Raw genomic sequence first — 1,133,087 nt, 5'->3', positions numbered from 1 at the left:
AGACAAGCACGAGGAGAGGCGGGCTTGTTGGTAGATCTGGAAAGTTAGAACACTGCTTTCGGAGGGTGTGGACCATAATATCCTCTGGGCCTGACTCACGGGGTGACTTGTACTTCTGAGTAATTTACACTTTTGGGAATGTTTATTACTTTTTGGCTGTTTGCAATACTTAAGTGTTAACTCCTTCTGTGCTCAGGGGCACAGTGGCCATGTGCTCATGACGAGCTAAGCTCGTCATGACACGCGCAGCGCTCACACGCGGGGCTAATTTTCCCGGGGGGCTGAGCATTCCTTTAAACGGGCGTGGTCATGAAGAGCTCAGCTCACATTAGCACAGCGCCACCGTGCAGCGTGACGAGCCGAGCTCGTCACAAGCATGGTGGCGCTGCGTGCACTCCCTCCAGCGCCGCGGGTGAATTAGCCCCGCGGCGAAGGTGTAACTTACATGTCTCTACCAAATTGAAGGGAAAGGGACTGGGACTGGTCACCTAGGTAAAATACACTTAAGAGTAAGCTGGCATTAGAATTTTGTGAATGGCCAAGGGTAGAGGGGCTAATAAAAGAGTAATAGTAAATTACACTTGTAAATTACTCAAGGGTGTAAGTTACCTTTGAGAATAGCCCCTTCATTGTTTCAGAGATAATAAATCGGACACCTGCTTTGCATAATATTGAAAAACATCATTTTCAACATATATTTGATAAGATGTAGGAAAGTATGCCCCACAACATTTCAGTGAGTGAGCTGAGAACAACAGATGCATCATATTTAGGGCCTCATTTACAATCCTAGTGCGCTGCCGGTGCGTCACTTTTGTTGACACACCAGCAGCGCAATGGCTTGCTCATATGTACAAGGCCACGTAAAGGCACCCTGCATGACTTTTCATGGCCGTGTTAATATGGGTCACCTTCACGCATTATTCTACATTAAAGGGGCAATCAATGGGTGTTGCTGTGGGTGTTCCCACGCAACATCCAGGGAACCTGACACATTCCCAGATTTACAATGTTTTGTAAGGCTAGGAATGCATCAGAATCCTACGCTCCCCAGGGGAGGCGTAGGAGTGGTGCAACAAGGAGAAATACTTTTATTTATCCTTGTTGTTTCCTCTTTCTTTGCATCCTGCAGAATGCAGCACAAATAAAAAGAGGAAAATTCCATCAATTATTGTTTTTGTGCAGGAGTGTGTCCCTTCCTGCACAAAAACAATCATCCCCGCAATGCAGGCACCATTAGCACATCACAAGAGTGTCAGCATTGGAGCGCAGCTGCTGTTTGTGCTTCGGCGCAGGGGAGGAGGACTGGAATACGCAGTATCTTGTAGATAAGGTGCATTCCTGCTGTGCATCAACATTTTGTAAGGAGGCTCTCAGTGTGCTGTTTATACAAAGGCAACAGAATACTGTAAATGGTGCAACAATATATACCATGAAAACATATGCAAATTACATTTTGCAGCAAAAGTTCACTGTAGTCTGATTTATTTCTAGGTGCTTACACATTTTGAATTTATGGAAAATGTTTCATGTGGAAGTAAAATAGTTTTAACATGAACGCTAATTTGACATCGTTGGGAAGTTTTGATTTGTGCTCACATTTCCATCCCAGTTAGCCAGCAATGTAACCACTATTGATATATTTAACTCTGTATAGTTTTGCAGGAATTGACAGTAGTTTGTGATCAGTATGTTTTTTTTAACTTACTGTTTCACCTTTTTGTGTGACAACATTTATTTTGAAAAGCGTAGATTGGGATGGGGTGGTCTCTCAGGTTGCCCCGGAGAAACCGTATTTTTCTCACAGCAGGACACTTTGGGACTTACTTCAAGCTGGAAATCCCACAACAGGGGTAGAATGAAGTATGAGATCTTCCTGGAGCAGCAAGCAGAGACAGACAAAGGACAAGCCTAGAAACTTCCTCCTCTTGAAAAAACTGAAACTGAAATCCCACCCATCACCTCTGCCATCCATCAAATGGCTATGCTCAGGGAGACTAATCTATAGCTCCTTGTTAAATAAAGGCCTCTTGAAATGTCTAAAGGTAGCCTGTTCTGTCTTCAGTATCCAGGTCTCCACCCTCCAGCTATTGAAATCATGCAATACATTTCCAGTATCTGGGAAGATAGCCTCACCCCCATATTGTGCCATTAGAAAACAAGTTCATTCAAATGGATCCCACTGTGCTTTGCCCAATAATACTCTGAGGAAAATTGTATGGTTAAGCATTAAAATACCTCCTCTGCAACATTTGCAGAATCTTTTTTTAATGTTTGCATTCAATGCTTGCATTACTTACCCTGCATATTCTCCCTCATTTAATTATAGCCTAATTCTCTTGATATTTCCCTATATATATCCAGCCATTACTTTACGCTTCTAACCAGTTAGCTGATCAGCTGCCCTTACTGAAGTGGTGGTCTAATGGTAGCCTGGCCAATTGTTCCCCTAATTCAATGGCCTATCACAAAGTACATAAAATAGCATTATCTCACATGCAAATAATATCTATTTCTACAGTTTAGAGCGCATGCTATCTCAAAAGTCTACTAAATGTTCCTAAAACCTTGCATGAAAATGTTGCTCTTGGCTCAAAATGTTAGTTTGTCCCCTCTCCTTTTTTTTAATTACCCTTGCCTTACTTCCTATCCTCTGCATACCTCTTCTCTCCAAGTACAGCCTATTTTAGGTCATGTGCATGTTTGCATTATTCACTATTATTGTATTTCTGCAAATGTCCAAACCTCATATGAAAGATCATAACTTGTCTTCTTTTGAAAGTTATAAAATGCAAACTAGCAAAATCTAATCTTCTCTAACTTATCTACTAATCAAACCAACATCTAAGTGAACTCACACACCTCACACTTAACTGCAGATAGATAGCAGCAACCATAATCCCAGTCAGGGCAAGAGGTAGGCAACCCTAAAATAACTTGTGCTCACCCTCTGGTAGCTTGGCACAGAGCAGTCAGGCTTAACTTTAGAGGCAATGTGTAAAGTATTTGGGCAAGACTTCAAACGGTAAATCAGTGAAAACACCACTCAAAAAGGTCTGCACCAGGTTATGTAAATAGAGTTTGGGGATGTAGCCATGCCGGCAACCAAGATGGCCACATGGTGTTGAAGGTCTGACGGTCCTGGCCTGGAACAATGCGGAGATGGGCCGCATCTTCCTACCTTGAGTCATCAGAGTGTATCCTCTAAGACCTCAGCAGTTGCCACTACAACATGAGGCGCATTGGAGGTGACACATTACCCCCGCACCACCTTATCACTGTGGGCACCTAGCAGCCCAGCCTACCTTGGCGGTCCCACAGTGACAGGGACCATGGGCGAGTGTGAGTTAAAAGGCCGCCGGGCCTTGCCTGGATGTCTGGGTGACTCACACGCACCACAGCACAGAATGCAGGGACTTTTTCCTCTGACATACCCTGCGCTCCTGTGGAGCCGAGTGGTACGACTTGGTGATTGCCACTGAACCTGGCCTGCGGGGCCCGGCCTGGTGGCACGGCCTCCAATCCCACTGGCCTGTAACACTGCCCGAGTGGCCCGTGCTTAAAGTCACCAGCATTCTTGCGGCCACAGCCAATTTCTCCTGCCCAGCTGCTGGATTGGATCTGGTACTGGGGTGCCACGTGTGGACCATCAGATTAATATCCTGGACCAGGGGGGCATGCTGCCCGGCTGAGTCGCCTGCTTGCACCGCAGACTGCCCTATGTGTGCTCCGCCATTGGTCGGCTCCAACTTCGGAGTGGGCCTGCATCTGAGCCTTACCTGGAGTGCGCTGCACCGACTTGTCCTTCGGCACTTTGGTGCCCTCACCTCCATCTGTGCGACATGTCAGCATGCCCCCTCCCCGAGCTTGCAGTGCCCCTGGGGCCTGGTGTGGAGCCTTGAACATTGCTGTATAAAGAGGTCGGCAGCCTGCTGCCTTGGGATGGTGACCTACGGTGCCCTCTGTGCGGTGCCTTTGCTCTACCCCTGCAGGCTTGCTACCCTTCTTCTGGTTCATGCCTCATGTTGGGGGCTGTGCATGGGATATACGTGATAATCCTACTGGGCCCTGGGGTGCACACAATGCCTGCCTGTACAGTCCAAGACACCCCAGAGAGACCTCTCAGTGCCCATCTCCTGGTTGTGCCCCTCACCAGCGGGGCGCGGTCTACGAGTGCAACCCATTGGTCTCCCTGGCCAGCCACAGCTCCTTGCTCTGTGAGTCTCTTGGGTGGCACATTGGACGCCACATATATTCATATAACTGCGTCCTCAGCAGCCCTGGGGGAGAGCCTGCATTGACCACAGTCTGGCCACCTGGTGCATCACCTACCAGTCTCTGAACTCGTTTTGACAGAGGGACCAACATGGCTAACAGACCCTCTGGGAGGGGAATAACCCCTAGGCTGGGGCTCCTCTCTCCTATGCCCCCTCCCAATGCCCCCCCTTGGGACCAATTGCACCCCTCTCTCAGCAGTGCACCTGACAGTATGGGGATTGCCTTCCCCGGTCCGCTCAATCTGAATGCCTCCCTGCGGCGCTGTCCGGCCGGGTGCTCCATTAGACAAGGTGCACGGTGACCCAAAGCAACGCAAACTGCCATTTGAGAAGTCCAAAGATGTTGATGAGCCTGTGTCTGATATGGGGGCGGATGCGACTGGGGGTCCCAGTACTGGTGCGCTCTGTAGCACCGATGCTATCATGGCAGGCATACCGCTTGGACCGCATGAGGGAGCGATTGGACGGCCACTCCACTCACCTGGACGGCAGAGAAGAGAGAATTTTTGATCTAGAGGATACTGCTACTTTGACAACTAAGTGGCTGTAGAAGCTCAAACTTCACCTTAAAACAGTGGCCATCAAGAATGAGGACCTTGAAGGGCATGTGCGCCACAACAACCTCCTCATACTAAACATTGCAGAATCCCCCAACACTGGTCACCTAGATCTCTTTGTGGAATGATTGCTGTCTGAATTCATTGGTCGGCCGGGATTCCGCTCCACTTTTTTTGTGGAAAGGGAGCATAGATCCAAAGAGCAGCACCATTCCAGCATTGCCTCCCTAACTTTGCGGGCCAGTTGAAACAATGCTTGTGTGCAACAAATGACTATGGGGGATATACCTGCTGTTTCGAGTATTGCTGAAAGGCCAAAGTTGGGATTAGAGGACGCCCTGCTCCAGCAGCCTTCAGGGACACTTGCCGCATCTACTGCCCAACAGCACAGCGCTGCACACGGGGCGAACACTCCAGTCCCCAGGGTGCACCAGACCACACACAGCTGCTGCAAGTGAGGGGGGGAGGCGTGGTCTATCGCACTTAAAGCGCTGCCTCTCTCCATGCAGCGCGTGGGACGCACGCGGGATGGTGCCCGGACCAAGGAGACTTTAATCACTGTTCTTCTAGCACCTTTTTAGAATAAATTAGGGGCGATTGAAGAAAAATTGTCTCTCCTCTTGAAAGGTACTCAAGTCCTGGATAACCCGGAAGCAATTGGGATCTATAGCACTAACCAGGGGAGGCATGGCACCCGCGGCACTCTCATTGCCAAGGTGCAGTGGCCTTGCTGGGGATTGTATGGGGGATGTGGCCCATGGGGCAGGAAAAAATCCTAAGGGCAATGCGTGCCATGCAAGGCTGCGTTCGCCTTGTCCGCTAATGGCCATGCGAAGCCAAGGATTAGGCGGATAGGTGAATTCTCCCCGTACAGACCGACAGAATCTGCTCATGTCAGGGGGGGCACCAGGGACCATCAACTGTAGAACAAGCCAAACCATCCCTGAATCCTGGTAATCGACTAGGGGAGGGTCTTATCATATCAAACCCTGTGATTATTAAGCCTTCACAGGTCATTCTAGACCTGCCACCAGCAGCGTGTCCTTATGTCGTGGTCCTGGCTGGTGTTCCCCCGCTTAGACCAGACCAACCTGAATCCTGGACCCAACTGCGAAATAAAACTGTTGACTGGCAATACAGGCATAAAGACTTTAGGGTAGCCATGAGTAAAAATATCATAATAGTGCGCAGAGTTGGGTGGGTGGGGGGGGACTCCAAAGAACATTGTGGGTATTGTGTGGTTGTCAACGTCCAAAGCCCTGCAGTTGTTCAAATGATCTTAAGGGCGCAGGAGTCGTGCTCATTGTCTGACACCTCTATCTGGGCCTTGCCACTTGGTTATTTTTATAAGCCCCCACTTAGAACCCTGAAGGAGATAGTTCCCCAAATTCCGGTTTTAAATAGGTTTGAGGCTTTATCTGGACTAGACACTCAAGATTGACTACCTGTTACTAACATAATCTCAGTGGACAAGTTGAACCCAGAGGAAATGACGGAGGAAGAAATACATGTTCCCTTGACTAGTCCCCTGACTGATTATACCTCCTATTTTGGAGTCATGGCCCACCTTACTTGGCATTTCCAATTCTCGTCCTACTCAGTGGTCAACTAAGGGAGGCTGCATAAAAGTTCTATCATGGAGCATAGCGGGCCTAAGGGCCAAAAGGGGAGACACCACTTGGGAACTCTTCCTTGCTACTCATCACATTATAGCCCTCCAGGAAACTTGGGAGGCTAAAGAATCTTATTTTTTGGATGGGTTTTTATAATTCTGTAACTTTGCCATACCATCTTCCATGGGGAGAGCTGGGGAGGGGGGGGGGGGGGCTTTTGTTGCTAATCAATCTTAAATTGTCATATAAAGCTAAGTTGATGGATTCCTGTTCACCCAATATTTTGGCAGTCAAACTAACAGGATAGAATCTGCCAACCTTTCTAGTGGTCAATTTTTATAGTTCCTTTACGAGAGGTAATGACTTGGAACATTTAAGATCTGTCGCTATCTTTTTGGCTAACTATGCTGGCACGTATTTTAATATTCATTTTTGCCCTATCAAATGTTTAATAAAATTGGACGAGGTATATGGTCCGCAGGGGTTAACACATTTTGGACACATCGCCTCTGGGACATTCTTAGAAAGTCTTTTATTGGCCCATAATCTGTTCTGTCCAGTACAGTCAGATAGGTTACCTCGTATACCCACATATATTGGCCAAGGCCGCCCAAGTACTATTGATTATATCCTAGTTTCAGCATCTTTGTTGGCCTTAATAGGCACACTAAGTGTAACAAATAATTGTCTTAGTGACCATAACCCATTGACACTGGACATTAATATCCCGGTTGTGGATAAGTTTAGACCCATGGTCCAATTAACCAACATCAATATCGCTCCAATAGATCAAGCCCGTAGGATAAGGTGGGAAGCGATTACTCCTGACAGTTTTACTGATAATTTAATTAGTGATTATAAACAGGAGTTTAGTATCTGCTTGGACCAGGATTTAAACCATCACTAGCCCTGGGTGCTTTTGACCGAATTATAAGGCACGCAGCGGCAAATTTGACTGTATCCCTCATACCAAGGCCCCTTAAACATAAAAAATGGTTTGACGAAACTTGTATAAGCAGCCATAAGGTTCTCATGCAGGAGCTCAAAGAGAAACCTAGGGTAGGCAATAGGGTGAAGTATGCTAGGAGGGAATATAAAGAAGCAGTGGAAAGGCGGAAAAAACTGTTATGAGAGATGGCATGGGAAGAGCTTAGTCAAGCAAGTGTTTTGGCAAACAGTACTAGGTTTTGGAGAGTTGTGAATAGTCCCGTATTTGATGAGTCATCCAATTCCGTTATAGACTGTCACATTCCGGCTGAGAGGAGGGTCCAACACTTCGGGGGAGTCTATAGTGAAGTAAGTAACGGATCCCCTGCCGGACCAGCTGGCAGTGGGCGTGCTTCGCACCCCTTGGTATTTACATTGGACGAAGTTACTAAGGCGATTATGTCAACATCAAGGGGGAAAGCCCTGGGTCCTGACGGTGTAACGGCCGATCTCTATAGAGCAGATACCAAGTTATGGGCTAAAATTTTAACTCATGTTTTTAATGCAGCCACCCAGTTTGGCTTTCCCTCGTCTTGGGCCAAAGCGGTTATTATACCAATTTTTAAGAAGGGAGAAAGAAATGACCCGGCCTGTTACAGGCCCATTTAGCTTCTGGACTTCGTGGCTAAAATTATGGGGAAAGTCGTCCTTGCTCGCCTCACAGAGTGGCTTGACCAAAACAGCATTGTTTCTTATCTTCAATACGGCTTCAGGCAAGGAAAAAGAACGCTGGGCCAATGTCTTAATCTTCACCAGGTGATAGGGAAGTACACGGTCGCAAAGCACGGGGACCTCCACCTGGCCTTTATGGACTTAACCTTCGCCTTCGACCTTGTTAATAGATCAATGCTTTGGGCAGCCCTTCATAACATAGGTTTAGATTCTGACTTGATCTCCTTTTTGGCCACCATCATGAAAATACTACAGAGGTAGTACGCTATAACGAAGATGGTAGCCTAACCAACTCTTGGGCTGTCAAAAGAGAGGTCCAGCAGGGGTGCTTTTTAGCCCCCCTGTTATTTACACTCTATATCAACAAATTAGGGGACGCCCTGACTTCCTGCTGCCAAGACATCCCAAGAACTGGAACAAAAATTATCCCTGCACTCCTGTACGCTGATGACACGGTTTTGGTGTCAAGGACTGCGCTGGGCTGCTAATGCTTTTAAATAGTTTTATTGATTTTATGGAGTCCCTGGACTTGATTACTAATTTTAAAAAGTCACACTCTATGTCCATTGGTTCAGGAAAGGCAAGGAAGGCCAATTTCTATTGCAAGGATATGAAATTAATAAAAGTCCCTGCTTTCCCGTATTTGGGGGTTCTTTTTGATGAGCGGCGTTCGTGGTTCACGCAGCGCTCGCACAAAATGAACACATTAGCTAGAGCATTGAGGGCTATTTTAAACTTTGGAAAAAGAATTGGCTCTAACCCTCTCCCGGCCCTGATGAAGATTTATAATGCCAAGAGTCTCCCAATGGTGACCTATGGGAGCGACATTTGGGGGTATATAGACACTAGAGAAATTCTAGTGGTGAAAATACTTTTCTCCGTAGATTGTTGTCGGTCCCGGCCTCTACCCCAGTTTTCAATATACATGAGGACCTAGGAGCTGGTTTTACTTCTGATCAGATCGCGGTCGCCCCCCTATTGTGTTGGTTAAGAATTTGGGCTCAACCTCCACCTAATCTTAATCAACTGATCATCCAAGACTGTATTTCCCTAGACAAGGGGTTAGACATACCATGGGTCCGCTATATTAAGACCCAGATGGAAATTCATGGATGTCCTGACCTTTTTTTAAGACCCAGAGCTCTGGGTAAGCCAGCTATTAGAGGTTTTAAGCAGCAGTTCTTGGACAGATCTAGCCTGATAAGGGAGGAAAGGGAATTGGTAAAACCTACCGTGAGAAGTTTTGTCACGTTGAGTCTAGGTAAACAGCTGCAACCATATTTATCTTATATAAACAAACCTTACCATCTATTTGTCTTAATAAGATTTAAGCATAACATGGTTCCCTGGCTCCTAGCATTTCCGAAAGGTTTTTTTAAAGAAGGGTCACTAAGTCCCTGTCCATGTGACAACTTCTCTGAACAGAATACTTTCCATCTGATATTCTTCTGTGCTTACTACGACTCACTACGTAGGAAACATATTATCCCCGTCCTAAAAGGTCATAACTTTTAACAAGGCTGGCCAGCGCTGGCATATTTGCAAATGCTGGCATCACCAGTGGTGTGTTTTGGAGTTGCAAGGTATATAGTAGGAGCAATCGGGCGTAGGAATAGCCTATCATTGAACACTAGTGTGGACTCTGTTTCTTAACTATGTTACTTATTTACTATTTTATTCTAACCTCGTTTGATAAAGGTTAAGTTTTGATCTGGCCAACTTTTATTTTAGATATTTATTTAACTCCCAGGACTGATTAATTTTGGTTGGAGTACTTAATTTTGTTTTTTCCTATCAGGGACTGTTTGTGGGCCTGACTTTGTTATATGATGTCTTATTGCAACTTCAAGGAGGGCAACATAACCTGATTGAGTCATTTTAATGTATTTATGTTCTGTGCCTGAATTGTTTTGTTTTGTGTTATGCACTTTGATGGTTTTAATCAACCAAATAAATTTAAATTTGACTTTGACTTTGTCTATGGAATTAACCTTTACAAGATAAGCAATGCCTGGTTCCATTCTACAGAAGCCTTGATCATTCAGCATCAAATAACTCCCATTAGAGAGCAGCTTGAAAACCAGACTAATCACAGTGGCCGGAGATCCCTTCAGATAACAGGACAAGGTTGCAGCCAATGCATTACAAGCCCCATTAAGTGAAATGTCCTTACAAATCAAGGACCCGCTTATAGCATTCTTACAATTGGAACCGCTAAGAAAAACATCAGAATCTCCATTCCTACACCTAACCTTAAAAGATAATCCCAGTACTCATGCACAAATCCTTACCCCAACACTTCATATCTGCATACCTGATGGTGTAGTAGACAATATTGGATTTGGAATATCGTGACTGGTAAAGTGATGTATCCATGGATTATCCAATCCATGGAAGGCGTTTCGGCAACAATGAAAGTTAATTGTTCTAATTTTTCAGTACGCAACATGGTATACTTTGCATCTCTATGTGCCATTGATATCAGTCTCTTATAGAGATCATATGAAGAAAACAGATTAGATGTGCTAGTATAACGCCACAGCCCATGGCCTGAATGCAAGTTTTGAAGTGTCCAGCTTAACAAGACAATTGACAGAAGTTGTGTCTGTCTATGTTGTAAAATGGATATGTCCTGTTGCATTATGTAAATTGCAGATGATACTATGTTGCCCAATGAATATATCCTAGGCATCAGATAGAAGGGACAAGTGGTGTTTCACCTGAGACAGTGTTGAGGTCTTTAGCGAATTGAGGTATAACTGTCTAACACTGTATGAAATCACCACCCAGAGTGTACTAATTATACATAATGTTGATAAGGCCTATTGATCTTAAATCCTTTGATATTACCCAAGAATCTGGACTGACATCCATTAGTGTCTAAAGGCCAAACAAACCATCACTTCCAATTGGGGTCTGATGAATTGTACAAGCCGTTGGTAATCAGAGCATCTAGTGTATCCACACTGTATTGTGTGAAATGCTGCCTGTTGGACCTGCAATGGGCAAGCCCAGCACAAAGGGGGTAGCTTGGCTCAAGTGTCAAGGCAAGTGAAGGCTGTCGTGTTAAGCCGGCTTTGACCCGATAATATCTCCTTGTACAACCACCAAAAAGAAGGACACCACACCACTGTTGTAGAAAAATACGATTCCTTTATGTAAAAATTCTCTGTTGGGAATGAGGATCAATTAGGAAAGCACATACACATTTCTTTTGGCCACAATTTGCTGGGTTTTGATTTTGGACTAGATTCAACAAATAAGCTCAGGATTACAATTCATCAATAAATAGAATAAATATCAGGAATAAATATCTCCAATAAATAGAATAAATATCGGGAATAAATATCTTCAATAAATAGAATAAATATCACTTTCTGTATAGCAGAATAAATACTGGTTCAGTTACAAGAACATCTACAGGTTCATTCTGGTATCGCTGCCACCAATTAAATACTTCAGGAACACTACATTTGCCAATACATTTCAGGTTGGAAAGGTTACTCTTACAGTTTATGACGATTTCACCATTAATGTACACAGGCTTCTCTGGGCACAACAGGGAGTGTTGGGACTCTTTAAGAATCACACGGGGGTTATGCGCGTATATCTAAAAGGCAAGGAAAGACAGTGAACACTTCATTTACACTCGGCTGCCACCGGGTTGAGATCTCTGTTTGCCGGTGGAGGTCTAAGCGCGCCTAGGGGTTTCTGTCACCGCTAGCACTCAGACGGCACCAGTTCCAAGTCTTTAGACTGCCGAACGGGGCTGCCGAAGAGGTCACACAATCTTCGCGCTCAGTCAAATAAATGCCGGTTCACAGTTCCTTTATAACAGCGCTTCCCACCTGAAGAAACGGGCCCACCTCACCTCAGTCTGCGCAGGAAGCACTCTACGCCGGTGGAGCTCGGAGACGTCCGAGCTCCTCGCTGGAGGCGCCTGTCACACAAGGGGCACAGAAGACGCTCGCGGTCGCGGCGAACTTGCTCTCGCCTCGCGACCCGAGTCAGTCGTACTTCACCACCGGGGGGGGCGGGGAGGCACACGAAAAACGGCCACAGTCTTTTGGGGGTGACGAGGCACTCGCTGGGCAGGCGCTGTAGGCGCGAGGTCACCGCACACACGGCTGACTGGAACGCCAGTCAGGATCCACGCCAGTGACTCTTGCTTGCTCTACTGCCCGCGCTTCCAGCTGCCTCAGGGGTCAACAGGGCAGGTGTCAATCTGGTGTCAAGTCTGGAATCTACTTCTTCACCTAGATCTGGAACATCATTATCCTATCTAGTCTTTTGGTCATCTAAAATGGCCGCCAGGGACTGGACATTATATAGCCAGTGCCCTGAGGTGCTGACTCGGGCCAGTAGGTTCTAGAACCTTCCTTGGGCTAGGCCAATGACATGGCACTTCTGGGGTATTTGGGACCCTAGCAGCCACCATACTGGGGTTCTAGAGCAGCCATTTTGTGTACCTGAGGGAAATTAGGTAATTCCTGTCAGGAATGCGCGCCAAATAAAAGGGCGCCAAAACCTTGAAAGGTCAAGGTTCATGGAGGCTCCAAGGGGAGTCACTCACATGAGGGAAATGGATGGCCACCATTTTGAGGTCATTCATACAGGTTGCCAATCCCAGTCTATAATGTCACAGGTTTCACCAGGTGTCTTGTAAATAGGTGCCAAAAACCTTGTGAACAACTGGGCGTCAAGGAACATCTAGCCCCATGAAACAGCACACATAAGGTCCTGATAGACAAAGAAAAGCGACAAATTTTGGGAGGTACAGGGGAACAAAAGAAATCATAGTGGTGAGGGGACTCTCAGAAGCAGACAGGTCTAACACGCGTCGCCCCCAGCTGAAAGTGGAGAGAGCTACCCAACCCCTTGGGAGTTCTCAACACTAAGGCGGAAATACCTGGAGAGACCGTCCGCATTGGTGTGGTCAACTCCGGGCCGGTGTTCCACCCGAAAGTCCATTCCCTGTAGGGAGATAGACCACCTCAACAGTTTGGGGTTTTCCCCCTTCATCTGCATGAGCCAGCGAAGGGGTCGGTGGTCTGTCTGAACAAGGAAGTGTGAACCAAACAAGTATGGTCGCAACTTCTTCAGTGCCCAGACCACTGCAAAGGCTTCCCGTTCAATGGTACTCTACCTCTGTTCCCGGGGAAGCAGCCTCCGTGACAGAAAGACCACGGGTTGATCCAGACCCTCTTCATTGAGTTGCGATAACACCGCCCCAATGCCAATGTCGGATGCATCTGTCTGGACAATGAATTCCTTCGTGAAGTCTGGAGCCTTCAAGATAGGAGCGTTACACAATGCTTGTTTCAGAGTGTCGAAGGCTCGCTGACAAGCCTCCGTCCAGATGACTCTCCTGGGTTGCTTTTTGGCCGTGAGTTCAGTAAGGGGTGCCACGATAGTGCCATACCCTTTCACGAACCGTCTGTAGTAACCTGTAAGGCCCAGGAAGGCTCGGACCTCAGTCTGGGTCTTGGGGGTTTCCAGGCCATGATTGCCTCAATCTTCGCCTGAAGGGGCTGCACCTTTCCCCTGCCCACCAAGTGACCTAAGTACACTACCGACCCCTGTCCAATCTGACATTTGCTGGCCTTGATCGTCAAGCCAGCCCTTTCCAGGGTCTGGAGAACGGCCTGCAAGTGCTGCAAGTGATCCTCCCAACCGCTACTGAAGACAGCTATGTCATCTAAGTAGGCAGCAGAGAAGTACTCCATCCCGGTGAGGATCGTGTTCACCAACCGCTGAAAAGTGGCAGGAGCGTTCTTGAGCCCGAAGGGCATGACGCAGAACTGGTAGTGTCCATCAGGTGTGGAGAAGGCTGACCTTTCTTTGGCTCCATCAGTCATGGGAATCTGCCAGTACCCCGCAGTGAGGTCAATGGTACTGAGATATTGGGCAGCTCCCAACCGGTCAATCAGTTCATCCGCCCGTGGGATCGGATGAGCATCCGTTTTGGTTACCGAATTTAGTCCTCGGTAATCCACACAGAATCGTAATTCTGGTGTGGCGCCAGGTGGAGCGGCTTTGGGCACCAAAACCACCGGGCTAGACCAAGGGCTACTTGAAGGTTCAATGACCCCTAGCTCCAGCATCTTAGTTACTTCACGTCGAATGCTGGCCTTCACCTTGTCAGACAGCCGGTAAGACTTGGACTTCACAGGTGGGCTGTCTCCTGTGTCCACATCATGGGTACACAGGTGGGTCTTACCCGGGGCAAGGGAGAACAGAGGAGCGAATGACCCCAAGACCTGGCGACATTCCTCCTGCTGCTCAGGAGTCAAGGATGGCAAGAGTTTCACTCCCTCCACCGACCCATCCTTTTCTTAAGACGCAAAAAGGTCAGGGAGAGGCTCTGTGTCCTCTTCCTCTGATCGATCAGTCACCATAACCAACATGACTTCGGGCCTCTCGTAGTGGGGCTTGAGGCGGTTGGCATGTAATACCCGATGTGGGTGCCGTGGGGTCTTCACGTCCACCAAGTAGGTAGCCTTGCCCATCTTCTCCAACACCTCATAGGGGCCTGTCCAACGGTCCTGGAGGGCACTCAGCTCTCCAGGCTCCATCACCCACACCTTCTGACCAGGCTCCAGCTCCACTGGGTGAGCATTGTGGTCATACCACGCTTTCATCACAGACTGGCTGGCTTCCAAGTTGTCAGAAGCTTGCTTCCACAACTTAGCCATTTGGCTCCGGAAGGCCAGCATGTAGCTCACCACGTCCTGGGGAACCTTCCGAGGAGACTTTTCCCAGGAGTCCCTCACCAGGCTGAGAGGTCCACGTACAGGGTGCCCGTACAAAAGCTCAAAGGGGCTAAAGCCCACTCCCTTCTGTGGCACTTCCCTGTAAGAAAAGAGCAAACAGGGTAGGAGGACGTCCCATTTCCTCCGCAGGCTTTCGGGTAGACTTCTGATCATACCCTTCAAGGTTTTGTTGAACCTTTCCACAAGGCCATTGGCCTGTGGGTGATAAGGAGTGGTAAACCTGTAGGTCACCCCACACTCCTTCCACATAGCCCGCATGTACGCTGACATGAAGTTGGTTCCCCTGTCAGACACAACTTCCTTGGGGAATCCCACTCGGGTAAAGATCCCCATCAGGGCCTTCGCCACTACCGGTGCAGTAATGGTTCTCAGAGGTATTGCCTCCGGATACCTTGTGGCATTATCTACCAGTACCAGGATGAACCTGTGACCGGATGTTGTCGGCGGATCCAAGGGCCCAGCAATGTCGATGCCCACCCTTTCAAAGGGGGTGCCAACGACGGGAAGTGGTTCCAGGGGAGCCTTCAGCTTCATCCCTGTTTTCCCACTGGCTTGGCATGACACACACGACCGACAGTATGTATCGGACGCCACCCTCATTCGAGGCCAATAAAAGTGGGAGACAAGCCGTGCAAAGGTCTTGTCCGGTCCCAGGTGTCCTGCCAAGGGAATCTCGTGAGCCAACTCTAATAGGAAGGCTCGGTAACACTGTGGGACTACCAGGGCCCGTGACAGTCCGTGCACTGGCGCCCTGGGCTCACTGTAGAGGAGTACATCCTCCCAGTAAACACAATAGTTCCCAGACTCGTTACCTGCTGCCTTGGCTTCAGCCTGTTGCCTCAGACCCTCGAGGGTGGGACATTTCCTCTGTCCCTTGCTCAGTTCCTCCCTGGATGGTCGTCCCTCCACTCGCCACTCAGCGGGGATAGGCAGATCCTCCAACTGAACCATGTCCTCCTCCGCAGACTCCGGATCCATCTCCTCCGATGGCCTATCCGTCTCACAGGGTACGGACATCGAGGCAGGCTCCTCCTGTCCTCGAGATGCTCCCTCATCTGCAGCTGGGTGGGCCATTGTTCCAGGCTCCAACCCATGCGACTTCTCCTCACGAGCAGCCGCCGACCTGGTACTCACACAGGCCCAATCAGGTGTACCCAGCATCTCAGAATGAGTCCGGTATTCCACCTCCTTCCAAGCATTGTGCTCCATATCATTGCCCAGCAGACAATCGACTGGCACGGCGGGGCTTACGGCAACTCGAAGTGAACCTGCAACCCCTCCCCACTCAAAGGGAACCTCAGCCACGGGATAGTGGCTCATTCTGCCGTCAGCCATCGCGGCTGGATGAAGTACGCCTGGAATCACCTGCTCTGAGGACACCAGATGACTCCTGACTATAGTCATACTGGCTCCTGTATCTCTCAGAGCTTCCCCTCTATGGCCATTGATGGTGACCCATTGCCCATACTTGGTAGTATTTGGGGGCACCTGGATCTTTGGAACCACCTCCCGATCACCCAGGGACACTAAGGTGACACCCGCCCACTCCCTCCCCTTAACTAAGGGCATCTCCTCCCCAAGCGCTACACTAGCAACTCCCGGGGCCTTTCCTCCAGAGGGAGGGGGTGGTCTCTTTGGGCATTTCGCGTCTCCCTTATAATGTCCAACACCACCGCACTCAAAGCAATGGACAACCCTTGGCTGCTGACTCTGGCCAGGATTAGGGTTCTTTTGCAGGCTAGCCTTAGAGTTGGAGAAGAAACTTTTCCCCTTAAAGTTACTTTGGGGGCCTGTGGAGAACTCCTGTTTCTTATTATCTCCCCCCTCTTTCTTCTGGGGGGGGCGCCCTATCCAGACTTCTGAGAATCTCCTCCCGTCCCCTTCGTGGACACTCGGGTACTTACCCAAATGTCCGACTCCTCAGCAAGCTTACGGGGGCAAGTAAGTTTGCTGTCTACCAGGTGCTGCCTCAGCTCAGGAAGACATTTCTCGAGTAGATGTTCCTTAAGGATGAGATTGTACAACCCTCAATAGTCTTCCACCTCACTACCTTGGACCCACCCATCCAGGGCTTTCTTGGCGTAATCCAGGAAGTCAACCCAATTCTGTGAGCTCAGTTTATGGCTGCCCCTAAACCTCTGCCGGTATTTCTCGGGGGTCAACCCAAACTTTCTGATGAGCGCCACCTTCATGGCGGGATAGTCTACCTGATCCTCCCGGTCTAGGGCCAATAGGGCATCCCTACCTGTGGGAGGCATATAGCGATACAATCCACCACCCCAATGCTTCTCGTGGATCCCATGGGCTCTTAAGGAGACCTCATAGGCTGCCAGCCACTTAGCTATGTCATCTCCAACGGTATAGCTAGCGACCACGTCCTTGGGCAAGTGAGGCCTGAGCTCCCTGGCAAATTCCTTAGACTCGACACCCTCCGGAGTGATGTTATGGGCCCTGAGGTCGAGTTCTCGTAGCTTGAACTCGTGTTCCATCCTCTTCCCTTCCATCTCCAGCTTGGCTAACTCCCACCTCAATTGTCTTTCCTCTCTTCTATCAGCTAACTCGGTCTCTGACAACCCTCCCGTTGATGCACTGCTGCCCTCCCGTGAGGTTACCTTGGGGCTGATTATCATCTCACCCACCCCCAGGGGACATTCCGCAGCTCTCTCAACGACAGTACCCCTGTCTGACTCCTCCTCCTCCTCCTCTACCATACCATACCATACCATACCACCCAGGCTCGCAGACTAATGCGGAGCTCCTCTCTTTTGGCCCCTCGCCTAACGAACACTCCCCTTTCCTGACAGAACTCCTTGAGCTGCGCCACAGTATAGGTCTCCAGCTCTGACATATCGAATTCCATCTTGTCAGTGAAAAGTGTTGACAACCACCTCGAAGTAGGTTACAAGGATAGGAACTCTGAGGGTCACCTCCACCCACCTCCAGAAGAGAATTTGGAAAAAGCAAAATATTGAATAGGAGGGCCGCTGGGAGAAAACTCCGGGTCAGTACCTGTGGCGCACACGGAATTATTATGGGGTCCAAAACAAGCACGGCTCGTGATCCCACCCGCTGAGCACCAATTTTATGTTGGACCTGCGATGGGCAAGCCCAGCACAAAGGGGGTAGCTTGGCTCAAGTGTCAAGGCAAGTGAAGGCTGTCGTGTTAAGCCGGCTTTGACCCGATAATATCTCCTTGTACAACCACCAAAAAGAAGGACACCACACCACTGTTGTAGAAAAATACGATTCCTTTATGTAAAAATTCTCTGTTGGGAATGGGGATCAATTAGGAAAGCACATACACATTTCTTTTGGCCACAATTTGCTGGGTTTTGATTTTGGACTAGATTCAACAAATAAGCTATTGATTACCATTTAATCAATAAATAGAATAAATATCAGGAATAAATATCTCCAATAAATAGAATAAATATCGGGAATAAATATCTTCAATAAATAGAATAAATATCACTTTCTGTATAGCAGAATAAATACTGGTTCAGTTACAAGAACATCTACAGGTTCATTCTGGTATCGCTGCCACCAATTAAATACTTCAGGAACACTACATTTGCCAATACATTTCAGGTTGGAAAGGTTACTCTTACAGTTTATGACGATTTCACCATTAATGTACACAGGCTTCTCTGGGCACAACAGGGAGTGCTGGGACTCCGTAAGAATCACACGGGGTTATGCACGTATATCTAAAAGGCAAGGAAAGACAGTGAACACTTCATTTACACTCGGCTGCCACCGGGTTGAGATCTCTGTTTGCCGGTGGGGGTATAAGCGCGCCTAGGGGTTTCTGTCACCGCTAGCACTCAGGCGGCACCAGTTCCAAGTCTTTAGACTGACGAACGGGGCTGCCGAAGAGGTCACACAATCTTCGCGCTCAGTCAAATAAATGCCGGTTCACAGTTCCTTTATAACAGCGCTTCCCACCTGAAGAAACGGGCCCACCTCACTTCAGTCTGCGCAGGAAGCACTCTACGCCGGTGGAGCTCGGAGACGTCCGAGCTCCTCGCTGGAGGCGCCTGTCACACAAGGGGCACAGAAGACGCTCGCGGTCGCGGCGAACTTGCTCTCGCCTCGCGACCCGTGTCAGTCGTAATTCACCACTGGTGGGGGCGGGGAGGCACACGAAAAACGGTCACAGTCTTTTGGGGGTGACGAGGCACTCGCTGGGCAGGCGCTGTAGGCGCGAGGTCACCGCACACACGGCTGACTGGAACGCCAGTCAGGATCCACGCCAGTGACTCTTGCTTGCTCTACTGTCCGCGCTTCCAGCTGCCTCAGGGGTCAACAGGGCAGGTGTCAATCTGGTGTCAAGTCTGGAATCTCCTTCTTCACCTAGATCTGGAACATCATTATCCTATCTAGTCTTTTGGTCATCTAAAATGGCCGCCAGGGACTGGACATTATATAGCCAGTGCCCTGAGGTGCTGGCTCGTGCCAGTAGGTTCTAGAACCTTCTTTGGGCTAGGCCAATGACATGGCACTTCTGGGGTATTTGGGACCCTAACAGCCACCATACTGGGGTTCTAGAGCAGCCATTTTGTGTACCTGAGGGAAATTAGGTAATTCCTGTCAGGAATGCGCGCCAAATAAAAGGGCGCCAAAACCTTGAAAGGTCAAGGTTCATGGAGGCTCCAAGGGGAGTCACTCACATGAGGGAAATGGATGGCCACCATTTTGAGGTCATTCATACAGGTTGCCAATCCCAGTCTATAATGTCACAGGTTTCACCAGGTGTCTTGTAAATAGGTGCCAAAAACCTTGTGAACAACTGGGTGTCAAGGAACATCTAGCCCCATGAAACAGCACACAAAAGGTCCTGGTAGACAAAGAAAAGCGACAAATTTTGGGAGGTACAGGGGAACAAAAGAAATCATAGTGGTGAGGGGACTCTCAGAAGCAGACGGGTCTAACACTGCCAGTTCTCAAAAAGTGTGAATGTGGGAATATGTGGTGTGTTCAAACCCTTCATCTTCGCTATTCCAAGACAGGGAGTTTGTTGTACAATTTTATTCAGGAAAACCTTTTGATGTGGTATTAGGCATGCTCTAAACAAGGCCTCAGTTCCCTGAACCTGCCAGTCCTTTGTCCCCTAAGTAGATTTTGTTTCTATTGTGTCTTTCCAAAAGTCGAAACCCTGTGCAGACAGCTGGGAAAAAAAAAGAAGCAGAGTGTATCAGCTTAGTATTTGTTAGCATATTTTTCTTTGCAGGCGTAGGTTCAAGCCTGTAGAAGTATGAGGCTGGATATAATGTGTTAAATAAACAGAATATTAAGCAGGCTTCTGTGGAAAACTTTCAAACTACCTTTTGAAAGTTTTGGGCAGTGTTCCCACTGGGTGAAATTATAAACAGCCCGTGGAATACTTGCTTTATGGAGAAAAAGGGGACCATAGTGTTGGTAACAGAAGATATCACCGTAATTAGATGTACAATCATACAATTTATCTGAAAAAAACACAGTTGACTGCCCTAGATCTTCTAGCACATTATGTACTGTATCAATGTCCCAATCATCACATATAGTACTAGAGGTGATGATGTTATTTAAAGACATTTTTTAATAAAAATGGAATTTGCATAAGAGGCCTAAGAAATCGAGCTGTCACAGACCTACACAGATAAAACTTGAGTTGTTTGAACTGGATGGAATTTGTGCTGTGATGCTGGCAGGGGGTGGAGGGTGGCTGGGATGGGAGTGAAGACCGAAGATGATATGATTGTAATGTTGGACTATAATAAAATGCAAATAAAAAAAAATATATATTTTTTTATTTAAAAATGGAATTTGCAAAAGTTTGGTGGGCCATACACATCATACGATACCCTGTCCCATACTAGTCCTTCTGGAACTGTAACTGAATGTGATGTAATGTTCACAAAGGACAGGTCCCTTTATTCACAGTGTGATGATGCATTTGGCTTCAATACCAAGTGCACAAGTTGGACTGCAGAGCGTTCTGGGAGATAATGTCCGTTCAGAAGCAGAAGAAAGACAGTCACCAAACCAATCCAGAGGACCAGGAAAAGTAACCCAATTGTAATCCAAAGATGCAACTAAGGAGTAAAAAAAGTATGTATTTTTCAGCCAATGATAGAGATCACACACTTGTAGCTTGAAAGGGAGAGGCAGCGACAATGGTGGCTCAGGTTAAGTTGATTCTGATGAGAAATCATCATAGTCCACTAAGTAGCCAGCCGCCATCCATGACTCAATCTTTTGTACATTGACATAGATCTTGCTTTCTTCGAGTTGTCATATTGAAGTCTGTGTCTCTGTACTAGTCGACTGTACAGGTTCAACAGGGAGAAGAAATACTTCATTGTTGTTAACTGTTTCTTGCTGGAGAGGGGAATCATTTTTAGATAATAAAGCTTCCATCTGAACTTCCTGTATGGTAGCGAGAAGAGAGCAGTGGCTACCCAGGATGCCACGTGGCCTACTGTTGAGACAAATCATTTGTCTTGTCAACTGGCAAGGTGCGGACGAAGTACAGTTCTAGTACCTTTAACAGCCAAGTCAGGTACAGGCTGTATGATGGCCCAAATTATTTCTTGCCCATAGTTTTTTCCCTGACCAGATCCCCAATCTTCAGGGACCCAGGCGGGTCTTGGAAGTAAAACCTTCACTTCCCCAGTGGTGGTGCGTTTTACTTGGACGTTGCTTTGTTTGTCCCAGAATTCATTTAGTTCCTGTAAAACAGCCAAATGTTCACTGATGTCAGAGGGTGTGTCCGCCACCACTGTATCGTATTTGTTGAGGTCTGGGACCCACATCCTAATCCAAAACAGGACTTCATGTGCAGTACAACCACCCAGGGATGTCCTCTGCATGTTGTTAGGTGCTCTTTGGAACCCATATAGATTATGGATGCAACTGCGACCTGAGCCTAGTACCCTCATTGTCAAAGACTGCTTTAAGTCACGGTTTCCCTCTCAACTACTAAATTTTCCTCAGGATAATAGGGGGAGGAGTACCGCAAGGTCACACCCAAACTTCCCATGGCTTTTTTGTAAGCCCTAGAGCTAAACTTCACACCATGGTCAAAATGTAGTGTGTCAACTACGTATGTCCCAATGAAGTCTCACAAGTCTTTGATAATAGTTTGGGTGTCAGCTGACCACTGTGGCCATACCCACAGGAATCTGGAACATGAATCTACTGCTACCAAGATGTACCTGTAAGCCCCGTCTGATTTTAAGGGACCGCAGTGATCCAACAGAGGTGTCTGTGGTGGACGTGCTTCAATGGAACCCTTCATCTGCTGCCAGATGTCACATTTGAGGACAAAGTCCTTAGTTTGTTTAGTAAGACCAAGCCACCAATAGAGCTGCTTCAGTAATTAAACTGTAGCAGTAATCTCGGCATGTGTTGAACCTTGACCCTCATGTGCAGCTAGTATTAATCCCAATCTGCGACCAGTGTTTGGTATAATTCTAGCCCCCACTCTTGGAATGTGAGCATACAGTATGTTCTGTACATCTAACTTGTAGGAGTACTTGAATGGAAAGCCTTTCGGTAGGTGTGTTGTTGCGCACAGCATTGACAGCCACCTAGTCTCTGTCTATTCTCGTACTAGAACAAGTGATTGCAGCAATGGCAGCAGTACAAACTGTTGCCTTAGCGGCTCCATCAACTATGGAATTCCCTGCAATGTGTATGCCAACACATTGATGACTCAATGTGTGTAGTACATGAGCCCCTGGTAAGCAATCTTTCAGCTTTGCCACCTGTTCCCAGAGGCGCCAATGACATTAATGTTCATAGGGCAGGGACATGCTGCTGACATTAGCATGCCCACTACAAAATCTTGAGTAATATGACGCAATACTCCTCAAATGTTACTGTTTGAAATAATGCCATATTATTGTGCAACCAACAATAATATTTATTCAATAATAGTACATCAGACTCATGTCATTATTTCCATTGTCATGCATGAGTGAAGTGTTGGGTGAGGGGAGTGGGTGCACTAGAAACAGTTCATTGTGATTTGGTTGCGCTGTCTGTGTCCTTCAGCAGGATTTTCCCCGAGTGCATGACGCACATGTGCAGGTGGGCGGTGGTCCCCTTCCGACTCACTGCCAGATATCTCTACAGGTATCCGGCGCTTGGTAGCAATGTTGTGTAGTATTGCACACACGGCCACAATGCGGCAGCAGACCTCAGACTCGTATTTGATGGCCCCACCAGTCTTGTGAAGTATGCGGAATCTGCTCTTCAGAAGGCCAAATGTCCTCTCAATGCAATTTCTTGTGCGTATGTGTGCTGCATTGTAACGCCGTTGCTGTGGTGTTGCAGGGTTGAGGTATGGGGTGAGGAGGTACTCACGGAGAGCATAGCCACTGTCACCTGAATGAGAGGAGCAGAGGGTGAGTGCCTGTGCTGCGCAGCTACATCATCACAGTGTAACATTGTGGGGCAAGTGTACTTACCGAGTAGGTGTCCTTCACCAAAGTCTCCCCTGGCCAGTCGTGTGTGGAGGTCGCTGTGCCGGAATATGAAGGAGTCATGTGTGCTCCCTGGGTACTGTGCCACTATGTCCGTGATGTATGTCTTAGCATTGCACACCATCTGGATGTTGAGGGAGTGGTAGGACTTGCGGTTGCGGTACATGTATTCCGTTTGTGCTGGTGGGCAGATGTGGACGTGGGTACAGTCAATGCATCCTATCACATGTGGAAATTGTGCAACGTTGTAAAATTGATGCTTCGTCTCATCCAAGTCCTGTTGGCTGGTGGGGAATGAGATGTGGTGGTGTAGCCGGGTCAGCATTGCATCCAGGAAACTCCTTAGGCAGCGGGACATGGTGGGCTGGGATATCCCCCCTGCAACTGCAACTATCCCCTGGAAGCTTCCGGAGGCCAGAAGGTGCAGGCTTCACAATACCTGGACATGTGTGGGCACGGCATTGGTCCTCCTTGTTGGGTGCTGCATCAGGGGGTCTAGGTCCTGGATTAGCTTGATGATCATTGGCCCATTCAGGCGGTACTTAGCGTATATTTGCTCCCTGGTTTGGCCCAGAAGGGTGACCCTCTGGCGTAATATCCGCTCCTGGATCCTACGTCTGTTCCGTGCTGCTCGCTGTAGCCTTCGCCGCCTGACCACCATGTAGAGTCCTGGCATTGTGAGAGTCCTGATGCTGCAGCTGCATCTCCTTAAGTGTGTTTGGTCAGGCCTGCACCGGTTGTTAATTAGGAAAGTTTTTTTTAATGAAAATGTTTTTCCTTACTGGTTACCACCTGGTTTGGGTTCTCCTTAAATTGCGCATTGCAAAATGCGATTTTCGGGTATTTCGCAATTTGCGATTTTTCATGAATTGCGATTGCGATTTATTTGCGATTTTGCAGTTTTATTCGCAGAATCCATGGTTTCTCCCAATTTCAGAATCGCTAATGGGCTTCTTCCAGGATTCTGCGAATTTAATTGCGATATAGCAAAAATTTTTGGGTGAATTCGCAATTTTTGGATTTCCACTGTCTTGAATTCCTTTTCATCAAATTGCGATCGCAATTGCTTTTTCGCAGCTATTGCGATCGCAATTTGGCTTCATGAATCTAGCTGTTTGTCTCTATGGCAGGCTGGGCAGACCCAAAAGTATAGATCACGTAATCATATCGATCTAGAGGCATTATTTTATTTGGTAGAGGATATTCTTGTTCATACTGCAAAAACGCTTGTGTTTGTAGTGTAGAATTGAACCTGTAATCTACGTCTGTTGCAGCAAGAGAGTTGGCCCATTGTATCCATTGTTGAAGTAAAGCTTTGGCATTCGGAGCGCTTGCTTTGGTAACGGCTTCTAAGGTCGGTACCGGGGTTACGACAATTATTTGTTTACCCTGAGCTAGAACTCTCTCTCATTACCGTGGTCTGTACCTCTGTGAGTATTTTCTCAGTAGGTGCAAAATGCATTTCAGCATTTCTGTACAAGTGTGATTTGTTCGCTATAGGTACTGTATCACTTTCGTTGAATGTGATATAAGTATAGCAGGTTATTGCAGCGACCACGCTAATTACCAGGTTGGTGGTGTTTACACGTGTGTGTAAATGTTTGGAAGGTATCATGTCAGCTTGTACGGAACTTAAAATATGTTACTGTGCACAATGTGTGCCTGAAACATCTGGTCTAATCAATTCGTAGAATGGTTTTACCCATTCTGTGTAATCCAATATGTATGTTCTGCCAAAATTTAAAAATCCTAAAATGGATTGTAGTCTTTTCAGAGACGCTAGAAGATAGGTCAACGCACATGTTTCTACAAGAAGGATTGCCAGGCTTTTGCCTTCACTTGACAGTACAGCCTATAATAAGACATTGAGATGGCAATTTTTTATTTTTTTAAATTACATTTGTAGCCCAGGTGAGCAAATCCCAGAATTATGAGATCCACTCTGACCAAGTGTTCCATTAATTCATCGTCTATTAGATAGATATCATCCACAGAGGACAAGGCCTCCTCATCAAAAGTTTGAAGTAACTCCATTACTCTGGCTGAAAACAGCCCAGGGCTATTGTTATGCCCTTGAGGCAAATCACAAAAGTCTGTCAAATATCTGCCCCCAGGAACTATATTTTGGAAGAAGAATCCATTTGTGATATCTAGGTTTTTTTTGTATTTTTTCCACACAATGTTATTCATTAGTGTGCCACTTTGTGCATTTTGTACTGCGAATATTCGAGTAAATGTGTTTAAATATCTGTGATCTAATGCTAGACATATACATTGTCTGGTTTCATTACGGGAAACAAGGGGTTATTCATTGATGAGGTGCAATTTTCTGTTACACCTTGGTATTCAAGTTATTCTAGGATTTGTTTTTTAGCTTCATGTTTTATGGGGCATTGTCTCTGGCGTTGGAATTGATTTCAACGGAATGTCATGAAGAGGTGACTCATAATCACACACAACAGGATTGAGGCATAATGCAGGAGTTAGTGCTAACACCCACTCCTTGGCATAAGAATATTTATAACAAGCTGCCTAAGGAGGTGAATTCGGGAATGTGGAGGAGAAGGTAAGCAGCCAGTATGCAACATCTACACCAAGAATGTCCAAAATAGTCAGGAATGGCCATTATTATGTCATTGGCACTATTATGCCCATGAATAGACAAAATTGTGGCAGGCATAAAATTGTTAAGAAGGGGGCTAGTATACACATTTGGCAGTCCTTGACACCAGGTGTAGCTTCCGGGAAGCAACACTGTTTATTAGGGTGGGACACAATGTCAGACAGACCACACATACATGGATGCAGATGAGGCTTTTAATTGTCTCAACTCTAGATCATACCCTGTTCTCCTCAGTTCTTGAACTGATCATGCACACCTTTTCTAACATGTTTTAACTCGGGCTCCTACAGTCCCACACTTGGGTGGAACAGCCTTGGTGACTGCTTAGGCTACTGCTGCACAGTACTTTTATGGTCCATTGTGCACACACCTGGTGCGCCTAGGAGAGTAGGGCCTACAACATGGCCAAGCTCTGTGTGACTTAGTTAGATTGATATTGGATACGGATGGTCATGTGGCAGGCCCCATAGACCGATACAATGAGTGTTACCATGAGGCCCTATCATTGGTTTGGCTGGCAGTCACTGTAAGGGTCTTGAGACGAGCAGTACTGCATTATTTAATATGCAGAGACTATCTCAGTGAGACAATGGGTTTGGCTACCATTAGCTCCCAAGCTACTCGCTGGAGACCCCTGGTTTAACAGATTCTGGAACAAGGTCAGAAAAAGCAGGTATTATTACCATTTCCCCGTTTCGGCAGCCAAAAAAAGATCGTAACTATACATCAAGTTACCCCAAAACAGAACCATGATGTTTTAGGGTATATATCACCCTCCAACTGGAGCATCATTTTGTACAAACAATGGGGAACACTGACCCTAGTATCAGGTGTTTCCACTGTGATATGCTCACTCAGCACTACTGCAGCCAGATAGACCACTAGGTTCCGCCAAGCTAATGTGACTTCTACCGCACGGTCCAGCATCGTCACTGCCCATTCCCCATTCAGAAGCAGATTACTCAGTATTATGGGCATGCCTGATCTTAATTCTGATTACCTTTTTCTTTTTGAATTGGGGGTTATTAATTTGGGGGTTTGTCTTCTTTGTTAATGATGTAGTCAGTCAAGCATTGTGGTTCCTTCTTTGGCTCCACGTGCTCTTCCGATCTGGGCTCTGACTGTCCACCTCTCTCCGAACATGTATTAGATGACTCCTGAAAGGAACAAGAGGAATGTGTATCAGTATCCTGATACCTGTAAGGCTCCCTAATGTTATCAGTGTTTCTAAGATTTCATCTTTTTTTCAGTGGCTTCCTGCTGAGGACACCCATACAATGATTGTGTCTTGTCTTTATTTTTTTGTTTATTATCCCATTTCTTCTTCATTAAAGAATTGGGTGCTCGCTTAGAGTTTCCTTTATAGAATTACTCTTAAGTTGTGGTTTGCCAGGTCTGGCTTCCAAATTATCTCTACTTAAAGTAGCATAGATTTCTTCGATAATCTTAGGTAACTCCTGCTCCTGCCGTGCAGGAGTGAGATCCCTCAAGCGTTGGTTTATAGCCAATACAGCTACCTCCCCTTTTATGTTACGTAACATAATGGTCGATACTGCGGCATAATTGCCTATCAGTTTCATCCCTAAGTTCAAGGCAGGGGCTGCCCTGTACTCATTCGGAAGCTGCCTCAACACATCAGGTAAAACAGCCAGTGTAGGGGTACCTTCTGGTGTAAACGGCAGTGAAGACTGTATCCCAAGTTGCACAGTCTTCCACTTGGGGAGCAAATAGTTAGAATTCTCTGATTTTCATGCTGGCCCATATGAGGAAAACCCTCCTCAAGCTGGCTTGTTTTTTGAGCTATCCATAATGGGTTTTGCTTCTAACTGGTGGGAATCTTTCCCATAACGGCATTCAGCATTTGTGGGCTGATACCCCTGGTAGCCAAATGAGGTTGTGCAGCTTGAGCAGTCCACGTAAGGTTAACTGTAAGTGTTCGCATTATGAACTGTGTGATATGTCTGTATATTTTTGCTAAATCTCTGTATAGTGTACACATTTCTGCTGCAGTTAAATGATCAGTGTCAGGTTGCGCTGTGTATGCAGCTAAGAACTGCCATGTCGCTCCTTCTTTGCTGAGTGGACGAGGCTCATATTTTCTGTAATGTGTGGGAGGGCAACTTTAAACCAATTAATATGTTATTGGTAAGAAAGAGGAATTTCTATGTCTTCATATGGAGGGTATTCCTCTGTTGTTTCATCCGCAATGTAGGTATAAAACAATTGTGTACAATCATTTGCAGTTGGGACTTTAACGCAGGAATAGAATACCTCTGTTTTAAATGCTTTGTGTGACTCAACCACAAAGCTAAAGCCTCCACCCGTGACTGGGAGAACAAAGTTTAATAATTTGAGAGTAACCACATGTCTGTAGTTTTCTGCTATGTTTAATGCTCTTTCTTCTCTGTTCTCAGACATTGTTTAAAATGTTTGGAAGACAAACAAAATTAATAAATGAATATAGATATGAGATAGGGTAATACAATGTGGGAAGTTTATCCTACCAGTTTGAACAACCTACAGCCAATACATAGGGTTTACCTATACAGCTGCGGCAGATTTCCCTACCACTACAAATGTCTTCAGTAGGAAGGTTAGTAGCAATCTCTGAGAGGGCACGATTGAACTACTCAGGTAGACCGTAAAATATGAACCCAAACAACATTGGTGGTGTCACGTCGTGTAGTTCCCACTAATGCATAGGATCTGCGCATTTGTGGACAACATCAACTTTGGGTGAGGTGCTTAGACGGATTCTGTGCACCCCTGCAGCTTATGTTGGCCTAGAGATCAGCTAGCTCACGGTGCCACCATAAGCCCCCTGACCCAAACAAGGAGCGAATGGTTTCTAGCAACCACTGAACATGACAACCCTGACCCTCAGGGATCATGGTAGATCTAGAGCCTTTAGGCTCAGTCACTTGTGCACTCTTGTTCTCAGAGAACTATACAGATAATACACAATATATTTATTGAACCAATGGCATTCTTGTATAGAATACATGTGCTGAGATAATCAATAGACAGAAGCAGATAAAAGTGATTACAAACACCAAAAGAGTAATTAGCAGATATAGTTCCACCCTGGTGCTAAAACAGTGTATACATGCAGGCATATAGTACCAGGTAGTAATCAGACATACTCCTACTATGCAATCCCTACTCTGTGTATGTCTAGAGTGTATGTAGGTGTAGAGCAAACCCCCCCAGGATGATCCAACCCATTACCTGGTGGGAAAGAATATAGGACCTCGTCTTGGCCACAAACTGGACCCCCTCTTGGAGATGCTTAGTCAGTTGCTTAGTGAAGCCTCAGCATGCAGGACCTTGCATTGTCAGCAGAAGTGTCTCCTCTCCCAACCCCCCGAAATGCTAATTATTTATAATAAAAAGCATTGTTGCGATGTATACAGAGATTAGCGTTATGGATATGCAGATGGCCCTGGCACCCTGTGGATGAAGATAGAACAACATTTGTATGCCATACGTAAAGGCCTTGTACTCAGTGTTCGAGGCATCATGATAATGCTGCACAAAGCCAGATGTATGAGTAAAGCAGTTTCTAACTAATCCTACATTGTCACACATGCAAATATGTGCAAAAGGTCACAGCAATAATGTTATTGTGCAGAAAAGAGGACAGTGTACGGAAATGTGCAAAGTTGCTACATGGGCCTAACCCGGGCACATCACAAGTAATTTGGAGGTGACAAAACAAAAGCTGCTAGTTTTTGGTCATCTTAGTGATCAAAATGTGGCTTTCCTCCTTTGTTAAATTGACCTTTCTCTTCCTTTTGGTCTGGATGTCAGACCCATCTTCAGGGTTGGTACCCTCCTGTCTTCCTGATCCTCTTTCTATGCCTCCAAAATGGCGGTGTGTTGGAACAAAAAATTGTTTGGTGCTGCAAGACGCATCTCTTGGCCATGCGTCATGGTGTGCCGTATATTAAATAAGCAATATCTATGATGCACGAAAGTGGCGTAGCTCAGGGCAACACATTCTCACATAACGCATTTTCACGTCGTCCGAAATTTCTTGTTTATAGTAATGTGTATTGCATTTTAATTTCCATCCGTCTTTGTTTTGAGGAGAAGTGACACTCGCTCCTTGGTTTTCACATTGTTCTATTAGCTTTTATCCAGGAATGGAGAGGACTCCTTTCATGAAGATGGAGAACAGAACGTTAAGATATATCTTTATTAGTTTTCTTTTGTCAAATCTAGTGACTCTTTCAAGGCATCATACAGTAAATGATGATGGCAATTGTGTTAAGTTTCAGAGATTTATGTTCCACTGGAGCAGTCTTGAGTTAAGATCAATACCTGGTTGTGAGCCGGTTAGCGTTTGATTATGTTATGTGAACAAGTGAACATAAGATTGATAAATCCACTTGGGCTTCAACTTCCCTGCCTTGTAACTATAACAGTTTATTTATTGTTAGTTTGTGCATTGACATCATTGACTGATTTGTGGCACATGCCAACTTAGGCCTTATGCTGTATATGATGTAGTAATGAAAATCGAATGATTGGCGATTCTTATGATGTTGACAATTAATTGCGAACTTACTTTGAATAGTCTGAACTAGGAATGTCACTAATTGTAGAGGACACCAGTTGCACAATGACATATATATATTGTTAGAACTGGCTATTTCTGGTAGGCTAAGGCTGACGCCATAGCCAGGCAGAAACCACCATTCTAGTCAGGGCAAGGAAGTCACACGCCAAGATAACCTCTGCTCACCCCCTTGGTAGCTTGGCTCAAGCAGTAAGGCTAAACTCGGAGGCAATGTGTAAAGCATTTGCGCCAGCGCACAACAGCAACAACATACTAGGCACACCACAGAAGAGACTCCACACAAGGTTATTATAAAAATAACTTTTGTATTGTAAAAACACATCAGATAAAATCACACATATACATGGTGCCAACTGGCACTGGCAATATTCACAGGGATTATGTACACAAGACAGGGCCACAAGGGCCACTGTCATATTCAGATATAGTACTTCTAGATAAAATGTAGAATATCAAATCACTTCTAGAATAAAGAATAAATGTAACATAAAATAATAATCAAAGATAACCACCAGTAACCACTGGTAACAGGAACCAGGACCTTACTAGGACCACCTGTACTAAGAAAGAAGAACCACCTAAGTATCACACAGCATTAGGGGTCTAAGAAAGAATACATTACTCATGATGCAATAAACCTACATTCAGAGGAGTAGAAAAGACAACCACCTAAGTATCACTCAGCATTTAGGGGTCTAGGAAAAGGACACATTACCCATGATGCAATAACCTACATTCAAAGGAGTAATAAAGAAGAACACATGATGACTAAACATTCAGAGGTGCAGCGCATGGAAAGAAAGACACATGATGCAGTAACACATTCAGAGGTGCATAATAAGTCAATAGCGCAAAAAACTCACATTAGCAATAACTATAAAAAGCATAGAAATCACATTGCGCCAACACTACATAAGCCACTACCTGTGGCAGTCCCTAGGCCAACTGGCCTTGTGGGGCAAAGATGCCCTGAGTCCAAAGTCAGGGTGCGCTGCCATTAGGCGTGGGCGGAAAATCCGTTCCGCTCGCGGATTTTGCGGATTTTCGGGAAATCCGCAATCCGCGAGATTTGCGGATTTCCCGCAAAATCCGCAAATTCGCACGCAGCGGATTTTTTTGGCGGCGCGCGGCGTTGGTGATACAATTTTTGCGGCGCGCGGCGTTTATCATCGTTTGCCGAGTTGTTTTTTTCGATAGTTTGCGAGTGCTGCGCCATTTTGGATCTTGCTGTGTGATCCCGCGGGAATTGGCGAGCGCGATTACGTCATCGCGGCTTGCCAGCGAGAGTTTGTCAACGCGAGTACGGCGAGATCACGTCTCGCGGTACTTCGCAAATTGCGAGATTTGAGATGCGGCGCGCGAAAATATAAATTTGCAATTCTGCACAAGAAATCCACCAGCAAGCAGCATAAACCTTCTAGAAATGATGATTTTTATGTGAATAACTCCTTAGTTTGACATTTGCCTGCACTTTTTTAGCGAGGAGTCCATTTTGGGGAGGGGGGCAGGGGGGTGGGAGGAAGGAAGTGCCCCATAGTCTTCAACTTCCTGTTCCTGTTCAGCAGGCTCCTCCCAGTGCTTTGTCCATCTCCTGGTCACTTTTCATTCGGATGTGGACCTGGAAGGATTACCTTTTGTGGATGCTGCTGGATCTTTGGATTTGAGGCCTTTTTGACTTTCTTTGGATCACTGTTGGATTAGAAATTTTACAAGTAAGTTTGTTTGGGGCATTACAGTTGCTGCAACTAAAATTTTGGGATTTTCGATTTTTTTGCTGTTTTGGGGCCTTTTCCCAGGGGTACTCAGTGGTGGGTGGACTGATTCTTTCTGTGGGTTGTCTTGAATTTAAACATCATGGAGGCCATAGATGAATTGGGATTGTGCTGATTTTTCTGTGTTTTTCGATTTTTTTTTTTTGTAAAATTTTGTGTTTTTCGATTTTTGACCTGTTGTTGGGGCCTTGACCAGGGGTAGTGAGTGGTGCATGGGGCCTAGTCTTTCTGTGGGCTGTCTTGAATTTAAACATCATGGATGGAATGGGATTGTGCAGATTTTGCAGTGTTTTTCGATTTTTGGGGGTGTTCATGGGGAGGGACATGCCATGTGGCTGGTGGCCATTTTGAGTGCAGCTACAGGCACTGGCCATGTGCTGGCAGGCAAGTGGCCATTTTGAATGCAGGCTTTGTTGTTAGGCCTCCAACCATTTTGCCTACTTTTCAACCTTTATTTATGCCAGGGGTAGTGAGTCTTGCATGGGCCTAGTATTTCTGTGGGTTGTCTTGAATTTAAACATCATGGAGGCCATAGATGAATTGGGATTGTGCTGATTTTTCTGTGTTTTTCGATTTTTTTTTTTTGTAAAATTTTGTGTTTTTCGATTTTTGACCTGTTGTTGGGGCCTTGACCAGGGGTAGTGAGTGGTGCATGGGGCCTAGTCTTTCTGTGGGCTGTCTTGAATTTAAACATCATGGATGGAATGGGATTGTGCTGATTTTGCAGTGTTTTTCGATTTTTGGGGGTGTTCATGGGGAGGGACATGCCATGTGGCTGGTGGCCATTTTGAGTGCAGCTACAGGCACTTGCCATGTGCTGGCAGGCAAGTGGCCATTTTGAATGCAGGCTTTGTTGTTAGGCCTCCAACCATTTTGCCTACTTTTCAACCTTTATTTATGCCAGGGGTAGTGAGTCTTGCATGGGCCTAGTATTTCTGTGGGTTGTCTTGAATTTAAACATCATGGAGGCCATAGATGAATTGGGATTGTGCTGATTTTTCTGTGTTTTTCGATTTTTTTTTTTTTGTAAAATTTTGTGTTTTTCGATTTTTGACCTGTTGTTGGGGCCTTGACCAGGGGTAGTGAGTGGTGCATGGGGCCTAGTCTTTCTGTGGGCTGTCTTGAATTTAAACATCATGGATGGAATGGGATTGTGCTGATTTTGCAGTGTTTTTCGATTTTTGGGGGTGTTCATGGGGAGGGACATGCCATGTGGCTGGTGGCCATTTTGAGTGCAGCTACAGGCACTGGCCATGTGCTGGCAGGCAAGTGGCCATTTTGAATGCAGGCTTTGTTGTTAGGCCTCCAACCATTTTGCCTACTTTTCAACCTTTATTTATGCCAGGGGTAGTGAGTCTTGCATGGGCCTAGTATTTCTGTGGGTTGTCTTGAATTTAAACATCATGGAGGCCATAGATGAATTGGGATTGTGCTGATTTTTCTGTGTTTTTCGATTTTTTTTTTTGTAAAATTTTGTGTTTTTCGATTTTTGACCTGTTGTTGGGGCCTTGACCAGGGGTAGTGAGTGGTGCATGGGGCCTAGTCTTTCTGTGGGCTGTCTTGAATTTAAACATCATGGATGGAATGGGATTGTGCTGATTTTGCAGTGTTTTTCGATTTTTGGGGGTGTTCATGGGGAGGGACATGCCATGTGGCTGGTGGCCATTTTGAGTGCAGCTACAGGCACTGGCCATGTGCTGGCAGGCAAGTGGCCATTTTGAATGCAGGCTTTGTTGTTAGGCCTCCAACCATTTTGCCTACTTTTCAACCTTTATTTATGCCAGGGGTAGTGAGTCTTGCATGGGCCTAGTATTTCTGTGGGTTGTCTTGAATTTAAACATCATGGAGGCCATAGATGAATTGGGATTGTGCTGATTTTTCTGTGTTTTTCGATTTTTTTTTTTTGTACAATTTTGTGTTTTTCGATTTTTGACCTGTTGTTGGGGCCTTGACCAGGGGTAGTGAGTGGTGCATGGGGCCTAGTCTTTCTGTGGGCTGTCTTGAATTTAAACATCATGGATGGAATGGGATTGTGCTGATTTTGCAGTGTTTTTCGATTTTTGGGGGTGTTCATGGGGAGGGACATGCCATGTGGCTGGTGGCCATTTTGAGTGCAGCTACAGGCACTGGCCATGTGCTGGCAGGCAAGTGGCCATTTTGAATGCAGGCTTTGTTGTTAGGCCTCCAACCATTTTGCCTACTTTTCAACCTTTATTTATGCCAGGGGTAGTGAGTCTTGCATGGGCCTAGTATTTCTGTGGGTTGTCTTGAATTTAAACATCATGGAGGCCATAGATGAATTGGGATTGTGCTGATTTTTCTGTGTTTTTCGATTTTTTTTTGTGTAAAATTTTGTGTTTTTCGATTTTTGACCTGTTGTTGGGGCCTTGACCAGGGGTAGTGAGTGGTGCATGGGGCCTAGTCTTTCTGTGGGCTGTCTTGAATTTAAACATCATGGATGGAATGGGATTGTGCTGATTTTGCAGTGTTTTTCGATTTTTGGGGGTGTTCATGGGGAGGGACATGCCATGTGGCTGGTGGCCATTTTGAGTGCAGCTACAGGCACTGGCCATGTGCTGGCAGGCAAGTGGCCATTTTGAATGCAGGCTTTGTTGTTAGGCCTCCAACCATTTTGCCTACTTTTCAACCTTTATTTATGCCAGGGGTAGTGAGTCTTGCATGGGCCTAGTCTTTCTGTGGGTTGTCTTGAATTTAAACATTATGGAGGGCATGGATGGATTGGGATTGTGCTGATTTTGCAGTGTTTTTCGATTTTTTTGTGCTCTATAACTGAACTGATGTTCCTCTGTCTTCCATTTTTTTTAGGTGCACAAGACTCAAGAGAACCACCAGTGCCAGGAAGAAGTCCTGCAGCGGTGTGTGTGTGCAGCATAACGTCACGCGACGTCACGTCTGGCCTCAGACAACTCTACAATTCGTGCAACTGCGGCCTGCTGTCTGACCTGCTCTGAAGAAGATGGCCCCAAAGAAAGTTCTCCGTAGCTCCTCTAGCAAGAAAGTTGCTAGTAAGGAGCAGAAGAAGCAAGTTACCAAGGAGGCTGGTGTGTCACCCGCCACTTTTTTTGGGAGCAAAAGAAAAAGTACGCCTGCAGCAGCAGGATCTGCTGGGGACCAACCTGAGAGCAGCACCCCTGCTCCATTGGGTTCAGTGCCTCCACCACCACGCCAACTTAAGTCAAAGCCCTTGAGTGCTTCAGAGGCAGTCAGTGTACTTCTCCAATCACCATCGACCAGTGATGTTGGCTCATCGCAAGAAAGTAGCAGCAATGTCCCTGAATCAACACAGGTTGTTGTAACTCATCTGACAAGTGTTGAACAACCACAGCCGCAACAACAACACCATGTGCAAGTACACGCCCAAGTACATGTGGAAGGAGAGGCAGCAAAAGGAGATGCGCAAGCAAAGGTGCATGGACGTTCACAAGTGCCCACAATAGTTGTTCCTCCCGAAGTAGGGGCACATTTGGAAATCGACAATGAAGCTGAGGTATCATTGGAAGCCACTCCTCCTGATGATCATTCATTGTCTTCCACATCCCTAGCAAGGAAAAGATCAAGGGGGGTGTCTACATCTTCTTCAAGCCCACCTCGTTCTGGTGCAAGTGATCTGTCTTGGGAACCACGACAACTGCGGTCTGACAGTGAGGCAGAGGCACACCATGATCTGCCACCGGTACCTAAGCGTAAAAGGAAGGTCGTCCAAAAACTCAAACCTATGGAGTGTGATGAGGCTCAACAAGAAGTGACAGATACTGCTGGTGATGAAGCCTCTCACGATGACGACGAGGCAGTCATCACAAAGGTCACTGCAGCCCCACCGGGCATGCAGCAAAGAGACATTTTGACCCTATCCCGAGAAGCTGCTGAGCGTGATGATGATGTCGGCGAGGAGGCAATGGAAATGGAATCATTAGATTTGGAGTTAAGTAGTACACCAAAACCTACCGCTTCCATATTTCTTCCTCGCAAGAAGGTACCCACCTCGTCCTCGACCTCAATTCGTGGTGGTGAAAGTGCAAAACGTACTGAAGTTCGGCAATCCACATCCTCCACTTCATCTGTCATTAGCAGCAGGACCACCACCACCAGTATCGACGCCTCCTCCGGCGGCGGCCCCCGAAGACATTTCAAGTCTCCAGTTTGGGACTTCTTTAGTGTTTGCCCAAAAAAGGAAAACGTAGCCATTTGTAGCCTTTGTAAGCTTCGATATAGTCGTGGTAAGCTTGGTTCTAACTATGGTACCGGAGGCCAGAGAGGTCATCTTGAGAGAAGGCACCCTGTCGAATGGTTTCCGCACCTAGAGGCGGTCAAGAAAGCCGGAATTGCACGTAATGAAAACGTTGATTTGTCATCTGCTGATGACGAGGAGGTAGAAGAAGACGATCCAAACACTTCACTTACACCCAGTTCCCATGTCAGCAGCACACCCCATGGGAGCCACACTAAGAGTGTGGGAGAGAGTGAGACATCAATGCGGAAAAGTTCATCAGCGAGCGTAACTGGGTCGAAGAGATCATCATCCCGTAAATCATTGGTCCAGGGCAACATTAAAAAGATGTTGTTTACAGAAGCGCAATATGAACGCAACCACCCAATGACCCGTCTGTATAACACTAAGCTGGCTAAAATGCTAGCTCTGGACCTTCTCCCTTTTTCTTTTGTCGAAGGGGTTGGTTTTCTAGAATTAGTGGCAGCGCTCTGCCCTAAATGGAAGGTTCCTAGCCGGTTCTATTTTGCCCGAGTTGCGGTTCCAGCACTACATGAAGATGTTCTGAAGGCGATTGGGGCAGCTTTGCAGAAGAGTGCTGTTCACACTATACATCTGACAACAGACATGTGGAGCAGTGGCGCAGGCGCTGATTACATGTGCATCACTGCACACTGGGTCTCTTTTTCAGGGGCTAAAGCAAAGCTAAACTCAGGTGTTGACACTAACATTGTTTTTAAAGGTGCTCGGAAACATGCAACACTAGCCATGTTTGGTTTGGAGAAACGTCACACAGCAGAAAACATTTTGGATGTCTTTAACACAAAGGTCCTTAACTGTCTGTCCCCACTAAAACGCAAGGTTGGTTATGTTTCCACGGACAATGGCTCCAATATAGTTAAGGCCATGAGGGACGGTTACTATTTCAGAGTGCCGTGTTTGGCGCACTGTATAAACCTGGTTGTCCAAAAATTCTTGGGTAATAAACTCAGTGCAGCGTCCAGTGTATTGGAGAACTGCCGAAAAATTTGCAAGCATTTCAGGCATTCTTTTAAGGCCCGCAAGCAGCTGAGGAGCATGCTATATCAATGTCAAATGCCAGTGAAAGCACTCATCCAGGAGGTGGTAACACGTTGGAACTCAACCTTCTACATGCTTGAGCGTCTGTATGAGCAGTATACGCAACTCGATCAATATTTCTTGAAAGAGGGTATAGAGGAGCTGAGGATGGGTGGGCCGCAATGGAACATAGTTGAAAGCCTAACACGCATGCTTCGTCCTTTTGAGGTCTTCACGCGTGCAGTCAGCAAGGAGGACTCTAATTTGGGAAAAGCTATCCCATTGTTGTACATGCTGGAGGACCAACTGAAGGAGGTGTGTTCTGTGTTTCGAAAAGATGACAAAAAGAAAGGCTCTTCTTTGCTTCTGGCTGAGCAATTATTAGAGCTCCTACAAGGTGATGAACGTCTTCAAAAGATCCACTCAGAACAGCATTACATTTGTGCTACTATTCTGGATCCACGCTACAAAAAGGCGCTGGCAGGCAGAGCATTCTTTTCTTTTGCTGATGAAGATGTTACAAAGTACAAACGTTGGCTAGCCTTGTCAGCCAAGAAGTTTGAAACAGAACGGCTGGAAATTGAAGGAAATGGCAGTACATCAGCAGGCCATCCCCAGTCAAAACAATCCACTTCTGCACCTGTGGCTGTGGCACAAGTGACCTCTCAGCCGTTAAAGACACCGGCAACCGCATCATCTGCACGAAAGACAGCAGAAACATTGGAGGCTGAAGAGGATTGGCTAGCTCTGCGTGGGTTTGGTTCTCAAAAGGCCAGAGGCACAGCAAGAGCTACGCAAAGTGGAGGAACCTTGGAGGAGGACCTTGAGTCGATGGTGAAGGACTATCTGAATGACTCCACAGAGGTCTATGTTAATTCTGACCCATTGGCGTATTGGCATGGGAAAAAAGAATTGTGGCCACAGCTCACCAACCTGGCTTTAAACTACTTGTCTTGCCCACTCGCAAGTGTGTCTTCTGAACGGGTTTTCAGTGCGGCTGGTGGGATTGTAACTCCCAAACGGAGCCGCCTCTCGCCCAAAAATGTGGAGAGGTTAACAATGATCAAGATGAATCAGCACCTCATACCACCAGATATAAGAGTACGAGAGAGCGTGCCGGATGAAGAGGAGGTGGCCAGCACCATAGATGAGGGAATTTCTACTCTGTCAGGTGGCACTGACCTCACCCGGGCTGAATTCGCAGAGTATGATGACGAAGCCTTATTCTTATTCCTGGACCGTGATTCCGACTTCGAGCCCTGAAAATGAGACAACGAATCAATAACTTTCTTTTTCATCCTTATTCACTTTTATTCCTGTGTGTCTGTCTTTCTTTGTTGTGCACAGTTAATATAATTCAAACTTTAATCAGATTATCACAAAGACAAGCCCATCAGCAGAACTGTCTTCACTTGTTTGCTAATTTATTTGAAGGTGCCGCAGTCTGCATTCCTCAGGTTCACAAGTTCAGAAGAACATGCTCCTCTATCCTCCTCCTCCAGACTCCTATTTCCATCAAAGCAGAGGGCTGGTTTACGCCCAATGAAGAAAGACTCAGCACTTGTGGGGGTGTTGTTCTACCTCTTTGCAGGTGAGTTGACGGGTCTGGGGCCATTGCTGGGAAGCACTAAAAGTGGTTTGTGCCAAATCCGAGGCGGAAATTTTTTTGTGTTTTTGATGACTTGCTTGCCTTTGAGGTGCTCTTAGGGGGGGTTCCGTCTGTTTGTGGGTGAGTTTCATGGTCTGAGAGCATTGCTGGGACACTCTAATCTTGATTGCATTTGCTTTTCAGGAAATCCGTCGTGCCAACCCCGACTTATGGCCTAGCTACGCAGCGCGTTTGGACCGAAGGCCCAGAAATATTGCAAGTATGAGATTTTGCTTTTGGCCTGTTTGGGGGTGTTATGCTTCTTGGCGGGTGGGTTGCCGGGTCTTGGGGCATTCCTGGGAAGGTCTAATACCGGGTAGAAGTGGTTGGGACAAAATCCAGGCCGATTTTTTTTGGGCTATTTCAGACATTTTGCTCTATGTAGCGTTTTCGGGGGCCTGTTTGGGGGGCTTGCTGGTGTTTGCGGGTGAGTTTCGTGGTCTGGGAGCACTGCTGGGACACTCTAATCTTGATTGCATTTGCTTTTCAGGAAATCCGTCGTGCCAACCCCGACTTATGGCCTAGCTACGCAGCGCGTTTGGACCGAAGGCCCAGAAATATTGCAAGTATGAGATTTTGCTTTTGGCCTGTTTGGGGGTGTTATGCTTCTTGGCGGGTGGGTTGCCGGGTCTTGGGGCATTCCTGGGAAGGTCTAATACCGGGTAGAAGTGGTTGGGACAAAATCCAGGCCGATTTTTTTTGGGCTATTTCAGACATTTTGCTCTATGTAGCGTTTTCGGGGGCCTGTTTGGGGGGCTTGCTGGTGTTTGCGGGTGAGTTTCGTGGTCTGGGAGCACTGCTGGGACACTCTAATCTTGATTGCATTTGCTTTTCAGGAAATCCGTCGTGCCAACCCCGACTTATGGCCTAGCTACGCAGCGCGTTTGGACCGAAGGCCCAGAAATATTGCAAGTATGAGATTTTGCTTTTGGCCTGTTTGGGGGTGTTATGCTTCTTGGCGGGTGGGTTGCCGGGTCTTGGGGCATTCCTGGGAAGGTCTAATACCGGGTAGAAGTGGTTGGGACAAAATCCAGGCCGATTTTTTTTGGGCTATTTCAGACATTTTGCTCTATGTAGCGTTTTCGGGGGCCTGTTTGGGGGGCTTGCTGGTGTTTGCGGGTGAGTTTCGTGGTCTGGGAGCACTGCTGGGACACTCTAATCTTGATTGCATTTGCTTTTCAGGAAATCCGTCGTGCCAACCCCGACTTATGGCCTAGCTACGCAGCGCGTTTGGACCGAAGGCCCAGAAATATTGCAAGTATGAGATTTTGCTTTTGGCCTGTTTGGGGGTGTTATGCTTCTTGGCGGGTGGGTTGCCGGGTTTTGGGGCATTCCTGGGAAGGTCTAATACCGGGTAGAAGTGGTTGGGACAAAATCCAGGCCGATTTTTTTTGGGCTATTTCAGACATTTTGCTCTATGTAGCGTTTTCGGGGGCCTGTTTGGGGGGCTTCCTGGTGTTTGCGGGTGAGTTTCGTGGTCTGGGAGCACTGCTGGGACACTCTAATCTTGATTGCATTTGCTTTTCAGGAAATCCGTCGTGCCAACCCCGACTTATGGCCTAGCTACGCAGCGCGTTTGGACCGAAGGCCCAGAAATATTGCAAGTATGAGATTTTGCTTTTGGCCTGTTTGGGGGTGTTATGCTTCTTGGCGGGTGGGTTGCCGGGTCTTGGGGCATTCCTGGGAAGGTCTAATACCGGGTAGAAGTGGTTGGGACAAAATCCAGGCCGATTTTTTTTGGGCTATTTCAGACATTTTGCTCTATGTAGCGTTTTCGGGGGCCTGTTTGGGGGGCTTGCTGGTGTTTGCGGGTGAGTTTCGTGGTCTGGGAGCACTGCTGGGACACTCTAATCTTGATTGCATTTGCTTTTCAGGAAATCCGTCGTGCCAACCCCGACTTATGGCCTAGCTACGCAGCGCGTTTGGACCGAAGGCCCAGAAATATTGCAAGTATGAGATTTTGCTTTTGGCCTGTTTGGGGGTGTTATGCTTCTTGGCGGGTGGGTTGCCGGGTCTTGGGGCATTCCTGGGAAGGTCTAATACCGGGTAGAAGTGGTTGGGACAAAATCCAGGCCGATTTTTTTTTGGGCTATTTCTGACATTTTGCTCTATGTAGCGTTTTCGGGGGCCTGTTTGGGGGGCTTCCTGGTGTTTGCGGGTGAGTTTCGTGGTGTGGGAGCACTGCTGGCTATATATACTTTACTTTGCAAGAGGTTTGAAGCAAATCCATGGTGGCTGAGGGGACTTAGGGCCTAGCTGCAGAGCGCGCGCGGAGTGATTTGGGAAATTTGTGAAAAAGTGACTAAGTCCCCATTTTTGTACTTTTGCTCTTTGGCTGTTTGGGGGTCTTCTACTCGTTTTCTCCTGGGTTGACGGCTCTGGGGCCATTGCTGGGAAGCTCTAATACCGGATAAAAGTGTTTTGGACCAAATCCCAGGCGGAATTTTTTTTGTGTTTTTGATGACTTGCTTGCCTTTGAGGTGCTCTTAGGGGGGGTTCCGTCTGTTTGCGGGTGAGTTTCGTGGTCTGGGAGCACTGCTGGGACACTCTAATCTTGATTGCATTTGCTTTTCAGGAAATCCGTCGTGCCAACCCCGACTTATGGCCTAGCTACGCAGCGCGTTTGGACCGAAGGCCCAGAAATATTGCAAGTATGAGATTTTGCTTTTGGCCTGTTTGGGGGTGTTATGCTTCTTGGCGGGTGGGTTGCCGGGTCTTGGGGCATTCCTGGGAAGGTCTAATACCGGGTAGAAGTGGTTGGGACAAAATCCGCGCGGAAAAGCCTTTAGTTTTGGCACTTTTTGTAACTTAGGGTTCGTTAGGGTTAGCCCTAGCAGCAGGATTGCATGTGTATCGGGGTGTTCTAGATTTTTCAAACTGAGTTCTGGGGTCTTAGAGCACTCGTGAGAATGTGTAATTTTGGTTGCAAGTCATTTGAAGAAAATCCATGGTGGGAAAGGGGGGATTTGGCATAGTTAAAGAAAGCCTTTGCCACTATTCTTAACTTAGGGTTCGTTAGGGTTAGCAGTATTTCTATTGCATGTGTTTGAGTGGGGGGGATTTCGAGTCTTGGAGCGATGCTGGCTATGGCTACTTTTGCTTGGTTGCTTGCAAGTGGTTTGAATACAATCCACGGGGGGTAATGGGTAATTAGGGTACTTCGGCCTACTTTTACTTTCAAAGTAAGTTTTGTCTCCAGTTTTCTGCTAGGCCTCGTTTTTTGGGTGGGAGCACTGCTAGGAAGATCTATTTTTGTTCTAAAACACAGTTTACAGTACACCTAGCTTGAGGGGCAAGATCCGCTACATTAATTTGCCCATACTTACTTATCCTTCAAAAGGTGACTCAGAGTACGCACTTTCAAAAACATTGTACTGTCTGTCTACTAGGAAAAACAAATTGTGACTTTTTGCACTCCACAGCCTACATACCTTATATTTATTTATCAGTGGTGTTGTAATATTATATCACTTCCTGTTTTTCGTTGAATAATTACAGGCCGGGTTTCAGTCTCTGCAATGGGGAAAAAAGGATGGAGTCAGGCTTCACAGTAGCGAGCCACAATTCAGCATCAGGCAGGCAGTGGACAGGGTGTCTTCTGGTGACCAACATCGGTGGACGAAGCGTCGGCTGCAATGGAGGAGTGCCGCTAATAGGAGGATTTTTTTTCTGCGGGCAACTTACTTACCACTTCCAACAGGACCACTACAACCACATAGATACAGTATCCCTTGCCTTTTTCTCTGACTGTGACTGCATTTCTTTGCTCTCTCTCGGCTTCTACATTGATCCCTTAACACATCACTTAGTCCACTCCACTATCTGCACCACACATAGTCATTTGTAAGTGCTCCTACGTAATTCGCAAGTCGCAGCACGCCCCAGGCCGTAGAGGACTGGGATGGCCCCAATGATGAAGCATGTCACCAAGGGGCAACCCTGGTGAGTGAGGGGACACCTAGAAAAAAAGCAATTTCTCCTTTTCTATCTACTATACCTTCTGTCAGGTTACGCAGCCCCTAAGCGCCTACCGTACTATGAAACTACATTTCCCATGAGTAGGCGGGAGACTTGCAGACTATTTAGTGAGACTATATGAGAGTACCCTTGTATGTTAGGACATCACTTCACTGATGCCTGTCTTGTCTTCTCTTACAGGTATCCTTTCCCTGCTGACCCTACCTTTACCCATCCCACATTTTTTATTTTAGTTTGTTATTTTTCTCCCTCGCCTAATGCCTCGAACACCCTGTGTTTACACTTCTGGGTGTTGGTGACATTTGGAGGTGGAACCATATTTGCATCGACTGGATCACGGGGAGTAAACGTGACACCTTCCAGACCAACCCCATTGAGTGTTGTTGTGAATGGATTTATAGTGACCAGCAAGGCTCTCGGGTATCTGGCTACAGAGACCTTATGTTGAATATAGTTATCAATAATTCCACACAGGCCCTGTACTGTCGCATTCTTTCTTTCCACAGTTGTCGATGATATATTCTTACTCTGCTTGACAAAGAACCATTGCTAATGTGAAAGAACTTCAACCGAATTAGTAGTTATACTTTACCATTTGTTAGGCTACAATGTGGCACTGCTCTACTGTACTTCTGTCACCTGCTATATTCTCAGTTGTACCGTTGAATTGCTCAGGAGGACAAACCAGATTTCATTTTCTTTTTTTTCATAGGCATGCAACTGCCACTGTGTCACACCACTACTACCACCGCTATGAGGAAATTTTATCCGACCAAGATTGCCAACGTTATTCGGTGTTTCCCGTGGAGCCAGCCCTGGGCCTAGCCCTACTTTCAAACACAAATTACAGGTAAGATAAGCGTTTGGTGGTTTGGGGGTATAATGGAGTATTAGTACGAGAGACGAGAGCCTGAAGGTAGTACTACTAAAGTCCTAGGACTCTTGGATTCACTTCACTTAGTCTGTGAGAGGCACTTAGTGTTGAAAACATTTGGGCATTTACACTTAAAGGAAGAAAATGGAACTAAACTTTCAGGAAAACAGTCAACGTTAAACCCCCACCCACCAGGCAAGCAGTAAAAAACAGGTATGCTCAGATAAAGTTTGAAAAAGTATATTTATATCCCTAACAAAATAATCTCCCGCAAGACCCTCCCTAACCCCAACGATTGTCCTTCAAAAGTCCCCAAAAACCCAACTCCCAATTCCCACCCCCCAAAAGTCTCTAAAAAAGGGGCAAGGGACACTATGGGTGGATGCTGTTCACTTTTTGGGCCAGGGCATCATGCTCCTCGCGGAGCAAGGCGAGCTCCTGCTGAAGGCGGGACACCATCAGGGTGGTGCGGCGCAGGCGTGCCTTCACTGCCTTGCAGGTGCAAGGCCTGTGAGAAGCAGCTGTTGGCCTTGCTGCTCGGCGGTGGCGTTTGCCTTTGGCAGCCCGGCTCAGTCTCGGTGGACCACTGTGCTGGGTCACGGTGGCAGCCGGTGAGGCCACGGAGGACGACGTTGTCGTTGTTGTCGACCGCACACTTTCCACGTCCTCCAGGGCCACCAGCCGCCGATATTCCGCAACAGTGGCCTCGATTCTCCGTTGCCGGGCCGCTCTAGCCAGCTCCTTCCTCCTTGTTCGTTTGGAAGGAGAACCTATATGAAGAAAGAAAGACATAGTCTGTAACCAATGCTCTTTAAGATTAACTCAATCATTCAGCAGAAATGTGTGCTGCAGTACAACTAGCAACTTGCAAGCGCATTACATAACTATTGAGGCCAGTATCTATCTAACCTCACACTTCTTCATCCTTGCTCTAACATTAGTGGGAGTTTAAGGAACAAATTCTATGAGCACTGTGGACTTCCATTGGAGTCGACTATGAAAGTACACCAGTCTTATTCTTCTTCTTGTCTCTTGTTTTGGAAAATTGGTACGTTATTTTCTGCAAGCCGGCATAATGCCAGCGCGGTAAACTTGCACCCGAGAAAAAGAGACGCACGCCATGAGGAGTGACCTAGACTTGCGTTGCCGTTGCGTTACTGTACCCGTCCAGTACATGCAGGTGGTGAATCTCTTACTTTTCTATTACGGGTGGCACTGAGAATACTCTGTTACAACTCAAGGGCTACTGCTTAATTAATTTAACTTTCACCCTACAGTGGAAATGAGTACTAGAAATGGAAAATTGAAGAAGATAAATAATCTGATTATCTATCACTTCACATGGGATGTTTTTGCTTATATATGGGATGACTTTAGGTGCTTTGCTTTTTATTGAGTGACAGGCAGTGATACATCCACACATGAATGACTGAGTACTACTAAACTTATTAAGAGAGGTAGGGAGTGGCCACCATAATAACCGGATCTATGCAGTGCTTGCAATACAAACTACTGCTACTATTTATGGTAGTATTTGGACAAAATTAAAAGTTCTTTTCCTTGCCTTTCCTACACTGGAACGGACGTGCGGGTGCAGTGTTAGTGTTACATGCTCTTCAAAGTTACACTTAGTTCATCCACTGACCGTCTACTCTCTCTAGATCATGGGTACTCACAAACTTTCTCTCAGGGGCTACATTTACAGTGTAGTTTGGGGCCGAGGGCCGCACTGGTGGGGGCGGAGTCAGAGGGGGCGGGGCTAAAGCAAAACGATAACTTGTGACCATGAGGTTGCACACAGGTCCCTGCAGCAGATGCCCTCATCCACTGAGCCACCAGACCCAGCATTTACATACATCTCTCTCCCTCCTGCTGTCCCTCCTGCCCTCCCTCCATCTCTCTCTCCCTCCTGCCCTCCCTCTCCCTCTGTCATCTCACTGTGTGTGTGTCTATCTGTGTCAGCCTTCAGCCCGGGTTGAGACCGCTTCCTCAACGCGCACACACAGACAACAACACCAAAGTACTTAACAGGTCTTTAAAAGACCATTAACATATTATTGAGGCTTTGTTTGTTTTAGCGCCCCTGCTTCTCCACCCTGACAATCACTGCTTGCCCGGCCCCACAGAGCAGAGGCTTAGTTCTATTTCACCTCTTTGTGGCCTTGCATCTCCACTCTGCTCTGTGGGGGCCGGGGGAGCAGTGATTGTCAGAGTGGAGATGCAGGGGCGCTAACAGGTGAAATACAAAAAAGCCTCTGCTCTGTGGGGGCCGGGGGAGCAGTGATTGTCTGCAAGGTCAGCGCACCGCCAACGAAGGCTTGCCGGGCCACCACCGGCCCGCGGGCCGTACTAGGAGTACCCCTGCTCTAGATACACATATGCTATCTAAGAGTCAGATAGTAGCATGATCCAGGTATATGGACACATACAGTTTCTGTGTCACCCACCCAGGCTGTTGTCCTTCCACCCATCATTGCTTCATCATTCACCCAGCCATGCATCTCATATTCTTGCCTTCCCAGCTAGTCTTCAATCTCAATAAGTAAGGAATATATAAGAGCTTACCTCTGGCCGCCACCACCGTCTCAACTCTCACATCCGGCGCCGCCGCCTCCTCCCCTGATGATGAATTGCCCTCCGCCTCCGTGTCGAGCACCACCACCACACTGGCCCCGCCACCAGATGTTCCACCTACAAAGTACATTTAAGAATCTTAGAATAAAGCACTCACTAGTCACTAGTATTTGGTCTAGGAATGAAGACATGTGAAAACAATGTAATTTGTGACTGTCTACGTTAAAGTTAAAAAAAATGTCCCTTTTTCCAGGGAAGGTTGTCTTGCTGCACTTTTTGGCACAACTGATGAAGGCTGATTTTTTAACACGCACCATTTTTCTCCACACAGACAGAAGATGGACTTCTAACAACAAGATCAAGTTGAAACCAGGTGAGAGCTCGGCTCGACCACAAGAAATGTCTTCAATTAATCGTCAGCACTAACCACTTTTCCATTATCAGTTAAACGTTTAGTTTTATTATGACTTCATTTTAATAAATGTGTTTACTTTTAATAAAGCTTTTAAATTTAAATACAATCTGTGTTTTTTGGTCCTCCAGACTAGAGTGACTGAACGAAAGGTTTTGCAATTTTTGCAAGCATGAGTCCAGATAGAACACTTCAAAAGACATTATGGACAATCCCAGAGGACTGCACTAAGTTGATAGAGCTATTGCTGACTAGAATCATGGGAGTTTCGCCAACCGTGCAATCTTAGTTAGCTACACAGACAGACTAATAAGAATAATCTAGTAATACCACAGGGAGTCATAGTAGAGGCAGGATAAGAATTTAGATACAGTCTACAAGAAGAGCAAAGACAATTTTGAAAAAATTCAAATGAGGAACGCTAGGAAAAATAGGTACTAGTCTAAAATGAAAACTTACTGGGGCCAGCAGAGGAGCCCTCGCCTGCCCGATCCTGGCCCTGTTGATGAACAGCATCCGCCGCCTGCTGCTCCTGTGTCCTCCTCTCGCCCCTGGGGGGAGCTGACGTACAACATGAAAGAAAGAACAGAAAACATGGATGATTGTTGCTTGTCAATGTCAACCAAATCAAACATTTCAAAAGAACAATAACAAAATATTTCCGCGAAATTATATTGATTATGGTTACTTTTTATTTATTTGCGGACCTGTGACTTCGAAAGTCACGTAACTCACTAAACAAAGTACTGAAACGTTCACCTAGGACTGGCAGGCAGCAGTCCGCAGGCAAGACGCAAAGTGACAGACAAACTCCATTGTGATTTCAGTCAGATCAGTGACAACACTAACAGTTGCCTGCTACATTACCAGTCATTTAAATAGTCAAACTATCAATCCACCGCCACTATTTTTCTTATTGTCAGGGTTACAAAGGAAGGGGCAGATTTAAGCCCTTGCGGCTCTTTTGCGCCGTTCTTGCGTGACTTTTGTGACGCAGCAGCTAAACAAAAAAGGGCGCCATGGTGCGGCGTATAATATTATAACAACGTGACGCATTTGGGAGATGCATCCCGTTATAAAGCCCTGCGCCATCAGGGGGCGTTCCGGCGCAAGGGAGGGCATTCCTGCGCTGGAACACATCCTAATAGTGGCTGAGGGAAATCTACAAAATATCAATCAGTCACCTTTAGGACAATGATGCGTCACACAAACCCTGCACCTGCTTGAAGCAGACGTACGGCTTGACCCAGCATTGGGGAGATAGGGTACCCCAGAGCATTGATGGAGCTGCGCCATCGTTGCGACGCAACTCCAGCAGTAAAGCTTCGGTGACGTTTTGGGCCCATGGGGAGCCGCATTGCAAATACGGCGCACCATGTTTGGTGGTGGTAGCGGGCCGCACAATTAATGGCGCATCCCTGCTACTTTGCAGGGATGCGACGGTAATTGCAATTCTGCCCCTTAGGGGCATACTTACTTACGCGTTCTGGCGCATCTCCAGAGATGCGCCAGATCAAATGCGTCACGCAAAACTACCCTTGCGACACGGCAGATGTGCCTCATTTACAATGCGGCGCGCCCTGGCGCAAGGGTAGGCACTTGCGTGACGCATCTCGTCACGTAAGAGCGGCGCATCGCTGGAGTCACGTCGCCAACGCAATGCAACTCCAGTAATGCTCAGGGCCACCCAATACTTTACATGCTGTGTCAGTCCTTTCGCCTGCTTCGAGCAGACATAAGGAATTGAATTGACGTAGCAGCGTCGCAGAAGTGCCTGCGTTAAATCTTGTAGATTTCACGCAGGCAATTTTGCGAGGCGCACAGCCGCTGGACCGCCCACCCTGCGTACTAGGAACGCACCCATTGTGGTGCAGGCCCATGGCTTTATAACGTGACGCATCTCCCTAGATGCGTCATGCTGTAAATGACTTGCAGGGATGCGGCACGTTTACGCCGCTGTTGCGTCACGCAAGGCAACGTAAACGTGGCGCAAGGGGCTTGTAAATGTAATCTGCCCCCTAGTGTCTAGCATTACGCAGTTCTGTTAAGTACACTCATACATAATAGTTACTCAGGCCAATGAGACCACGAAATAGAAAACAAATAAGCATAGTAGCAACCCCACTGAGAAGGAGAGCAGTGCACCTGAAATGCACAGAAGATTTTGAAATATAATTTAACTACAATGTAATCGTCATCAGCGGCATTATTGGCTTGCTCCATGTAAAAAACAAATATTTGCAATACAACAACACAGAGCAGGAGAAAACATCATAGTAGTGAGTGATTAAATGCCAATGGCTACTACTACTCACCAAGCCCGGGGATCTCCAAGCCGAGCTGGTCCAGCAGGTCGCGCTCGCGGTCCAGGAGGTCCGTCCAGCGATGGGTGACCTGGCTGTAGGTGCGCTGGACCCCGTAGAGGTGGGATATGGCCCAGCACACCTTCTCCCACCGCTTCCGGCGCTCCCGCATGTTATAGCCGCCGGCCGCGATCCTGCCGCCTCCCGCGATGGTCCTGGGCAGGCGGCGCTGGACGAAGTAGACCAGCGCGCCCACTTCCTCCGGGCTGAATATCTCCCGGCGCGTCACCTGCTCCCCCCTCGATCTCACGCCTGCTGTCCTGCCACTGGGTCCAGCACTACTCCCCGCCGCCGCTGCGGCCCTCAAGTGCCTGGGCAGCTTCACGGCGCCTGGCTTGACCATGGTCTGGGCAGGTAAGGTAGGAAGAAGTAGAAAATTAAGAAAGAATAGGATAGGGAAGAAGAAAAGAAAAGAGTTTACAAAAGTAGTTTAAAAGTAAAGAAAAATAGCAGAAAAGACAAAAATATACAGCTAGGAAAAGAGAGGGATAGATAAGAAGCAAAATCGTAAAAAAAAAACTGAAAACAAGCAAAGGATGGGAAAGATATCAAGAGGATTAAACACCATGCCCAGACACAGGAAATGAATGAAAAACAAGATGGCCGGCGCCCGTTTCCGAGCGCGAAAGTCAGTTCGCGCGAGATTTTCCTCGCGATCTCGTGCGAACCTCTAGATTTCCCGCGCGATCTCGTGCGAACCTCTACTCGCAATGCGCTTACTGCGCGAGATTATACATAGCGGGCGGAAACGGAAATACGTCACGCAAACAAAATGGCCGCGCCCGTACTCGACCTTGGGGTAAATTCGCGTGTTGCGCTGCAAGCGGCTCGCGAATACTGCAAAAAAACTCGCGAAACAACAAGCCGCAAAAAAATAAAATGCTCATTCGCACGAATTGGCGGCTTCCGCGGTCGGTTTCGCACGACGCCGCGCCCCGCGAATAGCGCGAAAAAAACGGCAAAACGATTTCAGCAAAAGCAAAAGCAATGAGCAGGTGCAAAAGGTCAACCTCATGATTTGTAACGATTCTTTGTATTGCTTCCTGAGGGGGCCCTCCAGAATTCGGTTGCCTGCTTGCAACTATTGTGTGACCCTGCTCTGACCTTAACTGTATGCCACAAAGGTCCTGATTTACAGCTAAAGGAGCAGACAAGCAGGTGCCAGGCTGGAACTTTAAATTCTTTCAGTGACACATTAATTAGCCCCTAATTCATTATTGTCAGTTGGGGCAGGGCAGGTGTTGTAACTAATTTTGCAACAATGAAAGCACTTAGCAAGTGCAAAAGATCACTAATCAGGGCGCACTAAGGAAGCAGGTGCCAGCTAAAAAAATATTCTGTGACACATTAATCAGCCCCAAATTAATTCAGGTCACTTGAGGCAGGGAAGGTGTGCTTTGCTTTGCCGAAAATAATGTACACTGGACAACCAGAGGGTGTGGTGATGAAACAGAGGGTGGCATGGGTGGGCCAGAGGGTGGCATGAGTAGTCAGAGAGTGGCAGTGGTGACAGAGAGTGGCAGTGATGAAGAAGAGTGTCCCAAACAGGCTGGACATGTAGAAACAACAAGTTCGCAAAACTTGCGACCCGACAGGTAAGTTCGCAAATTGCGAAATTGTAAAAACCCTCGCGAACTGGCAGAAACACGGGCGAACACAAAAAAAAAAAAAAAATCCGCAAATTCGCGGGAATTCGCGGATTTTGCGGATTGCGAATCCGCAAATCCGCAAAATTCGCGAACGCGAGATCCGCAAAATTCGCCCATGCCTAGCTGCCATGCGGCGCCAGTCACAAGTCCAAAAAAAAAGCCTAAACGTGGCAGCTGCCCACAAAGTGTTGGACAGCTGGAAAACAAAAAGTTGTGGCAGGGCTCTCAGTAGCCCCCAGAACAAATCTGCGCCACCTGAGCCACACAGGCTCTAAAACAAACACTGGTCAAACGTTGGAGCCCTCAGGCTCTGCAGACAATGCCCCCTCGAGCCTTCTCATGGCCCTGGACAACGTTGGGGCGACCCGCTGCCAACTGGGGCCGCCCTGACTCTGCGCCGTTCACGGTGGAGTCCCCTACGGGGGACTCTAATTTCTCAAAATGCCCCCAGAGCCTCTCAGGGCTCTAACTACGAAAAATGGGGCGGGGAGCCTCTCCGGGCTCCGTGCACGTTGGGGCGGCCCACTGCCAACCGGGGCCGCCCATGAAGCCTTCATGGCTTCCTACTTGCACTAGGCGCAACGTTGGGGCGGCCCACTGCCATCTGGGGCCGCCCTTGAAGCCTTCGTGGCTTCTCTGCCTCGAGCGCGAGCTCGCGCTACTGCGGGGGAGGGGCGGACACCGACAACGTGTCCCGGCGCCCCTCCCCTGCTCTGCCCCACTCCGCCCGGCCCCAGCCCAGACTCACCGGGCCTCAGGGGCGGCTCCTCCGGACGGCGGCTCTTCTCTGCTGGCGGTGGGGGCAGGCACCGGCAATGTGCCTCCCGCCCCCGCCGCTCCTCTCCTCAAATGCCGCCGGGCTCCCTCAACTCACGGGAGCCCGGCCGACCTGCGGCCATGCAGCGCCATCCTCTCTCCTCTCCCCGGGCCCGGCGGTGATCACGGCCATCTTCAAAACACGCCCGGGAGCCAGCCAATGACAGCGCGGCTCCCGGGACCAGCCCCTGGGAGATGCTGAGCCGTCAGCCAATCAGGGCGCGGCCTCGGCGATGACGCGGCGGCGCTAGGCCAATCCCAGCGCGGCGTTACTGTAGGGGCTCGTCTCGCTGGGCCAATAGGAGCGCGGCGGCTTCGATCTTCGCTACCGCAGCTCCTGGTCCTCGTCCTGGCCCGGGCAGCGGCAATCACGGCGTGGGCAGCCAAAGTCAGACAAAATTAACAATAAGCGAGGTGGGCACTCGCCAGGGCGGCCAAAGCGCTCCTCAGCGCTATAATCCAAATAAAGCTCTCTACAGCGCCAGAAAACAGGCAGAGCGCTCCCAGGCGCTCAGGGGGAAGCACAGCGCTTCCTGCAGGCAAATGCAGCTCCTCCATGCTGCAACAAGGTCCCAGAGATTCCAAGGGGGCAAGCAAAGTCCCCCCCTCAGCCCAGCAAGGCAGAGGGGTCCCCCAGGAGTCCAGGAAAGTCCATCAGAGGTCCAGGAGCTGGGCAGGGCCCAGGGGTTCCCCTGAGCCCCAGCAGCAGCATGCCCCTGGCAGATTCAAGTCAGAAACAAGAACATTTTGGAAGGGGATTCAACCCCTTCTTATACAGTGCAAAACCTTTGAAGTCCTTTGAAGTCCTTTGAAGCAGGCAGTGTGAGAACCAGCTGGACAGGTTTAGAGGGAAGTCCCCTTCAGTATCAGGGACAGAGGTGTCAGTCGCCCAGCGGGAGGTGGAGCCAGCTTTGTAGTTACACAGGAACAGCCCTTCACTATCAGGTGCCATCTCCTCCCACTTCCCTGGCAGCAGATGCTGCCTTTCATCCATGGGCTGACTCAGACAACCTCCTGGGCTCTCCAGCCCCTGTCATCCTCAAACCAGACAGTCAATCCACAAGCAGGCCCATGCACTCTGGGCCAGGCTCACCAGCCAATCACACGCTAGCAACAACCTACACAAATATGCCAACCTCCAAAAGTAGTACTTCTAGACTAGACACAGTCATGTCGCATACATCATTTTGCAGCATTCACTCTCACGAGTTGATACATACCAAACTCGCCCCTGCACTCCCCACACATCAGGAACTACCATGGGCATACATACTCCCCATTCATTCCTATGGGAGGGTAGGTTACTCACCACACATACAGAGAGCTCATGCACTTTACACTGTACCACAGTGAAAAAGTGCGCAGAGGCCTAAAATCACCAACACCAGGTTCCATAAATAGGCTAGGAAAACGCAAAAAGTCTAGGGATGAACCTGCCTAATGGGCCGGGTCCAACATATATATATTTATTTGCCATTATCTGTCCAAATGCGTGGTGAGATTTGATTTATATAAATGCATACATGTCGTGTCTACGGGGCGCGCATCTTTAGAGTTACTGTTGAAGAATTATTATTATAAGTTAATGCCTTGTGTTGAGATTATACTAGCCCACTTAGGCTTTATATTTTGCTCTCTGCTCTGCTCTCACTTGAGTCTTTCATTATTGGGCTGCCACAGCTAGTGAAACTCAAACGCTGTGACTGGGCATTTTTGCAAAAACAACATGGGGAATTTTCACAAATTGAATACTATTTGCATGTTTTCGAAAAGGTTGTGTAGTTTGACTGTGAATTATCGGTTTACCTTTTTTAAACTAAAACCCATGTTAAGAAGGTGCCCTTTTTTGTTCAATTATGCGCTAAAGACTATGTGTATAAACCGTTCTCCATGTCACTTGCACTGTGTGAACCATGTTGAAAAATGAAGTATGAGGGGGGCGTGGCTTAAAGCGTCAAGTTGGCTGTCGCACTCTAAGAGTGCGACGGACCCCTCCGTCATCCGCTCTAAGTTTGCAGGCCCGTCGGCGGATAATTTATACCCCGGGTGGACATCGCCCTGCCAATACAAACTGCGGATTTCACAGCGAGCAAGAACAGAGAAACGATCATCTGCGACCCAATCCACCCCGGGATCTATGAGGTGCATTCCGGCTAAGATGGCGGACCGAGCTCGTCGCCCAGCACTGCTAAGGGACTGAGACAAAATCTCCCTCCAAAGTATCCCAGAGCGGAGACTCCAGAATCCCCGGCATCCCGCCAGAGGCCTGCGGCGCGACCAGAAGTCCCCAGTGACCACCACAGCAGATCCTGATCGAGGGCGAGGTCTCATCCCTGAAAGAGGCGAGTCCTGGGCTGAAAAATGCTGAACAAGAGGCGATCAGTGCCCCCAGTCTGGACACAACGCAGAAGCTGCGGAGCCTACGCAACCCCTCTCCAACAGGCCTATAAGCGTGATTTCCAGGACCCTGGGGTGAGTCAGCAGCGGCAGCCCAGATCGGGCAAAAAGAGACCCGCACTAAAGGGAAGCCCCATGCTGAGGACAGAGGAGGCAGGTCCGAGAGGCCCGGGTAGAACATCAAAAAATGAGTGCGGTTTGACTCGGCGCAGACGGGACCTAGACACGGGCTCCCTGCCGAGGTCTCCAGTGGGGCACTAATGAACTGACCCGGTCCCTCTTCTCTGCCCACCGTGGGTGACTCCGCAGTACGCTTCAACTGTGCTCCCCAGGGTCTGGGGCACAGAAGGAAACGTCAGTCCTAGTGAATCCGGGGTGCGGGCCCCACTGCCTGGGAGCAAGAAGTGCCGGGCCAGTCCTGGCCTCCATACAACATCTGGGAGACGGTAAGCATTGGCCCTGGGGTAGTCCTGACACCCGGTGGGGCGAGAGACCAAGGGACTAAAGCTGACTGGATTAGGCCTGCTCCCTCCTCCTGCCTCTGGGTCTGCCCTGAAGGGCCTAACTGCAAGGGCCAAGGATGCAGGGTGGGGCCACCCATACAAATCAAATAAAAGATTCCACTGGGAGCCCACCCATAACAGACCCGGCGCATGTTGTTCCCGAGTATCGACCATCAAAGACCAAACGTGGGGCCCGAGGTCACAACGGCTATACGCAGGAGATGCCCCCCAGAGTGAACTGCCCCACTGACACAAAAGGCATACCAGCCCTAACATCATACCAACCCACTGGCTTCTGTCTGCACTGAGGCCACGGCATCTGCGGTGTGAAGCCTCAGTTACTGGAGAGGCTTAACTGAAAAACATTTGCGCAAGCCTGATACCCCTGCCGGGGTAGCACGGATAATGCCCCCACCAACTAAAAGACTCTAAACATCCTTCCTCACACCCACTGGGTGACCAAACAAGGGCTGTCTCTGATCCTCACGTGGAGGCTGATCAAAGACCCCGACATAGTTCTGGCAAGAGACTGCCCCTCACCCTCAATCATAATGGGAAAAGACCAAGGGCCTAAAACAACTACGACGCAGACCAAGACGGATCAGTACAGCACGAATGAACCCAGACCCAAAGATGGGGCCACAGAGAAACCTGCTCCAGCCGGGAGTGACCTTACCACAATTCTGCAAGCCATCAGTTTGTCACAGACCTCAGTCGAGAACAAAATCGGCGAAATCCGGGTAGACATGGCTCTTCTCCAGCAGGACCGCCGGAAAGCCACAGCCTGCATCTCGGAGGCAGAATCCCGCATTTCTTCAGTTGAAAACAAGGTATGTCAACTAAAAGAACAAGTAGCCCATTTAAGGACCCATACAAAGATTTGCATAAAAGGTCCAAAGACACAGAAAACAGGTCTAGGCGCAATAATCTTCGCCTGGTGGGGTTTCCCAAGGGGGTAGAATAAGGCCAAGCAGTGGCTCTCATTGAGAAATGGATCGAATCATGGATGCCTAAAGTCACACAGTTGTCAGCATGGTTTGCGGTGAAGCAGGCTCATCGATCTCTGGCCCCCAGACCTCCGCCGGGTGCCCCACACCGGCCCATCATTGCCGGGATCCTTATTTTCAAGGACAGAGACTCAATTCTGAAGGAAGCCCGTACCCAGAGAACCCTGACCTACCAAAACCATACCATAATGATCTTTCCAGACTATACAAGGAAGGTCCAGGTTCAAAGGCACTGGTACACAGAGGTCAACCACTGGGGAAAGTCCCTCCAGGAACTCTGGGCACAGGCGATCTCAGGATGAATGACCCAACCTGGGAGTCACAAGAATTTGACCAAAGCTCTATGAGGAGCTTGGGACAGATGGTCCCAGCACACTAACATACACAGATAAATCTGCTGATGCAACAGACTAATCCTGCTTAAGAGGGGGGTCCTCCACGCAACTCCTAAGCTAAGCATTATAGTTTTGCCTGTACAATTTTTAACTTAATAGAGTGACAGATGCTTCTAATCCTGAAGTATAGGGTGGAGGGTGAGGGGGATTGGGACCATTGTCCTACCTCTTTGTTCGTCTTCGTTTAGTTTTCATAGCACTCCATCCTTTTACCAGCACAGGCACACAAAATACCCTCATATCAAAAAGCGAGGCTTCGAACCACACCCGTAAGCGACCCGGCCTGACCGTTTAAAAGATTTTGGCCTTGTGACCCCTTGGCCCACACGCATAGGTCATGACACGGATGTCAAATAAGGGAGAACCCCTCCGAGTGATGTCATGGAACGTCAATGGACTGCTTGACAGAGTGAAATTGACTGCAGTCCTGCGATATGCCCAGAGACACACCAGACATACTCTTGCTCCTGGAGACCCACCTCATGGGCAACCACTGTCCCTTCCTAGGAAGATATGGGTTCGATAGAGCTTGGCATTCTGGATTTGAACGGGGTTCAAGTGGAGTGGCAATCCTCCTAAGACGCAACCCCCCATTCGTACGTACCCACACCCCTAGCGACCCCCAGGGATGCTTTGTGGTCCTGTCCACGATGCTAGGAGGGAATACCCTCAGCTTAATGTCCATATTCGTGCCACCCGCCATGCTCACATTAACCCTGAGACAGGTCAGCAACATTATCACCTCCCTGCCCCTAGGGGAGACAGTGATAGGAGGAGATTTTAATGCAGTCATGCAGCCAGACATCGACACCACAAGAGTACCTTCTGCCGGCAGGACGTAACATGCTAAACGACTGGTAGATTGGGCGACCACCTTGGGCATTTATGATGTTTGGAGGGCATGGAACCCCCAGGGTACTCAATACACCCACACCTCCGCGGCACACCATATTCATGCCAACCCCCGAATGCCGGAGGGTCTCGGATAGAAATATCCACCCCTGAGGAATCTCGGATCACTCACCTCTTCTCCTGTATCTAGGCGACCCCTCTGACATACTCCACCTCTTGTGGAGGATGAACGCTTCGTTCCTTCAAGATATGGATTTCAAGAAGGCAATCGGGGTGGAATTCTGACAATACTTTCTTGCTAACCACAACTCCATTCCCTCCCTGGGTACTCTTTGGAAAGCGGGTAAGGCCACCATCCGTGGTTTCGCCAATGGCCACCTCAAAGCCAAGCAGTTAGCCCAAGACAATCGACTTGCCCTCCTCGAGGCCCAGGTGACCTGTCTGGAGAGGAGCTCGCCTGAAGTGGTGGATGGCCCCTCAGCAAGACAGCTCGCACTATTGAGGGACGAGATTAAACAAATCTCACTAGACTCAGCTAAGCTGCTCTGAAGGTCCTTCATTGCCAGGGTGTGTGGATAGGGAGACAAAAATGGGAGGATACTGCATAGATTGGCAACGTATCCCCTAGCAAACCGCATAATCCCAGAAATTTGGGACTCAGGTGGAGTCATTCACCACACGCCAACTGCAGTAGCCCAATCTTTCGCCAAATATTACTCCAGAGTCTACTCAGTCCAAAGAGGCAGCAGGAATTGATCCCCCCTTCACACATGAGGAAATAAATAATGCCATATCTCTGATTGCAGCAGGGAAAACACTGGGCCCCCAACGGCTTCCCACAGGAATACTATGCCACTTACCGGGATATACTTGTTACTCACCTCTCTACTCTATTCTTGGAGGCCACTGAGTCAGGATCATTCCCTCCAGAAACAGAAGCGACCACCATTGTCATCATTCCCAAAACACAACCACCCTCATCAGACTGCACAGACTCCTCCCCAATTCTACTTATTAATAAGGAGGTCAAAATATACGCCACGATCCTGGCCCAACATCTACAACCATACCTCAGCAAACTGGTCCATCCGGACCAATGTAGCTTCATGCTGACGCGGAGTATGGAACACTGTCTCCAGCGCCTCCACTTGGCACTGGCAAATCGCCAATCACTAACCCCCTACCGAGCATTCCGAATTGACTTCGGGAAAGCCTTCGATACGGACAACTCGCAATATTTGGATGATGTATTGGCCGCAATGGGCCTGGGGCAACATTTCTGTCGCTTTGTCCGGGTCCTATATTCCAAACCTAAGGCAAGGGTGCTCATAAATGGAGTGCTCTCTGAGATGTTCCCGATCAGGAAGGGCACGAGACAGGAATGCCCCCCTCTCGCCCCTCCTCTTCGCCTTGGCGATCGAATCTGTAGCCTGCCTCACTCGAACGAACGACCAGATCCAGGGTTGGAAATGGAAGGGATCCCATGAGTGTTAGACCTGACATCATTGGCTTGAGTCTCTTCTCCATTTTTTCTGTTTGCCTCCTCTGTGTACGATGTTTTTGCTGGTATATTGCTCTGGGCACTGTGCCACTGCTGATCAGTGCCGCGGTGCAAGTGCTCCCTATGTTAAATTACTGTATTGATTGAATTCCATGTTTGGCTTATTTGGTTTACTGTCAGTCCCTAGTCTAGTGCACGCGGAGTGCCAGGGCTTGTAAATACAAATGCCGCTAGTGGGCTTGCAGCACTTGTTGTGCCACCCACACGAGCGGCCTAGTAAAAGTATGTCTACAGGTCTGTCATTGCGAGTCCTACGTGCAGTCTTGTACTGTCAGGCGGGCTGCGCAAGTACGCCTACTTGCCAGTCCTCCAAACCTTCCCTTACCTTCATATTAGTCACCCCTATGGTAGGCCCGAGGGCAGGGTGCATTGTAAGTATAAGGTAGGACAAGCCTGACGAAGTTGGCATGTCCTAATAGTGAACTACCGCCATATTCGTACTTCACTATCGTAAGGTCGCCTGCTCTCCATTAGTTAGAATGGGCTGCCGGGATTATTAATGGTATAATCCTAGCGGGCTCGGGGAACATGGTGCAATGTCGAGTTTGGTATCCCTGAACTCGGAGTTTGATAACGCATCCGTTTGGGTGGATGGTTTTTGGACTCTGTGTTTGAAAATAGCACTTTTAGAAAGTGACTATTTTCTTGTCTAACTATTTCTGGTTTCTGCTGGTTTGGTGTGTGTGTGTGACAAGAGCTGGGTGGCTCCAGAGGTCTGAATGAGTCAGTGTGGGGTGAGTGGTACATCTGCATTGAGAGTAGGGGAAGAGTAGCGCTTGATAGCCGGCCCTGCTCGATACAATGCTGGCTCCACCTCCTGCCGAGTGACGGATAGCTCTGCTCCTGCCAGTGACAATACTGGCTCCACCTCCTGCTGGGCGTCTGAGGACCCAGCCCTGCACCGTGAATCGGCCAGGTGTCACCGCCTGGCTACGCCCACCACAGACCCGGAATGAGGGGGGAGTTCCCCTGCATGGACAAAGGGATCAAAGCCGAAAAGGGGTATAAGAGAAGGACCCCTGAACCAAGACTTTAGATCAATACTGACAAGGAACCCTGAACCAAGGACAAGAAGCCTGCTGATCCAAGGACTTGCCTACCCCTTCTGCCAGAGTGCTGTTTGCCGGGGGGAATCCTGCAGTCACTTCTTTATTTTTGCCAAGGAACCAGGAGAGAGGAACTGAGTGTGTACTTTCGAACTTTGCCAAGGAAATCTCCAAGGGTTGGAAGAGTGCCAGCCTCCTGTTGAAGTCACAGGGCTAAAGGACTTCACCGTTTGCTAAAAAGTGCTTGTTGCTGGAACTTGAAAGTCCAGCACCTCTGAAGAATCGAGCAATCTCGACACCGACGGACGCCGCCGTATCCAGCTCGACATCGTGAGTGCAGCTCCCGTGTCCCGCATCTTCGACACCGGCCGCTGGGCCCGATCGACGCTAGTAGTGAAGCCGCTGCCGACGCCTCGACCCCGAGCCCTCTCGACTCCGTGAGCGCTGCTCACTCTTGCAACATCATCATCGACATCGACGACGACTGAGGCCTGATCGACACTGAAGACGCGACGCCGGACAGCTTGACGCCGCTGATCATCGTGTGCTTCACTCTTCCAAGGTACTGTGTTGTTGGGGGTCCGTGTGACTCCAGGCTCGACGTAGCACTCCTCGCGGTCGACGCAGAACCTTTGGATTAACTTTGCCTCGATGTCGTGTGACTCCCGTGTGGGTTACCTTGTTGCCAAGAACTGTGATCTAAAGAAGAAGACTTGCCTTTTGTTACTAAAGACTTTGTGCTAAGAAGAAACTACGCTTGAACTATTATTTTTCCTTCCAAAAGTATTTATTAAGATTGTGGTATATTTTTGTCGTTATTTGGTCTTGTGCTAAGCCTTATATAAAGATTCGTATTTTTATAATACTACTGTGTCATGTCCATTTGTAGTGTCTTCACTTTATTACTGTATATGGTTGTAAATGCTTAACGCACTGCCTCTGAGATAAGCCTATCTGCTTTGCCAAGCCGCCGAGGGGGTGAGCAGGGGTCATCTAAGAGTGTGATCCCCTTGCCCTGACTAGAGGAGGTGAGTCCCTATTTGTCAGAAGTGTATACCTCTGCCAACTAGAGACCGCCGAGTCTAACATTGGTGGGTCAGCGGTGAGGATTTGAACTTTGAGTTTACAACCCATGTGCAGTGATTAGTGTACGCTACATAGTGAAAGCAGGTCATAGCGCAGCCACAATCTGTTTTTTGGATAGGATATTCTATTTTTGTTCTCCGCTTTTCTGAAGCTTGTTCAAACACTGCCAGTTTTGACCATGAGTGATGCCGGAAGCACTACCCCTGTTGTTGTGGAGGAATTTGATAGAAGTAAGATCGGAGATTACAGCCGAAAGCAATTGGACTATTATTGCAAGCAGTTGAAAGTGCCTACCAAAAGTTGCAAAAACAAAGGGGAAGTTATCAAATCTCTGGAAGCCTGGTTAGCGGCCAGAGATCCCTTTGATGCGGTGGTGGTACCGCCAGGGGAAGGGGAGGACGAGGTGCCAGTAAATGGGCCTGCGTCTCCTCCTGGTAGCAGTGTTTCCTCCAAAGGTCTTTCCCCTGAAGAAAGAGAAGAAAGGGCGAAGGAACGCGCCTACAACATGGAAATGGCAAAACTTAAGATAGATGGGCAGTTGGAAATAGAGAATGCAAGAGGAAGAAGAGAAGCTGATATGGAGATCAAAAGATTGGAGTTCGAAAGAGAAAAGTTAGCTTTTGAACGTGAGAAAATGGTGAGAGAGATGGAGCTCCAAGCGAAAAGTTTAGAGTTGAATCCCTCTGGTGGCAGCATCCCATCTGTGCCTGCAGAAAGTAGGTTTTATTTTCCCAAAGATGTGATCAAAGATTATCATAAGAATGAAAATATTGGCCAATGGATTAAAGCGTATGAGTTAGCATTGTTGGCCCACCAGGTCCCTGAGAAGGATTGGGGAGCGGGGTTGTGGGGTCGCTTTGTGAATGAGGGGAGAGATACCCTGTTAGATATTCCTATGGAGGATAGGATGTCGTATACTCGTATGAAAGATGGTTTAATGTTGAGGTATGGCCTGACCCCAGAGAAGTACAGACAAGCTTTTAGAGAATGTAAGAAATTGCCTGGTACGACGTGGGTTGAGTATGTGTCATATTTTTGCAGAGCCATGGATGGTTGGGTAAAGGGCAGCTAAGTGGAAAGTTACGAAGCTCTTTATGATTTGTTTGCTTGGGAGCACTTGTCGAATAACTGTTTTCCAGAGCTGCGCCAGCACCTTATTGATAGCAAGATATCTAACCCTAGAAAACTTGCTGAGGAGGCGGGCCGCTGGGTCAGTACCAGGGTCCACAAGGGTCCAGTGGGAGACTCAGCTCAGCCAAAGGTGGGCAGGGTCCCCAGCAGAAGAGTGGGGGGGACAAGGGTAAACAGAAGGAGTCCCAGAAAGGGCCCCAAAGTAATCCCCAAGGGAACCAAGGGAAGGGTTCCCAGCCTCCCCCAGTGAAGAAATCCGGAGCCCCGACAGGTAAACCTGTTCATAGGGGCCCCATGACCTGCTATGTTTGTAAGCAGGCGGGACATCGGTATTACGATCCCCAGTGTCCCATGAGGGACTCGACTGCACCACCACGTGCACCCCCGTCAGTTGGCGAGTGTAGCCCTGGGAGGGGAGGAGATGGTTGCCCATGGTGGGAGGGGTCCCGCAGAGATGTCCCTGGTCTCACAAGGAGACATGGAAATGGTCCCGCCACCCCCTCTGCCTAGTAACACTAATAAATATAGGCAGTGGGTGACCATTAATGGCCATAGAGTGGAGGCTCTCAGAGACACCGGAGCGAGTGTGACAGCTGTCAAGTGTCACTTGGTGTCCAGAGAGCAGGTGGTTCCCCACGCATTCTACCCCGTGATAGCTGCCGACAACTCCCAGAAAGAGTGTGAGGTAGCTCAGGTTTCCTTTGTTATGTTATGTTATTTTTATTTGTACCGCGCACAGCTGCCCCAGCAAAGGGGCGTCCTGGCGCTTTGAGAAGGTAAACACAACACAGCATTAAAAGCGGGCAGAAAGGAGAAGAGACACAACAGATAGGCTAAACAAATAAAAAGGTCTTGATAGCCCGTCTAAACTGAAGGAGCTCATCGATGGCCCGGATTTGTGGAGGAAGAGAATTCCACCAGCTCGCTGCCAGGACTCAAAAGGAGCGGCCACCAATTCTGCTCAACTTAAAACGCAGACCACTGCTAAGTTCTGGCCTAGCGATCTAAGAGTGCGAGAGGGGACATAGGGGATCAGCAGTTTCTCCAAGATTTGTGGGGAAGTACCCTTGAGGATTTTAAATGCAAGGCAGAAAACCTTGAATCTAATCCTCTGCTGCACAGGGAGCCAGTGGAGAGAGCGCAGGGCATTGGACACCGAGCACCGCCTAGGCAGACCTGTCACCAGTCGGGCCGCAGCGTTTTGAACCCGCTGGAGCCGCAGAAATTCTGACTGGTTAACCTCCGCCAGTAGGGAGCTGGCATAGTCCAGCCTGGACAGCACTGATGCTTGGACCACCAGCTGTCTTGTGGGTGCATCAAAGAATTTGAGGATGGGTCGAAGTCCTCTGATGATGCCATAGCAAGAAGCCGCCACCTTCTTGGTATGACAGATGAAACTCAGAGAAGGATCAAGCCACACCCCCAGGTTTTTTATCTCTGCCGCTGGGAGGGGAGTCACACCCAACTCCGAAGGCCACCATTTGTCACCCCACAAAGCCACCTGTTTACCAACCACCATAATCTCCGTCTTCTTGGTGTTTAACTGGAGACAGTTGGAGTTCATCCAGTTAGCCACTTCCTGCAGACCATCACAGAACCTGGGAGCCTCCAGGTCTGAGTCCCCACTCAGCGTGACCGCCAGCTGCGTGTCATCTGCGTAAGAGACCATAGTCAGGCCCCACCGTTTGACGACCGCAGCCAACGGTCTCACATACAGATTGAAAAGGGTGGGACTCAGTGATGACCCCTGTGGGACTCCCTGGTTTAACGGGTAGGATGACGACTTCCCGGGCGGGATCGCCACCTGGAATGACCTATCCGTAAGGAAGGATCGAAACCAGTGCAAGGCGGAGCCAGAAATGCCCACCTCCTCAAGACGCCGAATCAGAATCCCGTGCAAGACCGTGTCGAAGGCGGCACTGAGATCTAATAACAATAGTGCCGCCGTCCGACCAGAATCCAGCACGGAACGCAGATGCTCGACCATCGAGAGAAGGGCCGTCTCCGTGCTGTGACCCGCACGGAACCCGTTCTGGGTAGGGTCGAGAATGTTAAGCCTACCAAGATGGTCTGTAAGAGTGGCATTCACATGGGCCTCCGCTATTTTCGTGGCCCAAGGGAGAAGGGAGATAGGGCGGTAGCTTTCAGGTTTAAGGGGGTCAAGGGTCGCTTTCTTCAGAATTGGCGTGACTACTGCCTGCTTCCATCTGACGGGAACCACTCCAGAAGAGAGGGACAGGTTGATCAAGGACAGCACCGGGGTGCGGCAAACCAGCGCCAGGGTCTTGAGTTGGGCCGGTTTCAGCGGGAATGCCGGAGATCCAGACTTGATTTTGGCGCTGAGAGAGTCAAACACCTCCAAAGATAAGGGGGGGGGGGGTAAGGTAGAAAGACATTCCCCCTCACCTAAGGTGCGACCAACCTGCTTTAGCATCAGGGAACCCGTTGGAAAAGTGCGATAGATGGCTTGCACTTTTTCATGGAAGAAAGAGGCCAAACCCTCACAATGTGAATGGGGGGGGAGTTTCAGGTACTCTTCAGGTTGCTGTGAGGCCCACCATGCCTGTTGATTGTCTCCTGGGCAATGATTTGGAAGACTCCCCTTGGGCTAAGGTGGGGCTAGCATCGCATTTGAAAATGTTGGGTGTGCCAGAGTGGGTGTGTGCGACCACTCGATCGATGACAGCGAGTCAGGGTGTTGATGGGGTCCCGGAGCCTGAAAGTATGGCCCAGGACCCAGCTGTGAAGAGAAGAGGCAGGAGGCGCGGGAAACCGGCCCCCACCGTTCCCGTGGTCCAGGAGGAGGTAGACCCTGAGGGGGATGCCCTGGAGCCCACAGGGGAACAAGTTGCTGAACTGGGAGACCTGCCTGAGCTGACCCACTTGCAGCAGGATGGTGGTCCCTCCAGGGAAGAATTTTTTTTTTTTGTCCTCATTTGCCCCTCCTCACCCTTTTCTCTTACGATAGCACCCTGGGGTGGTTTCATCTCATATAATAGGAAATGTTTTACTCTCTTGGGAGGGAGTACACTCTCTTAAACGGCCTACATGAGAGATATTTCCACCGAGATTTCGGAGAGACTTAATCATAGGACTTTCTCACCAGTTTTCCCCCATATCGTTCACCCATAACAATTTAAGAAAGGAGTCCAAAATCTGTATCTCTTCTTATGCTGGCCGACCATATCCAACTTTGGTACAGCCCTCATGGCTCTTATCCAAGACAAGTCTGACAGAGGATCAGCAGAAACCCACAGCTTGCAGATTTCCCTCCGGGCCAACAATATAGCATAGAACACCAACTTTACTTTGTCGTCCATGCCCCTACCTTGTAGATCTGCTCTTCCCATGATAATAAGTTCAGGGCTTACCTCAATACGTTGGGCCAGTGCAGCTGACAAGCATTTACTCACATCACCCCAGAAATCCTTTATCGCCGGGCATGTAACAAACATGTGCATGTCGTCCTCGTTTGGGCTGTTGCATTTAGGGCATCTCACAATTCCACCATCTTTGAATTTCGCCAATTTTTTGGGAGACCAATACGCCCTGTGGAGAGTAAATAAGTGGTTCCTTCTTAAATTCGCAGGTTTTACCACCTTGTAGAGAATCAACATAGTTATTTGCCATTGGTCTTCTGTAGCGGTCCTCGGCAAGCAGTCTCCCCACAGGCTTACCGGCAATGTAAACGGTCCATCCTCCATTTCAACTATTGCCCAATACCACGTCGCCACTTCTTTTTTGATCGGAACCTCCAACGCCAGCTTCTCTTCAAACTCATTATATAGCCCTATTAAATGTTCTGTCCCAGCTGCCCAGCTTTGTATCTGGAGGTATTTAAACTTCGAGAATATACACCCCCACTCTTGTTCACAGTATCTCCATGGCAAACTGCGGTCTAAAAACAGATCTCCCCATTTCTGAGGTCCCTCTACTTTTAGTGACCTTGCCAACGCATCCTCAGCCCAACTCGGAGCACCTGGTGAATCCCAAATCGGTGCTCTTGCGCTAAAATATGGTATTCTTGTGGCCCTCCTAATTCTGTACCAGACCTTCGCCAGATCTTTCAGGACTTTTAGTCTTACTTTTTTAAAGTACTTTGGGTCGGAAAATGTATACATAAACCCATTCTGCTTGATATTCTCAACTCTCAGCAATGCAGACAATAGTTCACCAATAACCGAGCTTCCTGGCATGCCCAGAAGCATTCTGCAATTTTTGAGCAAAAAAGCCCAAGAATATATCTGGAAATCTGGTGCGGCCAGACCTCCTTTCAAAAGTCTTCTCCTTATTTTTTTCCAAGATAAACGCGATCCCTTAGATGCCCAAATAAAAGACCCAATCTCACTCTGTAATCTCGAAAAACCCTCTTTCTCAAACATAAGAGGAAGCGCGTCAAATAAAAAGGTTATCTTGGGTAAAGCCATCATCTTCACCAAATTTACACGACCGTAAATTGTTAAAGGCAGATGGGCCCAGCCCTTCATAGCCAGAGAAATTTCCTTCCTAACTTTGGCAAAGATCCTTTATGTCCTGAGTGATTTGGACCCCTAGATATCCTATTTCTTTTTTGCAAACTATATCCTCTGTTGCCAAGTTCCAGGACATAATTTCTGTTTTATCAACGTTTAGCTGATATCCCGAAACTTCGCCAAATTTCCTCGTTATGGAGTCTATGGAGTCCAAGGTTTGATGCAGATTTGATGTTAAAATAACTATGTCGTCTGCATACAGCCCAATCTTTCTAGCCCATCCCTGAAACTCAAAGGGGGAAATCATGTCTGCCTCTCTAATTCTACAAGCTAAAGGTTCAATATATAGGTCGAACAGTAAAGGGGATAGGGGGCATCTGTGAGAAGTTGGCCTGGTATATAATGCTCACTAATTCTTAGTGATCACTTTGTACCATGCCAAGCAACCCTTATGATGATTGGTTGTAATTCAACCTTGTAGACCAGTTATCCTAGTGGTAACGTGGACAAAGCAGTCTTAGGCTAAACTCTGAAAGGCATGTGAAGCCAGCTGTTATACCATACACAACCCCCTTGAATACCAAATGAAAGGGACACCACACAGATATATATTGAAAATATATATTGATTTATTAACTATAAAATCCCCTGGACTCTTTATGAGCACAGAAGCACAAGCGTTAAATCACAAGACAGTTTAAAATACACAAAAGTTGCACAATATGGATGAGCCCTAGGGGCCACCTAAACCATATACTAAGAAAGTGGTATAAGAGATACTAATAGGAAAGGGAACAGGCCTAGGGCCTTGGGAATCGCTGGAGCTATTCGAGACTAGCAGTGACTAAGTCGGGAAAGGCCCGCGGGACTCGGGTGCAGTGTTCAAAGTGCACGCACTTTCCAATGCAAAGTCTATGGTGCGTAAAAAGTACAAAGTTAGAAAGTTAGGAACCTTCCGAGTGACCTACGGAGCTGAAACTTAAGACACAGGCCCTTGAGATGTGTACCAGTGCAGGAGCACCAGCGGAGCTGAGTTACCTCACCCACAGGAAGCGGGTGCACAGGGTCGAAGTAGTGTCGGGTTTCGTCACGCTGGTCGATGGTGCTTGGAGCTGAAGATGCTGCAGGCGACTCGATGTAAAGAGTTCCGGTGGATCCAAGGGTGGATCTGAAGTTGTGAAGACCTGAAAGCAGAGGGGACAATGTTCAAAGTCACTAGCCAGTGACTACCGTGGAACCAGATTGGAACCAGGCGATGTCGGGTGCAAACAGGCGTTGTCGTGTAGCTTCCCTCTGCAGCCACGTGGACACCGGGGGTCGAGGACGTCCAGGAGTCGGTCACGAGCTGTCCCACGCAGGCTTCTCGCTGTTGGCGGTGTCGGCGACCTGATCGGAGCAAACAGGCCTTGGCTAATGCAAGCCACGCAGGAATCAAAAGATGCTTAACACTCGGACCAGCAAGGTCAGAGCGAGTGCTCCTTTTCACAGGAGCTTGAGTAGGTCTGGAGCAACTAGACCTGCTGTGTAAATCGTCGGTTTCGTCGCCAAGATGGCCGCTGACCACGTGGCTAGTGGCCGGGATGGCGCGTCGAGTGGCACAATGCAAAAGGGCCCCATGCAGATCGTGGAGATGCTGGAGGGCTGATCTTCGGTGCAAGGGCTGCTCGGTGGTGGGGGTTCTCAGTCCCCAAAGCACAACGTCGAGGATACCTCAGAAGCTGCGCAGTCAGCTTTTCGAGTGTCTTCCAAGAGGTCCGGTCCCACGTCACTCGGTGCCTCCACGAGTCCCTTCTTTGCAGGGACTGTGGATCGGGCTCGGAGAGGTCTGGGAGTCTGGTTCTTGTTGGGCTCTGGGCTCGGGCTCCGGCGGGAGGCGGCGGCAAAGCAGACGTTGAGTTGCTGGTTGGTACCTGTGTTCACAGGGTGGCCACTCCTAGGCCACAAGGGAGATTCTCTTCAGTCTTCTGAGCAGCAGAATGTCGAAGTCCAGTCGTCTTCTTAGTTTCAAGTTGATTCAGGATGATCTGCTGTGCAATGGCACTGCTCCCACTCTTATTCCCAATCTGAGGGGTGGATCACCTACTAGGTCCCTCCTCTGGGAGGAACCAGGAAGGGGGGCGGTTACACCCCCTTTCCTTTGTCCAGTTCCGCGCCAAACCTGGGTCTGGAAAGTCCCAGGACCGGTTTGGACTGGCCTATGCACGGGGACACCTTGTGTGCCCCGGGCATGTCTGATTCTATTCAGCCCTGTCCTACCCAATACACAAAACCCTGTCTGGGGTGGTGCTCGCACCTCCCAAGGCAGGAAACCCTTTGTCCAGGCCACCATCTGCCGAGTTTCGGTCAGCAGCAGGAGGCCAGACTCGTGTCTGTGGTGGCAGCATCCATTTTGTGATGCTGAGGCTCTGGTTAACTTTAACCGGGGTTAAGGCTACACACATGTCGTGTCCCTCTAGAAGGGTGGAATGCTATCCCCGTCGACAGAACTGTCGAGGGGATAGTATTCCAATTCGTATGACACTTTACTCGACATGTTTTGATAAAGCCAAAGCAAAGATAGCATTTAACCGCGAGGATTATAATGCACTTAAGAGTATATGGTATGGCAATATCCCGGAACAGCTTAGGGAGTGGTTCCCGACAGCTGCAGACAGGCTCAGCTCATGCTAGAGCACCATCTCACATATTTCCAAGCACTCTGCCTCCAGGATTGATGAGGCCTTCCACAGGAGTGGCTGATAGGAACATATGTGTCCAGTTTAGGGTTAGGCACAGGCATACTGTACCTAAGTAAGAGGTGATTACACCAACTTACCCCAGCTGAGTGATCAGCCAGTTGTGTCAAATATGGAGGCCAGGGGTGGCACAATACATGCTGCAGCCCCTGGTAGGCCTTGGAAACACCTATGCCCTGGGTACCTAGGGTACACTACTACAGGGGCTAATAAGGTGAACCAGTTCCAATTCGTAATGCACCTAAAGTGCATTGGCAGTAATTTAGAGAGAGAACAGCAGGCTGTGGGTCTGATTAGCAGGCCCACAGCCACATTAAGTCAGAAACCAGTGAAGCAAAAAGCAAAAATTTGGGGTGACCATAGGATAGCAGACCCTACTCTCCTACAGCATCCCTGCCTAGTACCTCTCATTACCTTTATCAGCTTAGTTAATACCCCGTTTACTAGGACTCTCGAGATAGGTGACTGATATATTCGAGCCAAAACCGTACCATAATTAACCCCCAGCCGCAAGTGTGTTATTAAAGCCTTCAGAAACTCCCAATTAACACGATCAAACACCTTGGCGGCATCGAGAGCAACTACCGCCAAGGGGAGATGTTTGTAACAGCCACATCGATGCTACCTATTAGAGAGAAGGTTAGCTCCTATAGATATCTGCCCTTAATGAACCCTTTCTGGTCTTCATGAATGAGGTAGGGAAGAATTTTGTGCAGAACAGAAAGTGTGCCCTTCTCTTGTGGGTATGAGGCAGCAGGCCTCAGACCAGACCACAGGTGATCAGTCAGGATCGCATTTTGTCTACTGGGAGAACAACCTCCTGTATAGCGAGCCTAAGGCTGCTGAGCCTGGGTCAGCCCGTGTGCTGGTGGTACCCCAGCGCTTCAGAGCCTTCCTACTGGGTCTGGCTCATGACGTTCCGTTAGCTGGACATCTGGGGCAGGACAAGACCTATGACAGGCTTGTCACCCATTTTTATTGGCCTCAGATGAGAAGGGATGTAGACATCCATTGTAAAACCTGTCGCACTTGCCAGGCAAGTGGGAAAAGCGGAAGGAAGCAGAAGGCTCCCCTCCAACCTTTTCCAGTCGTCAGTACCCCCTTTGACCGGGTGGGGATTGACATTGTTGGGCCCCTGGACCCCAAGACAGCCCTGGGCAACAGGTTCATCCTGGTCTTGGTGGACCATGCCAGACGGTACCCGGAAGCCATCCCTCTCCGAACAGTGATGGCCCCCGTGGTGGGACGGGCGCTGATGGGTGTTTTCTCCCGCATGGGGTTCCCCAGAGAGGTGGTGTCAGACCGGGGCACCAACTTCATTTCCAACTATATGAAGTCTCTGTGGAAGGAGTGTGGGGTAACCTACAAGTTCACCACTCCTTACCACCCTCAAGGTAATGGGCTGGTTGAGAGATTCAACCGGACCCTTAAAGGCATGATCATGGGTCTTGAAGAACCGATGAGGCGTAAATGAGACGTCCTCTTGCCATGCCTGCTGTTTGCTTACCGAGAGGTGCCGCAGAAGTCTCTAGGGTTCAGCCCCTTTGAACTTTTGTATGGTCACCCGGTAAGAGGACCTTTGAGTCTGGTCCAAGAAGGCTGGGAGCAATCTCCCAGGAAACCTCCCCAGGATGTATACAGTTACATGCTGGCCTTTGGGAACCAAACTCGGCGCTTCAGAGATCTTGCTCAGGCAAATCTGGAGGCCAGCCAGGAAGAGATGAAGCGGTGGTACGACCGGAATGCCACTCTGGTCGAACTTCAGCCTGGTCAAGAGGTTTGGGTCATGTCCCCTGTGGAACCTTGTGCGCTCAAGGACAGGTGGACAGGAACGTTTAAGGTTGTGGAGAAGAAGAGCGATGTCACCTATTTGGTGGACTTGAAATCTCCCAGGAACCCCTTGAGGGTCCTGCATGTCAACCCGTTAAAGCCCCACTTAGAAAGGTCCGAAGTGGGAATGCTCCTCGCTACAGATGCTGGAATGGAGGAGGAGAGCGAGCCTCTTCCTGACCTCCTGTATGCAAAAGAGCAAGATGGGTCAGTGGATGGTGTTGTCCTCTCTGACACACTGACCCTTGAGCAACAGCAAGATTGTCGCCAACTGTTGGGACAATTCCCTGATCTGTTCTCCTTGATTCCTGGTGTCACTCACTGGTGTGTCCATTACGTGGACACCGGGGACAGCCCTCCTGTGAAGCACAAGGCTTACAGGGTGACTGACAAGGTCAGAGCATACATTAAGGAGGAGGTCTCCAAAATGTTTGCCTTAGGGGTGGTTGAGTCCTTTAGCAGTCCTTGGGCCAGCCCAGTGGTCTTGGTCCCGAAGGCTGCGGCGCCTGGCGCTTCACCCGAAATTAGGTTCTGCGTGGATTACCGAGGACTCAATTCAGTCACCAAGACTGACGAGCACCCCATCCCCAGAGCTGATGAGCTCGTAGATCGGTTGGGGGCTGCCCGGTACCTTAGTACGTTTGTTCTGACGTCTGGGTACTGGCAGATCGCCTTGACTGATGGGGCAAAGGAGAGGTTCGCATTCTCCACACCAGATGGGCTCTACCAGTTCCGGGTTATGCCCTTTGGGATGAAGAATGCCCCTGCCACCTTCCAGAGGTTGGTCAACCAGGTCTTGGCTGGACTGGAGGATTTCAGTGCTGCCTACCTGGACGACATCGCAGTGTTCAGCGCCAGTTGGGAGGAACACTTGCGCCACCTCCAGGAAGTGTTGTTGGCCCTGCGCAGAGCAGGCCTCACAATCAAAGCCAGTAAGTGCCAGATTGGGCAGGGTTCCGTGGTGTACTTGGGGCACCAAGTAGGGAGCGGCAAGGTGGCCCCCCTGCAACCCAAGATCGATACCATCCTGGCTTTGGCACCGCCCAAAACCCAAACTCAGGTGAGAGCCTTCTTAGGACTCACGGGTTACTACAGGAGGTTCGTCAAGGATTATGGTAACATTGTGCAGCCCTTGACGTCGCTGACTTCCAGGAAGCAGCCGCGAAATGTGATTTGGACTGACGCTTGTCAAACGGCCTTTGACACCCTGAAAACTGCAATGTGTACGGCACCCATACTCCAGGCACCCGACTTTTCTAAAGAATTTGTTGTCCAGACGGACGCTTCAGAGCATGGCGTGGGAGCTGTTCTAGCTCAGGTGAATGAAGAGGGCCGAGACTTACCCGTAGCATTCATCAGTAGTAGGTTACTTCCCAGGGAACAGAGGTGGAGTGCGATAGAGCGAGAAGCATTTGCTGTGGTCTGGGCGCTGAAGAAGCGAAGACCCTACCTGTTTGGGGCTCACGTCCAGGTTCAGACAGACCACAGGCCCCTCAGATGGTTGATGCAAATGAGGGGTGAGAATCCAAAGCTGTTGAGGTGGTCCATTTCCCTACAGGGGATGGACTTTACGGTGGAACACCGCCCTGGTACAGATCACGCCAATGCTGATGGTCTGTCCAGATTTTTCCGCCTTAGTGATGAGGACTCCCTAGGTTAAGGGTAGTTCTCCCCACATTTCAGCTGGAGGGGACACGTGTTAGACCTGACATCATTGGCTTGAGTCTCTTCTCCATTTTTTCTGTTTGCCTCCTCTGTGTACGATGTTTTTGCTGGTATATTGCTCTGGGCACTGTGCCACTGCTGATCAGTGCCGTGGTGCAAGTGCTCCCTATGTTAAATTACTGCATTGATTGAATTCCATGTTTGGCTTATTTGGTTTACTGTCAGTCCCTAGTCTAGTGCACGCGGAGTGCCGGGGCTTGTAAATACAAATGCCGCTAGTGGGCTTGCAGCACATGTTGTGCCACCCACACGAGCGGCCTAGTAAAAGTATGTCTACAGGTCTGTCATTGCGAGACCTACGTGCAGTCTTGTATTGTCACGCGGGCTGCGCAAGTACGCCTACTTGCCAGTCCTCCAAACCTTCCCTTACCTTCATATTAGTCACCCCTATGGTAGGCCCGAGGGCAGGGTGCATTGTAAGTATAAGGTAGGACAAGCCTGACGAAGTTGGCATGTCCTAATAGTGAACTATCGCCATATTCGTACTTCACTATCATAAGGTCGCCTGCTCTCCATTAGTTAGAATGGGCTGCCGGGATTATTAATGGTATAATCCTAGCGGGCTCGGGGAGCATGGTGCAATGTCGAGTTTGGTATCCCTGAACTCGGAGTTTGATAACGCATCCGTTTGAGTGGATGGTTTTTGGACTCTGGGTTTGAAAATAGCACTTTTAGAAAGTGACTATTTTCTTGTCTAACTACTTCTGGTTTCTGCTGGTTTGGTGTGTGTGTGACAGGGGCTGGGTGGCTCCAGAGTTCTGAATGTGTGGGGTGAGTGGTGCATTTGCCTTGAGAGTAGGGGAAGAGTAGCTCTTGATAGCCGGCCCTGCACGATACAATGCTGGCTCCACCTCCTGCCGAGCGACGGATAGCTCTGCTCCTGCCAGTGACAATACTGGCTCCACCTCCTGCTGGGCGTCTGAGGACCCAGCCCTGCACCGTGAATCGGCCAGGTGTCACCGCCTGGCTATGCCCACCACAGACCCGGAATGAGGGGGGAGTTCCCCTGCATGGACAAAGGGATCAAAGCCGAAAAGGGGTATAAGAGAAGGACCCCTGAACCAAGACTTTAGATCAATTCTGACAAGGAACCCTGAACCAAGGACAAGAAGCCTGCTGATCCAAGGACTTGCCTACCCCTTCTGCCAGAGTGCTGTTTGCTGGCGGGAATCCTGCAGTCACTTCTTTATTTTTGCCAAGGAACCAGGAGAGAGGAACTGAGTGTGTACTCTCGAACTTTGCCAAGGAAATCTCCAAGGGTTGGAAGAGTGCCAGCCTCCTGTGGAAGTCACAGGGCTAAAGGACTTCACCGTTTGCTAAAAAGTGCTTGTTGCTGGAACCTGAAAGTCCAGCACCTCTGAAGAATCCAGCAATCTCGACGCCGACGGACGCCGCCGAATCCAGCTCGACACCGTGAGTGCAGCTCCCGTGTCCCGCATCTTCGACGCCGGCCTCTGGGCCCGATCGACGCTAGTAGCGAAGCCGCTGCCGACGCCTCGACCCTGAGCCCTCTCGACGCCGTGAGCACTGCTCACTCTTGCAACATCATCATCGACATCGACGACGACTGAGGCCTGATCGACACCGAAGACGCGACGCCGGACAGCTCTACGCCGCTGATCATCGTGTGCTTCACTCTTCCAAGGTACTGTGTTGTTGGAGGTCCATGTGACTCCGGGCTCGACGTAGCGCTCCTCGCGGTCGACGCCGAACCTTTGGATTAACTTTGCCTCGACGTCATGTGACTCCCGTGTGGGTTACATTGTTGCCAAGAACTGCGATCTAAAGAAGAAGACTTGCCTTTTGTTACTAAAGACTTTGTGCTAAGAAGAAACTACGCTTGAACTATTATTTTTCCTTCCAAATGTATTTATTAAGATTGTGGTATATTTTTGTTGTTATTTGGTCTTGTGCTAAGCCTTATATAAACATTCGTATTTTTATAATACTACTGTGTCATGTCCATTTGTAGTGTCTTCACTTTATTACTGTATATGGTCGTAAATGCTTAACGCACTGCCTCTGAGATAAGCCTATCTGCTTTGCCAAGCTACCGAGGGGGTGAGCAGGGGTTATCTAAGTGTGTGATCCCCTTGCCCTGACTAGAGGAGGTGAGTCCCTATTTGTCAGAAGTGTATACCTCTGCCAACTAGAGACTGCCGAGTCTAACAATGAGGATAAGATAACCCATTATGCAGATGATGTCCTGCTCTTCCTCGAGAGTGAGAGACCATGAATGGCTCTCACGCATTGCCATAACTCACCCTTCGATGGGGGAATGGGCATGACAAATCTCTATTTATATTATCTAGCAACCCGTCTGCTCATCTTACATGACTGGTTCAATGGCGCCTGGTCGGATCCAGCATATAGGTTCGAAATGAGGGACCTGGGACTCCCAAGAGTTCGGACAATGCTGTACGGAGGTCCAATATCCAAGGCTATACTGACAGTGACTCATGCGGTCCTGCTGGCCTGGTGCGCTTCCCTACGTCACACCCGGTGGGAGAACAAACTGACACAACAAACACCTATCAGGCAGGGCGTCTGGCTTAGGGAAGTGGGAGAGTTGGAGGGGTTTTGGGGTTGGGACCTTATTGGTATTTCGCAATTGGACGATGTGTGGATTGGAGACCACATACACTCATTCCAAGACCTACAGACCTGTCACTCCCTTCATCCATCAAAATTTTATAGATATCTACAGTTACATCACGCTCTCATCACATATATACCAACCAGCATGGCACTTCCAGATTTCAGCCCCATAGAAGCAAAGTCATGATGGGAGACATAGGGAAAGGGGGTATCAAGTATATATTGTTCCTTAACTAACAATGGTCCAACTATGCTTGACTTCCTCAGACACCGATGGTAGACTTGGCTGGGACCCCTTGAGGACGAGGACTAATGTGATGTCTTGATGGCTCCCAAAACCATCACTACCTCAACCAGGCTCCGCCAGGTCCAGCTGTACTATCTCCACATCACTTACCACACCCTGGGTTGCCGCTACAGGCAGATCTACGACCTAATGTGTCTTGTACACACTGTAGGCTAGAGCCGGCAGACTTCTACCATATGGTGTAAACATGTCCCCATCTTGCCCCGTACTGGGAAACACTGGAATCTGAGTTTACTGTAGTGCTGGGCTGGGAGGTCCCACATAGCCCCCTGAACCTCCTCCTGGGGGGTCATGGAGGGGTTGGATGGATCCAGGGCAGAAAAACTATTCCTGGGTACTGCCATCATGGTGGTCAAACGGGACATCACTCCACTCCCCCTGAGTATAACCAAATGGAGCAGGGGTGTGGACTGGTGCGCAGCGCAAGAGAAACCACTATAAGAATCCAGGGATTATCCGGCCAAGCACCAAAGGGTGTGTGGGGCAAGTGGTTGGGCCAGATTGGGTAGTGGAGTTTGTTATCCCTTCTTGAACTAAACCTGTATATGATAATGTGGTAAAATGTAAGTGGCAATGTATGTCTATATGTATGTGCACGGAAGAAATAACAACCTATCACTGTCCTTAACTGCAATTGCCCAAATGTGCTGTATTGTTCTTCCTGTTTTTCCAAAATCCAATCAAATTAATTATAAAAAAAAAAAAAAGTAGTTAGGAGTTGGCGTCCTGCCACAATAAAGGAATTTCTTTTGCACAACTTTGGAGAATCACGGAGTGGTTTTCTTTTACATATTCACAAACCTTGGACTAAAAACGTACCAGATTCACAACTCGAACCGCAGGTCATCATAGCGAATGGTTGGGGGACTTTTGTGGACTGCATGTGAGGATATATGAATATATATATATTAATACGTATATATCTACGATATATATATATATATATATATATATATATATATATATATATATATATATATATATATATATATATATATATCCAAATGAAGTTGCAATGTTCTCTGTATTGCGTCAGGTCACTGCTCTGCCTCCTTCAGTCCATGCAATTGGACACGACGTTCCCGGTGCGCTTTGGAATTGCTGGCTTAAGTCACGAGCTGAAACCTGTGACCAGGTTTTGTTGTTGAGAATGCTGTGAGTGGAGGGTAACCTGGGTCCTTTGTTTTCCCTCTATGCTCCTAATTGAGCATAGAGGGAATGTAATATGTGACGTCATCAGCAGTGCATTGCAGGCGCGCAAGTTATAGTGAGTCCAACTAACTATAATGTGGAATTTCAATGGTTTTATGTCAGTAAAATTTCCAGTTAACTATAACTGGTGTGAAAGCTATGGTTTTTTCAGTGAATTTAATAGGTTTTTTAAATGCTAATTCCTAACTATAACTGGTATGAAACCTATGGTTTTTTCAGTGAATTTCTTAGGTTTTTTAGATGCTAATTCCTAACTATAACTGGTGTGAAACCTATGGTTTTTTCAGTGAATTTCTTAGGTTTTTTAAATGCTAATTCCTAACTATAACTGGTGTGAAACCTATGGTTTTTTCAGTGAATGTCATAGGTTTTTTAAATGCTAATTCCTAACTTTATATAGGGCTTCATACCTATGTGTTTTTTATTGAATTTCTAAGGTTATTTATTAGCAAATGTCTATATATGTCTATAGCTAAAAATGAATCCTATATTGTATATTAATATAAAACTTTTTTTTAAAGTATATTCATTTTTTTTTTTATGTTTCACCATGGTACGCTCCCCGGTGCGCTCAACGGTGCGCGTACCGGGCGCTCCCCCCGCGAAAATCGAATTTTTATTTATTTTATTTTTTTGCCCCGTGGGGCCCTTTTATGGCCCCCACATCAAACCTAGGGGGTCAGGGGGGTCTACCCTGCCCCCTTATGGTCATTTCCCCCTTTGTTTTTGCCACCTCTTGTGTCTCGATCCTACCGAGACACAAGATGGCGGCCGCTCTGGACTGTTTCGAATGTTTACAGACACCCGAGAGCCAATCAGCTTTCCGTGCGCAAGTCGCGTAGCGCGCCCTCAAAATCCACTGAAGCATATATCTTGAAACATAGCAACGGCACATCGGGCTACCAGTCCCTACAATTTAGCCAAGTTTTGAGGAAATCCATTCAGCCGTTCGGCTAAAAGTGAGTTCGACCGCCCTATGGAAATTAACATGGAGAAAACACGTTTTGGGACCCCCCTTTTATCTCGGCCCCCGCTTGACGAATCCCCCCTACATTTTCAGGGCAGGAGTGGGCCACCTACTTTGAGAAATTCGCGAAGATTCGTCCACCGGCGCCAAAGTTATTCCCAATAGAATGATGCGGATTTCCTATGGAAAGTAGATCCCAACTATAACTACCTACTGGCGACCGCCAGTAGGTAATATATATATATATATATATAATATATATAATTTTATGGTTAACATGCATATAGGTCACTTCATAGTTTTCATATAAGTTAATTGATTAGATGCTATGGGTCTGTGCTTATTTTATTTTCTATCACAATAGGTAAATATAGGGACAAAGTCTTTTGCCATTTGGACGCAACATCTTTAGGTATAGGTTAAGCACAGTGTCATCCATGCAGAGATATAAAATGACAAAAAGCTATATATAGAGCGGCTAGTCAGTTCAAACCAGTCTGGAAATTTGTCCCACCAACGACTATGGACACTATTGATGTTTTCCACGAAAAGGTCATGCTCGATCTCCAGAAATTGAGGGAAAATCCAGCAGGGGATAATAGACCCACGTGGAATTTGACTTATAATCAAAGGAAAGCAATAAGAGATTTGGAAAATGATAAGAGCATTATCATTAAACCCTCTGATAAGGGCGGCAATGTGGTCCTACAAACTCGCAATAGCTATTGTAATGAAGCTCTTCTTCAACTTAGCAACCGAGACAATTAGGCACCCATCACAATGAAGGAGTACTTGGAAAGTATAAGTACGAATCACTGACGCGTAAATGGCACGAGAAAGGCATGCTGTCTTTAGAGGAATTTAAATTTCTACAAGTTCCTAATCCAAGGATACCCACCTTCTACCACCTGCCTAAGGTGCACAAAGACCCTGAGAAACCGTCAGGACGTCCTATAATTTCATCTATTGGGGGTCTTTTGGAGAACATGTCAAGGTTTATAGACTTCTATCTCTTTTCCTTTGTGGAGGAACTGTCCTCCTATACCAGAGACACGAAGGATTTCCTACGATATGTGGAAGGAAGCCCATGGGAATCGGACTTCCTGATGGTAACATTGGATATAGCCAGTCTATATACAAGTATCTCACACAAACAAGGCATAGATGCGATTAGCCAGATTTTACAACAAAGACCATCAGAATACAGAGAACATAGTGAGATGTTAGTTGACTTTCTCTGTTTCTGCCTGTTCAATAATATCTTTATTTTTCAGGACCAGATCTAGCGACAAAAGCGGGGGACGGCCATGGGAGCCTGCTTCGCCCCCAGCTACGAGAATTTATTCGTCGGCTGGTGGGAGAAGCGGGCGGCATGGTCGGACTCCTGCGACCATTGGGTCGACAAAACCATAATTTGGAGGCGCTACATTGATGACCTCTTTCTTGTTTGGCGTGGTAGTAGAGAGTCAGTCGAGGAATATATTAAACATCTTAACAGCATCGACTTAAATCTGAAATTCTCTGGTGAAATCAGCAATACCGAGGTCAACTACCTAGATGTCAGAGTATTTATAGCAGATGGCAGGATACAGACAGCACTCTTTAGGAAGCAGATAGCTGGCAATTCAGTGCTCCATGCACGAAGTAGCCACCCCACCAGTCTAAAGAACAGCATTCCATATGGGGAACTTTTGCGCATCAAATGCAATAGTTCCAGGTTTGAAGATTACAAGGAGGCAGGGACAGCTTGCCTCAACAGATTCAGGGAGCGTGGCTACAAAGAAAGGGTTCTGAGTGAAGCATGGAAGAAAGCCCAGACTAAGAATAGAACGGATTTGATCAAGGAAACTCCTAAAGAGAAAAATGCAGGCACTAACAATCTAAGGCTTATCACAAATGTTTCCAATGCGGCTAAGAGCCTTAAGAGAATTATATATTCCATCTGGAATATATTAAAATCCGATCCAATCATTGGTCGTGATATTCCAGCACACCCTTCTGTAACATTCCGCAATACCAGATCACTCAAGGATGATATAGTGCAGAGCCATTTAGCCCCTGTTGCCAGAGGTATACAGGGTATAAGTGGTTTTTATTCATGCAACAAATGCAAGGCTTGTGCAGATAGCAAGAAAATCACATGCTATTCCGTACCAGGCAGGAGTGATCCGGTAGCTATAAAGAAATTCATGAACTGTCTGACACCCTTCGTAGTTTACTACCTCATTTGCCCGTGCGGCTTTAGATATGTAGGGAGTACAATCCACCCAGCAAAAATCCGTTTTTTTGGAACATCAAAAGGCGATACAGAATAATGACAGAAACTACCCGGTAGCGTGTCATTTCTTAACTCACCACAATAGCAATCGCAAACTTTTGAGCTACTTCTGTCTAGATCATGTAGCACGAGACTCCAGAGGTGGAGACAGAGAGAAATGCCTTAGGAGACTTGAGTCTCGTTACATTATTGATTTGGCAACAAAAACGTCTTTGGGACTGAATATGGGGGTTTTGAATACATTTTTCTTTTCCTTTTTTGAGCTTTAAGATTACTAGTGAAACTCAGGCTTCATGCGATGATTTGAAACTCTAAGATTAAGTGTGCCTTACATGTATGTCTGTAGTAATCCATCTCTAATGAATTCAGTATAGTTTTAATCGAAGATGTAAATCATCAAGCTACTAATCCAATTTCTGAACTTTATCTTGTTGCATAATTGAATTGTTTTCGCCCAGCCCATCTGAGGGCTCAATCGTTGGTTTGGTTTCTAATGTGAGAGATGAGGTTTATATAAGTTTTTATTATGAGACATAAGATGACTCAGGGACTGTATTGATTTATTACTGGCATTCCTAACATGAATTTATGGAGTGTATTATTTGAATTTTTTATAATTTTTATAATTGTTAGTCTCCAAATTTAGAACCCAGTCCATGTATACTATTTACACTTTTATTACCGTGACTGCGCCATTTTCATGTTTTTCAGGCACACATATATTGTATATACTTTATTTGTTCTCATCGCGCTAACATTCGTGTTGCCGGACACCGTAATGGCGTCCATAATGGACAGATCCCACGAGTTTTCATGTTGTAGTCTTTGTTTATAATGTGCAGCGTCATAGCGGCCACCTTACACTGACGAAGGCGTACCGCCGAAACGCGTCTTGCTTTTCATTTCTCGTGTGCATAAAATAAATCAGATCCGGATTTAAACGCCCCGTCAGTGCGAATCTCTTTTTTCTGTGGAGTTCAGCATATATATATATATATGTATATATATTAATTTATGGTTAACATGCATATAGGTCACTTCATAGTTTTCATATAAGTTAATTGATTAGATGCTTATGGGTCTGTGCTTATTTTATTTTCTATCACAATATGTATATATGATTATAACAATTGTATTTATAGATACTCCATTATTGAAATCTTGAGGAAAATATAAAAATTAAAAGAAATATAATAGGAAATTATAAAAATGCACCAATAAATTAGCTTTACGTACAGTGTTGGACTCAACCAAGAAGACAGTAGTCCAGGCCCTACCCTATCCCACTTAGACTACTGTAACATACTCTATCTAGGGGTTAACAAAGGTAGATTGGATATGCTCCAAAGGCTGCAGAACGCTGCCGCCCAAATGCTATTGAATGCCCCAAAAGACTCTTCTATAGGCACAAGACTGGTCCAACTCCACTGACTACCTATCAAGCAAAGAGTATTCTCTATGGTACCTTTTTCCTCAGATTAAATTCTACCTTCCAAACAGGCATCTCAGGTCCTCGGGGACTGGGATGACTTTGCTCCAGAGAGTTAATCGAATGAGTCTGGTAGGTAGCTCTTTCAGTTTTTTGCTGCTAGACTCTGTAATTCTATGCCTTTGGATCTCAGAATGGAGCCATCAGAAGTTTGGTTCTGAAAAAAACTCTAGACTTAGCTCTTTAAGCAAAAGTGAGCATCTTGGACTAAGTAGACTACTCTGAACGAAACCTAGAGAAGGACAAACAGGCCATTACTGTTGGAATCTCAGACACTGTATTTGGAGTAACCAAGCGCTCTACAAACTCCCTAACATAAGATAATAAAGTCTGAATTCCTAACTATCTTACATGCACATATGAAACTTTAAACAATACGATTTTAAATATCTTTATTATTTTACCTTATACATGTAAACCCTTCCTACTTAGTTATCTATCTACTTATTTATTACTTTACTTCTAGTGTAGAAAAAAACCTCAACTCTCTCCAATGACCAACTCTGTCTCATCCTATACCTTTCAAAAGAGCCTCTACCTCCATTCTCTGACTCACTCCAAGCCTTGTTCTACTACTATGATCACCCATAATACCCTTTCTAGACTCTTCCCTGCTTTATCCCTCCTTGACTCACTCCAAAGCTCTTTCTACTCCCAGGGCCGGACTGGGAACTTAACACAGCCATGGCAAAAATTATAAATTCAGCCCCCATGTGCAGGCGTGCTAATGCATGCTAGAACCAAAGCAAATCTTTCAAGTTTCTGTCGGGACCGCATAACATGAACTACCACTCCTGGAAGCTGAAACCTGCCAAGTGTCAAATCTGGCCTCCAGACTCCAGGGGGGTTGCCCACTTGCCAGTCCAGCCATGTCTACTACTGTGATCTCTCATATAAACCTTTCTAGACTCTTCCCTTCTTTGCCCCTCCTTGACTAACCTCAAACCTCTCTTTAGTACTATGATCTCCAAAATAACACTTCCTAGACTCTTCCCTCCTGTATTCCTCCTTTGACTCATTCCAAACCTCATTTTACTACTATGCTCTCTCTAATAACCCTTTCCAGATGCTTCCCTCCTCTATCCTTCCCTTTATTCATCCCAAACCTCATCTTACTGATATGATCTCCCAAAGAACACAATCTAAACTCTTCCCTCCTCTATGCCTCCTTTATCCTATTCAATCAAACTACCAGACTCACAAGTTCACCACTCAAATTAACAACCAGTAATCCTTTGGGTTCTGGGGGAGCCTGCTACTCGCTGAAAAGCACTTCAATGTCTCATCAGGGATAGTAAGTGCTATCTAAATACAATTACAACTGATAAATCTGAGGGTTAGACTAGCTGAAGAAAACCATCTCTTTCTGAAATCATTGAGTCTTTTTGATTTCCTATCTGGATAATTGGTCAGGAAGAAATACGGATTGATCTGAGTTCTTGAGGATTGAACAACTAACATCTCTAGCTTAGAGATCCTTGGTCAGGAACTTGACCTGGACAACAAGAGGCCAGTCTCCTTGACTGACTGGCAGGTATTAGCATACCTTGGGCTGTATAGCCTGAAAAGTATCAGTATGGGCTTCATAAAAGAGCAATAATGGTTTAGAGAAAGTGGTTTCATGTTGAAGATTCTCAGAAAAACATTTATCTCTGGCTTAATAGTGAGCTACACAAATGAAGCACTTTCCTCCATTAGTGGCCCAAGTGGAGAGTTTAGCTCTGTTTCAGGAGGTGTATCTAGTCCACTGGCATTTTGTAGGGCAAGATACAGTGCATCATCACTATAATGAGGAAGCTGTAATCTCTCCTCTTCCTTATCATCAGTGTCTAGGGGGACACTGGTGTCCTGCACTGGGTCAAAGTTGGAGCCAAAAAGACCATGAATCCTGTGCTGGTACTGATATCTAACCAGGGGTCTAGGACTGAAACCCAGTTGTGGATCACTGGTTGCGCTTTTGTGAATTTATACTGCAACATAGCTCTGGAGAGGGCAGACGTCATTTCAGGGATGGAGACCGGCATCAGTATTAGATCATCGACCAGCACTGCGAAAGGTTGCATGGGTATACAAGGAACCAGTGTGAACCTTGGTATTGGAGTAGAAGCCCGAATAGGAGTCAGTATAGACCCAGTAGCAGGTCCCTAATGAGGGGACTGAACAGCCGAAGTCCAATAGAAGACCTCTGTGGCTTTGTGGAACCAGAATATGCACCAGAGGGAGCCAAAACCACACCACAAATCAGGAAAATGGCCTCTTTGAAGGCTGCTATTTGCTGCAGTAGTTGACAACGGTCTCTGTGCTCAGTTTAAAACCAGAAGACATGGGGAGTGCGTTTCTTATCAAGATACCCTGTACCTTCATGCTAGACTGGCTGTATAGGCTCAATAGGTTTGAGCCCCATGTAGCTTTCTTATGCTTGTACTTAGAATTTGACGTCAATATACTGGAAGACTTTGATCGAGAAGTTGAATTAAGGTTATAGCAGCCTTGTGACCGTGTTAATATCTGCGACCTGGAATAGAACCAGGACCAAACCTTCGACAGTGGAAGCTACTTCTGTTCAGCTAAATTCCCAATCCCAAATACATTGGGTGTGCATAAGGGCACACTTGTCTTATGACTGAAGAGTTGTGGCCTGAGCCCAGGCACCATAGGCATACCTTGTGCGAGTAAGTAAACGATATTTGCTTCCTGGAGTTACAACATGGCTTGAATGAAGTTGTTTTACTTTTTTGAGACTTCGGAAGAACGAAAAATTTGGTGGTAGAGTGCCGGATCCGTGTCACAATGTACAGAAAGACAGGTACAGACATCAGCTTACAGGTGTGGTGTTTTTATGTGATTCTGCTCCTTTACTTACGGAGCAGGATAGAATCACAGCAGAGCCATCACTTACAGAGTGGTATGGAGTCACTTCAGAGTTTAAGATATGATTTGTGATATTTATAATTTTGTAGAGCCCAAGGGCCCGTTTCACAAAGGGACTTAAGACTTGTAAAGTTACATGCATGGAATCTCCGCACTTGTGGCGCAATCTCCAAACTCGGGGCGGTATCTCCGCACTACAGTGCTCAGCACAGACATTACGCCATGAGTGTGGAGTTTCTGCTCGTCTGGAATAAGGGCCGGCTCCGTATCGCATTATGGAAACTTCATGCCTCTATCAGTAAAGGAGGCTTGACGGTCCGTAACATGCAATTGTACTACCTGGCTGCGCAATTACAATGGGTGACGAGATGGCTTGCAGGCAGGGGTTTAGAAAACAGAGCCACCATGGAGCCGTCCTGGTTGCATTCTCAGATATACCATCTATTTCACCCTATTGACCAATCACCGCGCCCACTGCCAACCTGCCTGGCCCTAGCACACCGGTGCTACAGGAGGAGCCTGTACCTCACTAATGATACGATCCCTTATGCCCGGTCACTGCCACTTCTGGGGACGCCTTGGGGCAGAAAGTAAATGTAAAAAAATTTAAATTGATACTTGTATAGCGCACTACTCACCGCAAGGGTCTCAAGGCGCTTGTACGAATACCTCTGTGGAACCCATCCTGGCTTTCCCTGTGAGGCGTCCACTCCTGGGCACCCCCAAGGTGGAGGCCAGGCATCCTTAGCGTTGTGGAGATTAAGCAAGCTATTGCCCAGAGTTGCAGAGTGGAACTCCATGATTGGAATAGGCACCGAGGCGAGAATTATCAGATCTGTGGAATTTTGGGCCCAAGACCCGCTGAGGCGGGGAATTGAACCCTGGTCCCGGGCTAGACCTCTGCATCAGGGTCTGCCGTTCTAATCATTGAGCCACACTTCTAGGGCACCTCTAACGGGGCACTTGCATGCTGGCATGAAGTGGAATTAAACACATTGAGTGATCTCTATGCAGAGGGGTTCTGATACCATTCGAGACCCTGGTGGAGGATTACAACCTGCCCGCAAGTCAATTCTTACTACATAATTCGATCACGAAATCGCTTTCCACAACATGGGGCGATATCACCACCGAACCCGAGACGCATCTCCTGATGCAATATCTGCATGTTATGGGCAATGGATCACACATTGTACACTGGCTGGTTGAGGTTCTACTTATTCACACAATAAAACCCATGACAGCCCTTCAATTGCGGTGGGAATCAGATAGGGGACAACAATGGACGGACCATGAATGGGACACATTGCTAGCCAGCTCCACTTACATTCTGAGAAGCTCTAAGTTTAAGGTTATACAGACATATATAACGCAGAGGGCATACCTCTCCCCGGACAAAGTAAACAGATACTATCATATCATTACTTCGGCATGCCAGCGCTGTCAACAGACAGACGTGGACCTCCTATATATGCTCTGGTTTTGCAACTCCTTGCATACATACTGTCAAGAAGTTACCATGATGCTCGCAACATGTACTAGCAGGCCAATAACACACACAGAAGCATGCATATTTGGCCTTTATCTCAGATCAAAGAAAAACAGGGTCACGTCTAGATTTATTGACCTAGGATTGATTGTGGCAAAGAGGCTAATAACTAAAAGATGGAAACACACTGACCCCCTTGTTGTCGTTAGTTGAAAGAAATCGCTCCTAGTGTGGGCACAAGCAGAAAGCACATCACTGCACAGAGAGGAATTTTGAATTTGAATTTGAAATTGAATTTATATAGCGCGTAAATCACCCGTAGGTCTCATAGTCTCATAATCAGCTGGATTACGCAAATACACCATTGCACAGCCCTGGGACACCCTACTCACGGATTTAACACACATGGATGGGGATGGGGGGAAACAGCCCCTCGCAGGCGGTTGATGTAGGAGATGAGGGCACAGGCTCACAGATGCATAACACTCCAGGCTCAGGATAAGACCACGGGGAAATGGGCCACATTTGCAATACACTAACGTCACCTGAGGAGAAGAATGGTTGTATGTCATGATAGGTTCTTATGGCAAGGAAAGAGCGGCGAGCCTGACAGGGATGTGCTAGGAATGAAGGACATACACTGCACACACATTGACCCAGACGTGGCGAGTAGACGATGGCACTGTCAGTTTGTTTGGTTAGAAATTGTATCATATTTTGCCTCATCCTTCTGTTCCAGTTGCATGTTCAGGTGCAGACATTCACGGGTAATACTAATTGGGCACAAGGATCAAAGACAATACCACAGAAGACGGGATAAGCATCTTGCTATTCCAATGGACATAAAAGTGCAACTCCTCAGACATTTGTATGAGACATAGCACATAGAGGACACAATATGTAGCCATTTTCCTGCTATGTGGAACAGGTACCAAACTCGATACGACATGTCTTAGCGGCGAGAATGGCACTCCTTAACATGTTTATTGTATTCAACTGTCCCCTACTACACATATGTATATGATTATCTGTAACGCAGGAAAAAGTTTAAAAATGCTAATAAAGATTTTTTTTTTAAGAGCGTGGAGATTCTGCCACATAGACTACGCACTCGTTACTTAACTAGTCTCAAATCCCTTTGTGAATTGGGTCCATGGTGTCTTTGTTCAAAGGTTAGGGTGTGTCGGGGTCCAGAGGGGCATTAACCAGGGGCGGCCTTAGGCATGTGCAAGCTGTGCACCTGCACAGGGCCACCAAACCCCAGGGGCCACCACACCAATATATATTCTTAATATAATAATCCTCTGAGGATGGATACATATTTGCGTGGCGGCCCCTAGCAGGGATTTGGCGGCCTCCGGCTCTGTTCCACTTCCAAACACCCTGACCCCCCCCTCCCCCCCCCCCCCCACCTCTTCACTGGCTTCCGCGCTCCGCCCCACCTGGACCCTCTCTTCCGGGGCCCCCTACGTATGCTCCCTGCCCAGGGCCACCATGAGCCTAGAGCCGCCCCTGCATTAACCCGTCACAGTCATTGGAATGCCAGTGAAAGCCAGTGCACTTTTGTTACTTGGTGGAGTGGTGAGCAGGCAGCGCAGTGGGGATTGAGACTGAGCTTGTTCCATTATAAGTATGTACTTTAAGTGGTCAATATTGTTGTCATTGTTCTTGTGGGAAGGTTGACAGTTAGGGAGATGAGAGGGTGATTGCCCCAAGTGATGGGCAGATTCCCTGTTATGAGAAGAGTACATCAAGGTAACACCCAGCAGAGTTTGCGGGCATACTCACAAGTTTGGGAGAAGTTGAAAGCCTCTAAATTCATTAAAAGGGTACTTTTTTTGGGTGAGGCTTTGCCAGTCAAACCAAATGTTCAGGAAATATATTGTTGTGATTTACAATGATGTTGTGGAGGCATCTAGTAACGCACCTGAAAAACGGTTGTATGTTCTTACAACGAACTGGTATTTCCACGCTTATCCTTCTCCACGTATTTCTCCGTGGTGACGTCATACGTCGTAAAGAGGAAGCGGAAGTTTCTTTCCGTTTCCTCTTATACGACGCCGATTGCGTGAACATCTCGACTTCAGGATAGGTTTTATTTTCCAACCCCCCTTTTTCTAATTGTACCCTTTACCACACATGCCTTTACTACGTACCTCATAGTAAACGTATGCGTGATAAAGGCTTTCGTTGTAACCACGCATGCGTTGCAATGCATGCGTGGTTAAGGTTTTCGTGGAAACGGCTGCGTTGTAGTGGCCGTTTCCCCTGAAAAACAGTTGTTAGTTGATCTGTATGTCAGTAGGAAAGAGCATGAGAAACCAGAGCGTTAGCTATGTCCAGGATGCTGTGTCTGTAATTTTTTCGTGTAGCATATTACTCTTGTATATGCATACTTTAAACTTAGTCTAACACAGGGTGAACATAACAGGAATGATTGAGACATTTGCAATATTAATTATTTACTACAAAATCAATACTGGCAAAGCCAATAGTCCTTGCTGGACAGAACTCTATATTGTAGCCATATGTATGTATATAACATTGACCAATTGTATGCACTGTTCATACATTGTGGTGACAAGTCTTAGATGGCTGCTAGACTATTTATACGGCCAGGACAATTGTTACGCAGTGGGACATTTCTTAAGTCTTACCAGTTCATACATGAAGGGAAGAGCTCACATAAGGCGGGAACAGTCCTTATACTGTCTGGATAGTTTTTAAATACCACGGGCGGTTTATACCTGGCAGCCCCCCTCTATTACCTCCAGGTTTGTTCTCCTCTCCTTGGCGCTGCTGCTTAACTCCACCATACCTTTACAGACTTTCTCCAAGGACTCTTTTCTTATGTCTAGACTCCGATTCAGGGAAAAGGTCTGGATTGTTTATAGAAGGTACATTTGGATACATTTCAGTGTGTGATTTGTGAAATCTCTGGAATCGTGCAAGGGTAGTTCGAATGGCATATTCCCTATTTGATTCATGTACTGATCTGTTACCTTCATTTCCCTCAAATTGTAAAGCGCTCTGATATCCTTCGTGATCAAGTCTGCGTATATAAAACTTTATAAATAAATAAATAATATAAACACGACGTGGTTTGCATTCTAGTGTGGCAAAGTCTTGAAAGTTATAAGTGTGTAAGGTAACCTTGACTACTAATCATCCATCATTCTCCTTAGGTCAATTTCTGGCAATTATTCCATATTGGGGAGCTACCCTGTAAATGATGCATCCTCACAATCTCAGAGCTAGTTTTCTTTTTTAATGAAATTACAGTGCAGGTTGGAATCTTTGACCAGGTCAAAGATATTTATGGGGTTATTATTCTTTAGTCATGCATAGATAAAGAAGGGAATTAACAAAGCGAAGGTCATGGATGAAAAGGTAGTCAGACAGGAAGGTTGGAAAGGGGGAGTAGGATATGGGGTACTGAAAGAAGCAGTAAAGCAGCAACGGCCATCTTAGGATTTCAAGAGGTGAGGTAGGGGATTTAAGAGCATATGGGAAGAGTACAAACTTGGAGCTTCTAGCTTGAAGCCCATTAATGTAAACTAAGAAATCCTTAAACCCATGCTATGACAGAATCTGTGAGCTGCTAAAACAGATGAGTCTGCACCATCATGGCTTCATTCTAACCTTCGTCTCTATGATACTTTGCCAGATCAACGACAAATTACTGGAGTCCTACAACAATCTGTTGGGTCTGCCCAGAAGTGAAGCTGTGCTTGCCCTCTTCATGATGGTAGCCGACGTACCACACATTTTCCACCCTACATAATCTGATGGTATCATAGACTAGAGAGCATTGACATGAAATGTTTTAGCATCAGATATGGACCAAGATGAGGAGAACGTGTTCCAGAGTGATGTTTAGGCCTAGAAGAAAATCTAGAAGAGGAGGCATGCATTGAATGACAAGAGTGGTGTCTTGATCTTGACGGGCAACCAGATCTGGATCAAGGAGAAGGCTTCTGTGCTCTCCTTGGTGCATAGGTGGTCTAGAGGCCAGTTGCAACCTCAAAGTCACTAATGAAAAAAGGAAGTGGAGGAGTATGAGGCGACAATGCAGCTGCTGGTGAAACTGTGTTGCACAGGAAGTAGCAGTGGAAGAGACGACGATGAAGAAAGCTGAGCAGCTGGACGATCTGGTATGACCACTGGGGATGATGGTTTTCATGGCGAATACTCTCTATGAATCTGATGTAACCGGTAACTGTCTCATCTTCATCTTCCTCAAAAAGTCTGCTGATTTTTGGATTGAAAAAGAAGATTCAATGTGCCTGGCCATCAATCGGTGTTTCAAAGTAATAATTTGATTTGATTAGAAATGTAAAGAGCGTGCGATTGCCCGAAGGCGTCTTGGTGCTGAGTCCGATGCACAGAGGATTCCTGGAAAGAGTAGTGTGCTGCCTTAACGGGTGAAAAGCCTCATTTTTACGGTTTTTCTGAAATGCAAAAGTGAAGAACTGCTTTTTATCAAGATCGGTAGGAGATTCCAGTTTTTGGCAGTCCGCGACAAAAAGCTACTCCCTCCCCACCTCAACTGCTTAAACCTAGGGACTTGTAGAAGTTTTGTATGTGCTGATCTCAAACTTCTGGTCAAGACATACCATTTCAGGTGTGTTCTCAAGAACTGTGGTCCTGACCCATGCAAGGCTTTAAAGGCCAGGCACAGTGATTTGAACATAATCCTTTTTTCCATGGGTAGCCAGTGAAGGGCTCCCAATCTATGTCCAACTGGCTCAGATCTGGGATTATCGAGGATCAGCCTTGCAGCAGCATTCTGTAGGCGCTGGAGTTTTGAGAGATGTTGGACTTGGATCCCTGCATACAAGGCGTTGCCATAATCCAGTCTGGACAGGGCCAATGCCGTGCCAACGTTTTGTGTGAATTGAGAGGAATGAATGGGCGAACTCTTCTAATCATCTTTAAATATAACAGATGGTCAAGGAGAGGTTGTTTATCTGGACGTCAAAAGTCAATTTATTATCAAATATGACTCCTAGATTTTTAACCTTGCCCACTGCTTTTGGGCAGTCACCCAAACTGGCAGGCCACCAATTAGGAGACCAAAAGTCTGTCTTTGATCCCAGCAGCACAACCTCGGTTTTATCACCGTTCAGCTTCAAGCAGTTTAGCTGCATCCAATGATCTACCTGCGTCATGCAGTCATTGAATCGCTCAGCTATTTCCTCCATATTGCCTTCCACTGACACCACTATTTGGGTGTCATCAGCATATGATACCGGAAGAAACCCACACTGCCTGATAATCTCTGCCAGAGGAGCAACATAAACATTAAAAAGCATGGGGCTCAGGGAAGAACCCTGAGACACCCTGCAAAGAGATTTAAAGGATTTGGATATAAAATCTCCCAGTTTGACCGAGAAGGATCTGTCTCTTAGAAAAGATTGCATCAGCGTGAGTGCAGAGACTTGAAGCCCCAATTCTGCTAGATGAGCACAGAGTATCTCGTGGTTCACAGTGTCGAAGGCCGCCGCGAGATCCAATAGAATCAGGGCGGCCTTCCCTCCTGCGTCTAATATACTCTTGAGTCCCTCTGCTGCCATAACCAATGCAGTTTCTGTTCCGTGCTCTTCCCTGAAACCATATTGTGATTGGTCTAAAAAGTTTTTAGATGCTATAATTTCTGTCAATTGCTTATTAAGCAATTTTTCAAAAACTTTGTCTGGGATTGGAATTCTGGATATTGGCTGGTAGCTGCTGGGTTATTTTAGATCCAGATTGCTTTTTTTAAAGTGGGAGCACTGATGCTTTTTTCCATGTGTCTGGGAAGTTACTTGATTGAATTATCTCAGTGAACACAGGAGTTAGCGGTTCGCTTAGTATTTCTGGGAATAAGTTCATCACTTTAGGTGGACAAGGTTCCGTTGAACCCCCGGACCTAATGTTCTTTACCACCAGGCTGATTTGTTCCGCTGAGGGAGGTAAGAAGTAGACCCCAGTTTTGGGAATAGACATATCCATGCCTTGCTTGGAGTATTTGACTAAATTGCTGGCATTATTATTTCTCTTAAAAGATGCATACACTGATGTAACTTTGTCTACAAAGAACTGTCCAAGAGTATTTATTACAGAATTCTATACTACTTTTCATTTGTTTTGCAATAGGGAGATTTGCTAGTTTTTTGACTGTAGCGAAAAGCTCCTTGCAAGAGTTCTTGGCCTCACTTCTTTTTTGTGTGTAATAATTGCTTTTTTCCCCTATAATCAATTTTTAGGTCTCGGTAATATCCGATCTGCCGAAGGCAGACCGGAAGTCCGAGAATTAATGTTTCTTAGTGGGACTATTTGTCCTGCCTCGGTTTTTGCTTCTCTCCCATTGGCTGGCTACCTAAACGGAGGCCAGCCATTGGAGGAGAGAGCCGTCCCTCCGAATAGGCTCCGTCTTTTTCGGATTTGGGGGCGTAAGTTTTGCTGTTCTTTAGACAGTGACGTCGCCCGTCACTCAGGACAGCAAAACCACGCCCCCGAATCCGAAAAATATCGGAAGCTTGAGGCCGCCATTTTGTTTCCTTCGCAGTGAAGGTGAGCTGTTCCTCGTTGTGTTCTTGTGTCCGTCCCCCCCTTGCCCCCTCCTTCCCTCCCCTCTCGTGTTGATGTTTTCTGTGCAAGGGGCGGGGGGCTCTGCAGCATTATTTATACAGCAGAATGCATGTTGTGTTAAAGGGATTCCGTTACAAGTATGGTGCTTGTATATAGATGTCGTCAATGTTTTACGATTTTAACGTGTTCCACTATCGAGGAGCGGGAAGATGGGTGTGAGATCATCGTGCATAATTGTAGTTCCTTGTGTTTTAGTATTTATTAGAAGTTTGGTGCCTGTTATTTAAGGCTGTCGACATTGAAGCAGGTAACTGGCTCGGCCATTAAGTATTTCTGGTTTTTATATTTGTCTTTATGTTGCGCAATCTGCAGCTGAGTACTGTCTCGCGAGTAAGCCCCCTGACTGTTACCTTGTTTTCGTGCACCCATATCTGTGCCATCTACGCAGCGTTCACTTGTAGTCATACTCTACTTAAAGCCATGTTATGTCACAATTCTGCTGTTAAGAGTATTGTGGGAATTTCTCCTTCTCTCTAATTTTTACTCTGCTACGCATCGTAGATTTCCATCTCAGAATCGGACTGCTACAAAATAGCTTCTTTATTTTGGGGAAGTTTTATACAGCGGGAACTTGGCCCGAAGGCATCAGAGCGCTTTACACGAGCATCAGTTGCATTACCGAGGGACACATTAATTGGAAGTTTAGTACGGGGAGGATTAAGCGATTTGCCCTGAATCACAGGATGATGAACGTCGCCGCCGAGACTCGAACCTCTTCCCCAGCGTCCAAGTCAACAGCTCTAGCAGTTAAGCCATATCCTCAGGTTGTGACCTCTGCGCTCCTCCTCTTTGGTCCCCTCTCGTGTTGATGTTTTCTGTGCATGGGGGGGCTCTGCAGCATTATTTATACGGCAGGGTGCCATGGCATGAAAGTGTGTGTTTGGGGAAGTAAACCAGGGGTCTGCGAGTGAGCAGTCTTACGGGCCGTAGATGTCTTTACCAAAGATTAACGGACTTTTAGCTTTTGAGCTTGTAATAAATGTAGACCGAGCGTACATTCGGAATCTGCTGTGTATCTTGGAACCTGAAATTCCCCTAGTTATGAAGGACCTTCCTTAGTTGTGCTGTACAAGGGCCCTTCGATGCCTGTGTGCGACAGTGTTCATAATAGTGTGTGGTGGTACTGTAATTCTCACTACAAAGTACATGCCTGTGTGGCGGTAACTGGAAGCTGGCATCCGGTTCAAGGGGTCTTGAGAAACACTGAGTGGTGGTGAGAGGATAGTGGTTGCGGGAAGAAAACAATGCCTGTGTGGACGGTTTGGATATTAAGTAAAATGAGATTAAAGGCTGGGATGCAGTAACGTATGCGTGTAAGTGTGTGGTCCTCTACCTTTGAGCTGACGGTCATCAGAACAAGGATTTTCATCCCGGGGTCTGCAATTTACTTACAGTGGTCCACTGATAAAGTAGACTGAGCCGAAGGTGGTTTTATGATCGGAGAGGCGTAAGCACTGTCCCCGGAACAGTGCTCAATGCATGCTGTGTTAAAGGGATTCAGTTACAAGTATGGTGCTTGTGTATAGATGTCGTCAATGTTTTACGATTTTAAATTGTTCCACTATCGAGGAGCGGGAAGATAGGTGTGAGATGATCGTGCATAATTGTAGTTCCTTGTGTTTTAGTATTTATTAGAAGTTCGGTACCTGTTATTTAAGGCTGTCGACATTGAAGCAGGTAACTGGCTCGGCCATTAAGTTTTTCTGGTTTTTATATTTGTCTTTATGTTGCGCAATCTGCAGCTGAGTACTGTCTCGCGAGTGAGCCCCCTGACTGTTACCTTGTTTTCGTGCACTCATATCTGCGCCATCTACGCAGCGTTCACTTGTAGTCATACTCTACTTAAGGCCATGTTATGTCACAATTCTGCTGTTAAGAGTATTGTGGGAATTTCTCCTTCTCTCTAATTTTTACTCTGCTACGCATCGTAGATTTCCATCTCAGAATCGGACTGCTACAAAATAGCTTCTTTATTTTGGGGAAGTTTTATACAGCGCGAACTTGGCCCGAAGGCATCAGAGCGCTTTACACGAGCATCAGTTGCATTACCGAGGGACACATTAATTGGAAGTTTAGTACGGGGAGGATTAAGCGATTTGCCCAGAATCACAGGATGATGAACGTCGCCGCCGAGACTCGAACCGCTTCTCCAGCGTCCAAGTCAACAGCTTTAGCAGTTAAGCCATATCCTCAGGTTGTGACCTCTGCGCTCCTCCTCCTTGAAATCAGCTTCATATGGAGACAGGTAGCCGAGTGTGGGCTGCCGACAATATCTGTAACACGTCATCACCTGTCAAATCAGACCCTTACTGTCCTAACCAAGGAGGCCGTGGGACAGTTTTCCTGATTAAATGTTGTTCCGTTCAGTCACTGGATAAATGTTGAGTTGGACCCTGCGCATAAAACGTCAGAACGGTTTTCTTGTAGAACTTCTTTAAGCTTAAGGGAACTGTGAGAGCTGTGTGGGCTGTGTGGGCTGTGTGGGCTGTGAGAGCTGTGTGGGCTGTGAGGGCTGTGTGGGCTGTGAGGGCTGTGTGGGCTGTGAGGGCTGTGTGGGCTGTGAGGGCTGTGAGAGCTGTATGGGCTGTGAGATCTGTGAGAGCTGTGTGGGCTGTGAGAGCTGTGTGGGCTGTGTGGACTGTGAGAGCTGTTTGGGATGTGAGAGCTGTGAGGGCTGTGAGCTGTGTGGGCTGTGAGAGCTGTGAGAGCTGTGTGGGCTGTGAGGGCTGTGTGGGCTGTGTGGGCTGTGAGAGCTGTGTGGGCTGTGAGAGCTGTGTGGGCTGTGGGAGCTGTGAGAGTTGTGTGGGCTGTGAGAGCTGTGTGGTCTGTGTGGGCTGTGAGAGCTGTGTGGGCTGTGAGAGCTGCAAGGGCTGCGAGGGCTGTGTGGGCTGTGTGGACAGTGTGGACAGTGTGGGCTGTGTGGTCTGTGAGAGCTGTGTGGGCTGTGAGAGCTGTGTGAGCTGCGTAAGAAATTTGAGATGCGAGAGCTGTGTAAGCTGTGAGAGCCGTGTGAAGAATGAGAACTGTGAGGGCTGTGAGAGCTGTGTGAGCTGTTTATTCTTAAGAACAATACCCTAGAACAAATTGATTATCTTTGCTTTTGTTTTTTTTTTATTCGGCTGTTTAATACACATTAGCGTCCGTCGCATCAGTTAACCGTATTGTTTATATTCACTTGGCAGTACCGCTCATAACTCTCTACTAATACTCTCTACTACTCACTCTAATACTGTACTACTTACTCTACAACTCTCTAATACTGCCTAATAGATTTAGTCATGAGAAAAAATGCTGTGAGGTACTGACTGCAATACTCTGCAAAAAAAATTCTACTACACACTACTACTCACTCTTTACTACTCACTCTCTAATATTCTCAATACTCACTCTACTAGTTACACAACAAATATCTAATACTTTATACTCACTGTACTACTCAATATCAACTACTCACTCTACTACTAAAGTACTTATTCAACAACTCTAATACTCCCTACTCACTTTAGTACGCAAATAAATACTCTACAGTACTCACTATAACGCTCTATTACACACTCTACTACACACCCTTTACTACACTCTCTACTACTCACAAATACTCACTCAAATAGTCACTCTATACTACTCACTATCAAATATTATCAATACTCACTGGAATACTTACTATACAACTCCAAAACTCTCTATACTCACTGTAATACTCAATATCAACTACTCGCTACTACTCACTCTACTAAATAGCATCTGATGTATAGTACTTACTGTAATACTGTACTACACACTCTGCTACACTCTCTACTACTCAACATTACTCACTCATAATTAGTCACTCTATACTACTCACTCTTTACTACTAAAACTAAAAATACACTTTGTATATGTAAGGGTGTGGCTGTGCATGTAAATGTGTGTGGCTCTCGGACTCTTTACTACTCACTCTTTCACTTTTTACTACTCGCTCTCTAATACTCTCTTTACTAATAACTCTCTCCTACTCACTATCAACTACTCACTCTACTACTCTACTACTTACTCTGTGTGGGGGTGCTAATGCAATAGGTCTCGCATATGCAAGCGATTAAGCTATTGGCAATGTAAATAACAATGCCATTTATTTATGATTTTTTAAAAAAAGAAACGTCATGAGCAATGCCTATAGCTCTACCTTTAATAATGCCGAGACCATTGCATTGTAAATGCTTGTTTGTATTCCGCCTGTGTTCGTGCATATTCCCTTTTCCTATCTTGGTCATAGTTAGTTCTCCATTTCCTTTCATCCCTTCTGCAAATTTTTGTGTCCTAAGTTTTTCCGTGAACCATGGTTCTGACGGATTTTCCTCCTGGAAACAAAGCTTTTTGTAGGGGCTGGAATATTGACCGCTGAACATAGCCTATCTACGGCCACATTGCTGTTTGGCGCAAATTTCGGTTGAACCGTAGCTAATAATTCCTGTAGCGTAGGGGCATCAATATTGGCCCATTCCTGATAGGTGACTAGCCTATGCTCATTTGTACGAATTTGCTGCCCCTGATCTATAGTTACAGAAATCAAGATCGCTTTGTGGTCTGACCATGGAACAGGTATTATTTCAACAATTTTGAGGTTGGGATTGGAGGAGAAAATCCCGTCCAACGTATGCCTGGCCACATGTGTATCCTGTTTGACAGTCTGATCTAGACCAAGACTGGCCAGAGCGTCAACTAGTAAGGTCGTAAGGTTGTCAGCTAGTTTTCCTAGGTGATCATTAAAATCCCCTAGAATCATAAAATCTGGGCAAATAGAGCTGGATTCTAACATAGGGCTAAGTATATCCAAGAGAGAAGTCCGTGCCCTTGGTGGTCTATAAAGCAATAGACCTTTTAGAGTATGATTATTGTCCAGTCAGACCTGAAAGGATAATAATTCGCAATCATGGGAACTACCTGCTGCGTATCCCCTTACTTGCAGCTCTTCTCTGAAAATAATTGCCAGCACCCCTACCCTCTTCCATGTTCTGTCTGCTCGAGTGATGGAGTAGCCTACTGGGAGTGATAACACGATGTCCACTTCCGAGGCTCTATCTGCCCAAGTCTCCGTTATAAAAGCCAGGTCCAGTTTGTATGACTCAATCATTTCCGCCACATCCGTGTTATGTTTCACTAAAGATCTGTATTAAGTAGCATCGCCTTAATGACCTTAGTGGCCTTCTTAACTATAGGGGCACACCTTGGTTGTAGCGCGTTAATTTTCATATGGCTGAACGTGAGCTTACAATGCTCACACCGCTTGGTCTCAGTCAGCATGTCCAGGAGAGGACACCCTGGTTTACCCTTGAGCCTATATAGCTTGTTGCGAGTGTAAGTTCTGCCGGGAGCTCTGTCCGGAGGAGATGCAGGGGTTTTGGCCCTAGGCCCAAGCCAGGCGCGGACGGGTACAGACGAACTTGCCTTTGGCGCGCCGGCTGTAGTCCGTTGCACGCGTCTGTTCTGGCATTGGTTTATGCAGAGTGAGCAGCGGGAACAACTAGCCCGCTCACCACCCAGAAGTAGCAATGTCCCTGGAAGTATAGAGAAAGGTAAAGGCCCCGGAATCACCCTCCGTTCAATCGCCACTTGCTGTGACGGACCGAGGTGCGGGTAGGACGACAGTGAAGTCCCGGGTGAAAGTGCCAAGTGCAGTATGTATAAAAGTAGTTGCAGCCTTATATTAAAAACATAAATAACATGCCAGTTTAAAACAAGTGTCAGTTAGCAGCACAGCGGTAATCATAACTTGTTCATATGATCGAGACTTCTAGCCGCAGATTCCTTACCTTAGAATGGATAACCAACCAATACCTTCCTGGAGTGGAGTCTCGGACAGATTAGACCAAAATATCCAGCAGGATGGAATGAGCAAATTGCTCATCACAACAGACCTGTGTGTAGAGATGCCCACATTGCTACTTTACAGGTGTCCAGAATAGGTACTCTGCTTGCTAATGCAGTGGGCGCAGCCTTGGCTCCGCTAGAATGAGCATGCAAGCCCTCAGGGGGTTACTTCTTGGCCAATGCATAGCAGATTTTTATGCAGAACACTATTGTGAGATGGTCCTGTTCTGCATGGTCTCTCCTTTCTTTACCCCGATATACCAGATGAATAGTTGATCGTCCTCCCAGAATTCTTTCGTACGAATCAAAGTAGAATGACAAAGTTCTTTTGGGGTCCAAGTGGGGCAGTCCCTCCTCTTCCTTGGAAGAGTGAGATGGAGCAAACAAAGTAGGCAAGGTCATATTTTGCCTCACATGAAAAGGTCTTTTATATGCACAATGTCCCATGGGACTCATTCAACATTTATATGCAGATGCTTAGCCAGATAACTTAGTCCTGAAGAGACCCTTTCATTTATTTAGGGTCGACATACCTCCCCCCTTGGTTCCCAGACTCAGTTTAATCAATTGATCCACAACGTCCTACTATGCATATTTAAAATCTGCATACAGAACCAGGGGCATTGTACAGTGTCTTATCTATATGTTGTATATATTTGTTCACCTACTTGAGCACTGCGTAGTTGCCACTTTCTTACGGACTACTGCATATAAACTGTGTAATATATACCAGTGACCGTTACTTCTATCAGTATAGTGTTTTCTTTTCTTTAAATCTCAATTAAAAAGTCGTTCCTGGGTTATTAAAATGCAGGATAGATTGGTGGACTCCCCTAAACTTGTTAAAGAAGGCCCCACAGGTTCAATGAGTCCCACAGGACATTGTGGACATATAAGATATTGACCCTGGTCCAATGAGTTTATAGGGTAGTCCTTGTGAGATATTATACACAAAAAATGTGACACTCATTTTGGAAAGAAAGATGCACAAGTTCTCTGTACAAGTTTGTCTGGGTTGAATGTTGAGCAGGGAGGGTGCACAGAAAGAGCCTGCAGCTCACCGATCCTCCTGGCTAATGTTATGGCCACCATAAAAGCAGTCTTGATGGTGAGCAAAACACAGTGGACAGTTGTGTAGAGACTCAAAGGGCACACACATTCGGAATGTCAAGCCAGTTTGAGGTCCTATTGAGTCATGATAAATGGCCGTGGAGGGAACAGGTGTTGGAGTCCATTTAGAAAGAAAGTCACATAGGGTGACCTGAACAAAGAAGATTGGTTCGACAGCCGCAGGAAAGCTGATATGATTCAATTGTGTCACAAACCTGAGGCTGGGGATTATCTACATTATCTCCCTGGAACATACTGCACCCTTCTTCTGTTACAGGGCCGGTCAGTTGGAAGAATATAGGCAGGAAGTCAGGCAACTGAGGATGACCAGAATTCCCTTGGTACTTGCACGCCCCTGAAAGAAATAAGCCAAAGTCTGCGACTGGAAGAAAATAGTCGAAACAGAAGGACTGTGTGCGTCCAATTAGATCCGTGACAAGGGACTGTGGAGGTAAAGCTCCCAAACCACAAGTAAGAAATTGTAGGAACCCGCACGTCCGGAGCCGGAGAATCCGGGCACAACCAGGAAACTGAGACAGCAGGAGAGGAGCCATAGACTAATCTTGTTTCCCCGGCAAAGCCTAACTCCCAGCCACGTTCTAGGAGGGACATGGCTCTGTCAGGTGTGTGGACGGCTCTTAAATTGAGCCAAAAAGCGTGAGGGAAAATTGTAAATGAGAGGTGGGAAGGCGAAGTGGGAGGGAATAGGCAGCGGGTACAAAACCTGTGAGTGAGCCTACCAAACAAAGGTAATTCCCGAGTCTAGGAGCTTAAGGAAGTGGGAAATGTTGGCTGGAACTTAATGACCACTTCATAGTTTCTCACCCTTAGAGTGGTGTTGGCAAGACAGCTTTTATTTTGTTATTCAAACGTTTTCTTGAAGTATCTCAGCTAACTCTTTTTTTTTATCACCCTTCTCTATAACATCACAACATAGAGAGAATTAATATGAGAATCACTTGACTAAACTAACCCCACACTAAAGAAAAGTAAGGAAATACATATAACAGTAACTTACCTGACCTCTCTTTTCTGTCGAGGGTACCGGCGGTCGGGAACTCCAAAGGTCCTGAAGAAAGAAAGAAGGACAATAATTTTAGACATCAAGTCATTACTTCAACAAGAGTTTTAAATAAAGTATACTGGTTTAATTCCTTCAAGAAATTTCCTCTGATCTTATTTTCTCATAATCAGCGATAACTGGTGGAGAATGTGGTTATAATCCGTCCATTGAAACACAATGGATGCTTTGATTCAACATTTAGTACAAGGACAATGCAAATTAGAATGGGCCCTAAAACGCCAGATAACTTCAGCTAAGTCTCATAGGGAAAAGCTTTGAGACTCAAACAGAACATCTTAATAAACTGGCACATGAACAATTGCAAGTGACGTCTGGACGGGTCAACAATATGGAACCTATAAGTGCCGCTCCTACGATAACTTTACAAAAGGAGAAGATCTAAGTGCCTATTGGATACATTTTAAAACAACTTCCAGAGCTAGTGCTTGGCCCATACTACAATGGCCTTTTTATTTGACCGCTTTACTGGCAGGTGAGGCTCAAGCCACCCACCAAACAGCAAATCCTTGAGGAGAGTCCACATATGAGGAAGTTAAAAAAAGTGATATTTGATAGAGCCGGACTAGATGAATAAGCATATTATTTGATATTTAGACAAGAGAGGGGAAACCCCTTCACTCTAAAGTGAAAACAGCTGCTGAGAAGTGGCTAAAAGCACACAAACACACTAAGGAGGAAATTATAGACAATATGTGTTTAGAAAAGTTTCTAGAAGCTTTAGCCTATCATACGAAAAAGTGGTTAAGCCAACATGCAGGACTTATAATTGATCAAGCTGTGGAAATGGCTACCACTTTTTCATGAGTTCAGCCTTGTGTTCATCAAATAGATCTCAAAACAAACACAAAGACTCACCCTAAACAGATGAATCCTCATTGTGAAAGGAAACCTCAGAAAGTTAGTAATAAAACAAAAAGAATATATCAGTAAAAACCGGAGCTTCAGATCACTTCTGGTCCACAATGTTTTGAGCGTGGTGACTGGGACCGTATAGCTCCCTTTCGTAAAAACAAGAAGCCCACAGAAGAACCAATGAAAGTTAACTACAACCCAAGCTCCATTTACCTCACTCAAGAGATGGGCCCTTATTTTTTTGTGAGCATACAAATTAATAAAAAATGGACAACTCCTCTGTTGGATTCGGGTTGTAAGCAGTCAGTAGTACAAGGCAACTTAGAGCTCCCATCACAAATCATAACAGGGAAATTTGTTAATATCAGATGTGTACAAAAACCTATCCCATAGCTCATTTGGTGATTACTACGACATTGGCTAAAAAGGTAGTAGTCGAAGTAGGGGTACTTTGAGGTCTGCCTTAAGACATTATTCTTTGGACTGATAACCCACATTTTCTGGACTTATTCCGTAAGACAGTAATCCGTCTTGTAGAGGAGTCAAAAGAGCAGTTAGAAGTCAGAACCCTGACTTCACAAGATGCCTTCCTAACTCCTGAACCCTGGATGATAGCTTACAACCTTTGCTTCACACAGATGAATTTATCCTTCTGCAATATATTTGGGATAGGGAATAACAAAATGATACCCATACTTACCCTCATTTTCAAATAAGAATCTGATTTTTTTATCGAATAGCAGGACCCACTGATCCACCTCAATTGCTAGTTCCCAAAGATTTCCAAGATTAAATTATATTTTATGCTCATTCTCACCCATCAGATAAAGGTACGTCACCTCAAGGAAGGATCCCACAAAACCCCCAGAGCATTATATTACTGAGTGAAGGATGTGACGGACAGATGGCTAAAACCACATACTGCAACTAAGGATCACATAATGGAGAAAATATATCTTGAGCAATACCTTACCTCTCTTCATCCCCCAGCCTAGAAGTGGGTCAGAAAACACACCCAATTGGCTTTGGACCTAGCAGTAGAAATAGCTAGTGCCTACAGCAACTACAAAAAGGGAGGGAAGAGTCAAGTTGGAAAATAGCGAGTTCAGTACCTATTCATCATCCCCACCTTCCACCACAGAAAAAACCTGAATTAATGACACTACTACCTAGCCCCGTAGTAAGCGCTCCTACCCCTAGACCTCAATGCTTCCACTGTGGAGGGTTTGGTCACATTGCCCGGTTTTGCCCCCAAAAAGAAGAACCAATGGAAATAGGGATGACTCAAGTTTTATATAACAATCGTTCTGGGAAAAACCCTCCCTACCATTGCGACCTATCAGTAATAAATAAGCTGTCACTGCCCTGGTAGACACTGGATGTTTACACAATGTAATGAAACCCCAAGTCCTTCCAGGTAAAGTACTTGAAACCCATGAAACACTTAACATTCAGTGTGTCCATGGAGACAGTAAGAAATACCCTTTAGCAGAGGTCCATGGAGACAGTAAGAAATACCCTTTAGCAGAGGTACGTATACAACACCGAGACCTGCAAGTAGTTCCACTCAAAGTGGGCCTTATACCAAGGCTACCGGAACCTCTGATCATTGGCTGTGATTACCCACACCTCAATTCTCTGGTACATGAAACCGGAAAGAGGGAGACGAATGGTGGAGCACTGTTTCCATCTCTCAGGTGGACAACCAGGAATGGCCGCCCATCAAACAATGGAATAGTCAAATCAATTCAAATCTAAATTTACTTTATTCGATTTTCTTCGTATACAAAACCATAAAAGTACAATTCAAGAAAAAGTTTTCATATCTCAATGATCTTAAAAATTCCATGTCTTTAAAACAAATATGTGTTAAAATTCATATAAAATGTATTAGCAGCTCGTAATATACAGGTATTTGATCTTTATAAAGAGAACAATATAAAAAGGACATCGCTACACAATTTCATAAAAAAGCTGGAGATCCAAAACAGAAGAGTAGTGATCTATTCTAAATTTGGTATATGTCGAACAATAAGTTTTAAAAATGTTACTATAACTTTCGTTGACCATTCTTCTTCCAGAAACTGTAAGGAGAGTAATGCGGGGCGGCATCTTTGAATACCCATGAATTTTAATACCGGGATAAGCCAGGTCTTTCTAGGTTCGCTATAGAACTTACAGAAATAAAATTGTGTGGATAGTGGCCTGAGTAGAGAGATCGTCACATGGGCAAGGTGGTAAAACTGTTGCCCAGTTGTTTCTTTTTGGAAAGGTGACTAGTCGATGGAAAGAATTCCGCCTAAACCGGATCAACAGAAATCTCTCATAGCTGGTAATGTCAAAGGTTAGGTAGGGTTGGATAGTAAGAGTGGTTTGTATGGACAGGATGTGTTTAGCAGATGGTTTACTGGCCTCTTTGGCCAATCGTAATTCTTCTAAATGTGTTAAACACCTCGCCTGAAATGCTTTTCTAGATATCTTTAGGATTAAGGTGGGTGAATAAAAATATTTTTCCAAGCCTAGATAATACAAAAAGCTTTTGATGTAATATTTCCACCCAATCTTGTGTGCATTTCCCAACGGAATAGTCTAAAACAGCAGGGAGAAGAAAAGAAACAAAATCCCCAGAGGGTGTTTTTTAGACTACTTCTGAGGACTGTATCTGGGATATCGACAGCTATTTTAAAGCAGCAGAGGGAAGACCCCACATTTTGTGAGGCCTGGCTGCTATGTGCCCGGGCTAGGCCCATGTAGCGAAGCTGCTTATTTCTTACATTGCCTCTTTTTCATAATAACATTTCTGCTGTGACCTTTTACACATATTTTCTATCTACATAACATTGTTAATCTATATGTACAACACAAGAATGCTTTCTATTATAAATAATGAGCATACCAAAAGATTAGCAGAGGATGCACTTCAGCTGACACAGAGGGTCCCTGCATGCTGAGACTTCACCATGCAGCGGTCTGAAATCTATGTGAGGGGTGCCCAGTTCATGACCAAGATGGGGTCCTGCATTCTCTCCCGCAGATAATGAACTTGGATCGTCCCTTGGGGAGATTCTTGGCTTCACAACTGCACACACTCTAGGTACACACAGAGTAGGGTTTGCATAGTAGGAGTACGCCTGATTACTATCTGGTATTATATTTTCCTGCATATATACACTGCCTTTGCACCATGGAGGAACTATATCCACTATTTACTCCTTTAGTGCTTGTAATCACTTTCATCTGCTTCTGTTTACTGATTATCGCAGCACATATTTTCTAGAAGAATAGCATTGGTTCAATAAATATATTAAAAACGTTCCAGTGTGTCAAGATTTACAGAAATCTTACACAGTTCATAATGCGAACACTCACAATTAACCCTTGTTGGACTGCTCAGCTGCACAACAGCAATTGGCTACCACGAGTATCAGCCCACAAACGCTGAATGCCGTAATGGGAAAGATTCCCACCAGTCGGGAGAAAACTCTGTTCTGGATAGCACTGAAAACAAGCCAGCTTGAGGCAGTTTTTCCGCCACAGGAAAAACAATTAATATTAACAATTTGCCACTTTTCCGATAGTGCCAATTGGAGTACAGTCTTTGCTGCAGTTTACAGCAGAACTCATGGTACCCCTTCACTGGCGGTCTAACCTGATATATTGAAACAGCTATTGAATAAGAAAGGGCCAGCACCTGCCCTGGACTTAGGGATGAAACTAATGGTCAATTTTGGAGCAATATCAATCATTATATTGAGTAATATAAAATAGGAGGTAGCTGCATTAGCTATTCACCAACGCTTGAAGGAGTTCATTCTTGCCCAGCAGGAGCGAGAACTGCGAAAAAACTATCGAAGAAAACCTATGCTACGATAGGTAGAGATAATTTGGGAGCCAGACCAGGGAAACCACAAGTAAAGTGTAATTCTGAAAAGGATAACTCTAAGCAAGCACCCAATTCTTACAAAAACATTAACAAAACAAACACATTCACAGGGTGGGTCTCCTCAACAGGAACCCGCTGAAAAGAAATCTAATCTGACAAACCGTGATAATATTAGAAAACCTGACAGATATCAGAATACTGATACACCTTCCTCTCGTTCGTTTCAGAATTCATCCAATACATGTTCGGAAAGAGGTGGGCGGTCAGAGCGCAGATCAGAAGGGCATGTGAAGTCGAACAAGGAATCACAACGCTCATCAGACTACATCATTAAAAAAAGAAGACAGCCAAAAGACTCCTAAATCTCAATTCAAAAAGAAGACAGTCCTGGGATTAAAATAAAGCATGTCCAGGCTACTGAGGACTCTGCTTCTGAATGGGAAATGGAAAGTGATGATGCTGAACAGAGTGTCAGAAGATACAAAAGCTCGCCGGAATCTGATGGATTATATTGCAGTAGTAGCGCTGAGTGAGCATATCATAGTGGAAACACCTAATACAAGGGTAGGTGTCCCTCATCGTTTATACAAAATATCACTTCAGTTGGAGTTGGACATACCCAGAAACATCAAGGCTCTCTTTTGGGAAAACTTGACATATGGATACAACAATCTTTTGGCTGAAAAAGATTGGCCACCTGAGTTTGCAATGGAATGCCCAATGAGAGAAATGGGAATTTTATTAGCTTTCTCAGACCTTGTTCCAGAGTCAATCAAACATTTATACGCCAAGGAGTGGGTGTTAGTGCTAGCTTCTTCACTATATCGAAATCATGTTGGGTGGGATGAGGAGTCATCTCATCACGAGATCCCATTAAAATCAGTTCCTCTACCCCAGAGACAGTACCCAATTAAACATGAAGCTAAAAAACAAGTTGGGGAAATCCTAGAAATACTTGAATACCAAGGTGTAATTGAAAATTGCACCTCCTCAATGAATAATCCTTTGTTTCCTGTAATGAAACCGGCCAATTCATACCATCTAGTTTTAGACTGCAGTCATTTAAATACATTCACATGCACATTTGCAGTACAAAACGCTTACAGAGCCACACTGATGAACAACATTGTGTGGAAAAAATACAAAACAATACTAGATATCTCAAATAGATTTTTCTGCCAAAATATAGCTCCTGAAAGCGGATATTTGATAGCATTGTCAGCGCTAGGTTCAGAAAGGCAATTTTGCTGTATACCTCAGGGGTATAGTAATAACCCTGAGCTGTTTTCTGCCAGAATGAGTTACTTCAACATTTTGATGAGCAAGCATTGTCCTATGTAGACAATATTTATCTGACGGACGATGAATTAAAGGAACACTTAGACAGAGTAGAACGTATAATTCTAGGGTTTGCTCAAGTGGGCTACAAACTTAATTAAAAAAAAATCAAAGATTGCCCCTTTCAATGTCCTGTTTCTGGGATACAAGTTGTCAAGTGAAAGCAAAAGTCTGGCAGCACATTTTGTTTTAGAAAAATGCACATTGCTCCAACCTCCAATGACTCTGAAAAGACTACAATTAATTTTAGATTTTTTAAATGTTTGCAAAACATACATTTTGGATTTCCCATAACGAGTAAAATCGTTCTACAAATTATTAAGACTGATTTTTCAATCACCCACTGGACATAGGAACATACAACCATTTTACGTTCCGTACAAGCTCACATGATAGCCTCCAAACATTTACACATGTGTAAAAATAACTGACCTGGTGATCCGTGTAGTCGCTGGACCAACACACCAATATCATTTTCGACGAATGCGATACAGTACCTGTAGCATGCACATCACATTTGTACACAAATGCTGAAATGCGTTTAACACCAACAGAGGAAATTCTCACGGCAGTACAGACTGCTGTAGTAAGAGAGAGTAGTTAATAAGTACAAGTGAACCCAAGAATTGATTGGCATCAAGGGTAGTACGTATTTTCAAGAACAAAGGTCCCTACAGTCAATAAATAGATAAAAATGCTCTGGAGACAAGAATAATGTCTAGTAGTAATCAAAAATTGATATGTAGTATACTTTTAATCAAACATATATATGTGTGGAAGATTAACACCACTGGGGTAATCCTCAACGGATATTAAGAACATGAAAACAAACAGGCAACGGACATTAAATGACCATCATTTGTATCCACAATGGGTGTTCCTTATTTACATCAAGGAGAACACTACTACACCCAGAAGTCATATACGCATATTTAATGGGTCAGAGTGTTTAAGGTCGACGACGTTTCCATCCATGATCAATGCAGGATCATCATCAGAACTTCAAAATACATGCATGAATACATTTATTGATGTGCAAAGAATGCATATCATCTTATTTATAATTAACAACACCTGTAGAGGAAATTGAGAAGAAGAAAAGCAGATATCGGACTATGTGCCACTTTGAGCAAGAAAATGTATTTGTACCAAGGTAAAGCGTGATATATGTGATAAACATGCCTAAAAAGGTGAAATTGCCCTATAGGGAGTAAAAAAGCCAATTAACCACACCAAAACCGGACAAGAAGGAGAATTGACCACGTCCTAGGTATACCAAAATTGGCATTATATCATGCACTGTGCATAGAGTGACTGATAATACCATGTAATAAGAAAATTATATATCCACTTACCTATCACAGCGTCAGAAGGGCGAAATGACAGGGTTTAATACACGTGGCCAAACAGAGGTAGCAAATCTGAATACAAAATAGAAAAGTCAAGTTACGCACTGTAACAATCGAACAATTTACAAGTAATCCAGTAGTAAGTATTAAAACGTACCAAGGTAATAAGGGAGAGGAAGAAGATGAGTACAAGGGTACTTCAACACACCAGGTGAAAGGCAAATTGAAAGCCCTGATACTGGCACTACAAAATATGTATCACAGATTCCCCACACTCATTGTGTGTGATTCATATTACAGTGTCAAGTCAAGTAATTAATACCTTCACTATTAGGGCCAGAATGGATTTCGAGATTCCAAGGGTTTCACAATCAAGCACAAGCTGCTTTGGAAACAGATGGCAAAGCTGAAAGAATGCTTGCCACGGGCTCATGTTATCCACACATTGAGTCGTCAACGTGTTGGTGTTCACGCTGTAGGAAATTACATGGCTAATGAAACCTCTAAAATGACAGTTCGCACTCCTGCCATTGCTGCAATCACTTGTTCTAGTATGAGACTAAACATGGACATCATGGTGGCTGTCAATGCTGCTCGCAATGAGAAACACCTGCTGAAAGGCTTTCGACTCAAGTAATTCTACAAGTTAGATGCACAAAACATACCTATGCTCAGAATTCAGGAGTGTGGGATAGAGTTATACCCAACACAGATCGCAGATTGGGTTTAATATTAGCTACACATGAGGGTCTGGGTTCAGCACACACAGGGGTTACTGCTACAATTTCATTATTGAAACAGCACTACTGGTGGACATGTCTAACAAAACAGGCCAGGGACTTTGTCCTTAATGTGACATCTGCCAGTAGATGAAGGCTTCCACCATAGCACGCCCTCCACAGACACCTCTATTGATTTCAGACAAGCTTCTAGCAGTTGTTTATTTTGATCCCTGCAACCCTGTGCACTCAGACGGGGCTTATAAGTGCATCTTGGTAGCAGTGGGTTCCATCTCTAGATTCCTGTGGGTTTGACTGCATCAGTCAGCTGACACTCAAACTGTTATAAAGGATTTGAGAGGCCAAAGGTTCAAGGTTCAAAGACAATTTATTTGGATAACATTGTATCCATAAAAGCACAAAAACACAACAACAGACAAGTTAAAAGAAAAAATGTACAAATTAGAGAGTCAAGATAAAACCATAGCAGCAACAATATACAGTAATCATAAAATTCACAGAGATTCATTAGAGGGGAATATAAAAGCTCAAGGGTTAGACATAATTTGACGTGCTCGAACTGCAATTTTAAAAAAAAGTGCCTGTGCGAAAGACCAACTCATCATTGTTCAGGGTAAGTAATTTTTTTAAATAAGCATTACTAATAGGCATGTGCTTTTTAAAATATGGAGTTAAAAGCCACTTAATATACTTTAGATAGTATTTACAAAAAAACAAGAAGTGCAAAATGGTTTGGCCACTCTGGCCGTCACACGGACAAGGAGTACAATCAAGGTCAGGGTGGTAACCAAGGGGAAAACATAATACAAATTTGATGGTGCCAGCCCTTAGACGAAACAGAAGGCTCCTGTCTCAATGGCTCATTGGTAGGGTGATATAATTAGCCAGAGAGTGTAGAGGATTTTCAATGGCCATGTAGCTATGGACAAGGGATTTTTTAGATTCCTTTTCGAACCTTTCTGCTCTATATAACGAATAGAGCACACTTATAAGCTCACTTTTGTTTGCGGCCATAGCTGTACTAGGATCTAAATAGATTCTTCCCTTATTAATGCTACAAAGGCTCTGATGCACCCCTGAGAGCCATGGTATGTCTTTCACTTTTGCACATCCTATACAATCGCTCATGATTTCTCTTGTTAGGGATGCGGCCTGGTATTTCCAGACCGATAACCAGAAAAGAGCAGGGCAGGCCGTAATGAAAAATACAATAAAATGTAAGTTAAGTTCCTTATGACAGGTGTGTTGGGGTGTGGAGATTGGGACGCCTAGAACCTTCCTGCAAAATCTATTCGCTTCCTGTTGGATGCAGGTGCTATTGGTGAAACCCCAAACCTCAGCTCCGTACTTAGCTGTTGGCACGCATTGAGACATAAAAAAATGTTAAATGGCTAAAATGGCACCTGTTCTCTTTGGACAGGGGAGCCTAAGAATTGAGTTGGGAGCCTTTGAGAACTTGCTCCTGGAGAGAGCCATATGCTCACTCCAGGTGCCGTTCGCAGAAAAGAACACCCCAAGGTAAGGGAAGGGAAGGTACTGATGCTCATCAGCTTCTGGTTGTCCACAGATATAGAGAGCTAAGATGACGTTTCTTTGGACCAAACAAAGTTATAAAAGACTTTTAAAAATGAGTATGTAGGTCCAAGCTGCCCATATAGTTAGCAAAACCCGGCACTAACGTACATAGGGAATTTGTAGTGCGGCCCATGAGGACCGCATCGTCATCGTAGAGTAGTACGGGCAGTGGTTTGCTTTTGATTTTTGTAACGTCCTGGGTTAATGATTTTAAGGTTTTATTCAGTCCATTGATGTAGATAATGAAGAGAAAGGGGGCAGAACGCAACCCTGACTGACCCCCCATGGTAGCCGCGGATTCCTGTTCTAGATTCCTGTGGGTCTGACCGCAACAGTCAGCTGACACTCAAACTGTTATAAAGGATTTGAGAGTCATTATCAGGAAAAACACAAGTGGCACACTACATTCCGACCAGGGTCCGGCGTTTAGCACTAGGGCTTGCAAAGAAGCCATGGGAAGTCTGAGTGTGGCCTTGCGGTACTCCTCCTCCTACCATGCTGCAGGAAATTCAAAAGTTGAAAAGAAAAATTGTGACTTAAAGCAGTCCTTAACAGCAAGAGTATAAGGTCTTGGGGCACAGTTGGGTCAATCACCTATATGGGGGTCGGAGGGCACTCAGTAACATGACAAGAAAATCCCTGGGTGGTCGTACTCCATATGAAATCCTGTTTGGTGTGAGAAGGTGGGTACCAGACCTAAAGTGGTGGCGGAACCACCATTTGACATCAATGAATGTTTGACTGTTTTACAGGAAGTATAATAATTCCAGGCGCACAAAGCAAAGTCCAAGTAAGTTGACCTGCTACTGGAGAAGTGAAGGTTGTACCGGCAAGACCCGGCTGGGTCATGAAGATTGGGGATCTGCTCAGGGAACAAATTGTGGACAAAATAGAATTTGGGCCATCTTACAGAGTGCATGTATCTGTTCTGGCTGTTGAAGGTACCAGAACTGTACTTTGTTTGCCTTTTGCAGGCCGCCGAGACAAAGGGTTTGTCTCAATTGATCTGATCAAACCACACTATGTCACCAATTCTCAACAGTAGGCCACGTGGGCTCCTGGGTAGCAGTCACACTCCTCTCGCTACCATACAGGAAGTTCAGATGGAAGCTTTCATAGCTAAAAGAACTTCCCCTCTCCAAAGGGAAACTGTGAACAACAAAGAAGTAATTCTTCTTCCTGTTGAGACAACTACAACTGGATAGTCATCGAGTATAGAAACACAAATATCAATCAGAAAAATTGACGACGTTTACGTGAATATGCCACAGATTAAGTCATCTCCCAGTTCTACAACCCTTCAGCGTTACCAAAAATAGACTTGAAGGCATCTTGCTACTTCGTGCATTTTGACAACTTCTCATTGGTTTGTGTGGCGTTTTATGCTCAAGAGTGAATTTTCCTGATTCATGCCCTTATATAGGTACAATTCACATTGCCCTTATATAGGCATAGAAATCAAGCCCTTATTTAGACATAGCCCATGCAGACCAAATACAGGTATGGCTAGTTCCACCCGTACCAAACGTCACAACGATTTCTTGGAAAATCGGCTTAAGCAGTTAGGGAACTTCCCCTTGCTCGAATATTGATCTGTCCAAGAACTCATGTACTTTGCAAAGAACAACTATTTCCTAAGGGTTCTTTCCTGACGTTATTATGACCGACTTTATGTCAAACTATGGCATTCCTAGACACCTTTAAGGTATAAATATACCTTCACTTGCTCTAGCAAGGCACGGTGGTTCGAAGCAGTTCGATTATCTACTTGCCTGACGCAGCTCCCTACAGCAAGTACCGAAGGAAGCCGACCCTCCAGCTGACACACTGATCACGATGCTGTCTCTTCTCCTGCCGAGAATCCAGCTCCAGTGTTTCCGGCTCCCCTTGCGGGCTGTTGGGAAATTGAGTCCCGAGACAGAGATACCAGACCTCCTTCATTCTAACTAAGGTATGGAGCTGATTAGAACCTAGAGAAATCTTGGATAGATTCTTAGCAAAGAAAACTAAATTTAGACTACACCATACTTACTTCTTCCCGCGTACTAGACTTAGGTTAGGTACATTGGGGTAGGTGTATTTTAGAACCACCAGTTGAGTATTTTTAGTCATTGTTATTTATGTATGTATTTTTATATGGCTCAGAAACCATACAATGCTCTTACAATATTATTTTATAATATTGTTCTCGATGTACGCATTATACTTTGCAGTCTGCATTACGATTGTAGCAGTTCACTTCTCTTGCAAGAGAAAGAAGACTGTTCAATAAACCTCTTTTATCGAAAACACCTGTCTCCCTATTTCTCTGCAACTCTGTAGAAAGTAAGCATGCACGATTGACTGAGTGAAATACTTATCTATTGTTTACGCGGCTCTAGAGATATATTTCTTATTCTTGGGAAACAAAGTTGTCATGTTTATGCGGTTGTCAGAAACTAATCCCTTCTTGTGTATTCGAGAACGTTTCTAGTGACCTCTGAGTAAGCTGGCACACTCAATATTAAGTTTAATATATTCGATAGAGACCTAGTCGACCTCAGTCCTATGTCTAATCTATAGGATATGTTATTCCAATGCGCAGAGCCTATTAGAAATATAGGAAATACTCTAATGAATCTGACATACCACCACCACCCTCTCCCTTTCAAGCTACAAGTGCATGCTCTCCATCTTTGTCCAAAAAAGACATACTTTATTACTCCTTGGTTACATCTCTATTACAATCGGATTGCTTTTCCTGGCCCTCTGGATTGATTTGGTAAATGTCTGTTTTCTGCTTCTAAATGGACACTATCTCCCAGAATGCTCTGCAGTATAACTTGTAAACTTGGTACTGAAACCGCATGCATCATCGCACCGTGAACTGAGGGGCTTGGCCTTGGTAAGATTACAGCAGTTCCAGTTTCGGAAGGAATAGTTTGTGACAAGGTATCGAATGATGTCTATGGTCCTATTGAAATTTTACAAATATCAGATTTATTTAAAATTTCCTTAAATTATATCATCACCTCTACTACTTTTTCTGATGATTAGGACATTGAAACAGTGCACAATATGCTTGCAGATCTAGAGCAATCAGTTGCATTTTCTTCTGATGAATTGTATTATGATACATTTCATTTTGGTAATATGTTTTGCTACCAACATTATGGTCACCATTTTTTACACAAAGCTAGTATCTCACGTGCTGTTTATATTCACACCCAATGGGAACACTGCCCACCACCGCCGATAAGTAGTTCAAAAACATTTGAACAAAAGTGTGCTTATTTTTCTGGTTTTGACGCAACAGTCTCAGCTTCTCAATACTATAGGCTTTCACCTACACCTGCAAAGAAAAATATGCTATTGAACACCAAGCTGATATACTCTGCTTCCTTTCTTTCCCGTACACGGTTCGACTTTTGTAAAGACACCATAGACACAAAATCTTTCTGGAGGACAAAAGATTGGTAGGCTCAGGGAATGGAGGCCTTGTTTAAAGCATGCCTTATACCACATCAAATGATTTTCCTGAACAAAACAGTGCAACAGACTATCTGTTTTGGTATAGCCAAAATGAAGGATTTGAACACACCTCATATCCCCGCATTCTCACGCTTTGAAAACTGGCAGTATTTCACACAATATAGTGAGGATACCCTAGATGCCATGATATTAAATGGTTCTTAAAATTCATCAGACACCAATTGGAAGGGATGGTTGGTTTTGCCTATGGACACTAACAGGTGTCAGTCTAGATTCCTGGGTAATGCCGAAGGGTTTTAAGTAAATAGGCCTGGCCAGCAATATGTACAATCAGAACACTCGGGTGGTGACATCAGATAGTGTTGGGAAGTTGTGCCTTGATTGGCTAAAAACCTCAGCACGTTTTCCGGTGAAACAACACTTGTCCCTTCTTTCTGATGAAATGGATCTCAGGGATTTCTTGTTAGGTCTCCGGAACCCCTCGTCAAAATTGCTTCTTGTTTATATTATACAACAAGCTGTGGAAAGTTTCTCAACAGGAAGCTGCTGACAGACTGCACAAGATTGATAGGGTTAATTCAGAGAAGGCTTTGCTGTGGTTGAGAATGGTATGACCACATTAACGAACAAGTTACTTACCTTCAGTAACAATGTATCTGTAAGAGACATACATTAGTTATAGATTCCTTACCTTAGAATTACCCCCAGGCATCAGAATGGATCCGGAGAAAATTTTTGGAAGCAGTACCCCTGTACATCGGTAGGTGGCATTGGTCGACTCAGACGCCACCCGTGCGTGCTGTCGTCAGTTTTGACATGACTGTTCACGCCAGAAGAGAAGAGCCATGCAAGACACTGACCACTGGTGCACAAAACTTGGGCCCTGTAAGGGAGTCTCTGTCCCTAGAAGTCAGTTCGCAGAACGGGAAGGATTGGTGGGGTGGTAAGGAATCTATAACTAATGTATGTATCTTACAGATACATCGTTATCAAAGGTAAGTAACATGCTCATCTGAAAGAGACCATTAGTTATAGATTCCTCACCTTAGAATAGATACCCCAGCAATACCAACCCCGGAGGTGGGTCTGCAAACTAAGTTCACACCAGAAAGTCCTGGAGAACAGAACGGCCGAAAAAGATGTCTCTCTCGACTTGGCTGTGCAAGCAGTAATGCTTTGTAAACGTGTGCAGTGATGCTCATGTGGCCGCCTGGCAGATGTCAACCAGCAGAACTCCACATCCCAAAGCAGTAGTGGCTGCCATCGCCCTGGTAGAGTGAGCGCGCAGTCTTACCGGAGGTACCTTTTTTGCCAAAGAATAGCAGATCTTGATGCATAGGACAACCAATCGAGAGATGGTACATTTATGCACTGCCCAACCTTTCTTGGGGCCCACATAACCCACGAAGAGTTGATTGTCCACCCAATAGTCTTTAGTGTGGTCAAGGTAGAAGGAAAAGGCACATTTTGGGTCCAGATGGGGGGAGTCTCTCCTACTCCTTGGAAGGGTGTGGAGGCGGAGAGAAGGCGGGCAATGTGATGGTCTGACCTATGTGGAAAGAGGTAACCACTTTGGGCAGAAAAGAAGGTCTGGTTTGAAGGATCACTTTGTCTGGATGGACTGCAAGAAAGGGAGGTTTGGATAATAAAGCCTGAAGCCCCCTCACACTGCAAGCAGAGGTGATGGCAAGCAAGAAGGCAGTCTTAAAAGTAAGGAGAAGAAGATAATTATGTAGTGGCTCAAAGGGAGCACACATAAGATAAGTAAGAACAAGATTCAAGTGCCACTGGGAAATTACGAAAGGAGAAGGAGGAGAGAGATGAGTAATGCCTTTCAGAAATCTATTTACAATAGGGGACTAGAAAAGAGAAGGCTAATAAGGAAGGCAAAGAAAGGCCGAAACGACCAAAAGATAGCCTTTAGGAGTGCCCAGAGCAGAGCGCTGCTGGGCTAAAAAAAGAATGAATAGCAGAACCTCCGAAAGAGGGGCATAAAGGGGATCCATAGCATTTGCTGTGCACCATGCCACAAATTTGTTCCCTCTACAGGCGTTTACCGTTTTAGTGGAGGGCTGCTTGGCTGCCAAGATGACATTACAGACTTCGAGAGGAAGGTCGAAACCTGTCAACTGTCGCCGCTCAATCTCCGCGCAAGGAGGTGGAGGCTGGACAGGTTTGGGTGGAGGACCGTCCCCTGCTGTTGCGACAGAAGATCCTCCTGAAGAGGCAGTCTGATCGGAGGATCGATGGACATGCTCAAGATCTCGGGGTACCAGACTATTTGTGCCAAGTCCGGAGCCACAAGAATTACTTGGGCCCAGTTGCACTTGATCTTCTTCAGTACTCCGGGTAGAAGTGGAACAGGCGGAAAGGCATACAGGAGGCCACAATTCCACTCGCGACAAAAGGCCTTGCCGAGCTAGTGCTGCCTTGAAACCTCCAACGTGCAGAACTGCTGACATTGAGCGTTCTCTTCGGTGGTGAATAGATCTAATCAAAGCTCTCCCTACTGCAGAAAGAGACTTTGTACCACCTTTGAGTGAAGACGCCATTTGTGATCCATCATGCACGGGCGGCTAAGTTTGTCCGCCCTGGCGTTCAGGGAACTTGCCAAGTGTTGAACTACCAGGGATATGCCCTGATGTTCCAGCCATGTCCAAAGGTAAAGATCCTCTTGACATAGGATCCAAGATCCCCGCCCTGTTTGTTGCAGCACCACATGGTGGTGGTGTTGTCTGTGAACACATGCACTCCTCTCCCTTTGACAGAGGGAAGGAATGCCTTCAGTGCAAGAAAAATCGCCCGGAGCTCCAGAAGGTTGATGTGGAACCCAGACTCCGCCGGAGACCAGAGGCCTTTGAGCTCCACCTCTCCCATGTGGCCACCCCATCTCAGGAGACGCATCAGCCAGTACTGTGAACTCTGGTGGGGGAAGGGAGAGGGATCTGACGCTGACTTAATCCTGGTTCCTGAGCCACCACTGCAACTGAATGCATTCCCCTACGAGATCTAGACAGCATTGGAAACATTCCCCTGATGCTGCGCCCACTGGAACTAAAGGTCCCACTGCAGAGCCAGCATATGGCATCTGGCATGATCCAGAAGCAGGATGCAGGAGGCCATGAGGCCCAGCAGCCTCAGGGTCACTCTCACCTAAATTCGGGCTAGAGGCTGAAACATCGATATCGTATCCCAAATAACCCGGACTCGCTGCTCGGGAGGATAGACCCGAAACTGGGCTGTGTCCAGAAACGCTCCGATGAAAAGGAGCTCTGAGAGGGAATCAGGTGCGACTTCGGCACATTGATAGTGAACCCCAGGGAATGCAGGAGGGCCCACCATAGTCTGGAGGTGGGAGACGACAGCCTGGGGCTAGCCCGACTTCAACAGACAGTCATCGAGGTAGGTGAAGACTGGAACCCATAATCTGGGCAGATTAACTGTGCCCACCGCCATCACTTTCGTGAACACACGTGGGGTGCTGGTAAGACCAAAGGGGGGCACGGTGAACTGAAAATGCTTGTGGCCTACCGTGAACCATGCCGGTGGGCAGGCAAGACGGGGATGTAAAAGTAAGGGACCTGCAAGTCCAACGCCACCATCCAGTCTCCAGAGTCGAGGGCAGACAAGAGCTGAGCCAAGGTTAACATCTTGAACTTCTCCTTCTGGAGGAAGTAGTTGATGTCCCTGAGGTCTAAGATAGGACGCAGGCCTTTTGTGCTTCTTGGGTACCAGGAAGTAGTGGGAGTAGCAACCACGGCCTACTTCTGGCACAGGGACACGTTCTATAGCTCCCTTGGCCAAGAGAGCTGTAACTTCCTTGCGGAGACGGAGAAAATGGTCCTCTGACACGCGATGGAGTGTTAGTGGAATGGACGGAGGGGTAGTCTTGAAGGGGAGGGAGTAGCTCCTTCGAACTATCTGCAAAACCCACCTGTCTGACGTGATGTTGTGCCAGTGGGGGAGGTGATGGCTGATCCTGCCACCCACTGGCAACTGGTGGCCCTGAAAGACAAGGAAGGTTTAGAGGCGGCTGCAGAGGGGGCACTGGTGGACTGGCCCACAGTCTGGTCTCCAGACCCACAATGCCACGTCCCCGGCCACGCAGAGGCTGGATAGCTTGCGTGGCCATGTGGTTCAGGGGGGAACGTGGTGGCGCACCACTTCTGTAGCCATGAATGGGGCAAAAGGCAGACTGCATGAGGCGAGAAGTGGCTGCGAGGCCCAAGGATCTGGCTGTAGCCCTAGAGTCCTTGAAACCCATGAGTGTGTTGTCCGCCTTGTCACCAAACAGGTGACGGCCATCAAAGGGCATGTCCAAAAGGGTATATTGGACATCCCCGGAGGTGCCAGACATTCTGAGCCAGGCGTAGCGCTCAGGGCTAACGATGTGGAAACCATTCTATTCAGCTATATCCAGCCCACACTGGGTGGTAAACTTCACTGCGTCTCAACCTTCAGCAACAGCGCCGTGTGTGTGCAATGGCCCGCCACCCAAGAGACATGCTGTGTTCACCAACCGCAGTCCTAAGCTGGTGGAAGAAAACATCTTCCCAGGATGGTCCAGCTTCTTGTATTCCTATCAGGGGGAGCAGTAGGGAATGCGCCCTTTGAGGATGAGGCTTGGACCACCAACCTCTCTGCGGTAGTGTTGGGAGAGGAAAAGTGGGTCGCCCGGGGCCGGGCGGAGGCGTAGGGAATTCATCCTGGGCTTGGACCAAGTGCACAGAAGGATGTCAGTAAGGGCCTTATTAAAAGGCTGCAGGGGCTCGGAAGAGGCTGCTGCCGGCTGAAGCACCTAAGTCAGGAGGTTAGTCCTGACACCCTCCATAGGAAGCTCGCGGCCCAAGGCCTCAGCTGCCCTACGCAACACTGCAGCATAGAAAGCTCCTTTCTCCGTAGCCACGGTAGGGGGAGAAATCATACCAGGTTTGGGGAGGTATCCAGACCACAGGCATCACCTAACTCCTCTCGCCAGTCTAGTTCCTCCAGTTGGTCTGCTAGAGGGTCAACAGACCCCTCCCAGTCCTCCTCACCCTCCTCTGGCTACCACTCAGGGCGGTAGGGAACACCAGGAATGAATAGCAGGACAAAAGTACCCTCTGGCATCAGTATCAACGTCAGTTGACGTCTGTCTGGCGCCGTGGAATTATCAGGGGTGAGGTTGGGGTCGACGTCGGTTGGGGGGTACAACCGGCGTCGGGGCGTCGTTACTGGAATCGGCGCAGAGGAAGTACCGTGAGGTCGACCGGCGCTTATCCTGATCCAGGCCTGGATCCATGGGAGCCCTGCGGTGCCGGGGCTGGAACCGCCGGCATTGAAGGCCTATGGGTCCCAGCCGCTTCCGTGGGGCCCGAAGGCGCGCCTGCGGAGTCGGGCTGCCCAAAGATGCTGTGCAGAGCTTCATAAAACTGATGAAGCTGGACAGGGCACACTTCGGCTCTGGGAAAGGGAGGGAAGCACTGAGCCATCCCAGAAGTGGGCTCCGAGGAAAGAGCCAGACAGGTACGCCGCTCCGGCTCCCGCGTTGCGTCGTCCAATGGACAGGGAGAAAGCGACGGTGCTTCTTCGCATTCTTCTTATGCTTCGACTTACCCGAGCAGTGTGAAGACTGATGACGAACAGTGATGGCTCTGCGACCGGTCCCATGACCTTCCCCTCAACCAGGACCTTGAGCGACGTGGAGCGGACTGCCGGGCCTCCAGAAGCTTTCGGGACTGCTCCCACAAAGATTCGGCTTCAGGACCCAGCAATCGGAGCACAACTTTGGGTCGTGGTCGCAGTCAAGGCACTAAAGACACACAAGGTGAGGATTGGTGACTGACATCAACTTGTGACATGAGTCACAAGGCTTGAAACCGGGCTGACGTCTGGAGATCCCTCGTGCACCAGGAGTCGGAAGACTCAAAAAACATCGGCAAAAAGTAGAAAAAAGGTTAGTCAAAGAGCGACTAAGGGGCAAGCTCTCTCCAGATCTGGCAGGCTGGCACGGAAAAAGAAACAACTGCCGTCAGCGCGCAGGGGTGGTGTCTAAGTAGACACCGTGACGTCATCCTGGTGACCACGACACTGACGACTGACACGGAGTCGACTGAAGCCACCTACCGACACGCAGGTGCACTGCTGCAGAAAAATTTCTCCGGATCCTGTCCGAGTCCTGGGGGTAATTCCAAGGTAAGGAATCTTTAACTAATGGCATCTTTCAGATATCCAGAATTTATTCACAGGGCAACATAGTATCTTGTGCAATTGACATGTCTGTCAGTCAAAATACTTCATTCAGTAAACTAAAACCATAAAAGTACATACAATAAAATGTAATAAAAAACACTGTAAATATAAATATATAAAAAAATCTTACTCTAGATCATCAAGATAGAAAACATCAAGTCATTACTACTTAGGAACCAAATGTGCACATAGTCAGAGAAGTTGTTTTTTCTTTTCCTAACAGCCGCAACTACGAAACTAACAATATTAAAACATTCTCAAGAATTATTCAGCATCTGTAAGTATATTAAGGCAGGTCTTACTTGCACAAAGCCTTTTTCTTTCAGCATCTGTAATATAAAACATTTACGGATACAATGGTAATAGTCACAAAACATCATATAATGCAAAGAATCTTGAGTTGAGAAATTGTCACAAGAGCAGGGGCCCTGGTCTTTCACCTTACACCACCCCTGAGGTTCAGCCAACACAGAATGTAATACGTTGAATCTGAACCTTGTTAAAAGGAAGCAGTGATAGGGTTTTTTTATTTCAATTAAATAGGGTTCTGTCAGTGGAGTCGGCTTTAGTAATATGTAGGCCTGTACCTTAGGTTTCAGGAGATCTCTAGCTTCTCTCTCTGTCAGCACCACAGACAAGTATCGTTTTCTAGCTCAAGACAAGTCCTCTCTGACAAGCTCATTGGGTGAGTAAAATAAGGCAGAACATCCTAATTTCTCAGCTAAGCTCTTTATATAGCACAGACAGGGAATATTATTTTCTCTGCCTAAGGATAAACAGTCCAGAGCGATTTTACAGTTCAGCTCCATTTCTGGGTTGGTCAAAATCGTAATCCAGTGCAGAAGTGGGCCATTCCGGTCAGGTCTGAAACAAAACCAAACCCCAATTCCTGATGGATAATGTAAGAGGGAATTGATTGTGGTACTGAGAGCAGGTTTTAAAGGAACTTGTCCTCCACTATTTGGAGTTCTCCTGCATCCTTCCACCCCCAAATATCAAAGCCACAGCAAGCGATAGCAATGCACTTGCCTCTATATATATTTACCATAGCTTGAGTAGGTTTCGCCCCTAACCTCCTTGCGAAGTCGAGGACTGCTACAGTAGCTCTCGCCATGACATTGCTGTAGGAGAGTAGGGTCTGCTTCCTATGGTTACCCCCACTTTTTGAAGTGATTCACAGTTTGTTCGACTTTAGTATGGAAATGGCCCTGCTAATCAGGCCCACAGCCTGGCTATTCTCTCTCTAAATTGATACCATGTACTTTAGGTACATACCAGATTGGTTACTGGGTCACCCTTGTGAGCCCCTGTATGTGGTACCTTAGGTACCCAGGGCATAGGTGCACCCTAGGTCTACCAGGGGCTGCAGCATGTATTGTGCCACCCCTGGTTAACCTTCCAAACTGACACCACAGGTCTGTACTTACAGCCTGGGTAAGGTGGTGTAATCACCCCTTACTTAGATATAGTATATCTATATCTACCTTATATACAGACACATAGTAACCTATAAGTCCCTCCTATGGCAGGCATTGACAATCCTGGAGGCAGAGAGCTTGGTTTTGTGTGAGAGTGTGCCCTGAGCCCCTCTGAAGCTTTCCGAACCATCTCCTTAAAGCTGTTCTATGATATAGCCATACAATATACTCTTAAGTGCATTATAATCCTCACGGTTAATGCTAACTTTGTTTTGGCTTTATAAAAACATGTCGTGTAAGGTGTCAAACACTTTGGAATACTATCCCCCGCCAGTTCTGGCAGCGGGGGGTAGCATTCCACCATTCTAGAGGGAGAAGACATGTAGTTACTGGTAAACCCGGTTAAAGTTAAACAGAGCCCCAGCATGACAACATGGATCTTGCTGTCACAGACACAAGTCTGCCCTCCTGCTGCTGGACAAAACTCCGACAGAGGAGGCCTGGACAATAGGTTTCCTGTCCAGGGAGGTGCTAGCACCTCCCCAGACAGGCTTTAGTGTATTGGGGCAGGGAGGGTTGCATTCAGTGAATGCTTTTCAGACACTGCCTGGGGCACACAAGGTGCTCCATGCATTTCCCAGTTCAAACCGGTTGTTGGGGCGCTCAGACCCAGCTCTTGTGTGAAACTGGACAAAGGGGAAGTGGTGTAACCACCCCCTCCCCAGGTCCACTCAAAGGAGGGACCTTAGAGTTAGTCCAACCCATAAACTTACTATAAGTATAGAACCTCAGTCCCTGGGACTTTAGATAACCCTGGACGAAACTCTGTGACATATATCTTGGACCTTTGACATTCCATATCGACTGGAAGATGGAAGAAATCTCCCTTGTGGTCAAGGAGTGACCACCCTGTTCCAACTGGCACCAACTGCATCTTTGCCGGTCTGCATTTTCGAGGCTCCTGCCGGATCCCGAAGAATCTGCGACTCATGACACAGACTTCCAGACATCTCTGACGCTGACCTGCGCTCCGAGCAAAGCTGAGAACTGTGGCGGACACAAGAGACATGGGACCGGAACTCCTGGACATCCTGCATTTTGCAAGCTGCACCTACTTCCTGAGGTATCCCGAAGTTGTGCATTAGAGTGCCTGAAGTCCCAGCCCGAGCACCTTTTGCACCAAAGCTCAGTGCCCCACACTCCCAGAGTGTCCCGTGGGCCCGCTTTGTGCATTTCAGCTCGACGCATCTTCGCAGTTCCTAGTCTCGACATCTTGCGTAGATTGTGTTTGCCAAGGCTTGTTGGGTCCAATCCGGATACAGACACTGCAGTCAACTAGATCCTTCCTCGGACAGCTCGAATCCAGCTCCTGGTCGTCGTTGACGCCTCCTGGACCGCGTGGCTGAAGAGACAAGCGTCACCATCACACCTGAAATCACCCACATCGGCTGGCATCTTCTTGTCGCCATCCTGGTCACTGGCTAGCGACCCAGACTCTGTCCCTTCTGCTTTCAGGTTCTTCACATCTCCGATCCACCCTTGGATCCACCCGGACACTTTTCCTCTGGTCGCCTTCAGCACTTCTTCGCAGCTCTCCATTGGAATCGACGCCAAAACCGGACACCAAAAGACACCTATGCACCCGGTTTCCCTGGGTGAGGTAATATGAGTACTCTGGTGCTCCCGTGGGTCTTGACTCTCGAAGTGTCCTAGTCTGAAAGGGTTCCATTGTAGTTCAGCTAGAAGTGCCCTTAATCTTTAAAATTGTAACTTGTTCGTTCTCCATAGAAAGTCAATGGTAACCAGCAGCTGTGTTTAGACACTGCACGCGTCTCCCGTGGGCCCCTTACATCCTAACCTTTGGTGGTTCTAGGCAACCCCAGCGATTCCACAGGCCCTAGGCATGCTTTCTATTCCTCATGTGTTTCTTATACCACTATTTTATATATGGTTTGGAGGCCCCTAGGGCATAACGCATACTGTGCAACTGATGGTATGCTAATTAAGTTGCTTGTATTGTACTTTTACCTCTGACCTCAAAGAGTGCAGAGGGGTTGTGTTTAGAATAAATACATATATATTTGATATATACCTTGTGTGGTGTGCTTTCATTTGGTACACAGGAGATTATAAATGGTAAAACAACTTGCTTAACTTGTCTCCAAGTCTTAACCTGAAGGCTGCTCTCCACAGCTACCTCTAGGATAGCTTTCTATAAGGTTGACTTTATAACCTACCATCAGTAAGGGTCGTTTGGACTGGTGCAAGGTGCCCACTAGAATAGTGGACATCATATACCAGGCCAACTTCTCACAATTGCTTTTTGCCTTTCTTTGTGGAGCCCATGTGCCCCATTCATCGGACAATATCCCTAAATTGGAAAAAGTAGTCACCCTTGTTATTTCATTACCTTCACAAAATGTGTTTTTGGTTTTCTAGCTCTGGAGACATCTATACTTAGTCCAGTGAGGCCATGAAGTCAACTCAAGAGTTAAGTAAACACTGAAGCTCTACCTCTGTCCTCGCCATTAATACTGCATCATCCGCATAAAGGAGCGCAGGAATTAATTAGTTACCTACATAAGGCATATCTTTGCAGGCTATGCACAGAGACAAATCTAGGTTATTGATATACAACGTAAACAGTAAGGGGGTTAGAATACATCCCTGTCTGACTTACCTTGTTATCTGTATATGCTGTGAGGGATTACCCCTTTGTTCGGTTCTCAACACAGTAGAAAGGTCCCTACGCAGCTCAGTCAAGAAATTTTCAATGTTCTGATCTACTCCTAAATTAATCAGTAATGCCCATAATTTGGATCTATTCACATGGTCAAAAGCCAAGGATAGATTTATAAAGGCCCATATTGTAAATCGGACATTACCTTAAACTCATCTAACCAATCCATTCATTTCTTGAGTATCACTCTTCCCATGACTTCTACTGTGGAGTCGATCAGTGACTTAGGCCTGTAACTTCGTGGATCGTTTTTCTGCCCCTTCTTAAAAACTGGGATAATAATAGATTGTGACCAGGACCTCAGCAAACCACTGAGACAAGCAGCAATAAATATATATGTCACAATTTTAGACCATAATGTCACATTTAACTTGTAGAGGTCGGCCGGGACACCATCCGGTCCGGGCGCTTTATTGCTTGACATTAATAAAATCACCTCACTTTCTTCTTCATTGAAGACCATAGCGTAGTTATCATTATCCAGTATCAAGGGAGAATAAATTCCTGCTTCAGCACATTTATCATATATGTTTTGAAAATGAGTAACCCATTGATCTTTTGGTATGGTGCAGTCCATCACGCTGTTTCCATAGCCCAAAAAATTGGTTTATTAACAATCTCCCAAAACTTGATCAGATCTGTGGACAATAAATCATTCCAGGTTTCTTTGTTAATTTCTGCTTTGCAGGGTTTCAGGACTTGCTTGTTCAGTTTCCTACATGTAACTATCTGGGCTTTATCTTGGGGAACTCACTTCAGAGCGTCTTTCAAAACAGACAGTCACAACTATGGTCCATTGTGTTATCAAGCTGGACGTTGCAAACATTATGTTCTGGCCAATTGCAGTGGCGTTATATCAACAGCACAAATCTGTTTTCTGCATACAAACTGACTGGGAGACAGATATTGATTGATTGATATTGGAGCGGGCAAGGAATGAGCAACTGTCCAAAGGGTGAATTGTGGCGTGGACTAAATCACTTGCTTGGCTTCCTTGAGGACCCCAACCCCCCCCAAAAAAAATGTGTTTACCTTGGGACTTTGAGATGTTTTTGACCCTAAACTGGACTGAGGACTCGAGGCAGAGCCTGACCTAAGATGGAGCCCGAGCCGGGGCTGCACTGAAATCAGAGCGCCATTAAAAATATCCATGCATCTGGAGGGAGAGTCAAAATTTCCTTTGTTACCTAGAAGAGGCACTCCCACCCGGACTCCCAAGGGACCAAACTACTGAACACTGCTCTGTCAGTGGCTCCCTATATCTAGGACCTGATCCACATGGCTGATTCCCGGTGGAGCTGCTGAACACCTGGCTGAACGATGGCAAGAATTTCCTACTCTGTAAATATGTAATATATAATTGTCTAAGCCTAATCGCTGTTAAAATGTAATCCTGAGTGAATTTGCTATTTGTATATTTATATAACTCTAACCACTAGTATATGTAGTAGACCTATTGTCTACTATGCCACCAAAATAGGCAGAAATGATGCGCTAGGGGAAGGCTATGTGCATGAATACCGGGAATTACCATTCAGGTTTAGATGCAATAAAGGGGACACAGAATTTGTCCTTAGCGGTTCAGACTGCGACAATGCTTTGAGCAGTCCTTAGTATGCAAGGACATTTCACTTCATGCAATGTTTCAGTTGCAAACTTGTCCAGTTATCTGAAGGGTTCCCCAGCTTCCGTGATTCATCCTGTCTTCAAGCTACTATTGAATGGGAGCTATTTGATGCTGAATGATCAAGGTTGCTATGGAATGGAACGAGGCATCGCTTATCTGGTAACAGTTAAATCCATAGTGACTTGTTGCACACAAGTACTGTTTCCACCTGCCAAAAAAGTTAGAGAGGCAACACTATGGCCTTTGATAAATCTTTCCAACAAACGCTTTGATTCTCTGAGAAACTGAAAGTCCTGCTTTTTCAAAAAGATGTGGCCTCAGCATCAGCCAACGAGACAGTTGATCCCCAGGTTGCAAGGTCCTTGTCTGAGATACAAATGCTACCCCATACAAACTTCCTGTTGCATTTTGGGGAACTGGTTCACTGTATCTTTAACATGTCTGATACAGCACTTTTTAAAATATATTGGATCTGGACTGGTCTAGACCAGACTTAGAACGAGACCCTGAAGAAGACAATACGATACCATGGTCTGCTCTATGGAACACTAAGCATGAGCGGATTTTGCGGATTGGCAATCCGCGAATTTTGCGGATTTGCGGATTCGCAATCCGCAAAATCCGCGAATTCCCGCGAATTTGCGGATTTTTTTTTTTTTTGTGTTCGCCCGTGTTTCTGCCAGTTCGCGAGGGTTTTTACAATTTCGCAATTTGCGAACTTACCTGTCGGGTCGCAAGTTTTGCGAACTTGTTGTTTCTACGTGTCCAGCCTGTTTGGGACACTCTTCTTCATCACTGCCACTCTCTGTCACCACTGCCACTCTCTGACTACTCATGCCACCCTCTGGCCCACCCATGCCACCCTCTGTTTCATCACTACACCCTCTGGTTGTCCAGTGTACATTATTTTCGGCAAAGCAAAGCACACCTTCCCTGCCTCAAGTGACCTGAATTAATTTGGGGCTGATTAATGTGTCACAGAATATTTTTTTAGCTGGCACCTGCTTCCTTAGTGCGCCCTGATTAGTGATCTTTTGCACTTGCTAAGTGCTTTCATTGTTGCAAAATTAGTTACAACATCTGCCCTGCCCCAACTGACAATAATGAATTAGGGGCTGATTAATGGATTTTAACTTCCAGCCTGGCTCCTGCTTGTCTCCCTTAGCTGTAATTCAGGACCTTTGTGGCATATGTGTAACTATTCTGAGGTTCAGAGCAGGGTCACATAATAGTTTCAACTGGCAACTGAACTCTGGAGGGGCCCCTCAGGAAGCACTACAGGAAATGGCTACTAATGATGTGCCTGAACTTTTGAACCTGGTAAGTAGTTACTTTCAGTTTTGCCAAGATCGTATTTCTGCAATTTTGCACTTATTCGCGGGGCGCGAACTCACGCGAACAGTGCGAGCAGTGCGAGCAAAATCCGCTGCTCGCGGATTTGCGGATTTTGCGGGAAATTCGCAAATCTCGCGGATTGCGGATTTCCCGAAAATCCGCAAAATCCGCGAGCGGAACGGATTTTCCGCCCACACCTATGGAACACTGACTTACCTATGCTATCTTCTCTCCCTCTGCAGTCGTGCTTGCCCAATTCTTCCATCAGCCCGGAAGAATTAACAGTCCATGAACCGGATGAAGACGTCACGTGACAACCAAAGAACCAATCATGGAGCCTGTCGGCCTTCTTAAGGCCGGTCCGCAGGAAACCCAGGTGTTGAAACGGAGAAGAAAGAAGAGAAATCAAGCGAGATCCCGGACGAACGTTCAAGTATTCCTCTGATGGAGAGACTGGACCCAAAGGCGACTTGGTTTTTGTCACAGAATTGGCAGCGAAGAGGATTCCGAGGCTTTGGCAGTTCTAACACTGCTGCTGGCAGAGGACGGAATACTTCCAACCCCCATCTACTGAAGAATTCTGGTACCTCTGCCGGCCAGATCGGAATCCAAAGAACCTGCCAACAACGGAGGAGTCACCCCGCCACGTTTCAGGAGAAACGTGGCTGAGTCAGGTATGAGACAGTCTCTGGGGAAAACGGAAGGGAGGGAAGGAAAACCCTTCATGATTTAACCTTCCCTTCTGCTATATCCATTTCCGAATGATTCTTTGGTTAACAATATTAGATAAAAGGTCATTGAGCACCCTACATCTCTCTACTGGTTATTCATCCTGTTTTAAGGCCTACCAAATGAGAAGTCCACGTTTCTTTACTTTTTTTTTATATAAACACAGTGGCTATACCTTTTTCTTGGTGGTGGCCTACCTACTATATATAGAAAAAAATAAAGTGAAGTGCTGTTGCAATCATCCAGACAGAGATAGATTGAATTATAAGTTAATATTTAATGGCAGCACGAATGACCTTCATCTGTGTCCTGGTCCAGGCTGAACTGAGCTCCCAACAGTCATTGACTTGGCTCCTCAGCTCTGGAACACAGAACACTTACAAAAGAAAGCATGGCACATGCACTGGCATGCGACCACAGAATGAACTTAAAGATACAGAATATAACACATCTCTCTTTTTATACAAAATAAACAAAAAGAAAAAGGAAACTTAAAAAGAGAACAATGAACAAAATATCATATCTGAGATACTAAAAAAAAACAATTAGACATAACAGAATCAATTGAATCAATTGACAAATCTTTTAGGAATATTGATAACACGTTTGACATCTTGAACTCTATGAGCAACAGATCCATCTGAATACCAGTTACTTTGCTTATTAGAAAAATTCTCCTTATCACTCATGACAGAGCATTTTGCTAATTTCTTAATATTCCAAAACTTCCCATCCTGAGTCATGACACTGTAAGAGAATTTTTTTTTAACCTGAATAGGATCACTAAACTTACCAGAACCCTTGGATAACAAACCCGGTTTGATGATCCTTACCCACTCTCCCACCTGAAATTCTTGAGACTTAGTACTCCACTTTTTATCATACCATTCCTTAGTTTTAAATTGCTTAAGCTCCACACGTCTGGCAACATCCTCCATATTGACTTTGTCGGAAGGAAACTGATTGCATTTCTCTTTTAACCACCAGGGTAACATTCTTGAGGCAGGATTTCGACCTTTAAACAACTTAAAAGGACTTACCTCAGTGATAGTGTGAGGTGTAATACGGTAAGTCCATAGTCTTTCCCTCAAAGCACTTATACAAGACCCTCCAGATTTGACAGACTCCACCACAAAATTCTTCAACACTCGATTGAATCTCTCAACCTGCCCATTCTCATGCGGTTCGTACAATGAGGTAAATCTGTGAATGATGTTACAGCTTTTAAGAAAATTTGCCATTTCACTAGACGTTAATTGAAAGCCATTATCAGACACCAGAACAGAAGGACAACCCTCCCTAGTAAAGACATCTTTAAAAAAAACAATGACAGCTTCAGTGGTAGCCTTGGGAACGAATTTCACCTCAGGCCACTTGGAATGATAATCCACAATCACTAAAGCATAACGTGAAGACTCAGGTAAAGTATTGAAAGGACCTGAAATATCAAAAGCAATCTTTTGCCACGGCTCCGAAGGCCACTTAGCCATTTTGAGTGGTGGAGTAAACACTTTTAACATTCTTTCTTTACAAACGCACTCTTGACACTCCCTAACCGTCCTATCAACAAATCTGTCAATACCTGGCCACCAAAATACAGAACGAACCAACCTTTTCATTGAAGAAATGCCCGATGAGTAACATGGGCAATTTGAAGAATGACATCCTGCATGCCCTCTGGAGGTATGCATTTACCAGATTTAAAAATGAAACCACAATCCAATTCCAATTCATCCAAAACATTGTAAAATGACATCAATTCTGACCTGATAATATTCTTATTTGGCCAACCATTCTGAATGTAATTCACAAGATCTTTCCACCTATCATCTTTTTTAACACACTCTTGCCAATCAGATTCAGAAATATTTTTAAAGTTCCCCTGTAAAACATCTTGCATGGCTAAAACAAAATCACAATCGATATGCAAGATATCTTGAAAGCGTACACAAAATACAGCATTTACAAAACTAGAAAAAACATTTTTAAGGATCAATATTGAATTTGCATTTAAGAAAGATAAAAAGACATGTAATGCCAGAATAAGTTAGCTAAAAACGAATTAAACCGCTATTGACAGTCTCTTGCAACAAATCAACCAGAAATGCTTTAAAAATTTGGCTACACCACAAACAATGGGAGGGGAAGTGTCCGTCATTAGGATGCGAAGGGCTACCAGATAAGTACGCGTACCCATATTGCAACAAAGGGGTTTGAGCCAAAAACTCCTGGGTTTAGCATAGTCCGGACATTCAAACAGGATATGCGGTATAGACTCTGTCCTAGTGGTACAAGGGGCACAAAAGGGGGACGTGTGGGCACCTGATTTCCACTTTGACACCAGGGCCCCAACTGGAAGGGAGCCCACTCTGAATTTGAAATACAGTGCTCGATCAGCTGGAAGGGTAATTAGGTCCAGGTAAGGTTCGTAAACTACTACATCTTTTATTGCTAAAAAGGCAGCTGTAGATTTACAATGACTAGAATTTATAACTAGCTGATCCGCAACCCACTTCCAGTATAATCTTTTCAGAACATCTTTTGGTGGAGCCGTTCTTGATGACCAACAGTCCCCCAGCCCAAGTTCCTCCAAAAGCTTTTTGGTGTCTCTCAACCACTTAATCTTCGCCCAGCCGCCCAGGCTCATTATCTCAGCCAACCCTTCAGCATATCATTTTAGCTCTTGCCCTCTCCAAATACGTGCCCATAGAAGGAGTGGACGAAGCCGGGCTTGGTCTTTGATATTCTTACAACCTGTGTCCAACTGCACAGGCACTGTTGGAGTGCTCGGAGGGAGGGCGATTAAAGATTTCAAAAGCTTGCTCTCTGCTGTTGCCAGGGAATCCAGGCAGCAATGCCCCCACAGCTCTGCCCCATACAAGGCTGATGTTACTCCCTTAGCCTTGTAAATGTCAATTGCTGGGGCAAGCGACCTCCTCGGTGATGCCCGGAATTCCCTCAGAAGGGCACCTCCTACTCTCTTGTGGTTCAAGACCATCTTGGCAATGTGAGGTGACCAGTTCATGCTATCCGTAATCCGTATTCCAAGATAATCAAATTCGGATACTTTCTCCAAGGGAACAGAGTTGAGAATAGGTGGGCGGCCCAGTTTCCTTGGAGGGTTTAGAATTAAAAACTTAGTTTTATCCACGTTGATTACCAAGCCCCTTGAAACGCAAAAGTTCTGGAAACGGGTTAGCAACTTCTGGAGGCCTTGCAGAGTCTTAGAGATCAAGAGCGTATCGTCCGCAAAAAGTAGGGTTGGAATCCGCACTCCCCCGAGACAAGGAGCGTCGGCTGGTTCTTGCTGGAGATATTCCACCACCCCATTAACGTATAGTGAAAAGAGGGTGGGCGCTAGGACGCATCCCTGTCTCACACCCCTAGACACTGGGATTTTCTCAGTTAACTCTCCATTTCTCCCCCAGCGAACCTGAGCAAAGGTATGGGCGTGAAGGCTAATAAGGAGGGACAAGATGTAAGGAGGCAATCCCAACCCATAAAGCACCCTCCATAACTCCTCCCGAGGAACTAGGTCAAAGGCAGTCCTCAGATCTATAAAAGCCAAGTATAGACTGCCCTTGCCTAGCTCCACCACCTTCCAGCCAAGGAGTGCTAGCCTAAACACCTGCTCTATCGTCCCTGTTCCTGCCCGGAACCCTGCCTGGAAGTCTGATAGTATTTTATTTTCCTCCACCCAATGAAGAATCCTACCAAGTATAGCTTTACCTGCTATCTTTTGGGTGGAGTCAATGAAGCTTATGGGCCGGTAGTTCCCCGGGATTTCTCTGGATCCTTTTTTATAAATTGGGACCACCACCGCCCCTTTCCAGGAATCGGGCACTGGCCCCCCTTCATAATATCATTGAGGAGTGCTGCAATAACCCTTCCCCAGGCCACTGGATATGCCCGCATGAGATCCCCCGGTAAGCCATCTGGGCCTGCTGCCTTCCGGGGGGCTACCCACCCAATTACCTTTTCGATCTCTAGAGCTGAAAAGAGATTGTAGCCGTGAGGTTCAGATACTAGTGGGGGGAGCACCCTGACATTTAGTGCCCCATCTGCCGGGAGGTATAAAGCCCCAAAGTGTTTTACCCAGCTTTGTGGGGGGATATTACAGGGTCTCATAGCTTCGTCGGGCCTGTTCCGGGAGCCTACAAGGTTCCAAAAACCCCTTGAGTCTTTACTTTTGCTGGCAACAAGTAGGTCCTCCCAAAATTTCTCTTCCCACTCCTTCTTAGCAAATTTAAGGGATCTATTATAAGCCTTCCTTGCTTCCAATATATCAGGGTGGGATTTGAGTTTCACTGCCTCTACAAGTCTTGATTTATGTACCCTACATATTTGTGTGTACCAACCGTTACCTTGCTTTACACCTCCTTTCTTCCCTACCTTACTCGAGGGGATGGTAAACACATTTGTCAGAGCCTCTGTTAGGGAGACAAAGACCCCGCAAGCCCTACCCACCCCTTCCGGGAGGGACCCCAGGTTTAACAGTGCGTGTTCTAAAAGGGATGATATTTCTCCAACCCTTTCCTCCGAGAGGACCAATTTAGCCCATTTTAGACGCCTTCCACAGAGTGAGACTACCGACTCATCAGGGGGAGCTAATGTGGGGTTAATGGGACCCTTCTTAGAAAAACACCACCACTGGACCATGGTCAAGGAAAGTGGATTGTGATCGCTTTCGACCGTCGGGACCACAACCATGTCCCTCACCTGGCTCCACAGACATATATCTAATAAGATATAGTCGATTCTAGAAGTGTGTCCTGGTCTATTATAGGTATGAGCCCCCCCCCTATCTGAATTTGTCCTCCCATTCACTGCCCTTAGATTTAATTCGATACTCAGGGTGTATAACTGTAACGCCACCTCTGACCATCTCCTAATGGGTGGAATCTCCAGGGCTGGGATCCCTATCTTAGCGTCCTCCTCATCCTGGTCTAAGGCAACATCCGAGCCCAAAGGCTCGAACGTACAGTTCATGTCACCCGCGACCAGGGTACACAACTTGTGTGAAGTTGTACTAAGAAGGCTCTCCAGAAGAGATAATACAGTGGACTTCCTCCCGCAGTCCCTCTGGCGTACACGTTATAAATATTCAATATTGTACGGCCCCTGGAATCTCTTAGAATAATATTTTGAATATCTGGACAGCCTGTCTGAGACTCCTCTATTCTGCAGTCTAGGGAAGCTGCCACCCATATGAGCAGACCACCCAAAGGGCGTCCTCTCCCTGATTCCGAGATTAGTGCAAGCACAAAGTAGGAGGAGAATCCCACCCTATGTATCGGCTCCAAACTCCAGGTCTCCTGGAAGATGCATATGGCGTGCTCATCAACCAAAGCATTCCAGTCTGGGAGGGCCAACTTTCTCGCGATCCCTGCGACATTCCAGCTGAAGACCTTGAAAACACGGTCCGTCACAGCTGATGTGTCGCTGACCTCGAGAACACTCCTGTCCACAGGCCTCACAGGGGGAACAGGCAAATTACAGTCCAAAGAAATGGGCAGAGAGTCTACCAACCCACTGTCGCCTGTACTTATAGGTGAGACTATTCGGGGTGGTGGTGCTGTCATTAAACCTATTCTATTTCCAGTTACCATGTCAGAAACTGCAATTTCCCTCGTATCACCCCCCTCCAGTCAACATCTCCCTGGCCCCCACAGGGGGTTCAACGCGTTGTACCCAAGACCCCCAACCCAACATGGGTCCCAGTTTTGGCCTAAGCCAGATGTGCTAGGGCCCGCCCAGGGCGACATAACAATTGGCCTGGGGTAAAAAAAGGTTAGATCCACTAATTTAACCCCTACCACATCCATGTTTTTTATGGGGCCACAGATGGAGCTCACCACTCTGGGATCTTGAAAGTTTATTTTTACACAATCCCCCTCCTGTGTTTTTTTTCCTTGTCCTACCCACCCTACTCTGCGAACACTTAGAATTAGCCCATCCACACCACTCGGGATTGGCTTGTTTAACTTTAGCCAGTGAATACACTTATTCTTGAGGGCCTGGTGATTCTCCAACTGGTCATCCTTCAGTGGGGGAACGTTTACTAGTACAGCAACAAAAGGGTGACAATCTGGTGGGAGATTTATGGGGGGGTCCGCCGTGGGAATTTGCGGAGGGCCACTGTGGTAGCAACTGGGGCTGCAGGTTGAGGGGCAGTTTTGGCGACCATCTCTGTCGCTGCTCCCTCGCCTTTGTCTTGTGTACCAGAGGCTTGGCTAACCTTTATCGTCCCTCTACTTTTCGGGGGCTGCAATTGGGGTGTTAATTTTGGTGTACTTTTGGCAACCTCAGAAGATGTTTCCATTCCCTTGTGTTGGGGCCCTACTTTTGGTGGGGGAGGAATTACAGGTACTGGTGCTTGCACTTTGCTAGTATCTACCTTATTTGCCCTAGTTGGAGGATTAGGATCCGCCTGTAGTGGTGAGGAAGCTACTGGGGGCACACTCCCCTTTAGTCCCATGGCCTGGTTCTCACTCACTCTTTTATGCTGTTTAATTGTAGATTTAAGTGAGAAAAAGCCGTTGAGGGTAGATTGCTCTAGTTTATCTATTCTAGCCCCCAAACCCTTAACCTGGGTCAACAGGGGCATCAAGAGACTGTTTACCCTCTCCATAATGCTGTCAATGATCTTGGGGTCAATAAATGTGGAGATATTAACAGCACTACTACTAGGGGACGAACAATTATTATTACGCGTGGGTGTGTCCACAGAGCCCCCCTCCACCACTACCTTATCCTCTGGGACCGACCCCTTTACGTCCTTCCCGGCCTGCCCAAGAGGCTTTCTCGGTCGCTTGTAGACCGCGGCCTGTCTCACCAGCCTACCCTTACTAGAGCTGGCTGCCCTTTTATTTTTGGCCCTTTTACTCTGCCCACTCGAATCATACACAGATGGCGCCCCAGCTAGGTTTACTTTGTTGGGAACAGGTGGAGTTGGCGATAATATTTGAGTTGTGCCTATGTTTGGGGGTGCAGGTGAATGTGATGTACTTGCGCCACCCTCTTCCACAACGCCACTAGGTAGAAGCGCAGCCAGATGTTCCAACCTATCTATGTTTTTCCCTATTTCGACCATCTGGGGGGGATCTACAGAGCCATCCGGGACATCAGGGGGAACAGATTGGACCCGCTCACAGGCCGGTGACAAGGCCTGGGCTACAGCCCCCAGTGAGGAGCATCTAGAAGGGAGATAGACCTCGGAGAGACGGCGTTCAGACATGGTGATCTCCTTTTCAATGACCGCCGCCACTCTGGTTATGAAACGGTCCATAGCTCCAGTCACTGGGCTCCCAACAGCACCTCCCCTTTCGCCCTCACTCCTAAGTAATTTACCAGAACGGGTTGACATGGTAAGAGGTACACCTTTAGGGAATGACACGCAACCCACCAGGGCCCAGGGCTGGATGAAAGAGACGTGGCCCAGCCCAGCCTCTGTCTGCCCCTGACTGCCACAGACTGCCCGCCCTTTGCTCGGGCTTCGCTCGGCGTCCCGCTTAGCGCCCTGCACGTTGGTAATAAGGGGCGTTGCAGGCGGGTGGGCGTGTCTGTCAGGGGGCGCGGCCGTGCACACCTGTGCAGAGCAGGGACTCCTGGTCTTACGAGTCCCTGCTGGCGCGCTCCCTCTGACTGCTCTCAGTGGATCCTCCTCCTCCGGGCGTCCGACTTGCAAACAGGTGAGACCCGCCCCTCACCGACTGCTGCGCAGCGGCACCCGCGGAGCGGGTGCTGCAAGTCGTGAACACAGGAGCAGCAGCGCGGTGGATCCCGGGCCGGGCAAGGGCAGCTCCTCCAGCAACCAGGTGAAGTTCGTGGCGGCGTGTGTGAACCGACAGGCAGCACCTCCCTCCACAAGGTTAGGCGGCGGTTCAGGGTGAACCACACACTCAGGCAGGAGGCCGGCTTTTCAGAATGGCCAGGCGGTGGGCGTGTCTGTCAGGGGGCGCGGCCGTGCACACCTGTGCAGAGCAGGGACTCCTGGTCTTACGAGTCCCTGCTGGCGCGCTCCCTCTGACTGCTCTCAGTGGATCCTCCTCCTCCGGGCGTCCGACTTGCAAACAGCTGAGACCTGCCCCCCACCGACTGCTGCGCAGCGGCACCCGCGGAGCGGGTGCTGCAAGTCGTGAACACAGGAGCAACAGCGCGGTGGATCCCGGGCCGGGCAAGGGCAGCTCCTCCAGCAACCAGGTGAAGTTCGTGGCGGCGTGTGTGAACCGACAGGCAGCACCTCCCTCCACAAGGTTAGGCGGCGGTTCAGGGTGTCACAATCAGAATCACACTCCTCAATAGCACTGACATTCTCCATCTTACATGGCAAGCGTGATAAACAATCCGCCGTGACATTCTTTTTTCCAGCAACATAAATTGTGATAAAATTGTATTCTTGCAATCTAGAAGTTAATCTTGCTATTCTGGCAGTGGAGTTCCAACCCCCACCCACAGATAAAATATTAACTAACGGCTTATGATCCGTTCTTAAAGTAAACTTCGATCCCCAAACATATAGTCTAAAATGCTCAATGCCCAAACGCACGCTAACAATTCCTTTTCTATTACAGAATATCTACGTTCACATTCATTCAAAGTTCTTGAAGCAAATGCCACATTCCACTCTTCACAACCTTCCCTTTGAGATAACACCCCACCCAAATCATATAGGCTGGCATCTACTGTTATAATACATTCTTTGTTGATTCTGAAAGGTTTCAGATTAGGAGCCTTAACAATGTCTCTTTTGACAACATCAAAAGCCTGTTGTTGAACATCAGACCACACATATTCCGCACCTTGTCTCAATAACCTTCTCAAAGGTTCCATTTTGTTAGCAAAATTCTCTACAAATTTGCTATAATACTCACACATTCCAGAAAAGAATAATAATTGATCATTGTTTTCTGGTACCCGAGCTTTAGTAATAGCTTCCACATTTGATTTTTTCGGAAAAACACCTTGGCCTGATAAGGTATGTCCCAAATATTCCACCGATTCCTGAAATAGTTTGCATTTTTTTGCCTTCACAGTTAGACCATTACTCTGTAGTCTTTTGCATACTTCTTGCAAATGATTCTGATGTTCATTAACATTTTTTGAGAAAACTAATATATCATCCTGAAAGCATTTTACGTACTTATCTATATCTCTAAAAATGTGGAACATAACTCTTTGAAATACTGATGCGGCGGACGCCAGTCGGAAAGGCATTCGAATATATTGAAACAAACCCTGGGGTGTTATGAATGCCGTCAATTTCCTAGATTCTTCTGTTAACTCGATCTGATGGTAGGCAGATCTTAAATCTAATGTGGAGAAAATTTTAGCCCCATCAAAAAGTGAACCTAGCTCATTAATATTCGGCAAAGGGTGGCAATCAATAACAATATTGGAATTTAAGGCTCTCAGGTCAACACAATCTCAATTTTTGGTCAGGTTTCCTCACTAAAACTATGGGAGAAACCCACTCCGATGACTCTATAGGTTCAATAATCCCTTCTTTTAGTAAATCATCTAACATGCCTCTCAATTCTTCTCTAATATTAATAGGAACCCCTCTAAGTTTTTGAACAACTGGTGTATTATTCCTTTTCAACACAATACTGTGTGAAAAGTTCTTTAGTTTTCCTAACTTTTCACAGAAAACTGTGTCAAACTGTTTAATAAGGTCACATCCCTTACTACTTAGAACTGGGTGATTGGATACTTCAACTACAGAAACAGTATTCATAAGGTCATCCTCACATAAGGACACTGGATCTTTAGCCCTGGGATTCAAAGTAATGCCTAACTTCCATTGGTCAAACCATCCTAGAACATTGATCCCATTAACAAAAACATAAAGCTTAATGGAAGCTTTTCTGTACTTAAATTGAATTTCAACATTGAAGAATCCAATGACATCAATCTTCGTACCAGAGAAATTTACAGCGTAAATATCAGACTCATTCATATCACGTACATTAAAAGACTGAGATAACATATTCTCAAAATATTCTTGAGTAATAATAGTCCAGGGAGATCCTGAATCTACCATAAGAAGCAAATTGACATTGCAAATTGTAAAAACAGATTTAGGTGAATTACGTTGTACAGAAAATTGATTGTTTACAATTGAAACAACAAAACCAGATTCAAAGTTAGGTTCAACAAAAGACTCATTACTTCCAGGATTACTTATAATTTCTTCCGAAACAAAAGATACAGGTCGTCTATTTTGCATAGAAGAAGGTCTATCCCTGCACATGTTACTAAAATGTCCAACTCTTTTGCAGAAATTACATTCTCTTTTTAAAGCTGGACAACCTGGAAAAGAAGCAATGTGAAATTTGTTACCACATCTGAAACATACACCCTGGAAATTCTGATTTATAGTTCTTTGAGAAGAAAATTGTTTTGAATTATTAGAAGAAGATAAATCCTGTTTACTATTATTGGGAGAAGAAAAATCCTGCTTAAAACCTTGTTTACGTTTCACAACACAAACTTCTTCACCCACTTGTTTCTTCTCAGCATTGTTCTTAACGGTATTCATCCATAAATCAGATTGTTCTTGTGCTTTGGCTACAGCTATGGTTTCAGTTAAATTCGGGTCACCCATAACCCACAGTTTATCTTGAGTTTTTTTACATTTAGTGTGAACAATGATCTGATCACGTATCATTTCATCCGTGATGTTGCCAAAGTTACAGTGTAGACTCAAAGATCTTAACGATGTTAAAAAATCTTCAAAAGATTCATCCTCTTTCTGCTTTCTGGTGTAAAACTTGAAACGTTTAAGTGCAATACTTAAAATAGGTTTGAATCTTTTTTCAAGTCTTGCTAAAGCCTCAGTGTAAGGATTTAAGTTGTCTCCACCACCATCAGTAGTGGAAGTAATTTGGGGTAAAGATCTGAAAATTTCTTGACCTTCCGAACCTAGGCAATGAAGAAGAATACTTTTTTTTCTCTCTGCGCCCATCCTTTCACCATCAATAGCTTTCATATAGTTCACAAACTCTTCCTTCCATCTTGTCCATGGCATAGGTGGATCACCCTAAGTTTGTAAAAAATTTGCAGGGGGATCAAATTGCATGGTGTTTGTGACTAAAATAGATTTAACACATACAAAAAAAAATAGTCTAAATGGTTTAAATTGAACTTATAAAATGCCTTTACTTTTGTGAAATGGAATGAAAATGACTGAAAGTAGTTGTAAATAAAATGCCTTTCCTTTGTAAAATGGAGTGAAAAAGACTGAAAGTTAAATAAACAAACACAGCTTAGAACGTAGTTTTCCAGTTGATAAATAAACAGAAAAAAAATATAGTAGAAAGAAATGTATTCCGCTTACTTGTAATCGAAAATGTCCAAAATGATCGTTATTTGGTATGAGCAAGGGATGATCAAAGAAAAGAAATCATGCGCGAAGTATTTCCTGCTCCGTTGTGGTGTCGGGTTTGGTTGTTATGGTAACCCAGAAGCTGGAGCTTGAGATCGAACGTGTAGCGTGATACGCCGTACATTACTAGCGTGTACACGCATGCGCATCAAGTTGTTGTTTACAGCGTCGCGTGGAAGAGCTCGGAGGGACGCGAGCTGAATTTGAAAGTAAGCAAGCCAAAAATATGTTTAAATTGGTTAAAATCGTGGCGAAAAATTCAAAATATATGTACAATACATCAAAATAAAGCGGAAGTAAAGCGGAAATGAAAAATAGAAATATGAAGTTGAACGAAGCTCCTTACAGTCACTTAAATTTCGGTAAATCAAACGGAGATAAAAATATGAAATTTTAACGCAGGTGCAATCAAAGCACATGGAAATAAACAGCCGCTGGCACAATCAACATGCATAAAAATGAAGCAAGAAAAATGTTGTACATACCGTTGAGAGTAAGAAATTGAATAAAAAGTAAAATAGAATGGGTCCAACACACCACATTAAATGAATTTGTGCTGCAAGTGGTGGTTTCCCTCGTCGCCAAAATTGTTGCAATCATCCAGACAGAGATAGATTGAATTATAAGTTAATATTTAATGGCAGCACGAATGACCTTCATCTGTGTCCTGGTCCAGGCTGAACTGAGCTCCCAACAGTCATTGACTTGGCTCCTCAGCTCTGGAACACAGAACACTTACAAAAGAAAACATGGCACATGCACTGGCATGCGACCACAGAATGAACTTAAAGATACAGAATATAACAAGTGCCTTACCCCGACATTATTTTCTTTCCTTGAGGGCATCCAGACCACCTGACACGTGACTCCAAGAGAGGATGGGGAGATCCTGAAAGAGAAGAATTAAGGACTTATTAAGGATATTCAACGTTATTTGCTGAAATATACATAGGATATATTTATGTTAATTTAGAACGTCTTTTCTTTTCTTCGCTGAGAGATAAAAATAAAGAAAGACAACAGAGAAACCATATTGACTGAGCAGTCCTCATTACCTGCAGTGACAAGTGGTGGAGAATGCGGGCAGCTTGAACTCCATTGACAAAAATGGAAAACCTTGTGCAACAACTCATACAGGGACAGAGGAAGCTAGAATTAGCAAATGTCTTCTGACAAGGTGGATCGCAAGACTTTCAAAGATTCCATGAAACTACAGGTAGCCAGTCTACATAAAGTGGCCGAAGAACAATTCCAATTTACCTCTAACCTTGCGGCCTCCGGTGTCCCTCAACTGGACACTCATATCCCTACAGAAGTATGTGCCAGGGTAAGAACTGGATGCCTTCCTTTTGAATTTTGAAAGAGCCACAAGAGCATGTGCTTGGGCTCAGGACAATGGCCTTTCTTCTTGGCCCGCTTGTTAGAAGGGGAGACTCAAGCAGCATATCAAATAGCCAACCCCTTTAGCACCACCCCTTATGAGGAAATAAAAGCCATTATATTGGATCATTTGTGCTTAGATTCTGAAGCCTATCGTATAAAATTCAGAAGGGAACAGGGCACCTCAAGGAATAACCCCAAAACACTTTTTTTTTAAACTTAAATTAGTCGCCGATAAATGGCTTAGACAGATGGAATGCAAAAACAACAGTTGATGGACAGAATGCAGAACAATGTCATACATTCACCCCAGTACAGAGATCTGGGCCTAAATCCATCGTTTTTTTTGGCTCACCATGCCATTCCAGTTTGAGCCCAGCCATATGCAAATCAGTCTTGACCCTGTGCCCCATGGGAACAGTCCAGCCCGAACTGCCATTGTGGAGTGGGAAATGACTCAGGCACACTTACAAGGTTTCCGGGCATGGGACAATATTGTAGGGTGACCAGATGTTGTGACCCAAAAACCGGGAAATTTTGCAAAAATAGAGGAAGGACCACAATTTTTCATCAATGAAGTGGCAAAGAATAACAGCCCTCACGAACATTGAAACGCAAAAGGTGAACTAAGCAAATAAATAAAATGCTATTTTTAAAAACAGCATCATACCTGTTAATAAAAGTGCTTACTTATAACAGCTGCTAACTAGCCCAGCTTTGGAACATCTAAAAAAGTGCCTCTCACTGTTTTCGGTTGACCCTCTCTAAAAACAGGGACCTGAACCAAATATACTGAAATCTGCCGGGACAGCTGTTGGGAACCATGACTGTCACAGCAAATCCGGGAGTCCTAGTCACCCTAAACATTGGCATCTCCAAATTAGGGGATATATGGAAGGGCAGCTCAATAAGCACGTTTCAGTATGTCAAGGACACATACGAAAAGCATGCATTCTATCCAGGGCTCGAGTCGGGGTACATGCAGGTACACGGAGTCCCCCCACTTTTTTCACAGGGTGGACACCGTCCCCCCTGCCAAGAAGTTGGGCCCCACAGAAATATGTTGAACTTGTCCCGGTGTAATTTTCAGACACCAGGACATGTTCAACAGCACCTGCACGCTGGTAGCGGGAGCCTTTTTTCAAGGAAATGTTTGATGTTTTTTTGTTTTTGTATAGCGCACATACACTCCATGGAGCATCTTGGCGCTGCTGATTTCACTGCAAAGATGAAATATTTGGGGGTGGTAGCTGAGCTTTAGATGTCCTTAGATTAGAGTATTACATTTTGCATCAGATAATCCGTAAATCCATGTTTTTAGAAGTTTTTTATAGATTTTTTCTGATGGTGATGCTCTAAGTTTAGCTGGAAGGGCATTCCAGGCCTTGGCGCCTAGGACTGCTAGGGATTTGCCACCCTTGGTGGTCAGTCGAAACTTGGGTATGGTTATTAGATTAGCAGTAGCTGATCTAAGTTCCCTATTTGGGAGGTATCTGTGAAATTTGGTTGACAGATATTTGGGTCTCCGGCCTCCTTTTGTTTGTAGATGCTGACTGGGGCCGTCTGGAACCTTACATTTAAATGTAAATGCCACAGAGGGATACAAAGGCACACAGCTTGCCTTTTTTGCACAGGTACTTAAGAGAGGCATGCTTTTGCCTTTGTTCGGTTGCTGTATATAATTGCGGACACTGTAAGACTGTCAGATGGGTTAGTCTGTCCCAGTATTTACACAAATAACTTAAAAAGCACTATTTTATTTATTTTATAGCGCTTCGTCATGAGGTCATTTGCATATTGTCTTACTTGGTTAGTCCCCCCCCCACTTCTTTTTATAGCACTTGTGCCCTCATTCTATCGCTACTTACAAATACACCACGCACTTGACCAACACTGAGGAAGTCTGCAGGCTATTCCGGACCATAATCCCCTAGGCTAGAGGCACACATCACAATATCTCAGACAGGGAGAAAGGGGATCTTCAAACTATTGCACATAAGTACACAATATCCCAGAATTGAGGGAGTGCTGGGAGGAGGATGTGGATGCACTTGAGGAGGAGAACTGGGTGGAGGCAAGGATGCCCCCCCCCCCACTACTCCCGGGCTCCCTGAGGCTGCAGCTAGTTCAATATAACTACCTGCATAGGGTATTATAGTCCCACGAGACGGAGCAAAATGCTGCAAACAACAAATGGGCACCGTTTTCAATTATATATGGGAACATCCAATGTTACAAAGGTGCTGACACACTGTTTGTGATGCCTTATTCCTGTTGGTGGCATGGTTGTGGTACCTGAACCCAAAATGGGGTTATTGGGACTGATGGACGAATGGGGTTGCAGCAGATGCACTAGAATGTTGGTGGTAGTGGCCCTCCTCCTTGCAAAAATGGACATTACCAAATATTGAAGAGCAGAAAGCCCACCCCTCCCATGGTGGAATAGACCATTGTGCTACTGTCGAAAAATATGTGTATAAATCCAGGGTGCTGCCCTGAAAAGCACCAAAAAATGTAGGGGGGGGGGCTAGAAGGGGGGCTGGATAACTCAACGAGTGCTCAATTTAAACTGTTTTGCGAAAGATAGTCACTTTGTTGTGTACAGGGGGAGAGGGGGGCGATGCTGTACACAATATGACTTCAATGTGACGCGTGAACATATATATACACATCTTGCAAAATCAAATAAAGAGTTGGAACAACATGTTTTACATTTCTTTAGGTGACATTGAATATTTCTTCCAAACTTGGAGTCTTACACCATTCTTTGAACGAAGAAAGGCTACAGAGAGGAGGGTACATTCATGCACACAAGCAAACCTGATCTGCTATTAGAAGGATGTTTGCTTTACTCAAAGGGAGTTTTCGTGGTCTTCATAAGTTTGGTGGTGAAAATATGAACACTATCCTGCAGAAATATTGCCATGTGCAATGTTACACAATATAGCAGTTAGGAAAGGCATGCCTTCTGAAATAGTATCAGATGATTCAGGTGACGAGACTGTAAATCTGATTAGACCGTCACCCCTAAAAAGGATGGTTGAAGAGCTGGCGAAGGTCGTGAATGCAGAATTGATGTGACAAACTGTTATTTTGGAGATAAATATTAACCAAATGCATTATGTTTTTGTGAAGTTTTATTTTTCATATATCAGATTACAACGAAATGGTTACTCATGCTTTTGTACACAATAACACAGAACATTTTGTTTTGTTTTCTGTGGCTAAATATTCAGATATTGCAAAGAAAGTGTGACTGGGGGGCGTGGCCAAGATGGCGTCGGAGTAGGACGCTTCTCCGAGCCGCTCCGGCGCCGATCCGACATAGCTTCTTATAGCGCGGTCCTGGGGGAGCGGACTAGCTTCAAAAGTGTGGCGGAAGTCCCCCTAGCATAGCGGAGTGGTCCGGTGCCGTCGGTGGGGCGGAGCGGCGTCTGTGGTGACCGCAGGAGCGGCTGAGCTTTGAGGCCTAAGAATCCCCGGCCTCGCGTGGTCCGCGGCGCCCGCTGTTGGGGAGGTCGGGCTCGCCTACGACCCCGCCCACGATCCCCCCTGCGCTGACCGAGGGAGGAAGAGCGCTCCTTGCCAGCGAACGGCAGATCTGGTCGCCGGTACACCTTGGGGGTGTTCGGTGATATTGGCCTGAGGCGTGGAGCGGGACCACGTGGCGACGAAGCGGAGGAGCAACGACACCCAGCAGTGACCACCGAGGGGGGACCCGGAGACGCCCGGGTGCTGACGGGGCTCCGCACGCCGAGGGCCGCTGTGGTGAGTCGACAACAGGTGGGGCCCCGTACTGGACTGGAGGAGTGTGGAGCCGGTGCCGGCGGTGGAGGCCTGCGGCCGGACCCGGATGGGCACGGATTTGCCCGCGTGGTGGACGCGGCCTGCGTGATAGCAGCGGCAACCTTAACCGGCCGCCATAAGTTTGCAGGCCCGCGATGTGCCGAGTACGCCGGCCATCGGGAACCGTGAAGCATACGGGCACGTGCAGGCTGGGCACCTGTACTGCCATGTGGGCCGCGTGAGCGGGCCGGAAGCACCACGGCGAACAGTTGGCGGCCTGGAAGGCGCGTTGCTGAGATATTGAGAACGCGGACCCCGAAATTGGGCCGGAGGTGGAGTAAGCTGCTCGAGCCCTGCATCGATTGTTCTGGAAGCGCACCTTGGCGGGGCACGCTGCGGGCCATTTTGTTTGGCCTCTTGGTGTAACTGGTTGGCTATCGCCAGTGCCGGCCGGACTGAGTGCTGCACGCCACGATGTCCAACACATTACGCAAGGGGCGCCCGGGGAAGGATGGCGCTTCGAAGTCCTCACAGCAACCGGCATCTCCAGGGGCCAGTGGCTCGTCGAAGCAGTCGGACGATGAGGCACCTGTGACCAAGGCCTTCATGTCGGAGCTTTTTGCCTCCATCAAGGAAGATATTTCCAAGCTTCGTGCACAATTAGCGTCCGACCTGCGGGACGTACGGAGAGATGTGGATGGAATTGGCGAGAGGGTGGCGACCCTAGAGGATCATGATTTGAGTGTGGCCAATGATGTACACCTGTTGCAGCAAGATATCATCCGTCTCACAGAACAGAACTTGGACTTGCAGACACACGCGGAGGACTTGGAAAACCGTTCCCGCAGGAACAACATCCGCATTCGAGCAGTGCCATGGGATGGTGAGGCTGGCGACCTGCGTGGCTACGTTCAGGAGATGTTTCTACAGATTTTGGATGAGGAAGATGTGCGGGAAATTAGGATGGACAGAGTACATAGAGTGGGGTTGCCCAGGCGAGGAGGGGGGCCCCCTCCTGACATCCTCGTCTGTGTACATGATTTCCAGCTGAAGGAACGCATCCTCCGCAAGGCCAGGACCATCACATCATTGTAAATCAGGGACCACCGCCCTCAGCTTTATCAGGACTTAGCAGCCTCTACGCTACGGAAAAGAAGGGTGTTCCGTCCAGTGACTGCCTTCTTGCGGGAACGTAACATCGCCTACTCATGGGGTCATCCCTTTAGGATCATCTTCCGATGGCAGAATCGGCTTGCACAGATTCGCTCTCTCCAAGTGGCAAAGGACCTCTTGGGCTTGGATGATGTACCACCTTCTCAAGGAGCGACCGCTTCCCCGTCTCGGAGGCGCCATCGCTCTTCTTCCTGGCGCAGAGTGGGCACGTCCCCGGACCGACGGCGGCCGGATCGCAATACTAGCCTGCAGGAAAGGGGCAACGCGGTGGCTTCGGTGGCCTCAGCTACCCTGGCAGACTCACAACAAAGCTCCGGAGCGGCATGACCTCTGCTCTAAAGACGGATCGGCGCTGGAGGGGCATCGGCCTTTTGGTCTGGGGGTATGGATGTACTTTTGGAGGAGACACCCCTGACCATGGCCGTGGGGGTTACCAAGTTGGTTCCCCTACCTCACTTCCGGTTTGGAAGGCCCCTCACGAACTTTGGACTACTGGGAATGATGAGTATTTTCTTCCACTTTACTGTTTTGAGTCTTTTTTTCCTATTGTTTTTCCCTTTGTGGGGAGGGTCGGGAGTTGGGGGTTTGGGGTGAAGGGTGGGGGGGGGGGGTTCCATGACGGTGATGAGGGGGGTTTGGTACAAGGACGGATGATGTTGTGTGTGAATGCTCTGGGTGGGTGTGGACGGATTGGAGTTGCAGTCAGGACTGTTGTACTCTGGTGGGAGGCCTGGGGTTGCATTGGGGGAAACATGGTTGGCCCACTGAAGTTGCCTCTGAATGGAGAGCTCCTGAGTACGGGGAGGGGACTCATGGGGTGGCAGCGGAGAGTCCCGGGGTTCTTTTGTACTATGCCGATTAGCATAGGGACTTGGAACGTCAAGGGTATGAACTCACCACAGAAGAGGCAGAAGGTGTGGAAGTATGTAGTGGATCACCAGCTAGATATAGTGGGGTTGCAAGAAACTCATTTGGCACGGAAGGATGAGTTGCGTCTCCGGCATAGGGCGTATCCCATTATATATAGGTCCTCTGCTGCCACGAAACATAGGGGGGTGGCTCTCCTTTTCAGCGCTGCACTTCACTTCCAACCTGTAGAGGTGCGCAATGATAAGGACGGCCGTTGGTTGATGGTCAAGGGGCTCATTCAGGGGCAACTATGCACCTTTGTGGTTGTGTACCTTCCCAACTCTGGTCAGAATAAGTATTTACAAAGCTTGTTGCAGAAGGTTGGGGATTTTGCGGAGGGGAATCTGTTTCTGTTGGGGGATTTTAACTTGGTGTGGGATAAGGAGATGGACAGCTCGGGGGGTCACAGGGCAGGCACGGGAGTGTTCTCTGCTTCCACGCAACAGGTGGTGGGGGAACTGGGGCTGGATGATGGTTGGCGATTTTTTCATCCTACCACAAAGGACTACATGTTTTTCTCCCACGTACACCACTCCTACTCCCGCCTAGATTACATCTTTCTTGGCCAATCATTGCGCGGGGACATCGTGGATGCCGCCATTCTTCCAATATCCGTTTCGGATCACAGCTTGCTGGTGCTTAGCCTTCGTATGTCGCCGCCCGGTACAGGACAGCGGAAGTGGTACTTCCCGGCATCGGTGCTCAGGGACAATACCTCCAATAAAGCGTTGCGGCTTGCCATTAAATAATTTTTTGAGCTCAATCCTCCGTCGGATACCTCGCTCTCGAACACGTGGGACGCCTTTAAGGCCTCAATCAGGGGCACGTGTCTAGGCCTCAACTCGCAACTCAATAGTCTGCGGAGGAAAGACCGCGAGACCCTAGAAGCCGAGGTGGTCGAGCTCGAACGGGCCCACAAGCTCAACCCCTCGAGGGTGACCCTCCGACCATTGACAGCGGTGAGGGGGAAATTGTGGGCCCACTACACCAACAGGGCCGAACTCACGCTCTTGAGACTGGGACGACAGTCCTATTCCTGTGGGAACAAGGTGGGCAGGCATTTGGCGCGTCAACTACGAGATAGGAGAGAGCGAGAGTATATAGGAGGCATCAGAGATACAGCGGGTGTACTGCAACATCGGGACGAAACGAAGGCAGACATTTTTGGATGCTTCTATGCTGACCTGTACACGGGAGATAATTTGGGAGCAGAAACCCAAAAGGAGTATCTGCGACGCCTGCCCCTACCCCAGATATCTAAGGAGTGGAATGAGTTATTGGAGGCGCCAGTCTCTAGGGAGGAGGTCCTTTCGGCCATTAAGAACTTGAAGCTGCACAAGGCACCAGGACCGGATGGTTATACCGCTGTTTTTTATAAGGCGTATGCTGCAGAGTTATGCGACTTCCTAGTGTCTCTTTTAAACGAGATGGCAGTATCCGGGTCCTCTACAGGATCTCTGGCAGAGGCGGTGATCACGGTCCTGCCGAAGCCGGGGAAAGATCTAGCGCAATGTGCGTCTTTTCGCCCCATAGCCCTACTTAACATTGACGCTAAATTGTATTCAACGATCCTGGCGTGCCGCCTATAGGATTTGATGCCGGCGATCATACACCCTGATCAGTCAGGTTTTATCAAAGGACGCCAGACCCACGATAACACTCGTAGAGTGGTTCACTTAATTGAAAAATCGGACAGGTTCCGCATTCCGGCGGTGCTTCTGGGCCTGGACGCGGAAAAGGCTTTTGACCGGGTGGATTGGGGCTTCCTGTTTAATACGCTGTCGGCTTTTGGATTCTCTGAAAAATTTATCACTATGGTAAGGGCAAATTTCTGCAGTCCCAGGTCGAGAGTAGTAGTGAACGGCCAGATGTCGGCCTTCTTCCCACACTCAAGGGGCACCAGACAGGGTTGTCACCGCTCTCCCTTGCTGTTCGCGCTTAGCATTGAACCTTTAGCGGTGGCGGTGTGGGAACATGAGGGGGTGCGAGGCATACCGTTTACAGGAGAGCAACATAAGATCTCGCTCTTCGCGGACGACATCTTGTTTTCTGTAGCGGACCCAGGATGTTCCTTGCCCTGCGTTAGGGAGCTCCTGCGGGAATTTGAGGAAGTGATGGGATTTAAGGTGAATTATAGCAAATCATATATTCAAAATTTGACTCTCTCACAGGCTGACGTGGCTCACGTGCGGACACTGACGCCTCTAGCCTGGGCCACCGGGTCGATTGTCTACCTGGGAGTCCACTTGACCCCGACGGTGGGCAAATTGTTTTCGGCCAACTTCCCACCCCTCCTGGCGAAGACCCGAGCGCATTGGAGAGATGGAAACCCAAATTTCTGTCCTGGTTGGGCAGGATACACGCAATTAAGATGGTCCTTCTCCCTAAATATTTGTATTTATTCCAGGCCTTACCCATTCCGCTAGATAGCAATTATTTTCATCAGCTTAAGACGCAGATACTGCGATTTGTCTGGCAGGGGGGCCGAGCTCGCCTATCTTTCGCAGTATTACGCCGGCCTAGATCGGAGGGCGGAGTGGGCCTTCCGGACCTGCACCTTTATTACAAGGCAGCCCAATTGAGGGTACTGGTAGAATGGTCGCAGCAGCTTTTAGAAAAACACTGGCTGCACATGGACCGGAGTGTGGCTGGCCGGTCGATATGGGATCTGGCCTGGAAGCCGAAGAGGGACCGTCCCTTGAACGCTTATATCAGTACCCCCACGGGTACTACATTGAAGGTCTGGGATACCTTAGCTGCTGACGAGCGGTGGACGACTTTCCCATCCCCGTTTACACTCCTGCATTTTAATCCGGCCTTTCCGCCAGCGCTAAGAGAGGGGGCCTTTGACGCCTGGAGGGAGGGTGGCTGTAGGGCACTAACCCACCTGTTTCATGGTCTGGATCCCCTGACCTTCGCGAATTGTGTGCGGGACTATCAGGTACCACAAACCGATCGGTATCGGCACACACAATTGTTGCACTGGGCCACGTCACCGGGGGTGCTGGAGGCAGCCACGAGACCCCCCTCTCTGTTCGAAGCCTTTTTGCTATGGACATCTGCCATGAAGGGCGTTATCTCCTTCCTCTATCAATTGTTGCTTAAATCCGAAATGTCACCTAGGCCACGTTATATGGAACAGTGGGAAGAAATGGTGGGAAGAGATGTCACCGATAATGAGTGGTCGGCGCTTTGGCGGGATATGACCCAATTTAACCACTCGCTACATCTGAGGGAGGCACATCTAAAGACTCTCACACAATGGTACTTATGCCCGACCAGGCTCCACCGCATTTACCCAGCGACTTCTGATAAATGCTGGAGAGGATGTGGACTACTAGGGGACTTCCGCCATATTTGGTGGGACTGCCCAGTGATTAGGCCTTATTGGGAGGAAATCCTCTTACATATCAAGGATATCCTCCAATATCCTATAGAGGACTCTATTGCCTCTGTACTGTTGGGTCTACGAGACCCCGGACTTGAACACCAAACACGCTCTGATAAAAAGATTCTATGGCTGTGCCTGGGGGCGGTCAAACTCACATTAGCGGCGGCATGGAAGCGGGAGGAGGCCCCAGCAATATCTCTGTGGCATGCTCGACTTTGGAAGCTTTTAAGCTTGGAAAGAATGGCGGACATCTTCCTCGGTAATTATAAGAATTTCACGCTCGTGTGGGGACCCTTGGTTGCCTTCCTATCTAAAGGCTTGCCGTCGGCTGTGTGCCCAGCATCTTTGAGATCTCTACACCTCTTCCAAATTTAGGGGGTCATTAGGATGGAGGATTTTCCGCATCCTCCGGGCCGGCGGAAGCCACCGCCGGCCCGGAGGATGCGGAAAATCCTCTGCGGACCCACCAGGACCCACCGCCACATTAGGATGGCTGGTGGGTCATGGTTTAGGTCCGCAGCTTTTCCGCCGCGGCTGGCTTACAACCGCGGCGGAAAAGCACTAAAATGGTGAAGGTGTCTCTTAGACACCGTCAGCCAGATTAGGATGTGCTTGGGAACATGCTTTTCCGCAGCGGCTTTTCTGCCGTGGAAAAGCATGGGTAACTGCACTGCAGGGGCCCATTGCGGGCCCCCTAGGTGTAGTGGGGGGTGCACATGGGGGGTACCTATGGTACCCCCCTGCATTTGCGTGCACAATGCAGCAGGCACCGCGCGGTGCCTGCCGCTTTGTGCACGCAAATGCTGTGCATGCATTTTTAACATTGCTGCGGGTGCAGCTTGAAGCTCCACCCGCAGCAATGTTAAAAATAGAGGATGTGACCGCCACCCTGGCGGTCACATCCTAATCTGCACAGAGGGAACGCCGCAGCCCATGCGGACGTTCCCTCATGCTCTGGGGTCGCGGACGGACTCAAGTCCGTCCGCGATCCTAATGACCCCCATAGTGTGGCTTTCTGAATGAGTGTGGTAAGTGTGTGTCACCGTCATGGGGGGGGGGGGGGGGGGGGGGGATTGGGAGTGGTGTTTTCCTTTTTTTGTCCTTTCTATTTTTCTTTGAGTTACTGAGGTGCACACCAATGTCAGTATGTACTTTTGATTTGACTACACAGACTCATGGACCTGCTTACTTTGGGTCTTATTCTCTCTACAATGTATAGCACCGATGGTTGATTGCTTGAACTAGTGCTCTTACTCCCTGCAGGTACCTAGTTTGACTGGACTAGATTTATCTCTGCGGTGTGACAACACCATCATCTTGATTTGAATTGCTCCCCCTGCGTGGGGAAATGTATGGCACCTCAGTGCTCTTTTCCTGTGTTTCCTTTTGTTCTATGCAAAATAAAAATTTTACAAAAAAAGAAAGTGTGACTGTTCCACAGTATGTTATTCTATAAAGAAATACATATATATTTACGAACAGAAAGTCAAGAAATTGTTTTTTTCTAATCCACCTAAAATGAATGAAATGAAAGAAAACTTGCATAGTGGTTTACTACTCAAAAGCATCTTGGCGCTGCAGCTTGGTAGGCAAAAATCCAGTCAGTGAGCAATGGGATTAATTTAGAGAGTAAACAGCCAAGTCTTGATGCATTTCCTGATCAATTATATGACACTCATTGGACTTAATATCTAGGAGCAGGGAGTTCCACAGTAAGGTAAGAGAAAGATGTATCCATCACCCCACCTACTTCGTCTAACCTTAGTAACCACCACTTCTCTTTCAGTACTGGATCTCAGAAGACGTACAGGGATACAGCACTGAAATCTTGTGGCAATGAAACTGGGACCGACATTAATAAGTGCTTTGTGTGCCAAACACAGCACTTAAAATAGGGCTATTTTGCGGACAGGAAGCCAGTGGACTTCTTGAAGTTTAAGTTCCATGGCTACGGCTGACACCGACCTAGATGAAGAATGAGGCGTGCTGCCACATTCTATGCCACTTTAAACTCCGGATCACAGTATCTGATTTATTCCCAAAGACAGCGCATTGTATTAAAATAAATAATAAATAAATAAAACTTTGAGGCAATTAAGGCCTGAATTAATTGTCTTGCATTGCGCAATGGGGATAAAAGAAAAGATCTTCTACAGCACATGCAATATGGCAAATCTTCGGATCTAACAATGTTTTTTTGAGGAGCGGATCCACAGTAATTTCCTTCCAGGCTTTAGATAAAAATGCCCACTTCTATAACGATACTCCATAAATCAGGCAGATAAGTGGAAATTGCTGGACTTAATTGCAAAATGTGCAGTGGGCTGGGGTCAGTAGGCACCCCAGATTTAGAAATGGAAATAACTCCCTGACTTGAAATTCAGTGAGAGATGAGAATTTCTGAAGGACCATAGCTTGACAATTATTGGAATCATCTATTAGGTAAGGTTGGAGGTCAGGAATATTTCCTGGAAGGTACTCCAAATAAATATTTTACTTTATTTTACTGAAAAAGGTGGCCAGCTGATTGCAAAAGGCCTGACATATAACCGCTGTAAAACCCAAGGGGAGATTAGACACATTCTTACAATTGCAAAAAGTTATTTTACTGTGTGTTGGGTAGTTCCTATTTTGTGTGTGAAATGCCTGGACCTTCACTGAAGCTAGCCGGTTTATATTTTTGCATCACTTCACTATAGAATAATATATCTTTGGGGTGATAGGCTTTTCTCCATTTCTGCTCTGAACATCTACATTTCTGTTTAAGCATTTTAAGATAGACTAAAAACCATGAGGCACAGGGGGGAGTCTTTCTCTGACTGCCCTTCTGGAAAGGGGCTAACAAGTCAAATGATACTGTGATCCATTCTGTAAAATCAGAGGCCTCCTGATCTACATTAGATAGGTGAGGGGGAAACATTTGCTTTTAGAGGCTCTGTAAATGTTGGCTCAAGCACGTGTGTGTCATTTTGAGCAAGGTAAAATGTGTCTCCTCACAGAGGCAGGAACCATATTACTAAAAGCTATCACCAGGTTGTCTGACAACAGCGCAGGAATGATAAATAAAAAATGTAAGCCCTGATTGTTGCAAAAATAGCATCCAACATGTGCCTTCAGTATTGGGCCAGCAACCAGCTGGGTGAAATCAAACGCAAGTCATCGCCTCGATGACTTCAATAGTATCTTTCTTGGATATATTTTCAAAATGGATCCTGATGAACCTCAAGTAAGCCTGATTTTAAATCAGATTCTCCCTATGCACGTTGACTTCTAGTTCTTCATAGTAAGGCACAGTTTGGGTGTAACATACAACCGTCTAATACGAGATCCTTCTTTACCTTCTACAGAAAGAGCTGAGAGTTATATTGTCTAAGGTTGCGGTGGTGTCCTACTCCGACGACACCCAGCTTGTGTTCTCCTTTTCCAACAACCCAACTTTGGATCTGTTCAATTTCCAAAAAGGTATGCTGCTGGTCACAGATTGGATGGCTGCCAATTGCCTGCAACTGAAAATGAATACATCTGAAATTCTCCTTCTAGGTAATGACTCCCACTCATGGGGTGACAACTGGTGTCCTCCTCCCTTTGGGCTTCCTCCGCGTCTAAAATTGGTAGTTAAAAACCAAGGTGTCAGGAGGACAGTGCCTTAACTTTTGAAGCTCAGGTGAAGGCGGTGGTAGACACTTGCTTTGGGCTTATATGTGGGCTCAAACCCATCCACGTTTTTTTTCACCCCCATTCGACAAGTCATTGTTCAGGAGGTAATTCTTTCCAGGTTGAACAATTGCAAAATCCATACTGGGATCTAATAAGGCGGTGAACAGAAGACTCCAGATGGTCTAAAACGCCCCAGCAAGGTTGCTGCTTTCTCTCCCGAAGTTCCGCCCAGCAGATACCTTATTTGTAGATTGCATTAGCTCCGGGTGGACAAGCGTTTTCACTTTAAGGCTTTGAGCACGGTTCATAAGATCTTTTCTCCCAAGGAGACCCCATTTTGTTCAATTTGCTGTCTCCGTACCAACCCCTACGGCCTCTACACTCAGCCGATCTTAATCTGACCTGTGTGCCGCATGTTAAATGAGTAAGAGCAGGTGGCTGTTCCTTCTGTGCTAAAGCTCCTGCCCTCTGGATTGCACTCCCCTTACCTCTTAAGTTTTCAGAACCATTGGTCTTTCAGGAAATCCCTGAAGACCTGTTTTTTTTTCATATAAGCACTCCTTGGAGTATCTTTCCATTGGGTCAGCATCTGCAGTTGGTCTTATGGAGACTAGCAATGTGACGCCCTGTTCCTGGGGCAGCCATGCGCTCTACAAACCCTATAACATAAGGTGAAGTTAAGATCACTAGGTAGCTCATGATCTTGCAGCATGGGATGAAGGCTATTCTAGCTGGACTGTGTGACCTGCTTAACCATTCCTTTGCACTAGGTCAGATTCCCTCGAAGTGAAAACATGCTACTATTGTCCCACTTCTGGAAAAAATGATACTGGACCCAGCTAAGCCAGAAAAGTTCAGGCTGATCTCTATGCTCCTGTTTTTCCCCAAAGTGTTCGAGAAGCACATAAATAATCAACTGTTGAGGATTATTTGAGCCTGACGACCCACTGTACGAGACCCAATCGGGTTTATGCTCACAATACAGCACGGAATTAGTGCTGATGCTAACCTCTGAGTCTCTAAGACTCATTGTTGATGGGGGCAAAACTGCTGTGCTGATAATGCTGGACTTAAGTGCAGAGTTCAACACAGTTTTGCATGGCCTTCTGTTTGAACGGCTCTGGAAATGCGGTGTCGGGGACATGGCTGGCTTTTTTCCTACAGAACTGCACCTTTTAGGTAATTCAACAACCTTTCTCATCTGAGGTTTTCTCGCTGTGGCAGGGACTGTCATCGAGCGTCACGGCTTTAGCATCATGTTGTACGCTGATGACACATAGCTCATTATCACTCTGTCTCAGGATGAGGAAACTACCGCGGCTGGCTAGCAGAGTGGATTACTGTTGTCTCAAGCTTAATGCAGGACAAATGGAGGTTCTCATCTTAGGAAAGCAACCATCTATCTGGTACAGTGCATGGTGGCCAGACACACTTGGACCAGCACCGGTTCCCAAGCTAAAAGTGAAGAACCTAGGCATTTGGTTTCACACTAATCTAACATTTGACAATGAGATAGCCAGCCTGTGGGGGAATGTTTTGGTATCCTAATAACACTGAACAAGATCATGTGCCTTCTCTCTGAAGCTGCCAGGAAAACAGTAGTCCAGGCACTGGTCATCTTCAGACTGAACTATTGTAATATGTTATATCTCCGAGCTACACAGGGGAGGTTGAGTAAGCTCCCGAGGGTGCAGAACGGGGCAGCACGTTTGCTGCTGAACATCCGTTCATCCATGGGGCCTGCCCTTGCCAAATTACATTGGCTCCCACTGAGCAAGAAGACATGTGCTTCTGCCATATGAATGAAAAAGGACCTCGTTACCTGCATTCAATGGTGAAGTCTTATCGACAAATAAGTCATCTTAGGTCTGTAGGAACCACACTCACCGTGAATCCCATTGTGAAAAAAGCACGTGTGAGAGGATGCTCCTTTAGTTTCCTGGCGAGCAAAATGTGGAAAACCCTGCCTCTGGATCTTATACAGGAATACTCCGGATTAGTCTTTCGTAAGAAACTTAAGGCTCTGCTTTTTAAACAAATTTAGGACAGGTAGACTGTGCATTGTAGATCTTTACTGGAGGATGAATTCCTAGCGCGGGACACTCCGAATGCAGTAGCCAGGCCCTTTATATATTTCATATTATTGTTATTATATATACAATACTGGATGTATTAGACACATTAGTTGTATGTAATTCTTCTAAGGTGTATTTAATTTCTGCTAGACTTCTGGATACATCACTACTCAGACATACCATTTCAACTTGCTTTTTAGATGTAAATCCGCACATTGTGCTTGCTGCAGCTGTAGATGGCAACTTTTCAAAAGCCTGGCCTAAAGCCTGTAGGGATAGATCACTATGTCGTTGTTTATGCCCATTGGCCTGTGACTGCTGTTATTTCTTGACAAAGGTACTTTACTGCCCATGTTCAATTCAATTCAAGAAAACTTTATTCGGATGCACTACAGCATCCATAAAAGTATCACAGACGTAAACAAGACAGAATGATAAAAAAATAAGTTTCCTAAAAATTCAACAGAGCAAGAGAAAAAGATTAAGACCATAAAAACATAACAAGCATTTGCAATGCAATATGTCTCGCATTAGGAAAGTTTGAGTTATTTGTCCTGTACATGACAAATTTGTTATTTATGTGTTATTTTTGAAAATTCTGAAATTAATAGCTTTGTCATTTACAATGGTAATACTTTAATTTTTTGACAATGTGACACCTATAGCATTTTTAATGCAACATGTTTTGTATTTACGTGATATAGAAGTAATGATTTTACAAATAATGTTTTTTTTAAAAGAATTCATACTTAAATAAAAGTTATTGTAATTTATAATGGCAATAGCTTAAACTGCTGTAAATAACTTTTGTGAAGATTATGTTTAGTGTATTTTATTGTGACTAAAATATAAGAACAGAAGTGAAATATCAATTTTTTTTGTGACATTTGTAATAAAGCTTGAAACATTGAGAGAACATATTTGAACCAGTTGTTGTTGAATGTTTGCACAGATTGATACTGTGGTGGCGCTGAGTGATGTTGTGGTGGCGACAAGTGATGCTGTGGCGTTCAGTGATGCTGTGGTAGCGCATAGTGATGTTGTGGTGCCCCTGAGTGATTCTGTTGTTGTGCGATAGATAGATGGAGTGAGGGCGATAGATAGATGGAGTGAGGGTGATAGATAGATAGAGTGAGGGTGATAGATAGATGGAGTGAGGGTGATAGATAGATAGAGTGAGGGTGATATATAGATAGAGTGAGGGTGACAGATAGATAGAGTGAGGGCGATAGATAGAGTGAGGGCATTAGATAGATAGAGTGAGGGCATTAGATAGATAGAGTGAGGGCAATAGATAGATAGAGTGAGGGCGATAGATAGATAGAGTGAGGGCGATAGATAGATAGAGTGAGGGTGATAGATAGAGTGAGGGCGATAGATAGAGTGAGGGTGATAGATAGAGTGAGGGCGATAGATAGATAGAGTGAGGGCGATAGATAGAGGGAGGGTGATAGAGTGAGGGCGATAGATAGATAGAGTGAGGGTGATAGAGTGAGGGCGATAGATAGATAGAGTGAGGGTGGAGTTGGAGGGTGGAGTTAGAGTGTGGAGTTGGAGGGTGGAGTTGGAGGGTGGAGTTGGAGGGTGGAGTTGGAGGGTGGAGTTGGAGGGTGGAGTTGGAGGGTGGAGTTGGAGGGTGGAGTTGGAGGGTGGAGTTGGAGTTGGAGGGTTGAGTTGGAGGGTGGAGTTGGAGTTGGAGGGTTGAGTTGGAGGGTGGAGTTGGATGGTGGTTTTTGAGTGTTGACTTGGAGGGTGGAGTTAGAGGGCAACTACCGGCATTTTACATTTAAAATGGTAACATCCATGTGAAGCACTCAATTGGGGAGAGGATGTAGCCTGCCAGCTGAGGCGGTTGATCTCAAATCTGGAGAACGGGTTCGAGTCTTGGCAACGACGCTCAACACCCTGTGATTCTGGGCAAATCACTTAATCTCCTCTTGCGTAACAAAAATGAATTTGTCCATCTGTAAGGAAACTGGTGCTCATGCACAGAGCTCTGATACCAGAAACCTTCGGGTCAAAGTGGGCTATATAAAACTACGAGGGAAAAAATCTTAAATAAACAAGATGGGCTGTAAAAGCCTCTACCAAGAGAGCAGGATATATGAACGCTGTCTGCCTTGCCTCTACCTATGCCTGTGCATACGTTTTAGAACACCTGTCCCAGGGTGGGAGGCCAGTTCAATTAGTAAACAAAAAATCTGACTTTACGGGGTGCGACAGTTTTTCACACTAGCGCCTGACACCCTCAAGAAACTAGCAGCACTTTCACTAAGAAGAGCATCTACCTAACAGCACTACTTGTAATAAGGTATTTCCTTCAAATAGTGAAGAAAAAAAAAACTATATTTACAGACGTTATGAAATTTTACCTTAGTGACAAAATTGTAACATTATACAGGTTAATCAATCTGTTAGCTCTTTATGGTGATTTGGAAATCTTTCACAACTGATTGGCAAGCAGGTCTGCTTTTTCTCCCAATCTAACCTGTGGTCATAGTAAGTATCACATATCACCTGTGAAATTACTGCCCCCTTTTTTTAATCAACTCTATCAACATACCAGCGAACAGAGGAACATATCACACACCTTAGAGTTTCAGGACCACAAACAATAAATGTCTTACTTAGTTTACTGCTCAAGTTTAAGAAACCTGTGCTTGTCGACAGTTTCTGCTTTGTTTGCCACACTGTACTATCAGAGCACACGTCTGGAGTACGTATTGGATGTGTTTTTTTATGTTTAAACCTGACCCTGAACATTTCCCTCATAATATCTCTCCAGCATATCTGCTCAGGTACCGGTGCAAGAAAAAGCAATATGTGTCGAAAGCAGCAGACACAGGCAGCAGTACTGTGATTTCCGGGCTCTAGCACAAAGACAAAGTAGAGAGAAGAGAGCAGAGGGGATAGAGAATTAGATAGAGGCAGGATGAAACGGAGAGCGTAGAATGGGGGTGGGATATGGCGGGGGTGTGGGAGGTGGGTGAAAAACACTGAAAAAATACACTCGAGAGAGATGGGAGAAAAAAAAATCTCTGTGAGGACGGGAAGTGTACCTTTGGGAAAGGGAGACTGTGAAAGTAACACTGAAAGGAGGAGGAGAAAATAAATAATTGGGGGCTTGCAAAGAGAGAGAGAGTGACTGGAAAGACGAGGAGACAGAAAATGGCTACTGCTGGGAGAATGAGCAGAAAGAGTGGGGCAAATATTGCAGAGAGGTGGTAGAAAAAGGCACTCTAGAAGACAGGCACTGTTTAGAAATGATTAATTAGAATAAAGTGTAGAACTTCGAGAGAGATATGGGAGAATGAAAGAGACATTCGCACCAGGAGAAGACTCAGAGAGACTGTAGAGAGATGGACAGAAATATGTAATGGAGAATGCAGTAGGAGAAAGAAACATAAGAGAAAGGAGTTGTTGAAAGAGAAGGTGAAGAGACTAATCATTGAGAGCGGCAGATGGACAAAGTACAGCGCTGGGGAAAATTCACGCTTGAATGCCTGAAGTCGGAAGGGTGGGAGGGAACCTTTGAAGTGTGAAGCTCCCGCGGCATTGCTGTGGCTGGTCTGAAGCGCGTGCACGGGCACATGAACTGCATGTAATCCAAATCCGCGCTTGGTTCAAAGAGTTTGTTTCAGCTACAATGGATCGACATCTGCAATGCGCAAGCGCATTGGCAGAGGTCGACCTAAAAATGATAAACAATATAATCATATTTGCTGCCAAACTTTAACACAACAAAGACCTGTGAGCGTGTATGGCAGATTTTAAGGCCCCAATGTACAGAACAGCTTCAGCATTAGGTAATTGAAGTAGACATCTAAAAGCAGGCCTGCACTGTCTAATATTATAACAATACTTTTTTTTAAAGTTTAAAAGCGTTATTTAGAACAAAAAATGAATTACAAATCAGTAAGCCATATCAAATATCTTGGAGTATATAACAACAAATATGAAGGGCATACTGAGAGAAATAAAAAGCGTTTTACAGTTTCACATTATGAGAGGAAGGAAAGGGATAAAATATAATTCAATAACTGAAGATTGAATTACAATGCATAATAGTAATCAATGAAGAAGTAATTAACATACCAATAAATAGTAATACGGTTTGATATACAGTAAAAGGTAGAGAAATAACATCTTACGGAGGTCTAAAACTTTCGGAACGTTTGAGGGATATAACTTTTTTTTTTTGCAACTTTATTCAAATAAGTGGTTAATGGTAACCAATATAGATCTCTATTAACAAGTGGATTATGAGAGGGGGCAAAAGCAGTATCTAATCGATGATAGTGGCAAAGGTTATTCCACCACGCCTTAACTGAGAGTTTAGTTGAGCATTTCCAGTGTAATGTAATGTGTTGAAAGGCTAAGGCTAACATAAGATCAAGTAACCTTTTGTTATGTGAAGATAGAGCCAAAAACTCTATTAAACTACCTGCAAAAAGGATATCATTGGTCAGGGGTAAGCATAAGTGAAACATTTTAGAAATAAGAGATCCAATGTCGGCCCAGATGGAGGCTACAGTGGGACATAAGAATAAAAGATGTAACAAGTCAGCAGAAGGAGAGTTGCATGTCCAGAAAAAGTCATTGTTTGTGGGAGAAAATGTAGCTATTGATATGGGAGTAAAATAGAGTCGGTGATAAAGAAAGAACATAGATTGTGTGGTAGAAGCAGACCTAGAGATTTTTAATGCTCTTGTCCGAAACCTATTCCAGAAATCAACGCTCCAAGTACAGCCCAAATCAGTTTCCCAACCAAGCTCCAAATTTGTTTTAGAGCTATTAGGGTCTGAAGAGGAAAGATATTTATAGATCAAAGAAGCCCTTGGAAACAGCAACAATAATTTAAAAAAAGGATCAGTTAAAGGTGTGGAGGCTTCAGAGGGGAGGGAGTAGAAGACATCCAGAATAATTCCCATGAGAGTTGAGAATTTCTGCTAGAAGTAGCGTGGACAGTTGAAAGAAGCTTGAAATTGAGAGAAAGAACAAGGAGTCAAATCATCAAACATGTCTCGGACCCATACAATACCTCAAGTTCTCCAAGATTTCCATTATAAAGATCTATTGTTAATTAACTATAAGATGATTATACCATAATGGAGATTGTGAGAAAGATTCTCTAGTAGAGAGTGAAGGTTGGTAATAAGGGCTTAGTAAGAAACAGGTGTAATGAATTAATGGGAGGGACGTAATACTAGTCTTTGTAGTAAAGTAAAGAACTTCCTTTATGGAACAAGCATTTGCAATGCAATAGGTCTCGCATTTACGAGAGTTTGAGCTATTGGCATTGTAAATGACAATGCCTTTTATTTTTGTTATCGTTTTTAAAACATAAATAAAAGGCATTGTAATTTACAATGCCAATAGCTTGCACTCGTGTAAATGCAAAACCTATTGCATTGCAAATGCTTTTTTTTTAAGGTAGGTGGGTTCAAATAAAGGACGCTACTTACACTGTAGCTAATAGGCCCAGAAGTTTGATGACCTTTTATCTATAAATAGTTTGACGATGTTACATTAGAATGTATGTAATGCACCGGATGGGGGGGGGGGGGGTACGAAACCAAAGCACCATTACGTCGTAGGTATGCATTGTATTTGCATTTTACTGTTCACTATCTTCATGCGTAGTACTTCGGTTGTCCTATGGCATCTATGTGTTGCTTATTTAAGCCTGTTCCGTTTTTGCGTTCTAGTAGTCAGTTTTTGCGTTCTGGTAGTTGTAGGTTTAAAATTCCTGTTAGAAAGCAGTGCATTAAAGTGACATATTTCAGATGGGGTGGTGGGGGAAGGGAGGGGGTGGGTGCCTGTACTACTGCAGTGTTAGTGCAGGCACTGTACAAGTTCCAGAATGCAAAGAGTAAAACAACGCTTGGTTCACTTACATGGAACAACGTGCTCCCAATTTGTATCGTGTAAATCCATTACCAAACATTATTAAGGCGTAACATTTGCAGTCGTCGACTTTATGTTATAGCCAAGTGCAATCAAATATTTTACTGCAACGAATTCAGTTAAAGTGAACTGAGACTGTAAGTCCCAGAATGCATCAGCAAGTTGAAGTCCAAACCTGTCCCCATGATATATCCCTGACGACGTGGAATCACATACCAACAGTAATTTAAAAAATAAATAAAACCCGGATCATGCGGTCTAAAGCTCTATCCAGACTTAAGAACAATTGTAAGCTAAGGTGACCAGATGACTCACATTTCATATGAATACCCGATTTACAGTCCCAGGCTAGCATTTTGCAAATCTGTGCTTTCTGGGAATTGCAGTTTATATTTGCATCAGTAGTAGACACTGATAAAGACCCATTACATAATGAAGATCTACACACAAAGAGCCCTGGGTAGAAAAGTCTTTGGGTCAACCTACTTTAACCCTAAACAGGCCATGGTTTATTGCAGACTTTAAGCCACAACCTCAAAACAGCCCCCTAATATAGATCTACAACATGGTGTACATCAACAAGACAACAATCACTGAGAGCTCTCAAGCCTCCCAGACACCCAGTTAAGTTTTTCTCAGCATTCTGGGACTTGTAGTCCTGGTTTTATAATTGGTAAAAAAGGACTGTAGATACTTGAATCATACATTCCAACATTTTAAAACTGGAAAGTTGTAGATTTTGGAAAACAATGAGGAGAATGTATTTTCTCCAGTGACATGTAGTGAAGAAGAGGTCATTTTAGGCGGGTGACAACTAAAATGTTAGCATTCTTGGCTTACACAATTGGCAGCCTGTCGCCAGAGCAGGGTCTGTTCGCATGTATGTATGTTGAATGCAAAGAATTCCAGAGGGGGTGAGATATTCACGCGTGGATCTGGGAGCTTGGGCGGCCTACTCCACGGCTTGCCTTTCAGGAACCTTTGTTACCCGAAGTATTACACCGTGTTTTTTTAATTGTAGTGCTCAACGCCTGCACTCCCAGCTTGCACTGGTGTGTTACATGAAAGACAAGAACTTCTAGAAATCTTCCCTTTTTGTGGCACGCGTGCTGCAGAAGGGCAATAAGAGCACAAATGAAGGTTTTTGTATGGGAAATGTGTGAGTGGGTGTCTGCATGCTCGAAAGGTCCGAGGCTGGTTCATCTGCACATCCCGTTGCCTTTGTCATCGCTTTTTAGGGACTGGGGTGGTCAGAGGGACCCTAAAATTGCGGGTGCTAAGAGGCATAGCTGATGCATGTGAGCGTGAATAAAACGCGCCAGCACACAGTTTCCTGGTCTGCGTTGGGGTTTTAATGAAGACAGGAGTTGCCCACCATCCCCTTCGGTGCCAGTCACCGCACTCCATTAACGCATGCCGGGGGCTCTCTCTGTTCCTCGACGTTCCACCGCACTATGTAAATGGGGGGATTTCAAGGAAACGCCAAAATTATAAGGCAACTGACATGTGTTTGCCCGCGATCCCCCTCCCTCCCCCCCCTCTCCTCCTCAAGCATGAGGCAGAGCCGCCAGGGCAGAGAACACTCTGTGCCGGAAATGACGTAGAAGAGGCAGATCCCCCCCCAAAAAGAGTTTCAGGACAAAGATGGTGACCACCTAGACCAGGACCAATGAAAATTGTGGAGCAGCGTAGCCCTGGCGGTGGAGTCGGCCCGATCCCAAAATATGGGCAGGGGCGTCTGGATGTGTTGACAGTACGATGAAGGCCTGCGGATCTGTTTCGCACCCCAGGAAAACGAGAAGCCCTTCGCTGATACAGAGAGGGTGCAGAAATGGCGCCTCTCGCTGGCCTCCCTGCTATTCTTCGCCGTCCTGCTATCTGATCACCTGTGGTTCTGCGCTGAGGCAACCTGACGAGGACCTGGGAGAAGGAGCAGGGGCCCCTGCCCGCGATGGGTGGCAGCCCCTCTCCCCCTGCACCTGCGGCTGCCCACCTCCTTCCACCCACCACCAGCTCCTCCTCGCGGAGCAACCACACCATAGGCAAAAGGGATATTTTTTTAAGTAATTTTACCAAACCTGTGCGTCAGCTAGAAAACTCTTTTTCTTCATGTTAGTGCTGAGCCGAGTAAACAGCAGCCCAGTGCTGCTGCTGCCCAGGGGGCCATATGCAAAGGACAAGAGGGCTGCATGTGGTCCCTGTCTGTACTTTGAGTATCACTGCTCCAGATCATAGCGTTCGACACTGCCTCATTATGCTTCGTCTACGGATTTTACCACTAAATGGCTATACGGGTGCCGCTCGAAGGCTCAGAAGCACCAGAGGACTCCGAGCATCACAGGAGGCTCCAGTGGGGATTTCTTTGTCCAGAAGAGGAACGTGGACGGACCCTAACGGCGCAGCGGGACTGCGAGTCCCAGGTATCCTAGCGGCTGCTGAGACGCCGCACCTGGGACTCTTCCCGGCTGGCCGCGCCTCTTCCCTGTGTTGAAAACCGAGCCTCGCGGCCCCCGCTCCGCGGGTGCCGCTCGAAGGCTCAGAAGCACCAGAGGACTCCGAGCATCACAGGAGGCTCCAGTGGGGATTTCTTTGTCCAGAAGAGGAACGTGGACGGACCCTAACGGCGCAGCGGGACTGCGAGTCCCAGGTATCCTAGCGGCTGCTGAGACGCCGCACCTGGGACTTTTCCCCGCTGGCCGCGCCTCTTCCCTGTGTTGAAAACCGCGCCTCGCGGCCCCCGCTCCGCGGGCGCCGCTCGAAGGCTCAGAATCACCAGAGGACTCCGAGCATCACAGGAGGCTCCAGTGGGGATTTCTTTGTCCAGAAGAGGAACGGGACGGACCCTAACGGCGCAGCGGGACTGCGAGTCCCAGGTATCCTAGCGGCTGCTGAGACGCCGCACCTGGGACTCTATCCGGCTGGCCACGCCTCCCAGCTTCACTCAACCATATCTCCACCCCCAGTCACGCGCATCGCGGGACGCGCGCGGGCGTCCGCCGGGCGAAGACCGGGCAAAGAGCGGGCCGTTCTAGGCCGTTAGAGGCCGGCAGAGACCGGGCCACCTCTCTGACGCCTCCTGCCCCACAGCCCCTTTCCGCTTAACCCCATAATGGCGACCAGGGTTTCAAGGAGTAAATCCGCTCAACAGTCTTCAAGTACACTGGAAAAATTCTTCCCAAAGGCGAGTGCTCTAGCCAACAAATGTCAGTCAGTCACGGAATCTCACCTGGAGCTGAGACCTGAAAGCGTGACATTGGACCCTGGGGATACTTTTTCCACTGATGTTAGTACGCCTATACTACTGGACGCCACCCATATGTCACTAATGGACAGTATCGATCAGACCATTGAGTCGGTTCTCCAGCAGCTAAGAACTCCATCAATCCCCCAGAGGGATAGTGACTCCCCTCGGCCATCCGGGAGCTCTGACCACTCCTCTATTCCGGTCAACACGGGAATAGAGATGCAGGAAGTGAGACAGGTTGTCCTGCTTACAGAGCACGCAACTAGTGGAGTGGAACAACCGCCAAAAAGGAAACGGTCGAGGAAACCAAAGAAGGCAAAAAGGGCCAAAGTTGACTCAATTGAGTTAAATCTGGATATCAGCACAGACATCTCGGCCTCCCCTGAACTCAGTTCACTAGGGACTAGGTCGGACCATATAGGCTCCCCAGTAGCCACGGCCTTACCATCGCACTCGGGCCCATTTATTTTCGGTGGGGTAACTTCCAATAGCACTGACATGATAATCAACTCACTCACACACACATTTAAGAACTTGCTGAGTCCTATCTCGGACAAATTGGATGCTATAGAGGCTAGACTCGAGGCTTTGGAAAATATTCACAAAAGGAACAGCCATGGGTCAGCTACAAATGCTCTCTTAGTCCCCCGGGATCCATCTGGGAACAGATCGTCGTCTGCTGCACTGACCCAGGACCTAAATCTGGTCCCTTGCAGCACAAACGGTGCGCTTGCCCCTCAAACGCACCCTTTGCCATCCCCAACGCCTAGGCCCCCTGTTCCGGCCCCTAGACGATCTAAGCCACTTCCTGCTCCTCAGTCGAGGGGAGATGAGAATTCTACTAATGGTTCCACTGGCAACACTAATACCCCCCATGATAGGCGGAGGGTGGTCAATCTGCCCCCAGAAGCAGTACCATATACGGCAATCATGGTGGGAGTTCCTGAGCTAACTGGTGACACTAGGGAGCCCCAGGACTCTCTACGAAACAAGGTCATAAGTTGGCTCAGTATTAACAGGCCTCTGCCCCCAAATCTGAAAGGTGAGGTTCTGATGGTCAGGAGGATCCCATGGATTGGCCATACCCCAAAGAACAGGGCAGGGGATTGCATTATTGTCAGTTTCAAAAGCCCACATGTCGCCAACTACATCTGCAACTGGCTCGTAAGGCCTGATAAATCCAACATTGAACTAGTACCCCTCTCACACTTCTACCCAAATGTTTGTAATACGGAGGTGGGGAGGGAGAAGGGGTGGACTAGAGTAGGCTTTGCCGTAGACGGCTCACGTTATAGATCAAAGCATTACCTACCACCTGTACCGGTCAATATCACACACTACAATAGATTTTCATGCCTAGACCAAGTTGACTGACCACAAACTGGGGAGACTTTCCTCAGCCCTGGAAAGCTGGTGGGTGAGGCGCAAAGTTGGGTGGGATTGAGTGCTGCCCCTGTAACTGAGTGTGGCCCACAGGATACCGTTAAAGATCGAATGGCTACTCAGGATGATACTCTGGGCCAGCAGGGGCCATCACCTAATACTGGGTCTGATCACAGTTTACAGACTATGGAGGTGGAGGTGGATGGTCCACCCATCACCATGGTCTGTAATACTGCTCCGCCAGACCCATATCCCCCCACAGTCACTGCACCACCTCCTACTGGAGGCCAAGGTGCACTACCACAAGATCCGGGGTTGAGGATTGTCTCCTGGAATGTGGCAGGAATCGTAAACAAGGTAGGCACACCGGAGTGGGATCACCTACTAGGTACCAGCGATATCCTCCTTCTTCAGGAAACATGGGCAAGGGAACCCCAAATCAGGAGAGGGTTCGAAATATTTGAAATCCCTGCTAAATGGAGTGGGAGGGGGAGGCGGTCAGGAGGCTTGGCAATCTGGATAGCGAGTCACACTGGGTGCCAGGCGGAACAGGTGTATACGTTCTCGCAGGACATCCAGTGTGTATTGCTCACATGGCCTGTCAAACCATCGTGGGCCATTGTCAATGTCTACTCGCGACCAGTTGCTGCGCCAAATGAGTCACCCACCTTAAATGATTTGTCCACCTTCTTGGGTCAACTGCCAGGAGACTTTAAGGTAGTGCTGGGAGGAGACTTCAACTGTCACTATGAACCCTTGGAAGGCCTATTGGAGGGTGCCCTCACTGCTGAGGATGACTATTGGGGGGTACCACCCTCGTCCTCACCCCACCCTAAAGCCTGGTCCCCTCTAGCAATACAACTCATGTCACTCACCTTGAACTTCGCACTGAGGGCTTGTAATGGCCGTACCCCTTCCGAAACCCCCACGGTGTGTACTTTCAATAGAAGGGGCCATGAGTCGAGGCTAGATTACATTATGGTAGACATTACAATTTGGTCAGAAGTCCTCGACTTTAGGGTAATAAATAGGTCAGATAGTGACCATAATGCCCTCTGCTTAAACATCCAGCAGCCCCTGCCCCCAGTAGGCCTGCCCGTAGAAGATGGTGGAGAAGACATGGGGGAGTTGCTCCTTGCAACAAATAGGCGTCGGGTCAAGTGGGGAAAGCTCCTGAGCTCAGAAGATGCCATCAACAAGTTATATGGGTTGGCACTCCCAAGGTTCATGGAGGTGGATGTGCTTTTAAATGAACCACGAACCCCAGAATATAACGAGAAACTGGGTAGCATACACCAGGAATTAGTGAGGGATCTGGCGGAGGTATTTCACCCGGTGGTGCCACCCCGAAAGAAAAAGACCCATGTTCCCACCTGGTACACCTCCTCCTGTAGGGCAGCCAAATCTGAGCTTATTGCCGCAATTAAGGAGGGGTCAAATAAGGCCAAGGTACGTGACCTCAGGAAGGAGTATAAATTAGTGATGGCAAACGCCAGGACCGAGTGGGACTGGAACCACTGGCAGGACCTTCATGATGCCCTAAAAACCAGGGACTCCAGGAAATTCTGGGCCCTGGTAAACAATGGGATGGGGGAACTTAAGAAAGCAATTGAACCCAACATTGCCCCCGGGGTTTGGGAGGCTCACTTTGGGGCACTCTATCAAGACACTAATACTTGCCCAGATAGAGCCCTGTCAGTGCCCATAGGCTCTCAGGACTCAGCTCTGGAACTATCCCTAGGGGAGGTAGAGGCTGCGCTGGAGCACTTATCGTTGGGGAAGGCGCCGGGTCTGGATAAGCTACCCGGGGATCTCTTTAGGCATCATCCGGACATCTGGGGTCCGTACCTCCTTATTCTTTTTAATGCCATCCTAGGAGGTATGGCGATCCCCGGGTCTTGGCTGGGGGCAGAGATTGTACCGATTCACAAGAAGGGGTCCACTCTGCTCCCGGCCAACTACAGGCCCATTAGCCTAATAGATGTACCCCAAAAGCTCTTTGCGCGCCTCATTCTAAACCATCTGCTGGATTGGGTGGAGGACAACGACATCATGAGCCCCCTCCAGGCTGGCTTCAGAAAGAACACGTCGACCATGGACCAGATCTTCCGCCTCCTCCTCCTCTATTGGAAGACGGTGACGTTAGAGGGGGGAAGACTGTACATGGTCTTCGTGGATCTGAGGTCAGCCTTCGACCTAGTCCCTCGAAGGAAATTATGGGAGGTTTTGGAAAAGCTAGGAGTACCCCCTCAGCTACTCAGCATCATCATCAGGTTGCATGAGAACAACTATGCACAAGTGAGGTGCGGGAGGGATGGCAAGCTTTCGTCCAGATTTCCAGTCCTTAGAGGAGTCAGACAGGGCTGTGTCCTGGCGCCGACCCTGTTCTGTCTTTTCATCAATAGCGTTATATTACATCTTGATAACGTCAAGGACAATGATGCCCCGCTCCTGGCAGGCAGGAGGTTCCGGCAATAATGTTTGCTGATGATACCCTCCTGCTTTCCAAATCCCCCATGGGGATTCAGAGGATCGTGAACGGTTTTGGTCTTTTCTGTCGCCAACATGGGTTGGAGGTGAACACAGAAAAGACCAAGTTCATGATCTTCAATCCCCCCCCCAAAACCAGACCCAATCCCACACTGGGGGAAGTTAGTCTTGAGAGGGTTTCGACCTTTATATATCTGGGGGTAACACTCCAGGAAAACCTCTCATGGGACAGCCAGATAGCTAGATCCAGGGTAAAATTGTCCCAGCTATCGGGTGCAATGCTGAAGGTGGCTAATAAGTCCACCTTTAAGCCTGTAAGCCCGGCCCTGGAAACATATAGGTCCCAAGCCAAGGCAGCAGCCATGTATGGTAGCGAGTTATGGGGACACAAAGCAGGGAAGGCTTTGGCAGGAGTGGAAAACAGTTTCTTAAGACGCCTACTTGGTCTCCCGAAAGGCACGCCACTCCTGCCCCTAAGACTAGATTGGGTCTTCCCTCCATTGCTGAAGATCTTCTGTCCAGACCCGTGAAGTTCTGGCACCGGATATGGACTACTGATGAACTGCTCCATTACAGACAGGACCTTATTCATGTAATGAGCCTGAATGGTAACAACAAAATTCCCTGGCTGGCTTTTATTAAGACGGAATTGCTCAGTTTGAACTTGCCAGACTTATGGGATGATCCAGCCCAAGGCTGTCAAAGGATTACCCGCAAAACCCTGGCCCAGATGTATAAGAATAAGAACTTGTCTTATATGGAAAATGCTTATAACAGTGGCACCCTAACGGCATGTTTTATGGAATCCAAAAATTCTTATGTTTTCGAACCTTTTATGGATTTTATCTTCCCTGTCCTGGCGAGGAAATTGTTTGTGCAATGGAGGTTCGGTACACTCCCCACTAAAACATTTACCTGTAAATGGTCAACAGGGGGTGACAAACTCTGCCCTTGCTGCAATGCCCATGATGAAGATGACCTACATATAATGTTTGTATGCCATGCTTATCATAGACCCAGGAAGCACTGGATAGCACCACTTTGCCGGAACCTGGGCTTCAGGAAGTACTTGCAGGCTCACAGGGTCATGAAAACCAGTACTCTGGGCCACATTGTGTTTGCTGTTTCAAAATTCTTAATGGCAGCGTGGATAATTAGGAAGAAAATGTCCCCCGGAACTGGTACTGCCTTGCACCCTCTATCCCTCGCTGGTCCAGTATAGAGTTTTTATATGTATCTAATACTGTATTTTAAATGTATGTATTGTATTTTTACTGCATCTTTTATGGCCTTTATGGCCGAAATAAAGAATTTTTTGGAATTGGAATTGCTATACAAAACATTGGAGTGACTCAAGTGAGAAGACAGGATTATGCAAATTATGCAGAGGAGAATTCCAAGATTTAGCACATGTGCTATACATTTGTCCCAATAAACAACTGGTAGAAGCTATGCATTGTTCTTTAAAACCTATATGTTTTAGATATAATCTACTATTAATGACCCGATTGTCATAATTAAGTTTCCCCCCAATAAACTAGTCTATTACAATTTGTATACATTCTTAAAATCTTTCTTTCCATTATTTTAAAAATAAATTATGTATATGGTCTGTAAAGGTTTATTAAAATGTATAGATGTTGTATTAATACTAAATTGCTGATGTCTTCAGAGGTCTAAATCAAAATTGAATTGAGACTGACCATCGTACATTGAGACCTTTAAAAATATGCGACACGGACTTTTCCACACAGTGCCTCCGAGGGTCTGTGGTTAGTGTTGTAAATATCAAGTGTATCACCCTTCTCTTTGGTATCGATGTTTGTCAATGTCAATGTTGTAATCAAGGCGAAGTTAGCCCGAATGGGAACAGGTGAACCTCTCGCGCCACAAACCTCTGCAGCAGGTGCAACACCCCGCTAGGCCGGTTTCACCCCAGATGTGTTGAAAGCTTCCCGCGTTCTCTCAATAAATAATCATCGCTTTGGGATGCCTTTCCTTTCACCCGGAGAGGCTTCAGCACGGTTGGGTTATGTGGAAGGTATTTTCTACTCAGGCTCATGAACAAATACAATATACAAGTGTTGTGCGTGGCTCACTGGGCAGCAGAGCCACATAATTAGCCCACAAGGGCCGTCTAGTGACGAACCTAAGCCGGAAGGGAGTTCGTGGCATTAAAAACTGCCACTGCATCTAGTTGGTCGGGGATCCCCGGTCCAAATAAAATGAAACCAATAAACGACTTATGCTGTTGATCTGAACTACCGCATAATTGCATGTACAGTTCTGCACATTGTTCGGCTGGTTTACAGCAGGTGAGACTGGACACAAATAGATTTCTTGGCGCGCTCACGTTTCCCTGGGCCCTGCCTGGCTTGTGCTTTTGTGACTGGACAGTCCTTTGAACTCCTTGGCTTTACTACGCATTAGCAGCGGTGACATCACACAGCCCCAAATAACCGCACCGTTGTTCCCTCCCAAGCTCACGCGCTAGCCAAGCAATCACTTACACACAGGACGGTTTCTTCATTTCCACCACATAGCGGCATTTCCCTTTGACGCAGTAGAGTTCGTACTCGTTGGGAAACCGAGAAAAACAAGTTTCGTATGGGCCAGGTGCGAGGAGGCGCAGAGCTGCTTTGGCTGGAGCGTCTGGTCACTGCGCATGCGCGTTTGAGCCAGTTCCTTTGGGCGGGACTTCCGTCTTCGGAAGTCTCGCGCACGTGCCCACGGAGTGCCTGAGTGCGGGGCTCCCATGCCCGAGGGAGAGCCCCGGCTACAGAAGTCCTGAATGGCGGTAAGTGGGGCTTAGTTCTAGGTGGGAGGGGGGTGCGCTTGTGTGTGTGTATGTGTGCGATGGCGGCGGGGGGAGGGGGGTCTTTGTATGTGTGCGTGTGTGTGTAGGTGCGCTGGTGTGTGTATGGGGGGTCTCTGTGTGTGCGTGTAGGTGCGCTAGTGTGTGTGTAGGTGCGGCGGGAACGGGGGGTGTGTGTGTGTGCCTGTGTATGCGTGTGGCTGTGTATGCGGGTGGCTGTGTATGTGCGCATGCGTGAGTGTGGGTGCGCGTGCACGCAGTCAATTCCAGCACAAGAGAAGCGCGTGGCACCCTCTTGTCCCTCATTCCCCCGAGACGGGCAGCTATAAGTCTCCAGCTGGACGCATCCTTCGGATGCAGTACCAGCGAGACCTAAAAAGGAGCGAGCAGTGTTATTTCCATTTTAACCCACAAGGGAGTATACGGTGTATCAATTGTAAGAAGCCATTTGGAGGTATGTTTCAAGCAAAAAGTTGTATGATAAAGTAGAAAGTCAGGAAACTTTACTCCACCATCAGCTTTTGATTTCTTGAGAGGTTTCAAGGGGATTCTAGATTTCTAATTATGCCCTAAAAATTTAGATAGAAGAGAGTCACATTTTTTTAAGTAGGTAGAAGGGATACGGATGGGAATCATTGACAGATGGTATAATAAAATAGGAGTAATCATCATCTTGATAGAAAAAAGATGACCCCACCATGAGAGGAAAAGAGGATTCCAGGATGAAAGAAGGCTAGAAACACGGTTTAAGGTCTCTTTCATATTGAGTTTAAGATGGAGTTATTAAACCAGATTCCTAGGTATTTCATTTTAGAGTTGTTCCAACGAAAACCAGCTGAATCAAATTGGTGTTTAAGACAGAATTTGGTTATGGATATGGTTTCCGTCTTATCGGGAAACCAAGGAAAAATCTTAAAATTCTTGTAATAGGGAAGGAATATAGGTTTCAGGGTTGGAAATAAAAAGCAAAATATATTCTGCGTAGGCTGACAATTTCAAATGAGAGTCTCCGCAAGAAAAACCAGAAATAGAAGACTGTTGATGAATACCAGACAAGAAGGGTTCAATAGATAGGACAAATAAAAGAGGGGATAAGGGACGTCCTTGGCGAACACCTTGTTGCAATGGATAATATTGCGAGATAAGGCGATTAACTAAAATGGAGGCAGTAGGTGACAAGTAAGGTAAAGAAATAAGGGAAATAAATGTGGGGCCAAAACCATGCCAGGTTAGAGTTTTAAATAAAAATGACCAATCAACTCTGTTGAAAGCCTTCTCTGCATCAACAGTACTTGCAGCAAGAGAATAAGAGAGAATGGATGATTGATTCAGAACATTGAAAAACATTTGAGAATGATCAGAGGTTAATCTGCCTTACACGAAACCGCATTGTTCTGGATTGATTAGGGTAGGCAGAAAAGGTTTGAGACGCACAGCAAGCAATTTAGAGAAAATTTTATAATCCATGTTTACAAGAGAAATTAGTCGATAATTCTTACAAAACTTAAGATCACGACCTTCCTTATGGATTAAACAAATAGTTGCCTCTAAAAATGTACCCTCTGCTTTGCCAGTAATGCAAAAATATTGTAAAAGGTGGAGTAGTTTGGGTAGTAAAAAATTTGAGAAGTGTAAATAAAATTCTACCTAAATTCATCTGGGCCTGGAGTTTTCTGTTTTTTAAGTAAATTTAAAGGTTTAGCTATTTCTATAATCAAAAGATTCAAGAGCATCAAAATCAAGATTTCCACAGGGAGAAGGGGTAACTTGGGCAAGATAGGTATCAATCAAAGAAAGAGAAACAGAGGATTCTGGCATGTATATGGACTTACAAAATTTCACAAATTCTCCCAATATATCCTGCTCTTTAAAAAGGTGTTTTCCCTCTGGAGTTTGAATAGAATCTATTAACATACGTTCTTTTCGAACTTTAAGGTAGTTAGCCAAAAGCTTACCAGATTTATTACGTCCGCCATAATAACAGGCACTACTACATAAGAGAATAGATGAAGCATTATCAGTGGGTAATTTGTTGAAATCCAATTTTGCACAAATAAGTCTTGTAGGTTCGGGTCAGAAGCGGAAGAATAGAATTGATGTTCTAATCGTTTAATATTAGCTAGTAGGGATTTATGTTGAGCAAGGGATTTTTTCTTTTTCTTGGAGGCAAAAAAGATAATGAAACCATAAGAAGTAGCCTTAAACGCGTCCCACATCAATGAAGGAGAAGAATTGGGATCTTGATTCAAGAGAAAAAATTCCTCCGTAAAAGAAGTGAAGGAAGAGGAAAAATTAGGATCCTGTAAGAGGAAATTATTGAATCTCCATCGAGAAGATCTGGGCTGCGGTTAGAGCAAATCAAAATCAGCAATCACCGGAGCATGATCAGAAATCACAATAGGTTCTATTGAGGACTAAATAAGATTTTGAGATAAATGTTTAGAGAGGAAAATGTAGTCTAATCGTGTAAGAGAGCCAAGAAGGGGGGAGAAAATAGAAAATTCTGTTACATCTGGGTTGCATAGAAGGCAAGCATCAATAAGGTGTGACTGAGAAATGGTGGTGTAGAAATGTTTGTGAGTTTTATGGGGAATAAAAAGAACCTGAGATTTACGGTCTATAAATGGATATCTTTACATTGGATACATTTTTTCATAATGTTAGGCCAAAAGGAATAGTACGGTTGAGTTGGGCCATAAACATTAAAAACAGTCAATGAAATATTATTAATAAGTAGCTTAAATGATAACTATCTACCTTGCGAATCTATCTCTTGAGAAACAACAGAACAATGTAACTTTTTGTGACAGAGGATAATCACACCATTTTTCTTGTTAGAGGTAGGAGAAACAGGAACTAAACCCACCCAATTCTCCTTGAGCTTCAAAGCCTCTACTTCCGTCAAGTGAGTCTCCTGTAAAAGGACTAAGTCGGAATCATAGGAGGCTAGATGAGAAAGTATTTACTGACTTTTAATGGGGTTAATAAAACCTTTCACATTCCAGGAAATAACCCTGAATGAAGATTAATGGAACAATATATAAAACAATGTCATCAACAGTAATAAACAAGACAAGATAAAAAAAATTGAAACAGGGAAGGAAAGTAGAAAAAAGGAAGATAGTAAAGAGGAGACAGGGGAAAGAAGTAGGCATAATAGAAAAGATAATAAGAAAAGACAGTACATGTCAACCATCGAAGAGAAAGAAATATATAATAACAAGAAGGGTAGAGAAAAGGGAATGACGACTGTAATACATACTTTTAGGGGGAACTAGAAGAACATGACAAGGAGTGGCGACACACAAGTGAAGACAGCATACCCAAACAGGAGGAGGGAACCACAACAGGGAGGTGTATAAAACGAGTAGGAAACGGATCCAAAAGGAAATTCCAAAGTCAAATTCTGTGAGAAGATAAAAACGGAGGAGAAAAAATAAGAATGTCATATTATAAAACAGATATCAACAAACAGATATCAGCTAACAATAGACAACCTGCAAGAGAAAAAATACCAAATGAAGTTACGTAGAACAACCATGTTACAGTAAAAAAAAAGGTAAGACAAGGTATCGAAGCTGCAGAAGAAGGACCAGCGATTTCCATCGACGTTGTGGAATGAGATTGAATGAATATTCTCAAGTCTATTGGGTCTTCAAAGGAAAAAGTTTTGTTTTGAAAAGTGACCTTAAATAAGCATGGATGAAATAACCCATATCTTGCGTCCATTGCACACAGAGGAGGACGAAGATCAAGAAACTCCTTTTGAAGTTTGGCAGTTGTTGATAAAATGTCTTGTGAGATGAAAAATTTAGAACCAGACCATGTAAGTAGGTTTTTGGCTTTAGCCGCGTTTAGAAATTCTAAGAGGTCAGTAAATTTAAAAAAGAAGAAAATTACACCCCTTGGTTTCAAAGGAGCGGACGTAGAAGTCAAACTAGGACCGAATCTATAAGCCCGCTGGAAACCTATGTTTGTAGATGGAGGGAAGTCCAGAAGCCTTGTGAGGAAGGTTTTGAAGAAATTAACAGGATTGTCACCCTCCAAGCCTTCCGGAAAACCAAATAATCAGAGTATTTCATCTGTTTCTATTCTCAAGATCTTCAGCAGATTTCTTCAACAGGAGGACCTCCTTCTCTAAGGTAATGACCTTGACAGACATGTCATGTAACTCTCCAACATGTTGTCCCACCATAGAAATACGAGAATCCATAGAAGTCCATTTAGCATCTAAGGTTTGCAGACGAGAATGTGTTTCCTCAATAAATGGACGTATGGGCACGTATTTCATCCAGCAGAGTGTCCAAGGATACAGGAGAGACAGACTTCGGCGAGAAGGAGGGTGCTGTTTAAGATGTTTGGTGGCAGAGGAAGGGGTCTGCATTTTAATTGAAAAAGTTGTTGAAGCCACTGGTCTCAGAGAATTAGATTGTGCCATCTAATGCAAAGGAGCAGCCCTTCATACGGGTGAGACAAAATCTAGGCATGGAAAACAGACCCTGGCTTAAAGATCTCAGTGGGAGAGTAAGGAGTCATCAGTTCCTGAATGTATTGACGTGTTAGGCCATGTTTGGCCTTAAACATATAGCACAGAGAGTTAAACTTAATAAGTTTGGATACCTTTAGCCAGTGCAGTTCCTGAAGCAGGGGTGTAACTGAGGCCCTTCAAGGTAAATGAAAGAGTAAAGGAGCTGCATAATTTTTAACCATCTGCAAACTGAGTATTGTGGTCTTGTCCGCCCCAGGTACAACACAATGCCATAGTCCAATCTGGATATGACCAACACCTGAATGACCGTTCTTTGAGCTGCTAACGGAATTAACCAGAGACCTTTTTTTTTTTAGCCATTTAAGGGTTGAGAAACAGATAGCAGTGACCTTAGTTATCTGTGGTTTCAGTGAGTTCATCATCAATGATGAAACCCAAATGTTAGCCGTAGTGGACGTGTGGGCAAAGGCCCTAAGGAGTCCGGCCTGTGTCTGGGGCCCTGGAGGGCAGCATTATTACCCAGGACCAAAACCTCTGTTTTATAACAGCTGAGCCTAAGCGCGTTCTTATTCATCCATAATTAAATGTTCCTCAGACCCAGGTTCAGCAAAGATGAAACATGAAGCTGAGCCGATGATCGAGAAAAGATTATCTGTGTCTCATCGGAGTATGAGAAAAAGGTAAGTCCGCATTTCTTTATTAAGTCCGCTAATGGTTGGACGTAGATGTTAAATAGCACAGGGCTCAATATAGTATCCTGTGGAACATCAGAGGTGATGCCTCGTGGCTTGGATCTTGCGTGCGCATAGGAGACCTGAAAGGAGCGGGCACTCAGGAAAGAAACAAGCCAACTCAAGACTGAGCCTTTGAGGCCCAAAGACTCAAGTCTATCGGTCAAGATGGCATAAAAAACCTTGTAGAAGGCTGCTCTAAGACCAAGCAGATTGAGCGCAGCTGTTCCTCCTGAATCCCAATGCTGTCTGAGACATTCTGTTATGCCAAGATAAGTGGACTCCGTGCTGTGCGCCTCCCTAAAGCCAGACTGTGATGGGTGTAGAAGTGAGTGGGTCTCAAGGAATGACAAGAGTTGGACATTAATGTGTTTTTGTCCAGAATTTTGGAAAAGACTGGGAGATAGTCCATAGTTTGACCAACTGGGGTACAGTCCCATCCCTCCGCGAAGTGTTAAGGATCTCTACAAACACATTTAGTACAGAGGCATCCAATAATCTGAGTTTAACAGGGGGAGAGGACCAAGTGGAGATTCATACTTGATGGAATACAAGACCGACTGGAGGGATGGGAGATCCATAGGCGACCATGCGCTAATTTTAGTAGCAGCATTGACCTCCAACTAAGAGTGGTTTAAATTGACCTCCAGCTAAGAATGGTTTAAAAAAAATATATGATAAAAAATGATATATGTAGGGCACTTACAAACCAGCTTTCTTGGGGACCATGTGGTGAGCCCCGGTGGCCTTCTGGCAGGAGCCATCCATTTTAAAAAAACATTATGGAGGGTGCCCCCTCAGGGAACCCTCCAAAATGCCCCCTCAGGGAACCCTCCAATTTCTTGAGGGACGCGTGGGGAGCCCAAGGCCATCTCAGCCCCAGGCAGCACTATACAGGGTGCTGGCGGGAGCAGGCACCATTCCTTACCTTCCGCGAGCGGAAGCAGTATTTTTTTTACAATGCAGCCATATCAGGCCCAGAGGGAAGGGGTCCATGGGAGCGAATTATCGGTTTGGGAGGGGGGTCCCTAACATGCACTCCATCCCATTTTGTAATTTATTGCCCTGGGGATGGGGTCTCCGGGTCCTGTTCAAGGAGGGGACTGTTTTACATAATACATACTATTTGGATTCGGTATTTGGTAGCAAACGCAAATTGCGATTCGGTAACATGTTGCCGAATTCAAATTTGCCTTTTGTACATTGTAAGACGCTATTTTGCGGTTGCAAACGGCCTGTTTGAGACCACAAAACAGCTTTGTACATCTGGCCCTTGGTTCTTTGAAGGAAAACCTCAGGGCCAGGAAGAACTCAAATATTGTCTGCAGGTATTCTGTGACTGACTTCTACGGGCCTGCATTGAAGAGCCAGACAATGAGGTATGGAAATACTTGTATACCGGACCTCTGAAGATGAGCCTTTAATACCGCCTGGGGACACCACAGATCAAGGTATGGCCCAAGGGCAGGTCAATAAATTGGAAATGTTCACACCACTGAACTGCATATAATATCTGTGGACTGCAGAACACTATATGAAAATACAAATCCTGTAAGTCTAGGGACCCCATCCAGTCCCCATAATCCAGGGCAAAGAGAATTTCTCCAAGATAGACATGAGGCCTCCATCATTCTGCGGGATGAGGAAATAGCCTAAATAACACCGCCTCTTTCTGAATCCAGAACTGGTCAATGGCACCTTTAGCCAACAAGAGATTGGCTTTCTGCACCAAGATAATGCGTTTCACTGAAAATCATTGTGGTGGGAGGGGGTACAAGAAGAGTAGATGAAATGAAAGGTAGGGCATGGCCTTTTTGAACAATTTGTAGCTTTCCCCACACTGGCTGGTTGTGGGCTTAGGATGGCACATCAAGCAGGCTGAAGAGTCACTGTAGCAGGTGAAAAAGAATCGGAGGGTAACTGTCCCTGCTGGTGTGAAAGGCCTCAGCTGCCACTAATCCCTCTACCTCAAAAAAGGTGCATTAGCTGCTGTACTGACTGAGACGTTGGTTAATGCTGATAACCTGGGTCTCTGGAATAGCCCCTTTTCTTCTTGTACAATTGATAGTATTGCCCATCTAGGGAAAATAGCCTCAAGATTGAACTGTGGTACAATTATCTTTGAATCACCTCAGGGTCGAGTCAAAGCATTTAAGGGCAAGACCATAAGATATGCTGGCAACCCCTGAAAACGTATTTGAACACATCAAGGAGTCCCTTCTAAGTACTACTCTGAAACAGATGGAAACAGAAAGCCTGGGTATTAGCTAGTATCCAGGGCCTACACACAAAGCATACTTAATTGCATCCTATCTGTGTTGGATCATTTGGGCCAGTAAGTTTCCGAAGTTCTCCAAATTAGCAGAAATTATCTTCTAGCCAAGTGCCATAAGGCTTGGGTGTAACGGCAAAGAGGGCACACCGCATACACAGAGCATAAAGCCAGGCTAGATGATGAAAACATATTCTTTCCAAAGGCATCAGTATGTCCCTGTCCAGACGTTTGAAGGACTGATTTTACTTCTGGATTGTTGCTCCACAAGACTCTCAGGCATTGGGTGTGTTGCAAAAAAATCAGGGTCACTGGCTCGTATATGTTGTCTGGCTATAGGTTGGCTGACCAGAAGGGCCGAGCATGGCTTAGACCACATGACCTTAAGTGCTCAAAAGAGCCTCACTGAATGATTACAGTGCCTCAAATGAGATTGGACCTGGTTGAAGAATTTCAGTCAATAAATTGCCTTTAGTTTCCAGAGAGAAGGCAATTGCCATTCTAGCACTTGTACTGCTCTAAGCACTACTACCACAAAAGTGACACTTTCATCTGTTGGTGGACCAGGTGGTGAGTCCAGCTACGTCTAGGTGAGGTACTGATCTTTCATTAGTGCAAAGAGGAAGGAGCAGATTGTCTGCTTCCTTGTAATCATCAGTGTTGCCAGGGACATTGGGCATGCCCAAGACCACATCAGAGTTAGAGCCGAAGGAGGCTTCTATCCTCTGACAGTGCTAGTGTCAAGGTAGAGACTGAGGTTGAAGATCTGGCTACATAACCGCTGATTACGCAACAGCTATTTCACAGCGGAACACATGGCAGACGCAGGTTGGCAGTGGCCTGTGGGTTAAAAAAAAAACAGTATCTTGATTAGATCTGGTACAGGCATTGGTGCCAGTACAAAAGGTACTCGCTTGGAGTTGTGACAGGAATTCTGGAACGTTATTGGTATTGTACCCGAACAGGTCATGAGCTGGCAATTGTTACCAGGAAGGGCCCACTGGGAAACGTCCTTCTGGAGGACCCTGTGACACACTGGGGTCTAAAGGCGCATCAGAGGGAGCCTGTAGCATATGGAAAATTTGCAGCATTGCCTTACTGAATGAAATCATCTGCTCATTGGTCGATGATGGCCCAGGGAACTTGGGACACACTGCAAACAAATGCAAGGCCAACTAGAAGCCAGAAGACACCAGATGATTCAAGTTATGCCCTTGCAGTTTCTCACTGGACTTTGAGCAATGGGATGGAGTGGAGTCCCGCTTGGCTCTTGCACTTACAGTGCATTTTCAACTTCGACTGATCAAAAGATCTCAAACGGGAACATGACTGCGTGGGACCGATCTTGTTACTAGGCTAGAGACCAGCCTAAGGACTTGGAATGAGATTTCTCTTTCGAGCACAATCTCTTCTTATTCTTGGCGAAGTAAAGCTTTGCCCATCTCTTCATAATTGCTTTCAGGTGCATGAGAGTACACCCATCACATGACTAAGTTGTGACTGGAGCTCTGCACCATAGGCACACATCACGTGGGTCTGTAAACATCTTCGGTTTCTTGCAGTCCTGATGGTTTTGGGGGAAGAGGGAGGCATCTTCCCAGGCACACTAAGACAAAGATTGGAGTTCTCAGAAAACCAACAAAATTGAGAGCAGAGCTCTGAAACCAAGGAGGATGCAAAACGAAAGGCTCAAATGTCCACACCCAGGGTTGGCTTTTGTATGTGGTTCGACATCACTTTGGGAACAGAAGGATTTCACTACTGAGCCATATGGTCCACAGATCAGCACTTGGGAACAGTGCTGAAAAAAATCTCCGGATCCAGTCTGGGATGTGGGAATATTCTAAAGGTGAGGAATCTGCAGTTAGAAATATCCATCTGAATAGATGGCTAAACCCATTGTCCATTGGAGATCATTGTAGAGGGTTCATGACCTCCTGTCCCATTTATCTATGCCACCATGTTACAAAATCCTGGACTGAGAAAGGATCACTGGCTTTCAAATGTCATGCATAACCTGCACTCCTCATCATATCAGTTATTAAGGCCCCTCGTTTAAGTTATAAACAGTTCTTGCACACTTATGTCATTTACTTGAGAAGACTACAGGTGCCTGTTTCATAACCGAGATGAAATAACACTACTGTATAAATAAATCATGCCGGGGAAAAGCCAAATAATCTTTGGAAAGGGATTCATTGGAAAGAAACAAGCTAGAGACAGATGGTATGTTTGCAACTATTTGTCTTAGTGACGACCTTGGTACAGAAGTTGACCGATTATTTGATATTCACAATTAAATAATTAATCAAAGAGCCCCTGATAAGGATTTTAATGGTTAACAAATCTGAAGGGAAAGGGAAATGTTCATCAGTTTCCTAAGGCCACGGATCATATAAAAATACAGCTTATTGCTCCCACTGGTCTTCACAATTGGAGATGCTGAGGTACGCACAGTAGCAACCCCCAAACCTTATGTGGGGCATCAAAATCAGGATCTTGAGTAGATAACTCTCTAGTGAAATATTCAGGTTTTCCACTATCAATATTTGGTAATTCTCATTCTCTGCTCTCTCCACCATACACATACTTTAGTACCCTTTCATACACCTGACTTTCAGGCAGAGACATGGTCCCTGCTTGCCTGCAATGAGGTCTTTTCTCTCTTTATTCCAAGTTTCCCCAAACCCCTTGCACTAGTGATAAAGTAGTCAAACAAGTCCTTTCGGGGCAGAAATGACTTGTTTGACTACTCTATTGCTAGAGCAAGGTATTGGGGGAAACTTGGAATAAAGAGAGACAAGACTTCTCTGGCAAGGCAAAAGTAGGTTTAATCACAAAGGCCAGGAGATCACTTACCTCCGTAGGGCTGAAAAGCTGATCTCAAAATACTGTTCACATGCATCCTTTTGTATACTCACAAATATGCTGAATATCTTAAAAAGCAATAACAAGTCAGAAAAAAAATACAAGTTAATAATATAATTTCACATAAACATTACATCACCTGTGCCCTTAAACTAGTGTCCCCTCCTCTTGGTTCCGCTTATCGTAATCCTAACAGAGGTTTGATGAACATTTACCTTCTCTCCCAGAGTGTTTAAGTGTTAATTGCTCTGTTCCCATGACTTATCTGACTCTGTGTACTCTTGAATAAATTTAACTTTGAGCACATATTTCCTAAGTCACATCTCTACTGACAATGGTAATATAATATGTGCTTGTGTGCTGTGATCGTGAACTATTCATGGCTTGTGAAACATGTTGTCCCAATTACCTAAAACTTGCAGAACTTGTGCTTTTTGATGAACATTCACGTACTTTGCGTCCTTGTGAAGCTTAGGCTTGTACTGCTGTTTAACTATATATAGTTCTGCACCACTCTCTACGGATGTCTATTGTGGTGAGATTTCTTCGCATTTTATACTTTCATTAACATTCCCCCTCTAGTTGTTATTTCAACTACTTTCTCTAATCCTGGATCTGCACTCGGTATCAAATGATATGTATTACCCTGAGCATTTATTACCTGTGTACATCGCTCCCACCTTTGGGCTCAGCTCCTTGTAGCAAGCTATAGCTAATTGAAAAACACAACATATCAAAAGCAATAACATGATAAATGGTAATAAAGCTTTAAATAGTCCCGACAATAAAGGATGGTAGCAAATCGAAACAAACCTTAAACTATTCATCTGAGACACCTCCTTCATCCACCATTTTCTTTTGTGAGTTGTGTAAAGTTTGTATGGCATTTGACAATGTTCCACTGTACGCATCGTTTGCAGGGACTTAAGTACAACAAGCACTTCCTATTTTGGCATATATTCCTTCTTCCATGACCGTCATAAGAGCAAGTACATAATGGTGCTGTGGTATTGGGTTCTCCAGGCCTACATATTCCGCATAAACCCGCTACACCATAAAACAGACGTTGGCACGGAAACTGGAAAATGCAAAAGACAAGTTTATTAAGACCCCATGGGGTGGTGGTACATTCCTACAGCACCCTTCAGCAATGCAAGAAGCATCACACCGAACATCGGTGCGAGACATCTTTTATACAGTTTTACAGTGAAAAAAAAAGAGTAGGCGGAACACATTTGCTCAGTTTAGGTACATATAAGGTCATTTTTGGAACACAGCCAACTCATGGGAGGGGTTATAGCACCACTGGTCAGTTTGAGAGAACATTCCTAAGTGATGACTGTCCACTGGTACAGAGGGTTTAACTACGCATGTGCAAGCTTGACCAGTACTAAAAATAGCCTGTTGCTGGGCAAGTTGAGTGGTCAGTTGTACAGAGAAAGGACAAAAGGGCATGCTGACCACGAGGCAGCACGTTCATTTAAAATGGACGCCAGTGTTCTCAAAATGGCCTCCGAACACTTTAGTCAAGATAAGGGAAAATTTGTGTAGCAAAGCTTAACGCTAACCCAATCACCGTCAAATTACGACAGACGACCCTTTTAGCGTTCAGCTGAAGCTACCTCATAGTGGACATAATCAGGATATTCATCATCAATATTGATCAACATAATGTTTGCTACTTCTCTATGAATCATTGGTTAATTTTTAACAATAGCTCGTTTGGAGGGAATACAAGCAGAAAGGCACATGGAACATAACATAGGGCCACACTGAATACACAAACATAGAAAGAAGAGCAACCCAATTATCATACATAAGATCGTTAACAGTTTCCAGCCCCATGTACTAAGCAATGTCCAAAACCAACCCGAAAGTGTCCAAGTGCTATTATCAGGATGTATCTCAGCAGCTATCTTGGGTAATTTAGAAATAACATCATATACAGAGGGATAATTATCTGGCACGTACACGCAACTACTTCTGATAATGCGGCATGCACCCCCACGATCAGCTAACACTACATCTAAAACCATTCGATTCTGGAGCGTTACAATTCTGGTAATTTGAAGTTCCTCAGTCAAATTCCCTAGAGCAAAAACTGTCTCATTAGCAACAGCTTCTACAACACGTGTCAGTCGTCTAATTTTTCTGCTATTTAGGGCAGCGCCAACAAATGAGAAGAGACCTAAATTAAAATCGACATACTGCTGCAGAGAAGTGTCGGTCTGGTCAATGTCATCGAGGGCTAATGTTCTCTTTACTCTATTCAATATAAAATTGTGATAAAGCACAAAGTCATTATGGTACATAGGTGGGGCAATAAACACAGGAGGTAATACAAAGGATATATAACATGTTCCTAACCATCCTAAAGGGAGACGGTGATAACCTTTATTTCCACAGATAAAATAAGTATTTCGTGAAGCCGCAAAGGTGATACCATTTGGAGTGTCAAAGGTGAGAGTAGTGTTACATTCACTTCTTCCTACTGGGATTGTACCTTTATTTCGGACACATAGCTCTGCTTTTGTATCAATGACTGTAATCACATGCAGGCTAGACGTATTTATATTTCTTTGATTAGTGTAAACTCGAGCCGAAGATACATTATCGGGTTGATATTCTTCCCATTCAAATTTAGTTCCTTCAGCTTGTGGATAACCATCGCGATCATTAAAACAGACCTTGTTGAGTCGAAAAAGTAGTCCACCCTTTGTTGGCCATCTCAAAGTGAACAGGAGAGTGTACCAAGCATTACTGGAACCATTGTGAGAAAACGGGAGAGGAATAAGCAGAGTGCCTCCTTTCTTTTGATGTCCAGGCAACATCCCACATACCCAACAGTTCGAAGTGTTCGTCATATTATGGGTGTGATGCAGAATCTGGATAAAACTATTATTCAGATAAGTCTGTCTATGTCGTTCTTCATGATAGGGCAAAGTGAAATGAAAATGTTCAGATGGAATCGAAGAGGCTTGAGAGGGGGTGGAATTGCCATGGCAGTGAAACGCCGCTTCCCCTGCGAATGGAAAGAACTAAAACTTCCAAGATGTGAATGTGCCCGGTTCAGAATTTCCTTCACTCACTGCTACAGCCTTACTGGTCTCTTAATATATCGGCCTTCGGGTTGCGATGCCGCCTTTAGGGCCGCTCTCCCGCACGTTATCAGCTCAGAGGCTCTTGGCTGTGCTAATTTTAATGTGCTAGGCGACCTTAACCTGCACTTTGACTGCGCATCTCAACCCTCCATTCGGAGCTGTCTAGCCGACTTAGAAGCCTTGCAGTTTTCACAGAGAGTCTCTTCCCCCACCCATCAGGGCGGGCATATACTGGATCCGTTTTTTACTAATTTAGAGGACATAATTATATGTCCACCTATCCAGCTGATATGGACGGACCATATGCTGGTGAAGGCATCCAGTCCTATGTCGGAACTTCTCTTCTTGATGCAGAACAAAATCACTCTCATACGACAGTGGAATAAATTAAAGTTAGAAGACTTCTATCTTCTACTAGAGAAGACACCCTTGCCTCCCTTCTCGGATGTCAATTGTGGCTACGAATCATTCTGCAACTGGATTGCCACGGCCCTGGACTCTTTAATTCCTCTGGTCCGATCCAACTGCCGGACTAAAGTTCACAGTCCTTGGTATGATGAGACCTTAGCGTCTCTTAAGAGAGACTGTAGGCAAGCAGAAAGGCGGTGGAGAAAATCTTTTGACCCTGCGCTTAAAACCTGCTCTCTAACTCAAACTAAGGCATACCATAGAGCGGTCTGTAGAGCCTGTGCGGCCTATTATGCGCAGGAGTTTTGGAATAGCCCTAACCCCTCTAAATTGATTTTTAAGGTCCTAAAGGACCTCATGACTAAGAGGGCCACCGCAGCGGAAATATGTACAGACCACCACTGTGAAAGTCTGGCTTCTTTCTTTATCCAAAAGGTGCAAGCAATTTACCGCACCTTTCCAACTAATCTGCAATATTCGGACTCAGCTGGTTGCCCGATGGGCGATGACGTGATTCTGGACCTGCTGGCCCCCCTCTCTGAGGAGGGGTTTGATTTATTGAGCCAAAAAATTAAATCTGGCTCCCCTGTGGACCCACTTAAACCGGCCCAGTTTAAGAACATGCAGGCGACATGTCGCACACCCATGCTAGCTCTCATCAACCTGTTGCTGGCCTCAGGGATCGTGCCAATCAGGTGGAAGCAAGCGGTAGTAACACCTATTTTAAGAAAGCCTACCCTAGATCCGGCAAAACCTGAGAACTATCGCCCCATCTCACTGCTGCCGTGGGCTGCCAAAGTCACCGAGGCCCACGTGAATGGGATCCTGGCTGATCATCACGCCAAAGCCAACATCTTGGATCCCACTCAAAATGGATTTCGTGCAGGCCACAGCACGGAGACTGCTTTGTTGTTTATGGTTGAACATCTGCGCTCCGTGCTGGATACCGGACGAACAGCGGCACTCCTGTTATTAGATCTGAGTGCCGCGTTCGACACTGTGTCTCACGAGATCCTGTTGCGGCGGCTAGAGGAAGCAGGCGTTAGGGGGTCTGCTTTGTGTTGGTTCCGGTCCTTCCTCTCTGACAGATCATTCCAGGTCGCGATCCCACCCAGTAAATCTACCTCTTACCCGCTGACACTGGGGGTCCCACAGGGATCATCTTTGAGCCCCACTTTATTCAACCTATACGTCAGACCGCTGGCTGCGGCAGTCAAACGCTGGGGCCTGACAATGGTATCCTATGCGGATGACACGCAGCTGGCGGTCACGTTGAGTGGGGACTCAGCTGTGGAGGCCCTCAAGTTTTGCGAGGGGCTACGTGCGGTGGCCAACTGGATGAATCAGAACTGTCTCCAATTGAACACTAAGAAGACAGAGGTCATGGTGGTCGGAAAGCAGGCAGGATGGTGGAATGATAACTGGTGGCCTCCCGAATTAGGAATGACCCCTTCTCCTGTAATGGAGATAAAAAAATCTTGGGGTCTGGCTGGATCCTACCCTTAGTTTCACCTGCCATACTAAGAGGGTGGCAGCCTCTTGTTTTGGCATCAGACCTGTACTTAAATTCTTTGATGCCCCCACCAGACAGCTTGTGGTCCAAGCCTCAGTACTATCTAGGATAGACTATGCCAGTGCACTGCTAGCAGGAACAAACCAGGCTGAACTCACGCGGCTGCAGCGAGTGCAGAACGCCACAGCCAGGGCGGTGGTAGGACTGCCTAGGCGTTGTTCGGTTTCAAGAACACTGCAAGCGCTCCACTGGCTGCCTGTTGCTCGGAGGATCGAGTTTTAGGTGCTTTGCTTGGCTTTTAAAATTTTAAAAGGCACGGCCCCCCCTATACTGATGAACTTACTGACCCCTTATGTCCCCTCTCGATCCCTGAGATCGATGGGTCAGAACCTGTCTGTTGTCCCACGTTTCTTGTTGAGTAGGACTGGCGGCCGCTCCTTTCGAGTAGTGGCCGCAAAACTGTGGAACTCTCTTCCTGCTGAAATGCGGGCACTGGACGACTTACTCCAGTTCAGACGTGCCATTAAAACCTTTCTTTTTAATAAAAATCTCTGATTCAGCGTCTTTATTGCGGTGTTGTGTATACCTTCTTTTGGCGCCAGGACGCCCCTTTGCTGGGGCAGCTGTGCGCGGTACAAAAACAGTTACCATAACATAACATAACATAACGTTTGGGTAGTAGGCAATAAATGTTCTCTTGCCGGTACCAGCAGTTCTACCACCCAAGCTATTACTGCTATCACCACAATTGTCATCACAAAAAGTACTGCACCAAGAATTCTCTTGTTTCGCATCGTAGAAGATGCCATAGTTCAAAGTACAAATGTCTCAAAAAGTAAACAACTAAAAAATAAAAATATGAGTGCTGAGCTCCGAGGAAGCCGTTGGTTTCTTCTCCGAGATTCAAGACGGGTGTCGCTACACTTGGCAAAACTGATCCCCCCCCCTCCTCTTGATATTCCCGGCTTCCGTTTCACAAACCTGGAGCGGTAACTCAACCAGTCTCGCACAAAATAACTGCTTCTCTTGGCCGTAGATTATATCTCTCTCTACCAGAAACAGTGTGGTCCGGGAATGCTCCCTCCGATTCAGTAGGCGTAACATCTGGGCTCTTCTCCTCGTCCAAGATGTCTCGATAATCAGACAGCACAGTTGGGCTCACCAGATCCAGAGAGACACATCGACAATGGGTCGAATGCACCCAACGTTTCCTGTTAGTAACTCACACAGCCGTTTGAGTCGCGAGTAGCACTTGCTCGGGGCCACGCCTCCTCGGCTCCAAGCTGCTTGTTCTCTCAAAGGACCTGACCATCTCATGGTCGCCAGGACGAAGATTGTGAGCCTCTCCAATGGAATTGTCGGGGAGCGCTTCTCGAACCTGTTGATGAATAGAAAGTAAATCATTTGTTAATCGTGCCAAATAATCGTTCATCATTATACAAGGCACATCATGTAGCAATCGAGGCTTAGGAACTCCCCATATATTCATAGGCCTTCCAAACACCACTTCATAAGGTGTGAGGCCAGTTCGGGAATGGGGCACTGATCTAATAGATAGCAATGCCAGAGGCAAAGCATCCGGCCATTTCAAAGACGTGGATGCCACGATCTTTGCTAGCTTTAATTTCAAAGTAGCGTTGTACCTTTCCACCAGACCTGCTGACTGCGGATGAAATACAGCATGGAATTTTTGCTGAATTCCCAATCCCTTCATGACATATTCCACAATTTTCCCAACAAAATGAGGACCATTATCGCTCCACAAAAATTTACAAACACCATAGCGCGGGAAGTACTCTTTGAGCAACACCTTGGCTGTTGTCAGCGCTGTATTATCCTTCGTGGGGAAGGCCTCAATCCATTTACTGAAAGCACACAACACCACTAAGACATACTTAAGGTTATTGCAACGCTCAAGCTGGATGTAATCCATTTGTAGCACTTCGAATGGTGCAGTAGGTGGAACAAACCCTCCTTTCGGAGTATACGTCCCTTTAGCAGGATTGTGCTGCAAGCATATCAGACAGGTCTGCACTACTCTTTTGGCCGTATTGGCAATCTCCGGATGCTCCCAGACTCGCGTAAGCAATTTAGTGATTGCAAGAGCTCCAACATGTGCCAATCCATGTGTCATTTGAACCATTGCTTGCAAGTAAGCTGCAGGCAATTTCCATCTTTCCATATCTTTGCTTCTCCAACAACCCTCATCGTCCAACACTCCCTCCGTTGCCCAGGTTGCGAGTTCTGCTTCAGACGCTGATTTCTGAATGTCTAGTATCTCTTCTCTAGCATCATGCCATCGCTCAGCCTGCGATTTCACTACATACATTGGCGAGGCATTTCGTTACATAGCAGTTTCCCTCGCTATGTAATCTGCAAAAGCGTTTCCTTGTCCTACTTTGTCTGTCACTTTATGTGCACTGCATTTAATTATCGCCACTTTCTTTGGATATAATAGCGCATTCAGGAGATCACGCACTAGTTCTCCGTGCATGATGTGCACTCCGTGTGAAGTCAAAAACCCTCACTCTCTACAGAGTAGGCCAAAATCATGCGCTACTCCAAAGGCGTACTGGCTATCAGTGTAGATGTTTACACATAAACCAGCGCTTAATTCACATGCTCTTGTTAAGGCTATCAATTCCGCTGCTTGGGCCGATTTCTGTGGTATTCGTGCTGCTTCTACCACTGTCTTAAGTGTCATGATCGCATATGCTGCGGAAGTTGTACCATCTGGCAGCCTCAAAATGATCCATCAACCCACAGTTCCCCGTCCACATCTGGAAGTGGCGTATCCTGTAAGTCGACACGACCCTTTGTTTGTTCTTCAGTCAGGAAAACACAATCATTGTGTTCTTCCTCCTGGCCCTCAGCAATTGGATACGGCAATAAATTAGCAGGGTTCAGAGTAGCACATTTCTTTAGTGTGATATGTGGCGCCAACAGTGTTAGCTCATATCCTGTTAAACGTGCACTCGTTAGGTACTGAGTTTTTGTTTGGTTTAGCAGAGCATTTACCGCATGGGGAACGAACACCAACAATTTGTGTGACAAGACTATTCCCTCACTCTGTCGTATGGCCACTGCTGTTGCTACAACTGCTCGAAAACACCCAGGTAATCCTCGTGCTACTGGGTCAAGTACTGCTGAGAAATATGCGCAAGGTCTCTGTTTATCCCCGTGTGTTTGCACTAGGACTGACAATGCACACCCATCCTTCTCGTGCACATATAATGTAAAGATCTTCGTATAATCTGGTGTACCTAACACTGGTGCGGAACAAAGGGCTTGTCTCAATTGTTCAAAAGCGTTCTGACATTCATCTGTCCATTCAAGGGGCATTGGTGTAGTCTTGGACAATAATGCTAACAAAGGTTTTATAATGTGTGAAAACAACCTCATTATCCACTGCCTACAAAAGGACGTCAGGCCTATAAAAGCACGAACATCTCTCTGGGTGCGAGGGACTGGTGTATCTAAAATCGCTTGGATTCAATCAGATGTCAATGCACGGTCCTCCTTAGACAAAAGATGACCGAGGTAGGTCACCTTTGGTCTACAATATTGAAGCTTTTTCCTCGAAACCTTGTGAATATTCTGAGCAAGAAAGGAAAGCAAAGCAAGACTACTCTCTTCACACTGTTCCTGCGTATCTGCTGCCAGTAAAATGTCATTGACATATTGAATAAGAGCAACTCCAGACTGTAGATCGAAAGAATCGAGCTGTCTTTTCAGAGCCTGGCTATAAATGCTAGGACTTTCTGTAAAGCCCTGAGGAACTCGACAAAATTTATACGATTTATTATTTAATGTGAAGCCAAATAAATATCGGCTATCAGGATGGATGGGAATGGAAAAGAAGGCATTTTTCAGGTCAATCACAGTAAACGTGGTGGCAGTGGGCGGAATCAAAGTAAGTAAAGTAGTAATATCAGACACCACCGGGTATTGGGGCACTACTATCTTGTTAATTTCTCTCAGATCAATAATAAATCGATAGATTTTGTCATCAGTATCTTTCTTTAAAATCGGAAGAATAGGGCTGTTACAGACATTATAGGGGACTTCCTCCACTATGCCGGCAATAATCAAATCATGTACAATGTGCATTAAGGCAACTTCACCTTCCTTGGAAATTTTATATTGTGGCACCCGAGGCAGAGACGCTCCCTCCTTTACAGTTATTCGAATAGGGGGAATAAGCATCTGTCCCACATCCGTGTCTGAAGTAGCCCATAACGTTTGTGGGAGAGAGGCCAACGCTTCAATTTCTTGCATAGTGCACAATCTCTCTACATCTGGGTAATTGTCATTCAAGATAACCCGCACTCCTTCAGGAGCGCAGCGTATTGTTGCTCGAAAATATTTAAGCATATCTATTCCCATAATATTGTCTGGTGTGTTTGGTGACAATAAGAACGGGCACGGACCAAAAAATCTGTCAATGTAAAATGTAAGGGGTTGTGACAATGGGCTAAGAGAGGGTGTTCCATCGAACCCTATCGATGTAATCATTTCGCCAGACAGGGGAGCCCTTGGAACCAAGTTTTTAGACAGAGCACTACGAGTAGCTCCCGTATCAACCAGGAACTGATCAGTAGAACCCAAAACGCCCGCTGATACATATGGACCTCTTTGATCTACTGGAACTTCAACCGATTCCACACCCCATCCTACGCAATCCTATGCATGGACATAGTCCTGAGACTCTGCATGTTCGCCTTCCGCTATCTGATACTGATTCCGTAGATCAAAAGTATTATCGTCAATCTGACCACGACCCCTTGCTTCAAACCTGCCGTGATCACTTGTTCCGCCTCTCGCTCCTGAATAACTATTCCGTGTCTTTCCACCTCCTCGACCACGCTGATTCCGTTGTTCTCAAAGCACCGGACAGTCTGAGGCCCAATGTCCAAACTTTTTACAGTATGCACACTGATCCTCAGAAATGTCAGTACGACCAGAAGCCGTACCGTAGGATCCACGCCTACCTCTATCGTTCCCTCTTGGCTGTGTAGCATAAACCTGAGCCAACATCACTTTCGTCTTTAATTCCTTCGCTTTCTTATTAGTACTTTCCTTAGCCTCCAATTCCTAACGTTCATAATACTGAGCCATAGTTAGTAAAGAAGCAGGGGTCGCCGTGGTCCACAAACTTTCACTAGTCTTTAAACGTTTTGCAATCTCCGGTAGGAGATTCGCTACATACTTGTCAACGAACAAATGCCTACCCGTATCATCTGTTAGTAACTGCCCACTATAGTCATGAAATGCTTCTTCAAAACGTTTGAAGAAGTCAGAAACCGACTCATCCACCTTCTGTTTGCATGAGGCTAGCATGGTCCAATCTATCTTTTTAGGGGGAACGAGTGTTTTTAATTTATTCAAAATAGCCGTCGGAAGATCTAAAATTAATTGACACGGCTTACATGCAGGCTCCCTGTCTATATCAGCTTGGGATAAAGTTTTCCAATCCGCCCCCAGGATCGCTCGATCATCGAACTTACGAATCGCCCTCCACATATCAGGAGGCAATATTAACCCAAAGAAAAGATCAATATCAACTAACGTCATAACACACGAAGAAATAGCCCCTTCCACTCCTTCATAGAATGCTGCCGGATTCTTACGGGGGTCAGGCAAAGCATTTTTAAGTGCCATAACATCTGCTCTATTCCACGGTGTGTAAACCCAATTATATATAAAACAACCCTTTGCATCCCCAGACATTTTGTAATCGCTTGTACCTTGCCCTTTAGGAGGGACATACAAAGGTGCAGCTTCACGCATAGGCATAACATGAACTGTAGAACTCTTATCTGCTCCAAAGATGGAACACTCTTTGGACTTCTCAGTCGATCCCGGCGCAGGCGCATCTGATGTTTTTCTCGCTTCCCGTAATCTCACGCCTCATCCCATAGCTGGACCAACCGTTGGAAAAACCGATTCGCATCTGTAATAACAAAAAGACCTTTACACATATCCTCACGACCAACTGATATATCCTTAGGCTTGAATCATCTGAATACTTTCTAAATCGTTCTACAACTTCATCTCCAAATTGGCTCAAAAAATACAACCATTCTCGCTCGGACCACTTATGCATTTGGTCATTAATCTCTGCAATAGTTATTGCATTCAAATTGAGTTTGCGAGCAAAACTGCGCAATTCCACAGCTTCACTGGCAGTTAACCTAATACGACTACCTCCTTGATCATCTCCATCCGAATCCTCAGCGGGGGCCGTAGGTTGAACATAGGGAGGCGGGCAACGATCTAATAACGAAAAATCATCAATTTCATTAGTAAGGACAGGATAAAGAGGACGTTGAATAGGAAATTTACCATTCGTTTGCAAATTACGTTCCCGTGCCTCCCTCTCTTTCTTTTCCTGCAACTCTTTCTCCTCCAGCTGTAAAGCCTTATCCCGAGCAGCCTTCCGCTTCTCTTTGTCCGCCAAGGCTAATTCACGCTTCATTCGTTCACGCACCGCTTTCTCCCACATACGTACACAATCAAACATATCTTGTCTAGACCTGCGCTGAAACAAACATTGCTCCACATAATGAACCTTTCGTAAATCAAACGACCCATGTAGTGGCCATTGCAATTCGGGATCAGACTTGGTGTATCTGTGCCACAATGTGCTGTATAGGATAGGGGAATGCCAAATTTAACGTACATTTCACGATTAGGGTTCCCCTCTGGGGGAGCCGGCTGAGATTCATTTAATCGATAATTGGTACCTTTTCCAAGACAGCACATTCCTCGGAGTGTGCTTAAAACAGGCATGTCAAAATATCACGAAAACGCAATATCACAAAAATGGCACTTAATATACTTCACACAAGGTGTGCCGTTCAAACAAATACAAATCTAGAGAAATATCTCCACATGCCCGCCTATGTGATGTGCACTGCACATATAACTCAAATCATAGAACCAAATGTTAGCTAACTCAAAACATATTCAAAAAGCCACAGTAAGCGTCCGTAGACTATCTTACCAATCACAAGCTTACCAAATTCTCAAATATCCAGGTTCCAACTGCCAAGTTCTTTAATTGAATCAGCCAAACCGGCACTGTACGACAACTCGAACGAGCAGGATCTCAGTCGAGGACCGGCGCCACCTGGAAGGTCAGATCAGAAGGAAAGGAAGAAAACACTGTGGGTGCCAAGACTCGGGTCACTCAGTGGCAGCGTACGCGTTCATGGCGAGTTTCCAATCCTTCGTCACGACCTCTCCTTCGGGCATCCGAGTCGCCGATGAGTCCCTTCATGGTCGCCAATTTGTGGTATTGGGTTCTCCGGGCCTACATATTCCGCATAAACCCGCTACACCATAAAACAGACGTTGGCACGGAAACTGGAAAATGCAAAAGACAAGTTTATTAAGACCCCATGGGGTGGTGGTACATTCCTACAGCACCCTTCGGCAATGCAAGAAGTATCACACCGAACATCGGTGCGAGACATCTTTTATACAGTTTTACAGTAATAAAAAAAAGAGTCGGCGGAACACATTTGCTCAGTTTAGGTACATATAAGGTCATTTTTGGAACACAGCCAACTCATGGGAGGGGTTATAGCACCACTGGTCAGTTTGAGAGAACATTCCTAAGTGATGACTGTCCACTAGTACAGAGGGTTTAACTACGCATGTGCAAGCTTGACCAGTACTAAAAATAGCCTGTTGCTGGGCAAGTTGAGTGGTCAGTAGTACAGAGAAAGGACAAAAGGGCATGCTGACCACGAGGCAGCACGTTCATTTAAAATGGACGCCAGTGTTCTCAAAATGGCCTCCGAACACTTTAGTCAAGATAAGGGAAAATTTGTGGTGTGTAGCAAAGCTTAACGCTAACCCGATCACTGTCAAATTACGACAGTGCTGCATGATCATCATTCTCATGGCATGCAGCTCTTCCTTTACGGCCTTGTATCCGTCTTTGGTGACATTGATCTCCTTCAGTAGTTCCTATCTAGTTATTTGCAACAATCGAGCAGTTGCTTTTGCCTGAACAAATGGTAGGACACTTCCCAAAAAAATAGCTGGGCATCATTTAAATACCTGTGCTCTTGTGGAAAATCTTTTAAGGTAGCAGTGCCATAATATTCTGTTGCTTTTCTCCTTTGGTGATGGTGCAACAAGGCCATTGAACGGCTCATGGGATGGTCATGTAACGTGGAAATATTTATTCCTGCAATGACCAAGACTGGCGTGTGCAAAGAAGCCCAAGAACAGAAGCCATTTCAGTTAGGTGGCAACTGGGTGTATAGCAGTTCTCTGCACTGCTAATAATAATCCATGAGGCTGGAGGTGCCCCCCTGCATGGCGGACTTTATCCACTGTGGTACTGCAGTTAATATTTGGCCCTACATTGATGGTGCCATTCCCTCTGAAACATAAAGAAACAGATCTTAATGTCATGAATGTCCAGGGAATTACTCCACCATCAAGCCACGTATTGCATGTCATTTTAGGACCCAAGTGAAATGTTCCCAATTCATGCCCCTATATAGGTACAAATCACCTTGCCCTTATATAGGCATAGAAATCATACCCATATTTAGACATAGCCCATGCAGTCCAAATACAGGCATGGCTACTTCCACGAGTTCCAAAAACCCACAACGATTTCTTGGAAAACTCTGCTTCAGCAGTCAGGGACATTCCCTTTCTTGAATATTGATTTGTCTTAGAAATCATGGCTTACCTTGGGGTTCTTTGGTGACGTTATTATGTCCGACTTTACGTCAAACCAGGCACCTTCAAGGTATAAATATGTCCACACTTGCCCTAGCAAACACACAGTGGTTTGGAGCAGTTCGACTATCTACTTGCCCGACGCAGCTCGCTACAGCAAGTGCCGAAGGAAGCCGACCCTCCAGCTGACGCACTGACAGAGAGGCTGCCCTTCTCTCGCTGAGAATCCAGCTCCAGTGTTTCCAAGCTCCCCTTGCGGGGTGTTGGGAAATCGAGTCCCGAGACAGAGATACCAGACCTCCTTCATTCTAAAACCAAGGTACGGAACTGATTAGACCCTAAGAGAAATCTTGGATAGATTCCTGACAAAGAAACTAAACTTATGCTACACCTCACTTACTTCTTCCCTCGTACTAGACTTAGGTTAGGTACATTGGGGTAGGCGTATTTTAGAAGCACCAGTTGAGTACTTTTAGTCTTTGTTATTTATGTATGTATTTTATGGATTAGAAACCATACTATGCTTTTACAGTATTATTTTGTAATACTCTTCTTGCTGTACGCAGTATAACTTACAGCCAGTATTACAATTGTAGCAGTTCATTTCTTTTGCATGAGAAAGAAGACTGTTCAATAAATCCTTTTTATTGAAATCGCTTGTCTCTCTATTTCTCTGCACCTCTGGATAGATTCTTGACAAAGAAACTAAACTTATGCTACACCTCACTTACTTCTTCCCTCGTACTAGACTTAGGTTAGGTACATTGGGGTAGGCGTATTTTAGAAGCACCAGTTGAGTACTTTTAGTCTTTGTTATTTATGTATGTATTTTATGGATTAGAAACCATACCATGCTTTTACAGTATTATTTTGTAATACTCTTCTTGCTGTACGCAGTATAACTTACAGCCAGTATTACGATTGTAGCAGTTCATTTCTTTTGCATGAGAAAGAAGACTGTTCAATAAATCCTTTTTATTGAAATTGCTTGTCTCTCTATTTCTCTGCACCTCTGATGGAACGAAGCATGCACGATTGACTGAGTAAAATATCTATCTATTGTTTCCACGACTCTGAAGATACGTTTTTATCTTGGGGAAACAAAGTTGTCATGTTTATGCGGTTGTAAGAAACTAATCTCTTCTTTTGTATTCGAGAAAGCTTCTAGTGACCTCTGAGCTAGCTGGCACTCACAATTAAGTCTAATATATTCGATAGAGACCGAACCGACCTAAGTCCTACGTCACATCTATAGGATATATTATTCCAATGCGCAGAGCCTATTGGGAATATAGGAACTACACTACATGGCGCCCAACGTTTGGTAAGGCACTAATTTAATGCTAGATACTAGAGTAACTCAGTCGTGGTTTTCACAGAGACCCCTTTTTTCCCATAAAATACTCCAATAGATGTCTGAAATGGGTTAATTGATAAAATATCCGCCATAACTGAGTTGGATGAAAATCCTATTAGTTTTTGGTTTGTTCAACGTTGAAGGATACAGTGTTCCAAAATATTGTGCACCTTATCTTTGTTTCCTTGAAACTTGCTCTGCAAACTTTCAGTCAAGAAAATGTCGGATAGCGACACTGAGAACGGTGTACCGACAGGCAATAACGCAACCGGTGGAACTGCAGCTGCATCCCGACCGGGTTTTAACGTTACCAGTTTCCAAGAAACCGACCCGGATGCAATAATCATCCCCGAAAATGTAAGGAAAACCATTACTATGAAGCTTATAGCAAAGAAGAGGAAACCAACGGAATACACTCCTTTCGAGGATATTGAAATTCCATTAACATACCAAGAGCATGCGCTCTGGTTTAAAGGCGCCCTACAACATCAAAATCACATTACCAGGCTCGGTCCACTAGGTAGACCAGGAGCAACATGGCCGGTACTAGCCAGTTATACATCACATCCTGCCTTTGAAGAAATGTCAGGTCCAGAACTATTAGTTCAACTAAAACAATTAATCAAAATACATAGACAATTGGTTCAATATGTCATGCGGACTCGAACAGTCCAACCTGCTATAAGGATTTCACAGCAAACCCCTCACCAGGGGAACACAAATAAAATTACACCACAGACTATACAATCAGTCATTGATAAATTACCCGCAAAAAGGGAACAAATTCCATTCTGGTTAGCTCAGAAAATCACTCAAATAGAGGCAATATTTCCAGATAGTACACCTCATGAGAAACACAGAATTTTAACAATCTGTTTACCAATGGGGATCGCACGACACCGGGATGACTGCAACACTTGGGGTACAGTCTTTGCTGCAATCTACACAAAAACACATGGTGTTCCGTCTATGGCGGTGATACCAGACGTCCTGAAACAGATTCAAAATGAATACGGGGCAAAGGCTGCTTTAAATCTGGGCATGAAATTACTTAAAGATTTCAAACAGGTCTCAGCTATAATATTAGCTAACATTAAAGGTGAAGCAGCATCCGTGGCGATCCGCCAAAAATTAAAAAAAACTTGATGTAACTGAGCAACCATATGGACTGCCCAGAATAATAGAAAAATCCTATGAAGAACTAGGAAGTGATAGTTCGGGTAGGAAACCAGTGAAGACCCAACTAACATAAAGGCCTGAAAAGATCTTTATTACAAACACTGTCACTACTCTTAAAAAGAAGTGGGAAAACACTAAACAGACACTTCCTAAAGAGAAGCCTTCTCAATCCAGAGGTAGGTCTCCTCAAAAGGAGCCATCTGAAAAGAGGTATAACCTCAGGAACAGGGATGATTTGAGAAAACCTGATAGATATCTAGATACTGATACACGTTCCTCTCGTACCTTTCAGACTTCCTCGCGGGAATCGGAAAGAAGAGGAAGAACACAAAGAAGAATGCGCGAAGTCCACAGACGAACAACACATTCCAAAAAATAAGAAAACCAATTCACCAAAAAGAAAGTAGCAGGGGGGGAGGAGCTTCGCGGGCAACCAAGATGGCCGCGTAAGCTCGGAGCTCCGCGGACCTTCCGATCCTCCGCAACCATCCTGCCCGTAATCCTGATCCACGTGGGTGGATACTTGTTGCTGATGGTCCACTGAGGCGAGAACCGTTTTCAGATCCCGAATCGGTGTCTCCTACGCTGAGCTACGTCGAGTGGGACTCCGTGCCAGTCCAGTGCCACTGTCTCTCCGGACTCCGCCACTACGCACTGCCGATCTGCGGAGTGCCTGCCTGCCTTCGCCAGCGGCAAGGTGTACTAGACAGCGGAACGACCCTGTGACGGCATTCTACGATCTGTCCCGGACAAATCTCCGGCTCCCTGGGCTCGGACCTGCCTGGCATAGCCCTTTCTTCTCTTGGACCAAATATGGCGGGCAAGGGGGACCCCGATAAGACATCGAACAAAGGCGTCCGCGGCAAATCGCAGCAACAACAGAACAGGATTGAGCGCTATACCCAACCAAAGACGCCGCCTGTTACTGGGCCCTCTGCCAAGAACATCCTGCACTCGGGCTCGCCGGACGGCTCTGAGCCCACTTTGAGTGACATTTTGGGGGCCATTACAAGTTTCCGGGCGGATATGCAACAACAGCATGAAGTCCTTACGCATAAGGTGGATGGCATGGCCGTTGATCTGACTCTCATTAGAGCCGACCTGGGTAAAACTAATGATCGAGTCAAGAACTTGGACATCAAGACGTCCAGTCTGACGGGAGACGTCTCGGACTTACAAACTGAAGTCCGGAACCTGCAGAGGACGGCGGAACAATTTACAAGGCGGCTGGATGACTTTGAGAGCCGTGCCAGGCGGCAGAACGTCCGCATTGTCGGTGTACCGGAGGGTTCGGAGGAGGCGGCGACGGACCTCCTCGTGGAAGACCTGATCAAGACTCATCTGGCGCCGCCTGGCCTCAGCAACTTTTTCTCGGTGGAGCGTGCCCACCGAGTGCCGGGTGGCCCGCCGAAGTCGGGCGTGGCACCCAGACCCATCGTAGCCCGGCTGCTCAACTACCGCGACAGAGACGCGGTCCTGCAGGCTTCCAGACGACATGGACCGCTCAAATTCCAGAATGCCGATGTCCATTTCTATCCGGACTTCACCAGGACGGTTCAGCGACAGCGCCAGAGCTACGCAGGGGTGAAGCGAAGACTGCGGGACCTGGGACTCAAGTATTCTATGATGTTCCCTGCCAAGCTCCGGATCGAGCACGAGGGTCGTGCCCTTTTCTTTGAATTTGCTGAAAACGCAAGTGACTGGCTGGACACTTTATAGACGCGCCGAGATGCACAGGAGGACCATGACGGTGGCGCTGCTGGCGGCCCGGACCTATGAGACTTGGCTCTATAGTGGGTGATTCCTCGTCTGTAATATTTGCCTCAATTGACTATCGAATGTGGCTTTAAGATGCCGTATTACTTTTCCTGTCAATACATGGAGGGTGGCGGGGGGTGTTCGCGGAGATTCCTCACTCCTCTGGGTGTCTTCTTGTAGAGTAGTTATGGGGCGACAGGCACACTGCTGGTTGGGGGGGCTTTTTAGTCATATGCAGGGGTGCAGGGTAGGGGGTGCAACTATGCAAGTTTTATTGTTTGTTTGTTCTATTTCTTTCTCTTTCTTGAGGCAATGGACTGTGTGTTTCACTGTGCAATTGATAATTGAGCTGGTTGGAGTCGGGTGGGGCGGGTTGTTGGATGATGGGGGGTAGGAAACTGAAAGTGCTTAGCTGGAATGTCAATGGGCTAGGTGACCGAGTTAAGAGAGGGGTGGTAATCCAACTGATAAAGAGGCACATGCCCGATGTTGTGCTTTTGCAAGAGACGCACTTAGTGGGAAACTCCTGTAGGGCTCTAAATCGTAAGGGGTACAAAATGGTTGCCCACTCTGGGTTCTCCTCGGGTTCCCGGGGGGCGGGCATCCTTGTGCGTGCGTCCCTTCCTCTTGAAATAGACGTCACACTACTTGATGACAGAGGACGCTACGCAGCTGTGGCGGGAAGATGGAAGGGGCGTTCCCTGACGCTGCTTTCGGTTTATGTTCCCCCAGGCCTCCAATCTAGCACCTTCCATGACCTTGGTAGCGCCATCTTGTCCCTGCCTTCGGGCTTATTGATCCTAGGGGGCGATTTCAATTCAGTCTGCTCTGGCACCCTTGATCGCCAGCCACCGAGGGACCTACCGGGCTCCCAACTGTGGCTGCCGACCTTCCTTGACTCTATGGGTTTGGTGGATTGTTGGCGGCTACTGCATCCTGCGCTCCGCCAGTTTTCGTTTCTCTCCGGTGCCCATGGGAGCCTGTCCCGCATAGATTATGTTCTCACCCTGGCGGCGCAGTCGCCTGCCATCTCCGAGGCCCGTTTTCTGACAAGGGGCATCTCCGATCACTCGCCGTTGTGGGTCTCCTTTGATTTCGGCGTTGTCCTGTCCAGCCGTCCGGCAGCGGTAAATCCTTGGTATTTCCGCAACCATAAAACGCGAGCGCTCCTGGCTAAGGCCATCGACCTATATTTCACTGAAAATGTGGGCTCCGTTGGCTCGGCGGTCACCCTGTGGGAGGCTTTCAAGACTGTGTTGCGAGGTGAAGCTCTAGCTCTCATTGCGGAAGCCAAGCGAGCTCGTGATGCCGACCTTCTGCATGTGGAAGAAGAAGTCTTGGATCTCGAGTCCCGTTTGGGGCCTGAGCCTGACCCTTCCCTCCTACACGAACTCTCCCTGAAACAGTCGGAGTATCATGATCTCGCTACGAATGCTGCCCTGGTTTTGGCCAAGGAGCAGCAAGGCCGCATTTATGACGTCGGTGATAAGGCCGGTAAACTACTGGCCTGGTTGGACAGGCGGGAGATGGCAAGCCGGGTGGTCCCGGAAATCCTGGGCGAGGACGGAGTGGTGGTCACGGATCCGAGTGCCATCGCCGAGTCTTTTGCGGACTATTTTCGGGGTGTTTATACAGCCGGCTCAGATCGTTCCGAGGCCGATTCAGCTGAGTTTCTCTCGGTGATTGACCTCCCTTGTCTTTCGGAAGAGGAAAGTGTCGATATGGACCGGGATATCACCGCGGATGAGATTGCTTTGGCTATCCGCGCCCTGCGAACGGGTAAAGCTACCGGCCCCAATGGCATACCGGTTGAATTGTACAAGATCCGGCCGGATGTGATCTCTCCTTATTTGAGGGGTATGTTCCTACGGGCCCGTGAGGAGGGTGTCCTTCCCTTGGACCAGCGGCTGGCCACCATAGTGGTCATCCATAAGGAAGGCAAAACGCGGGATGTTTGTAGATCCTACCGCCCCATCTCTCTCCTCAACGCGGAGCCCAAGATCCTGGCTAAACTACTGGCAAATCGGCTGGTCGGGGTTATTAGCGACTTGGTGCACCCGGACCAATCCGGTTTTATTCCCCGCCGCAACACAGCCCTCAACTTGAGACGTTTGCACGGGGTCATGGCTAGAGCTCACGCCCTTACAGAACCGGCGGTGCTTGCCTCCCTTGATGCCACGATGGCCTTTGATTCCCTAGAATGGAGCTACTTATGGGCGGTACTGACAAAGCTTGGGTTTGGACCGGGCTTCCTGGGCTGGGTGCAACTTCTTTATGCTTGCCCACTGGCTGCTGTCACGGTTAACGGCCGCATGTCTGCTCCTTTTGCGCTCCACCGCGGCACCAGACAGGGTTGCCCCTTGTCTCCACTCCTGTTTGCGTTGGCCCTGGAGCCGCTCGCGGCTATGCTACGCTCGCACCCTGACTTGCATGGGATCTCCTGGTCCCCGGGCTTCGAGGACAGGGTCTCCCTGTATGCGGACGACATCCTGCTTTACCTCACCTCTCCCTGTAAGTCACTTATTGTGGCGTGTGACGTGCTCAGGTCGTTTGGGCGCTATTCTGGCCTGATTATTAATTGGGCCAAATCCTCCCTTTACATCCTCAAGGGTGACACGCCGCGCCTCCCCAGAGGTTGCAACATACAACTGGCCGGGCAAGGCTTCAAGTACCTAGGGATCTATATATCAAATAATCCTAAGGCGAGGTATGACCACAACTTGCTCCCGCCGCTCCACCGATTGCGGAGGGATGTGGAGAGTTGGCGCAAGCTCCCTCTCTCTCTCCTGGGCCGGTCGGCATTATTTAAAATGATGTCCCTGCCCAGGTTCTTATATGCCTTGCAGAACACTCAGGACCTTGTTCCGGCTCGTTATTTTAGGAAGGTTGAGAACCTGCAGCGTGCCTTGCTTTGGGATGGTCGGCCCCGTGTCGCTGTCCAGAAGCTTACGATGCCGTGGTATGACGGGGGCATCGCGTTACCAGATGTGCGGAGATACTACTGGGCCTCTCAACTTACCGCTATCAACCATGGCCTTTATGGTCCTGTGGACAGCCCGGGCTATGCTATGGATAGGTGGCTCTTGCACGGAGGCAATTACTACCGCGCCCTATATTCTGGATCCTTCGATCGGCGCCTCACGGGCCCGACCAAGGCGGCGGTCCACACGTGGCGAACGATCAATAAGATACAGGGCTGGCAGGGCAGACTGACGAAATTCACCCCTCTATATGATTCAGATATCTTAGGCAAGCTCTGGCATACCAAGGGTTTCGACAAATGGGACCTCATAGGTATTTCGAGGGTGGAAGACATGCTGACCAGGGGGGAAGTCAAGACTTTCCCGCAACTACAGGCGGAATACCGATTGGGTGGAACGGAGTTTTTCCGTCATGCCCAACTTAAGCACGCAATCACTGCCGCCAGACCGGAGGAGGGCGAAATCCCCGAGAGCTCTCCCTTGGAGGACAGAGTTCTGGACGGGCATATGCCAGATAGCGCCATTTCTCTGTCCTACAAGAAGCTGATTAATGTTAGAATCGACCTCCTCCAGCGCTTGCGGGACCAGTGGGTAGCCGATGGCCTGGAACTGGACGACGAGGACTGGCAGAGTGCTGTGTCCTCCCCTAAGGAGGTCGCCATCTCCTCGCGTCTGCGGCTGGTGCAGTTTAAAATCCTCCACCGGGTGTACGTTACCGGCCCCCGGCTTGTGCGTATGGGCTTCTCGCCTGACGGCTATTGTCGTCGTGGCTGCGGAGCCCTTGCTACTTTTATGCATATATTATGGGAGTGCCCCGTTATTGCCCCTTATTGGGAGAGAGTACACCGAGTGATGAGGGAGGTGACTGGAGTTGAGTTGGCTGCAGAGGCGCGTAGGTGCCTCCTCAATGTCTGGGAGCCGAACGACTACAACACGGCGCAGACTCGTTGGGCTACACTGGGCAACATGGTCGCAAAGAGGGATATAGCGCAGAAATGGGGATCCAACGCGGCCCCCCTGGTGGTGCAATGGAAGGCTAACATGGACTGGTGTATGCTGCGTGAGAAGACTGTGTATACTGCCAGGGGGCGACCTCAGACATGGAATAAGGTGTGGGGGGCATGGAATGCTTACAGAGGTGACTTGTGCCTGCCGCCAGAGCCGATTCCCCGCGATGAAAACCTGTCACCGTAGCCGATGACACCAGCTATGCCACTCGTGTTGTAATTCTCCTGTTCCTTCCTCCCCCCCCCTTTTTTCTACATCCTACTTACGTTCTTTTCTAAATCTTACCAGGCCTCTGACGCCTCCTACTGACTCATGTTCATTTCTCCTTCTCCATTGCCTTTCTTCTGCGCCCTCGGGCGCCTCTGTTTAGGTTTCTGTTTGTATATAAAATAAAAAACAACCTGCATTGTTCTGATATGAATCGCTTTGCACACTACTTCTTCTGATACCGTGCTGCCTTGCCTCCGGGATGTTAGGCTGAACAGCTGTGTGCTTTACTACAATAAAGGTTTTAAAAATTAAAAAAAAAAAAAAAGAAAGTAGCAGATCTAAAAATCAGACAAGCAGAGGATCTTGAGGACACAACTCAAGAACGGGGAGTGGGCTCAGACAATGCTGGACAGCGCAGCAGAAGTTACCGTAGCTCGCAGGATCCTGAAGGATCATCTGGAGACAGTGGACTTGAATGAGTACATTCAAGTTGAAACTGCCAATACTAGGGTTAGTGTACCCCATAAGTTATATGAAGTAACACTCCGGATGGAGGGGGACATAACTAGGAAAATAAGAGCACTCTTTTGGGAGAAGCTCTCTAAGGGTTATGAAATTCTTCTAGCTGAAAAAGACTGGCCACCAAAATTTGTCAGGGAGTGCACACATGGCGAAGACCTCATTATGCCAGTCTTCTCTAATCATATTCCAATTCATCTATGCCAGAAAATGGGCTGTAGCCCAGGCTCCGGCATTCTATATAAAACATGTGGGATGGGATGAGGATTCTCCTCACCGTAAAATCCAGTTAAAAATCAACCAACTGCTCAGAGGCAGTAGCCAGTTAAGCAAGAAGCTAAAAAACAGGTAGGGAGATATTAGATCAACTTGAAAACCAAGGGGTGATTGAAACATGCACCTCGTCAATTAACAATCCTTTGTTTCCGGTCTCCAAACCAGACAATACCTATCGTCTAGTTTTGGACTACAGACATTTAACCTCTTTTTGCAAAACTTTTGCAGTACAAAATGCACACAGTGCAGCACTAATGAACAACTGTGCGTAAAAAATATAAAACTACATTAGATATTTCAAACGGTTTCTTCTGTCAAAACATTGCACCTGAAAGCAGGTACTTGACCGCTTTTTTAATTATGGGGACACAGCATCATTTCTGTCGTCTCCCCCAGGGATTCAAGAATAGTCCAGGGTTATTTTCAGCCAGAGTAACAGAGTTACTACAAACGTTTGATGATGAGGCATTATCTTATGTCGATGACATCTATCTCACAGACGATGACTTGGATAGGCACTTGAACATAGTGAACACCATAATACTTGGTTTCGCATCTTAAGGGTACAAATTCAACTTTAAAAAATCAAGAATTGCCTACCTAAACATCCTAGTCTTAGGATACGAACTTTCAAGTGAACGCAAAAGCCTGGCAGCAAACATTTTAGAGAAATGTGCGCTGCTCCAATCTCCAAAAACACTGAAAAACTTAGTCAATTCTAGGTTTCCTGAATTTCGGAAGAACTTTCATTCTAAATTACGCAGAAATGGTTAAACCTCTCTACCAATTAATCAAACCTGATTTCAAACCAACTAATTGTACTCAAAAACACACAGAAAGTTTGCGTTCAGTGCAAACAGACATGTTAGCAACAACACATTTACAGACACGCGTAAACGTACGCAACCTTGTAATCAGAATAATCCCAGGAAGATGCAGATTCACGTACTTAACCTTTAATGAAGGTGAAAAAGTACCAATTGCTTACAAATCACACTTGTACACACAAGCTGAAATGAAATTCACTTCAACAGAAAAAATTCTTACAGCGGTTCAAACTGCAGTAGCAAAATAGAGAGCTCTCGCACAGGGTAAACGTATAATGGTCGTTACTCCTGTACCTGCCGTAAGGCATTGACAAAAGCAAGCATTCCGAATGCAAAGGCTTTACATCCAAAATGGATACAATGGGTTAACTCTTGCTGCAACAGACGTTGAATATGTTTTTGACCCCTACTTGAAAACTCAAGAATTTCTACCATACGAACAAGAATGTCCTCTGCCCACTGAGATTTTGCCTTTAGAACAGTACAAATGTATAATTTATACAAATGGATCAGCACAGCCCGCAATCGGGGGTAAACATGCTTATAGTGCTGCATGCACGATTGTTATCTATACTACAATTAAAAGAGACATACTGGTGTCCAGGAATGAATGCCCACATTCACGAATTTGCAATTAATTGCCCTGACTGAAACAGAGATCGCAGCAGAGAAAGCCACCAGATACCGGACTACAGTGTAGCCAGCCCAGTACAGACACCTCCGTTGATAGCATTAGACTGTCTACACACAGACGTCACCGTGGACGAATGCGGTCCCACAATTACTAGGACAGATTCATTTGGATGCGGCCTCAGCGCTCGGCTGACGCCCGAACTGTTATAAACGATTTGCGAGTCTTTATCGGCACATACGCAATCGTAGTTCTCTGTAGTTGATAATGGATTAACAACACTGTCATCCAGAATTTAATCTTTGGACAGCATTGTATCCTCTGCCATAGACATAATGGAACAGGACTTGCTCATGTTACAGCATGGACATTCTCAATTGCGTTCTATAATGCTGCTAGGCTGGACGTTACAAAATCTTAGTTCAGGCTATGTGCCTTGGCGTCTAATCAACACCACGTCATTGTTTACTGGATTTAACCTTACAGATAAACAAATCAGTTTGGCACAAAGGGGAGCATACTATACGGTGCTCAGCATAGAAAAACTGGAAAGATTACCATTGACCGTTTCTGAGAAACCAGCCATAGAATGGATAATACCTAGCACGATTACGTTGTCTGTGACGATTTTCCAGTTTCAGTATTGCTTGAAACACATACCAGCAGGCCTGTATGAAAGGTTGGGTAAAGAATACATAAAATCAACTGGGGATTTACCATACACACACAGATGTTGGAGTGGGGGAAAATAAGTATTTCTTAGTGGTACACAATGTAACAGCGCACTAAGCGGTACACTTTTATGTCAGGGTATTAATTTACATGGAACCTCTGATGGCTCTTCGATCAACTTATCCTGCCACCTGCAAGGTACTCCTGCAGCAGCGATAGATCCAATTTTTAGGCAGCTATCCAATGGGAGCTACATAATGTTGAATAATCACATCTGTTGTGGAATGATGCAAGGAAAAGCCTATCTCGTAACTGTGTCAGCCAGGGCCACTTGTTGTATGCAAGTATTGTTTCGTAAAGCTAAGACAGACAGAGAGTCGCCGTTATGGCCTTTGCTGAACATCTCTTCTATTCGAATTGGTACTTTAAGCAGAAGGAAAGGCATTAGTTTACAAAAAACTGTGCCACTGACCTTGTCCAAAGAGACGTATGATCTGAGAGTTGCAAGGTCCTCTGCAGAGATACATGCCCTATTATCAACAAACTGCCCCATACATTTCACAGAAATGTTAGGTTGTATCTTAAACAGGTCTGATACCAGTGGTATTGTACATGTATTTAAGACAATTTTTCGGGACTGTTAGCACCTTTTGAAGCAGTCCTTTTTTTATAGTGAGCGTATGCATGCGTCACTATAAAAATGCAATAACAGAAATAAAATAAAAACGCCAAAATAAAATAAAAAAACGTTCTAACCGATTGAAAAATTGTCCCATAGCAGAAGGGGGGGGGGGGTACAGTTCAAATCATCTTTCCCCCTGCTCTCCCTTTTATATCGCTGACGGTGCTTGGTGTGAAGTAAGGTCCATACAGACATCCAATAGGTGGATCCATGGCTCCCTGCCATCGATCTTGATTGTTATGGGCGGAACCATTGTTACTGAAAAGTCGAACTTGGGATCCTTCCATTTCCAGACAAAGTTTTTATGAACACCTATTTGAAAGGCTGGGAGGTCGACCTCAGAGGAGGCACGCTTCTCCTTTCCTCTGGTTGCCTGTTTGGAAATTAACTTTGCAGTCTTCGTTAATTCAGAAAGATAAACATGCATTTCATCATTCAGAATTTCAGCTGTACTTTCTGCTTGCACATTACATCCAGGGGCAGGTATCTGCGTGTTCATGAGCTTCCCTGTTGCTATCTGATGGGGAGTTAGGTGGTGGTAGAAACTGGGTGTATTCGTAAGAGAAAACAGTGAGAGTGGTAAACAAAACAACCATTTTTTAATGCAATGTAGCACATACATTTCCTACCGTGTTCTTCAGCAAGCGATTAAGGCACTCAATTATACTGTTACTCTGGGGTTGGCAAACAAGATAGTTGATTTTTTTTCCCCAGGAATGCAATTATATGTGTGAAGATAGAATTGACAAAGTGTGAGTCGTTATTGGATTTTATCCCTTCAGGAATTACTCAGTGGGGAATCACCTCATGAATTAGGGAAGCAGCAGCTAACTTGGCATCAGAGTGGACATCAATATGAAGAGCCTAAAGGGACCCTGTGGTCGTGGTATGGTATTTATTACCTTCAATGTGAGGTGTGGAGAGATTTGCTGGCAAATGGTACAATTATGAATGGACGCATCAGTTGAAGGCCAGGGGCTTCTGCTTACACAACCCCCACCCAACCCCCAGTAAGGAGGGCTGTCACTTTAACCACTGCACCTGGAGGTTTAAAGGACAATCTCTCCCCAGCAGCATGGGAAGCATTACCTGCAGGCCGGGGGCTTCTGTACACACGCCCTTGCCTGACCCACAAGAAGGGACGCCACCATCATGACGGTGCCTGGAGGCGCTTTAAAGGACACTCTTTCCCATGCAGAACGGGACACATCAGTTGCAGGCCGGGAGCTTCTGTCTACATACCCCAAACTGACCTGCAGCATGGAGGGCCACTACGGTCCCCACTGCGCCCGGAGGCTCTTTAATTGAAGCTCTTTACCCCGCAGCGAGGGAGACATGCAGGATGTGCCCGGGCAAAGACCAGGCCAAGAGCGGGCCTGTCTGCACCAATCTGCGTCCGGAAGAGGCTGTAATGGGCCTGCTCTCTTGGCCCAGGGATAGGATACAGGCATGAAAGGGTCGCCTCAGCATTTATTCCAATCAAGATCCCTTTACATCACTTACAGTATGAAGGTGGAGTAACAAACACTAATCAACTGGGGAAGCCTCTGACTCAATCCATCCAAGAAAGAGGTATCTGATTCTTCTCTCATTCTTTACTTCAGCATTTAAATCTTGTACTTGTACCTGTTATACACCCCAGACTGCACTCCAAAATGGGGAAAAGCAACATTCAAGTCCGTGGTCCAACATTCACTGCCATCACAACTACGGCTGCTTTTCAGACACATGCAGAAGGTATTACGGGTAAAGAAACCGAGCTGGCAGAGCGTGTCCTTCCTCCCCTCTTCACTGCACCCCACCTAGTTTTGCTAAAAAAGAGCTCCCCTAGTCCAAAATATCTAGACGTAGAACCAGGACACTTTACCGATTTGAATGATGGGCGAGAAAACTGAACAGGCCTACTCCCCATCAGAGATCATAGCTCTGCCCCAGCCACATTCGTTTCTGATTCCTCTGGAGGTAGAACTAATGGTGCTCACCCCCACAGAACAGGGAGTGGCGGGGGAAAAGAAAAAAGCATGACGCTGCAATCAAACCCAAATGCCCAAGGGCCACCACTAGTCAATCCACTAAGAAGAAAGACACTGTAGGGAGGGGAAAGGAAATGATGGGCCCTATGCATGACCCTCTTCACAAAACATGAATTGTTGCATTGGACATGAGGTTAAAACCTTTTTTGGAGCGATTAGCAGCCATAGAGCTGGAGGTTAACTGAAGTGGGGCACCAAAAGGGTGACAGCACCGTCCACCATACTCTGACTGCCCCCGCTATATCCATATCGACATCAGGGCCAGTGATAGGGGAGATGGTGTGCCCCATTCACGGAATCACTTGCAGGCCCATTCTGCAAGTGGCGATCCTGTAGCTAATAATCCTCCCACGAATTCTGGTGGCTGTAATAATTCAAATAAACTTCACAAAGTGACTGTATGATCATAGAAAGGCATTAGAGCCTTTCCGTTGGGCTTTTATTTTATATCCCCAGAGTCCAAAGGTTTCTGGACATTGGTGGTAATGAGTCCCAGCCAGGTGTTGCAAGGAACAAACCAGCATTTTATTACCCTCACCATAATCCTTACTTGCCTCTCTCCAATAGTTTGACATTTTGTACCCTCGGGAGCCACTGGAATGACTACCTGATAGGAAAATCCCACTAGAGGAAATGTCTAACCACAAACACCACAGTAATCCAGAATGATCTTTCCATGCAAGCTGGATCTTTGGGCCTAATCCCATGGAACGTGGCCGGCCGACATATGAAACCGGAGGCCCCAGAACGGTTGAATGTAGTTGAAAGCTACCAAATAATTTGTTGCCAAGAGACATGGTTATTAGATCCGCCGCATATACACGGGTTTGTCACTTATGTAGCAGCTACCCCTTCTACTCATTGCCGGGCCAAAGGGAGTCTGGCTACCTTATTATCTGTCTCCTTGGTGAATTGCACTGTATTTGAAATGGTTATTACATCTTTTTATTGTGTGCTTTTGATTACCCCACAGAAACCTTTTCATTTAGTATCTATGTCTTTTGTAATGAAATGTGGTCCTAAACTATCTAAGACTTGAAAATGTTTTACTTAGTGGTTTAGAAATTATGAAAACTCCTCATTTTATGTACCTGGGAATTCTGACTGATGTTGATTTTAATTAGACATTTTTATTGAATATGAGAGTTATGCAATTCCAGCAGGCAATTGATGCAGTTTTTGGATTCTCTAAAAGGTTAGGACACAAGCCATCAACAGAAATGCTCTGTGTTTTTAAAAGCAAATGTGTGTCTGTTTCTACATTTGGTGAGGGAGAATGGGGGCACATACATTGTAAAGCCTTGCAAAATGTGGAAAACAAGTTCTTAAGAAGGCTGCTGGCAGTCCCACACTCCACTTCAGTGATCTTCTGTCATGAAGAGGCCGAGCTCCATAACATAGAATATTATGTTAAGTTACAGCCATCATTATTATGGCACAGAATATGGAAAAACCCTGAATCCCAGTTATGTAGAACTATTTTAATGGATTGTATGAATTTGGATAACTAATTTGATATCCCATGGCTTAAATATAATAAAAAGAGCTTTGAAAGGTTCGGTACCTCAGAATTCTTTCACAATCCAGATAGCTTAGCTACTATCCCTTTAAGCCAAACCATAGCGTTTCTCAACCAACATTCTCAAAAAGAGCGGCTAAAGACTAGACATGATGGGATGGAAAATATTTCCTGAGAATCTATCCGCATGGCCGGCACTTTATTTACAGATCATCTTAAATGAGAGACACACATTTCTGCTTACAAGGCTTTGTCTCAAAACCATACATGTTCTGTTGGACTTTCCTGTCAAAGGCACATGGTTTTCATCCCTCCCTCCTTGACATTGTCAAGCGTTTGCGGAACAAAGCACCATGCGTTTTTTGCTATTTTTGCACATTTTACATTGCACACAGAAGGCTGTTCCTTCCACCAGTATTACGAGCACTAGAAATTAGATCTGATGTAGTTGATTTTGCCCATTTGCATCAATTGGGAAATTTAAATGTTATTTATGCCAGTTTAAATTATATTTTAAGTGCTTTGAAGTCACAATCTAAATAGCGAGTATTATTCCCAAAAACTAAGGATGTTTTTTATACTTAGTTATAGTGCGTTTAATAAAGATGATCTTTTTTATGTATTACACTGTATCAGTCTTTTGTTTGCTGAGACTTTTATGGCTCAGTAGAGTCATATAAAGTATTCTTGATGATGATATGAATGTACATAGTAAGCAAATCATGCAGGATGGGAACAAACCAATCTTGCTGTATCTGCATAAACAAGGGATCTTTTGAGATGTGAGTCGGTAAGTGAAATTGATCAAAGGGTCATTAGGAGTAAAGCCCAAGTCATCACTGGTTTTCCTGTGGATATTTGTCTATAGATCAAATCGTCCCCTGACTGGGAGCACCCTCTACTCTACCATAATTGTTTTGCATGCAGTGGAGCAGCTTCTTGTAATTCTCGAAGATGTAAATGTGATGTTTCAGCATAATGATGTGTAATAATATCTGTGGTAGTATTCGACTGGGGCTCATGTGGTGAGGCGGCCTGGGCCACTAAGACTGGGATATATTGTAAACCTGAAGGTACAGACAGGGGTGGGCACCTAGTTGCCTATTTAGCTGCCCATCTGCTGATGCATTTCCCAGTGACACAAAGTCCTGTCCATTTGTGCGTGCTGCACACTTCACAACTGCCACTGCTTGTGGTAAGTCAAGTGCCTCTATTAAGGCACTAAGAGATTCCTATCCATGACAGGTCTCCCTTCTGATCTGAGAAAGCCCCTTCTGCTCCATCTCATGATGCCTGAATGTACTGTACTACTTACATAGGCCGAATCCAAATAGATTTGTGATAACTTTTCCTATTCCGTGCTCAAGGGCCTTTCTCTGGACTATCAGTTCTGCTGCTTGTCAGAATAATGTGCAGGCAGTTTTAGCAGCTCAACTATGTAAAGTGTGGCTGGGGAATTGTGCTGCTGTGCTCTAACCACCGCAGCATCTGTGTGTCTTACTCATGTGACCTGATCGATGATAGAGGATCAGTCAACAAAATCTACAATACTGCTGGGGATGGGATCCTCTGTTGCTTGACTGGATTCATTGGAGACATATGTTGCACAGTCGTGGGCATCATCCATAGAATCTAATATAGGGTGAGCAAAATATGTTCTGGGCTTCACAGTATGACATTTACAACTTCCAAAGATAGGAGTAACAGTTTTCCTTGTACGTTGATATTCTTTGTGTGGTTAGGGTAGTTTTAGTTGCATGTTTCGTATAGAGCATCAGAGGTGCCCCATGATGATGGGGGTGCTTTTCTGCACCACAAATGGTGCAGCGGCAAGCGTTTGTTCACAGGGCCAATGTCCCTTTATTACTGAATCCAACAGACCACTGAAGTATGCAATGGGTTTGTATCCCAGAGAATATTTTTGGGAGAGGACAGCTGTCATCACTTAACCATTGCAGTGGTAAAAGAGGTAAACCTCTTTAGTATAGTCAGGGGTCCCAAAAACTGGGGTGTTGGTTATCCGTTATCAATCTTTTGAAATGCTCCCTCATTTCTGGTGTCCATGTTATTTTATTGTCTGTCTTTTGCTTGTTTATTGGAGGTCAGCAGGGGTGCTATTACAGTGCTGTCGTCAAAGACCCACTGTCTCACATAGTTCTGCATTCCCTCAACAGTTTCTGCTTCGGTCATTTGACGTATAGATGCTGCCCTCTTAGGGGTCACTCGTCGACCAGAAGCGGACAGTTGCCCTAGATATTGGACCCCCTCCTGACAGTACTGAACTTTGTCTTTCTCCAGTTTATATTCTCTCTGTGAGCGAGTGACCAGAAGGGCCACAGTACCTTTCCTACACTGTTGTTCTGTGAGGCTGCAGACTAGTATATCATCAACATATTGAAACAGACTACTGTGACACTGAAAATTTTACAGATCATTTTTTACCACCCCGTTGAAAATACTAGAGGATTCCTTTACCCTTGAGGCAAATGAGAAAACAAATACTGAGAAAAATGAAAAATGTTAAATGAGGAGTCTGGATGAAGAGGGATGCTGAAAAAAAGTGTTCTTAAGATCTATGACAAAGATTTGGCATCCCGAGGGATGTTTGTCAAATTAATGGATGGGTCGGGGACAAATGGAAATTCTGGTACCACTACACAGCTCAGGGGGCGCAGGTCTTGAACCATACGCCAAGTATTACCCTTAGATTTCTTAACTGGTTAAATCAGGGTATTGCAAGGGAACACTCCATGGTAAGTTACTCCTTGCTTTACGTAAGTCTACGGGGGGGGGGGGCAAGGCCCTCATCTGCTTCTTTGGAGCGCGGACACAGATTTACCCTTGGTAGGACCGCACCCTCCTTTATTCTTAATCTGAATCGGGCGGTGGTGAGGATATGGGCTGGATCATGGTGTCCCTTGGACCACAGAGTATGTGTACTTGGGAAAGATCTGTATCCCTGATAGAATCAAAGACTAACTGGTGTGGGCGTCCTTACTTTCTCTACTTTCCTTACTGTTATGCCATTCTGAAATACTATAAAATTCTTCTTAGGATCATCATCAAACAGCTGGTAATCTAATATTTCCTTGACCGTTTTACCTGCCTCAATGAATATAATGCATGCCCATAGGGCATGATTATGATCACAGGCTGTCAGAGGGCCATAGGTTAGTGTTATTTCGAAGGCCTCTATTTGTAATATCAATTTGCTGTCAGGTATCCAAGAATCATGTCACTGCCGACTGAAAATAAACTCCTTGAGGAGCTGGACTCAATAACTCTAGTGATATCTGCTATTAATGTGTAAATCACAAATCACTGTGGTAAATGCTTCTATGTCAGTGGGTTGAGTTCTACTTTGGGCTCCAGTGGAACAATGTATTGTTAGAGCCATAATCCTGGAAGAAGGGACTCCAGGGCTAGAACAAATCATAGTACCTTAAGGCTCAAAATAGATAGTCATATTTAATTGAGCCATAAGATCTCTCCCTAAAAAATTGGCTGGGGTGGCCGGAATAGTAAGCCTCCATTAATATACTTCCCTCCTAACTCCATCTCCACCTGCTTAGTGAACCGAACCCTCATTACTGCCCCAGGGAATCCTGGGGCACTACTGATCTGTTAGAAATTGGGAGATCTCTCTCTTGGATGCAAGATCGAGTTGCTCCCGTATCAATGAGGAATGCACATCTCTTGTTACAGCTGGTTCCTCATTTGGCCTGTGTGTCACTTACAATACTGGGCACATAGGACTACTGTGTAGTCATCTTCACCGTGTGTACCCTCCCACGTAATTTGTTTGGAAGGTATTTCCTCCTCTCACAATCACACCTCTTTGACCACCTTGGGGTGGAGTTGCCATTGAGGGTGCTTGGTAGTTTTGCTAAGGCGACATTTGTTGCATTACTGGGTGCTGTGTATTTTGTTCTGGTGGTTGGGGTACATATATTATTCGTGGGGTTGCCTGTGGTAAGATTACTGTATTCCCTGGCTGGTTGTAAACTCATGTCCTTCTACCTGGTTCATCCCGTATCTTGGTCCTGCATTCTTTCATAAGATGTCCATATAGCAACAACGGCATGTCTTAACTATCCTCTGGGGGCCTATCCTGCCACTCCCTATATCACCTCGTCCCCCTCTGCTAATTCCTTGTGCCCTTGCATTATTTTATTATTGTTGGGTGGTCTCTGGGACTGGTCCAACAGATATCGCAGTCATCTCAGTGGTGGCTGCTACTACAGTCCCTTCTGTCGCTTTCTTGTCAGTTTTGCTGCACTAACTTGGCTGCTGCTTGCGCTTTCTCTTTCATTCTGTTGAGGAACTGGGTGAGGTCCTCATTGAGCTGCACTGATTGAGCCATAAAAGACCCAATGTCTGTTCTTCTCCCTCTGCGTCCCTCACATCTCTTCGTCTTCACTTTGTAACAACGATTCCTGAACGCTCTGTAGTGAAACTATAACGCTTCCCTTCTCCCTCTGCCAAGGTGGCAATCCTCAGTCTCTTTAGGGCCCTCATCTTTTCCTTTAGGTACTGGCCATCGGGCCATACTAACGGCCCTATTTGCATACTCATTCCACCTTGCATCGTCTGCATATCTCCGTTGTAAGGTGGGCTCCTTCTCCTCGACAATCCTCCCTGTCTTGTCTCTTTTTTCTATTAAGCGTGACATTGCTGATGAGATGTGACTGCTCATCATTGTACCCTGGACCCTGCCGTTCGTCTCAGACCTCCTGGGGAGGGACCCGATCTAAATGTAAGGTGAACTGTGCTTCCAAGTGTCCTGAGAACTGTGGGTCTCCCACCCTTGTTTGTTTGGGAGTATTTATGTGTTTGGCCTTTGTAGCTGTAGGGCAACACTAGGGGGTCCCTTCGAAGATGATGGAGAGCCAAAAAGGAATGGAAGCAGGTATAATATGGAAGGCCCTCCTAGATGCTGCCTAACAGAAAGAATACTGTTCCTTCTGGAACTGGGTAGCAACGGGTAGCAGGGATGGGTTCAGCACCATTGAAAATAACATTACAGCAAGAGATTGTGTGGTACACTTCTCCAGTTTGTATATGCAGAAGGGAGATCAGCAAGATAATACAGGGAGACAGTTGGGTCCTGGGGAAATTTGCCAGCCGCATATTGCTCTAGGTAAAATGGGCAAGAGTGCTAAGAGTGTCTCCCCAGGGTCCATCATCTATGCACAAGAAGAGGCGTCCAAGAAAATCTCTGTGGAAGAAATGATTTTGGCAATCAGGAGAATAGTCCCCAATAAAGCCCCAGGGCTAGACAAAATCCCCAGTGACTTATTCCTGAGTGAGAAAAGTCTCTGTAGTGCTTACTTTGCTGTTTTCCATAATTCTGAAGGGGGCACCTATTCCACACACTTGGGCGGGGGCCGAATTAATCCCCATTTTTATAAAGGGCTCACGCCACTTGCTTGTGAACTATCGACCAATATATAGATAGTACGCAAAAGCTTTTTAGCAAGGTGATCCTGGGTAGATTACAGTATTGGCTAGCTGACAATGAGATTCTGACACCCCTCCAAGAGGGCTTTAAAGAGTCCACAAATACAATTGCTCAAGTGTTCCGTTAACAAATTTTGTACTGGAAGACAGTTCCAATGGAAGCGGGGGCGACTCTACGTCGTGTACGTAGACTTGCGCTCTGCCCGTGATTTGATACCAAGCTCAACGCTTTGGCATGTCTTTTCCGAGAAGGGGGTCCCAGGTTATATGTTAGACACCATTTATTAGTGTCCAAAACTCCAATGGGACTCCAGAAGCTATTGGACCAGTTTGTTTCTTCCAAATTATGGGGCTGGAGATCAACGTGGGCACAACTAAATACAAGGTCTTGAATCCTAGGTTTTTGACCAGGACTCATCTCACTCTAGCAGGGCTCCACTGGAACGCGTGCGTACACTTGTGTATGTAGGCTTCACGCTGCCTGAATACCTGCGGCGGCAAGCGCAGCTCACATAATGCAGGAAGGATTACCACCTCAAGATCAAAAACCTCTACGACAACTTGATCAACCTTCTACCTGACGCCACAGCCGGCTGCCCCCCAGACGCACCGACCAGCCCACCATCTCCACCTGGACGCCGATCACACTTGAAGACACACCTCAACCATGAAATGCATCCACTCATGGCCCCCCACCGACCCTTGCCCCCCACACATCTACCACAGAGCCGCCACCACCATCGCACCCGAACTACAACGCACCATTAACACCACCCTCAAAACAGGCACCTTCCCAGACAACTGGAAACACCCAGAAGTCAGGCCCCTACTCAAGAAGCCGATAGTTGACCCCACCGACCTCAAGAACTACCAACCCATCTCGTTCCTCCCCTACGCGGCCAAAGTCGCAGAGAAAACAGTCAACAAGGAACTGACACGATTCATTGAAGACAATGCCTTCCTAGACCCGTCCCAATCTGGATTTTGATACTACTAAAGCACCGAAACTGCCCTACTCGCAGCCACAGATGACATCCGCACCGTCCTGGACCAAGGCCACTCCTCAGCCCTCATCCTACTCAACCTATCAGCAGCCTTCAACACAGTCTCCCACCGCACATTCGTCGCCAGACTACACGACGCCAGCATACAAGGAACAGCCCTAGACTGGATCTGATCATTCTTCACCAGAAGAAGCCAAAGAATTAAACTGCCGCCCTTCCTCTCCGATCCCACGGAAATCACCTGCGGAGTACCACAGGGATCATCGCTGAGCCCGACCCTCTTCAACATCTACATGGCCCCCTCGCCGCCATCAGCCTCAACATCATCTCCAAAGCCGACGACACTCAGCATATCCTCTCCCTCACCAAAGACCCTGCCACTGCCAGACTCAACTTCCAGAACGGAATGCAGGAAGTCGCCGCCTTGATGACCAACAGCTGCTGAAAAGACAGAAGTCGTCATACTCAGAACCAACCCTTCAGCATGGGACAACACCTGGTGGCCGACAGCTCTCTGAAGCCCACCGACCCCCTCGGACCATGCTAAAAACCTCAGCATTGTACCCTCACCATGAACCAACAGATCAACACCGTCACCTCCAGCTGCTTCAACACCCTCCACATGATCTTCAAATGGATCCCCCCGGAGTCAAGGAAGACAGTCACCCACGAACTCACCACCAGCAGACTGGGCTATGGAAACGCACTATACACCGGCATGAACAAGTCCCTACTCCAAAACTTCCAGACGATACAAGATACCGCCGCACGACTCATCCTCGGCATCCCCCGGCACAAACACATCAGCCAACACCTCCGGACGACCACTGGCTACCCGTGGAGAAAAGATTCACCTTCAAGATCCTCACCCACACCTACAAATGCCTGCACAACACCGGACCCAAATACCTCAACGACCGAATCAACTTACACGTACCCCAAAGAAACCGCAGATCTTTCAACCCCGCATAGGCCGAAACCCCAAGCATCCGCAGAGCCAGGGCAGGTGGAAGATCCTTCTCTCACATCGCAGCCAAAACCTGGAACGAGCTCCCGGCGGACATCAGACTCGCCCCCTCCCTGAACTCCTTCAGGAAGGTCCTCAAGACCTGGCTCTTCGGCTAACGGAGCTGCAAACTAGCGCCTTGAGACCCACACAGGTGGGTAGCGTGCTTAATAAACCCCTGATTTATCGATTGATTAAAAATGGGGCAAGTAGTGGGTTGTATTTTAAAGATGTTGCGCAGCTCACAGTAGCGACCGATCCTGAAAGCGATACAGATCTATAAACTTAAGGCCTTGGGTCAGCCGCATATGGTGCTGAGTTGTGGGAGATCTGGGTGCGACATCATTGGCAATGGTGGAAAATTGCTTCATGTACCAGTTAGTGGGTGTACCTGTTAGTACTCCTTTGCTTCCACTTAGGCTGGACTTTAGGGTCAGAGACCTATCCGAGAGACTTGCATTACGCCCCTTAATTTATTGGATGAAGATCTGGTTTACTCTGGAGTTATACGATTATCGACATGGGCTCTTGTAGAATTCCATGGCTAAAGCATGTGATAGGTACATTGTCAGAGATTGGTCTTTACAGTCTCTGGAGTGCCCGGACCAGGCAGAAGCCATTTCCAAATGACTTATCAAGGCTCCTTATTAGCAATCTAGAGATAATCACGTACACAGTGAGTAGAGGCATGGATCTTTAACAAATGTATTTCTTACAGTTCAGGACTCTTTAAACAGGAGGATTTTCTGGATGAAATAGAATCCCCTCCGTCTAGGCGACTATATTTGCAATTCCGGTATGGAACCTTGCCTCTCCAGGCCTTCACTGCTGGGTGGGATTGCATGCAATGAGTTGCAGTGCCCGCCCGGTAGGGACCCAAAAGAAACTATTGAGCACATTAATATTCCCAGTCTGTGGGAATTCGGGAACACAAAAAAGCACTCAGGATTTTGAGATGCGATACAAGTAGATTGTTAGTTTTTGCTCTCTCTCGTTTTCTGATAGGTGTGTGGGAAGTAAGGCACAAGATGAGCACTTCCATTGGAAATGTATGTAGTGGCAATCTGAAAAATGGCAATTGAAATAACTGTTGGAATATAAAATGTGCAATACCTATTTATAGAATATAGCAACCTTCTTAGAGTATTTATATACTTTAACCTTTAGTGGCTCGCCAATCCATTTGATTGTGTACTAACTTATGTATAGCTTGATGTGCAGTTATAGGACCAGCTGGCTATGCAATCATGTTAATGAACATCAGTCAGGAAGATATCAGATACTTCATGATGTATTGCATAAAACTACCCTGTTGCAGGAGTCTATTAGTAAGGAGTCATTGGCTTTCCTAATGTTTACAACATTGCACATTTTATATCATATTTCGTAATCTGTTTTTATTGTATGTTTTTTTTTATCTCATGTGCTTTTATGGCTTACAGCCGAAATAAAGTTTTATTGATTGATAGACGGAGGGAATCGCAACCTTGTGATTCTCAAATCCCACAGAAGCTTCCTCTAACTGCTAGTGGATAAATGCTGGGTACCTTGGGAGAGTTACTTGTATGGTCATATGGAGGTGAGAGAGTAGACGGAGTAAAAGATGTGCCCTTACTTGAAGAGTCTTAAGACTTCTCACAAAAGACTTGCCACAAGGCTAACGTGGCCTCTCGCTTCTGGAACTTAACTCCTGTATATTTGCTTTTAAGGTCAGTGGCAATATGGTCTAGTATCTTATCATCAAATGTCCCTTCCTGTGGCCATGGACATGTGTATCTTTGGGTAGCCCCAAACCATTGTTGACAGTGTTTCTGTAACCTTTTCTGATCACCAGGAAAGGTCTTTTGCATATGTTCTTGCTCTAGTCTCCGGTGTTTCTAGCAACTTTTGAAATTTGGCTTTTTATATGTTCACTTGATGTTTGACCTTTTTAAACCTTCCCTTTTTGAATGTTTACACTATCCTCCATAAGATAAGGAATCTGTTGTACCTTCATATAGTGATAATGTCAATGTATACCTTAGTTATATGTTGTGTCATAAAATCATAAATTGACATTACCCTGTGGTCATATTTCCGTTTACATGTGCATACATATATTTATCACCAGCATATTTTTCCTTTAGATAGAAGTGCTTTTCTAACTATTTCAAAATCGGTTACAATCCCTTGCCCTAAACACACTAGTTCAGTAGTTTTTAATTGCTTCCATCCGTACTCAGGAGAGGATTACTTCAGTCCATGGACCTCATAGGCCAAAGATTTATTTCCAGATGTGAGGTTGGGGTCTGTTGATTTGAGTGCTCTGTTATTTCTCAAGGGTAGAGTTTAACGACATCTGCCTTTCGGCCATCCTTTGTGACAAAATGTAGGAACACACAATGACTCACCTATACTGCCATGACCACTTCCGACGCTGCAGTGGGATAAAATGTCTACTGACTATACAATGTGCTTAACTAATATTGTGCAATATTACGTACACAATCTTGCATGTGATTACACATTGCAATACATCCATGTTTACCACCCCCTCAAAAAAAGTCATATGCTATACAAAGATGGAAACGAGTCAGCGTTGGACTCACCTTAAAGACAGCAACTCCGGATCCTTCCCCCCCCCCTTTGCATTGACAGAACTTTAGGCAACACAGAGTCTGCTTATCTTGTCATAAATGTGCAATAGTCTATGCAGCGGGGCAGGCAGTATTCTGGTGGCAGCAGTCTTTTGAGGACAATCGGGACTCCTGACTGGCTTACCAAATGTTGGATGGGAATACTGGAATCAAGCGCGAGAAGACTTCTCTGGCAAGGCAAACGCAGGTTTAATTTCAACGGATGGGGGGGTCCAGTCACTTCTGTAGAGCTGAAAAGCTGATCTCAAATTACTGCTTGCAGGCAGCCCTTTTATATACTCACAAAAATGCTGATTATCTTACAAAGCAATAACAAATCAGGAAAAACACAAGTTAATAATATACTTTCACATAAACATCACATCACCTGTGTCCTTAAACTTGTGTCCTCACCTCTTGGTTCCACTTATCTTAATCCTAACAGAGCTTTGATTAAACATTAACCTTCTTTCCCCGAGTGTGTGACTGTTTATTGCTCTGTGCCCAAGATTTATCTGACTTTGTATACTCAACTAAAGTTATTTTTTTCTTTAAAATATTTTTATTAATACATTTTTAGAAATATATATATATATTTGCAATACCAACAAGAGACATAGTGGATTAACCAGTACACAGAGTCAATTCAGGAGCCCCACAGTTACAGCTTAATGTTTGCATAGCCCACATCAGACAGTTCAAATTTGTTGTGTGTGTCCTCATCATAGGTTCAAGTGAGTAGGTGCACTATTTCCCTTATAATTACTCTGTTAATGATGGTTGAGTTTCTCCTGACTTCTCTCCTATTTCTAATCCGCAGTATCGTAGCCACCGGCCCCAAATCTTTGAGAATTTCTTTGGACACAGCCTTGCTTTATAGACTAAAGTTATCTTTGACCACTTATTTCCTGAGTCACATCTCCATTGACAAGGGGAACAGAATACGTGCTTATGTGCTGTGATTGTAAACTCTTCAAGGCTTGTTAAACAAGTTTTCCCATTTAAATAAAATTTGCTGATCTTGTGTTCTGCTTCCTTGTGAACTATCACCTACTTTTCGTCATTGTGAAGGTTAAGCTTGTAGTGCTCTTTAACTATGTATAGTTCTGCACCGCTCTGTACTGATGTCTGTGGTGGTGAGCTTTCTTTGGATTTCATACTTTCCTTAACAGAGTAGTAGAGGATAGTAGAGTTAGAGTGCGCTCATTGGGGCTGATGGCCCCTGTTCCGCTCTACTATCCTTCAAAAGCATAGTCTGCCATCTCACCAAAGCGGCAGGACCCGTCAAACGACATGTCCATCAGAGGATGTCTGACCACGTGCCTATATACAAATGGGCAAGAACATGGTTTCGACCAGGCAGCCATCAAAGCATCTATGAGGGCATGACTACAGAGAAGTAAGGACTCAAATATCGCTGGTCCAGGCTGCAAAATGTTTGTTAAATCAACAGCTGTAACTCTAGCAAATTGTCTGGCCTCAGAACCACCATTACAAATAAAACATTACGAGACACTCTCCTTTGTTGGTGGCCCATGTGATGAGTCAAGCTCCATCTAAGGAGGAGAGTCAAGCCTGCTAGCACTTTGTAAGTCACAGTATAAGGCATCATCAGTGTAACGAAGGGGAAGCAGATCATCGCCCTCCCTATCATAAGCATCATCCGGAGGGTCACCCTGTTTTGGCACACAGTCAGAATCAGAACCAAAAAGATAATAAAGCCTCTGAAGAATGTTAGATTCAGGCTGCAGGATGACCAGCTGTGCTTTTGCAATTTCGTAGCACAACATTTGTTGAACAATGGTTCAGGGACCAACAAAAGTGTCAGCACCAGAACATCCAGCAGCATCAGTACCGTCTGCTCCGGAGTAGGGGTGACATGAACTGGCACAGATCATTGGGACTGGTTGGAAGTCTTAACCAGAGACCATATGGACCGAGTAATGAAAGGTGACACATGGTGCCTGGGAGAGTTCTACCAGCGGAAATCCAAATGGAGGCCCCTGTGATTCCTTGAGGCCCGAAGGTACACCAGAGGGAGCAGGAAGAGCACTGAATATTTGCAGCATGGTCTCGATGAATGTCTCATCTGCTGTGGGGTGACAACAGCCTGGGAAACTAAGGGCACGTCTGAATCAGCTGAAGAATCAGCTCAGTGATTTGCGTCTTTGACAGGTTATGACCTGCTTCTCGACACCCTCACTCAGTCTTCGATTGGAGTGGAAGGATGGAGTCATACCCCACTTGGCTTTTTCGGGTTTGGGCTTGCACTTTGACCTACCAGAAGACTTTGAGCGAGAAATGCAATGATTGCTGGTAAAGCCCATGAAATAGTCTGAGTTGCGACTTGGCGCCGGACCTATGCAAACGCTGTGAAATACGGCTTCATCTCAAGCCACCTACTGCAACATGATGGCACACTTATTACACAACTAAAGAGTCATGTTTCAAACCCAGGCACTAAAGACACCCCATATGTAGTTGGGAGACTGAAATCTGCTTCCAGAGTTCAAGACAGTTTCAATCCTGTTGTTTTCATCAGGGATATCATTGTCTAGCACACTGAAAAGTTTAGAAGTCGTGGGAAAACTGAAAAAGTTTGAAACAGAGTTTTGTATCCGGATCCGCGTCGCAGACAGAAAAGAACTGACATTGCTGCATGGGGTGGAACTTATATGCTCTGTCACTTCAGAGAGGTATGGACCCAGGGTGTTGCCACACAGAGGAGTACTGCTATGGAAAAACCTCTGGATCCAGTCTAATGCCTGGGGAATATTGTAATGTGGGAAATCGAAGGTTAGAAGTATCAGTCAGAAATGTTCCGTTTGCAGCATATGTTCAGCTGTATATCACATGCTTTGTACCGAATGGAAAAACAGACAGGGACTTCCTCTTTAAAGTGATGGCTTATGAGCAGTATTAATTTATGTTTAGAACAGAGATTTGAAGACCGTTTCTCCCACTCGTGCCTCTTGGCAGGCATGAATGTCCACACAATAATGTTTTGTGAAAATCTGAATTGCCTACTATGTTGCAGCTTTACAAATGTCTGCAATTAGTATTCTGCTCAAGAAAGACACAGTGGCTCCTTTTTTGACTAGAATGTGCCTTTGGTATAGTATGCAGTGTGCACTTAGCCTTTGCATAAGACACCTCTATGCACTTAACTATCTATCTTGCAATGCCCAACTTGGAAATTGGATTCCCTGTGTGGGGCTTATCAAAAACTACTAAAAGTTTGTTTGTTACTCTAATTGCTTTCATACAGTAAGTGTAATAAATAAGTGCTCTCTTTAAATTTAAAGAACGTAACACTCTTTCTGAAATGCATTGTGGTTGTGGAAATCAAATAGGCGAGGCAATAGCTTAACATGAAATGTAGAAATGGTCAGAGAGAAAACAACTGTTTGTTCTGAGGATGACCAAATCTTTGTGAACTTGGATGAAGGGCTTCTCTATTAATAGGGCTTGTAAATCATTGACTTGTGATAAGGTAGTAATTGTAAAGAATAAAAGCATTTTCCGGGAAATTAATTGGGCTTTCATCTCCCATGCGTTTCTTTGTTGATGCATCCTGTTTAGAAGGACCACAGTCACTGTCCACTCGTGGGAGATGTTCCATAAAGAGAAAGGCCAAATGATAAATAGCCAGGACTGACAGTTCGGAAAAATGTGTGTCCTCCCCCTTCTGGATGTAACACATAAAAGCCACATTTTCTGTTTGTATGAGCACTGCCTTCCAGTCGTAATGCAAGCTGTACTGCCATAAGCTCGAGCAGGCTGACATGCAATGTTTATTTGTTGTTGAGACTACTGTCCCTGAATTGTTAGAAAGCCCAAATGTGCTCCCCACTCTTAAGAGGGAGGCATTTGTAGTAATGGTCACTTGCAGCTAAAGTTTGAGAAAGGACCTGCCCAGCAAAAGGTCTTTTTATGCCATTTTAATTTATGCTGAACAATGAGCTCCACTAACACTAGATCCTTCCATTAACCAGTCACCTGTGACCCCAGCCAGCTACACTCCTTTAGTGAGCAGATATGTAAATACGCATATGAAAAGTATTATAGTGAACAAGTTACTTAACTGTGGAAAAGCCTTATCTGGTAGAGACAATTTAGCCGCATATTTCTTACCTTAGAATATTCACCAGGCATACGACTGGATCTGTACAATCTTGAGCAAAACATCTGCGTGCCGGTAGGTGGCGATGATCGGCTCCATGTCAGCCACGCCAGAAGTAACGTTTGCGGTGCCTATATAGGCGCTACCCCAGAACACTGGCAGTTTCTTCTTCTGACATTTACACACCAGAAGCACGAAGCACGAAGCCACATTATGAGACTGATCAACCAGTGTGCAAATACTAAGTGCCTACATGGACCTTCTCGGCAAAAAAGACCGGTTCGCAGAAGGAGGAGGTTTGTAAGGAATCTGCAGCTAGATACAGTCTCTAACAGATAAGGCGCTACTGAAAGTAAATAACCTATTTATATGAAAGAGACTTCTAGCTGCAGATTCCTTACCTTAGAAAAGATACAAAAGCTATTACCCCCCAGAGGTGGGTCTAAGAACTGGTTCAGACCAAGAAGTTCAAAACGGACAGAGTGCCTGTAACGACAGACCGGTCTGTCAAGGCAGGATCGTTGTGTAAACATATGCAAGGAAGCACACATAGCAGTCTGACAGATGATCAAGACAGTAACTCTGTGAGCTAATGTAGTGGTTGCAGCCTTGGCTCTGGTGGAATGAGCCTGGAAGCCTTCAGGGGTTGCTTCTTGGCCAGAGCGTAGTAGATCTTAATGCAGAACACAATCAATCTGGAGAAGGTTGAAGTCTGCACAGCGTTTCCTTCCTTTGCTCCGCCGCATTAAAAAAGAATTGATCATCCACCACATGTTCTCTGGTGCAGTCGATGTATAACGACTTTTTGGGTTCAGGTGATATAGTCTTTCCTCCTCTTTAGGATAGGGAGAAGTAGTTCGGCAGCGTGATGCCTTGGCCAACATGGAAAATTGTCACCACTTCTGCATAAAAGAGACATTGTTGTGAAGAATTAGTCTGCCTAGGATGAAGCTGGTGTATGGAGGATGTACAGAGTGCCTGTAGCTCGCCAACCATTCTAGCCGGAATAATGGCCACCAAGAAAACTGTTTTGATCGTTAAGAGGCACAGACGGCGACTATGCATGGGCTTGAAGGACAAAAACATCAAAGCAAGCAAGCAAATTAAGGTCCCGTTGGAGCATAATGAAGGTTTAGGTGAAAATGTTTTGGAGTGCTTTCAGGAAGCAAGTCACATCGGGTGACTTTAACAGAGAGGGTTGATCCAACAACCGCAAGAAAGCTGAAATAGCTGAAAGGTACCCTTTAACTGTGTTTTAGACAAGGCCTTGCCGGGCAAGTGATAAAGCAAACAACAGGACACCAACCCAAAAATGTGTCCCAAAAGGGTGTATACCGTTTTCATTGAGGGATGCTTGGCAGTCAGATTGACATCACACACTTCTGTAAGAAGGTCATAGACTCTCCACGGTCACTGCTCAATCTCCATGCATATAGATGAAGTGTGCAGGTTTGAGTGCAAAACCCCGCCTGTTGCTGGGACTAGAGATCCTCCTGAAAAGGCAGCCTGACCGGAGGACAGACGATCATGCTCAGGTGCTTGAGGTACTATAATCTCCATGCCCAATCCGGAGTCACATGGACGCAGGCTGTCCGGATCTTCTTGAGAACTCTAGGCAGGAGTGGTATCGGGGGAAAGGAATAAAGGAGTCCAGAGCTCCACTAGAGGTAAAATGTGTTTCCGAGTTAGAGTCACTTTGGAAGCTCCAGAGCACATTAGTGCCAACATTGCACATGGTCAGCTATGGTGAATAGATCAAGCCAAGGTTCTTCCCAATCGTGGAAGGGTCAGGTGTGCCTTTGGTATGCTTATTGTAAGCCTGAGCAAATGCAGGAGGTCCGCCGTAGTCTGAAGGTGCGGGACGACTGCCTGGGGCAAATCAGCCATTAAAAGCCGGCCGTCGAGGTGGAGAAGACTGGAACCCTTGACCTTCACAGATGGGCTGCAACCACTTCCATCACCTTTGAAAACAACAAATGGGAACTGGTAAGGCAAGAAGGAAGCATAGCAAACTTCAAGTGCTTGTGGCCCACTGTGTACTGTAGGTAACACCTGTGGGCTGGCAGGAGCGGTATAAAGAAATATGCGTCCCGCAAGTCCAGAGCTACCATTAAGTCTCCAAAGTACACAAGAGCTGAGCCAATGTGAGCATTTTGAATTTCTCCTTATTCAGGAAGTAGTTCGGATGGCTTAAGTCCTGTATAGGGCGGTGGCTCCGTCCTTCAGTACCAGAATGTAGCAGGAATATCATCCAAAACATATTTCTAATATCGGCATCCTTTTGATAGCTCCGCTGGCCAGAAGAGCCCTTTCTCATGACACAACAAGGTGAGTTTGTTCTCCGTCAGCTAATCTAAAGATGGTGGCAAGAGCAGCAAGGTTTCTGTGAGAATGGCGTAACCCAGGGAGAGTCTCAACGACCAGGCGGTGGCACTGCTGTACTTAAAGCGCGTAGGGAACACGCCAACCAACCTAAGACAGCACTCACATTAGATTAGTATTGAATGGGAGCATAGGATTAAACGGGGCCTGTGAATCCTACCTCCCTTCAATAAACATATTAATCCTCTTTTTTTGTCCTTTTACTCCTACTTGATGACAATTTTGGATTTATGTCCTTCCTTCCATCCGATTGTAAAGCGCTCTGATATCCCTTGGGATCTTGTTGGCACTGTATAAAAATTTATGAATACATAAATAAATACTCAGCACTATGAAAAGAATACAAATTGTTTTCGAACAATGATCTAGACCAAATTCAAGATTGTTTGACTTCATCTATTTCATGCAGGGTCCAACAAACAGAGGTATACAGTAATGCCCATGTGATGTTGGGTTAAGATCATGCAAAGCACATTTGAAGGTGTATGGCCAATTCTCACAGACAATGGCTCTGTGATCAATCTCAGTTTCCACAACGATAAGAAGATATATATTTGACTACCGATGGAAGCACTGTGAAAAAGCTTTAGCAGGGATGTTTGGTTATTATTCCTGTAGATGATTATTGAATTTTGCTCCCCTTAAGTCATTATGCTCCATCGTCTAGCACATTCTTCATTCACCCAGGTGTGTAAATGATCTGTTAGATGTTCAACGTTTAATTCAATGCCTTTTAGACTCCCCATTTGACTCTTGATTCGATTATTGTTTTGGGTACTGGTTATTATCAAATTGTAAAGTGCTCTGATATCCTTTGGGATCAAGTTTGCGCTATATAAAACTTTATAAATAAATAAAATAAATATGGCTCCAAATCTGCCTTATCGCCAAACAGGCAAGTGCCATCTAAGGGCATGCCCATAAGGGATACCTGGATATCTTCTGAAAAGCCAGTTGAACTCAGCCAGATGTGGCACCGAAGCAATCACTCTACCTAGAGATTTGGTTGCGTTTCATCTGCATCGTATTGTGATCTTTTTGTGTCCCTGCCATCGGCAATAGCCTGCGAAAAGAAGGCCTCCTCCAAAACCATGGAAAGCAATTGTGCAACAGAGTCCCAAACTGTGTGGGGATACCAGCCAAAGAAGCATGCAGTGTTCATGGACTGCAGTGCAAGGCTGGTGGAAGAGAATATCCTCTTGCCTATCAGAATCGGGTATAACAATGGGGTCGGGATATCAGCGGTATCAGAAATGGCACCATAGGAAAGGACTTTGGGGAAGGTCGTGGACTAGGAACTAAAGCTGTTCCTGATCCAGGGACAGATCCAAAGGGCTCAAAGTGCAAACCTACTGGTAGAAATCCAGTTGAGGCACCTGCCGAACCCATGGGGCCCAAGGGCTTCCTAGTGGGGTGGCCCACCCAAATATAAGGCTTTATAAAATTCCTTTAGCTGGATAGGGGTCGTGCCAGCTCCAGAAAATTCTGGAAGGCTAAGAGTGGACCCAGACCTTGGCCTTGAGGCTGATGTGTTGGAGCGAGGCCTAGATTTGAGGCATCATTCACGTGCCTCGTCTGATGATTTGGACTGGCGTGGTGAAGTCGAAGAACACTGCAACTTTTTATCTTTTTTTGTTATTGGACTTAACCAAGGATGATTTATAGCGCAACAACCACTAGTGGGAATGCCTCAGAGTGGGCATGGGAATTCCCATTTAGGAGTCGTCCGGTGACAGGTGACAAGGAGCTTCAGGACATACTCCTGGGCTGCTTTGAGATTCATCACTTGACAGTCTGAGAAGGCCTTGGAGTGGTGGCCCAGCTTCAGGCACCACAAGCAAACGAAGTGGGGGGGGGGTCTCTCACAGACGTCTGACTGTGACACCATCCACAACTTTAAATCCCACAGGTTTTTTATGAGACATTTCTAATGCACATTGGGAACTAAGCTCAATAGGAATTTGGATAAACGATTGAAAAAGGTAATTAAAAAAACAACTGATGTGACTCTCTCTGGATCTGCGCAGATGGCGCAGAAAGAAAAGGACATGACCGTGCTCTGGGGTGGGCCTATATAGGCCCCGTGCAGGCCCTTCGGCGCAGAAGATCAATGCCATATAATGGCATGCAGAGGTATTACTCAAGATTTTCCAGATCCAGTCTGCAAAATTCCATCTTTTCATGCATGTCTTCAATGTAAGACACTTTCATTTGTCTCCTGTGAGGCTGTGTTGGCAGCACCTTCTTGCACAATCATCTTGGCTCTCTTCTGGTAGGAAGGTGCTTAATGAGCTCCTCCTATTGATAGTGATCGTATCTGTAGAGCAAGCATATGGAAAATAGTGATCCACGATTGGGTTGTGGCTCTTCCACCATCTGTTTTCCAGTAGCATCTTGCTCACCTAGTCTGGTGGAAGGGTGTCACCTGAAGCCGGACATTCATTTTTCTTGCTGTACAGACAATAACTGAGTCTGGAAGCTTATAATCACGTATATATAATGGGCACAGTGGAGCTGCCTTGTAGTTCTTCTTTGAGGTGTGTCGACTAACATCTATATCAGATCTTTACAATTCACATCAGCACACTTTTAGCCTACTCTTCAATATTAATAAATACAGTACGGAACATTCGGTCTTTTAAAGGGTCGCAATGAGAAAACAGTCTTCCTCAACATGTAACTTTACCTTATGATGTTCTGCTGCAGTTAGTATAACAGCACGATATGCAACTGTATAGACAGGTGAAAATAGCATTACAAGATCTGGCTCGTCTGCAGGGTCCACTTTATAATGGTGCCATGGGTTATACCCATGTTCAGTAGGTGTGGGGTGGTCATATGGGTCTGGTTGATCTAATGGCTCCTGATCATAATTTAAGTGTAGGTATTGTGGAGCTAGTGAGTGCAGGGGGATGATGGTTGAGGTGGTGCGGGTTCCCTTACCTTAGATGTTGTAAAATGTTGGAGAAAATCAGAAATCGCCTCTTCAAATGTTGAGGTGTCTTTGTATGGCAAGTGGTTGGTCTGGAGCTGCTGGACATACTATGATGTGGACAGAGGCAGGTTGAATCCAAATTTTTTAAATCTGGATGTATTATTTAACCAGTCTGATGCTCTGTTGGTGGAGAAAGGGGTCACTGTGGGCTTCGAGAGTGTCTTTAGAGCCGACTTTGGATCCGAACGTGGGTGATACGGCTCCCCGTGCAGAGGTCTAGGTTCTGGCTAGAGAGGCTCGATGTCGAGACTAATGTTCTCAGCTTCTAAGTACAAGCCTGCAGGTCGAGGTACTTTGGGAACAATGAGTTGGAGCGACTATCTTGGTCTTTTGTATGGTGTTTTGGGTCTAACAGCAGGACTGTCTTTATGCTGCTCCTCGACCTGGAGCTGAGGCTTCACCTCATCCCTGGAGGAAATATCTTCTGCATGTTGCTTATGTGCAACACTTGGCGTCATCTTAGTCCTGGGTTAGGCTTTCACTTGGGGCCCTGGAGTTGTACGAGCACAAACATTCAGAAATCCACTCGCCATTGACCTCTGGAGTCCCAGAGGCCCACTCTTTTCTCCTTCTGCACAAGAAGCCTAGAATGTTTTGATGTCCTTGTTTGCCGGTGGCTCAGGTGAGTTTTGGCACTGCATTCATTCCATAGGGTGTCCACTATATAGCTCATTTGGGCTATTTTGTTTTCTTGCATCAGAAAGCTCCCTAAGCTGAGCAGGTGTTCTTGTGATGTCCTCTTGGCAAATAAGCCTGCAGACCTCAAGCAGGTCTGACCAGGGAAATCTCTGATTCCAATCTGGAGAAAGCTTAAATAACGTATGCAAGATACACTTCAACCCACAAAAGTTACTCTTATATGATTTGGCCCGTGCGCGTTTCTTCCAATCTGATGTCAAAGAGATCATCTACAATGGCCAGAGCATCCATGATTTCTATTCGATGCCATGTGTGGGAATTCGTGATAGAGGTAAAAAAATCAGAAGATCGACAGCAAAACACATGGTTTGAGAGCACCTTGAAACACATCCTAACCCCATGGCATTAGAAAAAAAACCTTAAGGTGGAGTTTTTGTCCTGGTGCATTGTGGGTTCAAACCTAAGCCTTTACTCTGAAGAAAAACATCTTGCAACGCCCACACCCATGAAGATATGGCAGGGGAGTGTGCAAACCGTATGATCTATGCCAAAACATGCTGCAGATGTAAAGTTCACTAGTTGATACATTTCTAAATTACTTTTTTAAAATATAATTTTAAGATTACAAATAAAGGCTTTCATTTAAAATTATAGCATGACAACCGGATCAGACATTAGGCAGTTTGCCTAGACACCTTTAATTAGAAGCATCTGTTTATTTTTTATGTACATCCATTACAGTTAGGAATATTTCAAGATACACAAATTAAACTTGAGGGAAAGAGAAAACTAAAGCAAGAAAAGGAGGGAAGCATATGAAGAACAGAGAACTATAGTTGGTTTAGCAACCTTGGGAAGGGTGCCATAAAATTAATTATTTCTAGTGTAAGAACCCCAATGGAGCCAACTTTCAAGGTGAAACCACTAGAAGTAACACAGCAAATATTGCCTATTAGTAGACACTGCAACAAGCTCTGCTGTCATACATGAACACAGCAGACTAAAGTAAGCAGAAAATGACAAAGCATAATATTTAATGCATATATTCATTTTTAAGTAAAACATGGCTATGGCTCAGGAACGTGACTCATACAGAGTGCAAAATGTTTCCATCAGGCAGGCAGTCTAAGAACCCCACTAAAGTTGCTCCTCTCAAGCCAGTCAGCCATATGGTTTCTTTAATTAGATGAGCTCATGCCACATTCCAAAAAGATTTAGGACCAAGTTCTAATAGTTTTAAAGCTATCCACCTTAAGTGAAGCACTGCAGATAAAAACCTGCATCAACTGAAGAAAGTTGGCATATTATGAAATGTTCAAAAAGGAGAAGTTCCAACGCTTAAATATTAAGCAAAAATGAAACCACTGCCCACAAATCTATTTAGGACAAAACCTCAACATATATTTGGACAGGCTCTAGATTTAGGCTGTCAGCCACCTGAAAACACTTCACATCCAAATGTGTAAACAGAAGTATTAAGATCGGCAAACAATGCATACATGTAAACCTGAAAACAAGTACCAAAAAAACTGTACATGCAATTGAGACTTTCTTCTAATTCATACCCTGCTGCTAGATAAGTTCTAAGGTGCGGAGTAGTGGAATGTTAGTAGAAGCAGCCTCAGCAATAAAGCCAAATGCTTATAAATGTAATACTCATTTCTTACATTTATGCCTACCACTGTGTAAAGAGGCAAACTGTGAGCACAACAGTCAGTTTGAGAGTAGAAATAAATTTTAGTTTTGCATGTATATAGCATTTACATATGTAATATCACAATGTGAGCTAATAATGTGCAGCCAGATTACAAAAAAATACCTCAAAAGTTGTATACTACTTCCTTTACACTTACTCTTTGTTTCGGATCTGTGCAAGGCTCTGCAAAGGCCTAATTTTTAAAAGAAATGTTCTTATTGTATCTCAGTTTGCCTCACCTACCAAACATTTAGTTGTTTGCAGATCACTGCTGTTTTACACTTACTGATGAGAAAACCTGTCAAAACACTGCAAGTACAGTGTATTAAAATTGTCTAGATCAATTCCTATGCATATTATACGGAGAAAGGAATGATAGGCTGCTCAGTCAGGATATAAATTCATACTCAATTGTTGCATACATAAATATTTCCAGGTTGTTCTTTCTCAACACTCGAAATTTCTTTGTAAAATAATGCGCAAGATTGAGCATTATGTTTTAGTTACAGTACAATATACAGGATTAAGGCTCAAAACTAAAAACACTATAGAACATGGCATATGAAACTCCATCTGCATGATACTGACATTTAGCATTAAATTATAAAAGGCAGAGAGTGTATGTTAACAAAAGTGGAAATATAAAGCAATTGGTTACTGCCTGGAGATATTTCAAAATACTGACACTAATTAAACTTGCAAATGTCCAGTTTTGGACCTAAAACAACTTAACATCACTGTTCTTCACAGCAGAGACCTGAAGGAATGAAAGGTGCCAAATGAAAAGTGGAGAACTGACTCTCTAGGTAAAATATTAAAGTTACCCATGAAAAAAGCAGTACCAAGCAAATAAAATAAAAACAACAGTTGGAACTTTAACAAAACAAACAATTTAAAAGCACACACAATTTCAACTAGAGTTCTTCCCTTCACTTCTCAGCCCAGTCGCTCTCAATCACAACATTTCAGACAAAAACAAGCCCTTTGAAAAGTGTGGCATGTTTGCCTCATGCCCAGCTTAACAGGCTGCCCTTGAACAGTTTGGGGGAGAAAGGGGATTGACTTGATCATGTGATGTTAAAATTCTTAAGGTTATTGCAGGTGGCCTTGACAAAAGAGACCTCTGATGTTGTGGTTGATGCAAAGTCCATATCTCTGCCTTTCATTTGAGGAGTGGATAAAAAATATATTTATTTATATTTATATATAGATAAATATATACGTGTGCAAACATATTGCAGTATTTGTATTTCACTCTCAAAAAGGTGTCCTGAACACAATGCTCAGAGTGGGTTTTGAAAGGAATGGTCCTTAGAATATTGAAGAGGGGAATCAGAGTCTTTAATGACGCAGTAACATTCCATGGTTCCAAGAGTAAATGCACTCACACTACACGGTATATCCATGAATATCCACGGTTTGTGAGATACCATCCATCACACTGTCCAACAGAAGTCTATGTTAAAATAATTACTCCTCAGTAAGTTCTCTGTCTATGTCCATGTATGCTTCATCAATGTAGCTGATAATGGCACAGGGTGATGTCCGGTCAGGAATGAGCAGCACAGAAACAGTTTCTTTCCAATAGCTAAAACTAATACATGAACTCTGTTGAAAAAGTAGAAGAAAAAACAGTTAATTAGCTGAAAAAATTCCCAATGGCCTCTCTTTGTATTTTTAATGCAGCACAAAAATATACAAAACCAATCACTCCTTTAGCGTCACAGCCATCCCCAAACTGCAAAACAATTAATCTGGAAAAGGTCTGAAGACTAACACTTCGTCATTTTAACGCCTGTGAAACTGTGACAAAGGGCTGTGTTACTGTCTCAGAGAGGCCCCTTTATAACTGTTAAAATGCAATAAATCTTGGTCTCTTGAGTTTGATACAAACTACTTCAGCTTCATTAAAGCTTGTGGATTCATTTGCAGGAATGACTCATTAACTTGAAATGACTTGCTGAACAGAGATATTTTCGGGCTGTGTGAGGTGTGTATGTTCAAGGATTTACTAGGTTTGAAGTATATGTTCAAGTGGTTTCCAAGCCCACTTTGCTTGGCAAGTACAATGGAATGTTTTCAGGGACCATGAACCAAAGGAGAAGGAAAACAGCTCAGACTGTTGAATTCAATTACCAAGCTGACCAGAGTCGAGAAGCAGCAAGAAAGACTCTAAGTTTCAGTGGGACTATGTGATCATTGAAGAAGTGCTTTAGAATAGTTCTCTAAGTTTTTTCTTTGTAAAAAAAAAAAAAAAAAAGCATCAAAAGTTTACATGTGAAAGAAAGTAATTTCGTCATCACATTTAACATTTGTCAGAGGGAGGGTATAAGCTTCTCCAATTTTTAAAGTATGTTGAGTCATAAAGGTCTCATTACAACAGGCATTGTTTAGTTTGTGTGACTTGCGGGGCAGTATTTGAGGCATAGAGAAAACACAATATCATCTACATTGATATTTGTATCAAAAACCTGCGAGCTGACCTAATTCGACCAATCAAGTACATCCGACCAATCAAGTACATTTATCACCAATAACATTGAGGACAGCCTCCTTGCCCAATATAAATACCTTCTGGTACTGGATGTGCACACGCATGGCTGAGGCCTGTTTTAACGTAAGTGTGAAAGAGCATTCACACCTTCTGGAACAAGACTACAGGCCTATGGTAACTGCTATTAATTTATACATATGCAAAAAAACAAGGGTAAGGCTGATATGCTAAACCAGGAACCTGGGGCAATAAATTAAGTTAAAGCAAGAATGGTTCACTGTAGACTTATTCAAATGACCATTCTTTGATTACTTTTGTGGATACAGCCGCTATTCACAGAAGATACATAAATCAAAAAGATATATAATCTTAAACATTTACTTACCTGAGAAAAGTCTTTGTAACCCAACTATAATAAGTGAAAATTGGAACTATTTACACAATTTCGCAGGTAGAAACTTCAAACATTTTAAGTGATAAAGTGCTCACAAACGCACAATTGTCAATAAGAATCAAAAGTGAAAAGTGCATCAAATATAAATAAAGATGATTCTGGAGACCTTGATGATTTCTAGGCTGGGGGGGGTTGGGGAAGGGGTAAGCCTAGATAACATCTGGAGTCAGCGAGGTTTTAACCTCTAGGTAACAGGTCATTATCAAAACAACAGGATGAGAAATGAGCACTAATTATCTAACGAGGTAATTAATACATAATTACTAATCTGGTTAGGCAACAGCAACCAATGGGAGGTATACAAAAATTACTTGAGTTATACAGTTCAAGCTTCTGAATAGAAGAGGGATGGAGCTAATCCAGGGAAAACAATGAACTTGTGATAAGTAGAATAGATTCTGTTGAGAAGTGAACAAACAATGAATGTAGGCAAAATAAGGGGGGGTGGGCTTTGAGGAAGGCATTAGTGGCAGTCCCGGAACATGAAGGACCTACCTATGGAGCATTCCAAGGAGAAGGGATCGTTGTTAGAGCCCGACTGGATCAGGGTTAACCAATAAGGTGAATCATCTAGGCTGAGATTGAATCTGAAACTGGAGCCTGCCAGTGTACATAGCACATTTCCCTGGACCACCATTAACTCCTTCCTCTAAAGAACCTTCCCTTTTTCCATTGGCATGTTTGTGAGCACTTTATCACTTACAATTATTGCAGTTTCGACCTGTGAAATTGTGTAAAAAATTGTCCTGATTTTCATTTATTATTGTTGGGTTATGAACACTTTATTCAAGTCACAATGTTCAAGATTGTACTTCTTTTTGAATTATGTATCTTCTGTGGATAGTGGTTGCATCCGCAAAAGTAAACGAAATATGGTCATTTAAATAAGTCTACGGTTAATTTCTATATGGCACATAACTGTCTAACCCATTCCCATTATAGCCCCATACACAGGGGATCTGGGTTTTTAATGTCTCAGCTGTGAGTAACCTGTTGTCTGGTTACTACAAGTCCCAGAATGCCTTTGTTTGATATGGGTCACAGGTATTAAATAGCCTCAGCATATGACCAAAAGTCCACTCAGGTGGAGGGGCTCAGGGCTTCAACTGACTAGATTTTTCTAGGTTGTTACAGTGTACTTAATAGCCCTATGAACGGGGATCTTCCATAGATTCATATGCTTGAACACACACATACATTTATCTGCAATGCAAAAAACACCTTATTAAGACACTATGTCATAATTAACTCTCTTTTTGCTGTGCAAAACAATTATTATTCTCTGTCTCAGATCAATTTATTTGCCAATGATTTAATCCATTTGTTTTAATGGGAATGCTTTGAGTTGGTAAAATGTATAAATATTTATCAACATTTAAATCGTTTTAAAATGGTGTCTAAAAGTTTACATATTATGTGTATAGCCAAAGAAATTGGTCTGTCATTTATGTTCACACTGTCTTTCACTGTGAGGGCGTGCACTTTAGTTAATTTGTCCTACCACTATGTTTAGTATATAATGTTCCATTTCCCTGAGCGTGGTATGTGATCAAGCTCTCTAGAGGAGTGAAACGCGTTATCGGATGGGCATTTGTCCTTGAATTTAAATAAAGGTCTCTACTCTGCCACCTATTTGAGGTTTCGATCTGCTTTTGTGCGAATCTTTTCGCTGCTGTTACGAGGTTTGGAGTTCTGCACCTGGTGTTCCCGTCACCCATTGACGAGAGCAGGAACACACATATATATATATATATATATTACCAACTGGCGGTCGCCAGTAGGTATATATAGTTAGGATTTTTTCTCTATGGGATTTTTGAAAATTCTATGTCTAATAACTTTGGCGTTTGTGGACGGAATTGGCTGAAATTTTCAGGAAAATGGAACATTTTGTTTCTGAGCAGCCCCTGACAATTTGGGGGGGTTTCATCAAGGGGAGGCCGAGAAAAAAGGGGGGTCCCAAAACGCGTTTTTCCCATGTTAATTTCCATAGGGCGGTTGGCCTCACTTTTAGCTCGAACGGCTGAATGGATTTGCACGAAACTTGGCAAAATTGTAGGGACTGTTAGCCCGATGTGCCTTTGCTAGGTCTCAATATATGTGCTCCAGTGGATTTTGAGTAATTTAGGTTCAAAAAAAGATATATATCTGGGCGGAGCCTAACCACACATCTGATCTGATTGGCTGTCAGCACTTCATCCAAGAAGTGTTGGCAGCCATCTTGGGACCAATATACATGATAGCACCTCATTAAAAAGCATTGTAGTTAATAGAGGGTTTTAGGACTTTAGTTACATTATAAATCATTTGTTGATGGTACCATACTCGTTTTAGGAATTGTGGTGGGTTCTAAGGTGATTTTACCATGTGAAAAAACCTTCTGCTGTGATATCATGAATATTGTTTGAAAGAAAACTAATATCTCATGATTTTCCCACAGTGGTTTGGAAGGGGATCTATAAGCTAAACTGAAAGCATATTTTCTGTAAATTCACATTATCTTTCTCAGTCATGTGAAAATGAAGTCTGACATTCTCAGTAAAACATGTACATCCAACAAGGACAAAGACTGTCAGTTGATTCCTTTGTGTTCTACTGCAGCCTCCTAGAGTGTTCTAAAGAACAACTAGAGCGCTAACAGTCCTACTTATTACAAAGGTATGCCACACCTGAAGCCATCTTGATTGGAATAAAGTGGTAACTCTTAAAACATTTAATTTAAAAAGAAACAACATGAGGGGGTATATTTTGCCATAGAAAGTATGATTAGTGCTGCAGAATGAAAAATTAGGGCACATTTTGAGTGACTTCTCAAATCCTTTTCTATTTCATTAAAACATTCTGACATGCAGTCTCCCAAAATGGCCACCAGAGACAAAAGAGCCCAAATGTAGCCCAAATATCACCCAGATGTAGCCCAAGTATAGCCCAATGACAGAATGTCCCAGAGTGTTCTAAAAAACAACTAGAGCGCTAATAGTCCTACTTATTACAAAGGTATGGCACACCTGAAGCCATCTTGATTGGAATAAAGTGGTAACTCTTAAAACATTTAATTTAAAAAGAAACAACATGAGGGGGTATATTTTGCCATTGAAAGTATGATTAGTGCTGCAGAATGAAAAATTAGGGCACATTTTGAGTGACTTTTCAAATCCTCTTCTATTTCATTAAAAAATTCTGACATGCAGTCTCCCAAAATGGCCACTAGAGACAAAAGAGCCCAAATGTAGCCCAAATATCACCCAGATGTAGCCCAAGTATAGCCCAATGACAGAATGTCCCAGAGTGTTCTAAAGAACAACTAGAGCGCTAACAGTCCTACTTATTACAAAGGAATGGCACACCTGAAGCCATCTTGATTGGAATAAAGTGGTAACTCTTAAAACATTTAATTTAAAAAGGAACAAAATGAGGGGGTATATTTTGCCATATGAATTATGATTAGTGCTGCAGAAAGAAAAATTAGGGCACATTTTGAGTGACTTTTCAAATCCTCTTCTATTTCATTAACAAAATTCTGACATGCAGTCTCCCAAAATGGCCACTAGAGACAAAAGAGCCCAAATGTAGCCCAAATATCACCCAGATGTAGCCCAAGTATAGCCCAATGACAGAATGTCCCAGAGTGTTCTAAAGAACAACTAGAGCGCTAACAGTCCTACTTATTACAAAGGTATGGCACACCTGAAGCCATCTTGATTGGAATAAAGTGGTAACTCTTAAAACATTTTATTTAAAAAGGAACAAAATGAGGGGATATATTTTGCCATATGAATTATGATTAGTGCTGCAGAAAGAAAAATTAGGGCACATTTTGAGTGACTTCTCAAACCCTCTTCAATTTCATAAAAAATTTCTGACATACAGTCTCCCAAGATGGCCACCAGAGACAAAAGAGCCTAAATGTAGCCCAAATATCACCCAGATGTACCCCAAGTATAGCCCAATGACAGAATGTCCCAGAGTGTTCTAAAGAACAACTAGAGCGCTAACAGTCTTACTTATGACAAAAGTATGGCACACCAGAAGCCATCTTGATTGGAATGAAGTGGTAAGTCTGAAAACACTCAATTTAAAAAGGAACAACATGAGGGGGTTAATTTTGCCATAGAAAGTATGATTAGTGCTTCAGAAAGAAAAATTAGGGATCATTTTGAGTGACTTCTCAAATCCCCTTCTATTTCATTAAAAAAATTGTGACATGCAGACTGAAACATGCACTTTGAATACCAGCAGCAGACGTCCCTGGTGAGCAGTAGCTTTACTACAGTGATCTAATGTGCAACTAGAGTGCTAACATTCAGAATTTATGGCAAATGTGTGACATCTGAATGCCTTCTTGATGGAACCAAAGTAAACAAGCATTGAAAATGCAATAGATCTCGCCCTCATTTAAGTTAAAGCCATTCTGTTTGTAATGAGGTGGCTTTTTAGCTTTGCTTTTATTAGTGTTTTTTCAACTTTCATGTAAATAACATGCATCTGTATGCATATAAGTATATGTATGCATGCATTTATGTTTGTATTTATATAGATATACAGATGATATATGTTTATATATGTATGTATATATATATATATATATATATATATTCACTGAAAAAACCATAGGCTATAGACCATATATAGTTAGGAATTAGCATTTACAAAACCTTGACAATTCACTGAAAAAACCATAGGTTATAGACCATATATAGTTAGGAATTAGCATTTACAAAACCTTGAAAATTCACTGAAAAAACCATAGGTTATAGACCATATATAGTTAGGAATTCGCATCTACAAAACCTTATTTTACTCACACAAAACCATTGAAATTCCATATATAGTTAGTTGCACTAACTATATATCGCGCACCCGCAATCCACTGCTGATGATGTCACATATTACATCATTCATGACATGGTCAGTGACATCACTGATGACATCACTGATGACATCTCAAATGACATCACTGATGACAACATCCAGTGACTATGTTTCTGTAAAGTTAAAATATGTCTTACATATTGAAGAATGAGTGGATGTATAAGTGTCTGGATGAAGGATTTAGTAGGTGCATGACTGACTGTATGAGTGAGTGAATAAATGTGTCTCACTGAGTGCATGGGTTAGTGACTAAACTGTCTTAATTTGTGCATCATTATGTCTGTTGTTCTGTAAACTGTTGCATGTGTTGATAAGTAGCTATATGAGTAACTATATGGGTTATTGATTGGTTGCCCAAGTATTTGTATGGGAGACTGAGTGTGTGTGTGGGTGGCTGGGAGGTGTATGACTCTGTGCATAGATGTGTGAGCAGTTGATTCACTAGATGTATGGTTGCAAAAGTGCATGTGGAAACAGCTGTATGGGCGGTTGACTGTGTGCATGAGTGTATTGGTGAGTGAATGGATATCTCAGTGCTACATGTCAAAGTAAGTACATATGTAAAACACAGTACATGTGAGAGTTGACATATATAAATAACTGTGCATAAGAGCCAGTGAATGTGTGAGTGGCTGTATGGATCATTGTGAACTTGTATCAGGGATTGTATAAGAGAGTAAATATGTGTTAGTATATGTTTGAATAAGTAAAGTTTGTATAACTGTATAGTTGAGGAAATGGAGGTGTGATTGATTCTTTGCATGACTGACTAGGTGTGTGAGTAACTCCATGGATGAGTGACAGTCTGTGAGTGTCTGTTTACACTGATTGTATCTAAGGTTATATTAGAGTCTGAAGAGGTTCATCGTATTATCACATGAATGATATCATCAGTGATGTGATCAGTAATGTCAAATGAGATGTCATCAGTGATGTCATCAGTGATGTCATTTGAGATGTCATCAGTGATGTCATTTGAGATGTCATCAGTGATGTCATCAGTGATGTCACTGACCATGTCATGAATGATGTAATATGTGACATCATCAGCAGTGGATTGCGGGTGCGCGATATATAGTTAGTGCAACTAACTATATATGGAATTTCAATGGTTTTGTGTGAGTAAAATAAGGTTTTGTAAATGCGAATTCCTAACTATATATGGTCTATAACCTATGGTTTTTTCAGTGAATATATATATATTCCTGTACAGAGCTTCTCTTAACTGGCAGTTTCTACGGTATGGATTTTGGGGCGGTTCTGCCGCCGAAACGCGTCAAGCTAATCGTATGAAATAAATACAACTTTTCTCTGATCTTGATCCCACGGTGTCAGCGCCTGATTTCGTTCGTAAGGATCCAGGATTGGAAATTATATATACATATATTCCTGTACAGAGCTTCTCTCAACTGGCAGTTTCTACGGTATGGATTTTGGGGCGGTTCTGCCGCCGAAACGTGTCAAGCTAATCGTATGAAATAAATACAACTTTTCTCTGATCTTGATCCCACGGTGTCAGCGCCTGATTTAGTTCGTAAGGATCCAGGATTGGAAATTATATATACATATATTCCTGTACAGAGCTTCTCTCAACTGGCAGTTTCTACGGTATGGGTTTTGGGGCAAAAAAATTGTACTACTTAGATCCTGGTACATTATAGATCCTTTTATTATAATATTAAATTAATCAAATTATCTTACACTTGTGTCAGTCAATAACACCGTGCATATAGCTATTCCTAGGGATTTCTATATCTTCAACTGGTCATACCATTTAAAATCTGCCTCCTATCATTGCTGTTTTGCAAATCTTTTCTAACTTTTCTTCAAAGACTGTTTTTTTGTTGCTGTGATATTCATGTCTATGGGGAGAACCAAGTTTGTTAGAGGTGCAGCGTCCAATACTATTCTGCGCTCTAAATACCCTCATTGGCAATTTCAAACCCTTTTCTGTCCTACACAACGACATGGTAGACACAGAGCAGGTTATATACCCCCCCTCTGATGGGGGCGTCGACACCTACACCTATATCTACTTCTGCTTCACAGTCCTCACTGTCAAATGGAAAAAATGCATCTAAGCTAACATTTTCCTCATTGCTGTCATCTACTAAGCGGGCTAAAAAAGACCCTCCTTCGCCAGCCAATTCTCCACCATCAATATCCATAGAGTCACTCTTAGATGAGATACAGGCTCTTAAGCCTTATATGGAAAAACAAATATACGTTTGCAAAGCTTAGATGATAAGTGGTCTACTCTTGACAGCAAAATCAATTTAATGGAACGACAAGTGGAATCTCTAAAAACATCCTCTCAGCAGATTCATCCTATGAAGGCAGAAATCTCTCAACTTCAAAAACAAGTGGAGAACTTTGAAAATCGCAGCAGATGTAACAATCTGTGAATTTATGGTTGAGCTGAGGAATTTGAAGGTTCCAATCCTATTTCTTTCTTTCAGACTTTTCTTCCATAGATCCTTGATTTTGCTGAATCCCCAAAATTAAATATACAAAAAGCACATATACTTGGTAATTTCCCTCTTGCTCCATCTTCCTCGTGCAAACCAAGAGGTGTAATATTATACTTTCTAGAATATACTGACATGTTTAAAATTTTACAGGCAGTTAAATTCAAACGTCGTATTTCTTGGCCAGGTTCCCAGTAATTTTTCTCACAGATAGAAGGAAAACTTTCTTAGCCATGCGATCAGCATTACGAGACTTAAATGCCAGATTTGGTTTAATCCATCCTTGCCTTTTTAAAGTGACTTATAGAAATAAAATAACAATTTATGAAGATCCAGTTTTGCTTCAGGGATTCCCCAACAGCTGTAAAGAGGCCATGAAGTTTGCAAGATACTCTTCTACTTGATAATAATTTTATTATGCTAAACGTTGTTTATGCTGTTTTTACTAGTTTCTAAGACCTGCCTTAAATAATTGTCATTCTTCCCTTATGTTTCTTATCAGGTGCTGTTTCTCTGTCCCACCCATTGTTGTATAGTCGTCTAGATTGTTTCTCTCCGAGTTGCTTGTCCCAGAGCTTTGAATGATTGGCCCGTCTTCTCTATGTGGCCTCAGCACCCTCCACTCATATTTGAGTCTTTGGTATGTTTCATTGTTTATTTTATCTATCCACATTTTTACCTTTTCATCTATCTTTCTTTCCTGTCTTCGTCTTTCTCTCTTTTATCGCATCTTCTTTCATTTCTTATCTCACTTTGTTTCTGTTTGAGGGCTTTACTTTCTGTTATCCATCTATTTCAAGTTTTCTAATGACTATGCTGTAGTTTCTCCTATTTCTCTCTTACCTTTTGGTAAATGGCGTTACGTGCTGTTTCCTGGAATCTTAAAGGATTGTGGAACATCTATTAAGAGATAGAGTACTTACCCATTTACCTAATCAAATCAGATATCGTGTTCTTACAAGAATCTCAGAAGTTTTAAAGCTCAAACATCAATGGGTAGGGAATGTTTTTCCCTCTCGAGGTACAGGCAAAAGAAACGGGTGATGGTACTTTGTTATAAAAAGCTTAATGTTTCCCTTCTTTCTCAAGATTCAGGTGATGAAGGTCGTTGGCTGATTGTCCATCTTAAAGTTAATAATAAACCTATTTCTTTGTTTAATGTGTATGCACCTACTAAACCTGACTATTTTTGGACGACCATATCTACTCTATTGATGTCTATTTCTACACAATATATTATTTTTGGTGGCGATTGTAACTTAGTCGTTGACCCTTATATAGATCGCACATCCTAAGCACCTTTTATCCCTTCTCTAATGCAACAACACTTTACCACGTTAATTACTCACAGATCTCTTGTTGATTCCTGGAGACGATGGAATCCGCAATTATATGAGTATACTTTCTTTTCACCTACTCACCTTTCTCAGTCTCCTATAGATTACTTATTTGTCTCTAAATCTTTAACACAACACATATTACAGGCAGATATTGGTTCTATATTAATTCCTGACCATGCTCCGCTAATTTTAAATTTAGAATTGCTCCCTATTACTATGACCAATAAAAGATGGTATTTTAACACTTCATTAATTGATCAGACTGTTACCTCTACTTTCGAAGCTTTCATTACTGAATTCTTTAATCGTAACACTGCCCCAGTTCTATTGTTCCCTGTTGTATGGGATGCTTTTAAAGATTCAGCCAGAGACTTTATATCTTATGCTGCTAAAAAGAAGAGATGTAATTCCCAAAAGGCACTTGAAATTCTTAAACACATCAAACTTCTAGAAACACTCCATACTACCACAAATTTTAAATCCGACCTTAATAATCTTATTACACAAAAATTGAAATATTATGTTATCTACAGAAAATTCTAACTCCTACCTTCTCAGAGGTAATGCCTGCTATTATGGAGGTCAAAATAAAGTATGCAAACTTCTTGCTTCGTACCTTAAAATCAGGAAAGAACGTACGAATATTGATTATGTTTTAAATTCTAACTCGTCTCCAGTGATCAAACATTCAGATATTCTAGAAGAATAAAAAAAAATAAACTACTCTCTATACCCCTGAAATCATTCTAGACTCTGATATACAGAATTATCTTTCTTCACAACAAAAACTGTTTCCTATTGATCTTGACTTTTCATCATTGAGAGCGATAGTTCTGTAAAAGACATCTCTCATGCATTAAAACTCATCAGACTAGGCAAGGCTCCCGGTCCAGATGGATTCCCTGTTAAATTTTACTCCCACTTTTCTAAATCTCTTCTTCCACAACGTAATTATTTACACATGGCATCATAAAGTTTCAAGTGGGACTTTTCAGGAGGCTCTTGTCGGTCTAATCCCTAAAGGAAGTGACCCTCATTTTTGTAAAAATTATAGGCCAATCTCTAGTCAATTCTGACTATAAATTATTTGCTAAAATCCTTGCACTTCGACTAGATTCATTTTTACCTTCTATTATTTGCAAAGAACAATTCGGTTTTATTAAGGGTAGAAATATCTTTGACAATACTAGAGTTTTCTTTAACATATTTCACAAATCCAACAAATGCTCCCATTCACTTGCGGCAATTTCTCTTGATGCGGAAAAAGCTTTTAACCGTACGGATTGCTTTTTTTATTTTTCATACACTTTCCTGGTTTTGGCCATAAGTTAATTTCTTATATAACTTCATTATACACATTGCCAAAAGCTTTTATTTTTGCTAATGGTTCTATTTCCACTTCCTTCCCCTTGAAAAGAGGAGTTTGTCAAGGTTGTCCTCTCTCTCCGCTTCTTTTCATTCTTGCATTGGAAGCTTTTCTTGCTTAACTTAAACAAAATAAAACAAATATATGGTTTTCAAAATGGTAAAACTCATATCAAACTGAGTGTCTATGCAGATGATATATTATTATACCCATCTAATCCACAGTCTTCTCTTCCGGCATTTAAGTGGAAGTTAATGCTATTTCCTTACTTTGTGGTTACAAATTGAATCATGATAAGTGTGAAATCCTTCTGTTAGATTTGAAATGTTATTTGCGTAATGCACAGAATCGAAATGCTCCCTTTGCTATGCTCAAACTCTATTCTGTGTTAAGTTAGCATTCATGGCGCCATCTTTATTAGTGCCCTCTTATTATGTAACTAAGATCGAGCTTCTGTCTCATAATGCTTGCCTCAGCAGAAAGGCTGTCCCAGACCTCCAGCTTGTACTTCTCAAGGTTGAAGCTTCGCTGCAATAATGAATGTACTATCCAGTGTTGCATACCTTTGCTGTTAGATAGACTCGTTCCCACATCTTAGAATGGTAGACACCAGCTGAACTGCCTTGGGGTGGAGATAGCTTGTACCCAGCCCTATGCCATGGCTCATCCTTGTTTGCCTTCTTTGTTCACTATGGCCTGAACTGGAAAATGTCAGTGTGGACGGGACTTTAGAGGTTTTGGAAATGTATATTTTGTGTTACCGTGTGGACAGGGGTCAGTCCCTCTGCAGTCATCTTAGGAGACTGGTCAGACTGGGCTCCGCTGCAGCGTATTAGTAATACACTAATTGGTTTGTATTCTCTGTCTGACCAACTCTTCCTTTATTGGGAAGGGAGAGGTGGTCGTGAGTAACCGGGGTGCCCCTAATCGGGCCACTTCCTTCATTTCCTTTAAATGTTACTGTTTTAAACATGATTTTATTTCTACGAATTTTACATGGAACTCCCACAAAATTAAATATTTGGGCCTTTGGTTTCCTCCTTCTATACAACATACTTTATCTTTAAATATGACTTAAGTTCTCACCACATTTATTAACTCCATTTCTAGATGACATCCTCTGTATCTATCTTGGTGGGGTAGACTTGACACTATTAAAATGATGCTTGCCCCTGTTGTCTTTTATACTATTTCCGCTCTTCCTATCACTATTCCTTCATATTGTTTCAAAAAATATATTCTATCTTATCTTCTATTTTATGGAATAAAAAGAACCACGTGTCCCTAGTCATACTTAAATGCAATAAATCTTATGGTGGTATAAATTCTCCCGACATTTAATCTTATCATAATGTGTTCCTCCTTAAACAACTTTCTAAATGTTTATATGTTTCAGTTTCGGATCTATCTCCACTGTGGAAGGACATTGAACTCTCCTTTCTTTCTCCTTTTTCACTCCAAGAATCTCTTTCATTTACACATAAGACATTACCTATCCTCACCTATACATAAAACTACTTAAACTTTTTCAATCTATGCTTATCTTGCACCTTTCAGACAGTGACCGATTTCTAAATTCTTCAATTTGGCATTACCATCTTATAATATTCAACAATAAACCCATTTTTTTGGAAAACTTGGTGGGATAAAGGTTTGCTTTGGGTTTATCCCCTTTACTCAAATGGTACTTTTCTTACCTTTCCTGAAGCACAATTACTTTGTAATTTACCAAAATGATACTATAATATATGTAATATTTTGATTCGAATCATATCCTCTTCTTTGTCTTCATTATCTTCGATTTCTCCCCCTTTACTATCTCAAAGCAATATTCTTCCTGTATTAAGTGCCCAATCAAGTGCCTCATATATTTACAAGTTCCTAGGTAAACTTCCAGATCATAGAAATAAGACTAACATTGAATTACAATGGGAACAGGACTTTCACACCCCGTGGTCTATTGCGTTTTGGGATAAGTTATGGTTAAAAATTCGTAAGACTTCAAGATCAGCTGGTACAACTCACTTTTCTTTCTATACAACCGTCTTATGATCACTCCAACTACTTTGCATAAATTGAAATCTACAGTCGCCCAAAATTGTTGGTCATGTTATGCTTTGAATGCTGATTTATTTCATATGCTTTTATCTTGTCCTTGTACTCATCAGTTCTGGTTGAAAGTATGTCTCAATTTAATATAATTTTTCATTTCCATTTTCTCCTATGAATAGTTTTCTAGGCACACTTTCTGAACACTTGCAATCTCTTACATGTAACACTGACATTGTAGACTTACTAAATGCAGTTGCATTCCAGCAGATAACAAAGAGTTGGAAACAATCCACACAACTTTCTTTCAAGCTTGGTGGTACAGTGTTTGACTCTAATAAATTCTCCCGATATTTAATCTTATCATAATGTGTTCCTCCTTAATCATTGACTCGATCGTGCATATTTTTCCCCTCCATCTCTTCTTCTTACAAGAGAACATATGTGGTCCACTATAACTATTTTCTTAGGTGCTTCTGCTCGAAGGTTTACCCACCATCGCCCTTTGTTGGAAGAAGTCCCCAAACCGCCATGAATTATTAATTTTTTCTACTTTTCTTTTCTAATCCTATATTACAGCTATTATTTCTCACATTGTTGATATTTTTTAATATGCATTATGCTCTCATGCTCCTTTTTATTATAGCCATGTTGTTATATCATTACTTCCCTTTCACTTTTCTTTCTTTAGATTTGTTGTAACCTTTCTCATATATGCAACCATTTTGTTTCCCCTGATTTTTATTGTATTACTAGTTAATATATTGTTAATAAGTGCATTTAAGCCTTAACTGATTATATACGTTCTGTTGCATTCTTTCTTCAATAAAAGTTTCCTTTCAAACAAAAAAAAGAGGGGAGGGAGGAGTGTGATCACCTCCTTCCCCAAGACCAATATTGGCCCCAGCGACTCCACACCCGGGGCTTTTTTTTATTTATTTTTTTAGAGGGGAGGGGGCACGCAGACCCTCTCCCAAAGCCACTACTGGCCCCATAGACCACCCCCCAGGGCCAAAAATATATTAGGGGGAGGGGTCCATATCGGTCACGGGGATTCATCCCCAGGGGCCATACTTTAGTTATATGGGAGGGGGAGTGCATGGTCCCCCTCCAGAGTCTTAAGAGAACCCCGGGACCTTGTCTCCCAAGGATCAATATGTTAACATAAGGGGAGAAATGGGACCTTGTCTCCCAAGGATCAATATGTTAACATAAGGGGAGAAATGGTGTGTGGCAACTATCCCCCAGCCCGAATGGACCAGAGATCCCATTCACGGGGGCCATTCTTCAATTATTGGGGAGGGGGTGCTTGGTCTCCCTCCCCAAGACCAAATGACCCTGAGGACCCCATCCCCAGGGGCCATATATTAATTAAAGAGGAAGGGGGCGCATGCCCCCCCTTCCAAGCCTAAATTGGCCATGGGGACCCCATCCCCTCGGGCCAAACATAACATTGGGAGGCAAATGTGGGAGAGCAGGCAGGGTAACAAAAGTGTGCTCCCACCCGGCGGGTGCATTTCTACATCTCCAGCCATATGGAAGTACACTTATTTTCCTGCCTGGGGTCCTACGGGCAGGGAGAACCACTGTGTCTCGGGTGGGTTCCCCAGGACACAGTTGAAGAGCCAACCCAGGGGATGGGGTCCCTGGGACCTTGGAAAGCTCAGGGAGGGTGGCCTTGTGCCCCCATCCCCTCTACTTAATGATTGGCCACAAGGGAGATGGGGTCCCCGGGATCCGTTTAGGTTTGTGGAGAGAGCCAAGCGCCCTCCCTCCCCTAAAAATAAAGTGCTTGACCACAGAGGATGGGTTCTCTTGGGCCGGTACAGGCTTAGGGAGGTGGGTCATACACCCACCTCACCTAAAAATAAAGTGTTTTGCTCTGGGGTCCCTAATATAGACGGGAGGAGGGCTGTGCACCCCCCCTATATTTTTAAAGTTGGCCCAGGTGGATGGAATGCCTCAGACCTAAATTGGCTTGGTGGATTGGAAGGTGTGGGGGTGGGAGGGGGGAGGTGGGTGAGTGGGGTCACTGAATCACCCTTGTCCAAATATGACAAAATAAATGGGGGGCCACCATTTTTTTTTGCTGTGGTTCTGCAGGAGTGCTGCAAAAACTTGAGATATTTTTTCTATTTTGGGTGCAGGGACCCCCCTAAACACGAACTGGGGGGCAGGGAATCCCTACCCTGACATATATATATGGAATATGCTACTTACCAGTATGCATCTGTTCTTGGCATAGAGGGCTGCAGAGTGGTACATTTATGAATAGATTGCCATCTGGTGTTGGGCTCGGATGATTGCACTTGTTTTTCTCTTGGAGAAGTCTTTTGTCGTCACAAGACTGATGACTCCTCCTTTGGTTGCTAGTGCGCAGGGGCATCGGCTCCATCCTTAGATTGTTTTGCCATAGTAGGGTTAGATGGAGTAGTATGATAGAATACAGAGAGAATTGCCCATGTAAGTGTATCTAAATAAGATAGTGTTGGAACAGACACAGGTTTCCGGGGAGGCTGGGAGGGCATGTACCACTCTGCAGCCCTCTATGCCAAGAACAGATGCATACTGGTAAGTAGCATATTCCGTTCGAGGCATATGGGATGCAGATGGTACATTTATGAATAGACTATACAGCAGTTACCTCCGTAGCGGTGGTCACCAGTGTCTGTTGCAACAGTTTGAAATAAAGTTTTTAGTACAGCTTGGCCCACTCTAGCCTGTTGTGTTGCCTGCACATCTACACAGTAGTGTTTTGTGAAGGTATGCGGTGTAACCCAGGTTGCTGCTTTGCATATGTCATCTAGAGGAATGTTTCCTAAGAATGCCATAGATGCCCCTAGTTTACGTGTAGAGTGAGCTCTAGGAGGAACAGTTAATGTCCTTTTTGCTTTTATGTAACATATTTGTATACATTTTAGAATCCACCTGGCAATGCCTGCTTTAGAGATAGGATTGCCCTTATGTGTTGGAGAAAACGCTACAAATAGTTGTTTGGTTTTTCTGAAAGTTTGTGTTCTTTCTATGTAGTACAATATTGCCCTTCTGACAGCTAATGTATGTAGGGCCCTTTCTGCTACCGTCTGTGGTCTTGGAAAGAAGACTGGTAGTTCCACTGGTTGATTGATGTGGAATGCTGAAATTACTTAAGGTAAGAATTTTGGGTTTGTTCTAAGAACCACTTTATTTTGGTGTAACTGGTTCTTGTATTGTGAATGCCTGTATTTCACTTACTCTTCTGAGTGAAATAATGGCTATAAGAAAGGCTACCTTCCATGTAAGGAATTGTATTTCACACCTATGCATAGGTTCGAAAGGCGGTCCCATTAGTCTGGTAAGTACTATGTTGAGATTCCAGACCGGTGAAGGCGGTAGTCTTGGTGGAATGACTCTTTTGAGGCCTTCCATGAAAGCTTTTATTGCTGGCATTTTAAACAGGGATAGATGTTGCCTGTTTTGCAGGTACGCTGCTATAGCTGCAAGATGTACTCTAATAGAGGTATAAGCAAGGTTACATTGCTGTAAGTGTAGTAAATAGCAAATAATCTCTTTAGTGGATGTGTCCAGAGGGTTGATGTTGTTACTGTTAAAGTATACAGCAAACCTTTTCCACTTTGCTGCATAGCATGCTCTGGTGGTAGGACGTATTGCTTGCTTAAGGATTTCCATACAGTTTGGAGGTAAATTTAAGTACCCAAATTCTATGACCTCAGGAGCCAGATCGCTAGGTTCAATTGTTTGGGATCTGGGTGCATTATTTCTCCATGGTTCTGTGTAAGGTGCATGGGTAATATTTCTAACTTTTGATGTGGCACCTGTGAGAGTTGCAGTAGCGTGGTGAACCACGGCTGTCGTGCCCACGTGGGTGCTACTAGTATCATTGTCATTGAATGTTGTTGCAGTTTTCGAACCACTAATGGAATTAGTGGGAGAGGGGGCAAAGCGTATGCAAATTTGTTGGACCAATTTATCCAGAACCCATTGCCCTGCGACAGGTGGTGTGGGTACCTGGATGCGAAGGTTTGGCATTTTGCGTTCTGATGAGTGGCAAAGAGATCTATCTCTGGTTGTCCCAATCTTTGGAAGAATGGCTGCAGTATTTGGTCGTGCAGTTACCATTCGTGTATTTGTTCTGACTCTCTGCTTAAGATGTCTGCTATCTGATTTTGAACTCCTGGTAGGTGTTCGGCTAACAGATAGATCTTTTGAGGAATGGCCCATCTCCAAATGTCCTGCGCTAGTCTAGATAGTTGGAGAGAGTGTGTCCCCCCCCTGTTTTTTAATATAATACATTGCTGTCATGTTGTCTGTTCTGATCAGGACTGCTTTGTTGAGAATTTGCATTTGAAAAGCTTTTAATGCTAGAAACACAGCTAGTAGTTCTAGATAATTGATGTGCAGTCTTTTTTGCTGTACACTCGATCTTCCCTGCACTGTATATTTGTCCAAATGCGCTCCCCATCCGGCGAGCGATGCATCCGCTGTTAGTATCACTTGTGGAATCGGTTCTAGGAACGACCGCCCCTTGGAAATATTTGTTGTGTTCCACCACTTCAGAGAGCGATGTGTGCGGTTGTCTACCAACACCAGATCTGTAATCTGACCTTGAGCCTGATTCCACTGTGTTGCTAGACATTCCTGCAGCTGACGCATTTGTAGTCTGGCATATGGTATTAGCAGTATGCAAGAGGACATCATCCATAATAGCTGCATAAACACTCGAGCTGTTAGTGAGTGTTGTGGTTGAAATCTTTGGATCAACGTGAGCATTGTTTGTATCCTGATTGGATTGGGGTATACTTTGGCTTTTTCTGTGTCTTTAGTAGCCCCTAGATATTGTTGAATTTTGTTTGGTTGCAGGTGGGATTTTGTGTAGTTCACCGTAAACCCTATTTGGTGCAGCAACTGAATGGTCTTTTGTGTGTTTTGAAGACATTCTTCTTGTGATTTGGCTTTTATTAGCCAATCGTCCAAGTAAGGGAAGACATTTATTTGTTGTCTTCTTAGATGTGCTGCAACCACTGCTAGGCATTTTGTGAACACCCTTGGTGCTGTTGTGACCCCAAACGGAAGGACTTTGAACTGATAATGTTGTCCTTCCACAACAAACCTGAGGTATTTCCTTTGGGCTTTGTGAATTGGGATGTGAAAGTAAGCTTCTTTTTGATCCAGTGTAGAAAGAAAGTCCCCTTTCTTCAGTAAAGGAAGTACTTGTTGGAGCGTGACCATGTGGAAATGTTCCGAATTTATGTATGCATTGAGAGGTCTGAGGTCTAGTATTGGCCTTAGAGACCCGTCTTTTTTGGGAATTAGGAAGTATAAAGAGTATACCCCTGTTCCTGGTTGATGTTGTGGAACCTTCTCTATAGCATGCTTTTGTAGCAGTGATGGTACTTCCTGTTTTAACAATGTTAGATGATCTTGACTCATTGGACGCTGTTTGGGGGGGATGTTTGGTGGGGTAGCTGTGAGTTCTAGGCAATAACCATGTTGGATAATTTGTCTCACCCACCTGTCCGATGTGATGTTTTCCCAGACAGTTAGGAACTGTGATAGACGTCCCCCGACCAGTGTTATATGGTCTGGGGGGAGTTGTATGAAGTCACTGTTTTGGGGTTGGGGAGTTGCGTTTGTTGTTATTTCCGCGACCTCTACCCTTGTTGTTGTTACCTCTGTAACTGCCTCTTGAATTACCTCTGGGTGATGTTTTTTTTTTTTTAAATTTGTTTTTATTGCAGAATTAGAAACCAGTTCACAAAATAGGTCAACCAGTACACTTATGATATCACAAAGCATAGATAAAATAATAGTGAATTCGTACACAGCCAATTAGCCCACAACCCGGAGGCCGGGCGGCGCATCGAGTCGTATGCACAGCAAAGGTGTCACAGTGGTCACCCCATAGGGGTGTCTGGTTAATAACATCATTTAGTATCTGCATTTTACCCCCCTAAACTCCCACCCCCCCCTCTACACCAGCCAGCATGCTCCGGCGTCCTATGTGGGTGACGTCGGAGTTGTAACACCTGGTCCTGCTCATTCCTGTCAGTGGACGTCTATGGTGTCGGTCCAGGGTATTTCTATTGTTGCCCCCGGCAACCTGCTTAAGCCCTCTCAGGGACCCACTGCCGTGTACCCAGCCCTAGGTTTCAACTACGGGTATCTTCCATAACATTGCCTCGGTGCCTAACAACCCTTCCCAAACCATCCCTTCCTCCCTCCTCCCCCCCCATCTGCTGCTGATGTGGGCATAGTTATTCTATATTGATAATGGAGCACGCTACAAATCGGGTATTGCCTTTGTTCTTTCCAGCCTCATGGAGCCCTAAGTGTTCAATGTATCTACTCTTCATCTTCTACCATGTAGTCACGCAACGCTTGAACTATCATCTCCCATGCTCTCGCCATCTCCAAGCTTTTATCATTGTCAGTCCTGGCAGCCTGTCTCATTCTGAGCACACTTTCACACCAGGACCATTTCAGCAGCTCATTCATCCATCTCCTCACGGACGGACCCTCCTTGGACTTCCAATGCCAGGTAATCTCTCTTTGAGCCAGCATGAGCCCTAGATCAATGAATTTGCTTGTGGTTTTTGTGTTCTTTGTGTGAGGGAACCAAAGCAATAAGCACGCCGCCATGTCAAAGTCCACCTCCATGTCAGTAACCACGTTCAGGATTTCCCCCACTTCCGGCCAATACGTCCCCAAGTTCGGACAGCCCCACAGCAGGTGATCCAGGTCAACCTCAGGCGCCAGGCACCTCGGGCACATTGCGTCGTGTACCCAAAAGTACCGTTTAATCCTTTCCGGGGTCAGGTAGGCCCTGTGTAGGACAAAAAAGTGTACCTGTTGGAAACGTGCATTCCTGGTCCCCTTCCATGTCCGTTTCAAAATATGGCCCCACACTGTGTCCGGGATGGGCTTACCTATACTGTCCTCCCATTTCGCCTTTAGCGCCAGTAGTGGTTCCAGTCCCTCATTTAACATCCTATTATGGAGGCAGGTCACCGCTTTAAAAGTACCCGCGGCCATCACCACATACTGGCAGGCCATGGTCGTTTCCGGTTCAATTAGCCATCCCTTCCAGTGCTTTTGCATCGCCGCAACCACTGCCGCATGCAGAAGAAAATTCCCGTCTGGCAGGCCAAACTGTTCCTGCAACGTCTGAAAGGGGACCAACGTTCCATCTATGTATAAGTCCCCCACCATCTGTAAGCCTAACTCCTCCCATTCTGATAGCGGGGACAAGTCACCCCCATGCGGCAGAGCGGTCAGCATTCCCAATGGTATCTCTGGTGCATACGGCCGGGCTCTCTTCGCTCTCTTCAGACTTCTTTGCCAACACAGCCGGATAGTTTTTTCCTCCATTGTAAGGTCCCTCATATCTAGTTTCTGTTGCATAACTAAGTAGGACAAGACATGGCGTTGAATACCAGTCCCTCGTTCGTGCTCTGGTCCTCTGAACTCTCTGGCGATGTGTTGCGTGAGTTTTTGAAGTTGTGCTGCTAAATAATATAATTCAAAGTCGGGGACTGCCATCCCTCCCTCAAGCTTGGGTCTAATCAAAGTGTTCAATGCTACCCTGCGTCGTCCGTGACCCCAAAGGAAGTCAGTTACCATCATCCTCAGTTCTTTAAAGACCCGCTGAGGGATCCATATCGGCAGGGTGCGGAAGTAATAGAGCAACCTTGGGAGCGCCACCATTTTCAATAGTGCCACTCGACCCAACACCGAGAGAGGGAGGGAGGCCCAAAAAGATATGCAACCTCTCAATGCGCCCACGCAACGCCCTATATTACCCTCCAACAGACTCGCGGCTTCATGGTAGATGCGGACACCTAGATAAGTGAAGCAAGATGGCTTCCAGACCACCCCCAGTGCGCGAGGGCGACACGGCGTGCCTGTCCGCAGCGGAAAAATACAAGTCTTAGTCCAGTTCACCTTAAGGCCTGATAACTAGCCAAATCTGGATAACATGCCCACTGCTCCCTCCAGTGCCCGCACTGCATCCGCTAGGTGCAATAACAGATCGTCCGCATACAGTGATATGTAATGCGACTCCTCACCCTGCTTGATCCCCTGGTACATGGCCCCCGACCTTGCCTGCGCCGCCAGTGGTTCCATCGCCAGTGCGAACAGCAGAGGGGACAACGAGCACCCCTGCCTCGTCCCTCTACGCACTGGATAATCTGAGGATATAATCGATCCTAGGCGTACCCTCACTGTGGCCGATGAATACAGCACTCTTGTCCATCTCCCAAACCCCTCTCCTATACCAAACTTCACCAACACCTCGTCCAGGTATGTCCACTCAAGGCTATCAAAAGCTTTCTCAATATCAACCGATAAAACTGCAGGTTCCTGATCTGTGTCCCCAGCACTGTCCAATACCCGGATCAGTCGGCGTATGTTCATTGACGTGTTCCTAGTAGGAATAAACCCTGCTTGGTCCCCATGCACTAGTCTGGTCATATGTGGTAGCAGTCTGGTGGCTAGAATACGGCTCAAGATCTTATAGTCCATGGTTAGCATAGACAAAGGCCGATAAGACGTCACATCGGATGCTTCTCTGCCGGGTTTCAGTAGTGGCACCACTAGCGCCTCCCTCATCGATTTGGGCAAGTACCCCAACATTCTGGCTTCAGTGTACACCACCAATAGTCTGGGCGCTAAAATATCAATATATTTCAGGTAGAATTCAATCGGCAGGCCATCTACCCCAGGCGTTTTATTTCTTGCCATCTGTTTAATGGCCACTCTAATCTCCGATAGCGTTATAGGCCCTCCCAGTTCCTTCGCTTCCTCGTCATCCAGCACTGGCAGTGGGACAGAGTCCAAGTATTCACTTATTTCAGAGACCTCCACCCCCAGTTGGCATGCATACAACTTTGTGTAGTAAGACTGAAAGCGCGCCAGCACCGCCGCCTGCGAGTAGACTATTTCCCCTGACTCTGTTCTTATGCTCATGACTGGGCAACCTCTAGTGTCTGGGTTGGCAAGCCTAGCAAGGAGCGTACCTACTTTATCTCTCTCTGCATGTTCTTTAATGGTGTATTGCTTATAATAATAGCACCGCAGCCATTCCGTTTCAGTCGCCACTACTTCCTTAGCCTCAAGTAACCGCTCTTGTAATTCCGGTCGCTCAGGCCTACGCTGTTCCAATTTCCTCAACGCATCCTCTGCTTTCGCTAGAGCAGTCAAAACTGATGTCCTTGCATTCGAGAACCTGCCCATGCATACGCCTCTCACCACCACCTTCATCGCATTACATTCTACCGCTCTCGCAGTAGCTGAACCCTCATTCTCCTCAAAATAGCGTTCAATGCCCTGTTGGACCGTGTCACTAAACACCAAATCCTCCAATGTGTCAGGCCGCAGCCGCAATGTTGGAACCGCTGATCTCGCCCGCTGCCACTGCACTAATACTAACAAGGGATTGTGATCCGAGATAGTCCTAGTCAAGTATTCCGTGTGAGTTACCACGGCAGCCAGGGGGCCACTACACAGGACAGAGTCTATTCTGACGTGTAACGCATGTAGGGCCGAAAAAAAGGAATAGTCCCTAGTGTCAGGGTGCTGCTCCCTCCACACATTTATCAATCCCCACCTCTCTTGCCATTCCTTCCTATGTGTGGCCAACCTACGCACTGGGGAGTCGGCCAACGGTGGGTGCGACCTATCAAGTGTCACATTAGTGATTGAATTGAAGTCACCTCCTAGGATGATGGGGCCCGCCAGGAAATAGGCCAGTGAACTCGTCAGACCATCGAAAAAATGGGCCTGATCGACATTAGGGGTGTATACACTACATAAAACCACATCCCTACCATATAACCTCCCCTCCACCACCACATATCTGCCCTCAGGGTCCACCAGCTGGTTCGTAGCCTGGAACGGTATCCCCGCCCTTATCCATATCAGCACCCCTCTAGAAAACGCCGAATACGTGGTGTCAAACACCTGACCACGCCATCTCTTCTGCAGTGCAGTGCATTCTTGCTTAGTTAGATGAGTTTCTTGTAACATTGCAATCTGGACGCCACGCCTCACCAGATAAGCATGTACCTTGTGGCGTCTCACCATTGTTCGAAGTCCCCGGACATTCCATGTTAGGCATTTCAAATTAGGTAACGTCCCCATAGTAGTCATCTCGGTACCATTTGAATGGCAACCAGTTATTGCCCACATCATTGCAGTTGCATCCCCCCCTCAAAACTACTGAAAAAACACCCCAAACCCCACTCCCCAGGACAGGACCTAATAACCCAGCTTCAGCCCTGTTCCAAACCTGTAACACAGCACACATTAGACTAATCTGTGGTCGCCACCACAGAAGGCCTTAAGGGCCGCAAGAGGGTGAGTTAGCGCCGACCCAGGGCAGGCAGAGCCCCCACCCCGCGCCCTTGATCCCACACTGCATTTGCAGCACCATACCTGCCAGCCCGCCAAACACCAGGAGAGCATGCCCCAGTAGAAGCAACAGAATTGTTCAGCCCTCTCAATTGTCACTCATTAAAGAGTCCATCTGATGTCTGCAGGGTGACCGCTGGACCCCTCGAGCTCTCAGCCTCCGATACTTCTTCTCCAGATTTACCTTCGTCAGAGTCCGACCCCACCTCTGCCTTCTCTTGTTGCGTCCTCGTAATACTCGCTGTTGCAGCTAACGCCCCTTTCCTGTCCGCCGCCATCTGAACATCCTGCATCGCTCTCTTGAGTTTGTTTCGTTTGCGGATACGCTGTGATTTTCTTATCTGGATCGGTTTATGTATCTCCCGCTGACTTTTGCCATGGCGGTCCGTTCCGGCACTATATAACTCAAGCCACGACCATGCTTCGTCCGGGGTCTGAAAGAATTGAGTGTTCCCATCTAGGATCACTCGTAATTTGGCCGGAAAAAGCAAGGAGTATTGAATCCCTTCCTCCCTCAGCTCTTTTTTCACAGTCAGGAAGGACGCTCTGTTCTTTTGGACCTCCTGTGTGTAATCCGGGAAGACCGTGATCCGGCTATTGTCCACCTGAAAGGGGCCCACTGAGCGCGCCCTCTGTATCAACAGGTCCCGATCCTTGTAATGTAGGAGTTTCACCACCATCGGCCTGGGCGGCCGGCCTTGCATAGGTGGGCGAGCTGGTACCCTGTGTGCCCGCTCCAGGGAAAAGAAAGGAGAGAGGCCCTCCGGCGCCACTACCGTTTTGAACCAGTTCTCCATATAGGCCACCGCATCATCCCCTTGAATTTTCTCCGGAAGGCCTACTACCCTCACGTTGTTCCTCCGATTACGACTTTCGGCATCCTCTGCTCGTCTCTCCAGTGTGGCTAGGCGGCTGAGGATATCAGTCAACTTGTGTTCCGCGGTCACTACCGCCGGTTTCAGCTCCTGAAGTAGTTGTTCATTTTCTTTTACTCTGTCCGAGAGCTTAGCATGGTCCGCCCTCAAGAGACCCAGCCCCGTGGCGACCTGTGCTATGTCCTGGTGCAAAGACTCCTTAGTCGCCGTTAATGCTTCCAATATGTTGTCCAGTCGCTGGTTCAGCCTCCGCTCCTGCTCCGTTACTTCCGGGGGAGCATGAGCCCCGCCATCCCGGGCGAGCGCGGTCGTGTCTTCTCGACCGTGTTCCACAGTGGGAGCTCCACCAGCAGCGGCCATCTTGGCTGCCTCGTGCGTCGTCATATGGTTGCCTTAGGTACTTCACCAGGCCTCGCGCCCTCCGTCACGGGAGCTTCGCCCTCTGCTCACCGACCTTGCTCGAACGTCTCAACGGTTCCACTCAGCAGGTTCAGTATCCGGATGTAGTCTCTGGCTGATTCAGGAGTGCCATCCCAGATGATGAATAAGTCATCGATAAAACGATGCCAGCTTATCACTCTTTCAGACCAGGAGGCATTTGTCGCCCCCCAGGCCACCTGCTCCTCCCACCAGCCCACGAACAAGTTCGCGTAGCTGGGGGCGAAGCAGGTGCCCATAGCTGTGCCCGACATCTGTTTGTATAATTGGGACTGAAAGAGAAAGATGTTATTAGATAAACAGAATTCTGCAAATTCTAGTACCAAAGCACTATGTAAAGTGAATTTCAATGGCCGTTGGTCCAGAAAATATTTCATGGCATTCAAGCCATCCCCATGCTTTATCGATGTATAAAGACTTGTAATGTCTAATACCATCATCGTATAGCCCTCCTTCCATTTCCGGAGCAACAGTTTCTCCAAAAAGTCGGATACTGAACCTGAATGAAGTCAACCTTGAATTCTCAGGGGATGTAAGTGAAACATCTGTCAATTATCTAGATGTCAACATATATGTTGAATCTGGAGAATTAAAGAGCAGGTTATTTCGCAAGGCTACTGCTGGTAATTCCGTATTGGTAGCAACCAGCAGCCATCCTGTTAATCTTGTACGGAGCATCCCCTATGGGGAGCTCCTTAGAATCAAGCGTAATTGTACAGATGATGAGGAATTTCAGACTGCGGCAAAACAGAGCATGGATTGCTTTAAAATCAGGGGCTACAGTTCTGAGATTCTTGTGAACGCTTATAACAGAGCCAATGCATTAAAGCGAGAGAACTTGTTCAAAAAGAAAGATAAACAAACCAATAAGAATTCGAACAACAGGTTTCGGTTTATCACCACGTATTCCAGAAATGCCTCTTTTCTCAAGAAAACCTTAAGGAAAAGTTGGCATATCTTACAGACTGATGAGTCTTTGGCTGACTATCTTCCCTCTAACCCCCTGATAACTTTCAGGAAAGCAAGGTCTATAAAAAACTAGTTGGTCCAGAGTCATCAGACAGACATTCCCAAATCTCCTTTTGGCGCAATGCAAGGTTTTTTCCCATGCGGGAAAATGTAAGGCCTGCAAATTCAGTATTAGGGTTCTAACCTATGACAACCCCGGGGTGGCTCTTCAGAGAAAAATTAATAAGTTTCTCACATGCACCACACCCTATAGTGTCTATTGCCTCTACTGTCCCTGTGGGCTCCGATATGTAGGGAGCACTGTTCACCCCATGAAAATAAGGATTTTAGAACATATGAGAGCCATTGCTAAATCTGATGAGACATATCCTGTTGCACGTCATTTTGACCAAGTACATCACTGCAATAGGGATCTTCTAGGCTATTTTGGCCTGGATTTTATCCCCAATAATCCTAGAGGGGGAGACAGACTCACAAGACTCTGTAGACTGGAGTCACGATACATTATCGACCTGCAAACAAAAATGCCGGGGGGGTTGAACATGCATGAAGAACTTGCAGTCCATTTAGGTGAATAATGTCTGTCGATGTAGCTTGCCCTGGACATTATGAAGATTTCTGTACCCTTGCCTTTACCTTCATTGCTTTTTCCACACTGCATGCGAACTGTATTCTAAATACCATGTGACTGGATTTGCTATTATATAGCATCTCCCCCCCTTTCTGATTAATCCCTTCCTTGGATTATGTATAATGAATTGAGAATGTTGCCTATACACACTTTCTGTATACATGATATGAATTGTATACTGCTTCCATGTATACTCTTGTGCCAGTTTTGTGCTTTTAGAATGTTGGACCATGGGTTCTGAGTGGTTCTGCCCATCTGTGGGCTTTATCAGTTACATGTCGTTATGATTGACACTTTCTTAACTTGTGTTGCTTTCTATTTATTAAGTACACGAGTATCATCCTTTATTAGTTATCTACTACTAGCATTGTGATGAATTTAGGCATGTTAAGATGGCGCTCATGCTTTTACTCTATCAGAGTTTTTTTGATTGTCCTTTGTTTATTTCCAAGCACTCTGGTTAAAATGAGGTACTGTGTGACGTTTCGGTAAACATAGAGAAAGGTTACGACCGAAACGCGTCTGTTTGCTGTTTGCTGCGTTTGATTCACAATAAATTGTTTCAAACGGCCCCCGCGAGTGCTTCATTCCTGTGGATTACTTTCTACTTTGGAGTTTGGGAGCGTTAATTGATTAGCGAGTGCACCCTCGCTTGTCAGCACCCGCCTGTGAGTGCCGCGCTTTGGTGTGTGGAGAGCGGATATATATATATATATATATATATATATATATATATATATATATATATATATATATATATATATATATATATATATATATATATATATATATATATATATATATATATATATATATATATTGTTTTCTCTCAGAGTTATTCAAGAATAAGCCTGCTGACTAACAGAAGAAATTTGTCCATAATAAACCAGGTAGGTCTTCCAAAGGGTCACAAAGAAAAATCCTCGACAAGGAGCAAGGGGCCCCCCTCAATGTGTCGGAATAAGGAACCCCTTATTCACTCTCGCGCCACGATCAAATGATCTGTATTTGTGCCGAGGGGAAAACAAACAATCAAATTGCAGTCACCGGATCTCACAGGATATAATCACCCATATAAATCCGGACTGGTCTGAATGGACCAGACCGGTGATATAAGGAGGGAGTCGATTGGCCAGGATTTTAGCTTCGACAGTAAGAAGGGAGATAGGGCGGTATGATTTACAGTCTTCTGCTGGCTTGTTCGGTTTATGGATGACTACTATAGCGGCAGTGGGGATATCGGCAGGGAGGAGTCCCGACTCGAAGCACTCCATATATAGACCCAACAAATGGGGTGTTAGTTTGCTGCCATGGGTTTAAAGAGCTCAATGGGAAGTCCATTTGGACCCTTCGCTTTGCCAGAGCAGACATCTCCATCTCAGTAATGCCCACCTCTAAGGCATCCCTATTCTGTGGGGAAAGGTTCACCACATTGATGGTGGCAAGGAGATCAGCCGACAGCAAGGCTTGAGAAGTCTAAGACCTTATGGACCTCCTCAGAATGAGATGAGACGGTGTCAGCAAATTTCAGTAAGAAGTGCACCATCGGGCCGGCTATCGCATGTACCCATCACGTTGCCTGCTCCATGCGTTCCAGCCAAGCCAGGAGTTTGCCTGTACATTTTCCTTGCTCATAGATCCGATGACAGGTAGATAGGGAACGCTTAGTGGCCTCCTCTAAATAGAGCTGTCTATAATCCTATTTTTAGGGTGTGCTAAATAGTGGGATCGGGGGTCTGCGAGAGCGCCTCCTCCATGGCCAATATGTCCACCACCATTTCAACCACCCTTTTGGAGCGCTCAGTCCTATGTCCTGCCATTAATGACAGCACCCTGCCCTTTATAACCGCTCCAAATGCCCTCCACAGCGTCGCCGCCGAGGCAACTGGCCCCACATTTTCCACAAAGTAGTATTCAGAGTCCTTCAGGAGAGCCACTTTGGTGTGTGGTATCTTTAGCGCCCACGGCTGTATCATTATAGCGCTAGCGCGTCAATCTCGTTGTATGCCAAAAGTCGTAAGAATAGGGGAATTATCAGATATCCCTCGTGCCAGACATTGGGAGCGATTGAAAGCGTGTATGCCTTGAGCGTCAGTAAATATGTAGCCTATTCAAGATTGGCTACCGTGTGCTCCCGATTGAAACGTGAAGTGTGTGTGTATTGGGTTCAGCCACCTCCATATGTCAACACCACCCAGGGCATTAGCAAACCCTTGGAGTTGCGAGCCTCGCAGCGGGTCCTCAGGGGTGGAAGACGGTCCCAAGAACCATCCATCATTAAGTTAAAGCCGCCCCCCAGTATCAACACTCCCGGGGGCATTTCCAATAACAATGTCCCTACGTCGCGTATTGTCAGTCGCTGTAACCCTGGGGGGGGGATATACGGAGATTACATTTAAGGACACATCCCTCACAGGTGCCCAAGATAGCGGAGTACCTGCCCTGAGCGTCAGTCCAGGTGTTGTGGATCATACAGGGACAGCCTCTTCAGGGGAGAACCCCGACTCCCTTGGAGCCCAAGGTGAATCCAGAGTGAACTACCATTTGATACCCCTTTCTGTTTAGAGCCCGGCATGATTTTCCTACCAGGTGTGTCTCTTGAAGCATCACAATATCAAGTTCTTGCCGTGTGCCTCCCTGCACAACGTGTCTGAAACTGCCCGCCACCCCCAACATGCAGAGTGCCTGTCGCCCACCCGTGTCAACTTCGGGAACGTGAACAACCCACTACCTAAGGCAACAATATATAATTCCAATAGTCCGCCCCAGCCTATAAGCCAATAAGGCGAAATATAAGTAACTGAATTTTCGATTACACCCACCAAATACAAAGCAAAGAACTTAAACATACTCGGGTATCAGCGGATCAGATAAAGAGAACATCCAGGTCATTAGGCAAGACACAAACAAAAAAATTACAGCTGAAGTATCACAATTATACCCAGTTGAGTGTGAAAGGCCAAAAGGCTACCAGGCAGTCCCCTTCCATACTCCAGTGTTCATAGTCACCCTGTAGGGCTCTGAGAGTCTGAATCAGAGTGTGGAGGGGAGCTTCTCTGTTGGCACCAGTCATCGGTTCCACCAGCCACAGATGTAGATTTTAGCAATGAATCCCTTTTCAGGCCAGCCGAGGACCGGTCGTCAGCAGGAGCACTCTTCAGTCTCCTCCCTATGGAGGCCAATAATAGCCGCCTGCTTATCCCCACTTGTCAGACGAAAAAGGCCGCAAATTCCACAGGTTACTGACGCAGAGGCCGTTGAGACATTACAGGCAGCAATCGGGATGTTGTGACTCCTCTGATCTCCCAGTGCTCCGTGGAGGCCGCCGCTCACACTGCGTGGCTCTACTCCTCCCTCAGGGGGTCCCATGTGTGAGCGGGTCAACTGTCAGCGGTTACGACGGCCCTCAGGTCTGCTCGCGAAAGTGGAGAGGCAGGTGAGATAGGGACCGCTATAGGGTCGAGGGCCTCTGGGAAGTTTGTACCGGTTCAGCAAACCCCGTCCAACTGCTGGCTATGATGGCAATACGGGGGATCAGCCTTAGCTGGAGCCAGATTTTTCCTACCTTCCCAGCATCCGCCAGCCCGCTGGGACACACCACTGGATGTCCTCTGTGTGCAACGTCACCAGGGATCTCAGCGTCGCCTGCTCACCACTCTCCAGTCTAGCACCGGCCCAGGCCGCAGCGTTGCGTGGAGCCCGTCTGCCAAGGAGCGACACTCTTCCCTCGGCGCAGTCACAGTGGGCAGAGCGAGCGACGGCAGCAGCTTCACCTGTACCCCTCGGATTTCACTCAGACTTCGCACGCTCCTTGGGCAGCAGCCAACTTCATTAAGCCCCTCGGAAAGGAGATTTGGCCGGGGTGGATGATTTGGAACTGATATTTCGGGAGTGGCGCAGCGGAGCTCGGCTGCCGTGTGGCCATTCCCGTCTGGTGTTAGTCACGCCCCCTTCACTAAGACTTTTAATTTATGCATCGTTGATGGTTTGGTGGTGTTCAATTTTTGCAAATGTATTTTATGTTGAAATATTATGTCCTGTTAGTGAGTTTGTGTGTCTGTAAATAGTAACTATATTTCTTCCCACAAGTCAGTATTCCTTATTTGCAATTACGCTGCTAAAAAGCAACTTGCATTGTTCAGAATTAACCATTGCACTTTCTTACAGGTTATTATTTAATTGCTTTGCCTTTGTTTACTGATAAGTGTTTTTATGTGATGCATTGTTTTATTTAACAGAGCTCAAAACCAGTAAATTGGTGTCCGCACAACCCCGTGTGCACATTTTCCCCACGATCAGAGTAGAATTTGGAATTATTTAAAACTAAGGAAAAGTCAGAAATTTACCAACTCCTTAAAAAGTTTCCTAACGCATGCAAACTAGATTCCCCACACAGGCTAGGAAGCTAGAAAAGCACTGCCATGAATGGCACGCACATACCAAATCATACACATTCCCCTGGCCTGAGGGGGGAACATTCAATACCAACATAATAGAGCACATAATAACACACAAACAGACCAGATAAGTAGGTGAAAAGAGGGCTAAACGAGAAGCCCTACTAGAACTATGGGGCATCTTCGAGGTGGCCCCATTCTGCAAAGTTATCCTCCAACCTGCAAGCAAGGCATCCGCATGATATGCCGGCAGGGAGGTGCTCTCTGTCGATGGAAGCCATTCCACTATCTCCTACGCTGGGTTACAACAACCCACTGGCTGAAGGGTCTAGTGGGCCCTCCATCGAGCAGCAGGCCACCAGACCCAGGGTAGGGCGACTACCAGATCAACCAGCCCATCCAGTAGCAGCCCCCTCACAGTCCTGTGCCAGGCTCCCTTGAAGTTCGAACCCCTAGCCATTGGTTGCGGCCCATCAAGCCCCAGCGGAACGAGCAGCGCATGCTCCAAACCACCCCATAGAAAGCTCTAGAGTCCAAAGGACGTTCATAGCAGTTATGGATGATAACATCATAGTCAGGGGGGTGGGGGTGGATAGGGACCTCTGCCCTCGGAGATCCGACATTGAGGTGGGGACCCACAGGATATGCTTTCCCAGAGTATGCTCAGGCTGCGGAGGAAGCATCAGGGAGTGAGAATGAGGTCAAAACACTACTAAGGAGAACCGCACACAGCACTGAGCGAAGGATGCTGCCCAGGTGGGAGTAAGAGAGGCACGGGTTGAGAATACAGAAATAAAAAGCTCTCATCCGGGAAGCCCAAAGGGAAAAAAAGAACAACGCACCCTCCCCTGGAGGAAGCAAAAGCAAGGTCCTGGGCTCAATAGATAGATGAGTCTGAGGAAGCGATAGAAGAGAGACCCCTAACAGACTTTCGAACTTCACCTGGTCATCAGTGTAGGAGAGGGGCAGAGGAAGAAATAAAAAAAACAGGGTATCCTAACTAAAACCCTTAAACTCACCGGTGAGATAAACTACTCCTAGAGAAACAGTGTCCAGAAAGGAAGGCAAGGCCTTTGCATGACCATTTTGCCACCTGCTAGCCCGCTCGACCAAAATAGAGAGTCAGTATGATAAACCCTGGCCAGAGGGGGGATCCTTAGAGCGAGAAGACATTGCTGTTGCCTGAATCTGCATTAAGAATGGAGAAGTTCCGCAGTGGAACTTCCCCTACATGCAGGAATGCCTGAGAAGATAGAAGTGTTACATCGAGTAGAAACCGACGGAGCCACTCCAAGCCAAAATATGTCCAATGCTACAGAAGGATGCATCAGGGACCAACTATGTGCCTTGGGCACAGATGGTCAAAGAAGGGCTCAGGAACAAAATGACCCCACTGATGGATGGGCAGGAAAGTGGACCTAATGCTTTGAGAAAAACACAGCAGGAATTAACTTGGCCATAGGTCAAATGTCTGCACAGCAGCCTCAACGGAGAGCAGACCGACACAGTGTTTCCGCAAGCTTGCATCCCCGCAGTAAAGCTGACCAACACAGAGCATGATGGGGCCACATTCAACTCATTTAGACACCAGATATGGACGGCCTTAAGCGAGATGTTCCCTGACCGTCCAGACATAGGAGGATTGATGGCAGAGAGCATGAAGTCTGGGGAGACCATGACTGAATTTCTAGACAGGATGAGGGAACAAGGGGGACAACAGACAGGTCAACCCTGGAATCGACACGGGTTCCCAAGTTACATTCTTCTTCAACATCCTCAAATAGGGAATGCCCACTGAGATACAGAGTGGACTAGATGGCGTAGTAAGGCTAGACACTAAACCTTGGTGAGTAATACAGGCCCACATATTACCGAAAAAGACAGGGAAAGGGAAAAGCAGGAGCAAATCAGAAGAGAACCGCGAAGCTGGTCCAACAAAAATTGAAAAAGACCGCCCACAACTGGCCGCATTTTATTTTCTTCTGAGTTTTATGAAGCGTAAACTTGACACGAATGTATCAGAGCACTTTACATGACCGCCAGGTGCATTACAGACGGACACATTCATTTTGTTAGACACAGGGAGATTAAGTGATTTGCCCAGAATCACAGGATGTAGAGCGTCCCTCCCGAGACTCGAACGCAGTTCCCCAGCTTCGAGGTCTACTGCCCGAGCTGTTAGGCCACATCTTCTAATCTCTCTCCTTCGTTGGCCACGAACGTACAAATAGAGCCTGTCTTAAAGGGAGCTCCGCCTCTGAACCGCAGAGGTAGTCCACTTAGTCCTAGTGGCAGAGGTCAGGGAAGCAGGCTATAGCCAGGCCTCATAGAGCACTACTCTTGTCATAAAATGGGCCACATAGCTGACCAATGCCACCTAAAAACATATCACAAGCAGAAAGGAATAATCTCAGGACCTCCCCACAGAATACTCATTCCCAAAACCAAGCCCAGAGCAACACAAATGCATCATACAATCAGCCTCAGGGAATTCAAGCAACAGCCACCTCGCCGCAGAAGGGGCTTCTTGGTGGTTGGCCAAGCACATGGCTAAAGCCGTAGGAGATAGGAAGCCCGGCCCAGCAAGGACTGAGGACACAGCAAGGAGGGATGACTGTCTGGGGAGGAAATGCCCTTTCACTATCACAGAATTCAAACATGCAGTAAGCACAAAACCACCCTCAACATGACATATCCCCATCATACCCTTTATAAATACATTTCCTTACCTGCATTTGTGAACAACCTTTAGGGCTACAGTACACTATATCGATCAGAAATCCGGGCTACAGTTCACCATCCAGCTGTCCGCAGGGGTCTGGCCCTCTCCGCTGTTGATATCCTGGGACAGGGTTGGCTGGCCATGACCCCGGGGGGAAGACAGTCTGACATGGAGGCAGGGCGGCCACCGACTGGTGCATAAAAAATGGCACCCAGGTCCACGCACCCAAATCCAGCCTTGGATGAGTTATGTAGGGCTCAACAGCCCCAGGGTTTCCACCAAATGGAGGTCCCTTTTCAGTTCCAAAACAAGGCAGACGTTCCGGTTTAGGGAGCCAGGTTTCCCGCACACGTAGAACAAAGATGTCCTCAAAACACTTAAGTATGCAATCAAATGACATCCAATCCGTAGGAAAAAAAAACATCAATGCCATTAGCATTACCCACATAGGGCCGATCACAACGGATCCTAACCACACACCAGACTTATCGAAAGCACAGCAAATAAACACAATTCCAGTCACTGCCCTGCAGAGCTACAGAGGAACCACAAACAACTCCCAGACTACCTCGAGTATACCACGTTAGAAGAAGCATCGCCCAAAAGCATAGGTAAACGCCCGATGAAACCCACACAAAGAAGCCCAAAACTAGCCCAGAAAACCCAAACTGCCCAAAAAAAGGGTGCAAGCTAATCACCAAACTCCATTAATGGCAACCTCATTAAACACCACGTGCAGAGACCAGAGGGACATGCACGTGACAACGGAAACATCAGCATTACCCAAAAAGTCCCTAAAAATAGTTCTACATCCACTTCTCTTCACATTGAACAAAGCACAACAGGTCAAAAGGAGACCCCCCTCCCCCCTGCACCGATGAAATTACTTACATGCATACATTTGTAGGAAGCAGCTGGCAAAGTAAAGTAATCTCCCCTGCCATAGCGAGGGGAGGGACCAAAGTACCCACAAAATAACCCTAAACCGACCTACACCTTGCTATTTCCTAAAGTACTGCCACCTCCTTTCAGTACCCCCACTGAAAATGTACACGCATAGTGAAGCTGTAGAAAATTCCCCATAAAGAAGGCACAAGAACTTTCTGAAAACGGTCTAACAATATGTGTTTTTTCTAAGCTAACCTACAACCAACAGGTCTGCACTCGAGCCACATTTGCACCATCGTTACAGCAGGGTGCCACCCCTTCATCCCAAGCTTCCAACAGGACTTCAACGAGACCCAATTGCTCAACAACACTGACTGCAAGCTGCCTTTACGCACACTTTTTTACATACCGACTCTTTTTTGTACTGCACCAAGCCAAGGCGACCGATATCTGCCCTGGAGACCATCCCAAGGCCTACAAATGTTTTCAAAGTTATGTATTTTTGTACATTCTATGTCTAGCACAGGTGCTCTCGTGCCCTTCTGAAGCCAGAAATATGTCTAATTTCATGGAGACTACCTCGACATTCTTGCTTCACTTGTGTAGGGATCTCTCCCACCTCACTCACATGTAACTGAACGCTAGCATTCCACACGCACTACACAGCACACTCCTACACAACACATGGTATCAGCACATGACCACCCAAACCACAAACAGGTCGTCTTACATATGTTTACTGATACCCCATGCCAACAGGCTTTACTTATCCCAAGAGAGCCCCTGAAAAACCTAAATGTATCATCCATCTGTACCTATGTTTGATTAGGGCCTATAAACAACCCAATCGAGAAGACCCTCATAGAGCAGTAGTAAACATCACTCAGTATGAGACCAACCCCACAGCACTATACCTTTTTACCGAAATTTGCAACATTCCAATCAAGCTAGACAGGATGTGCAGAAGGGGCACTATAGGGGAGGAAGTAGAAAAGAGGTCCTTAGAGGTAGCAAAAACACAGCACCAGTGCACAAATACATCAGCTTCCATCGCCATTTGTGGGCCAAAGGTGGCCCATAACATATTTAGGGTAGCCTTTCTTAATATTAAATGGACTTCTGATATGAAAATCCAGTGCAGGGCCATTCACCTCAATGAATCTTGGGGAAAAAGAGTCCCATGGGAAGGCGTTAAACACCTGCATAGATACCCCATGCCAGGAAATCTGGGATACCGAGATAAATAGACACACATTGTTGAAAGGGAAGGGGCAACCCCTAATTGTACGGGTACATACACTGTATTCTTTGTGTTTCGGAGGCAAAGGAATAATACCGCTTGGTACAAATAAACCCTGAAGCAATACTGCACCTACAATGGGGCACCTTCACGTTCATGGATTACAACTGACACTGTGGCGAGTTTGCCTAAGCACAGCTTGTCCCTGGATGGCAGGGCTTCTGCACCCTCGTGAACCTACACACCCCAACCCTGGTCATCCCAGGAGAAGATCTGTCTGAGTTGTTCCAACATCTGCTACAAAAGAAAACAACTCTGTTGCATCAGATTAAAAGAACTGTAGACTATTTTACTACTGAATATATCTCTCCCATTGTTTTGATTGAATCAATGTATGCGAATTTAACTGCATAAGTGAAAAACAAATGAAATTCATTCAAGTGCTTACTTAAATCATAGTCAAGGACCATCTTTCTGTATACCATTCATACCCAGGTCCTTTGATTCTGTGGGTGAACCCCATTGATTTAATGATAACAAATATACATAGTGTGGTTATACTTTGATTGCATTTGCAATTCCTGGGTTTTTCTAAATCATTTGTGTCAAACCTTTTGGGTTTTGTTTACTACTGAATATATCTTTCCCATTGTTTTGATTGAATCAATGTATGCGAATTTAACTGCATAAGTGAAAAACAAATGAAATTCATTCAAGTGCTTACTTAAATCATAGTCAAGGACCATCTTTCTGTAGACTATTTTGGCTAGGCTCAGTAGAAGGACATTCCAGAAGAAATCAGACTTTTCAGACACTCAGGTGTACGCAGGAAGGTCCATATCTTTTTTCACCATTCAAACATCCGCCTCATGGTGATGCAACATCGGTATGTGTTGGACTCGACCGCGATGGAGGATGGGGTATGTGCCGTGATTGGTGTTCCCTGCTGCAAGTTTATTCCTGGAAATAATCTTGAAAAGGGAAGTCTCCCTTTTGCCATCCAGGCAGTGCATCGTCTACAAGCTAACATGAAGGCGGGAGGTGCCCCTGAGCAGGACTGGTTTCATGATATTTTTTATCCTGGATCCGCTGTGGGTGACTAAACTGTGCATGTCATTGCTTCTAGCTCTCATTCTTGTACTACTAGTGGTTTCCTACAAGAGGGGAGTTCTTCCTGTAAAAACGCAGTCCTCAAATTAGGTAGTATGCAAATAGCTAGAGAAAGGATAGCAGACACAACTGAAACACACCCAGCCTTGAATAATGTAACTGTCACGACATATGAGAACAAGCATTGGCATAGCCAACAGATCTCGCCTTTGGGACCTTATAAGTGTTAAGTTATCCAGCACAATATCCTTGGTGCAACAACAACAAGTGTTGAATGGCTAAACACTTATATGGTCCCAAAGGTGGGACCTATTGCCTATGCCAATGCTCGTTTATGAGCACCATTTGCATTACACAAGGTCACATTTATTATTTTCTAGACTCTGGGTGAATACGTGATTTGCCAAAAATCACAGAATCTTGAGCAGACACAGAGACTCCAACTGGTTTCCCCAGTTCCAAACTCGGTAGTTCTGGCCAGAACGACAACAAATAAAATATTCTAAACTTCTGAATTAAAACCGAATGGGATAATAAATTTAACTTCTACCCCAATTAAAGAAAAACAGCATTTATCAGTAAGTAATATATCAAACTGAGTTAGTAAGTCTTTGTTTATTTCATCTCATTTCGAGCTAACTTTAGCGAGCGGTTGTAAAGTCTATGCGTTGGCAGTCGCAATGCGCTGGCGCATCACAATGTACCAGAAACAAGAGCCTTTAAAAATATGTTTCTCAAATCTATCACCGGGTTACGAGAATCTCTTTCTTTTTTGATTGTGTGCACATAATGTTAGTGAAACACAAGTGTCACTTACATGTCTATCTATCTATATGTATATATATATATATATATATATATATATATATATATATATATATTACCTACTGGCGATAGCCAGTAGGTATATATAGTTAGGATTTTTTTCCTATGGGATTTTTGAAAATTCTATGTCGAATAACTTTGGCGTTTGAGGACAGAATTGGCTGAAATTTTCAGGAAAATGGAACATTTTGTTTCTGAGCAGCCCCTGAAAATTTGGGGGGGTTTCGTCAAGGGGGGGCCGAGAAAAAAGGGGGGTCCCAAAACGTGTTTTTCCCATGCAATTTTCCATAGGGCGGTTGGCCTCACTTTTAGCCTGAACGGCTGAATGGATTTACACCAAACTTGGCAAAATTGTAGGGGCTGGTAGCCCGATGTGCCTTTGCTATGTCTCAAGATATAGGCTCCAGTGGTTTTTACGAAAATTAACTTTGAAAAATATATATTGGGCTACTTTGGGCTATATATATATGTTGGAGCCCAAATGTAGCCCAATGTAGCCCAATGTAGCCCAATGTAGCCCAAAGATGGCCACCAGAGACAAAAAAAACAAATGTAGCCCAAATATCAGCCAGATGTAGCCCAACTATAGCCCAATGACAGAATGTCCCAGAGTGTTCTAAAGAACAACTAGAGTGCTAACAGTCCTACTTATTACAAAGGTATGGCACACCTGAAGCCATCTTGATTGGAATAAAGTGGTAACTCTTAAAACATTTAATTTAAAAAGGAACAAAATGAGGGGGTTCATTTTGCCATAGAAAGTATGATTAGCGAATATATGACGAAATCCCGCATACCATCAGTCTGCAAAAAAAATCCCAAATGTACTATTAGGCCGCAAATTAAAATAACGAAAACTTTTAGAACGAATATGCCTTTAGCATACACTAAACCCTAAAACACTACCCCCAGCATGACCCTACACTACACAAACAGTACAACACTACCCTAAACCCTAAAACACTACCCCCAGCATGACCCTACACTACGCAAACACTACAACACTACCCAAAACCCTACACTACCCTAAACCCTAAAACACTACCCCCAGCATGACCCTACACTACACAAACACTACAACACAACCCTAAACCCTAAAACACTACCCCCAGCATGACCCTACACTACGCAAACACTACAACACTACCCTAAACCCTAAAACACTACCCCCAGCATGACCCTACACTACGCAAACACTACAACACTACCCAAAACCCTAAAACACTACCCCCAGCATGACCCTACACTACGCAAACACTACAACACTACCCAAAACCCTAAAACACTACCCCCAGCATGACCCTACACTACGCAAACACTACAACACTACCCAAAACCCTAAAACACTACCCCCAGCATGACCCTACACTACGCAAACACTACAACACTACCCAAAACCCTAAAACACTACACCCCAGCATGAACCTACACTACGCAAACACTACAACACTACCCTAAACCCTAAAACACTACCCCCAGCATGACCCTACACTACGCAAACACTACAACACAACCCTAAACCCTAAAACACTACCCCCAGCATGACCCTACACTACGCAAACACTACAACACTACCCTAAACCCTAAAACACTACCCCCAGCATGACCCTACACTACGCAAACACTACAACACTACCCTAAACCCTAAAACACTACCCCCAGCATGACCCTACACTACGCAAACACTACAACACTACCCTAAACCCTAAAACACTACCCCCAGCATGACCCTACACTACGCAAACACTACAACACTACCCAAAACCCTAAAACACTACCCCCAGCATGACCCTACACTACGCAAACACTACAACACTACCCAAAACCCTAAAACACTACACCCCAGCATGACCCTACACTACGCAAACACTACAACACTACCCTAAACCCTAAAACACTACCCCCAGCATGACCCTACACTACGCAAACACTGCAACACTACCCAAAACCCTAAAACACTAAACCCCAGCATGACCCTACACTACGCAAACACTGCAACACTACCCTAAACCCTAAAACACTACCCCCAGCATGACCCTACACTACGCAAACACTACAACACTACCCTAAACCCTAAAACACTACCCCCAGCATGACCCTACACTACGCAAACACTACAACACTACCCTAAACCCTAAAACACTACCCCCAGCATGACCCTACACTACGCAAACACTACAACACTACCCTAAACCCTAAAACACTACCCCCAGCATGACCCTACACTACGCAAACACTACAACACTACCCAAAACCCTAAAACACTACCCCCAGCATGACCCTTCACTACGCAAACACTACAACACTACCCAAAACCCTAAAACACTACACCCCAACATGACCCTACACTACGCAAACACTACAACACAACCCTAAACCCTAAAACACTACCCCCAGCATGACCCTACACTACGCAAACACTACAACACTACCCTAAACCCTAAAACACTACCCTCAGCATGACCCTACACTACGCAAACACTACAACACAACCCTAAACCCTAAAACACTACCCCCAGCATGACCCTACACTACGCAAACACTACAACACTACCCAAAACCCTAAAACACTACACCCCAGCATGACCCTACACTACGCAAACACTACAACACTACCCTAAACCCTAAAACACTACCCCCAGCATGACCCTACACTACGCAAACACTACAACACTACCCTAAACCCTAAAACACTACCCCCAGCATGACCCTACACTACGCAAACACTACAACACTACCCAAAACCCTAAAACACTACCCCCAGCATGACCCTACACTACGCAAACACTACAACACTACCCAAAACCCTAAAACACTACCCCCCAGCATGACCCTACACTACGCAAACGCTACAACACTACCCAAAACCCTAAAACACTACCCCCAGCATGACCCTACACTACGCAAACACTACAACACTACCCAAAACCCTAAAACACTACCCCCAGCATGACCCTTCACTACGCAAACACTACAACACTACCCAAAACCCTAAAACACTACACCCCAACATGACCCTACACTACGCAAACACTACAACACAACCCTAAACCCTAAAACACTACCCCCAGCATGACCCTACACTACGCAAACACTACAACACTACCCTAAACCCTAAAACACTACCCTCAGCATGACCCTACACTACGCAAACACTACAACACAACCCTAAACCCTAAAACACTACCCCCAGCATGACCCTACACTAAACAACCACCACAACTCTACACTACACTAACAACACTACACTACACAACACTACACTACACTACACAATCACTAACCCACGAAAAAATTAACACAAACCCACTTACCTCTCTCGTCATCGTGGTTTTCACAACGCAAATGCATTTACCATACATGCCTTTAAAACGTAATTCTTTGTAAAGGCATGCGCGATAAATGCACATGCGTTTTGAAAAAATGCGGGATAATGGTATGCGAGGTCAATGACCTTGCGGGATAATGGTATGCGGACTGAAAGTCTGCGGCATAAAAAATGCTGGAAAATGGCTGCAAACCATGATTAGCAGCAGACTTCCCTGGTGAGCACTAGCTTTACTACAGTGATCTAATGAGCAACTAGAGTGCTAACATTCAGAATTTATGGCAAATGTGTGAAACATCTGAATGCCTTCTTGATAGAACCAAAGTAAACAAGCATTGAAAATGCAATAGATCTCGCCCTCGTTTAAGTTAAAGCCATTCTGTTTGTAATGAGGTGGCTTTTTAGCTTTGCTTTTATTAGTGTTTTTAAAACTTTCATGTAAATAACATGCATATGTATGCATATATGTATATGTATGCATGCATTTATATTTATATAGATATGCAGATTATATATGTTTATATATGTATATTACCTACTGGCGATAGCCAGTGGGTATATATAGTTAGGATTTTTTCTCTATGGGATTTCTGAAAATTCTATGTCTAATAACTTTGGCGTTTGTGGACGGAATTGGCTGAGATTTTCAGGAAAATGGCACATTTCGTTTCTTAGCAGCCCCTGAAAATTTGGGGGGGTTTCGTCAAGGGGGGGTCGAGAAACAAGGGGGGTCCCAAAACACGTTTTTCCCATTCATTTTTCCAGAGGGCGGTTGGACTCACTTTTAGCTCGAACGGCTGAATAGATTTACATGAAACTTGGCAAAATTGTAGATATGGTTTGCCCGACGGGCCTTTGCTATGTCTCAATATATGTGCTCCAGTGGATTTTGAGAAATTAACGTTTAAAAAAAATATATATCTGTGACAGCGCTCCGGTTAGCGCCCCGGTTTGCGTACCTGACGCGTAACGGAACTTCGCGAAGCGAAGCTGATTGGCTCTCCGGTGTCTGTCAACATTCTAAACAGTCCGTAGCGGCCGCCATCTTGTCTCTCGGTACGATCGAGAGACAAGATGTGGTGAAAAACGAAGGGGGAAATGAAGGAAAGGGGGCAAGGTAGACCCCTCCTGACCCCCTAGGATTGATGAGGGGGATATTAAAGTGCCTCGCGGGGCAAAAAAAATAAAAATAATTTTTTTGCGATTTTACGCCGTAGAGGCGCGTCCCGGTACGCGAACCGGGCAGCTCACCCGGCAGCTAACCGGGCAGCTAACCGGCAGCGCAGCTGTCAACATTGTAAACAGTCCGGAGCGGCCGCCATCTTGTCTCTCGGTAGGTTCGAGAGACAAGATGTGGTGAAAAAAGAAGGGGGAAATGAAGGAAAGGGGGCAAGGTAAACCCCTCCTGACCCCCTAGGATTGATGAGGGGGATATTAAAGTCCCCAGCGATTTTTCGCGGTAGAGGCGCTTCCCGGTACGCGAACCGGGCAGCTAACCGGCAGCGTAACGGGAGTCCGCCATCTTGTGTTTTTGGAGCGTCCGGTTCGTGTACCGGGTAGCGTCCCGGTAAGCGTAACAAGGGGAAAACCAAGAGAAACAGTGAAAAAAAAATTAAGGGAATAGATATCCAGCAAACTTGACAAAATTGTAGGGACTGTTTGTTTGATGTGCCTTTGCAAGGCCTCAAGATATGTGCACGTGTGGATTTTGTCTAATTAAGGTTAAAAAAAAAATATATATCTGTAAGCGTGCTCCGGCACGCTTACGTTACGGGTTTTGTTTGCGCTGCAGAGCCGATACGTCACGGTTATGCGACGCGTCATGAGGCGTCTCACGTGGCTACGTGATACGTCACGTAATAAAGAATATATTTTACAGCTATAGATATTAGCTTTTAAAAAACCAATGAAATTCACTGAAAAAACCATAGGTTATAGACCATATATAGTTAGGAATTTGCATTTACAAAACCTTGAAAATTCACTGAAAAAACCATAGGTTAGAGACCATATATAGTTAGCTGGACATTTTATTGACATAAAACCAATGAAATTCCATATATAGTTAGTTGCACTAACTATATATCGCGCACCCGCAATCCACTGCTGATGATGTCACATATTACATCATTCATGACATGGTCAGTGACATCACTGATGACATCACTGATGACATCTCAAATGACATCACTGATGACATCACTGATGACATCTCAAATGACATCACTGATGACATCATGACACACCAATACCAGTTACTACATACACACTCACTGATTCCTACGTCTACACACACATTCACTCATTCACCCATACAATCACTCATACATACAGTCACTCATTATTACAACACTATCATATGCACTCATACACCTATGCAGACACTCACACACTGCCACTCATCCATGGAGTTACTCACACATCTAGTCAGTCCTGTAAAGAATCAATCACACTTCCATTTCCTCATCTATACAGTTAAACACAGAACACCATACTTCAGTGACATCACTGATGACATCACTGATGACATCTCAAATGACATCACTGATGACATCTCAAATGACATCACTGATGACATCATGACACACCAATACCAGTTACTGCATACGCACTCACTGATTCCTACGTCTACACACACATTCACTCATTCACCCATACAATCACTCATACATACAGTCACTCATTATTACAAGACTATCATATGCACTCATACACCTAGTTAGTCCTGTGAAGAATCAATCACACTTCGATTTCCTCATCTATACAGTTAAACACAGAACACCATACTTTTCACACATATACTAACACATACTTACTCTCTTATACAATCACTGATACAAGTACACATTGATATGCACAGAGTCACACACCTCCCAGCCAGCCACACACACACTCAGTCTTCCATACATCCACTCATTCTTCAATATGTAAAACATAATTAAACTTTACAAAAACACACAGACACTAGATGATGTTATCAGTGATGTCATTTGAGATGTCATCAGTGATGTCATCAGTGATGTCATTTGAGATGTCATCAGTGATGTCACTGACCATGTCATGAATGATGTAATATGTGACATCATCAGCAGTGGATTGCGGGTGCGCGATATATAGTTAGTGCAACTAACTATATATGGAATTTCATTGGTTTTATGTCAATAAAATGTCCAGCTAACTATATATGGTCTCTAACCTATGGTTTTTTCAGTGAATATATATATATATATATATATGTATCTATATGTATATATATATATATATATATATATATATATATATATATATATATCATACTATATACGCTAGATGTTAAGTGTAAGTGTTCCTTGCTTAAAACAAATTATTTTATAATTTAAATTTATGTATGGTATACATTTATACAATATAGTTTGTGTGACAACCTTAATTTTTTAGAAAATAGACAAATTGCAAAACAAGTAATCCATAGTATAGATTTTGGGCCTTTGAAATCATCTCCAGCTGTCGTTTTGCAAAGTAATAATGATGGTATGCCAGTTCGTATATTAACATCACCATTTATATAGCACCTGCACTAGCAAGCTGAGCATTCATTCATCTATTAACCAATATTTTAGTTTTGACCCCACTGAATCATTGACCTATCAGCTAACCACACTGATCCGTCATCCATGCATGCATGCATTCATTCATTCATTCATTCATTCATCCAGACACCCAACCTCACGCATAGTGATGCCTCGTCAGATATAGTAGCCCAGAAAGCTGAGGCCCTTCGGAAGAGCCACGACGTGTAAACTCATTGTAGTATTTCCCTTTGCCAATGCTTGCTGTCTCTCCAAGGAACTAGTTTGGTTTTGCTGGTATTGTTCCCTGGCCACAGTGATTTGTAGGGTGCCAATCGTCTTTCCCAAGGAAGGTACTGACATGGGGTCCTGGACCGGGGAAGAGGCTGAGCTGGCCAGCGTGTCCACCTGATTGATGCTCATCTCTTTGCTGAGGAGGAGGGTTGGCCTGGGGATCCCAGCTTGCAGGAATCTCAGGATTCAGTAGGTGAGCGCCGGGGACTCTTATTGTGACAGCGCTCCCACGAGCAGGTATCCGCAACAGCCCTATTTAAGAGTTAGGGTTAGGCGGCCCGGCAGCGAGGGAACCTGCTGGCGCCTAGAGGAGGCACTCTCTGCTCATGAACTTGCTCTCTGTGGAGGTAAGTGGACTGACTCTGCTGGATCAATGGGGGACGGAGTGCACAGTGTGAGTGGCACCGGGACTCACCGACTCCTTTCAAACAACTCTTATCAACTGTGTATAATTTGTATTAAATGTGGCCCATCGCACGAGCTGGACTCCAGCGCTGGGGTCTGCTCACAGAAAGGACAGGCCTAAGGCCACCCCAAATGCCTGGGTGTGGTCTGGGCGCACATGCTACCCCTGGACACCCGAGGCATGTGACATGGAGGGCAGAAGTCCTCCCGTGACACGGCCCTACTCAGCCCCGTAGCATTGGCAACCCCTTACCCATGGCTCCTCTGCCGCTTTTTATACATTTGCTATGGTATTAGATGCCAGTCACGGTGGATTCCACTCTTTCCTAATCTTCCGCGCCCTTTGTCTCAGTGTGTGACCTGTGCCCACATTAGCCTTGCTGTGGTCAGCACTGGGATGAGTGTAAGGTTATCAAACAAAAAACGTACTTCATCTTAGACGCAGGTGGTTCTTGCTGAGCCCATAGTTTTACCCAGAAAGGTGTGTGTGTGTGTGTGTGTGTGTGTGTGGGGAGAGGGTCGCTGTCACTTAGGAACCTCAGTGGTAGAGCAGCAGTGGTGAGATGTCAGTTTGTGATGACCTTCGTTCGAATAAAAATCGCAGGAAATGATGCACGAATGAGAGATGTGCGGTAGTTGGTGACATGTTTTGAGGGTCTGCTGCTCCTATTAGCACTCCCAGTGTGTGTGATCTTTCAGATATGCATCTTTTACAAATTAATCACTTATTTCTAACGAGCGTGCATAGGTCCAGGGCAGCACTTGATGCATTCGTTCATGGATTTATGAAACCAAAACAAGTTATCTTAAAGATTCTGTGCTCATTTGCCCTGTTAAAGGAGCCCCTTCAAATCCAACTTAACACCATGAGAAAAACACACTTGGAGATAATCACTGTACTGGTTTTAGCGGTGTTGACATTTTCATTAGAGTTTTTTTTTCTAAACCATTTAATATTCCATTCAAAATATATTTTACTCATCATCCTAGAATGTTAACAATTGGTAATCTTAGTTTTGTTGGTACTAGGATGGAGGTATGAGGCAGACTATGTGAAAACTAGTGGTGCGCCCGCACCACAGCCAGCGATCTGTTTTCAATTATCGCACCCGTGTCTGGGCTCGATAATTCAAAACAGATGTCGCTGCTGCGGGTAACCACAAGCAATAGGCCGCGGGTGTAGCAAAGGCGGGACATGCACCCGCCTTTGCCCAATTGCGTTCTGTTTTTCTTAGAAAGACGCACGCAAAGCCCAATAGCCTGTGAGGAAAACAAAACCACACGCACGAGCGTGCGGTGAGCTTTCTGAAGGCCCCTTACTAAAAGTCTCGCAAGCAGCGCCTACGCGCTGCTCTAGGCTCGACCTAAAAATAATGATGTTGACAATTCAACTAGAAGCTGGAATGTTAATATTGGTAAATGCAATGTCAATATACGCCATAATATATGTACACATGACAGTGTCAATATACACCATGACAAATGTACGCATAATAATGTTAATATCGGTAAACACGGTATCAATGACCACCATGTAATTTATACACGTAATAACGAACTTGCATCACTGCTGTCAATTCCACCCGAGATGACCTCCCCATCAACCCAGAATCAGGCCCTACGACTCCAACCCAAGCCTGCTGATTGATAGGACATGGATAGGGTTACACCTAGCCCAAAGACAGACGCGCGAACAGCGAAAACCCAGATCGATCCCACAGACACACACACACACTGGCCCACTTTGGTCTTCACAAAGTCGAGAGTCATCAGTGCCACCTTATCAGTTGGCTGAAATTATGGGCCATGACTAGGCGTGGATTTATGTGCTCTACAAGAATGTGTAATCAGTTTATTGTACTTCAAGAACTGTATATAATGCAGGCCAAAACCTATTTACATCAAGACAGTCTTCAGACACGACTCTGTTGATGCTCTCACTGCAGCTGCAGTCAATGAAACCAACTTGTTCCTGTTTTAACAAACGCCTTTTGTTTTTTTCATTTTTCCAAGGTAAATGCATATCCGAGCAACAAGCAGTACCCCTGCGTGCCAGTAGATGGCATCATTTGGCTACATGTGGTGTTGGCCGTGACGGAAGTGACGTGTGCGGTACCCATATAGGAGCGACCCCAGCCAACTGACGTCAGTTTCTTTTCACAACTTTCCACGCCAGGGGCGCAAGGCCACGAAGAAGACGGACCACTGTGAACACCCCTGACCCTAGCATCTGATCACAGAGTGAGAAGGATGGGTGTGTCGTAATGAATCTGCAGCAAGAGCCTCTATCAAATAAGGCGTTACTGAAGGTTTGTAACTTGCCCCTCTGAAAGAGGCTTCTAAATGCAGATCTCTTACCCCATAATAGATACCCAAGCAAAACCTCCCCGAAGGTGGGTCTGTGAGACAGATTTAGATTAAAAAGTCGTGCAGGACAGAATGGGAAAGTGCGCATCCCAAGAGACCTGATTGTCCAAGCAGTAGTGTTTGGTGAACGTGTGCAACGAGACCCACACTGCTGCCGGCAGAAGTTGAGGACTTGAACTCTGGTTGCTAAAGCAGTGGTAGCAGCTTTTGATCTGGTGGAAAGAGTGTGCAAACCCTCAGGGGGTTGCTTTTTGCCATGCATAGCAGATCTTTATGCAGAGCACAATCCAACAGGAGATGATCCATTTTTGCACAGCCTTTCCCTTCTTTGCTCTGATATAGCCCACAAAGAGTTGGTTGTCCACCCGAAACTCTTTTGTGCGGCAAAATGACGATGCTCTTTTTGGGTCCAGATTGTGGTGCCAACCCTCCTCCCTGGAGGGATGCAGCAAGGTGAAAAAAGTAGGCAAAGGAGATGGATTAACCTACACAAAATGGGGTAACAACTTTCATTAGAAACAATGCCCTAATACGCAGAACCAGCTTGTCTGGATATATGCTCAAATATTGGGGCTTTGCTGATAAGGCCTGAATCTCTCTGATCCTTCCGGCTAATGTTATTGCCACAAGGCAGGCCACCTTGATGGTAAGAAGCTGGAGGGGACAATTATGGAAAGGCTCAAACGGAGCACATATGAGGAAAGTGAGCACAAGAATAAAGTCCCAATGAGGCATAATGAAGGGTAAAGGGGGAAACAAGAGTGGTAACCCGTTAAAGAATCTGTTCAGGGGTTTTGAAGCGGGATGGATGATCAGGCAACACAGGAAGGCTGAAATAGCATAAAGATAGCCCTTATGAGTGCCCGGAGCCCCTGCTGGGCGAGAGAAAGAATAAAGAGAAGGACCTGAGAGAGGGGGTCAATCTGTTTCTCTAGACACCATGCCACTAACTTGCCCCAACGGCAGACGCATGAAGTTTTGATAGAGGGACGTCGGGCTGCCAAGACAACATTGCGGACTTCGGGTGGGATTGTCCACCGTCTCCACTCAATCTTCACGCATGAAGGCGGAGCATCGTCAGGTTTGGGTAGAGAACTCTCTAATGCTGCTGTGACAGAAAATCCTCCCAAAGGGGCACCCATAGCGGAGGATCGATAGTCATGCTAAACAGCTCAGGATACTAAACTCCCCGAGCCCTGTCTGGAGCCAAACGGATGACTTGGTCTGGTTGCTTGTGATCTTCTTGAGAACTCTGGGCAGGAATAGTATGGGCGGAAAGGTGTACAGGAGGCCTTAGTTCCACTAGGGACGAAAAGAACCTCCGAGCAAGAGCCACCTTGGAAATTCCAGCACGCAGAACAGCTGACAGTGCACGTTCTTGGCAGTGGTAAACTGATCTAACCAAGGCTCTTCCTCCTGCTGAAAGAGTCCTTGCACCACAACTCCCTATGGAGACTACATTCGTGATCCACTAGACCTCTTCGGCTGAGTTTGTCTGCTCCAGCGTTCAGATAGCCTGCCAGATGCTGAACCACGAGGGATATGCCCTGGCATTCCAGCCATGTCCATAGATGCACAGCCTCTTGTCAAAGGGTCCACGACCCCACTGCTCCCTGCTTGTTGCAGTACCACATGTGGTGGTGTTGTCCGTGAACACATGCACTCGACTTCTCTTGTCCGGAGGGCAGATGGACTTTCTATGCCATGACGATCGTCTAGAGCTACAGTAGGTTGATGTGGAGTTTGGATTCCGCTGGAGACCAGAGGCCTCTGATCTCCACCTCTCCCAGATGGCTGCCCCATTTCAGGAGAGACTTATCCGTCACCACTGTCAGATCTGGTAGGGGAAGAGTCTACCACTGGTCCAATCGCAGTTAGTTAACCACCACTGTAGATCTTTTGCAGTTCTCTCCTAGATGTGGAAAATGTCTGAGAGATTTCCATAATGCTGTGCCTACTGGAACTTGAGGTCCCACTGCAGAGCCCACATATGCCAGTGGGCATGTGTCACAAGCACAATGCAGGCCATGAGGTTCAGCAGCCCCAAAGTCAGTCTCATCGGAATCCATGATAAAGGCTGAAACATGTGTATCATAGCCGGACTACCCTAGACTCGCTATTCTGGAGGCTAAGTCCGAAACTGCACTGTGTCCAGGACAGCTCAGATACAAGGGAGCGTTTGAGAGGAAGTTAGGTGTGGCTTTGTTACATTTATAGTTAATCCCAGCAAGTGCAGGTGGTCCGCCATCGCATGGAGGTGTGAGACAACAGCCTGGGGCAAGCCCACCTTCAACAGCCAGTTGTCGAGATAGGGGAAAACTGACACCCCTTTTCTTCACAGATGAGAAACAACCACTGCTATCACTTGGGTGAACACCCAAGGAGCACTGTAAAGGCCAAAGGGAAGCACTGTAAACTGAAAGTGCTTGTGGCCTAGTGTGAATCGCATGTGAAGTCTGTAGGTAAACAAGACGGGAATGTGGAAGTAAGTGTCCTGTAAGTCCAGCACTACCATTCAGTCTCTAGGATAGACATGATTTGAGCGAGTGTGAGCATTTTGAACTTCTCCTTTGTGAAGAAAAAGTTGAGGGGGCACAGGCCTCCATCCTTCTTGGGCACCAGAAAGTGGCGGAAATGGCAACCACAACCCAAGTTTGGTGTTGGCATCCTCTCTATGCCTCTCTTGTCCTAGAGAGCCATCAGTTTCGGATGGAGATAGGAGAGGCGGTCCTCCATCAGTCTTTTATAAGTGGGTGGCATAAGTGGAGGAGAAGTCACGAAGGGACGGGAGTAGCCCCTTCAGACAATTTGAAGAACCCACTGGCCTGATGTCATAGACCGCCAGTGGGGCAAGGTGATTGCATATCCTGCCTCCCACTGGGTGCCCGTGATGGATTAAGGGCAAACTAAAGGGGTTTTGAGGCTGCCGGTGATGTGGTGGACTGGCCTGTACTCGACCCACAAGGTCTGTGGGTACCTCATCCTCGGCACGCAGACTCTGGAAAGTTTGCACGTTGTGGTGGCAGGGCCTGTAAAGATACGCCTACCGTGGCTACAAAAAGAGTGAAAGGTGAACTGGGATTGGCGAGGAGCCATGGATAGATCCAAGGATCTGGCCATAGCCCTACTATCTTTGAAGTGTTCCAGCGCTGAGTCCGCCTTGCCTCCAAAGAGAAGGATGCCAAGAAAGTGCATGTCCATAAGCAATGCTTTGAAATCCCCTGAAAAGGCAGTTGTCCTCATCTAGGCATGGTACAGTAAGGCAACAGTCGATGAAACTGCTCTGCCCAGCAAGTAGGTGCTGTCCAGTCCGTATCGGATCGTTAACTTGACTGCATCTCTCTCATTAGCAACAGCTTGGAAGAGTACAGCTAAGCCCCCACCGGGATGGTTGGGAGCACCTGCGCAACTGTGTGCCACAGTGCGTGGAAGTAGCAGCTCTAAAGACATGTGGTGTTCACGGACCGCAGTGCCAGGCTGGCGGAACAAAACATTTTCTTTCCCAAGGTGTCCAGCCTCTTGGGTTCCCTATCGGGTGGAGTGGTAGCGAATGTGCCAGGATTTACACTGGAAGTTGAAGCTTAGACCACCAGCTCCCCGGGGTAGCGTGCTGGGTGAGGAAGTTGGGGTGCCCTGGGGAGGTGCGGTGCAGTCAAGCAATTGTCCTGTTAACAGGAGCCCCTGTACAGGGTTTAGCCCAAGACACTAGCAGGACGTCCGCAAATGCTTAATTGAAAGGGAGAAGCAGTTCTGAGGAGGACATTCCCGGTTAAAGCATTAGTCTTGACTGCTACTAAGAACAGGCTATGGTCCAGGACTTTTGCCTCCCTTCTCACCCCCATAGCAGATATGGCTCACCTTCTGCAAAGCCATGGTAGGAGGAGAGACCATGCCAGTATCTGGAGAGGTATCAAGTCCGGTGGCGTCTGCCAGTTCCTCACACTAGTTCAAATTGGGATCTAGGGGATAGTATTCTTCAGGGTCCAGAGACCACTTCCCACTCCTCCGAGTCCCAACCAATTGGAATAGGGTTCTGGATCTGACCTTGAAGGAAAGGTACAAGTTGGCGTTGGAGTCGGACAACAGCCCTTTCGGTTCTGTGTCAGAGTTGGGGATTAGAATGGGGATGGTGGCGTTTGAGTTTCAGGATATGGACTGGCGCCGGGGAAGGTCAAGGTAGTACAGCTGGTGCCTGTCTGAATTTATCAATGGATTCAAGGGGCACAACTGGCGCCAGAGTCTGTGTCAGAGAACCAGTAGGGGCTCCTCCTGAACGCACGGGCCAGAGGTTGCACCGGAGAGAACAGGCCACCCAAATAAGAGGCGCTTTGCCTCATAAAGCTCCCAGAGTTGGGTGGGTTCACTCCGGCTCCCGTAAACCCGTCAAAGTGCGGAGGAGGTGTAGGCGCTGGCTCAACAGCGGAGCTAGGTCTCAAATGAAAACGCTGGAGAAAAATTCCTGCATTACAAGTCCGTCTTTGATAATTTGCTGAAATATCTTTAAGGTATGCATTTGCTATGGTTTCTAAGAACATCAGTGGGTGTCTCTGCATTATTACACTGCCTGTCTACCGAGTTAAGTTTTGGAGTCACAACACGTTATTCGTAGCCCTTCACATATGAGCTTACATCCTCACCCAGCTCTTGAATTTTTATCTTGAATTGTTATTTTGAATATGCACAGTCTGCTCCCCTTAAGTATTTCTGATTACTTAGAACACCTTGGATCATATTTGTGACAAGGTTTGCCCTACCGGGGAAACTTCTCCTTTGCAAATTGTTAGTACGTGTTGATGTCACCCTGTCTTAAGTGTATGGCTTAACTATATGTTCTCTCTTCTCGCTTTTATTGTATATATATTAATGTGTTTTTAAGTTTCAAGTAGCCTGGGTATTACCGTCATGACCTTTTAAATGTGTGGCTGTATGTGTGGTCTCATTGTGTGGGTTACTGTGGGGTTTTGTTTGGGCCTCATGCCTTTGTCATAACACTCGTTAAGATTGCTATGTTTATACGTGAATCCGTTCGTTTTTTTGTTTGGGTCTTGTGCCTTTTCCTAAACACACATTGTGGTTGTTGTGCATATTTGTTTTTTTGTTGTTGTGACAAGTAATTTTTAGATGTCATCCTTTCAGCCCTAATGAAGTTCCCCTTGAGGGAATAAAACGCATTGGTGGAGCTTTGCTTTCTACTGAAATTAAATATGAAATTAAAAATTAAGACCTTTTTTGAAAATACCTACGGTCTATTGGACTTCATTACCTGCGCACCCTCATTTGGAGTAATCAATATTGGATCTGGAGCACAGAGGTGTCACGCAACGGTTGGCGTTGGGGAGTTTTGCACAGGAACAATAATTTTTTGGGAACCAACGTGAGGTGCAGATCTAGGAGTCCGCTGTTGTAATCTTTGACATTTGTAACTTGGATTTATTTGCACTCCCAGCTGTCCTTTCACTGTTGATTAATAAGTCACACTTCAATGATGGAAGGGAAGAGATGGAGTAGGAACTATTTGGCAAGAATGCAGCTGTACCCACACCAGGCCATGGTGCCCAGAGCACAACGAGCTTACATGTACTGTTCCTTCAACTGGAACGTCTGAAAAAGCAAGAGTTGGCCCGCTAGTGGGATGGCGTGACCATCCAACAGTACATTGACAACAAGAAAACGCTAAGGGGTTACGCATCCTAATATTTCCTACTTTTGAGGACCTCCTTAAGGAGTGGGAGAGGAATCTAAAGGGGGCATCACTTGTGATGATGCAGAACTTAATCAGACATGTCATCGAGAAAGGGGCCAAACTCCTATCTGAATTTAAGATAGTAGAGAATGAGATCAAGGCAAATGATAAAGACTTACTCGACAAGAATTATGATATACTCAAAAAAATCCTTGAGGGGCATCAGAATTATTTAAAAGAATAAAAGATGCGTAAATCAAACGTGATGAGTAGTGCGGCTTCTAGCAATGCCACTGGTGACCACCCTTTAGGGGAGGGAACAACATCCTTCCAGAGGGAATTGGCAAAACTAAGGATCAGTGGAAAACAAAAAAAGAAAGATCCAAAAAAACAAAGAGAGGGGACGTACGACAAAATGGAGATCTGGAGGAAAGTGCTGAAGACACTGAGGAGGTCAGCACGGTCCAAAAACAAACAGAGATAATCTTTAGTTTAGATGAACCTACACTGCAGGCAGGAAGGGCTGGTAGCACGGATTTGAAGATTATAAATCTATCCAGGAGAATACTTGACTCTGATGAAGAGAGCTTACTTTGTAAGGGTTTGAGCTTTAGCCCTATCCAGGGGGGTAAATTGGTCAATGTACATGTGGATCTCTTTAAACTATCTAGATCATTGAAATTAAGAGATTTTTTCAGTGACAAATTGCCGCCAATTACTATGTCTAACAGAGATGTCAGGCCTATTGAGCACACTATAGCCGATGTTTGGAACACACAATCTCTGCTCTCGCTTAGGGATGGGGTGGACATGCAATCACTCATGGAGGAAATGAATATAACTGAAAATCTGACAGTGAGTAGTGGTCTGCGATCAAAGTCCAAATTTACCCACTCCACATACCACTGCAACATCGACCTGTTTACTGAAATAGTCAGTAGGGGATTGTATAATATGGAAACATCGAGCAAATTCAAACACAAACCACAGCCCAACCTCACACCGGGTGAAAAGAGAGCATTAACAAGACTTCGATGTGATGATACAATCGTGATAAGAGGCTGACCACAGCGGCAATGTTGTGGGAATGAATACATCTGACCATGTGGGGGCGATAGACAGACAGCTCAGTGATGACCAATGCTATGAGAAGATTGGTGCCAATCCCAGTTGGGATTTGGCATCAGTCATTAATCTCAAACTAACAGAGTGAAAGGATGTATGTTTGCTGAATGACCAGTAGTACAGGTACCTCAGGGTTGACAATCCCAGATTTTCCTGCATCTACATCCTCCCCCAGGTGCACAAGAAAGGTTATTTCCCACCGGGAAGACCGATTATATCAGGAGTGGGTGCAACAACAGAGAATCCTTTTAAGTTCATTGACCTCAATTTGCAGAAACATGTACACAACTTACCATCATACATTCGAGACAGCAAATAAATACTATCCAGGTTCAAGGACCTGGCTTGGTCCGATGAACTGATGTTTGTGACACTGGACGTGACAAGTCTGTACACATGCATACAGCACAAATTTGGACTTTTGGTTTCTAAATTCTACTTGGACAAGGAAGGTGCGGAATGCTATGAGCATAACAATATGGTCCTAGAAATGATGGTCCTTACTAGAAATGACTTCCCCCACGATGGCACCTGGTACCACCAGAAGAGAGGTATGGCCATAGGTACTAGGTTTGCTCCCTCTTGTGCGTGCCTCTTTATGGAGTGGTATGAGAGGGAGTATGCCTGGAACAGATGTGCCTCCCCCTGGACTGATCACATAGTCTTTTGGGGAGGTACATTTATGACATTATATGCCTGTGGTCTGGTACAACGGACTCCCTAATGGAATACATTTGGTACCTGAATGCCAGCCCCTATAATGTGAATCTAACCACTGAATATCACAGAGAGTGAATTAATTTTCTTGATCTATATTTTTATGTAAGAGACGGCGTAGTGCTGAGCACACTTTTCCGCAGGGAAACTGCCTGCAAATGGGTGCACCATGCCAGCAGTGCACACACCAGTTCTTGTATTAAGAACATTCCATATGGGGAGATGGGCTGGATTAGACAGAATTGTAGTGAGGAAGAAAGTTTTGCTAGCAATATCTGCAACGTGAAGGTCAGATTTGTGGCTAGAAGATATGACAGGAGGACATTGGACTCTGCAGAGAGGGGAGTGCAGACACTTGAGAGAGAAACAACTAACACAGTAGAAGAGGAGGTGACAAGGGGGACAACACGGATGTTCGATTTGTGACAATACACAACATACAGTGACAAGATTTTTAGGCTGCTCAAAACAAACTGGCATTTATTGGAGGAGATCCCTAGCCTTCGGGGCTCACTTAGAAAGAATCCTTCTGTTCCATATAGAAGAGGTTCAACGCTCAGAAACGAACTCTGTCCCAGTTACACCAACACTGTTAAAGAAGGGGCCACCTGGCTATCTGCCAAGCCCAAAGGGTTTCACACATGCAGCACCTGCAACATTTGCAAGTATGGGGTTAATAAGATGACAAACTTCTGTTACAATGGATCGGCTGACAATGCCATTAACAAGTGAACTCAACTGTAACACTACCTTTGTGGTGTATGTGATTGGCTGCCCATGCAGATTGATTTATGTTGATCACACCAAAAGATGCCTTAAATTGCGGATTCAAGAGCACAGAAGGGCTATCATCAATGGGGATAAGAAATATCCAATGGCCGAACATTACGGCAGAAGCCACTCTCGAGATGCCAACTTTTGGTTTCATGGCTTGGAAAAGGAGCCAGGGGTGGCGACAGGGAATTACACCGGAGGCAGTGCGAATCAAAATGGATTTGCAAACTGAGGAGCATTAATAAGGGGTTCAACACTGATAAGAGGCATTTCTTTTTGGGGAGTGGTTAATCACTGTAATGTAGAACATTATGCTTATGCTGAATAGGGCCGCAAGTTAACACATCACACTCTACATGTTGTATGCTTTCTTCCTCTCTGAGCTCACAATGCAAGGGTGCCCGTCGACTAATTATAAGTAGCGGGTGTGCACACACTGTTGACAGTTATCCTGAAATATACTGTATTGCGATGTATAATATGAATCGTGAATGAGGAATGTCTTATTTGCCATATATTTATTCTAGGCTGTGAGTAATATCATCCCTCAACATTCTTGTACCAGCTTTATACTTCCATCTGCACTTATTAGGTACAATCAGCATGTTAGTTATGTTTAACACATCCGAACTGTGGCCACTGCCAACTGCAAGATTGCGCTTCCAGTATCTAATGTACCTCCATATGACCTGTGGCCATATTACTCACACATGCCCTATCGCTCTTAATCTTCACACTGTCTGCAAAATACCTGCTTATGAATTTGTTTTTCCTTGAGAGCCACATTAGTTTCTATTATGCCGGTGATGTTACTATGTTCTCCTTGAACCCTCTTTTTTTCGCTACCAAATACTACTAGTGTGTGACCCCTTCCCATAAGTCCTACTTTTAACTAATCTTGGCCATTTACCCTACTTGATGTGAGTAAAATAGGCAGACATTTTGTGTTTCCCCATGTGATCAAGGAGTAGGTTACCCTACCTATGACTTTACTCATGATATCCATGTCCATCCTTCACCTTTATTTTTGACCACTCCGTGTATCCGTAAAGAAGGGTTGTTGTTTATTGCACCATTAGGAATCTTACTATCTGCCACACTCTAAACTGTCCATTTTTGCTTTCTGCCATTACTAGCTTCAGGACACAGGTATGCTTTTTACATTACGCACACATTTCCATTCATCACATAGGGATTTATATGCCCAATTGGATGGGGTTTAGTGTATTACTGTGAACACATTGTGAATTGTTTAAAGATCGCGGCTGCAGGAGCATTCAATTGCCGTCAGATTTCATGAGATAGGGGCGGGGACGTATCACCTGGATCCTCGTAACAGGGGCTTTACCTGAAAGGATGATACGAGTATGGGAGCAGAGCATAGGGTATTTGTACGCCACGAATGGCGGTTATCACAACTTTGGAGTTTCTGACCAGTCGAACGCGTGTGGGGTAAGCACTAGATGGGGGGTGTTTTTAGCTTTATTAAATGGGGACTCCTTGAGCCCATGGTCTAATGACTTTCACTGCACTGTTTCGTGGCTTTGACTATGGCAATGGCACCGCCGTTTCGCCTTCCTTTTCGTTATAGTAACATTGCGATTTAGTGGAATATGAGGACCGGCAGTTTTCTGTTTGGGACTCCTTGGCCAGGAGAGGAACTGCTCTTCATGTCACGATGTCATGTTTCCGATATGGCGACACTTTTTCGCCTCTGCCTCTTATATATAAAAATATGTTGTATATGCAGGTAACCAACTGGTTGCTTGCCACATGGGGCTTGGTAACTGGGAGCGATTGGGACTATAGCTCCGCATGTTGGTTACATTCTTAGTAATCGTGCCAGTTTGGTAATAAAGAACTCTTATGAGTTGTTGTGAGGAGTGGTAAGATCTTTTGGTGACCGCAGCAGGCTCGGATCTGTCGGGGTTCCTGGACTGCTTATCTTATTTACACACCTGTGGCCGGTCTTGGATGTATATAATAATACTGTAATTTGTTAAGCGCGACAGCTACCTCCAGCACAGGGGTGTCCCGGCGCTGAAAATTACACTAGGTGAAAGGCAATGAAGGGGAGCGGACAGTGTTTAGATCTGCAGTGCTGCTGTCTTAAACAGCCATGTCTTCAGAGATTTTTGAAAGCAGGCTTCGGACTTGGCACTGCGCAGCTGGGCAGGGAGGGAGTTCCACAGAGTAGCTGTTTTAACTGTGAAGGCACGCCCGCCCAGCCTACTCTTCTCAAAGCGTGGTATCTGTAACCAGTTGTAGGAATTGGAGCGCAGCACTCGATACTGTTTATAAGGATAGAGTCTCTCCTTCAGATAATTGGGGCAATTTCCATTCAGAGCCCGATAAGCCATTGTCATGGCTTTAAAAATGATTCTTTTCTCCACTGGCAACCAGTGTAGTTTACGCAAATGCGGAGACATGATGTCGAAAAGGAATCCTGCAAATCAATCTCGCAGCCGCATTTTCAATCATCTGCAGGCGATGAATAGCGTATCTCGGGAGGCCAAGATATAGAGCGTTGGCATAATCCAGCCTGGACGTAACTGTAGCATGTACCACTGTTTTGCGGCAGTCATTTGGTAAGAGGTGCAAAATTTTCCGGAGGTTTTTCAGTTTACTGAAACAGGTCGCCGAGACTTGTTGTATTTGGGCTGAGAAGGTCAGGTTTGCTTCCCATTTCACTCCTAGATTGCGGATTGAGGTAGCTGGGATGGGTGGAATGCCCATTTCGACTGGCCACCAGAGCTCTGACTTTGGCACATTACCTTGGCCGAAGAACAGCACCTCAGTTTTTTCCGCATTTAACTTTAATTTGTTAGCATTCATCCACCTAGCTATGTCTTGTAGGCACCCCTTAAAATATTTAAAACCATCCACTGTCTGCTCTTTAAAAGAGAACACCAACTGGGTGTCGTCTGCATAAGAAATAGCTTTCACCCCCCAGTTGGCGATCAACGAAAACAAAAGAGCTAGGTAGAGGTTAAAAAGTAAGGGACTCAATGCAGAGCCTTGGGGTACTCCGCACCATAGTTGTTTTGACTTAGATTCATAGGGTGTAAGGGCAACTCTCTGCGTGCGTTCACTTAAGTAAGAGGACAGCCATGTAAGAGCTTTGCCTTCCAGCCCACTCTCTTTTAAGCGCTTGCCAAGAATGGTGTGGTCCACAGTGTCAAATGCTGCCGTCAGATCCAGGAGCACCAGCAATGCCGGTGCTCCTGAATCCAGTGACCACCTAATAGACTCTGCCACCTCCAAAAGAGCAGTTTCTGTACTAAAACCGTCTCAGAAGCCTGATTGCGTATCGTGCAGGATTCCATTCTGCTCAATAAAGCTTGTCAATTGGCGTTGCACCAGTTTTTCTAGCATTTTTCCTGGCGCAGGCAGTAGTGATATAGGACGCAAATTTTTGAAATCGTTCGGATCTCCATTTTGTTTCTTTTTTAGTGGGAGAAGCGTAGCATGCTTCCACTTATCCGGAAAGATGCCCGATCTCAAAGAGGAGTTCCAAATCTTTAACATCTCATCCACCACAAAAGGAGCAATTACCTTCCATAATTTCGGAGGGCAAGGATAGTCAGGAGCATTTTAACATTTCGCTAAGGGCGTCCTGTCGTAAAATAGGAGAGAATTCACTCATCTTAAGCATTTCTCCCTGAGGGACAGAATGGTCCTTTTTCATAGTAGCCTCCAGGGTCTGAAGACCTTAGTAATTTTATCGTCAAAGTAGTGTGCAATTTTATCACACAGGTCTGGGGATGCAACTACTTCTATCTCCAATGCTTTGGGTTTAAAAAAGGATGGAACAATCTTAAAAATCTTGCTATTTGATTGCTTCTCGTTTCGTATGCTTGACGCAATATAATTTCGTCTAGCTTTTTTTAGCTCCTTATGAAAGACTTTCAAGGCTTCTTTATAGTTAGCCTTACTTTCCTCGCAGTAACCCGCCCTCCATTTGTGTTCCAGCTTTTTACATCTAATCTTATGCTCCCGAAGTGTATTAGAGAACCATGGAGCAGTGGGGGATAATCTATTTGATTTTCGCAGTCTGCCTGGAGCAACCAGCTCTACTGCAGAGGCGATCCAGTGATGTAACAATATCGCATCGCCGTCTGGATTGGCCAGAAGACGAGGAGGACTATCTAGCAAAATTGGGCTTAGTGCAGTTTCGGTTAGATTTCTCCAATTTCTCTTAAGCGTAAGGTGAGTTCCTTTTGTTTGCCCGGAGCTTAATAAAGAAATGGAAAAAGGGACTAAATAATGATCTGACCATGTTAGGGGAACGGCCGGCTCCATATCAATAATAGTACAATTTGAGAAGACTAAGTCCAAGGTATTGCCCGCTACATGTGTGGGGCAAGAAACCCATTGTTTAAGATTGGCCCCTGCTAGTAATGAAATTAGCTGCATGGCTTGCGGGCAGCTCAGATCATTTACATGTAGATTAAAATCTCCTAGGGCCAGGAAATTTGTGTACATAATTGATTTTTGAGCAATTAAATTACAAATAGTAAGAAGGGCCGATGCAGCACAATCAGGAGGCCTATAAATCAAAATCCCTCCAAATGCTGATGTAGTGGCTGGTTGTAAGCAGAAATTTAAGCCTTCTATGCCCTGAGTCATATAATCATTATAGTGGTATGTGATGGTCTATGCGTCACACGCTGGAGGTGATTTGGCATTGAACCAGTATGATTTATGTCTCACACTTCGGTCCTGGAAGGGCATGCGAACCTAGTGGGACTGTGTAATTAAAGGAATGCAATAACATGGACTATCCTCCCTGAATTATCCCTATTTTACACTGGGTCTTTATACTTACTAGGTCGCAACATGCAAGCTTTATTATGCCTGTAAATACTCTGAGGGCTCACTATGGGAAACACATGGGGCCCCTGAATCTAGGATGAAACCCTAATGCACAAGTTACTACTTGTGTAATGATATATCTGTAAGAGACATTAGTTAGTGATAGATTCTTTACCTTAGAATATCCCCAGGCGTCAGATTGGATCCGGAAATTTTTGCGTAGCAGTACCCTTGCGCGTCCGTCGTCGTGGGCGCCGTGATGACGTCGTAGGCGTACTTAGACGCCGCCTCCACGTGCTGACGTCAGTTCTTAGACACAGCTTTTCCGCGCCAGAAACGCAGAGCTATGCTAAAAACCAACACTGGTGCCATTTAAACTAGGGCCCTGAAAGGGGGTGACCTTAACCCTAGATATCGGTTCGCAGAACGGGGAGGATGGGTGGGTCGGTAAGGAATCTATCACTAACTAATGTCTCTTACAGATATATCGTTACACAAGTAGTAACTTGTGCATCGGAAAGAGACACGTTCGTGATAGATTCCTTACCTTAGAATAGATCCCCCAGCAATACCACCCCTGTGGTGGGTCTGCGAACCAATAATCACACCAGAAAGTCCAGGAGGACGGAACAGCCAAAGAAGCCATCCCTCCGGACTTGGCTGTCCAGGCAATAGTGTCTCGCAAACGTGTGCAGCGAGGCCCACATAGTCGCCTGGCAAATGTCCTGCAAAGGCACTCCACGGCCGAGGGCAGTGGTAGTCGCCGTAGCACGAGTGGAATGAGCCCTCAGTCCAACAGGGGGTTTCTTCTTAGCCAAGGAGTAACACGCCTGGATACACAAGATGATCCACCACGAGATAGTCCGCTTGTGTACCGCCTTTCCCTTCTTAGCGCCCACGTAACCAACAAAGAGTTGGTCATCCACCCGGAACTGGCGTGTGCGATCCAGATAGTAAGAGAGCGCACGTTTTGGGTCCAGACGGTGGAGCCTCTCTTCCTCTTTCGAGGGATGTGGAGGCGGAAAGAAGGTGGGCAAGGTAATGGACTGCCCGATGTGGAAGGCTGTGACTACCTTGGGCAGGAAAGAGGGCCTTGTCCACAACACAACCTTGTCTGGATGGACCGAAACGAAAGGAGGTTTAGAGGATAGAGCCTGGAGCTCACTCACTCTCCTGGCAGAGGTGATGGCTACCAGGAAGGCAGTCTTCAATGTAAGAAGGCGGATAGGACAGTTGTGAAGTGACTCAAAGGGAGCGCACATCCGAAAAGTAAGAACCAGGTTCAAGTCCCACTGAGGAATCGATTAACAACAGGGGACTTGAACAAAGAAGGTTGATCAGGCAGCCTTACAAAGGCTGAAAGAGCAGAAAGGTAGCCCTTGATAGAGCCCAGAGCAGAGCCCTGCTAGGCAAGAGAAAGAAGGAAGAGAAGAAACTCAGAAAGAGGGGCAGAGAGAGGATCCACAGCCTTTGCTGTGCACCATGCCACAAATCTGTTCCACCTGCAGGCGTATTCCGACTTTGTGGAGGGACGCCTGGCTGCCAGAATGATGTTACAGACTTCAGGAGGCAAGTCAAATGGCCTCAACTGACGCCGCTCAATCTCCAAGCATGGAGGTGGAGACTGGACAGGTGCAGGTGGAGGACCGTCCCCTGCTGCTGCGACAAAAGGTCCTCCTGAAGAGGCAGACGAACCGGGGGATCGACTGACATCTGGGTAGCTCGGGATACCAGTACCTTCAGGCCCAGTCCGGAGCCACAAGGATGACTTGGGCCCGGTCGTGCTTGATCTTCTTCAGCACTCTGGGTAGAAGTGGTATAGGCTGAAAGGCGTACAACAGACCGCTACTCCACTCGTGACGAAAAGTGTCTCTGAGCGAGTGCCGCCTTGGAAATTCCAGTGCGCAGAACTGATGACATTGCGCGTTCTCTTCGGTGGCGAATAGATCTAACCAAGGCTTTCCCCACTGCTGAAAGAGGCCTTGCGCCACGTCCGAGTTCAGACGCCGTTCGTGATCCATCATGCACCGTCGGCTGAGTTTGTCCGCCCTGGCGTTCAGAGAACCTGCCAGGTGTTGAACCACCAGGGTCACACCCGGATGTTCCAGCCACTGCCAAAGGCGCAGAGCCTCCTGGTAGAGGGTCCACGACCCTACCCCGCCCTGTTTGTTGCAGTACCACATGGCGGTTGTGTTGTCAGTGCTAGACGAATCGCCCGCAGCTCCAAAAGGTTGATATGGAGCCGGGACTCTGCCGGAGACCAGAGGCCTCTGATCTCTGCCTTCCCATGTGGCCTCCCCAGCCCTGGAGGGACGCGTCCGTCACAACTACGTGCTCCGGTTGGGGAATGGGAGAGGGATCTGCCGCTGACCCAATCGCGGTCCGTGAGCCACCACTGCAGCTGTCTCGCAGTGCCCTCCGAGATCAGGACATGGTCGGACAGGTTGCCCCGATGCTGGGCCCACTGAAACTTCATGTCCCACTGCAGAGCCCGCATCCGCCAACGGGCGTGATGCACCAGAAGGATGCAGGAAGCCATCAGCCCCAGAAGCCGCAGCGTCAACCTGACTGAAACTCGGGATAAAGGCTGAAAGATTGGAATCAGCGCCTGTATATCCCGAACCCGCTGTTCGGGTGGGTAAACCCGAAACTGCGCCGAGTCGAGAACCGCTCCGATGAAAAGGAGCTTCTGAGAGGGACACAGGTGTGACTTCAGCACATTGATGGAGAACCCCAGCTGGTGCAAGAGGTCTGCCGTCGTCTGGAGGTGGCTGACGACTGTTTGGGGCGAGCCCGCCTTCAACAACCAGTCGTCGACGTAGGGGAAGACTGAAACCCCTAACCTGCGCAGATGAGCTGCGACCACCGCCATCACTTTCGTGAACACCCGTGGGGCGCTGGTAAGGCCGAAGGGGAGCACGGTAAACTGAAAGTGCTCGTGGCCTACCGTGAACCGCAGGCTGCGCCGGTGAGCCGGCAGGACGGGGATGTGGAAATAAGCATCCTGCAAGTCCAACGCTACCATCCAGTCTCCTGGGTCCAGGGCAGCTAAGACCTGAGCAAGAGTCAGCATTTTGAACTTCTCCTTCCGGAGGAAGCCGTTGACGTTCCGTAGATCCAAGATAGGATGTAGGCCCCCTTTGCCCTTCTTGGGTACCAGAAAGTAGTGGGAGTAGCAACCACATCCTACTTCTGGCCCAGGAACGCGCTCGATGGCCCCTTGGCCAAGAGGGCCGAAACTTCTTCCTGCAGAAGCCGCAAATGATCCCCCGATACGCGGTGGTGTTGCGGTGGCATGGCTTGAGGGGTCGTCTCGAAGGGGACGGAGTAGCCCCTTTGGATGATTTGCAGCACCCACCTGTCCGATGTGACAGTGCGCCAGTGGGAGTGGTGGTGGCGAACCCTGCCCCCCACTGGCGTCACATGGGCCGAAAAGAACGGACTAGGAGGGTTTTGAGACGGATGCTGCGGGGGAGGGTGTGGACTGGCCTGGCCATTGTACCCGACCGCCTCCACAGCGATTTCCACGGCCGCCACCGCGCTGTATGTTAGTCTGCGGTGCGTGGCTGTCAGCACGTGTGGTGGCACCCCTTCCTTGGCCGCGAAAGGCATCTGTTTGCTGGCGCGGGAACAAGAGGCCCAAGGACTTTGCCGTAGCCCTGGAGTCCTTAAAGCGCTCAAGCGCATGATCTGCCTTGTCGCCAAAGAGGCGATGGCCATCAAACGCCATGTCCATCAGTGTATTCTGGACATCGATCGAAAATATGGCGGTCCTCAACCAGCGTGGCGACGAATCGCCACTGTCGTGGTATCCAGCCCACACCGGATGGAGAAACGTGCCGCATCTCGACCCTCCGCAAGGGCTTGGCGAGTTTAGCCTTGACCTCCGCCGGGCATTGTGGCAGCAAGTCTGCGACCGTGTCCCACAGGGAGTGGGTGTAACGGCCCAAGAGGCATGCGGTGTTGGAAGACCGCAGTCCCAAACTAAGGGAGGAGAATATTTTCTTTCCATAATTCTCATACCTCTTGGATTCCCAATCAGGCGGAGCCGACGGAAATGCGGTCTGGGAATTGGAGGCCTCTATGACCAGGATCTCAGGGGTGGGGTGGGTGGACAGGAAACAAGGGTCGCCCGGAGCCGGGCGGTGGTGTCTGGCCACGTTCCTATCTACAGGCTGACCTGTAGTGGGCCTGGACCAAGTGCCCAAAAGAACGTCAATCAAGGCCTCATTAAACTGCAGCAGAGGCTCGGTTGAGCTTGACTGCGGTTTAAGGACCTCAGTGAGGAGGTTAGTCCTCACGGCCGCGACGGGGAGCTCAAGGCCCAAGGTCTGGCTGCCCGCGTCAACACCACACTGAATGTTGCCCCCTCCTCCGTAGCCACGCTAGGAGGCGAGACAAAACCAGTGTCTGGCGAGGTGTCCAGACCACTGGCATCCCCAAGTCCACCTGTCCAGTCCTCCTGGGACTGCACTCACGTGTCAGAGGGTCCTCAGACCCCTCCCAATACTCCCCCTCATCCCCCATCGCCTGGTACTCAGGGTTGACAAATGATGGGTCCGGTTCATTGAAGTAGAACTCCCCAAGCGGCGTCGAGAGTGGTGCCCAGCGGCGCCGGAACCGGGAAGAGGGAGGTATTGGGGACGGCGCCGCCCGAGGACGGCACCGGAGGTGACACCTGTGGAACCGGCGCCGGTGAGGTCGTCAGGTCGACCGGCGACGATCCGGATTCGGAAGCGGATCCAGTGGGGCCCTGCGGCGCCGGGGCCGAAGCACCCGCCGGCATCTGGGCTGAAGCACCCGACCCGCTAGGACCCCCAGACGGGTCCGCTGGGCCCGAAGGTGCTTCAGGAACCCGCCGGAGGAGTGAGGGACCTCAAGGCCATGAGGAAGCGCTTGATCTCCTCCTGCGTCGCTTGCTGCCCAGGGACCAAAGGGTATGGGGCAGGTCGTGACGGACGCCCGCGACTCCGAAGGAGCCGCGCGGGCGGTGTCACCCGAACCCCCGGCCGCATCACACGAGCGTCGGGGGGAGTCGGAAGAGCGATGACATCTCTTCGACTTCTTGTGCTTACCTGACGACGACTTCGAACCCGAGGAGTGATGTCGACTCCCGGAGCTGTGATGGCTCCACCCCCGCGAGCGGTCCCTCGACCTCCGTCCGGACCGGGACCTCTCACGGCACGGGCCGACTGCCAGAGCTCGAGCCGCTTGCGGGACCGCTCCCGTCTAGCTTTCGAGGTTAAGTCCCGACAGTCGGAGCCGCCTTGTCGCCGTGATAGACCCAGAGACAGTGGAGGCACCGACGGTGAGGGTCGGTGACCGACAGTCGGTCGCAGTCCCCACAAGGCTTGAAACCTGGCATCCCTATAGGCACCGATCGGAGTCGAAGACTCTGAGAATGATCAAAAAGATCTCAAAAAAAAGTTTAGTAAAAAAGTGACTAAGGTACCACGCGGAAAAAAGAAGAACTGACGTCAGGACGCGGAGGCGGCGTCTAAGTACTCCGAAGACGTCATCACGGCGCCCACGACGCCGGAGCCGCAGACGACGCCTACCGAAGAAACTGCCTTCCTCCATGAAGCGTTGAGCGACTCCTTGAACAAGGGCATGGAAACTATCATAGGCAATGATGCTGCACGAGGGGGTTTTGCTTCTCCGGTGTAGTTTGAGTGAAAGCCATTCACCTGCTGCGTGGGCATCGATTGGGGCACCAGGGAGGTGATGGGAACCTGCACCGAGGGAAATGACTATCGCTATCAGAGGCAACATCGGCTGTGGTGTCGTTTTTGGGGGCTGGGACGGCACAGTGTTCAGAGATGGAGCCCAGATGACTGGTGGAAAAGGCAGGAGTGGTGAGAAGGAAGCCTGATGAAATGGCATTGGCAATCCCCCAAAGGTAAAAGCCAAAGGGCCCATGGAACCAGTCAACACTCCAGAGGGGGCCATGGATTGTCGGAAGATGTCTCATATCGCATCTAAGGGTCTTTCAGGACACAGTTAAATCTACCATTGACGCTCTGATCCCCCTGAAAAAATCTTCTGTGGCTCTCAAACGTATCCAGACTCCCTGGTATTCGTCAGATCTTCGTTAAGAAAAAAGCCAATGTAAAAAGATCAAGCGCTAATGGCGCCGAACTAAGGATCCCCTTGATAAGTGAAAGTATAAAACGGCCTTAGAGTCATACCACAAAAACATGAAAATTCGCAGGGAAAAACTACATAGCTAACCAACTTGAGCAAACGGATAACACGCCTAAAACCCTCTTTCAAGGCCTCAACACCCTCACAGGGCTCGACAAATCTGCTCGCATTTGCGAGGGAGAATTGATGAGGACAAGTTATTTTTAGGTCCTACTCGCCCTTTCTGGCGAGTAGGAAGACATACTAACTTTTGTCCTCTGTCTTTGAAAACGGAGCAAAAGTGACAAGATAAGATTTAAAGGCATTTTTATAGCTCACAAAGGAAATGAGCAATAAAGATTCCTTTAAATCTTGTTAACTTGTCACTTTTGCTCCGTTTTCAGAGACGGAGGTCAAATAGGTTGCAGTTGGGTCGAGGGGATTTTCCAAGGTACTAGACCTGTAGAACTAGTACAATTTTTCGAGCCCTGGCTCATCAATCCCAAAGCCTGCAGCCCGGAAGAAGAGCCAACACAGTCACTATGCGAAAAAATTAGCCGACCACTTCTCACAGAAAATTGATGACATTTACAATAAGATAACTGCCTCCAATAACTATACTAGTCATAACTTGATCGCTGAACCCGCCCCAGCTTCACCTACACCCCTCACCTTAAAAGAATTCCCTCTGCTCACCATCATTGACACAGAATCCTTATTATAATTGGCCAAATCTGGCTCCCTCAAAGACCTAATACCAAGTAAAAATGCCAAAAAACTCACAGCTGAACTGGCAGCACCTCTTTGCTCCATTCTTAATAGTTCAATTAAAGAAGGTAAGGTTCCCGAAGAACGGAAAGCTGCCCAAATTATGCCCATCAGAAAAAACACCAAAATGCCCCCCCGACGTAATATCAAACTACCGACCTATCTCACTCCTTCCCCTTCACAGCCAACTGTTGGAAAAACATATTAACACACATCTATCTCCATTTATTGAATCCTCCAACTGTCTTGATCACTCACAGTCAGGATTCCGTTCCAGGTATAGCACTGAATCGGCAGTGGTTAATGTAATAGATGACTTCCGAATGCAGGCTGACGCCGGCCGAGCAGTAATTCTCATACTGCTCGACCTATCCGCCACATTCTCATCATAGAACTGGGAGAGATGTGACTTGAAGGAAGACAAAGGGATTACATCTTATAGGAGCAAATCTATGCCATTTTCACTTATTGTAAATCAGGTTTCTTTTGCACACTTTGGGCTTCAAGGTCACTCAAAATTAAAAGATTTTTAAAGAAACTGCCAGCAACCTTGGAAAGCACATTTAAAACATGAACTTTCACTGTCACCAAATAAACAAAATGCCCTGCTTGTATTTGTTTAAGGTAATAATTGTGCACTAAGAGTGAGAAATAGCATACATGCTAAAGACTTTCAAAAATGTGTCTCAATAGCAATCTTCAGTACGTTGATCCATTTAACATTGGACAAAGCCGGCTGTGTGAGTCAGAATGCCGCTGCCAGCTCCTTTTTAATTTGCACTATCTTCGTTGCTTTTAACACAGTGTTGTTGTGAACAGCTTGCTCCTTACCTGCATTGCCTAATACTCTCCCGCAGCCCCGGTCCGACGCGGCTTGTGACGTTTGCTCGGAGGGCTGGTAGGGAAACTCCTACTCACTTTCGGCGGATGTCGGGGTTAGCGCTGCAGTCTCTGGATGCCGCTAGACTACTTAAGGCACAGAACCAGCGGCCGCGTGCAGCGGGCGCGCCAAAGGCAAGCCCGTCTGCGCCCGTCCGCACCTAACCGGGTCCAGGGGCCACAACCCCTGCTCAAATCCCTACTAAACAAACAGCCTATTCTTCCTCTCAACTCCATGCTCTGAGGCTCCATGGGAACCAAAGGTGTAGCATACTTGATTTGCACAGTCTTTGTTCCAGTTCTTGCTCTAACTGCATTTATTTCTTGAATTCACCTCAAATGTGCCGCCGATATTTGCCTAAAACAAAGCCTACCCTGAATTTCTCCTTTCTCAGCCTAAATTGTCGCTCCCTTCCCAAGCATAAAAGGGACATTTTTGACCTCCTAACTAACGAACCACCTGATGCTCTGTTCCTTACGGAGACGTGGCTTCACGATAGCTTGGGCCCGGACATCGCTGAAGCTCTACCATCCAATGATGCTATTGTCAGAGCTGATAGACCACATAAAATCGGTGGAGGCATTGCAATAGTTTTTAAAAACATCTTTCAATGCAAGTTTGATTTGCTCAACCTACCTAACTGTGACCGAAGTTTTAATTCTGGGTCAAAAACATGACCTCTGGTGCCCAAACACTGACCTTCGGAGATGGGCCCCCTCCCTCTCCCATCCAATCATGTCCGCAACCTTGGTTTTACCATTGACAATGCACTGACTATGCAGCATCAGGTAAGCAAGGTTTCGGCCATCTGCTTTACCATACTGGGATGGCTTAAGAAAATTATCTGGATGCTGCCTTGTGACACCCAAAAATCCGTAGTCCATGCCCTAATAACCACTCGGCTGGACTACGGAAATGTTCTTTACCTTGGGGCTAACAAGGCAATGACAAGACATCTACAGCTAGTTCAAAATGCCGCCGCAAGACTGCTGTGTAAATTCCCCAGATCAAGCCACATTTCAGGAACCCTCCGTGATCTACACTGGCTCAGGGTTGAGAGTCGTATTAAATTCAAACCCCTGACCTACATGCTCAAGATCAAAGCTGGCTCAGCTCCCCTTTACCTGCAATCCCTTGTCCATAGCTACACTCCTTCACGCAACCTTCGATCCTCGACCCTGGCCTACTTTATCGTGCCCAGAATTAGGCTCGCTAGAATGGGAGGCAGGTCCTTTGCTTACTTAGGCCCTACTCTTTGGAACTCCTTGGCCCCGACTATCCGTACTGAAACCAACTACGTCCACTTTCGGGAGCCATTAAGACCTGGCTTTTCAATCAATAATCCCCAGTAACTGCTGAAATGGTGGCTTCCATGCACCTTGCCTGTCTAGCGCCGGGAAACCCTTTTTGGGTAACTGTTGCGCTTAATAAGCTTAAATAATAAATAAATGTTGTTTGAAAAACAGACATCGGGGTTTAAAAGAAATAAAGCGGGATTAAGTGGCTTCCTTGCATGAAAGTATTTCGCCAACCCGTATCTCCTGCCACGCTAGGCAAATGTCTGGCTGTGCCATGCCATAGTGCTTGTCCTGCTCGTATCACAGTTAGGAGAATCCATCAGTGACTGGAAACTGGAAAAAAAATTAATATGTGCCATGTTGAGATGGCATAAACACTTACATTTTCTAAGCATGTGCTGTCTTTGTCTTTGTTGAGGTAGTGCTGTTGCCAGAACCGTAGGAGATTATGAAAATTGTTAAGGATGAATCCTGGGTATTTGTCTGCGTATTCCATCTCCTGAAGAGTGCGCAGATAGAAGGGTAGTTTGCCTTTTCTTCGAGCAAGCATCAATATCACTAAACTTGTATTCAGGCAGCTCACATTTTCCTAAAACAAAACACAAAAAAGTTACAACTAGATAATGTTCATTTTGTATATTCGACATAGCACATACATTCCTATCGACGGGTTTCAGGCAGTAGAGTCCCGATTTCTGATATGAAAAATGGCTTTATATTGGCTGTCTCCCGCCTGAAACTGCTCCTGTTCCAAGAGAAGTCAACAGGTAAAATACATTCTCTTCAAATCTACCATTTTTGTCTTTTAAAATGTTGGCATGAATGATAACAATTTCGCAATAGTTCACCAACAGCGCCAATGCAGCAAACACAACGATTTCCAACTATTTTTCTAAAGCACCTTATATGCACTTTCTTAGCAAACTTTTATTTCACTGCAGCAGAAGACCGTAAACCCACAGAGAAAAATAAATTAACACAGCAGTTCTCAATCTATTTAAAGAGGACTGCTGGTGAATGCTGTGGCCACCTTCTGACTATGAATTTGTTTGTAGGATACCACATCCTCAATCAGAAAAAGGAGAGGTGAAGAAAAAAAATACAAGTTTCTCACTGAAGTTTTATTAGTACTTTTGACTCACATTTTAGGATAGGCAATCTGCTCTATCCCCAAAATCTTACTTGGCTTTAGTTCATTTTCTCAGTTACACTCAGTGTTTCTCAAACATTTTAGAAGCACAACTCCAATTTTTAGAACAATAAATGTTAACGTATTTTTAATGTAATAACAGCAATTGTTTGTAAACGTCACAACCTTAACCACAACCTTCAATATCGGACTGTGGGCACGATACTAATCTGCAGTAAAAGTGGCATGTGAGACTGGGGCATTTTTCAGAGTGGGGAGCTGGCCTATGGCATCCGTTCACTTAAATTACAAGGCTCCTGAAACATGTTGGTGTTGGCACTGTGATTTTAGTACATTTGAGAAACCCCTTTTGCATCGGAGTATGGTGTAAGACCTCATATCAATGTTTGTGTTAAAACATGGCTATATATCAGTCTTATATATCGAGGACATGGTTCTAGGGCATAGGAGAGCTTTACCTGAGAATCGGCTTACAGCACATAAGGTCATATTCATTTTATTTTTTTAATTTAAACACAGGAGATTAAGTGATTTGGCCATAATTAAAGGATTTTGAGTCAACGTTGGAATTCGAAGCAGGTTTCCCAGATCAAAGTTAGTAGCTCTGGCCATTTTGCCAAATCCATGTTTTCAATTTATATGTGTATGATCACATTGAGTGAGTACATTCTCTGTTGAAATGGCTTTGTGCAGAAAACAACAGCAGCAACCAAGACTATAGGTTTATCCAGAGTCTTGCTTTGGAATACTTGCAAGGGTTTGTTTTAAAACTGGACTGGAGGACAGTGTTTAGCACCTTTGCATGAACTGGTGCACACACAGGGCCAATCATTTTAAAGATTACTTACATATAGACCAGTTAGTCCCAACCCACAGTTTGGGAAAACGCTGTCCAGTATAAGAGTGTATGAATGCTGGACTAAGCTTATACTTGGGTGTCCCTGCCTTGGTATCAGTACACTGAATGCAGGACAAATAGTGGCCCTATCTAGCCAGTATTCAACGATTCTTTGAAAACCCTTAAATCAGCCTGCAAACAAGCTGAGAGAAAGTGGAGACACGGATACTGTAACAACAATAAAATCCTCTGGAAGAAGGCACTCCGTGACTACAAGTCCGCTATTGCAGAAAGTAAAGCGAACTACTACTGCTCCACCATTACCAATGCGGCCAACAGTCCAAAAAGCATATTCCAGATTTTGGACAATATCTTACACCCGACTGCGTCAAAAACTCCATCCCCCCCTCTCAGTCCCTTTGTGACAGTCTTGCTCAGTTTTTCACTGATAAAATTGAGACCATCATTAATAACCTGGCAACACCCCCGCCTTCCACTCTCTCCACCCTCCCTGAAATCATCTCCACCAACCCTGATTCTCTGAGGCCAACCTGTTTTTCCACGAATAAATTGCTGGCTCTCCCTCTTATTTCTCAAGCAGAATTTGAAATAGTCGCACAGGGCATCACTTCCGGATCCCCCCTTGACCCTCTGCCACCGAAAATATGGAAAGCCTGTGGGCACCAACTATTTCACACCCTTCGGTTGATTTGCAATCAATCCCTGAGCTGTGGCGTCGTTCCCCGCTCTTGGAAGCAAGCGCTTATTACCCCGCTGCTAAAGAAACCCACGCTAAATCCAGACTGTCTGTCCAACTTCCGTCCCATATCACTCTTGCCCTTCCCAGTGAAGGTGCTCGAACGCTGGGTCAGTAAATGCCTCTCAACCCACCTCGAGCAGCACCATTTTTTGGACGAATTCCAATTTGGGTTTCGCCCAGCCCATGGCACTGAAACCGCGGTGCTCACGGCCATGGAGGAGCTCCGAATGCGCGCAGACAGGGGCCAAGCTGTGGCCCTCATTTTACTTGACTTGTCTGCCGCATTCGATACTGTCAATCACAGAGTCCTGCTCCAGCGGTTGAGAGCGGCAGGGATTGACGGCACGGCCCTTATCTGGTTCCACTCTTACCTCAGCGACAGAAAACAAGCTGTCTCCCTTCCCCCTTTCCAATCGGTCTTCTCCCCGGTCCCACACGGTGTCCCCCAGGGTTCCTCTATCAGTCCGATTCTTTTTAACGTTTACTTAAAACCTCTAGTCACGTTAATCAAGTCACACAACATGACCACAGTAAACTATGCGGACGACACACAGCTCCTTCTCTCGTGGGAAGGCGAAGACTCCATCTCCTTACAAGCCTTCCATGACTGCCTACGAGACACGGCACGCTGGCTGCACCAGAACTCACTTCAGTTCAACTCCTCGAAGACTGAGGTGATGTACTGCCCTGCGAGTCGCATACCCCGCCCTCTGCCCGCTGAGTTCTGGCCCCCGGAGAACTCCAACAACCCCCCACCAGTTACCACCGTCCGCAACCTGGGCGTCATGCTCAACCACCAATTGAGCATGGAGACTCAGGTCTCAAGAACAGTCGCAACCTGCACCGGCCTTATGCGCTCACTGCGCAAAGTTTTGCCTCTGCTTCCATCCTCCGCCAGAGCACTAGTAGTCAGGTGTACTATTCTTAGTCGCCTTGACTACTGCAACGCCCTGCTGCTTGAATCTCCGGCGACACTACTGGACAGACTCCAACGAGTCCAGTCAGCAGCAGCCAAACTGGCTCTGGGATGGACCAGGAGATCCTCGGCCACTGCCGCACTGGCCGAGTTACATTGGCTGCCTTTGAGGCAACGCATTGCCTTCAAGGCCCTTTGTCTGGTCTTCAAGGCACTACATGGAACAGGACCCAGACCTCTTCAACGTCTATTCTCCTGGTATACCCCCACCAGAACACTTAGGTCCACAACTGCTTGCCTCGCGAGAGTGCCCAGATGTAAGAAGGCCAGGATGGGAGGAAGATCGTTCAGAGTAGCTGCAGCCAAGCTATGGAACAGTCTACCTGCCGAAATTCGCCATATCCCTCATCTCATCCCATTCAGGAAACGTATCAAAACTTGGCTCTTTCCCCTGTCCCTATAAAAACCGGCCTTTTCCAGCTCACCCCCGTCAATAAACCACAAGAGTAGCTATCAGCGCCAGGATACCTGCCAGGTGACAGTCGCGCTTTATAAATATTTTAAATAAAATAAATAAAATAATAAATAGTAGCTGCATACTAGAAAGGGAGCGTGCACCAAACAGAGCTATTTACCAGGGACAGAACACCACAATGCGAACCCCCTACACCCCATCCCACACAGCTCCCTATGGTCAAAAACAAGCCTAGGACTCTGAAAACCCCTGGCTGCTGGGACGTGCCCTAGAAGAGAGTGGTCCTGTAGCCTGTGTGTGGAGAAACATAGGGCCAAGACACCCGAAGAATAAATGGTGTTACGAAAATCTGGTTCAAGTGTGCAGAGGTTATCTCACAAGAGTGATTTGTCGAAAAGCCACAACAACCTTGTATTCTAGCAATAACCTGAGCAACAGCATCTTTTCGACCCAGAAGTCAGGGACCTGCAGAGATGCATTCCAGGAATGCAACTGTAAAGAGGCTTACCCACTAAGAGGAAAGATATTTACTGTACCTAAGGCAATGCAACATTGTTTGTAGCTGCCGCTGCAATTGCAAAACAGTGTGAATGATCTGATTAGCCCTCAAGGTTCTGAAGTTATCAGTATTAGAAGTCATGCTTGGACCCTAACCCCCTGTACATTTCCAGTTCTGTGGGCTCCCCTTCAAATGGCTGCAATCTTAACCATGACCTGACAGAGTAAAGGAAGGGGCTCCTGAAATTTGTGGATGTTTTTTGATACTTTATGGGTACTAGCCCAGTTCCAGCACTAGTAGTCTTACTGTATTCAATTCTGAGATAGGTTTATACCTCAATTGGATTTGTCCTTGATCTGTGTCCTGGTGTGGATACTAAGGACAGGCCCTAAAAAAAAATTAACTTCACATCAGGATACTTGTGAAGTGGCCCATAAACAAATGTAACCTTTCTCTGTGTACATCGAGTGGGGTCGGCAATCCTTTTTTTTTTAGGAAAGAAGTATTTGGGTTACTTGGATTTTACATTCATGTTAATGGATTTAAGCCTTCTAAGCTAAAACATACTGAATTCTATGTCAGGACCAGAGGCGAGGATTATGCTTTACTTTCTTCGCTTTTATTATCAGCAGACATGTTAATACGTTATAAAAAAAACTACAAATCCAATGAACACTTAGGAAAAAGTTCATAACAGTTCATCCAATCAGGGTGCATATCGCCGTCTAACCTCCTCTCTTCATATTCTCTTCCTTGCTCCTTGCAGCAAGCAGTTAAGTGCAAGTGGGTCGTCGTCTGCTGAAGAACGAGTTACTTACCTTTGGTAACGATGTACCTGATAGAGACACAGTCTAGCCGCAGATTCCTTAACTTAGAATATCCCCAGGCATCAGACTGGATCCGGAAAACGTTCGGCAGCAGTACCTCTGCGCGCCGGGGGCGTCGCTGCACCGCTCCGCTCTGATGTCGTCCACGGACAGCGGAGCCATATATGCCCTCCTGGCGCGCTGACGTCCGTTTTCGTGAGAGAAACTTTTCCGCACCACAACGAGGAGCCAACAACAAACACTGTGAGAATATGGGAACAGTGTACAAAAACGATGAAAAATAGAGCCATACAGGACATTGCCAGGCACTGTATTTTGAAAGCTAGTAAAAGGAAAGAGCAGAGCATTGCTCTGAGAGACAACCCCACAGAGTGAAGGCCAAACCACCTGTGGAGGTAGATGTGAAAAAACAGCACGGCAGAAAGAAAATATGCAACTATAAAGCATAACTGTGAAGAAGAACAAGTCCAGAACATAGGATTGAGGACAAGTTCACCACAAGACATCACCAGAAAGAGACGTTGGAACCCCAATAAGAGACCAAGAGAATGTGGCAGAGCCCATAGACTTGAACCAATAAGTCACAGGGGTGGTAAGAGACCTCAAATCGATGGTGAAGGGGAGAGCGGGGGTAGGAAAAAACATGAATAGATCTCATCTCATACAATCCAGGCACAGGGTTGTAAAGGACACATGACATATGAGCATACCGCCAAATCATGAGAATGAGAGGAGTAGAGAAATGAAAACAGAATCAACATATTGTGTAGGAGTGAAGTGAAAAGGTCACCCTTTAGAAAGGTGAAGCCACCTTGAGTGAGGAGAGTATAGAAAACCCAACCTGAAAAGGTTGTCGCAGGACGGGGAGGACGGGCGGGCGTTAAGGAATCTCCGGCTAGGCTGTGTTTCTACCAGATACATCGTTACCGAAGGTTAGTAACTCGTTCATCTGATAGAGACATCTAGCCGCAGATTCCTTAACTTAGAATAGATACCAAAGCCATACCCATAGAAGAAGTGGGTCTGCGACTGAACCCCATTAAGTTCCTGAGGGAACATAGCTGTTAAGAAGGTAAAGAAACACAGTGGGGGCCCACGAACCAGCGCAGCCACACCAGACCATGTAGCTCAGAAAAGAGGGAAACATGGGGAGACAAAGGCACCACAAGCCGTCCAAGAACAGCATGAAAACACCCGAATGTATACCGGGTGAGAGAAACAAAACATCTATTAGACATGTCGGTGTGAAAAGAACAGGTCCGTAGGATCCGGTGTAACAACTGCAATTAAAACTCAGAGAGATGGCAACTGGTATGACAGTCGGCGCATACCAGTCAGTCTGCACAACAGTGGAAAGAAGCACTGTGGAAACCTGCAGCAGCCAAAATACATGGGACAGCATTGGCAGGATGCCAATCTATGGCCAGAAAGTGCTGGTAGTACTAGAAATAGAAGACACGTCAGTATATAGTCGGTCGTGACAAGACATGTGAAAAGGGCGGACGGCAACCAGCAGAACCTACCAAAACAGGACTACGGAAGACATATAAGCAGACCGTGTGGATGATAGAACCACATGAAGTATAGGAAATACCATACTGTAGGGTAGCACGAGCAGCCTAGATGCGAGAGACGCAATAGCAAGAAGGTAACCGTCAAAAAGGTGCACCAGGCAAGCTGGACAACCACAAAAGGGCTCGTAGTATGAGCCTAACGGGTCAAGGACCACGGACACCGTAAGAAGGGATGTTGCCTGCATGACTGTGCCGTGTAAGAGCACAGAGCAGATATATGAGGAGAAGAAATACGGTCAAAACTGAAGTGTAACACAATAAAAGACTACGGCACGCGAAAAGTACCAACAGTTATGTGGAAGCAGAGCTGGACAGGACAATGCCCAGACCCGCAAGCGCATTCAGTCCCTCGCCTGTGTAGAGCAACGGTCCTCTGCAAGACAGATGAGGGATGGAGCCAGACACGACAGTGGAAACAGTTAGGACCAACCCAATGGTCCAGGGACCCAAGAAGCGAGTATCCTGAAGAGAACACTCTCCTTGAGAGAGTGACAGTATGAACCCAAAGTAGAAGTATGGAAAACACCTGTGCGGAAGTATCAGGGAATGTGGAAAAAAACACCTGTTGGGAAAGTGGCCAGAAAATGAGGACATAAGACAATGTACAGCAGAGACATACATGGTAAATTCACTACCTTCAAAGACAAGCCCAGTATGGGCTGACCATAGATGCAACAACGCAAACACCCTATGATAGCAGACATACCAGGGTGTAATCCAAGTTTGCGCCAATACTAATAAGCGTGCCACACACCAGCTTTTTCCCCGGTGCAAAACAAGAAAATGGAGCAAGCCGTGAAAGAAGGGCACCTGAACTGAACAGAACAAGGGCCCCAAGAGACAGTGGCCATCAAAGAAGAGCAGTAATTATAGACAAGAGGATCAATGCAATGCTGAAAAAAGAACTCCTCAAGGCAGGCGAGGCAGAGGTAGCACGGTAAGGAACCCACACCAAGGCCGAGAAGTACTACAGACAACTGGAGCCAATTGCAACCGAAGTGCAATAGAGCGATGCGAACGTTAGGATTGCAGCAGAAAATAGGACGGCCTGACCCCCAGGAGGATGTCCATGAGGAAGACTCCATAGGAGCATACCAAGGCTAAGGCAGTTACCCATTAGCCAGCGAAGACCCCACATAGGGTAAGTCTAAATCCCTGCGAGGGGAATCTTCTTGGGCAAAGGACACATTCAGAGGACTGAAGGACAGACAGAACCAGCCGTCTGGCTGTACTGAACGAATACGGAGATAGCGAATCAACCACTTACACTATTCGGGTACTATGCAAGAACCCAGACCATTTTTGAAAATCAAAACAACAAGACAACATCGCCTATGCAGAAGAAAAAGATACTACAAGGCAGAAAGTCGTGCCTCAAGAGTTACAGTAGCCCAGACATGAGGCGGGAGACCGATGAATCTGCGTGGCTGTCAAAAAGGTCCACGTCATTGAATGGCAGATCTCTAAGAGCATCCCGAACATTGTCTGGGAAAGGACTGTCTCGCAGCCATGCATGGCGGCGCAAAGCCACAGACCGAGCAATAGCCCTTCACACAGAGTCAGCTGCGTCAAGGGAAGATCGGAGGGAAAATTGCGCCATTCCCCTGCCATCAAGAATAAGGCAATGTAATTCTGCCCACTGCCCTTCTGGAATAGAAGGAAGGCGGATCTCGAATAAGTCCCAAAGGGCAGAGGAAGCGTGTGCAAACACTCAAGACTTATTTAATGCGTGGATGCCCGCACTGGAAGAGGCATAAAGCTGGCAACCACATGTGTCCAACCACCTAGACTTCCTGGTGGGAGGTAACAACGGCAAAGTGGAGGAAGACTGCAAGTTAAAAGCCGCCTGAACAACTAGACCCTGAGCTCTGAGGTAAAGGGACAGGCAGAGTGGATCATTCGACGCAGGACGGTGTCGACGAGCAATGGCCCGATCAACAGGGTCACCAGAGGAGGGCCTCGCCCATGTGCCAAGCATGATGTCAAATAAAGATCCCCCAAGGGGCAGCAAAGGCTCCACCTCAATAGGCTCCACATGGAGAAGATCCAGTAAAGGTTCAGAAGGCAGGGAAACCACAGGGGGCTGAAATCGAAGAAAAGCTGCTGCCCTGTGAATAGCCAGTGCGTAGGCAGCACTAGCCTCAGTTGCAATCCTGGGAGGTGACAAACCGTTGGTAGGAGACGGTTGGAGACTAAACCGTCCACTTGACAGCAAAAGTGGAGGAGCCTGAGGCTGATCTGAAGGCCACGCAGCACAAGGTACCTGCACCATGGGGCACCAAAACGACCTTTGACCCGGGGAGTACAGAGGAACGTCAACCTCTTGCAAAAGAAGAGGCGTAGGCGCAGGCACCAGAGTTGACTGACGCCGTGTGGGAGTCGCATCAACGCCCTAGGAGACAAGAGGAACATTAACGTCATGCAAAAGAGGAGGCATAGACGTCGGCACAGAGTTGTCTCGACAACCTTCAAGGTGGACTCAGGCTGGGCGACTTCAGACGGCAATACCACCGCAATATGCGGGGAGGAAAGATGTTGACAGGGCGTAGAGCCCGGTGCCGCCTCAGACGTCAGCGCAGGAAGCAGCGCAGGGCTATGCAGCGACTGGAGCGGTGGGGTGAACGGGCGACTGGGAGGAACCGGAGTAGATGCACACAGGACGAATCCGCCGGCGAGGACCAGACATGAGTGCCTTCCACCTCTGTGGGACCTGAAGACGCACCAGGGAGAGGGGGTGACCCAAAGTAAGAGTGGCGTGCTTTTGAATAAGCCTCCATTTGGGCCCGCGTCGCTCCAACTCCCGGGAAGGGAGGGTACGGAGGAGACAACTGCCGGACGCCCGTGCCTGGCAAGGAGCCAGAGGACCGGGCGCTGGCGTCACGCGTATGGGAGGAAGATCTCCGCGACTTATGTTAGTGCTTACCCGCCTCTGAACTACGTCTGCAGGAACGACCTCTGGAACGGGCCCGATCCCGAGAGGGAGAACGGCGGCGCGAAGGTGCAGGACCGGACAGCCGTGCGGCCAGAAATTTCATACAAACCTCCCTTAAAGACTTAGGTTTCATTTGTTGACAGGCGTCGCACTCTTTGGAGTTGTGGTGCACTCCCAGGCACCACATACAGATGGCATGCGGGTCCGTGACAGACATCTGGCGTGCACAGATCTCACACGCCTTAAAGCCCAAAGGCATTGCACACTGTTCCGTGATGCCGAAGGCGTCGAGAAGGCCCAAAAAACAGGCCAAGGAACCGCTGGTTTTCCAGGAACCGCATTGGGACGCGCAAAAGAAGAAAACTGACGCCAGCGCGCCGGCAGGGGCATATATAACTCCGCTGACGTAACGTCTGTGGACAACGTCAGGGCAGAGCCTTGCGGTGCTGCCCCCGGCACGCAGAGGTACTGCTACGGAAAGTTTTCCACATCCAGTCTGACCCCAGTGGATATTCTAAGTTAAAGAATCTGCGGCTAGATGTCTCTATCAGATGCACTTGTCCTGCCTACAGGGTCTGAAGTCCCCACGAGGAGGGTGCCTGTTAGAGTTGCATTGGGGATGTACGGTCTCCTGCCGCTGGTGGGCGCCCACATCCTCTTCTGAAGGTTTCTCTTGGGCATGAGCGCGTGGATCGAGTTGTTTTGGCATTTTAAAACACAGTGATTGGAACAGTGCGACCGCCTGCCTCCCTTGTGCCCCACAGTACTTGGAGTGATACCCCCTGAACGGGTTCTGCAGGGGTCGGTGGTTGAGGCCAGTGAGTCAAGACACTGATGCTGATTGTCCCACAGAGGGCAAAGAGGACATCACACCCAGGGACCAGTGTCACAGTCACTCATTTGCCCAGTGTATAACAAGGGCATTGGTGTCCACAAGAATAATTGAACAGTGCCTTCACATACTGAAATAGCTGAATTGATTCACCCAGTGTTAAGTGCCCCTACCCTGCAAGACAATTTCTGTGAGGTTTTGGATACCTCTATACAGAAGGCAGTCTCAGAAGCTATGGCACCCTTGGAACAAAAGCTCCTCTGTCTCGCAGTGATGTGCCTACAACCCCTCAGTCCATGGAAAGAACCAAAAGGGTCACCCACCCTTGTGCCTGCATCCCAGCCGGTAATGCCCTAGACAATGAAAAAGAAACGTGCCGGAGACCCAGGGGTCAATTTGGATGCTTTTCTGGGTCATAATACGCTGTCTGACCAAGTGGGTTTTCCCCCCAACCTTTGCTCCCCAAAAAGCCCATCCTAAGCCCAGAAGCATCTCCTGCCTCGCAAACGCCGGAGGGCAATGATTACCCCAACTTGGATGGGGATCCGGAGCCAGACAGGCCCTGGCATCCCTCTTCAGACCCAAAGCTGTTTGATGGTGGCAAGGGCACACTGGAATTAGACTGACAGGTTTGACCTAGAGGACCTCTTGCATTCCCAGTCGTCTGACTGGGTTCCCGCAGAAAAAGTGGCCACGTACATGGCAGAGATTGCAGAAATCTCTTGATAAGGAAATCTGCACCCGCTTCAAGGCGGAGTGTCCCAGCCCATCTCGGACAGGAAAAGTTGCTCTTACCCCAGAAATAGATCCCCAGAGGGCAATATTTCACGCCAAATACATTTGTGACCCTAAGACGAGCAAGGACCACTCTTGGTGTCCTGTCAGGACAAGCTCCTTGAACCTTGCCGGCCCCCTCAACAAGATATTAGATATGGTGGAGGACACCAGATCCTCCGGATCCCTTTCCCGAGAGATCCTTACAGGCTGGGCCCAGAGGGCTATCTGTTTCTCAGGCAATGCCAACTGTCCCTGTCCACTGAGTGGCTGAGATTCCTGATCATTAAAATCTACCCAAAACTGGGGGACCCGGCCACCTCGGAGGCTTGCCCAGGGGCACAGGTTGGACTTTTTGGCGAGACTTTTATCAGAAAATTGAGCAGGTTTGTTGCCACATGCAATTCATTAGATAAAGACCAATCTTCCATTAAGAAGATATTTACCCCGTGTTTTCACTAGGGCTGTTCATGGGAGCGGGAGCTCAGCAGGCTGCTTTCAGCATCAGGCCTATTTTCGGAGCCAAGTCTCTAAGCGCGGGCAATGGCAGGATCAATCCAGGTTCGGGGGATTCTACTCCACCTGCAAATATTCTCGACACAGGGACTCCAGAGGAGGATGCAGAGGAGGCCATTCACAAGGCGCCTCTCACTTTGAGTGAAATCCCCCTTCCCAAGTAAAGTTGGGGCAAGATTGGCAGATTAGGCCCACAACTGATAATTACTGATGTCTCAGATTTGAGTTCTGCAGACAATCTGAGGATTTTATTTGAAGGCTCCCCGTCCAGCCCCATCTCTTCCCTCCTTCGCCAGTCCTAAGACCAAGGATTTTGAAGGAAAATGCTACTTACCAGTACGCATCTGTTCTTGGGATATAGAGCTGCAGAATATCAAACTTTTGCACAGAGAGCCATCTGGTGTTGGGCTCGTATGCTTGCACCTTGTTGTTGTCTTGGAAGAAGTATTTGGAGTCACGAGATAAGGGACTCCTCCTTTGGACGATAGTGCGCATGGGCATCGACTCCATCATTAAGATTGTTTTTTGCCATGATGGGAAATGATGGAGTTTCTGAGAAATAGAAAAGATGTCCATGTGAATGTATCTAAGTAAGATAACACTGGAACAGATACAGGTTCCGGGGAGGCGGGTGGGCGTATGATATTCAGCAGCTCTACATGCCAAGAACAGACGCATACTGGTAAGCAGCATTTTCCGTTCGCGGCATATGAGCTGCAGAATTCATACTTTTGCATAGACTGTACAGCAGTGTCTCCCTTAGCGGTGGTCACCTGTATCAGTTGCAGTGGTTTGGAAAAGTGTCTTAAGAACAGCTTGGCCTACACAAGCCTGTTGCTTTGCCTGCACATCTACACAGTACTGTTTGGTGAAGGTGTGTGTAGTGGACCATGTGGCCGCCTTACAAATGTCTTCTAGGAGAATGTTCCCTAAGAATGCCATGGATGCCCCTAGTTTACGTGTTCAGTGTGCTCTAGGGGAAATTGTTAATATGCGTTTTGCCTTCTGCTGGTATATTTCAATACATTTGACTATCCACCTGGCAATTCCAGCTTTAGAGATGGGGTTTCCTTTATGCGGTGGAGAGAAGGCTCTACAAACAGTTGGTTTGTCTTTCTAAAAGGTTTAGTCCTGTCGATGTAATAAAGTATAGCTCTTTTTATGTCTAGTGTGTCAAGAGCTCTCTCTGCGACGGAATCTGGGTTTTGAAAAAAACACTGGTAACTCTACCGATTGATTAATATGAAAAGCAGAGATTAAATTGGGAAGGAATTTTGGATTGGTTCGAAGAACCACTTTGTTACGATGTATTTGTAAGAATGGTTCTTGTATGGTTAAAACCTGGATCTCACTTACTCTCCTGAGAGAGGTGATTGCGACAGGGAAAGCTACTTTCCATGTAAGGAACTGCAGTTCACATTTGTGTAAAGGTTCAAATGGAGGACTCATGAGTCTAGTAAGTACAATGTTTAGATTCCCCGCCTGAGAGGGTCGCAGTGTGGGAGGAATTATCCTTTTAATGCCTTTCATAAAAGCTTTGATAGCAGGTACTCTGAACAATGACAAATGTTGTCTGTTTTGCAGGTAGGCGGCAAGGGCAGCCAGATATAATCTTATGGCTGAGTATGCTAGATTAAATCTTTGTAGATGCACTAAATAGCGAATGATGTTCTGAATTGAAGCATCTAGGGGGTCAATTTTGTTGTGATTGCAGTAAATGACTAATCGTTTCCATTTGGCTGCATAGCATGTTCTAGTAGTAGGGCGTCTGGCTTCTTTGACAATGTTCATACAGTCCGGTGGGAAGTTAAGGTAACTAAACTCTAGGACTTCAGGAGCCAGATCGCTAGATTCCATTGTGCTGGATCTGGGTGCCTTATCTCTCTAAGGTTCTGCGTTAGCAGTGTTGGGGAGAGATGTAGTTTTTGGTGTGGAACTACTAAGCGTTCAAGGAGTGTTGTGAACCATGGTTGCTGTGCCCATGTGGGAGCAACTAGGATCATTTTGAGAGACTATTACTAGAGCTTGTGTGTAGGAGAGTAGGGTCTGCAATCCTATGGTCACCCCCGATTTTTGCTTCACTGGTTTACGACTTTCTCTGGCTGTGGGCCTGCTAATCAGACCCACAGCCTAGCTGTTCTCTCTCTAAATTAACAACCATGTACCTTAGGTGCATTTACCAATTGGTACTGGGCCACCTTATCAGTCCCTGTACAGTATACCTTAGGTATCCAGGGCATAGGTGTACCCAGGGCCTACCAGGGGCTGAAGCATGTATTATGCCACCCCTGGCTGGCCATCTAAACAGACACAACTGGCTGCACGACAGCTGGGGCAAGGTGGTGTAATCACCCTTTGCTTTAGGTATAGTATCTCTATACCTAACCCTAAAATGGACACATAATTTCCTATCAGTCACTCCTATGGCAGGCCTTGTCAATCCTGAAGGCAGAGTGCTTGGAATTATGTGAGATGGTGCTCTGGCATGAGCTGAGCCCGTTTGCAGCTGGCGGAACCAAGTCCTAATAGCTGTTCCATGATAACGCTATACCATATACTCTTAAATGCATTATGAACCTCGCAGTCAAATGCTAACTTTGGTATAACATTATCAAAACATGTTGACTAAGGTGTCATACGAATTGGAATACTACCCCCTCGCCAATTCTGGCGACGGGGGTAGTATTCCACCCTTCTAGAGGGACACGACATGTATGTAACTGTGAACCCCGGTTAAAGTTAACTCGAGCCTCAGCATCACAAAATGGATGCTGCCACCACAGACACAAGTCTGACCCCCTGCTGCTGGGAGTCCTTCCAGCGAGAGGAGCTTGGACAAAGGGTTTCCTGCCTTGGGAGGTGCTAGCACCACCCCAGACAGGATTTTGTGTATTAGGTAGGCCAGGGCTGAAAGGAATGAGACATGCCTGGAGCACACAAGGTGTCCCTGTGCATACGCCGGTCTAAACCAGTTCCTGGGGCACTCCAGCCCCAGAGCTGGCGCAACACCGGACAAAGGAAAGGGGGTGTAACCACCCCCCTTCCTGGTCCCACCCAGAGGAGGGATCTAGTCGTAGTGCAGCCCCCTTTAGCCGAATAAAGGTAGGAGCTGGTCCCATTCCCAGTTAGATTAATCTTGACAACTTCCACAAAGAACTCTTGACCTTCTCCCTCCTGAACCATCAGAAGACAGAAGAATCTCTCCTATGGTCAGGGAGTGACCATCCTGCTTTGCAGGCACCATCAAGCTCCTGTGCGGTTTGCTGCAAGTCCTTCCTTCCCGGAATCCGACGACCCAGCTCCACAAGACCCGGACCTCCAGACTCCTCTGACCTCTACCCACATCCACAGCACAGCTGGGACCCGTGGGTGCGACGAGCAACGTGGAGAAGGCCATCTTGAGAAAACCTGCACAGCGCTTCCAGCACGACCGCCGAGGGATCCTCGAGTGAGTGCACTGGGGTCTGAGAAGCCCCACACCGACGCAGCTCCTGCACCAAAGATCAGCCCCCCAGCATCCACGAGATCTGCGTGGGGGCCTTTTGCATGGTTGCTGCATCTCCTGTTGTCTGGTCACTTGCCGGCTGGCCAGTGACCTCCGATCCGACGATCCGATTCACCACTGCTGGTCTGGTCCCCCAGACTGGCCCTTGCTTCATTGTAAAAGAGGAGCACCCCGGACCCTCCTGGTCCGCACCAGACGCCATCTTTGCTCCACCGCGTGGCTTGCGTTAGCCAAGGCCTGTTGACCAGATCAACGACAGCAGCAGACTACGTGGGACAGCTTGTGCCTCCAGCCTGGTCGTGAAGAGCAGCTCCTGGTCCGCGCAGCTACAGGGAGAAGCGACCCTTCTTCCACCTGAACGCGGCGACAGCACCTGGTTCCCTCCTGGTTCCAGCACCATCACTGGCTAGTGATCGAGACTCTGTCCCCTTCACTTTCAGGACTTCTTCTTCCTCGTTCCATCCTTGGAACCACCGAACTCCTCCATCTGGCTGCCTGCCAGCAACTACTTGTTTCAGGCATCACCGGGATCAACGCAGCAAACCCGACCCAACTTCAGCCCTATGCACCCACAGCCTGTGGGTTAGGTAACTAAAGCTTCTAGGTGCTGAAGTCTGTGTTCACTATCCTAGTGTTCAGGTCCACTGTTTACCCTCCATCCAGCCGGGTTCGTCCGGAATCCGTAACTTTCTAAACTGTAGCATCCATAGACGTTGGTACGCATCGCGCTTGAGAGTTTTCACTCTGCACGTGAGTCCTGTGGGCCTCCTGCGCCTTATTTACCTAGTTGGTAGCATAGTCCCAGCGATCCTCCAGCCTCTGGATCTCCTTACAGTATTTTCTTTCCTCGCATTCCATTGTTTTGAGTTTATGGTTTGTCATGCCCCTAAGGCGCACTTGTAAATATTGTGCGAACTCGTATTTCCTTTTTAGTATTGTCATGTGCTTAGCCCTCTGACCTCAAAGAGTTCAGAGGTGTATGTTAGTTAATAAATAACTGTTTATTTTCATAACAACCTGTGTGGTGTCCTTTCATTTGGTATTCAAGGGGTTATATGTGGTAAAACAGCTGGCTTCACATGCCATTCCGAGTTTAGCCTAAAGACTGCTCTTGTCCACGCTACTAGGATAGCTGGTCTATAAGGTTGACTTTACAACCAATCACCATAAGGGTTGTTTGGACTGATACAAGGTGATCACTAGAACTAGTGAGCATCATATATCAGGCCAACTTCTCACATTGTGTACTACTAGTGGAATGAGTGGGAGTGGCGGAAAAGCATACGCAAATCTGCCTGACCAGTTAATCCATATAGCATTGGACGACGGGTGTGGAAACCTGGAGGCGAAGGTTGGACATTTTGCTTTGCGTGTGTGTCGAACAGATCTATGTCTGGGTGGCCCCACCTGCGGAAAAATGGTTGAAGAACTTGAGGATGAAGTTCCCATTCGTGGATCTGCTGTGTCTGATGACTTCGCAGATCCGCAATCTGATTGTGCACTCCTGGAAGATGTTCTGCCAGAATACATATATTTTGTTGAATGGCCCATCTCCATATATTTTGTGCTAGCTGAGACAGCTGCAAAGAGTGTGTTCCTCCTTGTTTTTGTATGTAATACATTGCTGTCATATTGTCCGTGTGGACCAGGACAGTCTTGTTGAGAAGATGTGCTTGGAACGACTTTAATGCTAGAAAGATTGCTAGTAGTTCTAGGTGATTGATGTGTAGCAGTTTTTGTTGGGTGGTCCACTTGCCCCTAATTGTGTTGTTTAGGAGATGGGCTCCCCAGCCGGTGAGTGATGCGTCCGCTGTTAACACTAACTGTGGAATTGGCTCTAGGAGCGGCCGCCCTCTGGAAAGGTTTTGTGTGTTCCACCACTGCAGAGGGCGATGTGTGCGGATGTCCACCAACACCAGATCTGTAATTTCACCTTGAGCCTGATTCCACTGACGAGCTAAGCATTCTGTAAGGGGCGCATCTGAAGTCTTGCGTGAGGTACTTTGAAAATGCAAGAGGCCATCATTCCTATGGAGGCAAAAATTTGTCTGCCACTAGTGTTCTGTCTTTCAGGTTCCCTGTCCGGTGGGGTAGGTGGAACTGAATCAATATTTTGGTCAGCCAAAGCAGCCTGCACCACAAGGCTGTGATGAGCAGAATGCTTTATGAGACAGGCCGGATCGTCAGAGGCTGGACGATGTGTATGAGAAATAGCACTTTCTACAGGGGGACCCGCAATGGGTGTAGCCCAGGCACCCAACAAGAAGTCAAACAGAGCTTCGCTATAAGGAAGCACTGACTCATCTCCAGATTGATCCTGGCGCAGAATGTCAATTACTGGGCCATAGCTACAGCCACAGAAGGAAGTGGCTTCACTAAAACGTCACTAACTTGTTTGAGCACCTCTGCTAATGAGGAGCTCGCCTCTGATGCCAATCCAGGAGGGGACAAAAGTTCAGAGGCTGGGGAAGACTCCAAACCAGATGCATCACCCAAATTAAAAACCCAACTGGTATCCACCGGGGACGATACAGATTGGGAACATGTATAAGCTCTCCAAGATTTTCACAAGACCCAGGATCATCGCCTGAACCAGCCGGCTCCATCTGCGTCATACTCAACACCGTACGCCGTCAAGCGGCACCGTCATGGACGTTGGGCAATCAGGTGCAGATGCTGAAAGTGGTAGCCTGGGAGGGCTGCACATTATCGGTGTCGACATCAGCGCCAGGTGTTCTGAGCCAGGCACGGAAGGCAGCAACTTCGAAGTGATGTTCACTGGCATAGATAGAGATATGGCATCCGACAGCCTGACTGACGCCGAAGGTGACCCGTGGGTGTCGTCCTAGTACCGGCCTCCTGTACCTCCTTCGAGCCCAAGGGCGCTCCAGAGGGAGGTGCAGACCCAAAAGCCTTATGAACAGAAAAATGGTATTCTCCGATCTGAGACAGAGTTGACTCGGCACCAGGATATGTGGAGAGGCGCAGGGTAGACTTTTCCTGACTTCACAGGTGAAGAGGGGGGAATGACTTAGCTTTGACCGCTTGCGTCATGACTTACCGTGGAGGTGGACAGAGACCAACATCCATTGTAACATTCCCTGGAGCGGTCCTGAGGGCAGTCCCTGGACTGCGAAGGAGACCGAGGCAGATGGCACATCTTGGAGGACTGTGTCATCTGTGCCGCAAGAAGCTTGATCCGGCGCTCCTTAAGCACCTTCAGCCGAAGTAGGTAACAGGAGTCACACATCGTAGAATCAAGGTGTTCTCCCAGGCACAACATACAAATTGAATGAGGGTCTGTGGCCGACATCTGCCGACAACAGGACCCACAAGCTTTAAAACCGGAGGGCATGAAAAAAGGCACACTGTTTCTTTCGATGAAAAACGTTGAAGTTGGCCAAAAAACATTCAAAGATAACTGCTTCTTTGGATTCGCATTGAAGGGCGGAAAAGAAGAAAATTACATCAGCACGTTGGAGGTAGTCTTATGTGGACGCCGGTGACATTGCATGGGTGGATGTTGTCATGCGAAGCCCTCTGCCGACATGGAGGTGGTACTGCTGCTGAAAACTTTAACGATTCAAAAAAGGGGGCGGTGATGAACAGAGTGACTGAATTAAGCAGACCACTCTTACCCAGTCCAAAGATCACGGCTTGATCCATTACCGTTATTAGCTCACTGCACCATCCCAGCTCAGAACCTGGCTATATGCAAATCAGTCTGTCCCTGGCCCAGTGCATCATGGGAACAGGGCAGACTAAACTACCAAGCCAATTCTTCACCAGAAAGGAGACAAGCTTCCGGGGACCGGTTTCTGGCATTTCAGCCGTCGTCGGCCCGGCTTGCTTGAATCCTGATGGTGCAGTGAGCAAGGGACTCATGTCTGAGTATACCCTGCCACACCTATAGTGGCCAAAAACGATTCAAAAAAGGGGGTGGTGATGAACAGAGTGTCTGAATTAAGCAGACCACTCTTACCCAGTCCAAAGATCAGGGCTTGATCCATCACCGTTATTTAGCTCACTGCACCATCCCTAAGCGTGGAAGGGTATACTCAGATGTGAGTCCCTTGCTCATTGCACCATCAGGATTCAAGCAAGCCGGGCCGACGACGGCTGAAATGCCAGAAACCGGTCCCCGGAAGCTTGTTTCCTTCCCAGTTTAAGAATTGGCTTGGTAGTTTGGTTTGCCCTATTCCCATCATGCACTGGGACAGGAACAGACTAATTTTCATATAGCCAGGTTCTGAGCTGGGATGGTGCAGTGAGCTAAAAAACGGTGTTGGATCTAGCCCTGATCTCTTGACTGGGTGAGAGTATTCTGCTTAATTCAGAAACTCTGTCCACACCATCCCTTGTTGCTGAAAACTTTAAGGAATCTGCGACTAAATGTCTCTATCAGATCACAGAGATCACCTCACTACCAGGAGCAATGCATTTGAAACTGGTAGCTTGTCAGTTATCACAATGTTTGTGGTATATATTATATTGATAAAATGTTCCGGAAACTTACAGCACGTTACTTGAACTATATAAGAGAGGGAGTCCTTCGCTCGAAGAATGAACAGTACAGAGAAGGTTTGACATTTTCTGTTAAGTATTTTTGGCATTAGATAGTTTTTCCGTCTACTTTGATATTAGGTTTCAAATGTGAGCTGCTTACTATTTCTGTTTTTCTACTACCCTGCATTTCTTTCTTAATTACGATATGATTTTAGTTTGAATTAATAGCAGTCTACCAGAAGTCTGAAATAGGATTCCTAGACTGGTGTTCTCAGTATTCAGTGCTAGTGCAGACAGTGAAGTAGGTGCAAAGTAACTCATGGACAAGTTAAAGTTCAGAGACTCAAAGTTTGGTAAATGATTTGCGTTTTAGAGACTGCTGCTTCTGTCATTTCTTTTATCATAGTAGTCAAGGGATGGTTTAAATTGAGGTACATATTTAAGGGCTGCAGGCTAAAATGCATGGGTCCGATCATTTAATTTGGGATAGATCGAGCTTACAGAGATTGATATTTTGGTCCAAAGCTAAATCAATGTGCATTGTCACATGTGAGAAGATGGACATATCAGCATGGATTTACACAAGGCATGTTACAAGGCACATGTTAAACTAGATGTGTTGCAAGGTGTATGTTACAACTCACTCGCTTCGAGGAGTGGCCTAGCAGGTGGCCATGTTATGTTATGTTAAAATTATTTATAGAGCGCACTTGCACCAAACGGTTTCATGGCGCTGTGAACGGGGCAGAAGATGTATGATGGGCAGGACCTTACTCATATGCCTGAGAGAACAACAGGGTTTTCAGAAGGGATCTAAAGTGGGTATAGGATGTTACTAATCTGAATTCCAAGGGGAGGGAGTTCCAAAAATGAGGCGCAAAGAAAGAGAATCTGAGACACCGTGTTTCTTTCGTTTAAAGGTGGGGTAGTGAGTAGGACAAATGAGAGGAGCGGAGGTCATGAGAGGAAAGATAGTGGTAAATCAAGGAGGAGATGAAAGCTGGGCCAAGACTGGCCAAGGATTTGAAGATGGTACAGCCCAATTTAAATTCGCAGCGTTTGGACACCGGGTGCCAGTGGAGGCTCTTCATCAGGGTACGAACATGGATGGTGGTGTCTAGGTTGGTGAAAAATGAGCCCAGCTGCCTGGTTTTGTACCAATTGCAGGCGAGGGAGCTGATAGGAAGGGATGCCAACATTAAGTGAGTTGGCATAGTCAATGCGGGAAATGACCAAGGTCAGAAGGACAATGGTTAAGGCCTCGGTAGTTAAGAATCTAGAGATCTTTCGGATTCTACGAAGATGGAAGAAGCAAGACGATACCACTGCGCCAATCTGAGGCTTCATAGACAGATCTTTGCAGATAATAACCCCTAGGCTTTTTACAGATTCCGCGGGACGTCGGAGGGATTGCCTAGGAGGGGTCAAAAGTTAGAGTTCCAAGGGTTGGAGGGGCCTCCGGTCAGAATCAACTCAGTCTTATCGGGGTTGAGTTTTAGTTGATTAGCCGACATCCAGTCGCTAATGAGGCTCATAGTGGACTGAAAGTTATTGACTGAGGTGTCAATTTCAAACACCAGCTGGATGTCATCTCCATAGTTAAAAGCAGCAACCTTGCTTTTGCGAAGAGACCGGTTCGGAGGAGACAGGTACAAGTTAAAAAGAAGGGGAGAGAGAGAGAGAGGATCCCTGGGGGACCCCACAGGTCAACCTCACTTTCTCCACAGAGAAGTTGGTAAGACGGACAGCCTGGTGTCGGTTGCTGAGGAAGGAGGAGATCCACTTCAGAGCCGACCCCTGGATGCCAGCGTTGCCGACACGTTTGATCAGGATGTTATGATCGACCGTGTCAAAGGCGGCCGACAAATCCAGGAGCACTAAGGCCTGGCTGATGTTCTGGTCTGCCACCTCCTCAATTCATCCATGACTGAGAGAATGACCAACTCGGTAGAATGTGCTGGTCTAAATCCTGCTTGTTGAGAATCATGGAAGTGCGAGTGTTCAATAAAGGAGCTGAGGCAGTTAGTGACATGCGCTTCGAGACGGGAGCAACGAGATGGGGCGAAAATTGCTCATCAGTGAAGGGTCGTCGTTGGGTTTTTTCAAGATGGGAACGACTTTGCATATCTTGAAGGTGTCGGGGACAGAGCCTAGTCTAAGAGAGTTGTTAAGGAGCGCAAGGGGGGGTCGGGGCAGATGGCAAAGGCTTCTCGTAGGATGTGGGACGGGCATCAATCTGTACGGGAACCTGATCCAACCTTTTTTAATAGGGCGAAAAACTCATCCCTAGATATCAGGGGTATTTGATCCATCACCTGGGAGTTTTTAAAAGCGATAGAAAAGGTTGTTGAGGGTGTGGGAGAAGGAATACTGCTTTTGATGTGGCAATTTTCTCCGTAAAGTATAGGTTAAGGTAATCACATAATGTTTGTGAGGGAACCGGTTTGGCTATTACTCTGTCCTTTTGTGACAGCTCGTCAACTATGGAGAATATGTCTTTGGTCTTAGTAGCTGAGTTAGTGATTTTCAGGGAAAAGTATGTTGTCTTAGCCTGGAGAATGGATTTTCTGTAGTCTTTTAACAGAATGATATAAGAAACTTTTTTTCCTGGGGCATATTCTCGTCTACAGCTATGCTCAGCTTGCCTGAGTGTTAGTTTCTTATTTTTCAGCTCGTCGGAGAACCAGCGCTGGGCATCATGGGGACGTTTTAGTTTGGTTCTCCTAAAAGGGGCAACAATGTTGCTAGCTGATTCCAGCCAATGCTTAATGCTGGTGGCCTGATTATCTAAGGATTCCTGTCCGCTAGATGAAGCGTTCAGTAGGGTACAGAACTAGTTGATATTGGCCCGGCTCCAATTTCTCGCCATATGGTCCCCTGTGATGGACAATTTTGTGTGGGGAACACAGACCAGCGAGAATGTAATAATATGGTGGTCTGACTAAGGGCATGGGGAAATTCGGGTTGGGTAATTTCCAAGTTGGAGGCCAAACATCTGAAGAGCTCAGCAGACATCACCCTGCCTAACTTAACTACTACATTTATAAACCCACCCAGCCCCACCACAGAGGATTCCCTCTCTGGGAGCAACGGGGACAGCAGGAGATCTGTGCCGGATCACTCCTGAGGAATGGGGAGCAACTATAGGTGCAGCACCCGGTGGAGGCCTCTTGCAGCCTGACATCACGCCGCGACAGAGTAATGGGACAGCACCAACAGCGATATCTGTGCTCCGGATTGAGGATCACCTCACAACATTACAAGGCCCAGAGTTCGAGTCGGAGCAACACACCCCACATCAGTAATGAGAAGTGAGCAATCCTTTCTCCCCTGTAGCCCGGAATCGGAGGCAGTCTCAGAGGTGTGGCATGCGGCAGGAAGAGCTGCTGGAATGTGAACCCGGCTGGGGAGAGGCACAGAGGAGAGCTTGCCATTCTTTCTCCCTTCAACGGTCCACCAACATTTCTGGTTACCACATACATTAAAGGTGGTGAGTACTGCGAAAGGCGGAGGTGACTGTGATAGCCCACTAGAACTGCATGACTGCAGAGTGTGTTCCCCCAACCTCCTATCTTCAACCAAAACTTTGCAGTAGGCTGGGATAGCCTCAAGGAATGAAACTCCCTGACCAGGGAGACCACATGAATGTGGGGGGGGGATGTATGGGGGTGGGCTTGCCACATCACATGTAGGCATGCTGGCGACTACCCTGCACGAGCACTCGGGGAAATTTGAGGCTACTCTCCAAGCAGTCAAGGTCACTCTTGAACCCAAGCTTGATGTGATGGTTATAGATCTTGGGCTGCTCTGTGCAGACCACCGGAGACTGATCGACTGGGGAGACAATAATGAATCAATGCTTGCAGCAAAGCACCCTATGTTAAGAGATATGCAAACGCAACTGCAGGGCCTACAGAAGAAAGTTCAATTGCTCAGATTGAAAGTGTGATGTCAAAGAGAAATTGCACAGAAATAATATATATAAATCATTTGTCTGCCTGAACATGTCGAAGGACATAGCATGGAGCTGTACCTAGAGAAATGGCTAGTATAGAAGATACTGGATGGTAAACAGTCTACATTTTTCTCCGCTGAGCATGCACGCATAGTTCCTGGGTATGCACCAGCACCCGGGGCACCTCCCAGAACTATGATGGAACACCTCCTTAATTATAGGGATAGAGATCACACTTCAAACTTCTGGGAACAAAAGCCCATGGAAAGTGGAGAACTGCGCAATAAACATACTTCCAGATTACACATTGGAGGTACAAAGGCAGAAAGCCTCCTTTTTCATGATTAAACATCATCTGCATCAAGTTAATTTCCATTGTTCCTTGGTATATGCTCCTAAAATATGGATAATTGATGGGGATAACACGTATTGCTTCGAGACGCCTGCGGAGGCGATTGCCTGGCTGGAATCGAAGGAAGAAATGGATTTACCAGAACATGGAGGGAGAGATGGCCCTTGGCAGGTCCACAGACAAAGGCCATACAAGAAACTCATCCTACACGTCAAGTGTGTCAAATAACTGGCATGGTAGTGGAAAAGATCGAGCAGAGAGCCTGCTCTGTTGAGGATATGCACTCCAAAAAGGACTGGACATTGATGACTTAGCGAACATTTAACTGAAACTGTGACAGGTTCCTGACATAACATCTAAGACTGTGAACGTGGTGCATTAACTTTTGTTGCATATATTCTTTTTACTGTTGGTGTGTGGCATAGGCAACATTTAACATGCACAATGGGAACAAGGTGGTGTCGTTCTTTTTTTTCCTTCTGTTTAATTTACGTCTCATTATTTCAATGCATAAAAGTACAAACAGTCATGAATTAAAATATATTACATCCATTAAAATTGGCCATTTTTCTCCATTATCGCTCTCTGATCCTCAGGTATTGTGCATATGGGGTGGTGATTTTAATAGTGTTCCCAATGTGGAACCAGACAGGTCCTCTCCGCACCTGGCAGGAACACCATAAAAATTAGCCACACAACATTTGACCCAATGGGCGAGGCACCCACTGCTAATGGATATTTGGCGGGATCAGCACTCATTAAATAGAGAATACTCATTTTACTCAGTGGTACACACATTACACGCCTGTATAGACTTGTTTTATCATAATGTAGAAGCTACAGTGCAGATTGGCCCATCAGAGCACTTTGCTCGTACCCTATCAGACCATATTCATGACCCAAAACTTACTGTACTGGGAGCAGGCCACACACTGTATTTCTATGTTGAGACTCACACCGTCCTTATTGCACAATCCAGTTCTGAGAGGGCGGAGCACATAGAACATTATATTGAGGAAAATAATGGGACAGTATCAAATGAGCGTGTGATATGGGATGCCATTAAAGTAGTTATACGGGGCATTTCATACACACGACCCATGAAGGAAAGCAGACCTGGTGAGGGAACGGAGTACCTGGAGCACGGCTTACGTACACTTGCGATGGAGTCAAGTGGTACACAAATAGACATGCAATTGTCTGAATGGAATACTGAACGCTGCTATACCATTTGAGGTCCCTGGAAGCTAAGTATTACACTGCCAGGCAACATGCTGAGAGGTGGACCGCATGTTGGCATTGCTGTTAAAATCAGAGATCCCACGACAAGAGCCATCCAAGTTGATCAGGGTCTGCTTTATAACATCCAGGTGGGTTTTACTGAGATCTTCAAGACCTATTATACGGGGTTGCATAGCACACCACAAGAGGTGATGCTAGCTGAGACATAGCGATACCTGGAGACTAGAGCATCCGTCTACCAAATGTAAACCCTTCAATGGGGCTACTGGATGACATTAGCTTTGTGCCCGGATACAATGTCAAGTGGGAACAGTCCTGTTTGTTACCCTTGGTTAAGCAGATGGACAGGAGTGGGTCCCTCACACTGGACTGTGGCTGACATTGGACACCATAAAGTATTTGGGGGTGAATGTGTATCACGAGGAAAGGGACTTAATTAACAGAAATTTGGGTAAAAAAATTACATCAATTAGACATTCACTTCTTTTTTTGGAATGCACTCCCACTGTCCACTATGGGCAGAGTTGCCATTTCCAAAATGATGATATTATCAAGAGTTGAACTTTTTTCGGCCCTGTCCATGGTTCTTAAAAACCCTTCTTAAGTGACTTAGTCTCTACTTGCCTCGGTGATATGGGGCACTGGTTGAAGGCGGTTAGCGGTTTTCAAGCTATATGCTCCACTAACAGAAGGAAGAATGGGAGCTCCTATTTACGAATTGTAGTATGCAGCAGACCAGCTCCAGTGGCTAACTTGATGGGTCGTCAACATCCCAGATCCTGAAAAGAGACCTTGTTGGTCAACTTGGGAACACACCAGCGATGGACTGTCTCTTAGGGCATGATTGTGGGCTGCCAAAAGATGTCTTAGCACAAGTGGCTTGTTGGGGCTGGAGCAAATATGTGCAAAAACTTCCTAAGGGCCCCCCATATGCTATGGAATTTCCACTGTGGTTGCTCCCTGGCTGAGTTGCTCTAGCCAAGATGTATGATGTGCGCCCATGGGAGGAGGGAGACCTGCAGACGTGGATGGACATGTATGAGCAGCAGACATTATGGTTCTTCAATTAATTATGCAAAACATATGGGGTTGCCCCCAGTCAGTTCCTGCTTTACAATGCCTTGATTCGGCAGGCCCATGACACATGGAACACAGAAAAGACGGAACTCAGTGTATTCCCACCACTGCTGGCAATTCTAACGCACAGGGCACATAGGCGGACAGTCACTAGCTTTTATGCAGCACTGTTGCAGTCGTCAAGACTGAGAACAAGGGTGCTAAAAAAATGGAGGGAGAAGGTCTTGGGTATGGTATTCAATGAAAGAATTGGACTGCATGACTGGAATGCATTAAAAAGGTTTCCAGGAATTCTAGGTTTACATATACGCAATTCAACTATATTCACCTCACCAACTTAACAACGAAGTGCAGAGGACACATGTATCCTGAGTCATCCAGCAATTGCTCCAGGTGTAATGAAAATGAAGCAGATATTTTACAGACTGTGCAGGGATGCTTAATTGTGGGGCATGGTGCTGCATGGTTCGACGGAAGAGACTGAAAGGGTTGTGCAGAAGGAACCCGAGGTATGCCTGTTAGGACTGATGACTTGTCTGAAGTCGCTCAAATATGTATGGTTTTGCATTGATTTGGTTTTGCTGTTGGCAAAACTGCGCAATGCCATGCCCTGGAAGGCAACAAGAGTGCTTTCACTTAGGGAGTGGTGGAAAGATGTATTCAAATGGTTGCACGCAGGGAATACTGAATTGCCACACCCCTTCAGCAAGGTGAGGGAATGTTTCTTGCAGTGGGACACTTATATGGAGGGAATGGAGGGGAAGCCTGACACCAGACAACCATGAACATATAAACCAAATACATTAATAATCTCTACATGTGAATAGGTATTTTGTAGGCTCAAGCAGTGCGATCATACAGTGTGCTTGTAATGGTCCGGGGGCCCTGATATTCTTGGAGTACTCATGCTTCAGGTAATCACAAGTGCTCCATCTTCACACCACATACAGGGTTAGGTTGTCAGTTGAAGCAATTGTATTGAGTGCAAGATAGATGTCAACCCAGAGAAATGATGTAATGCCCAATGTTGAATAGCACAGGAAATTAAGCCAATTTTACATGTTTTGCAATGAGTTTCTCTTACAAAAATGTAAATAAAAATATTTCAACAAAAGCACAAGTTACTTACCTTCGGTAAAATTATATCTGTAAGAAACAGTAGTTAGTGTTAGATTCCTTAACTTAGAATATCCCCAGGCGTCAGACTGGATCCGGAAAGTTTTGCGTAGCAGACCCCTGCGCGTCAGTAGACGTCGTCTGCAGCTCCGCGTCCATAGTCGGCGTCGTGATTGCCGGGATGACGTCGTTGGAGTACTTAGACGCAGCCCTCGCGCACTGATGTCAGTTCTTGTACATAGCTTTCCGCGCCAGGAACGCAGAGCCATGCCAGAGACCGGCACTGGTGCCATAAAATCTAGGGCCCTCAAAGGGAAAATACCTTAACCCTAGAGATCGGTTCGCAGAACGGGGAGGATGGGTGGGGCGGTAAGGAATCTAACACAAACTTCTGTTTCTTACAGATATATCGTTACCGAAGGTAAGTAACTTGTGCATCTGAAAGAAACAGGTTAGTGTTAGATTCCTTACCTTAGAATAGATACCCCAGCAATACCAATCCCGTGGTGGGTCTGCGAACCAAGATCACACCAGAAAGTCCTGGAGAACGGAACGGCCGAAAAAGCTATCTCTCCGGAATTTGCTGTCCAGGCAGTAGTGTCTAGCAAACGTGTTAAGCGAGGCCCACGTAGCTGCCTGACAGATGTCCTGCAAGGGAACTCCCCAACCCAGGGCAGTAGTAGCCCCCGGAGCCAGAGTGGAATGGGCCCTCAGCCCAACAGGGGGCTCCTTTCTAGCCAAGGAGTAACAGACCTTGATGCACAGCACGACCCACCGAGAGATGGTTGGTTTGCGCACCGCCCGTCCCTTCTTCGCGCCCACGTAGCCAACAAAGAGCTGGTCGTCCACCCGGAACTGGCGTGTGCGATCAAGGTAGAAGGAGAGTGTACATTTTGGGTCCAGACGGTAGAGCCCCTCTTCCTCCTTCGAAGGATGCGGAAAGAAGGTGGGCAAGGTGATAGACTGGCCGATGAGAAAGGCCGTAACCACCTTGGGCAGGAAAGAAGGACGAGTTTTTAAAACAACTTTGTCCGGACGGACAGAAAGGAAAGGAACCTTAGAAGATAGAGCCTGGAGCTCACTCACTCTCCTGGCAGAGGTGATGGCAACCAGGAATGCAGTCTTAAGAGTCAGAAGAGGGCAATTGTGAAGTGGCTCGAAAGGAGCGCACATCAGATAGTTTAGAACAATGTTCAAGTCCCACTGAGGCATCACGAAAGGAACAGGAGGAAACATGTGCGTGATGCCTTTCAAGAATCTATTTACAATAGGGGACTTCAAAAGAGAAGGCTGGTCAGGAAGCCTCAAGAAGGCTGAAATGGCAGAGAGGTGGCCCTTAAGAGTGCCCAGAGCAGAGCCCTGCTGGGCAAGAGAAAGGAGGAAGGGGAGAACCTCAGAAAGGGGGGCAGGGAGTGGATCCACAGCCTTTGCTGTGCACCATGCCACAAATTTGTTCCACCTGCAGGCGTATACCGATTCTGTGGAGGGACGCCTGGCTGCCAGAATCACATCACAGACGTCAGGAGGCAAGTCAAATGGCCTCAGCTGCCGCCGCTCAATCTCCACGCATGGAGGTGGAGGCTGGACAGGTTCGGGTGGAAGACCGTCTCCTGCTGCTGCGACAGAAGGTCCGCCTGAAGAGGCAGACTAATCAGGGGATCGACTGACATGCTGAGTAGCTCGGGATACCAATATCTTCGTGCCCAAGGATGACTTGGGCCCGGTCGCGCCCGATCTTCTTCAGCACTCTGGGCAGAAGTGGTATAGGCGGAAAGGCGTACAACAGACCGCAGCTCAACTCGCGACGAAAAGCATCGCCAAGCGAGTGCCGCCTTGGAAATTCCAACGCGCAGAACTGATGACATTGCACGTTCTCTTCGGTGGCGAATAGATCTAACCGAGGCTCTCCCCACTGCTGAAAGAGGCCTAGCGCCACGTCTGAGTTCAGACCCCATTCGTGATCCATCATGCACCGGCTGCTGAGTTCGTCCGCCCTGGCGATCAGGGAACCTGCCAGGTGTTGAACCACCAGGGAAAAGCCCTGGTGTTCCAGCCATGTCCAGAGGCACAGAGCCTCCTGACAAAGGGTCCACAACCCCACCCAGCCCTGTTTGTTGCAGTACCACATGGCGGTGGTGGTGTCTGTGAACACATGGACTCACTTCCCCGGACAGCGGGAAGGAATGCCTTCAGTGCAAGCCGGATAGCCTGCTGCTCCAAAAGGTTGATGTGGAGCCGGGACTCCGCCGGAGACCAGAGGCCTCTGATCTCCCTCTCTCCCATGTGGCACCCCCTTCCCAGGAGGGACGCATCTGTCACCACTAAGTGCTCCAGTTGGGGTAGGAAGAGAGATCTGCCGCTGACCCAATCGCGGTTCGTGAGCCACCACTGCAACTGTTTTGCAGTGCCCTCCGAGATCCGGACGTGGTCGGACAGGTTGCCCTGATGCTGTGCCCACTGAAACTTGAGGTCCCACTGCAGAGCCGGCATCCGCCACCGGGCGTGATGCACCGGAAGGATGCAGGAGGCCATCAGTCCCAGGAGCCACAGCGTCAACCTGACAGACTCGGAATAAAGGCCGAAAGACCGGAATCAGAGCCTGAATTTCTCGAACCCGCTGTTCGGGGGGTCCAGAACCGCTCCAACGAAAAGGAGCTTCTGAGAGGGGCACAGGTGTGACTTCGGCATGTTGATGGAGAACCCCAGCGAATGCAGGAGGTCAGCCGTAGTCTGGAGGCGGGAGACGATTGTCTGGGGCGAGCCCGCTTCAACAACCAATCGCCGAGATAGGGGGAAGACTGAAACCCCTAATCTGCGCAGATGAGCTGCGACCACCGCCATCACTTTCATTAACCCCCGTGGGGCGCTGGTAAGGCTGAAGTGGAGCACGGTGAACTGAAAGTGCTCGTTGCCTACCGTGAACCGCAGGTAACGCCGGTGGGCTGGCAGGACGGGGATATGGAAATACGCATCCTGCAAGTCCAACGCCACCATGCAGTCTTCTGGGTCCAGGGCAGCTAGGACCTGAGCCAAAGTCAGCATCTTGAACTTCTCCTTTCGGAGGAAGCCGTTGACGCTCCGTAGGTCCAAGATAGGGCTTAGCCCTCTTTTGCCCATCTTGGGTACCAGAAAGTAGTGGGAATAGCAACCACGTCCTACTTCTGGCCCAGGAACGCGCTCGACAGCCCCCTTGGCCAAGAGGGCCATACCTTCCTCCTGCAGAGGTTGCAAGTGATCCCCGGACATGCGGTGGTACTGCGGTGGCATGGCTGGAGGAGTAGCCTCGAAGGGGAGGGAGTAGCTCCTTCGGACGATTTGCAGCACCCACCTGTCCGACGTGATGGAGCGCCAGTGGAGGAGATGGCAAACCCTGCCCCCCACTGGCGTCGAATGGGCCTACAAACTCAGACTAGGAGGATTTGGAGGCAGATGCTGCGGGGGTGGGTGTGGACTGGCCGTGCCGGTGTCCCCCGGCACCGCCACGGCGGTTACCACATCAGCGACCGCGTTGAGGTTGGTTCTGCGGCAAGTGGCTAGCTGGATGTGAGGGGGCACCCCTTCCTTGGCCACGAAAGGCGGAAGTTTGCTGGCGTTGGCCGAGGCTAAAGAACTTGGCCGTAGCCCTGGAGTCCTTGAAATGCTCCAGCACACTGTCCGCCTTGTCGCCAAAGAGGCGACGGACATCAAAGGGCATGTCCATAAGGGAGGCTTGGACATCCCCCGAAAAATTGTCGGACCTCACAGGGCGAGGTGGCGAACCGCCACTGTCGTTGCAATCGCCCTGCCTAGCGAGTCCGTGGTATCCAGTCCACACCGAATGGAATAGCGTGCTGCATCCCGTCCCTCTGCTAGGGCTTGGGTAAGCTTTGCCTGGACCTCCGCCGGGCACAGCGGCGGCACTTCCGCAACCGTTCCCCACAGAGAGTGGGAGTAACGGCCCAAAAGGCAGGCGGTGTTGACAGACTGCAACCCCAAACTCAGTGAGGAGAACAGCTTCTTCCCGAACTGATCGTACCTTTTGGATTCCCGATCCAGAGGGGCAGTCGGGAATGCGGTCTGGGAGGTTGAGGCCTGGATCACCAGGTTCTCAGGGGTGGGGTGAAAGGACAGGAAACTGGGGTTGCCCGGAGCCGGGAGGTGGCGTTGGGCCACGTTCCTATCTACAGGGAGGCCTGTAGAGGGCTTGGACCAGGTGCCCAACAGAACGTCAGTGAGGGCTTCGTTGAATGGCAGGAGAGGCTCTGATAAGCTTGCCTGCGGTTTGAGCACCTCAGTGAGGAGGTTAGTCTTCACAGCCGCGACTTGGAGCTCAAGAGCCAAGGCCTTGGCTGCCCTAGTCAACACCACACTGTAAGCAGCCCCCTCCTCTGTAGCTACGGTAGGAGGGGAGACAAATCCAGTATCTGGCGAAGTATCCAGACCACTTGCCTCCCCCAGTTCGTCTGTCCAGTCCTGGCTCAACTCGCACTGCAGTGCCAGAGGGTCCTCAGACCCCTCCCAATCCCCCTCGTCATCCATCTCCTGAAAGTCAGGAATAAATGATGGAGCCGGGTCGTCGGTGAAGGGCTCACCGATCGGCGTCAAAGACGGTGTCGGTCCAATGCCGGATCCGGACCGGGGTGGGGATCGGGGACGACGCCGCCGGGGACGACACCCTTTGTGATGGCGCCAGCGGAGGTGTCGTAAGGTCGACCGGCGTCGTCACGCATCCAGGCCTGAATCCTGAGGAACCCTGCGGCGTCGGGACCGAAGTTGTCGACGGCACCGAAGCACCCGACGGCGCTGGGGCCGGAGCCACCGGCCCCGAAAGCACCTCAGCTGGTTCTGACGGAGGGAAGTGCGACCTCATGGCCGTGAGGAAGGCGCTGATCTCCAATGGCGTTGCGTGCAGCCCACGGACCAGCGGCTGTGAACCTGGACGCGGCGCCTGCGGCTCCAGCGGAGCCGCATGGGCAGTGTCGCCCAGGCCGTGTCGGGTGGAGTCAGAAGAGCGATGTCACTTCTTCGACTTCTTGTGCCTCGACTTACCTGAGGACTTGGAGCCCAACTTGCCGAGCTGTGATGACTGTGGCCCGAGACCGGTCCCTCGACCTCCTCCTGGACCGGGACCACGAGCGGCATGGGGCCGACTGCCGGAGCTTGAGGAGCTTACGGAACTGCTCCCGCCTAGCCTTCAACGTCAAGGACCGGCAGTCGGGGCACGACTTGTCATCGTGGTCAGCATCGAGGCAGTAAAGGCACCGACGGTGGGGGACGGTAACCGACATCATGCGGCTACAGTCGTCGCAGGGTTTGAACCCGGGCATCCCTATAGGCACCGAGAGTCGAGATAGACTCGAGAAGATCTAAAAGAGATTGAAAAAGCTTAGTCAAAAAATTACTAGGAGTACTGCTCTTCCCGGATCTGCGCTTGCTGGAGCGGAAAAAAGAAGAACTGACGTCAGCGCGCAAGGGCGGCGTCTAAGTACTCCGACAACGTCACCCCGGCGATCAAGACGCCGATGACGGACGCGGAGCCGCAGACGACGCCTACCGACGCGCAGGGGTACTGCTACGCAAAACTTTCCGGATCCAGTCTGACGCCTGGGGGTATTCTAAGGTATGGAATCTAACACCAACCTGTTTCTTTCAGATAAACAGGGTTAGGTTGCAAGTGAGGTGTGCTAGCATTTAGATGGAGACAATGTTGTAATCACGATTGTTCAGATGTTTACTTCATATGCTGTCGCCTTTCTTTCCCTTTCTTCTTTTCCTTTATATATTCGAATGACCTACTGCCTTCATTTTCCACCCAGTGTCTTCTTTATGCTTTTCACTTACTGGCAGTTGATGGTATTGAATCTGCATACGTAGTGCCTGAAAAGTTTAATAAGTGCTCATTGTTGAAAGCACTGCACTACTAGTTGTTTTGATGCTGCTCAGGGTAAACGCCCTTATCCTGTATATGTTATATGGCAATCAATGGTTTATGCAATCACATGTACTGGAATTTATATGCTTTTTACTGTCTAACAAAAAAAATCAGGAAAATCTTAATAACATATGTAAAAAAAAAAGATAGAATAAATCACTTCAAAAAAACAACCAATCCATCTACACTTATTTAAAATTATTACTCCTCAGCTATAGTTAGTCTTCCTGCTCACACACCTCATACTATGTTCATGTCTATGATGTCTGCTCCTTAATAACTACCTCTTTGAGTTCAAACTGCCACTGCTTTGTTGGCTTCTCTTTCGCATTAATCTCCAATTAAGCTATCTTTGCATCATTTTCCTGCCACAATGTTAATTGTGAACTTAGATTTGAACCTCGAAATCCAGTTTAAAACATGTTAATAAAATTGAGTTTTTAACTCAGTCCATAACAACACGAGACATGAAGACAAACAGGTTATCCAAAATCACACCATAACAAGAAGATTGCTTGCTTGTAGAAGTACAGGGCTTTAGGCGAGGGTAGATGATACAATAAAACATACATTTATTTTATGTTTAATGACTCATAATTAATGGGACTGATCTATGTGATGAACTCCATTTCTGAAGAGAACATTGCAAATGACTTGGAATTCAATACTTTTATTCCAGAAATCAGAGGACAGAGGACAGCAAGCTTAGCACGAAATCATGCTAGTACTATCCAATCATTTGGTACATAAACATTCTAAACAAAAGTGAAACCGTTGTATAAATATCACATGCTTACCTGCGTTAGCGTCTGTACGTGGATAATGTTAATTAGCCTGAAGAGGAAGGACATTCTAATGGTGACTTGAGACGTGTAAGACAACAGGCGGGACTCTGACAATAGTTCAGCAACTGCAAAGAGTAATTGGTTACATTTAAACATTCACTTTTTTGTACAAGTTTTCACATATGAAATAAACAGCTCCAACCTAACAGAACATCTAATAATGGCAGCTCTATGGTGCTAGTTACATATATTTCAGTGGCTCCTACTATACATTTTTCTGAATACACTGGCTCATGATATCTGTCCAGGTTTTTCTCATTAGCTGATTGTTACTCATAGAACCCTCCCCACATCAACAAACCCTTTCTGTTATCAACGTTATAAAAAGTAGGCCTGGGCGGTAAATTCCGTTCCGCTTGCGAAATTTTGGTAATTTTGCGTTCCGCAGAGAATGCTGAATTGCCAAAAATTCTGCAATCCGCAAAATGTTTTGCTTGTTCGCGCTTTCAAAATGTGTGTTTGCAAGATATTTCTCCCTAGCACGCAAACAGTGTTCGCGAACAGGAAAAAAGCACCTCCAACGGGTGGAACAATAAAGGCTGCATGTTCGCGGAACTCTGCGTGCTCGCGAAGATTTTTTACCGTTTCGCTGAGCTTTGCGTAGCGCGACTACGCAAATTCCGCTCACCCCTAATAAAAAGCTTCTGCTATTGCCAGGTAGTAAATGATTTCCTCCATTACCTGCTATTTTTAAACATAAGCATCTGCCATTACCCATTTGCTCTACTTACAGATCCTCTAAATATTGGCTTGCCCCTTTAACTAAAGTGTCTATTTAATCTGATAAGTATTCGCAGACTTAGCCAGATGCTCTTTTCTCACTCAGTTTCTATCACACTATTTGCTCTGATCACGCAAATGCTCCCAACCCAATAATTGATTACATTTACTGACACAGCACACTTTTCAACCTATTGTTTACCCATGAGTAATTTTAAACAAATGATCCACAGATTTTGGATAAGATGGAGAGGTCTGACAGTTATCATATCTTGGAAAATAAAAGTAAGGTTGAAATTACAATACCACCTAACTGGACCTTTTTATAGGAATTCATCAGAACTAGAGTCAGAGAGAGAGCGAGTCTTTAAGAAAGGTGCTCTGAACTTGAAATTTTTTAACAGTGCTGAATGCATTTGAACAAAATAGCCCACATAAACAGGAATTCATTACTGCACTGCCTCTGAACGATGAGCTTCATTCCTATGGTGTGGAAGCCTAATTAAGAGAAGGCTCAATTAACATGATGCAGACACCAGGAGGCTATTATCCATGAGTCTCACTAGCCCAGCTTGTCCCTGAAACACTGACCTTCATAGTAGAGGTGCGTGAAATTTTTGTTGGCATAATTATGCAAAATTGAGCTTAATTATGCAAATTGCTTTATAATTATGCAAAACGATACGTGGTTATGCAAAAAATTATGCTTTCGCGTAATTATGCAAAACCACAGCTCTGCACAAAATAAACAGTCACTCACAATAGGTTTGCCGGGAAAGGCAACATAATGGTGTAATTTACGGGATTTTGCAATGTAACACAAAATCCAGCAAATTATTCTGGCATAATCTAAATTTCTCAGTGACTAACATCATGCCGCCTTTGAAAAAAGCTTGTGTCTGCCTGCTGTGGCTTTGCCCCAGTTTCTCTCCCACCTGCCTAGTGACATGTCCCATTTTATCACTGCTTATTAACATAACATTTTAATTACATGTTTTCTGTATTCATCAAGTTGTACACATTATGTTACAGTAATATGTAAATGTTGTTACAAGTAGAGCACTCTAATATAACTAGGTGAAGTAATGCTATAGAAATACACAGTTAAGTAAATAAAATAAATAAAATATCCAGAATGCTCTCTCAACTACTGATCTAAGATCAATAAAATGCAAAAAATATCTAATTACAGAAGCTCAGCATTTCTATCCTTACCAATGATATAGGACTACTTTGTACTGGACTTTTCAATTTGAGTCCCGAATGACAAAGGTTAAAGCAGTTTATAAAGAACAATTCAACAACTTAAATAATGTTAAACAATTTAATCAAGGTAAAGATACATTTTTCTTTTAAGTTATGATATAATCACAATAGAAAAAGTATCGGTAATCGATTCCAGTTCCCTCGGTTTACACAGTGTCACCCAAGGTAATACCCCCATTATGCATCTTGCATATAGCTATGCCAGAGCCAGCTCCGAGGAACTGACATCATCGTGTTTTATAATGTTAACTGTTTTATTGCTTATCATGTAATTTTATTATTTTATTCAATATTTTATTAAAAAACAAAAACAAAAAGCAGAGTCATCATCCAATAATTAGTCCATACAATACAGAATCAGGTACGATGGGCAATACAGAAAGAATATTACATCAAGGATCAGTACAACATCTAGGTCCAGCCTTATCCATAGCCATATCCACAGCGGGGGAAGTACAGATCTCACCTCTAAATACATTCCAGTGTCCCCACTTTTTGTCCCATTTCTTGGGGCATCCCCTGATCTTAAAGACAGATTTTTCAGCCAGCATGCATCTGTCCATTTCAGCCACCCATCCCACCAGGAGAGGCCTCTGGGGGGCACCCCATTGCATTGCCACTGCACGTTTCACCAACAGAAATCCCAGTGCCACCCACTAGAGCTCCACCTCAGTGAGGTCCGTGGCACCCCATATGTTAAGGATCCCCTCCTTAGGGGAAAGAGGGATGGGTTTCCCTACTGCCTCTGTCATTTTTTGGGCCGCCCTATCCCAGAACTGTTGAATTACAGGACATTCCCAGAGGACATGGTAAAAGGAACCAGGGAGGCCGCAGCCACGGAGACACATGTCATTAGGGCGCCTACCTATTTTGGCCAGGAGAGGGGCAGACATATAGGCTCTGTGTAGGACCTTCAATTGAATCAACCTGAAACGGTGATTCATCGCCGTTTCCCTGGGGGACATTAGTGCCGATCTCCATTCGTCATTCTCCAGGCGGCCTACGTCACGCTGCCACTTATCTCGTAGGGACTAAAAGGAGTCGGGCATATTGTTGCATAATTTACGGTATTTGCAAGATATTGCCTTTGTCAGGAGAGGTTCAGAGAGTAACCTATCCTCAAGGGGAGAGGCCTCTGGAAGAGAGGAAAGATCGGATACGTTTGTAAGGATAGAATGTGTAATTTGGAGGTATCTGAAGGTCTCACTCTGGGCAAGAGCGTGTCGCTGTTGGAGGTCAGTAAAAGTCAGTAGTTTCCCCTTGTGGACCAAGTCACCTAGGGTCGAGATGCCAATCATGTCCCATTTATCAAACCCTATATGATGGCAGAGGGAGCCCAGCTTCTGTGAGGCCCAGAGCGGAGTAGCCTTAGTAAATACGTCGGACCATCCCAGGCTCTTGGTAGCCCGGTGTCAAATGGCTACGGTTTGGGACATGGGCCCCACATAGCGAGTCCGGGGGAACCTACCATACAAGGCGCCCAAGTACCCCTCCCGCTCAGTCTGGTAGCGTTCAAGGTGAAAAGCCAGGTTCGCAAGTGACCCATGAATCCAGGAGTTGCTGGCCACCAGTTGCGAGGCCCAATAATAGACACGCATATTTGGCAGGGCGATACCTCCATCGTACCATCCCTGAGTACGTTTATTAAGGGCAATTCGAGGAGCCTTCTGTCCCATAAGGGGAGTCGCAGATCTCCGTCCAACGCACGGAAATAGGAATCAGCAATTGGGAATGGGCAATTTTGAAGGACATATAAAAAACGTGTGAGTGCTAACATTTTAAAAAGAGCCGCCCTGCTTGGGAGGGATAAAGGTAGCGCACGCCAATAAGATACATCACTATGGAGTCTCTTTAATGGGCCTTTCAGGTTGCGGTCATAAAAGAGTTTGGGGTCCGAAGTAGCAAAAATGCCCAGATACTTGAAACCATCCTTGGCTATGGCAATTGAAAACCCTCTCGGAAGAGCGGGTGGGGGGCCATGGAGACAAAACAAAACCAACTTGGACCAATTGATGGAGAAACCAGAATATTTACCAAAATTTGTGATGACATGCAATAAATTATTAATGGAGGACCTGGGAGAGGAGACATAAACCAGGATATCGTCTGCATATAAGGAGATTTTATCAATTGTGTCATCACTCCACTGAAGCCCCCTGATGGAGGCATCAGACCGGATCCAGTGGGCCAAGGGTTCTAAGTTAAGTGCAAACAGGAGGGGAGAGAGGGGGCAACCCTGTCTGGTCCCTCTATGCAGGTGGAATTGTCTGGACGTGTGGGCGTTGACTCGCACCTGGCCCAACAAATCAGTGTAAAGCAATCGGACCCACTGAATAAAAACAGAGCCAAATCCAAAGCGTTTCATGAATACAAAAAGGTAGGACCACTCTATGGAATCTAATGCTAGGGTGGCATCAAGGGACAGAATTACGGCATCCTCTTGTATGTAGGGCTGCCTGCCCAGGACGTTGTGTGATCTACGGAGGTTTAGAGCTGTGTTTCGGCCCGGCAGGAATCCCGATTGATCGTCATGGAAGAGGGAGGGGAGGACTGTAAGGAGTCTGGTAGCCAGGAGTTTGGCCAGAACCTTGACCTCAGCATTTATAACAAAGATCGGCCTATAGGAGCCGAAGTCAGTGGGCGATTTCTTAGGTTTGTGGATGACAGCTATTGAGGCCAATCGTTGGTCAGGTGGTAGGCTGCCTCGATCAAGACTTTCCTCAAACATAGCCTTCAAGTGAGGAATTATCTCTTGGGCCATCCCCTTAAGGAATTAAATGGGGACACCATTAGGTCCCATAGCCTTGCCCGAGTTTATAGCAAATAGAGCGTTCCTAATCTCCTCAGTGGTGAGATCGGCGTCCAATTCGTCCCTATCCGAGTCGGAAAGAGTGGGTAAATGCATTTGCTCCAGAAGGAGTCGGGATTCGTCAGCCGAATAATACACCCTAGAGGAATAGATCTGTTGTTGAAGTTAGAGACTGGCAACTGTCTCATCCGATGGGTTGGCATTGAGGTCCGACTCCAGGCGATAGGTTTTTGGTCTGAAGCAATAGCTCGCTTTGTTTGTGTTGATATCCGGAATTAAGAGCTAGTGCCCTCCCCTTGATAACGGCGAAAAGAAGGAGTCAGGTCCTAATCGGGACTGAGGGGGGCTGGACCATACTATAATGAGGAAGAAATAGAAGATGCCCACACCTCATGGAATAAACAATTATTCAAAAAAGCACGTGTAACTGAATGGCACATGTAAAGGTACATTTATTTATACCAACTACTAATATTTTTTAAATTTCAGATTTGGACAACAGAAGCAACAATTCTAGGAAACAAGTTGCTTTTTTAGACAGGGGCCAGCCACAAAAAACCAGGTTCAAGCCAGCATGGGAAATGCGAACCAGAAACAGATTTTACAAGTCATAGAGAAGCCAGACGTGATTGTGAACTTATCCGACAGAGTTCTCACACAACACGAGGAGTCCGTATTAAACTTGGGATTAAAGTTTTGAATTCTGTAGGAAGTTGAGGCTTCGAGCCTTCTTCTTTCACCAACCCACACCAGTTGATAAAGAAACAACTGGCCTAAGGAATAAATCGAATTTTGTCCCATACCAGAACATCCCCAAACAGGTACTGGCTTTCGAACAGGTACTATTAGCATCCATTAACCAAATGGAGAGATCCAAAAAATATGTACCACAGAATATCAGTCCGTACCAACGCAAAGCGATTCAGAGCCTTAAAGAAGATTCTTCTTTAATCATTAAGCAGGCCGACAAGGGGGGAGCAGTTGTCCTGTGGCCAAGAGACCAATATATTGGTGAGGGCATGAAACATGTCAATAACACCACATGGTACCGCAAATTACAAGAAGACCCTACTAAATACATACAAAGCCTCATTTCGCAGACACTTACTGAGGGCCATGAACAAGGCTTTCTCGGACCCAAGGAATTCGATTTCCTCACAAAAAAGTTTCCACGCATTCCAATTTTATATCTTCTTCCGAAGATTCACAAGAGCCTGGCTGACCCTCCGGGGAGGCCCATAGTATCTGGCGTTGACTCCTGCCTAGAACCTATTTCTAAATATGTTGATTTTTTCCTGAAGCCTTTCATTAAGAACGTCAAGTCATATCTGAGAGATACCACCGACTTTCTGAGTAAGGTAGAAGGTACTCCTTTTGATCCCTGTACACAAGTAATGGTCACAATGGACGTTACGTCCTTATATACACAGATCCCTCAGGAAGAGGCTCTTGAAGTCATCGAGCTGTACGTTGAGTTGCGAGAGCGTCCCCACCGGGTGCCTACACAGTTTATCTTGAAATTGGCAGAAATTGCCCTCAAGAAGAACTACTTTGTATTTGACGATCAGTTCTTCATGCAAGTGAAGGGCACTGCCATGGGGTGTCCTTATGCCCCAGAAATGGCAGTGCTCTACATGGCACAATATGAGACGAAGTTCGTTGATAATAATAACCCATTCAGTGGTAACATCATTTATTGGTGGCGCTATATTGACGACGTCTGGCTCCTGTGGCAGGGGAGCCAGACCGAATTCAGTAGTTTCCACGAATGGATTAACACGAGACACAGCGACATAAAATTCTCCATGGAAGCCAGCAAAACCAAAATGACCTTCCTGGACATATAAGTCACATGCTCGGATGGACTCCTTAAGGCCTCCCTCTATAGGAAGGCTACTGACAAAAATACCATTCTGCATCACAGCAGCCACCACCCGAGAAATCTAAAGACCAATCTCCCCTATGGGCAATTACTGCGGATTCGCAGGAATTGCACGGAGATTAGTGATTTTGACCACCATGCGGAAATCTTCTGTGGGGAAATGACACACAGAGGATACCCCAAGAAGCTACTCAGGCATTCCTACAAACGAGCTCGCTTTACACCGAGAGAGTGCTTGCTGCAAATAAAAGAAAAGAAAGAATTAGACCGGTTGGTATGCGTGACCACATTTGGTCCAGACACGCATAAAATGAGACAAATAATTCTCAAAAACTGGCATCTTCTTGACGGCTTAGAATGCCCCTTTCCCCGGCCTATTTTTGCCTATAAGAAAAATAAAAGCATTGGACAACAAATTGTCAGAGCTGATGTGTCATTGCCAAAATCCAAACATGATATTTTGTCTTGTTGGAATTTGAAACCAATTGACGGCCACCATAGATGTGGCAATTGTGTAGCATGCTCTAGCACGATTGAGGGCAATGAATTCGAACACCAGGGGATTAAATGGAAGCATTCCGGTTTCTCCAACTGCAAAACCAAAAACGTCATATACGTCATCCAGTGTCCTTGTCCCAAGATTTATATCGGTAAAACAAACCAGCAAGTCAATTTCCGCATCAGCCAGCACAGGTCCAGGATCAGAAAGAAAGTCCTCACGGCCCCCATGGTTGAACATTTTATTGATAAATCTCATTCAGAACTGGAATTTAAATGGTCAGTACTATTTACAATTGGTACAACACAGCGCCCGGCAGACATCGACAAGGTGTTACTCCAAAAGGAAGCATACCTGATACTCAAGTTTAATAGTACCCTTACAGGTCTCAACAGCATGTCTGAATTATCAAGAATTTAGCCGATGTTTCCGACAATAGCCCAGTTGTGAATAGTCTTTTGCCCCCCTCTGCCTTGCACTGCCTCCTTTGTATTCATAAGGTGGACTCCCCTTTTCAGTCATAATGAGAACCCACACAATGGCTCCTTTTCGCCTTCCCTGTTCTTTATTAATCTTTTCCATCCGTGAGTGTAAAATTGAAATCATTTTCACCCAGCGCGACTATGTATTTTCCCAATTGGGACTACATATCCCAGAATCCAATGTGACGCTGATCGTTCTTTATCTAGTATGTCCAAAATGGCCCCACGTAACGCTGGGCATTCTCTGAGAAGCCTCGCATTCGAACACTGACTGTCCGAGGACAGGTAAGAAACCTGCTCCCCCCTGGAGCCTTCATTCACTTCAAAATCGATGGCTTTCAGCCGTCTAACTCGTTTGCGTCTTTGTGCTCATTTTACAGCGCGCCGCGCATACGGAGGCAAATTGAAATACTCCGTACTCCGTTTTTCGATCCCTGGGCTGCAACGACTTCCGCAGCTAACCCAGGTAGGCCCCTGTCCACCCGCATTTGATTCAGTTTATGAATGTTGGCAATGTTTAGCCGTTGTGACGTTTATTTTAACTTTTCCAGGTAGAAGTACCATATTGATTCCAACCTAGAGGGAAACCACTTTTTCTCCACATAAAACGCAAGGTATGGGGCTCTCTCCCTTTTTCCAAATAATGCCAAATTTGTCCTTGTGAGGTTGATATTACAACACTAGCCTCTGCTTTTAATCGACAGGACATAAAGACTTTTAACCTCGATCTCCTCCCTCTAAGGGGCGCCGGACGGTGCACATAGAGGTAGGTTTTCATTTGTGATTCCCCCCACCCATTTTTGGTGCAAATGAGACTGTAATTACATGAAACGCCTAAAACAATATATGCTCTATTCATTTTAGAATTAAACCTTTGAGGTGCCGCCCCCTGTCCATCAATCAGTTCTTAGGAGCCTGATAACCACAGGTACCCCACATTTTTTCACAACCTCATGAATTTAATCGATTCATGTGAGTCTTGGCTCTCAATATTGTTTCCATTTTTTCTTTTCTACACAGACAATTCACAAAGCCCTGATGAGGGTTTGAACACGCTTTGCTCGAACCTGAAACGCGTCGGCATTGTGCAAGAGCGCAGTAACACATTAAATGTATCTATGTTAATGAACATTGTGCAAGCTCTTGCCCCCCTTTTCACTTTGCTTTGGTGGTTTCAAAACAGGCATTGACATTTAACCATGAATTACTAAATGTGTCAATATTTTTGTTCTGTGTTCTTATGTTTTTCATCAATTGTTGTTGTTCATAATTGTTAATAATTGTATGTATTTGTATAATCACTGTGTTGATTGCGTGGGTTTACCCCTTTTTTCTGCTTTTCAAAAAATATTTTGCTGAAAAAATTTAAAAAATATTAGTAGTTGGTATAAATAAATGTACCTTTACATGTGCCATTCAGTTACACGTGCTTTTTTGAATAATTGTTTATTCCATGAGGTGTGGGCATCTTCTATTTCTTCCTCCCCTTGATAACGGCTTTGTATGCTTCCCAGATCGTGACAGCAGATCAGACCGAACCGAGGTTCTCAGCAAAATAATATTCGGTATGCTCAAGCAGGCGATCTTTAATGTCAGGGATTTTCAGGAGCCATGGATTGATGACTATGGGTCCTCTGGTCACCTGCCGATGGCAGGTGACCTGCCGATGGCAGGTGAGCTCGACAGTGAGCGGAGAATGGTCCGCGATACCCCGAGGGAGTCCCTTCGGGTTGCGAAAGAAACCAAGGTCTGCTGTGGGGCAAAAAATATAATCAATGCGGGACATACTATTGTGAGCGTTGGTGTAGTGTGTGAAATAGGAGGTGTCTGGGTGAAACATTCTCCAGAGGTCCTCTAGACCCATTGCCTGCGTAAAATCTAGAAGGTCCGAACCCTGCCTATGGGAGGCGCGCTGGGGATGCCTATCTACCGCATCGTCCATCGTCTTGTTGAAGTCACCCCCAATAACCAATGTACCCTGGGGGAAATCCAATAGAAGTCGTTCTAGGGTAAGCAGCACATCTTTGCCTAGTGCTGGTGGGATGTAGGCCGAGATAACGTTCAGATGTCCCCCTCCCATGTGGCCTCGACAACAGCAAAGCGGCCAAGGGGTTCAGCCCATGTTTTAGTACAGGTAAGTGGAAGGCTTTTCCTGACAAGAATGCCAGTGCCTCGGGAGCCAGAAGTGAAACCGGCGTGGACCAATAGATGGTCTCCCCCTCGATGGAGTGCCCGACAAGTGTTGCCCATCAGGTGTGTCTCTTGAAGCAGCACCAAGTCAGGAGCATGACGCTTGAGATACTGTAGCATCACTCCCCTCTTTACCTTACTGCCAAGTCCATTAATATTCCACGTCATGAGGGTGAGCGCTCTAGTGCAGGAGTGTGTCATGGTGGTTCGTATAGTGAAAGACTGCTCAAGGGCTCAACTGGAGGAGCCAGGGACAACGTTAAGGCCATCAATGTGAGTGGGAGTGTGGTCAGGGGGCGACCCAGATGGGAGCAAGGACAAACTGCCCTCAGAAGCAAGGTGGCACCAAAGGCCGGACGGTGATGACTATTATGCCCAAAATCGAGGAGGACTCAGCGATTAACTAAAAAGGGTTGGAAACCACATTGGAGATGGGACTCAAAACAAACACAAAAACTGCTTCCAAAAAAAACATAAGCCAATAAGACCACAAGAAAAACTTCCCTCCACCCTTCCTCCCTCCCCCCCCACCCGGCTTCCCAGCCCGCGGACTTGAAACTATCCACACCCCAACTAGGCAGAGTGCCCGTCGCCCTCCCAACCATACACAGGGTAACAGCTAAACCACCGCACCATTCGCCATCACTGAAAACAAGGAGTTACATCACAATAATCAGGAAACACATACCAGTCCAGGTGCTCACGATATCATCACACATAGGTCAAATAAACTTACAACACAGTCCCCGCTGCAGTCCGAGGGGAAAGGTGTAAGGGTCCAATAGTGGGGGGAGGCCCACCAAGATGTAGATGCAACGGGGATGTCAACAAAGAAACAGAGGAAACTGTTCAAGTGGAGCAAGTCACGCCGCTGTGAGAGTCACTGTCCACTGTCACAGTCCACCTCCGTAGCCGTCTCCTGAAGCGTGGGTGAGTGGATTAGGTGCTACTCCAGGCCGGAGGCACCACGATAGCGTGCGGTCTTCCCTGCAGGACTCCATCCTTCCAACCACTCCTATGCCTCCTATGGGGAGAGGAAAAACCAAGTCTTACCCTCCGCCTCGACCCGCAATTTGGCAGGAAATAGCATAGAGTACTTTATGCTCTTGTCGCGCATCGCCTTCTTGACCTACATGAAACTGCGGCGTCATGCTTGCACTTTGGTCGTAAAGTCCGGGAAGAATGTAATAGCGGCATTGTCAATCCGGAGCGGTGCACTCGTCCGGGCAGCCTGGAGTATGACGTCTCTGTCCCGGAAGTTAAAGACCCTGGCCAGGATCGGACGTGGGGGGGCACCGGGTTTCGGCCTACCTCCCGGGACCCGATGGGCCCTTTCAATGGAGAAGAAGCTGGAGAGTCGCTTTGGCTGGAGATGTTTCACCACGAGGTCCTCCACAAAGAGGTCGGCAGCAGGCTCCTCCATTGGTTCCGGAACACCGAGGATGCGGAGATTGTTTCGTCGCGCACTCCCTCCATAGCCATCCAGGAGTTCACTCATCTGGTGTTGCTGTTTCTGGAGGTGGGCCACCTGTTGCTGGAGGGTAGAGGTGTCGTCGATGAGGGCTGCCGTTTTAACCTCCACTACTTTAACCGTGGAGTCAATTTTGCGAAGGTCTGCTCCTAGTAGGGTGGCCTCGATATTAACAGAGTCTATTCGGGTCTCAAGAGAGGTACGTACCCCAGCTATGTCCTCTATTACATCCTCAAGCATCAGGGTTTTGGCTGCAGGTGAAGGCGCCTCGGGTCCCTGGGCTCCCCCAGCCGTCATGTCCTTAGCATCTCCTTTAGCAGTCCAGGAGAATTTCGTTAGTTGTTTCTGGGTCGTCGATCTATTTCCCCTGTTGGAGGCCATGAGGGGGGAGGGCAGATCAGAGCGCCACAAGAGCAGGTAGAGTCAGGGGGTCGCAGGTGCGGGAGCATGCAGGCCCCCCGGGGCAGCTCTGATGACACCCAGCAAGCACACTCAAGCCACAATATAGGGGTACGGGGAAAGAGAAGGAGGGCCAGGTACCGTGTGTCGAGCAACAGCCAACTTTCCAGTCTGATATGGCCAGGCAGGTCGGAGCAGAGCACACTGCAACCACAGCGCAGAAGTAGAAACTAGGTAGGCCTCAGTTGTGTCCACACACCCCTCACAAATGCGCAGTATCTGGACGGGCAGGGCCGGCCTGGAGTACGCAGTTGACCTGCTCAAATGACTGCCAGATACCGAGCCCCACAGAATGGAGGCCCGGGCCGCAGAAATCAACTGACCAGCGTGCGCCTATCCGTGCAGGTGAATGGGGGTCATGGCAGGCGAGCAGAGGAAGGCCTTGGGCAGGTTGAAAGCAGGAGGGCCAAGAGTGAGGAATGTCCCAAAAAGGCCTTAGTGACAGCTATGCAACAGGCCACTGCGTCACACCCATAGAGCTCTGTGCGTCCCCCTTGACTCCTCCACACAGGGGGACAGTGATGGTAAAGGAGCGCGGTCCACGAGGCAGGGCTCGGCACTAAATGGTTGTATCAGGAGGCAGGCGGGCTCCCACCAATCGCGGCCGTTTCCTGAGGTAGGCCTCAGAGCCGGGGGACTTGCGCAAGGACGTCCCCGGCTCCGGGGACCTTACCAAATGTTCTTCGTCCCAGCCCCACCCTGCAGGGGGTCAAAGCGCCCTCCATCAAAATGAAAGCCCAGTCCTCTCCGGCACTCAGGGAGAGCCGCGTCCGTCCTCCGGACTCACTAGGCGGCCCAAGAGATCCCCTCAGGAGTCAGTGTGGAAAAAGCGCTCCGATGCCGGCCGCCATCTTCAGAGCCGAGCGGCCCCCCCGCGAGCAGAGTCTACTGCCGCGTACCCAGCCGGGGCCCCCAGAGCTTGCCGAGCGGGTCCGGACTGGTCACTGGGATCCCCCGATGCAGCGGGGGATCGAATCTAGCAAAAAAAGGATGATGTAACGGATGTTTAATGGCGATGGCTCGGGAGCCGCTTTAGGTAGCGACCATCCCGTTCAGCAGCTAGCCACGGCCCCCGCTTATGTACATTTGTGACCTTATTGCATTTTTTCCTTCTTATTGTAGAGCAAAGCTTTTGATTTTCTGTATGGTCAATTCTGCTAGTTGTTTTGGCATTAGTAGATCTGCAGTTTGTACAGTGGCATGTGTTTGGTAAGGAAACTTTTTTGCAATATTTACTTCAAATGTGTATCATTGATCTGCTTCAATATTGTGTAACTGTTATAATAATTTTAGCATATTTAGCTTACGTTTTATGGACTTTCAAATTCACGTTTGAATTTGTGCAAGATCTATAATGTGTTGTACACTTTTCCTTTCTAGTGGAATATTTTCGGTGCCTGTTGTGTCCGTGCAGAGTAGGTGCAGCTGATTCTAGTGCCAAGCTGTCCTCGGCGCGCAAAATGTATCTAGTTATCTTTGTGTAGTAGAAAGTTTGTTGTATGTTTTTAATATTTCAATAGTTGTATTTACAGTTTGAAACAGCCACAGTTAGTCGAGTTCTAATTTGATGTAGTATTCATTTATAGTGATCTGCTTTTTTGCAACAGTTCGATTAACAAACAATATGGCAGATCACAGGCTATCCGCCCAGTGAGTTGGTGGTTTGCTTTTTGAATCTGCCTCAGAAGATTGCTCTGAGACAGATCTGCAAATGAGGCGGAGGACCAAGTGCAATATTCAGGCAGTAAACTTTCTGTCCAAGAAGAATCATCTGATGATGAATCAACTATTAGCACTGATGATGTGACATTTAGAGGACATTAAAGTGCATGTAGTGTAGCATGGCAAGCTGGATTACAGCCAGCGGCTAAAAGGCTTTCCATTTGAAGTGCTGAACTCTGGGTTGCCCCTAACATGATGCAGTCGGTTTTGCCTGCCTTTAGTTGTGTACCAGCGTGTAGAGTTAATACTGAGAACTTTTTGCCTATCAATTTCTTCTAGATCTTTAATGATTTGTTTTTGGGTGATATTGTTGAGCAGTTCAATTTGAATTCTGTTTTAGAAGTGGAGGCAAGGATTAGGCTGTTCTTTCTTCACTTTTTATTCCAGCAGCCAATATGTGACAGTAACATAACTAAGCTACATTTCCCATGAAACCTTGGGAAAAGAACAAACAGTTCATCCAATCAGCTCCATGAATCCCCCTTTAAGGTCCTCCGCAGATGCTCCTGCCCCCTCTTTCTTTGCTGCTCCAGCAGCCCACAATTAAGTGTATTCAGACGGATGGGTCCTTTTTTCTTTTAACACGGACTTTGATATAAATTGTTTTTTGTTTGCTAAATACAGTGCGAGCTTGATTCAGCTCACTACTCCTCTTGCAGCGCGGCAGTGGAAACACTCATCACTCTTCCACAGCAGCTTAAATTTGTCAATTTCACTGGCTCATTGCGCGGAGTAGTCATTTAACCGTTAGATGGCACAGCACATTTCCTCCTACTCACACTCTGCGTGCACAACCTCCGAAAGTGGACGGCACATCAATTTCACCTCGTTTGACAGGTGAATGACGTCTGGCCAGCTCCGATGATCTGGAGCGGTTTTCCTCATCAACTTATATCACATTCTTCCTGCCTTTGGTCATAACGAGCCTGCGCCTGTAGTCAGAACACTCGTGTGGGTCTGCACTCAGCAGCTAATAAGGCTTATTATTGGGACACACCTGAGGTAGCATTTAAGTCTTTCCCCATTGAACATATAGGGAGTGTGGTGTCCCTGAGATAACCTCTTTTAAGGCACATTGCTAATACTAATCCAAGGTTTTGTGAGGCCTATATCATTGTTTATATCGCGTCTGGGCCACCATAGCCTACATTACCCCCTAAAAGGCAGGACCCATGCCAATGAATGCATAGAAGAGGAGGAAACTACTTACCTCCCAACAAGACTATAGTTTTTGAGACATCATGGATGCCTCCATTAAGCGAGCAGTGTCCCAAGCAGTGGTGTCTTTGGGAAGGAAATTACTACAAATGACAGCCCAATGCCAACAATCCCTCCATTCGAGGGAAGGCCCTTCTGGACCTGTGGTCCCCATATCCCCAGGTATGCTGCCTATGACACCAACGGAAGGTAAGCATAAACGCACAGATGACCCTGGTGTCGGTGTGGAAGCGTTTGATCACCTTAAGAAGACTTTTATGGACTCCCAACCCCACCTTTGAACGTTACATCCTCTACCAGACCTGCCCAAATCTCTCAAATCTTTGGACGGGGACGACTCCCCTAGCGCCTCAGATGCAGACGCAGAGCCAAATAGACCTTGGTGGCCTTAAGTCTCTCAATCTTTACCGGTTGGTGAGTTTAATCCAGATAACGTCTTCCAGGACCTGAACTCAGAGATGCTGGATCCAGATGAGTAATTGCATCTGTGAAATGGACCCCAGTGGCAAAGGTAGCCTCATATGTGGCCGGACGCTTGTGGAAACCTTTTGACAAGGAGGTCTGCAGTCGCCTACGGGTGGAGTGGCCTCGCCCCTAGCTGGAGGGCAAAGTTGTCCTCATTCCTGAGATAGGCATCTCGCACCTACCTTCTTGTTGGAGTATGTCCAGGACCCCAAGAGAGGGATTGATCGTTTTCTGGCGCTCATGCCAAGATAAGTTGTTGGATGTGATACGCCACTGATCCAAAATACTGGGCATGGCTGATGATGCCAAGGCCTAGGGCACCTTGATTTCCCCTGAGGTGAAGGCAACCAGAAAAGCAGTCTTTAAAGTCAAAAGTCTGAGAGGACAATTATGTAGTGGCTCGAAAGGAGAACACAAGGTAAGTTAAGACCAGATTCAAGTTCCACTGGGGCATTACGAAAGGAATAGGAGGAAATAGGTGAGTAATGCCCTTAAGAAATGTATTTACAATAGGGGACTTGAAAAGAGAAGGCTGATCAGAAAGGCGAAGGAAGGCCGAAATGGCAGAAAGATAGCCTTTAAGGATGCCCAAAGCAGAGCCCTGCTGGGCCAAAGAAAGAATGAATAGGAGAACCTCCGAAAGAGGGGCAGAAAGGGGACCCGCAGCCTTTGCTGCGCACCATGCCACAAATTTGTTCAATCTACAGGCGTATACTGTCTTAGTGGAAGGACTCCTGACGGCCAAGATGACATTACATACATCGGGAGGCAGGCTGAAAGCTGTCAACTGACGCCGCTCAATCACCACGCAAGGAAGTTGAGGCTGTACAGGTTTGGGTGGAGGACCATCCCCTGCTGCTGCGACAGAAGATCCTCCCAAAGAGGCAGTCTGATCAGAGGATCTATGGCCATGTTCAAAAGCTAGGGATACCAGACTCTTCATGCCCAATCCGGAGCCACAAGAATGACTTGGGCCCAGTCACGCTTGATCTTCTTCAACACTCTGGGCAGAAGAGGCATAGGCAGAAAAGCGTATAGAAGACAGCAATTCCAGTTGTGATAAAGAGTAGCCGAGTGAGTGCGCCTTGGAAATTCCAAAGCACAGAACTGCTGGCATTGCGCGCTTTCTGCGGTGGCGGACAGATCTAACCAAGGCTCTCCCCACTGCTGAAAGACACCTTGCACCACCTCGGAGTGAGACACAATTGGTGATCCATCATGCACCTGCGGCTGAGTTTGTCCGCCCTGGCGTTCAGTGAACCTGCCAGGTGTTGAACCACCAGGGATATGCCCTGATGTTCCACCCATGTCCAGTGACAGAGGGCCTCTTGACATAGGGTCTACGACCCCACCCTCCTTGTTTGTTGCAGTACCACATGGCGGTGGTGTTGTCCGAGAATTCCTGTACAACTCTTCCCGTGCCCGAGGGAAGGAATGCCTGTTAGTGCAAGATGGATCGCCCGAAGCTCCAGAAGGTTGATGTGAAGTTCGGACTTCGCCGGAGACCAGAAGCCTCTGATCTCCGCCTCTACCATGTGGCAGAAGGGATGTGTCGGTCACCACTGTGTATGCTGGTTGGGGAAGGGAGAGGGATCTGTCGTTGACCCAATCCTGGTTCATGAGCCCCCACTGCAATTGTCGTGCAGTGCCCTCCAAGATCTGGACGCAATCAGACAGATTACCCTGATGCTGCACCCACTGGAACTTCAGGTACCACTGCAGAGCCCGCATATGCCACCTGGCATGATCGACCAGCAGGATGCAGGAGGCCATGAGGCCAAGCAGCCTCAGAGTCATCCTGACTGAAACCTGGGATAGAGGCTGAAAGATCGGAATCATAGCCCGAATATCCCGAACTCGCTGTTCGGGAGGATAAACCCGAAACTGCGTCATGTCCAGAACCGCTCCGGTGTAAATGTAAAATGTAAATTGATACTTGTATAGCACACTACTCACCCGCAAGGGTCTCAAGGCGCTTGTACAAATACCGCTGTGGAACCCATCCTGGCTTTCCCTGTGAGGCGTCCACTCCTGGGCACCCCCAAGGTGGAGGCCAGGCATCCTTAGCGTTGTGGGGGCCGTTGTGGAGATTAAGCAAGCTATTGCCCAGAGTTGCAGAGTGGGACTCCATGATTGGAATAGGCACCGAGGCGAGAATTATCAGGTCCGTGGAATTTTGAGCCCAACACCCGCCGAGGCGGGGAATTGAACCCTGGTCCCGGGCTAGACCTCTGCATCCGGGTCTGCCGCTCTAATCATTGAGCCACACTTCTCCACGGTGAAGAGGAGCTTCTGAGAGGGGGGTCAGGTGCAACTTCAGCATGTTGATGGAGAACCCCAGCAAATGCAGGTCGGCCGGCCATAGTCTGGAGGTAGGAGAAGACTGCCTGGGGAGATCCCGCCTTCAACAACCAGTCGTCGAGATAGGGAGAAGACTGGAACCCATGATCTGCGCAGACGAGCTGCGACCACCACCATCACTTTCGTGAACACCCGAGGGGCGTTGGTAAGGCCAAAGGGGAGCACAATAAACTGAAAATGTTTGTGGCCTACTCTTAACCGCAGGTAACGCCGGTGGGCTGGCAGGACAGGGATATGAAAATAAGCATCCTGCCAGTCCAACGCTACCATCCAGTCTTAAGGGTCGAGGGCAGAAAAGACCCGAGCCAGGGTCAACATTCTGAACTTCTTCCGGAAGAAGCAGTTGACGTTCCTGGGATCTAAAATAGGACGCAGGCCTTTGACCTACTTGGGCTCCAGAAAGTAGTGGGTCAGGAACGCACTGGAAGGCTCACTTGGCAAAGAAAGCCGTAATTTCATGTTGAAGAAGGAACAGATGATCCCCCGGCATGCGATGGTACTGGGGTGGCATGGCAGGAGAGGTAGTCTTAAAGGGGAGGTAGTAGCCCCTTCGGACTATCTGCAATATCCACATTTCTGATGTGATGGTGCGCCAGTGGGGGACATGAAAGGTCAGCCTAGGATTGTTTTGATACTGCTGGGGAGGGGTGTACTGGGCCGCCCGCTGGCCCCCAGAACCGCGTCAGTGGTTCCCACGTCCCTGGCCGCGCTGAGGTTAAACAGCTTGCACGGGCCTGTCAGAGCACTTCACAATTAGGGTAGGACGGATACAGTAGTGGGAAAAGAACCTTTGTTACATATATGTACATAGCATGCTAACGCTGGGATTCCCAGGTGTAAAACCATGTAGTAGTCAATCAGGGCATCAGAACAGAGGGCAATAAGACAAGGCCTTTTAGGGCAGAAACCTGTTTATTAGGAGTGTTTTCACTTCCTTTTTGAAAGAAGCTTAGAACTAGAAGGCGGAAAAAGCAATCTACGGCAATGTCACTGTCACGTTCTTTGTGGGTGCTAGGGAATACGACACACCATTCGATGTAAGCCCCAAATCAAAACAAAGACCATGAAGAAAAACAAGTTGCAATACCCCAAATCTGATACTAAATGAAAGGAGAGTGCACAGCAATGGATCTACAATACTGTGCTGCAAACTATGATCCATACAAACCAGAGATAACATTTTGCTTTTAAAAGACATTTTATTGAATTAAACCATATTAGCATCATTAATTTACTTCTACATCATATTCTAATAATCTAAATGTATGTCCCCATTCAACTTCCCCAACCACAGTCATGTGTCAGATATTGTTATCGAATAACAAACATTCAACATTTTTAGAGTCAATTTCAGTTAGGTCTTAGAGCTCTCAGAATAAACTGGGAATCAGAACCAGATGACTGAAAGTTCTGGGGAATGCAAAGTTCGGGGTTCCTCCCTGAAAATACCTCATGACAGATTTCCAAATATCATTAAAGTTTTTACCTTACTGTCTTTGATAAAATGTTACTGTTTCCATCGCCATCACGCCATCAGTGACACCAGCCATGAAGACCTTTGGCGTTACTCAGTTTGTCTCCTTTCCCACTCCAAACTCGCTTACACGTCTCAAAGAGGATTATGTTACTTACTCTGTAGGCATCTGTTTGTAACATGTAGTGCTGTAGATTTATATGCTTTGCATAGTCCTCCCATCTGGAATTGGGTCTGGACATTAAAACTGGTTTTCTATGAAGAACTTTCGAGTCACGGGGTGTAGAGTGACTCCTTCCTTAATCCACAATATGCATCTGCCACAGTTCCACCCTTAGATAGTTTTTTTTCCGCACAGCAGGTTGAAAGGGAGAGTGAGAATGAGTATGTAGATATATGCCCTGTGCATTGTAGTTGGTGAAAGATAGAGAAAACATATAAGCACTAAAGGCTACAAACTGATGCTTAAGGGTAACAATTTGTTCATAGCATGTATTGCTGCAGATACACATGCTTTGCACAGACTATAAAGCAGTATCCATCAAGCAGTGGTCAGTGGGCAGTTAAGGCTTGAAAACATGTTCTTCGTACTGTTTGATTAACCATAGCCTGTTGTGCTAGTATATCCACAAAGGGAAATGTGTGTGGAGTTGACCAGCTTGCTGCCATATATATCAGCTCTAGGAATGATTTCTTTAAAAAAAACTATAGCCCCTTTTTCCTCCTTTTTTGTGTAGAGTATGCTGTAGGGTTTACAAAGAGAACCCTGTTTGCATAGCAGGTTTGAATACATTTTGCAATATGCCTTTTAATCCCAGCTTTCGAAGTGGCCTGTCCTCTTTGTAGTGTTGTATAGGCATCACACAGCTTATCAGTCTTTCAGAACACTTTTATCCTATCAATGTAAAACATGAGCACACTTTATATGTTCAATATGTGTAAACCCTTTCTGCAACAGATTCTGGTTTTGGAAAGTACACGGGCATGTCTGTGGACTGCTGATTTAAGTGAAATGGAGAAATTACCTTGGGTGAAAACTTTGGGTTCGCAAGGCCAGTCTATCTCTATGTACTTGAATAACGGGCTCCTAAATAGTGAGTGCTTGTAACTCACTAACTTGCTGTAAATGTGTGATGACAATTAGTAAGGCTACTTTCAATGAAAGAAACTAACAATCAACTGCATGCAGAGGTTCAAATGGCTGTCCCGTGAGCTGTGTGAGGACTATATTTAAGTTCTACACGGGTGCTAGAGGTGTTCTATGTGGTTTAACTCTTAAGGCGCTCCATCAAGGCTTTACTCAAAGGAATTGTAAATAGGGAAGACTGTTCTCTGTTCTGCATATATGCTGCTACTGGTATGAGTTGGAGCCGTAAAGCTGTAAATGCAGCACTACTTTTTGTAAAGTTAGGGAGTAGGAAGGGAAGGAATATGCTACTTACCAGTATGCATCTGTTCTTGGCATGTAGGGCTGCTGACATTCATATCTGTGCATAGATCGCCGCCTAGTGTTGGGTCTGGATGATTGCACATTGTTGTCCTGGAAGAGTCTTCGAAGTATCACGAGATAGGTGGCTCCTCCCCTGGACTACAGTGCGCATGGGTATCCTCTCCATCCTCAGATTGTTTTTTGCCATTGTGGCAGAGATGGAGTGTAGTACAATAAGTGATGACCATGCCTAAGAATAATTCTGAGTGCTACAGCTGCGACAGGCACCGGGGAGGAGGGCGGGCGATATGAATGTCAGCAGCCCTACATGCCAAGAACAGATGCATACTGGTAAGTAGCATATTCCGTTCGAGGCATGTGGGCTGCTGAATTCATATCTGTGCATAGAATAAATAGCAGTTACCTCCTTAGCGGTGGTTGCCCGTGCCAGCTGCAGCAGTCTGAAAAAGGGTTTTGAGAGCAGCCTGTCCTACAGCAGCTTGCTGTTTGGAGTGTACATCTACGCAGTAGTGTTTGGTAAATGTATGAATGGTGGTCCATGTGGCTGCTTTACATATATCCTCTAGGGGAATGTTACCTAGGAAAGATATGGATGCCCTTAACTTGTGTGTGGAATGCGCTCTTGGGGGAACTGTTAATGTGCGTTTAGCTTTTTGATAACAGATTTGTATGCACTTAACAATCCATCTGGCTATACCGGATTTGGAAATGGGGTTGCCTTTGTATTGTGGAGAGAAGGCAACAAACGGTTGTTTAGTCTTTCTAAAATCTTTTGCCCTGTTGATGTAATACAGGAGAGCTCTTTTAACATCTAAGGTGTGCAGTGCTCGCTCTGCCACAGAATCTGGATTGGGGAAGAAAACCGGCAGTTCTATGGTTTGATTAATGTGGAACTGTGACACCACTTTAGGCACGAATTTAGGGTTGGTACGTAGCACTACCCTATTAGCATGAATCTGTATGAAAGGCTCTTGAATAGTTAGGGCTTGAAGCTCACTAACTCTTCTTAGTGATGTGATGGCTACCAGAAAGGCCACTTTCCATGTAAGAAACTGTATTTCACAAGAGTGAAGAGGTTCAAAGGGCGGTCCCATTAGTCTGGTGAGAACTACATTTAGATTCCAGACGGGTGAAGGAGGGTGCCTGGGAGGGATCACTCTTTTGAGTCCTTCCATAAAGGCTTTAATGGCAGGCACCCTGAAAAGTGAAAGATGCTGCCTGTTTTGAAGATGGAACTATATGCCAGATTGCATCTGTATAGATGCAACAAATAACATATGATGTTTTGCATGGACGCATCTAGCGGATTAATGTCTTTATTGGAACAGTAAATGACAAACCGTTTCCATTTGGCCGCATAGCATGCCCTAGTTGTAGGGCGCCTTGCCTCCTTGATGATGTTCATACAGTCAGGGGGTAGGTTGAGGTAGCCAAACTCTATGACCTTAGGAGCCATATCGCAAGGCTCAACTGTTGTGGATCTGGGTGCTGAATGTCTCCATGGCCCTGAGTGAGAAGACTGGGTGTGAGGCGCAGCCTTTCGTGGGGCACCACTGAAAGTTCTAGGAACGTGGTGTACCAGGCCTGCCGTGCCCACGTTGGAGCAACCAGGATGAGCGTCATGGAGTGTTGTCGCAGTTTGCGTGCCACTAGCGGTATGAGTGGTGCTGGAGGAAAAGCGTACGCAAATCTGCCTGACCAGCTCATCCATATCGCATTGCCCTGAGACTGCGGTGTGGGAACCTGGTGGCGAAGGTTTGGCATTTTGCGTTTTCCTGTATGGCGAATAGGTCGATTTCTGGATGACCCCACTGCTGGAAATATGGTTGGAGCACCGAGGGGTGTATTTCTCACTCGTGCATCTGATGGCTTTGCCTGCTGAGCAGGTCCGCCATCTGGTTGTCTTTGCCTGGGAGATGTTCCACCATGAGGAACATGTTTCTCTGAATGGCCCACCTCCACATGCTCTGGGCTAGATGAGAGAATTGTGGAGAGTGTGTGCCTCCCTGCTTCTGGATGTAATACATGGCAGTCATGTTGTCCGTCCGTATCAGCACGACTTTGTTGCACAGGTGTAACTTAAACGCCTTCATTGCCATGAAGATTGCCATCAGTTCCAGCAGGTTCATGTTCATCTTCTGCTTCTGTGTCGTCCATAGTCCCTGCACTGTATAATGGAGGACATGCACTCCCCAGCCCTGGAGAGACGCGTCCGTCGTCAGCACTACTTGTGGTACAGGCTCTTGGGACGGTCGTCCCCTGCAAAGGTTTTGTGTGTTCCACCAATGCAGAGAGTTGTAAGGACGACCAGTCACCAACACTATTTATTTTATTTATTTATTTTTTAAGTTTATATAGCGCGACAGCTACCCGTAAGGGTTTCCCGGCGCTGAAAGACAAAAAGCAACAACAAATAGTCCCAGAGAGTTATTGGTCAAAAAGCCAGGTCTTCACGGCTTTGCGAAAGCGAAAGTGGCAGTACTCCATCCGCACAACCAAGGGAAGAGAATTTCAAAGTTTAGGTCCCAAAGTAGCGAAGGATATGCCGCCCATTCTCGAGAGTCTAAACTTAGGGATACAGAACAAATGTTGAGAGGAGGAACGAAGCGAACGGGCAGGAATATAGGGAGTAACGAGGGACTGAAGGTATGAGGGGGCCGCTCCAATCTTGATCTTGTGCATAATGCACAATGCCTTAAATTTCACCCGGCTGTCTAAATTGAGCCAGTGGAGTTCTCTCAGTCGCTCAGTAATATGGTCCCGTTTACGGCAACCACAGAGAAGCCGTGCAGCAGCATTTTGGGCAAATTGAAGGCGGCGTATGACCGCCTTGGTAGACCCCAGATAGAGCACGTTGCCGTAGTCTAATCTGGAGGTCACCAGGGCCTTCATCACAGATCTCTGGGTGTCAGTAGGTAATATCCAGAAGATTTTTCTCAGCCACCGTAAGATGGTAAAACAGGTGGCTGCAACTTTGTTTGCCTGATCCTTCATTGACAAGCTCTTGTCAATTATGACCCAGAGATTACGTACTCGATCGGAAGGAGTGGGCAAAGAGCCCATGGCCAACGGCCAGTGTCTCGGGCTCCAAAGATCAGGTTTATTTCCAAAGACTAGAACCTCAGTCTTTCCACTGCTCAATTTAAGAAAGCTGCGGTTCATCTAACAGGATATTTCACTGAGGCCGATTTGCAGGGAAGAGGAGGAGGTGAAGGAATCAGCTTGGGATAAAGAAAACACAATTTGCGAGTCATCAGCATAAGTAAATAAATTTAAACCAGAGCGATGTGCAATATGGGCCAAAGGAATAACGCAAAGACCTGGGTGAATGGGAATGTGAAAATATGCATCCTTCAGGTCTAGTGTTGCCAGTAAGTCTCCCTGCCTGAGCAATGGTAGAACCTGCCGTAAAGTTAACATATGAAAATGTTCTGATAAGATGTACTGGTTCAGGGGTCTGAGGTCTAGAATGGGCCGCAGGGATCCGTCCTTTTTTGGGATCAAGAAGTACAGTGAGTACACCCCTGTACCTTGCTGTTATAAAGGCACGAGTTCTATGGATCCTTTTTGCAGCATGCTGATTACTTCTTGCTGCAATAAGTGCATGTGCTCTGCGGACATAGGACGGTGCCTTGGGGGTATGTTGGGAGGAGTGGAACTTAGTTCTAGACAATAGACGTATTGGATAAGTTGTCTCACCCACCTGTCTGTGGTAATGCCTTCCCAGACTGGCAGGAACTGCTGGAGTCTTCCCCCGACCGGTGTTATATGGTCGGGGGCAGTGACAAGGCGTCACTGTTTATTGGTGGCGGAGGATCTGGCATTGTTATTTCCACGTCTTCTGCCTTAGGTGCTGTTCCCACGATATCCACCCCTGTTATTCTTGTTTATTTTTTTATTTTTATTTTTAGAGTTTTCTATAGCGCGAACTTGAACCGATTAGGTTATCAGAGCGCTTTACATAGCACCAGTTCCGTTACATGTTATCACAGCAGTTTACATAGAATCAGTTACGTTGCACATTTTAGGATCTTGAACCGATTAGGTTATCAGTGCGCTTTACATAAGACAGCATTCGATGTCCAGTGCCCTCCTCCGCCGTATAGCGGGGGACCTCTTCCAACCCTCCGAAGTCGTAGAGCTGTCGGGACTAGGCTCCTGGAATGTCAGCTGCCCCTTTACAGGGCACTTTACATAGTATCAGTTACGTTACACATTTTAGGAACACATTACTTTTTGCTCTAGTGAGTAGGGTTATCTCTTCACACGGGGGAAGGGGAACACCTGGCTGTATTCCAACAGTTCCACAGGCGATTAGACGTTAAAGCTATAGTTCTGTTGTAGGTGGTCTGTGTGCTCCCCTGGTTGTATTGGGCTTGCTGCAATGCCTGACCTCTAGAAGCTCCCCTGTTACCGGAGCGACGAAAAGAACTGCCCCTGAACTGCTGTGACTGCAGAGCCCCCATGGATTTTGCTGTCTCAGTGTCTTTTTTAATCTTTTCAAGGGTCGTGTCTACATCAGGACCAAAAAGAAAGTCAGGGTTAACTGGCTGAGTGAGCAAAGTTGTTTGGAACTCTGGTTTGAAACCAGAGATGCGGAGCCAGGCATGACGTCTTAGCATTATACCAGTGTTGATGGCTCTAGCTGCTGTGTCTGCTGCATCGAGTGCACACTTGATGGATGCTTTTGAAATTACCTTTCCTTCCTGTATTAGCATTTCTGCTCCCTCTTTATAAGCATCAGGAAGGTGTTGCATCAGCTGTTCTAACGCGTCGTAGTGAGCCCTATCATATCTGGCTAAAAGGGCTTGTGTATTTGAGATCCTCCAAATATTAGCCACTTGAGCTGCCACCCGTTTGCCAGAAGCTTCTAAGATTTTGTATTCTTTGTCCGGAGGAGGAGCATCACCACTTGTTTGAGAGTTTGCTCTCTGCGAGCATTAGCCACTACTAGGGAGTCCAATAGGAGCTGGCCCTTGATGTACGTAGGGTCCACAGGCGCAGGACGATATTTTCTTTCAATCCTTGGGTTTACAACCCTTGCCCTTGTGGTTTCCTTGAAAATGTCAGTAGCATGTTTGAGGACACCCTTTAGCATAGGCAATGTCTTTACCGATCTTTCTGAGGTGGAGAAAGTATCGAACAGAAAGTCCTCCTCCACTGGCTCAGCGTGCATTTCAACGTCATGGTTAATGGCCGCCCTTTCAATTAGAGCGTTAAACACAGCCGTGTCTTCAGTAGGCGAGGTCTTGACATTATAAGACTGAGTATCAGGCGTAGTGTGTGGATCATCAGGGTCAGTCCAGTGTTGAGGTTCCCCTTGATCTGTGTCAGCATGATAAATAAATCCCATATGACTGTAATCATCCCCCACATCCTCATCGCTGCGTGTGGGAGAATCGACATTGTGTTGTGGATATGACTCAACACGTTCAAAGAGAACAGGTGAGGTGGCTGAATCCTTCTTCCTTTTGAGAGGGATTTTGTATGACTCTAATGGATATTCTGGAGCAATTTTCCGTTTGTGAATGGTGAGTCTTCCAGAATCCGAGTAGAGCTTCGACTGATTGTCATACGAGGGTGCCTGGAACATTACCTCCTCCATAATGGACTTGGAAGGTCCCGATACCTTCTTGGAGGTTTCGTCGCTCCTTTGTGGCTCGAACGCTTTGGGTCGAGCGGTCGGGGGCAGACCGTATTTAATTTGGTGGAGGAATGACCGGAGACGAACCGACCTTCTTAGAGATTCACGTCGTTTTCGATTTGCTTCGGTGGATCACTAGCATGCTTGCGGCCTTGAGTCGACTCGAGCTCATGGTGCGCAGCAGGTACGGCCTTGGGCTTCGACGCAATATGCTCTTTCGGGTCGGGTTTGGTTTTCGACTCGAGGGCCTTGCTCAACATTGGCTTGGAGACTGCAAGGATCGGTTCGACAGTCTTTTTAGCCTGAAGTCCTTTGGCAGTGTCGGCATGTTTGGACGTCAACGGCATCAGAGTGACGTGCTTTACCGCAGCGGCTGGCTTCGGCGCACCGCTCTTCGGGCCGACGCCCCCTTGTGACCCCGAAGGGTCAATGACACTTTTAGACTTGACTGGAGCCGAGGAGTCCTAGGGCGTCGATCCGAGGACTGCCTTCAACAGTTTCGGTTTTGTTTTCGCCTCTACTGGTTTCGGTTTCGATTTTGGTGGATCGACCGATGGCTCCTTAGAAGTATTCTTAGCCGGGCCTTGACGCGGGGCTATAGAATGTGGAGTAAGATCTCGGCTAAGGCCTTCCGTCGATGCCTCGACCTGAGCCTTAGAGAGAACAGTGTCCATATTAGGCTCCGCGACTGCGGGTGGGCCCTACTCATCGCTAGAGACGTCATCGACGGCACCAATGGCCTCTGCGTCATCTCCTACCTCGACAACGTCTTCATCATGGACGTATTCTTCATCGTCGTCCACACCGAAGTTAGAGTCTTGCTCCGACGCAGGGTCCGACTGCTGGTCAGGATCCTGTTCATAGACGCCTTCATCATCATCGGCCTCGAAGATGTTCTCCGGGTCAGGCGCTGCTTTCTGCGCCGACTGTCGTGCGGCGCGTCGAACTCGAAGCGTCTTCTTCGACTGGAACTTGGAACATACAGCTGGCCTCGTCGTGGTCCGGGGATAAACATTTATTGTACACTGGGTGCACATCGATGTGAGGGTATTTTGAGTTGCAGACGGGGTATCTCTTGAACGGGCTCCGTTCCATCGTCGTCGTAGTTGGGGCCTGTGGTGTCGAAAAGGCAACGGCCTTCGACGTCCTGCTCGAGGAACTGGATGAAGAAATAGGCACCGAACGAGACAATACCGACGCCCCGAAGGCCTTTTGGCCTTGCGCAAAGAGTTTTATATCGATACGAACTTGAGTCAAGAAAGTACATCCGAACCCAATGGCGGAAAAAAACAATCTGAGAATGGAAAGGATGCCCATGCGCACTGTAGTCCAGGGGAGGAGCCACCTATCTCGTGATACTTCGAAGACTCTTCCAGGACAACAATGTGCAATCATCCAGACCCAACACTAGGCGGCGATCTATGCACAGATATGAATTCAGCAGCCCACATGCCTCGAACATGTTACTTATCCTGTTAGCATCTGTTGATAGCGCTGTAGATTCACATGCTCTGCACAGGCCTGCCATCTAGTGTTGGGTTCGGAAATGTACAACTTATTTTTCTTCACAGAAGTCTTTCGACTCATAGAGACTCCTCCTATGACTGGTAATGCGCATGGACATTGGGTCCATTGTTAATAATGTTTTCCTGCACGGTGGGAGAGGACTGAGATGGAACACAGAAGTCACAGATGACGACCCTACAAATGAACGCTGAAAAGAAAGTTAAAGCAAGGCATCTGCAACAACCAAAGGCTTCCGGGGAGGTTGGTGGGCGCATGTGACTCTACAGCACAGCATGCCACAAACAGATGCTACAGAGTAAGTAATATTTTCCATTTTGGCAGGTGTAGCTGTACATACGCATGCTCTGCATAGACTGTAACGCAGTTCTCTCTCAAGCAGTGGTTAACAAGAGGATGTTGCAGAAGAGTGAAAGTGTATGTAGTACAGCCTAGCCTACTTAGCTTGTTGACGTGCTAGTACATCCACACCGTAAAGTTTACTGAAAGTGTGTGGTGTGGAGCAGGTAGCTGCCTTACAGATAGCTATTGGGATGCTACTGAGAAAGTTCATGGAGGATGCCTTCTTGCATGCTGAAGGCGGCCTAAAGGGAGCAGACAGCAGTCTTTTGGTCGTGGCAAAACAGATCTGATTTCATTAGAGAGACCCTGGACGACTGTCTTTTTCACAGACTCAGGTAGGAAACCCAGTATCTCTCCAACCAGGGCAGTGATCAAAGGACAGGGTACAGTTGAACACAATTTCCAGATTTTTTACTTTTGGTTTGGGGGTCTGTGTTGGACATGGATCGCCTGGCCACCAGGCCGAAGACAATATGTAGGGCTGTTTCCCCACCAATGCAACTTCATTTTTTTCTGCACTGAGATTAGGAAAACTGAGATTCATCCATTTGGGTAGATCCACTAGACATTTTCTAAAGCTAGTCGCTGCGGTACCATCATCCTGCACCAGAGTGATGATTAACTAAGTGTCATCAGCGTATGACTCAATCTTGACCCCATGACGCTCCATCACCTCAGCAAGAGGGCGCATAGAGGCTGAATAGGGTCAGGGTCACACTCAGGGCGGAACCCTGTGGCAGTCCATGCTGTAGAGGAAGTATCTCAGATGTGCATGGTTGCTGTAGCACTGGAAAGGTGCAGTTCTGGAGGTAATCTGCCAGCCACTCAATAGCACAACGCCAATGCCATGTTGCCACAGCCGTTCCAATAGAAGGCCATGGAACTCTGTGTCGAAGGCGGCACGTAGGTCCAACATGGCCAGGGCCGCTGTCCCATCCTCATCAGCAGTAAGTCTCAGAAATTCTGAAGCCGACAAAAGTGCGGATTCTGTACTAAAATGTGGCCTGAATCCTGACTGAGTTTCATGCAGAATCTCCTTCTTGTCAATGTACCTCATCAACTGCTGGTTGACGTGTTTTTCTGTAATGTTAGCACCTGTTGAGGTTTAAGATGAGACTTTTTTACATTAACGGTGAGGGGGAGTACTGTGAGCTGGTAGTGCTGACCTCTTACCACAAGACATAGGAACCAGTGGTGTGCTTGATGAATGGGTATATGAAAATAGCAGTCAATGAGTTCTAAAACCATCGTAAAATCTCCTTGGTGAACCACTGTGGTGATGTTTTGCAAGGTGGTCATATGAAAATGCTCTGACTGGATGAACTTGTTGAGTGGCCTGAGGTGCAGTATGGGCACAGTGTTCCATCCTTCTTGGGGATGAGGAAGTACACGGAGTACATTCCCTGTCCACTTTGGAGTACCTGTACTGTTTGTAAGCCCTCTTTTGTAACGGAGCTTGATGTTGACTAAAAGCCATGTGTTTTGCTGGAATGTTTGGTAGGGTGGTGTAGAAATCTAAGCAATATCCTTTTTGTACTATTGCTAGCACCCACTGATCTGAGGTGATTTCTGTCCAGCCATCCCCCCCGACTGGTACCTAATCAGGCAGCGGGTTACAGGCATGGGCAGGTCAGGGCATAGTGGGTGGGGTTCACTCTGGGGATCTACTTTTGCCCCTCCATCTAATGTTATTTCCTCTGTAGCCTCCCCTTGAAGAACGCCTGGTGCTTTAGGGATCATTGAAGGCCTGTTGCTATTTTGTGAGCCTTGACCTGAGTTGGGTGAGCCTCTTGGTCAAGGTCTACGAAAAGTGCTTCTTGAGATGGCTGTTTGTAGTGCCACCCTCCCTCCTGGACCTTGCAATTTCAGTATTCTTTTCAGTTTTTCTAACATTCCATCCACAAAGGGACATAAAAGAGGCTCCCTATCTAACAGAATGGCAAGAAGGAGTTGCTGCACCTTTGGATTGAAACCTCACGTCTGGAGCCAATCGAATCTATGCAGTAATGAACAAGTTACTTACCTTCAGTAACGATAGATCTGTAAGAAACATATGTTAGTTATAGATTCCTTACAGTAGAATTACCCCAGGCGTCAGACTGGCTCCGGAAAGTTTATTGCCAGCAGTACCCCTGCGTGTCAGTACGTGACGTCGGGATGACGTTATGGAGATTACTAAGACGCCTGCCTCGCGCGCGGACGTCCGTTCTGTACACGACTTTCCGTGCCAGAAACGCAAAGCCAGGCAAGACACTGACCACTGGTGCACAAATCAAGGGCCCTGAAAGGATGACCTTAACCGTAGAAATCAGTTTGCAGAACGGGGAGGATGGGTGGGGCGGAAACGGATGTAAACCTAACCTATGTTTCTTACAGATAGATCGTTACCAAAGGTAAGTTATGTTATGTTATGATAACTTATATAGCGCACGATTACCCGGAGGGAGCCTGGCGCTAGCTACCTTTCCAATACCAAGAAACAAACAGAAGACTTAAGGAGAAAGAGAATGTGTCATAGTTCAACCAAACTATTTGTCAAACAGCCATGTTTTCAGATTTTTCCTGAAAGATTTTAAATCAGTAGAATGTCTCAGATAATCGGGAAGGTCGTTCCAAGCCTTCGCTGCCCCAAGTACAAAGCTTCTACCTCTCCAAGTGGCTTTTTTTATGGCTGGCACGGTGGTCAACTTGGCCCCCGAAGAGCGAAGATTCCTTGTTTGGGCATACCATGTGAATTTGTGAATTGTTTTCTTAAAAATTCCGGTCTAAGTAACTTGTTCATCTGAAAGAAACAGTTAGTTATAGATTCCGTACCTTAGAATAGATACTCCAGCAATACCAACCCCGAAGGTGGGTCTGCAAACCAAATTCACACCAGAAAGTCCTGGAGAAAAGAACGGCCAAAGAAGCAGTCTCTCCGGTCTTGGCTGTCCAGGAAGTAGTGCTTGGTGAACGTGTGCAGTAATGCCCACGTAGCTGCCTGACAGATGCGTTTTAGGGGGACTCCTCGTCCCAAAGCAGTAGTAGCTGCAGTCGCCCTGGTGGAATGGGTGCGCAGCCCCACAGGAGGCTCCTTCTTTGCCAAAGAAGAGCAGGCCTTGATGCACAGAACGACCCACCTGGAGATGGTCTGTTTGTGCACGGCTTGACCTTTCTTAGCGCTCGCGTAACCAACAAAGAGCTGGCCGTCCACCCGGAATTGTTTGGTGTGATCCAAATAAAAGGAAAGCGCACGTTTTGGATCCAGATAGTGGAGTCTCTCTTCCTCTTTTGAAGGATACAGAGGCAGAAAGAAGGTGGGCAAAGTGATGGTTTGGGTAATATGAAAAGAAGTGACCACCTTCGGAAGAAAGGAAGGTTGAGTTCTGAGGACGAACTTGTCCGGATGAACAGCCAGAAAAGGAGGCTTGGAAGACAGAGCTTGTAGCTTACTCACATGCGCGCAGAGGTGATGGCCACCAGAAAAGCAGTTTTGAGAGTTAAGAGTCTGAGAGGACAGTTATGTAGCGGCTCGAAGGGAGTGATCATCAGAAAAGTAAGAACCAAGTTCAAGTCCCATTGAGGCATTACGAAGGGAACAGGAGGAAAAAGATGAGTAATGCCCTTGAGAAATCCATTTACAACAGGGACTTTAAAAGAGAAGGCTGATCAGGGAGCCTGAGGAAGGCTGAAATGGCTGAGAGGTAGCCCTTAAGAGTGCCCAGAGCAGAGCCCTGCTGGGCCACAGACAGAAGGTACAAGAGAACCTCAGAAAGAGGGGCAGAAAGGGGATCCCCAACCTTCGCTGTGCACCATGCCACAAATGTATTCCATCTGCAGGCGTACACTGTCTTAGTGGAGGAACGCCTGGCTGCCAAGATTACATCACAGATTTCAGGAGGAAAGTCAAATGATGTCAACTGCCGCCGCTCAATCTCCACGCAAGGAGGTGGAGGCTGGACAGGTTCGGGTGGAGGACTGTCCCCTGCTGCTGCGATAGAAGATCCTCCAGAAGAGGCAGTCGGATCGGAGGATCGATGGCCATGTTGAGCAGCTCAGATACCAGACTCTTCGCGCCCAATCCGGAGCCCAAGAATTACTTGAGCCCAGTCGTGCCTGATTTTCTTTAGCACGCTGGGCAGAAGTGGTATAGGCAGAAAGGCGTATAGAAGACCACAACTCCACTTGCAACGAAAAGCATTGCCTAGCGAGTGCCGCCTTGGAAATTCTGATACTGTGCATTCTCTTTGGTGGCGAATAGATCTAACCAAGGCTCTCCCCACTGTTGAAAGAGACCTTGCACCACCTTGGAGTGAAAACGCCATATGTGATCCATCATGCACCTGCTTCGGAGTTCGTCCGCCCTGGCATTCAGTGAACCTGCCAGGTGATGAACCACCAGGGATATGCCTTTATGTTCCAGCCATGTCCAGAGACATAGGGTCCACAACCTCACCCTGCCTTGTTTGTTGTAGTAACACATGGCGGTGGTGTTGTCCGTAAACACCTGCACTACTCTTCCCGGACAGAGGGAAGGAAAGCTTTTAGTGCAAGACGGACCACCCGAAGCTCCAGAAGGTTGATGTGGAGCTCGGAAAGACCAGAGGCCTCTGATCTCCGCTTCGCCCATGTGACCGCCCCATCCCAGAAGGGATGCATCCATCACCACTGTGTGTTCTGGTTGGGGAAGGGAGAGGGATCAGCCATTGACCCAATCCTGGTTCGAGAGCCACCACTGCAATTGTCGTGCAGTGCCCTCCGAGATCTGGACGCAATCATACAGATTCCCCTGATGCTGCTACCACTGGATCTTCAGGTCCCACTGCAGAGCCCGAATATGCCACCTGGCATGATCGACTAGCAGAATGCTGGAGCCCATGAGGCCCAGCAGCCTTAGGGTCATCCTGACCGAAACCCAGGATAGAGGCTGAAAGATCTGAATCATAGCCCGAATATCCCGGACTCGCTGTTCGGGAGGATATACCCGAAACTACGCCGTGTCCATGACCGCTCCGATGAAGTGGAGCTTCTAAGAGGGGGTCCTGTGAGACTTCGGAACATTGATGGAGAACCCCAGCAAATGCAGGAGGTCGGCCATAGACTGGAAGTGGGAGACGACTGCCTGGGGAGAGCATGCCTTCAACAACCAGTCATCGAGATAGGAGAAGACTGGAACCTCTGATCTGTGCAGATGAGATATGGCCAACCACCATCACTTTCGTGAACACCGAAGGGCGCAGGTAAGGCCAAAGGGGAGCACTGTAAAATGAAAGTTCTTGTGACCTACTGTGAACCGCATTTAACGCCGGTGGGCCGGCAGGACAGGGATGTGAAAATAAGCATACTTGAAGTCCAACGCTACCATCCAGCCTCCAGGGTTGAAGGCAGACCAGACCTGAGCCAGGGTCAACGTTCTGAACTTCTCCTTCCGGAGGAAGCGGTTGACGTCCCGGAGATCAAAGATAGGACGCAGGCCCTTATCCTTCTTGGTCACCAAAAAGTAGTGGGAGTAGCAACCACAACCTACTTCTGGGGCAGGCATGTGCTTGATGGCTCCCTTGGCCAAGAGAGCCATAACTTCTTGTTGGAGAAGGGCCAGATGATCCTGGCCGAAGGGATAGTTTTGAAGGGGAGGGAGTAGCCGCTGCGGACGATCTGCAAAACCCACCTGTCCGACGTGATGGTGCGCCAGTGAGGGAGGTGATGGCGAAACCTGCCGACCACTGGCGTTTGATGGGCCTGAAAGGTCAGACTAGGAAGGTTTGGAGGCTGCTGCAGAGGGGGCGGTGGTCGACTGGCCTGCCACTGGCCCCCAGAACCACTTCAGTGGTTCCCACTTCCCCGGCCGCGCTGAGGTTAAACAGCTTGCGCTAGCCTGTGGCTCTGAAAGGAATGTGTTGGGGCACCCCGTCCGTGGCCGCATAAAGGCAGACTGTGCAGGGAGCGTGGTGGAGAGGCCCAACACCATGAGCTTTTCTCCCACAACCCTGTAGCACGTCGCCCAGATCAGGGCGGTGACCTATTGCTATTTGTCGACTATGGTGCCCCGGCTGGAGGACTTTCATCAGCACATTGGTTTTAACCTCCAAGGTGGGAAGCTGGAGGTTAAGAACTTCAGTCACCCTACACGTTACCTTGGTGCAGGAAGTGGATTTTTCAGTGGCTGGGCCAGGGGGTGAGAGAAGACCTGATTCAGGGGAGGGAACTAGGCTGCTGGGCATCGTACCAATTTTTTTCATAATAGAGAGGAGTTAACTCATCACTCTAATTATAATCCTTGTCAGAGTCCATGCTGAAAAGGGAGTGAAAGGTGTGTGTTCTCCCTTGTGGAGACATCAGCTCAAGCGAGGGAAGTGGCGCCTTAAGAGTGGCCGGGCACAGCTTTTACAATGGTGAGACTGGCGCCTACTCGGATAGTACAATAGGTATCTCCTCGTCCAGCGTCAATGGATTTGGCACCGGAGCTGCAGTTCCAGGAACCAGTGTGGAGGTGAGGTCGGAGGCATCATGATGGGCTCAAAGGGTCCAACTGGCACCGAGAGCGAATATGCCAGCGGCACCCCAGATGAAAGGCCTCTCAGCTCCTTGGCGTTGGAGGATGCACAAGAGGGAATCAGCAAAGATCCTAAGAGGGGAGCATGGCCTCGCAGAACTCTTTGATCTGTTTTAGACTGACTGATGGCCCCAGAAACTCGGGTTGTGAGGGAACCAGTGTGGGACCTGTGCCTTCTTAGGTGAACGCGAGTGGCAAGAGAGGGCTGAGTCACGATTTAATTTTTAAGCTTTTTTTTTAAACTTACCCAACTATTTAGACATTGATTAACACCAGCCTCTGGAACTGCTTTGTCATTTCCTGAAGCGAGCACGGAACAGGAACCGGACCTTCAACTTGGACCGCAACTTAGACCGAATGCATTGCAGGGTCTTCTTTTATTTGGCAATGCTGGGTTTTGCTTTGAGTTCCCAGAGGGTCTTTGGATTCAACAAACTGCAGTCAATGCAGGCCTTAGAGTTATGACTCTACTCCAGGCACACCTGATGGGGATCTGTCACAGACATTTGTTTGCGACAGCCCCTATAGAGCTTAAAACCTGTCCTTTCTGTGGTTCACATTCCCTTGCACACTGGGAAATGTCAGTGAAATATCTAAGGTAAATGTCCCTGAGAGACAAGAGAAAGCTCCGGATCCGCATCTTGTGGCGCAGAAAGAAAGGAACTGGTGTCATTGGTGGGAGTGGCGCCTATATAGGCTCTGCATATTTCTGGCACGGAATGGCATCAGTGCAGAGGGAAACATCATTAACAACGAAGGCAGTACTACGCGTAACGTTTACAACGAGGCACTTACCACGTAAACGTCTTTCCAACGCGTATGCCTTCAACGATCGTCTCTACCACGAACAAAAAAAAAAAACGTAGGATTAAAAAGGGGGGTTGGGGGGGTTTCCCCCCCATAAAAAAACGATCCCGACGTGCCGAAGACAACAGCGTCGTAAGAGAGGAAGCGGAATAAACTTCCGCTTCCTCTTTACGACGTAAGAGCGACGTGGTAAAGATGATGAGGGGAAAACGAATTCTGTGGTAACGCATGCGTGGAAAAGGCATGCGTTGCAACGGAATTCGTGGTAACGTCATATAACCCAGTGCAGATTCGCACAGTGCCATCTACTGGTGAGCAGAAGTACTACTGAAAAATGTTCAGATCCAGTCTGACGCCAGGAGAATACTCAAAAGGTGAGGAATCTGTGGCTAGAAGTCTCGATCAGAACTGCAAATATAGCCATGAGACATTTTAGTCCATACCGTAAGTATTGCATAATCTGCATATAAAAACAGGGGTAATGGAAAATCACTGTGGTATGGTATATTTCATTTAAGCTGGTTCAGAGGCTTAGGTCACTTGTAAAACATTTGAACACTGGTGGCGTAAAAAAACCCCAGCTCTGAAGCAAGCTTCTTTACCCTCAATTGTGTGCCATAGAGGAACTGAAAGCACTGTTGCGGTGATATAATTTGATGCAATCACAAAAATGAAGTTAAATCACCTTAGCAGAGACCGCTGGGTAGGTAGGTGGAAGGAATTCTCCAAATTAAGCTATGATATTCCTAGTACCTTCTTTTAAAAAGATGCAAACCCCCCCACACATACCCATACAACGGGCCATATTTGATCACTGAGCTGCTCATCATTAAGGATACTCTTTCTCCCCAGACAAGAACAAATTTAATATGAACATTATAGTTTCAAACCGTGCTTTCACAAGGAGATTGGACCTTTGGAATTTTTCATTTTAGGTTTGACCTACAGAACCACACCAAAATACAGGAGGTGATTGCGACCGATAAGCACATTCTTGAATGCCTGACTCACACCCCGAAATGGATTGAACAAAAGTAGTTAAAAAATGGCTTCACCTAGATAGAAAGAATGTCCTTTTGTTTGGTCACGCAGATGTCATGAAATTATTTCACTAACCCGCAACCACAGGTACCCCAAACATACTCCCTAGATAAAGGGTTGCAGTCTTGGTGTTTGATTCAACACAGACCCTACTGTTAAACGGAAATACAAATTGCTGATTTCTAACCCGATGCATTGCATCTTCTCTACAGATTCTAATAATTCTTAGTGCTATACTAGCGTAATTACATCTAGACTGTCTCACTAATGCACAACATCAACGTGTGGCTCCCTGCTAACACAATTAAACTTGAAAGAAACCGTAATCACACAGTCGACATTTTCTTTGCTGAAAATGCTCAGACAACATCCCCATTTTGAAATTAATCCACTAGCCCCCAATCAAGCATTGGGAAAAATCTCATGCTTCTGTGTAGAGCACAAAACAATTCTTCAGCACATTCTTGGATATTTTGCTAAGATTCCATGCCAGACATGAATGATAAACTCCCAAAGAAAACAGCAGCTAGGCCCCGAAAGGTTCAAACATTAAAAGGATGATCCCTTAATTGTCAAAGGCTAGATGCTCTGCAACGCGAGCTAACACGTCTACCTTTAAGCAAAACTCATGAAGATTGACTTGGAAATTGCATGCTTGAAAAGAAACAGCACTCCAACTTGTTATACACAAAATCTTACCTTTAATATCATCAGTCTGGCTCTCAAATCTATCCAGTGACAAAGCAATACAGCGTACCAGCATGTTCGAGTCAACTAAGGAACTGTTTATTTGATTCAAGAAAATATTAAACTGAAACAAAAAGAAGAAGTCATATGTAAACACTGATTTGAGGGCGTAGTCAACACTGACTATAATGTAAATAAATCAGAACAATTAACTAGATCTAAAAAATAATCAGGTAGTTTAAACAAATAAGAGATTCATTTTGTTTTTGGCTTTATGCTGCAGAGAATAAGTTAGTTAACTTCAGTAATGTTATATGTTATTTCCAGTGATTACTATACCCAATGATTATTCACTGTGTGAATCTTTCCAGGCATCAGACTACATCCGAAAGATATTGCAATAGGTTGTGTGTGCCGACTCAATTGAATCTCCGTCGCACCTCTGGACATGAAGACATGGAGCCGCATAAAGCTGCCACCCCTATGTACTGATGGTAATGCTTAAGAAAGCAGAGTGTAGGTAACAGAACTGATCTTTGCAACAGCTAACTTGGGACCTTACTCATATCCAAAATCCCACTCCACGAATAGGGTAAATTAGCTGGTGGTGAGGAATCTGTGGTTAGATACAGTATCCACCAGAAAAAGTATTACCAAAGTTAACTTACATTCTTCTGAAAGTTACTTCGCACCGCAGATTTCTCACCATGTAAATCAATATCAAAGCAATACCACCTACAAAGTGTTGGGTCTGGCTCATGGTGTTCACGCAAGCAGCATTTGGTGAAAATACTGGCAGATGCTCATGTGGCTGCCCAGCAAATGGTCCACTTCTGGACCACCTTTCCTTTCTTTGCTCCAGTGAACCCAATTAACAGCTGATCATCCACCTAGTACTCCTTAGTCTTATAAATGTACTGATAAAAACTTAGGATCATACAGACCACTGGCACTCCTTAATGTGGACTATAAAATATTCGCTTAAGTGCTGGCGGAGCGGTTGGCACCGGTGGTCCCCGAGTTGGTCCATATAGACCAAAATGGGTTTGTTCCCAAACGGAATAAATCGTTGAACTAACGGAGGTTCTTCAGGGTGGCTTCGGACAGTGTGAGGAAGTGGCCCAGGGCGGGAGGCCTGGTGTTGGACTTGAGAAGGCTTTCGACCGCTTGGAGTGGAGCTACCTAGCAGCAGTGCTGTTACGATATGAACTAGGTTGGGGTTTCCTCCAGATGGTTGACCTATTATATAAAAATCCCACAGTCCGAGTAAGGCTAGGGCCATACATCTCCGACGCCATACCAATACGCAGGGGCACCAGACAGGGGGGCCCGCTATCGCCTCTTCTGTTCGAATCGCAATTGAAACTATGGCAGCGGCCCTGCGAGCAACGCTGTGTGACGGAATACCTCTAGGGGATGCGATACATCAGGTTTCGCTAAATGCGGACGACATCTTAGTATCCGTGAGAGACGTAGGTGATATACTGCCTTTACGCATTTGGGGGAGACACACAGGATCCGGGCTATATTTTAGAGGGCAAGAGGGTGCAGTGGAAAGCGGATACTTTCCGCTATCTCGGTATTCAGATATATCGTCAACCGACAGACCACTTTGATGGTATTCTGGGACGAGCAGTGACAGCCATCAAGTCACAAGTGAACTTTTGGAAAACGCTCCTGCTGACAGTCACTGGCAGGGTGGCGCTATCCAAGATGGTGATCCTCCCTCGACTCCTGTATTACTTCGCTAATCTGCCTATTTATGTCCCGGCTGCCTTCTTCACCATACTCACTAAACTGCTCAGGGACTTCCTCTGGGGCAATGCACGTCACAGGATAGAGCTAGCAAAGTTATACTTGCCCACCGATCAAGGGGGCATAGCTGCGCCTTGTTTCGAACACTATTACCTGGCTGCAAAATTGCTGTAGATAGCCCGTTGGCTTGCGGCCAGAGGTAGTAAAAATACTGCTTCCTTAGCCCCTCCCCTCTCTCTCGATTACATTACCAAACTTTTCCACCCAGCCTCTAAGGCCCCAACGCCTATCCAACTCCTCCTAGGGGTAGCTTTTAGATGCTATTGTCGCTGTCTATACCTCACTAAAGCGATAGTCCTCTAGGCACCGGCCATACCACTAGAAGGCTCCCCCAGCGGACCTGGGGTGCTTACATCGCTTGAACTCATGGATTGGCACAAAGCGGGCATACTGACACTAGGAGACTTGTACCAAGATGGCACGCTCATACCATACGAGTCCCTGGTAGACGAAGTGGGGCTGCCACCGGGACAGTTCCTCAGACACCACTCGCTGATCACGACACTAACTTCTAGATGGGGAGACATGCAAGAGGAACCGAGCCAGGACCTTACCATACAGTGCCTCCATGTTATGGGATGTGGTAGGCACTTAATTTGATGGTTTGCAGCATCCCTTCGTACACACGCAGCAATAACTCTGGACCCACTGAGCCACAAATGGGAAGCAGACCTGGAGCGACAGCTAGAGGACAGGAAATGGGAAAAGATACTAAAGAGCCCAACGCGAATTCCCAGAACCATGAAGTTCCGACAAATACAACTGTTTATAGTCCACAGAGCATACCTCACACCCAAAAAGATAAACAGATATTTTAATCGCACAGATGCGATGTGCCCTCGCTGTGCGGAGTTGGGGGTTGGACTAGTACACATGCTATGGAGCTGTTACAAGCTACACACCTTTTGGCAGGCTGTCGGTGAGGCGCTACATACCTGCACGGGCCACAACATACCCTTTGAATGGCCTGTTTGCTTATTACACCACTTCCGCAGGTCTCCGACCACAAAAGTCTCCTCTTGCTTCCTTGACCTAGGTTTGGTGGTAGCTAAGTGGCTTCTAACTAAGAAATGGAAGGCGCGAGACCCGCCACACATACGGGCATGGAGGTACTCGCTCTTAGCATGGGCCAAAGCAGAGGGAATAGTCATCCTGCGGGAGGAAACGTTGGGACTACGAAAGACTCCTATAGCAGCGTAATGGGAGGAACTAGATGCGCATTGAGGGGAAACGACCCGGAGGAGCGACCAAGGAGCGGGGAGGGGCCCCAATGGGATGGGGGGGGGGGGAATAGGTAGCCCGTCAGCAAGCATCTGCAATGCCACGTAAGCGCACGCACACCAAACGACACCTAGGGTGAGCTATGATATGGGCGGTGGGTGGTGATGATGACCTGTGGGGAGCTGTGGGACGGGGATGGGGAGGAAGCCGCTGAGAGGGGGGTGGGGGGGGGGGGGGCAGGGTAAAGAGCACACATCTGGAAGTCGGTGTATGCTGCTATTGCTAGTTTTGAGCTTTTGTTGTTTGTTTTTATCTATAACATCTGTGCACTTGCCCGAACTGAATGACCCGCAAAGTCTCTGCACAAAACACCAATGGAACCACATCAATGATATACTATGGCTGTTCTCTTTGTTGAACATGTACTGTCTGTCGAGGTTCAGCTTGCAGCTGAGTCTACAATGCCACCAATATGTATATCTGATATATCACTACTCAACTGTAATATCTCGGACGTTGATGGCTGGTTCAGTGTATGGTCAACTTTATACGATGTATGTTGTCTTTCACGAGGATGTAATCTTTAAAATTAAGAAAACAGATTTAAACAAAAAAATAAATGTACTGATAAAGGGCACGCCTCGGATCGAACCAGTGTATCCTCTCATTCTCTTTAAAGGGATCTGCCGGAGAAAAGAATACAGGACAATTGATGACCTCCCCATGTGGAAATGTACCAACTACTTTCGTAAGAAATAAATCTCACACCCCAAGAACTAGTTTATCAGGGAAACTGCAGAATATGAAGGGCGAAGTGACAAGCCCAGCAACATGCTTACACAGTGAGCTGAAATGATTCCAATGAAAAACTGAGATTTCAAGGTCACGAGCCTCAGAGTACAGCAGTGAATATGCTCATAAGGAGCACCCTACCTTGCTGCTGGAAGAGCAGGTCCTCCCGAAGGGGAAACTAAAGAGGAGAGCAGATGCTCCGGGTCAGCAGTTCAGAGTATCAGACCTTCTTGACACAATTAGGGACCAGTAGAGTCAGCTGTGCTCAGAACCCACCTGACCTCCTTCAAAACCAGAGGGCTCAACAGCAGAAGAGGAAATGCATATAAGAGGCAGGAGTCCCAGGAAGGCAGAAAACGCTGCCTATTGACTACTGAGGAGAGTCTAAAGTGTAAAAGGATTGACATTAAGTATATTCGGAGGGAGTGAATATGTCTACCTAAAGCCTACCCCTCTGAATGAAGATACCCTGTGCCACTTTCGGGTGCAGACATCACTAGTGATTGTCAAGAGGATGCCTGATGTGATTTTTAGGTAAAGAATCTTAGAGTACAACAGTGGATATGCTCAAAAGGAGCACCCTGCCTTGCTGCTGGGACAGCGGGTCCTCCCAAATGGGAAACTGAAGTAGAGGCCGGATGCTTCGGGTCAGCAGTTTAGAGAACCAGACCCTCTTGATGCAATTAGCGACCACAAGAGTCAGCTGTGCTTGGTCCCACCTGAACTCCTTCATGAGCGGCGGGTTCAGCAGCAGAAGAGGAAATGCATATAAGAGGCAGGAGTCCCAATAAGGGCAAAAAACGCCACAGAGGAGGAAGTCTAAATTAGAAAAGGCTGAACAGCATGATCGGAGGGAGCCAATAGGTCTACCGAAAGTATGTCATACTGAATAAAGATGCCCTGTGCCACCTCCGGGTGCATAAGGTACTCATGATAGTCAAGATGATGCCTGATGAGCATTTGCTCTGATATGAAGGGATCCTACTAGGCGAAATCCCGTGAAGTACCAGTCATTGCCAAAGAATCAGAGGCTGAAGAAAGAGGGCAAAAGACCACACACTATTCAGCTTGTTGTGGTTGCATTGATAATCAGCACTTGAAGTGTATAAATGTTTACTGTATTATTAGTTAAAATCTCAACACACAAAATTATTTCCCATACATCTTGTAAAAACCAATATAAGAGAGCCAGCTGTGATACGAAGCATTCGAATGCAATTTCACTGAGAGAACAATACAATTTCATGCACAATTAAAATGAAAGAATAAAAGTGCAAGGCGCAATACCAAAACCAGAGGGGATATTTTGCATTCGTCCCACGCCAGCATTTTATAGCAATTTATCCGTGGGAGCACCTTCCCAGACTTTCCATGCCTTAACAGTGTCTTATATGGCAATAAATATTCCAACAGTTCAATGGTGGCACCTATCAACTCTTTACGTGCGTTAAAAGGGTCATGGATGGCAATAAGTGCTTTAAAATCCGACAAATTTAAAAAGAACCAACCATGATACAAAAAAAGTTCATACGCAATGTCACTGAGAAAGCAATACAGTTTCATAAAAAGTGCAACGTACACACCAGCTACAAACCAGGCTCCATAAACTTAGAACCTTGGCCCGTGAACATCTAGCCATAGCCCAGACAAAACAAAAGACGTTATATGATAAAGGTAAGAAATGGAGGGAACTGGATATCGGTGATTGGGCCTTGGTCCTGTTACCCACTTCTACACATAAACAAAAAAAAAGAATGGCAAGGCCCCTTTAAAATCATTAGAAAAATTGGAAGAGCCACCTACCTATTACAGTTAACAGGGACCAAGACCCAAATGTACCATATCAATTTATTTAAAAAATGGCTGGGAAAACCCCCTCAAGCGGTCCACACACTCAAACTGTTCATGACACCCCTATCAACCACGACCTAACTGACATACAAAAAGAAGAGATCCTGTCTCTCTTGCTCCGATATTCGGACGTTTTCTCAGACCAACCCGGGCAAACACAGATAGCCGTACATTCCATTTCTACACTCTCAGGGGTCGTGGTTAAACAGAAACCTTACCGTATCACCGAAGCCAGGCGCCATGCCTTCCAGAAATTAACCAAATGCTGCAATCGGGAGTGATAGTCCCGTCGCACAGCAATTGGTGTTCGCCAGTGGTTCTTGTACCAAAACCGGATGGCAGCATCCGGTTTTGTATTGACTTTAGGGCAGTAAACAGGGTGTCCAATCAAGACGCATATCCACTTCCTCGAGTGGATGAATTTCTAGAACGCCTTGGTGAGGCTCGTTATATCACTTCTATAGATCTCACCAAGGGATATTGGCAGATTCACCTAGCCCCTGCCGATCAAGAGAAAACCGTCTTTTCTACCTATGGCCATTTTCACTTCACAGTCCTCCCGTTTGGATTGCACGGCGCACCAGCAAATTTCCAAAGGGCCATGGATACAATATTGTCACCTCACCATCATTATTCTTCCACTTACTTGGACGACATTGTCGTTTTTAGTACAACGTGGGAGGACCACCCCAAACACCTCGAGAATATCCTCTCTAGTCTCAGGGCCACAGGGTTCCACATAAATGCCAATAAATCACGGGTTGCCTTTAGGAAGGTGAAGTATCTAGGCTACGTATTGGGAGACGGGCTGATAGAACCCCAAACAGAAAAAATTAAGGCCATCATGAGTGTCCCCTATCCCAAAACCAAGAGAGATCTGAGAGCTTTTTTAGGCCTTGTGGGATATTACCGCAGGTTTATCACACAATTCGCTGATATAGCAGGGCCCCTCACTGATCTTTTAAGGAAATCACAAACATCTTCCAGGTTACCAGCCCCCACTAACAAAGAAACAGTTGCTTTTCATACCTTAAAGACCGCCCTCACTTCTGCACCTGTGCTTGGGTACCCAGATTTTCGCAAACCCTTCCTCCTCCAAACTGATGCCTCAGGAGTTGGGATTGGGGCAGTTCTATCCCAGGAGGATGAGGAAGGTCTTGAAAGGCCCATTCTCTACATCAGCAGGAAGTTGTTTCCCCGAGAGGTTGCCTACTCAACCATCGAAAAGGAATGCCTGGCGGTTCGTTGGGGGGGTGGACAAGCTCATATTACCTAGAAGGCAGGCCCTTCAATTTGTATAAGGACCATGCCCCGCTGACTTGGCTTCAAAGAAACCACGGCCACAATGAACGTATACTCTGGTTTTTGGCCCTCCAGCCATACCAAATCGAAGTCCGTCACTGGGAAGGCATGGAGCAAGGAAGTGCTGACTTTCTGTCCCGTTTTCCACTTTCCCCCGATCTGGGAAATCACGGGGGTGGGATGTGTCACGGGGGTCCTGTCTATCACGGGCAGGGCGAGGACTTTAATGACTGTTCCTTTCCACCCCGAGAACAGGATGCATACGGCCCCTTTAATGCCGCCTGGGCTTTTCCGGGGGTGGAAACCTCTGCTGTGACGTCACCATCATCCCACCAATCAGGGACGGAAGAGGCAGTCAAAACACTGCACCAGGAAGAAGATGGCGCGAAAGACGGAGGAGGAACAGGAGTGGAGAAGCCGGAGCCGAACAGCGTTCGTATCGAGGATCCCAGGAAGACAGAGGACGGAGAAGCCGAAGACTGCCAACCCAGCGGAACCAAAATGCCAGGAGGCCACCGACAACACGAGTCACCCCGCCACACTTCTCGAGAAGTGTGGCTGGACAAGGTACGGGACCGTATACGGAGACTTGCTTTCTCACAGGGTGGGACCGGGTAGGGATGGTTGAGGGAGGTCACAGGGCTGCGTGTGTTGTTCGTTTCACTCACTCGTTTCTGAACACACTACCTTCACCTACATCTTGCGTAGCTATTATTTTTTTTGCTGTGTATAATACCCAGTGTCAGTCCCTAGTGATCCCCTCACTCCCCGTTCCCCCTCTTCCATATCAGGAACCCAGACCCAAGCAGTAACCCCGAGATTTTCTTTTCTTTTATGACCTGGTTGGAGAGCTTACGCGGACCCCGTGGGTGAAGCACCGAAGGCAGGAAAGAGATCCAGGATGGACTTCAGATCACATCTTCTAAAAACTTACGAAGCCATTATTTTTGTTCCTTTTCAACACTTCAACACATCAGACGGAAGATTTCTCCTTGTTTACGTTTCACACAAATAAACCTGCATAAGACGCTCTACAAGTGGTTGAACCTTTATTCCTCCAAGACCCCCCCCCCCCCTTTGCATTGGTCACATGCTGTATGTGTGATTTGTAATTATTTTATGTTTTTTCCTTGATTTCTGCAGATCTTTCTTTTCCCTGTGTGATAGAGGTCTTTGCAATATTTCCGCCTCTTGAGGGAGCTCAATGACCAGTGTTTCTGGCAGATTCTCAGTCACTTTGACATTTTCTCATAATGTGTCTGATTGGTGGTAGGGGAGAGGGGCACCATTCTGCTCCGCCTCACAAGTGTCTTTTTGTATTATGTTCTTCTCTCAAGTGCTCCTGCTCGGCCGTTGGGAAGAATGTTTCCTTCAGTCTGGCCTCATTGATGACTGGGCGTAGATGACACCCAGTGGGGCCTGCAGAAGTGCCACTGGCTAGCCGTTGGAGGTTATCTGGTCCTGGCCTAGAACCTGTGATTTTTAGATGATTCTCTAAGGACTATAGCAATTCAGGTAAGGTAGAAAGTTTATCTATTATGGCATTTATTGCCTTACCAAGGGGCTTCTGACAACACATGCAATTATCTAGTTTCGGAGCAAGCATATCCATCTTCTTGTCACCATTAGCATACTTTGGGCAAGCATTTGAATGAGATCCACCTGGACCTCTAGTTTATGAGACTGCTATGTTACGGCTTTAACAGTAGCTAGAAGGGAGGAGTTGATGGTATTAAGGATCATATTGGGCGGTTCATTTTTTCTTCTGTGTGTATGCAATGGTTTGTATGGGGCTATCCCTCATTGTTGTGGCCCCAACTCTCCACTTAATGAACAATTATAACCTCCCTCTGCGAAGTTGCCAGCCCTGGTTGGTTCATGTATACATGTTTCAAATATTCCAGGGCTTAAAGACTTGGAAGCCTCCTTAAGGGTCGGGTCTCCTCTGCCTAGATGTGGCCTTGCCTAGTGTCAGTTAAACTTTGACTCTGCTCCCTCCTCCCACCTTGCTTCTTCACCTTAGGCCCATACCTCTCTACTGGGTGAATGTATGACATTGTTCAGCATTCTGTCCAGCAATTGTTACTTTTGCATTTGTCACCTCCTTTTGTAGCAACCCCAGTATCAAACTCGGTTCTGGGTTCAGGAGCTCTGACTGCAGCACAGACCACACACTGCTCATAATGTGCACCTCACTGGTCAGGACACCAATCCCGCTGGCTCCAGGTTGCCCACTTGCAGCAATGCGGTGAGACGTATGGTGTGCGAGGCACAGCACCCCAGGTTCCAGTTAAGAGGATGACACCCATAGTTGGCTGATTTCCAACCCCCCCCCCCCCCCCCCCCCCCACTCCGCTGCCTGCAATGTGAAGATCTGGGGCAGTCTGGTGGCACAGTGGTTCTATATGTGTACATCTGACTTTTGACGTCTCCCAAGTCCAAAGCAATCGTATAAAAGGTTTCCTTCTTGCAATGTTAGATGTACACTTGTATCAACCTGTACCTGATGGAAGGCAGAAGAACCTTTAGGATGGCTTGCATATTCAGAAGATTCATACAGTGGCTCTTCTGGCGCTTCTCCGTTTGAGATGTTACTCTTTTAATGGGATACTCACATACTGCTTATTTACAAACAGATCCAATTATTTAAATATACATCATAGAATAAAAAAAAATTCACTTGTATCTTTATAGTTTTTGATTTATCTCATGATTTTATAATTGCAAATACCAGTTAATTATTGAAATCTGTTACATAAAACTGTACACAACTATATATTTTTATAATCCATATTGCACATCTAAAATGTAATTCTCTTAGGAGACTAAAACCTAACACCAGCCATATCACTACATTCACAATCAGTGTTCAACTGGCTAAAGAAAATTAGAACCCAACATAGCAATATAATATATTCACTGTATTTCTTGCTTCGTGGTGTAAATCCTATGTCTTTAACCTTCAAACTCGCATATAAAGATTCAGCATGTCAATGGCTGCTTTCATCAGGGAGTTTTTTAGTCCTGATGTATGTTTAAAAATTGGGACAGTTTATAAGTAGTATCGTGGGAGTATCCGAATGATAGGGTAGCTGTCTTGAGAGCCTAGATGTTTATCCATCTGAGACCAGAGACCTCTGATTTTCACCTCGCCAGGTGACCTCTCCTGTCAATAGATGACTCATCCATCACATAAGAAAACTCAGGAGGGGGCAAGGAAAATGGCTGGCAGCACGTTAGATTGAGGTCTGTCAACCACCACGAAATGTGATGTGCTGCCTCGTCTGAGTGGCAAATTCTGCCTGAAAGGCATCCCTGGGCTGACAGCAGCTGCGGATTCCATTTAATGCCCGACATTTGCCAAATGGCTTGAGACACGAGCAGGAAGCAGCAGGTCAGGAACCCAAACAGCTTCAGAACCATCAAGGATGGAACAGAAGCTCTTGCCCAAAACATCTGGATCATAGATTGAATGTCACAGGCTCATTGGGAGGGCAATAAGGGCCTCAAAGCAGCTGTATGCAAAATAGCCCCTATAAAAGTCATCCTCTGTATCGGCTGAAAATGAGATTTTGGCTCTTTGATGGACAACCCTGAAGTTAACTGCAATGGCATACATGGTCTGAAAACCAGCTGAAGCGAGCCCGCTTTCAGCAGCCAATCATCGAGGTACAGAATAAAAGTACCCTCAACTTAGGAAGATGAGCCACAAAGACAAAAATATGAGCTTTTTAAGGAACTGTGGGGCCACTATAAGTCATAGGTGAGTATCCAGAAGTTACTTCCAGAAAGACTAAAGGTCCGGTACAACAAACTATAGCAACTGCAGGTCCAGGGACACCAATCAGCCATTTAGATCCAAGGCCTACTGAACCTGAACAAGCTTCATCATATCAAATATCTTCTTGTGTGATGAGTTTGCGTCTAAGGTCTAGATTCTTAGTCCTATTACTTACTATTTTATGGTGTGTGTGACCCTTAATGATAAAAATGTGTAAGGCTATGAAATAGGCACTGACCACTGTTATTTTAAAACTTCATATATATGGCAGTCATTTTTACCGGATTATTTCTTTATTGAACATTAATGTCAAGACTTTGTCATAGACCTATGCAGTTCATTTTAATGGGAAAAAAGCAAGCTATTACATCCTTAACAATTTGGCATGGTTAAAGATTTACATATTTGTGACAACATTAGGCAGTTTTCTGTTCTATATAAAACAAGAACTAGGAAGCAACCTGCTACAGTTATATCACTTGGTTTAGAGAGAATAGTTATTTACCGGACGTCCTAGTTGTACTCCAGAGGAATCTTCATTAACGCCATGATCATTGAAATGTCCACCCATGTGCGGGATCCCGGAGTACTTTGTTACAAAATATATACCATACTTTTTTAAAAGGAAAGTTAACTTTTCAAAACAAAGTTTTTTACACCCTACTGCATGCAATATACTGGCCTATTTTCTTTTATGGTCATAAAAAAGTAGAAAATTATAAAATACAAATTAGCTAATAAAGAAGAGTCATAAGAAAACGTTCACAAACATATTTAAAGGAACAGTGAAAGAAAACGAGAGGCAAAATAGCCAGAAAGAGTGCAAACTAAAGGGGTTAAGGAACAGCACTCCAGCACGATCCCATCACACATTGCCATGAAAGATACGTTCGGTCTCTTATTGTGGAAACACAGATCCAGAGAAATTGGTAGCTAATTTCCCTGAATCGTTGCCGAGGAGGTTGGTTTGCTTATAACTTTGCTAAAGTAACCAAGCCTCTTCTCCAGCTAATTTTCATTAATGGTCATAAGCAAGAATAGAGTAACAAGCGCATTCCCGAGAAGGAGTAAAAAGACAAAGGAAGAGAAATCAATCTAACCAACAAAGGATTCCGTAGAGAAGCTCGGCCCACTTAGGCATTTGCCCTGAAATATGAATCAAAAGTGTAATGTCAATTAAAGATATATATGGTTCGATGTGACACAGACCATTGCATCAGGGAATGCAGGGAGGTGGAAAGCTTCTTTCATATCATTTGGGCATGTCCCCAAGTACAACTTTATTGGACTGGAGTAACCCGGATCTTGGCCAGGGTAGTGGGCAGCAGGTTCCGGTGGAAGCAAAATGGAATCTCCTGGGGGTGATGGGGAATGCAAACTGGCCTGCACATACTAAAACTTGGCTCATGCTGGCTTCAGGGGTGCTAAAAGAAACATTGAGAAAATGTGGGGAAATACTGGTCTCCCTAAGAGAAGGGACTAGGAAATTGACTTAGATTGATGCTAACAGGCGGAGAAAATGGTCTATCAAAGTAGAGGTTGCCCGGCAATATGGGAAAAGATCTAGTCCTCATGTGAGAAATACAAAAACTAATAGGGTGAATTGGGAGGGATACAAGTACAAGTGGGACTAGAAAAAGAGATGCTGTAATACTCTGTTGTATGTGATATGTACTTCCATTCTGTTTGCAGCTGGCCAATGCCACCCTGTCTCTGTATTATTGTAAAGGTGTACCAGCGACTATTCAACACAAAGTTTTTTTTTTTTTTTAAAGGCATGTATGGACCACCGAATGGCCGCTTTACATATTTGAGTAATGCAGTTGTTCTTTAGTAATTCAGCAGCAGGTCTCTAACCTTTTGTCATCTGGGCTTTCAGTTTTCCAATTTTGTTTTAGTACTGTTATAATAGAATTCAATAAACAAAGTACTAGAACAGAAGGTTTCAATGTGGTTATACCCATACGAAAGGAAGCATAGGTAACAAAAGATGATTTGTTTGTCATATATTCTTACATTTATCAAGATAGGACATCGATATATTTTCAACAACAATAAAACGTAACGACCTCTCCACTGGAAAAGTCGGAAAGAATTCGCCACTGCTTAGCAGAAGGAATCTCTGCAGCCTAAAGCACATGATGCCCTCCCTGCATTTAACTGCTTATTTGCCAGATACAACTGCTTCTGCTCCTGACGATGTGGCCCCTGAGGCGAACAGCAGTGAAGAAAGGGCTTGAATTGATGTTTATTCTCCAATTCAACCACCCTAAGGGTTGTTCACTCAGAATAAATGCATGCAAGTTCTTCATTCCCAGTAAACCAATATAACAAATGCCATTGAAAAGGTATATTTAGCTTTTCACCTTTTATTTTCTGTCAGGGTTTGAGGAGAGAGTCTATGAATCCCAAAATAGGCCCAATCGAAAAAACCCACTCATCATTCCCTTCCAACTGATATAACGGATGAAATTTCTCAATTTTGAACTAGGCAAAATTGATGCATGGAGAGGCACTGGGTGATGGCAGGGACTCAACATTGACTCTGGACCATTGCTTAGAAAAAAGAACTCAACACATATAATAAGTATACTCATAACTCAAGCACAGTGTGCTTATTATCATGCATTCAGTAATACGCTTACCACCTTCTTAGTGCAAAGAAATGATGAGCTCCACCCACCTCTGACTTTGACCTAGGACTGGAGCCCACAAAACTGAGACAGTGTTAACAAGCTTTATCAAATCCATAAAGATCACCTTTGTGAGCCCCTGTATAGTGTACCATAGGTACCCAGGGCATAGGTGTATCCAAGGCCTACCAGGGGCTGCAGCATGAATTATGCCACCCCTGGCTGGCCATCCAAACTGACACCACAGGCTGATCACTCAGCTTGGGCATGGTGGTGTAATCACCCCTTGCTTAGATATAGTATTCCTATATCTACCCTTATATATAGACACATATATACCTATAAGTCACTCCTATGGCAGGCCTTGACAATCCTGGAGGCAGAGTGCTTGGTTTTATGTGAGAGGGTGCCCTAGCATGAGCTGAGCCTGTCTGCAGCTTTCAGAACCATGTCCTTATAGCTTTTCTATGATACAGCAATACCATATACTTTTAAGTGCATTATAATCCTCGCGGTTAATGCTCACTTTGGTTTGGTTTTATCAAAACATGTTGTGTAAGGTGTCAAACACTTTGGAATACTACCCCCCCGCCCGCCACTTCTGGCGGCAGGGGTAGCATTCCACCCTTCTAGAGGGAGAAGACATGTAGTTACTGCTTTACCCGGTTAAAGTTAAACAGAGCCTCAGCATCACAAAATGGATGCTGCTGCCACAGACACGAGTCTGACCTCCTGCAGCTGGACTAAACTCCGGCAAGCAAGGCCTGGACAATAGGTTTCCTGTCGAGAGAGGTGCTAGCACCTCCCCAGACTGCCTGTAGTGTATTGGGGCATGGTGGGTTCAATGGAAAGATGCTTTTCCAGACACTGCCTGGGGCACACAAGGTGCTCCATGGATAGCCTGGTTCAAACCAGTTGCTGGGGCACTCCAGCCCCAGCTCTGGCGAGAAACAGGACAAAGGGAAAGGGGTGTAACCACCCCTTCCCAGGTTCCACCCATAGGAGGGACCTAGCAGGTAATCCAGCCCCTTAGTTTAGTATAAAAATAGGAGCTGTGTCTAGAGACATTAGATTATCCTGGAAAGAAACTCTGAAACGAAACTCTTGGACCATCGACGTTCCATATCGACTGGAAGACTGAAGACATCTCCCTTGTGGTCAAGGAGTGACCACCCTGTGCAAACAGGCACCACCAGTAACTTGCCGGTTTGCTTTGTCGACGCTCCTGCCGGAACCCGAAGACTTAGCGACTCAGGAACTGGACTTCCAGACTTCTCCGACTCCGATCCACATCCACAGCAAAGTTGGTTCCTGGCTTTACAGCCCTATGCCTTTCGTGTGTGTCACAAAAAAGGGGCTGACAATAAGGGGGCTGATTTCCTTTCCAGGAATCTACTTCCCGAACGGAAATGTCCAGGGGGGATGGTGTGTAACCAGGACCATCCACATCGCCCTGAGGCAGGGCGCGAACTGACCATTTATGACCCCCCCTCTTATCTCCACAGCCTCCACAGCTCCCGGGATGGACAGGAGAAGAGAGATACAGCTGCGACGAGGAGGACGAGTGTGGGCCCTTTAACTGGAGTGAAGGTCTGATGGAAGAGGAGGAGCCAAGTACTCCGATAAGAGGCGTCAACTATAGCCCCCAGGTGTGTTACTACACCGGAGGAGTGGACAGTGCGAGGCAGAGCGGAGAGGCAGGAAGCAGCGGTGAGGAGTGGAGCAGAGGAGAGACGTGGATCAGCGAAGAGAACGTAGCGGAGACGGAGAAGGTGGAGACAAGGGAACCGATTGAGGCGCATACCCCCCAAGAACCAGCTGGGACGGAGGAGCAGTCGGGAAGAGAGGACGGGAGGAAAACGAAGAGTTGGAGAAGCCAGGAGGCCAACCCCACGGGCCGCCCAGCCACACACCAGGAGGGGTGTGGCTATCAGAGGTGCGTAATCGTATCGTGGGCTGGGTGAAAAAGAAAGGCAGATGCCTGACCTAGTTAAAACCCTTATCGCCCCAGGGAGATCCGGCACATAACACCCCCCCCCCCCTCACGACCTGACAGTACTTGCACTTGCGGTTTCCCTCACTCCCCCTACCCTGAATACTGATAAGCTATAAGCTGGTATATTGATACGTGCCTCTCTTCTGTTTTCCCCGGTGTCGGCGGAGTTGGGACATAACGGAGCCGAAGGAGCCTAGCCGAAGGAGGAGCCCCGTCGGAAGAAGGGAGGAGAGAGTACTCCGGAAAACCCGACAGGAACGCAGTAGATCGCCTAGAAGAGGAGCAGCTAGAAAGACCTGTACTGATATCTTGCTTGAGAAAATAAAGCAGTGTAAAACCAAGACACGTCTCCTGCCCATTCCTGGCCCCGCGGTTACAGGGGCCCACGCTACACAATGGTGCTACGACCGAACAGCAGATCTGCCTAGTTGCCCGAATTTGTAAATCTCCGTAACAGCAGAGAGAGTAAAGTTTGAAACACTGTCTCACTGAGGGACCAGGGGGGCGCTGCACATTGAAGCTGATTTTCACGGCCCACTAAATACTCCAGACGGCGAAGAAAGACATTCATTACTCGTTCGCCTTACCTCAGTAACGAGACCTGCCTTCCAAGATAGTTAGCTTCCACATAATTGCACCACTTTGCCCGGAGGGAGGGTTCGCCGGGCCTGCAAGGCTGATCGACAGTAGCAAATCACTACAGCGCCACATCCTCCAAGGACTTCTTCATGGAGAGGAGGGCTCGACAGAGGAGTAGAAGACTGTCTCTATGCGACCCAAAAAAGCACAGCCCCCAAAGGTCTCCAGCTTTTTTTACCCCACCACCAAGGGGGCAGCTATAGAGGGGAGGCAACAGCATGGCACTCACAAGAGAAGAATTACTGTCTTCGCTCTGAGAATTCAAGCAGGAGCTCCGGGATGACATTAAGACCAACATCGGGGCCTCCTTTGAAGGCATTTAAGGCAGAAATAGGAGGCCGCTTGGTGGCCCTGCAATCCGATGTAGACGCAATTGGGGCCTGCACCCTCGATTTGGAGTCCAAACAACAGGAACTGGAGGCTCGCATGCAACCTTTAGAGTCCCACTCCGAAGATCTTCGAGCTCAGCTGAAGGCCACAATGCTCCGCTGTGAGGATCTTGAGAACCACCCCGTCGGGAGAACATACGAGTGAGGGGCTGGAGGAAGGGTGCGAGGGCCCAGATTTAGAGGCCTTCTTGGTGGGGCTCTTTTCTACAGAACTCGGAGATGCGGAACCAGAGGTACGTCTGGAGAGAGTGCACAGAGTGGGGGCCCGGGCCCAGGAGATGCCGAAAGCCTTCAGAAGTTCTGGCAAAATTTAGTTCCTATAAAACCAAGGAGATGGTACTTCAGAAAGCCAGAGCACTGTACAAGGACTCTTTCCAAAACTTTGAATGTTCACTCTACCAAGATATGGCCCAAGCCACACTGGCCCGACGTCAACAATTCCGGACCGTCACTGCAGCCTTAGGAGACCGCACGGTGCGTTATCGCTGGACATACCCCTTTGGGATTGCTTTCACATTGGATAAGAACAATCATTGTACAGAGCTGGAAGAGACAGCGGCCGTGCTTGGCATTGAGGTACCAACCACAATTCATACGACGGACGAACGGAGAGCGGAGGCGACAACGGGACCAAAGAAACAGGGGGGAGGTGCGTGGCTACACCAGCAACGGTCAAGCACACAAGCTGCGGGTTAAAGTCCCTCTGGCCTTCTAGCGTCAGAAGAGATTAGTTTTCCTCATTTATACCTAAATGGCAAGGAGAAAGGTTTCATCCATTGAGGACGACCACAGAAGAGCCTGCTGACTACTGGCTATCATCCATTACAACTTGCAAGAAATTGATAAGGGGCCATGGCGGAGGAAATTGGTCCACCCAGTTTTTTGCTCACAATGAGACTCTCCTCTATGATCGAGGACCTCCGAGACCAAGTTTTTGGACTCATTTGGACATGGTTAATTTTTTTCTTTTTCTTTTTTTGGTGTCACGGTCTATCTTAGGTTTTTTTTTTGCTGGTTAGATTGCTGCTACAGAGCGAAGGGGGGGGCGCGCTTGTGGGGCTGGTTGTAGAGGTGGGACGAGGGGTCCTAGTTGTTCTGCTGTTGCTGACCCATGGTGGGGGTTAACTGTCTGACATGGAACGTTAGGGGGCTTAACTCCCCGAACAAGAGGCATCGGATGTGGAAATGTTTGCATGACTACCAGATCAAAATTGCCGCCCTACAGGAGACGCATCTTCCCTGCAAAGAGGAACACCGACTGAAGCACAGGGCATACCCTCCAATTTTTCGTTCGTCGGCACTCAGCAAACACAATGGGGTGGTATTGCTTTTCCACACGTCGACTCCCTTTCTTCATCAGGACACTAAAACAGATAGGATGGGGAGGTTTGTGATGGTAAGGGGAGAAATACGAGGCAGACCATGCACAATTGCAACGCTCTATGCGCCAAACACGTGGCAACACGATTTCCTCCACTCATTCCTGTCTATCCTGGGAGGATTTGCCAGAGGTGACATTCTACTACTTGGGGACTTCAACTTGATCTGGGACTCGCGTTGGATACCAAGCACACCACAAGGGCAGCAGGGGGGAGGTTTCAGCAATGCACTTCAAGACACTCTACGAGGGTTAGGCCTGATTGATGTTTGGAGAAATATTCATCCCTTGACTCGCGATTACTCCTTCTCCCACTCACACAGGACATATTCTAGGATAGATTATGCCTTCTTGAGTCAGTCCCTCCTCTATACGGTATTGGGAACCCAGTTCCATCTGATCTGCCTCTCAGATCATGGACCACTGGAATTGACCTTAGATTGGTCTGCCCCACACTCCAAAATCGCTAGGTGGTACTTCCCCAACTACCTTTGCAGGGATAGACTTCTCCGAGACAAACTCCAAAAAGCAATTACAGACTTCTTCAATCATAATGACCCGGACCAAACTTCCTTGTCCAAAAATTACAAAGCCTTCAAGGCGGTCATCAGAGAGAAATTTATTGAACTAGGGGCCACGCTTAAGACGCAACGCAAGGGAGACCGCCACCTCCTCGAGAGCGAACTCTGCTCCACTGAGAGTGACCACAAGGCTTCCCCTTTGTTGCAAACTTCCCACAAGGTCACCCAGGTAAAGGGGAAACTCCAAGCGATTTACACAAATGGGGCAAAAAAGACTCTTTTACACCTCCAAGGACGTAGCTATGAGGGGGGAGCGCAATGTGGGCTTGTTGCTGGCACGCCAGTTGTGAATCCGACAGGAAAAGAACTGCATGAAGTGTATAGTGGATGGGGAGGGGGGTCCTCCACCAGAGTGAAACCGGTAAGGCCAAGGCTTTTGGGGATTTCTATCATACCCTGTACTCGGCGGACCACACAGATTCGCAAGCCGAAGACCAATATTTAGAGGGCATCACACTGCCCCAAGTACCTGTTCTCACCTACGAGGAGTTGAGCAGACCCTTCACCACTGAGGAGGTCCAGAGGGAGATTGACTTGCTTAAGCGCCTGGCCCTGATGGCCTCAATGGCCACTTCTACCGTACATTCGCTCCAGAGCTGGTTACCCACCTGTTAACGCTTTTAATGACATAGATACTACGCCAAAGGTGACCCCCTCGATAGGCGAAGCCCTGATCTCAGTCATCCCCAACGAAGGGAAGGACCCTTACACGCCCTCCCCTCCGAGGACTACATTCTATTGGGAGACCTCAATTTCCACCTGGAAAAGAGCTACGACAGCAACACCACCACCCTTCTGGACAATCTCGCCAACCTCGGACTCAAACAACTTGTCAATACCCCCACTCACTACGCAGGTCACACACTCGACCCTATCTTCACCTCCAGCAAACATATCTTCTTCAGTCACACCACAGTTCTCCATTGGACGGACCACAGCTGCGTTCACTTTGTCTACAAAAAGACCACAACCCACAACCATCCTCAACCTACTCTGCGAAGAAACTGGAACAAAATCACCATCGAACAGATCTCATCGCTTCTTCAAAACCCCCCTACCCTCTCTTCGAACCCCAACCAAGCAGCCACTAACCTCACTCAATGGCTAACCAAATGCGCCGACAACCTAGCACCTCTGAAAAAACGTCAAATCAAACTAGGCAGCAAAAACGCCCCCTGGTTCAACGATGATCTTAAGAAATCCAAGAAACTCTGTCGCTCCCTTGAGAAGGCCTGGAAAAAAGACCCAAACAACAGCACCAGGGACGCCTTCAAAAACGCCACCCGCATACACCACCAACTGATCCGGACTGCCAAGAAAGCCGCATTCAAAGACCGACTAGACAACAACGCCCACAACAGCAAGGAATTAATCAACATCGTCAAAGAGTTTACCAACCCTACTGCCAACTCCAACGACAACACTCCCTCTCAAACCCTTTGCGACTCCCTAGCTTCGTTCTTCCACGACAAAATCACAGACATCCACAACAGCTCCGACAACCAACCCGGAGACCAACCCACCCAACCTTCTGCCGCACCTCCACCCTTGAACATCCTTTTTTTTTTTTTTTTTTTTTTTTTAAAACCTTTATTTTGTTAAATGCACAATACACAGCGTCTGCCTACAACCCCTCGGGCCGGCCGCTATGACATATTAGAAAGGGATAAAAGAAAAACCAATATGGCAGAACACCGTTAAAGCAATCTCTGAGTAAAAAGTTACGTGCAGAACATAGAACAATAACGTCAGGATAGGAAAAGGTTTAATTTTATGGTTTTGTCGAGTACAATGTAGAAACTACGAAAAGAGTCGAAGCTAATAAGTGACCAGGATAGACATCATCGTTCACGGAGCACCCAGAGGGAGGCATTATAGAAAGGCATTTGTAAGGAAACAGGTGGCCACCATCAAGGAACTAAGAGCAAACGGTATGTCACAGAATGATATATCACAATAAACTCCCTACTAACACTGAACCCCGACCCCAAAGAAACAAAGAAACTTAGAAGAGAAAGAAACCGAAGAAGCGGAGAGAAAGAAAGAGAAAGAGGGCCATAGAGACAAAGGAAAAACATAGAACACATCCCATCCCCCCACCCTGCATACCAACGGAAGGCCACGGCCCACCCCCCCCCCAATAGGCATGCCTGTCGCCCCAGAAAGAACCCCAAGTGGGAAAGAGAGTATGAGAGTGGGAAAGAGCATCCCAGTCTCCAACTCTCAGAGAAGGCAGGAGGAGGAAAGTTTAACATACTCCCGGTCACCACCAACCCCATAAGCATCCCCCACCCTAAGTATCATCAGCACAACTGAAGTAGCAGGCAAAGCCGCAGGTGGGGAGAGTCAGTTCCAAATATACGAATAAATCAGATAAAAAACAGTCCCATCCTAGTCCCCGCCCGCCAATACGTACAGCACACTAAAGGAAATCGCCAAGCCCCGGCCCGATCTTAGGTGGTCCCACATATCCACCCCCGCAATCTACAATAGCAGAGTACGCGCATGCAGCACATCAAATACATCGACAATTATTCTAGTCCGGGTCATGCCAGGCGATCAGGGAGGATCATCAAGGGAAGCAACATCAGCCCTGGCCTGAACGCCGAATCTCCTCCAAGCATGGCCACCGCTGAGAGTGTAATTCAAGCAGAACAAAGGAGCAAGATGGCCGCTCCCGGTATAGATGAAGCAGAGGAAGAGGAAGCGAAAGTTCCCATTTACCGACCATCACCCCGTCTAAAGTGACCAACAAATTGTTCCTCATAGAACGGCACACACTCCGGCGATGTTGAGGAAGTCGTGGCAACACTTGCAGAGGCAGAGTCTCGGCTTTTAGAGTGGAAGGGAACTTTGTAGCTGCAACTTTGTCATTAAAAGAAAAACACTCGACACTGTAGCCAGGGACAGGACGTTTCACAGTATCCCCCTGTCGCAACATTGTATTCGCCTCGAAGGGAATGAGAGGCATTGGGGGGTCAGACAGCCGCAATATTTCCCTGGATGGCAGTGCGCCTGCAATCTTCCGCTCCAGTTCTCGAGTGTTTAGCCACCGTGTCGCCCTCAAGTCTTCCAGGGCCAGAAGGATATCGCCATAGGTCAGGTCTGTTCCCCGTTCCAGCATGGCCGCAGTGCGCAAAGGCGCCACCGGGGCACCCTCCAGCTCGACATTAGACCGGGCAGCTTGCGTTAGGGGCATGGAGGCTTCCGTCTTTCCGGCGAGGGAGACCGGCGCCGTCACCATCTCTGCAGTAAGCCCACATCGGAGGGGGGAGGGCGACTCCATAGCGCGGGGAAATAGCATTTAAAGCAAGAAGAGATACTGCTCGCAATACGGGGCCCGCACGAAGTGAGAGCCCTCGGCTGTATAGCAATGCGGGTGGTAGGCGCTCCAAAATGGAGACCGCTCCGACTGCTGGCAGCACAACAAAGGGAATATCGCCAGCCCGGACCCAACCATACAGGTATCTTCTCCGTCGCTGAGGGGGCTCCGCCAAGTCGCCCACTCCACAGCCGGTAACACTTCCCCCAGACGCCGGTCCTGCCCCAGGTCGTCTCACCGTACGTGATCAGCGGTGTCCGGTGGCGGTGGTCGGGCCAGAGTTAGTAGGCGAAGTCCAAAGTCGGCAAACACCATGAATCCTCGACCAAAAAAGCCGGCGGGGACATCGGAGGGATGCGGTAAGTGACAGCGCATTCGTGGTTACGTTTGCTCGCGCCGCAGACAGGATTAAAGATCAGGATGCCATGTAAACAGCAGACGGGCTGCGGAGCCGGGAGCTCAGACGTCCTGTCCGTCGGCCATCTTGGCTCCTCCTCCGAACCAGAGAGCACCCTTGAACATCCTTAATGACTGGAACCCAATCTCCACTGAGGACACCATCCGCCTGATGAACTCCATCCACTCAGGATCCCCAACAGACCCATGCCCTCACCACATCTTCAACAAAGCAGACTCCATCATAGCACCACACCTCCGAGACGTCATCAACTGCTCCCTCGACTCCGCCACCTTCCCGGAAAGCTGGAAACACGCCGAACTCAGCGCCCTTCTGAAAAAACCCACAGCTGACCCCACCGAACTCAAAAACTACCGCCCCATCTCGCTCCTTCCATTCCCGGCCAAAGTCATCGAGAAAGCTGTCAACAACCAGCTCGCCGCCTTCCTCGAAACCAACAAATCCCTCGACTCCTCACAGTCCGGCTTCCGAGCCAAACACAGCACTGAGACCGCACTCATCGCAGCAACAGACGACATTCGAACTCTGCTGGACAATGGAGACACAGTCACCCTCATCCTCCTCGACCTCTAAGCAGCCTTCGACACAGTCTGTCATTGCACCCTGTTATGCCTCAGAAACATCGGAATCCAAGGAAAAGCACTGGAATGGATCACCTCGTTCCTTGCCGGAAGAACTCAGAGAGTCCGCCTCCCACCATTCAAGTCAGAGGCCACTGAAGTCATTTGCGGCGTGCCACAAGGATCTTCACTCAGCCCCACCCTCTTCAACGTATACATGAGCCCCCTCGCGGCCATCGCACGCCAACACAACCTCAACATCATCTCCTACGCTGATGACACTCAACTGATCCTCTCACTCACCAAAGACCCTAACACCGCCAAGACCAACCTACATGAAGGAATGAAAGAAGTAGCCGAGTGGATGAAGCACAGCCGTCTGAAACTGAATTCAGACAAAACAGAAGTCCTTATCTTAGGCACCTCCCCCTCCGCCTGGGACGACTCCTGGTGGCCAGAGGCCCTTGGAAAAGCACCCATCCCGACGGACCACGCACGGAACCTGGGCGTCATCCTGGACTCCTCACTCTCGATGACCAGACAAGTCAACGCCGTTTCATCATCTTGCTTCAACATTCTTCGCATGCTCAAAAAAACATTTCGCTGGATCCCCACCGAAACTAGGAAAACGGTCACCCACGCACTGGTTACAAGCCGCCTGGACTACGGAAACACCCTATACGCCGGTTCCACCGCAAAACTTCAGAAAAAACTCCAACGCATCCAGAACGCATCAGCCAGACTCATACTAGACATCCCGCGTAAAGACCACATTTCTGGGCACCTGAAAAACCTCCACTGGCTCCCCGTCAATAAGAGGATAACATTCCGCCTCCTAACCCACGCACACAAAGCACTTTACAAACTTGGACCCGAATGCCTCAACACACGACTTTCCTTCTACACCCCCTCCCGCCAGCTACGCTCTTCCAACCAAGCCCTTGCTGCTGTACCTCGCATCAACAAAACCACCATGGGAGGAAGATCCTTCTCCTACCTGGCGGCTAAAACCTGGAACTCACTTCCCATTCACCTTCGCCTCACTCAGAACCACCTAGCATTCAGAAAGCAACTTAAAACCTGGATTTTCTACATATAATTCCCCACCCTTTTTCAAGCGCCTTGAGACCCTCTGGGTATGTAGCGCGCTATATAAATTAATTGACTTGACTTGACTTCACTCTGTACCTCTTCGAGGACAATAGCGCTTCTTAACTTGGATGCCACACTTTACTGCAAACTCCTGGCCACTCGCCTGGAAAACATTATGCCGGATTTGGTGCAAGCCGATCAGGTGGGTTTTATCAAGGGGAGACAAACCCATGACAATCTGCGAAGGGTGACGCACATCATAGAGAAAGCACAAAGGAAGGGGATACCCTCAGTCCTTCTCGCGCTGGACGAGAGGGCCTTCAACCTGTTGGATTGGGCCTTTTTGACCCGCACTCTACGTCGGTTTGAGTTACCGAATCATTTATTGGGATGATCAGAGTGAACTAACATGCACCCCGCTTTAAGGTCTTAGTGAACGGGGTGGCCTCTTCCACGCTCCCACAGGGAACCCGCCAGGGCTGCCCCCTTACCCCCTCCTATTTGTGCTCAGCCCTTTGCGGAGCGCATCCACTCCAACCCGAATATAGGAGGAGTCCCATTCGGCACGGATGAACACAAAAAAATTCCTCTTTGCGGATGATGGGCTCCTATCTGTCACGAGGCCACAATCCTATGAGTGAGAGCCTTCTGTAGTGCCCAGAAAGACATCACCTACCTGGGCATTAAACTCATCCCCAAACTGGAAAACCTCTATAAGGCGAACTTTCCCCCACTATTTTTCCAACTTAAAGCGGACTTCGCCGGATGGCAGATGTTCTACCTCTCGTGGATAGGATGAGTAAATTCCCTACAAATGTATGATCTCCCGCGACTTCCATATCTCTTTCAGGGCCTTCCGATTCAAGTTGAGAGGGTGCTTTTCTCTGAATTAAAAACTATGGTCACCAAGTTCATTTGACAGGGGTAGAGGGCAAGACTCTCCAACAAAATGCTGACGCGGCCGCGGGAGGAGGGAGTGCTGGCCTTACCTGACTTTCTGGGATACTATAGGGCGGCCCAACTGAGGGTGATCACGGAGTGGTCCCTCCGGGAATCGGAAAAGGCCTGGCTCCACATGGATAGGCAAATTACTGGGTGAACGATCTGGAACCTCCTGTGGAACAACATCGTCCATGCAACGCTTACATCAGCACACCCACAGCAACCACCCTAGAGGTCTGGGATGTTTTGACCAGAACCACCTCCCTTACCCATACACGCCTAAACACTATACCCTGAATTTCCACCAGCACTACAGGAAGGCCCCTTCAATGCCTGTCTCATCTGTTTGAGGGTGGGAAGCTGCTTTCCTTCCAGGAGTGCTGCAGGGCATTTCAGCTCCAGCCTACAGAGGAATTCCACTGCCTACAAATTAAACACTGGGCGATGCAACCACAGGTACAGCAGGCCGCTACCAGGGGGTTGCTTCCCATCGAGAAATTTGCCCAATCCAGAGCATCCTCGAGGGGAACCATCTCCTTTCTCTTTTTCTCTGCTCCCTTTTGCAGGCGAGGAGATCTCTGCAAACCCCGAGACACCAAAGGTTTTGGAACACACTTTTTTTTTTAGATAAATGAAACAATCAAAAAAAGGAATCATTAATGCACGATATGGGCTCCATAGTGGGCAGTAAGACGTAATGGTGGGCAGAAGATGTTGCAGCAGATTCTCCAATAAGGAACACATGGTTAAACCAATATCACATATATATACAGATACATGGGTCATTTCCAATACAATTACATTTGTCAATAGTGGGCTATTTATCACAGTTGGGAAACACTCTTGGACTCCCCACTACAGAAGAAACAATGGCCCTCACTATATAGAGACATTCCCAAGTTTAACCGCTCTATGTTTTTACGGGATGCCCATTACAAAATCTTGTAGATTGGTACTTACATCCTCAAAGGCTTCACACCATCTTCCCTAACGCCTTGGACAGGTGCTGGAGGGGTTGCGGGCAGTTGGGCGACATTAGGCACATCTGGTGGGACTGCCACCGCATAAAGCCCTTTTGGAAGGAGGTTCTAACTCAGATTAAACAGATTCTGGGGTATCCGAATCCTGATGCGTTGGCCCACACACTCCTAGGGGTCCGGAATATTAAGCTGAAGGGCCAGACGCTCGGGGACCACTCAGTAATGTGGCTCTGCCTGGGGCGGCCAAGATGTCTGTGGCCAGAGCTTGGAAGCAGACGGAGGCCCCTTCCCTCACGCAATGGCACGCCAGGCTGTGGCGGGCATTGGAAATGGAGAGAATGACAGATATTGTAGAGGATGCCCGCAAGGGATTTGATTATGTGTGGGCACCCCTGGTAGAGTACTTATCGGAGGGAGTGCCCTTGTTTGCATGTGGTCTGCGGATAAGGCTCTCCATCTCTTTCACATCTAAAACTGTCATTAACACCCTCGGGTTACTGTAAGGCTTCCTAGGACAGTGGAGTTTCCCCGCTCCCTTAACAGTGACCTTTTATAGCAAAGGTATATGCTACATCATTTTTCTTTTTTGATCGTGACACCTAAGTTTAAATTCTCATGTTCTGGTGTTTTGGGGCAGGGGAGAGGGATGGGGGGGGAAGCAACATTTGACTGCTAAAAGCTATTTTGCAAATGCCGATTCCTAGTCCACAAACTGCATTCGATCTACTGGCACTCTGTACTGCTAGGTTGTTGATCTGCATTCAGGTGTTCTCCCTCAACAAGTTATTTTTGCCTTTTGTATTTAACTTGATATCTTTAAAACTAATAAAAAGATATTTGACAAAAAATGGAAGTGTGGAAGTTGACAATTGTGGCATTGACCACAGAACAGGGACTCTGAAAGACAATGGAACAGCAGCTCTGGGAAAAGTAGACAAGACTGGTCAGCAAAATAACTGATGTCCTAGAACAGAAGTACAGATAGCTCAAGTTTTAGCAACACATCTTGTGGTCTGGAACATGAGCTCAGATAGGTTAAGTTGGACCTAGTTCAATGAAGAGACTCATTACCAATGTATCATTCACATTGATAAAAAACAAAACATATGTTATTGCCATGCTGACGCAGCATGCCTTGTTCTTCATTAATCCATCAATTTGATGAGTGATGTGTACATGGCATATTGCAGAAATGCTTGTGTTTTATGAAACAAACATTGCCACACATACTTGATATTAGCATGTATTTCTTTCAGTATGTACATAAATGCTTGTGTAATGAAGAGATCTCTTGGTGTGATTCTTACCACAGTGCTCTCCAATGATCATTGTAGTTTTTTGTGTCATATTTCATGAAGATATCAGAAGGCTGCACAAATCTGAGGAGGACTTTGTTTTTGGAGGTACTGATGATTATTAGAGCTTGGATCTGACAGCTGGAGCTGCTCTTCATGCAAGGTCCCCAAGGTGTGCCAAATAAGGAAAAAACATTTTTTTTTGCTCTTGCATGAGAAGGCGCTTGTCATCCTCAGGTCAGCTTTCCAACGCCTATCTTATTTCGCGTTTTATGACTCTGGTATCAATATGAAAATGTGAGCCAGGTGCTATGATGTCATTGGGTATTTGTTTTTCCATGGTGCTGCTCTATTATATATATATCTATCTATCAGAAGTGTGAATAGTTTAAACTATAGAGTAAATTAATGTTCTCCATCGTTAACGTCATTTGTATATTGTAACCCCCTTCCTAAAGGCTGTGCTTTTATTTTCTATGGACAGCTTCAGTAGGAACTCTCGTCCCTTCCTTTCAGTGTGTTTGTTATAACCTCAGTGGCTTCCCAACCCGTGTGGGTAACAGAGTGCTTGTGACATCGCATGTTGCAGTAAGACTTGTATTATGAAATAGAAATATTGCCATATATACTGTGGTTGGCTGTGAAAATCACATGTATTCCATTGAAAATATAAGTATGTATAAAAATGCTTAATGCTTGTTCAAAGTTCAAAAGATCTTTATTCGGTTATTCAAGCAAACAACCATAAAAGCACAGTTCAATAAACAAAATTTAAAAAAGATTGAATCGATCTAAAAACCACTTCCAGAATTAAAAGTCACAATTCACCATATACAATACAATGTTAAAAACAATTTAAAACATTTATCCCTCCATGCTATTTCTAAATTTTAGTGCTAGTTTTAAAAATCCAGTTACAAATAAAATGCAATCGTGGGTTAGCAGCTGTAAATAAAGTGCAGGTCTAACCTGTGTAAAGTTCATTTTTTTAAGAAGGGGCTTTAAGTAAAGCCTCCGAGGTATGTCATAGTAAGGACACATAAATAAGAAGTGCACCAAGTCCTGCGGAGACACATTGTCGCAGCTGCAGGACAGTAGCACTTGACCTCGGTGGCTCCCCTTAGGAACGGCAAGCAGTAAATGGAAGAGGTCCAAACGGAACCTAATTAACAAAAATCGATCAAAGCCCAACATTGGCCAAGATAAATACGGTTCCATACTGGGTGTAGATTTTATTACAACATATTTCCGGACACTGCTTTTGTTCAGTACCACCTCCTCTCGATGCAGGTACCGAGAAAGGGAAAAGGTTTTCCTCACATATGTAACATCAGATCTGCTGATAGAGTCTGGTCTTATAAAAAGCTCAGGTCGCCCCAATTCTGAGAAGCAGTCTTTCAAGTATTTGAGCCACAGGATTTTGTGCATATTGTCCCAAGATAGGGCTTCTCTCAGAAGTTGGTGATTAAGTGGCAGGTCTTTGTTTAGCCAACAATTTAACCAACAGATTAAAGGTCGTAGAGCTATAGTAACACTTAAGAAGGGGACGCCTAGTTCTTCATGCACTATAAAACTGGCTGTTCCCCTAGGGACCCCCAGCAGCTGTTTCAGGAAATTATTTTCTACTACCGCCAGGTCATTGATTGCCGTGTGCCCCCAAAGCTCGCTCCCATAACAGACTAACGCCACACTCTTTGCCTGGGAAATAATTAGCAATGCAGCAATTGGGCGGTTGCCCATTTTCCTAGCAAAGCTAAAAATGGCCACGTTAGCCCGAGTTAACTCCCCCCTTTTCCTCTGGACTGCAGGGCCCCATTTCAACTGATTATCAAACAGGACACCCAGATATGAAAATGTTTTTGTAGTAGGGATCTTCTCCCCATTAACATGAAATGAGAACGTCTTCTTACAGCCCTTCCCTATGTTCATTACAAAGGATTTTGTGTTGTTAATGGCGAGATCTCGAGATTTCATAAAGCTGTAAAAGGAGTCAAGTAACTGAAGCCCTTTTGCGGTCCTTGCCAACAAAATGGCGTTGTCCGCATAGAGTAAAACAGGTAGTCCTTTGCGCCCAACATTGGGGTAATCTGCTCCGGTATTTAAAAGGTTCTCCTCCAAATTGTTAATATATAAATTAAAAAGAAACAGAGCTAAAATACAGCCCTGTCGGACTCCCCGATGCACTCCAAAATCCCTTGTTACCTTTAGCTCTTGGGAGTAACGTACATTGGCCCTCGTGTCCTGGTGCAGTTCTGCCAACAAATTAACTAGATTTTACTCCACGCCCATGTGGCCCATGGCCTCCCAAAGCTTAGCCTGATTAACACAGTCGAAGGCTGATGAGAGGTCCATAAATGCCATGTGTATTGTGCCAAGGTGTATTTTCCCAGGACCATATACAAATTGAGACACTGTGAGATCGTGGAGTGGCCTGGCCTAAAGCCGTATTGGATCGGGGAGATTATATTATGCTCTTCCACCCAGGTTGTTAATCTGTTCAAGATTACCCCCGCTACTTTGATGCTTAATGCTTGTATAATTGAGAGCTCTTGGAGTGCTTCTTACCACAGTGCTCGCTAGTGATCATTACTGTTATTAGTTAAATATTTCAAGCTGAACCCAGATGACTCCTATCACATGTTGAGAGAGTAGGGCTTTGTGTTCTTCCATATTCCTCTTTAACTTGTATGGCGGCACCAGAACATAAGCCACAACATGACTCCTGTCACCAGTGCAACATTAATTTGAGAACTCAAATTGTGGAAGAGTAAGCATTATCAGTGCTTGCAACATTACCTCCATTTTGTCCAGGAAGGGAAATTTAGTTAATTGGGCTAAGTAAATATACCCCTTCTTGGCAGGCAGTGTGTAAAACAGCTTGTATTGTAGCAAGACCATAAGCCACAGTTGCAAGGTATTTTTGGTCAAATTCACACTGGTAGGAATTTTAAAGGGCCTCAAAAACGGTCAAGAATTGGGAGCAGGTTCTACGAAACAAAAAAAGATGCCCACCAAAAAGTTGCCGGTTCACTTGTACCCATTTATTAAATTAAAATATCTCAATTAGAAACTAGGTAAAACATGGGGGTTTGGAGACACACTGGTTAAGGACAGACATGGTATGTCACTCAGGACCTTCACTGAACAATTGTTTAGTGCTCTTGAAAAAGAACATGAGACAATCAGTATAATCATATCAGATACAATGTGTGCGATATTACGCTTCCAGACATATGTACACCCTTGGCAGCACAGAGAAAAGATGAATTCCATGTCAGACTGAAACTAGGACTGGAGCCTCAAAACGCTGAGAACAGGTTTAAAAAAACGTTAAATACACAAGAAAGTAAGGTTCATTAAGCAAGCCCATGTAAACTGAATTTTGAGGGAAGTTCATGAAGGATGGGAGAGAAACTGAGAAGGATAAACTAAGCAGCAGTGAAGAGATCAAACTAACGTGGGATGGTACCAGTGCAGGATGAGGTGGGACACTATAGATTCTTTTCTTGCCCTGGAAGTCCCACCTAAACACCCAGAAATTATTACCTGAGAACAAAATTTAACCTCATGGAAAAGTCCACCTACCAGTCTTTCATAAGCTCCATTCCTGTCCTCTCCTAAATTTAAAGGATGCTTGGAAAAGCTTCACATAATCAGTAGTGAGAGGATTGTTTCCAGTGACAGGTCTCACACGATCCTGACGTGACTGCGTCAAGGCAGCCAGTCAGGGGCAGGATGTAAACTACTTTGCCAAACCATGACAGTATCCCTGCACAACAAGTTCTGAGGAGCTTGCTGCTGTGCTGATCACCTATTATATACCATCAAATCATCTTGAATGATCCATTGAAAGTATCCCTTCCTCTCAAGGTACATCATTAGGGAGCCAATGAAGGGAGTCTGGTCGCATCTGTAGTCAAAACAAGATTGTTGAACGCTTTCATGGCAGCTTTACAAGATCCTCAGAACTTCCAGCCAACATTTATTCTCAGGGGAGACAGACTAAGCACAAGAAGTAGAATGATATGTGTTTGTTGCATAGACTATGTCTGAATCCAGATGAAAATCCATATTGAGGAAAAGTGGATCTTTGTCTGGCCTTTATGTTTCTTCTGCAACTTGGCAGGCAAAGCTCTAATGAAAGACTGAAGTGATCTTGAGGAAGCCTGAAGAGGAAGAATTTAAAAAATGAGAAGCAGTTGTCTGTGTAGTATGAGTTTGAATGTTCATCTTAGCAGCCACCCTTACTAGGACTTCGTCAGATGTTCACCTGTACTAGAATTTATGAAAAGTAGAGATATCAACTGTTGATGAAATCGTAGAACGCAGATACAGACAAGGTAGGCAAGTATCCTCAGATTGTAAACCAGGAAAACAGATACTGAACGAGAGCAGCATGGAGACCGTGAGCACATTCTGCAATGCCTGAAGTGATGAGAGTGAAGACTAGACTGTCAAGAATGACTATTCAGAGATCTGAAGCGTCTTCAAGGATTTGAAGATTTCCTAGGATGAGTGAAGTTGGTAAAGTGGGCGAAGGTGAAGCCACTTGTTTGGGAACCAGAGTAGAAGCCAATGGTCGAAAAGCTCACACCAGGAGAAGAGCATTATATTGATGAGTATACTTTAGAATACTTAAAGTTCGATGCGTCAGAGACTCTTCTTTAGTTTATAGACCACCTCTGCTCAAAGCCGCATTCTTTAGCATCAAGTTTTGTTTAATGGGGAGTGCTTGAACATGAAAGGGATTTTCAACATTGATTTTCTTGTTTTCTTTTATGACGAAGGGCATCTCGATGTCAAGCATGTTGCAGTCCTACTCAACCTTGGTATCAGATCTTGACAAATGGAAGCCTCAATTTTCCACACATTGATATCTCTGTCTAGATCTCACTCTCTGGAAGTCTCTCGACCAGTACACTTGAAAAAAGGTCTGAGGTTCGGATCGGAGGCAGAAATTCATAACTTCGTATTAACAATGGGCAATGCCCACTGGAAACCATCAGAATTTGTGAGGTTTAGGAATGATGGGGATATGAAAGTATGCATCCTATAATGGCTTTAGAAGCATTTCAGGTGAAGCACCAACATACAAAACTGTTCTTTCTTCATTAATTTGTTTGTCGTCCTGAAGTCCTGGATTGGACAGTAGCACTCTTTAGTCTTTTCTTTAGAATCAGAAAGTTTCTTTGGTGATGCAGAGGAACCAGTACTAGTATTTTGGTGTTCAGTAGGGTGCAGATTTTCAAACAAAGCAACTCTACATTATCAGAAAATAGCCATTCTACACAATGTTAAGAAACCATCAGCCTGTTTGCCTTTATGCTTCCTTCTACCAAAAAGAAAAAAGGGGAACAGTGGAAGCACGGTTTAGTCTATTTTCCTACTGCCCCTTTGATTAATTGGCCACGTTTTCCTTATACAGTCTTTCAAGATTAAAAAGACTTCTGATGCTGTAACTTCTGATGGGAACTTTGGTCTCCACACAGGGGTATGAACCCTCTGCTGCTGGTAAAACCTCTTGTAAGGAATATGCTACTTACCAGTATACATCTGTTCTTGACGTGTAGGGCTGCTGACATTCATATCTGGTACAAAAGGGGGTGGTGATGGACGGAGCATCTGAATCAATCAAACACTCACACCCAGTCAAAAGATCTGGGTTTAATCCATCACCGTTCTTTAGCCCACTCTGCCACCCCAGTTCAGACATGGCTATATGCAAATCAGTCTGACCCTGTGCTTCATGGGAACCGGTTTTGGCCGCCATAAGTGTGGCAGGGTATGCTCAGACGTGAGTCTCTTGCTCACTTTGCCACTGGATTCAAGCAAGCCGGGCTGAAGACGGCTGGAATGCCAGAAACCGGTCCTCTGAAGCTTGTTTCCGGTCTAGGGAAGACATGACTTGGCAGTTCGGGCTGGACTGTTCCCATGAGGCACAGGGTCAGACTGATTTGCATATAGCCATGTCTGAACTGGGGTGGCAGAGTGGGCTAAAGAACGGTGATGGATTAAACCCAGATCTTTTGACTGGGTGTGAGTGTTTGATTGATTCAGATGCTCCGTCCATCACCACCCCCTTTTGTACCGACATTCATATCTGTGCATAGATCGCCGCCTAGTGTTGGGTCCGGATGATTGCACATTGTTGTCCTGGAAGAGTCTTCGAAGTATCACGAGATAGGTGGCTCCTCCCCTGGACTACAGTGCGCATGGGCATCCTCTCCATCTTTAGATTGTTTTTCGCCATTGTGGCAGAGATGGAGTATGGTACAGTAAAAGATGTCCATGCAAGAAAGTAAGAATGAATGCTACAGCTGCGACAGGCACTGGGGAGGAGGGTGGGCGATATGAATGTCAGCAGCCCTACATGCCAAGAACAGATGCATACTGGTAAGTAGCATATTCCGTTCGAGGCATGTGGGCTGCTGAATTCATATCTGTGCATAGAATGTATAGCAGTCTCTGCCTTATCGGTGGCTACCTGTGCCAGCTGCAGCAGTCTGAAACAGAGTTTTTAGAACAGCTTGTCCTACAGCAGCTTGCTGTTTGGAATGTATATCTACACAATAGTGTTTTGTGAAAGTATGTATGGTAGACCATGTGGCTGCTCTACATATTTCCTCTAGAGGAATGTTTCCTAGGAAAGCCATGGTTGCCCCTAGTTTGCGTGTAGAATGCGCTCTTGGGGGAACTGTTGAAGTGCGTTTTGCCTTTAGATAACATATTTCAATGCACTTAACTATCCATCTGGCTAACCCAGATTTTGAAATGGTGTTGCCTTTGTGTTGTGGTGAAAACGCAACAAACAACTGTTTAGTTTTCCTAAAATCCTTAGTTCTATCAATGATTTGCCTAGCGGCCCGTCGAATCCGAAGTGTCTTTTTGGATCGAAATTGGGCACAGGCTAGGCAGTCAGCTTCATTATGTTCCGGAGATAAACACTTGTTACATACAGGGTGTTTATCTATATGTGGGTATTTCGAATTACAAAGAGGGCATCTTTTAAATGGACTTCGTTCCATCGACGACTGGTCTTCTTGGCGTCGAGAAGGCCCGCGGCCCGATTCGACGTCCTGAGTTGAATAAACTGTAAATAAAGCTGTCGGCACCGATCGAAAACAATACCGACGAGTCCGAAGGCCTTTTGGCCTCTTAGAAAAGTTTTTTTCGATTCTGAACTTAGAGTAAGGGAAAGTACATCCGAACCCAATGGCGGAAATAAACAATCTAAAGATGGAGAGGATGCCCACGCGCTCTGTAGTCCAGGGGAGGAGCCACCTATCTCGTGATACTTCGAAGACTCCTCCAGGACAACAATGTGCAATCATCCGGACCCAACACTAGGCGGCGATCTATGCACAGATATGAATTCAGCAGCCCACATGCCTCGAGCGGTTTGTATGAATGCTTCTAGTACTCCTTACATTTCTCTAAGACAGCAACTTTAAATGTATACTACTCAGCTTTTATGTCCTAATATCGTAATCAATCTGGGCCCCAAATAAAAGTATTGCCAGGGAATAGAATGTGGCATGTTTAAAATCCTCTGGTTTTAAATGGAGATTGAAGAATGGCCAGGCCATGACAATAGCCATGGGTGGTGTAGCGTACTCCCCAGCCCGGAAGCATGCTAATTAATACGCCACACATGGAGCTCTGGATTGTATGTCTTTATTCCTCCACACACAATCACACATTGTTCTCTGATTACGTCATTGTAGGAGGGTGGCTTAGTATATGGTGTACACTTATTTAAGTGAAGCCCCCTGCACTAATCCAGACAAATCTTGTGATTTTAGTGGTCTTCAGACGACCATAGAAAGGTCTTTAAGTTATGGCTGTGGAGAGCAGCCTTCAGGCTTAGTACAGGTGTGTTAAGCAGCTTGTTTTACCAGAACTAATCATGTAGTGTAGGTTAAATGAAAAAGAACCACACAGTGTAGTTATAAAAAATGGTTATATTTATTATACATCCTAACTAACACATTGGTATATCTCCTACCAAGAGAGATCAACACAATGCACACAATATTTCAAAAGGAAACAGGTAAGTAAGCACAAAAACACAGTGGTCTCCAGGGGGAGACCAAACCATATACTAATAAAGTGGAATGCAAATTATAACAGAAGTCGAGACCAGACCCAGAAGAGCTGGGGACCTAAAGGCCCAGCCACCCGAGGTGAGTACCCAGGTACCCCTCGGAGGCTGTGTGCATTGTGGAAACACAGCCGCAGACTCAACACAAGTCAATGGTGAAGTCTTGGTTGCATTTTTCAAGAAGAAGGATCCTTCCCAGACGACATTGAAGAAACCTCGTAGAAGATGGAAGTTTGGAGAGTCACCCCAACCACGGATAACCCAGGAACCAGGATACCTAGGGAAGCCGGGTGCATAGGTGAGAAGTGACGTCGGAAACCACTGTAGACCACAGGGGAGGACTTCAATAAAGATGCCGCTGGCAAAGAAGGTTAAAGAGTCAGGTGGAATCCAAGAGTGGATTCTGGAAGAGGAGTACCTGCAAGCAGAGGGGACAGAGTCTATGTCACTCGGGAGTTACCAGCAGGCACGAAAGACCAATGACCACAGATGACGGATGATGCAGGAGAGTTGTGGGTGACCTTGTCAATGCAGTGGTGAGGACCAGGTGATGTTGTGGAAGACTAGGAGCTGTTCACAAGCAGTTCCACATCGGAAGTCGAGAACCACGGTGTCGGTGTCCGGCGGGAGCACCAGCAAGCCTTGAAAGCAGCAACAGACGTGGAAAACTAAGGTACAATGTCGGGACCAGCAAGGTCCAAGGGACTTACCAAGTGCAGGAGAGTCAGAGCATGCCCTGAGCAACCAGGGGATTACACTGAAGCCAAAGAAGACCCTCAAGAGGACTCACAGGCCAAAGGCACAGGAGTCGCAAGAGGACCTCGAGCAGCTCACCAATAATGCAGGCCAATGGTGCAGAGGATGCGGTGAGGACGAAGACCTTGGTAGGAAGAGATTGTGGAGGCTGGGGATTCTTGTAGCCCGAAGACCTCTGGAGGGCAAAGTCAACAAGCCATGGCAATGGCAAGTCAACGCGGTGCACAGGGGTTCTGTTCCAGTGGTTCTTTCAAGGGATACTGGCCTCAAACTTGGTGAGAAGACAGTGCAGGCATCAAGAGATTTGAAGAACCACCACATGTGTTGCTGAACCTTTCGGAGTCCGTGGGAGCTTGGGAGCACCAGACCAGTCAGCTTTGTTGCAGTGCTTGCAGATGCAGCAGTGTGACTCCTTCACTCCAAGGGAGATTACTGCGGGTGTCTTTGATGTCCACAGGCCTGGAGAAAAACCTGGATGAAGCACAGCCACAGACTATGCAGAAGACTGGCAGGACGATGAGACCAGGAGCAGCAGAAGTCTTCCTTGCTGCAGTCTCGGTTCCCAAAGCGATGTCCAAAGTGCCCAGACGGTGTAGGTTGAAGTGTTGTCGGATCTGAATCTTGTCCCACGATGAACCAGAAGAGCCACCCACAGGTAAGCCCTTAAATACCCTAAGGAAAAGGTTGGGGCGATTCCCAGAGGAGGGGCTTAACAGGGGGAATATACGCCCATGTCCTTTGCCCTGTTTCTCGCCAGAGCGGGAACCAACAGCTCCCTGAACTGGTTTCAACTGGATTATGCAAGAAGGGAACCAAATGTGCCCTTCAGAGTAGTCTGGTGGCTCTGGCAAACGCCCCCACCACAGCCAAATACACTACATCTTGTCTGGGAGGTGGTCACACCTTCCTGTAACAGGAAACCTATTGTTCTACCTTCCCCTGCCCGAGTCTGGCCTGAGCAGCAGAAGGGCAGAATCGGCTCTGTGGTCGCCAGCAGCCCTAGCTTGCTGTTAGACCCTGAAGGAATATGCTACTTACCAGTATGCATCTGTTCTTGGCATAGAGGGCTGCAGAGTGGTACATTATGAATAGACCGCCATCTGGTGTTGGGCTCGGATGATTGCACTTGTTTTTCTCTTGGAGAAGTCTTTTGTAGTCACGAGGCTGGTGACTCCTCCCTTGGGTGCTAGTGCGCATGGGCATCGGCTCCATCCTTAGATTGTTTTGCCATAGTAGGGTTAGATGGAGTAGTATGATAGAATACAGATAGAAATGCCCATGTAAGTGTATCTAAATAAGATAGTGGAACAGACACAGGTTTCGGGGGAGGCTGGGAGGGCATGTACCACTCTGCAGCCCTCTATGCCAAGAACAGATGCATACTGGTAAGTAGCATATTTCGTTCGAGGCATATGGGCTGCAGATGGTACATTATGAATAGACTATACAGCAGTTATCTCCCTAGCGGTGGCCACCAGTGTCTGTTGCAACAGTCTGAAATAAAGTCTTTAGTACAGCTTGTCCCACTCTAGCCTGTTGTGTTGTCTGCACATCTATACAGTAGTGTTTTGTGAAGGTATGCGGTGTAACCCAGGTAGCTGCTTTGCATATGTCATCTAGGGGAATGTTTCCTAAGAATGCCATAGATGCTCCTAGTTTACGTGTAGAGTGAGCTCTAGGAGGAACAGTTAATGTTCTCTTTGCTTTTAAGTAACATATTTGTATACATTTTACAATCCACCTGGCAATGCCTGCTTTAGAGATAGGATTGCCCTTATGTGTAGGAGAAAACGCTACAAACAGTTGTTTTGTCTTTCTGAAAGTTTGTGTTCTTTCTATGTAGTACAATATTGCCCTTCTGACATATAATGTATGTAGGGCTCTTTCTGCTACCGTCTGTGGTTTTGGAAAGAAGACTGGTAGTTCCACTGACTGATTGATGTGGAATGCTGAAATTACTTTAGGCAGGAATTTTGGGTTTGTTCTAAGAACCACTTTATTTTGGTGTAGCTGCATAAATGGTTCTTGCATTGTAAATGCTTGCAACTCGCTTACTCTTCTGAGTGAGGTAATAGCTATAAGAAAGGCCACCTTCCATGTGAGGAATTGTATTTCACACCTATGCATAGGTTCGAAAGGTGGTACCATTAGTCTGGTAAGTACTATGTTGAGATTCCAGACTGGGGCAGGTGGTAGTCTTGGTGGAATGACTCTTTTGAGATCTTCCATGAAAGCTTTTATTGCTGGTACTTTAAACAGGGAAAGATGTTGTCTGTTTTGTAGGTACGCCGCCATAGCTGCAAGATGTACTCTAATAGAGGTGTAGGCAAGGTTACATTGCTGCAAGTGTAGTAAATAGCAAATAATCTGTTTAGTGGATGCGTCCAGAGGGTTGATGTTGTTACTGTTACAGTATACAGCAAACCTTTTCCACTTTGCTGCATAGCATGCTCCGGTGGTAGGACGTCTTGCTTGCTTAATGATTTCCATACATTCTGGAGGTAAATCCAAGCATCCAAATTCTATGACCTCAGGAGCCAGATCGCTAGGTTTAATTGTTTGGGATCTGGGTGCATTATTTCTCCATGGTTCTGTGTAAGGTGCATGGGTAATAATCTCAGTTTTTGATGTGGCACCTGTGAGAGTTGCGTGGTGAACCACGGCTGTCTTGCCCATGTGGGTGCTACCAGTATCATTGTCATTGAATGTTGTTGGAGTTTCCGAACCACTAATGGAATTAGTGGGAGAGGGGGAAAATCGTAAGCAAATTTGTTGGACCAATTTATCCATAGCGCATTGCCCTGGGACAGGTGGTGTGGGTACCTGCTTACGAAGTTTTGGCATTTTGCGTTCTGATGAGTGGCAAAGAGATCTATCTCTGGTTGTCCCCATCTTTGGAAGAATGGCTGCAGAATTTGGTTGTGCAGTTCCCATTCGTGTATTTGTTCTGACTCTCTGCTTAGGATGTCTGCTATCACGGTTTGTTGGACGTCGATTCCCTCGACATCAGACTCGTCCCCTTCCGACCCCGACTCATCCTCATGTTCCTCTTCTTTTTCTTCGAGGTGCTGGTCTTCGAACAGTTCTGGGATTGCCTCCGACTGCATTCTTGAAACCTCGTGTCTTCTGGCTTGACGGTTTCTGATTGTCGACTTGGAGGAGAATGCTGCGCAGGCTTCGTAGTCCCTGGATTCGTGTTCAGGCGATAGGCAGAGATTGCACACCTCGTGTAGGTCCTTGTGTGGGAACTTAGCACCACACGTTGGACATCTCTTAAATGGAGTCCTTTCCATGGACTCCGTCGAGAAAGACCTCCCGGTCTCGTCGACGTAGAAGAAAATGTTTATTGTTGGAGTCGAAACGCGTCGGAATGGAAATGATATCGCGTTCGATAACAATACCGTCAAATTGGAAAGGGAATACACGCCGAAATATCACTTTTTCTCGAATTCGATCTGGAGCGCTTCGGTCCTCATCCGAACCCGATGGCGGAAAAAAACAATCTAAGGATGGAGCCGATGCCCATGCGCACTAGCACCCAAGGGAGGAGTCACCAGCCTCGTGACTACAAACGACTTCTCCAAGAGAAAAACAAGTGCAATCATCCGAGCCCAACACCAGATGGCGATCTATTCATAATGTACCATCTGCAGCCCATATGCCTCGAACAGAATGTTATTGGGAATACAGGGGAGCTCCCTAGGGGAGCCCCCCAGCACATAGAATCCTACATTAAACACTAGAATTGGTGTTGAGGTAGGATTCCAACATGTTTGATAACGAACATAACCGGTTGCAGTGCAGCCAATATATAGTCAGACATCTCATAATTGACTTAATGTCCACAATAAGTATAACATTTTTGACTCCTGGGTTTGTAGGGGTTGTCCTGCTCATGCAGGGTACCCTCACACTCATAACCTAGCACTCTGCCTTCAGGATTGAACGGCCTGCCTTAGTGGAGACTTATAGATTTTAAGTGATGTGACCTCAGATATAAGGAAACTTATATCTGTTGTGAGGGGTGCTAGAACCAGTGCACACAGGATGAAATGGCAGGCCTGTAGTCACAGTTTGAGTGGTCTCTCATGGGTGGCATAATACATGCTGCAGCCCATGAGAGACCCCTGGTGTACCTATACCCTGGGCACCTTAGTACCATATACAAGGGTCTTAGAAGGGTATACCAGTAGCCAATTAGGATGGTACCAAAGTACTTACCCTAGTACAATTTAGGGAGAAAGCACAGTGACTGAGGTCCTGGTTAGCAAGTCAGAAACAGCATAATACCAGGCAAAAAGTGGAGATAACTATGCTAGAAGGATCCAACCTTCCTACAGTCATAACCATTAATAACCATACCTTAACACTCCCAGCCAGTTACGTACTTCCTCTGATGAGTCTGTCCAGAACCGCAAGGGCGTTAGCACAGTCTCACGACAATACAGCTCCCCACTTGTTAAAAAAAAAGTACAAACAGTTACATTACATTTCGTCAGTAAGTTGTTGAGGAGGTCGCACTAATCAGCCAGATCGAGTGGCATGAAGTGGTCCAGATGCACTCTGTTCATGCACCATTGGTACTTGTTCTGATGCTTCATCTGGACTGTCAGGCGGGATGGCCTGATTTGTAAGTGCAGGAGCGGACGATCGCAGAGATAGGTGCTTAAAATGTGACGAGTCCTGTGTGATGGACAGTCCGGCATGATGGGCCGTTGCCATGTATCCTTTGCATGTCACAAACTTCAGAGGACCGCAGCAAACAGTGTCTGTTTTCTGCTTTCACTTCTGCTTGACCAGGACTAAATCACCTTCATGGAAGATTGTGTCTTGGTCTCTCCAAAACCGATCGGCGCAAGTCTTCATTTTACTCTTTAGATAATTGTTGGTGACATGAACCTTATCAGCAACCACAGAGCGGTACTGTCCATTGTGGCAGTTTGGTTGATGGCTTTCCCAAATAGCAAGGTGAAGGGACTTTAACCCATAGTGGAGTGAGGAGTTAAACAATAAACACGGGGGTTTGACACAGGGCTTGCTTTATTTCAATCCCCTCCATTGATGCTCGCTGAATTAACCTTTGGAGGGTACCCATGAATCGTTCCACAACACCATTTGTTTGGGGCCACAGAGGTGTACACTTCTCCAACTAGAAACTCTCTGAATTCTTTGCTTTCGGCCAACAGACCATTGTCAGATTTAAGAATGGCGGGGATACCCCATGCTGCAAAGATATTATCCAGCCGCTCAATGACCTATCAAGGGTTGTTGGTAACTCCTCTACCAACAGGAAACTTAAATACTCATTAATGACAACCTTGAGATGATGTCAGTTTCCTAGGGGCCCAAAGAAATCAACTGCAACTTTTTCAAGCCTGTGTCAGAAGGTCAGACATTGTCAATGGATGTTGCGTCACTTTGGGGTAAAGGCAGTTGCAAAGATGGCACTTCTTTAGTTCCTTCTCGAAACACTAATCTAAGAGCAGGTACGACACTTAGTCTCTTAGGGCTCTTCTGGTAGCTACTATGTTTCAATGTCTTTCGTGAGCTAGTTCAATGACCTTTTGTCTCAGGCTCTCAGGTATGACAATCCTTGAGCCTCTCAATACAAAAGCTTCATTGGTCACGGGCAGTTCATCTTGTACATTTTTTTTAAATTAGACAGTCAGCAAGAGGTCGAACACTCCTTTTTCAGGATTGAGTTGAAATGATGTCTTTAAGGATAAGCATTTTCTGGTCAGCATTGGTAGCAGTAATTATCTGTTCAGTGGATAGGGCTGATGGCAGACTGGACTTCACAATGAAATTAATGTACTCCTCACCGATTTTGGATGTTGGACTGTGACGATTTAGCAGTACTCATGAAAAGTAATTTGCAGGATTCTGGTCTTTACCCGACTTGTGTACAAATGAATAGTCATACTCTTGCAATCAAACCCCCCACCTCTCGTGGCGAGGGGGAATCTTGGCTTTCGGATTTCCAAAAATGGTGAGCAGCACTTGATAGTCTGTTATGATAGTGAAACGTTTTCCGTATAGAAAAACCTGAACATGTCTACAAGCCCACACTACAGTCAGGTTCTCCTTCTCAGGCTGAGAATAGGTGCGCTCTGTGTCAGACAAGTTTCAACTTGTATAGGCCACAGTGTGTTTGCATGTTTGTCCCATGGTTGGGCATTTTCCTTTATGTGGAAATGAAAACCCACATCGGAAACACAATTTTGACTTCTTTGTAGGCATCGACTTGCTGAATCTACCTTGTGCTGCTTTTCATGATTAACGGGGATTCATTTTTTGCTGTTCCAGCTTCTATGTCAGCGGGTAGCACTTTCTCTAAGCTGAGTGCCTCTCTCAACATGCGTCTTCTGAAAGAGTCTGAGAGAGAGCCACTGATGACTCGGAGACATATGGCCTTTTTATCATTGAATTCACTAAACTCGCTCTTGCTGGTAAGCATGCTCGCACTTTGGTACCTGGCTGTCACTGGCTTTAGCATTTTGCTCGATATCGATGATGGTTCTGTGTTTTGATGTGGCGAAGTATCTCTTCTTTAGGCCTTACCAGTGGGTTTCGGGCAGACTTTCCGAATTTGCTACTCTGTAGGGCCTTCAACTTCTTTGAAGGCCATATATGGGCTGGAGCAGGGCTTTGATTCCACACACGCCACCTTCGAACTGCTTTTTATTGAATTGGGCGCACGCAGCACACACAAGGAGTTTGCTATAACATTGCAAACTTTCAGGGAGAGCAGTCTCGTTTCTTCGGGGCACAGATCCAACACGTCGCCAGCTGTAGCGCCCTCCCCAGCCCGGGAGCATGCAAACGAATATGCCACACAGGGAGTTTTGGATTGAACGTCTTTACTCCTCAGCATAAATCACACACTGTTCTCCGAATTCTTCATAACCGTTAATAACCACACCTTAACAACGCCCAGCCAGTTACGTACATCCTCTGTTGAGTCCACCTGGAACCGCAAGGGTCCTAGCATACATCGTCTCAACTCTACAAGTAGCTTCAGCAAAATCAGCAGCATCGCTAATCACATCAGTTGGCTGACAACAACATACCCTCCTGAAGAACCTCTATGAAGTATTGCCTCTTGTCAAGGATATTTTTCTAGAAACCTCTGAAAGGTCTCCTAGAAGAGTATGGTCATATCACCAAAGTAAGGCAGTAGCCCTCCCTATCTTAACAGCAGCAGCGGATGTTCTACAAAGCTTTCTTCTGACTTCATCAGGTTTCTTACTTTCCTTTCCACGAGGCAATGTAGTGGATGACAAAGTGAGATGATATTTTCTTTCTGTAACACCTAAAACCGAATCAAGCGAAGGATCGAGATACAAGTAGAGAGTCCAGCTCAAGGGGTTTGTACTTCTTTTGCAGATATATTGCAGCAGATTTGGCTGAAGCTAAAACAATTCTATCGCTGGTTCCAGAAGACCTAGAGCCAAGGGTAGCAAAGGACAAGCAGAGGAAAGGTGGCGCAGTGTTTTGAAAAGGACTGAAGCTTTAATTTGGACCATTTATATGGATATGTGGAGTTTAGTTGCACCTCTTCCAGAGACTTTGTTAAAGGTCGCAATGTCATCAATAGGAGAAACCCTCGCCAGTGGAGAACCTAAAAGGGTCAGAGAGCAATGACAAACAGAGGACGAAGAAGAGTGGGTGAGATGAGGAGATCCGAACCGGCTTGTTGATTTTGACCAACGTGTTGAGATATAAATGTGAGGAGACATGCTACTGGGTAGACAGTACTGTTGAGGAGAATGTTGACGTGAATGTTGATGCCTAATCAGACTACTAGAGGGCCTTCTTTATGTTTTATACCTGTGACTTGATCCCTGACTTATGTTTGGGGTCACTGGAGTATCAGTAGGCGGTTGAGGCATAGAAGGTGGCGATAGCGACTGTGTAGGAGTAGAGTCAACGGAGGAGAAGGAGACTTTGGATGCACTGTAGAGGCCACGTTCTGATGTGTGAGCTGAGCCAGAGGAAAGGGTTTCCGCTGGTGATACTTCCCTAGATCGCAAATAAGTCCTGAAGTAATAGGAGTCAAGTGTGAATGTAACACTTCTCTTCAAATCAGCAGAAACATGGTAAAATCTGTTGGGTGATGAAGAGGTCCAGAAATCTTGCAGAGGCGAAATTGATTTGGACACCCTCTATGACTATAAATACAATCTTCCAGGTCTCATCGATTTAGCCAGTAGTTGAAGGCATATGTATATTTGCCAAACCAGCCCCTGTATTGGTAAACCGGTCTCTTGAATTTAAAGTATATGCATATCTGGATGCCAAGTGTATTTAAGGGGGTTAGAAAACCTGAGACTGGAAAGTATATGGCCCAGAGGAACAGAGATAGGAACCCAGGATTCAGGAACATGCTCCATCACTGGGCAGACAACTTCACCACTGATATCCTGCAAAGCCCAAACCAGAGAGGAGAGATTGGGGTGGGGAAGTTTAAGGTTGGGGGAGAGTGGGCAGTACTGTCATGCCCGTGTCTCAATGGACCTCATTTTGGGCTGAATTTGAAAGCAACACCCTGTCTAGCACTCTTTGCTTGCCAGTGGGACTTCCTCAGGCTCAGTATAGCTACAGCTCTTGGGAGTGAATCACACAAAAAAATTGCAGTCCGTCCTAACAGCTCTCATTGGCTTTGAGACTTGTGAACAGGAAGATGAAGCAACAGAGCAGCTGAGGCCATTGTTTCACCCACATTATTGTAGTAATTAATTGTACTCTCCAGTGCAGATGGCCTCAAAATTGTCAGTTCCTACTTCACAGTTCTTTCAGTACCTCCTGGAAGATGAAGATCCCAGTAAGATTGGTGCACATTTCATAGTTTCACAATTGAAAATTGTGGTTGGGACTAGTGTATCAGCTGAAGACTTTTACCAAGCGTTTCACTGTTATGAAATGTGCCTTGTGGCACTTCATTTTAACACTCACCTAGTTCTGTGCTGACTGCCAGTTGCCTATACATTATAGACATTTCATTTCATGTTTAGTATCTTTGAACTTTCTTTGGTGTATGCTTATCTGAGATTCTGGGACTAATAGGGACATGGATGTACACCAAGTAATGATTTTAAATGCTACTACTCTAATTTTATTTAAATGGTGACATAATGTATAAAGACAAAGGCAAGTCCAAACCATCCACCAGAAGAGTGTACTTTTATGGGTGAAGGTTACAATATAACAGTTTGTTAACATTATTTCAGTAAGCTATTTAACAGACCGGTTACCCTTGCCTGCATTACATGTGCAACACAACTAAATATCTGTACATGTACTTCATACCATGCTTACAGAAAGATAGGGAAAAATCTCTTTAGCAAGTAAATAACTAGATAGGAAATTTCAAGGTTGACTGTGTAAATGTAGAATGACTCTGTAAATTAACAACAGCTGTATAACCTGATGATTGTTTCCCCTTAGTGATCCTGTATCCAATATATCACATCCAGCACAAAGCAGGAGACCAAACTGTTGCATACCAACAGGATGGAAAGAGGCATGCGCTCCCTCGGTCTCCACCATTTCCCTTTGCTCCACTAATGAGTGTTGCTCACCACAGGATTCTTTAATGTAGCTATCGCAAGTGAGTGAGGGGTGTAGGATCAACAGTGTTTCAGTCTGACCAATGACAACACTATAAAAGTAAGGATATACAGTCTACAGGCAGCATAGATCAATATCCCTTATACTGGAAATAAGTTTAAACCAACTGTGGCCAAACTATGTTTGAACCTGTTTTCACGAGGCAAACTGAATCCAGTGTACAATTAGTACTAATTATTGAATATTCTGAGAGGGCTGCAGGTATGCAGCGATGGACATCCATTATGGCGATACAAGATGCAGACAACTGAAAAATTCACTTAAGACAATAGTCACTTCCTTCAAGGAAGATTTGAGCTGGTCCAGCCATAACCTGTGCATAAGAAGAAAATTAACTCTGTTGTTTTGTGTGACAAAGAAAATAGTTAGAGGTGGAGCTACAGTCTCAGAAAAGTCCTGAATGACCCTAATGACCAATCATCTTTAAATACCCACCCCCATCCACCTGGATATTTCATGAAAAGCAATTTATTGTTTTTATGCTAAGTTTGCAATATGTACCAATACAGTCATGTACAACGGTAAAATATTGCCAGTGCTCAGGATGTGAAAATGGATATGCAACTAATTTATTAAAAGTAAAGGTCAATTGTAATAACTTCTTTACAAAGTAGCAAACAGCCCTCTCGTTACCTTTTCATCAGTGTTGACATATTTGTTAAATCTCTTGAAAGCATCAATGTTAAACTTCATTAACTCTCCCAAAAGGTCAAAGTAACTCTGGAGCACGTCTCTCGATTTGCATTCACTGTCCACAATGCAATACAGGATATGCTGCCATAGGGAAAAAAAATCTACTTTAGACAGCCGTGTTTAGTTACATGGATGTTAAAAACTCACAAGCAAGTAGAGAAGAGGCATAATCAAAGAGTAGAATCAGAGGTTACTCAACTTGGAAATTATATTCTTGTAAGTGGTTTTCATGAAGGCAGGAGAAATATCCAGGAAACTGAAACCAAACACTACACACGACATGCTGTCAAATCAGAGTTCTGGGCTGTGGGATTGGATCAAAGTTCCTGCCTGTTTAAACGGTGAAGGAGTGTCTTCAGCTTTAAACGTAACCAACACATCGGGAAGGTCTAAATAACACACTACACAAGCCAAACGAGGTGCTCTGTCACAGCCTACAGTCAACAACGTGGTGGGCAACCATGCTTTGGAAAAACTGGGTTAACAGTGTAGAGAAAACTCCCAGAGAAGGCCAATTGAAAAAACAACTTTTGATTTTGTTCGGGTGGGCTTAACTGGAGGTGGTGGCAGGGGAGTGAAAAGTGAAAATGAAAATGTTACTTAACCTGTAAGCATCTGTTGTGTCATGTAGTGCTGCACATTCACATGGTATCCATACTCCTACCATCTAGTGCTGGGTTCGGATGTGTGAAACTTGTTTTTCCTCGAAGATGTCTTTTGAGTCACAAGGTTTGTGACCACCTATGATTGGATATGATCATGGGCCTACGCAGCATTGTTAGATTATTTTTCCGCATGGCAGGTGAAGAAGGAATGGAGCGTAGGGACAGAAAAGATGTCCATGCAATAAAGAGGCAGGAGAGTGAAAAGGAAAATGTTACTTACCCTGTAAGCATCTGTTTGTGGAATGGAGTGCTGATGATTCAGATGCTCTGTATACTCCTACCATCTAGTGTTGGGCTCGGATGTGTGAAACTTGTTTTTCTTTTAAGAATTCTTTCGAGACACAAGGTATAGTGACTCCACCTATGATTTGATATGGGCATCAGCTGCATTGTTAGAAGTTGCCCATGCAGTAAAGTGACAGGGGAGTGAAAAGGAAAATGTTACCCTGTAAGCATCTGTTTGTGGTATGTAGTGCTGTAGATTCACATGCTCTGCATACATGTCCATGTCCATGCAATAAAGTAAAGCTAGGAAAACAGGCATCTGCTACAACTGTAGGCTTCCAGAGAGGTGGCTGGGTGCATGTGACTCTACAGCACTACATGTCACAAACAAATGCTTACACGGTAAGTACAATTTTTTGCTAGTGGCACGTGTAGTTGTAGAAACACATACTTGCCATAGATAGTAAAGCAGTTTTCCCCTAAGAGGTGGCTTGCCAGAGGATGTTGCAGAGGCCTGGAAAAGAGTATAATAAACTACAGCTCAGCCAACATTGGATTGTTGCCATGCTAGGACGTCCACACAGTAGTGTTTAGGGGAAAGTGTAGGGAATTGCTCACTTAGCTGCTTTGCAGATTTCAGCAATGGGGATAATACCTAAAAAGGCCATAGAGGCTACTTTCCTATGTGTAGAATGGGGCCTGAGAGGAACTGGCAAACACCTCTTGGCCTAACAGGTATGGATATATTTGACCAAACACTGTGCTATCCCATCTTTAGAGAAAGCAGGGCCCTTGTGCGGCTTGGAGGAGACACAGATATGTTGCATTTTACGAAATGGTTTTGTCCTGTCTACATTGTACGAGGGCTCTTAACATCAAAGTTATTGAGAGTCCTTTCAGCTAGTGTCTCTGGGGAAGGGGAGAACACTGGAAGTTTTATGGTTTGGTTAAGGTCGCAAGAAGAGACCACCTTAGGGAGGAACTTAGGATTGGTGTGAGGGACCACACTATTCCTATGAACTTGGAAAAAATGTTCTTCCAGGGTTAGTGCCTAAAGCTCACTGACAAGTCTGAGGGAGATGATGGATACCAGGAAAGCTACCTTCCTGTGAAGGAACTGTAAGGAAAAAGAGTGTAGGGCTCGAATGGCGGGCCCAGAAGTCTCATAAGGACAACATGATTGTTCCACATCGGGCTGTTAGGACTCTAGAAGGGATGACTCTGTTGAGTCCCTCCATGAAGGCCTTAATGACGGGGATACTAAACAGAGAGGTGTGTTCCTTTTCTGCAGGTAAGCAGCCAGTTGAACCAAGCAAAACCTTATGGAAGTATATGTGAGACCTGAGGTCTGTAGATGTAGAAGACGATGTCTTGTATGGTTGCAGCTAGAGGGTCGATGTGCTTTGGGAGGCAGTAGTGCACGAACATCTTCCATTTAGCAGCATAGCAGGCTTGAGTAGTGGGCCTGCGTGCCTCCTTGAGGATGACCATGCACTCCAGAGGGAGGGCAAGATAACCAAACACTAGGCCCTCAAGCGCCAAATCTCAAGATTGAGCAGCCTGGGGTCCAGATGCTGGATTGTGCAGTGTTTCTGTGTGAGAAGGTCTGGCCAGCTGTGCAAGGATAAGGATAGGTCGAGGAGGGTGGTGAACTAGGGCTGCCAGGCCCAAGTGGGAGCCACAAGAATAATGATCAGGGACATCTGCGGAGGCCTCCACACAAAGTCCAGAAGGAGCAGGAGAAGAGGAAAAGTATAGTCAAATATCTCTCACAAGTTGATCCATACAGAATTGCCCAAGCACGGTGTGTCCCTGGAGACAAAGCTTGGGCATTTTGCTTTTTCAGCGGTGATAAAATAATCTACATCAGGAAGCTCCCAACGGCAAATGTACAGGAGCAGGTATTGCAGGTGGAGTTCCCACTCATGGACTTGTTGCAGGATAATGCTGAACAGTTTTGCAAAGTCATTGTCAGCTCCCAGAAAGTACTCCGCTAGTAAATGGAGTTGGTGGAGTGCTCCCCGCCGGATGCTCGGAGCGAGCACTGACAACTGAGGAGAGCGTGTTGAGCTTAATTTCTGAAGGTATTACATGGTGGTCATGTTGTCAGTGCAAAAGAGGATCACCTTGTTGTAAATGTGACTAAGAAAGGCTTTGAGGGCTAGCTGGATAGCTAATGGCTCAAGGTGATTAATGTGGAGACCTTGTCAATGGGGCATCAACTGACCCTGGACAGTGATATCTCTTAAGTCCACCCCTCCCCCACACAGAGAGGGACACATCTGTTGTGATGATCAATAGCAGAAGTGAGTCAAGAAAGGGACGGCTCTGCAACAGGTTGTTGGTGTTCACCACTGCAGAGAGTGATGAGTATGGCACCAAATTAACCCTTCGTTTGTCACCACTGTGCTGCAAGGTACTCATGCAATGCACTCATGATTAGCTGTGCGTCAGGCATTATGGCAAGAGGGCATCATGCAGAGAAGGCGCATGACTGTCCGAAAAATTACATACGGATCTGACTCAAAGAGAGGGACAGCAACGTTTGAGAGGCTTGAACCCTTGCTGGACTGGGAAAAGCTTTCCCTACCATGGAGTTGAGGATCACCCCTAAGAATGGTTGGATTTAGAGGAGGGGGGATTTTATGGCATTCATAGTGGACCTTAGACTGTGATGGAGGTTTATGCTGGTCTGTGTATGTGTCAAGCACTGCTGGTGGGTTGTACTGTTGATCAGAAATGCAGTGCGCCTGAGGTGAGCGGCTACTGCAGCAAGGCATTTGGTAAACATCCTGGGGGCGTTGTTGGCCCTGAAAGGCATCACCTTGAATTGGTAATGCTGGCCACTTACCACAAACTGGAGCTGGTGGGCAGGGTGAATCAGGATGTGAAAATAGCTGTTTTTCATGTCAAGGACAGTCATGAAGTCACCTTGCTGCAACAATGGAATGACATACTTAAATTTGACCATGTGGGAGTGTTAGGTAAATATGTACTTGTTAAGGGGCCTGAGATCTAGTTTAGGCAGAAGGCCCTGTCCTTCTTGGGAATTAGGAAGTAGAGGGAGTATATCCCTGTACCCTGTTGGTGTAATGGCATGGGATCCATGGCTCCCTTTTGGCGAAGAGCAACAACCTGGCCCAAAGGAGGCCTGGATGTTATGAGGTGAGTTAGTGTCTGCAGCGTGGGGGGTTGAGGGGGCTGGTTGAAGAAGTGACACTTAGGTCCAGACAGTAACCATAGTGTATGATGTGGAGGACGTACTGGTCTGATGTGATTTCCTCTCACCTGGAAGAAACCCCAGGAGGAGTCCCATGACAGATGTAGTGTGATCTGGGATAAGGGAGTCACTGCTTGGCGAGGGATGCGCTCTTGGAGGCGCAACCTTTGCCTCTAGACTCGGAGTCATTACCCCGGGAACCTCTCCGAAAGTAGACCCGGAGAGAGGTATACTGAGGTTGCTATCTCTGAAAGGTGGTGGTCTTTTAACAGTAGGTTTTGGAGCCTCCACGGTATTAGGACCTCTGAAAGGAACCATGGGCAGATGGTGTCTGCAAAGCCCCCACAAACTTTGTTGTGTCTGTGTCCTTTTTGATTTTCTCCAGCATTTGGCCAATTCGTAGACTGAAGATGTGCTCCTCATCGAAAGGCAGGTTAAGCAAATGCTGCTGGACTTCTGGCTTGAAGTCAGAGACACAGAACCGCGCATGCCTTCAAATAAGGAAACTGAAACTGATCCAGCAAGCTACTGTGTCTGCAGCGTCAGAGGCACAGGGAATGGAAGTAATAAACATGATCTTGCCCTCTGTAACGAGGTCCTGAACTCGTTTGTGGCATTGGTCAGAAAGGTGTTGGAGAAGCTCCTCCATATCATCCCAGTGGGCCCTTTCATAGTGAGAGAGCAAGCCAACTGAGCTGATGATGTGCCAATGTGTGGCGGACTGGGCAGAGATGTGCTTGCTGACTATGTCGATCTTCTTGCTCTCTTTATCTGGTGGAGGTGTGTGCCTTGGGAGTTTGCATGCCTGTGGGACCCGCGAGGGAGTCTGGCAGTAATTGACTCATAATATACAGAGGGCCCGAATAGGATACCCTGCACTTCTTGTCCACCCATGCCTTTAACCATAGGGAGGTCCTGCATGGAGTGCTGGGTAGAGGAGAGCATTTCCATGAGGAAGTCATCATCCTCTTGAGACCTGGCTGCCCGATCGAGTACCTTGTGGGATGAGGTGTTGTCATCGGGTGGAGAGGGACAGGCAGGGCAGAGATGAGGATCAGTGTCTCCCGGGACCTCAATGTCAGTCGATCCAAGGGTAATCCTATGAACAGGGCTCAAAGGATTGGTCGTAAGGGTCCTGAGGAGAGCCCGGGCTGTGTCCCCTAAAACCAGAATGGTGCCCTTGTGGTGAGAGAGGCAGGGGATAAAAAGGTAGAGAAGGTGGCTTAGAGGGAGGTAGCAGGTCAGGTTGAGAAGGAGCAAAAAGGAGGCGACTGAGGTAAAGGGTGAGACAAAGGGGGAGGACTGGTTGCCTTGTCATGTCTCTTCCAAGTTTTGTGTGGTGGTGGAGGAGGTGGGATATCAATGACTTCCTCAAAGGTAAGATTGTGCTTTGGAAGAGCAGGGTCTTTTGACGGTAGCCAAGCGATGATTTGATCTGTCTGTTGGTAAATGTGAATCCGCTTCTGCTGTGTCCAGTTTCTCCTGCAACCGATGAAGGATGGGCTGCTCTTGGTCTTCAGAGAGGATGGAATCTGGAGCCAAGCATGCCAAGTTTTTCATATCCAAACCAGTTTTCAACATTGCGCAGAGTGCTTTGGGTCCAAGCAGGCTTTTTAGTGTCAGCACAAATGGCAAGATTTGCTTTGGCTGTAGAAGTGCATCCATGCGGTCAGTGACAACCACTGCCTTCGAGCAGTGGTGGACCGGAAGCCTGGTGTCTGTCTTCAGGACTCAACGCCCCATCCCCTCGTGGGGTGCTCAGCTTCTTTTCGGTGCCGGGGTGGCTAGAAGGGAGTTTGTACTCACTGTAGCCCTCTTCAACGCTTGTCCCAGAGAAGGCAATGGTTCATCGGCCTCCGCGTCAGGGCTGGAGTCCGCGCAGGAATAGACGTGAGCCTCCTTGGCGGATGTTCCCTGCTGGCGGTCACCTACGACGTCATGTTCGCCAAAGAGATCTGGCATGTTGTTGCTTAGTCTATGAGCCACGGATGCAGATGCAAGACATTGATCTTGACGATACAGGACACGTTACTTTTTGCGAAAGCCGAGGTAAGCTTTGCAGGGGTCTCACAGTGATTCAGAGACTGACTCATCTAGGTCTTTCCATGGAAACTTCACTCAACACTTTGAGCAGTTTCAAAATGGAGTTCTTTCTGTCAAAGGACATGCTCATGGAGCGAACTGACTGGAAACAGCCCAGGAGAGACAATGCCCCGAGCAGGGTATCAAAGGAGTTTCGGAGGTCGAACTGGACAGGACACGGCGATTCAAAACGAGAGAGGAGATGCAACAAATACACAATACTGACGAGCAGATAGGATTTGAGTGGGCCTGAAGACAACACCATGAGGCATGGACCCGGAGCTCGCTGAAGCATGTCCGACCAGGAAGGTAGAAAAACGAGCATTTACAATGCAACGGTCTCGCTTTTGCAAAAGTTAGAGCTATTGACATTGTTATTGACAACATTTTTATTCATGTTGGTTTTGAAAACAGATAAATAAATGGCATTGTCATTTACAATGCCAATAGCTTACTCATGCAGCCTACACAATGGATACGCTCTACGTACATCCTCCAGATGTGTCTGCAATGCATGCCATCACACTACCCAGTACCACCTTAACACCAAAATAAAAAGGTGAGCAACACACCATGAACTCTCTGCAAAGCCTCCTCACACCATCTAAAGCCATGTGCATACCCTCTACATCACCAGAGAAGGAGTACAGCCCCCCAGAGGCTTGTGTACAGCCCCTCACACCTTCCAGTGCCCTGTGCACACCCTCTTACATACCCAACAAGGGATACAGCCTTCAGAACCCCGTGCGCGCCCAGTTAACAATATCTAGTGCGCTTTGCACCACACTAGACTTGGGGTACAGCCCTCAGAACCCTTTCATTGGCCTTCTCACACCATCTAGTGACACACACCAGACTAGGGCCAAAGCCTCAAAAACTCACCATAGGGCACCCTGTGCACACCCTCTCACGCGCCAGATGAGGGATAGACGGTGCTAAATTTGCAAAATAAATAAGTGCCAGGGCCTTCATCAGGAGGCCACTGCAGCTTGCACCTCCCGTTGCCCCTGCCTGCGCTTTCAGTGACAGTATCAACACAACTACTAACCACCACGCTCTTACAAGTGAGACAATTAGTACTATTCCGGGTCTCCACAATTGTAAGAATGGCTTGGGTGGCAGGTATTAGTTATTTCTAAGGTCTGCTCTATTGAAATAAGAAACAACGTGTGCTCATCTCTAAATTAGACAATGAGCGCCGCCATGTTGTAGACTGTCAGACGTGCCGGTGTTGATAAATTAAGTGCCCCTGTCAAGCACTGGAAACCACTGGCTCAAATTAAGCACTGGGGATAGAGCCTCCGGAACCAGCTGCCTGCCCTACTCACTCCAACCAGTGCTGTGTGAACATCCTCTCATACACCAAATAAGTGATACAACCCCAACAACACTTTGCACGCTTCCTCACACCGTCTAGTGCCATGTGCACAGCCTCTCACATAGCACACAACAGATGCAACCCTCATACCCTTTGCACGTCCTACTCACATAGTCAGGTGCCATGTGCGCACCCTAACATACACGCACCAAACAAGGGACAATGCCACAAGTATCCATGCCATCCAATACCTTGTGCATAGCCTAGTCACGCATGGCGTCACACACACACAAGTGCATCTACCAGACGTCCCTAAAGTAAACATTAAACGTGCCTACTCTGAACGGAGAAATATGACACCTTCCTGCAACGCACCAGCATGTTACACAAGGCGGGCAATGCATTAAATTTGTTTGGGAAAGTAATAGCCAGAGCCATACGAATACAGCGTGTGCAAACTAACACTGATGTGGGACGTGAGAGGCGACTGCCTGGTGAAAAAAAGTTAGAATACAGGATCGATTCCATCTTAAATGGATTTTGTTTGTGGTAATTTTGTGTGAGGGACATAGGACTTAAACCTGAACCAAACAGCAGATTATCATACATGCAAGTACAGTGATGCAAACGTTTCACAGTGCAGAGGATGCACAGACAGCAGTGACTTGCGAACTGAGACTGATAACACCACCTCTACCCACACGCTCATCCTACAGCAACAAAAGTTAAATGTAAATACTGTAGACTTAGTCTACCCTAAAAAAGTGACTTAGTAAAGCGGCCGGAGCTACCAACAAAGAAATTGGTTGAGGACAAAAGGCAAGTATATCCACCAATCAATCTTCTGTTCCATGTTTGAGCAACAGCCTATATTGTGCAAAATGAAATTGAGAAACCGTGTACTCCAGGAACACCAGCAAGTAACAAATATGGACAGACCCCACTATTCAATGAGCTTTATCAAGCAAACTGATACTTTGCAAATAACAATGTAGAAACATACAGAATGTTGAGATCTTAGTCTCCAGCTCTGCTGTGTCCTGTCACAGAGGCGCATATGGAAGGGGTTAGGTCCAAAGTGGGAAAGAGGGCTGGTACTAGATGCCCCGGCACCTGGCATTCCAGGGATTACCGGATATAATTTACACCGCAGCCTCCAGTCTCCACACTGCAGGAGCTGTACGGAAAGAGAGTACCCGTACCTCAGTGCAATTGAGAGCTGAACCCACTCACCGTACTCTTCACCTCCACGGTGCTGTTACTCTCCAATAAGCGTAGGTTCTGCGACCTCCTGAAGCTGCGGTTCATGGCCACTGCTGCTTCGGACGCCTTGGCTGCCCTGGCTGGGGATGCAGGTGCCCCTACTGGGCGCAGAAGGCTATATGCAACTGCTGACTGCTTGTTTCAGGGGGCTGTGCGCACTCCGGTGGGTAAATTCACTACCTCTCCCTGGACGCTGAGGATACTCTCCCACGCCTCGTTCCCGCAGTTGCTCTAGACTCCTGGGATTGCTCACTCCTATAGGTAGGGGAATGTCCGAGCCTCAACCAGGGTGAGGATGACTAGCGGTAGGGAGGAGAGCAACACACGAAGGAAGAGAGCAGGGGCTGGGGAGTGAGCCAACCCTTGTGTGAGGAGCGTGCAGGGCTTGAGAGTGAGCCATCCCCTGGACGTGGGGTGCGACCCAGAGTACGAGGTCCGGACATGCGCGGCCATACCTGTAGCAGGAGACAGAGGAGGAGCCCAAAGCCCCCGGGTGGGGGCCAGTGCTGCCGGCCCATGGAGGCTTCGTCCAGGTGCGTCAGTCAGTCCGGTGGATCCCGCCGCGGGTGAAGGTCCTCGGGGCCCGCTGCCGGTGAGCCTCTCCGGGTCCAGGCGTTAGGGGCTCCCCGCTCGCAGGCTCCTCCCTCTTGGCGGGTGATGTCCGGCCCCGCGGTCCCAGACTGCTCTTGCCACTCCGGGGCAGTTGCCACTTCCAGACTGGGTGCAGCTTGGGCACGGACCTGGAGCGGCCTGCACCCAGGGAGTAGGCCGGACTGAGGTCTCCGATCTGAATGTACCTTTAATGCAGCACGGCTGGCTCCTAGTGTTCCTCTTTGCAGTCCGCATGCAGGACGCCACACCTGTGCCAGAGACACCGGTGTGGGGATATAAGCAGTGTTAAGAGTCACGGAGTGAACACGGGCAGTGACGGCAGGTGGCTACACTGCTTCAGTCCCACTTGAAGTGCGAATTCGCCGTTCTGACCCTGCCATGGCGCTTCAAGCCAACGTGCACCGGAACCAGCCAAGACTCTGGGCTGCACTTTAGAGGTGCCACGGCAGCTCCACTGCACACAATGCAAGGCCAGCACGCCTCTCTTCCACAGCAGAGGGCGGCAGCGCAGGGTCCACGATCACCTCAAGGCCGGCATCGCCGAGCCGTCGCTCCTCTCCCGCCAGCAGAACCGCAGGCAGCTGCAGGTTGTCTTCTTTAATGTTGGTTTAATGCGCCGCGATTATACTAACATGAAAGAAGTTTCTCTTTTAGCCTGTCCCTTTCAAACTGGGCGCCCCGACTTCCTGCTGGAGTAAAAGGTTTCTTATCTTCTTTATGGGGCCATCTGAACCCATAAAGAAGATAAGAAAGCTTTTACGCCAGCATTAAGTCGGGGAAGTCAATCTGAAAAATACGGGGCTTAAAGAGACAGAAGAACGTCACTAGGACCTCTTCTCCAATGGCTGGCCACCGTTTAGGAGGCCAGCCAATGGAGCAGAGGGGCGGGGCTTAACCCTCGCTAGTGAAGTTCTCCTTAAAACATAAAATCTCGCGAGCTCGACTGTGCATGTGCGCAGATGCCACGGGAGACCTAAAAAACAATCTTAACAATGGAGCCGGTACCCATGCGCACATCTATTCATGGGAGTCACTGTACCACGTGACGGACTTGTTAATTAAAAAAAAAACAAGTTGCACATGTCCAAACCAAACACTAGATGACAGAAGTATGCACAGCATGTGTGTCTACAGCTACACATGCCATGAACATATGTATTGTATCCCTTTAAGCAAACACATCACAACAGGTAATTTAAATAATGAGGGCTGATCCAGCAACCATAAAAAGGCAGAAAGAGCTGACGGGTACAATTTAACAGAGCCCAAAGCAAGGCCTTGCAGGGCTAGGACAATAGAAACAACAACACTTTACATCCTTTGTGATGCAAGGTATTGCTCTGTTTAGAAGAACACCAGGCCGCACACTTATCGCAATGGCAGGTGCAAACAGATTTGGTTGAGAGACGACTGGCTGCCAAGATGACGTCAACAACTTTGGGAGGAAGGTCAAAGGCACTTAACTGTAGCAGCTCAATTTCCCCACTCAATTTCCAAACAAGGAGGTGTAGGATGCACACATTTGGATGCACAACTCTGCCCAGCTGCTGCATTAGAAAATCCTACCGAAGGGGCTGCCTAATGGGCGGACCGATGCTCATGCCCAGGAGTTCAGGATACCATACTCTCCATGCCCAATCAATGCCAAGGAGACGGCTCTCAACTACAACATGTTGATGTGGAGCTGAGCCTACGCCTGAGACCAGTGGCCTCTGATCTCCATCTCTACCGGGTGGCTGTCCCAATCCAGAGGAAATGAATCGGTCAACACTGTCAACTCTGGGAATGGTAGGAAAAGAGGTCTGCCCTTGCCCAATCGTGGTCCTGCAGCAACCACTGCAGATCTTTTGCAGTCCTTTCTGAAATCTGGACTTGTCTGGACAGGTCCCCCTAGTACTGTTAACACTGGGACTTCAGATGCCACTGCAGAGCACGCATATACCACCTGCCATGCTAGACCAGTAGGATACAGGAAGACATTAGGCCCAGCCGTCTCAGAATCATCCTCACTGGGATCCAGGAGAGAGGTTGAAACAGAATGATTGTAGCCCTAATATCCTGGACTGTCTGCTGCAGAACATAGGAGAGAAAATGCCCTGTGTCCAGAATGTCTCAGATGAAAGGGAGCATCTGTGAAGACATCAGGTGTGACTAACATATTGATAGTAAGCCCCAACAATGCGAAGAAGTTCGCAGCAGTCTGGAAGTGGATGAGGACTGTCTGGGGCAAGCCAGTCTTCAACAACCAGTCGTCAAGGATGTGGAAGACTGAAACCCCTGACATATGAAGCTGTGCGGCCATCACCGCTATCACTTTCATGAGCAGTCAAGGGCGTCCATGTGGCCAAACGGGAGCACAATGAATTGAAAATGCACTTGGCCCACTATGAACCACAGGAAGCGCTTGTGGGCCTGCAGAACGTGGATATGGAAATAAGCGTCCTGCAGGTCCAATGCCACCATACAGTCTCCAGGGGGGGAGGGTGTGGGGGGGAGGGCAGACGATATCTAGGCCAGAGTGAGCATCTTGAATTTGCCCTACAGTACGAAAGTATGCAGAAATCCAAAATAGGACAGAGGCTGGCATCTAGTTTTGGTACTAGGAAGTGCCAGGAACACCCACCACTGCCCACTTCCGTAGTCTGCACTCTCTGTACAGCTCCTTTGGCCAAAATAGCCTGCACTTCCTGCTGCAACGAGACCGGTGGGACTTGATCAGCCATTCTGGGGATAGTGGAAGGCAGGGCGGGTCTCGAGGAATGGTGCGGAGTACCCCATCCCACCGACACAAATTAAAGGACCCACTTGCCCAAAGCTAACACCTGCCACCCTGGCAGAAAATGTTGGATCCTGCCTCTGACAGGGTGGCTCAGTGCCAAAAAGTACATGCTAAAGAGGTTTGGTGGCTACGGCAGCTGGAGGAGTGGGAGACTGGGCTCCATGCTGGCCTTTTTGTCTATCTAGTTGGTGGATGCCGCCGCAATGAAAATGCTGAGGGGAGTGCAGAATGGATTAAGTTGCTGGTGATACTGAAAGCCCATTCAGTGGCCACGGAGGGGGCAAATCAATGTTGCTGCTGGTCGTTGGGGAGCAGAAAGGCCCTTGGACAGCACAGTGGCTCAGTCTTTGAAGCATTCCAGGTCCGAATCTGCTCTGTCCCCAGAAAGATTGGAACAGTCAAAAGGCATGTCCATTATACACGCCTTAACATCCCCAGAAAATTCAGTGGACACAGCACCCCCGAAAGAGTTGCTTATGTCCAACCAGCAGTGGATTGTGAACTTGGTTGTATCATAGCCATGCTGCACAGCCAGTGAAAGGATACTACAGGCTTTCTACGGGACCATGGATAGAACCTGAGACCCATAAAGCCTGTGAGAAGCAGCTGAGAAGCAGCTCAGAAGACAGCTGGTGTGTGCAGAATTAAGAGCCAAGCTTGTGGAGGAAGGAATATGTTGCTTACCTTGCAAGCATATATTTGTAGCATGTAGTGCAGGTTGAAATGCTCTGCATACTCCTGCCACCTAGTGTTGGGCTTGAATGTTTGCAACTTTTTTTCCTTCAAAGAAGTCTTTCGAGTGAAGAGGTATAGTGACTCCTCGCTTAGTTGCCAGTGTACATAGGCACCAGCTACATTGCTATATTGTTTCCTGCACAGCAGTTGAGTGTAGAGCTGGAGCATTCGATAAGACAGTTGGGTGAACATGCAAGAAGTTGTATACAAAAAGTTAAAGTATGCAGGTAAAGAGGTGAACATCTTCAGCAACCAAAGGCTTTCAGGGATTGGGGTGTGTGCATGTGAACCTACAGCACTACACACTACGAACAGATGCTTACAGGGTAACCTATTTAGTTCGAAGCATGTATGGCTGCAAAAAAACATGCTCTGTATAGATTGTAAAGCAGTACTGCCCTAAGCAGTGGTTAGCTGGTGGATGCTGCAGAAAATTGAAGCTAAGTTCTTAGAACTGTCTGACCAACCCTAAACATCAAAATTGGAATTTCTCTGTCTCTGTGGTTTCTACGAAGAAAAGATGGATTAAAATTCTGATTATGATTTTTTTTTGAAAAAACATGGATGAAGATTAGATATTGAAAAGGGAAAAGGTCCCATTTATAGCAGTGCATCTGTTTTGGCGCGTCAGTCACGTGCCTTTACGTTTTCAATTTCTAAAATAGTGACCAGGGACGGGTCACTCACAACGGTTTGCACGCAATTGAAGAACATGTATGATTACTTGGATTACACGTAAGGGAAGGAGTGCACACTGGCTCAAACTTTCTTGTTGTTTACAACTCTAGCTTGTTGGCATGTTAGGACATCCACACAGTAGAGCTTGGTACTCGTGTGTAGTAGACTATGAAGGTGCCTTGCAAATGTCAGCTAAGGGGATATTTCAGAGGAAAGCAATAGTAACCCCTTCTTTCCATTTGGAATGGGGCCTAGGCGATGCAGGCAAAGATTTCTTAGCCTTAATGTAGCAGGTTTGGATACATATGACAATCCATCTAGCAATGTCAGCCTCTGATAGAGCATGTTCATTGTGAAGTTTAGCAAAAGCAACAAAAAAAATTGTGTTTTGTGAAAGGGCTTGCTTCTGGGAATGTATTACATGAGCACGCGTAATCTCAAGCATGTGTAGAGCCATTTATGCTACAGAGGGGAAAAAGTGAACAAGACAATGACTCTAAGGTCTTGTTGAGGTGGAAAGGGAGACACCACCTTGGGAAGGAACTGAGAGTTTGTCTTGGGGACAGTCCTGCTGTTATGAACCTGGAAGAAAGGCTCCTCTAAAGTGAGGGCCTGGACCTCGCTAATACTTCTAAAGGATGTAATAGCAACAAGGAAGGCGACCTTCCAGGAGAGGAATTGTAAGGGGCATGAGAAGTTGGCATTTTTTCGCAAACGCAGAGGCTAGATGCTAACAATTTAAGTTCCCAATGTGAATATTCTCTGATTGGTCACCGAGAGGCTTGGAATTGGTAGAAGATCGATCTAGTCCTTTAAGTACACTGGATGTACAATGCATAATTTACAGCTAATATACATTCATCCTTTAGAGTGCTTTACCTTGATACCGCAGCAACATACATCGGTACTGGAAGTGAGGAACACATGAGGGGCCCTTTTTGTGAGCAGTAAGAGGAGGGCATTACGTCACTCTGTAGTTCTGGGCACGGCGCGTTGCTTTAAGATGCATTATCTCTTTCTCCAGTAACTACTGTGGGGGTGTGGGAGACTAAGTACACACAAGTTAATGACCCAAAACAAGTCCTGGAATAAGACATGCTGTGAGCAGGAGTTTGAAAACAGAGCCACCCGTTGTAACTTCACTGTTGGATATCGGGACTACAGTAGATGACGGTATGAAGTAATTCTGTAGTTCCGAGAAGGGCTCAGTGTATGAAGATGCCATGATCCCTCTAACCGCGGTTGTTTGCTGTGTAAAGGGAAGTAATATACCTAATAGGGCAATAACTTGGGTGAGGAGATAAGGAGATTGAAGATTTTGCCAAAGGGTATGATTTTGATGGAATCGTGAAACACGAAGGTAAAAGAGTCCCGCGTAGGTAGAATCAAGTACAAAACGCCTGCACCTCATCGGCTCGGTACATCCCCCAAGTCTCAGGAGAGACTTTGAGGTACCGACGGGGAGGTAAGAAGCCGTTTTTCTGGTGTTTTTCTGGAACTAAGCATGTTAATAGGCTCATGTACCGCGTGTTTTTGCCCTTTGAGATTTATAGCTGTATGAGGGCTTTGTGTTGATAACAGAGTTGACTATGAATGCATTAATCAGACAATAAGGACGAGTGTTAGAATGACAACAACTTCTATATCCATTGTAAAGTGTCAATTAGTTTTACAGAAATATCATGTATAAAGGAACATATTTTGAATAATTCGAGCAAAGATGCTTTGATGACGACTGATGCATGTTTTGAATGCATGTATTATGGGTACACTTTAGAGACGGATGTCTTGTCTATTCGCTGGATCTGAGAGGAAGAGGTTGACACATTTAACAGGCAAGACATGATGACATTATGTGTATCTGCCGAGGTAGGAGTTACATGGTGTCTTTTTTGTCTGTTTGCATCCTCTTGTTCAACAGTGCGGGGAAACGTAGACCTGAGCTTAGTCCAGGCAAGGTGAGGTATAGTCCCCTGTCATACTGGGTGAGAAAAGATTTTTTAATTACTAATATTTTTCAGGGACTACTAATGTTTGAAATGCATCACATACTAATATGTATATATATATTTTCATAGATTGTCATATATTCACTGACATGGAGGATTAGAAAATCATGGTTGGTACAGTTTGTATCGTTTCCAACCTTAACAAATTTATTTAAAACACATTTTTTCATTTTCTTACTTTTGTATAACAGTAGCAACAATTTAAGAGCAGAGGCCCTGATGAAAGCCGGGGGACAGAATGCCCAGTAGGCAGAAACATGTTGGCCCATTTTTTGACAGTTATTTGGTCACACTGTCACTTGCACTGTTCTAGTTTTTAATTAGGGGGTGTGCCCTGACATTTATTAAAGTAGTAACTCTGAGGACACATCATCCTATTTTAAGTCACTAGGTTTGTTTATGTTGCACTGTACTTTCACTATATTCACAACCATCAAAAATCAGCCTTCAGAGGGCGGTTCATAGTTCTGTGAGGACTAGATCCATTACAACTAATCAACCGTGTGGCACGTGGTCTCGATGATCAAGGGACCTGTCGATTCACAAGTAGGACGGCCAGATGATAGGACTGATCCCGGAGTCTGTTTGATGGTTATCCACGTCTAGATGGTTTTGGATCTTGTCGACTAGTTTTGATTTTAATTAGAGATGTATTCATTCAAGCATGAAGGTGCTCCCAGTTTCTTGTAAAAGCTGTCGAAGGGCGACTAGAGTACCCTTGTGACTTGTTGAGAGTTGTGTTGGCAGCAGAGCCATCTGTCTTGGCTCATAGACTCCCTGTGTTCTCTAGTGTTTTTCATCAAGCTTTTAAAGCAGTCATAAGAGGCAATTGCATAGCGCTGAAAACTGGAGTGTTGAGAGATATTAGACACACATTGGAGCGACTAGAGAAAGAGATCGGGGAATTGGAAAGAGAATTTCAAACTAACCCTTTCCCTGTCACTAATGCAAAGATCAGAGCAAAACTGACAGAATTTCAGGAAGAGGCAGAGAGGGAAACGGCGTACTTGCATAAGTATGCGCAGGCTAGATGCAATGGTGAGGGAGATAGAGCGGCTAAGACATTGGCTGGCCTATTGAGGACTCCGAGATGTGCTGAATACATCACAGAACTAGAGGCAGCAGACGGGGAGGCGGCCAGGACGCTACTGGATATTTTAGCTGTTATGTCTAAATACTATCAGTGCCTATACACGTCCAGTGCGTGCCCATCGGAGTCTGATATAACTGACTACTTAGACACGATAGTGCTTGCCTGGTTCAATGATGGAGCGTGTGAATAAATGAACATGCCGATCACAGTGGAAGACATACGACAGGTTATTAGCGGTATGCCGGCTGACAAGGCTCCGGGGGTTGATGGCCTAACGGCTGCATTTTACAAAGAGTACGCCGATTTATTGGCCCCTCGTTTATTACAGGTGTATCTGGAAGCGATGGATACAGGAATACTCCCCCCCCACCCTGAGAGAAGCTACGATTATAGCTTTATTAAAGCCTGACAAAGACCCTACTTCGCCTGACTCTTACAGACCGTTGTCGCTAATAAACCTTGACGCAAAAATATACGCCAAGCTTTTGGGGAATAGATTGCAGCCTATGCTACCGCAGATCGCGCTGCCAGACCAGTCCGGATTTATACCGGGGAGGTCGACATCGCATAACCTGCGCACGCTGTTCGGGGTTTTGCATTATCTGGCTACTCACGTAAAGGCAGTGGCGGCACTATTGAATGCAACTAAGGCATTTGACTCGCTAGAATGGAAATTCCTATTCCTATTGTTGGCCCGTATGGGCCTCAGCCCTGCGTTCATCCACCAAATTCAGATCTTATATTCTCACCCGATGGCACGGGTGCGAGTGAACAGACAAATATCTGGGCCCTTTGACATTACCCGTCGCACGAGGCAAGGCTGTCCTCTATCAGCATTGCTCTTTGCTATTGCAACCGAGCCTTTGGCGGCGAGGCTTCGTCAGCACCACACGCACAGGAGCATCAGCTTTACAACCAGGGGTCTATTGATATCAATGTACGCAGACGATATGACTGTGTATATGACGGATCCCAAAGATAACTTCAATTCTATAATGAGAGAGGTGATCAAATACGGGGGCTTAATGGGGATCCAAATCAATTGGACAAAGTCCACGTTATTAGCACTAACGGACGAAACAGAGCATTGTGAGACAGACTACCCCATTCAATGGGTGCAGTCAGACACGTTACCTGGGCATCATCATAAGCAGATCCACACAGGACTTGTGGATGGCTAATTACGGGAGGGTTATTGACTGGATTAAAATTAAAGTTCAAAGATGGAAGAAACTCCCCCTGTCACTACTGGGACGTATCGCGATCACAAAAATGGTCCTACTTCCTGAACTGTTATATTTATTTGTCAATATACCAATGCCACTTACTGTACATTTTTTTAAATGCCTTAAGACGGCCGTGCTTGAATTAGTGTGGGCGGGAAAACAGCTGCGTGTCTCCTGGGATCTCTTGACACTGCCACTTGAACAGGGAGGGTTGGGCACCCCTGACTTCGAACTCTATTCACACAGTGCGCAGGCACAGTTCCTACAGTTCTGGCACCACCCAACACCGTTCCAGCCACACGTAGCAATAGAAATAGATAGGATAGCTCCGATCCCGCTGTGCGCAGCAGTATACCAGACTTACAAACGGCCCGTGGAGAAATCAACACGGTAGAAGTGACGAGATGGGCATGGAGAGGTATAGCACAGCGCGCAGGAGTAAAAGAACTGTATGCTCCGTCCATGCCTATAGGAGGCAACCCACTGCTGACCCCACTTACTGATAAGGCCACTATGCTGCGGGCGACAGCGCATGGGCTGAAAAAAGGCAGTGATCTATACCCAGATGCCACATTTCTGACACTGCGACATATGTGTAAAGAACAGACACCTTCAATATCAGAGACTACTGTACTACCAGTTGAGGGCGGCCTGCAAAGCACGATACACTGAATATCCCGGGGAGCCACAGACTCTCCTTGCTCTGGAGGGTGTTCTTTCTAATCCTTCCCCCAAGAAACTGATCACGCGCATCTATAATATCACACAAACAACATCCCCCACAGTGTCATACACCTCCAGGGTGTATTGGGAAAAAGACATTGCAATCCCAATCTCGGAACAGCAGTGGAAGTATTGCTGCTCCCAGCTGGAGAACTTATCGCCAAACTACAGACTACGGCTAATACATTTTAATTATCTACAAAGGGTGTACCGCACGCCCGTACAATTGTGCCACATGGGACTGTATGCAGACACAAAATGCTGGCGCTGTGGGTTTCAAGACGCAGCATTCATACATTTGGCTTGGTCCTGTAGACAAATAGCTCAGTTTTGGGTGGAAGTGATTGACCACATTAGAGATATTACAGCAACACAGATATCGCTTATCCCCTAGTGACACTGCTGGGGTATGGGCAGGAGATCCCGAAAGAATCGCGTAAATTGGTAGCCATGCTATTGTTGCTGGCCAAGGGACAAGTGGCGATACATTGGAAGAGAGCGAGATCGCCCACGGTTGCTGGCTGGCTGGCTGGCTACATGTGGCCACTTATTGCAAAGACCAACTGACTAGGTATTGGGAACTAACACCAGTCCTATCCAGACCAGTGAATATTTGGAAGCCGTATGTGACATGGCTGGAGGCGGGGGTGCAGATCATTATTCTGGCACATCTTCCGGAGCTGCGTACCTTGTCGTGTGGTGTGCCATAGGGACTGGTATGGGGATATGCAGTGCGTTGAATGTGTTGTGGTCTGGGGACCTGCGGATAGTGAGAGGACTGCTAATGTATGAAAGTATAGCCACCCATCGGGCATCATCGGATGAGCGACTGTAGAGTAAATGTTAGACAGATCGGACAGATGCAGGCAGACAGGGGTGGGGGGAGGCGGGTATGTATAAATTGTCACCTAATCTATTCTCCATAGGCGACAATAGTAGATTACATATGGCACACTTTGTGTTCATTTCTTTCATGTTATGGTTTTAAAGACTTTCAGACCAGTTTATAATTAACTTGCATTCGCTGCCGGTCCCCCGGGTTGTCGGCATATAAGCTGTGTGTGTCATATTTGCTTATTGGTACTTGTCGCAGCCGGCCCCAGGGTTGTAGGCGCAATATAGCTGTGTATTGTTGTCTAATTACAATAAACTCTTTGAAAAGAAAAAAATAGCTTTTTCTATGTCAATTAAAAGAGCAGCAGCGCTGATTTTCGGGTCTATGTGTTTAATCATATCAAAGAGGGTTCGCAGGTTGCATGCGAGGGAGTGGCCTGGAACAAACCCAGTTTGCTCCTAACCCAGTGATTTGGGTAGCAGGGGAGACAGCCTGTTGGTGAGTATCTTCGCAAATAGCTTGGCGTCTGTGTTTAACAGTGAAAGTGGCCTGTAGGATGAGCACTGTTTCAGTTGTTTCCCTGGTTTCAGCAAAGTGATAAGATGGCTTCACGCATGGAAGGCGGCATTATACCATCCTGCGCCATCTCTTCAAAAAGATTCAATAGAGGCGGTATTAGTGGATCTTGAAATGTTTTGTAAAAGGCCACCGTCAGTCCATCGGACCCCGGGGCTTATCATTGGGCATGTCTTTGAGAGCGGATATAATTTGAGTTGGGCGTAGGTGGGCCAGGAGTCTCTCTCTATCGGAGTCATCACTATATACTCCAGGTATTCGTCGTCTGATTTATTCAAGGTGGAGTTTCGTGTGGTGTACACTTGGTTGTAATAAAACCGAAAGGCCTCTGCTATCCCATGGGTATCCTGCATCAACTCTCCCCTTTCATTGTAAACATGTGAAATATCTGTATCACTTCTAGCGGGACGTGTAAGGGCAGTCAGCGTGGCACTCGACCTATCCCCCCCAGCATAGGCCGTAGCATATTTACCTAGATGTTTTATCTTGCAGCTGGCGAGCTCGTCAAAGTCCACCACGCATACCTCCATTTGTGATAGAATTTTTGGATCTCCGCTTTCCTGGAATTGCCTCTACAGGTTTTTCAGGTCCTTTTCTGCCTTGTCCCGTTGCGAGTAAATTGATCTGAGAACCCCTGAGCGTTTAGAGATGGTTATGCCGCAAATATAAACTTTGAACGTTTCCCAAATAGTGCACATCTGGGGGACACTCCCAATTTTAGTGGCAAAAAACTTGTCTATCGCCTTCTAGAGGTCGTCTTTAAAAACTGGATCTGATAAAGGAAATTGCGGGAAATGCCAAGTGTTTTCCCCTCGGGGCATATTACTGAGTGATCACGTTAATAGGACTGGCGAGTGATCAGAGTAGGTGTGTGGTAGGTGTTTGGAATCTACAATGGAAGGCAACAGTGAGTGCGAGACAAACCAGTAATCTATCCTGGTGTGTGTGTCATGCGCTGAGGAGTAGTGCGTGTATCCCCTGCCCAGGGGCGACAGGTGTCTCCATGCATCTGCGAGGTTTTGGGTTTCTGCTAGGGCAGCAATGGCGGCTGCGGGCCTGGATGGACGCCTGGGAGGACAACTTGAATTATATAGCTCTGGATTCTGTATAGAATTGAAACCGCCGCCCCACAGCTGAGGTGCATGGGAGAGCCTTGCGAATTTGTTATGTAAAGAATGATAAAACAGCGGGTTATCATGATTGGGCCCATATACACCAATCAGGACTGCATTGAAACTGTCTTTGCAGCATCTTGCTACAACATATCTGCCGCCGGGATCCACCTCAACCCCATGTATTTCCAAGCCTGAGCTTCTACGGACCCAGATCAACACCCCTCTTGCATGTGATGTAAAATCCAATGCCACACACATACCTCTCATGCACTTCTGTGTTAACAGCCCACTTTGGGGTGCCAGGTGAAGTATGCTACCACTTTGCCAATCTTCCTCTAATCATTAAGGCCCGCATATTCCAGGACATGAAATTTAGTTGTGTGTTAGTATTCATGTGATTTTCCATTGTCATAGTTGCCCCTTTGCGTGATGTTGAATGTGAACTTCCCATAACACCATATCCAGGCTGTGTGCCAGCAGGCTAAAATGTTCACCCTGCCTGCTGACTGCAAAACTAAACAACCCCACCCCCAACCCCCCACGCCACGCCCCGAAACATTCAGCATGGCTTACCTGGAACATTGTAACTGTACTCTGAATCTAAACAAGAAAAGAAAAACATAATAATCAAGGCAACAAACAACGGAAATTATTATAATAATCCCGTTTGTGGAATACACGCGGGCGGTGGCTGACCGCCTCCCAACCACTCCCTGCCATTGCCTACTCCTCTGTTAAGGAATATACCATCCAAGCAAATTAACCTTCCTTATTGTGGAGTTGCTGCCCATTAAACAGGAAAGAGAGGACTAATTCCACTGCTGGGCCTGTTCGGTCCAAAGTACGGCACATACCCAGCAACCGGTACCAGACAGTGATGCGGCACCAAGTCATTGTTCTCTGTGAAGTCGCTAACACAGCTGCACGCTGTAGGTGACAGTGCCATTTGTCTCCTTCACATTGATCTATTTAGTCCTCTTGTTCGCTGTGCACCCTTTCCCTGTTCTCGGACTGTTCCTGGGCAACCCTGTCAGCCTTAGCTTCACCAAATTTTCTTGGACTCATTGTAGATGTTGGTTTTGCCATCGCACATGACCTTAATCAAGCTGGGTAGAGCATAGTATAGCCTATTTTAAGCTCTCTCAGTTTGCGCTTCATGGTTGTGATTGCTTACGAGCATCTTGGGCCTAAGGAGTAAAATCGGGAAAAAGCGCAATCTCGGAGCCTTCGCACTGGAGCACCCACAACTCCCTGGCCTTACGTAAAGCTGTGTCCCTGTCCTTGTAGTTAAGGAGATGTGCTGTTATAGGTCGGGGGCCCCCGGAGGTGGTTTTAGGGCCAGAGAGTGGTGGTGACGCTCAATGATTAATAGTTGAGAAAATGTGTCACGCCCAAGTAAAGATGCTAGCAATTATTCAGTGAACAGTTCCATTTTGCTGGTCACCTTCATCTCCGGTAGGCCCAAAATATGTATATTATTGTGCCTGTAGCGCGCCTCTATGTCCTCGGCCTGGTCACAAAATAGGGTCATCTGCTTCCCCAACTGTTTCTGCGCAGCCACTGTTTTAACTTGCGCATCCTCTGCTTCTGACACACTGCGCTCAACCATGTCAAGCATGCTTATCCACACGCATGCGATTCATCCTGAAGGAAAACGAGTTGAGCTTACCATTAATTGTGGCTAGGTTTTGCTGCATTGCTTAGAGGATGTGGCGGATGTCATCTTCTTTATCTGAGCCTACAGCCCCCTTCTCTGTTCGTGCACTATCATCTGCTTCCTCCCTGTTCTTTGATGATTTGCGGTGTTCAAACTGTATTTTGGTCTGTGTTTTATCAGCCTTTCCCATCTTGCTATGGTACTGCTTAGGGGAGTACAAGATATTGTGTCCCTCCAGCAGGCGTTCAGATCCATGTGCAGATTATGGGGAAATGCAACTGAGGCGGTATTCCAAAATGGCGTACCACCTCTGACAGCTCCTACCTCGCGTAAGGTCGCCTGTGGACTTCAGGATTACTCTGCGGGGTCCCCAGCATAGCGCTCATTGCCCCCCAGGCAGGCCGCCCACGTTGATAGCACACAAGCGCTCCAGACCGGCCACCCACAACGTCCAGCAGGGGCCAAGCCATGCGCTGAGGAACACCAAACACTCTTCCTCATAGCCTCAGGCAGGGTCCACCGCCACCGCACCTCACTGCCGGCAATCGGTTAGGTCTCTGGCCGACACCAAGCCTCGCGGCCCTATTTACATCACTCACTGCGCCGCAGCGGCTCCGGCCGGGGCGCTCAGCAGGCCGCCGTCTCTACCCTTTGCTACTCAGCGGGCCACCCCAGCCAAAGATTCAGGTGGTGCGCCGCTCCCAGCTCCACAGTCACCACAGATCGCGATCTACGCACCACACCGAGGGATGAATTGAGGTAGGCTGGCTTGCGCTGACGTCTTGCAGGCAGGATACGCAGCCACCGCAACTCCGCTACACAATTCACCTCGCCGTCATGCTGCTAGGCCGCAATTTTGGCTGTACTCGTTCGTAATGAACAAGTTACTTACCTTCGGTAACGATATATCTGTATGAAACAGTAGTTAGTATTAGATTCCTTACCTTACAATATCCCGAGGCGTCAGACTGGATCCGGAAATTTTTGCGTAGCAGTACCCTTGCGCGTCGATAGGCGTCATCCGCGGCTCCGCGTCAGTAGTCGGCGTCGTGGGCGCCGTAATGACGTTGTCGGAGTAATTAGACGCCGCCTCCGCGCGCTGACGTCAGTTCTTATACACAGCTTTTCCGCGCCAAAAACGCAGAGCCATGTTAAGTAACTTGTTCATCTGAAAGAAACAGGTTAGTATTAGATTCCTTACCTTAGAATAGATACCCCAGCAATACCAACCCCGGTGGTGGGTCTGCGAACCAATAATCACACCAGAAAGGTCTTGAGGACGGAACGGCTAAAGAAGCCATCCCTCCAGACTTGGCTGTCCAGGCAGTAGTGTCTTGCAAACGTGTGCAGCGAGGCCCACGTAGCTGCCTGACAGATGTCCTGCAAGGGGACTCCCCGGCCCAGGGCAGTGGTAGCCGCCGTGGCCCGAGTGGAATGGGACTTCAGCCCAACAGGAGGCTCCTTCTTCGACAAGGAGTAACCAAGCCTTGACACACAAGACGACCCATAGAGAGATGGTCCGCTTGTGCACCGCCTGTCCCTTCGTAGCTCCCAAATAACCAACAAAGAGTTGGTCATCCACCCGGAACTGGCGTGTGCGATCTAGATAGAACGAAAGCGCACGTTTTGGATTTTGGGTCCAGACGGTGGAGCCACTCTTCCTCCTTTGAGGGAAGCGGAGGTGGAAAGAAGGTGGGCAAGGTTATAGACTGCCCGATGTGGAAGGCCGTGACAACCTTGGGCAGGAAAGAGGGTCTAGAACGCAACACAACCTTGTCCGGATGGTTTGGAAGAAAGAGCCTGGAGCTCACTCACTCTCCTGGCAGAGGTGATGGCAACCAGGAAGGCAGTCTTCAGAGTAGGAAGGCGGAGAGGACAGTTGTGAAGTGGCTCAAAGGGAGCGCACATCAGATAGGTAAGAACAAGGTTCAAGTCCCACTGAGGCATCACAAACGGAACAGGGGGAAACATGTGTGTGATGCCTTTCAGAAAACGAGTTACAATAGGGGACTTGAACAAAGATGGTTGATCAGGCAGCCTTAGAAAGGCTGAAAGGGCAGAAAGGTAGCCCTTGATAGTGCCCAGAGCAGAGCCCTGCTGGGCAAGAGAAAGAAGGAAGAGAAGAACCTCAGAAAGAGGGGCAGAGAGAGGATAGACAGCCTTTGCTGTGCACCATGCCACAAATCTGTTCCACCTGCAGGCGTATACCGACTTTGAGGAGGGACGCCTGGCTGCCAGAATAATATTACAGACTTCAGGAAGCAAGTCAAATGGCCTCAACTGTCGCCGCTCAATCTCCAAGCATGGAGGTGGAGACTGGACAGGTTCGGGTGGAGGACCGTCCCCTGCTGCTGCGACAGAAGGGCCTCCTAAAGAGGCAGACGAACCGGGGGATCGACTGACATACTGAGTAGCTCGGGATACCAGTTCCTTCGTGCCCAGTCCGGAGCCACAAGGAGGACTTGGGCCCGGTCGCGTTTGATCTTCAGCACTATGGGCAGAAGTGGTATAGGCGGAAAGGCTACAACAGACCGCAACTCCACTCGCGCCGAAAAGCATCTCCGAGCGAGTGCCGCCTTGGAAATTCCAACGGGCAGAACTGATGACATTGCGCGTTCTCTTCGGTGGCGAATAGATCTAACCAAGGCTCTCCCCACTGCAGAAAGAGACCTTGCGCCACGTCCGAGTTCAGATGCCATTCGTGATCCATCATGCACCGGCGGCTGAGTTCGTCCGCCCTAACGTTCAGAGAACCTGCCAGGTGTTGAATCACTAGGGTCACGCCCTGATGTTCCAGCCAATGCCAGAGCGCAGAAGCTCCTGGCAGAGGGTCCACGACCCCACGCGCCCTGTTTGTTGCAGTACCACATGGCGGTGGTGTTGTCCGTGAACACCTGCACTACACTCCCCCGGACAGAGGGGAGGAATGCCTTCAGTGCTAGATGAATTGCCTGCAGCTCCAAAAGGTCGATATGGAGCTGGGTCTCCGCCGGAGACAGGAGGCCTCTGATCTCCGCCTCTCCCATGTGGCCTCCCTAGCCCTGGAGGGACGCGTCCATCACAACTACGTGCTCCGGTTGGGAAAGGGTGAGGGATCTGCCGCTGACCCAATCGCGGTCCGTGAGCCACCACTGCAGCTGTCTCGCAGTGCCCTCCGAGATCAGGACATGGTTTGACGGGTTGCCCTGATGCTGGGCCCACTGAAACTTCAGGTCCCACTGCAGAGCCCGCATCCGCCTATGTGCGTGATGCACCAGAAGGATGCAGGAGGCTATCAGTCCCAGAAGCCGCAGCGTCAACCTGCCCGAGACACGGGATAAAGGCTAAAAAATCGGAATCAGAGCCTGAATATCCCGAATCCGCTGTTCGGGAGGATAAACCCGAAACTGCGCAGAGTCGAGAACCGCTCCGATGAAGAGGAGCTTCTGGGAGGGGCAAAGGTGTGACTTCAGCTCATTGATGGAGAACCATAGCTGGTGCAGGAGGTCTGCCGTCGTCTGGAGGTGGCTGACGACTGTCTGGGGCGAGCCCGCCTTCAACAACCAGTCATCGAGGTAGGGGAAGACTGAAACCCCAACGTGCGCAGATGGGCTGCGACCACCGCCATCGCCTTCGTGAACACCCGTGGGGCGCTGGTAAGGCCGAAGGGGAGCACCGTAAACTGAAAGTGCTCGTGGCCTACCGTGAACCGCAGGTAGCGCCGGTGGGCCGGCAGGACGGGAATGTGGAAATAAGCGTCCTGCAAGTTCAATGCCACCATCCAGTCTCCTGGGTCCAGGGCAGCTAAGACCTGAGCCAGTGTCAGCATTTTGAACCTCTCCTTCCGGAGGAAGTCGTTGACGTTCCGTAGATCCAAGATAGGGCGTAGGCCCCCTTTGCCCTTCTTGGGCACCAGAAAGTAGTGGGAGTAACAACCACACCCTACTTCTGGCCCAGGAAGGTGCTCGATGGCCCCCTTGCCCATGAGGGCCGTAACTTCCTCTTGCAGAAGTTGCAAATGATCACCCGACACGTGGTGATATTGCGGTGGCATGGCTGGAGGGGTCGCCTCGAAGCGGAGGGAGTAGCCCCTTCGGACGATTTGCAGCACCCACCTGTCCGATGTGACAGTGCGCCAGTGGAGGAGGTGATGGCGAACCCTGCCCCCCACTGGCGTCACATGGCCCTGAAAGCTCGGACTAGGAGGGCTTTGAGGCAGATGCTGCAGGAGTAGGTGTGGACTGACCTCGCCGTTGTCCCCGACCGCCGCCACTGCAGTTTCCACGGCCGCCACCGCGTTGGAAATTAGTCTGCGTTGCGTGGCTGGCAGCACGTGTGGGGGCGCCCCTTCCTTGGACACGAAAGGAGTGAAAGGCACCCGTTTGCTGGCGCGGGCCAAGAGGCCCATGGACTTGGCTGTAGCCCTGGAGTCCTTAAAGCGCTCAAGAGCATGGTCTGCCTTGTCGCCAAAAAGGCGACGGCCATCAAACGGCATGTCCATGAGTGTATTCTGGACATCGGCCGAAAAGTTGGCGGACCTCAACTAGGCGTGGCGACGAATCGCCACCGTCGTTGCCATCGCTCTGCCCAGCCCACACCGGATGGAAAAACGTGCTGCATGTCGACCCTCTGCAAGGGCTTGGGTGAGTTTAGCCCTGACCTCCGCCGGGCATTCTTGCAGCACGTCCGCGACCGTGTCCCACAGAGAGTGGGTGTAGCGGCCCAAGAGGCATGCGGTGTTGGAAGACCGCAGTCCCAAACTCAGGGAGGAGAATACCTTCTTGCCGTATTGCTCATACCTCTTGAAGTCCCGATCGGGCGGAGCCGTCGGGAATGCGGTCTGGGAGTTGGAGGCCTAGATGACCAGGCTCTCGGGGGTGGGATGGGTGGACAGGAAACAAGGGTCGCCCGGGGCTGGGCGGTGGCTTCTGGCCACGTTCCTATCTACAGGTGGACCTGTAGCGGGCCTGGACCAAGTGCCCAAAAGAACGTCAGTCGAGGCCTCATTAAACGACAGCAGAGGCTCAGCCGAGCTTGACTGCGGTTCAAGGACCTCAGTGAGGAGGTTAGTCCTCACGGCCGTGACGGGGAGCTCAAGGCCCAAGGCCTTGGCCGCCCGCGTCAGTACCACACTATAGGTTGCCCCCTCCTCCGTAGCCACGGTAGGAGGTGAGACAAAACCAGTGTCCGGCGAAGTGTCCAGACCACTGGCATTCCCAAATTCACCTGTCCAGTCCTGCTGGGACTGACAACCACGTGTCAGAGGGTCCGCAGTCCCCTCCCAATACTCCTCATCACCCATTTCCTGATAATCAGGGTTGTCAAAGGATGGGGCCGGTTCGTTGAAGTAGAACTCTCCAAGCGGCATCGAGAACGGCGCCTAGCGGCATCGAGAGCGGCGCAGCCCTGACGCCGGAACCGGATCGAAGGAGGCATCGGGGACGGCGTCGCCGGAGGTGACACTTTAGGGATGGGCGCCGGTGAGGTGTCAGTTCAACCGGCGACGACCCGGATCTGGAAGCGGATCCAGCGGGGCCCTACGGCACCAGGCCCGAAGGCATCGGCGGTGAAGCACCCGCCGGCATCGGGGCCGAAGCACCCGACCCACTGGGGCCCCCAGACCGGTCCGAAGGGCCCGAAGTGCTGCGGGGCCTGTCGGAGGAGAGAGCGACCTCATGGCCATGAGGAAGCGCTCGATCTCCTCCGGCGTCTCGTCCTGCCTAGGGACCAGAGGGTATGAAGCAGGCCGCGAAGCCTGCGAATCCGACGGAGCGCGTGGGCGGTGTCACCCGAACCCCCGGCCGCATCACGCGCGCGTCGGGGGGGGGGTCGGATGAGCAATGAGGTCTCTTCGACTTCTTGTGCTTACCTGAGGACTTCGAGCCAGAAGACCGATGGTGACTCCCGGAGCTATGATGGCTCCGACCCCGCGACCGGTCCCTCGACCTCCATCCGGACCGGGACTTCTCGCAGCGCGGGGCCGACTGCCGGAGCTCGAGCCGCTTGCGGGACCGCTCCCGCCTAGCTTTTGACGACAGGGCTCGGCAGTCGGGGCAGGCCTTGTCGTGGTGGTCGAAGCCGAGACAGTGAAGGCACCGGCGGTGAGGGTCGGTAACCGACATCAGTCGGTTGCAGTCCTTACAGGGTTTAAATCCAGGCATCCCTACCGGCACCGATCGGAGTCGAAGACAATGAAAAATGATCAAAAAGGATCGAAAAAGTTAGTTAATCGACTATGGGTACAGCTTTTTCCGGATCTGCGCTGCTGGCACGGAAAAAATAAGAACTGACGTCAGCTTGCAGGGGCGGCATCTAAGTACTCGGACGACGTCATCACGGCGCCCACGACGGACGCGGAGCGGCAGACGACGCCTACCGATGCACAAGGGTACTGCTACGCAAAAATTTCCGGATCCAGTCTGACGCCTGGGGATATTCTAAGGTAAGGAATCTAATACTAACCTGTTTCTTTCAGATGCAGCGCTCATAGTATCACCAGATGGTGGTCTCCCTGAATGTCTGGCGTTAAACCGCTCCTCCGCATACGTTGATTGCAAAATTATAGGCGAGGATTAAGGCAAAAGCAGCAGGATAGTTAAGGCGAAGATCGGACCTCGCTTACAATGTGGTCATTTTGGAGTCAGGCAAGCCATTCCCCCGAAGTGGTGCCAAAGTTATCGGCAAAACAAAAAACGCTTTTCCTATGGCAACTTTGGTCTGAACTATAATTATCTACTGGCTATTGCCAGTAGAATGAATGAATGAATGTATATATATATATATATATATATATATATATATATATATATCCAAGAATCAGCGCTCTGTCTCCATAGGGCAAGGGGTCCCCCACACTCCATAGAACGACGCAGACACGGTCCAAGTTCGTGCAATTTATTAATTAGTGCAAGCACATCGCATGACGTTTCAGCTCCGAGGAGCCTTGTTCACATGACCTATATATATATATTTTTTTTCCACTGAAAAAACCATAAGTTTCAGGGTCGTTATAGTTTATTTATTTATAAAGTTTTATATAGTGCAAACTTGACCCAAGAGGGTATCAGAGCGCTTTACATTTAGGATCGTTGTGTTAAAATTTACATCAGATACAAGAGCATAGTAAGATACAGTACACATAAACAATGTTTCAAGACTTCGTAGGAGGGAGGGGAGGAAGGAGTAATAGCGGGGAGACGAGGAGGAACTGTGCCAAAAGTCCGGCTGGGTAGGTGGCAGTCAAGGGGGAAACCAAGGCCAATCTCCTCATTAGCTTTCTAGCAGCTCCACGTTGCTCAGGTCTCAGCGTTCAGGAAAACCAATTTTTAGTTTATTTGATTTGCGGAGGTTATATAGTGCTGTCTAGACCCGGAGGTATCAGAGCGATTAACCAGAGGATTGTTGCATTACAGGTGTACATCAAAAAGAATTATGTAGCGCTGACTAGACCCAGAGGTATCATAGCGCTATAACAGAGGAAAATTGCGTTACCAATTACATGAGTTACAATTGCGGTAGTAAGGTACAGTAAATAAACAATGAGGTTGAGAGAATTTGTGGGAAAGGAGGGGAAGAAGGAACCATAACAGGGAGACGAGGAAGAACTGTGTGCAATGTCCGGCTGGGTAGGTGATGGTCGAGGGGGAAAACCAGGGCCAATCTCCTCATTAGCTGTCCAGCAACTCCACCGGGCATCAGACATTTTGCTCAGGTCTCAACGTTCGGTAAAAACAGATTTTAATAGACACATAGGCTACGAGGGTTGATATAAAAGAAGTCCCACAGGTTAGTTGGACATTTCACTTGTACAAAACCAGTGACATTCCCCAGTTATATTTAGTTCAGCTAACTATAACTCACGGCCCCGCAATGCACTGCTGATGACGTCACATATAACATCACTCATGAAATGGTCAGTGACATCACTGATGACATCTCAAATGACATCACTGGAGGTAACAAGAGGGGTAGTTGGCCTCCAAGGACATCCTTGGGGGCCAATTTCTCGAACTATTACCTCCAGTCAGTCCCACACAGCAGCATTGGTAAGTACTCGTACCAAGTCAGGCTCACTTTGCCCACCACTCTACAAACGCGCTCCCTGGCACGCTCTTGGATGGGGATTGAAATCCCCTTCACTACTGGGGGTCCTTTAGGGGCCAACTAGCCTACCTTTTCCCTCCAGTAAGCCCCACGCAGTGGATTTGCAAGGTTTTTTAAATGCTAATTCCTAACTATATAAGGACTGAAACCTATGGTTTTTTCATTGAATTTTGACGGTTTTTGAAATGACAATTTTTAAATGTAGTAATTTTTTTTTTTATACTTATTTACTACATTTTTGTAGGCAGGTGTTCAGAGGGCACGCCCCCTATTTACAGCACTCTGCAGCGCAGCCCCCGGGCGTGTTTGCAGAGGGGAACTAATTCCCCTTGCATACTGGGGGTCCCTGGGGGCCAACTAGCCCACCTGGAACCTGCAGTATGCGCCAGGGGGATGCATTGCAGAGAGGTGTAATGAGGCCACACCCTTTTTTACACCTCTCTGCAGCGCAACCCCTGGCGTGTTTGCAGAGTAGGCACTAATTCCCCTTGCATACTGGGGGTCCCTGCGGGCCAACTAGCCCACCAGGAGCCTCCAGTATGCGCCAAGGGGTTGCGTTTCATTCACCCGGGGGCGGCAGTCCACGGGGAAGTGTGGGGAGGATTGTGGACTCCCCACACTTCTTTATCACTATGCCCCCGCGATTTGGCCCCCCGGGGGGTAATTTTTAAAAAAACAGACCAGGTTTTGGTCCTTTTTTGTCCTTGTGGGACCACCTGGGAAGGCCTAGGGTGTGAGGGTGTATCTACCCTGCCCCCTTTTTGTGTTCTTCACGTTTGTTTTTTTGCTTTCTTTTGCCTTTGTCTATCGAGCACAAGATGGATGCCAACACTTCCTGGTTAGAAGTGTTGACAGCCAATGAGCATGCAGCTTTCTCGGGAAGGCATGCTGATTGGCTGCCACTGTCTGTCAACACTCCAAACCAGGAAGTGTTGGCAGCCATCTTGTGCCTCAGTAGAACCAAGGCACAAGAAAGCAGTGAAACAAAGGGGCAAAACACACAAAGGGAGCAGAGTAGAAGCACCCTGACCACCTAGGCCTGCTCAGGGGGTCCCACAAGGACCCACCAGGCCCCAAATATATTTATTTTTTAAATTGCGGGGTAGGCGCATCGGTACCTACTTGTAGGTACTTAAATCACCCACATAACACAACAGCTCTTTTTAGAGCTACCCTACATCTAAGCACTCCAAATTCTTATTTACACTATTTTCTTTCACTGTTTTTCCCTGTGGTACGCTCAGGGTACGCTTACCTGGAAGCGTACATGGGAACGCACCCAGCGCTTACCCCGCGAAAGTTTAAATAAAAAAAAATTCGTTTTTTTGCCCTTCAGGGCCCTTCTAGGCCCCCCTCAGAAAACGTAGGGGGTCAGGGGGTCTCTACCCTGCCCCCTTTTAATCATTTCCCCCTTTTTCTTTTCACCTCTTGTGTCTCGATTCTACTGAGACACAAGATGGCAGACTCTCCGGACTGTTTGGAATGTTGACAGACACCCGAGAGCCAATCAGCTTTCCACTCGCGCACTTCCTTGGCGCGCAGAGTGCGCTTACCGGTACGCGAACCCTGAGCGCTCGAAGCGCGCATATAGATATATACATTTTTTTAAAGTGAATTTTCGTAAAAACCACTGGAGCAATTTTCACCAAATATAGAAAAGGCACTATTGCGTACCAGTCCCTACAATTTTGCAAAGTTTGGTGTAATTCCATTCAGCGGTTCGGGCTGTAGTCGTGTCTGAACGTCCTATGGAAATTAACATGGGGGAAACACGTTTTGGGACCCCCCTTTTTTCTCGGCCCCCGCATGACGAATCCCCCCGAAACTTCCAGGGAAGGAGCGGATCGGAGCTGGCCTAAATTTTGGAAAATTACAAGCAAATTCCTCACCCGGCGCCAAAGTTATTCCCAATAGAATGTTGCGGATTTCCTATGGAAACTAGGTCCTAACTATATATACCTACTGGCGACCGCCAGTAGGATATATAGATATAGATATATATACACACATACACACACAGGAAGGGGGCCGCATCCCATGGCCAATTCCGGCCCCGGGGACCCCATCCCCCGGGGCATGGCCACACATTTTTTTCTTTATGGAGGGGGACTGTGTGACCCCCCTCCTGAGGCCTCTATTGGCCCCGGGAACCCCATCACCCAGGGCCGGCCTTTATTTATTTTTTGGGAGGGGGCCGCCTGGCCCCCCTCCGGGCCACTTCTAGCCCCGGAGAACCCATCCCCGGGGCAGGCCCTATCCATTGGGGACCTTGGGGGGAGCCCCAGTGCGTCCAGGGTCCTGCCGGCTCCCCGCGTCCTGCAGGAACCGGCATTGCTTTTCCACATGGGGAGATGCTGGCATGCAGTTCCCCTTGTGGAAAAGCAATTCGGCTTTGCTTCATTGAAGCAAAGCAGTTTGCAATGCCGCACGCTCCCGTCCTGTCATTGCAAACAGCAGTGTCCCGGGGTGGGCACCCTGGGAAACTGCAGGAGTCGGCCCTGTGGGGTAGTGGTCCCCAGGGCCATGGAGGGCTCCAGGAGGTGGGCCGCGCGACCCTCCTCCTACCTATTGCACAGTCCCGGGGAGGTGGTGGTCCCTGGGGCTTGTGAAGGGGCTCGAGCCCCTCCACAGAGGTGTATTTAAAAAAAATAAAAGCCCCAGGGGTGGTTGTCCCCGGGGCCACAAAATAAATAATAAAAGCCCCGGGGCTTGAGGGGGCCTTGGAGGCCCCCCACACATTAAAAATAAGAAGCCCCGGGGGTGGCGGTCCCCGGAGCTGTGGGGGCTCCATTGGCCCCTGCAATTACATTATTGTATGCCTCCGGGACTTGGCCCCGCCGGGGGCTAAATAATAACGAAGCGCGGGAGCCTGGGCTTTATTTTTTTTTCCGGCCGAAATTTGCGCTGGGTGCGCGAATCTCGACGATATTTTTTTTAATGCATTTTTTGGCCCTGGGGGTCCTTGTGAGACCCCCCTGAGCAGGCCTAGGGGGTCAGGGTGTTTCTACCCTGCCCCCTTTTCACCTTTGTTTCTCTGTTTTCTTGTGCCTCGTGCAACAATGGCAGTCTATGATTATATTGTTGCACAGCATCGGCAGTCCTAACGCGTTTCGGTCACACTGACCTTTCTCAAAGGTACGCCTTGACACAATTGGTAACGAATAGGAACTACAAGTCAATTGTATCCATTTATAGTTTTCACCCCCCTGGTGGACGCCCTGATGGGTCATTTGTGTTGCATGCTGGTACCTGTGGTTATATATATGCAAATGTGCAGCCAAATCGAGTTATAGGGCAGGAGTATTGGGATATAAGGGTGTGAAACAGTAAATACATTTCAGATGAAATTGTTGGCTCCACCACAAGCCTCATCAATTTTTATATGAAACTATGAAGTAGATCTTGATTACTTGGAAGATATTATCAAATGTTCCCCTGTACTTCTACATTCAGGATCTAGGGCAATCCAGAAACTGACTTTTCAAGGGAGATGTTGTCACATTGCCTTTCCCTCGACAATGTCCTAGCTATTCCCTGGTTATATTACATGAAAAGTACACTAAATGCATTAGGTCTCTCTGAGCTGCATCTTAACCCAGGGACCACTGATGCACGTTCTAAAAGGTTGGTCAGAGACCATATATCTTATAAACTTATTAAACAGAAACCTAGTCTAGAGTTTTACTTACAAAATGTTTTTATCATTGTAAATAGAGTTTATCTTACCTGATTGCGTTTTAATAATATTCACTTTTTAGTTCCATTTCCACGACAGGATTTATGGTCCCCTACTCTCCTGACCTGTCCTTGTAATAATGTTTCCAACCAAAGCATGATGCACTTTATGCCTTTCTGTGGCCTATATTCCTGCCATCAAAGACGGTTTTTGGTTCCAGTATTGCGCTCTGCCAATATAAGACAACATAAGTTGGCCTTCATTTTTTTGCAACAATTAAGTACTGTTTGTACTTGTACAGCAGTGGCCACAAGGAAGAGGTAATAGACATCAGTCTGACTGCCTTAAATTGTTACATAGATTTTATGGTCTTCTATTTGAACTTTCCCTCCTTGCACTGCGATGGTATATTCAAGCAATTCATGTATTAATTCTATGACTGTATAACTGTTATGGAATTTTAACTGTATTGTACATTTGATGGCTAATATTCAGTCAAATGAAGAATTAGGATTGTCTGGCCCATGTGGGAGCCACCAGGATATGAGTGTGGAATGTTTAAAGAACCTTCCAGACCATGTACAGAAGCTCTTTCAGGGTTTTGGGCAGTGGCAAAGAAGTCGAGCTCCGGGACACCCCAATGGCAGAAGTACAGAGTAGGACTTGTAGGTGGAGTACCCACTTATGGACTTGTTGCCATATCCTGCTAAGCTGCCCTGCATAGTAGTTGTCCACTCACAGAAGGAACTCCATCAGGAGGTGTATCTGATGGTTAAGTGCCCAATGCCAAATGCTTTGCGCTAACATGGGTAACTGTGGCAAGTGTGTGCATTGCCTTGCTTTTGGAGAAAATACATAGCAGTCCTTTTGTCAGTCTTTTTTTAAAAGCACCTTTTTATTAATGTTTTGTTGCAAGTTAAAACACAGCCGAAAAATACATCTGGATAAAAGTATAACTATACAAATGTGTAATGATGGTGATCACACAGTGTCAAGCAATAGATGAATAGATGGAGCAAATAGAGACAAGCATCCTCCACACAATCTCAACCTGGCTAGAACTCCCCCCGCAAGATCTGGAGGCCGTGTATCCAACAAAGGTACGAAGAAAGAGCTCAGCAACCGGTATGGAAGGGGAGGGCAGGAAGGTGTGCATCCAGAAAGGTCACCAGGAGTACCCAAATATATGAAGACGGGATGATGAGTGGGCCGATTGGGAGGGTGGGGTGGACAGCAGTGATAAGCATTTAAAAGGGGCATCAGAGGCTGAGGGGGACTCAGACACTGGGTTGAGTAATTTAGAGAGCAAGGCCTCCCATCCCGAGGTCAGCGGGCGCCGACAAACGCACTGTGCATTCTCCCTATGCAGTGCCACAGCCTCAGCGTTTGCCCACTTGGTGAATAGAGCCCGCTACTAAGCTAAGGTGGGAGGAGCGGGAGATTTCCACTGGGATGCAATGTCTTTCTTAGCCAGTATAAATGCCAAATCAAGTAAATGGGTGGCAGCCCTGCAGGTACGGGGTCTAGAAAAGATGCCCAAAGCACCCACCTCCCAGGAGGAAAGGTTGAGGATGCCTCTGAGGTGCTCAAGCTGTGTGAACACAGACCGCTAAGTGTAAGTGTGTGCCATCTTAGACAAGGTGTTTCTGATCTGCTGCCCAGGCACTGCATCTGGACAAAGACAAGGATCGGAGGAACCAGAAAATATCATGCAATCCTTTGCAGGGACAGATATGCGCAATGGAGAATATAGAATTGGATAAGTTTAAGGTGGGCATTACGGGATACCTGCTGTGGAACCGTCCTATCCCGGAGTGGCCTATCAAACTCTTCCTCCCACGTCTCCCTCGCGGACTGCAGTGAAGCCTGTGAGGGCGCAATAAGAGCCCTAGTAAGCCAGGCAAGTAATCTACAGCCAACACCCATACTGTGCAGTGTTTGCAGGAGTTGGTGGGAGTCCTGTTCAGGGCCCCAGGCTCCCCAGGTGTCCCCCAACACTGCTAGGAAGGAAGCATAAAGAATTAACTCGCCCTCAGGTAGGGCAAACTGCAGCCTCCTCCCAACTCCAGAGGCAGCTCCCAGTAAGGCGGCTATCCAGCAGGGGAAGCCGGAGCAGCAGGTATGTGAGTACAATGGTGTGTAAGTATTCCTACTCTGAACCAAATCAATTACATAAGGCTCTAATTAGGAATAACACTCCATTTAGGCTGCAAATAACGGCTTCCATTATTAGAAGCACCGGTGAGCTGTTTAGACCCTCTGCTTTCTCCATGCACGATGAATCTGATGTCTTACTGTTATCCGCTTTTAGTTCCTGATAACATATGTGCCACAAAGCCTCTTCTGCAAGCTGCCAGCACCAAATGTTTACATAAGGGCAGTATAGGAAAGTTAGCCGGACTCTACTGGAATGTTAGCTATATGATAAAACATTCTACACAGATTTGGGATCTCATCTCTTCTTATTGCCCTACAATAGTTTTCTTTACCGAGACATTGCTATGTGATATTGAACTCCCTAGCATCTCACTGGCAATACCAGAGCAGTATTCGCTGGTCAAACTAGACACGGAACAACAACCAGGAGGAGGCATTGCTATTCCCTTTCACGACTTGGCAAAAGTTGCTATAATTGACTCCTTACTTTCAGAACGTATTGAGCTGCCCAGCTTTAAATTCTCAATATTTGCTACTGAAGTCTGGAGAGGAGCTTTGATTTTCTGACTACCTGGCTCAAAGAAAGATTTTAGCCAGGTGCTAACTGATATTATTGCACCCCATTTATTAGCTTCTGATACATTTCTCCTATTGGGTGACTTCAGTTACCATGGTGAGAATATTAACGACCAAGGAGTGTCCGCATTCTTAGCCGATATGGAGACCTTAGGGCTGAAACAACTAGTTACTGGCCCTACTCAAGGGGCTAGACAAACCTTGGATCTTATTTTTACAAAAGGTAGCAGATATAACAAGCGAACCACATTCATCAACTATATATGGTCTGATTAAGATTTCAATTTTACGCAAAAAATATTCTGCAAAACTAAGAAAGTTCTGCAGCTCCCATCGTCCTTGGAAAGCAGTCATTCCCACCTCCTTCTCAGAATAATTTTCTGTGGATACCTTGCCATCCTTACGGACATCAATGCTACTGTGGATGCATACCACAAATCTTTAACAGATACTTTCAATCAACTAGCCACCTTTAAGAAACTCCCTTCTTCTCCTTCTCTTCGGAGAAACACAGCACCCTGGTACTCCATTGACTTGCAACAGGAAAAAACAAAATGCAAACATGAAGAACGACATTGGCGAGCTGTTAAATCTTCCGCGGATAAAGCATCTTACCCGAACACACTCCACAATTATCACATGATCAGAACTACTAAAAAAATGCATATTATTTCTACAATTACCTTAGTGGGCAATTCTGCGAAGAAGCTTTACAAAACACTTAACAGTTTTTTAAAAGCCTGTGCTTGCATCACTACCATTTTGTCTTCCCTGAATTTATGGGATTCTCTAGCTAACATTTCTTAAAATAAAATAAACGCCATCTATAAGAGCTTTTGTGTAAGCCCAGATATCCCAGATACGGCACTGGATTCGAATCAACCTTATCCTACTGCCTCAGCTACTCTGGAGGCTTTTGAACCCGCTCAGTTGAACAGGTGCAGTGAATGCTAACTCTGGCAAAATCAGGCTCCCTTCTGGACCTCTCCCCAACTAGGATAATGTCCAGTTTAGCAAACTATCTGGCTCCTTCAGTAAAATCAGCTTTTGACCTTTCATTAACCTCTGCCAAGCTTCCATCAGATTGTAAGTGTGCACAGGTATCTCCACTTCTAAAAAAGCCTTCTGCCAATCCTGAAGATCTCGTTAATTGTACACCTAGCTCGCTACTACCTTTGCTCAATAAAATTCTAGAGTCATATTAACAAATAGCTCATGTCTTATATAAGAACATAGGATTTTAGACTCTTCACAATCCGGTTTTAGAGCCTAACACAATACCAAGAAAGCATTGGTGGCTGTTAGTGACAATATACGACTCTCTCTTGTTGTAGGAATCCCAATCATGCTGGTTCTATTAGACCTATCTGCCGCGTTTGACATGATCTCCCATTCCATTCTCATTCGCAGACTACATGAAGAAGGTACCCATGGTAGGGCATTACTTTGGCTCAGGGATTTCCTTGTTTATCATACCCATCGGGTTTGTCTGGGTTCGTTTAAATCAAGAAAGATACCTTCTAATAAAGGAGTCCTTCAAGGTTCTTCCTGCACCCAACTTAATTTAACATCTATGTTGCACCTCTGGCAGATGTTGTGAGATCCAGTGGTGTGGAGATTATGTCATATGCAGATGACACTCAACTCCACATCTCTTTTAGTCATGAATCAGATATGGTTAAAAAACAATGTGCACACTGCATGAGGGAGAATGCTGAATGGATGGCCAATAACTGTCTCCAACTAAATAGCGAGAAATCTGAGACTGTTATTTGGCAAAGCTCATGAGCTCTGGTCAGCTGACTGGTGGCCTTAGGATCTTGGACCAGCCCCAACTCCCAAATAAGTGGTGAGAAATTTAGGAGTGAAACTTGATCAGACACTATCCTTAAGAGAACAGGTTAACGCCACGATGAGGCTATTAAAAATGTATTTCCCTGTCTATCTTCCACCTCTAGGAAAACCCTGGTCCAGGCACTTATAATTAGTCGCCTGGGCTATGGGAATGCATTGTTTGTTGCAACAAAGACACCTTGCTGGCTAAACTACAGGTCGTTCAGAACACTGATGCCCAGTTGATTTGCAAATTACCCGCTCAGTCATCTTCGGCTCTTACATTAAAAAATGACAATGGCTTTCCATAAAAAAGGGCAATCTTCAAGCTCTGTTGCTTGACTCATAAAGCCCTTTATCAGTCTCAGCTGTGTATCTCAGTTCAAAAATGAGTTATTACTTGCCTTCCTGACAGTTAAGATCTTCTGATAAAGCCTTTCTGCAGGTTCCACACATTCGCACTGTCAGATTTCTCACATCAGGCTCCTCATTATTGGACCAACCTTCCTCTCTATATTCGCACCTGCCTCAATTTTATGAATTTCAAGAAGATGCACAAAACATGTTTGTTCTAGATAGTTTTTACCTGCCCACCGAGCGCAAGTGCCAAGATACTCCTTCTGGAGTGAGTTGTGCACCATACCAAGTACATATAACAGTAACAATCTAGTAGTTGGGTACGGAATTCACCAATATAGTAGTAGTCATTTTTCTAGGTTTGTTATCTGTTGTTGTTGGGCATTGACGGTTTTATAATTTGGTGTCCTATCATGCCTCCTCTGACCACATAGGCCCTCAAGGGAAGCTCCCACTAGTGGTCACCATTCAGATTCTTTTTTTTTTTGTCTTCTCACACCTTCTAGTGGTAGTGGGTGGGACGCTTGTGAATCCAGAAAATTCGTTAAGCTGCAAAACTACTCATATAGGTAAGAAACCATTTCGTTTTCCAGCATGTATGTATCTTTTTTCGATTCACATGCTGTTCATAGATTAAACCGCTTGCTCAGTACGCAGATTTCTTTATTAGACCTTTTGTAACTGAGGCAGATACATACATCAGGGACACGACTGCTGTGATTACCAAACTTGAAAACGACGAATATAATTCTGAACAAGAATACCTTGTGACTATGGACATCAATAGTCTATACACAAACATTCCGCAAGGCGAAGTTCTCTAACTTATTACAAATCTTCTAGACAGTCGTGAGAGACCACATCTTGTCCCCAGTGAATTTATAATTGAATGTATCAGGATTTCTATGTGCCAAAACTTTTTCCTTTTCGAAAAAAAGTTTTATCAACAACTGAAAGGCGTGGCAATGGGGGCAGTTTATGCCCCTAATATAGCCAACATTTATGTCAACAATTTTGAAAAGGAGTTCATCTATAACAACTTAAATCCATTCTTAGCCAACATATCATGTTGGCTAAGATATATAGATGACGTGTTCCTCATATGGAAAGGCTCCCATTGAAGCAATTCCATAAATGGGTCAATCAAACAAATCCACATTTACAGTTCACCTTAGACTTCCATGCCCATGAAATGAATTTTCTCGACCTAACAATCAGAGTCAGTGAAGAAAATACGATTTATACAACTTTATATACTAAACCCACCACGCGTAACACCTTGCTCAAATACAATAGTCACCATCCGAAATCCCTTCGTGATGGGTTACCCTTTGGGCAATTTTTACGATTACGTAGAAACTGTTACAAACGGTGTGACTATTTCCATGAGGCGAGAATTCTGAAGAATAAATTACTTGAGAGAGGATATCCCAACAAGCTCCTCAAGAATTCCATGAAACGTGCATGGTATAACGATCGAGAAGCTTTGCTGCAAACCAAACCTAAAAATAACCAGGCACCACTAGTTTGTGTAACTACTTTTGGAACATACAGCCAACGACTCAAAAAGATTGTTACCAAAAACTGGTCTCTCCTGCAAGAATTACCTGAATTTAGAGAAAAAACAATGTTCTCATTTAAACGTGGGCCGAATCTAAGAGACCACTTGGTACATGCCTATGAAAGACAGGATGCCAATACTGTTAATAATATGAAACAGCTGTCCCCAATCCTAGGCCACTATAAATGCAATAACTGTACTGCCTGTAACACCACCAAAAACATCAAAACCTTTGAGATCAATGAGCGTAAATTCACCATCAGACATTTTTCCAATTGCCGAACCACCAGTGTAATCTACTGTATACAGTGCCCATGTGGCCAAATATACATAGGGAAAACCACCCAAATGATCAAGCAGCGAATCCTCCAACATCAGTCACGTATTCGCTGTAAAGTGGAAAATGCCCCCTTAGTTGAACACTACTCTTCTGCTAAACATTCAGAAAAAGAAATTATTTGGTGGGTAATTGATGTTGTAAAACCATCTATCAGACAAAAAAACTGTGATAAAAGTCTGATTATCAAGGAAAACCGCTGGATTGAGATGACCAACAGTGTTAAAAATGGATTGAACTCGTGCACTGAATGGCATACTCTGGCCTGCCTGACCTAATCTGTTTATATCTTTCTGGTATCAATGTAACCTAATTCAAGCTGAATGTACAAGTGTATGTTTCCATTCTTCAACCAATAATATGTAAACTGTATTGGATTAATTGTACTTTCTGATATAAATGATCGTAAGTGGCAAGACTGTGAGCACCCTGTAGGTGACAGGATAAACAGCCACTTGCTACACTTGTTTGAACTCGTCTTCTTTGACAAAAACATTTTCCTTTAAAAAGTAATGGGCTTTTCTTGAGAAAATCGTCCTGTTTGGTAAAAACATTTCTCTTGGATAAACAATGCTAAATCATACGACTCAAATATATGTCTAAACATAAGTATTATGCCAAGTTAGCCTGCTCGGCTGTAATAATATACATTGTGTTTGATTCCCCAGTGTTTAATCATACGACTTAAATATATGTCTAAACAAGACTATTGTGCCAAGTTAGCTTGCTCGACTTCAGTAATATACATTGTATATGATTCCCCATCGGTTTTAAACTGATAAATTAATATGTACAAGTGTCGCGATCCAATCCCTTAATAAACAATATCATGGTAACTATCGCTGTGTTAAAGACCAAATACACACGCTAAGATGGGCGCCTTGTTTTCAGTAAACAACAAGGTTGTTACTATCATCGCATATTATCGCGAGAACACGCAACTCGCTGATAGCCGAGTAGCGCTATAAAAACACAGTGAAATCGAAACACTGTTACAAACCCTGACCGGACTCGTTTGACGTTCCTTGGCGCGAGATTTAAAGTAAGTCAATCCGAGGCAAAACTATCGCTAGTGCTTGTTAAATCGGATTCCCCCCCCCCCCCCCCCCCCCTTTTTAAATCCTTTTGTTTGCAAATCTCTTTTTAAATACTTGGCTTTAAATGCACTGCCCACTTTCCAGCATTTGTTGCTTGCCTTTCTGGCCCAGTCCCTCCAGTTCGGCTTAACCGAGTTTTAATCACTACCAGCTTAACGAAATCGGCACCGACCCAATTGACTACTATGGCATCATTAGTCATACTGAATGCCACCTGTTAAATCTAACGTACTTTGTATTGAACTATTTGACAACTTCAGTATGTTTTGTGAAACATCTGTTTTGTAACATAACTGATAAAACGCAATATGTCAAAACCAGAGTCACTTAATAATGACCGTCCTCTAAAAACCCGTATAATTCTTTTTTATTCAGAAACACTCAAGTGATTTGAAAAGTGACTTAACTTGGACAATCCGCCAGAAATTGTAGACTACACCACTGTATTCAATACGAGGTAAACTACTCTTTCAGCCCGTTTTGACTTTAAATTCACGCTAATATTTACGCCCCGCATTGTAATGGTAAGACAATTACCAATCATTTTCATCTCTTACAGTGTATTTTGGGCACAATTGATTTATTTCTTTGCCTGATTTCTACGCCACAATTGAAGGTGCTGCTGCCGTCTTGAACTTTAATTTGACGTGCTCTTGATTTCAAAGTGAGTCTAAGCTACCACTAGTTTATCAGCAATCACAAACTCTCGTAGATATCGTTTGACTGGGATCTTTTTGACCACTGTTTCTAAATCATTTTTGTTTAAATTGCCCTAGTCGCCACACCGACCTTTTAAATAATTCTGATATTTGAGATGCGAACATCAAAAATGTAAATATGTCTAGATTTGTATCATAAATAATAAATTATGCTTAGATTTGTAAACCAGGTACTCGAATGTAGATGTACATATTATAACACATTGTTGTTTTCTTTACAGAGGGTCATCAATTGTATATACTACTAATTTTGTCCTGATGATGGTCTTAAGAAAACTTCAAAAAAGACCGAAACGTCGACTTGTTTAGTCCAACTCTGCACGTTTTGTTTCATGTCATCTTTTGATTTTCTTCTGATTTTTAGTTGAAATCAATTAATTACTGTGCTTAAGCAGTCTGGACTCAATATTTGGATATGTTAAAGGAGAAATAACCAATACCTTGAATATCCAAGTTATATCTATGTATGTACCCTACCTTACATGAATGCTCATCCTACTGTACATAAATATATATTTTTTGCCTTGAACTTAAATAATAATTTTCAGACATCAAAAAATCCTGGTTTCTTGTATTTTATTGATCATCTATTGTATATATGATGTTAGTGTGGTAACATCTTTTGTTCTTGTTTTCAGGAACTCCTTTTATAATTGAATAACATAGGACAGCCACTGATTAATCTCAGGTTTAGGTACTTTGATTGTTCCAAAACAGGTCCTAATAGTGCTGAGAAATTACAAAACAATAAAACCCCTTGCTGGCCATTTTTCTTTATAATAAACTCTGCCCGAGCCCACAAGGGTATATTGGGTTGCTCACCTTCTTATCCAGTTCATAGATTGTGGCATTTTTCTCAATTTAGCGGTAGTTGGGATGAAGATGCGCTTAGATTTGTGAGCAGATGTTTTAGCACTTTTTGTCCCACTTGAGATTCCTCGATCATTTGAATGTCTATACAGTAGTGTTTTGTAAACATATGCACTGATGACCAATTAGCTGCTGTAGGAAAGGCCACTATTTGACATGGTCACCTTCACTTTTTTGCTCACTAATACTGAGGATGTTGATTGGTAGTGCACTGGGTCCCTGCTATCCAAACCCTATTGCTCTTTCCCTTAAAACAAGACAAATGATCAATTGTTATCCAATTGGCAAGGACTTTAGCAGCCACGTAAATCCCTATAAATGGTAACCCTGGTACCCAGGGCATTGGTAATAAACCAGGTCCCTAAGGGCTGCAGCATGTATTATGCCACCTTAAGGGACCCCCACACAAACTGCCATTGCAGGATGTGTGAAATGGTGCAAACCATTCTGAAAACATGACCTGGCACACTCACGGTGTGCCATGCCCCTGTACAATACATTTATTATATGTAAGGCACCCCTACAGCAGGCCTTGGAGCCGATGACAGGGTGCATTATATTACATGTGAGGGCATATCTGCATAAGCATATGTGTCCCTGTAATGCCTAGTTCCATTGCTAGGCATTGGAAGTGATCAGGTAGCCATCTTAAAGTATGTACTGTGCAGTGGTCATTACGAGTTACCCAGCTACAAAATGGCTTCAATGTAACTACTGATGTTTGGTATCAAACATCTTGTCTTAACCACATCGCTGCTTGCAAGTTTCCCCTCCTGTGCTGGACAGCAATGAAAACGGGTGTGGTCATGAGCACAGGAGCACTGTACTGCATGACGAGCTGAGCTCGTCATGAGCATGGAAAGGGATAATAAATCTGTACTGATGCCAGTACCGGATTTATTATGAAATGAACCCAGAGGACACCTTAGAGGTGCCCCCTGAAATCCTACTAGTCCCAGAGTGTGCTGGCGGACTGGTAACTTCCAGCCTGTCAAGACAGACAAGTCTCTGACACCCTACAGTTGAAAGCCCACACTCTAAGGCCAGGAACAACGCCTGTCCAGCAGAAGGTGACCACACCTCCGCCAGCAAGATGGCTAGCATATTAGCATCTTAAGGCCAAAGGCTTCAAAGCCTCTACAGCCTTTGAAATATGACCAGGACTTTCGCCACCCACGCCCTGAGGCACATTTGGCACCAAAGTAGTCAGGAAATAAGATAGTCAGAAGGAGTGTCTCACTTACAGGCTAGGCACACCCCAAAGATGGGCCACCTAAAGTGGACAGAGGGAGAAGGGTGTCACCATCTTGGTTTTGGTGAAACTAGGAACTCGGGGTGAAGTTTATGCCCACCCCTCGCAGGAAGTGATCATATAGGGGGTATGGACACCCCAGTGGTAGGTAGCCCATTGGCTACTGCTCTGGACATCCCTAAATGCACATAAATTCAGTATTTAAACCCCCGACACCAAAACAACAGGTTTATCTGCCTGGAAACAGAAAAAAGACAAAGAAGAGCGGACACCGAAAGAACATAGGACCTACTCCAAAATTGGTGCCAATCTCTGCCTGGCTGCTGGAAACCTCGACAATTGCAGGACTGGCTCATTCAGCAGCTGCACAACCACCTCACACTCTTGAAGGACTGTCCAGTGCTTCAACACTACTTAGCATCTCTCTTGGGGGGAAGGAGCCATCTACCTGCATCTTAAGGCACCGACCACACTTGTCTGGTACTTTGTTTTGCTGCCCGTCTGGCCCACAAAGGGAGCATCTCGTTAGGAGAAGGTCACTGTGGTTCCAAGAGCTCAGCCTCATCTCTCCACCATGTTTCGAGATGCTAGACCCTCCAGGAGCACCCCCTGCACCAATACCCTGGGTATGGGAGCATTTGTAGCTACTAAGGCTTGCTTAGTGTCCAGCCCAGACACCATTGTCGCCAAAATCACCCTGCCTACCGAGGGATGTCAGGACCGGCGAGGCACACACTGAGAATGGCCATGCAGTCTGTTTTCTCCCCTCTGCAGATCAAGGCCGAAATCTAAGAGAACCTCCAACCCAGGTGGGCTGCCGGCTATACACCACTGCACACTAGCCCCCTGCCCAAGCTCACAACAACCGAATACCCCTCCTTGCTCCCAAGCCCCAATTAACCGAGCCCCACTTTGGGTTCTGCCGGACGTGTCCCCACTTGAAGCCTTTTTGTTACAGGTACTTTCGACTAAACCGTTTAGTGTTTAAGGCTACTATTCCGACCAGCACCTTTGCATCCGGACATACCAGGGCTGGTAAACCCAAACTGCTGGTAGTTCTTTGGACTTTGGGCCCCAAGCACCTTAAGTCCCACAGGGCAGCTCCTACAATTGCTTGCAAGTATACGTATGCAGTATGTGCCTTCCCTCCAATAGGATAGCATTACCACATGCGAGGCTCAAAACTCAAAAAACGTTATTTGAGTATTTTACTGTTTCTTTGTAAAATTCATAACTCGTAAAGTACTTACCTTATTCCGATGATCTTGGTGCCTAAAATTATTTAAAATCTGTGTTATATAAATTGTTCTCTGACTTCTTTTTCAGTATGTGTACAATTTATTAACTCAGTAAGCTGCTCAATCACATTACCACAAATAGAGAACTTGGTATTGGTAAAGTAAACCCCGTAAACCAATAAGGTTTGTCTGGACTTTTTGCATGGTGTGCCCAAACATTGGCACGCTACATAAAAAGCCAGATTCCTACAGCTGCCATACAGATGTCCTGTAAGGGTAAATTCACCGAAAAGGCAATGGTTCGTCCTTTTTTCCTTGCAGAGTGTGCTCTTGGTACACAGTTTAGTTGTACGCCTGCACTTGTGTGACAAAGTTGGATGGTTTATGAAATCCATCTAGCAACAGTGCCTTTATTACTGGCTTTCCCACATTGTTGTCTGTAAAGGAAACAAATAGTTGCTTTGTTTTCCTGCTTGTTTTTGTCTTTGGAATATAGGTCATTAATGCTTGTATTGCATCCAGTATGTTTAACGCTCTTGTCGCGTAAATCTTTGGCTTTTGGAAAAAAGCCTGGAATTTGTATAGTTTGATTATTGTGGAAGTTTGAGCTTACCTTCAGTAAGATCCGTGCATCTGTTCTCATGACTTTTCTGTACTTGTGGACTTGTAAATATGGTTCCTGAATCATGAGTGACTGTATTTCACTCACCCTGCAAAGTGGCGTTATAGCGACCAAAAATGTTGTCTTTAGTGTGAACATCTTATATGTGGCTTTGTGTAAAGGCTCAAAATGTGTTCTCATTAGTTGGGTTAGCACTACAATTAGATACTATGTGGGGGCTGGTACTTTTCTGGCTGGTGTTATTCTCTTTTCTCCTTCTAAGAAGCATTTTATTTCTGGTGTTGTGAAAAAATTCTTCCTATGACCTCTTGCGAAGGCCAAATTTGCAGACGAATATACCTTTAAAGATGCATTCCTTAGTTTGCCGTCCAGTAGGTGTACAAGATATTTTAGTACAGTTGCGTTTTAGTGTTTTACTGTAAAAGCCATTTTTCTGACACCACAAATATCGCTTCCACTTGGCTATGTAACACTTACTTGCTGTTGGCCTTCCTGCTTCTCGGAGAAAGGGCATTATGTTCACCTGTAGGTCTAGATGTATGAATTCTAAATCTTCAGGAGCCATGCTGCTTGACAGAAAGACTGGTTCTGGATGTAGAACTCTCCTGCTTCCAGCACGTCTTGTTTTGTTAATCACTCTTTGTAACAGTGCTATTGGGGTGGGAAGGCGTATGCTAATATCCCTAACCAGTTTATAGGCGGTAGCGAGGAGCTGAGGTAGTGAGGAGCCGAGGAGCTACTGTGAAACCGCTGAAAAAAACCTAAAACGCTGCACTGCCGCCAAGTATTAAAGGGCTCGGTTTCACATGTGGCGGAGAGAAAAAGCCCCAAAACACCGCCGCCGCGAAATTTAAAACGCGTGTGCAGTTTTAAAAACGCGGCAGGATTGCGGACCAAGCGGCGTCTAGGTGCGGCAGGAGCAGGGGTTGCTGAAGGCTGTTGAAAGCCCGGCCGCGGGGTCGCGGAGGATCCAGGCAGGGGCCACGGGGTCCTGGACACGGCAGGAGCATTTTGGGCTGCGAGCGGGTCCACTTGCTCTAGTCATCCGGGCAGTTCATCTGGAGCAGAACGTGTGCCGCTGCGGATCTGTTGCGGCTGTTGTCACCGTGATATGTGGCTGTACTGAGCTGCATGGTGCTTCTGTGAAGTGCGGTGCCTGGGCTGCAGCTAGAGCGGCTGGAGCCATATTGGGTTAGCTCGCCACTGAGGCTATCGGAGCAGCAATTACTTACAGCACTTGGAGTTTGTGGAAGTGGCTGAACCGGGAAAACGGTAAGAGTGGCCATTAATGATAGCTGAGCACGGAGAGCACGAAGCACGAAAGTAGCCGGGAGGAGCCGTATGGTTACCAAGTGCTGCATACGGGTTGGACTGGGGGACTCTATATCGAATTTCTGGTAAAACTCAACTCCTTCTATACCCCCTATAAAACTTCATTAGCCGTATTCATCCCCATCCTTCTCCTAGCTACTATTTTTCTATTGCTACAGATTGCTGATCACCATCATCGACCAAGGGTTCAGCTCAGCCTTACCGCCTCGGGAGAGAGGAGGGCAAACTGAGAGGATAAGCAAGAGGGCCGGGCGACCAAGCACAGGTTGGGGTTAAGACTATAATACGAGCGCGGACGCCGTTAGAGGCGCCTGCTAAGTAAGAGCCGGGGGGGGGGGGGGGGGGGGGGGGGCAGCCCAGGCCAATTTGACTAGGTCAAATTGACTGGAGGCTCCTCCCGAGTGCTCCGCTCGTCTCTCTAAGACCACCCCCCTGGAGCTATACTTCACTGTATCTCGCTTCCCCCATCCTCCATTCAAGAGCCCATCCACAAGTAAGGCGCAGTAAACAAAAGTAAATAGTGGCTATACACAAAACATTTGTGTATCGGTTGTCTAATTCCCGAATCGGAGACAGTGAAAATTGTCACATTTGGGATACCCCCCGGACACGACAGGAAGGAGATTGCAGCTTGCAACCTACAAGACCATAAGACCATAAGACCATAAGCTGATTGCGTTCTTTACAGCGCACGTATATTGCGCACGCGTCAAGCACACAAGTCCTCCAGCGTATTAGTCAAAGAGATATAATCAGTTTATAGTCTCACTATGAGATCCGGCAAAGTAAGGAAAGCCCCCGGAGAAAAGTCATCCGCCCCAAAAGGGCCGGCCAAGCGGAGAAGACTAGAGAAAATAACAGCAAATAAGGCGAATATGAATCTGAAAAATCCTTTAATCTCTCCAATAGCTTCGCTCTTTGAGAAATCTGCATTAAATAAAAACAATCAATCCGACTCGCGTTTTCAATTTTTGAAAGATCCAGGGTCAGCACTATTCTCTCTAACAGGGGACGTTGTTGGCCTAACAACACCCATAGTCCCTGCAACAAACTATGCAGTAAACGACACAAGGCAAGAAGACAACGCCTTTCACATACCCACTTCAGGGAAACTAAAGTTTCAATTCAGTAATAATTGCAGTAAACCCACAGGCACAGACCAACCGGGGAACTCAGGCAGCAATAAAAACCTATTTTAGGAGATGAACAGCCTAACTACAACAGCTACAGTACATTTTCCAGCTAATGATCCTGATACGATATCCGCTCAACAGTCACTTATGATAAACTCAACAAATCAAAGTACAGGAAAAACTCATAACATCAAACAAAACCACTTGCATTCATCGCAATCTAGCATTGACGAGCCCTCTTCAACACGCCCTACCCAAAACAATCCAACTGTTGGTAGCAAAGCGAATGATTCCTTGGCTGACTTAATTACAGTCGAAGCCGAAGCAGGGGTGATAGTAGCCGATGAAAAGGGCAGTTACGGTGAGTCTCAGCAATCCGTTACCACAAGTAACTCGGAGAATTTACTGAGACCGACCGTTAATGGCGAAATTTCAACATCAATCGCAAGTGCTGGGCAGGTAACACCATTGAGTAAAGAGGTCAAGAATGAACTTTATGTTGACGCAGGCCTTTTGGATTGGGTCGCTCCTCTTCTGCAAGCTTTGCAGACTTCCACAGCTACCTTAATTATGCAGTCTGATAAACTGGACATCCGGATCGATCTGATGAACGTTATTGCATCCTACATAGCCGGGATAAACACCAAATTAGACAATTTGAATTCTCTAATTAAAAGAGCACAAGCTGACTCACATTATTTAGAACCTATCTGTACCTGTGGTCCAGTCCTAGAAAAGTTAAGTTCATTACCGACTGTACTAGAGCAGATACTCACGTTAAACATGCGCTTTATCAGCCACAACACGGAGTCAGATCAAACAGGCCCATCTTCAATAGAGCATCAACAAACAGCAGATAACACGCTCAGGGCCGGTAGTGCAACTATAGCTGACGATTCTAAAGCTACAACAACAACTGAGGCAATCTTAACCGAGGCAGACTATCTAGAACCAACAAAGCCAGGATTATCAAAGCGACAAAGAAAAAAAGGAAAGGAAGGCTAGGAATAAGAAATGCGCAAATGACTCCAAGACGGGAATTGAACTCTTCCCCATCTTTTTAAATACAAAAGCAAGATCAACAAAAGAAGAGGTTACTTTGGAGATTCAATCGGAAGAAACTGAAATAGACACCAGTTATGCTAACGGTCAATTACTAAACAAACAAGAAATTAAGAGTCTACAATCATTGGGAAGCGAGAGACCATCCTTACACACGGGTAAAAATCAGCAAGACGGGCTTCCGAGGGCGAACTTCTTGTCTGACATCGACTCTAGACATAAAACTATTAAAACTGTAGACTTGACAAAAAAAAAACTGTGATACTCAGCTCAATGAAATTATACAGCTAAAAACTTGCCGATCAAGTAAGCTCCAAGAAGATACCATTCCAATATCGGAAAAAGATAACACAGAGGGGCCAACAAAAACTAAGGCTACAGAAACTGAATCAACGCCACAAATTTTGCAAATAACAAATCAAATCGCTTGCAAAGCAGGGGTCTCAGCCAGCGTTATTAGCTTACAACACAGGGAGCATCGAAGTGAAACAGGGGTTCAATTAAACCCTACCACCTTAACACGAACTGAGTTAGGAACAAGAGACCAGGGTACGACTGAAAACAACATAACATTAGCAAACAGATCACAGAGCAATCTGATTCAGGGCAACCTAAGATTTAACATAACGAATAAGGATAACAGACAATTAATTCAAACAGATTGTAACGAGCAAATGCTAGACTCAGCTAAGCCCGATCTCGGGAGTCGTCAAATTATTTGGGCACCAGAATACAAGACACAGGGTTGTCATGACATTCTGAACAGATGCAATGTCCTGAAACTTATAGCGGAAATTAGTGAGTTAAGAAATATTGGATCCACAGACCTCGAACGAGTGCAATTCCTTGCAGGATCTACAAACTCAATAAACGAACAAACACGGACAACATGGAAGAGCCCCGGGATAGCACAATCAATATTGGAAAGATCAGATTCATTTAAAAAATGGGGCATTCTATTATCTCAGCCAGAAACGCCCCGTTACCCGTTTCCATTAAAAAAAAATCAGAAGCCAGCAAATTATTAAGAACTCGGCCAAAGCGACTCTCCAAAAGCCCGTTTATTCAATTCTACACAACGCCCAAGGCAGAAGCACTGAAGTCTTCTCCCAGGAAGAGAAGGTCGAAGAAAGAGGGGGAGAACTTAGATCTCCCACAGAGGATTGGAAATGGCTTCCTAGTTTGTTAAACGCAAAGCGGAAAAATTGACGGAACAAAGACACTACGAAGCAAACTGACAAAAAAGGAATACACATTGTATCATGGAATATCGCTGGAGCGAAAAAACTATTAGAGGACGGAATAGCCCTAGATGAATGGGTGGATTGCGATATAATTGCTTTACAAGAGACTTGGCAGCAAGAAGAAATCGCACTGGCAGGCTTTACACACCATCATGTAGCCGCAGAGAAATGTAAACCCTACGGTAGAGCGATTGGAGGCCTCTCAGTTTACATAACTTCTGCTCTACAAATTAACTCGGAGCAACTTGAATCTCCAGACCCAAGCATCCAAATAGTTAAATTATCAGGATTAAATGCAAATAACAAGGTGACAACCATTCTGATCAATTACTACACGCAACCAAAAACTCGAGTGAAAAATACAAAAAATACTCTATTATGTGGGGTAATAACAGACTTTCGTAGTACTGAGCCAGCGTGGAACATTATAATAACCGGAGATTTTAACTCCAACCTGATATACTCCCTGGAGCAGGACGACATCCTAACGGCGGACAACATGCACTGGAGCGTTCCATAACAGACACAAGGTGGCGTCAGGAGTAAAATCGACCGAATAGGAATACAATTAGTGACAGAGTTAGAATATCTAGGCATGCGAGTTCTTAATGGCAGGACCAACGAGGATCGCCCTCCCAAAAAAACCTTTTACGGCCCGCATTCCCAATCAACTCTGGACTATACAATTGCAAGTCTTTCGCTAATTCCTTTATTAAACAACTTTTATATTGAATACTCGTTCATGAGCGACCACGCAATGCAACACATTAAATTCAATCTGTGTGTAGAAAGATTTCACTCTTCACAAACTGTGGAAGGCAACCTAAGTTCATCTAACCAAAAACGAATTAACTGGTGTAATCCAAACAAATTTGAATGGTTCTCGACAATAGTGGACACGATGAACAACTTAAGTGGCACTTCCACGAATGCCATAGAAGCATGGTCTCTCATTTTAGAGAGCCTAAAAACGAAAATGAAATCTCCAGTTACGAAGGACAAAGGAACGAACAGAAACAATACATTGCCAAAAGATTTGAGAGACTTGAGGAAGGAACTGAGAAAAACACACAAAAAGCTGCAAACGTATAATAAAGACTAGTCAAATGGACGTCTTCTTGGCTCTACGGAAGCGCTATAAAAAGAACGTTTGGGAGCACAAAAAAGTTACCAAGAAAAAATTTGGGACCAAGTTGCTCCATAGCGCTAAAACCTCGAACGCAATTACATTCTGGAGAATTATAAACCAATTAACCAGACCGCTGAATATTCTTACATCAAACGTGCAGGAAACTGAATGGGTTATCTTCCTTCAGCAAAAATTTAAAGGAAACCTATTAAACATTCCAACGAATCAACCCTACGCGCAACATCAAAATAAAAAGATAAGTGAGGTGAAAAATAGTACACAACAGTCGCCAATCAATCTAAGCAATACACCTAATTCGAATATATCATCCAGAATCTACTCTACGGAAGAGATTACAAGTAATTAGTAAGGGGAAGAGTAACGGGGCCCCGGGGCCAAACGGTATTCCCCAAGCGGTATATAAACACGCACCTGAATACTGGAGCCTCCTTTTAGAGAACCTCTTTGCTGATGTTCAAATACTCAGTCAAGTTCCTAAAAGTTGGCACGGCTCCATAATAATGCCCATATACAAAGGAGGTGACAGAACCAACCCACTTAACTATCGACTAATAACACTGCAGGACGTGGAAGCAAAATACTTCGCATCTCTTTTATTAACAGACCTGGTTACTTGGTCAAGCGACAGAGACTTGATTCCACTCAATCAAACGGGGTTCAGAGCGGGCATCGGAACTATTTCAAATATTCTATCAATAAGCTTGATAGCTGATAAATGCCAGTGTAACAAGCAGGAGCTGAACTTATGTTTTATTGATCTACAAACCGCATTCGATAGTGTGAACCGGAACCTACTATGGGCTAAATTAAGATCATGGGACATACCAGAGAGCTTACTAAGGGGCCTGTTGCTATTTTACACCGGCACATGGACACAAGTAAAGCTAGGCGACGGTTCGCGATTGTCAAGAAAAGTGTCCACAGGAACCGGACTAAAACAAGGATGCGTTTTGGCGCCTCACTTGTTCAACCTATTTCTTTCGGACCTTTCCGGCAAACTAAACACCTGCAATGCTCACCCCCGAGATTAGGTAACCTGCAACTCTCACATCTTGCATACGCGGACGACATTGTACTTATGAGCCTAACAAGAGTCGGTATGACCAGACTACTATCAGAACTTTCGCTTTTTTTGTCTGCAAACAAACTGACTTTGAACTTGTCTAAAACCAAAACAATTTTAATTTCTAATCGGCGCTCAACAGACTACAATATTTGCATAGATGGTAAAAGGCTTGAAAGGGTCTCAAATTATAAATATTTGGGACATTTTGTTGACGAAAAGATGACTCTAAAAGCACAAAAACATTACCTTACGCAACGAACCGGAGCCTTGATCTTTGCATTTAGCTCTTTGTATAAAAAACTAGAAGGCCCTTTGTTTAAACCACTACTAACGGTAATTGCAGCTAAAACCCTTCGCACCTTAACATATGCAAGTGCAGCAATGCATGGCAAGGACGGTGCTTTGTTAAATACTTTGATTACTAAAATTTATAAGAAAGTTTTTCAACTTCCCCGCACTGCTTCACCAGCGCAAATGCGGCTAGAATGTGGTCTCATGAACGAGTCAGTGGGAAGACTATACACGTGCATTAAAACCTGGTACCGCGGGGGCGTGGCTAGCGGCCGAGCATGGCGGCAGCGTGAAGTGGGAGCTCCTCACGGCATAACGGCCTTTTGTAAAATCCGATAACTTAATCCGTCACAACGCCTGCCCGAAGTGGCGGTACCTGCTCAGGAACCGAAGCAGCACCTCCCGATCCGACTCCGGTGAAAATCGAGTGCCGAGAACTGCGCTTCCCAACTCGTGCGCAGTGAGGCCTACGGCGAACCGGCGACACCGGCCTGGAGTATTCATCAAACCCCGGCGGAAGTGTGACCTTCCTAGGTTGAACTCAGTGGCGACTGCCGGCCCCCCGTGGAACGGACCCTAGTGAACGACTGCTGGTGAAAGACTCTGGGGGGCTGTTGAGACCTGTGGACGAGGGCGGCTGATCGGGCCGCGAACACCCGCAGAGAAACCACGGCGGTGGCTGGACAGTGAAAGTTTCCACACGGAGGGCAGCCCCTCGAAGCCCTATCGGGCGCCATTTTGGAGGTGAGGCCTGCCCGGCTCGAGCGACCAAGGACAGGAATAAGCGCACCGGGAGTGCAGACGCCTACTGGATGGAGAGGTACCGAGCTGGACCTTCGTTGAGGCTGCCTTCGACACGGCCGGAGGCCCCTGGATTCCTGTACTGCGGAACGCCGCATGAAGTACTGACGGCAGACCTGAGGAACCTTCGCAACGGTCGGATGCCGATCGAGCTCCTGAGGCTGCATTAATAAGGCGACCGTGTGCGAAAGAGACTTGCAGCGGCCATAGCTACCGCCTAAGCTCCCGGAACAGCGACGACTCGAGGCTGCTCTGCCTTGAATCATGGCGGGCAAAGGGACCAGAAGCTCATCGACGCAGGCGAAATTGGACAAGTTTGCTTATAGCCAGCAGGGCCACTCACAAGTCAGTGGGCGACACTCCTCGGGTGTTACTCCGGACATGGATGGCACCAAAAAAGTGACGCTGGAGGATATTATGAGGACCATCTCAGAGGTGCAAACAACAGTGGGCTCCATTTCCTCTGAAGTTACTCTGCTGCGGGCGGACTTTCAAAAGATGACCGACAGGGTATCTCAGGTTGAAGTGGTTACCAAATCACTTCTTGAAGACACTTCTGAACTACAAATAGCAATGGAACGCATGGAAAAAGTCACAAAGATGCTACGGGAAAAGCTGGATGACCAAGAAGGGCGTTCCCGCAGGAACAACATATGCATTCTTGGCCTGCCGGAAACAGAAGGAAAGGGAGCAATGGACCTCTATGTCGAAGACCTCATTAAAAATAAACTGCAGCCTAAAGGCCTGTCCCATTTTTTCTCCGTTAAGAGGGCGCACCGGGTGCCGGGTGGGACGCCCAAACCGGGAGCGACGCCGCGGCCTGTACTGGCTAGATTGTTTAATTTCAGAGACAGGGACGCCATCTTACAGGCGGCAAGAGTTTTTCCGCCAATCAAGCTCCAAAACTCTACTCTGGCCTTCTTTCCAGACTACACAGCAGAGGTTGCCAGGCGCCGAAAGTCATTTGCGGAGGTAAAGAAGGCACTACGACACAAGGGCCTGCAATACTCAATGTTATTCCCCGCCAAATTGCGAATCGTAGCCGATGGAAAAGCATGGTTCTTTGATACACCAGAAGTTGTGCGAGACTGGCTTGATGGATGGAGACAGGCGGGGCAACAACAGCGTCCGCACAGAGACCGACCAAATCATCGCAACGACAAGCACGCGACCGACCAGAACAACCATCCTTCACAGCACGCTGAGGCTGCGGGGCTAGAATCTGACTTGGAACGGGACCCTCTTGACTCTGGGCAGCCGGGCCCTATCTAGAGGTGAACTTCACAAGAGACAACTCATGCAAACTACAGGGACCTGGAGTTGGTTAAGCTGAGTAGGGTGGGCATTAGCCGGTGCCTGTAGGGGACTCACCAACCCCACGAGCAAGTAAGATAGTAGGGAAAGGGGAAAAGCACTCTGCCAAGTTGGGGAAGCGGGCGGGGAACGGTCCGTGGAGCAGGGGAGCAGGGAGGGGGGCTGGAGGGGGAATGTTAATGTTATTGTTATTTGTCATCACTTCTACTCTATGGTACACTACAATGCCAAAAGCCACACAATTATGGTACACTGCCACATGGTGCCGCATCTGTGTTGATGTCGGCCACCGATCGCTTGCGACAATGGTTACACGACCCGATGGCCCAACAGTTCAACGTAGTGTCCGTTGAGGACGCGCCTGCGACGGCTGACGTGCCTCCCCTACGTATGTTAACCTGGAATGTTCGGGGCTTGGGGGATAAAATTAAAAGAGGTCTAGTCTTGCAAGCGATTAAACGTCAGGGACCTGACCTAGTGCTGCTCCAAGAAACACACCTTGCAGGGTCCACATGTAAAGCACTTAACAGACGTGGGTATGTTATGGCAGTGCATTCAGAATTCACAACGGGATCCAGGGGCACTGGGATACTCATGAAAAAATCATCACCTTTTCTTGTAGAGTGCCGCAAGATCGACGACCAGGGTCGCTTTGCGGCATTGCACGGACAGTGGGAGGGAAGACCTTTGAATGTGGTCTCCGTGTATATCCCCCCGGCACTTCACTCAACAGCACTGCCAGCTCTTGGTAAATTTCTCCTAGACCTCCCGGAGGGGGACACAATCCTTGGAGGGGACTTTAACCCCATAATAGACCCCGCGCTAGACACCTTCCCTGTGAGAGATCGCCCAAGGGGTTCTGCCGCGCTTCCTGGTTTTATTGAGGCGATGGGCCTTACAGATGTATGGCGACAATTGAACCCAGCGACTACCCACTACACATATTATTCTGCAGTTCATAATAGCCTTTCAAGAATAGACTATTTTTTATTTCTGGGGGTGGGTCTAGGATCGATAGATAAAATGGATATCCTGCCTAGGGGTGTATCTGACCACTCCCCGATATCTTTATCACTCACCACCAAAGAGAAGAAATGTGCGAGAACATACCCAATATATCCCAATTATTTGAAAATCCCTAAGATAAGGAAAAAACTTAACAGGCGACCGTGCAATACTTCGCTGAAAATGAAGGGACTGTCTCCTCGCCCTCTGTCCTTTGGGAAGCTTATAAAACAGTCCTTAGGGGGGAGGCGATAGCAGCGATAACGGGACACAAGCGGGATTCTAGACGTGAACTCACGGAACTAGAGCTAACACTTCACAACGCGAACGTTGCGCATATGTCGAATCCCACACCAGAAACAACACATTTATTACAGCTCTGCCAACAGCAATACCGGGATCATCTCAAAACAACCGTCCAAAGTTATCAAGCAAACACGTTACACAGAGTCATCGGGTTATACCTTGAACTGGTCAAAATCTGTGGTATATGTGCTCAAGGGCCCGGCACCATTGTTGCGGGAGGACTGCCCCTTGGCCTTAACAACAACCACCTTTAAATATTTGGGTATTTTCATTACGGGAAGTGCCGCTGCCTTCTTTGACGCGAATTTAATGCCACCTCTGTAACGTCTACGTGCTGACGTTAAACACTGGGCGACTTTGCCCCTGACCCTTCTGGGAAGGGCGGCTTTGTACAAAATGATGGCACTCCCCAGATTCTTATATGTCTTGGAAAATACCCCTTATTTGGTCGCCCCGCGCTATTTTAAGCAGATTGCGGCGCTGGTCTCCAGCTTACTCTGGAATAATGGCCCGGCACGTATCGCCCATGATAAACTGGTGAAGAGTTGGTACGAGGGAGGGATTGCACTACCCAATGTACAATTATACTACTGGGCGGCCCAACTTAAGATAATCAATCAATGGGTCCATACCCCACGTGAGGACCCGGCATATAAAGCGGATTGGTCTCAACTAGGAACAGACGGCATGCTTTCAGTCTTATACAACAAATCCCAGGTAGGAAAACTGATTGGCCCGAGGCAACACACAGCTGCATTGTGGCATAAAGCACAAACACGACTGGGCTGGGCAGGGAAACTCACCAGACTGACACCACTGTGGGATACAAAATCATTGGGGAACCTCAGATTATGTAAAGGTTTTACACAGTGGGACCGTATAGGAATCTCCACGATAGGGGACCTGTGGGAGAAAGGCACAGTGATTGCATTACCACAACTCCAACAGCAATATGGTTTAGGCCCCAACGAGACGTTTAGGTACGTACAGATACGCCACGCACTACTCCAAGCAATTCCACCAGACACTGATCTACCAGAGTCGTCACCACTGGAAGACAGACTGCTGACGGATTATATGCCTCAGAGTGCAACTTCTCTTACATATAAAAAGTTAGTCAATAACTTGGCGGACCCCACATTACACCTTAAGGAGAAATGGGTAAGGGACATAGGGGAGGTTGATGAAACAGAATGGAATGAAGCGTTAGCCTCACCGAGGGAAGTGGGCATATCGGCGAAATTCAGATTAGTACAACTCAAAATTCTGCACCAAGTTTACTACACGAGAACGTTACTTCACAGGATACAACGGACACCACACCCTTTTTGCCTCAGGGGATGCGGGGAGGAGGGGAACCTGTACCACACCCTATGGGAATGCCCGCTGATACAAGAGTACTGGAAACAAATTATGCGTACTGTTTCTCAAGCAATTAAGGTGTCTGTCCTGCCTGAACCTCGAAAGTGTTTGTTGAACATTTGGGACCCCAATGATTTGGACAGGTATGGACTGCTGTGGGTCACGCTAGCCATTACAGTAGCCAAGAGGGACATAGCACAAAAATGGGGTGTTCCAGAACTACCTGCAGCAACTCGATGGGCCAAGAATATGGACTTGTTGATGGTAACGGAAAGGGCGGTGTATGTGCTCAGGGCATGCCCCCGGAAATGGAACAAGATCTGGGCTCCCTGGAACACTTATAGAGGAGAAATCTGTGAACCTTTGCCAGAGAACGAGGATCTAGATTCTGAAGAGGAGGATGATTAGGAGGGTGGGTGTTTAGTTCTTCATGCACCGGGCTGTCGCACGATTATGCTTACTCAGGTACCAAATTGTAATTAAACTGAATGGCTGCTAAATGTTGATGTGTACAGAAGACACACTATACATCATGACAAATACTTTGATTTTCTTTACCTTTTCTTTTTTCTTGTTATTACCTTTAAAAAACTTTCACACATTGTTGAACATGATATTAAGGTTAGAGGGGGATACCTTAGATAGGACTAGGACAGATTAGTACCGTTCCAAATATTGTAATAAAGGCAATTGTTGCTATAAATCCGTGTAACTGTTGGGACTACATTTACTACATGTTCGACCACGCATTACCATACTGTAATACCAGTCTAGTATGAAGTAGAACCAAATTGAATCCTTCTGCAATATTGTGTATGTCACTGATGCCTTCATGTCAATAAAGATTTTCACAAAAAAAAAACCTGGTACCGCATTAAAATGAATGCCACTGACAACAACTTAAACACATTTTTGTGGCAAGAAGTCAAAACGGGAACCAAATCAGAGGCAAACAAATTCCTGACTAAAGCACTGGAATTAACACGCACCGCCCAGCTATGGAATAAAAACCTGCCAGTTAACTCATTTAAACAGGTAATAAACAAAGCCGCCAAACTACATTCTCTATTTATTGACAAGGAGATTTTTTCCCATCGTTCACATTCTTGGGTTGCAATTAACAGCTACAAACTTCTTACTCCGGCGCTCTACTTGGACTCTACATACTCTGTTTTTACTAAAAAAAGGTTGATGGCTCTAAGATTCGGAAAATATCCAACGCTGGCTGATGCACCAGCCTGGAAATACACTGGATCCATCGCCTGTCGGCTCTGTGATTATAAAAAAAGAGGATATAATCCATATTATTTGTCATTGTACAAAGCTGAATCAAGAGCGAACTCTTCTTTTAAAGAATCACTTTCTGACTAAAGGACTACGTACCTGCAGGTCAGCCATTATAGGCTGGTTGGACTCTACGGATACACAAATCAACTGTAAAAGTTTTTGCGTGCCTTTGAAAAACGCTTGATGACTGACTAATACCTCTAATACTGTAGTGTGATTTTCTGAAACCTCATTTTTTTTCTCCTTTAACGAGTATTTGAATTTTATTTTGATGTAAATTTTGAACATGTATTCTTTAACTAATTTAACATTTTTTTAACATTATGACACAAGTGTAAAGAAAATTTGTTATGGTTTTAATTAACTGAACAATAAAGTTTTTTACTTACTTACTTACTTAACCAGTTTATAGACAGACACAAAAAGAACAACTAATGGCCGGAATGCTGAAACCATGTCAAACACTCACCTCAATACAGAGATCTGGGCTTAAATCGGATAACTGGCAGTTCAGGCTGGACTGTTTCCATGAGGAGCAGGGTCAAGACTGATTTACATATGGCTGAGTCTAAACTGGGGTGGCAAGATGAACAAAAGAACAATGGATTTAACCAAGATCTCTTGACTGGGGTTGAATGTGCGATTTATTCTGCATGCCATCCATCAAATGATGGATGGCATACAGAATAAATCGAACATTCACCCCCATTTGTGTGTCGTTTGCTTTCTCGCCCTAAGCGTGCCAGATATGCCCAGAAGTGGGTCCCAGGATCACTGTGAAACTTGATTCAAGCTAGCCTGGCTGATCAAGGGCGATACCCAGAAAACGGTCCCTCGATGCTGGTTTCTGGTCCAGGGAGGACTTGGCTTGGCAGTTCGGTCAGGACTGTTCCAACGAAGAGTAGGGTCAAGATTGCTTTGCAAATGCCTGGGCCTTAACTGGGGTGGCACGGTGAGCAAAAGAATGATGGATTTAACCCAGATGTCTTGACTGAGGGTGAATGTTTGATTTGTTCAGAATTCTGTCCATCATTTGTGTCTCTTTTTCAGTTTATAGACAGAGCATTCCCCAGGGATTGGTAGACTAGCTTTCTGGCATTTTGCGTTTGTTGGAGTTGCGAATAGGTCTACCCCTGGAGTTCCCTTATCTCCTTAATATCTGTTTGAGTACCGCCTGATTGAGCTACCATTCATGGTAGCTTGATGCCTGTCTGCTCAATCTGTCCAATTCTATATTGTCCCTCACTGGTAGATGAACTCCTGTTAGATCGATTTGTCTCTGCACTGCCCACTTCCAGATTTCTTGGGCAAGCTTTGATAGGGCAAAGGATTGAGTCCCTTATTTATTTATTTTAAAAATGTATAAAGCGCGGCATTTACCCGTGGGTGTCTTGGCGCTATGACTTAGCTAACGATCTCTGAATAAGCATGTGTCTACCTTAGGAAATGTTGTCCTGAGCAGTTATTGGTCAAATAACCAGGTTTTTACCAATTTCCTGAATTGGAGTAGCGAGGGTGCCGATTTTATTTCCTTTGGAAGCATGTTCCAAAGTCTGGCTGCGGAATTGGTGAAGCATCTGTCGCCCCATTTAACCGTCCTGGTACGTGGCACAGCCAGTAAATGCCTCTGTTCAGATCGTAGAGATCTTTTTGGAAGGTAGTGGCAAAGTTTCTGTTTGAGAAACGCTGGGCCATGACCCTTGAGAGCTTTAAAGATGAGACACAAGGTCTTGAATCTGATGCGATTTCTCACCGTTAACCAGTGATAGTTCCTTATTGCTTGCTTAGTGGACTGAAATTTGGGAATGACAGATAGTAGCCTTGCGGCAGCATTTTGAATAAGCTGCAGTTTGGCCACAACCCGTGCCTGAGCATTTACAAATAATCCGTTGCAATAATCAAGTGATGAGAGTACTAAGGAGCTCACCACTGTTTTCCTTGTACTCTCAGGAAGATAGGGCAGGATTTTTCTGATGATCTTAAGCTTGTAAAAGGCAGACGACGCTGCCTGATTGGCATGGCTGACGAAATTGAGATTGTCGACAAAAATAATTCCCAGATTCCTGACCTTATGCACAGGTTCTGGAGGGGCTCCAAGTGGAGTCGGCCACCATGTGGTGGACCACTGTGGCGATAATTTTCCAAAGATCATTACCTCAGTTTTATCTGAATTGAGACGTAAGCAGTTCTCAGCCATCCATTCCTTGATGGCCACCATGCCTTCCTGGAACCTGGCGGCTACTTCCTCACCATCATTCTTAATTGCGATCACCAGTTGGGTGTCGTCGGCGTAAGAGGTAAGGCTCATCCGGTAGTTCTTGATTACCCTAGCTAAGTCCGACACATAGATGTTAAAAAGTGTCGGACTTAGGGATGAGCCTTGCGGAACGCCACATGGGAGGGCGAGCTCAGTAGATTGAAATTCGCCCAGGGTCACTGCTTGCGTTCTGTTAGACAGAAACGAAGCCAGAAGCTCCTTGGCCCTTAAGCGAATGCCCATTTCTTCGACACCCTCAATGTTTGTGGATGTAGAACATTGTAGTGTTATTGTGTGATTGGATGAAGATTGTTTTTCCCCAGCAGCTCCTTCTTAAATGCCTTTAAGGCTAGGAATGCTGCCTTTAGTTCCAAGACATTGATATGTTGTACCGCATCTTGTTCCCTCCAAAACCCCTCTGATCTTGAGCGAGCCCATGTGAGCTACCAAACACATATGTAAGCCATCTGTAGGTACGGTTACTGTTGGAGTGGGTTGTACAAATTTTGATCCTTAGGTTATAAGTGATCAGTTCCACCATGCCATTTCCACCAGAAATTTCTGCGTGACAATCACTAGATCTTCCCAACTCCCCATCACTCGTGACCATTGGTTCTGAAACCATTCCTAAATTGGTCCAATATGTAATCTGGCATATGGAATCAAAGGGATGTATTAGGCCATTTTCCCCAACATTTTCCCCAACGTCCTTTCTGCCAGAGCCTGCCCATTCCGGTAAAATCGAGTTTCTTGAAGTAGTGATGCTATTCTCTTTTCGCTGGGATATACCATCCCAATTATTGAATTGATTCTTGCGCCAAAGAACAGTTTTCCCTGTTCGGGATTTAATGAGGATTTTTCTATATTTATAGAGAATTACAGTGTGAGGAGAGTTCTCACCACCTCTTGCATTTGCTGAAGGAGTCTGCTGCGACTAACCTATCATCCAAGAACAGATCAACATGTATCCAGTCTTCACAAGTATGATGGTACTGCTGCCAGAGACTTTGTAAACACTGTTAGAGCTGATTTTATCCCAAAGGCCAGCACTCTGAACTGATGTTTGCATGTAAACAAATCGCAAGTACTTCTTGTGTTTTGGATTAAAAGATATGGGTTAGTAAGTGTCCTATAGATCCATAGTTGCCAAGTAATCCCTTTTTTGCAAGTGTGGTAAGACCTCCTGTTAAGTTATCATTTTCAATCTTTGTGTCTTTATAAACTTGTTTATGAACCTGTGGTCTAGAATAGGTCATAGAGATAGTCTATCTTTGGGATTATTTATTTTATTTTATTTTATAGAGCGCAAACTTGTAATTTACTTTATTGATCTCTTCTTTGGGCACCTTTTCTATTGCCGTTTTACCCAGCAATTCTTCTAGCTCCTTGAGTAGAAGTGATTTTTTCTTGTCTGAATGGACCTTTTTCTTTGGTCCCCTTGCAGGTGGTGTCTTGGCCAGTTCTATGCAATATCTGAATCTTACAACGTTTAGTATCCAATTGTCTGACGTTATCTGTCTCCACCCTCGACTGGTGGTGTGTGTGTGTGAGAGGTTTCCTCTGTTGGCCAAGTCACTTATTCATGGGGGTTGCACCTCCCCTGTGAGTTTTTCCCCTTCTACGAGATCATCCCCGAAAGAACTAGGGCTCTTGTGCCAGATATATCCAGTGCTGTCCGGGTGCTGGTGATTGACTGCTACTCTGGAAGCCCCGTTGAGATGCGCTACAAGGGAAACTACTTCTTCCTGTAGGTCTGCGTGATGTAACAGGTTTCCCCTAAACTGCAATGCTTCCAAGGATTTTGCAATCTCAATATCTTTTTTTAAGTTGTGTAGTTTCATCCACGGTGCCTCCAAACAGCTGTTAGCCATTGAAAGGTGTATTCATAATGCTGGCCTGCATCTAATGCTGCTTAGAGGCATGTGTTGGCAATGTTCTTGCCTTCCTCAGTTGAGCTTGCCGCTCTTTTTTTGTATTGGTCGAGTAGGTGCCTCACAAGGTCTGCCATTTCTTCCCAATGCTGGTACAGATACCTTATACCAGCGGTCTTCAATCTGTGGGGCGCGACCCCCAGGGGGGTCGTGGAGTCCTGGGAAGGGGGTCGCAGATTCTGCAGAGTGCAGTTCCTGGCATTGGGCTGAGGGTGCTCACGGCGGAGGCCTAATTCACACCGAGGTGTGAAAAACATCAACGCCTCATTAACAAGTAAAAGGTCTTTTAAAGACCTGTCCAGTATTACAGCCAGGCTCACATACACGAGCTGGGGAGAGCTGGGGGTGGGGGGGCTGGAAGGGCTGGGGGAGTTGCTGTAGTGTAGCCCTTTGAGTTCAATGGATGTTGCGCACCTGGAGCTGTGGGTCCCGTGGCACGTCCCCCGCCCCCAGCAGGGAGGCACAGAAAAGGTGGGTGGATGAATGATGGGTGGATGGATGGATGGATGAAAGGCTGAAGGATGGATGGATGTGTGAAAAGGTGGGTGGATGAATGATGAGTGGATGGATGAATGAAAGGGTGGATGGATGAATGACGGATGTATGGATGGAAGGATGAAAGGGTGGATGGAAGAAGGATAGATTGGTGAAAGATAGATGTATGGATGGAAGGATGAAAGGGTGGACGGATGAAGGATGGATGGATGAAAGGGTGGATGGATGAATGATGGATGGATGGATATGTAAAAAGATGGGTGGATGAATGAAGGGTGAATGGATGGATGAAAGGGTGGATGGATGAATGATGGATGTATGGATGGAAGGATGAAAGGGTGGATGGATGAAGGATAGATTGGTGAAGGATAGATGTATGGATGGAAGAATGAAAGGGTGGACGGATGAAGGATGGATGGATGAAAGGGTGGATGGATGAATGATGGATGGATGGATATGTAAAAAGATGGGTGGATGAATGATGGGTGAATGGATGGATGAAAGGGTGGATGGATGACTGATGGATGTATGGATGGAAGGATGAAAGGGTGGATGGATGAAGGATGGATGTATGGAAGGGAGGATGAAAGGGTGGATGGATGAAGGATGGATGTATGGATGGATGGGAGGATGAAAGGGTGGATGGATGAAGGATGGATGTATGTATGGCTGGGAGGATGAAAGGGTGGATGGATGTATGGATGGATAAAAGGCTGCATGGATGAATGATGCATGGATGGATGTGTGAAAAGGTGGCGGGATGAATGATGGGTGGATGGATGAAAGGGTGGGTGGATGGATGTATGGATGAAAGGGTGGATGTATGGATGGGAGGATGAAAGGGTGGATGGATGAAGAATGGATGTATAGATGGGAGGATGAAAGGGTGGATGGATGAAGGATGTATGTATGGATGAAAGGATGAAAGGGTGGATGGATGTATGAATGGATAAAAGGTTGCATGGATTAATGATGGATGGATGTGTGAAAAGGTGGGTGGATGAATGATGGGTGGATGGAAGGAAGGGTGGATGGGTAAAGGATGGGTGAATGGATGGATGATGGATGTATGGATGGATGGATGTGTGAAAAGGTGGGTGGATGAATGATGAGTGGATGGATGAATGAAAGGGTGGATGGATGAATGATGGATGTATGGATGGAAGGATGAAAGGGTGGATGGATGAAGGATAGATTGGTGAAGGATAGATGTATGGATGGAATAATTAAAGGGTGGACAGATGAAGGATGGATGGATGAAAGGGTGGATGGATGAATGATGGATGGATGGCTGTGTGAAAATGTGGGGGGATGAATGATGGGTAGATGGATGGATGAAAGGGTGGGTGGATGGATGGATGAAAGGGTGGATAGGTGAAGGATGGATGTATGGATGGGAGGATGAAAGGGTGGGTGGATGAAGGATGGGAAGATGAAAGGGTGGGTGGATGAAGGATGGGAAGATGAAAGGGTGGATGGATGTATGAATGGATAAAAGGTTGCATGGATGAATGATGGATGGATGTGTGAAAAGGTGGGTGGATGAATGATGGGTGGATGGAAGGAAGGGTGGATGGGTAAAGGATGGATGTATGGATGGAAGGATGAAAGGGTGTATGGATGAAGGATGGATGTATGGATGGAAGGATGAAAGGGTGGATAGATGGATGTGTGAAAGTGTGGGTGGATGAATGATGGAGGGATGTGATGAGGTCTAACAGGCGCATGTATGGTTGTCAAAAGTTGATGATGAGGAGTACCAGTTTCTAGAAACTTTTGTCGGAAGGGGGTCCTAACGCCTAAAAAGGTTTTACAAGGGGGTCTCGGCATCAAAAAGTTTGAAGACCTCTGCCTTATACAGAGGGCTTTGGAAGTTCGCTATTCGCCATTGATTGGCTACACTCCTTTCAAATATTCTGCCAATCACATTAATCGTCTTACTTTCCTTGTCTGGCGGTGGCCAGACGTTGATGGAATACTGGCTCTCTTCCTTGCCGTGAAAGCAATGATTAAGTCTACAAGCACTGTTCCCTTTATGTATGGAGAGCCCTTTGATAAGTGCTTATACTTTTTCTCAGCCATCGGTGTCCCCATCCTGCAGTTTCTTTGAAAGTTTCCCTCTCCTGGTCCAGAAGACTGGGTATCATTGGGAAGAACTGGTTCCTTGTCTGTGATGGAATTAAAGTGTCTAAGAGGAAGCATGATTGTGTCTTCTCCTCTTCAAGTTTAACTCCATATTGGCCAGCAGCCTTCTTGATGATCTGGATGTACATAGCAATATCATTCAAAGATGCCATCTCTGTCTCAAGACACCTCTTCTTCTCTCTATTTCCACTGAGTATTCTTCAAACTCGAGCGTAGATTTTCTTTTCGACGTTGAGGATTCTTTTGCAGATTTGTCGATCGTCAAACTCTTTGGCTCCTCCCGACCTCTTTCTTTTTCAACATCAAAATGTCTCAACTTTTAATGCCTTTTGACATTGTCTTTTCGTGAGATTTGCCACCTGCAGTGTCCCTGAAGAATTAGTGATATTTTTACCTTCCTGTATAAGTTCATTAGCCCTGTTTTTGTATTTGTCTGGTAGGTGCTGCATTAGGGACTCTAGTTTGTCATAATGTGCCCTGTTGTATCTTGCCTGCAAGGCTTGGGTGTTGGCAATGCTCCAGATGTTAGCTGCTTGTGCCGCAGTTCTTTTGCCAGAGGCGTCAAGGAGTTTAGATTCTTTGTCTGGTGGTGAGGCTTCACCTGTTTGTAGTGCACCCGTGTCTGCTTCTCTCTGGTCTTCGACTTTAAATCCAGCACAGGCTTCATAGTCATTGCTCCGATGGTCGAGTGGAAGACAGAGGTTACACACCAGATGTTGGTATTTCTACGCAAATTTATGAAGGCATTTCGAGGAGAATTGAAATTGAGTCTTCTCCATCACGTATACCAGGGAGCCCCCTATCCAGCATTCTCGAACACCTCGGAAAAATTTCCCTGATAAAAGTAACCTTCCCCCAGTACCTTTATTCAATGTTGTTCTTCTGAATTTCTTCTACTTCAACGGAGTTCGTCCGAACTTCATTGTTTTCCCAAATTGGAAAGGCCCCCAGCAAAGCATCAAGACCCAATGTTGGAAAAAAATATACTCTGAAGATGGCGAGCACGAGTGGGAGCATCCGGGAGGGAGTATGGTGTCAGAGTAAGCAAGATAGGACACCAAGTGGTGGAACCGTCAACGACCCCCCTCCCCCCCCCCCAAAAAAGAAAAAATTTAAACAGAACTACTAACTACTACTATATTGGAGAATTCCAGACACAACCATAGATGGCAGAATAATGCACAACATGTGAATCCAGAAAAGATTCACACTGCAAAACCTCAGAGTAGACTTTATCAGTTCAGTGTTCTACCCTGTGGGATAATGTACCTTGTGTACAAATGAACCTCAGGAGCTGTGTGTTGCTCATCTGCACATGTAGGTAGATGGAGTTGAGATCTATGGTCGTCATAAATTCTCCATTCCACAGGCACTAGGAGATCTCCTGCAGAGTAGCCACCTTGAACCTTTACGTCTTTATAGATATGTTTATGGCACGCAACACCAGAATGTGTTTGGGCATGTTGTCTTGCTTTAGTACTGGGAAGTAAACTAAGTAGACCTCCTGGTTATACTGTTTTTTGGGACTCTTTCTACTGTATGCCTGTTTAGGGTGTCTTTCACCTCTTGTAGCAGTAGCAATCTCTTGTCTTTGTTGAAAGACCTTGGTTTGGTCTCATGTTTTGTGAGGAACTTGACAGTTCTATTCAATATCCATGCTGTATTATGGTTAGAGTCCATTTGCCGCAGGTAATCTTTTTAATTTTTTGAGAAACCCTCCAATTCTGTGCCCTACAGGTGATGAGGGTAGTAAGGGGACTGATGGTAAGTTAAAATCCCCAAATGTAAATGGTAATAAACAAAATGTCACCAAATGAGAAAAGTCACACAAACTGAACAGGAGATATGATTTTTTAAAGTTTTATGTAGGATGTAGGATTAGCGCCAAGAAGTACAAAGTGGCAATTTTAATCAGTGGTCGCTGGAGAGCGGGGCCTAGGCGCAAGTTGACGCAGACTGCAATAAAGCATGAATCAGTAACACCAACCAGGATCATCCTGGTCAAAGATTTTACCTTCCGACTATTTCTTTAAGCCTCAATCCACCACAGAAATACACTTCTAAGGCCCCCGAGGACATCAGGGAGGCCCTTAGAGACTCACAGGTTGTTAAGGCTGAGGCCAACTGCAGGGTCCAATCCAGATCTAGTTGCCAACGATCAGCTGGACTGTTGTAGGAAAGGCCTCTTGTAGCTTGCTGTATCCCAGTAGCTTGAACAGGAGGTCAACCTTATGACACATGGAGTCCACTTGTTTGTCCTGAGTACAAGAGAAACAGCCCAAGTCCTTCGGGGTTCTAACCAGGTGACATACACCAGGTCCAGTCCTTTGCTATCCTTACTCAGGTCCAGGAGTGTTCTGAAGTGGGTTCCTGGAGATGCCACACTTATGCCTGGCATGTGCTAGTGGGTGAGAATAACTCCTGGACAGGCACAATACATATGGGTTAAAACATTTCCTTAGCCAACCCTACCCATTTTGAATATTTTCAGGTTGGCAGAAGTCTTCAGCCATATCATACTTGGACTCGGAGGGCTGGGTGTGTGTGTGTGGGGGGAAGTGTACTATGGGGATCTTGGTGTTTTCTCTCATCCAACCCCAAAACTGCAGTGTGAAGCAGCCACAGTACCCCAAATAAGCCCAGAGACAGACATCTAGTACAACAAAGCAGATGTTTACAGCAACCATAACTGGATAAACGAACATTGTTTTGGCATCCCGTTTCTCTTCCTTCCAAGTGCACCCCAGTGTTATATGTAAAAACCCAGTAGATCTGCTAAGCAGGATTGGCCATTCAAGAAGGATTTGACACTTAGGTCAAAAGGGATGTTCACAGTCCCCACCCTGCATATTCTGGGAGTTTCAAGAGGCGTTGTGGCCCATTCAGGACAGCCTATTCTTTTTTGCTCAGAAGCATTTGTACACCTATTCAAGTGTTAATTACTGGCTGGCAGAAGTGGGAGAGCTCCGGCAACAGCAGGAAGGGAAAAAGTAACTTTAATATTTACTAGAAATCCAACTTTACCACTTAATTGGATTTTATTAACAATTAAAAATAGTTGCTTAATTATTTTTCTAGCTAGTACCATAGCAGAGTTACAGTATTAGGATTTTAATCTGTACTCTGGTTTTCTACAAAGGACAGCTAGACCTGACACAAAGAAAAATAGCTTTTGGGTGCCAGTCACTCAAAGGACAGGTTTACATTAAATTACTACAGGACCTACTTAACATACCATACACCCTGCCTTGTGGACTACTGGCCTTCATTGGGGTGACTTCGCAATGTTTTAAAGGAAGGCTTTGACCTGCCAAAGGGTTTATTTTAACAGGCTGAATTGCAGTTTTAAAATTGTTACAGTCCAGCCTACACAGGGAAGGTCTGAAGCCATTTTTGCACTACCACTGCCGTAGATGGCACACTAAGTGCTGCAATCCAATGAATGCATTTAACTTCCGGGCCCAAGGTGAACCTTGTACTCTAAAACAGGGACTTATAAATAAGTTAAATATACCAATTAGCAGTATGCCAATGCTATCATGTTTAACACCATCGATGCTAGTGTTATTTTCCTCCTGTGCTGGGCTTTTGCTTTTCCCATTGTTCATGACGAGCTCAGCTCGTCATGAGTGTATGGGGTTGTACCTCATGACGAGCTGAGCTCGTCATGAGCGTCGAAGGTGTTAAAGGGAAAGCACAGGCACTTTCCCACTGGTTAGCAAGGTTAAAGTACACAGAGTTCTGAAGGCAAAAAACATAGGGTCCAGGAAAAGGTTACAAAAATAGGGAGAGACCAGGCAGAAACCAGTAGTTTTCTACAAAGGCAGCCCCAGCCAAGAGCTATGGTAGATTAATCAATCCTTTGATGGCTTCCCTAATCAGGTAATAGAACGCAGACAATTTGCTGCCTGTGCAGTGGCTCTTGTCTGTTCTATGCCCCTTTGAACCTACCAGTACGCCTCCGTCAGCCTCGGCCACTCCCACTAACCTAGTCCTCTCCACCTGTGAGGCAACTAGCCCTAGCTTGCTCACAGGTGCATTCCAGTAGGCAAACAGTACCACCATAGCCAACAAGGTGATACAGCCTATTTTTGCCCCTAGGTCAGACCTCTGCCCTCCAATACAGGGCTAGCTCAGCCCAAAAGGCTAACAACCATTAAAGGCCACTGGCAGCATTAGGAACAAGCGATACACTGCCCGCTGGAGGCTCCAATCTGGGGCCTACGGAAGGCTTCACTTCGAGCCGTGAGACTGGCAAGGAATCCCCCACTTTCTCCTAAGGTCTCTTTGGCCTCTTCGGTTTCTCAGAGTCAGGGAGCCGGGGGAGGCAACATCAAATGCTAGACACCATCCTTTCACTCTTTCTTTCACCACCTTAGGGGTGGGACCTTGTTGATGGCCTTTCAGTTCAGGCTCTGTACCAAGAGACTGAACAGATGCTTGGCAATCCAGGACTTTCTCGGTGGACAATCAGTCTCCCTTTAGGGTGGCACACTCCAAGTCATGCAAAGGTCTGCATGGTGCAGGTCTCCTGTCCACAGTCTCAGTGACAGCGCAGGCAGCACCCCAGGTCAGAAGTGGCTTACCAGGTTCAGCCTTTGGATGCTCTCCTCTCAAGAGCAGATAACCAAGTGCTTTAGACTTTTGCTGTCCATCCCCCCAGTCCACACCTACATTTTCGATCCATGGGGAGGTGGGCTTAGACTATGTAACAGATAGAATCAGAATGGCCCCTTTATTATTCTGGCTAAAGACATGGCTTAATGCGGAGCTAACACGTAACCACTCGATCCTGACAGATGTTATGTCATCAGACCATGCAATGAAAATACCTTGGCTAGAATATGTAAGATATACCTTTGTACAGTTAGGACGTTCAGATTTATATAATGTTCCTTCCAGCATTAAGCGAGAGGATCTCATCTAGGCCAAAAAGAATTTTATGGCTAGGGTGAGATTGGCTCAGGAAGAGCAGGAACTGATGAAACCAACCGTCAGACTACATTACTTGTTATTAACTTCGCCCTCTCTCGAGCCTTACCTCAGAACTGTAACTAATCCCTTTCATAGATTCCTGTTAATTAAATTTAGATTCAACCTAATCCACTACTCCCTAGGCACTTATCAATCATGGTGTAAGCCGGAAAGTGGGCCCCCGTGTAGCTGTGATGAATTCTCTATGCAGGACTGTATGCATTTTATCATGTTTTGTAGTTTGTACACGGCCCCCAGGAAGAAATATCTGGTACCTCTACTAAGAGAGGCAGGCTTTATCCAGGTTAGGCCTGCCTTAGTTTATCTACAGTCTTTGTATAGCAATCGTGTTATTTTTTGCGTAGCCAGTTTCTTAGCGGCGGCTTGCAAAATTAAATCCAAAAAGGGCCATAGAGGGATTTTGTACAGTTTTAGCAAGCAATAACATCGAAATGCTTGTATAGTGTCCAGGTTTGCATTTGTCTAAAGTACGCACTCACAATTAATTTTCTATGTCTGTGTATATGTATGAAATAAGTGATTTTTATTTGTATATAAATGTTTTAATCCTTTTATGATTTTAACAAATTGAATAAAGTGTATTTGACTGACTGAGTAGATAACCCATGAACCACTGGACCTCCCCACTGTTGATGGCATCCACCTCCTCCTTCTTACACCTCATCTGGGTCAATTTATCCTCAGTTTAGGGACAGTACCCTTAGTAACCTGTGCTTTTGGGGTACCCTGGGCAACCATCCCTCCCAGCTCTTTTCTTGCCTGTGAGAACTGCCTGCCAAGAATGCAGTCAATAAGCAATAGAATACTGACAATTACCTACCTCTGGGCACGTACCCCCTCCTATTCTCAGAGGTTTATCGCCATATGGCGGAAAAATTGCCCTGGGTCGGTATTGTTGGCACAGGTATCCTATAGATCTACGACATGGACCCTATTCACTGTGACCTCTTGGGAGTGATAGCTACCACCTTCCGGGTTCACCAGCTTACCTTATGTGACCATCTCCCAAACTAAGGGCATGCTCTACTCTCTACTCCCGGGAATAACCTCCCTGTAGCGGTACATTAGCTAACTGTGGAATGCCCACCTGTAGGTAGCTTCCAGGGATATATAGAAACCCCTTGCTTGTGCCCTGACACAGCAAGTGGAAGGGTGCTCTGGGGTTTTTCCTATCAATACACTTCCTCCTGTGCTCTGAAGAAGTCTGGCAATTTTTCCCCTCAAAACATTTACAGGGCCTCTTTCGCATCTTCGCTATATTATACTGATCTTCACCTTCTTTCTGTGGAGGAAAGCCTGAGCTACCTTCCTGTGGTCACTCTTATGTATCTTCTTGGACACACTGGTGCTAATTAGAGAGATCACCCTCTTCTCTGGGCATAGCAAGCTTAGTGTGTATCAGATGTTGGTGCAACTCTGCAGAACGATTATCGGAATGTGCTTTTTCATCATCAAATTATAAAGCCCATCATAATCATTCACTTTGCTGATCTTCATCCAACCACCAGTCCATTAATGGCAGAATCCACAAAATCAACCAAAGACTGATGTGTCTGCTTCTGGCTATCCCTGAACTTCTAACTTTTGTGGCTATAAAACAAACTTTGTAATAAGGGGTTGTCTAATGGGGGGGGATGGGGGGCATACTTCATCTAGTCAGCTACTTCAATGGCCCAAACGTATAAAAAATCAGTTTCTTAATTTGCGATACCAGTGTTACCCAGTACCCTGACACTTTTCTTTTAATTTCAATATTCTGTTTTACAATATTACTAATAGGTGCCACCCAAGCAAATTACAGCCCAGTCCCTCCACATCATCTTCCACTTTGGCTCATGAGCTCTCCCTGCCCCCTCGCTCTGAGGAGCTGACTACTACTAACATAGCCAGCTACCTAGGCCTGCTTTCAACGCCAGGTACCTTCTTAAAAAAAAGTAGAGGCTGCAGAACTTATTATGAACCATAAGCCTGACTGGGGTTTTGTTACAGAGAGCGGAGCTAAAGACTTTTCTGGACTGGACTTGGTAGATGCTACCCCTCCAGGCTACTCCATTGCGCAACATGATAGATTTATTAGACCTGGAGGAGTCCTTGTAGGTATTTACAAAAGTTTACTTGTATTATTGATCCCTTTGTAACTGACCCCTGTGAAGCGCTATCCTTCTCATTAAAAATTGGGCCCAATGATTCTTTCATAGGGATCCTTATGTACAGGCCTCATGGACTTAAGTCTGCATGTATACCCTCAGTTTGCTCACTTATGGGGTTGCTAGGTGGCGTGCGACCAAGATGGCCGCACACCAGTAAGGCTTTCGCCCGCCGGGTGGACAAAAATCCTACTGATCCATCCTGAGTCGTATTAAGCACTCTAAGTTGAACTGAATCGCTGCCGGAATACCTGGAGGCCCTACCGATGAAGTGTGCCCGAATCAGTGCAGTTAGCAGAAAGGACGGGAGTCTGACGTCCCCGCGCCCGACACCGCGCTTGGGGCCTGGAGCAGAGGGGCGGTGCCGTGATATACGCAAGACCGCAAACTAAAACAGGAAAGTAGGCCCGAGCCCAGAAACAACAGAAGTGTGGTACGCGGCTGAAGGTGACACCGCAATAAGGGAGGGCTGCCTTTGCCCTGGCTGCATCATAGAGGTGAGGAGTTGCAAAGGGGAGGAGAGACACGCGGCTGCTGTGTTTATTGCATCGGGAGGCCGCCCCTAACTAACTGCCCCTGGCCTGAACTGGAGGATTGGGTGGACTGGAGATGGAGCTACAAGGAACCCTGCCATGCACCCTGCTAGAGACGTGAGGGCAGCGAAGAGTCACCAGCCCATTATCATCTAGTCAACTGCAGCACTAGGGGCCTTAAACGAGAAGTCAGCGCCATAATAGCGAACATATCAAGGACAGGGCCCGATGCATCAGGAGCACCTGGCCCTGCCAGCGACAGGGCTATGAAAAGAGCAGATACACTTGATTGCCACCATACCCCAAAGGCGCGGAGCAGCGGGAGACAGTTTCCCCACTCTGAGAAGCCAGTTACCATTACCCATAGACAGTGGGCCCGAGCCGGACGCTGGGGGTAGGTGAAGGCTCCAACATCTATCCTCCCACTACCTGAACACTTAGCCGCACTGTACGACGATCACACTCCAGAACAGTTGCTAATCGCAAACGCTGCGCCCTTCCCTGCAGCCAAGGCGAGACTGAATTGCGGACCAGTGGTGACTATACCGCGATACATTTCTGGCGCCCAAACGGCCCTCTTTCCAAAGGGCCTGAGTCACATTACATTTCTGCCGGAGGACTTCATTGCACTCCAGAGACCACAATGGGCAGAACAGACACATAGCAAACTAAAATACCTTTTGAGTCGCGCAAGGCGTCCAAAAATGGTTCCGCGGACCACGCTGATTCTGACAGAGCAGACAGCCAAGAAGAAGACATCCAGTCGGACATCCATTGATACGAAAATGGACACCATGAACACGTGCCTGGACGCTGTGGTGCGCAAACTGGACCAGCACGACCAAAGGCTCAAGGAGGCGGAAACTAGAATCTCCGACCTGGAGGATGGGGCCGCGGGGAGCGGAGAACGTGTCTCGCAAATGGACAAGCTCCTCAAGATCATCGCCGAAAAAAAGGAAGATTTGGAGGCCTGCTCCAGGTGGAACAATGTTCGCATCCTAGGACTTGCGGAGATGACCAATACAGGCCGCATGGAGGACTTTATTGAGCAGCTCCTGGTCGACCTGTTTGGGAAGGACTCTTTTTCCGCCCACCTGACGGTAGAAAGAGAGCATAGATCCTTGAATGCACGCCCACCTCCAGGTGCACCTCCACGCTCCGTGATAGTCCAGTTCCACAACTATCGAGATCGTGACACAGTGCTGCGCCTAGCTCGAGATAAGAAGCAAGTCCACTACGAAAACACTACCCTCGCCTTCTATCCGAATTTCACACAAAACATGCAGGAAGCGAGGCGCATATATGCTGCTGTCCAAAATTAGCTACAAGCTCAAGACATCCCGTACGCAATGCTGTACCCAGCGAAAGTTCGCATTACTCACAAAGGAAAGCAGCATTTCTTCCAGAAACCACAAAAAGCTGAGGACTACCTTAAACGTTGCCGCCGGCAGTCCCCTACAGAGATGACCGCCTGTTTACCTTCCAGATCTAAATCTTCAACGTCGGCTACAGACTGATATTGTGCCGTCCACTCTGTTGTTTTGATAATCTGTTTTTTACTCGGACCTCTGATGACATTTGCTAATTGAAGATAACAAGCGATCCCTCGCATACGAAGAGACTCTGACCAACGATTCGCCCGGACTCTCACCTTCCTCCCATAACAGCTGCTAGTCTGACGAAGACTTGGTGGCAAGTGGGTGAGATGAAGGAAGGGAGATGGCAAGTAGTGGGCCCCTAGTATTTTCCCTGTGTGGGTAATCCCCCATTTTAGTTTTCCTGTGCTCTATTGATAATTATTTTAGTTAGTGTTTGACCAGGGAGGGTAATAATGCCCGACAAGTTGGGGATGTCTGTGTGGGAGGGGGGAGTTGGGTACTGCCCTGTACTGTCTGATCTAATTACGCAGCCCAGTCTTTACGGTAAAAGAGCAATGTTAACCTATTTATGGTGGGGAAATGACAGACATTCCAGACGCTAAGAACAAGATGCTCATTCAATCATGGAACGTCTGGGTTTTAAATAACCCACGAAAGAAGGGACAGGTCATAGGATACCTAGAGAGACACCACATCCACATAGCCCTATTGCAAGAAACCCACTTTGACCCTGCGACCACGCCTCAGTTTGCTGCCAGATGGGCCTCCCACTGCTGCTTTTCGTCCTACTCCACGTATTCAAGGGGGGTTGCTATCCTTATCAAATGTAATGAGGCTTTTCTGCTGGGAGGGAATGAGGTTGACCCTCAGGGTAGATACTGCCTAATTTTGGGGCGACTAGTTTCGCCGGACATCACAATAGCTAACTATTACGGTCCCAACACAGACGACACCCAGACCCTAAACTTACTATGGAGTAAAATCCAGACTCTCTGCTCCACTTACCTGCTATGGGGGGGTGACTTTAACACAACCATATGCCTAGTGATGGACAGATCTCAAGCTACTGCATATACCTCACCCAGGGAAGCCGGGTGCATAGGTGTTCTTTCGTGTTGGGTTTCGTCATCGAATCCTATGGAGAGCTGCGCAAAGATGCTGCAGGCGACCAGGAGGAAGATGTCCAGTTGGATCCAAGGGTGTATGAGAGCATGAAGAACCTGAAAGCAGAGGGGACAGAGTCTGGGTCACTAGCCAGTGACCAGGAAGGAACCAGGCGATGTCGAGCTGCAAATAGGTAAAGAAGTGAAGCTTGTCTCTGCAGCCACGTGGACCAGGAGGCGTCGACGATGACCAGGAAGCTGGATACGGACAGTCCCACGAAGGATCTCGCTGTTGGCGGTGTCGGCTTCCGGATTGGAGTCAACAAGCCTTGGCAAAGGCAACCCACGCAGGAAGGGAAGATCGGCTTTTGTTCAGACCAGCAAGGTCTGGGGAGCTTCCCCTTTACAGGAAAGCAGGAGCAAGCCCGGAGCAACCAGGCAAGCGGTGTTGATTCGCAAAGATGTCTCTAGGAGGGCCACTAGCCAGCGGGCTAGCAACCGCGAAGATGCGTCGAGAAGAAATGCAAGAGAAGGCCCCACGCGGCACTCGTGGAGTGTGGAGGGCTGAGCTTCGGTGCACTTACGGCTCGGGGTTGGGGCTTCTCAAGTCCCAATGCACAACTTCGAGGACGCCTCAGAAGCTGCACAGTTAGCAAAAAGCAGGTACTGCAGGTAGTCTGTCCCACGTCTCTCGTGTCCGCCACGGGTCTCAGCTTTGCTGTGGATGTGGGTCGGGGTCAGAGAAGTCTGGAAGTCCAGAGGCTGCGACGCTAAGTCTTCGGGCTCCGGCGGGAGCGTCGACAAAGCAAACCGGCAAGTCACTGATGGTGCCTGTTTGCACAGGGTGGTCACAACTTGACCACAAGGGAGATTCTTCAGTCTTCTAGTTGCAGTAGAATGTCGAAGTTTCAGAGTTTCAGTTCAGGATAATCTTAAGTCTCTAGACTCAGCTCCTAGCTTTATACCAATCTAAGGGTCTGGATTACCTGCTAGGTCCCTCCTATGGGTGGAACCTGGGAAGGGGGTGGTTACACCCCTTTCCCTTTGTCCAGTTTCGCACCAGAGCTGGGGCTGGTGTGCCCCAGCAACTGGTTTGAACCGGGCTATGCATGGAGCACCTTGTGTGCCCCAGGCAGTATCTCATTTCATTCAACCCACCCTGCCCCAGTACACTATAGCCTGTCTGGGGAGGTGCTAGCACCTCCCAAGGCAGGAAATCTATTGTCCAGGCCTCCCTCGCTGGAAGGGCTCCCAGCTGCAGGAGGTCAGACTTGTGTCTGTGGCAGCAGCATCCATTTTGTGATGCTGAGGCTCTGTTTAACTTTAACCGGGTAAAGCTACAACTACATGTCTTCTCCCTCTAGAAGTGTGGAATGCTACCCCCGCCGCCAGGACTGGCGGGGGGTGAGGGGGGTAGTATTCCAAAACTTATGACACCTTACATGACATGTTTTGATAAAGCCAAACCAAAGTTAGCATTAACTGCAAGGATTATAATGCACTTAAGAGTATATGGTATGGCTATATCATAGAACAGCTATAAGGACATGGTTCCGAAAGCTGCAGACAGGCTCAGCTCATGCTAGAGCACCATCTCACATAAAACCAAGCACTCTGCCTTCAGGATTGTTAAGGCATGCCATAGGAGTGACTTACAGGTATATATGTGTCTATATGTAATGGTAGGTATAGGGATACTATACCTAAGCAAAGGGTGATTACACGACCTTTCCCCAGGTGAGTGATCAGCCAGTTGTGTCAATGTGGATGGCCAGCCAGGGGTGGCATAATACATGCTGCAGCCCCTGGTAGGCCTTGGATGCACCTATGCGCTGGGTACCTATGGTACCCTATACAGGGGCTCATAAGGTGACCCAACATCCAATTGGAGATGTACCTAAAGTACATGGAGTCCATTTTACAGTGAGAGCAGATAGCCTGGGGCCCTGATTAGCAAGATCCCAGGCCAACTAAGTCGAAAACCAGCTAAACACTAGACAAAAAGTTGGGGAAACCATATAGTCAGATATCCACCTTCCTACACTGAGATGCACCCAAGACATAGTTACTGTACATAGAAAGTTCCTAGCGCTGGGATTCCTCATAGCTAAACGCAGAGTAGCTTGTAAATGGGGGCGTTCCCCTAAATTCAACAACTGGATACAGGACGTGACCACTTGGCAGTAATAATCGCTCAACTATGCAGAGTTACTTCCACTCTCGTCACAACCTAAAGACATCTTGGGCCCACTAACCGCATATCTCCTCTCTCAGGGGGCTACCGCAGAGATGGAACAGGAAGAGGGGGACAACCGACGACAGCTGAGGGTGGTATAAGGATGACAAGGTTGGAATACGTTGACTTTGGACTCTATATACAGGACTATTGCTGGGCCTGTTCCTCTTAGATAGGATGGTTTTTTTGGGTTTTTTCATGCGTTCCGGATGTCATATTACCCTAGACTGCAGGCCTAGAAGTAATGTAATGTACGTTTATCAAAACAGTACGGGCTTATGGGACGGAGGGGTTTCAAATTTAACTGTTGCTGTTCGTGGGGGCAGTTCAATAAGTACTGATATTTTATTATCTGCACATTAACAGTGTTGTAAACTTTGATACCCCAATAAAGACATACACAAAAAAAGTTTGCTCACTTATTAGAACCCTATTTGGGCAAAAGTAACTTCACATTGTTTAAGAATTTAAAAGGATTTAATTTTAATCTGGAAAATGATGCCTGAAAGGACACGCTGCCCATCAAACAACTGATTTCATGTTGTGGTCTGTCTCAACTAGTTCTTGCACGTACTCACAAAGCAGGCCACACTTTGGATATAATCCTTACGAACGATGGTCGGCTTAAAGTCAATAATCTTTTCCCCCTCGTGGACAGATAATTACGCTGTCCCTTTTTTCGTTTCATTACCTGTTTGCCATGAAACAGGTACTGGTGGAAAGAAAACCTTTTTAGGTCGAGCCTAGCACAGCGCTGCTCTAGGAGATGACCTATTGGAATCACTCTGGACTTCAAGCAAGCTCGTGCGTGTTGTAGTGACATTTCATTGGCCTTTGCGTGTGGCTTTCAAAAATGAAAGCACGCAATTGGCCAAAGGCAGTTTTTTGTCCCAACTTTTTTTTAAATGTTGATGCCTACCGCATCCACCATGCGGTTATGAGCAGCGGCACACAGTGTGCATCTGTTGAGTGTTATATTTCAAAGGTTGTTTTTGGCCTGTTCGTGCGGCCGCGCTTGTGAAAGCCTCCTCCCCTACCCCTTCCTTCCTTCCCTCCTTCCCTTCCTCCTTCCCTCCCTCTCTCCCTCCCTCCCCCGGCTCCTTTGTGCCTCTTCCAGGAGCCGGCTGAGACGGGAGGAGATGCGCTTGTTTTAGTGTTGCAGGCTCTCCACACTTTCACTCGCTTTCCCTGCGCGAGTTTGATGCAGGTTCCGGCTACTGTGAGATGTTTAGTTTAAAAACCTGAGAAAACATTCAGAAAGGACACATTTCTGCAAGTGTGTTACTCCTTTCTAACAAACATCGGGATATTGTGCAAACTGCTTTTCCCTGTTGCATCTTCCCTTTCAACGCCTTCTCCTCTCTGAGCCCGCTCCTTCTCTCGGCCCCATACCCCTTCACACTCTGTCCTGTCATGTTTCCCTTTCTTTCAGTCTACGCTGCCTCTTACTGCCCCGTTATCGCCTTTCCGACCCGCTTTCTCCTTTAATTTTGACCAACGCCCCCAGTGTGGATGATGTTGAAGGAAGGAACGCTGCGCACCAAAAATAAACACATTATGTAAAACTGTACCATTTAAAGGTCTGCTAAAAATGTATCCAACAAAAGGCTTGATATAGCAAAAAACATTGTGGCAAAGCTGAATGTCATACACGTACGTACTCAGAAACCATTCAGAATGGACACATTTCTGCAAGTGTGTTACTCCTTTCTAACAAACATCGTGATATTGTGCAAACTGCTTTGCATAGGTATGAAGGAGGGACTGTGTTTGTGTGTTCTTGTATATCTACATGGGTATGTGCGTAAATGTAGCTGCTCTTGGTAGTGCTGCATATGTATGTGCATGCTCGCTATATGCATTTCTATTTGCATTTGTGTATCTGTGTTTGTATGTGCTTCTACTTGCTTACATATGTGTGCATGAGTGTGTATATGTATGCGTGTGTGGTTGCATCTGCAGGTGGATGTGTTTCCAAATGTGTGCATGTCTGTCTGTGCGTGCATGTTTCTATGTTTTTGTGCTTGCACGTTTGTGTGCGTCTATCCGTGCAACAATGTTTATATTTCAGAGGTTTTTTAAATGCACATAAAAGACCCAGGGGGTGGGTGAAAGTGCTTCACAAAAACAATATCTGCGACAATAACTACTGGCTTAAAAAATATTACCATCATTAGCACTTAAAAGGGGCCATCAAGGAAAGGGAAACACAGTTCTCTTTACCTAGTACTGGCACTACATATCCAGCAATCGCCAACAATGTTTGATTATGTCTGCCATGGGTCTGAGACCTATTGTGACAACATTCACAAGATGGCCATACAAGGTAACAAAAATACTTATTACTTTATTATAAATTGTCAACATGCTGCAAAGCAGGTACACTCCTCTACAACATAGCCTAAACACATTGGCAAAGCCAACAGGTCTGGCAGAACACGTATAAGGTCCCAAAAGGCAAGACCTATTGGCTATTCCAATGCTTGCTTAAAAGGGACTGGAAAGGGCTTATGGAAGAAACCCAATCCTAGACCCTGACTAACTTTAAAAGGACAGCCCATGAGCATGCAGAATCAGCAGTCACATCATTTTCCTCATGGATTACTGCATTCATTAATAGTGTGGCCCCACTCAAGGAAATACATATTTAAAGAAAGACGCCCACAGCACCTTGGTTTGCAGATAGACTTAGACTACTCAGACAGGCCGCCAAGAGCGGGAGTGGAGGAAATGTTACCATCCTCATGATAACATTGTCTATAAGGCTATTCTGGCTGAATACAAGATGGCCATCAAGGAGGAAAAGTCAGCTAGGGGTATCTCTGATCATTCCCCGTTATGAGTACATTTAATCCTCAGCCAGACTAGAGTGGGAAGAGTCGCCCCCATCAACCCTTGGTATCTCTGAGACCCCACAATCCGCAAAGACCTCCTCAAAACCATAGAGAATTACTTTCAAGAAAATGAGGGAACTGTGGATTCCCCGCAAACTCTCTGGGAGGACTTTAAGACAGTGATAATGGGACAGGCCCTGTCATTAATAGCTGGTGTATAAAGGATGGACAGAGGGAAATCATAGTGGTGGAGGCAGAGATTTACTGAGTAGAAAAAGAATTGGAAACTGAAGTAATTCCGGAGACATTGCACCTACTCCAACTCAAACAAGACTACAAAGAACTGGCGACTGACAAGGCCAAAAGTCTGGGAAGGGGAAAACTGACAGAATTTATTATCTGGGGGACAAAGCCGGAAAGTTAATTAGCCTGGCTTGATAAAAAGGAGTGGGCAAGCAGACTGGTTGCCAGAACTCAAGACACTGGGCAATGACTGCTTAACGGACCCGCAAGAAATTGTGAACTGGTTCGCCAACCACTTCAACGCGGTATACACTACTGATGCGCCCCATACTGAGGAAGACTCCAGTGAACTCGTACGAGACCTAGTACTCCCCACACTGTCCCAAGACAAATGAGAGTACCTTGAACTGGTAATGTGGAACTGCTACTACAAATCTGAGAAATTTGTGATGAGCGGGATGTATTGGAATGTGGAAATACGCGTCCTTTAAGTCTAGAGTAGACAAAGTCAATCTGTTGTAACAGTGGGAGCACTTGCTGAAGCGTCACCATGTGAAAGTGATCTGATTATATGTAAAGGTTTAATTCTCTGAGATCCAAAATAGGTCTGAGAGAACCATCTTTTTTGGGTATGAGAAATTACAGGGAGTATAAGCCGGACTCCTGATATTCTAGTAGTACGGGCTCGATGGCTCCCTTCAAAAGGAGAAATTGAACCTAGTTTGAGGATGTGTAAATGGTCTGGTGACATTTTGTGTGAACATAGAGGAATGTTTGGAGATTGTTGGTAAGCTCCAGGCAATAACCAGAATAAATAATTCCTAGTACCCATTTGTCTGTAGTTACTGATTGCCAGACGGGTAGGAATTGTGAAAGACGCCCCCCGACAGGTGTTAAATGATCGGAGGAATGTGGGCAATTCACTGTTTGGTGTTGGAGGGGGAGGTACGTGTGTTGGAACCTCTACCTCTACCTTTGCCATTGTTGCCTCTGTAGACCCCTCTGAAGAAACCTCCTGGAAGCAGAAGGCTGATTGATGTTTTTGTACAGTATACAGGCAGTATCCGAGGAGGTATTCTTGGACTCTCCATGATAAAAGTAGCGCCAAAAGGACCCACGGCCAGAAGGGGACTGTAGAGCTCCAATAGATTTTTCGCACGTCTATGTACTTATTAATTTTTTCTAAGGATGTGTCTATAACAAGGACCGAAGAGGTGTTGTTTGTCAAACTGTGGGTTAAGAATAAAAGCCTGAACTTCTGGTTTCAACCCAGAAATTCTTAGCCATGCGTGCCTTTTTAGTAGCACGCTGGTGTTGACAGCTCCAGCTGGAGTGTCGGTCGCATCTAACGCGCACCTAATTAAATTGTTAGAGATGAGCTTTCCCTCTTGCACCAGGTCTCGAGCTTTGAACTTGTGCTCATCAGGCAGGAATTGGAGCAATTGCTCCATTTTGTCCCAATGCGCCCTATCGTACCTGGCTAAAAGGGCTTCGGTGTTAGAAATGCACCAGAAATTTGCAGCTTGGGATGCTACTCTTTTTCCAGATGCGTCTATCAACTTAGATTCTATGTCCGGAGGTGGAGCATCTCCTGACGTTTGAGAATTAGCCTGTTCACAGGCATTAGAAACTACTAACAAATTTAAGGGTAACTGGCCCTTGATGTAAACTGGGTCTGATGGTGCAGATTTATACTTTTTGTCTATCCTGGGCATGAGAATACGGGCCCGCACAGGATCCTTAAACATGTCATCCACATGTCTTAGCATACACTTGAGCATGGGGAGTGTGTGAGTGGATCTTTGGGAACTGCCAAGTGTTTCAAAAAGGAAATCCTCTTCTAGATATTCTCTGTGTAATTGAACCCTGTGATAATCAGCAGCTCTGCTTAACAGTTCTATATAGCCTACGTTATCTGGCGGAGAAGGTTTAGTAGGGTAAAGATCAGGATTGTTACCTGTGGGAGAGTCTGTATTCTAATCCTTCCAGGGGTCTGCAGGTGCAGGATCATTGTCCCCATCACCATCATCCTGATTATCAGGGGTGTATGGTGGTGGTGAATAAGTAGGGGGTAATTAACAAGTGTTGTGTTTCTGGGGAAGGAGGTGATTGAGGAGGAGAAGGGTTAGTACCCACATGTTTCTTCTTTAAAGGAATGTGGTAGGCTTCCTCCGAGTCAGTTTTGCGTTTGAGTGGCAATTTAGTCACAATATGTTCAGTCTTTGCATTGATGTACAGTTCCATTTGTTTCAGGACATCGGAACGGGGCTCCTTCAACTGTATCAGAGCATCTTTATGTTTTGGCGCCAAAGTTTTCGGTGCCGAGGATTTAGGCTCCAAAGACTATTTAGGTGTCTAAAGAGGTGGGCCTGAGACGGGTTTTGGCCTCTACCTCAAAAGTTTTGGCTCGGTGCTTGAGTGTGGACAACTCGATTGTACATACTTTTCGGTACCGAGCCCGAAGGCGGAGCGTTGGAAACATGTTCTCGGTGCCGACCATGGCCCGAAGGCAGAGGTTGGACCTGAGCCTTTTTCTTTGGCTGAGTTGGAGTTTGGGGTAAGGGAGGATTGGTGTACTCACGATACGCTGACCTTGCGGGGTGTCTTTGTCCATATCGGAGCCGGATTCTTAGATGGATATAGGATCCTCCTGTTCTTCTTCTGCCCCTAGTGCATCGCCCGTCCCTTGTTCGGAATCTTCTCTGAAGAGGTCCGGAATGGAACCAGTGTTCTGGCTCTGCATGTCGCAACGACGAGCCAGATGGTCATGGAGCGTTGTCGTGGAGCGGAAATATTTACACGCGTCACAGTCTTGTTCGTTGTGCTCTGGAGATAAACACAGTTTGCACACTTCGTGCGAGTCGGCGCACGGGATCTTCGCGTGGCACCACGGGCAGAATTTGAGTGGAGTCCGTTCCATCGACTGGGCGGCGGACCGACACGAGTAGGCCCAACGACTTTTCTTGAATTTGATGATCGAAAAGAGTTTATGTATTCAATACGATACGTGGAGAAAGGAAATACGCAATAGTAAACAATACCGTAGAGGGTAAGTGGATTGCGTACTGAGGGGAACCCGAGAAATGGTGTTGAACCGGAGAGCAGCAATTCATGTCCGAACCAGATTGTGGAAAAAACACAATCTAACAATGGAGTCAATGCCCGTGCGCACTATCACCGAAAGGAGGCGTCACCTACCTCATGAACATAAAGACTTCTTCGATGAAAAACAACTTGCAAACATCTGGACCCAACAATAGATGGCAGGAGTAAGCAAAGCTTGTGATCTACAGCTTACATGCCTCGAACATAAGTTTCCCTTCTTGTACTATTTCCTGGATTCTCTTTTTGTGTTATTCTAGGACCTATTTTAATAATTCTTCCATTTCTTCTTAGTGAGCTCTATCGTATCTGGACAAGAGACTTTGTGTATTAGCTATACGCCATTGGCTGGCTGACTGAGCAGCTACTCTTTTCCCTGATGCATCTATGAATTTGGATTCTTTATCTGGAGACTCCACCCGATGTATGAAGATTTGTACTTTTACGGGCATTAGACACCACTAAGGAATCTAAAGACAACGGACCGTTAATAAAAACTGGGTCAGAGGGAGGGGGCTTATAATTTTTTTGTACACTCCAGGTGTTAGTAAACACGGTCGGACAGGGTCTTTAAAAATATCATTAGTGTGCCTTAACATATCTTTAAACATAGGCAACGTTTGTGTGGTTTTATGTGTGCTTTCTAAGGTTTCAAATAGGAAATCTTCTTCCAGTGCCTCCTTATGGTAAGGTACTCCATGGTAACTAGCTGCCCTAGCAATTAATTTCTGATATGCAGTATCATCAGGAGGGGACGGTTTTGCCTGATATAGATCAGGGTCTGTATCTTGTGGTGGATTTATATTATAGTCATCCCATGGATCTTTTGGTGACTGATTATAATTGAATCATCCACCTCTGTATTGGGATTTGTGTTAGGAAAACCTAATGGTGTAATGTGTCAAGGATCTGTATCTGGTATAATGGGTCTTGGTGAAGATGGTGGTGGGGACTGGGGAATATGAATAGGGCTAGTAGCTATGTCCTTTTTCTTTTTGAGAGGAATTCTGTATTCAATGTCTGCCTTTCTTTTTAAAGGTATCACCGGTTCAGCTGTTGTGTGTCCAGTATCAGGATTTATGTGAATCTTCTTTTGTTTAGGAACGAGCTTTGCCTTCATTTTCTCCAAAATCTGCTCCGGTGACTGTAAGGGAGTGTCTTTTTGTTTTGCCGCCAAAATTTGGGGTGCAGAGCTGGATTTTTTTCTTTTTCTCTTTTGATCCGAGATTTTTCGGAATTGGAGGGGTATCATCTCGACTCGGGCTCGGAATGGAAGGGTTGACTTGCTGTTTCGGTGCCGAGCTCGAAGACGGGACATTTGAATCAGAGTCTCGTGCCAACCATGGCCTGTTGGCAGTGGTGGCTCAATAGCCTTTTGTTTAGTTGGAGTGGGTTTCATGGGCAAAGGGGCTTTGGTACTCATGGCACCCTGTCCAGCCAGGACGTCTTGGGACTCGAGTTCGATCTCCAAATCAGAATTGGAGTCCTGGAGGGAGAAGGCCTCTTCTTCCTCTGTTGCCATTTCTTCCTGATCCTACTCGATGTCCTCACCAAAGATAACAAGGGTGTCCTGGATACTCTGTAGCTGCATGTCTCTGAGCCAGACTGTTCCGCAGAGTCTGTTTGGAACGGAATTATTGACATGCATTGCAGTCTTCCTCTTTATACTCCGGGGAGAGACCGATTACAGACCTTATGCAGGTCGGTAGGCAGATATTTGGAATGGCATCTAGGACAGAACTAAAACGGCGTCCGTTCCATTGGCGGAAGGCTGGCCGCTGGTTCTTGAAGTAGAAGCAGAGGCAAGAGGTAGGCCTGAAGGCCGCAAGTTTTTTCGATAATCTAGATTAGGTTTTCTTGGATTTTGACACAAATATATGTGGAGAGGCAATCGAAAACAATACAGATGAGGGTAGATGAATTGCGAACCGAAGGGATCCCGATTAACTGTTTTGAATTGAAGCGCCACCATACACGTCCAAACCCAATGGCGGAATGAAAACAATCTAACAATGGAGTCGATACCCATGCGCACTATCACGGAAAGGAGGAATCACCTTACCTCGTAACTGGAAAAGACTGGTTCGAAGAAAACCAACTTGCAAGCACACATGCCTCGAACATTTGTTTTCCTCTGCACGGGTTGCCGGGTTTCCAGCTGGAAACAAGAATCTATCTGTTCCTCTTCTATTTGCACCCAATATGTTGCTGCCAGCCTTTTGACAAGGGCGTTGTACATTGTGATGTCGTCAGTTGAAGAGGGCTTAGAAGGGTAGGTACCCAGCTCTTCTTTTTTTGTTGGGAGTGGGGGCGGGGGGGGCTCAGTTTCTATATCTTGACATCCTTCCTCCTCTGAGTCTTGTAGGAACCCTTGATAAAAACAGACCTTCTGGCGCTCAGTTTATAGAAAAGCTCTTCTTATTCTATCTGCTAGGGCTCAGGGGCCTTTGGAGGCTTAAGCTCCCCATCTTGCTCCTCACTGCTTGGCAATGCAGTATCTGTTGTGGAAGTCTGTGAACTCCCTCTTCATAAAGGCCTTCATTTCAGCCTTGAGCCTTCGTTTCTTTCCCTCGATGTTGAGAGTTTTCTGTTTGACGTTAAGCTATTTCTTTTCAGCACCAAGATCTCCTTCTCTCAGGGCTCTTTCTCCCTCCAGCGCTAAATTGCCTTTTGGAGTGGAGGCCAATTCTGAGGGTTTATGGCCAACAGTGTCTTTCGACTTTGACCTATGACATTACTTTTGTTTATGCTTATTCTCATTCCCAGTTATCTTTGATCTTGGGTAGCCTTTGATTTCAAGCTTGAATGGTTCAGCTTAGCCCCATTGTGCCTTTGTTTTACCTGCCACTTGTTTGACGCATCTTGCAACAAAAAAGATGACTCCTCTGTTTCTACAACCTCTTCAGCATCAGAGTTTTTGCTTCCAATGTGTCTTTGGGTTTCTCTAATCGCTTAAGAGGCAAAGGTCCTTCAACTATACTTCGACAATGCCATGGTGTAATGATCTTATCTTATTCTCCCTCATCTTCAGGGTATTGGGCTGGCAGGCTGCACATGTGATACAGCCCTTGCTGTTGTGGTTTTTGGTAAGAAAAGGCTGCAAACATGGCTTTCTATTTGTGCGTACTTGTGATGACACTTCAGGCAGAATCTAAAGGGGATATGCTCCATTGCCTATGCACATTCTCTGACCATCATGGCAGATGTCTCTCGACTGTAATGTCTAGAAAAGCCCTAATTTTCTCTCAGAGGAAAACCCTTCTTTCTCTTCCAGGACCCCGAAAATAATAAAAAGGTATTTATGAAAAACATATATATACAGCTCTATAAATATATCCATATATAATTTTTTCTCATACCAATGCAACCCCAATTTAGGAGGCTAAACAATGCAATAATAAAACTAATACTTGTGCAAACACATAATGAATATATTAACCACAGGAGGGCAAGTATCACTTTAACTCTTTTTAATGAGTACAACTCATGAAAACTGCAAATAGAGCAGGCAGTTAGCCTATAGGCTGCATTGTAAGCCAATAGCATAGAAAATGAAAGCAAGTGCACATTAACTGGCACTGTGCCTTTAAGGCAGCCATGATTCCTAGTATCCCATCATGCCTATGGGGTGACAGTTAGCTCAGTTGTTCTTTCCGGCTCCTTCAGCCAGGACCCTGGATTTCACAGCTCTGTCCTTTTTGACTTTTTTGTCAAAATTACCTAAACTTTTTAAGGGTTTCTACCTTTCACTCAACATCTTTTTGTCTTTGGAGTTAAGTTTAACCAGTTTTTGGGCAGAAAATGGTTTTATTTCCGTCAGAATGGCTTCACTTTTTGATCCTTGCCCCTCCTGTGGCAAGAAGAAGGCCAAGCCTGACACATATTCTGTGTGTATCCTCTGCCTCCCTGACTAACTCTCCAGAGAACTGTCCACATTGTAAAAAACTGTCCAGAAGAACACTCAAGGATAGGGAGAAAATTCGTTTATATGGACTCTCTGAATAAGGTAGGCCTCCTGCGAGGCAGAAAAAAAAGATACCACGATCGGCGGCGAGAAGCAAGATCCCGATCTGTTCACCTTCAGCGTCTTGATTGGCGTCGAACCTACAGCCGGCGAAGAAGCAGATGTCGTTGTTGAAGTCTTCAGCGGTGCACTCGCATCGTTCAACTCCAAGGCCGAAGACGGCAGCTTCAACGTCGAGTTAGGTAAAAGACCCTCTGTTGAAGTCAACCAGGCGACAGTCAACGTCAAGTAATAGGTCTCCGCCTGCGTTGGCCAAACGTTTGACGTCGAGGCAGGACACTCAGTCACTGTACAACTTTCAGTGGTCGACGTCGAGGCACATATCTCCATCAAGATGTGTACATAGATCATAGACATTGAGACATAAAACGCCGTCTCCGACGTTGAAGCAGAGGACTCAGTCGGCTTCATCCCAGAGAAGATAAACGTTAAGACCCCAGTATTCGGCGCACAGGCGTTCAACGTCGAGGCAGAGGTCTCCGTCGACGTCAGCGCAGAGATGCTCGTTGTGGAAGCAGAAGACTCCTCCAACGGCAAGACGGTTGACGTAGAGACAGAAGACTCTGTTGATGGCATCATGAAGGCGTTTGACGTCGAAACAGAGGTCTCCGTCGACGCAGCGGCGTTCACCGTTGAGACAAGGGATTCCGTCAGTGTCCAAACTTGGACATTCAACGTCGAAGCACAAATTCATTACGGGCTCATGCTCAGTGAGTTTGTCTCCGTAGCCATCACTGACTTCAAGGGCAGAATCTCAGAGCACGTTATCAAGATGTCTTTCTTTCTCTTCCTCAAGATCACCGGTGGTCATTTCAATGTCACAAAGCCAGGCGTCTTCACCTGTACTACCCTGTCCTGCTGAGGATCCTGCAAGAACGGAGAAGCGGAAATCTCCATCTGCACATTGCTCACGTTTAAATGAAGCTCCTGTGCAGGAAGAGAGACAAAAATATCCCTCAGTACACCTCTCTCCCAGATGGTTGTTGCCTCTGCATAACTGGCAGAAAGCTGACGCTGCACAATCGAGAGGTGTTCAGGACTATTCCAGCCCTTTGCACAGGTCTCCTCTAACCCGTCTCGTGCAAGCAGCGGATTTCTCTCCTACTACTCCATCGAGGGGTAGAGATCGCATGCATACTCCTGCTCGCTCTTCAAGAAGAAGATCCAGAGCTCGAGAACAAAGGAGAAAACACAGGTCTCCAACAAGTTCATCCTTTTCTGCCCATTCCTCAAAGAGGTACAACACCCTGACTCTGACAGACAGCCCATCGTCGAGAATCTCTCCGGTGGAGGACGTTGTTACTTATCATGATGTTCTATCCAGAGGGGCAAACAAATTAAACATCGCTATGCCTACTCAGCAAAGCTCGTCCTCAGTCATATCCGAGACTTTGCATCAGAGATCAGCAGCCAAACCACTGATACCTCTGGTCCAGGGTCTGCTCCAGCCTGTAATGGGGATTTTTCTGACACCAACTACTCTCAAGGCTGCGCCAGCGAGAATCATGAAGAAATACAGGCCTCCTGAAGAAGACCCTTTATTTCTCAGATCTGATCCTCCACCAGTTTCTGTTATTATAGCTTTGGCTAAAACAACGCACGCAGTAGCCTCCTCATCTACAGTTCCACCGGATAAAGAGAGCAGAACACAGGATGCATGGGGGAGAAAGGTCTGTGGCACGTCAGCTTTCATGATGAAGGTCACCAGCGTTTTCGGCCCTGTTAGGGCGCTATGACAGTTCTTTGTGGGACTCCCTTCAGAGTTTCACAGAGAAGCTGCCAAGGGAAGACCGCAGAGATTTTGAGGAAATTGTGCAGGAAGGCAGCTTGGTGGCAAACCACGTGATCAGCGCCGCAGCTGATGGAGCGACGCTTTCTGCGCACTCCTATACACATGGAATCAGAGCCAGAAGATCATCCTGGCTTCGTCTTACTGCACTTAAACCGGAAGAGCAGTCCCAGGATTCTCAATTTCCCTTTTACAGGCTCATCCTTGTTTGGCACTCACACTGATGAGGAGACGTTGAGGACTAAGTCAGAGCTCAATACCCTGAAGTCGGTTGGACTTGAGAAGAAGAAAGAGTTCCGGCGCTTTTACAGGCCCTATGATCGGTGGCCCTTCCGTCAGAAGGTTCAAACCCCTCATTGGCAGTGACAACAGCAACAGCAGGGTCAATCGAAGTAACATTATCAGGGTCGTTGTACCCCCAGAGGAAGAGGACCCCCTCGTCAGTCAACTACCTCAGCAAAAACACCAACTAAACAATGAGTGTCCACTTCCTCCATCACTATTTTCCACTCCAGTAGGGAAGTATTGCCATTCATCTAAAGGAGTGGCACAGTATTACAAGAGATCAATGGGTATCAACTACGCTGCAGAATGGGTACTCTAAGTTTTCATCATCGGCATCCCTCGATCCCACCAGCTAAAACAACATGCCACCAGATAAAAATACTGCAGAGGGAAGTATCTATCCTTATAAGAAAGTCAGCCATTGAGAAGGTTCCTACAGCGCAACTAGGCAAAGGAGTATACTCAAGATACTTCCTAGTGAAGAAGAAGGGTTGGAAGTCCGAATACAGGCCTATTCTAGACCTTCGGACACTTATAGCAAGTGCGTAACAAAGTACCAACCTGTTTTGGAATTACATTTGTGCTACTGGGACAGAGCAGGTGTCAAGCTTGCACGAAGAACTTCTGCCTTTGAACATTCTTTATACTGTTGACACTGAGTAAAACTGGTGTGCTTTAATTCATTCATTTGTTATAATGATGGCTACTTACCACAAACCAAAAGTAACCATGATGCACTGGATGAATTAGGATGTGCAGAATGGGCCTGAGGGACCCGTCCTTAGGAATTATGAAGTAGAGGAAATGCACCCTTAAGCCCTGTAGGAATTGTGGCACTGGCTCTATGGCCCCCTGAGGAGGAGTGCTTGGACCGCTTCCTTAAGAAAATGTTGGTGTTCTGGGGAGAGGAAATGTCTGCATGGTGGTATGTTGGGTGGTTTGGAGGTAAACTCCAGGCAGTAATCGTGCTAAGGATGTACAATATCCACTGGTCTGAGGTGACATGTTGCTAAGCAGGGAAGAAGAACATCTTAAGTCGTCCCTTTACAAGTGCTGTGTGATCTGGGGGAAGGAGTGGCAAGTCATTGTTTTGCTAGTGCAGTTCCCTTGGGAGAGCTACCTTTGCCTCTACCTTTGGCGCTATTTCCACGCTAGGCACCCCTGAAGTAGCCCCTAGTGAAAGTTGGTTGGGCAAGCTGGTGGTGGAAGAATGTGGAGGCTTCGGAGGACATGGTCTAGGAGCCTCCGCGATACGCAGAGCAGCATAAGGATCCCCGTGGAGGGAAGAGTCTGCAAGGTGCCCAAGGCTTTGGCCGTTTCAGAGTCTTTTTTTATTTTCTCCAGCATCTCAAACCTGAGGCCCAAACCGATGTTCCCCATCGAAGGGCAGATTAAGAAGAGGCTGTTGAACATCTGGCTTGAGCCAGGCATGCCTGCAGAGTAGGACACTAGATTTAATCTCCCGAGCAGGGTTGTCGACAGCTGCTAGGACACACAGGATGGTTGTGCTGGAAATCAGTTTGCCTTCAGTGACCAACTCATGTCCCCTTTTACCGTGCCTCTTCTGGGTGTTGTTGGAGGAGCTCCTCCATTTTGTCCCAGTGAGCCCGGTCATATCTGGAGAGCAAACCAATGGAACTGGTGATGTGCCAGTGATTGGCAGACTGTCGAGCCTCATTTTCCAGCTGCATCTATCCTTTTACTCTCTTTGTCCGGTGGAGAAACATCACCAGTGATTGAGTATTCGGCCGCTTACGAGGGGTATGAACCACTAGGGAATTTGGTGGAAGTTGACCCCCTAACATAGATGTGAACTGAAGGGGTGGCTTTCTATTTTTTGTCAACCCATGGGGTAATAACCCAGGCCTTGGCTATCTCCTTCAAGATATTAGGAGCTGGCTTGAGTATCCCCTTCAGCATTGGCAAATACTGCATTGAGCGATAAGTCGAAGAAGGAGTCTTAAAGAAGAAATCCTCCATAACGGGCTCTTAATACGTCTGCATGTATAAGTAAGCAGCAGCCCTACATAAAACCTCATGGTAAGAAGACGTGTCATCTACAGGAATGTCGGATAGGGTAGAGGTCGGAATCAGTAGATCTGCCTGAGGATACAACAGATGAGTTCCAAGGGTCTCCCTGTGGTGGTACATAAGTGCCTCTCCCCATGTTCACCCATTTCAGAACGTGGTGACCCCTGTGAAGTGAAAGAGAGTGGGTCAAACAAAGGAGGCGGTGGGGAAGGTGGAGGTGGGGAATGTGATGGTGGGGGTCTGGGTGGAGTGGTAGAGGGTGGTGGCAGTCAGGGGTCAAGAAGAGGACTGATGTCTTTCTCAGGCTTCTTCTGTTGCTTTGGTTGAGGAGAGGGCTTCAGAGCTTCTTCAAACTTGTGCTGCCAATTAGGAGGCCAAGGATCCAATGACTTTGCCTTGGTTTTATGTGAGGTGGTCAACATTCTGGTGGGCTTCTCCTGGGGGGCGATGGGGATTTCTAGTAGGGTTGAGAACCACGGTTGCCAGGCCCACAATAGAGCCACCAGGATAAGAGTGAGGTATGTTTTCTTGAACTTCCTGACCATGTAAGGAATCCATGGGAAAAGATCCCTGACCAATCCATCGTACAGAGCATTGCCCGTGGGCTGGGAATGTGGAAACCTGGTGGAGAAGTTTGAGCATTTTCAACTTTGTGTGTGGCCAAAAGGTCTACGTGTGGGGTGCCCCATCTTTGGAAGTAAAGGAGTAGGACTTGAGGGTGGAGTTCCCACTTGTGGACTTGTTGCTGCAACCTGCAGAGTAGGTCTGCGATGACATTATCCACTACCGCATCTCCGCCAGGAGATGAACATGGTGATGGATGACCCAGTGTCAGATTTGCTGTGCTAGGTCCGATAGCCGATGGGAGTGAATGTCTCCTTGTTTCTGTAGGTATTACATGGCAGTCATGATGTCTGTCCGCACAATGACTATCTTGTCTTGAATCTGTTGAAGAAAAGCTTAGAGAGCTAGATGAAGGTCTAACAGTTCCAAGTGACTTATGTGGAGACCTGTTTGACGAAGTGGCCACAGACCCTGGACTGTCATGTCATTGAGGTGTGCACCTCAGCTGACTAGAAATGTGTCCTTGGTGATGCTCACTTTGGGAAACTGGGTTTGCAAAGGGCCTGCCCTGCAACAGATTGTTGTTATTCAACCACTGCAAAGAGGGATGGGTAGAGCATCATCTGTATAAAAAAAGAATTTAAAAAAATAGTAATAAGTATAAGGACTCTTGTTAGGCCACTGCAGCTTGCTTCACCCTTTGCCCCTACCAGTGCTGCCAACAACAGTACCAACATAACTATTAACCATCACACTTCTACGAGTGTGACAATTCAGACTATTTCATGCCCCCAAAGCTATATGAATGGCAGGATGTCGTAATTTGTAATGTATATTCAATTAATAATTGACTGTTGTTGTGGTCAGCTCTAAATTAGCCAGACAGTGCCACCTTGTGGAAGACTGTCACAAGCGGCAGTGTTGACAATAAAGTGCTGGTGCTGAGCACAGAAAACCATTGGCTCCAATTAAGCACTGGTGATGGGTGACCATCCGCTTTTGACCACTGGCTTAAAAGGCATTCCTGAAGTGGGCACATATGAAGTCTGGGAAGGGGCACTATGGCAATGCACAAAGCCATAATTCCCAGCAGATGCATTATGTGGCAAACTGGGAGTGGACAAAGTGGCAGGAGCTGCTGGAATACTTGCACCCTTTTGGGGCTGAGGAAGGTTCATCCCACTACAGAGTGGAGTACTGACCTTAGGAAAGGTTAAATATGAAGTGGATTCACATGTGATTTGGTGGCATGGTCTGTGAACCCCAGGCTGTGCAACATGGAGATTGCAGTCTGGGTGCAAGTTAAGCACTCCTGTCTGCTTGAGCTCTTGATCAGCAAGCCCTAAAGGGTAAGGGAAGATGATAGATCCTCCCCTTCTGAGGTGAGCAGATACCACAGCTAAACACACTTGGTAAAGATCATTAGGGCCATGGTGACACCAAAGGGTAGTACCTTGAACTGGTAGTTTTGACCACTTACCATGAAGCGCAGGTAGCACTAATGGGCATGGAGGGATAGGAGAGTGAAAGTAGGTGTCCTTTAGGTCTAGTGTGCTCCTTAAGTCGCCTTGATGCAGTCGGGAGGATGACATCCTGCATGGTGACCATGTGGAAGTCTTCTGACAGATGCATCTGTTGAGAGGTTGGAGGTTGAGGATGGAATCTGAGTGATGAGTCCTTTTTGGGAATGAGGATGTATAGGGAGTAGACGTTTGTGCCCTGGTAATGGGGCACTGGAACTGCACTCCTTTGAGCAAGAGAACCTACACCTCCTCTTGCAGCAGCACACAATGTTCTGCAGTGAGGGTGTGGATGTGGATGTGGGTTGGAATGTGTGGTACGGCTGAAATGAGCAGCAGCGATGCTCAATGATTGGGGGGTAGGATAAACCTGTATGTGCTCATCCCTTCCTAGCTGGGAATATTGAAGTCAGAACCCAACAGAGGTTGTGTGATTGCTGGGGGGCAGAAAGTCCCAAATGGATGAAGACAATGGACTAGGGAAACTGAAAAGGCAATGCTGGCAGAGAAACGTGTGGCAGAAGGCTTCTTGCGGCGGCATGGAAGGCAATTGACTCTGAGGCCACAACGGGAACCATCAAACACTTAGTAGACTGGGAGCAAGCTGAATCACGTCCAAACAAGATGGCTGAGAAAAACACTAACAATGGAGTCGGTGATCATGCGCATTCAAGACGAGAGGAGGAGTCACAAAGACCTCGGGACTTGCATTAAATCTTCAAAGATAAACTAGTTTAAATCGTCCCAGCCCAACACCAGATGACAAGAGTATGCAGAGCATCTGTATTTACCCCCACACATGCTATAAATATAGTTTTCTCAACGTTATGGCATCATTGCTCCTACCTCTAAAAGTCCTCTTCTAAGCAGGAACATCTGGTCAGCATACGATGTAGCACCTCGCAGAAAACTTTCAACTGCCCGGGCTTGCCAAAACCTAAATAGAGAGGGGGGGTGGAAGAACATAAGAAAAAGGGCTCAATTTTAGGAATATTGTAGAAGAATAGGTGGTAGTCTCCAATGGCCTGCATTCTAAGTGGTCTGGCAACCCTCCCGTTTACTTTAGCCCCATGAGTTACAGATACCTGGGGTGCCAGTAACGCCAGAGGACCAGAATTTAAAAGTGGTACCTCGAGAGTCAATGTGGACAGGAGGAACTACAGAAGGAATCGGCAATTCCTGGTCGCATTACTCCGGTAATTTCTCATATTGCCCCAGATTTTTCAAACTGATATTTTAGTTGCATTAAGCATCAATAAATTTGTGTGTGAAAATAAACAAATGTGTGGTGTGCCTGATATCTAATAAATCTGATGGGGCCGGTAATTGCAGTTACCAACGATATCGAAATTAAGAGGACACTTTTATTGAGGGCAAACGTAGTATGTATAATACACATATAAAAAATTAACCAATCCAAAACACTTTAAACTGGAGAAAATGTAAGCATCCAACATTAAATGAGCTGGACACAAACACTACTACACACAAATAGCTTCTATTAATAGTGGTCTAGGGCAATTTTTCCAGAACAGGTTGTGAAAGGTGTGAACAACCACCAAGGGCTGCTGAGTTACACAGCCAACTACAAAGATAGGTAAGCTGTTTACAGCACAAACTGGTGAATACTAAAGTAAAGTGGTAAGAGTGTCTCCATCTATCACACTGTGTTCGACTTTCATTCAGTCAAGTACAGAATCCATTGAGTTATCAGACTTAAAAGGTTCTGAGTGCCACAGACTTCAAAAATGTCTGGCATGAGTGTAGATTTACTCTCTTTGCCACAGTATCAGTCGGTGACTCAGAAGGTCCACAGAAATGTTTGCATTCAGCTGGTAAAGCCACATTGCTCACCTGCTTACCTTCCCATCAACTCAATGTCCTACACTTCAGATTATTTTCCTTTCTTAATTAACCATGCAAATTGTACCTCAAGAATAATCGCAATGATCTTAATATGTCTTACACTAAAATATTTTGGTATGTTCTGCCAGTAAAAGGATAGCATTTGATATGTAGACCCAACTAAGTTTGTTTCCTTTACTTTATTCAGCATAGTTCAAGGTTACACACATTTATCGATCCCCCTCAACATCCACACCAGTGTGGAAGTTCTACATTACAGGTAAAGGTCACAAATCTCACTCTACCTCTGTGACTCTACAAACATGCTTGGGCAGATGTACCTGTGGAAGCTCCTGAGGTTTGTTAAATGGTGCCAGCTTGTATGGAGCAGATGTCACTGTACACACTTGTTCAGTGCAGCTGTCACCGCACTAGTCAGCGGGAAGATGGCACTTGGCAGTCACAATAGCAGTCACAGCACAATCCACTGCAGAGACAGCAGTCACATTGCTGGCCGATAGGGATGTGGCACTCACGGCCCCAGCTGGTGAGGAGGGGGGCAGTCACAGCCCTAGCCATCAGGAAGACAGCAATCATGGCCCCCAGTTGGCAGAGTGTGACAGTAGTGAGGATCCCAGTCAGTGGGGAGGCAGCAGTCACTATGCCAGCCAGTGTGAAAGTGGCAGACTACGCTAGCCGGTGGGGAGGTGCCAGTCACTGCAGGAGCTGGTGGGAGCAACCGCCACTGTGTAAGCTGGGTAGAGGAAGTAGCTACTGCACAGACTGCCAGGTGGCAGCAGCTACTGTGCAAGCAGTCGGGAGGTGGCATCCATTGTGTAATCTTGTGGCAGAGCAGCATCACTGCACAAACTCAGTGCGACGGCGGAGGCCTCAAGTAAGGGTGATGCTCTAAAACTACTCTTCAATGTGCACTTCTTAAGACTAATTACAAATCATTCAACGGTGCACACAAGCTCCTTTTCAATATACAAATAAATGGTTTAGTATGAAAGAGTATTGTCAGATTATAAGCATGCCTTTCAATGCATCAGCAATATTAATTCTGACTGACTTGACTAGGTTTTATAGAGAAATGGGATAGTGTTTACTTGTACATCATAATTTGGTTGTAAAGCAGTCTTGGAAACCTTGAATGTTATCTGAGAGCAGAGAGTGATTAGTGGTGCTTTGTTCCTCAGAAGTACACTCAGCCATGAGTCGCTGCCATAACCACATCCTCACACAAACTCCCATTTACAGCCTTCAGAAAGTCATAACTGGTCTCTGTGCAGGTCTCCCCTAGGTTGGGTAAAGGAAAGGTTGCCCCACCATATTCCATCACTATATTTTAGCCAGCTTTAGGTCAACACAAAAACCAGGAGTCCCATATAAACTTGTTATGATTACGGATACACATGGGACCAACCTGAATGAGGACTCTGCTGGTTCCTTCTTCATCACCTGTAGAAGTCTTGTTAGTAAGCCTTTCTTTCCATCGCAGACTAAACTTCTAATGCAGGAAGAAAAATAGAGAACTTTAAAAAAAAATAGCATATAGTTGTTCAATACATTATTAATTACCTAGTTACACTAGTATTTTAAAACCTTTTTGAGCCCTGATGATTTCCGATTTACAGAATACAACATCCAAAGGGAGGTTTGAATACAGGTATAAACTGTTGATGCAATGCAACACTTTACGCTAATGCAAGATCAATTACAATCAACTATGCCGGCTGCACTATTTTGTTTCCTTCTAGCCTGCTAAAAGCACTGCTACAGGTAATCTGAACTTGCAATTGTAATAGGCCTTAACATTTCATAAATGTATCATATTTTCAAAAAACAGCGATCCAAATGATTCCAACAGATTACCAAGCACTGACAGGCAATATCTATTAATCAAAACACATAAGAAGAAGGTAAATTCTATTCAGGAAACAATTCCTATGAAATTTACTGATAAGAAGCTAGTTTAAATTGATGTCGATCAAGATAGCAGTTAGATACAAGACTAAAATGATCCTTACCTGTCTGTGTTAACTACTGCCTCTACTTCTGGGATATTTGCACGAAGGGCAATAACACTTAGCTCATCAAGCTCTTGGCTGTTTAACAGCAGGTATTTGTTTCTAACAAAATAAAAGAATAAAAAATGTGTGACGAAAGAAGCTTTACTACCACACAATATTATATATTTAGCAACTGCAACCCTCAACAAAGACACGTAGTCAAAAACAAAAATCTGATTATTGTAATCCGGTTTTGTGAATATTTCAACAATACGTACCCACCAACAGATATTCTATGAATATATGATATGCATTGCCTTTGCTTATTACAAAGTAATAATAGAAAAGTGTGAGAAACAGGAGGCTTAAAAACTGAAGATACCCAATAACTGCTTTTCATAATAAAATACATCACATTATATCAATCAAATGGACTTTATTCGGCTAAAAGCCTTAAAAGACTTAACATGGAAACAAAAATAAATATATTTTTAAATCTCATCATAAAAACACAAACACACAACATTGAAACAATATTCCAACACAAGACAGTCTATGAGAGTATTGTAAAGAGTTATGTGCATAGGGCAAAGGAGAATATTGCAGCAACTCACAGTTCTAATTTAAAACCAACTAAATAAAGTATAATTAAGTGTTGTGCATAAAACAGTACAAAGTATCAGCATAACACAATCAAGAAAGCTCAACAAAAGTAGAATTCCGATTAGACACAGATTCATAGTATCAGAGCATAAAAGATAACTGCATTTCAAGGTGAAACAATCGTTTACATGACAAACCACATTTCCTATGCTTAAAAAAGTGCTGAACAGAACTTACACTGATCAGACACTTAAAGATGGAAGAGATTGCAGATAATGCATAGCTGTCTTATAATGTTTAATATTGGTATCCTTTAAAAGTGGGAGTAAAAGGTTTTTCCTAAAAGAACAGTATAATTTACAGTAAACTTTAAGCGCAAAGTAGATTGTGCAGATAAATTATTGCATGGGCACAGGACAAGAATCATGGGATGTTTAACAGGGTCAGGAAAGGCCACAATATAGTGCAATTTACTGAATGTAGTTAACAAAACATGCTGATAGTTCTTAGCTATCCATATGAGGTAGGGTTCAATAGTGGATACAGAATTCAAAGGACTGTAAAGACAGACCATACTTTTGGTTAATTCAGTGCAAACTCCAGCACACCTAGTCCACTTCAAAAGTAATCTTTAATGGTCTTGCAAGTAGCTGTAGAAAGAGACTCTAGGCAATTAAAAAAGTCATGAAAACCCAGAGTATTACTCATTTTTTTTAATATACACTAGCCAAAAGATACAGTTTGAGTTATCTAGAGACATGCAATCCCTAATAACACTGTGGCTAAAATTGGCTTCGGGCTTTGTCAACATAGCTAGCGACAAAACAAGTGGATCGATTTTAATAAGATCACGGACATAGTCAACACCAAATTCTGCATGGCTACATGAGGGCCCCAGCAGCCTTTTCAGGCATCTGTTCTCAACACTCTTGTTAGATGTGGGGGACTCTAGTTGGCAGAGGTAGATTCCTTTGACCAAATAGAGACCCTTGCATCTAGTCAGGGTAAGGGGGTGCACTCCTAAAATAACCCCTGCTCACAGCCTTGGTAGCTGGGCATGAGCAGGCAGGCTTATCTCAGAGGCAATGTGTAAAGCATTGTGAACACATACAGTAACCCAGTGACAGCACTACAGATGGACACCACACAAGTTGTAGTATAAAAATAAGTCTTTTTTTATATAGACTTAACACAAGACTACAAACACCAAAAATCCCCAATACTCTACTTTAAAAATAGTAGAAATAGCTTAGTTCTCTTTAGATGGTAAATGCGACATTTTAATTTCAATATACCTTTGGATGCATAACGCTATACAATGAAATTGTTGCAGGGAAGGTGATGCGTTGGTTCATTACACGCAATAACAGTGATGTATCGGTTCCCTACTGCCGCGTAGGGGACGGTGACGCATCTCTTCTTCTCCGTGTGGGGAGGTGATGCGTCGGTTTCTTACTGCACTTCTGTGGCGATGCGACCCGCAACGCCGTGGTGCGATGAAGATCCGGTGCAATGAAACAAAATGGCGTCTTCTTCTTGATGCAACAACGATGCGTGCACGCCCAACGGCCGTGCGCGTCTCAACAAATCTTCTGAGCCGCGACAGGCCCTGTGACACGCTTCTCCAGTGATGCGACGGCATCTGCTGTGACGGTGACAGTCTTCTCTGGTGATGCGAGGCGCTTCGGTGATGCGATGCGGCAGCGGCGACACTCTTCTCCAGTGATGCGACAACCGCTTCTGCGACAAGCTTCTCTGGTGATACAATGGCGTCTGCTGCGATGGCGACACTCTTCTCAGGCGATGTAAGGCGCTTCTGCGATGCGACAGCGGCGACACCCTTCTTCAGCGATGCGACGACAGTGGCTGCGTCATGCTTCTTCGTGAGACGTGCTTCCAGCTCCTTGCGACACGCAGTTCCCCAGAAGGCACAGCACAACAGCAGGCACTTCAAAAGAACTCAGGGGAGCTGGTGGGTGAAGTCTGTTATCCCTGAGACTTCGGCAGGAGGCAAGCTCAATTTCCAAGCCCTTGGAAATCCTTTACAAGTTGATGAAAGTAGCACAAAGTTCCTTTCTCCTGTCTTTGCCAGTCAGGCAACCACTGCAGGCCAATCCCCCAAAGAGCACTCAGCTTATGGAGTCTCCTCCTTCAGTTTCTCTCTGGTTCCACACCTCGGCAAAGGTTCTTCTTGTTTCCCAAAAGGTATCTAAAGTTCTGGGGTCTGGGTTCCCTCTTTTATACACCAACATCCTTTGTCTCTGTAGGCAGAGAGTGTCTGTACCTAGTCCAAACCAGTTCTGGTCAGTCCTGGAGCACTTTGTTGACAAGACTCCTTCTTTCCTTTGACAGTGTAGGCCAGGGACATCAGACGCACCACAGGAGGTGGCGCCAGCATTGTGGAAGACAGGCACAGCCCTATTCAGGTTCCAGGTGCTCCCCTCCCCTTACTCTACATGCAGATGGGTCTATTCAGCCCTGTGCTGACTCACCCTGTCTCCTGGAATTCCCCCGCCCCGTCACTCAAACTCCAGACAAGGAATACACAACCTAGCAGAGGCAGGCTTGGATAGTTAGACAAGAAAATACCCACTTTCTAAAAGTGGTATTTTCAAACACTGAATGTTAAAACCAATTGCACTAAAGGATGTATTTTATCATTCTGAGTTCAGGCATACTAAACTCGAATTTCTACCTAGTTCCCCGAGTCAGTTAGGATTATAAAATGGTATAATCAAACTGCCCGTCTGGCCTATGGGAAACAGGTAGCCTTGCAATAGTGAAAAAAACGAAAATGGCTGTAAATCACTAGTAGGACATGCCACACACCAGGGCATGTCCTACCTTTTACCTACAATGCACCCTGCCCGTGGGCCTACTGTAGGGGTGACTATTATGCAGAAAAGGGAAGGTTTAAGGACTGGCAAGTGGGTTCACTTGCCCAGTCAACATGGCAGTACCAGACTGCACACAGGCTCTGCAATGGCAGATATGACACACACTGCTTCTGTGGGTGGCACAACTAGTGCTGCAAGCCCACCAGTAGCATTTGACTTCTAAGTCCTGGGCACACGCAGTGCGCTGTACTAGGGTCTGATAGTAAATCAAATGAACCAATCATGGAGTCACTAATCCAATCCAATACTTTACAATAGGGAGAGCATATGCACTTTAGCATTGATGGCTGCTCGGAGCTATAGCTCCTTGGTGAATCTGCACTCCAGTAGCGGGAGTGACGCTTCACAGCATTAAAATAACACCGGAAACACCAATCCCGCAATCGGAATGCTTGCGGGTCACACGGAACAAAAAAACATCTTTCTTCGATCATGACCAGCAAAGATATGAGCCGGGGAGTCCCTGCCTGTACGAGTGAGCTAAGATGGCGCCCAGAGGACAACAAGACCTCACTCGGAGGAAAGGGGCTGGGTACCGCGATGCCACTAGTCATCCGCCTGAACACCCGGTAGCGGCCCGCCCTCCCCCGAAGCGCAGTCTGGTTGGCTGCATCCCTGGGAGAGAAGAATGCCTCGACGAAGAAACTGCCTGCCTGTACTATTGTTCAGGTACCAATGCGGCCAGTGGGGGAGGGGTCCGCGAGTTAGACTAGCGGCCCTCCCTGCTGCTGAGACCTTTCAGAGGATCTTGCTCTCGGCTGAGGGATCAGCTGACACTGCCGCTTGCTGTGCGCCACTCAAATGCGCGAAGATCACCCCCCCCCCATATCTGTGGCAGCCCTGATTTAAAAGTTGATCAGGGAGCTACCGCCTGTGCAGTCGGTCTGATGCCGGTGCCCCAGGGCTTGGGACGTGGCTCCACACTGCTCAACCTGCTGAGGCCCAAAACTGCCAGACACCCAGCAATACCAAGGGAGGGGAGATAACAGGCAGGCGGCCCCCGCCGCAACACATCCAACCAGGACCCTAGAGACACTAAAAGGAGACAAGGCTCCACAGGGGGGCACAGGAGGCAACCATCTTCAAATCGGACTACAGGATGCCGCCAGGTTAACAGCAACAAGAAGGAGGGGTGCAACAATACAAAGACAACAATATAAAGAGTCTCCGTGACCCAGCACAATTCTAGTATACACCGGGAGGCACCCAAACAACGCAACCATGGCAGAAAGGTCACCCACCTGGTCCTTTTCCCTGCTTACTTCCCTAGACAGCTGAGACCTAGCTACTTTTGTATGATGCCCGGTGGTGCTATCTCACGAGTTATAGGGGTGATTGACTTTGGACTCCCTCCATTGACTATCACCTACCCAGCCGGACTTAGGGAAAACGCTCCCGCGTCTCTCCTGACCTTATCTTCCCCCTCTCCCTTCCCCCAACCCTCTCCCCTCTCCGCTCCTACTCTTTCCAGCTTCTGTCCTCTGCCCTCACCTGCCCCTGCCCTTTGTCCCCACCCTGTTCCCTTGACACTTGAGACCGAACTATTTTGTCTGATGCCCGATAAAGCTACCAGGATTAGCCATAGGGGAGATGGGCCGTGGATTCCCTCCTTGGTCGTCACCTACCCAGTCGGTCTTTAGACAGACTTCCTTTAGTCTCTACGGTTGTCTCTTCCCCTATCCTCACTTTCTCACCTCCCTTACCTCCCACTACTTTTCTCTCGCCTTTCTCTCCTCTCCTAATGTATTGCTGATTGTTTGATGTAATGTGTAACTGTTGTTCTTTTTTTGTTATATTGTTGAACCACATTGTTTCACTTCCTTCATCTCTCCTGTCGTCTCCTCCCGCATCCTTCCTCAATCTATGTCTCTCCTTCTCTCCCCTCTCAATGTATTGAGACTGAACTATTTTGTCTGATGCCCGATGGAGCTACCTGGTTTAGCTATAGGGGAGATGGGCCGTGGATTCCCTCCTTGGTTGTCACCTACCCAGTCGGTCTTTAGGCAGACTTCTTTTTCATCTCTCATTATTGTCTCTTCCCTTATCCTCCCTTTCTCACCTCCCCTGCCCCCCCCCACTACTTTTCTCTCTCCTTTCTCTCCTCTCCTAATTGTATTGCCTATTTTCTTTTTGATGTATTGTGTAATTATTGAACTTTTTCTGTTAGATTGTTGATTCTCATGTAAAGCGCTCTGATACCTTCGGATCTAGCCAGCGCTATATAATACTCTTTAAATAAATAAATAAATCAGCAGTGGTAATGTGCCCAGAGTCATAAAACAGCCAACAACAGGTCAGAAAAAATACAGGAGGAAGGAAAAAAGTTCAGGGATGACCCTGCAAAAGGGCGACAACTCTGTATATCCTTAAAATATTTTGTTTCGCAAACTCTAGAGCCGTAAGTAGTCACTGACCGACATTTAGCTTTGTAAACTGTAAAACTCCTTTGGGGGATTGACATCTATTTTTTTAGTAAACTTGAAACAGCCTTCCACAGTATAAGCAAACTTCTCTGGAGTGACAGTACCTAATTGATTCCAAGTTCTTTGAATGTCGAAAAGTATATCCAAGTAGGGAAATTATGAGACTGGTTCTTTTTTGGTAGCATTAACAAGAATAGCATTATGCTTCTTAGTTTTCGGCCCATAAATCATAATGTGGGGTTTGGAGTGATTTACAGTGAGCATGAACTCATTCATTAACCTCACATTGCTATCCAGAAGCTTATTTAGACCGAGTTTGGTCCTGGCAATTAAAACTGAGTCATCCGCATAGAGTAGTACAGGAATCGGACGAGTACCAATACGCAGCAAGTCAGCATATAAATTAACCAGATGGTGTTCAGGGGTGTGGAATTTAACAAAATATCTACTTGTCCATGGGGCAGGTTGCTTCATAAATCTACTTACCCTGTAACAAAATCCAGTTGTCCATTTTGTGCAATCTAATGTGGCGACAAATTATGACATCAATCTCAATATATAAGAGCTCTGAAATAGCCTCTGTTTATGCCAGGGGTCCTTCCATAGTAGGGTTTGAATACTAGCAATTCTCTTATGTTGCCACGTTTCCGCAGATCTACATTCTGGGGCTGAAGCGAATAGTAAGCAGCCGTTCCAGGATTGGAATGCACTTTTGAGCCTGTGAAAACCTACTAACTTGCATCCTTTAAGGGTTTTCACCAACTTTTCTCTAATCTTTTCAAATACGGATAAAGGTTGGATATTTACTCCTGACAATGGCAGACATAAAACTTCTTCATGGGTCTTGAAAAAAAATGGCTGTAGGGAAAGTGAACTTGCAAACACTCAGATTTTCGCATGAGCAAAACTACACCTGCATATTTGCTCATGCTAAAATGCAGGTCACAAATATTTTCTAGGAGTACTATTTATTGGCCTACTTCTGTAAATTCTTGTGAATTCACGAAAAACATATATCTGCACTTAATCTAAGGACATGGGTGCGCTTTATTTAATAATTGGACCCCTAATTAGGTCTGGCATTAACCATGACCTTTTGTGTTTAGAAACATTTTGTCTCTCTCTTTCTGTCTATCGGCTAGCTTCACTGGGAGTGACATCATTCTGTTCTTTCACGAGGAGTATATCAAAAAAGTTGTTTTGTTCAGAGCCAGGAACTACTGTGCAATGTGTGCTTTTTGAGACCAAAACAATTCTTGCTGTAGCCAATGTTTTTTTATAATTGCGAAGGCCCGGCAGCTCCCACACTAATAATGTTTTACAAAAATCATGCCAAAACAAGTCACGCATTGATAAAACCAAAAGGCTGACCAACAATTTCAGACCTGCTGTCTTTACCCATGCTTGTTTTTTTGTTTGTTTTCCCTAATCTTATTAAAACTGGTTAGACTCGTTTTCCATTATAAATATTTTCGGGAAATACTAGAAGGCATCAACACATTTTACTAAATTATTCTGCAAAGAAATGGTAACTACATTTTTTCAGTAGCTTAGCGAAATGTTTTTGCATTTTTTTTTGGTGAACATCTAGTTTGAAAGCAAAGAATCTTCAATCTTGCTTTCATACTTCTGCAAATATTTCCATCTCACCAGAGAGCATTCTGGGTGCAATATATATAGCCACATATTGTTCAACTTTGCAAAGGTGTGTGAACATTTTTATACTCTAACCACGGTCAGTAGTGTAGTCTGAACTTGCAACGTTTACTTAGAGAGGTCACCCTAATAATAAAGACTCTGCATTAACAAACCATGAATACACGTTTGAACAGCATTAACACATGGACACAAATATTACCTTAACTGCAGGCAATGATCCATAATGTGGTACTGTGAACTGGCAGCCAAGAGTTTGTGCTGTAGGGGTTTGGGTCTACTTGTCCCAAGGACAAAAAAAACATGAACAATTGTTGCCCTTGACCCCAAACAATATGTCCTGGGCGTCGGGCTATAGGAATTCCATATCCCTGCATGGTGTTCAAGACCATTGGCATAAAGTGTACATAAAAATGGCACCAGTACACAACCCTGCAGTACACCCCGAGAAAGTAAACAAGCATTTGCAATGCAATAGGTCTCACATTCACGTGAGTTTGAGTTATTGGCATTGTAAGTGACAATGCCATTTATTTATGTTTTGGGATTTAAAACATAAAAGGAATTTTCATTTACAATACTAATAGCTTAAACTCACAAAAATGTGAGACCTATTGCATTGCAATAAAGGGTCTTCTTGACCACTTGTTAGAGAGTAAATATCAGGAAAGAGAACGGCCTGCGACGTCTTCAAAGTAGTGATAAATAGTGCAGTGAAGAAGATGTGTAAGCATTGTAAAGTACACAGACAAAGTGTGAAGTGAGAGTTACATATGGTTTGAGCTTATAAACACTAACAAAGCGCTCCAACACCTTTTATTCTGTGATTACACTGTTGCGGCTCAAGAGGAAGAGCGGGGGGGGGGGCTATTTTCTGCCGTCTCCTTGATTTGAGTGTGCAGTGTGGCATTGAGTAATGTCATTGCTATCTTTGGCCTAATAAAAAGCACTTCAGCTGTAGTAGGGCCCTGGCTTCACCTCCTAGTGCAAGGCGGGCTGTGATTTAAGGCAGGCATGGAGGGAGGGAGGGAGGAATGGTCTTGACTGCAGCTCCGGCCTCGTACAGTGCCCCTGCTATTACTAGTGGTGGTATTGTTGTTGGTGGTATTGGTGGTGGTTGTAATATTGGTGATGGTGGTATTGGTGGTGGTGGTGGTGTGGGTATTGGTGGTATTGGTGGTATTGGTGGTGGTGGTTTTGGTGGAGGTGGTATTAGTGGTGGTATTGGTGGTGATGGTGGTGGTAGTTGTATCAGTGGTGGTGGTATTGGCGGTGGTTTTGGCTGGCTGTGGTGGTAGCAGTTGTGGTGGTGGTATTGATGGTATTTGTGGTGGTGGTATTGGTGGAGGTGGTGGTATTGATGGTGAAAGTATTGGTGGTGGTATTGGTATTGGTGGTGGTGGTGTTGTTAATAAAACAGGCCTGTGAAAACAACCATCAGGGGGCTTTAGTACAGATGACATGTAACTCAGATGTGCGGTTGTCAGCTTCAGCCCATTAGCGCAGGATTATGTGCTACCTGGAATTCACATGACTTAATTTGCTAATCATTTCTAAATCCATTTTTCTTGGAGGGGGGAGTGAAACAGACACAAGATAATGCCGGGTTAAAGTGATTGAAAGCAGGCAGCTGTGCTGCCTAAAAAACCACAAGCTGTTTAAGCTGAAGCACCACATGTCCGACCTGCATTAAGAGAAACTCAATAAAGTAAATAGTGCTTACAGACTAAATAACAGGTCCTGTGAAACAACCACAGTAAAGGGGCAGGTCCCCATGGCAGGGTACAAATGTAGACAAGGAGGGACTAACAAGCCTAGTAATGCATCCAAAGGAAGCATTTACGAAAGACAGTGGCACAACCCAATGAAAAATATTGGAGGAGAGTGGGCGTGGCTTCTCGCCTATACTCTAATACAGCAGTCTCGCAGAGCGAACAGCGCATGCACACTCCCGCTAGGCTCGACCTAAACAAAGGATCAACACTAGACATGGAACCGCCTCTGCTATTAAATGTGGGATAAACACATTTATTTATTTATTTATTTTTAAGGTTTTATTTAGCGCGGACAAGATCTTTGCAGATATCAGAGCGCTTTACAGAAACAGGAGGTAGGGTAGACAAACTCTTGAAAACAATATAATATTCGGTAGTGAGTGAGTTGCAAGGTAGGGTAGCAATCGCATAAGAGTATACACACTAATAACAATCAGGAAACCAATAATATAGAAGCCGTGCAATGTCTTTGCTCCAGTAGCGATCGAATAAGATTATAGCACCCCAGAGGGTGAGTAAACACACTGTTGAAAACAGTATAGTAGTCAGTAGTAAGTGGATTGCAAGTTAGTAGAGCAAAGAAATCATAGTGTAAACCCTAATAAACAATCTGAAACCAATAATATAGAATCCGTGCAATGACTTTGATCCAGTAGCAATCAAACAAGAGTATAACACAGATAAACACTCAGGTAGCCGATAATATAGGAGCCGTGTAATGTCATTGTTCCAGTAACAATAGGGTTCAGGTGAACTTAGCCATAAGGATGGCTTTTACCTCTTTCTTGAAGAGTACAGTGGAGGGGATAAGCCTAGTTTCTGGCGGGAGTGCATTCCAGATCCTAGGTGCCATTCCTGAGAAGGAGCGTTTGTATGTTTTTTCCTTCCGGAATCTACGAGGTTTCAGGAGGAGGTTTTTTGTGCTTCTGTTGGATCTTGAGCCTCCTGATATAGTCAGCTTGTGAGTGAGGTAGTTGGGTGACTTGTGGTGTACGGCCGAGTGTGTCATACAGGCAATTTTCAGCTGAACTCTGGCTTCAAAAGGCAGCCAGTTCAGGGCTTTTAAGTCAGGGGATATATGCAAGTGTTTTCTTGAGCCAGTGATGAGTCTCGCGGCCGCGTTCAGAGAGGCTCTTAGTGGTGCCGTTGTTGTTAGGGGGAGCCCGCTGAGAGCCACAATTCCGTAGTCTATGCGAAGAATGACTAGGGCTTGTACAACAGTTTGGAAGTCCTTGGGTGGTAGGAAGGGTTTGAGTTTTCTCAGAGTGTTGATTTGGAAGTTGGCTCCTTTAGTTGCTTTGCTAATATGCTGCTGCATGTTGAGATTGGAGTCAAGTATGATGCCAAGGGATTTCGCAGAGTCCACGATGGTGGGCTGGACATTGAGTGCGGTTAGATGATTGAGCCAGGTTTGGGTGATGGCCTTTTTCGCAGGAGGTGAGATCAGAAGGAACTCAGTTTTCAGAGCATTTAGTTTGAGGTGATTATCGGCCAGCCATGCTTGGGTGTTTCTTAGTGTGGCGTTCAAAAGTTTGATGTCTTCCGGGGATTGTAGCTTGAGGTAGAGTTGAGTGTCATCGGCGTACATATGGAAGTGTACATTTGATGCTTGAAGCAAGGTAGTGAGTGGTTCCATGACGAGGTTGAACAATGTGGGGGATAGGGAGGAACCTTGAGGGACGCCTAGTGTTACGGGCACAGGTGAGGACAAAGCGTTGTTGATCTTGAACTTCTGAGACCGGTTGTGTAGAAAGGACGTGAACCATTTGAGAACAGTCCCGGATATGCCCATTCTGGTATTTAACAGCTCCAAAAGATTCTCGTGTTTGACCGTATCAAATGCTGAGGAGAGATCAAGAAGGATTAGGAGGCAGGACTCATTGTGATCAAGGATTTGGAGGGCGTCATCAATTATGTGTGTCATAGCTGTTTCCGTGCTATGTTTTGCTCTGAATCCTGATTGGTGAGGGTTGAGGAGGTCAAACTGATCAATGTGTTTTGTCAATTGGAGTTGTACGCATTTTTCTAGCAATTTGGCCAGAGTGGGGATATTGGTGATAGGGGGGTAATTGTTTAGGTCGGCCGGGTCAGCTGTGGGTTTCTTGAGTATAGGCGTGACTTGCCCTATCTTGAGGGAGTCTGGGATGAGTCCTTGTTGAAGGGAACCGTTGATGATTTTAGTCCAGAGTGGGAGGAGCAGGGGGATGAGGGCTTTAACAGCATTGGCAGGTAGGGGGTCTGTGAGGTGATTAGCGGACTTCAAGGTGCCGAACAGTTTGTGAATTGATTCTTCAGAATAGGTGTCGAAGGACGTCCATGCAGCGTTGTTTTTAGGTTGAGTGTTAGTTATGCAGATGGAGCAGGAGTATCGACTTATATCCTTGAGGAGATCACTTCTTATATTGTCGGTCTTTTTCTTGAAGAAAGCAGAAAAGTCTTCACAGCTTAGAATATCATTTGTTGAGCTGTTAGGTTGTAGAGGTTGCGTCTTGGTTTGGGTTTTGACTAACTCGAACAGTTTTCTTGGTCGGTTTTTTGCTTGGTCCAGCTGTTGGCTAAAGAAGACTGATTTTGAGCGTTTGATTTTTCTGAAGTAGGCGTTTCTGTTATTCTTAAGCGTTTTAAGGTGCAGTGCTGAGGGGTCAGATCTCCACGTGCGCTCTGCCATGCGCATAGCACGTCTGTCTTCATTGAGTCTACCATCATACCATGGGTTCGAGTTCTTGATGGAGACTCTTCAGTTGCAGGGGTGCGGCTTCATTGATTATTGAAGTCATAGTGTCTAGGTAGAGGTCGGTCAGAGAATGAACATCAGAGACGCCCGTCGGGGGAACAACACATTGTTCCTAATGCAATCTTCCACATGAAATAATTGCAAAAATTAAAATAACTTCAATCATACAGGTCATGTTACAAGAACAAAACACTTTATGCACATTAAAATCAATGTGATAGGTGAAAAGGCCAAACAAACAAAAGCAGACCGGCAAATTCACATGATGGTGTGATCATGCGTCACACATTATCAACTGTCTACACACAATCACTAAGTGAAGAGCCAATATTACATTATATCCACACAGTCAGCTGGAAACCACTTCAGAGAATGGGTCTCAAGCTGTATGGAGGCTCTGCTTTGTTGTTGTGGAGCACGTGATTTACCACCTCTCCAGGGTGTCGGTAGCATCCTTGGAAGAGCAGTTTGTGCTTTGGGGAAGCAAGGTTTCTCCATAGACACTCTTGGTCTTAAAGCCCCTCACCTTGGCCCTTCTCAGCCCAGGTTAGGCCAGTGGTTGGTTGGCTAAAAGATCTTCCCCAAAACACCAGATCACAACCTTCAAGGCCCTGTCTCTCCTCACACAGTAGAATTAATTTCAAAGTTGTCAGGTCTACAATAGATGAAGTTTATGTTTTTTTAAGAGCTATAACCTATTCTAGAAAATGACATTTCATTTTGACAAGGAGTCAGACTAATGGCAAATATGTTGATAAAGGGCTCTTTCTTAGGCTCAGCCAACTTTTGTTGCATGCATCATTCAACTTCCCTCGAAAGCAGAGTATTGGTAGGTCGGTACGCTTATTTTGGGAAAAGCACAAAAAGAAGAAAGCAGATAAAAAAATCAGTGGAATGGGAGGAAACCGGGTTGAAAAGAACTAAAAAGAGTGAGATACAGGAACAAGAAGTGTAGGATGCTAAATGAAAGACAGGAGGTTGAATCAAAACTAGGCACCCTTGGTGTTTGGCTACTCTGGCACTAAGCACAGAGGCAGGGGGTATGGGAGAGAAATCAGATTTTAAAAAACTTTGGTCCCCTACATTTTTTCCCCCCATTAAAGCAGTCTTTATTAACCAAATTGTGTTCTTGGTGATAAAGAACTATTCACCCTCTCCATCTAACTTTCCTATGCAAACCTCGCATATAATACCCTTGAACCTCTCAGGAACGGGGTGACCTGTGCACCAGGCCTTGTCCGTATTTTAAAATGCACAAGGATATTTGAATTAAGCACGAACTTTACTGGGATATTCATTCTCTCCACAAGGCTGACCCTCCATTCTTTGCATCACAGTGCAATTAATTCCGTGGTGATGGGATTTAATGCCTGTACACAATGCATTAACGGCAAGTGTAGTACATTTATTTGTGCAGGACATGACTTGAAAATATTACAAAATCGACACATCCCTGTCAGGAAAACAGGCATTACAATGTATTTAAGTAGTTAAATGCATAGGCCGGTAAAGGCTGTCAGTTTGGGTAGCATGGATCCCTTTTTCGGGGATTGCAACCAACATGGATACACTAATCAATGACTGCCCTGAAATAATTTTGGACTGGAAAAAAAACCCCCAAAGGAACAGCTTCCACACCACAAGCGGGCTTGAGATTGTAAAAAAAAGACTGGTAAAAAATGCTACTAACTAGGGCCACAGACCTAAAATTGGCAATAATGCAGTCACACTTATCTAATTTAGGGCTTTTTCCGAGCCAAGAGACTCCTGGTACCATAATAATGTCATGATGCACACTAAGGGCTCTGCTCAGCTATGAGTTGAACCAGTGAGTCACCTTATTGAGTAGTGGGCATAGCCTTCAGTCGTGCCAGGGGCTAATGGAGGGACCTTTTAAAACAATAGTATAGGAGATAGCAGCTGGTGGGAGGTCCAAGCATGATGTTTCTTGGATGTCGTCCGGTGTCTCACCAGCTTACTACAGTTTTGAACAATCTTAGAGTGAATTATGGAGCCCTGTTAACCCAAATAGCGAACAATACTGCACTCATAGGCTCCACCCTTGCTGAGAGGAGGACTTGAAGAGGCGAACTTACATTCCTGTGATGCATGAGTAATGGTGTTTGACAGGACTAAACCCATGAATGAATAATGATTGAGCAGTGAGCTCTCGATTGCCCCGAGGCGATTCAACACTTCGGACATAAAGTCGACCAAACATTCTTCCAGCTTTTCAAGTGCAAAGTAAGTTGAATTGGAGCCCCTTTCGGATGCACCCGTTTTGGAAGAATTTTTACTTTAGCCGGTATTCTGTGCGGCAGATGAACCTGAGCCTTTTGTTACCCCATCCATCTAGGTAGGGCCTGCAGCTTTAGGTTTCTTAGTGGGTGGTGAAATATATAGAGAATTGAAGAGCCCATAAGCTTCACTTTATCAATTATAGCAAATGTAACAAACAAATAGATTACCCCTGCTAGGCCATGAAACAAGTGTACCAGGAAGAGGTTCAAAGGGAGACAGAGCACCGGGTGGATGAGAGACTATGATTTCCCTAGAGGCCCCTGAAGTAACTCCAGTCACATTATTCTGCACAGTTACTGCATCCAACTCCTGCTCGATAGCACCTACTGCATTAGATATCATTTACCAATTAGGTTCGAGGAGAAACCCTCCTGGTTAGCAGTTTGCAGTGCTTTCATTTTTCCCATATTTCACTTCAAAGGACACAAGTGGCGAGAAGTTTTAACATATCAGCTTTTTACCTTAAAATGGGATTGATGGGACCAAGAGGAGTGGCCCAGCGCCACCTCTTCGGTGCTTTGACAGGCAGAAATGGGCCCACTCTTGGCCAGGTCTTCATCCAGGCGCATGCTACGATAATCCTTAGTGCTTAAGAGCGCTTGCTGCACAAAAGACCCTCCAGCTGGGCTGGAAATAGACTCCTGGAAGATGGAGTTCCAAATGATGATGCTGGCGGCAGGGGCAGCAGAAAGCGGGAGTGGTCGGCATCTAATGCTCCAGTAAACCTTAGGGCTTAAGAGTGCTTGTTACACAGAAGCCCCTCCTGCTGGGCTGGAAATAGACTCCTATTAGACGGAGTCCCAAATGATGATGCTGGCAGCGGCAGAAATCGGGTAGGGTAGGCATTCCACACTGTGGTAATCCATACCGCTTAAGAGTGCTTGTTGCACATAAGCCCCTCCTGCTGGGAACAGACTCCTGGGAGATGGAGTCCCAAAGGATGATGCTGGCAGCGGTGGTGGCAGAAAAAGGGTGAGGTAGGCGTCCCACTCCATGGTCATCCTTAGTGCTTAAGAGCGCTTGCTGCACAAAAGACCCTCCAGCTGGGCTGGAAATAGGCTCCTGGGAGATGGAGTCACAAATAATGATGCTGGCAGACGTGGCGGCAAAAAGCGAGCGAGGTAGATGATTGATAGGTATCACATTAGATTAATACAATGTCAAACCTATGAACATTTATAAATAAATAAAGTCATGGACTGGGATGAAGAATATCAAAGGTGAACTTGTGAGTAAATTGAAACTATTCCATAAAATCAATATTGATTAGACCATGGTAAATACTTGAAAGGAAAATGTTACTTACCCTGTAACCATCTATTCAGGGAATGCAGTGTTATAGATTCACATGCTGTACTATTCCTGCCATCTAGCGTTGGGCTCGGGCATTTGCAACTTGTTTTTCTTTGAAAAAGGCTTTGAGTCATGAGCATAAGGATGCACCTTATTACTAGAAATGGACATCGGCTCCATTGTTAGATTGTTTTTCCCTCACAGCGGGTGAGGATGAAAATGGAGTAAAAAGACACAGAAGAAGATGACCATGTATAAAATGAAGAAAGAAAGACATCTGCAACAATCTGAGGCTTTCAGGAGCAGGGTGAGCACATGTGAATCTACAGCATTATATGACACAAACAGATGCTGACAGATTAAGTAAGATTTTCTGTCCAAGACATGTGTAGCTGCAAATACACATGCTGCGCATAAACTGTAAAGCAGTTCTCCCCAACATGGTGGCTAGCCGGAGGACATTGAAGACAAATGGAAACGGGTATGGAGTACAGCTTGGCCAACGTTAGCTTGTTGGTGTGCTACGGCATCAACACAGTAGCGCTTGGAAAAGGTGTGTGGAGTGGACCAGGAAGCGGCCTTGAAAAGGATGATACCTAAAATAAAAAACATAGAGGTCCTCTTTTTTCCGAGTTGAATGGGGTCTGAGAGGCACAGGCAACGGTCTCTTGGATCTTGTGGAACAGGTTCATATACATTTGACCAACCAATGGGGTACTCCAGGGCGGAACAGTGCATGGCCCTTGTGCGGCTTGGAGCATGAAACAAAGAGATGCTGTGTCTTATAGAATGGATCTGTCCAGTCAATGTATTATGACAGGGCCCTTTTGACTATCAGTGTGTGAAGAACACACTCTGCCACCGAATCTGGATGTGGAAAAAACATCAGGAGATCAATGGTTTGACTGAGGTGGAAGGTAGATACCTGCTTATGGAGGAATTTGGGGCTTGTCCTAAGGACTAACCTATCTTTGTGAACCTGGAAGAAAGGTTCCTCCAGGGTTTGAGCCTAAAGCTCATTCACATGCCTGAGGGAGGTGGTGGTCCTTAGAAAGGCCACCTTCCAGGAAACAAATTAAGCAAATCAAAAAGCGCGCCCATAAGTCTTGTGACAACAATGTTGAGGTTCCACACAGAGACAGGTGGTACCATGGGTGGAATGACTCTCTTAAAGCCCTCCATTCTATCTATTCTTTTATCAGGCACCCACAAACTGTATTTCCATGGTGATAGTAATGTTAGATTTGGAAACTCATTTCACAAAGTGTCTTAACCATTTTTGTTTCTAAATTTTTCACGCTTTGACTACTGTAATAAAATAAATATTTGGATTAAAAAGTCTGTATGATGGGCCAATTCTCCCACTAATATCCAATCAGGAGGGGGGGAATGTGGCAGGGGTGGTCACTTTTCCCCCCTTATTTCTTGCCCTCTACTGGGAAAGCTTCATAGATTTTATTGACTCAGAGTGCATATCCGACCAGTTGTAATGTAAGTAAGCAAGCACTAAGCTTACTGCTTATACAGGTGACAAAGAAAGATGGACTGGATTACGCTCAGAGTAACTACCAGTGGCTGAGATGAATTCAAGGAATCCTCCCCTGGCTGTTGGTTTTCTTCGGTGCAACAGGTATGCATAGATGTAGGCCCCGTGCTCACTGTACCACAGGACTAAAGAGGCACCCTACTGACAACTTCCTAATAGTGCAAACCCTGTCTGGAGTTGTGTGTGTTGGGACGTTGCCTAGTAATTCGGGCTGGACTGTTCCTACTGGAGCAGAACCTGTGCTCATTTGAATTCATCTGGTTTGTGTCTGAGGTGGCATGGTGGCCACAACAAATGACTGACTTGGTTGCAGCCCAGAGAAAATACCAGTGGTTAAGATTAATTTCCAACAATCCAACATCATTTGTTCGTTGTCTTCTATGCAGACAACCTCACCAACTTTTCCAAAACCCTGACCAATACTCTTCCAGAATAAGAAAAGCTTGCAGTTGAACTTGAACAGGACTTTACCTATAATGTGACCAGTAAAATGCAGATATTGACAGAGGAACTAAAGTGTGTCATACCAGTTGTAGTTTCAGAAGCCAATTACATAGAGGTCTCCTTGTGTGTGTGTATAGGTGTGCGTGTGTATGTGTGTATGTATATATATATATATATATATATATATATATATATATATATATATATATATATATATATATATATATATATATATATATATATACACACACATACATATATATATATGTTTGTACAAAGGAAGCCTACAGTGTATTTGTTGAGTGGCTTCGTCTTTGGACCTAGTGTAGGAAGCTGACTCTGTATATTCTATAATAAAGTAAGGTATAGTGTGCACAGAGTCCAGCAGATCCCCAGAGGATTTATAGAGGCTAAAGTAGATAATACTAATGCACTCTTTTGTGGTAGTGTGGGCGAGAAGTTCGGCTAATCAGAGAGCAGAGCTAAGTATTTGTTGAATATAGAGACAACGGTCTCTTTCAAGGAAAATATATAATCATAACCAAAAAACTGTAACCAGCAGTGGGTGTCTTATTGTCCAAATGTGACGTATTGTATTTATTTACATATTCAATAAACATAAGACAGTGTACAAAATACATACGTGAGCAGAAAGTCCCTCACCGCCGCTGCCGCGAGTTCCCCGCTGCCTTATCTGTATTCTGACTTCTTCCCCTGTATTCTTTGCATTTCTTGTACAGCCCTATTGTCCCCCCTGCGCTATTACTTTCTTCCCCCCACTTCTGTGCCCCCGATTCTCGCTTCCCGCCGCAGCTCCCCTGCAGCCCCGCCCCCTTGCTTCCCGGTTCCTGCCCATTGGCCGCCCTGCTCCCGCCTCCCAGCAGCTCCTCCCTCCCACTTGGCCATTTATGGAGGACACAAGCGCGGCGGTGAGCTGTGACCCTTGACCCTGCTCGCAGGGCCGGTCGCTCCACATGCCGCACGGCTCCTCGTGTGCGCCAGTGTTTCCGCCCCTCACTGCCGCTGGTGAGCCCTGTGCTGCCTGATCTGTATTCTGACTTCTTCCCCTTATTTTTTGCATTTCTTGTCCAGCCCTATTGTCCCCCCTGTGCTTCTAATTTCTCCCCCACTTCTGTGCCCCCGATTCTCACTTCCCGCCGCTGCTCCCCTGCGGCCCGCCCCCTTGCTTCCCGGTTCCCACCCATTGGCCGCCCTGCTCCCGCCTCCCAGCTGCTCCTCCCTCCCACTTCGCCATTTATGGAGGACACCGCGCGGAAGCACGCAGCGGGCACGCCGCTGGCACGCCAAAGGCGCGCCAAAGGCAAGCCCGTCTGTGCCCGTCTGCTCCTCGACCGTGCCCAGCGCCACTAGCCCTGGCCCCTGCCGACGCCAGGGAACCCGACGGAGGTACGACACTGCCACCCTCACCGCACTCAACACAGGACGACCTGCCGCCGAGCCACCCCGAGGAGCACCCACCGACCCTTCTCCTGCCAAGCATGCAAATTCACCTGCCTCCGAACATGCACCACCCACCGAACACAGCAACAATAACAGCCACCTCAAGTGCATCCTCCTCAACACCCGCTCAGTCCACAAACACGCCGTCGAACTCTGGGATCTCCTTGATACAGCAGCACCAGACGTTGCCTTCCTCACGGAAACCTGGATGAAAACCTCCTCGGACCCAGACATCGCCATAGCCATCCCGGACGGATACAAGGTCACCCGGAAGGACCGCATCAACAAAAACGGAGGAGGAATTGACATAATCTACAGGAACACTATCAGCATCACGACCAACGCAGATGACACACTCACCGCCACCGAATACCTACACTTCCAGGTCCACACCGACCCCCAGACCACCCTCAGAGGAACGCTCATCTACAGGCCCCCGGGCCCACGGACACAATTCAGCAAAACCATCGCCGACTTCATCAGCCCGCACGCCCTAGCCTCACCAGAGTACATCCTCCTAGGGGACCTGAACTTCCACCTGGAGAAGAACAAAGACAACAACACCACCACCCTGCTCGACAACCTCGGACTCAAGCAGCTTGTAGACACGCCCACCCACCTCGCTGGCCACACGCTTGACCCCATCTTCTCCGCCAGTAACCACGTCTCCTTCAGCCACTCCTCCATACTACACTGGACTGACCACAGCCGCATCCACTTCACCTTCAAGAAGACCACATCCCACCACTACACACTACAGATCCCCCGCAGATGCTGGAGCAAAGTCACCACAGACCAGCTGACTACATCGCTGAGCCAGAACCCACCTGTCGACACCCCTGACACCAACGACGCAGCAGACAACCTCACACAGTGGATCACCAACTGCGCAGACGACCTTGCTCCACTGAAGTAACCCCCAGGCAAGACTAGCAACAGAAATACCCCATGGTTCACAGACGCCCTCAAGACCGGAAAGAAATCATGCCTAACCCTCGAAAAAGCCTGGCGCCACAAACGGACATCAGAAAACATGACAGCCCTCAAGAACGCCACCCGCGAATACCACCAGATGATCTGCATCACCAAAAGGACTTCGTTCAAAGAGCGGCTGGACAACAACTCCCACAACAGCAAGGAACTCTTCAGCATTGTCAAAGAGCTCTTCAACCCCAGCGCCAGCAACAACGACATCACACCGTCGCAAGACCTCTGCAACTCCCTCGGCACATTCTTCCACCGCAAGATCGCAGATATACACAACAGATTCAGACCCCAGACTCCCCCTCCAGCCACCAAAACATTGACCCCCACCACCAGCCTCAGCGCATGGACGCCCATCAGCACTGAAGACACCACCCGTGTCATGAACACCACCCGTGTCATGAACACCATCCACTCCGTCTCCCCCTCCGACCCATGCCCTCATCATATCTTCAACAAAGCAGACACCATCATCGCACCCCACCTCCGGAACATCATCAACAGCTCCTTCACGTCAGCCACCTTCCCTGGAAGCTGGAAACACGCAGAAATCAACGCCCTTCTGAAGAAACCAACATGGACAACGAAGAGACAGCCGCTCTCATCCTCCTAGACCTCTCGGTAGCCATTGATACCCTCTGCCACCGCACCCTAATAACCCGCTTCTATAACACTGGGATCCAAAGAAAGGCCCTGGACTGGATCATATTGTTCCTCTCCGACAGAACCCAGATCGTCCGCCTCCCTCCCTTCCTCTCCGAGGCCACCAAGATCATCTGCGGCGTACCCCAGAGCTCCTCACTCAGCCCAACCCTCTTCAATATCTACATGAGCCCCCTCGTCACCATCGCACACAAACACAACATCAACATCATTTCCTACGCCAACACCCAACTGATACTCTCCCTCACCAAAGACCCTCTCACCGCCAAAACCAACTTCCAGGACGGAATGAAAGATGTCTCAGAATGGATGAAGCACAGCCGCCTGAAGCTCAACTCGGACAAGATGGAGGTCCTCATCCTCGGACATTCCCCATCCGCCTGGGACAACTCCTGGTGGCCCACGACGCTGGCCACCGCACCGACACCCACGGACCACGCACGCAACCTGGGATTCATCCTGGACTCCTCCCTCACGATGACCAAGCAAGTCAACGCAGTATCGTCCTCATGCTTCAACACCCTGCGCATGCTCCGAAAGATCTTCCGGTGGATCCCCACCGAAACCAGAAAGACGGTCACCCATGCCCTCGTCACCAGCCGACTGGCCTACGGAAACGCCCTATACGCAGGAACCACAGCCAAACTTCAGAAACGCCTTCAACGCTTTCAGAACGCCTCCGCAAGACTCATCCTCGACATCCCTCGCCACAGCCACATATCCACCCACCTGAGAAACCTGCACTGGCTCCCCGTCCACAAGAGGATCACGTTCAGGCTGCTCACCCACGCACACAAAGAACTCCACAACATGGGCCCCGAATACCTCAACAACCGCCTCTCGTTCTACAACCCCACCCGTAGCTCCGCTCCACCAGCCTCGCCCTCGCCACCGTCACACGGGTTCGCAGAGCCACCACCGGAGGAAGATCGTTCTCCTACCTGGCAGCCAAGACATGGAACTCCCTACCCGCACACCTACGACTGGAGACACCTCAAGACCTGGCTATTCGAGCAGTAGCCGCACCGCCCCCCCCCCCCACCCTTCAGCGCCTGGATATCCTCACCGGTGAGTAGCGCGCTCTACAAATGCATTGATTGATTGATTGATTGAAAGTGACGGGGTTCTGGAAATCAAAAGATTTCCTGACCTCAAGCATTTAGCCGTAAAGTGACTTTTTAGTGATATCGAGATTACAGTCACAATAGAAAGAACATCTAGAACTCCACATCGATCATAGGTATAAAAGGGAGTTAAGATGTATTGGTCGACGACGTTTCGATCTCCAACAGTGATTATGGGATCATCATCAGGACAAGTGAATCTTAATACCTGAGAAGATACCTAAATAAGGCAGAGAAGGAAGAGAGCAAAGGGTGGGCGGAGGGTAAAGGGATGGGGGGGGGGGGGGGGGGGGGGACAGTTTGGGATGGGCGAGAGAGTATGCCACTAGTTCAGAGTTAATGGTTAAGTGAAAGGTAATAATGGAATGAGGTGAAAACATGCACATGCTAGAATCAAACTAGTGCTAGCCTACGTACACCAGGGCAGTGTGGGTGAAATCATGCTGGCCATAGAAGGTGGAATATGGTATCCCGTACCTAGGGGTATAATCTGTTGTGCATAAGAGAAGGCCTTATTACGAAGGTGTGGATGCATGCCATATGGGTAGAAGTAGCACTTACTGTGGGTCCAAGCTGGGGACCTCACTGGCAGTAAGAGTGGGGGGGAACGGCTCTTTTGTGGTAGTGTGGCTGAGAAGTTAGACTAATCAGAGAGCAGTGCTAAGTATTTGTTGAACACACAAAGGCAAGACATGATTACACACACTCAATGACTAAATCGGAGACCAATTGTATGTAAAAATATTACCGTTAGTATATTTATTTTATAGAACCAAAGATACTTTGTTGCAGTAAAATCAGTTTTGCAGATATTTGTCAATCAATACATTGTTAACCTATGGGGGGAAACACAATCAGCAATTTGCAGGTAAGTAAACGTTTAACGAAATTAAGCTTTTGGATGACGAATCGGTACCAGGCAAGGTTTAGGTAAGTGACCTCGGGAACCACCAGCTGCACAGGGCCAGCCGGATGCAGAGGTCAAACTTGGTATCTGGTGCCAATGTTATCCAATGGAGAAAGGGGGCAATCGAAGTGGTACTACTTGCAGGTGAGTAGCACAGTTTTGGAATCAAGTCTTCAGGAGTTTCAGTAAGCACGGGGGGCTACAAGGCAGCACCAAACTTACACCTCAGGCGGCACAGGGGCAGCCAGATGCAGAGTGCCAACAAAGCGTTCGGTGCCCAATGTAAAGCAATGGGGAACCATTGAACTTTGAAAAGGGCTGCAGGCTCTGGCCAGGAGGTTGGACAAAAGAAACCTACAGCTGCACAGGAAAGTTGGGATGTGCAGGAGCATCGGGACACTGTCAGTAGATCTCTCCAAGGCGCAGGGGTTCTGGGTGCATGGGTGTCCTTTGGTGTCAGAAGTCAGCTTACAAGTGCGGTCCCGGTTGGGGAGGGGGTCATTGTGCAGAGGCAGCAGGCGTTGAAGTGAAGTCCAGCAGGGGTCAACGAACAAGGGGCTCTTGCTCAGGATCGTTTGGAAGCCTTTTCTGGACCAGTGGGCCTCTTGGCGTGGGAGTCGTGTGCAGAGGTAGCCGATTATTTCAGTTCCACATGCAGAAATTTGGTCTTTACTTGGTTTTCTTCTGGACAGGTCGGATGTCTGTGGGAGATAAGGTATCTTTTTAGAAGGCAGGCAGTCCTCTCACGGTTCTAAAGGTCGCTGGGCTGTGAGACAAGTCCCTCTTCAGTAGCAGGGTCATTGAGGGCTGCAAACAAGCAGGTTCCTATCTGGCTAAGTCAGTTGGTGTCTTTACCGCTGAACAGCTCTTCTTTGTCCTTTTCTTCATAGGTCGTCGGTAATCTGAAGATTAAGGCTCGGGGGGGCCCGTAAATACTCAATTTTGGGACACTGCAGGGATTGGAAGGCAGTAGCCAATGGGCTACTTACCTTTAGGGTGACTACACCCTTTGTATGTAGACTCCTACTGGGTAAGGGGCATACCCATAACACTACTGCTAGAATCCTCCAAAATATTATAGAGAATTTTCAAAGGAGGGGGTCACTCCAGCTCAGGGCACCTGGTGGGTGGTTCTGGCTGAAAGGGGACATACCTCTCTAGCCTACTAATTTTCTGCCAACCTTGCTGCCAATAGTTGGGCTTGGTCAGGGGGAAGGCCTCTCCACTACCTGCAGAGGCCCTGATCAGCATAGCAAAGAGCAGGAAGCCTTTGAGGCTCACAGCCGTGCTATTCTGTTCCTGCTTGGGGGTAGGTGTGAAGCACCTCCACCCAGAGCAGGCTTGGTTTCTGACCCACAAGAGCAAAAGGCTCCCACCTCAGGGGGTCAGAAACATATCTAAAAGTGGCAGGCTGGTGCAGACCAGGCAGGCACATAATAGTGCTTCAGAGTTTCTTGTGGGGGCACCTTTGAGGTGTCCCTCTGAGTGCATTTATTAGGGAATCCAACACTGGCATCAGTGTGGGCTCATTAATCTGAGATGTTTGGTACCAAACATCTTGGAATTCGGTAAATACATCATGGAGCTGTGGAACTTGTAGTAAAAAGCTCCCAGACCATGTACTCAGTATGGCTTCACTGTGCCCTTATGTCTAAGAATGGACTTGAACACAATAGGGGCATATCTGCTTATGCAGTTATGCCCTCACAAGACTTATATTGTGCACCCTAACTTAGGCTGTAAGGCCAGCTGCAGGGGTGACTTACGTGTGCTTCTTGCAGTGCTGGTAGGCCTGGCACACAAGGATGTGTGCTAGATCGACTCTTCACTTTAATCTGCACCAAAACACGCAGGAGGCTGCAGTGGCAGTGTGCATGTATTTGGTGAGAGGTCTCTCTGGTCACAAGGACCTTGGTACCTCTGGTACCTTCTACAAGGGACTTGCATGTGTGTCAGAGGTGTGCCAATTGTGGAAACAAAGGTACAGTTTTGGGACAGAACACAGGCACTGGAAACCTTTTAGCAGGAACCCAGTGCACATTCAGTCAAAGATGCATCCATCTGCATTGGCATGGGCAGTCCCAGGTAGGTGTTCCACTGTAGCAGTCTGTGGCCGGGTTGAACAAGGAACTGAGCACCAAACCGGTATGGTCTCAACTTCTTCAGGGACCAGTCCACAGCAAAGGCGTCCCTCAGACACACCGCTGTTCCCTGGGGAGTAAACTCCTGTTAATGAAAGTTACAGGCTGGTCCTGGTCATCATCATTGGTTTGGGATAGGACAGCTCCTATCCCTAGCTCAGAGGCATCAGTCTGCACAATCAACTGCTTAGATTAATCTGGAGCTTTGAGAATTGGTGCGGAGTACATTGACTCTTTCAGGGTGTCAAAAGCCTTTTGACAATTTACTGTCCAGTTTATCATGTTGGCCATCTTCTTGGAGGGGAGTTCTGTGAGGGGTGACGCAATAGAAACATACTTCTTCACAAACCTCCTGTAATACCCAGTCAAGCCAAGGAATGCCCTGACTTGGGTCTGGGAAGTTGGAGCTTCCCAGTCCAGAATTGTCTGAATCTTGCTTGGGTTGAAAGGGTTGCACTTGGACTCCACCTACGAGGTAGCCCAAGTATACAACAGTCCCCTGCCCCATTTGGTATTTGTATGCCTTGATAGTGAGGCCTACTGCTTAGATGGCCTGCAAAACCTTCCTAAGGTGGTCCAGATGATCCTGCCAGCTGGAGCTTAAAACAGTAATATCATCTAAATATGCTGATCTTAAGGTCTCTAGCCTAGCAAGGACTTGATTCACAAACTTCTGAAGGTGGCAGGGGCATTCTTTAAGCCAAAAGGCATAACAGTGAACTGATCGTGCCCATCTACTATGGAGAATGCGGTCTTTTCTTTTGTTCCTGGGGCCATGCCAATCTGCCAGTACCTAGTAAACAGACAACTGGTGTAATGCGGGAACCAATTACATCAAAACTTCAGACGTGAAAATACAAATTAGTCACTGGCGCCTTATCTAAATGTACCAAGCATCATTTATTATGACTCATTAACAAGCAGCCTAAAACATCACTCCTGTTTTCTGTACCTTTAATGTGTATAGACATAAGACACCTGTATTGTATGTTTGAAAACAAAATATACACATTATGGAACACATAATAAAAAAAAACACAACATAACATGTATCCAACTGTACACCAATGCATAAAATCAATGTGACAGACTTTTCTTCTGTCTTCCAGTGGTTAGAAAAATTATGGCTGTATTTCTTATTTCTCTCACAGTCCATTTGGAAGGTAGTCCGTTTGGGGTGCACACCTAAGGGCCCGTCCTGTCCTCTTGACCTTAATGTGTGTGCATAGAATCCTTAATGTATTTAATTTTGATAAGGACTCCTCCAATTTGAAAAGTCGACGCGTTTCGGCCCTGTTAATAAAGGCCTCTTCAGGACATTGGAAGACGAAAGAATACTGTGCATAAGGACAAACAATCACCATTCAATTACTTGTTAGGGTTCCGCTGCCTCAAAAGACCCTCTGTAGGTCTCCTCCTGTTTAACCGTTTTTCAAAATTGCTTGGTCCCAAGCAAACATTCCATGACTGTCCGCTTTCAGTCAAGCGCCTAAGGGCTTGATTTGCTGTCTTCGGCCAGCTCAAATATACATTTCTCGGTCCCAACGAATCAGCCCAGTCCCTCCCAGTGGCATTCCATGGTACAATCTGCCAGTACCCAACAGTTAAGTCAAAAGTACTAAGAAATTTGGCAACAGCCAATTTGTCTATCAACTCATCAGCCCTAGATATAGGGTGATTATCTGTCTTGGTCTACGTATTGAGACCTATGTAGCCCACACAAATCCTCAATTCTCTCTTTACACCCTGCAGGTGAGGCTTGGGAACGAAGACTACTGGGCTGGCCTCAAGGGCTCTCAGAAGGTTCGATAACTCCTAACTCCAGCATCTTGCTTACTTCCGCTTTGTTGCTCTCTTTAGCTTGGTCAGCCTGCCAATAGATCTTTGTTTTGACAGGCATGCTGTCCTCAGTGTCCACATTATCGGTACACCAGTGTACCCATAATGTCAGTGTCAGTGTGTGGTTAAGGAAAAGAGCTCCGCATACGGTTGCAGGACTTGCCTGCAGTCAGCCTGCTGTTGGGCACAGAGTGTGTCTGAGTAGACAACTCCATCATCTGGCCCATCTTTTGGACTATCAGAGGCGGTCAGTGAAAGTTTCACTCTCTGCTTCCTGATCCTCATCAGTAACCAACAGCATGGTTACATCATCCCTGTCATGGAAAAGTTTTAAGCGGTTCACATGGATCACCCTCTTGAGGCTTCTGCTAGTGCCAGGTCTACCAAGTAGGTGACCTCACTTATTTTCAAGGATAGGTTAAGGACCACTCTATTTGTCTTGGAGGGTCTTTGGTGCCACAGTTTCCAAAACCCATACCTTTTCCCATGGTTGGAACACCCCTAGTACAGCCTTTTGGAAATACCAGACCTTCTGGAGCTCTTGGCTAACCTCAAGATTTTTGGATGCTTTTTCCATGTACTCTGCTATCCTGGAACACAGGCCTAGGACATAGTCCACAATATCTCGCTTAGGTTTGTGGAGAGGCTTCTCCCAACCATCCTTCAGAAGACAAAGTGGTCCCCTAACGGAATGGCCAAACACAAGTTCAAAGGGCGCGAATCATACTCCCTTCTGAGGCACCTATCTGGAGACAAAAAGCAGGCATTTACAACAAGACATCCCATCTCCTTTTGAGTTTTTCAGGGAGTCCCATTATCAGGTCTTTCAAAGTCTTGTTGACTCTCTCCACAAGGCCATTGGTTTGTGGGTGATAAGGTGTAATGAATTTATAGATCACTCCACGCTCATTCACATGTGTTTTAGGTAACTAGACATGAAGTATGCGCCTCTGGCTTAAACCACCTCCTTTGGAAACCCTTTCCTGGTAAAGAGATCTATGAGGGCCTTGGCTACTGCAATGCTATAGTAGTCCTAAGGGGAATTGCCTAAGGATGCCTGGTAGCACGATCCACTGCTACTAGTATAAAGTGGTTTCCTGATACTGTGGGAGGTTCAAGTAGACCAACAATGTTCCCCCCTACCCGTTCAGAGGGAACCCCAACCAAAGGTAGTAGAATTAAGGGGTCCTTTTGGTTGCCACCTGTCTTGCCCCTGGCTTAACAGGTGACACAGGAGCAGCAAGACTCCTTTCCCTTCTGGGACATGTTTGGCCAGTAGAAATGTGGGTATGTGAATCAGGTCGACTCTTCACTTATCTGCAGCAAAACACGCAGGCTGCCGTAGCAGAGTGCATGTGTTTGGTGAGGGGTTTCACAGGGTGGCACAATACATTCTGAAGCCCTCAGAGACCCTCTCTGTTCACAAGGCCCTTGGTACCACTGGTACCTTTTACAAGGGACTTACATGTGTGCTGGAGGTGTGGCAATTGTGGAAACAAAGGTACACGTTTGGGAAAGAACACAGGCACTGGTAACCTGATTAGCAGGAACCCAGTGCACATTCATTCAAAGATGCATCAGAGTCAGGCCTAAAGAGGGGGAAAACCATGCCAAAATGAGTACTTTCCTACATCTAGTGTCTTTGACATGGTGAAGAATGACTTGCTGAAAGGTTATATGTTAAAACGGTCTACAGCGAAGTATTATAATTTAGTCAAATTCAAAACAATCCACTTTATGGATTGGGTTAGAGGAGACAAAAGAGAATATCAGGAAATGGCCACAATCATTAAATAAATATTCCCTTGGGGCAGATCAGTCTCGTCCAGAGGTTATGGTGGACACACACTGAGACTGGCAGAAGGCCGATTTATTGCAGGTTGCACATCTATACAGCAGTTCACTATTTAAATTAATCATTAATCTTCAGCAGGTATATGGCTTAAGCCGGATCACTTTTGTAATATTTATTTTTAAATACCTACATGTTACAGATGAGATAATAGAAAAATAGTGCAACACAAATGCTGGGTTTTGATAATGTCCAAATTATTCAGTCTCATATGCTTGCAAAAACCACATTTTAGGCTACAAATTCAGGACTTTTACCAACCAATAAGTGCAGTACTAAATAAGTGGTCCAGGAAATTGTTGTTTTGTCTCAGAGGAAATTATTCAATTGGCTATTATAAAGCATATAACCCTATCTACTACCATCTATAAAAACCAGTGTTCAAAATTATTATTCACATTATTTATACCCCATGTAGACTGTACAGCTGGAACCGTCAAGCTAATGCACTGCGGTCCCCAGGGGGTGTAATATGGAAGAGAGTTATACCCATATATTCAACTTGCATTCCGCTGTATCGCAATATTGGGTCTCTACATTTTACTTTTTATCCAGTATTTTTACGCAACATTTTTTGTGATCTGTATTAAAATATAACAAAATACAAAATCAGTATGGCAGGATAGATGGAGACTTATAGTAATAATAATTATGATTTGTTAATTAGCACGGTCATTACAGGTTCACTATGAGATCACCGACTTGAAGGAACTCTCTCTCTTTAATGGAGCTCTACCTCGTCTAGAAAGATATTAACCAAACTCTAGATAAAGATATTTGAGTCACTTTAAAGAGACAGGCAGAATATATAGAACTTTCTTCTCATAGTCCGTTTGGAAAGCTAGATAATTTGCAATGTGACAATAGATCCATAGAATTTCCAGGTTTTTTGCTTTTAACTGTTTGAGACATGAGCCACTACCTATCTTTATTGATCACATTTCAAGATTTTTAAGTTAGTGTTTTTTGCAAATAGCATTACTATTCTGCTCTTACTGGCTACTTTCTTTATTTTATTTTTTATTTGTGTAGCACAAATAATGCCTAGGGCGTCTAGGCGCTTGGCATCAAATCACATGATAACACTTAGAAACGTCTGAGAGAACACCAATATATGTAACACCTTACATAAGAAAAGCTATAAGGTAAATAACCAAGTATTTAGACCTTTCCTAATCGAGAGCAGATCTGGTGAATTTTTAAGCTTAACAGGCAAACAGTTCCACAATCTGGCTGTGATGTTTACAAATATTTACCATCCAAGTTCGAGTCAGTGTTTGGACACCTCTACAAGCTTGTGTGATGAAGACCGAAGATTTCTGGAAGGGACGTACCAGCAAAATCGATTAATCAGATATTCTAGGGCGTGTTTATGAAGGCCTCTGAAGGCAATACATAGCGCCTTGAAATTGATACGTTTTTCCAAAGGGTAGCCAGTGCAAGGCCTTAAGGGCCTGCTTAGCTGAATAATATTTAGGAATGCCAAAAAGCAGACAAGCCGCAGAATTTTAAAGAACCTGCAGCTTGACAAGGAGCCCCTTTTTAAGAGACCAATGACTCCTGGGCACAATTCCTCTTCATCACATATTTTGCACTTTAAAAGACTAGTGTCCCCTTGTAGCCTCCTACAGTAATCTAAAATTTTGTTCCATTTCAATGGGTGTATAGGCCTGTTATCCTTTTAGCAATTATATCTGTTAGTTCACTACTGAAAGTATGAAACAATGTTTGGCCAGGAAAAGGATGTTTTACTATAACAAAAGTTATCTATCCAGCCAATCAGCTGCAACTGAGCTTGTTTAATACCCTGAGCAGTTCGGTTCTATATCACTTCACCCACTGATGGTCATTTAAGGTAAACAATGAGACAAAGAAAGAGGTAGAAACTTAAAGAAGGAAGCATCCGGAAGAGGAGAGAAGCCAATAAACAGCAGAAACAACCCTAACCTCAAAGCCCAATCTCCCAAACCATATAAGAAACCCACCAAACGTATTCAAACATATCAGGGACTTGCATAGCATGCACGCCAGGAGATACACCTTGGATCCATAAAAAGAAGTTTTATTATGATATTAATACAAATATCTTATCAACTTTTTCAACAACACAAAACAATCAATCAAAATGTGCTTTATTTGGTTTTCAATTCAGCAAACAAAAAACCATAAAAGCACAGTTTTACAATTATATATCACATTACTGTACAATTTTTCCTTTAAAAAGTTAATTTAAAAGTTAACACAATATTTAGTACTCTAAAAATAGTTTAAAACGAAGGCCTAGCAGCATACTTTAAATGGGGCAAAGTTCTTAAGTGTTTCCTACACTTGATCGTACCTTTAAAAAATCGGGCGATATATCTCACAAAACAATCATTATCTAAGAACTCCAATGCAAGATAGGCCGGGCGACATTGCCTCATCCCCCTTAGTTTCAGTATAGGTTTGATCCACCCTCCTCCTCTTTTTCAAATCAAATTTACAAAACAGGACTACATGGATTGATGTTTGCAGGGAAACTCCATCACAGGGGCAATTTGGTAAGATTTTAGACCAATCATTTATGGTCGGAAAGCTTACCAAGCGGTGGAATACATAGACACGCACGACCTCACACCACCTCCCTCACAACATCTTTGCGACGCCTTATCTGATTTTTTCTTCAAAAAAGTTAACGACATCTATCAGGCTTTTTCTCTAAACACGGACTCTACACCACTATCCTTGTCCTCCACCTCACGGGATAACACACTGACCTGCTTTGTCGAGCTCACTATGGATCAGACAAGGAGTATTATTTCAAGAATCAAATCAGGTTCTGCATTAGACCCGTGTCCGCTCAAAGTTCTTATGCCAGTTATGGACACGTTGATACCGGCTATAACTCATGTTTGCAACACTATGTTTAGCCCCGGAATTTTCCCGGCTTCTCTGAAACATACGTTGGTCAAACCCCTCTTAAAGAAAGCCAATTTGAATAAAGATGACCTGAAAAACTATCGTCCGATAGCCAGTCTTCCTTTCCTGGCTAAGGTAATAGAAAAAGCCATGAATCAGCAACTGTCGGAATTTGTGGAGCAGCACCAGTTGCTCGATAACACCCAGTTCGGATTCCGCAAATGTCATGGCACGGAAACTGCCCTTCTAAAGGCTGCGGATGACATCAGAGCCATACGAGACCAGGGGGGACAGCACTCCTGGTACTGCTGGATCTTTCGGCGGCCTTCGACACGGTCGACCACAAGATCTTAGTCGACCGTGTCGAACGACTGGGGGTCCAGAAAACTGCTCTGGACCTGCTTGTATCGTTTCTGGCCAATAGATCACAAGCAGTATCTCTAGGACCCTACCAATCATCGAAGGTGTCTCTGCCGTGTGGGGTCCCTCAAGGCTCATCCCTGAGTCCGACACTATTTAATATCTACGTGTCGGACCTTGCAAATGTCATCAAAGCATTTGGGATGAGCCTGACCTCCTACGCCGATGACACCCAATTGGTACTGGCTATCAAAGGGGACGGGGAGGAAGTGGCCAATCGATTCACGAGAGGAATGATGGCAATAGGTGACTGGATGGCCACAAATTGTCTGAAACTCAATTCAGAAAAAACTGAAGTGGTCATCTTCGGTCACCTCTCCCCGGGCTGGTCACCTGTCTGGTGGCCACCATCTTTCGGTCCCCCGCCGAGTCCAGCTAGCAAAGTGAGAAATCTAGGCGTCATCTTCGATGCTGGCCTCAATTTTATGGCACATGCGAATAAAACTGCGGCTTCAGCTCATATGAAATTGAGAATGATTAGGAAAATACTACCTTTCCTACCGAACACGGCCGGGAAAACACTGGTCAGCTCACTAGTCCTGTCCTCCTTGGACTATTGCTCTATTCTTAAATGCCCAAGTCCGAGTGACAAATAAGATGCAGTCAATCCAAAATGCAGCCGCACAAATGCTGGCTGGGATCCCCAAGTTCGCACCAGTTACAAACATCATTAGGGATCTCCATTGGCTCCCGATACGCAGCCGTATCAAATTCAAATCGCTGTGTATTGTTTACAAGTCACTCAATAATCAAGGTCCCCACTTTCTCAAACAGAATCTTCTCCATCATGTCCCAACCCGATCTCTTCGTTCCTCTATTCAGAACTTCTTGGCTGTGCCTTGCACTAGAACAGTCACCTGGGGCGACAGGCGTTTCCTGGTTGCCGCCCCTAGACTCTGGAACACCCTTCCTGCACATATCCGAGCAAGTCCCTCCCTGTTCACATTCCGCAAACAGCTAAAGACGTGGTTATTTGACCAATAGCCTTGTATATCTTCTTTACCCCAGTTGCTGATCCATCCCTTAACTAGCGCCGAGACGCCCACGGGTATTCGCCGCGCTCTACAAATGTCAATAAATAAATAAATAAATAAATAGAGTCTAAGACGTATAAGAACAAATCTATCGCACCCACTTAATGTATAGTCTAAATATGGTTGCATGCCGATGGTAGACTGCATCATTTGGTTGGTTTGGATCGTGGGCTGTGATGCCTCAACAGCAAATCTATTTGCCTCCATGTGAATCATGCATTGTTTTTTGAAAGCCTTTCTAGAGATGGAACTCAGCAAAGAAGGATTGTGATAATATTCTGGCTGGCCCAAGTCGGACATAAAAACTGTTATGTGCTTTAACCACTTGATCTCTAATGCATGTTCTAGATTAAGGCTGTCACTTAATACATTACGATTGATTGATATGGTTTTAGTCGAGGACCAGATCCGATGCCATAACAGACCTTGGTTGCACCTTTATTATGTTTGTGATATATGGTAGCCCCGGTATGGCAAATATGTCGTTGATGTACTGCGTGGGACCGCCAACAAATACTTTAGAAATGTGTTCTCCACATTCTGGATTTCATTTACGTCACAGTATCCCCATATCCCAGCACCATAAATGGCCGTGCTGACGCACTTGGCTTGATAGATCTTCTTCACTAACTTTTCTGAAAAATTCACCAAAGCGGTCGTTCTCATAAAGATAAATTATCTAGCCTTGATAGCCTGACACCATGAACCCTTTTGGTCAATTAAAATTCCTAAATAGGGTTACGTTATAGTTGTTTCCACCTTTTTACTCTCTATGTAGATGTCCCTCTGCTTCGTACTACCTGTCCCGCAGCTCGTTATAAAAGTTTTAGTAATGTTTATTCTTGGCCTAAGTTTTTCATAAACTCATTATAACTATTGAGAGCCCGTTGTAGTCCCATTAGTGTTCGAGCCATAATTACAGCGTCGCCCGCGTAGAGTAGGGCAAGTATTGGACGACTTGACAGCTGAGGTAGGTCCCAGCACCTCTCCAACATGGATTGCTCCAAACCGTCGGTATATAATGTAAATAGGAAAGGTGCCAAAACACAGCCCTGCTTCACCCCACTCTCCACTTCGAACGACGCTGTACACTCTCCGTTGGGCCCAAACCGCACCCGAGCTTTTGCATTTCTGTAGAGCTCCCTTAAAAAATGGATCAGTGGAGCCTCCACCCCCATTGAGGATAAAATACTCCATAATTTTTTGGGACATACGCTGTCAAATGTGGCCTTAAGGTCAACAAAGGCCAGGTACATTCTTCCCTTTCTCGCCTTCACATATTTTCCCATGAGGATGGTTAAATTAAGAGTCTGTTCTGTTGTGCCCAGCCCCTCCCTAAAATCGCATTGAAGATCTGATAAAACGTGATAATCTTCAGACCATTGTTGGAGCCAATTAAGCACTATACGTCCTGCCACTTTGCCCAAAGAATCCAGCAGTGAAATAGGGCAATAGCATGCCGGATTCTGTGTATCTCCTTTTTAAAAATGGGTACCATGACGGAGTCTGACCAGGATTCAAGTCCGATCAATCAACAACATTAAAAGATAAGTAGTTTGATGAGACTTTACCTATACTATGAAAGAACAAGCAAGTACACATTTATTCCTAGAACATTTGCAACATTATTTTCTATCTGGTCATACTGAGTTCCTTTCTGGCGATGCCCCTCTTTGCCATTACCAGTCCTATCCATAGAAGGGCACTTTTGTACCTACTGCCCTCAATGTCATCTAAGATGTGAGTATGGGGTTGGGGGACAGCTGCCACCCAGAACTTTGCCCAGGCAGGCCAGAACTCCTGTCCAGAAAGAGGTAAGGCTTGAGCAGTTCCAGACCATATGGAGGAAATCTCCCTGGTTGATTGTGCTGCACAGGCACAACAGTGAGGCGATTAAGTCCATTCACCATACTTTGGAGTATGGGAAGGGGTGACCCTTTGATCTGATCAGGGCTGTGCCTGGCAAAGTGAATGATGGCTTCACCTCCCACTGTGCATCTGATGGCAGACCCCCTCTTCCTGAAAGGCAGGAAGTCGCGCCAAAGTCCAGCCCGTCTGCGCCCGTCCGCGGCCAGACGGGCCCAGGGCCCAGGGGCACCGTCCCCTCCATCACTTACTCTTCTGCCACACTCAGAGGCCTACGGCACCCTCCTTGCACCCTTCTGTCTACAATCTGGGACCGCCTTGTATCCCTCGGCATTTCGGTTGATATACCCTCTCCCAGGCTTATCCATAAACCCTTGTTGGTCTCCACCCCGTCCGATACTCTTATTCGTATACTTTACCTTAACACACGCTCCCTTCCCCAACACCATGCTGATATCTTTCTCCTGCTGACAGCTGAGAACCCGATGTCCTGCTGCTTACTGAGACCTGGCTGTCTGACCTCTCCCTCCCTGACATTTTGGCTGCCCTGCCCCCTAACTACTACATGTTGAATGCCAACCGGCCTACAGCTCGCCGTGGCGGGGGGGTGGCGGCAATCATACGGAAGGATCTGACATTCATTGCGTCTTCCTCGCTATGTCTTCCTGAGGTTGATAATCTTGTCATCAGCCTGGCAACGGAAGCAGGTGCCTTGACTCTCATTGTTCTATACCGTCCCCCACCTCTATGCCCCTGTTCCCTGCCGCCCTCAGTGAACAGCTCGCCGCTCTGATGACCTCCTCTGCTCGCATCGCCATGTTCGGTGATTTCAATTACTGGTTCAACCATGCCGATGCAGGCCCCCATGCTACTGAATTGTTCGAGGCACTCCTCAGTTTAAACCTGACCCAGCATGTCACCACCCCCACTCACACCGGGGGCCACATCCTGGATCACATTTGGACACAGGGGGTGTCGTTCACTGGCCCGAATATCTCTCCCTGCGTCTGGTCTGATCACTCGTTGATCGACTCCTCCATTTCTGTAAAGGGCCTGGTCAACCGACCCCCGCTGGAGGGCGGGATTTCTCGGAAATGGAACGCTCTTGATTCCTCTGCCTTTCTCTCCTTCCTTGCGGAGACTCAGCCCCCTCCCAGCAACAATCCAGGCGTCATCACACTGGACGCTAATATTGCCCATTGGCTTACTACCGCTAGTGACAAATTCGCCCCCCTGTCCCGTTTCCCCCGCTCACGCCACAGTAAATCCCACAAATGGTTCAACTCAATACTGAAATTACAACACCTTGAGCTGCGCCAATTGGAGCGCAGGTGGAGGCGTAATTATTCCAGTACAGACAGGGAGGTGTACGTGCTCGCACGCAAAGCATATAAAAAAGCCATTATCACAACTAAGTCTGCTTTCTTCTCGGACAGAATATCAACAGCCCCCAACAAATCCAAAGAGATATTCAAGGTCCTCGGCGAATTAACATCGGACACTAGGACACTCCCGAACCTGCCCCCTTCCGCAGAGTCATGCAATGCCTTGAACACCTTTTTCATCGACAAGATCTTGGCAATTAAAAACTCCACCCCCGACTCCCCTCTCTCAGTAATAGCTGCAGCTCCTCCCATTAACACCTCCACTTTGATTTGCTTTCCCACACTCGACCCTGATTCCCTAGCTAAGCTAGCCACTCAGGTGAAATCTGGCTCCCCCAAAGATTGCTGTCCCCCTTCTGTGTTCCGCGACATCGGTCATACATTTCCGCACTGCATCCTACCCCTACTCAACACTTTCCTCAATTCCGGCACAGTCCCTAGATCTTTCAAGGAGGCTGTACTGGTGCCCTTGCTAAAAAAAACTGGTGCGGACCCAGCGGTCCTCGCCAACTATCGGCCCATCTCTCTCTTGCCCTACCTGTCTAAAATCCTTGAGGCACACGTGACTACTTGCCTCTCGCAATTCATCGAGGAGTCCAACTTCCTGGAAATGAACCAGGCCGGCTTCAGACCAGCCCATTCCGCTGAGGCTGTGCTCCTTGCCGTGTTGGACAACCTCAGATGTAATGCCGACAGAGGTCGCCCCCAGGCATTGGTCCTACTGGATTTGTCGGCGGCATTCGAAACGGTGGACCACAACATCTTACTCCACCGTGTCGAGTCCGCCGGAGTCCGCGGGCCTGCCTTGTCCTGGGTCAAGTCTTTCCTGGAGGGTAGATTCCAAGCAGTCACTTTGGGTCCCTTGAGCGCCACCAGTGCACCTTCATCTTGCGGGGTTCACCAGGGTTCCTCTCTCTCCCCCCTCCTTTTTAATTTGTACCTTCAGCCTCTTATCCACTCCCTGGGCAGTTGGGACGTCACCGTATTCAATTACGCGGACGATTTACAAATTATTTTTCCCCTCTCCTCCCCTGACGCCGTCACCAACTTCAAGGCGGTCATGATACACATCCAGGACTGGATGAACCAAAATCAACTAAAGCTCAATCCCGGGAAAACTGAGCTCCTCCTCCCTGGGAGAAGCGCTTCCCACTGGGGCCCACAATATTGGCCATCTGAGCTTGGTCCATCTCCTTCCCCTGCTGGCTGCGTAAAGAGTCTCGGTGTCATCATTGACTCCGAGCTTACTCTTAAGGCCCAGGTGAACGCTGTAACATCTTCCTGCATGTCCCAAATACACAGGATACGGAAAGCTGCCCACCTCTTGACCCCTGAAGCTTTGCTACAAGTCCTAATAGCATTGGTGATGTCTCGTCTGGATTTTTCTAATTCTTTGTATCTTGGCCTTTCCAAATCCCTACTGTCTAGGTTACAGATCATTCAAAACCAGGCTGCCAGACTGGCATTTAAAATCCCCAGATGGCAGTCGGCCAAACCTTTATTACATCAGCTACATTGGCTACCAGTCAGCGAAAGAATAGCCTTTAAGGTCGGCTGCCTGGTCTTCAAAGCCTTGACTGGTCCCTCTCCTGCTTTTCTGAAGTCCCTGGTCATCCCCTACTGCCCCTCCCGAATTTTGAGGTCCACTCACCTTCAGCTTCTAGCCATTCCCCGGTTCAAACTTACCAAATTAGGTGGCCGCAGCTTCTCTCATCTGGCCCCCAAGTTATGGAACTCCTTCCCACTCAAGTCCTCATATTCCCTTGTATCATTTAGGAAGTCTCTAAAAACTCTGCTCTTCTCACACCCCCAATAAAATCCCTCCTGCTCAGTTACAGTGTCCTATCAGCGCCAGGAAACTCATGGTGACAGTGCGCTCAACAAATGCCCATTAACATAACATAACATAACATCCTTGTAAACAACGTGCTCCAGGATGACACCAAACTGGTTCTGCCTGATTTTAGTGACTTGTGACTTTTGAGAACAAAGACTTTGGTTGATATAAATATAGGGGCTGTGACCCCCTGAGTTTGTTCAGTTCTTGGGTTAAAATCCTGCCAGGGCGTGCTGCTGCTGGGGCCCGTGGGGGCTGCCATAAGGGCTTGCCTGCCTGGGCCCTGCATTGCTCCTTCCTCTCTAATGAATTTTTGTGACCTTTTACTTTGATTGGGTTAATTCTGGATGTCAATACAAACCTTTGTCCGTGTAACTAGAGGGAAAGGACTCTGAAACTTTAATCCTTGCGGAAGCAACTACCCAAGGGCCTGATTTGAGCTTGCCTTCTGCTGAAGTCTCAGGGACATTAGACCTCACCCATCAGCCGTCCGGATTCTTATTTGAGGGGGATCCTACTCGCCGGTGAAGCTCTGTTGAGAATTCCAGAGCCTCTGGTTCTACTGCAGGGAACGCGGGCTGAAAGTCATTGCATTGCTATTGTGGGCTGCCGCAGCTGAGGAGCAGTTGCCGCTGAGAGCCAGCATTTGCCTGTGTTGCAGATGTCATAGTTATTGTGGGCCACTGCAGCTGAGGAACTGTGGCCTATGAGTGCCCGCATTTGCCTGTGCTACCAAAGTCATTGTTATCGCTATTGTGGGCGGCTGCAGCTGAGGAGCTATGCCGCTGAGTGCCCTCATTGGCCGTACTACGAAAATCATTGCTATTGTGGGCCGCTGCGAGCTGAGGAGCTGTGCCGCTGGGGGCCCGCATTTGCCGTCCTATGAGAATCATTGCAATTGCTATTATGGGCTGTTGCAGCTGAGGAGCTGTGTCGCTGAGTGCCAGCACTAGTCCCCACTTCGAGGATTTTGTTACCACCTGGGTGTGCCGCTGGGTGCCCGCCTTTAAGCCCCGTCCGAGGATTATCGTGAGTGCACGCCACAGACCACAAAAGCTAGGAGCTGTGGCCGCTGCGAGTCCGCCTGTTATCACCACGGCTTCCTTGTGAGGCTGCGTGCCGGGCCCCTTTAAATATCAGGTACATTGTGCACCACCAGGTCACGTGGAGCCCGACCTTGAACTAAGTCCGTTCCACACACTTTTTGAGTACATTTATTGCTTTTGAAGCAAATCTGAAATTATGTGCATTGTGGCTCTTTGAGTGCTTTTAGCCTCGTGTTCAGTCTATATAAAGATAAGGCATTTGAGCCCCTGTGAGGAGGCCATTTGGCCAGGGGGACTGTTAGATTTATAGGGCGCCAGGCCCTAATATGATTTATGTGGTGCTAGGAAATGTGATGCAGGTATTAGGAATTACGCACCCTGATTCATGCCTCTAATGTGGTTTTATGGTTATGAGGTTGTGCATACTGTGTTTATGTTGGAATTATTTCCTACTGTGAATTATAACCCTAATGTGAATTATGCTGATGAGGTTGGCGCAGAATGTATTTCACACCTAAATGTGATACTGTGCATAATATGGTTTGTGTTTCAGGATGATGCGGAGTACAGTGTTTGCCAATAATTACTGGTAGTGTTCTACATCTATTATATGTTCTACATTTACTATCTTTACTAAGTTATGGTTCAGACAGTGGCCCAAGTGGCCCGGTCATGTGTATATAATCCCCTGTAAATATTGCCCAGTGGCAGGTGGCACAGTGTATATTGTGTGATTACTATTCCAATGCGTTATATGATAATTCAAAGGCTATTTTTGGATACAACCTTGTGTGAAGTCCCTTTTGTGGTGTGCCTAGTATGTTGTTGCTGTGTGCTTGTTGCGCAAACGCTTTACACATTGCCTCCGGGTTTAAGCCTGACTGCTCATGCCAAGTTACCAAGGGGGTGAGATGGGGTTATCGTTGGAGTGTAACTCCCTTGCCCTGACTAGAGTGGTGGTTTCTGCCTGGCCTTGGCGCAAGCCTTAGTCAACCAAAAATCCCATTTCTAACAGTAGACTACCCGCATTGCAGGGGTAGCATTGGAAGAAAGGGGCCTCTGTTCAGGTAGTGTAAGATAGGGGTCTCTTGCATGTCCCACCTCTGCCCTGCGTATGCCGGGTTATTTCCATGACACTATTAATGTAGTACCAATAAACCCCTAAACGTTCCCTACCAGGTATAGAGTAGATTTAGTAACACAGATATGTAAACCGGTATACTCCCCGAAGATCTGCACAATCTGGACGGTGCATGGGCCCTACAGAGGTGGGTGAGACAAAGATCAGATCATCAGCATGTAAAGTGATCTCAAATGACATTCCTGGACACCACTCGAAGCCCCACAACTCAGAGTCTACCTATACCCACCCCAACAGGGGCTCAATTGCTAGTACAAAGAGTAGCAGGGAGGGGTTGCACCGCTGTTGCATGCCCTGTTGTATGGGGAAGGACGGGGCATTGAACCCCTGCCCGGACTCAGGCAATGAGGTTTGTATAGAGGAGTTTGACCAAACTAATGAATTTCGGGTCAAAGTTCCATTTGGTGAGGCCTAACTAAAGTCAACTAGGAGAAGGAGTAGGAGTAGTAGTGACTTGTCCCCCGGTATAAGGTGCGCCAGGGAGTTCCATCCCTGTTGAATGTTACGTTGCGTGGCACTGCCTGCCACAAAGCCGGATTGGTCCGAGTAAAGCAGGAATCCCACCACCTTCAGTAATCTGTTGGCAAGGGCTTTTCTCAAATTTTAACTTCGGTATTTAATAAGGAGATGGGTTGGTAAGAAGAGCAGCGGATTGAGGTCTGCCCTAGCTTGGGAATTGCCATGTCTACCATGCGCAGGTTGGATGGCAATCAGCCCATTTTGAGTGCCACTTCAAACATGCCTGCGACTAATGGGCTCAGTAGAGTCCATTACGTTTTCAGGAAGTCTACCAGGGAACGCACTTGTACTAAGGGTTTTTACTGCCTGGAGTGGGCTAGTGCCTTCCGAAGTTCTTCCGGGGTCAGTGCTTTCTCAAGGGAGTTTCTCTCTTCAGGTATTAGGTGTCAGATTCATATTAGATTCAGAGGTCCATTCATTTTAAAGTAGAGCTTGGTGTAGTAGGCTGCAAATTTGGCCACTATCAGGGGTGAGTCGGTGATATTCTCACCCGCATCGTCCACTAGCCTGCACACTGATTAGCATGCTGCAGCAGGAGACAATAAGTGGTGGAAAGCTTTGCTAGTTACATCACCCCAGTGACAGATAAAGTTCTGCATCACCTGCATCAACTCGTCCAAGAGTGTGTGTGTTGGATTAGGGATTGGATGTAGGTAATATTTATAAAGAGGACTGCCTCTGTGGCATCCGCATATTGCCTTTCTATTTCCAACAGCAGAGCTTTCCACTCTGCAATCACCTTTTGATTGCGCAGCTTCGCCCCAGTTTGGTAGCTGATGGTTACCCCTCAGCGTAACCTTGAACGTTTCCCACAGTGTCCCTTGTGAGACAACGGTTCTTTTGCTGTACGTTACACATTGATCAATTTTTTCCCCAGAACTGCTCTCTCGTGGGCCTGGAGTAGTGATGCATTGAGTTTCCAACCTGCGCTTGTCTGTAACGGGCCCAGCCGCACTGTAAGCTCAACAGGAGGGGTGGTGATTATACAGGCCTCTAGCTAGTAATCTTGAGCATAATATCTGTGGGGCCTCGGAGGTGGGAGAAGATAAATTAGTTGAGGCGGGCAACACTTTGAGTTCTAGAGCAATATGTATGCCTGTGTGTCACGCTGATGGAGATGCCAGGCGCCTGTCACTGACAAGTTATCTAGAAAGTTGGTCAGGCACATCGCACAGGTCGGGGGATATGAAGATGTTGAACTATCCAGGACCAAGTCACTCATTCTGTTATGGTCACCGTCCAGAACCCACAGCCAAAGTGTAGTGTAGTTCCTATATTCCCAATAGGCTCTGAGCATTGGAATAATATATCCTATAGTTTAGACGTAGGACTGAGGTCGAATAGGTCTCTATCGAATATATTAAACTTGATAGTGAGGCCAGCTAGGTCAGAGGTCACTAGAAACTTTCTCGAATTCACAAGAAGGGATTAGTTTCTGACAACCGTATAAACATGACAACTTTGTTTCCCAAGAATAAGAAATGTATCTCTAGAGTCGCGGAAACAATAGATAAATATTTCACTCAGTCAATCTTGCATGCTTCGTTTCTACAGAGTTGCAGAGAAAGAGAGAGACGGGCATTTTCAATAAAAATTATTTATTGAACAGTCTTCTTTCTCATGCAAAAGAAATGAACTGCTACAATCGTAATGCAGACTGTAAAGTGTAATGCGTATAGTGAGAACAATATTATAAAATAATACTGTAAGAACATTGTATGGTTTCTAAGCCATAAAAATACATACATAAATAACAATGACTAAAATACTAAACTGGTGCTTCTAAAATACGCCTACCCCAATGTACCTAACCTAAGTCTAGTACGCGGGAGGGAGTAAGTATTGTGTAGCATAGGTTTGGTTTTCTTTGCCGAGAATCTATCCAAGATTTCTCTTAGGTTCTAACCAGCTCCATACCTTAGTTTAGAATGAAGGAGGTCCGGTATCTCTGTCTCGGACTGGATTTCCAAACACCCCGAAGGGGAGCTTGGAAACACTGGAGCTGGATTCTCAGCGAGAGAAAGGACAGCTGCTCGATAAGTGCGTCAGCTGGATGGTCGGCTTCCTTCGGCACTTGCTGTAGCGAGCAGCGTCGCCAAGTAGATAGTCGAGCTGCTCCGAACCACTGTGTCTTGCTAGAGCAAGTGAAGGCATATTTATACCTTGAAGGTGCCTAGTTTGACGTAAAGTCGGGCATAATAACGTCAGTAAAGAACCCCAAGGGAATAGTAGTTCTTTATAAAGTACATGAGTTCTTGGACAAATCAATATTCAAGCAAGGGGAGGTCCCAGACTGCTCAAGCCGATTTTCCAAGAAATCGTTGTGACGTTTCGGTACGGATGGAAGTAGCCATGCCTGTATTTGGACTGCATGGGCTAGGTCTAAATAAGGGTATGATTTATATGCCTATATTACGGCAATGTGAATTGTACCTATATAAGGGCATGAATCGGGAACTTCCGCTCGGATCCTAAAACGCCATACAACAAAAGTTGAATCGGGACGTTTCCTAGTGTGTGGAGAAATTCTGTGGACAACGGTGTTGAGGAGTACATGCTGAGGAAGGCCACAGAGCTGTCCTGAAGCTGCTATGAATCTACTCACTTGTCTCTCTTTACAAGTGTTGTTTGAAAGGGGACGGTAAAGCGCAGCAAGATGGCCACTCCATGGGTTAAGTCAGCATAGAAGACTTGAGAAACTTGACCGAGCCCAGAATGGCCCTCACTAACAGAGTCAGTATTATGTCTTACCACGTTGGATAGACTACCTGGACTGTTCCTGACTGATGAAAGAACATTGGAATGTCTGTGTGTGTAAACCCCCGCTCCCAATACTTCGAGAACATGAAGTATCTGTTGCGGAGAATGATAAGGACAACTGCCAACTGGGCATTTGAAATATAAACCGGTATCCTCTTCCCAATTCCTGTGCATAATTCCCTTAAAACAATCCATTAATGATTAAAAAGTCAGGCTGCCGGGGAAGGAACATCCTAATCTCCCTGGATTGAAAAAAAGAGATAGGTCTGCAGTCCGCAGATAGGAATTTACAGCAGGGTCAGGAAGAAGGGCCACAGGAGTCCCATGTCTTAGTGGCTGTCTTACCCCGCTGCCAGGTCTGTGTTCTGGGGGAACAATGTATGCCTTTCCAGATCCCCAATCACCTCCTCGGCCAACAGGTGGAGTCTCTTGTTTCTCCAGAACCTGTGACACACCTGCAACCAGGGCCCCAGCTGTCTGCTGAGTACAGGCCTTTTTCTCCTTCATCTGGGATGTCGAAAATGATAGCCTGGCCAGAAAATATGACTTTTAGGCAAGCTGGGAAAAGGAGCATGTATTGTACTTGCATTGCACACAGTTTCTGTTTGATGCTGAGAAATGAGTGTTTTTGCTGTTGTACCTGCATTAAGTAGTCTGAGAAGAAAATCTTTTTGGAGGAGTCATGTAGCAGGACCTCCTTGTGTACCGCCCAGTGGTCCACGTTTTTTTTTTCTTGGTAAGATCATCTTTATTAATTTCAAATCTTTTTTATTGAGAATCAAGACAGTACAAAAGGACACACAAAAACTATATAAAATATAAAATACCAAAAAATACAAAACAATGAAGATCATTAAGATATGGTAATTACAGTAAAGCACGAAAGGAATATAAGGTGTAAGGATGGTATATCAGAAATTGGGGAACAGAGAATATTGAGTATTGCATAAGTGTATACATACAGTACTGTCATTGCGACACTAGTATGCCAATATACTGTAATACATAAGATGTTCATGGTACCTTGAAAGTCAGGTAACAATCGGTAGTAATGTTTACCATCCATACATAACATATTGGAACCAAGGAGCACAGATGATGGAGAAGGGTAAGGGTAAGGCTAAGGAAGGAATGGGGGGGGAGGGGGAAATCTAGGCAGCAATAGTATGGCATTAGATACTAAGAGCACAATAGAGCCGCAAGCTCACAATGCAAGAGAAGATATGTAGCTTACTGACACAGGTATGGTGTGAGGTGTCTTAGCTTAAGATGGGTCATAACAAAGCTCTAAAGAGTCAAGCAAGCTCCATAGCTTGGTGTGAGGTTTTTGCCAAGGAGATGAATGAAGAACGTCATTATCAGCACCCCTCAGGGACACCCGCCATTCCTGCCAGATTTTGAAGGTGACGTCGGAAGCATTCTTCCATTTACTGAGAACTACTTTGCATGCAAGAGTAATCATGAGATCTAGGAGGTGCCTGTCGTGGTCTTTTGTTATATTCGGATCATTTGCCCCAGAAGCACATAGCTGAACTCCCTAGGAGGCCTGTAGTGAAAGATACGTTGGATGTAGTTATATACCTCATCCCCGTACCTTTTCAACAATGTACAGTGGAAAAGCATGTGTGCTAGGTCACCAACTCCTGATTTGCAGTTTCAGCAGAGGGGGCTATCTATAAGTTTCAATTTGAAGAGTTTCCCTGGTGTCCAAAATGATCTATTTATCAGCATAAATTTGGTCTGTGACAAAATTTGTGATATTTTGTAGTAGAATGGAGTGAGGTGGACTTTGTCCCAGTCAAAGGTCACTTTGGAGGTGTTCAGTTCATTTTCCCAATCCCATTCGCACTTCCTGTGTGATTTCTGAGGCATAGGGGATAAGATCTTGTATACCTTTGAAACCATATGTACCATAGACATAAGCTGGATTAATTTAGTACACAGTGTAGGGTTTTGTGGTGTGATATCTTTAGCCGTTATTAGTCCTTTGAGGTGTAGGAATCTGTAAAAGTCAAGTGGTTGGAGATCGAGCCTTGTTTGTAAGGTGGCAAAGGTGTGGTTCTCTCATAAATATCATGCAATAGGTTTACTGCCTTCTTGGACCATTCTTTCCAGAAAAGAAGATGACCTTCATCTTTTAAAGTCGGGTTAAACCATAGTGAGGTTAAATTAGATTTGGAGAACTTTATTTTTGCTTTACAGTGCCTTTCTAGATTTAGGAGAGCCCTTTTAGTGTTGAGAAATATATACTTAGAATGAGGGGAAGCTGTGGTGTCCATAGTCATTATGGGAGGAGCGGCAAGTCATTAATGATAGATTTTTCAACTTGGATCCAAACAGGTGTATATTCCTGATATTTGTGGAACCAGTTAGCACCTTGTTTGCATAGATATGCCGTCTGATAGCATCTAAAGTTTGGAAGACCTACACGTCCTTTATCTTTTGGCAATTGGAGTTTCCGTAAGGATATTCTCGTTTTTTTATTTTGCCACAGGAAAGTATTAAAGGTCTTTTGTAGTTTGGTGAGTAAGCCATCAGACAGTAACATGGGTAACATGCTTATTAAATAGTTTACGAGTGGTGTGATCATCATTTTTAGAGTTTCCACTCTACCACACCACGACAAGAATTTTGGGGACCAGCCGTCCAATAATGAGGAGATCTTTTTTTATAGGACAAGCTCGTTGATGTTGAGAGTGCTAATTAAGTCTTTCTCGAATTCGATGCCAAGATATTTAAAGCTCTTTGTTTGCCAGCATAATCCGGAGTCACCTAAGATGCTCTTATCACCTAAGTTATTAAGTAGCTTAACCTCCGTCTTATCTTTATTGAGTTTGTATCCGGATACTTCAGCAAATTCCGCAATCGATGACATTAGAGCAGGAACTGCTAGATCTGCCTTTTCGGACACCACCAACACATCGTCGGCATAAGCCGAAATTTTGACGATGACATCACCAAAACCTATGCCTTTAATGAGGTCGTTATGTCTCAGAGAATACAAGAAGGGTTCAATCGCTAGCAGGAATAGCGAGGGGGAGAGGGGACAACCTTGTCTTGTACCTTGTTGAAGTTCAAATGAACTTGAGAGGCAACCGCCCACCCTCACTCTTGCTGATGGATTAGCGTATAGGGCCATCACCATGCGGATGAAATCCGTTCCTAATTCAAATTTACACATAGTTGCTTCCAGATAAACCCAGTCAACCTTGTCAAATGCTTTTTCGGCATCTAAGGTCACTGCTACCGTGGGGGAATTGGTTAACTTTGCTTTTTCTATGATATGCGCCAGGGTCCGCGTATTGTCGCTAGATAATCTATTCTTAAGGAACCCTACTGGTGACGGGTGGACCAATTGGGGCAGCACTTTCTGGATTCTGTTGGCCAAAATCATGGCGTAAATCTTGCAGTCGAGATTGATCAGACTTATCGGTCTGTAGTTTTTCGGGAGCGTTGGGTCCTTACCCTACTTAGGGAGAACCGTGATAATGGCCTCTGCAGGAGTGCCGTGAATTTGTCCACTCGTGGCAAGTTGGTCGTACAGATCCTTCAGTGGTTCTGCAAGAACAGTAGAAAATCTTTTATAAAACATTGCACTGAATCCATCCGGGCCCGGTGCTTTCCCAGTTTTGAGGGACTTAATGGCTTGGGTGATATCTTCCTGTGATATAGGTCGGTTTAGTTCTATTTGGTCATTTGACTGGAGAGAGCGGAGTTTGCATTTATCTAGGTAGTGCCCCAGCTTGGATCCGTCAATGCTCTTGTTTTTGCTGTATAGCTCATTGTAGAAATCCTTTAAGATCTCTGCAATTTTGATAGGATCTGAATGTGGTGTCCTTAACTTATTTACAATACTTTTTATGGAGGTTTGTTGCATTTTGAATTTCAAGTAAGATGCAAGGCTCTTGCCTGCTTTATTAGTGTGGCATAGTCTGAAGTTTTTCTGGTGTTGGAGCCAAATTCCTGCCTTCTCGCTGATTAGCTTGTTATATTCGTACTTTTTGTTCATCATTTCAGTAAGGGTCAAGGCGTCTTTCGAGATTATATGTCGTTTTCCTAACGCTGCTATTTCCTCTTCCAGCCGCGAAAGGGGCGAGTTTGCATCTCTATTCATGGCAGCTTTTATCTTAATTAGCACTCCCCTGACAGTAGACTTTAGAGCCTCCACCTTGTAAGGTCTGTAGTGTCGCCTTTCCTGTTATGAGTAAGATAGTCATTTATGGCTGTTTCTATTGCCTCCCTGTTCTCTTTTTTTAATACTGCATTGTTAAATCTCCAAAAAGTAGACCATTTAACCCAGTTGTGGATGGCGAGAGACATCGTTATACATGAGTGGTCGGATATTACACGTGGTTCCATGGAGGTGACTTCAATGTCAGCGATGGAGTGAGCCGATGTAAGTAAATAATCTATTCTTGAGTATGAGCCATATGGTGGGGAGTAAAATGTATAATCTCTGCTAGTTGGGTTCATCAGTCTCCACGAGTCTACCAGGTGAAGCGTTTACAAAGGTTAAGAAGAGCTTTGTGTGAGTTGGTTGATCGAAAGGGGCAACATGAGTCTCTATCCAGAAGAGGGTCCATGGGGAGGTTCAAGTCACCCCCTAATATATGTGTCACAGAGTCTGGTAGCTTATCAATGTGATTGCAAAGTTCCTGCCAGAAACCTTGATCGTCTTTGTTGGGTGCATAGACGTTGGTGACCTAGAATTCCTTGCTATCTTTTGCTAGTTTAGTTGAGACCCATCTACCCTTGTTATCGGCAGCACTCTGAAGAACATCGATGTTCCCTCTTTTGGCAATGAGTGTAAAAATCTTGTTCTTTTTTTCCCAGGGCGTCAGACCCAATTGCTTCACTATAGCATTTATTTTTCATTTAATTAAATTGTGACAAATCAATTTTGGTCTCTTGCAGTAGTATAATGTCTCCCTTCTGTTTATGAAGGTATTCAAGGATTTTCCTTTTTTTGATAGGGTGATTAATTTCCTTCAAGTTAAGCGAAACTATCTTAATAGCCTGTCTATTTATCGCCATTTTGAAGACATGTGATTGATGTGTCAGGCCTCATTCTATAGAATAGGTGATAACTGTTGTTTGTTGTATTCGTAACAAAGGTAAGGACTAAACCCCACAGTATGAACATACAAATGCACTTGTATCTTCCAAGAGCACTATGTGCACCATCTGCCCTCTCAAGTTGTCGAATGTTGTTGCCAGGACACAGAAACAAAAGGGGAAGTGAAATCAGAATCAAAACAGTGGACACAAGAAAAATCTAAAAGACCAGTACAATCAAGAACCCCATCCAACCCACCCACACCCCAGACCCACCCACCCCACCCCATAAGTACCTTAAGGTCATGGCGACCAAGGAGAAGTAACCAAACCAGTTTCACCTCTCCGTGGCGATTACGTAGTAACTTGCTTGCACAGGTCATATATGCAACTTAAACATGGCCAGACAATAGAAACATAAGCACTTTTAACATTGAACTTTAGAGCCTCAGAGCCAACAGGAACAACATCAATTTTCATAATAGCACTGACTCCAGAAAATTACCAACTAGTGAATTGTATTTAAGAACGCATCAAGACTGTATAGACATTTTTCAACTACCATTAATATTACTCTAGGATGTTTTGTATCTTCCACCATTGGGTTTTAAGACTGAGGCATGTAGTAATCAAATAGTTTCAATAACAGATTACAATTGAATTGGTCAAAACATCGATTAGCAACTGCCTTGCACATTGGTATTTCACCATAGCGGACATTGTGAGGAGACATATTGGACCTACAAACGCCTTGTAAAGTATGTGGATAACATCTTGCTATACCATAGGTCATGGTTACCATAGGAGTCAACTCCAATATAAGTTCATTAGGGTTGGCACCCATTTTCTGTTTTAGCACCATCATGCCTGTGGCTGATGACCCATGACCCTATTATCACAATGGGCATATCATAGTGATATCATAAATGTGTTGCATCTTACATCTATTTAAGGACATGCAACCTTTGCATTCGCAACTATTGTGACTATACCCCCACTATCTTAGCCATGTCGCCAAAGAGGGCAGTGCAGATTGTCAACATAGGCATTAAAACTCCTTACAGATTGTGAGAGAGATTGTCCTACCACCTCGGAGGCCATAGCTGTAATGAAAGACAGAAGAAGAGTTAGTGATGAGGGTCACCCCATCTCGCATATGTGTGAAGCAACATGCTGATTGTACGGGATAGTATATATCCAGGTCATTTTTGTCTGTAAAATTCAGGAAGTGTGCTATTATCGATCTCATGGGGCCCACAGGCGCCAACGACCTGTGGGCCTTCTCCACCGGGAAGCATGGCAACAGGTCATTAGATGGGGGGGCGTGGCTTGGATGCCGAGGAGGTAGGCAGCGTGAGCTCGGAGCTCCGTGCCCGATCCCGGAAAATATCCTGAAAATCTGATCGAACCCCGAGGTAACCGATATCATCCGATACTGGACGTTACTGCGGAGGGTCCGAGGCCCACGGAGGACGACACCGAGCCATCCCACAGCAGTATTTCGACTTTGAAAGTGGAACCCAGGCGAGAAGTTGCGGACCCCAAAATGGCGGCAAGGGCATGAGAGCAGACACGACGGAGACATCTGCCCGGAGACCCACTGAGGACTGCTCCCTGACGACTCAAGGGTGTTGGCGGCCACATCGCGCCTCTCCCCGGGTGCCGAGTGGACTTTGGGAGCACTTTTGGGCGGTGGCTGAGGACCGCCCCCCTAGTGGGGGCGACGGCAGTGCGGCAGTGGCCCAGTGACGAGAGCCCCGGGCCCCTGGCACGTCTGGCGCAGGCCGGGCCGCGATCGCTCAGTGTTTCCTACCACTTGGTGACAAAACTGGGCCCGGGAACCCTGCCGAAGAACGAAACCCGACAGCACTCGGAGGGTGACCAGGAATATACTCGGAGACCGCCGCCCAAACCGGCCCAGATGGGGAAACCAAAGGGGAAGGGAGATGGCGCGACCGACACTGAGGCAGCGGAGGGAGCGGAGCGAGACCAAGCGGCATTGCAGCGGATGCAGGATCGTATCCTGGAGGCCATCGCCACCACTAAGGACGCCCTGCAGCAAGATATCGCTCAGGTGGCGACGGGCTTGGGCCTCCTGAAGGCCGACCACGACAAACTTAAAGACAGGGTGAAAACCGTGGAGATCACGGTTAAGGAATTAGCCCCGGGCCATGAAACGATGAAGGCCCAGATGGTAGACGTGATGGACCGCCTGAAGGTGCTGGAAAGGAGGGCCGAGGATGCCGAAAACAGAAACAGGCGCAACAACGTACGCCTAGTGGGCCTGCCGGAGAAAATTGAAGGCGACGACATGGTGGGATACCTTGATAACTGGTTGCGGACGGAGGTGGCACCGGAAGGTCTGTCCCCCTTCTTCTCCCTGGAACGGGCACATAGAGTTCCAGCGCGCCCGCCAGCCTTGGGCCTTCCTCCTCGCCCGGTGGTGTTCAAGTTGCTCCACTATCGGGACAGAGATTGGCTCTTACAGAGGACGAGAGAAGCAGGGCCCTTTCAAGTGGAGAACAATAGAGTCACCATGTTCCCGGACTATACGTATGAGACGCAGCGACTCCGGGCAAACTTCCTGTCCCTCAAGCGGGAGCTTCGCCAGGAAGGCATCAAGTACTCCCTGCTGTTTCCTGCCAAGCTAAGAGTGGTGGTGGATGAGAAAACACTATTCTTCACAACTTCCGCGGACGCTTGGGACTGGTGGGACACTTATAAAGCGGGTACGGACGGGGCCAAGGCCAGGGAGGAGGAGGCCAAGGTGGCGAAGCCAGTGAGGCAGTCCCAACGGATCAGGAGGAACCGCAAGAGAACCGGGAAACCATCGGTGTCACAGACGGAGGCGGAGAGGCAGGCGGCACTACAGGCGGTAGTGGACTTATCTAGGACCGCCAGGACTCGGTCCGGGAAGGGCACGGAATCGGAGGACCCGGGCACGGGCTCGGAGACAGGACAATCGGAATTTGGTGGAGCCCGGGGCCCTATTGTGACGCCGCAGACTTCGGAGGAGATATTGGAGGCGTGTTGAACTGAACTGGTGGAGTGAGCTCGTTGGTTGGACACCGGGGCACTGGGCCCGCAGCAGTGGAACATTATTGATTGAGGTTTTGGGGAGTTGTAATGTGGGGATTGCGGGGTGGAGCGCGCGGGGCTGATTTGTCTTGAGGTTCTATCGCATTGAGCCGCGCCCTACTGGCCCCTAAGGTCATCGCAGTGGGGACTGCGAGCATTACCACCTCTCCTTGAGGGGTGGTCGGGAGTGTTGGTTTGGATGGGGGTACTTCCAGTTGCGGGGGGCCTGTCCTGGGGGGGTGGGAGTTGCGAGCAGTTGGGGTTGCTCGGGGGGCAGTTGTTGTTGGTGGGGTTCAGCTTCCTGTTTGGAGTGGGTGGGTGGGTGGGCCCGTGGTCGCGGGAATTGTGCGGACATTGTTCTTTGCTGTATGGTCCGGTTGTGTAGGGGGAGATGGCTAGCACTGGGGCTTTGAAATGTGTGACCTGGAATGTGCGGGGTATGCAGTCCATGGCGCGCAGACATAAAGTCCAGGCGTACCTCAAGCGTAGGGGGGTTCATGTAGCGTTCCTGCAGGAGACACATCTTAATAGGCAGGAAGGGGCGGCCCTGCAAAGGCGCTGGAGGGGGCAGCTATTCTACACGACATTTTCGGCTTTTGCAAGGGGGGCACTGATTTGGATACGGGCGGGGGTCCCCTTCCAGGTCTCAAAGTCATTGGTGGACCCTGAGGGCAGATATGTGGCGGTGGAGGGGAAGCTAAGAGGCAGGGTGATATCTCTCTGTAATGTGTATGCTCCTAATGTGGACCTGCCCGCCTTCTTGTCTACTATCTCGGGCAGATTGGCGGGTTACCTGGCAGGGCCGGTCCTCTTGGGGGGGGACTTCAAATCGGTTGAGGATGTGTTACTAGATAGGTCCCATCCCCCGCTGCGCGCGTCCCCAGTACATAGGGTCGTTAAGCGTAGGTTGGAATGGCAGGAGAGCTGGGCCCTCACGGATGCATGGAGGGCGTTGCACCCCACCGCTAGGGACTATTCCTTTCACTCACACCTACATGATTTGCATGTGCGGCTGGATGCGTTTCTTTGTTCGGCATGTGTGCTCCCCGCGGTGGGAGGGGCGGAATATTTGGCTAGGACGATATCGGACCACAACCCCTTGTTGTTATCTCTGGAATGGATGGTGACTGTTAACTGCGTGCCAACATGGCGCCTGCAACCTGATACCCTGGACGATTTGTTGTTTAGGGAGGCCCTAAGTGAACGTATTGAGAGGTATTTTGAGGAGAACAGTGGCTCAGCCTCCACGAGGGCGGTTGAATGGGATGCGTTCAAGGTGGTGGTGCGGGGACACTGTATTGGACACACGGCAGGGGCTCGGAAGACTTTGTTGGATGACTTAGATAAGGCTGAGACACGGCTGAGGGAACTAGAGAAGAGGCGCCCGAATCACCCTGAACTGCAGGAGGGGCTTAGCGGGGCGCGGGAGGGGCTGGCGGTAGAGCTGGAGCGGCTGCGTAGCTTCGATCACAAAGCGCACATGACAAGGGCGCATGCGGAAGGTGATAAGGCGGGGTCAATGTTGGCTTGGCTTGCTAACCCACTCCGGGGGGGGAGTGCCGATCATGGGGATCCAGGAGCCAGGGGAGGAGCCCTGCCACACTCAACCCAGGATCCTGAATAAGTTTCGTGCTTATTATGAGGGGCTCTATGAGAGTGGTGGAACAGGAGGGGCAGAGGAGCTTGAGGAGTTCTTGGACGGATTACAGTTGCCGCGAGTGGAGGACTCGGAGGCAGAAGAACTAGGTCGGCCCATCTCTCTCGGAGAAATAGGTTGTGCTATAAAACAGATGGCTAGAAATAAGACCCCGGGCCTTGACGGACTGCCGATCGAATTTTATGGCAAATACCTAGAGTACCTTGCACCACGGCTGCGCGAGGTATACAACGAAGCGCAGGAGAGGGGCCGACTCCCGGGCTCCATGTGCGAGGCCCTCATGATCCCGCTCTTGAAGCCGGGCAGAGAGAGTGCGGCGCTGTCCTCGTATCGTCCGTTGTCTATGTTGACGACGGACTACAAGATCCTCAGTAAAATTCTGGCCAACAGACTGCTGGTACACATGACGGGCCTGGTTCACGGTGACCAGTGCGACTTCATACCGACACGCAACACCACCCATAACATTCGTAGACTCACGAGACTGATGGGTGCGGACTGGCCGGACGCTGTCTCCCCATTTGTCCTTTCCATTGATATTGAGAAGGCATTTGACAGTCTTGAATGGGGATACTTATATGAGGTGATGCGTCGCTTCGGGCTAGGGGACGGTTATATAAAATGGACCAAGGTCCTCTACACCGAGGCGGTAGCGAGGGTCCGAGTGGGCACACTGATCTCGAGTCAATACCCAATTAGGCGTGGCACTAGACAGGGCTGTTCCCTATCCCCGCTCTTATTCGCGCTGGCGATGGAACCCTTCGCTGCGGAAGCCAGACTGGGCCGCCGCTACGCAGGTTTGTCATTTAGGGGGAGACCGCACTTCATCTCCCTGTACGCGGATGACTTGCTGATGTTTTTGGCCGACGCGGGCCCCGAGCTTCAGGGGGCGCGACAGCTACTGGGACGATTCGGTAGGTTGTCGGGCCTGAGGGTCAACTGGCCTAAATCCTGTCTGTTTCCCCTGAGGCCGGGAGAACCGTGCCCACTCACTGCTCAGGAACTCCGGTGGGAGCCGCGCTGTCTGCATTATTTGGGGGTTTATGTTTACCACGCCCCGTCCGACCTGCTGGATGGTAACATCACTCGCTGTATTAACGCCTTGCGGGGGTCCATGGACTTCTGGGCAACCCTGCCGCTCTCCCTAGCTGGTAGAATCTCCCTGCTTAAAATGATAGCCCTGCCCAGGCTTTTGTATTATTTTAGGACACTACCGGTGTGGGTACCGAGCTCGGTTTTCAAACGCCTGAGGTCACTGGTCATAGCGTTCTTGTGGGGTACGGGTAGGAGGCGCATAGCGCTCGACACGCTGTTGCGCCCTAAAGATGAAGGAGGTATGGCAGTGCCGGATTTTGAAGGGTATTACCTAGCTGCGCAGCTGCAGACCTTTACTCAGGAGGTGGCGAGAGTGTATAGAGGCCCCGAGGACGCGAGAGTAGAAGGCACCCCGCGACACGTTCTGGCATATATCACGCTGCACCAGAAACTCCGGGTGGGAGATCTGACGCTCGAGGAGCAGACGTTCCGGCTTTCCTGGGACCGGGCCCGTAAGCGGGCGGGTGTCCGCCGTATGTATGCCCCCGAAATTCCGTTGGGGATGGTCACCGCCCTCCCGCATGGGGGTGACTGGTCGCGCTTGCTGGGATGGGAGGAGGCGGGAATACTAATGCTGGGTGACCTCTACGAAGATGGGGTGTTGCTGCCGTTTCGGGACCTGCAGGAGCGATTTGACCTTCCGAGGGGCGACTACTTGCTGCACGCGGCAGTCACGGGCGCTATGCGAGCCCACTGGGGGGAAGGGCTGCAGGAACCTGGCACCTCGATGGCCTGCCAGTACGCCATGATGGCGGCGGGAACCTTTAAGGCTGTCACGTGCCTCTACTCCAGGATGCAGCGGGAGGCCTTGCAACCTTTGGCAGCCCTGAAGGCCAAGTGGGAGCTGGACCTCCAAGTGGAGATACCAGACACGACCTGGGGCCAGTTACTAAGACGGGCAAGGAAGAGCTCGAGGAACGCCAGGTTCCAATTGATTCACTTTTATGTAATTCACAGGGCATACCTCACCCCTGGGAAAATCCAACAGTATTTTGGGGCGACTGACGCTGCTTGCCCCAGATGTAACACAGCTGGGGCGGATTTGTGCCATATGCTGTGGGATTGCCCCTCCTTGGGAGATTATTGGCAGGAAGTTGGGCGGGCCCTTAACGCAGCGACAGACAGGGATATCCAGTTTACTAAAGCGGTTGGCGTCCTACATTGGTTCCCGCATACACCTAGGACTAAGATGACTAGTAAATTTATAGACTTGGGGCTCATCCTGGCCAAGCGGGAGATCACGAGAAACTGGAAGTCCAGAGTGGGGCCCACGTCTAAAAGATGGTATGGAGAATGTCTGAGATGGGCCGCGTGTGAAAGTACCCTAAGATACCAGCTGGCCTGGAGGTTGAATGATGAGAAGGCGCTGGAGAGGGCGACGGCATGGGAGGTGATGGTGCAGGCACTCCGGGATGTGGACGATGAGGGGCAGGATGGCGAGGGTGCACTAGATGGAGCAGACCCTAACACTACACAGGAGAACACACCTTAACGAAAGTTTACTTCCTCCTGCAACACGCCAGACGCTTTTACACTGTTAACCCAGCGCAGAGCGACCACGGGGGTGGGTGGGTAGGAGGCTGTTTTGGAGGGGAATTGGGGTACCGAAATTTGGGGAGGGGGAGGGGTGAAAACCACAAAAGCGTCCCAGGGTTATTTGCTTGGTGAAGTGGTCGGACACTGTAAGGAGTCACAAGAAATGGGCAGGGTTGAGGTCACCCGCGCCAAGCTCGAGATGAAACCCCCTGCCGGCGATCGACTGGATCTAACCAAGTCTGTACATGATGTATTGTTAATGCTAAATATGCTGTCTGTACATTTATATTGGTGATGCAATAAAAATGAAGTTAAAAAAAAAAACAGGTCATTAGATGGGTCGGAGGAACACACCCAACAGGAAGATTAAGTCCATAGGTTTGTGTCCCTCAACGTCCTCTGGAAACCCCACCAGACAGAGGCTGTTATGGTATGAATGCCCTTTGGCATTTTCTACTCTATGTTCAAGTGTACGGACTGTTTCCTTTAAAAGAGTGACATTTTCCTGCAGTGTGTGGACTGTATCCTCGGTTTTGGATATACAGCTAGTGGGGAGGGGCGGGGTTCTAAAAGATTGCTTCAGTGGTCAGGCAGATCTTTCTGGGGCCATGGGATGGCTTAGTGAATTAATCTATATGTCCCTGGTCCACCGCAGTATCTGTTTATCTTTTCCCAAACCTGCAGGTCGCCAGGCTCCTCTGTGGATTTAGTGTAAAGGACAGTCTTTGCAGGTATGGTAATTCCTGGGGGATCGTTGAACCACTTGCTTACCTTCAGTAATGCTTTACTTGGTAGAGACTATCTAGTCGCAGATTTCTTACCTTAGAATTATCCCCAGGCATTAGACTGGATCAAAACATTTTTCATGAGCCGTACCCCTATATGCCAGTAAGTGGCATAATTTGGCCCATGTGGTTAGAGTCTCTACCAGATGAGGAGTTACCGAAGGGAAGTAAATTGTTCATCACAAACAGACCTCTAGCCGCAGTTTTGTTACCTTAGAATAGCTACTCAAGCAATACTTCCTGAGAGGTGGGTCCATTACACAAAGTCCTGTAGGTACAAACAGGCAAAGTGCCCATCTCTATGCACCGGACTGCCTAGGCAGTAGTGGTGAACGCCTGACAGATGTCCAGGACTGGAACTCTGTGAGCTGTTGCAGCTTCAGCTCTGGTGGAATAGGCACGCAAATTCTCAGGGGATTGCTTCTTAGACAATGCGTGACAGATTTTAATATATAGAACACGATCCGTCGTGAGATGGTCTTCTGTACACCCGCGCTTTCTTTGCACCAACATATCCCACGAAGAGTTGGTCGTCCACCCAGAACTCTTCTGTGCGGTCCAGGTAGAACGTCACTCTTTTTGGGTCCATTCCTTAGACGGATGAGACGGACCATAGAAAGTAGGCAGAGTGATGGTTTGGCCTACTTGAAATGGAGTGACCACTTTCAGAAGAAAGGAAGCACTCATATGAAGCACCAGGTTGTCTGGGTAGCTGTTCAGATAAATAGGCCAGGATGACAAGACCTGAAGCTCACTGACCCTCCGGAAGGCCGCCTTGATGGTAAGGAGCCCGAGAGGCCAGTTATGTAAGGGCTCAAACGGAGCACACATCAGGACCAGATTAAGGTCCCACTGAGGCATAATGAAGGGAGAGGGAGGAAACATATGTTGCAAACCTTTCAAACACCTATGTACAATAGGGGACTGGAAAAGGGAAGACTGATCAGGCAACCGCAGAAAAGCAGATATTGCAGACAGATATCCCTTAATGGTGCCCAGAGCAGAGACCTGCGGGGCAAGGGAAAAAACAAACAGAAGGACCTGAGAGAGTGGAGCAGAAATATGGTCAGCTTGTTTCTCTTCACACCATTCCACAAATTTTCACTGACAGCAGGCGCAAATTGTCTTGTTGGAGTTACGCCTGGCTGCCAAGCTAACGTTACAGACTTCGAGAGGAAGATGAAAGGCTGTCAACTGTCGCCGCTCAATCTCCACGCAAGAAAGCGGAGCGTTGACCGATTCGGGAGGAAAAACCTCCCCTGCTGCTGCGAAAGAAGATCCTCCCGCCGGGGCAGCCTGATCAGAGGACCGATCGCATGCTCAACAGCTCGGGATACCAGACTGTTCGTGTCCAATCCGGAGCCACAAGGATGACTTGGGCCCGGTTGTTCCTGATGATCTTGAGAACTGTAGCCAGAAGTGGTATGGGTGCTAAGGAGGCCTGAGTTCCACTGGAGACTAAAAGTGTCTCAGAGCAAGCGCTGCCTTGGAAACTCCAGTGCGTAGAACTTCTAACATTACACGTTCTCGATGGTGGCAAACTGATCTAATAAAGGCTCTCCCCACTGCTGAAAAAACCTTGTACCACCTCCAGATGGAGGTGCCAATCATGGTCCGCAAGGCATACCGGCTGAGTTTGTCCACTCTGGCGTTCTGAGAATCTGCTAGGTGCTGAACCACCAGGGAAATGCCTGTTGTTGTTCCAGTTATGTACAGAGAGACAGGGCCTCTTGACAAAGAGCAGACAACATCACACACCCTGCACTACTACATGGCAGTGGTGTTGTCCGTGAACACCTGCACTCTGCTTACCTGGATAAAGGATAGAACAGCTTTCAGTGCCAATCAGATCACTCTGAGCTCCAACAGACTGATGTGGAGTCCGGTTCCGCCGGAAAGGAGAAATCGCTGATCTCCACCTTTCCCAGATGGCCACCCCCATCCCAAGAGTGAATCATTTGTCCCTACTCCGGGATCTGACTGGAGAAGGAGAGGGGTCTGCTGCTGACTCAATCGTGGTTTGTTAACAACCACTGCAGATCATTCATAGTTCACCTCGATATCTGGTCACTGTCTGAGAGATTCCCCTGATGCTGCACCCCACTGGAACTTCAGATTCCACTGCAGCGCAGGCATATGCCAACAGGCATGTGTCACCAGCAGAATGCAGGAGGCCATTAGGCCCAGCAGGCTCATGGTCAGTCTTGCCAAAATCCAGGACAGTGTCTGAAACATCAGAATAATAGGATGAATATCCTGCACTCCATTGGGGCGAATAGGCCCAAAACTGCATTGTGTCCAGAACAGATCCAAAGAAAGGAAGCATCTGACAGGGAGTCAGGTGTGACTTTGGTACACTGATATTGAACTCCAAGTGAATGCAGGAGGTCTGTCGTTGTCTGAAGGTGGGAGACAGCAGCCAGGGGAGACTCCGCCTTCATCTGCCAGTCGCCAGGACATGGGGAAGACTAGCACCTGGATCTCCGAAGATGAGCTGCAACCCCCACCAGCATCTTGGTGAACACCCAAGGGGTGCTGGTGTGGCCAAAGGGAGCACAGTGAACTGAAAGTGATTGTGGCCCACTGTGAAAGACAGGGAACGTTTGTGGGCAGACAGGACAGCAATATGAAAATATACGCCCTGCAAGTACAACTCTACCATTAATTCTCCTGAGTCCAGGGCAATTTGGACCTGAGCAAGAGTGAGCATCCCAAACTTCTCCTTTATGAGGAAGAAGATGAGAGAGCACAGGTCTTGGATAGGACGAAGGCCTTCGTCCTTCTTGAACACCAGAAAGTAGTTGGAATAACCATCATGACCCACTTCTAGCGTCAACACTCTCTGTCTATGGCTCCTTTGGCTAAAAGAGCCGTCATGTACTGGTGAAGAAGAGATAGGCTGACGGGAGACAACCTATCGTAAGTAGGTGGGATGGAGGGAGAGACAGTCTCGGGGGGGGGGGGGACTAGCCTCTTCGGACAATCAGCAAAACCTACCAGTCAATGCTATGGAAAGCCAGTGTGGCAGGTGATGGCCAATCCTGCCACCCACTGGGTGCCCATGATGGTAAACATTTAAACTATGAACAAATGGTCCTTGACAACAGGGAATCTAACTTTGTAATAATTATAGGCCACAATGAACTCTATAACAGAGAGAAAGTCCAGCCGGACTTTGAATTTTATTCAATATATTGAAGATATGCTTAATCAAACGAACAATACAGCAGTGGGACACAGTCCTGCATCCACGATGCTACACATACATTCAAAACATACAGTTACAGTGGTGCTTCTGGCATTTAAAAGGCATGAGCAAAAGGAGTATTTTGAGTACATTTGCTTCATATATGCGGGAAACAAACACTTTTGGCACATAATAGTACACTTATTGTTTAACCCACATATTGTGTCGACGGCGTTTCGATCCAATTGTATTAATGGATCATCATCAGGACTTCCAATGTTAGCCTGAATATAGAAGCCTCAAGGGTTGGGTTTCAAGGTGCTGCTGATAGAAAGTTAATCTTGAACCAAAAGATTAACGATGTAGGGCCATGGGTCGGTTACAGCCCTGGATGAACTTGCGAGTTCAAGGAACCAACCTATTAGTTGGAGGTGGTGGCTCCGACTGGAAATAGGGGTGGGAGAGATAATTGCGGGCAGTTGTAGACGCTGGCAATATTCATCTAATATTTTTCTTAACCAAGGAGGAATTAAAAGTTAGGGATACATCCGATAGCTTGGACGATAGCCAGGAAGGATGGAACCGTGATCAGTTATCCCGGTGCACAGTCGCGCCGTGGACTGTGCACCGGGATAACTGATCGCGGTTCCATCATGAACCAGAGGAGCCCTATTACTCGGCATCCTGATCAAGACCCCGTATCTGGGCAGGCGAGCACTATACCCTTCCTGGCTATTGGCCAAGCTATCGGATGTATCCCTGACTTTATCCAGACTGAATCCAGACCAACTGGGTAAGTATGAAAAAGGTATGCTTAAATTTTATTATCTAGAACCAAGCAGGACATGGTACAAGTATGTGAAATATACTCTCCAATGCAAGACTTGCACAGTTACTTTCTTTTCATACAAAAGTACAACTCAACAGAGAATATTTTAGGAACAAAATCTCGTAACATTGGTGCCTATGAGAAAAAAATGGTTATTGGGTTCACAGGCAAGTCAGCAACTTACGAGTGGAAGGTATTTGGGGGGGGAGAACCAATGTTCCCCAAGGTCTACGTAGGCACTCAAATTGCACCACCAGCGGCACAGGGACGGCCGGGGTGCTGTGTGCAGGGGCCCCAACGTTAGCCAATTGGTCTAAGGGGGCATTCTGCCAGGGGGCGCTTACAAGCAGGCCACTCGGGTGTGAGAGCAAAGCTACTGGGGTTAAGATTAGCCCTGCAGGGGCCAACAATAGGCACAGGAGCTGCATAACTAGTGGCACCGGGGCAGCCGGGTGCAGCGTGTCAAAGCGACATCTGGGACACAATGGATGTCAATGAGATCTTTGGCTCTCCCTATCTTACTAAATGCAACGGTCTTTGGTATCTCATAGTAAGGGACTCTTGTACCTTTAAAATACTCATACCCATGGTCCCTTAATATTCCCTGAGTTTCCCTTGTCACATATAAGGAAAATGCTACTTACCAGTATGCATCTGTTCTTGGCATGTAGAGCTGCAGAGTTGCACACTGTGCATAGATCGCCACCTTGTGTTGGGCCTGGATGTTTGCAGTTTGTTGTTGTCCTGAAAAGTTCTTCGGAAGTCACAAGATAGGGGACTCCTCCTTTGGACCACATTGCGCGTGGGCATTGGCTCTATCCCCAGAATGTGTTTTGCCATTAGGGAAATGATGGAGCTTTGCAAGAAAAGGAAGGATGCCGTTGTAATTTGCATCTAATTAAGATAATACTGGAACAGACAAGGGTAGCCGGGGAGGCGGGTGGGCGTGTGCAACTCTGCAGCTCTACATGCCAAGAACAGAAGCATACTGGTAAGTAGCATTTTCCGTTTGAGGCATATGAACTGTAGATTGCACACTGTGCATAGATTGTATAGCAGTACCCATCCCTAGCGGCGACCACCCCTATCTGTTGAAGTAGTTTGGAATAATGTTTGAGAACAGCCTGGCCCACATTACCTTGTTGCTTGGTTTGCACATCTACACAATGGTGTTTTGTGAATGTGTGCGGTGTAGACAATGTAGCTGCTCTGCAGATGTCATCTCGGGGAATGTTCCCTAAAAATGCCATTGAAGCCCCTATTTTTCTTGTAGAGTGGGCTTTAGGAGGAACAGATAACATACGTTTAGCTTTGTGGTAACAAATCTGTATGCATTTGACAATCCATCTAGCTATCCCATATTTTGAAATGGGATTACCTTTGTGTGGTGGTGAGAAAGGTACAAAAAGTTGTTTTGTCTTACGAAAGGGTTGCGTCCTCTCTATGTAGTATAGCAATGCTCTTTTGACATCTAATGTGTGAAGAGCTCTTTCTGGTACTGTCTGTGGTTGCGAGAAGAAAACGGGCAGTTCCACAGATTGATTGAGATGGAAGGGAGAAATGACTTTGGGTAAGAATTTTGGATTAGTACGCAGAACTACCTTATTGTGATGCATTTGCACAAAGGGTTCTTGAATGGTTAGTGCTTGTAGTTTACTAACTCTCCGCAGAGAGGTAATAGCTACTAAGAACACAACTTTCCATGTTAAAAATGGTAGTTCACATTTGTGTAAGGGTTCAAAGGGAGGTCCCATTAACCGTGTGAGACCAACGTTTAAATTAAAGGCTTTAATGGCAGGCACTCTGAAAAGAGATAGATGTTGTCTGTTTTGCAGATATGCTGCTATTGCCGCAAGATGTAGTCTAATAGACGTATAGGCTAAGTTGCATCTTTGGAGATGCAGTAAGTATCCTATGATGTGTTGAATAGACACATCAAGAGGATTAATATTGTTGTTGTGACAATATATTACAAATCGTTTCCACTTGGCTGCATAACATGCCCTAGTGGTTGGACGTCTAGCTTCTTTTATGACATTCATGCAGTCTGGAGGAAGGTTCAAATATCCAAATTCTAGGATTTCAGGAGCCAGATCGCAAGGTTGAGCTGAGCTGGGTCCGGGTGTCTGATCTCTCCACGGTTCTGTGTTAAGAGGTGTGGAGACAGGTGTCATTTTTGGTGCGGTACTACCAACAGTTGTAGCAGTGTGGTGTACCACGGCTGTCTGGCCCACGTTGGAGCAATGCTGAATGCTGCTGTAGTTTGCATACTACTAGTGGCATGAGAGGTAGAGGTGGAAAAGCATACGTAAATCTGTTTGACCAGTTCATACATATCGCATTGCCTTTGGACAGTGGGTGTGATATCTGTCGGCAAAGCTTGGGCATTTGGCGTTTTCGTGGGTGGCAAATAGGTCTATCTGAGGTTGTCCCCACATCTGAAAAGAATGGCTAAAGAACTTGCATATGACGTTCCCACTTGTGGGTCTGTTGTGTTTGTCAACTTAACAGATCCGCAATGGTATTTTGTACTCCTGGAACATGCTGGGCTAGAAGGAATATGTTTTGAGGTATAGCCCACCGCCATTTGTCCTATGCTAGTTGAGATAGCTGCAGGAAGTATGTGCCTCCCTGCTTCTGTATGTAATACATGGCAGTCATGTTGTCTGCGCGGACTAACACAGCTTTGTTTGATACTTGCTTTTGGAAAGCTTTTAGTGCTAGGAATATTGCTAGTAACTCCAGATGATTGATGTGGAGTAACTTTTGTTGTGGTGTCCACCTTCCTTGCATGGTGTGTTGCAGTAGGTGGGCGCCCCAGCCGGAGAGTGATGCGTCCGCAGTTAAGATTATCTGAGGAACTGGCTCTAGGACCGGTCGTCCCTTGAAAAGGTTTTTGATGTTCCACCACTGCAAAGCGGGATGAGTCCGACCATCTACCAACACTAGGTCTATCAGTTGACCTTGAACCTGGTTCCACTGACGTGATAAGCATTCTTGTAGCGGATGCATTTGAAGTCTTGCATGGGGCACTATGAAAATGCAAGAGGCCATCATCCCTATGAGTTGCATGAACACTCTTGCTGGAAGGGAGTGTTGTAGCTGAAACCTTGTTAGAAGAGTTTGTATGCTGGCTATCCTTGCTGGAGTGGGATAGGCAAGCGCTTTTGAGGAGTTAATTGTGTCACTGAGGTACTGTTATACTTTGGATGGTTGTAGATGGGACTTGGCGTGGTTTATTGTGAACCCCAAGTCGTGAAGCAGTTGTGTTGTGGAATGAGTGTGTTCCACGCATTGGTTGTATGAGCTGTTTTTTTAGGTCTCGCCTGTCGATGCGCATGCGCATCGAGCTTGCGAGACTATAGGGGCTCATCGACTCTTTATCCACACTGCAAGGAATCGTGGCGATTCCTTGCAGTGCACGAGAAATTTAAGCTCAATGCGCATGCGCATTGAGCTTAAATGCGCGTGCACATGCCCCCAGCCGCCTACTCTCTCTCACAGCCTCCCCCAGCTCCGCCCCCTCACTACTTGATTGCACGGCCGCTAGGCCGTGCCTCCCCTACTCTCCTCCCCCCTCCTCCTCTCCTCCCCTGCCTGCCTGCCGCTAGGCCGTGCCTCCCCTACTCTCCTCCCCCCTCCTCCTCCTACTCTCCTCCCCTGCCTGCCTTTAGTTTAATTTAACCCGCTCCGCCCCCTCCCCTTCCCGCCGTGTCGCATTTCTCCTCCCCCCTCCCCTCTCTTCCCTCCGTCTTGTTTTCCTACGTTCATGTTTTGAAATAAGCACTTCTAAATAACGGGAGCAGGGAACGACAGAACACCGGCAGTAGTTCGGCAAGTCTTTCTTTGATTTTTATGCCCTCTTCGACATGCTGGCTAGGTTGTAGGTTTCGGTGTCAGAGAGAGGAATCTGTTCGCTGTTGGATCTTTCCCGTTGGTGTTGCAGAAGCTGCAAACGTTAACTGTGTTCCGGTTTAGCGTAACTATCCATCTGTAGAGTGTATGACTTCGGTGAGTGCGAGGACTCTGGTCCTCTTTCTGTTTCTATAGTTCAGCGTGCAGTTGTAATCTGCCCAGCTCCTCGCTCCTTAGCCTAGCCGTTCTTTTCTTTCTTAACTCGGTGTCTTACTGCCGTCGTCACACCCTTGCTTGTAGTCTATGCGCTTTCAGTCTACCACGAATTTGTCTGAAAGGTAGAGATTCTATAGGTGCCTTTGAAATTCGTTGTTTCTGGAATTGTAGGTGCGACCACACGGGGAGGCGTGTATCTCGCACAAAAAAACGGAAAACATTTGTCACAAAGAAAGAGTGCAGACTCCACAGCCAACCAGCACTTCGAAATTGTGTGGCGTGCACTACGATTGGGTGTTGTGCCTTCAATGCTACAATGCCAGGCTGTCTTTCATTTTAGCAGTACCGCCTACTTCCTGAAAGTGTTGGGCAGTGACATTGGTTGGTATTCCACCCGGAAGTTCCGAAACTACATACAAAATGCATTCGTTAAAAATATCCACAACAGAGAACGGTTGTTAGGCTGAATTGGTTGTGTAAGTAGTGGACGGATGAAACGGATGAAGCCCTTTAATTCAGTATACCTCTGGAACGTCCTTTTGTGTCGAATTTTTGACACCTGGGTTGTATAATTATAGCCCTTAGCCGTCGATGTGTTTTCAAAGCTAACCTCTGATTCGCACAATTTCCATCATAGTTTTTGTGTAAATCATGATGTTTGTGAGATTTTGTTTTTGATCCACCTTTTATTTTTCTGCAGAATTTTGATATTATACAAGTCACATACACTCACCCTCACTCACCCTCACTCACCCTCACTCACTCTCACACTCACTCACTCTCACACTCACCCTCACTCACCCTCACTCTCACTCACCCTCAACCCCTCATCCTCACTCACCCTCAACCACTCACCCTCACCCACCCTCACCCTCAACCCCTCACCCTCACTCACCCTCACCCCCTCACCCTCACTCACCCTCACTCACCCTCAACCCCTCACCCTCACTCACCCTCAACCCCTCACCCTCACTCACCCTCACCTTCACTCACCCTCAACCCCTCACCCTCACTCACCCTCAACGCCTCACCCTCAATCACCCTCAACCCCTCACCCACCTTCACTCCCCCTCACTCACCCTCACTCACACTCACCCTCACTCACCCTCACCCACCCTCAACCCCTCATCCTCACTCACCCTCAACCCCTCACCCTCACTCACCCTCAACCCCTCACCCTCACTCACCCTCACTCACCCCCACTCACCCTCAACCCCTCACCCTCACTCACCCTCACTCACTCTCAACCCCTCACCCACCCTCAACCTCAACCCCTCACCCACCCTCAACCTCAACCCCTCACCCTCCCTCACCCTCACTCACCCTCAACCCCTCACCCTCACTCACCCTCAACCCCTCACCCTCCCTCAACCCCTCACCCTCAATCCCTCACCCTCACCCACACTCACCCCCACTCACCCTCACTCACCCTCACTCACACTCACCCACCCTCACTCACCCTCACCCTCACCCACCCTCACCCTCACTCACCCTCAACCCCTCACCCTCAACCCCTCACCCACCCTCAACCCCTCACCCTCACTCACCCTCAACCCCTCACCCTCAACCCCTCACTCACCCTCACCCTCAACCCCTCAGCCTCACCCTCACTCACCCTCAACCCCTCACCCTCACTCACCCTCAACCTCATGCTAAAGATTTACAAAAAAACCCATAAACAATTCTAAAAGCACTAACTCTAATGCTGCGAGACCTATTGCATTTCTAATGCTTGTATGAGCCAGTCGTCAAGGTACGGGAAGACATGGATGTGTTGTCTTCGTAAATGCGCTGCCACCACTGCTAAGCACTTGGTGAATACTCTTGGTGCTGTTGTGGCTCAGAATGGGAGTACTTTGAATTGATAGTGCTGTCCGTCTATTACAAATCTGAGATACTTCCTGTGAGCCTTGTGAATGGGAATGTGGAAGTATGCGGCCTTGAGATCTAAAGTAGCAAGGAAGTTGTTTTGCAACAGAAGCGGAAGGACTTGTTGCAGTGTGACCATGTGAAAATGGTTTGACTGTATGTATATGTTTAGCGGTCTGAGGTCTAGAATAGGCCTTAGAGAGCTGTCCCATTTTGGAATCAGAGTATAGAGAGTATGTATTTGAGCTTATATACCGCACAGCTACCCGCAGTGGGTTTCCCGGCGCTTGGTTAGGGAACCCGTCCTGGTATTCCCCTGTGAGATAACCCCGGCAGGGTATCCACAAGGTGAAAGCCAGGCATCCCACCGCGAGGGGCCATTGTGGAGATTAAGCAAGCTATTGCCCAGAGTCGCAGAGTGTGAACCCGTGAGTCGAGAAGGCACCGGAGCGAGAATTAACAAGTCTGTGGAATTTTTGAGCCCAAGACCCGCCGAGGCGGGGAATTGAACCCTGGTCCAGGGCCGATCTCAGCTTCCGGGTCTGCCGCCTCTAACCCCTGAGCCACACTTCTCCACCACCCCCTTTGTTTTGTTGGTGCAGAGGAACTGGTTCTATTGCACTTTTTTTGTAGCAGGGATTCTACTTCTTGCTTTAACAGTGCTAGATGTTCATGTGACATTGGACGCTGTTTGGGTGGTATGTTTGGGGAGGGGAGATGTTAGTTCTAGACAGTAACCTGATTGAATAATTTGTCGCACCCACCTGTCTGTTGTGATGTTGGTCCAGGCAGGTAGGAATTGCTGCAGTCTTCCCTCCCACAGGAGTGGAATGTTAGGGGGGGAAGGGGAGGAAAGTCATTGGGTAAGGGTAGAGGCAGAGCGGGAGTTGTTGGTTTTGTGTCTGCCTTTGTTGTTGTTACCCCTGTAACCCCCTCTTTGGTAGCCTCTAGTGAATGTGGATTGGCTGGGGTTTTGTAAGAGGTGGAGGGACTTTCGGAGGAGTAGCCTCTAGTGTTGCCGTGGTATGAGGAGCGTCAAAAAGAACGTCTGGGAGCTTGCTGTTGCAAGGCTCCCATAGATTTTGCTGTATCTGTCTTTTTTCATCTTTTCTAAAGACACGTCAAGATTTGGGCAAAATAAATGTCTCATCAAATGGCTGATTAAGGATGGAGTTTTGTACCTCAGGTTTAAAACCTGAGATACGTAGCCAAGCATGTCTCCGTAGGAGGGTGCTGGTATTAATTTCTCTTGAGGCGGTATCTGCCGCATCTAGGGCACAGCGAATGGAAGTGTTGGTAATATTTTTACCTACCTGTATAAGTTCATTGGCCCTATTTTTTTAATCAGGTAGATGCTGCATTATGGACTCTAGTTCATCATAATGAGCTCTGTCATATCTGGCCAGCAACGCTTGGGTGTTGGCGATGCGCCAGATATTAGCTGCTTGAGACGCTGTTCTTTTGCCTGAGGCGTCAAGTAGCTTGGATTCCTTGTCTGTGGTGAGGCCTCACCTGATGTCTGAGAATTAGCACCTTTACGTGCATTAGACACTACTAAAGAGTCTAATGGTGCTGGACCTTTAATATAGACTGGATCTGTAGGGGCAGCTTTATATTTTTTCCCAATTCGAGGATTGAGGACCCTAGCCCTGACGGGGTCTTTAAAAATCTCTGTTGCATGTTTGATTACACCCTTAAGAATTGGTAAAATGGCAGTAGACCTTTGTGTGTTATCAAAAGTGTCTAGTAGGAAATCTTCCTCCACCGCATCTGTGTGTAAGTCGACCCCATGATATTGGGCAGCTCTTTGGACTAGTAGGTTAAAACCTATAGTGTCCTCTGGTGGGGATGGTCTAGAAGGGTATAGGTCGTCTTGTGGGACATATGGCACATCAGGGGTGTTGTAATCATCCCATGGATTAGGTGACTGAGGGGGACTATTGGTCCCTGCTGGGTCATGTGCACCTCCATCTGTGTCATCAGAGTCTGTGTCTACATCATTTTGTGAATTAGAGGATGGTGTAGGTGAATGGTGAGGTGGTGTAGGAGGGGGAACAGTATGGGGAGGTGGAGGAGAAGGCACCCATAATGGAGAGGTTGCAAAGTCTCTCTTCTTTGGGGGAGGAGGAGGTGCTGGCGAATCAAGTGGTCTCTTTTTGGAACTGACAGTCAATTGACCAGTCTTAGGATCCTTGACAAGAGTTTTTTGGTTAGGATCAGGTGTGAAAAGTTTCTCTGAACAGGGCAGATCCTTCGGTGTCGAGGTTTTCGGCTCCGTAGGTTTTTTCGGCACAGAGTCGGTAGCTGATTTCGGTTTAGAAGTGTGCCCGTTTGAAGTGTCCTTTACCGGAACCTGTTTCTTCGGTTCCGGGTGTTTTTTCGGTTCCGAAGCGTGTGAATCTGGAGCTTTAGGCGTTTTTTTTAGTTGGCTCCGAATGCGGTTTCGGGATCAATGAGCTGCTGCCAGTCTTCGGTGCTGTGTGCTTCGGTGTCAGAGCAAAGGTCGGCGTGGTTGATGAAGATGGCTTTTTCTTCGGTGTTAGTATAGGATCGGGACAGTGGATAGGCTGGCTCGAGCCCGAGCTCCCTGAAGGCTTAATGGGCTTCATTGCCGGGACCGAAGGCGAGGTGTTGGAAGCAATCTCTCGATGTGCACCTGGGCCTAAAGGTGAGGGTGTGCCCGAAGCCTTTTTAGAGGGTGTCGAGGAAGGTTGAGGTCGACAATCTTACTTACGACCCGTTGAGCTGGAGTGACTTCCTCGACGTCAGAGTCTTCGGCGTCTGAGGAGCTGGTACTCTCTTCAGCATGCTTGTGTTCTGGCACGTCGACGCCCTCTTTGAAGATGTCGTCGGGGATTGAAGCTGACGAGCCAGCCATTGTTCTTCAAGCTCGTTGGTCCTGGATCGTCTTCTTGGAGCGGAAGGAGGCAGAAGCAGAACAGTCTTTAGCCTCGTGCTCGGGTGAGAGGCAAAGGTTGCACACCTCATGTAGGTCGGTGTGGGGAAACTTCGACCCACATCGAGGACACTTCTTGAATGGCGTCCTTTCCTTGAGCCAGAAGTAAGGCATAGGTAGGCCCGAAGGCCTTCGTCGACGACCGGAATCGAAGACTTCGAAGGTGAAGAATCGTGTTGATGTGGAGCGCGATCGAAACAATACCGTCAAACTGGGTGAGGATTGCGTGCCGATGGAAATTCGGTTCCTAACCGGAGCGCAGGAAACACATCCAAGCCCGATGGCGGAAAAAACAATCTGGGGATGGAGCCAATGCCCATGCGAAATGTGGTCCAAAGGAGGAGTCCCCTATCTCGTGACTTCCAAAGAACTTTTCAGGACAACAACAAACTGCAAACATCCGGGTCCAACACTAGGTGGTGATCTATGCACAGTGTGCAATCTGCAGCTCATATGCCTCGAACACACCATTCTCTAAACAAGCTGTCTCCAAAAGGCAGATGTTCAGAAATTCCTGCCACCAGATCTGGCAATAATTTTGGCCAAAAGGCACATATCAATGCACTGGAAAATCAGTGCACCCCCTTTAATTGGCAAATGATGACACAATACAAGTAATTGGGCCAAACAGGGGGTCTTCACTTCTGGGACCTAGAAGGTAACTTTAATAGGAGGTTGTTCACAACTGCGAGAACAGCAAAAACTGAAGATTATTTTGCTGTAAAGACTGAGGCTATCAGAAAGTTAGATTATCTTGTGACCAGTAGCTGTGCTGCCTAGGGCCAAGGATTACCGATCTTGGAGGCAGTCTGATGTCTAAAGACTGACTTTCAGATCTGAGTTACCTCAGATATAGCATTAGTGTCTGCATGTGTGCAGAATTTGCTCTACTCACCATAACACACAATTACAAAAAACACACATTCACCAAAATATCACAGACCTATTTGCTATGCAGAACCAAAGAAGCTTGTTTTCCTGTTAAAAAACAATGGCTTCAAGTAAAAACACAATTATTAAATTCAGCCGCTATGAAATTAAACCAATCCTATTGTACAAAGCAGTGACAAAACAAACAGGCCTGTATGTAATGTGCTAATGCAAGTAAACATAAAATGAACACATTAAACCCTACAATTGTAAGAAATGAAAGCTGTACTTTCTGTTATAGTTTTTTTGTTTCGACAAAAAACATAAAGACCTGAATTGAAGGGAGCTTCCAGTAAAGCTAGTCTTTCAAATGAAGTATCACTTGCAATTCCATCTCTTTTTCATAGATAATAAAGTAAGTCTATACAGAAGGCTAGCTTGCTTTTATCTCTTTGTACATCACAACAAGAATTTGCAATGGAATAGGTCTCGCATTTGCGAGAGTTTAAGTTATTGGCATTGTAAATGACAATGCCTTTTATTTATCTGTTTTGCTAATTAACACATAAATAAAAGGCATTGTCATTTAAAATGCCAATAGCTCAAACTCTTGTAAATGCAAGACCTATCATTCAAAGAAGCGGCCGCCATTGTCCCGAGCTGCTCAGAAAGCGAAAGCAAGCATGGCGTGTGGAAAGTTGCAAGAAAGCAGGTCAAGCCTGCAGTAGGAGGAACTCTTTAAAGAAAATAGGGCCAGTCCTCATGGGAGGTTACAAATGAAGACAAGGTGGTACTAAAGGAGGGACTAACACAAAATCAGAAGTCAGCATTTACAAAGGACAGTGACACAAGCCAATGACAAATATGGGTGGAGAGTGGGCGGGGCTTCTACTCCATACTCCAAAATAGCATGCAGCAGCGCATACGCTGCCCAGGCTCGACCTAAAAATGAAAAAAGGACTATAATGAAGGCTCCATTGCCATTATATTTCTGGTTTTGTTTCAATGTAAGAGCTTAAGAAACACAGAAATAAAATGGAAGGTTCTCTTCCGGTTCACATAAATGGGTGAAACAATAATACCCGACTGCAGCAGCACTAATGAATAGTAGTGGGGAGGTTCTCTGAGAACATAAAGTAAAAGTGTGTGGGGTGGGAGGAAACAACGAAATGGAGGGCAGTGTGGGAGGAAGCAGGAGTGATGCACAGGGTAAAGAATTGGGCTGAAAGATAGCTATGAAAGGAAGGGAAAACAGGGAGGAATGGGGAGTTCAACTAACATGGGAAATAGGGACAGGTGAAAAGGAGCAATAATAAACATGGATAATAAACATGGATAAACATTTTAGCTGATAGGATAAGGCGAGTGACAACCACTCCTTTGTGCTGAGCCAAGATGTGATTGATGAAGACTCTAGACAATGGCTGAAAGATGCTGTTCCAAAAAAGCTAATAATAGCAAGGGGCCACTTTTATTTACATTTTCAGAAATTGGTTAATTGACAGCTGCACAGCCAAATAAACACCAAAAATGTTGTACTGAAGTGGCAAAATTGGAAAACAGAATCCAATAGTGTTGTTTGTGAAGAAGAAAAGATATCAAAGGAAATCTAAAGAAAAGTAGTGCAAAAGCAGAAATCAGAGAGAGAAAGAGCGCAAGAGCAGCGGAAAGCACTACTATGATTAGAAGATAGTTGCCGAGCTATTTTTCACAAACTGCTGCAAAAACCTACACAATTTTGGGTTAACGGAAAAATATAAAGCCGCAATTTCATTATTAAAAAAACAATGGACAGAGGAAAGTCATTCGATCATGAAAAAATGTTCCTGCAGAAAAAGGAGAGCAACGGGCTACTTCACAGAAATTTGCTAGTAGACTACAGCAGATGGTAGTAAACATATAACCTTTGGAATTTGGGATCTACGAAAAGACGGAAAAATGTAGATTTAAATATATGCATGGATGTAGCTATGACCTACAAATGAGTGACAAGGCTGCGTTAATACAAAGGGTGATACACTTTAGTCTGAAAAAGCCAAAGTGTTAGTCATTCCAAGCTGTACCCCAAGTAGTTGATTATTCAATGGCTCAACTACTGAAGTCAATAAAATCTACATGAGCTGTCCTCAACTGGGACACATACGCAAATACACTACAAATATATACATAAGGCATATTACACAGCTGTAAGTATGGGCAAGCGCAGCATGTCAACGCATCGCAGCTGCTGTCACTGCAGCGCCCTCTGCACGGATTTCTTGCATCTGGCATGGGGTTGCCAGGCAGTAGCCTCATTTTGGACACATGTAAAACAAGCTCTGAACATAATGATAGTTAAAGCGATTTCACTGTCTCCCATCGTGGTAATGCTGGGGCGCTTAATGGATGCCTAAAACACTTCAAGAAATTGATGGTAAAGGCAACCCTACTTGGCTGACAGGATTGCAGTGACATGGGGAGGCAAGGGAATACCGCAGTTTAGCAGCTGGATTAAGGATAAGATGATGTGTAGTGATCAGGGAAAGGTACACAGACATCCTTCTACTTAGCTCCAGACCGATCAATTACTAGGGGCCTCTCAGTATTATGTGGCCAGCCTGGATACTGATGAACAGCCCGCATAATGGACAAATATAGTTGCTTCATCAATGAGCATGAGGAGAGACAGTGGGTTTTGTGCCAGGATGTCCCTGCTGTGGATTTTGTCATGATATGTGTGGGCATGAGTGAGGATGAAGGGGAAACGGACTAAACAATGCTAACTATGTACACTGATGTACTGTATTCTGATGTGCTGAATCATGCTATTATGTTCGGCTGTGGGCACAGTTGGTTGTAAGCATTCTAAACCTTAATAAAAAGCTTTCAAATAAAATCTACCTGAGCATGGTGCCTGAATCAATCTCACTTCGATTATCATCATGATATATGGACATCATATGGTGGGTGCAGTAATGCAGTTCTTGCACAGATTTAATGGGAAGAAAATCATGATTTTATTAAAGACACATAGGCTAATATTATGCACTACTTCTTTATTGCCCGCATACACAGCAGAAACAAAGAACTTAGAATTAGAATATAACATCCTTAGAAATTCTAGAACTCTTTAGAACATGCATATAATCACAAAAGATGCAGCTATCTTCCTTTTTTTTGCTGCATAACCATTCCAACTACAAACTCTACGAAAACAATAAAATCCATCCATTGTAATCCACACACATATCTCTCGTTGCCATGGATCCTCTCCAACAGTTTTTAACCTTAGTTGTGTCCTAGAATAAACAAAATCAAACATATCAAAAGGCATGAACACAAAGTAGGGAGGGATAATATCAGCCTTCGTGTTTTTAATAAGAGGGATACCACTCGTCTCTGGCAGCTGCTGCTCTGGGCTGCGTCCTAATCAGGCTCAACAGCCGGAATAATCGCCTGAATTCATGCTGACTGAAGGCCTAACAACCTCACTGTATGACGCAAAGAAATCGAAACTGATTGGATTACTCTCTTCAACTCTGACTATCTTTTTCACTTTCAAAATCTTTATGATATCCCTGTACTGTCCTCAACACCCAAGGATATTGCGTAACCTCTCTGAGCTAGTCTGCCACCCAGTTCTACAAGGGTACATGTAAGGTCGTTTCTTAAACTCACCTGATCCACCTCTTGCTCTTCTCTCACTCCATGATCCTCGCCTCAGAGGATAAAATCCCTCTTGTTCTAACCCATACGCATAGGGCCTAAAACCTTGTTTGAAAGAACCACGAGTGATCCCTTGTCCACGGCCGGGTAATCAACCCTGCATTCTGCAAGCCCCACCAAAAACCTTATGCATGTCCTTTTGCACCTTCTGTAAATAATTAAAAGTGCCCACATACTGGACATGTCCTTGCCAAACAACATCTCATCACTGTCTTGTCCAAAATCTTTGCTTGCCAATTCTGCCAACTTGGGATATATTTTAATTAAAATACTCTTGCGTCTTTCCATACATAATGCCACATTTGTATTACCCAATAAGCAGATCACTCTTTGGACCCACTGGCATGGCTCAAATACATTAACACCCAGTGTTGTTAGTATGAGCCTCGTCACACAAATCAAACACCTTCGTAAGGGCTCCTAAAATGTCCAAAATCCTATTCGTGGGACCCCTTCACACCCTTATCTAACCCTTTCCTAGGGTCTCGGCCAGATTTGTTTAAGAAACTCAACATCTTGGGGCCCAACTCTGGAGTATAGGCTACTTTTGTTTGCAGGGTTGGTCTCGGATACTCTGAACATAGGCTTGTCAGAACCTCCTTAGGAATTTCCCTACGTATACAGTAAAAGAGATACTGAGCCACGTGCTCGGCTGGCGACCCCTGAGTTGGCAAGGGGGCTGTATTATTAAAGGATCGGACATCTCCTCACCCTGTGGGTCTACAAAGTCACCCAACTCCACAACTTTATTGTCTTTTGAACCAATTTTCTCTTCCTACTTTTTTCACTCTCCTCCTCTGTCTCAAGATCCAATGAGCATGTCAATTCCACATCTCCACTTGACGAAGTCTCATAACATGCAACTACATTATGGCACTTCCCTTTTGCCTTTATACTATCCCCTTTTGCCTTTATAGCACATCCTGTATCTGGCACTTTACACCCAGACCCTCTGCTTTCTTTAAGCACCTCCACGTGCTTCCTTTTCGGAGCCCTTTTTGAACCTCCAACAGTAGAACCAGTTGATACAGGCTCAACCAATTTCATAGAACAAACTTTTTCTTCATCTATATTTTTCAAGACCGCTTTTTCATCAATATTCTTCTCTACACTATCTTCCTATCCATCCTCTCAGCCAAGTCACCAAACATCTTATCCATATATTCCCTTATCTTTCATTCTAAAACATTTTCTCCAACTTGCTCCATTTTCAAAACTAAGGAATGTTAATAAACGCTCTTTCCTCCTCCTTCCAAAATCAGCTGTTTGAAATTACAACTAACTGAAAATACTTCCAAGAGTGAATTCAATTTCCTTACTTCACAATCATCGTTACCAAATTACGGCCAACTCTCCCTCTATGTAGTTTCCTACTAATTCTTCACAGTCAAAATAGCTGTCGCACACATAAGAGTATGCCAGCTGAGTCCTGTCAAACCGCAGTTGAGAACACAAGCAGAACCAGCCTCTGCGACTCGCGGAGGATAAAAAAATGCTAGGTCTGTTCTATGCTGCCTGCTCGCCACTTGTCATCGCGCATGCCTACCCGCATGCTACTTGGTCACGCCACTTTTCTATACGTGTCATTCTAAACAACCGGTAAGTGCATTTTTTAAGCAGAACGGTAAACGAAGCAATCCAGTTAATGAACTTTGCCTCCTAAATGCTATTTCATAGAACCACCAGACTCCTCCTTATGCTATATTTAATTAACAGGATGCCTCCTCTTTGCAACCAATATTAGAGGAGTCAAACTGAAATAAAATATCTTGCGCCCCTACCAGCAGTAATAAATACCTTGCACCACACATCCTAAAACCAATTTAAGTTTCTTTGTCATTCCTCCCGCTCTCAGACGGTTTCTCTACTGCTCCCTCTGCTCTGAAACTGTCTCGCGCATGGACCAAATATTGCATGAACAATTTATTCATTCTGGTTATGTACATACATACATCAACCTTCACATATGTGTCAATCATACCTTTTCCTAACTATATACATCTCACGTTCTCCTATATATATCTCCACATTCTCATACACCATAGAAAGTAACTGAAGGCTGTACTTATCTGTGTTGATCAGCAAATAAAGAAGATAGCTGCATGTTCTGTGGTTATATACATGTTCTAAAGAGTTCTAGAATTTTTACTGCTGGTCTATTCTAATTCGAAGTTCTTTGTGCTGCTGTGCATGAGGGCAATAAAAGAGTAGTGCATAATATTGGCCTCCGTGCCTTGCCATAAAATAATGGTAAACCATTCACCATCATAGTATACAGACAAGGTTTAGCAAATACAGAACAGAATTAAAATATTAACAAGGTGTCACATACTTACTCATGATGATCACTAAAACTTTGAAGTAATCTTAAAAACTGGATTTTTAAAGAAATATCCTAGGGAAATAAATGAAAGAAAATGTGTAAAATTAATGGCATGGCATAGAGAGTAAGCAACAGCAAACGGCTTTGGGGAAATAGAAATCCTTATATATCCAAAGACCAGATCAAGCAGTCATAATGCTAGAAATGCTATGTAAGTAAACTGCTAATTTCTAAAACAACACCAACTGACCCACAGGAATTATATGGCAGAGGAGGGACCACGTTAAGCAGCAGGATTAAGTAAATTATACGGCAAGAACAATCAAGTTATGCAGTGTAGTGCAGCACTTTTTGTGATGGTACTTCTATATTTTATTTGCGTATCAAGTAAGAGAGAAAGGACTAGATAGCTAGTCCGTATCCCCAGGGATTTATATGTAATCAACAAGGACTAGGTTGGTGGGTGAGGGCTTCATAAAAAACCTAATGGGTTTCTGTTGACTACAAAGTCCTGAGTCCTATTACACAGTCACATATTGCTAGTCCTTGTTGATTACAATTCTAGATTTTACACTTTTTAACCTTATTTGTGCAAAGTTTATACCTTATTAGTACCAGTTTAACACCCAAATACAGCAATATGCGATTGAACGATCACCTATCAAGCTTTGTGAAAGACTGTCTACTGCGTGGAGCCAAGAGTCACCACATTTTTTGTAACTTAATCCATTCAAGGTAGACTATGTTTTCTTAAAATCTGCAGATAATACAGCAGCTGATAGAATATGTGGTAAAGCAGGAAATTCAAACTTTTGCGCAAAACGCCACAGCCACACAATTGCATAATTCCAGTGGCTCTGCCAATAACAGAGAACAAGCGAACATTTCTGACATGCAAAAGGGCCGAATAAACAGTCAGAAGAAAAACATATTTCCACTCATGTGCCAACACATGGCCGAACAGAATTTTAATTGAAACCGCGTTGTCAAATGATACAATTGAAGCAATATAAAAAAATGTGAGAAATCCTTAATGTGTTTGTGAGATTTTTCAAAGACACTACAAAAATAGTTAGAATTATCTGCATGAAAATGTCTACAACAGGGTTCTCCTCAATCAACAAACACTCTGTTGAAGCCAATAACGGATATTGTACCAAAGAGTTGGCAGAGTTCAAACCAAAAAAAGCAGCAAGACAGAGTCAGAGTCACTGTAGAAGGCAAACATACAGAATACCACTGAAATATCATTGAACATGACTGAAAGGATTATAAACCACAGAATATATCTTCTGCAGTAGTGAGACTTTAACATGAATTTTCACTGATAAAACACTGAAAGAAATAAAAATATTAACACTTCATTTTAAGATTTCCTACAACAGATAATGCGGCTCTACGGCAGAGCTTCTACTTTGGAACTGTGGAACCAGACTCTGGGTCAGCTAGACATCCTGTGATTCAAGGTGAATCAATTAATATATCCCTGTTCCTAAAAGAAAACAAAAATTAATGTGATCTTCTGTAATGCGCTATATAAAACTACAGGTACATAAACATTTCTTAACTTTTGCAGTTTTGTTCCTGCATCATAGGTATGTTCATTGAAGTCAAACACTGGAACATTCTCTTCTGCATTTTACAGTATCCAGACCACCTTTCCATAGTTTTCGAACATGTAAAGTAGCAGCAGAATCTCTGTCAATTGATAATAGGAACAAGCATTGGAAGCCTATTGGATGCTTATTTTTTTATCAATGCGCACATAAGACTGTAGCAAAAAAGCCAGGGAGGTGGGTGAGTCATTTATGACTTCAATGAGGATGCATTAGATGCAGAAACAGGAGTACAGGAGTGTAAACTTTAAACTTTTTTCTGCACCGCAGGATCTTTCTTGATAGTCATAAATGCTGGACCAAAGTGGCAAGCGATTATATATTGTACAAAGAGGATGTTCGGCACGGACTAATTAGAAAAGTACTTGTAGACAAAAGAGAATCATTTTTACAGAGGAGATCATTTGAAAATATTCAGAAGTGCTTCCTGACCTACTTTGCGTTCTGTCCGAGTTTTGGAGTTTAGGCAGTAGTATTTATTGAATGTGGGAAAAGATTTCCCTGTAGCAGTTCTACAGATTTCAGCGACTGGGACATTCCTGATCCAAGCCGTAGTAGCTGCCATGCCTCTATTGGAATGGGCCTTAGGCCAACCAGGTAAAGATCTATTCCTTAGGAGGTAAGAGAGATACATGCCACAATCCATTTTGCAGTGGATTGTTTGGAGGTGAAAAAACCTTGTCTGGTGTGTCCATAGTTAACAAGGAAACTTATCCAGTAAGCATCTGCTCGTGGCATGTAGTGCTATAGATTCATATGCTTAGCATAATCCTGCCATCTAGTGTTAGGTTCGGATGTGTGCAAGCTGTTTTTCTTTAAAAAAAAAACAGTCTTTCGAGTCATGAGGTAGTGACTCCTCCGCTTGCTGGTAATGCGCATGGTCATCAACTCCATTGTTTGATTATTTTCCCACATGGCAGGGGAGGATGAAATGTGAAGCATAGAGTAGTATATAGAGAGGTCTGTGCGAAAGAAGTTTGTGAGAAATGGTAACTTTAACAAGCACAGGCGTCCGGGGAGTAGGGTGGGCGCATGTGAACCTACAGCAATACATGCCACAAACAGATGCTTACTGGGCAAGTCATATTTTGCGTTCAAGGCAGGTGTAGCTGTAGATAAACATGCTTAGCATAGACTGTAAAGCAGTCCTCCTCCATAAGTGGTGGCCTGCCTGTGGGAGTTACAGCTTTTTGAAATACTGTACGTAGAACTGCTTGGCCCATGTTGGCTGGTTAGAAAGAAAGCTGTTAGAAAATAAGGTTATATGTTAAAAAAAAAAAGAGGGGAGTATATTTAGTAATTTTTCAATTTTTTATTTTTATTTTTAGCTGTTATTTAAAAAAAAAAGTAAAGATGCCTTATGCTAATGAAAATTCGAGATGCTCAATTCTCAAAAGATGTTGCAAGCTGTCTTCAATATGTGTAATATTGATCATTTTAGTTTGGGTAATTTTAGCTGTTATTTTTCCTTTTGGTGTAGATAAAGAGATGTATAAAGCTAACATGACAAGTAAAGTTGTGGCTAAACTTGAGAAAACAGATTAGACTAGTAGAATTATTGTACATAAACCAGAGATTCATCAAGATAGATCTATTGGAGATTTTTCTAGCAATACCATCTCAAGACTTTTATCTGAATAGGTTAGGGTGATGAATGCAAAAGATTGTTATGTCTGTGTGAAATTACCTACTTCTGTGTCTGAAGGAGTGAATTATAATATGCTTCCTCTTACTTATGGTATAACATGTAGTGTAAAAGCTAGTTTATTTTATAAAACTGGTCATTTGGAATATTATTATTCCGATTATGACGACATTTTTGCAAATCTAAAGGTTGTAGATAACTTAAATAAAGTGAGACCTGCTAAACAGATGAGGGAATTTTTCCTAACGACTAATGAACTTACTTATGAGTATGCTTGTAGAAACAATTTAACATGTAAATTGAGAACAGAAGAGAAATCATTCTTAAATATGGTTGAGGAGCGAAGGGCAATTTACAAGCGAAATGAAATGTCGAAAACTACTAAGTCAAAATTTTGGCAGATTGAAGATGAAAAACTTTATGGTAAAAATGAGAATGTCGCAATTCACATAGATAAACCTGTTGGTGGAAAATTTTGTATAAGAAGAGACAATACGTTATATGATAATTATTTTGTAGGTGCAAGTCAATGTGAAGATACATATCGTATTACAGGTGGTTGGGGGATTTAAAGGAGGCAAAGATCCAATTTTTCCTGGAATTTATTTTATTTGTGGGAATAAAGCTTATTACAGCCTCCCAGACCACTAGTACGGGACTTGTTATGTAGGTTTAGTTTTTCCAAAAATTTTTCATATAGATAGAAATGCTGATGGTTCATTTGAAATTAGCAAACATTTGAACAGATTTAGGAGAGAAAGCTTTTCAGAAATCTTGGGAGACATATTTGGTGTGCTAATACCTATGGTAGGAATTACCCTGAATGCAGGTAAAATTAGAAAAATGTCTAAAATTGTTGACAGATTGTCAACAGATACTGCAAGTGGATTTCAATTAGTGAACACTGAACTTGTTGCCATGAGAACCATGGTAATGCAGGATCGTCTTGCACTAGACATCCTGTTAACAAAAGAAGGTGGACTTCGTGGAATCTTACATGTTCAACATTGCTGCAAATCCATACCTGACAAGTCAGAACATAGAAATGTACATAAAAAATATTACTGAATTACACGAGGAGGTAGAACCCTTAGAAGATGAGTTTTTCAGAACGATTAGGCAAAAGATTTACAGCAATTAAACACTGGTTTCAAGAGATTAGTAGATCAATCATAGGTAAAATAGTTTTTCTTTTAATAATTATAGTTATAGTGATACTTTTGTTAAAAATTAGTTGCGTGCTTCACAAGAGAAGAAAATATGTAACAGAAAGGAAGAGAATTTATAAGCTAAGAAACGAAATGGAAATAGAATTAGAATAAAACTCAATATGGGAAATGCAGAAAATCAAATGATGAATCCAAAGTTTAGAAATACTAATATTAAGAAAGTCCAAAACATGTTCATGGGTTGAAAATTTATAAAAATATTTTGGGTATTGTTTGGTGATTAAGAAATCACCAGATGAGGGAGTTGATGGAGCAAGGTAAAGAACACATTTTTTTTCAAACTTGCGAAGTTAATCTCTCCTAACAAAAAGTAATTTGTCTAACAAGCTTTTGGTGAAATTATTAATCAACTTAGTTTAAAAGATGCATTCACGATTACACACGCGGGACTAATGTGCTTTTTGTTGCAAACGCAAAGAAAAATAATAAACTAACCTTGTCTATTGTCTTTGTCAGTATTAAATGTGGCAGTTTAATTTGATGGCATGTGCTTATTTTATGTGCTTATGTTATGTCTTTTGTGATGAAAAGCTTTTGGAGTTCCTGTCATTCGAAAAGGACAGGTAAATAAAATGCTGCATATTCGTGCTTAAGCCAGGTAACATAATTAAAAGGGTTATTTAGCAAAGGGGGAGGGTAACAGAATGGGTCTCAATTCTTTAATTAATTGAGGTCTTCTGTTTGTTTAATAATAGTTTCCGAAGTAAGGCCTAAAAAGATGATGCAGAAATATGGCAGACAGAGCTCCAGACACGAAAGCTTGTCCAGAGTGATTTCCTGCACATGCGCTGCTGTGAAGAATTTTGCTGCAAACTTGTTATGAAACAGAGAGCAACTTCTTTGTCGTGTTGTACGTGTTCACGGAGGCCAGCCAAGGACAATAATTTGATATGTTTGCCAAGGTTAGGAAACGAGCGTCCTGAGCTCGAGTAAAAGTATCATTCTTGAGGAAATCGAGGATGTGGAAATGAAAGACAATGGGCCTTATATGAAACCCGGATTTTTGGGCAAGAGTCGAATGATCTAATGAATTTTTATCATGGACTGACAGGGGACAGCCAATGAAAAGCTCGGATTTCTATGAAAGAATGTCAAAAGTAGAAAGTTTAGCTAGAGAGAAAGGTATAAATTATGACACCATGAGCTGGGGAAAAACTCTTAATTTCCGATTCCTGAATGGTGAGACATGCTGTTGGACTTTTGGCGCATGTAAGGACAGCAGACTTTAATAAGTTATTCTTTTCTAGGTAAAGAGAGATTTAGACAGGAAAATAGGTTCAGGGAATGGAAACTGTTATTTTGCTAATTCTTCTTGTTTCTGAGCTTACTTTGAAATGTCAGTTCTAATTTTCATTTCCTTAATAAAATGCTGCTAATCTATTTGCTTATGAAATAAAGATACTGTAACGTAAAATGCTCTTTCTTTATGAAATAAAATAAATAAAATTAGATTCGAAAAGACAAGCTGGTCTTGTTTATTCATGGTCTAGTTTCCATTATTTGATCTATCAACCATTAGTGGTTTGATTTAGTTAATAATTGTTTCAAATATATGACAATGAAAGATAAAACTGCAGTTGTAAATAATAGTGTAAATAATGTGTGAATAGATTTAAAATCAAACCACTTGATTCAGTTGCTCAAAAATTGTCTCTTTGGTGTTATGGGCCTGTATAAGTGTTTAAAGGTCTATGGTAGTATTGAGGTGATAAATAGCGTTAGTGAGACAGTTTTTCAATCGGAGCGCTGGATCACAGGCAAGCATATCTACACACTAATGTTTTGTAAATGTATGTGGTGTAGACCATGTAGCTGCTTTACATATTTCAACAAAAGGTATATTTCCTAGGAAGACCACTGAAGCTCCTTTTTTACGAGTGGAGTGAGCTCTAGGAAGAATGGGTAATGTTCTTTTAGATTTAACATAGCATGTTTGAATGCATTTAACAATCCATAATGCAAAGCTTGCTTTAGAAACAGCTCTTCCTTTGTGAGGTTTTGAGAAAGAATCAATTCGCTGTTGTGTCGTCCTAAATGATATGGGGCCAGATGTATGACCATTCCATTCTGCCAGTCGCATATTGCGATGTTTTGCTACACACAATTTGCGACTTGCAAAATGGAATGTACAACAGAGTATGAAACACTGTTTGGGATACCCAAATCGGTCGTAATTGACATGCCTTATAAAAATTCATGAGGCATGTCGCAATTTGCGATCCATTGGAAATGGCCAGCACCGACAGGGATGGTGGCCGGCTGGGGTCAGCAGACAACCATTGCCTGCAACTGCTTTTTAAATAAAGCAGTTTTTTAATTTTTTTTAAATGCAGCCCGTTTTACTTGAAGGGAAATGAGATCTACTTGAAACATGTAAATTTAAACGTTTGTGTTTTATTTTTCAAGAGTAAGCAGTGGTCCGTGGGACCACTGCCTGCTCTTAAAAAATATTTTCGCTGCACAGCACAAAGGGGAAGGGGTCGCCTGGAGACCTCTTCCTATATGCGACTGGCTTATCAACTACTTCCAGTATTTGCGGCCGCAAAACAATCGTATATACCAGTGCGATTCACCATTAGAAAGGGACGCCCTTGGCAAGCCCCTTCCTAATAGTGTCTCATAAACCCTATTTTGCGAGTCAGTAATAGGTTAGCGACTCGTAAAATAGGGTTTGTACATTCCACACACCATTTTAGCTACCGCAATTGGGCCAATTTACCGTTTGCAACAGTTAAAAGGGTCGTATATCTGGCCCTTAGTCCAGTCAATGTAATGCATTAGAGTTGATTTTAAGTCTAACGTGCGAAAAGTCCTTTCTGTAACTGAGTCGGGTTGGAGAAAAATACAGGAAATTCAATAGTGATTAAGGTGAAATTGTGATACCACCTTTGGAAGAAATTTGGGGTTGGTGCAAAGTACAACCCTGTCCCTATGTATTTGGAAAAAAAGGTTCTTCTAAAGTTAGTGCCTGAAGCTCACTGATACAAGTAAGCAAAGTGATAGCGAATAGGAATATTACCTTCCAGGATAAAAACTGGAGGGGACAGGAGCATAGGGACTCAAACGGATGGCCCATTAACCTTGTTCATACAATGTTGAGATTCAATGTGTGAACTGGTGAGACCCTAGGAGAAATTAATCTTAAAACCTATCAGGAAGGCTCCAATGACTGGAATTCTGAATAGGGAAATGTTTTGCCTATTTTGTAGGTATGCGGTTACCGCCGCTAGGTGTCGTCTTCTAGATGAAAAGGCTAAAACGGAGGTGTGCAAATGAAATTAGTAGCAGACAATATCTTGTGCCTTGGCTGCTCGAAGTTTGTAAAACACAAACAGAGGTAGTGGGAGAGGTGGGAAAGCATAGGCAAATATCCCTGACAAACTCATCCATAGTGCGTTGGCCTGTGACTGTAGGTGTGGGAACCTGGAAGCAAAGCTTGGGCATTTGGATTTTCTGCTGTGGTTGTCCCCAATGCTGGAAGTGTTGGATGACTTGCAAGTGGTATTCCCACTGGTGGGCTTGTTGGATTCTCCTTCTAAGGAGATATGCAAAGTCGCTGTCCACTCTCTAACAGATGAATGTTGTACCGGAGAACCCACCTCCAAACGATCTGGGCTAAATGAGAAAACTGAGGGGAATTGGGGACACCTTGCTTTTGGCGGTAAAGCACAAGTTACTTACCTTCGGTAACCATATATCTGTAGGAAACAGTAGTTCGTGTTAGATTCCTTACCTTAGAATATCCCCAGGGGTCAGACTGGATCTGGAAAGTTTTGCGTAGCAGTACCCCTGCGCGTCGATAGGCGTCGTCTGCAGCTCCGCGTCAGTCGTCGTGGTCGCCGGGATGACGTCGCCGGAGTACTTAGACGCCGCCCTCGAGCGCTGACGTCAATTCTTGTACATAGCTGTCCGCGCCAGGAACGCAGAGCCATGCCAGAGACCGACACTGGTGCCAAGAAACTAGGGCCCTCAAAGGGATGTCCTTAACCCTAGAGGTCGTTTCGCAGAACGGGGAGGAAGGGTTGGGCGGTAAGGAATCTAACACTAACTACTGTTTCTTACAGATATAGCGTTACCAAAGGTAAGTAACTTGTGCATCTGAAAGAAACATGTTAGTGTTAGATTCCTTACCTTTGAATAGATACCCCAGCAATACCAACCCCGGTGGTGGGTCTGTGAACCAAGATCACACCAGAAAGTCCTGGAGAACAGAACGGCCGAAAAAGCCATCTCTGCGGACTTGGCTGTCCAGGCAGTAGTGTCTAGCAAACGGGTGCAGCGAGGCCCATGTAGCTGCCTGACAGATGTTCTGCAAGGGGACTCCCTGACCCAGGGCAGTAGTAGCCGCCGTGGCCCGAGTGGAATGGGCCCTCAGCGCAACAGGGGGCTCCTTCCTAGCCAAGGAATAGCAGACCTTGATGCACAACACGAGCCACCGAGAGATGGTCTGTTAGTGCACTGCCCGTCCCTTCTTAACGCCCACGTAACCAACAACATAGAGCTGGTCGTCCACCCGGAACTGGCATGTGCAATCAAGGTATAAGGCGAGCGCACGTTTTGGGACCAGATGGTGGAGCCTCTCTTTCTCCTTGGAAGGATGCGGAGGCGGAAAGAAGGTGGGCAAGGTGATGGACTGCCTGATGTGAAAGGCTGTAACCACCTTGGGCAGGAAAGAAGGACGTGTTTTTACCACAACTTTGTCCGGATGGACAGAAAAGAAAGGAGGCTTAGAAAATAGAGCCTGGAGCTCACTCACCCTTCTGGCAGAGGTGATGGCAACCAGGAATGCAGTCTGAGAGTCAGAAGACGAAGAGGGCAATTGTGAAGTGGCTCAAAAGGAGGGCACATCAGATAGGTTAGCACAAGGTTCAAGTCCCACTGAGGCATCACGAAAGGAACAGGAGGAAACATGTGTGTGATGCCTTTCAAGAATCTATTTACAACAGGGGACTTGAAAAGAGAAGGCTGATCAGGAAGCCTCAAGAAGGCAGAAATGGCAGGGAGGTAGCCCTTAAGAGTGCCCAAAGCAGAGCCCTGCTGGGCAGGAGCAAGAAGGAAGAGGAGAACCTCTGAAAGGGGGGCAGAGAGAGGATCCACAGCCTTTGCTGTGCACCATGCCACAAATTTGTTCCACCTGCAGGCGTATACCGATTTTGTGGAGGGATGCCTGCCTGCCAGAAATACATCACAGACTTCAGGAGGCAAGTTAAATGGCCTCAACTGTCGCCGCTCAATCTCCCCGCATGGAGGTGGAGGCTGGGCAGGTTCGGTGGAGGACCGTCCCCTGCTGCTGCGACAGAAGGTCCTCCTGAAGTGGCAGACGAATCGGGGGATCGACAGACATGCTGAGTAGCTCGGGATACCAGAATCTTCGTGCCCAGTCCGGAGCCACAAGGATGACTTGGGCCCGGTCGCACCTGATCTTCAGCACTCTGGGCAGAAGTGGTATAGGGGGAAAGGCGTACAACAGACCGCAGCTCCACTCGCGACGAAAAGCTTCTCTGCGCGCGTGCTGCCTTGGAAATTCCAACACGCAGAACTGATGGCATTACGCGTTCTCTTCGGTGGCGAATAGATCTAATCAAGGCTCTCCCCACTGCCGAAAGAAACATTGCGCCACGTCCGAGTTCAGAGGCCATTCGTGATCCATTGTGCACCGGCGGCTGAGTTCGTCCGCCCTGGCGTTCAGGGAACCTGCCAGGTGTTGAACCACAAGGGAGACGCCCTGGTGTTCCAGCCATGTCCAGAGGCGCAGAGCCTCCTGACAAAGGGTCCACGACCCCACCCCGCCATGTTTGTTGCAGTACCACATGGCGGTGGTGTTGTCCATGAACACCTGCACTAAACTTCCCCGGACAGAGGGAAGGAATGCCTTCAGTGCAAGCCAGATCGCCCGCAGCTCCAGAAGGTTGATGTGGAGCCGGAACTCTGCCGGAGACCAGAGGCCTCTGATCTCCGTCCCTCCCGTGTGGCCCCCCATCCCAGGAGGGACGCATCAGTCACCACTACGTGCTCCGGTTGGGGTAGGAAGAGAGATCTGCAACTGACCCAATCGCGGACTGTGAGCCACCACTGCAACTGTCTTGCAGTGCCCTCCGAGATCCCAACGTGGTCGGACAGATTGCCCTGATGCTGTGCCCGCTAAAACTTCAGGTCCCACTGCAGAAGCAGCATCCGACACCTGGCGTGATAAACCAGAAAGTGTGCTGATTCCAGAACCGCTCAGATGAAAAGGAGCTTTTGAGAGGGGCACAGGTGTGACTTCGGCACGTTGATGGAGAACTGTAGCGAGTGCAGGAGGTCGGCTGTAGTCTGGAGTTGGGAGACGACTGTCTGGGGCAAGCCAGCCTTCAACAACCAGTCGTCGAGATAGGGAAAGACTGAAACCCCTAATCTACGCAGATGAGCTGCGACCACAGCCATCACTTTCGTGAACACCCGTGGGGTGCTGGTAAGGCCGAACGGGAGCACGGTAAACTGGAAGTGCTCGTGGCCTACCGTGAACCGCAGGTAACGCCGGTGGGCCGGCAGGACGGGGATGTGGAAATAAGCGTCCTGCAAGACCAATGCTACCATCCAGTCTTCTGGGTCTAGGGCAGCTAGGACCTGAGCCAAAGTCAGCATCTTGAACTTCTCCTTCCGGAGGAAGCAGTTGACATTCCGTAGGTCCAAGATAGGGTGTGGGGCCCCTTTGCCCTTCTTGGGTACCAGAAAGTAGTGGGAATAGCAACCACGTCCTACTTCTGGCCCAGGAACGCGCTCGACAGCCCCCTTGGCCAAGAGGACCGTAACTTCCTCTTGAAGAAGTTGCAAGTGATCCCCCGACATGCGGTGGTACTGCGGTGGCATGGCTGGAGGGGTTGCCTCGAAGGGGAGGGAGTAGCCCCTTCAGATGATTGGCAGCACCCACCTGTCCGATGTGATGGAGCGTCAGTGGAGGAGGTGATGGCGAACCCTGCCCCCCACTGGCGTCGAATGGGCCTGAAAACTCAGACTAGGAGAATTTTGAGGCAGATGCTGCGGGGGCGGGTGTGGACTGACCTTGCGGTTACACCCGGCACCGCCACAGCGGTTACCACGTCTGACCACGTTGAGGTTGGTTCTGTGGCTAGCTGGACAAGAGGGGGCACCCCTTCCTTGGCCACGAAAGGGGCGAAAGGCGGAAGCTTGCTGGCGTTGGCCGAGGCCCAAGGACTTGGCCGTAGAACTGGAGTCCTTGAAACGCTCCAGCGCACTTTTCGCCTTGTCGCCAAAGAGACGACGTCCATCAAAGGGCATTTCCATGAGGGAGGCTTGGACATCGACCGAAAAGTTGGCGGACCTCTGCCAGGCGTGGCGGCGAACCTCCACCGTTGTTGCAATCGCCCTGCCTAGCGAGTCTGTGGTATCCAGTCCACACCGAATGGAGTATCTTGCTGCATCCCTTCCAGGGCTTGGCTAATGTTTGCCTGAACCTCCGCCAGGCATTGCGGCAGCAGTTCCGCAACCGTATCCCACAGAGAGTGAGAGTAACAGCCCAAAAGGCAGGTGGTATTGACAATCCGTGGTATCCAGTCCACACCGGAAGGAGTATCTTGCTGCATCCCTTCCCTCTGCCAGGGCTTGGGTAAGCTTTGCCTGGACCTCCTCCGGGCATTGCGGCAGCACTTCCGCAACCGTATCCCACAGAGAGTGGGAGTAACAGCCCAAAAGGCAGGCGGTATTGACAGACCGCAAGCCCAAACTCAATGAGGAGAACAGTTTCTTGCTGAACTGGTCGTACCTTTTGGATTACCGATCCGGAGGAGCGGATCGTGAATGCAGTCTGGGAGGTTGAGGCCTGGATCACCATGCTCTCAGGGGTGGGGTGAACAGACAGGAAACTAGGGTCGCCCGGAGCCGGGCAGTGGCGTTGGGCCATGTTCCGATCTACAGGGAGGCCTGTAGAGGGCTTGGACCAGGTGCCCAACAGAGCGTGCGAGTGGGCTTCATTAAACAGGTGGAGAGGCTCCGAGGAGCTTGCCTGCGGTTTGAGCACCTCAGTGAGGAGGTTAGTTCCCACGGCCGCGACTGGGAGCTCAAGAGCCAAGGCCTTGGCTGCACTAGTCAACACCAGGCTGTAGGCAGCCCCCTCCTCCGTAGCCACGGTAGAAAGAGAGACAAAACCAGTGTTGGGCGAAGTGTCCAGACTACTGGCCTCCCTCAGTTCGTCTACCCAGTCGTGGCTCAACTGCACTCCCAATCCCCCCTAGTCATCCATCTCCTGGAGGTCAAGAATAAAAGATGGAGCCGGGTCGTCGGCGAAGGGCTCACCAATCGGCGCCGAAGACTGCGCCGGGCGGCGCCGGTCTGGGGTGTGGATCGGGGACAACGCCGTCCAGGGACGGCGCCGGGGGCAACACCCTTGGTGACGGCGCCAGCAGAGGGGTCGTAAAGGTCCACTGGTGTTGTCACGGATCCAGGCCTGGATCCTGAAGAGCCCTGCGGCGTCGGGAACGGAGTCCTTGACGGCGCTGAAGCATCCGACGGCGCCGGGCCCGGAGCCGTAGGCCTGCTTGGGCTCCCAGAGGGGACCGCAGGGCCCGAAGGCACCTCGGCAGGACCAGACGGAGGGAAGCGCAACCTCATGGCCGTGAGGAAGGCACTGATCTCCTACGGCGTCGCGTGCAGCCCAGGGACCGGCGGATGTGGAGCTGGACGCAGCGCTTGAGTCTCCGGCGGAGCAGCATGGGCTGTGTTGCCCGAACCCCCAGCCGAGTCGCGCAAGCGTCGAGTGGATTCAGAAGAGCAATGTCTCTTCCGTCGACTGCTTGTGCCTCCACTTATCTGAGGACTTGGAGCCCGACGAGTGGTGTCGACTCGCCAAGCTGTGATGACTGTGGCCCCGCGACCGGTCCCTCGACCTCCTCCTGGACCAGGACCTCGAGCGGCGCGGGCAGACTGCCGGATCTCGAGGGGCTTACGGGACCGCTCCCGCCTAGCCTTCGACGTCAAGGCCAGGCACTCAGACGCGGAGCCACAAACGACGCCTATCGACGCACAGGGGTACTGCAGCGCAAAACTTTCCGGATCCAGTCTGACGCCTGGGGATATTCTAAGGTAAGGAATGAAACACTAACCTGTTTCTTTCAGATACATTGCTGTCATGTTGTACATCTTGAAGAGGAATACTTTGCCAATTGGGTTAGGAAGTAAGGATTTCAGACCTAGGGGAACAGCTAATGACTCTAGGTGATTTATGTGGAGATGTTGCTGATTCGGTGTCCAGTGGTGATGGACAATGAGATCTCAGGAATGCCCTCCACATTCCGTAAGGGAGTCGTCTGTTATGGTTCTCTACCGAACTGGGTCTAGGAAATGTCCTCCTTTTAAGAGGTTGTAGGCGTTCCACCATTGCAGAAAGTGCCAAGCTTGACAGCCAACCAACACTAAATCTTCCTACTGAACCTCCTTTTGAGTACATGGATGCGCTAAACACTTTTGCAATGGACGCATGTTTAGTGTGGCATGAGGTACTAACTATACATGAAGCCATCATGCCGAGAAGATGCATGACTGTCCTCACTGTTACCCTTTGCCCTGGTTGAAAATGGGGAACGAGTCCCTGGAATGATTGTATCTTGACAGCATTCGGGTAAGCTATTCCTCGAGCCAAGTTAAGACGTTCTCCTAGGTAAGGCTGGATTTGAAGGGGATAACCTACCAGCCTCTAGTATACTGGCTGACTGGTGTAGACCAGCCTGCTATAACAGACAGGTTTCTCATCCCCTGCAGGTGAAAGCTCACGCTCACGGAGGTTAGAAACAATGCCTGCTCCAGTCGCAGGTGGTGTCACCACCTTCAAGAAGGGTAGCTAGTAATCAGCAAATCAAGGCAGGATGCTTCAACCACCTCAACCGCCTTTGATATGCAACCCCAGCTTTCCCCAGACAGGGGAGACACCACCCCCTACCCAGGGCCCATTTGGCCCCATGACTGGCAGGAAAGTTAGCTAATCAGGTTAGTTACACCCCCAAAGTGAGCTACCTGAAGTGAACACAGAAAATAGAATTCCACCATCTTCGCTTTTGTTGACATTAGATACACTGGGCCCATTGGCTACTACCTTATACTACCCTTAACGTCCCTAAACGTAAAATTTAGGTGGCACCCCTGACACCAGGAAATCAGATTTGATGGACACAAGAAGAAGAGGAAGGGGAAGAGCGAAGAAAGCGAGAAATGAGGACCAGCTGAGGACTTTTTGGCGCCAAACCCCGCCAACCTGCATCTTTCCCGACAATCGCAACAAACCGGCTGATACTGCAACTGTGCATCTGACAAAAACCCCAGTGGGTTGTCAGCACTTCGCAAATTGCCAGCAATCTCCTTTGGAGTATATGAGCTACTCCCTTGCGGCCTTCAGGCACTAAACTACAAAGTCTGGTCTACCGTTCTGCCGCCCCCCGGTTCCATTAAGGCAGCTGCCGCATAGGAAGAGGTTTCTGTGCTCCAGACGGTCAGACCGATCTCCCCCATCAAGTAAGAAGATGCTAGGACCAACCAGAGCCACACAGCAGCAATGCCCAGTGTACTGGACCCCTTGCAGCAACCAAAGCCTGTTTGAGTCCAATCCGGACTGCAAGACCAAGCAGCCGTCAAGGGATGTCGGCACTGCTGAGACCCACTTCCAGATGTCCTGATTTTTGACCCCCCAAATAGCAAAATCAACAACCGTGAGTGCCCTTGACTCACAAGCCCAGCCGACCTAACCACTCTGTATCTGAGCACACCAGCCGGGGTCTCCGAGAACAGACTGCATTCTTGCTCTCAGGGCCCTTACGAATTGTACCCAAGTCCCAAGGCCCCCCCGAAGCCTGTCTCTCGGTGCCCCCCCTCCCTCCTTTGGTGTAACGCTCAAAGTTACCACCCCAACCAGCACCTCTGCAACCAGATGCTCCAGGCCAGGTAAAGATTAACTGATGGTGGTTTTTTGGACCTTGGCCCGTACCACCTTAACTCCTGAAGGGGACCCCAGAAACCTACTGCAACTAACTGTATGCAGTATGTCCCTTTTTCCCCATAGAACAGCATTGCTGCATAACGATGCATTTAAGTGAACTATTTACTTACTGTAGGAAAGGGCCCCTTTTTTTACATGGTCACCCCAACTTTTTGCCTGGTACAAGAAGGGATTTCGAATGGAAGTGCACTGGGTGCCGGCTAACCAGGTCCTAAGTGCCACATCTATTCCCCTAAAACTGTACAATTGTTTCCCCATTTGGAAATAACTTTAGCACCCACTGTAAGTCCCTAGTAAATGGTAACCCTAGTACCTAGGGTCTGGACTCCTAAAGAGGGTCCCCAAAGATGCAGCAGGAGTTGTACCATCCAGAGACAAAAGTGAAAACAGTACATGAGACACGTCCATGTGCCATGTCTTCTCACACTACATGCAATACTTATAAGTCACCCCTACAGCAGGCCTGGGAGCCCTCAGGTAGGGTGGTTAGTATTACATGTGAGGTGTAGGAGACTGGCTCAGTATATAGTGCACACTTATTTAAGTGAAGCACCCTGCACTAATCCAGACAACTCTTATGGTGATTTTAGTAGTCTTAGACAACCATAGAAAGCTCTCTAAGTGGAGGCTGTGGAGAGCAGCCTTCAGGCTTAGTCCAGAAGGAGTGTTAAGCAGCTTGTTTCAGCAGAACTAATCATGTAGTGTAGGTTACACTAAAAAGAACCACACACTGTAGTTATAACAATAGTGATATTTATCATGCACAGCCACTAGCACATTGCAATATCTCTTACCCAGAGATATCAACACACTACGTACAATATTTCAAAAGGAAAGGTGTAGGTAAGCACAAATACACAGTGGTCTCCAAACCATATACTAAGAAAGTGGAATGCGAACTGCAAAAGAAGTTGAGACCTGAACCAGAAGACTCAGAAGAGCTGGGGATCCAAGGAACCACCTGAGTTAAGTACCCAAAAACCCCACGGAGGCTGTTTGCTGAGTGGAAACACAGCTGCATACTCAATGCAAGTCAACGGGGAAGTTGCTGTTGCAGTTTTCAAGAAGAAGGACCCTTCCCAGGGGACCCTGAAGAAACCCCGTAGAAGATGGAAGGTTGGAGAGTCACCCTCCCTATGGATACCACAGGAACCAGGATACGTACACCAGGGAAGTCAGGTGCATAGGTGCGAAGTAACGTCGGAAACCGCCCTAGAAAACAATGGAGGACTTCAGTGAAGACGCCGCTGGCAAAGAAGGTGAAAGAGTTCGGTGGAATCCAAGGATGAATTCTTGAAGTAGAGTACCTGCAAGCAGACGGGACAGAGTCTATGCCACTTGGGAGTGACCAAAAGGCTTCGAAGACCAATGACCACCGATGACGGAAGTTGCAGGAGAGTTGACCGTGACCTTGTCACTGCATCTGTGTGGACTAGGCGACGCAGTGGAAGCCATTCACAAACTGTCCCTTGTCGGAAGTCGAGAACCAGGGGGTCGGTGTCTGGCAGGAGCCCCAACAAGTCTTGGCAGCAACAACAGACTAGGAAAACGAAGAAGGTGCAGAGTCGGGACCAGCAAGTTAAGTTCCAAGTGACTCACCAAGTGCAGGAGAGTCAGAGCAGGCCCGAGCTAGCAGGGGAGCTCACTGAAGCCAAGGATGACCCTCAAGAGGAAGCCACAGTTGTCGCAAGAGGAACTCGAGCACCTCACCAAAGATGCTGGCCCATGGTGCAGAGGATGCGATGAGGACGAAGATCTTGTCAGGAAGAGATGCTGGAGCTTCTTGGAGCCCGAAGGTCTCTGGAGAAGCAAGTCAACAAGCCTTGGCAACGGCAAGTCAACCAGGTGCCTAGAGGTTCTGTTCAAGGCGTTCCGACGAGGAACACTGGCCTCTAACATGCGGAGAAGACAGTGCAGGCCTCGAGGGAGTTGCAGAACCACCACCTGTGTTGCTGAGCCTTCCAGAATCTGTGGGATCTCAGGAGCAGCAGACCGGTCAGCTCCATTGCTGTGCCTGCAGATGCAGGCTAGTGACTCCTTCACTCCAAGGGAGATTACTTTGGTTGTCTTTGATGCCCACTGACCTGGAGAAGAACCTGGATGAAACACAGGCACAGACAACACAGAACACAGGCGGAACGGTTTCGACCGGAAGCAGCAGGAGCCTTACTTGATACAAGTGGAGAAGTGTGGCTCACTGGTTAGAGCAGGCAGACCCTGAAGCAGAGGTCAGACCCGGGACCAGGGTTCAATTCCCGACGCGGCAGGGTCTTGAGCTCAAATGTCCATGGACTCGATAATTCTCGCTTCTGTGCCTGACCTAATCATGGGTTCACACTCTGCAACTCTGGGCATTAAGCTTGCTTAATCTCCACAACGGCCCCCCCGCGGCGGGATGCCCTGCTTTCACCTTGGGGATGCCCTGTAAGGGCTATCTCACAGGGAAAAGCCAGGACGGGTTCCCAAGGCAAGCGCGGAGATACCCCTTCGGGGGTCGATTCAGGCACTATATAAGAAACATAAACATAATAATTTCAGTTCCAGGCAAAATCCAATGAAGTCCAAGGTGGCCAGACGGTTGAACTAGAAGAAGTTCCGGATCGGACTCTTGTACCACGACGAACCTGAAAAGCCACCCACATGTAAGCCCTTAAGTACCCAAAAGAAAAAGTTTGGGATGATTAAGGGTTCCCTCCCAGAGGAGGGGCTGGACAGAGGGGAGGATACTCCCTTGTCCTTTGTCCAGTTTCGTGCCAGAGTGGAAGCCAATGGCTCCCTGAACTGGTTCCAACTGGAGTATGCACGGAGGGCACCAAATGCGCCCTTCAAACCAGTCTGGTGGCGCTCACAAGAGTCCCTACCCCAGCCCAATACACTAAGTTCTGTCTGGAAGGTGACAGGAAACCTATTGTTTTACCCTCCCGGCTCAAGCCTGGCTCAGCAGCAGGAGAGTAAAATCATGTCTGTGGTCAACAGCAGAACTAGCTTGCTGTTGGACCCTGAAAGGCTGGTACCGAGAATACAGGGGGGCTCCCTAGAATCGGTGTTGGAGTAGGATTCCAACATGTTTGACACCAAACATGACCAGTTTAGGTGCAGCAAATATATAGTTAGACATCTAGTAATTGACTTGATGTTCACGATATGTAAAAAATAGCTGACCACACTTACAAAGCCTGGAAAATCGACTCCTGGGTTTGTAGGGGGTGTCCTGCTCATACAGGGACACTTACACTTCGAACCAAGCAGCCTGCCTTCAGGATTGGATTAGAGGGGACTTATAGGTATTAAGTGCAGTGTCCTCAGATATAAGGAAACTTATATCTGTGGTGAGTGGTGCTGGCACCAGCTCACACAGGCTGCAATGGAATGCTGTAGTCAAAGTTTGAGGAGTATTTCATGGGCTGCATAATGCATGCTGCAGCCCATGGGAGACCCCTGGTGTCCTTAGTACCATATACTAGGGACTTAGAAGGGTACACCAGTAGCCAATTAGGAAGGTACCAAAGTACTTACTATAGTCCAGTTTAGGGAGAGAGCACAGTTACTGGGGTCCTGAGTAGCAGGATCCCAGTAAGACTAGTCAGAAACAGCATAATACTATGCAAAAAGTGAGGGTAACCATGCTAGAAGCATCCTACCTTCCTACATGAAGGCATATCTGCATGAGTAGATATGCCCTTGTGGTTGTCAGTCCCATTGCTGCCAATGCACATGAACAAGGAAGCCATTTTAGAACATGTGCTGGAAAACGGCGAAAACAAGTTCCCCAGCTACAGTATGGCTTTATTGAATATAGGGATGTTGGTTATCATACATTTCGTATTAATAATTCCACACCAATTCCAGCGGTGGACATATTAATATAGGCACCCAGTTGGGCACCATAGAGGTGCCCCCTGAAAATCTACCTGCCTCTGGTGTGTTGGCTGACTAGTCTCTACCAGCTTGCCACGGAGAAAGCTTTCTGACCTCCCATGGTGAGGGCCTTTACGCTCATGAGGTCAGAATCAATAGACTGTCCAGGAAGAGGGTGTCACACCCTCTCCCACAGGATGAGTGAAGTAGTGTGGCTCACTGGTTAGAGGCGGCAGACCCGAGAGCAGAGGACGGCCCGGGACCAGGGTTCGAATCCCGGCGCGGCAGGTTTCTGGACCAGGGTCAGCGGACTCGATAATTCTCTCGCCTCGGTGCCCACTCTGATCAGCGATCACACTCGGCAACTCTGGGCATTAGCTTGCCTCATCTTCACTAACGGCCCCACCAGACCGCCGGGGATGCCTGGTCTCACCCTGGAGATACCCATTAAGGGACCATCTCTCAGGGAAGCCAGGAAGGGTTTCGCAGCGGTCGAAGCGCCTTGGGACCCTCCGGGTAAGTAGTGCGCTATATAAATGCCTATACATTTACATTTACACATGATTAACCTTCCTATGCCGGAAAGCTTCAAAGAGCTGCCGCCGTTGAAATGTAAATCTGGCTCTCCGTCACAATAGAGGAAGCCGACCCCCCTGTCTAGAGACCCCTTTGGCACCTAGAAAGAACAGAAAACTAGGTAGGCATGCCACCCCCAGGCTAGTAACACCCCTAAAGTGGGCTAAACAGAGGTGGGCACAACCTTTCAGAAGTAGCCATCTTTGTGATGGCATACTTAGGAATTCTATGTCAGGCCGGAGGAGAGGATTAGGCTAGTTTAAAGCTTGTCCACCATCAGAGCCCCAATGGAGGAGACTGGTTTGAAATAAAACCTCTTAAAAGTTGAACCCGAGGGCCAATCTGCAGTATTCAGAATATCCTCAAAGGGAGTCATGGACGCATAGGACTTTATACATTTGACAACACACAACGTGGGTGGGCCTGGTAACACCAGATTTGAAATCACACGGGAATGCCAGTGCGACAGGCCACGTGGAAGGTGACCCCAACAAGAGTGAAGTAACATTCCGTAATATCAAGATTTCGGACATCCGACACCCTCCTGCATGAGATTAGACACAGAAGTGGGGTTCAAAAAATCCTCTTACTCTCTTGTATTTGTGAGCCAGATTTAATTAAGATGCGCTATTTTTAGGTCTTACTCACCCTTTCTGGAGTAGGAAGACAAACTGACTTTTGACCTATGTCTCCCGGATGGCAGATTAAATGTGAAAAGATAGCAAGATTTAAAGGCTTCTTTATTGATCAAAAAGTGAATGAGCAATAAAAATGCCATTAAATTTTGTTAACTGGTCACATTTACTTGGCTTTCAGAGACAGAGGTCAAGTGCATTACAGTTAGGTTGAGTAGATTAGTATACGTAGAGTCCCCTGGGTAGGCCCGAGTGAGAAGGATCTCGAGGGGGATTGTATCTTGATTAACTTCAGTAACACCTGGGTAAAAGATATTATCTGTAGTAAACCGAGATTTGCTAGAGTTGGGGATATCCAGTGTATAGGTCTGGAGTATTTCTACCCAAGCCTGAATTTTGTACCCCAAACCCTCCCCTACAAGAATGCTAGGCAGGTATTTAACAACGAAATGTATCCTATGTGGACCCACAGAAATAGGGCTATATGGCCAAGCCAGAACAACTGGGGACCCTCCCAACAGAGTGATGCCTTTTCCTGGGACCTGATCCATAGTAATAACAACTACCCCCTGCAAAATTGGCATAACAACTTAAGACCAAGGTATCAGGGTGAGGACTATGTAGGATGGCCCCCAAATAATGTTCCCCTGAGAAACTGCTTTAACCCACTTGTAGGCATGGAAGAGATCGATTGACCATCACAAGATCCTCTCAGGATTATGGATAATCCAGTATTAGGAGACCCCGGCTTGTGTGAGAAGGGGGAAAGTGGCAATAATAACTCACTGGAGACTGCTCCCACCGATGATGACCAAACTCCCGATGCTCAAGCACCTGAGGTATCTTCTGTCAGAGAATGTGATTTAAGCCCAACCCTTTCTGGGAAGAATCTAGAAGTAGTAACAGAACTAGACATGAGACAAAAAAATGATCAAAAGTTGGGCCTAATCTCGTGGAATATTGCTGGACTTGCATCAAGACTTGAGGATGAGGCATGGTTGGACTTTGTGGGGGACTGTGACATCCTGTGCCTGCAGGAAACATGGAGTAGAACTGCCCAGAGTATGGAGGGTTTCCAAGCTTTTAACACCTTAGCAATACCCTCTCAAATGGGCAGGGCAAAAGGTGGTCTAATGTCAGCAACCTCGTTAAAATTATGTAAACTTGCGGCCTCTATAATAGTTGATTCACCTTGGTTTCAAGTGCTGATGTTGATTAATCTGTTCCCAGAACCATTGTTGTTGATCAATTGGTATTACAATATCTTTGACAACAATGAGACAACTGTAATCCTGGAACTAGAAAGGGCCATAGCTGGGGTACGTCAAGAACAACCCCAACTATTTGTTATCTGGTTGGGAGATTTTAACTGTTCGTTATGTGCCCATGGTGATTCCAAGGTGTGTGGTTTGACAGACTCATATGATCAACCGCTGTCACATTTTAAACACACACCTCAGGGGGATGCGTTAAATAATATCATTATTTTAAATGATTTATGTATATTGGAGCCCTGGGTTGGCCCAAACTCTGTGCCTATACCGACGTTTCAGGGAACTAGGGGCACTATGAGTTTCAACGACTTTGTAATTGTCTCTAGTGGGCACCTTTCCTATGTCGATAAGTTGGAAGTAATACCTAATGCTGCCAGTGACCACAATCCTTTAATTCTAACCCTGTTTTGTCCGGTTAAACCCAAACATTCTATTTGGGAGCAACCGGTAAAGTATAGTAAAAATCAAGGTATCACCCTTAAATGGGGCAAAATAGACGCGGTGGGTCTTGAGGCAGAGATCCTAAATGGATGTAGTGCTGAATATAAGGCCTGCCTCATACCTACAACCAGTCCAGAAGAGATTATAGGTAATTTTGAATCCCTATGTGAGCATGTAGCTGAGCGCCTAATAAAACCAATTGGTAAAAACAAAAAGTCAGGCCCCAGATGGTTTGATGCTGCATGTTCAGCAACACAGAGATCGCTGAAAGCAGCATTAAAACAAAAACCTAGGGATATAAAATCAGTTAGAGCAGCTAGATTAGCTTATAAAGAAGCTATTAAATCAAGGAAGTTGGGTTTAAAAAATCAAGCCTGGGAAGACTTAGAAAAGTCAACAGAACTAAAGGATAGCAGACTTTTCTGGGAAGTCATCAATCGCCCCCTCTTTGCAAATAATGATATGGATAATATTGTGATGGAGATTGATTGTGACTCGTGGGAAACCCACTTTGGGAATATTTTTAATCCTCATAAAATCCAACCAAATGTGATATCGATAGGAGATGAAAGGGTATCTGTGGTTCCCCAGTCTTCCCTTTCCCTGAGTTTATCGTTGACTCTGCAAGAAGTGGAGGATGCGTTATTAAAAGGTACATCACTAAAAGCACCTGGCCCCGACCGAGTACCTTTGGACTTTTTTAAGCACAATGTCAAAGTCTGGGCACCTGTGTTGTTGAATGTTTTTAAAGCAGTTGTCACTAGCCATATTCCGGCATCCTGGAAGGAGGCAGTGGTGGTGCCAATTTTTAAGAAGGGCGATAGATCTGATCCCCGATGCTATCGCCCAATTTCTTTAATTGACGCATCATGCAAAATTTTGGGCAGGGTTATTTTAGCACGATTAGAATCATGGGCGGATTCGGTGGGCCTCATTGTAAATTCCCAATATGGATTTAGAAAGGGCAAAGGCACTGTTGAACAGTGCCTTAATTTGGCCCTAATTATTGGGAAATACACAAAGGCAAGAAAATCTTCAATCCATCTTGCTTTTATGGACCTATCAAGTGCATTTGACACTGTGTGTCGTAGTAAGTTGCGGCAAATGATGGAGGAAATGGGTTTCGAGGAACCCCTGGTCACTCTCCTTCGTAGACTTCATGAATCTACCACGGTGGCCATAAGGTTTGGACCAGGGGGGGAGAAAACCAAGTCCATTCCCTCGACCGAGGGTGTCCGACAAGGATGCATATTAGCTCCTTTTTTATTCCTTGTATATACTAATGGCCTGGAAAAATACTTGTTGGACCATTGCCATGATTTCCCAAAAGTAAATGGTAGAAGCACTCCAATGCTTTCCTATGCCGATGATACGGTACTCATGACACTCACTGCAAATAGCATGCAGCACTGCCTTGATGCCTTTCACAAATTTATGTTGGACCTAGATCTTAAAGTGAATTTTGCTAAGTCTTTTATCATGGTCTGTGGCCCGAAGGGCACCAAGACCAGAAAGTTTGCAGTGAGTACCTCCGTCATTGACAAGGTTGAAAATTTTAATCACAAATTAAGTTGGGCACCGTTAATGAAAACACGAGTCCAGAGTGCTAGTCGCTCAATAGAGGGATTGTTCCGCTTTTGTGGCAAATTAGGCCAAAAACCCATTTCACATTTAAAAACTCTGTATAAAGCAAAATGTCTGTCGATTGCTACCTATGGGGCGGGGGTCTGGGGGACAGATAGCCCAGACACGATACAGATTATGGAAAACAAATTTTTAAAACGTGTCTTGGCCATCCCATCAGGCTCCTCAAATAAATTTGCCCACAATGAACTAGGTTTAAATTATGTAAGTGACATTATTCGTCTTTCTCCTCTGTTGTTATGGGGCAAAATATGGTTATCGGAGGATTTACAGCTCACCAAGGATATTATCCAGGACTGTTTGAAATTGTCAAATATGAATCAAATCCCCTGGCTATCCTACGTAAATGAAATGTTTCACAAAATAGGTTTGGGTGACACCTTTGACAATCCTGAAAACATACAGGGAGATATTAAAAATGTAATTAAATCGAATTACTGGAAATCATCGATTGTAAATTGCATGGACAGCCCTTATGCCCCCAATGCTGTCTTACAGCACCAGTTTTATCTGACCTTTACAAATCATGTACAATGGCGTTTTTACTTGACAAGATTCAGGCTACATACTTTGCATTTTCTTTTTGCATTCCCTATACAGAGGGGCTGGTGTGAGGAACTCCCCCCTTGCAACTGTAATAACAAAGATAGCCAAAACACAATGCATCTTGTTCTTTTTTGTTCCTTATATAAAGACCCGAGAACCAGGTTTATTAAACCAATTCTCAAGGAAGAACAAATACGCCATTACAAAGAGGGTTATGATTTCTTAATATCTCTGTCATCCCCTACAGTCTGTTGTGCAATGTTGAACTTTATACGCGTGTCACTCCAGATTAGGAAACGGTATGGCTAAAATTTTGCCCCAAGAACTAGACCATTTGATATGTGCACTCTATAATCCTGTACCGTGATTCTTTTTATTATTTATTTTACCTGTTCCTAAAAAAAAAAAAAAAAAAAAAAAAACACCCTTGCTTGATAACTTATGTACTATCCAGAGACCAATTTAAAGTAATAATATGGTTATGTGACTTTACCTGCCAATGAATTTTTATAGTGCCATTAACTGTAAAACTGCCTTTTATAGTGAATTTTTTATTGTGTGTTGTAAATGTACTTCTACTTTTATGATTCTTTGCATTGAATCGAATAAAGTTTTGAAATGAATGAGTAGATTTTTTAAGTTAATTGTTTAATTTTTCGAGCTCTGAGAAGGATGGCCAACTTGCCTAACTGCTTCCGAGAAAGGTACTTGTTACTAGGCCAAGCTGACAACAGGTTCAAAACGTTATTAACATCCCAAAGGACCGAATACCTGGACTCCAGCGGCAGGAACACACTAATACAGCGGAGCAGTTTGACTAGAGGGTGTTCTCCAACTGGAAGGATCGATATAACCGCAAAGCCTGCTGAGTGTGCCGACTTAAAGATACTGACTGAGCGATAAGCCATTCCATTTGATCCTAGGGAGGTTAGGAAGTTGAGGAGAGGCCCAGGCTCAAGAGAGGAGGTCTGCTGCATTTCTCAAAAGTCCAGGACTTGTCATCGAGACCTGTAATCCTCCACACCATAAGAAGGAGGCTGCCTCTCATCACCAGGGGGTGAGGGTTCCTGACGGGATCACTCGGGAGATGAGGATAAGGGTGTAGGTGGATAGGAAAAGCCCAGGAAAGTTCCATGAAAGCCACGCAAACCTACCTGACATTGCCGATGTTGCCAGCAGGAGGAGGAGGACGCCGCCACCGCCCATTGTCAGCCACGCCATTTTCCACGCCGCCACCGGCCAGAGTCAGTAACGCCATACTCCGCGCCGCCGCCCCGGGACCACAACTCCCGGTAGGCTCAGCGGCGGCACGCACCACTGACGACGCTCCTGCGCCAGGAGGCGCATATGATCGGCGCAGAGCCCGGCGGAGGGGGGAGCTACGTAAACCTACCTGACATTGCCGTTGTTGCCAGCAGGAGGAGGAGGACGACGCCGCCACCGCCCAGAGTCAGCCACGCCATTTTCCACACCGTCACTGGCCAGAGTCAGTAACGCCATACTCCGTGCCGGTGCCCCGAGACCACAACTCCCCGCAGGCTCAGCGGCGGCGCGCACCACTGACGACGCGCCTGCGCCAGAAGGCGCATATAATCGGCGCAGAGCCCCGCTTCGCCATTCAAGACTGGTCAAGGACAGGACGGGCCACCCCTCTTACATTCGCTCCTGTGAAAAAAGGTCAGTTTAATCTGTCACTGTGCGACTGTACCTGATCCCTGCCATAGAGGAGTATGAGAGACAGCCTCCTAATAGAAATCATGTCAACTGCACTACCCGAAGCACTGAATATTAGGAAGTCCACCGGAGGATCACTAATGGGCACTCTGGACAACTTCCTAGTCAGGGTATCGTCAACACTGGCCAAGGATATCGAACTCACTGAGCAGAGATTATCCTTGGAAACCCCATTTGATAAAAGATCTTCATTGGGAAGCCTGGCGAAGGCAAGATCCCCAATACACCACCCACTTGACTCCCAGGACACATTGCCCCCCTCGGGAGTCGTGGAGCGAAGCATCATGTTACAGCCTGTTGTTATTTACAAAACAAGCTCAAACTCCCCTACTGGGACGGACGCCAACAGTGTCCCAAAGATTATCCCCTCTCCCAATATTAAAACCCGCTCAGCCTCCCATGCAAAATCTGGTCTTCTACAGCGAGACGCAGGAGTGGCAGCTAAAAGGAAGCGCACTGGGGCACAAACCATTGGCAAAAAAGCTAAAACTGGCAAAATGGATGTGCCCAATGAAGACCCAGCTGCCAGATTTCCTCCTAGTACAGCCCATTCAACAACAATTGCTACAGAGGAGCATAGCGGGTCTATTTCTACTTTGGGGGAGAACCACAACCTGATATGGGACCTCTGTTTTGGAAGAGACATGAAAGCACCATTAAAAAAAATTTGCAACCCAATTACCACACGACTGGACTCAATTGAGAACAGATTGGTCTGTCTTGAACTCTCACTGGCATCATCCCAGAAGCAAGCGGGATTGAGGGCCAATGATTCTACTCATAGGCAGGCAAAAACTTCTGGCCAAATACCAACTGACCCTAATGATGAAGTAGCATCAAACAGTCGTACTGTCCCCACACAAAGAACTCCTGCCTTATCCTCTGTTAATGAACAGGCTCCCAGTCCGCCAGCAGAAGCAAATACAGCCATAAGGGACAAATCCCAACAAGCAGCTGCTGGCAGACCAGCACCCAGACTACAAAAACTGCCCTTGGTCCAAAGTGTTGATTCCCTGCCCAATATTAATCTTCCACCCCAATCAGCGCCCTATGTGGTGGTTTTGGCGGGGGTTCCCACTGTGGCCCAGGGGAAAAGGGAGACATACGCAGAACTTAAAAATAAGTGCACCTTCTGGCTCAATCAGAAACGACCGCTCCCAACAAATATAACAGCAGAAATTATGTTTGCCAGGAGAGTGAATTGGATTGGCAGGAGCACTAAAACCATGGTGGGGGACTGTGTTATAATTAATTTTAGAGACTGGAGGTGTGTCGAATTTATTTTTAATTGGCCCCAAAATGCTTTGTTGCCTAGAATGCTCACATTGCCACTGTCCCATTTTTATGAACCTTGGCACCCAACCCCAAGAGAACTGCCCCTCTTTTGCCACTGGTGTTTCTGGAGCGCGGAGATACTCCTTCGGGAGTTTATTCAAGCGCGGTACAAACCCGCAAATAAATAAATAAATAAATAAATAAATAAACTATTCTCACAGGACGAAGCGCCGAACCCATGCCCTCTGGGGAACACCATGCTCTTTAATAGATTCGATGCCCTCTCGGGTCTGGGGGATTGCGACTGACTGTGTCCCAAACTCAAGCACAGAATTGTATATTACCAGGTAATGGGGGACCTGTGGAAAAGGGGTCTGGCCAAGTCGCTGGCCAGCCATTACCAGATATTAATGGGAGATTGGAGCAGAAGGGAGCAGGAGGTCTCATTGATTTGTCATCATCCAGTGATGAACTTTCCTTTGACAGGGATTCATCACCGAGAGGATTAGCGGTAACCCCACTAACAGCTTACATCACTGTACCTATTACTGCTCCTCCTACCCCAGTACGAAATGGGCCTATGACTGTATCTGGTAGCTCGAATACTTTGGTCAATTTTGGTAATTTGTCACCCAGAAATCATATCCAAAATACAACTTTAAAAATCTTATCCTGGAATATAGCAGGTCTTGCCGCCAACCAAGATAATCCTGACTGGTGTGCCTTTGTAGACCTCCAGGGGATATTTATATTCCAGGAAACATGGGTTCTTAACCCCATACATAGACTGGGCTATTCCACGTACATGGAGCCAGCCTTGAAAGGTCCCAGAGGCAGACCATCGGGGCCATTATGTATCTGGATAGGTACCCATCTTGGGTTTTCCGTGAAAAGAATAGACCCCAACAGCCCTGACCTAACCTGTATTATATTGACACACACTAAAACACCTAAACTGGCACTTATTAATATTTACTCAAGGCCAGCAGGATCGGGGGGCACCTCCAAGACTTTAGACTCTTTGCCCTCTCTTTTGCACTCTCTTCTGGGAGATGTTGCGTTGATTGGTGGTGACTTCAATTGTCATTATGAACCACTTATTGGAGTCCCCCAAATCTCAACAGAAGAGGATGAAGTATGGTCAATCCCCTACCCAAACACGTATCCAGCTAAACAATGGTCAGCCATGGTACTCCAGTTAACTTCTGTAACCTACTCCTTTTCCATCAGAGCATGTAATGGACGTTTTAAGGGGGATAGCCCAGGGCATCCAACCTACAGTGGAAGGGGCCACACTTCTGTAATTGATTATTTTATGGTTAGTACGCCCCTATGGTCTAAGATTCTCAACTTCCACATCTCTAGTCGCACGGAAAACAACCATAATCCCCTGTCAACTGAGATCAACCATGATTTGATAACTGAGGGTAATGAAATCTACGAAAACAGAGACCTTGGAATAATTCAAGGCGGGAGGAGAATCAGATGGGTAAACATGAAGAAATCCACTGAAGATATGGGTAAATTGTACCGGAGCATAATTCCCCTTCTAGAAAGGGCAAATTCAATTATGACTCTTCCATTTGGTAATAGCACACAAAGGACCCTGTCAGGCTTACATGAGGAAGTCATGCAGCCAAATTCAAAGACTGGTCAATAGGTCCGCTCTGCACGGCAATCTTCTTTGTTGGGGGGGCAATAATTCCAGAAGGCCTAGGTACCACCACTGTCTCGGCGCAGTGCTATTAGGATCTGGGACGTGGCTTGGACACCATCGAGCATGGACGCGTGAGCTGAGAGCTCCGCGCTTGCCTCGATATTTATCCTGTTATTACGGCTACCCTGGTGGTGTCCACGGCTTGAGGGGGCTCCCTAGGACTGGAGTGCCCGCAAGCTATCCGGAGCCCGGGAGGTGGTTCGCTGATACCACCGGTCCGACGATTTGTACCGGCCCTCTCGGAAGGTGCCGGCCATCTTGGCGGGGCCCAAACCGTGACTCTCATCCCTGGCCTAGAGTGAATTGGGAGCAGCCACTGGAGTGGAACGGTCCGGCCACGACAGCGCTCAGAGCCGTGGAGCTGTGTCAGCGGCCGCCGATCGGAAGCGGGGCCACGGCGGACCACATATCGGTTGGCGCTGCCGGCGCTGGAAGGGGAGAGGGTCCTAGCTGCTAAGGAAAGTCACATCAGTGGACCCGCAGAGCGGCGCGGAGGCCGACGCGGCGGGCCGTGTGGCTGCGGGAGCGGCTGCCGCCTGTGTGAGGGCAGATTGACCGATTTGGGAGCAACGCAGCTACCCCCGAGGGGGGGGATCATGGCCGCGGCGTTGGCCCTTTTATGGCATGGACTCTGACCCCCCTGGGGGATGGTGGCAAGAGATGACCGCTGGAGCTGGAGCAGCCTAAGGGGGAGCGGCGGCAGACGAAATTGGATCTTGGTGCGTTGCTGGAAACTTCCCCCCCCATCCGACCTGGGAGACATCCACGCTGAGGAATGCCCTTGGATTGACGGCATCGCAGGAGGTGGAGGTGCCGGCACCCCGGGACAGGTTGTAGGGGGTGCGAGGCTCTGACCTCCATTGGACCACAGTGGTCGAGGACTTCCAGCATTGGTGAGGCAGCCCAGGGAGGAACGGAGGTGAGAGAGACCTGGCAGGGGCGCGCTGGTGACATCCCACCTAACCGGAGGAACGGCACACCGGAGGGCGGGTTTGAGTGACCAGAATCAGGGAAGGCCGCGACGCCGGATAGCCTGTGCGCACCCCCGGCGAAGCCATTTGCCGCACATCGGAGGAGGTGATCAGAGCGTCGACCGGCGGCAGCTGAGACCGACCTGACCTGGCTACTGAGAGGGCAAGCTACACTCTTAGGGAGGCAGTCCGACCGGAAGGACCCAGACTTTGGAGGTGTTGGGGGCATCGTCTGGATGTGCAGACTCTCTGGGCGGTGGCATTTGGCGTCTTGGGGTACCCACCTACGCCCGACGAACAGAGGGGTACCCAGTGCTGACAGAGTCCAATCAGCATAGAGTAGCAGCAGAGGGTAGCCTGGACCTGTACCTGAGCTCCCGGGGCTTGCCGCTGCAGAACCCCGGTTGACGGTCATTTTTGCCAGGGGCTGGGATTTCGACTATGGGGAAACTACGGCCAAAACCCGGGGCGATGCCCCCGGACTCCGCGGAGGCCCCAACAGACCAGGGTTCAACTGGAACACCAGCACTGGGGCTGCAGCAACAACAGATGGACCAAATACTGGAAGCCATTTCGGACACGAAAGAGGCATTGCGCCATGACATAGCGCATATGTCGACGAGTCTGGGTTTACTGCGGGAAGACCATGGGAAATTGGTGGACCGCGTCAAGCACACAGAACTTTCCCTGGAAGTGCTGGAGCCGGCCCAAAAGGCAACAGATGTGGCGATGGGAGACTTATTGTGAAGGGTGCAGCAGCTAGAGAAAAAAGCAGAAGATGCTGAAGGGCGCAATCGGCGCAACAACATACGGGTGGTGGGTCTACCCGAAAACGTTGAGGGCGACAGCATGGTTTCATATTTGGAGGCCTGGCTGCGTGATGTGGTCGCCCCCGAGGGCTTGTCGCAGTTCTACATGTTGGAGGGCTCATCGTGTGCCGGCCTGCCCGTCGGTTCTTGGCTGCCCCCCTCGGCCTGTGGTGGCATGCCTGCTACACTTCAAGGGGGCAATGCTATCCTGCAGAAAGCCCGGGCGTCGGGCCGCTACCGGGTGGACACTGCCTCCATTTCCATCTACCCTGACTACTCCTATGAAGTTCAACGCAGCAGATTTTAGTTTCTGGCGGTCAAGAAGGCCCTTCGCGAGGAGGGCATACAGTATTCTCTTCTATTCCCGGCTCGTCTGAAAGTGATGGTCGATGGGAAGATGTCCTTCTTTGACACACCGGATGATGCGTGGCACTTGCTAGAGGAGTATCGGGCTGGAGCCAATGGTTTTAGGGGGAAGGAGAAGACAGCGGAGACCCGACCGAAACCCCGCAGAAGCCGACGAGCTAGAAAACATGCAGCGAATAGCCAGACACCATCGACACCGCAGACGGAATTGGAACGGCAGGCGGTCTCCGCCATATCGGGGGCGGCGGTTGCTGCTTCGCAGGTGGACTCTGGATCTCAGCAGGGGTCGGAAGAGGAGCAGTCGGAGGGCTCTGAAGAGAGCTCCCGGAACGTGCCTCATGTCACCCCAAGGACTGCTGATGGCCTCTTGGACGAGTGAATGTTCCTAGCTCCAATCTGTGTACAGTAAGAGGGCGGGCTCCTAACGGTGCCCTGTGGTGGTGGGGGGGTACGGCTGTGGACCTAAGGCAAATGGCGGGGGGCCAATTCTACTGTTTGGAGGGATGGGGGCGGCGGTTGCTTGGAAGGGGGCTCCTCTAGGATGGGGCACTGCTGGGGGGATTCCATTTTAGAGGCTTAGCGTAGATGAAAATGCAGTGGGTTCACTGTTCAGCTTGACTTGGTGTAGATTCACCCCTTCTACCTCACGTTAGTTGTGAGATTCTGGTAGCTACCAGAGTACTCCCATTAGTTGGGATTGGGTTTGGATGGGTAACTGTGGTTTAGCGCCTGTTGTGGGGAGGGGAGTGGGATGAGGGTTTGTTGGGGATGTTCTCGGGTCAAGGGGTTTGTCAGTGTGCTCTTTAGGCTGAAAGGGGTTTCGTTCTGTTGCATGCTCCAATATGGCGACCCGACTTGCGCAGAAATGTATCATCTGGAATGTGCGAGGGCTGAACTCCATGAGGAAGCGCTACAAGGTGCATGCGTATTTAGTCCGCAGGGGGATTCAGGTGGCCTTTTTACAGGAAACACACATTGATCAGGCTGAGGGGCGGGCACTACAGCGAAGATGGAGGGGCCAACTGTTTTACACAACTTATTCTGTATTTGCCCGGGGGACTTTGGTTTGGGTGCGTTCTGGTGTTCCCTTCCAGCCTTTGACCACAGTGGTAGACCCAGAGGGGAGATTTGTGGCAGTTACGGGGCGCTGAGATGGCAGAGATGTAGCATTTTGCAGTGTGTACGCCCCGAACGTAGACCATTCCGCTTTCTTCTCACGACTATCTGGGAAGCTAGTGTAATTCCTGGCAGGCACTGTGTTTCTGGGAGGTGATTTTAATTCCGTCACGGATGTAGACTTAGACCGGTCCAATCCCCCGTTAGCCCAGTCTGCGGTACATAGATTAGCGAAGGTGAGGCGGGAATGGCAAGGCACCTGGGGCTAGTTGATGCCTGGCGGACACACAATCCTACGGATAGGGATTATTCGTTTTACTCAGTACCACATGACTTACACGTACGACTTGACAGAATTCTGTGCTCCCTGGGAGCTCAGGAGCTGATTCGGCATAGTGAGTATTTAGCGAGGACAATCTCTGATCACAACCCTTGTATGATAACGGTACTGTGGTCTAGGCAACGACAGGCGATTCCCACGTGGCGTTTGAACCCGGTGACACTGGAGGACCCAGTTTTCAGTACAGAGGTCAGAGAGGGTATTGAACATTACTTTTCAGAGAACTCAGGGACGGCGTCGAGTAGGGCCCAGGAATGGGACGCTTTTAAAGCTGTGGTATGAGGAGTGTGTATCTCGTCCACTATGGGAACCCGCAAAACATTGTTGCGCTAGATAGAGCAGGAGGAAGACCACCTACGGCAGGCAGAGAAGGATAGCCATACGAGCGTGACAGGGCAGGAGGCAGTCATGGCGGCGCGCAAACGAGTGGCCACTCAAATTGAACGGCTACGACTATAAGGAATACATGGTACGGGCCCACGCAGAAAGGGATAGAGTGGGGACGCTATTGGCCTGGCTGGCTTACCCGGGTGACATAAAATTAGGCAACATTTAGTCAAGCTTGCCCACACCAATGACTAACCTAACAGGTACTAACTATTTAGACCTAAGTCTAATATGAGAAATTGTCTAAATGGCTTGATTCTTGAGGATTTGCCTCTTAGAACTAACTGGCTGCATTATATTATATTTGACAGCTTGGGAAATTGTGAAATATATACAACCCCATCCAAGAGTTGAATCTAACAAGTAGTTCACCAATGTGCGTTTGCACAGGTGAGTCGTTCCTTACTTATTAAAGAGGGATTGAATGGTATGATAGTGCTCTATGGCAATGAATGGTATGATAGTGTTCTATGGAAATGCATGGTGTGGAACATTAGTAGTAATGTGCACAATGGATGGATGAGAGTGAAACACTTACAATGTAAAAAAATGTATAGGGTGTAAAAACAGACTTTTGCTTTTTAATGTTAATATGAAAATAATTGGAGCCAGATATGTAGATAAAATGTGATGTTTTCTCTGAAAAAATGATAAACAATAGGCAACAAGAATGTGGGGGTATTTCTGTAGTGACGAGCTTCTACAATGTATCTAGAATGGACTGTATAATATGTCTCTGATAAATGTAGCATGCAGAGAATACATTTTATCATGAGGTAAAGAAATGTTATTTCTCTGTATTAGGTGACACATTGGATATGGAGAAATAAATAGCTATTGTCCTGATGAATGAGGCTAGAATCAGCGAAAGCCTTCGAAATGCGTTGACGCATTGCACACTTGTTTAAATTTGGAAGTGGTCAACAAATAATTGGGTATAGGGACGGGAAGCCCTATCCTGTGTAGTCCACAGAGGGTCTAAATTAACAACAATTAGACAAAATTTACTGTCTTTCCCTTTTCTCCTGTGTTATTTCACGAAAAGTTTTTTAATTGTAATTCTGTTTCCTTGTTTTTAAAAAAATGAAATGAATATTTCATATTGATTGTACACTCATTGGAATGTTTTTTATTATGCAAATAAATAGTTTGTTTTGATATAATTAGAGCTTTTCCTTGCAAGTGTTTCACAGGATAGAGCGAATTGTTCGAATCTCATGTGGGGATTCTGACCGAGCAGAGTGAGTGAATGAGCTTGACATTATTTGATTCTCCCAAAAGGAAAAATCTTTTTTTACTTCATGGCAAATCCGGCAGCCTGGGGCTCTCCGATTGTGTCACTGACTGCAGCGAAGGGGGGGGTCTAGTTCATTCACAAAAAGAGATTAATGATCAGTTTCTGGCCTATTACAAGTCGCTTTACCGGAGCACGATGCGGGAACTGCCCGATGGCATAGAGGATTTCCTAACGGCGGCGCAGCTCCCGCGGTTAGACCCTGAACAGGGGAACAAGCTTGGTGAGGACATCTCACTAGGAGAGATCCGAACAGCGATTAAGCATATGGCCAGGCGGAAGACGCCGGACGCGGATTGCCTCCCGGTGGAGTTTTATGCAATGTATATAGATCTCCTTGCGCCACATTTGCAGTCAGTGTACAGAGGCATGGGAGCTGGGTAGGTTACCACCCTCTACCAGAGAGGAGATCATAGTGCCGCTGTTGAAGTGAGGCGGGGAACCCACTTCTAGGTCAGCATATCGGCCGCTTTCAATGCTAACGGTGAATTACAAGGCTCTAAGCAAGATTCTTGCTACGCGACTCCAGGATCACATGGGTTCTTTAGTGCACCTGGACCAGGCGGGTTTCATCCCCGCCAGGAACACAGCGACGTGTATACGCCAGCTGATTCGGACTATGGGTGATGGCCGTGAGGAGACGCCGAGTGCAGTGGTGCTGTCGGTCGGTATCGAGAAGGCCTTCGACAGTGTGGAGTGGCCTTATTTGTTCCGAGTGCTGAAGGAATTTGGTCTTGGGGATCACTTTATACGATGGACTACACTGTTATATAGCTCCGCTACAGCTAGGGTTCGTACGGTTCACACCGTATCAGCAGCATATCAGGTGGGGAGGGGCACCCGGCAGGGCTGTTCCTTATCACCGTTATTGTTCGCTTTGGCGATTGAACCCTTGGCGGCGCATGCTAGACAGGGACGGGCTTATGAAGGCGTTTGGTTGCGCGTGGAGCTCCACTATATATCCCTGTATGCGGACAATTTACTGCTGTACCTGGCGGATGCAGATGAATGAGTCCTGCTTCGGGAGTTCGGCCACTTCTCAGGGCTACGAGTGAACTGGAGTAAGACCTGTTTGTTCCCTTTGGCCACGGATGGCCAGAAGCCCCTGACGGTGGGGGATTTGCGATGGGAGCCTCAATGTTTGCCTTACCTGGGTGTCCACATATATCACACTCAGCCCGACCTTTTGGACGGCAATGTTGGCGGGCGGTGAGGGGGCTCCGAGGCAGCATGGAGTTTTGGCGAACCCTTCCCCTGTCGGTGGCCGGGAGGGTAGCATTGTTAAAGATAGTGGCGCTTCCACGTTTGCTTTACTTTTTTCGTACGCTGCCGGTGTGGATCCCGGCGTCTTTCTTCCGGACGCTTCGGGCTCTGACTATAGGGTTTATCTGGGGCTCAGGCAGACGGCGGGTCGCACTGACTACCCTGATGCGACCAAGGACGGAGGGGGATTAGCAGTCCCCGATTTTGAGTGGTATTATCTGCCGGCGCAACTGCAGTGGCTCACGCAGGCAGTGGCTCGAGAACTTAGAGGCCCAGATGGGCCACAGGGTAGAGTGCTTCCCCGCCATGTGTTATCGTTTATAGTTCTCCAGCAGAAAATCAGTCTCGACCAGCGTACTCTTGAGGAGCGCACTCTCCGATCATGTTGGATCCGAAGCCAGAAACGAGCAGGGTTTCCTTTCCCGTATGCCCCGGAGATTCCTCTGGGCATGTGTACAGCCCTCCCGCATGGAGGTGATTGGTCGACGTTGGCTGGTTGGGAGGATCTTGGAGTCCAAATGCTGGGGGACTTGTATAGAGATGGGGCTCTATTATCTTTCCACGCCTTGCAGAACACTTTTGACTTGCCGCGGGGAGACTATTTGTTGCACGCTGCTCTGGTAGCAGAAATTCAGGGGCAGTGGAGGATGGGATGGTTGGAACCCCCGACTTCACTGGGCTGCCAGTATATCACCATGGCGGCGGATACATTTAAAGCTATTACGTGTCTGTATAGGCGGCTATCGACCGAGCGGCTCCAGCCCCTGGATACCCTAAAAGGCAAGTGGGAGATGGATATTGGCAAACCCATACTTGAGACGACATGGCCTCAGTTGCTGAGGAGGGCCTGGAAGGGTACACGCAACGCCAGGTTCAAATTAGTTCAATTCTTTACAATACATAGGGCCTATTTGACTCCGGTTAAAATCCTACAGTATTTCGGGGGAGCTCAGTCACCGTGTCCCAGGTGTAACACTGATGGAGCTGATTTTAGTCATATGTTCTGGTCTTGTATAGGGCTAGGATCCTACTCGGAAGAGGTGGTGGCATGTTTGAACCAGGCGACGGGGCGTACGATGGAGGCGGAGATGGGGACTTGTCTCTTGCTTTGGTTCCCACACACTCCCAACACAAAATTACCAGCAAGTTGTATGATTTGGGGTTGATAATGGCAAAGAGGGAGCTTACCATGCACTGGAAATCGAGAACGGGGCCTAATTTTCAGAGGTGGAGAGCAAGCTTTCTAAATTGGGCGGGCAAAGAAGGGACACTTCGCCTACAACTAGCTAGGCGTAATGCTAATGACAAGGCATCGGAGGCAGCAAGAGCATGGGGGGCTTTGGTGGCATAACTCCAAGTATCTACCAGGGAGGAGGAGGAGGACGAGGAGGATGCTGAGTCAGATCAAGATAGGGGAGCGAGAGTGGAAGAACAATGAGGAGAGTGATGGAGTACCTGATAGCAGCACGGGAGGGGGCTATCTTTCACATTCTAGGCTAGTAGTACTAGTGGGCTAGTGTGGAGGCACCAGAAACGTACACTTAGTCAACAGAACTTCCTGTTTCTCTTTTCCTTTCTTTCTTTTTTCCTGATGAATAGGTTGGAGACGGGGCAGTTTAGTAAGCATAGATTGGGATGAGTAGGCTAGGGCACACTGACCGGGTGGGTGGGGGTATAGGGGGAGGGGGGTTGGAATAGTAGGAGAAAGATGATGTTATCTGATTTCGCATGATATGCACCAGGAATGATGGGCCATCTGCGTAATGGTCATACAAGAGATGTTTGAAGGGAGGTTGTATGGGGTTTTGGAAACAAAAATTCTTTAAAAAAAAATGTTTGTACAAGATCTCTGCAACTTCACAATCACTGATATCAGTGGAATTGGAGAAAAGACATAGGTAAAGGGAGCGGATCATTGCATCAAAAGGGTATTGCCCACTGAATTTCATTCTGGAGCCCGGGACATGAAGTCTCAGCACTTTGTGCCGGGGAAATAGGTCTAGTGTTGGGTTTCCCCAGTCTTTGAAGATTAGACCTAATTCTTCAATGTTGAGAACCCATTCAATTGTGCTTGTACAAACAGTTGTCTTCATCCGTTTCTTTCCAGCCTGTTGATGCAGTGGATAGAGGTGGAATTGTCTGTCCAAATCGTGATATTCTTTGATGCAATGGATGGGACGGGATGAGATAAAGGATTTCAGAGCCAGATAAACCACTAAGTTCTAGAAGATAATTCACATGGCACATTTTCTCTTTGTGGGTCCAAAGGCCTTGACTTGTGAGGTAGTTGAGATGGGCTCCCCTCGGTGTGAGAAAGTGGCTCTGTATAGTCTGTACCCAAATAGGTACAGTGTGCACAGAGTCCACAGGCCCCAGAGGTTTGGCAAAGGCTAAAGTTAGATATGACCTTACTCTCTAAAGTGGTAGCTTGGTCGAGCAGTAAGGCAGTATCAGAGGACAGTGTAAAGCATTTGTTGTACACACTCAGTCAGCAAATGGTGTCACACACTCAAGAACTGAACTATAGGCCAATGGTTTGCATACAAAATATATACTTGTTTTATTTTAGAACCAACAATACGTATTAAAATATACTTCCTCAGATTGAGTTATTTTTAAATAAATACTTTCAATAGACAATAGACTTTGGAATAGGATAGTTACAGTTGTTGCCATAGGCAACACAATTTCAAACACAATAACACATTGAGCTTAATAGGAATTTCTAAAAGAAGGCAATAGATTACTTTTAGGATTACTTTTCTAGCTGCAGGACTGGATCTTAGATTCAGTCCTGAGACATGTACGGTAAACAGTTGAGCAAAATTGATTAAGTCACAGTAGTGATTTTTAAGCAATATTTTGGTATTTTAAAAGTTGACAGAAGAAATTTCACAGAAAACCAGTCCATAATTTCCTATGGAAGAAATTCACTTAGCAGGTAAGTGGGGTTATGGGTACTCTTTCTAACCCCGGGATGGATCCTAGATCCAGCACTGGTGCACCACCTGTAAACAGTTTAAAGATTGTGTTTTTGTTATACACACGATTTTTTACGAATATTTGTAAGTTTGCAAAATCGACACAGAGAAACTTTTCCAGCAAAAAACAGGCAATGTTATCCTATGGAAGGAAATTCAAATTGCAGGTAAAGTATGTTCTTGTTACTTTTGTAATCCAGTGATGGACTCCTAGGTTCAGCACTGGGACATCTATCTAAAACAGGTAAGTAATTACGGTTTTATAGTTGGTACGATTTTTAAAGAATATTTGTAGTTTGCAAAAATCGACACTTAAAAGAAATTTCACAGAAAAAGAGTTATTGGTTTCCTATGGGAGAAAACTGAGTTAGCGATAAGTATGGTTGTATTTACTTTTCAGGGTCAGTGCTGGGCACCAGGATCCAGCACTGGGATCTCTCCTGATAACAGGTGAGTATTTTCGTTTTCGTATTTCAACTGATTTTAGACGAATATTTTAAAGTTTCAAAACTCCACACTTAGAAGAATTTCCAAGTGAAACCAGTCAATGTTACCCTGTGGAAGAAAAGTGAGCTATCTGCTTTTGGGTAACTACTCCACTGGCAGAGTTAAGGTTCTGGGCATAGACTCAGGGGTCTCCCAGGGTCAGGTAAGTACAGTTGTTACACCCTCAGCGGCACAGGGGCAGCCAGGTGCAGAGTGAGTTAGGCCCAATGTTATCCTATGGACGGCAGGGGACCCTTGGTTGGTGGCTGCTGGCTAGCAGGCTACGCGGCTGTGGGAGCTGGGCTCCTGGTCACCTACTCAGGGCAAGTGGGGAAGTGAGATAGGATAGAGCATGCACTCCCAGGGGCACTCGGGCGGCGGGGTGCAGGATGCGTTTGAGCCGTTGGGGGCTCAATGTTATTCAATGGGAAAGCTGGAAATTGAAGGCTGCAGGCTCGGGGACGAAGATTCTTCAGGTGCAACCACCACTTTGTGAGGTAAGTTGGGAAGCTGGAGGAGGGGTGGACATCCAGGAGTTTGGCACAGGAGGCCGTGGGGCGCCGGGTGTAGGGGTGTCTTTTGGCATTGGGAAATCTTACCTTCAACTGGTCGTGGTAGGGGAGGTCCTGGTTCTGAGGCTGCAAGCATCATCAGGGTCGTCTAGGACGAGTCCTTGGGCACTGGACTTTGGGTCACAATCGCCGGGGGGACGTCCTCGTGGTGTTGGCTCACTCCTGCACAGACCAGGCTTGGCGGGTGCAGAGTGTGCAGGGTTCGCAGTTCCGGGCTGATGCCAGGGCTAGTTACTTGCTTTGAATAGTACCACTGCTCGTGGGAGACCCAGGTAGTCAGAGTCACAAGGCAGTCAGGTCCTCCGGGGTTTTTGAGGCTGCTGACCACAGGAGCAGGTTCAAGGGTCGACAGGCCTGTAGGGCTGGGGCCAAATCAGTTGGTGTCTTCCTTTTTTTAGCAGCTGCACAGCAGGTCTTCTTGTTTCTTATTCTTCTTTCTTGTTTCAGAATCTAGATCTGCTGAAGAAAGGTTCAAGGCGCCCCTAAATACTGAATTTAGAGGCGTTATAGGTAGGGTAAGGCCAGGGACCAATGGGTCCCTGTCCAGGGGTAAGCACACCCGCTATCATGCTCCTCTCCTGTGAGAGGGGGGCAGGAGCCTATCTCTGATTGTGCATGGCTCCTCATCCTCAAGATGGTGGGAGCCCGGAGTTGTGCTTCACCTCGTCTCCCCACCTGAGGGGTGGGGTTGGCAGAGGCTGGCACACCCCCTTCCCTTCCTTTGTTTTTCCCGCCTGTCTTCCCGCCTGAGTGGGGGTCAGAACTGGTGGGGGCCAGTTGCTGAGTACAGCAAGAGGCCTGGAGAAGCTCACAAAGGCGGCATGCCTTTGAAGCTCCACCTGCCCATCCTGGGGAAGGAGACCTAGCACCTCGTCCCAGGATGTGCATTGTTGCTGGCTCAGGAGAGCGGATGGCTCTCTACCCGGGGTCCAGCAACATGTCTGCTGTGTGGCAGCCTCTCAAGTCAGGACAGTGGTAGTTGGTTAGGTTTCAGGGGGCATCTCTAAGATGCCCTCTGTAGTGCTTTTTACCTTAAATCCCACACTGGCATCAGTGCGGGTTTAATGTGCTGAGAAGTTTGATACCAAACTTCTCAGTCTTCAGTGTAGCCATTATGGTGCTGTGGAGTTCATAATGACAACCTCCCAGCACCATATACTCATAACGGCATCACTACACTTACAGTGCCCAAGAATGGCCCTGGGTACTGTAGGGGCACAGGGCTCATGCACCTGTGCCCACACCACTGGCATAGGGCACCCAGCTAGAGGGGTTACTGATGTATGCCAGGGTAGTGTGTTTGTGGGCATGGCACACAGGGATGAGTGCCATGTCGACTCTGTTTAGTTCTGTGCCTAGACACTCAGCCTCCCAAGGCTGTGTATGTGTGTCAGGGTCAGGGCCCCTAAGGGTGGCACAATAAGTGCTGCAGCTCTTAGGGGTCTTCTCTGGTCACAGTGCCCTGGGTACCATTTACCAGGGTCTGACCTGTGGCCAGAGATGCCAATTGGGTTTAGGCGTTGGTGTAGTTTTTAGGGAAGGAACACCGGCCCTGGGTTCCTGATTGGCAGGGACCCAGGGCACACCAAGGAAAAGTACATCACATATCAGGCAAAAAGTGGGGGGTGTTACTGCAACAGAAATCCATTTCCCTACACCCGTCAAAGAATGTTTTGTCATTACAATGTGTTTCAGAGTCTTCTTTTGAAAATAAACTCCTTTTAAGAGATTTTTCCCAGTGCACCACCATGCTGACTGAGGTTGATGTCGTTAGTTTGAGAGTGTCCTCGCAAATGTCGGTTTTTATGGAGCATTGGTCTTCTTGACAGTTGCAGGGATCTTATTAACAGACAGGCGTTCAGTACTATATAGATGCAGGACGCCATGGATCCTAGAAGGGATGTAATCTGTAGAGTCAAAAGATTTTGAGGGTTTTTCAGGAGACACCATCTCCGGTGAATGGATGGCGCTCTCTGTTCCAAAGGACATACACTTTTGTTACTGGTGTTATGTTCGGATCCCAAGTACATTATACATTGAACTGGGTGGCTTATAGATTTGTTCCTATTGATTTGTAACAATCGTCTTTTTAGTGAATTGCTTCTTGGAAGTCTTATTTTGATTTTTGTTGGCGGCTTGCCTTTATAAGCCTGTCGGTTACGGGACTGGACACTGAACAAGCCTTGGCTGCTGCAAGGGATCTGGTACTCCGGGTATTGGTGCAGGGTGGCACCTGGGGGTCCTGGCGTCTCCAAACGTCGTGCAGAGATGGATCGGACCTTTTGAAGCACAGCAACCTCTTCCTGGCCAGCTGCTGAGTTGGTGGACGCAGTGCTCAGCGGGTCGGTGTACCAGGCCTTGCAGGCGGTGTCTGCAGGCAAGCGACACTTGGAACTGTCGGGACGGGAGCAGGCGCGGTTTGGCACAAAGTCCACAGCTAGTCCAATGTTCTTGCGTCCTTCGGCTCTCTTTGTAGCCCTTTTTTAGTGAGGTGAATCTGAGTTCCTGATGTCAGAGGTCCGCCTAAATACTACATTTAGGGGCATTTAAGGGGATTGAAGGTTAGTAGCCAATGGACTACTTACCCCCTGTGGTAACTACACCCACTATTTGACCACACCCAGTGAGGAGTAGGCACAACCCTGTCCCAGAGTTCCTAATTTCACCACAAACAAGATGGTGAACCCCTTCTTCTGTGTCTACTCCAAGTAGCCCAACATAGGGGTGTGACTAGCCTGACAGTGTAACATGCCCCCTTGCATATCTAATTTTCTGCATGTCCTGGTGCCAAATGGACCTCAGGGGGGTGGCATCTCCCGGGTCTGGAGGAAGCAGAGGTTGCATATCAAAGATGGCCTTGGTATACAGATTTACTAGCCATCCTGCTGGAAAAGGTGATAGCACTTTCTCCGGAGCAGGCATGGTTTCCGGACTACGGAGAGCGTGGGCTCCCACCTCCAGGAGGTCAGTAACTCGCCTGTGGTGGCAGGCTAGTGGATATCAGTTAGCCAGCACAGTAGAGGACTAGCAGGTTTTCAGGAGTCACCTTTAAGGTGCCCTAAGTGTGCGTGGCATAATAAATCTTACACTGGAAACAGGACAGACTTATTAAAACAAGATGTTTGATACCAAACACCATAGGTTTCAGTAAAGCCATTACATAGATGGGGAACTGGTAATGACCGGGGCCCAGTACATCCACTTAATGAGTTCCATGTTCACTTGTACCATCTAGTTATTGAACTAAACAGCATAAGGCATATCTTCTCATGATGATATTTATTTATTGAAAGTTTTCTATAGCGCGAACATAACCCTTGGGTATCAGAGCGCTTAACAAAACATGGAATAGGTTAACATGACATATATAATAAACATGTTGACTGTAAAGAGATTAGTTAGGTTTACTTCCACAACGGGTCGATGAGGGAAGATAATGTAAAGATAAAAATAAATAAGGTGCGGTACATGTTTAAACACGAATGTATAATGTTCTGAGGTAGGTTAGGGACTAAATATATAATATTGATGTAAGAGGGCTTTCCATATATGATTGTTTTTATGACTTTTCTTATACCTCTATCTTCTCCAGTCCCCAGGATAGCATTGCACTGATCGCAGTATCATCTTAGCGTTGGTGATTTTCTAAATACTTCCCATATTGTTATATATTAGTCATCTCTAAATCAAGGCTTAGTTGTTGAATATTCTTGCTTATGGAAGGAACTTACTCAACAGATAGATCTTAGTTTCTCTCTTGAATGTTGCAGTGTTTGTAATATTTCTAATGTTCGGGGGAATAGAGTTCCAGATTCTGGTGCCGCTCCAGAGAATGCCCTATCATAACTTTTTTTCTTCCTGGAGATAGGTGGTCTCAGCACCAGATCTTTCGGCACTCCTGGCAGGTCTGTTTCCTCCCGAAATTTCAATTTTCTGGGCGAGGTATCTAGGTGTGTTGTAGTGAATCGCTTTGTGGGTAATACATGCCATTTTTAGCTGTATTCTAGCAACTGCAATGACAGGCTGCAAGCATGGTGGTCCCTTAGAGTGGCATAATACATGCTGTAGCCCTTAGGGCGCCACTGTTATCCATGCCCTAGGTATCAGGGGTACCACTTACTAGGGACTTACAGGGCAACTGCAACAAAATTCCAGTTTCCTACACCTGCCATGCTGCGGCGACAGAAGATCCTCCCAAAGCTGCAGCTTGATCAGAGGACAGATGCTCATGCCCAAGAGTTCCGGTAATCAGACTATCCTGGCTCAATCCGGAGCTAGTAGGATGAGGTGGGCCTGGTTGTTGGTGATCTTCAGACCTGAGGGCAGGAGAGGCTGCAGTGGGAAGATACACAAGGGTCCAGATCTCCACTCTAGATAGAGTGAGTCTCCGATCGAAAGCTACTTTAGAAACTCCAGCACGCAAAAGGGCTGACATTGCGCACTCTTGATAGTGGCAAAAAGATTAAGGCCAGGTTCTCCACATTGCTGGCAGACTGTTACACTGTTACACTGTAAGTAGAATGGCTCGGATGAAACTGAGCTTCTGTGAAGAAAACCGGAGTGATTTCAGCTCATTGATAGTGAACTCCAACTATGTTAGGAGAATGCTGTCTTTTATAGATGGCTGACGACTGCCTGGAGCGAGTCTGCCTTCAGCAGCCAGTCAACAAGGAAGGTGAAGAATGGTACTCTCAACCTCCGTAGATGTACTTCGACCACACCATCACTTTTGTGAATGCCTGAAGGGCGCTGGGGAGCCCAACGAGGAGCACAAAAAACTGAAAATGCTCTTGGCTGACTGAACCATAGGAAACGCCTGTGGGCCTGCAGGGCAGGGATGTGAAAAAAAGGCATTCTGCAGGTCCAATGCCACCTATCAGTCTTCAGGGTCCAGGGGAGACAGGACCTGGGCTAGCGTTAGCATCTTGAATTTGTCCCCCCTGAGGAAGGCTTCGAGAGTGTTGAGATCTAAAAATAGGACAAGGCCTCCGTTCGTCTTTGGCACAAGGAAATGGCGGTAGTAACACCAAGTCCGTCTGGAGCCCTAACTATGGCCGCACTGGCCAAAAGAGTCAGCTCTTCCTGACATAAGACCAACAGATCGTCCTCAGTCAGCTGTTCTGGAGGCGGTGGAAGGTGTAGTGGGGTAGAAAGAAAGTGAAGGGCATAACCTCGACAAACAATTTGTAGGACCCACTTGTCCATCGCAATGGCTTGTCAATGCTTGGCGGAAAGACAGGATCCGGAATGTGACAGAATGGTTGTGTGCCAGCCAGGACACACTAAAGCAGTTTACCAGTTGTGGCTGCTGGAGAGATGGAGAACTGAGCATCACACTGTCACTGCTGAGAGAACTAACAGAAAAAAGCCAACCATTGAATACGGGAAATACAATTGCTACCAAGGGAAGAGCAAAGTTGATGGCCTTTTTGTTAAGGGCAGGCAGACTCAGGGGCTGAATCATTACACCACCCCCTTTTGTACCGAATCATTACAGGTCAAGATGTTCTGTGTTTGATTTCCAGATGAAGAGAAAATCTTAAAGGTCAGTTCACTGATTTTATTCCATTCATGCATAGGTCCTAATATTGAAAGCCATTCCAGTATGATCTTTTAAATAATCAGAAAACGTGTACTTCAAACTATTCTACATCATGCCGTTGTGTTAGTGGTGGTTTTATAGCCAGACCCCCCAGGATATTGCGGCATGGATTAGCAAATTTAGCGGCACAAATTTGGAAATTTAGAGGCAGAAAAATGGAAATTTAGCAGAATTTTTGCGGCACTTTATTTTACGCATAACATTCATTTTCAGCCTTAAATCAATAGAAAATGTTTTAGCAGAGTATTCCACTTTAAAATCGGCATGTTTAAAGTTCTGTCGCTCTACGGAAGCACAGCTCCAATCCTAACCTCGTTTGAGGGGGGTTTTATTTCTCCCTGGGATGTTCTAGCACCCATGTACGCACCCCTACTGGAGCGCCGCTGCCTCCTGGATCCATGAGGCACAACATCCTTCCTCAGGTGCCCTAAGGCACAGGATCGTACTGGGTGGAGGTGAATTAAAGAAGTAAATAAAAATATAATAATTTGTAAGTGCTTTTTGAATTGTTGTGTAATTAGTCATACAGATCCCCCTCATTTTGTGTATGGAGGTAACTAGTCCAGTTCTACACATGAGGGTACCCAACTTTCTCTTTCAAAAAATATACCTGAAGTGATTGTAAACAACACAGTAGAAACTGTTCTCCATCAGTTCATAGTCTTATAATACATGAACATGCCTGGCTTGACAGCTTACTGTTTGAAGGTTTTTCTTATAAGATGTGACTGACCACAATGCCATTGGGGAACATCAACTCGTCCATCGTCTATTTTACTGACAACCTCACGAAACCCCATTTTACTACTGAAAACAAGCACATCGGACATTTGGAAGAATATTTGCTATATAATCTGAGAGTAGTGAGGATAGCGTATACATACTGTTAAACTTCCCTCGGGAAGTATCTAGAAGTGAGGCAACTTTTAGTGACTTACATTTCTGGAAGTAAACACACCAGTAAATGCTCACTTGCTTTCTTATCTTTCTTTATTTTTTTGCTCGAAAGGCCTTGTGGCAGCGAACTTCATGCAGGCATGTGCAGAGTGGAAGGGCATTTCCCAGCTCTTCAGTTTTTTACGAAACTCTGCTGCAGAAATCTTTTTTTAATCACAGGCACACATCCTTCCTCTCCATGTATTCCATGGAATTGTTTTAGAAGGGACATTGTTCGGATTATTAGTGAACAAGAAAGGTGTTTTTCACTAATGCAGAACCTTTAGCAAAAGCAATCCCCAGGGATCGAATATACCACAAGCACATCTTACACCATATATAACTCTCAGACATGGAGCTGAGCATCCTACTTGACAAGAAAGCCAGGTCAGCCGGCCTTCTTCTGCTAAAAATTTGCAAGATTCCTACGAAAATAGGGCATTTCAGTCCTAAAGAAGGTACAGGGTTGTTCAGTCATGAGGGCAAAAGAAACGATAATTAAAATTAAAAAAAAATCAGCAATAGACGCTACCTTTCATTCTCGCAGCTCCCCACTACTCTGCCCCTCCTTTCTCCTCTGATGTTTGTGGACCCCATGCAGGCGCCCAACGCCCATTGGACTCAAAGGGCTTCAGCCTATCCCCCCCTCCCCCCCTTCCCCCTCGTGTGTGTCAGCCCAGGACGAGACAGCTTCCCGGGCACACACACAGCCGCACCCGAGCACTTCACAGGTCTTTAACCGCTTCACTGCTGATGACGAGCTCAGCTCGTCATCAGCTACGGCGCTGCTATGCTGATGACGAGCTGAGCTCGTCATGTAACGCGGCTTTTTGTAAATTGCCGCACACAGCGGGAAAAGCCGCTGCAGCGATGCGGTTAAAAGACCATTTGCATGCTAATGAGGCATTGTTGTTGGTTTACCCCTTCTAAGAGCCTCTGCAGCTCCACTCTGCCTATTGCTTAGAAATGCTCTAGTTGCGCCTCTGACCCCATGTGCCTTATTGCCTGCTTCTCTCGGGTACCTTTCACTCTGCCCCATATCTCTAATGCTGTACGGAAACACGCAGTGATGTGCGTGTTAGCGTAAATCCAATAAGAAGCCACCATTTTCTTTAAATAGCTGCAGGGACACCTTTTTCGCGGCCAAAATGGTAAATATATCGGCCATCGTGCTTTTCTGCTGATTTCGCGATTTGTTTTGTGAATCGCAAAAAGCTGGAGGGTCTGTATAGCACTCTTATCACCTGTTAGGGTGTAAAGGCACTATGGATGCCATCCTCAAAGATGCAGGATTTTTTAGGGCGGTCATTCCAGACTTTGGGAGCCAGTCATGAGAAGGCGCAACTCCCTACTCTGCTTTTGTGTGGGGGTGGGGGGATGCAGGCTAGTGACAGACTGACATAGATGAGGTGTCTGGAAGGTTGGTGGAAATTAATGCGGCTATTCAGTTAGGCAGGGCCTGTGTTGTGAAGTTCTTTGTAGGTGTGAGTCAGGAGTTTGACATTTCTGGGCTTGTGTATTGGGATCCAATAGAGTTCCCTAAGGTGTGGTCTGATGTGGGCTTGGCATCGGAACCTGATGGTTAGTCTGCCCGCTCCACTTGGATGGTCTTCAGTCTCATTGCGAGCTGGTTGGTTATCCTTAAGTACAGGGCATTTCCATAGTCTAGTCTGCTGGTGATGAGGACTTGGGTGATTGTTTTCCTGGTGTCATCTGGTAATCAATTTAAGGATTTTGAAGACAATGTTCGAATATTGAAATAGGACTTGGATACTGCGCTGACTTGGGCGACTATGTCCAGTTTGTCTATGATGATTCTGAGTGTTCATGCTTGCGAGTAGGGCTAGGCAGTGTGCCCGATATCTGTGGGCCACCAGGTAGAGTCCCATGGAGAGGCATCCTTTCCGAAGACCACTACTTCAGTCTTGTCTGAATTCAATTTGATGGTACAAAAGGGGGTGGTAATGGACGGAGCATCTGAATCAATCAAACACTCACACCCAGTCAAAAGATCTGGGTTTAATCCATCACCGTTCTTTAGCCCACTCTGCCACCCCAGTTCAGACATGGCTATATGCAAATCAGTCTGACCCTGTGCCTCATGGGAACAGTCCAGCCCGAACTGCCAAGCCATGCCTTCCCTGGACCGGAAACAAGCTTCCGAAGACCGGTTTCTGGCATTCCAGCCGTCTTCAGCCCGGCTTGCTTGAATCCAGTGGCAAAGTGAGCAAGGGACTCACGTCTGAGCATACCCTGCCACACTTATGGCGGCCAAAAGCGGTACAAAAGGGGGTGGTAATGGACAGAGCATCTGAACCAATCAAACACTCACACCCAGTCAAAAGATCTGGGTTTAATCCATCACCGTTCTTTAGCCCACTCAGCCACCCCAGTTCAGACATGGCTATATGCAAATCAGTCTGACCCTGTGCATCATGGGAACAGTCCAGCCCGAACTGCCATCACCACCCCTTTTTGTACCGCTTTTGGCCGCCATAAGTGTGGCAGGGTATGCTCAGACGTGAGTCCCTTGCTCACTTTGCCACTGGATTCAAGCAAGCCGGGCTGAAGACGGCTGGAATGCCAGAAACTGGTCCTCGGAAGCTTGTTTCCGGTCCAGGGAAGACATGGCTTGGCAGTTCGGGCTGGACTGTTCCCATGAGGCACAGGGTCAGACTGATTTGCATATAGCCATGTCTAAACTGGGTGGCAGAGTGGGCTAAAGAACGGTGATGGATTAAACCCAGATCTTTTGACTGGGTGTGAGTGTTTGATTGATTCAGATGCTCCGTCCATCACCACCCCCTTTTGTACTGAATTCAATTTGAGGCAGTTGAATTTTATTCAATTGGTCATGCATGTTGTAAACTTGTTCCTGGTGCCGTTTTTTTGCATAGAGCGACAGTATCAGTTGCATGTCGCCTGCATATGTGAGGATGTTTATGTTGCAAGTCTGGATGACGTTGGCCAGTGGAGTCATGAAGATGTTGAAGAGCTTCGGGCTAAGCAAGAAGCCCGGTGGCATTCTGCAGATGTGTTCCTGTGCTTCAAAGGAGATGGGGACATGCTGTAGTTTGGTTTTCTCTAGTAAGGAAAGAGAAGATCATCTCAAGGGTGTGTCCCTGGATGCCTGGTTTGTGTGTCCCTGGATGCCTGGTTTGTGAAGTAATCAGACCAGAATGGAATGGGAGACTGTGTTGAAGGTTGCTGTTAGGCATATGATGATGAGGGCTGCAGTTTCCCTCATGGTTTCATCTCTTCATCTTCACTGGTTAGTCAGTACAGAAATGTATTTTCCGAAGCATTCCCTTTACAAACTCTCATTTAGGATAAATGGGTTAAGTGATCATCAGTACTAGGCTTACAACATTATGTGATTACGTCATGCACATAGCTGGAGCATTGTTCATTTAAAACACAGACAATAAGATAAAATAATTATTGTCAAAATTTGAGACTGTTCACTTTAGCGTAAACATTTTTAGCCTCCTAGGGTCATGTTATACCGTTCACCAACGTGTCTGCTCTGGTTGAGAAAAGGTTTAGCCTTCGGGAATCTCAAAGATCAATCTTATGAACCAAAATAAAGCAACTCAGATACGCAAACTACCAAAATCACACATTAGCTGCACAAAGAACATGAAACTGACCCTTGATCATTACCACATCACACAAAATGGTTTACCCTTAACAAGCAAAGGAATGGTACCGCAGGTGCATACAGAACTTTAGTGCTGACAGATAACACCCAGTGGATTGAAATGTTTTAAACTCTTTAATAGAGGGGGAACATACAACAGGTACACAATATGAACATACAACCTATTCTATAGCATGGACCTACAATTTTCCATCCAATATAGGTTGGAAGCTGTGAGCCACACCCATCTAGCCAAACCAATGGACTACACCACATGCAAGAGGCAAAAGCTGCATAGATATGTTTTATTAAGTGTACTCAGACAGAAAGAAAATGAAGGACTGCTAGAATGAAATTCTAGGGCCTAGACTGGCTATTAGCATTTTAGTCATGTGAGTTTCTCCATATCACACTGATGGATTTTATTCAAAGAATATTTTAAATGAAACATACTTAAAATTCTCTATATAAAAACGTATGTAGACCAATGGTAATCATTCTGCTCTTCTGGGTTTGAATCCTCTGTAGTGGCCATAAACAAATTACATTATTGGAAAACAGGGGACCCCTATATCATGACTAGACTAGCTATACATTTGGAAAGAAATCTAGTTGGGAAAGGTCTATAGCTTAGTCAATAAGGCTGTAACGTTCTGAGGATACCCAAATATTAATTTAAAAAACTGCAATGGCCTAAACATGACATACTTCAAAAACGCACGATTTGAATCATATTTCAATTTATTATTTTTTTTATATAAAAGGATTGTAGTTTTTGTAGAACGATATAGAGAATATTGCTACTCAATCATTATAGACAATATTTCTTATTGTTTAGTACAAATACACAGCACAAACTAAAACAGACGCAAATGATGGTGGCAAGGCGGTAGTATGGACTACACGCGTTTCGGCGAGATCGCCTTCATCAGGTCACCGTCTTATCTTACTGTAAAACCAGGAAACATCCTGGAATATGGAGGCCAAAGATATAGGGCCGAAATTGTGGACTATGATGCCTTGATGTCCAATAGTCGGGTACACATTAACTGTGTGAAGGGAGAACTTCACCGTGGTGTAAGGTGAAATTGCAGCTATCAGCAGAGACGGAATTCTACTTTTAAAAAAACACACAAATGTGTAAATCCTGGTATAACAATACTGTGGACAAATGGTTAATGTCCACAACCGTGCAAAAAGCGCCCCCAATTCAAAGGCTGGGACGACTGCCGTGAAGACCATGTGATATGGCGATGTGGCAGGGTGATATGCTTAGAGGATAGAATAATAGAAAGTCTGCAGCTCCAGCCGTTCGCAGGATAAGCTAAGAATAGCTATAACAAATTACCTTCATGGGCACATCTCAGTGATATAAAAGCATACAAAATTGATGAGATATGTTTATTTATATGGAATAAGATGTTGGCACATGTTCATTTTGTAGTTTTCAGAAAGTAAATAACACATGATCCATAAGCCATTGTGAGAACCCCCTCCTATAAAACTTGCCAGTAACTGCACTGGCTCTAATTTTACATGTGCAAACCCACATTTGTTTTAAACCACTTTGCTTTAGAAAATACAGATAAAAACTACTTACCGGACTGCAGTCACAATTTTGGTTGTGACCATGGAGAACGAGGGCAGACGCAGAATGTTTTCTCCAAATCAATTTTTCGAACAGATTATTCAGGCCTGGGATTAATTTGAACTCCGCTATCATTTTGTGAACCTAATAAAATTTAAGTAATTAAATTAGGTGCAGAAAATATTGACATTTTCTATTGGACAGACATTTCCAAAATAACTATAAAACCCATTACATTTAACTCAATTTTGCAGCTAGATATCGGATGTAGAATCAATTTCAATTTCAAATCTTTATTTCGATCATAAAATATCATAAAAGATGTACACAGAATAGAATAATCATTAAAATGCCGATAAAAACCCAATAAGAACAGTATATTGATATACTTAATACAATACAAATCTAAAAATGGGTGTGCCCAAATGCAAGGGGGGAAGAAGAGGTGTTCACAGTGTTGTGGTTATTCGAGTGCGTGCCAGCCACATTGCAGTCAGGAATTTTGCCATAGCAAACACTGTTGGCGGAGATAGATCCGACTTTAATACTCTATAGGCGGGAGCATATGTTCTGAAGCCCAAGTTTTTTAGATAAGGGACCAACCAATGTCTCCAAATTCTGGTATAGGCTCCACAAAACAGGACCACATGTAAGTCATTCTCCAATTTATAAGCACATGCCGGGCACGCCCCTGTCTCCGATCCACCTACCCAAGCCTTTGTGAAGGACCTTAGAGTGAGAGACCCATACCTTCAATGCAGAAAGATCTTCCTTGTGAGCATCGGGGTCATGCCATCCAGAACACATTCATGGCTGTACGAGTCTTTGATTTTAATGAAAAGATCTGTTAGGGACCCCTCCCGAGTGGTATCCAGTGTTTTTTGAAGCATGTGATTGTAGAACACAGTAGACAGTGCTTTTCTGGACATCCTCGTGCACGCACTTTCGGGATCCGACCATAAGTCAGGCACTCCAAGAGTCTCACACATTCTCCTTATGTACTTTAGCCAAGGGATTTTGGTGGCATTAGGTAACGTGAGAAATTCCTGCAGCTCCGATCTGTAGGTGACAAGATCCTGGCTGCTCCAGAGGCGGCGCCAGTAGATCAGAGGTTTGAGGCCCAGTTCTTCCGTAATAGGTCTCAAACCCAGGTCTAGTCTCAAAGGGAGAAGTGGAGTACTTGGGGGAAGAGCAACCAGCTGTCTAATGAATTTGTTTTCTATGCTTTGGATGGTGTGTGTTGAAGTGTGGCCCCACAGCTCACCTCCGTAGATGATTCCCCCCCCCGAGCCTGGGCTTTGTAAATCTGAATGGCAGGTGCCAGCGAGCGGAGTGGGGATTTACTTGCGATTCTCGTAATACCTCCCGCCCTCTGCGATAGTTTCATGCTAGCTTTTGTTATGTGGGCCGACCACGTTAAATTTTGATTTAGGGTTATCCCAAGGTATTCTATTGTATGTACCCTTTCCAAACATGTTGTGCCCAGGCGGGGGTTTGGGCGATTACTGGCCTTTGGGTTGAGAGTCATAAATTTAGTCTTTGCAGGATTGATTTCAAGCCCCCTTTCGTTGCAAAAACCTAGAAACCCATCCAGCACCCGCTGTAGCCCCATTGGTGATTTGGACAGCAGCAGGGTGTCATATGCAAACATGATTGCGGGCACCCTGCTGCCGTTCAATTTTGGTGCATCGATGTTACTAATCCTCCTCAGGTGTTCTATCACCCCTTTCACGAAGAGGCAAAACAGGGTCTGGGCTAGCACACAACCCTGCCTCCCCCCTCTGCGAACGGGGTACCTGTCAGTCAGCTTGCCACCTTTCTCGCACCTAACTCGTGCATAGTTATCTTTGTGGAGTCTGATTAGGATTTCAAGGATGTCTCCCGGGACGCCCAACTCGGCCATTACCTCCCACAGTTTTGCCCTCGGAACCAGATCGAAGGCGGCACGTAGGTCCACAAAGACCGCGTACAAAGTGCCGCCCTCGATCAATGCTGTCTTCCAGTAGATGATATTTAGTCGAAATAATTGATCGACTGTGGACACTCCTCTTCTAAATCCTGCTTGGAGTGGACTAAGGGTGTCTGTCTCATCCAACCAGGTCTGTAGCCTATTGAGTATTAACCTGCCAAATAACTTCTGTGATACGTCAATGAGACTTATTGGGCGATAGTTGGCTGGAAGCAGGGGAGATCCCTTTTTGAATATCGGGACCACCTCCGCCCCCAGCCAAGTATCAGGTAATTCCATCCCTTCAAGGACTGCATTGAATATCAACAGAAGGTAGGGGGCCCAGATACCTGGTTCCTCTTTGAATAAATCTCCCGGCACCCCATCCAGGCCCAGGGCCTTACCAGAGGATAACCCTGCAATCGCCGCCCTTATCTCTTTTTCAGTAAAGGGCTCCGGAGCCTGGTTGCTTTGTGGGATTTGGAGTGGGGATTCCAAGGATTCAGCCTCCGGGGCGTATAAGGACTGATAGTGGTTTTGCCACACACTCGGGGCGATGTTTGATTCGATTGCCGACGGAAGGTTTTCGGAACCGTGATTGACCACACGCCAAAATTTGCGGGAGTCCCTGGTTGCTAGTGACTCAGAGAGCTTCACCCAATGTTGGAGATCCCATTCCACCTTGGCATTTGCCACGAGTGTCTTATACGCCCGTCTTCTGGCACGAATCTCCTCCCGGGTTCCCCTGCTTTGATTGTGAGCACAAGGTAACGTTTGGAGTTTCGGCATGTGGTGTTACACCAGGCATCTTTATGTTTTCCCCTGGTCATAGAGGGTCCACTACTAAACAGATCCACCTCTAGAGTTTTGATTAAGTGTTCGTGTATACTCCAGAGCTGGTCTCTGTTTTCCGGGGTACTTGATGGCCCCCACGAGGCAAATGCCTCTTCCACAATTGGTGTAATCCTAGCATAGAGGATCGCTATCTTATTGTCCCTGGCGGACAGCTTCTCCCATCTTATTCTCCTTCTATTGTTTTGTAGGAGACGTCCTGCCGTGACCCTTTGGTCGTCCTCTACCCTGTCCTCGGTACGTGGGATGACATATTCCAGTTCCAGGGCGTTATGGTCGCTGTCTTCTCTGTCTATCACTCTAAAATCTATAACCCTTTTCCAGGCAGATAGCTGTACAAGGAGATAGTCTAATCTTGATTCTCACCCTGTTTTATTATATGTACATTTGTTCGGGATGTCAGATTTGACGCGGCCATTGCAAGCCCTGAGGCCATGGATGAGGGTAAGTGTATTTATCTGCACGGCTAGTGGTGTCCATGCTCTCGGTGGAGGGGGCCTCTGAGGGAGGAACCTGCCAACTTGAATCCTCCTCTAGGGCGGGTCCATCAAGTAGGCCCGGTAGTGGCTCATAGTGCGAATTAAAATCCCCCCCACAACGTAGGGCGTACCCCCAGGAATGACATCCAGAAAAGACCACAGTTCTTCTATGGTCTTTGAGACACTAGATATAGGGAGTGGTCTGGAGTAAACATTTAGTTTGAGTGATCTAGGCCATTCCAAAAGGACGGCCAGTATGTCTTCTGAGTCCACATCTTGGCGTGTGGCTAGACAACCCACGTGGGATGCCACCCAGATTGCGAGTCCTCCCGATGGACGACCCCTCCCACCCCATTTTGCCGGTATCGCAAATATCTCAAAGCCTCGAAAAGTGTGCTCCTCCCTTGCCCAGGTCTCTTGAAACAGGCATACACTTTTGGAGTCAATTAGGGCAGCCCACGATTGGGAATCTATTTTGTTAGCCAGTCCGGCTACATTCCATGACAACAAATTTAGATCTCTTAGTTGGGTGGCATGCTGGCTGCTCTCCAGTGTACCTGGATTTATCAATGAGTTATTATGGTGATTTGGGGCTACCCCCCATGTGGGCCCTTGGCCCCTGTGGTCATCAGGTGATTCGGGTGCCATTACTACTCTATGTTGAGGATCTCCTAGCTTTGTGCGGGCTGCATGCACTTTCCCTTGGTTAGTGTTGCATAATATAGCAGACAACTTGTCCCGCCACCCTCTGTAATATTTGGAGTCCATTTCCCATGGAAATATGCCCTGCCTTTGGAGTCGAACTGTCAATCCACCATTTCAAGGCAATCATACCGATTGAAAGTTGAGAAATAAGGGGACTGGTGATATCTAGGGGGCCAGGGTGCTCCTCGCTCTTGTCCACCCCTTCCCAACCCCCTCCTGATAACAGTTTCCCAGCCCTCAGCCTCATCATGTATCATAGCATGCCCTGGTGCCATTCGTCTCTGGTGGTATGGGTCCCTCCTCCCTCCTTGATTATACTCCCGATTCCCCAATGAATCCTGGGGGCAGCCCCATCTTTGATCGTTAGGTATGTGGGTGTTTGATGGATAAAAGAATGAAAGAGGGAGCGACTGAATGTTATTACCCTCATCATCCAGAGTCCAACCACAGATATAGGAAACTGTTCCCGGTTCTTTAAAACTGACCAGTATGCAGTCGCCACTGATTGTTTTGGGCCTCTTCCCCACCCAGGAGACTCTTCTCACCATATGAATGTCACTAGTCATGCCTCTAGGGAGCGGCCTGAATGTAGATAGCCAGTTTATGACCTTGTTTTTTTTAACAAGGCCCCTGTTTCAATGGCTGCTGGTTTTAGTTCCGGTACCCCGGCCAGAATTACAGTGTATGTAGCTACCTCTGGTGGTAGATTCACTGTTACAGTTTTTTGTGGTTTCTGTAATGTGGTATTTGGGTGTTGGGAATTAGTTTGTAAAAGGTTAGGAAGTGGAGTGGCTGTTGGCTGTGAATGTACTACATCAGTGGTTGTTGCTAATGGCTGTGGGCGTGAGGGGGGATTACTTATTTTTGCACTAGCCGCCTGCTGGGTAGTAAGTTTTTGCTTGGAATTTGGGTTTAAGAATTTGACGGTTTCTGTCCCCTTTTTCTTGATCAGGGTCTGAGGCTCCAGACCCTTCTTAGTCTTAGGATCTGCGCTTGCTGTGGGACCGTTCTTCTCGGCTTTCCAACTGTCCACAAACTGGGTGGTGGATTTCTCAATGTTGTAATCAGGCGAGCTTCTATGGGGCTAAGCAGGGACCTGAACAGGGTACCTATATCTGCGAGTGTAATATCCTCTCCAACTGACTCCAGGGTGTCATCCATTATGTGGGGTGGAGGTTCAGTGGAAACATTAACAGATGGAGCAGGCTCTGTTCTATCTGATATAGAGGTCCCTACTCTAGTGTTATCAGGGCTACCCTTATCATGTGTGGTACCTAGTCTCTGTGTTTTAGCCTTCCTCTCTTTATTGCATGGTCCCCCCATCTTCCTTTTTCGTATAGCCCCTTCCCTTGCTCCCCTAGCGCTACTTGGTGAGTCTGCTGTGTCAAGGGTATGCAATACCAAGGGGGGCTTCCTCCCTAAGTAAGTTTGGGGGTTGTGCTATTTGGGTTAGTGGGAGGTTCAGTAGGCTCATGTCTTCCAGGTCACTTAAGGTTTCCTCTGAGAGGTCCAGATTGGCGGGTAACTGGTCACCCCCACACGCCCCAGCCAGTGATCCGTTTGCATCCAACCTTCCCTCAGGGGTCTTAGCTAGCGCTAATATACCCATAGATGATCTCCTTACCCACTCAATTTCCTGGGAGATACGTCTTTCTAGGACTGTGATATCTTCGATCAAGAGAGATCCTGCCTTGAGAAAGTAACTGTCAATTTTACCTTGGACGGGTCCAGCCGCAGTCAAAGTAGTTTTGCTCCTGGTCTCCATGCTGCTCATGATAGAGCGGCTATTATACGACTTGGCTCAGTCCTGGTGCCAGTACGTGAGCAGAGAGATTGGGCGTAAAGAGGGGGGGCCCGGTCCGGTCTCTGCCGTCCGCGAACGGCCTCAAACGGCCTCAAACGGCCCGTTCTTTGCCCAGTCTTCGCTCCGCGCTTTGCCCCGTGCGCGTCCCGCAATGCGCGTCAGACGCCCCACTGTTGTCGATGGAAAGGGGGCGTGACACCCAGGGGGCGGGAGGCGTGGTCAGCGAGAAGAGCCCCAGGTGCGGCTCCAAGAACGCCACAGGCACCTGGGACCCACAGTCCCACTCTGGAACAACACGCCCGATGTCAGTTAGCCCCAGCTAGTCCGTGCAGTGAAGTGAAGGTTTTCCGGTCCCGTGCTAGAAGACAACAATCCTCTGTGTCCTCCTTTGAACGACTGTAGAATCACATTTTGTGCCTACACTCCATCTAATTTAAACGGTGGGTAATGACTATAGGCGTGACAAAAGACTCATGAGATTTTTAACCCCTTCCATGCTCATGACAAGGTCAGCTCATCATGAGGCACAGTGGAGCTGTGCTTATGACGAGCTGACCTTGTCATGAAACTATAGTATTCAAGGAATTTCAGCACAGGAGGGGAAAACCCCTAGCAGCCAAGGTGTTAAATGAGCTCCACAATAGTCACCCATCATTTATTTTTTGCCTCTATTCCTTATCATGGGCTCATCTCTATCTCTATCTCTAATGTATAATTAAAACATATATAGATAATGTGGAAGTATTTGCTACGGTCGGCTATACATGAGCACTAAAGGTCAGGAAGCTAGCTTTTTTAATATTTACAATTAAGGATTAATTCCTAACTTGGGTTGTGATACGGAACATGTAACAAAGTATGTTTTGCTTCTTAACAAACAATCAAAGAGCAGTATTTCAGAACTGAATATGTGTCTTAAATACACAGCTAAACTGGATTGCATGAATGGAGATATATATATATATATCACCAAAAGAAAAAACGCAGCACTCTCTCAGTAAAGGCAGTATGGCGAGTTTAATCAAGATTTAAGCAGAGCCATATCTCCTCCTCACCAAGGAGGAGATATGGCTCTGCTTAAATCTTGATTAAACTCGCCATACTGCCTTTACTGAGAGAGTGCAGAGTTTTTCTTTTGGTGAGAGGTATTATACAAGGCATGTCCAGCCTTGCAAACGCGCACCAGCCGTGAGACTCCGTATCAGGACACTTTTGGTGATATATATCAGAAAAACGATTACCAATGATGGATGGTAGTGGATAATTTTAGACAAACATTAAGTAGCCATACTCTTCCCCGTTGTGCTTATGCTTTACCCAAAGAATGGCCCCAACAGCAAACCAAACCATGAATCACACACCAAATGCAATTCTCATAACCTAAAAACTTGAGGTAAAAGATGCAATTACCAATGTCATACATATTCAAACATCTGAGATTGTAACTCACATTATCATTATAGGAAAGAGAAAGTTGAATGTTGTATTTATTGGCTTGAGCATGGGTTGCTATTTCTCCAATGATGTTGGACTTTTAGGTTATATTTATTGGCATAAATACTGGGATGTCATAAGCACTGTATTTGAAGCATGAGTTATGGTTTGCATGGCTAGTGTGGGACTTATGGATGGCAGATTTAACCAGAACTGCCAAATTTAATTGGTTTTCAAGGTTGCGTTTTATACCCATAATTACATATCGATTTCCTAAGAGAATTTAAGATTTTTGTTTAAGCATATACAAAGGGTCTAAAATCAGTCCTTGCAATAACTACACTTCAGCTGAAGTTTTCTGTTATTTTCAAGGGTTTCTTTGATGATATACTTTAAGAAGCGGTCTCTTTATATAGTGTACCAAAATGAAGTGCATTGTCAAGAGAATCCAGGTATCCCTTACTTGGGTAGAGGGGGTTGCTTATACAATCCCCAGGTGCTCTATTTGTGGTAGTGTGGTCGAGCATCCTTAGGCTTATCAGAGGGGAATGTTTGGCATTTGTTTCACACACAGTCAAGAAATGAGGCACACACTATGTAAGGAAATCTTAGACCAATTTGATTAAATAGGATTTTTATATTAATTTAGACTCCAAGATCTTCGAGATTAGGCAAGTACTTTTCGAATTAGCGATTTTCAGAAACACAGGAAATACAGCTGTCAGATTTGAGACATTTGTGAATGTAAATGATGTATTAAACGAGAACACCAGGGCATTGTCACACAAGGCTAGTATGAATAGTTTTTCTCCCATTAATCTGGAGGAAACCCACACAGCCATCTTGTCCCTTAAATCAGGATTCCCCCTTCAACCCGTGCCCCCCCATGGTCTTGCAGTCCATGGTGGACATAGTAAATGACTTCATCGATAGTATAATAAATTCTTCGCTTGACCAGGCACGGATACCTGCAGAATAGAAATTAGCGGCGGTTAAACCTCTTCAAAAAAAGTTGGTAGCCGACCCCACCACCCTCTCAAATTTACGGCCTATCTCGCTTCTACCCACGCTTTGTAAATTAACTGAAAAATTTGTAAACAAACAGGTTACCACCTTTCTGGAAGATAACAATGCTTGGCATCCAAACCAAGCGGGTTTCAGGGCCCAACATTCCACAGAATCAGCTCTCCTCTTTACTTCAGAAACATTACGGGCTGCTATGGACCAAGGCAAGAAGGCCGTCCTGGTCCTATTAGACTTATCTGCGGCCTTCGATACGGTCTCACATGAAATACTCATAGACCGCTTAGCTGCAGTGGGTATAGCAGGAAACGTGCTGGACTGGATTAAGTTTTTTTTTTAGAAAATAGGAGGCAAGTTGTCACGTTGGGGACGTTTAGCTCAGAGGAGAAAAAGCTTACCTCAGGGGTCCCAGAGGGATCCTGCCTGAGTCCTACTCTTTTTAACTTATATATGACCCCTCTGATTGAAATTATATCATCCTTTAGGATAAACACCATTTCCTATGCGGATGATACGCAGCTCATCTTGGTGCTGGATGGGGAATCAACAGAGGCGGAAGAAAACCTAAAAAACTGTCTCAGGTACTTTTAGATGGATGAGTGAGAATCACCTCAGATGTAACTCAGGGAAAACAGAGATCCTGCCGTTTGGCCTCGACAATTTTTTCAGCCCCAAGCAGTGGTGGCCTAAAGATGCCACGTACCCCCTAATACAATTAATGTAGTGAGGAATCTAGGAGTCAAGTTCGATTATGCCCTATCTTTCAAGCAACAGGCTCTAGCCGTAGCGGGCTTGTGCTTTAGTATCATCAAAGGCCGGAGGAAATGTTTTGATTTCCTACCACTTACAGCCAGGCACACGGTAGCAGTGGTCCTTATAACATCTCGACTAGATTACTGCAACAGTCTATATGCAGGTACAACCAAATTGGTCACCCGCAAATTGCTGATGGTCCAGCATGCAGCGGCCAGATTGGTGCTGAGATGGCCTAGAAATTCATCAGCCACTGCGGCAATGGACGCCCTCCATTGGCTACCGATCCGAAAAAGAGTACTGTTTAAAATCCTACTAATTACCTTTAGAGCCTTCCACTTAAAAGGGCCCACATATCTCCTAAAGAGTTTCAAGCGGTACCTTCCAACTCGAACTCTGAGATCCTCCAATGCAAACCTGCTGACCATTCCGTCCTTTAGACTGACCACCAGGGGAGGGAAAGCTCTGGCAGTCCTATGATCAAAGGCCTGGAACAAACTTCCCCTGCCCATCCGCCAAATTAGCTTGGAACCAGTGTTTAGGAAGGTATTAAAAACGTGGATCTTGGGCGTGTCCAAGATGGCGACGGAGTGAGACGTACCTTGAGTCCCTCCGACGCCGAGCTCTTGCTTCGCCTTGTACTAGCAGCCTCCCGAGACTCTAGCTGCTCTCATCCCGTGTGGGAGGCTTACCGGAGCGGACCTGGGCCGTTATGGGGCGCAGCGCCACTGCCTGCACTGTGTCGGGGCTCGGTACGTGCTGCGGCCTGCCCGAGTGAGATGGCGGCTCCCGCCGGATGTGCCTGTCACTGCTCCGGTGCTTAGGAGGGTTCCGTGAGTGGTGGGGGGGGGGGCCCGAGGCCCGCTTGAAGCCCCTGCGGGGCCCAGATGGAGGCGCGGCTGTGGTGCCGGGATTGCCGAGGGGTGTGACCGGAGCGTGCAGACCGGCGGTGTGGGAACTGGACGACGGACTGCGCCCAAGCCTTGCTGCCGGCCTGGGCTACTGCACAAATTGAGCCCGGGGATCTCCGGCCCGTGCTGCCTTCGGCTGCCTTGGGCCCAGTGGTGCCGACTCCGGACAGGTGAGCCGACTGTGGTATTAGTATTGACCCTATCCCCCCCCCCTCGCCTCTGGGGCGGTCGACATCGGCTCTGGGCTCCCGACGCACCTCCTGCTCAGCTGGGAAGAAGTATTGGGCTCGAGACGCCTTCGCCATAGGCCGCGGCCCCGCACTCCGGGATCTCCGGACGGACGAATGCAGCGACCCCGCCATCCCTGCTGCCTGTGTCCACGGCCGCCTGGATCCGGAACGCGCCGACGGGTGTATTGGTTGCGGCACTTACCTTGGGGAGCTGGAGGATTGAACAGTGAGTCGGCGCTCCTCTGGACCCTGGGCCCAGTGGGCTGTGTCAGTGACCCGAACCGCGGCTGGTGCCTTCTCGGACTGCTCCCTGAATCGCCCTGTGGGGCCCTCCCTGGCTCCACACTGGCTAGTGGACGCGATGGGCCTACAGACACTGCCTGAGACACAGCACTGGGGCATACTGGGACCCCTTGCACGCAGCGCGCATCCCTGCAGGAGCTGACTGGTCCCGCCGCCCGAGGTGACCGGCACCAAACTAACGTTAGGGCCTGTAGAGCGCAACGGAAACAGCGACGCAGAGGAGCGGCTCCTGGCGACCCACGCCGACGGCGAAGAATCGAACCTGACGCTCCGTCTGGTGTAGTGGAGCAGACGAAAAATGCGCAATGTCCACCAAACCCCGTAAGGAGAAGCCGGACAAGAATGCCCCACCGAAGGGGGCCCAGCAGACGGCATCACCGGGTCCCAGCGTCTCGCCCAAACTGAAAGACGATGATGCGCCCGCCACTAAGGCCTTCATGTTGGAATTCTTCTCTGCCATAAAGGAGGACATTTCGGAGCTCCGCTCCCAGCTTGCTTCAGATCTCCGCGAGGTGAGAAGAGATGTGGATAACATCGGAGAGCGGGTGGCCACACTGGAAGATCATGACCTGGGTATGGCTGGCGAGGTGCACCAGCTCCAACAGGATGTGATTCGGCTCACAGAGCAGAAGGAGTAGTTTCTGTCCTGTAACTCGAAAAGGGCCTCCACATAGCCCTGCAAGTCTCCAGCCTCCCCATCCCAGGGCACTGCTCGGATGCGGATGTTGTTCCGGCGGGACCTGTTTTCCAAGTCCTCCGCATGGGCCTGGAGGTCTAAATTCTGTTGTAGGGGTATCTCTGTTATAGTCATAATCCCGGCCCGGTCCAGGGCTCGGATGATACTCATTGCCCCGGAATAGTCCAGACAGTGGTGGTTCACGGACCTGCTCTGCTTCACCGGTCTCTCCTTCCTCACATTCGGCTGCCGTGCAGGCCGGACCTTCTCACGAAGTTCGGGGGACAGATGTTACACCCCAACCTCTCGTCTTTGAGTTTGGCGGCATGGCTTCTGAGTGCAATATGGCCATCTGAATCTGCCCGATGATTGCATGGACATACTGAAGGAGTCTAAGAGACCTTCCACTCGGACTTCCTATGCTTACAAGTGGAAGAGGTTCTGTATCTGGTGCCAGTCTAAGAACCATGACCCGACAACGTGCAAGGAAGATGTCATCCTTCCTTACCTTCTACATTTGGCGCAGTCTGGACTTAATGTTCATTCCATTAAGGTTCATCTCGCTGCATTGACTGCCTACAGGAAATGCCCTTCACAGACTTCCTTCTTCCAGATCCCTGTGATCAAAGATTATTTGGAAGGCTTGAAGAAAGTATTCCCTCCTGTCAGGCTTCCTGCGACTTCATGGGAACTGAATGTGGTGCTGTCCAGGTTGATGGAGCCTTTTGAACCTATTCATAAGGCTACGTTGCAGCACCTGTCCTGGAAGGCGGCGTTCCTCGTGGCCATTACATCGGCTCGCAGGGTGAGTGAAATTCAGGCGTTGTGTTGCCGAGAACCTTATACTGTATTTCATGCTGCTAAGGTGGTTATGCGTACTCACCCTAAATTTCTTCCCAAGGTTATTTCTGATTTTCATGTCAACCAGACCATAACTTTGCCTACGTTTTTTCAAAATCCTTCGTCTCCAGCGGAACGGTCTCTCCATTCCCTGGATGTTAGGAGGGTGTTGAAATTTTATCTGGATAAAACCAAAGATATTCGTAGGTCTGACCAGTTGTTTATCAATTATGGATCAGTCAGGACGGGTCTTGCTACCTCTAAGCAGTCCATTTCTAGGTGGATTGTGTCCTGCATACAATTGTGTTACCAAAAAGCTAATAAGACCGTAGGAGGTAAGCCTAAGGCTCATTCCACCAGGGGCAAAGCTGCCACGACAACCTTGCTCCGTAACGAGCCGATTGCTGAAATCTGCAAAGCAGCCACTTGGAAGTCGGTTCATACCTTTGCTAAGCATTACTGTCTGGACACTGATGCCAGGGCAGATGCTCAGGTTGGACAGGCTTCGCTGCGGAATTTGTTAGCACAATAGTGGTGTTCATTTCTTTCTCCACCGCCGCTTTGGCGTGGGGATGGACTTGCCATTCTATTCACTAGATTATGACTATACACAGAGATCCCCTACTACAGAATTTAGACCTCCAGGCCCATGCGGAGGACTTGGAAAACAGGTCCCGCCGGAACAACATCCGCATCCGAGCAGTGCCCTGGGACGGGGAGGCTGGAGACTTGCAGGGCTATATGGAGGCCCTTTTCCTGCAGATCCTGGGAGAAGAGAACCTCCACGAGATTCGTATGGACAGGGTCTATAGAGTTGGTCTGCCGAGAGGCGGGGGAGCTCCGCCCCCTGATATCCTGGTTTGCATCCACGATTTCCAACTGAAAGAACGCATACTTCGGAAAGCCCGAGGGATTCCTTCCTTGCAATTTCGGGACCATCGTCCTCAGCTGTTCCAAGACCTGGCGGCCTCGACGCTTCAAAAGAGACGCGAGTTTTGGCCTGTGACTGCCTTCTTACGCGACCAGAATGTGGCCTACTCCTGGAGTCATCCCTTTCGCCTTATCTTCAGGTGGAAAAACCGGTTAGTTCAGATCAGATCCCTGCAGGCTGCCAAGGACCTCCTGGGCTTGGATGACGCTGCTCCCTCCCCGAGAGAAGGGAGCTCCCCGTCGAGACGGAGACGAAGCTCCCCGTCCTGGCAAAGAATGGGCCAAGCGACTGCTTCGAGGAGGCCAGACCCCACGGTTAGCCTGCAGGAGAGAGACTCAGCGGTTGCCTCTGTAACAACGGCAACGGTGGCGCACTCGCAGGAGAGCTCCGGAGCGGCCTGATCTTAGGGAGGCCGGTAGGTTGGCGTCGGAGGGACACCTGCCTTTCAGGTACCGTGGGTACTTATGTACTTTTGGGAAGACACCCCGGGCCGGACCTCTGGGGGGACGTTAACTGTTGGCACGCCCCCCCCATCCCCGGAGGGTGCCTACGGACGTCCACATACTGGGACAGTCGTTCCCTCTGTTCTTCGTTGTGGGTTTTTTTATGAGCCTCTGCGTTGCTTCATTTTGTTCTGTTGATTCTTTGGTAGAGCTCATGGGTCTGGGAGGGGGGGGGGGGGGTCCCTGGGTGGTTTAATGGGGGGGTTGGGGGAGTTGGGAGTTGGGGGGGCAGTGGTGGTGACCAAGATGTGTGGGGCTGTGTAGCTTCCGGCCTATGGTGTGATGTGCCCTTGCCTTCTGGCCAGTCAGGGCTGGGCTCTGGGGCACTAAGCGTTCGCAAGGATGATTTCGTTGTCTTGATGGATGTGTGGTGCTGGGGTCCCGGTGCGTTCGGAGGCGGGGGTGGTGGGATGGAGCTCACGGACGCTCGGGGTTGGGTCATGGGGGGTGTGAGACTTGGGGGCAGGGGGAGGGGGAAAGCGGGATGTTGGTCGTGCGTTCTCCCAGAGCCTGCTCCCTGTAGCAATACTCGCGGTGGTGCATTAACAACTTGGGCGCTGGCATTTTCGGATGGGGGAGGATGAGAGGTTTTGTGTTTGTCTGCTAATGGAGGAGGGGAAGGTCTCTACTTCGTAATGCCGCTCAACATAGGAACATAGAATGTGAAGGGTTTGAATTCCCCGCAGAAACGCCAGAAAGTTTGGAAGTATGTAATTGATCATCAGCTGGATGTGGTGGGCCTTCAGGAGACTCATTTGGTGCGCAAGGATGAGACCCGCCTCAAACATAAGCATTTTCCCCTTATTTATAGATCGTCTGCCCCCACGAAGCATAGGGGGGTGGCCCTTCTCTTTCGCTCTGTCCTCCACTTGCCCATGGGTGTGCGTAGCGATAAGGAGGGCCGCTGGCTAATGGTTATGGGTATGCTGCATGATAAATTATGCACCTTTGTAGTCCTGTATGCCCCGAATGCAGGCCAAAATAGCTACACCCAGGACCTGTTGCGGAGGGTGGAGGACTTTTTTGAGGGGGTCCTGTTTTTGATGAGGGACTTTAATTTCTTATGGCATAGGGAGTTGGATAGCTCTCATCACCAGAGATCCAATACTGGTCTGTTCTCCACTGAGATGCAGCGGCTGATCAGTGACATGGGTCTGGTGGATGGGTGGCGTTCTCTCCATCCCCATTCTCGGGACTTCACCTTCTTCTCCCATATCCATCACTCATATTCCCGCCTGGACCACATTTTTTTGAGTCAAGCCCTTAGGGGTGATGTCCGCGAAACCAGAATATTCCCGCTCTCTGTCTCTGATCACAGCCTGCTCGTGCTCCGTCTACACTGGTCGGCGAGGGGTGACGGCCAACGCAAATGGTACTTCCCGGCGTCGATGCGGGGCACCTGCTTGGCCCTCAATGCTAACCTTAATAGGCTGCGGCGGACGGAGCGGGAACTATGCAGCACCGAAACCAGGCCATAGCCGAGCTCTTCGGACGTTTCTATGCCGCGCTCTATACGGGAGATGCCCTTAACCCCGAGAAACAACGAGACTACTTAGGCAATCTTCCTCTGCCCCAGGTCTCCAAGGAGTGGAATGAGTTACTCTCTGCTCCATTCACTAGAGATGAAGTTTTGGGAGCCATTAGAGCTCTGAAGCCCCACAAGGCGCCTGGGCCGGATGGCTATACAGCTCTTTTTTACCAGACCTTCGCAACTGAGGTATGCGATTTATTGGAGTGGCAGATGCCAGGGAAACGTCGGGATCAATGGCAGAGGCCGTGATTTCGATTATCCCCAAATCGGGGAAGGACCCGTCCAAATGCTCCTCATATAGACCAATAGCCCTCCTCAATATAGACGCAAAGCAGTATTCCTCCATCATTGCGAGCAGGCTCCAAGACCTGATGCCGGCACTCATTCATCTAGACCAATCTGGTTTCATTAAGGGGCGCCAGACCCATGATACTAGGAGAGTAATTCATCTGATAGAGAAGGCTAATAGATCAGAATCCCAGCGATCCTGGTGGGCCTGGATGCAGAAAATGCCTTCGATCTGGTGGACTGGGGCTTCTTGTTCCACACCTTGTCAGCTTTTGGCTTCTCGGATAAATTCCTATTGATGGTCAGAGCGAACTTCATCAGCCCCCGATCTAGAGTGGCGGTTAATGGCCACCTATCTGCGTTTTTCGCGCACTCCCGGGGCACCAGACAGGGCTGCCCCCTCTCCCCCCTGCTCTTCGCTCTGAGCATTGAGCCGTTGGCGCTAGCAGTGCGGGAGGATGGGGAGATTCGTGGATTTCCTTTCACAGGGGAGCAACACAAGATTACCCTATTCGCGGACGACGTTCTCCTCTCTATTATGGATACAGCTCACTCTCTTCCTCACGTCCAGGAGGTCTTGATGCGCTTCGAAGAGGTGGCCGGCTTTTGGGTTAACTATGATAAATCTTATGTTCTCAACCTCACGCTCTCTTCGGCGGAAGTGGACCGACTGCGGCCGCTCACGCCGCTGCTGGGACCTCCAACTCCATCCTGTATTTGGGGATCCATTTGACTCCCACAATAGGGAAATTGTACTCCGCGTACTTCCCCCCCATTACTAGCAAAGATTCAGGGCGACCTGGGGCGCTGGAAGCCGAAGTTCATATTGTGGCTGGGTAGAATTCATGTGCTCAAGATGGATCTTCTCCCCAAGTTCTTTTATCTCTTCCAGGCACTTCCTATTCCCCTGGAGGTGGACTTCTTCCGGCGTCTCAAAACACAGATGCTTCGGTTCGTCTGGCAGGGGGGACGGGCACGGTTTTCCTTTACTACTCTCTATCGGCCGCGGAAGGAGGGGGGGGTGGGCCTCCCCGACATGCACCTATACTACAAAGCCACGCAATTGCGGGTCTTGGTGGAGTGGTCTCAACAGACCTCAGAGAAACATTGGCTCCATATGGACAGGAGTGTAGCAGGGAGAACGATATGGGATTTGGCGTGGAAACCCAAGGGAGATAGGCCCAAAAACACGTACATCAGTACTCCCACCAGCACTACCCTTTAGGTCTGGGACTCAGTGTCTGGTGATTAATGCTGGACGTCGTTCCCGTCTCCCTTTACGCCAATACACTTTAACCCAGCCTTTCCACCGGCACTTCGGGAGGGCCACTTTGATGTTTGGAGAGAAGGGGGTTGTTGTGCCCTCACGCACTTGTTTCATGGCCATACCCCGCTTACTTTTGACAATTGCATGCGGGACTACGGAGTCCCACCGCCCGAACGATTCCACCACGTACAGCTGCTCCATTGGGCTTGGTCACCCGCGGTCGGCGACGCGGCCACGAGGCCTCCCGCCCCCTTCGAGGCCTTCCTCTTGCGAACCTCCACCATGAGGGGCACCATTTCATTCCTTTATAACCTCCTGCTTGCTTCCGCCGTGTCGCTGCGTCCCCGTTATATGGGTCTCTGGGAGGAGCTCCTCGGGCGCGATATATCGGATGGGGAGTGGTCGCACCTGTGGCGGGACATCGCTGCGCACAATCACTCAGTGGAACTCCGGGAGGTCCATCTTAAGACCCTCATGGACTGGTACCTGTACCCAGCCAAGTTGCTTCGAATCTTCCAGACTTCCTCTGATAGATGTTGGAGGGGCTGTGGCTTGCTGGGAGACTTCCGCCACATCTGGTGGGACTGCCCGGTCATCCGCCCATATTGGGAGGAGATCCTCTCCCATATTAAAGAGATTCTGGGGTACCCGATAGCGGATTCCATGGCCCATGTACTGCTGGGTCTTCGGGATCCGGAGCTCGAACACCAGACTAGGGCGGACAAAAAGATCTTGTGGCTGTGTATCGGAGCTGCCAAACTCACCCTAGCAGCAGCTTGGAAGAAACCGGAAGCCCCAGCGATTTCCCTGTGGCATGCGCGAATATGGAAACTGTTGGGCATGGAACGCATGGCGGATATATTCTTGGGCAACTTCAAAAACTTCATGTTCCGCTGGGGCCCTTTGGTCCGCTTCATTTCCAGGGCACTACCGTCCGCAATTTGTCCGCCCACGATACGGGCTCTCCATTTGTTTCAGGTTTGAGTGTTGCGATTTGGATGAATGACTGAGAGGATGTTGTCACCACCACGGGGGGGGGATGGGAGGGAGGGGGGGTGTGTTGTTTGGTTCATGTTATTGTGGCATCCTGAACAAGGGCTGAAGTGCAAAGAGGCCCAACGCAGCAAGCGATGTGTATCTGTTCCGCTATTTCTGGCCTCGCGGAGCTTCCCACCCCAACTTGGCTTTTGATTCTGTGGCCCTTCTACAACCATAGCCTGGGGATGTCTTATTGCTCTATGGACTGCTTTCCGGGCTAGACTACGGTGGTTCTCTAGACTGCATGCCTCCCTGCTTTTGCCTCTACGATTGCCCCCTGCATGGGAAGTTGTGCGGGAATGTCGCATATTTTCTGTTTCCTTTAACAAAATAAAATAAAGATTTTACAAGAAAAAAAACGTGGATCCACAGCCTGCCTGATATGCAGTGCAAAAGCCTCATCTGATTTGCGCGGTGCACCACGATGAGCAGTTGAAACCAGTCTTTCCAGCTGTCTGGTCTTTCTCCTAGCGCCAAGATGCTCCTTGGAGTGGTAGTAGCGCAATATAAATAAATCCTTACATTACATTACATTAAGCTGAACAATGTGAATGAACTTTGAGACAGCGTTCTCTTCTTGTCTATAAGGGTACTACACCCAAATATTGGAGATGCATTACATCAAATTCCTGTTAGACGTTGGAAAGAAGCGCAAAAGGAGTGGTAAACTATTTGTATGTAAAAACCATGCTTTCAAAATAATTACAAGGTACTATACCAAAATGTGATAATTAAAATGAATATGCATGCAAGCTGAAATAGCGCTTTAAAAAGCAGTGCGCAGAAAATACAAATACAAGTTAATGTTAAAAAGTTAACACCTGACAAAAACGCAACTGTTCTTTTTGTAAATATGTATAACGTTTTTGAATTATAAGAATACACTACAAATCTCATAATGCCCCATTAAGGCTAAGATGGGTATGAAAAGTGTAATTGAAGGAAGACCTCACTGACCGTGAGAAAAGCTGTGGGATGGCTGAAACGTGTTGGTTTGTGTGTTTTGCTCAAATAAATTGAGCATATTTCATCTCTGGAGTGCCGCGTCCTTTGTTTGACGAAATGGCTGAGCCCCCGCTGTGGAGCGCTTTGAACGGATTAGGATCACATTGTGAAATAAATCTATATATATATTTATTTTTTCTGCCAAATAAACCATCCTGGTAGCAACGCTGACTTGGAGTGCCGTCTTTTTTGTACATCCGACTACTCTGGAGGTCTGTGTGGAGATATATATATATATATCTTTATTGCAGACCCCCTACCCCCCAAAACAAACACGTTTCGCCTTACGGCTTCGTCAGTGTATGTATGGGTGTGTATATATATGTGTATTTGTGTGTATATATATATATATATATATTACGTGGACTACTTCTTCAAAAACTATGTAAAAGATCTCACATCACACATAGAGGACACCAAGGATTTCTTACAGAAAGTAGAGAACATCAATTGGAGTCTCACTTTTGGCTGGTGTGTTTAGATGTTGAGAGCTTATACACATCCATTCGACACAGGGATGGATTGAGGGCATGTGAACATTTTCTCAGAACTAGAAGTAGACACCTTGAAGCACACTCTAAAATGTTACTCCAATGATAGAACTATGCTTGGAGGAAAACATTTTCTATTTAACGGGGTACTGTACAAGCAAATCCAGGGCACATCGACGGGCACCTGCTTTGCCCCCAGCTACGCCAATCTATTGGTAGGCTGGTGAGAGGAGCAGGTGCTCAGGAATGATGCCCTGGAACACTGGACCACCTGCGTGAATGTTTGGCTCCGCTACATAGACAATGTCTTTTTTGTATGGGAGGGGAGAGAACAAGAGCTGATTAAGTGTGTAGATGCTCTCAACTTGAACTGTTTGAACCTGAGATTTACCATGCAGCACAGTCAGAAGACAGTTGACTTCCTTGATATAAAACTCAAAATCGTTGAGAATAAAATTGAAACAGAAATTTTCAGGAAAGAAACGGCCGGGAATTCTGTACTCCACTCAACAAGCTGTCAACCCCCAGTTTTAGATGGGCAATTCCTTTTGGCGAGTTTCTACGCGCCAAGAGAAACTGCAGTACAAAAGAGACATTCACCAAACACAAAGAATCAATGCATAATAGGTTCGCTGTGAGAGGCTACCACCCTAACATGCTCAAGAAAGGAGAAGAGAGGGTGGCCCAAATTGATCGAAAAGATGCACTATTCAAAATACCTAAAACCACACTAATGACATTGATCGCCCCCATAAGACTAATAACTTACAACACAACACCCAATCCCCTGAGTTCAGCCAAATTGTGAGAAAGAGATGGGACATCCTTTTACAGGACAAAGCCCTCAAGGAACGACTAGGTCCACATCCATCTATAACCTACAGAAAGGGCAAATCTATCAAGGACCTGATAGTTCACAGTCACTTGGAGAAGAAGAAAGTATGGCTTGCGGCGAAGGGAGGATTTTTTAAGTGTGGAAAATGCAAGGCTTGCAGTCATAGCTCCAACGTGAGGGAGGTAGAACTCAACAGGGTTAAGAAGAGGGTAAAATCAATAAGAACATCCAATGCACCACAGACCACGTAGTCTATGTAGTGACCTGCACTTGCGGCAAATGGTACATTGGTTCAACCACCTTTCCTGTCAAAAAGCGTATTCTTGAACATTGGCGTGCAATCACGAACAAGGATTTTTCCTACAGCACAGCTAAACACTTTCACAAACATCATGACGGGGATTGGACCAAGGCAAAGTTTTTTGCCCTTTACTCTATTCCTAAACACGTGAGAGGAGGAGACTGTCTAACAGCATTGCGCAGGGCAGAATCCAGGTTCATTCTACAGGCAGGCTGTATCGCACCTTTTCGGATGAACATAGATGAGGAAATGTATGTACATTTATAAACAATCTGACCAAGACTTTCCATACCCCCTTCTTGATACTCAGATTCCATGACAATCTGATTTTTAATTGTTAATTATCAATTTTTGTTGAATTTTTGGTGTTTTTATTGATGTACTATGAGGTTCAGTAACTAGGGAAGATGATGAAAATATGGAAACTAATAATGTTAGTTTAGAATGAGACACAATGTAATTGTCAACCAGTATTATCGTCTTATATTTATGAATTTAATCACCACTCTCTCCCTTTCATCTTTCTAGAAACTGTGCTATTGCGGAAGCAATAAAACAAACCACAGATAGAAGATAGTGTTACGAGCACGACTACTCCACGAAAAATTACAACTTACTAATAAGAGCACGGGGTAGCATTTCGAATAAATTGAAATGGAATTAGAGGGTGGACTTACAAGACCTTTAGACTGTTTATTCGCATTTGATTTTATAGATGGTATGACTACTTAGAAATAGTGGGAATAGATATATGGACATAGGGTGAGGACTTATAGTATGAATGGATCAGAAATATAATCCATCGACAATGAGATATTACCTATAAATTTGGGGTACTATACCCAAATCTACCCTGTTATTCTCTCCTACTTTCTCTCCTCCCCTCCTATGTCTTTCTGTTATTTTCATTGTTTTAAATTTCTCTCTCTCATTCTTTCTTTCATATCCCTTCTCCACTTTGTTAAATTGGGTACTATACCATTATGCAAGTTACCGCTTTAAATTGTTATTTTTCACAATGAGCATGTACTGACACCAAACACCCGGAAGATGTGCACTTAATTTACGTTTTATTTATAAATTGCACCGTCATGAGCTCTGTGTGAATGTTGTAAACACAGAGTCTCTCTTCCTTTGTTATTATTTTCTCTACTATAGCAACTGACGAATAAATGTGGAGGTCATGTGACGAAGAGCCCGTGAGCTCGAAACGCGTCTGTTTGTGCCAGATTAAAATATTCTAATCGTACCTGGCTGGTGTGGCTTGTCGTCCTTACAGGGAAGTGAAGAGGATTCTGTGGATATATATATATATATATATATATATATATATATATATATATATATATATATATAATATATATATATATATATATATATATATATATATATATATATATATATATATTTATATATATATATTACCTACTGGCGGTCGCCAGTAGGTAGTTATAGTTAGGATTTTTTTCAATGTTAAATCTCAAAATTCTATTTGGAATAACTTTGGCACCGGTTGACGAATCTGCCTGAAAATTTCCTGAAAATTGCCTCGTCGAGCTCCGGTCCTTCCTTGAAAGTTTGGGGGGGATACGTCAAGCGGGGGCCGAGATAAAAGGGGGGTCCCAAAACGCGTTTTCCCCATGTTAATTTCCATAGGGCGGTCGATTTCACTTTTAACCCGAACGGCTGAATGGATTTCCACCAAATTTGGCAAAATTGTAGGGATTGGTAGCCCGATGTGCCTTTGCTATGTCTCAAGATATGTGCTGCAGTGGATTTTGAGTAATTTAGGTTACAAAAAATATATATATCTATAGCTGCGCACCGGTGCGCGCACCAGGGAGCGCTCCGGGCGCGTGACGCGAGGTGCGCATGGAAAGCTGATTGGCTCTCGGGTGTCTGTAAACATTCGAAACAGTCCAGAGCGGCCGCCATCTTGTGTCTCGGTAAAATCGAGACATAAGAGGTGGCTAAAACAAAGGGGGAACTGACCATAAGGCGTCAGGGATAGACCCCTTTGACCCCCTAGGTTTGATGTGGGGGCTATAAAAGGGCCCCGCGGGGCATTTAAAATATTTTTTTTTTTTTGTTTTGCGCGGGGGAAGCGCCCGGTACGCGCACCAGGTAGCGCACCGGAGAGCGTAAAATGAGGGAAAAAGAGGACAGAGTTTTTAAAAAATGAAGTTTTTATTTAGAAATTGGAGGTAGTTCTAAAAAGAACTTTTTTTTTTCTTCTTTTTGTTGTTTTATATTTTTTTGTGTTTTTTGAACTTTTTGAACTTTTTTTGGCTTTTCTAAACAGTTTTATATTTTTTTTGTATTTTTTTAGGGGGAGAAACAAAAAAAGGGAATTGAAACTGGCTCAACTGGAGCAAAAAAACAAAAAACCCAAAAAATTACTTCTTTTTGGGGCACTTGTGATTATCACCTGCAAGGACGATGAGCTTAACGCTTTTTTCGCCATAGGCGATAAGCTTGCCACATGCAGAACAAGTGATTTTAAAATCAGCAAATCTCGGCTGAATGCAAGGCATCACCTCGGATGTTTCTGGTTCTGATGAGGTGGGTTGGTTTCTTTGGGAGGGGGTCCTTGATGACTGGGGGAGGTTACTGGCCAGTTCCCTGAACTCTGCACGAGAGTAGTTGTTTGGGTGCTTTCTGGTCATGTGCCGAATCATGGTATAGTTACCAAAAGAATATTTTTTGTTTGGGTTGCCCCGTGAAAGTTCATCATTGCAGATGAGGCAAGTCACCTTGGGCGCATTCACCTTTTTTTGCCCCTCTGGGATTGAAAAAAACTGCCATACAATGTGTGGTTTGGGTTTGTAAGGTGTATTTTCTTCTGGCAGCCATCTTCTTCTCCCCTCCTCCTCTTCCTCTTCCTCCTCCTCCTGTTCTTGACCACCAATATAATTTGGAGCTGGTCCTCTTGGTGGTTGTGGTGGTGGTGGTGGGGCAGATGCACCAGCTGATGCTACTACTGAAGCCATTATTTGGAGCAAAAAAGTAGAGAGAGCAACAAACAGGTCTTCCTCAGTCAAAGGACAAAGTCAGAATAAGGAAAAAAGGTGGGGTCTTTCATCATTTAGAAAAAAAAACTGTCCTGAACCAATGAGAAGTGTTATTTTCAGGTCACAAGACCAGGGGCTTCATCATTATGAAACTAAAACTGTTATGAACCAATGAAAAGTGTTATTTTCTGCTCACATGACCCGACGCGCTTACGCTACGCGCCCGGGGCGCGGCCGAGGGCGCGCAGCGTAAGCGCGTCGGAAGTTTACGTTGTGCGATCGTATTCGCTCGAGTACTTCCGGGTGCGCTTACGCCGTGCGTATCACGCGGTCGCGGCTACGCGATACGTCACGATCATGTTTTCGTTTGCGATATTGGCGCTCACGGGACGCTCCCCGGAGCGCGCCTCGGGGCGCTTTTCAGAAATACGCTTTTCGGGGCGCTCTCCGGGGCGCGCTCTGGGAGCGCTCCCCCCAAAAATAAAAAAATAAAAATGGGATAATTGTAGGGACAGGTAGCCCTATTCTGAAGTGGTTTGTAAAAAAATTAACTTTATAAAAATATGTATTGTGCTACATTGGGCTTAATATATGTTAGAGCCAAAATGTAGCCCAAATGTAGCCCAAAGTAGCCCAATGTAGCCCAAAGATGGCCACCAGAGACCAAAAATTGTAAATGTAGCCCAAATTTCAACTAGATGTAGCCCAACTGTAGCCCAATGACAGAATGTACCAGAGTGTTAAAAAGAACAACTAGAGTGCTAACAGTCTTATTTATAAAGTGAAACTTATAGTTAGGAATTAGCATTAACAAAACCTATGAAATTCACTGAAAAAACCATAGGTTTCACACCAGTTATAGTTAGGAATTAGCATTTAAAAAACCTATGAAATTCACTGAAAAAACCATAGGTTTCACACCGGTTATAGTTAGGAATTAGCATTTAAAAAACCTATTAAATTCACTGAAAAAACCATAGGTTTCACACCAGTTATAGTTAGCTGGAAATTTTACTGATATAAAACCATTGAAATTCCCACGTTATAGTTAGTCGGACTCACTATAACTTGCGCGTGCAATGCACTGCTGATGACATCACATATTACATCACTCATGACATGGTGAGTGACATCACTCATGACATCACTGATGACACCATCCTTGTGACACAGTGACAGACCTCCTCTCAGTGTAAAGTAACCCTTGAGACACATATTCAAAAATAGAAACTGAAATTTTAAAAAAATGGACATACCTATATCAGTTACAACAAGCAATTCTGTACTTCCACTATCTATATACACATCCACTCATTCACCAACAGTTCTATATAGTCACTCATACATATACTCACTCATCATATGAAGAGATACACCTATACATCCTGTTACACACCGACATTCATCCAAAAGTTACTCACACACATATTCACACGTGCAAATAAACTATTGAACAACCATTTATTTGAATATAGAGTTATACACACACTTCCACCTTACTTCTATTGAAAATTACACATATTTATTCTCTTAAACAATCACTTATAGAAACACATACTTATTTAAACAGGAACTCTTACAATCTCTTACTCTCACATATACTCACTTATATACATCAATATTCATATATACTAGATTAAAACATATGTAGTTACTGATAAAGACACTAGTGAGACAGTCATTCACTCACTAACAAACACATATAGACACTCATCCACCCATACAGTCCTGTACATATGCTGTCTTCAAAACACATACAAACAAAGAGTCAGTCACTCATGCATCTATGTGCTAAGTAATACCCCCACCAAACCATATAGACACTCAAACGGATACTAATAAAAATATCAAATAACCCATATACATACGCATGTAGCTACTTATCAACACATGTAGCCACTTATACACAAAGTGAAACACTAATATATGTATTTAAATATTTAAACATAACTCACTAATATTTATTTTTCAGAAAGACACATATTCACTGGATGGTGTCATCAGTGATGTCATGAGTGATGTCACTCACCATGTCATGAGTGATGTAATATGTGATGTCATCAGCAGTGCATTGCACGCACAAGTTATAGTGAGTCCGACTAACTATAACGTGGGAATTTCAATGGTTTTATATCAGTAAAATTTCCAGCTAACTATAACTGGTGTGAAACCTATGTTTTTTTCAGTGAATTTAATAGGTTTTTTAAATGCTAATTCCTAACTATAACCGGTGTGAAACCTATGGTTTTTTCAGTGAATATATATATATATATATATATATATATTATATATCAACTGCTTGCATTCACAGGATGATTTTGTTCCAAATCCACTCCAAAAATACAAAGGCAAGACTCAATTAATGTGCAAAAATACGGGTTTATTTGGCAACCGCCCGCACCTCCACCACGAAGCGTTTCTGTCACGATCGCGACGTAAACAAACTACGTTTCCCGGGATGCCCTGGGCCGGAACTACAATTCCCGTGATCCTTTGCGGCGGGCCGCGTTCTCATGAGATAACATTTAAGGAGGACGGCGGCTGGGGAGCGGTGTCAGGAATTCCTTTCTGGTACCTTGTTGTTGGTGATTGAAGATTCTTAGTTTCCTGGTGCCTTGCACCACAGCGCTTCACAGCGGGATCACTGTGTTCAGGGTGACTAAGTACTTTGAGATCCGCGGTAACGGTTGTTACCGTGGTACTTGTTTTGTGACTTGTAATTATCAGGATTTGGCTCGGTTGGCATTTTCGGCCAACGGTGTTTACACTGCTATGTATTAGCAGCGTTTAGAACACTCATAGACTATTGAGGTTGTTCTCTTTGTAACTTTGGACAAAGCCCCCATACCCATCTAAGAGGCATTATTTGGGTGCTAGGAAGTGCCAAGAGTTCCAGGAGTATTCTTATGCTTAATTTCTTTTTGAACTGGAGTTATCATCTAGAAGTGGCAGCGTGTATTGCAATATACATAGGTGTTAACTGTTGTGTGTACCTCTTCTATTTAACAGGGGTTCTGGAGGTGAATGGTTTACACTCTTCCCCTGTGATGCTTAGTAGAGGGATACTTAGGTAGGTTCCTAAACATGTGAATCAGGATATAGATATATTACACTGTATGGTATGGACAATTGTTATATCACGGTTACATGCCTTTTGTGTTACTGTAGTTACACCGTATCAACCCCTACGCTGCCAGATACCTCTACACATCTACAAGGTTTAAACTTTCTTTTTACAGGTATAACTCCTTTACGGTTGTTTCACATGTCTAGTTGGTTCTAAGCAATGCAAACATAGTCTTATGCGTGTGCTCTGTTTATGTCTCTCAGATCTCCCTCCCTGCTGTCCCCTTCCTTTCCTTCCCTGATCTGTTCATTTTTCTCCTCGCTTGATCTTGTCAATGCTCTGTGCCATTACGACTATTCAGGCGTTGATTCGATCTAGAGGTGGGCATACCAATCAACAAACCGATCCTGAGGACTTTATCATAACAGTTTCAGACTCGTCTGAGTCCTTGATTATATATATATATATATATATATATATATATATATATATATATATATATATATATATATACACACACACATATATATATACGCACACATACAAATATACATACACACACACACACACACACACACATATATATATATATATATATATACATACATATACACACTTACCCAGTATGCATCTGTTCTTGGCATGTAGAGCTGTAGATTCACATGCTTTGCATAAGTCTGCCGTCTGCTATCTAGTGTTCGCTATGGATGTTTGCACTTTATTTTTGTTCTAAGAAGTCTTTTCCATTCACAAGGTAGGTGACTCCTCCTTTCGGTGATAGTGCGCATGGGCATCGACTTCATTGTTAGATTGTTTTCCCACAGAGGGTGAGAATGGAGCTAGTAAGAGTAGAATAGAGATATCCATGTGTATGTAACTTAGTAAGATATTACTGGAACAGGTACAGGTACCCGGGGAGGTGGGAGGGCGCATGTGAATCTACAGCTCTACGTGCCAAGAACAGATGCATACTGGTTAAGTAGCATTTTCCATTCGCGGCATGTGAGCTGTAGATCACATGCTTTGCATAGACTATAGAGTAGAAATCTCCCAAAGCGGTGGCTAACCTGTAGATGTTCTAGTGGTTTGAAATGGTGTAAGTAGAACTGCCTAGCCTACATTAGCTTGTTGTCTAGCTAACACATCTACACAGTAGTGTTTTGTAAATGTATGTGGTTAACACCAGGTTGCAGCTTTACAGATGTCAGCTATGGGAAGGTTTCCTAAGAAAGCCATAGAAGCCACTAGTTTGCGGGTGGAATGCGCCCTATGGGGAATTGGGAAACCTCTCTTTGCTTTTGCATAGCAAATTTGAATGCATTTACCTATTCATCATGCTATCCCTGATTTAGCAAGGGGATTGCCTTTGTGTGGTGCAGCAAAAGCAACAAAGAGTTGGTTAGTTTTACAAAAAGGTTTTGTCCTTTCTATGTAATAGAGTAATGCTCTTTTAACATCCAAGGTGTGTAGAGCACATTCTACCACTGAATCTGGTTGAGGAAAGAACATAGGCAACTCAACAGATTAGGTAGAAATTTAGGGTTAGTGCGAATAACTACTTTGTTTTGGTGTACTTATAAAAATGGTTCTTCTATGGCCAATGCGTGAAGCTCACCCACTCTCCTCAGTCATGTGATAGCAATGAGGAAAGCAACTTTCCAAGTGAGAAATTTCAGTTCACATTTATGCAATGGTTCAAAGGGTAGACCCTTTAGTCTGGTCAGAACAATGGAAAATGTTACTTACTAGTATGCATCTGTTCTTGGCATGTAGAGCTGCAGAGTTACACACTGTGCATAGATCGCCACCTAGTGTTGGGCCCGGATGTTTGCAGTTTGTTGTTGTCCTGAAAAGTTCTTTGGAAGTCACGAGATAGGTGACTCCTCCTTTGGACCACATTGCGCATAGGCATCGGCTCCATCCTCAGATTGTTTTCCGCCATTAGGGAAATGATGGAGCTTTGCAAGAAAAGGAAAGGAAGGATGTCCATGTAATTTGTATCTAATTAAGATAATACTGGAACAGACAAGGGTAGCCAGGAAGGTGGGTGGGCATGTGTAACTCTGCAGCTCTACATGCCAAGAACAGATGCATACTGTTAAGTAGCATTTTCCATTTGAGGCATATGAGCTGCAGATTACACACTGTGTATAGATTGTATAGCAGTACCCACCCTTAGCGGCGGCTACCCCTATCTGTTGCAGTAGGCTCTCGACTCACGGGTTCAGAAACATGTCTGTTGGTGGCAGCCTAAGCAGCCCCTCAGTCAGGTCACTGGAAGTTGGTCGAGTTTCAGGGGGCATCTCTAACAGGCCCTCTGTTGTGCATTTTACAATAAATCCCAGCGTGGGTTTAATGTGCTGAGAAGTTTGATACCAAACTTCCCAGTTCTCAGTGGAGCCATTATGGTATTGTGGAGTTCGTAATGACAAACTCCCAGCACCATATAATCTTAATGGCAGCACTGCATTTACAATGCCCAAGAACGAACTTGGGCACAGTAGGGGTACAGGGACATGCACCTGTACCCTCACCACTGGCATAGTGCACCCTGGTAGAGGGGTGACTGATCTATGCCAGGGCAGTGGTTTTGCAGGCATGGCACACAGGGATGTGTGCCATGTCGACTCTTCACTTTGTTCTGCACCAAGGCACGCATCCTGCAAAGGCAGTGTGTCAGGTTACAGGACCTCTAAGGGTGGCACAATAAGTCCTGCAGTCCTTGGAGGCCTTCTCTGGTCACAGTGCCCTGGGTACCTGTGGTACCATTTACCAGAGGCTGACATGTGGCCAGAGATGCCAATTGGGTTTAGGCTTCAATGCAATTTTAGGGAAGGAACAGAGGCCCTGGGTACCTGATTAGCAGGAGCCCAGGGCACACTCAGTGGGGGCATACCATGCAAGACAGAGGGCACTTTCTCACAGGGATGGCTCTGACTGACTTAGGTACTTGCTCCTTAAAATCATATAAAAAGCAATCGGATTGCTTCACTGACATAGGGAGCTCGAATTGTGTGGCAGCTCTTTCCATAAAATTGTGGAAACCCCAAATCCCTCAGGAGGGGAATCAGAGGGGTGTGAAAGTGGTGGTGACGGCATATGTATTACATAATCATCACACTCACTGTGAGGTGGATGGGCGTCATGCATCTCACCCTCTTCCCTGTCATCGTCTGAGAAGGATGGAGAAGGATCATCTCTGGGTGGCAGAGAAAGGTAGAGGCAGGTGTCACGTCATCCTTGGTGTTGAAGGAGGTCTAAGTGGAGCAGTTGGTATAGGTGGTAGTGGTGGAGAAGTTTGTAAATCCTGTGCAGGATTTGGAAACCTTTCGAGACAGTCCAACAGCATCACTTGCAAGCCCTGTACCAAAGAAACAGGCATTTGTACTTGTGATGGAGGAGGCGGATGTTCCGGGAAGTAGAAATAGTGAGGTTTAACATTATAATAGTGTTCATAGTAAGATTCGTCATCTTTGTTCTAAATATTTTACTCTCAATTCCGATGGCCTATGCACAGCCCCAAAAGGCCACTCATCTTCTGAGTCATCTAATTCATCTAGCAAATGGCAAGGAGGAAAAGGAGACACTTTGCTGGGGAAAGTGTCATCAGGCTTCAAAATTGTTGTTGAAGCATGCATTTTTCACCGACTTTAAAGTCGATATTAGCAATGAGGAAATCCGGGAAGAAGGTTCCCTCGACAGTGGTGTAGACTGTTTTGTCTATGAGGCATCCAGCATCAACTGTTTCAATGATGGTTTCGTAGACAGTGTCCGAAGGTGACAGGTTCGCCGACAGTTGTGCTGAAGAGTCCATTATCGATAATAATGGTAACGTACAAGGCTTGATCGTGGACAGTGGAACCAACTTTACAATAGTCGGCGAGGAGATGACGGTCGTCAGATTGGGGCCGTAACGGCTGAAGAAGGATGTTACGGTAATTATGGTCAATGTAGTACTCGTCGACGACAGAGGTCGACAGGGGGATTTTTGTTGAAGGTACCTTCTGGGCCTTAGATTTTGACGTCGACTGCTCCAATTAGTCTGCAAGCACTTTGAGGACTTTGCAGCAGGGATTGTAGGCTCTGAAGACATTTTTTTTGAGGAGATTTTATGCGTTTTCTCCTTTTCTTCAATGATTTTGAAAGAACCCCGATATGAAGTCTTTTGAACCTTTCTGCTACCTTCAGAGATTTCCTGGTCATGGGACCTGTCCCTGTTTTGAGGTTTGGTAGAAGAGTTGCTGTCCTAACCTGAGGAGACACTCTTTGACATCTGGAGCTATAATAAGAGTTTTGCCTCTCTGTCTCGCAGTGTCTTGTTAAAAAAAGTATGAAACATTCTACAATTCTTCACAGAATGATGAGGATGAAGGCAATAAAGATATTCTTTATGAGGGTGTCCATGAATAATCTCTTCTCACAGAATTTGCAGGATCTATAATCAGATATTCTGTAATTTTGAAACAGCTAAGTGAAGAAAAACTGAGCAAAGCTCAGGAAGACTCCCTTCCACGACGTGTGGTACAAAAACTGAGGAAAACAGTATGTTGGAAAGGTTCAATAGGGTGCTACATATATACATTACATGCAGTAACTTTAGCATGGCACAAAGTGAATGTGTCATGGTATGTTTTCATCCATGGTTTGCACCATGACATGCAGTCTGGAATGACAGCCTTAATGAAATTTGTAGAGGGTACCCTAGGGTGGCCTAATACATGCTGCAGCCCTGAGGGACCCTCTTTTGTACCTCAGCCCTAGGGTACCACTTACTAGGGACTTATAGGAGTGCTAAAGTGTGTGCTAATTGGGTAACAAGTAGTCCATTGTACCTTGTTTTTAGGGAAAAAGCAGTGGCGCCTGGTTAGCAGGGTCCCAGTGCCCATCAGTTGAAAAAAAATCAGTTTCAGTGGCAAAAAGTGGGGGACACCATGACAAATAGGGACACTTTCCTACATATACTACAATCCAGCTTTTTTAAATGATTCCCTTATCCACTGTGCACAGCCTTCATCCATGGGATGGATGGATGGTTCCCGCTACAGTTTGACCCGTGGCAAGGGGGTTGCTGCGGTTGGGGAGCTGAGGAGGCGGCGATGTTTGGCGATCACTCTCGATTTGGGGGCCAAAGTCATCAGGCATAACATCAACCCCGCAACATTGGCCCACATTAAACAAAGGCATTCTGGGACTTGTAGTAACCAGACAACAGGTTACTAACAGGAAGTGTATGCATGGACTACTCACCTTGGGGGCGGGCCTGTGCATTATATAACAGGATGGGGCAGGGCATTTATCCCCAGATGGACATCCTGTTACATACCCCGGGCGCTGAAGAAGGCGATACAGACGCCGAAATGCATTCGCCATAATGGGTGTGTTGCTGCTGAATAAAGGTGCCTCCACTGTTTCCCCTGCTGTGGCCTCTCTTCTTCATTTGCTTGGAGGAGGAGGAGGAGGAGGAGGAGGAGGAGGAGGAGGAGGAGGAGGAGGAGGAGGAGGAGGAGGAGGAGGAGGAGGAGGAGGAGGAGGAGGAGGAGGAGGAGGAGGAGGAGGAGGAGGAGGAGTGTGAGTGTGAGTGTGAGTGTGAGTGTGAGTGTGAGTGTGAGTGTGAGTGTGAGTGTGAGTGTGAGTGTGAGTGTGAGTGTGAGTGTGAGTGTGAGTGTGAGTGTGAGTGTGAGTGTGAGTGTGTGTGTGTGTGTGTGTGTGTGTGTGTGTATATATATATATATATATATTTATTTTTACACTGGTTCAGGAGAATCACACACCTCAGTTATGTTCTAAGACCTCTTCGAGACATTTTGGGCTTCTTCCTCTTGGTTTCACGGATCAGTTCCCAGGTCTGTAAACCCAAGAAGTGCACCGACGAAGGTCTGGCACCAATTTCTTGAAAACTAATGAATAGATTTACACCAAACCAGGCAAAATCACTACCTTGAGTAAACTTCTTAAGTCCTGTGAAGTTAGGTGTAATTCTTCAGATTTTGTTTTTGGTAGAGACAACCAAAGAATCCTATTGAAGTTCAAATGGGGAACGTCACTTTTCTGACTACTTCCCAAACCACTCGCGCCACTTCATGCTCTCCATCCCCCATCCTCCTGTACTTCTTGACAGATCTGCAAAACAAATTGCCATGCCATTTCTCAATCAAAAAAACTGCTGCCTTTTTAGGTCAAGCCTGGGCAGTGCATGCACTGCTCTGCGAGGCATGCAGTATTGAGGTAGGAACTTAAAGCTCCGCCCACTCTCTGCCCATATTTTTGATTGACTTGTGTCATAGTTCACTGTAAACTGTATGCTGATCAATGGTCAAAAGGCTTAGTAGTTCCTCATTAGTACTGCCTGGTCTCATTTTGTTACCTCCCAGAGCAACACCCCCTGTTACGTGTGTTGTTACTCGGTAGGCCTAAAGTACAGCCTTGGAGCACTATTTTCTCAAATAGCTTTGTCTTGCCTGCTTTTGCAGGCAGGACACGCTCTCTCCTAACGCTTTTTTAAATAATCTATAGCACGCATTTGCAATGCAATGGGTCTCGCATTTGTGAGAGTTTAAGCCATTCCCATTGTAAATGACAATGCCTTTTATTTATCGATTTTAAAAACACATAAATAATAGGCAGTGTCATTTACAATGCCAATAGCTCAAACTTTAGTAAATGCGAGACCTATCGCATTGCAAATGCTTGTTTAAATGCTTTGTGCAGATTTGAACAGCACCAAAGTTATTGAGAAAACAAAAAACTCTCGCCAAACCATAACTTTCTACTGTCAACCACCTTTGTGCAATGAATAAGAATATTTACAGATCGGATTCAGATGTCACTAAAACAGGAAAAACCTCACCTGGTTCCTCTGTCGTCCCATGAGCAGTACACAAAGCACATAAAGAACCTCCACCTTGTACATGATCTCATGCATTATCTTCATAGACTGAGGCAGCTGGGTTCTTCCAGAGGCATTTGCCAGTCCACTTTCATCTGAAGATTCTAGATAAACAAAGAGTAAGACATTTTCAAACAAATGGTCCTGGACAAACAGGGTCCCTAATTACATTTAAGCTATACTAACTTTCAAATTAGGTGAACATACTGTGGCCAATGAAAACAAGATCCAACTAACCATGTACAAAGGAACAGTATTTCTAATAATCCAACCTATTGCCTTCAGACATCTCGCCTAGCTTTGCTGTTTCCATAGAGTTGTAAAAGCAAATAATTTTGGGGGGATAAATACTCGTCAGCCAATTTCAAACACAAATAAGCATTAAAATAGAGTACGCACTTGACAGTTAATGGTTCTTCAAACACAGACTACAACACTTATTTTTTATATTTTTAAAGAATGTTACATTTTTCAATTTCACTGTTGTTGGAATACAGTCATAGTTTTATATTGTACAGTGTGTATGAACGAAGAACTAACTTTGTAGCCATCCCGCCCGATCCCATGCAGTTATCAGAGAATTTTCCCCATTCCCAAAAACTCATAGTTATACAGACTGTGTGTTCAGTACAGGTAATATTGCAAACTCCTATATTCTTATTTCTGAATACTCCCCATGTCTTGTTGTATCTCCCCTAGTCGGATCCAGAGTCCATCGGAACCTGTCCTCCAAACACAGCCTCAAAATCCACTATGACCTCCCTCCAGGTTACCAGATTTTCTTCTGCACATTCATCTACCCTACACCCACGTAACCGGACCTCCTCTGCTACCGCCCAAACTTTCACGTTTCTACTCCATCTTTGCGCATTGGGACCCACAGGACTACAACACCTAATTGAGCTACAACACCTACTTAAGGTAACCAATGAAAGCACCAAATGAATGGAAATTATAAAAACCTCCTTTTAACAGATTTTTCAGGTTCTACGGCCATACAGTTGCAGTTTTGAGTCCACCCAGAAAATCAAGTGTAAAGAAAAAAACATATTTCATGACAAATACACCATTTTATTGTTCCTATATTCTGCTAATACAATCTTTTAGTTTCTTAAAATGGTGACCAAAACATAATGCAAGGAATACACGTGCAAGAGGTTTGACACAGCTTTAGTTTATCTTAAATTAATAGCAGTTCAGTGGGGTAGCAGAAGATCCTTGTCAGACGTAAATATCATGTCTCAAATATTATCTAAACAAACCTAGCCCAATGGAGATTATAGAAAATAAACACCCAATGGGACAATATTTTTGTAAACAATATTTAAGAAAATATTTCTGTATACAGTACTCTGATATCTAACCAGCAGTAGACAACTTAGAACTCTTTCCCTACTTATGGCAATAACTTATGACGCCAATTTTTCCCTTAACATATTGGAGAGCCAGGTTGTGAAACCAGTCCTGCCAATCGATGCCAACGCATTTACTTAAACCAATTTGTTTCAGAACTTTGGTTTACCACCATTTTGGAGTCACAGCAGGGGTTTCATTAACTCTTAAGATATTGTGATGAGCGTATACACTTTTTCTGTCAGGCACAACTCACTAAATGTTTACAATACATGGGAGCATGAGTATCCTGTACGAAAGCCTTTCTGTACGTGCCATACTACAGTCCTCACATATAATAACAAAGTGGCATAGCTGCTCAACTGTAATAAGTTATCATAGTCTAGGTGTGACTTCTCTCATAGCCAGCATCCAAGGTGAAAGACGTGTCAAACAGTGAAATTACATCTGCAGCAGCCAATGATAACTGGTGCTTTATTCTTCTGATCTGCTCTTCAAAATGAACTGTGATCAGCAGAAAGAAAATATGTATGTCAAAATGTTCCTTTTTGCATGCTATCTATAATTATAGGAAAGAGACTGTCTCTCTTCCTCTCCGTTTCTTCACATTCCTTGCTACAGCATTTTATATCTGGCTTTCATTAAACGTATTCAAATATGTTTTGCAACAACATACTAACTACTTATTGGTGTGCTCAATTTCACATTACACATTATGGTTTGAGTCTTATTGTCTACAATTCTACCATCTCTTTCATATGAAAGAAGAAGATACCAAGGATTTGAGTGGTTTGTGGGATGGTTGACCATGTGTTACAGAGAATAACATGCAACCTGCTGCACAATAAATGGATACCGTAAGTCACCTCGGAGTTCCATGTCCTTTTAAAAGAATATGGTCACAGAACTCCTCAGTGAGTGACTACCAATATCCTTTTAAAGTATGTCAGGGAATACTTTATCCCACACAAAATCCTACCTAAATAAAATGATGGGCACATAATATGGTTATATTCTATTCTTTATGCTAAATGTGGTCTGTTATGACAACTACTTGAGTTATCATGCATTCTGCAATTAAAGACAACATTGCATATCTCACAACTCGAGCAATTTGGTAATTGGGTTCCATATCCACAATATAACCACCACGTTAAACAGCATTATACTTGACATCGTAGGACCACAGAAGAGTTTAATTAATTAGTGCTTTCACTGCAAACCTAATGCTGGAGGTATATTTGTGCTTTAGATGGAAACGTTACTGGAGGATGCTCTAGCTGCAGATTGCTCACCTTTTGAAAATGTTGTAGGAAGCTGGCTCTGTCTATACTATACCAAAGCAAGTTATAGTGTGCACAAAGTCCAGGGAGTCCCCAGAGGTATAGCAGAGGCTAAATTAGGCAAGTACTAACAGCTCTCTTTGTGGTGGTGTGGGCGAGCAGTTTGGCTTACCCAGAGGGTGTGTCAAGCATTTATTATATTCACTCACTCAAGGACTGATTACACACTCCGAGACAGAATCCAGCCCAATTGGGTAAGTATAAAAAAGGAATGCGTGTATTTTATTTCTAGAACCAAGCATTACTTGGTAAAGGTAGGTAAAATGTACTTTCAATTGTAAACCTTTACACAGAAATGCAATTTGGAATGAATATGCAATTGTAGTTTCCAATGGAGACCTTCGGTTTGGCAAAGTTGCTGCAGGCTCAGGCAGGGTGACTTCCTGAAGGTGACCACCGGCTGGAGAGGTGAGTTGGGTGCTTGGGGGATGCCTGGACACCGTCAGTTGGGCCACCCAAGGCCGTGGTGCGCCGGGTGCAGGTGTGTCTTTTGGCGTCGGGTTTCTTCAACAGCACCGGTCGGGTTCGAGGGAACCCTTCATTCAGGTTGAGGCTGCAGGAGTTGTCTTGAGGCAGGTCAGGGATCACCAGATCCCAGGTCAGGGTCGCTGGGGAGACCTCCTTGTGTTGTTTGGACACTCTAACTAGGGTCGTGGGCGTTGGGTGCAGAGTGGTGCAGAATGGGTGAGTCTTGGCTTGAGCAAATCTGGTGCTTGCGGGAGACCGAGACGGTTAGGTGAGTGCTGTCCTGCCCTCTGGGATCTGGGGGTTGCTGGCTGCTGGACTTGCCAAGGTTCTCACTGTAGGCAGGTTGTAGACAGCACAGGCGAGTAGGGCTGAGGACAAAGCTGTTGGTGTCCTCTTCATCCTAGGTCAGCATGGCTCTTCGGTCCGTCTTCTTTCTTCCTCGTATTTGAGGAGTCAAGGTTGAGGGTCACCCTTAAATACTACATTTCGGGGCATTAAAAGGGGTGTGCAGGTGGGGACCAATGGCTCCCTTCCTTGGGGAGGGTACACACCCTATTATGCAACCCTCCAGTGGGAGGGAGGCATAAGCCTCTTCCTGGTTTGTTGGGTCCCCTCATCTTCAAGATGGAGGGGAATGAGATGTGTGCTTCATCTTGCCTCCACCACCTGAGGGGTGGGGTTGGCAAAGGTGGGCACACCTCTCCTTCTAGCTTGGTTTTGCCGCCTATTTCTCTTGGCCAAAGTGGGGGGCAGAACCGGTGTGAGCCAGTTGCTAGGGTCAGCAAAAGGAAGGGACAGCTCACAAAGGTGACAAGCCTTTGAAGCTTCCCCTTCGTGGACCCAGTCCATATTGGGGGAGGAGGCATTCCTACTCTGCCCAGGACAGGGTTTGTTTCTGGACCCAGAGTGTGGAGGCTCTACCCAGGGGTCCAGAATCCTTCCAGGTGGAGGCAAATGGGAGGCAGTCATTCAGGAACCACACCAGGCTGGTCGTTGTTCAGGGGGCATATCAAAGATGCCATTTCAGTGCATTTTACATTAAATCCCACACTGGCATCAGTGTGATTTAATGTGCTGAGAAGTTTGCTACCAAACTTCCCAGGTTTTAGTAAAGCCCTTATGGTGCTGTGGAGTTTGTAATGACCAACTCCCAGACCATATACTCTTTATGACTTTACTATACTTACAATACCCAAAAATGGCTTAGACACTGTAGGGGTATAGGGGTCATGCCACTGCAGCCTCACCTGAGGGCTAGTGCACCCTGATAGAGGGGTGATTTACCTAGGCCTAAGGCAGCGGATTGCAGGCATGGCACACAGGGATGTGTGCCATGTCGATTTGTCATTTTTCTTTGGCACCAAAACATGCAGCCTGCAATGGCAGTGTCTGGGTGTTAAGGTACAGGGTCTCTAAAGGTAGCACAATAGGTGCTGCCGACCTTCGAGGCCTTCCCTGGTCACAGTATCCATGGTGCCTTTTATAATGGGCTTACCAGTGGCCAGAGATGTCCCAATTGTGGGTACAAAGGTACAGTTTTGAGAAAGAACACAGGCCATGGGAACCTGACTGGCAGGGACACAGGGCACATCAAATCAAGTTGCACCAGATGTCAGGCAAAAAGTGGGGGGGTAGGGGCGTGGCCAAGATGGCAGCGAGGTAGGACGCTACTTCCAGAGCTCCTGCCCGCCGTCCGCCCAGCGCTGCGTTTTACTGGGCTCAGTGGGTGGCACCGGATCGCTCCACATGGGGTCGGTAGCCTGCGGAGGCCGGCCGACAATTGAACCAGCCTGGGCCTGCAAGTAGAGTGGAGGGCGAACTCAACATCACAGCAGCTCTGCCAGCGCTTGGCCCGCACCTACTCAGCACTGATGTACCTGTGGCGCCCGCTGGCGGTGGTGTGCCTTTCATACGCAATATCCAGCGGGGGAGCCCTGCAGGCATTACCGGTCTTTGGCTCCGCCTACACCTGGCGGCATCGTCAGGCTTGGGCCGAAGTAGCAGGGTGTATTGGAACGCTTCGCCCCTGCGAAACATCATAGGCCAGGCTGCGCTGTGTGCTCCCGGCCCGCCAGACTGAGCTCCCCCGACCCCTCACCTCAGAAGGCACCCCCCTGGGGGCATCAGCAGCGGACAGCGGCAGGCGCCCGAGGACGCCGTGGCGGGCAGATGGTGACGGAGGTCGATAGAGGCGGGCATTGGCGCATTTGGAGCTCAGTCAGCTCCACCCCCATATCAAAGGAATTTAAAAAAAAAAAAAAGCAAAAATAAAAAAAAAAAAAAAAAAAGGAATTAGTCCACTGGGGGATGTGTGAGCGCAACCAGTTAGTTGGGGGCCGCAGAGAGCGGGACAGGTGGGCCCATGGAAGCGGTCCAGCTAGGCCTGGGTGCGGTTTGTGGGCTTGGTGGCTCCCCAGCTTGCCTCCCCTACTCCTACCCGGGATGACCGACGCCTCATCTCTGCTGGGACAACCTGCGAGGGACCTCGACAGCTGGCGGGCAGTACCACTACCATCGTCCACTTCACAGCTCCACGAGCACGAGGGTACAGGGGCTAGGGGTGGAGGGCGTTCCCTCAGGGCCCATACCATTGTCCGGTGACATCACTACCTTCGGGGGCTGCCTTGTCTTGGGAATCTGCTCCCTTTGTTTAGCGGGGACTCTATTGCGCTTCTCAACACACCAGGAAGCGGCCCAGGAGTCATGCTGAAGCGCGGGGAGCACTTGGCGTCCGGCCTGGTGAGCGGAGGGTGCTCGGCTGCGTGTGGCTCTGGGTTGCCGCCACCTCGCATAGGGATCAGCCTGCCTTGCACGCCACCGACCGGCTATTCTCACTCTCTTGATCCCTTGGGCAGCCACGACGTGTGAGGGAGCGAGACTATGTCCTCCACAAGAGGAAAAAGGAGAAATCCCTGAAGAAACTCTTCGCCCGTCAACAAAGCAGCAACACAATGGAGCTCCAACAGCAAGGAGACACGACCTACTCAAAAGCGGACAACCCCTCTGAGGAAACAGTGACCATGGCCTTCCTTAATCGCTTTTCCTGACGCTACACGAGGACCTCCAAACCGTAAAAAAGGACCTCACGTCTGAGATTAAAGATATCAGGCAGGATGTGGACGGTATAGGGGAGAGAGTGGCTGCCTAGGTGGACAGTGGAGACAATAGAGACACAGAACTGTCCACCCTGCAGCAGGAGGTCCTCCGTCTCCAGGATCAGCACATAAATCTTCAGTCACACCTGGAGGACTTCGAGAACCGCTACCGAAGGCCCAACATTAGAATTAGGGGAGTGTCGTCACGGCAGAGACAGAGGACCTCTTCGCCTTTATCGGTGGGCTCTTCAATCACATCCTTGGAAATCCACTGGACACAGAGATACGTTTAGATCGCGCGCACAGGTTGTGGTCATCCCGGTCTGGCAAAGCTCCCCCGGCGGACATCTTGGTTTGTGTGCAGGACTTCCGGATGAAGGAAACTATCCTGAGCAAAGCTAGGTCTCTACACCTCATCACGTTTAAAGGACAGACACCAGTACTTTTCCAGGACCTTGCCCTCCTCACCCTTCAGAAACGACAGCAATTCCTGCCCATCATGACCTACTGACCTACGCCAACAAGGGATTTCCTATTCTTGGCGGCATCCATTTCGCCTCATATTCCAGCACAACGGCAAACTCCTGCAGATGCAATCTCTCACGGAGGCCGGTCGGCTTCTGGGGGTTGAACTCCCTCACTTGAATCAGGCGTTTCCCCTTCAGGCTGGCAACGGACAGGGCCGCAGATGTCGAAACCACCGCCCAGACCCAGTTCCTGAATAGGAACTAGGGATAGTCCCAAGGTTCCTTCCTAGCATCCGGGACGGGCGGTGGGTGGGAAGGAGGGGGCATTCTTGGCCACACTATGGACCCCATTGTGATTTCTCTCCGGTCATCTCCGGATGGTCGGACTCTTTTTTTCGATCTCTGGTTCCTGTTTCATGTAACGTTTTAGTTGCTAGTTCCTGGGGTTTTCTTTTCTTTGTTCTCTTTTTGGGTTCCTCGTCCACCGTTCTCTTCCCCTATGGGGTTCAAGGATTTTGTCCTTTTGCCCTTGGTGCCCTCCCACCCTTGCGGGAACAGTTTTCACTTATAGATAGATTTGTGGTCCCAGACTCCTAGATGGCCCCTACAGAACTTAGAATCCTAACTTTAAATGTGAGGGGTCTCAACAACCCCGTTAAGCGCAGGGCAGTCCTATCGTACCTGGAAAATTCCAAGGCAGATATATGTCTCCTCCAGAGACGCATTTATTGGCCTGAGATTGTTCCCGTCTAAGGTCCTGCACGTTCCCAATGCAATTCTTCTCCTCTGGTTCCACTAAAAAAGTTGCCATCCTAGTCTCCAGTGCCTTTCAGGGCAGAATACTACAGAAAGAAGCAGCAATCAAAGGGCGGCTTATCTCTGATTGGTTCTCTTTGGGGGATCGAACGTTTGTGGTTGGGTCTATCTACGCTCTCAACGAAGGGCAAGAGAAGTTCCTCCATGAGGCACTGATGGAGGTCACAGCGACAGAGGAACGGGACATTCTGCTGGGAGTGGACTTAAACATAGTATTCAACAACACCAGTGACCGATCAGGGCAGCGCTCGGGACAGACGGGGGCGCTCTCCCAATCGGGGCAGGACAATCTGAAGGGATTAGGCCTGATACATCTCTGGCGCTACTTCCACCCACAAGACCGCGAATACTCTTTTTACTGGAGTATGCACAAAACCTATGCTAGATTGGACTATTTTCATGGCTCAGAGTCTGTCTGCGCCCACACAGTTGCAGTGGACATACTAGCTGCCTCCCTATCAGACCACGCGTTGGTCAGGATCACACTCACTCTCCCCCCTGTGCAGTGACCCTCCCGCCACTGGCGCTTGCGCAACACTCTCTTAAACCGCCCTGATGTCGTTACTCAAGTACAGCGCGCCATAGAGGACTATCTCACACACGACAATCAGGACACCCACATCTCCACGCAATGGGTAGCACTCAAGACGGTAATTAGGGAGGAATTTATTGCGATTTCGGCTACAGATAATGCAGAGCGCAGGCTGAAACAGGAAGATCTCATGCGGAGGACTAAGGGGCCGGAGAAAATGCACCAGCGGAACGGGGCTCCCCGGATTTGACGCCAGCTGCGCGCAGTGCAAGCGCAGTTGATGGCCCTCAACCAAGATCGGGCAGAGTACGCAGCCCTACATCTACGCCAAGCATTCTATACCGGGGGGGGGGGGGCTATACAGATGTGGCCGCCTCCTGGCATATAAGATGCGGGAGGCCAGACAGCTTCAGGGGGTTCACGAACTGCACAACGATGCTGGGGGAAGGGTCTCTGAGGATCCGGGTATAACCGAGAACTTCCTCAATTTCTACGCGCAACTCCATACAGGACAACGGTTGGACGACTCACTTGGGGACGCTAACATAGCAGATGCTCTGCTCCCCTCCCTAACCCGAGATTAGGCGGACTACCTGGAGAGCTAGATCCAAGTAGAGGAAGTTATAGTCACTATCTCGCACCTCCAACCCGCTAAATCGCCGGGAACCGACAGCTATTCAGCAGCCTTTTATAAACAGTTCTGCTAGTCGATGGCTCCTTTTCTAACGCGTCTTTTTAATTCCTTTGGGCTCCCTGGAGCCATCCCAGAGCACATGCTCGAGGCGGCCGTCGTCGTCATCCCAAAGCCTGGCAAGGACAGGACTAGCTGTGGGTCATACCACCCCATACCTCTCCTTAATATCGATCTCAAGCGCTACACAGGGATTCTCGCCTCCCGCCTGGCACCATACATGCCTGGGCTAATTGACCCTGACCAGGCGGGTTTTATCACGTAATGCCAGAGTGATGACACCAAACGGGTCCTTCACCTTATTGAAAAGGCCTCTCGGGCGCAGGGAGAATACATGCTCCTGAGCATCGACGCAGAGAAGGCCTTCGATAGAGTCCACTGGCCGTACTTAGAAAACGTACTGACGCACGTAAGGCTGGGAGAGAAGCTGCAGACAAACATTCTCAACTGTTATCGATTTTCTTCCGCTTCTGTGCATGTCAGTGGACACACATCAACCCGGTTCAGCATTGGTAGAGGCACGCGACAGGTGTGCCCACTCACACCACTGCTCTTCGCGCTCTATATGGACACTTTAGCTAAAAGGGTACGACGTAACCCCCTAAACACCGGGATTACATTTGGTGGAGATACCCTTTATGCGGATGATGTCCTGGTCACACTCTCGGACCCTCTCCACGCATTGAGGGCCATTCTGGCAGAACTGGGAGACTTTGTGCTGGTCTCAGGATTTAAGGTCAATGTAGAGAAGTCTGTCGCGCTCAATCTATCCTTTGTCGCCTTCCACACTGGTGCGCCTCAGATCTCAACATCCAATCCAATGGGCGGACGAGACTGTCATCTACATAGGCATTCAGTTGGCGCCCACGTTGCCGGAGATAGTTACTTATAACTACATAAAATTGTGTAGTCGAATACGTGTGGAGCTGCAGCGGTGGAAACACTTCCCGAAATCTTTGCTGGGCAGAGTGGCCGCCACCAAAATGATGATCTTGCCCCAAATACTATACATGTTCAATTCTCTCCCACTGCGTCCATCCCCAGTGTGGATTAAACATATTTAATCTGAGCTTTCCCAATTCATCTGGCGAGGTCGTAGACCTCGACTTAGGAGATCCCTCTCAGTATTGCCTCTTGAGGAGGGTGGTCTTGGAGCCCCAGACTTACAGCTTTATTACCAGGTGGCGCAACTGCGCCGTCTGGTCTAATGAAACCGGGTTGAGTCCGAGAAACATTGGCTGTTTCAGGACCAAGTGGTGGCAGCTACGCCACTACAGAAGGTCCCTTTCCTCTGAAAGACACATACAGCTAGATTCATGAAGCCAAATTGCGATCGCAATAACTGCGAAAAAGCAACTGCGATCGCAATTTGATGAAAAGGGATTCAACTAAGAAAATTGCGAAATAGCACACTTTTTCTGCGAATTCGCAATTAAATTTGCAGAATCCAGGGAGAAGACAATCTGCGAATCGATAATAGCGAGAAACAATGGATTCTGCGAATAAAAGTGCGTAATCGCAAAGAAATCGCTATCGCAATTCATGAAAAATCGCAAATAGCGAAAAAAAACAAAATCGCATTTAGCGACGCGCAAATTAAGGAGAACCCAAACCAGGTGGTAACCATGGAAAAAAAAAAACACTTCAGAAAAAAAGTATTGCAAAGTACCAATAGGTGCTGGCTTGACCAAACACACTTAAGGACAAGCAGCTGGAGCCTCAGGACTCACACAATACCAGGACTCTACATGGTGGTCAGGCGGCGAAGGCTACAGCGAGCAGCACGGAACAGACGACGTATCCAGGAGCGAATATTCCGTCAGCGGGTCACCCTACTGGGCCAAACCAGGGAGCAAATCTACGCAAAGTACCGCCTAAGTGGGGCAATGATAATAAAGCTGATCCAGGGCCTAGACCCCCTCCTGCAGCACCCAACAAGGAGGACCAATGCCGTTCCCACACATGTGCAGGTATTGTGCAGCCTGCACCTACTGGCATCCGGAAGCTTCCAGGGTATAGTCGCTGTTGCAGGGAGAATATCCCAGCCCACCATGTCCCGCTGCCTAAGGAGTTTCCTGGAGGCCATGCTGACCCGCCTACACCACTACATATCATTTCCCACCAGCCAACAGGACTTGAACGAAACCAAGCCACAATTTTACAATGTAGCACAATTTCCCACATCATAGGATGCATTGACTGTACCCACATCCACATCTGCCCACCAGCACAAACGTAATACATGTATCGTAGCCGCAAGTCCTACCACTCCCTCAGTATACAGATGGTATGCAATGCGAAAACAATCATCAAGGACATAGTGGCACAGTACCCGGGGCGCACACATGACTCCTTCATATTCCGGTACAGTGGCATCCACACACGACTGGCCAGGGGAGACTTTGGTGAAGGACACCTACTGGGTAAGTACACATGCCACACAACAGTACAATGTGATAATGACACTGCGCTGCACAGGCACTCACCCTCTGCTCCTATCAAGCAGGTGACTGCGGCTACGCTCTCCGTGAGTACCTACTCACCCCATACCTCAAACCAGCAACACCACAACAACGGCGTTACAATGCAGCACACATACGCACAAGAAATTGCATTGAGAGGACATTTGGCCTTTTGAAGAGCAGATTCCGCATACTGCACAAGACTGGTGGGGCCATCAAATACGATCCTGAGGTCTCTCTCAATGAACAGACAAGTCAGCGCCGTATCCTCATCCTGCTTCAACATTCTTCGCATGCTCAAAAAAACATTTCGCTGGATCCCCACCGAAACCAGAAAAACAGTCACCCATGCTCTGGTCACGAGCCGACTGGACTACGGAAACACCCTCTACGCAGGCACTACCGCTAAACTCCAGAAGAAACTCCAACGAATCCAAAACGCCTCAGCCAGGATCATATTAGACATCCCGCGCAACGAACACATCTCTGGTCACCTGAAAGACCTCCACTGGCTACCCGTCAATAAGAGGATCACTTTCCGACTGCTAACCCACGCACACAAATCACTCTACGACATCGGGCCAGAATGCCTCAACTCACGACTGTCCTTCTACACCCCCTCCCGCCAACTACGTTCTTCCAGCCAAGCCCTCGCCACTGTACCTCGCATCAACAAGACCACCATGGGAGGCAGATCCTTCTCATACCTGGCTGCTAAAACATGGAACTCACTCCCCACTTACCTTCGCCTTACCCAGAACCACCTAGCATTCAGAAAGCAACTTAAAACGTGGATATTTGACAAGTAATCCTCCTCCCCTCCCTAAGCGCCTTGAGACCCTCTGGGTATGTAGTGCGCTATATAAATTCTTTGACTTTGACTTTGCTGCCGCATCGTGCCCGTGTGTGCTATCCTACACAACATTGCTACCAAGCACAGGATACCTGTAGACATCTCAGGCAATGAGTCAGAAGGGGACAATCGGCCACCTGCACATGTGCGTCACGCACGCGGGGAGAATCCAGCAGAAGGACAGACGCGCCGCAACCAAATTTGCATGAACTATTTTAGGGCACCCACACCCATTACTCAATTCATGCATGACAACATTAATAATGACATGAGGCACTTTACGTTATTCCGAATTTTAGTTACTGTTACTGCACAATAAACATGGCATTCTGAAAAGTGTGAAAAGATTGACATATTGCGTCATATGTCCAGGTTAGTCTGTATGGCATGCTTGTTGCGTCAGCATGTGGCCTCATTGTAATGCACAACAGTTCAGTGGCGTCTCCGGGTAGTTGCCCCTGACCTCCTCTCAACGTCCTCCTCCTGATTCTGCCCTGCGGCAGCAGAGGGCCTGCTGCTGCGGCGGGCTGCTACGACCGGTGGTATGGACTGGCTGCTGTGGCTTGATGTTGCCTCACTGTTGTCGTCTGCCCCCCCGCCTGGGCATGGCCAGTGGCCTGCATGCCCTGCATGGCTGTTGCTATGTTCTCCAGGGCTGTTGCGACGTCCTGGCAGCACTGCACCATTTGGACCTGCATGGCCAGGGAGGGTCGCGAGAGCTGGGAGGTGGCGTTCCCAATAATGTGATTTGACCGCGTGTACGCCGACAGGCGGGTCAACAGTTGGCGGTGTCTGCGGCGATTGACATTCCGCTGCCTGGACATTGCCTGAGTGTTGGCCTCCATAGCTGCTGTCATATGTGCCACATTACGTGCCGTCTTGTCCAGTTGGAGGTGGATGGCGGCTAGGTGTCGGGCCTGGGTCTGGTGCACACTCAGCATCCTGCGCTCAATAGAGAGCCCACCTGCTCGCACAATTCTGCCCTTGCCAGCGCGGGATGTGTTGGTGCGCCGCTCCTTGACCAGACCGCTCGTCTGGCTCCTCACAGCCGCAGGGCAGCGGGTTTGTTGGCGACCTGCTGCTGGTGTTGCAGGCCCCACTGGTGGCTGTGTGCTGCGTGGTGCTACAGCAGCGCCTGTTGTCAAGGGGGTGGCACGGGCCACAGGGGAGGGTGGTGGGATGACCGCTGTTGTGGCAGCTTGCCCTGATGGTCCGGGCTGTGGGGTATGATGTGTATCCCCCTCCGTGTCCTCCGTGTTCTCCTCAATCACCAGGGCCTCGCTGTCTGTGCTGGGGACATCAGCGCCACCTGTGATGTAAAGTGGAAGTTGATTAGTGACATGTTCCGTACACAGTTAGGCTTGCTACATGCATGCAGTCTACCATGCCCTGTCTCGCTGCAGGATTGACTCTCACTGGACAGGTCAGGCTCTATGGTACAGGATGGTAATTGTGGGCAGACTACATGTCCCACAATGCAATTGCGCTATGGAGCTGTACTTTGGCTGCATGATTGGGGTTTGTTATGGGATGCACTGGAGTCATGGACAATGTTAGGGGACAGGGGGTTGCAGTCGCATGGCACACACCTGGTGTGTCTTGGGTGGGTCGGGAGGAGTCAAGCTAGGTCACACCCACGCAGGCCTGTGGGTTGATGGTCTCCTCCACTTGGTCCTCCAGTGGGGTGTTCGGTGGGACAGTGGGCTTCCCTGCACCTGTCGCCAATTGCTCCCCCAGCCTCTCAGCAATCTTTTCTTTTGCCCGCCCTCTTAAGTCATACCAGCGCTTTTTCAGCTCGTCCACCGAGCGCTGGGTCACCCCACGGCGTTCACTTTGGTGTGGATGCGCAGCCATATGCGCCTTTTGTCCGCCTCTGGTACCCTTCGGGAGTCTTTGCCAAGTAGGCGGTTGTGATCCTTGGAAACTCCTTCAATTAGGTGTTCGAGCTCCTGCTCAGAAAACTTTATTTTGCGCTTTCTCCCACTGGTGGAAGCTCCTGCTGCATCCTGTGCCATGCTTGCCACTGTGGTGTCTCCTGCTGTAGTCCTGTGGGAATGCTGGAGGGGAGCTCTGCAACTGCTGCCTGTACTTCAGCCTCTCACTGCTGAATGAGGGTGGGACCTGCCTACTTCCTGGTTGTGATGTCATCACTGTGCTCAGGATGCGACTTCCTGTTTTTTGCGATCTCTCAGTTAGCGAGATCGCTATTTGCGATATCGGTAATTGCGAAATCGCAATTTCAACAGGGGTATCGGCGGATTCTGCGATTTTTTACCGATTTCTGGCATCTCGCAATCGGCGATTGCGGCCGCTTGCGAATCGCATTTTTAAATCGCAAAACTTCATGAATGCCGTTCTGCGATTTCTAAATTGCGATTCGCATTTTCTCGCAATTTAAAAATTGTAGAATTGGACATTGATGAATCTGGCTGATAGACCTCCCAACCTCTATGCTACCTACATCACCCGCACACTCCTAGAAACCTGGGATTAAACTAATCTTGAAACACAATCTGACCACCTTCCCTTCGCCACTCTATGACAACCCCGATTTCCAGCCCGGTACGGGTGAGACTGCGTTCGCACGCTGGCGCCCCACGGAATGTTGCTCATTAGGTCATCTATTAAACGTGGATGGGATCATCCCCTTCCCTCAGGTTAGAGAGTATTATGGGATCCATGAGACCGAGAGACTATAGTACCTACAACTCCGCCACTGGGAGCAAACCAAGCACATTACACCTCAGACCCAACGCCTCCTCACCCACTACGAAAAGTGGCTCATAACACGCAACAGACAAGAAATTAATTTCAGATCTTTATAAGATGCTAGTATCCCAGCACACATACATGTACAATGTGAGTAGCGCGAGATGGGAGCGGGACATTGGCCGATCCCTCAGCCACAAAGAGTGGGAGGAGGTGAACTATAGGGCACGAAACTCGTCGCGGAACATGGGGCTCACAGAAACACTGACGAAAGTAACCACATATTGGAATTTCACGCCTGAGCGTATCCATAAGCTTGACCCCCGTCAAGACCCGGGCTTCTGGAGGGGTTGTGGGAAGCAAGGTACACTGGTGCACCTCCTTTGGGACTGTGTCCGAATACAACCCTATTGGTCCCAAATTCTCAAGGAGACAGATAAACACCTCGAAACCCAAATACCGCGATTCCCCGCCTACGTCCTGCTAGGCCTGTCAAACCCGCTAACATACCCACTTATATCGGGTCGCGGTCGGCGGATCGTGATTGCCCTAGGCTCTGCCATACAGAACATCTTAATCCACTGGAGGACCCCCCAGGTACCCACCTTCACGGGAAGGCTGAACCGCTTATGGTTGGTTTTGGGGATGGAAAAAATGACACTCACCCTGGCAGGAAAGGGTCTCACCTTTGTTCACCTTTGGAAGCCTGTTATCTCTCTCCTGATGTCAGAATTCCGTGAACTGACGTGTCAGAGGTACTTATGCCTCTTGAATCTCTCTGCCCCACACACCTCGGAGAACCAAGGCGCTCAGCGGCAGACGGCGCACTAGTGGAGCCCTTCTGTGACAATAGCTTTGGTGGACGAGGATCGGGGAGGGGGAGGCTGGGATGGGTAAGAAAAGTTCCTCTTTGTTTTCTTTTGTTTTTTTTAAACGTTAATTTATGATTTTAACATATAGTATAGCAATACATTTCTGTAACCCAACAGCGGGTCGCATAAATTCCACAATATACTCTCTTTGACATTGCCTTCGACAGGAAACGACATGAGCATCCATCAGGCAGAACATATGCGTTTGACACAACATTTACAGGTACGTTACATTGTCAACATGCTACCAGCACATGGTGTACAGCTCTATCCACATACTATCTTAGTCCAGTTCCCTTCATTTTAACACTCAGGATCCATACTCCCAGGAGCAGCTGCACTTAATAGGCAAGTCCGGGATATCTAACGCACAGTCAGGTGCCACATTACCTTCATGGGCTGTGTGTGTAGTGGATTCTGCATTATCTGAGTCCTGCAGGAGAAGATAATTATGAAGAGGTCCCCATAGATTCTTAGGTCTAGAGGCCCTTGGGAGCAGCTCCGCATACGTGAATGCTTGTTCCTGGCAGTGTAATAAATCGGCCAACCAGTCCTTAAACTTCGGAGCCCGCACCCTACCCCATCTGCAGGTCACCCTTCGCTTGGCTAGCAGTAGAGACATGGCAAGAAATTTCCGGCATGTTTTGGGTATTTGCGCTGTATAGCCCAGAAGGGCCACCATGGGGTCTCTCTCTAGTGTGCTATCCATCATTTTCTCAAGCGTCTCATACACATGCTCCCAATAATCTTGTACTCCCAGGCCAGGTGCAAAAATCCTGCTCCCTCCCTACCACATCGGTCACATCTGTCATGGTCGGACAATTTAAAGCGATGTTTTTATACAGGCGTGTAATATAAACGTTGCAAGAATTTGTAATGCATCACCCGAAACTAACAACTGGCAGAGATTTGCGATTTTTAAGTGCAACAGTAATCCCATTGCTCCACAGTCATCTCATGTCTCAGCTCCTCATTCCACTGCTTGTAGACCGAACTAACTGGTCGTTCTTGTAGTGCACGTATGCCTTTGTATAAGTCTGACACTAGATGTTTACCATCTGTGGAACCCAACATCTGGTGTAATGGGAGGAGAGCCTCTGTTTCCAGAGGGAAATCCAGAAGAACGACCCTCATCCCTTGTCTCAACCGAACATATAGGAACAGATCCAAGGGGGGAGGGTTGTATTCCCTGAAACGTGTTCTGAGGAGCGGAATGTACTCTCATGAAACAAGTCCCCCCATGTGTTTATATGCACACGTTTGCATAGGTTCTGGAAACCCTTTTCCTGTAAGAGGGACATGTCAGGGTAGTAGGTTAACGGAGGCCATGGGGAGTATAAGAATGGTGATGATAGCTTCTCTCGTATACGATTCCAGGCGTCTACTGTACTGGTGCCCGTGGTGGGTGGTATTGAGCGTGTGCGGAGTGGGCCATGTATGATACCGTTCAATGGGATGGGATCTGCAAGCCAGTCATCCGTGGCCTCTGCGGCATATACTTAGGGGGGTATATCCAAGATTAAAAATGTAGTGAGCTTGTGCACTCAGATAATAAATCTCGAAGTCTGGAATATCCAACCCCCCCTGATCATATGGTCTAGTAAGAATTGACCATTGAAGTCGCTCCTGCTTTTCCCCCCAGAGTAATCTAATCTATTCCGTCCGCAGTGTTTTGAAAAAAAAATAGGGCTCAGGGTGATAGGGTATATTTGCAAACAGGTAGAGGAATTGTGGAAGCACAATAATTTTTATAAGGGTAAAGAAATCCAACGTGTAACATTACTGTTAAGCCGTGTGATCGCTGTACCATAGTTAAGCCGGACTGTCTTCTCTGTCTCTTGTCGGCTGTATGCAGAGATAACGAAGATCTGTGTCACACCACTCTAACAGGAATTCAAGCTGAAATTAGGGAACTGCAGGTGTGAGAGGGAACACCTGGGATTTCCCCCAGTTACTATTAACACCGGATAGCCTGCCAAATACTATAAATTCTCGTAGTACAGGGTTGATGTTGTGCCGGGGATCCCAAATATATACCGTCACATCATCGGCATATAAGGAGATCAAAATGTGCCGCAAGCAGTAACAAAACCCCTTATCCTGATAGCGCTGTCGCAAACTGGAGGCCAGGGGTTCAATTGCTATGGCAAATGATAGTGGGGACAACGGCCACCCCTGACGAGTGCCCCTCGAGATGGAAAGCGAGTGAGATATATGGCCGTTGATCAGAACTTTAGCTGTGGGCTGGTGGTATAGCAGCTTAATCCAGGATATATATATATATATATATATATATATATATATATATATATATATATATATATATATATATATATATATATATATATATATATATATATATATATATATATATATATATATGATAGTGGGAACCCCATCCGCTGCAACACCCCGAAGAGGTAATCCCACTCCATAGAATCAAATGCTTTCGTTGCGCCCAAAAACACCGCAACCAGCGTGAAGTCAGGCGCCACCGTCTGGGTTAGTGAGAATAATGTACGAAGGTTGTGGGTATTAGCCCTACCAGGAACAAAGTCTGATTGGTCGGGTAGGACAAGCTTCTCCATGAGCTCATGGTGTTGCGTGGTGTATAATGCTTCATAATGTGTTGTGAATGTGTCCAGTATAGCGAGCGAATCTTGTTGCATTATCCCCTGGGCCCTCAATTTCGAGTGTGTGTGTCATGAACCTGGGACATCTTATCACTTCAGTTAGCGCTTTTCCTGGCCTTTCCCCTTCACCAGATTTTTGAGCCATCCAATATTTACCCTTGAATTTCACCTCTCTTGCCGCAGTCTCTTCGTACTCTGACAATTTCTCCCAAAACTCTTTCTGCACCTGTCCCGTCTCTCCCTCCCCCATCCTTTCCTCTAGCCTCTTCAACTCCCGTTCCAACGTTTGAATCATTCTCTGTATGTCCCTAAGTACCCCGAAACTCCTGGAGATGCAGTACCCTCTGTTTGTGACTTTGAACGCCTCCTATATTACCTCCACGCTATCAACTGAACACTTGTTTCTCACAAAGAAGTCTTTTATTTCCTCTCCCAATTCTGCTTGAAAGACTGCATCTAACAAAACGTGAGTTTGCAGCCGCCAACAGGGTCTCGGCTTATCATGTCCTGGCGGTGTAAGCGATAACTTCATGGGACGATGGTCTGAGAACATCCTGGTAGGATGAACAACATTGTGAATGGTGGACCCCAACCCTCTGGAAATTCGACAATAATTAAGTCGTGCCCATTTACCCGCGCTTGTTGTAAAGTGCGTGCCCTCCTTCGCCTGTGGGTGAGCATGCCTCTAACTGTCTATTAAGCCACCTTCCTCCATTATACCCTGCAACACCTTTTGGGAATTGTTATAGAGATGCGCAGCCGGATTAGACCTATCTTGGGCTGGATTGAGGGCTACGTTGAAGTCCCCTCCCCAAATGATATGTTTTTTACTGCGCAGTGCTATCATCAGGAACTGCTGTGTCAAAGTGCCCGCGTTGTTTCTGCATCAATCATGGCCGCCCCGCCATCTGCAATTTATACAGGGAACGTCAATCCCTCCTCTTACCGCCGCCTGTTGTGGAAGTCAGCGCACCTTCCAGTCCTCCAGTAGTGAGCCCAGGTCTGGAGAGGCTGCCACTAGATCGGAAGGGCCTCCCCAAGCTCTCAGCGCCAGGATTCTACTGACGTGGCCTATCCGCCTCATGGGCGCCTCAGATCCAGGTGTGCCAGGGGCACTGCAAGGGCGCAATTAATCTTCTTCACTTCTCGCCGCAGATCACCGCAGGCGGCTCAAATTGCAGCACCGCCGTTTCAGCACCAGCTCCGCTACACTTTACAGCACTGCCGCAGGAATCAGCAGAGCATTAGGATGAGGATAAATGATGATTTATGGCCTAACTGCGGGAGCCTCACACAGTTGCGGCCATTCCGCTTGTGCGCTACCTAGCGCCCCAGAGTTCCTCTTTGTTTTTGTATTGATTGTTTAGTTCTTTTTCATTGCTTATCTTCTTGCTAGACACCCAGGGCCGATTCCGCTTACAAAGCAATGTATATATGGCTCAGGTGGGTTCTCCACTTCTGTGCCATGAATATTAATAAAAAGATTTAAACCTAAAAAGTGGGGGTTAACCATGCAATAAGGGGCACTTTAACTACATATGACAGTTGTCAGACTGAAACTGGAAACTTGTAAAGAGCTTTCCCACACCAGCTGGTGGAGCTGGCTCTACATCAGCACCGGAAGCAGTGTCCCGGTGACATCAATGGAGCCATCAAGCTATCCCTTCAGTGTACTGACATCTGTTTCCCATTCATTTTGTATGCAACTTCTAGGCATGCTGAAGAGAATGGCATCACAAAGACAAGTGCAGTTTTTTGTATAAGATTGGGACCATATTAAGACTACAGATTTAATAACCAGCCATAAAACTGGGAGGTGTTTGGTGTGGAATCTGAAGGTAGGTAAAGTGTTCACGGGGAAGATTGTTACCGAATGTTAAGTAACTTTTTCTTCTGATGGATACTTCTACTGATAGATTCTTAACATTTTGGATAGATACCCCAAGCAGTACCCAACTATGAGGTGGGTATCTGACTGGTTACACCCAAAACAAAATCTTGCAGGATCAAGTGCACAAATAGCCTTCTGACCACACTTCAGAGTCCAGGCAACAATGTTTTTCCAAAGTGTGGAGCGGAGCCCAATCCGTCACCTTGCAGTTTTCAGCCACTGGACCTCCTCTCACCAGCACTGAAGTAGAAGACTTGGCTCTGGTTGAATGAGATCTTACACTTTCTGGTGGTTCCTTGCACACCAAGCCACAGCCCATAGTGATGCATAATATGATCCACTATGACAATGCCCTCTTATGCAATGCCTTACTTTTCATTTTGTCAACATAGCCTATGAGGAGTTGTTCTCCAGTCTGAACTCTCTTGTTACATCAATGTAGAAACGGACAGCTCTCTTGAGATCAAGTCCATGAAATCTCTCTTCCACCTTCATGGAAGTCACGGTGATGCATTGGCTGATTTGGAAGGAGGGACCAATAGAGCCACCTTGTTAGGAAACAAAGAAATGAAGGGAGGCTTCACACTCTAAGCTTGCTATTAACTCACACGTCTAGCTGACATGATATCAGTAAGAAAAACTCTTTAAAAGTAAGCATTCATAAGAGGAAATAGTACAACAGTTCAAATGGAGAACACACTAAATATATCAGAACAAGGTTCAGGTCCCACTGAAAAATTATAAAGGGATATGGGGGAAACTGGTTCAAGAAACCCCTCAAGAACCTCTTAACTAGGGGATTTGAAGAGGGATGTATGTTCAGTAAAACATAGGAAGGCCAACAAAGCTGATAAGCAGCCTTTACTGTGCCCACTGCGCTCCCTTGCCAGGCTCGTGACACAGCGTAAAGCAGAATGTCAGATAGATGTGCCTAAGAGGGTCCACTGAGCTGTCCGCGCACCATTTTACACACCTGCTCCATCTGACGGAGTACACCAGACAAATAAGATGACATTCACCACTTCAGGAGATAAGGACAAAGAATTCAGGTTACCCCACTTAATCGCCAGCCATGAAGGTGAAGGCTCTGGATTTTGGGGTGCAGACTCTGGCCCTAGGATTACAAGAGACAACTTGTGAGAGAGACTGATCAGGGGAACAGAAAGAGGGGTATCAGGTTCGCGTACCATACCCTTTGTAGCAGGTCGGGGCTATCAGAATGACTTGGGCACAGTCGACATGGATGTCTTTTGGGGGTAGTCAGGGGTCGAAGCTGTGACCTCTAGCTTGCTGCCTGCCACTTCCTTTGCTACCCCTGGCCTCAGAATAGGCTTATGGTTTGCCCCCTCTGAGGCCAGGGGTCACAAAGGGCGTGCCAGGTGTAGCAAAAAGCAAGCTAGAGGTCACAGCTGAGATCCTAGACTACCCCAAATGATATCCATGCCAGTGAGGTGGATTTTCCTCAAGATCTGAGGAATGGTGGATATGGGAGGAAATGAGTAGTGAAGTGGAGAGTTCAACCTCAAGCCAAATGCGTCCCCCAATGCTCCCTGCAGCGGATACTTGAAGGCACATAATTTCAGCAAGTGTTCTCCATAGTGGCAAAGAGGTCTACTGGAGGAGTTTTCCAGATGCTAAAGATGTGACTGACTATCTCTGGATGTACATGCCACTTATGATCGGCAAGATATGCCGACAGACTGTTTGGTCCAAACTGAGTGAACCAGCTAGTTGACTGGCTAACAGCAAATTATGGTGGTCTGAACCAAGGAACAGAGTGTAGAGTTTCCCTGCAAAGAAGGTGTGATGCCCTGAACCCTAGTTGGAGAAGAAAGGTTTGACTCAATGTGGTATCCTGGGCTGCTCCTATGAACTGGATGCGCGGAGAGGGCACCATCTGGGATTTGGGCTTATTTATGGAAAAGTCCACATCAACAGAAAAGTGGCCATTGTTTGCAGGTGGCACAACACCAATGCATGCGAGCAGGCTTTAATGAGCCAGTCATCTAGGTAAGGGAATATCAGGGTTCCGTCTGTCTGAGATGGCCCCCTATCACTGCCATCACCATCTGGAAGAATTGAGTGTTGAGGTAGATGGAATGAAAAGATAGCAAACTGGTAGAATGCAGACCCTACCATAAAGCAAGATACTTCCTGTGAGAGAGCAGTATAGGCATGTGGATATAGGCGGAGGAGTGTGGCTCAATGGTTAGAGCGGCAGACCATGATGCAGAGGTCAGGCCCGGGACCAGGGTTCAATTCCTGACGCGGCAGGGTCTTGGGCTCATTTGTCTGCGGACTCGATAATTCTCGCCTCAGCGCCTACTCTAATCATGGGGTCCCACGCTGCAACTCTGGGCAATAGCTTGCTTAATCTCCACAACGGCCCCTACAACACTGGGATGCCTGGCTTCACTTTGGGGGTGCCCAGGAGGGGCATCTCACAGGAAGAGCCAGGAAGGGTTCCACAGCGTTATACAGCGCCGGGACGCCCCGGTGATGGGCAGCTGTGCGCTTTACAAGTATCCTACATTTACATTTACCTTTACATCTTACAGGTTGATGTATACCATTTGGTCTCATACTTCAAGTGCAAGCACACCCTGAGATAGGGACAGCATTTTGAACTTTTTCTTTTTAAGGAGCCAGTTCAAAATCCTGGGATTTAGGATTGGATGAAGGCCACCTTCCTTTTTGGGGACCAGGAAGTACCGGGAGTAACAATCCTGACCCTCTTCCTTCTCTGGTGCCAACTCTACTGTGACTTTTTTGGAGCAGGATCAACACCTCCTGCAGGAGAACACATAGGTGGTCTCTCTGTAGAGTGGAGGGGAATTAATGAACTCGTAGGATATACCCATTTCCACAATTTACAAGACCCGTAGGTCTGAAGTAAGGGCCCTTCATGCTTGTGGAAGGAGTAGACCCCTCCTTAAACTTGCTATCTCTGGTCTGACAAGAGGGAAATAGGGCTGCTTTGCTGCAGTAGCTGGGGAGGAGGATATGGACGAGTTTGTGTTCTTCTTTTTCCCCAGCCTCCATACTGCTGTACGGTACAATACAAAAAGCGGTCAAGTAGCACAAATAGCTTAAAACATGAACAATTGTTCTTGCATTCACCATTAAGATTCCAGAAGTCACTGTTGCAATTTTATGCAGTTTATTTGCATTAGATTAATCAGTAGTGGCACACAGTTGCTCCTTCAAATTGAATATATTAGAAACACTTACAAACAAGCATTTGCAATGCAATGGTTCTCGCAGTTACACAAGTTTAAGCTATTGGCATTGTAAAGGACAATGGCATAGATGCATCAAGCGAAATTGCAATCGCAATCGCTGCGAAACAGCGATTGCGATAATTTCCTCTTCCGCAATGCATCAAATAGAAAAGCTGCAAATTGCGAATTTGCTAAACAACTAATCGCTAAACCTGTTGAAACCCCCCATTGCGATTCCTTAAAAGCGATTTCCAACATATTTAGCTAAATCAATTGCGAATTCGCAACCAAATAGCGAAATCGCTAAGAAATCGCAATCCACATTCATCAGCAATCGCACATAGCGAAAATACCATAATTCGCAAAATAAGAGTCGCAATTTAAGGAGAAGCTAAACCAGGCGGTAACCATGAATTCAAATTGGCAAAAAAAAAATGTTGCAAACAACAAACAGGTGTTGGCTAAATCAAACACACTTAAGGAGACTCAATAGGAGGAAGAGCAAACTCACAATGGCAGGTCTATACATCGTGGAAAGGCGGCTGAGGCTCCAGGCTGCAGCCCAGAACCGATGCAGGATCCATGAGCGCATCTTCCGGCTGCGGATAACACTATTGGGACAGACTGAAGAGGAGATCTACTCCAAATAAAGGCTCAATGGGGCAATGATTAAGAAGCTCATCAGAGACCTTGACGCCCTGATGCAGCACCCAACACGGCGGACCAATGCCATGCCCACCCATGTCCAGGTCCTGTGCTGCCTGCACCTCCTGGCATCCAGCAGCTTCCAGGGGATAGTCTCAAATGCAGGGGGTATATCCCAGAGTACACTTTCACGCTGCCTACAGACTGCACCCACATACACATCTCTCCACCCGCAGAGACCCAATACAAGTACCGGAACCGCAAGTCATATCACTCCCTCAACATTCAGATGGTCTGCAATGCGAAGACCATCATTACAGACATTGTGGCACAATGCCCAAGGAGCACACATGATTTGTTTATCTTACGGCACAGCGGCATAAACACCCGCTTGGCCAGGGGTGAATTTGGCGAGGGACATCTCCTAGATAAGTACACATGCCCACATACAGTATGTTAAGACCATGTTGCCGCGCATAACAGGCACTGACCCTCAGCTCCTCCCTTCAGGTGACAGCGCCTACGCCCTCCGTGAATACCGCCTCACCCCATACCTCAACCCAGCAACACCACAGGAACGGAGGTACAATGGTACGCATATACACACCAGAAATGTGAAAGAGCGGACATTTGGCATGTTTAAGAGCAGATTCCGCATCCTCCACAAGACTGGCAGGACCCTCAAATACCGGCCTGAGATCTGCTGCCGCATTATGGCCGTGTGACCCATACTTCACAATATTGCCACCAAGCGGAGGATACCTGTTGAGGTGTCTGGTAGTGAGTCGGAGGGGGACGACCTGCACATATGCATCATGCACATGGGGAGAATCCTGCTGAAGGTCACAGGCGCCACACGCACATCACACAGAACTATTTCTAGTGCATCCAAACCCCTCACACAACACTGCACTAATGCGAGCCACATCAAAGATTGACAAGAGGATGATTTGTTTCCAGATGGGAGCACAGTCTCAATGTGCTTCCATCAGCAACATAAATGGGTACGGTATACAAAAATCCAAGGTCATGTAACCTGAGCTGGTGTGCATGGTTGCCTCACCACCACACAGCCTGTAATGTCATGTAACTAGCGCCTCCTGGCGCGCGCACCCAGTCGCCTTTCACCCTCCATGCTAGGCTGGTCCTGTCGGGATGCAGTGTTGGGCCGGGCACTGCGCCTCCTGTCTGGTTGCACCGGCACAGACAGGCTGCTGAGGCTAGATGCCTCTTCGCTGGCATCATCCTCACCCCCCCTCCCCCCTTGCATTGCTACGGTCAGCCATCTGTTGGTGCTCCACAGCGTTGGAGACCTGCTTGAGGGCCCTTGCAACGTCAGCACAACATTGGACCATCTGGAAGTGCATGACCAATGATCTCCTCGAGAGCTGGGATGTGGGGTGGTTCGAACGGGTGTAGGCTGACAGCTGTGTGAGCAGGTGCCTGTGGCGTCTGCGGGTGACGTCCTGATGCGCTACCATCAGCTGGTTGCTCTCCCTCACCGCTGTGGTCAGCTCCTGCACACTCTATGAGGAGACTGGTATTGCGTGCTGTTTTGTACAGCTGCAGCTGCATTGCTGCCATGTGCTGCGCCTGTTTGCGGTGCACACTCAGCATCTGAGCCTCAATGCCCAGGCCCAAATTGTGTGCGTACTGCTCCATGGCTGCTGTGGTGGGCACCGAGCGCTGCTGCCTTGGCCTGCTGCTGGCGTGGGCCTGCACACTTGCTGTGGTTTGTGTCTGCCTCCTGGGTGGTGGTGGGGTCTGCTCCACTGCCTTATGTGCCGAAACGTGCTGTTGTGCTCCGGCTGTAGCTGCAGGGGTGGCCCTGGGTCTCAGTGCAGGTGCATGTTGACTCTCTCACCTTCATCTCGTCAGGTGTCTGCGCAATGTGGAGGATGTCGCTGTCGGACGTGTCAGTATCCGCTGGACCTGTGATGTGAATGAGTGCATGATTACTGGCATGATTAAGGCACCTGGGATGTTGCAACATGCATACAGGCTCGCTATTGGTTAATTCATGCATTCCCTGGCTGGCTTCAGCGGTCTGTGCATCTTTACTAATCTGGCTGTGTTTGGCGATCAAGGCACCTTTACACACTACAGGTTCCACAATGCATTTGGGCGTTTGGGAGGAGCAGGGACTGGAATATTCTGCGCACAAATATGGATTGCACTGGGGGCATGGGCATTGTTAGGATACGGGGTCGCAGTAGCATGACTCTTACCTTGAGATTGTTTTGTGGGGCGGGCGGTGTCCAGTTGTGTGACGCCCACGCAGGCTTCCGGGTGGATGGTGTCCTCCACAAGGTCCTGCATGGGGGTGTTTTCAGGGACTGTGGAGTGTCCTCCTTTCGTAGCCAGTCTCTCCCCCAGTCTCTCAAGAATGCGCTCCTTGGCATGGCCTCTGAGGTTGTACCACCTCTTTTTTAAATCATCGATGGACCGGTGGGTGACTCCCACTGCATTCACCTTTGCCTGGATGTGCACCCAGATGCGCCTCTTGGTTGCTCCAGGCACCTTCCGGGACAGCTTCCTAAACAGTGGGTCATGGTCCCTGCTCACTCCTTCAATGAGGTACTCCAGTTCCTTCTCACTGAATTTTATTTTCCTCTTGCGTGCTTTCTCACTTGGTCCTGCAACTTCCTGGGACATTGTAGATAGATTTGCACTCTTGTAAGGGCTCTGCAGGGTGTGGCTCCTGGAGCTCAGTACTCTGCCTCCTCCTGTATCCAGCTCTGTGCTCTGAATGATGCTTCGAGCAGTCTACTTCCTGGTAGTGATGTCATCATTGTGCTCCAAATGCAACTTATCATTTTTGCGATCTCGTAATGTGAGAGATCGCTATTTGCGATTTGGGTATTTGCGAATTCGCTATTTGTGGGTTGGCAACAGACGATTTTACGATTTTTGAAGGATTTTTCCGAAATTGCATTTGACGATTGCGGCAAGGTGTGACTCGCTATTGATTAACGAGTTTCATGTTGCATCTCATTCTGCGAATTCTTATTAGCGATTCGTTATATTTCGCTATTTGGAATTCGCAGAATGGATGCTTGATGCATCTATGGGAATGCCTTTTATTTATGTTTTTAAAACTAAAACTTAAATAAAAGGCATTATTTTCAACGCCAATTGCTTAAACTTGCGTAAATTGCGCGACCTATTGTATTGCAAATGCTTGTTTTATTGTCTTGCTATGCCTCACAGAAGTAATGCCTAGAACAAGGTAGAGTATAGAAAGTTGTTGTTGCTGCAATTACGTATTACCAATTTCATTACTATGAGTCCGTTCTTTCTAATCTAGTTTTTACATTTCACCCTCCCCCTGGAAGGTGCCCTGAGGTTTTCTGACTAGGGGGGTCCTTAAGGATAGAACAGGATACCCTCTAGGCAGGTTTGCCTTTCTTCCACCTATAGTAACGACGGAAGGAGTTGTGTTTTGAACAGAAAGTGAACTAAGGCAACGAGTGTCTGGCTAGTGAAGCAGCTTCACGTATAGAAGTAACGGCTGGAAGGAGAAAGAATGGCCTCCGCGTAATGAAATTATTTAGAAGTAACTGGAACATTATGGTACATAAATTAATGTCTGAGTAGTGCCAAGAAGCCTCAGCATGAGTTGTAAAAATAATTTATGGAATAACATTCTATCCTTGGAAGTATGACTGCCTTACAAAATAATTGTTGCTACTGCGATTCTGAGGACAGTACACGAATGAATTTGGTCTGTGCTTGTTCCAGTGAGTTGTTTTTCTTTATTATTTATATTCAAGTATTTAACACAGTAAAGAGATAAACAAAAGTGTATAGCTTTTTCCTTCTTACGAGTAGTGAATAAAAGTAACAGGTGATTTTTAGCTCTTTCAACCACATTTCCGAAAAGTTCTGTCCATTTTAACACAAAAAATGCACAGGTCTTTTTGTCAGAATACTCCAAACAGCAAGATGTGGCGAAATCATTTCAGTTTCTTTTAAAAGCACAGTCGTCCTATATTGAAGGTATTTTGAAGTCCCCACCTCTGTGTGCAAAAGAGGCATCCACGGGAGCAGGCCTCACCGCATCCACATATCTACTGTTGTGAACATCAGCAACGCGTCTTCTCTTCAGCACTTCACGTCAATTATCTGCAGGGTTTCAGAACGCTAAGAAACAACCACAATACAAAAATCCATCATTCTGTCATCATTTTATTTTTCTTCTAACATAGCCACTGTGATTTTTTTCCACCAAGAATAATGTGAAAGTTACTACTTGGCCGGCGCCATGTTTAATAACCTCTTTGCAGTTCTTCGACACATTTTGAATAGTAAAAAGGCGCGCTATGCTTGGGAATTTCCCCTAGATGCACTGGGATGACTGGGTCACGCGTTTTTCTTTTCAATTGAAATGTGTCCGGGAATACCAATGAGATAAAGACAGTGGCTTCCAATTCTGGGAGCTGTCACTGGGGCGCCGTGTTGGATGGGACTTCCTCTCTGTATTCGCTCTGTACAGTCTTCCTTTCATGTTCTTCGGAACGAGGTGAGCGCAAGAACGAATTACCTTCTCTCGGTTTCCAATCCCATATGCGATCACCAGAGGGAACCTGTGGCAAACGTATTTTTTTTAAAAAACAGTATTTTAAAAAACGAACAGCCACTTCACGAGCGTGTGAGCCAGAGAGGAGACGCCAGGCGCGTGCACATTGCCTGTCTGGGCGAGCAAATGTTTTGTCTCCCTTCGCGCACCAAACTGACAACAATATTATCGTCAAGGAGAAGCAGCGCATGCGCTGTGTTGCCTAGGCGTGACCTAAAAGGAGAGCGGTGCTCCGGATGAAAGGATGAAGGGTGGGAAAGTAATGGTGATTAAGGAGTGGGGTTAGTGGACAAGGACAGGGTAGTGCGATATATACCACGTAACAGTACTGGTCCGGCCTTGGTGCAAGGTCAATTGTTCTGAAGGTAACACATAGCAGCATTTGGACACTATCACTTTAGTTTAAAGATGTCCTGGCTTGTGAGTTGGCCAGAAGACATCAAAAAGACGTACTTCGGCAGCCGCCGAGTGAAAATATAGCAAATAAATAAAATGCGCTGAATAACGCATTCCATTGTTATTGTCTATTGTTTTGCTATATTTCCACTCGGCGGCTGCCAAAGTACGTCTTTTTGATTGTTCCTTATAACCGTGGGCCGACTTACGAGGTAGTTGGTACCCCGCTGTGTAAACTTCTGCACTAATACCACATGTGCAGGACTGAAGTAATGTGCCAGAACCTTTCACGTCCATTTAAGCGTTTTGATTTCTTTCACCACAATTCTGTATATCTTTTCAATACCCAGCGCTGATCTTAAGCCCTTATATTACACATTTTCTCGCTTCATTTCACGGTCTCTGTAGATTTATCTGGAATTTGACAGGTATTCATTACCTGCATTGACATTAAGCCTGCACAGAAGGCCGTACGCCCACACGTTTACTGAGTGAGTGTCATTAGTGTGAAGGGTGTTTTCCATGATTACATTCAGTTTTTCATGGGTATTAACATACCAGTGTTTTCTCTGTCTCTAGGGCCTCGGATGAGCCCCATCTCAAAAAACATTCCCAGTTCGTAGCAAACACGCTGGATGACTTATAATTTGGTAAATTCCATAACCCCTTCTCTACGCTCATTCACCTTCCCTGTAACCCTTTAGAGTTTATGTAACCACATTTATTCTTTTAACTTTTAGGTGCTCTTCACATTCCTAGTCCTGAGGAAGACCCCACCCTAAGGTTGGACTCACCTAGTGTACCCAATAGGGGTTGAAACGTCGCCTTCAACCAACTCACAAGCCAGGACAACTTTAAACTAATGTGATAGTGTCCACATACTGCAATGTGTTACCTTCGGAACAATTGACCTTGCACCAAGGCCGGAGCAGAACTATTACGTGATATTGATGTATATATATATATATCACACTACCCTGTCCTTGTCCACTACCCCCACTTCTTAATCACCACCCTTCATCCTTTCATCCTGAGCACTGTTCTCTTTTTTGTAAATGTTTCTAATATATTCAAATTGAAGGAGCAACTGTGTTGCCACTACTGATAAATCTAATCTAATGCAAATAAACTGCATACAATTGCAACAGTGACTTCTAGAATCTTCATGGTGAATGCAAGTAAAATAGTTCATGTTTTAAGCTATTTGTGCTACTCGACCGCTTTTTGTATTGTACCACATCTGTAACACAGGTCTTGTAGCCTATTGGGTATCCCTATTGTTATATAATAACTATACTGCTGTACAGCAGGTTGCCTCCTGTTTCTGCCTAAACCCTTGCTGACAGCCTCAAAAGGAGTAGCCTTTCAGAGAACCCTCGAAATTTCCTGAATTGGCAGTAGACCTATTTGCTGTGTTTGCAGGTCCATTGATCTTGCGCTAGCATTTTTCTCCTTGACTCTTTCTAAAACGAGAATAGCCATTGTGCCAGAGAGACAGGAACCGTTGAAAGGAAGGCCCAATAGAGTCTTCTGGATATCCTGCGTGAAACCTGAATTACTCAGACATGCGTGGCTTCGCACAGAAACGGATGGCCCTGTGGCTCTGGCAACAGAGTCTGCTGTGCCCAGGCCAGACTGAATTACTTGTTTTGCGGCTGGCTGGCCATTATCTATTAATTCTGAAAAGTGGGACGGCAGATGGTCTAGCAGATTGGGGAGAACTGTTTCAGCAGTGTCCCAGATGGCATGAACCGATCAACTAAGGAGGGCAGACAGGTAGCGTAGAGGGATCTTAATGTCATGCTTTACGTCAAGAAGAGGACCTTTTTATACTACTCCATTTTCTTGGACTTCCGATCCGAGGTAGTAGAGGGGAGAGCACCTGCAAACAATTTTAAAAACAAGATTCTTGACCCGCAAGCCTTTCTGGAGACATAAGTGATGAAAAGAACACTGCTTCTTCAGGGGCCTGCCTAAAGGGATGCAAGCATCCTGGGAACTGCGGTGGAAGTGGTAGGTTTCACTAGACATCTTGAAACAGTTCTGTTAAGGTCTTGTTAAAGGAAACCAAGGGCTGTGTTGTATGGGATACCATATACAGGAATTGAGATAGAATGTTGGCGTTAAGACTCTGCAGAAGGTAGCTGAAATTTCAACATCTCTATTGCTTTATTTTTTATTTTTAAATCACTGTGCAAAAAGTGATAACCTCTGGCGAACAAAGACCAGTTGGACAATACAGCTCCCATTCCGGTGAGGTATACAGAGCACGGGCCTCTTTGAGCCCTGCGAAGTTTTGGTCCATGCCATGGACCGACCATCCCAGTCATTGGTATCCTGACTGGGGTCTTTGTGAGGACATGAATCCCTAAACATAAATATGCCCTCTTCTATGAGGCACAGAGCCTACCTATATGAGTGTTGTTTTTAAAAGTCTAAGAGGGGGAAGCCCCCCCTAGTGGAGACGCCTGGATGTCTGTTGGGGGGCTGGAGATGAAGGTTGTTCCCCCGTTTGCACTGTCTGCAATGCCAGTGGAGTTGATAACGCAGCTGGAGAAATAATTTGGAACTGAAGGAGAGGATGGAATGACTGGCGGAATCGTGTTTTGAGGAGGCGGCGGTCATGAGGGTTGAATCTGCAGATTCAGGGAAGCACTGTCTTTGGAGTAGTAGTCCAAGTCAACGGCAGCAAAGGCACGAATGGAGAGAGGGTTACTTGATGATATGGCATCAGCAGAACTAGGAAGTTTAAAGCCATTGTACCCATTGGGTCTGCTGACACTCCAGAGGGAAACACTGATTTCCAGAAGCGTTAATGGTGTTTAAAAAAGGGAACTGATGTCCATACGCCAACAGGGACACTGTATGGCTCCAGAAACATCACAGGGACACTGCTGTTTCAGGTCCTTACCGTCATGGAGAGCTATTTTAAGGATTCAGTCTGACACCTGGGATGTTCAAAATGTGAGGAATCTGCAAGCAGAAGTATCCATCAGAATGATGTATACGAGTTGTACACTCAAATTAATACAGGACTATGACTTGAATATTGTCACCACCATTTGCATGGATCTCGGAACACCATTAAATGGTTCAAGCTCTTGAAAACAGCATCAAAGAATGTCTTTGCCTATGAATCATTAAGGTATACCTGTTGACTAGAAGCCTGAAGCACAGTTCTCATGTTTCATGAATATTCAAATAAAAAGCTCCTAGTATAGATTTAAAACTATATTGTAGCATCTTTCAATATAAAAGCATAGCAACATGAATTGGATATGAATGTAATAATGCAGCCTGTAGGCCTACATTTAACAAGAACAAAAAATTAGCCTATCACTTTAACACCTTGGCTCGGCTCGTCATGAGCACAGCTCAACTGTGCCTCATGACGAGCTGAGCTCGTCATGAGCATTGAAGGGGTTAAGAACCTTGGAGGCACCAATACCCAGCATGCCTTGAGCCATAAGGCCATCAACCAAATCCCATTGTGAAAATGAAAAACTTTCACCATGGCATGTGATTCCCCAGGAAGGATATCCTCTCTGCACTCACTAGGTCACTCCTAATAATAGAATAACAATGCCTGACCTCTCAAAACCAATGAGTAGCTTTATTGACCAACAAATCTCGATGTTCCCTGGTTCCCGAGGTCAGCTTAGGGATCTGCATAATATGAACTGTGGACTGAATATCTCCTGCCTGTCAAGGACTATAGAAAACATTTTGAATCAACCCTCTACTATATGGCATACTGGGTGTCGCTGCAGGGGGAACACATAGGCCCATTGATCCCTTCCTCCACTCTGATTCTTCACTCAAAACATTCCCTAGGAACCCCGCCCTAGGGACACCATCTAGGAAACCCCCTTGCCCCATACTGTTACATGGACAGTGACAAGAGACAGGGGGCACATACAGGGTTTTCACTTACCACAAAGCACGGCTACTGGTGAGGGGCAGGGTGAATGAATTTGTGAAAGTTAGCATCTAGACATCAAGTGCCATCATGTAAATAATTTGTTGGAGCAGAAAGAAGACGTCCAGCAAGGGTCATGTGGAAATGTGCAGACTAGATGTATTTGTTTAGAAGGCGGTGGTTCACAATAGGCCTGGGAGGGCAGTCCTTTTTGGGAATTAAAGAGAGCAAATGCCCTTTTCCTGTGGGGTGAACGCACTATCTCTACTGCCCCCTTTCTGAAGGATTTCTTGTATCTCTTCCTTGAAAAGTCAGAGATTGGCTCTGCTGAAGACGTGTCTACGGGGTGGGATGTGAGAAGAGCTAGGCAGAAGTCCAGTCTACCTTCTCTAAAACCAACCAGTCTAGTATGATTTCTTGTCAGTGACTTGGGTAATCTAGTATTCTCACCTGACAGATGTGTGATTGGAGGGTGGAAGAGGGAAGCCACTGCTTAGAGAATGAGCCTTTTTTTCTACCAGAGCCACCTCTGCCCTTCTGTCTGTTAACACTGTACACAACCCCCACTGTACTGGCCTGCTGGTGGAAGGTGTTTGCAGGGCACCCATACACTTGGTAGGCGTGTGTCCTTTTTAATTGTGTATAGCATTTTTTCAACCTAGGGGCTAAAGGGATGCTCCCCATCGAACGGGAGGTTGAGGAAATGCTGCTGGACTACAGGTTTGAAACGGAAGATGCAAAGGCAGGCATGTTGTTTGAGGAGGGCACCAGTGTTAACCACATGGCTGCTGGGCGTTTTCCCCCCCTGTGCTGGAAATTGCTCTGAGGCTGGATTCATGACGAGCTCAGCTCGTCATCAGCACAGCTCAACTGTGCATCATGACGAGCTGAGCTCGTCATCAGCATCGAAAGGGTTAAAGCACCTGGAGGCTGTGCCTACAGCATCTAGCATGCAACAAATGTAGGTGTAGAAATGGCCTTGCCCTCGTACTCTCATCACATCTCTTTCAGTATTCCTATGGGAGGTATTTCACAAGTTCCTGCATCTCAACCCACTCAACACTTCTGTACCTGGAAAAGAGTCTGACAGAACTGCTTATGCTCCGGTGTGTGGCTGCCCTTACTGATACCCTCTTACCAGCAGCATTACATTTTTTGCACTCTTACCAGCAGCATTACATTTTTTGCACTCTTACCAGCAGCATTACATTTTTTGCACTCTATCAGGTGGAGTGATATTGCCTAAGGCTTGGGCAGGGCTCTCTTGTGGGCGGTGTGGACTATCAGGGAGTCTGGGGAACTGAGGCCTTAAAGTAGATAGGGTCACAAGGAGAGGGTGTATATTTTTTCTTAAAACCTAGTCATTACAACTTAAGCTTTTACTGGCACCATGACATTTTCTTTGGTAGATTTGATCATGCCCTTAAGCAAGGGTAAGAACTGGGCAGTATCTAGCGGCCCTCTGAACAACCTCATGGTAGGCCATGGTATCATGCAGGTGGGACCCCATTACTGGGTGTTGGTCCAACGCAGGATCGCTTGGGGTCATTGGGAACAGGTGTAAGATCAGATTGGGTAGTTTTATTTATTTATTTATTTAATTTGTATAGCGCGTTATAACCGCAGGGGTCTCTAAGCGCTAGTTAATATTATAGGCTTCCTAGGGGTTGCCAGTCGACCCCAAAGGCTGGCCATATGGACTGCCTGGATCCTAAAAGGGGAATGGGTACTCCACAAGGGATTCTGGTAGAAGTCGTGGGTGTGGGCTTTGTAGTGGAGCTGGTTACAGAGGTGGGGGAGAGGTAGAAGATATGGAAAAGGGCTTAAGCTCCGTCCCGGTTTCATCTGGGCCGGCTCCGAAAAGGCCTCCTCAGTCTATGGTTCTTCTTCGAAAGCAAGCCTTCTGTTGCGAGGAAGTGACCCTGATGGCTTCGGCAGAGGTGGTTTCGCCTAGATCTTTCCCATGACAGGTGAAAAGACGCTTGATCGGCTTTCCTCCCGTGGTGTATGGGGAAGTAAAATGATAGCCGCCAATACGCAGACTGTTCTTCCGAAACTTCATTGTTGGAATGGAATAGAGGAGCTCAATAAAACGTGTACAGAACAAAACAAATTCAGAGCCCTCTCAATGCACATCCGAACCCAAAGGCGAAAAACAATTGTGTAAGATGGAGTTGGTGCCCATGCACATTGGGAATCAAGGGAGGAGTCACAGCAAATCTCATGACTCCAAATTCTTCTTTTAGGTAAAACACCTTGTAGAGCCCACTACTAGATGGCAGGTGTATGCAGAGCATTTGTATTTATAGCAACACATGCTATGAACACATTGCTTTTCTTTTATTGCTAATGCAGCCCTGAGGAAGTGGTAGATTCTATGGCAGGCCAGAAGGAGAGAATTATGCAGGCCTCTTACTCCTAACTCAGCGTTTTTTAAATTCTGAACAGACTCTGTCAAATAAATACATTTCAAACCACATTTTCCCTCCGCAGAAAACAGTTCACAATCACATACATCCACCAATCGGAGGTTTCAGTTCCTATTCATCCTGTTGCTCAACCATTGCCATCTAATGGTTTCTTCCTGTTCGAACTAAGTTCACAAAGTGGGTTGACAGAACTGGCTTTTCATTGCGTCATGGTCAGGTGGCTAAACCTTCAACAGGCCCAGGCCAACTTGGTTTGCTTTAGTTGTATGGTTTCCCACTAGCACCATTAAATAGAGTATTTTTCTATGTTTTCAGCCTGCTCTGTCCAGTTCGCACTCACCTCAGAGTGATCATTTTGTTTTTATGTCATGCGCATTCTCAGGCCCTGCCAAAGGGTTATGAAGGGACACGGCAGCAGTATCACCAGATTGAAGCATGAGAGATTTCTTTTCCCTCAATCAGTGCACAGCTTATCACACCACACAGGCTTTTCTGCTGAGCACCTTGATTCCAGCTAGCACCAGGTTCCACATTGTGCAGCTTCAGCAGTCCCATCTCTATGCTGGCTCCATAACCACAGAGAGGCTGCAGAGGCAGGCCAGAGTTGAGCCGCTCTCAGCCTCGGGAAACCTTACCAGGGCACATCCTGTGGTTTATTCCGTCTTTAGATCGCTTCTCCACCTAAGCCTGAAAACCGCAATAACTCTCTTATCTGGACAACCAGTAGGCGTGTTGCAAGTGCATACAGCAAGGTAGCACAAGGGAAGGAGGCGTCCTATTTAACTGATTTAAAGTGTAGAGCACTTGTGAATGGAGTTTGCTCTCGGTCAGGTTTGGCCTACAGTGCTTCTGGGTTAAAAAAGTAATTAAACAACTTAGTACACAATCATTTCAGCAATTTCAGGAAGAGTTCCATCTTCACAAAACCCAACTTTATAGGTATCTCCAGCTGCGTCATGCCCTGATCCCCACGCTCACCGATATTCCAGACCTCCCTGAATTTTACCCGTTGGAGGGCCGACTTCTTAAGGGGTATTTAGAAGCCCACAAAATAAGACAAATATACCACACACTGAAAACACATTCTACAACAACAACACACATTACACAAAACGAGGAGAGCATGACTGGATGATATCCCAGACCTAAGGGACGACGATCGAGCGGAGACTATAGCAGCCCCCCGTGGTGCCACGTTTGCTTCCAGATTCCGTCTCATACAGTTTAAATATGTGCACCGCGTGTACTATATTCGTTTCAGTCTTTGGAATATGGGAGTAGTGGCATCCCCACAATGTTTACGATGCGACAGGGAGGAGGGGACATTTTAGCACACTGTGTGGAGTTGCGTGGCCCTGGAGCTCTTTTGACGTAAAATATCTTCTTGCCTCCAAGAGGTGCTGTCGTGGGACCTACCACACAATCCCAGTTTGTTTTTACTCTATAGCACGGAAGGTATTGGTGGGAACAGCTATAAACAGCATCTTCTCTTCCTTGTCCTCACAACAGCCAAACGGGACATAGCCCAACTATGGAAAGGCACTTCGCCACCGACACTGGGAAAGTGGCATAGAGAACTAGACAAGTGTATGGGCGCAGAAATGACAGTATTCCAGGCAAGCGGCTGTCCTCAAAAACATAGGAAAATCTGGTCCTGTTGAGCAGCTTACCGGGGCATAGATCTTCCTCCTTTAACATCACAATCCCCGTAAAAGTAGGTTCGCGGGAGGGTTGCAGCTTTTAAGATATGTCGTACTGTCTGTTTATTTGGGTGTGAGGGGAAACTGTTATTTGTCTCTCAATATAGTTGGGGTGGGAGAGCTTGTGCGCAGAGTTCAGTGTACTGTTATCGCAATTTTATGTTATATATACAAATCGTATGCTTTGATATCCACACATTTGGCGAATTCTTAATTATATATCCGTATGTGGATTTGTTGGCCCTTCGCCCTTATGGTACTATCAAAATCTAATAAAAATATGTTTTTAAAAAAACGTATAACACATACGTTCTGTATTAATACCTCACATTACCATAGCTGAAGAATAGGAAGATAGGCTGATTAAAGGCCAGGGTCGGCACCTGAGCAGTGATCCAGAGACATCTCAGGCAAGGCCGCCTAAAAGCAGAATCAAGAACAGGATATAGTCATGGCATCTGGTGGCTAAACCTATAAGTCTCCAAGCGTCTCTTCTGGATCTGGAGCTCAGGTAGGACATGCTAGAGCCTGAAGACCTTTATCATCCCAGGACTTCCTAATGGACCAATATGTGGCAAGCAGACTCTACAAGCCTTTGGATAAGGGTTCTGAGGCCACCAAAATGCCTCATCCCTCTTGAAAGGGGAAGGTAGGGGAAGCCAGAAATTGATGGCAAGATGGTGACTTTTCACTCTAAACTTGTTAAAGACCTGGACACGAGTCTGGATATTACTGGGCCCCTCATAAAAGATCCTTTTAAATCACACATCAAGTTTAGGCCAGTGATAACCTAATTTCACCACACATCTTCTCTGGGTGGATGCAGGGGTATGATTTGCTACCTGGACAATACTACATGAGTCTTGACCACGGAATGGCGATACTCCTTACTAATTAAAGTGGACCCCAGCTGGGGGAGGCTGTAACCTTGGAGGCGGGTCTGGTAATCAACAAGGGTCTTCTTAGAGAACCAGCAAGTTAATGGCAGCATTCCCACTGCTAGGCAAAGCTTAGTTATTAATCAGTAAAGTGCTCAGCCACTTTTTACGACATCTGGGTGAGGCAGCAGATGCTCAATTGGCCGTCAGAATTTCCAAGGTTCCTAAAGAAGCCAAGGCTTCAATCAGGCCAATATCAAGAAACTGTCTAGGTTCAGTGGGCTCTTCTGCTGCAGGAGCAGCAGAAACATCTGTGAGTTATCAGAGAAGCAGCTAAATCCCTTGGAGGAACCTTATGTAAGAATGATCTTTTTTACCACTATCTAGAACTATGGGAAGAATGGCAAATTTCTATCTGCCTGGTGAGTGCTTACGAGGGATACCTGGGTGTGACAGACTGAAAAAGGCTTCCAAACAGAACTCCCCTAAATCAATGACTATGACCGCACATGTTAAACTTTTCCCAGGAGCAGGGCGACACAGTAGACACAGAAGTCGCAGTGCTGAAGGCTATAGGAGCAATTATTCATTCTGCCCTGAAACTAAAACGTTTTCTGAGCAATTATTTTCTTGTGAAAAACAGGAGAAATTATTTTGTCTGATGATCTACTTCTGGGAGTTCAAAGGGCTGTTGAGAGCCCCATCATATTCCCACCAGCCATTTTCTGCAATTTCTGTGGCAGGGTCAAATTGCCTAGTATAGCGCTTCCTAAACTTTTTAGAACCAAGACCGACTTTTCAGCATGATAAACTTTTCCAACCCACCTAGCTTTTATAGACAAGAGGTGGGCGACTTTTTACTGCAACTAAAGCATCGTGTAGTAGCACACTGTTATTTAATACAGTCAATTTTTCCTTGAAATTGCAACTAAATCTGCACAGACATACAGTTTTACTGATAATAATAATGCTCACAAATGACCCGTGGAAATCAGATTTCAGTGAATATTTATCATTGCACATCACCAAGAAAAAGTGTCTTGCTTTGTTTTTATCCTAGTAAACTTTTTGTTTCAACAACATTTCAGAATTACAAAAAATGTGCTTTATTTTTTGCTTTCTGAACTGCTGAATAAATACACTTAGTTTACATGTATTTACATTTTGTTGTGCTACACAAAATGACATCCTTCATCTTTCCCTTTCACACACTATACTCCAGCAAGATTGTAATATAATTCCCTTGACTTTTGTTTCTAACTGCAAAGTGAGTGGAGTTTTTTTTTTTAAACCATCCCCATGTTAAAAAACATAAGCAGCATTTTTGTCAGAAGCCATAGCCTGACAGTTGGCCTCCATCTCTGTAGCGCAGCAAATGTGACAAGATAAATACAGAAATTAAAGCCATTTTTATGTTTTGCATAACGTCCATGACCCACCAAAATTCAGCCCACTACAGACCCACAGTTTGAGAATCACTGGTCCAATACAAGGTTCTTCCATGCACTCTGCCATAAGCACTATGGTGTTTTATTGAGCTTCTTAGCCCAGTAGAGTAGTTTCGCAGTCAGGGGCCTGATGCTGATAGTATAAACAGAAAACATGCTCCCGGTGGATCAGTCCCCTCCCCACCCAAGTCAACCTGGAGGCACACCTGAGAAGTGCATTTGACCTTGCCCAAGTCTAGCATTCATCAACAGTGGGGAACAGAATGGAACCTGGTACCTTCACCCTCCACCCCTGTCCATTACCCTCCTGAGTAGGATGGGATACAATTTCCCCAAGAAAGCTATCCATATTAGTGAGAAGAAAATAAGTTACTTACCTGCAACTGGAGCTCTCCAGTAATGGTATCTTTCATTGATTCATATGCTTGAATCATTCCCCGTCGAAGTGGGTGTCTCACAGTACCATAGAAAGCAAAAGTGAAGAAACCTACATAGAGGTTAATATTAAAGACCTTCACTTTATTAGCTAATAATAGGGCAAGTAGAAAGTTCTATGGGAAAACTGCATGCTTAAAGGCTGTCACAAAGGAAAATATACAGAACGTATGCAAGGTACCTCTAGACCAAGTACCTGTGCTGCTCTCTGCTTCTTCACTGGCAACACGCATCAAGGCATCCAACACCAGTGCATTATCTAGCCATGTATACCACTCCTCCAACTCTTGTAGGAAACTAGAAGGGCCAGTTGTATCTGATACTTTCCTTGTTGCAAGCTTGCATAATCGCTCAATAAACCCAGAAATGTTCAAGAGAGTGGCTGCAGAAGAAAAATAAATATAGAATTTACACACAAAAAACACCAGAAATGTACTATTTTTTTTTCATCAAGCAAGTGGAATGTATTATCACACAAAGGAACACAATAATAAAGAGGAATAGCTCTGATTTCAGATAAGAAAGTAGATACATAGATTTTCTGCTCACTTCTTCACCTAGAGAAGCAGTTTGGCGTATGTCTGTGCATGGTCTATTACTCTCTGATAGTTCATTAGATGACCATTGTAATGAAAGAAGTTAACTACCACAAATAAAAGTTCTAGAGTTCTCAGGTGGATAGAATCACACAAGAAGTCAGGTCATCAGACTGGAAAAAACTACATAAAGGGTTAAAACATAAGGACCTTCTCATCCTTGTCAGGATCTGGAACAGCATCAAAATAAATATCAAAACTGCCTTAATTCTTCTCAGATACAGAAAGAAACAAATGTCCCACCGCTTTAGATTTCACCACAACACCCACACAGTTCTATGATGGTACAAGGCATGCCTGAACAACGCATGCCTATACCACGAGGTCTCTACAACGACCGTGTCTTTACCACGCATGCCTTTAAGACAGTTGCCTTTACCATATGTGCCTTTACTATGCAATTTCGTGGTAAAGACATGATTGTTAAAGGGACATGCGTGCTAAAGATCATACCCCTGCCCCTTGCAGGTAAACTGTCCCTTTTCCCTCTGCCCTGAGCCCTAAAAATTGTACTCACACCCCAAAAAGAACCCCCACCAGCCCCCCCCCCGCCCTGAGCCCTGAAAATAGTGACCTATATCCCTAAAATACCCTGGCCCCCTCCGTCCTAAGGTCTAAAACTGCCCCCTACCCTGTAAACTGCCCCTTTTCCCCCACCATTAGCCCTAAAAACGGGCCCCCACCCTAGAAACTACACGGACCCCGACCACAGCCCCCCCAGCCTGAGCCATAAAAAATGTCCCCTATAACTACCCCGAGCCAAGCACCCCCGCCCTGAGCCCTAAAACTGCTCCCTGCCCTACAAACCCAACCCCCTCCTGAGTCGTAAAACCTACCCCACCCAAGACCTGGCCCCACTTACCTCATAACGTCCTCGCCCGATTCACGATCGTCCTTCCTCTAGCTTTCTTCCCTTCCGCCCATCTGCTCGGCAACTAGACCACACATTGCCTTAACCACGCGTATGCGCTGTTAAGGCATAAGCATGGTTATGCTTGCGTTGGTTGGACATGTATGACTGAGCCCGCATTGTTCCGTTAGTTTCCCCATCCACACAATAGGACTCTGCCTGTGAACAGCAGCCCTCCGTGTAAATGACCCTGAATCGTATCTCGGGGCCCATGCCTTGTTCAGCACTCCATTGCTCTCTAACTAGATTTACAAGGTACAAATTCTTACACACACACACTTGCAAAACCTCGATCTGTCAGACCCCACAAAGGCTTCAAAAAGGAATGGTAACTTAAGAGTTAAAGTTCTCCATAACAAAGAACACTCACTTTCCAAAATACATTTGAACAAAAACTTAGTAAAAAGGTAATACATTTTTGAAGTGAAAATTAAATTCAAGTAAAATTAACTTCTGATCTATTGAACCACTAGGCAGAAAATCATTTAATTCTTAATTTTAAAGCGGAAATATAAAAAATGTTGATGCTGTTGTTTTAAGGTGGCCAAAGGGCACCAACATCTAGAAGAACAGTGCAATTTCATGAAGCTCACTTTTTTGACTAACCTCACTGCTACTTTTATGATTTGGCAGGGAGAGGAAGAAGACGGTAATCTTGAATTTAATGATAACCACGAGGGATCCCTAGGATTACAAGTAAGGCAAATTGTACTTGTAAAACCTAATAATCCATCTTGGGACACAACATTTAAGTCATACATAAATATATCCTGCCATAATCAGAATCAATGACCATCTTGGTCAAAAGACATTATTAAACACAAATTAATATTAGAAGCATATCCACAGTTCAGAGCTATTTGCATCTTACATTGTGGGTCAGCAGCTATCGAAAGGCCATAGGCAGCAGTGTAAGTGCTAGTGAAGCACGTGGTCATTGTATGCTTGGACCATTGTGCAAACAGCAGAAAGGCTTAATTGTACCCTCCAAGTTGTCACCCTGCAAAGGAGAGAAGACAACAAGAAATCTACCAGGATCATTGAGGGGGTCTGAGAATTCGGAGAAGGCCTGTATATAGCAAGGGCAAAAGTAAAACTGACTTTATTCATCATTCAGATGTCTTTGTAACACCTATGTATGGAGTTTTAGCTGACATGCAAAACTCACACTTAAAGAGCTCTAATAAGATAACTCAAGCAGATAGACTTTATGCCACCAAGGAGGAGGGTACGCCAACCTCAGAGGAAGTTCAAATTGCCTTTAATGTCTCAGAAGAATCATACACCCACAGGTGACAAGGCACTTAGCACACCCAGTCAGACAGCCCAAAGAAAAAATCAGCCTACGATACAAGAGAGCGAGGAGGGCCCAATGAATTCCCAGAAATGAGGTCCGAGGTCTGCATTGGAGGATATGTTGAATCCTGAGAACATTATTCACTTGAGGGTCTCAGTAAGGATTTCATCATCAAAGATGAAGGTGGATGTGCCGGCCTGCCTGCTTAAAGCTCCTGGCAAAGTTACACAAGGACCTAATGGTAGAATGTCACAGGTCTTACATAAAGGGCATGATGTCCTACCCCACCGACACTGATCCCAAAACGTGACAATTATGGGGATGGTTTTGAGGGACTACAAGAAAGAATGACAGGTCATGAAAGGCAGTCAATGAAAATCCTTAAGACTTGGTGGGCCACAGGAGGGGGAAGTGGGCATTTTTCAAATGAATGGGCTAGCACCGATCAAACGTTTCTAATAGGATATTCAGTAGAGGTTAATCCCCGATTCCTGTGTACATCTGTAAGGAAGGCCAAGGTAGTTTGTTCACAACTGGAGGGTTGTGATTCTGATGCATGGCTCTAATACACAGTTATGTATTTCCAAACAGTGCTTTTCTTGTTTTAGGAGGAAGATGCAGCCTAAAGCAATAAAATCTAAGCAGATAATTTGCCTAACAACTTTTCACCCCACAGATTTTCGGAGCAAAACCTTTCTTGTGAAGGACTGGGAGTTTCAGTGTATCGAATCTAAGAGAGCTTAAGGTGTGGCTCCTACACAAGCATTTCAATATCGAGAGACCCAATTATCTTCTCAGAATCACTACAAGACGACTGGTCTGTCTGGACCGTAAGGATAAATACATTGCAATCTGCATTTAGACTTTGACACATCACATATTTCTGCATTTTAAGTGGCAGGGTCAGAACTACAAGTGCACTACTCCCCATCTAAGCCTCTGGCTGGCTATGTGCAGCTTTACTGGGTTAGCCTAATAATGTCGAGCGGGATTTGCAATATTACTATCAGTGTACATGGGCATAATGTTCTTGAAAGCCAAATGTAGTTCTTTAGGACTGCAGAAATGTTTTACTTCTTAGAAAATGTATGCTAATTAACAAAGCGATACACCAATGCCACTGATTGTCCAAAAGACAGGCTAGCAATTACAGGGATACTAAGCATAAGCTGGAGCAAAGGGAAACACACAATGTAGATGATTTCATACAAGTAAGCAGTCAGGCACGCAGCATGGCCTCCACAAAAAAGGAGAACATGTTGTTGATTTCAGAATAAATATTTATAATCAATACACATGAAGAAACACGTAAAACAGGTTAACATTTCCAAATAACTTGCGCTAATTTTCATAGTTGTTTTGTATTTATGAAAGAAGAATTTCTACCATAAATTCTCTAAATAGTTAAATGGGGACAATATAGTTAGAGATAGGAATCAAACAGTGATTTGTAATAAATGTGCCTAAACACTGACTGACCGACCACAACATACAAAATGGTACTCTTCATAGACTTACATTGCAAACATTTCCAATTTGGGGCACATTGAAATTACGTTATTTACCAATGATCTCCTTTGTTCATAAAAGTTCAAAAACTAGAAACATAATCCAGGTCTCCAGATATCCACGGTCAGCAACTCAGTGATTTCTCTAGCCCATCTCTAACCCATAATTTACAGACAGTAGTAATGACAGACACCAATATCTGTTTACTGCCACTTCGTGTAACTCTCTCTACTGGTCCTACAATGCATGTATGCTGCTTCTTTACTGAATCAGGAATTGATACGGTTCTATCTTCAAATGACCCTTACTTACATGTGGAGGGATACAACTCACTGAGACTGAAGGAAAACGGGGTGTTAAGATACCTTCAGCCCCAACTACCACTAGATGTATAGGTACAGAACATGAATGTATAATAGATCCATAAAGCAAAATCTGGGGTTGTGGGAATATGGTTACAAGCATGATGCTCTTGTCCAAAGCTTTCTCTATACCGGGAAGAAATTAAAGACAATTACATTTGAGGAGCTTGCCCTAAGACCATGGTACCACTTTTTCAATTCATCAAGATTTACAGTGCAATGACTGTGCACTTGTAAACCATTAAATGATTTTAAGCTAACTTCTCCAGTAGCTGTTGATGACTTATAAAAGTTAGGCGTCAATTTGTAGTCTCGACTGGTGCAACAAATCAGCTACATCTTAAGGGTATGCGAAAGAAAGCATTAATATTTTTACTTCAAAAGATATATTCTCACAAATGGTACAAGTTACTGATATTAGGAACACTCTTCACTAAAAGCATCAGTCAAACCTATTCCTTCATCTGCTCATTTACCTTGGTTTACTTCAGCTCTTGATGGGGCTAAATTCTTCTTCTGTTGCGCATTTTTGGCAAGTAATGTATTTTTATCATCACTTTCTGTGTCAAGTTCTGAAATAGTGACAGAAAGAATTCGGCAGAAATTTGCAAGCTGCTGTTGGTCAAAACTGGATACCAAATTGCTGAGATTGGGAATATCTTCCAGTTGTATCATTTCCTGTGAAGACAAAAAGAATTCAATATAGCATTCTTACACACTACATTTCTCAACACAGAAATGTTTCCACTTAATTATGTACCAAGACCACTCCACTGAGTTTGTATTGTCTCAGATGGAAAGGATTATGTTACTTACCCTGTAAGCATCTGTTCTTAGCATGTAGATCTGTAGATTCACATGCTTTGCATACTCCCGCCATCTAGTATTGGGTCTGGATGTTTGCAAGTTGTTTTTCTTCGAAGTAGTCTTTTCAGTCACAAGTAGAGAGATGTCCATACGTACATAATGTGAATAATAAGAACTGCAACAGCCATAGGCGTCCGGGGAGGAGGGAGGGCGCATGTGAATCTATAGCTCTACATGCCAAGAACAGATACTTACAGGGTAAATAACAATCTGTTCGAGTCATGTGTGCTGTAGATGCACATGCTTTGCATAGACTGTATAGCAGTATCCTCCAAAAGCGGTGGCTAACCAGAGGGTGTTGCAGTTGTTTGAAAGAGTGTTTTGAGCGCTGCCTGTCCTTCATTAGCCTGGTGAAAATTTGTAGAGCGCACGAATGCCCAAGGGCGTCTTGGCGCTAAGTCGATGTAAAAGACCAGAACTGCAGATGATATAATGCTCTAACTAAGAGGAAAAAATGCAGGTTTTTACAGCTTTCCTGAATGATAGTAGCTAGGGGTTATTTTGGTATTGTAATAGGGAGAAGGTTCCAGGTCTTGGCCGTCTGCAACAGGAAGCTTCTCCCTACCCTCCCTACCCCCCCTACCCCCCCCCCACCACTCCCCCCCCACCCCCTCCTTACCCCCCACCCCCACCTGACCTGCTTGAATTTAGGGACCTGAATCAATTTTGCCTGCCCGGATCTCAGGCTCCTGGGAGTCTCATAACGTTTCAGATGAGTTTTTAAAAAGTGTGGTCCTACACCGTGGAGGGCCTTATAGGCTAGGCAGACTGAGTTGAACCTTATCCTTTTCTCCATTGGTAGCCAGTGAAGGGCTCTTAGTCTGTGGGCAACCAGCTCAGATATGGTGATGTCCAGCACCAACCTAGCAGCTGCGTTATGTAGACGCTGGAGTTTTGTCAGATATTGGATTTGTATCCCAGCATACAAGGCGTTGCCATAATCCAACCTGGACAAGGCCAATGTCGTTACTATTGTTTTGCATGATTCTTGGGGAATAAAAGGCAGTAGTCTTCTTATCATTTACAGAATATACCACACAGTGGAAGACAGTTTATTTATCTGAGTGTTAAAGGATAATGTATTATCAAATATAACTCCCAGATTTCTGACTGCCCACTGGGGAAGGGCAGTCGCCTAAACTATCCAGCCACCATTTTGGCGACCAAAAGTTCATATCCGTCCCGAGCAGCATAACTTCGGTTTTATCACCGTTAATTTTAGGCAGTTAAGCTGCATCCAATGGTTAACCTGTCTCATGCAGTTGTTGAATCGGTCTGCTGTTTCCTCCAAGTTGTTTGAGACCGACACCACTATTTGGGTGTCATTGGCGTAGGAGACTGGTAGAAACCCACATTTTCTTATTATGGTTGCTAGAGGGGCGACATATATATTAAAAAGAGTAGGGCTCAAGGAGGACCCCTGAGGTACCCCACATGGTGCCTTTAGATAGAGGGTGTGGCAACCTGGAGGCGAAGTCTGAGTATTCTGAGTTCTGTGCAGTGGCAAAGAGGTCTATTTGTGGAAATCCCCATTTTTGGAAGTACGGAAGGAGAACTTGTGGGTGAATATCCCATTAGTGTATTTGTTGTTTCTTTCTGCTGAGGAGATTGGCAAAAATGTTGTCTGTGCCTGGAAGGTGCTCTGCTAGTAGATGGATTTTGTGATGAATTGCCCAACGCCAAATGATCTGAGAGAGGTGTGACAGTTGTAGAGTGTGTCCCTCCCCCATGTTTTTGTATATAGTTCATTGTTGTCATATTGTTCAGAAGGATTAAGACAACTTTCTATACTAGGTGAGATAGAAAAGCTGTCAACGCTAGTTGAAATGCTTGCAGTTCTAAGTAGTTGATGTATTAGTTCTGCTGTCTGGAGTTCCAAAAACCCTGAAATGTCAACTGTTGTAAGTGTGCTCACCACCCTATGAGAGGTGCATCTGTTGTGAGCACGACTTGTGGAATAGGGTTGATGAACGGCTGCCCGTTTGATAGATTTTGTGTGTTCCACCACTGCAGAGAGCGAGGAGTGTGGCTGTCTACCAACACTAGATCGGTCAGCTGAACCGGTGTTTGATTCCACTGACGTGCTAAGCATTCTTGTAGAGGGCCCATGTTTAGTCTTGCATGAGGCCCTATCGTGATGCATGATGCCATCATCCCTAGTAACTGCATGAAAGCTGGCGATCACTGCGTTAGGGTGGGACGGGACGTCTTACTCTCTCTCCGTCCCGTTATCCAATTAAGGGTCGAAACGTCGACGTTCTGTCTATGTATTGGTCCACACAGAAGTTTCAACCAAATTAGAGAAATAATATATCTGTTTGAAACAACTGTAATTCAATGTGGACACTTATGTTTAAAATATATATAATTATGTGTAGGTCTTCTATTTGAATTCATGTTGAGCACCTAGTCACCAGTCATGACCCACCTCCCTAAATGTACCCTGTGTTGATGTATTGTTTTGTTTGGACAGCTTCCTTAACAACTTGAGTATCAAATCATTTGAAAGACAAAATACTAAAGATTTGTCAAAAAAAGTCAATTGTGGTCAGGTGTGTTGTTTTTGCATTTTCCTTTGAAATTTATTTTCCAGACATATCATTCAGAGGATAGTTCTTTTTCAGTATTTATTCGTATGTTTTCAATGTAAATGTGATTCCCAACAGAACCATTGTTTTTGTCCAATGTGTTCTAAAGACGGTTTGTGAACACAAGGCGGATGTTGGAAGGGTTGCTTGTGAGTTCCAGGCAGTAACCATGTTGAATAATATCCGACACCCATTTGTCTGTTATTGACTGCCAAATGGGTAGAAACTGATGTAATCTTCCACCTAAAGGTGATGAATTTTCTGGGGGAGCCGATATCAAGTCACTGTTTGTCATTAGCGGGTGGGGTACGTGATGTTGTAACTCTACCTCTGAAGTTGTTACCTCTGTATCCACCTCTATAAAATCCTATAGAGGAAGGATATGCGCTTGTGTTTAGTATGAAGATATGGAGGCATCTGTATTATTTTTGGAGCACCCTCTGAAGAAGGAGCGACAAAAGGAACCTCTATTTGATGGCGACTGAAGGGCACCTATTTGTTTTGCCACTTCTGTGTCCTTTTTCATCTTTTCTAGCGATTGATCTGAGGTCCGAAAAGATGTTCTTTGTCAAATGGTGCATTAAGAATAGTCTGTTGAACCTCTGGTTTAAAATCAGAAATTTGGAGCCATGCACGCCTCCTTAGTAAAATGCTGATATTGATTGCTCTAGCTGCAGTATCTGCAGCATCTAAATCACATCTAATGGATGAATTAGAAATAAGCTTGCCTTCTTGCACTATTTTTTGGCCTTTTTGCTTGTGTTCTTTGGAAGATATTGTAATAATTCTTCCATTTCATCCCAATGTGCCCTATCATACCTAGCTAATAGCCTTTGAGTATTGGCTATTTTTCAATGATTGGCTGATGAGGCAGCTACTCTTTTTCTTGAGGCATCTATTAACTTGGATTCCTTATCAGGAGGAGGTGCTTCTCCTGAGCTTTGTGTATTTGTGAAGAAGCTTTGTATTTTTTATCTACTCTAGGTGTGAGGATACGTAACCTAAAAGGATCTTTAAAGATTGTGTGTGCATGCCTCATTATGTTCTTGAACATGAGCAAAGACTGAGATGTTCGGTGTGTATTTCCTAGAGTTTCAAAAAGTAAATCACCTTCTAGGTCTTCTTTACGTAAAGTGACCCCATGATAAGTGGCTGCTCTGGCAATTAATTCTTGATATGTGTTATTGTCATCAGGAGGGGAAGGTTTGGCTGGATACAAATCATGAGCTGAGTCTCCCGGTGGATCAATGTTAAAGTCATCCCATTTGCCAGGCAGTTAATAATCATCGTCTTGATTATCAGCTATATCAGGATCTATGTTTGGAGACTCTGGAGGTGTAATGTGCAATGAGTCCGATGGTGGTATGACAGGTAGTGGTGGAGAGGGTGGAGTGGTTGGAGGAATATTAATGGAACTAGTGGCTATATCCTTTTTCTACTTCAGAGGTATTCTATACTCAGTGTCCATCTTCCTTTTTGGAGGTGGTATCACTGGTGCAGTGGTAATGTGTCCAGTTTTATGGTTAATGTGGATTATTTTCTGTTGTGGATCCAGCTTGTGCTGCATTTGCTCCAGAATCTGCTCCGGTGGCTTTAAAGGAGCATCTTTGTCTTTCGGTGCCAAGCTGGATTTGTCTCTTTTATGAGGGGGGGGATAATCTTGGTTCGATCCTGAACAGAAAGGCTTCACTTTTTTGTTTCGGTCCCGAGCTGGAAGGTGGGGCGTTGGAATTGGAGTCTCGGTGCAGACCATGGCCTGATGGCAGTGGTGGCCAAGAAACCTTTGGCTTGATTGGAGTGTGTTTCGTGGGTAATGGGGATTTGGTACTTACAGCACCCTGTCCAGATGGAATGACATGGGACTCGAGTTTTATCTCGAACTCCAAATCAGAGTCCTGAACGAAATAAAACACTTCCAGTTCCGCCGCCTACGCCTCCATCTCTTCTTGTTCGGCCTCTATGTCAAAGATATCAGGAGTTTCTTCGATAGACTGTCACTGCGTGTCTCTGCGTCGAGAGGGACGGTCTCAGAGTCTTTTTCAAAGAGAATGACCGACACGTGTCGCAGTCTTCCTCTTTATGCACCAGGGAGAGACAAAGGTTCCAGACCTTAAGAAGATCGGTAAACGGGCATTTAGAATGGCACCTAGGACAGATTTCGAATGGGGTCCATTCCATCGGCGGAAGACAGGATGCAGGATCTTAGAGTTGAAACCGGAGAAGATCTATGCCCGAAGGTCGCCAATAAAGTTTTTATGGATAATGAAAGTTTTCCGAAGTTATTCGACACGCAGAAGATGGGAACAGGATCGAAAACAATACCGACGAGGGTTGAATGAATTACGCACCAAAAGGATCTAGATTGACAGTTTCAAATCGGAGCGCAGCAATACATGTCCGAAGCAGATGGCGGAAAAAAACTAAAATGGAGTCAATGCCCATACTATCACCGAAAGGAGGAGTCAACTTACTTTGTGACTGCTAAGACTTCTTTGACGAAAAACAACTTGCAAACATCGGAACCCAACACTAGAAAGAACTATAGGATTAATTAATTGTCAAAAATTAAGAATGTAAATGAAGGTGGCCAAGAATAAATAGAAGGAGGGAGGAGCTAAGATGGCGATCGACATGGACGTGTAAGCTCCCGGCTCCGTATGCCTCTGAGCCCCGCAAGACTATCCTGAGCACGATTTCGGTATTACATGGCAGCGGGGCGAAGGTGAATGCGCGCAGATGCCGAATGCGCGATTCCGATGTCTCTACCGGCCTCGCAGACGGACATATTGGTGGAGTTTACCGATGGCCTCAAACGACCCTGAGCCGAGCCCTAGACTGCTAAACAGAGCCGGGCACTGACTCATCGGCGGCGGCCAGCAGGACCTGGGCGGAGTCGGCCCACCGGGAAGCAGCAACTCCAGAGCGGACCTCTCTGAGGGTGCCCCGGCTGTCACACGGTGCGGCTGGAGTGCATCCTCGGCATGGTGGCTCGGTGGAACTGATTTTGACTGGGGATTTCGAAAGGTGAGCCTATCGGCTTTGTTTTCTATCCTGCCCGGTTATCACTGGCCGCTCCCGTACTTAAGCCTGGCGTTGAGTCGGAAAGGAGATGGCCACTGCCACTAATTGCTTTTCGGGTTCACACTTTGGAAGCCCTCGAGACTCCAGCAGCAGTCTGCCTGAACCGGTCTTGTCCCTGCCCTGCCTTTGTTCTCCCGTCCAGCTGGAAACGCCTGACGGGTGCCTGCATAAGATGGAGTACTACACCTTGTCCACTGAAGTGCTGCGTGAGGGCGAGTGTGAGGCACCGAGTAGCTCTTCGATGTGGGGACTTCAGCCTGTGCTGTCCCGCAGCGACATCCTTGCCGCTCTGAATGACTTTCAGTCTGCTTGGAGAGATGGCCAACGGGCGCTTGGTGGAAGGCTTGACGATATTGCGATCACACTGGGGCAACTGCGTTCGGATGACCTCCAGATGCGCGAGGAATTGCCCCCACCTATGTTTGAGGAGGATCCTGTGGTTTTGCTTGGATGTGTAGGGGAATGGACGATCCCGGATAGTGTGGGTGTCTGGGGCAGAATGCCTACATGTCTCCATTGTTATGAAGGACGCCTTTCCCAGCATTTGACGGTGGCCCCGTCCGCTACAGCGCCGCTGATGACTCAGACACTGGTTCAGCTACTGTTGCCTCTTATGACTGCCGCCTCTTCCCTCGCCCCTGTATCTTTGCGGTGGTATGCTTTTTCAGACTTGGAACTGGGAGTGATTGTCTACAATGGATGAGACTCTGTCTGTGGCCGGCGTCGTCCATTTTGTGATGGCGAGTTGCGCCCCGGCCAGGCGTGGACATTTTGTCTTCTTTTGTCTACTGAGACGGCATCTCCTTTGCGGGCATGGCACGGGGGACTTACAAAGACGGGCCAGGGCTAAGTGATTTCCACTAATGTTTGATGTCTGTGTGGCTGGAGGGGAAGCGGATTGGCGAGTTCCTACGACATACTTAATGGCGCACTACGTGATGTTTCGCCCCCATTTTTATTGTACTAAGAGACTGTAGTAGTTGATTGTTTCTTTTGGGGTGGCGATTACACTAATGGCAGGGGAGACCGGGAGCCTGTTGGGTTTGCCCTCCTCCGGTATTATATTAAATCTTTTTTCTTTTCCCTTTTTCCCTTCTCTGAATCTAAATTTCGGGTCTCGGTTTTTCGGGCGACAGGCACACTGCTGGGGGGGGGGGGGTAGGCCGTAGCCTCTGCATGCGTGCAGGGTGGGGGGTTGGGGGGCGGGGTTTTCTGTTTCGTTTTAGTTTCTATGGGCCTTATTTCTCTCCTCTCTTTTCTTGGTTCTTCTCACTTTTTCCTTCTTCTCTTGGGTCAGTATGGTGGCTAGGTGTAGCGCTGCTTATTGTTTCTGTTGTTAGTCTTACCACTAACATTAGTTAAGATGTTCCACGTTCATGGGGCGGGTAATGACCAGTATGTACTGTGAATATATGCTATTATCCTGATACGTATCTTTTTATGCCGATCTTTCGATTGTTACCCTTCGTTTTGTTGATAATCTGCTGTGATCATTGCCCGCTATGTGCTTTCGGTGGATTGAATGCGTCTGATCCTTCTTATCTAAATTTTTTTTTAAATTAACCTAATTTATCCTGTACCCAGCGGTCCCTTTTCCCATACGTAATGTTTCGGATACTTGCTGCTTTTCGTCTCTGGGACTGCTGGGCTGTTCTAACCTTGCTTTTTGTGCTACCAATCGATTTCGAGGCCGGCCAGAATGGTTGTGGGCCCGTACCTGTAGGCTTATGTTGCACAATAAAGGTTTCAAAAATTAAAAAAAAAAAGAATGTAAATGAAGAAAGCAGTTTCACTTAGATAACAGAGAATAACATCTTGGAAATACTGTACAAGTACGCGGAATGTGATAGTTCACAGAAAAACAAGTGCTGGGCAAAAGTTTGAGCAGAACATTCTAAAACCAGAAAAACAGTTCAGAAGTGAATTATGGACTGAGGAAAGATTTCAGAAAGATATCAATAACTTCCATTAGAATCAGTGGAAATTCAAATCAGAGGCACAATAGGCGCAAATTTCAAACTCAATGGCAACTGAAGAAAGCACGGCAACTGGAAAACATAACCTCTAATTTTAAATCGTCTTATGGATAAAACTCTATCATACCCTTGTATTATGTAAACAAATGTCAAAACTGCCTCAGAATCATTCAACAATCACCGTAAAAAAAAAAGCAATTAACAGTCTCACAATCTTAGTGGGAATCGGTTGTGTCAAATTTGCATAACTTGTTCCGCACCTTTTTAACTCCAAGGATATCTTCAATGAGTGTAGCAGTTTGTAGAAAGGTCTGTTTGTTTGACATAAGTGTAAACAGAAACAACACAAAGTCACTTCTTTCTGCCAACCGCTTGGTGACACCTTCCGTCTAAGAAAAAAAATTAAGGGGGGTTAAAAAAGGTTTAATAAAAACACATAAGAATTTTGGCAAACTTACATTTGGCGAAGAAAGTGTTGCCTGTCAACATTCGACTTAACACATGGGAAATCTACTTCACGATGCAGATACAGTGTAACAATAGCATCAGTAAACATTACATTACCTGTAACAAGTTTATCACAACTTAAACTGTCGAAAAACATGAAGGGCAATCACAGATCGTCCCCTCAAACTGCCATGGTCTTTGCACATCAGCCCCTCGGCCTAGCCCTAAGCCTCAGCTCTAAATATATAAACACATGTATAGGATTATAGCAACTGGAAAACAACTGAGAGACTAGAAATCCCATACTGTCTCAGAAATGTAAACAACTGGTTTGAAGCCCAGCGGCTCACGGGTGTCATTTCGCTATCTCAGACATTCCCACCCAGGACAAAGAAATGGAGGATAATCAATGCCAACTGGGTCCAGCTGGCCGCCAATTATAGGTGTTCTAAAATTTGTGTTCCTCCAAATAATATGAAGTCTTGTTTGATCACAACAGATTTGAATCCAGCATGGAGTCCTTCCTATCAATTTATGTACCAATAATCCAAACTATTGGAACTTTCTACACTTTATCGAGTGTGTGGTTTTAGCCTTGTTAGGAAGAAAGTGAGTAAGCAGAAGTGGATGGGTGCTTGTAATTCAAGAGAACATGTGTTGATTAATGACATGGCAGCCTTCACACATTCCCTAATCTAGAAACAGACTAACAAGTGTAAAAGTTGCAGATCATTGCTGATGCTTGTTTCCCAATTCTAAATAAGGACCTGAGACGAGGATTATGTTGTTCCTTTTCCACTTCTGATTAACAGGAGCCACAAGGAACATTAACATAACAAGAAAATTACTTATCCCATCCACACCATGGAATGTAGAAATAAAAAACATTCCTATAGCATCCAATCATTACTGATTATCATAACAAAGTCCTTTGTCAATGTTTATGGTCTCTGGAGCAGCCATCACATAAGGTCTTAAGCCTCTACTCTGCACTCAATCTTATTTATGCTTGTTTATGTATTTATTGTTGAGCATGTATGTTTATGCTCTAAAGAGATTCACAATTGTTGGAAATTCGCCATTCTTCCGCCACACAGGAGCGTTTAGGCTCTTCCGAGCAGTTGATCCCAGAGGTGCAGTGTGATGCCCCAAGTTGCCGCCAGGCAGGGTTGGATTGGTAAGGCGGGCATGCAGGCATTGGGTGAGGGGCCGGTATCTGAGTTCCAGCTGTGGGCTGCTATTTTGAGCATCCTGGGGTGCCAATTTGGGCGGTGTTTGTGGTGTTCAGATGGCGCCAGCGGCCTAGTTTGTGCCTGAGTGGCCTTTCTGGAGGCAGATGGGCGTCCATTACCTCCCTTTTATCAATGAACGGAGGTGAATGTCATTCCCTTTCTCTTGTTAATGTGTGCATATTGAGCAGGGGCAGGGTGCCTGAGCCGAAATGGCCTCACTCGTTTTCAGGTGTGTTTCACCAGTGTGAACTAATCATTGCATTTATCTAAGTAAAGTTATGAAAATATGCCTCTAGAGAGAGACCCCCCTCTTCTTTTCATAAAACTCTGCCAAAGCAGTGTTTTGCGGAAAGGCAATATGCAAATGTGGGCGCAGGCCTATCTTAGATCCCAATCCAACCCTACAGCCAGGAGGCACACTTCTAGTGTCCTGGTGCCATCATGGTCTCCACGTGCAGGCCGGCTTGAAGTATTTCCTGGATTTATGCTGGATTAAGCCATATTTACACTTGTGATTTTCTCTACCTAATTTAACTTTCACCCCTTTGCTCATGGTAACGGTTAACGTCCCTTCTAGAGAGGTCGTCTCTAAGGGTGCGGGGCACAGTGCGTACCACCGACTACTAAAGGGTGCTGTGCACTACTACAGAATGCAGTGCTCCTACCGAGCTTCTCGGTCGGTGCGCTTTCAAGGGAAACTGAATGGAGCATGTTGAGCAGTTGATCACGGAGCGTCTGCTACCCGCTGGGCTAAGAGTGAGATGCCCTACAATGCCAGGGTATGTATCAAGCCCAAGTGCTTCTATCGCATCGCTAGAGACGCCGCAAACGGGCTGGTCTGTAAAATTATTGTATTTTTTTTAGCACTGCCCTGCGCTTACTAGGATAAACACACCCAGTGCCTGCCCAGGTATCTCAAGGGCATGTGTGTGCGCAGTAGAGACCCTCATTACCTGTGTGGCCACCGCTAACTGCGTTTGATAATCCTGCATCCAAAACCCTTGGCATGCAGGACGAGGTAGCCTTCTTCATGGAGAAAGAGCAGGCCCAATACTTTCCTCTGGATGATGAATTCCCCAATGTGGTGGATGAATCCATCCACAAAGCGGTGTCATACGCCATGGAACCCTTCGAGAGGAGATTGCAATGGCTGGCTGCTGCCTATTCTCTACCCTTCCTTGTGAGGGAAGGCTTTCACACCCCCTTAGTCGTGCAACCTTGTGGGCCTCCACCTCCTCTGCCTGGCAAGGCCAAGGTGAAGTGCCAAAACACCAGGGGTAATGATACCTTTGACAGGCTCAAATGGGCCAGGAAACCCCACAATGCTGTCCCCTGCAGGGAGTCTGGATGTATATACTTCCCCTCCTTACGCAGATCCGGACTTCGATGGCTCACACGTGGTGTCAGATGGGGACGACGAACCGTCCAGACCTTGACGTCACTCCTCCGAGGGTGCCACTCAGGCCCCTAACCCCTCTGCCATCCCTGACAGCGACATGCTCGACCCTGATAATGTGATCCATCCTAAATCTTCTGAATGGGTCTCAGCCCCCAAGTACCTCCAGTGTGGAGGCCAGACTCAGGAAGCCCCTTCATAAGGAAGTCTGGAAATGCCTTTGGGCGGAATGCCCCGTCCTTTCTATGGAAAGTAATGTGGTGCTCATCCCAGAGCTTGACCCTAAAATGACGACCTTCCTTGAAAAGTATTTGCGGGACCTAAAAAAGGTATTGACAAGTCCTGGTGGGCATGCCAGGACAAACTTCTGTAACCAGGCCTTTCACAAGAATTTTAGACATGGCTGAGGACACCAAGGCGTCAGGGTCCATCAATCCACCAGAGGCGCTCTCGGGCTGGGCACAGCTCTCTATTATATTGTTAGAAAAAGCTGACTGTGTCCTGTCCACAGAGCACTGATCATTTTTGATCTAGGTTAAACTCAAGCTACGGGACCAAGCCCCGTCGGAGGGGGGAGTGGGGGGCGGGAGTGTGGCCCTGGGATGCCTTTTTGGGACCCCTTCATCAGAGACTTAGGGAAATTTACAGCCATCTTTAATTCCCTGGGTAAGGTGCAAACCTTCATTAAGCGCCCCTAGGGTTTTCATGGGGGTCAGCCGTGTTGGGGGGCACATAGGCATCCACCTCACAGCACAGCCCTCCTTCAGAGGCCAAGGCAGATGGGGTCAATGGCAGGACTCCAGTCGATTTGGCGGTTTCTATCCCTCTAGAGGTGGATCACGCCTTTGTGGCTCCAGAGGTACACGCAGAGGGCTGTCCGCCCAAGGATGTTCTATTGGCGAGTCCAAGGTTTCCGTCTCACATGGCAAGTTGGGGGCAGGTTGGCCCAGTTTTAACACAACTGGCAGGAGATTACTTCAGAGTCATCGGTGCTGCAGACCTTGCAAGGGTATCAGATAAAGTTTTACGGCTTCCCTTCTCACACTAATCGTCCACGCCCCCTTGTTTTTCCCCAATCAGATGCTATCCTCATAGATGTGGTGGTCACTCACATGCTGGAGAAAAAGTCCATCGCTCCTTCCCACTTTCATCCCCCGCGTTTTCTGAGCAACCTATTTCTGGTGGAGAAGCACAATGGGGGTCAACATCTGGTTCTCAACCTCAAAGAGTTAAATGGGAGGTTGACCTATCGCCACTTCAAGATAGAGGGGATTCACCTCCTGAAGATTTGCTACGTCCTGGAGATTGTATGGTGCGCCTCAACCTCAAGGATGCATACTTTGCGATCCCCATTTTACCACTTTATCACAGGGTCCTACAGTTCCAATGGAGAGATCAGGTCTTCGAATTTACTGCTCTCATTTTTGGTCTGTCTTCGACTCCTTGTTCTTCACCAAGGTTCTCAAGCCAGTGTTGGAGCACCTGCGGTCCCAGGGAGTTCACCTGACCATCTACGTGGACTACAGTTTACTGATAGACCAATGTCCTGGACACCTTCAACTCTCTGGGCTTCCTCATCAATGCAGAGAAGTCCCACTTTATTAAGACTTCGTCCCTCACGTTCCAAGGATTTGTCATCAACCCAGTAGAATCTTCTCTCAGTCTTCCTATAAGGAAGCTGGCAAAGATCGGGTATACACTATGCAAAACAGACAAAAGCCAAAACACCCCTATGCCATGTAGCACAGATAGTGGGTCTCCGCTATTCCTCTATTCAAGCGATCTTCCCAGGCCCCTGTACTTCTGTACGTTACAACGCCTGAAGGCTTTCCACCACAGAAGCAGCCTGTCTTATGGGGAGTCGGTGCTCCTTAATCCAGACGCAAAGAGATGAAGCGGTGGTTCTCCTACATGGTCCCATAGAGGGCAGGGCCATATTGGGCATTAGTCCTGACCTTATTATCAAGTCTGACTCCAGCATGACAGGTTGTGGCGCCCACTGTGAGAAGTGATACACAGCTGGCAGGTGGTTATCTCCGGAAAGAACCCTCCATATTAACTGTCTGGAGGTGCTGGCGGGATTCTTCACAGTCCGATGTAGGACCAATGACAGGATCCAATGTTGTGTCCTTCTGGGGATTGACAAAGTGTCTGCGGTCCTTTACATCAACCATTTAGGAGGGACGAAATCTAAGTCTCTATTGGACAAGTGGCAGGGATTTTTGGGAATACGGTCTCGCCCACAAGGTCTCCGTGACAGTAGAACAGCTTCCTGGTTCCTCCAATATGGTGGCAGACTGGAAGGATTGATATGCCTTCTACCTGGACCATCAGCTGGACCGGTTCTTCAGTTGGAGGCCGGATCCACTAGCTGCAGCAAAGGATGCATTCCTGCAGGATTGGAGTCCGGAGCAGGGGTACGCATTTAGCCCGGTCTCGATGGTAACTTTACTTTCAGCATAGGTCTGGAGGCAAAATGCGAGCTTGGTCCTGGTGATGTCTCTTTGGAAATTTCAAGCATGGTATCCAGTTTTGATGGAACTTTCTTGGGATTATCCCATTCTTATACCCCTATATCCAGATCTCCTAAGAGATTGACCGCTCAGGGAATTGCCACAACCTGGTGGTGGATCAGTCTTTCTGCCTTATAGCATTGCGGATTACCAGAGGAAATGGCAAGTCCTGGCCCTTTCGCAACAAGCGAAGGCTCTCCTTGCAAAAGCATAGGCATCTTCCATGGTACGACGATACAAGTCTGCCTGGTCCAAATGGTCCAGCTGGTGTATGCAACGGTATCTGTATCCTGTGGGTTCAGGAAATGTCCCGGTGTTGAATTTCCTAGCGGACATGGATGTAAAAGGAATCGCTTATAGGACAGTAAATTTGTTTCAGCCTGCGATTTTAGCTGGCCATGACTCTACTAAAAGTCTCCCCACTGGAGAACATCCTCTCATGAGAGTTGCAGAGGGGCATTAGGTTATATGTCCCCCCGGAACAGAGATATTCTTTACTTTGGGATGTTAATCAAGTGCTTAATATCTTTTTTCGTAGTAGAGTAAATATCACTCATGAAAAAAACTTTCAGGTAAGTTGACCATGTTACTTTGCTTGGCTTCTGTTGTAGAAGTTTGGATATATGGTGGGCTCTGGAGATTAAAGGTAGGAGTTTTACCCAAGATGGGGTTCCTTTTCACATTTCAAAGCGCACAAAGATGCATACCACGATATTTTTGTATCCAACCTTTCCGGATACACAAAAGCCAGTAATTGATTGGCTACGTTGGTGGTGGGTAAACTTTGAACTAGCATAATCCTCGCCTCCGGTCCAAACATAGAAAATTTTCCTTTATGACAGCTAGGAAATTTTTCATTCTCATATTTTCAAAAATATTGAGGGTCAGCCTAGCATCAGGGTTGCCCCATTAGTCCTGGTCTCAACAGCAGGAAAGTAACAACAAGCACTGTCATCAAAAGTCAACCATAAACATGTTTGGAAAGTGTGCATCCCTTTGCCAAACCTTGTCCTGTTAAAAACACTTACCCATGATGTTTACATCACAATAAAAGTGATAAAGATTGTCAGTGCTGTCTGAGAAATAATCAAGCGTATTAAGGCACAAACTAAGACGACAAAGATTGAGAAACATTTTACTTCAAAGAATATACTTACACAAATACATGTAGTGTACAAAATACTTAGGCAATCCTTTACCAAGTCGTCGCTTACTGGAATATAAAAAACATAAGAGGGTTACAATTTATATCATCAACCTGTAATCACATTTATTTACTATTGATGCTAGAAAACAAGACAATTGTGTACTACGGAACTCAAAATGTATCACCCAAATTAACCTTTTTGGACTATCAAGGCTGGAAAAAGGCTAGAAAAAGGCTTATACGATAAGGTACCAAAGATTTGGAAATGTAAACCAGTCACTGCTTAACTTTTAGTGTGGTTGGCTCTCCATCTTATGTACAGTTAGTTCAGCTGAGATACCAAAAGGGACAGGGAAAACCTTATGATTTGTAACTATCCTACCTGATCTTCATGTATTTTATTTCTTGAGTATATAACTAAGCATGTATAAATTGAATAATTGGTCTGCTAGCTTGTTCACATAGTGGTGTAACATTTAAGTACTTGGGACGTGGCCTCGAAAAATAGAAACTAGGACGTAGCTTTCAGATCTCCCATTCTGGCCTGCGCAAATCCTGCAGCAGCCTCACCTGGAGTTGTTTTGGACCGCCAAACAGACTACCACTGCTGTGGGAACCCCGGCGGACGATTTGTTGAGCAGTGGGGTGACTGTAAACCCAACACCCTTGGGGGACATCAAAAGCCTGGCAGTGAATTCTTGAGGAGGAGACCGGACCAGTGACCCAGAATGCTGTAGAGAGAGCAGAGTGCTGCTGGTGGCTCATAGGGGTGCAGGGACAACTCTGAACGGCAGTTAGGCCAGGCAAGAACCGACTTTGAGACGTGGAGCCGCAGATACAGCCAGTGAACTAGAAATGCCGGTAGGTCTCCAGGTGCCGGGAACTATGATCCGCTGACATTGCGGAGGAGACAGTGGACCTGTGGGAGCAACTGACACCTGTGGAGGCCCCCACTACTACACTTCTGTGAGGCCTGCGGACCTAAACCCTGTGTCCCCTGCCCTCCGTGCCCTCGAGGGGCCTTTGTTGGATGCGGCCGGGGCTCTGGGGAACTTCGAGCGGCCACTGGGAGTAAAGTGTTCCAATTTGCCGACCACCCTGCGGAGTCTGCGGTGCTTCATAAAGGTGACCTGAATGCTGTGAGGGCCAGTCAGACACCATGAGCTGGGTGCTTCATCCTGCTGGTCCCGTGGCCAGTACACTGGTGCTAGGGGAATAAAGTGGGCGCCACTGCAGTCCCTGAGAGACTGTTTTTTTTAAGAGGCGGAAAGGCCTGCTGCAATAGCTGTCCGCACAGGTGAGCTCCAACGGATGAGGAGCTGAAGTTGGGCAAGAGAGGTCTAATCATCTGCTTCCCCCCCCACACACAGACACCCTCCCACAGGAGGTTGTCTGAGTGTACACTGGGGGATAAATTACATTGGAGCAGCTTGCTGGTTGGGGACCTGCTGTGGGCGGCGGCACCTCCTGGACACTTGTTGTGGGGAGCACGACTAGGGCCTACTGAGAGACAGGTCCTCCTATGAGCAGGACACTAGGGAGCACGGTGCTGTGAGCACCCAGCGGAGGTGAGAGACTGGTTGTTGGCGCCTTAACTCCTGGTGCTGCCAGGTGGCGAATGTGGCCAGGACTCGCATCCCCCCTACCTCACTGAGGATCAAAGAGCTAGCTATGGGTGAGACCTGCCTGACTGTGCCACCTGGTAAGAAGCCAGCGAATGCGGCGATGCCCCTGGAAGCACATATGAGAGGCTAGCTGGGACGGATTCTGGACCGGCTGTGTGGAGTTCATGAGGTTGGGATCTGGCTTGCCCCTGCAATCCCTCCTGGGCAAAGATAGGCCGCAGCATGGGACCCAGCAGACCAAGAAGGACTAATTCACAGCCCAGGGGACGTGTCCGGTAGATCGAGAGGGAGGCCTGCAGGAGCCACGATGCCCTACCAGTGCTCAGATACTGGACGCTATTGAGGAATCAAGAGAGACTGTTCAAGCTAAGATAGCGGCTGTATCTCAGGATATGGTCCTGCTACGGTTGGTCCTCCATAAGGTGGCGGAGAGGTCACTGGCCACAGAGCAAGATGTGACTAAGCTTCAGGAGGTGGTCGCCGCCTTGTGGAAAACTGACTGACCTCTCAGCTAGGACTGCCACTTTGGAGGTGAGGGCCAAGGATGTGGAAGGATGATCCAGGCATTGCAATCTCCGATTTGTTGGCTTTCGGGGCGGTACGGAGGGACCGACTCCAGAAATTTTCGTGGAGCGTTGGATTGCATTGACGATCCAGTCTGCTAAGCAGTCATCCCTTTTTGTGGTAGAATCTTAATAATCGCAAAAATATTCAACTACAGGGACAGGGATGCCATACTGCAGTCGGCTGGGGATCCTACATTTGAAAATCATGTGATCCGCATTTTCCAAAATTATACGCGACAGGTGCATCAAGTACAACAGACTTTTGGGGAAGTGAAACAAAAGTTGAAAGCAAAAAAAATAAAAATGGGACTGTGTTACATGCTACTCTACCCAGCACTCCATGATGACTACACACATTTCTTTACCACACCTGAGGAGGTGTGTGATTGGCTGGAGATACGGGAAGATGGAAGGCCAGAAGGTCTGCTGGGAGACCGTCTTGGACAGATTGGCAATTTGGCCAGTATGTTATGTGAGAAATATGATGGTGTGCGGCTGAGCAGATCGAGCTGAGTAAACGGGATGGGTCACTCCCACCAGAGTTTTGGCTGTTTGGCACTGAGTGTGTGTGGTAGGGGCGGCTGTGAGTGGTGGCATTGTGTGTACGTGGTTGAGTGTGCTGACATACACAGGCTTGGGGTTCAATGCGCTCTGGGGCTGCTGCTGTTGTGGCTGGCACTGGGCGAGGCTCCCCCAGATATTCACCAAGACTGTGAGCTGGGAAACCTGCCAGACCTAGGTTGCAACACCTAGGAGTGAGGCTTTAATAATAACATAATAATTTGTTACAGGGTGGAAATAGCAGGCCTTAGATGTCTGGGGAGTCTAGAGTTGTTTTTCTGTATTTACCCCAAGAGTGGGATGGGCTGTTAAGTTACACTTTGTTGTACAGCAGCAGCGATGTGTTCATAGTTTTGTGGAGGCTGAGGGGGAGCAGGTAGATCGAGGTATTAAGGTTGCACGACTTTGGTAGGTGACGAAGAATATTTGTGGGCTCAACTCATATGTTAAACGATATATATGCATACGCACCGAATGCCGATGAGGGGGATTCTACCTCGAGACAGAGCAAGAGCTGTTCCCTTATGTCGGGATCCGCCTCCTGTGGGCTGGCAATTTTAATTATGCTCTGGATGGGCAGCTGCATAGGCATCTGCCGCTGCCCCACATGCAGCTGAGCATGTCCACTACGCTGAGGGCCATAATGGAGGGCATACACTGTATGGATATCTGGCATGCAACACACCAGACGGTAAGGGAGTTCCCATGCTATACACCAGCACATGAAGCATATAGCCACCTTGACATGTTTCTGGTGTTGGAGGAGCTGGCTGCCGCTGTGGTTAATGTACACATTCTCGGCAGATTCCTCTTAGATCATGCACCACTACTTTTAGAGCGGGTCGTAGTGGAGCTAGGCCTAGGGTGCCCCTGAGATGCCTGCACCCGGAGACACTGTGGTACAACCAGGTCCATGAGGACCTCCAGTAAGTGAAGGCCAGTTACTTTGAGACCAATTGGTCAACAATGGCTCAGAGAGGGGTGAAACGGGATGCCCAGAACATGGTACTTGCGGAGGGTGCATGTCGAGGATCAGTGGGTGCATGTCGAGGATCAGTGGTACTCGCCGCTGCCTTGAGGCAGAATTGGCCCGGAAGGAGAGATCGTTCGCAGACCTCCATTGGGATGCATATGTCATGGAAGAGAGGCAGAAAGCATTGTTGACAGCCCAGACGTAGGTAGAGGAGATCTGGGACAGGCTGGATTGCCTGGTCCCCCAGGAATACCATTAACAATTGCACAGGGAGGGAAATATGTTGGGGAGAATACTTGCGTGGCTGCTTAAGAGGGAACGCCCACCCGTGTTGATCCTATTGCTGAGAATGTGGGATGGAAACACGGCAGGGACACAGGCATGTATTAATTCTCTCTTGTGGGAACACCTGGCAGCAGTGTACAGTGAGGTAGTGTAGGATCGGCCTGGCGGATGCTAGCTATTTCCTGAATAGGTTGGTGCTTCTCCATCTTACAGCAGTGCTGGCAGAACTGAAGCAGGGAGTTCGGGATAGGGCGCGATGCAGGGTGTCAGGCCGGGATTGACTCCAGGTTGAATATTACCAAGCATTCTCTGAACTATTGGTTGTCCACTTATTGGAGACTCTCCAGGGGTTGACGGGCTGCTGTCACAGTCCATGAGGGAGGCCCAGATTGTCATGCTCCCTAAGCCAGGTAGGGGTCCAATAGACCCTGGTTTTTACAGACCTCTGTCTATGTTCGGGGTTGAAATTAAGATCCTGGCGAAAATTGTTGCAACTAGATTGTGGGGAGTGGTGCCCCACTTGCTGCACGAGGATCAGTGAGGTTTATCCCTGGTACGGGGACATGGATGAACCTGCGGCGACTGCCTCATGTACTACACACTGTGGCAGATATGGACCTTCAAGTTAGCATTAGACATTGAAAAAGCATTTGACACACTCAAATGGGAATATCTCTGGGCGGTACTGAGGAGGAATGGGCTGGGGCCAGTCTTTCTGTCCTGGGTGCAACTACCCTACACCCAGCCTTTTTAGAGTACTCGAACCACGAATGTAGTATCGGATTGCCTGCCCATTAAGAGAGGTACGAAACAGGGGTGCCCATTGTCACCACTCCTCTTAATCTTGGCAATTGAGCCCTTGCGATTCGGTTACACTAAGACAAGGCTGAATGGGGTATCAGGGCGAGTGGAATTTGGTGAGGTGTTAAGCTTATAGGTCAACAAGCAAAAAAACATGCTTTTGCTAATAGCAGGGTTGCTGCGAAAGGACATAGCCGGTCACCCTGTGATTGAGCTTCAGTGGGAGCATGATCCCATCCGTTATCTGGGAATACAGGCGGCTCATACCGCGGACGCCCACTACCGTCTTAATATGGCTAGGGTGCTTGAGGAGTCTATTCACTTTTGCACCAGACTGCCTCTGTCTGAGATGGGTAGGGTGGCCTTAAGCAAAAAGGTGTTGCTGCCTCAACGCCTGTGCATCCTGCGGAACTCCCGATGCAGTATCCCAAAATCCACATTTGCCAAATTGAATAGTCTTCTGGTGTCCCTAGTGTAGGTAGGTAAGAGCAGAGTAGAACTGGAGATACTGAAGTTGGACACGGAGCTCGGGGGACTGGGTCTACCAGACCTGCAAATGTAATATTTTGTGGGTTTGTTACAATATATGACACAGTGGTGCACGGATGGGGCCTGAATTGGGAAAAGAACTTACTGGATGGGTGGGGAGACCGTTAGATCCTCCCAAAGTACCTAATGCAGGGGGCAAGAGTTACGGGAGACTGCCCGTTTATTTTCTAGCAAGTAGCGGAGACGTGGAAGCACACGGTCACGCGTGTGTTACGTAAGGTACTTTATGTGGGATACTACTAAAGTGGTTACCGCCTTTCCGACATAAACGAACAGTGATGGATCTATTGCAGTGGTTTGAAGGTAAACTGCACCATGGCTCGAGAACTATACATGAATGCTTTCCCTCATTGTGAGGAAAGTGCCAAACACAAGGAGATGATGGGCAGAGCGCTGAAACATTTCAGACACTCACCTCAAGTCACAGATCTAGGCTGAATCCATCATGGTTATTTAGCTCACTTCGCCACCCCAGTTCAGACCCAGCCATAAGCAAATCAGTTGTGACCCTGTTCCTCATGAGAACAGCCCAGTCCGAACTGCCAAGCCAGGTCTAAAAACACAAGATTTGTTTCAGCTCCAGCTGGGTCAGTTTTTGCAATGTGCCAAGTTGTCTCATACGGATCGTGAGGTTTGGACAGATTTTCCTGTACAACTGGCAGACTCACAGACACTGCGGCTGCTGCTGGATCCTGGTTCCAGTAGGGACATGATATCCCACATTTATAAAGCCTTGAAGGGAGACCGCAAGGACACTGTGGTCCATAACAGGTGGACAAGTGACCTACCTGAGCCACTTACGGAGGGCAAATGGATGAGTGCCTGCGCTCAGATCAGGGAAGTGGCTAGTAACGCACGGTTCAAACGTACCCAGTTTTATTAACTGCACCGTACTTAATCAACACCACAAAGGTTACACAGGATTAATATGTAGAGATCTGCCGCATTTCCCAGATGTGGGTCAGATCCGGTGACGATTTTACATATAATGTGGGAATGCGATAAGCTGCATAAATACTGGGAGGGGATATTGCAGGCTCTACAAGGAGCCACATGCATACAGTTGGACGCCTCGGTCAAACACTGCCTGCTGAGTGTGCACTTAACCACCAAATCAGGGGCCAAAATGAGAACAGTTGTGCTCCATTATGATTGGTACTGTCTAAGCAGCGCCTTGCCACCTACTGAACACAACACAGAACGCCCACCATCCAAAAATGGATGGCTGACACGTGCGGGGGGTTATTGGTTTAGTGGAACAACGGTTACAGAATAGTACGCTCAGATGAGCATGCAGACAGGGATCTGGAAATGTTGGGGGTCACACTGGAAAATGTGGTAGCTGTGGAGCCACTGGGGGATGATTCCCAGATGACAGCTCGGATCCGGCGCCTGGGGTCCACGCTGCGGCAACGTAGGGGGGTCAAACCCCAGAATGGCAATGTATATGTGTGCATAAACAGACAAAGTGCCTACAGTTATGGGGGTGCTGCCCACCTTAACCCTTCCCCTTCTCCCGCTCCTCCTCTTCCCTCCCCTTCTCCCCTACCCTGGCATGGCCCGGGAATAAAACTGCTACCACAGATGTCCACTACTGCTGCTTAGTATTGTAGAAGTTATATAGCTGGTTTGACACACACTTTTGCACAATTTAGGTCATGTGTGATGATAGCATAGGCTAAGTTGCTGCTGAGCTGACTACTAACTGGCTGATATGCAGACAATTAACAGCCATAACGAGAAAAGAGACTGTATCTGAACCCACACGCTGCTGTAAAAATATTTTCTCTTATAAGGGGTGAGCATCAAGTGGCAACAATGTATGCATCAATGTCAAATAAGCCATATTCACACAATGTGCTTCTAAACTAAATTAGTCGCATCCCCCTGGGCACACCATGGTTCCTTCAAGGGAAATCGGACTCCAAAAATATTTTGTCGTTTCAATAATACATTTTATTGTTCCAATGTTTGTTGGTTTATTTATGAAATTCTCCTCATTTAAGTTTTTACTCAAAATTTTCTTCAAACATCATATCCTTTACATATAGCCTTTTTGATAGCTCCTATGCATTTCGGGCTGAAAGCCCTTCTTCAGGGAGCATCAATAGAAAACGAAATCATAGCACAAATATTTGTCCAGTGTGTATATTATTCACATACGTTGTTTGCAGTACATTCATAAACCTTGTAGACCATGGTGAAGTGTGTTGTGTAAAATCATGCGCATCAGTTTTTATTTGTGATCCCCTCATGTTTCCCATGTGCCCCGACGTGAACTAAAAAAACTAGTATAAACTCACGGCGTTCTGCTCAATCCTGTCTTGTGTTTATCGATTGAAGGTTAAGCGAAAAACAAAAGTTTAACATTAACGAAGCACTCAAAATGCTTAGATCTTAGAATCGCTGCTTGTCGAGATGCGGCCAAAAACTTACTGATATAATGTTCGATGTAATAAATATTCTACTATTCCAAAACGTTCTTCACTCGTGCCGAACGCTAAACTCGGGCGGCTCTTCCGTATCCCTTTCCTGATTCCCCACGATTGGTTGAACAAGTGCGGTCACATGCTCATGTGAGCTGGCGATATGGACAACAGAGTAGCCGGTATACAGTGATCTAGAAAACAGCAGTGGCTGATGGTAAAAGTACTGGAGAATGTTAGTATTTCCTTACAAAAGGCGAAATTGGTAAAAAACACTTGTTAATAAAAAGTGAAAGATGACCTTTACCACGCAGAAAAAGTGAAATGAAAAATGCAGAATAAATAAAGTGACGACCCAACCCTTTTGTGTGTCTTAATTTCAAGGTGGGGAATTATTTTCCTATTAGATCTTGCAATAAATATAGAGAAGCTGTGTATGTGTGTGGAATGTCTGATGTTTTACATTACTACACAATGGTAAAATACACCACAATTCACTGTACCAATGTAGCAGACAATTAAGCAGCAATTGCTGTTCGCAATTTATATTCTAAAGATAACATGCAAGTTCTATACGGTCATTTAAACCATTTGGTTTGCTGGAGTTCAATTTGCTTATCCAAAAATTCTCACGACGCAGTAGGTACTTATTATTGTCCCTTCCTTCCATTTTTTCAATCGTTTCCAAAACCAGAAATTTCATTTGTGAGAGATTATGGTGTTCTTCCAAAAAATGTGTCGCAATTGCAGATTTCATGTTTTGTGTTCTGATATTAGATTTATGTTTGTTAATTCGTATTTTGATTTTGCGTTAATTTTTTCCCACATAGACCTTCCCACGTGGGCATTTTAGTAAGTATACCACGTTGGATCTTTGACAAGTAGCAGAAACTTTTAATTTGATGTTATAGCCTTTCATAGGGTGTGTTATGTTATTACCCCTTATTATGTTGTTACAATTATTGCCGATCATGCACGGTCTAGTTCCATTTGCCACTGTCGTCTCAATTTTCTTTTGTTTGAGTATCTCACCTATATTTTTATGTCTAGTATGAGCAAATAACTGTGGTTGTACGAATAATGAGTTGAAATCGGGTTCCATACCCAGAATTGGCCAGTGTCTTTATTATTCTCTTGAAGTTGACACTCAAAGTTGAAAATTTTGGGGGAGGAGGCAAGATGGCGATCGGAACGGACGCGTTGGCTCCCGGCTCCGTGAACCTCCGAGCCCCGCACGACTATTCTGTACATCATCCTGACATCGCGCTATACTCTGTGTTGGGGAAGAAGCGCTGCAACCGATGGCGCGGCCCTGATATCCCTGTCGGCCCCAGAACCGGAGAAATCTGCGAGGGCAGTCAGCGGCCCTGAAGACCCTGGACATAGGCTGCAGAAAATGGCCGGGTGAAAAGACAACAACAGCGGCCATTTGCACTGGTGCGGAATCAATCCATTGGTGTGCAGTGACCATCGGTCGGATTTTTGCCGCGGACGCCCTAATTGGCAAGCAATGCGGCGGTGCATCACCCCCCGATACGCTGGCCTGGAGGACGAATTATATGCCTGCGGAGCACATCAGTTAGCTGCTCCGACGCTGCATAGGGTTCGGCCCGGTTTTTGCGGGCCGCTCCCGAATTTTCGGCTTGTGACCATCGGGGTGAGGGTGACCGATGCGCGAGACTTCTCCTTGGTCTGCCTTCATTATCTTCACGAACCGGAAAGTGGCCGTATTGAGCTGATTCGCCTCTGACCACCTCGCAGTCCCCATTAGTGATGGAAGCGCCAGAGTGTTGCCTGGATAGGGTGGAGACTGCTATCCTGGCTACCGAGGTACAGCTGGGGGGGGAGGGGGGGGAAGTATGCACAGCCAAGTCGCGCCGCGATACAGGAGAACAGGACTACGCTGTCCTGCGGCGATATCCTTGCTGCTATTTGTGACTTTCGATCTGCTTGGGAGCATAGCTCCTGTGTGCTGGGGAGGAAGCTGGATGGTGCTACGCTCCTGCTGGGGCACTCACGGTCGGATTGCCCCCTGGCCCACGGGGACCGGCCCCAAACTGTTGGTGAAGGATGCGCCGTGGCTGCCCCTCTGTCCGGAGGGGTACATGTGCTGCTGGAATGTGCGGTGAACTATGGACAGCTATCCGTGGGCCTGAGATATTCTGATGGTCTCCCTTTACAACAGACGATGGCTGCTTCGCACTCTACACCGCTGCCGTCCCCCCGTGCTGGTTTACAGCGGCGGTTGTCTCCTGTGCCTGCTTCTTCCGTCCTTGTCCTCGAGTTCTCGATGTGGACTACGTGTACTGGGACTGTCGTAAGGAAGGTGGCCGTAGGTACTGATGTCCTTGTTGGTGGCCAGCGACGTCTATCTTGTATGTCTGTGCTGCTCTTCGTCCTTGCTTGGACACTCTGTTTTTCTCCACCGGCTGAAATGAGAATTTATCGGCAGACATGCCTCAAGGGACTTGAAAGGTCTGGTCAGGGATGAGATGTATCCCGTTAATGTTGACATTTAGGTGGCTGGCGGGGGTGAGGGCCGCGCGTTATTTTTGATACGCCTATCTGTGCAATATTTTGATATTTCTCCCCATCACTGATTGACTCGATTGATTGCTGTAGTGACTATAGGTCTTGGGGATGAGTGCTTTTGCGGGAAGGGGTGGCCGGGAGCCCGTACAGATGGCCCTCCTCCAGTTTTATAAAATATCTTTTCCTTCTCTTTCTGTGACTAAATTTCGGGTATTCCTCGTGGGCGACAGGCACGCTGCTGGGGGGGGGGGGGTAGGCCGTAGCCTCTGCAGGGGTGCAGAGTGGGGGGTAGGGAGGGTGGGGTTTCTTTAGTTTTGTCCTTTTTCAGTTTCTATGGGCCTTTTTGTCTCCTCTTCTTTCCTTTTCTTGTCTTCTTTAGCTTCCCTTTCCTTTTGGGTCAGCGTGCTGGTTAGGTACTGCGTTTTTTTGCCATTTTTGCTTCATGTGCTTTTTGTACTTATTATTACGGTAACTCCATGTTCATGGGGTGGGCGATGACTGGTGCGAAATGTGATTATGTGTTTACTCATCCTGATAAGTCTACTCTAGCAACGATACCTCGATTATGATTACTTGGTCTGTTGATATTTTGTTGCGGGCGTTGCTCACTCCCTGTTCTCGGTTGTATGTACTGCATCTGATCCTTCTTATTTTATAATAGTAAAATTAACCTCATTGAATCCTGTAGCTCAATGGTCACGTTAAACTGAAGTACTGCTTTAAAATACTGTCGTCTTTAATACTGGGGGGACTGTTGAGTTGTTTTATTGCTTGCGGATGTGCTAATAACTGCTTCGAGGCCGGCCAGGTGGTTGTAGGCCCGTATATGTACGCTGATGATGCACAATAAAGGTTTTCAAAAATTTTTTTTTTTTTTAAAAAGTTGAAAATTTTGAAACCACTACCATTCTGGTATTTTTCGGTTTTATGTTTTTTTTCCAATAGGTCGGTTCTATTCATTGAATGTGTACATTGTTTTGCTTTCTCTATAACTCGTTGTGGGTAGCCTCTATCCACAAATCTTTGGTCCATCTCCTCAATCCTGTGGTTAGATTGAACCGGGTCCGATGTTATCCGTTTGACTCTTATCATCTGGGAAATTGGTAGATGTTGTTTTAGTGACATCTGGTGAAAGCTGGTATAGTGCAGGGTATTGTTTTTGTCCGTAGGTTTTCGAAATACATCAGTTTTTTCCAATCCCTTTTGGGTGAGCATAACTTCCACATCCAAGAATGTGACTCTTTCATTAAAAAATTTCCAAGTGAATTGAATTCGTTCGTCGATTTGGTTCAATACGGTCAATGCTTCCTCTAGCTTGTCATGTGTGTTCTTCCACAATATAAAGAGATCATCAATATATCTCACTAGTAGTTTGAGGTTGTTTTGCCATTCGGGTTTTGATAAAATGTGCTCTTCCTCGTACTGCTTCATGAATAGATTTGCATATAACGGTGCAGCGCAATTGCTGATGGAAGTGCCCACTAATTGGAGATACCACTCTTCTTTGTATCTGAAGTAACTCTGATATAAGGTGAAGTACACGAGTTACATCAAAAATACTTGCATCGGTAGCTCCAATTCTGTATTCATTATTGCTTGTTCCATTGCTTCGATACCTTGAAGGTGTGGAATTAAGGTATAGAGGGACTTTACATCGGCCGTACACATTAGTAAACTCTCATCCTCTCTGATTTCAACTGCCTGCAATTTCAGTAAAAAATCTGTTGTGTCTTTCGCGTAGGTTTTCATGTTTTTCACTAACGGTTGCAGATATTTATCCAGGAATTGTCCTACAGGTTCATGGAGACTCCCTCATGTGGATACTATCGGTCTTAATGGCGGGTCTCTTAAATTTTTATGAACCTTCGGGACCATATATAGTGTTGGATTCTTTGCATTCTGTTTAATCAGAATTTTTTTTGTTTTCTCTTTAATTGCTCCAGTATCATAAGCTTTATCAACTATATCCTTCAATGTTTTCATGAATTGTGACGTGGGATTTTCGTTGTGCTTCATATATGTGGTGGTGTCTGATATATGGTCCATTAGTTTGGTTTCATACATGAGAGTGTTCATGATTACTAATGCTCACCCTCCTGGTGACCGTCCTGACGCTCTCAGTAGCGGTCGCTCCCCACGCTCCCTGCTCCACTCCTGGTATCGTTTGGGCTGCGCACTGTGCTCTCCTCAGAATACTATACATGTGCTGGCTGCTGTGCATATCGGCGCTATATTGAGATTAGCTTTGTCGAATTAATTGCATAATTAATTTCACTTTCAGCGCTCGCTGTGTTGCTCTGTTTATAACTGCATTGATTGTGATGTGCCTTGTTGATTTGTAGCGCTTTATTGTACCATCGTGTAAGCTGCCTGATTTTGGCTTTGTGCCCCAGCCTCTCTGTAGTTTCACTTTTCGATACTGCTGCCATTTTGTTGTTGTTGTGCCCCGGAGACCGTCCCCTGCACCTCGCCCCCGCCTCCCAGCTAACCCTCCCTCCCACTGATTGCATAGGTCTGGTCTCACCCTCGATAGCGCTGTGACCGTCCTGACGCTCTCAGTAGCGGTCGCTCCCTGCTCCACTCCTGGTATCGTTTGGGCTGCGCTCTGTGCTCTCCTCAGAATACTATACATGTGCTGGCTGCTGTGCATATCTCCTTGAGGAATTATTTCCAATATCTAAATAATTTCTATTCAGTCTTTTATAAGTACTTAACTTGGAAAGAAAACATAAGAAACATGATATCTCTAATCTTTTATATATATTATTTAGAAAATGATTCTTTTGGTTTTTCACAAAATTAAAGAAGTCCAAATGATAGGCAACAAAACAACACTACAATTTTCTGTACATTTTCCTGTAGTGTGATACACCGTTGGTACAGTATGTATTATACAAATATATACATAGGGTGCTCCTGTGCATGCAGTCGACTAATCCAGCATTCTAATACATACAAATCCTTTCTTGGATGTATATGAACCAAACTGTGTATGAGCGTCGACGTTTCGTTCTCTACTGTATTATTTCCACCAAGACCATCCTCAGGACTATGTGTTGCACATGATATTAAAAGTTGTCTTCCAAAATTTCAATCCACCAACACTTCACAGGGTAGACCGAAAAAGCTCCTCCACAATTATTCCACTTGAGTTTCGTTTACAACCCTTGAATAGCGTTTAAGAAACGGGCAAACATCAGCTCTCGAGTAGCCTGCAAACCATCTAATTTGGGATGCTGTATCCAAAAACGTGACCGTACTACTCCAGTCTCCGTCAGCGTTTTTTGATTTGTAGCGCTTTATTGTACCATCGTGTAAGCTGCCTGATTTTGGCTTTGTGCCCCAGCCTCTCTGTAGTTTCACTTTTCGATACTGCTGCCATTTTGTTCTTGTTGTGCCCCGGAGACCGTCCCCTGCACCTTGCCCCCGCCTCCCAGCTGACCCTCCCTCGCCCCTCCCCCCTACACTTCTCCATTTATGACAGGTGCTTTTGCGCGCAGCGTTCACGCGCAGCGGTCGCACCCCATGCGCCCCAAAGGTGCGCCAAAGGTAAGCCCGTCTACGCCCGTCCGCGCCTGGACCGTGCCCAGCGTCAGACCCCTTGGCCCCCGCAAACCGCACTCATCCCGCATAACGTATGACGCTGCCACCCTCCTAGCCCTTAACCCCGGACGCACACCACAATGCTACGAAGCTGCCCCAGGACGGACCCACAGTCCCTTCGCCTGCCACTCCTGAAAGTTCGCCTGCATCAAGACCCACACCAAATCCACTAAATCCAAACACAGCTCCGACCCTAACCACCTGAAGTGCATCCTGCTGAACACCCGCTCGGTCCACAGACACGCCACTGAACTCTGGGACCTACTCGACACTGCTTCACCGGACATCGCCTTCCTTACAGAAACCTGGATGAACGCCTCTTCAGCGCCCGACATCGCCATGGCCATCCCGGACGCTTTCAAGAACATCCGAAAAGACCGCACCAACCAAACAGGAGGAGGCATCGCCATCGTCCATAAGAACACCATCAGAATCACGACCAGCCTCGACGATAACCTTGCAACCGCCGAACACCTCCACTTCCAGATCCACACCGACCCCAGGACCACACTTAGAGGCACCCTCATCTACAGACCACCAGGTTCCCGTAAACAATTCAGCGAAGACATCACTGACTTAATCAGCCCACATGCCCTCACCTCCGAGAACTACATTCTACTGGGAGACCTCAACTTCCACCTGGAAAAGAAAAACGACAGCCACACCACCACCCTTCTGGACAACCTGGCCAATCTCGGACTCAAACAACTTGTTGACACCCCCACCCATGTAGCCAGACATACGCTCGACCCAATCTTCACCTCCAGCAAGCACATCTCCTTCGATCACACCACAGCAGTCCATTGGACGGACCACAGCTGTGTTCACTACAGCTACAAAACTACCTCGACCCACAAACCCCCACAACCTATTCCACGAAGAAACTGGAACAAAATCACCACCGACCAACTCCTCACATCACTCAAACAAAACCCTCCCGCCCTCTCATCGGACCCAAACCAAGCGGCCACCAAACTCAAACAATGGATCACTCACAGCACTGACGAACTAGCACCCTTGAAAAACCACCAAACCAAACAGGGTAGCAAAAAGGCCTCCTGCTTCAACGAGGACCTTAAGAAATCCAAGAAACTATGCCGTACTCTCGAGAAAACATGGAGAAAAAAACCAACCACTGACAACCTGACCACCTTCAAGACAGCCACCCGCAAACACCACCAATTGATCCGATCCACCAAGAAATCAGCATTCAAGGATCGACCCGACAACAACGCCCAAAACAGCAAGGAACTATTCAACATCGTCAAAGAATTTACCAACCCCACCGCAGCCTCAAACGACATTACTCCCTCCCAAGACCTCTGCGACTCGTTATCATCTTTCTTCTACAACAAAATCGCCGACATACATAACAGCTTTGAGAACATTTCCAAAGAACAGTCCACTCCACCCACCTCCGAACCTAAACCGGCCTCTAACATCCTTAACGCCTGGAACCCAATCACCACTGAAGACACCATCCGCCTAATGAACTCCATCCATTCAGGCTCGCCAACCGACCCCTGTCCCCACCACATCTTCAACAAAGCAGATCCCATCATCGCACCCCATCTCCGTGATGTCATCAACTGCTCCTTCAACTCCACTACCTTCCCAGAAAGCTGGAAACACGCCGAACTCAGCGCCCTCTTGAAGAAACCCACAGCGGACCCCTCTGAACTTAAGAACTACCGCCCCATCTCCCTCCTCCCATTCCCTGCCAAAGTCATTGAGAAAGCCGTCAATAGCCAACTTGCCGCCTTCCTTGAATCCAACAACTCCCTCGACTCCTCCCAGTCCGGCTTTCGAGCCAAACACAGCACCGAAACCGCCCTTATTGCAGCGACAGACGACATCCGAACACTACTGGACAACGGAGAAACAGTTGCCCTCATCCTACTCGACCTCTCCCTCGCCTTCGACACAGTCTGTCATAGCACCCTCATACAACGCCTCAGCAACATCGGCATACAAGGAAAAGCCTTGGACTGGATCATCTCGTTCCTCGCCGGGAGAACCCAGAGAGTCCGACTCCCCCCATTCAAATCAGAGGCCACCGAAGTCATCTGCGGAGTACCACAAGGATCATCACTCAGTCCCACCCTCTTCAACGTTTACATGAGTCCCCTCGCATCCATCGCGCGACAACACAACCTTAACATCATCTCTTACGCTGACGACACCCAGCTGATCCTTTCCCTCACCAAAGACCCTAACACCGCCAAAACCAATCTTCATGAAGGCATGAAAGAAGTAGCCGAATGGATGAAAAACAGCCGCCTAAAACTTAACTCAGACAAAACTGAAGTTCTCATCCCCCTCTGCCTGGGACGACTCATGGTGGCCATCGGCCCTGGGCACGGCACCCATACCCATAGACCACGAACGTAACCTAGGCTTCATCCTAGACTCCTCCCTCTCGATGACCAGACAAGTCAACGCCGTCTCATCCTCTTGCTTCATCGTACTTCGTATGCTCAAAAAAATCTTTCGTTGGATCCCCATCGAAACAAGAAAGACTGTCACCCACGCACTGGTCACTAGCCGACTGGACTATGGAAACACCCTCTACGCCGGAACCACAGCCAAATTACAGAAAAAACTCCAAAGCATCCAAAACGCATCAGCCAGACTCATATTGGACATCCCGCGCCAAGCTCACATTACCGATCAACTTAAAGACCTCCACTGGCTTCCCGTCAACAAGAGAATAACGTTCAGTCTCCTCACCCACGCACACAAGGCCCTCTACAAACTAGGACCCGAATGCCTCAACACACGACTGTCCTTCTACACACCGACCCGCCAACTAAGATCCTCCAATCAAGCCCTCGCCGCAGTTCTGCGCATTGATAGATCCACCATGGGAGGAAGATCCTTCTCCTACTTGGCGGCCAAAACCTGGAATTCTCTCCCCACTCACCTCCGCCTTATTCAGAACCACATTTCCTTCAGGAAGGAACTTAAAACCTGGCTATTCGATAAATAATGCACCCCCTCCCCCAAGCGCCTTGAGACCCTCTGGGTGAGTAGTGCGCTATACAAATTTCTGAACTTGAACTTGAACCCTTTGCCGGCTTCTACACATTTAATTTGCTCGTTGTTGGCTATCGTCCTCAGTGCATCAAGATCCTTCTGCGTGATGTTTTTCCTAGTTTTTCTGTTAAAGTTGAGTCTTGACAAATACTGTTTTATAAGATTCTCAAATAGATCCAATGTCTTACAGGAGCTCGAAGTAAGCTTGTTCAAGCTCATGAGAAAACTGAGGTTGAGACTTTTTTTTTAAAACATCCTACCTGACCAAGGAGCACAGGAATCCGATCAACTAATGGGCTTAAGATCGACCAGCACGTACCAAGCTCCTGTAAAGCCATAAGACATTGGCTCGGTAGAGAAAGCAAAATAACATACACATTCAATGAATAGAACAGACCTATTGGAAAAAAAACACAAAACCGAAAAATACCAGAATGGTAGTGGTTTTAAAATTTTCAACTTTGAGTGTCAACTTCAAGAGAATAATAAAAAGACACTGGCCAACTCTGGGTATGGAACCCGATTTCAACTCATTATTCGTACAACTACGTCATTTGCTCATACTAGAAAGAAAAACATGGGCAAGATACTCAAAAAAATTGTCTCAAACAGTGGCAAAAGGATCTAGACCGTGCATGAACTGCAATAATTGTAACATAATAAGGGGTAATAACATAACACACCTTATGAAAGGCTAGAACATCAAATTAAAAGTTTCTGCTACTTGTGACACATACAACGTGGTATACTTACTAAAATGCCCATGTGAAAAGGTCTATGTGGGAAAAACTGAACGTAAACTCAAAATACGGATTAACGAACATAAATCTAATATCGGAACACAAACCATGATATCTCCAATTGCGACACATTTTTTGGAAGAACACCATAATATCTCACAAATGAAATTTCTGGAAGGGACAATAATAAGTAACTACTGCGGCGTGAGAATTTTTAGATAAGCAAATTGAACTCAAGCAAACCAAATGGTTTAAATGACCATATAGAACTCGCATGTTATCTTTAGAATATAAATTGCGAACCGAAATTGCTGCTTAATTGTCTGCTACCTAGGTACAGTGACTGGTGGTGTATTTTTACCATTGTGTAGTAATATAAAACACACATGAACAGCTTCTCTATATTTATTGCAAGATCTAATAGGAACATAATTCATAACCTTGAAATTAAGACACACAAAAGGGTTGGGTCGTCACTTTATTTATTCTGCATTTTTCATTTCACTTTTTCTGCGTAGTAAGGGTCATCTTTCACTTTTTATTAACCGCGTTTTTTTCACCAATTTGGGCTTTTGTAAGGATATCCTAACATTCTCCAGTAGTTTTACCATCAGCCATGGCTGTTTTCTAGGTCGCTATATACCGGCTAGTCTGTTGTCCATACCACCAGCTCACATGAGCATGTGACCGCACTTGTTCAACCAATTGCGGGGAATCAGGAAAGGGATACGGAAGTGCCGCCCGAGTTTGGCGTTCAGCACAAGTGAAGAAGGTTTTGGAATATTAGAAGATTTATTACATCAAATATTATATCAGTAAGTTTTCGGTCGAATCTCGGCAATCAGCGATACTACGATCTAAGCATTTTAGGTGCTTAGTTAATGTTAAACTTTTTCGCGTAACCTTCAATAGATAAACACAAGACTGGATTGAGCAGAACGCTGTGAGTTTATACTCGTTTTTTTAGTTCACGTCGGGGCACATGGGAAACATGAGGGGAGCACAAATAACAAGCACTGGCGTTGCCAATAGGTCTCGCAGTAGGAAAGTTGGAGCTATTGGTTTTGTAAATGACATTTTATATTTATATATCGTTATTGGCATTGTCAATAACAATATATAAATATAAAATGTCATTTACAAAACCAATAGCTCCAACTTTCCAAATGCGAAACCTATTGGCAACGCCAGTGCTTGTTTACTCGGGTCTCTGAAGCCTTCGCTCCTCCTCTTTTACTGGCTCCTGCTTCCAGCAGTTACGACACTCTTAATTGTTTCCAGAGCGTGCCGCCACTAGGAATTACAGTAACAAAGTCACGTGAAACTCTCCATGCCAAAGAGGGGTTTGGGGAGGGGAGAGGCTTCTGGAAGTGAGCCGTGCCCGGGTATCATATCCCAAAACAAGAGAAGCAGCCCAGGCAGCACCGCCGCCCTCCAGGCCCTTGCGCCATCGCTCAGCTGCAAAGTGCATTATAGAACCGCCAGACAGGAACGATGCAGACGTGGAAAGCTCCTAACTTGGGTGGCAGGCCACGCTCGCATGACGGCGCCCTCCGATTGTCACACTGACAATGAGTGTGATCTTGGCCAAGTTGATGCCTCCCCCAGCGTGCAGGGGTTTCACCCAAATGGAATGTTTAACACCAGAAAGCTGCCTCGTCACCACCGACACGTCATGCAATTTATGAGTCACGGAATGATAATCTTATTGACAACACATGGTGGTAGGGCAACAGCTGCCACATACTTAAGTGAAAGAAAAAACACAACCAATCAGAATAGAGCTCTCAGCCTGTAGGGTCACAGGTTCAAACCCCTGGTGGACCCACGATGTGTTCATCACTTCCAGTGCTGTGGGATCGACGACTTATTGCAACAGAAAGATGCGTGGGGTCATGCGTGACGTCATGAACGATGTAATCAGCACAAATATCCGAGTTGAACAGATTTAATTTTTTGGGTGACTTTACTCGTTGTTTAGGTATCATTTTCTCAGTGTGGTTGGGACGACAGAAGGGTGGTTAGGAGGGTGCACAGCTGTGGGTGCTTCAGCACACCTCTGTGAGGAGAGATGCTGGCATGTAGAAGAGATTCTATATTACGAAATAACTATTTCCACCCCGTGCATTACACTGCCTACTCTCTGCTATCAGTAGTGACGTCATTAGTAGAGACGAAGGAGATGAATTATGTGCTATCCGCATTGCTCCACTGGGCAGCGGCGAATAGCGGACCTGGCATTAGTAGTGACCAAGATGTAGGTGCTATATTAACAAGGGTCACAGGAAAAAGAAAGATAATTATGGTGTGTGTGCGAGAAAGTTTAGAGCGAAAGATGCGGGAAGAGAGAGAGCGGAACACAGACGTTGAGAGTTTGAGGGGTGACAATGAAAGAGTGCGTGAGAGACAGAAAGAGGAAACGTGAGGATGAGAGAGAGTCTAGAGAAAGAGAATGAGAGAAAGAATCAAGTGGGTAAGAATCCAATGAGATAGAGAACAAGAGAAGCAAATGAAGCAGAGAGGCGACTGAGGGAGAATGAGTGATAGACGGAGATGAGGAGAAGAGGAGAGGAGAGAGAGGAGAGAGAAGTGGGCAGAAAAAGAAAGGAAAATAATGAGAGTGTGATAGAGACACATTGACCTAAGTGCAAGAGATAGGACCTAATGAACGAGAGGATAACATTAAATAAATGCACGCACGGAGACAAAGTGAAATAATGCGTCACAAACACGTACCTCATTAAATAAATGCACGCACGGAGACAAAGTAAAATAATGCGTCACCAACACGTACCTGATAATGCAGAGCGGCCGGGAAACTGAAAGTACGGCCGGCCAGCCATGATTAATTAGGGGAGGAGAAGCCGCAGAGCTCGCGCTGGGCTAAGCCCTTTGATGTGCTGTGCGGCCGTTAAAAAAAAATGCAATTAGGAGGGAGGGAGGCTGATGCGCGTGCTTGTTTGGTCACATGATTCATGTGAACTCAAAGAAAACCGCAGCAAGAAGCTCTTGGTTTGACGAGGATTTTGAGCACTTGAATTCTCGCTCCGATCAATGCGCTAGCGCGCATTGATAGGTCGCGAGACCTAAAAACCGACACGCATGGTTTTACACATTGAAGCCAACACATTTCTAAGTTTGACAACACACTTCACCATGGTCTATAAGGTTTATGAATGTATTGCAAATAATGTATGTGAATAATGTACACAATGGACAAATATTTGTGCTATGATTTTGTTTTCTAGTGATGCTCCCTGAAGAAGGGCTTTCAGCCCGAAATGCATAGGAGCGATCAAAAAGGCTATATGTAAGAATATGATGTTTGAAGAAAATTTGGAGTAAAAAATGAAATGAGGAGAATTTCATAAATAAACCAACAAACATTGGAACAATAAAATGTATTATTGAAACTACAAAACATTTTTGGAGTCCGATTTCTCGTGAAGGAACCATGGTATGCCCAGGGAAATGAGACTAATTTAGGTTGGAAGCACATTGTGTCAGTTATATTTGGACGTCTGACGGACAGAAGACGCCACCCATGGAGCACCCAAAAATGTGGATAAAAACAATAAAATAGAACTTAATGAATCTATAGGTTGTGCACCAGCAACATGAATTTTTGATTAAAATAAGCCGCATTGCCATGTTTTGTAATGTACGTATTCTTAATGAAGATGTTTTAAAAAAAAAAATTTGAAATCCTCTTCCCGTGCAGATATGGATGTCATAGCACTGTGGTTTAAAAATAAGTGTGCCACCCGTGTAGAAAAAAAAATGCAGCCTGGCGGAAAAAAGCTGACCAAATCAGTGAAAGTCAGTGAGCAAGGACATTGTGTGGTCGGGAACAAGCTGATTTGCAAACTTCATAGTCAATATCTCATGCACACATTGCATACAAGGTTCACTTAACAGACTGACAGGGGCAAAAAACAAAATGGGCCTTTCTTTTGTGGCTCATCCCTTCTAAGACCGTGCAACGGGGGGCCAAGGCTGTTCTATAGACAAGATAGGTAGCTGCAGTGGCGAATTTGCCGCTGATCTCTTCCCCTTGGGCTGCACAGACATATTGCACTCACTTACCTTCTCCACTTCAAGTCCATAGTGGCACTGGCTGCAGCAACTTGATGACTTAAACAACCTGAATAAACTGCTTCTTTAAGGCCTATGCTTCTACCCGCTAGTGATCAGTGAATGAGTTGTCTGGTGGAGGTGGACTCGCACAATACCCTGCCTACAATGACTGGGAAGTGGAAACACTTGCTGTTACAGCTTGACATCACAAGTGGTTACATCTCTTTCCTGAAGCAAACCAGTCATGGGCTTTTTTTTTTACACATCAAGGTTTCAAATTGGTTACTACAACTGGGTCAAATTGAAGTGAACAAGGAATATAAGTCTCAAGATAGATTAGATTGCTAAAATAAAAACCCAGAACTTGAGAACAGTAACATGGAGCCATCCAGCAAAAAAAATCTAAGCCACCCTGTTACCTGAAGGAGGGCACAGGCAAGAGTAATTTACCCAAAGTTGATGATTATGCTCAAAACCAAGAATTCAAGAAGCAATTTACCAATTAATTAACTATTGTGATCCTCATTCGCTGTTTTTTTTCTTCATTGGCTCTTTAAGCTCAAAAGGAAGAATATAAAAAACACAACCCTGCAAACGAATTTTAAAAATACAGGGTACAGAATGTCGTTATTGTAGGAAGGTGGCTACCTGACTATGGTTACCCCAGATTTTTTGCCTTGTGTTTAGCTGGTTTTCGACTTAGTTGGCCTTGTTCCCTGCTAATCAGGGCCCCAGGCTATCTGCTCTCTCTGTAAAATGGATTCCATGTACCCTAGGTGCATAACTAGATTGGCTTGGGTCACCTTATCAGCCCCTGTACAGAGCACTATAGGTGCCCAGGGCATAGGTGCATCCAATGCCTACCAGGGGCTGCAGCATATCTTTTGCCACCCCTGGCTGGCTATCTAAAATTGACACAACTGGCTGATCACTCAGCTGGGGCAAGGTGGTGTAATCACCCCTTACTTAGATGTAGTATGCCTATATCTAAACCTATCTGGACACATATATACCCATCAGTCACTCCTATGGCAGGCCTTAACAATCCTGGAGGCAGAGTGCTTGGTTTTATGTGAGATGGTGCTCTAGCATGAGCTGAGCCCGTCTGCAGCTGTCGGGACCAATTCCCTAAGCTGTTCCGGGATAATGCCATACCATATACTCTTAAGTGCCTTATAATTCTCGCGGTTATATAGTAACTTTGGTTTGGCTTTATCAAAACATGTTGTGTAAGGTGTCATACGATTTGGAATACTACCCCATCGCCAGTCCTGGCGATGGGGGTAGCATTCCACCCCTCTAGAGGGAGACGGCATGTTACTTTGCTAAAACGCAGTTGATTTTAAAAAGAGCCTCAGATCCACAAAATGGATGCTTCTGCCACAGACACAAGTCTGACCTCCTGCTGCCGACCGAAACTCAGCAGAGGAGGCCTGGACAAAGGGTTTCCTGTCGCAGGGCGGTGTTACACCACCCCAAACAGGAGATAGTGGATTGTAGCAGGGAGGTTTGAAAGAAACCAGACACTGCCTGGGGAGCACAAGGCTGCCCCTTGCATAATCCGGCCAAACCGGTTCTGGGGCACACCAGCCCCAGCCCCAGCGCGGCCTGGATCAAAGGAAAGGGGTGTATCCACCCCCTTCCTGGGTCCCACCCATAGGAGGGGACCTAGCAGGTAATCCAGCCCCCTAGATTGGTATAAGAATGGGAGCAGTGCCAACGCACTCAGATTATCCTGATGAAACATTTGAAACGAAACACTGGACCCTTCGACATCCTACTCAACGTAGAAGACTGAAGAATCTCCCTTGTGGTCAAGGAGTGACCACCCTGTGCAAACAGGCACCATCCAGCACCTCGACGTCTGCTTTGTTGCAGTTCCTGCCGGAACTCGAGCGACAGATCGACGAGATCGAGCTTGCCTGCCTTCTTACAGCCCGATCCACAGTCCCTGCAGAGCTGAGACCCGAGGAGGCGACCGGAAGCGTGGGGCACGCCATCTTGAAAAGACCACGAGACGCTGACCGTGCAGCCCATGAGTGACCCTCGGAGCTGTACACCGGGGTTTGAGAAGCCCCAACCCTGAGCCACTCTTGCACCGAAGCTCACCCCTCTATACTCGACGAGTGCTGCGTGGGGCCCTTCTGCTTGCTTTGGCTAGACGCGTTGGCCCGGTCACTTGCCAGCTGGCTTGTGGCCCCTGTGCCGACGAAAACCTAAAACCGACTTGAGATTCTGGTTGCTCCAGACTTGCACCAGCTCCTCTGAAAAGGAGCACCCGCTCTGACCCTCCTGGTCCGAGTGAGAAGCAATCTTCCGGTCCTGCGTGGATTGGTCTTGCCAAGTGTTGCTTACTCCAATCTTGAAGCCGACTGCGCCGACGGTGAGAGCCTGCGTGGGACAGATCGTGACCTGCTCCTGGACGTCGCAGATGCCCCAGAGCCCACTTGACAGCGGAGAGAAGCTCCTCGACAACCACCTGATTGCGCCCGACATTGCCTGGTTCCGTCCTGGTTCCACCCTGGTCACTGCTGAGTGGCCCAGACTCTGTCCCCTCTGCTTTCAGGTAATTTTCTACTCTGATCCACCCTTGGATCACACCGGACACTTCCCCTTCACATCGCCTGCAGCATCTTCAGCTTCAAGCACCAAGAGCCTGCGTGTCAAAACCAGACGCCACTTCGACCCTATGCACCCGCTTCCTGTGGGTGAGGTAACATTGCAACGCCGGTGTTCCCACACTGGTACACACCTCTAGGGTCTGTGTCTAAAGTTTGGTGCTTCTAGGTTCAGCGGAAGTGTCCTTAAACTCTATTTGTGTAACTGTTACGCACCATTGACATTGAATTGGTGCAAGCCGCGCTTTAAGCGCTGCACCCGAATCCCGCGGGCTTTTCCAGACTTCAGCATTTCTTGGCCAACTGCTCCCAGCGATTCCCTAGGCCCTAGGCCTAACCACTGTTCGATTGGTATCTCTTATACCACTTTTTTAATATATGGTTTGAGTGGCCACCCGCCCTCATCCATAACTGTGCAACTTTGTATGTTATACTGTGCTTTTGATTTAACGCTTGTGCCCCTTTGCTCATAAAGAGTACTGGGGATTAATTTAGAAATAAATACATATATTTTTATAATATATACTTGTGTGGTGTCCTTTCATTTAATATTACAGGACTGTGATTGGTAAAACAGCTCGCTTAACACGACCTCTTGAGTTAAGCCTGTAAGGCTGCTTAGTCTATGCTACCCTTAAGATAGCTTGTCTAATAAGGTTGACTTACAACCAGACACCAGAAGGGATTGTTTGGACTGATACAAGGTGGTTCCAGAATTGGAAACATCATATATCAGGCCAACTTCTCACAGGTATGTTATCATTTCTGGCACCAACCTCCACAGTATAATTAGGGGGAGTGTCACGATATACAAGCTTGAGGAGAACCCTGCATGGAGCTATTAAATTCAATGCCGTAGAAAGCTGATACTGGTAGAGAACACAAGCATTCAAATGGCATTGTTGAACGATGGTCATATTGCTAGTTATGGTTCAACTAATACAAACCTGCAAAATCTGTAATCCTCAGAAATTCGCCAGTTACGGTAAGCAATAAATGTCATAACTCATGCAGCCTTCCGGGTTTTGCTCTTGATGGACAGCTTTTTTTTTCCTGTACCACTGGCAAAGTAGTTTATTAAGTACGACAGGCAAACCAAAAATGGCAGGCATGGAAGGGATCATTTTGATATTTTTGTATTCCCCAGAAACCTTGAATCTACTGTAAAGTTTATTTTATGTGTCATTATTGACAGGAACCAAGACCACTCTTTTTTTATTTGGTCTGTTTATCAAATTTCTATGGTGCGGTTACAGAGCAAATGCAGGCATAACATGATTACAGGGGTGGTAGTATCTAACTGATCGTTAGTTCAGGAGATTTGTGATGACATACTTTATCCGAATTCTTGAGCTCCCATAATATTCCGAACATGTCACAGAATGGATTTCGATCGGGACATAGCACGGAAACGGCCCTACTAGCTACCACAGAACATCTCCGGACCATCCTGGATACCGGTCAAAGTGCAGCACTGATACTGTTGGATCTCAGCGCAGCCTTTGACACAGTGTCACATGGCATCCTTCTCCATCGCTTAGAGGCTGTAGGGGTCACCGGAACTGCCTTAGAGTGGTTCAGGTCATTCCTGATTGAGAGATCTTTCCATGTGTCGCCCCCTCCGTTCCTCTCTCAATCCCACTCCATCGGACAAGAGGTCCCACAGGGCTCAGCATTAAGCCCATCGCTGTTTAATCTTTATGTGCAGCCTTTGGCTGCTGTTGCAAAAAAAATGGGACCTCACGATGGTGTCCTATGCCGATGACACATAGCTTGTTATCACCTTAGCTGAGGGACCATCGATATCGGCCACTAGATTCAGAGACTGGATGACAGCAGTGGCTCAATGGATGGCAAAAAATTGCTTACAACTAAACGCGAGTAAAACTGAGGTCTTACAGGTGGGCATGAATGCTGCTCTGTGGAATGAATACTAGTGGCCAGCGCCCCTCTGTGCTATGCCCATGCCTAAGACAGTGGTAAAAAATCTTGGGGTCTGGATGGATTCCATGCTCAGCTTCCAGACCCATACAAAGAGTCGCTGCCACTTGTATAGGCTTGTTAAGGGGTCTTAAACCTCTCTTGAAGTTTTTCGATCCAGCAGTACGACAGCTTATTGTGCAGTCTACTATACTTTCTCGTCTAGATTATGCTAGCACTCTGCTTCTGGGGGCTAATAAAGCAGAGATACAGCGATTACGAGTTCAAAACTCCGCAGCCAGAACTCTGGTAGGTCTCCCCAGCTGGGGCCACTATTCAGGGGCTGCACTGGCTTCCGATTGATAAGCAGATCCAGTTTAAAGCCCTGTGTTTATCTTTTAAGAGTCTGAAATCTGGCGGCCCGGCGCTTCTGGGCGATCTTCTGATCCCGTATGCTCCCCGCCGACAGCTGCGCTCGCTGGGACAACACATGGCGACTGTCCCGCGGTTCAAACTCTGCCAGGCAGCAGGGCGCTCGTTTCGTTATCTGGCCGCCAAGCTATGGAACTCTGCTGTTTCATATCCGTGGTATGGATGTCCTGTTCGCTTTTCGAAAACCCATCAAAACCTTCCTTTTCTCTTCAGTATAATTTATGGGCTTAATTTCCTCTGCGACAACCTTTCTGGGATAGGTGTTATTTAGATCTGGTACCGCCGGGACGCACCTTTGCTGGGGCAGCTGTGCGCTTTAGAAATCAAGTAACATAACATAACATGACTGGTCTGGTCTGGTACACGTTTACCAGTAAATCTAGACTGAGGATGTTTACAGATCGGTCTAAGGCCTATAGGCACCTTCCATAGCACATGATCAATGTGTATTCTCGTTGGTCACCGCATTCCATGTCAATAACATCCAAGATATGAAAGTTACAGAACATAGAGGAACATCATGGTAAAGGTTACGGGATAGTGGATGTGAAGACAGGGGTGAAACAAAGAAAGGGGTTCGAAGACACTCATTACAATTCTAAGTCTGCCCTAAGCAAGTTATCTTCATCTTTGTGATAGTTCTTCTCATGGTACACATCTCATTGCATATACTTGAAACATCCTTAATAGTGTTGTAGTAGCTTAAGTGGATACCTTAGTTCAGATATGAATCACATTACGGTGGTGGCAGCAGTATCCTCCTCAGGACTCAGTGCTATTTGAAGGGCGCTCATGATTGCATTCCAGTTGGAGGACATGGGGTATTTACGTAACCCTACAGTGCCCTCCCTGTGAAGAGAGACCCCCTCTTCCCGAGGCCATACAAGAATTGAGTGTGACCAGGCTATTAATATAGGTGGTTCTCTGGATTTCCAACGCTTTGAGATGAGGCGTTTGGCCACGACAAAGCCTAGGTCCAGGAAGAGCGTGGTGGCCCTGTGTTTCTTGTCCCTCAGGAAGACGCCCAGTATACACACATCCCATGTACACTCAAACTGTCAGTCGGTGCAGGACGAGAAATGTGTATGATATCTGTGTTGATGTGACTGCAGCAGGGGCAGGCTGCATTCTCTCTGTGAAAATAACTATTGATCTTCTCAGGGTAAGATATGCCCTGTGTAGTATGTAAAATTGTATCATCAGGGACCTGGCATGAGGGAGTGGCTTGACGCCAATGCAAGGGAAAGCGGACCTCTGAGCTCCTCCGCGGCTGCCTTCCACTACCAACAATCCTGAGACACTGGGGGAGCCCCTTACTGCACATCCTCTGGTGAAACGACTGGTGCCCTTGCAGGTCCGCTGGAAAGCGATGATGCTGTTATAAGGGAGAAAAAAGCAGTTCATTGTCCTGCTCGTACTCGGGACGCGGCTGTGCTAAGATGCCAGCTGTGTGCTGAAACGGAGTCCTCCATTCGCTGAAACAACAGGAGTACTGCGATCTGGATTCGAACGGCAGTGCAGAGAGCCGGAATTCAACCCACGACAGGGGACCACAGAGGTTACGACTCAAGGGGAGCGACACGGAACGACAGGGCCAACAGCATACCCTTGCATTAGTTTGCGCTCAAGATGGCGGCCCGTGAGGCAGCAGTGAGGCCCGGTGAAGACAGAGGAGGAAAGCCGAGCGACACAGAGCAGAGGGGAACGCTGCTTGTGGCAGTGACGATTGGCAGCTGAAGCGTACACCTTGGGACCGGTGCCACACCACTGACGGTGGGGTAGCGATGGTAGTAGCGAGGAAGCACTGTGGCCAGGGCCTGCTGAATATATGAGCGGCTGGGAGGTAGCTCGAGAAGCGAGGTCACGGCAATCCTGCGCAATGGAACTGGTGAGGAGGGGAGACGTCCGGAGACTGCCTGTGCTGCGCTCCCCTCCTGAACAGAGAATTGGTTGCCGCGGAGCTGGAGTGTCGTGGTGCAGTACTCGCCTGACACTGTGGAAACCACTGGCCGGCGAGCTGTGTGCCTCAGACTTTGATCCGCAACAGTGAAAGGTGAGGTGGAGCTTGGACTAGGCCCTGCTGGGTGGCAGCAGTTATGTGGCTGCACTGAAAACAAAGATCAGCTGGCGGCTGCGGGATGAGAGACTGCTGACTGGCGCTAGGTACTCGCTGGGGAACTTGCTGGAGACGTGGGATTTCTTGGTGGATACCAGCGGCCCCTGAGAGGCTCATAACTACTGTACACAAACTCTACACAACACAAGAGTCCCTCTTCTCTATACCAGGGAGGCCAAGCTAACGGAGGCTATGCTGCGGTGATACAACACCTGCTGATTGACGAGGACGAACACGGAAGAGCAGAGAGATGGCAGATCCTCCACAGGGCACCTGGGCCTCCATACTTGGCTGTGAGCTTGACGACCTACGAGGGCTTCAAGACATCCCGAGACTTATTGTTGCAGAACTCACGAAGGGGAGAGTATCCAGAATAAAGGGGTTTGAGTTCCTGCGAGTGGAAGAAGCAGAGCACCATACTGAGGATGACGAAGATGCACCCAGGAGTCGAACAGAGAGGGCTCCTGGAGACCCTAGCCGACATCATGCAGGCCATCACCTCATTGAGAGAAGCGCTGGAGACAAAAATTGACGCAATAGGGACAAATCTCACCTTTCTAAAAGATGACCACAGTAAACTTAAGGAGAGAGTGACCCTCAATGAGAAAGCCATGAACGAGGTCCTGGAGGCGGTCTCTACCCTACAGCGCATCTTGAAAACAGTGGAAACTAAGATCAAAGTGTTGGAAATGAGAGCTGAAGATCGTGAAGGGCGCTCACGTACAAATAACCTGCATATAGTGGGAGTCCCGGAACGAGAGGAAGGGGTTGATGCTGTCCAGTTCCTGGAGACTTGGTTAAAGGCGGAGGTGGCCCCGGAGGGTCTGTCCACCTTTTATGCACTCGAACTTGCCCACAGAGTTCCAGCCCGACTGCCCAAACCTGGAGCCCCTACCCGCCAACTGGTGGCGAGGCTGCTCCACTATCGAGACTACATCCTTCAGCGAGCACGGGAGAAACAAGACCTGCAGATTGAGAATAGTAAAGTGATGATCTTCCCGGATTTCACCAGGGAGGTGCAGCGCCAGGGAGCTACCTTCCTGGACGTCAAGAGGAAATTGTGCCAGCTGCAGCTCCCCCTATGCTATGCTGTTCCCAGCACGCCTCTGGGTGACTGATAAAGCAGAGACGCATTTCTTTACTACCCCGCATGAAGCTTGGGAATGGCTGGAGGCCCAACGGAACGCCGGATCTCGCACCTCATCACCGGGCTCGTCCAGGCGGGAGACAAAAACACTCCTTCACCTCCTCAGAGAGCTCCTTTGCCGAAGGGCGGAAACTGGAGTGTGATAAAGATGTGCAAGCGGTGGCAGAGATTAGCCATGGAGACACGAGCCCAAACAGTAATATCAATGAACACGAAATGGACAAATCCGACGGCTCAAGGTCGAGTAGCGTGCATGAGGAATCGGATGCCGAACTCCTGAACATTACTACTCAAACTGCAGACAGCATAATCTGAGGATCACACGTCAGGTCGTATGAATGCCTATTGCTGGGAGATGCCCTTTACTAACACTTGCGACTACTGGTGGCAACCGGGGAACACTATTGGAACAGTGGGGCCACTACCTGATCTAAGAGAGTGGGGGAGGGGGCCTGTTGGAGTTCTGGGTCCAACAGGGTCAGCTTACACCCGCCGCTTTTTATGATTCACTGTTTGTGGGCCTTAGTTTGGATGGGAACTGGTTTTTGTGTACCTGTCCTGGGGAGGGGGAGTTTTTATGGTTGAAGGGATTTGGTCTGGGGCCAGGCCTGTCGCGGGGGGGACTATTTCGAGAAAGACTATGGCTCGCACAATGCGACCCACCATAGATAATAAATGTATCTCTTGGAACTTTAGGGGGATGCACACCATGACCAGGTGTCATAACATACACACATATCTGGTCAGGAGAGGGCTGCAGATTGCACTGCTACAGTAAACCCACTTAACGCAAAAAGAGGGTACTGCATTACAGCGCCGGTGGAGAGGGCAGGTGTTTCATACTACATACTCAGCTTTTGACAGGGGGACTCTGGTCTGGGTGCGCGCGGAAGTCCCTTTTCAGTGTGTTAGACCAATAGTTGATACAGAGGGCAGATTTATGGTGGTATCGGTAGGATTAGATGGACGGTATTTAGCAATAGGAAGTATCTACGCCCCTAATGTAGATCAACCTGCATTTCTAGCGCAACCATCACAGACACTAGCGCTGGTGTTGACTGGTTCGGTGCTCTTAGGGGGGGGATTTCAACTGTATTACTGACGTCACCCCGGTCTGTTCCCATCCGCCGCTCCGTGACGCTCCCACACAGAGTTGCTGAGGTTAGGTGAGACTGGTAGCGACACTGGGGGTTGACGGACGCCTGGAGAGCTCACCACCCAGGGGAGAGAGACTATTCTTACTTTTCTACCTTACATGAGTTGCACGTTCGATTATAAACAATACTGTGCTCCCCGGATGTTCATGGAGAGGTCACCCTGAGTGAATACTTGACTAGGACGATCTCTGATCACAATTGCCTGATTATGTCCTTGGACTGGATACGGACTAGGCCTACAATCCCTAGCTGGTGGTTGACACTGGAGGTGCTGGAGGATCAGGTGTTTCGTGCTACAAAAGGAACATCTATAGAGGATACTTTCCTAACTAACGCCAACACAGCAACAAGCCCACTCATTGAACGGGATGCTTTTAAAACAGTTATTAGGGGCCGATATTTTGGAGTGGCGGTGTGGAAAGTCCTCCTGTGTGATGTACAGAATGCAGAACAGCGGCTTCGGGAAGTAGAAAGGGATAGACCGGAGGGGGTTGGACAGACAAGCTGATCACCTTGCGGCCAGAGAGACGTTGGCAACAAAGGTGGAAAGGTTGCGCTGCTTCAATTACAGGACCTACACGGCCCGGGCCCATGCTCAGAGAGATAAGTCTGGAGCGTTGCTGGCTTGGCTGGCCAATCCAGCACGCAGAGGCTTCCACAGCACAACGCAGCAGGGGGGAGAGCACACCATCTCCCTGCCAGCACCTTCTATCTGTCAGCCTTCCTTCGCCAAACCCAGAGTCCTCGCATTTTGGACAGCAACTTGGTAAAGAGAGCAACTGAAGCACAGGGCAAGGGCAAGAACGCAAAAGGTCCCCCTCTAGGAAGGCCCTGCTAGAAGGGGAGGGGCAGGGCAGCAGAAGTGGTCAAGCCAGGTCTTGGTGAGTATTGTTGCCTGGTGGCACCCCATCTACCCTCTGACCTGCCTCCCATTGCTTCCCACTTTTGAACACTCTCCAATCCTCTTTTCATCTACACAGACTCGCAGATTGAAAAAGATCTACAAATTGTTCAGAATAGGTCGTCTTCTTCTTATGGGGACCAGATTTATATTTCTCACCACAGTATATTGGTTAGCAACACTGGCACAGGTAAAGAGTGCTTATTATTCTAACCCTGGAATGTTTCACACAGAGAAGAGAAGGAAGCCTATTTAAATTGGCATTATATGGTAAAGAAAGAAAACATTCACATTTGCGTTATTATATTTAACTCCCACTGCAGCCTGTCCAAAAAACAGAACGAAAATATAGAATGTCTCACTTACATATACTGGTCTCTGTATGCATAGACGTTTTCAGGTTTGCTCTGAAGGTAGAGTAATACTATAGAGGTGAGCAAGAAATGATGGTTTTTCACCATTCATAAAAAAGACAAACATAATAGGGTTCAGATGCCTAATATTATCCCATCAATCTGTGATCTTTATATTTTATTGTTAGGCTGGGGGAGGTTTTCTATCTCCTAACATATGGCGATTTTTAAAGTAAGCAGATCTAATACATCTCCTATTAGAGTCCTCAATTGCCCTTAGCTAGTAAGAAGATTTAGAGCATAGAATGTCCAAATGTAAAATGTTCTCATTGTTTTAAACAAATTCTGGATCTTATTGTTTGACAATCTACCTTTATAGGTAAATGCCAAGGATCTGACCACGCTCTCTGTCTGATAGAAGCTGGTAAAAGTCCACTTCAAGTCAGCTTTTTAGATTGCGGACAGCACTTCAATTTAGTCAGCAAGGAGGATATCAAGTCCCAGACCAGGAACTAATATAAAGAAGGCACCACCCACCTGTTTAATAATACACTTCTGAATGCAGTCTCAGAGCGCATGTTGTGGCAAGCCCTGTCATCCCAAGACGAGTAGAGAATCTTAGTATGCATCTACTGGAAGTCATGCATGGAGAAGCATTAGTTGATAACGAAGGAAACCTCAAGATGAAAGAGGTGCCCTGACTGACTGCATCAGACTGTGTATATGTGAATGAAGAAGAAGGAGGAGGACAGGCAACTGCTAAATGAAGTCGCACACAAGAAGTGTCAAGAGAAAACCGTTTTAAGCAGGTTGAATATTCTGAAGGTGAAAATGTAGTTTGCGAGCCAGGTATACACTATTCATTACAGAGTGGAGAAAAGCAGGTGGAAGACAGTGATAATCAGAGGCTGTTTTTGGGTCAGCTCTGGACCTTGAGTGCAAGCCTTATCATAGCTGCTTTTTAAGCACGGTTTGCAGTCAATCTTTCAGGTGGCGTGTGATAGCATGGACTATTAAGTCATAGCAAGTGAGTACTTGGTCCAGTCTACTCATGTATTTATAGGATATTTGAGGATGAAACCAAAGGAGTTGGTGGGTAGATATGGTTGGGTAATGACCCGGCTAGTTGACCTGAATAAGGACCAATAAGGAGTACGATGTCAATAATTGCAGGCAGCCACAATGAATGGTACTAGTAGTGTAGATTAGGAGGATGGTGAAGTAAAAATTGGCTTAGTGGTTCAAGGACTTGAGTGGAGAGTTTAGGGGCATAAGCCAGTAAAACAGAGGCACCATCTTCGGCCAGGTCGAAGAAAACTCTTGGAGTGTGGACAAAAGAGTTTGTGGAGAAACTTTGTTCAGATGTATTTGTTAAGTAGTCACTGCTAAAGGCTGGGGAGTAAGGGCAGGAGACTAGGTGGTAAGGCAGGATAAGGAATAAATGTCTGCTCACCTAACGGGGCAGTGGTAGGAGTGGGCACAAGCTCAGAGAGGTATATCAAGCTATGTCAAGGTCCAAAGCAGCCAAACCATCAGGAGCAAACACTCATCATGCGCATACCTATCAGAAGCATACATGAAGATGGACCAATATGAAGTTGTTGTTGGATGCTCTTTATTCAGAACTCCTACTCTTTGTTAGCTAGCAAACACAACTTTTGAAAGTGAACTATTTACCAATCGTGGACGGATAAAAGAGTCTTGCTGGGGCTCGCATGTGGGAATGGGAGATCACAGCAGATGCCAGGGGTGGTTAATTCACTGAACCATTTGGTGTTGTGGAAGAAGGCTGGATGAGGGCAACTAATCAGGGCATGGGGAAGGGGTTGGTTTTGGGCAGACTGCAGCGAGCATCAATAAAGATTAGAAAAATAAGTGAATGATAATTTCACTTTTTAAATTAGAAATAATTAGACAGCTTAAACTGCAAACTCACCTTTTATTTTTTTCTTCTGCGTAAAAAGAGTTGGTCTCATAAGGATTTCGACCAGAAGCTGCAATGAAAGTCACTTATTAATTACAGAACACTCCTACAAATATGAGGCAAATTATGTTTCACATGTTGATCAACACAAATGTAGGAACAGCAACAGCAAGAAAATGGCATTTAAATAATTCTTGACATAGTCATTCTGTGTCTGAAATACTTATAGCCCCAGTGCAGTTTTCATTGGCTTAGCTTTTAATTTATTACTATATCTTGGCTCTTGTCAAAAAGCCATGACAGTGAATGATAGAAATTATTCTAAAAGGTTGCCACTTACTAAAACAAGAAACACACTTTTGTACTTATCACCCAAAATGATCACAATGTAGTTTTAAGTTTAATGTCCAAGACCCATTATAGCACTTTCACTCCCAAAACATATGACTGCATTTGGGAGTTTAATTATAAGCTCCGTTTGATTCTCCGACACCTCAAAACGTAGGATAGTTTACTAGAACCTAGGCAAAGGCAGAATGACTGAAAGTTTGATTTTCATCACATACCGGAGGGAGCTCCTATCCAACAATCCAAATCCGCTATCCTAGTTCTTCAAGGCTTTCTTTCAGGCTAAAATGAGTAAGTATGAAGTGCATGTAGGGCTTAGCTTCATTCCATTCACGTTCCTTGGGGGTAGGGCCCCAAGAGATCTGCCTCTGTTTCACAGTCAGAAATGTGTAGATGCAGAAAGCAGGTTCTAATCTAGCATGTAGTCTGGACCCATCTACGGCCAGAATCTTAAACTTTTGGTTCCAGTAGATATCAAACTAGAGCCAGTGGATCACTTTCAAGGGCTGGCACATGGTCATGATATTCTGGTGTAGACACAGTGGGGTAACCTGATTTTGTAGCAAACACTTGAAGTAGGTAAAATAAATGATATGCAGGACCCCGAGGCGAGGTTTAGGCTTTACTTTATTTAACACCAGCCTTTAGCATTATAAGATTTTTATCAGTTAAAACATAATTTTCCAAAAGTCCTTCGGAAAAGAAAAACAGTTCATCCAATCAGGGTGCTGCACTTCCATATAAACATCCCTGTAGACTCTCGATTCCCCTCTTTCTTCGCTGCTCCATCAACATACAGATAAGTGCCTTTGTCATTCTCTTACATTTTTTACTTTAACGTGCCTTTTTCTTGAAGCGATACAGAGCGGGGACATTGCAACACGCCGGGGTTTTCATACCGCTGTGTGCCATTCATGATAAATGAACTGGTTTCCCTCCACAGTGCGGTTGCGGGAAAGTTCCCGCTCCTATGTGGCGGCTTCAGACTGCCAGGCTCAGATGCGCGGTGTAGACAGCCGGCTGCTCGGGGGCCCGCGCACAACTCAACGTGCCCAGCATGTTCCAAAATAGTGGCGGCCAGCATGCTTCTATTTCACTCATCAGCAAGACAGAGTGAAGCTCATCCAGCCGCAATCTATTATGGAGGAAGTTTCCAATTTTTACTGTTGTTGGCCGCTATTCACAGAGCCACCGCCTACAGAAAAACACCTATGGTCGGGAAAGGCTAGCCTCATTAGAGGAATTGAGTGGGACACATCCCAGGAGGCAAAAAAAAACAAGCATTTACAATGCAACGGTCTCGCCTTTGCAAAAGTTAGAGCTATTGGCATTGTAAATGACAACATTTTTATTTATGTGCTGATTTTGAAAACAGATAAATAAATGGCATTGTCATTTACAATGCCAATAGCTTAATCTCTCGCAAATGCGAGACCTATTGCATTTGCAACCACAGCCACACACACAGCCACACACACACACACACACACACACACACACACAGAGCCACACAGACACACACAGAGCCACACAGAGAGCCACACAGACACACACAGAGCCACACAGAGAGCCACACACACAAACACACACACAGAGCCACACACACACACACACACAGAGCCACACACACACACAGAGCCACACACACACACACACAAAGCCACACACACAGAGCCACACACACAGAGCCACACACACACACAGAGCCACACACACACAGAGCCACACACACACAGAGCCACACACACACAGAGCCACACACACACAGAGCCACACACACACAGAGCCACACACACACACACAGAGCCACACACACACACACACACAGAGCCACACACACACAGAGCCACACACACACAGCTACACACACATATACATGTGTGAATGAATTAGACATACACAAAATGTGTGTAAGATTAGAAGCGGGAAGCCACTTCAAGTGAAAGAGTTTTGCTTTTGTGTTAGTATTACCCAATGATTGGCAAACCGTCAAAAGTCCTCCGGTGGTAGAACAACACACCCCGAGCTTCAGCGTTCTGACAGATTGGCAGCTCCGGACCAGCGGGCACAGTCTGCCAAGGGTGGCAGGAGGACTGATGACATCACACCTCGCTCCGAGTAACGAAAACAAACACACGTTCGCATTTCGAAATCTTTTGGAGTGAGAAGTTGAGAACAGGACCCAATATACCCGTCACAGTGCTCTCCTGAGGCGTCCTTCGGACTGCGGGACTCCCGTTCTGGGACGGGGTGGTTTACTTGTAGCGGGTCTCACTCCAGCTCAGAGGATGACCGTGCTCTTAGCTGTGAGGGAGCTAGAACTACACCACATCCGTCATGAGGACGAAAGAGTAGCGGAGGGGTGCTCTTTAAGAACTTCTACGTGTCTTTGTGAATCCAACTTCCTTTGAAGTAAAGAGGAAACATGAGCATGGTCATTTCTAGCAGATGTAACCTACAGAGCTGCCAGGGTGCCCCTCTGCGCACATTTGTGCATCTTATAGTGTGCACAATTCTAGTCAGTGACGTGCCCAGTGTCTCGCAGCAGCACAATGTGAAAACACTGCTACAAGCAAAACAAAACACCCCCCTTGTACGGGCCGCGAGTGAACACGCCGGAAAAGAGCCCCTGACCGAAGACAAAGGGCGGCTTGTGGAGGTGGGTTATTGTGCGGCTGTGTGGAGCAGGGTAAAAATACATTCCAGGTCGCCGCTAAGTGATGTAAACACAAATGTATATAAAGGTTTAAGGAGGAGCTCATATCCATAAGCGTATAGAGAGGCGAAGGCGGCTGTGTGCTGCGTAACAATCACGCTCCAATATTCTTTGAACTTTTCTTTTGCTAACTAAGAAGATGAGAAATGCTCATTTAACAAAAGAGATTTGCGCTTGCCATAGTTTGGGCACTCTCAATCCCACCAGGCACTCATGTGTGGCTTTCAACAGCAGTCATACTAGAAAAAGAAGGTGGGTTTCACCACAATTTCTTTTTCTCCAGGGATATTTATCTCTAAGACTTTTTCCAGAACTCCGGAAGTCTACAGAATGCCACGCGGGTCTTTATGAAGCACTTAAAGGGAGCCCATTATATCACTCCATGCAAGTGCACACCATAATAGTCTTACAAAGCAGCTTTGGGATATTTACAGAACCAACAAGTCGCCCTTATCGCCTTTTTGCATCTTTCTCCCATCTTTCTCCCATGTAATATGACCGGAAGTAACCAGACCTGTGGCAGCCAACGAAGTAACATGTTCCAGCTCTTTACATTTCCGCACACCAACTTGTTGACTTGAACGCACAAGTGAGATTGCATCAGAGACGTGGAAACTGACCCAGCCCCCTCCCCCCTCTTTGAATTCTGCGTGACTGTTGGTGAGCAAGGGCTGTTTAATTTCACGAGAGTCTTCGACCAATAGCCAGAAAGAAACCCTAACCCCTAATTCCAAAAGCAAACCCATGATCGGATGGAAGAGCGGCGGGCAACACTGCCTGGTGCAAAGTGACGCACGACCCTCGAAGAAGTACCAGAACCACACCTGGAGTATGGCCGGATTTGGAATCAAAGACGCAAACATTTAATTAAAAAAAAAAAGTGGATTGGAGAACAATTCAGTAAAAAACACGACTAACTATGCCAAACTAGCGCTCGCCATGACACAGCCTTTTGTCTGTAAGCCCAGTCCTTTTCAGACTGGGCACCCGGACTTCCTGCAGGCATAAAAGGTTCCTTATCTTCTTTATGGGGCCATCTAGACCATAAAGGGGCCATCTGGACCCATAAAGAAGATAAGAAACCTGTTACTTCAGCAGTAAGTCAAGGAACCCAATCTGAAAAGGACGGGGCTTAAAGAGAAAGAAGAACGTCACTAGGACCTCTTCTCCAATGGCTGGCCATCGTTTAGGAGGCCAGCCAATGGAGAAGAGGGGCAGGGCTTAACTCCGCTAGTGATTTGTTCTCTATCTCATTAAATCTCGCCAGCGAGACTGCGCATGTCTGCGCAGCCATCGCAGGCGGAGACCTAAAAACAGTACAGCAAAAGGGTGTTGGTCCCACGGCCTTTAGGCTGCCTTTATTTCCATTTCCCTAAGAGTATTTCATGAAAACTGCCAAAGGGCTTGCCCTAACTACTATGTTCTCCGTTTAAGAGAGGATCAAGCATCCTTATGGAGGGTTCCTAGTACCTCAGGAGACCCCCATCTCTCCCCACCTCCCACTGACTCTAGGAGTGGGGATGGCTCTCTCAATACCTCTGATAGGATTGGGACCCTATCAGGACATGGCGCCCAGGGAGCAATCACTTCCCCTTCAGTGATCCTAAAGTGGACACTACTACCCAGCCCCCTGACACTGACTTGCTAGATCCACTTTTGGCGAAATAGTGCCCTGCGCATCTGTTGGCCTCCAAAATATCAGGCAGATTACGGAAACTCCTAGACAAGGAGGTAAGGAGCTGCCTTCTGGCCAAATGCCCTAGGCCTTCTTTGGACGGTAAAGTGGCCCTCATGCCCAAGATAGATGCCAAGATTGCCACTTTTCTTGCCAAATTTGTCTGTGACCCCAAGAAGGGAAAAATAACGGACATGGCAGAAGATGCTGAGGATTCTGGATCCATAGTCTACCGAGACCTTGTGCAGCAGAGCCCAACGGGCCAAAATTTTCCTCAGGAACACCAATTGTGCGATCGACAGAGAAGCGCAGATTGTTCCCAATTAAAATCAATCCAAAGCTGGGGGAGCTGACTACTTTGGAGGCAGACCCAGTGGCACAAGGCAACCGCTTTTGGACCTATTTATCTGGGAGCTGGACACATTTGTCAACACTTTCAATTTTTTAGACAAGGCCCAAATATCAATCAAGCACATATTTACAACCTGTGTTTTTGCCGGAGCCAGTCGTAGTAGGGGGAATGCAAGCGGCTGCACTTTTGATCAAGCCTCAGCCAGAGATGCGGACTCCCGTTTGCGGACAGTGGCAAGATTCCACAAAACTTGGAAACTTCTACCCAAGGAGGTCCTACCCCTGTCGCCAGGGTACCAGAGGTGGTTTCAGAGGCAACAGCACCCACAATAATTTCATTGGTGAGAGTACAGAACTCTGAAGGGTTGAAGCTTGGGGGCCAGTTGGTGCATTTTTTGCAAAATTGGGAGGCTCTTTCCTCTGATGCGTGGGTTCTCCAAACGCAAAAGGATTTCAGAGAGAATTCTACGGTGTTCCCTTTCAACAAACAAACCAAAACCCTAATTTTCTCACAGGACCAATCAGAACAGGTGGATTAGGAAATCATGCAGCTCTTGGAGAATGGCGCAATTGTTCCGACCGCCTTACATCCCCAAGGGTTGTCTCGGCAACCTTTTATTGGTGGAAAAGAGGGACAGAGGCCAACATCTAGTTATCAATCTAAAAGATTTCACCGAGTGGCTTGTTTACTGCCACTTCATGATGGAGGGCATCCATCTTCTATGGGATCTTTAGCAAGTGGTTGATTGGATGGTCCGCCTGGGCCTCAATTACGCCTACCTGGCGATATCCATCTTTCCACCTCACAGATGTTTTTTACAATTCCAATGAAAGTCACAAATATTTGAGTTCCCTTCCCTTTCGGTTCTATCTTCTGCTCCATGGTGCTTCACCAAGGAATTGAAACCGGTGGTCGACCCTTTGCAAGCTCGGGCGGTGCGGTTGAGGGTCTCCTGGATGACATCCTGATCTTGAACCAAAGCCCAGTACGCTTGGACTCACATCTGCAGATGACTATCGACCTACTGGAATCTCTTGGTTTCGTGGTCAGCAAGAGAAAATCCTCGTCTCCCCATCCCAATTTCTGCAGTTCCTGGGGCACATAATAGACTCAGTCAAAGCTACCCCTCGGTTTCCCATTTTGCAAATTGACCAGGATAAAACAGGAGCTCAGGAAAACACTGTCCAGACCACAGATATAGCTACGTCAGTTAGCACGAACAATGGAACTTCTCTCATCTCCTTCATTATCTAGCACTACAACGCCTGAAGATTTCCCATCTTCAACTGGGTCTTAATTATTCCTGATCTGTTCCATTCTTTGCGGCGGCGAAAGAGGAACTTTAATGGTGCGTTTCTCATATGGAGGCCTAGAATAGCCGGCGATCTTCGACTCCCAACCTGACCTGGTGATAGAATCCAATGCCAGCGGATCGGTTTGGGGAGCTCTCTGCGGAGAATGTGCCACGGATGGAAAATGGTCTTCTACAGAATAAACCCTCTACATCAACTGCCTGGAATTAATGGCAGGTTCTTTCGCTCTGAAAGGTTGGACCATGGCACGATTCGGTGTGATGTCCTTCTGTGGCAGTTGTGCACTACGTCAACCACCCAGGGTGGAACAAAGTGGAAAACACTGTCAGATCTGGCTCGAACATTGTGGAATTATTGCCTAGCCATCCAGATCTCAGTGTCAACAGAACACTTCCTGAAGCGGTCCAATCAAGTGGCAGACTGGCACTCCCAACATTGGAAGGATGGCAGCCTGTGGAAACTACACCTGTGGGTGTTTCAGGAGATTCAGGACAGGTGGGACCCATTCTCCATAGATTTCAGCCTCTCAGCTGGATTTTAAGCTAGACAGGTACTGCTGTTGGCGACTGGACCCCAATGCGGTGTCCGCGGTAATGTTTCTCCAAGATTGGAGCACCATTTGCAATTATAATGAGATTATCCACAGAAGTTTGCAGACAAAGGGCGAATCTGGTGGTGATCACCCCAATCTGGAAGTCTTAAGTCTGATTTCTAGCTCTGATGGAACTTTCTAGGGATTTTCCAATCCATTTACCCCTGTTTCCGGATCCCCTCCCGGATCCTAGGTCAACCCTCATCACTTGGCCCTAGCGGGCTCTCTTTGTCTCATGGCCTTGAGGATTACGGGACGCTTGAAAGTCCCAGGCATTTCACAAGAGTATGCCCCTTTTCATTCGCCAGAGCCTGGGTGGATAGCACAAATAAAATATTCTGCTCCGCCTGGTCGATTTCTCCCACACCAAGTGGATCCCTTAGGGGTGGACGCTGTCCTGGCGGCTCTGGCCTTGGGAAGTTTTGGCCTACAGGTCCATAAATACATTTCAATCAGCTATTTCAGCAGGCTTTTGCTGGTAGATGGTCACCCAAATGAGGAACACCATTTGTTCTGCAAGCTCCTGAGAGGTGTTAGATTACTGGTCCCTCAAGAGCCCAGACATTCCACGTTATGGGACATAAATTAGGTTCTGGACCTTCTTAAATCATGGCATTCCAATAAAAACCTGCCAAGGAAACAACAATCGGCAAAGTTAACCATCCTGTTGAGCTTGATTTCCTGACTAAGAGTCTCGGATGTGCGAGCATCAGATATAGCAGGTACAGTATGCACCCCGAAAGGGGTGGCTCATCACATTACTCTAAGAACAAAGAGTAACAGCATTTCCGGATGTTCCAAAACTATGAGTTGTAAGAGCAATAAAAGCATATGAGACTGTGACAGAGGACCTTATTCCCCTACTATTGCCAGATGGGTAATGCAAGAGACCAATATTGATATCTACCAATTTGCGGCTCACTCATTGAGAGAAGCCATGGAGTCAAAAGACTTTTCTTTGAAAGCTAGACTAGAGGCCATCCTCAATTCAGCAGACTGGTCATCAGACTACTTTTAAAAGAGTTTACTGTAAACCAGTCTTAAATCTGGCAATTCTAGTGGTGGTAAAGCTTTAAATAAGCATAATTCTTGCCGCTGCTCCTGCCACAGAATGAAAAATGTCGTAGCTATCGTAACAAAGTTTCAATTCTATTGAGGACACGGAGGTGAGGATTAGCCCATCTACTCTAACATGGTTAGCAGGTCCACCCGACGGAATAGGAGACTTCCGGTATGCTTGGGACATCACAATGTATGTAATTCAAGAATATGATAATTTCTGACAGTTTATCTGGTTGAACCTGTTTACGTTTAATGTTACACTCTGCTGATTGAGAATTGATTTCTGATGATTGCTTAACTGACATCTTACACACGGTTTTATTTCTCAGGATCAAAAACTAATAAACAAGAGTGAATTTCAGAAAATACAGCTGTGTTCGAAGGACGAAAAAGCGAGATAGAGAGTTTACAGGGATTGCTCTGTGGAAGTGCAACACCATGATTGGATCAACTGTTTTTCTTTTCTCAAGGGCTTACAGGAAATGTAGTTTACTGTTAAAAATCATATAATGTTAAAGGCTGCTGTTGAATAAAGTGAAGACCGTAAAGCCTAACCCTCGCTCAGGTGTCCTTCATTCAGCGGTAATGAGCAGAAATCAAATAGGTTGGGTGGGGATGAGACTGTTTAATTACCATCAATCAGCCTATGCTCTTACTTGAACAGTCTATGCAGCAGTTCACTGCCTATCAGCGCCCACTTTAATACTAGTTATATGTGCACATACTCAAACTTGTGAAGCAGCATCAATACTTTTAATGGAATAAGTAATTAGCCCCTACCCCGTCCCCATCTGTAATATCTGTGCCTGTAAACACACCACATGTAGAATACCCAAGACGGAACTAAGCACACACTCAAACCAAAAGAATAACAGAACAAAATGTAATATAAACTTACGTCCACTCCTCCAAACAGGTCAAACGTGTATGTGTTCGGAAAAGTGAAGTCTTGATTTGATTTCTTTTCTTCCGTTACAATGGCCATTGCCTCCATTGATAGAAGGGGAGAGATTTCCTATTAAAAAACATTGAGAAATATGATTTGAAGACCATATCATCTCACCAGCAAGATTTAATTTGTGTTATCATCTTAAGTGAATATTCAAACACAGAACTTCAATGCATGTTTAAGACCTGGTTAAAAGTAGCAATCCATTTGCCTGCAATCACGAAGGTTACTGCAAAACAGAGAAGTGTGGATGGTGAAAACATGCAAATACCTTCTAGTATTTCCATTTCTCTACCCATTCTAAAATAAGGTAACAAATACTCAAACTAATACTAAACTAATATGCCTGTCTTTAGTGTATATGATTTTCAATACTCAGTCACTTAGGTTTTCCAGTACCTATTCTTTAGAACCTCTGTTGCCAGTGACAAATCCCAGATTGAGACAAAACCGAGGTAGGAACAGCAACATTGAGGCCTGCTCCCAAATACCCACAGAAGAACAGAGAAAATACATAACCAAACTTGAAAAAAATCATTCCTATTGATATAGTGGCAGCTACAAAACAAGCAGTATACTGAGGGTCACTCAGTAAACTAAATTAGCATGATGGGCACCTGCTTGGATGTACCTACAAAATATTTCTGACGAACGTACCACATTAAATTAACTGGAAAACTGACCACAGGGATACCCAATTTATCATGTTTCTTTCTCTTTGTAGCCCTATATTCAGTATTTCACACCTGCAATTCCTCCCATTTGGCCGGTCAACTAACCCAATCATTTCCTTTTCGGTGAAAGCCTGAGACCTTCTAGTGCACCATGCAGAAGCTTGTAAGTCTTCCAACCTGAAAGGAGGCTTTAACAAGTGAGCTGTCATGAGCCCCCATTACCATTATTGCAGAACTGTTGCTGGTGAAGAATTGTGTTTCATTTGGAGCACCATTATAACAGAGCTGCCAAGAACACTAATAGGTTGTACACAATATTAAAATTCTCAATATATGCAATTCACACCACTGGGGTCTACTAATGGTTACATTTTTGCATGGCTAAAAATGATAGCCCTCGAAAGTTTCTGATATGCTTAATTTAAAAGACAACAATAAAAATGTACTAAAACATAAGAATTGAGGGAATTGGAAAATCGTGGGAGGGTATACAACAGTTTCCCAATCGATGACTAGTAAGACTATTTTCGGTGGGTCACAAAACTCAAAGCACTAAATAAAGATTACTTTAAATTCTGTATTTATCTGGTCAGGTTTGCTGCTCTTCAAAGACAGACATTGAAAGTCAGGCTATGTCTTGTGGCGCAGTGCTGCTATTTATTTGGGGGGCGTGGTCTGCCGCGCAGCAGAATGGCCTCTCTGTGCGTGAGCTCCGCCGACTGGGAACTAATCCTTCCGGTATTCTAAAATATGGAGAGTTGCTAAGCTGTTTAATATCACCTTACCTTCAAGTGGCGGAACATCTGACGACCTCGGGGCTGGTGTTCCTGTGGGGCTGAGCTGCGAGGTGTTTTGTGGAGCCGCCGGCTGCCTGTGACAATCCTGTCCCTAGGTTGCGCTGCGAGCGAAGAGCCATGAAAATCGAGCCGGCGGCTGCTGGTGGGCCGTAGGCTGCGGACCCGGGGTGGTGCCAAGATACCCCTGCATGTAGCAGCTTTGTGACTCGAGGTATGGACACTGCCTGAGGGGACATAGCAACTGTGGTGCGCCTGGTTACGCCCGTTGCTGCTGGGAGCTGCGGAGGAGAGGGATGCGATATCCTACGCCCTGCGCGGCGCTGTGGCTGAGACCTGAAGCAGAAGGGTAGGTCGGAGGCCTCTGTGCACGCCTGCTGCTGCCGCCAATCCAGCATTGTGAGGAGTTGCGGCTTCGGCGCGGGTGCCCGACCTGGTGAGGAGTGCTCGGGAGGGTGCAAGGCGCTGTTGCCAGAGAGTCCACCATTTTGGGATCGGGTGCGGCTGTGCAGGCTGGCTACCACCGCGGAGGACCACCCGGAGGGTGGTTTTGTCTTTCAGCGGATGCAGAGGTGTGTGCTTTTGAAGACGCCCAAGCAGGAGACCTAAGGGCGAGGCCCTGCGCGCTATGGATGTTGCGGAGTGATTCGGCGACCTTCAGGCTATTGCTGGTTGTGGATGAATATCCTGCTGCCCTTCTCAAGGGCCTTATTTGCTGGCATGCCTCATCCTGTCTGTGGCCCCTGAAGGTCCTAAGTGGACTGTGCCCATCTGTCTCCCACATTGCCGTCCATGACACATTGACTCTGTGGCACTGCTAGTTGCAGAGTGGCTATCTGGAGGAGGACCACATCAGGGGCGAGACCCTGCAACAAAATCCTGTGGCGTACAGAAGACTTGCTTGAAAACGGGGAGGCCTGAACGGGTTGATGTGTGGCACTAACGTGTTGGGTTCATTAAGAGGCAGGGCGGGTGGCGGGAGGCACGAGCACAGACAACGCCGTTCTTGGTGGAGCTGGGTGGCGACAAGCTAGGCTGTGTTCTTGCTGACTTCCCTCAAAATCTGCATCCCTCCATTGCTTCTGCAACATGGGTAAACAAGATGCTAAGCAACCAAAACTCACCTTTGAAAACAAGCGTGCCACGCGCCATACAGAATCAGATCCAGATGCGCACTTGGACGGTCAACATGAAACGCCCGCGGAGGATCAGGGTGAAGACCTGCGGACCCTCATGTTGAAGATGTGTTGCAGCCTGCGAAACAGACATGAAGCTGGATACCCTGACTACACGACTGGACTCGGTCAAGACCCAGGTGTCTGTGCAGGAGACACGCCTTGATGCCATGGAAAAACCGCCACACTGAATTTTCACGAGTTTCAGGTGGAAAATAAGGGGCAACTACTACATATGGACAAATTACTAGAAGTTATCTGGGCCAAGAATGATGATTTGGAGGCGAGGTCGAGTAGAAACAACCTACGTATTACTGGTATCCCGGAAACTACTGCCATGTCTGAAATGGAGACTTTCCTAAAGGATCTACTTCACAAACTTTTTGATCCCAACTTGTCCCCCGTGTTTGTGGTGGAGAGGGCACACAGATCCCTGGTGCCAAGACCTCTAGTTGGAGCAACACCTAGGCTCATCCTGGCGAAGCTATTGAACTACTAAGATAGGGACCTTATCTTGCGGCTGGCTAGAGAGAAGAGTCAAATATCGCACAAAGGCAATACTATTTCATTCTACCCCGACTTTACCCCTGCTGTACAGGCAGCACGTCGAAAATTTCTCCCTGCCAAACGTATCCTTCTGCAAGCACAGATCCCTTATTTTCTGTTATACCCAGCCAAGTTAAAGGTCTCATATGACGGCACAGCTCCCTTCTTCACTGATGCGAAGTCCACATTGAAGTTAGCCTAACATTTCGGAGGAAAGAAAAACAAAGAATTCTGGGGAGCTGAGATGTCTAAAGCCGGCCATCTTAGCGACAATGACTGAAATGGGTATCGTATAGCTCATCAGCCTAGGAGACGGACATGCTATGGTACAGGCTTGGAGAGGCGCTATTTTGTTTATTGATGTGGATTCCGGGTTGCATAATCTGTGGTTTTCTGTAAGATTTGGTATTGCTGACATGGACTCGTAGCACTCTTTGCAGTACTCCTGGCCACCCTGTGCGAACAGGGAGGTTTGCCAGTGTCACTGCGCATACACGGGAAGGATCCCTGTACCACTATGTGGTTTTTTGAGTCTTACTTTGTTATGGGTGGGTATTCTACAACCTGATTGGGGGGTTGAAGTGGGAGGAGGGTAGGGAATGTTTAATTGTTCATTGCCAGTATGATTGCATCTTGTTGGTCAGAATGCAGTCTGTAAGTGGAAGCGGATACGTCTCCAATGCTCACACCGCTTCTGTCGGTGTACCACACACGCATTAACACAAAATTTTCTTACCTGGAACATCAGAGGGCTGAACGACAGTAGGAAATCTAGACGTGTGCATGCTTATCTTTCTAGACATAATATAGACGTGTGTTTATTGCAGGAGAGACATTTAAATGTTACACCATAGGTGGAGGAACGTGTACTCTTCTATATACTCTAACTATGCCCGCTGTGTGGCTGTGCTGATCAGAAGGGGAGTGGACTGGCAGGAGGAGGAAGTCCACAGAGATCCTGAGGGAGATATATCGTCATACATGGGGTGTTGGGTTGGGGGGAGGGGGGGATGGGGGTTCCCTGGTTATCATAGAGGTATATGGCCCAAATGTAGATTCCCCCAACTTCTTTCAGGACATTTGGACTAAGGTCAAAACGACAGGTTGCAGTACAATACTGTGGGGAGGGGATTTTAATGCTATCATAGACGACGACATGGACAGGAAAGGAGCGGCTCGCCCCCTTCACCCGGCTGCCAGTGCTGCCTTGAATGCCATAATTTCTGAGGGGAACTTACTCGACATGGCGTAAAAGACATCCCTTAGATAGAGAGGGTACATGTATATCCGATCATCACAGCGCTTTGTCCCGCTTGGACTTCTGGTTAGTTTCACGCAATGTTGCTACTTGGACCACTGATATTTTGCATTTGCCGCGCTCCTTCTCGGATCACGCCCCATGCTTGTTGAAACTGGCATTCAAGGAGGAAATACGGGCGGATATCAACGATTATTTCACCATCAAAATAGTTTCAGTAGTTACGGAGGCCTCCCTCTGGGAGGCATTTAAGGTGGTTATCAGGGGTCAGTGCATTGCCCGACAGGCGGGAGTGTTAAAGGCTATCTGTGGCACGATTGCCTCACTGGAAACTCAAATAAAGGATTTTGAGTAGCGCTTTTATTCCACAAATGAGCCTCAAACTGTGGCTCTCCTGTAATCCAAATCATTGGACTTCGCGGAGGAGGCTCAACACAAAGTTAAGTTCTTAATGAAATAAGCAGAGACGAGGTGGTATGGGGAGGGTGATAGACCAGGCTGCACATTAGCTGGTATGATCTGACCCTCTAGGTCAACTTCAATCATAAACGAACTACAAACTTCACTCGGTGCCACTATCAGGGTGTCATATAGCTATTTCTTTTCTATATACTGTGTTAAGTTAGCATGAGCTTATTAAATGATTAAACGCCATTTTTCCTTTTGCTTCTTTTGCACACGACACATAATTGTTATTTTAGCTTTCAACCTAGAAGAACATTGTGATTTACTTGAGAAATAATATGGTATTGCTCTGATATCAGCTTTGCTTGGTACACTGTCTGCACAGTGAGTGCTGAAGCCTCCAAGGATAACTCGACACAGTGTTGTTGTGGGGTCTGATCTTCGCACCTTCCTAGACATAACACAAATGCAGCTGCTGCCAAAATCTGACTCTAAGTGGGTTTTATATTGCTTTGCTGAAAACACACGTAGGACACTTGATGGTGCTTCGCATACAGTGAGCTGGTGGAAGATGATGTGATCCTCTGCCACTGAGATTTTGAGGTATGGGCCCGCCCTGCTAAAACCCAAAAGAGACCTTCATAGATATAATATACTATGCTAAATAGGGAGGGTGAGAAATAGGTGTTGTTAATTCCTATTCATTACAGCATCTTAGTATGCCGTCACCGTTCGCTTTTTATGGACTAGTAACTATGCTGATAACTTTGTTTCTTATAATATGTTTGCTTGTATTATATAAGATACTGTGTTTGAGAACCCTGCATTAGTAAATAAATATTTCAAATATGCACGTGTCCTCATTTACTCCACGTTCTGGAGTGAAATGATTACATAACGAAAGAGTGTTCATGTGTACCACGATACCTGAGGTAATCTAAGTTCATGTTCTGGTTTGTCTAAACATTGGGAGTTTGTTATGACCAATGAGACACTGTAGCTAGCTCGGTAAGGGGATTTTGGGTACTGAGGTGAGTTTTGGGCCATCCTAATTCACTGAGGTTCCGAATCTCTATGCACAGTTCTGTAGGAGAACGAAATTCCCGCTACAAGGGGCTAGGCAGAAATTCTAGATGAGTTCTCCACGTTTTATTCTCACCTGTACACTACCACCAAGAAGGCATGTTCGGAGGGTATGCAGACTTTCCTTACCTCGCTTGCACTAGTTTGGTTCAATCGGAACCATAAAGAGGATATGGATATCCCGTTCACTGTAGAAGATGTGGCCCAGGTTATAAAAAGTTTACCACTAGACAAGGCCCCTGGGCCTGATGGCCTGACCACATCCTTTTATAAAACCTATGTAGAGGAGTTAGCACCTCGGCTGTTGGCACTATATGAAGAGGTTCTGGAGGATGGAGTGCTACCTCAGTCCATGAGGGAAGCGATCATTATTACCCTTCTAAAACCGTGGAAAGCCAGAAAATGAGATAGATTCCTATAGGACTTTATCGATGATAAATGTGGACATTAAAATCCTAGCCAAGCTGATTGCAAACAGGTTGCAGCCTCTGCTTTCTATTGTTGCACTTCCAGACCAGTCGGGTTTTATCTCCGGGAGGTCGACCTCTCACAATTTGCGGACCATCTTTTCAGTTCTGCAGTATTTGCACCCAGACGTACATGCTGCGGCTGTATTTTTAGACACCACCAAGGCGTTCGATACGCTTGAGTGGCCCTATCTGTTTGCAATTTTAGGGCATATGGGGTTTAACCCGCTATTCATTAATCGTATTCGGCTGCTGTACACTTTACCCAGTTTTCGGATTAGGGTGAATGGTTTACTTTCAGATCCCTTCCTCATTTCGCGTGGCACCAGGCAGGGGTGTCCCTTGTCTCTTTTACTCTTCCCGATCACGATGGAGACCCTGGCTGCTCGCATCAGGCAACATCACACAGCCCGAGGTATAGGGTTCAGCTCCCGGAGCCTTCTCATTTCGCTTTATGCAAACGATGTGACTCTTTACATTGTTAATCCAGAGAAGAACTTGGACCCCATTTTGAGGGAATGTTTTTGTTTCGGGGTTTGGCTGGTATTTTCATCAACTGGGCCAAGTCGGTGATATTTCCACTGACAGATGGTACGCCCCAGATGACCTCGGAGTTCCCTCTGCGATGGGAGGCCGAGGCGGTTAAAAATTTCAAGGTATGGATAAGTCGGGTTACACAAGTGATGTGGAATCTAAATTATGGGCGGGCTGTCATGTGGTGGAGGAGAAGGTTAAAATATGGTCTAGTTTGCCACTATCCTTGGCCGAGAAGATAGCATTGGCTAAAATGGTCATCTTACTGAAGTTTTTGTATTGATTTGTTGACATCCCGAACCCTCTTGCACTTTAACACCTTGAAGTCGCAGATGGTCTCCCTGGTGTGGGCAGGTGGACAGGCTAGAATATCCTGGGATTTGTTGACACTCCGTTTGAAGCAGGATGGTATGTGCATCCCAGGCATGTACCTCTATGCACTCTGCACTCAGGCTCAATTCTTGCAGTACTGGGTCCATCCGACACCCTTCCAACCTCATGTGGCAGTCGAGACTGATGCGGTGGCACCTGTCCCGCTTAAGGTGGCGATTTATCATACATCATGTCACCCTCATGGAGATATAAATACCTCTGGGACACTGTGTTGGGCATGGGACGAGTTATGCAAGACACCGGGCATCCCGGTGTTATATGCCCCCGCAATCCCACTACCACCGAATCCAACGCTGTCTTGCATTCAGGATAGTGTAAGTAAAATGCTGGAACAAAAGATGAAACTTTAAACTTTTGCCGACCTATATCCGAGAGACACGTTCAGGCCCATATTGATTTCCACCTGTTTCTGGTATGTTCCCCTTCGTCACCTTCTGGATAATATGGATTTAATCGATTGTGTTCGTAGAGTCCTAGGCCTGTAAAGATTTGCTAAGATGCTGGTCTGTTGGGTTGTAAAATGACCTTTTCCTTTAAAATATCAATAAAAATAAAAAATAAAAATAAAAAAGTGCTTCTTATTTTTTAACATGAGGATTGAGTTTAAAAATTACTCTCCCTTTGCAGTCAGAGAAAGTAAAGTTAAGTATGTGACAATCTTGCTGGTATACAGGTAGTGTGAAAGGAAGATTGGTACAATGTAATTTTTGGCATCACACAATAAAATGTAAATAACTGTAAATTAACTGTACAGATTCAGCAGCTACAAAAAAAATGAAGGAAATTTCTTTTGTAATCCCGAAGTGTGATGGAAACAAAGATTTAAGAAGGTTCAAAACAAACAAGACAATTTGCTTGGTGGTGATGCACAATTGATAAATATTCACTGAATTCAAACGAATGTGATACAGTGCACTCAGAATTCACTACATATAGCACACATTACAGACAACAAAGCAGAAACCAAACCCTATACTGCTGAAGAGTCATCTAACATATATCCACTGATTCAGGAGGTTAGAACCTTTGGCACAATATCAGGCACAATCACATAGAAATTGAGACAACCTGAATACCGAATGAAAAAGGAAGAGAATCAGCGCCTTCATCCCACCACACTCATCCAATATCATAAGATGAAATGCATTTCTCGCGGTTTGAGAATAACCATCAAAATAATGCTCTTCAAATTCAATAAGCATTTCATGTCTAAGTGGTATGCAATTCTTAATAAATCTTCGTTAGAACTCATATTAATAACAAAGTAGCTTTCTCAGATCTTGAAAGATTTGGACGAAGAAATTCATGACATTAAAAATGTATTAGAGGTAGGAGCTTAGCGCGCATCCAAGATGGTCGCGTGAGCTGTGAGCTCCCGAAACCCTCGCCGCCTCCACTGTCTATCCTGGCACAAATCCTGTTTTTGACGACGGGTTCTTGTAGCTGTGACTCCCCTGATCTGAACGGCCTTTTTCAAACTTCGAATCGGAGGCCGGACACCCGAATTACTCCTTCCCGACGCCTGAAGGCCTACACCGTGACTCATCCCGGGACTTGGGCATCCGGAGCACCCCGAAAGTAGTTGAACAACAACGGCGTATGGAAGGGGACGACTACCCGGGATCTACTTTCGGTTTCGCTTTTCCTGGCTAAGAAGGTCGGGAGGCGGCTGCATATTGATCAAGCTGGCCTGTGGGCGCACTCGCTTGACTGCTCTTCACTGGCGCCCTGCACTTCGGTTTCTCGTTGCTTTTCCTCGTGGGGAGCCATTTTCACCAGGTCCTAAAAGCCCCTGAGGGGCGCGCAGCCCACCATGGCGGGCAGGTCTGATAGCGACAAGCGGTCCCTCAAGAACACGACTCGCGGTGGCATAACCCAGACCACCATTATGGACAGATTTGCGCGCAACAAGGGCTCGCCTAGTGGGACTGGCAAAACCCCTGAGGACCTTGGTGGTGGCCCCCCTGAGCCAGAGGAGCCAACTCTTCGAGACGTGATGGGCGCCATTGCGAGTATACAATCATCGATGGGCCAACAATATGAAACCTTGGCGGCCAAGATCGACACGGTGGCTGTGGATGTAGGCTTGATGAGGGCAGACGTAGCCAAGACTAACGAGAGAGTCAAGTCGTTGGATGTCAAAACAGCCAGTCTCATCACCGATGTCTCTGATCTCCAGACTGAGATCCGGACTCTTCGGACCACGAGTGACCAATTTGCCCGCCGGCTTGAGGATTTCAAAAGTCGCGCTAGGCGCAATAATGTCAGCATCGTCGGAGTTCTGGAGTCCTCAGCTGATCAATCGACGGACCTACTCGTTGAAGATCTGATCCTCAACCACCTCGCCCCTAAGGGCCTGAGTAACTTTTTTGCGGTGGAGCGTGCCCACAGAGTTCTGGGCGGTAGACGCAAGCAGGGGGCTACACGCGACCCATCATTGCGAGGATCTTCAACTATAGGGACAGAGGCGCCATTTTGCAGGCCTCGAGAACTAGCGGCCCCACCAAATTTGAGAATGCATCCATCAACTTCTACCCCGACTTTACTCCATCGGTGCAGAAACAGAGACTGCGATTTTCTGGGGTGAAGCGGAGACTAAGAGACCTGGGCATGAAGTATGCTATACTTTTCCCCGCCCGATTGCGCATCGAACATAATGAGCGGGTGCTGTTCTTTGATATGCCAGAGGTGGTCAGAGACTGGTTGGACACACTATCTATGCCACGGGACAATGCGGAACACTCCAGAGGCGCGGAAGGCAGCCAACGGGGCCAGGAGGAGTAGGGACACCGGCGTGTGTTACCATCGCACCGTGTTGCGGTGGATTGTTATCCTTTTTTGGGTCAATGACACTCTTAAAGACAAACCCTGGGGCGGCGGGGAGTTCGGGACTTTTCCTCCTCTGGGGGTGTTTCCTTTTCTACTTGTAGATTAGTTTTCTTGGGTAGGGCGACAGGCACACTGCAAATTGGGGTGGTTTTCTGGTTTTATCGCAGGGGTGCAGGGTGGGGGGTTGTTGTTCTGGGTATTTTGGGGGAGGGGGGGTTCCTTTTTACTGTTTGCATTGTTCGAGGCTACGTACTGTTGTATGGCTTAATCCGTGTTTCCTTCATGGGGTTTCGGGGACCCTGCTACTTTTTTCGGGATGGGGGGTAGGGGGCTGAGAATCTTGAGTTGGAATGTCAACGGCTTGGGGGACAAAATAAAGCGGGGAATTGTACTCCAATATGTAAAACGCCATTCCCCCGATATTGTATTACTGCAAGAAACACACTTGGTGGGGAACACGTTCCATGCAATGAACCAAAGGGGCTACCGGTTGGTGGCACACTCGGGATTCACTTCGGGCTCCAGAGGGGCTGGTGTTATGATCCGTAGTTCCCTTCCCTTGGAGATGGATGATACGATATTGGATGATAGGGGTAGATATGCAGCCATTGTTGGTAGGTGCGAGGGGAGAGCGATCGCCATCCTCTCAATATATGTCCCCCCCGGGTTTACAGGCTACCACGTTTGTCGACTTGGGGAAGCTGGTGTCGAGGCTTCCTGAAGGGATTCTGGTGGTTGGAGGGGACTTCAACTCGGTGGTTAATGGCCTGGAGGATCACCATCCTCCCAGGGCTCTTACACCGTCGCAGTCCTGCCTGGGTGGTTTCTTGGAAACGTTTGGTATGCTGGATTGTTGGCGAATGCTTCACCCAGGGCAGGCTCAATACACTCCCCACTCTGGGGCCCATGGGAACTTAGCTAGACTTGACTATATTCTTGTGCCTGCAGTCCAGGCTACAACGGTGAGAGAGGCCCAACATTTTCCTAGAGGCATCTCGGATCACTCCCCGCTATGGACCCATATAGATCTCCATTTAGACGTAGGGGGCCGGGTCGCCCCAATCAATCCCTGGTATCTCCGTGTTCCGGAGACCAGGGCTGGGGTGATCAAAGCCATTGATCACTACTTTGTTGAAAATGTGGGATCAGTGTCTTCGTCTGTGTCCCTCTGGGAGGTCTTTAAAACTGTTATACGGGGTCAGACGCTATCTCTGGTCGCCAGCTCGAAGAAGCGCCACAATGGAGAGGTTGAGCAGCTGGAGTCTGATATTGTAGCTTTGGAGATGGATCTTGAGTCTGGGGTCACGCGTGATAAGGTGCATGTTTTGCAGCTAAAGCAGTCAGATTATGAAGCCCTGGTTACGAATGCCGCGAAAACTATGAGTCGAGAGCAACAGGGCCGTTTGTATGATGTGGGCGACAAGGCGGGAAAGTTGATAGCTTGGCTGGACAAGAGGGAGAGACTGAGTCGAGTGGTGCCGGTGGTTGAGCGAGTGGATGGTGTAAGTGTGACGGATCCGTTGGATATCGTGGAGGAGTTCGCTTGCCACTTCCGAACGGTGTATGCGCCGGTTTCGGACCGGCCGGAATAGGACTCCCATCTTTTGCTTAGGGATATCGCTTTGCTTGTCCGAATCTGACAGGGAGCTAATGAAGGCGGACTTCTCCACCGATGAAGTAGCGCTCGCTATTCGCTCCATCCGCTCTGGAAAAGCCACGGGCCCGAACGGCATACCCATCGAGCTGTACAAGTTGTGTCTGAACAAAATGGCGTTGTATCTTCGCTCGATGTTCTTGGAGTCCAGGGAGAGGGGTTCGCTTCCCCGCGACCAGCGTTTAGCGTCTATCGTGGTGATACATAAAGAGGGTAAACCCTGTGAATTGTGTACCTCCTATAGACCTATTTCACTTCTTAATGTGGAGCCTAAAATTCTGGCAAAAATGTTAGCTAACCGTCTGATTAAAGTGATCGGAGATCTGGTACACCCGGACCAGTCTGGCTTTATTCCGTCCTACAACACTGCGTTGAATTTACGCTGTCTTCATGGCGTGCTGGCGAGGGCGGAGACGCTACGTGAGCCGGCCATTTTGGTTTCTTTGGATGCCACTATGGCATTTGACACAGTGGAATGGCCATACCTATGGGCAGCTTTGGCGAAGTTCGGCTTCGGACCAGTTTTCATTGGATGGATCAGGCTACTCTATGAAGAGCCCCTAGCCCAGGTGGTCGTTAACGGTCGAGTGTCGGCTCCCTTTGTCCTAGGGAGGGGTACGCGACAGGGGTGCCCTCTGTCTCCACTGCTTTTTGCCCTGGCTTTGGAGCCATTGGCCGCTTGGTTGCGATGGGAGCCGTCACTCAGGGGTATCAGATGGACTCCCAGTTTTGAAGATCGCATCTCACTTTATGCGGACGACATTCTCCTTTACCTCACCACCCCTCGGAAATCCCTGGGGGTATTGTTCGATGTCCTTAATTCCTTTGGGAGGAACTCTGGACTAGTCATCAACTGGGGTAAGTCTTGTGTCTACTAGCTCACAGACGACACACCACTCGTACCGCACAATTGCCCAATACAAATTTCGCTTACCGGGTTCAAGTATTTAGGTTTCTATGTTTCGCGTGATCCAGCAGTCAGGTATCAGCACAACTTGCTCCCCCCGCTTCTTCGCCTAAAAACGGATGTGAAAGCCTGGAGCAGACTGCCGCTGTCCCTGGTGGGCAGAGCAGCTTTATTTAAAATGATTTCCCTTCCCAGATTTTTATATGCACTTCAAAACACTCTGGATTTAGTGCCTTCCAGCTACTTCCACGAGATTGAGTGCCTCCAAAGAAAATTGCTGTGGGCCGGACGTCCCTGGATTGCCTTGGCTAAGCTTACGCTGCCTTGGTATGATGGCGGTATAGCGTTACCTGATATCAGACGATATTACTGGGCCTCACAACTGAGCTCAGTCAATCATGCGATGTATGGCCCAGCTTCTAACCCAGCTTTTGCTATGGACAAATGGTTGCTCCCGGGCAGGGACTATAACCGGGCGCTTTACTCCAAACGGTCGGATGCAGCGTTGACAGGGCCCACCAAGGTTGCGGTGTGGGTCTGGTACAACGCTAATGCTGCTATGGGCTGGTCGGGCACTCTCACTCGAGCGACTCCACTCTACGCTGCCGAGAGGTTAGGTAATTTGTGGACTACCAAGGGTTTCGAAAAATGGGACCTCATTGGTATTAGTAGGTTGGGGGACCTTTGGCAGAAGGACAAGATGAAGTCTTTTGAGGAGCTGCAACTTGAATACAAACTTAGCAATCGAGAATACTTTCGGTACCTACAGGTCCGACATGCCCTTTCCTCTGTTTTTCCGACTGGCACACTCGTTCCAGAATCCTCACCCCTGGAGGACAGAGTGCTTGACAGCCGTGTCACGGACAGTACGATCTCCCTTATATATAAAAAACTGATAAATGACCGAGCGGACCTTCTTCTTCAGCTCTGTACTGCCTGGACCAGCGATGGACTGGAACTTGATGATGAGGATTGGCACGCGGCGATATCCTCCCCGAAGGAGGTGGCGATCCCGGCCCGTCTGAGATTGGTGCAATTGAAAATCCTTCACCGAGTGTACATGACGGGTCCTCGCTTGTTACGTATGGGGTATGCTTCGGATGGCTTGTGTAAGCGCAGATGTGGAATGGTGGGTGCATTCCTTCATATTTTGTGGGAGTGTCCGGCGGTGGTGTCTTTCTGGAATCGTGTGCATGGTGTTATGGAAGAAGTGACGGGTGTTTCGCTTTTGCCTGAGGCCCGAAGGTGTCTACTAAATGTGTGGAAGCCCAATGACTATAATGTAGCTCAGACGCAATGGGCCACATTGGGTAATATGGTCGCCAAGCGTGACATAGCGCAACTGTGAGGATCGTCAAAGGCACCCAGTCTGTCGGCCTGGTCTAGAAACATGGACTGGTGCATGTTTCGTGAAAAAACAGTCTACACTGCTCGGGGCAGGCCCAAGAAGTGGGGGAGGGTGTGGAATCAGTGGAACCAGTATTGTGGTGAAATTTGTACTCCCCCTTTTGTGCCTCCACCGGAGGTGTTGCACTCCCCTTAGCGTGATGTTCCTTCTAGTCTGGATGTTTGTTCAGGTATTGCTGGCTTGCTCTCTTTCCCCTTTCCAACTCCCGTCTGCTTTTCCTATAGGTTTTCAACTTCACTTGTTACTATGTAACAGTTGTAGATGTGGTGCTCCCTCCCCAGAAGGATTCTTGTGTATCAGCCTTGCGTTTAGCCTCCGCAGTTATTTTTCTTCTAATTTTTTTGGTTGATGGTTTTCAAAAAACATAAAAATCAAAGACCTTATTTCTCCTGTGAATAATGTATGGCTATGACATGTTTGTTTAATTGCCGCCGGGCCCTAGGGTTGTCGGCTGAAGTGCTGTGTAACTCATTCATCCTGTTATGATCCTTGGCAATGTTGACAACCGACCCTATGCGGCTGTATGATTGCTGTAGTATATCCAGGTTTATCAATAAAGGTTTTAAAAAAAAAAAATGATTTAGAAACAAGGATTGAATAAGACACTTGACAATATCAAATTAGATTTGTATGCGAAAGAGATTCAGGAGGGGAAATTATGCTAGTTCAAAAGAGACATTTAACTATAAATTAGACAAGGTATATACATTAGCAGAGGTATATGCCCAGAAACGCATTTACAGGAAACCCAACGTAACATCATCCGAGGAAATGATGGTGATATGGTACCTTCTTATCCAACAGTGTCTCTTGAAACACAACTGACTGAAAAACATCTCACCTCCACTACAGAGTCCACAAAACCCAGAATTTATTTTTTGTTGGTCAGCCAAGCAGCTGATCAACATCCAGAAGCATCCACTCCCAGCACAACAATAACCACATAACCCGCAGAGGAAAAAGAAAGAGAAAGTGAAAAGGAACGCCATATTCTAAGGAGCAAAACAAAGATTTAGTCATCTACTCAGAGGGCAGTGCTTAATAAAGGTACCTCTTTTGTTCTCACCCATCGAACCAATCTTTTAGAATGTGAAATAGATCTGTTTAGGTTCATGCAGAAACTTTCTTTACATTATTTCTTTGACTATTTACCACCAAGTGATCACACAACTGAAAACCCAAAAGCTTGTTTCATGCTCCTACATCACACAAAAGGGAAATGCTACTTATCAGTATGCATCTGTTCTTGGCATGTAGAGCTGTAGATTCTTATACTGTAGCATAGAACGCCATCTGGTGTTGGTCTCAGATGTTTGCACTTTGTTATTGTAGACGTCTTTGTAGTCACGAGATAGGTGACTCCTCCTTTGGTCAGTAGTGCGCATGGGCATCGACTCCATCTCCAGATTGTTTTCACCATAAAGGGTGATGCTGGAGTTAGATAGAAATAGAAATATGTCCATGTGCAATGTATCTATATTACTACAACAGACACAGGTATCCGGCGAGGCGGTTGTATGCATATCTACAGCTCTACATGCCAAGAACAGATGCATACTGCTAAGTAGCATTTCCCGTTCGAAGCATATCAGCTGTAGATTATATACTGTAGCATAGACTATACAGCAGTTGTGCTGTAGAGGTGGCTACCTGTATCGGTTGCAGTAGTTTGAAACAGTGTTTTTAGTACAGCTTGGCCCACACTAGTTTGTTGTTTTGCTTGCACATCCACACAGTAATGTTTAGTGAATGTGTGTAGTGTAGCCCATGTTGCTGCTTTACAAATGTCATTCATGGGGATATTCCCCAAGAATGCCATAGATGCCCCTATTTTGCATGCGGAATGCGCCCTAGGGAGAATTGATAATGTACGCTTTGCTTTTTGATAGCATACTTGAATGGTTTTAACAATCCACCTGGCAATTCCAGATTTTGATATAGGATTGCCCTTATGTGGTGGTGAGAAAGCTACAAAAAGTGGTTTAGTTTTGCTGAAACTTCTTGTTCTGTCAATGTAGTAAAGAATAGCTCTTTTAAACGTTAAGCGTAGGAAGAGCCCGTTCTGCTACTGAGTCTGGTTGAGGAAAGAAGACTGGGAGCTCAACCGACTGGTTAAGGTGAAATGGAGAGACTACTTTAAGTAGGAATTTAGGGTTTGTCCTAAGAACCACTTTGTTGTGATGCACTTGCAAAAATGCTTCTTGTATGGGTAATGCCTAGAGTTCACCAACTCTCCTGAGAGAAGTGATGGCCACAAGGAAGGCTACTTTCCATGTGAGAAATTTTAACTCACATTTGTGTAAAGGTTCAAATGGGGGACCCATGAGCCTGGTAAGGACAATGTTTAGATTCCAGATAGGAGCGGGTGGAATTCTGGGTGGAATTATCCTTTTGAGACCTTCCATGAATGCTTTAATGGCAGGAACCCTAAACAAAGACAACTGTTGTCTGTTTTTCAGGTAACCTGCTTTGGCAGCAAGATGTAATCTTATGGATGTGTATGCTAGATTACATCTTTGTAGATGCAAGAGATAAACAATTATGTTTTGAATGGAAGCATCTAATGGATTGATTACGTTGTTATTGCAGTAAATCACAAATCTTTTCCATTTAGCTGCATTGCATGCTCTAGTAGTAGGACATCTAGCCTCCTTGATAACGTTCATGCAGTCTGGTTGGAGGTTGGGGTATCCAAACTCTAAGACTTCAGGAGCCAGATCGCAAAGTTCAGTTGAGGTGGATCTGGATGCCTTACGTCTCCATGGTTCTGTGTGAGAAGCTTTGGGAAAAGGTGTAACTTTTGTTGTGGAACTACTAAGAGTTCCAAATCTGCCAGACCAGTTCATCCAAATCACATTGCCATTGGACAGTGGGTGTGGATACCTGGAGGCAAAGCTTGGGCATTTTGTGTTTAAGTGTGTGGCAAACAGATCTATGTCTGGATGGCCCCACATTTGAAAAAAGGGATGAATAACTTTGGGATGAATTTCCCACTCGTAAATTTGTTGTAGCTGACAACTGAGCAGATCCGCTACCTGATTGTGTGTACCAGGTAGTTGCTCCGCTAAGAGGTATATCTTTTGAGGAATGGCCCATCTCCATATGCTTTGTGCTAGTTGTGAAAGCTGTAAGGAGTGTGTCCCCCCCCTTTTTTTGTATGTAGTACATTGTTGTCATGTTGTCCGTCCGGACGAGGACAGCTTTGCCTACGAAGTGTACCTGAAATGACTTGAGAGTGAGAAATATGGCCAGTAACTCCAGATGATTGGTGTGAAGGAGTTTCTGTTGAGGGGTCCATATACCCTGAATGGTACGAGTTAAGGAATGAGCTCCCCAGCCGGTGAGCACTATCTGTGGAACCGGGTCCAGGAACAGCCGCCCTCTGAACAGATTTTGTGTGTTCCACCACTGCAGAGAGTGATGTGTGCGGCTGTCCACCAACACCAGATCTGTAAGCTGACCCTGAGCCTGGTTCCACTGATGTACCAAACATATAATGGATGCATTTGGAGTCTTGCTTAAGGGACAATTAAGATGCAAGAGGCCATCATCCCTATGAGATGCATAAAAACTCGAGCTGGTAGTGATTTTTGTGGTTGAAATGTTGTTATGAGAGCTAGCATACTGGCTATCCTGGCAGGATTGGGGAATGCCAGTGCCTTGGAAGTATCTATTGTTGCACTTAGATACTGCTGGGTGTGGTATGGTTGAAGATGTGACTTGGTAAGGTTTATTGTAAACACTAAGTCGTGCAGCAGCTTGATTGTCTTGTGTGTTTGTCGTAGACAATCTGTGTGTGACTTAGCATTTATGAGCCAGTTGTCCAGGTAGGAAAACACATAAATGTGTTGTCTTCTTAAGTGGGCTGCTACCACTCCAAGGCATTTTGTTAAGACTCTGGGTGCTGTTGTCACTCCGAATGGAAGGACTTTGAACTGGTAGTGTTGACCGTCCACTACAAACCGTAGGTATTTCCTGTGAGCAGGGTGAATGGGAATGTGAAAGTAGGTGTCCTTGAGATCTAGAGTGGCAAGGAAATCGCCTTGTTGGAGCAGTGGAAGGACCTGTTGCAGAGTGACCATTTAAAAGTGGTCGGACTGTATGAACAGGGTTAAGGTTCTGAGGTCTAGTATTGGCCTGAGAGTACCATGCTTCTTTGGGATGAGAAAGTAAAGGGAATAAACCCCTGTACCTTGATGGTGTGGAGGAACCGGTTCTATTGCGTGTTTTTGCAAGAGAGAGAACCTCTTGTTTTAGAAGCGTAAGATGTTCTGTGGACATTGGCCTTTGTCTGGGTGGTATGTGAGGAGAGGTAGAGGCGAGTTACAGGCAGTAACCATACTGGATAATCTGTCTCACCCACCTGTCTGTGGTGATGTTGTTCCAGACAGGTAGGAACTGTGATAGTCTTCCTCCGACCAGAGTGGAATGGTCTGGAGGAACCGGAGAGAAGTTTCTTGGACATACCACCTTGTGAAACTGGCCCAAATGATGACAAGAAAGGCGGTTCAGAGTGTGTAACTGATGGGAATTCATATCACACTGTGATGAGTCCCGATGTATTTTGTAGCAGATTAGACATATTTTGAACACAGAGACGACCTGAGTTTCTTTAGACCCACAGTTATTATTGATATATATAGTGTCTTGATTAAGGGGTTATAACTGTGTTTTGGTCTTTAAGTATTCCCTTGGACCCTACTCTCTCAGTGTGTCTTGTTGCTTGGGAAGCCACACATGTACCTGATGCATCCAGCAGTTTAAACTCTTTATCTGGGGGTGGTGCATCACCAGAGGTTTGGGAATTAGCCAGTTTTCTTGCATTGGAGACTACCAAGGAGTCTAATGGGAGTTGTGCCTTGATGTACATGGGATCTTTAGGGGTTGGTCTATATTATTTCTCAATGCGCGGATTGAGAACCCTGGCCCTGACAGGGTCGTTAAATATGTCAGGTGCGTGTTTAATTACCCCTATAAGCATGGGCCATGTGTGTATGACTTTATGGGACTGAGCAAAAGTCCAATATGAAAATTAAAGTTGTGCTGTTCCTGAATGATCTAGAATTTAGCAATATACAAAAGACAGTAGGCTACAGAGTCAAAGAGATGGGATTCCATTTGTTTGGAATGTAATGCCCTCACACACCCAGTTGGGTGTTATGCTTCATCATCGGGTTTGCTGCTCGTCTGGCCAGTGCTGCAATGCCAGACGGGCTCTCGATGAGGGGCACTTTGGCAGAGTTCTTTTTCCAAATAGCCGTTTGGTTCCGTGGGGGTGAGTGATTCAGTGAGTGTAGATGAATACGTGGTGTGTGATGTTTATGGGAGTTAAAACAGGATTGGGACTACCAGCAGAAAAAACTTTAATTGTGGGGTCTCCTACCCTGATTAACAAAGAGGAAAGGTGCAAGCTAAGTTCATGTCTTAAGTGTGGCGCTCTTCGGTGTGGTTGGTCAACATGTTTCTTCGCAATTCTACAAGTCTAGAGGCGATTCGTCAGGACCTAAAGTTAAAAACTATCTAAACTAAGGTGGACTGGAAAACAATAATGAATTAATGCTAGGGATTTAAGCCACCATGACTTACTCTGTCTAATGGCTGGTAGTACTGGTTCTACCCTAATTGGGATATACTACTGCTTCATCAATCCCGGCAGGTCAAGATATGAGGAACTTCCCCATATAGTTTGCATATGGGCAACTGTGCTGGACCTTATGTATAAAAGCCCTTTTTCCCTCTATTTGAGAATATTACTGAGCAAAAGTGTCCATTAAGAAATCTTCTTCCATGGGGTCTGACTGTAGTGACACGTCATGGTATTGAGCTGCCCTAATAATAAGTTGGATAAATCCTATATGGTTGTCTAGGGGTGATGGCTTAGATGGGTGTGCATCTGGAGCAAGAATGTCCTGAGGATCTTTTGGATCATCATAATCATCCCATGTATCATGAGGAGGGGTAGTGTTATTATCATTAGGGTCATCTACAGGATAATACAGTGCCCCCCCCCCCCAAATCAACAGCATCCTGTGGTAAGAAGGGTGAGCATGGAGATGATCTAGGAGATTGTGTAGGAGAGTTTATAGGAGAGAAAGGTTTAGCAGGAAGAATAGGAGGAGAGGGTCTTATGGGCGAAGTTGCAGAGTCTTTTTAGCAGGCACCTCAGGTGTATGTGAGGCATCAGATTTCCTCTTGTTTGCTGGAATACTGATGATATGGGCCTGTTTTAGGGTCTACTTGTAATGTTTTTTGCTTTGGGTCGACAGGATCTGTTCTAAACAGTTCATTCTGGTCGTCTTTTCGGTGCCGATTTTTTCAGTTCCGAGCGTGGCTTTAGATTGGCGTCTCGAGCCTTAGAAGGACTTTTATGCTCCGTTGGCTTCGAAGTTAGCGTTGAGTCGGAACTTTTCTTCGGAGCCAAAGATTTTTTGTGTTTGTTCGGTTCCGAGGCCTCATGGTCTTTTGGTGCCAAAGGGCTCGTATCAAGGCTTTTTTTGGAATGGGGTGTATATCTGATTTCAGCACCAAAGCTGCCTGAAGGCTTTTCTTTTTCCTTCGGAGCCGGGCCCGGACGCGGGACTTCTGAAGTTCTCTTCTGGTCTCGACTAGGGCCTGCAGGCGAAGTCTTGACTAGAGCCTTTTGCTTTTGTGGTGGGGCAGGGGCTTTTGTACTCACTCGTAGACGGGAGTGATTTCATAGGTCCCGGAGTCTTCTTTGGAGATGATCTCGAGCTCCTCTGAATCTTCTGCCTCTGGAACATCCGGGTCTTCATTGAAGAGGTTGTCCGGTACCGGTGCAGCTTGTTGAGCCATGACATCGAGCCCGGCGATCACGGATGGTTTTCTTCAATCGAAATGAGGCACAGGCTTGGCAAACCTTTTCCTCGTGTTCCAGCGATAGGCAAAGGTTGCAGATCTGGTGATGGTCACTGTGTGAAAATTTAGCTCCACACTGGTGGTATATTTTGAATGGAGTTCTTTCCATTAGCCCTAGGCCCGAATGGCGTCGATAGGCCCAACGGCCCGCGTCGACAACCGGAGTCGAGAGATTTGAGTTAGCGCGTCGAAGGCAGGCAAACAAGACAATACCGTCTAATATGATGGGTTGCGCGTAGAAAAAGTTGAGAAAACACAGTGCCGAGACGGAGAGCAGCAAGTTTCATCTGAACCCGATTGCGGAACAAAACAATCTGGAGATGGAGACAATGCCTATGCGCACTACTAACCAAAGGAGGAGTCACTTATCTTGTGACTACAAAGACTTCTACAATAACAAAGTGCTAACATCCGAGCCCAACACCAGATGGCTATCTATGCTACAGTATACAATCTACAGCTAACATGCCTCGAACCTTTGGGTACCTTTGAAACTCTAGTCAAGAAGGCTCTTCCGCTCATGAAATTCCAATCCACTTGTAACAGCAACATTACAAGTAAAGAACAAAGCATCATTTTGAAATTTACTTATGATAAGTATATTACTTTACAAACGCCAGACAAGGGAGGGGCCTTGGTCGTCATGGACCAATGATATTACAAAAATAAAGTTACAGCTCACGTCATGGACCAGAACACATATCCGTTTCGATAAGGATCCCACTGCGGAATTTGTGACAACTCTCAAACTGATCCTAACAAAAGTTCTAGATTATGGGTGAAGTAATGACAAGGGGCTTTCTGTTGACCAAGTACCATGCAGGCCGCATTTATACAGGTTACCCAAAATTCACAAGAATGCACAAGATCCTCTGTTCAGCCCCATTGTCTCTGGCTGTGTGTCTTAAAAAACCTTCAGGCAGATACCCGGACAACGTTCTCCAACTACTGGTACAGTCTTGGTGCTTATACAACACGACTGATTTTTTTAAAAAATCATCTCACCAGTCTGCAAGGAATGAACCGGGAACCGTATTGGTGATTGTTGTCCCTGGCCCTTTTTGCAGGGCTATCCCCAAACTTTTTGCCTTCCTTCAGTATTTTTCTGACCTTGTTTTTGTTGGTTTTAAGGCTTTGGGCACTTTACCACTGCTAACCAGTGTTAAAGTGCATAAGCTCTCGGTCTAAAAGGTATTGGTGATTGGTTTATTCGTAATTAGCATATCTGATTTATTAGTAAGTCCCTAGTAAAGAGCATGAGGTGTGCCAAGGGCCTGTAAATCAAATGCTACTAGTGAGCCTGCAGCAATTATTGTGCAACTCACATGAGTAACCCTGCAAACATGTCTCAGACCTGTCACTGCAGTGTCTGAGTGCAAATTTAAATTGCCATGTTGACCTGGCAAGTGCACCCACTTGCTAGGCACAAACTTTCCCCTTTACTACACGTAAGTCACCCCTAAGGTAGGCCCAAGACAGCCCCATGGGCAGGGTGGAGTAAAATTAAAAAGGTAGGACATGTAATGGTGTGCTTTACATGTCCTAAAAGGCCTATCTCTCCCATGGGGTAACATAGGGATTGCCTTGAAATATCTTTTTGTGTTATTTCTCATCTGGAGCGGATGAAAGATTTGGGGTCTCTGAACTCATAATTTACAAATACATCTTTTGGTGAAGTTGGTTTTTAAATTGCATGTTTGAAAATGCAATTTTTTGAACGAGGATGTTATCTTGCTTGACCATTCTGTGCGTGCCGGTCTGTAGAATACACGTGTGGGTTGGGTGACAGTTGGGCTCTTGTGCATTTACACAAAAGAAGCTAAGGTGTACCTTGCATATCCTTATGGCCCATCACCGGGATGATGAGCTAGAGTAGTGGGAGAAATAGGGCTGTGCTGGTCCTCACACAAAGCTTTCTCCACTCCCCTGTAGTGTATTGGAGCCAGGTCAGGGTAAGGCAGGGTCTTGTGCGCTATATAGACTTTTCTTTGAAGTTTGCCTACTTCAAAGGCAAATTGGGGTATAAGTATTGCACCTTTGACACCCCAAAATCCAAGTCATTGCTTGCACCCGCCATCCCCTGCCCCGGTCATTTCTTTCACCCGCCACCACATCCAGTCATTGCTTGCTGTGTTTTTCAAACACTGTAAATGGAAGCTTAAGTGTAAAAACGATACAATCTCCTCTGAGCTGCTGCGTGCATACTGAGATACAGACAACGTAATATTTTCTTAAAATTACACAGAACTTCAGTTTAGCTGATCGTTACTTGTACTCATCCATCTCAAACTAAATATTTATGATGCCAGCAGGCAAAGATGCTGAAGCCATAGGCTGCTTCGGCCTATCGCTCACCTTGTGCCCTGAGTAACCTGTGAACATTCCTCAATGTAATATTTTCTCTCCACGTCAAATGCCTTGCCGGCCATTCTGAAGTCAGTCACCCCTTCAGCCGAAATAAACTACCTTCTCACTACTCTCACTTAACCTTGCTTTCGTTGTGAACATATCTAATGCAGGTAGACTGATTTAATGCAAGCCCTTTTTTAATGTCCTTCACATTCTGCCACTGCCTCTGAACTTCACTTTTGCATTGTAATTAAATTTTCTTCTACATTGTCATCTATTCCATTTTAAGGTTTATCACAGTCCACACCCCCTTGCGCCTCCTTCAGGCATGTGTGCCTACTGCTGTTGTGCTTGCTGACTCATTGTTGCAATGCTAAATGTATTAAGTAATGTAAGAAGATCCAATAGTCGTAGATGTTCTTAAATAGATGTTTATTAGTTAAAGTTGGTAAATAGGAAGGCCCCATCGGGAGCAGCATCCAGCTGCTCAGCCCCACTCATTCAAACTGATCACACATTCAAACCATGCATACACGAACATTCTAATGACATCACACACACACAGGCTGAGGTGCAGGGAAAGAGATGATCAGGATATAACACTCATCTCACACACCGAAGGTTTCTTGCTACGTATAATATTGTGACGTTGTTGCTTTGCCATTCAGCTTCTGCGTCCTTAATTCTTCTTCTTGTCTTTCTTCATATCTGCTCTTTTTGACTTTTTTTTTGGGATGTTGATTTCTGTGACTGATAGATTTCTTGTGATGAGCCAGTCATAAATGACCCAGAAGCATTACATTTCTCTAGCACTACGTGCTAGATAGGGAGTCACGCTTGTTTACCAGTATGTATCATGCCACAAATGCATCTATGTAGATTTATGTGGTTGACGTGGTAATTTGTCACTTTATGTTTATCTTCCCTCCTCAACACTAGGCATACCCAATTCTACACTGATCAACAGGAATGAATGTCTGGGAGCAGAAAGTGATCTCCGAGGCAGCTGTTGGTGGAGGCACCTGGTGCCGAGAGCACAACAGTGACAGAGGAAAGATCCTGCATTGTGCTCACAAATACTCGATACACCTGGCTTCTATTCACCATTTGTACTGCAGTACAGCCTAAGAAGCCGGAAAAGGAAGGAACAGGGAGTAAATGCGAAAGACATTTACACACAAACACACCCACACGGGCACACTGCCTCACACACTTTCACAGAGTTACACACACACATATGTGCACATGTTTAAACACACATGCACATTGAACCACAAGCTGAGTAGAAATATTTCATTACAATGATTGTCCTACAAACACAGAAACTTGACTTAGGCCAAATACAATGTACAAACTCTTTTTTACCATTCATTTTCTCTCATTTATGAAACATAAGATGATGAAATTTAATTGACCCTACGTGTAACTGTAATGAAGAGTATGGTTTTATTTTTGGGCGAAGCATTGTGCACCTTGGAAAATACCAGAGTACCTGCACCGTTGGTGGAAACTCCATCATCCTCTACACAAGCAGTGTATAAGTGCGCGACGCCCCTTTGTTCCTGATGCAGTGGAAGCGGTTTTAATTAAAACAAGTTTTTTTTTTAAGCGGAATATGCCAACCCGCAACGGTGAGCAAGAGACCTGCACCGCTGGGGAAACCACAATCCCCATCATCCTCAACACCAGCAGGGCATTAGTGCGCTACACCGACCCATGGCTGTTGTAGCCACTGAGAAAGGAGGGGGTGAAGCCTTGAGCAAGGGATCTGCACCGCTGGGGAAACCCCAATCTCCATCATCCTCTACACCCGGAACACATAAGTGTGCGACGTTAACCTGCGGTGCGAAGCCCTGGTCCCGGGCGGGCTGTTCCAAGCCCGGAGGAGGTTGGGCTGGCCCCCTCTAACGTCTTGATCATCACACAAGGTACACCGGAGACCAGCATGGGGGGAAAAAAGCGCAACTAGCCAATCCTGATGGGGTAAATATCTCTAACCTAGATTCATTTCTTGCTAAGGCTACAAATGCAATCACAAAAGAAATTGTCCTCACAGAAAGGAGACTCATTAGGTGGGGGTGTAAATCAAATATCTATGCAGACTAGTCACCTGAATATGTCACAATCTGCAGCTCCTAGGGATGTTCCTGTTGAACAATCGGTACTACCCAAGGATCTAGCTGCTATTACAGCAACTTTCCCGAAGGAGCCCCCAAGAAAAAAGGAGGAGAGGCGGGTCTAAGGAGCCTCAGCCCCCTGAAGAGAAAAATCCAAAGAACTCGATGCCACTCCACTAAGCAAAAACGAATGTTGGCCCCTGCTATAACCAATCAAGAGGATTTATAGGATAAGCTGAATCTACTTTTGCAACCTATATTGAACCGCTTGGAAAATATTGAGCGCCAAATGCAAGAATTAAGTAGCAAAGGAGGCCAAGCTCATTCATCTGGAATCAATATGGAAGTAGTTGATCAGGATGATAATACAGAAATATATAAAACTGCACAGAAGCAAAGTGGGCTCTGAGGGTCAAGGAAAGGGAAGGTCTGAATAAATCAATCGTTAACCATTGTGCATGGATACAGAACATGGCCACTATACACTCTGTGAAAATATCAACTGACGGGAGCACAGGGACAGTGTCTGCTGGTACTCCAGGCATAAAGCCTATGCTTAACCAAGGATTATACAGAGAAAGAGAGAACAGATTTATTCAAGGATGAGTAACCCTGAGCATTTCCATCACACAGCAATCAATGTGCCTTACCCTTGGGTTGAGAATAAGCCCAAAATATTAAACTTACCACCAGCTGCTTGCCCATTTGTCACGATAATGGTGAAAATACCTGTTGTAAGACCATCACAGCAAGAGTCTACATTACAGCTTATGGACAAAGCAAGCCACTGGCTAACTAAATTTGCGAAAGTGGGGGCTCTACATTCAAAGCCATCTGATTATGGCTAGAAGAATTCCTTGGGTTGGATCAAGCCCAAAAAATATTGATGGGGACTATAGAATACTTACCTTTGATAGTGCTCAGCTTGTGGGGATTTACTAGCAGAGCTCCCAGTAGCTCCCTCGATAGGATCGCAGATATTAGTCATACCTTTTTTTTTTTAAATAAACCATAGTATGACGAAAGACTCCAGATATCAAGAGAAGGTTTGATGCCTCGTATGATTAATAATTGGTCTGCTCCAAGAAGTATCTTTAGCCTCCATACCAGTAATAGATTTGCCCCATTGGAGAAACTGGACAGTTGTGATTGCTTCTCAAGATCCACAGGAGAGGAACGTATTAAACCAGGGCCCAATCAAGGAATCACTGGGTTAACTGCTGAGACAATGGCAGAGATAAAAGGGTTTAGGCCTTCTAATCCTGATCTAGAAAAAATAGATACTGGAACAAAAGTAGAAATGAGCGAAGAGACAACAGTCTGCAGGTTAATGTCAGGGAACATGGCAGGCTATACCATTAAGAAATAAAATAGTGAATGGATAAAAGAACTGACCGGATTTGATATCATCTGCGTTCAGGAAACGTAGGAGGTGGGACCTACATGTCTGAATGGCTATCGCTCATACCAAACCACGGCACTCCCTCTATAAATCGGGAGGCTTACTGACATTAATAGTAAACACATTAATTTTTTAAATCCCAACATTCCGGAATGATTATCCCTATTTTCACATCTTGATATGTAATGGGCAAGCAAGCAGAGACATAATGATAATTATTATAACAATAATTTTAAAAATCCATCTTCAGTGGTGGAAGAACCGGAAGGGCAACTGATGACCTAGTGCTTCACCATCTTAAACGCCTCTTAAAATCAAATGGGTTGGTGATTTTAACATTAAAGATTGTCTGATACCAGATTCCCCGCTCTGTGGAGTAACCAATTGTAATGGAGAGCCTATCACTATCACCCACTATAGCCATACTAATTATGGTAATGTGTGGTATAGGCTTTTAATGATTTGGAATTTAGAAGTAAGAAATAAGATAAATCCACAGTCTGGATTTAACTTCTCAAACTGCAGCTCGGGGCTCAATAAATGATTTCATAATTACTTTGGTTGCTTTGTCAAACAATGTAAAAAATATACAGATTAAGCGGACAGGCATATAAAAGGTGTCGGAGATGACCGCTCTAAATCCAAACTTAGCAAGGAAAAATGGCTATATCCTTAACTGGGAAAAAGTAGATCACAAAAACGTATTTACTATGCTACTTTCCATAAATATTAAGTATTTCCTGACGTGCTTGAATGAGACAGCTAACCCTAAGCAGGTGGTGGGGGCTTTTGGGGAAATTCTATTAGGAATCAGGCAGCACATAACCAGTCCACCTTCTTCCAAACAGCACTGACCAATCCATTGGTTTGATAACAAGCATTGGCATAGCCAATAGGTCTCGCCTTTAGGATCTTTTACGTTTTTAGTTATGTTTTATATTATTGTATGGGAAAGTTCTAATAAATGTGTTACAACTTTCACATACAATAATATAAAACATAACTAAAAAGTGAGAGGGGGCACAGAGAGTAGAAGCAGGGGGCTGTGTCATAAAGCTAAGCAGGCAGAAGGTACTGGAAACACGGGGGAGGGGGCAGAGAGTAGAGACAGAGAGCAGGGTGCTGTGGCATACAGCCGGACGGGCGGAGGGCACCAGTAGCACAGGGTGGCCCATTTTGTCTCCGGTGTCAAACACCGGCCTGTGGGAGGGATAGCGCTGAAGAAATTAGAATCATTCTTTCTGTGGTAGCTCCTTGTAGGGTGGAGCCTCCCATGTGTACGTGCATGGGGTTTATCTGTGGCCTGTATTTGTAGTGTTAACAGCCTGCAATCTCATAGTCTGCTGGTTCATGCCACTTAAATAACCGGTGCTGTCTCTGCTCCAGGAAAGAAGGTTGATCACGCCTCCGTAGCTTTGAAAGTGTGACCTTCAGCCTACACACAGAATCCTGCAGAGGCCAGTCTTGCATGGCGCGAGACATACTATTTCACGATAAACTCTCCTGTTTGCTTCAATTTTACAGCACCTGAGAACCCAGCTTTAACGACGTTATTCATTTCGAGGCCAGTCCCATTCTTTAAGTCAAGCCCTGAGTATTTACAACCCTGTCCCGTTCATTATACACCCTCCTCCTCTTTCAATGCAAGCCCTACGAGCGCGCGCTCAGCCCTGGTGATAAGGTGGTCTCATAAAAAACCTCCACTTACTGGCACGTTAACCCGCGTAGCACAGGGCACTCAGCACCGTATCTACCACTCCGTGACCTGCCTTGGCTCATTGGTAGAAGAGTGACGTGCTGCTCCCCGCGTGCTTTGGGTCTAAGACCGCGTATCTTCTATGTGACTTATATGGGTAGTGTCTCGATGTTATGCAGAAAGACTACTGTTGTGCTGGGATTGTATTTTTCCGCACCGTTTCATGAACTGAAGCACAAGGAGAGCTACAGGTCACTTAAACGTTCACTGCAAGTCGATGGGTAGAAAGCATGTGAGTTCGGGGTGATCTGTCGCGGCAAGTGTTTGTTTGCCAGGCAGTGCTCAGACCAGGTCACCCCAAGTGTGTAGCTGTGATTATGGACGTGTGTAATAGAAAAAGGTGAGAAGAGGTGTGTGTGTGTGTAGCGGTAGCAATCTCCGGAGAGCTCTTTAGCATGCTGTGTTAACCACACTGAGTAAGGAGCATTCCTAGCACCCAGAGGTGAAAGCCAGGCGCTACCCTCTGGTGGTGTGGCATTTCATTCGGTATAGTAAATGCTCTGCAGCCCATACAGGAGCATTAGGAGGACAGAGGACTTACTGCAAAGGAGAGGAGGTCCTGCTGCAGAGCAGGAGTCTGCTGTTTGTGATTCGGCTGCAGCCAACGGAAGGTGTGCCTTATCCACGAGTCCTGGGAGGTGCTGTAAAGGAGCAATCTGTTTCTAATTAAGGCGAACGCGAGACACAGGCTTGATAATTGGAAACAGATGCTGCTCTGCGCGTAACCGCAAGCCCTAGGCCATGGGCAGTTACATTTGCCGGTAAAGGCGGGACATGCACCCGCCTTTAGCCACTTGCGTGCTGTCTTTTAAGGGAGACGCACGCAAACACCACTAGAAATATTGGTGGAAAAAATGCCACAAGCACGAGCTTGAGAAAGGTCCTGGTCAGCTGCAAGAGGTCGTTTTCCTATTGCAGCGCATACGTACTGCTATAGGCTCGACCTAAAAACTGCTCTTTGGCACTGGTGAATCTCCATAAAGCAATGAAACGCCCCAGAGATAATACTTTTACAGAGAATCAAAATCTAAATTAGAAAAAAGCTAGAGATATTGCGAAGAAACCATTCAGCGAGGAAGCATGGTCTAATTTGAGAAATGCCTCAGCAAGAATTGATAGTAAAGACTCCTGGGAGGTTGTTAACACCCAGTTTCTTGTGGAGGCGGGAGAACCTTCACAAGATGTAGACATTGAGAAGACACTTGGGTTCTTCATTATCAGAAGATATTTCAAAATTAGAATACTAATTCTTTTGTCATAGCTTGGACTCCTCCAAAAGACTGCCCAAATGTTTCTTTTGAACTGGAGGAAACAGAGCTTGGGCTCTTGCTAACATCTTCACTGAAAGCTGCTGGCCCAGATGAGGTTCCTGCTCATATTATTCTTTTAAACAAATTGATGTGGGTTCCTTTGCCGGCTAATGTTTTTAATGCAATAGCCAAAACAGGTCCTCTGCCCTCCTGGAAACAATCTTTAATCATCCCTATTTTCAAGAAGGGGGATGGCCATAATCCAAAAAAAAAAGACAGATCTCCCCAATAGACTATACAGCTAAATTAATGGGCTGGCTACTGCTAAACAGACTTGAAGAGTGGGTAACACAAAAGAAGTCCCTCACTATGGTTCAATATGGCTATAGAAAGAGAACGGGCAAAATAGACCAGTGTTTGAACTTGACACTGTTGGCAGCAAAATATTCTATAGCAAAAAAGGGCCAATTATGTATTGTAAATTTGGAGAGCCCTGCGAACATCCAAAGAAGGGGGAACAAGGGATTCCCCCTCAGCAGGCAAATCAAGAAGAATCACCTCCTGCTGCAAATGAAAACTCAAAGAAACCTTAGGCAGGAAAGCCGGATCAAGCCGTAAAGCGACCTGATCCAGGAGGAACTGTAAATAAGGAAACGAAAAAAGCAAGGCACCCAACTCAGCCAACCGGCGAGCGGAGGTAATGGCCAACAGGAAAGCCACCTTAGCGGACAGCCTCAACAAATCTGCCTCCATCAAAGGCTCAAAAGGGGGCAACTGCAGACCACGCAAAACAGTAGGTAAATCCCAAGAAGGAACGAGAACAGGGGAAACTGTCCAACAAAGCCGAAAGCTCCGAAGAAGCCGACTAACTAAAGAGGCAACACCTCCAAGGAAGCCCCAGGAACCCGACAAGCACGAACCGCTGCCCACTGAGCAGACAACGTGGAAGGGGAAAGGTCTTTCAAAAAAAACAGTTAAGAGAAATTACAACACAGAAGTAGGAACCCCAGTACAGGATCCACCCCATGAGAAGAACACCAAGAAACAAAAGAACCCCAATGACGACCATAGCACTTAAGGGTCGAAGGGCGGCAAAACACCTGGATGTCACGAGCCACCACAGACGAACTGCCCAAAGACTCCAACGTCAACCGCTCAAGAGCCAAGCCGCCAGTTGCAAACGAGGAAGACAAGGCAGAGACGGGAGCGGAAACTGAAGAGGAGACGGACACAAAGTAAGCCATACAAACCGACCCTCCGCCAGCCGCAACAGGAGAGGAAACCAAAGGCGGCGAGGCCAGAAAGGAGCAATCAACAGGAGCAAAACCTTCTACCCCTGAATCTTCTGCAGCACCCTCGGAGGAGGTGAATGGGAGGGAATGCATAGAGAAGACCCGAAGGCCAGGGAATCGAAAGAGCATCCACCGCCCAAGCCAGAGGACACAGTACCTCTGAAAACCGAGAAAGGAGAGTTGAGAGGAGACGCAAAAAGATCGATCCATGGAGTCCCGAACTGAAGGCAAAGGGACTGGAACAGAGGAAGAGAGAGATGGTACAGAACAGAAGATGGAAGGTTGCGGCTCTGAGCGTCCGCATGGAAATTTAACTGTCCCGGAATATACACCACTCTCAAGGTCAACAGATGAGATTCCGCCAAAGCACAAATCATGGAGGCAAACATGTTCAGAGATGCGCACCTGGTACCCCCCCCCTGACGGTTCAGGTAACAACGAGCCACCTGGTTGTCGGTATAAACCAAAACCAACAGATTTGTCCCGAGAAGATGAACCTGAAAGAACTGCACCACCTCCCAGATGCCCGACAACTCCCGCCAGTTCGGGGAACGGGCGCCTTCCCCCCCGAGACCACCGACCGTTGGATTCCAAGGACCCCAAAGTGGCCCCCAAAGCATGGCATCAGTCCACAACAAAAGGGCGGGGGGTGGGGGGGAGACAAAACCGCACCCCCTTCTCCAGATTGGGAGTGCAAAGCCACCAGTCCAAGTCCCGAACCAGAACAGGAGAGAGAGGAACCAGAGCCTTGTAATCCACCCGGGAAGGGTCCCACCGAGCCAACAGATGAGTCACCAAGGGCTTGAGATGGAGGCGAGCCCAAGGAACAACAGCTGTGGACGCAGCCATCAAACCCTGGACCCTTAACCAAACATGAGCCGGTGCAGCGGGACGACTCAACAGATCCCGCAACAGAGTCTGCAGGGAAAGGATCCGAACAGGCGGGAGAAACACCGCCCCAGAGAGGTGTCGAACAGACTCCCGATGAACTGAAGTCTCTGAACAGGATCGAGGTGAGACTTGGACAGATTCACCTTGAACCCCAGCTCCTGGAACAGGGACAATGTAGCCTCCACCGCCAGAAGAGCCTGAGGAAAAGAGGAAGCAAAGACCAAACAATCATCAATATAAGGAAACACGGAGAAACCCTGATGTTGCAAAACCCCCACAGCAGGAGCCAATATCTTGGTAAAAGTCATGGGAGCAGTGGAGAGGCCGAACGGCAGAACCTGAAAATGGAATTGCCTCCCCTGGACAGCAAACCTCAGGAACCGCTGACTGGCAGGATGGACCGGAACGTGAAAATAAGCGTCCTCTAAGTCCAGGGAAGCCAAAAAATCCCCCTCGTGGATGAGGGGAATGATGGACTGTAACGTGACTATCTGAGAATGATCCAAGAAAACCAATTTGTTCAGGGAACGGAGATTCAATATGGGGCGGAAGGAACCATCGGGCTTTGGAACCAGAAACAGATGGGAACAGAACCCCAGTCCCACTTCCCCCACTGCAACCGGTATCACAGACCCTTTCCGTAACAACATGGCGACGCCGGACAATATGGTAGATCGCTGCACGGGGTCTCTTGACAACAGGGTAACCAGAAAACAATCCTGAGGGGGAGGGCCCCGGAAGGGAATCTGGTAACACCACCTGATGACAGACAAGATCCACTAGTCGGAAATCAGAGCTGACCAACGGTCCGGAAACAAATGGAGAAGAGCCCCCACAGCGGCATAGTCACTTGTGTCCAGCACCAGAGGGAGGCTGGTGCAGCTGCTGCTGTTGCGGAGACCGGGATTTATAATGTAACGCAGCCCTGCGACCATGGCCCGACCCCGAAAGGGCTGAGAGGACTAAACCCCTTGAAACCCCTGTTTCTGGAAGAAAGACCTTTTCTAAGGAGCAGGCTGAAAAGGCTCCAACAACTTCTCCTCCGCAGAGTGCTGCACCATCGTATTCAAGGCATCCCCAAAGAGACGGGGACCCTCAAAAGGCAGTTTATGGACTAAGGTCTTCTGTGCAGCCTCAAGACGCCAAGGCTTTGTCCACAGAGACCTCCTCCAAGCCACCACCGCCACTGCAGCAGAGGAAAAAGCCCACAAGGAATCAAAAGTGACATCCGAAAGGAACTGCGCCAAGACCTCTATTTGAGCCAACACAGGAGTAGGGTACACCTGATCCTGAAGACAGTCAAACAGCTTCTCGAAATCCTTGAGCAGGACCTGTGACGCATTGGCCGCATAAGTGCTAGCACGCAACCCAAAGTGAGAAGCAGCGTAAGAACGTTTGAGAGCAGACTCCACCTTACGCTCCACTGGATCAGACAGGGAAGCCTCCTCCGAAGACAAAGAGGAAGAGGAGGAAGCCATAGATGACAAAAGAGAATTAACCTTCGGAATCGCAGGAAACTGGAAATCAAAGTCCATCAGGCGATACCGCTTCCCCAGGAATCGCAGAATACCCTGCTTATCCACCGCAAGCCACTCTTTTGTGAGGATAGCCTTTGGAAGGGGAGGCCATCCACCACAGAGTAACTATACTGTGCGTAAAATCTCGTCTCAGTCAGGGATTTAGGGTCAAACCAAAGCACCTCTCGAATATGGACCAGCATGTCAGAAAAACCTTGCCCTGGACGTACTTTCCTTTAGGGGAATTGTCCAAGTCTTCCTCATCATCCTTAGCCTGCTTTGCCGAAGGCTCCAGCAGCTCAGACTGGACCGCAGAATTAATTGAGTCCTGCAAATGAGCCCTAGAAATCTGCAAGACGTCGTCCTCCTGCAGATCCTGAACATTATGCTGCTTGGAAACAGCCTTAACCGGTACAGGTGAAGAAGCGCCTTCACTCATGGTGAGAAAACCCAGAAGCAACCAAACAGTTAATCCCCACAACAAAGGAAGTGCCCAGCAACCTCCAATAAATACTGCCCTTAATCACCAAGTCATGCAACGTGAGACCGAATTTACAAAGAAAAGGAGGGCAGCCCTGAAGTCTTTTCCCACAGCCACAGATCAAAAGAGAATGGCTACGGGGGCCGGACGCTGCAATAGTGCAGCAGCGCCAGAACAACCAGAGACCAGGACACCACCAAAACTCCCCGCCCCAGCCCAGCACATGAGCAGGGAGTGTACCTGACCCCAGAACAGGAGCCGACCGGAAAACAGGAGCAGCCGCGCCGTGCATCAAGAAAGAAACAGCACAATGCACATCAAATAAACACAAGGAACCGCCACCAAAGGAAACTGGATCCAGGGACCGGAACCTGGAGCACCAGGCTTCCGACCGCCATCGGAGTAGAAAAAAAAAACAGACATGGTGGTAGGTGGGCGGGGCTTATGTAGTATGGAAATACTGGCGTTGTGATTGGCTGGATGGAGGCAGGACTGCCTGACGTAGTAAGGACTGGGACAGGGAGGACCCATGAGGGGGTAATGCTCAAAGCCGTCTAAAATAGAAAAAGGCATTAAACAGAGATGTATGCTTCCCCATTTTTATTTGCTCTTTACACCAACGAGCTAAATGAGGTTTTGATGGAAACCAGCAAGAATACCCCTATCGTTGAATCCTTTAGGCTCCCTGTTCTTCTCTATGCAGATGACGTAATCTTGCTAGTGAGAACACCAACGGCGTTGCAGACTGTTGTAGAGAAGAATACCTCATTTATAGCGGAATTGGATTTATATATAAATGAAGCAAAAACCTTTGCAATGGTTGTTGGGGAGGATTCAAAAAAGTGGGTGAAATTCTCAATAGGGCAATAAAGAATAGAACGGGTCAGAACTTTATGTACTTAAAAATTCTCTTTGATTCTAGATTAAACTGGAAAGATATAGTAGCAAATAGAACAAACCTTATGGAGAAAAGTATAGCTGCTATATTTAGTTTTTCAAAAAAAGCTAGACTCTAAACCAGTCCAGGAAATGGTAAAAATCTATAGGGCAGCAATCTGGGGTATGGCGGATGTTACTGTATTGAAACGTGCGGAGGATAGTTTTTGTAAGCGATTAAGCTCTGTTCCATGAGCTTGTTATTGTTGTGTTTGTCACACAGAATTGGGGATACCTTATATTAAACTGGCCCCCTTGCTGTTGAGGCTCATACTATGGAAAAGAAATACAATTTAACTAAATCAATCAGTATTAAAGGACATACTGAAATTATAGCATGCAAATAGAATCCCATGGGTGCAGTATGACCGCTCGACTTTAATCTCTTTAGGGTTAGGAAAAAACTATGCTACTCCAGGCTTATGTGGCAACTTCCCAAAATCGACGCTGAAGGAGATTTTTTTGGCAAAAAGCACTAGTGATAGGAGGGAGAGCAATAAAGGGAAAATCACTTTAATGGCATACCTGGAATTGCCACCTGTGATGTTTGGATCCAGGTCTTATTTGTCATTTGTTGAGAATCCACAGCACCGTTTTATCTTAACTACGTTTTGTCTAAATTACATCCTGCTTATGTTGGGCTATCCCGCCAACCTGTATTCAACCACTCAGCTCCCCTCATGCCCTAGTGACGGAAGATCCCCACAGACAACTTTGCACATTTCCTTCTTTTGCTCTTTCTATACCCAGGAGCGGGAAAAGTTTATCCTTCCATCTATGTGATTGCATCATTTTTCTGGGCAGCTGTAAAGAATCAGGAGTCTATGAGACAAGTTTTAAAATACTTCCTATAATATTAGTAATCTAATTGTGATGAGGAATGTTAGAGTTTTATAAATATGTGACTAACTGATGATGATGAATTTTATATGAACTGCATCTTGAATTTTAAGTCTAAAGAACGGGATATTTGGAGCCTGTTCAAATGCTGGGATAATTGCCAGTTTTATCTCTCAAAGTAGGAGCTCAGAGGGGAAACTTTGGACACAGGTACCCTCCACTCATATTATTATAATCACAACAACCCGGTCCTTGACTCTATAGGCAATATTTTCTACAACATCCTTTGTTGACTTGTCGGTGTAGTTACACTTAACCTTCCACCCACTGAAAAAGTTGCGACAAGGTGTGCCTATCATTAAAATATCCTCACTAGTTCTATGTGTGTCATTCCACCTGTATCTATGTCTATAGTGTCTATTCTTAATCAAGCCTCATGCAATCCCATACAAGGAGACAGAGAGAAATACATCAGACCACCTCAGAAAGTAATCAGAGAGAAAAATGTGTGGATGGTGGGTAGGAACGTCACGGGAGCAACCACCAGGGAACTGCGGACAGGTTCTCGTCAGTGTGTTCCTTTTCTCATCATTGGCTCCTACCCACCAGAAAACAGAAAAATAAACAAATATATAAGAAGATAGGAAAAATATTGAAAGTAAATCCTAATCAACTTAAAGGTGTGTATCGCTATAGCACTCTTGTGCATCTACCCCCTCGGTATCAACACCGCTACTCAGTGAGATCCTATGTGTTAAAAAATGAAGTTAGATAACCCTGGCTACCTGAACAACTTTATTCTATGCTGGGTATCTACTCCCATTAAAACCAAAACCTTGCCGTTGTGCTTCGTTTTGTGTTATATGAAGCCAGTTTACAAAAACATTTCATTTATTAGGATTAATTATGCATTGCTAGGGATGATTTTGACTGCCTATCAAATGTACTTTTATGCATTTTAAGTAATGCAAATAAAGTTTATGATGATGATGGTAAATGTGCTTATTTTGTTCTGTGATACCAAAAAGCCTCTAATAAATTTCTGGGAAAAACTTAAAAATAAACCAAAACCACATTGTACACAAATAACATAGCATTCATAATGTGTATATTTTGTAACCCCCACCCCCATAAGTATCTTTAAAAAGTAAAAAAATATATAATAGTGTCATAGAAATTAGAATAAATTATGGAGTACTAAACACATACCATGTATGGATACTAATGTACAGCTGTTGAGCATATTCTCTGACTAAGCCTTCTGTAACGGATAGGTTTATTATAGAACCCATTGAAACGGACCAAAGTGACAGATCAGATGTTTATGAAACTAAGGATGCTTTTCTACCAAGAGTACACTCATCCTACATGAGTATCACGGTGATCCACCAACCAAGACTACTAAGGTGTGTCATGATATGTTTAAATGTGTATTCTTTGGAATATTTCATGTGGTTCACTGTGAACAATTATGTCATTCCGCAACAGCCATTCCATATACCGGGCCTTTCAACATACCCAGTCAAGGTGTGGTTTTATTTGGTACAGAGCAAACAAACTATGCCCACTCTATGTTACAGAAAGGTTTTGCACCAGAGAAAATGAGAAAATAGATTGTGAAGCACATACAAAACACTTGTTTACTTTGAAATCATTTTATGTGTATCACAGTGATTTTTAGCAACGGAACCCTACATCGTGAGCAACTATTTTAAATTACATACGGGGCGCAATAATTTACCAGTGATTTTGCTACTTCTGTCATAAAAATTGAACAAAATGTGTTGGCTTCAAAGATAGCTCCAGCCTTCAAATTTGAAAAGTGGTGAACATATTGTACACTTTTTATTATATAAACTTAACAGAAATGTGATATGAATCTGTCATACCTACCTGCCTACAAGTACCACCTGCTCCATTCCACATTGCAGTAGCGGCAAAATTGATGGTAAAGGATTTGCCCTGCTCTTTTCGAGCCAGTGCAATGTTTCCATAATACAGCGCCAGGGCTTCATCAGGTTTGCCAGTGTGGGCAGATCGACTTTGGGCATCAGAGCGCTTGATGTGTTACCAGATCAGACCAACATTCTAACTCTCCTGACATGTCAAGGGCATCAGCAGTTTGAGGTGAGGAATTTTCTGAATTAAGCCTCTTTCTAAAGTTGGGAGCCCCTTTTTCAGAAGCTGGGAGCTTGGCAGGAAAATGCTAGTTATTCTGAAAATGTAACTATTGAAATCCATTCTTCCTGCCCTTTGACACCCAGTCTACTTTTAATTACCACCTGATGACAACTTACTTCTAAAAAAAAAAAAACTTTCAAATAGAATACATCACGATGATGATCAAACGATAATAATGCTCGACATAACCTTGCAACTACCCGGGTGTTAGCTAATGCCAGTAGGCAATCATGTACTACGAACTATGGAATCACATAAGTCTTAAATTACATGACAAGACAACAAAATATATTAACAAATTTTAATGTATAGTTCTATTAAAAGAAACCTTTGGGAAAACTGAAGAATCAGTTCAGCTAATGTAATGTCACCAATACGTGGCGGGTGACAATATGCCTGTGGACTGAGTCCACAGGCATATTATCAATTGATCGCAGGCTTAAGATTCCTGCGCATTATAGTAAATTATTAGCAAATAGCAAATTACTGATCCTATTGCAGGACATGCTGGCATTGAGTCAATTCAACTCTTGATGTATCTGTGTCAGACCGAAGTGGTCCCTTTCCGATTTGCTCCCCTCCTCTACAGGACACAAAAGCACAAACAAAAATCTACATTTCTCATTAACTCTCCCCGCCTTTGTTCCAATACAATTATCCCAGCTCCTGGAGCAACCCATTTTACCCAACTGAAATCGGAACAGGAGAACGGAAACTCTAGAGTTTCTGAATAAACCTTGGGGCGTATTTACAAGGGGATATCGTCACGAGAACATCACTTTTGGTGACATTCTGGTGGCAATAGCCCCTTCTTCCGCCACAACACCCATTGCTTTTTGACACTGCCCCATATTTACAAGGATGGGGGAGCCCCAAAAACGAAGGCCAGGATAAACCTGGCCCTAGGATGGCGATGTGAGCAAAAATATAAATTTCTCCTCATACTTTGCTCTTTCTATATGTGCTGCATTCTGCATAGAACAAGCAAATCACCTTCAAAGATTGTTTATGTGCAGAAAGGTGTCCCTTCCTGCCCATAAACAATCACCCCTATAGCTAAGGCACACTTGCAACATGGCAAAAGGGCACCTGCACTGGTGCTAGGCAGCTTTTTTTATTGCCAGCCATAGGGAAAACGCAGGGGTGTGACGTATGTTTGTAAATATGGTGCATCCCTGCATTCAAAAAATGTTGGATCACAGCTTTACTAATTTTGGCATAACACGAGCTCTGACATTTTATTGTAAATATCCCCCTTTGTGTTTAAAAAGGTATTGGTAACCCTAAAAATCCTGGATGTTCCATGCTGATGAAAGTGGACAATTTCAGTCATTTGGGGTGTAGCCAACTGTAAGCCCCTCCTCTAAAATATAGTATAAGCTATAACTTCACCATAATAACTTGCAGCTCTCACAGTTGGAAAGGGTTGGAAAGAGATTAGGAGGTGTTTCTTTGGTATAAAACAACAAAGGTTTAGATGATAGGGAGTGCTAGACTTTGCTTAAAATTCAGATGTAGTTTGGAGATGGGTGGAATTCTAAAAAAGGCTACAAAATGCATGTCATAATGAGTACAGCTACTCTTGGGGTTCCAATGAATGACAACAGAGTTCATACTTTTTTTAGTTTGCCACTTTTCCCTGACTTCTGTTCCTTTTCATTTTTTTCTTTCAGATGTCATATCCTCTAATCATTACCTGTTATGGATTATGTGGAAGGCTTTGCTTCAACCTACTGCAGACCTTTCCTGTGATTTCAATTCTCCTGGTCATACTGCCTCGGTCTTCTCTCCATCCTCCTGAACTTCATTGCAGTGCTTCTCAGCGCTGCTTAAAGTCTGCACAATCCTCCTCTGGGTCCTTTTCACATTGCTACTCTTTATTTATCCACATGCTCCTGGTCTTGCTCGTGCTTCTCCCACAAACTTTTGCCAGTGCATGAGGCTTTTCAAATGCTGCAGCTGACTTCTCCTAGTTCCTATGCTCCCCTATGCTCTCAGTCCCCATACTGCTTTCCTGTTGTTTCTCCTTGTGCTGTTGATCATCCAGTGCTGTTCATTGGCCCGTTACCATGGTTGCGATTTTCATGAGGTATAGAACTGTGCCAAACCTTTCGCTGATCTTCTGATAATGGTACTGGTGCTCCGAGCGGGAGCCATGCTCCACTCTAACTGGACTACCATACTTCATCTTGTCATTTTCTGGTGCATCATGTAAGATGATATTTAACCTGATTGTTCATGGTATGGAATGTGGAAATGTTGTGTTTACCTGTGTAATGTATACCAATGCCTTACCACTTGTTACGGCACAATATATTGCCTTTCTCAATAAACAAGTCATAACATTTTTACGAGTTCCCTTATATTATATTGCACAACTGCTCACCAAGCTAAAACTTTTTTTTTTAAACATCATAGGATAAACCCAATGCATTTATCAATGCTTGTTCTAAACTGGTGTGGACTCTTCTTGTAGTGTTTGTCTGTGTGTGTGTGTGTATAAATACTTTATACATTGCCTTCGAGACAAGCCTGCTGGTTTGTGCAAAGCTACCAAAGGGAGTGAGCAGGGTTATCTTAGCTGTGTGACTCCCTTATCCGGACTAGAGTGAAGGTCCCTATTTGGACAGGGTGCAAACCACTACCGACCATTTCTAACAGCTCTGTACTATTGCCGTCACATCATTCTATAGGACTATACCACACAAAGAGGCCATCGAAGCTGTGGAGTGGGCTTTACTCAAACTCAATGACATCCGAGCCTGTGAGGTGTTCTTTTTGGAACTCTTGCTTTTTTGTTTATTCCATAGTTATTCCACATGAAATAACTATTTTTTCCCGCAAAGGACGGGAACATTTCTAGGATTTAATGGTGCTCCAAAGTATGCCAATATCCTCATGGCCAAATGTGAACATCGAATTATTTTCGAATACAAAGTTTAGCAGGACAATCTAGTCATGTTTCTGCTATACATAGACAATATTTTCCTCATTTCGAAGGGCACATGGACACTGCTGGAGCAGAATAATCACACATTGAACAGCCACAAACCACAGATTCAAAGTTCTCACACCATCAGTGACTTGCAGATTACAAACTTGGATGTAAAACTTGAACCCTTCTACAGGCTTGGCTATTCATGTTTTTAAGAAACCAATAGACAGGAATAAAACTCTTCACTTCAACAGTTTTTATCCCCCATCGTTAAAACAGCATCTACCTCTGCATCAATGTAACTTATCAAAAGGATTACATCTGAGCAAGAGGTTTGTGATCAGACTTTACTCACATACAAGGCACAATTTACACCGAGAGGTTACCCAGATGACATTCTTAACACTGCCCTTCAATGTGCAGGTAACATAGACCGCATATCATTACTCCAACACACTCATATTGACAAACCCCCAACGTGAAGTTTTTGACACAAAAATGTCTCCGACGTCACTGGCTATCAAGCGGATTATTAACAAATGCTAGAATGTATTTCAGATGGAACCCGATTGCAGAGGTCTTGAGCACAAACTGATTATTGCACATTTGCGTTCAAGAAATGTGAAAGAGATTCTTTCCTCTACCTCACACTCTTGTCTCAGAAACCATAAAAAGGCATGCAAAAATGTAACACCTTTATTCATTGCAGCAATGTGATAACTGAAAATACAGCGTCACACCCCAAAACAGGCAAGTCCATCAAACTATACAATTTGTAAAGGGTGATATATGCCATTAAATGCCCTTGCCGCCTGATATATGTGGGCAAGACAGAGAAAAAGGTAAAGGTTCCGATGACAGAACATAACAGCATGATCAGAATTTGGAACAGAAATGTCAGTCGTGTGGTACATTGGCTGGACTATCATCATAACACAGCTCAAAAGCGTTTCCCTGTTTAAAGAGAATCATAGAGAATCCTAGGACCAATGTACCAAGAGTTTGCTCACAAAGGGAAACATTTCAGTTTAAATACTTAAATAACCTTCATACTCATGGACTTAATGAGAAGCTAGAGATGGTAGGTTTCCTAGCAGGACGCGAAAGGCCCATGTATAATGGTAGTATTAATCAAAACCAGCGTCATTACTAAGTTCACGTTTATACACAATTATCTTAACAATGCTAGGCACTTAGATCGCATTATATGTAGTTGTCAGTGTGGCAATTCAAGGGTCTAGTGTTCAAAGTCACAGTTAATGATATCATGTGGTTTCATTTTATTGCATTTGATCCATGAGTAAAGTGTATTTAAATATGCATAGTGATCTGTACGGCAGGTTTCATCCTTTCAACTTGGGCACGTTCATACTGCATGCCGGTATCCAGCATTTTGTTTACACACGTCATGTTGTACTCTACATTGTTACGTACATTGAGAGAACATATGTTCAATTTGTTTATGTAACAGAAGTCAACCCATTGCATCTCTACTGGGTTTTAGGGTTTGTTATCTTGCCGCGTCTGGTGGCTTAGTGGACTAATGCATCCACCGTAAGGGTCTGTGTTCGACCTCATGGTCACAGGTTCAAATCCCAGCAGGTCCACTTCAGGCTTTCATCCTTCTGAGGTAGATAAAATGAGTACCAGTGAGTTGTGTAACAATAAACATCTGTTATTCTGCGCCAAGAACCCCCTGGGTGAACGTGTGCTTTACACAAGAACACGTTATGTTATCTTTGACATCTTAGGTTGGTGTGCCACACATATCTATTTCTTATGGTGTGTGTACACACGCTGACAATTTGATTGGTATTAATCGTTTACACGATGATTTTCTGTATTTACGTGGTACCACATATGTTGGAAACGGTCGAACAACTACCGATGTGTTACTGATTCGCAACCTTCATTCTGCCACGCAAGTTAAAGAGTTCACCTACACCTTTCGCATCTTCACCTGGTTTCGGGTTATTGAAGTTTTAATTGGATGTGTAACACAGTTTCTGTTAATTGCCGTTACACGTAAGTGAGCATTCTTTTGTTGTATTTCACTTTTCGGATTCTGTTGCCTTGTACCAACAGAATCCAGTTTCTCATTTGTATCACATTCATTTTTCACGCTCTGAGGATTTAAAAACATGGATGCGCCATGCATGCCCGGTTGTTATTCTTGCACCAGCACCGCAGCTTTTATCTTGCAGCGTGTTTTGTACAAGGACAGGTAACTTAGTATTTTGGTATGTTGCTTTGACTAGCTATTTAACATGAGCTCTGAATGCATTGTAAACAGACAACCCTATTTTCATTGACTAGGTTGTTTACGTGGTTAACCACAGTTCCTTCGCATGTCTCGATGTGTATGGGGATTTTGCAGCAGCATCTTTTACATACTGATTACGCTGTTGTAGTTAAAGCGAAGGTATGTCCTAATGAAAATTCACCATTGACTGTCACATTTACGGTTTTAGTCAAAATATAGGCATTGTTTTCCCTTCTGTGTTTTGCAGCTAGAGTCGCACTGTTCCCCTTTTATTTCCGACATCCATTTGTGCTTTTAATCACACTTTACTGGACGCTGTAGTTGCACATTCAGTGAGTATGGCAGGTTTGTTGCGACTTTCTCACTGCATGCTGGGTCTCATAGTTTTACACTGGGCACATGATTGCTTGTGAGCAGTGAGCTTTGAGGGTTGAGCTTGTTTAATAACCCCACGTAGGCACATCACAGGAGTGGTGTCACTTTGAACCTGGGGGAAGCATGTGTTCCTGTGTTTTGCCCCCCCTGGGATTAGCTCAGACTTTTTTTGGCCAATCTAGCGCCCAGGGGGCTTGAAATCCACTAGAAACCAGCGATTTTGTGCATTATGTTTAGAGGGTGCGATCCCTTGGGCATTGATAATTTAGCAGTTTCTGCCTCCCTTGGGGGCAGATCAGCCTTATATTTTTAGGCCCATTTGCCCCTAAGGAGGTCAAAAGCCCCTAGACCATCAGGGTTGATTTTTATACAATGCAAAATGTTTTGGGAGCCAACACTTGGGCAAGGGTTACTCCCCTTTTGGGTCATGATTTTTGGCTATTTGCCCTCTGTTTGTAAGCCCATCTGGCCCCATGGTGGGCAGAAGCCACTAGAAAGGGATTTTATTATATATGGCGCCTAATGTATTGTGAAGCAGCCTCTTGGTCCTTTTTGAGCTAATATTTTGCCTGTTTCTGCCCCGATTGGGGTAATCAGCCATGTATCTTTTTAGGCAAATCTTCCCCCAAGGGAGGCAGAAGCCACTAGACCACCAGGGAATGTTTGTGTGTGAAATATAGTTTGGCTGATGAGTGTTTTGGCGCTTGGCTGGCTGTGGTCTGGCACTTGGCTGGCGATGTGTGTGGCTGGCCGAGTCGGTGATGCGGCAAGCGCAAGGTAAGTGATATTATTTATTTACTGTCACCTTTCCCGTCGTAAGTAGAATTACACTACATCCCCACTCCGCCTCACCGCCCCACAGTGTTTATCTGTGCGAGCCACCACTGGTCTGTGGCCAAAGAGGTGTGGGGAAGGAGAGACATATGTACTGCCCCTATTGTCCTTGTAATCCTGGGCTGGGTGCGCCCACATGTTTTAAATTGCACCACACGCAACAGAGTTTTTCATTGCAACTGTGGGAGTAAAAGTAAATTGACTGGTCTGTATCGTTTTCTATTTTTTTGTTCAGATTTCATGGTTGGCATTAGTGTGATGTATTTAGTTAGAGCTGTTGTGTTTGTTTTTATAGTTTTATATCTATTGCCAATTGGTTTGTTTTCTTCTTATTTGCATTAAAAATGTGATTGCGGTATGCGTTGACTGGCGCTTGGCTGGCAGTGTGTGCATGGACTGGCACTTGGCTGGCGGTATGTGCATGGACTGGCACTTGTCCAGCGGATGGCAGTGTAAAGAGTCTTGTATGTGTCACGAATGAAAGGTGTTCGAATGGCCTGTAAAGAGGTTGGTGGCTTTACAGCTCATAAGGTGTGAGTCATTAGTTCAGGTTTTTAACGTTTTAATTATTAACAGTTAATTTCCTTTTTCTGAAATCTCGTTAATTACATTTGATGCTCTAAACCTACACTTACCCTCGTGCCAAATCCAACCAGTATGTGTGTGTGTACTTGAGGACTAATTGGCTGTGAGGTAATATTTGTCTTTGTTGTCTTTCTCTGCCAAGGTGTACATTGTCTCTAGGGAAAATCTACCAATTCTCGATATTCTCGTAAACTAGAAACCCAGGGGCGTACAGGGTGGTTGATGTTCCTCTTGTGGATCCTAAAAAGTTTTCTTTCCCAAAATGCCCTGCAAACCTCAAAATGTGACTAGTGTCACACATTTTCCCTGCATTACTGTGCCATACTCTTCCAGAATCAGAAAGTAACCACACATTTCCTAACACCCAGCATTCCCTAGGTATATTGTTAAAAATGGTACCTCACTTGTGTGGGTGGGCCAAGTGTCTGCCACAAGAATGGGCCCAAACGTGTTGTGGAGGCATAACAAATGATCAATCACAAAACGACCTGGTTTTGCAAGGGGGTTCCCTGCGCTTTTGGTCCCGGGCTCGGTGGCCATGTAGAGAAACCTACCAAGCCCAGACATTTTTGAAAACTAGACACTCAGGAGAGTCCAAGGATATGTGGCTTGGGTGGATCCCCCAACGTTTTCCTGTCCGGAATCCCCTGCAAACCTCAGATTTTGCTCAAACAAAAAAAAAACATTCCTCACATTTCTATGTGGAAAAGTTGTGGGCTCACCGGACCGAGACAAATTACCAACCGCCTAGCGTTCTCCTTGGTCTCCCAAGTAAAATGATACCTCACTTTTGTGGGTGTGCTAAGGCCCTGTGACTTGGAAAAGTTAAAAAACGTAGAGATTGAGGGGCTAGCACAGCGAGATTTAAGCGCAATATTTTTGTTTATATATGTTTTTAGGTTGACTCTACATTGGACACCCACACAAGTCAGGTACCATTTTTATCAGGAGTCGAAGGAGAATGCTGAGTGGTAGGAAATTTGTGCTGGTGCGGTAATCCTAGCCAGAAATGTAAGGAAAATTTTATTATTTAGCTAAATTGGAGGTATGCATGGAATTCTGATCAGGAAAAAGATGGGAGATCCACACAAGCCACACATCTTTGGACTCCCCGGGTGTCTAGTTTTCAGAAATGTCTGGGTTTGGTAGGTTTCCCTACAAGTCTGCCAAGCCCATGACCAAAAACACAGGTGCCTTCCTCGCAAAACCAGGTCTTTTTTGTGATTGATAATTTTCTAGTCTCCACAGTACGTTTTGGGCCATTTCCTGTCATTAGCAGTAGGCCTACCCAAACAAGTGCGGTACCATTTTTATCAGGAGACTTAGGGGGAAGGGGGTGGGGGATGCTGGGTGGTAGGAAATTTGTGCTGGCCCAGTGATTCCACAACTTCACACACACAAATGTGAGGAAATTGTGCTTTTTGGGGATAAATGTGAGTTTTACAGGGTATCCTGGGTAAGAAAATGTTGGGGGATCCATGCAAGCCACACCTCCTTGGACTCCCCCTGGTATCTAGTTTTCAGAAATGTTTGGGTCTGGTAGGTTTCCCTAGATGGCCGCCAAACCCAGGACAAAAAACGCAGGTGACTCCCTCGCAAGACCAGGTCTTTTTGTGATCAACAATTTTTAAGTGTCCACAGTAAGTTTTGGAGCATTTCCTGCCGCGTGCACTAGGCCTACCCACATAAATGAGGCATCATTTCTATTGGGAGATTTGGGTGAATGCTGGGTGGTAGAAATGTGTGTTGGCACAGTGATTCCACAACTTTCCCACACACAAAAGTGATGAAAATGTGATTTTCTTTTAGCTACATTTGAGGTTTGCAGGGAATTTGGGGTAAGAAAATGTTAGGGGATCCACACAAGCCACACATCCTTAAATCCCCCCCCCCTCCCCCCACCTCCGTGTCTAGTTTTCAGAAATGTCTGGGTTTGGTAGGTTTTCCTACACGCCGCAAAGCCCAGGACCAAAATCACAGGTGACTCCCTCGCAAGACAAGTTCTTTTATGTGATCAATAACTGTCAAATCTCAACAGTAAGTTTTGGTCCATTTCCTGTTGCGGGCATTAGGCCTAGGGGTACGATTTTTATCGCGAGACTTGGGAAAATGCTGGGTGGGTGGAAGTTTGTGACTCCCTGCAGATTCCAGGACTTTTCATCACAGAAATGTGAGGGAAATGTGTTTTTTAATGAAGTTTGAGGTTTGCAAGGGATTCTGGGTAACAGAACCTGATGAGAGCCATTCACGTCACCCCATTCTGGATTCCCCGGAGTGTCTAGTTTTAGAAATTTACAAGTTTGCAAGGTTTCCCTAAGTGCCGGCTGAGCTAAGGCCAAAAATCCACAGCTAGGCACATTACAAAAAAGGGGTCAGTTTCCTGTGGAAACATGTAATATGTCCACGTTGAGGTTTGTCTTCTTTTCAGAAATGTATATCTTTCCATGATCCATTATTGGTTTCACAGCCATTTCTACCCTTAACTGGAAGGAGGTTGAAAGCACAAAAAATAGGAAAAATAGGCTATGTCCCTGTAAATGGCCAAAACTGTGTAGAAGATTGCCTGTTCCTGAAAGCTGGGAAGATGGTGATCTTAGTACCACAAACCCTTCGTTGATACCATTTGCAGGGAAAAAACAAGACACCGTCTTCTTCAGCACATTTTTCCAAGTTTTCTCCACAAAAAACAAAATGTAGCTGTATTTTGCCTAATTTACTGATCCCCTCAAGGGGAATTCCCACTGTAAGGGCTCAAAGAATTTAGACTCGTACTCCCTGAGACAAAGGCTACTAAATGGCTTGGTAAGAGAATTTTGTCCATAAGAGACATACAAGGAGGCTAAGCAAAAGTATGGAATATAAGACAATATCTGCTATACACACACTAACCACAGAAATACGCATTACATGGGAGTGGTTTTTAGTGAGAACTCCTGACTCTCGTACCACAGGAAATTGCAACATTGACTCAAGAGCAAAGACCATTAAAATGCTACACATGGCGATAGTTGCAGAGCTCCAGCGGAAAGAACTACAAGTAAGAGAAAAATAGGACAGAGTTTTGGAGTCCCCCGGCCCGATAGACATGGAATGGAAGCGAGCTCTGGATTACACTAGTAAAGCACTGAAACCACAGATTTAATTTAATACACTTAAAATATTTACACAGGATATATTTAAAGCCACTAACCCGTAGCAAGATACATTTAGAAATGAACCCAAAGTGATGGATGGGTACTATCGAAACTACCAAGTTCATACATATGGTATGGACATACCCAGTAGTTCCCACTTTCTGGAAACATGTAGTGTATATACTTTAGGAAAAAAAAGTTGGAAGAAATATAATATCACTAGAGCTTCATCAGTGCATACTAGGCTTAAACAGGAATCTAAAGGGGAAACAAATGAAATACAAGTTTATTGTGTTAGACCTGAAACAAGATATGTAGCAATACATTGTAAGGAGGTGGGCCCAAAATGTAAGCTATGGCTGAAGGACGCTAGAAAATAGCCAACTGCAGAAGAATATAGAATGAAAGCAGTTGTTGCAGATAAAAAAAACGAGTCGAAGGATTAGTAAATTGGATACATTTAATCAAAGTTGTTGTCAGCAGGACACTGATAATGGGGAAGCAAACACATCCCTGTAATTATCAAATGAATCCATGAGATACCAAAATAAGACCTAAGCAAAAAAGAGAATCAAAGCCATAAAATTTAAGATTGTGGGAATACGTGTTGTTGAGGAGTACTGCAAATAAATGTAACTGTATACCTTAGTTGAATATCCCTCAGACTAAAAATATGTTAAGCTGTTATGCATGTAACAGTCATATAATAATAATATATTTTAAAAAGGTTTTACAGTAAAGATGAATCCTATTTGAGAACAAGGCTGAATTATTCAAGCCAAGTTCAACTCATATAGAACAATGTGAGTAATTGCATTGTAGCTTTTATCTCAACTGTCATAAAAATAAAAACTTCTGAATACACATACCTATCTACTCTCAAAACAAATTAATATAATATACAGCGAAGCAGGTGAGATTTGCCCCAGAAGTAAAACACCTGAAGAAAACTTCTACCACATCACGTCTAACAATAAGGGTCTTCTGGAGTGAGGTATTGGCTCATAACTCACAGAAAAGAGTGAATACGAGATTCAGCTTCCTAGAACAACTACCAGGGGTCATGACATAGAAAGCAAATACCGCACCCACCAGGTTCATATGGATAAAAAATTTACAGAGATCAGCAATGGCCAAAAATTACATTTTAACTAAAATACAAAACACAGAAGACTCAGGGTGGATGTTAAGCCTGGCTCTTTCAGCAGGATTATCCCCAAACTTTTTGCCTTTATCCAATTAGTTTTCTGAGCTTTGTTTGTCGACTTTAGGACTCTGGGCACTTTTACCACTGCTAATCAGTGCTAAAGTGCATGCGCTTTATCCCCAACCAAGATCCAATTGGCTTACACCCGACCCTTGTAAAGTGGTATACCATATGCCCAGGGTCTGTAAATTAAATGCTACTAGTGGGCCTGCAGTACTGCTTGTGCGAACAACGACGTAGACTTTGAAACCTTTCTCAGGCCTGCCACTGCAGGGCCTGTATGAACAGTTTACTGCCACGATGACTTTGCAATTAAAACTACTTTCCAAGCCCTAAGGTAGGACCTAGGTAGCCCTAGGAGCAGGGTGCTGTGTAAATAACAGGTAGGGCATATGCCTTTATGTGTGTCATGTCCTAGTAGGGACAGACTATTTTGTTTTTCCCTGCTTTAAGCCTACTCCTCTCATAGGCTAGCATTGGGAATTTATGTGACGATAGGCACGTGCTGGCTGATGGAAGTGACCCCGTGGCCCTGGGGATGCACGTATTAGTGCTATAGTTGTGAGTGAGGCGCCCCTTTCTGTGAAACCGGTATCTTATTGGCTAGAGCCGGAAATGTCTATGATGCACAGCATTGAAGGGCTGATGGCATTTGCAGAAGGATCCTTGAATGGTGAGAGGTGTCAATATGGGCTGGAAGACACCGGAGTGCTGGTGGACGTGATGGCGGATAGGACCCCGGATATGGAGGTGCAGCGGTGCTGCGAGCGTGGCCGGGAAGCAGTGTCACCTCACTAACAGCAGACAACAGCACCCGAGGGAAGGCGCGTTGGATGAGGCGGAAGAGACTCTGTTCAGGCAAGTACTGCGAGCAAATGTGCACACCCTGGATTACTGGCTTGCGGTGCATCTATACTTGGTAGGCCTATGGTGTATATTGCTTTGGCACAAGACTGCCATGTTTTAACTCGCTGGGGCAGTTGGTTTGCATGTCCTCACTGTAGTTGATGGAGAGTGGTTGAGGGATCTTTTCCCTGGCTTTTCTGGAGATATTAACTAATGATATTTAGGACAGGTGAAGTATTGAAATAAGGTGAATATGCTTTATGAGGTACACCAAGTGTCTAATGGTGATGGGCTCATGGAGACACAGCTAAGGAGATGCCAACAGCCTTGTGCTTCTGTATTTCCCAAGGGTGCTGGTTATGAACAAAAGGAAGAAGACTGGGAGTAAGCCCTGAGGATACCTATAAAACAAGAGACTGTGTGGAATGAAGTGTGTTTATTCTCGTCTATTTTGGTTAATCAGACGAATGGACAAATAAAACAGAGTGATATAACGGCTTGGTCTGGCATCATATCTCTTGTCCCGTAACAGTGGTGTCAGAAGTGGGATAAGTATCCCTTACGAAACAAGAAGATGGTGCAGCCGGTGACAATAGACAATATGATTAAGCAGCAATGGCCTATCAAGTGCAAATCCTGCTGGTATAACACCATATCTGGAGATAAAAAGAATAACATTGGAACGTTTGGGCTATTTTATTATCAGTCAACATTCCATAAGGAAAAGTAGAATTCCCAGGACAATCCTAGAGCTCTGTTCTATTCAGTTCAAGAATTGGGTAAACATTGGTTGCAGTCAACTAATTCAACAATGGAAGAGGTACTCGATACAATCTTTTTGGAACAATGTCTAGATGCTCTTCCTAGCCTCACTAGGGTTTGGATTAGACAGCATTCGAATTTCACAGTGAGCAGTGCTATACACTTGGCTTGTGCTTAGCATAGGGCTCCTGACTTTTTGGGTATGTCAACCACAGGCTCCTGATGTTAGGGTTTTTCAACCATGGATGCCGACAACTGTTTAATTACGCTAGAGGTTCTCCCCAGCCATTTTCACTCCTAGACCATCTTCAGATGTTAGACCACAACTTTATTTTTCTAATAGAGAAATAGGTCAAGGACCACAATGTTAACAAAGTGCGGATTGGGATCATATTGCAAGGATTTGTCCTCAAAAGGCACCAATACCTGAGCCTATGGAAGTTGGATATTCCTGGGTGGATTTTATGGGCAGGGGCTAGTCTTGATAAATAGCATAGGTTTATACAGGTCAATCCGGTCTCTACGAAAGTTCTGATCGACTCGGGTTGCCATCATTCAGTGATCAGATCTGAAAAAGTGAAACCCCATCAGTGGCAACCTAGGAAGTGTTCATGGAGATAGTAAGCATTATCCTATGGTGGAGGTAGAAATTGACTGGAAGGGAAGAAAGGAGATTATACGATTAGGGAAACTTCCTCAGTTAGCTGAAGAGATGAATTTGGTGACAGATTATGAGGAGTTTACTCTCCTTTTAGCTAGAGCAATAAAGGAAAGAAGCCTGGTTTGAGGAAGCCCCATTTGTGAATGAAGAGTTGATAGCTGGTAGCTATAAAACTAAGCTATCTCTTTGGGAGAGACATCTTCAGAATATTTTTTTCTTAATGGCCTAGCTAATGTTTCTTCTATTTCTTCTTCTACAGTTGGGGAGTGGGGTGACCATCACAGCTACAGGGCAGCCAAAAAGATGTCCGCCAATTTAGAGAGTGCGTGGGCCCAGAGAACCTTGGATAAGGTGGACAGGTAGGATCCTATTTTTGTGTCTCCAAAAGATTATTGTAGCAGAAGGTGAGGAAACCTAATCAAGCATTATCCCAATTGTTGGTACCTCTGCCTTTTAGGGAACACGTGTTACGTCTGGCTCATGGACAAGCCGGTGGGGGGACATTATGGGAGGAGAAAAAACTGAAGAATACCTACTGCGATGATTTTATTTGCCTTGATTTTATTCAGATATTAGACTGTTCTGTACGGCATGGGAAAGGTACCAATGGGTTAACTCACCTCAAGTTCCAAGAGCTACCTTCCAATCCCTACCAATTATTGAGGTTCCCTAGGGTTGGGATGGACTTTGTGGGTCCTCTGGTTGCATCAACTCATGGTTACCATTACAGTCTTGTATTGGTTGACTATGCAACCAGATATCCATAGGCGATACCTTTGACTAGTATGACAACTAATTTGGAGGGCCAAGCTACAATAGGATTTTCTAGTACGGTGTGTCTCCCCAGAGAAATCTGGACTGACCAAGGTACTCCATGTCTCGATTAATGGCTCATGTTTGCAAAGTACTAGGGGCTAAGCAAATCTGTACTTCAGTTTATCATCCACAAATAGAGGGTACTGTGGAACAGCATAATCGTACCATCAAAACTATTTTGAAAAAAACTGGTGACAGACACTGGTAGGGACTGGGATAGACAGCTTCCTTTGGGACGGTTTACCATCAAACCCATGCTTGAGTAAGCGAAGACTTTCCTAATGGGCAAATTCCTTCCATAACACTCAGCGCATATACAGCTCAGCTGTGTAGCGATGTGCTCTCTTCTTGACCTCTACCAGTGTATGCCAACCTGGATTTCCTTTATGTAGCCTACGCAAAGTCTTGTATCATGGTTGTTGGTATTCCCTTTTGCTTTATTTGTACTTCATTGTTACTTTATGGGGCAGAGACTGGTGCTGTACATCGCGGGCTATCAGCAGTGGCGACGAAATCGAGCCATGGTTCTTCTCATTCTCAGGAGAGATCTTGTGCCACCTCTTGGTGTAACTACCACTCATGATATGCTAAGCCCCGACAGTTAAGCTTGTCTGCCCTGGTGTTCAATGATCCTGCCAGGTGGTTCACCACAAGAAAGATCACTTGGTGGTCCAGCCATTTCGAGATGCGTATGGCCTTCTGATACAGGGTACGCAATCCCACCCCACCCTGTTTGTCTGGATTGAAGGAAGGCTTTCAGAGCCAAGTGGTTGGCCCTCAGCTCCAGAAGGCTGATGTGGAGCCAGGACTACGCTTAAGACCAGGGACCTCCCATCTCCACCTCTCCCAGAGGGCCACCACCTGCCCGGAAGCGATGCATCGGTCATCACAGTGAACTCTGGGTGCGAAGGAAAGGGATCTGACTCTGACCAAGTTGCGGTCCAGTTGCCACCACTGCAGATCTTTTGCAGTATCCTCAGAAAACTAAACATGGGCGAAGCGGTCCCCTAAATGTTGGACCCGCTGAGCATTCAGATTCCACTGCAGAGGTGGGATATGCCACTTGGTGTACTTGGCTAGCAAGATGCAAAAGGTCATCAGTCCCAGCAGCTTCAGAGTTGAACTCACTGAAATCCATGACCAAGGATGAAAAATCAGGATCCCAGCCTCAATGTTTTGGACCATTTCCTGGGGGAATGGTATGAAACCTAAGTGCGTCCAGAATAGCTCCAATGAAGAAGAGTATCTGAGAAGATGTGAGGCAAGTGACTTCAGGACTTTTGTAGTGAACTTCAAAGATTACTTTAGTTAACACCCGAGGGGCACTGCTGAGACCAAAGGGGAGCACAGCAAATTGAAAATGATTTTGTTCCTCAAAGAACTACAGGTAGCACTGATGGGCCTATAGGACAGGTATATGGAAATAGGTGTCCTGCAGGTCCAACGCTATCATCCAGTCTCCAGGGTGGAGGGCAGACAAGACCTGGGGAAAGTATGAGCATTTCGTACTTTAACTTCCAGAAAAAGGCATTGAGAAGGGCTCAGTTCTAAAATAGCTCAACTGCCTTCATCCGTTAGTGGGTGCAATAATGCAACAGGAATAGCAACCACATCCTACTCCCTTTGCGGGCACCTCAAAAACACTTTAGGCCAATAGGTCTTACACTTCCATCCACAAAACCTCTCCATCCATCAGTCATTTACAGGGCTGCAGGAGCAATGGAGGGTGCAGAAAGAAAAAGTGGGACACAGACAAAAAAAAATTCTTGCACTTTCATCCGTAAAACTTTTCCATCCGTCAGTCATTGAGCTGGGGCGGTGGAACAGTGGAAGGTGCGGAAAGAAAGGGCAGGGCATGGAGTCCAAAAGGGCGCGAGAATAGTAGTAGGCAGCTGGCATTTACTGATCAAAGCACCAGCTTGTGGACGAAAAGACTCTACCCGAATATCTTCTCCACCTATGTCCCCAATAAGGTGTTGTCAAGAGTCTTGTTTAATGGTAAGAAGTGCTCAGGGTATTTCTGAAGAACCTCCGTAAGGATACTGGTCCGGACATCTAAGGTGGAAAGCTGGAGGTGCATAACCATGGCATAGGAAGCCCTCTCCTCAGTGGCAGGACTAGGGGGCGAGATGAATCCTTACTAAAGGGCATCATCAAGGATTCTAGTCTCTTGCAGGTTGTCAAACCAATTCTGAGTGCTGTGGTTGTATAGGTAGACCACGTAAAGGAAATGGAGCCTCAACTGCGGCCCGGCGAGACTTTGTTAGAAGTCAAACCAGCACAGACTAAACGTCAGAGAAGACAATTGGAGCCTTGCCTACCGGAGTTGACATTGGCGTCAATGCACCGGGATCCACAGTGGACCATGGCACTGGAAGTGGAGTTACAGGCAACCCTGTTATGGGCACAGAGGGTTCAGCTGGTGCTGGGGGTAAACCCACCGGTGGCAACCCGGATGGAGAACCTCTCGACTCCCGACTCAGTAGGGCCCGCAGGCACAGCCGAGGGAGCCTGTAAGGATCCAACGAGCTGGAGCATGGCTGCATGGAACTCCTCACTCTGGTTACAAGTGTCAGAGGGCCCCGGAAACTCTGGCTGTGCTGGATCCAGTTGAATGATGGGCTACAAAGTCAAATCATTTCAGAAGCAAGATATATTGTGCTGCCCCCGTGGCTTCTCAGGAGAGTAGGAGTGGCAGGAAAGGGTTGAATCCTGCTTAGGTTTTTAGTGATGTTTGACGTACCCAAATATCTGAATCAAGAGAAAGGCAAACGCCGAGAATGACTCCAGCAACGTGTGGATTTGTAACAGGACCAATTTTTCGACATTGACTCGTCTTGTCACGGAGTCTTCAGGTGCTTGGTGATCTAGAATTTCGCCTTGTGCTCTTGTATGACCTTCATCGCCACTGCAGACCTTAGTTGTAATTCGACCCTAGGGACCGCAGGCAAATTTGGTCAGGATCGGTCATAGACATTGGTTTGCGACAGTTGTTAAAGGGCTTAAAACCTGTTGTTTTGGAAGATGATGCGTTAGCCTGATCTGCTTAGTTTTCACAATTAGGTGGGGTTGGGCTCAGTGGCATTGTGTCATGCGCAATTAAAAGTGCATTTGACGTGAGGCAGATGGTGGGTCCAAAGCGGCACGGAATCGGAGAGGGACCGGAGGTCATAATTTAATAATGGCTAGCCCGGTCTTCTGCCCCTGCATCTACCACCAAAGCTGCAGGCCTCAGGAGAGTCCGAGTCTCAGAGACATGGTGGCATACTGGACATGGGCGTAAAACGTAACATAGGCCCGCAGCCCCCGTGCTCGAGCCTCCAGGGGCCTATACAGCCACAGCGCAGTAGCGCACACAGCACCACTCTGACAACAGAATCCATGACGTCCATCTGAGACATCGTTTTAAAGTTACGCTCGCCGGCGTTGCACCTTGCTTCATAAATTAAATGGTGTGTGCGTACTGGCTACATGGTCAGCGGCGTGCAGTTGTGTTTGCGTGGTCTTCACCCTTAGGGTGGGGCTGGGCTCAGTATTGAATGTAAATTGCAACTTACTGCAGGTATGGCGGCCGGTGGGTCAGAGGCGGCACTGACTGGGACCATGTGGCAATAATTTAATAATTTGCTAGCCCGGTCTTCTGCCGCCCGCCTGTGCCACCTACCCTGTAGGCCTCAGATGAGTCGGAGTCTCGGAAGGAGACAGATTGACTGGCCCATGCCATGGTAGCAAGAGGGCAAGCCAGCTATATCAGGTGCTACCCTAAAATGATTCTAATGCTGGTCGCATACCCTGGCTTACACATATGAGGCTGCATAGGCTTACATATGCAATATCTTGGAGAAGAGTGAGCCGCTGGGGGACTCCCGATTGGGCGTGCCTTGTCACTGCGTGCGCAGTGAGTGATGGGAATGTCACGGAGTGAAAGACAGAACGAGGGAGAGACTCTAGAGCATCTCGAGCCTGCCAGACGCAAGTCACATAATGGAGCCTGCCAGACACTGGACAGCTGATGAATGAAAGAGGGAGGCTTGACAACTCTGCACCATCAGCACATTCATGCAAAAGAGTGAAGAACAAACGGATAAGCGTTGTAAAAGGCGCATTTGTCAGGGCGGCAGGGAATCTTGCCCCAGGTGCCCCTCCTCCGCATCACTGCAGTGGCATCAATTCAAAGGATAGGGCCTCTGTCCTCTAACAAGCAGCAGTTCATGTTCATTTAAATGCCACAGAACGATTCAATAGCCCTGTTCAATATTGGGAGGTATGCCAGCACATCATCAATGTAATGATGTGTGATGAGCAGACTGGTAGAGCGCCTCCAACCACAGGAGCATCTGAAGGTATCAGAAGAGTAGGATACATTAGCACAGACATCCATGCTTTCAGCTCAATGCTGGAGGGCCGGGGCGTACAGCTGGCCATGAATGAGAGGATAGGAGAGTCAAGAAGCGCAGTCCCAACACATTGTCACTAGAGGAAGTGAAGCGGCAGGTGCTGCAGACCCCAGAGACAACAAATCAACTAGTAGAAGTCCCATGCCTTCACTGACTATTTCGTGTAGTGATTACTTGAGTACTAGTTAGAATGTGCTCTACTTCTATGTGGTGGAGGCTACTTTTATTTAGAGCCCACGGTCTGCTTGCGTCACGAGACTCGGGCCACTCAGCAACAGCCATATTTAATAAACCTTGTCCTTACCGCACAATACAGGGAATATATTTGAGAGCGTGCCTGCATGCAGTACTGTGAGCAGGGGCATTGGATTGATTGTTGAGCCTTTAATGGAGGGTCCAGTGACTATGGTCGCTGCAAAGGAGAAAGAGAGGGTGGGACGGAGTTCCTACTGGGGTTGTGATGGCGCTGCTGCTTTTTTGGGGGATACTGGCTGCTAGCTCCATCAGAGGCCCCCGCCTCAGTATAGGTCTATTGAGCATTTGTGTGTATGTCGGGGGGGGGGGGGTTGGAGTGGTGCTTGGTCGCACAGGCCTGTTGTATGGGAATGGAGTATATTGGAAAAACAACATGTTTGCACATATTTCAAAAGCAAATTTAGAACTAGGTACTATTTGTTAGAATTCATGTCCCGCTTTAGCAGATTTGGATGCTTTTTACTAACATGTACATGCCTTTAGTTTTTCAAGTTGTGAACCAATGCGGGTGGCCTGCAAGACATCTTCTCAAATTCTTTATGTGCGTGGGTTTTGGTGCCCCTTTGCCTAAAGGACTGTCTATGGCCACCCTGATCCTTGCATTTACATGCCCACCATTTTATGATGGTCTGCTATCTTCCCTCACACTTTCTTTCACACACAGTAAATTCTCAGCTCCTGTTCCATGCCAGCGCCCAGGCCGGATTCTAAGTGCTCTGCCACGTATCATGTTTGTCAAGCCATATCCTTGGGATCGCATCTTGCCAAGGCCTACTTTACTTTCCCCAGGTCACAATTGCTGCCTCTTAAGCTTCCATTAGTGGATGGGAGATTGGAGCATCCATTAAAGGCATATGCCATCCTGAGACGTTATAAAGCATGGGCAAAGTGGGCTCCAGCCCAGGGCCCCAGACTTTCAGGGGCCCCACTGATAAAACCAGCTCTGTTTTGCAGAGGCTTGCCCTGATGACATTAAAATATTCCGAAACAGATTGTTTAAAATACCACTTCCCTTTACTTTATTTTCAATGTTGGTGATATGCATGTCTATGACAGACATTCTGTAGAGGAATGTTGTGCTTCTGTTTCATGAAACATCCATATAATTGTTTCTTTTGGATCAAATCAGGAATTCACACATACGTGAAATGGGAGAGTGTCACAGAGATTACATTCAATAATATTAGCGAACAGCTGCTGTTACAATACATCACTATCCCCGAATATTACATGTAAACACATTTAGAATTTGGACGAGTACACTGTCAGTGACTCAGCCAAATAGGGCATGAAAGAGATGAAATAGGATCATAAATTCAAACCAGTTTTCATAGGGGCCCCTGGGCTGGAACGTCTAGGCCCAAATAAAAGACATTTTGAGTACAAAGTTCAGCAAATAAACAAATTGAAGCAAAGGTACAGAATCTTTAAACTCTGCATACGTGTTTCTGAGGTGGTTATGGGAAAGGCTACAGGCACGGTACATCCTTTCTTTTTGTATTACAAGTGTGCTTTCATCACATTCCCTCAGTATGAACAAGCATTTACAATGCAATGGTTTTGCCTTTGTTAAAGTTAGAGCTATTGGCATTGCTCTTGACATTTTTATTTATGTTTTTTTTTAACATAAATAAATGGCATTGTCATTTACAATGTCAATAGCTTAATCTCTCACAAATGCCACACACAAACACCCACAGAGAGGCCCCCCCCACACACAGAGCCCCCCCCTACACACACAGCCACACAGAGCCCCCCACACACACAGAGCCCCCCCCCACACAGAGCCCCCCACCCACACCCACACAGAGCCCCCCTGTCCTGTCCCAGTAGCAGTCCCAGGTGGTGTCCCGTGTAGACGTACCCTTCCCGGAATCTGGTCCCCATACCTGAGCGTTCCCATGTCTGAAGTTCTTCCCGAACCCTGATCTAGGTAAATATGATAGATAGGGATTAACCATATGTTTTCAATGTTTTCAGGTGTACGTGCCTAACCAATATTTGCTTCCTCCTAGGAAATGTCATTATATGTTTTCCTGCATATTATAACTTTTGAGAATCCATCAGTGCCGGGGTATGGGACCCAGGCTAAAGTCGGCCTGTGGAGGACTATGATGCAATCTTGCTTGCCCCAAAGATAAGGCTGTTTCATGCTAAGTACAAACCGGCGGAAGCGCTCTCCCATTTTCCCAGCTAATGGACCTCCAAACACAACCATTTCGGCACAACAAAGGAAAGAGGCAACTTCTTGATAAAGAAAATACCCTAGGTGGTCGAGGGCACACCCACTGCATTGCAAATGTAAAAAAACGTATGGGGACAGGAGGGGGCCCAAATACAATGGTGTGATTAATTTATATTCACATACTGCAGGGTGCGTGAAGAACGCAAAATCGGTAGCAACCGGTTCCTTAATGTATTGCGCCTTTTTCAACAGGATATGGGCGTTACATTCCTTTTGTCAATTTACCTAAAAATTCAACCGGGCGCCGGTAAAAACACAGCAGCTGAAGATGTATTATCTTAAAATGCACAGATTGGATTATTATGCCGAAGTTTTCCTTTAAAGAGTACTAAAGGCGAGAATTATCATAATTTGTTCGGCCTCATTTGAGTTTTAAAAATGCACAAAATCCTTCACCAGAGAAAAATAGAACGTTCACACAATGTCCTCCAAAGTAAAATATAAATTGTCAGGTTTTGAAAATATATCACCCGAACCAAAAGTTATTAAATCCGTAAACATGCTACTCTTGCATATCTGATAAAAGGTACTTGCTTTACGTAATACAATTCTAAAGAGCAGCAAACTGTATGTATGGCCAGTTTTATAGTTCGTTAAACTTCAAATTCAATTAAGTTGACTAACATTGCAAGCGCCACGGAAGGACTCGACAGTATTAGTGCTGCAGAAAAATAATCAGCAGCCCAGCCTCACATGAGGATTTCCTGTTTCCTTCACTCGAGGCGCATTGACCCCGCTGCATACATTTTTGTAATATAGATCTTTCCTCCAAAATTGGGCTGCTGCGGAACTTGGAAAGGGATAATTCCATTAGACAAAACGTTATTTGTTTCAATCACAGAAAGTTACACTTATTTTACAGAGTTTAGAAGAAATGGCTCAGTGTGCGGTTGTCTTCAAGCATACAGAGAAAGTACATTAATGGCGTATGTATACAAGTACTGGGAAAATATTTGCTAAATGTTTATTTTAGCATTTCTGTAAGAGCTTTCCTGCCTAATTTTCTTGCCTCTCGGGTCGTTTGCTTCCATGTGTCTAAAGCCAGGTTTCAACGATTCGGACTTCTCCACCCTCTTTGAGCTTTTATTCCTTAAATGTATGAGTTTTAGAGAAAAGAGGGACTATAATGACCCAAAGGAAGACAGAAGGAAACACGGTCAAAAAGTGTCCATGTGTGATAACTTCCGTCAATCCTGATATGTTAGTCAACAGAACTTTGCATGTTGGGACTTGTAGTTTCGCTTTTAACATCGCACTGTGTCAATATTTAAATGCGAAAATGCTACAGGCTAAAAAGGTTCACTGGCACCGCCTCATATAATAGTGGGCATCTAACCCGCATGCACACACTTGTCGCCTCTTTAGACGCACTTGGTTGTGTTGAGGAGGCATTAAACGTGAGTTGAAGGCAGGGGGGTCTCCCCCACCCCCTCTGCCAACTGGACGCAGCAGCCCAAGAGACACACGTGGCCATCTTCTCTCCACACACTTTGCTTTACAAATTAACCAGGGCGGGGTCACATGCGTTAGGAGATTACGCCCCCTCTCCCCAAGTACTCAAAACACACACTGCCAGGACCGACCTTAGGAAAATATTGATGTAAACGCAGATTGTAGCGAATGCATCTGATGTTCCATCACACCCACCCATCTTCGCACTGTACTACTGCCAGCCCTCATGCAGGACCCTGCTTGGATTCTGCTATGTATGTACCGACACTACACCCACCTTAGTATCATCCAAGCACCTCAAGGCTGCAGACATCAGTAGCAACCGGTTATTCACAAACGTCAGCATACTACCATAATTACACCCTTGTGTTCCTGATACTGTACGGAGTAAAGGAGGCTGCGTAGGGTTCAAGACAGGATCACAGACACTCAGCAGAACATTACACACCTCAGCAGTAACAACAGACACTCACCTGCTCTTCCTGGAGCAGCAGAGGGAGCTCGACTAGGCACAGATGCTCCGGTAAATTCCAGTGCATGGAGGGAGTTCAGTTGACTGCATCAGTCTGTCCGCACTTCACCCGCCTGCCCTACCCCGGCTGCTCTTAGCGCCAGCAGGAGTTTTGACCCCTGCGGATCGCCGTCTTCCTCCTCTCTCTGCCTGCTGAGCTTCACTGGGGCGTTACCGGCCGCCGGGCCGGCTTCTCCTCCGTGCTGGGGAGATTCAGTAAGAGGTCAGCCCTCTGTCTGTCTGTCCTCCTGTGCCCCGTCCCACGTTGCTCTAGGCTCAGTAGGAGTCCACGTTGCGTCTGTCTATCTTCCCTCCTCTGTTGCCCAGCACCAGGACCTCTGAGGCAGCAACAGCTTCACATATCACAGGTGCATTCTGGTACACGTGGTCCAGCTGCTCGCTGTTAAAGCCTCTGTACACCTGGCAGAGGCGAGGCTGCAAAGTTGGACATTGGACAACACAGCGTATTGGTGTCACCCCATGTGCTGGTGTCACCCGGTGCGGTCCGCACCCCCCAAGTGACGCCACTGCTACTACCGTGGGCTGACAAAGTTCTACTTCGGACTTAATTTCCGTTACGTCTTTTTGTTAAGAGTGGCAACACAGGCTATACATTTGATATTGTAGAGCGTGTTGATTGTTGGCACAGAATTGAGACGCCTCCGGCCCCCACATACCCTCTACTAGCCCTTTGACCCTCCTACATTCTCATTTCCTGCCTACCACCTACAACCACGTTAAGGGCTCTTCTCTTGACATTGTGATGAGTGCCAGCGTGGAGGGATGAGTGGCGCTAGGACTATCTCTGCAAGCATCTAAGTCGGTGTCACAGAGAACAAATTCATCAGTGACACACACACACACAAGTTTGCAGTCTGGTGCAAAGTACGATACTGCACAGCATGTTTACAGCTAGAACGTCAGATAAAGTAGGTTTAATGGCCATTTATAACTTCAGACCGATAACCAGCAAAGGAGACAATTTCATGTGCAGCAGCTGGATCGAGGGAATCGACTTGAAACGACAGAATGGTCGGAAAGGCTTTGTAGCACACAGACAGCGGGACGGGGGGGCGGGAATGGACGGCGGGAAGGCAGAATGGTCGTAAAGGTTTTGTAGCACACGGACAGCGGGAGGGGGGGGGCGGGAATGGTCGGAAAGGTTTTGTAGCACACGGACAGCGGGAGGGGGGGCGGGAATGGACGGCGGAAAGGCAGAATGGTCGGAAAGGTTTTGTAGCACACGGACAGGGGAAGGGGGGGCGGGAAGCAAAAACAAGCACTCACCTGGACTTCTTCCGGCGGCGGACGGCCGCAGAATGACCAAAACAAACCTGGACGACAAACCCCGCCCACCGCCGCATGACGTACCGAAAAGCCAAAAATTCTCGGGAACGCCCCCGAATCTGGTCCGGGATTGACGGACAGAGCCGTCTCCCAATGGCTAGCCTCCATTTATGGAGCTAGCCAATGGGAGACTGGGCACGTTCCAGTCCCCACACAAAGATATCATTAAGTTTTTCCTAGCGCATGCGTACTTCGTACGCATTGGCTAGGCAAAACCTAAAAATTACCTTTGTGAAAGCATCATGATGCAGAAACGAACATTACATCTACAGCTGTACTTCATTCACACAGCTTTGGATAATTAAAGATTGAAAAATTCAGAATTGCCTGAAATTCACAGAATTCAGAGTTGGTTGAACCCACAAAGCCTTTTTCAAATGTGAACTTGTGGTTTGGCAAGGGGGATGCAGGGATGTGGCATTCCTATAGCCCAACAACCAGGGCATATTGTTTGGGGTCAAGGGCAACAAGTTGTCATGAGTATTTTGTCCTTGGGACAAGTATGCCCAAATCCCTGCAGCACAAACCCTTTGGCTGCCAGTTTACAGTACTACATTATGGATCAGGTAAGGGCATTATATGCAGTTAAGGTAATATTTGGGTCCATGAGTTAATGTTGTTAAAACTTGTATTTATGGTTCATTAATGCAAAGCCTTTATTATTATGGTGAGCGCTTTAACTAAATGTTGTAAGCTCGGACTGCACTTCTGAGTTGTTCCAGTATAAAAAGGTGTACACGTTTTCAGAATTTAGCAATATGAGGCTATGTATAATGCTCCCAGAATGCTCTCTGATTAGATGCAAATATTTGCAGAAGCTTGAAAGCAAGATTGATCATTTTTACTTTCAAAATAAAATGTTCACAAAAAAATGTAAATAGGAAAAACATTTTGCTAAACTACTGTAAAATTGTAGGAACCATTTCTTTGCAGCATCATTTAGTAAAATGTGTTGATGTATGCTAGCATTTCCCAAAAATACTCATAATGGAAAATCAGTGTAACCAGTTTCAATAAGAGTATGGAAAACATAAAAATGAACACAGCACTGGCAAATCCAGAAGATCTGAAATTGGTGTTCAGCCTTTCGGTTTTGTCAATGTGTGTCTTGTGTTCGCATCGTTTTTGTAAAACCTTATTTGTGTGGAAACTCGCAGCACCTCCCAGTTGTAACAAACATTGACAAAAAGACAAAAATAGGTCTTAAAAAGCACACATTGACAGTAGTTCCTGGCACTGAACAAAACTACTTTGTATGCAGATATGCTCCTTGTGAAAGAGCGGAATACTGCCACTCTCAGTGAAAGGGGGGGGGGGGTGGATGCGAGAAAGAGCGCTAGAGATAGAGAAGGGGCCTAATTATTAGAAAAAAGTCTCCAAAGTGCATGGTATATGCCCTTGCATTAAGTGCCGATTTACAGCTTTCATGAATTCACAAGAATTTACAGAAGTAGGCCAAGAAATGGCACCCTTAGAAAATATTTGGCAACTGTATTTATGCATGAGTAAATATGCATGTGAGGATTTGCTCGTGCAAAAATCTGTTGAGTACTTGCAAGCTCATTTTCCCTCCAACCACTTCTTCCCCCAACTTTTTTCCCTGGAAGATTCTTTACATTTGCCATTGTAAAGAGTACATTTTCAAATTTGAGTTGATGAAAACCTTTAAAACATGCAAGTTAGCAGGGTTGCATTGACTCAAAGGGGTAAAGCAACCTTGTAGTAACTATGGCTTACCACCACCTTCAGCCCCAGTACATAGATCTGCAGAAACGTGGCAAAATAACGAAATTGTTGGAATTCAAACCCTACTATGGTATGACCTCTGGCATAATCAGAAAGGCTATATCAGAGCTCTTATATAATGAGACTGTTGCCATAATTTGTCATTGCTTTACATGGCACAAAGGGACATGGGGATTTATGAAGCAATTTGCCCCACTGACAAGTATATTTTTTATCAAATTCCACATCCCTGGGAGTGGGTAGTCTGCAGTATGGCATTCATTTTAAAATGTACTACACTACTCTACCATAACCATGTAAGAGAATTTAGTAGTAGTCCGAAGTACCACACACTATTGATTGCACTAACTTCCGCTTTCGTCGACTGCCTAATGTCAGAATATCAAATATTCTCACTTAATGTCATCAAGAATGGTACAATAAGATGAACAATGTAACAAAGTCTAAATTACAATAAAACGCAAGTCTTTCTTAAAAACGTATTTATCATTCACATGGGAGGTAATAATATCCATTTCCCATGTTATTTACCTGAAAACGTGTTAAAAATAAGTTGTATGAACTTAGGCACTCTTGCAGAAAGTAACAAAATGCAAGGATTAGGTTACTTACTGAGTAAGCATCTGTTTTTGGCATGTGTACTGTAGATTCACATGCTTTGCATATTCCCGCCATCTAGTGTTGGGTCCAGGTGTCAGCAAGCTATTTTTCTTTGAAGAAGTCTTTTGAGTCACGAGGTAAGTTGACTCCTCCTGTCGGTGATAGTGCGCATGGGCATCAACTTCATTGTTAGATTGTTTCCCCACAAGAGGGTGAGAATGGAGTAAGTGAGTGCAGTAAAGGGATGTCCATGTGTAAATAATGAGAACTGCACCAACTACAGGTGCCTGTGGAGATGGCTGGGCGCATGTGAATTTAAAGCTCTACAAGCCAACAGATGCTTACTGGGTAAGTAACATAATCCGTTCGAGGCATGTGTGCTGTAGATACACATGCTTTGCATAGACTATATAGCAATATTCCCCGCAAGCGGTAGCTAACCAGTAGATGTTGCAGTTGTCTGAAAAAGTGTTTTTAGCACTGCTTGCTCTACAATGGCTTGTTGGCGTGCAACTACATCCACAGTGTTTGGTAAATGTGTGTGGTGTAGATCGTGTTGCTGCTTCACAGATGTCAGTTATAGGGATGTTACTTAAGAAGGCGACAGATGCCACTATTTTGCGAGTGGAATGCACTCTAGGGGGTATAAAGTTATTTTAGCTTTTGTGTAGCAAGTTTGAATGCACTTAACAATCCATCTTGAAATGGCAGATTTAGAAATAGGATTATCTGTGTGATGTGGTGTAAACAAAACAAACAGTTGTTTTGTTTTACAAAAATGTTTGTTCTTTAGATATAATACAATAAAGCTATTCTAACGTAAGTGTGTGAAGAGCCCGTTCTGCTACTGAATCAGGTTAAGGAAAGAACACAGGTAACAACTGATTGGTTAATATGGAAAGGAGAAACTACTTTGGGAAGGAATCTGGGATTGGTACGAAGAACTACCCCATCTTTATAGAATTGAAAGAAGGGTTCTTCTAAGGTTAATGTCTGTAGCTCACTGCCTCTCCCTAATGACGTGATTGCAATAAGGAATGCAACCTTCGGTGAGAGAAACTGTAAAGGACACTTGTGAAGTGGTTCAAAGAGTGGACCCATAAGTCTTGTAAGTACAACATTAAGATTCCACACTGGTGCCGGGGGAATTATTGGTGGTATAACTCTTTTTAAGCCCTGCATAAAGGCTTTAATGACAGGAACTTTGAACAAAGACAAATGCTGTCTGTTTTCCAAACATGCAGCTACTGCTGCAAGGTGCAACCGAATAGATGTGTAAGCTAGCTCCCATTGCTGTAGGTGCAGAAGGTAACAAACAATGTTCTGAACAGAAGCATGACGAGGTAGAATTTTGTTGTCATTACAGTAGACAACAAATTGTTTCCATTTTGCTGCACAGCAAGCTCTGTTAGTAGGTTTTCTTGCTTCCTTCTGAATAGTCATACAGTCTGGTGGCAAACTTAAATATCCAAACTATGACTTCAGGAGCCAAATCACTAAGTTGAGCTCCTTGGGATTAGGATGCTTGATTTCTCGATGATTCTGAGTGAGGAGACTGGAGGTGAGATGTAGCTTTCGATGTGGAACTACTGAGAGCTCTAAGAGGGTGGTGTACTACGGTTGACGGACCCATGTGGAAGCTACCAAAATCAGTATGAGTGATGTTAGCCTGAGTTTCCAAACAACAAATGGAAGGAGTGGGAGAGGTGGAAAACAGAAGGCAAATATCCCTGACCAATTCATCCACTGGGCATTGCCTTTGGATAGAAGGTGTGGGAACCTGCAGGCGAACGAAGTTTGGGCATTGTGCATTATCTGATGAGGCAAACAGATCTATTTGTGGGTATCCCCATTGTTGAAAGTATGGAAGGAGAACTTGGGGATGAAGTTCTCACGCATGTATTTGCTGTCTCCTTCTGCTGAGGAGGTTGGCAATTTGATTCACTCCTGGGAGGTGTTCTGCCAGAAGGTGAATCTAGTGCTGGATTGCCCATTTTTAAATTTTCTGAGACAGTCGTGACAGGTGGAAAGCGTGTGTGCTCCCCCCCCCCTGTTTTTGTACATAGTACATCACTGTCATGTTGTCCGTGCGGACTAAGACAACTTTGCCTGGGAAATGAGACTGATAAGCTTTCAGTGCTAGAAATACTGCTAGAAGCTCTAGATAGTAGATGTGGATACGTTTGTGTTTGTCATCCCAGAGACGCTGAATTGTGTAATGATGGAGATGTGCACCCCAAGAGAAGTCTGCTGTTAGCACCACTTGTGGATTAGCATCGATGAAAAGCTGCTCTTTTGATACATTTTGAGTGTTCCACCACTGCAGAGAGCGATGGGTGCAGCTGTCCACCAATACTAAATCTGTTAATGTATCCTGTGACTGATTCCACTGACGTGCTAAGCATTCTTGTAGTGGATACATGTGTAGTCTTGCATGAGGCACTATTGCAATGCATGACGCCATCATTCCCAGGAGCTGCAAGAAAGTCCTGGCTGGCAAGGTTTGGAACTGCGGCAATACAGATAGGGAATTGGACATTCTGGCTACATTGGGGGAGGCTAGAGCCGTTTGAGTGTTGAGAGTGGCTCCTAGATAGGATTGTATCTGTGAAGACTGTAGGTGAGACTTTTGAATGTTGACCATGAACCTTAATTTGTGGAGTAGGTGTAGCATGGTCTGAGTGTGTTCTAGACACTTTTGATGTGTGCTGGCTTTGATGAGCCTGTCATCTAGGTAGGGGAAGACATGAATGTGTTGTCTTCTTAGCTGAGCTGCCAGTAATGCTAGACATTTTGTAAACACTCTGGGAGCAGTAGTTACTCCAAAATGGGAGTACTTTGAACTGATGGTGTTCGCCTGCTATCACAAATCTGAGATATTTGCGATGAGCTGGATGAATGGGAATGTGAAAATATGCGTTTTTTAGGTCCAGTGTGGACATAAAATCGCCTTGCTGTAGAAGCGGAAGAACCTGTTGAAGCGTTACCATATGGAAATGTTCTGAGAGTATGTACTGGTTTAACTCTCTGAGATCCAAAATTGGTCTTAAGGACCCCTTAACCTTCGTACTGAAACGGAAGAGGTTCTAGGACTCCTTTTTCTACGAGAGATTGCATCTCTTGTTTGAGTAACTGTAAATGGTCTGACGACAGTTTGTGAACACGAGGTGGAATGTTTTTGCGGATTAGAGGTGAGCTTCAGGCAATAACCATGTTGGAAAAGGTCGAGCACCCATTTGTCGGTTGTTATAGATTGCCAAATGGGGAAAAACTATTGAAGTCTTCCCTCAACAGGTGTTATGTGATCAGGGGAAGTGTGGGCAAGTCACTGTTTGTTAGAGGAAGGGGTGTTACACGGTGTGTGGCACCTTTACCGCAACCTTTGGAATGTTTTCCTCTATATCCTCCTCTATAGAAACCTCTAGAGGGAAAGGAATGATTGTTGCCTTTATAACAGGAAGCATTTGGGTCTGAGGATGTTGTTTTAGACCCTGCTCTGTAAAATGAGCAGCGAAAGGAGTCTATCGGATGGGGACTGGAGCACTCCCACAGAATTTGCCACTTCAGTGTCCTTCTTCATCTTTTCGAAGGACTAGTTGACTAAAGGACCAAGGGGATGTTCAAAATGGACTGTTGAACTTCAGGCTTAAACCCCAAGATCCTAAGCCATGCATGCCTGCTGGTATTAATCTCCCTAGCTGCGGTGTGAACACCGGACATCGGACTGAGGAGTGAGATGAGTTTTCCCTCTTCAACTAACTGCTGTGCCTAAGTTTTGTGTTTGTCTAGGAGATATTGGAGCAGTTGCTCCATCTCATCCCAGTGTGCCCTCTTGTACCTAGCTAGTAGGCCTTGTGAATTTAAGATGCGCCAGTGGTTAGCGGCTTCAGCAGCCCTCTAATTTTCCTGAGGCATCTAGTAGTTTTGATTCCTTATCTGAGGGAGGTACATCCCCAGAGGTTTGCAAGTTAGTTCTTTTGTGAACATTGGACAGTACTAGGGAGTTGAGAGGTAATTGTCCTTTGATAAACACAAGATCTGATGGTGAGGGTTCATATTTTTATCTACTCTTGGAGTGAACATACATGGTTGGACAGGGTCTTTAATGAGATCATCTGCATGCTTCATAATGCCTTTAAGCATAGGGAGTGTTTGACTAGACCTGTGTGTGAACGCAAGTGTTTCAAATACAAAGTCCTCTTCTAATGTCTCTTTATGTTAGGCCACCCCATTTTACTCTGCTGCTCTAGCAATGAGCTGTTGGCAAGCCATATTACCGTCTGGTGGGCTGGCATTGCAGGGTAAAGGTCTGGGGCGTTAGCTACTGGAAGGTCAATGGTGTAATCATTCCATGGGTCTATAGGCAAATGAGAATCATCATCACCATGATCCCCATCTGGACCTGTATGTGGAGATCCATGAGGTGTTATGTGTAAGGGATCTTCAATTATTAACTGTGGAGAAGATGGTGGAGAGTGTTGTGGGACAGGATAAACAGGGCTGGTAGACATGTCCTTCTTTGAAGGAATCTTATTGGCAGTGTCCTCTGAAGAAAGCTTGAGTTTTGCTGGTGTTTTAGCAGACATATGTCCAGTATCAGGATTTATAGAACTCTTTCTGTTTAGGATCCAATGTCGCCTTAAGAACGTCTAAAATTGGTTCAGGAGACACTGTCCTTCAATTTCAACGTTGAAATCGACTTGTCTTTGGTAGTAGAAGGTTTTGGCTCTGAACTCAATTTGTCCTTGGAGCCTGATGGTTTCGGATCTGAAAAAAATTTTGGTTGACTCAGTCCAGAGCCGGAAGGCTTGACGGTTTGTTTTGGTGCTGAGCCGAGAGCATTGTCTCGGTGTCAACCTTGGCCAGAGGCAGAGGTGATTCTGTAGCCTTTTGTGTTTTGGAAGAGGGTTTAGGGGCAAAGGGCCTTCGGTACTCACGGACCCTTGTCCCTGAGGCACATCTTCGGACTCTAAATTGACCTCAAGCTCAGAATCTGGAACAGAGAAGGCCTCTTCTTCTTTTGCAGCGGATGCTTTGATCTCCTTTGGGTTGCATTCTTCCCCGAAGATATCCGGAGTGTGTTGGATGCTTTGACGTTGCATCCCTTGTCGTCGAGTTAGACGACCGCGTAGAGTCTTCTTGGACTGAAATGAATTACAAGCATGACAGTATTCCTCCTTGTGCTCCGGGGAGAGGCACAAGTTACAAACTTGATGTAGATCTGTGCGAGGGTACTTGGCGTGGCACCCAGGACAGAATTGGAATGGATCTGTTTCATTGGCAGAAGGCTGGACCGACACAGCTAGGCCCGATGACAGCCCACAAGGTTTTTGTTAGAAAATGGAGAATTTGTGAAGCGAGTAGATATGCAGAGAACAGGGAAACACGTACGGAAACAATAGCGTCGAGGGTACAGTGGATTGCAAACCGAGGGGAACCGGAAGAAAGGTTTCGAACTGGAGCGCAGCAAAATACGTTCGAACCAGATAGCGGAAAAAACATTCTAACAATGGAGTTGATGCCCATGCGCACTATCACCAATAGGAGGAGTCACCTTACCTCGTGACTGGAAAGACTTCTTCGAAGAAAAACAACTTGTAAACATCCGGACCCAACACCTGATGGCAGGAGTATGCAAAGCATGTGTATCTACAGCACACATGCCTCGAACATAATGTTAGCCCAGCAAGCACAGTGTCCTGGAATCCTGAGGTCAAATGGGTGGTAATGATGGAACACAACACTGCCTAGCTTCCTTATATTTTTTAATGATGACAATTAGTTCAGTAGAGCTGGTGGTTGCTGCCAGTAATGTGGGTTTTCAGAGCGGTCTCTGTCATGGTACCCTCCAAACAGCCAATACTTCTCGAGATTGAGAGGGTCAGCAAGAATCACGCTGTGTGTTTCTGTCCTTCACTTACCATTATCATTATGTTAACTATCAATAAGTCGTTAACGTTGAATAGTTTCTAATTCCATCAAAGTGTCTCCTGCCTGCAAAGCAGTAAAGAGGGAGAGAGTTAAAGAAATTATTTTCTATTAAAAGCCTAAGCCATCTTCATCTGTTTTCTACAGTTTGCAATCCAGAAATTTCTTTAGGAGGCAGCGTTAAGAGCAACTTGTGCTTTGCACTACTTTGCATCCACTATGGTAGGTTCCATGACTGGGTGGTTCATGTGCAGTCCCATGCAACCAGTGCTTTAAATGGGCAGGTGATGTCTGGTACGGAGTGCCTCCACTTCAAAAATTTGAAAGGGAGAGTACCTGCACTTCCCCGCACTGGTGCACAACTTTTAATGGGAGAGAACCTGTACTTCTCAGCACCGGTGCACTGCTTTTAATGGGAGAGTTCCTGCACTTCTCAGCACTGATGCACTAGTTTTAATGGGAGAGTTCCTGCACTTCTCAGCACTGGTGCTCAAATTTTAATGTTATAATGCCAGCATTTCTCAGTTGAAAACAGTCACTCTAGAATGATCATAGTGTACTTATACTTTTGTATTTCCATTTCAAGCACTCAGCCATGTTTTTGGCGCAAATTCACGAATATATTTGTGCCTGGAGATGTGCACCCAAAAAAGAAATACATAAAAAAAAAAAATATATATATATATATATATATATATATCCTTCAAAGTATCACTCACGCACTAATCTTGAATTCACTCGCCTCGTATAGCACATCGCTCACACACTCATCCTTCATCCTCACCTTTAGTAAGCTCACGCCAGTCAGAGATATTCTGATGGGGTCCACTTAGCTACAGGTGACCGCTTCTTGACACCACGCAATGACAATCAGATATGGGATGCTTTTACCAAAGTCCATTCCAGCAAATATCTCCACTATTCTCCACAATTTAATCTATGCCTACTCAGGATCATTAACTTTAAACAGAAGACACAGTATTTCAGGATGGACTACTCCAACCAGTAATCACCAAAGTGGGATTATGCACAAAAGAAATTCCATAAATGGACCTGCAGAGGGATGAAAACAAAATAGTGTATATATATATTACTTCTTCACCCATCAGATTGCTAAATGCTGCATCCTATTGCACAATAAGCTGCACACACCCCAGTCAATGGTCCTCATACACATGGAATGGAAACACTTCCAACATGGCATCAAAACAAATACAGTAATTTACATGTACGTCATTAAGACACTGATTGAAATCCATTAAGGGAAAGACTATTAATAACCCAGTAACAGCGGGGAAAAAAAAGAGTAAAGTGAAATAGAGAAGAACAAGAGTCTTTCCCTTCCTATAGGTAATCGAGGGTTTGATCTCAATTGAATCCTTTAGGCCAGGTATTGCAGTCAACAAATGCCAGTATTTTCGGAAAATGTTGAAGATGTTTCGACTGTATGTATTATACTGGGTTATAAACCTAGCTTTGGGATTCCCACCCCCTCCGTTTGTTTTATCATGTAGGGTCTCATCCCTGGTTATGTTGTTAATTCAGTATTCAGCTCTCTTTAATATTCCTTGTTCATATCCCAATCTGGCGAACCTTTCAACAGTATCCTTGATGTGAATACTAAACGCAGCCTCCTCACTGCAGTTGCGTCCAATTCTGATAATTTCGCCAAAGGGGATGTTGTTAATCACTGACCTGGGGTGTGCACTTGCAGAGTGCAGTACCACATTGCACACAGTTTCTTTCCTAAAGAGAGTGCTCTCAATTTTACCTGATTTGATATAGAACTGGATGTCTAAAAAGTTAATATGGTCCCTATGATGCGTCCTGGTGAATATGACATTATAGGTATTGAGATTAAGGAAGGTGACATATTGATTGAGCTGTTCAACCGTCCCAGACTACAGACAGATCACATCATCTATGTACCTCCCCCAGTACACGATGTTATTGGTCCAGGGGGGCAGCACCTCTGCTCCAAGCATGCTCCCTCTCGAACCACCCCATAAAGAGGCAGGCGTACGAGGGAGCAAACTTGGAGCCCATCGCAGTTCCACGTAGCTGATGGAACTCGTTGTCCCACCAGAATTGTCAATATGTGATGCACTGATACCCCAATATATTCTGTTCTAGTCGTTTGGCACATATTAAGAATATCTTTTAGACTCGTTTTGGATCAGACAGGAGAGATAGTCTCTCCAATCTTAAACACTTTTACTTTATTGCCTATGTGTACCTCTTGTTCTTCTCCATTTCTCTTAACTCTTTTCTTTTTTCGCTGTTACTGGGTTAATAGTCTTTCCCTTACTGGATATCAATCAGTTTCTTAATGACGTACATGTAAATTACTGATGGAAAGTGACTCTGTACATATCATAATGTAGCTGTTACTTTTCCTTTTTAGGTCTCGCTACGACGAACGCGCTGAAAGCGCGTTCTCGCAGCGAGAACTATAGTCGGCGTCTCAGCTCAAAAACCAGTGATTCGACAAGACCTGGCTGCGCGCAGCATTTCCCCATAGGATAACGTTGTGCGCGCGGCCAGGTCTGGCCTCCACAGCATGGCATGGCAGACCGGATCGCGTCGCATGCCTCTCTGGAATGCAGGGGGAGTCTGCATACCAGCGCGCTGCACTGATAAACAGGCAGGTTTTTTTTTTTTTTGTCGTCCGTCTCTGAGCACCCGCTTTACGTCACTTTACTGCAGTGATCAAATTGGTTTCAAGAATCTCAATCAAAAACAGCAAGTGGGCTGCAAGAATGTTTGTGCAATTTACTGAGTCTTGGCTTGTGGCAAACCACCTAGAAGCAACATTCCATGCGTTTGTAAAGGCAGGTTAACTCTACAGTTCAAAAATCAAACTTGTTGCGAGAAATCAAATCCGAACATAATAGACGTGTATAAATACGTACGATTACCTCCGAGTGCTTAGTTTTCGTATATAATGTTTGTCATACTGCCAAAATGAATGTCAAATATGCGTGAGCGATAAAAATCGACCTTTATGTTTTGTTTGTTTATTAATGTAAACAACTACTTTTTAAAATGAAGGTGTACTTACTTGCTAGGTGGTAGCAAGACACATTTGACACCAAGAGCATTTTTCGCGTTCAGGGAATATGCATTGCAACGTCCTTTAGCTTTTATAACACGTTGCAAGCATTGAATGCAGATGCACGATTAGTGTGTGATTACACCGATTAGCAGCAGGTCAGCGGAGAACGTTTTGTAACTGGAGCAACGTTTCATCCTTTTAAAAGGAAGATTAGTGTAAATGAAGGTGGGAGGGTCCAGTGAGCAGTCATTATGCCAACCCCCCAACTCCTGTGACGCTCCTGCTGCGTGCCACTCTCTCTCCTTAGTTTCTCGAGACACAGAGGCACTTCCGGGAGGCTGTTCCCGCCTGCAGCTGGCGACAGGAAAATTAGTCCGTCTTCCACGGAACACTGACGCACGCCATCACGTGTGCCTGTGACTCTCCCGCCCCCTCTAGTACTTGTTCTAAATGTTGATGACAGAATGAGGCTTTTTAGCGTCATTGAACTTTCGAAAGTAGGTTTTATAGTTACGCAGATATTGCTCATGTTGTCTGTCCGCAAAATTCACAATCACAGGCTTTGTGCAAAAAAACTGCTCACCGGTATAGATTATCATTTACCTTAGTGTCCAAAATGCTGACTTTGTTACCAGAAACTTAAACGCGGATTCTTAATAGATTTCAGCTATTAGCTTTGGCAATGAATTTAACCATGGTGTATGGCAGCGTAGCTGCTGTGCATCATGGGTCAAAATAATGCACACAAAAAAGGCGCCAGAAGGGCAATTAAGCTTAACTTCATTTTGTAGCCGGAAACCAACAAGGATTCACATAACTACAAAATGCAACGAGCATCATTTTTTTTTACCAATCTGAGATGGATTAGTAAATAAAAAGTTATACGTGATTTGATTTTTTTGATCTAACGCTAATGCACTCCCTATCCCCCCCTCCCCCACAGCAATGCCGAGAGCTTGTTTCTGGACGAAAGTGAAAGCCTACCGTGCTTGTTTACAGTAGCCTTGCTCCTCAAATGCTGTTGCTGTGTTGCCATCTTTCTAGGAACACTCAGCTTGCAAAACACTCGACTTGCTAGCTGCAATGCTACATCTGCCTTGCTTTGCCTCTAGACACGTTGATCCCTCGCAGACTGCGCTGACTCTGCCCCTCCTGATTCTGAAACTGACCAATGCAGTCACCACGCAGTCTTTTCTCTCTGTCTTATGATGTCTGCCCTGCCACCATTTACTTCGGACCCTCACCCTCCCTCACCCTCACACACCCTCACTCACCCTCACACCTCACCCACCCTCACACCCCCTAACTCACCCCACAACCTAACACCCACAACCCTCTCAACCTCACTCACCCTCACTCCCTCACCCCCCCCCCCAAACCCCCTCACACACTACATCACTCAGGAACACCACCACATCACTCAGGAACACCACCACATCACTCAGGGGCACCACCACATCACTCAGGGGCACCACTACATCACTCAGGGACACCACCACATCACTCAGGGACACCACCACATCACTCAGGGACACCACCACAGCACTCAGGGACACCACCACATCACTCAGGGGTACCACCACATCACTCAGGGGCACCACCACATCACTCAGGGGCACCACCACATCACTCAGGGGCACCACCACATCACTCAGGGGCACCACCACATCACTCAGGGGCACCACCACATCACTCAGGGGCACCACCACATCACTTTGGGGCACCATTTCATCACTCGGGGACACCACCACATCACTCAGGGACACCACCACATCACTCAGGGGTACCACCACATCACTCAGGGGTACCACCACATCACTCTGGGACACCACCACAGCACTCAAGGACACCACCACAGCACTCAGGGACAACACCACATCACTCAGGGGTACCACCACATCACTCAGGGGTACCACCACATCACTCAGGGGCACCACCACATCACTCAGGGGCACCACCACATCATTCAGGGGCACCACCACATCACTCAGTGGCACCACCACATCACTTTGGGGCACCATTTCATCACTCGGGGACACCACCACATCACTCAGGGACACCACCACATCACTCAGGGGTACCACCACATCACTCTGGGACACCACCACATCACTAATACACCACCACATCACTCAGCCCAACCACATTATCCCTCAGCACCACAACAGCACTGCCCTTGCTTTCTACCAACAAGCATTGCCATAGCCAATAGAACTCGCATTAGGAAAGTGTAAGATATTGGCTTTGTGAATAACAATGCTATTAATTTATATATTTTCAAAGCTAACACATATTAAAAAAAATTGTCATTTACAATACAAATAGCTCACACTTTACTAATGCGAGACCTATTGCATTGCAAAGGCTTGTTGTGTGTTGTTTTCAACTCACTCCGTTGCTTGTTTGTGAATATTCATGCTTGAGTGTCATATTATCAGTTGACTGATGGGTCTTCTATGACACAGTTTTAAGATTTGTCTGTGTACTTTGTTTTAGGATTTAGTTTGTTTAACTATAATTGTCGTTATTGTATATACATGTGCTGTATGTTTGTGTATTTAGTGTTTTTATTTTTGTGCTCTTTCAGTCCTGATGAAGTTCCGCAAGGAACGAAACACGTTGGTTGAGGCCTTTAAATATTGAATCAATAAAGGATTTTCACAATATTGCAATTCTCTGGACTTATATCTTTGGTGCACCACCCGTATTCTCAAGATTTGGTATCTGTCTTACCAGTGGAGCCTTCGTGTGGCTAGCTCCGGGTGTTTAGTGCACAAGCACAATACTGACAAGCCTTTTTGGAAACTGAAGTGCCTAACTGTGGTCAGCCACATTTTTCTGTTCTTCATAATCAAAACAAATAAAACGCCCTTCCAACCACACACCCTACACATATTGTAGCTTCCCACTGATCTAGGGAAGCGCTATAGTGCTCCACATATGGGTAGTAGGCCCTCTATAAATATACCAATACAATACATTCAAGACCTCTCCAGCAGTCTTCCTGGCTCTGTCCTTTAGCTCCTGCCTCATGGCAGCTGCCCATTCAGTTAATGTCTTCTTGCATCTAAGACTTCAACTGCTGCATTCTTGAATCTTATTGTCCTCGTCCAACTATTGAGTGATTACCTCCTTAATCCCATCCCTTCTGCTATTTCCTTCTTGTATCTTTCCCTCGAGTACTCACCTTCTTGCATCCATTCCTCCAGTGTCTGTCTTCAAGTATTCCTTACTCCAACTCTTTAAATCAATAGTTGGTATGGTATGTGTAAGCTACTGTAGTGTTTAGTAATAATGCTTTGCATTTTACTTCCTTCTAGGCAGTATTGATGGAACAAACCCCACAAGTAAAATCTTTGTGGTGGGCAGAAAATATTCTTACTGCTACCTTCATTGTCATTCACTCTACCACCACACTGATTTTCTACAATTAAATTTTACTAAAAGAATGAGCAAACATCAAGAAAGTATTTAAGCAGTGCTCAAAAGCGGAAAATTAAATCAAAACAAGAGCAGTTTAAAGGCAAATTCATGAAAATTGATTATGTTTAGCTGTCCAGGTGATCATGGTGTATCATCATCTCATGCATCATTAACAGAAGGCGATGCAGCTGAATCATTAACAGGAGACAAAGCAGCTTGCCACAAACACAATTGGTCCCACCACATGACCAAACATTACGGTACTCAGATCAAACCACAGATATACATTTTAGCTTTGAAGCACCAATTGTGCCAACACTGCAGGCAACAACTACAGTAAACGTAGAAAGCAAAAGTAAAAAAAGCTGTGTCAGCAGTGCCTCCATCCATTACAGAAAGAGTGGGATGAATTGCAAGTACACCAGCTAGGCCTACACCGCTACCAGTGACTGAAGGAAGTTCAGAAACTGAGAATAGACCATCACCAGATAAATCTCGGAGTCTACTATTACAAATGAGTGAAGGAAAAGCTGAAATTGTAAGCGCACCAGATGTGTCACCACTGCTACTAGACCTACTGGCCTTCAGAAGACTCCTCAAGACCTGGCTCTTCGTTCAGTAGCAGCAGCACGCCCCTCCCAAGCGCCTTGAGACCCTCACAGGTATGAAGTGCGCTTTATAAGTGTCTTGATTGATTGATTGGCTAAAGAAAATAAAGAACCTACAAATCTGCAACTTGCTTCAGCAGTATTGCCAAACATTGATGAAGAAAGTCAAGACATTATGAGTGAGGATGTGGAATTACATTTAGAAGAACTAGAATCAAGCAATATTCAGCTTTGCAAGTGATAGAGGGACCTTTCTAGACAAACCTTGGCATGATACCAAGCTACAAAGGTGTGTCATTAGAAGTGGACCATGCAAGCCTAGAGGATCTTTCCCACAAGATAATAAAAAAGAGTTCCTTTTCCACAAAATACTACTACAAGATAAATAGGACTGGAGATTACACTCCAAGACTGTAGTTATACTACTCTCTAAAAATGGACAGTGCATACTATGAACCTGGTTTTATTTATTTAGTGTTTTGTATAGTGCGAACATGACCCTGCCTAGGGTATCAGAGCGCTTTACAGATGCATTTCAACAAAGAAAACCGTATAAGTTACCAAGTCATTAGAGATTTACCATGACTAGATCAAAACATTAAGCTTCAAGGAAAACATATAAACATATATAAGAGTCATCAGTTAAGTTACCATGAATAGATTAAAACATATATACAAGCCCATATATAGTTAATGAGCGGTTAACGGAAGCGAGGAAACAGTCATGAGAAGTTTATATACAGTAGTTCTGCTATATGGTCTTATGGGAGAAATGTCCTCATATAGAACGATTTTGCTTCCTTTTTGAATGCCGTGAAGGATGGGATTCTTCGAATGTTAGGGGGGGAGGGTGTTTCAGATTCTAGGAGCTGCCCCGGAGAAAGCTCGGTCATAAGTTATTTTTTTACAAGAACGAGCCGGCTTCAGGTAGTAGGTCTGTATGGCTCCTGGAGAACCGGCACCCTTGTGATAGCGTGAGTTTTTGTGCTAGGTAAACTGGTGTTTAGTGGTGTATCGCTTTGTGAGTGATGCATGCCAACTTGAATTGAATTCTTGCTTCGAAGGGTAACCAGTTGAGTACTTTCAAGTGAGGGGAGATATGGCTGAATTTTTTGGATCCAGATATAAGTCTTGTGGCTGCATTAGGACATGCTTTCAGCGGGGCTGTTGAGATCTTGGGGAGCTCGGCCATAGTAGTGCAACCATACTCAATCCTTGATATGACCAGTGCCTGAACTGCTGTTTTAAGATCTGTTTTATTTAGGAATGGTTTTAGTTTTCTCAGGTAGCTTAAATGGAAACTGGCGTTTTTTGCCATTGTGTTGATATGTGCCAACATGTTCAGGTTTTTGTCCAGAGTAATTCCCAGAGATTTAGTAGAGTCGACAATCTTCGGAGTACACTTTAGAGCCGAGTTAAGGTTGGTCGATTCTACTATATTCGATTTGCTTTTCTGGGGTGTAATCAGTAGGAATTCATTTTTCTGAGGGTTTAGCTTCAGGTGGTTCATGGTTAGCCATTGTAGGGTTTTCGTTAGTGTCTGATTTATGGTCTTTATCTCTTCTGTCGAAGCGACCTTGATGTACACTGAGTGTCATCTGCGTACATGTGGAAAGAAATTTTCGCTATTTGTAATATATCCGCGAGTGGTGCTACATATAGATTAAATAGAGCCGGAGATAGTGTTGACCTTTGCGGAGCTCCAATTGTATTTCTGGTTGGGCCTGATAGGGTTTGCTTGACAATTAATTTTTGCAATCTATTCTCAAGGAAGGAACTAAACTATTTTAGGACTGTTCCCTCTAGCCCCATTCTGTTTTTCAACCGATCTAATATTTTGGCATGGTTTACCGTGTCGAAAGCCGACGACAGGTCCAACAGGATTAGGAGACATGTTTTGTTGTGGTAAACAGCCAGTAAAGCGTCATCTACGATGTACAGAATTGCTGTTTCTGTACTATGGTTTGGTCTGAAACCAGATTGGAAATCCTTTAACAGATTGAAATCCAAAATATGAAGACTCCGTTGTTGTTGGACACATTTTTTCCAGTACTTTGGCTAGCATGGGAATGTTTGTTACTGGTCTGAAGTTGTTAGGGTCAGAGGGGTTCTCTGCTGGTTTTTTAAGAGCGGAATGACTTGACCAGTTTTTAGCCAGGCAGGTATTCGGCCTTGTGACAATGAGACATTTATGACCTTTGTCCATGACAGGATTAGCAGGTGGTTTTTAGAAGACCAGCACTTTGCCAGTAAGGGATCGTTATAGTGATATTTCGGTTTAGTGGTCGACATGATTTTCGCAATGTCTAGTTCACTGACCGGCTTAAATCCTAATCATCGAGCATTGTTTTTTGGTTTTTCTAATTCTTGTTCAGCCTGTTGTTCATCCAAAGTACCCTTATCGGTTTCCATTTCTTCGGCTGCTTTTTTTTTTTAGCTCCCCCTCCAGTGAGTTTCCTTTGTCTGTAAAGAAAACGGGGAAATCTTCACTATTCAAGATTGTTTTTGTAATGGCTGGTACCGATTTGGCAGATTTATTAGATTGTTCTTTTAGTAGATCAAATAGTTTCCTTGGTCTATTTACTGCATTATCCAGTTATTTTCAGAAAAAGTCTTTTTTTTATTTTAAAATGCTTTTATTATAGGTTTTACTGGATTGTCTCACTTGGGTTAAGTGGGGCGAAGAAGGGTGGTGTCGCCATTTACGTTCTGAAAGTATCAGTAACCTTCTTTCTTCATTAAGGGGCACTATTGAACCACATGTTTTTGTCTTTGTCAGAGATCCTTTTTAGTTTTAGCGGGGTGAATTCCCCGATAATGTTCGACATTGTCCCGTTATAGTGCAACGTGAGGTCACTGACGTCAACCATGCTCTTAGGTGGCTGCAAATCTATTTCACAGCGAGCTGCTAAGTTTTCCATATTTATACCTCTAGTGTCCTGGGTCAATTTTTTGGGCTTAATAGATTTTGAGGTCAATTTGGTTTTTATGAAGGGAATTTCAAATGTAATTATGTGGTGATCAGACCAATCCCAGGGGGCGCTTACAATTTTCTCGATCGCTTTCTCTTTAGCTATGATCCAATCTAAGGTGGAACCTTTGGAGTGGGTAGAGAGATGGCAACCTTGGACCAGTGATTGCTCTTCCAGGAAGGCTTTAAAAAGGGCGATTTTACTGTCAGAATCATCCTTCCAGTGAAGATTGAAGTCTCTTAAGAAAATATTGTTAAGACTGCAGATTAGAGTTTGTAGTGATGATTTCGATCATCTGTTCTATAAACTCGGTCTTTGTACCAGGGGGGTGGTAGAATGCGTGGAGTTTGCAGTTTTGGTTATCCACCGATCTTAAAGAAATGCCCAGATATTCACAAGACTCTAAGGGGTCATAATGTATTTTTGTGATGGTAATATCTGATCTGTGAATACAAGAAATGCCTTCTCCCATTCTGTCCCGTCTGTCCTGTCTCATGATCCGGTAGTTCGGGGGGGACTAACAGGTCTAAGCATGGTGAAGACGAGTCAGAGAGCCATGTTTCTGCTAAAATGGGTATTTCAATTTCATGGTTTAGAATGAGGCTATGTCAGCAGCATGTTTTTTTGCTGAACGACAGTTGAGTAGTATGCAACAAATGTGTTTCTGAGAATGGATCTTTGGCCAAACAATCTTTTCAGGCATTAATGACACATTCTTTAGGTTGCTAGAATTTAGCCTTCTATTGTTAGACTTAGAAGTTCTGCCAGCATTCGTTGGGATTGTTTGGATGTAGTTTTCACCTATCTTAGTTTGAGGAGTAGGAGTGGGTTCATATGTAGACAGAATGGATAATATCTCATTATCTGTCAAATAGTTGAGTAGCGTACGGGGTCGATAAATTCTGTTTGACGCTGCCATTGGGGTGGAGCGGCCTTTAACCTGCGTTTCATGAATGAAATTCTGAATAACCTCCATATTTGAAAGCCATTTTTCTGATAAGCACAGCAGGTTCTTTATATCTCTAATAGCGAAAAGCATGGCTTTGTAAGTCTTGCTAGATTGTAAACAGAGATTTTCAAATTCCCTATTTGTTTGAGGGGTTCTAATCTTTTCCGGATCTAATCTAAGTTGAGTAACGGTGGGCGGTTGTGTGGGTGTCACTACTGGAAGGCTAGCACTGTATATCTGTGCATGTTTTTTTGTGACTAGAAACAGATCCGCAAATCCCTGTGTTGGTCACATGTGTGCCTCTGTAGTTATCCTGTTCAACTTGTATTGTTTCCAACCTGCTGAATGTTCCCAGTAGCAGGTAGAGGTAACTAAGGATAGCTGTGTGTTGAAGCTCCTATCTTCCGACTTATTTGTTTCATGATTCAATTGTTGGGGCTCATCATTGGTGGAGGTGCATTCTAACGCCATATCATGATCCGTCTGTTGGTGTTCTATTGCACTGGCGATTCCGGTTGCGCTATCATTCGTAATACTGACTTCCTGATTTAACAATTGGGGCTCATCATAGGAGTTTATGCAAACTAGCCCACTGGCGCTTCCATTTGCATTAACATGCGAATTACTGGCTTCCTGATTTAACGGTTGGGGCTCATCATTGGTGTTCATGCAATCCTTGAGTATTCTGTTGGGGATCTATCTCACTGACGATTTCAATCACAGCCAGTTGGATCCCATGTGAGACGATGGCTTGAGAATTCTTATTAGGTTGGTTTCTTCTTGAGGTGGGGCTGCTGCGGATATGGTTTTTTAATATTGAGAAATATTCATCAAAACGTTACAGGTCTTTGTTGGCAGCTTGAATGAGAATTGTGCCATTTTTATTAGACGTTATGTTTAATGTTACTCTTGAAAGATGGATCTAGTAATAGCGTTTCTGGATTAGTTCTGAGAAGTTATGTTAAAAAGTTTGGGGGCATTTTTAGAAAGATTAGGAGGGTACATTATTGTGTATTAATTCTTTCCTTCCGGTTTAAGATGATGCCCGACATAGTTGTGATTAAAAGATTTTGTACCTTATTATTACTGAAGTGCTTCTGTAGGTAATGCAACTGTCCTAGTTACTTTGAAAGAAATCAGAGTCAAAGTATCTGTCTGGAGTATAGCTTAAGATACGTGCCAGCAAGCTCAAGTTCTTAGACTTAACGTGGCCTACAGTCTAAACATAAATGCGAAAGGTAGCAATGTTTTGCTCATGTTCTCAAACTTCACTTGGAAAAAAATTATAAAACAGAATTTCAATTATTAGCAATGCTCAGCCCCCACCAAGATGGCTGCCAAGAGAGCATCAAACTGGAGTGAAGTCCTATGTCTCGGTTACTGGACCAGATTCCCTGAAATGTAGTCCGCTGTTACTTTCCACTCATCCAACTCTGAGATGTAGTCCTCTGTTTTCTTCTATTCAATTGACCCAGTGTTAAAGTCCTCTGATTTTTTGTGAGTGCAATAGTCCTATCTCTATTTTACTTCTACACCATTTTGAAGAGGGCCTGTATTAAATTCAATCAATCAGCCACCCCAAAATGGTGGCAGCGCTTCTTACATCCAGGATACAACACAACTGGGGACAGTCAAAGCCTGTGTGCAACCTGCCCAGAAAGGTGACAACGTTTCTCACATCCTGGAGACACTACATAGTAAACAATCAGTGCCTGTGTTTAGTGGTCCCTCGGTACCTCCCCGGTTCACAGTTCCAAGTTAGTGACTGAGCCTCAGTACCAACCAGCCCACTCGCCCTGAATCACTTGCCTCTCACTTGCACCACTCCCAAGGGAAAGTCATCCTATCAGCAAGCATGGGTTAATGGTATAAAAGATTGGCAAGGCAAATTTCAAACAATTAATAAGAACATGAAATGGGGGCGTGGCTAGCCGAGCAGCGAGATGGTCGCTCTCTGAGTGAGCTCCGCCGGCTACACTAATTAATCCTCCATTTATCCTGTTCCTGGTGCCTGCGGACCCCCGTTCTTCCCGGGTTCAGCTCAGACCACCCAGGTGATCCTTCAGCTGAAGTTTGGGGCGCGGAGGCAGCGTTCCTTGGGAGCGGCGGCGGCCTGAACATTTGCCGACCTGCGCGCCCGCTCTGCTCCCCGCCGGAAGTGCCGGTCACTGGGCGTTGCGAGGCACTGTGGGCCGCGGCTGTGGAGGCCCCTGGTGATCTGGCGAACTGCACTGCGAGACGTCGCCTTCCGGGGAGCTGCCACCGTATGCAATACCGGTGAGTCCCGATTACGGCTGAGGAGCGATTGGCCCGCTGTGAGGCTGCGAGACGCATAGGGAGACCGGCGCTCCTTGCCTGACTGCAACACCAGCCGGGGCGCCGCGCTAGGATCAGACGTCCACCCGGAGCAGCGCTGAACTGTGGGGAGCCCCGGTGGTCGGTAAGGGGGTCGCGCCTGCACTTACTGCATTGCCGTGGAGACCGAGGACGGTGCACAGTGAAGCTGCGGCGAGGCGGGGACGGCTTGGTACTCCACCCGCTTCGCCACCACGCCGAGATCTATCGTCTGCCACCCGCTGTGCAGAGCGGAACGCCACTTAGTCATATGTGCATCTTGCTGTTTGAGTCCCCGGGATCTCTGATACTACGGCCTTCCCAGCTACCACGCGGTCTCGCCATAGTGAAATGGGCGCCCGCCATTTTGAGGACTGACGGGGTCCGCTCTGTGCGCTGCAGCTCAAGGGAGCCACTGGGCACCTACGCTCATTTTACACACAACTGGACTGGGGCACCGACGACTTATAGCCACGCCTGACACGCCCTGGCACCACCCGGACAATTGCACGGGGGCTGAAAACTTGCGGAAAGAGGCGCAAAAGGGGCGCTGCTCCTTCGCGAAGATCGCGGTCCCCAACAAACTGCAGAGATGGGGAAGAACGAAGCCAAGCAATCTAAGATCAGCTTTGACAACAAGAGACCCCCGAAAAACCCGGCGACAGAGACGGAGTGTGGCGCATAGTCGTCGCAAGGTGCACCTCCGGACATCGACTTTGGGGCCCTAATTATGGAGGTGAGGACCAGCTTAAAGAGTATTGACGCCAAACTTGATAACATGGCCACACAGCTTGAATCCGTGAAAGCTAAGGTGGACGCCCACGAAACCAGGCTGGATTGCCTTGAAAATAGACAAACTGAATGCTGCGAATTCCAGCAACAGGCCAAGCAACATATCACGTCGCTGGAGCGGGAAATAGACAATCTACGCGCCAAATCGGACGATTTGGAAGCGCGTTCCAGAAGGTCCAACATCCGCATCACAGGCATTCCGGAGACTACAAACATAGGCAAGATGGAATCGTTTGTGTCGGACCTCCTACATGAACTGTTCGACCCAGATCTGTCCCCGGTTTTCACGGTAGAGAGAGCGCACAGATCCCTTGGGAAAAAACCTCCGCCAGGCGCCCCTCCACGCCCCATCCTGGCTAAACTGCTCAACTACCAGGATAGAGACATCATCCTGCGTTTGGCGAGAGAGAAGGGTAAGATCACGCATCAAGGAAATAACATCTCCTTCTACCCGGACTTCACCCCACTAGTGCAAGCAGCCCGTAAGGAATTCCTGCCGGCGAAAAGGGTGTTGATGCAAGCTGGTGTGCCATACTCTCTCCTTTACCCGGCAAAACTGAAGATACATCACGACAACACCTCACACTTCTTCACAGACGCCAAATCTGCACTCAAGTTCGCTAAACACATCTGTGCTGGAGCCAGAAGAAAATCGCCACGACTGGAGGATGCTTCAGGCCACCTCAGTGACAATGACTAAAGCGACTACGGCTTTCACTATGTGCGGCTGCACATTTGCTTCTTCGACTCACGATTGGGAATCCGAGTCAGCCTTGGACACAGGTCTGTTGCATCTGAACTGAGTAACTGGGGGTAAGTCACAGACGCGCCCTCGTGCGCCAGACTGTAGCTGCTGCCTCCGCGCTTTCTTTGTGACTTTGGTTAATTGCGGACTTTGTGGACCCCAGGATGGGGGCACTGTTAGAGCCCAGGAACTTTAACGTTTGAATGTAGCCACCCCGCGCATACGGGGGTGTTTGCTGGGCGCACCACGCCTCATGGGGTGCCTCCCTTGGTTATTGATGTTGGGGTTTTTCCACGCCATGCATGCCTGTTTTTGGGGAATGTCACAACCTGATTGGGGGGTTGCTGAGGGTGGAGGGTGGTGGGGGGCGTTTAAGAAGTTGCAAGTTTTAGTTCTGAACTGGTGCAATGTACTGCTACAACTGCCTATCTGTTTGCGCACTGTGCTGGTAGTCATGATGTCTAGGCGGCCTTCTTGCTTTTGGGGATGGGGGCATCGGGGAGGGTTCCGACACTATCAAACATTCTAGATGGGGGGAATTAAGCTCTGGACTTGGAACATTAGAGGCCTTGGGGACTTCAAGAAAGCCCGTTTGATGTATGGTATATTGTCTAGACATAATGTAGACATTTGCTTCTTACAAGAAACTCATCTCCACGTGACCCCTTTGCCCCGTTTGAAAAATTCCCGATGGGCTCATGTATACTCTTCCATTTACTCCAACTATGCGAGAGGCGTAGCCATACTCATTCGCAGAGGGTTAGATTGGCGTGAGCACTCTCAAGTGCGTGATGTTGCAGGGAGATATGTTTTGCTGCATGGTTCTTTGCAAGGGCGACCTATTGTGCTGGCTGCAGTCTATGGCCCAAATGTAGACGATCCAGACTTCTTCAGAAGTGTTTGGGCGGAGATTGCGTTGCTGGACTGCCAGTCGGTCGTGCTGGGGGGTGATTTCAACATTGTATTGAATGATGACATGGATCGAAGAGGTGTGAGCAGACCACAGCATGCTAGAGCGCGCCAGGCGGTCTTGGATGTCATGAGTGAGGGTATGCTTTCGGATGTGTGGAGAGCTAGGAATCCAGGGGTCAAAGTGGGGACCTGCTACACTTGCCATAAAGCTGCCTGGTCCAGATTGGACTTCTGGCTGGTGTCTCCTGAGGTTGCGACTTGGGTGTCGAATGTTGATATCATGGCTAGATCGTTGTCGGACCATGCTCCGTGTATGTTAGAGCTGCGCCCCCCTGACACCATAAACAGGGCATTCCAATGGCGCCTTCCCCCACACGCGCTCACAGACCCGGTGTTCGTAGAGGAGATTAGGGAAGACATCATTAAATATTTTACTGAAAATGCTGGGTCTGTCTCCTCTGAGGCCATTGTATGGGATGCCTTTAAAGCTGTGATCAGAGGCCAATGCATAGCACGGAAAGCAGGGGTCCTACGCTCCATCAGAGACACGTTAGCTAAACTGGAGGGGGAACTGAGAGACCTTGATACTGCTTTTAGCTCTGACCCGTCGTTAGAGATTGCTGGGAATCTGAAAACCAAGCTGCTGGCCTTTAACGAGGAAGCGGAGCGGGAAGTGCGGTTCCTGGGGAAACAAGCTGAGGCACGCAGGTACGGGGAGGGAGACAGGCCGAGCAGGACCCTTGCTAGGTTGATAGCTCCTCGCACACAATCCAACTATATCCACACCATCTATGATAGAGCCGGGAACCTAGCAGTGGGTCAGGAGGCTGTGTTAGGCGCGTTCGCAGATTTTTATGCAACCCTTTACACCTCCAAACAACCAACGACACCGACCTCCTTGCAAGACTTTCTTGACCCCGTTGCCCTCATATGGTTTAACAACAACCACAGACAATACATGGACCTCACTGTCACAATACAAGATATCGCTCAGGTGATTAAAAGCATGCCGGCCAACAAAGCCCCTGGCCCCGATGGCCTGACTACATCCTTCTATAAAACTTATGTCGATGAACTGGCACCGAGACTACACTCCGTGTTTGTCGAAGCTCTTGAATTAAATTCCCTGCCAGACTCTATGCGTGAGGCCTTAATAATCACACTCCTCAAACCGGATAAAGATAACCAACACCTGGACTCCTACAGGCCCCTTTCTCTTATAAATGTAGATGCTAAAATTTACGCGAAGGTAATTGCAGATAGATTACAGCCAATGTTGCCTATGATTGCGCTCCCTGATCAGTCAGGATTCATCCCTGGCCGCGCAACGTCACATAACCTCAGAACAATTTTCTCTGTCCTTCACTACTTGCACCCATCAGTACAGGCGGCGGTGGTGTTCCTGGACGCCACCAAAGCCTTTGACTCCTTAGAGTGGCCTTACCTTTTTAGTGTTCTGAGACGGATGGGCTTCAGTCAAAACTTCATGACCCTGATCAGACTACTATACACGGAACCTAGAGCTAGGGTGAGTGTAAAACGGGCTCGTTTCCAAGCCATTTAGTATCTCAAGGGGGACCAGACAGGGGTGTCCTCTATCCCCGCTCCTTTTTGCTATTGCGATGGAGCCGCTTGCGGCTCGAATAAGGCAACACCACACTGCTAGGGGCATTGGATTCAGCGCTAGGAGCTTGCTAATTTCGTTATACGCGGATGATGTCACCCTATACGTCATAAATCCCAAGGACAACATGAATCAGCTACTCCGAGAATTTGTGAGGTTTGAGGGCCTGGCGGGGGTATCCATCAACTGGTCAAAGTCGGTTGCCTTCCCCCTGACGGAGGAAACAGATCGCCCTGCTCCGGACTACCCCCTGAGATGGGAGACGGAAGCGGTCAAGTATTTGGGGGTCTGGATCAGCCGAGATGTGCAAGAGTTATGGTCGCTGAATTTCGGGAGGGCGGTGGACTGGCTGGAAGGGAAGGTCGAGGTCTGGAACAAACTCCCTCTATCCCTGGTTGCGAGGATAGCCTTGGTGAAAATGGTGGTTCTCCCCAAATTCTTGTATTTGTTCGTGAATGTACCGCTGCCTATGACGGCACACTTTCACGCTCGTGTCCGCTCGCTGCTGCTGAAATTGGTGTGGGCCGGTGGACAGGCCAGAGTCTCCTGGGACCTGCTCACGCTTCCGCTCCGACAAGGGGGCCTGGGGGCCCCTGACCTGAAGCTTTACTCCCTCTGTGCACAAGCTCAGTTTCTGCATTTCTGGGCCTACCCTACTCCCTACCAGCCGCATGCGGCGGTGGAACTAGCGGTGGTCGCCCCCTTGCCACTCCGAGTGGCACTGTACGGGAAAGTCACATGCCCGTCGCGAGAGGTGGACACCGTGGAAATGGTCCGCTGGGCCTGGCGCGAACTTCAGAAAAGAGCTGGGCTCTCCTTACTTTATGCGCCGGCTATCCCCCTGAGGGGCAACCCGATGATACCTTGTTTGACCGCCAGAGGCGATGTCCTCACGATCCGTGGGGAACGACTACTCACCTTTGCTGATTTATATCCTGACGGCACCTTTTTCGAGATGGGCGAGAACGGGGATGTCCAGCCCGACTCTTTTGCAGACACGTTACTGTATCATTCCCTTAGGGAGTCCTGCAAAAAGTTAGGTCCCCGATTCCCGGAGGAACCATGCACACTGACCGCCCTCCAGAACTTGCTTGCACGACCTTCCCCCAAAACGTTGGTATCTAGACTGTATAACTGCATGCAGGAGCAGGCTCCGCTGACGGTGGCCACGGCCAAGCAAGCTTGGGCTGCGGACCTAGAAGACCCATTGTCAGATGAAACATGGGAGTACTGCTGTAAGCAACTCACGGCACTATCTCCGAACTATCGGCTGCGGCTCATCCACTTCAAATTCCTACACCGATATTATCGCACGCCGGCACTGTTACACCGCATGGGCATCCGTGCGGATGCCTCTTGCTGGAAATGTGGAGGGGAAGGAGCGTCCTTTATCCACGTGGCTTGGAGTTGTCCCAAGCTAGATGCATACTAGTCGGAGGTCTTCGTAGCCATTAATCAAATCACACATAGAAATGACACGCCGTCCCCACTCCTGGGTCTGCTAGGTTATGTTAAAGATACTGAACCCTGCGACAGGAAACTACATGCACTACTCCTTTTATACGCCAAACGACAGATCGCACTGCATTGGGGCAGAACGGCTCTCCCCTCATTCAAGGGGTGGATTAGGGATGTGACATACGGCCATACACAACTGACGCACTACTGGGAGACCATGCCCACCGCTTCCAGACCTACTGATATCTGGGACCCATTTATACAGTGGACTAGAGAACGTGCGAGCTCGGACACCTCGGGTAACTCACCTGCTACTAGTGTTTCAGATGATATGGGCTGAATGCGTGAACTGCGTGCCTGAGTGATTGTCGTTCCATGGACCTGCGCTAGTGCGGACCGGCCCAGTCCTGTCGCACGCTTTGAGCCTGTGGCCCCCACTGCCCCCGGGTATGGCACTGGCCCCCCCCTCCCACTGGCCCTCTTGCAGCCTCGATCCCACCCCCTCCCCCCCCCCCGGCCTACACGTGCAAAGTGTGGAAGTCGCCACACTCTCATCCTAACAGTGGCTCGTCCTTACTCGTGACGGTCCGGCGCAGGTCCATGAGACCTTATGGATGGCTGATGTGTTATATGGCTGTATTCTTTTCGTACTTGCACCTACGATTGCTGTTTTTGGTTTTTGTTTGTTGGCGGGTTATGTTGGGAGAAAAACGGTGCTGTTAGACGCATCCTTTCCACATGCCGCTGCAGCTGGTTGTTGACCGCTGCTTGCCCCGTGGCGGCTTGATTGCTTTCCGATGCCTTTAGGTGTCGACAACACTGAGAGAAAAGTAAGACCGTTTACATGCTGAAGTTGCACTGCGTACATCTAAGATGTTATTGTATTGAATGTCTATCTGGGAGTATTGAAATCGGCCGGATCACGGCCCCTACTCTGTTTTCCTGAAACTTGTGCATTCTGTACCTGATAGCGGCCTGCCTCCGGGTTGTTGGCGTGACGCAGTGTGAACCTTCTATCTCATTGTTACACAATAAATGTCTTACACCAAAAAATAAATAAAAAAAATAAGAACATGAAATGACGCGCTCACGTTTAGCGGCTTGTGCTGTACATGGAAGGTGGAGGCAGGGTGAGACAATCGATGCACAACAGGAATCAGACTACAAAGAGTAGGTGAACTAATGGACAACTAAATTCTGAGGAGGATCATCGACGTTACACTCCTGTTGTCAACTTGCAATTTACCTTTCAGAGGACATAGAGAAAAACTGAATGAAAAAAATGGTGGGAACCTTTTGGCAGTCATTGAACTGTTGGCGAAATATGATCCTGTTTTAAACCATCGGATTACAAAAGAGGGTAGAGTTAATTACTTGAGTCCTGCTATTCAAAATGAGCTCCTTCAAATGCTTTCAAATAAAGTACAAAATGAGATAGTAAGTGAAATAAAAAAGCACCATTTTATTATGTTATAATGGTCACAATCCAGGACATTAAAAAAAGAAGGCCAATTAACCCCTTCGATGCTGATGACGAGCTCAGCTCGTCATCAGCTACGGTGCTCGTATGCTGAGGACGAGCTGAGCTCGTCATGTAACGCGGGTTTTTTAAAAATCCAGCACACAGCGGGAAAACCGATAGCGTGCAAGGGGTTAAGCTTGGATATCCAATATAAAACATTGTGCATTAATACTGAAGAAATTCCAACCAAAAGCAAAATTAATGAAGGTTTTGTTGGCTACTATAAAATCACAGACTAAAGTGCTGAGCGGATAGCAACAGAACTTGTAAACCTTTTAGAGGACAAAAGGCCTAGTGCTTAATAAATGTAGAGGTCAGGGATATGATGGTGAGTGCACAATGAGTGGTATACATAGAGGAGCTAAAACAAGAATAAGACAGAAAGAATCCAATGCAGTCTTTGTCACTGTCCTGCTCATAATCTAAATTTAGTGCTGAATGATGCATGCGGGCACATTCCTGAAAATGCAGAGTAACATTTTACAGACAGTATATTTATTTTTCAGCCAAAGCATCAAACGGTGGGAACTACTTACAATAACAAAAGAGAGCACAACTCATTCAAAGCCAACACACTGAAGAGACTACGTCCAACAAGTTGGACTTCCAGACATGATGCTCTAAGCTACAGTTTTATGGACATCATGAAACCACTCACTACAATTTTACAGCAGTCTAAAAAGGTTGAGGAGCACACAGAAGCTCAGGGTCTTAGGAAGTGCATGGAGACTTTTGAGTTTGTGTTAATGGCTGTAATACAGTCCAAAGTGCTGGAGACAATCAATATTGTGTCCAAACCGCTTCAGTCTAAAGATCTGGACATTTTACAAGCATCAAATATATTAAGTAGTGCAGCTGATACGTTTGCCAGTTTCAGAGAACAGTTTGAGGATGTTAAAAGCTCAGCATCTTCACTTGCAGCTGCATGGGGAATTCAATTGCATTTTCTACAAAAACGACCACAACGCCAAAAAAAAAGAATACCTTTGACGAACTCTGAAGACCAAAGGTTATGCAATCCTGAATACAATTTTAATTGTTTTATGCCAACATAGATTGTTGTTATTCAGATAAAAACTCGATTTGCTGGTATGTATACCATAATCCAATGCCTTCATTTCATGATGCTTTCAGAAATCCTGAGCTAGTGAGGAGTTGTTTGAAGCAGTGATTAACCCGGCAGCTCTTTAGGAAAAAGAGTTGCCCCTATAGTTTCCACAACAACTCATCACATTCAAAGCAGTATTGAAAGAACAAATAAAATTATCTCAGGTGGCAGAATTAAGGATCTGGCTGACCATGTATTTTTTGAGAAACAATGCAATTCTGCCAAGTGTCTTGGATGTTGCAATAGCACTGAAACTTCTTCTAACAATTCAAGTTACTATAGCCAGTGCAGAAATGTCATTTTCAAAGTTAAAATGGCTAAGTTAAAATTGATCAAGAACTATCTCCACAGCACAGTGACGCAAGAAAGGCTGTCAGGACTTGCAACTTTAAGCATCAAGGGTGAACTGGCAAATGGGAAAACTCTAACAGACGAGTTTGCATAAAGAAAGGCAAAGAGGCAAACATTCTTATGGTCATGTACATCTCTCCAATTCAGTGAACCAAGCAGGAGTAGTCTTCAGCCATCAGTCAAATTTGCCAGTCACTCTTCCTGGTGTAATCAGCCTTCAGTCGCTTGCCACTTTTCAAGTACTGTTTTCTGCTGTACCAGCCTTCAAACTCTGCAATTAATTTCTTCAGGCTCCTGCAAGTACTGTTACTACTCAGAGTGTGATTTTCTAAATTTATCTGTCATTTGAATCCCATGAGGAAGCAGTAAGTAATATGGTATTCTGACAGAATATCATACTTTAAATATTGTGCGCTTATATGTAGGCTGTCACTATTCTGAAGCTACGTTTATAGAGGATAAAAGAACTGTACTCAGTTTAACCTCACATATGTCCCTCCTTGACACTTTCTTTTGCACAGACAAAAGGAACATCGTTTGTGTAAACAGGTTTGTTTATTTTGCTGCTGTGCTGGTTATTGTTTTGTCAGTCCCTTGTATCCCCTTCGATGCAAGGGATATTCCCCCGCTGTGCGGGGGGGGGGAGGGGGGCGCGCCCAGGGCTCACATGCTCATGACGAGCTGAGCTCGTCATGAGGCACGGCGCTCCTGTGCTCATGACTAGCTCAGCTCGTCACGGCCACACCCGTTCCCGTGGAACGCTCAGCACAGCAGGGAAATTATCCCCGCATGCGAGCGTTCCACGGCTCATGACGAGCTGAGCTCGTCATGAGCACCGGAGCGCCGTGGCTCATGACGCGCTCAGCTAGTCATGAGCATTCAAGGGGTTACATATTTGCGCCTTTATGTAAAAACTAAAGTGGCATAGTTTGTCTAGACTGGTTTGATATTTATGCTGCTAAACTTGTTTTTGCTTTACCACTCACTTTGAAATATTTGCCCCTTTATGCACAAATAAAAGGGGTATTGTTTGACTGGACAGGTTTGATGTTTATGCTGCAAAACATGTTATTGCTTTACCAGTCACTTTGAAATATTTGTACCTTGATGTACAATAAAAAGGGGAATTAGTTTGCCTAAACAGGTTTGATTTTTGTATGCTGCTGCTTGCTCTACTGGTTATTGTTTTCAAAAGTCACTTTGAAATATTTCAGCCTACATGCACACACCAAAAGGGCATTGGTTGACTAAACTAGTTTGATTTTTGAATGCTTCTGCCTGCTGTTCTTGTGATTGTTTTACCAATCACTATGAAATATTAGAGCCTTCAAAAAGGGAATGGTTAGTCAAAACTGGTGTGATTATTCTATGGTGCAGTACTTGTTGTTTGATTATTCTATGGTGCAGTACTTGTTACTGTTTACCAGTTGCTTTCAAATATTTGTTCCTTTATGCACACACCAAAGGGGGAATTGTTTGACTAACCTGGCTTTCTTTTTTTTATATAGCTGGACTTGTTTTTATTGTGCACTTTGAAAGTATTTTCACCTTGAAGCAAGAAGAAAGGGGGATTGTTTTACAAAACATGCTTGATTTTTGTATATTGCTGAACTGGTGATTGCTTTATTATGCACTTTGAAAGTATATGCACTTTTCTTTTGCTTTACCAATTGCAGTGTGGATACTGGCTGATATGTTTTGTTTTTATTCTACATGCCGTTTTATTTATGGTGTGCCTTACATTTTTTAATCAGCATTGTTTACATGTGCTTTGCAGGGGGTCCCCTCAAGTTTCGTTACGCCACTGGTCACATGCCTATGTTGAGTGCAAAGGATTCTTCTACCTTGTTTCTGAGGTCTAGCTTTAATCTGTCACTGGTTGCTGCTTTGCTGGATGTGCAACTCTGTCACACTGCGTACTCTTCATTTCTCCTTACCAGCTTTTCTACAATACAACATTCAACTTTTCTTGGTTAGATGTATATGTTTGTATTAACATGAGGCCTTCTTGTGTTTAAAGCTCCCACTCAACATTCTCCATTTCAGTAGTGAGCCTATGCGGTGCACTGCAGAGAATATAATCCCACAAACTTGCTCTACTAACTACACTCCTAGTTCAAGTGCTAACTAGGAACTACCTCTTACTGCCTGTTCCTGAACGATTCACACATTTTGCTTGTCCATTACCTTGTGAACTGGGTCTGCTTGGTTTCTTTTTAGCAGGAGGAGACAAAAGCCGATTAGGGAAGCAGAAATTAAAGGATGGAAAGGCTTTCCAGATATATACTAGAAAAACAAAAAAACACCCCATGAGTCGAGCTCAGTCTACAGTGCTCTAACAAAGGCCCAAAAGGTGGAAGGAGCACAAGTTCATGTTTTAGCTCTCAGGACTAGAAAGAGAGCTTTGTGCGCTTCCAAATCTAGACCAAGCTGTACAGTGTTGTAACTGTTTGGGGATATGACTCAAAAGTTACGGGCACTGGAGAGAGTCCCACCTAACCTCATGCCTTCCTACACATCACAAGTCAGCACAAGTAAGGTGTTGGAATTTATGGAGCATTTGTTTTAAATATAACATGTTCTACCGAGAAGTATTTTAGCACAAGGAGGGTAGGAAAGTGCCGACATTGCTGAAGAACAATAAATTATTGTAGCCAACATGTTAAACATTCTCAGTTCTTCAAGACCGATCTGAGGGATAGTATATAAAGCACAATTTCTCATTCCTGCCAATCGATCCGATATTAACTTTATTCGATCTAGATTAGACCATAAAAGTTCAATAAAAATACATGAAAGTACAATTTAAATCCCACATAATGAAAAAAATTACATTTTAAAATCATTTCATATGTATAACTGCTAACCCCTAATATTCTGGGTACATTATTTTACATAGTTACTTTAACAGATGAAAAGTTAGGGGAAATAAATGCAAAAACCTCAAATAAGGGTCCGCTGTGCATTACTACCTAACTTTTTTCAGGTAATCCTCTGTTCTATTTTGTTATAGTAGTTTTAAAATTCACTAAAATTCATAGTTTATAATGTGTTTCTGAATAATTATAAATCTGTATTAATAAAACTTTTTCCAAGTAGTCCTCGGCTCTATTTCATTATCACAATTTAAAATTTGCCAAAATCCATTGTTTGTGATATACTTCTGAGTAACGATTATAAATCCATGTTAATAAGCCATCATATGTTAATGATTCATTTATAATTGTTCAGCAAGGTTAATCATATTATCTATTTAATGTTCTTTCTGGCATAAAAGACGGGCCATAGAAAACTGGACATTCCACAGCATAGCTCAACAGTAGATAGTGATTGCTAGAAAATATATGCTGGTCGACATTGTGTAAAATGTAAAGATCTTAAAAACGGTAAAATATATCTGTGCACTCCAGAAAGAATAATTGTGTGCAATATCCCAGGTTAATGCACCATAGGCTGGTGTGAAGCCCTTGCATTTGCAGGTTGTTTACGATCGTCTGAGGCAAGGAATATTTCTGTGTAATATTGAAGTGCAATGCTTTGGGGGACAATAAACAAAGAGCAGGGAAGGGGCAGTTAAAACCAATGTGTCGCAGATATGTTATTAGAACCTGTGCTGCCCTACATTTTCTTCTCACAGAAGGATTTCTCCCTCGCTATGCACGAATATTCCATTATGAACATTCGGTTCCAGAAGACAATGCGAATACAGAAATATTTATGGGGGGGAATACTAAAACAAAAGAACAGGACTTAGCAGTTTGTTCAGAAATTGCACACACTTTTTTCTTTTTTATATCCCTCTTTTTAATGAAAGGATTATTCTTTCACTATTTACAGATATTTTTATCTTGGACATTTTAGTGACAATAGAGACAATTAAAAGTCTACATTCTAGCAAACTATTGCATAAACTGAATATTTAACAAGGGATAGGGGGTTCACAAAAAAGGAATGTAATTTATTATGTTATCAACAAAATACTGCTGAAATTAGATTTTACTTTTTAAATGATTTTTATTACTCAAGTAATAATTTACCTAACTACTTAGAATGTGGGCATACGCAAAATGCAGCACACCAACACAATCGGTTTTGGAGTAGTGCTTGTTTTTGCCTTCATCAAGCCATTTACCTGTTTTTAAATCATCTGCTCTGTTTCTAGCTTACTTTGCAAACTAGAGATTGGATGTTTGTATTTATCACTGGACAAGCAGGTAACTGCTCATTTCTGCTCTTTTGTGACTGGGGAATGAAAGGAATTTCTTGGCTATTGAAGTCTATGAAAAACTGCTCTCTGTCAGACTGCACCTTTTAGGTCAAAGCCTGCCACAGCACAGCTGACTGGTTGCGATAAGAGCTCTTGTGGACATTCTCAAAGATTCCCATGAGAATTAGTATATATATCTCTTTATTCAGTCGAATGACCATTGAAGTGTACAGTAATAAATACATTTACCAACATATAAAAAACTCTTACAGATCACATAAAAAAGTAATTGATATATACAGTGATAAAATTAGTTGATTTGACCGGGGCAATACCCACTTATCAGCAAATAGACGCAAGGTAACTCTTCTTTCTCACATCAGTCCTTCATGTAGGAGTACATCAGTACATAATGTATACAGTGTTATGGATTCCTTAAAATCAGAATGCAACATATATATCTGCCATAGGATGGTATCAGCAATATTCCTTCATGATCCTTCATATAAGCAGTGCAAAGCGTAGCAATATTGCATCATCAGACTTACAGGGTACCAAATATAAATAATGATCATTCTATCCTCATACATTCTAACTAAGGACCATAAAGTGCTATGTGTCTCAGGACATAAATATTCCTGTATAAAATTCCATAAAGTAATGATCATTTTAATTGTAGCTGCACGTGCAAGTCCGTAAGTATAGGAACCTCACGTACAGCCTGGGACATGAACGTCTGAACCAAAAGCTCATCCAAAATCTGCTCGCAGCAAATGCAATGAGAGGTGTAGTGTCATATCTTAGTATTCTCAGAGACACCCTGTATTGCCTGATCCATTTCTGCAGCAATTGGAGGGAATCCATTTCTTGCAGTACAAAGTATATTCAATGCAGAAGAAAAGGATGTGTTCCACTGTCTCCTGTGCGTGGCCACAGGCTGCGCATGCAGTTATTGCGGAGTTTGTTTCCCATACAGTAAATGAACTTCAAGGAAACAGCCAAATCTAACTCTCACATAGAGATTTTTTGCCATGGGTGGTGAGATCTGGTCATAGAAAAGCACAAATTCTGCAAAGGGTTTGATGTTTAAGTACTTTGTAATCACACACCCGCTGATCTATTAGTCACATGCTGTTCTTTTACATATGCCCAGTACTTCGCTTTCACTATGGCAATATCGTTTTTACTAAGACATTCCGGGCTTTCCCACAAATTAGCCATCCCCAACAATCTACACCAGGATTTTATGCGTCTAAACCAGGGGATTAGTTTGGCACCACTTAGAATCAGAACTTCTTTCAGAGATACACAGTATTGGGTTAGGTCTGAAGTAAACCAAATACATAGCCAGTAGGTAAGGGGGTTAATTGCTGCCACGTCACAGATTCTCTTCAGCCCTAGGTCAAAGAACAGTGCTGGTTTCCAGTCCAGAGGACCTGGCCTGGCAGTTCGGGCTGGACTGTTCCCATTGGGCGCAGGGTAAAGACTGATTTGCATATGGCTGGGTCCAAACTGGAATGGCATGGTGAGCAAAAGAATGATGGATTTAGGCCCAGATCTCTGTACTGGGGTGAATGTATGACATTGTTCTACATTCTGTCCATCAATTTCTCTTTTTGCATTTTGCATTGGTCACCCAGAGTGGGACGGGTATGCCCAGACATGGGTCCTGTGCTCTCAATGCCACTGGAACCAAGCTATCCTGGCTAATGAGGACTGAAAGCCCGAAACCAGTCCTAGAATGCTTGTTTCCAGTCCAGGGAGGACCTGGCCTGGCTGTTCGGGATGCACTGTTCCCATTGGGCCACAGGGGTAAGACTGATTTGTATATGACTGGGTCCAAACTGGAATGGCAAGGCCTTTGTGAGCAAAAAAACGATGAATTTAGGCCCAGATCTCTGTACTGGGGTGAATGGAGGACATTGTTCTACATTCTATCCATCTATTGTTTTTTTTGCAGAGGTTATCACTCAGGAGACTGACTCCTTGTATGGAACGAAGGTCTTGATGGCCTTACTGGCACCTTTTACAAAGAATACAAAAACATTTTGATCCCCCAATTACTGGAGGTCTACACGGATGCCCTTGAAAATGGGATACCCCCCCCCCCCACCCACTATGTGAGAGCTGGATATCTCCCTGCTGCTCAAACAAAGAAAAGACCCCACATGCTTTTCATCTTACAGGCTACTCATTAATCTACTTCGACAATAAAGTCCTTGCTAAAGCAATGGCTAACAGATTATCGCTACTTCTCGAACAGGTGCTATCTCCCGTGCAGACATGTTTTATATCCCACAGGTTCCGCTCACTCAACCTTCATGCGGTATTCTCCGTTCGGAACAGGGTGTCCCCTGAAACTCCTGTGGTGGTCGCTCTTTTGGATGCAGAGAAAGCATTAGACTCCCTAGAATGTCACGCAACATTATGGAAACTTGCCATTCCGGACAGATTCACAGCCTTCGTTTTATTATTACATTTAAATCCCACAGCTCGTATTCATATCAATAGGTCCATTTCGAAGTCTTTTGCTATATACAGAGGCACCAGGCAGAGCTGCCCGCTCTCACCTTTATTATAGCCATGGATCCCTTAATGCGCCACCTACAGGAATGCCACATTCTTCGAGGTCTTCAATTTAAACCCCGACCACTCTTTATTTCAATGTATAACGATGACACTGTTCGTTCATCACCCCTCTGACAACCGGATCCCAATTGCGCAGGAAACTTTCCTGTTTGAAAGCCTATCTGGCCTATGCATCAATTGGGTAAAATCAGAACTGTTCCCCTTCATCAACACTGCCACTCTCCCCACTTGCAAATACCCTTTTAAATGGTCCTCAGTCTCTACTAAATACCTGGGCATCGCCTTACATGGGGATAGGGAACAAGTCATTTGTTTAGATTACGGTCCCGCCATGAACAGACTCTTGACACAAGTTGATCACTGGATACAACTTCCCCTGTCGATAGTGGGCAATATCGCTATCATATAAATGACGGTCCTTCCTCGCTTTTTGTATTTATTTATAAAATATCCCTATTCCTTTGACGAACTCTTCATGAAGCTGCACAGCTTACTTTTGAAGATCGTATGAGCGGGCCTCAGACTCCGGGTTGCCTGGGACACCCTCACTCTCTCATATGATCGTGGCGGCTTCGCTGTCCTTAATTTCCACATCTACATCTTGGTCGCCCAAGCTTATTTCGCATATTATTGGTTTCACCCAGATCCCAACTGCTTTATGCTAAACTGGTACAGGATCTGACAATCCTGCACCTTTAAATACCCTACTGCCACAGGGTCTTAAGCTGGACCCCAAGGACATCTAGACTTTAACTACCACCTGCTGGGCATGGCAAAAGCTTAGCAGTACGCTGGGCATCGGCTTTCTATATTATTCCGAACTACATCATCTCTCCAAATCCTTGCTTACCACTAACGGCTGAAAATAGTACAACGAACCTTGACTCTGCATAGTCTTCACACCTTTGGAGATCTGTTGCCAGACAGGCATGCCTTATCGCTCACCGCTGATACCACACATACTGACAATACATTCATGGATAGATTTATCTGTAATAGATTAAAGGGTATATTACATCCTGTGTGCCTTCCTATTCCCTTGCCCCCGACGACTTTCCCCCTCTCACTCTTTTGATAGAGGACCCGCACACAAGTCACACCTGGTCGCCAAGCTCTACCGTGCTTGCATGGTTTTAAAAACCAGTAATGATGGGGGGTGGGGAGATGCTTTGATGCTGGGAGGAGGACCTGGCCTACCCGATCACCAACAAAGATTGGGCCTTCTGATGCGCTCAAATTAAATTAGCATCCCCCAACCACACCACAAACTGCTCCATTTCCGATTCCTACACCATTCCTGCTGGATTTACCAAGACTGACCCCTCCAGGTCATCCCTATGTCCTAAATTCCAGTTCACCGGGGTGGACTTCACACACTTAAACGTGGAATTGTCCACCTATTGAAACATATTGGTCTGAAGTGTTCAGTGCCCTCTCTCAAATTATCTCCCTAGCCTTAGAGCCCTCGCCTTCTTAAGCACTGTTGGGCAATGTTTTACCCATCCCTATAACATATCACAGGTTTACTGCCATGGCTTTATTGTTGGCAAAACACACAATAGAAATTCGCTGGGCAATGCAGCACGCCCAACCATCAAGGCCTGGCTATGGAGCATAACATAATGCGACCTAACAAGCGCGGTCTACGCCATGTTACAGCCCTGTTACAGCCCCCCTCTGTTAGACCAAAGGACAATTGGCAGCCTCTTCGTTCATACTTGTTTATCCTAGACTCTGACTCCCCTGTATCTACATCTCTAGCACCCATCCCTGCGCTATCCTCAGGTCACACCAGCCAAGATACGACTGCATGACTATCTACTATCACACCTTTGCTCCTCTCAGAGGGCCTCTCTCCACTGTTCCACTATTCAAACTCAGATAGTTTTTTCTGTTTTTTTGTGATGCAACACAGCTTCATCTTCCAACCATGTTGAGATAGGATCATACACAAAAGCCATGATGTCTTGGACCTAGTCTTCTACTCTTCTCTTGTATTGTAACTCTGACAAATTAATAAATAAAGCTTAAAAAACAAATGTCAGGCTCTGTCTTCCAAGGAAGCTTGGTGTTTACTTGTCTTTCTCGGACATCAAAGTGAGAGGATTTATGTGACAATCTTGCTGGTTACTGGGAAAGAAATGTTTTCTTTTCTAGCACACAACACAATTTAAATGTACATAAATGAACTGTGCAAATATTTCAGAATATATCAGTATTAGGAAAGAACAAAAGAAGCACATGTATTGTAAATCTGAAGTGTGGTGGAAACAACATTTTGAATACAATCAAAACAAATCAGTACACCTGGTGATGCCATTTCCACACAATATCGGTTTTTGTCCTCCACAATTTTATCAGAAAAACAGTAGGTGTAGGTACAAAAGTAAAAGTAATTTCAATTGAACATGTGTTGTCTGTAATGGCAGTGCGCTACCATACCTTACATACTCCACTGTATACCACTCCACTCTATGCCCTTCCACTCTACTACACTATACCACTTCACTCTAGGCCACTCCACGCACACTCCTCCTTATGACACTTCCCACTTATGACACTTCCCCCTCACAACACTACCCCCCTTACACTACCCCCTTATGACACCACCCCCCCTTACGACACCACCCCCCCTTACCACACTATCCCCCCTTACCACACTATCCCCCCTTGCGACACTGCCTGCCACTCCACTTAATGCCACTTCAGTCTATGGCACCTTACTCCACTCTACACTACTCCACTCCACTGTACAACACTTACCTCCACTTCACTTTATGTCTCTCCATCCTACGGAAACCACAACAATTTATTCCACTCAATGCCACTCCACGACACTCCACTCCACTCTCTGCCACACTACTCCACACCACCAGCGTTTAGCCATGCTGGCGCATAACATAGCTAAGACAAATAGATCTTGCAAAGGAGAAACCTACTGGCTTTGCCAATGCTTGTTGACTATCGCTACTCTGTGCAGGACGATTACCTAATGATAGAGCAGCTCTATCCTAAACACTGAGATTCCTTTATCTGTTTAGATGATGGGTGAACCACAAGACAACCACCCCTGAAAGACTGGTTGACAGCAAAACTCATTCCTTTTAAGTTCTTCAGCAAAGTATGTTTTTTCTGCTTTATAGCCGGATATATTCCATTGCTTCATCAACATGTGTACAGTGCACCGCTTCTATACCAGTTTTTTTCCATCATCAGCTGAGAATGCCCCCTAATGTCTGGGCCACTAAACTTAGAAAAAGGGTAACACCCTAAAACATATAAGCAAACATTGCATATACAAAAAAACAGTGAACATTTTACTCTACAAATATTACCTTGAGGATACTTTGGCACTGAGATAGGTCACTGTTCGGGTGACTGTTCAGAAACAATTTCTTTAACAGTAGAGGAATGCCATTCCATTTTGCCCTTCCATCCCTTTCTTTTAATAGGGTCTCTGTCATCTAAATAAACAAAAAACGAAAAATAAATTTGTTTATAAGAATTAGTGTACCAAGCGTAGATGGAGATTTTTTAGGTTCTTAATGTACTTAGTTTAAAACCTCTTTATTAACCTGTAACACATGTTGCCAAACAATAAACCACTGGCATACAAAGTTCACTTTTCAGTTGCAAAAGTAACAGAAATATCCCAGTCTTAACAGTTTTGAACTTTGGTTACAAAACAAAGCCTACCCTATCTGTATATAACGCAGTGGATGAAGATCCAACACAGGAAGAAAAGGAATGCGAGACAAACAGCTAAACACAATACAGTTCAATTCACTACAGCAACCCATTCCCACAATTCTAAGTTCCCCTCCTACAGCAGAGCCCGACTTTAGAGGCAGTGCAGCCTCTCGTTTCACCAAGACTAGGTCTCATCAGACAATCCCAATAAGCTAGTCATTCACACCCAACTCGACCTTCTATAAACACCTGGCTGCTTTGACCTGTGTAAAGATGTAGTCCCGCCTCTTTTGGGGCATATTCAAATTACTCAGAGGTGTCTGTCTAGCTGGAAATTTGGCAAATCTGCAATGGTTCTTCTTGGGACAACCAGCATCTCGAGATCCGCTCCTCTCCACAGTTGTCGAGAAGCTCCGAGCAGGCACACAGAACAGCTTGAAATGCCACATTTTTTAAATGCCTTTTACTTGCTCTTGGTAGTTGTATAATCAGTGGATTGGTTCTCCAATTTTTGAAGCAGGACCACAGTTTTCTTAGCCACCTACTCTACCCTGAAAACACAGCCTAATATGCTCTCAAACATTTTCTCTAGCGCGTTCCGATTGGTTTTATTATGTAGGTTTTGTGTTCAAGAACTATACAAAAAGCATTTATAGAAAGCAGCAACGTCTTCTGACTCCAGTAAGCTAACAGTCCTCACATACATCATCACATTCATTATTCGATCCAGTTACAATACAGTTCATAAAAGTACTTGAAGTCTTATCTTACCAGTCCTTCATTTCGCTCAGCACCCTAAATATACTGCTATCTAGTTCGGAGCTCAAAAAAGAAAATAGTATTTTTCCTATTTATTTCTGCCAGCTATTATGGATTAGGCTTATGCAGAACTACTGTGCCACCACAGAATCTAGGTTGGCACGAACAGCACTAACCCACTTGCTGTCCAGTGTCTCGACTGGGCCACAAATCAGTCCTGCGAAACATTGTACCAGAAGTAAGAGGGCAAGCATGACTATCTTTTAGAGTCACCGACCTGGCTTCCGCTACTTTATGGCAGCTAATTTTTAGTCACCACGCTCATCCATGGTTATGCATAAATCACACCCCACAGTCCAAACACTGGTGCATGATTTAGGCATTCGTATCTTTATCCCCATAATTGTGGACGGCAGGTTATGTGGATTTTTTACGTCTGTGTTCTTTTCAAGTAAGTTACCTCATGAAAAGGGGATTATTGCCCAAGCCCTTTCAATCTACATTCTTCCATGAATTAAACTATACTTTGTTACAAATAAGCTAGAAGATCTGATAACTATTTAAAAAAAGAAAAAACTGTGCATGCCACAGGTTAGTGAGGTTATGGTTTGTTGAGGGATGTACACTGCTTGAAGACAGGCTTGCTGTCTTCCTACTCAGTCACTGGTGTTCCCCTTTCCGCTGGATATATCCAAGATGTTAATGGGCTTGAATTGAAGGGCGTTGGATACTCTTACCTCGTGAGGCGTTCCTTTCTTTATCCAGGTCTTGAATAGTTACTGGAGCACCTAAGTGATTTACGTGTGATCTCAAGACACGAATGTTTAGAGGTTAAGGTGGAGCAACTTTGGTGGTGGTTTTAAGTAGGTTAATTTAGTGAACAGAGCATTGTTTTGACCATGCCACACAGACATTCGATAATACTTCCTGTTTTATTGGCCCCAAAACCATACTGATTGTTTTTGAGAAGGGCACTGTTATGCCTCACTAGTTGGGTGAGTGTTCGTCACATGAAGCAACAATTACAAAAAATCGTGAAATCCCAGTAGACACAAAGATTGTGTTTTCCTTTTTACTTCATAGGTGCTAAGGTTAACTAGAGGACTGGTCCTGATGAGAACCATTGATTCAATATTGGCTCAAAACGTCATAATAAATCACTTACTTTTACACCATCTTGACTAAAGGATAACCAGTAAATAGTCTTACAGATTCCATTAGAGTATTACTGTTAAGAAACTAGGGACACCGTGCAGTATCATAATCTTCACTGTGCATATAATTCGCCTTCACCACACATGGTGTCTTCACTATTGTCATTTTTGTTATATTTTGCATCTATATAAATATAATGCATACACAAAGAAAACGAAGGCTGCTCGTGAATCTTGTCTACATCATTGATCGGTTTGTTGGTTGATTTGGTTACCATTGCACTCACAGATACAGTGCCCCATAGTCCACCGGACCCTTGTCTTTTCTAAGTATGTATTTTGCTGCCCAGTTCTCGGGGGCAGATAGGGTGGGTCCTTGATCTTACAATGTATCGGAGAGAAAAAAAAATCTGTCTGCTCAACCTTATTAGACACAACGCCATATTAGAATTTAAAAGGTCTCTGGAAATGTGGGAATATGGGTAAAAAATGATGTTTCGCATCTAAAAACAGTACTTATCTTAATCACTAATTTTTTTAATTTATTATAATTGGAAAAAAGTGATTGGGGTGCACGGCCAGCCAAGACGGCTGAGCGGACGTGATCCATGAGGGCTCCGCTGCGACGAAGGCAGTGCAGGGGCACGAATGTTTCTCAACTCATGTTTAAAAACTGTCACTTTTCATAAGTACATAACTAAAGCATAAAGTAGCAGCACACTATCATTTGCAAGCAGCAGATTTTACATTGAAACGCACACAGTATTTCCCACTGACATGTGGTTTTAAAACTAGTGTACAATGTCTGGAAATCGAGTTTTTGCAAATATTGGTCATTTGAACACCACCATGTAAAGTGTTCTGATTTTTTTTGCTCCTAGGTAAATATTAGTTTGCATCACACTTCTGATTTACACAAAAAAGTTATTTCAAAATTCCAGATATATTTTGAAATACTTGTACTATTCATTTACAAGCCTGTTCAAATGTTGTATTAGAAAAAAACTGACATTTTACAGCCTTTTGATTCACAATTATTGTCAGATAACTTACTTGACAAAAAGCAATAACTATAATAAGAGAAAGAAAACTAAACACCATTTTCAGGGACAGATAAGCAACAATTAGTAAAAAGACAAACTGATATATGACCTGTCCTTGAACAGACAGCAAATGTGTCTAGACAAAAACAAGATTTAAAGGCGTCTTTATTGATCATTCACTTTCAGAATGAACAGAACACCTGTTCCTTCCACTTTAAGTTAACTCACCACCATGGATGAATAAATGCTAAAAATGGATCGACCTGATCAAATCTCACTCGACAATGCAAGTGGATTTTTCATGGCCTGTGTTCTGATCCCCCTTACAGATGGCGAGAAGAAGGCAGCTGGGAGCCAGCCTGGGCACTCCATAGCGCAGTGCAGCGAACATACAATGTAGAGGGTCCGCCTCCTTGTGCCAGGCCCAAGCGAAGGCAGATGTCGAAGTCAGGACCCCGCCGGAGAAAGCGGCACCAGACCTTAAGAGGCAGTACCTGTGTGGATCCCGGCCGTTGGCAGAGGCTGGAGCAGAGGAGCTACAGAGCTGGTCAGGAGCGGCTGAACCAGGGCCCTGTCAGAATGGATCCTGCGGACCGGAGGCCCCCGCTGGAAGCTCCAGTGACGTGCCCGGTAAGGAACAGGAGCCGGATAGGAAGAGGACTGGGGCACTGGACAGCATCAACCCTGAGAAACGCGGTACCTGTCCGAGTCCAGCATGGCGGGCCCGTGTGGTGCAGCCTGGTGCTACAGTCACCAGCAGGAGCAGCCGCGGGGGGGGGGGTGTGGGAGCGGCACTATACACTGAGGTTCCCCCAGTTGGTGATTGTTATTCAGAGGCCTTCGTAAAGATGTTGCCCTCTCTATATTTTAATACACAGCTCTTTTTATTGACCTGCCTGACTCAAACATGGCGGCACAGCAGGGCTGGGCGGGGAGACTCAGCAGAACCTTCTGGATCCTTCCCCCAGGCTTCAAGAGGGGGATAGCCTGCCCTGATTCTGGTGCTACATTTGATTAGCAAGGCCCAGATACGGGGGAACTCCCTTGAAGACTGGTGGGGGAGGTGTATACCTCCGCTGCCATCCAAGAAATAACACTTACCAGGTCACTCCAGAGCTGTGTTATCTAGAGAAGTCTTTGAAAAGACCCTAGCCTGAAAGTAGAGCGGGAACGGAATGAGGCGGTAGGCAGTGAGACTTCTTGGTGAGACCGGCCTTGGGTAAGGGCGGCGTCATCCTACCTACCTCAGATTCGGCTGCCTCAACTCCTCCTGGACTTTGGGGGCCAGTGGGGTCTAGAAGGGGGGAAGAGGAGGATCGCTGCATGATGGATTGGGGCACATATTGTAATTAAAGGAGAGCTGGGTGATTCTCGGTGCGAGACCCCCAATGTTTGTCCGACAGGCATAGCGAAGAGTTCGCTGGCCCCCTTGGAGTAACGTCATACTCAGGACTATCCCCACTAGAGGCATCCCTATTGACTCCCTCACCATCTCTTGGATCCCCTTTGCTTCTACAATTCCTGACTTTATGCAGCCCAAGAAATCTCAAGCTAACTGGGTCTCTAGTTACTTTGTGCCAGCCAAAACGCATGGGGGATCCTCTAAGGGGGGTAGAGGTCACCATGGCGCTCACGAAGGAAGATCTCCTCACCTCTTCACACGACTTTAAGAGAAAGTTACACAAGGAACTCAAATATGACTTGGATGCATCTCTGGATCGCTCCGCTCGGATATTCAAACTAAACCAACTTCACTTCAGCAGGACGTGGATGATTGTCAGCACCCGCACACTGAATCGTGGGGCTAAAATGCAAGTGCTTAATCAGCGCACTGGCCATAAGGAAGACACAGTGAAATTCCTTCAAGCGCAACTCCAGGCCACCATCCTGAAATGCGAGGTCTCGGAGAATAGATCTCAGAGGTACAATACTCGTTTGCGGAATCTGGGGAAGGGGGAAGAGGGACTGGACTTGGAGACTTTTGTTACAGGACTATTTTCGGAGCTTCTGGGATACTGGCGTGAAAATCAAAATAGACCGAGTTAATTCTCAGGAAGTAATAAGCGTCCAAGAGATGTACTAGCAAAGCTCCACTCTTAAAATGAAGGAGGCAATTCTTCAGGCGGCCAGGAAGGCTGAGGACATTTCCTTTCAGGGGTCTCCTGCACCCTCTTCCAAAAGAACGCTCCCTCAACCCCGGCACGTCGCCAGCAGTTCCCCGCATCACAGAATATCTACGGAAGGACAACATAAAATACAGATGAACCTATCAGTTTTGTCTGGCATTCATCCTCCACAACACGAATCATCATGTTTCGACCGTCCCCGAGGCTGCAACCGTGTAGAGTCTTTCGCTCTCTGAAGTGCAACACACCAGGGATACCTCACCTGGGATATCAGAGACGGCAATGGAGAGTGAGGACAGAGGCTCCAGGTTGTCAGTCTTGTCCCCGCCAGCAACGGAAACAATAAGAGTCAAATTAAATAATCCACTCTGCACTTGACATTTTTACAGGGCGTGTAGTGTCATCCCTGGGTTGTAAGCATTACCCTTTCATTTTATAGGCCTTAAAAAGCTTTGCTGTTATATTGTATTGTATTGCATTGTAATTTATTTTAATTTTATTTATTTTTATTTTATTTTAAAACATTTGCAAGGCACGGCTGTCACCTTATAGGCATCCTGGTGCCCGAAATATCTTCGGGGGGGGGGGAGCACGGCAGCAAAAAAGTGGCCAGCAAGTTAACATTTAGGAAACAGCCAAGTTTTGACCCGTTTCCTGAAAGGAAAGAGTTCTTTCGTTTGACGGATATCTAGGGGCATGCTGTTCCATGGCTCACTGGTTAGAGGCGGCAGACCCGAGAGCAGAGGATGGCCCGGGACCAGGGTTCGATTCCCGGCGCGGCAGGTTTCTGGACCAGGGTCAGCGGACTCAATAATTCTCTCGCTTCGGTGCTCACTCTGATCAGCGATCACACTCGGCAACTCTGGGCATTAGCTTGCCTCATCTTCACTAACGGCCCCACCAGACCGCCGGGGATGCCTGGTCTCACCCTGGAGATACCCAATAAGGGACCATCTCTCAGGGAAGCCAGGAAGGGTTTCGCAGCGGTCGAAGCGCCTTGGGACCCTCCGGGTAAGTAGTGCGCTATATAAATGCCTATACATACATACATACATACATACATAGTTTAGCAGCCGCAACTCTGAAGGATCTGCCTCCGGTTCTAACTTTTTTAAATCTCGGTACTTTTACAAGGCATGCCGTAGTAGAGCGAAGTGCTCTGGTTGGGATGTACCAGTCAAACATGGCTTGCAGAGAGCTGGGCCCAAGTCCCTGCAGGGCTTTAAAAACGAGACAGAGGGATTTAAAGGCCACTCGCTGTTTCAACGGGAGCAAGTGGAGTTCGGCCGTCGCCGCTGTGGCCGATGATCTCCTAGGCCAGCCAAGGGCCAATTTGGCAGTGGCAGATTGTACTCTTTGGAGTCTGTCTAACAGCATGGCTGGAGACTCGAGTAGCAACGCATTAAACAGTCAAGGGGACTTAGAATAGTACACCTGACTATTAAAGCCCAGGCCTGTAAGGGAAGTAGTGGCCGGATCTTGCGTAGGGAGCGAATGAGGGCCGAACAGGTGGACACTGTTTTCGCAACCTGGGCTTCCAAGCTGAGTTTATTGTCCATCATAACACCCAGATTGCGAACAGTGGTGACCGGCTGTGGTTTTTCCGAGGATTCAGGGGGCCAAAAATCCACCGGGAAAGGGCGAGGGATCCGACTTCCGGCACAGAACAAAACCTCAGTTTTGGAGCCATTGAACTGTAGTGAGTTGTTGTGTAGCCAGCCAGCCGTGTCTCGCAGACAGTCATGAAAGGATTCCAAAGGGATCGATTCCTCACCCTCCCAAGAGAGGATGAGTTGAGTGTCGTCAGCGTAATTGATCGCCTTTAGCCTGTGAGATTTTATCAACGTGATCAATGGTTTGAGATATACGATGAATAAAATCGGGCTGATGGACGAGCCTTGAGGCACACCGTGAGACACCGGGGAGAAGGCTGATTGAAACGGAGGAAGGGATACAGCCTGCTTCCTATCCCGCAGGAAGGAACGAAACCAGTGCAGGGCAGTGCCACCCACCCCGGCTTCCCTCAGTCTCTCCAATAGAATCCCATGATTTACCGTATCGAATGCGGCAGACAGGTCCAGCAGAATCAGAGCTACTGCCTGACCCCTGTCCGCACGCATTCGAAGGTCCTCCATGGCGGTGAGTAGGGCTGTTTCGGTGCCATGGGATGGGCGGAAACCAAATTGTATTTTGTCCAGGAAATGATGCTGATCCAAGTGTTTGGAGAGACATGAGCTCACCCAACGCTCAGCAATTTTTGCAGGGAATGGTAACAAGGAGATGGGTCTGTAATTCTGTAGGCACTCTGGATTTAAAGAGGTTTTTTTTAGCAGTGGCGAAACAAGAGCTTGCTTCCAAGAAGCAGGGACTGAGCCACTACGCAGAGATTGATTACAGATCCTGCAGAGAGTAGGAAAGAGTTCCTCTCCGGAGGCCTTCCAGATTTTTTGGGGGATAGGGTCCAGAGGAGATCCAGATGAGATACCGCGAGCCAGTCTGTCGAAGTCCACCTCAGTAATAGGGGGGAACTCCAGCAGACAGTCCGCAGGCTGCCATCCTGGGTTCTCCGCGCCGACGTCTATAGTACCTTCCCCAGAGCAAGGGGGGCAGACCAGTGTAGGGGAGGTGCTCAGGTTGCGAATGATGGCTTCTATTTTTTCATTAAAAAACAGAGCAAGATTAACGCAAAGGGCCTGTGTGGGAAGGGTCGATTTTTTAGAGCAGTCAGGGTGGGTAAGGCTGTTCAGAATCTGAAAAATGCTTTTGGAGCTGTTTGCGGCTGTACATATTGTGGAGCAGAAATAATCAGATTTAGATTTCTGGATCAAGGATTTATATTCGGAAAGTTTAGTTTTCCAGAGTAGCTTACTGGCATCGGAGTAACCTCGCCTCCATTTCCTTTCCGCCTGTTTACAGGCAAGTTTTAGAGCCTTTAGATAATCATTGAACCACGGAGATGACACTCTGCCTTTATGCTTGCGTTTTTTTAGTGGAGCAAGAGAGTCAACTCTCGTGGTTCTCCTGAGACATAAAGCCTCGTAATTGTCATCGACTAGACAGTCCGAGGAGAAACTGTCATCCACCTGGAACACAGCATCAGTAGTTCTCAGCCTTTCAAGAGCTCTCCAGTCTCTGTACATGAATTCAGAGGTGGTGCCATGTACCGCAATTCTCACCCCCTTACTGTTAATATGGAATTTAAGAAGGGAATGATCAGTCCAGGCCATGGGCAAGATTTCATCCAGGTGTACTAGCTGTGGGACCGAAAAGATAAGGTCAAGCCGGTGCCCTGCTCTGTGAGTGGATTCCCTGACTAATTGATGGAGCCCCACACTTTCACAAGAGAGCAAAAGATTGTGCAACCCAGTATCTAAATTGCATTTGTATAGTTCTTACTACCCCTGACGAGGCGTTGAAGCGCTTTTTTCGGCAAGTAGCACGCTACTCCAGGACCCATAGAGGATTAGTGTTGAATTAATATAGTGAAACATGCAAGTACATTTTAAGTGGTGGACAGGTTAGACAGTTATTTGGATTCAGAAGGATAGCAGAAGGATAGAGGGAGAAAAAAGGTTTGTATTTATATAGCGCTTGTTACACCTGATGGGGTGTTGAAGCATGCTACTCCAGAAACCCATAAAGGATTAGTGGTGAATAAGTATGGTGAAATATGAAAGTAATTTGAGTGGTGGGTATTAGTCCGTTTTTTCGAGTGAGAAGGAGAGGGGAGTGATAGAAGGGGAAGAAAGGTTTGCATTCATATAGCACCTTTTACCCCTGATGGGGGTTAAAACGCTTATCTGGCAAGTAGCACGCTACTCCGGAATCCATAAAGGATTAGTGTTAACAATTAGTATAGTAAAATATGAAGTAATTTGAGTGGTGGATAGGTTATACAGGTATTTGGATAGGGAAGGGTAGGTGGCGGGATAGAAGAGGGAAAGAGGTTTGTATGTATATAGCGCTTGCTACCCCTGATGGGGTTTGTAGCGCTTTTTTGACGAGTAGCACGCTACTCTAGAACCCAAAAAGATTAGTGTTGAATTAGTATGGTGAAACAAGAAATTAATTTGAGTGGTGGATACGTTAATCTGTTATTTGGATTGAGAAGGGAGGGGTAGAAAAGGGAAAAAAGGTTTGCATTTATATAGCGCTTGTAACCCTGATGGGGGGTTGAAACACTTTATTGCTACTCTGGGACCCATAAGGGATAAGTGGTGAGATAGTATAGTGGAATATGGAATTTGAGAAGTGAACATGTTAGTCTGTTATTTTGATTGAAAAGGATAATGGCAGGATAGAAGAGGGAAGGATTTTTTTTCATTTCTTTTTTTAGGTCATAGCAGTAGGAGGAGGCTTTTGGATGAGTAAAAAGGGTTTTTGCAGGGGAAGAGTCAGAGGGAAGAGTTTAGGGAGGTTTGTTTTGGGGGACCGGTATAGCAAAAGAGGTGTAGAGGTGTAAGATGATGCAATGAGGGGTAGAGTAGGAGAAAGTCTAGGAAGGGTTAGTTTGGGGATCATAGCAGTGGTATGGAGTTTGGGATAAAAGAGTGGATGTAGAGGATATATTGATAGATGTATAGGGGAGAGGAAGGGTAGTGCACTGGAAAGAGTAGTAGAAAGTGGTTTGAGATGAGTCAGAACGTTGGGCTAGAAGATATATGAGCCTGTGCTGCTTCTCCTGTGGGAACGGGGGAGGGGGGGGGGGTGTTTGGTCGGGGCATGCTGGCTCCCTCTTGGACGGACTCCGCTCCTAGCATAGTATAATAGGCCTTGCCTTTTTAAGCTATATGTAGCTCGCTTTAGCAGTTATTGACCTAAACGTCTTCCAAGATGCGTTGTTCCTTCGCTTCTATGTTGGGGTAAAAAGTGGAATTTTTTTTCTAATGATTTTTCGCACATGGGACTCAAGGACTACATATGTTATGGGGAAGGGCGGAGTGTTTGGGGAATCCTATGCAGATGTTGGGGCAAGTGGGGAAGGATGGGAGGTTTCTCTCTGTTAGGGACTCGTGATGACAGAACGCTTGACGATTTCCTCTAGTGGTTTATAATGGCTGTCGCTATATTTACCTGGAACATCGAAGGGCTTAAGTCTCCCACTAAATGCCACAAGCTATGGAAATAGCTTCCCAATGGCAGACATGATGTGGTGTCTCTTCAGGAGACTCACTTGAAAAGAATGGGAGTGCATAGGTTACAACACAGGGGACCCTCGAAATATCGCTGTTGGTTCTTCCCTCGATCCCTTATCTGCAACAAATAGCAGCGGGAAGAATTACAAAAAGGCCATTAGAGAGGTCATTCATGTTGAATGACCTGCGCAACACTTACCCTGCCAACAACTGAGACTCTTTTGAAGCTGTCCTAGGCGGTAAAAGTATTGAGTTAATGTCTACGCTGAACAAACAAAGAACCCGAAATAGGACATCTTTGGAGGCCGAACTCTAACAAGCAGAAAAGGCCCACAAGGATAACTAAATCCTATCCCTCGAAAGAAAGCTCACTGCACTAAGAGGCAAGCTATAGCAACAGAGCTGAACTCACACTGCTACGACTCAAACGTATGACCTATAAACAAGGTAACAAGACGAGGCCCAGTTAGCTAAACAATTGCAAATAACAAAGGAGAAGGAATATATAGGAACCATTGGGCAGGATTCCAGGGAATTGGTCACTAATGATCAGGAGAAGGCCCAAACATTTGGAGATTTCTATACGATCCTTTACATTGCTGAGGGCTATAGTGAAGTTGCGCTGGCCGATTATCTTTAGGGAGTGGAGCTCCCAAAAGTAACACAGGCTCAAAATGAGCTATTGCAAGGGGCCATAGATGAGGAATAGTACGTAAAGATATGGCAAGTCTTAAACTCCACAAATCTCCGAGCTCAGATGGCCCGACGGCACAATTTTGACCTTTGGCTCTGAACTGATACCGCACCTGGTGGCTCTTTTCAATTTGATGGCAACCTCCATGGCGGTTACTCCATCAATGAGTGAAGCACTCATTAGTTATCCGCAAACCAGGAAAGGACCCACAACTATGCAGTTCTTACCGTCCAATCACATCTCTAAATCTAGCTGCCAAATTATATGCAAAGATTTTAGCCACTAGGCTCAAGGTGTTAATGCCTAAGCTGATCCATCGGGATCAATACGGCTTTATTAGCAGCAGACAAACCCATGACAATCTCCATAGTGTTATCCATCTGGTCAAAAAAGCAGCAAAAAAGTCAGTCCCAACTGTTTTACTAGCACTAAATGCAGAGAAAGCTTTTGACCAGGTGGATTGGGCTTTCTTATTTCACACTTTAAAACGATTCAGGTTCTGCAATAAATTTATAGCTAGGATTAAAGCTACTACGCACAGAGTAGTAACCGGGTTCTGGTCAACGGGGTAGGCTCGGAATTATTCAATTTGGGGAGAGGGATGAGATAGGGCTGCCCCCCTCGCCCTTATTGTTTACCCTTAGTATTGAGCCCCTCACTTCTATAAAATATAGATCACCCCGAGTTCATGGCATTCCCTTCAGCACAGATGAACATAGGATTTCCCTGTTTGCAGACTATCCTCCCCAAGCTCGACCTTTGATGCAGTGCAAATAGAGCTTCGGAATTTTGAGTGGGTGTCAGGTTGTCTTGTCAATCTCTCTAAATCATTCTTACTCAATCTCACCTTGTCGCAGTGGGAAATGGTGGCATCTACCTCCTTTTGTGAACCTAAAAAAAGAGATTACTTACCTTTACCCTTTGGTCTCTGACCTCTTTAAGGCAAACTATCCTCCGCTCCTCCAAAAACTTAAGGAGGACTTTCGCAGATGGGCTCCCATGTATATCACATGGCTGGGCCGTATACAAGTAATTAAAATGAACATTCTGCCGAGACTCTTGTATGTTTTCCAAGGGCTGGCAATGGAGTTATATAGCTGGTTCTTCCCAGCCTTGTGATCTATGATTATAAGTTTCATCTGGCAGGGTTGGAGGGCTCGTCTCCCTTACAAACAACTCCGATTCCCGAAGAGCTCAGGGGAATTCGCTTTGACGGATTTAGAACTTTACAGTAAGGCGACTCAGTTGAGAGTGATTGCTGAATGGTCGGAATAGGAGTCTGACAAACACTGGCTCCATATGGATAGAGCGGTGTCAGGCAGATACATCTGGAAGCTCCTACGGAAGCCCAAAGCAGACTGTCCTCTAAATGCGTACCTCAGCACTCACAGCAAGACTACCCTACAAATCTGGGACGAGATTAATAGAAGGGTGGCCTGGGCCACCTTCCCCTCACCATTCACCTGGATTCATTATAATTCAGCGTTCCCTTCAGCTTTGCATTCGGGGCCCTTTGAAGCTGGAGGGAGGAGGGTTGCCTTACTGTCCCTGACCTTTTCCACAACTGGAATATCCTAACATTCGAGCACTGCCAGAGGAACTTCCATCTACTCAGACGCTGGGTTCTCCATCCCAATATTCACGAGGCAGCAACTACAGATCTCCAACCCACTGAACAGTTTATCAAAAGTGGAGCTGGCCCTAAGGTGTGTATCTCTTTTCTCTATTCCTTACTGATTTCAACAACCACTTCTCCTCAATCACATCACATGGGCTCAATAGGCAGCCCAATCTCGGCCACACAATGGAGGAAGCTTTGGAAAGATATACCCAGGTTCATTCATTCCATGGGAATTCGAGAGGCCCACTATAAAGTATTATATGACTGGTATCTCTATCCAACAAATTGTGGAAAATCTTCCCCAATACCTGAGATTTATGTTGGAGAAGTTGTGGCTTGTTGGGGGACTTCCGACATATCTGGTGGGACTGCCCCACTATCCGCCCGTTTTGGGCAGAAATACTAACTCAGATCATAACATTTTAGGATATCCACTCTCGGATGATGTTGGTTTTATGTTTCTGGATCTAAGAGATGATCCCCTTAAATACCAGACACTAGGCGATCGCTCCATAATCTGGCTTTGCATCTGGGCTGCAAAAAAGGGCAGTAGAATCTGCCTGGAAAAGGAAGGAAACCCCTTCTCAGACAATGGCATGCCAGACTATAGCAGGCTCTTACGATTGAGTGATTGGCCATTTTCATAACTTAAAAAACTTGGAATATATTTGGGGTCTGTTGGTAGCATATCTCTCCAGGGGACTCCCACTACTGGACGGTCAAACACAGACATGGGCACTTCATCATTTCAAGATCTAAGAGAGAGCTGCCCCGACTGGCGAGTGAGTGACAGTACACCCTTCCTGTCAAAATGGTTCCAACCTCATTATTAATAAACTGACTGTACCTTTCAACGTCAATAGCAAGAAACCACACACACTGGCTGTACCCATACACACTAAATGACACTCCCATGTCCTGACTGTTTTAATTAATTAATTAATTAATTGTGTGCTTATATAGCGCTGGAATCACTCCCGAAGGGGTACCTCCGCGCTTCGACCGCTGCGAAACCCTTCCTGGCTTCCCTGAGAGATGGTCCCTTAATGGGTATCTCCAGGGTGAGACCAGGCATCCCCGGCGGTCTGGTGGGGCCGTTAGTGAAGATGAGGCAAGCTAGTGCCCAGAGTTGCTGAGTGTGATCGCTGATCAGAGTGGGCACCGAGGCGAGAGAATTATCGAGTCTGCTGACCCTGGCCCAGAAACCTGCCGCGTCGGGAATCGAACCCTGGTCCCGGGCCGTCCTCTGCTCTCGGGTCTGCCGCCTCTAACCAGTGAGCCACACTACTTCACTGTTTGCGTGGGTGGTGGTGGTTTTGGGGTAACTGCGCACCTATTGTTATACAGTCTTACGGCACAATGTATTCACTCTTGGTTTGTGAAATGATAATCCAGAGGATTGTAGCAATTTATCCTTACAATAGAATCATATGCTAAGAAACAGGGATTACATTCAGATGTGTTGTAATGGTGTTACTTTGGAAACTTAATAAAGACAGTTCGTCAAAAAAAGAATTTGACTACGTATCCTTCTTTCTTCAGCTTCAAGCATTTTCTTGCTCAATTAGACGAAGATTATTATTTCTTTTTTTAAATAGCAGTTTCCTCTGGCATGCTTGCAACAAAAGGAAAACTATGCTCCGAAGAACGGGAAAACAATGAACGGACACCATATGTTTCCAGCAAGATGATACTGAAATAAATAAAACTGCAAAGTATGCCACTGCACAGCAGGGCATTAAAACACTATCACCAAGAAGGATAATATATCCTAGCATCTTTAAATAACAATGCAATTCTCAGCTAGATCATCCATATGCGGAAAATAGTGCTTATATTGATGGTAAATGCCTTCACAATGTGCATACCGCCAAAGGTGTCTCTGAGACTTTCAGCTTGGGCCTTGGTTTGAAAGTATTTTACAAAACACAAGAAATCAACAACAGGTGGTACAAAGTGCACAGTTTAGTAGCAAACAATGTCCAGGCTCCTCACAGCACTTCAACAAAGGTCCAAAAAAAACCCGAGTCCCTTACCTTCGGTAATGCCTTTTCTGATGGGAGACTCCATCCAAGTGTAAATTCCTCACCTTGTGAATATTCCCAAGCACCAGACTAGATCCCAAAACTTTACAGCAATTCCCTTGCACGCCGGCAGATGGTATTTAGTCAGTTCTGTCCCAGCCTTGGATGGGACATTGGGGCCTCTATATAAGCGCCGCCTCCGCAAGCTAATGTCAGTTTCTTTCTGCTCTCCGTCTGTGTCATCTGACACGGAGCCATGAATTTCAAAACAGCAGTGTGCAGAGGTTTTTAATTTGGTATCAATCGTGCAACTCCATTTCACAAAACGGGGAGGGGGGGGGGTCAGTTAGGAATCTGCATTCGATAGAGTCTCTACCAGAAAACGAGTTATCAAAGGTAAGCAACTGTTCTTATGATAGAGACTTCCCCCTGCAGATTCCTCCTTTTGTGAAAATATATCAAAGCAGTATCGTTCCTTTGGCAGAGGGTTGGTGGAATAGCTCAAACCAGGAAATCCTGTGGTACAGATCAGGCAAAGTGCCCATCCTGCTGGGCCTGGCTATCAATGTAGTAATCCTTCATGAACGAGTCGAGAGACACCCATATCGCAGCCTGGCAAATGCCCATGATTGGCATACCTCGGTCCAGCACAGTGGTAACATCCTTTTCTCTGGTGGAATGAGCATGCAAACCTTTGGAGAGCTTCTTCTTGGCTAGCTCACAGCAGATCTTGATGCATAGCACAATTCATGACACGATCCTCTTGCACCGCTTTGCATTTCTTAGCCTCAGAGAAAGTGACAAAAAAGTCAGTTGTCCTGTCAATAGTCTCTAGCTTGGTCCACATAGATGCTAAGTGTCTATTTAAGGTCAAGGTGATGAAGCGGTTCTCTCTCATTGGAGGGATGAGGCGGTGTATAGAAAGCCAACAAGGTGATGGATTGTCCTATGTGGATGTGGATGGGAACATAAAAAGACGAGGAGAATTGTGCATGGGCACGAAAGGTGTGCACATCAATTAAATGACTGCCAAATTAAGGTCCCACTACGGCATGATAAAGACTGTGGGAAAATATGACCAGTCTCTTAAAAAAAAAACTCACAACAGGTGACTTAAAGAGGGCTAGTAGGTTAGGTAATCATAGGAAGGACGTAAGGGCCAAGAGGTAATCGTTAACTGTTGCCTTAGCAAGAGCCCATAACAAACAGAACAGAAAAATATCCGACAACTGTGCATTCAGGGGTCGAATGTTTTGTAAAAAGCATCAGCAACAAACTTCTCCCAGGACCCTGCATACATTAATTTGGTTGATGTACGCCGGGCTGCTAAATTGATACCTATCACTTCCGGAGGAAGATGAAAACCATTAGCGCATGGATGTCTAGATTATACAGATTGTGGCACAAGACTCAGTCATGCTGCTGCCACAGGAGGTTCTCACAAAGAGTCAGCCATATTGGAGGACCTTTGATCATGGTAAGCTCCGAGGGGTACCACAATCTCCTCCCCCAGTCCTGGACCAGGTGGATAACTCTGGCCCAGTCTCTCTTGTTCTTCTTTAGTACTCCGGGCAGGAGAGGCGTACTACAGTGCTGACCCTCAATTCTGCAGAAAGGAGTCTTCAAGGTAGAACTGCTTTTAGAATTACAATGTGCAAATGTTTTGGCAACGCATTCTGTGAAGTTGGCGAACAGATCGTGCCAGGGTTCTACCCATTTCTGGAAAATATTCTATGCCACCTCAGAGTTTAACCGCCAATTGTAATCTGCTAGGCAACGTCGGCTAAATTCTTCTGCCCTGGCATTTGAAGATCTTTGCCAAGAGCTGGACAATTAGGGAGGTGCCCGGAGCATTCAGCTACTTCCAGAGGTATAAAGCCTCCTGGCACAGAAGCCACCCCGCCCTGCTTGTTCCAATACCACATGGCGGTTGTGTTGTCCAGGAGTACTTGCACCCATTCCCGTTTGATGGTTGGGAGAAACACTTTCACTGCCAAGCAAATCGCTCGCAACTCCAGCAAGTAGATGGGGAGACATGTTTCCGCCAGAGACCAGAGCTCTTTATCTCCGCCTCTCCTACATGACCTCCCTAGCCAAGCAACAATACATCTGTTGCGATTGTTAGCTCCAGGTGGGGTATGGTGAGGGGTCTGATGTTGATCAAACAGTGGTCTAGCAGCCACTACTGCAGATCTTTTGCAGTCTCCTTTCACACATGGGTGGATTCTGACAGGTTGCCTTGGTGCTTAGCCCACTGAAACTTCACATCCCATTGCAGAGCCCACATGTGCCACCAGGTATGGTGCACAAGCAGGATGTCAAGAGGCAGAGAAACCTCAGAGCTGCTCTCACTGAGACCCAGGTAAAGAGTTGAAACATCGAGATTATAGCCCTATTGTCTTGGACTCATTGAGGCAAAGGGGCAACTCAGAAAAGGGACCATTTCAAGGATGGTTCTGATGAAAGGCAGCCACTGTGAAGGATTATGGGGTGACTAAGACACACTGATAGAGAAAGCAAACTATGTCAACAGGTCAGCCATCGTCTGGGGCTGACTTCCAACTGTTTGAGGCAAGGTCACCTTCAGTAGCCAGTCAAGGTATGGGATGACTGGTAAACTTAACCTCCGCAGATGGGCTGCGACCACCACCATCACCTTTGTGAACACTGGAGGTCACTGGGGAGCACAGTGAACTGAAAGTACTATTAGCCTACCTGGAACCACAGGTAAGATTGGTGGGGTTCGAATGCGAAAATATGGGTCTTACAAGCCAAGTGTCACTATACAGTCTGCTGGATATAGGTCTAATAGGACTTGGGTCATGGTAAGTATCTTGAAATTGTCCTGCTGGAATAAGACGTTCAGAAGACAGAGAATGGGATGAAGACATCTGTCCTTTTTCAGCACTAAGAAATAATAGGCATAACAACACACCCTGGCCGCTGATGCTGGCCCCCATTCTATTGCTCCCTTGGCCAAGAGAACTTCAACTTCTATGCAAAGTATGGACAAGTGGCCCTCTGGTAGGTGTTGTGGTGCAGGTGGGATGATTGGGGGATAGTACGGAAAAGACAGGGAGCAGCTATAGTCTATGACAGAGGCCTCCTACCTTTTATCTGAACTACTTATGTTTAATGAAATAAGCCCAAACTAAGACTCCCTCACAGCAACTCAGGATCTGGGCTAGCTTGAAAACGAAACTGCCCTCCCTGCTCACAAAGCCACAATAATAAAAAGAGGACTACTGTCTCTTCTCCTCATATGGGGCGGCCATCTTTGCCTAGTCTCTCTCTCGGGTGGATAGCCGGGGTTTACACTCATGTGTTTACACCATTTTCTGGATAGAATGTCTACCTTCTTATATGGCAATACTATATCTCTAGTTGTATTATGTTCACTAGTAACTCCGTCATGACTTCAAACAAAGTAGTTGTAAAGGGACAGCTGAAATTCCAGGAGCCTAGTCCCGACAGGTCGACGATTTCGAAGGGCTGGAAGAGGTCCCCCGCTACACGGTGGAGGAGGGCACAGGACATTCCAGGAGCCTAGTCCCGACAGCTCGACGACTTCGGAGGGCTTGAAGTGGTCCCCCACTACACGGCGGAGGAGGGCACTGGACATCGATTGCTGTCTTATTTAAAGCGCTTTGATAACCTATTCGGTTCAAGTTATTGAAATGTGCAACGTAACTGATTCTATGTAAACTGCTGTGTTAACATGTAACGAAACTTGTGCTATGTAAAGCGCTCTGATAACCTAATCGGTTCAAGTTCGCGCTATAGAAAACTCTAAAAATAAATAAATAAATAAATACTAATATTATTGGTGCTGTAATAGTGACCACATCAGAAAAGATTACATTAGTGGCCACCCTATGCAAGATTACCTGCAGTGATCCCCTCCGTGCATCAGGCAGGAATACCAGCAGTAAGGTAAAATAGGCATTGTTAGTTTTTAAAACACCCCTACCTGGGTAATACATAGCAGCCATAGCTGCAGTGACCAGGTTAATGAGTCTCCCAAGGACGCATGATCAAATATCAGCTTTCAATAGAACATAACATATGTATTTGTAAACTACTTGTTCACCAGTAGGGGTATCTTGGTGCCGATATAACATATGTTGATCGTTACCCAACTCAAGAGTTGGAATGGTTGAACTGGAAATTCAACGATTTTTCTCCAAACATCAGATGAGGAGTTCTGAAAGTTCTAAAAATTTCATCTTGAAGGCGAACGTTTCAATTTTGATTGATATATTTTCAATTTTGCTTGCGATAGATGTGTGTTTATATATATATATATATATATATATATATATATATATATATATATATATATATATATTATATACACACATACATACATATGTATACACACGCATATATACTCACTGAAAAAAAACAAAGGTTAAAGGGACGTTATAGTTCGGATCAGGTTTCACTCTCACAAAACCAGAGAAATTCAGCAGTTATAGTTAGCTGAGCTAAACATCATTCACGCCCCCGCGATGCACTGCTTATGACCGGACATTTCATACATCACTCATGACATGCTCGGTGACATCACTGATGACATCTGAAATGACCATTGATGACATCATCCAATAAATGAGTGTTTTAAAACAAGTTTATAAGTGTTAAATACATATACCAAGGTGTAATGGTGAATCAGAATGTATACGAGATTCTGGATGGAAGATTTAGTGGGTGCGTGACGGACTGTATAAGTGAGTGATTAGGTGTCTCAGTGAATGTATGGGTGGGTGACTGGTTATGTGAATTGGTGTATCAGTCTGTCAGTTGGTGTCTAAGTGGCTGTATGAGGGTGCGTAAGTGGGTACGTGAGTGGCTGTATGGGTGTACATGAGTGGCTGTATGGGTGTACGTAAATGGGTACGTGAGTGGGTGTAGGCGAGTGGCTGTATGGGTTTGTGTAAGTGGGTACGTGAGTGGCTGTATGAGTGTGCGTAAGCGGGTACTGAGTGGCTGTATGGGTGTGCATAAGCGGGTACTGAGTGGCTGTATGGGTGTGCGTAAGTGGCGACGTGAGTGGCTGTATGGGTGTGCGTAAGTGGCTACGTGAGTGGCTGTATGGGTGTGCGTAAGTGGCTACGTGAGTGGCTGTATGGGTGTGCGTAAGTGGCTACGTGAGTGGCTGTATGGGTGTGCGTAAGTGGCTACGTGAGTGGCTGTATGGGTGTGCGTAAGTGGCTACGTGAGTGGCTGTATGGGTGTGCGTAAGTGGCTACGTAAGTGGCTGTATGGGTGTGCGTAAGTGGGTATATGAGTGGCTGTATGGGTGAGTGATTGGTTGGTGTGTGGGTGGGTGAGGGGGGGTGTGTGTGACTGCCTGTATGGATGAGTGCGAGGGTATGTGAGTGTGTGGGTGAGTGTGTGGGTGAGTGAGTGTGTGGGTGGGTTGAGGGGGGTGTGACTACCTGTATGGATAAGTGTGTGGGTAGGGGATGGGGGTGTGTGTGTGTCTGCCTGCCTGCCTGCCTGCCTGCCCGCCCACCTGTCTGTTAGTCTGTCTGCCTGCCTCCCCGTTCGCCCACCTACCGGTCCGTCTGTCTGTCTGTCTGAGTGGCTGTCTCAGTGGTATATGGGTGAGTAACTGGGTATGTGAAAGGCAGTATATGTGAGTGATGGGGTATATGAGTAGGACTATTGGTGAGTGAGTAAATGTGAGTGGCTGTGTGGGCGAGTGTGTGCTTGTGTCAGTGAATGTAAAGGTTGGTGAATACATGTTAGTATCTGTATGAGTATGAGTATGTAGGTGGGTGGGTGTGGGACTATGGGTGAGTGAGTAGATGGGAGTAGCTCTATGGGTGACACACAGTGTGTGAGTGGCTGTATGGATGTATGAGTTGATATGTCAGTGGCGTGTTAGTGAGTGAGTCAGTGTATGAGTGGCTGTATGGGTGAGTGAGAGGATGTGTGTGCGTAGATCTATGAATCAGTGAATTGGTGTATAAGTACTAGTATGGGTTTTTAAATGGGTGTACGAAAGGTTGTATGGAGGTGCGAGTGGGTGCGTTAAGTGATTTTGTGGATGATGTCATCAGGGATGTAATTTGAGATGTCACCAGTGATGCCACTGACCAGGTCATGAGTGACTTAAAATGTGAGGTCATAAGCAGTGCATTGTGGCGGTGCGAGTTATAGTTAGCTCAGCTAACTGTAACTGCTGAATTTCACTGGTTTTGTACGAGCGAACCCTGAGCATAACTAGAACGTTCCTGTAACCTTTATTTTTTCCAGTGAATTTTTATGTTTTTTTAAGTAGTAATAGCGTTTGAGAGTTGCAGCAAAAGGGGGAGGGCCTCAGACTAGCTCTCAGTAATCCCACTGTGTTGGACTTACAAGAGGGCTATGCCTCCAAGGTCCCTAAGCATCCAAGAAGACTTCATCCCGAACCAGTTATGTGCCAAGAGTTGCGTTTGCAGAGTGCTGGAGATAGGGTGCGTGGCCTCCGAAGACCTCTTAGCAATCCCTCTGTGTGAGACTTACTGGAGGTAATGGGAGGGGTTGTTCACCCCAATGAACCCCAGCAGCCAAAGGGACTTCATCCCCCAACTATATTAATTAGTGCACCAGGTGGTGTGTTTGCAGGGTGGCAGAGAAAGAGGGTGGAGCCAAAAATATCTCTCAGATATCCTGTAGTGTGGAACTTTCTGAAGGTAACAGCAGGGGTACTTGGCCTACAAGGATTTCCTTGGGCGCCACCACCTCCTCCTGTTACCTACAGTAAGTCCCACACAGTTGGATTGCTAAGAGGTTGTTGGAGGCCATGCCCCCTTTCTCCACCACTCTGCAAAAGCACCTCCTGGCACAATACTGGTTGGGTGAGTCCACTTTAATCCTGAGGCCAAGGGGCCTTCATCCCTCAACCTGCAGCGCACCAGGAAGCAGGATTGAAGAGTGGTGCAAAAACAGGGGAGTGCCTCTGGTGTCACGCCAGTCGCTTTTTCTTTTTTAATTATAAAGAAAGGAGGGGTTGTGTGACCACCCTTCCCGGGTCTGATTTGGGCCCTCGGGATCTCACCCCATGGGTCCTGCCCTTTTTTTTTTTTTTTAAACAGGGAATTGGGACGACACCCCCCCCTCCTACAAGGCCGAAGTTGGCCCAGGGGACCTCATACCCCATCTGTGTTTTTGTGGTACCGTTTAGACTTACGTGAACTCCTGTATTTCCAGGTTCATCTGCCTTAAGATCGGTCCCGGAAATAAAAGCGCGCCAGAGCCTTTGACCTCAGCCAAGACCAGGACTGCTTCTGCAACTTTTTTTTCTTTTTCTTTAAGAGTTCGGAGATGGCAAGCTTGGCCTTATGGTCTCAGAAAGCTTTCCAGTTCATTTTCGAACAACACAAGCACAACTTTGTGTCATGGTCAAGACACCATAGGCAGACGTCGGGGTGTTCCGCACAGATATTTGCAAGTGACAGCTTGAATTCTGTTGTTTCAGGACCATAGCTGCACACTGTGGAAAAGTTATTTTAAAAAAATAGAAAGAAGGGACAGATGTCAGTGTGCAGAGGTGGCGATATATACAAGGGCCCCGGTGTCACATTTGAGGCAGGCCGGAGCTGATCCAGAACCGCATGATGCCCACTACTGATGTATGGGTGAACTGCTGTAAAGTTTCCGGGTTCAGAATGGTGCCAGATACAATTCACAAGGAGAGAAATATGTGGTTAGAAGTCTCTGTCAGTCAGAATCAATAAGCCATGTATCCTATTAAAACTGTGCTTGTGGAACATCAGGAGCGCTAAAGAAATTACCAAACCTAGCTTAAAGAACAGCTTAAACAAATTTGCTATGTCTACTAGAGACATGGTCAATTGCATCATTCTATTTTATGGATTATACAGAATTCTTTACGCCGGTGAAGAAAGGGCACTAAGGTGGACATGAGTTTGGAGAGGTGGCAATCTAGATCTATAAAGCAATAGCAGTAGATGCAAAAAGGATTTGGGGATAAAGACATCATCTTTGTCAGATTAGACCCAATTACTGAGAAACATGGTAACTCAGAACTACTAACAGGAAACATTAACAGAAACATTAATGTAAATCCAAATCCTGCCAAAAAGGAGGTCACAGTTTCAGCCCTATTAACACAACTATAGCATAATAGCATAATAATCTACCATCCCAAATTTGATATGGCTTTTGACTGTCAATAATCAAATCCGTTTAATTTAGATGCCCCCTCTATATGGCCTATATTAGCGAGTCCCTCAACTTGAATTCCAATTTCAGAAAAAAGACACAAAGGACAAAGCACTCTCAAAGGACCCAGTGAATCTCAGTCAATCTGCTTAACCACATACTACCTACTGATCAGCAAGCTACATAGACCCATATATCTCACTAAAAGGTTAGCAACATTAGATTATATGTGGATTTCAACGCCTCACTTCAACCAAGTAATTAAATTTAAGATACCAACAGTTTTGATAGCGGGCATTATATGTTAGAAACTGTTCAAGAAAGCCTACACGACAACCACAAACTTATAGGCAACGAGGATGAACCAGAGCCAATACAAAAAGATAAAATGGCAAATTTAAATTGCAGGCACTAGCATCATAAAATTAAAAGTATAACTGGAGGGGGGCGTGGCTGGCAGCCGAACATGGCGGCAGCATAGAGGACTAGCTCCGGCGGGGAAGCGACCTCTCCATCTATCCGCACGATAATCCGTGACTATTTGTTACCTCCAACGGCAGCACCGAACGCCCGGGACCGGGCGGGACTGGCGGCAGGTCTCCAGACGATAATCGAGCATTGAATGCCGGAGTTATCGTCGAAAGTTGAATCGACCGGAGCCTAGGCCCACCTCCGGGCCCTCAAGTGCTAGCTGAGTCCGACCGGAAGTGCAGCCTGCCTGGCAGCCGCAGACAGGAAGTGGTCGGTGCAGGAGCCCCACGCCCAGTAACGGTCCTGTCCTGCGTCATTCGACTCGCCCTCTCCAGCGACGTCTCATTGGAAGGGTGGCCGCAAACTACCGAAGCCACCGACCATACTTTGCCCGACACACCACGCAGGAGTTTAACTCTCAACGACGGAGGTCCTTCCATCCGGCACCGGGAGCAGCGCGGCAACTGCCCGTCTACCTGGCACCCCACCGGACCGACGAACTGTATTCCCTCCGTGACCGAACGATGGCCGGGAAAGGTGTGAAAGGCGGCACAACCCAGACTCGTATTGACCGCTTCACCAACGACAGGACCGCTTCCCCTCCAGCGGAAGGAAAAACTCCCCCTGTGAAACCAGGCGAGTCCGGGGGGCCGAAGAAGGCGACACTGGACGATATCATGAAGGCTCTCACACAGGTCCAGGCAACGGTGGGCTGCATCTCAACAGAAATCACCCTAATCCGCGCTGACTTTCATAAAATGGCGGAAAAGGTAGGCTCTCTGGAGCTCGTCACGAAGTCACTGGTGGAGGATGTTTCGGAACTGCAGACGGCCATGGAAGCGGTCATGGCCGAAAACAAGCACCTTAAGGACAAGCTCGACGACCAGGAGGGCCGCTCCAGGCGAAACAACGTACGCATTCTTGGCGTTCCGGAGTCAGAAGGTGTGAGGGCTACGGATCTCTATGTGGAGGAACTCATTAAGACCCATCTTCAACCCAAGGGCCTGTCGGCCTTCTTTTCTGTGGAGCGAGCCCATAGAGTCCCGGGTGGTCAACCGAAACCAGGGGTCACGCCGCGGCCTATCCTAGCGAGACTTTTTAACTTCCGTGACCGGGACATCATCCTGCAGGCGGCACGTGTCTCGCCGCCGGTGAAAATTCTTAACTCAACGGTGGCTTTCTTCCCGGATTACACGGCGGAAGTGGCCAGGCGGCGAAAGACATTCTTGGACATTAAAAGAGAACTTAGGAAACGGGAACTCCCATATTCTATGATCTTCCCAGCCAGGCTTCGGGTGGTGGCGGAAAACAGGACATGGTTTTTTGATGACCCAAGCACTGCGCGAGACTGGCTGGACGGCTGGCGTCCGGCTTCTCACTCTCGTCGCCCTGGACGGACTAAGACCGGCTCGCCTCACTCTGATTCCGCCGCTGCAGGGGCCGAGGGTGCGAACAGTGGCAGAAGCTCTCCGATACGCGATGAAACTGCTTTGAGTCTGGAGGTGGACCCTTGACCACGTGTGTACACTGTAAAAAGTCTGGTACTGTGGCTGGAACCGTCATGGACACTGGGCCGAGGGCCTCCGTGGAGGGAATGAGGGGCCGCTGATTCCGGAGCGCTCCTCACCCCCAACGAGCAAGTAACTGTGTGTTTTCTTTGGGGCGGGTTGAAGCACTCTGCTAGATTGGGGTGGCGGGCAGTTTGGAGTCCGTGTAGCAGGGAAGCAGGGAGGGTGGGGTTGTTGGGAATGGGGGGGTTGTGTTGGTTATTTAGTTTGAAATGTTTGGCTCAACTTCTTGTCTTGGAACTGCTGGTGTTCACGCTTGACCGTACTCCTTACACCGGGTATATTGCCTCTGCTCCTCGATCACTGTATCGGTACACTCACACGCTTAGTTACAATGGCTTGGGGTTTTCCCTATCTGTTATGCCTCCGCCCCGCCCTCTAGGGCACTCAACTGTACGATTGACCACAATATGGCGGATCCCCCGCAACCTACTGTAGTAACGCATGACACTGGGGTGGGGGCGGTACCACCGCTTCGGGTTGTGTCCTGGAATGTGCGGGGGTTGGGTGATAAAGTGAAGAGAGGGCTGGTCCTACAATGTATTAAGAGACTGAACTGTGATATCGCCCTCCTCCAAGAGACACATTTGGTGGGGGTTGCCTCCAAAGCCCTGGATAGGCGAGGATATCGCATGCTGACACACTCAGACTTTACTTCGGGATCCCGGGGAACGGGGATATGGGTAAAAAGAACGTCACGTTTCATTCACCATTCCACAAAAACAGATCAACATGGCCGCTTCGCGGCGGTGTGTGGACAATGGGAGGGCGTGCCCATCAACGTGGTGTCTGCGTACATCCCGCCGGCGCTACATTCATCGGCACTTCCGGCCCTGGGTAAATTTCTTTTGGAACTCCCGGAAGGGGATTTGTTAGTGGGCGGAGATTTCAATGCATTGGCTGATTCGGATATGGACAGGTTCCCGGCTCGCCCCCTTCCTACTGGCCCAACGAAATTTAGGGACTTCTTAGAGGCACAGGGTCTGGTAGACATTTGGAGGCAGCTTCACCCTACTGATCGCCACTATTCATACTATTCCTCCACTCATGCTTGCCTGTCGCGCATAGACTATTTCCTCACACTGGGGGGCGGTAAACTCACTTTTGACAATGTACACATCGCACCACGGGGTATTTCAGATCACTCTCCCCTGCTCGCCACACTGTCCTGCTCTACCACGGCCCGCATGCGTCTCTTTCCCATCTACCCTAGCTATCTTAAAACTCCCCCGATCCGAAAATCCCTTAAAACTGCCACTAAACTTTACTTCCAGGAGAACTCCGGGTCGGTGTCCTCGCCGACGGTTCTCTGGGAAGCATACAAGACGGTACTCAGGGGCCAGGCCATTTCGACCATAGCCGACCATAAACGCAAACAAAAACTGGAAATGGTCGAACTGGAACTGCAATTGGAACAAGCAAATGCGACTCACATGGCCACACCGTCAGAGGCCACCAGGCACGCGCTGACTCTCTGCCAGCTAAAACACGACGACTTTCTCCGCCGAAGGGTGTTAGAGCGGATCGAATCAACGGCATGCAGAGTTTATGATGTAGGCGACAAAGCCAACAAGTTGCTGGCTTGGTTGGACAAAAAACGGGATGGAGGCAGGCAAATCCTACAGTTGCAAGACCACGCGGGGACGCTTCACACGCACCCTCCCAAGATAGTTGACCTCCTGGCAGACCACTTTCAATCAGTTTACACCCCAGAAGTGGTGGTCACGCCGGAACAGGCAGAACTGGCGCTCCAAGAGATTGAGGTGGAGGGGCTAACGCCGGAGGCGCAAACCGAGCTGGAAGCGGATCTCACAGAGGAGGAACTCCGTATGGCGATAGGCGCACTGCATACGGGCAGAGCGCTGGGCCCAAACGGGATCCCAATCGAATGGTTCCAAACGATGTCCGACACACTGGGCCCACCGCTACTGGCCATGTTCGAGAACTGTCGTGAGTCAGGAACGCTGCCATTGGATCAGCGCCTGGCAACGATAGTAGCTATCCCAAAACCTGAGAAACCTCCAGAATGTTGTGCCTCCTACCGCCCGATCTCGCTACTCAATGCAGAGGCGAAGATCCTGGCGAAGGTGATCGCTAATCGACTGACCCCACACCTTGGCCAACTGATCCACCCGGACCAATCCGGCTTTATGCCCCACAGGAGTACAGCATTAAATCTCCGTAGAGTACACGGCGCGTTAGCACGTGCACACTCCTTGACAGAGCCAGCAGCCATCTTGTCGCTGGACGCCAGGATGGCCTTCGACATGGTGGAGTGGCAGTACCTGTTCGCAGTCCTGCACCGGATGGGCTTCGGTCCGAAGTTCCTATCCTGGATCCGACTACTCTACACAGGCCCAGTAGCTCACGTAGCGGCCAATGGCCATATCTCTCGTGCGATCTCTTTGGCGCGTGGAACCCGCCAGGGCTGCCCCCTCTCCCCATTGCTGTTCGCGCTGGTCCTTGAACCCCTCGCGATCGTCCTCAGAACGACACCACTGTTGAAGGGCATCAGGTGGACGGAGACCTGGGAAGATAGGATATCATTATATGCGGATGATATGCTGGTGTACGTATCAGCACCCGAACTGAGTGTCCCGATTTTATTGGCGCTTTGTGACAAACACGGTGCGGCCTCTGGTTACACAATTAACTGGACGAAGTCGGTCCTTTATGTACTGAAGGGCCCTCGACCAGTCCTCCCGGAACACTGTCCGTTGGTGGTGACAGATGTTTCTTTCAAATATTTGGGTATCCATGTCACTAACGATATGACCGTCTTCACCAATCGAAATCTAGCGCCCCCCCTCCTCCGTTTGAAGGCAGACGTGCGGCACTGGTCGTCCCTGCCGCTCACACTTTTAGGCCGCGCTGCGCTGTTCAAAATGATGGCGCTCCCGCGCCTCCTATATGTCTTTGAGAATGCGCCTGTCGTGATTCCGCCCTCCTACTTCCAGAAGATTACCGCGATGGTTACCACTCTACTTTGGGGTGGGCGTCCCCCGAGGATAGCGCACCTCAAACTGAACCGCGGCTGGTACGATGGTGGCATTGCGCTACAGAACGTACAGCTTTATTATTGGGCATCCCAACTTAAGGTTCTTAACCAATGGATCCATGCACCACACACTGACCCGGCGTACATGGCGGACAGGGCCCAACTCGGGACACAGAGTCTTCTGGCCCCCCTTTATAACCACAGTCTACTCAAGAACCTGATTGGCCCCACTAAACACACGATCACCCTATGGTACAGGGCACTCACCAAGCTACAGTGGAAGGGAGTCATTACGAAGCTTACCCCGCTTTGGGACACTAAAAAGCTGGGCTGCCTGAGGACCAGCAAAGGGTTCACTCAATGGGACAACATAGGCATTTCTACAGTGGGGGACCTCTGGACGTCCACTGGGGTGATACCATTCGAGCAACTTCAACAACAATATGAGCTGGGCCCCACGGAAACATATAGGTACGTCCAAATCAGGCACGCTCTCCTGGCGGTGTTGGAGCCGGGAACCACAATCCCGGAATCCTCGCCCCTAGAAGACCGGCTCCTCACGGAATACATGCAAACGAAAGCCACCTCACTCACCTACCGTAAATTGCTGAACAATCTCTCTGACCCCCTACAGACCCTGCGAGAAAAATGGGAGGATGAGTTGGGCGCTATGGATGAGACGGACTGGAACGCTGCTGTGGCATCCCCGAGAGAGGCTGGGGTTTCCGCAAGGTTCAGACTCATACAATTGAAAATACTGCACAGAACGTATTACACGAGGACCACCCTACACAAAATGCACAGGGCTGACTCCCCTCGTTGTCTTAGAGGATGTGGGGAGGATGGCACACTACTGCACACGTTGTGGGGCTGCCCTCTCATTGCCCGATACTGGCAACAGGTCATGCGCACGATTTCCCAGGCCCTTGACACCTCCCTCACACCCGAACCGCGCCTCTGTCTTTTGAATGTTTGGGAGGGCACTGATCTTAACCTCAGACAACAGCAGTGGGTTACAATTGGAACAATGATGGCTAAGCGTGATATGGCACAGAGGTGGGGGGTGGCTGAGTTACCTACCTTGTCGCTATGGTGTCAAAATATGGACACACTGATGTTAACTGAACGAACTGTCTACAAAGTGAGAGCGAACCCGAGGAAATGGAACAGGGTGTGGGAGGCCTGGAATAGATATAGAGGGGACCTGTGCGACCCGCTTCAGGAGGCTGAAGACGAAGACTCAGAAGATGAGGAGGAGATGATTGGCTGACCTGTGGGCTACCACGGGGCAAGACTAATACTGTACTCATATCATGGGAACTCCTGCTCACGTTCTGCGGGGGGTGGAGGGGTTAGGCCTGGGTGGGGGGTCGGTGTGTTCTACTAGCGTCTTTGTTCTATATTGCTTCGCATCTAAGCACTATTATTGAGCCACTTTGTTTGGTTTGTTTTTCAACGTTTTATACATGAAACAGTTAACAAAAATGCTATTTTATTAAAAAAAAAAAAAAAAAAAGTAAAACTTCATGACTCCGATGCTTCTCTCCTAATGGTCTGCCGTATCATCCTCATCCTTTGCTGCCGGACCGGAGGGTTGTCGGCTAAATAGCTGTGTATTACTACGGGACATCCTGTTCCTTTCTCCTGTCATGATTACTGTGTAATTGTCTTGTTGTAAAATGGATGATGAACATCAATAAAAGTTTTTACACCAAAAAAAAAAAAAAAAAAAAAAAAGTATAACTGGAGACCCATATGCATATAGGCAATATGGGAGTACGGTATGCACCTGTTACAACGCAATTTTTACAACGCACTACCACTACAACGCAGGCATTACAACGCATACCATTACAACGCATTGCGCTGGGGGGCGCTCTAGGATAAGAGGTAAGTTTAATTTACTATCCAACACCTTCCCTAGGGTCCACGGGGACTGGAGTTAGAATAGTAAATTATACTTACCACTATCCAGCACCCCAAAGCGCTATGCGTTGTAACGGTATGCGTTGTAAATACCGCGTTGTAATGGTATGCGGAGTTAAAGTATGCGTTGTAACGTCATACATCCTGGGAGTACATAGCCAACATATTTGGTATCTGTTTTAAACCCCACAAATAGGTATTCTATCAGGTACAAAGGTATCACAATATGAGTGGTAATGTCCAACAAATCCAAACATTCTACATTAGGAAGCGAAAAACACAACCAAAGGGGACCATGAGATGATTGAAATTTGATAAGGATAATGTTGCATAAAAAAATAAAATATCAGATTAAAGAAACAGATATAACTGATTTGGGAAGAAAGAAACTAAGAGGAGAAGCAGTATATGAGGTTATACGAAGCTGCAAAATGAAAAAGATCCAAGAAACTGGAACGTTGTAAACCAGCTGTCATAATACAAAATCCAAATGACTCATATCAATATTTCAACAGCGAACTGGGAAAGTTTATTGGGAAACTATAAACTGGAAAATGAACCAGAAGTCAAAATCGGATGTTGACCTGGCACTGCACAAACAAAAGAAGTGACAACTTGCTTAGAGGTAGAGAACATCATGAAAGCCACTTTAAGCAGCAGTGCCCCTGGTCTACAGTCATACCTGCAACCATTTTCAAGCTCAATCGCATTGGACAGCAATACTCTGCCCATTATTGAAGACCTGTCTAGCCACAAATATCATCTCAGACAGATGCAGAGGCTTTATTCTAATGTGGATTCAAGAGGGACCTTTCAATGCACCAGACAGCTTTTGTCTAATTGCCCTCCTTGATGTAGAAGGGAAAGGCTTTGCACAGCTTCTAAATAGCAAATTAGAACTATGGGCAATAGAGGCAACTGACCCCAATATACCATTCAGGATTTCAGGAAGGTGCAGTATTGAGGATAACCTGGAATGTTTAGCCCTCCTTGCAGGAACAAAGGGGCGCGTATCATATACTACCTTCATAGACTATGCCTCAATGTTTGATAACATTGATAGAGCCACCTTATGGGTCAAATTCGCCGAATGGGGTATTCCATCACAACTTTTAAATACCATCATTAGCCTATATACAGGTTCATAGGTGAAAATCATATCACTATCATATTAGAGCAAACGTGTCCCTTATGAGACTTATATGAGAAACCCCTGTATCCTCTATGTGGGCTAAAACACTTTTCCTAAGGATACTTCTGTTGTCCCTTTTGTTAATGGAGATGACCCAAACAATATTAATAAAAATATACGGGATAACCTCACACACTCCTCAGGTGTCATGCTTCATCATCGGTCATCCTACATTCACCAAAAAATCTTCTAATGGTGGGCGGGCCCTCGGTTGCATCGAGTGAACTTACAAGGAGAAAAAAAAAGGCAAAAACGGACCCAGATAAAGTGTAGAAAACCCAATCCCCTCCCCTAAGGACAATGCACTTTATAAGGCAGGTGGTAGGAGATAATAAAAAAAAAAAAAAAGAAATGGGATGTGCAAGACATCATTATGAGTCTTACATCCATTCAGGTCGACAATTTTCAGCCCTCTTGGTGGCCTGAAGGGGTTCATGTCTTTCTTCAGGAGCGGTATCCTACTTTCCCTAAGGTGAGTCCCTGTCTATACATCCACACACACACACACACATCTCCAGCACATATAAATGTAAAATGTAAATGTGGGTGCACTTGTAGAGCGCACTGTGACTCCAAGGAGTATCCTGGCGCTGAAGACCGCTGGGGAACCCGTCCTGGTTTTCCCTGTGAGATGGTCCCTTTCTGGGTATCTCCAAGGTGAAACCAGGCATCCCAAGCGTCTGTGGGGGGCCGTTGTAGAGATGAGGCAAGCTTAATGCCCAGAGTTGCCGAGTGTGTTCCCTGGTTAGAGTAGGCACCGAGGCGAGAATTATCGAGTCCGTTTGACCCTGGTCCACGACCCTGCCGCGTCGGGAATTGAACCCTGGTCCCGAGCCGTTCTCTGCTTACGGGTCTGCGCCTCTAACCAGTGAGCCACACCACTCCACTGGTTACATAAATACCAATGGTAATTCTCTGCTGGGAGTGCAAATAGAAATTAAATTACAGACATTAAAACAAAATAAATGAAAGACATAACACCGGACATGCAAAGACACACCACAAAGAGGACCAACTGGGTTAGATTCCCCTGGTAAACATGCTGTGCAAATTCTGTGTGCAATGTAATTACGTGTGAGCACTAGAAACATTAACAAGCATTTGCAATGCAAAAGGTCTAGCATTAGGAAAGTGTGAGCTATTGGTATTGTAAATGACACATTTTTTTAATATGTGTTGGCTTTGAAAATATATAAATTAATAGCATTGTTATTCACCAAGTCAATAGCTTACACTTTCCTAATGCGAGTCCTATTGGCTATAGCAATGCTTGTTGGTAGCAAGCAAGGACAGTGCTGTTGTGGGGCTGAGTGATGTGGTGGTGTCCCCGAGTGATGTTGGGGTGTCCCCTAGTGATGTGGTGGTGCCCCTGAGTGATGTTCCTGAGTGATGTGGTGGTGTCCCAGGGTGATGTGGTGGTGTCCCAGAGTGATGTGGTGGTGTCCCAGAGTGATGTGGTGGTGTCCCAGAGTGATGTGGTGGTGTCCCAGAGTGATGTGGTGGTGTCCCAGAGTGATGTGGTGGTGTCCCAGAGTGATGTGGTGGTGTCCCAGAGTGATGTGGTGGTGTCCCAGAGTGATGTGGTGGTGTCCCAGAGTGATGTGGTGGTGTCCCAGAGTGATGTGGTGGTGTCCCAGAGTGATGTGGTGGTGTCCCAGAGTGATGTGGTGGTGTCCCCGAGTGATGTGGTGGTGTCCCCGAGTGATGTGGCGGTGTCCCCGAGTGATGTGGCGGTGTCCCCGAGTGATGTGGCGGTGTCCCCGAGTGATGTGGCGGTGTCCCCGAGTGATGTGGCGGTGTCCCCGAGTGATGTGGCGGTGTCCCCGAGTGATGTGGCGGTGTCCCCGAGTGATGTGGCGGTGTCCCCGAGTGATGTGGCGGTGTCCCCGAGTGATGTGGCGGTGTCCCCGAGTGATGTGGTGGTGTCCCCGAGTGATGTGGTGGTGTCCCCGAGTGATGTGGTGGTGTCCCCGAGTGATGTGGTGGTGTCCCCGAGTGATGTGGTGGTGTCCCCGAGTGATGTGGTGGTGTCCCCGAGTGATGTGGTGGTGTCCCCGAGTGATGTGGTGGTGTCCCCGAGTGATGTGGCGGTGTCCCCGAGTGATGTGGCGGTGTCCCCGAGTGATGTGGCGGTGTCCCCGAGTGATGTGGTGGTGTCCCCGAGTGATGTGGTGGTGTCCCCGAGTGATGTGGCGGTGTCCCCGAGTGATGTGGCGGTGTCCCCGAGTGATGTGGTGGTGTCCCCGAGTGATGTGGTGGTGTCCCCGAGTGATGTGGTGGTGTCCCCGAGTGATGTGGTGGTGTCCCCGAGTGATGTGGTGGTGTCCCCGAGTGATGTGGTGGTGTCCCCGAGTGATGTTCCTGAGTGATATGGTGGTGTTCCCGAGTGATGTGGTGGTGTTCCCGAGTGATGTGGTGGTGTCCCCGAGTGATGTGGTGGTGTGCCCGAAAGAGACTGGGACGAAAAAGGCAAAGAAGGACAGCACTGAAAAGTGAACCTGTAAACGCAATTAAATGAGAAAGGAACAGGCAATGAAAGAAACGAAGGTGAGAGAGAACGACAAAGATAATAAAGAGGAAACCCATCACAAAAAGAAAAGCAACTGAATTACAGGCTGAATGAAAAACGTTAACCAAGAAAAAGAAAGAAGGAAATACATGTTTAAATAAGGAATGGTTAAACGAAATGTTGAAGTGTAACATATAAGAAATATAAAATGTAAGGCAAGGAGGAAGGGAGCTAGGCAGCGGAAAGGAAGTAAATGCAAGATATGAAAGAAAGGTAATAAGGCGGGGGAGCGCATTTCTTTGTGTGAGTTCGAAGTAAGCAGTTCTAAAGTTAGGTTCTCAAGTTGAGCAAATTCCGTAGCCGAAGCAGGAAAGCGACAAATGGTGGTCCGACGTGGCTGGTGTGGCGGGGGCGGGGGAGCGGAAGGGATTGCTTTGAAAGCAGGGCAGCGAGCGAGTGGGAGGGAACAAGCGCATTCCAATGAAGTCTGGTGGGGGGCGGGGGAGGCGGAGCAGGCATATGGGGTGTGAGTGAGGCCAAGCGCGCGCCTGGCGAAGCTTCACGCTCCAGTAGACAACATGCATTGTGAGAAATCCGCTTGTTCACGCACTAATTATGGTGAACACTCATGGACGTGTGGAGAAACACCATGTAATTCAACCTTACCCTAACTATGGGATAATCAGATACTATGGAGGATTCAACCTTGTAGTCAAACACTGCAGAACACACATTTGCGAGAGTTTAAGCTACTGGCATTGTAAATGACAATGCCTTTTATTTATCTGTTTAGAAAATGAACACTGCATTGTAATTTACAATGCCAATAGCTCAAACTTTTGTAAATGCCAGACCTATTGCATTTCAAAGAAGCGTCCGCCACTGTCCCGGGCTGCTTGGAAAGTGAAAGCGTGCGTGTCGCGCTGAATGTTGCAGGAAAGCATGTTGTGCTTGCAGTAGGAGAAACACATTAAAATAGTGCTTACATACTAAATAAGACGTACCGTGTAACAACCGAAGTAAAAGGACCAGTCCTCATGAAAGGTTACAAATGAAGACAAGGTGGTACTAAGGAGGGACTAACAAGCCTATTAACGAATCTGAAGCCAGCATTTACAAAGGACAATGACACAAGCCAATGGCAAATATGGGCAGTGAGTGGGAGGGGCTTCAAGTCCATACTCTAATACAGAATGCCTCACAGAGCAGCGCATGTGCTACCCATGCTCGACTTACAAATGAGTATAAGTAGCTCGAAGTTAAGCAAGGAATTATGCTATGGGAACATAAACTTAAGGTAATCTATCACAGCCATTTTCTTTGTCAAAGTTCTCAGCCTGTATTTGCACCTATTAAGCATTTGTGCTCCTATCGGTGATAAAAGTAGCCAAATTGTGGTGCTTATTTAGATGCTCTACGCGGCGCCCCAAAGGCATCATCGGGAGCCATGCGCAGACGTTACTGAAAACAAAGTTCAAAGGGTGGGTTTGCTTACATGTATAACGCTAGCAACCCGGCCGTTGGAACACTTTCATACTCCGTACAACAACAAGCATGACCATTTATTGCGCTCTCAAAAGGGGAAATCGGCCCGTTTCCGCCCGCAAAATAGGTTTGCCCTATTTACAAACCCTATTTTGCAAGTCGGTAACCTATTACTGACTCCCAAAGTAGGGTTTATGACTCGCTATGAGGAAGGGGCTTGCCAAGGGCGTCCATTTCGAATAGCGCCTCGCACTTCAATGTAAGACAATTTTGTGGCCGCAATTGCGGCTGCAAAGCACTCGCATTTTACCACCCATTTCAAATGGGTGGTAACCCACTTGCAAACTCTGTGACTGGCATTGAAAATATTTTTTAAGAGAAAGCCTTAAAAAATGAAACAGTAACGTTTAATTTTTCTTCTTTTTATGCACCCCGTTTTAAAACGGGCTGCATTAAAAAAAAAAAAGCTGCTTTATTTAAAAAGCAGTCACTGACATGGTGGTTTGCTGACCCCAGTGGGCCACCATCCCTGGGAGTGCTTGCAATTCCTTATGGGGTCGCAAATTGTACCTGCCTCATGAATATTAATTAGGCAGGCAATTTGCAGCCCATTAGTAATCGTAAACAGTGTCTGAGATACTGTTGTACACTCCTATTTGCAAGTCACAAATTGCGATTCAAAAAACGATGAAATTTGTGACTCACAAATTGGTATGGTCATACATCTGGCCCCTAAAACTTAACATTCACGAAGCACCTTTTGAGTCTGGCACGTGCGGTACCATTACTGTGCGGCGTCCGCAGGTAATTTCACCAATAGGACCCAGAGCAGAATCCTGGGAAATGCAGTTTTGCTATGGAAACTTTTTGGAGCAACAATTAATTTTCTGAAAAATGAGCCACAGGAGGTTTTTTAATGTGAAATGTAAAATACTGGTCTTCACCTTTCACAGTTCTCCTATTAAACTACTTGGATATATAGTGTTCACTCTATAAGCCTTGTGATAGTCACCATTAACCAAGGTCATAATTCCTATTGCACTCATAATGGTAGTGTATAAAATATAAATGTCAATATTTGGGTATTTGGTTGAAAGAAAGAGGCCGCAACAAAGCACACCTTGCATCACTTCAAAGTTTGGCCCAATTGCTAATTTACACTTTCCTGAAAGGACTGAAGGGCATGACCGGCCCGGATGCACCCATGCGGTTTAAAATCAAACTGCAAACAAATGCCGATAGTGGCAATGTTCAGAGATATATTCAGCAACTGGTTACATAAAGTACAATGCAAATGATACTGCCAACCTTTTCAGCTCCCACACAACCAAAAATATGATTGGAAATTAATCTACCGAGGCAGCTCCTGAATTGGAAGCAAAAACAACCTGGAAGTTAAATTTGTCATTCAAATTGCTAAACTTTTTTCAACACAATCAAGGATAACATTGATTGAGCAGTCCTTAAAAGAGCTAAGGAAGAAAGCTCACTCCAACTTAGAATCACGTTTATACAACCTGGTGAGCACTCTATTATTTTTAGGTAACTCTTGTAACTGGGAATTAAAAAAGCAATTAATGCATTTAAGATTTGGAATAATCCTGGTCTGAACTCACTGGTATGGGCGGTTAAATGGCGACGCGGATCAAACATGTAGATTGTGTAGAACAGCACCTGAATCATTAACACAGTGTGCAGCTGTAGAATATGGTTAACAATAAGGAAATATGGACTCCACCAAATGTTTTGGCTACTAAACATACACTCTTGTAATAGAACAATGGAATGCTGCCTAAAGTGGGTGTCTACTTAATTATTGGCCCGTTTTCTGAAAAAAGAAAATAGTATATAAAGAAAGTAATCAACCACTTCATATAGCGTCAGCAGATTTCATTATAGCCATCCCACAGCAATAAGATCGACCCAGTAACATATTACACGAGCACCATCCAGGCAAACAGGAAAAGGTGTGATGCCACTATTGTATCCGGAGGGTCATTTGGTACTCCTAAATACGAAAAATATTTTAAATCACTGAACATGAGGTTATAATGCCGATTTGTATCAGTTTTCTTTAATATTGTACTTTTTTCTACATCTGTACAGCATTGTTAAGATTTTAACTAATCATACAATATAAAATCTGGTATTCCAAAAGTAGTATACTCTCAGCAAAGAAGATAAGCTTATAGTGAGCTGTGCAATCAATTTTCCTCTGCCATCTTCTCTATTACTCCTCTTTCACCACCCACAACCATGCCCTCCCAAATTTAGATGGATGGCCTAAAACCTTAGTCAGTTATGGGAAAGATAAAATGAAATAAGTACAATAAACATGTGCTCTATCTAACCAGTGGATTAATAGCTTTTATTCCATTTCCCTGAAATATAATTATTAATAACAAGCATTTTCATAATAAGGGGTGTGGGGGAAGAATTATAGTAAGGTTTTTAGGAGTGTGAAGTAAATCCTTTCTAAATCACAGTATAACACACATTTATCAAATACCATCTTAGAAAAGGCAGTGCTGAAACTTCTGTCACTAGGAGACGGTACCTAACAGAAGGAGAAACCCAATTGAGAACAAAAACCCTCACCTACCTAAGTGGCATTTTCATCATCTAGTCCCTCTTCACCATGGTTCCAGAGGGTCCACATAGTGGGTCCCGCTGGAGCTCTTTGGGAGGAGAATTGCATACCTCCCTAAAAGTGAGGCTTGTGGGACCTAAGAGAAAAATGTATGAGGGGAGATGAGCTTTTGGCATTTCTTTTAGTACCTTCCTGTCACATGACTAAAGGCAATGTACTGGAGAATCTGTCCAATGTAAACCCTCAGTTTAGTGTGGATATGTTTCAGCCACAATGACGAGTGATCAGGTCTAGGTCCCACCCTCCTCCTCGTGTCTGCCCTAACTAAGTCTACTAAAGTCCTATTTTAGTCCTGTTGTGTGTTCTGAAAGAGGGAGGAAAAAGTGTGCATTACATATTGCTTGTATGGAACAACTATCATCTGCCTTGTAGTTTAACAATAATGCAACCTGGCTGGAACCAGTGTCTATAGATACTGCAGTTTCTCAGGTGTGCCGCATGTGATCCACCAACACTTGGCTACTGCACTGGGTTGACCAGAGCACTGCATGTGACCAGCCTCACAGACCAGTTTCAGATCCGATATACATAAAAAGCATACCAAATATTTTTGGGGAAATTGCCATTTTTAACATAACATCCCTCTTTCAATTTTGTCTTTAATACAGATACATCGGTCAGACTCCACCAGGAAGAGGGACTGTTTTCAAAATGTCATTGCACATTATCAAAAGGCAACAGGGAAGATAAGAACTGGGAGTGAACAATAGCACCATCATATTCTAGCTTTTCCAATTAGTGCAAGCAGTTGAGGACATCAGTCTGACCACTGCAGGTTGGGAGGCGAGTGAGGGAGAGAAGTATACCGTCAACGGCCATGGCTGACTTTCTGAGATTCTTAGAAGACACAGATGCAGTAAATTTTCCCCAAAGTACAACATTATTTGCACACAGGAAACGTGGGTACTGGAATTCGCCTACACTAAGGATTATTAGGTCTTCTCAACTGTGGCATTGCACATCCACAATCACACAAGGCTGCAGGGGGCCTGACAGTTTAATTTCTAACAGCCTCGATTTGAAAGACTTTCAGTAACCATTATCGTTTAATTCGAATAAAGTGTTAAAATTAGAGAGACACTAAAATAGGGTGGTGTAAAATTATTCATGTTAATGGTCACATGAACCCACTCCCACATATTAAATTAAGCCAAGCAATTTGCCCAACTTGCATCACAGTTGATTTTAAATACAATCTTGCCACAAGGGAAGAAAATTGCAGATTAAACTGGGGCTACTTGGGGAATTCCAGTCAGTGACTTTCCCACAACCTGGAGGGTTCTTCAAGGGGAAGCTAGACTGACCACAATACATTAGTTAACATATCAGGCTCTTAACTGCCATTTTACCACACATAACCCTATAAATTTACAAACTTGTTTGGGAAGAATTTTATGGAGCATTCTCTAAAGATCATGTAGTGAAGCACAGAAAAAATGAAATCTTTTGCAGTTTGAAGTATAAGCTTTGAACAACCTTTACATGGATGAGTCCATTGTGATCAAACCCTTTGATAAAGGCGAGAATACCATTATTCTGAGCAGAGAACAATCTCCGGCGAAAGCCTTTATATTTGAACTAGAACTGTTGGAGACGCAATATTGTTCTGACTAAACACCTCTAATAAAAATTAAATAATCTTTTACAGAACTTGATTTAATAAGCGATCATTGATCCTGAGAAAAGGACGTTCTTATTTAGGAAGTATTCATCCACACTAGTCATCTAGGTGGGGCGTGGCCTGCAGCCGAAGAAGATGGCCGCACATTGAGTGAGCTGCTGTAGCAGAAACATCAACCACATCAAAAATCCGGCATTATCCGAACATTTGAGCGGCACCTACCATACGTTGACACTGCGGGGAGACGGCTGACGGCTTCTCGGCCCTGCAATTGCTGCGAGGTACGGTAATCTCAGGTGGCTGATCCGGGGCCCAGGCTGTGTGTCCGTCAGTTAGAAAATGGCGCCCGCCACTGTTGCGATCCGTCCCTGATGCCTGGCGCTTGACGGGGACCCAGTGAGACTGATGGCAGGCGACTGCTGAAGAACATTGTGCGGGTCGCAGAGGATTGGCGCCGTGGTGTGCTATATCCCGCCTCGAGGAGGAACTCCGTTCTGGTGGTGGCCGGCTCGCGGACATTGGTGGCAGACAGGCGGCCTGTCCCTATCCAGACAAGGAGCACTGTGAGTGTCGGGGTTGGGAGCGCCACGGCCGATCTTGTGTAAAGACCTGTACGGAGGCGGGCTGTGGTGCCTGGGGGCGCTGCAGGGAAGATCACGGTGCCCCGCCAAAAGAGGATCAGGGTGACCTGTCAACAGAGGCCAGAGCGGGCGTGGCCTACCGGGCCTGGAGTGCCTGAAGAGTGCTGGGCGTGGGGGGGAGGACTCAGGCCGAGGACAAGGAGTGTGAACAGGCCTGTAGCAACACTGGGGATATACAGCAGGGCGGCCCTGAGTGCTATGTGGGGCAGCTAAGGCCTGAGTGGAGCTGTACTGGTTTGTGGGGGCAGCGAGTGGCGCGATTTGGGCCGCGCAGAAGGACCAGCACCGTTGGGGCCACGGCGGGTGAAGAGGAGGCGGCAGCCACGGCAAAGTGGTGTCTGGAGCGCCCATGCGCTCATCAGTCTAGTGAAAGGAGCGATTGCGACACGATATTGCAACCTCTGGTTTGCACTCAATCTGGCGTTTGGCGGCTTCCGAAGGGTTGACTGACCCCTGGGATAAGTGAGCAAAAGGAACTTCACTCACTGGCTAAGGGCGAGGCGCGCACCTATTCCCTCGCCACGCAGCATCGGATATACGACGGCGGGATAAAAGCATGAAGCTGTTGGCATGGCTCGAGCGCCTTGGTATCTGCCATGGTTGATGTAGCGGAGGCTTTCGCATCTTATTATGAGAGGGCGTACACCCCGGTGTGCACCAGATCGTAATCTGACTGTGAGGAGTTCCTACGGGATTTCGCCCTTCCCACGTTATCTCAGGAGCAGACAGACAGCCTAGAGGCTGACCTTACGGTCTTGGAACTGGGTGAAGCTCTTAATGCACTTCAGGCTGAGAAAGCGCAGGGGCCCAATGGGCTACCAGTCGAAATCTACAAGAGGCAAGCCAATGTTGTGACTGAACCCCTAAGGCAAATGTTCCTTGAAGCGAGGAAAGTGGGGAGGCTCCCGTCGGATCAGCGGGAGGCCACGATTGTGGTCATCCACAAGGCTGGGAAACCGGCCGACCAATGCTAGTCTTATCGACCTATATCACTCCTCAATGTGGAGGCCAAGGTTTTGGCTAAAGCCTTGGCGACGCGACTGCTCTCAGTTATGCCGGACTTGATACACATGGATCAGTCGGGGTTCATGCCCCACAGGAGCACTCAGCATAACTTACGACGGCTCTACGGGGTTCTGAACATGACAGAGGACGTGGGCGACACCCAAAAGGCGTTGATGGCGCTGGACGCCTCAATGGCCTTTGAAAGCATCGAATGGCCGTACTTATTCATGGTTCTGCAACGTTTGGGCTTCGGGCCGATCTTCTGCAGCTGGGTGCTTCTGTTGTATGAGCAGCCGGTAGCAAGGGTGAGGGTAAACTGAGCGATGTCCCAGACGTTTTCCCTGCGGCGGGTACCAGTCAGGGGTGTCCTTTGTCCCCTCTGCTCTTCGCCTTGGCTCTGGAGCCGCTGGTCCACTGGATTCGAAGAGACCGGTCTTTCTGGGGCCTGCCGCTTACTGACGAGTGGGAGGAGCGTATATCTTTATAGGCCGACATCATCCTCTACATGGCCAGACCTTACCACTCAATGGCGCAGGCGCTCCATCTCTTCGAACTATTTGGTAGTTACAAATCTTTGACCTACCCAGTCTTGGGCCCTCCCCCCGCGGGTCCTGACGCGGTGTCCGGCCTCGGTCGTTACGGAGGGATTTAAATACCTTGGGTGAATGTCACTAGGGACAGGGCAGAGTTCTTCACGAAAAACCTTGCGCCGGATGTGGCACGGTTAGCATTGGATGTCGCTCACTGGAGGTCCTTGCCTCCGTCCCTGATGGGACGCGCCGCACTAATCAAAATGTTGGCGTTGCCGCGCCTCCTCTATATCCTGCAGAACACGCTGTATCCGGTCCCGGGGGTGGGGGTTTGGGGGGTCCAGCACATATCTCAGGCTCTGCGAACGCTGCTCTGGGATGGCGGGAACCCGAGAATAGTGCTGCGTAAGCTTACAAGGGGCATGTACGATGGAGGGCTGGTCCTCCCAGAGGTCCAGTTGTAATATTGGGCGTCTCAGTTACAGGTAATTATCGACTGGATGTACATGGCGGGGTCAGAACCTGCCTATAGGGTGGATAGATCTGTCATGCCGGGGGGCAATTGTGAACCTCTTCTGTACTTGCGAAAGAATCGTAGGGATTTATCCTCGCATACAGGAGTAGTGCTTCAGTGCTGGAGGGAGGCCAATAAATTCCCGGGGTGGGGGGCACTATAACGGGTAGGACCCTGCTATGGGTTGGGGACCAATTAACAGAGGTGAAAAGCTTAGTCGGTTTCAAGAGCTGGGAGCTGATTGGGATTGAATACCTGGCTGATGTCTGGAAGGGGGACGCCCCTAGATCCTTCGACTATCTAAAAAAAAAAGTATAAAATGCACGACTCCCAACACTACCACTACCTGTGCCTCAAGCCCGCCCTACGCACCCATATACACAGACACTTCAGTCCCGGAATACTCGCCTATGGAGGACAGGCTCCTGCTCGATCCTATCTTAGAGAAGCCCACGTCCACTATCTATCGCAAACTCATAAATAATGTGTCCGACCCCCAGGTGTCCCTGCGGGAGAGATGGGAGGAAGATATCGGCAGCCTGGAAGATGACGATTGGCAGGATGCCCTGCAGAGCCCTAGCAAAATCGCGACACTGATTAGGTTCCGTCTTGTCCAATTAAAAATCTTGCACCAGGTGTATTACCCGCAAACTCACCTGTTTTCATGGGGCAGGATCCTGTCTCCCTTGTGTGCGAGGGGTTGTCAAGGGGAGGGAACCTTCTTCCATATTCTCTGGGTTTGTCCCAATGTGGTACCTTTCTGGACCAAGGTGGCCAGTACTATGGCGACAGTAGTGGGGTCACCAGTCCCGGTGGAACCCAGTTGGCTTCTATTAATGATTAAAAGGGCGACGGACTGGTCAAGATACAACGAGATCTGTCTGGCCATGGCGGCCGGGGTGGCTAAAAGAAATATAGCCAGCTGTTGGGGGGCGCCGGAGGCCCAACAATGGGACCAGTGGCAGCGAGATTTGGATTGGTGCCAGAGGGCGGAGGAAACGACCTACAAGGCTAGGGGTTGCGTGAAGAAATGGAGGAGGATCTGAGGTCCCTGGTTAAGGTACCGACCCATGGGGGGGTGTGGAATAAGGGTGATTAGGTTGTTGTTCTACTACACTGTACTGTATGCCTTCAAATGTATAATGGATTGTTATCATTTTACATGTCTATTGAACACTGCTTTGTATTTGCCGAGTCATTAAGCAAAGTTAATAAAAAGATTTAAAAAAAAAATACTAGTCATTTAATTCTTCCCTAATGTAAATTTGTATATGAATTTTTGTTACATATTTGGCTAGGAGTGCCTGCTTCGGGTTTTATGCTAGAGCTTCAAAAATATGAATTTTGTGTGCAATTTGAATTTGTTGAGCTATTTTAAAGTCTCACTTTTTGCAGTTTTCATTTTCTACAACATACTCTAAAGAATCAGTTGCCTGAAGAATTAGGAAACATCCTGTAAACTGAACAATACACAATTTGAAACTTATTTAGAGCAGTCTTCCGGTTATGACCCTCGTGTCCAGTTCTTCTAATGGTGTCCACTAACAATCTTCTAACCATTTCATTTGTATTGCAGAGCACTTTATTGATCATACTCACCTTTTCTCAGGATTAGTATATGGATCATCATCTCCGGCAGTTATATCCTACAACAGTCTTATGTCTAACACTGCTGCTGGACTGTCGGTCATAGCTTCTCTAAAGTTCAGGATCAAAGCAAAACCTGCTTTGAAAATCTTCTAAAAAGACAATATATTTAATATTGGAACTTTTAATATAGATACTACAAAAAGCCAATATAGTATACAAGGAAAAATGTGGGATCTTGTTCCTGTAGTCTCTGGGAATTCAAGATCTTGCCACTAGAGTCCTGGGCACACAGAACTAATTGACCTCAAATTGAAATACTTAGTACTCCCTTTAGCACTTGAATCTCATTAAAAATAGACGGAGCAGTCCAAGGATTAAACATTCAGAACACTGTAAAATAAAACAATAAATCAATATCTGGATGTCCAGAGTGCTTTATTTTTGTTTTTAAAAAAAAACATACGACAATAAGTCAGTTCTAAAACTTTATTTCAGTCGTAGACCATAAAAGTGCAAACCGGTACATTCCATGCAAAATTATTTAAGATTCAAAGCAAAATACAATAACTTATTTAGAAAATATCTATGGAGCATTAATCTAAAATTCATTAGGTGGATTAGTTAACCATAAATTTACTTGGGGGTCCGAGTCAACAAAGGCCTATGCCTATTCCAAAAACGATGACATGGTTCACTATGTTGCCTAGGATCTAGGGTTATTCCTCACAAAGTCAGTTAGATATTACCTAATAAAACTAAAACATATCGTCATGGCAAATAAAAACATTATTAAAAAAAATACTTTGAGACGTGGGATTAAAATCATGTGCAACATTCTTGCACTTTCAAGATAATCCTTCTAATTACCCACATATGTCCCAGAAACTTTGCAACAGAGCAAATATGTGCTAGGCTGGAGTCTGATCTTAGAATGCGGAGGGCTACAGCGTGACAATGTGTACCTAATTGCTTGCAGCAATGCCTCACCAATTTTATCCTCAAGAAGGAGTGCTTGGGACAAACTAAAAATACATAGGCAATGGTCTCTATTGCAGAACTGCAGCTGAGGCAAGACTGGGAGGTAGTAGATGTCTGCCACCAAGAAGCAGTGAGCGAGTTCAGGGGGAGGGAGCCAAACCTGAACTGCATGTACGTTTCCGGTCCTGGGGTATGGTAATAATCTCCAAGTATGGTTCTCAAGAGCTAGTCAATTTAAAATTCAAGAACCCCCAAGGTTAGGCGTCCCCATGCTGGACTGGTTTGTGCCCCCTGTGCCACCCAATCCCAATACTGCTTCTTTAGTGAATCTTTGCTAGGGAGCAGTGATGGTTCCTTAGCATCCCAATAACCCTATAATCCTATTTTGCTTTGTAGGCATTTTGCAATACGGATCCAACCTATCTTCTTTGAAAGGTCCAGTGCACTAACTTCCTTGAGGGCAACAGCATATGGGATCAGCTTTGCCTTCTCGGTAAAAGAAACCCTACCCATGTCCAGCTTAAGCGGGTGAAGGGGCGCGCTCTGCGGTAGTGAAACCAGGGACCTCAGTAACTAGTTCTCGGAAATCAGGAGAGCATCCATTGTTTCAAAACCCTATAGTTCGGCTCCATAAAGAGCGGAGACTACCACTTTGGAGACATAGATCTGGAGTGGGGGTGCCACCGGTCTGCTAAAGAAGCTTCTGTGTTCTTTAATCAAGGCTCCTACTGTTTGTCTGTACTTGAAGGTCTGCTTGTCTGCATGTGGCTTCCATGTCATATCATCCGGGATGGTAATGCCCAAGTAGTGCAAAGGTGCTCACCCTCTCCAGGGGAACTCATCCTAATAAATAAATAAAGTTAGTTTGCCTCTGTATGACCTGTTCGGAATAAGCAATAGGAGCTTTGTGGTATTAACCTCTAGGCCACGGTAATCGCAGAAAGTTTTTAAAAAGTTACCACTACCACCCACCCCCAAAACTTGGCGCATCCACAGAGACCTCGGAGTGGAACTGTACAACGCAATTCACAAAGAGGGAGAATAGTGTGGGTGCCAGTATACAGCTCTGACGAACCCCTCTGTTGATTTCTATTGGTTCAGTGAGCTGGCCTTGACTGCCCCAGCGAACCCTGGCAAAATTTGTCTCATGGAGGCGGATAAGGAGTGATAATATTTCCAGTGAGAGGCCCAGATCTTTTAGGACATGCCAGAGCTTATTCCTTGGGACGAGGTTGAAGGCAGTGTTTAGGTCAATGAAAGCCACATATAGGCTCCTGCGACCAATTGCCACAGTACTCCAAATGAGGAGAAGAAAGCGAAACACCCGATCAACGGTGCCTTCATTTTGTTTGTCTAAAACCGTCTTGAAATGGAGCCAGGATAATATATTCGCTCAACCAATCCAGTACCTTTAGTCGGACTGCATGGGCAAACACCTTTTGAATAGAGTCTATAAGACTGATGGGTCTATAGTTGCATGGTTGAGTTCTATTACCCTTCTTGAACACAGGGATCACCTCTGCTCCCTTTCAGGAGTTGGGTCTCTGGAGCCCCTCAGCTATTGCATTGGCTAAGGCCGAAATATCGTTTGACCAGTTCTCGCTTTATTGAACAAATACATCCCCCGGGATACCATTGGGTCCTGAGGCTTTAGCCTTTACAATGGAGTGGACACAGATCATAATTTCACTTTTAGTGAAGAAGTCAGTGGCTGTAACAAGGGTGAGTCCGTGGAGGACGTCGTCAGCTTCCAGTGCACAGGGCCCAGAATACAATAGAGAACAAGCATTAAAAATGTAATAGGTCTTGAATTAAGTTAAAGCCATTTGCTTTGCTATACAATACCATTAGCAAAGCAAATGGCTTTAACTTAATCAAAAGCGAACCTATTGCATTTTCAATGCTTGTTTTATTGTTGACGCAAATTGTAAGCTTTGCTTGATTAGAACCAGAATCTTCTTGGGTTGTGGAAAAGAAGCGAGATATATGTGAATCAATGTATTACCTCATTTGACATGGAAATTGAGGAGACATAACTTTTCTCCTGGTTGGTTTGTTTCTAACCCTTCAACTACTGAGGACAGCACCTCTGGTAGAGAGCACAGTTTATCAATGACTGGTGAGCGATGGCACATTGCGGCAGGCATTTTAAACTCCTCTTTTACTGAATGGACAATGATCTCAGCATCCTGAATCCGGTGTTATTGGAAGCAACAAATACTGACATTGTCTGAGGACGCCAGTCTGAATAGCAAGTTTATAAGAATGCCAGTTTGCGGCCACTGTTGTTCCCTCCAAAAAGAGATTCAGCGAAGACAGAGTTTGACTCAGGGCTTTTTTTCTGGGATGTTAAAGTTCATTATTTGACTAGCGAAGTGCTCTTCCTGTAACTTACAGGAGAAAAGGTCCACTGAGTAGAAGAAGGGTCTTCCTGATCAGTGAATAGCCAAGAGTACTCACATTACACCGGTAACAAGAATCTACACAAGCATGTTTAATATGAAGGATGGCTCCAGAAATGACCACAGTGTTTTGAGGTGGATTCGTTGTTTCAAATGTGGACTTGGAGTCCTTGATTTGAAATCCAGGAGCTTTCAGGGGAGGGAAAGACAGATTAATATCCAACCCTCTGCATTTTAGGTATCCTTATCACAGAAGTTCAAAAGTTATTTGTCGTGTCCTCAGCCATTCCTGGCTTTTTAAAAGTTTCAGTTATCTCATTGCTTTCCCTGCAGTAAATATAGCAATTTGATTTGCAATTTCTTAAAAAATAAAATAAAAATAAAAAGATATTAAAATTCTGTCTTTTCCGGAGTATGAATGACAGCCAAGCCAGAAGCCAGTGACCATCCTCCGAACCAGATGGCAACCACAACAACACACTTTTGTGCACATAGTATGTGCCGCCACCATGTATGTATCTGTTACCGCTCCAGAGTTCACTTCTTTTATAAAGCAAGATAAATGGCAATAAATTATTTTTTGGAGTGGCTAAAAGGCACTGAATTAGTGAGAGAGGATATAGTTTTTGGCTGTGTTGAACACTTCATTTTTGTGGGAAACTGGAGAGGAAGGATTATCAGTGGGATGTGATAATGGAGGAGGCCCCAAAGTGAGATTCACTGAAGTGTGGTGTTTCCCTTTGCAGGTCTTGCTGGGCGAACGTGGTTTGCTATTATTCATTTCGGATGCAGGGGAAACCACAAAAGGTTAGGGTGGTGCTATGTTCTAGTTAGCAGGCGGTGGAGAAATTCTTAGATTGCCCAGGGTTACTGTACTGTTTTTGCCCTAAGTACATCTTCATTGAAGCCACTGAAATAATTTAAACTTAAGAAGCTATGTGGGGGGGGGATACCTGTGCGAGTATACTGGCCTCCCCTTCTAGGCACATTAGGCTATGCTGAGGACATCACTTCAACATACGACTGCGCTTCTTTGTCTCCCTTTGCCATTCGCTGCGTGGATCTTGAAGAGATTCAAAATGCTCACCTTCTTTGATGAGATGTTTAAAAGTATCATGACATGTTTACTTTTTAATGCACACAAAGTTATAAACATGGTGGTTTTTATCCAATAAACAATATTTTCGGATGCTCTACACAAGGCACATTCGAACCATCTCAGTGAGGTTCATGTGGCCCTCACCAGCACCACCTCATTCCAGCTCCTTAGCCCCGATCAGTGGATCTCTTATCCACCTCACTAATTCTCCTTGCTTTGCTACTTTTGTGCTTTCTCACTGAGAGATGAAAGCTAGTCATCCGTTAGCCTCGAGGTGTCTCTTTCTAGCTGTTTCTTAATTAAGTGTGTAGATCACCTCATTGCTTAGGGGGATCTTACCCGGACTGCTTGGTGAAGGGAAGGGAAGGGAAGGAAAGGGGAAAAAAATAATAAATAAAAGAAAGAGAGGAACAAATGAAGGATGAAATCTGCTATTTGAGCGCATTTTGATTTCTAAACCTAGAAGGGATCAGACCTTTCTCGGCATGCACACATAGGTGAAGCCCTTAAAATTGAAACTCGTTGCTGAAGCGTAGATTTGTAACCCTGATGTGCACTCTGAAACAGTTGATGCTTAGAACAGATTCACCAGTTCTGGTCCCGAGAGGCTGTGCGGAATATGCTATAATTCCCCAGGAGATATAAATGCAAGATTAACCCCCTTTGCGATTAAAAGTAATCGCAAGGCACACATCATGGTTTAATTAACAAACTATGCAGAATTCTGATTAACCTGCTTCCTTCTCTGGAGGTGGTCGCAGCCATTGATTCGAAGGAATCAGGGGGTAAAGGGCTGATAATGTGCAATAAATTCTACAGCCAGGTTTGCAAATTTCGTTTTTCCCGTCCCTAAGAAATAACATATTGTAATTTCAGTTGCATTCCTTGAATAATTATCCCATATATGTGTTCATAAATGCCAGAGTGAGTAAACAAGAAATGCATTGCGTTCTTAACCATGAGGGACTTTAGGACATAAAAACTGTGCAATTCTCTAGATTCTTTAGACAAGCCTATGGACCGTAAAAGCCCTCCTTTGCCTCCCACTTCAGTATCTATGTTTCTCCGAAATTCACACCTCGCTTCCATTGAGAGTTTTTAGTCATTCGGCTCTGTGGGACGGCGGCCCACAACACCGTAAATGGTCACAGTAAGGTGTTATGCCAGCAGGTGGAGCCCTAGTGCAGCAAAGGCAAGTGACTGGATGAGCTGCTCTGTGGCACGAGCTGGTTCTGCTCCTTTGCTGCCCAAACATCTCTGGCTCTCATCTGGATGCCAGAAACAGAGACACTCCCTTGACAGCATATTAATACTTATTGACCTGGTGCCCCTTGGGTGACAGCATGATCCTTTAACCACAACGATCCCTGCAATGGTTCGCTGCACCACCGTGGGAGCAGGAGGCACTTGGACAAAGTCTAGCCTGTACCAAGTCTGGCTCTGGATGTCACCTGTAACGTGAGAAAGCCTTCTGCGGAGGAGATATTCCAAAAATGGCCAATCAAAGGTAGATCATCTTAGTCTATCTCTCCTGGCCTGGCTGGGATTAGCCCTCAAGAATGTCCATCTAGCCTGCCTGTTACGTGGCTAATTCTATAGGCAAGGATATACTCTACCTGAGGCCCCACATACATTCTTCTCTCCATTCATCTTATTTCGCATTCTCTCCTTCTGACAAGCCTAACCTTCTTTACAAATTACTTTAGCTCCACACAGTTTCACTCAACTCGCAATGCAAGAACTGAGTGAGCAGTCCAGACTCACCACAATGTGGAAGTAAAGCTCAACATAGTTGCTCATTCGATAAGATTGGGCCATTATTAAAAGTACTGTCCCATGCAGCCGGTATGGCACATCTTGCTTTTTGTGAAATTGTGTATTAATGGCCTTAACCATCATCTATCAACGTCCTGCCTTCCCGACTTGAATGGAAAAATCAAGTAAACTCTACATTTGGTGTGTTTAAACGTTTGATGCATCCCTGTGAATCCAAGCTGCTCCTCAGCAGGACAGACCTCAGAAGAGCGCGCACGCCTCGCGCTCGCTTTAAAAGGCCACGGACGGCCTGATTGGTGCGCTATCCTCTATGACAGTGTTTCCCAAACTGGGGTCCGCGGACCCCCAAGGGTCCGTGACACATTCCCTGGGGGTCCGTAGGCAACAGTTTTAAAAGCACAGAAAAGTTTCTTCTATAATTAGCAGCTTTGCAGCAACCATAAAAGTGTCAAGATCATGCCAGTGATTAATGTACCTGCTGGAGCGTGAGGCAGCTTTGACTTCACTAATGTAGCACAGAGGGTTAATGTGCCTACTGCAAAGAACGTGTAACATTAATTCTAACCCCTTCCATGCGGCCGGGATTCCCCTGGTGTGCTGTAAACAGCACGAACAGGGGCGGGCCGTGACGAACCCCAGCCGTCATCAGCACACGAGCACCGTAGTGCATGACGGCTGGGGTTCGTCATGAGCATGGAAGGGGTTAAAACGCAGTATTTTATGTGCATAGGTTCTTGGTTACTGCTTTTGTCAGAGATTCTTGCGTTACTGTGCATTTCACAAGTGACAATTGTAATGTAGCAGAGGGACCTATAAACTGTCATCAAAGAGCTGCTTGCAAACTGCATGGTACCAGTTACTAACTTATGTTTTTCCCCAGTTATTCATTATCCTGATGCTGATAACAAGGTTTATTTTGGTGTAAATACATTTTTAATGTTAAAGGCAGTGCTAGCCACCGTGTTTTGTTCTGAACCCTGAGTTTGTGCTTTTCCAGACTAAGCTCTCTTTAAACATTTTATATACACACTGATTTACATGTATGATTCAATGTCTCTATATGTGTGTGATGTAAAGTGCTCTGGCATCCTACAATTGTATGAGAGATGCTATAAAACAAATGAAATGCATGTGACAGAGGGTCTATTACTTCAATATAAAATACTAAGGGCCAGATGTTTGATCCGTTTTTATATATGATCGAACGGGTTCGCGAACCCGTTTGCGCATACAAAAACCTATTGGGCCATGTACATTGCCTATTTCACGAGTCGCAATTTGTTTGCGACTTGCTAAATACGTTTTGCAATTGCTATTTTGAAGGGGCATTTCCTTCCAAATAGCGAGTCTCAAAGCCATGTACAAATTTTTGCGGTCGGAAAACATTCGCAATTACCACCTACTTCAAGTAGATGGTAATGCATTTGCAAATGGGAAGGACCCCTTTGTAAATGCATGCAAAATTACTTTTTAAGGGCAGGCAGTGGTCCTAGGGACCTCTGCCTGCCCTTAGAAAATTAAACGAAAAGGTTTCATTTCCTTTTTCTTTAAATGCATGGTAAATGGGCTGCATTTTCTTTTTAAAACTTCTTTATTTAAAAGCAGTCCCAGACATGGTGGCCTGCAGAGCCCAGCAGGCAGCCATACCTGGGAGGGCTGGCATTCCCAATGGGCTCTCAATTTGCGAGAGGCTCATTCATATTAATGAACCTCGCAATTTGCGACCCCATTGGGAATCCCAAACAGTTTTAAACACACTGTTGTACATTTCAATGAGCGACTCGCAATTTGCCACTTGCCATGTGTCGCCAATTGTGAGGCGCTAAATTAAATGGTCGTACATCTGGCCACAAAATCCTTAGTACTTTGAGTATTTGTTTAGTATGCACGCGTGTTTTTTTTCGAATTACTGTTTTAATATTTGAAATTTAACTCATACAAATTGCTTGGGGGTCCCCGGCTTCCAGTGGTGACTCAATGGGGGTCCTCAGGAGTCAAAAGTTTGGGAACCACTGCTCTATGACATATCCCCAAAGTGCGATATCACAGGTCCAGCAATAAATCTGCTGCTGTTACGAGACAAACAAGCAGCTATGACAGGCAGCTCGCAAATATGAAGCAGGAGCCATGAGACTGTGCGTAAAGAGCACTCGAGATCACGCGCCGCAGACACCCCGGGGTGACAGCAGTGACCGCTACCGCTTCCAGATGTGTTTCATTATTTTTGGGCAAAGGGCTGCTGAGGTGTGATGGGAGGTCTCTGTTGGCACTTCAGAAAACAGGAGTGGTCTGCCGGGCTGGCGCGCAGTGCACGTGCGCGAGCATGGCGGAGTGCTACCACTTTCAACTGCGTTTAACGTGAAAGCAAGCTGTGTTTAAAGTGAAAGCACGCACAAGATGGTGGCGGACTGTCCACTGTCCTTACATGCACATGCATGCTGTTAGGTTTGGACAATTGGCGAGAGCAGCTATCTTTGTCCATCCCTATGCGTGCATGTAAGGGTTTGGGAGAATCGATTGGAAAAAGGTCCTCTCTGGCGAGAGCAGCGCATGCGCTGTTTTCGCCAGACGAGACCTAAAAATGGTTGTACCGTGAGATATTGTTGGTTGGAAGTGATGGCCTATTAACAACCCCCAAGGTTACTAAGGACCAGAAATCATGTGGGTGCTTCCTAGGGCAGGCCTCCCCAAACCGCGTCCATCTCTCTTCGTCCCACTCCCTTTTGGCCCTCATTTGAGCTTGCTTATACGACTTCCTCAGCTCCCTCATGTGGGACAGGTTATTTGCCCTAATAGCATGGGCTAGTTGACGTCTAAGTACCCTCCACTCTTTATTGAACCAGGCAACTTGTGATCTTAGATTCAAACCGGGTTTGCGGAGGCGCATTGGTTCAGTAAAGTGTGCAGCTAACTGCCCAAAGACACCGGTATGGCAGTCTGGAGTCTTTCCTAATACTCCTGGCTGATTAAATAAGCTTCAAATCTCTGCTGTGCTTGTCAGCAGGCTATGCTTAATCGATTCAAGCTTGCCAACATCCACAGCCACCTCGGGCCATACTACCCGTCTGTTGTCGTTAGTTAAGAGTAACTCCTTGGAAGAAAAAAATGGTTTGGGGAGCTAGTGGACCCCCTCCAGGGTGACTCCAGCAAAAGTCTCAAGGGATTATGATCGCTACCGTAGTGGAACCTACGGCCATGTCCATCACTCTGGCCACTGCCTGAGGTCACCAAAAAGTAGTCTATGTGGCTTGTGTGAGTGGTCTTATTAAAAGTATTAGCACCGAGAATTTTGTCCTACCTAGTGAGGCCGTTAGCTGCCCTTAAACCAAACTCAAAGGAGAGGACTTTCAGTTGGAGTGCTGCTTGAGTCCATTTTTTTTTAAATACTACAATATAACACACCAAGTGCTGCATGTAAAAGAAGTACTCAATGAAAATTGGAACTTTCAGGCTTCATCTCAGCCAGATGTTGGGCTACAAACATCAGTATAGTATCAATGTGTTAGAAGATATGTCTTCCGTCAATAGATTCTATAACCAATGTTAAGACAATCGGAGTGTTGGAAATCAGTTGCAAACTGAGGCGATACCCACTGCCCTAACATTTAACAGCTGCAAAATTAGTTCAAAAGAATTTCTGGAAAAACCTACTAGATAGAAAGGTTAGTCTTTACAACCAGAGAAGATAGGTACTCCTTCAATGCTTAAATTGTTTGTGTGGGGGAGCGCTCCTCCAAAGACTGCTAGGATTCTGCATGCTCAGGTGAGGCCTGAGACATTTACAACAAGCGCTTCCTCTAGGGTTGGTTTCAATAGGCCCAATCAACCTGTTTATTTGGGCACAGACAGCAGGCCACATCTCTTTGAGATGAAGATCAGACAAGAGAGCAGAAAGCTGGAATCCCACAGGCAGAGTCCAGGTCCCAACTTCAAAAGTGAAATTCCGGCACTACTTCCTAGCCACAACAGAAACAAGGAAAAAAGCAGTCCTAGGTGGGGAGAATGTTAACATGCAAGCTCATTGGTCAGCAGTGGCCTGGACAGCCTTGCACATAACCCTCCAGAATCTTAATTCACATGAATTATTACAATGGATTTTACCACAAGGCACATAGGATTCCTACTCAACCATGACTAAAGTGTATACAGACATATGGAAGTGAAAAGATTTGAGGTTAAGGGAGACTCCATTTTGCCTGAAGATGGTCAGTATTCATTACTAGATGATACAGGGAAGGTCCCCTCTGTTGTCAGCCCCACAAAGCTGTGAACACCACTTTGGAGGATCCGTCCAGTAAACAGAAAGAATGCTTATTAAGTTAAAACGACTGGCAAACTTTATTAGAGGGAAAACAAAGAACAAAAAACACAGACTACACAGAGACAAGAGACAAGGCAAGACAGCAAGACTCAAGAGCCCTCCACGCAACTTTACATTCTAACACAAAGTCCCAGTATTTGTATGAATGTCATTCTATGAAAGGGCCATACATGGACAGAGATTAATTTCTTTCTTTCTTTTGAGGTTTTTTAAAAGCACATATATATGCGGTCTTATGGTTACTGCAGTAGCATTAAAGTGGATGTTTCTGTACCTCTTATTTTACCATACTATGAAACAGCAAAAGTGTGCAACAAACACTATATACCTTGTTTTTTAGGTCGAGCCTATGGCAGCGCGCATGCGCTGCCTAGGAAATAAACCTCTTTGAATCAGTTCAGCTTGTTTAGAAGCTAGTGCGTGTGATGCTCACACGCGATTGGCCTTTGCGTCTGGCTTTAGTAAGCAATTGGCCAAAGGCGTTTGGAGATGCCAGCTTCTTGTGAAATGTTTACTCCCAGAGCGGTTTGCTCTCGGGAGCCAGCAGCAGCGCGCAGGGGCCATCTGTTTTAATTAGCGTGCCTGCGCTTGTCTCCCAAGCAGTGTCTCTCCCCCTCTCGTGCAGGCCATGGTTCTCGGACTTTGAATTGGGACGATACGGACGGAATACGATAGTGCTCTCGGGACATTTAGTGGCCAGTGTTGTGTGGCGCAGGAGAGGCAACGTTTCAAACTAACATACCATACATCAAGTAACGTCACTCTGGGCCCGAGCAGCTGCCCGCGTCATCCAGCTACGCCACATGGCTGCAGAAATCTTTCCAGAAAATAGTTTCCTCTCACCCTCCAAGGCAGCGTTCTCTGAGGTTTATTCTTCCCTGACTTTGCTAATCTGAAAGCAGTGAAAAGTTAATGGTGCCTAGAAGTTGAGCCAATCTCTGTGCTGCAAATGTCTTCCTGGCTCGCTGCGTTAGTCATAATGCCTTAACTGATCTGTTAGTGCGAGTGTGAGGTGCGCGTGCACACAGACACATGCATGCCCCACACACATCTCTATATACACCTTTGTATACGCGCACTTAACGGCAAACCACATACAAACAGGCATTTCTGGTGAGGGAAACTAACTGGCAGTCCCATGTGCACACAGGCTGCATTAGTCTCAAGCCTACTGCATTGAGTGATTCATGTGGAATGTTCACTGCGCCTTTAATGTTCAGGGACAGTTTTAAGATTTTTAGGGCCCCTGACAGATGGGAATGTGCGAGACCCCTCAAATTTGCTGACACATTCAGGGCTCCAGAAGGTGCTTTCTGCAGACTCCCCTGGGCTGCACCTCCTCTCAGCCACATACAAACACCTATTTACAGCTTATATGGAGCTGAAGGTGTGAGAACTGCCTGTAGGCGGAGGGTTAAATCTGGGGAGGGGGAGCTAAACTGCTGGACAATGGGCGTCTGCATGCCTCTGATGGGCCACCAAGCGGGAGGCCTAATTGTCGGACAAAGTGCCAAGTGTGTCTCCTTACACCTTGGTCAAGAGGAGGGGGTTGCTATCGCTGCAAGGCCCAGGGTAGGGGGTTGTCCTCCCGTGGGCACAGTTGCAAAGAGACACCTTCCTTTCTGTTGGGTCAGCAGGGGGCACATGAGGACTGGTGTGCCACCGTGGCCTGGAGGGTGTGTAGCATTGGTGCTGCGTCCTGGGCACCTGCCTGCACATGCCTAGCGCCCTCCCTGTATCACGTTTTGCTATTTTAAGGAATACTAGACATATGAAGCCCTTCTACGCATGCCATCTGCTTGGCCGCTTCAAGGCATTTACAGAGCCGTCCCATGTTAAGAGCATCTTCTCAGGCACGCATTTGATGCGCGAAAGACTATTTGAAATAGAATTCGGTTCGAAGGGATGTTCTTTTCTCATAACATATCTGTTAGACCTGTCAGCCCTTTGGGTGGTCCCTCCTGACAGTTATTTATTTTGTCCCCTTTTTGCCCCTCATAGCCTTTCATTTTTGATGTCCACTAGATTTTTCAGGTGTTGACCAGGGGGGTTAGGTGCTCCTTGACCCCATGGTTCCTCTCAGACCTAGAAATCCCTCCTTTTCTGAGGTAAAGCCTAGATGCCTAAAATGGTGGACAGTAACTGCCATAACGGACTCTTTAGGAGACAGGCCCATAGGACAACATAGGAATGCTCTAGCACCTTCCAGCTGGTTCTGGAAGCTTGAGGGTAAGCCTATAAAAGGGTCAGACCTAGGGCGGCCATTTTGAAGAGAATGAGAGAAAGGTTTGGAGTGGGAGTGCAGTGAGGAGCTTAGACTATTGTGAAGGGAGGCTCGTGCAGCGTGGGAGGGATTGACTTCCCCTTGGGTTTGCTACCCCCAAGATTGACATTACCCCCTGACAGTGGATCTGGCCCTGCTGACCTCCACCGGGAGATAAAGCTTCTTCCACCCGTTAATGCCACTGTGGGAAGATCTGGACTGGTGTTAGGGTGTCAGGAAGTTAAGGTGCGAAGGGGAAGAGGACTTTATCCCTATCAATATCCCCTTGACCTTGGTCGAATTGCCTCGGAAATCCAGACCCCTTTCATCCCGATATCCCTCCCCGGAGCTTGCCTGCCAACGCAGAGTTTTCATTCTCCAACTGGCATTCCTGGTGGTGTTACCGCGGCTGACTCTCTGCCCCTGTGGTGAAATGGTGCCGCCGGGTGCCGGACCTGCCGGAGACTGGTTTCCAGGTCGGGCAAGTGTGGGGAAGGCACCTACCGCTGGAGTGCTCGTTCCGTTGTGGAGGAGCGGACAGAGGGGAAGTTGCCTTGCTTTCCGGGAGAAGGGCGGAAGCGTAAGCGAGTGAGATCCCGCCTAGCGCTAACGAGGAAGAGCGCCTGTAGGCGGGACGAACCCGAAGGAGGACGACTGAGGGGAGGATCTTCGCCTCACAGCGAGCGGAAGGGAGGAGACTCCAGGAGTCAGCTCGCACGTCGGAGACCGTGGTAATCCCCTTCCGTGTGCCAGCCGCAAAGGGCCGCCCAGCTGAGAACGTCGGAAGGGCCGCGCAGCTGGGGAGAACGTCGGAAGGGCTGCGCAGCTGAGGAGAACGTCGGAAGGGCTGCGCAGCTGAGGAGAACGTCGAAAGGACCTTCGAAGTCACCGCCTGCCTGCCTGAGTTCACCGGACCTTCGGTTGCTGTCTCTGGTATCAAGTAAGGTGGGGGATTGGGCTTGCGAAAGCCCAGACAGTGCTCGTGGGTCTTCAATTGAGCCAAGTGGTAATTAGCCTTTTGCTCCCCTTCCTCTCCGGCTGAAATCGGAAGACTTGAGGAAAACCAGAGAGGGGAATCGAACTGAACTGGAGGTACTAGAACCATACCAGGGGGTTCTAGGCTAAATTGAGACTAGAATCTATGCTGTGAGGTACGAAAAGTCACTGCTCATCAAGGAGACAAGCTCCTCTTCCCGGTGACTGATTGAATAAGAGGTTGCCCCTTTAAAAGAGGGGAGGGAGAATCCCTTCTGGGAAGTTCAAAAGCTTGATTCTAGGGGATATTGATTCTCGATCTCAGATGAACATGTAGAGATTGTTCAGTCTTAAATCTACAATTAGGGTGCTAGACAAACAGTTGATAAAATTCTTTCTTTTCAGAGAATTATTGCCTTGAAATAATATCGGAGTCTAACTTCTCTTTTTCTAGGAAATGTACTGTTGTAATGAATATACTTAATTCACAATAGCATAACCTGAACATAAGGGTAGAATTGTTTTTGCATCTTGTACCCTAGACTTCTCATGTGAACCCAAATATAAGTGTAACGGGAAAGTAGTTTAATGCTGATTTATTAGAATAAGTGCAACAGCGGAACTAACTTAAGGAAAGATAAAGCTTTTCTACTTTTATAAAAATTAAGGTGTAGTGTCATTTTTGGATGGATGGGCATTGAGTTACTGAGTGGGTGAGACACAAACTTAACACATGTACCTTTGAGTTAGGCCTTCTTACTTAGTGTCAAGCTACCCTATGTGACTTGGAGACCCCAGGTCCAACAATAACCATTCCTCAGAAAAAGAGGAAGAGAACAATTCCCTGTCTGGGCAGTGTGGATGACGCAAGCCCATGTTTTTGGACAGTTTGGTAAAATGCTCTAAGAACGGGCTTTAAATCCCTCCTCTCTGAGGAACTTTGCACCAGCTCCAAATCCAGCAATATCTTTGATGGCAGAGTACAAGTCATTCAAAAGATAATTTTGTTTTATTAAATGAGCCTGTTAAAAGAGCATGCCCTCTTGCCAGGCCCCACCAAGCCAGTTTCAAAGTGGGTACACTACCCTCTTCCCAAACTTCCAAACACCTCTGCCAAAACACTTATAAGGTCACAGAGGCATGACCTATTGTCTATGCCAATGCTTGTTTTTTTATATTGTTATTTCAATAATTAACAAACATGTTCAAATAGATGGAGTTGCTTTGCCTGCATGGGTAACTAGGCTTATTCAGGCAGTTCTCCAGTCAAATGCCTCTGTCTACATGGAATCACTGATCGCAAATCTAGCACTTCAATAGGGAACGCCCTTTGCATAGCTAAAAACCAAACACAAAAAACTCTCCACATCCATGCACCAATGACAACGACATATTTATACATGCACTATCCAGCACCTCAAACAGAAAACCATGGTTGAAGTTCAATGACCAAAACCAGCTGCCTGGAGTTCAAAAGTATCAAAAGAAGATGTGCTATTTTGTATTTTTGACTATGCAGCCTAGAAAAACAGACTGTGAATCCCGGCGCAGTGAGTTTTGTTCAATTTTGCCTCGATTCAGTTGTAGCAGCCAGACACGCAATAATAAAGTTGAACGCCTGCCCTGGAGTCCGTTTTATTCACTTCACCACTTATTGCACACTCTGCAAACCTCAAAACCCTTTAGTTCACTACAGGGTTTCTACCTATTCTCTCACACCATCAGAAGAGCTCCTCCTTCTTAGAGAGGGAGTTGTAGCATGCACCTTGATAAGCTGTCACGGTGCAAGGAGAATCCCAATGATGATATGCCACCTCTGGTGGGTGAGTGACTTTGTACTAAAGCAGAAACATTCCTGTTCATCCAAGTTTCTCTGCCTCTCAGACCCAGGTGTTTCTGTGTGTGTGAGAGATAAATGAACTGTGAATTAACACCTGCAGGTCTCTAAATCTCCCCTGGCCCTCCTTTTTGTATTGACACGTAGTCCTCTCCTTCCACCTAGACTCGTGAAGGGGTTTGGGAGATTGAATGGCATGGTTTCTGATTTGTAATAATCTTCAGGCGCACTTGGTGTGTATAGATGTTGAGGCAAGATGGCTTTTTCTGCATATGCTGGTGTGTGAGAGAGCAAGGATAGATCATCCGCACAGTCAAGGTCCTCCATTGTAGAGAATAATGTCCAACTAATGCCTCTGGTTGCTGAGAACATACATAATAGTGCCTGAGGAACTCGGAACGGGGAAATGCTAGGGCTCAAAGCAAAGAACCAGAACAAGCAGGGGTAGCAAATAACGATGAGACTTTACAGAACGGGGGTGAGGAGGTCAGAGCTGAATGCGACACTTGGAGCAATATGCATTCCAAACCTCCTAAAAAAACAACTTGGTTAAAATAATGTGTATGATTGAAGGCAAACGTACACAGGCGTGTACCTTACTATCAGACGCTTGTTCGAGTTGGTTAACTATTAAATCGGCGATGTTTTCTTTACTTTCACCATATATATGCATGCAGTAAGTGTACAAGTATGGCACAAACACAGGACAACAGGGAACATCACTGACAAAACTAACAAAACTCACACACGGAGAATGCCTTGAATGTCAACAGTTAGATTTGTACTCAACACAATGAGGCAAGGAACTATATGTACCAGCCGGGTGCAGAACCACTGCTGCCAATTCCCAACGTGTTACTGATACTACTGCCTTTAGACGAAGAACTTCCGGTTCAAGTTTACGACTTCCGGTGTAGAGGACAGGTGTGTTTGTGCTGTCCATGTGAGCAGTGAGCTTCCTTTTGAGGACTTTCGGAGGCTGAGAAATACCCCGGAGTTTACCGCCTCCTGCCAGGTGCGCAGTAACGTCACATCTCCCAGCACTTCCGGTGGGCAGCCAGTCTGACGTCAAAGCGTAAGTGGAGCAACTTACTAGTGGGTGTTACGTCACAGGCTGGTGCAAAGGGATGTCAAAAGCGATGATGTCACAGTTTTCACTGCTCAAGTTTTGAACTTTGTGCGAGTTATCACAAGATTGTCGGCGGGGTCAAAGGGCAGTCGAAAAGTTTATAACTTCCAGCACTACTTTGAAGTCATACGGCAGCAGTTGGGGGAGAGGGCATCATGGCGGCCGTGGAGCTGCTCAAATAGGCATTGTACCACTGAATTGAGGTGTGACTGCTCACAAGCGGGTTGATTTTCCCGGACTTTGCGATGCATTCTATAGTGGAGTATGCATCATCAGGCAGTTCTTGATTATTTGGCAAGTGAGTGCGTGAAAACAAGCCCAGGAGTTGTGTTTGCGCGTGCTAAAAGAAAATTTTTAAAAAAGCACGCGAGTGGTGCGTGCATCGGTAAAAGTGAAAGCAGGCTGGCGAGTGGTGTGCGATATGCGCGCACCATGACGAGAGAGGAAAGCCAGATGGCGCCTCTGCTCAGGCCTGTGCGCATAACCGCACGCTCTATGCCAGACAAAAATCTGTGGTCGGCTTTTTAGAGCCCACACACTAAATGTCTCGCCCAAGAGCACTGGCTCAGGCGAGACCTAAAAACATTGGCATTTATAATGCCAATAACTGCAACTCCAACAAATGCGGGACCTATTGCATTTGCAGTGCTTGTTAAAGAATATCGACACACACAGAAACATGTTTTTAAAACAGTAATGTAGGTGTGTTCGACTAGGAACTAGCAATGCACATGTTATCAGGAAGGAGGCATCACTTAAGCAGTCCTAAACACATGCGGGATCCTGATCAGACAATACAATATATGCATTGAGCTGTCATTCCTGTTACACCATTTTGGAAACAAGGTCACTGAAATAGAATGTCAAACAGAATCAGCAGCAGTATTTCTAGAGAGCTGCGGGCTCGAATTCCCTACCTCTCATTCTCTATTAAGAATGTTTAAGAAAGGGAGCCAAATAACAGCACATATTGCCAGTCTGTCAAAGACAATGCCTGTTATTTGTCCACAACTTGTTATTCGGTGCTCCAGTAGCCATTCAGTCGAGAATTGACTATGGTAAAGCTATCCTCGCCGGGACACCAAAATTCCACCTTGCTCCACTCAAATCGGTGCTCCACCTAGCTGCTAGACTCATCTCTGACTACAAGCGCTTTGACCACATCTCCCCCACCCTGAAAACCCTCAAATGGCTACCCATCAAAGGCAGATCTTCCTATCAAATTGCATGTATCACGCACAAAGCTCTTCACCAAAACAACCCACGCTACCTCTCAGACAAACTCCATAAAGCAGGCTGCGCCCGACCGATGAGGAACACCAATACCCTCATTCTTATCCCCTGCTAAAGAAATGCACACAAGTTCGCTCCTTTTCCGGTAATGCTCGCTCCCTCTGGAATGCCCTGCCTAAAGACCCACGCTGTAACCCCTCCTACTTCAACTTCAAAAAAGAACTCAAATCATACCTCCTCAACAAATACTGGGGTCCATAATTTCCTACCTCTGACACTGTTCTCGCGCTCTGCGCCCCGTCAGAGTCCCCTCTTTTTTCCCCTCCAATTCTATCCTTTCCACCCTCTCCCTCCGATCGCCCCTCCCTCACGCTACTCTTTCCCCCTAGTCTCTGAATTTACATATGACCCCAAGCCCCACGCACGACCTCCCACTGATTTTCTACTCCCCTAATTCCTACTCTCTTTGTCTCCCTCCTATCTCTCTCTCTCACACTCTTCCACCTAGCCTAAGTTCGAACTACCCAAGTTACCAAATAGAGTTCTTTGGTAAATAGCATTCGCATTTATCTGCTTTCTTGGATATATTGGTTCTTATTGCAATGTTTCTGATCAAGTGTTTTTGTATACTGTTCCTCCTCACATTCCTGTAAAGCGCTCCGATACCTCTGGGTCTAGCCAGCGCTATAGAAAACCTTTAAAATAAATCAAATAAAAAGAATAAATGACAGTTTGGTCCATATCCCACCCCTGTACTTTTGTGACGATGGCCAGTCCTACAAAATAAGGAGTACATTGCTTGTTTCCGGAGTAGCATGCTAGGTGCTAAAAAGTACTTCAACACCTCAGCAGGGGTAGTAAGCTCTATACAAATACAGTAACATGCAGAAGAGGAGCGACTTCAATATCTGTCATGATCAAGGGGGTGGGCTTTTTTTAAATTTCGCAATTTCTAATGTCCTTTTAAACTTTTAGCTACTAGAATGCAATTTGAAATGTAAAACTATGTGCATCTAAATACAAAGTGACGTGAAATAAAAACACCTGAGTGGGCTAACATCAAAAATACCATGTGTTACCTCCTACGATTTACAATTATTGTTATTTTGCAATATTATAAATACAATTTGCTATTATTGCCCAACTCATAGCTACTCCTGGATCAAGTATGGACCTAAAATGGATGAAATGCATTGGTTTTCTCTGAGACCTGCAGAATAAACACAGATCTCTACGGCAAATGCATTAACTCACTCCGCTACATTTACGCAAATGGCATACAATAAAACATATGCCCTCGTGCTCCTTACCTCAAGTGGTTGCGCCACTGCCTCCTAATTTAAGACCCTTTTTAGTGCAAGAAATAGCCCCATTAAAGTATGTGCGGTGTGCATTTTTTAATTGTTTAGTTTTGCGATTTTTTGTGCTAGCAGTTTCATAATTAATTCTAAGCAACCTGGCGAGCCCCTGTTTAACTGATCACCCGATCTTGATTATTTTGTTTTTGTTTATATTACAGAAACTGCAATAAACTTGCGGTCCCCTGCCTTGACCCAAGGCACACTATGGCATATGAGTAGGGGTAACAAATGCAAATACCTAATTAGAGTCAGTAGTGACAACGCTTTCTTATCTGTTACAATGACAGTGTATGTTCATGTTTGTGTAGTCTCAGTTTTTAAGAACGTTTGTTTTTACACGGTGATATCACGAATGATTTAGGCACTGGTGGCACTCACCAACAGAAGAGCTATCGTAGAGCTCGGTCAACACAGCATGACACTACATGATATGATAATAAGCAGAGACCAGGTGTACATCAGATGTGCTGTCCAAAAGTAAACATTGATTGTCTGGATATTTCAAGTCCTTTCCCTATATCGTTCTTCTTTATTCGAGGTTGAGTTATGGATTCTTAATGGGGTGAGCATGATACACATACCTAGCATCTATTATATCACAACCAGGGATTGAGTAAAATAAGATCCTATTTCAGGGTCTGGGAACACATTTTTGGTCCTGAAGAAACGCTAGTGATCCAGTACTGGACCACCACAGCGTAAAACATGTCGACCTAAATAGTGAAACCTCAATAGTTCACTACAACACACTCACTGAGTATTGGCGTATCCTAACCTTGGAATGAACACATTAGGAATAAATTGTTAGATGACTGCTAATTTAGTATGATATTGTTATCTTTATGGGTCTGATAATCTGGCTATGTATTATCGCATAGAATGAATTGTACATATTACGGTTAGAATGATGCATCGTAAGATTTATAAGATTTGAACACAATTGGAAACACAAGTCAGAGCTGCAGGATACGTGACACAAGCTGTAGGGTATTGGAAGTCGTTGATTGGTCAGAGTAAGGAATGGACCAAAGAGAGAGTCGCCATGAAAGTTATCCATTGGTTTAATTAGACATATGTGGATTTAGTACGGTGAACAGCATAGGTTGGTTAACTAGCCGGAAGAAGGTACTTAGATTTGGTTTGTCAACCGAAATGAGATCGGTTGATGAATGGTTTAAAAATTGTAAGAACTGTAAAGGGCAAATGAACACAGATCGTTTACTCGTGATTTGCTACTCTGCGTCGGACGAGGCAGGAGAGTATATGGCAGAGCTCTTGTCATATTGGGGATTAGTAATTATAGACTTGCATTAAGGGAAAGTTGCATTAAATTAGTGTAGAGGGGTTCCATTATAAACAAAAAATGTTTTTGATTGACTGGGTAGAAGTGGTTGAAAATGTAAAAAAAAAAAAAGCCTACTTAAAATTTCGGCAGGCAGATTTATGAAAGCGGTGGACCCTGGAGCACAGAATTGATTGTCTATTATGACATTAGCTTTCAATAAAACGATGGGGGTTGACAACCCAAATTGAATATATAAGCAATTGGCGTTTTGGATGACATTATTTTATGGTGTGGAGGAACCGCTTGAGATCAGTCCACACACTGGTCCTACATTAAGTTTCAAAAACTAAGAGTGTCTGGTGATAGGCACAGGACATCTTTTAACATCACAAGTGTGTATTTTATATGCCACTAGTAGAATACATCTGATATTTGCATATTGGTGATTTTGATTACTCCGTATTGTAGCTCATACCAGAGGGTACTACACCACTCTAGACATTGGAAATGGAACTTTCATGGGACACCGTTCACCTTGTATTTCGCCTACATGAAGACACAATGCTTTTTTGAAGAATGCGTTAAAATGAGTGGCCTTTAATTCTCAGTAATTGAGCAAGATTGTTCCATGTTAATATTGGTTAATTGTGAGTGTCGACAAGCAAAGTGAAACCTGTCATATAGAGATTGCTATATGCAATTATATTGCAGAAATATGAAGACATTTAAAATTAAGACAAACCAGTTTTTTTCTTCAAACTAGAATGTATTTAGGTAGGGAGTCTTGTGTTCATAAAAATTGTGAAGGCAACAGTGGTCCCTTACAAATAATAATGCTTAATCAATAAATATAGACAAAGTCGTTGCTATATTCGAAAATGACATGCCCAGCCGGGCAGAGGTCTTGGTATTTACTTTTCAGTCAATGTATAACATGAATAACACAATATACAAGACAGGGCACAAGCCTGTACCCAGTCAATCACACACATTGACACTCTCCAATGTCATCTTCACTAGCCTAGATGAACGCGTCGTCACCCCCTTTTTACCCCTTTTAACCTGCTTCAGCACTTGCGCCGAATTTAATTATTTCACACCTTGCGCTGAATGTAATTTTCACGTCATGCACATGCACCGACCTCAATTTCGTTTTCTTGCATGTGTTTAGGTATCTTTTTGTTTTGTACTTGATATCAGCCTGTCGCACTCGAACTTTCCTCCCACGGAGTGCATGCCCACAAAATTCACGCTATGTATACATGCGTCCTTTCCGAATTGTCCTTATGGATGTCTTTTGGTATTTTCCTTCCCTTTCTCCCAGTAGGCAAATGAGGCTGCTTTACTATTAGGCATACATTAAATGTCCTGATGAGATCCGTAGAATGTGTTAAACGGATCGAAACGCCGTCGACAACTATGAGCACCTTACACACATGGAATGTTTTATTTGCCCTTTAAAAGTGTGAAGGTGTCAATATTGCTCTGTTTTATAATCAAAACTGTGCGATTAACAAGTTTACAGAACGTTAAGCTCTTGCCTAAGCCCTTTTGTTTGTTCCCTTTAATTGTTCCCTGTCCTGATATTTCTTGTGTGATTGACTGGGTACAGGCTTGTGCCCTGTCTTGTATAATGTTTGTTATTCATGTTATACATTGACTGAAAAGTAAATACTAAGACCTCTGCCCGGCTGGGCATGTCATTTTCGAATATAGCAACGACTTTGTCTATATTTATTGATTAAGCATTATTATTTGTAAGGGACCACTGTTGCCTTAATAATATCGACTCCCAAGGCCCCTTGCCGACTTCTTTGGGTTCCCTTGTTGTTTTAAAAAAAAAAACATAAAAATTGTGAGGCACTGTTTATTTGGTATAGTGTAAATAATGTAATGTATGTATATATAAAACATAGTTTTATGTTTTTACATTTTACAGCTGTGATGAAGTCCTGTTGGAAGAAAAGCGTTGGCTGGGCTGATGTGCATATGTAATAAACTTCAATAAAGTGGATTGGAAATAAACAAACAAGACTCCCTGATGAATATCTTTGGATGTGATTGATAGCTGTGTCCTACTGTACTTGAAATAAAGTTATACATATCGAAATATTATGCTCCTTTGCACTTTTGTTCATCAGTTTGTGTAAAGTTCTAAGCAGTGGGGTCAAGAAAAGTAGAGAATAGAGAATTGATACATTGACTAAACATTTATACAAGGGCAACATTGAATGGCCCACACGGCTAATATTTGTATTTTGATAGGATCAAGTTACCTTTAAAATGACTTTCATACTCTCAGTGCCTGGTTGTTTCCCCATTAACAACCTGTGGGTATCCCTGCCACCAAGTGACCGGACCAAAACCTGTTTCTATAGCTCTTACAATAGATTGTTGTGCGCCCTAGCACCACATAAACATGCTTAAATCACATGAAGTACAACCATGAAAGTCTGTTGCTTTGGAGTTGCTAGAGTTTTCCGCAGAACTTGACAGTCTCTCCCCCCCCCTCCAAACATTTGACTAGACTGACCAAAGTTGGGTTTTGTGGGCATACCCTGCAGTGGTGTCAATCTTACTTAAAGGGCAGATGCCAGACAGTTTTTCTCTCACCTTTTCAAACAGAATGCATTGGATTGGATAAAGGGGTCCCATAGAGGTTGGTCCTCAGCCACACCATTTTTAAAATATATATCCGCCCTCTGGGAACGATTATCAGATTTTTTGGGCATAAATTGTATGGACTATACAGATGATACTCAACTAGTAATCTCAACCGACAACTCTGCCTGTTTCCTTCCATCGCTCTTTGTATAATGTTACCACTTGTTTAGAGGCGAATACTCTGAAATTTAACACAGATAAAGCAGAGGGTCTTTGGCTCACCCAAACAGACCTTAGAGTGCCTTTTCTGTGAATTTTGCACCACCTTCTCTAACAGCTACACCCCGTCCAGTTGAGGTAGTACATAATCTAGGATTTTATTTGGATGAGAATGTATCCTATTTTGAACAGGTTAATCATATTTATGCCACCTGCTTTTTTTGCTGTGTGTTTTATGCAAAATTTTGATGCTACTTCTTAATTTGTGTGTCCAATGCTGGTCCATGCGATTACCTTAAGTCGACTGGACTATTGCATTTCTCACTTATTGTGTTCCCCATCTGGACTTTTATCTAGACTCCAGCATACACAAAATTCTGCATCTAAAATTAGCTATTTGTCAGCCTTGCTTTTACTCTGATTTTGCTGCCCTGCTAACATAAAATCCATGCCCTCGTAAGTTACATTATAGTTTAAAAAAAACAGCGAATGGAGGGGTGGGGATTGGGAAGGGTGTTGATAATCAGAATGGGTCTACAGCCTAGGAATCACTTAGAAATCATCAACGTTTTTCAAAACCTAGTCAAATTTTGCACTGCTTCAGGAGGAAGTCACTAGAATGTAGTGTTAGTTCAGCATGCATCTGACAGGCACTTATTTATTTTAAGAGGGAGAGTACCTGTACTTCTCAGAAACAAGCAGGTACTCAGCTACAGAGTACCTGCACTTCTATTTTTCCATTTCAAGGACTGGTCCTAGCACCAGATGAAAAATGTACCAATGGGTTAAGCATGTTTTATTTATTTATTTTTAGAGTTTTCTATAGCGCGAACTTGAACCGATTAGGTTATCAGAGCGCTTTACATAGCACAAGTTTCGTTACATGTTAACACAGCAGTTTACATAGAATCAGTTACGTTGCACATTTCAATAACTTGAACCGAATAGGTTATCAAAGCGCTTTAAATAAGACAGCAATCAATGTCCAGTGCCCTCCTCCGCCGTGTAGCGGGGGACCACTTCAAGCCCTCCGAAGTCGTCGAGCTGTCGGGACTAGGCTCCTGGAATGTCCAGTGCCCTCCTCCACCGTGTAGCGGGGGACCTCTTCCAGCCCTTCGAAATCGTCGACCTGTCGGGACTAGGCTCCTGGAATTTCAGCTGTCCCTTTACAACTACTTTGTTTGAAGTCATGACGGAGTTACTAGTGAACATAATACAACTAGAGATATAGTATTGCCATATAAGAAGGTAGACATTCTATCCAGAAAATGGTGTAAACACATGAGTGTAAACCCCGGCTATCCACCCGAGAGAGAGACTAGGCAAAGATGGCCGCCCCATATGAGGAGAAGAGACAGTAGTCCTCTTTTTATTATTGTGGCTTTGTGAGCAGGGAGGGCAGTTTCGTTTTCAAGCTAGCCCAGATCCTGAGTTGCTGTGAGGGAGTCTTATCTTGCAGGGGCCTCGTGGGCATCTGAAGGCACAGGCGGTGATTTATTGACTTTCTTTTTAGCACCCCGCCATTTTGAACAAAGGGTTGTGTCAAAGTACAAGCGATGGTCAAGAGAAGTATCTTTTTTGTGTAGCAACCCGTCAGTTAGTTAGTGGGGGGGGGGGGCCTCGTCCACTGCCGCCCCCGAATCTCCGCGGTTTCCTGGTGCATCAAACAGCGTCCCCGACCCCCTCCACTGCCCTCAAGGCTGTGGGAATCCTCTGATGTGGGGCGGGGGGCAATCGTGAACTGTAGGCACCGTAGACCTGCTCCCAGGGTCCCGGTGGCAGCCGGTGGGGGGGGGACGCAGGGGGTCACCCGAGCAGAGGAGGAATCACCGCTCTTGCCTGCAGGGTGCTCTGAGCCCTTGTGCCGCAGCCCCTTCCGTCACACCCGACGGCGCTGTGTGTTTCCCTCTCGTCTCGCTGCTCGACTAGGGACTCCACTCCGATGTTTCCCAGGGCAGCGACTCCACCCTCCCTCCCTCTCACCTCCAGCCTCCGAGGGTCCGATGTAGCGAGGGACAGGTTCAGCCGAGTGAGCTTCTCAGACAAGCAAGGTTCACCGCGGACCTGCGGCAGGCGCCCCACGCACGGTTCGGGTGCACAGCGCCCGTCCGACTCGTCCCCGGTCTCCGCTCCTCTGGCAATATTGTCCCTAGCAGCTATTTAGCTAGCATCTTTAACCCGAAAGGTAAAAAGTAATTCAATAATGATTAAGTTATAGATATACAAAGAAAATGAAAACACACGTGATAACCTCTGATTCAAACATTCGGAGTAACTGAAATGACACTAGTAATACTAAGCAATTACTAAAAATCAAGGTTCACGCGCACCCCCTCCTAGCCAGTCCCGGACAACATGATAAAGATGTTAGCTAATGGTTATATTAATACAGGTGAAACAAGGGAAGAAATATAATTCAGCCCCCCATACCATGTCCCTGTGCCACAGTACCTACAATGTAACAAAAGCAGAGACAAAATCCAGACAAACGCCACCGACGTAAGAGAACTATTCAACATCATTTAGCAGTTCTCAAGACCCGCATGTGAAGCCACTGACATCTCTCCTTCCTTGGAACTCTGCGACAGGCTCAGCTCCAATTTCCATCGTAAGATCAAAGACCTCTACGACAACTTTAGCGAACCCACCCCTGACACCACCCCCCAACCCATCGCCACCAACAAGCCTACGATCACGTCCTGGGAGCCAGCCTCCATCGAACATATCACCACTACCATAAAGATAACCCATGCTAGAGCCCCTCCTCAAGAAACCTACAGCAGACCCCACGGACCTGAAAAACTACTGGCCCATCTCTCTCCTCCCTTTCGCTGCAAAGTTACTGAGAGACTTGTAAACACCCAGCTGACCACCTTCGAAGACAGCTCCATCCTGGACGCCTCTCAATCTGGATTCCACAGAAACCACAGCACCAAGACTTCCCTCCTAGCCGCCACTGACATATGCATGCTACTGGATCAGGGACACACGGTGGCCCTCATCCTACTAGACCTCTCTGCAGCTTTCAACACCGTTTCACACTGCACTCACACAGCGAGACTTCACGATGCAGGGATACAAAGAACCTCACAGTCCAAACACAGAGGATCAGACTCCCTCCCTTCCTCTCGGGACCCACCGACATCAACTGTGTAGTCCCACAGGGATCATCTCTCAGCCCTACACTCTTCAACATCTACATAGCCCCCCTCGCCGCCATCGTCACACAACATGGTCTCTGCATTGTATCCTACGCTGACGACACTCAGCTCACCCATTCCCTCACAAACAATCCAAATGACACTAGACTCTGCTTCCAGGAAGGCATGACAAATGTAGCAGCCTGGTTGAGGGACAGCTGTCTGAAGCTCAACTCGGAGAAGACCGAGATCCTTATCCTTGGACCCTGCTCCACTGCCTGGGACAACACCTGGTGGCCGCCCGAGGCCCGGAACCTCGGGATCATCCTCGACTCCTCCCTTTGAAAGAACCGCCAGGTCAACGCCATCGCCTCCACCAGCTTCAACTGCCTTCCGATCCTCCGTAAGACCTTCAAATGGATCCCCTCCGACTGCAGAAGGACCGTCACACACACACTCATAACCAGCAGACCTGACTGACTACGGCAAAGCCCTCTATGCCGGAATCAACAAGGCTCTCCTGCACAGACTCCAAATCATCCAGAACACCGCAGCCAGACTCGTACTCGGAACTCCTCGACACAAGGACATGATCCAACACCTACGCGGCATTCAACTGCTCCCCGTCGAGAAAAGAGTCACTTTCAAACTACTCACTCACGCCTACAAAGCCCTCAACATCAAACAAAAACAGGACCGATGGAAGAGATCTTCTCATACAATCGGAGCAAAGACCTGGAATGAGCTCCCGGAGAACATCAGACGGCCCCAACCCTGCACACGTTCAGGAAGGACCTCAAGACCTGGCTCTTCGACTGACCCGGAGCGGTCTTCTTCCCCCCTGCGCCTTGAGACCCTCAGGGGTGAGTAGCACACTGTATAAACCCCTGATTGATTGATTGTAGTATGTAAAAAACTGTGGAAATTGATATCACAATAACAGTGACGATGACAAATTCAAATGACGTTAAACAGCACTGATAATTACAGTATTAATGTACTGTGCTGCCAATACAGCACAAAAAATGGCAAACTTTACAGGTGACAACCAAGTGTGAATGTTTAAGAATCTCAAAAAGACCTTTCCTATTTATTTGTCCTGTACAACGTACTAGAACATGCACAAATGCGCCTGTAATAAATGTTACCAATAATAACGGCCAACAATTATTAATAAAAAAACACCACTTTTTTATGCATGTAATAATGCAATCAAAGTATTCATGATTACCGAGATAATTGTGGTGATAATAACTAGCATGAACAGTTATGAAAACTGAAGTATTAGAAGCACTATTAATAATAAGCACAATACAAATGTCTAAAGAACGGGCCAATCGTTAAAGCCTAGTAATACTACATTGTTGATAACGAATAACAGAATTAAAACAACCACAAAAGTGACAGAACAGCGACAATGTTGACTCTGAACATTTGTTCAATCAATGTTTTTCTAGGGCTGCCATTCCTTGCGTCTCGATCTTCTACCCTCAATCATTAAGGGGTCAGTGGAACTCTTCTTCCTGGTTCCGCAGTGCAGGTTCAGTTCGGCCTAGCCCAGCTGACATCCCTGGTCTCACTTGGCCCACTTATCCCACTTGGCCCAGCTTCTTACCTGCGCTCCTCGGGTCAGCCCACGACCCGTAACCTGCCCGCGCCTAATCTGTGCAACGACGTTGTGAGTGCGGCGACATCGGTCGGACGCGGTGGCCATTATGCCCCTGGAAGAGCTGCGCGGAGCAATGCAGCCAGGGGCAGCCAAAGCAGGCAGACAGCACTCAGCGATATGCAGGCAGCGCACACCGAGGCCGTACACAAACTGGAGACACGTACCAGCACGTACCGACGTCAGAGGTTGGGGGGAGGCATCATGGGAAATGTAGTAGAAGACGAGAACTCAAACTCCGTGCGCTACATGAGACCCCGCCAGCGAATATTGCTCAATATTGGTGGCGGGACCATTGAGGAGTGAAGCTACCAGAATTGTTCCCGCACGTTTTGATAAAGAAAGGCATAGCTGGCAAAATTGTAGCACGAATATGTGTGACAATTGTAAATTACATTTAGATAGCGATTACTACCCCTGTTGAAGCGCTTTATACAGGGCTGGTAGCTCGGGTGACCAACCGTCCATACATTTCACGAACTGCCCGTTATTTTGTCCTGTTGTCCGTTGTCCTTGAGACATGCTTTAACGGACGCCTTTTGTCCGTAATTTCAGACATAGGTGCGAGCTGCCCCATGAAAGCAGTCTGAGAGTTCTGTAACTCTTACTCCAGGGGCCAGCTCGTGCTCCTGCTGTGAATTCAATGGCCTGCAGCAGTGCCTCTGACCTGGCACAGACTGCTATCGGCCCATTATCATTCTGTATGTCGGCCTAATTATCACATACAGAATGATAATAATCCTCTCTGCCCCGTCAAGTATTAGTCCCACTTGCAAACTCTGTTTGCACTAAATATTCAATTCCAGCGTGCTCTAGGGTGCACCCTCCGTGCTGGAGTGCGTTTAAATCAAAATCCAACAGCGTGTCCCATCTGGGAGACGTCCCCTAGTCACAGCTCTTATTACCCCAAAGGGGTATCCTCAATTGATAATGAGTTCCAATTAATCACAATGTTTGTTGAGTTCACATGCATTTATATTTCTTATTTTCAAGAATTTCTTCATTCTTTTTTCCAAACGAATTAAATTGATTCACACCTTATAACATATCCATAATCCAATGTATTTCGGCTGCTATTGAGCCTTCATCAGGGATGTATGTCTATAATCAAAAAGATATAATACATGAGGTAACAGAAACTATAAGTTCCACATTATGTGAATTTACAGAAAAAGAACTATCTATCGAATACGGAAAATAAGGTAGTGAAAAGGCCAACGCCCCCAGTGATGAATATCGAAATAGTTTAAACCTAATGAACCAAAATTGAATCACCCGTGACATAATAAAGGAACAGTGGAAAATTAATTCATACAAGTCGAATATAATCGCAAATTCATATCCTATAAATAACCGTAAAATATCTAAAGATATAACAACAACAGGATAATCATCGAATCCAAGTATAGTAATTACGCGCACATCTCATATCAAAGAATTTAAAACGTTGTTTACGCGCCATGGTAGTTATCACCCAAGATTTAAGAAGCTATTTAAACAGTGACATACACAATAAGAAAGGAACAAATTGTTCCTATAATCCTAGTATCAAGTTCTTAATCGTTAACTTACATAAGTAAGAAGCAATAACGTATCGTGTGTCCGTTAGAAATGCTACTCAAGTTTAAAGTCAGTTGGCGTTTTAACTTAAACGATTAGATGTTAATGCGATAATATAAAGAAAGGACTAACATTCTAGCTGTGAGAATGAGTGCCATATTGGAATGATGTTGACAGCCTCAGGAAGCATTCATAGTTTAAGAATTAGCAGCAAATATATCATCCTAATTATACAACCATACTTCGTAATCAAAATGAACAATGTTAAAAATAAAATAAGATAAAACTAAAAAGAAAAAATATAACAATTGAAAAAAACTGTCTGGTCTTGGTCAATAATTGGCGTGTCTAGCAAGTACTATGTCAATAAAGTTAATAGAAAGTTTTGATTCTATACGTAACAACTAAATTCAACCCTGTCATTCATCCCATTGGGCTTCAGAGTGTCTAATTTATACATCCAAAAGTTTTCACGTTTCAGAAGTGATTTGTTATTATCAACTCCTTCATGTTTAGAAACTGTCTCCAAGATCAAAAATCTCAATTGGCTGATAATATGCGCAGCTTCCTGAAAATGGATTACAACTGTAGATTTTGTGGATTTGTTGTGAATGTTAGATTTGTGCTCATTCAAGCGAACTTTCATTTTACGCTCTGTTTTACCCACGTATCCTTGTCCACAAGGACATTTCAGTAGATAAATAATGTTAGTACTGTCACAGGTAGCATTGACTCTCAGTTTGATGTTATAACCTTTGCTTGGATGTGTCGTGACGTTTCCTTTTATTATACAGTTGCAATGACTGCAATTATAACAAGGCAATGTTCCTTTGAAAGTCTGATTTTCACTCGGGTCCTTGGCCTTAGTTAAACTTCCTAAATTGGGAGATCATTGATAAGCAAAAAGTGGTAATTCGTTGAATATATTGTTAAAATCCGGTTCTTGAGATCACAGTATCCAGTGTTTTTTAACAATTTTTTTAAAGGTGTTACTTTTGGTGGTGTATTTCGAAAATTGTTAATTTTTAGGAAGTTTAACTAAGGCCAAGGACCCGAGTGATAGTGAGGCTATGCTGGGGCACCGAAATGCCGAAGTTACCTAGCCCAGGGGCTGCGGCTGCATAGGTCTGAAAAGGCGTTGGGACGAACCAGGAGCCTGAAAGAAGGAGTTGCTGGCAGGTGACCAGTGAAGATTGTTCAGTGGATCCAAGCCTGGATCGAAGATGGAAGACACCTGTAAGCAGAGGGGACCAAGTCCTGAATCACTAGCCAGTGATCAGATGGGCACCAGGATGGCACTGGATGGAGTCACCTCGACCAGGTGAGCAGGCGACGCTGGGCTCTGCAGTCTCACGGACCAGGAGGCGTTGTCGGCGACCAGGATGGAGGTGCAAGCTGTCCCACGATGGTTGATGCTGTCGACGTCGCTGGACCCAGGATTGGGGCAACAAGTCTTGGCAAATTCAAGCCCACGCGGTGGACCTAAAATGGCGTCTGGAGTGGACCAGGAGGGTCCGGGGTGCTCCTCTTTTAGAAGGGAGCAAGGGCCAGTCTGGAGCAACCAGACTAGCAGTGGTGATGTCGTCAGTCGTCGTCGGGAAGGCCACAAGCCAGCGGGCTAGTAGCCAGACAACGCGGTGAGCAGCCAAAAAGCAGAAGGGCCCCACGCAGATCTCATGGATGCTGGGGGGCTGGTCTTAGGAGCTGGAGCGGCTCAGGGTCGGGGCTTCTCGGACCCCAACGCACTCACCAGAGGATCCCTTGGCGGTCGTGCTGGATAGAAGTCGTGCAGTTCTGATGATGGCCGGTCCCTCGAGGTCTCGTCGCACCTACGGTTCTCAGCTTAGCTGTAGAGGTAGGTAGAGGTCAGAGGTGCCAGGGAAGCCGGGTCTCGTCGAGCTGGTCGGTCGGATTCCGGAGGAAGGACGTGCAGCAAACCGCAGAGTTCTTAGATGGTGCCTGCGGGTGCAGGGTGACTACTCCTTAGCCACAAGGGAGAAATCTTGAGAAGAAGTCGAGAGTTCCTTTCGTAGAAAGTAGTTTCTTGATTCAAAGATGATCTAATTTGGAAGGGTCCCGCTCCTGCCTTTATCCTAAAGAAAGGGGTGGGTATGCGACTAGGTCCTGCCCTAGGGGTGGGACCAGGAAGGGGGGTGGTTACACCCCTCTCCCATGCCGAACTTTCCCCAGCTCAGGGGCTGGTGTGCCCCTGGAACTGGTTCTAGCCGGCAGATGCGTAGTGAGCACCGGGGTGCCACTTGCAGTCACCTTCCTGTAAAGCCCTGCCTACCCAGGATACACAAAACCCTGTCTGGGATGGTGCTAGCACCGCCCCTGACAGGAAACCCTTTGTCTAAGCTCCCCTCGCTGGAAGGACTCCCAGCTGCAGGGGGTCAGACTTGTGTCTGTGGTGGCAGCATCCATTTTGTGATGCTGAGGCTCGAGTTAACTTTAACCGGGGTTCACAGTTACATACATGTCATGTCCTTCTAGAAGAGTGGAATGCTAACCCCGTCGCCAGAATTGGTGAGGGGTTAGTATTCCAATTCGTATGACACCTTACTCGACATGTTTTGATAAAGCGATACCAAAGATAGCATTTAACCGCGAGGATTATAATGCGCTTAAGAGTATATGGTATGCGTTATCATGGAACAGCTATTAGGACTTGGTTCCGCAGGCTGCAAAAGGGCTCAGCTCATGCCAGAGCACCATCTCACACGATTCCAAGCACTCTGCCTTCAGGATTGGCAAGGCCTGCCATAGGAGTGACTGATAGGAATCTGTGTGTCCATTTTAGGGTTAGATATAGGTATACTATATCTAAAGCAAAGGGTGATTACACCACCTTGCCCCAGCTGTCGTGCAGCCAGTTGTGTCAGATTTAGATGGCCAGCCAGGGGTGGCATAATACATGCTGCAGCCCCTTGGTAGGTCCTGGGTACACCTATGCCCTGAGTTACAGGGTCTGATAAGGTGGCCCAGTACCAATTGGATATGTACCTAAGGTACAGGGAATCCATTTTACAGAGAGAGCAGTAGGCCTGGGGTCCTGATTGGCAGGGTCCCGGGCCAACTAAGTCGGAAAACCAGCAAAACACCAGGCAAAAAGTTGGGGGCAACCATAGTCAGGTATCCACCTTCCTACACAACCCCCCCCCCCCCCCCCAAACGAAAGGAGATAAGGCTATCCTTGGCCAGGTAAGCCTATATTGCCTGAGTGGCCATATGAGGTGGTACCTGCACTGGCATGGTTACCCCCTATATCATGGTCCACCAAGCAACCCCTCACCCTAAGGGTATCTGAGGGTCTCCACCATAGGGAATCACTACCTGTGGTGTGCTTTGGCAAAGTTAAAGGCTGGTGTGGGAATGGAGTACTGAAGTGAGACTCCACTACTGTTGGGCTCAACTTCCTCCAATCACTATCCACCATATGTGCCTTTCTTTCCAGTACTGAGTTGCTATGAGCTCTCAGGGTCAACCTCTGGCAACCTAAAGCTGGAGGCTGAGTCCCTCTGTTTGGCTTACTGGAGGGACAGGTCAGGTTTGGGGTTTTTAGGCCCCAGGTTTGGCTGTGCCCAGCAGTGTCCAGCTGTGGGAGTTCCCTAACTAAGTTTAAGGGGGATCCCTCAGGAGTTTGTTTTATTTTTACTTGGCTAGGACTACTAGCTTCAGTGATCCTAATCTGCTGATTGGGGATTTCTGGACAGGGGGCCCTTTGGGGTCCACCACTGGCCTTCCTGACCTCTACAGCCCTGGGCTGACGGAGGCAGGGTAGAGAGAGGCAGGTTACCTGCTCCAGACTGGGTCCCACCTGGGAAGGTTCCACTGTCATCAGGGGCTCTGCCAGGCTAGGCCTGACTACCCCTGGGGCAGTTCCTTCACCAGGGGTAGAGTCAGTTCCCTGAGGAGGCTGGCTCTCACCTAGTGTCTGGGAGGGGGAAGACTTTTCTTCCTCCTCAATGCTCTCAGCTTGGGTGGAGTGATCCATTGTTTCAGGCTTCACAACCCCACTATCTGTTTGAGTAGAGGCTGAGACCATTACAGCCTTACCAACCTTTTCAGGAAGGCACTCAGTTTGGGTTTGGGCTGTGACTGTCACAGCCCTCCTATCCTGTTCAGGAAAGTCTGTCTGAGCCTGGGCAGTGGCTACCACTGCTCTTCCAACCTTTTCAGGGAGGAATGGTGCTTGGACTGGGGCTGTAGCTATTACTGCCCCACTAACCTTTCTGGGTAGGCCTATCATCCTGGAGTGTGTTTCTTGCTCCACCTCAGCCCATGCTGAGAGTTCCAGGTCATTCCCCAGTAAGCAATCTACAGGTAGGGTGTCTGTCACTGCCACTCTCATGGGCCTTGTGACATTACCCCAGCTGAGCTCGACTACTGCCATGGGATGCCTTCTTTTCACTCCATGAACGTCTGTCACCTGATAAATGAAACCAGGGGTCAGTTGAGCAGAGGGGACCAGATGGTCAATCACCATGGTGATGCTGGCCCCTGTGTCTCTGTATGCCTCAACTTTCTGACCATTGATAAAGGGCTCTTGTCTATACTTTCCCAAAATGTGGGAACCAGTAGTGAAGTTGGCAAACCTCATGCCAGTCTCACAGACAAGAGTGGTGTTAGGGGACCTGGCTAGGCCATAGTCCACCTGGTTTCCCAAAGTAATGCCCACCACATTCTTGGGGGCACTCCCACCACCTGGGGGATTACCACTAGTGGTAACAGGAGGTCTGGGAGTATTACCTGGGGGTATGTTCTCCTTATTGTTGTTGGCCTTTGGGCAACTGCTGTCACTTTTATAATGGCCTACCTGTTTGCAGGTATGACAATAAGGTTTCTTTTGAGTTTTGGGAGAAGTTTGGGACCCACCCTTTTCAGAGGAATTTTAGGGCCCTGTGGTTTGATCAGAAGATTTATTCCCACCCTTCTCTTGAGGCTTGGTTGATTCCTTCTTTTGGTCACCACCCTGGTTCTTAGGCCTGACCCTGGTTCTGACCCATTTGTCTGCCCTCTTACCCAATTCTTGTGGAGAGGTCAGATCAGAGTCTACCAGGTGCTGGTGTAATAACTGGTTCTGACAATTACTTAAGATTTGCTCTCTCATAATTAGATTGTACAATCCTTTAAAATCAGTAACCTTACTTCCCAGTAGCCAGCCTTCAAAAGCCTTAGTGGCACAATCAACAAAGTCAGCCCAATCATGAGACTGAGTTTTCTGGGTGTCTCTGAACATCAACCTGTACTGTTCAGTGGTTAAACCAAACCCATCAACCAGTGTATTCTTCAGGACTTGGTAATTGTTAGCATCCTCAATTCTAGTAGTGAGGAGCTTATCTCTACCTTTGCATTCAAAGGAGAGCCACAAGATAGCTGCCCACTGACTCTGGGGGACACACTGTACAGTGCAAGCCCTCTCCAAAGCAGTTATCCATTTGTGGATATCATCCCCTTGTTTAAAGGGGGGCACTATCTTACTCAGGTGTCTAGTGTCTAAACTCCTGTCTTTTTCTCTTGGGAGAATGCTGCCACCAGTGGGGTCTGCCCCACACAATTTCTGCTCTCTAGCAAAGGCAAGTCTCTCTTTGGCCAGGGCAAGTTCGTCCCTTTCAATCCTCAGATTGACTTCCTTCATTTCAGCTTCATGCTCTCTTCTCTGAGGGGATGTCATCCCTCTGTGAGAAGAGGTCTGAGAGCCATTGGTTCGAATGGATCTGTTAGAGCCACTGGATAGAGACCTAACTCGTCCACTCCCAATGTTAAGTCTGCCTGAGAGTGGCCCTGGGGGTCCCCCAAATCCATTCTCATGCCTACTTAAGTTGGACCTGGTGAGTCTCCTGACTTCTACCTATATGAATGAATGAATGAATGAATGAATGAATGAATGAATGAATGAATGAATGAATGAATGAATGAATAACTTTATTGTGTGGTTACTTAAAACCATTACATTAAGATCAAGGTATAAAATTACAAAAGTTAAAAAACCACAAAATTTCAGTAGTCAGGCGTATGTTAAAAAGTTCCCAAAGTTCGTAAGGGCAAAAAACCACAGAATTTCTGGTGACAAGCGTTTATAAGAAGTACCCACAGTTCATATGGGCACACGCAGTCGGGGGTCTGTGATGGCCACCGGGGGTCCTACAGCAAGATCTCTATTCCTGCGTGGCCTTTGCTGCTGTCAACTCGAGCCGAGTCTGTTGTATACATTTTCCGAATGAGGCCATCTGTTTTACTACGCTCAAGGTGTAAAGATGATGGATTGCTTCCTTGACTGTGCGTGTCCCAGCGTCCCTGAGAATGGGCCTAAGGTAGAGTGTGCGGGGTGCACGTAGAGCGGGGCAGCAAAACAGTAAGTGGGCCAGTGACTCTCGTTTATAGTTGCAGAGTCTGCAATCCCGAACTCCTGTGCCTGCATTTTCCGGGTGATATAGTTCATTGAGCGGCAGTGGGTGCAGTCTGTAGGCGAGGATCTTGTGAAGAGCTGGGAGGCCCACGGCCTGCGTGAGATGGTTTCGAGGATTGTGCGCGATGTGTGGCAAGCTTAAGGACTCATGGAAGGGTCTTTTCCTGAGGGACTCCAAGTCCAGCTCCTGGGAGCGTGCACGCACTTGTCGCTTTATCACGTGTTTGATGGTCGTGTAGTTGACAAGATCTGGGTTCCACGACTCGATTGCCAGGTTCAATTGCGTCATGGCAGCTTCGATGGTAGCTGACCAGGGGTTCCCTGGTTCAGTAAAGATGTGTTTCAGGACGGCCTTTAGTGTGTTATCGCGTGCCGCTGTTGCGAGGTAATAATATTTACTTAGGGCTGCCATCTCTTCCAAGGTTTGTTGGTTAAGGGCGAATTCCAGGCGGATTAGAGTGTTTCTTATGCATTTCGGCAGGTGATACAGTCTCTTGTATGCCCCGCAATGGATTTTTTCCAACTCCTTATTTAATTTGCCTGGATACGCCTGTTGTGCGTAGTTAAGGGCCGGCATCAACTTGGCCTTGAGGACTCTTTGAATGGCCGTTGCTGATGGACTGTGTATAAGGGCTTCTAGTTTGCACAGGGCAAAGGTGATGGACTTACCTTTACCCTGTATTTTCTTTAAGTGGGTGCTGCACGACCCTGATTCATGAAAGAAGGCCCCTAAGTATAAGTATTTCTGGGTACTGTCCAAGGTTAAGTGACCGAGGCTCCATTTTGCTCTTTTTTTTGGGGGGTAGTGTCCAAAAATGACTATTTTTGATTTAGTCGGGTTTGCTACCAGCCTGTTTTTGTTGTTATATATTGCCAGGGCGGTGAGTGCCTTTTGGAGTCCTGGTTTTGTGTGATCCAAAATTACGAGATCATCCGCATACTGCATGAAATGTATTTTGGTTGCCCCGATCTTTGGTGTTACTAAGGTGGCCCCCAGCAGGGCTGTCTCCATGTCTGCTGTATATAAGTTGAACAGTAGGGGCGCCAACACGCACCCTTGTTTTAAACCGCGATTCGTGTCTATCTTATCAGTTGCGGAGTCGTTTGAAAGTTTGATTCTTACCCAGGTGTTTTGGTACAGGGATTGTATCGCTCTTAACGGGGAAGGATCGATGTTCCAGTGGACCAGCTTTCTCCATAGGATGGTACGGTCTACCCCATCGAACACAGCAGAATAGTCAATGAAGCAGGCAAATAAAGACTTCTACCTGTCCCTTGTCTGCCTCATCCTCTGATAACTCCTCTTCCTCCTCCTCCTCAGCATCATCTGCTGCCTGGAGGGGGTGGTCAGGGTTACTAAAGGGTCCCTCTAAGGGGGGCATATTCCCATCTGGATGAGAAGGATCTGTGTTGGCAGACCTCCTGGCATCATAAGTCTCTAAGAGACCAATCAGAAAAGGAATGGTAGGGTTAGAACCCTGTTTTAGCTTCCTGGATGTACAGATTTGTCTCATCTCCTGGAAGCTAAGAGCAGCATATCTGGAAGGGAACTGTGGAGGGTCCACAACCATAAGAGGGGTCTCTGAAGACTCTCCATGGTTAGACATGCTTCTAGTGTGGTGTAAGTGATGCACCTACCTACACTATTTGTTTGCCTACTGATCCCTTGCTAAGAGTTGTAGTCAAGGTGTGCTAAGCCTTGTTGAACTACAACACCTGGTTCAGTAGAACTCAGAGTATTCTAAGCTAAGTTATATGTACCTTAAATACTTATGTGATCTTTCACAATGATATTCTTAGGATACGTGTGGTAAAACAACAGCAAGCTCAAATCCCAACCGCTGCTCACCAATGTGAGAAGTTGGCCTGATATTCAGTGTTCACTATTCTAGTGATAGCTATGTATCAGTCTAAACAACCCTTATGGTGATTGGTTGTAAGTCAACCGATAGACCAGCTATCCTAGTAGCATGGACAAGGGCAGTCGTTGGGCTAAACTCTAGAGGGCGTGTTAAGCCAGCTGTTATACCATCACATATACCCCTTGAACACCAAGTAAAAGGACACCACACAAGTGTTATGAAAATAAACAGTGTATTTATTTAGATCACAACAGCCCTGTACTCTTTATGAGGACAGGGTACTAAGCACACAACAAAACTCTTACGAAAATACTTTAAGTTGCACAATTTACACAAATGCCCGAGGGGCACGAAAAGCCATATACTCTAAAAGTGGAATGCGAAATTACTAGCAGGTAAGTACTGGACTAATAGGCTTTGGAATCGCTAGGACTACGTTACTGAACCTTCAGATTACTAGTAGGAGGCCTAGGGGACTCGGGTGCAGAGTGTGCACTCTCACGCGGGATGCGGGACAAAGTCTATGGAGGCTAGTAAAAGCAAAGTTAGTGTTCTCGGGCGAACCCGATAAGGTAGGTTGAAAACAAAGGTGGATCTGGAACCTTGGATAGTGAGGCTATGCTGGGGCACCAAAATGCCGAAGTTACCTAGCCCAGGGGCTGCGGCTGCATAGGTCTGAAAAGGCGTCGGGAATCCTCGTTGACGAACCAGGAGCCTGAAAGAAGGAGTTGCTGGCAGGCGACCAGTGAAGATTGTTCGGTGGATCCAAGCCTGGATCGAAGATGGAAGACACCTGTAAGCAGAGGGGACCAAGTCCTGAATCACTAGCCAGTGATCAGATGGGCACCAGGATGGCACAGGATGGAGTCACCTCGACCAGGTGGGTGGGCGACGCTGGGCTCTGCAGTCTCACAGACCAGGAGGCGTTGTCGGCGACCAGGATGGAGGTGCGAGCTGTCCCACGATGGTTGATGCTGTCGACGTCGCTGGACCCAGGATTGGGGCAACAAGTCTTGGCAAATTCAAGCCCACGCGGTGGACCTAAAAGGGCGTCTGGAGTGGACCAGGAGGGTCCGGGGTGCTCCTCTTTTGGAAGGGAGCAAGGGCCAGTCTGGAGCAACCAGACTAGCAGTGGTGATGTCGTCGTTCGTCGTTCGTCGTTGGGAAGGCCACAAGCCAGCGGGCTAGTAGCCAGACAACGCGGTGAGCAGCCAAAAAACAGAAGGGCCCCACGCAGATCTCGTGGATGCTGGGGGGCTGGTCTTCGGAGCTGGAGCGGGTCGGGGCTTCGCGGACCCCAAAGCACTCACCAGAGGATCCCTCGGCGGTCGTGCTGGATAGAAGTCGTGCAGTTCTGATGATGGCCGGTCCCTCGAGGTCTCGTCGCACCTACAGTTCTCAGCTTAGCTGTAGAGGTAGGTAGAGGTCAGAGGTGCCAGGGAAGCCGGGTCTCGTCGAGCTGGTCGGTCGGATTCCGGAGGAAGGACGTGCAGCAAACCGCAGAGTTCTTAGATGGTGCCTGCGGGTGCAGGGTGACTACTCCTTAGCCACAAGGGAGAAATCTTGAGAAAAAGTCGAGAGTTCCTTTCGTAGAAAATAGTTTCTTGATTCAAAGATGATCTAATTTGGAAGGGTCCCCGCTCCTGCCTTTATCCTAAAGAAAGGGGTGGGTACGCGACTAGGTCCTGCCCTAGGGGTGGGACCAGGAAGGGGGGTGGTTACACCCCTCTCCCATGCCGGACTTTCCCCAGCTCAGGGGCTGGTGTGCCCCTGAAACTGGTTCTAGCCGGCAGATGCGTAGTGAGCACCGGGGTGCCACTTGCAGTCACCTTCCTGTAAAGCCCTGCCTACCCAGGATACACAAAACCCTGTCTGGGATGGTGCTAGCACCGCCCCTGACAGGAAACCCTTTGTCCAAGCTCCCCTCGCTGGAAGGACTCCCAGCTGCAGGGGGTGAGACTTGTGTCTGTGGTGGCAGCATCCATTTTGTGATGCTGAGGCTCGAGTTAACTTTAACCGGGGTTCACAGTTACATACATGTCGTGTCCCTCTAGAAGGGTGGAATGCTAACCCCGTCACCAGAATTGGCGAGGGGTTAGTATTCCAATTCGTATGACACCTTACTCGACATGTTTTGATAAAGCAATACCAAAGATAGCATTTAACCACGAGGATTATAATGCGCTTAAGAGTATATGGTATGCGTTATCATGGAACAGCTATTAGGACTTGGTTCCGCAAGCTGCAAAAGAGCTCAGCTCATGCCAGAGCACCATCTCACACGATTCCAAGCACTCTGCCTTCAGGATTGTCAAGGCCTGCCGTAGGAGTGACTGGTAGGAATCTGTGTGTCCATTTTAGGGTTAGATATAGGTATACTATATCTAAAGCAAAGGGTGATTACACCACCTTGCCCCAGCTGTCGTGCAGCCAGTTGTGTCAGATTTAGATGGCCAGCCAGGGGTGGCATAATACATGCTGCAGCCCCTTGGTAGGTCCTGGGCACACCTATGCCCTGAGTTACAGGGTCTGATAAGGTGGCCCAGTACCAATTGGATATGTACCTAAGGTACAGGGAATCCATTTTACAGAGAGAGCAGTAGGCCTGGGGTCCTGATTGGCAGGGTCCCAGGCCAACTAAGTCGGAAAACCAGCAAAACACCAGGCAAAAAAATGGGGGCAACCATAGTCACGTATCCACCTTCCTACAACGTTGTGCAGCAAAAAATAGAACAGAACTTCTAAAAAAAACTCACAAGAGCAAAGAAACCACTAGAATGGTAGTGGTGTCGAAATACACCACCAAAAGTAACACCTTTAAAAAAAAATTGTTAAAAAACACTGGATACTGTTATCTCAAGAACAGGATTTTAACAATATATTCAATGAAATACCACTTTTTGCTTATCAACGATCTCTCAATTTAGGAAGTTTAACCAAGGCCAAGGTCCCGAGTGAAAATCAGACTTTCAAAGGAACATTGCCTTGTTATAATTGCAGTCATTGCAACTGTATAATAAAAGGAAACGTCACGACACATCCAAGCAAAGGTTATAACATCAAACTGAGAGTCAATGCTACCTGCAACAGTACTAACATTATTTATCTACTGAAATGTCCTTGTGGACAAGGATACGTGGGTAAAACAGAGCGTAAAATGAAGGTTCGCTTGAATGAGCACAAATCTAACATTCGCAACAAATCCACAAAATCTACAGTTGCAATCCATTTCCAGGAAGCTGCGCATAATATCAGCCAATTGAGATTTTTGATCTTGGAGACAGTTTCTAAACATGAAGGAGTTGATAATAACAAATCACTTCTGAAACGTGAAATCTTTTGGATTTATAAATTAGACACTCTGAAGCCCAATGGGATGAATGACAGGGTTGAATTTAGTTGTTACCTATAGAATCAAAACTTTCAATTAACTTTATTGACATAGTACTTGCTAGACACGTCAATGATTGACCACGACCAGACAGTTTTTTTCAATTGTTATATTTTTTCTTTTTAGTTTTATCTTATTTTATTTTTAACATTGTTCATTTTGATTACGATGTATGGTTGTATAATTAGGATGATATATTTGCTGCTAATTCTTAAACTATGAATACTTCCTGAGGCTGTCAACATCATTCCAATATGGCACTCATTCTCACAGCTAGAATGTTAGTCCTTTCTTTATGTTATCGCATTAACATCTAATCGTAAGTTAAAACGCAGACTGACTTTAAACTCGAGTAGCATTTCTAACGGACACACAATACGTTACTGCTTCTTACTTATGTAAGTTAATGATTAAGAACTTGATACTAGGATTATAGGAACAATTTGTTCCTTTCTTATCGTGTATGTCACTGTTTAAATAGCTTCTTAAATCTTAGGTGATAACTGCCATGGCGCGTAAACAACGTTTTAAATGCTTTGATATGAGATATGCGCGTAATTACTATACTTGGATTCGATGATTATCCTGTTGTTATTATATCTTTAGATATTTTACGGTCATTTATAGGATATGAATTTGTGATTATATTCGACTTGTATGAATTAATTTTCCACTGTTCCTTTATTATGTCACGGGTGATTCAATTTTGGTTCATTAGTGTGACGGGGTCCCTCCTCCGGACACTGACCTGAACCGCAATTGGTGGGAAGCCACCCCCCTTTCACCCACTGCCTTTCGTTCCCAACAGCTGCCTGTCCGGACATGGAGGGAAGAGCTAGAGACAGGTTGGCCGGCGGAGACGGATGTCGGCGGTCCCTTTAATTCCTCGGCATGGACGGACGAGGCCCCGCCCCTCAGAAGGTCGGAAACAGGAAAAAGGAGCCCAGCCCCGGAGAAGACGGACGGCGTATCCCTGGAGTAGCTAGGCGGATCGAGAGCGGAGAGCAGAGGAGAATCCTGTGAACACCCCCCGAGACGAGTGCAGCAGAGCGGAGAAGCGGAGACCAAGCCCGGAGGCCAACGTACCCTCGAGTCGCCCGCCACGCACCCAAGGGAGGGGCGTGGCTGCAACAGGTACGGGGCCGGGTAGCGGGTTGGGTGTCTCAGCACGTACCTCCGAGTGTATAGTGTACAGCCCCAGTGTAAAATAGCCCCTTTCAAGACCCTTACCTACACGAGCACTCCCACACGGCGTGTAGACTCTGAGCACTAACACCAGTTGTTTGCCTCCTCACCCCCGGCCGTATGATCTGTATCACAGCGTATGGCTGCCTGACACCCGTTTCTCTTTTGTTTTTGGGCTCCCCGGGAGTGATTGAAAGAAGACGTGAAGACGATAGCCCTGTGGATCCGGTGAAGCAAACTGGAGCCACCGCGAAAGCCACCCTTTGACCCTGCAGCCTTTGCCCGGGAGAGAATCACTAGTAGACAGAGACGCTGCTATATAAAAATAAAACCGTCTTTAAAAGCACTTCTTAAAGACTCTGGCTCTATCGTTCCTTCTACATCCCAGGGTAGTCCCACAAGATCCGAATCTGACCTAGAGAGTTCCCCTGACCTGGGACAATTAGGTTTAAACTATTTCGATATTCATCACTGGGGGCGTTGGCCTTTTCACTACCTTATTTTCCGTATTGGGTAGATAGTTCTTTTTCTGTAAATTCACATAATGTGGAACTTATAGTTTCTGTTACCTCATGTATTATATCTTTTTGATTATAGACATATATCCCTGATGAAGGCTCAATAGCAGCCGAAATGCATTGGATTATGGATATGTTATAAGGATGTGAATCAATTTAAATCGTTTGGAAAAAAGAATGAAGAAATTCTTGAAAATAAGAAATATAAATGTATGTGAACTCAACAAACATTATGATTAATTGGAACTCGTTATCAATTGAGGATACCCCTTTGGGGTAATAAGTCCTCTCTGCACAGTGACAGGATAACCTCAAAGGTAGGGTGACCAGGCGTCCCCGTTTTGCCAGGACGGTCCCAGTTTTTAACCAGCTGTCCCCGCAAATTTCAAGAAATGTAGCTCATGTCCCGGTTTTTAAAGAGGGTTGACTGAAAACAGTGGGAGGTGTTTTTTGTATTTTACAAAGCGGGAATAGTTAGCAATTGTTTCAAGAAAGCAATTTAATTAACAGGCAAGCTACTGGGTATAAAAATTGCATTTTATGTATGTTCTTACTGCCTGTTCAGTAATTCTCTGATGAGGAGCGCTCCCATCGCTTGAAGTAAAATTGTAGTCCTCTTCTATTTATGTGAAATGTCCCGGTTTGTGGCTTTAAAATTCTGGTCACCCTACTCAAAGGGCACCACAACAGCGAAAGCGTACATGAACACCCTCTATCCTCATACCCCTCCTGCCCCGCCAGGGACAGACTATCAAGACTATAATATGTGCCACAACATCTGTGATGATACCTGGAAGAGAAAGAAATGCAAGAGAGGCACAAAAACAGATGCTTAGTATCCGTTAACCATTTACACTCTGACCACACAACAGCAGTACATATGAGCACTATCAAGATGTCTGAACTGGCCTCCTTAATGGTGCAAATTGGGTATCTCAGTAGATCTGACAAGTGCAAGGGCGCTGTGACACTTGATATCAGCAATGCCAAAAATCACCACCCGGCAGCATATACTAGAGCAAGTGCACACACACTGTAAATTGTTGCAGTGCAAAGGTGGATTTTAGCAACATCAATCCAACAACTCAGAAATTGCAGCAATGCCCTAAAACAAAACAGTGACTACAACAACTGCAGCTTTGTAACATCCTGTCCAATAAGTGATTGAACTGGAGGTTGTATCTCATTGGTGGAGTTAGCAGAGTGGAAGGGTGAGGTGGGACTCAAGCTGCTTCTGTCAGTCATATGAAATACCACAACAATACCTCCACAGTTGCTCAAAGCTGCATGCATACAGAGAAAATGATGAACTCCACGATTATCGCAACTTAATATGAACTTATTTTGACTTGTACTTATGTTGGTTGTCTATTTACATACTTATATACTATTGACCGACCTCCTCTGATGTGTCTGTAAAACGTACCTTTTGTCTCGAATTTTTGTCCTAAATTTTGACCTGTCCTGAATTTTTGTCCTGAATCTGGACCATTTGTCCTGAATTTTTACACTCACCGTCCTGAATTTGTACTCATGCCAGTTGGTCACCCTACTGCTCGCTGCTCCAGAACCATGCACAGTTAGTGTTTCTATGGAATGGCAATTAAAGAAGGAGAGTGTACAATACAAGATAAAAGGATTAAGCAATAAGCAGACCAGAGTGCAGAGAAGCATCAGGTTTATTCAATACGCCACAGCCAGGGCCAGACTGGTTTACCTAACATCTGGCTTCTCCCTGGGAGGTTTGACGGGTGGGGGCCAGTTTCGCAGAGGTGGGAGCTGGTTTTATTACTGGGGTCCAATTTTGCAGCAGTGCTTCAATATCAGTGTGAGAAAGTGCCATAGGGAGTAGAACTTTGATACCTCAAAGGCCTATTGTAACAACTGTAAGAAGTTGGGACATTTAACTGTAGATAAAAATTGCCCCTACAACAAGGCCCCTAAGGCACCCAGTACAGCTGATCCTGGGGCAGCAAGTCTACAAATGGGATCAGAAGAGTGCCCTGAGCAAATCTGGATGCACACTCAAGCAAGTCTAGTTTCCATGGGGGAGGTTGAGTTTGCCAATGTAGCTGTGTGCCCACCCAACTTAAAGAAGTATTTATAGTACCCCTGGTTGAATGGGAATAGGATAGAAGCTCTGAAGGATACAGGTGCCAGTTTCACTATGGTGAGAGATACACTGGTTTCCCCTGAGCAATACCTGACTGGGAAAACTTTTCCAGTCACCAATGCTGACAGTGTTACCACTAATCATCCTATGGCTATGGTGACGTAAGGCTGGGCAAACAAGAGCACAGAGCAAAAAGAAGGGCGAACAAGTTGGTATGGAGCCTGAAACAATGGCCCAACCAATCAAGAGAAGAAGCAAGAAGACTGGGGAATCAGCTTCTACACAGAAAACCTCTCAGGACCCCTCTACTCAGGTAGAGGACTTGGAAGCCCTAGAGGGAACTGAGCCCATGGAGCTTTAGCCTTACCAGGTTGAAGCCTAGGGCCCAGGGGGACCCACTAGGGAAGAGCTGTGACGGGGTCAGCAAGACTGTCCAACTCTTGAAAGCCTGAGGCAGCAAGCTGTTTCAGAAGCACAGGGAGATGTCAGTGGTACTCACAGAGCTCATTGGGAAGAGGGATTACTGTATGCTGAGTCAAGAAACCCCACTCCTAGAACCACCAGGAGAGTGGTAGTGCCACAGAAGTACAGGGAGTTCCTCCTAACTTTGGCTCATGACATCCCCCTAGCTGGACATCTGGGGCAAACAAAAACTTGGGAAAGGCTAGTTAGTCACTTCTACTGGCCTCAGATGCACCAAAAGGTGAAAGAGTTTGTTAGCTCCTGTGTCACCTGTCAGGCCAGTGGCAAGTCAGGTGGCCACCCAAAGTCCCCCTGATACCACTGCCAGTGGTGGGGGTTCCCTTTGAAAGGGTAGGTATGGACATTGTGGGTCCACTTGAGCCTCCCACAGCCTCAAGAAACAGATTTATTCTAGTAGTAGTGGATCATGCTACTAGGTACCCTGAAGCCATTCCACTTAGGACTACTACAGCACCTGCAGTAGCCAAGGCACTCCTGGGTGTTTTCACCAGGGTAGGGTTTCCTAAGTAGGTGGTTTCAGACAGAGATTCTAACTTCATTTCTGCTTAACTAAAGCACATGTGGAAGGAGTGTGGAGTGCAGTACAGGTTTTCTACCCCATACCATCCACAAACCAATGGTCTTGTTGAAACGTTCAACAAGACATTGAACGGTAGGATCATGGGACTCCTTGAAAACTCAAGAGGAGATGGGATGTCCTGTTGCCATGCCTGCTTTTCGCTTATAGGGAAGTGCCACAGAAGGGAGTGGGGTTTTCCCCCTTTGAACTTCTGTTTGGTCATCCTGTGAGGGGACCACTTTGTCTTGTTAAAGAGGGTTGGGAGAGGCCTCTCCAAGAACCCAAGCAAGACATTGTGGACTATGTACTTGGCCTAAGGTCCAGAATGGCTGAGTACATGGAAAAGGCATCCAAGAATCTTGAGGCCAGCCAGGAGCTTCAAAAGCACTGATATGACCAAAAATTTGCACTGGTTGAATTTCAACCTGGGCAACAGGTGTGGGATTTGGAGCCAGTGGCACAAATGGCTCTCCAAGACAGATGGAGTGGCCCTTACCCTATCTTAGAGAAAAAGAGTGAGGTCACTTACTTAGTTGACCTGGGCCCAAAAGGGTGATCTATGTGAACCGCCTAAAGCTCTACAATGACAGGGCTGACATCACCATGCTGATGGTGACTGATGAGGAACAGGAAGCAGAGAGTGAATCTCTCCCTGATCTCCTCTTCTACAGCCAAAAAGATGGGTCAGTAGATGGGGTTGTCTTTTCAGACACCCTCTCTGCCCAACAGCAGACTGACTGCAAGCACGTCTTGCAACAGTATGCTAGTCTCTTTTTCCTGACCCCTGGTCTGACAAACTGGTTTACCCATGATGTGGACACTGGTGACAGTTCACCTGTCAAAAACAAGATCTATCACCAGTCAGAACAAGTCAAGGAAAGCATCAAGGCTGACGTCAGCAAGATGCTGGAGTCATTGAACCCTCTGAGAACCCCTGGGCTAGCCCAGTGGTTCTGGTTCCCAAACCTCATCAACCTGGTGAAAAGAGAGAGATGAGGTTCTCTGTGGACTATAGCGGTCTCAGCTCTGTCACCAAGACAGATACTCACCCTATTCCAAGAGCAGATGAACTGATAGACAAATTGGGGGCAGCAACATTTCTCAGTACCTTTGACTTGACTGCAGGGCATTGGCAGATTGGCAAGGCCCCAGGAGCAAAAGAGAAAACAGCATTCTCCACACCTGATGGGCACTATCAGTTTACTGTAATGCCTTTTGGGTTTTGGGGGCAGCAACATTTCTCAGTACCTTTGACTTGACTGCAGGGCATTGGCAGATTGGCAAGGCCCCAGGAGCAAAAGAGAAAACAGCATTCTCCACACCTGATGGGCACTATCAGTTTACTGTAATGCCTTTTGGGTTAAAGAATGCCCCTGCCACCTCCCAGAGGTGAGTGAATCAAGTCCTGACTGGGTTAGAGTCTTTTAGTGCAGCTTATCTTGATGATATTGCTGTCTTTAGCTCCACCTGGCAAGATCACCTGATCCACCTTGGGAAGGTTTTAGAAGCCCTGCATTCTGTAGGCCTAAGTATCAAGGCATCCAAATGCCAGATAGGGCAGGGCACTGTGGTGTACTTGGGCCACCTTGTTGGTGGAGGCCAGGTACAACCCTTACAACCAAAGATCCAGAGTATCCTGGACTGGGCAGCAGGCCCGGACTGGCCATAGCGGGCACCGGGCAATCCTTCGGTGGCCACACGAGTGGGGGCCGGTTTTGGGCCCCTGGAGGCCGTTTTTGTTACAGGACTGTTATTGCAGCATAGCTGCAAAATCGACCCTGTAACAAAATCGGCCGAAAACCGGCCCCAGCACAGAGCTCGGCGGCACCTCCAACCCTCCGAGTGGGGAGGGGGGGCTGGCCGAGCGCTTTGCCAGGGCCGGTTGTGGTTCCCAGTCCGGCCCAGCTGGGCAGCTCCAACCACCCAGACACAAGTCAGGGCATTCTTTGGCTTGACTGGGTACTACAGGAGGTTTGTGAAGGGATATGGGTCCATTGTGACTCCCCTCACAGAACTCACCTCCAAGGAGATGCCCAAGAAAATCAACTGGACTGTTAGTTGCCAAAAGGCTTTTTGACACCCCAAAAGAAGCAATGTGCTCAGCGCCAATTCCAAAAGCACCAAATTATGCCAAGCAATTCATAGTGCAGACTGATGCCTCTGAGCTAGGGATAGGAACGGTCCTATCCCAGACCAATGATGAAGGCCAAGACCAACCTGTTGCTTCTATAAGCAGGAGGCTACTCCCCAGAGAGCAGCGTTGGAGTTCCATTGAGAGGGAGGCCTTTGCTGTGGTTTAGTCCCTGCAGAAGTTGAGACCCTACTTGCTTGGAACCCACTTCCAAGTTCAAACTTACAGATGGCTAATGCAGATGAAAGGGGAAAATCCCAAACTACTAAGATGGTCTATCTCCCTACAGGGAATGGACTTTGAAGTGGAACACAGACCAGGGCCTGCCATGCCAATGCGGATGGACTTTCCAGGTTCTTCCACTTAGACAATGAAGACTTCCTAGGGCAAGGTTAGTCTCATCACCTTTCATTGGGGGGTGGGGGGGTTGTAAGAAAGTGCCATCTTTCTTGCATGGTATCCACTTTTTGCTGAATTCCTGATGTACTTTGACTGAGTGTGTCCTGGGCTCCTGCCAATCAGGTGCCCAGGGCCTGTGTTCCTTCCCTAAAAATGTGTTGAAACTAAAACCCAATTGGCATCTCTGGCCACATGTCAGCCCCTGGTAAATGGTACCCTAGGTACCCAGGGCATTGTGACCAGAGAAGACCCCTAAGGGCTGCAGTACTTGTTGTGCCACCCTTAGGGGCCCTGCACCCTGACACAAACACACTGCCTTTGCAGGCTGAGTGTCCTGGTGCAGAACTAAACAGAGTCAACAAAGCACACCTCCCTGTGTGCCATGCCCACAAACCCACTGCCCTGGCATACATCAGTCACCCTTCTAGCTGGGTGCCCTATGCCAGTGGCGTGGGCACAGGTGCTTGAGCCCTGTGCCCCTAGAGCACCCAGGGCCATTCCTGGGCACTATAAGTGCAGTGATGCCATTAAGAGTATATGGTGCTGGGAGGTTGTCATTACGAACTCCACAGCACCATAATGGCTACACTGAAGACTGACAAGTTTGATATCAAACTTCTCAGCATATTAAACCCACACTGATGCCAGTGTGGGATTTAATGTAAAATGCACTAAGAGGGCATCTTAGAGATGCCCCTGCTACAGCGCGGCTCCAAAAATTACTTCTAATCATTTTTCTCCGATACTGACTACTTTAGCTTTGTGTAGCTGAAATTGGTGAGACATAGGGCTCTACACATTCACGCACACGATCACATTACAACTGTGTTTAGCCGCATCTAGGGAGCTGTTACTGATAAATGCCGGGACCAATCAGGTGACCTAGTACAGCCGCTTCACCAATGGAGTGTTCCTTTATACAGTGAGCCTGGCTCCGTTCTACGATGGTACCAGTCATTCCGTCTTTGAAAGCTAGTGCTTTCTATGCGCTTCAGGCCATTGACACAGCATGCTTTTTCCATGTTTTCCACTTCTGTGGACTAACTACGGCGGGTACGCCAGTTATGACGGCGTTTTCATGCCGGTGTAGGCGATATAGGATTGGTCCATGTAAGGGCCAATCATATCGTCTATGTGGCCATATTAACCAATAGGCGCTGCACACATGATATGTTGCCCGGACTAGTCAGTTTTGTTATCTAAGAGCCAAGGAGCTTTGTATTTCCATTACTTAGGCTGATTCTCCGAATTCGACAGCCTGTAATAATCATGAGAATATGAAACAGCTTTAAAAAAAATTATTTTTCGCGCATTACATTACTGATGCGACTCTTATCCCACTAGCCTCTCCTGACCAATCACCAGCCACTGTTGGTGATTTCCACTCTGGTCAGCCGCTGGGCTAGATAAGCACAATCTCCACTTGCCTCGGTACCTCCCCCTCGGCTCAGTTCAAGCACGAGGTACCGACGGACATGTGGGTTGAACTGCTCTCATTCAAGAAGCTACTGAGCTCGCTGCAGCGACTCTGTTTGGAATACTAGCTTGGCTTATTTGGAGTACCTTGCTGACCTGCTTTCCTGGGCGGGTTTCTCCGGCTCAGGTTGATGCTGGTCAACTTTCTTGCTCTACCAACAGCTATTGCATTTGGTACTCCTACCTCTATGTCCTAGAGAATGCTAGACAAGTGTCATAGGTCAGTTCTGACTGGCCTTTGGGCCACATCCTCTGTCCACTGCTTTATGTTTAAAATTAGGTAGTTTGGGTACTTCGCCGAAAACTCCGGTTCGGTTGATTCGGCTGTCTCCCTTTGGGAGGCCTTTAAAACCGTACTCCGCGGCGAGGCCTTCTCCTTGATTGCGGAAGCGCGTAGGCGGCGGGACGAGGATATGGTGCGGTTGGAGTCTGAAATCTTTGATTTGAACTCCCAGCTGGCCCTGGGGCCGACTCCGGACCTGATCCATGCCCTCTCCCTGAAACAAACGGAACTTAAGGACACTGCCACCGACGCGGCGAAGGCGGTGAGCAGGGAGCAGCAAGGCAGGATATATGACTCTGGGGACAAGGCCGGCAAACTTCTGGCGTGGTTGGACAGGAGAGACCTTGCCTCTCGTGTTGTTCCAGAGATACTGGGCGAGGACGGCCTGGTCGTGACGGACCCGGCCGCCATTGTTGGGTCGTTTGCGGAATACTTTGAGGCGGTTTATACGTCTGTGGCTTCCATACCGGAATCTGCTTCGACCTCCTTTTTGGAGGACATCGAGCTTCCCTGTCTATCAGATGTCGAGCGGGAAGACATGGACCGAGATATAGCGGTCGATGAGGTGGCGCTGGCTATCCGGTCGTTGCGCTCCGGCAAAGCGCCGGGGCCCAACGGCATTCCTGTGGAATTGTACAAGCTTAAGGCCGATACGGTGGCCGCGCCCCTACTAGACATGTTCCTTGAAGCCCGCGAGGCTGGTGAGCTCCCGCTCGACCAAAGACTTGCCACCATAGTGGTCATACACAAGGAGGGGAAGCCACGTGACCTATGCCGCTCCTATCGGCCCATCTCCCTGCTGAACGCCGAGCCCAAAATTCTGGCTAAGCTATTAGCTAACCGTCTGGTGGGGGTGATTTCGGATCTGGTTCATCCGGATCAGTCTGGATTCATACCACACCGCAACACGGCCCTCAATCTTCGCCGGCTCCACGCGGTCATGGCGCGGGCGCACCTGCTTACTGAACCTGCGGTACTTGCTTCGCTTGACGCCACCATGGCTTTCGACTCTCTGGAGTGGAATTATTTGTGGGCCGTGCTTGCCAAGCTTGGGCTCGGACCCGCCTACATCGGCTGGGTCCGGCTCCTCTACTCTGCCCCGTTAGCTAATGTGACTGTTAATGGCCGAGTGTCTGCCTCCTTCACGTTACGCAGAGGCACCAGACAGGGATGCCCGCTGTCACCTCTCCTATTTGCGTTGGCGCTCGAACCATTGGCGGCGTGGATCCGGGTTCATCCTGATATCGCAGGGATTACGTGGTCTCCGGGATTTGAGGACCGGGTGTCGCTATATGCTGACGATATCCTCTTGTAGCTCACCTCCCCGTGCCGCTCACTTATAGTGGTGTTTGACTTGCTGGGCACCTTCGGTGGCTACTCGGGCCTGGTCATTAACTGGTCCAAGTCCTCTCTCTACACGTTGTGTGGTGATACTCCGCGCCTTCCCCGCGGCTATACAATACAGGTTGCCCAACAGGGCTTTAAGTATCTGGGTATCTATATATCGAAGGATCCCCGGGCACGGTACACACACAACTTGCTTCCTCCATTGGTGAGGCTGCGTCGAGATGTGGAGGGTTGGAAGAAGTTACCGATCTCCTTACTGGGCAGGGCGGCATTGTTTAAAATGATGTCCTTGCCACGGTTCCTCTACGCGCTGCAAAACACTCAGGATCCGGTGTCCGCTAAATATTTTGGGGAGATTGAGAACTTGCAGCGCACATTATTGTGGGACGGTAGACCACGGATATCCCTGACAAAATTGACCATACCGTGGTACGATGGTGGCATTGCCTTACCCGATATGCGTCGCTATTACTGGGCGTCCCAACTGGCAGCAGTCAATCACGGCCTCTACGGCCCAGCAGTCGGCCCCAGCTATGCCATGGACCGATGGCTTATGAATGATGGGAACTACTATAGAGCGTTGTATTCGAGGTCTCTGGATCGGAAGTTGACGGGACCCACCAAGACGGCGGTACGGCTGTGGAGGGTGGTTACCAAAACTCTGGGCTGGCAGGGCAGGCTTACCAGGGCCACTCCGCTATATGACTCCGACCTGCTAGGGAAGCTGTGGCATACCAAGGGGTTTGACAGGTGGGATGTCATTGGGATTTCGAAGGTGGGGGATGTAATGGCCGGTGGGGTGGTCAAACCTTTTGAGGCACTACAGGCCGAGTTCCAATTGGGTGCGACCGAGTATTTCCGATATGCGCAGCTCCGCCACGCTCTCTTGTCCTGTATAACGGTGGGGGAGGCAGTACCTGAATCATCCCCACTGGAGGATAGAGTGTTGGACGGACACATGCCAGACAGTACCATCTCCCTGACTTATAAGAAGCTTATCAACGTGCGGACTGATTTGCTGGTGAAATTGAGAGAGCTTTGGGTGAACGATGGGATTGAGGTGGATGATGAGGAGTGGCAGTCAGCGGTCTCCTCCCCCAGGGAGGTGGCCATCTCGGCAAGGCTTCGACTTGTTCAACTGAAGGTTCTCCACAGGGTCTATGTCACGGGCCCTAGGCTTATACACATGGGGCTTTCGCAGGATGGCATGTGCCGGAGAGGATGTGGAATGCTTGCGACTTTCATGCACATTATTTGGGAATGTCCTGGGGTGGTTCGATTCTGGAACCGGGTGCATGAGGTGATGAGAGATGTGACTGGTGTGACCTTACATGCGGAGGCCCGGCGCTGTCTTCTTAATATTTGGGGCCCGACTGACTACAATGTTGCCCAGACCCGCTGGGTCACGCTGGGTAACGTGATAGCTAAGAGAGACATTGCCCAGAGGTGGGGTGCGCCTGCTCCCCCCACGATCGGACTGTGGGAAACCAACATGGACTGGTGCATGCTTCGCGAGAAAACTGTGTATGTGGCCAGAGGCAAACCAAAAATGTGGAGGTCCGTGTGGGGAGCGTGGAATTCCTATTGAGGTGACATCTGTGCACCCCCCGAGGCAGTGACGCCCGAAGTCCGTTTGTCTCCGTAGAGCCCCCTTCCCGTTGTTCCATGCTTGTTATCCTGTTCTATCACTCCCCATCTGCAATGCTGTCACTAATTGGATTGTTTGTAAAATAGGGTGTGTAACCCCCGATCGCTCCCAGTGATGCAAGCCCAGAATACATCGCCTGTCCTCAGCCTAGTCTCTTTTTCCTTTTTCTCTTGTTTTCTCTCTTTCTCACCTCTTCTCCTTCTTCCTCCTTCTTGATATCTGTTTATTTATTGTTCTAGCATATCTTATTTGAAAATTAAACCTGAATGTTCCTGTGTAAGGTTTTGTGCACGATTTTGAGTATGGTTATAATGCTGCCTGGCCTCCGGGATGTGTGGCTGAATAGCGGTGTACTTTTTCTACAAATAAAGGTTTTCCTGGGCGGGTTTCACTGGCTCAGGTTGATGCTGGTCAACTTTCTTGCTCTACCAACAGCTATTGCATTTGGTACTCCTACCTCTATGTCCTAGAGAATGCTAGACAAGTGTCATAGGTCAGTTCTGACTGGCCTTTGGGCCACATCCTCTGTCCACTGCTTTATGTTTAAAATTAGGTAGTTTGAGGAAGATTCACAATGAACATGGATTAATAAATCATTAATTGTTATTTTCAAAAGAATCATTTGAAAATGGATATTTTGTTACCTTTTCTATTTCCTCAGAGCGGGGCCTCTTTTGACCTGAGCGAGTGCCAGGCGAGGTGAGGCCTTTCGCCATAATTTCTTTGGGTGAGTCCTTTTAACTACATTTGTCCCACATGGGATCTAAGGCCAATATATATATATGTGTTGTTTAGTGTATACATTGCTTTTTTTCATAATTTATGCATGTATGTCTCGTGTCTGTTCCTTCTATATTTTTATACAGGTGAGAATCCACTGACCTACTACACGGTAGGCATCCACATAGTTGTGGTTTTTCTAACAAGTGATTGATAACTTGTACAGTATTTGTTGCAGTAGTATCCCATATCATAGGTCCTGAAGAAAGCCATTATTGGCTGAAACATGTCGACCAGATCCATCTGATTGATAGCAATATTTGTTTAAATACTATCCACATACTGTTGCTTTTAATATTACCCCTGTGATGACCCCCCAAATAAAGTACATTGCCTTGGCATCACACTAGGTAATTTTATCTCACTTCTTTTCTTTCACAATTCTTTTTCTTTTTCACTGCAACCCCTCCCATCTAGCCATGTCATCTACACATTTTCTTCGTCACTGGAGGATCTGTTTCTAGGTCTTCTCACAATATCATCAGGTACCAGTTTATGCACAAAAAATCCCAGATGACGATTATCCGCCAAGTGGTGGGCTGATGGGAGTATTTTCGTCTTGTTCTCACACTTTACCTCCCTTTCTGATCAGACACTTGTTCATACATGCTTCACTTTGGAATTGGCACACAATATTATTGAGCCCACCATAGACCTCCAGTATCCCTTGTGTTTTTGTTAAGGTTAGATTGGGGGATAGGATACTCTTTAGGTCTTTAAATTTGTTTCCCCTATAGACCCTCCCACACAGTTGTTTTTTGTTAGCAACAAAACATTTACAAACACGCGTAAACGTACGCAACTTAGTGATCTGAATCATTCCAGGACATTGCGGATTCACATACTTAACTTTTAATGAAAGTGAAAAAGTACCAATAGCTTACAAATCACACTTGTACACACACAAGCAGAAATGAAATTCACTTCAACAGAAAAAAGTCTGACAGTGCTACAAACTGCAGTAGCAAAAGTGAGAGCCCTCGCACAGGGTAAGAGCATTATGGTCGTTACACCTGTACCTGCCTTAGAGGCAGTGACAAAAGCAAGCATTCTGAATGCTAAAGCTTTACATCCGAGATGGATACAATGGGTTAATTCTCTTGCTGCAACAGACGTTGAATACGTTTTTGACCCGTATTTGAAAACACAAGCATTTCTTTAATACGAACAAAAATGTCCTCTGCCTACTGAGATTCTGCCTCTAGAGAAGTATGAATATATAATTTATACTGACGGATCAGCCCAACCCACTACGGGGGGTAAACAAGCTTATAGTGCTGCGTGCGCGATTGTTAAAGGTCGCTGGCGCAATAGTAAATTCCGACCAATAGTCACTAAAACGCAATCTTTAGGAGATTGTACAGCTCAGCGAGCTGAACTACAAGCATTCAAGATGGTGCTTGAAAATACTAATCACAAATTCCTCACACTCATAGTGTGCGATTCGTATTATTGTGTTCAATCTTACAATGAATACTTGCATAACTGGATTCAAAACGGTTACAAAGATGCAAAAGGTGGCACAATCAAGCATAAATTGCTTTTGGAACAAGTAGTTCAGTTACGACAAGAACTACAAAAGGCTCTTGTGATACATACACTGAGTCATCAACGTGATGGCGTTCACGTTGCAGGGAATTCATTGGCTGATGAAGCCGCGAAGGCAGCTGTGCAAACGGTTTCCGTAGCTGCAGTCACTCATTCAAAAATGAAAATAGACGGCAAAATAATGCTAGCTGTCAATGCGACAAGCAAAGGCAGCGGTGCAGCGATACCTCAAAACTATCCACTCACATACTCATACATAATTGATGCAAACTCCGTTCCTTTTGCTCAAATTCCTGGAGTGGGGGATAGAGTGATTCCAAACAGGAAACGTAGAGTAGATTTGATATACGATGCACATTTGGGAGAGGGTCTGATACATCAGGGAATCTCTAAATCTATACTAGAATCAAAAGAGACGTACTGGTGGCCAGGGATGAATGGTCACATTCACACATTCACAATTAACTGCCATAACTGCAACAGAGATCGCAGCAGAGAACGCCGCCAGATACCTGACTACAGTGTAGCCAGCCCAGTACAGACACCATTGTTAGACAGCATTAGACTTTCTACACACAGTCGTCCCGATGGACAAATGCGGTCCCACAAATATTAAGACAAGATTCATTTGGATGTGGCCTCAGCGCTCGGCTGACGCTCGAACTGTTATAAAAGATTTGCGAGTCTTTATCTGCACATACGCAGTCGGCACACTACATTCTGACCAGGGTCCTGCGTTTAGCTCTCGAGCTTAAAAGGAGGCCATGGCCAAAATGGGCGTTGCATTGCGGTACTCTAGTCCATTCCATCCTGAGGGAAATTCAGTAGTGGAGAGAAAAAAACGCGACATAAAGCAATCTATAACAGCTAGGGTATTAGGCTCGGGTGATGGGTGGGTCAAACATCTAATACATGTCCAACGTAGTCTTAATAATCTGCCAAGAAGTTCTCTAGGGGGGAATCACTACATATAAAATCCTTTCTGGAACAAGAATGATTATTTCGGATCTCGATTGTCAGACTTCAGTGGTAGAACAAAAACCCTTTGATATCAAAGATCGTTTGGCTGTTTTGCAAGACTTAAATAAAATAAGGAAATGCCAAAGTAACGTGTTCCTGAAGCCAACAACCACTGAAGAGAAACCGACTGTCCCAGCAAGACCTGTCTGGATTCCAAAGATCGAGGACAAGAAGGAATTTGGGCCTTCCTACAGACAACCAATACCTGTCCTACCACTCCACTGATCAAGAACAGTATTACTGCCGCCCATTGCTGGAAAAAAGGAGAACAGGCTCATGTCCATCGACCTGGTAAAACCACATCATGTGGCCGATCATATGCAGTAGGCCAAGTGAACTCCGTCAATGTAGCAGACGCCCTAATCTGGCTACTATTCAAGAGGTTCAAACAGAGAGACTCATCACCTTCGAAGAATCTGCAGTGCGAAAGGAAGGACTATACAACAAAGCCATGGTACTTGTACCACTTGAGACCCAAAAAACAGTTAGTCAAGAAACGCCTGTCTATAATGAAACCGCATTTGACTATACAAATGTAACAAGTAATGAAGTGGTTCCAGCGATTTCAACGAATCCTGAAGCAATCCCTACAATTGACAAAACTGCCTCTGGCTATTTCATTACCTTTGATACGTTTTCTAAGGATCCAAGCGAACCTGAAACAACGTCAGCTACAAGAACTTTCAAATAACAAGCAACATACCTTTTTCATCAACTGGAAAAGACTTATCTGGTTTCACCATAGATTGAACTTTGGATTGTGTTGGGTGTACTTTTTCTTCTACTTTGGTTGACTCTTATCATAACTTTGGGAATGCTGATAAATGGAAGATATGTTAAAAAGGACACAGCAAGTAAGAACATCAACTTACTCCTCAAGCCACACAAACCATCACATCGTGAACAAAGAGACTTGTCATCAGTGAACATCACAGCCATTCCTATATCTGGTGGTATAGCTTAGGACAGAACTGATTATGACATTTTTGGTCCGGCGGAGCTGTTGAAGATTCCACACCAGTTCAAGATTTCCTTGAATGACTTTGTTTCATCTAGTACCTTTTCTGATGATTGGGACTTGGAGACTGTTAATAATAAGATCAGACTTAGAAATGTCAGCAAAATTTTACTAATCATGAATACTTAGAAGGTTCATCAGATTATGAACAGATGTATTTTTATAATCACTATGTCATCATTTCTTGCACAAGTCTGCACATTCTAGAAATGTATTGAAATATAACCAATGGGAACATTTTTATTAATTTTTCTTATTTTTTTTAGTCCTCATTTTACACAAACATGCTCTTGATTCGACGATATGACCCTGGTCTGACCGATTATTGCAGTCTCCTATGCAAGGAAAATGAAAATCCCGGTCTCGTCTCACCGAAGGGTGGGTGTATTGGACCCCTGGGTGTTACTTCGTACGAAACTGATCAGGAGTAACCATGCAGGGCTCTCCCTCTTTGGTAGGCCTTTCATGCTTGACCCTTATTTGTTTCCTGCTGTTTCAGCTGTATGAGCAAATTTGTAATCATTGGATGATTGGATTATTATTAAAAAAAGAAGGACAGTGAAAAGTGAAAAAGGGAGAAAAGAAGAAAGAGGATAAACAGAAAAAAGTTTCTAGTGATTAGGTAAATAAGTGTTTCTAGATGGATTTATCCCTGAAATCAGAAAAAGGATTTGTATACATATTAAATGGTCCCTCAAGGAGAAAGAATGAAGGCCGCAAACCAACTATCCCATAAATCCCAGAATTTTGTTTTATTAGCCCTTTTACTTGTCCGATCAAGAGTTGCGATGTGTTGAACTGAGCTAATCCATTCGTGTTTGGTGGGTGGAGTGGGAAAGATCAATTTTACGCAGATCCCCCTTCGTGCAAAAAAGGATCAAAACAAACAGTAGTGCCCTCTGATTTCTTGAAAAGGGAACATATTCTGTTTCTTTAGCCACCCCAAAAATGACAATGACTGTGCACGCTGTTAGCCCAACCACTCTGCCCATAATTACAGAAATTATATTACTCACATGATCCCAAAAGAGCTTGATAGAAGGACACTGCCAAAACATATGTACTTTAGAGGAACCTGTATAGTTTGTACATAAAAAGATCCACGCCCCATAGGTCTCGGGAGGTGGGTGGGGCGACAGTGGCACACCGCCCGCAATGGGGCGTGGATCTTTTTATGTACAAACTATACAGGTTCCTCTAAAGTAGAGGTAATTTCCACAACTTGATGGTTTGTTTCTTGCACTCATTTTTACACTGCAATTTTTAACTTTCACGTCCTCTGGTAGGGTGGACCTTAGCGTGCCCACACCGTCGAGGTACACCACCCATGGTCCTGAAGAAAGCCCAGTAATCTCACACATAAGGGCTGAAACATGTCGACCCCACTTTAAGTAGAAATAACCAATACATTAATTGGCACATTTCCCTACACATATTTTAACTTTGTCAGGCTGACCATTGAATAAAATGTTTTCTTTATGGTACAGTCCTTTGACAATTTTAATATCAAGTATTTTTTCTCATCACTGTCACAAAAAATCCAGCTCCGCAGTATTCTGGCATTGTAGCACACCAGGGAGGCACTCAGCTTCTCCTTGTGGGCCCGCTGATGAAGCATGTCACCACCCAGGGTGGTGAGTGAGGGCTTCTAAAAAATCCCTAGTGATTTCCAATGCGAATCCTACAGGAAGATTTTCCTCTCTGGTTTGTGCTAATTTCCTTTCTTTTTTTTTCACACTCTCTTGTTGTTTGACTGAGATTGCCCGGGGGACTGAGGGTGTCCCTTTTCCATCTCTCTCATATTGTTACTACGTATTTATTTAGAGAAATCTCTCTCTGTAGTTGACAATGGGTTAACGACTCTGTTGTCCAGGATAAATTCTTTAGACAGCATAGTATCCTCTGCCATAGACATAATTGAACAGGACTTGGTCATGTTGCAACATGGTCAGTCGCAATTACGTTCTGTAATGCTATTAGGCTGGAAGTTACAAAACCTTAGTTCAGGCTATGTGCCTTGGCGTTTAATCAATACCACAACACTGTTTTCAGAATTCAATCTCCCTGATAAACAGATCAAACTGGCACAGAGGGGAGCAGACTATACGGTGCTGAGCATTGAAAAACTGGAAAGATTGCCATTTACAGTTGCTGAAAAGTCAGTCATTGAATAGATAGTGCACGGAACAATCACTCTGCCTGTTACAATTTTCCATTTTCAGTATTGGTTAAAACATATACCAACAGGCATATATGAAAGGTTGGGTAAAGAATACATCAAGATATCCTGGGAATTACCTTACACACACAGATGTTGGAGTGGGGGGAAAGAAGTGTTTCTTACTGGTATAATTAGTGAAAACACACTAAGCAGCTCTCTCTTTTGTCAGGGTATTAATTTATACGGGGCCTGCGATGGTACCTCTAACAATTTATCGTGCCACCTGCAAGGTTCACCAGTTGCAGTGATTGATCCAATTTTTAGGCAACTTTCTTAATGGGAGTTACATTATGTTGAATGATCACAGCTGCTGTGGCATGTTGCCAGGTTTAGCCTATCTCGTAACTGTCTCAGCCAGGGTCACTTGCTGTATGCTAGTATTGTTTCCAAAAACCAAGACAGGCCGGGAGTCGCCGTTATGGTCTTCACTAAATATCTCTTCTATACGGATTGATACTATAGCAGAATGAAAGCCATTCTTTTACAGAAAACTGTGCCACTGACCTCGTCCAAAGAGTCCTGTGATCTGCAAGTTGCAAGGACTTCTGCATAGATACACACACTATTAACTAGAAATTGCCCTGTGCATTTCTCAGAAATGTTAGGTAGTATCTTAAACATGTCTGATACAAGTGGTATTGTACATGTATTAAAGAGAGTTTTTTTGGGACTGTTAGCACCTTTTAAAGCAGGCCTAGGCATATTTTCAAACTTCATGCAGTCTGTGTTTGGCGGATTGCTTCTCATTTTGGGACTCGCTGCAGGGATACTATTTTTGATCCTACTGCTTCGATATGGCAAGCCAATCCACAGCAGACCCCCAGATCACCGTGGAAAATACTCTACTGGCGATGAAGTGTCGTGAGCGCATAGTCCAAATTTTGGGATTAACTCGTTTAAGAGAATTGAATACCACATGGTTTATGTCATTCAGACCAATATGGCAAGATTGCATCTTACCTGTTCTACGATGCCTGCTATGCGGAGAAGAATGAGTGTTAGACATCTGTCTCACACTACCATCAGTCATGCCAACGGATGTTGATACTTTGCTTGGACCAGTAACGGCTCATGCACTGGGTTGTCCCCAGCGGCTACCAATCCTGATGACGCCATTCATTGAGATCTCACAGATGCAACATGCTGACGGTGAGGTACAAGAGGAAAGCGGCACATAGGTACCATTGAATTCGAACATTGCTAACGCAACCAATGCTGACGGCGATGCTTCACATCTTTGTGCGATTAATCTTCTTAACGAGGTAATCCAACTTTCACCTACAATGGTAGACGCCTTCTTTACAGACTTAGAAGATGTGATGTTTTCTCCAAACAGTAACACTGACTTTTGATTTGGCACGCAGTGTTCTGAAAGACTCTGAATTCGACCTTCATTTTTCAAAACAAAGTTTCTAACTTTTTTTTTTTTTTTAAACTTTATTTTTGTAGGCGAGGAGAATAAAGCGGCACAAATTATACAATTTACAGACCAGTTGACACGTACAGATCAGATAGGCCAGATCCAAAAAGGAGGTACCCAGCTAGGAGTGGCCCACATCCCGGAGGCAGGGCGGCATCTCGTTAAACCTGCAAGACTATGAAAGGAATATGCTCTTGTGCTCCCAGAATCCCGTGAACAATCTCAATATCGTCGCCAATTTACTTTTATGAAGCTGCACCAACACAAACAACAGCATAACAATAACAAAAACCTCCCACCCATGAATGGCATTTGTGGCATTGATGCAATCTCATAAGGAGATGTAGGCAAGGGCCCACTACAAAGCGATCCTCATAGTAGAATGTGGTCGATGGTAATCACAATGACAGATAAGTGTACGCAACAAGGAATATCGGCATGGCCCATGGAACAGCTACACTACCTCCTGACAGTCCACCCCGGACCCCTCCCCACCATCATCAGATTCCGAGGAAGCGGGGGAAAACAGCTCCGCACTAGTAGCGTCAGAGTCATCCTCCTCCATCCCCTCGATACACATGGTCCTCCAAGCGAGTAAGTCATCCTGGAGTTTGCCATCCTTGCGTGTGCTCTGCATATGTGTCTCCTCCGCTAAGGCCCATTCCCTAGCGTCCCGCAACCAACTAGTGATTTCAGGCGCCCCCAGTCCCATCCAGGTAATGGCCACCCGCCTCCTCGCCAGAACCAATAGGAGTTGGAGCAATTTGTAGGACAGTCCCCTCTTCCTGGGCTTGGGTACCAGGGCAAGTAGACAGTGAAGCGGTTCCAGTTTGATGGTAAGGTGTGTAATCCGGGCAATATGTGCCACCACCGCCACCCAAAAGTCATGCACCAAGGGGCATTCCCAGGCTAGGTGAAGGAATCCCGCTCGCGCTGCACTACACCTCGGGCAATTATGGCTTCTATCCGAGGAGATACGGTGGAGGGAGGCAGGTGTCATATATGTGCGATGGAGAAAATTAAAATGTATCAATTTGAAACGCGCATTGCAGGACACTTTACGAGTCAACAGCCCTGTTCGCTGCCTCTGGGCCGGTTCTAATGCTATCCGCAGGTCCGCCTCTCAAGCGCCCAAACAAGGAATCAATGGGGGAGTCGAGTCCCTGCGCATCGCTGAGTAAAGAAGGGAGATTAGTCTCCTACCCCTGCCACAGGACAAGATGATGTCCAGGGTGTTAGTGAGTTCGGGCGCCTCTGGGAATTGGGGCCATGTCGTCCTGGCCAAAGTTTCTAACTTTAGAATTCTATTTTGTTCTATGATCAAACCTTTGTTTTTCCAAATTTGTATTTTTCATTTTTTGGCACAAAGTAATCTGCTTAAAGTAGAACTATTCATAGAGAACTAGAAATATTTGAAAACTTCCAAGAGACAATATTTGACCATGCCACATTTGAACAATTTATATAATCTGCCATGAAATGGCCTCGACTTTTTCTTCTGTAATTTAGAGCCATTTCATAAATGTATTTTCGTGATTCATTCGGATAGCATTTTCAAATGTCATCTATATTCCTTGAATGAACCATTGCTTTATATGCGTACAGCACAAATGCTCTTTTTGTGTACAACCAGTACCAATGCATTTTATGTACTTTGGGTGGGTTTTTAACACATCATGTTTAGATATGTTTTTATGTGTTTAGAACTTAGTAATGTCGTACATAAGAAAGCGGAGTGGGTGTTGTGTGGTGTTTTAAGCTCAGAGTGAATTTTCCAGATTCATGCCCTTATATAGGTACAATACACAATGCCCTTATATAGGCATAGAAATGAAGCCCTTATTTAGGCATAGCCCATGCTACCCAAATACAGGCATGGCTACTTCCACCCGTACCAAACGTCACATCAACTTCTTGGAAAACCAGCTTAAGCAGTCAGGGTATACCCCTTGCCTGAAAATTGATTTGTCCAAGAACTCAGTTACTTTACACGGAACAACTATTCCCTAGGGATTCTTTCCTGACGTTCATATGCCCGACTTTGCGTCAAACTGTGGCATTCCTAAACACCTTCAAGGTATAAATATACCTTCACTTGCTCTAGCAAGATACGGTGGTTCGGAGCAGTTCGAAGACCTACTTGCCCAACGCAGCTCGCTACAGCAAGTGCAGCCGACTCTCCAGCTGACCCACTGATCGGGAAGCTGCCCTTCTCCTGCCGAGAATCCAGCTCCAGTGTTTCCGGCTCCCCTTGTGGGGTGTTTGGAAATTGAGCCCGGAGACAGAGATACCAGACCTCCTTCATTCTGAACATGGTATGGAGCTGATTAGAACCTAGAGAAACCTTTGGTAGATTCTAGGCAAAAAAACTAAACCTATGCTACACAATACTTCTTCCCTCGTACTATGGGGTAGGCGTATTTTACAAGCACCAGTTGAGTATTTTAGTCTATGTTATTTATGTATGTATTTTTATATGGCTTAGAAACCATACAATGCTCTAACAGTATTATTTCATACTACTGTTTACGGTGTATGCATTATACTTTAGAGTCTGCCTAACTATTGTAGCAGTTCCCCTCTCTTCATGAGAAAGAAGACTGTGGACTAAATACGGCGGGTACGCCAGTTATGACGGCATTTTCATGCCGGTGTAGGCGATATAGGATTGGTCCATGTAAGGTCCAATCATATCGTCTATATGGCCATATTAACCAATAGGCGCTGCGCACATGATATGTTGCCCGGAATAGTCAGTTTTGTTATCTAAGAGCCAAGGAGCTTTGTATTTCCATTACTTTGGCTGATTCTCCGAATTCGACAGTCTGTAATAATCATGAGAATATGAAATAGCTTTTAAATTTGTTTTTGCGCGCATTACATTACTGATGCGACTCTTGTCCCACTAGCCTCTCCTGACCAATCACCAGCCACGGTTGGTGGTTTCCACTCTGGTCAGCCGCTGGGCTACATAAGCACAATCTCCACTTGCCTCGGTACCTCCCCCTCGGCTCAGTTCAAGCACGAGGTACCGACGGACAAGTGGGTTGAACTGCTCTCATTCAAGAAGCTACTGAGCTCGCTGCAGCGACTCTGTTTGGAATACTAGCTTGGCTTATTTGGAGTACCTTGCTGACCTGCTTTCCTGGGCGGGTTTCACCGGCTCAGGTTGATGCTGGTCAACTTTCTTGCTCTACCAACAGCTATTGCATTTGGTACTCCTACCTCTATGTCCTAGAGAATGCTAGACAAGTGTCATAGGTCAGTTCTGACTGGCCTTTGGGCCACATCCTCTGTCCACTGCTTTATGTTTAAAATTAGGTAGTTTGAGGAAGATTCACAATGAACATGGATTAATAAATCATTAATTGTTATTTTCAAAAGAATCATTTGAAAATGGATATTTTGTTACCTTTTCTATTTCCTCAGAGCGGGGCCTCTTTTGACCTGAGCGAGTTCCAGGCGAGGTGAGGCCTTTCGCCATAATTTCTTTGGGAGAGTCCTTTTAACTACATTTGTCCCACATGGGATCTAAGGCCAATATATATATATGTGTTGTTTAGTGTATACATTGCTTTTTTTCCTAATTTATGCATGTATGTCTTGTGTCTGTTCCTTCTATATTTTTATACAGGTGAGAATCCACTGACCTACTACATGGTACACGGTAGGCATCCACATAGTTGTGGTTTTTCTAACAAGTGATTGATAACTTGTACAGTATTTGTTGCAGTAGTATCCCATATCATAGGTCCTGAAAAAAGCCATTATTGGCTGAAACATGTCGACCAGATCCATCTGATTGATAGTAATATTTGTTTAAATACTATCCACATACTGTTGCTTTTAATATTACCTCTGTGATGACCCCCCAAATAAAGTACATTGCCTTGGCATCACACTAGGTAATTTTATCTCACTTCTTTTCTTCCACAATTCTTTTTCTTTTTCACTGCAACCCCTCCCATCTAGCCATGTCATCTACACATTTTATTCGTCACTGGAGGATCTGTTTCTAGGTCTTCTCACAATATCATCAGGTACCAGTTTATGCACAAAAAATCCCAGATGACGATTTTCCGCCAAGTGGTGGGCTGATGGGAGTATTTTCGTCTTGTTCTCACACTTTACCTCCCTTTCTGATCAGACACTTGTTCATACATGCTTCACTTTGGAATTGGCACACAATATTATTGAGCCCACCATAGACCTCCAGTATCCCTTGTGTTTTTGTTAAGGTTAGATTGGGGGATAGGATACTCTTTAGGTCTTTAAATTTGTTTCCCCTATAGACCCTCCCACACAGTTGTTTTTTGTTAGCAACAAAACATTTACAAACACGCGTAAACGTACGCAACTTAGTGATCCGAATCATTCCAGGACATTGCGGATTCACATACTTAACTTTTAATGAAAGTGAAAAAGTACCAATAGCTTACAAATCACACTTGTACACACACAAGCAGAAATGAAATTCACTTCAACAGAAAAAAGTCTGACAGTGCTACAAACTGCAGTAGCAAAAGTGAGAGCCCTCGCACAGGGTAAGAGCATTATGGTCGTTACACCTGTACCTGCCTTAGAGGCAGTGACAAAAGCAAGCATTCTGAATGCTAAAGCTTTACATCCGAGATGGATACAATGGGTTAATTCTCTTGCTGCAACAGACGTTGAATACGTTTTTGACCCGTATTTGAAAACACAAGCATTTCTTTAATACGAACAAAAATGTCCTCTGCCTACTGAGATTCTGCCTCTAGAGAAGTATGAATATATAATTTATACTGACGGATCAGCCCAACCCACTACGGGGGGTAAACAAGCTTATAGTGCTGCGTGCGCGATTGTTAAAGGTCGCTGGCGCAATAGTAAATTCCGACCAATAGTCACTAAAACGCAATCTTTAGGAGATTGTACAGCTCAGCGAGCTGAACTACAAGCATTCAAGATGGTGCTTGAAAATACTAATCACAAATTCCTCACACTCATAGTGTGCGATTCGTATTATTGTGTTCAATCTTACAATGAATACTTGCATAACTGGATTCAAAACGGTTACAAAGATGCAAAAGGTGGCACAATCAAGCATAAATTGCTTTTGGAACAAGTAGTTCAGTTACGACAAGAACTACAAAAGGCTCTTGTGATACATACACTGAGTCATCAACGTGATGGCGTTCCCGTTGCAGGGAATTCATTGGCTGATGAAGCCGCGAAGGCAGCTGTGCAAACGGTTTCCGTAGCTGCAGTCACTCATTCAAAAACGAAAATAGACGGCAAAATAATGCTAGCTGTCAATGCGACAAGCAAAGGCAGCGGTGCAGCGATACCTCAAAACTATCCACTCACATACTCATACATAATTGATGCAAACTCCGTTCCTTCTGCTCAAATTCCTGGAGTGGGGGATAGAGTGATTCCAAACAGGAAACGTAGAGTAGCTTTGATATACGATGCACATTTGGGAGAGGGTCTGATACATCAGGGAATCTCTAAATCTATACTAGAACCAAAAGAGACGTACTGGTGGCCAGGGATGAATGGTCACATTCACACATTCACAATTAACTGCCATAACTGCAACAGAGATCGCAGCAGAGAACGCCGCCAGATAGCTGACTACAGTGTAGCCAGCCCAGTACAAACACCATTGTTAGACAGCATTAGACTTTCTACACACAGTCGTCCCGATGGACAAATGCGGTCCCACAAATATTAAGACAAGATTCATTTGGATGTGGCCTCAGCGCTCGGCTGACGCTCAAACTATTATAAAAGATTTGCGAGTCTTTATCTGCACATACGCAGTCGGCACGCTACATTCTGACCAGGGTCCTGCGTTTAGCTCTCGAGCTTAAAAGGAGGCCATGGCCAAAATGGGCTTTGCATTGCGGTACTCTAGTCCATTCCATCCTGAGGGAAATTCAGTAGTGGAGAGAAAAAAACGCGACATAAAGCAATCTATAACAGCTAGGGTATTAGGCTCGGGTGATGGGTGGGTCAAACATCTAATACATGTCCAACGTAGTCTTAATAATCTGCCAAGAAGTTCTCTAGGGGGGAATCACTACATATAAAATCCTTTTTGGAACAAGAATGATTATTTCGGATCTCGATTGTCAGACTTCAGTGGTAGAACAAAAACCCTTTGATATCAAAGATCGTTTGGCTGTTTTGCAGGACTTAAATGAAATACGAAATGCCAAAGTAACATGTTCCTGAAGCCAACAACCACTGAAGAGAAACCGACTGTCCCAGCAAGACCTGTCTGGATTCCAAAGATCGAGGACAAGAAGGAATTTGGGCCTTCCTACAGACAACCAATACCTGTCCTACCACTCCACGGATCAAGAACAGTATTACTGCCGCCCATTGCTGGAAAAAAGGAGAACAGGTTCATGTCCATCGACCTGGTAAAACCACATCATGTGGCCGATCATATGCAGTAGGCCAAGTGGACTCCGTCAATGTAGCAGACGCCCTAATCTGGCTACTATCCAAGAGGTTCAAACAGAGAGACTCATCACCTTCGAAGAATCTGCAGTGCGAAAAGAAGGACTATGCAACAAAGCCATGGTACTTGTAACACTTGAGACCCAAAAAACAGTTAGTCAAGAAACGCCTGTCTATAATGAAACCGCATTTGACTATACAAATGTAACAAGTAATGAAGTGGTTCCAGCGATTTCAACGAATCCTGAAGCAATCCCTACAATTGACAAAACTGCCTCTGGCTATTTCATTACCTTTGATATGTTTTCTAAGGATCCAAGGGAACCTGAAACAACGCCAGCTACAAGAACTTTCAAAGAACAAGCAACATACCTTTTTCATCACCTGGAAAAGACTTATCTGGTTTCACTATGGATTGAACTTCGGATTGTGTTGGGTGTACTTTTTCTTCTACTTTGGTTGACTCTTGTCATAACTTTGGGAATGCTGATAAATGGAAGATATGTTAAAAAAGGACACAGCAAGTAAGAACATCAACTTACTCCTCAAGCCACACAAACCATCACATCGTGAACAAAGAGACTTGTCATCAGTGAACATCACAGCCATTCCTATACCTGGTGGTATAGCTTAGCACAGAACTGATTATGACATTTTTAGTCCGGCGGAGCTGTTGAAGATTCCACACCAGTTCAATATTTCCTTGAATGACTTTGTTTCATCTAGTACCTTTTCTGATGATTGGGACTTCGAGACTGTTAATAATAAGATGTCAGACTTAGAAATGTCAGCAAAATTTTACTAATCATGAATACTTAGAAGGTTCATCAGATTATGAACAAATGTATTTTTATAATCACTATGTCATCATTTCTTGCACAAGTCTGCACATTCTAGAAATGTATTGAAATATAACCAATGGGAACATTTTTATTTATTTTTGTATTTTTTTTAGTCCTCATTTTACACAAACATGCTCTTGATTCGACGATATGACCCTGGTCTGACCGATTATTGCAGTCTCCTTTGCAAGGAAAGTGAAAAACCCGGTCTCTTCTCACCGAAGGGTGGGTGTATTGGACCCCCGGGTGTTACTTCGTACGAAACTGATCAGGAGTAACCATGCAAGTCTCTCCCTCTTTTGTAGGCCTTTCATGCTTGACCCTTATTTGTTTCCTGCTGTTTCAGCTGTATGAGCAAATTTGTAATCATTGGATGATTGGATTATTATTAAAAAGGAAGGACAGTGAAAAGTGAAAAAGGGAGAAAAGAAGAAAGAGGATAAACAGAAAAAAGTTTCTAGTGATTAGGTAAATAAGTGTTTCTAGATGGATTTATCCCTGAAATCAGAAAAAGGATTTGTATACATATTAAATGGTCCCTCAAGGAGAAAGAATGAAGACCGCAAACCAACTATCCCATAAATCCCAGAATTTTGTTTTATTAGCCCTTTTACTTGTCCGATCAAGAGTTGCGATGCGTTGAACTGAGCTAATCCATTCGTGTTTGGTGGGTGGAGTGGGAAAGATCAAATTTACGCAGATCCCCCTTCGTGCAAAAAAGGATCAAAACAAACAGTAGTGCCCTCTGATTTCTTGAAAAGGGAACATATTCTGTTTCTTTAGCCACCCCAAAAATGACAATGACTGTGCACGCTGTTAGCCCAACCACTCTGCCCATAATTACAGAAATTATATTACTCACATGGTCCCAAAAGAGCTTGATAGAAGGACACTGCCAAAACATATGTACTTTAGAGGAACCTGTATAGTTTGTACATAAAAAGATCCACGCCCCATAGGTCTCGGGAGGTGGGTGGGGCGACAGTGGCACACCGCCCGCAATGGGGCGTGGATCTTTTTATGTACAAACTATACAGGTTCCTCTAAAGTAGAGGTAATTTCCACAACTTGATGGTTTGTTTCTTGCACTAATTTTCACACTGCAATTTTTAACTTTCACGTCCTCTGGTAGGGTGGACCTTAGCGCGCCCACACCGTCGAGGTACACCACCCATGGTCCTGAAGAAAGCCCAGTAATCTCACACATAAGGGCTGAAACATGTCGACCCCACTTTAAGTAGAAATAACCAATACATTAATTGGCACATTTCCCTACACATATTTTAACTTTGTCAGGCTGACCATTGAATAAAATGTTTTCTTTATGGTACAGTCCTTTGACAATTTTAATATCAAGTATTTTTTCTCATCACTGTCACAAAAAATCCAGCTCCGCAGTATTCTGGCATTGTAGCACACCAGGGAGGCACTCAGCTTCTCCTTGTGGGCCCGCTGATGAAGCATGTCACCACCCAGGGTGGTGAGTGAGGGCTTCTAAAAAATCCCTAGTGATTTCCAATGCGAATCCTACAGGAAGATTTTCATCTCTGATTTGTGCTAATTTCCTTTCGTTTTTTTTCACACTCTCTTGTTGTTTGACTGAGATTGCCCGGGGGACTGAGGGTGTCCCTTTTCCATCTCTCTCATATTGTTACTACGTATTTATTTAGAGAAATCTCTCTCTGTAGTTGACAATGGGTTAACGACTCTGTTGTCCAGGATAAATTCTTTAGACAGCATAGTATCCTCTGCCATAGACATAATTGAACAGGACTTGGTCATGTTGCAACATGGTCAGTCGCAATTACGTTCTGTAATGCTAATAGGCTGGAAGTTACAAAACCTTAGTTCAGGCAATGTGCCTTGGCGTTTAATCAATACCACAACACTGTTTTCAGAATTCAATCTCCCTGATAAACAGATCAAACTGGCACAGAGGGGAGCAGACTATACGGTGCTGAGCATTGAAAAACTGGAAAGATTACCATTTACAGTTGCTGAAAAGTCAGTCATTGAATAGATAGTGCACGGAACAATCACTCTGCCTGTTACAATTTTCCATTTTCAGTATTGGTTAAAACATATACCAACAGGCATATATGAAAGGTTGGGTAAAGAATACATCAAGATATCCTGGGAATTACCTTACACACACAGATGTTGGAGTGGGGGGAAAGAAGTGTTTCTTACTGGTATAATTAGTGAAAACACACTAAGCAGCTCTCTCTTTTGTCAGGGTATTAATTTACACGGGGCCTGCGATGGTTCCTCTAACAATTTATCGTGCCACATGCAAGGTTCACCAGCTGCAGTGATTGATCCAATTTTTAGGCAACTTTCTTAATGGGAGTTACATTATGTTGAATGATCACAGCTGCTGTGGCATGTTGCCAGGTTTAGCCTATCTCGTAACTGTCTCAGCCAGGGTCACTTGCTGTATGCAAGTATTGTTTCCAAAAACCAAGACAGGCCGGGAGTCGCCGTTATGGTCTTCACTAAATATCTCTTCTATACGGATTGATACTTTAGCAGAATGAAAGCCATTCTTTTACAGAAAACTGTGCCACTGACCTCGTCCAAAGAGTCCTGTGATCTGCAAGTTGCAAGGACTTCTGCATAGATACACACACTATTAACTAGAAATTGCCCTGTGCATTTCTCAGAAATGTTAGGTAGTATCTTAAACATGTCTGATACAAGTGGTATTGTACATGTATTAAAGAGAGTTTTTTTGGGACTGTTAGCACCTTTTAAAGCAGGCCTAGGCATATTTTCAAACTTCATGCAGTCTGTGTTTGGTGGATTGCTTCTCATTTTGGGACTCGCTGCAGGGATACTATTTTTGATCCTACTGCTTCGATATGGCAAGCCAATCCACAGCAGACCCCCAGATCACCGTGGAAAATACTCTACTGGCGATGAAGTGTCGTGAGCGCATAGTCCAAATTTTGGGATTAACCCGTTTAAGAGAATTGAATACCACATGGTTTATGTCATTCAGACCAATATGGCAAGATTGCATCTTACCTGTTCTACGATGCCTGCTATGCGGAGAAGAACGAGTGTTAGACATCTGTCTCACACTCCCATCAGTCATACCAACGGATGTTGATACTTTGCTTGGACCAGTAACGGCTAATGCACTGGGTTGTCCCCAGCGGCTACCAATCCTGATGACGCCATTCATTGAGATCTCACAGATGCAACATGCTGACGGTGAGGTACAAGAGGAAAGCGGCACATAGGTACCATCAAATTCGAACATTGCTAACGCAACCATTGCTGACGGCGATGCTTCACATCTTTGTGCGATTAATCTTCTTAACGAGGTAATCCAACTTTCACCTACAATCGTAGACGCCTTCTTTACAGACTTAGAAGATGTGATGTTTTCTCCAAACAGTAACACTGACTTTTGATTTGGCACGCAGTGTTCTGAAAGACTCTGAATTCGACCTTCATTTTTCAAAACAAAGTTTCTAACTTTAGAATTCTATTTTGTTCTATGATCAAACCTTTGTTTTTCCAAATTTGTATTTTTCATTTTTTGGCACAAAGTAATCTGCTTAAAGTAGAACTATTCATAGAGAACTAGAAATATTTGAAAACTTCCAAGAGACAATATTTGACCATGCCACATTTGAACAATTTATATAATCTGCCATGAAATGGCCTCGACTTTTTCTTCTGTAATTTAGAGCCATTTCATAAATGTATTTTCGTGATTCATTCGGATAGCATTTTCAAATGTCATCTATATTCCTTGAATGAACCATTGCTTTATATGCGTACAGCACAAATGCTCTTTTTGTGTACAACCAGTACCAATGCATTTTATGTACTTTGGGTGGGTTTTTAACACATCATGTTTAGATATGTTTTTATGTGTTTAGAACTTAGTAATGTCGTACATAAGAAAGCGGAGTGGGTGTTGTGTGGTGTTTTAAGCTCAGAGTGAATTTTCCAGATTCATGCCCTTATATAGGTACAATACACAATGCCCTTATATAGGCATAGAAATCAAGCCCTTATTTAGGCATAGCCCATGCTACCCAAATACAGGCATGGCTACTTCCACCCGTACCAAACGTCACAACAACTTCTTGAAAAACCACCTTAAGCAGTCAGGGTATACCCCTTGCCTGAAAATCGATTTGTCCAAGAACTCAGTTACTTTACACGGAACAACTATTCCCTAGGGATTCTTTCCTGACGTTCATATGCCCGACTTTGCGTCAAACTGTGGCATTCCTAAACACCTTCAAGGTATAAATATACCTTCACTTGCTCTAGCAAGATACGGTGGTTCGGAGCAGTTCGAAGACCTACTTGCCCAACGCAGCTCGCTACAGCAAGTGCAGCCGACTCTCCAGCTGACGCACTGATCAGGAAGCTGCCCTTCTCCTGCCGAGAATCCAGCTCCAGTGTTTCCGGCTCCCCTTGTGGGGTGTTTGGAAATTGAGCCCCGAGACAGAGATACCAGACCTCCTTCATTCTGAACATGGTATGGAGCTGATTAGAACCTAGAGAAACCTTTGGTAGATTCTAGGCAAAAAAACTAAACCTATGCTACACAATACTTCTTCCCTCGTACTAGACTTAGGTTAGGTACATTGGGGTAGGCGTATTTTACAAGCACCAGTTGAGTATTTTAGTCTATGTTATTTATGTATGTATTTTTATATGGCTTAGAAACCATACAATGCTCTAACAGTATTATTTCATACTACTGTTTACGGTGTATGCATTATACTTTAGAGTCTGCCTAAGTATTGTAGCAGTTCCCCTCTCTTCATGAGAAAGAAGACTGTGGACTAAATACGGCGGGTACGCCAGTTATGACGGCATTTTCATGCCGGTGTAGGCGATATAGGATTGGTCCATGTAAGGGCCAATCATATCGTCTATATGGCCATATTAACCAATAGGCGCTGCGCACATGATATGTTGCCCGGAATAGTCAGTTTTGTTATCTAAGAGCCAAGGAGCTTTGTATTTCCATTACTTTGGCTGATTCTCCGAATTCGACAGTCTGTAATAATCATGAGAATATGAAATAGCTTTTAAATTTTTTTTTTGCGCGCATTACATTACTGATGCGACTCTTGTCCCACTAGCCTCTCCTGACCAATCACCAGCCACGGTTGGTGGTTTCCACTCTGGTCAGCCGCTGGGCTAGATAAGCACAATCTTCACTTGCCTCTGTACCTCCCCCTCGGCTCAGTTCAAGCACGAGGTACCGACGGACAAGTGGGTTGAACTGCTCTCATTCAAGAAGCTACTGAGCTCGCTGCAGCGACTCTGTTTGGAATACTAGCTTGGCTTATTTGGAGTACCTTGCTGACCTGCTTTCCTGGGCGGGTTTCACCGGCTCAGGTTGATGCTGGTCAACTTTCTTGCTCTACCAACAGCTATTGCATTTGGTACTCCTACCTCTATGTCCTAGAGAATGCTAGACAAGTGTCATAGGTCAGTTCTGACTTGCCTTTGGGCCACATCCTCTGTCCACTGCTTTATGTTTAAAATTAGGTAGTTTGAGGAAGATTCACAATGAACATGGATTAATAAATCATTAATTGTTATTTTCAAAAGAATCATTTGAAAATGGATATTTTGTTACCTTTTCTATTTCCTCAGAGCGGGGCCTCTTTTGACCTGAGCGAGTGCCAGGCGAGGTGAGGCCTTTCGCCATAATTTCTTTGGGTGAATCCTTTTAACTACATTTGTCCCACATGGGATCTAAGGCCAATATATATATATGTGTTGTTTAGTGTATACATTGCTTTTTTTCATAATTTATGCATGTATGTCTCGTGTCTGTTCCTTCTATATTTTTATACAGGTGAGAATCCACTGACCTACTACATGGTACACGGTAGGCATCCACATAGTTGTGGTTTTTCTAACAAGTGATTGATAACTTGTACAGTATTTGTTGCAGTAGTATCCCATATCATAGGTCCTGAAGAAAGCCATTATTGGCTGAAACACGTCGACCAGATCCATCTGATTGATAGTAATATTTGTTTAAATACTATCCACATACTGTTGCTTTTAATATTACCTCTGTGATGACCCCCCAAATAAAGTACATTGCCTTGGCATCACACTAGGTAATTTTATCTCACTTCTTTTCTTCCACAATTCTTTTTCTTTTTCACTGCAACCCCTCCCATCTAGCCATGTCATCTACACATTTTCTTCATCACTGGAGGATCTGTTTCTAGGTCTTCTCACAATATCATCAGGTACCAGTTTATGCACAAAAAATCCCAGATGACGATTTTCCGCCAAGTGGTGGGCTGATGGGAGTATTTTCGTCTTGTTCTCACACTTTACCTCCCTTTCTGATCAGACACTTGTTCATACATGCTTCACTTTGGAATTGGCACACAATATTATTGAGCCCACCATAGACCTCCAGTATCCCTTGTGTTTTTGTTAAGGTTAGATTGGGGGATAGGATACTCTTTAGGTCTTTAAATTTGTTTCCCCTATAGACCCTCCCACACAGTTGTTTTTTGTTAGCAACAAAACATTTACAAACACGCGTAAACGTACGCAACTTAGTGATCCGAATCATTCCAGGACATTGCGGATTCACATACTTAACTTTTAATGAAAGTGAAAAAGTACCAATAGCTTACAAATCACACTACACACACAAGCAAAAATGAAATTCACTTCAACAGAAAAAAGTCTGACAGTGCTACAAACTGCAGTAGCAAAAGTGAGAGCCCTCGCACAGGGTAAGAGCATTATGGTCGTTACACCTGTACCTGCCTTAGAGGCAGTGACAAAAGCAAGCATTCTGAATGCTAAAGCTTTACATCCGAGATGGATACAATGGGTTAATTCTCTTGCTGCAACAGACGTTGAATACGTTTTTGACCCGTATTTGAAAACACAAGCATTTCTTTAATACGAACAAAAATGTCCTCTGCCTACTGAGATTCTGCCTCTAGAGAAGTATGAATATATAATTTATACTGACGGATCAGCCCAACCCACTACGGGGGGTAAACAAGCTTATAGTGCTGCGTGCGCGATTGTTAAAGGTCGCTGGCGCAATAGTAAATTCCGACCAATAGTCACTAAAACGCAATCTTTAGGAGATTGTACAGCTCAGCGAGCTGAACTACAAGCATTCAAGATGGTGCTTGAAAATACTAATCACAAATTCCTCACACTCATAGTGTGCGATTCGTATTATTGTGTTCAATCTTACAATGAATACTTGCATAACTGGATTCAAAACGGTTACAAAGATGCAAAAGGTGGCACAATCAAGCATAAATTGCTTTTGGAACAAGTAGTTCAGTTACGACAAGAACTACAAAAGGCTCTTGTGATACATACACTGAGTCATCAACGTGATGGCGTTCACGTTGCAGGGAATTCATTGGCTGATGAAGCCGCGAAGGCAGCTGTGCAAACGGTTTCCGTAGCTGCAGTCACTCATTCAAAAACGAAAATAGATGGCAAAATAATGCTAGCTGTCAATGCGACAAGCAAAGGCAGCGGTGCAGCGATACCTCAAAACTATCCACTCACATACTCATACATAATTGATGCAAACTCCGTTCCTTTTGCTCAAATTCCTGGAGTGGGGGATAAAGTGATTCCAAACAGGAAACGTAGAGTAGCTTTGATATACGATGCACATTTGGGAGAGGGTCTGATACATCAGGGAATCTCTAAATCTATACTAGAACCAAAAGAGACGTACTGGTGGCCAGGGATGAATGGTCACATTCACACATTCACAATTAACTGCCATAACTGCAACAGAGATCGCAGCAGAGAACGCCGCCAGATAGCTGACTACAGTGTAGCCAGCCCAGTACAAACACCATTGTTAGACAGCATTAGACTTTCTACACACAGTCGTCCCGATGGACAAATGCGGTCCCACAAATATTAAGACAAGATTCATTTGGATGTGGCCTCAGCGCTCGGCTGACGCTCAAACTATTATAAAAGATTTGCGAGTCTTTATCTGCACATACGCAGTCGGCACGCTACATTCTGACCAGGGTCCTGCGTTTAGCTCTCGAGCTTAAAAGGAGGCCATGGCCAAAATGGGCTTTGCATTGCGGTACTCTAGTCCATTCCATCCTGAGGGAAATTCAGTAGTGGAGAGAAAAAAACGCGACATAAAGCAATCTATAACAGCTAGGGTATTAGGCTCGGGTGATGGGTGGGTCAAACATCTAATACATGTCCAACGTAGTCTTAATAATCTGCCAAGAAGTTCTCTAGGGGGGAATCACTACATATAAAATCCTTTTTGGAACAAGAATGATTATTTCGGATCTCGATTGTCAGACTTCAGTGGTAGAACAAAAACCCTTTGATATCAAAGATCGTTTGGCTGTTTTGCAGGACTTAAATGAAATACGAAATGCCAAAGTAACGTGTTCCTGAAGCCAACAACCACTGAAGAGAAACCGACTGTCCCAGCAAGACCTGTCTGGATTCCAAAGATCGAGGACAAGAAGGAATTTGGGCCTTCCTACAGACAACCAATACCTGTCCTACCACTCCACGGATCAAGAACAGTATTACTGCCGCCCATTGCTGGAAAAAAGGAGAACAGGTTCATGTCCATCGACCTGGTAAAACCACATCATGTGGCCGATCATATGCAGTAGGCCAAGTGGACTCCGTCAATGTAGCAGACGCCCTAATCTGGCTACTATCCAAGAGCTTCAAGCAGAGAGACTCATCACCTTCGAAGAATCTGCAGTGCGAAAAGAAGGACTATGCAACAAAGCCATGGTACTTGTACCACTTGAGACCCAAAAAACAGTTAGTCAAGAAACGCCTGTCTATAATGAAACCGCATTTGACTATACAAATGTAACAAGTAATGAAGTGGTTCCAGCGATTTCAACCAATCCTGAAGCAATCCCTACAATTGACAAAACTGCCTCTGGCTATTTCATTACCTTTGATATGTTTTCTAAGGATCCAAGCGAACCTGAAACAACGCCAGCTACAAGAACTTTCAAAGAACAAGCAACATACCTTTTTCATCACCTGGAAAAGACTTATCTGGTTTCACCATGGATTGAACTTCGGATTGTGTTGGGTGTACTTTTTCTTCTACTTTGGTTGACTCTTGTCATAACTTTGGGAATGCTGATAAATGGAAGATATGTTAAAAAAGGACACAGCAAGTAAGAACATCAACTTACTCCTCAAGCCACACAAACCATCACATCGTGAACAAAGAGACTTGTCATCAGTGAACATCACAGCCATTCCTATACCTTGTGGTATAGCTTAGCACAGAACTGATTATGACATTTTTAGTCCGGCGGAGCTGTTGAAGATTCCACACCAGTTCAATATTTCCTTGAATGACTTTGTTTCATCTAGTACCTTTTCTGATGATTGGGACTTCGAGACTGTTAATAATAAGATGTCAGACTTAGAAATGTCAGCAAAATTTTACTAATCATGAATACTTAGAAGGTTCATCAGATTATGAACAAATGTATTTTTATAATCACTATGTCATCATTTCTTGCACAAGTCTGCACATTCTAGAAATGTATTGAAATATAACCAATGGGAACATTTTTATTTATTTTTGTATTTTTTTTAGTCCTCATTTTACACAAACATGCTCTTGATTCGACGATATGACCCTGGTCTGACCGATTATTGCAGTCTCCTTTGCAAGGAAAGTGAAAAACCCGGTCTCTTCTCACCGAAGGGTGGGTGTATTGGACCCCCGGGTGTTACTTCGTACGAAACTGATCAGGAGTAACCATGCAAGTCTCTCCCTCTTTTGTAGGCCTTTCATGCTTGACCCTTATTTGTTTCCTGCTGTTTCAGCTGTATGAGCAAATTTGTAATCATTGGATGATTGGATTATTATTAAAAAGGAAGGACAGTGAAAAGTGAAAAAGGGAGAAAAGAAGAAAGAGGATAAACAGAAAAAAGTTTCTAGTGATTAGGTAAATAAGTGTTTCTAGATGGATTTATCCCTGAAATCAGAAAAAGGATTTGTATACATATTAAATGGTCCCTCAAGGAGAAAGAATGAAGACCGCAAACCAACTATCCCATAAATCCCAGAATTTAGTTTTATTAGCCCTTTTACTTGTCCGATCAAGAGTTGCGATGCGTTGAACTGAGCTAATCCATTCGTGTTTGGTGGGTGGAGTGGGAAAGATCAAATTTACGCAGATCCCCCTTCGTGCAAAAAAGGATCAAAACAAACAGTAGTGCCCTCTGATTTCTTGAAAAGGGAACATATTCTGTTTCTTTAGCCACCCCAAAAATGACAATGACTGTGCACGCTGTTAGCCCAACCACTCTGCCCATAATTACAGAAATTATATTACTCACATGGTCCCAAAAGAGCTTGATAGAAGGACACTGCCAAAACATATGTACTTTAGAGGAACCTGTATAGTTTGTACATAAAAAGATCCACGCCCCATAGGTCTCGGGAGGTGGGTGGGGCGACAGTGGCACACCGCCCGCAATGGGGCGTGGATCTTTTTATGTACAAACTATACAGGTTCCTCTAAAGTAGAGGTAATTTCCACAACTTGATGGTTTGTTTCTTGCACTAATTTTTACACTGCAATTTTTAACTTTCACGTCCTCTGGTAGGGTGGACCTTAGCGCGCCCACACCGTCGAGGTACACCACCCATGGTCCTGAAGAAAGCCCAGTAATCTCACACATAAGGGCTGAAACATGTCGACCCCACTTTAAGTAGAAATAACCAATACATTAATTGGCACATTTCCCTACACATATTTTAACTTTGTCAGGCTGACCATTGAATAAAATGTTTTCTTTATGGTACAGTCCTTTGACAATTTTAATATCAAGTATTTTTTCTCATCACTGTCACAAAAAATCCAGCTCCACAGTATTCTGGCATTGTAGCACACCAGGGAGGCACTCAGCTTCTCCTTGTGGGCCCGCTGATGAAGCATGTCACCACCCAGGGTGGTGAGTGAGGGCTTCTAAAAAATCCCTAGTGATTCCCAATGCGAATCCTACAGGAAGATTTTCATCTCTGATTTGTGCTAATTTCCTTTCTTTTTTTTTCACACTCTCTTGTTGTTTGACTGAGATTGCCCGGGGGACTGAGGGTGTCCCTTTTCCATCTCTCTCATATTGTTACTACGTATTTATTTAGAGAAATCTCTCTCTGTAGTTGACAATGGGTTAACGACTCTGTTGTCCAGGATAAATTCTTTAGACAGCATAGTATCCTCTGCCATAGACATAATGGAACAGGACTTGGTCATGTTGCAACATGGTCAGTCGCAATTACGTTCTGTAATGCTATTAGGCTGGACGTTACAAAACCTTAGTTCAGGCTATGTGCCTTGGCGTTTAATCAATACCACAACACTGTTTTCAGAATTCAATCACCCTGATAAACAGATCAAACTGGCACAGAGGGGAGCAGACTATACGGTGCTGAGCATTGAAAAACTGGAAAGATTGCCATTTACAGTTGCTGAAAAGTCAGTCATTGAATAGATAGTGCACGGAACAATCACTCTGCCTGCTACAATTTTCCATTTTCAGTATTGGTTAAAACATATACCAACAGGCATATATGAAAGGTTGGGTAAAGAATACATCAAGATATCCTGGGAATTATCTTACACACACAGATGTTGGAGTGGGGGGAAAGAAGTGTTTCTTACTGGTATAAATAGTGAAAACACACTAAGCAGCTCTCTCTTTTGTCAGGGTATTAATTTACATGGGGCCTGCGATGGTTCCTCTAACAATTTATCGTGCCACCTGCAAGGTTCACCAGCTGCAGTGATTGATCCAATTTTTAGGCAACTTTCTTAATGGGAGTTACATTATGTTGAATGATCACAGCTGCTGTGGCATGTTGCCAGGTTTAGCCTATCTCGTAACTGTCTCAGCCAGGGTCACTTGCTGTATGCTAGTATTGTTTCCAAAAACCAAGACAGGCCGGGAGTCGCCGTTATGGCCTTCACTAAATATCTCTTCTATACGGATTGATACTTTAAGCAGAATGAAAGCCATTCTTTTACAGAAAACTGTGCCACTGACCTCGTCCAAAAAGTCCTGTGATCTGCAAGTTGCAAGGACTTCTGCATAGATACACACACTATTAACTAGAAATTGCCCTGTGCATTTCTCAGAAATGTTAGGTAGTATCTTAAACATGTCTGATACAAGTGGTATTGTACATGTATTAAAGACATTTTTTTTGGGACTGTTAGCACCTTTTAAAGCAGGCCTAGGCATATTTTCAACCTTCATGCAGTCTGTGTTTGGCGGATTGCTTTTCATTTTGGGACTCGCTGCAGGGATACTATTTTTGCTCCTACTGCTTCGATATGGCAAGCCAATCCACAGCAGACCCCCAGATCACCATGGAAAATACTCTACTGGCGATGAAGTGTCGTGAGCGCAAAGTCCAAATTTTGGGATTAACTCGTTTTAGAGAATTGAATACCACATGGTTTATGTCATTCAGACCAATATGGCAAGATTGCATCTTACCTGTTCTACAATGCCTGCTATGCGGAGAAGAATGAGTGTTAGACATCTGTCTCACACTCCCATCAGTCATGCCAACGGATGTTGATACTTTGCTTGGACCAGTAACGGCTCATGCACTGGGTTGTCCCCAGCGGCTACCAATCCTGATGACGCCATTCATTGAGATCTCACAGATGCAACATGCTGACGGTGAGGTACAAGAGGAAAGCAGCACATAGGTACCATCCAATTCGAACATTGCTAACGCAACCAATGCTGACGGCGATGCTTCACATCTTTGTGCGATTAATCTTCTTAACGAGGTAATCCAACTTTCACCTACAATGGTAGACGACTTCTTTACAGACTTAGAAGATGTGATGTTTTCTCCAAACAGTAACACTGACTTTTGATTTGGCACGCAGTGTTCTGAGAGACTCTGAATTCGACCTTCATTTTTCAAAACAAAGTTTCTAACTTTAGAATTCTATTTTGTTCTATGATCAAACCTTTGTTTTTCCAAATTTGTATTTTTCATTTTTTGGCACAAAGTAATCTGCTTAAAGTAGAACTATTCATAGAGAACTAGAAATATTTGAAAACTTCCAAGAGACAATATTTGACCTTGCCACATTTGAACCATTTATATAATCTGCCATGAAATGGCCTTGACTTTTTCTTATGTAATTTAGAGCCATTTCATAAATGTATTTTCGTGATTCATTCGGATATCATTTTCAAATGTCATCTATATTCTTTGAATGAACCATTGCTTTAAATGCGTAGAGCACAAATGCTCTTTTCGTGTACAACCAGTACCAATGCATTTTTATGTATTTTGGGTGGGTTTTTAACACATCATGTTTAGATATGTTTTTATGTGTTTAGAACTTAGTAATGTCGTACATAAGAAAGCGGAGTGGGTGTTGTGTGGTGTTTTAAGCTCAGAGTGAATTTTCCAGATTCATGCCCTTATATAGGTACAATACACATTGCCTTTATTTAGGCATAGAAATCAAGCCCTTATTTAGGCATAGCCCATGCTACCCAAATACAGGCATGGCTACTTCCACCCGTACCAAAAGTCACAAAAACTTCTTGGAAAACCAGCTTAAGCAGTCAGAGTATTCCCCTTGCCTGAATATTGATTTGTCCAAGAACTCAGTTACTTTACACGGAACAACTATTCCCTAGGGATTCTTTCCTGACGTTCATATGCCCGACTTTGCGTCAAACTGTGGCATTCCTAAACACCTTCAAGGTATAAATATACCTTCACTTGCTGTAGCAAGATACGGTGGTTCGGAACAGTTCGAAGACCTACTTGCCCAACGCAGCTCGCTACAGCAAGTGCAGCAGACTCTCCAGCTGACGCACTGATCAGGAAGCTGCCCTTCTCCTGCCGAGAATCCAGCTCCAGTGTTTCCGGCTCCCCTTGTGGGGTGTTGGGAAATTGAGTCCCGAGACAGAGATACCAGACCTCCTTCATTCTGAACATGGTATGGAGCTGATTAGAACCTAGAGAAACCTTTGGTAGATTCTTGGCAAAAAACTAAACCTATGCTACACAATACTTACTTCTTCCCTCGTACTAGACTTAGGTTAGGTACATTGGGGTAGGCGTATTTTACAAGCACCAGTTGAGTATTTTAGTCTATGTTATTTATATATGTATTTTTATATGGCTTAGAAACCATACAATGCTCTAACAGTATTATTTCATACTACTGTTTACGGTGTATGCATTATACTTTAAAGTCTTCCTAACTATTGTAGCAGTTCCCCTCTCTCGCATGAGAAAGAAGACTGTTCAATAAACCCTTTTTATTGAAAACGCCTGTCTCACTATTTCTCTGCAACTCTATAGAAACAAAGCATGCACAATTGACTGAGTGAAATACTCATCTATTGTTTCCGCGAAAGTTGTCATGTTTATGCGGTTGCCAAAAACTAATTCCTTCTTGTGTATTCGAGAAAGTTTCTAGTGACCTCTGAGCAACCTGGCACACACACAATTAATTTTAGTATATTCGATAGAGACCTAGTTGACCTCAGTCCTACATCAAATCTATATGATATATTATTCCAATGTGCAGAGCCTATTGGGAATATAGGAACTACACTACAGGGCCTTCCCGGAACTACATACCTGGGACTGGGACAAAGAGATCTAGCAGGCACACAGATTTCCTTCAGCACCTTTAAAATGTCCTCCATCTACTCCTCAGCATCCTCGTGCTATGCTCCTATACTTCGTTGACATTCTCCTGTGACAAGCACTTTATGATTTGTCTAGACCAACAACCACGAGGGAATATAACGGAATCACTTTGTTCATGAGGTCTGACTTTGCTTATGCCACAGTTGAGCTTAGATGGAGGTCGAGACAGCCTTTTACCCCCTTTCAACAACTCTGGGCCAATGTGTATTTACAGAATCCTGCTCGCTTAAAGATTGTATACAAGGGGACTACGTGCAGCTTTATTTCCAAAATACAGGCCCAAGCATATCTACAAGAGATTGCTGATCGAAATGGGGGCAAATCGTAGTGGTCAAGGATCTCAAAAATATATGACATGCTCCTACAAAGTCCCATAATGCTAATAACATATATACTCTTATCTTCTTTCTTTTTATTATCTCTCTCTTTCACTCTCCTTTCATTTCCTTTAAGGCATATGCCAGCATTAGAGACTCTTAGTAGGTCGAATTGGCCAATTCCAGATTGTATTAATGGCTGGCAAAAAAACCTTGAGCTAGAATTTGTAGAATATCTTTATTGATTCTTGGTATTGTTTCTTGTTTCTCGTAACATTTGTGCTTTACTATATTCACCAAGCGTGTCACAAAACATGGGGGGGAAGACCGCCAGGAGACGCAGGGCTTTGATTGCTCAGATGCCATCATCCTGGCTCAGGTCGTGCCAGGTAACCTCAGTTATAGGTGATAGGAGAGGGAGGGGAAGGGTGTGGGGGGTGCATGTGATAGAGCGCGCAGGTCACCCGGCTCAGAGTTTACCAGATTTTCACGCACTTGGGCCCATGACGTGATTTTCGAAATACAATTTGAAAGTCGGGTGATTTTACACGCCACTATCAGTATTCTATGTGTGTTTCCTGTGACACCATTACCATAGCACCTGACTCACCACAGGTACTTACTCCTCCTGATGGATCAGGAGCTTGAGAATAGGTGATAACACTTCCATGTAAAAATACTTAGTTTTATTCACTCAACATTAGTTGTACTTTCTGAATGACCACAGACACTTGAGGCGTTTTAAAGGTTTTATATAGTAATTTAAAGTGATAAAATTACAAGACAGATGCTGATAAAAACATCAATAAGCAGAATCAAAAAGATAAAATAGCTATGTATGAGGGATAACACCATTTAGGGCAATAGAGTTTTCTAAAGGGTATGGGTAACCGGGAACATGCTATTCAGTTTAGTCTTAAACTAGGGACGGTACGTTTAGACACATCAGTCAGTGAATTTCTAATAGCCTATACGTAATTCAACCCTAATCTTATTCTATCTAGCTAAGGTCTTATTGCATCTATAATATTCACCACACATTAAATCAAAAGAACAGTTTACAAATATGTCCTACAGGAAAGGGAAAAATTGGAACATACTAATAAACAGTTTGCAAATGCATCAGGGCAGAGAACAGAGCGAAAATCATGGGCATAGAGGCTTTATTAAGAGCAGGAAGTAAAAGATAGAATGACGGACACCCACAAGTATAATTACCTAAGACGAGAATAAAGACCAACCCTGGCCACGGGTCAGTTTGGGAAGGGACGAGGACAAGGACCTTCAAGGAGTTAGGATGCCAGTAGGTGAGCAGGTAGCAGCTCACGGAAAAAACCAGGACAGGATACCCCTCAGGATTTGGGTCAGGACTGGGCTCACCAAAGGGCACGACCAACCCCCACAGCTTCGGATGCAACGCCTGCGTTACCCCCTCACTGCACGGAATCCGCCAATAACCCCGATTGGGTTCTCGAATCTCCCAGCAAAGTGCTTCGCCAGTACTTAAGACTATTTCCACCCCTTGGAGTTTGTGGAAAATTCGGACAGAGCGCTCCGTAGCTCTCTGTATCAATCACCTATAGAGTCGTGGGGTCGGTGACAGGTCTGCTACTCGGACAAGTCGGACAATTTCTCCCTAACTAACTAGGCTAGTTATACCCTTCTGGGGTTCCCAGACCACCCACAAATGTTGCAAGTGACAGGGTCCCAACTTATGATTGGTTAGGGGAGGTGATTAGGTCACTATTACCTCCTAAATTCTACGTTCCCACAATGAATATGTAATTTTCATACCCGCCCCCTGCATTCGTGTTCCCAGGCATAGGACTATGGAAAAACAATGTGTGTACACAGTAGGCAGAAACAATGTAACATAATTTGGGTAGATAGCAGCATCTTCTCCCAGGACCTAGGTAGGTTCCCAGGCGCATCTTGCTTCAGGAGCCAGCTGGCTGAGATCTGCTTCTGCGCAGTGTGGGTTTTCCCTCATCACGTGACAGGGTCGGAACGAGTTTCAAGATGGAGGTGGACTCCCTCAACCAGGCCCATGTATGCGTGGTACATGAAAAGTAAGCGAAAACAAATTAATAACACGGCAAAATAGAATACACTGTACACCATGATATTCTACTCTGTACCCCTTACTTCATAATAACTATAGCGATTAATGATTAGTGCGAAAATAGATAGGAATGCAAAGCAGCAAATGCAAGCGAGGTGCATGGTTAGAACAAGCGGACATGTCAGCTATAATGCGCATGAGCAAGCTTCTCCCTCCAAATCTGCTAGTGCGTCACATCACGTGGGTATGACCGACGCATGCGCAGACTAAATTTCTGCGAAGCGGCCATTTTATAGTATGCGAGCGGTGTTACTGTTAGTAAACACATATGCAAGCATCTCTAGGACACCCGCGTGTACTGGAAAAGTGGGATATTAATGACGAACAGGGTTGTTTAGTACTTTTACAAATCAATCGAGGTTCATGAGTGGAGCAAGTTGCCTTATGTGCGAACTTCCACTCCATCAGTCCCCTCTTTGATGATATTTACTATCATCACTATTAATGGAAACAGATGCCAACTTCAATTTTCTTACATCTCACTCATTTCTATTTCCACAAATTTATTGTTATGCCGTTTGTCAGCAGCTTTATTTGGGTGGGATTCTTTAGCCTTTTTACAGATCTGACTCCTTAATTCTTCTAATTCGAGTTCATCCACATTCCGTTTCATTCCCCCTCTATTTACAGTGTACTTCTTTCTGCATTTTTGGCATTTGCAGCAAATTATTATAATAAACACAATCAGACTTATTCCAGCTATCGGCATCAGTATCTTTCCTACTAGACTACGGCCTATGTTAGTGAACCAACTACCTACAGAAGAGAGACCATCAGTCAGTCTTTTCCAGGCACTGTCAACCTCCAATGGCTTAAGTTCTCTTTCCAAATTAGTTATATTTTGCACATATTTCTTAATTTCTACGCTTTTGTCTGGAATGTAAGTGCAACAATGTTGCGCCTTCAGCATTCTACAGACCCCGCCCTCCTTTGCCAATAAGGTATCAAGAGCAAGGCGATTTTGCAAAACCATTGATCTGATCGCAACCATTTCAGTATTGACCAGTAGGAATCCAGCAGCAGTGCCAGTTGATAACCGATCCACTACTGTAGACAATTTGCAGATACGGTGAGTATTCAGAACTACCCCCATTCCAGGTATCAGTGCCCTAAAAATATCACCTATAATTTCTCCTACACTTTCACGTTTACTACGCACTAAGCCATTAGTGTCTTCATTGCTTCCAGCAGCGTTATTCACGTGGTATATTTTCCGGAAGACAATGCCAAAGTAGCAGCTCCCATACCAGTGATCTGGCAATTTGAAGTAAGCCTTGTTTCCACATATATAATAAATTCCGGGAAACACAGGTTCTGACCCATTTTTGAAACCCCAACCTCCAATTACCTTGTAATTATGTTCGCATTCGCTGGAACCGATGAATACATTGTTATAGTAACTAGTCTTTTCTCTATGAAGACAAAGTTTCCCCTTTCGTTCAAAATCCAACAACAGCGCAGGACTTGCATCGCCATTTGAGGTGCCTTCCAAATTTTCAGCCCACTTTGGAGTTTGCTGTTTCTTATCATTGGCCTTTCTTTGGAAACTTTCCCTTCGTTTTTCTGCCATTTTCAAGAACATCTTTTCTTGCTCATGTAATGAACAAGTCAAATTATCTCTTCGAGCTTCATTTAAGTCTATGTCACCTATAGTCAGGAAGTATTCTCCCATGTATCGAGTTACCTCGCTTCTGACATGCACAATATTCAGGTGCCCCCGAACAGGTAGTTCAGAAAAAATCACGTCAGTGTTTGAATAGTAATACTGTAAAGTGCTCATATAAAATAAGCTTGCTAATATACTACAGGAAATCCCATAGGTCAGGGGTAAATGGTGATAGGTCACGCCTTCAGCTACAGAAGTAGGTAGCTTCATGCAGACATAACAATCTTCTATTTCCATAGCTTCTACGTAATTCACTAAAAGATTTGCAAAGACATTTAAATGTGATCGATTTCTCATGTGATGAAAATGTAGTCCTTCCTCATCTGGTGCTTCTAAGTCATGTCGTGTTTGTCTCAGGCTGACTGAGTTGTCACCTCTTTCTACACTTTGTGGTGTTTCTTCAGTATGTACAACTTCTGAATCTGGGGTCATCGGTTTAGTAGGGTACAGGTTAGTATCTTTACTTATCATAAAAGGTATAATAACTGTCAGTCCTATCCATATTACTATAACTATTGCTACACTGCATAAGCATATTTTACAGCAAGTTTATCAACAATTCCCTCTTGGTCTTCCATTTACACTTGAATCAGACATTTCGTTTCTGGGACTTTTTAACCCCTCTTTGTTTCTTTTTCAAGAGGCTCACGCAGTTTCACCTTTCAGGGTGGGTCTTCTACCTCAGAGCTCTGATCCTCAACTGAATCGTGATCGCTTCTGTCACTTTCTTCAGGGTCGTCAATCTCTTCCAACACCAAAAAGGTCACTTCAGGACTCCGATAGTTTTTGTTTATCTTCTTAGATCTGGTACTGCGTCTATTTTGCTGAGCCTCGTCTCTTTGTCTTTCACTAGCAGCTCTTTTCCGGTCTTCTAATTTCTCTTCTACAGTTTTCAGTCTTAGTTTCAGTCTCTTTATATATTTTGGTCTCTCCTTCTTCTTGAGCCTCTTAGTGGTCGAGGATACTTGGTTTTCCTCGTGAACCCTCTTGTTTTCACTCTGGTGTGGCACTATGGTATTGGCACTGTCTTTTTCCTCTCCTGTCTGACTAGGTCCAGGTCTTTCATTGGTTTCTTCTGCCTGGTTTCTAAGCTGGCCTTGTTCAGGTAGGGTCTGTATTTGATCTTGATTTTCAACCAGTTTGGACTCTGGTTCCTGAACACGTTCGTCTATTTCTATCTGTTCCTGTTCATGCACTTCGACCCCTTGATTTTCTTCCGCATGAACTTCAGCTTTAATTACTATCTGTCCCTTTCCAGTTTCTGGAGTCTCTGGAGGAGTGTTGATGACGTGGTCTGTCCCTACTTGGCCTATTTCCTGATCAGGTCTGATGTGATTCTCGATAACCTGACCCTCTTCTTCTAGTCCTGTCTCACCCTCACTATCCCACTCTCTATCTAGGTAGGAGTATTTTCTGGTTCTTATTGGGTCAAGAATCAGGTCGTCTGCTGGAAACCACTCGTCTTGGCTGGTGCCTGGTAGTATTACGTCAGCTAGATCTGGACCCTCGTCTGGAGTCTCTTCAGCTGCACCACCTTCAGCCTCAGTCGGCTCTTCCTTTGTTACCTTCTTGGTGTGGCTGGCATGAATCCACTTCGGTACTCCAGCACACTTTACAGCAGTGGTAGTTACAAGGATCACTTGCCTCTTTTTCCCCCACTTTGGTCCAAGGCAACTCTTCCGGGTGTGTTTCTTCAACCCCACCCAATCTCCAGGTTTTAGTTTATGGGCTGGAGTGGTTGGCCATTCATCAGCAGTCTCTCCAATCTGGTGAGAGATAGAATGCACTTGGTCACCCAGCTGCCTACAATATTTTAGCACCAAATCATCAGAAATACTCAGCAGTTTGTGTCCAGGTACCCATGCCTGTCGCATCACTCTTCCCATTAGTACCTTCAGGGGGTTTAGGCCTGTTTTTCGGTTCGGGATGCTCCTTAATCCCATCAAGACAAGAGGCAAAGCTTCTATCCAGTTCAATTTAGTGGTATCACACATTTTTGCCAATCTTGACTTTATAGTGCCATTTATTTGTTCCACTATTCCAGAAGCCTCTGGACGGTATGCACAGTGTAGTCTAGGCTCAATCTTGAACGCTTCATAGAGCTCATTTAGGATTGCCCCAGCAAAATGCCCACCCCTGTCTGTTTCAATGGTCTCTGGAAAACCAAATCTAGGTATTAGTTCTCTGAGTAACAATTTAGCCACTGTTATGGCATCGTTTTTCTTGGCTGGGTATGCTTCCACCCACCTTGAGAATAGGCAAACTATTACCATGACATATCTGTATCCTCTACACATGGGCAACTGTATAAAATCTGCCTGTAATCTGACAAAGGGGCCTTCTGCCTTTCCAATCGTGCTTTGCTCTACCACCGTCCTCTTTCCTGCATTGAACTGTTGACACACTAGGCACCTCTGGCAGAGCATATCCGCGATATTCCTGAACTTTGAATTGTAGAACACCTTATCAAACACACGGCACATTGCATCCCTTCCAATATGGGTATCTCCATGAATCATCCGAACCATTGAGTAAGCCATGCAGTCTGGCAATACAGGCACACCGGAGTTATTCACCATGATACCATCCCTTTCCCTGAGCTGACATTCCTCAGTTTCCCATCTGAGCTTTTCATCGTCATCTGCTGCCTGCTGCAACTCTCTCAGTTCCTTCCAGGTAGATACATTCTCAAACACCATAAGTTGGCAGCTGTTTCCGCCCCCCCATAATTGGATTTTCAGGGACATTTTATATCGGGCACAGTATTGGGCAATTTGGTCAGCATATCTGTTTCCGGCTGTCACTTCATCTTTTCCAGATTGGTGAGCAGCACATTTGACTACTGCCAATTCTTTGGGCAATTGGATTGCTTCCAATAGGGTTTGCACCACCTTTCCATTTCTGATGGGGGTACCTGAGGAAGTCATGAATTCTCTTTGTAACCATAGTTGGCCGAAGTCATGAACAACCCCGTAACCATATTGACTGTCAGTGTATACGGTTACTCGTTTGCTTTTCCCATGTTTGCAAGCTCTGGCCAATGCAATGAACTTGGCTACTTGGGCAGATTTGACTTCACTTAAATATGAGGCTTCTAGGGTGGTTTCCAGAGTGACTACAGCATAGGCAGCACTTAATCCATCATCCTCATGTCTCAGGCAGGAGCCATCCACAAACATCACTATGTCAGCAATGGGAAGGGCCGTTTCTTTTATATCAGGACGAGGTTTTGTACTGAACTCAGTTAGGTCAATGCAATTATGTTCAATTTCACCTTCCACTTCTGCGTTTTGGGAAAGGGGCAACAGGGTTGCAGGGTTTAAAATGTTGCATCTGGAAATTATTACATTTTCTGCACCAATAAGAATTCTCTCATACTTAGTTAGCCGACTAGGAGTGAGATACTGGGTTTTTGTTCGGGTTAGCAGGATTACAACTGAATGTGGAACATAAACCGTTACAGGATGTCCCATTACAATGTTCTCACTCTGTTCCAGACTCGTGCATGTGGCAGCCACTGCCTTCAGACACCCTGGAAGCCCAGCAGCTACTGGGTCCAGTGTGGCTGAAAAGTAGGCCACAGGACGTCTAGTCAGACCATGCTCCTGGGTTAGGACTGAGAGTGCACAATTGTCTCGGGTATCACAGAATAATTCAAAGCTCTTGGAGTAATCAGGCATTCCTAATGCAGGAGCAGAGCAGAGCATATCCGCGATATTCCTGAACTTTGAATTGTAGAACACCTTATCAAACACACGGCACATTGCATCCCTTCCAATATGGGTATCTCCATGAATCATCCGAACCATTGAGTAAGCCATGCAGTCTGGCAATACAGGCACACCGGAGTTATTCACCATGATACCATCCCTTTCCCTGAGCTGACATTCCTCAGTTTCCCATCTGAGCTTTTCATCGTCATCTGCTGCCTGCTGCAACTCTCTCAGTTCCTTCCAGGTAGATACATTCTCAAACACCATAAGTTGGCAGCTGTTTCCGCCCCCCCATAATTGGATTTTCAGGGACATTTTATATCGGGCACAGTATTGGGCAATTTGGTCAGCATATCTATTTCCGGCTGTCACTTCATCTTTTCCAGATTGATGAGCAGCACATTTGACTACTGCCAATTCTTTGGGCAATTGGATTGCTTCCAATAGGGTTTGCACCACCTTTCCATTTCTGATGGGGTACCTGAGGAAGTCATGAATTCTCTTTGTAACCATAGTTGGCCGAAGTCATGAACAACCCCGTAACCATATTGACTGTCAGTGTATACGGTTACTCGTTTGCTTTTCCCATGTTTGCAAGCTCTGGCCAATGCAATGAACTTGGCTACTTGGGCAGATTTGACTTCACTTAAATATGAGGCTTCTAGGGTGGTTTCCAGAGTGACTACAGCATAGGCAGCACTTAATCCATCATCCTCATGTCTCAGGCAGGAGCCATCCACAAACATCACTATGTCAGCAATGGGAAGGGCCGTTTCTTTTATATCAGGACGAGGTTTTGTACTGAACTCAGTTAGGTCAATGCAATTATGTTCAATTTCACCTTCCACTTCTGCGTTTTGGGAAAGGGGCAACAGGGTTGCAGGGTTTAAAATGTTGCATCTGGAAATTAATACATTTTCTGCACCAATAAGAATTCTCTCATACTTAGTTAGCCGACTAGGAGTGAGATACTGGGTTTTTGTTCGGGTTAGCAGGATTACAACTGAATGTGGAACATAAACCGTTACAGGATGTCCCATTACAATGTTCTCACTCTGTTCCAGACTCGTGCATGTGGCAGCCACTGCCTTCAGACACCCTGGAAGCCCAGCAGCTACTGGGTCCAGTGTGGCTGAAAAGTAGGCCACAGGACGTCTAGTCAGACCATGCTCCTGGGTTAGGACTGAGAGTGCACAATTGTCTCGGGTATCACAGAATAATTCAAAGCTCTTGGAGTAATCAGGCATTCCTAATGCAGGAGCAGAGCACAGACAGTTTCGCAATTTTATCCAAGCTGTCATGCTTTCATAATCCCAGGTGACTGGATCGTCTGCCCCTTTCTTGTTCATTTTTATCAGAGGTTTGGCTAGTACAGCAAATCCCACAATCCACTGTCTGCAATATCCCAAAACTCCCAGGAACATTCTGACGTCCTTCTGAGTTCTGGGCAATTCCATATCCCGAATTATTCTGATTCAAAGTCAAAGTCAAAGTCAAAAGATTTTATTTGTGTTGGTACTCAACCGAGGACCACAAATATAACATAGATAAAAAAGTAAACTTTACATAAGATAAATACATCAATAATTAGTATAAGACTAACATGGATTTAAAAAATTTGTACAGATTATAACATACAAATTCGTTCGGGGGAGTTGTGGCCGTTGTTAAAATTTCTTTTTCCTTTGTTAGCCTACAGGATCTGTATATCGGTGAAATATACTGAGCGCGAGCTGCTACCACCTTAAAGTTAGGGCAAATGAACAGTAAGTGCTCCACAGTCTGCTCACCCCCTTGACATAACAAACATAAGTTGGAGTGATCTCCAGGTAACCATTTTGTTTTATAAGCTTGTACAGGTAAAATCCCAGCTCGATACATGAAAATTACCCTCCTTGCACTATGAGTAAGACAAAAAGAGATATATGGCTGTAAATGTTTATACTCTGTAAGTGTAGTGAATGGCTTGAATATTTTTAGCCTATAGCTGTGAGCGTAGTCCAAATCATAACTTAACCTAGGTGTAAAACATTTGAGAAAGAGTTTTAGTTGTGACACGGACCAAGTCTGCAAGATTTCTGTCGAGATTTCAGCCATTTGAAACGCCGCAGACATGTTCACTAAGAAAGTTTGTTTGACTACATCTGTGCCAAAAGTCTCTTTTTGTAGCAGAAATCTAAGAGTTCCCTCCGTAGCATGAAGGAGATGGTAGGCCCATCTAATTATGTTTGCCACGGCAGTGGCAAAAGCGCTAGTAATTCCAAATTCCAGCCGTAGGACCTGAACTGGAGTAGCTGTTGGGACCTTCATTATTTTTTTCAAGATTTTTCCCTCCTGACGATCCATGAAGCCCCATTGTTGGATCGGAATATATTCTGTGGCATAAGACAGGACCGCTGGAATTTTAACTTTGTATATTTTTATTAGTGAGGAAAAGTGCCTGCTCCCTGTGGCGTTGTATAGTCTCGATAGTGCTCCTGCATGTAAGTCAGATTTTTTCGTTAACTTTTCGATGTGCTTTGTATTTGTTAAATTCTTGGAAAGAATCCTGCCGAGGTAAATATATTCTTTCTCTTCGTCGACCTTTTCATCACCTAGCCTCCAATTATATTTTACACTTTTCTTCCTCCCAGAAAAAGCTACAACTTTGGTTTTTCTTACGTTCGGGATTAGAAAATTATCTTTTGAATACTTGAACAGAATATCCAGAGATTTTTGCAGACCATATGGTGTGAGATCGAATAGGACTATATCGTCCGCATAGAGCAACAAATGAACTCTTTGTTGGTTAATTTTTGGGGGTAGGCTTGAGCCCTTTTGTAGTTGATTTGGCAGATCGTTGAGATATAACGAAAACAACATGGGAGCTAGTAGACAACCCTGTTTAAGGCCGTTTTCGGTGTATATTATTTTCGTTAGTCCTTTTTGGCCCCCCATTTGGACACGACACCATGTAGTTGTGTGGAGACTTATTATTGCCTGTAGCAGGTGATCATTAATTCCCAAACTCCTCAATTTTTTCCACAGTGTGGGGCGATCCACTCGGTCGAATGCGGTCGAGTAATCTATAAAAGCCATGTAGACCGTCTGTTTTCTTCGTGTGACGTATTTGTCCAGAAAAAACTGGATAATTGCAATGTTGTCCGTAACAGAATGTTTGGGTCTGAACCCTGCCTGGAACATGGGTATCAAACCCATCGAGAAGGCCCAGTTTTTTAATTGCGATAGTACCTCTGCTGCGAAGATCTTCCCGGTAGCGTCCATCAGGGCAATTTGGCGGTAGTTACCTGCTACCGTTTTGCAACCTTTTTTGTGAATAGGGATAATCGTGCTCCCTTGCCATGACTTGGGAACCTGACCAGTGGAGAAAATGTAGTTGAAGAGTGGGGTTAGAAAAAGGCTCCATTCCCTAGAATTTGTCTGTAGGGCCTTTATGGGAATTTGGTCGGGACCAAAGGCTCCTGAGCTTCTTGCCCTCCGAATGTGTGTTTCAACCATTATAGTTGTAGTTTTCGGGGTTGTTTTTTCCACAACTTTTTCCTTTGTCTTATCTGGACTGTTTGCTTGTAGTATGTCCACATTTTTTTTGTAGAGTTCTGCCAAGTAAATTTCCCACTCTTTCGGAGGAACAGGTACTGCTTGTAATTTCTTTTTTGTCCCTGATATCTTGGCTATTATGGACCAATAAGTTCTTTGGTTTGGTTCTTTGGCAGCAATTTGTAATTCTACCCAGTTACGGTCTTGAAAGGATTTTCTCTCACTTGTTTTTTCTCTCCTAAGTTGTTTTTTCAATTTGTTTATTTCTTTCTTTTTAGTAGGAGAGGGGTGTAAGTATTGTGCACGTATCAATTTGTTTAGGGTTTTCTTTATCAATGAGTTCCCTGTTTTGTTATTATTTTTTCTTTTTGGGATTGTATTAGTTCTTTGAAGATTCATTTCAATTATTACCTCCTTAAGTTCGATGAGCATGGTCTCGAAGTTTTCAATAGGATCTTCTGAGTATAGATTCCTTAAGAACTGTTGGTAATCGACCAGATTTGTCATTTTACTCAAAGAGGTAGGATTCCAGAAAATACGTCTCTGATCGCTGTTTACCAGAGTTTCCTTTCTGTCGAGAGTCATCAAACCTTCTTCTGCGGACAGAACCGACCAACTGGTTGCAAGTTGCATGACGGCATGATCGCTCTCTGAAGTAAAATTGGAGCACAGATGGGACATAGTTTCGAGCTGGTCTTTGCCACAAATAATATAATCTATTATAGATGGTCTCCCGTTTCCCTGTCTTGTGTACGCTGCCGGGATATCGCCTTCCACATTCCCGTTAAGGATTGTTCCATTTATGGAGAGCAGTACTGTTAGCAATGTTTTCCCTCTTTTATTAGATCGAATATCTTTGGGGAATTGAGGGATTGAATGTTCCAGGCTTTCTTCTTCCAGAATTTTTCCCCATTTTTTTATTTCTGTATTGGAAATTTTCCCATTGAAATCTCCCGTGATTATGTAGGGTGAGAACGTGTGGGCATCGATTATTTGTATGATAATTTGCAAGGTCTCGTCATATAAGCTATCTTGGTTTTTTCCTGGAGGGGCATATACATTGAAAAGCAACATTATTTTAGTTGTGGTCAAATTGAAGGCTTTCAGAGATAGTTTCATACATTGCACATTCTCACTATTGGTTTCCACTATCTCTTGTGCCCACAAGTGATCCTCTCTCATTAAAATAGCCAGTCCCCCTTTGGCATGGCCCCGGTTTGAGGCTTTTGCACATATACTATACACATAGTAACCTTTTTGTGAAAAGGGCTCTGTTGCCCAGGTTTCTTGCAGGGTCAGTATGTCGGGCTGGTTTCTAAGGACTTCCTTCATTTTTTTCATTGTTCTACCAGCGATGTTCCACGATGTAACCTTTAGACCTTGGTTAAACAGGGTACTTTAGGTGGTTAGAACCTTTGTTATAGTTTAAAATCCCTGGAAGCCAGGTCCATGAGTTCTCCATTTTATTTTCTGCATAATTTTCCTTTGGTTCCATATGCCACACTTCCCTTTCCCCTTTTTTTACTCGGATTTTCAGTATCTCTTCTCCCTGTTCTATATCTCTATTTTGTATACCCTCTGGATGTCTTCGAGTCCCCGAGGATCTTTGTCCCTCGTTCGATTGCAGTGTAGGAAAGAGAATTGTGTTACTATTGAAAGTTGGGTGTTTTTTGTTTCCTTTAAGCTCAGCTTTCTCTATGACGTCGTAACCGAATCGGTATATTATCTCTTTTTCCTTCAAAATGATACTTGGTATCACTGGAGACCAAAACGAGACTGTTGCAGTTTTACTTTGACCTCGCGTTGGGAGTGATACTAGGTCGATATCACTGCTTGTCATAGATTGAAGAGGTTTTATGTTCTGTAAAAGGTGAAGAATCCTGCTTCTATTAAGAGGGATATTGTCAGTGGGAAATAGTTCTTCAAATTGAAGTACCTTAGATTGTGTGACATTCCTGCAGTCATTTTCCTTTTCAGAAAAGATTTTTTCAGCATTTTCATCTGTTGTCGTAATAGCTGTGTTTAATGGGAGAAATACATCCGCCTTTGGGTTCAAGGATTTCTTTCTATCAATAGTTATTCCTTTGGGGGATTCTTCTTTTTTCCTCCTACATGGCGTACTTTTCTCGTCGTTTTTCTCTTGTAGTTCTTTTTGTGGTATTATAATTTTTTGAAATTTCAATTTACGTGCTTGCTTTTTGTGAATCCTTCTCATAGGTTTTTTCTTCCGTTTATTTTTTCCCTTTAGCGTAACATCCTTAGCTGAGTTTGGTGTCATTTCTCCTGAAGATATTTCAGATTTAATTTCTGCATTTGATTCCTCGCCTTCATTTTCAAAGTCTTTGTCAAGTCTTTCCGATCCCGTTTTTTTGTTGAAAATCGGGAATTGTTTTTGCTTTTTAGGGGATTTTTCTCTAAACAGACGTTTCAAAGAGTATAAAGTGGATTCATTTAGATATTCCTTTTTTTTCCTATTGTCAGTTGATTTAAAATCATCATCTGATGTCTGAGTAGAAGAGTGACAATTGCTTTGCTTGTTTTCATTTGCTTGTCGTCGGTTGGTATCCTCTAGTTTTCCTTCTATGTTTTTAGAGGACTCCTTTTTTCTTTTCTCTTCTACTAAAAACTTCAGAATACCAATTTGGACATCCAAAGTTTGGTCAGAGTTTTCAAGGATGTTACCTAGAAAGGAGAGAACTGATTCAAGAATTTCTTGTAGTGTAAAGAAAGCCTTGGACAAGGGTATAGAAGATTTTTCAAAGTTATTGTTTTCTATTAAAAAGGGATCTAAGAGGGAATCTTGTTCTTGTATAGAAAGTTTTTTTGTGTCTGTGTCTGTTGACTTTGGCTCTGGACTGTTTTCTCCTGCTTTTTGGTTGGGTGTACATAAGTCTTTTTGTGTTTGAGGGCTCCCATTGCCCTTTATCAAGAGAATATCAGAGATCAAACTTTTTTGTTCTGCTGTATAATTGAAAATACTCAGATCTTCTGTTTTGTGGACACCCTCATGGTTTTTTATAGGCGTTGATGATTTCGCCGCACTAGGATTGGGATTTTCAGGTTGTTGTTCTCTTGTTGTATAAGCAGACTTGTTATTAAACACAATGTCGCTGACATTATGAGACAGATGGGGGGATGCCGATAAACAAGTTCGATCTTCCAGACTTCCTGATATTTTATTTTCAATGGCAGACATTGTCTTTTCCGGTTTCTTTTTTGCCGGTAGTGACGAGAAGTACTCACTGATTGCTGGGGTCAGGCTGTTGCGACCAGCTTTAATTCCTTTATCAGTGGATTTTCTAACGGCTTCCTCAGTTCCCATTCGTTTCATGAAGATTGTTCGCGAGCGTAGTTTCTTTAGACCCATTTGTGGGGAGACAACAGGATGAGCAAACAACCAACTGAGGCGGAGCAGGGGCGGGAAGAGACTCCAGGTGCGCTCGGGTCTCCACGCGCTGAACCCTGGGTCTCGCAGTCCCAGCCCCTGTCAAGCAGCCTCCGACGTGAGGGATGAGATAGCCTGTCTCCTTGGCTCCTGGAGAAACAGGCAGCAAGCAGTCGGTACACGAAGGAAATTTCAGCAGACTAAAGCACACGGAAGCAGCTGCGAGCGGCGCCCGCGAAGCGGGGGCCGCGAGCTGTAGTAGTGCACTTAGCCAATCAGGATGAGCAAACAACCAACTGAGGCGGAGCAGGGGCGGGAAGAGACTCCAGGTGCGCTCAGGTCTCCACGCGCTGAACCCTGGGTCTCGCAGTCCCAGCCCCTGTCAAGCAGCCTCCGACGTGAGGGATGAGATAGCCTGTCTCCTTGGCTCCTGGAGAAACAGGCAGCAGGCAGTCGGTACACAAAGGAAATTTCAGCAGACTAAAGCACACGGAAGCAGCTGCGAGCGGCACCCGCGAAGCGGGGGCCGCGAGCTGTAGTAGTGCACTTAGCCAATCAGGATGAGCAAACAACCAACTGAGGCGGAGCAGGGGCGGGAAGAGACTCCAGGTGCGCTCAGGTCTCCACGCGCTGAACCCTGGGTCTCGCAGTCCCAGCCCCTGTCAAGCAGCCTCCGACGTGAGGGATGAGATAGCCTGTCTCCTTGGCTCCTGGAGAAACAGGCAGCAGGCAGTCGGTACACGAAGGAAATTTCAGCAGACTAAAGCACACGGGAGCAGCTGCGAGCGGCACCCGCGAAGCGGGGGCCGCGAGCTGTAGTAGTGCACTTAGCCAATCAGGATGAGCAAAACAACCAACTGAGGCGGAGCAGGGGCGGGAAGAGACTCCAGGTGCGCTCAGGTCTCCACGCGCTGAACCCTGGGTCTCGCAGTCCCAGCCCCTGTCGAGCAGCCTCCGACGTGAGGGATGAGATAGCCTGTCTCCTTGGCTCCTGGAGAAACAGGCAGCAGGCAGTCGGTACACAAAGGAAATTTCAGCAGACTAAAGCACACGGAAGCAGCTGCGGTATTTAAGAGTCTTTGTGCCAAGGTGGCGGCTGAACCTGATCCTAATCCTGAGCCTGGCACGGTGCTTGCTCGGCGCTTACCGGTTACAGGTTAGAGGCACACAGACTGGTACACGGACAGCTCCTCTCACCCTCCACCAGCACCTAAGCTTACCCCGCTCTCCTGCTCTCCCACCGCCTCACCGCCCCACCGTGTTATCAAGTTACCGTCTCTCCGGCAGCCGCAGTGTCCAGCCGCCCTCAGGCTGTCAGACAGCCAGCCAGCAAACAGCCAACAGCCAGCAGCCAGCGGCCAGCCAGTGGACGGGAAAGCAGTCGGGAAAATGGACAGGGAATGTGATGACAGCTGATTCTCAGGACCTCGTCCTCCCCGTGCTGCGCGTTTCTTAGGCTCCTGAGGCTCGGTTTTCGGCATACGGTGCTGGTGCAATTGAGATTCCAGAGACGAAGGACGGCAGAGACGACTTCCACCGTGACCTCCTCGCTGCGGTGAATGAAAGTGAAAATGGCGATCTGGCGTTCTGAAATTATTCTGATTCTTTCTGAAGTGACTCTTCTGATTCCTTTCTCAATTTGGTGTCCTAGATATTTTACTGAAGTCTTACAAAACTGCAATTTGTCAGGGGATACTTTAAGTCCTCCTTTGCCCAAATGATCCAACAAGGCAATGGTATCAGTGACACAGTCACTTTGACTTTTAGACGCCACTAGAAGGTCGTCTATGTACTGAACCAGAACAGACTTCTTTGGTAGCACTAAAGATTCAAGGCATCTTTTTAAGATCTGATTAAAGATGGAGGGGCTTTCTGTGTACCCCCGGGGGACACGATTCCAAACATAGACATGACTGTCAAACTCAAAAGAGAAAAGAAATTTGCTGTCTGGATGCAATGGAATGGAGAAGAATGCGTGACACAGATCTATGACAGTGAACCACTCTGCATTCCAGGGAATCTGATACAGGATCACAGCAGGGTTTGGTACAATGGGACAACAAGGTACAACAATCTGGTTTACCTTTCTCAAGTCCTGCACTACCCTGTACTTTCCACTAGGCTTTTTAATTCCAATTATGGGTGAGTTACAAGGACTGCTCAACACCTACTGAATTATGTCTGCCTCCAATAATCTGTTTATTTCAAGTGCGACTCCAGCTTTTACTTCCGCACTCATCTTATACTGTCTTGTTTTTGGGTAGGTGGCATAAGGTTTAATGGCTATTCTGACTGGGTCCACATTTGCCATTAATCCTACATCTTTCCCGGTAAAATCCCATACCTCCGGTATCACCTTTTGCTGGAGTTCTTCAGGCAAGTCATGAAGGGTTAGGGTTTTGACTGCTGTATCAGGCCTTAACAGCATTAGCTTGTACAGGCCATCTTCATCTGGGGTCTGAATTTCAACACCTCTTGGTGTGCAAAAGATGGTACAGTTCATTTTGCACAACAAATCTCGTCCCAGTAGATTTACTGGGCTGGAATCGCAGACCACAAACCTGAGCATTTCTTTGAAATTTCCTATGGAAATTTCCATGGGTTCAGTTACAGGAGTGCTAATTATCTGATTTGATACGCCCACTACTTGGATTGCTTCTCCCGAGAGGGGTAGGTTAGGAACGTCCGCTGTTCTTACAGTCGAACGGGTAGCGCCAGTGTCCAACAGAAAAGTGACATCATTTCCTTCAACCTTTCCTTCAATGTATGGCCCTGACTGGTCTACCGGTAGGGATGCGCCAAGCACGCACTCCCCTTCCTCCCCCCTCAGGCCCCGTCAGTATGGTTCATCACAGAGGAATGTATCGTTTAATAGGAACTGTGAGGTTGCCTGATTTCTCTCATGCTGTCCTTCCCACACTTCAACCCTCTCATTCTGTTGGGCCTGATTCTTATAATTAGGTCTAGGAGCTCTAGGTAATGGAGGTGGATTTACCTGTGGCTGATTCTTTCGTGGCCCCTCTTTCTGCACCTGTGGATTTAAACCATTTACGGGGGCATTACCAGCTTGCAAATGTGGACACTCGTCTCTCCAGTGCCCTATCTGCCCACACCCGTGACAGGGGAACTTCTTCTTAGCCTCTTCTTTGCTCATCTTAACTCGAGGCTTCCCACCCCCTCCAGAGTTATTGTTTGGAGCATTGCTATTCATTTTGCATAACTGTTTCTCTTGTTGCTCAGCCAATTTTACCTGTGCCCACATCACCTTCTCCTTCAGGGCCTTCTTTTTGTTCTCCATTTCATCCTCACAGTACTTAGCGTATTTGAGAACATCATCTATGGGCTTTCCCTGCCAACAGATTTTAGTATCTCTGATCCACTGGGATATTTCTGGTTTCAGCCCTAGCACGAATCGATGGATAAAATGAGTCATGTCTTTCATTTCAATATTATCGATGCCACTGTAGGTCTTGAATACCTGCAATAGCCTCTTATAATATGAATGGACCGTTTCATTATGGTCCTGAGTAGTCCTATCTATCCGGGTCCAATCAGTTTCCTTTGCTGGCACCTTTTTTTTCAGAAATTGTATGACTTGGTCATATTTTCTCATTACCTCGGGGGAAGGAGCTCCGGTCTGGGGGTCCCTTTTTAATTCTTCACTGGGCCAATCAACATCTATTTTGCAATCAGTCCACAACTCTACCGGCACTACAATGTCAAAGAACCCATCCAGGTCTTTCAAGAGGCACTTTTGGACTTTCACAAATCGCTCCACCTGTCTATACCACTCCACTGGCTTCTCTCTCAATTTTGGGAAATCATTGGTAAATGACACAATGTCCTGCCGGGACCACGGAACATGTACATATTTTCCCCCTGGCACTTCCCTCATGGGATACAGTTTTTCTGCTTGACCTACTTCTTTTAGCACAAACTCGGAAGTTTTTGGTTTTGCCCTACTCTCTTCCTTTTTCTTTGCCCACCTGGTTTTCCACTTGTCCAGATCTCCCCATTTCTGTAGTACGTTCAACAACTCCTTTATCTGAGTTCTCTTTCCTGACACATTCATGTTTTCTAAATCTTTGTCTGAAAATTCTGCCCTATACGGTTTCTGCAGGACTTTTGATCGACTTACATCAATTCCCATGTCTGCAGCCGCATCCATTAGTTTTTCATGGAGTACTCTAGTATTTCGGGTAAGGCTTTTGCTAATAAACAGCAACTCTTCTTCGCTAAGGGTATTTAGTCTGTCTAATCCCACATTCCCTGCCATTAACTCCTCTATCTCTATTCTTAATCTGTAAATATCCAAAGGTTTGGGCGGGGATGTTTCTCGATCCATTTCCTTAGTCCATCTATCCAGTTCCTCTGGAGTCACCACTGTGGCACTCCGGATTCCTGATGTAGTTTCGATTAGGACTTCCTTGGCCTTGGTCTGACTCCCTGACCGAGATCCACTGGTACTAGGTTCTCTTATGGGCAGATCCATTAGGGAGACTACAGACTCACATTCGCTGGCCTGGTCATCTATAATAAGTGGCTCCTTCCTTGGGGGGACTGGCATTGGAGTAAGGATTGGAGCTTTAGGACTAGCCTGTCTATCCCCATAAAGGGGTATAGCAGGACCGATAGTTACAGGAATCGTCAGAGCATCAGGGCTGGGATGTATCTGAGCTATAGTTTGAATCAGTTCATTCCTTTGCTTAATCAGGACATCTCTCTCCCTTTCTTGCAAAACCCTTTCTGACGAGTTATCATGCAGTATTTGAGGCACCAAAGGAGGGTAAATATTCGGGGCAGTAGGAATGGCTGACCCATGTCTATCTTCACCAAAAGGTCGGTAATTTGGGACTGCTGTACTAGGTCTACAAAACTCATCACTATTACTAGATTTACTGCAGATACCAGCTAGGTCTGTCTCGCTTGCCCTCCTACTCCTAGCATGGTGGAGAAAAGGATTTTTCGAACTTAGTGTTCCTGAAGCTTCAGCATAAGGAGGTGGATTTTTCATCAACAAATCCTCCAGATATTCATCCTCCGAGTCCCCCATGGCCATCAAAGGTCGACTCTTCTCTGTCTTTTTCCCACCTACTTGTTCAGTTACCCCAAACATCGGAAACAGTCCTTCAACCATCATATTCTGTCTCCATCGCTTCATCTTCTGCTCCTTGGTCTCTCTATGTAATTTAGGATACCATTTGCTCACTCCCTTATCCATTCCGGGCCTGTCTCGCTCTAGAGCCTCAATTTCCCATTCCTCTAAAGCTTCATACTGCGTTAGTCTGGGTCGGGGGTGTAATTCATCCATTCGGGTTCTCAAATTAAACAAGATCCTACCATTAAAAGTACCATTGAGGGGAAAAGCTAGGACCCCATCCTCTTCCGTGTACTTTACCCAATTTTCTAACCACACACAGGTATGGTACCCTTTGTCAAACATCATGAATGAGGCGGGAGTATTAGGAGGGGGAATGATTACTCCCTCTCTAGTTCGAATGGGCTTGTCTTTCTTAAAATAATTCTTTATCTTTTCGGAAAAAGAAATTTTTCTCTTAACTCCATACATATTGTGAGGTCTACCTCTGCTCATCAATTCCTTATGACAACCTAGATTCCTTGGATCAGGCAAAAATTCAGGGTACCACATACACCTCTCGACACAGCCTACAAGCTTGGTTCGGAAAATTTTGTTTACTTTTGTGCTTCCAATGCTAGTGCGTCTTTCAACTCCCAACAACCAATCAGCAATGAGATTTCAAAATCTGTTGGCCAATGGGTGCGCGGCCCCTTCGTGAAACGCGGTCTCACTCTGCGGCGCTCACCCCTCCCTTACAATTCTAGCTTCGCCACACACCCGCTGGTTCAACCAATACCAGCGCGGCACGGAGTGACGTCAGCGCAGCCTTGCGACCGACTCCCTCCTTTACAAGGTAACGGAAACTTTGAATTTTTCCTAAAGTGCAAGTGCAGATTTTAGCTAACAATGTGAAACGACTGCCACTGTGCCTAAGGGTTTTAGAAAAGAAAATAGTTTTTCTTTTACTGCAAGTAAACCACTTTTGTCTACTTTTCATTCACAACGGATAGATCCCTTCCGCCTATCCTTTTCACACAAGCAATAGAGAACCTGCTACTCTTTTGACTAATCCACTTCTTTCCGGGATATATACTAAGTCAATTTTCACCAATGTCCTCCCTTGCTGCCACTCAAGCTCCAAGAACCTATTACTCCTGCCGTCTGTGACCCTTACTAGGTGATATCACAACGAGAGTTTCACCACGGTTTTGGTAGCTAACATTTACTCTTCAAAAATAAAAATTGAAAAAGAAGGAAACCTGATTAGCGCTTCCAGTTCTACCTAACCATGCACTAACCTTTCCCTTGACCAGTGACCTTACAGCCAAGTGGATTCTACTCACCACTTGCTATTTCTTTTTCCCCGGGGATCCCCACAACATAAAACATTTACTCACAATTGGTTAGTAATATACTCAATATTGCATGAAATATAATAAACTTATTCTATGACATTTAACTGGAACCACAATCCTTTTTATAGCAGCATATAATAAAATTTTAGCAGCACATTTTATTTTTCACGGTTCAACAGTAACTCTTTTATCTACCTATCCTAACTAGTCCTAACCATCTTACTGCTACCAGAAATACTGATAGAGCGCGCAGGTCACCCGGCTCAGAGTTTACCAGATTTTCACGCACTTGGGCCCATGACGTGATTTTCGAAATACAATTTGAAAGTCGGGTGATTTTACACGCCACTATCAGTATTCTATGTGTGTTTCCTGTGACACCATTACCATAGCACCTGACTCACCACAGGTACTTACTCCTCCTGATGGATCAGGAGCTTGAGAATAGGTGATAACACTTCCATGTAAAAATACTTAGTTTTATTCACTCAACATTAGTTGTACTTTCTGAATGACCACAGACACTTGAGGCGTTTTAAAGGTTTTATATAGTAATTTAAAGTGATAAAATTACAAGACAGATGCTGATAAAAACATCAATAAGCAGAATCAAAAAGATAAAATAGCTATGTATGAGGGATAACACCATTTAGGGCAATAGAGTTTTCTAAAGGGTATGGGTAACCGGGAACATGCTATTCAGTTTAGTCTTAAACTAGGGACGGTACGTTTAGACACATCAGTCAGTGAATTTCTAATAGCCTATATGTAATTCAACCCTAATCTTATTCTATCTAGCTAAGGTCTTATTGCATCTATAATATTCACCACACATTAAATCAAAAGAACAGTTTACAAATATGTCCTACAGGAAAGGGAAAAATTGGAACATACTAATAAACAGTTTGCAAATGCATCAGGGCAGAGAACAGAGCGTAAATCATGGGCATAGAGGCTTTATTAAGAGCAGGAAGTAAAAGATAGAATGACGGACACCCACAAGTATAATTACCTAAGACGAGAATAAAGACCAACCCTGGCCACGGGTCAGTTTGGGAAGGGACGAGGACAAGGACCTTCAAGGAGTTAGGATGCCAGTAGGTGAGCAGGTAGCAGCTCACGGAAAAAACCAGGACAGGATACCCCTCAGGATTTGGGTCAGGACTGGGCTCATCAAAGGGCACGACCAACCCCCACAGCTTCGGATGCAACGCCTGCGTTACCCCCTCACTGCACGGAATCCGCCAATAACCCCGATTGGGTTCTCGAATCTCCCAGCAAAGTGCTTCGCCAGTACTTAAGACTATTTCCACCCCTTGGAGTTTGTGGAAAATTCGGACAGAGCGCTCCGCAGCTCTCTGTATCAATCACCTATAGAGTCGTGGGGTCGGTGACAGGTCTGCTACTCGGACAAGTCGGACAATTTCTCCCTAACTAACTAGGCTAGTTATACCCTTCTGGGGTTCCCAGACCACCCACAAATGTTGCAAGTGACAGGGTCCCAACTTATGATTGGTCAGGGGAGGTGATTAGGTCACTATTACCTCCTAAATTCTACGTTCCCACAATGAATATGTAATTTTCATACCCGCCCCCTGCATTCGTGTTCCCAGGCATAGGAATATGGAAAAACAATGGGTGTACACAGTAGGCAGAAACAATGTAACATAATTTAGGTAGATAGCAGCATCTTCTCCCAGGACCTAGGTAGGTTCCCAGGCGCATCTTGCTTCAGGAGCCAGCTGGCTGAGATCTGCTTCTGCGCAGTGTGGGTTTTCCCTCATCACGTGACAGGGTCGGAACGAGTTTCAAGATGGAGGTGGACTCCCTCAACCAGGCCCATGTATGCGTGGTACATGAAAAGTAAGCGAAAACAAATTAATAACACGGCAAAATAGAATACACTGTACACCATGATATTCTACTCTGTACCCCTTACTTCATAATAACTTTAGCGATTAATGATTAGTGCGAAAATAGATAGGAATGCAAAGCAGCAAATGCAAGCGAGGTGCATGGTTAGAACAAGCGGACATGTCAGCTACAATGCGCATGAGCAAGCTTCTCCCTCCAAATCTGCGAGTGCGTCACATCACGTGGGTATGACCGACGCATGCGCAGACTAAATTTCTGCGAAGCGGCCATTTTATAGTATGCGGTGTTACTGTTAGTAAACACATATGCAAGCATCTCTAGGACACCCGCATGTACTGGAAAAGTGGGATATTAATGACGAACAGGGTTGTTTAGTACTTTTACAAATCAATCGAGATTCATGAGTGGAGCAAGTTGCCTTATGTGCGAACTTCCACTCCATCACATGGGGGGCAGAAGGGGTTGGCTCAATGGGAGGAAGATTTGCAGTTCCTTCTTCAGATACAGTCTTTCATTTAAATATAAATGAGTAAGCTTCGTATAGCTACAATCAATATCCGTGGTCTCAATGACCTAAAAAAATACGGAATACGGCAATTTGACTGCGGCTAGTAAAGGCTGATGTGATTTGCATGCAAGAAACGCATATTGAAAACGCACAGAAATACTTATTAGGAACGCTTGGGTTTACATTGGTGGGCGCCACGACTCAAAACTCTCAGACACGTGGTGTTGCAATTTTAACATCCAATTGTTCTTCACAATTCAGCCGTACATTTGTGGACCAGTTCGGGAGGTGAGTAATCACTGAATGCCGTAGGAATAACGGAACTCCAATCCCAATATGTACCATTTATGGTAGCACCTTAAACTATCCAACAGTGTTTCATCATATTAAAAATGAATTCGCTGCCTGGCCACTCCCGATAATAATCTGCATGTACTTCAACATAAATTTGCCTGCCAACAAGAATATAATATAGAATAAGGTTGGGTGTGTATTGGCTGCCAACCAAAAGTGTTCCGGGCACTAAGGGCATTCTGTCTGGAACATGTGCTTATCGATCTCTGGACCAGGCAGAATCCTACAGACCCCGGGTTTACTTACTTTTCACACTCACACAACAAACATGCAAGAATAGACTTTTTTTTGTGTCTCACAATCTACTGTAAGACTGCTCCATTGAGAAACCCCCCCAGATATTTGCTGATCGTAACCCTCTAATCATGGAGATCAAGGGGAGAGGGTCTAAGTGGGGGGATTCCTTTTACATGGAGCTTTGAACGTGTCCTTCTTTTTAAAGAAGAATACTGTGAGTATATGCTGGAGTGGATACCTCAATTTCTTAAGGAGAATATAGGGAGCGCTAGAGTCAAAGTCATTTGGGATGAACTTAAAAAAGGCATACGGGAAGAAACACTCAGATTTTCACTATTCCTGAATAAAAGAAGCGCTCTGTGATAAATGATTCTCAAGGCAGATTAGCTGCTGCAAAAGAAGAATTGCTCACAGCATTACCAACTGGGGGCGATCATTCCGAAGCAGAAGCAAAAGTCATAGTTGCTAAGCCAGCAACAATGGAGATAAAGGCTAAAGGGATTGCGGACAAACTTGCCGCTTGGCAAGAGGAAGCGTATGAGTGTAGCGAGCATGTGGGTCATCCCCTTGCTGTCGGAGCCAGACAAAAAGCAACTCTGAACATAATTGTAGAAATTAAAGACCCCGAGAAGCGGATGATCTCAGACCCAACAGGAATTCGAAAAGTATTCTACTTATACTACCAAAAGCTTTACTGTGAGGACATGTCAGGTAATTCAGAAGATGTGGCTGCGTATCTTGATCAGATTGCTACAGAATAATTCTCCCAGGAGGACCATTTACAGCTGGAAGAGCTCCCACAATGGATAGAGATACTAGTATGTATCAGCAGTCTCCCTGGCGGCAAAGCTACTGGCCTAGAAAGCATACCCATCGAGTTCTACAAGAAATTTGCAACATAACAAAAAAAGTGCATGAGGCAGCTATTCACACATGTATTTATGGGTGCCCAGAATCCTGGTCACAGGCCAAAATTGTAGTCTTTCTTGAAAAACAGAAAACGCCATCAGAGCCCGGGTTTTACCGCCCCTTAACAATAATTAATAGCGATAGCAAAATTTACTAAAAAATCCTTGCTCCACCTTTGTATAGTACATAAGGTTATTTCCATTTGACAACATGGGATCATACCTGGGCGGGGGACGATGGATCATATCAAAAGGATCATCTCTCTCCTAGATGCGGCAAACATGTCTAGGGACCCAATCGCACACATCTTGTTAAACGCAGAAAAAACCTTTGACAGGGTCTCCTGGCCTTTTCTATGGGAAACTCTGTCACGGGTTGGAATCAGAAAGGGACTTCTACAGGCTTTCAAAATGCTTTACTTTCACACGACTGCTAGACTCTTTGTTAATGGAGAACTTACAGACACTTTTAAAATAACGAGGGGCACCTGGCAGGGTGGCCCAAGCTCGCCGCTACTATTTGCAATATACACAGATCCCTTTTTACGCCAACTAGAACACAACAGGACTAATATGCCTATTGTAACCTGTGGTTGGTAACCAAAGTATTGGCATATGCCGATGATATTGCTCTAGTGACTCCAAATCCAGATGCGGCTATAGAAGAAATTGAAGTTGAGGCAGCGAGGTTTGGGACACTCTCAGGGTACTCACTCAATCGAAGCAAGACACAAATTGTCTGCAATGAGAATATAATGACTAATGATTTTTGAGTAGTACAAAATGAAATATATCTTGGTGTTGATATCTCTGCAAACATCGATAACATAGTAAAAGATAATATCGAGCCACTGATTTCTAAAACGAAACCAGACCTGGCGAGATGGTATAATCTACACTTACCCATTATTGGTAGGTGTAATAGTATCAAAATGTTGTTTACTCCCAAATTTTTGTACCTGTTGCGCTTGAATTTGACACTAAATGTCTCAAATGAATCGAGGACCTGTTCTCCGGATTTATTTGGGGATATGCTAACCCTAGAAGGGCATATAAATATCTCTCTTTACCCAAGGAAAGAGGAGGGCTGGCCCTACCAAATATTAAACTTTATTATTGGGCTACTACAATACTATACAGGAAAAGCCGAAATGGGTGGAGAAGCTTGGGGGTGGCTCTGGAGATACTTGATTTAAAATGCTACAAGGGGGATTTAGAATTATGAAATCTGTCCGGAAACTCATTGGTTTCGGTCGTTTGAACTTCTACACACCATTTTGTAACAACCCCATCTTGCCGAAGATTTTTAAAGGCTCAATTCTAAAAAGATGGGGCGAGGTGGGTATGACTAAGCTTGGAGCCTTTTTTTCTCCAACAGGTCTTGTCTCTTTCGAAAACCTTAGAGAATCGTATGGGTTAGATAGGAGGGACTTTTTCAAATACTTACAGATGCAGGTTAATATAAATAAGAAAGGAGGGGTCCAATAGGGTTCGCTAATAATGATGTTATTGATAAATTAAGAAAGAATAGAGATTTATCTATTGGAAGTGTCTATAACTTCTTTAATTAACTAATGTTAGATGACATGGAAGATCAGGCGCTAAAGTGGAAAGCGGAGTTGGGAATCCCGGAGAGAAATAATTTTTTTCACTCAGTTAAACTAGCACAGAATATTTTCATTCTGTTCCGGCTCCAGGCTCAATAGTATAAATCATGCTTTTCTCTTTTTTATACCCCAGAAAGGATAGCTAAATGGGAGTCGCGGAGAGGAACTTTTTATCCTTGGTGCGCTTTATATTAGGCAGACCTCAGCCATATCTTTGCCTCCTGTGATGCACTGAGCAAACTAAAACAAGAAATTACCAGCTTTTTTAAAAGTCGTTGGGTATTGTTTGCTCTCTCTCTCTCTCCGACATAGATTGGATTTGGGGTTGCCCAGGACATGCAGGGGAATCCAGGAGAAGAACTAGTGTTTATTGGTGTGGCAATTCTGCGCCTATGTTTAGCATCCGCCTGGCTGGATCCTAATCCCCCAGGGTTCCAGCATTGGCTCTCTCGGCTACTGGCAAATTACAATTTGGAAAAAGCTATATATGCAAAAAGAGGACAATGCTCTCGAATAAAAGGCCGGGAAATCAGGACACCATTGACTAGATGGGTTTAGAAGAATGGGTGAATTATAAGGTACAAAGTAACTTATACCTGAACTAAATATAACATAGTGAGGCCAACTCCTTGGGGAGTGGGTAGGGTGGGGAGGGTTGGGCAGAAAAAAATACTTAAATGCATCACTCGGATTTCCTTTGCTCTTCTGTTAGTTTGTGTAACCTGCTTTTCTTTTACAATGAATTGTAATTGTTGAATGTATTATTATCATTTATGCATTTAATTAAAAAAATATATTATTAAAAAAAGGATATATCAAGAGTAGTTTTGTATTTTTTACGAGTTCGACTTTTCACTAGCGCAGAGCTGTGTGTGTTTTGCACCGCAAATGTACGACAATGACTATTCAAATTTCGATAATCTAAGACAATGCAATACGATCCATCAGGTGTTGGTACTGGAAAAAGAGGAGTATTCATTAGTGATACGCAGGATTCAATCACTCCTTGATACTCCAACTAAGTCAGAATATCACAAACGGTAGCCGTAGCTTCTCGTTTGATTGGATATTGCGGCTGTGGTTGTGGCATAGGCCGTAACGGGATTTCATGTGCTGGGGAATCTCTATCCCAGCCCACTTGGTTATGATACACCGCTGGAGCAAGGGCCATAGCCCACTCAGGTGAGTAAGCGTTTGCATGTTCCTCAGGGACATAACGCGAAAAACTCAGAATTATCATGTCTTCCCCTTTGGGAGCGGCTAGCACAAATGGTGGTGGCCAATCAGCCTCTACTAACAAAATGTCATACGAAGAGGTGAGATTTTCCCAGAAAACTGCTGTGAATGTACGCTGTATATCACCTTCAATTTGGAAGACTATTTCATGGAGTCTGTCTGGGGGGGCAACTCGTGTATCTGCTGTCTCTACTGTAATGAATGTGTCAGTTGCGCTCGCCTCCACACAGGGACGCAGTGCCTCCCGCACTATGGTAACCTCCGCTGTCGAGCAGAGTCAGCGATCATGTCAAGTCCAGAAGTCGTGTTTTCACCATCTGAGGCATATTTGCTGTTAAAGCTGCAACTTTCTTCTTCTGATACGGGGGTCTAAAATGAGGCAGATCCTTTGTTTTAACCTCAAACGGTCAAGGTTGATCTCATCCCTGTTGTGTGGTCTGACCTTTGCACAATCTTGGCATTCTCCACCACCTACGTGAGAGTCCGAAGTATCCTGTCAAGAACGAGGAGAGCGCTGATCAGGGACTTGAAATATGTCAGGAGTCTTAATTTCCGTGCGTTTGCGCAAATCATAAGTACGCTCAGAAGACTCAGGTCTCGGCGAACCAGCACGCGAACCCCGCTTCTGTTGTTGCTACCCCTGTTTTCTTATTTTTACAGTTCTTTTTAGGAAAGAACGGGCGTGCATTTTTATCAGTCTGGGCCTTTCGTTGACTTTGTGTTTGAGTTTGTGGTTGAGTCAAACATTTGATTCCCAGACTATTATGCACTATGGTTTTATAAGCTTTAGCAATAATCTTTGGCAATTTGCGTTGCCTGTCTGCGTCTGCCACAGCCTCCAAGCATTGTACCACTTGTAAGCTTATAGCATCACCCTTAACATTTGCAAGGATCATGTTGCAAACAATGTTGAACACCCCTACTGGTCCCATTCCCAATTCCAGGGCTGTCTCGCCTCATATTCTTCCTGAACATGCTTGATCACGGATGGGAGAACGGTCATTGAGGGGGTGCCAAAACACATCGAACATACTGCTGCAAACACTTTACCTCAAGTGTCACAATCAGCTAATTCGATAACCAGATTTTTCGGTAGATTTATTGTCAAAATCCTGTGCTTCTCCACAGGTGTGGTATTTGGAAAAACATCTTTAAGTTGCCCAAATTTCTCGACAAGCCAATAAGGAAGTTCATCCTTATTATGAGGACACTTGCCCATTACGGAATAAACCATCAACGGACTGATGGTCACACCACCAGGCGCAGGTGGTTGCGCAGCAGCCCTAGGTGCTCCCACCTGGAAGTTGCGCAACAAACTGAATAACAGCTCTATGTATACGTATTAATGAAGTATGTAATACGCATAGCTCTACCACTGTAGCAATGAGATAAGTTGGGTGCGGGTTGTGCCCAGCCAAAACGGACCAAGTGGCCCCAGCTATTGATAAGGGGCCTAAATGGACCGGAGTCATTGGGTGTGGAAGGGCGCTATTAAACCATATTTGGTGTTGCCAAGCTGTTAGCGGAACCACGAGAGATCTATAAGGTCTATATTCCAGCGGAGTCGCGATGGCAGTATACTCGTGAAACAAATTGTCAGTCCCATCTACTGCTGGAAAGGTGACCCAAGAATAAAATACTTCGAAGCAGAATGCTGGATCAGCTTCAACAACAAAGATAAGCGCTACACCAGCATCAGGTACTCCATTGTGAGTTAGATAAGCCCTGAGCGGTGCGTGGTTAGGAGGCGCAATAACAACCACCATAATGAATTACAGAAAATAGCCTAAGCGTAGCAGCGCAACAAAAGGTTAAAAGAAAGAGAAAGATGCGTTGCAGCCCTTTTGGTGCAGGGTATCATCTTGTCTAACTAATGTATTTTCTTGGGAACTCCCACAGGACCCAAAAGTCTTTCTCCTGCACAGCACCGATGAGATAGGGGTCAATAAATATAAACAACATTTGCTCTTCTTAGCCCTCACTATCGCCAAACGCGATATTGCCCAGTTGTGGAAGGAGACCTCTCTCCCGACTATAGGCAAGTGGAAGGCCGAACTAGACAAATGCATGGGTGTGGAGATTGCGGTGTTTCTGGCCCGGGGCTGCCCCAAAAAAACAGAAAAATTTGGACCCGCTGGGCGACGTATCGTGGAATTGACCTCCCCCTTTACCATCTACAGACCCTTAACAGAAATCGCTATGTATGTACATTTCCACTGACCAATTCGTCTCATGCCATGAGATAGCTTGCCATCCTATGACCGTATCCTGGGTACGATTACTAGAATCTAGTACAGTCTGCATGTTGTTTATGTTCTGTACCCTGCATGTTCCGCAGGTATTGCAATTTTTTTAAATGTTGGTATTCCTGAATCATCTGCTTTCCTTACAGGTACATGTAGGTCTATGGCCCAAACTTCATTGGAATAACCAAATAAAATTTGTTGTAAAAAAAATAAAAAAGAAAGAGAAAGACTTTTAAAATTCAAGCTTGGGGGCGTGGCCAAGATGGCGGCTGTGTAGAATGTGTTTTGAGGTCCCTCCGGCCTTGCTGCGACAATTTCGTTGTTATCGCACACAATATAGCAGCATCCTGGGCTGTGGGGACGAGGCGTAGATCACGGCACACGCTCGGGTTCATCTGGGAGGTTTTTGGACCGCAGACGCCGTATCTACACAGCGAGGACTGAAGAGCTACAGCCTACTGACAGGAGTGGCGGCCTATGGATGTAACCGTGGCCTACTGACGGGGCGTGAGTGAGAGGCATCTCTCGCTGGGCCATCGACTCCAGGAGGCGACGGTGTGGTGTCTCGACCCCCTTCCCAGGCAGCCAAGAGCCCGCTCTACATCCTGGGGCGCAAGTTGCCAAACGTGTGCAGCGGGGAGGCAACTGATCTGGGAACAACTGGTGGGGAACACCCGGCCTGCCGGCGGGGCATGGAACTTAGAGCAGGCCTGCCAACAGCAGCGTACGGCCTCAGCATGTGGCCCTGAGAGAGGAGTGCTCCCAGCTACCAACGGCAACGAAGATGCTCAAACCCGCCTGGAAGCGCTACTTGGTGCGTCCTGCCATTGGTGGGAAGGCCCGGAAACTGACTACGCAACTGCAGAGACCTGGCGCTCAGAGTAGAGCCCAGGCTGCGGTCATGGAAACCCGGCGGAGGACCCCCTGGGGACTGACAACTACCTGCGGCCCTTGAGGGCAGGCTAGTGAGTGCGAAGGGCTGGCTCTAGCGGTGTGGCCCCCGGTCCCAGAGATGCCTGGGGTACTTAAAGCAGAGAGCCTGCCTGCAGTGCCAGCGGAGCTTAGAGTGCGAGTGCCAACCCAGAGACTTGATGACAAGGAAAAGCGGCAGCGGCCTGGACTCCACATCGCTCTACCTACCTGATTTGTGGTGCGGCTTGGGTCTCTCCCCCGAGGACAGAGCCTTCCTTATCACACGTGGTGCTTGGCCGGGCGGCCACGCGGGCCCACGGAAGGGAGTGTAGGGCAGCACAGGAAGCTTGTAGGTGAGAGGCAGGCAGCTAGAGAAGAGGCCCTGGAACTTGTGCCTTATCTGGCACCAGAGGGGATCCCCTGGGCCCACCCACTGTGGCCTAGAAGAGAGAGGGGATGTGGCTAACTTGGGTGCACAGGACACTGAGCACAGAGACAGACCCAGAGCGACAGAGTCCACAAGAGCGCACAAAATGGCGAGTGCCAGGCTAAAAAAAGAGCGATCAGTGAAGGAGATGCTCTTGAAACCATCCTTGCAGGGGCCCACCGGCCTCGCCGTCCAAGAGGAAGAAGGGCCTACTGGGCCACTGGATGGGGCTGATACCCCAGCGACGAAGACCTTCATGACAGCGCTCTTCACCAACCTGCGTGAAGACCTGCAGGAGCTTAAGGGCCAACTGGTAGCAGACCTAAAGGAAGTGACTCAGGACGTGGCAGAGATCGGAAACCTTGTGGCAACACTTGAGAAGCATGAAAATGGGTACAATGAGGAAATAGAGATGATGCAACAGAAAATCCTCAAACTTAAGGAGCAGCAGATTGAGCTTCAGGGGCATGCGGAGGACCTGGAGAACCGTTCCCGATGCAACAACGTGCGCATCCATGGAGTGAAATTGGGGGCCAAGGAAGAAGACATCAGGGAGTTCCTCCAGGTGCTCTTTCGCCAAGTGTTGGGGCCAGAACACACAACTGAGATCCAGATCGACAGAGTCCACAGTGTGGGGCTGCCTCTCCATAGGCTGGCCCCGCCACCAGATATCTTGACATGCGTACACAGCTTCCAGCAAAAGGAATTTATTATTCAAAGGTCAAGAGACTTGCATCCTTTGCAATTCAGAGGGCACTCCAAAACACTCTACCAGGATCTCGCTGCCGCTACACTGTTCAAAAGGAAGAATTACCGCCCGATTACCCTCCACCTCATGGAGAAAGGAATTGCTTACGCTTGGGGACATCCTTTTCACATCATTTTTAGGGACGAGGGCAAGCTGAGACCGGTCAGATCGTTACAAGAGGCCAGGGAAGTACTGGGTCTGGAATCAACAGACTCTCCGGAAAGCCAGCAAAAGTCCCCGGGCAGAAACCGAGACAGACCAGATCAGTGGCAGGTGGTGGGTAAGCCGTCCTTTGCCCACAATCCAGACACAGCCACCATGGCAAAAGAAAGAGAAGCGGTCCTCTCCTTGTTGACCACCAGCCCAGTCCACTCGTCCCCCGCCTGAATATGAGGTGAAAATAAGACAGGCAAAATTCGGCGGCAGAGCCTGGGGCCGCCATTGTTATACACTTGAGGTCAGGTTTGGACGACTGCCCCATGTAAATTCCCAGGACGAACTTTTGCCACTTATGCACCCTTGTGTTCACTCTCTCTTGTTGCTGTAAAATACATAATGGTTCTGTTTTGGGGTTTATTTACTTTCAGGCTCTGTGCACCCCTCCTAAAGTCATTTACACATGAAGTTTTTTTATTCAGACCCTCACGCACGCCACCTCGGGCCCCTCAGTCACGGAAGCTGCGGTGCTGCTTCCCTCACCACCAACTATTGACATGGGTAGAGATCTCAAAGTTGTTAGCCTCAACGTAAGGGGCCTTAATCACCCGGTTAAACGCTCCACCATCCTCTCCTTATTAGAAAACTCCAAAGGGGATGTATGTATGCTGCAGGAGACCCACTTACTGTCAAGAGATACGGTTCATATGCGATCTCGCCGATTCCACCATCAATATTGGTCCTCAGGCAATGTTAAAAAGAAAATGGAATAGCCATTTTGCTTGGAGCAAAGTTTGAAGGGTAGGTCCTATCAACCCTATACGAAGTGAAAGGGAGGGTCCTAGCCCTTAGGCTGCAGTGGGGTGCCATCCTTCTCACGCTGGTTAACATATGCTCACCAAACACACACCAAGAGCCTTTTCTTGTCCGGCACCTATCAGCGAGCTTGGCCTCACAAGACGCTGCGATTCTGGTGGGTGAAGACCTTAACCTAGTCATGGATAATGCTGTCAGAGGTTGGGGCAAGATGGGGAGGTTTCCATGGAAGGGAGACAGTAGCTCACAGATACTGGGTTACATGATGTTTGGCGACAACGCCACCCTACTCGTCCGGACTATACCCACTACTCTGCTGCGCATAAATCCCACGCGCGACTTGACCACTTTTTAGTCTCAGCAACATTGATGCATAGGGACCGGGACACCACTATAGAGCCACGATCCCTGTCGGACCACACACTTATCGCAATCACCATACAACCAGACACACACTCCCACATCCATAGGCGCTGGCGCTTACAGGAGGGTCTGCTACGGTCACCCAGTATCGTACAGGGTATCCGCACAAAGATCATAGACTACTTACAACATGACAAAGCAGAGACACTGCTTGCGGTGCTGTGGGAGGCACTGAAGCTGGTGAGGGGGGAACTGATAGCAATCTCCTCTGCAGAGAACAGAAAGGGACATGAGGCATGGCAAGTTATTGAACAGGAGGTGAGCGAATTAGAGGCTATACATAAGTGAACTGGGGCTCCGAGGGTGTGGAGAGACCTGGAGAAGAAGAGGCTCCTGCTCAGGCGTCTTGACTTAGACAGGGCAGAATATGCACTACTCCACCTGCGACACAAGTTTTACTTAAGCAGCGATAAATGCGGTAGACTGCTGGCGCAACGGCTCCGTGCCAAAACCATGGTGGCAGTTATAGTCTGGATTAGGAAACCCTCCGGAGAAGAAGTAAACGTGGACTCTCAGATTGGTGTTACATTTCGGCAGTTATATCAGCTGCTATACACAGGAGAACATACAGGACAAAGGGACGAAAGCGTATATCTTGAAGCAAGCAAATTCAAGCGGCTCCCCGAAAACCAGGCGTTGCAGCTCGGAGAGATAATACGACCAGAGGAGGTCATATCAGCCATTGCTAGGCTGAAACTGAATACAGCTCCTGGCCTTACTTAAGCAGCGATAAATGCGGTAGACTGCTGGCCCAACGGCTCCGTGCCAAAACCATGGTGGAAGCTATAGCCTCAATTAGGAAACCCTCAGGAGAAGAAGTATACGTAGACTCTCAGATTGGCAATACATTTCGGCAGTTATATCAGCTGCTATACACAGCAGAACATACATGACAAAGGGACGAAAGCGTATATCTTGAAGCAAGCAAATTCAAGCGGCTCCCCGAAAACCAGGCGTTGCAGCTCGTAGAGATAGTACGACAACAGAAGGTCATATCAGCCATTGCTAGGCTGAAACTGAATACAGCTCCTGGCCCAGACGTGTTCCCCGCCTTGTTCTACAAAACTTTCTGCGTAGAAATAGCGCCTATCCTTACACGCCTCTTTAACTCCTTCCAGGAGAGCGGTATGGTCTTCGAATCCATGACGGAGGCCGCAATCTCGTCATTCTTAAACCTCAGAAAGACCCAGGTTTTGCTACTTAACCAAGATACGAACATCTACACTGGGATTTTAGCAGCCCGCTTGAACCCGATGATGGCAGGTCTGCTGATAGACCTGGACCAGGCAGGGTTTATCTCTATGCGCCGGGGGGGGGGGGGGGGGGGGGGGGATGGGAGGGGAGAAATACAAAGCGACTACTACATCTAATGGATAGTGTCCCTAGATTCCGCAGGGAGGCCCTGTTTCTCTCGGTCGACGCAGAGAAGGCGTTCGATAGAGTGAGCTGGAACTATCTGTTCGCCATCCTCAGGTGCTTTGGCTTCGGCGAACGCTTCATAAAATGGATAGGGTGCGTCTATCAATAACCCAAGGCTTTAGTCTTCAATGCATTTTCCGATTGAAAGGGGGACGAGGCAGGGATGCCCGCTGTCCCCCCTCCTGTTTGCACTCTATATGGAGCCTTGCGCAGAGCCACTCCAGTTGTTACCTGCTCTCTTGCAGGTGTTAGAAGCCTTTGGGAGATCTCAGGATTCAAGGTTAATTTGAGCAAATCTCAGGTGCTTAATCTTTCCTCACACCAGGCACACTTGGAGCTCTTGCATGAACAGTTCCCATTACATTGGGCCATGCAACCAATAACCTACCTGGGCATTCGGCTGGCCCCCACGATTCCACAGACGCTGGGTCTGAACTTCTTTGCGCTTGTGGATCAAACAATAAGGGACCTAGACGCCTGGACGAAGCTGAAACTGCCCTGGTTTGCACGCATTGCGGCTGTCAAAATGACGGTACTGCAGAGGATTTTGTATGTATTCCAGATATTACCCTTGCCCCACACCGTAAACGATACTAGCCCTGCAGCTGGCAATCAATAAGTTTATCTGGGAGGGAAGAAGGCGCACTTGCCTATATCCCGAATGGCACTACCCAAGAGAGAGGGAGGGACGCGCCTCCCACTAGTACATAAATATCTCCAGGCCTCACATCTCCACTATGTCTTAGAGTGGAACCGCCCGCTCTCCAAGAAACACTGGACCTTTACGGACCAAGCAGTGGCGGGCGTAAATATATGGCGGGAGATCTGGCTACAGCGTAAATTGAGGGCATGGGGGCTTTACTCTTCGCCCATCATGGTGACGCCATTAAAAGTGTGGGACGCGGTGGCGCTTAGGTGGGGCCTGACTACTTCCCCTGGCCGATGTCGACTTTCCCCCAGGCTGCAAATCCGAAATCTATCAAAAGTGGAAGGAGGCGGGATGCAAACGGATTGGCTCGCTATTTGATGAGAAGGGCATAATACCTTTTACACAATTGCGCTTAGACTATGATCTCCCTCAGACTGATGAGTTCCATTACCTCCAACTGAGGCACTGGGTAACCTCACCACCCTATCTGGCGCAGGCCTTGCGACAGCTGACACCATTTGAGAAATGGCTCATTTGTAAAAAAGATGACAAACACCTGATATCGGGATTATACAAAATGCTGTCAGCAGTGCAGAACAGAGAGCACACTTAGGGCCAGCTATGCTGGGAAGCAGAACTGGGCAGGGCCTTGTTGGACAAGGAATAGGAACAGATATACTATAGGACTCACCACACTGCCCATAATACAGCGGGAACAGAGTCAGCTTTCAAGGTTGCCTCATACTGGTACCTCACACCGGCTCGCATACACAGCTGTGACAAAAATCACACAGAAATATGCTGGAGGGGATGTGGGATGGCCGGCTCTCTGGCACATCTACTTTGGCACTGGACGAGACTGGGACGATTCTGGGAGGGGGTGCTAAATGACATTGATATGGCATTTGAGACAGAAATTGCATGCTTTCCGGCCTACACATTGTTGGGGCTCCCTAAAGCTTTGACTTTCCCTCTACGGTCAATAAGGGGCAGGCAAATGGCTTTAGCATTATTAGCCGCAAGGCAAGAGATCTTGGTACATTGGGGATCGTCGGTAGTACCTGACCACACTGCATGGTAAATAGATTATGGCTAACCCTAGCGATGGAGCACCTGTCGCAGGTGCAAGACCACAAAGGCGAAATGTATGCAGACTTATGGGCCCCTTTCATTCAATTGCTGTTGAAAGAATTTAGTACAGAAAACAAGTGGTCCTAGACAAATATTTGCAATCATCAATAAATAAAACCATTACATACAATCATCATATGCGGTTATTACCTGCAAGATAAAATGAGAGAGAACATGCCTAATGCATGTATAAACATAAAGCAGTACCTACAGGTTGAGTTCCAAGCCAAAAAAACAAATGACAGTTTATTCTTGGTTATTACAATACATATGAAAATTACAAGAGGAGTGTCTTTTGGCACCCACTTGCCAGGCCCTTCCCTTCCCTTTTCTAACATCTATGTCACCCCTAAGGTAGGCCCAAGGTAGCCCCATTTGCAGGGTGCAGTGTATTTAAAAGGTAGGATATGTAGTGGTGTATTTTTAAAAATACATCTTTTAATGATTTTAATATTGTGTGTTTTAAAATACCACTTTTGGAAAGTGGGTATTTTCTTGTGCCATCTATGTGCCTCTGCCAGTTTGTGTATTCCCCGTCTGGGTTCAGAGTGACAGGAGCTGGTTTATGTAATCACACTAGACAGACACAAGGGGGGGGGGTTAAGGTGTGTCCTGCCTTTCCTGAGTGACCTATAGCCAGGCTCAATAGACCTGGCTGCATTTAAATTAGTGGGAGGAGTTGCAGTGGCAGCTGGTAGGGAGCGTTGGCTGGGGAGGTGGAGGGGTGGGGGTAATAAAGAAAAAAGCAAGAAAAAAAATGAAAACGTACCTGCTGGTCACGTAGCCAGCCGCTGCCTCTTCACCTCCTCTCCGCCGTCACAGTCTCCCCTGAGCCTGCAGCTTTGTGATTGGTTCCCCAAAGCCAATCATAAAGCTGCAATGCAGTGTTATGATTGGTCTGAGCACTGTAGAACGGTGCTCAGGGGAGGACAGGGAGCCTGTGCATGTACCCTACCAGTCTGTGTATTACAGCCTGGTGGGGAATAGTGCGCATGACTGTTTGACCGGGACATGGTGGCCAGCCAAGCAGTTATACGCCCTAAGAGTGTGGCTCACCACTCATCCACCTGCTCCTGCTCTGGCCAGTCCCGACCCTCACCGTACATAGGAACGGAAAAATAAAATGATAATAACATTCTGTTATTATGATTTTATTTTTCCTCTGCACTGCTCTTAAAGCAATGGGGCAAGTCTCCTCCAGCAGAGGAGCCGCCACTGAGGAGTTGTCGCTTGCACCTGAATGGACTGTGGCTGCTTCCCACAAAGCTGTCTCCACCTCATGTGGTGAACCTGACTTAAGCATGGCTGAGCTGGTTTATGTGTGCCAGAGGAACTTTGTTTGTAGCAACTTCAAAGGAACATGTGGTATAAGTATTGGGGCGCTGACCCCAGAATTTTAGATTACTGCTGCACTAAGGAACCTGCCAGGAAGAAGAACTGGAAGAGCTGTGAGGAGAGACTACCACTTTGCTATGCACTTTGCTGGGTTGCCCTACAGTTGCTGCTTCTGACTTGGGCACGGAAAAGGACTGGACTGTGCTTTCTGCTTCCTAAGTATCTCCAAGGGCTTGATGTAGAGCTTGCCTCCTGTTGGAAGTCTCAGGGAAATCAAAGACTTCAACATCTTCTGGGTACCGGCTCCTGGGACTGGATGTTTCAACTGCCACAGAAGAAAAAGGTAACTTGCCGGAGTCAATGATGCTACTGCCGGCTATGTGACCTGAAGGTCCCACAGAGGGCACAGCTGCACTTCAGACTGCAACCTTGGTCTCACCGACGATGGAGTCAGACATCACCTTCGAGCCGCTGCTTGCACCGTGACCTGTGGGTACCGCATTCTCCCAAGCCTTGCTTCACACCGTTGCCGTGGTATCCGGACGACGCCGCAATGCCATCACCGATTCCACTGCCTGCACTATGACCTGTGGACACCACTTATGGAGAACACAGAGCACCGTCCCGCTTCGCACCACAGTCCTGGTCTCACCGATGATGATGCTCCAAGCTGACATAGATGGCGCTACCTGCATTGTGGTTTGGGGCACCGCTCGTAGGTTACTTGGCACACCGCCCATCCTACACTGTAGTCTTGGCCCACCGAAACCAGCGCCATTGACTCCAGATCTTCAACCGATGACGCTGCTTGCACCGTGACCTATGGGCCCCACACAATGCATTGCCCCACCTTGCACCACAGCATTGGGTCTACCGACAACAGCGCTTCAGCAATGACGGTGCCACTGCGTGCACTGTGACTTGTCAGCACAGCAACGAGCACTGCCCCTCTTCGCACCACAGCCCTGGTCTCATCGATGTCTCTGGACAGCTGTCTATTTTTGCTTTATTGGTATTGTGGATTATTGTATGTTGGATTTTTATTGTTTTAGTCTTTAGACAGAGAAAGATTAGATATTTTTCTAAAACGGGTGTAGTGTCCTTTTGTAGTGTTTTCACTGTATTACAGTTTTTTTTTATGTGAAAATGCTCTACACATTGCCTCTGGGACAAGCCTGACTGCATGTGCCAAGCTACCAAGGGTATGAGCAGTGGTTATTTTATGGTTTGAATCTTTTTATTTGAGATTTGTTAATATAACAATAGCCGCCACCTACATCCACTGGCTGGTGGGGAGATGATATAGAGATGTCAATTATTCATAGGTGGTGTGAAAGAAGGCCAAATCGGTTTCTGGCGGACCCTACCCATGGCTCCCATTGGGAGGGTAGCCTTGTCTAAAATGATCATGGTGCCTAGGCTCCTTTACTACTTTGCAAATGTCCCAGTTGTTCCGCTGCGGGCCATCTTCCAAGAGCTAAACTCATTGCTAATCTCCCTGATTTGGGGGAAGGCCCGCTGCAGAGTTGCCCTGTCGGCCCTGCAGGTACCTCGCAATAAGGGAGGGATGGGCGCCCCATCATTTGAAGCCTATTTTTTTAGCGGCACAGCTGCATTGGCTATCACGCTAGACAGCGCATCGCAACCTGGGAGAAACTGACACCCAGGACAGACAGCTGACGGTTCCGGAGCTGACCCAGCTCATCCGTTATTGGCCAAAGTGGCCAGAACCTGTACAATGCGGATTCACCATATGTCCAAGGGGACACCGGTGTATTCCCCTTTGCTGCATCTGGCAGGACTCCCTAAAGGGCACGAGTTCTACACCGTGGGAGAGCTTAAGATCTGGATCGAACACCAGCTCACCGAAACGGAAGCCCTGTTTTCCGACGGCCAATTGATCTCATTTACAGACCTAAACGAGGAGAGAGGATTCCTGCTGCATCGGCAGCTGGTGGCAGACTGTAGGCGGACCTGGGACCTTAGTGATGGAGAACCTGTGACTCACCCAGTGTTACACACACTATTCCATTTGGGGGCGGGCAGACACCATATCACATGGATCTATAAATCCATCATGGAACTCACGCACGTATCGCTGTCAAGATTGCGGCTCCACTGGGAGGAGGATTTCGGCCGCAACCTCCATGACAGGGAGTGGCTGACGGCCCTAGAACATCACAAAAGATTAAAAAATGTCCAGTTTAACATACTGTACCGCGCTTACCTCACACCGGCACGGCTTAAGCACTTTTACCCACCATTCCATTTTGAAATGCCCCCGTTGTCATGCTCCGGATGCCCCATTCATTCACATGTTTTGGACATGCCCCGGGATACAAATCCTCTGGGCGAAGGTACACACTACACTGCAAACAGTCACCGGCCTAACAGATTTCCACACATGGGAGGCATGTGCCCTAGGCATCTTTAAGCATAATAAACGAAAGAAGGTAGAGAACAAATTTGCTCTGCTGGCCATATTGTTAGCAAAACGCATTGTGGCAATGCACAAGCACACTCTGTTGGTACAGACCCCACGCAGGGCATACAGACGACACAAGAATCAAGCGCTTCCTAACCCGTCCACGGACGTCCCCCCTGCCTACCCTCCCCGTCCCACCAGCTCCCCCCTAAGCCACCCTCCAGGATTTGCACCACCGGTCAGGATAGGGAAAAGTGTCCAAAGCTAGTGGATTAACAAGGAGCTCCACCACCCTCGCCCCCACCTTATGCGACCCCAAGCCCCTCCCGATGCCCCCGACCCCTAACTCCCCGAGTTATGAATCCCCTAGTTCAGTTCAGAACCTGGATTACCATTTAACGACACCCTTCGCAAGAGACAATGGACTAGAGACTGTCATACGGGTCGGAGAATTGCGGTATTCATACCAACGGCCGCTTCTTCGTTGCCCCCCACCATCTCTGGCGGAGATGATGGGGCGCTCACCCCTCCATTAATCAATCGCCCATAATTACTTGATGAATTACCACACTACTATTGGTCATGATAATGGTACTAATTACTTGTAAAAGTACAGCAGTCAAATATGATTAATGTATGGTATGCATAAAATGTGAAATCCAATAAAAAAGGTTTACAAAAAAAAAAGGTGGTGTGAAAGAAGGTAGAAGTAAAGGAAGATTTGGTAACCAATAGTAGTCTTTGTTCCAGTGATGGGGATCTGTGCTCTTGGGAGAGTCAAGTTATCTCGGGTGAGTAGGGGTTTCCACGGTAGGGCGTGCTTTGGTGAGACAGAGGACCCGAAGGTATTTTGGGCAGGTATGTTCTGTGACCTCTGTGGACAAAAATGGTTTGGTGGTGTCCCAGGTTTTATCAAAGCGAGGTAGTGAGCGTGAGAGGCATGCCATGATTTTCTACAAGACTACACCTCCCACAGCCTATGTAGCCACTCCAATCTGGTTGGGACTCCTTCCGTTCCCCAAGTAGAAAGCAACACTTGTTTGGCGGGACCCAAAGCTAGGGTGATTGCTCTCCCCGATACAATTTAAGGGGATAGGTCAATGGGTTGGGGAAACCCAGTATATTACAGCTTGCCCTATTATGTGTGAGAGGGTGTCTATCTGTCTGCAGCAGCATCAGCAAAGGTTGTCCCCTAACGGCTTCCACTGTGCTAATCTGGCCGGAGTATAATACCAATAATGCACTATTTTGAGGAAAAGTTCTTCCCTGCGGTACTACAGGAGGAGGCTCTAGCCCTGTGGACTATGTCTTGCCATTCTTTGGGAAGGAATTTGTACTCTAATTCGGTTTCCCAATGGCGCTGCGCAGGGGATCTAGTGAAACATTTAGGTGTGATCAGAAAGGTGCATATATCTGAGAGTAGGCGTTTGTTGGAGCTACAGGTTATGTATCATTTTTCAAATTTGGAACATGTGCCTGAGAGACCCAGTGTGGCAGGGCAAGATACTGCCAATACGCATCCCTGGGCACTCCAAAGTCGGAGACCAGTTGGGAGAATTCCATTACTCCCTTCTCGTCGAAGAGACTGCATATTCTACTGCAATTGGCTTCCTGCCACTTGATGTAGCTGTTCCTGTCTCTGGCCGGGGGGAACTCCGGGTGCCCTATGAAAGGGGTTAGTGGTGATGTGGGGGTTAGAAGGATATATAAAGTTCCTGCATGTTGAGTATGGCCCTTAAAATTGGGGAGATGTAGACCCCAGGTGGGCTGTGTCATTTAGGTAACCAAGGTACTTTCCAGATGTGTATGCCTCTGATTGCACAATCAATAAAGCACCAGTGTTTCTCTGACATTTGCCTATACCAGTCAATCATATAACGTATTTGGGTAGCTTGAAAATAGCACTCCAAGTGCGGAACACCCAGCCCTCTATCCGCTTGTTTCAGGTATGTTTGGTGGTGTTCCATACGTGCTTTTCCCCTCCCCAGATAAAATCCCCAATGAGGTGTTGCAGTTTGGACAGCATCAGTGGCGGGGGTTGCAGGGCACATAACCACCCTCCGACAACCAGTGCCATGGGGGAAGGCAGCAGGTGTCCAATCAGTGAGTGACTGACTCCTCCTTCACCCCGCTGCTTAAAGACCTGGATAAAGAGTGAGCGTTGGCATGAGGGAGGGTCTGTAGTGATCCTCGGGCTATAACCCTGTATGTGGGTGCCTATGGTGGTACCATCGCCTGCTTTGGTGCCTCCAGAGTTACCCATCAAAAGGAGATCCCACTGCGGTTTCTTTAGTTTCACCCTGTGGTTCTTTAGACATTTTGGGAGCCCTCTACCTTGGATCACCGGGATAGTATATTGGTTCCTAGTCTCAAACTGTAAGGAGAGTGCTTCTAGGTAGGATAGAAATATATGGTGAGAAAGGAGGTCATGAGAATAGTGAAAGAAGGTATACATAAACAACATCAAAACAGCCCTCTGACTGGAGTTGCAATCACCATAGTGTATAGGTCCATGTGGCCGTCCGTCGATCGTCATCCTGGTAGGGGTGGGCTCCGCCCACCAAGGCCGAACACACATTCCACCCAGGGCTCTCTAGCAGCACTCTGTTACTTGTGAGCTAGATGGAAGATGCGCATGTCTTGGGTCAGTCCTAGAGGTCTCCCCCCTACCATCTTGGTTCTGTAGCTTTCAAAGGAGAGCTTCCCTTTCTTTCTGGCTTTCCAGTTCGGATGGTTGTGAGTGCTTGTCCTTTCCAGTTCCATGCCGCCTCCTAGGTTTCGGTGTCTTTGGGTCCCTTGCAACCCCAGTTTGATGCTCTAGAGTCAGCCTTTCTTCGAGATCTAGCCCAAGCACTTCCTGTGCTTCTTTTAGATACTGCACCACACGTGTTTCTTTATTCCAGACAAAGGTCAGCCTAAATGGATGTCTCCAGTGGTAGCTGACTCCTTGCTCTCGAAGGTAGTCGGTGGCCGGTTTTAAGGCTTTACTTCTCTGCAGGGTTAGGGGGAGAGGTCCTGGAAGATGCCTACTTGATATAATGGTTTCCTTCTGTTTATAAGAGTGAAGGCACATAAGGATATCCTGTGGTTGGCCCAGACTTGATGCTGGTCATACATCTTGATGAGTTTGTTCCAAGGTAATCTCTTTGTCACTCAGCTCTGGTGCAACATGTCAGAAGAGGCGGACCACCCAGTCCTCAAATTTCCTGGCATCTGCTTGTAGTGGCACTCCCTTAATGCAGATGTTGGACCTCCTTGAACGGTTTTTAAGGTCCTCAAGGCAGAAGCACAGTTCTTCATTGCGGTCCCTGAGTACCAGCAGTTCTCGAGCATGTTCAGTTAGTTCCTCTTCTTTACAGTCACTAGATCTCTCCAGTGAGTCTACGCGGTCCTCCAGCTCGAGGATCTCCTTTTTGACTTGTTTGATGTCGAAAGCCACGTCTTGCCTTAACCCTGCAAAGTCCTCTTGAAGGGTGCCAAACAGTTGCTCCAGAAATTGACAGGTGATCAGTTCCTCTGTGGGCGCACCCGCGGGGTCTGTATCTCTCTTCAGGGAAGGGGTTAGTATCTGATCAGGGATGGCCTGTCTGTCCTCTTACTGCTTGGCTTTTGTAGGAGGTCTTTGATGGTGGTCTCCTTCTTCGTCTGATGAGACATCATTGTGCTGGGCTTGTATGTCAGTGGAGCCAGAGGATCCTTTTCCAATTTGCTGGGTGGGTCCGTGCTGCTGGTGAGGGAGGGAGTATGCCCCACTCAGCGAGACGGGTTGGCATGATTCTGTGCACCATTGACGTAAAGGCACTTTACACTTCTATTCCGCACAATCTAGGCCTAACAGCTCTGGAAATAATGTTGATCAACGGTGACAAGGAAGAAAGTTTGAAACGGTTACTTCTCAAATTAATGCATTTCACGTTGTACCACAGTTATTTCCAATGGAACAATGAATTTTATGTTCAAAACTCAGGAACTTCCATGGGCAATTGTGCGGCTCCGGCGTACGCCAATATCTTCATGCACCAGTTTGAAACGGATCACATTTTAAACCAATCAAAGTGGAAAGACAACCTCATCATATACAAAAGGTACATTGATGACATTTTCATTTTATGGAGGGGATCAAACACAGAACTCGAAACAGCAATTCAAGAACTCAACACAGTAAACGAACGAAATCAATTTACCCGCCATCAAAGCACAACTCAATTACCATTCCTAGATGTTTTGGTGATCAACAATCAGGGCAACATAGAAACCACCTCATATCAGAAACCCACAGACGGAAACAACCTTCTCCATTTCCAAAGCTTCCATCAACCCTCCCTAAAAAGACATTTACCGTTCTCACAATTGCTTCGAATCAAACGCATAGCATCATCGGACACCACGTACCAAGAACAAAAAACTGCAACCCTGATCAAATTAAAAAAACGAGGATACCCTGAGAGCGCGTTGATACAGGCGGCTGATAGAGTACAGAGTCAAGGAGGACAAAAGAAGAACAGTATTCATTTCAAAATACTCTACCAGAAGCCATCAAATCAAAAGAACAATTCTTAAACATTGGCCTTTACTCAGCATGGAAGAGGATTTCAAGGACCTATTCACAAGCCAATCAATCTTCGCGTATGAGAGAACAAAAAACATCAAAGAACTGTTGAAACAAAAGACATTAACATCCGCAAAGGAATTCAAAGGCACATTACCCTGCCACAACTGTGGTAATTGCAACGCAATTATCAAACGCAACGAAATCAATCATCCAACAAGAGGAACCAAAATCATAACTTAGAGTAAATGGGACATGTGACAGTGTGAATTTAATCTACATGTTGAAGTGTCCATGTGGCCTTGTATACGTGGGTCAAACGTCAAGGAAAATTAAAATCAGACTCACAGAGCATAAAAGCAATATACGCTTAAACACAACCAAGTCAACAGTGGCTACGCACTTCAACGAACTGAATCACAACCCCAGTCAACTCAGATTTTGCATCCTGGAAACAGTGTCCTTCCTACCTGGCAGGGACAACACCCAACATCTACTTAGACGCGAACTACACTGGATAGACCGGTTATCCACGGTACAACCGAAGGGACTAAATGAACGATTAGAATATAGTTGTTATCTTTAGAATGATGACCACACGTTGATGATGTTATCGTGGTACTCTTTCCATTATCATATTATGAAAGGTCGATTTACATGAAGCAATAGACATGACCTCGCTTTTTGTTCCAGAATTACTCTTTATTTCAGAATTGTTTTTACCTATGTAATTATGTTTTGTACGTTTTGTGTACTATATAGTGAGCACGTTTAACACATGATACAAAGACGCATTACATTATCATCTAAACGCGGCACCCGCATACCGGTAACATAAAGCACCAACGTCGCTAGGTTACCGTTCATCCAATCACCGCAAACGTTCCTAACTATCACGTGACCCTCTCCACTCCAATCCAGTACGTTGATACATATGGACCCGCACGCCGTCTCACTTTTCAACTTTGATCGAACTCCGGAGAAACGCCGTCTGTTTATGAAACCTACGGTAAGCCTTGAGATAACACCAGATACTGCGTAGTCAGTACATTAACCTGCATTTAAGTATTTTTATTAAAAAACGCTTTTTCTCCGAACAGCATTACACCTTGTACGGAGACCTTGCAGGTCACAGGTCAGAACTCTTTACTTCACCGGCAATATTTGCACGTTGCACAAAGTTCACCACCCCACAAACTGTGTCTCTTCACCCATGCCACACGGTCCATACCAGGTACCTAGAATCACTGCACCTGGGTCACCATCATCACGACCCACAGTAGAGACGACTCACTATCACCATCTCGTTACAGTTGGTAAAACATAGGGAAATCGTGAACACCAACGATACTGTCTTCCCGAATCCTCCACACGTACATCATTTAAAGAGAATCACACGCATGACAATAGTATACGTTTAGATTCTCAATGCAACGCTTGCCAAATGAACCCAAAGTTCTCTTGTATTACTTCACAGGACCCCCAATTTCCCTGACGAAGGGCACATGCCCGAAATGCATTGGGCACAATTGTAATGGAATTTTCTGAAAAGTTTTATGAATGAATAAAACAAGCATCGAAAGAAATAAACATAATTGAAACTGTGATTACAACCTTTGAATTAACTTTATTGAACAGACAAGATGAACATTTACAAACGAGTGCTTTGAAGGGACGTTACTCCTGAGGGAAGTACCGCTTCTTGAGAATTGGTTGTATTGGCCATAGAGAATAATCATAGCATGCAAATAGGCAGCAGTATATGGACTGGCAATGTCTGTAGAGAGTTTGGCTTGTTCTTCAATTTATTTGTCCTCCTTATGTTTGGTATGATCCACAGAGGAAATGCCAGGTCTAACTGTAAGGCAGAAGATGTATTTATGATTTAAAGAAGTATCGTCTGAGTGAGTTGTGAGAGACTGTACAGAGCGGTAAATGCTTGTAAACCTGAGCAATGTGCATCCAAAAAGGATATTTGAGACTGAACAGTGAGAGAAGCAACTGGATTACTGACGATATGTAAATGGAGGGCACATAGGAAGGGTGTTTGTTGTAACTCAAAGGATTGAAACGTGGTTGGTGCACTACCAAAGCTGGGGTACCAGGAGGGAACATTTGAGTGGTAATGAGATGGTGCTAACCAGAGGTCAAAAAAGGTGTAAGAGACACAGAGGTATGGGGATCCTGGTCCCACAGTGAGGGGGTGGTCCAGAGTTCCTGCTAAAGATTTCTGTCCAACGGTGACCAAATGTTGTGCAGCCTGGCTCCCTCTGTAACCTTTCTCCAGTATCTTTGGTAGATTATTGGCAAAAAACAACGAAACCTATGCTACACAATACTTACTTCTTCCCGCATAATAGACTTAGGTTAGGTACATTGGGGTAGGCGTATTTAGAAGCACCAGTTGAATATTTTAGTCAATGTTATTTATGTATGTATTTTTATATGGCTTAGAAACCATACAATGCTTTTACAGTATTATTTTCCAATACTATTCTCGCTGTACACATTATACTTTGCAGTCTGCTTACCAATTGTAGCAGTTCCCTTCTCTTGTATGAGAAAGAAGACTGTTCAATAAACCTTTTTATTAAAAACGCCTGTCTCTCTCTTTCTCTACCAACTCTGTTGAAACGAAGCATGCACGATTGACTGAGTGAAATACTTATCTATTGTTTCCGCGACTCTATTTCTTATTCTTGGGAAACAAAGTTGTTATGTTTATGCGGTTGTCAGAAACTAATCCCTTCTTGTAAATTCGAGAAAGTTTCTAGTGACCTCCGAGCTAGCTGGCACTCACTACAACAACAACAACCACCTCAAGTGGATCCTGCTCAACACCCGCTCCATCCACAGGCACGCCGTCGAACTATGGGACCTCCTGGACAAAACGGCACCAGACGTCGCCTTCTTCACGGAAACCTGGATGAACGCCTCCTCAGCCCCTGACATCGCCATTGCCATCCCGGACGGCTGCAAGATCATCCGGAGGGACCGCGTCAACCAGACCGGAGGAGGCATCGCTATCGCCCACAGAAACACTATCCGCATCACGACCAACACCGACGACACCCTCGCCACCGCAGAGCACCTGCACTTCCAGATTCACACCGTCCCCAAGACCACCCTCAGTGGAACCCTCATCTACAGACCCCCGGGACCACGCTCACACTTCAGCGAGGCCATCGCAGACTTCATCAGCCCGCTCGCCCTCGCCTCCCCCGACTACATCCTCCTAGGAGACCTCAACTTCCACCTGGAGAACGACCGGGACAACAACACCACCGCCCTACTAGACAACCTCGCCAACCATTGGTTTACAGCAACTGGTCAACACCCCCACCCCTTACGCCGGCCACACGCTCGACCCTGTCTTCTCCTCCAGCAACCATATCTCCTTCAGCCACACCACCGAGCTCCACTGGACCGATCACAGCTGCGTACACTTCAACTTCAGGAAAACAACGACCCACCACCACCCTCAACAAACCCCCCGAAGATGCTGGAGCAAGATCACCACCGACCAACTCACCACCTCCTTGCGCCTAAACCCTCCCAACAACACCACGGACCCCAACGAAGGAGCCCGCAACCTCACACAGTGGATCACTGACTGCGCCGACACCCTTGCTCCACTGAAAAACCCTCCCAGCAACCTCAACAGCAAGAAAGCCGCGTGGTTCACCAACAATCTCAAAGACTCCAAGAAAGCCGGCCGTGAACGCGAGAAAGCCTGGCGCCACAACCAGTCAACGGATAACATGACAGCCCTCAAGAACGCCACCCGCAAACACCACCAGCTGATCCGCACCACCAAACGGTCATCCTTTAGAAAACGACTGGACAACAACACCCACAACAGCAAGGAACTCTTCAACGTCGTGAAAGAGCTCTCCAACCCCAACGCCAGTGACAACGACATCACGCCTTCTCAAGACCTCTGCAACTCTCTGGCCACCTTTTTTTCACCGTAAGATCGTCGACATACACAACAGCTTCGGCGCTCAGAACACGTACCCCTCCCCCGAACCTACACCCCCCACCACCACCATGTGCGCCTGGACTCAGGTCAGCACGGAAGATACCACCCACACGATGAACACCATCCACTCAGGCTCCCCAGCTGATCCCTGCCCACACCACATCTTCAACAAAGCCGACTCCATCATCGCACCCATACTTCGGGACATCATCAACAACTCCTTCATATCCGCCACCTTCCCGGAAAGCTGGAAGCACGCAGAGATCAGCGCCCTCCTGAAGAAACCCACCGCAGACCCCTCAGACCTCAAGAACTTCCGCCCCATCTTGCTCCTCCCCTTCCCTGCAAATGTCATCGATAAAACTGTCAACAAACAGCTGACAGCCTTCCTGGAGACGAACAGCTCCCTCGACCCATCGCAGTCCGGATTCAGAGCGAACCACAGCACCGAGACCGCCCTAATCGCGGCCACCGACGACATCGGGACCCTGCTGGACAACGGAGAAACCGCCGCCCTCATCCTGCTCGACCTTTCGGCTGCGTTTGACACGGTCTGCCACGGCACCCTGACAACCCGCCTCCGCCACGCCAGGATCCAAGGAAAGGCCCTGTAATGGATCATCTCCTTCCTCTCCGACAGAACCCAAAGAGTCCGTCTCACGCCCTTCCTCGCAGAAGCCACCAAGATCATCTGCGGCGTACCTCAAGGCTCCTCACTCAGCCCCACCCTCTTTCACGTCTACATGAGCCCCCTCGCAGCCGTCGCACGCAAACACAACCTCAACATCATCTCCTACGCCGACGATACCCAACTGATCCTTCCCTCACCAACGACCCCATCTCCGCCAGAGCCAGCTTCCAGGACGGAATGAAAGACATCGCAGACTGGATGAAGCTCAGCCGCCTGAAAATGAACTCAGACAAGACGGAAGTCCTCATCCTCGGCCTATCCATCTCCGCCTGGGACGACTCCTGGTGGCCCCCTGCTCTGGGGCCCCACCCAAGACCACGGACCACGCACGCAACCTGGGCTTCATCCTTGACTCCTCCCTCACGATGGCCAGGCAAGTTAACGCCGTTACCTCCTCCTGCTTCAACACACTCTGCATGCTCCTTAAGATCTTCACTGAATCCCCACTGGAACCAGGAAAACGGTCACCCAGGCCCTCGTCACCAGCCGTCTGGACTACGGGAACGCCCTCTACGCTGGGACCACCGCCAAACTACAGAAAAGACTCCAGCGCATCCAGAACGCCTCAGCACGACTCGTCTTGGACATCCCCCGACACAGCCACATCTCTGCCCACCTGAGGGACCTGCACTGGCTCCCCGTCAGCAAAAGGATCACGTTCAGACCCCTCACCCACGCACACAAGGCTCTCCATGACTTGGGCCCGAATACCTCAAGAACCGCATCACGTTCTACACGCCAACCCGCCACCTCCGCTCCGCCAGCCTCGCCCTCGCCACCGTCCTACGGATCCGCAGAACCACCACCGGAGGAAGATCCTTCACCTACCTGGCGGCCAAGACCTGGAACACCCTCCCCATCCACCTACGACTCACCCAGGACCATCTCTCCTTCAGGAAGCAACTCAAGACCTGGCTTTTCGAGCAGTAGCAGCTCTCCCCACCCCCCAGCGCCTTGAAACCCTAGCGGGTGAGTAGCGCGCTTTACAAATACTCTTGATTGATTGATTGATTGACTATTAAGTTTAGTATATTCCATAGAGACCTAGTCGACCTCAGTCCTACATCTAATCTATAGGATATATTATTCCAATGCACAGAGCCTATTGGGAATATAGGAACTACACTATATGGCGCCCAACATTTGGTAAGTCATTAATTTAAAGCTAGATACTAAAGTAACTCAGTCGTGCTTTTCTCAGAGACCCCTTTTGCCGGTAAAATACTCCAATAGACATCTGGAGTGGGTAAAGGGATAATATCCGCCATAGCTAAGTAGGATGAAAAAGCCTATGTATTAGTTTTTGGTTATTTCAACGGTGAAGGATACAGTGTTCCAAAGTATTGTGCACCTTATCTTTGTTTCCTTGAAACTTGCTCTGCAAACTTTCAATAAACAAAAATGCCGGATAGCGACACAGACAATGGTGGAGCTGCAGTAAATCCAGCAGCTTTTGACATAACAGGTCTCCAAGAGACCGATGTGGATGCTATAAGCATTCCAGAAACTTAGGGAAAACCATCACTATGAAACTTATAAGAAATGGCCTATCAGAAGGAGGTGGTAGGGTAGTTTTTGTGATAGAGACACATGAATATCATCAGACAGAGGTGTTCTATTCATGGATAGTCTTCCCTGAAGCAAATCCTAGAACAAAAGTGTTTCACTTCTACAAAGAAGATGAAGCTCCAGAGGAATACATTCCTTTTGAGGATGTTAAAATTCCACTAACATACCAAGAGCATGCGCTCTGGTTTAAAGGCGCCCTAAAACATACACATCACTTTACCAGGCTCGGTCCACTAGGTAGACCAGGAGCAACATGGTTAGCTTTAGCTAACTACAGACCTGACCCTGACATTGAAGCAATGTCAGATGATGAATTACTAAGTAATATACAAAATTTAGTAGAATTATATAGTTAAAGGTCTTTATTAAAAACACTCCTACTCCTCCAAAAAAGAAGTGGGAGAACACTAAACAAACTTCTAAAGAGAAGCGTTCTCAGTCCCGAGGTAGGTCTCCTCAAAAGAAGCCCTCTGAAAGAGGTATAATCTCAGGAATAGGGATAATTTGAGAAAACCTGATAGATATCAAGATACTGATACACGCTCCTCTCGTACCTTTCAGACTTCCTCACAGAAATCGGAAAGAAGAGGACAGTCAGAACAAAAGGAAGAACGCGTGAAGTCCAAAGACGATCAACACGTTCCAAAAAATAAGAAAACTCAATTTACCAAAAAGAAAGTAGCAGGTCTAAAAATCAGACATGCCGAGGATCTTGAGGACACAACTTAAGAACGGGGAATGGGCTCAAATGATGTTGGACAGCGCAGCAGAAGTCACCATAGTTCGCAAGAACGTGAAGGATCATCTGGAGACAGTGGACTTGAATGAGTACATCCAAGTTGAAACTGCAGATACCAGGGTTAGTGTCCCACATAAGTTATATGAAGTAACATTCCGGATGGAGGGGGACATAACTAGAAAAATAAGAGCACTCTTTTGGGAGAAGCTCTCTCAGGGTTATGACATTCTTTTAGCTGAACAAGACTGGCCACCTGAATTTGTCAGGGAGTGCCTACATGGCGAAGACATCATTATGCCAGCTTTCTCCAACCATATTCCAATTCATAAAAAATATACTATGCCAGGAAATGGGCAGTAGCCCAGGCTCCTGCATTATTTAAAAATCATGTAGGATGGGATGAGGATTCTCCTCAACATAAAATCCAGTTAAAAAATCAACCAACTGCACAAAGGTAGTACCCAGTTAAGCAAGAAGCTAAAAAACAGGTCAGGGAGATATTAGATCAACTTGAATACCAAGGGGTGATTGAAACATGCACCTCGTCCATGAACAATCCTTTATTTCCTGTCTCCAAACCAGACAATACATATCGTCTAGTTTTGGATTACAGACATTTAAACTCTTGTTGCAAAACTTTTGCAGTACAAAAAGCACACAGTGCAGCACTAATGAATAACATTGTGCGTAAAAAGTATAAAACCACATTAGATATTCTAATGGTTTCTTCTGTCAAAATATTGCACATTAAAATAAGTATTTGACTGCTTTCTCAATTATGGGGACACAGCGTCAATTCTGTCGTCTCCCCAGGGATTCAAGAATAGTCCAGGGTTATTTTCAGCCAGAGTAACAGAGTTACTACAAACCTATGATGATGAGGCATTATCTTATGTCGATGACATCTATCTAACAGACGATGACTTGGATAGGCACTTGAACAGGGTGAACACCATAATATTGGGCTTCGCCTCTGAAGGGTATAAATTCAATTTTAAAAAATCGAGAATTGTCCACCTCAACGTCCTTTTCCTAGGATATGAACTATCAAGTGAAGGCAAAAGCCTGGCAGCCAACTTCCTAGAGAAATGTGTGCTGCTCCAAACTCCAAAAACGCTGAAAAACTTAGTCGATTCTAGGTTTCCTAAATTTCGGAAGAACTTACATTCTAAATTACGCAGAAAGGGTTAAACCTCTCTACGAATTAATCAAAACTGATTTCTTTTTCACAACTGCACGAATTAGTCAAACCTGATTTTAAAACAATTAATTGGATTCAAAAACACACAGAAATTTTTCATTCAGTCCAGACGGACATGTTGGCAACAACACATTTACAAACACGCGTAAATGTACGCAACTTAGTGATCCGAATCATTCCAGGAAGATGCGTATTCACATACTTAACCTTTAATGAGGGAGAAAAAGTACCAATAGCTTACAAATCACACTTGTACACACAGGCAGAAATGAAATTCACTTCTACAGGAAAAATTCAGACAGTGGTTCAAACTGCAGAAGCAAAAGAGAGCCCTCACACAGGGTAAGCACATAATGGTCGTTACTCCTGTACCTGCCTTAGAGGCTGTGACGAAAGCGAGCATTCCGAATACAAAAGCTTTACATCTGAGATGGATACAATGGGTTAATTCTCTTGCTGCAACAGACGTTGAATACGTTTTCCACCCTCATTTGAAAATACAAGAATTTCTACAATATGAACAAGAATGTCCTCTGCCTACTGAGATTCTGCCTCTAGATAAGTATGGATGTATAATTTATACAAACGGATCAGCACAGCCCGCTATTGGGGGGTAAACAAGCTTATAGTGCTGCGTGCGCGATCGTTAAAGGTGGCTGGTGAGATGGCAAATTCTGACCAATGGTCACTAAAGCTCAATCTCTAGGAAATTGTACAGCTCAGCGAGCTGAACTACAAGCATTCAAGATGGCGCTTGAAAATACTGAACGCGAATTCCCCACACTCATAGTGTGCAATTCGTATTACTGTGTTAAATTTTACAATGAATACTTGCAGAACCGGATTGAAAACGGTTTCAAAGATGCAAAAGGTGGCACAATTAAGCATAAGTTGCTATGGAAACAATTAGTTCAGTTACGACAAGAACTGCAAAAAGCTTACGTGATCCATACACTTAGTCATCAATGTGATGACGTTCACGTTGCAGGGAATTCATTGGCTGATGAAGCCGCGAAGGCAGCTTTGCAAACGGCTTTCGTAGCTGCAATCACTCATTCAAAAATGAAAATAGACGGCGAAATAATGCTAGCTGTCAATGCGACAAGTAAAGGCAGCGGTGCAGCGTTGCCTGATATCTATCCACTCAAATACTCATATGTAATTGATGCAAACTCCATTCCTTTTGCTCTAAATCCTGGAGCGGGAGATAGAGTAATTCCAAACAGGAAACGTAGAGTAGCTTTGATATACGAAGCACATTTGGGAGAGGGTCTGATACATCAGGGGATCTCTAAATCTATACTAGAATTAAAAGAGATGTACTAGTGGCCAGGGATGAATGGTCACATTCACACATTTGCAATTAACTGCCATAACCTAGGGCGAACAAAGCGATACAAAAGGGGATGATGGACAGAAACCGGTCCCATGATGCTGAGTGAGCTAAAGAATGGTGATGGATTAAACCCAGATCAGTTGACTGGGGGTGAGTGTTTGATTTGCTCAAACGCTCTGTCCATCATCCCCTTTTGTATCGCTTTGTTCGCCCTAAGTTGGCAGGGTATGCTCAGACGTGAGTCCCTTGCTCACTTGGCCCCTGGATTCAAGATAGCCTGGCTGATGAGGATTATGAATCCAAAACCGGTCCTAGGATGCTTGTTTCCGGTCCAGGGAAGACATGGCTTGGCAGTTCGGGCTGGACTGTTCCCATGAGGCACAGGGTCAGACTGATTTGCATATGGCCATGTCTGAACTGGGGTGGTTGAGTGAGCTAAAGAATGATGATGGATTAAACCCAGATCAGTTGACTGGGGGTGAGTGTTTGATTTGCTTAAACGCTCTGTCCAAAATCCCCTTTTGTATCGCTTATCGTATACCAGCAGGCCTATATGAAAGGTTGGGTAAAGAATACATCAAGACATCCTGAGAATTACCTTACACACACAAATGTTGGAGTGGGGGGAAAGAAGTGTTTCTTAGTGGCAACAATTGTGAAAACGCACTAAGCGGCTCTCTCCTATGTCAGGGTATAAACTTACACAGGGCCTGTGATGGTTCCTCTAACAACTTATCCTGCCACCTGCAAGGTTCACCAGCTGCAGTGATTGATCCAATTTTTAGGCAACTTTCTAATGGAAGTTACATTATGTTGAATGATCACAGCTGCTGTTGCATGTTGCCAGGTTTAGCCTATCTCGTAACTGTGTCAGCCAGGGTCACTAGCTGTATGCAAGTATTGTTTCCAAACACCAAGACAGACCGGAAGTCGCTGTTATGGCCTTCACTGAACATCTCTTCTATACGAATTAATACTCTGAGCAGAATGAATGCCATTCTTTTACAAAAAAACGGTGCCATTGACCTCAGCCAAAGAAACGTATGATCTGCAAGTCGCAAGGACCTCAGCAGAGAAACACACCCTATTAACTACAAACTGCCCTGTACATTTCTCAGAAATGTTAGGTCGTATCTTAAACATGTCTGATATGAGTGGTATTGTACATGTATTTAAGACGATTTTTTCAGGACTGTTAGCACCCTTTGAAGCAGTCCTAGGAATAATTCCAAACTTCGTGCACTCAGTGCTTGGCGGACAGCCTCTAGTTTTGGGACTCGCAGCAGGGATACTATTTTTGCTCCTTTTGCTCCGATATGGCAAACCAAATCACAAGCGATACCCAGTTCACTATGGAGAACACTCTTCTGGCGATGAAGTGTTGTGAGCGCATAGTCCAAATTTTGGGATTAACTTGTTTAAGAGAATTACATACCACATGGTTTGTGTCATTCAGACCAATCTGGCAAGATTGCATCTTACCTGTTCTACAATGCCTGCTATGTGGAGAAGAATGCGTGCTATGTGGAGAAGAATGCATGTTAGACATCTGTCTCACACTCCCATCAGTCATGCCAACGGATGTTGATGCTTTGCTGAACCCGGTAAAGGCCCATGCGCAGTGTTGTCCCCAGCAGCTACCAATTCTGATGACGGCATTCATTGAGATCTCACAGACGCAAAATGCTGACGGTCAGATACGAGAGGAGAGACGCTCACAGGTATCCAATTTGAACATTGGTAACGCGACCAACGCTGACGGCGATGCTTCACATCTTTGTGCAATTAATCTTCTTAACGAGGTAATCCAAATTTCACCTACAATGGTAAACGCCATTTTTTTCAGACTTAGAAGATTTTATGTTTTCTCCAAACAATAATACTGACTCTTGAATTGGCACAAAGTGTTCTGAGAGACTCTGAATTCGACCTTCATTTTTTCAAAACAAGTTTTTAACTTTGGAACTACTTTTTCTATGATCAAGCTTTTGTTTTTCCAAATTTTTGGCACAAAGTACTCTGCTCGTAGTAGAACTATTCATAGAGAACTAGAATTCTTTGAAAAACTTCTGAGAGACAATATTTGACCTTGTCCACATTCAAACAGTTTTATAATCTGCCATGGAATGGTCTTGACTTTTCTTCCGTAATTAAGAGCCATTTCATAAATGTATTTTCTTGATTTATTCGGATAACATTTTCAAATGTCAATTATATGCTTTGAATGAAACAGTGCTTTCGAATGCGTACAGCACATATGCTTTTCGTGTACAACCAGTACCAATGCATTTTTATGTATTTTGGGTGGGTTTTAACACATTATGTTTAGATATGTTTTAATGTGTTTAGAACTTAGTAATGTCGTACATAATAAAGTGGAGTGGGTGTTGTGTGGCGTTTTAGGCTCCGAGTGAATTTTCCCGATTCATGCCCTTATATAGGCATAGAAATCAATCCCTTATTTAGGCATAGCCCATGCGACCCAAATACAGGCATGGCTACTTCCACCCATACCAAACGTCACAACAATTTCTTGGAAAATCGGCTTAAGCAGTTAGGGAACTTCCCCTTGCTTGAATATTGATTTGTCCAAGAACTTGTGTACTTTGCAAAGAACAACTATTCCCTAGGGGTTCTTTCCTGACGTTATTATGCCTGACTTTACGTCAATCTATGGCATTCCTAAACATCTTAAAGGTATAAATATACCTTCACTTGCTATAGCAAACTACGGTGGTTCGGAGAAGTTCGACTATCTACTTGCCAGACGCAGCTTGCTATAGCAAGTGCAGAAGGAAGCCAACCCCCCAGCTGACGCACTGATCAAGAGGTTGCCTTTCTCCTGCCGAAAATCCAGCTCCAGTGTTTCCAAGCTGCCCTTGCGGGTGTTGGGAAATTGAGTCCTGAGACAGAGATACCAGACCTCCCTTATTCTAACTAAGTTATGGAGCTGATTAGAACCTAGAGAAACCTTTGGTAGATTCTTGGCAAAAACAACTAAACCTATGCTACACAATACTTACTTCTTCCCCGTACTAGACTTAGGTTAGGTACATTGGGGTAGGCGTATTTAGAAGCACCAGTTGAGTATTTTAGTCAATGTTATTTATGTATGTATTTTTACATTGCTTAGAAACCATACAATGCTTTTACAGTATTATTTTATAATACTATTCTCGCTGTACGCATTATACTTTGAAGTCTGCTTAACGAATGTAGCATTTCACTTCTCTTGTATGAGAAAGAAGACTGTTCAATAAACCTTTTTATTGAAAACGCCCGTCTCTCTATTTCTCTACAAACTCTGTTGAAACGAAGCATGCACGATTGACTAGGTGAAATACTTACCTATTGTTTCCGCGACTCTAGAGATATATTTCTTATTTTTGGGAAACAAAGTTGTCATGTTTATGCGGTTGTCAGAAACTAATCCCTTCGTGTGAATTCGAAAAAGTTTCTAGTGACCTCTGAGCTAGCTGGCACTCCCTATTAAGTTTAGTATATTCGATAGAGACCTAGTCCACCTCAGTCCTACGTCTAATCTATAGGATATATTATTCCAATGCGCAGAGCCTATTGGGAATATAGGAACTACACTACACCCGGGCCTGTATGTTGCTTATAGTTACTATTGCAATGTCTTGGATCACCAAGGAGCTATAGCTCAATGGTAAGTCTTGTGCCTCTGGTGGTGAAGGCTCTCACAGGACAGGGGTCTGAATCCTGCCAATGCTGTCATAGTATCCTAATGTGGTACATCTTCAAACAGTGCTTTTTTTTCATTTGCCAATTTTATTTTGTTCACATGGAAAAACTGAGGGAATAAATGGCAAACCTGTTTGGCCTGTGTGCCCCAAAATGACAAATCTTTTCTCTAATGAACTTCTACCAACTCCCCTTCTTCTCAAGTAGGTGCGATAGGGGCAAAGCCTTATCTTCCTTTATCAATGTATAATTCTTTTTCCTTTAAATTTGGTATATTGTAGAGCCAAATGTGGCCTCTAGGGGTATAACCGAGCACAAGAATGCAAGGAAAGTGCTGCTCTAATAGTAAAATAGGTTGTATGGTGATAATGTATAATTTTTTGTGAGCTGATCTCTCAAATCAGGGGTTTGGTGCCTGTGAGGTTGGTTAGGAATAAAGGTCAAGTATGAGCTCTGGCTAATGAAATGATGGGCAAAGTTTGAGGCAAGTGAAAGTCTCTTTATTAGGTGCAATAAGAAGCTAGAAAGGTTGTTTTCTTCAAGAGGCAAAAAGGGCAGAGACCGGCATTTACTTCTTCAGATCTGCATCATGTCTGCTACAGCAGCAGGTGAAGGGATGGAGCATCACATAGCTGCGCAGCGCTGGGATGCGCTGGGACTTTAAACACCCCATTCCTTCCTTTGAAGAACGCCCACAAAGGTCCACACTCACCCAGGTTCCGTATAAAGGATAACTGCAGGCAATTTAGGACCCTGCTAAATGAGGGTGACATCACCATGTGCGGACTTCGAGTGGCAAACCATTAGCCTAAGATAAATAGGCTGCTTTTGAATTTTGCTGACTAACCATGTATTGGAATCAGTATCAAGGCGCAAAGCCGGCGACTGTCTCAAAAGAAAGTGAGCCTGGGAGGACATTATTTTCATAGCACAGCCCTCTTTCCAGTCCAATTATTATGCTGCATTTGCCATGTGGTGTAACTAGAAGGCAGCAGTGTGAACATAATAGCACACCAAGGCTTTTCTTCTGCTAGCTGACCTACCTCTTGTTCATGTTGGTCCTTGCGGGCCTACAGAGTGAAGGACTGCAATGACTGAGTGAATGAGTAATGAAAAATGGCTTGCCTGTATTTGTGCTGCAGGGTGAAATTTTTAGAAGGTAAACAGCACGATGAAAGTGTCAATGTGTAAATGTTTGCTGAGTAATTGAGTGAGTGTGTCATCTGTCTCTTTGAAGGGACATGCGAGAGAGGAACAGCACTTCCATAGTCCTCAGATGGGAGAGGAAGCACAGATGAACATTTTCCTCAAATAAAAACACTTACACCACTTTAAAGCTGACAAGTTTTATATGAGGCTTTGCAGGTGTAAAGATTTGCAATGTTTGTTGCATAAATATGCATGGTTAGTGAGGTTTTTCCTAGAATCTCAGTAGCGTACCCTCTGGGAGTATCCTGAGGCCCGAAATGTCAGCCACTCCTTTGGGGAAATGAGGCCAAGAAAAGCTTTGGGAAGCTTGCTCCAGCCAACTGCAGGATAGAAAGGTACTGGGGAAAGGTTACAGAGGGAGCCAGGCTGCAAACAATTTGGTCACCGTTGGACAAAAATCTTTAGCAGGAACTTTTGACCACCCCCTCACTGTGGGACCAGGATTGCCATACCTCTGTGACTCTAACACCTTTTTTGACCTCTGGTTAGCACCATCTCATTACCACTCAAATGTTCCCTCCTGGTGCCCCAGCTTTGGTAGTGCACCAACCACGTTTCAATCCTTTGAGTGACAACAAACACCCTTCCTATGTGCCCTCCATTTACATACCATCAGTAACCCAGCTGCTTCTCTTACTGATCAGTCTCAAATATCCTGTTGGATGCACATTGCTCGGGTATACAGGCATTTACCGCTCTGTACAGTCCCTCGCAGCTCACTCAGACTATACTTCTTTTAATCATAAATACATATTGTGCCTTACAGTTAGGCTTGGCCTTTCCTCTGTGGATCATACCAAACATAAGGAGGACAAATACATTGAAGAACACGCCAAACTCTCTACAGACATTGCCAGTCCATAGACTGCCGCCTATTTGTATGCTATGAATTTTCTCTATGGCCCATACAACCAACTAAGCACTATTTAGGCGTATCACAGTCCAGCTGGATGTGGGCTGCAATGGACATTTCACCACGTTGCTTGAAAGTGTCTTCTTCAGGTCCACAAAAATATTCCTCAGCGGGTGGGTCCAAATCCTCCTCTTCTAATATTAAACCTGCTTGGTGTTTTGTTTGTAAACATAAAGGCCATAGGACATCTGATCCAAGTTGTTCTAAGAAAGGCACCAAGAGTACTACTACTTTCCCTAGTGCCCCTAGCAGTAGCACTAGTAGCAGTAAAAACCAACAGGGTGTAGCTGGGTTCACCTTGGGTACTACAGTGAGCTCTGGCCTAGTTACATAAGTCACTAAGGCTGTTCTGATCTCAGAGGTTGGCACTGACATTGTCACTTTGGCTGCCTGACCTCCTAATATGAGGAAACACCGGCAGCATCTCCTCATCAATGGAACTGAAACAGAAGCTTACAGGGACATGTGCCAGTGTCACTATGGAGACAGAAAAACTGGTGTCACCTGAGCGATTCTTACTTGGGCACACTTACCAAGTAACCAAAGCAGACAATATCACAAATAGCCACCCCAAGTTAGTGGTAAGTCTCAGATGGGGGTGGTTACTGGCCCTAAAAAGGTTGCGGTATCCTTTAAGATTCCTGTAGAGTGTTTTATGGGTAACGACCTCGAGACGTCAGCATGGGGTGAAGTGGGGTTAAAGACTCATGCACCCATTCTTGGACACCCAGAAAATGTTTTTGTGGCAACTAAAGTACAGATCAAGAAGAAGGGAAATCAAGGCGCTGTAAAGCATGAAATACTGACTCAGACTGATGCCAGCAAGAGAGGTAGGAAGGGAAAGACGTATCCCCCACTAGATCTCATGTGAGGTTCAGGTTTCTCAGGAAGATGATCTTGCCCTTTGTGAGGTGACTTGCCCAGAGTGTGGTAAATATTTGATTTACCGTCTTAATTTCTATGCAGGTAAGTACTTAATCAATAATAACTCAATCGGAAAGAAAGAGACAGAGTCCGTGGTGTTAGAGTTCTTAGGGGTTTTATTCCTTAAAAAGGAATGGTACCAGACCGGATATCGTATTCCTGCCACCACAGGGGTGCAGGAAGGGATAGAGCAATATTTTATTGACAATACATAGCTTATATACTCAAATCATATTATAGAAACCAATACAGTAGGCGGAACAGCTGAGAGAAACAAGATAAGACACACACGTGGTAGTGATACGTAATTAGAAGGCGTGAACTAGGCGTGAACATAGAGGTGTGTGCTAGAAACGTCACATGTAAGTGTCATAAGTGAGTGGCAACAAAAGCAGAATCTTGCAATGTCAGCAGAAATCTGAGGCCTGGATGCGTGCGCAGCTGCATGACGTGTGCATGACGTATGACTGGAGGGTGCAGGAGACTTGACATTTACACCAGCGGAAAGAGACAGAAGTCTGGCATGTCAGATCAACTTGTACCACTATCATATCTGATATCTGATGTTTAGGAACCATATTATCTGGACGGAAAAGGTCTCTGGGGCAGAAGCTATTCTATACTGACTGTGAGTGCGTGTATAAGCGTCTAAGTGTCTGCATGAGATGCGAGGGGGGCATGGGCCTTCCATGGTAACAGAGGCTATGAATTATTTGCACGGAGACAGTGAGGCCGGGCCCTTTGCTCTGCAGCTGGGGGAATGTTTACTTAAACTAGTAGGCAGGAATGCATTTTCGAGGAGCGGAACAGATAATGCGAAGGTTAATACAGTCTTGGCAGGCAGCAGGCTGTGCTAAGCGCCGAGGGAGTAAGGCAGAGGTCACGGGTACAGAGGCAGCCCAGGCTGGGGCTTTCGGAGTCAGAAGACAGGAAAAGGCTCGATGGCAGAATTCGGGGCCTGCTTCGCCAGAGCTGAAAAAACGTGTAAAGTACACCACAAAAAGACGTTGGCATAGCATACTTAGGAACTGAATATTCAACCCGTTCATGGCGGGTCTGGAAGAGGACATGTTAACGTTGAACGCAAATGTATCTGTGTCTTTATAGCTGGCACAGGAGGGAAGTTACATGCACTTTAAACTCGTACATGGAGACGGTGGGGTACACGTTAGGGAACATTTCTTGACCATAAAATTTATATTTCCTCATTCCCTCCTTGTTCCCTACGGACCCTTCATGATATATCGATCCTCATGAATCGATCAGTCTGTTCTTGTAACATCATTTGCTCTTCTTTCTTCTTTTTGCGTTTTGAGTGAAAACTGGAATGTGCATTGCATGATGTGGCGCACAGTCCACAAATCGCTGGCCCACATTGTAGGCACAGGCAGCAACTGAATACTATGACAAGGGCAACGCCTAGGAAGGATAGGATCTTCCATCCCCAAGCAGTCAATGTTGTCCAGAACCAACCGGACCAAGTCCAGGTGCCTGGATTCTGATGTATCAAACTTGCAATTTTATGAAGACGGGTAATAGCTTGGTATACCGTTGGCGCATTTTCTGGAATGAAAACACAGCAACTTGACCCGATGACCTTACAAGCTCCGCCTCTGTCTGCCAAGATGACGTCAATAACGAGACGGTTTTGAAGAACAACAACCCGCATGGCGGACTGCTCCTCTGTTAGGTTGCCTAGAGCGGAGGCAGTTTCATTCACTACTGCCTCGAGTGTTCTAGTTAATCTTCGTATTAGTTTACTGTTTTGGACGGGGCCTGTGAAGAAAAAGAATCCTTTATTGAAATCTGTGTATTGCTCCCATGCCGTTTCAGTATAGTCGACAATCTGGAGATCTCTTCTGAGTCTACTCGTTACTAGATTTGTATTTCTGTGATAATCAGGAGGGGCTAGGAAAACAGGTGGCAGAAGGCAGGCAATATAACAGGTACCATCCCAATCTGGAGGTAAGCGTATGTATGCGGTATGGCCACAAACAAAATAGGAATGACGAGTAGCTCTAAAGGAAGACTTGCCATGATCACTGAATTCGACCACGGTAGTACATTTACTACGACCTAAGTGTACTGAACCCTTCTTTCTGACACATAAGTCACCTGTGACTGGTAATACTGACATAGCAGGGAGAACTGGTGCAGCTTCGGATTCAACAGTAAGAATCATGAGGTTAACTGTATAATTACCTAATCCATATACTTCATTTTCTAGATCAGTTCCTGTCCTAATGGGAAGTCCCTTCTTGTCAGGGTAGCAGACGTTGAGCAGAACTAGGTTCAGGTTTCCCCAAATCCAATTCCCCTCGAAAACAGCAATATCAGAATCTAAAGAATTAATTAATCTAAACCATGCACCACAGGAGCCATTGTGAGTGAACGGGTACGGGAAGAGAGGCAGAACTCCCTTATATTTCTGATAGGGAGGGAGTCGGCCACATATCCAACAGTTTGTAGCATTGTTAGTCTGATGGGAGTGATGTAACATACTAATGAATGTGTTGTTGCGCAGCGCAAGCCTGTAGGATAGTTCATGAGGTGGTAATTCGCTAAAAGAGTGTTTGGTAGTTACATTGTAAGCAGATTGTTCATGCTTGAAGATAGGGTAATATATTGGCAATAGTATACTAGCCACAATAATCAAAAGACTTAGAAAAAACATAATCAATAATGTCACTATACAGTGACTGCGGAGTGATTTACAGTATGTACGTTTCTTGAGTTGTCTCTCTTTCTCTCTATCTCGATCTAGGGGATACATGTCAGAAACTATTTAACCGATTCACCTAGGGGAGGACTTAAACAATTAAACTGTCTGACTTGCTAGATCGAAGTTTTGTTCGATACTCCTCTTGGGGAGTTTTCTCTTGCTTGGAAACTTTACAGTCACTAGATTCGAGGCAGTCCTTTGAGGGGGTGGACGAGTCAGTTTCTGGCAGCAGTTCGTTGCATTTTTTAATATGACTCGTGTGGATCCACCCATTTCGGCCTTCCACCTTGATCGCGGTCCTCGTGGTTAGAAGGACGATCTTCGGCTCTTTCCAGCGGGGCTCCAGCGGACTTTTCCTGTCGAAGTTGCGAATCAACACAGCATCGCCGGGACGGACATCATGTGGCTTTACATCAGTGTTGTCGGGAAAGGCTGCGGCAACCTGTGAACGACATGATTGGAGTGCAGACATCAAGGAGGCAAGGTAATCTGTCAGCATATTACAATCAACATCGGTAATTTTCTTAGGCATGGGCGTCCCCCACATATTCGGTGGTCTGCCAAAGACCACTTCATACGGGGATAGCCCTGATCTCGAATGGGGGACCATTCTCATGTAAAACAGTGCAACGGGCAGGGCGACTATCCAGTCGACCCCTTTCTCTTTACATATCTTTGCAAGGCGGGTTTTTAATGTCTGGTTATGCCTTTCTACAAGGCCAGCGGCCTCGGGATGTCGGACACAATGGAATTTCCACTGATATCCCAGCAGAAGGGAAACCTGTTTCATGAGCTCGGATGAGAATGGCTGTCCGTTATCTGAGTACACGATACGAGGCAAGCCGTACCGTGGGAAGAATTCTCGGACCAGCTGCCTGGCAGTGGTCGGGGCAGTGTAATCTGGGACTGGATATGCTTCGGTCCAACGGGAAAGTGCACAAACAACTACGAGGACATACTTAAATCCTCGACGACGGTCCATCTGGATATAATCCATCTGGAGGACTTCAAAAGGGTGATCGGGAGGATGAAATCCACCTTGCTCTACAGGGACGCTTTTACCTGGATTGAACTGACAACAGATCATGCAAGTACGCACTTTCTGTTTTGCTGCTGCTCGTAAGTGTTTGTTGTACCAGAGATTCTGTAAACTGTCTAACATAGCTTTTTCTCCTAGATGTGCTGGACTATGTGTTGTATTTATTATGACTTGAACCATAGAGTCAGGGAGAAACCATGTAGATTTTCCCTTCGTCATCCATCCTTGATCTGTCTGAATCCCTCCTAGTTCAGTCCATTTCTTGATTTCATCTGGAGTGGCATGTGTCTGAATATCGATTACATCTAGTGTGGGATCCCTAACTGACATACACTGTGTCGGTACTATTGTCTTTGTCACATCAGTTGTCTGGGTGTGAGTCAATGCTGTATGTTTTGCTGTTTGGTCTGCCAGGTCATTACCCTGGGAAACAGAATCTGTAACTTTAGTATGTGCTTTACACTTCATGATGGATATGCCTGAAGGCAGATGTATTGCGTCTAACAGGGCTTGAATGAGGGAACCGTGTTGGATCTTGGCACCGTGAGAGGTCAAAAAACCTCGTTCTTGCCATAACACTCCGAAGTCGTGTACGACTCCGAAAGCATAACGGGAATCTGTGTATATGTTAACATTTCTGTTCTTGGCTAGTATGCAGGCTCGGGTCAGAGCGATGAGCTCCGCCGCTTGAGCAGACAGTGTGTCAATACGATGTGTTTCTTTGACTTCAGTTTCAGTGGTCACTGCATACGCGGCCACTAACTCTCCTGTACTTGTTCTCATGCATGATCCGTCCACGTAAAGTGTCAGGTCTGGATTTGTCAATGGAACATCTGTTAAGTCTCGTCGGGGCTTTGTTACTGCATTAATGATCTCTATACAATCATGTGGGGCTGGATCTGTCATAATGGAGGGTAATAATGTTGCGGGGTTTAGAATGCTACAGCGTCTGATTTCTATGTGGGGCTGGAATAGCGTTAATTCATAACCTGTCAGTCGTGCTATAGTTAAGTGTTGAGTCTGGGTTCGATTTAGAAGGACCTCTACAGAATGTGGAACTTGTACTGTCAATGGATGTCCTAATACAATTGAATCGCTCTGTCTGATAGCTAGGGCTGTTGCGGCAACTGACTTTAAGCACGCAGGGAGTGCCTGGGCTACTGAATCCAATGTACTTGAAAAATAAGTGCAAGGCTTATGTGAACCTGCTTGGTCTTGAGTGAGGACAGACAATGCTGTACCATCACGTTCTGTAACAAAAAGTGTAAACGGTTTGCTGTAACATGGTGTCGCTAGAACTGGTGCTTGACATAAAGCTTTCTTTAATTCCTCAAAAGCCTGTGTATGTTCCTGAGTCCAAGGGAGGGCAGTCGAAGTCGCTGCCTCCTGTGTTGTCAACTGAATGAGTGGTTTAGCTAGAAATGCATACTGAGGAATCCATTGTCTGCAATACGAGGTGAGGCCTATGAAGGCCCGCACTTCCTTTTGTGTCTGGGGTTGTGGCATATTTACAATTAACTGGATGCAATCAGGAGTGAGCTGTCTCCCCACTTTGGACAGCAAGTGACCCAAGTACACAACTTGCTGAACACAGAATTGTAGCTTCGAAGGAGACACCTTGTGTCCCTTGTCGGCCAGAAAATGTAGAACCGTCAGTGATGCTTGCTCACATTCGGGCTCACTTCGTGCGGTGATCAGCAGATCATCGACGTATTGCAGTAAGGCAGTGTTAACTGGCATTTGGATACAATCAAGTTGTCTTTTTAGTGCTTGGCTATAGATGCTGGGGCTTTCTGTGAATCCTTGAGGTGCGCGTGAAAATTTGAAACTTCGTCCATTTAAACTGAATCCGAAGAGATATTGGCTCTCTGGATCAATGGGCACACTGAAGAAGGCGTTCTTGAGGTCAATTACAGTAAAGAACGTTGCTTCTGAATCAATGGCAGTCAATAAGGATGAGATATCGGGAACCACAGGGTACTGTGGAACAATGCATTTATTCAGTTCTCGTAAATCAATCACCAGTCGATATACAGGCGGTGCATTGGGATCAGTACGTTTAAGAATCGGAATGATAGGGGAGTTACAGATATTGGAGTCGGTCTCTACAACCACTCCTTGGGCAATAAGCTCTTTAATGATTTTCAGTAAAGCCACTACAGCATCGGGTGGTAACTTGTATTGTCTGATTCGGGGTAGAACAACACCTGGCTTTAGTGTAACACGATATGGTGTAATGTGCATGCAGCCTACATCGGTTGGGCCTTGTGCCCACAGGTGTTCTGGTACATTTTTCAATCTGACATCAAACTCTCGTAAAACATAGTGACCCTTGAAGTCTCGCAGGAAAAGTCTAACTCCTTCCGGAGAGCAGCATATCACGGCTCCTAGAGCCTTCAGTGTTTTGATACCTAACAAGTTTTCTGGACATGATTTCGTTAGTAATAAGTCTGTAACACGTGATAATGGACCTACTGCTAAGGGGACAGGTTTCGATACTTCATTTACAATAGGCTGTCCTGAAAAACCAAGGGAAACATTCTGTGAGCCTGAGAGGGGTGCCCCTGGAACTTCATCATGGCTGATCGTTGTGCGGCTTGCCCCTGTGTCAATTAAAAACTTTCTGTCTTTTCCCAATACTTGACTGTGTACATAAGGACCCTCTTGATCTACAGGAATCTCAATAAGAGGCAAGCCACCCTCCCTCTCTAGGCTGTTTCATGTATATCGCTGATAATCGGGGTAATCTGATTGGGCATACTGGCACATCTGCCGTGAAACTTGCTGTGTCGCGGCAATGGCCTGTGGCTGTGATGCCGCTGCGGCCTGTCCTGTATGTGATGAAGCATGCATCGGTTGTGAATTCTGCGAAGTTTGTTGTTGGCCCTGGTCTTGTCTAGGCGGATGCGGTCTTTCTTTAGTTTTACCTGTTGCTATATTGTGTTTCAGGACCGGACATTCATGTACGTAGTGACCTGGCTGCTTGCAATAGTTGCATGTCCCTTTAACGGGAGCTGCTGAATTATTTGTCTGTGTCCCACCCTTTTTCTGACCGTCAGCCGGAGCTGTCTGGGCAACTAGTATTTTCATTTTCGTGTCTTTCATACGTCTTTGTTCATGTTCCTGTTCTTCTCTGATTCTGTTCTGATGATATTGTAACATTTGTAACATCTGGGATGGCGTATTTGCTTGCCATGTGCTTTCGACTTTATATACTCGATTCTTAACTTGCGTTAGGGAATTCTCTACTAATTTACTTACAAAAAGGTGTGGGTATGACTCGCTACTTGGTTTCAGGCCACTGTTTATAATGAAACATTTCTCGAATCTTGAATAGAAGTCACTAGTATCTTCATCGTGTTTCTGTTTACAGGCTGAGATTGCATCCCAGTCTTCCTTTTTAGTTGTCAATAATCTTGGCAAGACCTGTACTATCAGACCTGGTAATGCTTTAGCTTTTTCCCCAAGGCCTAGCCCTGGAGTACGAATCCTTTCCTCGTCTTCTATTTCAGTCCATATAATCTTTTTCTCTCCCACCTCCCATTCTCTTTCCTTGAGCTTCTCGTAGATGCCGGTAGACAACAGAACCTTTAACAATTTCATAATATCAGTATAGGTGTAATCTCCCATTAGTAACATATCCTTAAGTTCTCTGTGAAAACCTGCAGGGTCTTTATCATGACAGGGTACTAGTTTCTTCATCTCCAATAATTCTAACTTGGTCAGAGGTGTGTATACATACACACGTTTCAGGGTATTATCGGGACCCGTAACTGGGTGTACTTCTCGTAATGGGTTCTGCCTTTCAATGCCATGAAGACGCTCCATATGATACATTTTTCTTTCTGGGGGCGGAGCGGGAACATATTGTGGGCCTAAGAAAGTGTTATATCTGTGCCGTTGTTCTAGAATTATTTGAATTAACTTAGTACTTAGGCCTCTCCATCTATCCATAAGTAGTGCTTCTAATGTATCGGGTAAAGGACCTGGATCAGAATGTTTATTTCTGCATAACGTGAGGAGGTGCTGAATCATGTATATACCTGCTAATTTCTGCTCGTCTGGGGAAAGGTTCAGAAATGTATGTGCTACTGTGTCATCATTGTATATATTAGAATTGTCAGCCCATAGTACTGCTGACCGGGCTAGTTCTTGTTCATCCATAGAATTGAGTACGTGGTACCCCATTCGTTCTCGAAGCATTTTATCAGTGCCTTGAAATAGATATTCAGGAGAAATTCGGTTTTGATATGCCAGAGAGAAAAACTCTCTTGCTTTCTGGGCGAATGCCTTTCCTAAGGTAAGTTCCCTTACCTACATACGCTATCATATCTGTAGTCGCTTCTTGTTCTTCAGGTCCTTCCTCCTCCTGGGAGGAGCCATTTTCTTTTTCCTTTTCGTGTATTTCTATTACTGTTTTTCTTATTTTCTTGTACATGCTAGCTATGCAATTCTGTTTATCATGCTTTCCTTCGGCTATATTTTGACCCCACTTGTTTAGGGCTTCCATTTCACCCTGGTCTGTCTCTGGCCTGTCTCGGTCTCTTATTAAGCAATTTATGAAAAAACGTAGTATATATGCTTGAGTGTCAACTTTCTGGTGTGCCAGGGCCTCCTTAATACTTTCAGGGTTTTTCCCAGTCTGGACAAAATGATATATTCTATCTAGATGATCAGACATATCTGGGAATAACACTAGGTAATCTGTAGCTTGCCGCAAACGTAGTGATGCTATCAACATTCTGTCGTCTTTACCGGGTACTGGGTCATATCTGCAAACTGGGAGCTGTTCTTTGAGTATGTCGAGACGGGGTGATTGGAGCATAGGGTGCTTCTGCATGTCCCTAAGGTGTAATCTGTGTGTTGCTGGCGGGGTTTGGTAACCCCCTGTTGCACCTCCTGAGGCAGAGGCTTGGGCATTATCCCTCTGTGGAGTCTGTATATGTACTTGAACTGGTCTCTTAGTAGGATCAAGCAACAATGGATTTGGTATCTTAACCTGAGGTGGGGGAAGTGGTGGGGGTGGAGGAACAGGCTGTCGAACGGGGGAACTCTGTTGCGGTAATGGTGGAATATGGTCTGGAGGCGGGTTGCCACCTCCATCACCGTCAGTAGGCGGTACACGGGCAGGTGGGTTGGTGTAAGCGGGCGCTACATCATCTAGATATGAAGCCAGGAATATGTCTTTAGTAGTCCTGTGGTTTACTTTAGTTGGAACCAATGGTGGCAGCAGATTTTTCGGTATTTCTGAATTGGCTTCAGGCGAACCCTCGGCCACTAAGTACATACTATTTACAAGATTGTTTCGTGCACGGTCTACTTGTTCGGCTTTTACTCGGATCCCTTCATTAACTAATTCGTTTTCTCGGACTCTATCCGGCGCTTCTCTAAGTCTATCTTCTCTTCGGAGTTCTTTTTCGGCTCGTTTATGTGATTCTTTACGCCATAACTCTATGGCATCTTTCTGTGATTGTCTGGCTTTCTTTCTCCATAGTGTTTCTTCTATTTTCAGGATGCACTCGGCATCCCATGTTCCTGTAGCGGGCCACTTGTGTTTTTCTTCTAGGTGCTTAGTATAATCGGCCCATAAATCTAGATACAGTATGGCGTCTATGCCATGCTTGTGGTACATGTAATTTCCAGGCGTGTCCCTAGGGGGGATAGGAATTTCTTCCTCTAGCATCCCTTTCCTAGTTCCTATCTGCTTTAACTTATTGAAAAACGGCATCTTGTCTACTTAATACTGGATACTCAATCCTTGCTACTGAACTCTGAACACAATTAGTTATACAAAAACACAATAATGCACATTAAACAATCACTCATACCACGACATTAATCACATGAGAGAACATTTTGAACATATATCTCTACCCTCGGAACCAGATGTACTGCTAAACAGCACAGATACACTGTCGAAGACAGTGCAAGAACTTGAATAACGGATATACTGCTAAACAGTACAGATACACTGTCTAAAACAGTGCAGACCGCGTTTGTGTACCCAAACCCGTCTTTACCGGATATATAATAATGCACCCGTCTAGATACGTCCCAGCAATGGTACTCACCGGGAAGCACGGAAACAGAAGGCCTCGGAAAACTCGACTGGACTGGACCGGACTCGACTCAACTCGACACGTGGATACTTCGGAAAACTGGTGGGCCTCTTGACACCTCGGACCTTGCTTCTTTCGGCTAGGCTCTGGTCGGGATCCTCCGCACTCCTCACCGCCTCGTCTGGGTGCTGATCGCAGTCTCCGTCACCTCCGTGGGCCAGAGGGAGATACAGGAAATCCTGCGGGTACGCGTAGTTCCGTCTTGACTGATGGCAGGGGGCAAAGCTTGCAACGCACCAACCGGCGCGTGAGGTGGGGGAGGGGTCCCTGTTCGGGCGCCAGAATAATGTGGTAAATATTTGATTTACCGTCTTAATTTCTATGCAGGTAAGTACTTAATCAATAATAACTCAATCGGAAAGAAAGAGACAGAGTCCGTGGTGTTAGAGTTCTTAGGGGTTTTATTCCTTAAAAAGGAATGGTACCAGACCGGATATCGTATTCCTGCCACCACAGGGGTGCAGGAAGGGATAGAGCAATATTTTATTGACAATACATAGCTTATATACTCAAATCATATTATAGAAACCAATACAGTAGGCGGAACAGCTGAGAGAAACAAGATAAGACACACACGTGGTAGTGATACGTAATTAGAAGGCGTGAACTAGGCGTGAACATAGAGGTGTGTGCTAGAAACGTCACATGTAAGTGTCATAAGTGGGTGGCAACAAAAGCAGAATCTTGCAATGTCAGCAGAAATCTGAGGCCTGGATGCGTGCGCAGCTGCATGACGTGTGCATGACGTATGACTGGAGGGTGCAGGAGACTTGACATTTACACCAGCGGAAAGAGACAGAAGTCTGGCATGTCAGATCAACTTGTACCACTATCATATCTGATATCTGATGTTTAGGAACCATATTATCTGGACGGAAAAGGTCTCTGGGGCAGAAGCTATTCTATACTGACTGTGAGTGCGTGTATAAGCGTCTAAGTGTCTGCATGAGATGCGAGGGGGGCATGGGCCTTCCATGGTAACAGAGGCTATGAATTATTTGCACGGAGACAGTGAGGCCGGGCCTTTTGCTCTGCAGCTGGGGGAATGTTTACTTAAACTAGTAGGCAGGAATGCATTTTCGAGGAGCGGAACAGATAATGCGAAGGTTAATACAGTCTTGGCAGGCAGCAGGCTGTGCTAAGCGCCGAGGGCCGCGCAGGGAGTAAGGCAGAGGTCACGGGTACAGAGGCAGCCCAGGCTGGGGCTTTCGGAGTCAGAAGACAGGAAAAGGCTCGATGGCAGAATTCGGGGCCTGCTTCGCCAGAGCTGAAAAAACGTGTAAAGTACACCACAAAAAGACGTTGGCATAGCATACTTAGGAACTGAATATTCAACCCGTTCATGGCGGGTCTGGAAGAGGACATGTTAACGTTGAACGCAAATGTATCTGTGTCTTTATAGCTGGCACAGGAGGGAAGTTACATGCACTTTAAACTCGTACATGGAGACGGTGGGGTACACGTTAGGGAACATTTCTTGACCATAAAATGTATATTTCCTCAAGAGGAGCTTGGGCCTGACATGGCAGAGCTGCTGGGAGCAGGGGGACCTCTCAGGGAGGAAGGGAGTATGGAGCATAAATCCTGCTCCTCTCTTGAGAGCCTCAGATAGCAAGCTGCTGCAGAGGCAGGGTATGTCAGTGGTGCCAACAACGTGTATTGAGAGGATGGACTCCTTCGTTCTGAGGCTAAGGACCACATGCCTGGATATAACAGAAGATTGGTTGTTCCTCAGAAGCTTAGGAAGTTCCTCTAAAACCTAGCACATGATATACCTTTGCAGGGCATATTGGGCAAAGCAATACTTTGGACAGACTTGTCCCACACATTCACAGGCCCCACATCTGAAGATACCAAGGAGTTGTGTCGCTCCTGTGTCACCTGCCAAGCAAGTGTTCAGTCAGGTGGCACTACAAAGGCCCCCTTAATCCCACTACCAATGGTTGCTGTTCCCTTTGAGAGGGTAGGGATTGACATTGTTGCTCCCCTAGACACTCCAACAGCATCTGGGAACAGTTATTTCCTGGTGCAGTGGACCAAGCCACCAGATACCCAGAAGCTAGTCCCATTAGGACTACTACAGCTCCTGCAGTGGCCAAGGCCCTCTTAGGAATTTTTTCCAGAGTGCCTTTTCCTGAGGAGGTGGTGTCGGACTGAGGTGCAGACTTCATGTATGGCTACCTGAACTGAAGGCCATGTGGAAGGAATGTGGGGTCAACTACTAATTTACCACACCGTACCATCCATAGGGTAACAGGTTAGTTGAACGATTCAACAAACCACTTAAAGGTATGATTATGGAACTATCTGAAAAGCTCAGGAGGAAATGGGATGTACTATTACCTTGGCTTCTTTTTGCCTACATAGACGTTCCACACAAGGGGGTGAACTACAGCCCATTTGAACTTCTGTTTGGACATCCAGTTAGGGATCCAATATGTCTAGTGAAGGAGGGATGGGAGCAGCCTCTCAAACCTCCTAAGCAAGACATTGTAAATTATGTGCTAGGACTGCATTCACGCATGGTTAAGTACATGAAGGCAGCCAGCAAAAACCTGGAGGTCAGCCGAGAACTTCAGAAGTTATGGCATGACCAAAAGACTGTCCTGACTGTTTATCAGCCTGGGTAGAAGGTATGGGGCTTGGCGCCTGTGGCCTGATAGCTGCCATCTTGGATGGCATGCATCACAGCTGAACAGCATTACTGATGCTGAGGCTTGCACTACTAAAGGGGAGCATGGCACCGATGTGCAGTGGACAGACAGTTCTAGAGGAGCAATACTCCTGACGTCACTGCTGTGCCCTTTGATTGCTTTCTGGCATTAGTTTCTATGCAACTTCCTAGGCACTTCTGCTGTTCTACTGTGTGTTTTATCATATTGCCTTCTTTTATGGTCACTTATGCATGGGGAGTTGCGAGTGGCATTTCTTTTATAACTACACAGTACCGAGAGGCTTCTGATTACAGCGGGGAGGCTTTTTAAGCAAGAGAAACTTTTTAACTACTTTATTTGCTGCTTTTTAATCCAGGCTCACCTAGCTTATCGTTCTGCATGCTTTTCAGCTCCTTGATCTGCTGTGGTTCTTCTGATTGTGTAGAGGGACCTGTGCCTTGACGTCTCCATCCTGGACGGCTTGCAGCACAGCTGAATGACATTTCTAATGCCGAGGCTTGCACTACTAAATGGCAGCCTGGCGCTGTTGCGCAGCAGGTACACCGAAGGCAAGTCCATCTGCACCCAACCAAGACCAGGGGCCAGAACCCCTGCTTCATCCCAGAAAAGTATACACTGTCAGGTTTACTCACGTTTCTGCAGGAACGCTATGCAAATGAAGAAAACATCCTCAACATCTCCAGGTCACCTATTGTACCCAACTGAGTCAAAATACCAACAGTAACCCGGGGAAGAAGGGACAAGGAGGAAAACACAAAAGGTCCCACGTCGCACCCCAGTCGGAATCAGAACCAGTCAACCAAAAGAAATCTCTGTTAAGAAAAAGAAGAGAAGAAGAGGTAAGCACACATGGTGTTTTTACTCCTACAGTATATCCTTTCTATTGGTGCTTGTGTCTACCTGAATAAATCCCTTTTCCATGTATTTCTGGTAGCTGGGGTGTGTGAGAGGATGAATATATCTAAAAAGGCAAGAGATCAAAGTAATGTAAGTATTATCAGCTGAAGAGTACATGTATAAAAAAAAGATAAAGGAAATTATGTGCCAGAACTCACCTAAGATATGTAACCATGAACCCAAGTCGTTTTTAATTAACTGATGCTCTTAACTGATGCTCTTAACTGTGCTGAACTATCTCCACCTTCACTTCAGGCAGAAGTAACAGTATTCCTTTTTTTTTTAGGTATCAACATGAAAGTAAATAAACAAAAAGCAAATAAACAGATCGCCAGCAACTCAGACCCTATATCAGATAAGTAAATAACTTGATTGCTATAATCTTATAGTTTCAGCGCACAAACACTTTTACCGTAATAGGACTCAGGCAGCTTTTCTCTTGTTTTACTTTGGTATAGGAAACAATCTTCCCGGAGGACAGGAGCCTGCCGCGGTTGTTGAGAGGATTCATGGAGCCAAGAACAGGAGTGCCAGTGAAGGGAACGTCGCCTTGACGAAGGTCACCGAAGAGAATAGCAATGATCCAACAAGCATTTACAATGCAATAGTCTCGGCATCTTTAAAGTTAGAGCTATTGGCATTGCTCACGACATTATTTATGTTTTTGTTTTTAAAACATAAATAAATGGCATTGTCATTTACAATGCCAATAGCTTAATCTCTTGCAAATGCGAGACCTATTGCATTTGCACCCACACACAGAGCCACCCTCACACAGACCCACCTACAAAAAAAGCCCCACACATAGCCACACCCACAGAGCCCAACACACACACACACAGAGCCACACACACACAGAGCCACACACACAGAGAGCTTCACACAGAGCCACAAACACAGAGCCCAGCACACACACAGAGCCCCCCACACACACACACAGCCCCACACACACAGAGCCACACACACAGAGAGCTTCACACAGAGCCACATACACACAGAGCCACACACACAGAGCCCCCCCACACACAGAGCCCCCCTAACACAGAACCCCCCCCACACACACAGAGCCCCCCCACACACACAGAGCCCCCCCACACACACAGAGCCCCACACACACAGAGCCCCCACCCCCCACACACACAGAACGATTGACTTTGCTAATGCTTTGCTCATTTAGTTGGCGACTGTTGTGTCGCCCACTGAGTGTTGTGAAGGGGTGGTGGGGTGGTGGGGAGGTGGGGCGGACCGGATGAATAAATCTTGGATAATACTGCACGTTTCGGTAAGCGATCTCGGAGTCAGACTTTGATTTAAATGGCCTGGCCGGGCATGGTGGCTCGTATGCCGTGGTCACAGAAGAATAAACAGGGACACAATTAAATTAAATAATTAATGGCACTAATTAGGGCGGGCGAGAAGGCCCAGCCGTGTGCGTCTGCCGATCTTGCGCTGTTCTCTACTGAGCACTAACAAGTCTATTAGCGAATCAGAAGCCAGCCTTCACCAAGGGCTATGACAAATATGGGTGGAGAGTGGGCGGGGCTTCAAGTCTATACTTCAATACAGCATCCATAGCAGAGCCGCACAGCCCAGGCTCGACTTAAAAAAAGAACAAAAAAAACCATGAGGCAGTTAATACTGGCAGCGTCATAGCGCTTTTTTCTTGGCATTAGGCAATGTTACACTGCTGCTCCTGTAATGTTTTAAAAACATTCCACATCCAAAAATCTTCCGTAAGGGAGACCTGGTGACTTTGCCAATGGTTGTATCTATCTAGAAGCCTGTACTTCCTGCATCTTTCTTCAGTGTCCTTGTCCTGTCTCTTTTCGACATACTCATAAAGGTATCGCACGTGAAGGAGTTCCTTTCCGAAGTACAGTGGGTTGTTTCGAAGTATTTGGGCACCCAATCAAGACAGTTGCAGCTCGAAAGGAACCCGCCTCTTTATACACTCGACCAATCACTAACGGCGCCACCCAGTTCCATTCACAAAATACATGGTTGCAAAGGCCGCACGGTAAGTGCTGCAGGTGATCGTTTACAACAGAGCCGGCGGCACATCGAAGGAATCGAAAGCGCTCACGGGCGAGAGCGACAAGCTGAATATAGACTCCATCATACAAAGGCTGCTGGAAGGTGCGGACCATTGAGAGATTGGGGGGGTGGCTCTTGGGTGTGTTTGAAGGAGGAGGCAGTGGGAAGGGTTACTGATTCTGTGGTGAGGGTACGAAGGGTTGGAGCATATCTGTTCGGTGTGGGCGGAATTAGAAGCCACAGACCAGGCTGGTGAAGGGTGTAGTCTGTGAATGTCCCTACTATGCTAATAGAGCGAGGTGTGCATGAGCACGGGGTGCATCGCCAGTACTGCATGGGTGGAAGGGCTGCACACGGGTTGTGTATTTGTGTTGAGGTGTCTAGGGTCGGTGGATGTTTGGACTCAACAGTGCCATCTGGTACCAGCAAAGCTGCAGGGTTCATTCCTCCTTTGCATATTTAAACTCTTTCTCCTGACTTCAAGCGCCGGGCGCTTCCTGTGTTGAAAAGCGGACCACGCCATAACACCAACCATCCTTCTCTGAGGTCAAGAAGAAATGCCTTGGAGAAACGCCCCGTCATTTTCGGATTCGGGGGCGTGTTTTCTTTCTCTCCTCTTCCCATTGGCTAGAATGTAAAATTCCAGCCAATGGGAAGAGGAGAGAAAGAAACTAAAAAACACACCCCGAATCCCAAAAAGATGGGGCTTAAATAGACAGACGCCCCTCTCCTCCAATGGCTGGCCTCCGTTCAGGAAGCCAGTTAATGGAGAAGAGGGGCGGGTTCAAGCCCCACACTGAGAAACATAAGATCTCGCCGGCGAGACTGCGCAAGCGCAGCCTATGCAGGCCGAGACCTAAAAAGGGGAGGTGAAGTAACAGTAAGGCCAGAGGAGGGAACGTCGCCTTGACGAAGGACACCGAAGAGGAGAGTAACGATTTGAAAATGCAGGTAAGAGAACCGGAAGAAGTAAAGTTTTCCCGAAGCAGGAACGCAAAGCGTTTCTGCTCAGGGTCAAAGAGTTTTTGTGCTTCCTGGCTGACTCTCGCTCATGCATGGTAACGGGAGTTGGCCATAATTGTAGTTTATAGACATACACATCTGCCCACCCTGATAGCGCAAATAAAAGAACTCCATAGAGGCAACTTTGCCAGAGTACGATGGGGCCCAAAAGGCGAACTAACCCCCAAAATTCCAATCGAACGTGGTGTGCGCCAGGGGTGTGTACTGGCCCCCACACTGTTTTCGCTATTTGTGAATGACATCCCTTTATATTTGGAGGGATGTAAAAACGACTCTCCCAAGCTGAATGGCGAAAAAGTTACTTCCCTATTGTTTGCGGACGATACCATTTTGATTTCCCAGACAAAAAAAGGTCTCCAAGCTCTCTTAAATTCCTTTAACGATTACTGCATCAAGAAAGGATTGGAGATAAATGGGAAAAAGACAAAGTGTATGGTCCTAAATCCAACTAAAATTGACAAGGGCTGTCTAACTTTAAATGGATTAAAATTGGAATCAGTTCCGCATTTTGGATATCTGGGGGTAACATTGGACTGTAATTTTACATGGAAAGCCCAACTGGAAAAATGTAAGATGATGTTTAGCCAGAACACAAAACCCATTCTTAGAGAGCAAGGCCAAAGTACCAGTAAGGCCGTGTCTCCTGCAGTTGAACTTTTTAAATTTAAGGTTCAACCTGCAGTGCTATACGGTTCAGAAATTTGGGGCCCAGGGTCTAAAGATACTTTCAGGGTCTTGGACAATAACTTCTTGAGAAGTCTGGTCAGAGTCCCTAGAAGTACTCCTTTGGTCCCACTTCAGCTTGATTTAAATTTTCGTAGAACGGACCATCATATCATTCTACGTCCTTTACTGTTATGGATCAGGCTGTGGCGTGTACCTGAGCTGCAAGCATATAAAGATGGGTTAATAGAAATCATGGAGCTTGACAGCTTCAAGGTGATATCCTGGTTTAACTGCTGATTGGAGGCCTAGTGTAAGCTAGGTCTGAACCGGGAGCTCTCGCTACGTGTCCCTAAGGTTTCAAAATGTATATATCATTAGTGCGGTTCAAATCAATGTATACAAAGACTCATTGGACATAATTTCATGAAGTTTAAAGGCTTATTTAGTAAGCATTGTTTCAATACCAGTGCTTCAAATGTGTACAAAAAATAACAGTGTCGTTGAATCAAACAATTCAATGAGTTATCAAATCATAAATCAACACAAAATGTTAAGGACAAACAGTAAAAGGTAAAAATTAAACATTTCCCAATGCATTTCGGGTCTGCACGACCCTTCTTCAGGGGAATTTTCAAATGTAAATACAAGGTATTGTTCACAGTGTCAAACACTTCAGTCCGTTTTCAGGCACTACAAAATAAAAGATTGTTGTATTCCATAAATGTACATTCTTTACAGGATGAAAAAATAGAATTAACACTACTTCCCTCAGTGTGAGGTGATCTCTAACTTGCATGCTGTTAAACCTGTGAAAACATTAACCAATCCAAAAGGATATTGTGTCCCAAAGAAGTGAGTAGGTTATCCTAAGCACAATTACCAACCTAAAAGATGTGATAACAGAGTTAACACCCTTGTGAATCCAAGGGATAGCATGCACGAAAAATTAAGAAAAGAAAGAAAAAATGATCGAGAAAAAAGTAGTCCCAATACATGCCCTATGAGGAAAACTACCTGTATAGTGCCTCAATCTGTGCTTGAATCTGGCAAGAAGGTGTTACTGAATCCAAATGTAACTCTGCGGGGATAATATACAGTACTGCTTACTAAGAGAGTAACTGTTTACGAAGTTGATAAGTGCTAGAAAAGGGTTATGCTGGCTTACCAGTAAACTCGCTCGTTGTTTTGAGGATAGCTCTGAATAAACTGTTCTTGTTTACAAGTCCTGAGGAAAATTAAATTAAGCTAGTTATATCTACCCTAACTGAGTAGATTGCGACCATAATACCGGTCACAGTAAAATCTTACCGTGAATCCGTATGCAAACTCTGCTCTCCCCCTGGTCTTTCTCAACTCGCCTGAACCACCTGGTAAAAGTGAGGAGAGGAACATATTAACCCTCCGCTCGCTGCTGCTGCAGTCTTGCTCAATCAGCGCCATAGCGGCGCGATGCGCTTACCTCTTCTCGCTACCTCTTCTCGCTAGCGTCCGCTGTTCTCTACCCTCTCGAGCGCTTCCGGCGTCAACATCCGGTTAGCGGGTCGGGTTTTAAATGCCGATTGCCTGACCTAAAGTATGGTTATTGAAGACAGACTGGATTTCTGTCCTATAACTAAATCACTATTCTTGAGGCTCTAACCTTGGAAGAGTAAACGTGATGTGAAACTAACACCATGTGCAAAAATAAAATTAAAAATAGAATTAAAAAACGAGGATTTTAATAAATGTCCCCCTCTACCCAAGGTGATGTGGCCATTATATAAGAACTATGTAAAATGTCCTAAAACGTGCGTAATTAATTTGATAGGTGCAATGACTGCAATAGGTGTTTGCAAAATGAGATATGGGTGAGAACGTTATTTGTGTGTGACACACTCGGTCATAGTGTCAATCCTGTACAAAGGAGGAAACACGATCATAAATTGAGATACAAAGATCAAATTGAATAACTATCATGGTTGTTGGTCACTGTACTAAATGTAATATGTTGCTTATAAAAAGCATATCATTTCACATTGGTCATTAAGCCCACCTGGTGTTAAAGTCCCGAGCATTTTTATCCAAAATGTCTCTCTACGTGCCAGGGCTATGTTGTGATCTATTCCCTTGTGTTTTTCTACCACTTCTAAAATGGTGTATCGCAATTGTGGTATGGAATGACTGGACGCTGTCCAGTGGGTTGCCAAACAAGATGTTGTCGATTTGTTTCTTATGGTGCTTTTGTGCTCGATGATTCGAGTTTTGACTTTGCGGGAAGTTCTTCCCACATAGGTTAGTCCACAGGGGCATCTTATCGCATAGATTACCCCCACTGTATTGCAGTCTCCACTGTATTTGAGTTGTATGGCTTTGCCACTGTGGGGATGCTTGAATTCTTTGCCCGTGATAACATTGTTACATTGGCCGCAATTGTAGCACTTTCTCATTCCCTTATTGTCATCTTTTGGATGGTTTACAGGAGCCTTCAGTATTTCTCTCATGTTTTTTGCTCTTATGTGTGCTATAATCGGAAATGTTTTAAATAAGTTGGCAAAGTCCGGTTCATTGGCGATGATTTCCCATCGCTTCCTCAGAATCTGTTTTATCCGTTGGGACTGTGTGGAATGTTTCATCACAAAAACAATTCGGTCATTATCAGATTTCTCCGTTTTTCTGAGTAAGTCATTACGATCCATCCTAGAAACCTTTTGTACTGCAGTGTCAAGTACTTCAGTTGGGTAACCTCTCGCAATGTATCTGTCAACTTGCTCGTCAATCATGTTGTTGCTGTTGGATGCATCTGAGGATATCCTTTTGATCCTTATGAATTGCGAAGTGGGTAGGTGATCTTTTAAGTTTTTGGGATGGGCGCTTGAGTAGTGCAATGCGTTATTTACATCCGTGGGTTTGCGGAAAATATTAGTTGTAATGCCATCTTGTGATTTGGAAATCTCGATGTCCAGAAACTGTATTTTTTGTTCTTGGATGTTGTGAGTAAATTGTATTCTAGGGTTACACTGATTCAATTCCCTTATGAGTTCTTCTAGCTCCGTCTTGGATCCACGCCAGATTATCAAAATGTCGTCAATGAATCGTAGGAACAAAATGAGGTTCTTCGTCCATCTGGTGTTCGTCAGAATGAATCGCTGTTCAAAGTGAGCCATGAAGGTGTTAGCGTATGCGGGCGCCCCCGAAAAGCCCATGGATGTGCCTGTCTTCTGCAAATAAAAATTAGATTTCCAAGAAAAGTAACTGTGATATAAAGAAAAGTGCAAAAGTTCTAACAAAAAAATCCCCAAGGAGTGATCCACTTCTGATTGTAGTAATCTCCATTCTATGGCCTCCAGGGCCTCTGAGTGTGCAATTGACGTATAGAGTGCCACGACATCTATAGTACAAAGTAATGTGTTTTCCCCAATCAGGTTATTGACTTGTTGAAGTTTCAATAGGCAGTCTGTCGTGTCTTTAAGGTATGTTTCCCAAGACTGAACTAACGGTTGTAAATGGAAGTCAATAAATCGGCCAACGGGTTCATGGATCGAACCACATCCTGCCAGGATGGGTCTAAATGGTGGATCGGTGATACTCTTGTGAACCTTAGGTATCATGTACATATGTGGTACTTGTGGTGTGTTAGTCCTTAGGTATTTGCCTGTGTTGTTGTTGATGACATCTGTGTCTTCCGCTTGCTTGATTATAGTATCCAGGATTTTACTGAATTCATCGGTGGGATCTTGTGCCAATTGTATGTATGTCTCAGTATCCAAGACATGAGCGTCAACTTTTCTTTCATAGAACGTAGTGTCCATCATCACCAACGCTCCTCCCTTGTCTGCCGGTTGAAATGTGATCGTTGTGTCTTGTCTGAGATCATTGAGAATTCTCCTCTGTTTGATGGATAGATTCTGTTTTTTAGGTGTTACATATTTTATGGTTTCCAGATCCTTTTTGACTAAGGTTTCGAAGTTATCCAAAATTTTGTGTGTGATTGGAGACATGAATTTACTTTTAGGTTTAAATTTTTTTTGAATCCTTGTTGTTCCGTCCGTCATGGTGGTTGAAAAAAACCATTTGAGTCTCAATTTGCGTAAAAATTTGAAGAGGGCTATTTCAGTTTCCAAACCGTTGGATACATAAGTCGGTACAAAAGATGTGCCCTTGTTTAGAACTTTCTCCTCTTCCATCGTTAGTTGTCTGCTTGATATGTTGATAATCAGGTTGGTTTCTTTGTGACTTGTCTTTGTGGACGTCCTGTCTCCGTGGTTTTTTTTGTTACCTTGTCCCCTACGGGTGCATCTGTTCTTGATTCTGAAGACTGGTCCGGTGGTTGGATTGCTGATTGGCCCTCCGCCAAAAAAGACTGTTGGTTCTGAGAGGTACCTGGCGTTGTGGCCTGTGGTGTTGCTAAGGTCGTGGGAACGGGTGCTGGCGGTCTTTGTAATGAAAGGTCCTCATCTAGTGCCACACTCTCTTCTGACGAGGTGTTCCTGGGTGTTTTGCTTGAGAATCTTTTATGTGCATAGGCCTCCGCCCATGTATATACCTCATCTAATTTATAGTCTATCGTATCTCTACGAAATTTGCGAATCTTCCGGTCATGAACCTCTTTAGCATGGACATCCATTCTGTTGTTAATATCTTCGAGAATCTTTGTCCAGTCTGTGTCTGGTATGGTTTTTGATAATTCCTGTTGTAATTTGAAAATGTCTTCCTTTAAGTCAAGGAGTATTTGTGATAGTTCCTCAATGATCAGCAATATGAGATATTGCCATATCTCATTTTGCAAACACCTATTGCAGTCATTGCACCTATCAAATGAATTACGCACGTTTTAGGACATTTTACATAGTTCTTATATAATGGCCACATCACCTTGGGTAGAGGGGGACATTTATTAAAATCCTCGTTTTTTAATTCTATTTTTAATTTTATTTTTGCACATGGTGTTAGTTTCACATCACGTTTACTCTTCCAAGGTTAGAGCCTCAAGAATAGTGATTTAGTTATAGGACAGAAATCCAGTCTGTCTTCAATAACCATACTTTAGGTCAGGCAATCGGCATTTAAAACCCGACCCGCTAACCGGATGTTGACGCCGGAAGCGCTCGAGAGGGTAGAGGTCAGCGGACGCTAGCGAGAAGAGGTAGCGAGAAGAGGTAAGTGCATCGCGCCGCTATGGCGCTGATTGAGCAAGACTGCAGCAGCAGCGAGCGGAGGGATAATATGTTCCTCTCCTCACTTTTACCAGGTGGTTCAGGCGAGTTGAGAAAGACCAGGGGGAGAGCAGAGTTTGCATACGGATTCACGGTAAGATTTTACTGTGACCGGTATTATGGTCGCAATCTACTCAGTTAGGGTAGATATAACTAGCTTAATTTAATTTTCCTCAGGACTTGTAAACAAGAACAGTTTATTCAGAGCTATCCTCAAAACAACGAGCGAGTTTACTGGTAAGCCAGCATAACCCTTTTCTAGCACTTATCAACTTCGTAAACAGTTACTCTCTTAGTAAGCAGTACTGTATATTATCCCCGCAGAGTTACATTTGGATTCAGTAACACCTTCTTGCCAGATTCAAGCACAGATTGAGGCACTATACAGGTAGTTTTCCTCATAGGGCATGTATTGGGACTACTTTTTTCTCGATCATTTTTTCTTTCTTTTCTTAATTTTTCGAGCATGCTATCCCTTGGATTCACGAGGGTGTTAACTCTGTTATCACATCTTTTAGGTTGGTAATTGTGCTTAGGATAACCTACTCACTTCTTTGGGACACAATATCCTTTTGGATTGGTTAATGTTTTCACAGGTTTAACAGCATGCAAGTTAGAGATCACCTCACACTGAGGGAAGTAGTGTTAATTCTATTTTTTCATCCTGTAAAGAATGTACATTTATGGAATACAACAATCTTTTATTTTGTAGTGCCTGAAAACGGACTGAAGTGTTTGACACTGTGAACAATACCTTGTATTTACATTTGAAAATTCCCCTGAAGAAGGGTCGTGCAGACCCGAAATGCATTGGGAAATGTTTAATTTTTACCTTTTACTGTTTGTCCTTAACATTTTGTGTTGATTTATGATTTGATAACTCATTGAATTGTTTGATTCAACGACACTGTTATTTTTTGTACACATTTGAAGCACTGGTATTGAAACAATGCTTACTAAATAAGCCTTTAAACTTCATGAAATTATGTCCAATGAGTCTTTGTATACATTGATTTGAACCGCACTAATGATATATACATTTTGAAACCTTAGGGACACGTAGCGAGAGCTCCCGGTTCAGACCTAGCTTACATTAGGCCTCCAATCAGCAGTTTAACTCCAGTTGTGGGCTCAACTGACCCACTGGGTAGCTCACAAAACCTGTAGTTATTCCCCAACAAAAAAGATCAACATTTGAAAAAAAAGGAGTGCAGACTAGACTATTACATTGCAGATATCCTGGTTTAAACATGTTAAATTCTGGCTTACCTTACTAGGTTTGTCGCATTACTGGGAACATCCAGATCTACTTCCACCACATTCAAAAACTATGGTAAAAAAGTGCTTTTGGTCGTACATTACGGACATGATCAAAAACACTTCATCTAGTGGGTCACTTGTAACAAGGTTTCTCACCTTTAAAGATGATCCATTCTTCGAGACCTTTTTGGATGAAATAGAACCACCCTTAGCAAAGACCCTATTTCTGAAATTCAGATATGGTAATCTCCAAATCGGTTCAACACTGGTTCGTTGGTCTGGTGGTGTAAACTCTGAGAATCATGTAGAAGATGAATTATGTACCATGTGTGGATGCAATCAAAAAGAAAACGAGTTACATATCCTCTTCTTCTGCCCAGCATATGCCCAGGCTAGAAAAAGATGGATTAAACCAATATGTTTAACATTAGGAGTAAGATCATGTTCTCAGGCTTTGAGGATTCTTTTGTCTATCACTAGCCAACCTATTGTATTTAGTGTAAGCAGATTCTTGCATAGTATCTTTTTCCAAAGAAGAAAGTTGGGTCATAAATTGTAAAACGTTGATATGCCAAAATTGCCGCTTAGTAATAATTGAGGGATAATTAATGAAATTCTATTCCTGTCGCCCATAACTGCCCTCACCGAGATTGAATAGTTACTATGAATGTTTTTATCTTGACTCTTAATTTTAGAATCGACATGAAAATCGAATGAATTTATATAGCATATTGTGCATTTTAAAAGAAATGTTTTATTGTATCAATGTATTTGTTCTTTTATGGTATTCATGCCGAAATAAAGATTGACTTGACTTGACATACACATCTATTCAGTTAAGAGCCCTTTGCCCTACCGGCTTGGAGGTTTGTCGGTCATCGATTTAGCCCTTTACCAGCAGCCACAGATGCAAACACTGCATTTTTTCTTATGACCCTAAAGACCCCTCTACAATCTCAGGCCATAGGCCTAGTATTAGCACTTTACCTGATTAATGCACTTATACTGAGGACAGAGGTGGGGCGACTCAGCACGGCTTTCAATTTTTCAGCCTAAACTGTCTATCCTTACCCAGCCATCAATTACACATCAATGATTTTCTTGCTGATAACGCCTCTGTTGCCCTGTTCCTTATGGAAAATTGGCTATTTGAAGCATCCCTGCCTTTCTTCATCACTGTACTCCCACCTAATTATTCAGACCCTCCACGATTTTGCGATGTCGCGGGTTTTGTAAAAATGCAGAGATTTTTACAAAGCTGCCGCAAAATGTGGAAAATTTAGAGGATGTTTAAATAGAACAGTGATGGGCTGGGGCGGTGCAGGGTTTGCAGTGAGGTGAGAGTGGTATGAACGGCTGAGAGGTGGAGCAGGGAGCAGGAGCTGCTGCAGGCAGACATTCAGGGAGGAACAGAAACTGCTGAGAGGAAGGTGGACTGTGTAAAACTTCTGAGGGTAGGTACCAGGTCTGAATAGAAGGGGTCTTTCCAAACATACACTGGCTGGCTGTGCCACTGAACAACATGCGCGTTTCTATAATTCAAACCACATAAAACCATTACGGTCTTCAGTGTGCGCATATGTGCCCCAACCTTCACACCACCAATTAAGAAAGAAGTACACTTGACAAGTTTGCGCTATTCAACGGTAGACCGAAGCTCAGATTGACTTTTAAACTTATAAAGTCAAAGGTTTACGATTGGTGCAGATTGTATGCAAATGCATACACTGAAAAACACGTTACATATCGTGACGATGCACATAATGATGACACAGCATTTTACCCGTGTACAATATTTACACCCCCCCCCACGGGTCAGATTCCCGCCACCAGGAAACCTTTCCATAAGATATACTCAGACAAGCATGAAACCTGCTCTTGAATATAGAGTTTGTATAGTTACAGAACCAGTAACCGGCTTCCGGAATTGTCCCTGCACAAGGACATGCTGTGGGCATCCCCAGGGTAGGCCTGAAAGGCAATTCAACACCCACCTCACTCTACAACCAGTCCCTGTGCCTAGCTCAAACCTTCGTGAATATTGTAAAGAAACTTAAAATGAAGGGGTTTTATGGCATAAAAAGGATCTCTTTTGACACAGTTACTGCAGCAGGGTGAGTAGGATTCGGGCAACCCCCCCAACACACCCCCACCAAACAGTCTACTAGTTGATCCTGTAATTCAGGGGATTGTACTCCAACTCTTAAGAATTCTACCTAGGCCAGCTACAAAAATCAGTGTCTGATAGTAAAAGAAAGTGCCCTGCCTCCGGTTATAAGGAGAGTCACCCTTGTGCACACAGAACATAGACAGTCACTTGATAACATCAAGCAGAGTCATAAGCAGAGACCGGCGTCAAAGCGCTTTTTCGGCGAGTATCACGTTACTCCGGAACCCAAGAAGGATTAGTGTTGAATTAGTATAGTGAAATATGAAAGTAATTTGAGTGGTGGATAGGTTAGTCATTTTTTTGGATTCAGAAGGATAGCAGAGGGATAGAAGAGGGAAAAAGGTTTGCATTTGGTTAGCGCTTGTTACCCCTGCAGGGGTGCATACATGGGCACTAGAACACCCCAGGGAGAAATATGGCTCCCTCCCACAAGGTTAGGACTGGAGCTGTGCTTCCGTACAGCTGCAGACCCTTTAAACATGCCTATTTCAAAGTGGAATACTTTGCTAAAACAGTTTCCATTGATTTCAGTCTGAAAATGAATGATTATTTGTAAAATAAAGTGCTGCATAAATGCAGCTAAATTTCAATATTTGTGCTGCTAAATTTCCATATTTGTGCCGCTAAATTAGCAAATCCATGCCGCAATATCCTGGTGGGTTTGTTGTATCACCAGAAAGGTTTGCAAAGGCAATAAGGTAGCGGCACTTCTATTATCTATCAAGATGTTTTTCAATGCAAAACAGAGGAGCTTCCATTTCCAGCTTTGAAGCAATCTCCTTCTCGTTTGGCCTCACATTTAAAGGAAAATGCTACTTACCAGTATGCATCTATCCTTAGCATGTAGAGCTGTAGATTCACACACTGTGCATAGATCACCATCTGGTGTTGGGCCCGGATGGTTGCAGTTTGTTATGGTCTTGGAACAAGACTTTAGAAGTCACAAGATAGGTGACTCCTCCTTTTGACAATAGAGCGCATGGGCATCGACTGCATCTTCAGATTGTTTTTTCGCCAAGTTGGGAAATGATGGAGTTTTGGAAGAACAGAAAGAGATGTCCATGTATGTTATATCTAATTAACATAATACTGGAACAGATAAAGGTAGCCGGGGAGGTCGGTGGGCATGTGTGAATCTGCAGTTCTACATGCCAAGAACAGATGCATGCAGGTAAGTAGCATTTTCAGTTCGGGGCATATGAGCTGCAGATCACACACTATGCATAGATTGCAAAGCAGTACTGTCCATTAGGCGACGACCACCAGTATCTGTTGCAGTAGTCTGAAATTGTGTTTTGAGTACAACCTGGCCCACAGTAGCTTGTTTTGCTTGCACATCAGCACAATAGTGTTTTGTGAATGTGTGCGGTGTAGACTATGTAGCTGCTTTGCAGATTTCATCTAAGGGAATGTTTCCCAAAAAGGCCATGGAAGCCCCTATTTTGCGAGTGGAATGAGCTTTAGGGGAAACAGAAAGTGTACATTTTGCTTTGTGATATCAAATTTTAATACAATTTGACGATCAACCTTGAAATACCAGACTTTGATATGGGATTGCCTTTATGTGGTGGTGAGAAGGAAACGAAAAGTTTTTTGTTTTACGAGAAGGTTTTGTTCTATCAATGTATAGAGAAGTGCTCTTTTTATGTCTAGTGTATGAAGAGCCCTTTCTGCAACTGTCTGTGGCTGCGAGAAGAATACTGGCAACTCTACAGACTGGTTGAGAAGGAAGGGAGTAATAACTATTGGAAGGAATTTGGGATTTGTCCGGAGAACCACTTAGTTGTGATGGTGTTGTAAAAATGGTTCTTGAATAGTTAGTGCCTGGAGCTCACTGCCTCTCCTGAGAAACGTGATAGCAACAAAGAAAGCAACTTTCCATATAAGAAATTGTAGCTCACATTTATTCAGAGGTTCAAATGGAGGACCCATTAGCCTAGTGAGGACGATGTTTAGATATCACACTGGAGAGGGTAGTACTCTGGGAGGAATTATTCTTTTGAGGCCTTCCATAAATGCTTTAATGGCAGGTACCCTGAATAATGATAGATGTTATGGCAGTGAGATGTAATCTGCTCGAGGTGTATGCTAGATTACATCTTTGAAGATGTAGTAGGTAACATATGATGTGTTGAATAGACACATCTATAGGATTGATTGTGTTATTGGTACAGTATATTACAAATCTTTTCCATTTGGCTGCATAGCAGGCTCTAGTGGTGGGACGCTTGGCTTCTTTAATGACATTCATTCAATCAGGTGGAAGATTGAGATAACCAAATTCTAGGACTTCAGGAGCCAGATCACTAGGTTGAGCTGTGCTGGATATGGGTGTCTGATCTCTCCATGGTTCTGTTTTAACAGTTGTGGAGAGAGTAGTAGTTTTTGGCTCGGGACTACTGATAGTTTCAGCAGGGTTGTGTAGCAGGGTTGTCTGGCCCATGTTGGAGCAACTAGGATCAGTGTTAGTGATTGTTGTTGCAGCTTGCATACCACTAGTGGAATGAGTGGGAGAGGCGGAAAAGCGTAGGCAAATCTGCCTGACCAATTCATCCATATCGCATTGCCTTTGGACAATGGGTGTGGATATCTGGCGGCGAAGCTTGGGCATATTGTGTTTAAATGTGTGGGGAAGAGATCTATGTCTGGATGTCCCCACATTTGGAAAAACGATTGGAGGACTTTTGGGTGGAGTTCCCACTCATGAATCTGTTGTGTCTGACGACTTAAGAGATCTGCCATCTGATTCTGTATTCCTGGGAGATGTTGTGCTAAAAGGAATATGTTTTGAGGAATTGCCCATCTCCATATGCTCTGTGCTAGTTTTTGTAGATAATACATTGTTGTTATATTGTCCGTCCGGAGTAAAACAGCTTTGTTTGATACGTGTTTCTGGAATGCTTTTAATGCCAGAAAAATTGCTAGTAGCTCCAAATGATTGATGTGGAGTAGCTTTTGCTGTGGTGTCCACCTGCCCTGTATGGTGTGTTGTAGTAGATGACCTCCCCAGCCGGTGAGCAATGCGCCTGCTGTTAACACGATCTGTGGAGTGGGCTCTAGGAACGGTCGCCCTTTGGAAAGGTTTTGGGTGTTCCCCCACTGCAGAGAGCGATGTGTACGGCCGTCCACCAACACCAGATCTGTTAGCTGACCTTGAGCTTGGTTCCAATGATGTGCTGAGCATTCCTGTAAGGGGTGCATTTGGAGTGTTGCGTGAGGAACTATGAATGTGCAAGAGGCCATCATACCTATTAGTTGTATAAACACTCGAGCTGGCAGCGAGTGTTGCGGTTGGAATTTTGTTATGAGGACCTGAATACTTGCTATCCCCGCCTGATTGGGTATGCGAGGGCTTTTGAGGTGTCTATTGTGGCCCCTAGATATTTTTGTATGCGGGATGGTTGGAGGTGAAACTTTGGGAGATTTATTGTAAACCCTAAGTCGTGAAGTTGTTGGATTGTGGTGTGTGTATGATTTACACACTGGGTATGTGACTTGGCTTTTATGAGCCAGTCGTCCAAGTATGGAAAGACATTAATTTTTTGTTTTCTTAAGTGGGCTGCTACCACTGCTAGACATTTTGTGAATACCCTGGCTGCTGTGGTATCTCCGAATGGGAGAACCTTGAACTGATAATGCTGACCGTCCACTACAAACCGAAGATATTTCCTGTGAGCCTGGTGAATGGGAATGGGGAAGTAGGCGTCCTTGAGATCTAAAGTGGCAAGGTAATCGCCATATTTGAGTAGGGAAAGGACCTGTTGAAGAGTTACCATGTGAAAATGGTCTGATTGTATGTATAGGTTTGATGGTAGGAGGTCTAAGATTGGTCTCAGGGTTTCATCCTTCTTTGGGATTAGAAAATACAGGGAGTAAACTCCCGTGTTTTGATGGAGAAGGGGAACTGGTTCTATTGCATGTTTGTGCAGTAGGGTAAGCACCTCTTGTTTTAGAAGCGTTAAATGTTCTGTTGACATTGTAAGCTGTTTGGGTGGTATGTTGGGGGGAGTCGCAGTGAGCTCCAGGCAATAACCGTATTGGATGATTTGTCTCACCCACCTGTCCGTGGTGATATTGTTCCAGACAGGTAGGAACTGGGTTAATCTTCCCCTGACTGGAGTACAATGGTGCGGGGGAGCGGCGGGAAGTCATTGTTTGGAGGTGGTGGCAGTGCGAGTATTAGTAGTTTTGCCTCTACCTTTGTTGTTATTGCCTCTGCAGCCTCCTCTGTAATAACCTCTGGTAGAGGAGGTCTGTGTGGGACTTTTATATGAAGTGGAGGAGTTATCAGAGTTAAAGCCTCTAGAGGAGCGACAAAAGGAACTTCTGGGAGCTTGTGACTGCAAGGCTCCCATTGATTTGGCAGTATCCGTGTCTTTTTCTATCTTTTCTAAAGATGAATCCACTGTAGGCCCAAAATAGGGTTCCTGGTCAAAAGGTTGGTTCATATGGCTGTCTGAACCTCAGGTTTAAACCCTGATATCCTTAGCCAAGCATGTCTGCGTAAAAGGACACTGGTATTAATGGCTCGGGAGGCTATATCTGCGGCATCTAGAGCACATCGAATGGAGGTACTGGTTACTAGTTTACCTTCTTGTATGAGATCATGGGCTCTTATCTTATATTGATCTGGAAGGTGTTGTAGTAGGGTCTCAAGTTCATCATATTGCTCCCTATCGTACCTAGCTAGTAAAGACTGTGTGTTGGCAATCCTCCATATGCTGGCTGCTTGTGACGCTGTTCTTTTGGCAGATGCGTCCAAGAGTTTTGACTCTTTGTCAGGTGGTGGAGCATCGCCTGAGGTTTGAGAGTTGGCCCTTTTCCTGCCATTGGAAACAACCAAGGAATCTAAGGGAATCTGTCCCTTAATGTATGCAGGGTCATTTGGGGCAGCCTTGTACTTTTTCTCTATCCTGTCTTTAAAGACTGCAGGAGCATGTTTAATTACTCCTTTTAACATTAATAGAATAGAGGTGGACCTTTGAGATGTTGCAAAAGTGTCCATGAGGAAGTCTTCTTCTATGGGGTCTGTATGTAAATGTACCCCGTGGTATTGTGCAGCCCTGTGTATTAGCTGAGTGCAACCTATAGTGTCCTCTGGAGGGGATGGTCTAGATGGGTAGACATCTTCTTGTGGCACGTTAGGAACATCTGGTGTACCAGAATTGTCCCATGGGTTATTTGGGATGTAGGGATGACTAGGTTCCCCTAAAGGTTCATCATCTCCTTCGTCACCTTGGTACCGTCATTATCTGTAGGTGGAGGAGATTGTGAGGGTACTGGAGATGGGATAGAAGAGATGTATTGTGGGGGAGGAGGTGGAGAAGGAGGAGGTGGAGAATGAATCCTTAATGGAGAATTAGCAATGTCTTTTTTCTTTGAAGGAATTGGAGGTGGCGTACGTTTGTCCATGTTCCTTTTGTTAGAAGGACTAATCCTAAGATTACCTGTTTCTGGGTCTATTTCTAGAGTTTTTTGTGTAGGATCGGGTCGAAAAAGCTCCTCTTGTGAAGCATGGTGTTTTGGTGTCAATTTTTTCTATTCCGAATGTTTGTGTGGCACTTTTTTTGGAGTTGTTTTATGCTCCTTCGGTTTCGAATCGGGAGCTTTGTTGGGTTCCGAAGGTTTTGTTGGAGTCTTTGTAACTGGGTGCTTGGTCGGCTCCGAAGATTTTTTGGGATCTGAAGGTTCCGTGTCTATAGGTTTCAGTGCCGAATGCACCGATGTAGAACCAGGCTTCGGCGCAGACTATGACAATGGTTTCTCTTTCGGTTTCTCTTTTGTTGGTGCTAAGGATGGGGTTTTGGCACCGACAGTAGGCTGGCTTGATCCAGAGTGGCCTGAAGGCTTATATGTAGACTTATTTGCTGGGCCCCAAGGGGGGGTGTGGGAAGTTTTTTCCCCAGTGTGCACCTAGGCCCGAAGGTGAAGGTGTTACCGAAGCCTTTGAATGGACGGGTGGGGGTGGGGAGGGGTCGATGTCAGTACTTACGACCCGTTGCCCCGGAGTGATATCTTCGACATCGGATTCTTCGGCTTCGGAGGCGCTAAAAGTGCCTTCTTCCATCCGCTCCGGCACATCGATGCCTTCCTGGAAGATGTCGTCTGGTATCGATGTCGACGATCGAGACATACTTCTTCGAGCTCAACGATCTTTGATGGTTTTCTTGGAGCGGAAAGAGGTACAAGCCGGACAGTTTTGGCCTCGTGCTCAGGTGAAAAGCAGAGGCTACACACCTAATGAAGATTGGCGTGTGGAAACTTGGATCCACATTGAGGACACTTTTTGAAGGGAGACATTTCCATGAGCCAAAAAGGCCTGTGGCGCAGATCGCCCCGAAGGCCTGCTTCGACGACCGGAACAAAAAGTAGAAGCTTGTAGAGATGCGCATCGAAAGGGAAACCGCAATAGAAAACAATACCGAAGAAGGGTAAGGATTGTGGGTCGAAAGTTAAATCAGTAACGATACCGAACTGGAATGTGTCGAACGCATCTGAGCCCGATGGCGTAAATAAACAATCTGAAGATGGAGTTGATACCCATGCGCACTATTGTCTAAAGGAGGAGTCACCTATCTCGTGACTATCAAAGACTTGTTACAAGACAATAACAAACTGCAAACATCCGGGCCCAACTCCAGATGGTGATCTATGCATAGTGTGTGATCTGCAGCTCATATGCCCCAAACTTTACATTTTCCGGTGCCCTATTTTATCGCCCCCCCCAGGCTATACCAGCAACTGGTATTACACTGTCTCTGACCTTATCCCCCCATATATATTATGAAGTGTCATCTTTCCCCTATTAGGGGGCTTAAACATGTGTCACCTCACCTCACGCAGATTGAGACAGACCCTCAGAGAAGACTTGGACGCTTTAAATCTCCAACTAATCAATTCCACCCCACTCATAAAGCAAGCCATAGGTCGGACCCTGTTTTCTCAAACATTGCTGGTCTGACTACTAACCCCCTCTTGCCGTTATTATGGTAGGACCATATTGCTGTACCCTCTTTTGTTCCTCTCCCCACTACCTCCCCCCATCCCCGCAGCTTTCAGAAATTGGGCTAAACTGGACTTATCTGACCTTAACACTTGTTTATCCAACACTTCCTCCCAACTGACTAATTTGGTCGACCAAAATCAATCTATGGTCGACAATTGACTCAGAAGTTCCCTTAATATTATCTTACCTGCCAAGTTAAAATTGGCTTTTAGGCTTCATCCTCCCGCCCCCTGGTTTATTGCAACCCTTCAGGAAGAGAAAAATCATTGTAAGCAGTCTGAAAGGGAATGGAGGCAGCTTTATGAGCCAACTTCAAAGGTGAAATATAAACCGCTTTGAACCATAATCATCTGAGGTGCAAGGACGCTCAAGCCACTTTTTACTCGGAAAAGATTTCTAAAGATCAAAACTGCCAGAAGACACTCGTCAGAGTAGTTCATGATCTTAAGAACACTGTCACTTCCCGCTCACTACTGCAAGCTCAATGCGAAGAGCTGGCAACTTTCTGGTGGAGAAAGTGTCCAATATTCAACTTGCTTTAAGCCAGCAATGACAAGTCCAAGCTCGTGAGCTCTAGTTTCCCCTCTAACTCCACCCCCTCTCTGACTGAGGAAGTTAGTCAACTGGCTACGTGCCTGATGCCGGCCCAACTACATTTATTTCCTCCACTTGATTCGCTATGTTTCTGGGAATTATTACTGACTATTATATCTCCCCACTCGATCCCTGAGTCCTCAACATGTGTCTCTTTTGGTTGATCTTTTGAACTCTTCTCTCCAGGAGGGTTCCCTGCCCAAAGCCTGAAAGCACGCCATGGTGCTTCCTCTGCTAAAAAAAACAACAATCTAGACCTGTCTAAGTTGTACAATTTTAGGCCTATCTCCTTACTGCCCACTCTCTACAAAATATTGGAGAAGCACGTTAATATCCAACTTAAGTCATTCATGGAAATGCAGAATGACTTTCACCCCTCCCAGTCAGGATTTAGAGCTGGTCAAAGCATCGAAACAGCCCTTATGGAGTTACTAAACACCTCAGACTGCTCCAGGACATGGTTGGCACTGCAGCGCTGATCCTACTGGATCTCAGCGGGCCTTTGACACTGTGTCTCAGGACACTTATTAAAAGGCCGACACTCCTGGGTCTTCAAGGCACTACTCTAGCCTGGCTTTCCTCCTTTTTGATGGACCAAACATTTCAGGTCTTTTCGTCAAATGTTGTTTCCCGCACACATCTGCTTACTTCTGGTGTCCTGCAAGGGTCTGTTTTCAGCCCTTCACTCTTCAATATCTATGTCTGCCCCTTGGCAGTCTTAGTGGAGAGCTGCAGCCTTACTCTATTCTCATAAGCCACTATAAAAGACATGCAAGCTTTGGGTCAGATGCTAACACCAATTAGTTGCAATTAAACCAGCAAAGCATGGGTAGCACACTTTTCTGTGATATATACAGCTCCCCCACATGACAAGTACCTTCTAGAGTTGCCCATTCCTTAAGGAGTAATGATGTCCCCGTCCGAAGTGGAGGAAGCCACATATCAGAGCCTGGGCAATAAAGCCCCTGGCCCTAATGGGGTGCCCATAGACCTCATTAAACATAAACCTGATATCTGGACCCGGCTCCTGCTTGATGATTTTCTTTCTTTCTTTTGATAACTTTATTCCGGTCACAATGGACCATAAAAGTACATAATAAAAAACATACAACAAGCTATTACAGAGAATAAATAACATAAAACAGATCAAGGACAAGCACAATCATATATATACACATACTTACACAAATAAAACCATCACATGTTAAAAAAGAATTAAACCATGCAGAATAGTTATCAAAAATATACTTTAAGTTTCATAAAAATTCATAAATTCGAAATTCAATTCATTAAAAAATTCCTGCGTTTTAGCCACATCCCGTTTAAAAAGCGGGAAACGTCAAAAACGATGGGCGGGTGTGTGTCACATTTTAGTACTCTAAAGGCCTTGTAACATTCTCTGAAGCCAAAGTTCCTGCAGATAGGTTTCACCCAGCGTTTACGTACAGCCTGGTATTGGGGACAAAAGAAAAGGACGTGGATCTCATTTTCAAGGTGGTATTTACACGCTGGACACTCAGTATTGTTATATAGGTCCCATTTACTAGTAAATGACATGAGCGGTAGACTACCCAACCTAAATTGCATGTACAGCTTCCTTGCCGATGCTGGATAGATCAGGTCAAGGAAGTCCTCCTTTTTGTAATCCTCTTTTATTAGGAGGAACTGGGACGTCAGTCGACCAGCTGTGGAGCTCACGTGAAGAGACAATAGATTGTAGTGCCTATAGCGTTGAACCATATCGGCCCTAGATAATACCGGGCACGATACTTCTGGTGTTCCCCAAAGCTTGGGTAAACCGATCCTACTACACAGTTCTTTAATATGAGTTAACCACTGGATTTTCTTGTTTCTGATTTCAACCCACACATCCCTAAACTCATTTCTATAGGTGGCCAATTCAGGTACTGACCAGAGTCTTCTCCAGTAAGTCAGTGGCCTTAGGGTCACTTCCTCCTCAATGGGGAGTAGCCCTAGGTCCAACCGGAGAGGTACTAGCGGGGTGCTAACTGGCAATCCCAGGAAATTCCTCATAAGTGAGTGTTCTACCCTTGAAGGATTCACGGGCCTGTGGTGCCCCCACAGCTCCGCCCCATACATGGAAGCCGTTCTAGCCTGTACTTTGTAGATTTCTATTGCTGCAGCAACATGCTTGTACACTGATACTCTGGGCATTTTTGATATCCCGCCCGCCATTTGGGTCAACTTAAGAGCTGCCGTAGCTACATGGGCATTCCATACCAGGTGTTCTTCGAGGGTAATGCCCAGGTATTCAAAGGTCTTTACTCTCTCCAAAGGTATGCCATTCAATACTGGATTTGGGCGGGTCTGCCTTGGAGGATTAAAAATCATAAATTTAGTTTGATAGATTTATCTCCAGGCCTCTTAATGCACAGAAATCGGCGAAACCATCCAAGATGCGTTGGATACCCATTGGTGTCTTGGACAACAACAAAGTGTCGTCCGCGAACATCAATGCGGGTACCCGTCCTGAGGCTAATCTCGGGGGAATCAATATCCTTTACACCTAATAGGTGATCTATAAGACTGTTTATAAATAAAATAAAAAGGATAGGTGCCAAGACACACCCCTGGCGCACCCCCCTTTTAACCGGGAAGCGGGCTGTCAACTCTCCATATTTCCCGCATCTTACCTGGGCAAAGGTTTCTGTGTGAAGCCTAAGTAATGATTTTAATAAATTAATTTCTTCCTTGCTACAAAGCACATGATCAACCAGTATTATTGTTCACATTTTTTAAAAGGGTGACCGCTCTGAGCCAGGTTGCTACAGACCCATTTCTCTGATAGACACTAAGCTGAAAATCTTAGGCAGAGTTCTGTACAATAAGATTAAAATTTGGGTTGAGGAGAATTCAATTCTGCATCCCTGCCAACTTGGTTTTAGGAACAACGTGGGTACAATAGAACAGTGTCTTAACCTTAATTTAATAATTGGGAAATACACCATTGCCCACCCCTCACCAATATATTTGGCTTTTATGGACCTAACCTCTGCCTTCGATTTTGTTAAGTGATCCTGACTGTGTTCTATCCTCCTAAAAAATGCAATGGATGAGGCACTAGTACACTTTCTAGTATATTTACCAAGAGACTTGAAAGCCAGGATCAGAATCAACTTGCACAGGGAGGTCTCTAATGATATCGGTGTCTTTAGAGGGGTAAGGCAGGGTTATGTCTTAGCCTCATTACTTTTTATTCTTTATATCAATAACTGACATGTGTTTTTAAAGACGCTCACCAAAGATGTCCCAAGAGTTCATGGACATATACTCCAATCTTTACTATATGCTGATGACGTGGTCTTAATGGGTCACACACCTAATGCCCTGCATCTGTTAGTTTGGGGCTTTGTGGATTTTATGGCCTTCTAGACTTTAGCAACAATTTAAAAAAATCTTTTAGAATGGACGGCGGCCCGGGCGCCTAGGGGTCCCTAGCTACTTACCTTTGGTGGTTTCGTGCTTCCCCTGGGCTTCTCCATCCTTGGGTATCAGCCTCATTTTGGTACTTACCTCACATATCACTTTCTTAGTATACGGTTTGCCCCCCACCATAGAGCCCCATGTGTTTTTCTATGCTACCTGTTTTTGAAGTATTTTCTGTGTGTATTTGATATTTCCAGGCAGGAGATATACCAAGTTAGTTCTGAGTGTAGTATCAATATATACTAGAGTATTTTTGTGAACACTTACTGACCGACTGTGTGGTAAATGTACCCGCTTTACACCCTGCTGGATAAGCCTTAGCTGCTCTCCACAGCTACCCCTTGAGAGCTTTAGTTTTCAGGGACCTATACACTATCACTAAGGGCTGCCTGGACTCAGTGCACAGTGCCTCACCATAGGTAAACACTATATACTGAGCCAGCCTCCTACATTGGTGGTGCAGAGGTTGGGATAAAGAATTTTATTGCTTTACCACTTAGTCAAAAGTAGGGTTTCCATAAGAAACCATCACTACCTTTGGTAAATACACTGCACTTGATAGGTAAGACTTTCGCTATACATTTAGCTTAGGTGTCGAGGGTCTAGCATAGCCCTTTCTCCAACCTTTTTAGAAGTTTTGATTACTAAAGTAGGGTACATTGCACTACACTAGTACCATGTTGTCTAATGGGGAGATTAATCAGACTCGGGTAACTGGGTACAGTGCCCTCATGTTCCAGGATCATCGAAGGACCCTGTATAGAATTAGGCAATGTAAGTGAGGTAGAAATCCCACTGGGTCATTTCTCAAGGAGCTACTCCTTCAAGATGACCTCCAGAATTCTGGAAGGCCACTAAGGGAGGAAGAACTTGCTGAGGGGGATGACCTTACAGGACAAGAGCAAGAGGTACTTAGTACTGCTGGCTCTGTCACTGGACATGGCCCTGAGGAGTGAGAAGGTACTCCTATAGACAACGCTATACCTGTAGAGGGGCGTACTGATGGTACCAGAAGGCGTCATGACTGTAGGCCCACTTTCAGTCCCTCTGGGTTAGTACAAAGGGTTCCAAGGAGGAGGAGGTCTTCCTCTTCTTCATTCTCACTTTCTTCAGCATCAGTTGCTGTGTCCACTCACTCTAATTTAGATGAGGCCATCCTAGATAGGGGTAAAACCTGCTCAAACTTGAGAAGGCCAAACTTAAGTTGAAGAGGGAGGAGTTGGTCCTTGAAAGGGACGTCCTAGAAAAGTCATGGTTGCTTTTTTCTTGTTTCAGGACACTTCCGAAAGGACCCCAAGGACACCAATTGGAACAAGGGAGGTTGGAGAGCCACCTTACATGTGGATACCCAGGGAACCAGGATACCTACACCAGGGAGCTGGGTGCATAGGTGCAAATTGGTGTCAGAACTGCCCGAAGAAGCCAACAGAGGATCTTTAAAGTCCGGCAGCTGCGACTAGTGGACCAGGATGGTGGAACCCGAACGTGGATTCTGGACGAGAAGTATCTGAAAGCAGAGGGGACATAGTCCAAACCACCTGGAGGTGTCCAGGAGGCACAGGAGCAAAATACCATCCCTTTTGAGAGGTACTTGCTGTAGCACAAAAGTCTTGATGAAGCAGCTGTGGAGCCCAGGCGATGATGCAGAAGCACAGGAGCTGTCCATGAGCTGTCCCATTACAGTTGAATAATGCAGGAAAGTCAGTGGCAGGCAGAACCACCAATAAGCCTTGGTAACCGAAACAGTCAGATCAAAGGAAAATATGCTTGGTTGCAGGCCAGCAAGGTCTGTGGGACTAACCCAGGAAGGGTAAGTCAGGGCCAGCCCTCAGCACGCAAGAGACCCAGCAGGAATTGTTGGAGTCCCCTTGAGTACCGTCTTGCAGCAGGCACAGTGAGTCGCAGGGAAGCCTCAGCAGCACAGAAGCTCAAAGATCTTCGGTGAGGAGAGTCAACAAGCCTTGGCACAAGCAACCAGACATAGTGCACAGGGATGTGATTCATATGAAGAGGGAGTGCAGACTTCCAATTTGCTGGGAAGACTGTGAGGCCTCTGGAGAGCCAACAAACCGTCAACTGTGTTGCAGAGCCTGGAGGTGTTTGTGGGACAGCAGGATCAGTAAATTGGTCATCGATGTTGAGGTTTCCTGAGGATGCATGGAAGTGACTCCTTCACTCCAGGGGAGATTCCTTTTTGCTTGGATGCATGCAGAGTCCTTACTGACTCAGAGGATGCACGGCTACGGAGTTGCAGAAACTTGAAAGAGCACAGAGAAAAAGTTGCGTCAGGATTATTCTCACCAAGAGCAGTCTTATCTTTGGTCCATGCTCGATCCATAAGCAGAGGGCCAGTGTCCAAGAGCAGAAGAGCTTTTAGATTAACTTCAGAAGACAGGCAGTTCTTGAAGATGGAGTCTGGGTGAATCAAAAACTCAACCCTCAGGGGAGCCCTTAAGTAACCCTAAAAGGTGAAAGGACATCTTTTGCTGTGACCCACCTATCACAGGAGTTCAGGGATGCTACTCCGCTTGCCTAGCCAGTCAGATGCTTCCAGGGGCTAAGTTTCAAGATGGCAGAATCAATTGGCCACCTGGAGGTGCTCTGGGATGTCCACTAGGGAGGAGCTGGACAGGGCGGTGGACACTCTCTTGTCCTTTGTGCAGTTTCGCACCAGAGCGGGAGCCCAGGGCTCCTGAACTGGGCCAAACTGATTTATGCAAGGAGGGCACCTAATGTGCCCTTCGATGCACTCTAGTGGCGTTCGGAAGCGTCTCACCCTACCTAATTCTAAAGGAGAGGTGGTCACACTTCTTCATAGGAAATCCTTTTTTCGGCTCATCACCAGGGAGGCAGAACAGTGTCTGGGGTCGTCAGCACGTTGGCTGGCAGGCAAACCCTGTAAGACTATACAGGTAGGTATTGGGGTTTCCCTAGGGAGACCCCCAGTACATGGTATCATGCAACTAACACTGGAATCAGTGTAGTTACATGATCCCCACATGTTTGATATCAAACATAACCAGGTTCAGGGTCGCCATTATGTAGCTTGACATCTTGACTTGCTAGTGTCCACTACATACCTTAAAATGGTTGCCCTGCACTTACAAAGCCAAGAGAAAGGAATCTGGGGTTTGTAGGGGTGCCTCTGCTCGTGCAATGGTACCCACAGACTTAGAACCATGCACCCTGCCCTTGGCTTGAAGGGCCTTCCTTAGGGGTGATTTATAGGTTTAAAGTGCATGTCCGGGATATAAGGGAAACCTTATATCCAAAGTGAAAGGTGCATGCACCATTTCACGCAGACTGCGGTAGCAGCTCTGCAGACACAGTTTGCATGGAATCTCATGGGTGGCACAATACATGTTGAAGCCCCTGGGAGACCCCTGGTGTACCAATGCCCTGGGTACCTCAGTACCATATGCTAGGGACTTACAGTGGTACCCCAGTATGTCAATTGTGGGGTGTACAAAGTAGTTGCAATCACATTTAGAGGAGAGGGCATGGCCACGTTCTCCTGGTTAGCAGAATCCCAGTGAACTACAGTTGATATGAAAAATCTTTATTGGGTCAATATAGACCATAAAAGCACATACAATCATACATTTCACATAGATACAAACTAAAAGCAGAATTTCATCGGGGAAGATAAATACAAATGTAAAAAGCTTATTACCAAATACAAAGTAAAAATTCTAAGTGTGCTTATAAAGTGCTAGTACCCCAAGGCATTATCTTAGACAGGTTCAACGAATTCGAACTTTTACAATAAAATTCCACCTTTGAATAAATACAATATCACCCTGTGTGATGAGAATGGTAAAGTATACCTCTAGTCCTTAAATAGTTTTTTCCTCAATCTGAGGGCACCTGAAAGGAATTTTGCAACTCCAAAACAAATCATAGGGGAGGGTAAGAATTATAAAAAACAACAATGCGGGTCTTACTTGTACAAATTAGTTGTTTCTCCCCAGCGAGATGATAAATGTAGACCTCAGAGCTGAATTAAAATCACAGAAAAATATAAAATTCAAAATGTCCTGTTCTGAAACATTATCACAAGGACAAGGTTTTTGAGCTCCTGGCTTTGAAAATCCCTTTGGGACAGTTAAGGACCAGTGTTTGGAGTTCAATCGAAATCTTGTCAATTTAATACAATGGTGAGCATTACTGACAAATGAAAAGTAGGGTTCCCTCCTCAAGCTTGTTGTCAACAGAGCATGTTGACGCACTATGGGTTTCATAAGTTCCCTATCTTCCCTTTCCCAAAGCCGCCTGACCAAAAACATGTCTTTAATAGCCTGCACCTCACTTGGGCGTATATGTATTGAGTTGGCAAACAAATCCGATCAGACTAGCCTCATCAGCTCCTCCTGAACATATCCTAACCACAGGATACACAGGGCTCCTTCAAGGGCACTACAGACCTTTAATACATAGTGATTCAGAGTGGGAAGCAGAACATGACCAGATTCTCAGCCAGCGTATTATTGGCGCCACAGCAATGTGGTCAGATATATAGCCCACTCCTAGTCCCTCATCTTTTGGCACAATCCATATTGGCACCAACCGCCCTCGCCAAAGTATTCTTTTTAAGAGCTCTTAGGGCAACCTATGAACCTCTGTCATCCAGCAGCACTCCCAGGTAGGTGAAAGTTGACACCTTAGTAAGCTCCACCCCCTGCAGGAAACCTTGCACCCAGAGGCCTTAAAACACCTGATTGTCATTGTATGAGATTTAATCAAATTGGTGGAAAGATACAGTGAATCCATAACATCAATAAAAGCATTAAAAAGATTCTGTAGCCCCACTACAGTACGTGCAAGCAACACTGCAATGTCAGCATATAGTAATGCGGGTATTAGATTCATGCCTGCCCTGGGTATGTCAGTACAAGCTGCTGTCAAGGCATCCCCTAGTCTGTTGATGCAGAGGGTAAACAGCAGGAGAGCCAAAATGCACCCCGCCTTATCCATCTCTTAACCACCCCCAGGAAGCGGACATGTTACCATTTGCATCATACCTGACCGATGCAGTGAGATTAAAATGAGATGTACGAAGAGAAGCCACCACGTCTGCATCCATACACAACTCCAGGAGGGTTGGCCAAAACTTAGATCTATTGATACGATCAAACGCCAAGGTTAAATCCATAAAGGCCATATGTAGGCAACCTCTCTTGGCTATGGTGTATTTTCCCACTATCAATTGAAAGTTGACACTCTGGTCCACTGTTCCTCTGCCCTGCCTAAAACCATATTGAAGCTCCGAAATGACATCATAATTGTACAGGCAAAAGGTTAATCGCATCAAAACAACCTTCCCCATGATTTTAGCAGCAGAATAGAGGAAAGACATAGGGAGATAACAGGCTGGGTCGTCCCTTGGAAAGCCACTCTTACAGGCTGCATTAAAAACATGTGTCAAGATCTTGGGCCAGGTCAGGAGGTCGCCTTTATAAAGATCCGGGGGGACCCCATCCAGACCCAGAGTTGTCCCCCTGCTGTGTCCAGAATGGCTTTGAGCACTTCATCAACATTCAAAGTTAAAGGTGAGGTTTCAATTTCGGGTTACCATGGGGTGTTAAACACCACCAGGTCCTCCCCACCATATGCCCCTTCATAGTGTTGAACCCATCTCTCTGGGTCGATGGTACAGTCCACTCTAGAATTTGCTGAACCAGAGAAAAAGGCGCTATTTACTATCTTGCAAAATTTTAAACTGTCAGTCAGCACTCTAGCCTGACACAAACCTTCCCACGCCTTCTCTCTAATGTACTTTTTCCTCAGCTGGATCTCAGTTCTATAAGCTGTCCTACATTACCTTATCTTGCCCTCGTCCCTGGGTTGCTGCTTGAGTGCAGGCATTACATTCTTATGGGATTTTGAACAATTCCTGTCAAACCCCATCTCCCTGTTACTAGCATTAGTCTTTCCACAGGCAGTCATGGTATTTTGTTAAAAGCATCTAAAACTTGTGTGTCCTGTGTCTCACTATCCAGGCATAAAGCAATGTCACCGGCTCTTACAAGAAATACATTCTCTAAAAAGGCCTCAGGCATCACCATGTCTCATTTCAGCCTACGGGCTTGGTCCCTTGTGCTGAAAGAAGTGTTTGGTATACTCTTGCCCACCTGCCAGTTTGTCTAAATTTCAGGCCAGATCTAGCATGATCGGATTATGATCACTGAAGTTATTTCAGGAAATTTTTACAGCAATAACAACGGGTAGCAAAAGGGCAGATCACATAAAACTAATAATAGATGAGCAACCCCTACCAGAGAAAGAGGGAACAAAATCGTTCACCCCTTCTGCTCTAGACAGTACAAACTGTTATCTGCCAGGAGCTCTTCCAAGTGGCGACCTTGATCAGTGTGTTCAAAATGGGTGACCATGAGGGTTGCATCCAAAAAGGCTTTCACAGGGGTGCAATCCGATTGACATAAATGTCTATTAGAGTCACCCAAGATTATAACTTGATAGTAAGAGGCCCTCTTCTCTCCATAGAGTTCCATAGAGCATTGTAAGGCAGAAATGTGTTCAATGTCTGATCCTCAACAAACAGAATTATAAAAATGTACTACCAACAGAGAGGAATTGTTTTTGAACACCAGCTCTACTGCCAAGAGGTTGGAGGTATCAGTTTCCACCTTGCAGGGCACGCATGAAAGTTTGAGGGAAACCAAGACAAGAAGACCACCTTTGGCATGACCTGCAGGTGAAGGGGACATGACTTTGAAAAAGGAGGAGAATCCATTGATGTAAAAGGATTTCTCTGTATCCCATGTTTCCTGCAGAGCGACTATATGACAATCCCCAAACCTATCTAGTCATCTTGCATCATCTCTTTTAGCTCTCAGGCCCACAATGTTCCAAAGTCATAACCCTCATAAAAGAAGAAGTGGGGGGATACCAACTACACAATTAGGACAAACGGCTGCAGAATCTGTGGGACCCGTTGGTCTAGGGCTTGGTGACCTGTACTGTTCTATTGTCAGTCAATCATTGTCGTCTAGTCCTGGTAGGGGTATAAACCTGTTATCAAGTGGGATGTCAGTCCTTCCAAACTCGTTCTGAGATGTCCTGGGAAGCCTGGGGGCGGGCTGACCACTACTTCTCAGGAGGGAAGAAGGTGTAGGATAGAAATAATTAAGGGGAACAATCTTGATTATTGACCTTACATCCTGAGAACAGTTACTCTGTCCCAATGGTTTTCTGTACCTGGGATGCCTTAGATTAACTATGACACAATCTCCTATTAGGTTTTTCCTGACCCTGGAGCCCATCCAGTCCTCTCTCCTTGCCATTATGATGTGTGAGGACAAAAGGTGCCTTTCTACTATGGAACTGTCACACCAATGTTTAACCTTATGCATGAGATCTACCGTGGACTTGTTCATACCTTGCTTGATGGGTAGGGCACCCATCAAAATGGCAACCAAAGGTACTGACTCACTCAGGGAGTAAGCATAGAGAAGTACGATTACCCACTCGTGACGTGGGGGACCTACTTGGTGTGTGTGTATTGGCATTACTCCTGGTAAGCTGCAACAGGCAATAATATACAATGAGACCCAATCCAAATGGCGAGCAAATCTATCAGTGACATATGGGGGGTCAAATACATCCCACTCCCCACTACTCTCTTATCCACATTATAATGAGATAATGCACTGTGCTCTGCCTTGTTTAAAATATCTGTTCTCCAAGACAACCCAACAGAGCGAAGCTCTCAGAGTGACCCCAATCTTGGTTGTTCACAACAGTCCACACCACACATTGGACCTTACTCTAAATAGAGGAAAAATGTGCGAGAAGCAAGTGACCCCTCACGGAAACACCACCAAGCGGGGTAACTGGTATGCAATTTCCAGACAGGCCCCTGTCTCATCATCGGTGGTCACTCGCTCCTCGGGAAAATAAAGGTGATAGAAAAGAAGACGTGTCCAAAACAAACAACGTATAAAGTGCTACAGTGAAGTGCAGAAAATTCTGCTAGTGACAAACACACACAAACATAATGATAGAGTGCCTAAAACCACACACAACACACCAATCCCTTATCCACTTTTATTCGTAGGGTGGTGATTGCGTGCTATTGAGTATTAAAAAGGCTGGTAGCTAGTCATGCATACCATTACCTACAGTGCCGACATGTTTCACTGCTGTATAGCGTAGAGCAGTTTCATCAGGGCTGCACTCAAGTGCTGCCACTTCACTCTTTTTGGACACTCAGTTCTGTAACGTGCTGTCAATGGAGAACAGGTACGAAGTTAAAAACATGTAGACTCAGGCTGGCCAGAGGTGTACTATGAAGGTATGTACCAAGTGGTAGTGTGAGGAATATTTACCCAGGAGCAGCAAAGCTTTGCATACCAGCCACTCCGGTATCAGACTGGGACCCTAGATACTCCAAACGTGAGTGTGCCCCTTGATTTGTAATGAAAATATTATATCTGCAAATTGGGAGAAACAAATACAAAGTTGTAGTTTTCCTTGTGCTGTTATGCCATGTAGCACCTAATGGATATTACACCTATACTCAAGAATGAGCAACAAGTGACATACACGCTTAACGCTGCTATTACACACTGCTGACAAGGGTTGTTCTACCTAGTGGAGTTCCATCACTAGAGTGCCAGTTGTAAATACCATGATGCAGCGCACCCACCTCAGCGACCCACACGTCAACAATAATGCAGCCAGAGCGAACTGGGAGTTAACAGTCACGATCGTGACCAACTTCAATCTGAGCATGTGGGGCTACGCGGGGCCGGCGGGCTCGAGCATATAACATTTAGCCCAAGGAGCGAAAATCGAAAGCATACTTCCCTGGCGCTTGATTCAAAAACCGTCTCACCGTGACGAACTGGGAAGACGCCTTTCCTCAGCCGTGTCGGACGCCCACACCAGGAGCACTGAAGAACGCAGCGCCGGTGCGACCACGCCCATCACGTCACATCACGTGATCGCGACTCCACGCGTGGTGTCCATCTTAGCCTAGTCAATGGGCTTGAATCACTATAGCGGTATACACTGACACAGCCCTATCTAGGGGGTAAGGTGCTATACCACTGCAACGCTGCCCTGGCAAATGTACCAGGTATTAAAACTAGGAGGGTAGGAACATAATACTCCTGAATGTCAGAACTTCACCCCCATGTGTAAAAAGTGAAAAAGGACACACTGATTACTTCACCAATGCAACGCTGCCCTGGCAAATGTACTAGGTATTAAAACTAGGAGGGCAGGGACATAATGCTCCTGAATGTCAGAACTTCACCCCCATATGTAAAAAGTGAAAAGGGACACACTGATTACTTCAAATAGTCATTAAGCCAGTGAATGATATGCTGGATATAGACCTGTCCCAATAGATCATATTGTATGCAATTCACCCCCTTGAGCATATTGAAAGTAGTGTAATGAGATCTAAAGTAACTCCAGAGTAACACAGAGTCAGGGAGAGCTGTGCTGGATAGGAACTAACCCTCAAGGGGCATCTAATATGGAGAGTTTAGGTTCTGGACACAGGGAGGGCAAATGTACATGGAACCACTCCTTGATTAGACTGGGAGATAGTGAACCCAAGTTTGGCCAGGAGGCATGACCCGAAAGCATGGTGGGGGAACATAAGACCCAGGTTCACAGTTTAATCCTGTTCCATTCAATGATTTCGTTGAGCCCAACTCTATCAGTTTTCTCATTATAGATCCAGCGCGATTCTTTAGCCAACAAGATCTCATCAATGTCCTGGTAAGCTGCAACAGGCCCCTAATGAAGTCCATTTGACTAGGGTCTACATTGACCTGTGTAGTACAGTTTGGCCTCGTCACCTAGACGCTCCCTTCAGAAGATGGCATGATACTACTGGGCACAATGCTACTGGGCTCTTTGGGAGCTCCCCTTTGAGTAAAAACAATCAGAGGTGAGGGTCCAATCTGACAAGTAGATCCCTTGACCATGACCCTTGCCATACTGATAGGGGCAATCAAGTCTGGGGATAACATCAAACAAAGTTTAGTCTCTATCCCTTCAAGTCGCATCTGGATGGGGAACAACAAACGTTTAGGCAGTGATTCAAACCTAGAAAATACCTTGTCCATTACTTTGTCTGAGTCGGAATCTGTGACACGTAACAGGTGAAGCCACCCTCTGATGCAACAGGGGTACTCTTTTCCACCGGCGCTCTTCTTTTTAAACAGAAGCTCAACAAGCATGGTTTTATCATCTGTTTAAGACTCCATGGCATGCGTAACTGCAGGAGATGGCACAACTGCAGATGAGGTACCAGCTGCTCCCTCGAGGAGAACAGGAGGATGTGACCACTGGGTACCTCTCTCTGGCTCCAGAGAGAGCTCTATTCTGTCAGGACTATCTCTTTAGAGACAACGCTCCCTGCTCTGAGCAAAAAGGAGTCTTGTAGTAATGGTATCTCCCCCAGACTTGGCTATGTTCATCTTCCTGTTGCCCATTGCATCTCAGGTTTGAGAGAAAAATACTAAAAAGTACTCATAACTTGTGGTCCCTTGGGTGCAATAACCTCAGACTAGGTTGCCCCAGCGTCTATAGTGCAGGGACTGAGCAGAGCCACTTGAGTAGACACCTAATCCCACAGGAGCTTCAGAGGAAAAAGAAGACAGTCAAAGTAAAAATAAAAATGATGACAGTACCTCAGCGATGGAGAGCAGAGAAGCAGAGCTAAGAGGGGTGGTCGAGTCCGGATGTATGTCGTTACTACGCATGCTTTTACAACGCATGCCTTTACCACGCAACTTTTACAATGCAAGTCGTTACAACGACATGCGTTGGGGGGAGCTGGATAGTGAATAGTTTAATTTACTATTCCAACTCCAGTCCTCGTGGATAGTAGGGAAGGTTTTGGATAGTAAATGAAACCATTCCCTATCCTACAGCGCCCCCCAGCGCAAGTCATTGTAATGACTTGCGTTTGTAAAAGTTGCGTGGTAAAGGTAGTGCGTGGTAAAAGTTCAGTTGTAAACAATGTTCCCCGTCCAGTCCAGCCTTGGCAGGGCACAGACTGGCCCACTCTTGGCCAGGGCCCTGCCCGGGCGCGTCCTGTACCGAAAGACCAACTGCTGGGCTTTCAAGGGCGCCTCCAGGTGTTAACAGCAGCAGCGAGATAACCTGGGGGCTTATAGTTCGCCCCTGCTGCTCCTGGTGTTCAGCCGCACCGCTGGCTTTCAAGGGCGCCTCCAGGTGCAAAAGAAATGTTGTCTGCAGAAGTGAGTTCACCAGGGGCTTCCAGTGCGTCCCTGTTGCTGCTGGTGCTCAGCCTCATAATATGTGGGACAACATCAACCGGGTCTGACTTTCACCAAGCACTGCTTTGCATTCTGGGACTTGTAGTCCCACAATTGCACAGGGAAGCTTTCAACTGCAACCAGTCAATACAAAATGACGAGGAATTAAAAAAACAATATTGGGTCAGGAGTCACACATGACATGGAGCCCTATGCAGCCCTCCTAGAGGAAGCAAGAGTTGGCAGGCTGTCTCATTTTTGGCTGTCCTTTCTACATTTACACTTTGGTCTTTTGCTTGGTTAATCAAACAGTGTCTGCTGCTGCCCTTTTCCTGGACTCTCAAGCCAATGCTACCACAAGCTGCCGCCAGACAGCCTGTGTACGCCGAAGTGAGACTGAGGTGTCAGTTATGACGGTGCGAGGGTCCACTTTCAAAAAGCATAATAAATACAAACTAAACATATTTAAATTTGTGACCTCTCCTTATACACAAAGCTCTGCTTTCAGCACATTAACCCATGCCCATAGATACCTTACTAGTGTTGGTCCATTATGAGTGGCACAATACATGTTGAAGCCAATGGAAGACCCCTGGTTTACCAATGCCCTGCATACCTCAGTACCATATGCTAGGACTTTCAGTGGTACCCCAGTATGCCATTTGTGGGGTGTACAAAGTAGTTGCCATAAAATTTAGTGGGAGGAGCATGGCCACGGGGGTCCTAGTTAGCAGGATCCCAGTGAACTACAGTCAAAACACACTGACACCATGGAAAAAGTGGGAGTATCTATGCCTGAAAGATCCTACTTTGCTACAATCAACATTAGCGCTAGCATCGTGACGGGGAGAGCCGCTGCACTCTGCAGCAGCTGGGGAGTCCAAGTCCCAGAATATTGTTTATCGTAGCATGGGAAAATGAAAGGTGTCTGAGCTTCTGCAGGGCACCGACAAACATCCAAAGACTTCCACCAAGCCTGGTAATTGTACACTTCAAGAGATTGGCCTTTTAATTGAGGATTTTGGCAACCAGGGAGCCATTCCCAAGAAAAAAACATACCAAGCCTCCTGGAAAGTCAGACGGGATCCAGCCTAGGGGTATAAAAGTTGCGCAGTCAATCGCAAGTTACTTTACGGGCGAGTGCGATAACATACAAACTCAACAACTCCTCCCGCTCCTTGATCAAGCCGGCACAGAGCCATCAAATAACTCGCTCCTGCCAGATTTGGACAATCACTTATGCTCTATTCCTTGTAGTAACTGTTTCCTCTCTCTAGTTGAATAGGCTTTGACTCAGACGCTGCCTACGATAAATAGCGGCCCGCCTTAGAGATTCACTACCCACTTCATCAGGGGACACCGCTTAGCTAGTGAAGCAAATTACTGAACTTAGGCAGGAGGTGGGGGATTTACACCATATTATCACATATGCTCACACTGTTTAAAAAGAAAAACATGAGAAACTATTATTGCCAGCTAGGATAATGATTCCATGCACCCTCGAGGGAGGACTCTACGGTTCCTAAAGTGGGAAAAATGACGCAGACTAAAGAACTCTCCCCTATGAACAAACTGTTGGTGGCTACAGGAGTGAAGGAAGGGTGTGAACTTGCAAACAAAGATTGGCTAATGAGAACCAGTAGATCCAGGCATCCCTCAATTAGATCTTACAGAGAAGTTCAAACTAAGCAAGCGCACCATAACATTCGTGGAAATTCTTAATTTCACCGAGGTATGTTAGACTAACTGCAATCACCTAAAATTTCTGACAAACATTTCAAAACACACAAATCTCAACCATAAGGAAGGAGAGAATACACTAATAAAGAAAACTATGCATTGGATCAGTCAGATGAGAGGGTGCCGATCACTCATAAGGGTTGGACATTCTAGGAGCCAGAAGGTATACCCAACCTGATACTAACTTTGCATATGTTGAGCTAACACTCCTAAATAGAGATCTGGTTGAAAATTTAGTAGCATTTAATGTGAGGCCATTTCCCCTGTTTAGCACTAACATCAACTTTAAATATAGGTGCCCTGAGTATCACTACTGTGATGATAGGGGTACCTATAGCCTCCACCTCTCCGGAGACTCTCCCACTTGGATGGCTGACTGACTTCCACTGCCCATTAACCACCAACACATCATTGATGAATTGCAATGCTCGGAAAATAAAGAGAGCGATTCCCCTGATGACACTCTGGATGCCCAAAGCACCTTACGTGATGATCTGACACATGATGTTGATAGTGGTTGGCCAGAAGGTTCTACAACTTTGGCTGCACTGCCTCTTCTTAGTTATATTATGGATAGCCTATTTCATATGGATAAAGGCCTTGGTGGTAGTGCCTCTTACACATGGTTATCCCCCACTTTTGCCTGGTTTTATGTCGTTTTGAATGTAGTGCACAGGGTCCTTGCCAACCAGGCCCCCTGTGCCAGTGCTACTTCCCTAAAACAAATCCCCAAGTGGTATATCTGCCCCCTGTAAGTCCCTAGTAAATGGTACCCTGGGTACCTAGGGCCTGGGAGCTGAAGAGGGTCCATTGGGACCCCCCTCACTGGGACCATGCCACTATACTTGCAGCCTGCATGCCCATGTGAAGGAGAAAACAACAATGTCGACATGGCACCCTGTCTGGGTGTTAGCCAGCTCTACCTGACAGCATAGGTAAGTCACCCCCCTAGCAGGCCTCACAGCCCTCAGGTGTGGTGTGCTAGACTACGGGTGAGGGAATATCTGCACGAGAAGACATGCTCCTACAACATTGGGCACCATTTCCTAATGTTGTAAGTGCCAGTGAAGCCATAGAGAGTACATGGGCTGGGAACACGACAACTCTAGTTCCACAGCATCATGATGGCGCCACTGAATATAGGAGTGTTTAGTACCAAACTACTCCTTACAATAAATCTACACTTATGCCAGTGTGGAATTTATTGTACAATGTACCCAGGGGGCACCTTAAAGGTGCCTCAGAATCACTACCAACCCTGGTGTGGTCTCTGACCGGCTGTATACAGCCAACCACCGCAGACATGATTCTGGACCCCCGAGCAGAGAGCCCCAGCTCTCTGGGACCAGAAACAATGCACATCCTGGACAGAGATGTCATGCCTCCTCCCCTATGATGGGCTAATTCTCGACAAGGGAAGTTTCAATGGCCTGCCTCCTTTATGATGTGATGCGCCACCCCCCCAGCCTCTGCTACTAGCAGCAGATGGCAGCCGCTGGTTTCCACCCCAACTTTGGGTGGGAAAACCAGCATGAAAATAAAAAAGATAGGAAGTATGCCAACCCCACCCCTAAGGTGGGGGAAGCAACGTGAAGCACAACTTTCAGTACCCGCCTTCTTGAAGATGGAGAGACCCCTCCAATCAGGGCAAGGTCTATTCCCTTCCCACAGGAAGGTGGCATAATAGAGGGTGTAGTCACACAGGTGAGGTGCACATTGGCCCTACCTGCTACTCCCCTAAAACGCTTCCTAAATTTAGTATTTAGGTGGCTCACCCAGACCGGGCCCTCATATTCATTGGAGCAAAAGAAGATGGAAGACAACAGCTGAAGGATCAGGAACTAAACCACTGCAGGAAAAACCCTTGCGACCTGCCACCTGTTGAACCCTGGGCCTGCCATCCTCCAGAAACTCTGCAAGGCCTACAAGAAAACCCAGAGACCTCTCAGCCTTCCCATAAGTGCCAAGAACCTTGCTTCGGATGAGAGGCTCTAGTCCCTGGCGTCTGCCAGTAGCAGAACTGCAGTGGTGAGGATCGATCCTTGTGTAAACGCGACTCACTGCTACCAAAGAACTCCACGACTGCAGTGTTAGAGGACCGGCCCTTGTGTCGACGTGACTCTACTCGGTCACAAGAACACCTCGCAGCAGGATGGCCGGCACGACCTTGAGGGATCCTCTCGGCCCTATGACCCAAGCTGTGCCAAGCCCTGTGCCCGAGAGCACATACCCTCCTGCGAGTGAACCTGTCAGCCTCCTCCTGCCCCTCATGCACTGCCTGCCTGACCATGACCTCCCCGTGACAGTCCAATAACGGCGGAACTCCCCCACCCGAACTACAGCAGCCTGCTGCCAGCGACCGTAACTGTTGGAGGTCTTCTGAAAGCCAACCTGCCACATTACCCTCCACGGTCCGCAAGGGTAAATATAATTGGCAGTATTGACCACCTCGGCGTAAACACTGAATCTACACATTTTGGGTGCACCCAGACCTCCACGACCAACACTGCCCACAGTGTTGGCCTGAGACACCCGAAGACTGAACTGGAACTGTAAGTGGTATACTTACCTGTTAAACCGCACCATTGTTTTGCTCCACAGGGTAGTGTTGAAATGCTCTGAAATGTACACTGTCATACTTCTAAAACAGGAAAAGTATTTTTAAAGAGAACCGCCCTAACAGTAATGCAAAGACCTTGGTCTTAAAACAAAATATAAACAAAGTATAATTTTATAAAATTTGTCTGGATCTCCTGCTTGAGTCGTGTGTCAATTATTGATCACTGTTGTGCAATAAATGTCTTACACTCCTCTGCGTTAGGTATAAGGCTGCTCGGCCACACTACCACAAATAGAGCACTTTGGGTTTTTCATTGTGCCCTGTACACTTTTGGAGAATCCCTGGACTCTGCACAGTATTACACCCAGTGGCGATATCATATACCGAGCCAGCTTCCTTCAGGCCTCATTGACCGCTGTTTGCCTACTACTATTGACCAGGCTGTAGATGCAATGTCCATAACTTCCTAGAACGTAGCCGGTTTAAAATCTAAAGTGGCTCATCCAGATTAGAACAACTTTATTGAATCTTACAACATATGCCTGTTCCAGGAAATCTGGTCTATGGAACCGGTTTTTAAGCCTGGCTATCTCAACTTTTTGATTCCTGCTACAAGTTTTTCAGATGGGCGATCGTCAGAGAATTAGTCATTTGGATCAGATTAGAGTTGGCCTGCAAGGTACAAATCATCACCAGTGATTGTCTAGATATTCTAGCAGTTCGTCTAGTGACAAATGTATTGAGTCCTGTTGATACTTATAATATATATGCCTGAGGGATCATGGGAGGCCTGAGGTCAAAAACGGTTGCAACCCTAGAACAATATCTTGGAAAAGGCTGAAGCAATTCATGCCTGATAGTAGCAGGGGATCTAAAAACTACAAGTGAGCTCCTAGATACTGACAATGTTAAGTTGGTGGAGGGAGAAGATCAGGTTTGGGGCATCCCTAAGTTAGATCTGCGAAGTATTTCTTACAAATGATCGGAGACTAATTTAATGTACACAGGTGGTAGACTCTCCTGACTTTCTGGAAGTCATACATGAAGACTTACAAGTCTGAGATGAAAGTAGGTAGCTTGGTCCAAATAGCAATGAGTCAATTGTTGATATGTATAATACAATATTCCTTTGATTCGCTTGGCAAAGAAGTCTTATAAACTGGCATAGATACAAGCGAAAAAGGCCTGTGAAGAAGGAAGGTGGCTAGATCTGAATCTGGCCTCTAATTCAAAAGATTACACTATTTTCTGGGCCATACTTAAATGGTGACGGAATGGCTGTGCGCCTACCCCCATAATCATTTTGCCCCCTGTTTGGGTTCATCATTTTAGTGTTTTATATTCTTCAAACCCTGCTACCATCACAATGGAAGAAGCACACCCAGCATAGTTAATCCTTCTCCCTTGTCGACCCTCTCTTTTGAGTTATCTGATGTTTTCCTCTCTCTGAGTGCAGTAGCTAGGGTTAGAGCACCTGACCCTGACCGTATTCCAACAGATGTCTTTTTTGCAGGACAAAGATGAATGAGCTAGGTACATACTGAGCCTGGCAAATACCATTGCGAGTGGGGCCTCTATACCATAATCCTGGAATGGTGCTGAAGTTATCCCACTTTATAAGAAAGGTGACAAGTCTTTATCATTAGATTAGTTTAATCGTCTGTGTCCAAAAAGTTTTTGCCCTTTTAATCTTGGGCACGGCTCAGAAATGGATCACCAATAACAATATATTGACACCCTTCCAAGCTGGATTTTGCAATAAGACGAGTACAGTGGACCAGGTTTTTTGCTTCATCATCTTATATTGGATATATTGGAGGATAGTGGTGATCGGCGGGGGCAGCCTCTAAGTTGCCTTCATCAATCTTAAATCAGTCTTCTACCTAGGACCTTGAAACAAACTGTGGCGGGTGTTGAAAGCCAGGGGTATGCCCTCAGACCTTCTAACTAGCCTGATTCGCATGTATGAGCACAACTTTGCGCAGGTCTGTTGAAAAAGCCAAGGCAACCTA

At 46.2% G+C, this 1,133,087-nt stretch overlaps 2 protein-coding genes and 1 pseudogene across 4 annotated transcripts; all 3 read right to left on the bottom strand.

The window, feature by feature from the left end:
• Positions 1–43,628: 43,628 nt before the first annotated feature.
• Positions 43,629–47,655, bottom strand: LOC147705885 (uncharacterized). Of its 2 annotated transcripts, XR_015297329.1 has the most exons (3): positions 47,557–47,655; positions 46,677–46,802; positions 43,629–44,881 (listed from the first exon to the last, which is right to left on the bottom strand). XR_015297329.1 is itself a non-coding variant. In XM_086928992.1 (2 exons), the coding sequence occupies exons 1-2, from the start codon at positions 46,813–46,815 to the stop codon at positions 44,484–44,486; spliced, it is 537 nt and encodes a 178-aa protein (XP_086785118.1). In that variant the 5' UTR covers positions 46,816–46,831; the 3' UTR covers positions 43,629–44,483. The 2 variants fall into 2 exon arrangements, 1 of the variants encoding a protein (XP_086785118.1); XM_086928992.1 differs by lacking the exon at positions 47,557–47,655 and having other exon boundaries at positions 46,677–46,831.
• Positions 47,656–174,915: 127,260 nt separating this feature from the next.
• On the bottom strand, positions 174,916–231,220 carry LOC147705884 (uncharacterized; annotated as a pseudogene).
• Positions 231,221–232,097: 877 nt separating this feature from the next.
• Positions 232,098–962,011, bottom strand: TRPC4AP (transient receptor potential cation channel subfamily C member 4 associated protein). Of its 2 annotated transcripts, none has more exons than XM_086932356.1 (19): positions 961,821–962,011; positions 889,798–889,926; positions 786,849–786,965; positions 777,905–777,962; positions 743,561–743,616; positions 737,076–737,204; positions 728,780–728,981; positions 723,811–724,011; positions 683,756–683,898; positions 650,695–650,826; positions 599,174–599,232; positions 522,614–522,715; positions 522,010–522,093; positions 519,585–519,675; positions 422,525–422,665; positions 376,430–376,541; positions 339,325–339,437; positions 305,153–305,359; positions 232,098–234,705 (listed from the first exon to the last, which is right to left on the bottom strand). In XM_086932356.1, the coding sequence occupies exons 1-19, from the start codon at positions 961,917–961,919 to the stop codon at positions 234,568–234,570; spliced, it is 2,313 nt and encodes a 770-aa protein (XP_086788482.1). In that variant the 5' UTR covers positions 961,920–962,011; the 3' UTR covers positions 232,098–234,567. The 2 variants fall into 2 exon arrangements, with proteins under 2 accessions (XP_086788482.1, XP_086788483.1); XM_086932357.1 differs by having other exon boundaries at positions 723,826–724,011.
• Positions 962,012–1,133,087: the final 171,076 nt, after the last annotated feature.

Source organism: Lissotriton vulgaris, chromosome 7, assembly GCF_964263255.1.
Source record: "Lissotriton vulgaris chromosome 7, aLisVul1.2, whole genome shotgun sequence".
Classification (NCBI taxonomy): Eukaryota; Metazoa; Chordata; class Amphibia; order Caudata; family Salamandridae; genus Lissotriton; species Lissotriton vulgaris.
The sequence above is the reverse complement of the archived record's forward strand: the minus strand, read 5'-3'. Positions and strand labels throughout refer to the sequence as shown.

Excerpts from the sequence above, each read along its gene's own strand:
- LOC147705885 (XM_086928992.1), bottom strand. The coding sequence starts at position 46,815 with ATGTACTTTGTAGGTGGAACATCTGGTGGCGGGGCCAGTGTGGTGGTG. Across the intron at positions 44,882-46,676 it reads GACGGTGGTGGCGGCCAGAG|GTTCTCCTTCCAAACGAACA; the intron begins GTAAGCTCTTAT and ends TTCTTCATATAG.
- TRPC4AP (XM_086932356.1), bottom strand. The coding sequence starts at position 961,919 with ATGGCCACCGCGTCCGACCGATGTCGCCGCACTCACAACGTCGTTGCA. Across the intron at positions 522,716-599,173 it reads AGTTTTAGTGATCATCATGA|AAACAAATACCTGCTGTTAA; the intron begins GTAAGTATGTGA and ends TTATTTTGTTAG. Across the intron at positions 519,676-522,009 it reads CCAGCAGAGTCCTCATTCAG|GTTTTGGCAAGCCCGGGCAG; the intron begins GTTGGTCCCATG and ends CTCTCTATTTAG.